This window comes from Hyperolius riggenbachi, chromosome 5, assembly GCF_040937935.1.
Source record: "Hyperolius riggenbachi isolate aHypRig1 chromosome 5, aHypRig1.pri, whole genome shotgun sequence".
Lineage (NCBI taxonomy): Eukaryota > Metazoa > Chordata > Amphibia > Anura > Hyperoliidae > Hyperolius > Hyperolius riggenbachi.
In genome coordinates this window covers 222,813,300-223,940,107 of record NC_090650.1, presented here as the reverse complement: position 1 = coordinate 223,940,107, position 1,126,808 = coordinate 222,813,300, and the positions used below count along the sequence as shown (strand labels likewise).

Here is a 1,126,808-nt window from a genome sequence, read left to right as displayed (position 1 = left end):
ACTGTATATGTGACATTTCTCTATTTCTACTACCTATTTCATTTGTAAGAACATACTGCAAAACTCGAACATTTATAGTTTATTAAGTTACATAACCATTTTATTTGCAGCATACATTCATGGAAAGATTCCATCTGCATTAGTTGCTTATTTTCTTGATGGAAACAGATATTGCTGAAAAAACATGTCTAGCAGTACTAAACACAGTTGAAGATAAAGAGTATCCAGTTTATTAAAGAGAAAAAACAACAATTTCACACTGTTAACGTCAAACATCCAATCAGCTGCAGGGAATTTCCTGTGTTTATTTTTTAATCAGAATGTATTTCTATACACAATATGAAGAATTAAAAAATACATAATTTTGCACCCTCACAATAAATGTGGTGTACCTGTAACACCATTTCCTGTGTCCGAAGCCCGGCACCATGGTAAATACATTATTTTCTTTATATTCATCCTGGGTGAGTGTCTATCTTGAACTCCAAAAGGGCTCCAAAATTGCAATCACACCAAAATCGCACCAAAATTGCAAACACAGGAAAAACACCGAAAAATCCCAATCACAGAAAAAATCTACTTCCTTTTGCTTATATAGGTCACTGAGGAACTACAGCTTCATACTCCTGAATGTGCAATTATTATTTATTGCCGAGGACATTTTTTATATATATTTTAACCACTTCAGCCTATCTGGATGACTTTAGTCGTCCAGATAGGCACCGCTTAAGTCTAACTGCACACATATACTTGTCCAGTGTTTAAGCGGTGGGTGCGCAGGCATGCGCACAACGCCGCCAATCATACCCAGCGGTATTTCCATGTCGGTGGTTTGGGAAGGGATGCAAGGCTTCCACGAACCAATCACAGTGTCTGTAATGAATTGACATGACCTTGATCCATGAAACCTCCTCCCCCTCAGTTACCAAGCAAACACATGAAATATAAATAAAAAATAAAATAAAAAAAACAGTAAAAAAATAAAAATAAAAAAATAAATAGTTGCCTTAGGGAGCTTTTTTTTTTTTAATATGTATGTCATGAGGGTATATTACTGTTATTTTAGTATATAAGGGCTTGCAATTGACGGGACACACAAAAAAAAACCCAAAACAGAAAAACGACACCTATATTTCCAAATAATATATCGGCTCCATACATTGTACTAGGGATATAATTGAAATGTTGTGATAGCCAGGACTAATGGGCAAATAAAATAAGTAGGTTTTATTTATAGTAGCATTGCTTATTTTAAAACTATAGGGAATGGAATTGGAGAAAGAGTGTATTTTTTCATATTTTTTCTTGCATTTGCCTAAAAAATGCATAGAAACTGAATACAAGTATCGCCTACAAAAAGCTTAATTTGTGGTGAAAAAAACAAGATATAGATCATTCAAGTGTAAGAAGCAGTGATAAAGTTATGGCCAACTGAATGGGAGGAGCTCTGTGAAATGGCTTTTAGTCTATAAGTAAAATGGCCTGTGACAAGTGGTTAATCAATGCTGATTTTTGTTTTTTTATGATTTCAGAATCAGTGTTTCATCCTGCCTTAAGACCAACATTTGTTACTGGATGTTTGATTTGAATGTGTAACTTCTCTCCACCCCCCGCCTCTTTCTCCCTACCGCCCCCCCCCCCCACACACACGCACGCACACACACACACACACACACACGCATGCACGCACGCACGCATGCACACACACACTGTGTTTTCAACCTCTTTAGCAGGAATAAACAAGTCCTCAATCCCAACCTCTTCAAACTCAAGTGCCTCCTATCTCTCTCTCTCTCTCTCTCTCTCTCTCTCTCTCTCTCTCTCTCTCTCTCTCTCTCTATCTATCTATCTCTCACATGTCACTATTAGCCACTGTATTATTTTCCAACTTATGGCATCATTTGATCTTCCATCTCTTGAGATAAACTATTTAATTTTTTTTTTCTTTCATTAAAGATTTATTTTAGAAAATGATCAAATAAGACTTTTTTTCCACCATGACCAATTAGGCACTTTATGGATATATTAATTGCTGTTATTTATACAGGTTTGTCATCTGCACACCTTATTATTGTAAAGTGCTGTGCAATCTTTTGGCTTTTTATAAATAAAAGATGATAATGTTTTCCCAGGTTTTTTTTTATAATACAAATCTATTAACGTATCACTCCTACTGAAACATGAGATATGAATTTAATTAATCTAGACCCACTCCGCTCTCCCAATGTACTGCCTACAAATGATAAAGGGGTCACAAGTAAACCATTATTTGCAAAAACAAATTCTTGCTAGGGATTCGCATTGTGCGCCTTCTATGTGATCAGTGCTGCTGGATCTGTAGTCTGGGTAAATGGCTTTCCCTCTTTAATATTTTTTGCACTTATATCTTGACATCAAATTAAATTGGTGTAGTAAAGTAGTAACAATGAACTTACGATTCCTAAACTGACACCTGGACTATGGTGACTTGCCTTGACCTATCCCTAATACCAACGATTGAAGAGTGCATTTGAAGCATACTATTCTTATTGGTAATTGTTAAACTATGAAAATCAATAAGAATCTGAAAATACAATATAAACATGAATGTTTGCTTATTATACCAGGCTCTACCTACAATCTTATCCTATTTTATTAATATATTTTAAGAACTGTGCATATGAGTATGATCACTTTAAAGGACAAGTTATTAAGGCTACCATATTTATTTCCTTTTAAAGTGAGTCTAAAGCCTAGAAAAACAAAAAAAAACAAAAAAAAAACAAATACTCACCTAAGGAGAAGGAAGGCTCTGGCTCCTATAGAGCCTTCCCCAGGGCCGGATTTGTACTCTTTACTGCTCAAGGCCACTGTCAACAGCCTCCCCCCCTTCGGTATAGTAAGCGAGATGACCCCTCCCCCTCCCTCCAGTATAGGTAGCCAGATGACCCCTCCCCCTTCCCTCTAGTATAGGTAGCCTGATAACCCCCCAGTAAAGGTAGCCAGGTGACCCTCCCTCCTTTCCCTCCAGTATGGGTCGCAAGGTGACCCCTCCCTCCTTTCCCTTCAGTATAGGTAGCCAAATTACTCACTTAATCCCTCTTTTTCCCACCCCGCTTCAGTATAGTTAGCCAGCTCACCTTCACACCGCAGCAGCCATCTGTGTCACTCATCCCTCTGCTCGTCTCCAGTGCAGAAGGTTCCTCTTCCTTTCCCTCTCCAATGCTGCCCAATTCCATAGCCACTGGCCACAATGCAAACGTGCACAGAGAGCAAGGTGGCTGCTGCACAGGTCAGGTGCTCGCCTGATCTCCCTGCATTGCAGCATTTGCAAGCTTGCAAATGCTGCACCAGTTTAGCCTGCTGCTTTGGTTCCCTTGATCCTGTGGTGCCCTAGGCCACGACCTAGAGGGCCTTGGCCTAAATCCGGCCCTGGCCTTCCCGTACCTCCTACGGTCTCCACGTCCTAGTGCTGGATCCCCCATTAGCATGGGTCGGAGACTGCTCACTTCTGCTGCTGGGGGAGGCTTTGGCAGACTTTGGGAGCCAGAGTTGTCCCCGAAGATGCACTACTTCATACTGTGCATGTGCAAGTGCGCAAGAATGTGTGCATGTGTGCTCATGCACTGTATAACGGGGGATCCAGTGCTGGAACACAAGGACCATAGGAGGAACGGAAAGGCTCTTTAGGAACCTTCCCTCTCCTTAGGTGAGTATCTGTTTTTTTCTGCTTCAGATCTTTAAGCAATACCATTTGCCTGGTTGTCCTCCTGATCCTCTTCCTCTAATACATTTACACTATAGACCCTGAACAAGCAGGGTCTTTTTTTTGTCAGATCTGAGAAGATTAGCTGCATGCTTGTTTCTGATGTTTGTCCGACACTTCTTCAGCCAAATAGATCAGTAGGACTTCCAGGCAACTGGTATTGTTTAACCTCCCTGAAGGTTAATTTCTTTATGGATTTATGGGTCTAAAAATGGTACATTTTTTTCAAGAATTTTAGGCCTCCAATTCATAAGTCATAACTCACCAAAATATGTCAGAATAAAGGTCTTGTAGACATCCCGCGTATAATACAAGACTAGAACACAAAATTGTTACATAGTTATTTTGGTTGAAAAAAGACATACGTCCATCGAGTTCAACCAGTACAAAGTACAACTCCAGCCTGCTCCCTCACATATCCCTGTTGATCCAGAGGAAGGCGAAAAAACCCTTACAAGGCATGGTCCAATTAGCCCCAAAAGGGAAAAATTCCTTCCCGACTCCAGATGGCAATCAGATAAAATCCCTGGATCAACATCATTAGGCATTACCTAGTAATTGTAGCCATGGATGTCTTTCAACGCAAGGAAAGCATCTAAGCCCCCTTTAAATGCAGGTATAGAGTTTGCCATAACGACTTCCTGTGGCAATGCATTCCACATCTTAATCACTCTTACTGTAAAGAACCCTTTCCTAAATAAATGGCTAAAACGTTTTTCCTCCATGCGCAAATCATGTCCTCTAGTCCTTTGAGAAGGCCTAGGGACAAAAAGCTCATCTGCCAAGCTATTATATTGCCCTCTGATGTATTTATACATGTTAATTAGATCTCCTCTAAGGCGTCTTTTCTCTAGACTAAATAAACCCAGTTTATCTAACCTTTCTTGGTAAGCGAGACCTTCCATCCCACGTATCAATTTTGTTGCTCGTCTCTGCACCTGCTCTAAAACTGCGATATCTTTTTTGTAATGTGGTGCCCAGAACTGAATTCCATATTCCAGATGTGGCCTTACTAGAGAGTTAAACAGGGGTAATATTATGCTAGCATCTCGAGTTTTTATTTCCCTTTTAATGCATCTCAAAATTTTGTTAGCTTCGGCTGCAGCGGCTTGGCATTGAGTACGATTATTTAACTTGTTGTCGATGAGTACTCCTAAGTCTCCAAGTTTGATGTCCCCAACTGTATCCCATTTATTTTGTATGGTGCTACACCATTGGTACGACCAAAATACATGACTTTACATTTTTCAACATTGAATTTCATCTGCCATTTATGTGCCCATATAGCCATCCTATCCAAATCCTGTTGCAATATGACACTATCTTCTTGAGAGTTGATGATTCTGCACAATTTTGTATCATCTGCAAAAATAGCAACATTGCTCACTACTGCATCTACTAGGTCATTAATAAATAAATTGAAGAGCACTGGACCCAGTACAGACCCCTGTGGGACCCCACTGCTAACAGTCTCCCATTTTGAGTACGTTCCATTGACCACAACTCTTTGTTTTCTGTCCATTAGCCAGTTTCCTATCCATGCACACAGACTCTTCCCCAGTCCTTGCATCCTCAACTTTTGCACCAGACTTTGTGGGGAACAGTGGCGAAGGCCTTTGCAAAGTCCAAGTATATCACATCTACAGCATTCCCAATATCCACATTAGCATTCACTACCTCATAAAAGCTGAGCATGTTAGTCAAACAGGACCTGTCTTTAGTAAACCCATGTTGATGCTGAGAAATCAGATTCATTTCTACTATGAAGTCATGTATAGTAATTAAATTTATGAATACACTTAAAAAATAGTGAAACTGTACAAATAAGGCACAAGACTATACAGTATGTACATATATACCTAATACACCTCCTGAGTGTGGTATATTTTGAAACGGAATGGCACAGAAGGCGAAATCACAATTGGGGCAGTAGAAGCGTGATTCCTTTCAGACTTTTTTCTCCTTGCTATCAGGCAGATAGGCAGGCAGAGAGTAGTCAAAATCCTGGCAGAGGTTGGTGCAGGCAGCAGGCAGAGAGTAGTCAAAATTCAGGCAAAAATCTGTAACAGTAAGGCAGATCAGCAGAAGCACTTAACTCCGAAGCAGTTGGGAACTAAATGGCTATATTGTTAACATCCTGTGCTTTCAAATAGGCTTATCTGCCATCTCTGCCATGGCAGTCATGTGACACAAGAGAGATCAAATAACAACTTGTGATTAGAGACAAATGAGGAAGATTTAGGGCTGGTTCAGACGGACGCTTGTGCAGCGTTTACCGCCAGCGTTCAGGGCTTGGCGTTGTACCAAGCTTTTACATGCGTTTACACGAACGCGGGGTTCGTGTCCCGATTTTCACTGGCGTTCAAGGAGCCCCTGGAAGCTACATGCTGCTTCCAGGGGCGGTTAACCGCGACTGGTAATGTCCCCTTAGGGGAAGAAAAAACACGACCGCATCCGAACGCAACGCGAACGCTGCTGAAAGCCCGAACTCATTGCCACCGCGACGCCAATGAACGCGACGCCTCCAAACGTCCGTCTGAACCAGCCCTTAGACAGGCTAAACTGTCCATACATACAGGGTGCATTTCTCTATGTTTACCGTCTGCCCTGTGCCCACAGATAGCATCCAGATGGGGGATTAGGCAGGCTAAACTCTCTCCATGTACAGGCTGCATTTCTCTGTTTCCTTCTGTCTTGTGTTCGGGTCCACTTTAAGTGCGGCTCCGCCCCGATGATGTCACACCGCACCACCGCTCATTGGCCACTGGGATCCACAGGAAGCAGAGAGGAGAAGGTGATCCCGTTGGCCTGAAGGTGAGCCCCGGAGTCCCGCTGGGCAGCACATATCGCACGCGGGACCCAGGTAAGCAGCAGGAGCTGCTATTGCTCATGCTTACCACTCCCAGCTGCTAATTCTTACTCTCAGAAATACCACCAGGGGGCTTAAAAGGAAATAAATATGGCAGCCTCCATATTCTTCTCACTTCAGTTGTCCTTTAAGGTTAACAGTCTGATCAATGCAGTCTGTGATTCTTTTTGCAGTTTTAATAATGTATGGACATCAAGGAAAGAAATATTTGCTAATTACACAATGTAGATTGTACTTGCTGCCAAGTAATGCTTTACAGTCTTTGTACATTATTCTTCTCGTCTTTCAGCTAATACATCAGATCAGACTGATTGAAGCAGTGCAGATGGATTGATTACATAAATGATCCACTCTGGTAACTACACAGTATTGTGCACATCCAAACCACTCACTTATTTCCTCGTTACAGCCACCTGGTCTTTTATTAAACCCTTCAAAAAGCTCATTGCAGCCAGGAAAGAGGGAGAATGTTCTGTCATAGAGTATTAGAGTAGGACAAGTTATACAAAGTGTCCAATTCTTCTGTACATTTTTTCTGTTACAAAACAAAAAAAGGGAAAACAAGTTTAATTATTCCTAAGTGAAAATTATGTCATAGGAGAATAATCTAAGAAAGATTTTAAATCTAGAGTGCTGGTTCTTCATACCTGATTATACTTCATGCTGTTGACAGCTAATTATATGAGGATCATCCAGAAAGTAACAGCAGTTTGCTTTGATCTGCCACGCAAGGTATTATTTCTGTGTAGTTTAACTTGCATCTATTAGGGTAACCTCTCCTCTCCCTGCACTGCGTGTCACATGACTGCAGAACACCAGTAACCAGGGGCGTACCTAGAAATCCCCGGGCCCCACTGCAAAAAAAATATCCCAGCCCCTCCAGGGCCCGCTCAGGGACTTTTGGGGGGCAGGATGGGTCGCTGCATAAGAGGAGAGTATGGCGGATCGGTGGGGAGGGGGGAATTTCCCCCCCCCTTACCTCGGGCTCTCCTTTCAGCGCTCCCCCTCCTGCAATCATTGGTGGCAGCGGGCAGGCAGCAGCAGCGGCTGCGGCGGCAGGCTGAGTACATTACCTCCTTCTCGCCGGAGCTCTTCCGTTCTCTAAGAGCAACTTCCTGTTTACACAGGAAGTTGCATGAAGTTCTTAGAGAATGGAAGAGCTCCGGCGAGAAAGAGGTAATGTACTCAGCCTGCCGCCGCCGCTGCTGCCTGCCCACTGCCACTAATGATTGCAGGAGGGGGAGCGCTGAGAGGAGAGCCCGAGGTGAGGGAGGGGGGGGGGGAATTTCCCGCCTCCCCACCGACCTGCCACACTCTCCTCTTATGCTGCGACCCCTCCTGCCCCCCAAAAGTCCCTGAGCGGGCCCTAGCCCCCCCCCCCCCCCGTGATGGCAGGGGTCGCATCCCCTATTGTTACGCCAGTGCCAGTAACTGTTCAGCAGAATTAACATGAAGCCCCTCCAACCAATTGGTGGGGACTGTGCTGTTACTATAACAAAGGGATTGAAAACCTTGTAAAACATATGATAAATGGTTAAATAAAGGAGGCGATTGTGTAGAGAAATAATCAGAAGTTACAGTGTGGCTAAAATATAATAAGTAAACGGTTTCCTTAATTGCTTATTTTAAAACTGCTGATACTTTCTGGACAACCCTTGTACATTTACCAACTGGCAACGAAGTTCACAAAGAACATGAAGTAATTTGTGAAGAATTTTACATTCTATGGGCCATATCCTATTAACTTGATTTTTCTCCACAGAGATATTTTCAAACTTTATTAATAAAATATATTTTGAACTCCCACCAAGCAAGAAATTACTCAATCTAACTTTGAGATGACCGTATTACCTACTTTGTAGTACTTCTTCAATTGTTAAGTGCATTAAAATGTATTTAATGGAAGAAAACTCAGGAGAAAAGTTAATTGAATAAGGGGAACCTATCTCCTCAAAATTGCTATAAATTTAAATAAAACATCTAACACACATCCATATCGGCGCCATGGAATATGCTGGCGCTTTAAAAATCAATAATAATAATAATATTCCTAATTACTGCCCCAATACTTCACCAACAGCTGCTAGTTAATTTATTTCCACTAGTCATCTAATGGTGGAACAACTGCCATTTTAAACTGCAACTGTAGAATCTAGCAGAATTCTGACATAATGCATAAAGGAAAAAAAAAGCAGATACAATTTCATATAAGTCATATTCTTGTTGAATTGAGCCATGGTTGTTATCATGACTCTGCATCCAAACTCAATAATGCCATTTGTATTAAATCTCTTTGTTTTGATAAAATAAACTCTTTAAACAATCTCTAAATTTCTTCATTATTACTAAACTGCTTGTTTCTACCACAATCACAGTCAACATCTCTGAACAGTGTCATCTGGTGGCAAAGAAGTCATTAGAACAGATAATCTGTTGTCTTGTACTGACAAGAACAAAATGTACACTTGCTTAAAATCTGTGCATCTGCTGCTCTTGAACTCTGCTGCCAAACCTGCAAGACAGCAGACAGTTTCTTCATGCTGGCAGCCGACTCGGTGACAAGACAACAGATTACTGCCGTAAAGTATTCAGTATTCAATATGCTGCACGGGGCCATGCAATTCATCATCAATTCATAGAGCAGGAGAACATTGGAGATAAATGGGCACCAGACTGATCTCAATCAAAGCTCTCCTGATTGCTCTGTAGATCGATTCTGAACTGTATGTGAAACAACCTCAGTCCTAAAAAAAGAATGCAGAAGGGTGAATCTATTTCTTGTGGTGTTCCTGTTCATTTCAAATTACCTTTGTTGCTGCATAAACCAACAGCCTAAAGCACAAACTAACATAGGTGAAGAGTCAAAAAGATTATTCAAGTCTTTAAAAGTTTCAGTGGCTTCCCAGACTAGATATTATTTGACATATAAATGTGAGTATATAGAGATATTTTCCTTCATGCTCCGTGAGCTTATTGAAACAAGATGCAATCAGTTCCTCTGCAGTCTGATAATGGTGAAGCCTACATTTTTATTTTAAGCAAATATGAGATTGATGAATGATTAATGGAATGATTTACCAAAGTAGAAGTGGAATGAAGTGACCTGTGTTTTCCTCAAATGACCAACTTTTTACCTGGAAGTTCCTTGAAGCAAGCACATGTTTACGTCCCTGCTTTTTATATTGTATGTATTTTATGTAATCATTGTTCTTATTGTAATATTATCAGCATGGGCGCCCGCAGAAAATTTTCCAGGGGGGGCAAAAAGGGGGGGGGGGGAGGAAGGAGCGGGACGGCGCGTGCCGAAAATTTGGTGTGGTGTACGCGCGCAAAAAAATAAGGGCTACGTAATGCAGCATGCACAGCGCGCAGCACCGAAAAATGGGTGTGGTCATGGACCAGAATGTGGGTGTGGTCGCTGGTGGAGACAAGTTTACATGAACTTAGCAATGGTGGGACATTAGATTAGGACAGTGGTGGCGAACCTTTTGGAGGCCGAGTGCCCAAACTGCAACCCAAAAGTCACACATGAACATTATGGAAAATCCAAGTTGAAAATAAACTGTGAAGATAAACAATTTCATCCATCCTACTCCTGAAAAATGTATTCATTTTTTTTTAGAACCTTCCAGTTTCATTTTCTGTTTTAAAAAGCTGAAAAAGTAGGTTTAATGCTATTGTCTCATATGATGATGATTCAGCTTTTTCCATAGTCTCGCAGTTAGCAATCATGTGACCACCCACAAGACAAATTCAGCAATCATGAGCACCCCCCTCCCCCTGCATCAAGACACATTCAGCAATCATGAGGCCCTCAACATGACCAACTCAGCAATCATGAGGCCCCCAACAAGACAAATTCAGCAATCATGAGGCCCCCAACAAGACAAATTCAGCAATCATGAGGCACCCAACAAGACAAATTCAGCGATCTTGAGGCCCCCAACAAATCATGAGGCCCCCAACAAGGCAAATTCAGTAACCATGAGGCCCCCAACAAGACAAATTCAGCAGTCATGAGGCACATAAATAGACATAATTTCACATAAATAGGCAGAATGGCCCCTTAATATGGTAGACACCTCTCACCTGGCAGCAGTTCCCCTAAATACACTTAATCTGACAGCAGTGGTTCCCCAAAAATAGGTAGTCCCCAGAATAGGTGGCCAGCGGTATAGATGTCCCCATAATAGGTGTCCAGCGGTATAGATGTCCCCAGAACAGGTAGCCAAGGGTAGAGATGTCCCCACAACAGGTAGCCAGGGGTATATGTGCCCAGTATATGTAGGCAGGGGTATATGTCCCCAGTATATGTAGCCAGAGGTATATGTGCCCAGTATATGTAGCCAGGGGTATATGTGCCCAGTATATGTAGTCAGGGGTATATGTGCCCAGTATATATAGTCAGGGTTATATGTGCCCAGTATATGTTGGCAAGTGTATATGTGCCCAGTATATGTTGGCAAGTGTATATGTGCCCAGTATATGTAGGCAGGTGTATATGTGCCCGGTATATGTAGTGGGGGGTATATGTGCCCAGTATATGTAGGCAGGGGTATATGTGCCCAGTATATGTAGCCAGGGGTATATGTGCCCACTATATGTAGGCCGGGGTATATGTGCCCAGTATATGTAGCCAGGGGTATATGTGCCCAGTATATGTAGCCAGGGGTATATGTGCCCAGTATATGTAGCCAGGGGTATATATGCCCAGTATATGTAGCTAGGGGTATATGTGCCCAGTATATGTAGCCAGGGGTATATGTGCCCAGTATATGTAGGCAGGTGTATATGTGCCCAGTATATGTAGTGGGGGTATATGTCCCCAGTATATGTAGCCAGGGGTATATGTGCCCAGTATATGAAGCCAGGGGTATATGTGCCCAGTATATGTTGGCAGGGGTATATGTCCCCAGTATATGTAGCCAGGGGTATACATGCCCAATATATGTAGCCAGGGGTATATGTGCCCAGTACATGTAACCAGGGGTATATGTGCCCAGTATATGTAGCCAGGGGTATATGTGCCCAGTATATGTAGTCAGGGGTATATGTGCTCAGTATATGTAGGCAGGGGTGTATGTGCCCAGTATATGTAGCCAGGGGTATATGTGCCCAGTATATGTAGCCAGGGGTATATGTGCCCAGTATATGTAGTCAGGGGTATATGTGCCCAGTATATGTAGTCAGGGTTATATGTGCCCAATATATGTAGGCAGGTGTATAAGTGCCCAGTATATGTAGGCAGGTGTATATGTGCCCGGTATATGTAGTGGGGGGTATATGTCCCCAGTATATGTAGCCAGGGGTATATGTGCCCAGTATATGTAGGCAGGGGTATATGTCCCCAGTATATGTAGCCAGGGGTATATGTGCCCAGTATATGTAGCCAGGGGTATATGTGCCCAGTATATGTAGGCAGGGGTATATGTCCCCAGTATATGTAGACAGGGGTATATGTGCCCAGTATATGTAGGCAGGGGTATATGTGCCCAATATATGTAGCCAGGGCTATATGTGCCCAGTATATGTAGCCAGAGGTATATGTGCCCAGTATATGTAGGCAGGGGTATATGTGCCCAGTATATGTAGGCAGGTGTATATGTGCCCAGTATATGTAGCTAGGGGTATATGTGCCCAGTATATGTAGGCAGAGGTATATGTGCCCAGTATATGTAGGCAGGGGCATATGTGCCCAGTATATGTAGGCAGAGGTATATGTGCCCAGTATATGTAGGCAGGCATATATGTGCCCAGTATATGTAGGCAGGGATATATGTGCCCAGTATATGTAGGCAGAGGTATATGTGCCCAGTATATGTAGGCAGAGGTATATGTGCCCAGTATATGTAGGCAGAGGTATATGTGCCCAGTATATGTAGGCAGAGGTATATGTGCCCATTATATGTAGGCAGAGGTAAATGTGCCCAGTATATGTAAGCAGAGGTATATGTGCCCAGTATATGTAGGCAGGGATATATGTGCCCAGTATATGTAGGCAGGTGTATATGTGCCCAGTATATGTAGCTAGGGGTATATGTGCCCAGTATATGTAGCCAGGGATATATGTGCCCAGTATATGTAGGCAGGGCAGGGTATATGTGCCCAGTATATGTAGGCAGAGGTATATGTGCCCAGTATATGTAGGCAGAGGTATATGTGCCCAGTATATGTAGGCAGAGGTATATGTGCCCAGTATATGTAGGCAGAGGTATATGTGCCCAGTATATGTAGGCAGAGGTAAATGTGCCCAGTATATGTAAGCAGAGGTATATGTGCCCAGTATATGTAGGCAGGGATACATGTGCCCAGTATATGTAGGCAGGTGTATATGTGCCCAGTATATGTAGCTAGGGGTATATGTGCCCAGTATATGTAGCCAGGGATATATGTCCCCAGTATATGTAGGCAGGGCAGGGGTATATGTGCCCAGTATATGTAGGGAGAGGTATATGTCCCCAGTATATGTAGCCAGGGGTATATGTGCCCAGTATATGTAGCCAGGGGTATATGTGCCCAGTATATGTAGCCAGGGATATATGTGCCCAGTATATGTAGGCAGGGGTATATGTCCCCAGAATAGGTAGCCAGGTGGGCCCCCAGCAGAAGGGGGGGCAGAGCAGAGAAGAGGGAGAGCTGTGGGATCAGCAGGGAAGGGGGGCCATCTCCCCCCTCCTTCCCTCACCTTAGGGCTCTCCATCCCTCACTCGCTCTCCCCTCCAGAACTAATGTGCTGGTGGGTGGCTCACAGCGGGCGGGACTTACCTCTGTCTCGTTGCAGGCGCGGGATGGATTTGCCACTACTCTGGTCTGGTCCAGACCAGAGCAGCGGCACCAGAACTTCCGGTGCTGGAGCGAGATGGAGGTAAGTTCCGCCCGCTGCCAGCCACCCACCAGCACATTAGTTCTGGAGGGGAGAGCGAGGGAGGGAGGGAGAGCCCTAAGGTGAGAGAAGGAGGGGGAGATGGCCCTCCTTCCCCACTGATCCCACAGCTCTCCCTCTTCTCTGCGCTGCTCCCCTCCTGCTGGCCGCACAGGCACGCGGCCAGGGGGTTGCAGCGGGGGGCCAGGGGGGGGGGGGGGGGGCAGTGGACCCACCTGGCTCTATGTGCGGACGCCCATGATCATCAGCCAGTGCTAACATACGAATGAGTCATCATTCATCATGTTATGTCTAAAAAATGACTAATCACTCAGATGCTGCCCTCTGTGATGAAGCTGTCCTCCTTTCCGTTGGCTACTTAGATGGTTATGGGATGCGACTCTGAGCTACAGTAGACTTAAGGTTGTACTGTCAAGCTTAATTTAAACTGTACCCGAGATGAAGAGAACAAAAGGAATTTTTTCTCAATGGCCTTCCAGTCCACTCCATTGTACCGCTGTCAGCCCCAGTAAAGTCCACGACTTGACTCCGTTATGGACTGCTGTATACTATATGATTGGGAGACTGCTCTCTCTGTTGAAGCAGAAATTCACTTTATTATTTCTTTGTTACTGCTTTGTTTGCTTATTTATGGTCATTCACTCTGGAAGGATTAAATTGCACAGTTATACTTTATTTAACAGTCAAATTTAAGATGAGTGTTTCTTCTTTTCTTTAAATGAATCTAGAGAGGTGAAGCTTTTTATTTCACATAAATGCCACAGCGTATCTGTACTTTCCCACTGCACCGTATGGCATGCTCCCAGCTGACAACTTTTAATTGGATAAGACAAGGTGTAGGGAATTGGTTTGGTCTGGTTGCATACAACACCTCCATAATCCCTTGACTGATTCCTTCTATAGGTGTTGGTGAGTGGAGTTGCCAGCTGAAAGGGACTTGCCGCAAAAGTGTATGCATGGGGGTCATCCAGAAAGTAACATCCATCTTCTTTTTACCTGGCATTCAAGGTATTCTTTTAGTGTAATTTAACTTCCACCTGTCAGTTTAATCTCTTCAGTCTTTACCCTGGAGTAAAACACACAATAAATTAGATTTTGAATACTATTACCAATTGTAAGCTATCACCTACAGTAGATAATAAAAATCTGTTAACCACAGTGGAAAAAAAATTCTGGGTTGGGTCAAGGCCTGCAAAAAAAATCACCGTCATCAACTGCCATAAAAAAACAGGATTACCTTGTGCATAAACAAATGCACATTTAGCAACAGTGGCAAGTCAAGTCTCCTAGTTAGACCACAGTCCCTACTCTAGTCACCTAACTGTAAAATTTGCATTGCATAGCAAAAACAGGAGGCTTGACATGTCCACACTTATACCGTGCGTCGGCAAAGTGGCAGCTGCAGGACCAGCGACGCAGTACTGCGTCGCCAGCTGCAGGCTGATTAATCAGGAAGCAGCCGCTCGCGCGAGCGGCTGCTTCCTGTCAATTCACGGCGGGGGGCTCCGTGAACAGCCTGCGGGCCGCCGATGGCGGCTCGCAGGCTAAATGTAAACACAAGCGGAAATAATCCGCTTTGTTTACATTGTACGGCGCTGCTGCGCAGCAGCGCCGTAAGGCAGATCGGCGATCCCCGGCCAATCAGCGGCCGGGGATCGCCGCCATGTGACAGGGGACGTCCTGTCACTGGCTGCACAGGACGGATAGCGTCCTGTGCAGCCCAGATCACCGGGGGGAGAGGTAGGAGAGGGAGGGGGGTGAATGTCGCCGCGGAGGGGGGCTTTGAGGTGCCCCCCCCCCCCGCAACTAGCCTGCACGCAGGAGCGATCAGACCCCCCTTGCACATCATCCCCATAGGGGGGAAAAAAGGGGGGCGATCTGATCGCTCTGCGTGCACCCTGATCTGTGCTGGGGGCTGCAGAGCCTACCCAGCACAGATCACAACAAACAGCGCTGGTCCTTAAGGGGGGGGTAAAGGGTGGGTCCTCAAGTGGTTAAAGTGGATCCGAGACAAACTTTTGCTGATTTCAGTTTTGTGTCCCTTACATATAGTTTCTGGGGCATTCTTCCCCCCAAATGCTTATTTTTATTATATGAATTACTATTTAAACTAATAAACTACTAGAGCCCTGCCCCCAGTTCTCCCAGAGCCTCGGCGTTCCATGGGGCTGAGCTTTAACGAGAAGGCACGTCACATCCTTATTTGCATTGGCCTGCCCCACTGTGCACCGATTGGTGGAGACGCACCGGGCTGCAGTGGAGGCAGGAAGCTGCTGATTGGTACAGGCGCTCCCGGCTGGAGCGGAGACAAGAAGCCGCTGTCAGGGGGCCATGAGCAGCGCACACTAGGATCCAGGCGGGCGGCCGATTCCCCTGTAACTAGGTCAATCTCCCGCCGCCAGCCGCTACTCTCACTGCATATCAAAGCGACCCGCTGCACCGTTATGACAGGACAGCAGGTTGCCTATTAGCGCGCATACAGGAAGACTTCCTGTATGCGCGCTAATAGGCGACCCTCTGTCCTGTCATAGCGGCGCAGCGGGTCGCTTTGCTATGCGGTCAGAGTAGCGGCTGGTGGTGGGAGATTGAGCCAGTTACAGGGGAATCGGCCGCCCGCCTGGATCCTAGTGTGCGCTGCTCATGGCCCCCTGACAGCGGTAGATTGCGACAGTTGCGGGGAAGAGGCCACCGAAGCTAAGAGTATCGGCGGCCCCCGGGGAGGGACAACTATACTAACCCTATGCTGACTGGGGTAACAGTACTATCTTTACTGGGGCTACTCTGCTGTATGCTATTCTCCCCATGCACTGCATATTTTATATATATATATATATATATATATATATATATATATATATATATATATATATATACTCCTCCCCTATATACAGTGATTTCAGAGGGGGCGGAGAGGGGAGTGGCTGAGGGGTGGAGATTTGCCTGTGTTGATGATGACCAGCAAAACATGGCCGCTCTCATTGTATCACAGGAAGAAATCAATCCTATACCGTTGAAGCTGTTTGCAGCTAGATTTGCTGTATAAAACATCTAAACTTTAGATAGGATATATAGACAAGTTACTTGCTATAGTAATTTTTTCATCTCGGGTCCACTTTAAAGAGACTCTGAAGTCTCATAAAATTCACGTTTTTATTTTAAAAATCACTTTAACATCATAGCCCTACCTAAAACGCTGCATCTTCACGGCTGAACTCTAACTAAATCCCCCCTAACTCCCCCCCCCCCCACAAAATCCACAACTTTCTTTGTCGTGGATTTTGCTGCCCCGGGAGGCAGAGCTTTCAGCTGCAGCTCTGCCTCCATACGCGTCCATCCGTGCGTATCTCTGCCTCTCCCCCGCCCCTCTCAGGGAAAGAAGACAGAGGGGCGGGGAGAGGCGGCGATGCGCAACCCCCCCCCCCTTCCTAATTTTGCTAGTATGTAACTACCAAGTTAGCTGCTCCCAGGCTGTACTCCTGAATTTCCTGTTTTCATGGTAAGTAATAGCAGTCAGAGGCGGGAAAAGGTCCTCCAGCACCCAAGGCTGAGACACCAAAGTGCGCCCCTCCATCCCTGCCACCCCAGCCGTCACACACTGATTGCTATTAGACTAATAGGTGCCCCAGGGCCCACAACCTCCCCAACACCTTAATATCTAGTTATCTGGCTTGCAGTCACTGCTATGTATTCCCTTTTCTTATTTCTTTCTGCTTCAAACACAATTAAGAATGACAGCTGAATGAATTGTGCGCCCCCTCCTACACTGCGCCCTGAGGCTGGAGCCTCTCCAGCCTATGCCTCGGCCCGGCCCTGATAGTAGTTATGCATATGTTTTGCATCTGATTTGAATGCGAATTGTGCAGATAGTTTATTAGAGGTGCTGCACATGTGAGCAGCCTGTTGTGGTATGTGCTGGCCCTCTCCTCGCTGTCAATTAAAATGTAAGGTACACATTTTTGCTTAGTTACTCCCAGGGTTAAACATATGTTGTTTTTAACTTAGCTTAGGCCACTTGCCCAGAGGTTTACCTCACAGTGGTGCAAGTGTCCAGTATATTATACTTTGCATGCAAACTATAGAGGAAGCCAAAGTTCCTCAATAACATAATAAATATAGCATTTGTTTCAGACGCAGGTCATGCATTTTCAGCCTAATAGAGGTGGTGCATATGGTTACAATATCAGAAATTATGTAGCTATGTTAAATCACTTTCGCCTTCATCTCAGTTAATGAGGAATTGTACGGCCTTTGAGAGCCTATGTCTTAGTGAACATCAACCAGAACATGCTATATCAAAAATTTATAAAATGCTGCTGGATGTCTCTCCCAGTCAGTTTAATCATACCTGCTCACAATGGGAAGCAGACTTAGGTAAACAGTTTTCACCTAGTGACTGGAAAAAGGCACTGGCCCTGACGCATGGGTCATCGAGGTCGAGCAAAGTGCAGGAAAGGAACTATAGGCTCCTGATCCAATGGTTTCCTACTCCAGCACATATTTCAAAATGGCAGGTGGGTGGCTCGGACATATGCTAGAGATGTGGGAAAGGGATTATTTACATAAGTGGTGGGGTTGTGATAGCATTTCTCATTTATGGAGACTTGCTTTTGAGTGGTTGGAGGAAATGAACTTATGCCATATAGCCCACTCCCCAGAGATTGCATTACTCTCAATGTTTCCAGGTTCAATAAAAAACTCAAAGGGATCTATTCTTGGCTATTTGATGTCCTCAGTCAGGTATTTCATAGCCAAGAATTGGAAAGTTGATGCCCAATTGGGGGCAGTTGACCTGTCTGAAGCCCTCAATGATACAGTGAGGATGGAGCAATTAGTAATTTTGGCACAAAATAAGATGGGGAAGTTTTATAGCCAATGGGCAGCTTGGCTGGACTTCAGAGAGAGTCTTGCAGTAATGATTTTGATCGGAGATGGTGCTGGTGGAGAATAATATGTAGTAGGATCTGAAGGCTGTACATTTGGTTGAAGATTCCAATTGGACTAGCATACCTTCCCCCCCCCCCCTTTTCTTTTGTTTTTTTTGTTTTGTGATTGGGTGTATGTGCTTTGTTTGCTCTTATTTAAATTTGGACCTGGAGTATTTCACAGACCACCAAGACTTTAGCTATAGAGGATATACCCAGTATTGTGGTTTTGCCGTTGAGTTATGTTTGTACTGTCAAGCTTTGGTGGTTGTGTTTCTATCAGTGATTATATATTCCTCCAACTCAATTAAAATAAAGATTTGTAAAAAATAAATAAATAAATAAATAATAAAAGTAAAAAAAAAAAGTAGAGGTGGTGCATTCCTGAGTGATTAACCAGTCATTTGCACCATGTTTTTAGGGATGCGCAATCTCCCCCCCCCCCCCCCCCTTTTCCATATTTAGGTAATCAACTTAGCACGTCAAATAACTTCTATGTGGGACTCTGCTGGGACAGACCGAGAACTGGGGAGACTCTATGGTTATCCAGAGCCTTGCCTCTACATAGGTAAGGAGAGCCTTGCTTTCTCCTTACATTCACACTATTCTCACAGTTGGACCATGCCACTGCCATTAAGCAAATATGTTTGAAAATAATTCCTGAGAATATCCATCCATGAAGTGATGGACTGGCCAAAACCTGTCAGAGCTGTCAGATCTTTATTACCTATGATCAATTACAGCTACATAGGAAAAAAGTAATTTATAGTACATTTTACTCTGGGACAAATGTATATATATATATATATATATATATATATATATATATATATATATATATATATATATATCCTATATGTATACATACTCATGAATAATGGTTGTTCTTTAAAATCTTTGGCTATTGCCGGGCATACACGGCTCGTTTTTTTTTATCAATCGAGCCGCTGATGGCTTGATTGATAATTTTCGACAGGTCCGATCACCGCGCGGATCGATTCCCCGCTCGATACCCGCTGGCGGACAATTGCAAAAAACGAAAAGAAGATAAGGAGTGCCCACGGGGAGGAGCGGGAATCAATCCGGGCGGCCGCGGGGATGAGCAGGGACGATTCCGGTGCATAATCTAGCCGTGTATGCCCGGCATTAGTCATTCATAATGTTTATTTCATTAAAGGACACCTGAAATGAGAAGAATATGGAGACTGCCATATTTATTTCCTTTTTTTTTTTTTAAAAACTTTTTATTTCGAGAAGTCAATAACATACAAAAATGTTAAAAATAGATAAGGAAGCATGGAGAACATTTAAAACAGAACAAAAGAACAACATCTTAAAATTACTCCATTCAGTTTGCCCTTCTCGTATTAATATTCCCCCCCCCCCCCTACCCCAACTAAACCCTCAGCGGCCCCAGTGTCTATATGACCCTCCCCTAACCCTCCCAAACTTTTCCCTCCCCTTAACCTGGGACCACATATAACCCCTCAATTAACTTACTCCACTTGAGTTGACGGCACTCTCACTGCCATCAAAAATGAATATGTCTCAATTAGAGCTAGGAGTAGCTAATAAAAGAAACATATGCTGCTAGGTAGCTACACGTCACAATCCAGTAAAGATCCAGTATATAAATCCATGTGCAAAGGCTTTAGCCAGCAAATATCATAGGCTAACAGTGAAAGGATATAGAATATTTCTGACCTTACTATATATCTTCCTCAATTTCCAAAGGACCCAAAGTTCCTGCTATTTTCTTTCTGAGATACCAAGTGGTATAGGTAAAAGGGCGCATTATTTTTTGCAATTCTGTTTTAGGAGCAAATTTGATAATAAAATTGCGCCAAATTTTAAAAAACTTACGGGTAGATTTGGATTTAGTTTGTTCAGCATCAAACTTAGCAATGTACATTAAAGAGCTCATTTTTTCGAAGACTTGTCTACGTGAGGGATATTCTGAATGTATCCAAAGTGTTAGAATGCATTTTTTTGCTGCTAGAAAGAATAAATGCTCCAAAGGTTTTAGAGAATTAGTTGAATTGCCATTTGAGGTAGATTCACTATGAAAAAGCATCAACTTTGGGTCTAAGGATCTTGTTACTTTCGTCACCTGAAAACAAAGTTTTGCTACGGTTTTCCAGAAATTTTGTATTTTATTGCAGCTCCAAAGCAAATGAAATAAGTCCGGTGATGCAAGTCCACATTTCGGGCATGAAGTAAGATAATGTGAGGTTGCTGAAGTTATCTTAAAATCAAAAGCGTAATAACCAGTCAATATTATTCTCATCTGCATCTCCCGCCAAATTTCTCCCCGAACCACCTGTCTAATGCTATGCCAGCCATTTACCTTGCCTTGAGATAAATCTTCAGGTTGGCAATCTATGGCTTTCACCCAAAATTTAAGATGGTGAAGATGTCCTGTAGGGACTTTAAAGGACCTAATTTCGTTATATAGATCAGAGATAGACTTTTTCTCCTTTAGGCCTCCAAAAAGTTGTAAAAATTTGGTATGGTCCGCAAGAGAACCATTTCATCCCAGCACCGAGGTGTACAAATGTTTTATTTGTAGATATAAAAAGACATGGGAGGCTGGGAGATGATAACAAGCTTTAAGAGATGCAAAAGGAAGCAGTTTACCATCTCGGTCTAAAATCTGAGATGACTTTTCAAGACCTTTATTTATCCAAAGTCTTGCCATTTGTGAAAGACGTCCTCCCGGAAATGCAGGTGAGGACCATAGGGGCATTAAAGGAGACAGATGGCCTGGTATAGCTAGAAATTTCCTTGCTTCCCTCATTGCAATACATGTATCTCGCATAAGGATATTTTTTTTTATGCATGGTGGGAGCAGGGAAACTCTAGAATGTAAGATCCCTGCCAAAGACCATGGGAATACTAGACTTTGCTCAAACTTGGTGTTAGTAAAAAATTCTGTACCTCCTAACCAATCCCTACAATGCCTTAACAAAGAAGCTAAGTTGTATGCTCTTAGATTTGGAAAGTTGGCCCCAATGTCTGGTTTTGGTCTCTGTAGTATTTGTAGGGGAATCCTTGCTCTTTTATTCTGCCATAAAAAAGCATGAAAGTCTCTATTAAGGGCCTGTACATCCTTATGTTGGAGTAGGAGTGGGAGAGTTTGTAGTGGATACAGGAGTCTGCCAAAACTAATCATCTTAATCAAGTGACACCGTCCTAATAGAGAAAGCGGCAGATTCTTCCAACTAGAAAGTTCGAAAATAACTCTGTGTATAATGGGGGAGTAGTTTAAGCGATATAACTGAGTGGCGTCTCTTGGTATGTGGATGCCTAAGTAGCGAATAGATGTCGTAGAGATCTGTACCCCTAGATCCCGAGCTTTAAATCCCGCTAAATTTGTGTCTGCAGAGCTATGGGATAAAAATAAAATTTCTGATTTTGATTTATTAACTTTAACCATTTCACAACTGAGGGGTTTTACCCCTGAAACACCAGCGCTATTTTTACCTTTCAGCGCTGCCTCCATTGTAGTATTTATGTACTATGATTGGTTATTGGGGACTGGAGAGTCTCCATAACCAATCATTGTACTGCAGAGCCGGGGTGTGTGTGCGCGCGCGGGTCGCGGGGGCGCGCGATCGCGCGCTGCACATTTGTTTACATTACATTGTTTTGAATGAAGACGGCTTTTGTTTAAAGCCGTCTTCATTCTACTCGCAATCGGCGAGGCTAATTGGATTTAGGAACGCTCGTTCCTAACATCCAATTAGTCACCTGCTGTGCGGGCTGGCTGGAGTGTGCGCGAGAGTTCCCCGCCCACTCCCAGCAAGTAAATAAACAAGTGCGCCTTTCTCCGTCCCTGGGGGTGAAGCGGTGCGCAGAGGGACGGAGAAATTTAGCACTGGGGGGGTGAAGTGGTTAAAACCAGAGAATTGACCAAATTCATCTAGACATGTGAAGATGCGGCTCAGGTCTTTTTTTTGGGTCCTTTATATACAGTAGGATATCATCCGCAAAGAGCGAACAATATATTGTTTTGGCTCTGATCGTTATACCCTTGAATATTAATCCTGATCTAAGATGTTCTGCCAGCGGTTCTATCACCAAATTAAATAATAGAGGTGATAGGGGACAACCCTGGCGGGTGCCTTTATGTAGCTATAAAGTAGGTGAAGCTACACCTTCAACTATCAGCTTAGCTACAGGGTTGGTATACATGGAGTGAACATACTTTAGAAATGTCCCTTGGAAGCCCATATTTATCATTACTTGATCAAGCCACTGCCAGCTGACATTATCAAATGCCTTCTCGGCATCCAGGGACAAAATAGCCCCCGGTTGCCGAGAAGAACACGAAAGTCTATTGTGTTCCAGCACAGCCATAACCTTCCTAATATTAGACACTGCAGCACGTCCCTGAACGAATCCCACCTGAGATGATTCAATTAAGCGTGGCAAGATTAATGCAAGGCGTTCGGCCATAATTTTAGAAAGTATTTTGATGTCACAGTTTAACAAGGATATGGGGCGATAGGACCCTGGGTCCAGAACATCTTTGCCTTTTTTCGGTATTACCTTAATATGCGCTTCAGAACCTGTTTGTGGGAAAATGTGTTTATCTAAAATGTAATTAAACAACTTAGATAAGTAGGGAGGAATATGTTTCTTCAGGCCTTTATAGAATTCCATGGAATAGCCATCCGGAACAGGTGCCTTGCCATTGGGACCAACTTTCAAAATAGCAGTGATTTCAGAGTCCAGAACTGGGGCATTTAAATGCTGGAGATCTTCCTCTGAGAGGGATGGCAAACGAAGTTTATTCAGAAATTCTTGTGCTTTAACTTGATCTTGTACAGGATCTTCATATAATTTTTGGTAGTATTTCTGAAAAATACTTGCTATAGTTTTGGGATCTGTTTGTATAGTCCCATGCTTGTCTTTAAGATGAGTAATATGATGTATAGACCTTTTTCCTTTGGCCATGTTTGCCAATAATCTACCAGATTTATTACCGAAAGAAAAAAAAGTCCAGTCAGAGCGAGATCTCCAGTATGTTGCATATCTATCATAGCACAGATCTAACGCTGATTTGGCATCCAGCCAAGTCTGTCTAGTTTGCTCTGACATACTTTCAATGTACTGTATATAAACCTCTCTAGCTTTCGCAGAAGCTGAAATGTAATCTGTTTGCGCCTTCTTTTTTCTGCTACTCACATAAGATATAACCTCCCCTCGTAACACTGCCTTAGCAGTCTCCCAAAATAAAATCGGGTTCTTCATATGTCTACGATTATTTCTAACATACTCCAACCACCATAACTCAAGCTGGTTTAAAAAATCCTCATCTTTCGCCATTTGACTAGGAAACCTCCAGGATGAGAATGATCGTTCCCCGGAGTTCGGCAGGGACAAATCTAAGGAGACTGGTGCTTGGTCAGATATTACCATAGTAGAAATCTCTGCATCTTTGATAATACGCATAGTAGAGTTGTTAGTCAGGAATAAATCAATACGGGATAGAGAATTATGTACATGGGAGAAAAAAGAAAAATCTCGGGATAATGGATGGAGATATCGCCATATATCAGTAAGATCGGTGATTTCCAAAAAGTCAGCTAAGGAACGATCATTCTCATTCTGTTTACCTCTAGGGGGGCATTGTTCGCTGTATCTTCTATCTTCCTTGGGGTTACTAACCCCATTAAAGTCCCCACCCACGACCAAATAATTAGAGGAATCGAACTGAGATATCATAGATGCTATTGAAGGTTGAACTCAGGAAAGCTTTACTTGATGTGTTAGGGGCGTAAACAGTCATAAAAATCACCTGGTGACCTCGAATATCTAGTTTAATGTAGACCCATCTACCCTCATCCATATCAAATTGCTGGTCAATAACCTGACACTGTAAGTTTTTATGTAGTAAGATAATGGTACCTGCCTTATGGCCAACCGAAGGGGCTCCTATGACCGTACCAACCCATTGTTTTTGTAAATATTTAAATTCGTTAGTTGTCAGATGCGTTTCCTGAAGCATTGCTACGTCAGCCTTCAATTTATGTAGGTGACGTAGGATTTTAACCCTTTTTTCACCTGATCTTAACCCTTTCACATTCCAGGTATATACCTTCAAATCAAGGTGGATTATGTAGCCTGATGATTATGTTAAAAATTATACTCTTATCGGTGGGGAAGAGACGCGTCCCAGCAGCGCGTCGTCCCCCCCCCCCCCCCAAAATTGAACTGGATCTATACATTGATAAACATACGGGTTTGACGTGTAGAAAAAAACATAGTACCCCAAACAGCAGTGGATTTAGAATTTTAAAAGTAACACTTAAAACACTCTCTCTCATTGAACTTCCTTTTTTCCTCATGATAAAAGGGCAAACCCCACAAAGCATAAGCAGTATGTAGTGCTGTAGCCATTGACCAACCCGAGTCCATGTAACCTGAAAAATACATATCAGTATTGCAATGATGTACAGGGGTCGGAAGGGGCTCACACAAATTAATTCAAGCATTACTCAAGTTCCCTGTTGCTAACCCCTAATTGGTTATGGGGTCAGGTCAAACCATGACCTGAATGATGTTAATGAATTATATTGATAGCAATCTATAAACTTTAGACATAAGTTTTAAAGAGTCCACCTATATACATATAAAAAAGAGAAATTAGGCAATAGGATCATGGACTTGTAAACGTAACATATATTAAAGACTATAACCTTTGAAAATTACCAGCTCATAAAGCTGGTGTAAAACAGCAACTGTTACGATCCGTAGCCTTTACAAAGCTCCCCACACATACCGATCCCAAGTCACATGAGGCTAGGCCCAATCATTATTAGCAGCTGTTTGGGGGCCGAGGTCGTCTGCTACATCGCCCAGAGCAGATGGGGAAGCTGGCATCAAAGCAGGCATAGCAGCCTAGCCAGAGAGCGAGGAGTTGAGTGGCTGCGAATCTGAAGTGTCTGTCAAAGACTTAAGAGCTTTTGCATAGTCAATGGCTTCCGCAGATGTAGAAAATGAAAGCGCTGGGGCATCAGATGGAAAGACTTTTAAAGAGAAACTCCAACCAAGAATTGAACTTTATCCCAATCAGTAGCTGATACCCCCTTTTACATGAGAAATAGAATGATTTTCACAAACAGACCATCAGGGGGCGCTGTGTGACTAATTTTGTGCTGAAACCCCTCCCACAAGAGGCTCTGAATACCGCGGTACTCTGGGCAAACTGCCACAATGTAACAATGTTCACAGACAGGAAATGGCTGTTTAAAGCTGTCTGTAACAGCCAGAGCAGCTAGAAACAGCTACATAACTTGCCCACAGTAACAATGTCACCATGTAATAAATGTCAGAATGTGAATCTGGGAGAGGAAAGATTTTACAATGAGCAAACACTGACTAAATCATTTATACATAATTATTGTAAAAATGAAGCACTTTTTTTATTAAATTATTTTCACTGGAGTTCCTCTTTAAAACTGCCGGATAAACCAGTGCAAACTTCTGCTTCTTTGCAAATAGCATCTGACATGCTGGGCCAAATTCCTTTCTGGCCTTAGAGACCTCTACCGAGTAGTCCGCGAAAACCAAGATATTGTGGTCCTGGACTTTAAGTGTTTTTTTAAGACGGTAAGCTTTCAAAATGTGTGATTTTTCATTAAAATCAAGATATCTGCCAATTACCACTCTAGGCCTATTATTATTGGGTTTAATTGGTCCCAGACGATGTGCTCTCTCGACTTTGAAGGGGCCAGGGAGGCCTAATGCATCAGGAATTAATTCTGAGCAAATTTCCATCAATGTCTCTGGTTTGTAAGATTCCGGAAGGCCCACGAACTTTAAATTGTTGCGGCGGAATCGATTTTCAAGATCCTCTATACGATCTGCCAGAATTAGCTGTTTCTTGTCACTTAGATCTGACTTAGTTTGCAAAGACTTTACTGAGTCCTCCAGGTCACTAGTACGTTGTTCCACAGCTGTCACTCTGTTTGCAAATTGTGCGATCTGCGCAGTAATGGGCGCCATGTGCTCGTCTAAGGCGTTAGCTAAAATGGCTGCCACGTCTTTTTGCAGACATGCTGCTACATCTGCTGCCAGTCTCTTATAGTCTATAGAAAGAGACCTACCTCCATGGCCGGAGAGGGATTCGTCATCGCTGCCGGATTCCGGCTCAGTAAGCGAGGCGGCCTAGTTGCGGGTCGCCGCTCGTGCAGCCGTTTTTACCGTGCGCGTTTGCCGCTGGGTTTTGGCGATAAACTTATCCATGGCCCCTTGTCACCGTGCTCTGAGCCGTGCTGGATCGGTTTAAGGTGCAGGGGTGTCCGTAGGTGGAAGGATTAGTTCAGATTGCCGGAGATGGGGTCGGAGCTTCGGGAGATGCGTCCACTACATGAGGCGCCGGAACCGGAAGTCTATTTATTTCCTTTTGAACAATGCAGATTGCTTGGCTGTTCTGTTGATAATCTGCCTCTAATACTTTTAGTCACAGACCCCGAACAAGCATTCAGACCAGATGTCTCTGACTGAAGTCTGACTGGATTAGCTGCATGCTTGTGACAGGTGAGTGATTCAAACACTACTGATGCAGGAAAGATCATCAAGATGCCAGGCTACAGGTATTGTTTTACAATTTCCACTCGCACAAAACATGTTTTTTTTTTCATGAACAACTTGTCTTTTTATTCTCCATTTCCATAAGTCTTCAGGATTGCAGACAAACATGTAAACACAGTATACATTGTATAAGAATCCAGGGGTGGAACAGTACTACTCATTTTATTGTGACTTTGATTTCTACTGGTATTGTTTACAAGAAAATAAATATGGCAGCCTCCATATCTCTCTCACTTCAGGTGTCCTTTAAATATATGTAGAATGCATGATCTATCTATCTATCTATCTATCTATCTATCTATCTATCTATCTATCTATCTGTAGTGAAAAGTTCTGTTTTCCACCACTTTTTGTTCAAGTTGTTAACTTTATTGTGAGACTTTGTTGTTTTTATATTCATCTATTATTTGCAGGCATTTCTTGTATGTACAATTTTTGGAATAATTTAAGTGTGGTATAGAGCACCACCCTTGCTCCCGCAGAAAGATATCTTTGTGATTGATATCCTGATCACTCAGCAAGATATGTGTTCCCATATGGAGGGCACAAGATCTTTCATCTGCTGCTTTCACATTCCGACCTTCACTTGTCTCTGATATTTACAGCCCTGCTCTTTTTTCCAACCTATAGATCATGACAGACTTTAAATTCAAACTATCATGGCTTCTGCATACTTTGTGCTGATTTAATTAGATTGAGTTCATAGTTTTCACATGCAAAATGCAATGGATGGTCAACATGACAGCCAAATCACTTCTGCTGTTGTTGACTGTACTGAATAGTAGTGAAATTAAGTGTCATCAATACCAAACTGACAAAAATGTTATTACAGTATACTCTTGTTATAGTAAACTTCAGGGGGCCACGACAAGTGGTTTACTATATCAGAAGTTTACTATATCAGAAATTGTCTTAAAGCGGTATCGTCACCATAAAAATCAAATTTCAACAGCAACTGGTCTGAGTGTATTAATTGATAAAGATGCTAATCCTGCATTCAAAACGTTCAAAACTTTTTCTGCTGTTATGATTTGGAGTTATCACTTGCCCTTTAGTAGTCGGTGCAAGAATTGCATGCTGGGGGTTCTTTTTATCTATAATCTATTCCTCCTCTTCCCTTTATTTCCCTGCCAGCTCCTTATCTGAAACCTAATCCCCTACTCACTTGTGTTTACAAGCAAGGCTGAGGCGACTCAGCGATTGGAGGAGACAAGAAAAAAAGTAAAGGGCAGAAATGACATCACGAGTTAGCCTTAACTGTGTGCAAAAGACATGGCCCCCACCAGGAACAGAATTCTCCTCATTTACTATAAAACATTCACTGAAATCAAAACGTGGACAGTATAATACATGTGTTATGTAAGTAGATCAAGTATTTATCTACTTACATATGTGTTTTTTTCCCTGGCATAGTATGGCTGATCCTACTGCTTTAAAAATGGCCCAGCATGCCCTGGTACATTCTTTGCTGCAAAGGATCAACTCTGTCCTCCTATTGGTGGTACAGTACAAGCACTTGCACATTTGGTGGACTACAAGTTTAAGTAAACTCTAGGGCTGCATAGCCAAGCTGGACAAATTGCTAGTACAGTATCCATGGCTCCTTAAAGTGAACCAGAGACGAAGCACCCTCATGTATTTTACCATATATATCAGTGGGAACATTAGAGAAAACACCTACCCTGCTCTCTGTTTCATCCTCACTGCTAAAAGTGTCTGTTATCAGCTGTGATAAGAAACCTGGACTGAGCATTCAGTCTAGCTTTGCCGGAATGATTATTGCTGAGTCATTATAGCAGAGCCACAAGGGGGCAGACTTGGGCTTGAAAAGACACCAGAGAAGACAGACTCAGCTATAATCATTCCGTAGCAAAGCCAGACTGAATGCTCAGTCGGGGTTTCCTATCAGTGGTGATAACAGTCAGATTAAACAGAGAACAATGAAACAAAGAGCATATTAGGTGTTTACTGTCATGTTCCCACTGGTGCTTCGTCTCTGGCTCTCTTTAAAAATTGCAGTAGTCACTGAATAGAGGCAGCCACTCACCTCCCGGGTTTCATACTGACATATGACACATGCACCACGTACTTTTTACTATATCCAGAGTTAGCATCACGTAGGGTGCAAAAAACATGTTTACTATAACAGAAGTTTATTATATCTGGGCTTACTATACCAGGCGTGGCTCCCATATACTAATAATGGAGATTGGCCAGGACCTGGAGAGGTCATTTTCTATACCCGAATGTTTACTATACGCGAGGTTTGTTATAACGAGATTATACTGTACTATGGTTGATGAACAGAAGCTCCATAGATCACATACATAAAGTAGATCCATAGTAAGAATGTGCCAGCTGCACACCTTTCACAAGGTGTTTGACTACAGAATAAGGGATCCTGAAACCCGTTTGATCCGTGAGTACCAGGCACTCAGCTACTGTAAGTGGAATCTACCAGACACTCAGCTAAGTGGAATCTACCAGACACTGACTCAGATGAAATGATCAATGATTTATTTGTGACCTAACAGTGGTCACTGTAGAAAGGAATCAATCAGTTATCAAGATACACTTTCCTTGCACATCAAAGGTCAAATAATACAATCTTCTGGTCTTCACTGCAGGTGCACCGGTAAGGGCCCTTTTACACTTAATCAGTTGCTCTCAGTTAAAACGGAAAGAAAACTGATTTTCAAAGTAATGCCCATGTTTTCCTATGTCACCTTTCACACTTAACGCGTTTTAACTGAAATCTTTGTCACAATGCACTGCTATGGAAAAAACGTGTACCAACGCGCACTAACACGTACTAACACACACTAACGCATACCAACTGATTAAGTGTAAACGGGGCCTAAAAGCTGCGGAAGGAAACGGTTAGTTACACAGAAATTATAGTGAGCTACAATAGGTCTTCTCATACAACAATCAACCACTTTACAGCACATACAATTCACAGTACCGATGTTGGGCGTGGGCTGGGGATAGGACTGGTCTACTGAACAATTCAGTCCGATATCGAATCAGTTCTCAGTCTCTCGCAACTAAGTTGGTGTTCTGTTGCTCAGCGAAACCTTGGGGGAAACTCGTGACTGTTCGCAATAGAGTACTGAGTAGTTCACAGCTCGTTGGTTGGTCCAATCAGGACATTCACCTTGCTCCAAGATCTTATGTACTCTTTAGGTTGTATTTGTAGCACTCAATACACTCTCCTCAGAATCCCTCCCCTCTTGATTGGGCTTCCCAAAACAACAAACAAAATAAAAGATAAAGCAAATAATCAAAAAGGATTAAAGTAAAATAAAGATAAATAAAATAAACTATAAAGTGACCTACGCACCCCTCTATACCATCAACACCTTCCCACTACAACAGATCTTTGTTTAAGTGCACTTTGTTGTTAAAGCTGAATGAACTCTGAATTAGAGTTGATGCAAATCTTGTAATCCAAATCTGTTACTCTGTATCTTGCTCAGGTATCACCTGGTTGCTCCTGCAGCACACTTTAATATCATAAAATGCAATGTGACTCCTCCTCCACTCTTCCACTGTAATGCTGACAGGTTTACTTTAACCGTTTCAGCACCGCAGTGCCAAAAATCTCATGCATCCGAGCAACTTCACCTCCCATTCATTCACCTATAACTTTATTGCTACTTTTCACAATGAATTGATCTATATCTTGTTTTTTCCGCCACTAATTAGACTTTCTTTGGGTAGTACATTTTGCTAAGAATTATTTTTTTCTAAATCCATTTTGACAGGAAGATTAAGAAAGAAATGAAAAAAATTCATTATTTCTCAGGTTTTGGCCATTATAGTTTGAAATTAATATACGCTACCGTAATTAAAACTCATGTATTTTATTTGCCCATCTGTCCCGATTATTACACCATTTAAACGATGTCCCTATCACAATTTATGGTGCCGATATTTCATTTAGAAATAAAGGTGCATTTTTTCAATTTGCATCCATCACTATTTATAAGCTTATAATTTTAAATAATATAATAACATACTCTCTTGACATGCATATTTAAAAAGTTTAGACCCTTGGGTAACTATTTATGTTGTTTTTGTTTTGTTTTTATTGTTTTTTTTTTGTTTTTTTTTAATAAAAAATGTATGTGGGTAATTTTTGGTGTGGGAGGGAAACTGCTAATTTTAAATGTTAAATAATATAATTGTTTAAATAAAAATGTATGTGGGTGCAGTTTACTATTTGGCCACAAGATGGCCACAGTGAAAAAAGTCCTGGATGCGAACGATCTCGCATCCAGGAACCAAAAAGCATAGAAGAAGTTTCCTGGGGTAAAGCGTCGGTATTTCTGCGGGGAAGTTAGATCGGTGAATGGGAATTATATTCCCATTCACTGATCGGGGGCTAGCGGGGGGCGGCGGGTGTGCACGCGGGAGCGCGCCCGATCGCGCGCACCATGCGGCGGGAGCAGCAGTGCCTATCTGGACGAGGAAGCTCGTCCAGATAGGCCGAACTGGTTAAATATCACACTCCTGTTCACTCTGCAGAACACATCAACTGAAGAACTTGTAACTTGTTACTCAACTCCTGACTCGAAACGGACTTGACAGGGACAATGTCTCTTTATCAACCAGATCTTAATGCTGGTGGGGGCTGCATCAGCTATGCGGGTACTTTGGGGAGGCTTATGACAGTCTATCAGCAGCAGCTAGGCCTGAACATGCAATGTACTCCTTATCATCAACAGTATCTTCTCTAAGTTCAATGTCGCTGTGTGTGGAAAGCTTTCTCACACTAACAGTCTCTAGTAACACCACTTTGAAACACACTAGGTGGCTTGGGGTTGGCCCGCAGGACTGTACTCATCTGTCTGTGGCCTCTGGTATGGCTCAGGTCTAGGCAAGGTCCGCCTCATACGGCCTCCGGTCTGTCCTTACTGGTATGCGCTGGTCTCTCTATGGCCGCTGGGTCCTCTCCTACTGTATGGGCGACTGCTACGGCCTATCTGTGTCACCTCCTGCCCGCTCCGCACCACCAGCTCCTGGCGTAAGTCCTTCTCTCTCTCTTCTCTGGAGCGCTCTCCCTGGTCTCAGCCTGTTCCTTCTGGCTACACCCTGGTCTTTCTGCCCCTTGAGCCTGCGCAGTAGCTCCCTTACTGGATACGCAGGGTTTCTGGAAAGTTCCAGCAAATTCCCCTAACTTGCATATTGGATCACTTAGCAACAGTCTATGCCACCTGTCTGACGCTTACTCTACCTCCCATGTGCCTATTGGGTTCCATAGGCCTAGATACTCAGTGCTGCCATCTTGTGGCAATTTTTCAGAAGGCAAATCTGCAAGAATATTTTGTAACCTTCTTTTTGGGGTTACAATCCCATCTGTAATGTACAGCAATAGTGATTTGCAGTCCGCACACTGGTATCTTAAAGCCCATGTACTTTTATTCCACCAATGCATATCCAGAGGAACCAACAATTGTTTCAGAGCCCCGGCGTGAAACAGTTAAAATGGGCGGGCCGCGGGCCTCTTAATTTAGGCACTGCCATGAGCCATAATTTAACTACTGATTATGATGGCATCAGGAGGGAAATATAGGCATGGGACGTCCAATATTCGCAAAATATAGCCACAGTGCCAGAAGGGAGGGGCAGGGCAGCTTGTGGGTGGACAACTGTGGGCTGACAGAGGCATGCACTCCAAGAAAGCAAAATACTAGCTACAGCTGGGGCGCTGGAGGCTTGTAGCACAAGACTCCAAGCTTCATCCAGCTGACTTGGTTGGTGACAGCTTCTGCGTTTTCCAGTTTCCCAACACCCTTCCTAATTTGGGCGCTGGCTGCCCAATTTCAGCATACTTCAGCACGGACACAAGAACAATTCTGCTGCTTATGCCCCACTCCTACCATCTTAAGTGAGGGAGGTTCGTTTTAGGCATAGATAGGGTAGGGTAGGGTTAGTGTGAGCAAATGGTGGTACAGTGAGGAATATTAGAATATCAGTATACTCTACTACTCTACTAATAGAGTACTAATACTGTACTGGATTTCCTCAAACCCCTTTTACTCGGTGCTCCTTTTAAATGTACGCCCTTTATCAATGAACAGGGGCTTTTGTCTTTAGTTGTTCTTGAGTCACAAACCTGCAACAAGCATGCAGCTACTGGAATCAGACCAGGGTTAAAGCATCTGATGCTCATTCTAGGCCGGTAAAGTTAAGTTAAAGCATTAGAGGCACAGCATCAGGCAACTGGCATTGCTTATTAGAGAATGAAGATGGCAGCATCCATGGTCCTCTCACTTAAGGTTCCCTTTAAGACACTGGTGTGCAGACTGAAATTTACTATTGCAATAAAACCGTGACCTCCATACCTTACAGTGATCATAGAAAACAGCTTGAGATGGCTCAATGAAAGTTGTCATCCATTAGTCTATTCGTTTTAGTTTGTATCTATGCTATACACAGTTGTCAAGAAAGGAGTATATAGATTTAGGGTATATGGAAATAGCCCGTGTGGCTCCACCCAGTTTTCTTAAAGCAAACTCAGGGAGATCAGGTGATATTCCTGCTCACTATATAGATAGAAAAAATACATTTCACAGTGATTCACCTTTCCAGTAGTAAAATATGTCTTTATCAAACATGGAGATACTGGGAAAAAGGTATTGTCTATGGATGGTTAATGAGATGCAAATATTTCAGTTTAATAAAGGATTATGTGTGTACATTTATGCAGCTTAAAAATTAATCATTCAAATCCAGCCAAAGCGCAATTGGGTTGGTCCATTTTCACACTGCCTAAATTTGCAAAGAAAATGTGCATAACCTTGCATCAACATGGAATTATTTACATCTCATTGACCATCCCTAGTACTGTCCTCCAGATGTTATTGTTTATTCAATATAATCCAACTAGTGTGGCATGGAAAGTAATACATCCAGCAATTGTTCATCCCAGGGACCAAATAAGTGGGGACCAGTCAATTTTGGGCTTTCTTAAAGAGTACCTGTCAGAAATAAAATAAATTATTTATTTGTATCTGGTAAACAAGTAATAAGGATGCTAACCAGGCAATCCAAAAGTTAAAAATCACTCTTATTTTTCTTCTCCATAAAACATCATTTATACATACCTGGGGCTTATTCCAGCCCCTACGGCCTGATCGCTCCCACGACATCCTTTTCTCCCTCTCTGTTTAGCCGCAATTAGCCCCAGAAAGTCCTCCGCTCCAGGGCCAACTGCACATGTGCCACGTTCACATAGCCTAGAGCACTCCGCACCTGCGCAGTACTATTGCGCAGGTGCAGAATGCTCCTGGCGACGGGAGTGAGATAGGGGAGCGCACCTGGCCTGACTGCGCATGCATCAACTGGCCCTGACTGACGCATTTTCCAGGGCCAGTGGCGGGGGAACGGGCAAGCAGTAGATGATGGCATGGGAGCGATCAGGCCAGAGGGGGATTGAGGAAGATTGAGGGCCCTCATCTCAGATACACTTTACGCCTTATTATCGTGGCACGTTATCCTGTGTGGTTACTGCCATCCTTTGCTTCAAGATTGTCTCGACTGTTATTTGATGGCTGATTTTGTATACACTATACACTATACACTGATGTACTGTAAATTTGTGCTTAAAGGACACCCGAGGCGAAAATAAACTAATCAAATAAATGATTGTATCTATCTTCCTTTTCCTAAAAATGACTTTTTAAGATATTCTACAGCTTTATTTTATGTTTAAATCTACTTTTTTTTTTTTGCAATTAAAAGTTTATTGAAAACTTAATAGTACAAATCTGTAGTACATGCATGACATAGATTCACATACAGTAAGTACAACCGTAGCTTAGTATAGCTTTTAACAAACAGAACAGTACTTATTATAGCAGAATTAAAGTTTACACCATATGGTATAATCATAGTATTCAGAAACCAGTACTGTGTAATCCTTCAAAACATAAATCTACTTTTTAAGTTTTAACTGTTTCATTGGTTTTGCTCAATGACACATTCATTGAAGTATGCCAGAGCTAAAATCTATGAACTATTGACCCTTTTTATCTCTGTCCTGCTCTCAGAAGCCATTTTCTGCTAGGAAAGTGTTTTATAGTTGGAATTTCTTATCAGTGAGGGTCACACTGTAGTCACTTCCTGTTAGGAGTCAGGGCTGAGTCAGCTACTTACATACCTGATATTTAACTCTTTCAGGCAGAGAAAGAAAAAAAGGAACACAGCATAGTTATTTGTGTGCTTGGCACCGTACATACAGATGCCTATCATCATATCACATGTCACCTTGGGTATCCACCTTAGCCTTCAGTCGTTTTTCATCTTATGCATCCGAACAATTTTCACCTCCCATTCATTCACCAACAACTTTAACACTAATTATCACAATGAATTGATCTATATCTTGTTTTTTTCCGCCACCAACTAGGCTTTCTTTGGGTGGTACATTTTGCTAAAAATTTTTTTTTTCTAAATGCATTTTAAATGGGAATATTAAGAAAAAATGGAAAAAAAATCATTATTTCTCAGTTTTCTGCCATTATAACTTTAAAATAATACATGCTACCATAATTAAAAACTATGTATTTTACTATGTTCCCATTCATTGATCTCTGGGATAACGGGGGCAACGCAGGAGCGCACGTGCGCGTATGCGATCGTGCGCGGTAGCACGCAGTGTCAGAAAATCTAATGCAGATAAATTATGATCTCCATCTTGCTTTAGGTAGATTATATATATTTTAAAATGTTTTGCAGATTATTTGAGTGAATTTCATGATTTTATGATTATAAGCAGAGTTATTCTTTAATCAGAGTTAGATTGTTGGTTAGAGCAACCCTTAATGTAATTTTCTGCAGTAAGCTATCTGTTCCCTGTACAAGGTTGTGTTTATATTAAGATAGCGCTTGAGAAATGTTCTGATGTTACTCAGTTCTTGCTGCAATGCAATGCGCTTATGCAAGGTCAACCACATGCACCGCAGAAGCTAAGCCTGCTATACGCTGATCTATTAATCATGTATAGTGATCATAGAACTATCAATTAATGAGTTGATCAATAATAGACCTATATATTAAGATAAATAAGTTTAGGGGGGCGTGGCCAGTTGGCGAGCGAGATGGCAGCTTAAGACCGAGCTCCGACACTGGCTCACCGCGTTTCACTGAATTTCACCACTCACCGACATGGCTGGAAAGAGCAACAAACCCGCAGCTCCTGCAAAGAACCAGAGCGACCCAGAAATGCAGACGGCCAAAACTATCCCTGCCATCTTCCGCTCGTAGAAGCCTGGAGACTCGGACCGCAAGGCCTGCAATATGGCGACTACACCCCTGGCTATGCAGACTACTGAAGACACTGCTTCTACCTCTACAGACTCCCCGGTGAGCACTGCTTCTTTGCTTAACTATATGTGCCAGCTACCAACCATGGCAGACATGAGCACGTTAGCAGCAGATATCAAAAATAGCATGATGGGCGCAATCTATGAACTCAAAGAAAGGCTTCAGTGCCTAGTCAAGCGCATTGTAGTGGTAGAGAAAGCGGGGGAACAGTAGAGACGCATATATAGAAGAACTACAACAGTGGTCACACATAACCTGCAACTCATAGAAATGAATCGCCACATGGAGGACCTTGATAATAGAGGCAGACGCCATAATATGCGCATGAAAGGGGTTCCTGAATCTGTGACGACATAAGATATTATTCTGCTTTAATGGTTATTTTTAACACCCTACTAGGGAGACCGAAGGAGAGCACGATTTACATGGCTCACACACATAGAGCTCTAAAACCTAGAACGGGGGATGGAGAGGCCCCGCGAGATATCATATGCTGTATATCGGACTTTAACCTAAAACAGAATATCATGCGCCAAGCAAGAGAACAAGATAAGATTTCTTTCAATGATGCAGAGATCACGATTTTTCAGGATCTATCACCAATCACTCTACGAAACAGGTGCGCACTGCATCCCTTGCTATCAGAGCTCAGGTGCAATGACATTCCATACAAATGGCGATTTCCCTTTGACTTGTTTGCTTCTAGAAATGGACGTAATGCTTTGCTTAAAACACCAGATGATTTGGATAAATTCTGTGACATACTTCAGACTGCTTCAATTGATCTTCCAGAATGGTACAGTGAATTCCGCCTGCCATCGATCCTAGGTCAGATGTACTCTGCTGGCGCCATAGCAGGGGTTGAGGAACCTAAATGGAAACGTCCCCCTAAACCGCGTGGCAGAAACCTAGCACGAAGAAGAGACTCTTCGTCTCAATCTTGATCTCACACTTCTAGAGATAGATCACTGCACAAAGAGGACAGGGACTCTTCTCAGGCACCTGGGGAGTGAATACTGCCTACTTGGAATATAATAATAAGGTTTTATTTCCTCCTTTCTCTTTTTTAAATTTAATCTGCAACACTCTACTTTTGCCTCTCATCACCTGAGTCTCCAGATCATACTTCTGACATAATCTGTAAAACTCAGACAGAACGTGATAGTTTTCACTGTTATTCTATGCGTTGTACGTTTTCCTCTGCTACCCTCTGCTCTAAAATGGTTCTTGTTCGATAAGGTTTAAAAGTTCATGTTTTCTTTTATAATACTGGAAATTGCTACATATATTTTGTATGATCTGTTTAGATTTATCACTCGTTATGAAGATGGCTGATTATGCACTGTTATGTCCTCTCCTATGCTCTTCTCTTCATATAACATTATATGACACAATAGTCTATGCCCAGCCTAAATTAAGCTTATTATATAGGTGACTCTCTGAAACACCGGGAGCCTATAGGACATTCCATCATATTATACAACTTTAATCCTACTTGAATTTTATTCTATATATCTATTTTTATATAGTTATAGCTCCCTATAAACTCGCTTGCTGACCACTATTCCTCCAAAGGGGGTGTTTCAAGATAAGTTAACTTTTTTTTCCTCTTAGTACTTGTTCCCCCAACAAAGAATCCCCTATAAATACGGGTGTTCCACAATCAATATATAGTGGGCTCACCCAGGGATTACTTTTTACAGTAGTGTGTTCATATCCACTTTTAGTAAAATTGTTCTTTAAGGTCTCCAACACTCTCCTCAAATTGCTAATATGGCTCCTTTAAGTTTTACCTCTTACAATGTTAATGGCCTAAACAATCCGGCCAAAAGACATTCACTTTTCAAAGAATTGTTGAAAAAGAATATTGACATAGGTCTCATCCAGGAGACCCACTTTAAAAAAGATAAAATCCCTTTGCTTCGGGACAAATACTACACACAAATCTTCCACGCTACTTCTACTTCCTTTAAGTCTAAGGGAGTCATGATTCTTATACATAAGAGGGTTAAGTTTGAATTATTGGATTCTTTTGAGGATGAGAAGGGTAGATTTCTTTTTCTTAAGGGGTAAGTAAACGCTGAACTCATGACATTGGTCAGTGTCTACTCCCCAAACATTAAACAAGCCAGATTTATCAAGTCAGTACTATCTAAACTGGGAGGTTTCTGTAAAGGTCTGCTGCTAGTAGGAGGGGACCTAAATTTATCCATGGAACCATCTATAGACACATGAGATGGTAAAACGTCTCTGCCCTTTTCCTCATTAAAACAAATCAAACACACTTTATCCTCCCTTCAACTAATTGACTCCTGGCACCTAGCTAATCCCTCCACCAGAGATTACTCTTTTTTCTCATCCTTACATCAGAAATACACTAGGATTGGTTATATCTTCACTATGCAAAGAGACCATCACAGATTAATCGACTCAGAAATAGGAATTAGTTCCTTCTCTGACCACGCCCCTGTTACTACCAGACTGTCCCAGGGGAGTCGTCAACCTAAACATTGGATTTGGAAGCTCAATCCAAACCTACTACCAGATGAGGCAGCTACTAAGAAAGTGGAGGATTGTTTGTCAGACTATTTCAAACACAATGCCATTGAAGAGACCAATCCTATGGCAGTTTGGGAAGCACACAAACCCACAATACGCGGGCTCTTTATTAGTTTGGGTGCCCAATACAAAAAGGAGATGGAGGGCTTCATCAGTCATCAGATCCAGACAGTTCATCATTCCTTAGAAGAGGAACACAAAAAATCCCCTCAAAAAGTAGACATGCAGAAATTGTTAGAGGCTAAGAAAGCCCTTCTTCAAACCCTCAATAGGAAAGCTCAAAAATCCTTCCTGTATAAGAAAAAGATATTTTATGAAAAGGGTAACAAGCCCGGTAAAATGTTAGCTAAAGTATTGAAACAAAGAAGACTTGAATTGCAAGTTCAGGCGATCCGTAAAAATGCTTCTACCACCACTCGTAAACTAGATGAGATTGCTAACCAATTCATGGGTTTTTATAAAGATTTTTATAATCTCCAAACTCCAAATTCAAAGCAAGATAGAAGTCATTTGATTAAAACTTTTCTATCCGAAAACTCCCTCCCACATATCCCTGATACCCAATTAACACAATTAGAGGCAGATATCACTAGCAAAGAATTTTTTACAGCCTTAAAAAACACTCCCATTGGGAAAAGCCCGGGTCCTGATGGCCTAACAACAATCTACTACCGTAAATTTCAAAATATCATTTTTTGGAAACGGAGGAGTTGGAGGCTGGGGATGGGGTGGCCCCGAGGCCCTCTGTGTCTTCTGCCTCGGGCACTGGGCGGATCCCTCCATTCCAGGAGGCCTCCTCCATCCTCATGTTGGAACAACTGTCCAGCATGAGTGATGGCCCAGCCCCCGGGGCAGCCCCGGGCCCCGTGGCCACCTCTAATCCCCACTTCTATCCTTTTCAGGCCCGTACCCCAGTGGTAGATACCTTCCAAGATCTGGTGGAAAGAGATCTCATGCGGATAAAAAGGGTCGGTAGAGCAGCCTCAGATTTGACACAGCAGGAACGGGAAGCACTACAGTCCCTCCAAAATAACAAAGCGATAGTGAATCGCAATGCAGATAAAGGCGGGGCTGTGGTGGTCCTAGATGCAATAGCCTACAAAGAGGAGGCATTGCGTCAGCTGCAAGACACCACTACTTATGAGGTCCTACCTGGAGATCCCACTGGCCACTTCAAAATTGAACTTAAACAATTATTTGATCTGGGAGTTTCCTTGGGGGTTTTCAGTGTGAAAGAGAGGGATTATCTTTTGGTGGAGGCGCCCGTCGTGCCCATCTTCCATCACTTGCCCAAGGTCCACAAACCTGACATTCCACCTAAGGGCCGCCCAATTGTGACTGGCATAGGTTCCTTGGGCGAGCGTCTTAGACGGTGGATGGGCGGGTGCCTACAACCATTGGTGTGCCGTCTTCCAGGGTTCCTATGGGACACTACACATTTGTTGTCAAGTCTGGAATCCTTACAATGGGAGTCGTCCTTTATTTGGGTCACAATGGATGTGGCCTCTTTGTATTCCTCCACTCCCCATAGGTTAGCTCTAGAAGCTGTAGATTTTCACATTAGAAAATACGGGTCATTCTCGTCGACTGTCTGTGACTTCCTCCTTCTAGCAGTAGATCATCTACTTAGCCGAAATTATTTTATGTTTGATGGGGTGTTCTATCCCCAAAGGTGTGGAGCTTCGATGGGAGCCAAGTTTTCCCCATCCATAGCGAATTTGTACATGGGATGGTGGGAGGACCTCCACATCTTTGGAGAGCATAACCCCTTCTCCAATTTTATGTTTTGGTATGCTAGATATATAGATGATCTGCTGCTGGTTTGGAGAGGCCCAGAGACAGATCTCCCCAGATTTTTGACATACTGCAATGACAATAATCTGAATCTGTCCATCACGATGTTGCACAGTACCACAGAAATTAATTATTTGGATCTTTCTTTGTATGGCCATGTAGCATCGGGAGGATACAGACCAGAACTTATAGAAAAGAATGTGCAGGCAACTCGTTGCTTTTAGCCACGAGCTGCCACCCCAAACATACTCTGAAGTCCATTCCATATGGAGAAATGATCAGAGCGGCCAGAAACTGCTCAGATCCACCCAAATTACAGACAGAACTCAATTTGATACAATCTAGACTTCTTTGTCGTGGGTATCGGAAAGATCTCATAACAGAAGCAAAAAAACGAATATTACAAAAAACCAGAACAACTTTACTCGCTCCAAGGGCAGAAAGCGGGGATCGTCAATCTGAAAGAGGCATCAATTTTATCACCTCCTACAGCCTAGAGTACAATCAAATTGTCGGTATCGTTAAAAAATACCTGCCAGTTCTTCACTCTGATCCTAAACTGTACAGGGTTCTAGCTGGGGGCTGTGGTTTCTCTTCACGCCGGGCCCCCACTTTGGGTACTAGCTTGTCCCCCAGTTTGTTCCAGAGTGAGGACAAGCTCAAACCAACTTGGTTAACACACAAAGGATCATATAGGTGCGGCTATGGCACCTGCCGTTATTGTCGAGTTCACAACCAGACACAGGAAATTGCCTCCCTCTCCAGACACAGCAACTATGATATCAAACAGTATATTAACTGCCAGACCCAGAATGTTGTTTATTTGGTTGCTTGTGTGGAATGTGGGATTCAATACGTGGGGTGTACTACCCATCCTCTCCGTCAGAGGATTGCAGAGCACTATAACGGTGCTGGAAGGTGTCTTAGGAAAGCTGCCTATATCAGCCACGCCTCCAGTGTCTCCAAACATTTCTTCTATGCTCATTCAGGCAATATGTCTGGGTTTAAATTTCAGGGCGTAGAAAGATTAACATATCCACCTAGGGGAGGGGATTTATATAATAGACTATTAAAACGAGAAGCTTTTTGGATATGGAAATTAGGGACTCGTGCCCCCCTGGGGCTTAATTCAAGATTAGACCTCAATACCTTCTATGATAAGTAGTCTGTATCTCAGCAGGTTTTTGTTTTTTTTTTCCCTCCCTTTTCCTCCTTGTGTTTCTTTCCCCTCTCCTCCTCCTTTCCATCTTTTGCTACACAGGTATATGCTGGTTATCTGACCTAAAAGGTTTCTCCAACATTTATGTACGCTGTCTGTTCCTTACTAATAATGATCTATGGGTAGTCTGTTAACTGATGCTACGTTCTTCCTGTGTTTTTAACTAATTGATTATTTAGTGATTTTATGGATTTGTATTGGTCTATACCATTTTTAAAATACTATGTATGTATCTTTAAGGCCAATGTGCACACCCCCTTCGGGTGTGGCCTCACACTATTTAATCTGTGTAACACATGTTTTTGTAAGCTATGATTAAGGAGCCATTCTATGCTCCGATACAAGTGAGCTTTTTTATACTTCACTGATGTTGGATCAAGAATAAAGAGTTTTTCTATTTTTCACCCTACTTCTGATGTAGCGGGATTCCTTTTTGAAATACATCATTTTTGAATGCCTTTAACAAAGTTCCAGTAGATCCCTCTCACTCACAAGAACTCTTAAAAGCCCGTATCACTGTAATACACAAAGAAGGTAAAGCCCCCCTCTCGTGTGCGGGATACAGACCAATCTCCCTCCTTAACAACGATTTAAAACTTTTTGCAAAAATCAGCATCTAGATTATCAGCTTTGATACCTCAGTGGATTAATAAAGATCAGGTTGGCTTTGTCTCAGGACGTGAGGCCAGAGACAACACCATCAAGACTATTAACATTCAACAATAGCTTTCTCGGCATTCAGTGGAAGGGATGTTTCTCTCCACCGATGCTGAGAAGGCCTTTGATCGAGTTGCATGGGACTATATCACCGCAGTCCTTGAGTAGATTGGTCTGGGGAGCCACATGAGAGGTTGGATCTCCCTATTATACTCTGACCCCTCAGCAAGAGTTAGGCCCGGTTCACATTAGCGGTTGCTATCCGGAATCGCCGTGCCGGAGCCGGACCGCATGCGGACCGGACGAAACGGACGCACGGCATAGCAATGAAAGTCTATGCGACCGTTCACATGCGTCCGTTTCGTCCGGACCGGAGCCAACATGCGCTATTTTTTGGTCCGGCTGGTCCGGCTGACGTATCCGGACTGGAGCCGGAATGTTGCATCCGGCCAATGGAAACCAATGAGAACCGGAGAGCGCACAACACACTGGCTATAAAAACCGGATGTTATACCACACTTCCTATGCTGACTCTATGGTATGGTGGCCATTTTGGATGGGGACCACATGTCACCAGCGTTCACAGAGTGGAGCAGCAGTGACTTCATGCTGGAGCTCTTTGGCAGCAACATGTCTGACGATATGTCTGATAACGAGGGGGTGAGGCCCTACACATCAGAAGACCTCATCCTACAGGTGCAGCAGGTACCAGCCCTGTGGGACAAGGGGGATGCGGACCACAGCAACATCAAAAAATGCAGAGGCCTGTGGAAAAAAAATTGCCAAGCTGTATGTGGAGGACTTTGAGCACTTGAGCAAGAGACAGCAAGGCACAGAGGGTATGTTGACTAGAAGTTTTTTGGGGGGCTTGTGGTTAGCTTGTGATGTATTCCACTTTTGCTATGGATTTGTGTCACCCACGTGTTGCCCACCCACCCGTGGCCCACCCACCTGTACCCCACCTGTGATGTATCCCACCCACCTGTGATGTATCCCACCCACCTGTACCCCACCTGTGATGTATCCCACCCACCTGTGATGTATCCCACCCACCTGTACCCCACCTGTGATGTATCCCACCCACCTGTGATGTATCCCACCCACCTGTGATGTATCCCACCCACCTGTACCCCATCTGTGATGTATCCCACCCACCTGTGATGTATCCCACCCACCTGTGATGTATCCCACCCACCTGTGATGTATCCCACCCACCTGTGATGTATCCCACCCACCTGTACCCCACCTGTGATGTATCCCACCCACCTGTGATGTATCCCACCCACCTGTACCCCACCTGTGATGTATCCCACCCACCTGTGATGTATCCCACCCACCTGTACCCCACCTGTGATGTATCCCACCCACCTGTGATGTATCCCACCCACCTGTACCCCACCTGTGATGTATCCCACCCACCTGTGATGTATCCCACCCACCTGTGATGTATCCCACCCACCTGTACCCCACCTGTGATGTATCCCACCCACCTGTGATGTATCCCACCCACCTGTGATGTATCCCACCCACCTGTACCCCACCTGTGATGTATCCCACCCACCTGTGATGTATCCCACCCACCTGTACCCCACCTGTGATGTATCCCACCCACCTGTGATGTATCCCACCCACCTGTGATGTATCCCACCCACCTGTACCCCACCTGTGATGTATCCCACCCACCTGTGATGTATCCCACCCACCTGTGATGTATCCCACCCACCTGTGATGTATCCCACCCACCTGTGATGTCTCCCACCCACCTGCGATGTACCCCACCTGTGCACATAAAACATACACAATGACCAATTATTAAACATCAATTTATTGTAAAAAATTAAGACATTTAAAATCACTTAAAAACTTGAAACTCCAAAATAAACACATTTCAACAAAACATATTAAAAACCAAACATTCACCCTCGTCCTGGTGGTGTGGTAAAATAAAGTCTCAGTTGGTCCCTGTTCCGCAGTGACACTACCCTTGGCCTGGTTGCATACCTCCGCAGGGGCATTAGTGGAAGCACATTCGGGGGTTCCGGAGTCTCTCTTTCCTCCTGCCGCACAAAGTTGTGGAGGATGCATGCTGCCTTCACCACGACAACTGCGTTGCCCGGTTTCAGCAGCATGGGCGTGTGGAACACCCTCCACTTTGACACCAGGATCCCAAATGTGCACTCCACCATTCTCCTTGCACGGCTCAACCGAGCATTGAAGTGTAGCTGGCTGGCATCAAGTCCCCTGTCTGGGTACGGACGCATTACATGGTCGGACAGGGCGAAGGCCTCGTCCCCCACAAACACATAGGGGTAGGCCGGTGCCCTTGTCCCAGGCCAGGGTCTGTCACGGGGGAGATCAGCCGGCAAAGGGTCGTATGCTGGAAAATTCCAGAGTCATTGGAACTACCGTACGACCCCACGTCCACGTACACAAACTTGTAGTCCGCATCTGCCACTGCCATTAGAACAATGCTGAAGTATTTTTTATAGTTGAAATAATGGCTGCCACTACCCACGGGTTTCTGAATCCGGATGTGTTTCCCATCCAGTGCGCCAACACAATTAGGAAACTTGCACTCGGTCCAGAAGCCCTGGGCGATCTCCTCCCATTTCGTGGTGTCCGGCACAGGCATGTATCTGGCCCTCAGTCGCGTCCAAAGGATCCTCGAAGTCCTCACGACGATGCCTGCCACCGTGCTCTTCCCAATACGAAATGTGACATGTAGCGATGTATATGTTTGTCCAGTTGCGATGTACCTACAAGAGAAATAATCGAAATCAATTTTTCATGTCGTTACAGGAGAAAGGTTCAAGACAAGGTGGCGCAATATACGTGATGCATACGTGAAATGGCTACGGAAGAAAAAACTTGCCGAACGAAGTGGCAGTGGCGGGGGAAAGCGACAAAAAGACTATCAATTTGCCAAGCAATTGTCTTTCATCAATGCAAGCCTGGAACCTAGACTGTAAGTACCACTACTGTGGGCAGGAACTGAGAGCTCATTTTAGCAGACAACTACCATGACTTCGGCCATGTATTGCTATAAACTGGCCTCAATTCCCATGGCTAGTGAACTTTTCTCACAAGCTTTATCAAATGTTTGGTAGAAACGGTTGATAAAGTGTTTGCTAGTGTTTGCTAGCTCTGTGAATTGACGCCACATGCTGTTTGGCACACCAATAAATATTGTTTTTATCTACAGGACTGAAGACAATTTGGAGCAAGAGGAACCGACCCAGGAGGCACGGTTCAGCAGTGAGGAGAGCTTGGTGGATATGACGTCGCCGATGTAACCTATTGCCCCGAGGAGAGGAGTAGGAGGAGGGAGTCCTTAGCTATCCCAGCTCTCTCCTTTGATGATGACTTGGGAGAAGAGAGCTTGGATGTTGAGGTTGCAGGACCGAGTGTGGAAGAAGCTGCACCTCCACAATCGACCGCTATGGAAGCTCCAGGGGAACAAGAACAAAGTGAGGAGCACCGAGAGACTGCAGCACAACCAGCGCGCAGGGCAACCCCGACACAGGCCAGAGGACGGGAAGATGCTGCCACACCACCAGTGAGGACCACCCCACCAGTGAGGCGTCGAGGTACCCTCCCCCCAACAAGGAGAGAGACAGAGTCCGAGATGTCCGGGGCTGTCTCCGGACTTCTCGGGATTCTTCAGAGCCACCAAACTCTCATAACCCGGCAGTTGCAAGATGAGGACAGGGGCCATATCATGGAGCAGTACAAGTCCCACATCACTTCACTGCAATGTAAACTCGACGCTGTACATGGGCACTACAGGGACGAGCTTAAAATGATGCATGAGATGCACAGAGGAGAAATCGACCAACTGCGTGCGCAGCATCATCAGTCGGTGGGCCAGCTGCAGAACATGATGCAGCAAATGCATCAACAAAGCAAGGAACTACTGAAATTGCAGGCACACCCGTGTTTTCACACTGTGATGTCTCTAATACCATATTTGGAAAAGGTGCCTTCCCAAAACATGATGGCGTGCCATTCCACTTTGCTGGAGGTGATCAAACAACACATGGACACGCCATTATTGCAACCACCAATTTTTAGACCCCCACAACCAACAGCGGTGCCCACCTGGCAATCATCACAGATGTACACCGGCTACAGAGGCAGTCAATATGGGCCACCGCTGTCAGGGTCCAGCTCATCCACGACCAGCACCCAAGAGAGTCCAGATTTCCAGGCAGCAACTCCCACCTTTTCTAGTAGTGGTGCCGATACAATTTGAAAAAAAAAGTCAAATTGTTCCTGGACATGCTCCTCTGAATACCTCCGATCCTCGGAGGAAGGATACCATCCCAGGGCTTTTTAGCCCAACCTTTTCCCTGCCCCATCTCCTTCAACCAAGGTTCAGAGGTGTTCAGATGACCATGTCAGGGAACTTTTGTTTTTGCTGGACTTGAACTTTAGGGCCTGGTGTCCCCGAAAGACACTACCTGGGTCACAACCTTGTGCCTGTTGCACTGCACCTGTAGTCCTGCACCTGTGCCTTTGATTCCTCTTGTTCCTTACTTTGTTGTTCCTAATCACTTGCACAAGACCCTTGGAGCCATGGGTGAAGGACACCTTCACTGGTCGGTGAGAGGCCTAGCCTTTTCACTGACCTGTGTCCTTCATCCATGGTTTAGAGGGTCATGTGCCAGTGGTTAGGTTTTTAAAGCACTTCAATTTTAGGGCCTGGTGTCCCCGAAAGACACTACCTGGGTCACAACCTTGTGCCTGTTGCACTGCACCTGTAGTCCTGCACCTGTGCCTTTGATTCCTCTTGTTCCTTACTTTGTTGTTCCTAATCACTTGCACAAGACCCTTGGAGCCATGGGTGAAGGACACCTACACTGGTCGGTGAGAGGCCTAGCCTTTTCACTGACCTGTGTCCTTCATCCATGGCTCAGAGGGTCATGTGCCAGTGGTTAGGTTTTTAAAGCACTTCAATTTTAGGGCCTGGTGTCCCCGAAAGACACTACCTGGGTCACAACCTTGTGCCTGTTGCACTGCACCTGTAGTCATGCACCTCTGCCATCGGTTCCTCTTGCTCCTCACTTTGTTCTTGTTCCTAACCACTTGCACAAGACCCTTTGAACCATGGATGAAGGACACCTTGACTGGTCGGTGAGAGGCCTAGCCTTTTCACTGACCTGTGTCCTTCATCCATGGCTCAGAGGGTCCTGTGCCAGTGGTTAGGTTTTAGAAGCACTAAAAATTTAGGGCCTGGTGTCCCCGAAAGACACTACCTGTAGTCCTGCTCCTCTGCCATCGGTTCCTCTTGCTCCTCACTTTGTTCTTGTTCCTAACCACTTGCACAAGACCCTTTGAACCATGGATGAAGGACACCTTGACTGGTCGGTGAGAGGCCTAGCCTTTTCACTGACCTGTGTCCTTCATCCATGGCTCAGAGGGTCCTGTGCCAGTGGTTAGGTTTTAGAAGCACTAAAAATTTAGGGCCTGGTGTCCCCGAAAGACACTACCTGTAGTCCTGCTCCTCTGCCATCGGTTCCTCTTGCTCCTCACTTTGTTCTTGTTCCTAATCACTTGCACAAGACCCTTGAAACCATGGATGAAGGACACCTACACTGGTCAGTGAGAGGCCTAGCCTTTTCACTGACCTGTGTCCTTCATCCATGGCTCAGAGGGTCATGTGCCAGTGGTTAGGTTTTTAAAGCACTTCAATTTTAGGGCCTGGTGTCCCCGAAAGACACTACCTGGGTCACAACCTTGTGCCTGTTGCACTGCACCTGTAGTCATGCACCTCTGCCATCGGTTCCTCTTGCTCCTCACTTTGTTCTTGTTCCTAACCACTTGCACAAGACCCTTTGAACCATGGATGAAGGACACCTACACTGGTCGGTGAGAGGCCTAGCCTTTTCACTGACCTGTGTCCTTCATCCATGGCTCAGAGGGTCATGTGCCAGTGGTTAGGTTTTTAAAGCACTTCAATTTTAGGGCCTGGTGTCCCCGAAAGACACTACCTGGGTCACAACCTTGTGCCTGTTGCACTGCACCTGTAGTCATGCACCTCTGCCATCGGTTCCTCTTGCTCCTCACTTTGTTCTTGTTCCTAACCACTTGCACAAGACCCTTGGAGCCATGGGTGAAGGACACCTTGACTGGTCGGTGAGAGGCCTAGCCTTTTCACTGACCTGTGTCCTTCATCCATGGCTCAGAGGGTCCTGTGCCAGTGGTTAGGTTTTTGAAGCACTTTAATATTAGGGACTGGTGTCCCCGAAAGACACTTGGGCAGCTATGCCCTGCAACTCTTCCAGCACAAAGTTGGTGGTTGGTGTTCCTTAAAACTGACCGGGCTATACCATAGATATGTTATTTTTTGTCTTCCATGTTGGAAGAATGTTTCCATGTTGGAAAGTGGTTGTTTTTGCAATAAAAAAATTTGTTTTTACATACCTCAGTGTGATGAGTAGTTGTTCTTGTGGTGTGACTGCTCTCCTGAACGTGGTATCCTTCTTCCTAAGGTCATCCTTCACCATCTCCAAAAGGGTATCAAACCTGTCAGGAGATGGAAAGGAAGAAGCTGTAAATTATGTTGTGGGACAAGGTGTTGGGTGGAGGATGGGGGAGGTGTGTTTACAGAGGTTTGGGAGTGTTGTGGAGGGTGGGGGTGTAGTGTATAGCTAGGTATACAGGGGTGTGGGGGTCAGGGTGGTGTGTTTAGCTAGGTATACAGGGATGAGGTGTTGTGGGGGTGAGGGTGGGGTGTTTAGGGATGGTGGGGGTTGGTGTATTTAGGCCTAGATACTTACAGGGGAATAGACATCCGAGTGTAGCTGTAGAACTTCTGTGGGTGTCGTCTGAGGTCCCGGTAGAGGGCCTGGAACTCTCCCTTCCTCTGCCTCCTGGCTAGTAGAGGGTGCACCCACCATCTCCTGCGAGGAGCACGCCTTCTCCCCACATAGTAGTAGGTAAACAACAAGAAGGAGAGAATTCCCAGGTAATAAGCGTAAAAAATGACTGGATCCATGGTCCCAACTGCTGTCTCTGTATCCAAGGATGGTCTCCACACGTCCAGCTGTCTCCAACAATGACCCCAGAGCTTCTGCTGACCTCCCAGAACCCCAGGTATTTATACAGGTTGTTATCTCTTTAAGAATCCGGATCCGGACCGCAACCGTGTTCATACCGCACGGAAACCGTATGCAACCGGACCGGATCCGGACCGGATCCGGACTGGAACCGTACGGGTCAGGTCCGATCCGGCTCCGGTGCGGTCCGGACATCCGGTGCGGTTTTAGCAAAACTGCAAGTGTGAACGGGGCCTAAAGGTCAATTGCACTCTCCCTGAGAGGTTCTTCTTAGGAAATGGAACAAGACAGGGCTGCCCTCTCTCCCCAATTATCTTTTCCCTCACATTAGAACCTTTTCTGATTGCAGTCAGGCGGAATGTGGATGTCCATGGGGTGCAGATTCACTCAAAGGAATATAAAGTTGCAGCGTATACTGATGATCTGATTTTTTATCTCACTGATCCTTTGATTTCTATCCCTATCCTGCTTAAGGAATTCGAAATGTTTGGGGAAATTGCGAATTTGAAAATAAACTATGGTAAATCTGCGGCCATGGACATATCACTTCCCTCCTCTATTTTAAGCCTATGCCAACAAAATTTTCAATTTAAATGGGTGACCCACAAATTTACATACTTGGGTATTCAGATTACCAAAAACATAAATCGTCTTTTCAAAGAAAATTACATCCCACTTCTGGAATCTATTAAAAATAGTGTGAAAGGATGGGGAGAGAGGGCACTCTCCTGGTTTGGTAAGATAGCTAGCATTAAAATGACAATCCTTCCCTGAGTTCTTTATTTTTTTCAAACAATCCCTATCTTCTTGACCAAATCCTGGATTAGAGACCTACAGAGAAGCTTTGACTGCTTTCATTTGGGGTACAAAATCACCTTGAATGAAACGCTCAAAATTATACTATCCTCAAGATAGAGGAGGAGTGGGGCTCCCAGACCTCTGGTTGTATTACCAATCTGCCATTCTTTGTAGAATCGCAGATTGGCACTGCAATAGAGAATCCAAAGACTGGATTACATTAGAGGATGAAATCCTCGGTTGCCCAATTAAGTGGCAGCACTGGAGTGTCTCTTCCATGACTAAAATGAAGGATCATTCTGCATTCTACTTACACCCTTTGATTGGCGCTACTTTGCGAGTTTTTAAAGGAATTTGGAAAGAGTCCCACATCTCCTATTTTCCTAGCCCACTTACCTCATTAAAATTTAATGCTGATTTCCTACCTGGACAACATCCAGCATTTTTACAGGCTTGCTTGAATTCTGATCATCTTCTAGTCAAGGATCTGATGACTGGTGAGGGCCTTCTCACTTTTGCTGATTTTAATTTGACCATGGCTAATCCCATACCACTATGGTCTTATCTACAGCTCAGAAGCTGTATACAGTCCCTGGCACGTAAAGGTAATTTGATGAGACAATGTACGCATTTCGAGAATTTATGCTTTACCGCCGAACCACAACGCCATCTTCTTTCTCGATGCTATATAGAACTTCTGGAAGCCACGCAAAAACCTAAGTATCTCTTTAAAGAGAATCTGTATTGTTAAAATCGCACAAAAGTAAACATACCAGTGTGTTAGGGGACATCTCCTATTACCCTCTGTCACAATTTCGCCGCTCCCCGCCGCATTAAAAGTAGTCAAAAACAGTTTTAAAAAGTTTGTTTATAAACAAACAAAATGGCCACCAAAACAGGAAGTAGATTGATGTACAATATGTCCACACATAGAAAATACATCCATACACAAGCAGGCTGTATACAGCTTTCCTTTTGAATCTCAAAAGATCATTTGTGTGTTTACCTTCTGTCCCCTTCTTCTCTCATGCACTGAACATTACAGGCTTCCTGCAGAAAGCTCTGCCTGTGCCTGTGTTTGTAATCCCTCAGTATGTGTCAGCCAGCTACTTTCACAGAGGAGGATTTTTATCCAGCTCTCTTCTATTACTGATAAGATAGCAGAGAAGCTGCTGGCTTATGTAAATAAAACACACACTAGAGTGTGCATAGAGGAACAGACCAGCACTGAAGAACTTGGCAGCCTTCCAGACACAGGCCGACAAGTCTGACAGGGGAAAGATACATTGATTTATTACAGAGACTGTAATAGTACAAAGTGCTGCAGTGAGCCAGAACACATTAGAATACGTTTAGGAACTTGTAGGATGGTAGAAAAAACGTTGTAATTTTTGTTACAGAGTCACTTTAAAGAGAACCCGAGGTGGGTTTGAAGAATGTTATCTGCATACAGAGGCTGGATCTGCCTACACAGCCCAGCCTCTGTTGCTATCCCAAACCCCCCTAAGGTCTCCCTGCACTCTGCAATCCCTCATAAATCATAGCCTCCCTGTCGACACACAGCGTGTCGCAGCTCGCTGTGTTTATCTCTATAGTGTCAGTCTGCTGCTCTCCCCTCCTCCTGCAGAACTCCGTCCCCACCTGCATCCCTTCCCTCCCCGCTGATTGGAGGGAAGGGACAGGGGCAGGGACCGGAGCTCTGCAGGAGGCGGGGGAGCAGCCGAGACTGACACTACAGATGTAAACACAGCCCACACAGCACGGCTGTGATTTATGTCTGATTGCAGAGTGCAGGGGGACCTTAGGGGGGTTTGGGATAGCAACAGAGGCTGGGCTGTAAAGGCAGATCCAGCCTCTGTATGCAGATTACATTCTTCAAACACACCTCGGGTTCTCTTTAAAGAAAACCTGTAGTGAAAATTAAAAGTCAAAATAACCATACACAAGTTATACTTACCTGCTGTGTAGTCTGCTTCTCAATCTCTTTCTCCTCTTCTGTGTCCTGTTTGTCCACTGTGATCAATGGAATTTTCCGTCCTCCATTTTGAAAATGGCTATTACCCCATAACAGCTTCCTGGTCAGCACACAGTTAAACTGTAATATCGCCCACTTGAGCCATAGGGAAATATGGACACATCAGTTTTCCTCTCAGCTATAACTGACCGCAACTGATATTTTACTGACAGCAACTGATATATTTCAGATCTGACAAAATATTGTCAGAACTGGAAGGGATTATTGTCAGAAGAAAATGGTGAGCTTCTGAGAGGAACTGATGGCAAGGTAACTATGTAATGTTCATTTGAAGTTACCTTATGTGTTTATTTTAAATAATTTTACTCAGTACAGGTTCTCTTTAAAGATAGGTGGGAACAGGCCCTCAATAAGCACTTTTCAGATGATGACTGCATCCTTACGCATAAGAGCTCTATGAATGTCCTTACCCAGGAATGTAATTATAAATTGCTCTCCTGGTGGTACAAGACACCAGCAGTGCTTCATAGAATGATCTTTGCTGGAGATGTAATACAGAAAGAGGAGATATTCTCCATATCTGGTGGTCCTGTACTAAAATTAAGGGCTTCTGGTTACAAGTTCAATCTTATTTAAAATAAATTGCGGCCTATGATCTATGCTTACTAACGGAACTGTTCTTACTCCATCTTGGCCCTACTTCTATTAAATCATACAGATCTTCATTGCCTTGTCATATGCTAAACGCTGCCAGGGCCTGTGTACCCCTGCTATGGATGAATACACAACCCCCCACGCTTAAATTGTGGTTTGAAAAAATCACTGGTGAGGGAAATTACTGTCTGTATCATCTACTCCTAGGCTGCAGTACTGTCTGTATCATCTACTCCTAGGCTGCAGTACTGTCTGTATCATCCACACCTAGACTACAGTACCGTCTGTATTACCAACTCCTAGGCTGCAGTACTGTCTGTATCATCTACTCCTAGGCTGCAGTACTGTCTGTATTGCCTACACTTTGGCTGCAGTACCTTCTGTATCAACTACGCCTAGGCTGCAATACAGTTCGTATCACCTGTTCCACAGGGGATCGTTAGTGCAGTACTTATTGTATTACTCCTCCTTGTGCTGTGCACCAAACACTACTAGGCTGCAGTACTACCTGAATCACCTGCTCCACAGGTGATCAGTTGTTCAGCTCTGGTTGTATTATCTTCTACTTGCGTTTGTGCTTCCAACACTCTCGGCTGCAGCACGGTCTGACTCACCTGCCCAACAGTGAGCACCGGCTGCAGTACTGTCTGGGTCACCCGCTCCTCGGGTGAACCCGCTCATCCTAATTACTGTTACACCAAACACTATCTCACATTGGTAGTCTTGTATCTTGCTATACTAGCATTATTGGTGATTCTGCAGATCACCACATAATCAGGTATAGCATCTGTATTATTGGTGATACTGCAGATCACCAATAATCAGAAAATCTGTTAGCTGACACCAATCGTTATAGAACAGCAGAACAAAACAATATGGATGCACTACGCAGCCAAGTTGAGGTCCTGATTACCGCGGTGAATAATCTCACCGGGGTGATTAATACCCAGCAGACTCAGATCACCCAACTGTCTGGGACAGTCAGGGTACTTCAAACGGCTGTCGATACAGTGCGATCTCCTCCAGTTACAGATCTACGCATGGCTGTACCCGAGAAGTTTTCAGGGCATAGATCTGACTTTCAGAATTTCAGGAATCGTGTGCTATCCTATTTTGAGTTAAGGCCTAACTTGTCTGGTTCAGAGAGCCAGAGGTTAACGTTTATTAAGACTCTATTGTCAGGAGACTCGCAGACATGGGCGTATAGTCTTCATTCTGAGCATGAGGCATTATCGTCGGTTCAGGAGTTTTTTAAGGCCATGGACGTTATATATGACGGTCCGGATTTTGCGATTTCTGCTGAGAGGAAACTAAAAACTCTCAGGCAGGGTCGTAATCCGGTGGAGGTTTATGCTGCGGAGTTTAGAAAGTGGGCTGTGTCAGCTAGATGGGGGACGTATGCATTACTAGATTGTTTTCTGTCAGGGTTGTCTGATGCAGTCTCTGATTTGGTGTTGGGACATCCCGAACCCAAATCCATAGACGAAGCAATCTCTTTGGCAGTGCGGGTAGATCGCCGCCTGCGTTATCAGAAACAGACTTGTGGTAAAACCACGGTAAGATCTGTCTCCTACGCCTCTACTCCACCCTCGTCATCTCCAGACAAGCCGATGCAAATCGGACATTCTAGATTGACACAAGTGGAAAAGAATCTCAGAAGGACTATGTCTATACTGTGCGGAGCAGGGTCACGTTGTCCAAAACTGTCCTAAGAAGTCGGGAAACGCTGCCGCCTAGGTGTAGTCAGAGGTAATACCCTAGGCGAGCAGTCAATACCTCTAAACAATAACTGTTTGCTACTCCCCTGCTCCATCACTTGGGAGGGTCAGACCACGCCCACAGAAGCCTTTGTAGACTCCGGCTCTGCAGCCAATTTCATAGATTTTGATTTTGTGAAAAAATTGGGGATTCCTTTGCTCCCGTTAGACTGGCAAATTGTGGTTACAGCAGTTGATGACTCTCCGCTACAGTGTAGACAGCCTCTGTCTCAGACCCCATTGCTGATATGCAATATAGGGGTGCTAAATAAAGAAAAATTACAGTTCTTTGTCTTGCATATGGCAACCTCTACTATCATTCTTGGTATGCCCTGGTTGCAACTCCACTCCCCTCAGATTGACTGGGCGTCAGGTCAGCTACAGAGCTGGTCTACCCATTGTCATCATCAATGTTTGGAGAGAGTTGCTGTTTGCGCCACCAAGATTCAGGTTAAAGGGGTGCCAATGCAGTACGCAGAATTTGCAGATGTATTCTGTCCTAAATCTGCGGATAAACTTCCGCCTCACCGGCGCTATGACTGTCCTATAGAATTAAGATCCGGTTGTATGCCCCCTAGAGGCCATCTGTATAATTTATCTGGGCCTGAGAAACTGGCAATGCAAGAGTACATTAAGGAAAATTTGGCCAAGGGCTTCATCCGTCCTTCCCGGTTGCCAGCTGGGGCTGGGTTCTTTTTTGTGAAGAAGAAGGACGGAGGGCTTAGACCCTGTATTGACTACAGAGTTCTAAATAAGATCACAGTGAAAAATCGTCACCCGTTGCCTTTGATAGACGATTTGTTCACGCAGGTGACCAATGCCAGTATTTTCTCCAAATTAGACCTGCGATGGGCATACAAGCTGGTACGCATCAGAGACGGTGACGAATGGAAGACGGCGTTTAACACGCCCGACGGGCATTACGAGTATTTGGTTATGCCCTTCGGGTTGTGTAACGCCCCGGTCGTTTTCCAGGAATTAATCAATGAGGTTTTCAGGGAGGTTTTGGGAAAATTCGTGCTTTTATATCTTGATGACATACTAATTTTCTCATCTAATGTGACAGAGCATCGAAAGCATGTTAAATTTGTTCTACGGAAATTAAGACAGAATTCACTGTATGCAAAGTTGGAAAAGTGCCTCTTTGAGGTCACGGAGGTGCCATTCTTGGGGTATATTATTTCCACTTCTGGTCTCTCGATGGATCCCGCAAAGGTCTCTGCTGTTTTGGAGTGGCCTCAACCTGTGGGATTGAAGGCACTCCAAAAATTTCTTGGCTTTGCCAACTACTACAGGAAGTTCATCAAGGGCTTCTCGTCTGTAGTGTCACCCCTCACCAGTCTTACTAAAAAGGGGGCTGACACGTGTCACTGGTCGGCAGAGGCCCAGTCAGCTTTTGCCACTTTGAAAAAGTTGTTCTGTTCCGCTCCCACCCGGAGACACGTGGATGTCACCTTCCCCTTCATTGTGGAAGTCGATGCATCTGAAATAGGGGTTGGGGCTGTGCTGTCTCAGCGCTCTGGTCTTCAAGGCAAATTATACCCATGTGCCTTCTTTTCACGTAGATTCTCTCCAGCTGAGAGGAACTACGATATTGGTAATCGGGAGCTCTTGGCCATTAAGTTAGCCTTTGAAGAATGGCGCCATTGGCTGGAAGGGGCAGAACATACAATTACAGTTTATACAGATCATAAGAAATTGGAGTACATTGAAGGGGCCAAGAGGCTTAGTCCTCGACAGGCCCGTTGGTCTTTATTCTTTTCAAGGTTCAGATTCATTATAACGTATACACCAGGTAGCAAGAACGCCAAGACAGACGCTCTATCCAGGTGTTTCGAGCCTGAGACAGGTCAGCCCTCAACCCCAGAGACCATTCTACCTCAGAAGGTGGTGTTGGCAGCTACTGAGACCTGGGAGGACTGGATGGCTACACTTGGCCCTTATCAACAGGATCTTTTGGCCAGATGTGTATGGTGGCCTTCACTCGCATCTGATTGTAAGGAGTTCGTGAGGGAGGCTCTCCAGAATTTCGATACAAACTGGACTCCCCTATCTGACACCACATTCTCTGGAATGCCATGCAGCCGGAAGATGTGCTGAATGAAGAGATCAGCTAATTCCTGGGCCGAGGGGAGTCCCTTCAAGGGGACAAAATAAGCCATCTTACTGAATCGGTCCACTACCACCCAAATGACATTGACAACTGGGTCCAGGGCTCGCTTAGCACTGGTAAAGGTTGTAACGTGCCCACTGGAGCCTGGTGAGAGGGTTTACTTCTGGCACACACTGAACAGAAGTAAACCCTCTCACCAGGCTCCAGTGGGCACGTTACAACCTTTACCAGTGCTAAGCAAGCCCTGGACCCAGTTGTCAATGTCATTTGGGTGGTAGTGGACCGATTCAGTAAGATGGCTTATTTTGTCCCCTTGAAGGGACTCCCCTCGGCCCAGGAATTAGCTGATCTCTTCATTGAGCACATCTTCCGGCTGCATGGCATTCCAGAGAATGTGGTGTCAGATAGGGGAGTCCAGTTTGTATCGAAATTCTGGAGAGCCTTTTGCCATCAGTTAGGTATGAATCTTTCCTTCTCATCAGGCTACCACCCACAAACCAATGGTCAGACCGAAAGAGTCAACCAGTCTCTTGAACAATTTCTCAGGTGTTATGTGGCAGATGCACAGGCAGATTGGGTAAAGTTTCTGCCGTTCGCGGAGTTCGCGCATAATAACCTGAAGAGTTCCTCTTCAGGATTTTCCCCCTTTCAGGTGGTATCGGGAAAATCTCCCAAGTTTTCTCCTTTACTGGTGGCTTCTTCTCCTTTCCTGGCTCTAGAAGATTGGCAATGGGCTCTAAAGTAGATTTGGGGTTCAGTTAAGAGGAATTTGGGAAACGCCTTCCAGACTCAGAAGAAACAGGCAGATAAGAGGTGGTCTGTAGAGTGGAAGTTTTCCCCAGGGGACATGGTGTGGATATCTACGTGGCATTTGGCGTTGAAACAACCATCACCCAAGTTAGGACCCAGATTTATAGGCCCATACCCTGTCACCAAGAAGATTAATGATGTCACATATGTGGTTGATCTCCCAGCCAGCATGAGAGGCGTGAGATCGTTCCATGTGTCTCTGTTGAAACCTGCTGTGCACGTGGATTCCTCTCCCCTCCCCCCCCCCCCCTGTGATGGTCGACGACCAACCTGAGTATGAGATCGACAAGATCCTGGATTCTCGATTAGTGCAGAATTCTATACAGTATCTGGTCCATTGGAAGGGGTATGGGCTGGAGGAAAGAACTTGGGTGCCGAGTTGTCGCATGCATGCTGAAGATTTAAGGAAAGAATTTCGTGAGTTGCACCCGGATAAGCCAGGTAGGAAGTGTCTGGGGTCCACTCCTCAGGGGGGGGGGGGGGGGTACTGTAATAGATAGCGGAGATACCGCCGCAGAGACAAGCGGCGTGGCGGCTATCTCCGCGTATCAGCCAGCGGCCTCTGCCGCGCGGTTACATGCTGAGACTTTGCCTGGTCCTTCTATTGCTCACAGGTTAAGGGCTACGCGTGCGCGAGCCGAGCGACAGAACCTTTATGCATCTGTGAATGGGGCGGCGCTGTGGAGCATGGTTGGGTATATATAGGACAGGCCTGTCAGTAGCTCCTTGTCTGCTGTTGCAAATGCTATCGTGTTAGCGCTCAGACCCTAGTCAGATCCCACAGTGTGCTAGAACCGGCCGGAGCCTAGGATCCACACTTAGCCAGATTCTGTTGATAGCTTAAAGGACTAATTGCATTGTTTATTTGTTATGACTTTCTGCTTACTCTGACTATCCTCCTGTTTGTCGATTCTGTACCTCAGCCATCTGATTCACGTTGCCGACCCTGCTTGTTATTGACGCTGAATCAGTCTTCTGTTTCTGTACTGTACCTGTCCGCTCGTTGCCTAATCTGCCTGTCTGACCTCGCTACCCGCACCAGTGGGCCTAGCCACTGGTGAGGGAAATTACTGTCTGTATCATCTGCTCCTAGGCTGCAGTACTGTCTGTATCATCTACTCCTAGGCTGCAGTACTGTCTGTATCATCCACACCTAGACTACAGTACCGTCTGTATTACCAACTCCTAGGCTGCAGTACTGTCTGTATCATCTACTCCTAGGCTGCAGTACTGTCTGTATTGCCTACACTTAGGCTGCAGTACCTTCTGTATCAACTACGCCTAGGCTGCAATACAGTTCGTATCACCTGTTCCACAGGGGATCGTTAGTGCAGTACTTATTGTATTACTCCTCCTTGTGCTGTGCACCAAACACTACTAGGCTGCAGTACTACCTGAATCACCTGCTCCACAGGTGATCAGTTGTTCAGCTCTGGTTGTATTATATTCTACTTGCGTTTGTGCTTCCAACACTCTCGGCTGCAGCGCGGTCTGACTCACCTGCCCAATAATGAGCACCGGCTGCAGTACTGTCTGGGTCACCCGCTACTCGGGTGAACCCGCTCATCCTAATTACTGTTACACCAAACACTATCTCACATTGGTAGTCTTGTATCTGGCTATACTAGCATTATTGGTGATTCTGCAGATCACCACATAATCAGGTATAGCATCTGTATTATTGGTGATACTGCAGATCACCAATAATCAGAAAATCTGTTAGCTGACACCAATCATTACAGCTGTTTGTTATGAATACAAAACCAAAACAATAAGCCATGTGATCAAAACAGTACAACCTGTGACAATAGGGGCATTAGGAAATCCCCGTTAATTATTGATGTACCAAAGAACATACCATATTTTTCGAACATAAGATAAGCTTGAACATACGCATATATAATTATTATTATTATTTAGTATTTATATAGCGCCGACATATTACGCAGCGCTGTACAGTGTATATATATATATATATATATATATATATATATATATCTTGTCACTAACTGTCCCTCAAAGGAGCTCACAATCTAATCCCTACCATTGCCATATGTCTATATTATGTAGTATAAGTACTGTAGTCTAGGGCCAATTTTAGAGGGAGCCAATTAACTTATCTGTATGTTTTTGGAATGTGAGCGGAAACCCGGAGTGCCCGGAGGAAACCCACGTAGACACGGAGAGAACATACAAACTCTTTGCAGATAGTGCCCTGGCTGGGATTTGAACCAGGGACCCAGCGCTGCAAGGCGAGAGAGCTAACCACTATGCCACCGTGCTGCCCATATATCTTGGCATACATCAGATCTAGAAAGATGTCATAAGAACACCACTTGGGTCATAAGATCTAATGAAAATGTTATTGATGTAATTTTGATTAGAAAAGACGTAGATTGCTTATGTTAATAAGTCAAGTAGCGTCATATATGTACGCACCTGCTCACATAACCCGATAGTTTAAAATGTCACAATGTCAGAATGTACCAGTTAAAAATAAGTTTGAATTTTGTGCGTCACCATAAAATCCCCTGACAGACGCCATCTTAGAAACTTTACAGTAAAAAGCCCTGGCAGGCTAGTATATTTTATCATTGAGCCTGAAACTCTACTGAGATCGACTGAGGCCTAGAGACCCTACCTTCCACTGTGATTCTAGAACACAAGAGAGGTAATATGCATTATTCTTGGTGAATTAATTGACAATAGCTTGTATAGACGCTATAGAATTGTCATTTCAAACTTCAGCAGTTTTAAGTTTTTTAGATAACTTTTTATGCTATACTTCATATACAGTCAGTAAGCATTACTACAGTGGGATGCAAAAGTTTGGACAGCCTTGTTAATCATCATGATTTTCCTGTATAAATTGTTGGTTGTTATGATAAAAAAAATGTCAGTTAAATATATCATATAGGAGACACACACAGTGATATTTGAGAAGTGAAATTAAGTTTATTGGATTTACAGAAAGTGCACAATAATTGTTTAAACAAAATTAGGCAGGTGCATAAATTTGGGCACCACAAAAAAGAAATGAAATCAATATTTAGTAGATCCTCCTTTTGCAGAAATTACAGCCCCTAAACCCTTCCTGTAGGTTCCAATGAGAGTCTGGATTCTGGTTAAAGATATTTTGGACCATTCCTCTTTACAAAACATCTCTAGTACATTCAGGTTTGATGGCTTCCGAGCATGGACATCTCTCTTGTGTAAAGTGCGCCGCATGGTTGAATGATGCACAGTGACTCCATCTGCAGCAAGATGATGTTGTAGGTCTTTGGTGCTGGTCTGTGGGTTGACTCTGACTGTTCTCACCATTCGTCACTTCTGTCTATCCGAGATTTTTCTTGGTCTGCCACTTCAAGCCTTACCTTGAACTGCACCTGTGGTCTTCCATTTCCTCAATATGTTCCTAACTGTGTAAACAGACAGCTGAAATCTCAGAGACAGCTTTCTGTATCCTTCCCCTAAACCATGATGGTGAACAATCTTTGTCTTCAGGTCATTTGAGAGTTGCTTTGAGACCCCCATGTTGCAACTCTTCAGAGAAAATTAAAAGAAGAGGACAACTTACAATTGCCCCCCTTAAATACTCTTTCCTGTAATTGGATTCACCTGTGTATGTAGGTCAGGGGTCACTGAGCTTACCAAGCCAATTTGAATTCCAATAATTAGTTCTAAAGTTTTTGGAATCAATAAAATGACAACAGTGCCCAAATTTATGCAGCCGCCTTATTTTATTTAAACAATTATTGCACACATTCTGTAACTCCAATAAACTTCATTTCACTTCTCAAATATCACTGTGTGTGTCTCCTATATGATATATTTAACTGACATTTTTTATTGTAACAACCAACGATTTATACAGGAAAATCATCATGATTAACAAGGTTGCCCAAACTTTCGCATCCCACTGTATTTAACCACTTCTGTGCCAGGGGGTGGTTTGCCTGATCGGTGCTGCGTGGGCTCTCCAGCCCGCAGCACCGATCAGATAGCAGCCAGGGCGATCAGACTTTCCCCCTTTTTTCCCCCCTAGGCGGATGTCCTGCTGGGGGGGTCTGATCGCCGCCGGCTGTTTGGGCTTGCGGGGGGGGCTCTTCAAAGCCCCTCTCCGCAGCGCTTCCTGGCCGCCTTCCCCTTCTCTCCCTCTCCCTCCCCCTGTGAGCGGCGCAGGACGGAGCTCCGCCGGATAGGATAGGCTTCAGCCTATCAGGTGCCGGCAATCCCCGGCCAATCAGAGGCCGGGGATCGCCGATCTCCTCTACGGCGCTGCTGCGCCGTATGTATGCAAACACCGGGGAAGATCTTCCCCGTGTGTTTACATTTACCCTGCGAGCCGCAATCGGCGGCTCGCAGGGTGTTCACGGAGACACCCTCCGTGAACTGACATGGAACTCATACGAGCGGCCATTTCCATGGAATCCACTTCAGGATTCAGGGGCGTACTTAAGCGTACGCAGAATCCTGATTGGCCAGGCAGCGCACGGGGTCTGGGAGGGGGGGCAGCTGCGGCGACGCGTATAGCGGCGGATCGGCGGGTAGCGGCGGCGATCGGACACTGCACGCAGCTAGCAAAGTGCTAGCTGCGTGCAGCAAAAAAAAAATTATGCAAATCGGCCCAGCGGGGCCTGAGCGGTGCCTCCCGGCGGCATAGCCCGTGCTCAGCAGGGAGGTTAATATATGCATAGTAGGGGTGGGGTGACAACCCTCTAGGAAACACAATTAAATACAACACAGGTAAATATCAGGTATGTAAGTGGCGGACTCAGTCCTGACTCAGACAGGAAGTGACTACAGTGTGACCTTCACTGATAAGAAATTCCAACTATAAAACACTTTCCTAGAAGAAAATGGCTTCTGAGAGCAAGAAAGAGATAAAAAAGGGGGAAATTCTTATCAGTGAGAGTCACACTGTAGTGACTTCCTGTCTGAGTCAGGACTGAGTCAGCCACTCACATACCTGATATTTACCTCTTTCAGGCAGAGAAAGAAAAAAAGGAACACAGCATAGTTATTTGTGTGCTAGGCACTGTACATACCCATGTCTATCTCATTATGCCACATGTCAGTTGTGGTATCCTTTAAAGCCCCATTAGCCCATCAATGCATCTTGCATACCTCCCTGATTGGGGGGATTGCACCCACCACCCTATGCCCCTGACGGCCACAGTATTTTCTGCAGAGTATGGGCGCAGCGGTAGCCGTGCTTATCTCACTTCCTCTGGGCTCCAGTAATGTCCGTCCTTCTTCTACAGCTCAACGCTCACTCTAGTGCAGGGGTAGGGAACCTATGGCTCGAGAGCCAGATGTGGCTCTTTTGTTGGCTACATATGGCTCACAGACAAATCAGTAGGGGTTGATTCACTAAGCTACACTTCTCAAGCAGCGCAAATAACATTTTCACTGCTGTAGCATGCACTACTAACTTACTTGCGCTACCCCAAAATAAACAGCTGCCACAATTGTCCCACCCTGGATCCGGTCAGGTTCAGTGACTTTGTAGAACGAGATTCTCGCACTTTAACTGGCCCAATAGGCTGCTTGTCTCTTGACAGCCAGCCTATTGGGCCGAAGTGCATGGATCTTGTCCTACAAAGTGAATCAACCCCCAAGTCAGCTAGCTAATTGTACAAGCAGTTAGTCGGTATTTCTCCTGTCTGGCTCTCGGGGAAATTGCTGATGTTGCTAAATCCCCAGAGAAGCAGAAGACGTGTCTGACACTTCCGCTGTACACACATCACCATGGCGACAGGGACATGAGCCCTACTGTCCCAGTTTAAAACATATGTATGCCTCTTACAGAATTACATTTTAAAATATGTGGCATTTATGGCTCTCTCAGCCAAAAAGGTTCCTGACCCCTGCTCTAGTGTCTGATTCTCCTGCGTAGCGAGTAGTGATTTGTAGTAGATGGATGGACATCGGTTGAGCACCTGGAGGAGGTGAGATAAGCATAGCTACTGCTGCGCCGATACTCTGCTGCAAATACTGGGGCTAATAGAGCACATGACAGGGAAACATTAGGCACCAGGGAGGCTATATGAGGGAGTGGGGAGCCACTAGACACCAGGGAAGCTAGATGATTGAGGGAGGACCACCAGACACCAGGGAACTTTATAGGGGACGAGTGTGGTATATGTAAATTTGGAGTGTAGCTAGGACAGGTTCATAGTGTCCCTTTTTTCCTGGTTTCAAAAGTTGGGAGGTAGGTATGGCCAATACGGGGGGGGGGGGGGGGCGCATTTTGGAATCTCAGCCTCTAGTGCTGGAGAACCTTGTCCCGGCCCTGCTTTAAACAATGCACCTTACATGGCTTTGCTGGCTTAAGTAAGTGTGGTCAACACTGTAAGTGTGGTCAACACTTATCTGGCATCAGCCAATCCCCGTCAGTGGCAGATAACCAAGACTCTACCGTATGATATAGGAAGTGTTTCTTATGCTGAGACCAGGAAAATTAACATAAAAGTGGGTATTCCGAATAATTTACTGCATTCTACTATATGTCACTACAGTGCCTCAGATTTCAGGCTCACGTTGAAGCCATGTGACTCTAGTTCCATTTATCTTGTTGACCTTTTCATGTAAACTAATTTACTTTTATGGACAGAAATACAAATACGGTGAAGAGGAAAACATTATTATTCTACGTTGGAAACTAAGACCTATCTAACTTATTTATTTTACACACAGTTGTTTTTTTTGTCATTTATCGTATTCCTTGCAGTTGTAAGATCAGCAGATAATTCACATTTTTTTGTGTGTTGTCAGGATGACCTCCATTTTATCTTCATGGGATAAATAATGATTATATTTTGAACTTCTTTAATACACTTAACAGCCATGAATTGGCTCTTGGTATAAGCCTGCCATCTCCCAAATGATGAACTGTTCCTGCAAAGTACACTGTAAAGGTCTTCAGCTTTTCTGTAAAGGTCAGGCTATATCTTCCTTTCATTTACCATTTGCTTCACATTAATGAAGTTTATTGTATACTTCTTGTGGGTCAGTGTGATCTTAACTGGTGAATACATTTCGATTTTGTAGGTCCATGTCAGTAAGAGTTCATTATCCTTATAAACATAACATAATATTGTATCTGGAATTTGTAGTGAACAAAAGACAGACATTTAGATATTGGATAGTGGGATGCAGCTAAGGTTTTTGTGGCCCCAAGTGGACTGCAGTAAGTGGCCCGACAAAAATTGGGCGTGGCTATTCCACAGAAAGTTGGCATGGCAATGGCATGTGGGTGGAGCCGGGGTGTGGCCATGGCATGGGGTGGAGTCAACTGCATGATGCTTACATGTCAATATGGACAAAAATAATAATTTGTGATTAGTCACAGATGAGGGTGAACTAGAAAGGCTAAACTCTCTAAATACACACAGGGTGAATTTCTAAATGTTTTAAACACTTTTATTGAACGTTTATCACACTTGGAAAATCATGTTTAATGCATACTCAAAATTATCACTGGAGGTAATTTTGAGGCCGAAACAACAATTACCGCACATTATTGTGAATAGAGACCATTAAGTAGGACTTTAGACTATGGTAGGATTAGATGGTGAGCTCTTCTGAGGGCAGTCAGTGACATGACTATGTACTTTGTAAAGTGCTGCACAAGAGGCCACGGCAGTAGTAATGCTCTAGCACAGAATGCTCCGATATACAGGAGCAAACATGGTCAAGCATGCGCAACAGAGCACACAGCCAGCCTGGTACACCAGCCCCAAGCCTGATCACAGCCAGCTCAGCCTCAGAGCTTAACACAGCCACCAGTCCAGTACACACAGGCCTCAGGCCTGATCACAGCCAGCCCAGCCCACACACACACACAAAACCACAGCCAGCCCAGTACACACACACACACACACACACACACACACACACACACACACACACACACACACACACACACACACACACACACACACACACACACACACACACACACACACACACACACACACACCAGGCCTCACTCAGGCCTGATGATGATCACAGGCTGAGGCAGCCAGCCCAGCCCAATACACACAAGCCTGAACTAAGTGAGCAGCTGCAGCAGCACATCAAATAGTTTGAGAACTTGAGAAGACAACTACTTAGAGTATCCAGGCCCAGCAATTTATTAGGTGGGGGGTGTTCACGGCACGCGTAGCACGCCGCGCCTAAAAAAATTGGTGTGGGGGGTGTTCATGACGAAACATGGGCGTGGCCATGGCATTGTATGGGCGGAGCATAACTGTAACCCCAAAGCAGCAAATATAGCCAACTATGACCATTAAACAATAAATGCAGCAACAGTTACCCCAGACACCAGAAAATAAACGCAATGTGGGCAGCATTTCAGCAGAAAACAAACGCAATTTGGACAACATTTCAGCAGAAAACTAACGTAATTTGGGCAACATTTCAGCAGAAAACAAACTCAATTTGGGCAACATTTCAGCAGAAAATAAACACAATTTTGGGCAACATTTCAGCAGAAAACAAACACAATTTGGGCAACATTTCAGCAGAAAACAAACTCAATTTGGGCAACATTTCAGCAGAAAACAAACGCAATTTGGGCAACATTTCAGCAGAAAAGAAACGCAATGTGGGCAACATTTCAGCAGAAAACAAACGCAATGTGGGCAACATTTCAGCAGAAAATACACACAATTTGGGCAACATTTCAGCAGAAAATAAACGCAATTTGGGCAACATTTCAGCAGAAAAAAAAGCAATTTGGGCAACATTTCAGCAGAAAACAAACGCAATTTGGGCAACATTTCAGCAGAAAACAAACGCAATTTGGGCAACATTTCAGCAAAAAACAAACGCAATTTGGGCAACATTTCAGCAGAAAATAAACGCAATTTGGGCAACATTTCAGCAAAAAATAAACGCAATTTGGGCAACATTTCAGCAGAAAACAAACGCAATTTGGGCAACATTTTAGCAGAAAACAATGGGCAACATTTCAGCAGAAAACTAATGCAATTTGGGCAACATTTCAGCAGAAAACAAACGCAATTTGGGCAACATTTCAGCAGAAAATAAACGCAATTTGGGCAACATTTCAGCAGAAAGCGAACGCAATTTGGGCAATATTTCAGCAGAAAACAAAACGCAATTTGGGCAACATTTCAGCAGAAAACAAATGCAATTTGGGCAACATTTCAGCAGGAAACAAACGTAATTTGGGCAACATTTCAGCAGGAAATAAACGCAATTTGGGTAACATTACAGCAGAAAAGACACACAATTTGGGCAATATTTCACCTGCAAAAAAAAGAATTTACTCACCTGACAGAAGTCTCCTCTCCCGCCGGCCTCTGGTGCATGGCACCTCCTCCTACATATCTCCCGCGCTGAATGGAATAGCAGGGCTACAGGAAGATGGCGCCCGAAGCCCTGTACTGGAGACACAAATAGTCTCCAGTACAGGGCTTCGGACGCCATCTTCCCGTAGTCCTGCTCTGCCTGCCGGAAGAAGACTATGCAGGCTGGAGCAGGGCTGCAGGCTATGAATAGACGCTGCGGCCAGCCTAGTGTGGACAACAGTGTGATGTCACGACGACGTCATGGAGCCTTCGAAGCCCCTAAAAACATGAGGCCTCAAGTGGCTGCTTGGTGCCTGGTGGCGCCCCTGGTAGACTTCTGACTAGTTTTATTTATTTATTAACGTTCAGAATGGAATCATCTGGCACTGGCATAATTTCAGTGCTAAGAAGAGTTCACAGGACACAGAATAATTCATATCTGTCCCTGTCTGAGGAAGATCTCACAATTTCTTCCTGGTATTCACATTAGGGTACATTTTGCCAAATAATCTACCAACTACCCTTTAGAATGCTTGAGGAATAAATTGGGGGAGGAAAAGGAGAGAGTGAAGAGGAGAATTAGGCTATTTTAGGACTTGGTTTCTTAACTAGCGGCACTACAGGATACTTGCATGGGATTAATGAGGAAGAAGGTAGGGAGGAAGTTCAGGTGGTGTCCAGTTTCACATACAGATCACAGAAGATGAGTCATAAAAGATTGTCTATACAGCAAAGGTCCTGTTATTTTTTATGCAACCAGCTCCATTTCCTACAACGTACTCCAACTCTCCCATGTCCTTTTCTCTTACCATGTTTTTTAGGATATGCATCTCATGATCATGCAATCAAATGTAGAAGGAGGGCTGGCACTCCAGGATATGGAAATGTATGACCAGTGGTTATAGGTGCACCGAGTCTCAGAAGAAGCTGGGATAACACTTCCGCTTTTCCAACTTCAACACAGTAGTTAGCACTTCTTTTTCTGCCTGGCTGCCTGGCTTCCCATCAGGAATAAAGGAGGTTTATTTTCAAGGAACATGTATGTTTTGTGAGTGGTATACTTAACTCAACTTATTGTCAGTAATCCTGCGTTTACCAGGTCAGTTGCTGCTGCCATCTGGGACTTTCAGTGCGGCTGGCAGCGGTGGCAGGGATGGAGTCAGCGATGTTCCTGCGGGGATCCGGCCGAATGATACTCAGACTCTAAATGAGGGCGGACGCATGCGCTGTCAGCGTCGCTCCTCTTATGCTCTAAGGTAGCGTGTCAGCTGACCAGCTGTCAGCTGACACGCATGGCTCCACCTCCAGTTCCGGATTGGCCAAACAGCTTGGGGGTGTGTTCTCCTGCTCACTGTCTGCTCTAGCTAGCACTCACAACGAAACCTGAGTCTAATTTAAATATAAAGCACCATGATAAGTGCCCCATCAGATGTGAACAAACTGCATAAACCCAAAAAGAAAAGATCATCTGCATGGGTAAAAAATCAAATAACACAGAACCAAAATAAAGCTTCATAACCAAAATCTTTATTATGAACACTGCGACAAAAAATGAATTTAAAAACATCTAAAAATAGGGATGACAGATACTAGGGGACTTCTGATGCATTGATCAAAATGAAATGTATATACATATGGTCCAAAAACCAATTAACATTACTGGCACTAGACACAAAATAACAAATGTGTGACTTCAGTGAAAAAAATCACTGAAACAAATGCTGGCACTGATACTCCAGTAAAGCATATGACAACTGGAGTCAAACAATATACAATACAAATAGGCTAACATAGGTCAGGGATGGCTAGGTATAAACATATAACCAGGACCTCTCACAATAAATGATGCAGTATCACTAATATACAAATAGAGGCCAGGGTTCACGATATATTGAGTCAGATAGTAGAAAATTTATTGTCAAAAACACAAATGACACAGACTAGCTTGACTGCATGCAAAAATCAGCTTCACTAAAACACCAGTAAAAACTCGCTGAAAATCCAAGAGTCATGAATTCAAGCTCATTGCCTAAGTCCTATAACTATCTGACCTAAGCCGGCATCATTCGTCCACCCACGCATACACACAATGGCGCCCATGCACTCAAAAGCGCTGCCTTGTTCTTCTGTGTGGCGTGATAACTGAGTGTACACTCCCCATAGGGGATAATGAGTCCACCTGCACAGCAGCGATGTAAGTGCTGGATTATCACCTCAGGAATAGATATATATTTTCAGCACAGGAGAGTCACTCTTACCACCTCCGCTGTGACATCTTGAGTGGGTACCCACTATGGAGCCTTGGCCCGATGGAATCCCGATATGGGGAGGGACAGTCCAGCTTCCGGAAGTAAACTTGGGTTGCGCTCACCAGATCTTATCCAACTCACTATGGCGACAGGGTAGACTGCACCATGCCGGATCAGCGTCTCAGCACTGCGCATAACACCCGCTTCCTGCTGGCCTCATAAACAGACCACACAGCCAGTAATGGCGACACAACGCCGGAACAGCAGCGCTTGTACTGCAGGGCTAATTCATCGGTTGGCGCGGGTGTGACGTAACCATGACACTTGGACTCCGCCCATCGACGCGTTTCCCGCCCCCCACAGGCGATTCGTCAGGATGTGAAACTGGGCGTAATCATTCTTCCTTATATACACACTGCTCCTATTTCCACTACGCCTCCCACTTAACGACTGTTGCCACTGTACACAAAGTTCCAGGAAGTAGCAGCGAGAGGAACACAGTTACATATTGTTAGAGTCATTATTCGCTCACACATAGAAGTGGTCATAGACAGAAGATCTCTTATACATCCCTCTCATATACAACATAGTTGATTGTTTTTCATTTTTCAAAGAAGTATATATATAACAACCTGCTCTACACAGGAAGTAAGCAGGCGTCCATTAGAGGCATCGCAAAGATCATAGTGAGTGCATTGGAGTCCTCCTGGTTTGTACAAAATAGCGCATGCTTATTCTCCACCATGCATACATTTGCGTCCATTCAGAGGTTAACACATTCCTTCAACTATCACTAGCTAGTGGTTCATGGGGCTTTCAGTACACCTTTTTCCTTTTTCCTTCTAGTGTAAATCTGTTTCTGTAGATATGGCTTTAGACTGAAATCATTGTTAAGGCCATAGGGGCTTAGGGTCTGCAATCGGAAGATCCACATTCCCTCTTTACATAGCAGTTCATTGGTCATATCCCCCCTCCGCCTTGACATATTCAATTTGTAGATACCCTTGAATAGTGTGCCCTGTAATTTACAACCATGATATTGGGCATAGTGCTTACCCAATGACGTGTCCATGTTACCATTCACAATATTGCACATATGCTCAAGAATGCGAACTTTTAAGGCTCTCTCTGTCATCCCTATGTACATAAGGCCACAGGGACAAGACACCATATAAACAACACCTTCAGTATCACAATTGATAAAGGATCTTATTTGGAACTCATTAGAGCCTCCACTATCCCAAAATGTCTTGGCCTTATGTACATAGGGGCATGCCTTGCATTTCCCACACCTATACATCCCCTGAACTGGGGTTTTATTTAGCCATGTTTTTGGGGGTGGGCTTTTCCTATATTCACTGCTGACCAGCATGTCTTTTAAATTGCTGGCCCTCCGTGCTACAACCTTTGGATATGGATCTATCATCTCCGCAATCTCTGCTGAGCCTGTGAGTATATGCCAATGACGACCTAATAATTGGTGTAGCTTGTCCCAGTGAACTCCATAGGTGGTGATCAGCCTAATCCTACTTTCAGATAGTTCGTCAGATCCTCCCCCTGGTGCGGTGTCCCCCTGTTGGGTCCCCTATCTTTGGACAACAAATCCCCTCTATTTTTATCCCAAGCCTTTCTTAATGCTCTTCTTAAAATTTTATGTGAGTATCCTCGCTTGCGGAACCTCATGTACATCTCTCTAGACTCACTTCGGAAACTGGCATCAGTGGAGCAGTTCCTTCGTAGGCGAAGGAACTGCCCATATGGAATCCCCTTTATGAGGTGTTCAGGGTGATGGCTGGTGGCATGGAGGAGACTATTGCCTACAGTAGGTTTACGGTATGACGACGTACAAATTTGGTCGCCCTCCATAGTCAATAACAAGTCCAAAAAAGGAAGATTTTCCCGACTAAAATTGTAAGTAAGTTTTATATTACGCTCATCATTATTAATACGTCTCACAAATTGATCAAGTTCATCTGCGCCTTTCCTCCATACCACCAGCACATCGTCTATGTACCTTATCCACAATGCCACTCCATCAAGGAACTCCGGGTCAGGGTATACTACTTGTCGTTCCCATAGTCCAAGATGGAGGCAGGCGTACATTGGAGCGCACGACGCCCCCATCGAGGTCCCACGTATCTGTCTATAATATTGCCCCGAAAAGGAGAAACAGTTGTTACCCAAAATGAGGTGCATTGCCTCCACCACAAACGCATTATGAGCATATGCTTGGGGATAGTGCTGATATGTATAAAACTCAAGCGCCTTCAGTCCCTCCCGGTGAGGAATCGACGTGTACAACGATTCAACATCGATACTCACCAGGAGGGACCCAGCTGGCACCCTAAAGCTAGATAGTGTCCGGAGAACATCTCCAGTGTCCAACACAAAGGAGGGGAGCGACATAACGATTGGTTTTAATCGAATATCGATATATTGTCCCAATCGCTCAGTCGGACCACCATTCCCAGAGACAATTGGGCGACCTGGGGGATCTTTTAGTTGCTTATGGACTTTTGGTATGAAATAGATAGTTGGTTCATTATATTCCTCCACTCTCAAATACTCCCATTCTTTATGATCAATTACTCCTGTATAGAGAGCTTCATCAAGTAAATCATTCACTTTATGTTTGATCTGTGGGAAAGGGTCTGTATCTATTTTCTGATATGTCTCCCGATTGTCCAACTGTCTGTAAGCTTCTTTGACATAATCTTCTTCATTTAGTAGGACTATGTTCCCACCCTTATCACTGGGTTTTATAATAATACCAGGGGTATTCTTTAATTCTTCCAGGGCCTTAAATTCATTAGGTTCTAAATTGCCATTTACTTTAGAATTAGACCAATTCGCCTCACGCAGCTCTTTCTCCACTGATTCCAGAAAAACTGACAGATATTTATTGTTATTAATTGGGGGGATGTAGGTGGATTTAACCTTTAAATTTGTGTTAGGGGGTGGTTTTTCTTCAACATTATCGGGGGCTTGAGGCAGTAAATCTTCTGGATTGTTGCCAGCTCCATCCCAAAGTGACTCCAGTGCCGCTAGGGCCTCCCTCTCACTTAGCGTGAGTCCAGTATAAACCGGTGCGGCTCGCGTTACCTCCTTCCCATCTCCATATGTAAGTTTCAACATGATTTTCCTAACAAACATATAGATATCCTTGTAAACATCGAACGCATCACCCCTAGACACGGGTGCGAAGGAGAGGCCTCTCTCCAACAATTGCACATGAGAGTCACTTAGGCTGAGGCTTGACAGATTGATCACCACCCCTGATCCATTAGCCTGAAGGGTTACTTCCGCCTCTGCACTTGTCCCCTGCGGGTCACTACTCCTACCCCTTTGTCCTCTTCCTCGTCCTCCTCCCCCTCTGAACTGTCCATTCTTTCCTCGTTTTTTGAAGATTTACCCGATTTTTTCTGTTGATGTTTTTTGGTGATCTTTTTACTCTTATTTTGATTCTTCCCTCGGGGTGTATCTTCAATAATGGTATCACGTCCCGAGAAAGTAACTGACCTTTTACTGGACCCCGACTCAATGGATGTATCTGTGTCCCCCTCTGAAAAATCATTTCCACCACTCTCCCCTGTGTTTCTCCGTCTCCTCTTACGCTTTTGTTTATTTTTCATCCGTTCTCTTGGGTCTAATGCTTCATCTGAATCCCAAGCCTGAAGATCTTTTTGAAATTTGTTACTTTTTTGTCGTTTTATAGCTACCTGTTTTCTCTCAATCGATGTTCTAAGGGAGTCGTTAAGACCACTAAATGCCTCATGATTACTAAACTCATCAAGTGCAGCTGCACTCTCACTTATTTCCTCTGAAACTTCTTCTAATTGTATTTTCTCCTCCTCCGCTATCATTTTAAGTACCTCCAGGCCTCTGGCAAGCGACCGTTCCTTCCACTTGGTTACAAACCGCTCTGTTAATAGATTTTCTGCTGGCATAATCCTGTCTAATAGACCATCTGGGATTACGCCAGCTTTATAGTATGATTCCAACAATGACACATTCCATTTTCGTTTCAGCTGTTTGTGAAGTAGAGCACCATGTTTTTTAAAAAGATTTTTCAAATCGAATATATCATTACTTTCCGAGATTTGTGAGTTACGGGAGAAGGTTGCCTCAATCTCCTCATCCACTTCTCTAGAAATCATATAGGCCATGGTGCTGCAATTCACACACAGTAATTATGCAATATGTCCTGGAAGGGGGTCACAGCCAGTATGCCTAGGACAAAATGGGAGGATACTGAGGGCACAGTGGAAGTTAACAGGGGCAGTATATCCTATAAAATAAGAAAAAACTTAAAACCAGATATAGGTGATTTCTGCTACACGTATATTCTATGCATATCTGTAGAGGGGTAACAATGAAGCCAGTGGACAATATATCCTAGTTAATATTCAAAATAAGATCAAATGTTACCCTCACAGATGGTGGTCAGAATGTATATTATTTAACCTACCACTCTACTCCTGACAATCACATAATAATGCAACATATCACCCTAAAGAATATCACTAATATACAAATAGAGGCCAGGGTTCACGATATATTGAGTCAGATAGTAGAAAATTTATTGTCAAAAACACAAATGACACAGACTAGCTTGACTGCATGCAAAAATCAGCTTCACTAAAACACCAGTAAAAACTCGCTGAAAATCCAAGAGTCATGAATTCAAGCTCATTGCCTAAGTCCTATAACTATCTGACCTAAGCCGGCATCATTCGTCCACCCACGCATACACACAATGGCGCCAATGCACTCAAAAGCGCTGCCTTGTTCTTCTGTGTGGGGTGATAACTGAGTGTACACTCCCCATAGGGGATAATGAGTCCACCTGCACAGCAGCGATGTAAGTGCTGGATTATCACCTCAGGAATAGATATATATTTTCAGCACAGGAGAGTCACTCTTACCACCTCCGCTGTGACATCTTGAGTGGGTACCCACTATGGAGCCTTGGCCCGATGGAATCCCGATATGGGGAGGGACAGTCCAGCTTCCGGAAGTAAACTTGGGTTGCGCTCACCAGATCTTATCCAACTCACTATGGCGACAGGGTAGACTGCACCACGCCGGATCAGCGTCTCAGCACTGCGCATAACACCCGCTTCCTGCTGGCCTCATAAACAGACCACACAGCCAGTAATGGCGACACAACGCCGGAACAGCAGCGCTTGTACTGCAGGGCTAATTCATCGGTTGGCGCGGGTGTGACGTAACCATGACACTTGGACTCCGCCCATCGACGCGTTTCCCGCCCCTCACAGGCGATTCGTCAGGATGTGAAACTGGGCGTAATCATTCTTCCTTATATACACACTGCTCCTATTTCCACTACGCCTCCCACTTAACGACTGTTGCCACTGTACACAAAGTTCCAGGAAGTAGCAGCGAGAGGAACACAGTTACATATTGTTAGAGTCATTATTCGCTCACACATAGAAGTGGTCATAGACAGAAGATCTCTTATACATCCCTCTCATATACAACATAGTTGATTGTTTTTCATTTTTCAAAGAAGTATATATATAACAACCTGCTCTACACAGGAAGTAAGCAGGCGTCCATTAGAGGCATCGCAAAGATCATAGTGAGTGCATTGGAGTCCTCCTGGTTTGTACAAAATAGCGCATGCTTATTCTCCACCATGCATACATTTGCGTCCATTCAGAGGTTAACACATTCCTTCAACTATCACTAGCTAGTGGTTCATGGGGCTTTCAGTACACCTTTTTCCTTCTAGTGTAAATCTGTTTCTGTAGATATGGCTTTAGACTGAAATCATTGTTAAGGCCATAGGGGCTTAGGGTCTGCAATCGGAAGATCCACATTCCCTCTTTACATAGCAGTTCATTGGTCATATCCCCCCTCCGCCTTGACATATTCAATTTGTAGATACCCTTGAATAGTGTGCCCTGTAATTTACAACCATGATATTGGGCATAGTGCTTACCCAATGACGTGTCCATGTTACCATTCACAATATTGCACATATGCTCAAGAATGCGAACTTTTAAGGCTCTCTCTGTCATCCCTATGTACATAAGGCCACATAAGGCCACAGGGGCAAGACATAAATGATGCAGTATACCTGAAAAATAAGGCAAGCGCCTGCCAAACCCACACTATGAGTCAAAAAAGTGCGCAGAAAACATACCTGTCAGTGCATATGTCAGTCATCAGAACGTCCCCGAGTGTGCCCCTCCACGCGTATCGCGGCAACGCCGCTTTCTCAAGAGGTACCGGTAAGTAAGCAGTGCGCATTTAAATAGTGCACGGATAATCTACCTAGGGACAGTCACTTCCGGATACGGCATGCGTGGCCACGCATGTACGCACTGACGCCGCTCATCTCACTAGGAGCGAGCGGCGCGCATGCGCATGACTGTGAAACTGCAAAACTAGATATTGTGCATAGAAGCGCTGGTTTGCGCAAGTCAATAAGACATAAATATAAATAAAAAGAAATTTTACAAGAATGTATATGTTGGAGGCAAGCAACTTGATAATAAAAATTTTTATCGCATCCTGCCCCAGGATCCCACTAGACATTTTCAATTACAACTTAATGCGATATTGGAACACGCCAAAATGAATGCCATAATTACAGAGAAGGAAGAGAAATTTCTGTGGGTGGAGAAACCGACAGTCGCCACTTTTTATTTACTCCCCAAAGTCCATAAACATTCAGAAAAAAACCCCGGTAGGCCCATCATTTCGGGGATAGGGAGTCTCACTGAGAAATGTGGCAAATATGTTGATTATTTTTTACAGCCGTATGTGGAAACACTTGAGTCCTATATCAAGGACACAGGTGACATACTCAACCAAATTGATGGACTGACACTTACTGAAGATATGCTCCTTGTTACATGTGACGTGGAAAGTCTTTACACAAACATCAATCATGAGGAGGGCATACATGCCGTTGGATATTTTCTGGAGATGGGGAATATCAGCACTGACAAACGTGAGTTTTTGTTACTTCTCTTGAGATTCTTGTTGACTCATAACTTTTTCATCTTTGACTCTCGCTTCTACCTACAGGTGAGGGGGGTGGCAATGGGGGCGCGTTGTGCCCCCTCGGTCGCCAACCTCTTCCTGGGATGGTGGGAGCGGGAGTTTGTCTGGGCCTCTGAAATGGAATGTTACCATCCGCATATCATAGGTTGGTTCCGTTTTATCGACGATCTTCTGATCATTTGGCAGGGAACACAGAATTTGTGTGTTGAGTTCTTGGAGAAACTCAACCAAAATAGATCCAACATATTTCTGACTTAAAAATCTCTGATTCAACAGTTGAGTTTTTGGACTTGAAAATTTCCAAGGACAATGATGGCAGAATCATGACCTCTACCTATAGGAAGCCTACAGCAGCTAATAGCATCTTGCAATATAATTCACATCATACCAATAAGACCAAAAACAACATACCTTTTGGACAGTTCATTAGACTTAAGCGTAACTGTTCCACAGATATTGCATTTGAACAAGAGGCAGCGCAGCTAAAGATCAGATTGCAAAAGAGGGGTTATCCCCGTAGAATTGTGGAGAAAGCTGTAAGGAGAGCAAGAGCTACCCCCAGAACACAATTATTGGTACCAAAGAAAAGACCCAAGCAGGATATTATTCGCCTAGTCACGCCATATAATAACAATTGGAGTGACTTATTCAATATTGTTCAGAGGCATTGGGGAATTATTAAGAGTGATCAGGATCTGAGTCCTTTTTTGACAGATCGGCCAAGCATCACTGCTAAAAGAGCGCCCACATTAACCAGTTTACCCTCAAGGGTTTTTATCCTAACGGACCAGAGCAATTTTCAGTTGTCAGCGCTCCTCCCTTTTATTCCCTAATAACTTTATTACTACTTATCACAAGAAAATGATCTATACCTCGTTTTTTTCGCCACCAATTAGGCTTTCTGTGGATAGTACATTTTGCTAAGAATATTTTTATTCTAAATGCATTTTAATGAGAAAAACAGAAAAAAAAGAAAAAAAAATCATTATTTCTCAGTGTTCAGCCTTTATAGTTTTAAAATTAAACATTCTCCTGTGGATAAAACAAACACGTTTTATTTGCCCAGTGGTCCCGATAATTAAACCGTTTAGATTATGTCCCTACCACAATGTATGGCGACAGTATATTATTTTGAAATATAAGTGGTTATTTTTCTGTTTGTTCTGGCCATAATTACAAGCCCCTATGTAATAAATTAAAATTAATTTTCCCCCATAAAATATAGAATAAAAAAAGCTGAGTCCCTAAGGCAACTATTTATTTTTTTTTTTTAAGCAGTTTTTTTTTTTTACAAGTGTTTTTTTTGGGGGGGAGGGTTGGAAGTGTAATTTTATTAATGATGTGTATATACTTGAAAATGTATGTATTTTGTAGGTGTAATATACTTTTTGGCCACAAGATGGCGCTAGTGAACACTCATAGGACGGGTTCACTTTTTTTTTTTTTTTTTTTTTTTTACACTTTATTAAACTGTTACATTTCCTGTTTATGTGAATGGACGTAGCCGCTGTTCGCGGTCACGTCCATTCACTCCAGGCACTGCGATTGGGTAGAGGACTGTTCGGTCCTCTTCCCCAATCACCCAGCACGGGATCCCGACGGTAATGGCGGCGGTAGCGGCGGACACACGGCGGTAGCAGCGGCGGGAATGCGCGACGTATTAAAACGTCATGTTGCTGTTAATAGCGGTAAGCATGACGTTTTAATACGTTAGGATGGCGGTAAATGGTTAAGAACATTGCTCTCAAAGAGCCATTTCCAGAGACCTGGGAGACTTCTGAGTGTCAAGGGGAGCTTCCCTTGCAGGAATTGCTCGATTTGCAGTTTCATGACTCCTACGAAGGAGGTGGTAAGTTCTACCAATCAGAGAAGGTACACAATCTATGATTTCATCAATTGCAAAACTGCATCGGTCATTTATATGTTGCAGTGCCCTTGTTCTAAACAATACATTGGGCAGACCAAAAATCCTTTAAAATTACGACTACAAAAGCATGTGTCTACGGTCAAACTTGCCAAAAGAGACTATGATGACGGGAAACATCTAACACCAGTGGCACTACATGCCCTCCTCGGTCACAATGCTTCCCTAAAAGGCTGGAAATTTATTGGCCTACAACAGGTCAAACAGGGGATGAGAGGGGGAGACCTTGTCACCAGGTTACTCAGATGTGAACTGAGGTGGATCCATGATATGGGCACTCTCAGCCTTCATGGATTGAACGAGGAGTTCTCTTTCGGTTGTTTTTTTACCACAGTGAGAGCTTGTTTGATGTATTGGAGTTGTTTATGTCTGCCATTTGTAAATTGAAGCTTATTTATTTATTTGAGTTGGTACTCTGACTGTATGGCGTAATACCTTTGTTGTTCCCACCAATGTTTAGTAAATACAATAACAGTCTTTTGGTTTCTGGATATTTCTGAGTTCCTCTGTGGTCATTCCTATTTATACTATATGTATATATATATATATATGTGTATATGTTTATTCATATTTTATTTCTATTTTTAGATTATTGAGAATTATTTTATATTCATTTGGATTTTTTTAAATTTTTGATGAACCCTAGTGTAGTCAGGGTAAGTATCAGTAATTTGCACAGTAAATTGTCTTTTGCACTTATCTTGCACTTTTGCACTTTATTACGTCACCATGGTTGGCACTTTTTTTAGGTCCTTGGTGAGTGGACCATCTCTGCACTTCAAGCACCTTTTTTTGTCCTAGGTGTGAGCTGAGTAAGTATAGTTCCACCATCAGGACATGTCAGTGTTGGTCACATCACAATTGATTGACACACTTTCTGGTGTCATTGATCACTATTGTTTACATTCATCACTGGTATGTGGAGATATATATTTTACTAATTTTCATATGTTTTTTCACATCCAATATTTTTAAGGTATCAGCAACAAGCACCTTATCATCAGCACTACACGACTCTTTCTGCCACGGACTTACGTGAATTAAAATAGAAGATCTTTGTAGCACTTTATTTTTGACACTTGTTTTTTATCCATTAAAATGTCTTAATCATCAAATTCTCTGTAATATTTTTAATTTTATGTTTATATATATCCACTTGTAGTCATATGTAACTTATATTTTTCACATTGTTGGTGTTTTAATATGTATTACTTGTTATTTCCACTAGATGGAACCCATGTGCATTTCCATATATATGGTTATTGTATGCTCTCTTTAGTTATAAATGTACCATGCTGCTAGCCGCTCTGGCTTGCCTCCAACATATACATTCTTGTAAAATTTCTTTTTATTTATATTTATGTCTTATTGACTTGCGCAAACCAGCGCTTCTATGCACAATATCTAGTTTTGCAGTTTCACAGTCATGCGCATGCGCGCCGCTCGCTTCTAGTGAGATGAGCGGCGTCAGTGCGTACATGCGTGGCCACGCATGCCGTATCCGGAAGTGACTGTCCCTAGGTAGATTATCCGTGCACTATTTAAATGCGCACTGCTTACTTACCGGTACCTCTTGAGAAAGCGGCGTTGCCGCGATACGCGTGGAGGGGCACACTCGGGGACGTTCCGATGACTGACATATGCACTGACAGGTATGTTTTCTGCGCACTTTTTTGACTCATAGTGTGGGTTTGGCAGGCGCTTGCCTTATTTTTCAGGTATACTGCATCATTTATTGTGAGAGGTCCTGGTTATATGTTTATACCCAGCCATCCCTGACCTATGTTAGCCTATTTGTATTGTATATTGTTTGACTCCAGTTGTCATATGCTTTACTGGAGTATCAGTGCCAGCATTTGTTTCAGTGATTTTTTTCACTGAAGTCACACATTTGTTATTTCTGTCTAGTGCCAGTAATGTTTATTGGTTTTTGGACCATATGTACATACATTTTATTTTGATCAATGCATCAGAAGTCCCCTAGTATCTGTCATCCCTATTTTTAGATGTTTTTAAATTCATTTTTTGTCGCAGTGTTCATAATAAAGATTTTGGTTATGAAGCTTTATTTTGGTTCTGTGTTATTTGATTTTTTACCCATGCAGATGATCTTTTCTTTTTGGGTTTATGCTCTAGCTAGCACTTCGCAGTGAAGGCTTCAGACCCTAGTCAGTTCCGTGTGTGGCTTGAACCGGCAGGACCCTGGAGATTCCATACTAGCTCAGCATATATTTATATTGATTACTTGTGTTTGACTATTGCCTGTTTCTCTGACTTCTCTTTGCCTGCCGATTCTGTACCTTTGCCAATCTGATCTGTTGCTGACCTCTGCCTGATTACTTACTTAGAATTTGCCTGCTGAGTCTGTACCTTTGCCAATCTGATCTGTTACCGACCTCTGCCTGATTACACACTTAGATTTTGCCTGCCAATTTTGTACCTCACTCATCTGATCTGTTGCCAACCCGTTTTCGTAGGGAGGCGGTGTTTTACCGTGACAGCAATATCAGGTCCTTAAGGGTGTAGAGACTGCTGGTACGGAAGTGGTTAACCACCCTGAGTTTTCCTTATTATTATTGTCCTTGGTCTAAAGACATCAAGCCCAATATGGATAATGGGTGGCTCTGTGCTCAGTTGGTCTGCAATTAAATCTACCACACTCTGATGTTTCCCACAATCCTGACACCCGTATGATGCCTTCAGTGTAGTGCCTTTTCTAATGATTGACTTAATCATGGTAATTTTGGATGAGCAGGTTAGCTAGATGGTGTTTACCTAGCATAATTAGTGTGTTTTGCTCTATTTCGTGTAAACCTGCTCTTTTCAAATGACCCCCCAGCCCCCACTCGTATCATACCATGGCCATCTATGAGTGGATTCAATCTGTAAAGAAGGCTGTTCCTATTTGACTGTATTCTCTTTCTCAAACAAATGAACTCTTCTGAACACAACATATGATAAACATCTTAGCCTTTATAGCTTCAGACACACACTGCACTATTTCTTGCATGTATGCTATCCATGACAACTCAATATCCGATTTGAGTTAGAAAAACTCTGTAACAATCTTACCTTCCTGCGGCGAATCCCATGACGTCTTCCACGGCGTCTCCGGCGGTACTCGCTCGCGTAGTGGGACTCCCGCTCTGTCGTCCTCCAGTGGCTCCCCAGCACCCCTGTGGCGGTGGATCAATGCGCGCGCATGCGCAGTACATCCAGACAGATGCGCACGGGGCAGAGCAGCCTTTATAGGCTAAGGAGGCGTGTCTGATGGGGTGTCAGCTGTGATGTCATCAGTTGACACCATTTTGCAGGAGGTGCTGTCAATTCTGGGGGTGGGCTTTTGTGCTGCCTCTTGAGTACTTAAGGACTGAGCATTCACTTGCTCATCAGCCTTGATACTAATCAGTTCGCTGGTTCTTGGTCCTTATCCTAGTGAGATAGTTGTGGAGAGCTACATTTCATATATTGCAACACCGCAATATATATGTACTCTAGTCAGTCTAGTACTGTGTAATATATTTATTGTAATTATTCTGTTTGTTTCTGTGTATGACCCGGCGTTCCCCTCACTTTGATTAAAGTCTCATCCCTTTGTACTACAGTCATCTGATACCTGTTATAGACCTTGGCTAGCCTCTGTCTCTGTCTCATCCTTGAATTGTACCTCAGCCATCTGATCCTATGTGTATGACTTCGGCCTGTTTATCGACTTAGCACCTGCCTCTACCCTTTGTACTGTAGCCATCTGTATACCTGTGTACGACCTAGCCTGTTATTTGACCTAGCTCTGTATTAGTCCTTCTGTACTGCACATTTCTGACTTCCCATGTATGACCTCAGCTAACTATCTGACCTCAATTATTTGTATGTTCTGTGTGCACTTCAAACCCAGCGTCACAAACTCTAAGCAATGTGAGTTAGCCGTGCTATGATGTGAACAAGTCTTGTCCAGGAAGAAAAGCATTCAAAGATAGGGCTTGTTAAATCACAGGATCTCTGTTTTGGTCACTGACCTCAAATACAGAGTTTCTATTGAATACATGACAATAATGAGCCAATAAAAACTCTGACCTGGAAAACCAGCGAGTATCTTCAAGTTTGACAGCTGGTACTAACCTGGTTGCAAGATCTGCAGGATGCAACTCGGTAGTAAGATAATGCCCTTGTTCATAAGATTTTATAATACACTCCAGTCTGTTGACTACATTCATGTAGAATCTTCTAACTGCCTAATGTATCTTATGTATGTATCTCAGAATGTCCTTACTGTCTGTTTAGAAAAGGCTTCAATGCCAACATCTCTTGTTCGTAAAGAAGTCTGCAATTTCAATAGCTAAAGTTGCCCACATAGCTTAAGCCTGTGTGCTAGCTTGGCTCTCGCTAACATAAAGCAATATTGTGTTTGTCCAGAAGAATTGATTATCTTGAGGTAAGCAACAGCTGCTTTAGCTTTATTGGATGCATCAGATAATACTGTATGTGAATATCCTTTCTTCTGCTGTTGGGAGGGGAACTAGATGAATAACAGTGTGGAACATGAAGCTGCTGCTAGGCCTTTAGGAACTCTTTCCATTCTTCCACCTTGGCTGTAACTCTGCTGGCAATCCCAGTCTAGTACACTTTTAGTAGGTTGTCTAAGTATGCATCCAGTGGCGTAGCTAAGGAGCTGTGGCCCCGATGCAAGTTTTACATTGCCCCCCCCCCCCCAAGCACTCTATACATAACAATTAAATCAGCGCACCAAACACCTGACATTGGCAACTACAGTGTTAGAGGTAGAAGAAGGGGATGGGGAACAGCTTGTTAACGATTACCACTATTCAAAGTATCTATATAAGTGATTATTATGAGCACAGAACCAATACAGAGCTAATACTACAGTTGAGGGAGGGCCCCTTGGGGCCCCTCTGGCCCAAGGGCCCCGATGCAGTCGCTACCTCTGCACCTCCTATTGCTACGCCCCTGTGCATGTCACTTGTATAGTGATTGGTGTCACAAAACCTAATGGGTCATACAAGTTATTTATGACCGACAAAACTCCATACCTGATGAATGTTTTTTTCTTCTGCTGCTGACACCTGGAAGGTAAATGTGCCTGACTTCACATTCCAGTGTAGGCCAAGACTTCTTTGTATGGGTAGCATATACTTTTTGTGGTGTCTGTGAACAATAAAGCAATGATACTTTCTACTAAATAACTGCGTTCGTTTTGACCCTCACCTGGACTCCTATGAAGTTGTTAGCCAATTGTGGACTTGTAAAAAGAACATTGTTTATAGATATACCTTTGAACCATGTGCTTAAGTCCAAGACAATTCTGATCTGCTCTGGCTTGCTTGGGCGGTAGTCAAACTCCTGTATTACCTACTACAGAATTTGTTTGATAATTTTAGGTTAACATGCATCTTTCTCTCCTGTAAAGCATTGTATTCGGTGAGATTTATCTCATTGCCCTTACTTAGCTCTACATTTGGTATTTACCTCCTTCTCTTGGAATGAACATGATGTACATGTTTCCTCACTAGTGCATTTGCTTTGCCATTTCACTGCTTCTGGTGATTCTAAAAGTTGCCTGGTGAACAAGCTTCTGCATATGTGTGTCCACACTAGTAGCACAGTAGCCTGCAACTGGATGTAATTCGTCTAGTCTTGTTGTCTCTGCAGCAACACGTGAGCAGAGCCACAGTATTAAATCATTTCTTTTTTCTGCTTATTCTCAGGATTCATATTCAAATTGCTTCAATTAAAGAAATAAATGCTCATGGTTCAATAAGCAGAGGATAACAAAGAAGGAATAATAATGGTTAAGAACTGCTTTTAAAAGTACTGAATTAGCAAAAGATAATTATGGCTCATCTTCTTCACAACTGACTAGGATAGTGATTAAAGTCTGCTTTCGCTATGTAAAGGAAGGAATTCCATATAAAGTGCATGGTTATAAAGCAGTTTCACCTGCTCTTTAACTGTTTGTGGTAATCATGGCAGCTGTGAGCTGGGTTATATTGAGATGTAGCAGTGTCTATGAAATAGTTATTCAGTTCACAATGTGATACTGTACAGTCACACCCATGCACTTTTTTTTTTTCATAAATGGAGCTATGGGGATTTTTTTGTAGATCCCAGCAGATCACCTAGAATCTCTGCTTATTGTTAATAAGACTCACCATATGATTTGAGAAAGGGCCGGAGTGGGCCGCCTAGTCCGCTTCTGCCCTCAGCCTAATACACAGACCTGTCACTGTCCAGAGGAATCTTCTCCCAGTCTTCTCCTTAACCACTTGAGGACCACAGTGGTAAACCCCCCTAAAGACCAGGCTGTTTTTTTCATAATTGGCCACTGCAGCTTTAAGGCCAAGCTACAGGGTCGCACGACTCAGCACATGAGTGATTCCCCCCCCCCCTTTTCTCCCCACCAACAGAGCTCTCTGTTGCTGGGGTCTGATCGCCCCCCTTGTGTTTATTTTTTTTAAATAAATATTTATGTTCATATATTTTTAATATTTTTACTATGTCTTTTTTTTTCTCCAATCCCCTCCCACCCTCCAGCCGGCCAATCACGCGATCGGCTGTTATCGGCTGTCACACGGCTGTCCCCAGTACAGCGCTGCTGCTGATCGCAGCGCTGTTCTGTGTAAATAGACGGCGATTACACCGTCTAACAGTCTCCCGAGCGGCAATAGCCGCTTGGAGACTGAAGACGGGGTGGAGCTCCGCCCCCCGAGAAGGAGATGCGCGCGCACCCTGTGCGCGATCTCCTTCAGTAGCCGTCTCCAGGACCTGACGCCAATTGGCGTTAGGCGGTCCTGGGGCTGCCCATTGGCGTGGAGCGGTCTTAGAGTAGTTAATAGGATCCTTTACATTGCGGAAGACAGATTGTTGCCTACGAGCATACATGGTTCCATAACGTTGGCTAATGGGTAAATCCCTGGTATGCCATCTTGTACTGGAGCCTCCCCTGCAGTGGCGTATCCAGAGGGCTGCCCCCCTCCCCCTGCCACCACTGTGCCTCCTGGTCCCTGCTGCCTCTCTTTCAATCATACCTCAGATCAGCGGTGACTGGAGAGAGGCAGAGCAGGGCCAGGACACACACTACCCGTGGACGCAGACACTTCAAATGCAGATGTGACATTATTGGGAATTTAAAGAGGAACTCCAGTGAAAATAATGTAATAAAAAAAGTGCTTCAATTTTACAATAATGATGTATATATAATTTAGTCAGTGTTTGCCCATGGTAAAAATCTTTCCTCTCCCTGATTTACATTGTGACATTTATCACATGGTGACATTTTTACTGCTGGTAGGTGATGTCAGTGGAAGGAGATGCTGCTTGCTTTTTTGGCAGTTGGAAACATCTGTAAACAGCTGTTATTTCCCACAATGCAACAAGGCTCCCACTGTGTAATGTCAGAACCATGGTCCACCAACCATACAGAGACCCCTGATGATCCATTTGTGAAAAGGAAAATATTTCTCATGGGAAAGGGAGTATCAGCTAGTGATTGGGATAAAGTTCAATTCTTGGTTACGGTTTCTCTTTAAACCTCTGTGAAAGCTGCAACAGTAAACATGTTCAGCTAGCCAATAAAGGGTATCGGCTGCTTCAGTTACCCTTCTACTTACTGCAGAAGTTAGGAAAGGCAGACTAAATATATCACATCAGCGCATATTTTTCCCAGGTGATATTTTTTCCCGTTAGAAAAACTACTGCCCAGGACTTGTTATTCTGGAGACGGCACAAGCTCATCAAGATTTTCTGTTCCTCCTGCTGCTTTGAAATCTCTACTGTGGAGATTTTCTAAAAACGAAATTGCCCCATTGCTTTCAAAATAATTAGCTGCATGTGATAGTCTATCAGCCTGACCTTTCTTTTTACTTTCCCATCTGTCTCTGCCTCCCTCTGTTCACAGAAAAGAATGAGGCAATAGCAAACTTCTATACAGAAAAAACAATTCAATTGAAAATATAAATAACATCAAAATCCCATGGAGAAACTTTATGAAAGGAGTAATATGAACCCATTATTTATTTTCACTACTTTCTAAGAATATGTAATAATAAAATATTTATGCACAAAAGCATGCATAGAGTTATTCAGGTGGAACTTGATCTGAAACATATTTAAAGTGATTCTTCAACTTTCCAACAAACAATGTAGTATATTCTGAATAACTATCATACACCATCAAAGATAATCCGATTTTTTGACACCCAAAATGTGGGTGTGAAGTGGGGGGTACAGCTTATCTACAGGTGAAATACCAAGAGACCCAAAATGTGGGTGTGAAGTGGGGGGTACAGCTTATCTACAGGTGAAATACCAAGAGCAGGGCCCCCCCTATGCAGAGCGCTTATTGGAGCATGCTGCAGAATGCATATCTACTTTCCTCGCTCCAGCGAGCATCCATGCATCTAGCCAACAATTTCTAAACTGCCCACTAGAGCTCCAGCATCACTGCGGTCACATGACAGTGAGCTTGGAGCTCTAGTGGCCAGTAGAAGCTTCCAGGGAGAAGCTGGGGCTGGGGCTGGAGTAAGAAGTGGTAGATTTGCTTCTATCAGCATGCTTCATTGCGCATTGTGCATGGGGGGCTTGCTTGGGTGGCACACAATCCATTATATTCTTTCCTAAAAGGGATACAATTTGTGTAGAAAAGACCTTTTCAGATCGTTAAATATGTAAACAAAGACATTTTTTGCTTTTCTTTATTTGGGTACATAATCACTAGTTAGACCTGCATAGGCTAACATTTTAGGATTTAGAGCCAGAGGTAGCGGATGGATCTTTTATAACCCGGGGATACTGGAAACTTACAGCCACCAGCTCCGTTCTATTCAAGCTACTACCCACTGCACATAGCTATGTCACTGCCAAACAGAAAAATAACTCAACAGAGAGATTTACTTTTGAACTAAACTTATGATGTTAAACAGCACTCATATATAAAGGATATGATAGTAAGAGCCTAGATAAAGACATTTCTAACCCCTTAAAGGAGTACTGTAAGGGGGAAAAAAAGAGTTGAACTTACCTGGGGATTCTCATGGCCCCCTGCAGACATCCTGTGCCCGCGCAGGGACAAAAAAAAAAACCTCCGGCCCCCCGCCACGGCTCACTTTCGGTTTTTGTGACTTTAATTTCGCAGGCCACTGCGCCTGCGCGGCCTTGGCCGTACACGTCCTCACTCCTTCTCACTTCGCCGGGAGCATCTTGTGCATGCACAGACACTCCCAGCGACGTGATCGGGAGCCAGAAAGCACACGGCTGGGGCTGTGCAGGTGCAGTGACCCGCGACATTAAAGTCACAAAAAATGGAAGTGAGCCATGGCGGAGACCAGAGGATCGTTTTGTCCCGGTGTGGGAAGAGGACGTCTGCAGGGGGCCGTTAGAAGTTAAACACTTTTTCCCCCTCTCATAGTACTCCTTTAAACAAGAAAAACAGAAATTTGTACAGGATGGAGGGAAAAAGTATCAAAGAAAGAGAAACCTTTTGGTATAGCCAGTGCCAGGAAAACAGAATAATGGAGCACATTATTTGGGCATACAGGTTCACAATTTGGTTACTGGCTGGACCCTGCTCCATGTTCTTCAGAATGCCTAGCATAGTAGTGTAATACTTTTGTATGGTCCGCAGGCATCCTGTATCCTCTTACAGCCCACCGTTCCAGTGCTGGGTCTCCCTTTATCTTCTGGCCACAATCCCGGGCCACAAATGAGTGCAACTGCGCTGGGCATGAGCACGTACCCAATAGAATGAAGGGCAGGTTTTTTCCTCTGTGCACAAGCGCTTCCCTCTACTGGGCATGCACTGACCTTGCTCCCTGATTCTCTCAGGTTTTTTCTATCCTATCAGATATGTGTTAAATCATGGATACGCTCATTATAGGCTTAGGATGAGATTGCATCCACTGTTAGCGTACACTCCCCTCAAGTAGATTGACCTTGACACCAGCTAACCCATATGTCTGTGTGTATGTGGAGCCAACAATCTATTTTTTGTCAGGTGTTGCATGCATCCACTGGCTAGCTATGGGTTTGAGACTAGGTCCCTTTAAATTTGGCTTTTTCTCTGCCCAACCTCTTGAGCTTCTCATGTTAGTCATCAGCCTGATTGCATGGTCTACCACTTTTTGCCATGTTGAGTACAGTGACACAGGGGATGTTGCTGGTGGTAACTCCCTGATGTCTCACTGCACTCCACAGGGCTAGGCCCCCATGGACCTGCAGGCAACCTCCAATCAGATATTATTTATTATGATTTATAAAGCACCAACATATTTTGTGGTGCTTTATAAAGTAAGAAACCAACACGGGGTACATAATATTGCATACAATGGTGTATTCCAGATATAGACACTGGTATAAAATACAGAATTGCTAATTACAGCGACAAATGTAACATGGTGACTAAAGTGAATAACAAATTGCAAGACCCAAAATTATTAAACTGCATCCACCATTAGTGTAGGGACCCCTCAATGAGATTGGCCTTGCTGCTGTCTTATAGTGATGATTAGGACCGTATTTAGCAAAATTGTATTTGCGAAAAATGACACGAAATTTTGCATAACTATGAGCAGATGAATCATTTTTGTACTTGAGATTATTTTCATAGTCATGATTATTTTGTAATAACTAATTCGTAATTACACACAATTTTGCACAATTATGACCAATTTTCACTTAATTATGATTGATTGTGATTCATTTTTGCATAATTACGATAAATTACATGAGATCACGTGTTAACACAAAATTACACATTAATGCAAAATTATGATGCACTATTACAAATTATGACAAAATGAATTGCAAATTACGATGCAAAATTACGCATATGCAACATTTCAGCTCATATTCTCTAGCTGAGGTCCTTACCCACATGTGGATATGTGGAACCAACAATCTTGTATTTTTTAGGTGTTTTGTGTATCCGCTAACAATATTCTATGGAATTGAGCCAAAGTCCCTTTTAATTTTGCTCAGGGATATCAAATTTAGCTGTCAGCTGTTTGAAGGTAAATATTTATCATTGTCTGTTATCTGTCTCAGAAAATAGTGCTTTGTTCCTCCCAGATTTTACTCGCTGTGTACATATCGTATGGATGTAAGATTTTGACATAAAGCGGTATAGTATTCCCAACCATCTGCTTGGAGAACCTTTAGCAACAGTTCAAAATGTCCCACTCCCACTTTCCTGGAATCCCACAGTCTTATTTTGTGTTAAAACCGTTAGTTTAACATTTTTATTGTTTTAGCTGAATCATGAAGGTTTTTAATGTTATATTCTCATCTTGAACTATTGACCCTTTTTAGGTATCTATTTCCTGCACTCAGAATGCAGGAGTTTTATGGCCTGCAGGCAATTATCAGTGAGAGATATGCTACAGTCTGGGTCAGCCAATATCCTGTTGGCCCTGGTCCTCAGTCTGGTGAGGCAGAGCTTCTCAGTGCACGCGACGCGCCACATAGCACCTACATTTTGTGCGGCTATAGCAGCAATGCTATTGTCCGCGACCTAAGCATGGGTAATTCCGGGATCCGGCAATTGCCGGACTCAAATTACTCCCCCCTCCGAGTTGCTACAACTTGGAAGGAGAATAGTAATTAAAGCCTGCCAGAATTTCAGCGGCAGCAGAGTGAGTCATCATTTAGCTCACCCTGCACTAAAGTGATCGGGTGGCGAAACCAAATGTACGTCAGTCTGGAGGTGGGTAGGAGGTCCAGTGGCAGTAGCGTTGACCCAATGATCCTCTCTGTAGTGATGATTCAATTAATAGTGATAGCAACAGTGATAAAAATATTCCAAGTTTCCTTGCATACAGAATCTGCAGTTCCTGTATTTGTTTGTTACATTTAAAGAGACACTGAAGCGAAAAAAAAAAATATGATATAATGAATTGGTTGTGTAGTATGGATAATTACTAGATTATGAGCAAAGAAAATATTCTCATATTTTTATTTTCAGTTATATTTATAGTGTTTTTTTATAACATAGACAAAGTAGAGGGTGAACAGTCACCGTGGAACGAAAAAACACAGAGACACCGGGAGCCCAAATGGTGCAGTTCGTCACAAATGATAGAAGAAACAAAAAAATATGAACAGAGGGTACTCACAAAGGGAGGTTGCAAAGGGGCAAACAATCACTGCAGGCAAGTGGAGATCAACAAACCCGACTCCACTCGGGGGTCCAGGCTAGCCAGAGATGGTCACACTTTTTGAGAAAAAGGCCCTAGGAGCCCGTAAAGGGGATTCAAGGGTATCCCCTACCCGGAGCCGGGGCGGGGTATACAATACACAGCAGGATAAAAAGGCGCCCAGAGAATGATAAAATGAATTAAAAACAATAAAATAAGTAAAGTTTGAGATGGCTTACCTCAATGGCGACAAATTCATATAAAATGAACTTTAATAGCACTGGCAATGCATTTCGTGGGTCCCCTGCCCACTTCCTCAGGCCAAATCAAGTGCCTAAAATGATTACCACAAAGTGCTAAAAAACTCTGAACACTGATAATGGATATATCCATACACGTAAAACAAAGAAATTACAAATACAAGCATATTGCTTAAAATTTCATGAAAATGCATAAAATTGCATGAAATTTAATAACAATGCATACAATTGCATGAAATTGCATAAAAATGTATGCAATGACACAAAAATAAGTAAATGGACATATAGCACAATTCTAGCACACACTCTGGATCCATACTATCTATAGCGTATGTACAGGGGAAAAAAACACGCATATGACAATACCTTTTAAAATAAAATAATATAAAATAAAAATAATAAAGAGACATACGCATATGATGCATGGAGGTCCATCAAATATGTCCATATATTGCAAGCAAAAAACATATAAATCCATAACTAGGCATAGCATACATACACAGTTACAGAGGACTGGACAAATTCAATAATAACCTCTGCTATTAAAAATGATATGTCACCATATCATATGTCATATGTCACTATATTTTTTTTCTAACATTGCATCATTCTCTAATATTTGCAGTTTACACACTACTCAGCATCCTAAATGATTTTGCAGAGCAGCCCAGTGAACTATTGACCTGTCCTGTGCAGAAGAAAAAACAATACAATGACTGACAGTTGAGATAACAAGCTTCAGAAGACAGAAATCTCTGCAATTTTGAAAGTGGTGGAGCTCAATGGCTTTTTTGCATAGATAACAACTGGAGTTTCTTAACTCTTCCTGTACTGTAAACAATATTAGACTTATGTCTCTGCTCCTAATGTTTTATTTCTTAGCTGTACTACACATACAAATCATGATATCATTTTTTTTTCTTCACTTCAGTGTCTCTGTAGGCTGCATGCAATATATATGCAAACCCAGAATATTTGTATTACAATGACCATTGCTATTTATTAGTCCTTTTTAACCACTATTACTTATTTGCTTTGGAACGTTTCTATTAGGGGTCTCAGAAAGCTGTGAGGAATGCAGTGGTTCTCCTGAAAACAGTTCAAAATGATTGAGCCACCATGCATCAAGCCTGCACTCTACAGAAGCACAGATGTAGCTTCTGTAGCATGATCTAACATGATATATAAGCCAACGCACATGAAGAATATTGCACAGAAGTGACAAGGGGTACAGTTGTTCAGCTGGATTTTGCTATATACTTTCTCATTTGAAGGATCAGAACAGCCTGTTTTTTACTTTTACATATAACTTATAGGTTCTAGAAGAGATAACATTTTTGTCTTCTCATGGTTAATTCGTCCTTTGTCACAGTTGACAAGTCAGATGAACATGTCTTCTCTCTGTATTTCCTATGAAACGTTACTGTTCTGGGAACAGCTAGATATCCCAAAATACCCAGTTATAATACAATTTTCACTTCTCTGCAGCCACAAGAAACTCATTTCATAGCCTACACAACAGATGATGAATGGTTTTCAATCATGTATCATAGTTACTTTTCTGTGTAGGAAGACAGGGAATTGACAGCATTTATATAAATGCTAAATCTCTGGAGACTGGATTAGAGCCGTACATTGCAGTTAATAATCCAGACATGCCTATTTTCTTTACAATAGCAGGTCATGCAAAGTCGGTCAATTAAAAATGCTAAAGTAGGATTTCTTGGCAAATGGATTGTCTCACAGTAAAAAGACGACTTGTGCACAATGCACTGTATAGGGATAAAAACAGCTGTTACAGAAAATGGCTTATTAGCCATGTTCTTTTTCAAGCAATATATAGAAGGCAGGCGAGGAGGAGACGAGGAGAAAACATGTAACTGTATGACTGAAATGGTACTTAAAGGGAACCTGAAGTGAGGGGTCCACCACTAGGCGCAGTCTGCACTATGGTATGTCCCCTCTGTACTTTCATATACAGGAATTGAGCCGACAGCATCCTGCATATCCTTTGGAACGTAGAGCGCAGAGTGTGCGACATCACTTCCGGTGGAGAGACTCTGCGTCCTCAGTCAGATCCAGTACATCCGCGCGAGCGGTGTTTGTGCACATAGCACGGAACTTATGCCCACGGAGGACTTCATGTAACAGCAGGAGGTATTTCCTTTATACCTATGCTGCTTGCAGGTACTGTTTTCACATATTGAATACAGCGGCTGGTTTTCAGGGACATTGCATCCTCCAGCCATCGAATGCCAGGTCCTCCAAGTGTTTATATTGACTTTGAACTGTTTGGGGTTTGAGGACTGACCCTAAGATTTCTGACCTAGTGTAACGATTGGTGTCAGCACGCAGAGAGAATCTGATTATTGGTGATCTGCAGCATCACCAAGAATGCAGATATATACCTGATTATTGATGATCTGCAGAATCACCGATAATACAGATATATTGCTAACCTCTGGACTCCTAAGGTATGTGAGTGTTTGGTGTAACAGTAGTACTTTGAGTAATGCACCTGCTGAGCAGATGAACATAGGCAGTAAGGGAATACTGCACTGAAGAACACAGAAACCTTCCAGCAGCCTGAAACTCTCCAAGGGGTGGAGTCAGGCTGGAGGTAGGAAGGACCAAAAGGTGAGTGACACCTGAGAGGAGGATGTCACTCTCTGATCTGGAGACTATCTCTTAATGAGGGAGATAGCTCTCGAGGTCGGGCAAGCCAGGTCGGCAACACACGGTCAGATAAAGTACATAGACAGAAGGCTGATTCGGTATCCAAGGCTAGCAGGGTTTGGCAACAGAGTATCAGATATGCGAGGTACCGAATCAGAGGACAGAAGAGTAGTCAGGAAAGCAATAAGTCGTAACAGATATCAAACAATGCCTAGTCTGGGTGTGAGGTCCTTGGTCTCTACACCCTGGAACTAGTCTGAAGTATAACAGAATGATTGCACAAGTTCCCTAGTCTTGGGTGCGAGGTCCGTGCTCTCAGCACCCTGGAACTAGTCTGGAGTATAACACAGATGACAATACAGTTCCCTAATCTTGGGTGCGAGGTCCGTGGTCTCAGCACCCTGGAACTATTCTGGAGTATAATACAGATGACAATACAGTTCCCTAATCTTGGGTGCGAGGTCCGTGGTCTCAGCACCCTGGAACTAGTCTAAGCATAAACAGAACAATAATACAAGTATTTCTGGCTCCGTGTGAATTCCCAGGTCCTCCCGGTTCAAACACACTGTGGGATCTGACTAAGGTCTGAGTGCTTCCACGTAGTGATCGCAACTTGAGACTGGCCAGCAGCAAGTATATACAGTATGGAGCAGTGCTCTCCAGCACCACCCCTAAATGATCAACCAATAGAATCTTGCTCTGGCGTCAGCTGATCGGTGTGATCAGCTGACTTCTCCTGTTCAGTATAAGAGTTCTGCCTCTCAGCGCGCGCGCGCGTGTATTCCTAAGCCTGTGTGCACTAACAGACCCAGCCACACCAGACCCACGCCGCTGCGTGCAAACCGCCACGCTGGACGTGGAACCAGCCGCCTTACTGTTATCACATGCGGCGGCTTTTCCGCGTTCTGCCCTGCCACCAGACGCACGCTTCCGCGTGCAAATCGCCGCATTGGACGCGGAAGCAGCCGCCTCCTCAATAGCAGACGCGGCGGCTTTTCCGCGTTCTCTCACACCTAGGCTGCTTTTTTAACCAGTGAACCCACTGCTCTCTTTCTATTTGAATACACGTGAAAAGGCGCCCGCTTAATAGGGCACTGGATATAGCCAATCACGAGCCGCTGTACAGCAGAAGCACCTCTGTCCCGTAGATCTGAGAGTCACTGCAAAGCAGCAGCAACTCTCTTAGTGAGGAGGCTGAGAGAATCGGCAAGCAGAGACTCTCTCAGTGAGAAATGGATGCTGGGAGAGTTGGCAAGCAGAGGCTCTTTCCTTGAGGCGTACATCAAAAAAGAGCGTGGAAAAAAAGGGCGCGGGGTGTAAACGATAAGCAGTAATACCGTTTATAAAAATATTGTGTTGTATTTCGTTTGCAAATAAGGTTTTACAAATTTATAAATCATTAAATAATGTATATGAAATTGGCAATTGTGAAATAATGTTTTACAAATTTATAAATCATTAAATAATGTATATGAAATTGGCAATTGTGAAAACGTTAATCTTCCCTGTTTCAAAAGTGAAACTTATAATTACGTTTGTTAAAAAAACGATAATATATGTTTAATCGTTATAATTGTATATTATTGTGAATAACCTTCATTTATCGTTTCTTTTTATAATAAAATCTGAAAATATTGTTTATAACGATGATATAAATATAACTACATTCGTAATAAGTGTTGTAAAACATTAGTAAGTATTACTAAAATTTTACTACAACTATACCTAACCCTATTCTCACACAGAACCCTCCCTGTACCTATCCCTAACCCCTAGACCCCCCTGGTGGTGCCTAACTCTAAGACCTTCCTGGTGGTGTCTAACCCTAAGACCCCCCTGGTGATGCCTAACCCTAATCACCCCCCTGCTGGTGCCTAACCCTAACCACCCCCCTGGTGGTGCCTAACCCTAATCACCCCCTAGTGGTGCCTAACCACCCCCCTGGTGGTACCTAACCCTAACCACTTCCCTGGTGGTGTATATTGTACTGTAACTATACCTAACCCTACTCTCACACAGAACCCTATACCTATCTACCTACCTATCCCTAACCCCTAGACCCCCCTGGTGGTGCCTAACCCTAAGACCCCCCTGGTGGTGCCTAACCCTAAGACCACCCTGGTGGTGCCTAACCCTAACCAACCCCCTGGTGGTGCCTAACCCTAACCACCCCCCGGGTGGTGCCTAACCCTAAGACCCCCTGGTGGTGCCTAACCCTAAGACCCCCCCCCCCCGGTGGTGCCTAACCCTAACCACCCCCCTGGTGGTGCCTAACCTTAACCATCCCCCTTACTGATCGCTTTATTATATGGATAATAATGTTTTACAAATAGTGACTGTAAAAAATATATTGCAATTTATGTTACATACTGATCGCTTTATTTTGTGAATGATAATGTTTTACAAACAGTAAGGTCCGGTTCACATTAGCGTTCGCTGTCCGGATTCGTCGGGCCGGATCCGGACCGTATACTGTACAAACGGAACGGACGTTCGGCATAGCAATGCAAAGTCTATGCGACCGTACACACGTGTCCGTTCCGTACGGACTAGAGCCGGACCGGATCCGGACTCCGGACACTTTTCCAACATGCGCTATTTTTAAGGTCCGGATCATCCGGCCGACGCACCCGGATCGTAGCCTGACTGCACCATCCGGCAATAGAAACCAGTGGGAAACGGAAAGCCCAGAACACACTGGCTATAAAAACTGGACGTTCTACCCCACTTCCTATGCGTTTTCTAGCGGCCATTTTGGATGGGGACACATAGGCACAGCATTTCTGTAGTGGAGCAGCAGTGAGCTGCTGGCAGTAGTGTGCTGGAGCTGTTTGGCAGTATGTTGGACATGGAGGTAAGGCCCTACACAGCGTAGGACCTGATTCTACAGGAATTTATATAGTGTGTTATCTCTTTAAAAAAAACGGATCCGGATCGCAGCCATATTCATACCTGATTGAAAACGTATGCAAACGGACCGGATCCGGATAGGAACCGTACGGGACTGGGTGCGGTACGGTCCGGATCCGGTCCGGACATCCGGACCGTTTTTCCCAAAAACGCAAGTGTGAATGGGGCCTAAGGGATAAAATTTTAAATAATGTTTTAGTTAAATACGATAAATATGTTTATTATTTTTATAAACGTTATTCGTCACGGGCGCATTTCTAAACTTAAATCATCACAAGCACAGTTATAAAACATTAAAAAATCTCCGGGCGCCATTCCTAAAACGTTAATAATCTCCGGTGCCCTTTTTTCCTGTTCGGCGCCCATTAAACGATATTTATTATGGGAGTGAATGATGGCGCCCTTTTTGTCCACTAGCTGCCGGCGCCCTTTTTTCCTATTACCTTCCTTGAGGAGGGTCGGTGCCGATATCAGGTGCCCAATGGCAATTTACTGCCCTGGCACCACAATAGCAGGTAATTATATTGTGGGCTATGGCAGCACCCAGATTAGCAGGTGCGCTGTGCACCCTTTTGACCTTTTTAGCTGCTTCGGTGTGGGGATCTGCCCTTTCAGCAACACTAGGCCACATGATCTGTAACATTGGGGACATAGTGTACATGCTACTAATTAGCATCAATATAACAACTAAGCGCACTCCCAAAAATTGTCACCACTGTACCAGAAATCTGATTCTCAACTTTTATTTTCAGTTTAAATTTTTTTTTTGAAAGATTGCAGAGATAAAACATTATTGCGTAACAAAGAGTGTTTGTATAGTATTGACAATCTAACAATCAATATAACCTGCAATAGAAAGTAGCAGCTTGTACGACAATAAAGACAAGCAGAAAACAACAAAAAAGCAGAACAATGGTCAGGTAAACAGTGTGTAACAGGTCAACATCCATCATAATAAGGACATGAGAAGTACTCTCAGCTTTTATTTTCACACATTTCCTGGACACCGCACTTTACATGGACAACATAAACACTTCTATACCAACAGCTAACTAGCAGCTCTGCTTACCTCAAAACAGCTCAGCTAAGCGCTAATGTATACCAACACATTCAAACACAAAGGACAGAAAGTAACTAGAGAGTCAATTATAGTTTGCAATCTTGCACAACATAATTAACAGGGGGCACTGTATTGCAACTAGAAATCATCCACAACATATGTACTGTAAAATAGGCAATACAGATACAATAGTTATTGCATATATACACAATTTTTCCACTGCTCTTATTCAAACTATGTAATACAAGGCTTCAATCTCTCAAAACACTGGGGCCTTTATTCAGTTAACTTTTTTCCCCATGTTTTCTCCTAGGCAATATTTTTATACCTTATCAATAAAATGCCTTTTAAGCCACAAACAAGCAAGAAAATACTGAGAATAATTATGATTGTACTTTTCACCTACTTTTTGGTAAAATAAAGTTATTTTTAAAAGAAAATGAAAAATGATCTCCTAGGAGAAAATATAAATTGAATAAGGGCCTCTGTGGCTTGTGATTTACATTCTTAAAGTGGTCTGAAAGCCAGCATTTCTATTTTTCTCTAAAAGATTGCTCACAGCTTAAAATATACTATCCCAGAAAAAATTCTAGCAGAACATCACTGAAATGGTTAAACAAAGCACTTTTTCCTGCTATTCAGCTTCAAATCCACATCCAAACTGGAGATAACAGTATCTTTTTTACTTGTTGAACACAAATGTATGAACACTGGAACGTAAACAAACACTCTGAGAAACTGTCTCTGCTTCAGACACACACAGTGTTCAAAATAGCTCATTAGACAATTTTAATATATAATAAAAAGCAGTTATAATAGAAAAAGAATGAAATGTAATGCCAGCTTTAAGGGTAAGAAAAACAACACGTTGGAAACTTGTAATTTGTAAACAGACAATATAATGTGTGCACAAAAGCAAATATGATAACCGAGTAAAAAAAAGTAGGAAAACACAATTTTATTGAATGTTACGTCAGAGAGTCAGACCACTCTAATAGTCTCCTGATTTGTAAAAAAGTGAAGTTCTTCATAATGGCCTGAAACCTACCTGGAAACTGTTTTATTTCCATCGCAATACTTTTGCCAAACCCTTTCCAACAATGAAACATTAGGGTCTGGCAGTAGGGTGTAAGGATACGGTGTGGAGAGAGGTCTGCCAAAGTCATTAGGGAAGAAGGAGCACTGAGGGGTGTGTGTGTGTGTGTGTGGGGGGGGGGGGGGGGGGGGCAGTATATGTACGTCATGTGTGGGCTCATCCAAGTCACGACCACGTAGATATAAGTTTTGCACTGGTGGCTTCCCTGTGCACGATCTGGCATGCCCCTGGCACTTTAGACTGCATCACTAATTGGTCTAAGGGAAACTAATGGTGTGTTATGTTTGTAAATAAATGTACTGTTTCTATTGTTTCATTTGAATTTACACTTTGACTTTACAGGCTGCAAATTGAAGTGGAATTGTATTTTTTTTAAATATAAGACTGGTTTAGTACTGACTCGTATTTAATCATCATTATAACACATACAGAGTTGCACTTTAAATTCTCTTGTTTTTGTAATTGTCTAATTATTGTAATGTGGACAGAATCTATGAAGATATAGGATAGATATAGTAACTAATAGTATCTACAGGATCTTCTCAAAAAATTAGCATATTGTGATAAAGTTCATTATTTTCTGTAATGTACTGATAAACATTAGACTTTCATATATTTTAGATTCAAATACACACAACTGAAGTAGTTCAAGCCTTTTATTGTTTTAATGTTGATAATTTTGGCATACAGCTCATGAAAACCCAAAATTCCTATCTCAAAAAAAATAGCATATTTCATCCGACCAATAAAATAAAGCGTTTTTTTCAAAACAAAAAAAAGTCAACCTTCAAATAATTATATTCAGTTATGCATTCAATACTTGGTCGGGAATCTTTTTGCAGAAATGACTGCTTCATTGCGGCGTGGCATGGAGGCAATCAGCCTGTGGCACTGCTCAGGTGTTATGGAGGCCCAGGATGCTTTGATAGCGGCCTTAAGCTCATCCAGAGTGTTGGGTCTTGCGTCTCTCAACTTTCTCTTCACAATATCCTACATATTCTCTATGGGGTTCAGGTCAGGAGAGTTGGCAGGCCAATTGAGCACAGTAATACCATGGTCAGTAAACCATTCACCAGTGGTTTTGGCACTGTGAGCAGGTGCCAAGTCGTGCTGAAAAATGTAATCTTCATCTCCATAAAGCTTTTCAGTAGATGGAAGCATGAAGTGCTCCAAAATCTCCTGATAGCTAGCTGCATTGACTCTGCCCTTGATAAAACACAGTGGACCAACACCAGCAGCTGACATGGCACCCCAGACCATCACTGACTGTGGGTACTTGCCACTGGACTTCAGGCATTTTGGCATTTTCCTCTCCCCAGTCTTCCTCCAGACTCTGGCACCTTGATTTCCGAATGACATGTAAAAGTTGCTTTCATCCGAAAAAAGTACTTTGGACCACTGAGCAACAGTCCAGTGCTGCTTCTCTGTAGCCCAGGTCAGGCACTTCTGCCGCTGTTTCTGGTTCAAAAGTGGGTTCATGCTTCCATCTGCTGAAAATCTTTATGGAGATGATGTAATTTTTCATCACGACCTGGCACCTGCTCACAGTGCCAAAACCACTGGTAAATGGTTTACTGACCATGGTATTACTGTGCTCAATTGGCCTGCCAACTCTCCTGACCTGAACCCCATAGAGAATCTGTGGGATATTGTGAAGAGAAAGTTGAGAGACGCAAGACCCAACACTCTGGATGAGCTTAAGGCCGCTATCGAAGCATCCTTGGCCTCCATAACACCTGATCAGTACCACAGGCTGATTGCCTCCATGCCACGCCGCATTGAAGCAGTCATTTCTGCAAAAGGATTCCCGACAAAGTATTGAGTGCAGAACTGAACATAATTATTTGAAGGTTGACTTTTTTTGTTTTAAAAACACTTTTCTTTTATTGGTCGGATGAAATATGCTAATTTTTTTAGATAGAAAATTTGGGTTTTCATGAGCTGTATGCCAAAATCATCAATATTAAAACAATAAAAGGCTTGAACTACTTCAGTTGTGTGTATTTGAATCTAAAATATACGAAAGTCTAATGTTTATCAGTACATTACAGAAAATAATGAACTTTATCACAATATGCTAATTTTTTGAGAAGATCCTGTATTTTTACTTTTTCAGTTGTGTTGTGGGCAAATTTGTTACAGTGGGATGTGAAAGTTTGGGCAACCTTGTTAATTGTCATGATTTTCCTGTATAAATTGTTGGTTGTTACCATAAAAAATGTCAGTTAAATATATCATATAGGAGACACACACAGTGATATTCGAGAAGTGAAATGAAGTTTATTGGATTTAAAGAAAGTGTGCAATAATTGTTTGAACAAAATTAGGCAGGTGCATAAATTTGGGCACTGTTGCCATTTTATTGATTCCAAAACCTGTAGAACTAATTATTGACTCCTGGCCTACATACACAGGTGAATCCTATTATGAGAAAGAGTATTTAAGGGGGTCAATTGTAAGTTTCCCTCCCCTTTTAATTTTGTTTGAAAAGTAACAACATGGGGATCTCAAAACAACCCTCAAATGACCTGAAGACAAAGATTGTTCACCATCATGGTTTAGGGGAAGGATACCGAAAGCTGTCTCAGAGATTTCAGCTGTCTGTTTCCACAATTAAGAACATATTGAGGAAATGGAAGACCACAGGCTGAATTTTAGTTAAGGCTCAAAGTGTCAGACTAAGAAAAATCTCGGATAGACAGAAGCGACGAACGGTGAGAACAGTCAGAGTCAACCCACAGACCAGCACCAAAGACCTACAACATCATCTTGCTGCAGACGGAGTGAATGTGCATCGTTCAACCATTCCGCACACTTTACACAAGGAGATGCTATATGCGAGAATGATGCAGAGGAAGCCTTTTCTCCGCCCAAAGCACAAACAGAGTCGCTTGAGGTATGCTAAAGTACATTTGGACAAGCCAGCTTCATTTTGGAATAAGATGCTGTGGACTGATGAAACTAGAACTGAGTTATTTGGGCATAACAAGGGGCATTATGCATGGAGGAAAAGGAACACAGCATTCCAAGAAAAACACCTGCTACCTGCAATACAATATGGTGGTGGTTCCATCATGCTGTGGGGCTATGTGGCCAGTGCAGGGACTAGGAATCTTGTCAAATTTGAGGGACGTATGGATTTCACTCAATATCAGCAGATTCTGGAGACCAATGTCCAGGAATTAGTGACAAAGCTGAAGCTGCACCGGGGATGGATTTTTCAACAAGACAACAACCCTAAACACTGCTAAAAATCCCCCAAGGCATTAATGCAGAGGAACAAGTACAATGTTCTGAAATGGCCATCTCAGTCCCCAGACCTGAATATAATTGAAAATATGTGGTGTGAGTTAAAGAGATCTGTCCATGCTCGGAAGCCATCAAACCTGAATGAACTAGAGATGTTTTATAAAGAAGAATGGTCCAAAATACCTTCAACCAGAATCCAGACTCTCATTGGAACCTACAGGAAACGTTTAGAGGCTGAAATTTCAGCAAAAGGAGGATCTACCAAATATTGATTTCATTTCTTTTTGTGGGACCCAAATTTATGCACCTGCCTAATTTTGTTTAAACAATTATTGCACACTTTCTGTAAATCCAATAAACGTCATTTCACTTCTCAAATATCACTGTGTGTGTCTCCTATACGATATATTTAACTGACATTTTTTATCGTAACAACTTATATACAGGAAAATCATGACGATTAACAAGGTTGCCCAAACTTTCGCATCCCACTGTAACTAACAGAAATGTGTAAACGTGTGGAGAATCCCTTAATTTTCCATCAGCATGTATAATTTTTTATTATTTTTTTTACAATGATGTAATGTTCTTTGTAAATAGAGTTGAAATAACGCATCAATGTTAATTTGCTTGTTGCTCTACACGTCTGTCTAAATTTCTGCAAGCTCTTCATTCTAATTATATTCACAGAGGACTAAAATATTAATTAGATGGATTCATCCCCAACTTCCTACCATGCAATACCTTAATCCTTCTAAGAACTAATCCCCAGGGAGACAGTGGTTATTAATTGTAATCATTTGTTTGTGTACATATTACATTATAGTCATACTGACCAATACAAAATTTAAGAACTGCCTGTTATAATTTATAGCAATGCTCTGAGATAGCACTATTGTTTTAAAGGGAATATATAAGGATATTCAGTGTTATTTAGTTATTAGTGATGCTAAAAAGACTTTTAACCAGCAAAATTTGAAATATTACAAATTACTGATGTATTTGCTTGTCTGATTGGTAAGCTTTGGTTTTAGAACACATGACAGTTTTACTATGTAGTATAGACAAGGTAAGTCCATAGTGAGCAATGATACTTAAACATAAGTAGCCAATGCCAGGAGACTAAACATCTGCAATGTTAGAGGCTAGTTTACTATAGCAGTAAATCAACTGGTAATTCTAGTCAAAGCATGGCTGCCAAATCATTGTTTTAGACCTTTATGGCTTCGGTTCCCAGCATGATTGCAAATAGGTGAGAATCAGTCCCACCATGGAGGGCACTTTGTTTTGCACCGAGGTTACCATACTCTTCCGTCTCCAGTGTGAAATGCACTACTCCTGATTCCAGTCATGTGTGATAAAATAAAGTTCTCACTTCTGTATTAGGTGGCAACAAAGTATTGTCTTGCTCTTTTGGGCCCTTCAGTCTCCCCATCTCTTACTGCTGCTCTGTTTTCTATTTGTGTAAGTTGTACGTAATACAATGGAATGATGGGATGAGATGCCACAAATATATACGGTTAAAAAAAACCTTCTAAAATGAAAAAAATTAAAATGCTTACCTTAGATGAGGATTAGGCTTAGAAATAATATTTGGATACTTAAAAAGACAACACATATTACAGGTCTTATCCAGGGCCGGCCTTAGGTTTCAAAGCGCCCTGAGCAGAACCAGATTTTGGTGCCCCCCCCCCAAATTCATCCTCTTCGCGTGTGAGCGCACCACACACATACACTAATGGGGGGGGGGGGGGATCTGCTGCCTAAATACACTAAAAGGGGATCTGCGACTGTAAGACTAGTAGCCTAAGCCTATATACACTAAAGGGGGTATCTGCCTACAGTAAAGGTTAGATAGGTAGCTGCCACCAGTATAGATTAGATAGGTAGCTGCCCCCAGTATAGATTAGATAGGTAGCTGCTGCCCCCAGTATAGATTAGATAGGTAGCTGCCCCCCCAGTATAGGTTAGATAGGTAGCTGCACCCAGTATAGATTAGATAGGTAGCTGCCCCCAGTATAGATTAGATAGGTAGCTGCTGCCCCCAGTATAGATTAGATAGGTAGCTGCTGCCCCCAGTATAGATTAGATAGGTAGCTGCTGCCCCCAGTATAGATTAGATAGGTAGCTGCCCCCCCAGTATAGGTTAGATAGGTAGCTGCCCCCCCAGTATACGTTAGATAGGTAGGTTCCCCCAGTATAGTATAGATAGGCAGCTGCCCCCAGTATAGGTTAGATAGGTAGCTGCCCCCAGTATAGGTTAGATAGGTAGCTGCCCCCCCAGTATAGGTTAGATAGGTAGGTGCCCCCAGTATAGATTAGATAGGTAGCTGCCCCCCCCCCCCAGTATAGGTTAGGTAGGTAGGTGCCCCCAGTATAGATTAGATAGGTAGCTGCCCCCAGTATAGATTAGGTAGGTAGGTGCCCCCAGTATAGATTAGATTAGGTAACTGCCCCCCAGTATAGATTAGATAGGTAGCTGCCCCCCCAGTATAGGCTAGATAGGTAGGTGCCCCCAGTATAGATTAGGTAGGTAGGTGCCCCCCCTCCCCTCATAGTGGAGGGGGAGCCGCGGGGAGGGCAGCCCGACCTCTCCCTCCCTTCCTCTCCGGGCCACCCTCCGTGCTCCCTCCTCCGATGCAGACTGCAGCATAGCCAGAGAGAACAACTCACCTCCCTGGTTCTGATCGCCGGCGCCTCTCACGGTGTATCACTTGCCGCTGGTCTCCTCTTGTACATTGTCACTGATACACAGTAAACTTCCTGCTAAGCAGGAAGTTTAGTGTGCATCAGTGACAATGTACAAGAGGAGACCAGCGGCAAGTGAGAGGCGCTGGCGATCGGAACCAGGGAGGTGAGTTGTTCTCACTGCTGCAGTCTGCACTCTGCAGGGGGGAGCACGGAGAGCGCCCGGAGAGGAGGGAGGGAGAGGACGGGCTGCTCTCCTCGCGGCTCCCCCCTCCATCACGGTGGGCATCATTCATGTTTGCCCCTTATCACCTCCAGCAGCGGCAGGGGGGGGGGGGGGCGGAGCGGAGCGAGACGGACACAGCCGGGGCGCAGCTTGCCAGCTTGAAGCTTCCAAATTAAAACACGTGCGGCCAGGCGGCAGGAGCGCCCCCTGGAAGCCGGCGCCCTGAGCGATCGCACAGGTCGCTCAGGTCAAAGGCCGGCCCTGGTCTTATCCCCTTCCTCAGGTCACTTAGTGTCTAAATGTTGAACAGCATGGACACAAAAGTTCCTATTAGTCCTTTTCTCTCAGTCCCTAGAGTTCCCAAGTTGAAGTTCACAGACCAGACACACCCACACTAAGTAATACAATAACATATCTTATTTCTTTTTGGTTACAGACCTATCCATATGGACTGAGGTGAGGGAGACCTGTGGCATCTTTTTCCTTCTGTATCATCTACTAGGACAAGATTTGCGGAAAGGCCACAAAGGCCAAGGCCTCGGGTGGCTGCTGCCCAAAGAGGCTGCTAGACATGAAAGAGAGGTTGATGCATGTAGAACAGGAGGCTGTATATGAATGAGAGGCTGCTGTACACAGATGTCACACAGAGGGGGCTGCACATTGCACATAGAACGGGAGGGAGGCTGATGCACATGAAAAGGGAGCCACAAAGATAAGAGAAAAGCATGGCTCTGGCTTTGTCTTCTACTGTTGGGTCAAGTCCCTTCATGCTACTCTTGGAATATATGCAACAGGGTTAATGCTTATTGGACAGCTCCCAAATATGTCAAATAAAAGTATCCATAAAATTACTTTAATTATTGCAATAAATATTTCAATACTGTTCTCTGTGAATTTAATTGGACTTACAGAAGACTTTGTTCCAGTTTGTACTTTGTTAAAGTAGTTTCCCTTTCACTTTATTGTCTTTAAAGATAACCCTCTAGTTCTCTGAGCATTTAAATAATCAGTTTATCTACTTATCGCCTAATTCATTCAAATTTATAAGTGTGCCAGCTATCTAGAATGGATTGAAAACCTCAACACAATGTTTTCAAAAAGAATAGCATATTCTGTGACCAATCCCTTGTGAAACTAGTGTTCTTCTTTAAACTGAAATGTAATATGCCCAAACTGCCACAAGATGGCACTGTCAGTTGTGTGTGTTCATTCATGTCTAATACTCTTCTGTTAGTCATAGTTTCTCCTTACTTGCTGTCATCATGCTATGCTTCTCACCTGGAAAGCTATTGTGAAGCAAGTATTTGTACATTTATATATAAAACAGGTTGTTTTTTTAATGCATTATGCAGTTTTAAAAAAGACAGACCGGTAGACACACAATGTAAAGTATTAAGTACCCCTTCTAGTATATTATGCATCTCTGTTTCCCATTGCAGTTCCATGTGTGCATGTGTTTATTGTTGGGGAGATGTCTGGTAAAAGAGTGACTAAGCTGGGAGCCTACTAGACTCTGTGAACTGCAGGGATGGTAAAGTTCTCTGTAAAAGCCCCATTTTTCTCTGTAAAACACATGTATTTTCATGTAAGCCAAACTCAAATGAGTTGGGGCTTATTCTCATCTATATTGAGCTATTTTAGCAGACATATTACACTTTCCAGAGCTCTCCCTTGACCACAGACTGTCAGGGCAGTGATAATGAGAAGCGCACTTGAGAGTGTTTATCAGATGAGCCATTGATTGACTGGCATTGACTGGAATCCATCAAGCCAATTATCCAAAGACCATTTCTTAATAACATAATTTTCTTGTCTACTGTTTCATTTAGGTCAACAGCTGTGTTTTCAGTAACCATTTTGTTCCTCTGTAATTGTAATTTATATATTTCATATTATATTTTTTACCTATATATAAAAACCCTAAAATCTTTATGTTATTTATTTATTTATTTATATATATAGCACCGACATATTACGCAGCTCTGTACAGAGTATAAATTGTCTTGTCACTAACTGTCCCTCAGAGGGGCTCACAATCTAATCCCTACCATAGTCATATGTCTATGTATGTATCATGTAGTGCATGTATCAGGGCCAATTTAGGGGAAGCCAATTAACTTATCTGTATGTTTTTGGGATGTGGGGGAAAACCGGAGTTCCCGGAGGAAACCCACACAGACATAGGGAGAACGTACAAACTCTTTGCAGATGTTGACCTGGCTGGGATTCGAACTGGGGACCCAGCGTTGCAAGGCTAGAGTGCTAACCACTATGACACCGTATTTTAAAAGAATATTTGAAGTGTGAAAAATAAAATCCAGCTTGCCAGTATGGGTATTAGAAGGTTTAATGGAGTAACACAAATAAACTTTAAAACTGATCTTCTGTACAGTGAAATCCAGATTCAGTTGTGTAGCCTTGTCCCCTCCTGGAAAACTGCCATGGCAATTCTTTACCCTTGTTAGGGCTGCTGGGAGATAGTGTAATACATGAGGATAGGTCACTCTTATGGTGGCCATACATGGTACAATTATTTTATACAATCTTACCATTTCTATGTAGTATAAGAGTAAATTAATTGAATATACTGAAAGGATAATTTAGGCAGTTCCCTTATATTACATAGAAATGGTAAGATTGTATGAAAAAAATTGTACCATGTATGGCCACCATTACAGCCACCCAGTGGATGAGGTCTGAGTAGTACTGTTCTTGCTTGTACCTGTGCTACTGAGCCAACCCCTCCTGAGAGGAAGAATGGAGTGCCAACCACAGTATTCACAGTGCCAGTCATAGTATGAGGCCCAATATTCCTTGTGACATTTTTAAATGTATACCTGTACAGGCCCACTTTAAAGGACACCTGAAGTGAGAGTAATATGGAGGTTGCCATATTAGCTTCCTTTTAACCACTTCAGCCTACGGGTGCTTTCACCTCAAGGACAGAAGCAATTTTCCCCTGTCAGGGCTCCTCCCATTCACTTGACATTAACTTTATTACTACTTATCACACCTAAATGATCTATAGCTTGTTTTTTTCGCCACAAATTAGACTTTTTGTGGGCGATACTTATTTTCAGTCATTATTTTCTATGCATTTTATAGGGAAAAACAGGGGAAAAAAATAAAAAAAATACACTATTTCTCCTATTCCACCTCCTATAGGGCTTGATTCACAAAAGAGTGTTAACTGATAGCACGGCCGTGCTTTACAGTTAACATGCGAGGTGACGCACACGCAACTTTGCGCATGCAAAGGCTAGCACCCGCGTGCTAACTAACGTTCGCGCGTGAAAACGTGCGCATCTGTGCGCGAATGCTTGTGTGATCGCGCCCAAACCTTTGTTTAGCACGAGGGCGTAAGCCTTTGCGCGCGCACAGCTGCACGCACGTCACTTCGCGTGTTAACTGCATAGCACGGCCATGCTATCAGCTAACACTCTTTTGTGAATCAAGCCCATAGTATTAAAATAAGCAATAGTACTATAAATAAAACCCACTCATTTTATTGTCCAGTAGTCTCGGCTATCACAGCATTTAAAGAGCCTCTGAAGTGAGTCTAAATCCACGTTTTTAACTTCTTTTTATGTTAAGAACTATAGCTAGTGCTAAAATGCCACATCCCCGCGGCAAAACGAGGGGTTTATACCCCCCAAATCCCCTGTGCTAAGTGCGGGGAGCACTTCCTGCTTGAGGCAGAGCTTAGGGCTGTAGCTCTGCCTCTTTGCGCGTCAATCCCCGCTGATCGCTGCCTCTCCCCGCCACTCTCAATCTTCCTTCACTGAGAGGGGCAGGGAGAGGCGGAGAGCCGCGGGCAGATTGACGCACATGGAGGCAGAGCTGCAGCTCAAAGCTCTGCCTCCAGGTGCAGCAAAATCCACGACCAAAAAAGTCTGGGATTTTGCACAAGGGATTTGCGGGGTATAAACGTGGATTTAGACTCGCTTCAGAGTCTCTTTAAATTATCTTCCTAGTATAGAAACAATATGTTATTTGGAAATGAAGGTGTATTTTTTCTGTGTTTTTTTTGTGTCGGGACGATAATTACAAGACTTTATATAGTAATATAACAGTAATATACCTTCAGGACACACATATTAAAAAAGCCCCTAAGGAAAGTATTTGTGTATTTATTTTTCTAAACTGTTATTTTTTTTTTATTATTTTTTTTACAAGTGTTTGTTTGTTAACTGGGGAGTTGGGGCACTTGTTGTGGATTAAGTTTTTGAACAAGTTGCCGGCAGTCATGCTAATCTTTCATGCAACAGTAGTGTCTGAATCACACACCTGAAACAAGCATGTGGCAAATTCAGTCAAACATCTGATCTGCGTGCTACTTTAGGAAAAAGTATTAGAGGCAGAGGATCAACAGGACAGCCATGCAATGTGCATTGTTAAGAGGGAAATAGATATAACAGCCTCTGCGATCCTCTCTTCGGGTGTCCTTTACCAGGTTAATAGAACTCCTTATCTGCTTCTATCCTTTTGTGTTTTAATTTGGTTGAAGTTAGCAAATAATAATAATTTTTAATTTTAGTATTTATATAGCGCCAACATCTTCCGCAGCGCTGTACATAGTATATTGTCTTGTCACTAACTGTCCCTCAGAGGAGCTCACAATCTAGTCCCTACCATAGTCATATGTCCTATGTATCATGTAGTGTATGTATTGTAGTCTAGGGCCAATTTAGGGGGAAGCCAATTAACTTATTTGAATGTTTTTGGGATGTGGGAGGAAACCAGAGTGCCCGGAGGAAACCCATGCAGACACGGGGGAGAACATAAAAACTCCTTGCAGATGTTGACTTGGCTGGGATACGAACCGAGGACCCAGCGCTGCAAGGCGGAAGCACTAACCACTACGCCACCGTGCTGCCTGATGATGTAAGGGTTGGGCCAGCAAGAGCAATATTGGGTCAGGCAGTGAAAAGCATTAAAAATCTAGCATGCCATATTAGACAATATTTATAATGAAATCTTGTCTAATATCTACAGTAGAGGTATATGGTGGTAGACCAGGTAAATTATAGATATTATGAAGTTTTTGTTTACTTGCAGCCAATCGATATGTATGCTTAGCTTAAGAATTCACCCTACAAATCTGTAAAATTGTTAAACTGAGAAATTTCTATCAGCAGAGCCCAGATTCACCAGAATAGCCTTGGTGGTGATCTTTGCATTCTTTTTCTCCTGTCTCACTATCCTCCTGGCCAGCATTTTCCACAGCATGGAACATCTTATATTGTTGAATAATACTTTGCACTGTAGCCACTGGAACTTGAAAACATTTAGAAATGGCCTTGTAGCCCTTTCCTGACTTGTGAACAGCCACAATGCACAGCTGCAGGCCCTCATTGAGCTTCTCTGTCTTAGCCATGACTGTCCACAAACCAATTGCAGAGAGCTGCTTTTTTTCACCTGTTGAGTTGATTAAAACAGCTGTTTCCAATTAATCAGGGTAATTAGGATGCTTTAGAACAGCTTGGACTATTTGGAATGGTATAGAGCTTTGGATTTTCCTACAGACAGTGACAGTTTGGCTACGTTTCCACTGTAGCATGAAATTTTCACCTACAAAAAATCGTGTAAGATTTTTCTGCTTAGTGAAAATTCGCATGTACATTTTTACGTGTTTTTATGCGAATTTTCACACACAGAAATTAGTCTAGTAACAGCTTAGTCAGGACTGCTGACAACTTCCTGTAACCATGGATCTATTGGGAATTTTCACGCAAATAACACGAAAATTCGGTTTGCTATGCATTACCTATACAAAGCATTGAATGTGAATCGTACGCGATGTCCAAAAAATTAACGAGGACCTCAGATCTTTTCTCACGTACGAACGTGTACGAAAATTCACATTGAATGGAAACAGCCCCATTCACTACCATTAGCTGCCAAATCAATTCCAATTTTCTGAGAGAAAAATCTGACACAAATCGCACAAGTGGAAACCTAGCCTTTGTGAAGGTTATGAATAATTTTGGACTGGACACATTTTGCTCAAATGTAAATAAAAGCTGAGAAATGTTTTTTTCCCCCAATAATGCCTCTTTTACATTGTCTTATTATCTTTTAGGAGACACCTATGTCATTTCCTGTCAAAAAATTACTTGCTGGTTGAATAAAAGTAACTTTAATTCAACATTTGCCAGGGGTATGAATAATTATGGGCAGCACTGTATATATAAATGTATGCAATTTTGTGTAGGGTTTCCTCGGGATCCAAATATTTTCCAAAGGCTTCACCAGCTGAAAAAGGTTAAGAAAGGCTGGTCTAGGGCATATATATGGGGGAGCCAATCAACCTACTAATAGCCAGAATACATGAAAAATTCCCACACAAATGTGCAGTTGTAATTTAATTGGCATTTGGAAATGTGTTAAACAACTTGATCAGCACCAGTATATACTAATGATCTCCACATAAGATTCAATTCTCACAAAAAACCCTAAAAATAAAGTGGAGCAGCATGGATCTCTTGTGCTTCCTGAGTCTCTTATTAATAACTGCATTATATACTCTATCCTTTAGCTTTTATGGCCCAATTGGCTGGTAATATTATTTCTGATGTATAGTTTCACCATTTGAAATTGTTAAATGTGAAAGAATAAACTCTCAAAGGAACACAGATCTGATGGGAAGAAAAGGTTGATTAGAGTAGATTTTTACATATTGTATGCCGCTACAAGCGCTTTGATTTACTGTAACTTTCAGAGTGAATTGCAATGCAGAATTTTGCATATCTAACATCACTCCTGCCATTGGCCAACAGTTACTGTTAAGCTACCTGTTGATTACAATTAAGATGAAAGCAATCCATTTGCTGTGTAAAACTGATTTTATCTTGTTCTGATGGAAAACAAGTATGCCTTAGCAATACTAATTTATTCACCATTCATATGCCGCTTAGTGCTTGGATATTTTTGCTGATTTCACCTCTTTCTGCACTGTCTGTATAAACCGTTCCTGTTTTTAAATGTGAACTTACATTAAACAGATTTTACATTTAGTATTTCTAATTTGGGTTTGGTGGTTAACTTGACTCCCATAATGTATGTATGCTCTTGTATCAGACAGTATCTTCCAGGACTGGTCTCCACATAACACAAATGTAAAGCATGTATTTTTCTTGTTCCCCCAAAATCCAAAATTAATTAAAACAATCTCTGATAACAAATATACAGAAGTAGTTTGAACAATAGCCCTGGTAAACGGAAGTTTCACTGTAAAAGCCCCATGTTTTGTTCCCTTTGCATCCCCACTATGCATCTTCCACTTACATGTCTCTATTTCCCATGTCTCCCTTTTAGCTGTCCCTATTAAAGTGACACCCCCCATTTCAGTACTATATATAGTGTCCCCCATAAAGTGCTTTCAAATATTCTGCCCTTTACGCTGTGTCCTGTTATAGCAGTTTCTGTGCTGTGTCCCCCTTACAGTGGCAAATTTGCTGTGCTCTGCAAAAAGAGGTCCCTGTTCTATGCATGCCCCCATATAGTGGTCCCTGTGGGGTGCCCCCATACAATGACCCCTGTTTTCCCACATAGTGCCCTGTTCATCCCTGCAACACTTTGAGATGTCCAATATTCTTTTCCCTGGTGCTCTAGTAGTTTTCTTATACTGTAGGTTTCCTTGGTGGTCTAATGAAGACCCAGTACCTGCAGTTGGAGGAGACCAGCTGCAAGCCTGCAATACAATACATGGAAGAGCCATGATCACAGCTGTAATTGAGAAGAGGTGAGATACTACTTACCTCAGCATCACTGCTGATCTCTGCTTACATCTGCTGAGGGGGACTAAACAACAGGGAGCTTACCTGGCAAGTCCTTTAAAGCAGTAGGATCAGCCATGCTATGTGTAACGATCGGTGTAACACAGAGAGGATCTGATTACCGGTGATCTGCAGTATCACCGAGAATACAGATATATACCCGATTATTGATGATCTGCAGTATCACCAATAATCAGATATATCTCTAACCTCTGGACACCTGAGTAATATGAGTGTTTGGTGCAACAGTAATACTTTGAGGAGAGCCCTCGTATAGAGGGTGCAAGGCAGTAAGAGATACTGCTCAAAGAGCAGGCTGCTTCCAATGGCCTGAGGCTCCCCAAGGGGAGGAGTCAGGCTGAGAGTGGGAAGGACCAGAGTGAGAGTGAAACCAATGGTGGTGTTTCACTGACAGATCTGTGAACTATCTCTAAACAGAGGAGATAGTTCTCAAGGTCGGACAAGCCAGGTCGGCAACAGACAGACAGATCAGATACAGAGGAAAGAGACTGATATGGAATCCTAAGGCAAGCAAGGTTTGGCAACGGAGTATCAGATATAGCGAAGTACCAAATCAGAGATCAGAAGAGAGGTCAGGAAAGCAGAAGGTCATAACAAATAATCAACAATAGTCTAGTCTAAAGGTGTGAGCTCCGTGATCATCAACACCCTGGAACTAGTCTGAAGTAATAACAGGATGGTAAAGCTAATTCCTAGTCTTGGGTGTGAGCTCCTTGATCATCCACACCCTGGAACTAGTCTGAAGAATAACACAGGTAATATACAGTATTCCTAATCTGGGGTGTGAGGTCCATGATCATCAACACCCTGGAACTGGTCTAGAGAATAACACAATTCTGACAAAAAGGTCTGAGTGCTTCCACGTAGTGATCGCAACGGCAGACAACCAGAGAATGACCAGCACCCAGTATATATAGCAAGGCGCTCTCCAGCGCCTCCCCTAAGTGCTGGACCAATGGGAAGTGGTGGAATTGTCAGCTGACCGGCTTGGTCAGCTGACTCCCTTCTGGCTGTCATAAAAGCTCTGCCTCTCAGCGCGCGCAAGTGTCCTTCTGAACCTGTGTGGACTATCAGTCCCAGCCACACCAGACTTGCCAGACCTGTGCTGTAAACCATCCACTGTGCTGGGCGCGGAACCAGCCGCACCGCTATCAGAGCATGCGGCGGTTCCTCCGCGTTCAGCCATACTGTCAGATGTAGGCCTATGCGTGCAAACTGACGTGTCGGACGCAGAATCCGCCGCCTTGTTCTCAGGACATGCGGCGGTTTCTCCGCGTTCAGTCATGCCAGCAGATGCAGGCCCATACGCGCAACCTGCCGCGTTGGACGCGGAATCAGCCGCCTTGCTCTGAGCACCCGCGGCGGCTTTTCCACGTTTTCTCACACCATTCCAGGGAAAAAAAACACATATATAAGTAGATAAATACTTGATCTACTTACATAAAACATGTATTGTACTGTCCACATTTTGATTTCAGTGAATGTTATATAGTAAATGACGAGAATTCTGTTCCTGGTGGGGAGCCATGTCTTTTGCCCACAGTTAAGGCTAACTCGTGATGTAATTTCTGCCTTTTACTTTTTTTCTTGTCTCCTCCAATCACTGAGTCACCTCAGCCTTGCTTGTAAACACAAGTGAGTAGGGGATTTCAGGTTTCAGATAAGCAGCAGGCAGGGAAATAAAGGGAAGAGGAGGAATATAGTATAGATAAAAAGAACCCCCAGCATGCAATTCTTTGGCACCGACTACTAAAGAGCCAGTGCTCCTAAGGTATATGATAACTCCAAATCATAACAGCAGAAACAGTTTTGAATGCAGGATTAGCATCTTTATCACTTAATACACTCAGACCAGTTGCTGTTGAAATTTGATTTTTATGGTGACAATACCGCTTTAATGAGCACATGATCATGCTAGCATGTATATTTGAGACCCTGAAGCTAAGATGAAATTTCAGAGGCTATAAATATACTGTCCTCAGAATGGGAAGTAGCTGAACAGAAGCTTTAATTTTATAAAATTCAGTTCTACAAATCATTAGGAAAGTTATAAACAACTGCAACAAGAAAATGGCAAAATATGTTAATCCCACGCAAAGTCATTTGCGAAACTAAACAAAGCACATTAGCCACAGGTTGCTTAGCTGCTAGTTGTTCAGCCATATGGTCTGTTGCAGAGGTCTCTGTTGAGGTGAGCTTCATCTTCAGTCAGCAAACAAAACAGCAAAAGTAAAGGCAAGCAAGCAAGGTGGCTCATCGTCTCTGATTTTATTTATATATATAAAGGCAACCATCCATTCATAGTTATCTTCAATCCTATACCTCTAGAGAACTTTTTTTTTTAGAGTTTCAAACCTATACAGCATCTTTCCCATTGTCTTCTTATGCATGGTCATTGTTTCCTGGTAAGTTATGCTGGGAATACACCATGAGTTTTTTTCAGCAGATAGATGGCTCGATAAATAAATTCCAACAGGTCAGATCTGATTTAGATTGTTTTCTGAATGCTTTTTTCTTAGAAGTAAATGGATATTGTTAAGAAAAACGATAATCGATCGGAAAATCGAACAGAAAAACGATCGTCCAGTAAATCTGCAGAAAAAACGAATCTTGTATTCCCAGCATTAGGTCTTGCTAGAACCACACATCTGTCCATTGCAACCAGGGGCGTAATTGGAAATCACTGGGCCTCCCTGCGATACTTTGGATGGGGCCCCCTCAACTGTCGTTGCTGGAGGAGGGAGCGCTGATGGTACCCTGAGGTGAGAGAGGGGGTGTCAGGTCCTCCTCCCCGCTGCTGTTTATTCCTGCCCCTCCCCCTTCCTGTGCTGCTCCCCCTCCTGCTCCGAAGAATGGCCCAGGGCCCCCCTTAGGCTTCTCCCCCCAAGAGCCTCCCTGTATATGCATTCCTTGCAGGGGCTATTGTTATGCCCCTGATTGCAACTATTTCAGACACTGGCAGTGTAAAGCGGCACTATGGCGAACATTTTTTAAATTTAAAATATGTGCAAACATAGGCCTAATAAAAAGTATGCTTTTTTTCCTGAGTAAAATGAGCCATAAATTACTTTTCTCCTATGTTGCTGTCACTTACAGTAGGTAGTAGAAATCTGACAGAAGTGACAGGTTTTGGACTAGCCCATCTCTTCACGGGGGATTCTCTTCTTTATTTATTTTCAAAAGCACCTCGGGCGATGTCCCGCGAGGTGCACTAAGGTCTGGGTCTGGGGTCTCGGTCCCCTCTCCTGCTATCTGTTCAGTAAGACCAGCGTTGTACTATTGGTACTTTATCTTTTTTCATCCTTGTGCTCTTCCTTGCACAGATTTTCATATTGGGTTGTGACAATATTTATTTATGCATTGCACTTATTGCACTTTACTTTTGTACTGTTTGGACGCACTTTAGACATGTGGTTGTATATGTATATATATATTCGTACTTCTTTCATGATTATTGTTTTTTACTACCCATTCACTTTTTACATTTTTAGTATCATTATGAATTTCCTATAGGGTTATCCATTTATCAAATATATTATCCGTTTGCACATTACTGTGCCCTTTTACCTAGGCACAACTTTTGATACGCTGTTACTTATATTTTGTCTACATTCTTATATCCCTTTGGTATAGAGAGGTCACCCCACTAGGGCCAGATTTGTACTTTTTACCGCCCTAGGCCAACAGTCAACATCCGCCCCAGTCAGTGTCATAACTACATACTCTATAAAGTGCTTCAGAAGATATCAGTGCTATATACTGTATATACATAATAATAATATGGTAAGGACATTAGACTGACAGGATTAGATTGTGAGCTCCTCTGTGGACAGTCAGTGACATGACTATATGCTCTGTAAAGTGCTGCAGATGGCGGTGCTATGTAAATACATATTTATTATATCGTAGGACATTAGACTATGACTATGGTAGGGATTAGATTGGGAGCTCCTCTGAGGACAGCCAGCGACATGACTATGTACTCTGTAAAGTGCTGCAGAAAATGTTAGGCTATATGGTAGGACATTAGCGTATGACTGTGGTAGGATAAAATTGTGAGCTTCTCTGAGGACAATCAGTGACATAACTATGTGATCTGTAAAGGGCTGCAGAAGATGTCAGTGCTATAGAAATACATCATAATAATATTAATAATAACTATATAGTAAGGAATTAGACTATGACTATGATAGGACTAGACTGTGAGCGCCTCTGAGGACAGTCAGTGACATGTCTATGTACTCTGTAAAGTGCTGTGGAAGATGTCACTGCTATATAAACAAATAATAATATGGTAGGACATTAGACTATAACTATGGTAGGGATTAGATTGTGAGCTCCTCTGAGGACAGTCAGTGACATGACTATGTACTCTATACAGTGCTGCAGAAGATGTCAGTGCTATATAAATACATAATAATAATATGGTAGGACATTAGACTATGACTATGGTAGGGATTAGATTGTGAGCTCCTCTGAGGACAGTCAGTGACATGACTATGTACTCTGTAAAGTGCTGCAGAAGATGTCAGAGCTATATAAATACATAATAAAAATATGGTAGGACATTAGACTATGGTAGGGATTAGATTGTGAGCTCCTGTAAGGACAGTTGAAAGTAAAATAGAGAGAGAGGAAAGGATGGAGAGAGGAAGGAAGATGAGCAAAAGAAATGTAAGGGATAGAGATGGGGAGGAGGGAAAAGGGAGGGAGAAACACCACAAGATGGAAGAGGAAAATAGAGAGGGAACAAGATGGGGAAGAAGGTAAGGGAAAAAGACAGAAATATAGCATATGATCATGGGATAGGACAAGAGAGAAAGTGTGATCCTGAAGGAAAGTGAAAGAGTGGAGAAGGAAATAAGAGCTTTTATCTGTCCCAGTGCAGGGACAGATAATGGGCAGTAAATCAGTCAAGCCTGTTTACTTACACCGGACTCTTTGCTTTCATTTGTTTTTCAATGACCCCCTGTGTGTGTTGAGCTTCTCTTCACATAGCGTTGTCTGGGCCATCACCCCATCTGCACAATGTCAGTGACAGCCCTGCTCATCTCTGTAACAAAGTTCCCCTCGCTTGTTTGACTGCCAACACAGAGCTACAGATCCTTAGCGTGGTGGCTCACAGTGATGATCAGAGAGCCAGCGTGTGATGACATCCTCTATACGGCTGCCGCTCATTACAGGGCACCGCTCATTACAGGGCACCTCTCACTGATTACTCATTACTGTGACCCACGCTGCTGATGATCTGCTGCTCTGTATGCAGTGCAGTTAGAGAGGGGGCGCTGTGAAGAAGCAGGGCTATCAATGTCAGACGAGCCAGCTGCGGTAAAAAAAAAAAAAACTTGGAAAGTGCACATGCCACACAGAAGTAATTATAAAGAAGCTGATCTGCTATTAGTTGCAATGCGCCCTGGCTCAAGCCCCGCCCTAGTCCTGGGCCTCTTCGGCCTGCCCACAAATCCGGCCATGCACCCCACTTGTCCAATCATTATTATTGTCCCTCACTTTTGATTGTTATTGTACATGAATATAGTTATTTTTGTGGACCCCAGATCCTTGTTGCTTTCATATGTTTTTATTTTTTGATGGTTAAAAATAAAGATGGCTGAATACTTTTTCTTACATTTTGTCTAGTGTGGTGCATATTATTATTTAGTATTTATTTAGCGCCAACATCTTCCGCAGCGCTGTACATAGTATATTGTCTTGTCACTAAATGTCCCTCAAAGGAGCTCACAATCTAGTCCCTACCATAGTCATATGTCCTATGTGTATGTATTAGAATATGTATTGTAGTCTAGGGCCAATTTAGGGGAAGTCAATTAACTTATCTGTATGTTTTTGGGATGTGAGAGGAAACCGGAGTGCCCGGAGGAAACCCACACAGACACGGAAGAACATACAAACTCCTTGCAGATGTTGACTTGGCTGGGATACGAACCGAGGACCCATCGCTGCAAGGCGAGAGCGCAAACCACTACGCCTTTTCTCTTTTTTATTGTACTTTTACTATGCTCTTGCCCCCTGCACACCTAGCAGTGTATGATCATTCTAATTATTTTGTGGTGCTGGTTCCAAATTTCTTGCTTTATCAAATTATCTTTAAAAATTGTTAAAATCAAAAATATGTTGGGAACTTAACAGTCCGTTAAGCAGAGAGCAGGATGTTAAGCACAGAGCAAGATGTTTCAGTAACCAAGGCATGCCATTACAGGGGTGTGCACTTGCTTTTTATAGTAGTGCCATGTGTGAGGAAGGCATAGACGCTGGATATTGCTTTGCATGAAGATAACAGGAAGTGGTTAGTGAGTGTATATATGGTATAGATGACAGAACAGAATACAATACTACTCCTAAGCAGTTTGGTGAGCTGAAGTTATAGGGATATTATCAGCATGTATTGGTATTACAAACAGTCAAGTGGACTGAGATGGTGGAAAATATTTTTTTCCCTCATGTTAGGTTTTAGGAAGAAAAAAGTTAAAGTCCTACCTAATAAAAGCTAACTGTCACTGCGTCCAGCCCTGTGTCCCAGGATTTTTGTTACTGCGCATGTGCGCAGTAACTGACAGCTGGGACCAGGGAGCTGGACGGGCGAGCGAGGTGGGCGGGTGCGGGTGGAGCGAGGTGGGCGGGTGCGGGCGAGCAAGGTGGGCGTGTGCGGGCGTGCGCCTGCGTCGGGCGGCGGGCGCGCGGCGGTTGCGTGCATGCGCACTGGCGGCGGGGGCAGCCGTAGACCTAGAGCTCGTTTTTAAATGGGCTGGGTCTACTAGTAGAGGATAAAGCAGAAAGAAAGTCCGGAGCATGACACTGAAGGGAAGTAATGTCTAGAGTTGAATGTTTTGTGTTTCATCTGCATATATGTTGAGATGAACATGCGTTTATTATTAATTGCTTAAGTATGGAAGGAGAATAGTTATAAACCACATAAATAAACATAACATAAACCACATTTGTATAGCGCTTTTCTCTTGTCGGACTCAAAGAGCATGTGAGGTAGCCACTAGCAGGCAGTAGCAGTGTTAGGGAGTCTTGCCCAAGGACTCCTTACTGAATAGGAAGAGCCAAGATTCAAACTCCGGCCTCATAAGTCAGAGGGTGTGGAGAGGAGTTGTAGTTCAAATAAGAAATGATGAAAAACCTTCCAGGGAGATAAGAAGAAATCTATGAAAGATCTTGGACCTGATACAGTTCAGTTTTTCTTCTCAGTGTTCTCCTGATATATTTACATTATAGATAAAATGCCTTTGAAGCAACCAGCACACAACACACACACACACTTTTTTCAATTGCAGAGAGCAAAAGTTATTTTACACAGAAGTTGAAAAAGTATCTCCTAGGAGAATACTTAGGTGAAGACCATCTTTATACGTAAAGATCTTTATACCTAAAGATGAGAGTGCTTGGAGGGGGCAGGTGTTGGCTACAGTGTCAGATGTAGAGGGAAGATCTAGTAGGATGTTTGTTTCAGTGGAGTGGTTGCATCAAAAGGCAGACTAAAGCTCCGTCTACACGGAGCGATGTTCCTTATCAATCCAGCCGATGATGCGGCTCGATTGATAAGATCCGTCAGGTCCGATTTTGCCGCCGCCGATTCCCTGCTCGTTCCCCACGAGGGGACAATGGCAGGGAATCAAGTGGAAGATAAGCGGCACGGCGTGGCGCGAGGACGAGGGCGGATCGAATCCGACGCACGCGCGGACGAGCGGGTACGCGGCGGGTACGCACGGGGATGCGGAAGAGGCGATCGAGCCTCTTGACCCCTTACCTCACAGTCAGCAGACACATGGCAGCCAATCACCTAGCACCCCCTCCTGGACACCCCCACCCTCTATCAAAAAGCAGTTGTAGTGGCCATATTGGATTAATTGTCTGCTGGTTGCTGACTGTTAGTGAGAGCAGACTTGCTGCAGATAAATAGGGAAAGCATTAGCTAGGCTAGTGTTATTGTTCCTCACTTGCTGTGAAAGCACTTCAAGCACATCTAGTCTTTTGTGATTTTTGTGCGCGCGACACTCCACAGCCCACACTGACACCCAGAGCTGTGTGCACACTACTGCTGTTGCCTTATTAAGTTACAGGCACAGAACCACTCCTGTGTAGGGCTGAGCTCTCGGATTCCAAATTTCGAGTTTGCCATCGGAATTTGGCAGTTCCGAGTAAGCACTCGAAACTCGAAAATTCGGCAATTCCGAGTACCGAATTCGCGTGTACATTGAAGTCAATAGTGCTAAAATCCGTGGTTATTTGTGAAGCCCCCTTACATACTATCATCACCAAATTTGGCATGTATATTAAGCAGATGAGTAGGAACATGGTAAAAAAAACATTTTGTGAAAAGACCTTATAGTTTTTGAAATAAACGACTTTTAAAGTTTCATAGGAAAAATGGTTTTTAAACTGTGTAAAATGACACTGCTGTAGTACAGGTTACTGCATTCCAAGTTCTGTATACATATTGTATACATTTCATGAAAACAGACAGCGTGGGGTCCCCCCTCCCATGCCTCCTTAACCCCTTGTCCCCCATGCAGGCTGAGATAGCCAGAATGCGGAGTCCCGGCCACGTGGGGCTTCGCAGCCCGCATGGTCCATGGTATGGGGGGCTCTGGAGGAGAGGAGCGGCCAACCTCCCCCTCTCCCCCAGAGCCCTTGTCCAATCCATGGATAAGGGGCTCTTCCCCACCTCCGGTGCCCCAGGAGGAGGTGGGGGCCGCCGACGTCCTGGGGGGTTCATGGTGCCATCCGAGGTCCCCTTCAACAGCAGCCATGTTGTTTATGATACTGTTTGCCGAAAATTCTTGTTTTAGCAAACAATTTTCGTGTTTCTAGCTTATGCAATACAGATTGCAGAGGCTGTCTATAGCCATTCAGCCCTGGGAGTTGGGCGGGTGCGTGGGACCACTCCTGAGGATACTGGCGTGGGACCACTTCTGAGGATACTGGCGTGGGATTTTCGCAAGGTAAGTATCCCTGGTTAATTTAGAACACTAAAGGACTTTTTTAGTTGTCGCGTTTTTATTTCTTTTTTTAACTCTGCTGAAATGGGTAAGGGGTACTCATATACTCATATACTATACTCATTTCTCCTGGGGAGGGGGCGGCTTCCGGGGTCCGCTTGTTAAAGGGGAACCCTGGATGGCACCATGAACCCCCAGGACGTCGGCGGCCCCCACCTCCTCCTGTGGCAACGGAGGTGGGGAAGAGCCCCTTGTCCATGGATTGGACAAGGGCTCTGGGGGAGAGGGGGAGGTTGGCTGCCCCTCTCCTCCAGACCCCCCCCCCATACCATGGACCATGCGGGCTGGTATAGCTCAGGATGCAAAGCCCTACGTAGCCGGGACTCCGCATTCTGGCTATCCCAGCCTGCATGAGAGACAAGGAGTTAAGGAGGCTTGGAAGGGGGGACCCCACGCTGTCTGTTTTCATGAAATGTATACAATATGTATACAGAACTCGGAATGCAGTAACCTGTACTGCAGCAGTGTCATTTTACACAGTTTAAAAACCATTTTTCCTATGAAACTTTGAAATCTATTTACTCAAAAACTATAAGGTCTTTTCACAATTTTTTTTTTTACCATGTTCCTACTCATCTGCTTAATATACATGCCAAATTTGGTGATGATAGCATGTACAGGGGCTTTACAATTAACCGCAGAATTTGGCACTATTGACTTCAATAGAAATGCACTCGAAACACGAAAATTCGTAACACGAAATTCGGTTTTCGCATGCGGTACACGAAATTTTGACGAAATCGGAATTCAACTGTTCCGATCAGCCCTACTCCTGTGCATTCTTTTTTCACTGTATTCTGATAGTACTATTGCATTTCTCTGTTTGTGACACTCCACAGCCCACTGACACCCAGAGAGGTGCATAATTTGATTCCTGTTTTTAGGGATTAAAAACCGACTTTGTGTCAACTCCGTAATTTTTGGTGAGACTTTTGGCATGGATTCCCCTCTGGCATGCCCCTGTCCAGGTGTTAGACCCCTTAAAACAACTTTTTCATCACTTTTGTGGCCAGAAACAGTCTTTGTAGGTTTTAAAATTTGCCTGCCCATTGAAGTCTATGGCGGTTCGCCAGATTCGCATTTGCAGAAGTTCGCAAACAGAAAATTCTATGTTCGCGACATCTCTATTTAGAAGATGGGTGAGAGAAAAAGGATATAAAAGTGAGTAGCTCGAAGACTATGTTAAGAATATTTTTTTTAATACTTAGTACTTTAGTACGTTTTAGCGCTTTCTTAGAAGCCTGGTCTGAAAAATGTATTTTTAGATAATAAGGAAAATTATCTACTTGGAAAAAAGTTAATTGAATAGGGGCCAAGGGTCCTTATTCAATTAGCTTTTCTCTTCATTTTTCTTGCAGAAGTTTTCTCTTCTTATTAAGAAAATACCTTCTAAATCCTTAGAAAGCAGAACAATTCTCAAAATATGTTGGGTGGTACTTTTTTCATCTACCTTTTGGTACCTTTTCAATTGCTAAGTGCTGAAAAATAATTTTTTTAAGAAAGATGAAACATTATCTACAAGGAGAAAACCCAGGAGAAAAGTTCATTGCAACAGGGCAAAGGTGTGATAATTAGTGAGAAATGTTTTGAGAATCTACCCTTAAAAGTGGTCCTGCATCCACTACTAAGGATATATTTTGTGCTATAGTTTACTACATGATATCTGATTTAATTTCTTTTAACACGTATTGCACAATTTGCACATTTCTCTTCTAATGAGGTCTTCGGGTTACTTTCACCCAGGACATTTTTACCACATTGTCAAGAAAAAGATGTCGCTTTAACAAGATCACTGCATGTACTTCAGTCCTGACACATAGCACTGTGTAGACTCATCCAGTATCTGCTCAGAAATAATAACAGCCTTCTTTTATTTACCATCCCAAAGCTGGTTGCTCTGGTCAACTGCTCCACTATGCATTGGTTTTCATTGCTGCTGTCTTGACAAATCAACCACCGTAATATTTATTGATGCAATATCGGACTTTTGTAAACCCCTCTTCTAAATCATCAGTAAGCTATTAATGCAGAATAACTTAATAAAGGTATTCGACCAATCTCAGGCTAGAGTGACATATATAATAACGGGTTACAGAGTTTGCCATTCCATCCTTTCATTTAGGAAAATATGTGTTTGTTGTTTGGAGAACATTTTGTATGCATTTAAACTATAAGCACATCACTCCAGACTCGTGCCTTGCAACATGTTCCTCCTCTGAGCAATGTATTGTTTGCTAATGCTGAGTGTGTGGGTTGTTAAGTTGAATATAGACATTAATAGAACCATTAACAAACAATGTAAGTGCACACAGTGGAGCGCAAAAGAGAGCAAAGGTATAATAAAAATAATAGCTGGGCATATTACCTGAAATACCGAATAATAAACAAACTGTGCATTATGCCAATGTCAGAAAAGAAGAAAGCTATCATTTAAAGGACAACTTTTATGAAAAACTGTTCAATGTAAAATACTTACAGTATGTACGCATGCATAAAATATGTACATTAGTCCCAAAGTAACTAAAATGTACTTCAAATATTGTTTTTACTATGCAGCTGTCACTTACAGTAGGTACTAATAATCTCTAGGCTTTTAACCTGTTACAGACAGGTTTTGAACTCCAACTCCTCATAGGGGATTTTTAATGTTCCCTTTATGTTCTAATGGGCTTTCTGAACAACAGCCTGCCTCCCAGGATAAGTGTATATGTGAGTAGGTAGGTTGGCTGGCATCTTTCTATAGGTCTTTTCCAGGGACTGCTTTTGAAAATAATAAAGTAAACTTTCTAGTATGCAGATCAAGGTCTAGTATGGACCTATATTCTATTGGATCCAGTTTCAAGTCTTTTGTCCATCTCTTTTTCCCCATTCTAGGTTTATTAATTTCCTTGAAGGCAGGGGACAGACCCTCATTAGACAGTCTCTTTCTAAGGCCACTAGGAACCTTTGTGGTCTAGAGGATTGTTTGGCACCTCCTTGTTTTAAGTTTCTTGTTCCAATTGAGCTTAAAGAGAATCTGTATTGTTAAAATCGCACAAAAGTAAACATACCAGTGCGTTAGCGGACATCTCCTATTACCCTCTGTCACAATTTCGCCGCTCCTCGCCGCATTAAAAGTGGTTAAAAACAGTTTTAAAAGGTTTGTTTATAAACAAACAAAATGGCCACCAAAACAGGAAGTAGGTTGATGTACAGCATGTCCACACACAGAAAATACATCTATACACAAGCAGGCTGTATACACCCTTCCTTTTGAATCTCAAGAGATCATTTGTGTGTTTCTTTCCCCCTGCAGTTCTCATGCACTGAAGTTGCAGGCTGCTCTTTTCTTCCTGCAAACAGCTTTGCCCTTGTCTGAATTTCCTCAGTATGTGAAAGCCCAGCCAGCTCAGAGGACGATTTATCCAGCTTGTAAAATATAAGAGAGAAGAGAGAAGCTGCTCTAATCTAAATAATACACAGGCAGTGTGCATAGAGGGGCCTGGAAGGGGGAGTTCATAGCAGAACCACAACACTGAAGAACTTGGCAGCCTTCCAGACACAGGCCGACAAGTCTGACAGGGGAAAGATACATTGATTTATTACAGAGACTGTCATAGTAGAAAGTGCTGTAGTAAGCCAGAACACATTAGAATAGCTTTTGGAACTTGTAGGATGATAAAAAACAGGATGCAATTTTTGTTACGGAGTCTCTTTAAATATACTCACTTATAGCTTTGAGTATCAACCTGATTCAAAACTTCTTTCTTATAGCTTTGGAACATAATGCCAACTTAGCGGAAGCTCGGCCAGGTCTTTCAAATTATTATTTTTTCTAAAAGTTAAAAAAGTTTTACATTCTTGTTAAAAAATATATACAGTATTTTTTTAATCTCAATAATAAAAAATCTCTGCATACAGTAAGGATCAAAAGTCTGAGACCACATTCAAAATCTGGGAGTTTTTCAATTTAAAAGGAGAATGTCACTCTTTTTAGGCTCAAAGAAAAAACATATATTCATCTTCCTCAGCCCCTCCCTGTGAAAAGGCAGCTTTACCTGTGTCTTTCCTAGCCTCCCACAGGCAATCTAAATAATTTTATTTGGTTCAGTGCCCTTCTCTGTCTCTATTTATATAAGAGCAAATGATGCCCTGTTATGATCTCAATTCTGTCTTCCCTACTTTGCCTGCCTCTCTTTTTGTCACTGAAAGTTGCCCATACACTGGCAGGTGGCTAGCAGATAATACCATCAGATAGATTCCAAATCTGATCAGAAAGAGATCTACTGGGAGTGCTGCCAGTGTAGTGCAGATTTTTGCCTGAAATCTATTGGAAATCTTTGCAGCCACCTCTGTCTGCTGGGCCCCCATGGTCTCCCCGATGTAATGGGTATGTCACAAGTGTTGAAGTGGTGCTTAGCTCACCTGTCTACTGGTGAGCTCTTCCTTTGTCTTCTCTCCATTGCTGCTGGGATGCCAGTACCCTGTGATCCGGTCAGAGCCGGCGCTACAAGCAAGGCAAATGGGGCAATTGCCCCAGAGTCCCTGGGGGGCCCCCTTTGCCAGACTAAAATGTCTGTCTGCTGCAGCCGCCATATGCTCTGTCTGGCTGCCGCCACTTGTCTGTGTGGTCTGGCGGTTGTGCAGGCTTTTAGGGCAGGGGAGAGTGGATGGGACGCAATACATTACCAAATTCCACAGTCCTCGTCTCCATAGTTCCCCGCGTTTAATGCTGTTAATCACACCCTGCCGGCTGGCACTCCCCCGACGTCACATAACGCAGGCTTGGACGTCACATCAGTACTTCCATGCCTGCAAGGATGGAAGAGGCTCCCTGTTGCCGCTCGGGGTGGTCTTTGAAGTGGCTGCAGCTGGATATGCCTGACACATCTGACATCTGCGGGGGGTGGGGTGGGGGGGAAGAGATGCTGGGGACACAATGGCAAATATATACTTGACGCTTGCTAACTAAACATAAACTAAAATTACCCTAAAGGGGGGGGGGGGGGATTTACATGCAAGATGAATCCTAGCTGAACAGTTTAGATAAGTTGCATGTATATCCTAACTCCTTTACCCCAGCTACAGGGTCACTTTCATTTAAGGTTTAGACAACAGGCTTCAAGTTTGTCTTGCGTGCATACACCCAGTCTCCAGGGATGGCGCTTCCATTAAGAAAAGGTAGGCAATTGCCTACAACTAGTGCTGCCAGGCCCCCGACCTCCCCTTAATTTTTACGTGCTCCCGGGGCCCCTGCACAATAGCAGCACTAGTACCTCACCTATCTCAGTGGCTGGCATGGTGTTTGTTCTTGCTCCTGGTCTTCTTCCCACTCCCTGCCCCTGGTGACCGGCTCATGTCATTATACTTACACGTAACTTGAGCCGTTCACGTGAGGCAGACAGCGGGAAGAGGACTGGAGCAGCGTGCCGGGACAGTTAAGTTACAATGCGAATTGTGTAGGGACCCTGGGGAGCACGTAGGTGTTAATGAGGAAAAATGGGGGGCGGAAGGGGGTTGCTGGGGGGCCTACAGGTTACCTTTGCCCCAGGGCCCCATTGGCCTTGAACCGGCCCTGGATCCGGTGGCATGTACGTGATATTAATTTGGTTTCAAACCACTGGGAATATACTTTAAAAAATTACTATTTTGGAAACATAAAACACAAAAAATTACGAGTGCAGAGTAACGAAATATTTCAAAGATGGCACTCTTGCTATGATCCCATCAAATTTAAATGCATTTGGGATACTACCTATGCTAACACCTTTGTAAAAAATGCCTGTTCCTTCAGTTGTATGCTTTACATTGACGCACAATGCTCAGACAACACTCACAAGGAGTTGAACCACTTGTCAGAGGTTATTTAAATTAATCAGCGTTTAGCTATTATAAAATGGATGTGTTTTGTGTTTCCAGCAGGGCATTTCATATTCATGGGCCTGTTTACCAAGTAATGACAGATCACTGCTGTACAGCTCACCTCACATCACTTCTCATTGCAGCACATCGCAAGAAGAAATTGTGACAGAAAGCCAGAATGTGTTTGTGAAGTTTAACACTCCAGAAATGTTTCCATTTTCAGGGCTACTTTAGGGACCTAAAAAGCACAAAAAAATCAGAGAAGCGTTTGTGTGTTTTAATGCTTTTTTTTTCTATGCACTGGACAAAGATTAACCAAACGGAGCATTCTGGATAGTTAGCGTATCAAATTAAAGATTCCCAACTCCAACTACATACTCTTTTATCAAAGCAGACAGAAAAGATGCTGAGGTAGACTAGGGCCAAGTACAGTATCATAATATGCTAACAAATCTGATTCCTGGCTTGCTGCCAAACTTAGAAATCAGCAAACAAACATTATCCATAAAATTCGATCCACCTCGGGGAGAATATCCAGTGATCAAAATCTAATTCATGATACATTCCATAAATACATCAACCAACTATATTCCAGCTGTCAGGAACCGGCCCCGCGGCACGCCTGCAGATACTGTTCCCGACTGCGGGTTTGACCAGATCGAGAGGAGGAGCAGCCTTATTCGAGTTAACACAAGGCTGTAACCCCTCAAACACTTCTCACTGCCACCACTAGCTGCCGCTAGACACTTCAACAATTCTCACTCTGCTGTCGAGTGACCTGCATGCAGTCCGCGTTTTCGTATTTGGGTCAGCTTTGCACTTTAGGCCAAATACGGGAATGCCACGCTCACACACACACAGCAGCAAAGCACAATCAGGCACTGAACTTGTAACACAAGTTACACTGCAGTCTCTTTCTCTAGGCTATGAGCGTTGGCTTAGTACAGCAGAAGTCAAACTTATTAAATAAATATTTAATATTCCAAAAAGTGGAAGAGTGCAGACAAGAATATATACAAAAGGATTTACAAAAAACAAAGTAAAAAGTACAAAGTACAAGAAACAAAGATACACACAAGACCGTTTGCATACAAATAAAATGGGAATAACGTTATCAGCATGATGGTTGAACGCTGTTTGCGGGAGAACGCATTCTGACCAGTAGTCAGGATAGTCCTAGTGTCTTTGCTATCTCCAAAGAACTACAACTCTAAATCTTCCTAGCTGAGGTTTTATAGCCATATTTGTGGCCTTGGGCATTTAATGTTCAGTCCCAAAACTAATGTAACTTCCCATATTGTTCGCACAGAACGCTTGTCATATCCTTTCTGGCTATGATATGCAACTTCAAAGCTTTCCTGTCCCAACTTGAACTTTGCAGACTCAATTAGTCCTGATTGTACTTGGATAACAACAAGTATCCTGTTTATACACATAGACTTCAAAACACTTCACACACTTCCAGCCCAATATTCCGACCACAGGTAAAACTGTATTTTAACACCCACATCAAAAGACTTCTGATTAAGGGTTTCCTGGCTGGCCTAGAGTTCCTTAACATTCCAGCCGGCTGTCATATGTAAATTCCGGGCTCCTTGTGCTGGTGTGATTTGCATCAAAGCACCCTGCAGCCAGTCCAGGTGACAATAGTACACATCTGACATAATACACAGCAGACAGAAAATGTGAAAATTTGGCTTCTGTATTATCCCAACATCATAACTAGCTGCTATATCATGACACCAGCCCCATTCCAGCCTCTGAAAGAGCTTTAAAGGGATTCTTAAGCTACCTTGCGATGCCAGGAGATGGATCCAGCGACGTCTCCTGGACGACGATGGCTCCACCAGTCCATCTTCCTCCATCTTCCCGCCAGCAAGTATACACGATGTTAAACGACGGGCACGACGAGACTTCAAGAGATTGCGGGAGTCGTCGGGGATCTACCCAATCTGAACCTCTATGTCCATCACTTAATAATGCGCGATCAGTGGCGGTGAAAGATTGTTTAACATGCTTATGTTAAATGATATTTCCCGACATCAGGTAACATCATTGCAAGTGTTGCCTGGTGAGTACTTGCGTTTAGATGAGTTACACTTCCCATGTTTCACAGACAATGCATCAAGTCAACTTAATGAACCAGTAACTGAGGAGAAGGTAGTCACCACTACAAAAAGGTCTTAAGCTCAAGAAAGTGCCTGCACCTGACAGACTTTCATCCATATAATGAAAGAAATGTGTCTCCCCCTTACAGATTTTCTTAATTGTTTGCAGGAGAATCCTCTGTCTTTTCCTGAATTTTTGGAAGCTTCTACCCTCTCTTGTACATAATGACCAAGTGGGCTTTGAGCCTTTTTGGCAAGCAACCCATGACATAAGAAGAATTGTAAATATAACTTCACATGCTAAAAATACAAATGGAAACATATGATCCTAGCACTTGACTTTGAAAAAGCTTTCAATACAATTTCATGAACTTATATGTTCAAGGTGCTTTCTCACTTGGAAATAGGAGTAAATTGTGTGAGTTGGTGAAGTAAAATTTATTCAAAGCCTTGGGCAACCCTTAAACTTTCCCCATAGGTAGGGAAACCAAGCAGATTTCCTATTATCCCCAGCAATAATTGCCTTGTTTATCGGGCCATTAGCAATCGGTTTTCACCGTAAAGTGTACCTGAGATCAATTCATAACCTGTATTTATTCTTACCAGAGGCTTCCTCCAGCCCCATGAGGTCCATGGGATCCCTCGTTGTCCTCCTCGGCTGCTCCTTTCTGCCGCTATCTGGCCCGATATTCTGAACATTCGCTGCCAGTTGTCCCCTTGAGCCCGTGAGCTTTCTGCTAATGCGCACATGCACTGCAGAGCATGGCTGACTCGATTACCGGGCAATATAGCAGCAGAACGAAGTGGCCAAGGAGGACGGTGAGGGACTCCACGGACCTCATGGGGCTGGAGGAAACCCCAGGTAAGTATAAATGCAAGCTATGAATTGATCTCAGGTTCTCTTTAAGCCTAATATACTAGCCTACCAGAGCCTTGATAATGAATTTTAACCATGCCTGTTCATGGATGACAACCTCCTCACCTTTACAAATTCAGCAACTAGCATCCCCAATCTGTTGTCAACTTAAAAAGGTTTGAAGTATTGTCCAACTTAAAGCTTAATTATGAGAAATCAGAGGCACAATTTAGTAATTTCAGCAATGATGATGGCCCGTGAATTGCTAACACTTTTAATTTCCAGCATAGGGAATACTATTTGAGCTATTTAGAAATAAAATTGACCATAGGTCCAACTGATTTATGAACTATGATCCAATTTTCCTGAACTGCAGCAACTCTGGAGTGAGTATACTATATTCTGGACTGGTAGGATCATGGCAATTAAGAATTTTTAGAGTTTTGCCAATCCCTGTGAGATCTTCATATATGGCCTACCTTTATAAACCATTATTTACCCTTTTATTTGGAATAATAAAAAAGTCACAAATTCAGTAGAAAATCATGCTATGTCATAAACATCTCTTTGTTCCTTGTCTTAGGGCCTGTTTCCACTACACGCAGAATGGATGCAGAATGGATGCAGAAAAACTGACTCCAATGAATTCCTATGGGAAAATCTGCATCAGAAAAATCGTGTTTAGTGGAAACAGGCCCATAGGCATTAATTGGAGTCAGTTTTTCTGCATCCATTCTGCATCCATTCTGCGTGTAGTGGAAACAGGCCCTTAGTAAATATTATATTGTTTTTCAGCTGACGCCTATACCCTTAGTCTATGCAGGGCCTCATTGCTCTAGAAGGGTCAGATTGGAAAACCTTTTGGTGAAGCCTTTGTCTTGGAAAGGCATACTTTGGGCTCAGAATTGCACTTCTACCCTAAAGCCCTGTCCCCTGTGAATTGCTACCATGACAATTTGGAACAAGGCACAACTTAAATATGGACTTCAGTCGGACCCATCATCTTGTTCAGAATTGTATGCCAATCCTTACTTCCTGAAAGGTATAGACACGCTCACTGTTTTCTATTATGGATTGAGAGAGGCCTACTTATTTTACAGGAGTTTTTGTAGATGATAAACTGCCTACCTTCTCTCACATTGTGGAATCTTATTATGTACCACTGGGAGAATAGTTTAGGGCATGGCAACTATATATAGATGGGTGTATGGTATATATTTCACCCATACCTTACACCCATCTAATAAAGAATCCACTGCATGTTTACCTGAGGAAGTTGCAGTTCCGATCCTTCTAGGAAGGGGATATTGTCTGATATGTATTCAATATTTAATCAACCTGTAGGGAATGCAAATATTAGAATTTATGGTAGAAAGACATGGGTCAATGCCTCACAAAATAATAATGGGACCAATACTTGCAAACATTATCTAAAGGTAGTGTGCAGTCTGCCTGCCTTGAGGTTTCAATTGGAGTCGTTACTGGTTTCAAAATCCATGGTGATTCAAAAAGCTTTCTAGTAGGAATTAAAGTGAAACCGAGGTGAAAATGAACTGATGAAATATCTCCCTACTGCAAAAATGACTTTTTTTATATTTTCTTTAGATATGCCATGCTTTTATTTTATATTCAAATATTTACATAATAGAATGAATGTTTTGTGGTCTCTGCTCAGTGGCAACCTTTTGAGTATCCCTAAATGAAAATACATGAACTATTGGCCTTTTTCTTCCTCTGCTCTCAGAAGTTATATTCTGCCAGAAAAACGTTTATGGCTGTAATTTGCTTATCAGTGATGTTTACTATATTCCCCAGTGCTGGACATGGATGACAGCACTGGAATGAGGGGTCCGTGAGTGGAACGTGAAGGCTCTATAGGACCCAGAGCCTTCTCTCTCCATAGGTAAGTATTTTTTTTTTTTATATTCACATCAGATTTGCTTTAAGGTAGTTTTTTTAAATTTGTGACCCATGGATTCAAAACAGCCTTAATTTGGGTTTCAATCTGCATTGGTCCATTCCTTCTAAAGTGCATCCCTTGCCAAACTTATATTAATTTAAGTTATTCTTTGTCTAACCCACAAACGTGTTGTCAAGTGTTATGATATTGATGACTTCAGTCTTTGCATTATGTTATGTACTGTATATGTATCTAGGAATATTTGTTATTATTGCTGTATACCATGCACCTGTCAAATTTATGAGATTTGTAAATATTTTGTCATGAGATTCAAAATAGTTTTTGAAACTAAAACACATGCAATAGTGCATTTTGTAAAAAAACACACATACAAATTAATTACTGGGAACCTAAACATGTCCCCTATGGAAATCCTTTTTTGTGGTCCACAAATTGTTTGTTTTTCCAGAAACATATGTAAACATGTTTGGTGTGTATACATTTTCCCAAAAAGTCCCTAATGAGCATTATAATAATGGGAAACATCATCAGAACTAATTGAAAGAGTAAGACATCAAATAGTTATTTCAAACAAAAGTTTTTTTATTTTTTCAAATCATGGCTAGACTGAAAGCTTATAAGAAGGTAGTGAATGGCACTCTGTAATACTTTGCAGATACTGGCTTGGTTGTATTCAACCTTGATCAGGCAAACCAAAAGACACTAACAGAAGATAAATATATATACTGTATATCCTTTTAATTTCACTGCGTGAATAACATAGTCACAAATATAGTAAAATACAGAATAAGGAATGAGAGACTTCCATGGGCAAAAGTGCTGTCAAAAGCAGTACCAGTAGACAAAGCAATCAGATGAATGTCCACCACAACTGATTTCTTGTAGCCTGTGCCTTGACAGGCACAGAGGGCAAGGGATGCCTGTACAGATAAACAGACAGACGACTGACATTATCACAAATGATCCATTCGTCTGACAAAAGCCTGATGTCTGTATGTACGTTACTGCCTGGTCTCTAAGGACACTTAGGCCCATATGCAATTCCCTTTTTCACCTGAGTTTTCTCCTAGGTGATCATTTTAAACTTGTCAATAAAATCCATTTTAAGCCCTCAGAAGGCAAGAATATTGTCAAAATAATTTTAATAGTACTTTTTCACCAACTTGTTGGTACATTTTTAGTTGAAAAGTACTGGAAAGTTATTTAAAATCAAAGATGAAAAATTATCTCCTGGGAGAAAACTCAGGTGAAAAAGAGAATTGCATATGGCCCTTAGTCTCTAAACCACGTCTAGTAAGGAAAACAAAACATCAAAAGCATAGCATGGGCTAAGAAATATCAGTATTTTACAGAGGATCACTGAAAAGTCCAAGTCTGGGATTGAAGAAAGTAACAGAAGAGAAAAGAAGACATACAGAACAAAGATTATACCACAAGGTATCAAACCAACAGTGAAATGTAGTGGTAGGAATAATCAAGTATGCAGATGGCTAACTTACTCTTGATTTGGACACTTGCACTAAATCGACTACACCCTGACAAAGGACAAGCCCCACCCAATTCTTCAGAGACTTGCTATACCCTCTGGTTTGAATATTTGTGGAGAAGTCATTCCCCACCAGGATAAATGCTGGCAAACATGCATCAATGCTTTTCAGGAACTACACTGACACCAAGAAAAAACATACTGGCATACTGATTGTCATGGTTGTTCATTTATAAGGACACTTGAAGAAGGAGAAAACCAAGCATTTGTTAACATTGCAAAATACTCTTTGGAATGTTCTATAATCACACAAGTATAACATGATGGACCTTCAGGTCTGTTCAAACCAGCTTGATGGCGAACTATAATTTCGTTAATCAGGATAGTTTATTTCCTGTCCTTCTACGCCAGAAGAAAGGGAGGAGGGTTGTGTCAATCTTGTGCCATTCTTGTGCTTACAACAGTCTGTTTAAATTAATTTCAGAGAAGTAAGCAGTAAACTAAGGTTGGTATTATAAGACTTTCAGCACTAAGTACACTTACTATACCGATAGCTATGAATAAAAAGTATATAACTATTTAGTGAAATATCTACAGTATATTTAAAAAAAGGTGCATTTCCTTAACATCTCTTGGAAAACGAAAGCTTTCTTAAAACAGAAAGTATGCAATAATTCAGGTTGGAGTGAGATATCTTGGATATTTTTACTGTATATCATTCACTAGTGACAACACAGGCTAGCTTGAAAATTCTATTTTAATGAGATATCTACACCTCATCACATGAAAAATCTTATGCCAAACTCGAATTCACAGCCAGAAAAAAACATAATGACAAAACTAATACTGTATCATCCAACATACCAAGTGTAATGGATTGCGGAGATGCCGCCTCACGGTCTGGCAGCGGGGCGGCTGTCTCCGCGTTCAGACCAACGGTTTCCACACTGCAGCATGCGTCTGGTTTGCCTGGGCCTTCTAGTGCACACAGATGGAGAGCTACGCGCGCGCTGGAAGGCAGGACCTTTATGCCAGTAGGAGAGGGATCAGCTGATCAGGTCGATCAGCTGATCCCAGCGCAGTTACTGATTGGCTGAGTGGGGCTGGGCGGCGCTGAGGAGCGCTGCATTATATATAGATCTTGCTGGTCAGTCTCAGGTTGTCTGCCGTTGCGAATACTTACGTGTGAGCACTCAGACCTCAGTCAGATCCCACAGTGTGTTAGAACCAGGTGGACCTGGGAATTCACACTTAGCCAGATTATGCTTGTGTTATACTTTAGACCAGTTCCGGGGTGTTGAGACCAAGGACCTCATACCGAAGCTTAGGATTACTGTGTCATTGCTGTGTTATACTTTAGACCAGTTCCGGGGTGTTGAGACCAAGGACCTCACACCCAAGTTTAGGATTACTGTGTCATTGCTGAGTTATTCTCTAGACTAGTTCCTGGGTGTCGAGACCAAGGACCTCACACCCCAGACTAGGACTCTGCTTTATATCTGTTATGACTATTTGCTCTGTCGTCCTCTCTCTTGCTTTCTGATTCGGTACCTCTGCATATCTGCCTACCTGTTGCCAAACCCTGCCTGTACCTGGTTACTGAATCAGCCTTCTGTCTCTGTACCTTATCTGCTCGTGTGTTGCTGACCTGGCCTGCCTGACCTTCCAGGCTGTCACTCATCCCTTGAATGCTCAGTCTATCTGTACTAGCTGTGATACTATTCCACCAAGTGTCAGTTAGCAACTAGGACTCCCGCTCCTCAGAGAGTCCGGCCTGCTAAGCAGCCAGTGGCCTCTTCTCCTTGGAGTCCCCTGGCTGCAGTACAGTCTATTATCTGATCACCAAGTATCACTGGTTGCCAGGTTCTCGCTATTCCCTCTCTCAAGGAGATAGTCCCTGCACAGCCCAGGGCCACCTGCCCCTCAGGTGGTTCCTGGCTGAGCTACCTGTATCTCCCGCCTCACGGGAGATAGCCTACAGTTACACCAAACACTTACACTTCATTAGGTGTCCAGAGGTTAGTCATACTTGTATTATTGGTGATTCTGCAGATCATCCATAATCAAGTATACATCTGTATTCTTGATGATTCTGCAGATCATCAATAATCAGATTCTCTCTGTGTGCTGACACCAATCGTTACAGAACGGCAGACCTGAAAAACAAAATGGACGCACTCATTAGCCGTCTTGATGCACTCACCACCTCGGTGGAGAATTTCATCAGGGTGTTGGACGGTCATCAGACCCAGATTACTGCTTTGTCTGGGTCCATACAGGTCCTTCAGACGGCTGTGAATGCAGTGCGATCTCCTCCAGTTACAGACTTGCGTATGTCTGTACCTGAAAGGTTTTCTGGTCATAGATCTGACTTTCAGAACTTTAAACATCGAGTAATGTCGTATTTTGAGTTAAGACCCAATTTATCAGGAACTGAGGCACAGAGAATTACGTTTATTAAGACCCTTTTGTCAGGGGATTCTCAAACATGGGCATATAGCCTTCAGGCAGAGCATGAGGCTTTGACATCAGTTGAGGAATTTTTTAAGGCCATGGCCATAATTTATGATGATCCGGACAGTTCCTCTACTGCTGAGCGGAAGCTTAAGACTTTGCGTCAAGGCAAGGATCCGGTAGAAGTCTACGCAGCTGAGTTCAGGAAGTGGTCTGTGTCAGCTAGGTGGGGGACATTTGCGTTGTTAGACTGTTTTTTATCAGGGCTATCAGACGCAGTCTCTGATTTGATGTTGGGACACCCTGAACCAAAATCTATTGATGAGGCAATCGCTTTAGCAGTACGGGTTGATCGCCGTTTACGCTATCAGAAACAAACCCGGGGTAAGAACATTGTAAGATATGTCTCCTACGCCTCTCCTCCACCCGTCTCACCTCCGCCAGAGCCAATGCAAATTGGACAGTCAAAATTGACACGGGTGGAAAAGAATCGCAGGAAAACAGAACAGCTCTGTTTATACTGTGCAGAGGAGGGTCATAAGGTACAGAATTGTCCTAAAAAGTCGGGAAACGCTGCCGCCTAGGTGTAGTCAGAGGTAATACCCTAGGCGCGCAGTCATTACCTCTAAACAATAATCGTCTGCTCCTTCCCTGTACTGTCACATGGGAGGGCCAGACTAGTACCACTGAAGTTTTCATAGACTCTGGTTCAGCAGCTAACTTTATAGATTACGAGTTTGCAAAGAATTTGGGGGTTCCCATACTTCCGTTAGACCAACAGGTTTTGGTCACTGCAGTAGATGACTCTCCTCTGCAAAGTAGACATCCCCTGTCTCGGACCCCGGAGTTGAGGTTCAGTGTTGGGGTGATACATAAAGAGAGTCTACAGTTTCTGGTCCTGCGTATGGCAACCTCCACCGTTATTCTTGGCATGCCATGGTTACAACTTCACTCCCCTCAGATAGATTGGGTTTCAGGTCAGCTAACGAGCTGGTCTACCCATTGTCATCATCACTGTTTAGCGAAAGTAACCGTGGGTAACACCAAGATTCAGGTTAAAGGTGTGCCAACCCAATATGCAGAATTTGCTGACATATTCTGTCCCAAATCAGCAGATAAACTTCCCCCTCGCCGTACCTTCAACTGTCCCATCGATTTAAGATCTGGTTGTATGCCTCCTAGGTGCCACCTCTATAATTTATCTGGGCCTGAGAAACTGGCAATGCAGGAATACATCAAAGAAAACTTGGCCAAGGGTTTCATCCGTCCCTCTCGTTCACCAGCAGGGGCAGGATTCTTTTTTGTAAAAAAAAAGGATGGAGGCCTTCGTCCCTGCATTGATTATCGAGGCTTAAACAAGATTACAGTAAAAAATCGTTTTCCTTTGCCCTTGATTGATGATCTGTTCACTCAGGTTACCAACGCCAAGATTTTCTCGAAAATAGATTTGAGAGGCGCATACAACCTAGTTCGAATTAGGGATGGTGACGAATGGAAGACGGCCTTCAACACACCCGACGGGCACTACGAGTACCTGGTGATGCCCTTCGGGTTGTGTAACTCCCCGGCCGTCTTCCAGGAGTTGATTAATAAGGTATTCAGGGAGGTGTTGGGGAAGTTCGTCTTAGTATATCTGGAAGATATACTGATCTTCTCGTCCAATCACTTGGAACATCGAAAAAATGTTAAGTTTGTCCTAGGGAAGTTAAGACAGAATCTGCTTTACGCTAAATTAGAGAAATGTCTTTTCGAAGTAACCTCTGTTGCTTAGGTTAGTCATACTTGTATTATTGGTGATTCTGCAGATCATCCATAATCAAGTATACATCTGTATTGTTGATGATTCTGCAAATCATCAATAATCAGATTCTCTCTGTGTGCTGACACCAATCGTTACACCAAGCAATAGGTTCTGGATCAATAGTTAGCCATCATGTCCTGTACACAATACTAGTATATACACACAAAAATCAGGAAAATTACAGCTTGGTAATTCCCCATTTAATAATAAAAGATATATGGATAAATAAATTAGACATCTTAGCAACTGGTCTGGTTTAAACCAAAAATATGTTTCTATACCAAGGTCCTGGATTCCTTTATATATCCTCTTATGTAATAGATGTCACACATTGCATCAAATGAGACCAAGACATCCTGGTTTATATTGTTTCTTGTCTTAATAGAATGTTATATACTCGAGTACCATAGCGACAATACTGGGATTGCTTTCTGCTTTGTTTTGTTTGGTTATTTTTCTATCTTGGTTTATCTATACTGTACTGTATACATTTGAAGCCTACATTTGTAAATTACTATCTACACTCACTGGATGCCCCTTATTTGTGTTGTATTCCAATATACCGGTATGTGCTGTGGTCATGATATTGTTATGCAATGCATGTACACAACCTTTGCAGGTTTACTGTAACCATTTAATGAAAAGGAAAAAAAAAGGCATGTCACAACTTATTTCAGCAGTGGGTTATTTCCATTGAAATTTGTCATTTCGCGTTGCATTGACATGGCTGTGCAGAGTGTAGCTTTGTAGGTACATATGAACCTATATTATACCCTTTTTGTGCTGAATATTTATTGACCGTAAATAAAAGGCTTGTTGAGAAGAAGTGCATTCAATATGTCAATGATTAAGAAAACTAAAAGCAAAAATGAATAAAAATGATTCTTCTATGCAGTATTTTAATGCATTTATATCAATCCATCATCAACAAATGATTGTTCCTGTTTTGCTTAATGTGGAAGTAATTTGAACATTTACATTGTTCGCCTATTTGTATGTATAATAATGGGTGTATGTAAGCCTGGGACTGCCCTATCTTCAATGTATTAGGAGAAATCGCAATCATTAAGATGCTGATTCTGCCTAAGGTGCTATTTTGTTTGCAGTGTATGCTAATAGCCCATCCTAGGAAATGGTTTAACGACTGGAACATGATGCTCCAAAAATGTATATGGTCGGGAGTCCGTCGCAAATTGGCTTTTTCCATCATCTCTAGAGGGAAGAAATATAGAGGAATGGCAGCCCTAGATTTTTACAGGTATTATTTGGCTATTCATTTATTAAGGATACTTAAATTAAGAATTAATGATAATAGTAGAGTCTGGGTGAGACTGGAGAATGACGGGGCCGGGATTCTTTCCTTTCTTGGGTTCCATTGAGGGTTAGGGAAGCTTCTACATCATCTTCTCATCCCCTGTTATTGCCAACATCTTCTCAAAGTTAATTGAAAAATGGAACCATATTGGTGGGATCTCTCGGGTGGTGACTTTAGCAGCTGTCCCCGACTTAGGTCCAGCCAGGGATCAATCTTGGTATATTACTAATAAGTTGGATGGAGATCTGAGGTTCATCCATATTTTTGGTAATAAGAAGTTTAATATACAGCCTGTGTTGGACACAGTTCGTTTATCCATTTTTGGCAGGATACATTTGACATCTTTTTGGAGGAAGTTTATAAAAAGGCCTGACATATACAGACAAGATATAGACTTATATGAACTATGGTTCCTGATGAAGAATAGGCTAACTTGTGCATTGTCGAAGCTTTATAATCTATTGGATGAGATCGCGCATGGAGCTCTCCCAAGGTATGTTACTAAATAGGAAAATGAAGATGGTTTAAGGCTGGACAGAGAGCTGTAGGAGAAGATTTTTTAAAACATATGGGCCTAGAGATGAGCGTAATTACTTAATTACGATTTCGCGAAATTTCGCGTAATTAGTGTAATTACGATTATGGCCGTAAGTACATAATCGTAATGAAGAAGGATTTCGCGAAATTCCGCGTAAGCGTAATTTTCGCATTACAGTGGGTATCGCGAAATTACGTTTGCCTTGCATGCAACCGTTTGTAAGAGTAGTTACATAACGTAATTTCACGATAGTTGATATTACTGTAAGTGTTAATTTTCGCATCGTTTTCGCATTACGCATATAAAATTCGCCATGTAGTGATACTTCGCATCAAAATTCACCATGCAGATGAAAACGCGAAAAAAAATAAGCTAAATTTCGTGAAAATTAAGCGAACCCGAAATTACGTTATGGTTTAACGCGAAATTACGTTATGAACGAAACGCGAAATTACGCGTTGAAAATTACGCTTATGGTATTTTCAATTACGATTTTAATGGCAATCATGCTACCATAATTTCGCATCGTAATAGCAAATTTCGCATGCGTAATTATAGTAATGCGAAATTTCGAAAATTTCGGCTCAACACTATATGGGCCTCATCAGAGACTCATAACCAACTATCTCAGTACAAGTTGGTAAGTAGGTGGTATCTAACCCAGGCCTGGATTTACCTCACAGGAGTATATAGGCACAGATGTCCTGGCACTCTAGACTTCGACCTCTATAAACCTACAAACCCCCAAATTACCACACTGCAAGTGAGCTGGCTGTCCCAGCTGTTACTTCTCTTCTCTTACAGGTGTCCCTTAGTATTCGGTAGCCAGAGGTACCCTCAGTATTAAGTAGCTAGAGGTGCCCCTGACTGAAGGGAATATCTTGTCAGTGGAATGCCAAGAGCTGGGTGAGTAACCTCTGATTTATGCTCTGCTCAGGACTCCTTATAGAGAAGGAGAGAGGGAGGCACTAAGGGCAGGGGATTGAGCTGCCTTTTCATCATCAGGCGCCTCTAGGCACATGCTTACAGTGCCTTATGGTAAGTCCGGCCCTGATCTAACCCCTATTCGTATGATGAGAAGTAGACTGACAGCTAATGATCTTTGCTGGAATTGTAAAAGATTCCCTTGAACTTTGGTACATATGATGTGGGAGTGCCCTGTGGTGAGACAGTTTTGGGGGGAGGTGTGACCTTCTCTAGAGATAAATTGTGTCCTGAATGTAGGCTACGATATGATAGAGGCATTGTTTGGAGTTGGTAATTGAAAACCGATAGTAGATCAGGTGCAAGATTTTATCTTTCTCTTTTTTATTTCTTATCCTATATAATAAAACCCCTGTCCCTGTGTCCTCCTCTCTCCCGGTGTCCATGCGTCCATTGTGCCTGGCATGCATGCGCAGCATGCAGGCAGACTCCAGACAGCAGTGGGGGATGGGGGTCGCACCCTTGCACGCATGTGGGTTATGTCCATGCACTCATGCGGGTCGCGGGCAAGTGCACGTTGTGAAGGGGTTCGCGCCAGTGGCCTAGCACCTGCTTTTTAACGGGCGGGCCTTTTTACTACTAATAGATAAGAATGCTCAGGATCACACAGTGTCACAGGGTGATAAACACTTATACACCCTCGCAGATAATAAGCATATTCTGGAGGGAGGGGCTGAAGGAAGGAGCAGACTAGCAATTGATACATGCAACCAGCATATGGAGGTACACGTCACCAGACAGCAGTCATAAAAATGACCACATCTGAAATGTAAAATTATGCATTTATTCCTTTATTTTAATTACAATGCAATTGGTATCATTTTTTTTGTTATTTCAGGTCCACTTTGAATGAGGCAATCACCACCACCTCACATCACACGTGGGAATCTTGTATCTCCACTGTGCAGAAGCTCTGCAGAGATACCCTTGCTGCCATCATTGCCTTGTTTTTATTCCTTGTTTAAACATTCTGTATATACAGTAAGTCACCCACTCCAATTTGTGACTGACCACTGACTGAGGCACCTGCAATAGGAACACATTTTATAATTTTAACATTCCATTCCATTTTGGTCTTATAAACTTTTCATCATGTTATTTCTTCTTCATACAACATTCTTTTTATGATTCTTTTCCTTCTTAAAGAAAATCTGTAATGAAAAAAACTCCCCTGGGGAGTACTCACTTCGGGTGGGGGAAGCCTCTGGATCCTTTTGAGGCTTCCCCCGTCCTCCCATGACTGTGGCGAAAATCCTCCTGGAGCGGCGGCGATGTAAATATTTACCTCTTGGCTCCAGCGCAGGCGCAGTATCCGCTCTTCCCATGGAGATAGGCGAAAATAGCCGATCTCCGTCAAGCCGCTCTACTGCGCAGGCGCAAGTCACCGGTGCAGTAGAGCGGACCTGACGGAGATCGGCTATTTCCGCCTATCTCCGTCAGAAGAGCCGCAACAGTGCCCCCGCTGGAGTTAGAAAAGGTAACTATTGCACAGCGCGACAAATTGTTGCCTGTGCGTTCCGGGGGCTGCAGCGAGACCGCTGTGGGACACAGGAGGACGGGGGAAGCCTCGATACGGTCCAGAGGCTTCCCCATACTGAGGTGAGTACACCCAGGGGAACTTTTTTTAGTACAGGTTTTCTTTAAGGCCTCTTTTCCACAAACAGTTGAACTGTGTGCTCAACAAGCAGTTACCAGACAGCACTGAGCACTTACCAGGCAGCAGTAAGCACTTACCAGGCAGCAGAGGAGAAAGTTCAAAACGCTCAACCCCCTAGAATCATACCAATGGGTGCAGGATCTGGTAAGCCACGCCAATCCACGAATGTACACAGAAGGATCCGCAAACCAAGCAGTGATTGAAAACACTGGTATTCTTTATTCAGGAGTTCCACATGACAAGTGCAATTAAAACCACAGGATACAACTAACGCGTGTCAGGCCTACAATCTGCCCTTAGTCATAGCTTAACTAAAGAATACCAGCATTTTCCATCACTGCTTGGTTTGCAGATCCTTCTGTATACATACCAGGCAGCAGTAAGCAGTTGTGAGAGTTTGAGAGGAATTTCATTGCCTATCAACTGCCCATGGAAAAGAGGCCTTACTTGTCATATCAATAAACTCAACCTTCAAGAAACTGATGCAAATTAGGTGTAGGGTGCCACATGATTCAATCCAGCTTCCTGATATCTCTTCAGTGGTGTAGCTACTAAGCTATGGGCCTCAGTGCAAATTGTACTGTGGCCCCCATACAGGACTTGTGTTGCAAACATCATCTAAAATAGACTTTACGAGGGCAGTTACAGTTTACGAGGGCGGCGATCCGTGCGGCGATTGACGTCAGGAGGGACAGAGCTACAGCTGGAAGCTCTGCCCCTCAGCGCAGTTGTGGATGTTTGCGCGGGGGATTTGGGGGCTCTGCAGTCCTAGTTTAGCAGCGGATTACTTGGGAGCACTGAAGCGAACTATAAGGTAAAATAGTTCGCTTCCGTGTCTCTTTTGCCGGCGCGAGCCACAAAATATTGTACCGAGGGCCACAAATGGCCCACGGGCCGCGAGTTTGAGAACCCTGCCATAGAGTTACATGACTTCCAGTCTGCCACACGTCATCGCACAAGTTAATCGGTAAAGTATGGGCTCACGTTGGGTATGCGGCCAAAACATCACTTCTGTCGCATTGTGTCGGTATGAAAGGCCCCATAGACTTTTATTGGCACAGTGTTGGCCTGTAGTAAAAACAGGCCAACGCAATACCACAGTGTGAAAGGAGCCTTAGGGTTTTTAGGATTTCCATAAATTGTAATGAAGTTTTTTTTTCCCATAAAGGTTATCATTCCGTGGCTTATCTTTTAGAGCAGAGAGGAAGTTCTGAGTTTAGTTCCACTTGTATGATTTCCATTACTCAAAGCATATATAGAGGTGATCATTACCACTACAGCATCAAATATAAGCTAATGCAGTTTTGGAAGTAGGGCCCCCTGTGGACCTCTCAGGTCTAGAGGCCATGGTACATTGACAACCCCTGCATCCCCTATTGCTACACCACAGTATCTACTGTATCTCTCCATTGCTCTCACTCTCTCTGTCTATGTCCATGTTTCTTGGAGACAACAAAGATTCCATCATTTGAAAGTAAACAACAATTGTAACAAGCAAATTGCCACTTTCTGCACTTTCACACTTTGGCGCACCTGTCTGGGAATGGTACGGAGATTATTTTTGGCACCTGTGGGAATTGAAACGATCCTCCCTAAATAATGTTAGCAGTAAAGGCACCAGCACACTATGGTTTTCCTAGGAAATTGCCTTTTACAACAGAATAAAACATAATGATACTTTATAAGATCACAGAGAGCAAATTAATGGCTAAAGCAACTGCTTAAAGTGTATTCAAACACCCCCATGAGATTAGCATTAGCAAGTCTGATTTCAGTCAGATTGGCTGTTATTGTGCAGACTGTCTCTGTGTCTGCTCCAGATGCTTTCTACTCAGCAAAATAATAGTTGGAAGGAAATAGATGGAGAGCAAAACCATATTTACAGTCAATACAACTTTTCCTTTTTTATTTTATGTTAAGGAAATGTAAAGTGATGCATTTAATGGTAATTTAGCGTCATTAAAATAATCAGTGTACATTTATATTTAACATTGCAGATCATTACTAGTGTGTCCAAGGACTACCGTGTGTCCAAGGGCTACCGTGTCCAAGGGCTACCGTGGCAGCCCCTTCGTATGGGAAGGATTATTGGTAGAGATATTGAATGCTTTGACTTATTGGTAGAGATATTGAATGCTTTGACTGGAGCTTTTGCTCCTTTAGATGTGAGAGTGCCATTTAAAGAATATAAGAACACAGATGTAAAATTGAAGATAAATTGTTTCAAGACTTGCCAAAACCACCCACTGTCTTCTCTGTACATAGCTGATTTAAATCTATGTTGGAAATCTGCCAATGGCTAAACATATTATTTTTACTCCTTTTCCGTGATCACATATGCTATTTTTAAGTTTCAATTTGTTATTATAAGCAGACATCAAAAAAATCAGCTGAACTACATTAACTGAAGTCACCTTCATATTTCTGAATAAAATAAGGATAGATTACATTTTTTGAAGACTTTTGGTTTCAGTGATCATTAATATGAAAACTTTTAGTGCTTATTTCTTCTAAGCCTGAATCCAGGCCAAATCTGCAGCGTTTCCCCGCACGCGAGCTACAGGTGGAAACGCTGCCTATCTATTTCATTGCCTGCCTTCCAGTTCATACTTCAGTGCAAATCTAGACAGCATGCTGCAGAATCAAATTTCTGTAGCCTGCAGCAGAATCCCTATAGAAGTATCCGCCAGAAGCATCTGGCAGAAGTGCTGAGGGGGCCGTCATCATTCCTCCCTCCGCTCCATGGGCCCCCCTCCTATGTCCCCTTGCATAGCTGGCGCAGCAATGCGTTTTTGTAAATGTCTCACCTGTCCATGGGATGCGTCCATGCTTCTTGGCAGCCAGCTCCTCTCTACTTCCTGTTTCCCTACATGTCATACAAGGAAACAAGCAGTAGAGAAGAGCCGGCTGCCGAGAGAATCATGGACAGGTGATGGATTTACAAAAATGCCCTGTGCAGCAATAAAAAAATTGGCTTCAGAAGGCAAATAGTGTACAACCGCCTCTTTTTATTTTAAGAAAAATGCAAGTGCCTACTGATATATTGGTGTACAGACATGATGCATGATTCACTATAACAATGTGAGTTTTACCAGACATGTGAGCCTGTGTGATAGCACTCTCTGCACCTCTTGTTATCTGATGCAGCTACTCACAGCTCAGATATTATACAGCAGAAGCTTTCCAAGGTACTCTTCGCATTCAAAAATGGTGTAGAAGTTCCCTGTGACAGTCGCACTAATTTCTTAGCCCAAACTTAGGGTCTGGTAACAAGACAGAGACCCAACAGGCATGCTGGTCCTACTATGATTTTCAGCAAAGAGCAGGAACCTTGTGAGGGGGGTTGTGCCTTCACCTCACTAAGCACTATGCCCACTGCTGGAAGCTACAGGAGCTCTTTGGACACCCCTCATTGGCCTAGAGGAGATGTTCAGTAATGAAGATTGAGGGTAGTTAATACTATCTGATCACTCTGATAACATATTGATCAGATGAGCACCACAAATCAATACAACTCTCTTGCACCACTTTTCCGTTCATGTACAAAGAAATAAAACATCAGCACCAAATGTAATATTTTATTTTGTGTTCAAACTGAAAAAAGGTTTTGTGGTTCTTCTTCTGAAACACCATTTAATTGAAGCCTTGTTGTATATTGGTTGCAGACTTGCTAGAGTCTTCTTTCAGCTTCCTTGAAGAATCTTGTTATCGTCATGAATCCTGCATTTTCTACTGTCTCCTTTCTTGTACCTGTGGCAAACCTATAATATTCCTATGCTATGTATTGTAGTTTATTTTTTTTTTGTAATGTATCATTTTTATTTTATATTCTTTTTTGAAGCCAGCTATTGTAATTGAGGTCCTCTATTGTTTCTGCTTCAGATTTTGTACATATATGGAGGCTTGATTATATATATATATATATATATATATATATATATATATATATATATATATATATATATATATATATATATATATACTGTATAACAAATGGGGTATGTAAGATCAACATACTATAACTCGTATCCAATAACTGGCTATGTTTTGTTGAGGAGGTCTCCTTTAAAGAAGCCCTACAGGATCAAGATGGAAATATAGCAGATTCCTTTCCTGACTGCTTTCATAGGTACAAGCATTGTACCTGTCTCCCTGATCCTTCCTTCACCTGTAGTGATTCCCTGCCATTCATGTCAATGTGGGGCATGTTCAATGGCGGTGTTAAACGACGAGGACATCCATCCATCTGAACCAGCCCTTAGGTGGTGGTGCTGAGGGGGTGTCAGGGAAACACTATGACCCTCAGCATCATTGTAATGTTTTTATGTACATACTACTGTATGTATCATCTCACCTCCAAAAACTCATGTGAAAGCCACCTGGTTCGCCGTCACTTGTGGGATTTTTTTATTGTCTTTCCAGGGAGGCCTTGTTCTGTGCCCTGGGGTTTTTGACCCAACAGTGCAACACCTCCTTTTCACTGTATGCTAGCTGGCCAGGCATCTCAGCGAGATGCCCCACACCTCCATGGCACTCATATGTTGCAGCTGGACAGAAACATGCAGTAGATGACAGTGGGCTTGGCTGCTAGGATGCAGCAGCTGCCAGCTGTACACAAGAAGTCGCTGAAGCCACTCGTGGAGATCAGGGTGAGCCCATGACATCTGTAGCTGCCCGCATCACACAGACACAGGTTGGAAAGCAAAGCAAGGCAGCTGCAGATTAGGTGCATGATGCGGAGAGCGGGGGAATGGTGAGGCCACATACAGAGGTGGTTTTGGCAGTTTACCTGCCTCTTTGCCCTCCTGCCACTCTGCTTTTTGGAGCCTAAAGCCCAGTCCTATGGGCCTTCCCCTAAATCCAGCCATGCTTAGACAGCAAAATAGGACAGAACCAAACACAAATGTAAGCACAAATTGCACTTCTTTTCAGGGCAATGTTTGCAGTAGAGTCTCACAGTGCCCATAATTGAATGGCAATGGCTGAAGACAGAGAGCACATGCTAGCCCTAGCCACTCACTCTGATTAATGTACTGATGGCAGGAAATGTGAGCATGGTTAGACTGTACCGGGTGGGGTATGTCTCTGATGCTCAATTACTCCTGGCTGAAGACACACTGATTCAAATGTGCCCCACATAACCTGATTTCCCTGCTGCATGGAAAGCTGTCTCCTTCCTCTTCTGTGCTGGCTCTGGTGGTTGCATTTGTTGTAGGAGCGAGAAGTGTGTCATGCTGCACACTTACTATGGGTGATGGAAGGTTTCAGGGTACCTGCACATTTACATAGCGGGTGCAATGATGGCTGCATTTGGTAAGTGAGGTGGGGAAGGGAAGATGATGTGATGTCAAACTCTGCTGCCCTGCATCACTGCGCTGCTTGTCATTACACGGATGCGCAGTGTATTTTCAATTACAAGCCCCCCATAAATTCTTTAAAGGACAACTGAAGTGAGAAGGATATGGAGGCTGCCATAGTTATTTCTTCTTAAAGTGTAACTGGTAGGCATAACATCAAAAATCAATTATTTATTTGTATCTGGTAAACAAGCAATATGGATGCTAACCAGGCAATCCAAAAGCTAAAATCTCTATTACTTTTCTTGTTTATAAATGATCATTCCCCAGTTTACCTGACTCTTATTTGGTACGTTGCCACACAAAGGAAGTTGCAGGGCATGCTGGGTTGTCTTTTTTTGCTTATTTCCCCTCAGACTTAACTAATGTACAGAAGAAAAAAGGACAACTCAGCATGCCCTGCAACTTCCTTTTTGCGGCAATGTACCAAATAAGAGTCAGGTAAACTGGGGAATGATCATTTATAAACAAGAAAAGTAATAGAGATTTTAACTTTTGGATTGCCTGATTAGCATCATTATCACTCGTTTACCAGATAAAAATAAAGAATAGATTTTTTATTTTATGCCCGACAGTTACACTTTAAACAATACCCGTTGCCTGGCAGCTCTGCTGGTCTATTTGGCTGTAGTAGAAACAAACATCCAGGTAATCTTGTCAGATCTGACAATAATCTCAGAAACACCTGATCTGCTGCATGCTTGTTCAGGGGCTATGGCTAAAAGTATTAGAGGCAGAGGATTAACAGGATAGCCAGGAAACTGTTATTGCTTAAAGGGAAATAGACATGGCAGCTTCCATATCCCTCTCACTTCAATTGTCCTTGAAATTGTAGTCCCCACAGGAGGCAAAAGCAGCTGAGGAAGCACACAAGGAATACTTAGTGAGAGCCCATGTTACTAATTTCTATAGGTAGGTCCACTTGTTGCTGCCAGAGCAATGAGTAAGACAGGTCGATAGGGGGATTTGCGAGAATGAATACAGGCTGAGTTTTCTGCATCAGTGGCCTGATTTAAATTCAGCATGAGAAAAAATGGGACAAGATGACCATGGGTGACATCGCTGTAATTTATGACATGTGACTAAGAGGGCTGGGCTTGGGGAAGGGATAACACTAAGAAGCCATATGTGGGAGGGAGAGGAAAACTAGATATTAAGTTTGACGATGTGACTTGGACCCAGTGTTCAATGTCGGCCACCTTTGTATTTGAGTTTGACACCCCTGGTCTACAGCAAGGAGATAATTTTCCTCTGTTTTCCTCACTGGGTACTAGGTTTCCCCTCCACACCCACTGTGCACTAGAATCACGCCTGGCAAAGCTATCAGACCGAGACCTTCTTCTCAGAAGGCCTCAGGTTCATCAGATGGCTGAGTGTTCATAAAGGAATCAGAATCAGAATCGTTTATTTCGCCAAGCATGATTGGTCATGCCCGGAATTATTTTTGGCACATACATATAGCTCGGGAGAAAGACATATAAAGGGGACATATAATAGAGAAATAATAGAGAAATGGATCGTTGTCAGCAACAGCAGAAGCAATCAATTGCATTACATTACATTATATAACATTCTAGTCCGTTAATTGATCCCGAGATGACCAGCGGTTAATCTTGTGGGCTGGGTGGTTCGGTCGACTGTTCGGCCGTGGCACGGTTTGTTCCACCGTTCGTTAGGGCTTGTACCGATGGAAGTATGTGGAGGGAGTTAAGTAGCTGACCGCCGATGGGAAAAAAGAGTTCCTGTGTCTAACAGTCTTTGCGGGGATAGCTCGAAGTCTCTGGCCTAGCGGAAGCAAGTTGAAGTATCGGTGGCCTGGGTGTGAGGGGTCGTTAGCGATCCTCAGTGCCCTGGATTTCAGTCTTTTGTTGTACAGTAGTGCAAGTGAGGGGAGGGGGCCCCCAATGATCCTCTCCGCCGACCTAATGACCCTCTGTAGTTTGAGCTTGTCACTGGCGGTGGCTCCGGCGTGCCAGACCAGGATGGAAGAGCAGAGGATTGACTCAGTGGTGGCGGAGTAGAAGCTGGTCAGAATTTCTCGGGTCATGCCGACCTTCCTTAGCTGTCGGAGGAAGTAGAGTCTTTGCTGGGCTTTCCGTTGGATGGCAGTGATATTGGGCTTCCAACTGAGATCACTGGAGATAGTAGTGCCCAGAAGGCGGGCACAGGGCACTCTAGCTACCTCAGTGCCATCAATATAGATTGGGGGAGGGGTGGGGGCCGACCTCCTGAAGTCAATGATTAGCTCGACAGTTTTAGCAGTGTTAAGCACCAGCCTGTTCTCCTTGCACCAGTTGCAGATTCTCTCCACCTGCTGACGGTACTCCTGGACGTTATCCTTAGTGACAAGGCCGACAACGGTGGTGTCATCGGCGAACTTGATGACCTTGACAGAGTCCGTCTTCGATCTGCAGTTGTTCGTGTAGAGGGAGAACAGTAGTGGAGACAGCACACAGCCCTGAGGGGCACCTGTGTTTGTTGTCACTGCTTTGGAGGAGATGTCGCTCAGCCTGACGACTTGGGACCTGTTGGTGAGAAAGTCTGTGATCCAAAGGCGTAAGCTTGAGTGAACACCAAGTGCGGCAAGGTCCTCCTGTAGTATGCGTGGGCAGATGGTGTTAAAAGCCGAGCTGAAGTCAAGGAGTAGTATCCTGGCATACGCGTTTGGCCTATCAAGATGGTCATTGATGAGCTCCATGCAGATATTAATTGCATCATCGGTGGACCTGTTTGCCCTGTAGGCGAACTGGTAGGGGTCTAGGAGGGGCGAAGTGTAGAGCTTGAGGTTGGCTAGGACCGCCCGCTCCAGGGTTTTCATAATGACGGACGTCAGGGCCACGGGCCTGAAGTTGTTAAGGTCTGAGACCCCCTGCTTTTTAGGGACAGGTATGATGGTAGACCTCTTGAAGCAAGTGGGAACCTTGCCTTCCTTCAGTGACTTGGAGAAGATTTCAGAGAGGATGGGGGCCACTTGCCGACAGCCGGTTTTCAAGCAGGCTTGAGATACGCCGTCAGGGCCGGAGGCAGTGAGAAACGGTAGTAGGAGGGTTAGTGTTAGGTGAAGCGGCAGTGACTTTAGTGCTAGACATAGCGGTAGTAGGAGGGATAGTGTTAGGTGAAGTGGCAGTGACATTAGTGCTAGACATAGCGGTAGTAGGAGGGATAGTGTTGGGCATAGCGGTAGTGAGGTTACTATTAGCGGTAGTAAGAGAGTTAGTGTTAGGTGTAGTGGCAGTGACATTAGTGTTAGGCGGGATAGTGTTAGGTGTAGTGGGGGTGGGAGGGATGGAGGGGGGCACGTTGGTGTCTCAGCCTTGGGTGCTGGAGGACCTTGTCCCGGCTCTACTCTTACTACTACTAATCTAACTGCCACTTCGTCTAAAGGTGCCCATAGATTACTAGTGAAAGATAATGTTTGCCGCTGTGTCTGCCATACTTTCGGATTCTGACCCTGATTGCTAATTGCTATTAGACTAAGAGGCGCCCCAGGGCCCCCAACACCTTAATCTCTAGTTATTTGACTTGCAGTCCCTGCCATGTATCCCCTTTTCTTATTGCTCTCTGCTTCAAACACAATAGGGGATTGATAGCTGAGTGAGTTGTGCACCCCCTCCTACACTGCGCCCTGAGGCTGGAGCCACTCATGCCTCTGCCCGGCCCTGAGTAAGAGAGTAGGTTGGTAGTAGTAAGAGAGTAGTAGGTTAGTAGTAGTAAGTAGTAGTGCTGGGTGGAGCCAGGTTAGTGTTGGAGGTAGTAAGGGCACTTTCTCATTAGATAACATGCATGCATCATGACCTATGGCGTGACGTCAGGAAGTTGCTAGGCGTGTATCAAAAAAGGGCACCTGGAAAAAAGGGCGCGGGGTATAGTCGAAATTGTAAGTTTTAATGAAAAACCATATTTTTCATTTAAGAGGTTGTAAACGAAAATTTAGTGCTAAATAGGTTAAATAAACGGAAATGAAATGGCAAAATACTGTCTATAACAACAAACAAATTCTGAAAAAAAACGTCAAATTGTGTCTATAACAAAAACGATAGTTACACTTGCATTAAGCATAGCAATGCAATGGTAGGTTTTACAGATATTTTACTGTAATTATAACTAACTGTAGGCTCACACAGATCTCTCCCTATCCCTATCCCTAACCCCTAGACCCCCTCTTTGTTTAAATATACATAATTTAATAAATTGTATATATTACATATATTGTGCTGTAACTATACTTAACCTTACTCTCACACAGAGCCCTCCCTGTACCTATCCCTAACCCCTAGACCCCCCTGGTGGTGCCTAACCCTAAGACCCCCCTGGTGGTGCCTAACCCTAAGACCCCCCTGGTGGTGCCTAACCCTAAGACCCCCCCTGGTGGTGCCTAACCCTAAGACCCCCCCTGGTGGTGCCTAACCCTAAGACCCCCCTGGTGGTGCCTAACCCTAAGACCCCCCCTGGTGGTGCCTAACCCTAAGACCCCCCTGGTGGTGCCTAACCCTAAGACCCCCCCTGGTGGTGCCTAACCCTAAGACCCCCCTAGTGGTGCCTAACCCTAAGACCCCTCTGGTGGTGCCTAACCCTAACCCCCCCTGGTGGTGCCTAACCCTAAGACCCCTCTGGGGGTGCCTAACCCTAAGACCCCCCTGGTGGTGCCTAAACCTAAGCACCCCCCTAGTGGTGCCTAACCCTAACCACCCCCTGGTTGCGTGTGTATATATATATATATATATATATATATATATATATATATATATATATATATATACTGTAACTATACCTAACCCTCCCTGTACCTATCCCTAACCCCTAGACCCCCCTGGTAATGCCTAAACCTAACCATCCCCACCGCACAAACACCCTATACACATATAAACAATAATATATTTAATCCTTAAAATACATCTCTACAAATAACATGAATAAAATAATTTATCTTCTCTACAAATAACTTGAATAAAATAATTTATATATTTGTAATAGAATAAATAGCCCTAAAATAGCCTTAAAATCACGTATACATTAATATTATAAATAGAGAAAAGTATATATAAATATATACAATACAATAGATAGCCTTACAATCACGTACGCATTAGAAATCTTAAAATAACAGTAATATTAAAAGCGATATTTTAGTAACTATAATCAACGCATTATAAGTGTAAAAACAAAGTTAATACCAAAAGCGATGTATTTCTAATACAATAAGGTTGAAAATGGTATTTAAGCATTATACATATGAAAACCAATTTTTAAATGATCAAAGAAGTGTAAACAAAAATTTAGTTGTTATACTTTTGTAAGCGAAATTTTAAAACGAAAAAATAAGTATAACACAAACTCAAAACGAACTTGTAAACAATATTTGTTATAAACCTTATTTTGTAAATGAAAACTTTTGTTAACACGAACCCTGTAACCGCTATTTCTCGGGCGCCCTTTTTTCCTGTCTGGCGCCGAATAGCCGATATTTTGCATTGCAGTCTATGGCAGCGCCCTTTTTGTCCACTATCCCTGTGCGCTCTTTTTTACTAGCCTGGTTGCTAGTTCTAATTAACCCAATGGAAAAGCCCCGGCGCTAGACGAAGCTCCTAGATGCGTTACAACTTAACACTGGAACGTTTTGTCTAATGGGAGAGGTAACATGAAAGTCAAAAAGACTCTCATGTTACCTTTCTAACCAGGGCCGGATTTGTGGGCAGGCCACCCAGGCCTGGGACTAGGGCGGAGCTAAGGAAGGGGCGGGTTAAACAGGCAAGCAGTCTTACCAATGGCCGTGTATGCCATTCCTCACAATGATGCAGTGGCCAGTGTCACTTGTCTGTCTGCAACCGCCCGCCACTACTCTGAACACAGTAGTATGTTTGTGTGTGCAATGTTTGTGTGTGCAGGGGCAGCTACAGACAAAGCGGGCGCTTTGTTATTATGACAGCCTGAAACAGTGGCCGCATCATCTCAGCCCTGCTGTCAATCATGCTTCCCTCCGCCCCCCTTTTAGTATCAGTCTATGGAGGAGGAGGAGACAGTGCAGCCCGTTGTATCCCCGCCCTCCTCTTTGCTCCTGCCTATCAGAAATTCAGAGGAGTGGGGATGCAGGAGATGATGGAGGAAGTGAAATCAGTATGTCGGTAAGTTTTTACTACTTCTAAAAAGCTCTGATGCAGGCTGCACGTGGAGAGCTGCACTTCCCTGCTTCTCCCCTGCTCTGTGTCTCCCTGACATTCTCCTTCACTGGGCATCTGCTGTTTTCGTCTCTTCTGCTCTTCCCCAGCACTCCTTCTCAGTAATAGTGGTGGGGAGGTTATTCTGTGCCGCTGGGTGTGATGAATGGAATCCCAGGGCAGAGAGTTGCAAACCTCTGTGAAAGAAATAGTAAATAAAGCTGTCTGGGCAGGAGAGGAGGCTGACAGGGCAGCACATTGCTCAGTGATAGTTATGAGTGTGCCATTCACATAACATAACATGCACCTTGTGCAAATGCACAGTGCTGCAGAAAAATAAAGTGTGTGACACCCCCTACCACTGACACCCTCTCCATCTCTCCCTCCATTCAGAGTAGCACAGCAAAGCATGCTATTCTACCTTCTCCAGTGGCAGGTCTGATCTAAACTCTCCTCTGCTCTTCATTGCAGCTAGGTATTTTAAAATGTACCAGTGTACAAAGTAAAAAAAAATTATACATACCTCCTGCAGCCCCATCCACCTGGATCGCTCCTATGCCAATGTCCTCAGCTCCGATACCGGGTCCCTGCACTTCCGTCAGTTGGAGCCAGTCTAGCATAATAGAAGTGCATAGCTGGCTGCGATGACGTCAGTGACAGGACTCGATTCCCAAAGCTGCAGGCAGCAGAGGACAGCAGTGTGGGAGCGATCCAGGCGGATGGGGCTGGAGGAAGCCCCAGGTATGTATAAAATCTTTTTACTTTAGTCAGCTCTAAGTCTCACTTTATACTAAGGCTCAGTTTACTCTCGAGATAAAAAAAACTGTTCCGCGTAAAAATGTATTCATCTAAAAGGGAAACGTTTTTAAAGATATCAGGTTTTTATCCATGCCATTAGCGTGCAGTCAATGAGACATGTCCATCGATCCGGTAAAATCGTTGCAGACCCAAGTTTTTGGTTTTGTCGGAACAAATCCATTTTAACGGAGCAATGGTACAGATCCATAGGTTAACATTGGATCCGCTACCATCTGTTAGGATCCGTTCCGTCACAGTCTGCTAACAGTCCTTTTTTTTAGTGCCAATGTAAATCAGGCCTTAGCTGCATACTTCTGTACAGCTCCCAACAGGGCCAGCCCGCCCATGAGGCGGGGTGAGGCGGGTTCCTCAGGCGGCAGGAAGTGGAGGGGCGGCACCAGACATAAAGAGGAAGTGTGATTGCGGAGAGGAGAGAGAGTGCAGGCTGCAGTGAAGTCCGGCTGCTCTTGTGGTGCCCGACCCCGCCTCCGACCCCCTGCCTACACTGCACACACGATGAATTGCCCTCCGCTGAGACCGAGTCTGCCCGGACTGTGTTCTGGGACCCGCGGCCGCCCCCCATTAGGCTGTGTGCACCGCCCTCCAGTTCTGCTGTCACGTGCCACCCATGATGCCGCCGGGCCCGGCCTCCGAGTCCGACGACTCCGAGCTCTGCGGCTTCTCCTGTCTCCTCCAAAGCTGTGACGCAGCGCTGCCTAAGCCTGCTGATGGCGGCGGCTGCCGCCCGCTCTGCTGCCCTGGCCCTGCCTGATTGTCACGGACACGGTCCTAGCAGGAGGGGAACAGTGCGGAGATGAGGGAGAGCTGTGCGGACGGCGGGAAAGGGGGGCAATCTCCAACCTCCTTCCCTCACCTTAGGTGCTCTTCCTCCCTCGCTGTCCCTTCCATTACTGTCCGGGTGGCTGGCAGTGGCGGGCGGGACTTACCTCTGTCTCGCTCCAGCGCCGGAAGTTCGGGTGCGCAGCCGCTGCTCTGGTCTGGAGTAGCGGCAAATCCATCTGGCGCTGCGACAAGACGGAGGTAAGTTCCGCCCGCCGCTGCCAGCCACCCTGACAGTAATGGAGGGGACAGCGAGGGAGGGAGAGCATCTAAGGTGTGGGAAGGAGGGGGAAGATTGCCCCCCTTCCCCGCCGTCCGCACAGCTCTCCCTCATCTCTGCGCTGTTCCCCTGGCTACCTACTCTGGGGACATATACCCCTGCCTACATATACTGGGGACACATATACACCTGGCTACATATACTGGGGACATATACTCCTGACTATATATACTGGGCATATATACCACTGACTATATATACTGGGCACATATACCCCTGACTATATATACTGGGCACATATTATACCCCTGACTACATATACTGGGCACATATAACCCTGACTACATATACTAGGCACATATACCCCTGACTATATATACTGGGCACATATACCCCTGCCCACATATACTGGGCACATATACCCCTGCCTACATATACTGAGCATATATACCCCTGACTACATATACTGGGCATAGATACCCCTGACTACATATACTGGGCACATATACCCCTGACTACATATACTGGGCACATATACCTTTGGCTACATATACTGGGGACATATACCCCTGCCTACATATACTGGGCACATATACCCCTGGCTACCTGTTCTGTGGACATCTCTACCCCTGGCTACCTGTTCTGGGGACATCTATACTGCTGGCCACCTATTCTGGGGACACCTATAGACCTGGGGCTACCTATTTTTGGGGAACCACTGCTGTCAGATTGAGTGTATTTTGGGGAACTGCTGCCAGGTGAGAGGTGTCTACCATATTAAGGGAGCATTCTGCCTATTTATGTGAAATGCTGTCTATTTATGTGCTTAATGACTGTTGAATTTGTCTTGTTGGGGGCCTCATTGTCAGGAACCGGCCCGCGGCACGCCTGCGTATACGGTTCCCGACTGCGGGTTTGACCAGATTAAGCGGGGAACAGCCTTATTTAAGCTACAAACAAGGCTGGAACCCCTCAAACACTTCTCACTGCCACCACTAGCTGTTCGCTAGACACTTCCACTCTGCTGTCGAGTCCTCAGCGCGCACTCCGCGTTTTCGTATTTGGGTCAGCTTTGCGCTTAGGCCAAATACGGGAACGCCACGCACCCACACACACACACAGTTGCAATCTTACACTGTCGTGAAGCAAAGACCCACTAACAGTCGTTCCGAACGATACTGTTAGCCACTCTGCTGTCGCTACTCGCACTGGCGTTGTTCGTACGTTGGGTCAGCTGCGCGCTTAGGCCAACGTATGACAAACGCCCCCACACACAATGCAATTACAATTTCATACGGTAGTGTTGCTCAAGCGTACAATTAGGCATGAAACTTATACACGGTTACACTTCAGTCTCTTCTAGGCTATGAGTGTTAGTTTAGTACGGCAGAAGTCAAGCTTATTAAATAATAATTTAATATTCCAGAAAAACATAGAACAGTGCAAAACTGAATATATACAAAAAGATTACAAAAAAACAAAGTAAAAATAGTTACAAGATAAAATGTACAAAGATAACACACAAAGCGATTTTGCTTACCAAAATAAAGGGATCCCGATAGAAGAATCGTGGACTTTGGTGTGGACGGACACAGTCTGGCTAGACCAGGAGTTCACTAGCTTGGGCCAGGAGACCGGCTGCCACTACCGTCAGAAGAGAACTGCTTTGAGGTAGCTGTCCCCTGGTTTTTATAATGAAATATTCGCCTCGAGGCTGTAAGCCTGTGTGGACGGGGGGGAAGCTGGATTTAATTACATCCTCAGTCATAATTGGATTTACAGAGATCCAACATCCACTATAGTCCACACACCCAACAAAAGACTTCCTTAGCCCAATTTCCCCAGGTTACAATGTCTTTACATCAAGAGATTGTTAAATGAGGCTTTTCAACTCCACCAATAATTCAATTTCCACAGGTAGAAAATGGTATCAAAAGGACTTCACCTCTTCAATAATTTCCAGTAGGCTGTCAAATACATTTCAAACATTCAGGTGTCAGCTTCCCCCTGCCCCCAAGACTCTAGCAGGCTTGCCTTGTCCCAATGGCTGACACCAGACTCAAAAGCCATGCCGACCAGCCTATTCTTCCTCAATTGGCAGGTAATTAGCAGTAGACACAGTTTCCCCTGCTGGACAATGGGGCAGAGGTAATGGACATCTACATACAGAATTACATTAGACAGACTTCAGTTTACTCTGGCCAGGTGACCAATTACTCCCAAGCCCAATACACATCTGAGGCATTATTCAGACAACATGGTCTGACCACCTGTATAGGCTTCACAGCAACTGTCTAATTAAGGGTTTCCTCATTAGAAGCAGACAATGATAGGTAATTTACACTTTATACGGAATTCCAGGAAGACTGGCTAACAGACAATCCCATATGTTACAGTCAAAAAATGAAGGAAATATGTTCCTGTTATCCTTAATATCATCAGCACCTCAATATATCTCCACACCTCCGCCGTTAACTTGGTGCAAGGCAGATGATCTTCCCAGATCATCCTGCCAGCACCTACACTGTTGGTTCTGCTTGACGGGACAGCCCATCAGCATTCCCATGATTGCTCCCCTTCCCGATAGCGCTGGCAGGTGATTCTAACGAATCATCCTGCCAAAGCCTACATTGACGGCCTGGCCGGGTGGGGAAACCCTTTAGCATCCTCAGGAGGGTTCCCCACCTGTCAGTTAGCTCCAAGCTACACGACTGGAAAGCTAGGTCAGGTTGCTGCAATGTGTCGTTGCCCTTGGCAACCTGACGTAACCAACCAGGGGAATGCGTGTCAGTGACGACCGTGAATTCGTGACCATAAAGACAGTGCTGCATCTGGGGAAGGGTCCCCACAGTCGCTACACGCACTCTCTCTATAGTGGCAGGACCTATCTCTCGGTCCCTTTGGGGAACGATTATCTGCCGGTCTGTCTCCTCCACTTCAGACAGCTCAGAGGGAATAACTTCCCAGGACCCTCTCAGCCCGCCCCTCCCAGCTGGTGACCTGCTGGCTAGCCCCCTGAGCTCTTCCAGGCTGCTGTCAAATCGAACCGCCCCAGAGAGCTCAGTGCTGCCTGTCACACATTCCAGGAAGGCTGCAAACGGAGAGGCTCCTGGGCCCTCCGGGCCAGGTTCCGAATTGGATGTGGCTGACCCAGCAACATTTGCCACTTCGGTGGACAGTCCCTCTGCTGTAGACCCGCTAGCACTGCGGGTTACCACTGCAGCTGAGGGAGTGCCCACATTATACACATCATGAATCACATCACATTTGGTCTTAAAAACATCTGAAGGGGAAAGATCTGGCCTGGTGCCGTCTGCCCCTTCAGTGGGCAATCCATCTGCTGCAGCCCAGCGAGCCCGGCTGGTTACTCCTGCAGCCGACGGAGTGTCCACCTGACACACAGCATTATGTAGCACAACACATATGACATCAGCATTATCCATCTTACACATATTGACATTTAGAACATTACATTCCACATCAACATTATCTGCTGCATTATACCCAGTGCTACCCAGCACTTCACAAGTAGCATCACTAGTTCTTGCATCGATCGCCTCGATAGTCCATGCGTCATAAAGGACATCATCAGTTTCTGCATTCTCCGGATCAACATGTCCCACTCCAGGCCTAGGCACTGGAGAATCACTAGGGCTGGCTCCTAGCAAACAGTCCATAGCCCCTGGGGCCTCACTAGCACTCCCTACTTGCACAGCATTATCAAACAGTACCTTGCACGAGTCCTGAACTTCTGCTGGGGATGCAGGCCCCACAGGGTTTGGATTAGGCTCATACCGGGCCACTAACCGTCCCAGGTCAGTACCCAGCAAAACGTTGGTAGGGATTTTGTCTGTTACCCCAACTTCTCTCAATCCGCTGCCGGCCCCCCAATTCAGGTGGACCAAGGCGGTGGGTATGGCTGGGGTGACACCCCCAATTCCTCGGACAGCAATCATTTTCCCAGGTATGTACTGCTCCGGGTTCACAAGCTGGGGATGTATGAGAGTCACTTCTGCTCCAGTGTCTCTCAGCCCAGTGGCAACTGTACCCCCAACCGTGACAAGCTGCAGATTCTCTGCATAGCCAGTGGCATTCCTGGTAGCACACAAAGCCGTTGGGACTTCACTGGCGTTTGAGGCCTCACTGGATTTTGGGGCCTCCCTCTTCCTCTCTGGGCAAGTCGTGCTGATATGACCCACCCTGTCACATACAAAGCATTTCCGAGTGTCAGGTTGCTTGAATCCAGGAGACAGCGGTGCTTGCCTCCTCTGGGTGCTGGGTGAAACAGGTTTAGCAATCTGTTCTCCTCTCCAGCTGGGCGTAGTAGTCCTCCGGGACTCAGGTGCTCTATGGGCGGTGTAGGCATCGGCCATTTCCGCAGCCTCATCCACTGTCTTTGGTTCTCGATCCAGCACAAACAGCCGGACCTCAACAGGACAGGTGTGTAGGAACTGGTCTTTTATCATCAGCTCCTGCAGGGCATCCAAGGTTTTAACTGACAGTCCTTTTAGCCACTGCTGGAAGGCAGTGCGCAGGTTGCAAGCATGATCCAGGTAGCTGTCATTAGGACCTCGCTGCACTGTCCTGAAACGTTTGCGATACACCTCTGGCGTGAGGTGGTATCGCGCAATGATGGCTTTCTTAATTGCCTCAAAGTCTGTTTCTTCCTCCTGGGGGAGACTCACAAATGCCTCCAGGGCCTTGCCTCTCAGCCCTGGTGTGAGGTATCTTGCCCACTGCTCACGGGGCACCCCATACTGCCGACAAGTCCTTTCAAACCCCTGTAGGAAAGTGTCTATGTCAGAGTCCTTGTCCATAGCGGGGAACTTATCCAGGGGGATTCTGTGGACTCGCTCACCTTCGCGTTCTGCGGGTCCAGCAGACCGGTTCTGCTGCTGAAGTTTAGCCAGCTCCAGCTGGTGTTGCCGTTCAGCTCTTCCCTCCTCCGCCCGGCGTCTTTCACTCTCGGCCTGGCGTCGCCGTTCAGCTCTCCCCTCCTCTGCCTGTCGGTGCAGTAGGATTAGCTTTAGGCGCAGTTCAGGATCAGCCGAGTTCAGTAGCTGTAGATCAGCTTCCAGAGATGGCATCTCCGTGTTCGGTGGATCATCCAGGACATCGTCTCCACTCGCATTCTGTGGCGGGAGCGATTCCTCCTCTGGCGTGTCGTGAGCTGCATCCGCTGACGTTGAAGCACGGGCTCGCTCTGCCTCATCATACTCCTCGAGCGCACGAACTAACTGCTCCTTAGTCTGGCCGCTCACCGTCTCGATGCCTTTGTGCTCACACAGGTTGAGTAGTATCTCTTTGTTTTGCCTTGCATAGCTGGATGCTTTCTGAGCCATCGTGTTGCAAAAAATAAAAAGAAAAAAGGGGGGAAGGGAAAGCAAAACACCAAGTGTGTATCTTTGAACAAAAAAAAAACGTATATAGTTTCTGCACTGAGTAGACTTCTGTAGGCTAGTTGCTTCTAGCAAGCTTCCAGCCTTTAGTACTCAGAATAGCGAGCTAAACTGCGTACTAATGTACTAAACGATGCCACCACTGCCAGCCAATTATGTCAGGAACCGGCCCGCGGCACGCCTGCGTATACGGTTCCCGACTGCGGGTTTGACCAGATTAAGCGGGGAACAGCCTTATTTAAGCTACAAACAAGGCTGGAACCCCTCAAACACTTCTCACTGCCACCACTAGCTGTTCGCTAGACACTTCCACTCTGCTGTCGAGTCCTCAGCGCGCACTCCGCGTTTTCGTATTTGGGTCAGCTTTGCGCTTAGGCCAAATACGGGAACGCCACGCACCCACACACACACACAGTTGCAATCTTACACTGTCGTGAAGCAAAGACCCACTAACAGTCGTTCCGAACGATACTGTTAGCCACTCTGCTGTCGCTACTCGCACTGGCGTTGTTCGTACGTTGGGTCAGCTGCGCGCTTAGGCCAACGTATGACAAACGCCCCCACACACAATGCAATTACAATTTCATACGGTAGTGTTGCTCAAGCGTACAATTAGGCATGAAACTTATACACGGTTAAACTTCAGTCTCTTCTAGGCTATGAGTGTTAGTTTAGTACGGCAGAAGTCAAGCTTATTAAATAATAATTTAATATTCCAGAAAAACATAGAACAGTGCAAAACTGAATATATACAAAAAGATTACAAAAAAACAAAGTAAAAATAGTTACAAGATAAAATGTACAAAGATAACACACAAAGCGATTTTGCTTACCAAAATAAAGGGATCCCGATAGAAGAATCGTGGACTTTGGTGTGGACGGACACAGTCTGGCTAGACCAGGAGTTCACTAGCTTGGGCCAGGAGACCGGCTGCCACTACCGTCAGAAGAGAACTGCTTTGAGGTAGCTGTCCCCTGGTTTTTATAATGAAATATTCGCCTCGAGGCTGTAAGCCTGTGTGGACGGGGGGGAAGCTGGATTTAATTACATCCTCAGTCATAATTGGATTTACAGAGATCCAACATCCACTATAGTCCACACACCCAACAAAAGACTTCCTTAGCCCAATTTCCCCAGGTTACAATGTCTTTACATCAAGAGATTGTTAAATGAGGCTTTTCAACTCCACCAATAATTCAATTTCCACAGGTAGAAAATGGTATCAAAAGGACTTCACCTCTTCAATAATTTCCAGTAGGCTGTCAAATACATTTCAAACATTCAGGTGTCAGCTTCCCCCTGCCCCCAAGACTCTAGCAGGCTTGCCTTGTCCCAATGGCTGACACCAGACTCAAAAGCCATGCCGACCAGCCTATTCTTCCTCAATTGGCAGGTAATTAGCAGTAGACACAGTTTCCCCTGCTGGACAATGGGGCAGAGGTAATGGACATCTACATACAGAATTACATTAGACAGACTTCAGTTTACTCTGGCCAGGTGACCAATTACTCCCAAGCCCAATACACATCTGAGGCATTATTCAGACAACATGGTCTGACCACCTGTATAGGCTTCACAGCAACTGTCTAATTAAGGGTTTCCTCATTAGAAGCAGACAATGATAGGTAATTTACACTTTATACGGAATTCCAGGAAGACTGGCTAACAGACAATCCCATATGTTACAGTCAAAAAATGAAGGAAATATGTTCCTGTTATCCTTAATATCATCAGCACCTCAATATATCTCCACACTCATGGTTACTGAATTTGTCTTGTTGGGGGCCTCATGATTTGTTGGGGGCCTCAAGATCGCTGAATTTGTCTTGTTAGGGGCCTCATGATTGCTGAATTCGTCTTGTTGGGGGCCTCATGACTGCTGAATTTGTCTTGTTGGGGGCCTCATGATTGCTAAATTTGTCTTGTTGGGGGCCTCATGATTGCTGAGTTGGTCATGTTGGGGGCCTCATGTTTGCTCATGATTGCGGAATTTGTCTTGATGGGGGGGGCTCATGATTGCTGAATTTGTCTTGGAACATGCTGGAAGGTACATACTGAGGGAGGGTGGGTGAGCGTGAGCCTACTAACCTCCATGTACATTTGGCTCCACCCACAACCACGCCCACATTTGGCCACGCCCCTTCACCTTAGGGGGCGCATTAATAGTCTTTGTCCCCGGGCGCTGAAAACCCTAGCTATGCCTCTGCGGGAGGGGGGGGGGGGGCTAGTTGTCGACCGGGGGGGGGGGGGCGCCTTCACGATCTTTGCCTCAGGCAGCAGAAAGTCCAGGACCGGCCCTGGCTCCCAGGTGTTCTTCTTGCATGTCAGGTGTTGTATAGAAGTATGCTGCTGCATAGCTCCCGCTGCAGTGAAGAGCAGAGGAGAGGTGTAGTGAAAAAATGCCCCGGGGGATACTTACCTCAGGCGGGGGAAGCCTCTGGATCCTAATGAGGCTTCCCTTGTCCTCCTTAGCACCCCCGATCTAGCACTGGCCCCCTGGAAAGTCTGCACGGGCGCACTATGGCTTCCACCGCTTGGTCACCCTGAACAATGCTCTACGTGCAGGTGCAGTAGCTGCTTTCTGGTTGGGCTTTAGCGGAAATAGCTGAGCCTGATCCAGTCCGCTCTACTGCAAAGGCGGCTTGCACCTGTGCAGTAGAGCGGACAACATCAGGCTTGGCTATTTCTGCCAAGCAAGAAGCTGATACTGTGCCTGGACAAGGCTCGCAGTGTAAATATTATGGTGTCCATTTTGCCTGAGGAGCCAGTGCTGGATCCATGCTGCAGAGTAGGGCAGCGGAAGCCTTATTAGGACCTAGAGGCTTCCCCCTCCTGAGGAAAGTGCACCCCCCGGGCAGATTTTTTTCCCTACAGGATCCGTTTAAAATAACTTGCTCTGCTGTGCTACTCTGAGCTGCAGCAGTTTTATCTGAGCTGCAGCAATTTTATCTGAGCTGCAGCAGTTTTATCTGAGCTGCAGCTACAGAGCAACATTGGAGGGGCCCTGGGGATGGAGGAGAGAAGTGCCGCCCCTTCAAACGAAGCAGGTTACTTTGAGCGCCGAAGCTGGGCACGGTCATAGCACTAGTGCTATGGTGCGCCCACTGCACAAGAGTAATTTGGGGCTCCGGCGATTGCAGACCCCAAATTACATCTCCCTCTGAGGGAGAATATTATTTAACGCCCGGGGAGTTTCGTGGCAGCAGGGAGAACCATTATGTGGCTTGCCCTGCGCCCAACTCACCGGCAGCCGTACAATACGTACACCCCTCAGAGAGCCTATGTCTCATGCCCCAAATGTTTTAAAAGTATGGAGGAGCAGAAGTAAAGAGGACAATGGTGATGGTGGTGGTGGCGGGGGGGGGGGGGGGGCACTTGATGACAATGGGCCTTGGGTGGTAAAAAGTACAAATCTGGCCCTGTTTCTAACTGCATCCTAGGAGCGAGCCGTCAAAACGGACGGATCAGCTCCTAGTGTGAAAGAGCCCTAAGAGAGTTAGTGCTAGATGATCTACCTTCTCCTCCAATTTTCTTTTACTTTTTCAGAACTGTGCAGGTGCAGCCAGGGTTCCCTGCAATGTGCTAGCACTGCCCTGTCCACAGCACCCCAGCCTCCAATCAGAAAGCTCCTGGTAAGGGGGTGGAGTTTGGACACCACAGCAGGCAGCCAGGACCTACAAGCAGGAGGATTGTGGAGTATCAGGAGCTCTCCCCAATGCCCTGGACTCTGGCTGAAACTACAGCTAAGCAACAGTCACATTGCCAATCAGGACAGGTATGTACTGCTGTAGGCAGGGCTTGGCCAGCTGTTCGAGGGGGCAAGGCTTAGTCAGCTGTTCGGAGGGCGGAGCTTAGCCAGCTGCTCGAGCAGGTTTTACCAGGGGATCGGGGCAGCATGAGACAAGTGTCGGCTGGGAGATTTAAATACTTCGCCCAGCACCTGTATTGAGCACCCCCGTGGAGCAGACAGGGTTTTAATGTCAGCAATCATAACTCGTCCCGGAATGTCTCACCTGTATCTCCCCTACAGACACTCACACCAAGAAATCATGTCTAGGCTCAAATGTTTTCACAGTGTCATCAATTCATATTTATTTCATTATGCTAATTGAAAAGGGGGTATAGTCACATGTAATCGCATGAGCTCTCCTCAGCGGCTCAGCTGTGCACCTGCAGCACAATAGCTAATTTGCATAACCCCTCCCCGCCCCGCTCGTCACAATAGCCACTTTGCAGAACCCCTCCACGCGCATCACAATAGTCACTTTGCATAACCCCTCCCCACCTCACGGGTCACAATAGCCACTTTGCATAACCTCCTGTCCTCATACCTACTCCACGCAGACGGATCGACAGGACAGGAGGAGTCGGGCGGCAGCTTTCCCAGCTCCCTACTTCCAAACTAGAAGTGAGGCTGTCTTATCAGTAATTACACCCGGAGCTCCCCCTTGTGGCCGGCAGTAGGAGGACCGTGTTCAGGCAGGACAGATGCGATGGAAGAAAATTCCTGTGAGTCCAAAATACTGTACATAGTTGTAACACTCGTCCGGGGCTGGGTGATGGTTGATCTTCAATTAACTCAACATTCATGTGAATTCCATAGGGCAGCAAGAAAGGCCTATTGTTGTACATTGACTATCAGGCGTTTCAGACTGGTTTCCTTAGCAGAACCCTTCTAGACCCCTGAAATGTCCCTTGATTAGTACCCTAAAGAGCCTTCATTATTTACATATTATTGGGCTCTTGTAAGAAGTGTTCCCATTAGCGATTCACACCCCTACCAGGTGCATCTAAGGAGGCTCCTTGCTATGGTGACCAGTATAGTGATGATCCTTGCAGTGCAGCTGTCATCCACCACACATACAGCATAGTGAACTTGTTTCTTGTCACTCCGCAGTCCGCACCCCCAGTGCTATGTGTGTGTGTATATATATATATATATATACATATAAATATTGTGTGTGTAACTGTAGCTAATTTGCATAGCCCCTCCCCGCCTCGTAATTCACAGTAGCTAATTTGCATAACCCCCTCCCTGCTTCGTGTGAGCCTGTGTGATCAATAATTACACCCGGAGCTCCCTCTCCCTCGCAGTGGCTGAAGATGATTTCTGTGACTACAAATTACTAATTGCATAACCCCTCCCCGCCTCACGCGTCACTGTAGCTAATTTGCATAACCCCTCCCCACCTCATGCATCACAGTACGTAATTTGCATACCCCCTCCCACCTTGTGCATCACAATAACTTCCTCACCTCCTACGGCCCCGTTTACACTTAATCAGTTGGTATGCGTTAATGTGTGTTAGTATGCGTTAGTGCGTGTTGGTACGCGTTTTTTCCATAGCAGTGCATTGGGAAGATTTTAGTTGAAACGCGTTAAGTGTGAAAGGTGTCATAGAAAAACATGAGCATTACTTTAAAAATTAGTTTACTTTCAGTTATAACTGAGAGCAACTGAATACGGTAAGTGTAAAAGGGGCCGCTCCCCCTCGCAAACGGATCCGCAGGAGAGGAGAAGATGGACAGCAGCTTCCTCAGCTCTGTACAGCTGACACAGAAGTGAGGCTGTTTCTTAACCACTTAAGGACCACAGTGCTAAACCCCCCTAAAGACCAGGCTATTTTTAATTAAAAGGGCCACTGCAGCTTTAAGGCTAAGCTGCAGGGCCGCACAACACAGCACACTAGTGATTCCCCCCCCCCTTTCTCCCCACCAACAGAGCCCTCTGTTGGTGGGGTCTGATCGCCCCCAATTGCCGCTCGGAGACTGAAGACGGAGCGGAGCTCCGCCCCCCGAGAAGGAGATGCGCGCCCACCCTGCGCGTATCATGCCGTTCAGCCAATTGCAACAGCCAATTGTCACTCCTCCTACTGCTCCTGTATTTATCCTCCTGCTGTCAGTGGTCCCACCGCCAGGGTCCACACCATGCATTGCCTGCGATTGGAGGATCCTGTAGCAGTGCCTGGCGATGGAGCGGCTGGCAGAAGATTGGAGGATCCTGTAGCGGTGCCTGGCGATGGAGCTGCTGGCAGAAGGAAGCAGGAGCCACATGCTTGGCGTAAGGACACAGGTAGACATGTAAGCTGTATATGTATTCTATGGCTCAGTCCAGGGCCAGACAGTTTCAAGGTTCTGTGCAGCATTTAATTGCAGAGCTATTTTTTTTTTGGAAGGGGGGGGGGGGGAGAGCATCCTCACATGTTTGCCTCAGAACGCAAAAAGTCCAGAACCGGCCCTGTGCTCTAGAGTCTTACTCTGCAGGTTGCCACAATAGGTGAGGATTGGCATGGCTATAGGGGAGGAGGAGCCCATACTTAGATGACAAATTTGAATCATTTCAAATATACCCCAGAGTTCTACTATGCAGGTTGCCACAATTTGTGATCTATGCCACCCCTCCCAGGGCTGCAGGCTTGCTGACCAGAGAGTTCCGTGCACTGAGGGGCACACAGTATGATGTCACCTTCCCAGGGCTGCAGGCTTGTTGACAGCAGGGCTGCGTGCACTGAGGGGAACAGGGGACACGTAACATGCCGTTCTGCCAATCTCAACAGCACCACGATACACATGTAGATCGCGGTGCTGGTGTATTACTAGTGCAATTCATATTTTTCCAAATCACAATTGTCGGCCTGCAGCATTTTTGTTTGGTTTGTGATTTGTACGCTTTGTACCTGTTTGACGAGGATTGGTGTGGCTGTAGGGGAGGAGGAGGCCATACTTAGGGGTATATTTAAATCATTTTAACCACTTGAGGACCCACCCTTTACCCCCCTTAAGGACCAGCGCTGTTTTAGCTGATCTGTGCTGGGTGGGCTGTGCAGCCCCCAGCACAGATCAGGGTGCAGGCAGAGCGACCAGATCGCCCCCCTTTTTTCCCCACTAGGGGGATGATGTGCTGGGGGGGGTCTGATCGGTCCTGCCTGCCTGGGTGTTGCGAGGGGGGCACCTCAAAGCCCCCCTCCGCGGCGAAATTCCCCCCCTCCCTCTCCTCCCTCCCTTCCCCGGAGATCCGAGGCTGCAAAGGAACGGATCTGTCCTGTGCAGCCTCTAACAGGCTCCTGCCTGTCATGTGACAGTGATCCCCGGCTGCTGATTGGCCGGGGATCGCTGATCTGGTACAACGCTGCTACTGTTAGCAGCGTTGTACGGATGTAAACAAAGCGGATTATTTCAGCTTGTGTTTACATTTAGCCTGCGAGCCGCGATCGGCGGCCCGCAGGCTATTCACGGAGCCCCCCGCGGCTGCTTCCTGATTAATTAGCTTGCAGCCGGCGATGCAGAACTGCGTCGCTGGTCCTGCAGCTGCCACTTTGCCGACGCGCGGTATGAGTGCGCGGTCGGCAAGTGGTTAAATATACCCAAGAGTTCAACACTGCAGGTTGCCACAATTTGTGATCTACTGCACCCCTCCCAGGGCTGCAGGCTTGTTGACCGCAGGGCTGATTTCACTGAAGGGCACATGGTATGATGTCACCCTCCCAGGGCTGCAGGCTTGTTGACCGCAGGGCTGCGTTCACTGAGGGGCACACTTAATGATGTCACCCTCCCAGGACTGCCGGCTTGTTGACCACAGAGCTGCATGAACTGAGGAGCACACGGTAGGATTTCACCCTCCCAGGGCTACAGGATGGTTGACCGCAGTGCTGCATGCACTAAGGGGCACACGGTATGATGTTGACCGCGGGGCTCCATGCACTGAGGTTCACACGGTATGCTTCTCATCCTCCCAGGTCTGCAGGCTTGTTGACCGAAGGGCTGCGTGCACTGAGGGGCACATGGTATGATGTTAACCACAGGTCTGCATGCACTGAGAGGCACAAAAAATGATGTTACCCCTCCCAGGGCTGTCGGCTTGTTGATCACAGAGCTGCTTGAACTGAGGAGCATATGGTAGGATTTCACCCTCCCAGGACTGCAGGCTTGTTGACCGCAGTGCTGCATGCACTACAGGGCACACAGGACGTGTATCATGCCGTTCATTGCAACAGCACCATGATGAACATGTAGATCGCCTTGCTGGTTTATTACTAGTGTAATTCATGTTTTCCTGAATCACAATTGTCAGCCTGCAGCATTTTTGTTTGGTTTGCGATTTTTATACTTTGTACTTTTTTAGCGAGGATTGGTATGGCTGTAGGGGAGGAGGAGGCCATACTTAGGGGTATATTTAAATCATTTTAAATATACCCCTTAGTTCAGCTCTGCAGCTTGCCACAATTTGTGATCTACGTTACCCCTCCCAGAGCTGCAGACATGTTGGCCTCGATTCACAAAGCGGTGATAACCCAGTTATCACGCCTAAAAGACTTTAGGCGTGATGACCTTTTCACCACTGAGTTATCACCGATTTTTCCTGCTCTTCGCGCGAAGTTACCGCGCGTTCGCGCGTACGCGCGTAAGAGCGCGCGCAAAGTCCCATAGGGCTTAATGGGAGCTTCGCGCGGCAACTTCGCGCGAGTTTCTTCTTATCATGCCTAAAGTGACTTTAGGCGTGATAAGGGCCTTTTCACCATGGTGCTAACACTTTGCACCGCTTTGTGAATCGAGCCCCTTGACTGCAGGGCTGCTTTCACTGAGGGGCACATGGTATGATGTCACCCTCCCAGGGCTGCAGGCTTGTTGACTGTAGGCTTGCGTTCACTGAAGAGCACATGGTATGATGTCATCCTCCCAGGTCTGCAAGCTTGTTGACCGCAGGCCTGCATGAACTGATGGGCACACGGTATGATTTCACCCTCCCAGGGCTGCAGGGTTGTTGACTGCAGGGCTGCATGCACTAAGGAGCACATGGGATGACGTTACACCTCCCATGGCTGTAGGCTTGTGGACCGCAGGGCTGCGTTCACTGAGGAGCACATGGGACAGCGTCACCCCTCCAATGGCTGTAGGCTTGTTGACAGCAGGGCTGCATGCACTGAGGTGCTTACGGGACACGTATCATGCCGTTCTGCCAATTGCTACAGCACCGTGATGAACATGTAGATCGCGGTGCTGGTTTATTAATACTGTAATTCATGTTTTCCCGAATCACAATTGTCAGCCTGAAGCATCTTTATTTGGTTTGTGATTTGTATGCTTTGTACTTTTTGGCGAGTATTGGTATGGCTGTAGGGGAGGAGGAGGCCATACTTAGGGGTATATTAAAATCATTTTAAAAATACCCGAGTTCAGCTCTGCAGGTTGCCACAATTTGTGCTCTACATCACCCCTCCCAGAGCTGCAGGCTTGTGGACTGCAGAGCTGCGTGCACTGAGGGGCACACTGTATGATGTCACCCTCCCAAGGCTGTAGGCTTGTTGACCGTAGGGCTGCATTCACTGAGGGGCACACTTTATGATGCCACCCTCCAAAAACTGCCGGCTTGTTGACCGCAGGGCTGTATGAACTGAGGAGCACACGGTATGATTTCACCCTCACAGGGCTGCAAGCTTGTTGACCGCAGTGCTGCATGACCTAAGGGGCACACAGTATAATGTTTACTGCAGGGCTGCATGCATTGAGGAAAACAAGGGATGTCGATACCTCTCCTATGGCTGCAGGCTTGCTTACTGCAGAGCTACGTGCACTGAGGAGAACACGGTATGATGTCATCCTCCCAAGGCTGCAGGCTTGTTGAACGCAGGCCTGCATGCACTTAGGGGCGCACGGTATGATATCACCCTGCCGGAGCTGCAGGCTTGTTGACTGCAGGGCTGCATGCACTAAGGAGCACACGGGATGACGTTACCACTCCCATGGCTGCAGGCTTGTTGACAGCAGGGCTGCATGCACTGAGGTGCTTATGGGGTGCATATCATGCCGTTCAGCCAATTGCAACAGCACCATGATGAACATGTAGATCGTGGTGCTGGTTTATCACTAGTGTAATTCATGTTTTCCCAAATCATAATTGTCAGCGTGCAGCACTTTTGTTTGGTTTTTGCGATTTTTATGCTTTTTACCTTTTTGGCGAGGATTGGTATGGCTCTAGGGGAGGAGGAGGCCATACTTTGGGGTATATTTAAATCATTTTAAATATACCCCTGAGTTCAGCTGTGCAGGCTGCCACAATTTGTGATCTATGTCACCCCTCCCAGGGCTGCAGACTTGTTGACCGCAGGACTGCTTTCACTGAGGGGCACACGGTATGATGTTGCCCTCCCAGGGCTGCAAGCTTGTTGACCGCTGGGCTGCTTGCACTGAGGGGCACACGGTTTGATTTCACCCTCCGAGGGCTGCATGCTTGTTGAGCGCAGAGCTTCGTGCACTGAGGGGCACACGGTATGATGTCACCCTCCCAGGGCTGCAGGCTTGTTGACCGCAGGGCTGCATGAACTGAGGGGCACACGGTATGATGTCACCCCTCCCGTGGCTGCTGGCTTGTTGACCGCAGGGATGCTTGAACTGAGGGGCATACGGAATGATCTCACCCTCCCAGGGCTGCAGGTTTGTTGACCGCAAGGCTGCATGCACTAAAGGGCACACGGTATGATGTGAGAGGCAAAATAAATTATGTTTCCCCTCCAGGGATGCAGGCTTGTTGACCGCAGGGCTGCATGCACTGAGGGGCACATGATTTGATGTCCCCCTCCCAGGGCTGCACACTTGTTGACCGCAGCGCTGCATGAACTGAGGGGCACACGGTATGATGTCACCCTCCCAGGGCTGCCTAGTTGTTGACCGCAGGGCTGCATGCACTAAATGCCTGTTTCCACTACACGTAGATTGGATGCAGAAAAACTGACTCCAATGAATGTCTATGGGCCTGTTTCCACTAAACGTGATTTTTCTGATGCAGATTTTCCCATAGGCCTTCATTGGGGTCAGTTTTTCTGCATCCATTCTGCATCCAATCTACGTGTAGTGGAAACATGCGCTTAGGGGCACACGGTACAATGTTGACTCCAGGGCTACATGCAGTGAGGATCACAAGGGATGACGTTACCCCTCCCAGGGCTGCAGGCTGGTTGACCGCAGGCCTGCATGAACTGAGGGGCACATGGTATGATGTCACCCTCCCAGGGCTACAGGCTTGTTTACCGCAGGGCTGCATGAACTGAGGGGCATACGGAATGATCTCATACTCCCAAAGCTGCAGGCTTGTTGACCGCAAGGCTGCATGCACTAAGGGGCTGCAGACTTGTTGAACGCAGGGATGCATGCACTGAGGGGCACACGGTATCATGTTAACTGCAGGTCTGAATGCACTGAGAGGCACAAAAACGATGTTACCTCTCCCAGGGCTGCAGGCTTGTTGACCACAGGGCTGTCTGCACTGAGGAGCACACGGTATGATGTCAAACTCCCAGGGCTGCAGGCTTGTTGACCGCAGGCCTGCATGAACTGAGGAGCACACAGTATGATGTCACCCTCCCAGGGCTGCAGGCTTGTTGAACGCAGCGATGCGTTTACTTAGGTGCACACGGTATGATGTTAACCGCAGGACTGCATGCACTGAGAGGCACAAAAAATGATGTTACCCCTCCCAGGGCTGCAGGCTTGTTGACCGCTGGGCTGCCTGCACTGAGGGGCTCCTGGTATGATGTCACCCTCCAAGGGCTGCAGGCTTGTTGAACGCAGGGATGCCTGCACTGAGGGGCTCCTGGTATGATGTCAGCCAAGTGGTATAATGTTACCCTACCAGGGCTGCAAGCTTGTTGACCTCAGGGCTGCATGAACTGAGGGGCACACAGTATGATGTCACCCTCCCACTGCTGCAGGCTTGTTGACCGCAGGGCTGCATGAACTGAGGCTCATACGGAATGATCTCATCCTCCCAGGGCTGCAGGCTTTTTGACCGCAAGGCTGCATGCACTAAGGGGCACACGGTATAATGTTGACTGCAGGGCTGAATGCACTGAGGGTCACAAAGGATGCTGTTAGCCCTCCCAGGGCTGCAGGCTTGTTGACCGCAGGGCTGCGTGCACTGAGGGGCACATGGAACGCAGGGCTGGATGCACTGAGGGTCACAAGGGGTGAATATACCCCTCCCAAGGCTACAGGATTGTCATCCGCAGGGCTGCGTGCACTGATGAGCACACAGTATAATGACACCCTCTAAGGGCTGCAGGCTTGTTGAACGCAGGGATGCATGCACTGAGGGGCACATGGTATGATGTTAACCACAGGTCTGAATGCACTGAGAGGCACAAAAATTGATGTTACACCTCCCAGCGCTGCAGGCTTGTTGACCGCAGGGCTGCCTGCACTGAGGGGCTCACGGTATGATTTCTCCCTCCAAGGGCTGAAGGCTTGTTGAACGCAGGGATGTGTGCACTTAGGGGCACATGGTATGATGTCACCCTCCCGAAGCTACAGGCTTGCTGACCGCAGGGCTACATGCACTAGGGAGCACACGGAATGACGTTACCCCTCCCATGGCTGCTGGCTTGTTGACCGCAGGGCTGCTTTCACTGAGGGGCACACAGTTAGATGTTACCCCTCCCAGGGCTGCAGACTTGTTGACCGCAGGGCTGCAAGCACTGAGGAGCACACGGTATGATGACATCCTACCAGGGCTGCAGGCTTGTTTCACCGTAAGCATGCAAGAACTTATGGGCACACAATAGGATTTCACTCTTCCAGGGCTGCAGGCTGGTTGACCACAGGGCTGCATGAACTGAGGGGCACACGGTATGATGTCACCCTCCCACGGCTGCAGGCTTGTTGACTGCAGTGCTGCAAGCACTGAGGGGCCCACGGTATGCTGTCACCCTCCAAGGGCTGTAGGCTTGTTGACCGCAGGGCTGCATGAACTGAGGGGCATACGGTATGATCTCATCCTCCCAGGGCTGCAGGCTTGTTGACCGCAAGGCTGTAGGCACTAAGGGGCACACGGTATAATGTTGACTGCAGGGCTGAATGCACTGAGGGTCAAAAAGGATGCTGTTACCCCTCCCAGGGCTGCAGGATTGTCGATCGCAGAGCTGCGTGCACTGAGGAGCACACGGTATGATGTCACCCTCCCAGGGCTGCAGGCTTGTTGACCGCAGGCCTGCATGAACTGGGGAGCACACGGTATGATGTCACCCTCCCAGGGCTGCAGGCTTGATGACCGCAGCGCTGTATGCACTGAAGGACACACAGTATGATGTCACCCTTTGAAGGGCTGCAGGCTTGTTGAACGCAGGGATGCGGTATGTTGTTGACCGCAGGTCTGCATGCACTGAGAGGCACAAAAAATGATGTTACCCCTCCCGGGGCTGCAGGCTTGTTGACTGCAGTGCTGCCTGCACTGAGGGGCTCCTGGTATGATGTCACTCTCCCAGGGCTGCAGGCTTGTTGACCGCAAGGCTGCAGGCACTAAGGGGAACATGGTATAATGTTGACTGCAGGGCTGAATGCACTGAGGGTCAAAAAGGATGCTGTTACCCCTCCCAGGACTGCAGGATTGTCAACCGCAGAGCTGCGTGCACTGAGGAGCACACGGTATGATGTCACCCTCCCAGGGCTGCAGGCTTGTTGACCGCACGCCTGCATGAACTGAGGAGCACACGGTATGATGTCACCCCCCCCAGGGCTGCAGGCTTGTTGACCGCAGCGCTGTATGCACTGAAGGGCACACGGTATGATGTCACCCTCGAAGGGCTTCAGGCTTGTTGAACGCAGGGATGCGGTATGATGTTAACCGCAGGTCTGCATGCACTGAGAGGCACAAAAAATGATGTTAACCCTCCCGGAGCTGCAGGCTTGTTGACTGCAGGGCTGCCTGCACTGAGGGGCTCCTGGTATGATGTCACCCTCCAAGGGCTGCAGGCTTGTTGAACGCAGGGATGCGTGCACTTAGCGGCACACGGTAGGATGTCACCCTGCCAGAGCTGCAGGCTTGTTGAACGCAGGGCTGCGTTCACTGAGGTGCACACGGGACAAGGTCGCCCCTCCGATGGTTGCAGGCTTTTTGACAGCAAGGCTTCGTTCACTGAGGTGCTTATGGGACGCGTATCATGCCATTCAGCCAATTGCAACAGCACCATGATGAACATTTAGATCGCCTTGGTGGTTTATTACTAGTGTAATTCATGTTTTCCCGAATCACAATTGTCAGCCTGCAGCATTTTAGGTTTGGTTTGCAATTTTTATGCTTTGCACTTTTTTGGCGAGGATTGGTATGGCTGTAGGGGAGGAGGAGGCCATACTTAGGGGTATATTTAAGTCATTTTAAATATACCCCTGAGTTCAGCTCAGCAGGTTGTCACAATTGCAGACATGTTAACCGCAGGGCTGCATTCACTAAGGGGCAAGTGGTATAATGTTACCCTACCAGGGCTGCAAGCTTGTTGACCTCAGGGCTGCATGAACTGAGGGGCACATGGTATGATGTGATGCTCCCAGGGCTGCAGGCTTGTTGACTGCAGGCCTGCATGAACTGAGAGGGCACACAGTATGATGTCACCCTCCCACTGCTGCAGGCTTGTTGACCGCAGGGCTGCATGAACTGAGGCTCATACGGAATGATCTCATCCTCCCAGGGCTGCAGGCTTTTTGACCGCAAGGCTGCATGCACTAAGGGGCACACGATATAATGTTGACTGCAGTGCTGAATGCACTGAGGGTCACTAAGGATGCCGTTAGCCCTCCCAGGGCTGCAGGCTTGTTGACCGCAGGGCTGCGTGCACTGAGGGGCACATGGACCGCAGGGCTGGATGCACTGAGGGTCACAAGGGGTGAATATACCCCTCCCAAGGCTACAGGGTTGTCGACTGCAGGGCTGCGTGCACTGATGAGCACACAGTATGATGACACCCTCTAAGGGCTGCAGGCTTGTTGAATGCAGGGATGCATGCACTGAGGGGCACATGGTATGATGTTAACCACAGGTCTGAATGCACTGAGAGGCACAAAAATTGATGTTACCCCTCCCAGGTCAGCAGGCTTGTTGACCGCAGGGCTGCCTGCACTGAGGGGCTCCCGGTATGATTTCTCCCTCCAAGGGCTAAAGGCTTGTTGAACGCAGGGATGTGGGCACTTAGGGGCACATGGTATGATGTCACCATCCCGAAGCTACAGGCTTGTTGACCGCAGGGCTACATGCACTAAGGAGCACACGGAATGACGTTACCCCTCCCATGGCTGCTGGCTTGTTGACCGCAGGGCTGCTTTCACTGAGGGGCACACAGTTAGATGTCGCCCTCCCAGGGCTGCAGACTTGTTGACCGCAGGGCTGCAAGCACTGAGGAGCACACGGTATGATGACATCCTCCCAGGGCTGCAGGCTTGTTTCACCGTAAGCATGCAAGAACTTATGGGCACACAATAGGATTTCACTCTTCCAGGGCTGCAGGCTTGTTGACCACAGGGCTGCGGGCACTGAAGGGCACACGGTTTGATTTCACCCTCCCAGTGCTGCAGTCTTGTTGACCGCAGGGCTGCATGAACTGAGGGGCGCACGGTATGATGTCACCCTCCCACGGCTGCAGGCTTGTTGACTGCAGTGCTGCAAGCACTGAGGGGCCCACGGTATGCTGTCACCCTCCAAGGGCTGCAGGCTTGTTGACTGCAGTGCTGCAAGCACTGAGGGGCTCCTGGTATGATGTCACCCTCCCAGGGCTGCAGGCTTGTTGACCGCAAGGCTGCAGGCACTAAGGGGCACACGGGATAATGTTGACTGCAGGGCTGAATGCACTGAGGGTCAAAAAAGAAGGCTGTTACCCCCCCCCCAGGGCTGCAGGATTGTCGATCGCAGAGCTGCGTGCACTGAGGAGCACACGGTATGATGTCACCCTCCCAGGGCTGCAGGCTTGTTGACCGCAGGCCTGCATGAACTGAGGAGCACACGGTATGATGTCACCCTCCCAGGGCTGCAGGCTTGTTGACCGCAGCGCTGTATGCACTGAAGGGCACACAGTATGATGTCACCCTTTGAAGGGCTGCAGGCTTGTTGAACGCAGGGATGCGGTATGATGTTGACCGCAGGTCTGCATGCACTGAGAGGCACAAAAAATGATGTTACCCCTCCCGGGGCTGCAGGCTTGTTGACTGCAGTGCTGCCTGCACTGAGGGGCTCCTGGTATGATGTCACCCTCCCAGGGCTGCAGGCTTGTTGACCGCAAGGCTGCAGGCACTAAGGGGCACACGGTATAATGTTGACTGCAGGGCTGAATGCACTGAGGGTCAAAAAGGATGCTGTTACCCATCCCAGGACTGCAGGATTGTCGACCGCAGAGCTGCGTGCACTGAGGAGCACACGGTATGATGTCACCCTCCCAGGGCTGCAGGCTTGTTGACCGCAGGCCTGCATGAACTGAGGAGCACACGGTATGATGTCACCCCCCCAGGGCTGCAGGCTTGTTGACCGCAGCGCTGTATGCACTGAAGGGCACACGGTATGATGTCACCCTCGAAGAGCTGCAGGCTTGTTGAACGCAGGGATGCGGTATGATGTTAACCGCAGGTCTGCATGCACTGAGAGGCACAAAAAATGATGTTAACTCTCCCGGAGCTGCAGGCTTGTTGACTGCAGGGCTGCCTGCACTGAGGGGCTCCTGGTATGATGTCACCCTCCAAGGGCTGCAGGCTTGTTGAACGCAGGGATGCGTGCACTTAGCGGCACACGGTAGGATGTCACCCTGCCAGGGCTGCAGGCTTGTTGAACGCAGGGCTGCGTTCACTGAGGTGCATACGGGACAAGGTTGCCCCTCCGATGGTTGCAGGCTTTTTGACAGCAAGGCTTCGTTCACTGAGGTGCTTATGGGGCGCCGTTCAGCCAATTGCAACAGCACCATGATGAACATTTAGATCGCCTTGGTGGTTTATTACTAGTGTAATTCATGTTTTCCCAAATCACAATTGTCAGCCTGCAGCATTTTAGGTTTGGTTTGCGATTTTTATGCTTTGTACTTTTTTGGGGAGGATTGGTATGGCTGTAGGGGAGGAGGAGGTCATACTTAGGGGTATATTTAAGTCATTTTAAATATACCCCTGAGTTCAGCTCAGCAGGTTGTCACAATTTGTGATCTACGTCACCCCTCCCAGAGCTGCAGACATGTTGACACGGTATGATGTCACCCTCCCACAGCTGCAGGCTTGTTGACTGCAATGCTGCATGCACTGAGGGGCACACGATATGATGTCACCCTCCCACAGCTGCAGGCTTGTTGACTGCAATGCTGCATGCACTGAGGGGCACACGGTATGATGTCACCCTCCCACGGCTGCAGGCTTGTTGACTGCAGTGCTGCATGCACTGAGGGGCCCACGGTATGATGTCACCCTCCCAGGGCTGTATGCTTGTTGACCGAAGGGCTGCATGAACTGAGGGGCATACGGAATGATCTCATTCTCCCAGGGCTGAAGGTTTGTAGACCGCAATGCTGCAGGCACTAAGGGGAACACGGTATAATGTTGACTGCAGGGCTGAATGCACTGAAGGTCACAAAGGATGATGTTACCCCTCCCAGGGCTGCAGGATTGTGGACCGCAGAGCTGCGTGCACTGAGGAGCACTCGGTATGATGTCACCCTCCCAGGGCTGCAGGCTGGTTGACCGCAGGCCTGCATGAACTGAGGAGCACACGGTATGATGTCACCCTCCCAGGGCTGCAGGCTTGTTGACTGCAGTGCTGCATGCACTGAGGGGCCCACGGTATGATGTCACCCTCCCAGGGCTGCAGGCTTGTTGACTGCAGTGCTGCATGCACTGAGGGGCACACGGTATGATGTCACCCTTCCACGGCTGCAGGCTTGTTGACCACAGGGCTGCATGAACTGAGGGGCATACGGTATGAACTCATTCTCCCAGGGCTGCAGGCTTGTTGACTGCAAGGCTGCATGCACTAAGGGGCACTCGGTATAATGTTGACTGCAGTGCCGAATGCACTGAGGGTCACAAAGGATGCCGTTACCCCTCCCAGGGCTGCAGGCTTGTTGACCGCAGGGCTGGATGCACTGAGGGTCACAAGGGGTGATTTTACCCCTCCCAAGGCTACAGGATTGTCGACCGCAGGGCTACGTGCACTGATGAGCACACGGTATGATGTCACCCTCTAAGGGCTGCAGGCTTGTTGAACGCAGGGATGGATGCACTTAGGGGCACATGGTATGATGTCACCCTCCTGAAGCTACAGGCTTGTTGACAGCAAGGCTTCGTTCACTGAGGTGCTTATGGGACGCGTATCATGACGTTCAGCCAATTGCAACAGCACCTTAATGAATATGTAGATCGCCTTGGTGGTTTATTACTAGTTTAATTCATGTTTTCCCGAATCACAATTTTCAGCCTGCAGCATTTTAGGTTTGGTTTGCGATTTTTATGCTTTGTACTTTTTTGGCGAGGATTGGTATGGCTGTAGGGGAGGAGGAGGCCATGCTTAGGGGTATATTTAAGTCATTTTACATATACCCCTGAGTTCAGCTCAGCAGGTTGTCACAATTTGTGATCTACGTCACCCCTCCCAGAGCTGCAGACATGTTGACCGCAGGGCTGCATTCACTGAGGGGCACGTGGTATGATGTCACCCTCCCAGGGCTGCAGGCTTGTTGACCGCAGGCCTGCATGAACTGAGGGGCACACGGTATGATGTCACCCTCCCAGGGCTGCAGGCTTGTTCACTGCAGTGCTGCATGCACTGAGGGGCACACGGTATGATGTCACCCTCCCGCGGCTGCAGGCTTGTTGACCGCAGGGCTGCATGAACTGAGGGGCATACGGAATGATCTCATTCTCCCAGGGCTGCAGGCTTGTTGACCGCAAGGCTGCAGGCACTAAGGGGCACACGGTATAATGTTGACTGCAGGGCTGAATGCACTGAGGGTCACAAAGGATGATGTTACCCCTCCCAGGGCTGCAGGATTGTCGACCGCAGAGCTGCGTGCACTGTGGAGCACACGGTATGATGTCACCCTCTCAGGGCTGCAGGCTTGTTGACCGCAGGCCTCCATGAACTGAGGCGCACACGGTATGATGTCACCCTCCCAGGGATGCAGGCTTGTTGACCGCAGTGCTGTATGCACTGAAGGGCACATGGTATAATGTCACCCTCCAAGGGCTGCAGGCTTGTTGAACGCAGGGATGCGTTTACTTAGGGGCACACGGTATGATGTTAACCGCAGGTCTGCATGCACTGAGAGGCACCAAAAATGATGTTACCCCTCCCAGGGTTGCAGGCTTGTTGACTGCAGGGCTGCCTGCACTGAGGAGCTCCTGGTATGATTTCACCCTCCCACGGCTGCAGGCTTGTTGACCGCAGGGCTGCCTGCACTGAGGAGCACACGGTATGATGTCACCCTCCCAGGGCTGCAGGCTTGTTGACCGCAGTGCTGTATGCACTGAAGGGAACATGGTATGATGTCACCCTCCAAGGGCTGCAGGCTTGTTGAACGCAGGGATGCGTTTACTTAGGGGCACACGGTATGATGTTAACCGCAGGTCTGCATGCACTGAGAGGCACAAAAAATTATGTTACCCCTCCCAGGGCTGCAGGCTTGTTGACTGTAGGGTTGCCTGCACTGAGAGGCTCCTGGAATGATGTCGCCCTCCCAGGGCTGCAGGCTTGTTGACCGCAGGGCTGCCTGCACTGAGGGGCACACGGTATGATGTTACCCTGCAAGGGCAGCAGGCTTGTTGACCGCAGGGCTGTGTTCACTGAGGGACACACGGGACAACGTCGCCCCTCCAATGGTTACAGGCTTGTTGACAGCAAGGCTTCGTTCACTGAGGTGCTTATGGGACGCGTATCATGCCGTGTAGCCAATTGCAACAGCAACATGATGAACATGTAGATCGCCTTGCTGGTTTATTACTAGTGTAATTCATGTTTTCCCGAATCACAATTGTCTGTCTGCAGTATTTTAGGTTTGGTTTGCGATTTTTATGCTTTGTACTTTTTTGGCGAGGATTGGTATGGCTGTAGGGGAGGAGGAGGCCATACTTAGGGGTATATTTAAGTCATTTTAAATATACCCCTGAGTTCAGCTCAGCAAGTTGTCACAATTTGTGATCTACGTCACCCCTCCCAGAGCTGCAGACATGTTGACCGCAGGGCTGCATTCACTGAGGGGCACGTGGTATGTTGTCACCCTCCCAAGGCTGCAAGCTTGTTGACCTCAGGGCTGCATGAACTGAGGGGCATACGGTATGATGTCACCCTCCTAAGGCTGCAGGCTTGTTGACCGCAGGCCTGCATGAACTGAGGGGCACACGGTATGATGTCACCCTCCCAGGGCTGCAGGCTTGTTCACTGCAGTGCTGCATGCACTGAGGGGCACACGGTATGGCGTCACCCTCCCACGGCTGCAAGCTTGTTGACCGCAGGGCTGCATGAACTGAGGGGCATACGGAATTATCTCATTCTCCCAGGGCTGCAAGCTTGTTGACTGGAAGGCTGCATGCACTAAGGGGCACACGGTATAATGTTGACAGCAGTGCTGAATGCACTGAGGGTCACAAAGGATACTGTTAACCATCCCAGGGCTGCAGGCTTGTTGACCGCAGGGCTGCGTGCACTGAGGGGCACATGGACCGCAGGGCTGGATGCACTGAGGGTCACAAGGGGTGACTTTACCCCTCCCAAGGCTACAGGATTGTCGACCGCAGGGCTGCGTGCACTGATGAGCACACGGTATGATGTCACCCTCTAAGGGTTTCAGGCTTGTTGAACGCAGGGATGCATGCACTGAGGGGCACACGGTATGATGTTAACCGCAGGTCTGAATGCACTGAGAGGCACAAAAAATGATGTTACCCCTCCCAGCGCTGCAGGCTTGTTGATCGCTGGGCTGCCTGCACTGAGGGGCTCCCGGTATGATTTCACCCTCCAAGGGCTGCAGGCTTGTTGAAGGCAGGGATGGATGCACTTAGGGGCACATGGTATGATGTCACCTTCCCGAAGCTACAGGCTTGTTAACAGCAAGGCTTCGTTCACTGAGGTGCTTATGGGACGCGTATCATGCCGTTCAGCCAATTGCAACAGCACCATAATGAACATGTCGATCGCCTTGGTGGTTTATTTCTAGTGTAATTCATGTTTTCCCGAATTACAATTGTCAGCCTGCAGCATTTTAGGTTTGGTTTGCGATTTTTATGCTTTGTACTTTTTTGGCGAGGATTGGTATGGCTGTAAGGGAGGAGGAGGCCATACTTAGGGGTATAGTTAAGTCAGTTTAAATATACCCCTGAGTTCAGCTCAGCAGGTTGTCACAATTTGTGATCTACGTCACCCCTCCCAGAGCTGCAGACATGTTGACCGCAGGGCTGCATTCACTGAGGGGCATGTGGTATGATGTCACCCTCCCAGGGCTGCAGGCTTGTTGACCGCAGGCCTGTATGAACTGAGGGGCACACGGTATGATGTCACCCTCCCAGGGCTGCAGGCTTGTTGACTGCAATGCTGCATGCACTAAGGGGCACACGGTATGATGTCATCCTCCCACGGCTGCAGGCTTGTTGACTGCAGTGCTGCATGCACTGAGAGGCCCACGGTATGATGTCACCCTCCCTGGGCTGTATGCTTTTTGACCGCAGGGCTACATGAACTAAGGGCCATACGGAATGATCTCATTCTCCCAGGGCTGCAGGCTTGTTGACCGTAAGGCTGCAGGCACTAAGGGGCACACGGTATAATGTTGACTGCAGGGCTGAATGCACTGAGGGTCGCAAGGGGTGATGTTACCTCTCCCAGGGCTGGAGGATTGTCGACCGCAGAGCTGCGTGCACTGTGGAGCACACAGTTTGATGTCACCCTCCCAGGGCTGCAGGCTTGTTGACCGCAGGCCTGCATGAACTGAGGAGCACACGGTATGATGTCACCCTCCCAGGGCTGCAGGCTTGTTGAACGCAGGGATGCGTTTACTTAGGGGCACACGGTATGATGTTAACCGCAGGTCTACATGCACTGAGAGGCACGAAAAATGATGTTACCCCTCCCAGGGTTGCAGGCTTGTTGACTGCAGGGCTGCCTGCACTGAGGAGCTCCTGGTATGATGTCACCTTCCCACGGCTGCAGGCTTGATGACCACAGGGATGCCTGCACTGAGGAGCACACGGTATGATTTCAACCTCCCAGAGCTGCAGGCTTGTTGACCGCAGGCCTGCATGAACTGAGGAGCACACGATATGATTTCACCCTCCCAGGGCTGCAGGCTTGTTTACTGCAGTGCTGTATGCACTGAAGGGCACATGGTATGATGTCACCCTCCAAGGGCTGCAGGCTTGTTGAACGCAGGCATGCATTTACTTAGGGGCACACGGTATGATGTTAATCGCACGTCTGCATGCACTGAGAGGCACCAAAAAATGATGTTACCCCTCCCAAGGCTGCAGGCTTGTTGACTGCAGGGCTGCCTGCACTGAGGGGCTACTGGTATGATGTCACCCTCCCATGGCTGCAGGCTTGTTGACCGCACGGCTGCCTGCACTAAGGGGCTCCTGGTATGATGTCACCCTTCAAGGGCTGCAGGCTTGTTGAACGCAGGGATGCGTGCACTTAGGGGCACACGGTATGATGTCACCCTGCAAGGGCTGCAGGCTTGTTGATCGCAGGGCTGTGTTCACTGAGGGGCACACGGGACAACGTCGCCCCTCCAATGGTTGCAGGCTTGTTGACAGCAAGGCTTCGTTCACTGAGGTGCTTATGGGATGCGTATCATGCCGTGTAGCCAATTGCAACAGCACCATGATGAACATGTAGATCGCCTTGCTGGTTTATTACTAGTGTAATTCATGTTTTCCCGAATCACAATTGTCAGCCTGCAGCATTTTAGGTTTGGTTTGCGATTTTTATACTTTGTACTTTTTTGACGAGGATTGGTATGGCTGTAGGGGAGGAGGAGGCCATACTTAGGGGTATATTTAAGTCATTTTAAATATACCCCTGAGTTCAGCTCAGCAGGTTGTCACAATTTGTGATCTACGTCACCCCTCCCACAGCTGCAGACATGTTGACCGCAGGGCTGCATTCACTGAGGGGCACGTGGTATGTTGTCACCCTCCCAGGGCTGCAAGCTTGTTGACCTCAGGGCTGCATGAACTGAGGGGCATACGGTATGATGTCACCCTCCCAGAGCTGCATTCTTGTTGACTGCAGTCCTGCATGAACTGAGGGGCACACGGTATGATGTCACCCTCCCAGGGCTGCAGGCTTGTTCACTGTAGTGCTGCATGCACTGAGGGGCACATAGTATGATGTCACCCTCCCGCGGCTGCAGGCTTGTTGACCGCATGGCTGCATGAACTGAGGGACATACGGAATTATCTCATTCTCACAGGGCTGCAAGCTTGTTGACCGCACGGCTGCATGCACTAAGGGGCACACGGTATAATGTTGACAGAAATACTATATGCACTGAGGGTCACAAAAAATGCCGTTACCTCTCCCAGGGCTGCAGGCTTGTTGACCGCAGGGCTGCGTGCACTGAGGGGCACATGGACCGCAGGGCTGGATGCACTGAGGGTTACAAGGGGTGACTTTACCCCTCCCAAGGCTACAGGATTGTCGACCATAGGGCTGCGTGCACTGATGAGCACAAGGTATGATGTCACCCTCTGAGGGCTGCAGGCTTGTTGAACGCAGGGATGCATGCACTGAGGGTCACACGGTATGATGTTAACCCCAGGTCTGAATGCACTGAGAGGCAAAAAAAACGATGTTACTCCTCCCAGGGCTGCAGTCTTGTTGACCACAGGGCTGCCTGCACTGAGGGGCTCCCGGTATGATTTCACCCTCCAAGGGCCGCAGGCTTGTTTAAGGCAGGGATGCGTGCACTTAGGGGCACATGGTATGATGTCACCCTCCCGAAGCTACAGGCTTGCTGACCGCAGGGCTACATGCACTAAGGAGCACACGGATTTACGTTACCCCTCCCATGAATGCTGGCTTGTTGACCGCAGGGCTGCTTTCACTGAGGGGCACACAGTTAGATGTCGCCCTCCCAGGGCTGCAGACTTGTTGACCGCAGGGCTGCAAGTACTGATGAGCACACAATAGGATTTCACTCTCCTAGGGCTGCAGGCTTGTTGACCACAGGGCTGCGGGCACTGAAGGGCACACGGTTTGACTTCACCCTCCCAGTGCTGCAGGCTTGTTGAGCGCAGAGCTGCATGCACTGAGGGGCACATGGTATGATGTCACTCTCCCAGGACTGCAGGGTTGTTGACTGCAGGGCTGCATGAACTGAGGGGCACATGGTATGATGTCACCCTCCCACGGCTCCAGGCTTGTTGACTGCAGTGCTGCATGCACTGAGTGGCCCACGGTATGATGTCACCCTCCCAGAGCTGCATTCTTGTTGACTGCAGTCCTGCATGAACTGAGGGGCACACGGTATGATGTCACCCTCCCAGGGCTGCAGGCTTGTTCACTGTAGTGCTGCATGCACTGAGGGGGACACAGTATGATGTCACCCTCCCGCGGCTGCAGGCTTGTTGGCCGCATGGCTGCATGAACTGAGGAGCACACGGTATGATGTCAACCATAATTATCTCATTCTCACAGGGCTGCAAGCTTGTTGACCGCACGGCTGCATGCACCAAGGGGCACACGGTATAATGTTGACAGAAATGCTGAATGCACTGAGGGTCACAAAAAATGCCGTTACCTCTCCCAGGGCTGCAGGCTTGTTGACCGCAGGGCTGCGTGCACTGAGGGGCACATGGACCGCAGGGCTGGATGCACTGAGGGTTACAAGGGGTGACTTTACCCCTCCCAAGGCTACAGGATTGTCGACCACAGGGATGCATGCACTGAGGGTCACACGGTATGATGTTAACCGCAGGTCTGAATGCACTGAGAGGCAAAAAAAATGATGTTACTCCTCCCAGGGCTGCAGGCTTGTTGACCACAGGGCTGCCTGCACTGAGGGGCTCCCGGTATGATTTAACCCTCCAAGGGCCGCAGGCTTGTTTAAGGCAGGGATGCGTGCACTTAGGGGCACATGGTATGATGTCACCCTCCCGAAGCTACAGGCTTGCTGACCGCAGGGCTACATGCACTAAGGAGCACACGGATTGACGTTACCCCTCCCATGAATGGTGGCTTGTTGACCGCAGGGCTGCTTTCACTGAGGGGCACACAGTTAGATGTTGCCCTCCCAGGGCTGCAGACTTGTTGACCGCAGGGCTGCAAGCACTGAGGAGCACACGGTATGATGACATCCTCCCAGGGCTGCAGGCTTGTTTACCACAAGCCTGCAAGTACTGATGGGCACACGATAGGATTTCACTCTCCTAGGGCTGCAGGCTTGTTGACCACAGGGCTGCGGGCACTGAAGGGCACACGTTTTGACTTCACCCTCCCAGTGCTGCAGGCTTGTTGACCGCAGGGCTGCATGAACTGAGGGGCACATGGTATGATGTCACCCTCCCACGGCTCCAGGCTTGTTGACTGCAGTGCTGCATGCACTGAGTGGCCCACGGTATGATGTCACCCTCCCAGGGCTGTAGGCTTGTTGACCGCAGGGCTGTATGAACTGAGGGGCATACGAAATGATCTCATTCTCCCAGGGCTGCAGGCTTGTTGACCGCAAGGCTGCAAGCACTAAGGGGCACACGGTATAATGTTGACTGCAGGGCTGAATGCACTGAGGTTCACAAAGGATGATGTTACCCCTCCCAGGGCTGCAGGTTTGTCGACCGCAGAGCTGCGTGCACTGAGGAGCACTCGGTATGATGTCACCCTCCCGGGCTGCAGGCTTGTTGAGCGCAGGTCTGCATGAACTGAAGAGCACACGGTATGATGTCACCCTCCCAGGTCTGCAGGCTTGTTGAACGCAGTGCTGCATGCACTGAAGGGCACACGGTATAATGTCAACCTCCAAGGGCTGCAGGCTTGTTGAACGCAGGGATGTGTGCACTTAGGGGCACACGGTATGATGTCATCCTGCCAGGGCTGCAGGCTTGTCGACCGCAGGGCTGTGTTCACTGAGGGGCACAAGGGACAACGCCACCCCTCCAATGGTTGCAGTCTTATTGACAGCAAGGCTTCGTTCACTGAGGTGCTTATGGGACGCGTATCATGCCGTTCAGCCAATTGCAACAGCACCATGATGAACATGTAGATCGCCTTGCTGGCTTATTACTAGTGTAATTCATGTTTTCCCAAATCACAATTGTCAACCTGCAGCATTTTAGGTTTGTTTTGCGATTTTTATGCTTTGTACTTTTTTGGCGAGGATTGGTATGGCTTTAGGGGAGGAGGAGGCCATACTTAGGGGTATATTTAAGTCATTTTAAATATACCCCTGAGTTCAGCTCAGCAGGTTGTCACAATTTGTGATCTACGTCACCCCTCCCAGAGCTGCAGACATGTTGACCGGCTGCATTCACTGAAGGGCACGTGGTATGATGTCACCCTCCCTGGGCTGCAGGATTGTTGACCTCAGAGCTGCATGAACTGAGGGGCACACGGTATGATATCACCCTCCCAGGGCTGCAGGCTTGTTGACCGCAGGCCTGCGTGAACTGAGGGGCACACGCTATGATGTCACCCTCCCAGGGCTGCAGGCTTGTTGAGTAGTGCTGCATGCAATGAGGGGCACATTGTATGATGTCACCCTCCCACGGCTGCAGGCTTGGTGACCGCAGGGCTGCCAGCACTGAGGGGCTCCCGGTATGATTTCACCCTCCAAGGACTGCAGGCTTGTTGAACGCAAGGATGCGTGCACTTAGGGGCACATGGTATGATGCCACCCTCCCGAAGCTACAGGCTTGTTGACCGCAGGGCTACATGCACTAAGGAGCACGCAGAATGACGTTACCCCTCCCATGGCTGCTGGCTTGTTGACCGCAGGGCTGCTTTCACTGAGGGGCACACAGTTAGATGTCGCCCTCCCAGGGCTGCAGACTTGTTGACCGCAGGGCTGCAAGCACTGATGGGCACACGATAGGATTTCACTCTCCCAGGGCTGCAGGCTTGTTGACCACAGGGCTACATGAATGGAGGGGCACACGGTATGATGTCACCCTCCTACGGCTGCAGGCTTGTTGACTGCAGTGCTGCATGCCCTGAGTGGCCCACAGTATGATGTCACCCTCCCAGGGCTGTAGGCTTGTTGACCGCAGGGCTGCATGAACTAAGGGGCATACGGAATGATCTCATTCTACCAGGGCTGCAGGTTTGTTGACCGCAAGGCTGCAGGCACTAAGGGGCACACGGTATAATGTTGACTGCAGGGCTGAATGCACTGAGGGTCACAAAGGATGCTGTTACCCCTCCCAGGGTTGCAGGATTGTCGACCGCAGAGCTGCGTGCACTGAGGAGCACTCGGTATGATGTCACCCTCCCGGGGCTGCAGGCTTGTTGACCGCAGGGCTGCATGAACTGAGGAGCGCATGGTATGATGTCACCCTCTGAGGGCTGCAGGCTTGTTGAACGCAGGGATGCATGCACTGAGGGTCACACGGTATGATGTTAACCGCAGGTCTGAATGCACTGAGAGGCAAAAAAAATGATGTTACTCGGTATGATTTAACCCTCCAAGGGCTTGTTGACCACAGGGCTGCGGGCACTGAAGGGCACACGGTTTGACTTCACCCTCCCAGTGCTGCAGGCTTGTTGACCGCAGGGCTGCATGAACTGAGGGGCACATGGTATGATGTCACCCTCCCACGGCTCCAGGCTTGTTGACTGCAGTGCTGCATGCACTGAGTGGCCCACGGTATGATGTCACCCTCCCAGGGCTGTAGGCTTGTTGACCGCAGGGCTGTATGAACTGAGGGGCATACGAAATGATCTCATTCTCCCAGGGCTGCAGGCTTGTTGACCGCAAGCACTAATGGGCACACGGTATAATGTTGACTGCAGGGCTGAATGCACTGAGGTTCACAAAGGATGATGTTACCCCTCCCAGGGCTGCAGGTTTGTCGACCGCAGAGCTGCGTGCACTGAGGAGCACTCGGTATGATGTCACCCTCCCGGGCTGCAGGCTTGTTGAGCGCAGGTCTGCATGAACTGAAGAGCACACGGTATGATGTCACCCTCCCAGGTCTGCAGGCTTGTTGAACGCAGTGCTGCATGCACTGAAGGGCACACGGTATAATGTCAACCTCCAAGGGCTGCAGGCTTGTTGAACGCAGGGATGTGTGCACTTAGGGGCACACGGTATGATGTCATCCTGCCAGGGCTGCAGGCTTGTCGACCGCAGGGCTGTGTTCACTGAGGGGCACAAGGGACAACGTCACCCCTCCAATGGTTGCAGTCTTATTGACAGCAAGGCTTCGTTCACTGAGGTGCTTATGGGACGCGTATCATGCCGTTCAGCCAATTGCAACAGCACCATGATGAACATGTAGATCGCCTTGCTGGCTTATTACTAGTGTAATTCATGTTTTCCCAAATCACAATTGTCAACCTGCAGCATTTTAAGTTTGTTTTGCGATTTTTATGCTTTGTACTTTTTTGGCGAGGATTGGTATGGCTTTAGGGGAGGAGGAAGCCATACTTAGGGGTATATTTAAGTCATTTTAAATATACCCCTGAGTTCAGCTCAGCAGGTTGTCACAATTTGTGATCTACGTCACCCCTCCCAGAGCTGCAGACATGTTGACCGGCTGCATTCATTGAGGGGCACGTGGTATGATGTCACCCTCCCTGGGCTGCAGGCTTGTTGACCGCAGGGCTGCATGAACGGAGGGGTACACGGTATGATGTCACCCTCCCACAGCTGCAGGCTTGTTGACCGCAGGGCTGCATGAACTGAGGTGCATACGGAATGATCTCATTCTCCCAGGGCTGCAGGCTTGTTGACCGCAAGGCTGCAGGCACTAAGGGGCACACGGTATAATGTTGACTGCAGGGCTGAATGCACTGAGGGTCACAAAGGATGCTGTTATCCCTCCCAGGGCTGCAGGATTGTCGACCGCAGAGCTGCGTGCACTGAGGAGCACTCGGTACGATGTCTCCCTCCTGGGGCTGCAGGCTTGTTGACCGCAGGCCTGCATGAACTGAGGAGCACACGGTATGATGTCAACCTCCCAGGGCTGCAAGCTTGTTGACCACAGTGCTGTATGCACTGAAAGGCACACGGTATGATGTCATCCTCCAAGGGCTACAGGCTTGTTGAACGCAGGGATGCGTTTACTTAGGGGCACACGGTATGATGTTAACTGCAGGTCTGCATGCACTGAGAGGCACAAAAAATGATGTTACCCCTCCCAGGGCTGCAGCCTTGTTGACTGCAGGGCTGCCTGCACTGAGGGGCTCTTGGTATAATGTCACCCTCCCATGGCTGCAGGCTTGTTGACCGCAGAGCTGCCTGCACGGAGGTGCTCCTGGTATGATGTCACCCTCCAAGGGCTGCAGGCTTGTTGAATGCAGGGCTGTGTTCACTGAGGGGCACACGGGACAACGTCACCCCTCCAATAGTTGCAGTCTTGTTGACAGCAAGGCTTTGTTCACTGAGGTGCTTATGGGACGCGTATCATGCCGTTCAGCCAATTGCAACAGCACCATGATGAACATGTAGATCGCCTTTTTGGTTTATTACTAGTGTAATTCATGTTTTCCTGAATCACAATTGTCAGCCTGCAGCATTTTAGGTTTGGTTTGCGATTTTTATGCTTTGTACTTTTTTGGCGAGGATTGGTATGGCTGCAGGGGAGGAGGAGGCCATACTTAGGGGTATATTTAAGTCATTTTAAATATACCCCTGAGTTCAGCTCAGCAGGTTGTCACAATTTGTGATCTACGTCACCCCTCCCAGAGCTGCAGACATGTTGACCGCAGGGCTGCATTCACTGAGGGGCACGTGGTATGATGTCACCCTCCCAGGGCTGCAGGCTTGTTGACCTCAGAGCTGCATGAACTGAGGGGCACACGGTATGATGTCACCCTCCTAGGGCTGCAGGCTTTTTGACCGCAGGCCTGCATGAACTGAGGGGCACACTGTATGATGTCACCCTCCCAGGGCTGCAGGCTTGTTGAGTAGTGGTGCATGCACTGAGGGGCCCACGGTATGATGTCACCCTCCCAGGGCTGTATGCTTGTTGACTGCAGTGCTGCATGAACTGAGGGGCATATGGAATGATCTCATCCTCCCAGGGCTGCAGGCTTGTTGACCGCAAGGCTGCATGCACTAAGGGGCACACGGTATAATGTTGACTGCAGTGCTGAATACACTGAGGGTCACAAAGGATGCCGTTACCCCTCCCAAGGCTGCAGGATTGTCGACTGCAGGGCTGCGTGCACTGATGAGCACACGTTATGATGTCACCCTCTAAGGGCTTCAGGCTTGTTGTACGCAGAAATGCATGTACTGAGGGTCTGAATTCACTGAGAGGCACACAAAATGATGTTACCACTCCCAGGGCTGCAGGCTTGTTGACCGCAGGGCTGCCTGCACTGAGGGACTCCCAGTATGATTTCACCCTCCAAGGGCTGCAGGCTTGTTGAACGCAGGGATGCGTGCACTTAAGGGCACATGGTATGATGTCACCCTCCTGAAGCTACAGGCTTGTTGACCGCAGGGCTACATGCACTAAGGAGCACACAGAATGACATTACCCCTCCCATGGCTGCTGGCTTGTTGACCGCAGGGCTGCATTCACTGAGGGGCACACAGTTAGATGTCGCCCTCCCAGGGCTGCAGACTTGTTGATCGCAGGTCTGCAAGCACTGATGAGCACATGGTATGATGACATCCTCCCAGGGCTGCAGGCTTGTTTACCGCAAGCCTGCAAGAACTGATGGGCACACGATAGGATTTCACTCTCCCAGGGCTTCAGGTTTGTTGACCACAGGGCTGCGGGCACTGAGCGGCACACGGTTTGATTTCACCCTCCCAGTGCTGCAGGCTTGTTGAGCGCAGTGTTGCATGCACTGAGGGGCACACGGTATGATGTCACCCTCCCACGGCTGCAGGCTTGTTGACTGCAGGGCTGCATGCACTGAGGGGCCCACGGTATGATGTCACCCTCCCAGGACTGTAGGCTTGTTGACCGCAGGGCTGCATGAACTGAGGGGCATACGGAATGATCTCATTCTCCCAGGGCTGCAGGCTTGTGGACCGCAAGGCTGCAAGCACTAAGGGGCACACGGTATAATGTTGACAGCAGGGCTAAATGCACTGAGGGTTACAAAGGATGCTGTTACCCCTCCCAGGGCTGCAGGTTTGTCGACCGCAGAGCTGCGTGCACTGAGGGGCACACGGTATGATGTCACCCTCCCCTGGCTGCAGGCTTGTTGACCGCAGGGCTGCATGAACTGAGGGGCATACGGAATGATCTCATCCTCTCAGGGCTGCAGGGTTTTTGACCGCAAGGCTGCATGCACTAAGGGGCACACAGCAGAATGTTGACTGCAGTGCTGAATGCACTGAGGGTCACAAAGGATGCCGTTACCCCTCCCAGGGCTGCAAGCTTGTTGACCGCAGGGCTGCGTGCACTGAGGGGCACATGGACCGCAGGGCTGGATGCACTGAGGGTCACAAGGGGTGACTTTACCTCTCCTAAGGCTGCAGGATTGTCAACCGCAGGGCTGCGTGCACTGATGAGCACACGGTATGACGTTAACCGCAGCTCTGAATGCACTGAGAGGCACACAAAATGATGTTACCCCTCCCAGGGCTGCAGGCTTGTTGACCGCAGGGCTGCCAGCACTGAGGGGCTCCCAGTATGATTTCACCCTCCAAGGACTGCAGGCTTGTTGAACGCAGGGATGCGTGCACTTAGGGGCACATGGTATGATGCCACCCTCCCGAAACTACAGGCTTGTTGACCGCAGGGCTACATGCACTAAGGAGCACACAGAATGACGTTACCCCTCCCATGGCTGCTGGCTTGTTGACCGCAGGGCTGCTTTCACTGAGGGGCACACAGTTAGGTGTCGCCCTCCCAGGGCTGCAGACTTGTTGACCGCAGGGCTGCAAGCACTGATGGGCACACGATAGGATTTCACTCTCCCAGGGCTGCAGGCTTGTTGACCACAGGGCTACATGAATGGAGGGGCACACGGTATGATGTCACCCTCCTACGGCTGCAGGCTTGTTGACTGCAGTGCTGCATGCCCTGAGTGGCCAACAGTATGATGTCACCCTCCCAGGGCTGTAGGCTTGTTGACCGCAGGGCTGCATGAACTAAGGGGCATACGGAATGATCTCATTCTCCCAGGGCTGCAGGTTTGTTGACCGCAAGGCTGCAGGCACTAAGGGGCACACGGTATAATGTTGACTGCAGGGCTGAATGCACTGAGGGTCACAAAGCATGCTGTTACCCCTCCCAGGGTTGCAGGATTGTCGACCGCAGAGCTGCGTGCACTGAGGAGCACTCGGTATGATGTCACCCTCCCGGGGCTGCAGGCTTGTTGACCGCAGGGCTGCATGAACTGAGGAGCGCATGGTATGATGTCACCCTCCCTGGGCTGCAGGTTTTTGACCGCAGTGCTGCATGCACTGAAGGGCACACGGTATGATGTCACCCTCCAAGGGCTACAGGCTTGTTGAACGCAGGGATGCGTTTACTTAAGGGCACACGGTATGATGTTAACCGCAGGTCTGCATGCACTGAGAGGCACCAAAAATTATGTTACCCCTCCCAGGGCTGCAGGCTTGTTGACTGCAGGGCTGCCTGCACTGAGGGGCTCCTGGTATGATGTCACCCTCCCACGGCTGCAAGCTTGTTTACAGCAGGGCTGCCTGCACGGAGGGGCTCCTGGTATGATGTCACCCTCCAAGGGCTGCAGGCTTGTTGAACGCAGGGATGCTTGCACTTAGGGGCACACGGTATGATGTCACCCTGCCAGGGCTGCAGGCTTGTTGACCGCAGGGCTGTGTTCACTGAGGGGCACACGGGACAATGTCACCCCTCCAATGGTTGCAGTCTTCTTGACAGCAAGGCTTCATTCACTGAGGTGCTTATGGGACGCGTATCATGCCATTAAGCCAATTGCAACAGCACCATGATGAACATGTAGATCGCCTTTTTGGTTTATTACTAGTGTAATTCATGTTTTCCCGAATCACAATTGTCAGCCTGCAGCATTTTAGGTTTGGTTTGCGAATTTTATGCTTTGTACTTTTTTGGCGAGGATTGGTATGGCTGCAGGGGAGGAGGAGGCCATACTTAGGGGTATATTTAAGTCATTTTAAATATACCCCTGAGTTCAGCTCAGCAGGTTGTCACAATTTGTGATCTACGTCACCTCTCCCAGAGCTGCAGACATGTTGACCGCAGGGCTGCATTCACTGAGGGGCACGTGGTATGATGTTACCCTCCCAGGGCTGCAGGCTTGTTGACCTCAGAGCTGCATGAACTGAGGGGCACATGGTATGATGTCACCCTCCCAGGGCTGCAGGCTTGTTGACCACAGGCCTGCATGAACTGAGGGGCATACGGTATAATGTCACTCTCCCAGGGCTGCAGGCTTGTTGAGTAGTGCTGCATGCACTGAGAGGCACACGGTATGATGTCACCCTCCCACGGCTGCAGGCTTGTTGACCGCAGGGCTGCATGAACTGAGGGGCATACAGAATGATCTCATGCTCCCAGGACTGCAGGCTTGTTGACCGCAAGGCTGCATGCACGAAGGGGCACACGGTATAATGTTGAGTGCAGTGCTGAATGCACTGAGGGTCACAAAGGATACCGTTACCCCTCCCAGGGCTGCAGGCTTGTTGACCGCAGGGCTGCGTGCACTGAGGGGCACATGGACCGCAGGGCTGGATGAACTGAGGGTCACAAGGGGTGACTTTACCTCTCCCAAGGCTGCAGGATTGTCGAACGCAGGGCTGCGTGCACTGATGAGCACACGGTACGATTTCATCCTCTAAGGGCTGCAGGCTTGTTGAACGCAGGGATGCATGCACTGAGGGGCACACGGTATGATGTTAACTGCAGGTCTGAATGCACTGAGAGGCACAAAAAATGATGTTACCCCTCCCAGGGCTGCAGGCTTGTTGACCGCAGGGCTGCCTGCACTTAGGGGCACATGGTATGATGTCACCCTCCCAAAGCTACAGGATTGTTGACCACAGGGCTGCCTGCACTAAGGAGGACACAGAATGACGTTCACCCCCCCCCCCCCATGGCTGCTGGCTTGTTGACCGCTGGGCTGCTTTCACTGAGGGGCACACAGTTAGATGTCGCCCTCCCAGGGCTGCAGACTTGTTGACCGCAGGACTGGAAGCACTGAGGAGCACACGGTATGATGACATCCTCCCAGGGCTGCAGGCTTGTTTACCGCAAGCCTGCATGAACTGATGGGCACACGATTGGATTTTACTCTCCCAGGGCTGCAGGCTTGTTGACCACAGGGCTGCGGGCACTGAAGGGCACACGGTTTGATTTCACCCTCCCAGTACTGCAGGCTTGTTGAGCGCAGAGCTGCATGCACTGAGGGGCACACGATATTATGTCACCCTCCCAGGGCAGCAGGCTTGTTGACCGCAGGGCTGCATGAATTGAGTGGCCCACGGTATGATGTCACCCTCCCAGGGCTGTAGGCTTGTGGACCGCAGGGCTGCATGAACTGAGGGGCATACGGAATGATTTCATTCTCCCAGGGCTGCAGGCTTGTTGGCTGCAAGGCTGCAGGCACTAAGGGGCACACGGTATAATGTTGACTGCAGGGCTGAATGCACTGAGGGTCACAAAGGATGCTGTTACCCCTCCCAGGGCTGCAGGATTGTCGACCGCAGAGCTGCGTGCACTGAGGAGCACTCGGTATGATGTGACCCTCCCGGGGCTGCAGGCTTGTTGACCGCAGGCCTGCATGAACTGAGGAGGACACGGTATGATGTCACCCTCCCAGGGCTGCAGGCTTGTTGACCACAGTGCTGCATACACTGAAAGGCACACGGTATATTGTCACCCTCCAAATGCTGCAGGCTTGTTGAACGCAGGGATGCGTTTTCTTAGGGGCACACGGTATGATGTTAACCTCAGGTCTGCCTGCACTGAGAGGCACAAAAAATGATGTTACCCCTCCCAGGGCTGCAGGCTTGTTGACTGCAGGACTGCCAACACTGAGGGGCTCCTGGTATGATTTCACCCTCCCAGGGCTGCAGGCTTGTTGGCCGCAGGGCTGCATGAACTGAGAGGCATACGGAATTATCTCATCCTCCCAGGGCTGCAGGCTTCTTGACCGCAAGGCTGCATGCACTAAGGGGCACACGGTATAATGTTGACTGCAGTGCTAAATGCACTGAGGGTCACAAAGGATGCTGTTATCCCTTCCAGGGCTGCAGGCTTGTTGACCGCAGGGCTGCCTGCACTGAGGGGCACATGGACCGCAGGGCTGGATGCACTGAGGGTCATAAGGGGAGACTTTGCCCCTCCCAAGGCTGCAGGATTGTTGACCACAGGGCTACATGAATGGAGGGGCACACGGTATGATGTCACCCTCCTACGGCTGCAGGCTTGTTGACTGCAGTGCTGCATGCACTGAGTGGCCCACAGTATGATGTCACCCTCCCAGGGCTGTAGGCTTGTTGACCGCAGGGCTGCATGAACTAAGGGGCATACGGAATGATCTCTTTCTCCCAGGGCTGCAGGTTTGTTGACCGCAAGGCTGCAGGCACTAAGGGGCACACGGTATAATGTTGACTGCAGGGCTGAATGCACTGAGGGTCACAAAGGATGCTGTTACCCCTCCCAGGGTTGCAGGATTGTCGACCGCAGAGCTGCGTGCACTGAGGAGCACTCGGTATGATGTCACCCTCCCGGGGCTGCAGGCTTGTTGACCGCAGGCCTGCATAAACTGAGGAGGAAACGGTATGATGTCACCCTCCCAGGGCTGCAGGCTTGTTGACCACAGTGCTGCATACACTGAAAGGCACACGGTATAATGTCACCCTCCAAATGCTGCAGGCTTGTTGAACGCAGGGATGCGTTTTCTTAGGGGCACACGGTATGATGTTAACCTCAGGTCTGCCTGCACTGAGAGGCACAAAAAATGATGTTACCCCTCCCAGGGCTGCAGGCTTGTTGACTGCAGGACTGCCAGCACTGAGGGGCTCCTGGTATGATTTCACCCTCCCAGGGCTGCAGGCTTGTTGGCCACAGGGCTGCATGAACTGAGAGGCATACGGAATGATCTCATCCTCCCAGGGCTGCAGGCTTCTTGACCGCAAGGCTGCATGCACTAAGGGGCACACAGTATAATGTTGACTGCAGTGCTGAATGCACTGAGGGTCACAAAGGATGCCGTTATCCCTCCCAGAGCTGCAGGCTTGTTGACCACAGGGCTGCCTGCACTGAGGGGCTCCCGGTATGATTTCACCCTCCAAGGGCTGCAGGCTTCTTGAAGGCAGGGATGCGTGCACTTAGGGGCACATGGTATGATGTCACCCTCCCGAAGCTACAGGCTTGTTGACCGCAGGACTACATTCACTAAAGAGCACACGGAATGACGTTACCCCTCCCATGGCTACTGGCTTGTTGACTGCAGGGCTGCTTTCACTGAGGGGCACACAGTTAGATGTCACCCTCCTAGGGCTACAGACTTGTTGACCGCAGGGCTACAAGCATTGAGGCGCACACGGTATGATGACATCCTCCCAGGGCTGCAGGCTTGTTTACCGCAAGCCTGCAAGAACTGGTGGGCACACGATAGGATGTCACCCTCCCAGGGCTGCAGGCTTGTTGATCACAGGGCTGCATGCACTGAAGGGCACACGGTATGATGTCACCCTCCAAGGGCTGCAGGCTTGTTGAACGCAGGGATGCGTGCACTTAGGGGCACATGGTATGATGTCACCCTGCCAGGGCTGCAGGCTTGTTGACCGCAGGGCTGTGTTCACTGAGGTGCACACAGGACAACGTCGCCTCTCCAATGGTTGCAGGCTTGTTGACAGCAAGGCTTCATTCACTGAGGTGTTTATGGGATGCGTATCATGCCGTTCAGCCAATTGCAACAGCACCATGATGAACATGTAGATCGCCTTTTGATGGTTTATTACTAGTGTAATTCATGTTTTCCCAAATCACAACTGTCAGCCTGCAGCATTTTAGGTTTGGTTTGCGATTTTTATGCTTTGTACTTTTTTTGGCGAGGATTGGTATGGCTGTAGGGGAGGAGGAGGCAAATACTTAGGGGTATTTTTAAGTCATTTTAAATATACCCATGAGTTCAGCTCAGCAGGTTGTCACAATTTCCCAGAGCTGCAGACATGTTGACCACAGGGCTGCATTCACTGAGGGGCACATGGTATGATATCACCCTCCGAGGGCTGCAGGCTTGTTGACCTCAGGGCTGCATGAACTGAGGGGCACACGGTATGATGTCACCCTCCCAGGCCTGCATAAACTGAGAGGCACACGGTATGATGTCACACTCCCTGGGCTGCAGGCTTGTTGACCGCAGGCCTGCATGAACTGAGGGGCACACGGTATGATGTCACCCTCCCTGGGCTGCAGGCTTGTTGACTGCAGTACTGCATGCACTGAGGGGCACACGGTATGATGTCACCCTTCCACGGCTGCAGGTTTTTTGACCGCAGGGCTGCATGAACTGAGGGGCATATGGAATGATCTCATTCTCCCAGGGCTGCAGGCTTGTTGACCGCAAGGCTGCAGGCACTAAGGGGCACACGGTATAATGTTGACTGCAGGGCTGAATGCACTGAGGGTCACAAAGGATGATGTTACCCCTCCCAGGGCTGCAGGATTGTCGACCGCAGAGCTGCGTGCACTGAGGAGCACACGGCATGATGTCACCCTCCCAGGGCTGCAGGCTTGTTGACGGCAGGCCTACATGTACTGAGGAGCACACGGTATGATTTCGCCCTTCCAGGGCTGCATGCTTGTTGACCGCAGTGCTGCATGCACTGAAGGGCACACGGTATGATGTCACCCTCCAAGGGCTGCAGGCTTGTTGAACGCAGGAATGCGTTTACTTAGGGGCACACGGTATGATGTTAACCGCAGGTCTGCATGCGCTGAGAGGCACAAAAAATGATGTTACCCCTCCCAGGGCTGCAGGCTTGTTGACTGCAGGGCTGCATGCACTGAGGGGCTCCCGGTATGATGTCACCCTCCCAGGGCTGCAGGCTTGTTGAACGCAGGAATGCGTGCACTTAGGGGCACATGGTATGATGTCACCCTGTCAGGGCTCTAGGCTTGTTGACCACAGGGCTGTGTTCACTAAGGGGCACACGGGACAACGTCACCGCTCCAATGGTTGCAGGCTTGTTGACAGCAAGGCTTCGTTCACTCAGGTGCTTATGGGATGCGTATCATGCCGTTCAGCCAATTGCAACAGCACCATGATGAACATGTAGATCGCCTTATGCGTTTATTACTAGTGTAATTCATGTATTCCCAAATCACAATTGTCAGCCTGCAGCAGTTTAGGTTTGCGATTTTTATGCTTTGTACTTTTTTGGCGAGGATTGGTATGGCTGTAGGGGAGGAGGAGGCCATACTTAGGGGTATATTTAAGTCATTTTAAATATACCCCTGAGTTCAGCTCAGCAGGTTGTCACAATTTGTGATCTACGTCACCCCTCCCAGAGCTGCAGACATGTTGACCGCAGGGCTGCATTCACTGAGGGGCACGTGGTATGATGTCACCCTCCCAGGGCTGCAGGCTTATTGACCACAGGCCTGCATGAACTGAGGGGCACACGGTATGATGTCAGCCTTTCAGGGCTGCAGGCTTGTTGACCGCAGGGCTGCCTGCACTGAGGGCCACACGGTATGATTTCACCCTCCAAGGGCTGCAGGCTTGTTGAACGCAGGGATGCGTGCACTTAGGGGCACATGGTATGATGTCACCCTCCCCAAGGTACAGGCTTGTTGCAGTAAGGAGCACACAGAATGACGGTACCCCTCCCATGGCTGCTGGCTTGTTGACCGCAGGGCTGCTTTCACTGAGGGGCACACAGTTAGATGTCGCCCTTACAGGGCTGCAAACTTGTTGACCGCAGGGCTGCAAGCACTGAGGCGCACACGGTATGATGACATCCTCCCAGGGCTGCAAGCTTGTTTACTGCAAGATAATAATCAGAATGTATAATGATGGTATAGTGTGTGTGATGTGCAGGTACCAGCATTGGTAAAAAAACAATCCAACCGAAAAAGTACAGACACAAACCAGTATATGCTGCTCAAAAACTGCACTTTATTTAACCTTTTCGGGACCATGTGAATGAGATCCAACGCCGCACTTGTGGCTGTTCTAGCCTGATGCGGCGTAGGATCTACGCCGGCCCGCAATTTCCGCTCCCGACGCGATCGCGCGCACCCGGAGGGGGAGATTAAGCTGTCATATGACAGCCGACATCTCCCCCGAGTGATCAGCAGCCATCGCGTATGGCTGCTGATCACACGATCACTACGATCGCCGTCGGATCGTAGTGATCTGTTTGACAGCTGCGGCGGCAGGGGGGGAAAGAAGAGGATCCACTCACCTCCCTGCCGTTCCAGCGACGATCGGTGCCCCCCTCCGCTCTGGCCGGCATCTCCGCTTCATCTGACGTCAGCGCCGGGTCCCGGCTTGATGACGTCATCAAGCCGCGACCCGGAACTGCTCGTCAGACAGAACGGAGATGCCGGCCGGAGAAGAGGGTCCCGTGCGGCTCATCGCTGGAGCCTGGAAGGTAAGTGAAGGCTGCGGGCAGAAGGGGGAGGCACAGGCCACCATGGGGGACACCACTCTAGCCAGCCACACACGGGATCCGGCCGCCTGACCCCCCCAAACGCGCGCACCCCCTTCCCGCGCAAAATGCCTGGTCCTTAAGGGGGGGTAGGTGGCCGGTCCCGAAAAGGTTAAAGAATAATGTATATTTAGAAAAATACACACACACTGTATATATGAATTATGTCAGAATGTAAACTGACATAAGGAATTGTTGCTAATACAATTCAAAATTGCTGCTGCTGCGTTAGGCACTTCAGAAGAACCACCCTTAACATGGCCGGATTTCTGGCAAGGCCACATAGGCCATGGCCTAGGGCACCAAATAAACAAGGGGCGGCCTGCAGACAGTGGGCATTATTTGCAGGGCATTATTTGCAAGTGTCCAAACAAATGAAAGGGGTCAGGATAACTGCACTATTAGTACCAGCTGGCATCTGCCTGTGCTGTGCTACAGGCAGCTGCAGTCCGTTAACCAAACGTTTGTGAACAGTGTGTGACTAGCAAAAAGCCAGGCCTTGTCCAATGACATAGCAGCAGCTGCAGGCAGTTACAGAAGGCCGGGTCTCACGCACTTGGCGTGGGGGATGAAAGGACCAGGGGCAGCACCAGCAAATAGTACAGCATACAGAAGGAAGCCTCTCACAGTACCCATTTCTTAATTATTGATTGGCCAGCGCTGTTACCCTGAAAACAGCAGTGGGTACAGGACTCACTTTTACGTGTTGCTGACCCCACCCAATGTCCAATTGTGAGCCACTTTTGACTATGTGTGTGTGGTGGACGGCTCCCACCACGCTCATCACCTGTAGATCGCTTGATTGACCAGTTCCCCGTGTGACATGATTGATTCACTTCATATTGCCATGGAGACCTCGGCACTAGCCGCAATAGAGGACACCAGCGGCCCAAAAATGTTTGGGTGGGTGTGTGTGTGGAGAGAGGTGGTAGGATACGGTTTCGGTTGGGGCGGCTGGTAATAGTCGGCCTTGGGCGGTAAGAAGTACAAATCCGGCCCTGACCATTAATATACCCTGTCCTTACTGCTGATGACTGCCAATTGAGGAGAGTAGTCCTTGGTAACGCCTAATTATGTGAACCCACAAGGAGACCAGAGTATGGTAAGAAATTATATGATCATAACCACTTATGGGAGACAGACAAAAGGCGTGACCAATAGCCTAAGACTAGCTAGAGATTTGCCTTGGCAATAGCCATACATACCCCTGTGAGGAGACCGAAGTTAGGGATTATACAAAACGGTCATAACCACTCACAGAGTGCATGGATAGATATGACCAATATGATTCAACATTACATAGACTATAATCCAAATAGGGGTCATGGAGATCACCCTGATACCAACTGTATCTGCCCCTGTAAGGTGACCAATTATATGAAATTAAGATGAATGAACAATCATATCCACTCTCAGAGGATTACAGAAAGGCAGAACCAGTGATGACCACCACGGCTAACTAGTGTAGGTATAAGGCAGTAATATATTGAATAGCAGTAGGTATTATTAGAGACACCATATCCTTGAGTAAAAGTGAGGGACCAATAAATATAGGTACAGTGGAGGAAATAATTATTTGACCCCTCACTGATTTTGTAAGTTTGTCCAATGACAAAGAAATGAAAAGTCTCAGAACAGTATCATTTCAATGGTAGGTTTATTTTAACAGTGGCAGATAGCACATCAAAAGGAAAATCGAAAAAATAACCTTAAATAAAAGATAGCAACTCATTTGCATTTCATTGAGTGAAATACGTTTTTGAACCCTCTAACAATAAAAGACTTAATACTTAGTGGAAAAACCCTTGTTTGCAAGCACAGAGGTCAAACGTTTCTTGTAATTGATGACCAGGTTTGCACACATTTTAGGAGGAATGTTGGTCCACTCCTCTTTGCAGATCATCCCTAAATCCCTAAGGTTTCGAGGCTGTCTCTGTGCAACTCTGAGCTTGAGCTCCCTCCATAGGTTTTCTATTGGATTAAGGTCCGGAGACTGACTAGGCCACTCCATGACCTTAATGTGCTTCTTCTTGAGCCACTCCTTTGTTGCCTTTGCTGTATGTTTTGGGTCATTGTCGTGCTGGAACACCCATCCACGACCCATTTTCAGTTTCCTGGCAGAGGGAAGGAGGTTTTCACGATATATGGCTCCGTCCATTTTCCCGTTAATCCGATTAAGTTGTCCTGTGCCCTTAGCAGAAAAACACCCCCAAAGCAAAATGTTTCCACCCCCATGCTTGACGGTGGGGACGGTGTTTTGGGGGTCATACGCAGCATTTTTCTTCCTCCAAACACAGCGAGTTGAGTTAATGCCAAAGAGCTCTATTTTGGTCTCATCAGACCACAGCACCTTCTCCCAGTCACTCACAGAATCATTCAGGTGTTCATTGGCAAACTTCAGACGGGCCTGCACATGAGCCTTCTTGAGCAGGGGGACCTTGCGAGCCCTGCAGGATTTTAATCCATTGCGGTGTAATGTGTTTCCAATGGTTTTCTTGGTGACTGTGGTCCCTGCTAATTTGAGGTCATTCACTAACTCCTCCCATGTAGTTCTAGGATGCTTTTTCACCTTTCTCAGAACCATTGACACCCCACGAGGTGAGATCTTGCGTGGAGCCCCAGAGCGAGGTCGATTGATGGTCATTTTGTGCTCCTTTCATTTTCGAACAATCGCACCAACAGTTGTCACCTTCTCTCCCAGCTTCTTGCTAATGGTTTTGTAGCCCATTCCAGCCTTGTGCAGGTCTACAATTTTGTCTCTGACATCCTTGGACAGCTCTTTAGTCTTTCCCATGTTGGAGAGTTTGGAGTCTGCTTGATTGATTGATTCTGTGGACAGGTGTCTTTTATACAGGTGACTAATTAAGACAGGTGTCCTTAATGAGGGTGACTAATTGAGTAGAAGTGTCTAACCACTCTGTGGGAGCCAGAACTCTTAATGGTTGGTAGGGGTTTAAAAACGTATTTCACTCAATGAAATGCAAATCAGTTGCTATCTTTTATTTAAGGTTATTTTTTCGATTTTCCTTTTGATGTGCTATCTGCCACTGTTAAAATAAACCTACCATTGAAATGATACTGTTCTGAGACTTTTCATTTCTTTGTCATTGGACAAACTTACAAAATCAGTGAGGGGTCAAATAATTATTTCCTCCACTGTATATATATAACCTCCAGTTTGAGGACCACTCACAGAAGATAATTAGGTGTAACCAATATGGTCAATATAGGGTCTATTCATAGAATACATGCATGCCAGCAATATAAAAAAACGCAAGCCCGCAAGAACTGATGGGCACACGATAGGATTTCACTCTCCCAGGGCTGCAGGCTTGTTGACCACAGGGCTGCGGGCACTGAAGGGCACACGGTTTGATTTCACCCTCCTAGTGCTGCAGGCTTGTTGAGCGCAGAGCTGCGTGCACTGAGGGGCACACGATATGATGTCACCCTCCCAGTGCTGCAGGCTTGTTGACCGCAGGGCTGCATGAATTGAGTGGCACATGGTATGATGTCACCCTCCCACAGCTGCAGGCTTGTTGACTGCAGTGCTGCATGCACTGAGTGGCCCAGGGTATAATGTCACCCTCCAAGGGCTGTAGGCTTGTTAACCGATGGGCTGCATGAACTGAGGGGCATACGGAAGGTTCTCATTCTCCCAGGGCTGCAGGCTTGTTGACCGCAAGGCTGCAGGCACTAAGGGGCACACGGTATAATGTTGACTGCAGGGCTGAATGCACTGAGGGTCACAAAGGATGCTGTTACCCCTCCCAGGGCTGCAGGATTGTCGACCGCAGAGCTGCGTGCACTGAGGAGCACTCGGTATGATGTGACCCTCCCAGGGCTGCAGGCTTGTTGACCGCAGGCCTGCATGAGCTGAGGAGCACACAGTATGATGTCACCCTCCCAGGGCTGCAGGCTTGTTGACCGCAGTGCTGCATACACTGAAAGGCACACGGTATGATGTCACCCTCCAAATGCTGCAGGCTTGTTGAACGCAGGGATGCATTTTCTTAGGTGAACACGGTATGATGTTAACCTCAGGTCTGCATGCACTGAGAGGCACAACAAATGATGTTACCTCTCCCAGGGCTGCAGGCTTGTTGACTGCAGGGCTGCCTGCACTGAGGGGCTCCTGGTATGATGTCACCCTCCCAGGGCTGCAGGCTTGTTGACCGCAGGGCTGCATGAACTGAGGGGCATACGGAATGATCTCATCCTCCCAGGGCTGCAGGCTGCATGCACTAAGAGGCACACGGTATAATGTTGACTGCAGTGCTGAATGCACTGAGGGTCACAAAGGATGCCGTTACCCCTCCCAGGCCTGCAGCCTTGTTGACCGTAGGGCTGCGTGCACTGAGGGGCACATGGACCGCAGGGCTGGATGCACTGAGGGTCACAAGGGGAGACTTTACCCCTCCCAAGGCTGCAGGATTGTACGACCACAGGGCTGCGTGCACTGATGAGCACACGGTATGATGTCACCCTCTAAGGGCTGCAGGCTTGTTGAACGCAGGGATGCATGCACTGAGGGGCACATGGTATGATGTTAACCACAGGTCTGAATGCACTGAGAGGCACAAAAAATTATGTTACCCCTCCCAGGGCTGCAAGCTTGTTGACCGCAGGCCTCCCTGCACTGAGGGGCTCCCGGTATGATTTCACCCTCCAAGGGCTGCAAGCTTGTTGAAGGCAGGAATGCGTGCACTTAGGGGCACATGGTATGATGTCACCCTCCCGAAGCTACAGGCTTGTTGACCGCAGGGCTACATGCACTAAGGAGCACACGGAATGACGTTACCCCTCCCATGGCTGCTGGCTTGTTGACCGCAGGGCTGCTTTCACTGAGGGGCACACAGTTAGATGTCACCCTCCCAGGGCGGCAGACTTGTTGACCGCAAGGCTGCAAGCATTGAGGAGCACACGGTATGATGACATCCTCCCAGGGCTGCAGGCTTGTTGAACGCAGGGATGCGTTTACTTAGGGGCACATGGTATGATGTTAACCGCAGGTCTGCATGCACTAAGAGGCACTAAAAATGATGTTACCCCTCCCAGGGCTGCAGGCTTGTTGACTGTAGGGCTGCCTGCACTGAGGGGCTCCTGGTATGATGTCACCCTCCCACGGCTGCAGGCTTGTTGACCGCAGGCCTGCATGAACTGAGGGGCACAGGGTATGATGTCACCCTCCAAGGGCTGCAGGCTTGTTGAACGCAGGGATGCGTGCACTTAGGGGGACACGGTATGATGTCACCCTGCCAGGGCTGCAGGCTTGTTGACCGCAGGGCTGTGTTCACTGAGGTGCACACGGGACAATGTCACCCCTCCAATGGTTGCAGGCTTGTTGACAGCAAGGCTTCGTTCACTGAGGTGCTTATGGGACGCGTATCATGCCGTTCAGCCAGTTGCAACAGCACCATGATGAACATGTAGATCGCCTTCCTGGTTTATTACTAGTGTAATTCATGTTTTCCCGAATCACAACTGTCAGCCTGCATCATTTTAGGTTTGGTTTGCGATTTTTATGCTTTGTACTTTTTTGGCGAGGATTGGTATGGCTGTTGGGGAGGAGGAGGCCATACTTAGGGGTATATTTAAGTCATTTTAAATATACCCCTGAGTTCAGCTCAGCAGGTTGTCACAATTTGTGATCTACGTCATCCCTCCCAGAGCTGCAGACATGTTGACCACAGGGCTGCATTCACTGAGGGGCACGTGGTATGATGTCACCCTCCCAGGGCTGCAAGCTTGTTGACCGCAAGGCTGTGTTCACTGAGGTGCACACGGAACAAGTTCGCCCCTCCAATGGTTGCAGGCTGGTTGACAGCAAGGCTTTGTTCACTGAGGTGCTTATGGGACGCGTATCATGCCGTTCAGCCAATTGCAACAGCACCGTGATGAACATGTAAATCGCCTTTTTGGTTTATTACTAGTGTAATTCATTTTTTCCCGAATCACAATTGTCAGCCTGCATCATTTTAGGTTTGGTTTGCGATTTTTATGCTTTGTGCTTTTTGGCGAGGATTGGTATGGCTGTAAAGGAGGAGGAGGCCATACTTAGGGGTATATTTAAGTCATGTTAAATATACCCCTGAGTTCAGCTCCGCAGGTTGTCACAATTTGGGATCTACGTCATCCCTCCCAGAGCTGCAGACATGTTGACTGCAGGGCTGCATTCACAGAGGGACACGTGGTATGATGTCACCCTCCCAGAGCTGCAGGCTTGTTGACCACAGTCCTGCATAAACTGAGGGCAACACGGTATGATGTCACCCTCCCAGGGCGGCAGGCTTGTTGACTGCACTGCTGCATGCACTGAGGGGCATACGGTATGATGTCACCCTCCCACGGCTGCAGGCTTGTTGACCGCAGGGCTGCATGAACTGAGGGCATACGGAATGATCTCATTCTCCCAGGGCTGCAGGCTTGTTGACCGCAGGGCTGTATGCACTAAGGAGCACACGGTATAATGTTGACTGCAGTGCTGAATGCACTGAGGGTCACAAAGGATGCCGTTACCCCTCCCAGGGCTGCAGGCTTGTTGATCGCAGGGCTGCGTGCGCTGAGGGGCACATGGACCGCAGGGCTGGATGCACTGAAGGGCACACGGTATGATGTCCCCCTCCAAGGGCTGCAGGCTTGTTGAACGCAGGCATGCATTTACCTAGGGGCACACAGTATGATGTTAACCGCAGGTCTGAATGCCCTGAGAGGCACAAAAAATTATGTTACCCCTCCCAGGTCTGCAGGCTTGTTGACCGCAGGGCTGCCTCCACTGAGTGGCTCCCGGTATGATTTCACCCTCCAAGGGCTGCAGGCTTGTTGAACGCAGGATTGCGTGCACTTAGGGGCACATGGTATGATGTCACCGTCCTGAAATTACAGGCTTGTTGACTGCAGGGCTACATGCACTAAGGAGCACACGGAATGACGTTACCCCTCCCATGGCTGCTGGCTTGTTGACCGCAGGGCTGCTTTCACTAAGGGACACACAGTTAGATGTCGCTCTTCCAGGGCTGCAGACTTGTTGACCGCAGGGCTGCAAGCACTGAGGAGCACACGGTATGATGACATCCTCTCAGGGCTGCAGGCTTGTTTACCACAATCCTGCAAGAACTGATAGGAACACGATAGGATTTTACTCTCCCAGGGCTGCAGGCTCTTTAACCACAGGTCTGCAGGCACTAAAGGCCACACGGTTTGATTTCACCGTCCCAGTGCTGCAGGCTTGTTGAGCGCAGAGCTGCATGCACTGAGGGGCACACGGTATGATGTCACCCTCCCAGGGCTGCAGGCTTGTTGACCGCAGGGCTGCATGAACGGAGAGGCACACGGTATGATGTCACCCTCCCACAGCTGCAGGCTTGTTGACTGCAGTGCAGCATGCACTGAGGGGCCCACGGTATGATGTCACCCTCCCAGGGCTGTAGGCTTGTTGACCGCAGGGGTGCTTATGGGACATGTATCATGCCGTTCAGCCAATTGCAACAGCACCATGATGAACATGTACAGTAGATCGCCTTGCTGGTTTATTACTAGTGTAATTCATGTTTTCCCGAATCACAATTGTCAGCCTGCAGCATTTTAGGTTTGGTTTGCGATTTTTATGCTTTGTACTTTTTTGGCGAGGATTGGTATGGCTGTAGGGGAGGAGGAGGCCATACTTAGGGGTATTTTTTTTTTTTTAACGAGATTTTTTATTGAAAATTTTGTCATAAACAACACATATGACCATAACAAACAATAACAGTGCAATTCGGTTAGACATTATTGCATAGATATCATTTTTGTTGACATAGTCCCAAAGAGATAGGAGAGAGCGGCCAATATCAATGTTGCCTAACTGACCAACATATTTAAGCTAGGCATTAACTATAGATAGGAGCATGAGAATATCAGTGCAATTTAGAACTCTCATTTACTATATATGCTGAAGATCCTGTATAGTCACGGTTGTATCAAGATGAGGAATTGTGGTCTCCGAGGTGTCCACCCATTTATGCCACACCTTATCAAATTTCTTTGGCTGATTGCGCGCCTGATAGGTCAACTTATATAGTGGTAATGCTGTATTAACTAGTTTGATCCAATCTAGAAGAGAGGGAAGGGCAGATAGTTTCCATCTCAACAGCAATGCTTTTTTGGCATAGTGTAATAAAATTTGCAGTAATATTAGTTGATACTTAGAGATCGGAGTGTCCCTCACAATTCCCAACATACATATCCTGAATTCCAGAGCCACTGGAAGCTGTATAGTGTCCCTGAGAAAGTGGAATACAGATTTCCAGTATTTGTTCACTAAGGGGCATTCCCACACACAGTGGATGAAGTTGGCATTAGGGGATTTACATTTAAAGCAGCAGCCATCCTGCAGGGGGGTCATTTTAGCCAATTTAAGGGGAGAAATATATGCTTGATGGAACCATTTAACATGCATGAGTTTATCATTGGAGGCGATTACTGCTTTAGGAAAAAATTCTTCTGTTTCAACCCAGTCCTCTTGTGATATGTCAGGGTCAGTTACTAACCATTTATCTCTGGTTTGCTGAATTTTGGGGACACTAGTTTGTTTCATTAAAAAATTATATAAATTGGATACCTGCTTGGTTTTTCCTTTATCTAACAACCTTAATTCAAGGCTTGAGGGAGCTAGGGAAACGCCAGAGAGGCCTATCTGCGCCTTAATAGCATGCCGGAGCTGAAAATATCTAAAAAGTGCATGCCGCGGGAGGCTATATTCATTCCTCAATGTATTAAAGTCTTTAAAGGAGCCATCTACAAAGACTTGTGAGATGTAAGTGATATTATATTTGTACCAGAAGGCCAAATCCGGGATCGAGTATAATTCAGGAAGGTTAGAGTTACCCCAAAGTGGAGAACTTTGGGATATATATTGAGAGGGTTCCCCCAATAATTTACGAGATTTTTTATATATTTTTATGGTATTCTGGATAATGGCCGTCCCTTCCTTTCCTCCCGGTACCCCGAATCTATAGATTGCCCCACATAGTGCCTCGTAGGACCCAGCTATGTCTGCCTCTGTCGCTAAACTGGAATCTGACCTATCCCCGCTTAACCAACTCTGGATAGGGATCATCTGCGCCGCTAAATAATACTTGAAAAGATTAGGGACTGCTAAGCCTCCATGGGAGGTTGGTAATTGTAATGTTGCAAGAGCGATTTGAGGGGAAGACCCTGACCATATAAAAGATGTTATTACAGCGTCAATACGTTTAAAGATTGCTTGCGGTATCCATGTTGGGGCCATCTGCATAACATATAGTAATTTTGGTGCAATTATCATTTTTATAATACAGATCCGACCACATACATTTAATGGGAGAGAGGCCCATTTTTTGAGCTTGATTTCTGCTTGATCCAACACTGGAATGAGGTTAGTGTTGACAAAGGGCACCGTGGGGCGAGTAATCTGGATTCCCAGATATTTAAAATTGTCTGTCACTTGCAACTGTGATTTAGTGGTAATTACCTGTGAGTCAAACACGTCCAATGGGAAAAGAACTGATTTAGACCAGTTAATAGAAAGGCCTGAGATTTTGCCAAACTGGTCGTATATCATGAGTACCGCTTCTAAGGAGGGGCCTGGGTCCGCCAGGTATATCAGCATATCGTCCGCATAGAGGGATATGCGTTCTTCTATGTTGTTAATTTTTAACCCCTGTATGTCTGGGTTGATACGTATTGCTTGGGCCAGAGGTTCAACTGCCAGCGCAAAAAGAAGTGGTGACAGGGGGCAACCCTGCCGAGTTCACTTAGGGGTATATTTAAGTCATTTTAAATATACCCCTGAGTTCAGCTCAGCAGGTTGTCACAATTTGTGATCTACGTCATCCCTCCCAGAGCTGCAGACATGTTGACCGCAGGGCTGCATTCACTGAGAGGCACGTGGTATGATGTCACCCTCCCAGGGCTGCAGGCTTGTTGACTGCAGTGCTGCATGCACTGAGGGGCACAGGGTATGATGTCACCCTCCCACGGCTGCAGGCTTGTTGACTGCAGTGCTGCATGCACTGAGGGGCCCACGGTATGATGTCACCCTCCCAGGGCTGTAGGCTTGTTGACCGCAGGGCTGCATAAACTGAGGGGCATACATAATGATCTCATTCTCCCAGGGCTGTAGGCTTGTTGACCACAAGGCTGCAGGCACTAAGGGGCACACGGTATAATGTTGACTGCAGGGCTGAATGCAATGAGGGTCACATAGAATGCTGTTACCCCTCCCAGGGCTGCAGGATTGTCGACCGCAGAGCTGCGTGCACTGAGGAGCACACGGTATTATGTCACTCTCCCAGGGCTGCAGGCTTGTTGACCGCAGGCCTGCATGAACTGAGGAGCACACAGTATGATGTCACCCTCCCAGGGCTGCAGGCTTGTTGACCGCAGGCCTGCATGAACTGAGGAGCACACGGTATGATGTCACACTCCCAGGGCTGCAGGCTTGTTGACCGCAGTGCTATATGCACTGAAGGGCACACGGTATGATGTTACCCTCCAAGGGCTACAGGCTTGGTGAACGCAGGGATGCGTTTACCTAGGGGTACACGGTATGATGTTAACCGCAGGTCTGCATGCACTGAGAGGCACAAAAAATAATGTTACCCCTCCCAGGGCTGCAGGCTTGTTGACCGCAGGGCTGCCTGCACTGAGGGGCTCCTGGTATAATGTTAACCGCAGGTCTGCATGCACTGAGAGGCACAAAAAATAATGTTACCCCTCCCATGGCTGCTGGCTTGTTGACCGCAGGGCTGCTTTCACTAAGGGACACACAGTTAGATGTCGCTCTTCCAGGGCTGCAGACTTGTTGACCGCAGGGCTGCAAGCACTGAGGAGCACACGGTATGATGACATCCTCTCAGGGCTGCAGGCTTGTTTACCACAAGCCTGCAAGAACTGATAGGAACACGATAGGATTTTACTCTCCCAGGGCTGCAGGCTCTTTAACCACAGGTCTGCAGGCACTAAAGGCCACACGGTTTGATTTCACCGTCCCAGTGCTGCAGGCTTGTTGAGCGCAGAGCTGCATGCACTGAGGGGCACACGGTATGATGTCACCCTCCCAGGGCTGCAGGCTTGTTGACCGCAGGGCTGCATGAACGGAGGGGCACACGGTATGATGTCACCCTCCCAGGGCTGTAGGCTTGTTGACCGCAGGGGTGCTTATGGGACATGTATCATGCCGTTCAGCCAATTGCAACAGCACCATGATGAACATGTACAGTAGATCGCCTTGCTGGTTTATTACTAGTGTAATTCATGTTTTCCCGAATCACAATTGTCAGCCTGCAGCATTTTAGGTTTGGTTTGCGATTTTTATGCTTTGTACTTTTTTGGCGAGGATTGGTATGGCTGTAGGGGAGGAGGAGGCCATACTTAGGGGTATTTTTTTTTTTTTAACGAGATTTTTTATTGAAAATTTTGTCATAAACAACACATATGACCGCAGGCTTGTTGACCTCAGGGCTGCATGAACTGAGGGGCACACGGTATGATGTCACCCTCCCAGGGCTGCAGGCTTGTTGACCGCAGGCCTGCATGAACTGAGGGGCACGCGGTATGATGTCACCTTCCCAGCGCTGCAGGCTTGTTGACCGCAGGCCTGCATGAACTGAGGAGCACACGGTATGATGTCACCCTCCCAGGTCTGCAGGCTTGTTGACAGCAGTGCTGCATGCACTGAGGGGCACACGGTATGATGTCACCCTTCCACGGCTGCAGGCTTGTTGACTGCAGTGCTGCATGCACTGTGGGGCCCACGGTATGATGTCAACCTCCCAGGGCTGTAGGCTTGTTGACCGCAGGCCTACATAAATTGAGGAGCACACGGTATGATTTCACCCTCCCAGGGCTGCAGGCTTGTTGACCGCAGTGCTGCATGCACTAAAGGGCACACGGTATGATGTCACCCTCCAAGGGCTGCAGGCTTGTTGAACGCAGGAATGTGTTTACTTAGGGGCACACGGTATGATGTTAACCGCAGTGCTGCATGCACTGAGAGGCACAAAAAATGATGTTACCCCTCCCAGGGCTGCAGGCTTGTTGACCGCAGGGCTGCATTCACTGAGGGGCTCCTGGTTTGATGTCACCCTCCCAGGGCTGCAGGCTTGTTGACCACAGGGCTGCCTGCACTGAGGGGCTCCTGGTATGATGTCACCCTCCAAGGGCTGCAGGCTTGTTGAACACAGGGATGCGTGCACTTCGGGGCACATGGTATGATGTCACCCTGCCAGGGCTGCAGGCTTGTTGAGTGCAGGCTGTTTTTACTGAGGGGCACACAGGACAACGTCACCCCTCCAATGGTTGCAGGCTTGTTGACAGCAAGGCTTCGTTCACTGAGGTGCTTATGGGATGCATATCATGCCGTTCAACCAATTGCAACAGCACCATGATGAACATGTAGATCACCTTAGTGGTTTATTACTAGTGTAATTCTTGTATTCCCGAATCACAATTGTCAGCCTGCAGCATTTTAGGTTTGGTATGCGATTTTTATGCTTTGTCACCCTCCCAGGGCTGCAGGCTTGTTGACCTCAGGGCTGCTTGAACTGAGGAGCACACGGTATGATGTCACCCTCCCAGGGCTGGAGGCTTTTTGACCGCAGGTCTGTATGAACTGAGGAGCACACGGTATGATGTCACCCTCCCAGGGCTGCAGGCTTTTTTACTGCAGTGCTGTATGCACTGAAGGGCACATGGTATGATGTCACCCTCCAAGGGCTGCAGGCTTGTTGAATGCAGGGATGTGTTTACTTAGGGGCACGCGGTATGATATTAACCGCAGGTCTGCATGCACTGAGAGGCACAAAAAATGATGTTACCCCTCCCACGGCTGCAGGCTTGTTGACTGCAGGGCTGCCTGCACTGAGGGGCTTCTGGTATGATGTCACCCTCCCAGAGCTGCAGGCTTGTTGACCGCAGGGCTGCCTGCACTGAGGGGCTCCTGGTATGATGTCACCCTCCAAGGGCTGCAGGCTTGTTGAACGCAGGGATGCGTGCTCTTAGGGGCACACAGTATTGTGATATAGGATATGTGATATGACTGTATTTTTACTAATTGTATGTTATTCCTGCATTGTTTGTTTGCTGTGATTAGGCTATGTCTCTGCATTGATTGTAAGTTACTGGCGTCAGCCGGGGCATTTGCCATTGTCCTATTGTCTGTTAGCAGACTGGCCTTGCTCTTATCATGTGCTAACATTTGATGTCTGTTTGCTAAGCTTGATATACTGTCTGGTAGAGAGAGAGAGAGAGGGGGTCATTCTGGTGTGGGACAGCTAGGTGAAAGCTGTATGCTCCTGTATTGATGGAAGTTCTCTGGTGTATGGATCAGAATAAAGTGTTTGTCATTGGATTCCATGTCTGCTCACTGTTTATGGACAATCCTCATGTCATATCATGACATATTGGTGAGCAGTGCTGGGACAGAGCAGACTTTGGAAGGCCAGAAGCATGGAGGAGATGCTGCAGGAGCTGGAAATCACTACCCTTCGGAAATTATGTCGTAAGAGGGGCTTACATCCTGATGGGCTGAAGAAACCTCAGCTTGTGGAACTTTTGATGGAGAGGATACAAGCTAGCAATAATGCTGAGGCACCAAGTGAAGGTGGAGATGTGCAGACCGATGAAGGCTTGGAGGAACAGTCTCAGGAACAGACCCAGGAAGGTATTGCCAGAGGTGAGGACATGCTTCACACATTGCTCAGAGTGCTGACTGAGATGAAGGCACAGAATGTGAACAGATCTCAGGGGAGAATGTCACAGCCACATATGGATACTGTCACACTGTATTCCTTATTCCCCATGTTTGATGAAAGTAAAGAGAAAATTGATGCCTACTTGGAAACTTTTGAACTCATTTTTGAGACACACTGTATTCCAACCAGTGAGTGGCATCGCATTCTGTTAGGAAAGCTGACTGGGCGTGCCAGTGACACTTTTAAATTGCTGCCTCTGGAGCAAAGAATTAACTTTGTGGAAGTGAAACGGGCATTGCTGGCTCGGTATGCCAAAACTCCAGAGGCATACAGACGGTCTTTCCGATCCTTGTTTAAGACCTCAAAAGACTCTTTTGCTGAATTTGGAGTGAAGCTGACACACATGTTTAATCAGTGGATTCAGGGCAGTAGTGTCAGGACTTTGGAGGACTTAAAAGAACTGTGTTTGAGGGAACAATTCCTGAGCTGCTGTCCTCCAGAGGTGACAATGTGGGTGCTGGATCGGAACCCTCCAACAATGAGGGAGGCTGCAAAGCTGGCCGATCAGTTTGTGGAGAACCGGTCCCAGGTGTGTCATCTACCAGAGGATTTGTGTGTCTGTGAAGCATCCAGGACAGCATCGTGTGTAGAGCCCAGGCCCACCAATCCAGAGAGGAGTTCTGCCACATCAGCTGATGGAAGTAACCAGGTGAGGAAATTGTGTTTTGGCTGTGGGTCGACTGAGCACCTGGTAGCAGCATGCCCGCATGTCATCAGAGACAATAGAACTGCTCGAGTCCTCAGCCTGCTGTTGGCAGGAATGTGACAACCAATTCCACAGATGTTTCCCCACTCTTAAGAACAATAGCGGAAAGAGAAGATACCAGAGGGGTTAATTATGTTCGTGTGTCGAATAATATCTTGACCAGTGACTCATCTGACTGTGCCCAGTCCCATGGAGCTTGCAGGACAAATTCCAAGGTGTACATTGGACACTTGGGAAGCCAAAGCAACAAGTGGGAGTTGAGGCAAGCGTTTGGCCGCTATGGACCTGTGCGCCATATCTGGGTCTCCAGGAGTCCACCTGGATTTGGCTTTGTTGAGTTTGAGAGTCCGGACGATGCAGCGAGGGCTGTGTTTGAATTGAATGGACAAATCATATGTGGACAGCGAGTAAAAGTGCAACCAGCACATACGAAGACAAGGACAATTAATTATGAACTCCCACCTAGACTGAGAAGGAGCAGGTGGACAGAATTGCCACGTAACTGTACCTCAGTCTCACCCAACTAATGGGTTCACTTGGGGGTCCAGGAATGTATGGGGGAGGAATGTGATATAGGATATGTGATATGACTGTATTTTTACTAATTGTATGTTATTCCTGCATTGTTTGTTTGCTGTGATTAGGCTATGTCTCTGCATTGATTGTAAGTTACTGGAGTCAGCCGGGGCATTTGCCATTGTCCTATTGTCTGTTAGCAGACTGGCCTTGCTCTTATCATCTGCTAACATTTGATGTCTGTTTGCTAAGCTTGATATACTGTCTGGTAGAGAGAGAGGGGGGGTCATTCTGGTGTGGGACAGCTAGGTGAAAGCTGTATGCTCCTGTATTGATGGAAGTTCTCTTGTGTATGGATCAGAATAAAGTGTTTGTCATTGGATTCCATGTCTGCTCACTGTTTTTGGACAATCCTCATGTCATATCATGACAGGTATGATGTCACCCTGCCAGGGCTGCAGGCTTGTTGACCGCAGGGCTGTGTTCACTGAGGTGCACACGGTACAACGTCACCCCTCCAATGGTTGCAGTCTTGTTGACAGCAAGGCTTCATTCACTGAGGTGCTTATGACACGCGTATCATGCCGTTTCAGCCAGTTGCAACAGCACCATGATGAACATGTAGATCGCCTTGCTGGTTTATTACTAGTGTAATTCATGTTTTCCCGAATCACAATTGTCAGCCTGCATCATTTTAGGTTTGGTTTGCAATTTTTATGCTTTGTACTTTTTTGGTGAGGATTGGTATGGCTGTAGGGGAGGAGGAGGCCATACTTAGGGGTATATTTAAGTCATTTTAAATATACCCCTGAATTCAGCTCAGCAGGTTGTCACAATTTGTGATCTACGTCACCCCTCACAGAGCTGCAGACATATTGACCGCAGGGCTGCATTCACTGAGAGGCACGTGGTATGATGTCACCCTCCCAGGGCTGCAGGCTTGTTGACCACAGGGCTGCATGAACTGAGCGGCACATGGTATGATGTCACCCTCCCAGGGCTGCAGACTTGTTGACCGCAGGCCTGCATGAACTGAGGGGCACGCAGTATGATGACACCCTCCAAGGGCTGCAGGCTTGTTGAACGCAGGGATGCATGCTCTTAGGGCAAACAGTATGATGTCACCCTGCCAGAGCTGCAGGCTTGTTGACCGCAGGCCTGTGTTCACTGTGGGTCACACGGGACAACGTTGCCCCTCCAATGGTTGCAGGCTTGTTGACAGCAAGGCTTCGTCCACTGAGATGCTTATGGGACGCGCATCATGCCGTTAAGCCAATTGCAACAGCACCATGATGAACATGTAGATCGCCTTGCTGGTTTATTACTAGTGTAATTCATGTTTTCCCGAATCACAATTGTCAGCCTGCAGCATTTTAGGTTTGGTTTGCGATTTTTATACTTTGTACTTTTTTGGCGAGGATTGGCATGGCTGTAGGGGAGGAGGAGGCCATACTTAGGGGTATATTTAAGTCATTTTAAATATATCCCTGAGTTCAGCTCAGCAGGTTGTCACAATTTGTGATCTACGTCACCCCTCACAGAGCTGCAGACATATTGACCGCAGGGCTGCATTCACTGAGAGGCACGTGGTATGATATCACCCTCCGAGGGCTGCAGGCTTGTTGACCTAGGGGCTGCATGAACTGATGGGCACACGGTATGATATCACCCTCCCAGGGCTGCAGGCTTGTTGACCGCAGGCCTGCATGAACTGAGGGGCACTCGGTATGATGTCACCCTCCCAGGTCTGCAGGCTTGTTGACCCGCAGGCCTGCATGAACTGATGGGCACACGGTATGATGTCACCCTCCCAGGTCTGCAGGCTTGTTGACTGCAGTGCTGCATGCACTGAGGGGCACATGGTATGATGTCAACCTCCCAGGGCTGTAGGCTTGTTGACCGCAGGGCTGCATGAACTGAGGGGCATACGGAATGATCTCATTCTCCCAGGGCTGCAGGCTTATTGACCGCAAGGCTGCAGGCACCAAGGGGCACACGGTATAATGTTGACTGCAGGGCTGAATGCACTGAGGGTCACAAAGGATGATGTTACCCCTCCCAGGGCTGCAGGATTGTCGACCGCAGAGCTGCGTGCACTTAGCAGCACACAGTATGATGTCACCCTCCCAGGGCTGCAGGCTTGTTGACCGCAGGCCTACATGAATTGAGGAGCACACGGTATGATTTCACCCTCCCAGGGCTGCAGGCTTGTTGACTGCAGTGCTGCATGCACTAAAGGGCACACGGTATGATGTCACCCCCCAAGGGCTGCAGGCTTGTTGAACGCAGGAATGCGTTTACTTAGGGACACACGGTATGATGTTAACCACAGGTCTGCATGCACTGAGAGGCACAAAAAATGATGTTACCCCTCCCAGGGCTGCAGGCTTGTTGACTGCAGGGCTGCATACACTGAGGGGCTCCTGGTTTGATGTCACCCTCCCAGGGCTGCAGGCTTGTTGACCACAGGGCTGCCTGCACTGAGGGGCTCCTGGTATGACGTCACCCTCCAAGGGCTGCAGGCTTGTTGAACGCAGGGATGCGTTTACTTAGGGGCACACGGTATGATGTTAACCACAGGTCTGCATGCACTGAGAGGCACAGAAAATAATGTTACCCCTCCCAGGGCTGCAGGCTTGTTGACCGCAGGGCTGCCTGCACTGAGGGGCTCCTGGTATGATGTCACCCTCCCACGGCTGCAGGCTTGTTGAACGCAGGGCTGCCTGCACTGAGGGGCTCCTGGTATGATGTCACCCTCCCAGGGCTGTAGGCTTGTTGACCGCAGGGCTGCATGAACTGAGGGGCTCCTGGTATGATGTCACCCTCCCAGGGCTGCAGGATTGTCGACCGCAGAGCTGCGTGCACTTAGCAGCACACAGTATGATGTCACCCTCCCAGGGCTGCAGGCTTGTTGACCGCAGGCCTACATGAATTGAGGAGCACACGGTATGATTTCACCCTCCCAGGGCTGCAGGCTTGTTGACTGCAGTGCTGCATGCACTAAAGGGCACACGGTATGATGTCACCCCCCAAGGGCTGCAGGCTTGTTGAACGCAGGAATGCGTTTACTTAGGGACACACGGTATGATGTTAACCAAGGGTCTGCATGCACTGAGAGGCACAAAAAATGATGTTACCCCTCCCAGGGCTGCAGGCTTGTTGACTGCAGGGCTGCATACACTGAGGGGCTCCTGGTTTGATGTCACCCTCCCAGGGCTGCAGGCTTGTTGACCACAGGGCTGCCTGCACTGAGGGGCTCCTGGTATGACGTCACCCTCCAAGGGCTGCAGGCTTGTTGAACGCAGGGATGCGTTTACTTAGGGGCACACGGTATGATGTTAACCACAGGTCTGCATGCACTGAGAGGCACAGAAAATAATGTTACCCCTCCCAGGGCTGCAGGCTTGTTGACCGCAGGGCTGCCTGCACTGAGGGGCTCCTGGTATGATGTCACCCTCCCACGGCTGCAGGCTTGTTGAACGCAGGGCTGCCTGCACTGAGGGGCTCCTGGTATGATGTCACCCTCCCAGGGCTGCAGGCTTGTTGACCGCAGTTGTGCCTGCACTGAGGGGCTCCTGGTATGATGTCACCCTCCAAGGGCTGCAGGCTTGTTGAACACAGGGATGCGTGCACTTAGGGGCAAACGGTATGATGTCACCCTGCCAGAGCTGCAGGCTTGTTGACCGCAGGGCTGTGTTCACCGTGGGTCACACGGGACAACGTTGCCCCTCCAATGGTTGCAGCCTTGTTGACAGCAAGGCTTCGTTCACTCAGGTGCTTATGGGACGCGCATCATGCCGTTAAGCCAATTGCAACAGCGCCATGATGAACATGTAGATCGCCTTGCTGGTTTATTACTAGTGTAATTCATGTTTTCCCGAATCACACTTGTCAGCCTGCAGCATTTTAGGTTTGGTTTACGATTTTTATGCTTTGTACTTTTTTGGCGAGGATTGGTATGGCTGTAGGAGAGGAGGAGGCCATACTTAGGGGTATATTTAAGTCTTTTTAAATATACCCCTGAGTTCAGCTCAGCAGGTTGACACAATTTGTGATCTACGTCACCCCTCCCAGAGCTGCAGACATGTTGACCACATGGCTGCATTCACTGAGGGGCACGTGGTATGATATCACACTCCCAGGGCTGCAGGCTTGTTGACCTCAGGGCTGCATGAACTGAGGGGCACACGGTATGATGTCACCCTCCCAGGGCTGCAGGCTTGTTGACCGCAGGCCTGCATGAACTGAGGGGCACACGGTATGATGTCACCCTCCCAGGGCTGCAGGCTTGTTGACCGCAGGCCTGCATGAACTGAGGGGCACACGGTATGATGTCACCCTCCCAAGTCTGCAGGCTTGTTGACTGCAGTGCTGCATGCACTGAGAGGCACACAGTATGATGTCACCCTTCCACGGCTGCAGGCTTGTTGACTGCAGTGCTGCATGCACTGAGGGGCCCACGGTATGATGTCAACCTCCCAGGGCTGTAGGCTTTTTGACCGCAGGGCTGCATGAACTGAGGGGCATACGGAATGATCTCATTCTCCCAGGGCTGCAGGCTTGTTGACTGCAAGGCTGCAGGCACACGGTATAATGTTGACTGCAGGGCTGAATGCACTGAGGGTCACAAAGGATGATGTTACCCCTCCCAGGGCTGCAGGATTGTCGACCGCAGAGCTGCGTGCACATAGCAGCACACAGTATGATGTCACCCTCCCAGGGCTGCAGGCTTGTTAACCACAGGCCTACATGAATTGAGAAGCACACGGTATGATTTCACCCTCCCAGGGCTGCAGGCTTGTTGACCGCAGTGTTGCATGCACTAAAGGGCACACGGTATGATGTCACCCTCCAAGGGCTGCAGGCTTGTTGAACGCAGGATATGTGTTTACTTAGGGGCACACGGTAGGATGTTAACCGCAGGTCTGCATGCACTGAGAGGCACAAAAAATAATGTTACCCCTCCCAGGGCTGCAGGCTTGTTGACTGCAGGGCTGCATACACTGAGGGGCTCCTGGTTTGATGTCACCCTCCCAGGGCTGCAGGCTTGTTGACCGCAGGGCTGCCTGCACTGAGGGGCTCCTGGTATGATGTCACGCTCCAAGGGCTGCAGGCTTGTTGAACGCAGGGATGCGTGCACTTAGGGGCACATGGTATGATGTCACCCTGCCAGGGCTGCAGGCTTGTTGACCGCAGGGCTGTGTTCACTGAGGTGCACACGGTACAACGTCGCCCCTCCAATGGTTGCAGTCTTGTTGACAGCAAGGCTTCGTTCAATAAGGTGCTTATGACACTCGTATCATGCCGTTCAGCCAATTGCAACAGCACCATGATGAACATGTAGATCGCCTTGCTGGTTAATTACTAGTGTAAGTCATGTTTTCCCAAATCACAATTGTCAGCCTGCATCATTTTAGGGTTTTTTTGTGATTTTTATGCTTTGTACTTTTTTGCGAGGATTGGTATGGCTGTAGGGGAGGAGGAGGCCATACTTAGGGGTATATTTAAGTCATTTTAAATATACCCCTGAGTTCAGCTTATCAGGTTGTCACAATTTGTGATCTACGTCACCCCTCCCAGAGCTGCAGACATGTTGACCGCAGGGCTGCATTCACTGAGGGGCACGTGGTATGATGTCACCCTCCCAGGGCTGCAGGCTTGTTGACCTCAGGGCTGCATGAACTGAGGGGCACATGGTATAATGTCACCCTCCCAGGGCTGCAGGCTTGTTGACCGCAGGCCTGCATGAACTGAGGGGCACGCGGTATGATGTCACCCTCCCAGGGCTGCAGGCTTGTTGACTGCAGTGCTGCATGCACTGAGGGGCACACGGTATGATGTCACTCTCCCACGGCTGCAGGCTTATTGACTGCAGTGCTGCATGCACTGAGGGGCACACGGTATGATGTCACCCTCCCACGGCTGCAGGCTTGTTGACTGCAGTGCTGCATGCACTGAGGGGCCCACGGTATGATGTCAACCTCCCAGGGCTGTAGGCTTTTTGACCGCAGGGCTGCATGAACTGAGGGGCATACGGAATGATCTCATTCTCCCAGGGCTGCAGGCTTGTTGACTGCAAGGCTGCAGGCACACGGTATAATGTTGACTGCAGGGCTGAATGCACTGAGGGTCACAAAGGATGATGTTACCCCTCCCAGGGCTGCAGGATTGTCGACCGCAGAGCTGCGTGCACATAGCAGCACACAGTATGATGTCACCCTCCCAGGGCTGCAGGCTTGTTGACCACAGGCCTACATGAATTGAGAAGCACACGGTATGATTTCACCCTCCCAGGGCTGCAGGCTTGTTGACCGCAGTGTTGCATGCACTAAAGGGCACACGGTATGATGTCACCCTCCAAGGGCTGCAGGCTTGTTGAACGCAGGATATGTGTTTACTTAGGGGCACACGGTATGATGTTAACCGCAGGTCTGCATGCACTGAGAGGCACAAAAAATAATGTTACCCCTCCCAGGGCTGCAGGCTTGTTGACTGCAGGGCTGCATACACTGAGGGGCTCCTGGTTTGATGTCACCCTCCCAGGGCTGCAGGCTTGTTGACCGCAGGGCTGCCTGCACTGAGGGGCTCCTGGTATGATGTCATGCTCCAAGGGCTGCAGGCTTGTTGAACGCAGGGATGCGTGCACTTAGGGGCACATGGTATGATGTCACCCTGCCAGGGCTGCAGGCTTGTTGACCGCAGGGCTGTGTTCACTGAGGTGCACACGGTACAACGTCGCCCCTCCAATGGTTGCAGTCTTGTTGACAGCAAGGCTTCGTTCAATAAGGTGCTTATGACACGCGTATCATGCCGTTCAGCCAATTGCAACAGCACCATGATGAACATGTAGATCGCCTTGCTGGTTAATTACTAGTGTAAGTCATGTTTTCCCAAATCACAATTGTCAGCCTGCATCATTTTAGGGTTTTTTTGTGATTTTTATGCTTTGTACTTTTTTGCGAGGATTGGTATGGCTGTAGGGGAGGAGGAGGCCATACTTAGGGGTATATTTAAGTCATTTTAAATATACCCCTGAGTTCAGCTTATCAGGTTGTCACAATTTGTGATCTACGTCACCCCTCCCAGAGCTGCAGACATGTTGACCGCAGGGCTGCATTCACTGAGGGGCACGTGGTATGATGTCACCCTCCCAGGGCTGCAGGCTTGTTGACCTCAGGGCTGCATGAACTGAGGGGCACATGGTATAATGTCACCCTCCCAGGGCTGCAGGCTTGTTGACCGCAGGCCTGCATGAACTGAGGGGCACGCGGTATGATGTCACCCTCCCAGGGCTGCAGGCTTGTTGACTGCAGTGCTGCATGCACTGAGGGGCACACGGTATGATGTCACTCTCCCACGGCTGCAGGCTTATTGACTGCAGTGCTGCATGCACTGAGGGGCACACGGTATGATGTCACCCTCCCACGGCTGCAGGCTTGTTGACTGCAGTGCTGCATGCACTGAGGGGCCCACGGTATGATGTCAACCTCCCAGGGCTGTAGGCTTGTTGACTGCAGGGCTGCATGAACTGAGGGGCATACATAATGATCTCATTCTCCCAGGGCTGTAGGCTTGTTGACCACAAGGCTGCAGGCACTAAGGGGCACACGGTATAATGTTGACTGCAGGGCAGAATGCACTGAGGGTCACATAGGATGCTGTTACCCCTCCCAGGGCTGCAGGATTGTCGACCGCAGAGCTGCGTGCACTGAGGAGCACACGGTATGATGTCACTCTCCCAGGGCTGCAGGCTTGTTGACCGCAGGCCTGCATAAACTGAGGAGCACACAGTATGATCTCACCCTCCCAGGGCTGCAGGCTTGTTGACCGCAGGCCTGCATGAACTGAGGAGCACACGGTATGATGTCACACTCCCAGGGCTGCAGGCTTGTTGACCGCAGTGCTATATGCACTAAAGGGCACACGGTATGATGTTACCCTCCAAGGGCTGCAGGCTTGGTGAACGCAGGGATGCGTTTACTTAGGGGCACACGGTATGATGTTAACTGCAGGTCTGCATGCACTGAGAGGCACAAAAAATAATGTTACCCCTCCCAGGGCTGCAGGCTTGTTGACTGCAGGGCTGCCTGCACTGAGGGGCTCCTGGTATGATGTCACCCTCCCACGGCTGCAGGCTTGTTGACCGCAGGGCTGCCTGCACTGAGGGGCTCCTGGTATGATGTCACCCTCCAAGGGCTGCAGGCTTGTTGAACGCAGGAATACGTGCACTTAGGTGAAAACGGTATGATGTCACCCTGCCAGAGCTGCAGGCTTGTTGACCGCAGGGCTGTGTTCACTGAGGTGCACACGGTACAACATCGCCCCTCCAATGGTTGCAGTCTTGTTGACAGCAAGGCTTCACTGAGGTGCTTATGACACGCGTATCATGCCGTTCAGCCAATTGCAACAGCACCATGATGAACATGTAGATCGCCTTGCTGGTTTATTACTAGTGTAATTCATGTTTTCCCAAATCACAATTGTCAGCCTGCATCATTTTAGGTTTGGTTTGCGATTTTTATGCTTTGTACTTTTTTGGCGAGGATTGGTATGGCTGTTGGGGAGGAGGAGGCCATACTTAGGGGTATATTTAAGTCATTTTAAATATACCCCTGAGTTCAGCTCAGCAGGTTGTCACAATTTGTGATCTACGTCATCCCTCCCAGAGCTGCAGACATGTTGACCGCAGGGCTGCATTCACTGAGGGGCACGTGGTATGATGTCACCCTCCCAGGGCTGCAGGATTGTTGACCACAGTCCTGCATGAACTGAGGGGCACACGGTATGATGTCACCCTCCCAAGGCTGCAGGCTTGTTGACTGCAGTGCTGCATGCACTGAGGGTCCCACGGTATGATGTCACCCTCCCACGGCTGTAGGCTTGTTGACCGCAGGGCTGCATGAACTGAGGGGCATACGGAATGATCTCATTCTCCCAGGGCTGCAGGCTTGTTGACCGCAAGGCTGCATGCACTAAGGGGCACACGGTATAATGTTGACTGCAGTGCTGAATGCACTGAGGGTCACAAAGGATGCCGTTACCCCTCCCAGGGCTGCAGGCTTGTTGACCGCAGGGATGCGTGCACTAAAGGGCACATGGTATGATGTCACCCTCCAAGGGCTGCAGGCTTGTTGAACGCAGGAATGCGTTTACTTAGGGGCACACGGTATGATGTTAACCACAGGTCTGCACGCACTGGGAGGCACAAAAAATGATGTTACCCCTCCCAGGGCTGCAGGCTTGTTGACTGCAGGGCTGCATACACTGAGGAGCTCCTGGTTTGATGTCACCCTCCCAGGGCTGCAGGCTTGTTGACCACAGGGCTGCCTGCACTGAGGGGCTCCTGGTATGATGTCACCCTCCAAGGGCTGCAGGCTTGTTGAACGCAGGGATACGTGCACTTAGGTGAAAACGGTATGATGTCACCCTGCCAGAGCTGCAGGCTTGTTGATCGCAGGGCTGTGTTCACTGAGGTGCACACGGTACAACATCGCCCCTCCAATGGTTGCAGTCTTGTTGACAGCAAGGCTTCACTGAGGTGCTTATGACACGCGTATCATGCCGTTCAGCCAATTGCAACAGCACCATGATGAACATGTAGATCGCCTTGCTGGTTTATTACTAGTGTAATTCATGTTTTCCCAAATCACAATTGTCAGCCTGCATCATTTTAGGTTTGGTTTGCGATTTTTATGCTTTGTACTTTTTTGGCGAGGATTGGTATGGCTGTTGGGGAGGAGGAGGCCATACTTAGGGGTATATTTAAGTCATTTTAAATATACCCCTGAGTTCAGCTCAGCAGGTTGTCACAATTTGTGATCTACGTCATCCCTCCCAGAGCTGCAGACATGTTGACCGCAGGGCTGCATTCACTGAGGGGCACGTGGTATGATGTCACCCTCCCAGGGCTGCAGGATTGTTGACCGCAGTCCTGCATGAACTGAGGGGCACACGGTATGATGTCACCCTCCCAAGGCTGCAGGCTTGTTGACTGCAGTGCTGCATGCACTGAGGGGCCCACGGTATGATGTCACCCTTAGAGTTGGGCCGAACCTCCGATTTTCGGTTCGCGAACCGAGTTCGCGAACTTTCGCGAAAGGTTCGGTTCGCGTTAAAGTTCGCGAACCGCAATAGACTTCAATGGGGATGCGAACTTTGAAAAAAAAAATAATTATGCTGGCCACAAAAGTGATGGAAAAGATGTTTCAAGGGGTCTAACACCTGGAGGGGGGGATGGCGGAGTGGGATACATGCCAAAAGTCCCCGGGAAAAATCTGGATTTGACGCAAAGCAGCGTTTTAAGGGCAGAAATCACATTGAATGCTAAATGACAGGCCTAAAGTGCTTTAAAACATCTTGCATGTGTATACATCAATCAGGTAGTGTAATTAAGGTACTGCTTCACACTGACACACCAAACTCATCGTGTAACGCACCGCAAACAGCTGTTTGTGTAGTGACGGCCGTGCTTTACTGGTGCGCACCATGGCGAGAGTGCAGGTTTTGGTGGCTTTACAACCCATATGGTCACCTGGCTGATGTAGCTGAATGACAGAACAGTGACTGTCCAGCTGATCAAATTTGGTCTGACCACAATGAGGCAACGACCTTATTATCGTGGGTGTGCCCCCCGAGACACTCATCTAGGCGCCGGTCATTGCTCCATTGTGATACGCAAGCCCCTTCACCACGGCAAGGTAATGATCACGAAGGGGAATGGGCGCATGTACATGCCTTTTCTTTTGTTGTTGCAGCTGCCCGCAGTGCAGCCAGAAAAATTAGGCAGTCATGTACACGCACCCGAAAAATTATTACAGCGGCCGCTGCTAGCAGCGGCCTAAAAAATTCAGCAATCCGCCTGGAGTCCCGGACCCTGTTGGTGGTGGCGGAGAAGGTAGTCAAGCGGCCTGCAGGCAGACATGCTGTGTGGAGGGACTGGGAGCGACTTAGTCTTCTTGGGGCAGGCCAGGCAGCCAGTCACACGGCGTGCAGGCAGAGATGCTGTATGTGCGGGGACTGACTTAGTCTTGGGGCGGGCAGCAGCCCTCCGGGATCCATGCCTCATTCATTTTGATAAAGGTGAGGTACTTAACACTTTTGTGACTTAGGCGACTTCTCTTCTCTGTGACAATGCCTCCAGCTGCGCTGAAGGTCCTTTCTGAGAGGACGCTTGCGGCAGGGCAGGAGAGAAGTTGGATGGCAAATTGGGACAGCTCTGGCCACAGGTCAAGCCTGCGCACCCAGTAGTTCAAGGGTTCCTCATCGCTGTTCACAGCAGTGTCTACATCCACACTTAAGGCCAGGTAGTCGGCTACCTGCCGTTCCAGGCGTTGGTGGAGGGTGGATCCGGAAGGGCTACGGCGAGGCGTTGGACTAAAGAACGTCCGCATGTCCGACATCACCATGAGATCGCTGGAGCGTCCTGTCTTTGACTGCGTGGACACGGGAGGAGGATTAGTGGCAGTGGTACCTTGCTGGCGTTGTGCCGTCACATCACCCTTAAAGGCATTGTAAAGCATAGTTGACAGCTGGTTCTGCATGTGCTGCATCCTTTCCACCTTCCGGTGAGTTGGTAACAGGTCCGCCACTTTGTGCCTGTACCGAGGGTCTAGTAGTGTGGCCACCCAGTACAGCTCATTCCCCTTGAGGTTTTTTATACGGGGGTCCCTCAACAGGCAGGACAGCATAAAAGACGACATCTGCACAAAGTCGGATCCAGTACCCTCCATCTCCTCTTGCTCTTCCTCAGTGACGTCAGGTAAGTCAACCTCCTCCCCCCAGCCGCGAACAATACCACGGGAAGGTTGAGCAGCACAAGCCCCTTGCGATGCCTGCTGAGGTTGTTCTCCTGCCGCTGTCCCCTCCTCCTCCTCCTCCTCCTCCCCCAAAGAAACACCTTGCTCATCATCCTCTGAGTCTGATTCGTCTTCTGCACACGACTTCTCTTCTTCCTCCTCCTCCCCCCTCTGTGCTGCCGCAGGTGTTGAGGAAACAGCTGGGTCTGATGAAAATTGGTCCCATGCCTGTTCCTGCCGTAACGGTTCCTGGTCACGCTCATTCACAGCTTCATCCGCCACTCTACGCACAGCACGCTCCAAGAAGTAAGCGTAGGGAATTAAGTCGCTGATGGTGCCCTCACTGCGGCTCACCAGGTTGGTCACCTCCTCAAACGGCCGCATGAGCCTGCATGCATTCTCCATCAGTGTCCAGTTGTCGGGCCAGAACATCCCCATCTTCCCAGACTGTTTCATTCTACTGTAGTTGTAGAGGTAGTGGGTCACGGCTTTCTTCTGTTCTAGCAGGCGGGAGAACATGAGCAGGGTCGAGTTCCAGCGAGTCGGGCTATCGCAAATGAGGCGTCTCACCGGCATGTTGTTTTTGCGCTGAATTTCCGCAAAGCGTGCCATGGCTGTGTAAGACCGCCTCAAATGCCCACAGAACTTCCTGGCCTGCTTCAGGACATTCGCTAAGCCAGGGTACTTTGCCACAAATCTTTGAACCACTAGATTCATGACATGTGCCATGCAGGGTATGTGTGTCAGCTTCCCCATATGCAAAGCGGCAAGCAGATTGCTGCCGTTGTCGCACACCACGTTGCCTATCTCCAGGTGGTGCGGGGTCAGCCACTCATCCACCTGTTTCTTAAGAGCAGCCAGGAGAGCTGCTCCAGTGTGACTCTCCGCTTTGAGACAAGCCATGTCTAAGATGGCGTGACACCGTCGTACCTGGCATGCAGCATAGGCCCTGCGGAGCTGGGGCTGTGTAGCTGGAGAGGAGAACTGCCACTCAGCCAAGGAGGAGGAGGACAGCGAAGAGCATGTAGCAGGAGGAGAGGAGGTGGCAGGAGGCCTGCCTGCAAGCCGTGGAGGTGTCACAATTTGGTCCGCTGCGCCCTGCTTGCCATCGTTCACCACCAGGTTCACCCAATGGGCTGTGTAGGTAATGTAGCGGCCCTGCCCGTGCTTGGCAGACCAGGCATCCGTGGTCAGGTGTACCCTTGACCCAACGCTCTTCGCAAGAGATGACACCACTTGCCTCTCAACTTCACGGTGCAGTTGGGGTATGGCCTTTCTCGAAAAATAAGTGCGGCCTGGCATCTTCCACTGCGGTGTTCCGATGGCCACAAATTTACGGAAGGCCTCAGAGTCCACCAGCCGGTATGGTAACAGCTGCCGAGCTAACAGTTCCGCCACGCCAGCTGTCAGACGCCGGGCAAGGGGGTGACTGGCCGAAATTGGCTTCTTCCGCTCAAACATTTCCTTCACGGACACCTGACTGCTGCTGTGGGCAGAGGAGCAGGAACCGCTCAAGGGCAGAGGCGGAGTGGAGGAGGGTGCCTGTGAAGGTGGAAGGGAGAAAGCGGCAGAAGCAGATAATGCACCTGATGGAGGAGGAAGAGGAGAAGGAGGGTGGCTTTGCTTTTGTGTGCTGCTGCTGCTTTTGCTCAGGTGGCCATCCCATTGCTGTTTGTGCCTTTTCTCTAGGTGCCTTCGTAAGGCACTTGTCCCTACGTGAGTGTTGGCCTTTCCACGGCTCAATTTTTGTTGGCAGAGCGAACAGATGGCTTTGCTCCGATCTGAGGCACACACATGAAAAAATTTCCACACCGCTGAGCCACCCTGGGATGTGGGCACTATGGGGACCTCAGCAGCTGATGCTGAAGGGCAAGTTGGCTGGCTGTACATAGGTGGCAATACATGGTGCCGGACACTGCCACCAGCTGTTTCTGACGAAGAGCTGCCCCAGCTTCTTTCAGCAACTTCTCTCCTCCTCCTACTCTCTGACTCCCCCTCTGAACTGTCCCCCTCTTCATCTCCTCTATTGGGTACATACAGAGGATCCCTATCATCGTCATCATCGTAATCATCCTGCCCAGCTTCGCTTGCCTCAGACAAATCCAAACATGCACCAACATCAGTAGGTCCTTCATCCTCCTTACACGTTACATCCATAATGTTGCCGCGTAACTCAGACATATGAGCTGGTGAAAATTCATCTGGCTGTAACAACAATGGCTGTGCATCAGTGATTTCACCACTAAATAATTCTTGCGAAGTGTCAAATGCAGCGGAAGTGGTGCTAGTAGTAGCGCTGGTGGCTGAGCAAGATGAGGTGTTCTGTGTCGCTAAATACTCAACCACGTCCTGACAATCTTGGGAGGTGATGGGACGTGCCTTCTTCCGAGCACTGTACTGTGGGCCAGGTCCACACGAAATTACATTTACACGACCTCGCGCAGACCTGCCGGGTGGCCTTCCTCTGGCTCTGGCACTACCTCTTCCTCTACCTGTTTTGTCCATATCGGGTATGCACGGAGTGGTATATCACACTGCGTGCACTCACGTAGGTAGGTGGGTTCACTTAACTGCACAGGTATGCACACTGATGCGGTGGGTTCACTGAACAGAACAGGTATACAGTGGCGGGTTCACAGAACAGGTATGCAGTGGCGGGTCCACTGAACAGAACAGGTATGCAGTGGCGGGTTCACTAAACAGAACAGGTATACAGTGGCGGTTCACTAAACAGAACAGGTATGCAGTGGCGGGTCCACTGAACAGAACAGGTATGCAGTGGCGGGTTCACTTAACTGCACAGGTATGCGCACTGATGCGGTGGGTTCACTGAACAGAACAGGTATGCAGTGGCGGGTTCACTAAACAGAACAGGTATGCAGTGGCGGGTCCACTGAACAGAACACGTATGCAGTGGTGGGTTCACTAAACAGAACAGGTATGCAGTGGTGGGTCCACTGAACAGAACAGGTATGCAGTGGCGGGTTCACTAAACAGAACAGGTATGCAGTGGCGGGTCCACTGAACAGAACACGTATGCAGTGGTGGGTTCACTAAACAGAACAGGTATGCAGTGGCGGGTCCACTGAACAGAACAGGTATGCAGTGGCGGGTTCACTAAACAGAACAGGTATGCAGTGGCGGGTCCACTGAACAGAACAGGTATGCAGTGGCGGGTTCACTAAACAGAACAGGTATACAGTGGCGGTTCACTAAACAGAACAGGTATGCAGTGGCGGGTCCACTGAACAGAACAGGTATGCAGTGGCGGGTTCACTTAACTGCACAGGTATGCGCACTGATGCGGTGGGTTCACTGAACAGAACAGGTATGCAGTGGCGGGTTCACTAAACAGAACAGGTATACAGTGGCGGTTCACTAAACAGAACAGGTATGCAGTGGCGGGTTCACTTAACTGCACAGGTATGCGCACTGATGCGGTGGGTTCACTGAACAGAACAGGTATGCAGTGGCGGGTTCACTAAACAGAACAGGTATACAGTGGCGGTTCACTAAACAGAACAGGTATGCAGTGGCGGGTCCACTGAACAGAACCGGTATGCAGTGGCGGTTCACTAAACAGAACAGGTATGCAGTGGCGGGTCCACTGAACAGAACAGGTATGCAGTGGCGGGTTCACTTAACTGCACAGGTATGCGCACTGATGCGGTGGGTCCACTGAACAGAACAGGTATGCAGTGGCGGGTTCACTAAACAGAACAGGTATACAGTGGCGGTTCACTAAACAGAACAGGTATGCAGTGGCGGGTCCACTGAACAGAACAGGTATGCAGTGGCGGGTTCACTTAACTGCACAGGTATGCGCACTGATGCGGTGGGTTCACTGAACAGAACAGGTATGCAGTGGCGGGTTCACTAAACAGAACAGGTATACAGTGGCGGTTCACTAAACAGAACAGGTATGCAGTGGCGGGTCCACTGAACAGAACAGGTATGCAGTGGCGGTTCACTAAACAGAACAGGTATGCAGTGGCGGGTCCACTGAACAGAACAGGTATGCAGTGGTGGGTTCACAGCACAGGTATGCAGTGGTGGATTCACAGCACAGGTATGCAGTGGTGGGTTCACAGCACAGGTATGCAGTGGTGGGTTCAATGAACAGGTATACAGTGGCGGGTCCACTGAACAGAACAGGTATGCAGTGGTGGGTTCACAGCACAGGTATGCAGTGGTGGATTCACAGCACAGGTATGCAGTGGTGGGTTCACAGAACAGGTATGCAGCCAGACAGGAACAAGCTAAGCCTAACTAATCTTTCCCTGAGAGACAGTCTGCAGCAGCTCGCCCTACTCTGACTAATGCAGGCACACGAGTGGCCGTAATGGCCGCCGCTGCCTGCCTTATATAAGGGGGGGTGGGGCTCCAGGGGCTAGTGTAGCCTAATTGGCTACACTGGGCCTGCTGACTGTGATGTAGAGGGTCAAAGTTGACCCTCCATGTGCATTATGGGGCGAACCGAACTTCCGCAAAGGTTCGCCTGCGGGACGCGAACGCGAACCACTGAAGTTCGCATGGAACCGTTCGCAGGCGAACCGTTCGGCCCAACTCTAGTCACCCTCCCACGGCTGTAGGCTTGTTGACCGCAGGGCTGCATGAACTGAGGGGCATACGGAATGATCTCATTCTCCCAGGGCTGCAGGCTTGTTGACCGCAAGGCTGCATGCACTAAGGGGCACGCGGTATAATGTTGACTGCAGTGCTGAATGCACTGAGGGTCACAAAGGATGCCGTTACCCCTCCCAGGGCTGCAGGCTTGTTGACCGCAGGGATGCGTGCACTAAAGGGCACATGGTATGATGTCACCCTCCAAGGGCTGCAGGCTTGTTGAACGCAGGAATGCGTTTACTTAGGGGCACACGGTATGATGTTAACCACAGGTCTGCACGCACTGAGAGGCACAAAAATGATGTTACCCCTCCCAGGGCTGCAGGCTTGTTGACTGCAGGGCTGCATACACTGAGGAGCTCCTGGTTTGATGTCACCCTCCCAGGGCTGCAGGCTTGTTGACCACAGGGCTGCCTGCACTGAGGGGCTCCTGGTATGATGTCACCCTCCAAGGGCTGCAGGCTTGTTGAATGCAGGGATGCATTTACTTAGGGGCACACGGTATGATGTTAACCGCAGGTCTGCATGCACTGAGAGGCACAAAAAATAATGTTACCCCTCCCAGGGCTGCAGGCTTGTTGACCGCAGGGCTGCCTGCACTGAGGGGCTCCTGGTATGATGTCACCCTCCCATGGCTGCAGGCTTGTTGACCGCAGGGCTGCCTGCACTGAGGGGCTCCTGGTATGATGTCACCCTCCAAGGGCTGCAGGCTTGTTGAATGCAGGGATGCGTGCACTTAGGGTCAAACGGTATGATGTCACCCTGCCAGAGCTGCAGGCTTGTTGACCGCAGGGCTGTGTTCACTGTGGGTCTCACGGGACAATGTTGCCCCTCCAATGGTTGCAGGCTTGTTGACAGCAAGGCTTCTTTCACTGTGGTGCTTATGGGACGCGCATCATGCCGTTAAGCCAATTGCAACAGCACCATGATGAACATGTAGATCGCCTTGCTGGTTTATTACTAGTGTAATTCATGTTTTCCCGAATCACAATTGTCAGCCTGCAGCATTTTAGGTTTGGTTTGCGATTTTTATGCTTTGTACTTTTTTGGCGAGGATTGGTATGGCTGTAGGGGAGGAGGAGGCCATACTTAGGGATATATTTAGGTCTTTTTAAATATACCCCTGAGTTCAGCTCAGCAGGTTAACACAATTTGTGATCTACGTCACCCCTCCCAGAGCTGAAGACATGTTGACCGCAGGGCTGCATTCACTGAGGGGCACGTGGTATGATATCACCCTCCGAGGGCTGCAGGCTTGTTGACCTCAGGGCTGCATGAACTGAGGAGCACACGGTATGTTGTCACCCTCCCAGGGCTTCAGGCTTGTTGACCGCAGGCCTGCATGAACTGAGGGGCACACGGTATGATGTCACCCTCCCAAGGCTGCAGGCTTGTTGACTGCAGTGCTGCATGCACTGAGGGGCCCATGGTATGATGTCACCCTCCCACAGCTGTAGGCTTGTTGACCGCAGGGCTGCATGAACTGAGGGGCATACGGAATGATCTCATTCTCCCAGGGCTGCAGGCTTGTTGACCGCAAGGCTGCATGCACTAAGGGGCACACGGTATAATGTTGACTGCAGTGCTGAATGCACTGAGGGTCACAAAGGATGCCGTTACCCCTCCCAGGGCTGCAGGCTTGTTGAACGCAGGAATGCGTTTACTTAGGGGCACACGGTATGATGTTAACCGCAGGTCTGCATGCACTGAGAGGCACAAAAAATGATGTTACCCCTCCCAGGGCTGCAGGCTTGTTGACTGCAGGGCTGCATACACTGAGGAGCTCCTGGTTTGATGTCACCCTCCCAGGGCTGCAGGCTTGTTGACCACAGGGCTGCCTGCACTGAGGGGCTCCTGGTATGATCTCACCCTCCAAGGGCTGCAGGCTTGTTGAATGCAGGGATGCGTTTACTTAGGGAAACACGGTATGATGTTAACCGCAGGTCTGCATGCACTGAGAGGCACAAAAAATAATGTTACCCCTCCCAGGGCTGCAGGCTTGTTGACCGCAGGGCTGCCTGCACTGAGGGGCTCCTGGTATGATGTCACCCTCCCACGGCTGCAGGCTTGTTGACCGCAGGGCTGCCTGCACTAAGGGGCTCCTGGTATGATGTCACCCTCCCAGGGCTGCAGGCTTGTTGACCGCAGGGCTGCCTGCACTGAGGGGCTCCTGGTATGATGTTACCCTCCTAGGGCTGCAGGCTTGTTGAATGCAGGGATGCGTTTACTTAGGGGCACACGGTATGATGTTAACCGCAGGTCTGCATGCACTGAGAGGCACAAAAAATAATGTTACCCCTCCCAGGGCTGCAGGCTTGTTGACCGCAGGGCTGCCTGCACTGAGGGGCTCCTGGTATGATGTCACCCTCCCACGGCTGCAGGCTTGTTGACCGCAGGGCTGCCTGCACTGAGGGGCTCCTGGTATGATGTCACCCTCCCAGGGCTGCAGGCTTGTTGACCGCAGGGCTGCCTGCACTGAGGGGCTCCTGGTATGATGTCACCCTCCAAGGGCTTCAGGCTTGTTGAATGCAGGGATGCGTGCACTTAGGGTCAAACGGTATGATGTTACCCTGCCAGAGCTGCAGGCTTGTTGACCGCAGGGCTGTGTTCACTGTGGGTCTCACGGGACAATGTTGCCCCTCCAATGGTTGCAGGCTTGTTGACAGCAAGGCTTCTTTCACTGTGGTGCTTATGGGACGCGCATCATGCCGTTAAGCCAATTGCAACAGCACTATGATGAACATGTAGATCGCCTTGCTGGTTTATTACTAGTGTAATTCATGTTTTCCCGAATCACAATTGTCAGCCTGCATCATTTTAGGTTTGGTTTGCGATTTTTATGCTTTGTACTTTTTTGGCGAGGATTGGTATGGCTGTAGGGGAGGAGGAGGCCATACTTAGGGGTATATTTAAGTCTTTTTAAATATACCCCTGAGTTCAGCTCAGCAGGTTGACACAATTTGTGATCTACGTCACCCCTCCAAGAGCTGCAGACATGCTGACCACAGGGCTGCATTCACTGAGGGGCACGTGGTATGATATCACCCTCCGAGGGCTGCAGGCTTGTTAACCGCAGGGCTGCATTCACTGAGGGGCACGTGGTATGATGTCACCCTCCCAGGGCTGCAGGATTGTTGACCGCAGTCCTGCATGAACTGAGGGGCACACGGTATGATGTCACCCTCCCAAGGCTGCAGGCTTGTTGACTGCAGTGCTGCATGCACTCAGGGGCCCATGGTATGATGTCACCCTCCCACAGCTGTAGGCTTGTTGACCGCAGGGCTGCATGAACTGAGGGGCATACGGAATGATCTCATTCTCCCAGGGCTGCAGGCTTGTTGACCGCAAGGCTGCATGCACTATGGGGCACACGGTATAATGTTGACTGCAGTGCTGAATGCACTGAGGGTCACAAAGGATGCCGTTACCCCTCCCAGGGCTGCAGGCTTGTTGACCGCAGGGATGCGTGCACTAAAGGGCACATGGTATGATGTCACCCTCCAAGGGCTGCAGGCTTGTTGAATGCAGGAATGCGTTTACTTAGGGGCACACAGTATGATGTTAACCGCAGGTCTGCATGCACTGAGAGGCACAAAAAATGATGTTACCCCTCCCAGGGCTGCAGGCTTGTTGACTGCAGGGCTGCATAAACTGAGGAGCTCCTGGTTTGATGTCACCCTCCCAGGGCTGCAGGCTTGTTGACCACAGGGCTGCCTGCACTGAGGGGCTCCTGGTATGATCTCACCCTCCAAGGGCTGCAGGCTTGTTGAATGCAGGGATGCGTTTACTTAGGGGCACACGGTATGATTTTAACCGCAAGTCTGCATGCACTGAGAAGCACAAAAAATAATGTTACCCCTCCCAGGGCTGCAGGCTTGTTGACCGCAAGGCTGCCTGCACTGAGGGGCTCCTGGTATGATGTCACCCTCCCACGGCTGCAGGCTTGTTGGCTGTAGGGGAGGAGGAGGCCATACTTAGGGGTATATTTAAGTCTTTTTAAATATACCCCTGAGTTCAGCTCAGCAGGTTGACACAATTTGTGATCTACGTCACCCCTCCAAGAGCTGCAGACATGTTGACCACAGGGCTGCATTCACTGAGGGGCACGTGGTATGGTATCACCCTCCGAGGGCTGCAGGCTTGTTAACCTCAGGGCTGCATGAACTGAGGGGCACACGGTATGATGTCACCCTCCCAGGGCTGCAGGCTTGTTGACCGCAGGCCTGCATGCACTGAGGGGCACACGGTATGATGTCACCCTCCCAGGTCTGCAGGCTTGTTGACTGCAGTGCTGCATGCACTGAGGGGCACACAGTATGATGTCACCCTTCTACGGCTGCAGACTTGTTGACTGCAGTGCTGCATGCACTGAGGGGCCCACGGTATGATGTCAACCTCCCAGGGCTGTAGGCTTGTTGACCGCAGGGCTGCATGAACTGAGGGGCATACGGAATGATCTCATTCTCCCAGGGCTGCAGGCTTGTTGACCGCAAGGCTGCAGGCACCAAGGGGCACACGGTATAATGTTGACTGCAGGGCTGAATGCACTGAGGGTCACAAAGGATGATGTTACCCCTCCCAGGGCTGCAGGATTGTCGACCGCAGAGCTGCGTGCACTTAGCAGCACACATTATGATGTCACCCTCCCAGGGCTGCAGGCTTGTTGACCGCAGGCCTACATGAATTGAGGAGCACACGGTATGATTTCACCCTCCCAGGGCTGCACGCTTGTTGACCGCAGTGCTGCATGCACTAAAGGGCACATGGTATGATGTCACCCTCCAAGGGCTGCAGGCTTGTTGAACACAGGAATGCGTTTACTTAGGGGCACACGATATGATGTTAACCGCAGGTCTGCATGCACTGAGAGGCACAAAAAATGATGTTACCCCTCCCAGGGCTGCAGGCTTGTTGACTGCAGGGCTGCATACACTGAGGGGCTCCTGGTTTGATGTCACCCTCCAAGGGCTGCAGGCTTGTTGAACGCAGGCATGCGTGCACTTAGGGGCACATTGTATGATGTCACCCTGCCAGGGCTGCAGGCTTGTTGACCGCATGGCTGATTTCACTAAGGGGCACACGGGACAACGTCACCCCTCCAATGGTTTCAGGCTTGTTGACAGCAAGGCTTCGTTCACTGAGGTGCTTATGGGATGCATATCATGCTGTTCAGCCAGTTGCAACAGCACCATGATGAACATGTAGATCGCCTTAGTGGTTTATTACTAGTGTAATTATTGTATTCCCGAATCACAGTTGTCAGCCTGCAGCATTTTAGGTTTGGTATGCGATTTTTATGCTTTGTCACCCTCCCAGGACTGCAGGCTTGTTGACCTCAGGGCTGCATGAACTGTGGGGCACATGGTATGATGTCACCCTCCCAGGGCTGCAGGCTTTTTGACCGCAGGTCTGCATGAACTGAGGAGCACACGGTATGATGTCACCCTCCCAGGGCTGCAGGCTTGTTGACTGCAGTGCTGTATGCACTGAAGGGCACACGGTATGATGTCACCCTCCAAGGGCTGCAGCTTGTTGAATGCAGGGATGCATTTACTTAGGGGCACACGGTATGATGTTAACCGCAGGTCTGCATGCACTGAGAGGCACAAAAAATGATGTTACCCCTCCAACGGCTGCAGGCTTGTTGACTGCAGGGCTGCCTGCACTGAGGGGCTCCTGGTATGATGTCACCCTCCCAGAGCTGCAGGCTTGTTGACCGCAGGGCTGCCTGCACTGAGGGGCTCCTGGTATGATGTCACCCTGCCAGGGCTGCAGGCTTGTTGACCGCAGGGCTGTGTTCACTGAGGGGCTCCCGGTACAACATCGCCCCTCCAATGGTTGCAGACTTGTTGACAGCAAGGCTTCACTGAGGTGCCTATGACACGCGTATCATGCCGTTCAGCCAATTGCAACAGCACCATGATGAACATGTAGATCGCCTTGCTGGTTTATTACTAGTGTAATTCATGTTTTCCCAAATCACAATTGTCAGCCTGCAGCATTTTAGGTTTGGTTTGCGATTTTTATGCTTTGTACTTTTTTGGCGAGGATTGGTATGGCTGTTGGGGAGGAGGAGGCCATACTTAGGGGTATATTTAAGTCATTTTAAATATACCCCTGAGTTCAGCTCAGCAGGTTGTCACAATTTGTGATCTACGTCATCCCTCCCAGAGCTGCAGACATGTTGACTGCAGGGCTGCATTCACTGAGGGGCACGTGGTATGATGTCACCCTCCCAGGGCTGCAGGCTTGTTGACCGCAGTCCTGCATGAACTGAGGGGCACACGGTATGGTGTCACCCTCCCGAAGCTACAGGCTTGCTGACCGCAGGGCTACATGCACTAAGGAGCACACGGAATGACATTACCCCTCCCATGGCTGCTGGCTTGTTGACCGCAGGGCTGCTTTCACTGAGGGGCACACAGTTAGATGTCGCCCTCCCAGGACTGCAGACTTGTTGACCGCAGGGCTGCAAGCACTGAGGAGCACACGGTATGATGACATCCTCCCAGGGCTGCAGGATTGTTTACCGCAAGCCTGCAAGAACTGATGGGCACACGATAGGATTTCACTCTTCCAGGGCTGCAGGCTTGTTGACCACAGGTCTGCGGGCACTGAAGGGCACACGGTTTGATTTCACCCTTCCAGTGCTGCAGGCTTTTTGAGCGCAGAGCTGCATGCACTGAGGGGCACACGGTATGATTTCACCCTCCCACAGCTGCAGGCTTGTTGACTGCAGTGCTGCATGCACTGAGGGGCCCACGGTATGATGTCACCCTCCCATGGCGGTAGGCTTGTTGACCGCAGGGGTGCTTATGGGACGCGTATCATGCCGTTCAGCCAATTGCAACAGCACCATGATGAACATGTAGATCGCCTTTTTGTTTTATTACTAGTGTAATTCATGTTTTCCCGAATCACAATTGTCAGCCTGCAGCATTTTAGGTTTGGTTTGCGATTTTTATGCTTTGTCACCCTCCCAGGACTGCAGGCTTGTTGACCTCATGGCTGCATGAACTGTGGGGCACATGGTATGATGTCACCCTCCCAGGGCTGCAGGCTTTTTGACCGCAGGTCTGCATGAACTGAGGAGCACACGGTATGATGTCACCCTCCCAGGGCTGCAGGCTTGTTGACTGCAGTGCTGTATGCACTGAAGGGCACACGGTATGATGTCACCCTCCAAGGGCTGCAGCTTGTTGAATGCAGGGATGCATTTACTTAGGGGCACACGGTATGATGTTAACCGCAGGTCTGCATGCACTGAGAGGCACAAAAAATGATGTTACCCCTCCAACGGCTGCAGGCTTGTTGACTGCAGGGCTGCCTGCACTGAGGGGCTCCTGGTATGATGTCACCCTCCCAGAGCTGCAGGCTTGTTGACCGCAGGGCTGCCTGCACTGAGGGGCTCCTGGTATGATGTCACCCTGCCAGGGCTGCAGGCTTGTTGACCGCAGGGCTGTGTTCACTGAGGGGCTCCCGGTACAACATCGCCCCTCCAATGGTTGCAGACTTGTTGACAGCAAGGCTTCACTGAGGTGCCTATGACACGCGTATCATGCCGTTCAGCCAATTGCAACAGCACCATGATGAACATGTAGATCGCCTTGCTGGTTTATTACTAGTGTAATTCATGTTTTCCCAAATCACAATTGTCAGCCTGCAGCATTTTAGGTTTGGTTTGCGATTTTTATGCTTTGTACTTTTTTGGCGAGGATTGGTATGGCTGTTGGGGAGGAGGAGGCCATACTTAGGGGTATATTTAAGTCATTTTAAATATACCCCTGAGTTCAGCTCAGCAGGTTGTCACAATTTGTGATCTACGTCATCCCTCCCAGAGCTGCAGACATGTTGACTGCAGGGCTGCATTCACTGAGGGGCACGTGGTATGATGTCACCCTCCCAGGGCTGCAGGCTTGTTGACCGCAGTCCTGCATGAACTGAGGGGCACACGGTATGGTGTCACCCTCCCGAAGCTACAGGCTTGCTGACCGCAGGGCTACATGCACTAAGGAGCACACGGAATGACATTACCCCTCCCATGGCTGCTGGCTTGTTGACCGCAGGGCTGCTTTCACTGAGGGGCACACAGTTAGATGTCGCCCTCCCAGGACTGCAGACTTGTTGACCGCAGGGCTGCAAGCACTGAGGAGCACACGGTATGATGACATCCTCCCAGGGCTGCAGGATTGTTTACCGCAAGCCTGCAAGAACTGATGGGCACACGATAGGATTTCACTCTTCCAGGGCTGCAGGCTTGTTGACCACAGGTCTGCGGGCACTGAAGGGCACACGGTTTGATTTCACCCTTCCAGTGCTGCAGGCTTTTTGAGCGCAGAGCTGCATGCACTGAGGGGCACACGGTATGATTTCACCCTCCCACAGCTGCAGGCTTGTTGACTGCAGTGCTGCATGCACTGAGGGGCCCACGGTATGATGTCACCCTCCCATGGCGGTAGGCTTGTTGACCGCAGGGGTGCTTATGGGACGCGTATCATGCCGTTCAGCCAATTGCAACAGCACCATGATGAACATGTAGATCGCCTTTTTGTTTTATTACTAGTGTAATTCATGTTTTCCCGAATCACAATTGTCAGCCTGCAGCATTTTAGGTTTGGTTTGCGATTTTTATGCTTTGTACTTTTTTGGCGAGGATTGGTATGGCTGTAGGGGAGGAGGAGGCCATATTTAGGGGTATATTTAAGTCATTTTAAATATACCCCTGAGTTCAGCTCAGCAGGTTGTCACAATTTGTGATCTACGTCATCCCTCCCAGAGCTGCAGACATGTTGACCGCAGGGCTGCATTCACTGAGGGGCACGTGGTATGATGTCACCCTCCCAGGGCTGCAGGCTTGTTGACCGCAGTCCTGCATGAACTGAGGGGCACACGGTATGGTGTCACCCTCCCGAAGCTACAGGCTTGCTGACCGCAGGGCTACATGCACTAAGGAGCACACGGAATGACATTACCCCTCCCATGGCTGCTGGCTTGTTGACCGCAGGGCTGCTTTCACTGAGGGGCACACAGTTAGATGTCGCCCTCCCAGGACTGCAGACTTGTTGACCGCAGGGCTGCAAGCACTGAGGAGCACACGGTATGATGACATCCTCCCAGGGCTGCAGGATTGTTTACCGCAAGCCTGCAAGAACTGATGGGCACACGATAGGATTTCACTCTTCCAGGGCTGCAGGCTTGTTGACCACAGGTCTGCGGGCATTGAAGGGCACACGGTTTAATTTCACCATTCCAGTGCTGCAGGCTTTTTGAGCGCAGAGCTGCATGCACTGAGGGGCACACGGTATGATTTCACCCTCCCACAGCTGCAGGCTTGTTGACTGCAGTGCTGCATGCACTGAGGGGCCCACGGTATGATGTCACCCTCCCATGGCGGTAGGCTTGTTGACCGCAGGGGTGCTTATGGGACGCGTATCATGCCGTTCAGCCAATTGCAACAGCACCATGATGAACATGTAGATCGCCTTTTTGGTTTATTACTAGTGTAATTCATGTTTTCCCGAATCACAATTGTCAGCCTGCAGCATTTTAGGTTTGGTTTGCGATTTTTATGCTTTGTACTTTTTTGGCGAGGATTGGTATGGCTGTAGGGGAGGAGGAGGCCATATTTAGGGGTATATTGAAGTAATTTTTAATATACCCCTGAGTTCAGCTCAGCAGGTTGTCACAATTTGTGATCTACGTCACCCCTCCCAGAGCTGAAGACATGTTGACCGCAGGGCTGCATTCACAGAGGGGCACGTGGTATGATGTCACCCTCCCAGGGCTGCAGGCTTGTTGACCGCAGGCCTGCAAGAACTGAGGTGCACATGGTATGATGTCACCCTCCCAGGGCTGCAGGCTTGTTGACCGCAGGGCTGTGTTCACTGAGGTGCACATGGGACAACGTCGCCCCTCCAATGGTTGCAGGCTTGTTGACAGCAAGGCTTCGTTCCCTGAGGTGCTTATGGGACGTCTATCATGCCGTTCAGCCAATTGCAACAGCACTATGATGAACATGTAGATCGCCTTGCTGGTTTATTACTAGTGTAATTCATGTTTTCCCCAATCACAGTTGTCAGCCTGCAGCGTTTTAGGTTTGGTTTGCTATTTTTATGCTTTGTACTTTTTTGGCGAGGATTGGTATGGCTGTAGGGGAGTAGGAGGCCATACTTAGGGGTATATTTAAGTCATTTTAAATATACCCCTGAGTTCAGCTCAGCAGGTTGTCACAATTTGTGATCTACGTCACCCCTCCCAGAGCTGAAGACATGTTGACTGCAGGGCTGCATTCACAGAGGGACACGTGGTATGTCACCCTCCCAGGGCTGCAGGCTTGTTGACCGCAGGCCTGCATGAACTGAGGGGCACACAGTATGATGTCACCCTCCCAGGGCTGCAGGCTTGTTGACTGTAGTGCTGCATGCACTGAAGGGCACACGGTATGATGTCACCCTCCCAGGGCTGCAGGCTTGTTGACTGCATTGCTGCATGCACTGAGGGGCCCATGGTATGATGTCACCCTCCCAGGGCTGTAGGCTTGTTGACCGCAGGGCTGCATGAACTGAGGGCCATACGGAATGATCTCATTCTCCCAGGGCTGTAAGCTTGTTGACCGCAAGGCTGTAGGCACTAAGGGGCACACGGTATAATGTTGACTGCAGGGCTGAATGCACTGAGGGTCACAAGGGATGGTGTTACCCCGCCCAGGGCTGCAGGATTGTCGACCGCAGAGCTCCGTGCACTGAGGAGCACACGGTATGATGTCACTCTCCCGGGGCTGCAGGCTTGTTGACCGCAGCCCTGCATGAACTGAGGAGCAAACGGTATGATGTCACCCTCCCAGGGCTGCAGGCTCGTTGACCGCAGTGCTGTATGCACTGAAGGGCACATGATATGATGTCACCCTCCAAGGGCTGCAGGCTTGTTGAACCCAGGGATGCGTTTACTTAGGGGCACACGGTACCATGTTAAACGCAGGTCTCCATGCACTGAGAGGCACAAAAAAATGATGTTACCCCTCCCAGGTCTGCAGGCTTGTTGACTGCAGGGCTGTCTGCACTGAGGGGCTCCTGGTATGATGTCACCCTCCCGGGGCTGCAGGCTTGTTGACTGCAGTGCTGCATGCATTGAGGGGCACACGGTATGATGTCACCCTCCCACGGCTGCAGGCTTGTTGACCACAGGGCTGCATGAACTGAGGGGCATACGGAATGATCTCGTCCTCCCAGGGCTGCAGGCTTGTTGACCGCAAGGCTGCATGCACTAAGGGGCACACGGTATAATGTTGACTGCAGTGCTGAATGCACTGAGGGTCACAAAGGATGCCGTTATCCCTCCCAGGGCTGCAGGCTTGTTGACCGCAGGGCTGCGTGCACTGAGGGGCACATGGACCGCAGGGCTGGATGCACTGAGGGTCACAAGGGGTGACTTTACCCCTCCCAAGGCTACAGGATTGTCGACCGCAGGGCTGCATGCACTGATGAGCACACGGTATGATGACATCCTCCCAGTGCTGCAGGCCTGTTAAGCGCAGAGCTGCGTGCACTGAGGGGCACACGGTATGATGTCACCCTCCCAGGGCTGCAGGCTTGTTGACTGCAGTGCTGCATGCACTGAGGGGCACACGGTATGATGTCACCCTCCCAGGGCTTCAGGCTTGTTGACCGCAGGGCTGCATGAACTGAGGGGCACACGGTTGATGATGTCACCCTCCCAGGGCTGCAGGCTTGTTGACCGCAGGGCTGCATGAACTGAGCGGCATACGGAATGATCTCGTCCTCCCAGGGCTGCAGGCTTGTTGACCGCAAGGCTGCATGCACTAAGGGGCACACGGTATAATGTTGACTGCAGTGCTGAATGCACTGAGGGTCACAAAGGATGCCTTTATCCCTCCCAGGGCTGCAGGCTTGTTGACTGCAAGGCTGCGTGCACTGAGGGGCACATGGACCGCAGGGCTGGATGCACTGAGGGTCACAAGGGGTGACTTTACCTCTCCCAAGGATTGTCGACCGCAGGGCTGCGTGCACTGATGAGCACACGGTATGATGACATCCTCCCAGTGCTGCAGGCTTGTTAAGCGCAGAGCTGCATGCACTGAGGGGCACACGGTATGATGTCACCCTCCCAGGGCTGCAGGCTTGTTGACCGCAGGGCTGCATGAACTGAGGGGCACACGGTATGATGTCACCCTCCCAGGGCTGCAGGCTTGTTGACCGCAGGCCTGAATGAACTGAGGGGCACATGGTATTATGTCACCCTCCCAGGGCTGCACGCTTGTTGACCGCAGGGCTGCGATCACTGAGGGGCACGTGGTATGATGTCACCCTGCCAGGGCTGCAGGCTTGTTGACGACAGGGCTGCGTGCACTGAGGAGCATACGGTATGATGATATCCTCCCAGCTCTGCAGGCTTGTTGACCGCAGGCCTGCATGACCTTATGGGCACACGGTAGGATTTCACTCTTCCAGGGCTGTAGGCTTGTTGACCGCAACGCTGCGTTCACTGAGTGGCACACTTTATGATGTCACCCTCCCAGGACTGCTGGCTTGTTGACCGCATGGCGGCGTTCACTGAGGGGCGCACGGGACAACGTCACCCCTCCAATGGCTGCAGGCTTTTTGACAGAAATACTGCGTGCACTGAGGTGCTTGTGGGACGGGTATCATGCAGTTCATCCTATTGCAACAGCACCATGATGAACATATAGCTCGCCTTGCTGGTTTATTACTAGTGTAATTCATGTTATCCTGAATAACAATTGTTAGACTGCAGCATTTTTGTTTGGTTCTCAATTTTTATGCTTTGTACTTCTTTGGCGAGGATTGGTATGGCTGTAGGGGAGAAGAAGGCCATACACAGGGGTATATTTAAATCATTTTAAATATACCCCTGAGTTCAGCTCTGCCACAATTTGTGATGTATGTCACCCCTCCCAGGTTGCCACAATTTGTGATGTATGTCACCCCTCCCAGGGCTGCATGCACTAAGGGGCACACGGTATGATGTTGACCGTAGGGCTGCATGCACTAAGGGGCACACGGTACGATGTTGACCGCAGGGCTGCATGCACTGAGGGTCACAAAGGATGCCGTTACCCCTCCCAGGGCTGGAGGCTTGTTGACCGCAGGGCTGCGTTCACTGAGGGGCACACGGTATGATGTCACCCTCCCAAGGCTGTAGGCTAGTTGACCGCAGGGCTGCATTTACCCCTCCAATGGCTGCAGGCTTGTTGACAGCAGGGCTGCGTGCACTGAGGTGCTTACGGGACGCGTATCATGCCATTCAGCCAATTGCAACAGCACCATGATGAACATGTAGATCACCTTGCTGGTTTATTACTAGTGTAATTCATGTTTTCCCGAATCACAATTGTCAGACTGCAGAATTTTTGTTTGGTTTGCGATTTTTATGCTTTGTACTTTTTTGGCGAGGATTGGTATGGCTGTAGGGGAGGAGGAGGCCATAATTAGGGGTATATTTAAATCATTTTAAATATACCCCTAATTTCAGCTCTTCAGGTTGCCACAATTTGTGATCTATGTCACTCCTCCCAGGGCTGCAGACTTGTTGACCGCAGGGCTGCTTTCATCGAGGGGCACACGGTAAGATGTCGCACTCCCATGGCTGCAGATTTGTTGACTGCAGGGCTGCGTTCACTAAGGAGCACACAATATGATGACATCCTCCCAGCTCTGCCAGCTTGTTGACCGCAAGCCTGCATGAACTGATGGGCATATGGTAGGATGTTGCCTACCTACCTCGGCACACGGTATGCTGTCACCCTCCTAGGGCTGCAGGCTTGTTGACCGCAGGCCTGCATGAACTGAGGGGCACACGGTATAATGTCACCCTCCCAGGGCTGCAGGCTTGTTGACCACGGGGCTGCATGAACTGAGAGGCATACGGAATGATCTCATCCTCCCAGGGCTGCAGGATTGCTGACCGCAAGGCTGCATGCACTAAGGGGCACACGGTATAATGTTGACTGCAGTGCTGAATGCACTGAGGGTCACAAAGGATGCGGTTACCCCTCCCAGGGCTGCAGGCTTGTTGACCGCAGGGCTGCGTGCACTGAGGGGTACATGGAACGCAGGGCTGGATGCACTGAGGGTCACAAGGGGTGACTTTACCCCTCCCAAGGCTACAGGATTGTCGACCGCAGGGCTGCGTGCACTGATGAGCACACGGTATGATGTCACCCTCTAGGGGCTGCAGGCTTGTTGAACGCAGGGATGCATGCACTGAGGGGCACACAGTATGATGTGAACCGCAGGTCTGAATGCACTGAGAGGCACAAAAAATGATGTTACCCCTCCCAGGGCTGCAGGCTTGTTGACCACAGGGCTGCCTGCACTGAGGGGCTCACGGTATAATTTTACCCACCAAGAGCTGCAGGCTTGTTGAAGGCAGGGATGCGTGCACTTAGGGGCACATGGTATGATGTCTCCCTCCTGAAGCTACAGGCTTGTTGACCGCAGGGCTACATGCACTAAGGAGCACACGGAATGACGTTACCCCTCCCATGGCTGCTGGCTTGTTGACCGCAGGGCTGCTTTCACTGATGGGCACACAGTTAGATGTCGCCCTCCCAGTGCTGCAGGCTTGTTTACCGCATGCCTGCAAGAACTGATGGGCACACAATAGGATTTCACTCTCTCAGGGTTGCAGGCTTGTTGACCACCGGTCTGCGGGCACTGAAGGGCACACGGTTTGATTTCACCCCCCCAGTGCTGCGGGCTTGTTGAGCGCAGAGCTGCGTGTACTGAGGGGCACACGGTATGATGTCACCCTCCCAGGTCTGCAGGCTTGTTGACCGCAGGGCTGCATGAACTGAGGGGCACACGGTATGATGTCACCCTCCCAGGGCTGTAGGCTTGTTGACCGCAGGGCTGCATGAACTAAGGGGCATACAGAATGATCTCATTCTCCCAGGGCTGCAGGCTTGTTGACCGCAAGGCTGCAGGCACTAAGGGGCACACGGTATAATGTTGACTGCAGAGGTGAATGCACTGAGGGTCACAAAGGATGCTGTTACCCCTCCTAGGGCTGCAGGATTGTCGACCGCAGAGCTGCGTGCACTGAGGAGCACACGGTATGATGTCACCCCCCCAGGGCTGCAGGCTTGTTGACCGCAGTGCTGCATGCACTGAAGGGCACACGGTATGATGTCACTCTTCCAGGGCTGCAGGCATGTTGACCGCAGTGCTGCATGCACTGAAGGGCACACGGTATGATGTCACCCTCCAAGGGCTGCAGGCTTGTTGACCGCAGGGCTGCATGAAATGAGGGGCACACGGTATGATGTCACCCTCCCAGGGCTGCAGGCTTGTTGACCGCAGGGCTGCATGAACTGAGGGGCACACGGTATGATGTCACCCACCCAGGGCTGCAGGCTTGTCTACCGCAGGGCTGCTTTCACTGAGGGGCACGTGGTATGATGTCACCCTCCCGGGGCTGCAGGCTTGTTGACCACAGGGCTGCGTGCACTGAGGAGCACACTGTATGATGACATCCTCCAAGCTCGGCAGGCTTGTTGACCGCAGGGCTGCATGAACTGATGGGCACACGGTAGGATTTCACCCTCCCAGGGCTGCAGGCTTGTTGACCGCAACGCTGTGTTCACTGAGGTGCACACTTTATGATGTCACCCTCCCAGGACTGCTGGCTTGTTGACCGCAGGGCTGCGTTCACTGAGGGGCACACGGGACAACGTCACCCCTCCAATGGCTGCAGGCTTGTTGACAGAAATACTGCGTGCACAGAGGTGCTTACGGGACGCGTATCATGCAATTCAGCCAATTGCAACAGCACCATGATGAACAAATAGATCGCCTTGCTGGTTTATTACTAGTGTAATTAATGTTTTCCTGAATCACAATTGTTAGAATGCAGCATTTTTGTTAGGTTTGCAATTTTTATGCTTTGTACTTCTTTGGCAAGGATTGGTATGACTGTAGGGGAGGAGGCGGCCATACATAGGAGTATATTTAAATCATTTTAAATATACCCTTGAGTTCAGCTCTGCAGGTTGCCACAATTTGTGATGTATGTCACCCCTCCCAGGGCTGCAGACTTGTTGAAGCAGGGCTACATTCACTAAGGGGTATGATGTTGACCGCAGGGCTGCATGCACTAAGGTGCACACAATACGATGTTGACCGCAGGGCTGCATGCACTGAGGGTCACAAAGGATGCCGCTACCCCTCCCAGGGCTGGAGGCTTGTTGACCGCAGGGCTGCGTTCACTGAGGGGCACACGGTATGATGTCACCCTCCCAAGGCTGTAGGCTTGTTGACCGCAGGGCTGCATTCACCCCTCCAATGGCTGCAGGCTTGTTGACAGCAGGGCTGCGTGCACTGAGTTGCTTACGGGACGCGTATCATGCCATTCAGCCAATTGCAACAGCACCATGATGAACATGTAGATTGCGGTGCTGGTTTATTACTAGTGTAATTCATGTTTTCCCGAATCACAATTGCCAGCCTGCAGCATTTTTGTTTGGTTTGCGATTTTTATGCTTTGTACTTTTTGGGCGAGGATTGGTATGGCTGTTGGGGAGGAGGAGGCCATACATAGGGGTATATTTAAATCATTTTAAATATACCCCTGAGTTCAGCTCTGCAGGTTGCCACAATTTGTGATCTATGTCACCCCTCCCAGGGCTGCAGACTTGATGACCGCACGGCTGCTTTCACTGAGAGGCACACGGTAAGATGTTGCCCTCCCAGGGCTGCAGACTTGTTGACTGCAGGGCTGCGTTCACCGAGGAGCAGACGATATGATGACATCCTCCCAGCTCTCCTGGCTTGTTGACTGCAAGCCTGCTTGAACTGATGGGCACATGGTAGGATGTCGCCCTCCCAGGGCTGCAGACTTGTTGACCACAGGGCTGCAAACACTAAGGAGCACATGGTATGATGACATCCTCCCAGATCTGCAGGCTTGTTTACCGCAAGCCTGCATGAACTGATGGGCACACGGTAGTATTTCACTCTCCCAGGGCTGCAGGCTTGTTGACCACAGGGTTGCATGCACTGAAGGGCACACGGTTTGATTTCACCCTCCCAGGGCTGCAGGCTTGTTGACCGCAGTGCTGCATGCACTGAGGGGCACACGGTATGATGTCACCCTCCCAGGGCTGCAGGCTTGTTGACCACTGGGCTGCATGAACTGAGGGGCACACAGTATGATCTCACCCTCCAAGGGCTGCAGGCTTGTTGACCGCAACGCTGCATGCACTAAGGGGCACACGATATGATGTTGACCACAGGGCTGCATGCACTGAGGGGCACACGGTATGATCTTACCCTCCCAGGGCTGCAGGCCTGTGGAACGCAGGGCTGCATGCACTAAGGGGCACACGGTATGATGTTAACCGCAGGTCTGCATGCACTGAGAGTCAAAATAAATGATGTTACCCCCTCCCAGGGATGTAGGCTTGTGGACTGCAGGGCTGCATGCACTGAGGGGCACACGGTATGATGTCACCCTCTAAGGGCTGCAGGCTTGTTGAATGCAGGGATGCGTGCTTTTTGGGGCACGTGGTATGATGTCAGCCTCCTGGAGCTGCAGGCTTGTTGACCGCAGTGCTGCATGCCCTAAGAAGTACACGGGAGAACATCACCCCTCCAATGGCTGCAGGCTTGTTGACAGCAGGGCTGCATGTACTAAGGAGTACACGGGATGACGTTACCCCTCCCATGGCTATTGGCTTGTGGACCGCAGGGCTGTATTTATTGAGGAGATTAGAGATAAAATGAAGGGGAAAAAGAATGCCTATAAGGTCCTAAAACAGGAAGGGACCGAGGCTGCATTAAGCAATCATAAGGAGTACAATAAAAGTTGTAAAAAAGAAGTTAGGCTGGCAAGGATTGAAGCTGAAAATCAAATCGCTAGGGATATCAAAGCTAACCCAAAGAAGTTTTAGAATTAAATCAACTCTAAAAAAAGAAAGGTTGACTGTATTGAACTCCTAAAGGATGAGGGTGGGAACTCAATCGTGGATGACCAAGGTAAGGCAGAGTTATTAAATGCTTTCTTTGCATCTGTCTTTACAAGGGAAACATCACTGTTGCAAATTACAGATGCAGAAGAGTCTCAATCTTCCAACTGTAATATTAAATACTTAACACAGTAATAAGTGAAGGCAAGACTAAATAAATTAAAAATAGACAAGGCACCTGGCCCGGATGGCATGCATCCTCGAGTCCTAAGGGAATTAAGTTCAGTTATAGATAAACCCCTTTATCTTATCTTTTGTGACTCTCTTTCAAATGCCAGAGTCCCAGTGGATTGGTGTACGGCCCACGTTTTCCCATTCTTTAATCAGATCCAGGAAATTATAAGATTATATAACACCTGTAAGCTTAACATCAGTTGTATGCAAACTATTTGAGGGGGTTACTAAGAGATACTATACATGACTTCATAGTAGAAAATAATCTTATTTCTCAGCATCAACATGGGTTTACTAAAGACAGGTCCTGTTTGACTAATATGCTCAGCTTTTATGAGGTAGTGAACGCTAATGTGGATATTGGGAATGCTGTAGATGTGATATACTTGGACTTTGCAAAGGCCTTCGACACTGTTCCACACAAAAGTCTTGTACAAAAGTTGAGGATGCAAGGACTGGGGAAGAGTCTATGTGCATGGATAGGGAACTGGCTAATGGACAGAAAACAAAGAGTTGTGGTCAATGGATCATACTCAAAATGGGTGACTGTTAGCAGTGGGGTCCCACAGGGGTCTGTACTGGGTCCAGTGCTCTGCGCATGAAGGAAAAATGTTTTAGCCATTTATTTAGGAAAGGGTTCTTTAGAGTAAGAGTGATTAAGATGTGGAATGCATTGCCACAGGAAGTAGTTATGGAAAATTCTATACCTGCATTTAAAGGGGGCTTAGATGCTTTCCTTGCATTGAAAGACATCCATGGCTACAATTACTAGGTAATGCCCAATGATGTTGATCCAGGGATTTTATCTGATTGCCATCTGGAGTCAGGAAGGAATTCAATCCCTTTTGGGGCTAATTGGGCCATGCCTTGTAAGGGTTTTTCGCCTTCCTCTGAATCAACAGGGATATGTGAGGGAGCAGGCTGGTGTTGTACTTTGTTCTCTGGTTGAACTCGATGGATGTATGTCTTTTTTCAACCAAAATAACTATGTAACTATGAGGAGCACATGGGAACACATCACCCCTCCAATGGTTGCAGGCTTGTTGACAGCAGGGCTGCGTGCACTGAGGTGCTTACGTATCATGCCATTCAGCCAATTGCAACAGCACCATGATGAACATGTAGATCGCAGTGCTGATTTTTTAATAGTGTAATTCATGTTTTCCCGAATCACAATTGTATGCCTGCAACATTTTTGTTTGGTTTGAGATTTTTATAGTTTGTACTTTTTTGGCGAGGATTGGTATGGCTGTAGGGGAGGAGGAGGCCATACTTAGGGGTATGTTTAAATCATTTTAAATATACCCCTGAGTTCAGCTCTTCAGGTTGTCACAATTTGTGATCTATGTTACCCCTCCCAGAGCTTCAGACATGCCCGCTTGCACTGAGGAGCATACGGTATGATGTCACCCTTCCAGGGCAGCAGGCTTGTTGACCGCAGGCCTGCGTGCACTGAGGAGTACATGGTATGATGTCATCCTCCCAGGTCTGCAGGCTTGTTGACCGCAGGCCTGCATGAACTGATGAGCACACGGTAGGATTTCACCCTCCCAGGGCTGCAGGCTTGTTGACCGCAGACCTGCATGAACTGATGGGCACACGGTAGGATTTTACCCTCCCAGGGCTGCAGGCTTGTTGACCGCAGGGCTGCATGCAATGATGGGCACAAGCTATGATGTCACCCTCCAAGGGCTGCAGGCTTGTTGAACGCAGGGCTGCATGCACTTAGGGGCAAACGGTATGATATCACCCTCCCGGAGCTGCAGGCTTGTTTACTGCAGGGCTGCATTAACTGAGGGGCATGCGGTATGATGTCACCCTCCCAGGGCTGCAGGCTTCTTGACTTCAGGGCTGCATGCACTGAGGGGCACATGGTATGATGTCACCCTCCAAGGGCTGCAGGCGTGGTATACGCAGGGATGAGTGTACTTAATGGCACACTGAGGGGCACGCGGTATGATGTCACCCTCCCGGAGCTGCAGGCTTGTTGACCGCAGGGCTGCATGCACGAAGGAGCACATGGGATGACGTTACCCCTCCCATGGCTGTAGGCTTGTTGACCGCAGGGCTGCGTTTACTGAGGAGCACATGGGACAACGTCACCCCTCCAATGGCTGCAGGCTTGTTAACAGCAGGGCTGCATGCTCTGAGGTGCTTACGGGATGCGTATCATTCTGCCAATTGCAACAGCACCATGATGAACATGTAGATTGCGGTGCTGGTTTATTAATAGTGTAATTCATGTTTTCCTGAATCACAATTTTCAGCCTGCAGCATTTTTGTTTGGTTTGCGATTTTTATGCTTTGTACTTTTTTGGCGAGGATTCGTATGGCTGTAGGGGAGGAGGAGGCCATACATAGGGGTATATTTAAATCATTTTGAATATACCCCTAAGTTCAGCTCTACAGGTTGCCACAATTTGTGATCTATGTCACTCCTCCCAGGGCTGCAGACTTGTTGACTGCAGGGCTGCTTTCACTGAGCGGCACATGGTATGATGTCACCCTCCCAGCTCTGCTGGCTTGTTGACCGCAAGCCTGCATGAACTGATGGGCACACGGTAGGATTTCACCCTCCCAGGGCTGAAGGCTTGTTGACCACAGGGCTGCGTTCACTGAGGGGCACACTTTATGATGTCACCCTCCCAGGACTGCCGGCTTGTTGACCACAGAGTTGCATGAACTGAGGAGCACACGGTAGGATTTTACCCTCCCAGGGCTGCAGGGTTGTTGACCGCAGTGCTGCATGCACTAAGGGGCACAAAGGATGCCGTTACCCCTCCCAGGGCTGCAGGCTTGTTGACCGCAGGGCTGTGTGCACTGAGGAGCACACGGTAGGATGTCATCCTCCCAGGTCTGCAGGCTTGTGGACCGTAGGCCTGCATGAACTGAGGGGCACACGGTATGATGTCACCCTCCCAGGGCTGCAGGCTTGTTGACTGCAGGGCTGCGTGCACTGAGGGGCACAAGGTATGATGTTAACCGCAGGTCTGCATGCACTGAGAGGCACAAAAAATGTTGTTACCCCTCTCAGGGCTGCAGGTTTGTTGACCGCAGGGCTGCCTGCACTGAGGGGCACATGGTATGATGTCAGCCTCCAACGGCTGCCGGCGGCTTGTTGAATGCAGGGATGCGTGCACTTAGGGGCACATGGTATGATGTCACCCTCCCAGGGTTGCAGGCTTGTTGACCACAGGGCTGCATGCACTGAGTAGCACATGTGATGACTTTACCCCTTCCAGGGCTGCCAGCTTGTTGACCACAGGGTTTGCTTGCAATGAGGGGCACACAGGACAACGTCACCCCTCCAATGGGTGCAGGCTTGTTAACAGCAGGGCTGCGTGCATTGAGGGGAAAACACAGAACACATATCATGCCATTCAGCCAGTCGCAACAGCACCACAACGTATCGCAACAGCACAGCAACATTGCAAAAGCACAATCGCAACAGCACCACAACATGTGGATCACAGTGCTGCTTTATTACTGGTGCAATCCATATTTTCTCAAATCACAATTGTCACAGTGCAGCACTTTTGTTTCGTTTATGATTTTTATGCTTTGTGCTTGTGTGGAGAGGATTGGTATGGCTGTAGGGGAGGAGAGGGGGCAAACTTAGGGGTACATTTAAATTATTTTACATAGACCCCTGAGTTCTGCAGGCTGCCACAATTTGTGATCTACGTCACCCCTCCCAGGGCTGCAGGTTGTTGACCGCCTGGCTGCGTGCACTGAGGAGCACACATTATGATGTCATCCTCCCAGGTCTCCAGGCTTGTTGACACCAGGCCTGCATGAACTGATGGGCACATGGTATGATGTCACCCTCTTAGGGCTGCAGGCCTGTTAACTGCAGGCCTGCATGCACTGAAGAGCAAATGGTATGATGTCATCCTCCCAGGGCTGCAGGCTTGTTGACCGCAGGGCTGCATGCAATGAGGGGCACATGGTATGATATCACCCTCCCGGAGCTGCAGGCTTGTTGACCGCAGGGCTGCATGCACTAAGGAGCACACGGAATGACGTTACCCCTCAGATGGCTGTAGGCTTGTGGACCGCAGGGCTGCGTTCACTGAGGAGCACATTGGAAAACGTCACCCCTCCAATGGCTTCAGGCTTGTTGACAGCAGGGCTACGTGCACTGAGGTGCTTACGGGATGCGTATCACGCCGTTCTGCTAATTGCAACAATGAACATGTAGATCGCGGTGTGCTGAGGAGCACACGGTAGGATTTTACCCTCCCAGGGCAGCAGGCTTGTTGACCGCAGTGCTGCATGCACTAAGGGGCACACGGTATGATGTTAACCGGAGGACTGCATGCACTGAGGGTCGCAAAGGATGCCGGTTCCCCTCCCAGGGCTGCAGGCTTGTTGACCGCAGGGCTGCATGCACTGAGGAGCACACGGTATGATGTCATCCTCCCAGGTCTACAGGCTTGTGGACCGCAGGTCTGCATGAACTAAGGGGCACATGGTATGATGTCACCCTCCCAGGGCTGCAGGCTTATTGACTGCAGGGCTGCATGCACTGAGGGGCACATGGTATGATGTTGACCGCGGGTCTGCATGCACTGAGAGGCACAAAAAATGATGTTACCCCTCCAAGGGCTGCAGGTTTGTTGACCGCAGGGCTGCCTGCACTGAGGGGCACATGGTATAATGTTACCCTCCAACGGCTGCCGGCGGCTTGTTGAACGCAGGGATGCATGCACTTAGGGGCACATGGTATGATGTCACCCTTCCGGAGCTGCAGGCTTGTTGAGCGCAGGGCTGCATGCACTAAGGAGAACACGGGATGACATTACCCCTCCCAGGGCTGTAGGCTTGTTGACTACAGAGCAGCGTTGACTGAGGGGCACATGGGACAACGTCACCCCTCCAATGGCTGCAGGCTTGTTGACAGCAAGGCTGCATGCACTGAGGTGCTTATGGGACGTGTATCATGCCGTTCAGCCAATTGCAACAGCACCATGATGAACATGTAGATCACGGTGCTGGTTTATTACTAGTGTAATTCATGTTTTCCCAAATCGCAATTGTCAGCCTGCAGCATTTTTTTTTGGTTTGCGATTTTTATGCTTTGTACTTCTTTGGCGAGGATTGGTATGGCTGTAGGAGAGAAGGAGGCCATACTTAGAGGTATATTTAAATATACCCCTGAATTCAGCTCTGCAGGTTGCTGAAAGTTGTGATCTACGTTACCCCTCCCAGGGCTGCAGACATGTTGACCGCAGGACTGCATGTACTGAGGGTCACAAAGGATGCCGTTACCCCTCGCAGGGCTGCAGGCTTGTTGACCGCAGCGCTGCGTGCACTGAGGAGCACACAGTATGATGTCATCCTCCCGGGTCTGCAGGCTTGTTGATCGCAGGTCTGCATGAACTGAGGGGCACACGGTATGATGTCACCCTCCCAGAGCTGCAGGCTTGTTGACCGCAGGGCTGCATGCACTTAGGGGCACACGGTATGATATCACCCTCCCGGAGCTGCAGGCTTGTTGACCGCAGGGCTGCATTGCACTAAGGAGCACGGAGCACACGGGATGACGTTACCCCTCCCATGGCTATAGGCTTGTGGACCGCAGGGCTGCATTCACTGAGGAGCACATGGAACAACATTACCCCTTCAATGGCTGCAGGCTTGTTGACAGCAGGGCTGCATGCACTGAGGTGCTTACGGGATGCATATCATGCTGTTCTGCCAATTGCAACAGCACCATGATGAACATGTAGATCACGGTGCTGGTTTACTAATAGTGTAATTCATGTTTTCCTGAAACACATTTTTCAGCCTGCAGCATTTTTGTTTGTTTTTTTGTTTGTTTTTTTACTTAGGGGTATATTTAAATCATTTTAAATATACCCCTGAGTTCAGCTCTGCAGGTTGCCACAATTAGTGATCTATTTCACCCCTCCCAGCGCTGCGTGCACTGAGGAGCACACATTATGATGTCATCCTCCCAGGTCTGCAGGCTTGTTGACACCAGGGCTCCATGCACTATGGGGAACACGGTATGATGTCGACCGCAGGGCTGCATGCACTGAGGGTCACAAGGGATCACACCTCTCCCAGGGTTGCAGGCTTGTTGATCGCAGGGCTCCCTGCACTGAGGGGCACATGGTATTATGTCATCCTCCCAGGTCTGCAGACTTTTTGACTGCAGGCCTGCATGAACCGAGGGGCACACGGTATGATGTCACCCTCCCAGGGCTGCAGGCTTGTGGAACGCAGGGCACACGGTATGATGTTGACCGCATGTCTGCATGCACTGAGAGGCAAAATAAATTATGTTACCCCTCCCAGGGATGTAGGCTTTTTGACCGCAGGGATGCATGCACTTAGGGGCACATTGTATGATGTCACCCTCCCGGAGCTGCAGGCTTGTGGACCGCAGTGCTGCATGCACAAAGAAGCACATGGGATGACGTTACCCCTCCCATGGCTGTAGGCTTGTTGACCACAGAGCTGCGTTCACTGATGGGCACATGGGACAACATCACCCCTCCAATGGCTGCAGGCTTGTTGCCAGCATAGCTGCGTGCATTGAAGTGCTTACGGGACGCGTATCATGCCATTCTGCCAATTGCAACAGCACCATGATGAATATGTAGATTGTGGTGCTGGTTTATTACTAGTGTACTAGCTGCATGCACTGAGGGTCACAAGGGATGACGTTACCCCTCCCAGGGCTGCAGGCTTGTTTACCGCAGGCCAGCTTGCACTGAGGAGCACATGGTATGATGTCATCCTCCCAGGTCTGCAGGCTTGTTGACCGCAGGCCTGCATGAGCTGAGCGGCACATGGCATAATTACTAGTGTACTAGCTGCATGCACTGAGGGTCACAAGGGATGACGTTACCCCTCTCAGGGCTGCAGGCTTGTTTACCGCAGGGCTGCATGCACTGAGGGGCACACGGTATGATGTCTAGAGTTGGGCCGAACGGTTCGCCTGCGAACGGTTCCATGCGAACTTCCGTGGTTCGCGTTCGCGTCCCGCAGGCGAACCTTTGCAGAAGTTCGGTTCGCCCCATAATGCACATGGAGGGTCAACTTTGACCCTCTACATCACAGTCAGCAGGCCCAGTGTAGCCAATTAGGCTACACTAGCCCCTGGAGCCCCACCCCCCCCCCTTATATAAGGCAGGCAGCGGCGGCCATTACGGTCACTCGTGTGCTGCCTGCGTTAGTGAGAGTAGGGCGAGCTGCTGCAGACTGTCTCTCAGGGAAAGATTAGTTAGGCTTAACTTGTTCCTGTCTGGCTGCATACCTGTTCTGTGAACCCACCACTGCATACCTGTGCTGTGAACCCACTACTGCATACCTGTGCTGTGAACCCACCACTGCATACCTGTGCTGTGAACCCACCACTGCATACCTGTGCTGTGAACCCACCACTGCATACCTGTTCAGTGAACCTGCCACTGCATACCTGTTCTGTTCAGTGGACCTGCCACTGTATACCTGTTCATTGAACCCACCACTGCATACCTGTGCTGTGAACCCACCACTGCATACCTGTTCTGTGAACCCACCACTGCATACCTGTTCAGTGAACCCGCCACTGCATACCTGTTCTGTTCAGTGGACCCGCCACTGTATACCTGTTCAGTGAACCCGCCACTGCATACCTGTTGTGTTCAGTGGACCCGCCACTGTATACCTGTTCAGTGAACCCGCCACTGCATACCTGTTGTGTTCAGTGAACCTGCCACTGCATACCTGTTCTGTGAACCCGCCACTGTATACCTGTTCTGTTTAGTGAACCCGCCACTGCATACCTGTTCTGTTCAGTGGACCCGCCACTGTATACCTGTTCAGTGAACCCGCCACTGCACACCTGTTGTGTTCAGTGAACCTGCCACTGCATACCTGTTCTGTGAACCCACCACTGTATACCTGTTCTGTTTAGTGAACCCGCCACTGTATACCTGTTCTGTTTAGTGAACCCGCCACTGCATACCTGTTCTGTTCAGTGGACCCGCCACTGTATACCTGTTCAGTGAACCCGCCACTGCATACCTGTTGTGTTCAGTGAACCTGCCACTGCATACCTGTTCTGTGAACCCGCCACTGTATACCTGTTCTGTTTAATGAACCCGCCACTGTATACCTGTTCTGTTTAGTGAACCCGCCACTGCATACCTGTTCTGTTCAGTGGACCCGCCACTGTATACCTGTTCAGTGAACCCGCCACTGCATACCTGTTGTGTTCAGTGAACCTGCCACTGCATACCTGTTCTGTGAACCCGCCACTGTATACCTGTTCTGTTTAGTGAACCCGCCACTGTATACCTGTTCTGTTTAGTGAACCCGCCACTGTATACCTGTTCTGTTTAGTGAACCTGCCACTGCATACCTGTTCTGTTCAGTGGACCCGCCACTGCATACCTGTTCTGTTCAGTGGACCCGCCACTGTATACCTGTTCAGTGAACCCGCCACTGCATACCTGTTGTGTTCAGTGAACCTGCCACTGCATACCTGTTCTGTGAACTTGCCACTGTATACCTGTTCTGTTTAGTGAACCCGCCACTGTATACCTGTTCTGTTTAGTGAACCCGCCACTGCATACCTGTTCTGTTCAGTGGACCCGCCACTGCATACCTGTTCTGTGAACCCGCCACTGTATACCTGTTCTGTTCAGTGAACCCACCGCATCAGTGCACATACCTGTGCAGTTAAGTGAACCCACCTACCTACGTGAGTGCACGCAGTGTGATATACCACTCCGTGCATACCCGATATGGACAAAACAGGTAGAGGAAGAGGTAGTGCCAGAGCCAGAGGAAGGCCACCCGGCAGGTCTGCGCGAGGTCGTGTAAATGTAATTTCGTGTGGACCTGGCCCACAGTACAGTGCTCGGAAGAAGGCACGTCCCATCACCTCCCAAGATTGTCAGGACGTGGTTGAGTATTTAGCGACACAGAACACCTCATCTTGCTCAGCCACCAGCGCTACTACTAGCACCACTTCCGCTGCATTTGACACTTCGCAAGAATTATTTAGTGGTGAAATCACTGATGCACAGCCATTGTTGTTACAGCCAGATGAATTTTCACCAGCTCATATGTCTGAGTTACGCGGCAACACTATGGATGTAACGTGTCAGGAGGATGAAGGACCTACTGATGGTGCAAGTTTGGATTTGTCTGAGGCAAGCGAAGCTGGGCAGGATGACTACGATGATGACGGTAATAGGGATCCTCTGTATGTTCCCAATAGAGGAGATGAAGAGGGGGACAGTTCAGAGGGGGAGTCAGAGAGTAGTAGGAGGAGAGAAGTTGCTGAAGGAAGCTGGGGCAGCTCTTCGTCAGAAACAGCTGGTGGCAGAGTCCGGCACCATGTATCGCCACCTATGTACAGCCAGCCAACTTGCCCTTCAGCATCAGCTGCTGAGGTCCCCATAGTGCCCACATCCCAGGGTGGCTCAGCGGTGTGGAAATTTTTTAATGTGTGTGCCTCAGATCGGACCAAAGCCATCTGTTCGCTCTGCCAACAAAAATTGAGCCGTGGAAAGGCCAAAACTCACGTAGGGACAAGTGCCTTACGAAGGCACCTGGAGAAAAGGCACAAACAGCAATGGGATGGCCACCTGAGCAAAAGCAGCAGCAGCACACAAAGGCAAAGCCACCCTCCTTCTCCTCTTCCTCCTTCATCAGGTGCATTATCTGCTTCTGCCGCTTTCTCCCTTCCACCTTCACAGGCACCCTCCTCCACTCCGCCTCTGCCCTTGAGCGCTTCCTGCTCCTCTGCCCACAGCAGCAGTCAGGTGTCCGTGAAGGAAATGTTTGAGCGGAAGAAGCCAATTTCGGCCAGTCACCCCCTTGCCCGGCGTCTGACAGCTGGCGTGGCGGAACTGTTAGCTCGGCAGCTGTTACCATACCGGCTGGTGGACTCTGAGGCCTTCCGTAAATTTGTGGCCATCGGAACACCGCAGTGGAAGATGCCAGGCCGCACTTATTTTTCGAGAAAGGCCATACCCCAACTGCACCGTGAAGTTGAGAGGCAAGTGGTGTCATCTCTTGCAAAGAGCGTTGGGTCAAGGGTACACCTGACCACGGATGCCTGGTCTGCCAAGCACGGGCAGAGCCGCTACATTACCTACACAGCCCATTGGGTGAACCTGGTGGTGAACGATGGCAAGCAGGGCACAGCGGACCAAATTGTGACACCTCCACGGCTTGCAAGCAGGCCTCCTGCCACCTCCTCTCCTCCTGCTACATGCTCTTCGCTGTCTTCCTCCTCCTTGGCTGAGTGGCAGTTCTCCTCTCCAGCTACACAGCCCCAGCTCCGCAGGGCCTATGCTGCATGCCAGGTACGACGCTGTCACGCCATCTTAGACATGTCTTGTCTCAAAGCGGAGAGTCACACTGGAGCAGCTCTCCTGGCTGCTCTTAAGAAACAGGTGGATGAGTGGCTGACCCCGCACCACCTGGAGATAGGCAACGTGGTGTGCGACAACGGCAGCAATCTGCTTGCCGCTTTGCATATGGGGAAGCTGACACACATACCCTGCATGGCACATGTCATGAATCTAGTGGTTCAAAGATTTGTGGCAAAGTACCCTGGCTTAGCGAATGTCCTGAAGCAGGCCAGGAAGTTCTGTGGGCATTTGAGGCGGTCTTACACAGCCATGGCACGCTTTGCGGAAATTCAGCGCAAAAACAACATGCCGGTGAGACGCCTCATTTGCGATAGCCCGACTGGCTGGAACTCGACCCTGCTCATGTTCTCCCACCTGCTAGAACAGAAGAAAGCCGTGACCCACTACCTCTACAACTACAGTAGAATGAAACAGTCTGGGAAGATGGGGATGTTCTGGCCCGACAACTGGACACTGATGGAAAATGCGTGCAGGCTCATGCGGCCGTTTGAGGAGGTGACCAACCTGGTGAGCCGCAGTGAGGGCACCATCAGCGACTTAATTCCCTACGCTTACTTCTTGGAGCGTGCTGTGCGTAGAGTGGCGGATGAAGCTGTGAATGAGCATGACCAGGAACCGTTACGGCAGGAACAGGCATGGTACCAATTTTCATCAGACCCAGCTGTTTCCTCAACACCTGCGGCAGCACAGAGGGGGGAGGAGGAGGAAGAAGAGAAGTCGTGTGCAGAAGACGAGTCAGACTCAGAGGATGATGAGCAAGGTGTTTCTTTGGGAGAGGAGGAGGAGGAGGAGGAGGGGACAGCGGCAGGAGAACAACCTCAGCAGGCATCGCAAGGGGCTTGTGCTGCTCAACCTTCCCGTGGTATTGTTCGCGGCTGGGGGGAGGAGGTTGACTTACCTGACGTCACTGAGGAAGAGCAAGAGGAGATGGAGGGTACTGGATCCGACTTTGTGCAGATGTCGTCTTTTATGCTGTCCTGCCTGTTGAGGGACCCCCGTATAAAAAACCTCAAGGGGAATGAGCTGTACTGGGTGGCCACACTACTAGACCCTCGGTACAGGCACAAAGTGGCGGACCTGTTACCAACTCACCGGAAGGTGGAAAGGATGCAGCACATGCAGAACCAGCTGTCAACTATGCTTTACAATGCCTTTAAGGGTGGTGTGACGGCACAACGCCAGCAAGGTACCACTGCCACTAATCCTCCTCCCGTGTCCACGCAGTCAAAGACAGGACGCTCCAGCGATCTCATGGTGATGTCGGACATGCGGACGTTCTTTAGTCCAACGCCTCGCCGTAGCCCTTCCGGATCCACCCTCCACCAACGCCTGGAACGGCAGGTAGCCGACTACCTGGCCTTAAGTGTGGATGTAGACACTGCTGTGAACAGCGATGAGGAACCCTTGAACTACTGGGTGCGCAGGCTTGACCTGTGGCCAGAGCTGTCCCAATTTGCCATCCAACTTCTCTCCTGCCCTGCCGCAAGCGTCCTGTCAGAAAGGACCTTCAGCGCAGCTGGAGGCATTGTCACAGAGAAGAGAAGTCGCCTAAGTCACAAAAGTGTTAAGTACCTCACCTTTATCAAAATGAATGAGGCATGGATCCCAGAGGGCTGCTGCCCGCCCCAAGACTAAGTCAGTCCCCGCACACACAGCATCTCTGCCTGCACGCCGTGTGACTGGCTGCCTGGCCTGCCCCAAGAAGACTAAGTCGCTCCCAGTCCCTCCACACAGCATGTCTGCCTGCAGGCCGCTTGACTACCTTCTCCGCCACCACCAACAGGGTCCGGGACTCCAGGCGGATTGCTGAATTTTTTAGGCCGCTGCTAGCAGCGGCCGCTGTAATAATTTTTCGGGTGCGTGTACATGACTGCCTAATTTTTCTGGCTGCACTGCGGGCAGCTGCAACAACAAAAGAAAAGGCATGTACATGCGCCCATTCCCCTTCGTGATCATTACCTTGCCGTGGTGAAGGGGCTTGCGTATCACAATGAAGCAATGACCGGCGCCTAGATGAGTGTCTCGGGGGGCACACCCACGATAATAAGGTCGTTGCCTCATTGTGGTCAGACCAAATTTGATCAGCTGGACAGTCACTGTTCTGTCATTCAGCTACATCAGCCAGGCGACCATATGGGCTGTAAAGCCACCAAAACCTGCACTCTCGCCATGGTGCGCACCAGTCCAGCACGGCCGTCACTACACAAACAGCTGTTTGCGGTGCGTTACACGGTGAGTTTGGTGTGTCAGTGTGAAGCAGTACCTTAATTACACTACCTGATTGATGTATACACATACAAGATGTTTGAAAGCACTTTAGGCCTGTCATTTAGCATTCAATGTGATTTCTGCCCTTAAAACGCTGCTTTGCGTCAAATCCAGATTTTTCCCGGGGACTTTTGGCATGTATCCCACTCCGCCATGCCCCCCTCCAGGTGTTAGACCCCTTGAAACATCTTTTCCATCACTTTTGTGGCCAGCATAATTTTTTTTTTTTTCAAAGTTCGCATCCCCATTGAAGTCTATTGCGGTTCGCGAACTTTAACGCGAACCGAACCTTCCGCGGAAGTTCGCGAACCTAAAATCGGAGGTTCGGCCCAACTCTAATGATGTCACCCTCCAAGGGCTGCAGGCTTGTTGAAGCAGGGATGCGTGCACTAAGGTGCACATGGTATGATGTCACCCTCTTAGGGCTGCAGGCCTGGTAACTGCAGGCCTGCGTGCACTGAGGAACAAACAGTATGATGTCATCCTCCCAGGGCTGCAGGTTTGTTAACCGCGGGGCTGCATTAATTGAGGGGCACATTTTATGATGTCACCCTCCCAGTACTGTAGGCTTGTTGACCACAGGGCTGGATGAACTGAGGCGGACACGGTATGATTTCACCATCCCAGGGCTGCAGGCTTGTTGGGTGCTGGGCTGCATGCACTGAGGGGCACACGGTATGATGTTGACCGCAGGGCTGCATGCACTGAAGGTCATAAGGGATGCACACACAACTCCAGCACAATTCTGACACTAAACACAGCTCGCCTGGCTTTTATACTAGCCACTTGAGGACCGTAGGCTTTACCCCCCTTAAGGACCGGCCACTTTTTTTCCATTCAGACCACTGCAGCTTTCACGGTTCATTGCTCGCTCATACAACCTACCACCTAAATGAATTTTGGCTCCTTTTCTTGTCACTAATAAAGCTTTCTTTTGGTGCTATTTGATTGCTCCTGCGATTTTTACTTTTTATTATATTCATCAAAAAAGACATGAATTTTGGCAAAAAAATTATTTTTTTTACTTTCTGTGCTGACATTTTTCAAATAAAGTAAAATTTCTGTATACATGCAGCGCGAAAAATGTGGACAAACATGTTTTTGATTGAAAAAAACCCATTCAGTGTATATTTATTGGTTTGGGTAAAAGTTATATCGTTTACAAACTATGGTGCAAAAAGTGAATTTTCCCATTTTCAAGCATCTATGACTTTTCTGACCACCTGACATGTTTCATGAGGGGCTACAATTCTAGGATAGTATAAATACCCCCCAAATGACCCCATTTTGGAAAGAAGACATCCCAAAGTATTCACTGAGAGGCATAGTGAGTTCATAGAAGATATTAATTTTTGTCAAAAGTAAGCGGAAAATGACACTTTGTGACAAAAAAAAAAAAGTTTCCATTTCTTCTAACTTGCGACAAAAAAAATGAAATCTGCCACGGACTCACCATGCCCCTCTCTGAATACCTTGAAGTGTCTACTTTCCAAAATGGGGTCATTTGTGGGGTGTGTTTACTGTCCTCGCATTTTGGGGGGTGCTAATTTGTAAGCACCCCTGTAAAGCCTAAAGGTGCTCATTGGACTTTGGGCCCCTTAGCGCAGTTAGGCTGCAAAAAAGTGCCACACATGTGGTATTGCCGTACTCAGTAGAAGTAGTATAATGTGTTTTGGGGTGTATTTTTACACATACCGATGCTGGGTGGGAGAAATATCTTTGTAAATGACAATTTTTTTTACACACAATTGTCCATTTACAGAGATCTTTCTCCCACTCAGCATAGGTATGTGTAAAAATACACCCCAAAACACATTATACTACTTCTCCTGAGTACGGCGATACCACATGTGTGGCACTTTTTTGCACCCTAACTGCGCTAAGGGGCCCAAAGTCCAATGAGTACCTTTAGGATTTCATAGGTCATTTTGAGAAATTTCGTTTCAAGACTACTCCTCACGGTTTAGGGCCTCTAAAATGCCAGGACAGTATAAGAACCCCACAAATGACCCCATTTTAGAAATAAGACACCCCAAGGTATTCCGTTAGTAGTACGGTGAGTTCATAGAAGATTTTATTTTTTTGTCACAAGTTAGCGGAAAATGACACTTTGTGAAAAAAAACAATAAAAATCAATTTCCGCTAACTTGTGACAAAAAATAAAATCTTCTATGAACTCACCGTACTACTGACAGAATACCTTGAGGTGTCTTCTTTCTAAAATGGAGCCATTTGTGGGGTTCCTATACTGTCCTGGCATTTTAGGGGCCCTAAACCGTGAGGAGTAGTCTTGAAACAAAATTTCTCAAAATGACCTGTGAAATCCTAAAGGTACTCATTGGACTTTGGGCCCCTTAGCGCAGTTAGGGTGCAAAAAAGTGCCACACATGTGGTATTGCCGTACTCTGGAGAAGTAGTACAATGTGTTTTGGGGTGTATTTTTACACATACCCATGCTGGGTGGGAGAAATAACTCTGTAAATGGACAATTGTGTGTAAAAAAAATCAAAAGATTGTCATTTACAGAGGTATTTCTCCCACCCAGCATGGGTATGTGTAAAAATACACCCCAAAACACATTATACTACTTCTCCCGAGTACGGCGATACCACATGATTGGCACTTTTTTGCAGCCTAACTGCGCTAAGGGGCCCAAAGTCCAATGAGTACCTTTAGGAATTTACAGGTCATTTTTGTTTCAAGACTACTCCTCACGGTTTAGGGCCCCTAAAATGCCAGGGCAGTATAGGAACCCCACTAATGATCCCATTTTAGAAAGAAGACACCCCAAGGTATTCCGTTAGGAGTATGGTGAGTTCATAGAAGTTTTTATTTTTTTGTCACAAGTTAGCGGAAATTGATTTTAATTGTTTTTTTTTTCACAAAGTGTCATTTTCCGCTAACTTGTGACAAAAAATAAAATCTTCTATGAACTCACCATACTCCTAACGGAATACCTTTGGGTGTCTTCTTTCTAGAATGGGGTCATTTGTGGGGTTCCTATACTGCCCTGGCATTTTAGGGGCCCTAAACCGTGAGGAGTAGTCTTGAAACCAAATGTCGCAAAATGACCTGTGAAATCCTAAAGGTACTCATTGGACTTTGGGCCCTTTAGCGTACTTAGGGTGTAAAAAAGTGCCACATATGTGGTACCGCCGTACTCAGGAGAAGTAGTATAATGTGTTTTGGGGTGTATTTTTACACATACCCATGCTGGGTGGGAGAAATATCTCTGTAAATGACAATTGTTTGATTTTTTTTACACACAATTGTCCATTTACAGAGAGATTTCTCCCACCCAGCATGGGTATGTGTAAAAATACACCCCAAATCACATTATACTACTTCTCCTGAGTACGGCGATACCACGTGTGACACTTTTTTGCAGCCTAGGTGCGCTAAGGGGCCCAACGTCCTAATCACAGGTCATTTTGAGGCATTTGTTTTCTATACTACTCCTCACGGTTTAGGGCCCCTAAAATGCCAGGGCAGTATAGGAACCCCACAAGTGACCCCATTTTAGAAAGAAGACACCCCAAGGTATTCCGTTAGGTGTATGGCGAGTTCATAGAAGATTTTATTTTTTGTCACAACTTAGTGAAAAATGACACTTTGTGAAAAAAAAACAAAAATCAATTTCCGCTAACTTTTGACAAAAAATAAAATCTTCTATGAACTCGTCATACACCTAACAGAATACATTGGGGTGTCTTTTATCTAAAATGGGGTCAGTTTGTGGGGTTCCTATACCGCCCTGGCATTTTACGGGCCCAAAACCGTGAGTAGTCTGGAAACCAAATGTCTCAAAATGACTGTTCAGGGGTATAAGCATCTGCAAATTTTGATGACAGGTGGTCTATGAGGGGGCGAATTTTGTGGAACCGGTCATATGCAGGGTGGCCTTTTAGATGACAGGTTGTATTGGGCCTGATCTGATGGATAGGAGTGCTAGGGGGGTGACAGGAGGTGATTGATGGGTGTCTCAGGGGGTGGTTAGAGGGGAAAATAGATGCAATCAATGCACTGGGGAGGTGATCGGAAGGGGGTCTGAGGGGGATCTGAGGGTTTGGCCGAGTGATCAGGAGTCCACACGGGGAAAATTAGGGCCTGATCTGATGGGTAGGTGTGCTAGGGGGTGACAGGAGGTGATTGATGGGTGTCTCAAGGTGTGATTAGAGGGGGGAATAGATGCAAGCAATGCACTGGCGAGGTGATCAGGGCTGGGGCCTGAGGGCATTCTGAGGGGGTGGGCGGGTGATTGAGTGCCCTAGGGGCAGATAGGGGTCTAATCTGATAGGTAGCAGTGACAGGGGGTGATTGATGGGTAATTAGTGGGTGTTTAGGGTAGAGAACAGATATAAACACTGCACTTGGGAGGTGATCTGACGTCGGATCTGCGGGCGAACTATTGGTGTGGGTGGGTGATCAGATTGCCCGAAAGGGGCAGGTTAGGGGCTGATTGATGAGTGGCAGTGACAGGGGGTGATTGATGGGTGGCAGTGCCAGGGGGTGATTGATGGGTGGCAGTGACAGGGGGTGATTGATGGGTGATTGACAGGTGATTGACAGGTGATCAGTGGGTTATTACAGGGAAGAACAGATGTAACTAATGCACTGGCGAATTGATAAGGGGGGGTCTGAGGGCAATCTGAGCGTGTAGGCGGGTGATTGGGTGCCCGCAAGGGGCAGATTAGGGTCTGATCTGATGGGTAACAGTGACAGGTGGTGACAGGGGGTGATTGATGGGTAATTAGTGGGTGTTTATGGTAGATAACAGATGTAAACACTGCACTTGGGAGGTGATCTGACGTCGGATCTGCGGGCGATCTATTGGTATGGGTGGGTGATCAGATTGCCCGCAAGGGGCAGGTTAGGGGCAGATTGATGGGTGGCAGTGCCAGGGGGTGATTGATGGGTGGCAGTGACAGGGGGTGATTGATGGGTGATTGACAGGTGATCAGTGGGTTATTACAGGGAAGCACAGATGTAAATATTGCACTGGCGAATTGATAAAGGGGGTCTGAGGGTAATCTGAGCGTGTAGACGGGTGATTGGGTGCCCGCAAGGGGCAGATTAGGGTCTGATCTGATGGGTAACAGTGACAGGTGGTGATAGGGGGTGATTGATGGGTAATTAGTGGGTGTTTAGGGTAGATAACAGATGGAAACACTGCACTTGGGAGGTGATCTGACGTCGGATCTGCGGGCGATCTATTGGTGTGGGTGGGTGATCAGATTGCCCGCAAGGGGCAGGTTAGGGACTGATCGATGGGTGGCAGTGACAGGGGGTGATTGATGGGTGGCAGTGACAGGGGGTGATTGATGGGTGATTGACAGGTGATCAGTGGGTTATTACAGGGAAGCACAGATGTAAATATTGCACTGGCGAATTGATAAGGGGGGGTCTGAGGGCAATCTGAGCGTGTAGGCGGGTGATTGGGTGCCCGCAAGGGGCAGATTAGGGTCTGATCTGATGGGTAACAGTGACAGGTGGTGATAGGGGGTGATTGATGGGTGATTGATGGGTAATTAGTGGGTGTTTAGGGTAGATAACAGATGTAAACACTGCACTTGGGAGGTGATCTGACGTCGGATCTGCGGGTGATCTATTGGTGTGGGTGGGTGATCAGATTGCCTGCAAGGGGCAGGTTAGGGGCTGATTGATGGGTGGCAGTGACAGGGGGTGATTGATGGGTGATTGATGGGTGATTGACAGGTGATTGACAGGTGATCAGGGGGATAGATGCATACAGTACACAGGGGGGGGGGGGGGGTCTGGGGAGAATCTGAGGGGTGGGGGGTGATCAGGAGTGGACAGGGGGCAGGGGGGGGATAAAAAAAAATAGCGTTTACAGATAGTGACAGGGAGTGATTGATGGGTGATTAGGGGGTGATTGGGTGCAAATAGGGGTCTGGGGGGTGGGCAGGGGGGGTCTGAGGGGTGCTGTGGGCGATCTGGGGCAGGGGGGGAGAAATCAGTGTGCTTAGGTGCGACATAGGGTGGCTGCAGCCTGCCCTGGTGGTCCCTCGGACATTGGGACCACCAGGGCAGGAGGCAGCCTGTGTAATACACTTTGTAGACATTACAAAGTGTATTATACACTTTGTATGCGGCGATCGCGGGGTTAACATCCCGCCGGTGCTTCCGTATGGCCGGCGGGATGTTGCGGCGGGTGAGCGGAGACAGGCGCCGGCGGAGGATCGCATCACGGATGACGAGATCGCTCCGCCTATGCCCCTAAAAGGACCGCCGCCTCTGTGGGTGAGCTGGTCCTTTCGGGCTCCACTTCCCGGCTGCCCCTGTTCAGTTGGCGGTCGGGAAGTGGTTAGTGTCAGAATTGTGCTGGAGTTGTGTGTATTTAGCGATGGAGTTTTGGATTTGTACTATTGCGTGAGATTAAGTTCTTTCTACTGTTTGGGATGGAATAAAGGAGATTCCTTCGAACTATTGGTCTGCTCGTGGTGCATGGGTACTCTTCACGTCACAGTACCTGTAATACTCTTTTAGCTTCATTGCTTCATTACAGTATCTGCAGTCTTCTGTCTTATGCTGGGAATGCATGGCTCAATTTTGAGCCATTAAGATGGAATGATAGATAATTTCCGACATGTCCGATTACAGTTCGATCGTGTTGCTGCTCAATTTCTCATTGAAGTGAGTTGAAAAAAGATAAGAAAAACAAGCAGAAGACAAAAGAATCGAGTGAGCAAAACGATCGGGCGCAGAATCAAGCGCCAGAATCGACGCAGGTATTCCCAGCATTAGAGCACTCATGCTCAGCTGATGTTATTTTGCTGCCTGCACATATACAGTAATAAGGCATTTACCTCAGCAGCATGGTGCTTTGTGAAGGGTTGAGGATTTGTCAATCTTGTGCATTGTTCCCTCCAACAGCTGAAAGATATAGGACATGTGGTAACTAGAGCAGGTGGGATGTTTAAAGGCAACCATAGATGAACAGGAAAAAGATGTTATACATACCTGGGGCTTCCTCCAGCCCCATACGCTCTGATCGATCCCAAGCCGCCGTCCTCTGCTGCCCGCAGCTATGAGAACCGGGACCCCGCTCTGCTGTCAGTCGGAGCCAGTCTGAGTGTAAGGGAAGTGCGCTGTTTGCGTATCTCTGCAGCAGCTGCTGGAGAGATACGTAGAGGGCGCACTTCTGCATAGCTGGCTCCGATGACGTCAGTGACGAGACCCGGTTCTCGTAGATGCAGGCAGCGGAGGACGGCGGCTTGGGATCGATCAGAGCGTATGGGGCTGGAGGAAGCCCCAGGTATGTATAACATCTTTTTCATGTCCCCATCTCTGGTTCCCTTTACATTGGTGTTCAAGTATTGCCAATAGATGAACCATTACAACACAATGAGGCTGCAGGTTGTTGACCGCCTGGCTGCGTGCACTGAGGAGCACACATTATGATGTCATCCTCCCAGGTCTCCAGGCTTGTTGACACCAGGCCTGCATGAACTGATGGGCACATGGTATGATGTCACCCTCTTAGGGCTGCAGGCCTGTTAACTGCAGGCCTGCATGCACTGAAGAGCAAATGGTATGATGTCATCCTCCCAGGGCTGCAGGCTTGTTGACCGCAGGGCTGCATGCAATGAGGGGCACATGGTATGATATCACCCTCCCGGAGCTGCAGGCTTGTTGACCGCAGGGCTGCATGCACTAAGGAGCACACGGAATGACGTTACCCCTCAGATGGCTGTAGGCTTGTGGACCGCAGGGCTGCGTTCACTGAGGAGCACATTGGAAAACGTCACCCCTCCAATGGCTTCAGGCTTGTTGACATCAGGGCTACGTGCACTGAGGTGCTTACGGGATGCGTATCACGCCGTTCTGCCAATTGCAACAATGAACATGTAGATCGCGGTGTGCTGAGGAGCACACGGTAGGATTTTACCCTCCCAGGGCAGCAGGCTTGTTGACCGCAGTGCTGCATGCAATAAGGGGCACACGGTATGATGTTAACCGGAGGACTGCATGCACTGAGGGTCACAAAGGATGCCGGTTCCCCTCCCAGGGCTGCAGGCTTGTTGACCGCAGGGCTGCATGCACTGAGGAGCACACGGTATGATGTCATCTTCCCAGGTCTGCAGGCTTGTGGACCGCAGGTCTGCATGAACAGAGGGGCACATGGTATGATGTCACCCTCCCAGGGCTGCAGGCTTGTTGACTGCAGGGCTGCATGCACTGAGGGGCTCATTGTATGATGTTGACCGCGGGTCTGCATGCACTGAGAGGCACAAAAAATGATGTTACCCCTCCAAGGGCTGCAGGTTTGTTGACCGCAGGGCTGCCTGCACTGAGGGGCACATGGTATAATGTTACCCTCCAACGGCTGCCGGCGGCTTGTTGAACGCAGGGATGCATGCACTTAGGGGCACATGGTATTATGTCACCCTCCCAGAGCTGCAGGCTTGTTGAGCGCAGGCCTGCATGCACTAAGGAGAACACGGGATGACGTTACCCCTCCCAGGGCTGTAGGCTTGTTGACTGCAGAGCAGCGTTCACTGAGGGGCACATGGGACAACGTCACCCCTCCAATGGCTGCAGGCTTGTTGACAGCAAGGCTGCATGCACTGAGGTGCTTATGGGACGTGTATCATGCCGTTCAGCCAATTGCAACAGCACCATGATGAACATGTAGATCACGGTGCTGGTTTATTACTAGTGTAATTCATGTTTTCCCAAATCGCAATTGTCAGCCTGCAGCATTTTTTTTTGGTTTGCGATTTTTATGCTTTGTACTTCTTTGGCGAGGATTGATATGGCTGTAGGGGAGAAGGAGGCCATACTTAGAGGTATATTTAAATATACCCCTGAATTCAGCTCTGCAGGTTGCTGAAATTTGTGATCTACGTTACCCCTCCCAGGGCTGCAGACATGTTGACCGCAGGACTGCATGTACTGAGGGTCACAAAGGATGCCGTTACCCCTCGCAGGGCTGCAGGCTTGTTGACCGCAGCGCTGCGTGCACTGAGGAGCACACAGTATGATGTCATCCTCCCGGGTCTGCAGGCTTGTTGACCGCAGGTCTGCATGAACTGAGGGGCACACGGTATGATGTCACCCTCCTAGAGCTGCAGGCTTGTTGACCGCAGGGCTGCATGCACTTAGGGGCACACGGTATGATATCACCCTCCCGGAGCTGCAGGCTTGTTGACCGCAGGGCTGCATTGCACTAAGGAGCACGGAGCACACGGGATGACGTTACCCCTCCCATGGCTATAGGCTTGTGGACCGCAGGGCTGCATTCACTGAGGAGCACATGGAACAACATTACCCCTTCAATGGCTGCAGGCTTGTTGACAGCAGGGCTGCATGCACTGAGGTGCTTACGGGATGCATATCATGCTGTTCTGCCAATTGCAACAGCACCATGATGAACATGTAGATCGCGGTGCTGGTTTATTAATAGTGTAATTCATGTTTTCCTGAACCACAATTTTCAGCCTGCAGCATTTTTGTTTGTTTTTTGTTTGGTTTTTTACTTAGGGGTATATTTAAATCATTTTAAATATACCCCTGAGTTCAGCTCTGCAGGTTGCCACAATTAGTGATCTACGCCACCCCTCCCAGGGCTGCGTGCACTGAGGAGCACACATTATGATGTCATCCTCCCAGGTCTGCAGGCTTGTTGACACCAGGGCTCCATGCACTATGGGGAACACGGTATGATGTCGACCGCAGGGCTGCATGCACTGAGGGTCACAAGGGATCACACCTCTCCCATGGTTGCAGGCTTGTTGATCGCAGGGCTGCCTGCACTGAGGGGCACATGGTATTATGTCATCCTCCCAGGTCTGCAGACTTTTCGACTGCAGGCCTGCATGAACCGAGGGGCACACGGTATGATGTCACCCTCCCAGGGCTGCAGGCTTGTGGAACGCAGGGCTGCGTGCACTTAGGGGCACGCGGTATGATGTTGACCACATGTCTGCATGCACTGAGAGGCAAAATAAATTATGTTACCCCTCCCAGGGATGTAGGCTTTTTGACCGCAGGGATGCATGCACTTAGGGGCACATTGTATGATGTCACCCTCCCGGAGCTGCAGGCTTGTTGACCGCAGTGCTGCATGCACAAAGAAGCACATGGGATGACGTTACCCCTCCCATGGCTGTAGGCTTGTTGACCACAGAGCTGCGTTCACTGAGGGGCACATGGGACAACGTCACCCCTCCAATGGCTGCAGGCTTGTTGCCAGCATGGCTGCGTGCATTGAAGTGCTTACGGGACGCGTATCATGCCATTCTGCCAATTGCAACAGCACCATGATGAATATGTAGATCGTGGTGCTGGTTTATTACTAGTGTACTAGCTGCATGCACTGAGGGTCACAAGGGATGACGTTACCCCTCCCAGGGCTGCAGGCTTGTTTACCGCAGGCCCGCTTGCACTGAGGAGCACATGGTATGATGTCATCCTCCCAGGTCTGCAGGCTTGTTGACCGCAGGCCTGCATGAGCTGAGCGGCACATGGTATAATTACTAGTGTACTAGCTGCATGCACTGAGGGTCACAAGGGATGACGTTACCCCTCCCAGGGCTGCAGGCTTGTTTACCGCAGGGCTGCATGCATTGAGGGGCACAAGGTATGATGTCACCCTCCAAGGGCTGCAGGCTTGTTGAAGCAGGGATGCGTGCACTAAGGTGCACATGGTATGATGTCACCCTCTTAGGGCTGCAGGTCTGGTAACTGCAGGCCTGCGTGCACTGAGGAACAAACAGTATGATGTCATCCTCCCAGGGCTGCAGGTTTGTTAACCGCGGGGCTGCATTAATTGAGGGGCACATTTTATGATGTCACCCTCCCAGTACTGTAGGCTTGTTGACCACAGGGCTGGATGAACTGAGGCGGACACGGTATGATTTCACCATCCCAGGGCTGCAGGCTTGTTGGGTGCTGGGCTGCATGCACTGAGGGGCACACGGTATGATGTTGACCGCAGGGCTGCATGCACTGAGGATCAGAAGGGATTACGTTATTCCTCCCAGGGCTGCAGGCTTGCTGACCGCAGGGCTGCATGAACTGAGGGGCACACGGTATGATGTCACCCTCCCAGGGCTGCAGGCTTGTTGACTGCAGAGCTACATGCACTGAGGGGCACACGGTATGATGTTGACCGCAGAGCTGCATGTACTGAAGGTCATAAGGGATGACGTTACCCCTCCCAGGGCTGCAGGCTTGTTGACCGCATGCTGGCGTGCACTGAGGAGCACATGGTATGATGTCACCCTCCCAGGTCTGCAGGCTTGTTGACCGCAGGCCTGCATGAACTGAGAGGCACACGGTATGATGTCACCCTCCCAGGGCTGCAGGCTTTTTGACTGCAGGGGTGCATGCAATGAGGGGCACACGGTATGATGTCACCATCCAAGGGCTTCAGGCACGTTGAAGCAGGGATGCGTGCACTTAGGGGCACACCGTATGATGTCACCCTCCCGGAGGTGCAGGCTTGTTGACCGCAGGGCTGCATGCACTAAGGAGCACACGGGATGATGTAACCTCTCCCATGGCTACTGGCTTGTTGACCGCACGACTGCGTTCACTGAGGAGCACATGGTACAACGTCACCCCTCCAATGGCTGCAGGCTTGTTAACAACAGTGAGGTGCCAAGGTGCCACATGCTGAGTTGTCTATAGACTTATTTACTTATTGAAACAATGGATTTGCTGGAAACTTCTGTTGGCTCAGATAAGACCTCTTGTGATCTAGGCTTTTCTGGAAGCTTTTCGGTAATGCTTATAATGCTAGGACCACACCATACAATTTTATGTTAGATAGATAAATTACGTTATGTCCGATATTATTTTCGATCGTTTTTCTGGTCGATTTATCATGTGAATGGAAATTGATAAGGAAAGATAAGTGAATTGAGCGAGAAATCGAGCGGAAAAATAAATCGATAATCGATCGAACGTAAAATCGACCGAGAAACGCATTGTGTGGAACAATTGACTGCTTGTTGACTGCAGAGCTGCATGCACTGAGGGGCACACGGTATGATGATGACCGCAGGGCTGCATGCACTGAAGGTCATAAGGGATGCACACACAACTCCAGCACAATTCTGACACTAGGAACTAGCATAAAAGCCAGGCGAGCTGTGTTTAGTGTCAGAATTGTGCTGGAGTTGTGTGTATTTAGCGATGGAGTTTTGGATTTGTACTATTGCGTGAGATTAAGTTCTTTCTACTGTTTGGAATGGAATAAAGGAGATTCCTTCGAACTATTGGTCTGCTCGTGGTGCATGGGTACTCTTCACGTCACAGTACCTGTAATACTCTTTTAGCTTCATTGCTTCATTACAGTATCTGCAGTCTTCTGTCTTATGCTGGGAATGCATGGCTCAATTTTGAGCCATTAAGATGGAATGATAGATAATTTCCGACATGTCCGATTACAGTTCGATCGTGTTGCTGCTCAATTTCTCATTGAAGTGAATTGAAAAAAGATAAGAAAAACAAGCAGAAGACAAAAGAATCGAGTGAGCAAAACGATCGGGCGCAGAATCAAGCGCCAGAATCGACGCAGGTATTCCCAGCATTAGAGCACTCATGCTCAGCTGATGTTATTTTGCTGCCTGCACATATACAGTAATAAGGCATTTACCTCAGCAGCATGGTGCTTTGTGAAGGGTTGAGGATTTGCCAATCTTGTGCATTGTTCCCTCCAACAGCTGAAAGATATAGGACATGTGGTAACTAGAGCAGGTGGGATGTTTAAAGGCAACCATAGATGAACAGGAAAAAGATGTTATACATACCTGGGGCTTCCTCCAGCCCCATACGCTCTGATCGATCCCAAGCCGTCGTCCTCTGCTGCCCGCAGCTATGAGAACCGGGACCCCGCTCTGCCGTCAGTCGGAGCCAGTCTGAGTGTAAGGGAAGTGCGCTGTTTGCTTATCTCTGCAGCAGCTTCTGGAGAGATACGTAGAGGGCGCACTTCTGCATAGCTGGCTCCGATGACGTCAGTGACGAGATCCGGTTCTCGTAGATGCAGGCAGCGGAGGACGGCGGCTTGGGATCGATCAGAGCGTATGGGGCTGGAGGAAGCCCCAGGTATGTATAACATCTTTTTCATGTCCCCATCTCTGGTTCCCTTTAAATTGGTGTTCAAGTATTGCCAATAGATGAACCATTACAACACAATGAGGCTGCAGGTTGTTGACCGCCTGGCTGCGTGCACTGAGGAGCACACATTATGATGTCATCCTCCCAGGTCTCCAGGCTTGTTGACACCAGGCCTGCATGAACTGATGGGCACATGGTATGATGTCACCCTCTTAGGGCTGCAGGCCTGTTAACTGCAGGCCTGCATGCACTGAAGAGCAAATGGTATGATGTCATCCTCCCAGGGCTGCAGGCTTGTTGACCGCAGGGCTGCATGCAATGAGGGGCACATGGTATGATATCACCCTCCCGGAGCTGCAGGCTTGTTGACCGCAGGGCTGCATGCACTAAGGAGCACACGGAATGACGTTACCCCTCAGATGGCTGTAGGCTTGTGGACCGCAGGGCTGCGTTCACTGAGGAGCACATTGGAAAACGTCACCCCTCCAATGGCTTCAGGCTTGTTGACATCAGGGCTACGTGCACTGAGGTGCTTACGGGATGCGTATCACGCCGTTCTGCCAATTGCAACAATGAACATGTAGATCGCGGTGTGCTGAGGAGCACACGGTAGGATTTTACCCTCCCAGGGCAGCAGGCTTGTTGACCGCAGTGCTGCATGCAATAAGGGGCACACGGTATGATGTTAACCGGAGGACTGCATGCACTGAGGGTCACAAAGGATGCCGGTTCCCCTCCCAGGGCTGCAGGCTTGTTGACCGCAGGGCTGCATGCACTGAGGAGCACACGGTATGATGTCATCTTCCCAGGTCTGCAGGCTTGTGGACCGCAGGTCTGCATGAACAGAGGGGCACATGGTATGATGTCACCCTCCCAGGGCTGCAGGCTTGTTGACTGCAGGGCTGCATGCACTGAGGGGCTCATTGTATGATGTTGACCGCGGGTCTGCATGCACTGAGAGGCACAAAAAATGATGTTACCCCTCCAAGGGCTGCAGGTTTGTTGACCGCAGGGCTGCCTGCACTGAGGGGCACATGGTATAATGTTACCCTCCAACGGCTGCCGGCGGCTTGTTGAACGCAGGGATGCATGCACTTAGGGGCACATGGTATTATGTCACCCTCCCAGAGCTGCAGGCTTGTTGAGCGCAGGGCTGCATGCACTAAGGAGAACACGGGATGACGTTACCCCTCCCAGGGCTGTAGGCTTGTTGACTGCAGAGCAGCGTTCACTGAGGGGCACATGGGACAACGTCACCCCTCCAATGGCTGCAGGCTTGTTGACAGCAAGGCTGCATGCACTGAGGTGCTTATGGGACGTGTATCATGCCGTTCAGCCAATTGCAACAGCACCATGATGAACATGTAGATCACGGTGCTGGTTTATTACTAGTGTAATTCATGTTTTCCCAAATCGCAATTGTCAGCCTGCAGCATTTTTTTTTGGTTTGCGATTTTTATGCTTTGTACTTCTTTGGCGAGGATTGATATGGCTGTAGGGGAGAAGGAGGCCATACTTAGAGGTATATTTAAATATACCCCTGAATTCAGCTCTGCAGGTTGCTGAAATTTGTGATCTACGTTACCCCTCCCAGGGCTGCAGACATGTTGACCGCAGGACTGCATGTACTGAGGGTCACAAAGGATGCCGTTACCCCTCGCAGGGCTGCAGGCTTGTTGACCGCAGCGCTGCGTGCACTGAGGAGCACACAGTATGATGTCATCCTCCCGGGTCTGCAGGCTTGTTGACCGCAGGTCTGCATGAACTGAGGGGCACACGGTATGATGTCACCCTCCTAGAGCTGCAGGCTTGTTGACCGCAGGGCTGCATGCACTTAGGGGCACACGGTATGATATCACCCTCCCGGAGCTGCAGGCTTGTTGACCGCAGGGCTGCATTGCACTAAGGAGCACGGAGCACACGGGATGACGTTACCCCTCCCATGGCTATAGGCTTGTGGACCGCAGGGCTGCATTCACTGAGGAGCACATGGAACAACATTACCCCTTCAATGGCTGCAGGCTTGTTGACAGCAGGGCTGCATGCACTGAGGTGCTTACGGGATGCATATCATGCTGTTCTGCCAATTGCAACAGCACCATGATGAACATGTAGATCGCGGTGCTGGTTTATTAATAGTGTAATTCATGTTTTCCTGAACCACAATTTTCAGCCTGCAGCATTTTTGTTTGTTTTTTGTTTGGTTTTTTACTTAGGGGTATATTTAAATCATTTTAAATATACCCCTGAGTTCAGCTCTGCAGGTTGCCACAATTAGTGATCTACGCCACCCCTCCCAGGGCTGCGTGCACTGAGGAGCACACATTATGATGTCATCCTCCCAGGTCTGCAGGCTTGTTGACACCAGGGCTCCATGCACTATGGGGAACACGGTATGATGTCGACCGCAGGGCTGCATGCACTGAGGGTCACAAGGGATCACACCTCTCCCATGGTTGCAGGCTTGTTGATCGCAGGGCTGCCTGCACTGAGGGGCACATGGTATTATGTCATCCTCCCAGGTCTGCAGACTTTTCGACTGCAGGCCTGCATGAACCGAGGGGCACACGGTATGATGTCACCCTCCCAGGGCTGCAGGCTTGTGGAACGCAGGGCTGCGTGCACTTAGGGGCACGCGGTATGATGTTGACCACATGTCTGCATGCACTGAGAGGCAAAATAAATTATGTTACCCCTCCCAGGGATGTAGGCTTTTTGACCGCAGGGATGCATGCACTTAGGGGCACATTGTATGATGTCACCCTCCCGGAGCTGCAGGCTTGTTGACCGCAGTGCTGCATGCACAAAGAAGCACATGGGATGACGTTACCCCTTCCATGGCTGTAGGCTTGTTGACCACAGAGCTGCGTTCACTGAGGGGCACATGGGACAACGTCACCCCTCCAATGGCTGCAGGCTTGTTGCCAGCATGGCTGCGTGCATTGAAGTGCTTACGGGACGCGTATCATGCCATTCTGCCAATTGCAACAGCACCATGATGAATATGTAGATCGTGGTGCTGGTTTATTACTAGTGTACTAGCTGCATGCACTGAGGGTCACAAGGGATGACGTTACCCCTCCCAGGGCTGCAGGCTTGTTTACCGCAGGCCCGCTTGCACTGAGGAGCACATGGTATGATGTCATCCTCCCAGGTCTGCAGGCTTGTTGACCGCAGGCCTGCATGAGCTGAGCGGTACATGGTATAATTACTAGTGTACTAGCTGCATGCACTGAGGGTCACAAGGGATGACGTTACCCCTCCCAGGGCTGCAGGCTTGTTTACCGCAGGGCTGCATGCATTGAGGGGCACAAGGTATGATGTCACCCTCCAAGGGCTGCAGGCTTGTTGAAGCAGGGATGCGTGCACTAAGGTGCACATGGTATGATGTCACCCTCTTAGGGCTGCAGGTCTGGTAACTGCAGGCCTGCGTGCACTGAGGAACAAACAGTATGATGTCATCCTCCCAGGGCTGCAGGTTTGTTAACCGCGGGGCTGCATTAATTGAGGGGCACATTTTATGATGTCACCCTCCCAGTACTGTAGGCTTGTTGACCACAGGGCTGGATGAACTGAGGCGGACACGGTATGATTTCACCATCCCAGGGCTGCAGGCTTGTTGGGTGCTGGGCTGCATGCACTGAGGGGCACACGGTATGATGTTGACCGCAGGGCTGCATGCACTGAGGATCAGAAGGGATTACGTTATTCCTCCCAGGGCTGCAGGCTTGCTGACCGCAGGGCTGCATGAACTGAGGGGCACACGGTATGATGTCACCCTCCCAGGGCTGCAGGCTTGTTGACTGCAGAGCTACATGCACTGAGGGGCACACGGTATGATGTTGACCGCAGAGCTGCATGTACTGAAGGTCATAAGGGATGACGTTACCCCTCCCAGGGCTGCAGGCTTGTTGACCGCATGCTGGCGTGCACTGAGGAGCACATGGTATGATGTCACCCTCCCAGGTCTGCAGGCTTGTTGACCGCAGGCCTGCATGAACTGAGAGGCACACGGTATGATGTCACCCTCCCAGGGCTGCAGGCTTTTTGACTGCAGGGGTGCATGCAATGAGGGGCACACGGTATGATGTCACCATCCAAGGGCTTCAGGCACGTTGAAGCAGGGATGCTTGCACTTAGGGGCACACCGTATGATGTCACCCTCCCGGAGGTGCAGGCTTGTTGACCGCAGGGCTGCATGCACTAAGGAGCACACGGGATGATGTAACCTCTCCCATGGCTACTGGCTTGTTGACCGCACGACTGCGTTCACTGAGGAGCACATGGTACAACGTCACCCCTCCAATGGCTGCAGGCTTGTTAACAACAGTGAGGTGCCAAGGTGCCACATGCTGAGTTGTCTATAGACTTATTTACTTATTGAAACAATGGATTTGCTGGAAACTTCTGTTGGCTCAGATAAGACCTCTTGTGATCTAGGCTTTTCTGGAAGCTTTTCGGTAATGCTTATAATGCTAGGACCACACCATACAATTTTATGTTAGATAGATAAATTACGTTATGTCCGATATTATTTTCGATCGTTTTTCTGGTCGATTTATCATGTGAATGGAAATTGATAAGGAAAGATAAGTGAATTGAGCGAGAAATCGAGCGGAAAAATAAATCGATAATCGATCGAACGTAAAATCGACCGAGAAACGCATTGTGTGGAACAATTGACTGCTTGTTGACTGCAGAGCTGCATGCACTGAGGGGCACACGGTATGATGATGACCGCAGGGCTGCATGCACTGAAGGTCATAAGGGATGCACACACAACTCCAGCACAATTCTGACACTAGGAACTAGCATAAAAGCCAGGCGAGCTGTGTTTAGTGTCAGAATTGTGCTGGAGTTGTGTGTATTTAGCGATGGAGTTTTGGATTTGTACTATTGCGTGAGATTAAGTTCTTTCTACTGTTTGGAATGGAATAAAGGAGATTCCTTCGAACTATTGGTCTGCTCGTGGTGCATGGGTACTCTTCACGTCACAGTACCTGTAATACTCTTTTAGCTTCATTGCTTCATTACAGTATCTGCAGTCTTCTGTCTTATGCTGGGAATGCATGGCTCAATTTTGAGCCATTAAGATGGAATGATAGATAATTTCCGACATGTCCGATTACAGTTCGATCGTGTTGCTGCTCAATTTCTCATTGAAGTGAATTGAAAAAAGATAAGAAAAACAAGCAGAAGACAAAAGAATCGAGTGAGCAAAACGATCGGGCGCAGAATCAAGCGCCAGAATCGACGCAGGTATTCCCAGCATTAGAGCACTCATGCTCAGCTGATGTTATTTTGCTGCCTGCACATATACAGTAATAAGGCATTTACCTCAGCAGCATGGTGCTTTGTGAAGGGTTGAGGATTTGCCAATCTTGTGCATTGTTCCCTCCAACAGCTGAAAGATATAGGACATGTGGTAACTAGAGCAGGTGGGATGTTTAAAGGCAACCATAGATGAACAGGAAAAAGATGTTATACATACCTGGGGCTTCCTCCAGCCCCATACGCTCTGATCGATCCCAAGCCGCCGTCCTCTGCTGCCCGCAGCTATGAGAACCGGGACCCCGCTCTGCCGTCAGTCGGAGCCAGTCTGAGTGTAAGGGAAGTGCGCTGTTTGCGTATCTCTGCAGCAGCTGCTGGAGAGATACGTAGAGGGCGCACTTCTGCATAGCTGGCTCCGATGACGTCAGTGACGAGACCCGGTTCTCGTAGATGCAGGCAGCGGAGGACGGCGGCTTGGGATCGATCAGAGCGTATGGGGCTGGAGGAAGCCCCAGGTATGCATAACATCTTTTTCATGTCCCCATCTCTGGTTCCCTTTAAATTGGTGTTCAAGTATTGCCAATAGATGAACCATTACAACACAATGAGCCCCCCCCCCGACAAACCACCTTGCTTGCTGTAGTTTGCATAATGCTGAGAGGCAAAATGCCTGCACTTTATTACCAATGCGAAGAATCCACAGCACCACATTAGTAATGTATAGCTCTTTTATTGTTTAAAATAATAAAGAGACACTGTGGGGATCCGTTCCGGTACTACTTTTCAAACTGATTTATTCGTTAAACCCACTGACCGGAATTCTTTGTTGGAGTTCACCAGCTTTCATCCTATTTCCACCAGCGAACATATTTCGGGTAGTCAGTTGGGTAGAGTGAGATGTATTGTCTCAGACCCTGTCGTCAGAGAGATCCGACTTGTAGAAAGGAGGGAAAAGTTCAGGCGGAGAGGTTATCCAGAGTATACCTTGGAACAATTGCCTTCACGTAGAAAATGTGTTTCCAGGCCAAGACTCCACCTTTGTTTCCCGTTACAATACGTGCAGCAATCAGCTGGGGTCTATTGTGAGGAAGCATTGAGGCCTCTTGAAACAATCTTTCCCTCATATTGAGGAATTCTTCCCCCCCCCCCCCCCCCGTGTTTTCATTTAAACGGGCCCCTGCAGTAAGGGCCCGTTTTCACTTGTACGGTGGGAATTGCCGCGGGAAAAATTTGCATGCGGATGCAAATTTCTCATGCGGTTGTATGCGAACTTTCATGCGAATTCGCATACGATTTCGCATGGATGACTATGTGTGCGAATTTAACCATGGCAGTGCCTGTGTGCTTTTCCATTGTTTCTATGCGAAATCGTATGCAAATTTGCATGAAAATTTGCATAGCAAAACCGCATGCGAATTTCCTATTAAATACATTGTATGCGAATCGCATAGCGGTATGCGGTATGCGAATTCTGATGGCTCTGCCATGCAGATTTTTTCTGCACAGAAAAACGCTCAGAAATCCTGACAAGTGGAAACAGCCCCATCCACTTGTATTGTCTATGGGAATCTGCATGCAGGAAACGCATGCAGATTCGCTCTAGTGGAAACGGGCCCTAAGGGATAAAGTTAAATTTAGACCTGTTGCCCCTACTGCGACTTCTAGAAAGGGTGCTTTTCCATGGTTAGGCTGCCATTTATGCAGCCATATTGTGAGGGGAGATAAGTTTGCACATCCTTCCAGATGTGAGAGGTTCTCTATACGGGGCCTCTACACCTGTGATTCTTCATACGTTGTATATTTACTTAAATGCCCCTATGGGTTGGTTTATGTGGGAGAGACCACACAGCGGTTGCGCGAGCGTATCTCTTCTCACAAATCGGCTATTAGGACCCGTAATATTGAACAAGCTGTTCCTCAACACTTTACTCAGTGCCGCCGTTTTGCAGTTGCGGGTACAGGTCATTGACGGGTGCCAATTGAGTTTAAGGGTAATAGGTCTAAGGAACTCCTGAGAAGAGAAGCCTTCTGGATAAAATGTCTTGGGTCTTCAGGCAATAATGGTCTCAATAGAGAATACAATCTCTCTTTTTGCTTATGACTCTGCTAATGTTTTGACACTCGGGATTGCATGATTGTTGTTGTGGTCCTACGGATGGCATGCTTTTGATATGGTTTTGATTTACATATTTTGTCCCCTCTCTGGGGGAGGCTATGGTTAGTTCATATCTAGATAAGCTTCTAATAATGTTGTAATGTGTGCCTCTTTTGTACATTTGGGATGCAGAGGGAGTATGGGGACAGAATTTTTTCCATTCTGCTTTATTCTTCGTTTTTGTTTTAACCCCTTTAGGGATGCCATTCCAATCCATTTACTCACCCATATGTGTCCCTTATCGGTTGCTATGTACCGCATGCAATTTATAAGGGAAGTGATAGATATTTTTGCATGCTTATTTTTTTGTATGTGTTTGTAAGTTTTTTATACCTATATGGACGGCCCTAGTTGGCGTCTTATGCGAATGGTGACGCGGATTATACGCGATTGGTGGTGCCTTATTGCACTGGTTATTGATAACTTTTTTTCGGCATACGTATACGGTTTTAGGCGTACGTCTATACGTACATCCAGTGACATTAGTTAATGCGTACTTTTTCCTCATGCGCAGCCGCTTTTATGTGCACGTCTATATGCACATCACGTGATTGGTGATACCTTTTGACACTGGTGGTGGTCAGGTTGATGCGGGTGGCTTCGAGTTGATGTGGGTTTGTGCGGGTTTGGGTGGCTTGGGAGTTAGCAGATCGAGACCTGCTGAGGTGGGGTATGGTTTGTTTTTTTTCGGGCTGCATGGATTTGCATGGGGGTTTGCATGTATTTGTATCGACTTGGGGTTGTTTGCATCTACTTGACCATCACTATTTGACACTTCTAGGAAGTACTCTGGTGTCCAGCGTGACACATATGGTTGGGTTGTTTTTGGAAGTTCTGTCTCCCATCAGGTGCACCTTTTTGGACAGTTGCGCCATCCCTCCCACCCCTCCGATCGCCGCTGGCGATCATAACCACCAGGAAATCCCGCTCTGAACAGGATTTCCTGTTAGTGCTTCCCTCGTCACCATGGCGATGATCGGATGATCAAAAACTTTCACAGGCTATCATGACATGATTTTAACAACAGGGCTCCAGCATCAAGGACACCTATCTTCATGTCCACCTCTGGTATCATATGGTGACGGGTGAAGTTCTCCTTTAAACCCCTGATTAGTAATGACTGCCCCTTTGTTGCTTTATTCTAATCCTGGCACCAAATTATATACCTTTCACCTATCCCTGTCCATGTCAGTGATCTCGAATACCAACCTATTAGTCTGTTCTACCTAAATGATAACATTAATGCTAACCCTAATCTGACCCTAAAGCTCCGTCTACACGGAGCGATGTTCCTTATCAATCAAGCCGCTGATGCGGCTCGATTGATAAGATTCGTCAGGTCCGATTTTGCTGCCGTCAATTCCCTGCTCGTTCCCCACGAGGGGACAATGGCAGGGAATCGAGCGGAAGATAAGCGGCGTGGCGCAGGGATGAGGGCGGATCGAATCTGTCGCATCCGTGGGCGAGCAATGACGCGGTGGGTACGCGCGGGTATGCTGAAGAGGCGATCCGGCGGCTAATCGAGCCACCGGATCGCCTCGTGTAGATCCGGCTTAACATTTCAAACTACCAATACAAGTGATAGGATGGGTAATTTCAATAACTGGGTCTCCAGTGCTTCTCCAAAATGATTTAAAATGGTACTGAACTTTTGCTTTACCGACAGACTATAGCATAAAAGTCAAAAGTGTTTTCCAAAAAACATATACCGATATTACATTCTTGCTTGTTTTGTCTCTTAGTGGTCTCAGAAAAGGTGTATCTGCTGCTCCCCAGATTAGCCAATTATACCACTCCTTCTATGTTTCCGGGACAGCTTAGTTTCTTAGTGTTGCTCATTTACTACCTGTCAACTCAACTCATGGCACTACTACTGCCACTTTCTAACACTAGCCTCCCCCATACCCTATCCTTTGACTTTAAACCTCCCTACCAATGCCTAACACTAACCTCCCTCTATGTACACCTAACACTAACCTCTCCCCTACCTTTACCTACCACTAACTCACTCACCTACATTTAACACCATACCTGACTGCTGCATCCATACCATTCTATCTCAGCAAATACCATGACTTGGCTATGCATACGATGAAACAAACTGGAGTATACAATAGCCCAAACTTTAGTGCCGATTATCAGCCTTCTGCATGATAGCCAAACTCCAGTGCCCTTTTGCAGCCAATTTGCGCGATAGGCACAAGCTGTGAGTTACAAGGTAGCTGAACTCTGGTGCCGTCACCATCAAAATTATTCACCTGGTGCGGCATAGCTCCAATTATTCAATGCAGTCCTTGATGGTGTCCAAATTACCCTTAGGTGACAGCACCCATTTTACAGGTTCCTTTGCTATGTAAGGATGAGGCCTAACATGATACAGCCTTTCACTCTTATCCTGGAATTGCTGATACACACCACCGAACATAAATGAGATCTTTAACTCAAGCTAACAAAAGTAGGTGTTTATGACTGTAATTAAAGTGTATAATTTGCATATTGCTGTAGTTATGTAGACATCCACAGGAACCAACATCAAGCCTTTCTCTAAAATTTAAAGTAAAATAAAATGTAATCCAAAAGTGGATAAACAAAAGATCAAATATATATATGGAGGCTGCCCTATACCTCCATGTAAGTGCAAAGAGTAAATAGACTCCAGACATACCAAAATGGCCATGGCAGATTCCATCTCATGCTATTTATACTACTGAACCCATCACTAGCAGGTGCCTGCAGTGGTGCAAGCAGTGGTTTTCCACTCAGACATTGGACATGTGCTATAGGGTTCCTGGGGCAAGCAGTGGTCTTCCACTCAGACACTGGACATGTACTGTAGTGGCAACGTGACTAGAATGTGTGGCCAGGCATTCTATAAGAGCCAACTTAAGTCCTTTATTTAGCAAGTACCTTCTACCTTCCGTGCTGTATTGTTGACTGAAGGAAAGCGTTGCGTAGCTCCTGGGGTCACAGGTAAAAGAAAAATTGTTTTCTTGTCTTTTTTTTGCTACACTAGTTTACTTTAAAGTACTGACACATAGCCTTTAATAACTGAGTGTGCTGTATGGTGAACAAGAAATATCTAAACATTATATACAAACATAAAAGGCTGAGTCATCATTTAACGTTCCTTCCACATGCCAGAAATGCACATAGAAAGTATATGAATCTGTTAATTGGAAAGACAGCGGTGAAAAGGGCGCAGGTGTGCAATTGTACAAATTCACATACAGTTACAGTTATGCTTCAAATCCTTTTCTAGCATTCATTTTTTAATTAAACATTTGGTCCAATACAAAGAAGAGAAGAATGCTGATATCTGCATGTAGGGTAGGACAGGCTTTTACTCTATAGGTTTTACTGGAAAAATAATATAGTTGCCTGAACCTGGGCAAAATAATCAATTTCACAGAAGGCATTTTTTAATCTCCCAGATATATGGCCTGATCTTTTCAAAGAGGGTATCCTATATTAATTTTTGTGAACATATAACTTAGCTCACATAGCAAAACCTTCCAATAATAATGAGGGGTATGTATCCACTATATTAAAAACATAAAAATATGCTGTTCATGTACAACCTGGGTCTTGACCAGTCAAAATATTGTCCGACAAATCCATAAGCATTGCAATCAATACCGACTAAATTTAAAACATTTACAGCTTAATTAGCACATTATTAGCCAGTGGCGGATCTATAGGGGTGCAGGCATGGCTAGTGCCATGGGCGACAGTACACCATGGGCGCCATGCATGCCCCAATGCTGCCAGCCACCTTTGCATCTTGTGTCGCTTGTTCCTCTATGCCTCGGTCCCCCGCGCCCCCCTTCCTTTCCATGGGGGCCATGCTGTTCTCCACCTCCGCATCTTGTGCCTCCCTTCCTCCTATGCCCAATGCTTTTGGTCTCCCGCGCCCCCGCCCGCCGCTCTCTGCCTGGCCCTAATGTCAAACTTTAGATTAGCGGCAAGAGGAGAGACGAGTATGCAAATAATCCACCCGTCGCATCACATGCAGAAGTGACGTCATTAGTCACTTCCTGCGTTTGAAGCGCACCGGCGGGAAGTATTTGCCCTGTCTGTCTCTCCTCTTGCCGCTAATCTAAAGTCTGACAGCAGGGACAGAGAGCCGGCGGGCGGGGGTGCGGGAGACCGGAAGCATCGAGTACCAGGAGGCACAAGATGCGGAGATGCTGACATCACGCCAGGAACAGAGAGCCGGGGGATGCGCGGTAGTGGTGAGCACTTCGTCCCCCTTCCTTTTGCAAGTCTCAGTGATCCCTGGCAGCCCCAACTTTTTCTCATTCTGCCTGCCGGAAGCCCTCAATAATGTAAGTAGATGGGTGCAGGCATAGCTTGTGTTGGGAGAGGGGTGGGCTGGCTGTGCAAGAGGTACTTGCAATCTAACCCCTGCCGCATTCTGCTATATGTTCCCACAGGGCCTCTTTATTGCATTCTGCTTTATGCCACTACAGGGCCTCTTTACTGCACTCTACTATATGTCACCACAGGGCCTCTTTACTGCATTCTGCTTTATGTCACTACAGGGCCTCTTTACTGCACTCTGCTATATGTCACTACAGGGCCTCTTTACTGCATTCTGATTTATGTCACTACAGGGCCCCTTTACTGCATTCTACTATATGTCACTTCAGTGCATCTTTACTGCATTCTGCTTTATGTCACTACAGGGCCTCTTTACGGAATTCTGCTTTATGTCACTACAGGGCCTCTTTACTGCATCCTGCTATATGTCACTACAGGGCTTCTTTACTGTATTCTACTATATGTCACTACAGGGCCTCTTTACTGCATCCTGCTATATGTCACTACTTGGCCTCTTCACTGCATTCTGCTATATGTCACTACTCGGCCTCTTTACTGCATTCTGCTATATGTCACTACTGGGCCTCTTCACTCATTCTGCTATATGTCACTACTCGGCCTCTTTACTGCATTCTGCTATATGTCACTACTGGGCCTCTTCGCTCATTCTGCTATATGTCACTACTCTGCCTCATCACTGCATTCTGCTATATGTCACTACTGGGCCTCTTCACTGCATTCTGCTATATGTCACTACAGGGCCTCTTTACTGCATTCTGCTATATGTCACTACAGGACCTCATTACTGCATTCTGCTATATGTCACTACAGGACCTCATTACTGCATTCTGCTATATGTCACTACAGGACCTCATTACTGCATTCAGCTATATGTCACTACAGGACCTCATTACTGCATTCGGCTATATGTCACTACTGGGCCTCATTACTGCATTCTGCTATATGTCACTACTGGGCCTCTTCACTGCATTCTGCTATATGTCACTACAGGACCTCATTACTGCATTCTGCTATATGTCACTACAGGACCTCATTACTGCATTCTGCTATATGTCACTACAGGACCTCATTACTGCATTCTGCTATATGTCACTACAGGACCTCATTACTGCATTCAGCTATATGTCACTACAGGACCTCATTACTGCATTCTGCTATATGTCACTACTGGGCCTCTTCACTGCTTTCTGCTATATGTCACTACAGGACCTCATTACTGCATTCTGCTATATGTCACTACAGGACCTCATTACTGCATTCTGCTATATGTCACTACAGGACCTCATTACTGCATTCTGCTATATGTCACTACTGGGCCTCTTTACTGCATTCTGCTATATGTCACTACTGGGCCTCTTCACTGCATTCTGCTATATGTCACTACATGGCCTCTTTACTGCATTCTTCTATATGTCACTACAAGACCTCATTACTGCATCCTGCTATATGTCACTACAGGGCCTCTTTACTTCATTCTGCTATATGTCACTACTCGGCCTCTTTACTGCATTCTGCTATATGTCACTACTGGGCCTCTTTACTGCATTCTGCTATATGTCACTACAGGACCTCATTACTGCATTCTGCTATACTGTATGTCACTACAGGGCCTCTTCACTGCATTCTGCTATATGTCACTACTGGACCTCTTCACTGCATTCTGCTATATATCACGACTGGGCCTCTTCACTGCATTCTTCTATATGTCACTGTAAGGCCTCTTTACTGCATTCTGCTATATGTCACTACAGAGTCTATTTACTGCATTCTGCTATATGTCACTGCATGGCCTCTTTACTGCATTCTGCTTTATGTCACTACAGGGCCTCTTTACTGAATTCTGCTATATGTCACTACAGGGCCTCTTTACTGCATTATGCTATATGTCACTACAGGACCTCTTTACTGCATTCTGCTATATTTCACTACAGGGCCTCTTTACTGCATTGTGCTATATGTCACTACAGGGCCTCTTTACTACATTCTGCTATATGTCACTACAGGGCCTTTTCACTGCATTCTGCTGTATGTCACTATAGGGCCTCTTTACTACATTCTGCTATACATCACTACAGGGCCTCTTGCTATCCTTGTAATTTGGGGGGGATCGGGCTGGCTGTGCAAGAGGAGCTTACAATCTAACCCCTGCCGTACTTTGCTAGGCTACCTAATTATTTGATTTTGATGCCCCTGAATGTAATGCTTATTGTGAGGCACCTGGCTACTTAATTACATATTGGCTACATATTGTATCTGGAGGTGTGTAACTACTTAAGAAAAACTACTAATTACATTTTTAGTTAAGGCAGTGACTACTTGATATATTATTTGGAGGCATGTGACTACTTGGTGGGGGACGCAATCTCAGTGTTTGCCATGGGCGCTATATTGCCTAGATACGCCTATGTTATTAGCACCTGCCATATCATTGTCATGCCATTCTGGCCTTCTTGCTGAGCTACTTAGCCATACCAATTAAGCTGTTAAAATTAACATCTGTCTATCTATCGTAACCACTTGAGGACAAGTAATTTTACAAATGAGGCCACTGCAGCTTTAAAGAGAACCAGAGACGAAGTACCCTCATGTATTTTACCATATATATAAATGGGAACATAACAGTAAACACCTATCCTGCTCTCTGTTCCATTCTTCTCTGCTAAATCTGCCTGCTATCAGCCCTGATAAGAATACCCGACTGAGCATTCAGTCTAACTTTTCCCAGAATGATTATAGCTGAGTCAGCCTTCCGTGATGTCTTTTCAAGCCCAAATCTTCCCCCTTGTGGCTCTGCTTTGCTGCTATTTATCCTCGAAGCAGCAAAGCAGAGCCACAAGGGGGCAGACTTGGGCTTGAAAAGACATCACAGAAGACTGACTCCGCTATAATCATTCCGGGAAAAGCTAGACTGAATGCTCAGTCGGGGATTCTTATCAGGGCTGATAACAGGCAGATTTAGCAGAAAAGAATGAAACAGAGAGCAGGGTAGGTGTTTACTGTCATGTTCCCATTGATATATATGGTAAAATACATGAGGGTACTTCGTCTCTGGTTCACTTTAAGGGCTCACTGCAGGGCCATACAACTCAGCACACAAGTGATTCCCCCCCCCCCCCCCCCCCACACGTTTCTGCCCACCAAAAGAGCTTTCTGTTGGTGGGCTCTGCTCACTTCTGGGTTGTTTGTTTGTTTGTTTGTTTTTTATTTGTTTGTTTTTTAATAATAAATTTCACTATTTTTTTTTTTTATCCCCAGCCCTCCCTCCCCCTGCCAGCCAATCACCGCGATCAGCTGTCATAGGCATTAGCCTATGACAGCCGATCGCTCCTGTGCCTCCCAGGGGGACAGCCTTGTAACATGGCTGTCCCCAGTACAGCGCTGCCATAGATCGCAGCACTGTACAGTGTAAATAGATGGCGTTGTTTTGCCGTCTTACAGTCTCCTAGCAGCAATCGCCGCACATAGCCGCACGCACTCTCCTGCAAAACCCCGCCCCAGGACTTCATGCCAATTGGCATTGAGTGGTCCTGAGGCTGCCGCCGCATTCACGCCAATTGGTGTGGAGCGGTCGGCAAGCAGTTAAAGGGAAGGTGCGAGCAGACAAAAGATAAGGTCTACTTACCTGAGGCTTCCTCCAGCCCCTGGCAGCCTATCTGTCGCTACTGAATGCGTGGCCGCTCTGCTAGTGATCACGCTCACAGGGTCTGGAGCACTCTGTGCAGGCAGAACCATGGAGCTGCAGCAAGGGACAGATAGGCTTCCAGGGGCTGGAGGAAGCCCCCAGGTAAATAGATCTTATTTTTTTCTGGTCGCACCTTCCCTTTAATGAAACTAGCAATTTTGTATAAAAATCCAATAAAGCACAGCCTGGGAAGAATAGCTCTGTGTTGCTCTCTCCTGCATGTATCCCGCCAGGCATCTACTTCGTCTGCCTATGCCTAAAAATCCCCCCCCCCCCCCCCCGGTAAAAGCTATCATAATGCGGCATGCTTTTATCTGTACATCTGTTTACAGAGTATATATAAATTGAAGTTACATGAGCTATAATGTTCCAACCCCTATCTATTTGTAAGTGACGGCAATGTAATAACTGACATCTCATTGCATCTCTGATCTTGCCATCAAGGTCAGGAAAGGTCAGTCTTTTTTATTACAAATATTGTATAACTGGACCAGTGTAGTGTTTCTATTGATTCCACTATTTTATGGCAGCTTTGTATTTTATCAGTTGAACAACCAATTATCCAAGCGCTAGAGTATGACCTTGATTGCATCCTCTCACTTTTCTTTCAGTTTACAGCTTTACTAAGAGCCCATAAGCATCATCAACTATTTTACTTGCGAGTCACTCATTTCTAGCCTTCATATTGTATATATACATATGGTAAAAATTTCACAGCAAAAACCTCTTGATCTTTTTTGTCCATGACTGCGCCTTTTGAAAGAGATATTTAAGATCAAATAAACGTCATATGTATACTGGTGGGCGTACATCAGAATGGTTGTCTAAAATTAGCCGCAACACTCAATCTTATTAAGACATATTTTATAGGAGAAAATTATCTCAGTGACATTGCCTAATTTTTCATGTTGCCGATGTGAATTTAAGTTATGAAAATGTGAATTCATCTTTTTGTAATATTTTAGTTTTTAGGTTTGAAAGATTTGGATGAACAGTAGAAGGAATCTAATATGGAACATTCTTGGATCATATGTGTTGACCAACAGAGCACATACCACATCCATTAATACTACCTCTCTGCTACACATCACAAAAGACCACCAAGGAGTGCTGCTTCCAAAGTTCAACAGGCAATGTCATCATTCAAAAGAGGCAGCTGAAATGCACATCCCATAAAAGACACAATTATTTCTTCAATTAAAACACTTTAGCAAATCACGGCTTTGTCAGGTGCTGACGAAGTGACGGGTGGCTCGGTGTGAAACGGCTGTCGACCCTGTACCTACCCTGTAACTCTCTCCTCCGTTAAGTATATGGAATGCATGCCTGCTTTGATACATGATTTTCTAAAGTGTTTTACTTGAAGAAATAAATGTATCTTTTATGGGATGTGTGCTCCAGCTTTCTCTTTTGAATGCTGACATACCTATGTAGAGGGAATGCTCTGGATACTATAGTCTCCCTGGTCCTCAGACCATCCCCTCATTCCTGCGCTGTCCCTATGGAAGCTACTTGTTTTTCTAGGTTTTTTGGCACTTCTCGTGCAGTCTTCAGAACCTGTGTCCATGCAGGTGGGCAGTACAGATGCGCTCGTCTTCAGAACTACTTGGGGTTGCGAGTAGTTCTGAAGGCTGCCCAAGGAATGCCAAAGAACAATTTGACCTAGCAGGTCAAATAGCTTCCACCTGCAACATTGCAGGAATGATAAGACAGAGTGAGGACTGGGATGGCCCTAAGTTCATCATGCATACCCTGACAAAGCTCGCAAGGGGTGGGCACAACATGTAGGTTGGAAGGGTTACGTCTCTGAACTGGCTGGTGGAGTGAGGAGTTTGCCAGAACTATGCCGTCTAGTGAGACAGCGTGCATGCTGCTGCAGCATCTGAGGTCTGCTTACCAGCAAGCAGTGACCAGACAGCAAAGTGGGCCCCCTGGAATTAGCAGGAACGGTCATCTGTGTGGACTGCCGCCAGTGTGTGGGGATGAGTGATGCGATGTGAATGAGTATATGGGAGTGCTTCACTACAGCCCTTTTTCCTAACTGGTTTTAATGTCTTTTGCACAGATTAATAGAATAAAGTTGGTGTTTTGTACATTTGGAAACCTTGAGTGACATAGCGATGAACTTGTTGTATTCTGATTCCTAAGTTCATTGAAGGGACCTAAGTTCATTGAAAAGACAATGGCTTTCTATCACACGTCCACAGCTAGGGTAAAAGTAAACGGAGACTTTCACAAACACACAAAGTTATCCTGCGCTCCAAATCAAGGTTACACGATCAAGGATGATTCCCCTTTGAAGGTTCCAGCACTGCAGCGCTCCGGTAATGGGTAGTTAGCAGAACAACTGAAAAAGGAAGGAGCGCGCCATAGTGCATTAAACGTATTGGGGGGTATTTATTGACACATACAGGTTGTACTCACAAACATAGAAGTTAAAATCGCATGTCAGCGGACAGCCAGCCGCTTCCCTCAGTGGTGGAGAGTAGCATGCTGTGGCCAGCAGCGCGAATTTCCGATGTCCTGGGCTCCGTCTCGCTGGGGGGTGGGCGTGGCTGGATTCAGTAAGCGTGTGACGTCATGACGCGTTTCGGCGCGCTGCGCCTTCGTCAGATCCGACGAAGGCGCAGCATGCTACTCTCCACCACTGAGGGAAGCGGCTGGCTGTCCGCTGACATGCGATTTTAACTTCTATGTTTGTGAGTACAACCTGTATGTGTCAATAAATACCCCCCAATACGTTTAATGCACTATGGCGCGCTCCTTCCTTTTTCAGTTGTTCTGCTAAAAGTAAACGGAGCCCTGTTGGATGTCTTCCCCATCCACAACAGGATTGGACAGGGTTGTCCCCTATCCTCTTTTCTATATGTAATCTGTATGGAGCAACTTGCAGTGGCTTTGCAGAACAATTCCTCTATAATGTGTATACAGAAGGATAATGTCCTCACCAAAATCTCCTTATTTGCAGATGATCTGTTAATCTCAACCAGAAATGTCGCAACCCGAAAATAACCTTTGCCAACATTGTACAGGAAATGTCTGAATTTGGAGCTATTAGCAACTTTAAGTCTAACTTATCTAAAAGTACTGAATATTAAACTCTTGTCTACGCTAGTACACTCCTTTGTGGTCTCTTTTTCATTTATATGGCAAACCACGAATTTTTTTTTTTTTTTTTTTTTTTTACAAATCACTTTTATTGAATTTGGTAATAATAAACATGCAAACATTTAGGGTCCACACAATATGTCTTCCCTTAGACAGTGTACAAGAAATACAGGAGAAGCAGATAAGGCATCAGTCCAGTGGTTGCCATAGCAAGTGAGTAGCATAACAAACTACCATTTTAAAAATTAATCTTCCATATTAAATACAGCATTTTCTGTGCCTGAGAATTCACGGATGAGAATATGACATTTATACGTCAGAGTGTTATCTAAAAGTTTAAAACACCCGGTATAAATCAGCTTATTTCCAGATACCATCCTACACGCAATCTCCGCTCTACTAACAATATCCTCCTGTCTTCTTCCCTGGTCACCTCTTCTCACTCCCGCTTACAAGACTTCTCTCAATCCTCTCCCCTCCTCTGGAACACTCTCCCTCAACACATCCGCCCCTCACCCACACTTACTCTTTTTAAACGCAATCTGAAAACTTCTTCAGGCAAGCATACTTTCCTACCTAGGACACTGCCCAGTGCCCACTGACCACCATTTCTACCACTTTATACACAGCTTCCCTTTACCTACTGTCCTATACATTAAACCTATAGACTATAAGGCCTTTTGGCTAGGGCTTTCTTCCCCTTTTGTCTCACATTGCTGTGTAGTAGGTGTACGTACACCCCTGTGTAAAATATGTAGTTAATTTGTTCACTACATTAGCTGTTATCCACTTTTGTCTTGTATTAACTGTTGTATTGTTTATTTTGTATTGTTAAACCCTGTATGCTGTTGTACAATCTTCGTCCAAGAGCGTAGGAATGTCTGTCTGCCATTTATTCTTGCATCTATCAATTTTATAGGTATTAGCCATAATGAGTTCAAAATAAATGGCAGAAAGATGTTTGTCTAATGAGTTTTGGAGTAGAGTATCTTCTAATCTATGTCTTTGTAAGCACAGAGAGCCCCAATTCTGATTTGTGCGTTGGGGTTATGATATAGCAGCTTTATTCTTCGAATTAATTTTGGCCCAAAACCACATATCAACAGGGCTGCTCATCAGGATTCCGGATATCTGGGTAACCCGGATATCCGAACTTTTTTACGCTATCCGATTCGGATTTCGGATTTTAAAAAAATCCGGCTAGCTATCTGCGGATATTTGGACGCATAATGCGGATATCCGCGGATATTGTGGATATCCGGATCTGAAATACTGTAACTAAGGAGATGATGTCCTGGAGCCAATCAGAGGGCTCCCAGCAGAAGCCCTAGCAACCAATCACAGAGGGGAACCCTGGCCAGCCCCACTTGACCTCATTGAGCCAATCAGAGGGCTCCCAGCCTAAACCCTGGCACTCAATTACAGAAAGTAACACTGGCCAGCCCCCTGTATAATAAGGAGGGCTTCCATGATGAGACATATCGTCTTAGCTTGCTGAATGCTCACTGAGAGACATGCTCCAGTGCTGGTGGCCTAGCAAGGGCTGTACACAGTTATAAACCTAAAGCTGTTCAGTGATTAACCCCTTCACTACTATCACTACACTATTGTAAATCGTTAATTAGCTTGATTGATGTCATAGTGTGACAGTCAGTGTGTGCTCCAGTGCTGCTGGGCCTAGAAGCAAGGGCTGTACACAGTGATAAGCTGTTCAGTGAGTAACCCCTTCACTATCACTACACTATTGTTAAATCATTAATTAGCTTGATGTAATTTGTGTGTCAGTCAAAGTGTGTGCTGCAGGCAGCTGCTATGTGTCTGTGTGTGTGCTGTGCACAGACCTGGCCAGCTGCTGCCTGCTTACCAGCTATTAGCCTTAGGTATAGGTTAGGTTAGGGATTAGGGGATAGGAGTACTGTGTTATTGTGTAGTTAGTACTGTAGTACTGCAGTCAGTGCTAGTAATTGTTAGAGTAGTAGTACTACTGTGTTAGCTTTCTACAGAACTGCTGTGCAGTGAGCAGTGCCAGTGTGACAGTTAGTGTGCACTAGTGTCTTGCCACGTGTCACATGGCACTTGGCACGTGTCACTTGCCAAGTGTCACGTGGCAAGTGCCACGTGACACGTGGCAAGTGCAACATGACACGTGCCACGTGATGTGACACGTGCTAAGTGCCAATTGCCCCGTGCCATGTCTGGCATGCTCCTGGCACACATTACACCTGCTGTTGCTGCATTGCCCTGCTCCTGCTGCCTGTGCAGCTCCCACCGCCAGCCTCTCTTAGGCCTGGGGGCAACAGACTCCCACTAGGACCCAGAACTGTGTTGAAGGGGTGATACTTGGCTAGGCAAAAATATAAAATCTCCTCTGCCTATTGTCCCTTATCCCAGCTACTGGACATCCCTATGTTTGCTGTGGGGCTAGTAGCCCAGTCCATTTTTGGGTGTGTGAAACCGTTCTGGCCGCAGACTCAACATTTTATTGGGGCAAACTCCTTGCAGGATTGAGAAAGCTTAAAGAGAACCAGAGACGAAGCACCCTCATGTATTTTATTACATTTATCAGTGGGAACATGACAGTAAACACCTACCCTGCTTTTAGTTTCATTCTTATCTGTTTAATTAGTCTATTAGCAGCTGTGATAAGAATCCCCGACTGGCTCAGTCTAGGTTTGACCTGGAATCATTATAGCTGAGTCACTCTTCTGTGGAGTCTTTTCAAGCCCAAGCCTGCCACCTCCTGGCTTAGATTTCCTGCTTTGCATACTAAGAGCTGTGATGACATGGGATGGACTGCTCCTTCTTAGAGAGACGCTCTGAAACAGACAAGTTTTCAGAGCAATATGCAATATGATCTGTGTGCTCTGTGTGCACTCTGTCTGCATACTGTAGATACTGATGATGACTGCAGTTTCATTCCTATGAGAGACACTTCCTACAGGCAGCTGCACATCATACCAAAATGAAAGCATACAGCAGCCTTTCTCATATAGCCTAGATAGCAGCATAGTCTCATATAGCCTAGACAGCACATCCAGAACAACTCATAACCCGGAAGCAGTAGGGATATGAGCCGGCGGCCATATTTGATTTTCCTGGAGCAATAATGGATAAAAAACACTAAAAAAGTCACACCAGAGCGGCAAAATTATCAGGTAGAGCATTTATTCTTTACAAGCTATCGACTGATATGTTTATTTTGTGTGAAACGTTCATCTCTGGTTCCCTTTAAGCAACCCAGAGAATAAGCCAAAGGTGAACTGGCTCTGCTAGAAGCAGCTTAGGCAGTTTTACGCCTATATGCAGCCTCATTCCAATCTCCCTTTGCGCAACTATGAGTCACACTGGAACCTACACAATATAAGATATCCGTGCTTTATGCCATGTTAATAAGCATGATTAGCAACAAAGATTTCACGAAGACGACTTCTACATGGAAAAATGATTTAGGTTACCAGCTGGAGGGCAATAAATAGGAAAAAATATTCATACTTATTCACTAGTCCACTATAGTGGCCCATTTCCAGCAATGAAGTTATAAAGTACTGTCCAGGTGGTACCGTATTTCAGATCTCTGTTGGAGATGCGGGACAGAGGTTGGCACCTATATGCATAAATGGTGGAGCTGCTCAGCAATTCAGCCCTTTTGGATGGCTATCAACTCTCTCAACGAGTCATTACTGTATATTCACAGAAAGTCCCATTTAAGCCAGATGTAGGCATGTATGGGGTCACCATAACTGAAGGGGTGGACACACACCTTCAGGGCTCCTACAGGTTCTGGGGCAATTGCCCCCTTTACGTCTATGGAAACGTTGCCCCTGACTGAGTGGCGTTTCGGGGACCAGGATCAGGGCCTTCTGGACACGCTATTAAGGGGGGGGGGGGGGGGTGAGACTTCTTTCTTACTTTTTTCTTCTTTTTCATCCTTTCTCTTTCTTCTATCTTTTCTGCATTAGGTACTCAACCATAATCATTTTGTTGTTCATACCTTTGAATAATCAAATGCATTTAATTTCATTGTTGCGAATGGGTCAAAGGGTCCCCATATTTGGGAGATCTTCCTACCAACTTTAATCAGTACTGGCTAAGACTTTATGTATGCTTGTTAGTATTAGCTAATGGTAACAGCACCCCCTGTGATGTAGGGGGAGCAGTTACCATTAGACGGGACCCAAGACCAGGAAGTTAATATGCGGCCGGTGTAGCTGCAAGTAGGTGAGTTATTACAATGTTGCACTCTGCATGTGCCCCTCCTCCTCTGGCTAACGAAACAGGAGCGGCTCTCTGGCTGTCTAAAGGGGGGTGTACACCCCCCCCCCCCCCCCCAGAGAGCCAGTGAAATCCCCTTTGGGTAGCCAGAGAGCTCCCCCCCCCCCTTTAAAGAGCCAGAGAGCCCCCCAACCCTGTTAGGAGCCAGTGGGACCTCATTTAGATAGCCAGGGAGCCACCACCCCAGTCAGACCAGTCAGACCCCTCACCCCTGGAGGTAGCCAGAGAGAGCGACCCCTGTAGGTACGGTAGCCAGAGAGACCCCCTTTAGGTAACCAGAGAGCAGCAGCTACTTGCACCCATTTTAACTTCCTGGTCTTGGGTCCTGTCTACTTGTAACAGCACCCTCTACATCACGGGGGGCACTGTTAACACTAGAGGGGACCCAGGAACAAGAAGTAAATATGCAGGAATAAGTGGGATAGGAAAACAAAATCCTAACATTGAAGATGTATATGTAAGTAACCAGGTGTTGGCTTATGAATCATTTTGAGTCTTTTAAAGAGAATCTGTATTGTTAAAATCGCTCAAAAGTAAACATACCAGTGCGTTAGGGGACATCTCCTATTACCCTCTGTCACAATTTCGCCGCTCCTCGCCGCATTAAAAGTGGTTAAAAACAGTCTTAAAAAGTTTGTTTGTAAACAAACAAAATGGCCACCAAACCAGGAAGTAGGTTGATGTACAGTATGTCCACACATAGAAAATACATCCATACATAAGCAGGCTGTATACAGCATTCCTTTTGAATCTCAAGAGATCATTTGTGTGTTTCTTTCCCCCATGCACTGAAGTTTCAGGCTGCTCTTTTCTTCTTGCAAACAGCTTTGCCCTTGTTTGTAATTCCTCAGTATGTGAAAGCCCAGCCAGCTCAGAGGACGATTTATCCAGCTGATTAGAGCAGCTTCTCTCTTCTCTCTTATCTAAATAACACACAGGCAGTGTGCATAGAGGGGCCAGAAAGGATGAGTTCATAGCAGAACCACAACACTGAAGAACTTGGCAGCCTTCCAGACACAGGCCGACAAGTCTGACAGGGGAAAGATACATTGATTTATTACAGAGACTGTCATAGTAGAAAGTGCTGCAGTTAGCCAGAACACATTAGAATAGCTTTTGGAACATGTAGGATGATAAAAAACAGGATGCAATTTTTGTTACGGAGTCTCTTTAAAGCATCTTTTTTCTCAGATTTTAAGATGGATGCTTATCTTTAGATTCATCAGTATTAACACATAAGTAAAGCTTTGCACAAGATACGGTAACTGTAAATGCTTAACCTAGCAATGTTGTTGCCATGTACCATAAGTGCTTCTCTACTTAAAATTTATGTTAAAAGGAACCATTGTATGCACTTTTATCAGTGTGCAAACCATGCCTTATCCTCCTTTTATTGCATCGCTATAGGTTAACATGCCTCACTCCTACTTTTATGGCCTTGTGAAGAGAAGGAGGAGAGCCAGTGAGCATGCAGCTCCCCTAAATCATTCAAACAACAACTAGAGCACTAAGGATTAAGTGGGTGCCTTTGCAAGAGGATGAGGGAAAACTCCTCTGGTCCAGATAATGGGTACAGAGTTCTTCACAAATCTCCCTGTCTTCAGGCATGAGTAAAGGTATAAAGAAAATTGTGTTTAACACTCAAAACTGAAGACTTACACTTTTCAATAAATAAAACACTGATGTTGGCTTTTAACAAAAGAGAAAAAAAGTTATTTCCTTTTACTGCTACATGATGTCTTGCTTCTAGTTTTGATTTGGAATTTCACATTTCCAAGTTCAAATACAACACCTTTTTTTCCATGGATATTTTTGTACTGCAGAATAAAAGCACAATAAATAGTTTCAAAGTTTATTGAAAAAGTAAAGCTGAAATGTTATAAGTAGATAAAGGAGGATAACATTTAAAAATGTTGGTTACTAAAATTTAAAAATAAAAACTGAGCTTTCTTAGTTGGGGAAAAAGACAAAGTGAAAGTAATCTGTATAAATATACCCAAGGGCAATGTGTAAGCTTGAAAATTGTCCTTTTTTGTTCTTACATCTGTACAAAGGACAAGAGGACATGAACTGCATATGGAGGAAAGGAGATTTTACCACCAATCTAGAAAGGATTATTCCGAATACGAGTGATTAAGATCTAAGCTATTTTACTACAGTAAATAGCTATGGCAAGTTTATCTTTGCATTTGAAATCATCCTGAATGTGTTCCTTACTTTGAATGGTGTCCGTAGTTGTGATTTCTAAGCGTAGGAAGATGATACATTGATCTCTGGGAAGATTGAGGTTGATGGGTATGTCTTTTTTACCTAGATAACTAAGTATCTTTTTGTTAGTTTGATAGCTATGCTTTTTGACTTGAATAGCGCATAATGATGATCCATTGTTTTTCTGGGTGACAGTTTAAGATTTTCATGAAAGAGTTGAATTAATACCATTAGTACCTGTGCGCAGGCTCTCTACTTGTGGCATAAAAACATTCTTTGACATATAAAATTGAATTCCTCCTTTACCTCAAAAATTAGTGCTGAGCAAAATATTCTCTCAAGCTCATTAGCTTCTCTGGAAGACGGGAAGCTAAGGATAGCAAAATAATAAATAATTTTGTTCTTTTTAAATAACCAAGATAGTTGCACTAGTGAAGCTTGCCAAACAAAACACACTTTATATATATTATTATATATGATTCATTTAGTAGTATGGTATCAGTTGCACGAGCTTTGAAGCCTTTCTTTATATTTCAGTAGGAATAATGCAAATCATTTGTAACCTTTTGTTTGCGCTGTTACTGTAGTCCATTCCTGAGAGGAGGAGGTGGGTGAAGCCCTACCATAGTGCTGCCATGTGGGGATGTAATGGAAGGACATAATATGAGTACTAAGCTGATCTAGACAAAGAAAGCTGGCAATATTTTTTTTTCTTCAAATAAAAGGATCCGTGCAAATTCATAAAGAATTGAGAATATTTGATTAACTGGGAAAAACACCTAGATTCTCGACTGCACATCTTTCCTGTTCAAAGTTATTAGGCTGCCAAGGGACCTCTGTCAATAACTAGGCTCTAATGAGCACCACAATGTTTAAGGGATGGTATTATCCCACCTTATTAAGAAGCAGATGACTATAAACACAGTCATCTGGGAATCTCCTAACAGATATTGTATAAATTATCAGATAAACCTAATTAGTGGACTACAGCTGCGGAAAATGTTATACATTCTCTAATGTGAGGTACATTATTTGTAATTGTGCAAATGTATTTAGTTACCTACGAACACTATGGGGTTTCTTTGCAAAATTGTTTGCAAAACAAATGAGTGCTCTCATAGCAGCCAATCAGATTTCAGTTGCTTTTTAATTAGAGTTTTAGGATAAGTAAAAAAAATACACTGATTGTTATGGCATCCACAAACACATTTCACACCATTTCATATAGAAGACACTGTGTGATGTATTGTCAACTAGCTGTAGACCCAGCATTGCTCAGATATGTATTTGGTTGTTATTGGGTCTGGCCACATAGTCACAGTGACCAAGGTTGTGAACTTTGCAGTCCTTGGCATCAATAATGTGGGAATAGAAGAAGTTTAAATTTTCCCATTGAAATAAATCAAACAAATCTGATTGGCTGTTTGTGGCTCCACCCGATTTTCTGAATTTGAACCCCAGTCACCCAATGACTGATTGTACCAGGTTTGAGGCCTCTGCTATTAACAGTGTAAGAATGGCACTAATTTAAATATTCCACTTGAAAATCAATAGGTGATTTTGGTCAGCTGTTGTAGGCCACACCCACTTTCCTGAATATAAATCCCAGTCAATCAGTAACCAACAGTGCCAGGTTTGAGAATCCTGCAATTAACAGTCTAATAATGACTGCAGTTTACATTTTCCCCTTTAAAGGGACCCTGAGCAGTGCCAGAAATGAAAAGATTACACTTACTTGGGGCTTTTTCCAGCCCACCGTAGGCGTCGAGGTCCCCTGGAGTCCTCCTGGCTCCTTTCCGTATGCCTCCGCTGGCCCCCGTTACCGGAGACACCCGGGCCGGGTGTCACACCGGCTCTTCCTGGTCCCTGACGCTCATCCTCATCACGCCGGCCGCTTCGCGTCATCACTGCGGCCGGCGTGATAATGCGAAGCCGCTAACGGGGGCCGGCGGAGGCATACGGAGAGGGGCCAGGAGGACGCCGGGGGACCTCGCCACCTACGGTGGGCTGGAAAAAGCCCCAGGTAAGTGTGTAACGATAGTAAAACGTATTGGTGTAGCGACACAGACGTCTGATTATTGTGTGATCTGCAGAATCACCAATAATACAGACTCTATACCTGATTATGTGGTGATCTGCAGTATCACCAATAATGCAAGTATAGAAGGCAGAGCTGTAGTGACAATGGTGTTTGGTGTAACAGTAGAGGGTAGATCTCACCAGAGGGGCTGGAGAGAACTACCAGAGGAATTGTCAGATAGTTTGACTAAACCTCACCAGAGGAGTATTATATATGATGATCCCGATTGGTGTAATCTTTTAATTTCTGGCACTGCTCAGGCTCCCTTTAAAATTTATGGCTGAAATTTGATTGGCTGTTTTATGCTCTGCCTACTTTCACTAAATTTGTAAGTTCAGTGACTAAGTGACCAACTGCGCCAAGTTTGGGTAGTCTGGATTTATTACTGTGAGAACGGTAGCATTTTACATTTTTCCATTGATGTGAATGGGTGAAGTCTGATTGGCTGTTTGTGGTTGTGTGTGTATGGCGTGGGGGAAGCATCTTTCCAGGAAGCAAGGGATCTGTATACCAACACACCTATATGTGTGTGTGTATACAGTATATATATATATATATATATATATATATATATATATATATATATATATATATATATATATATATATATAGTTAGGCATGGTCTTTGTGGGGGGATACTATATGCATGTTTTATGAAAATGTTAGACCTGGCATCATCATTGTCTTTTTGAAAAATCATTTTTCAATTGGTGCTTTTACCTCCCCGGCGTTCAATATTCCTGCAATTTTTGTACCAAAAGCAGTACAATTTTTTCAGCGCTTCTTTATATTGTAAGCATATTTGTGGACCGCTTGCAAGTTGCAAGCATGCATATGCATACAATATTAAAAAAGCACTTATTTTATTTATTATTATTATTATTTTTTCACTTACATTTTTGTATATTAACCACTTCCGGATACCGGGTGGTTTTGCTGATCGGTGCTGCGTGGGCTCTCCAGCCCGCAGCACCGATCAGCTAGCAGCCAGGCCGATCAGACTTACCCCCTTTTTTCCCCACTAGGGGGATGTCCTGCTGGGGGGTCTGATCGCCGCCGGCTGCTTGCGCTTGCGGGGGGGCTCACTTCAAAGCCCCCCTCCGCAGCGCTTCCTGGCCGCCTTCCCCTTCCCTCCCTCTACCTCCCCCTGTGAGCGGCGCAGGACGGAATTCCGTCCTGCGCCTGATGGGATAGGCTTCAGCCTATCAGGTGCCGGCGGTCCCCGGCCAATCAGAGGCCGGGGATCGCCGATCTCCGCCACGGCGCTGCTGCGCAGCAGCGCCGTATACATGTAAACACCGGGGAAGATCTTCCCCGTGTGTTTACATTTACCCTGCGAGCCACGATCGGCGGCTCGCAGGGTGTTCACGGAGACACCCTCCGTGAACTGACATGGAAAGGCCGCTCATACGAGCGGCCGTTTCCATGCAATCCACTTCAGGATTCAGGGGCGTAGTTAAGCGTACGCCGAATCCTGAAGTGGTTAAATCCAATACAGATGTTTGTATTGGATTCAATACAAAAAATGTGAATCTGCCGTCTGAATTGATGACACTGCGTGTGTCCGACACAAGGGGGCGCATGCAGCGTTATCAGAGGGACACGCCAGGGGACGCGATCACCAAGGGACAGGAAGCGGATGAAAAAGGGAGAAGAGGAGATCGTCACTGGGAAGCCCGCTTAGAAGAGGGGAATCCACACACAGGGAAGCCACGAGGTGCTGGCGAGGGATGGCGCACGCCAGCTATGCCGCAGATGAGTAATTGCAATTACTGGATGAGCCTGACTCGTCCTTAACGCTATTAGCTTTTTTTTTTTAGGATGAGTCAGACTTGTCCTTAAAGCTATGGAGGTTAAAAGGATGATGACAAGGGAATGGCTGCTGTGCTTTTTTTTCCCCACACTGGAAAATGCAGTTGCCAATCGATTGTGATTTTCCAATACGATTTTTTTTTGGCATCATACATCATGATCACTCAAAAAATGCTGCATGCGGTGCATTTACAATTTTACACATATCACAACGAATGAGAATGATCACATACAGTACAGTTACATTGACACAGCAGCAAAGTGCTGGAAAAACAAACAGCGCCTCAGTGTGAGGCTTCTGCTTTAAAGTTTTGTATTCCTTTTTGAACAAACATTCGTGTGATTTTTATATGCGTTTGTATGCAAAAGTTCACATTCGTTTTTCCATTAATATCAATTAAGCTAATTTACATGAAATACATCTCAACTGTAAAACTGTGTGCAAATTTTCATGCAAAACACAATTTCTGCATTCCAATTGCATTAAAACATAAATTGCATACAAATAAAGCAGACCTGACGTTTGATTTTTAAACACAGAAAATTCACGCTGTTTTACGCAATTCCACAATTGCACACAAATTTTAATATGCGTAACCCTAGCCTAAGAGGTATGCACAAGGCATGCGCAGAAGGTCCACCACTGACGTCACTGAGCTGCTTACTGGGGCTCACCGCGGCTGAACAGGACATCGTAGGAGGATGGCAAGGGACACAGCCATGCTTATGGGGCTGGAGGAAGGCCCAGGTAAGTAAAAAACGGCATCTTTCTTCATCTCTCGGTCACTTTAAAGAAAACCTGAACTGAAAATTAAAAGTCAAAATAAATACTACATACTTACCTCCTGTGCAGTCTACTCCTCAATCTCTTTCTTCTCTCCCGCTGTTTGTCCATTGTGATCAAGGGAATTCTCTGTCCTCCACTTTGAAAATGGTCATTACCCCATAACAGCTTCCTGGTCAGCACACTGTTTAACTGTTATATGGCCCACTTGAGCCATAGGGAAACATGGACATTACCTGGCACATCAGTTGTCCTCTCAGCTATAACTGACAGCAACTGATATATTTCAGTTCTGACAAACTGGAAGGGATCATTGAACTGGAAGAAGGGATCATTGGATTGTCAGAAGAAAATGATCAGCTTCTGAGAGGAACTGATCACAAGGTAACTATGTAATGTTCATTTGATGTTACCGCTTGTGTTTAGTTTACATAATTTTACTCAGTTCAGGTTCCCTTTAAGGAATACCACTATTCAATGCACATATAGAGGTGTTCATTACCAGCATAGCACCAATGAAAAGTTAATAAGATGGATGAAGGAGGGCCCCTATTTGATCCCTCTGACGGAAGGGCCCGGTGCAGTCGCAACCTATGCACCCCCTATTGCTACGCCACTGAATTCAGTGAAATATTTGTGTCAAAACCATTCCTGCCAAAAACAATCACAAAACAAGCTCTTTATTTTTCTGTGACACTGATTTCATACAAAGCTGATATTCTTTTGTACAGACCCACAGTACACACTTATGAACTTAAGTAATAATACTCTGAGGAAAAAAGAATGCGTTTTTTTTCTTTCCTCACACGGCAGTGAGTCCCTGCTGCTTCTTTGCCAGAGGTGGCTAGAAACTACAATGTTTTGTTTAACCTGCAGATCAAATATTCCATGCATATTTTATCAGGAAGTGTATTTCTTGTTTGCTTCACAGAACCACTAGCTCAAATGACCATTTCTTTTTATAATAGTGTGGAATGCCCAGAAAGACTAACAGGTAGATTAGAGACATTTCAGTGAGGGTCTAATTGAAGATTATTTCACGTGGATGCTGGTCTCTCCGGCAGGTTACTGCAGTCATCCATCATACCATAAAAATTGTTGGTGTGCTGTGCTGTGGAATACTCACAGGACTGGTGACAGCGTAATGAAGGCAAATGTTGCCTTTGGCTACAATTGATTGAGTGGGAGGAAACATGGAAACACAAACAAGTCTGTCTATTACTGCACACAGATTACAGTCCATAGCCAGAATGAACACACACAAATTACAGAATGTTAGATTGTATACAGCTTGATAGTGATATCCCGACAAGCTTTTTAAAAGTACCGGTAATACTATAAGATTTAGAAATGACCCATTGCTTGTCGTTTCATTTGGTGTTAATACTTATTGCTTTGTTTCTCACTCTCTCCCTTGTATTTTATATTTTCAAAAGAATTGGTGAACCAGTTCAAATGAATAGGGTTGGAATCAATATCTTAAGATTTTTGTTGATATTTGACCATCCTGCATGAATGTTTACTGACTTTTTGCTATGCAGTGCAGTGCAGGTCGTCTTTGCAATGATAATTCTTGTCTGTCATTGCAACTGTGTGTCCTTACAAATCTGAAGAAATTGGGTTCCCTGGGAATTCCCTTCAGATGTGATGCCATGTAAAGAGACAGAGCAAGATACATCAGAAGAAGAAGACCAAAGGACATCTGGACTGTTTCTTGTTCTAAGCTAATGTAAATCACGCCCATATGTATTTAAGATAGTGGACAGGTGGTATCCAGTTGCTCTCTTGGCCTTCCTTCAATTGCCCTATTATAAAAAAAAACTATTCAACTTGTACCAAATTCAAACAAATCTACAACCAAGATGGTGGGGTCAATGTATATATATATATATATATATATATATATATATATATATATATATATATATATATATATATATATACATATATATATATATGTATATATATATATACACACAGTAGAATATCTTTATAGTAAGCACTAAGTACAATATATATATATATATATATATATATATATATATATATATATATATATATATCGAATGGAACCATTATTTTTGCAGCACAAATTGTCACAAACACATCACTACGCAACCATAATGGTTTCATGTCTGTGTGCCGTTGTAGTGGGGCTGGGTGACGTCATCATCTGAAAAAAATAATTGCCATCATCTTCAAAACAAAAGCAAAAAAAAAATATATATTTATTTGTGCGGTACAAATGGGCACAAACATAGCACTAACCAAACATGATTTATTTGTGCTTTATTGTAGGGGGAACCAACTTCACATAGTTGTAAAATAGACCCCCCTCCGCTTTCAAACCACCACTACCACTGCTTTTGGCACAAAGCTCTTTGGGAAACCTCATGCCCAGTGGGGCACCCTGTAATAGGAGGTGGGGGTTTGTGGTGCTCTATGATCAGTGATCACTCCAATATGGGAGAGATTAGATAAGCACCCCTGCCCAGCTAACATATTCAGACTGTTTACACATTTTCCCAAGGTTAAATGCTAGTCACTAAAAACAAAGGCCTTTATTCAATTCACTTTTTCTCCTGAGCCTTCTCTTTAAAACAACATTTTAGCACTTTGCTATTGAAAAAGTAGCAAAAAATGGGTGAAAAGGAATACAAATATTTTGAGTATTGTCTGGCTTGCTGGTGGCTTAAAAGGTATTTTATTGACAAGGTGTGAACATATCACCAAGGAGAAAACTTGGGTGAAAAAAAGAACTAGAAATCTTCCAGGGTTCTTTTCCAGACCCCCACCTCTGCATATCAGAACTGCAGACAGAGGCAAACCTTGGAATCCTTACAGTCAGATGATGACTGGTGCAGTGGTGCTCAATGTTATTGCAGAAGTGTGCACATGAGATAAATAAATATTATGCTAGCATTCATGAAGTATTAAAGGGACTCTGAGCAGAGGTTGTGGGTATGCATTTAAGCATACCCGCGAATACTTAGAGATGTCCTTACACTTACAGGCCAGTTTTCTAAACGTACCCCCCCCCCCCACCCAGTCTGGCCGGTGTAAATATCATTAGGTCAGCTCTGGCTTCCTCCTCTTCTCACGTCATCCTATTATGACTCTGCTGCGTGTCTTGTTGCCGTGCACACGTGAGCCCGTTGTTCTGCATAGTAGTAGTTCTCGAGACAGCAACAACCACTTAACCGAATGAAGATTGGGAGGTTTAGGGTGATGGTTTTTAGCAGCATTTAATGGAGGAAAACACAAGCTACACATATGTATGTGTATTAGCTTAGTATGCAGTTGCCACCCTCTGCTCCTTTTGCTAACTGGTGTCGTTGGTCTTGCAGGCAGAACTACGGCACCCTCATCGGGCAAATCACTGCGTTCGATCAATAGCAGTGACAACTGATGTTGGCGCATCCTCCAAAGTTTACTTCAGGCAGCAGAGAGTCTAGCACCGGCCCTGAGAATAAGCAATAGTGCATATTGGAACATTCCTATAGGCAGAGCTGTACTTCCTGGCAAATAACAGTTTTCTGGAATGACATACAAGGAAAACTAGTTACTCGAAAATCCATGTGAATCAGCTCTTATTTTATAGAAATGTCAATGTTTTGTTATAGTTTACCTTTTTTCTTTATAGATGCTGCCATAGTATCATCAGGGAACTAAAATTAATACGCAATTTGAAGTGTTCTCACAAAAAATAACATGTTTTTTCTTCTACAACACATTATACTTCAAATTCTTCACCTTGAACCAATGAAGTTGCGGAATTTATGAGGCCTCATGGAGCTGACCTATACACAAGTATATTTCCACATACATGGGCTTGAGCTATGGATATTTAGGTACAAACTGTAACACTAATGCCTAATTGACCTTTCCAATGGATAAACATAATTTATTCTTGTAGTAATTGTGTCATCACAATTTATTCCCATTATAAATGCTTCATCAGCTGCAGGAATTAGATTCCTAAATCATTGCACCTCTGGGAAACATTGTTAAATAGTCTCACTGTTATGCCATCTTTTATAGGAGACACTTAGGGAAAACAAAAAACAATAAAGCAGAAATGATCACCCCATCCAGGCAATCTATCACAGGAATGCCACTAAGCTCTACAGGAAACTGTAAATATACTCTGAGCTGGAATCAGACCAATTTATACTAACTGCAGGTTGCTCACTGGTGTCATGTTTCCTTCAGCTCCAGAAATCATTTATACTTAAATTACATTAACTACAAATGGAACTCTTAACAAAGAATTACAAAACATTTTTTTTTCTGAAGCGTTAAAATGTTTGCAGTGAGTTTAGTTAAATGTTGAAGTAATAGAACTGCTCCTTCTAGAAAAATGTTATTTAAAGTAAATGTGAACCAAGTTAAAACTGCAAATTCAGATACTTAAGTAAAAAAGGGGGGGGATGTGCAAAGCGAGATGAAACCAAAACTCGAGAGTTATGTAAATGGTACAAAATCTTCACTTTATTTGGTTATCAAAATGGTAAAATGTGAGAACTGGATGTCAGACATGTCACAGAAAACCCACCCACCCACCAATAAAACCCAAAAGTCCAAGGAGCGAGGGCCTTTTCCTAATGTGCACCTTACACATAAGTATGGAGATCCTATTATGGCCGTGGAGGACAGTTCACTAACTCAAAATCAAACAGACAGCTAATTCAGGACAGGTCAGCTTAGGATATGACAGGAGATTCCTGTCTCGTGCTGTGACCAGTCTCCGGACAGCAGGGCAAGTCCCACTCGCAGACTCGCCAGTTCACCAGGCATAAGCACAGCAAAGGTAGCAGGGACAGAGATTAGCAGTTAGGAAAGCAAGCAGCGGCGGAAAAACAGCTGTTACTGCAAATGTCCATAGGATGCTTAATGTGAGCAGACAGTAACGGCCTTCATAGCCATGCAGTACAGTTAGTCCGTGTTTCGTTTACTCACAGTTCCATATACTACCCGTATAGTCCTCTCCTTGTGTCAACAGCAATGCGATGTCCAGTCTAGATATCACTAAACGGCCTGTTAGATGAATGTTTGCGGGATGCCAACCCGCTCGCTGTGCATGTGTCCTCCGTATGCCGGGATCATTTCCATGCGGGCACTTCCGCGTTATGGTTTCCCAGCGCACATTGTATTGCTCGGGTTGCTGGTCCTCAAGCTCCGCCCACCGACCGGTTTCGCGCATGCGCGCTTCCTCAGGGTGTGTTCTAATCATGACTGAAAGGTAAGTTAAATACTCAAAAGCCAATCTAGCTCCGCCTCCAGGGCGGGCCGGGATTGGCTCGCTGTGAAGCAGTGACGCGCAGGGCGCCGACCCGACTTCCAGGGAAGGAGTGTCGCTCAGAAAATGACGTAAAACTACGCAACAGGGTCCGCAGGTAAACACTTAGCAGGTGCAGTTCAGAATCTATTATAAAACCATAATCTGCAGTGAGTTCCATCATAGGGTGGATAGGATCCCCAAGCAGCCTCCAGATTGGGAAGTATATGAGGTGCTAAATGTAAGGGCCTCTATCAGCATGTTAGTTTATTTATTAAAGGTCCAGAACAGACCCCAAGCAGAACAGCGCAGCTGGACACATGTCATTATAGAAAGCACTGTAATCCAAAATCTACATTGTGTCCCAAAGGGACCAAGGTGCGAAGCTTAAAGATCCAGCTGCACTCCTTCTGCTTGAGGATTCTGTCAAAGTCACCTCTACGGGAGGAGATATTGAGTTTGTAGATTCCCTTAGCTTTTGAACCAAGTAGGCTGCCTCCATGAAAATCTTTATAGTGTTGCGCAAGGGGGGTTGTGTACTCCTCGTCTTTCGCATTGCGCATATGCTCACCTATCCTCGCCCTCAAAGGACGTGTTGTCTTGCCAATATCGTGCAAACCGCAAGGACAGGTGAGCATATATACAACTCCCTCCGTTGCGCAATTAATGAAGGATTGTATCCTGTAGGTTCTCTGGCCAAGGGAATCACTAAAGGATGCAGTTCGATCTACCAAGGGGCACACCTGACAACCCCCACACCTGTACATGCCACTGGGAATGGATTTTCCAAGCCATGTAGTAGTAGTGCTTCTTTTGTATTCACTTAGGACCAATTGATTCCTCAGGGATACAGCTCTTTTTGCGGCCAAGTGTGGGTATTCACCAACTATGGCTTTTATATCCTCTGAGGTTGTCAAAACTGGCCAATGTTTTGTCAAGATTTCTTTTAGAGATTCCCAGTGGCTGCCATAGGGGGTGGGAATCCTAAGGATGGCCCCCTTCTCCCGGTCATTGATCTCTAAATCCCTCCTCCGTCTAGTGCAAAGTAGTTGGCTCCTATCAAGGGACCAGGCTCTTTTGAGAGCCTTTTTCAAAACTTTATGGGGGTAGCCTCTCTCCCTGAACCGGAGATACATCTCCTTTGATTCCCTGCGGAAGGTCTCATCAGACCCACAGTTCCTTCTCAAGCGCTGGAACTCACCAATGGGAATAGATCTGATTTGATGTTGAGGATGACAGCTTGTGGCGTGTAAGACAGTATTACCAGCCGTTGGTTTTCGGTAGCTTAAGGGGACTAACCCATCCCCCTGGATATCAATTCTAAGATCCAAAAAATGTATTCCAACATCACTCACCTCATAGGTGAGCTTGATGTTGAATGAGTTATCATTAAGGTCCCTCAGGAATGATTGAAGTTCCCCCAAGCCACCTGTCCACACCATCATAATGTCATCTATATATCTTGACCACAGGGGGGCGTGCTCCTGCCATAGCGGATGTTGGTATACCACCTTACGTTCCCAATAACCTAGATGTAAGTTAGCATAGGCAGGAGCACACGCCGCCCCCATGGATGTACCTCGAATTTGATGGTAATAAGAACCATCGAACAAAAAACAGTTAAACCCAAGGATGAATTCCAGCAACTCAGCCACAAAATCATTGTGGCAACGATATCCAGGATATGCATCTCGAAGGAAGAAGCGTGTGGCCCCGACCCCCTTCTCATGCGGGATCGAGGTGTACAAAGACTCCACATCGATCCCCATGAGGAGGGAGCAGGGGGGCACCACAACCCCCTCGATAGTTCCAAGGACCTCAGTAGTATCACGTACATAGGAGGGCAGATGGACAACAATGTCCTTCAGCTTTAGATCAACGAACTTCCCGACTCTCTCCAGGGGGCCATTAATTGCAGAAATTATGGGGCGACCAGGGGAGTTGACAGAGTTTTTGTGTACTTTTGGTAGAATGTAAATAGTTGGAATGGTGTATTCAGAGATCACCAGATATTCCCACTCATCTTTTGTCAATACCCCCTGATCGCGTCCAGAATCCAGCAACAAATTAAGATTTCTCTTAATGGTTTCGAAGGGATTATATTTCAACTTCCTATACGTCTCGGGGTCTGCCAGCTGCCGTCTAATTTCCCCCAGGTAGTAGTCCTCTCTTAGAAGGACAACATTGCCCCCCTTGTCGCTTGGTTTAATTACCAACTTCGGAGCATCCTGTAGCTCCTGAAGTGCCTTTCTCTCCATCATAGAGATATTCTGGACAGGGGGGGCAATGCTCCAATTCACTCCCCTGAGGTCATTTTCAACCAGCTCAAGAAACACCGAGACGTATTTGTTAGTAGTAGTCAAGGGCATGAATTTTGATCTCGGCTTAAGATTAGTAAAAGAGGGCGCATTTGTTTCGCAGGGCTCGTCGTCCTCCGCCAGACAGTCACCGAGTTCGTCTTTCAAAGACTCTAGCTCAACTATAGCCCTCCTGTCAATGTCAGATGGAGTTAAGGAGCTTTGTACCATCCGAGATTGTTCACCAGAGTTCCCAAACATAAGTTTTAAAAGAAGTCTCCTCAGAAATAATACAATGTCCTTGTAGACGACAAATTCGTCCCCCAAGGCAGTAGGGACAAAACTTAAGCCCCTTTCCAGGAGACTTATATGTCTGGGTTCTAGAGAAAAATCGGATAAGTTGATAATATTATTTGTCATTTGTTTCGGGAATTGCTCGCTGACTGCTGGCGGCTGGACCGACTGCGCGTCTGCCTGATGTCCTCCTCCCCACTCGAATCCGAGATTTCTGTCTGATCCCCGTTTTTTGCTTCCCTGGAGGTGGGTGTATGGGTCTTATTACTGTTATTCTCATTGGGCCTATTATCATTCTTAGAATGTTCCTTCTTTTTATGTACATCCCTTTTTGTCTTTTCAAAAGATACTGATTTAAAGCCGTTAGGGGAGCCTGAAGGGCTGTGGGGCCTGCTCTGAGGTCTTTTGGGGCCCTTCCTACCACGGCTCCTGGATCTACCTCTTTTTTTATATGGGGTCATGGGATCAAAATTCAGATACTTACCTATGGACAGGGGAGGCTCTGGATATTATATAGCCCTCCCATTCCTCACTTGTTCCAGCGCCGTCACACCCGTTTAAGTTTTCTGCCTGAGAAGGCTTCAGAAGCACTCATGTCCCTGTGTGCTTATGAAAATAAGCGGCTCCATGCTACGCCTGTGCGGGTGTGCATGAATGCATGCTCAAGCATGTGTAGTATGCAGCCACTCAGGGAAATGAGTGCTTCCGAGCAGGGCCGGGCTGAGGCATAGGCTGGAGAGGCTCCAGCCTCAGGGCGCAGTGTAAGAGGGGGCGCAGAATTCATTCAGCTGTCATTCCTAATTGTGTTTGAGGCAGAAAGAAATAAGAAAAGGGAATACATACCAGTGACTGCAAGCCAGATAACTACATATTAAGGTGTTGGGGAGGTTGTGGGCCCTGTGGTGCCTCTTAGTCTAATAGCAATCCGTGTGTGATGGCTGGGGTGGCAGAATTAGAGGGGCGCACTTTGGGGTCTCAGCCTTGGGTGCTGGAGGACCTTGTCCCAGCTCTGCTTCCGAGGGCTAACAGATGTGTATTTGACCAGTTCGAACAAAAGAGGTGACAATGCTGGAATGAAAGGAGCAAAAGAGGACAGGTAAGGCTCTATAGTATCCAGAGCCTTTCCTGTCCATATGTAAGCAGGGCTGGATTTGTCCTCCTTACTGCCCAAGGCCACTGTCATTATAGTCAGATTCCCCCCCCCCCCCCCCCCCCCCGCCTCCAGGTATAGGTAGCTAGAAGATCCTTCCCCTTCCTCCTCCAGTCTAGGTGATGACCGCGCTCCCTTCCCTCTGGTGTAGGTATCCTGGTAACCTCCCTTTTCCCTAGTGTAAGAAAACAGATGACCCCCCCCCCCTTCCATATAGATAGCCTGATGACCCCCCTCCCTCCAGTATAGATAGCCAGGTGACCGTTCCCTCTAGTATAGCCTGCTGTCCACCCACCCTTGATCCTATGGTGCCCTTGGCCATAGCCTATGTGGCCTTGGCTTAAATTCGGCCCTGTATGTAAGTATCTAACTTTTTTTGTAACTAACTTCACATTTACTTTAAAAGGGAACTCCAACTATAAGACAAAAACATGCAAGGGGCGGGACTAAGAATCTGGCATTTTACAAGATGTTGGATTATAAAGCATACCTGAAGCAAAATAAAAAAAAAAATTAGATACTTAGATCAGTAAATCTTTCTATGCCCCACTGACAAGTTACAACGTGTCAGGTTTTATCTGTATGTTATAAATGGTAATATTTCCACAATCTGCTTTCTGTGATAACTGCAACTAAGTCCATCCATCTCCCCCATAACATGAACAGCCACCTTTACAGACATTAATTACCATCCCAATCCCCATAACAGAGACTGGCCAAGTGTCACGTTTTTCGCCGTGGCACTAACGATTTGCAGCCTCTATCACAGCATTACAGGGCACTGGTCTTGGTCAAATGTCCCAACCTCTTCACAGAGCAGGAGAGTTTGCAGTTAACTGTTTCAATGCCCACAGTCTTTGCAGAGAATGCTAAAATACATGCAGCACATCACACTCTACAGCTTTGCCTCACGCTGAACTTCATCAGCAGCACAACAACATAAAACTACAGGCTCAGCAAGGAATGTCTGAAATTGAGAGAGAGTGAGACAGGGATCCATACCCTGGCTACCTGGTTACAGAGCATCTGAATAGTGAGGTAGATATCTTATCTTTCAATATGCTTGTGAAGTGCTAGAAATCCTGTATGTATCAATCATATTGGTTGCATTCCTCTGTGCTAGTGCTCTTATTAATAACCCATATTGTGATACAAGAGCCTTAAAGAGACTCCGTAACAAAAATTGCATCCTGTTTTTTATCATCCTACAAGTTCCAAAAGCTATTCTAATGTGTTCTGGCTTACTGCAGCACTTTGTACTATCACAGTCTCTGTAATAAATCAACTTATCTCTCTCTTGTCAGACTTGTCAGCCTGTGTCTGGAAGGCTGCCAAGTTCTTCAGTGTTGTGGTTCTGCTATGAACTCCCCCTTTCAGACCCCTCTATGCACACTGCCTGTGTGTTATTTAGATTAGAGCAGCTTCTCTCTTCTCTCTTATCTTTTACAAGCTGGATAAATCGTCCTCTGAGCTGGCTGGGCTTTCACATAGTGAGGAATTACAGACAAGGGCAAAGCAGTTTGCAAGAAGAAAAGAGCAGCCTGAAACTTCAGTGCATGAGAGATGCAGGGGGAAAGAAACACACAAATGATCTCTTGAGATTCAAAAGGAAGGCTGTATACAGCCTGATTGTGTATGGATGTATTTTCTATGTGTGGACATACTGTACATCAACCTACTTCCTGTTTTGGTGGCCATTTTGTTTGTTTATAAACAAACTTATTAAAACTGTTTTTAACCACTTTTAATGCGGCGGGGAGCGGCAAAATTGTGACAGAGGGTAATAGGAGATGTCCCCTAACGCACTGGTATGTTTACTTTTGTGCGATTTTAACAATACAGATTCTCTTTAATTATGGTTAGTTGTGTGATTTTAGGCATTTACAGTCCTGGGACTAGAGTTATGCACTTGTAGGCACCGTGTTAACATTTCTGATATGTGAAGTTTTTTGCCAGAAATAAAGAATTTAATAATTTGCACATTTCAGTCTTTATTTTCTTATTTAATATATTCATAACTCTTGATGTAGAGCTGTTTATTCTAATGTATATCCTTCAATACATATGTGTGCTGCGATTATTCTTTAAATAGCTTGCCTACCATTGCTCCATGCACCAATCTCTGCATAGGATGGAGGAGGAAACTGTATAGGGGAGGGGCATGGTTTTGAAAAATTGCAGCGTGGTGTGGCAGGGGTATGTCTTAGTGTCCCTTTTTCCTGGCTCTACAAGTTGGGAGGTATGATAACATACACCACCCATCATGACATGGGCGGGTGCAATAGGCTTGGGTGGGTGGAGAGGACAGCGGGAGTGGTGGGGCAGTGTCTGCACGACACGGAGCTCTCAGCTATACTAAGTAAAAGGGACTCCCAGATGCCACCATAACCCCCCCCAAGGGTGTCATTGGCCCCCGCCTCCTCCTAGTCACTGGAGGTGGGGGACTGTCCCTTGTCCATGGATTGGCCTAGGGCTCAGGGGAGAGGGGGAGGCTTGGCAACCCCTCTATTGCAATGTTGCCCCATACCATGGGCCATGCGGGCTGGTATAGCTCAGGGGTTGGAACCCCACGTGGCCGTTCTCTATATTCTGGCTATCCCAGCCTGCACGGGGGACAAAGGGGTTAAAGAGGCTAAGTTGGAAAATGACAGTTGAAAAATGGCAGTTGAAAAATGACAGTTAACATTTGGCAGTTAGAAAATGACAGTTGAAAATGGCAGTTAAAAAATGACAGTTAAAAATTGGCAGTTGAAAAATGACAGTTAAAAAATGGCAGTTGAAAAATGGCAGTTAAAATTTGGCAGTTGGAAAACGACAGTTGAAAATGGCATCTGAAAAATGGCAGTTGGAAAATGACAGTTGGAAATTGACAGTTGAAAAATGGCAGTTGAAAAATGACAGTTAAAATTTGGCAGTTAGAAAATGACAGTTGAAAATGGTAGTTGAAAAATGACAGTTTGCCCCCCTGCTTGGGGGGTCGACACAACTAGGGGCTAAATAATTTTTAAGGTTGGGGGCCCCTAGTTGTGTCGACCCCCCAAGCAGACCCCTTAATCCTTGGCAGGAGGATGGATTCTACCCCTGTAGAAGTTGTAGGGCCTGTGAGGAAGGATTGACATATAGATGTAAGGAGGTACAATTCTTTAGCACTGGAAGGACCTATAAAATTAAGGGGTTTATTACATGTCGCACCAAGTTTGCTGTTTATTTAATCACCTGTGGCTGTGGCCAGCAGTATATAGGGCGCACCACTAGGGCTTTATATAAAAGGTGGGGCGAGCACATACGTAATTCTGCAAAAGGATTTCAGAAACATAACTTGTCTAAACACGTGGGTGAGAAACACAATTGTGACATCAAAACTTTAAAGATCTGTGGAATTGAGAAATAAATTCCCAATTGGAGGGGGTGCAATCGTGAGAGGAAAGTCTCTCAGCTAGAAACTGAATGGATATACAAAATGAACACTTTGGTTCCTGTGGGTCACAATGTAGATATAGATCTTAACTGTTTCATATATAATGGATAGCGAGGTATTGTCTGAGGTGTACTCCTTTTTGGGTGAGGGGGTGGGGGGGGGAATGAGGGAAAAGGGATCTGTCCTAAATGGCTGTTTAATTAGAGCAGTACATTATGTGCAAGGAGCACAATGGCTTGTGGTTAATATGACACTGTATGTATAACAATGATAACTGGAGCAGTATGAATTTATGTATGTAGCACATTAACCTCCTTGCCGGTCTAAAAAATCCAGCAAGGAGGCAGCGCCGCACTTTTTTTTTAAATCATGTAGCGAGCCCAGGGCGCTACATGATAGCCGCTGAGCGGCGGCATCCCCCCACCCACTCCGATCGCCTTTGGCGATCAGAGTATGCAGGAAATCCCGTTGAGAACGGGATTTCCTGCAGGGCTTCCCCGGTCGCCACGGCGACGGGGCGGGATGACGTTACCGACGTCATGGACGTCGGGTCGTCACAGGGAATCCAGAACCGCCCCTCAGCGCTGCCTGGCACTCATTGGCCAGGCTGCGCAGGGGTCTGGGGGGGGGGGCAGCTCGGCGCGGCGGGTAGCGGCGAGCGGCGGCGATCGCGTACTACACGCAGCTAGCAAAGTGCTAGCTGCGTGTAGGAAAAAAAATTATGCAAATCGGCCCAGCGGGGCCTGAGAAATCCTCCTGCGCAGGTTACCCCGAGCTGAGCTCGGGATAACCGGCAAGGAGGTTAACTGTGGCTCTTATGACACTCTGTAAAGGGTATGCAGGGGTTGCTGCATGAGGCGTTTATCTAGCATAAAAGTAGTAAGATGGGTGGAGATGATTCCCAGCTGTCCAAACGATATGCCAATACAACATAGCAGAGTGGGAGGGGTGGGGCACTGGCACAGGCCACCATCTCTAAGTGAGAAAAATATGGGCGTGAAGGTAGCGAGGAGAGTGCGCAGGCGCACAGCGCACATGTTAAGTGATAAAGGACGTCACCCTCTGTGGCTCCGTAGCCCCTGAGAAGTTGCCAAGGCAAAGAAACGTTGGGCGGAGCCACGGAGTGACGTCATAGCGCACAGTGCCCTCTGGACGCGGCGGGAGTGTTTGTGTGCAGCAGGCTCGAATTTTTTCTGATACACTAGCCAGTAAGCTACTGCCGGAGAGGGACGCTAGATGACAGAGGCGTGCGACTTGTCACATGCTAAGTGCACCTCATCCCTGCATTCCCCTGGACCTGGCAACAGGTTGCATGTTACATCAAGGAGCTGGCTTTTTTGTACTTATGTGAACTGCCTCAGTGGTCAGACATTGTCACTTTGCTTTTAATCATTTTTAATAAACTAGTACGCTTTTACGCAATGTGGAATCCCTTTTTTGCCTATACAGACTGGGGACAATCGAGAGAGGAGTGCCAGTGAGGCTGCGGGGTGGCCAATAACCCGGATGCGAGAATAGGCCTTGGAGGCCGAGAAGTCTGGTGAGTCTTTCCCCGAAGGTGGGGGGGGGGGGGGGGGGGGGGGCTTTTCTAAGCCAGATTTCTTATGCATTTGGAAGCACAGGCAGTGTAAAGCGCTTAACCACCTACTAAAGAACTGTTTCATCTGATGGTGCACGCAGCTAGGAAGATCGCTCCCATAGGAATATTATTGTTTTATCGTTTGGATTAGGACAATATATGCGTGGTTACTGCTTGTGACTGTATTTTATATAAGAGTTGTATCGTATCCCCTAGGAATATATATATATTTTTTTTTTTTTACTATTTGTTTTATGAGCGCAGTATCAGGGTGCTGAATTTCTTTTAAACAGTTGAAATTTGGCATTTGGAAAATGAACGGTATGGGGGCATTTGCGATTTTGATCAATCAATGGAAATCACAAGCGCAAATCATGCTGAATTGAGAGATTTTAGCCGCAAATCGCGGCGTCAAACACGATTGTGGGCTAGCGGCGCTTCAAGCGCCAAGTGTGAACTAGCCTAGTGACCAGGCCATTTTTTACAATTCAGGCCACTGCAGCTTCAACAGCTCGCTGCAAGGCCATACAACTTAGCACACAAATGGCTCTACCCCTATTTTCTTGCCACCAACAGAGCTTTCTGTTGGTGGCATTTGATTGCTGCTGCAACATTTATTTATTTTTTATTAATTTATATACTTTTTTTTCTTAATAAAATGTGTTTTTTTTTTTTTTTGTACGATTTTTATATTCCTCTCTCCCTCCTTCCTTCCCTCCCCCCGAGTTCCAATCAGCGTGATCCCTCTCATAGGCATCGCCTTGTGAGAGGAATCACTTTGTGTGCCTGCCCTGGGGACAGCTCAGTGACAGAGCTGTCCCCCGTACATCGATGCAGTAGATCGCAGTGCTGTACAAGGGATTATGGGTTGTTTTTTTTCTGTTTTCAACCTGCTAGCCGCGATAAGCAGGTTGTTTATAGTGCGCAGCGCACGGTCCTGGGGCTGCCTCCTTCCCGACTCCTATTGGCGTTTTGCGGTCGGGAAGGGGTTAATAATATTTCCATGATAATATCCTCGGAAAGGTCCCACGCTTATATTCTCTGGTTACCTTGATTGAAAATCTCTGCGCACACGCACACGAAGGTTCCCCACGCAGCTCTAAGCTATACTAACCAGGGCCATGCAGAGGGTCCTTAAGTGGGGGGTGCTAAAATTTAAGAAAGGTGCCTGGCCTCCCTCCCCCCAAAATGCACAGTAGTACACACAAGTGGTGGGGGACCTTTCCTTCCAACCACTTTGACTTGCAGTGACATGGGACCTTCACCCCCTCTCCCCCACTCTACAACTGTCCCAAACCATCCCCCTGAGCCTCCCCGCTTAACACATATATTCAGTCACAGAAGCTCTGGCTGCATTCAATGGTGTGGAGTCAGTCGGATCTGTCACCGGTGGCTGCGTTCCTCCCTCCTCGTTTCTGGCTAGGGGGGTATTGGGTGTCATGTGGGTGCTGTATGCAGATGCATGGGGGTTCTGGCTATGGGTGGGTATAGAGTGTCATGCGGGTGTTAATTGCAGGTACTTAGTGTCATGTGAGATCTGGGTGCATGTACTGGATGTCATGTGGGTGCTGGGTGCAGTTCCTGGGTGTCACATTGTGCGAATTCTTGGTGCCCTGCCTGTACTGGGTGCTGGCTATGGGTGGGCATTGAGTGTCACATGGATTTTAAATGCAGGTTTTTTGGTGCGGGTACTGGTTAAGTGGGTGCTTGGTGCAGATAATGGGTGCCATGTGGAGGCTGTGTGCAGGTGTGAGTACTGGGTGCAATGTCAGGCCTGTCAGCTATGTGGGTAAATGATGTGGGTGGATGTTGGGAGAAGTAGAGGTCAGTGTGGGTGCTGCAGAAAGCGGAAGTCATTGGGGAGCTGGGAAAGAGAGAGGTCACTCTGGGTGCTGGGCGAGGGAAGGGTTACTATGGGTGCTGCTGGGGACAGGAAGGGTGCCGCTGGGGTAGGGAAAGGTCAATGTAGGTGCTGGGGCAGAGAGAGGTCAGTATGGGTGCTGGGGGCTGCAGGATACCTGCAATGTTAATGCTTCGGAAGGAGAGGTCAGTATGGGTCCTAGGTGGAAAAGAGATACCTGTGGGTGCAAGGTTGAGGGAGAGGTCACTGTGAATGCTGGGGAGGGTGAGGTCACCATTGTCAGGGAGACAGCATCTTACCTGCTCCCACACAGCTGCGGGAATGGTTACACTAGGATTCCCGTGTGGGACCTCTATACTCCAAAGTGTCTCAGATGGGGAGGAGCTTCCCATGGGTGGGCAGGGCTTCCCACACACAGTGGGCGGGTTTTATCACAGCAAGGGCCTTTTCGCAGCCAAAGGGGCCTTTTATGGATTTATAAAAAGGGGGGTGCTTGGGCACCTAGAGCCCTAGAACCTTTGTGCCTGCTTGGAAAATAGTAACTGCAAAAAAACTATTCTGATAACTGCTGATCAGCCCTCTGTATCAACTTAGAGGAATTTCAGCCTATTCCTTCTTCAGAGATGTTGTGCGACCTCGTTACCAATAAATATAAAGTGAAACCTTTATTTTTATACTGTTCTGTCAAAGGAAATTCCTGTCTGTCCCTCCGACAAGAGCAAAATGGTGTGAAAAGTGTTACCACATGAGACCGTTAAATGGTTATTATATGTTGAATCCCATTTGCACTGGTAACAAAAATTTTAACCTGTGAACCTTTTTGAATTTTCAGTATTCCTGAATGAATATGATCTGACATGATCTGTTTTATATGCAAGTCCTTAAACCAGATAATGAGAACCGAGATAAACAAATAAGTCCAGAACATTCTGTTTGTTTATTTCTTCACTGAGGAAGTCAGCCAGGGTTCCATATAATTGTGTGCATAGAAAGTGTGGGAAACTTTGCTTCCAGTACTGTGTGTGTCTCCCAAGGGCTGCATAGACTGCATGGAAAGATTTCTGAGAAGTGTTGATCCGCCTGCGCCTCAGCTTGGAGGAATTTACGCCAGTTTCTGCTTACAGAAGATGAGCTCAGGCATGTTGGTGGGCGTCTTTGCCCATAAACCTAAAGTAAAATGTTTAATTTTATAATGTGCTGTCAAAATAAATTCCTAACTACCCTTCAAAAAAAAAATAGTGTAAATTTTGTTTCACCACATAAAGCAATTAAAACATTATCGATGCTGAATCCAAAGACATTTCTTCTGACAACAAAATTAGCAAATACCGTATATACTCGAATACAAGTCAAAGTCGTGTATAAGTCAACTGCAATAATCAACCTTTTTAACTGGAATTTTTTATTGACTCAAGTATAAGTCTACCCAGCAAAGTTAATGGCTGCGCTTGGGGTTCAGGAGGGGTTAATAACTGCACTGCATACAGTATTGCAGCCATTAACCCCTCCTGTATCGTAAGTGCAGCCAATACTCCATCCAGGCTCCCAAGTACTGCAATTATTCACTTCCTTTCATGCAGCTCAGTATTTTCCCTCTGCCCCTTTCCTTGTTAATTGTTGTGGCCAGGACTTATAGACCTGTGTTTCCTGACATTTCCTTTCCTCAAAGTTGCACTTACCACTGGGTAAATTGCTGCAAATGGGAATGTCACTATTAGTACACACATTACTCATTGGGCTCAGTGTTTCATGTGACTCGTGTATAAGTCGACCCCTATACTTTTTGCGTTTGTAGAAGCTCCATGGTTAACTGCTGTTAAATACATCACTTTCAAAGTATCCTGGACAGCAAATACAGTCTGGGGGGAGTGGCCAGCAGGCAATGTGAGAGGACGTGTCTCGCAAAGCTCCCGGCTTGATCCTGGCTATTTGATCCTGGTAGGAGGCTTTAATCACCCGCTCACAATCACAAATACTCCCGGGGATAAGGCGAAGTGACAGAGACAACACGGACCCCGCTCTGAAGCACTACGAGGCAGACATGATGAAGGGAAAAGGCAAGGAAGAGAAAGGCCCTGCTGAGACGCCGCGCAAGCAAGATGGCGCTGTCTCGAAACAAACACGCTCGCAGACGGCAAGCTCCTCAACTGAGGAAGTAGCGGCCAGACTGGAAAAGTATGCCAACAAGGATGCGAGGTCAGTAAAGAGCAGTACGCAGGGGGAACGAATACAGCAAGCCAAGGCATGTGCGGAAGCTCGGGGGATACAAGAGGAGGAGGTAGCAGATAATCAAAATGGCGCTGAGGCTGCAGAGCAGGAGTGGGAAACTAACAGTCAGTTAGAAGTACCTGCTGCAGCTAACAGAATTGCAAGCGCTTAGAACTCCGATAGCCCCCCTCCCCCCAAAGAACCATCACTGAGTGTTATACTGGCGGCAATTCATACAAGCAATGACGCTATACTATCCCTCACACAGCAGACTGGGGGATTGAAGGAAGAGCTGATTATTATACGACAAGATATGTCCAACATCAGAAAAATAACTTCTGAGTTGGAATCAAGAGTAAGTGAAGTAGAAGACTCTCTGGCCCCTGCATTAAGGGACCTGGTAAGAGTGATCAAGCACTCCATAGCCAACACAGATAAATCAGACGACATAGAAGATAGGCTGCGCAGAAATAATGTGAGGATCGTGGGCCTACCAGAAAAGGTGGAGAAGTCAGAGCCTACTGCATTTATAGAACAATGGCTCATAGAAACATTCGGAAGGGAATCCTTCTCTAACCTCTATGCTATAGAAAGAGCGCATAGAGTCCCAGCACGTCCTCCTAAACCAGGGGCTGCACCAAGACCGATATTAGCAAAATTACTGCACTATCAGGACAGAGAAGCAATTCTGAAGTATGCTCGTCTAAAGGGCAACATCAAATATGGCGATCACAAAATATCCTTTTACCCAGACTTCTCGGCTGAAGTCCAGAAGCAGAGAGCGAAGTTTTATGATGTAAAACAACGTCTACAAAAGCTGCAGCTGCAGTATGCAATGCTGTACCCAGCTAAATTGAAAGTGTTGGCAATGAATGAAGCTCATTTTTTTCTTTCCCCAAAAGAGGCCATAAACTGGCTAGATCAAAATGAACAGCATCTGGCTAAAAACTCTGCACTTGCAACAGAGGAAGCTTGACGGTCGTAGCGGAATATAAGGTACTGTTTTTGATTTCTCCTGTTCCCATAATAGAAGAAGATAGAGAACTTTGTTATTATAAGCCTACTACCTGTCAGGAACTATGATATCAAGGGATCAAGCGTATTACTCACCCAATGGCAACTTGAATAATAAAGGGGGAAGCCACCTAAACAGGATCGCTATCCTGTCTTAACTTTTGTGATAAGCCAATGGGTTGGGAGTAGAAGATCACACCTTTTCTTCTGTGAGGAACGTTCCAAACCCCATTGGCAAACAAAGAGAGTACACTTCGGAGAACGTAATTTAGTAGCACCACCATACTAGCAATCTGATCCAGTGGTATATTTAAATAACCGTTGATTCTATATATATATATATATATATATATATATATATATATATATATATTCTGAGTGAGGATCACTATGTCAGTTAAGGTGTGCCTGCTACAATATATGGTGGTAGGAGGAGATAGTTATGTTTATGTTGATACTATTTTATTTCTTTTTCCAATGCAGCAGCAACTGTTATTATTCGAATTGGGATAACCATGTACATTGGCTGATGATGATAACATCTAGAAAATATGGCTGAGGTTGTGGTGCTAAGCTGGAACGTGAGAGGTCTGGCGGATCCCATTAAGAGGCAATCCATCTTATCATTTATACAAAAACAAGGTCCCCTAGTAATCTGTCTTCAGGAGACCCACCTAACTCTACAAACGTTAAAATGGCTCTCTAAAAGATGGATATCTTAATCTTTCCACTCTACCCATACCTCATATTCGAGAGGAGTATCTATTCTTATTCACGCCAAACTAGGGTTTCAATTGATAAAATCGCATATAGATAATGAAGGACGATATGTGATACTTCATGGCAGATTTAACTCTGTGGAATGCATAATAGTAGCTATATATATTCCACCCCCCTTCTCACTTTCCAGCTTGAATAACATAATAGAACTGCTAAAAGACAAAATGTCTATACCCATACTTTGGATTGGGGACTATAACATGATTTTGAATCAAACATTGGACAGGTTTAAATCGAGACTGCAGGAAAGTCAATCTTCAACTCTGGCGAAACTATTGGGGGAACTTAATCTAGTAGACCTGTGGCGTAAAAGCCATCCCAATGATATGGTATATTCTTGTTTTAGCAGGACACATATGTCTCTCTCAAGAATTGATCTAGCTATCGGTAACTCTGAGATTCTACCTTATGTGGATAAAACAGAATATTTAGTACGAGCAATTTCTGATCACTCTCCTATAAGGGTCTGCCTAAAAACCCGCAATATGGCACTAAACTGAAGTTACCTTGGAAACTGAACCCGTACTGGCTATCATTAATTAATACCCACTCAGAAATTATTCAAAAAATGAATATTTTTCTCCAATTTAATAATGACTCCTCCAACCAAACATTAATGTGGGAAACGATGAAAGCTTTTTTGAGAGGTGTGTTTATTGCGGAAATTAATAAGATTAGATCAACTTCTAGAAAGAGACATGAATCCTGCATGAAAAAGGTAATGGAATCAGAGGCAGCCTTTGTGGCGAATCCAATGGAAAATCAAAAGGCAAGTTGGCTTCAGGCGCAGGAGGATCTAAATGAGCACCTTGCGACTAGGGCCAATCATAAACGCTTTTTCTTGAAGCAAGCTTTTTTTGAGCAAGGGGACCAGACTGGCTATTTACTATCGGTCGTCACTAGGTCTCAGGAACCCTCAAATCATATTGGGGCTCTTATGACTAACACAGGGGAGGCGGTATCAGATACAACTAGCATTTTAGGGGAACTGCAGAAGTTCTATATAGAGATATATAGTTCTAAGGTAAACTATGAAAAGGAAGAATTAGCATGTTACTTGAATGCAATCCCCCTTCTGAAACTTAGCGATGAAGACAGGGTCATGCTAGACGCTCCTATTGTATTGGAAGAATTAGAAATTGCAGTTGCAGCATTCCCAGCCAATAAAGCGCCAGGTTGTGATGGCCTCCCAGTCGAGGTATACAAGAGATATTCAGAAATATTGCTCCCAAAACTTTTGGGGGTCTTTGAGGAAATTTTTGAGAAGGGGAAACTGACTCAATCAATGTCGGAAGCAGCAATTATATTACTTCTGAAACCGGGGAAAGATGCTTTAAAAGCAGACTCATATAGACCCATTTCTTTATTGTCCACAGACGTTAAGATACTGGCAAAGGTCTTGGCGAACAGGCTAGCTAAAATAATCACAAATGTAATCAAATCAGATCAATCGGGATTTATCCCTTCAAAATCTACAGCCATCAATATCAGACGTACCTTTTTAAATATACAAACCCCAGCTGATAATAAGGGTGAAAGAGCGGTTTTGTCACTTGATATCGCCAAGGCCTTTGACAGTGTCGAATGGGTCTACTTATTGGGGGTTCTGCGGGAGATGCAATTTGGTCCAGTATTTTGTAATTGGGTGAAAATTCTATATGCTGCGCCTACTGCACGCCTCCGAGCGAATGGGTCTATTACACCAAAATTCACTCTGGGTAGGGGGACTAGACAGGGGTGCCCTCTGTCACCTCTGTTATTTGCAATTGCAATAGAGCCCCTAGCAGAATTGATAAGGACAACTAATACAATACAAGGCTTTAAATTTGGGACAATCAAAGAAAAAGTGGCATTATATGCAGACGACACACTTCTCTACTTACAAGACACTGGTAAATCACTTTCTGAAGTGATGTCAACTCTACGCATATTTGGGGAATTTTCGGGCCTAAGGGTTAACTGGGAAAAATCATCAATTATGCTTATAGATAAACCATATAGCTCTCTCCCGGAGAACTGTGCTCAAATCCCTATAGTCTCATCCTTCAAATACCTAGGCATTGTAGTAACCCCAGACCCCACTCTACGAACAATACAATATTAATCCTCTGTTATTAAAAATTAGACAAAAACTAAAAACATGGTCTAAGTTGCCTCTCTCTCCTGTAGCAAGAACCAATTTGTTAAAAATGGTCTCCATGCCACAGTTATTGTATGTGTTACGTTTCTCAACATTTTATTGGTATGTACCCCTTTTAAAACCCTGTACTCACCAAGTACCCCTTAGCATAGTAAACATTATCACAAGTACCCCTTGACAAATATATTTTTAATCGTAGTACATGATAATTGGTTCTAAACAATTTCCAAGCATGTACTATTGCTTTTTATTAGCTAAAACACCAAATTGGCATTTAAATAAGATTTATAATTTTCTGAAACTCTAAAATTTGTTATTCTTGGTTAAGTATATTAAGCCCGAGTACCCCCAGGAACCATCAGGAGTACCCCCTGGGGTACGCGTACCACACGTTGAGAACCTAGGACATAATGCCCCAATCTGGCTTAACTTGAAACTATTTAAGACCATAGATAAAATTTTCAGAGACTTTATCTGGGGTCAGGGTAGGATTAAAATCAAATTGCAATATTTGCAGTACTCCAAAGAAGAAGGGGGGCTGGCAGTTCCAAATGCGTGGGTCTATTTCTTAGCATCTCAAGTCCAACATTTGATCGGATGGGAAAGGGAGGATCTGGTCGACTCCAGTAGACTATTATTAAACCACTTGACGGGGTTTGACTCAATATACGCGGCATTAGAAGCAGAAATATGTGGATTTTTAGGCACTAAAATCCCCACTTTACTATTGATGCTAAAAATCTGGAATCGCCTACGTACTATGCAAGACATTCAGGGTCTAACAACATATACCCCTCTGAGCAATAATAAACGGCTGTCTGAATTAGCAAACCTATCTTTTTTAAAAATTTGGGCAAAGGAGGGAATTTCTTCAATAGAAAAGGTCTTAACGCAGGGAAAGCTAAGAACTTTATCTGACATATTACAATTAATGGGGGAAAGCAAAATACTCCCCTGCTAGAATATCAATATCTTCAACTTTTTCATGCATTGCATAAACAAAGCTCTACCCATTCCTTGATACTTTATCCATCTCCCACATTTAATTTAATTGCACAATACACTGCAAGGAGTGGCTTCATTTCATCAAGTTATAGTATTATACTCGGTCAATTCTTGAAGAAATTCCCTCTTAAATGCTATTCAGGCTGGGTTCAGGAGTTGGGGGGTCTGACCGAGGAAGATTGGAAAGAGATTTTGCAGGTAGTCCCAATGGTCTCGTCTAATGCTTCCCAAAAACTGTCTCAGTTAAATATAATTCATAGAAACCTACTAACCCCCAAAAGAATGTATGTAATGGGCTGCCGGGAGGATCCAATTTGTCCGAAATGCAAAAGAGACCATGTGACTTAATACACATGCTTTGGATCTGCCCTAAACTACAAAGGTATTGGGCAGAGGTTCTAAATATAATTGATAAGGCTTCAAAGCAAAGAGTTACTAGAACATTTCAATCCTGTATACTGGGGCTGCTGACAGGGGTGGGGGCACAAGACCAAACTCAATTAATGCTACAACGGTTAGTGTTTCAAGCAAGAAAGCTTATTCTGGTTATGTGGAAGGACTCTAATCCGCCAACAGTTAATATGTGGGTAAAACAAGTAAACATATACTTAAAGCTGGAGAAATTAATATACACACATAGAGGGGCCCGTAGAAAATTCAAAAAATCTGGGCTGGCTGGTTGGATACACCTGGTCTTGCGGAATTTTCCATGATAGAAGACAGATTGTTTGGGAGAGCGGGATAAGTTCTCAAGAATGGGCACGGGTATCTGATATAGATGGGGGGGACCAGAAATGAGCATCTTGTATAACGGAAACCACTCAGCTGGAGTCTTTATGTATTCATGCTCTGTGATGGAAATGTATGGTTGTACTCCTGATAAGTATGTTGATTTTCCCCATTGAGTGGGGCACAGTTTTGCTGCTGTATTTTGGATTATGTTGCACTTTGTTCAAAATGTGTTAAATTGTTCCTTTCAATGCTTTAAATAAAGGCTGATTTAAAAAAAAATACAGTCTGTTCCTTCCCCTTGCAGACAGAACAGCAGGATGATGCAATTTAGGCCTCTTGCACACTGCAAGTGATTCCGATTCAGATTCCGCTTTTTAATAAGTTTTTACATCAGATTCCGATTCCGATTTGCAGTTTGCTCCCTGCACACTGCAAATCGGAATCTGAATCGGATGTAAAAACTGATTAAAAAGCGGAATCTGAATCGGAATCACTTGCAGTGTGCAAGAGGCCTTAAACAGCAGCTGCCCCAGCTAAACAGCCTGCATCTGACTTTCTCAAGTAAACTGATTCTAGTCATGGGAGTCAATTTTTAAGACAAGATTTTATCTGTACAAGCCTCATTTAAAAAAATAATTAACATTTGAGGGCTTAATACAAACTATTTGATAGTAAATTTAGATCTTTGCTTGAAGATGGTCTTTAAAGGACCTCTGTCGCGAGAATATTAAAATTTAAAATATATGTAAACATATACTGTACAATTAAGAACTACGTTTCTTCCAGAGTAATATGATCACTAGTGACCTTAGCCCGTTTAAAAACGGGCTAGGTCTGTATACGCGCACCCGCCCGCATCTGCCACACACCCGCATGCGCGCACCCGAAGCATGCGCACGAGCCGCGCGCGCACCTGCCGCACACCTGGCCGCCCGCTCACACGCCCGGCTGGCTCCGTCCCTGTCGTCCTGCCTGTGTAAGACAACTGTCCCTGCTTACGCAGGGACAGCTGCCTATTATTATATAGGATAAATTACTTTTCTCCATTGTTGCTGTCACTTATAGTAGGTAGTACTAAAATTTGACAGAACCGACAGTTTTTGGACTAGCCAATGTCCTCATGGGGGGTTCACAGAGACTTCTTTAATTTCGGAACGCGCTTAGTGAATGGCAGTTGCTCCGTCCAACTGCCAAAAAAGTGTGCGGTGAGCAGGGGAGGCTGGCCAGCATCTTTGTATAAATCTTTTTCAGGGAGTGTCTTTATAAAGAATAAAGGCCATGCTGAGAATCCCCTGCAGAGAGATGGACCAGCCCAAAACCTGTTGGTAATGTCAGATTTCTACTACCTACTGTAAGTGACAGCAACATAGGAGAAAAGTAATGTATGGCTCATTTTACTCGGGAAGAAACGTACTTCTTATTTGTATGTGTTTTAAATTTAAAGATTTTCGCGACAGTACCTCTTTAACCAATTAGGGACCGATGCAGTACAAATCTACATCGGGCGGGTGGCGCTGCGATTCTGACCGGATGTAAGCTCTACGTCCCATTCACCGCGCGCCCCCGCCCGTCCCTGCCGCAATGTGCTGCCCTGCCGCCTCTATGACGGCAGAGCACTGTGAGCCGGGCAGGAGCCGTTTTCATTGGCTCCTGGCCCTGTCATTACTGTAAGCCGTTCCCATTGGCTTACATTGAGTGACAGGGTCAAGAGCCAATGAAAGCAGCTCCTGACCGGCGCACAGCGCTCTGCCGTCATAGAGATGGCAGAGAGAGTAGCCTGCGGCGGGGACAGAGTGACGTGACCGGTGGGAGCAACGGATTATTGTGGCAATTCACCTCTATGCAGCGTTTTAGCGTACCAGCAGCCTCTGGTCCTTAAAGAGACACTGAAGCGAAAAAAAAATGATGATATGATGATTTGTATGTGTAGTACAGCTAAGAAAAAAAAACATTAAGATCAGATACATCAGTCTAATTGTTTCTAGTGCAGGAAGAGTTGAGAAACTCCAGTTGTTATCTCTATGCAAAAAAGCTATTAAGCTCTCCAACCAGGGGAGGGCTGGGACCTTTTGGCCTGGGGGGACAACACAAACTAGAGGCCCGTTTCACGCCATCCCCAGCCCAAAGCCATATCTTTCTTGTGTGCGCACACACACACACACACACACACACACACACACACACTCTGATGCCTAACTCCATTTCTCCGCACAATCTACCTGTCTGTGTCTGATGCCTAACCTTAAAGGAGTTATCAGGCTTTTTTTTTTATGAAAATAAGTGCTACTTATCCAGGGCTCGTCCAGCCCCAAGCTCCCAGCATGTCCCTCGCCGCAGCTCTGCAGTCAGCTGTTCGCTGCCGCTGCCTCCCAGCCCCCGGCGATGACGTCAGGCCGACTGCGCCTGTGCGAGCGGCGCTGTCAATCACCGCCACATGGACTAGAGTGTACTGTGCAGACGCAAAACTACTGCGCCTGCGCAGTACACTCCGGTCCACGTGGCGGTGATTGACAGTGCTGCTCGCACAGGCGCAGTACAGGCTGACATCCAGGTCGGACTGGTGCCATCGCCGGGGACTGGGAGGCAACGGCAGCGAATGGCTGACTGCAGAGCTGCGGCGAGGGACATGCTGGGAGCGTGGGGCTGGAGGAAGCCCCGAGTAAGTAGCACTTATTTCATTAAAAATGCCTGATAACTCCTTTAAACAACCCCCTCCCCCCCACACACACACCTACCTACCTGGTGATGCCTAACCCCACTCCTGCCCACCCACCATACAAACTACTTGTCTGACACCTACCCCCCCCCCCCCTCCAACTACCTGTTTGACAGTGCCTAACTGCCTGCCTCCCCCCTCCCCTGCCGCCAATCACACCACAAGAAGAAAAAACGTTCCCCCTCAGGCCAGGGTCAGAATGGGGATGATTATCACACAAAAAAAAACTCAGAGGGCACTGGCCTGGGCAGAGAATTGAATTTGACAGCAGTAGCAGGCAGGCAGCAAAGTGTGAGTAACTCAGTGACAAGAAGGGAGAATAAGTACAGAAACAAAATTTATAAAAAACCACCTTCTCCTCTAGCGACCTGGACCCGACCTCCTCTATCCTCCTGTCTCCTCAGTCCTACACCTCCTCCTCCTCCACAGCAGCAAGCAGCTATAGGTGGCATCTCCGACTCCCAGCCCCCCGAGTGTCCGACTCCTCCAGCCAGGACAGCCAGCCACTCGTAGCCGCAGCTCCAGGCCCCCAGCCCCCCCAGCACAGAAAGCTGAAGAGTGAGACAGCTCACTCCGACGACACCTCAGGCACAGCAGCACAGGGTAGGACTGTGTCCAACTCCTCCAGCCATTTAAGCCAGCCACTCGTAGCCACAGCTCCAGGCCCCCAGCCCCCCCAGCACAGAAAGCTGAAGAGTGAGACAGCTCACTCCGATGACACCGCAGGCACAGCAGCACGTTGCGGGCGGCAATGGCTCCAGGCGGGGGGCGGAGTCAAGCAGGGTCAACCCACCGGGCCGGAGAGGACCTAAGCTATTTGTGTCCTTGTGCCGCTCACATCCACCGCAGGCGCAGCCACGCACAAGGGCACACCACGGCCGGCCGCCTCAGCCCCTTCTCTGATTGGATACTTCAACTTGCCTGGAAATATCGCGCGAGGTTGCGATCCCTACTTCGAACCTGTCACCTGTGGTATGTCTGCGGCCACTGCGTATAGCAGCGGCTGGCCCTAATTACTTAAGATTCGGGCGGCCCGGGGGGCAATTGCCCCCCGTCCCCCTGGGCCAGTCCTCCCCTGTCTCCAACCAACTTGGTCGTGGAGAGGGCTGTTATCTGACTTTTATTATCTCAACTGCAATTGAACTGTTTACTTTTCCTCTAGCAGAGGAGAGTTTATTACTTTACAGACTGCTCTGAAAGACTCATTTTGAATGCTGAGTGTTGTGTAATCTGGACATATTATAGAGTGATGCAATGTTAGAAAAAACACTATATACCTGAAAATAAAAATATGAGAATATTTTCTTTGCTGCTAATCTTCTAGTAATTATTCATAGTACACAACCAATTCATTATATCATATATTTTTTTTCGCTTCAGTGTCTCTTTAAGGGGAACCTGTAGCGAGTAAAATTTAAAATAAACACATGACATAGCTGCAAATGAATATTACATACTAACCTCACCATCAGTTCCTCTCAGAAGCTCACCATATTCTTTTTACGGTGATCCCTTCCAGTTCTGACAATATTTTGTCAGAACTGAAATATACCAGTTGCTGTCAGTTATATATCTGCAGCGGTCAGTTACAACAATGTTCAAGGTAATGTCCATGTTTCCCTATGGCTCAAGTCGATGATATTACAGTTTAACAGTGTGCTGACCAGGAAGCTGTTATGGGGTAATGGCCATTTTTAAAATGGAGGACGGAGAATTCCAATGATCACAGTGGACAAATGGGACGCAGGAGAGGAGAAAGACATTGCGGAGTAGACTGCATGGGAGGCAAGTATGACCTGTGTATGGTCATTTTGACTTTTTATTTTCAGTTTAGGTTCTCTTTAACCTCCTTGCCGGTCTAAAAAATCCGGCAAGGAGACAGCGCCGCACATTTTTTTAATTTTTTTTTTTTTAAAAATCATGTAGCGAGCCAAGGGCTCGCTACATGATAGCCGCTAAGCGGCGGCATCCCCCCACCCACTCCGATCGCCTTCGGCGATCAGAGTATGCAGGGAATCCCGTTGAGAACGGGATTTCCTGCAGGGCTTCCCCGGTCGCCATGGCGACGGGGCGGGATGACGTCACCGACGTCATGGACGTCGGGACGTCATAGGGAATCCCAATCCGCCCCTCAACGCTGCCTGGCACTGATTGGCCAGGCAGCGCAGGGCTCTGGGGCGGGGGGGAGCGACTCGGCGCGGCGGATTGCGGCGGATCGGCGGCGAGCGGCGGCGATCTGAAGTTACAAGCAGCTAGCAAAGTGCTAGCTGCTTGTAACAAAAAAAAATTATGCAAATCGGCCCAGCGGGGCCTGAGATATCCTCCTGCGCAGGTTACCCCGAGCTGAGCTCGGGATAACCGGCAAGGAGGTTAAGGGGGCAGAGGCTGCTGGTACCGAAGTGGTTAAGTAACCTCATTTTGTTTATTAAATATTCTTATGTAGTTTACTACAAACTCACATATAATTGTTATTATTATTGTTTTATTTTTATTCATTCAAACTAGATGATTTGACTTTTGGCTAAAGTAAAATTTTCAGACAGGAAGAGTCTGGCTTGCCGTGATGTTCCCTCCTACCACCCTTGAGTTCCTCCTCCTTGCTGATTCATTCACTGAGGGTAGGTGCACAGATAACATAACATGAAAGGCTACATTTGATATCATGTTTTTTTATGTTGTGTGCATTTTTTGTAGGTTTGCGTTAGCGTTTTTTTTAACGCAGGTGCATTTTTCAAGCGTTTTGCATGTGTTTTAATGCAATTGTGATTCGCATATACAAAATGCATATGCGTTTTGTATGCGTTTTTCATGAGTTTTTTGTTGCGTTTTATGCAAATCACTAGGAAGACAACAGGAAGCGAAAATACATCAGAAAATAATTTTTTTAATCAAAAATGCATAGAAAAGTGCATGTAAAATGCTTACCATTGCATTTCCATTGACTTTCATTATGTGCATTTTTTTTGCGTTTTTGAAAATCATGCAACAAAACCAGCGTTTTTGAAAATGTAGGCAGTGAAAACGCATATGCGTTTTTGATATGCGTTTTTCCTGCAGCCCATAGACTTCCATTAGCAGCATTTTACGCAACGCTTGTGTTTCTGCTAAGTGTGCACCTAGCCTCAGTCATAGGAAGGAACATCACAGCAAGCCTTCCTCTTACTATCTGAAAAGTTGACTTTAGCCAAAAGTCAACTTTTTTAGGATAGATTACATGGACTGGTGGATTGAGGAGGCGGCAGACAATGCACAGAGGTATGCCGATCCAGCATGAACATGCAATTATGTATAGGTGGAGCAAAGAGAATAGTGCTCACAAAGTAGGGTTGCTAGAGGAACAACTAACAAATCAGGCAGACTGAGATGATGAACCTGTCTCCACTCGGGTACTCCCAGATATGCACGGAGTAGTCAGTCACTCTCTAATAAAAACTATGAGTACTGGCTGAGTAGCTGGGAGGCAATACCCCTCCAGAGGGATAACAAACACAAAAAGGGGAAATAGGTCCCGAAGGTGAATATAACCTCATGCCAAATGCGATAGCTAAGCCGATGTACGCAGGACATCAACATTCCTCTGTGCCTCTTCTGCGCCGCTATCAGACCCCGCAGGTGGCCGTAATCCTTCTTTATAATATTCAACAAACAGCTTTTGGGATTCTTCACAACCAGAAAGGGTGTCATTTTCATACCCAACACACACCCATTGCAGTGTCTGACAAGTCTGCCTGCAGCAGCCACTCACCCAATGCTATATTGTGCCATGCACACATCAAAGCATACTATCACACTAATACTGAATAGTGATTGAGAGGAAAAGGGAGCATGCCCAGAGCTCACAACCTCGTTGCACAGTGCCTGGGGACTGTGCATGTGTATGATGGCCTATACTCACAGGCTACAATTGTCGCTGCAACCACGTGGCACGTGCGTGTTGCGGCGACAGGTCGCCCTGAACCGTCGCTCGTCATTGTTGTCGCCGAGCGATTGGCGCGGTCAATCGCCTGGCCGCCGCAACTTCGCCGCAACTGTCGATAGCCCGCGTGTGTATGCGGACTAGCGACAGCAACCAATATGCAGTGCACGGAGTTTCCGGCGGGGGGGGGGGGAGTAACATCAGCGACAGCTTCCGTCGCACCACTAATCCCTGTTCCGCAGTGTGTATGCGGAGGGACCCAGCGACGAGCTGTCGTCAATCTGTCGCGCACACGCTCCCGTGTGCTTGCGACCAACTACATTTGTAGCTCGTGAGTATGGGCCTTGAGACATGACCTGCAAACACTTTCGGGGTCCCGACCATCTTGGAAGACAGAGAAGAATTTTCAAAGGAATAAAAACCAATCAAAAGAGAGGTGGAGAGTGGTGAAAATGGGCTCAATGAAATCTGGAGGGGGGCCTGGTTCAGATGATATGTTTCTTTTTTTTATATTTTCAAAAGTTTTGGGTTTGCTTTAAAGGGGACCTAAACTGAGAAGGATATGGAATTTTCCTTTTAAAAGAATACCAGTTGCCTGACTCTCCTGCTGATCCTGTGTGTCTAATACTTTTAGCCACAGCCCCTTAACAAGCATGCAGATCATGTGCTCTGCCTGAAGTCAGACTGGATTAGCTGCATGCTTGATTCAGGTGTGTGATTCAGCCACTACTGCAGCCAAGGGGATCAGCAGGACTGCCAGGCAACTGGTATTGTTTAAAATGAAACATCCTTATCCCTCTCAGTTAAGGTTCCCTTTAAAGAGTAGCCAAGGTGGGTTATTAAATCTAAAAAAGGGACACAGAGGCATGTTCCCATCTGCAGGACATGCCTCTGTGTGCCCTGATCACCACTCTCTGTCCCCGCTGTGCCTCGCTAGCCCCCCCCCCCCGGAATCTGGTGACATTCATAATGTCGATAAACTACGGGGAAGGGGCTTGCCACTACAGGCTAAGGAATGCCTGCAAGACGCTCCTTCCCCAACTATCAGTGCCTTCTAACAGGATCTCTGCTGCCTGCTCCCCTCCTCTTCTGCTCCACATCAACCCGCGCTGTGCTCTTAGAGGAGAGCACAGGCGCTTCCTCTTCAGCATTGTTACCCGGAAGGTCACCAAAGTGAAAGCGATGGATGGCTGCAGATAGGAGCGGCGGGGAGAAGAGATAATGGTGTTGATTCTTAAAAGCATAATAACTGCTATCACAGCAGTTATCAAGCGAAGTGCTGCTCGCAAAGGTTTACATACGAACAGCGTTAGTTCACGTGATAAATGAAGGCTTGCGAGCGATCACGTGCGCGTTTCACGTGATCCTTACGCTAAGTCCCACCCCCAGTGGCTGTCTCAATAAGCCCCGCCCACAGTTATATTCCCACTAAGCCCAATAGCTTTAAGCTGTATATCTACCCTGGCTGGCAGTGAACTTTTCTATAGTGTCAGGCAGGCCAGAGTCCAGGAGAGAGCTCCACATCCTACCCCTCTCCTGATCCTTCAGCATGTCAGCTGCCTAGTGCCTACTCTACAAATCATCCTAATTGGCTGCTGTGGCATCCAAATCTTGCCCGACCTGGAGTTTTCTTATTGGAGGCCATGGGGCAGTCCTGATATGCTTGAATGGCCATACATGTTTGGTGTTATCCGAAATGCTGGCATCACAGGCCCCTACCTTAATATTATTAAAAACTTATACTCCCAACCACTAGCCTCATTGAAAATAGCTGAAGCCCAGCCATCACATTTCCCTATCAGGTGAGGAACGAGGCAAGGGTGTCCTCTTTCCCCTGCCCTCTTCATCTTAGCAATCGAACCACTGGCCGAATGTATCCGTCAACACCCCATGATCCACGGTTTTCCCCTAGGACAAACAAACCCCAAATTAACCTTATTTGCTGATGACGTCTTGCTTACAATTACTGATCCATCACTATCTATCCCATCGTTACTTCAAGTCCTTGCAAATTTTGGAGATGTGTCTGGTTTGAGAGTCCTGAGTCAATACTCATAAAACTGAAATTATGTTCTGTAATATTCCTAATTCCCAGGGCCAATCCATAGCTCGCACTTATAATTTTTTATATAGGGAGCACTTTATCCCATATTTGGGAATTAAATTGACTAACACTTACCATACATTATACAAATGGAATTATCCTGCCTTGATCTCTAAATTTAAACAGGACCTTCTTGATTGGGATATCCCACAAATATCCTGGTCTGGACGAATTACTTCAGTCAAAATGAAGCTACTTCCTCGAATTACCTACTATTTCAGGGTTTTACCTGTTGCAATTAAAACAACAGACATCACATCATTTCAGCAAGCAGTTTTTTGCTTTATTTGGAATGATAAACATCCACGTATAAATAAAAAAAATAATGATGTGGCATAAATCAAATGGTGGATTGTCAGTCCCTAACCTTATTAAATATTACAAAGCATCTCAGATGTCACAAATCCCTTTAATTAATGTAGGTTTTCACACCCCCTCCTGGGTTACCATTGAAAACAAAATTTCAGCTCCATTCTCGCTTGGTGCTCTGATCTGGTCACGCAAACCTCTCCCCCATCCGTTACAAATGGATCCCCACTATCTACTCACACAGTTAAGATTTGGAGCAAATCCCATTTTAAATCCGGTTTACAGTCTTATGCCTCTCCTCTTACAAAGTTCATGGGTAGCCCCGATTTCCCAGCAGGTACTGAACAGGGAGCATTCTCATGGTGGCAAACTCATAATATAACACAGCTATATCATGTTTTAGAGATAATAGAGAACAATAAATTATCGACACGTAATGACTTAATACTTAAACATCAGATACCTCAGTGTAACGATTGTGGAATTATCTCCGTGGTCAGCGCACAAGATGTGCACTGACACTGCGGAAGTCCGCCACAAGCGTATAAAACGACAGAACCCAGCTGCGGTGCAATGCACCTGTAGAGGGGAATTCCCACCGGCAGATGGAGCTGTGGAGAGCAGGGGAACAACCCCTCTGTACTGCCACAGATGCCAGTTAGGAATTGTACGAGGGGAAGCAATACAGGGCAAGATAGCCCCTAGTGAAAGAGAGTGAGCACAGAAACAGAATGTATGTATGTCCACCAATCTAGTCGCCACCTGGTGACGGTGAACACACAACAGCGGAAACCAAGTGGGAACGCAATCGCAAGAGTGGCGATTGCCAACAGTGACACAAGACCGAGTAAGACAGAGCACAAGTGTAGCAAGAAATGACACAGCAAATATAATGATCAGAACGTCAAGGAAAATAACAAACGCTAAGCGCGTTCGCCGTGCAAAAAGCGCAACAGCGACAAAGCACGCTAACGCCACGGTCTCCGCACGAAAAGCACAACAGAGACAAAGCACGCCAACCCCAACCAACCACTGCAACACAAAAACAAAAAGAGAACGCGAACGCTTGCTAAACGGTTGCCTCACCGAGCCCACAGCAAGCGCTTGCTCCAGACAAGACAGACAGAAGGAGTAGCCAGTAGCAACCGCAGCTCTGGCCTACACTCCCAGACAGCAGGGACCACCGCCACTACCGCTAGGGCGAATGCGATCCCAACAGACAGCACGATTTCCTGTCGACCACCGCTGGCGACAAGACAATCGCAACAGATAGACAGTACAAGGCAAAACAGATAAGTACAACTTGACTACACTAGAAGGACTGCCTAGTGCACTCCCAAGGAATTACTCTAAGATAATCTTAGCAAACAGTTAGCAAAGGCTGATACTCCAGGTAAGTTAGCAGGAACAAACCATTATGACCAGCAAGGAATTCTGGGAGGGAATGGTATCCATACTGCAAGCCATCAAAGAAAGCAACTAAGCAATTTGCATGACAAGTAGATGCAAATTCCCCACCAGCAGAGCAACTCTGAAACTTGCAAAGTGAAGACAGGTCTCTTTTCCAGTGACCCGCAGCACTCGGACCTAAAGAATGGTCAAACAGCTGTCTGCCTGTGCAGACAGCTGAGCAGATCATTACACTCAGACTGAGCTATTTCGATGTAATCGACTATACCACTATTTAGTCTATTACTAACCCCGATAACGAAGTCAAAAGCTCCTCTTTTGAATCTCTTTGCCGTACCAACCCACTAGCTAAAGGTATGGTTTCATTTATATATTCTATCTTAAATGCTCCACCGGAGAATGCTCCTCTACCCTTTCGTTCTGAATGGGAATTGGGCATTGGAATTACATTTGAAGAAGAGGAATGGCGTCAGTCACTGGACACCCTATCTAAGGGTAGTATGCAATCCTCCAATTTAGAAGTTTCCCTAAGACTATTGCATCGAACGTACTTGCTCCAACAAAAGTTAGCCATTATATATCCTACCAGCCCTAATACCTGTTTCAGAGGTTGTTCCCTTTTAGGTACCATGTATCACATATGGAGGGGAAGGTAACAGGCGGCACCATTGTCTATTGATCTACGATTGACCATTACATGCGCGCTAATCTTCCGGGGTTCCTTGTTTATGGGCCCCGTATGTGAGTTATTGTTTTTATATCTACTGCCTTTTAAAGACATTTTATCTAAATAAACGGGTTACGCTTAGATATTGCCATTTTTGTGTTCCTATATAAATTCCTGAAACTTTACCTCCATACGGATGTCCACTGGATCTTCTCGACGTCTGATGTTCCCTGGACGTTATCTGTGACCTGAGCCATTTTACAACCTTATAATGTGGGTTGTTGGGAGCTGGAAGCCTTTTCTAGTTTTGATGTTTGGCGGATACCTACTTCTGAGCATTTGATATATTGTGGTGAAGAATTTATCATTCCCCACATATAATGACTTTCTAAACCTGCGCTGAACTGTGATGTATGCCTGACTTCTGAACTTTTGGACATTGTTCTTCTCAGTGGCGGTTCCATTGTCCCCTGGCGCCGATATATTTGCTATTATATATGACATATGGTGGGATTGCCCAAAAGTCTCCATGATCTGGTCCAAAATTGCTACAACTCTATCTCAAATTTCTTCCACTACAATTAATAAAGATCCTCAAGTGTTCCTATTAGGTCACAAACCACCTGATACCCTACATGCAAGTTATAAACTGGCTCAGCATATAGTGGCCTCTACCAAGCTTTACATTGCCACACAATGGAAGCAGCCACCATCTCCACTTCTCAACAATTTTAACACAAATTAACAAAAAAATGCTACTCTTATTGCTGAAGTCATATGATAATTATAGTTTACATATGATGTATGTTCTGCCTACTGGAACCTATGCTGGTGTGTTGTTCTTACTTTGTTTTTGTTATGCTTTACCCACTGCCTCCTGTTGAGGCGTGTACCAATACGATTTGCCTATGTTTTATCATTTCTATGATGCCTTTAGCTGTAACCTTTTGATCAGCTTATCAATAAAGCACTTTTTAAACACTAAAATATATTTTATGACTGCCGCATGCAAATCTCATCAGCCTGTTTTATTACACAAACCACTTCTCTAGCTTAAATGAATCAATAATTGAAGTTAATCTACTGATAATGACATATAGAGTACATATGAATGAATGTTCATAATTAACTCTTTGCTGTGGGCCATTAGTCATTGCTTATTTGTCTGTCTGTATATCTATCTAGTTATATGTCTTTATTGGTTTATATCATGCCAGCTTCTATTTCGAGTCTATACACATAAATAATATGCAATACAAATTGCATGAACAAACAACAGCATGACAGACAATATATAGTGGTATGGCATACCTTGTACAATGTATCCATGTACATATAGATGGGATGCCAATACTCGTTTACAGTCTAAGGGCTAATCAGTAAACACAAGCAGTAAAATAAGGCATATGTGCATCCACTGATCAATCTATCTGTATCTATGCTCTTACTGGACAAAAATACATATATTTTATCAGGTACAATAGTACTAGTACTAGTTATTATTGTGTATTGCAGTTAGTGATAAAGTAATGCAAATTATGAAGCAAATTGTTGTATTGACAAATCTGAATTGGCTTCATCTGGCTGAATACATACATGTAGATTTCCCAGTCTGCGGAGGCGAGATAACGTGCATTCCTAAACAGATTGATTCTCTGCATGTGAGACAGACCTGAATGCAGATATTGAAAGGAATCAGAATTGCGTGATTCACTCATTTTCCTGATTTCACTGACTCTAACCACAGTACAAGAAATCAGAACACATTAGTCTTTTGTTCTCGGTAAAAGAAATGGAACATACTGTAGATACTGCACATTTTCTTGTGTAAACATGGGTAGCAAACAAGAATAAGAACCACTGCATCCATTTCATATTAACAGCAGACCTCACTATCACGTAGGCCCAGATTACACAGACAGTCCCCCAGCATTTCTACAAAATATTTTAAAGTCCCCAAAATGTGCTTGTGTTCATGGCAATTTTCCATTACACATCAACAGGCATTTTAGGAATCATGTTTGAGGACGTTAAGGTAAATGCAGCATGTGGTGTTCAGACAAGGTAAAATAATGTTAAAAATGTGCAAACATGGGCAATCAACAACCCAATTGTATTTTATAGCATTTTCAGGTGTAAAAATGACTTGCATGCAAGTGATTTATAGCATCACTTATTTGCCTTGGTATGTATTCATCCAGGTGGATTTTAAATGTTTACTAGCGTTATAAACCAGACATTTTCACAGATGAAGAACTTGTAATTCTCTCCTGGTGCTCACTGGGCTGTAGTGGAGTGCTGCTGTCAGGAACCTTGTATTGTCACTTTCTGCCTGCTGGTGGCAACATGGAACAGGACTGTCCTGGACTTCTTTTATTCCACCAGCAGAGGGCTCTGAGGACTTTGCCTTATCCTGAACCTCCACCATCCACCAGCAGGTGGCCTGTTACTGCCTTCACAAAGACTTGCAGTTCCCTGTTTGGCCTCTGGATGGCTTCATGGGAGCTCTCATTAAAACTGTTCACCACCAGCTGCATCCTGTGGTTGCTGATCACTTGGACTATTTAAGGACTGCCTTTTCCCCTTGCTAATTGCCAGAACTTTATGTTCCCAGGTCTGAGTTCTGGACACCCTGGTTCCTGTTCCTTGCCCTGATTCCTATGTATGCCTTCCTGTTGCCAAACCTGTTTATGCTGTCTGAGACCTTGCTTTTGTCTAATCCCTGGTACTGTGCTTTCTGATAACCTGTTGCTGACTTTGCTCTCCTGTTTGACTCTGATATTCTGCCTGATCCCTGTCTGTACTGCGATTGATGTGAATATATTTCCTGTATATATTATTGTGCACTTTAGATAGATAGATAGTTAGGTGTTACACATATTTGTCACTGCTTCCCGGGTTATTTGTATATATTGTGTGCTGTACATATGTTTGTGTGATACTGCATTACGCTTGCATGTATGCGTGCTCCATTGCATTTGCAATAAATCATTATTTTTTGCACCTTAATTCCTGGTTCCAGTGTCTGTGTACTGCAAACTGTGGTCAAACCCTGTTTCTCCATTCAGGCTCCTGACAGAAAGTTCTGGCCATACATTTACTGACCACTGCAGTTATACAGGATACTGAGAATCTGTTGTCTGTCAGAATGAGTCCGCAAGATCTGGATTATTATGCATTATTGGCTGAGGATGCAGAGGATGAATGTCGTGATTTCTTTGCAAACTACCCCAGAGAAGAGTTGCTAAAGTTTATTAGCCAAGTGTATGGTTATATTAAAGATGGAGCTTTTTATGCACCTGATTTTGAATGCATAATCAAACTGTGGTATGATCTTGCATTTCCCACTCCAGGAGACCACTACCTGCCTCCATTTACCAATAAAAAGATAACAGTTCTGATTAATTTGTTTGAGAGTGACCGAGCAGGATTTCTTGATTATTATTCAAACAAAAACAAGCAGACTGTTCAAGCTTGCATAGATTCCCTCCAGACTCTGATCAATCAGGGAATATGCAAGTATGGGAAAGCCTCCTTCTTGCTGACTGCATGGCAGAGAATTGTCTCTGCATCATGTTCTGTAGCTTCTGCTTTACCTGCTCAAAACCCAGTTAATGTTGATTTCACATCTGAACAGGTAGATATGTACTATAGATATCTGAAGAGGGATAGAAGTGCTTTCTTTGAATTCTATTCCAGACAATCTACTGATTTTGTCTCAGGTTGTAAGAATAGCGTGGAAAAGTTAATGCATAAGAAAGGTTGTAAGCATGAACCAGCTGCTGCCTTAATTGCTGCCTATTCAGAGATCCTGCCCTTAGATATTCCTTCTGTTAATCCTCTGAATACCACTCACTCCCAGTCCACTGCAGTTAAACAGCTCCAATGTCAGTCTTCCAGCAAGGAAGAATTTAATTTTATTTTTGACTCTGAACTGATTGATGATTTGTTTGATTTTCTGAGAAAAGATAGAGAAGGATTTATTAATTATTACTGTGAGAAAAGTGAAGGTTTTGTGTCTGCCTGTATACATGCAACTGAGTCATTGATGCTGCATAAGCTCTGTAAGCGTGAATTTGCTTCTATGTTGGTTACTGTCTGGCGTGAGATCCTTTCTTCCTGTTTCCACTCTCCTCCTTCTGCTCACCCTCCATATATCTCCAACCATGTACAGAGCTCAGAACCTGTAAAAAGTAAAAAGCCTGTAAAATTACAAACTGCCATCAAATCCACACCTTGGTCATGGCAATTTCCGGTTACTTCACAAGAACCTGTTCCTGTTTCCAGATTGGTTCATAAAACAAAACGCAAATACTTTCCAACAGCATCCATTACTCCAGTCAGTTCCTGTCCAGTGCAGCCTCCAGCCGACTCCTGTCCGGTGCAGCCTCCAGCCGACTCCTGTCCGGTGCAGCCTCCAGCCGACTCCTGTCCGGTGCAGCCTCCAGCCGACTCCTGTCTGGTGCAGCCTCCAGCCGACTCCTGTCTGGTGCAGCCTCCAGCCGACTCCTGTCTGGTGCAGCCTCCAGCCGACTCCTGTCTGGTGCAGCCTCCAGCCGACTCCTGTCTGGTGCAGCCTCCAGCCGACTCCTGTCTGGTGCAGCCTCCAGCCGACTCCTGTCTGGTGCAGCCTCCAGCCGACTCCTGTCTGGTGCAGCCTCCAGCCAATATTCCTGTGACACAAGTTATACAGACTCTAGCCTTTATCTCACAACTCTTGCAGATTTTACATACACCAGAAACCAATCCAACCGTTTGTTCTGCAGAATCTTGCATCCAGTCTACAGAATTTTTGCTCCAGCCCGCACAGGCTCCGCTCCAGCCTGCACAGACTGTATCGGGGTCTCAGCCAACGGCCCAGCCAGGTGCTCAGCCAACGGCCCAGCCAGGTGCTCAGCCAACGGCCCAGACCCCGGAGGTTTTCCAGCCTGTTGCCACCCTGTCTGAAGCTCTCCAGCCTGTTGCCACCCTGTCTGAAGTTACCCAGCCTGTTGCTACACGGCCTGCTACCCAGCCGTCACAGACTTTTGCTGCTGCCCAGCCGTCACAGACTTTTGCTGCTGCCCAGCCGTCACAGACTTTTGCTGCTGCCCAGCCGTCACAGACTTTTGCTGCTGCCCAGCCGTCACAGACTTTTGCTGCTGCCCAGCCTCCACAGACTTTTGCTGCTGCCCAGCCTCCACAGACTTTTGCTGCTGCCCAGCCTCCACAGACTTTTGCTGCTGCCCAGCCTCCACAGACTTCTGCTGCTGCCCAGCCTCCACAGACTTCTGCTGCTGCCCAGCCTCCACAGACTTCTGCTGCTGCCCAGCCTCCACAGACTTCTGCTGCTGCCCAGCCTCCACAGACTTCTGCTGCTGCCCAGCCTCCACAGACTTCTGCTGCTGCCCAGCCTCCACAGACTTCTGCTGCTGCCCAGCCTCCACAGACTTCTGCTGCTGCCCAGCCTCCACAGACTTCTGCTGCTGCCCAGCCTCCACAGACTTCTGCTGCTGCCCAGCCTCCACAGACTTCTGCTGCTGCCCAGCCTCCACAGACTTCTGCTCCTGCCCAGCCTCCACAGACTTCTGCTCCTGCTCAGCCTGATGATCCTCTTCAGTCGCCTGCTCAGCCTGATGATGCATGCCAGTTTCCTGCCAAGCATGTTGGTGCCTGCCAGTTTTCCGTTCAGCCTGAGCCTGTCCAGTTTTCTGCTCAGTCTGGTGATCCTGTCCAGCCTCCTGCTCAACCTGATGCTCCTGTCCAGTTTCCTGCTCAGCCTGATGATCCTCTCCAGTCTCCTGCTCAGCCTGATGATCCTCTCCAGTCTCCTGCTCAGCCTGTTGATCCTCTCCAGTCTCCTGCTCAGCCTGTTGATCCTCTCCAATCTCCTGCTCAGTCGGATGATCCTCTCCAGTCTCCTGCTCAGTCTGATGATCCTCTCCAGTCTCCTGCTCAGCCTGATGATCCTCTCCAGTCTCCTGCTCAGTCGGATGATCCTCTCCAGTCTCCTGCTCAGTCGGATGATCCTCTCCAGTCTCCTGCTCAGTCTGATGATCCTCTCCAGTCTCCTGCTCAGTCTGATGATCCTCTCCAGTCTCCTGCTCAGTCTGATGATCCTCTCCAGTCTCCTGCTCAGTCTGATGATCCTCTCCAGTCTCCTGCTCAGTCTGATGATCCTCTCCAGTCTCCTGCTCAGCCTGATGATCCTCTCCAGTCTCCTGCTCAGCCTGATGATCCTCTCCAGTCTCCTGCTCAGCCTGAGGATCCTCTCCAGTCTCCTGCTCAGCCTGATGATCCTCTCCAGTCTCCTGCTCAGCCTGAGGATCCTCTCCAGTCTCCTGCTCAGTCGGATGATCCTCTCCAGTCTCCTGCTCAGTCGGATGATCCTCTCCAGTCTCCTGCTCAGTCTGATGATCCTCTCCAGTCTCCTGCTCAGTCTGATGATCCTCTCCAGTCTCCTGCTCAGTCTGATGATCCTCTCCAGTCTCCTGCTCAGTCTGATGATCCTCTCCAGTCTCCTGCTCAGTCTGATGATCCTCTCCAGTCTCCTGCTCAGCCTGATGATCCTCTCCAGTCTCCTGCTCAGCCTGATGATCCTCTCCAGTCTCCTGCTCAGCCTGAGGATCCTCTCCAGTCTCCTGCTCAGCCTGATGATCCTCTCCAGTCTCCTGCTCAGCCTGAGGATCCTCTCCAGTCTCCTGCTCAGCCTGTTGACCCTCTCCAATCTCCTGCTCAGTCTGATGATCCTCTCCAGTCTCCTGCCAAGCCTGATGCATGCCAGTTTCCTGCTCTGCCTGAACCCTGCCAACCCGTTTTCAAGCCTGATGCCTGCCAGTCCGCTATGTTGCCTGAGACCTGCCAACCTGATACCTTGCCTGATGTCCTCCAGTCTCCTGTTTTATCTGCTTCCTTGTCTGATGATTTCCAATCCATGTTCCAGCTTCCTGAGGTCCAAGTTTTTAAACTTTTCATTGCACAGCTGGTCCAGTTCATGTTTTATTTTTTCAGATTGTTTCCCTCCCTGCCCGCCCAGTTTTGGTATCCACTATCCAGTGTTCTGTTTGCTTTTTTTTGGATCCTGCCTGATACCTACCAGCCTGCTGTTATGTTTGATATTTTCGTTTTCCAGTTTCTGTTCCAGTTTCTTGCAGACCAAGTTGCAAAGTTTTATTTTTTGTTTCCCTCCCTGCCCACCCAGCATCGGCACCTGTTATCCATTCTGCCAAGGTGTTTGCTGCCTGCCACCTCTTGGGACCCTGGTGGTAGGGTTAATAGATCATGGTGGAGCGTCCTGAGGCCGCTCCTTAAGGGGGGGGATATGTCAGGAACCTTGTATTGTCACTTTCTGCCTGCTGGTGGCAACATGGAACAGGACTGTCCTGGACTTCTTTTATTCCACCAGCAGAGGGCTCTGAGGACTTTGCCTTATCCTGAACCTCCACCATCCACCAGCAGGTGGCCTGTTACTGCCTTCACAAAGACTTGCAGTTCCCTGTTTGGCCTCTGGATGGCTTCATGGGAGCTCTCATTAAAACTGTTCACCACCAGCTGCATCCTGTGGTTGCTGATCACTTGGACTATTTAAGGACTGCCTTTTCCCCTTGCTAATTGCCAGAACTTTATGTTCCCAGGTCTGAGTTCTGGACACCCTGGTTCCTGTTCCTTGCCCTGATTCCTATGTATGCCTTCCTGTTGCCAAACCTGTTTATGCTGTCTGAGACCTTGCTTTTGTCTAATCCCTGGTACTGTGCTTTCTGATAACCTGTTGCTGACTTTGCTCTCCTGTTTGACTCTGATATTCTGCCTGATCCCTGTCTGTACTGCGATTGATGTGAATATATTTCCTGTATATATTATTGTGCACTTTAGATAGATAGATAGTTAGGTGTTACACATATTTGTCACTGCTTCCCGGGTTATTTGTATATATTGTGTGCTGTACATATGTTTGTGTGATACTGCATTACGCTTGCATGTATGCGTGCTCCATTGCATTTGCAATAAATCATTATTTTTTGCACCTTAATTCCTGGTTCCAGTGTCTGTGTACTGCAAACTGTGGTCAAACCCTGTTTCTCCATTCAGGCTCCTGACAGCTGCTTTGTGTCATTATAAATGGAGCCAGCTATTGGTATGTACTTTGTGTTCACTTGAAAGTTCAGCCACTATAGAATCCCTATCTCTCTTAGGCCAACCTACTAGGAGCGATTTTCTGAGCGCTTTGTGATTTAACCATTTAAGCCGTGGGTATTTTTCACCTTATGCATCAGAGCAATTTTCAGCTCCCATTAATTCGCCAATAACGTTATCACTAATTATCACAATGAATTGATCTATATTTTGTTTTTTCTGCCACCAATTAGGCTTTCTTTGGGTGGTACATTTTGCTAAGAATTATTTTTTTTCTTAATGCATTTTCACAGGAATATTAAGAAAAAAATGGAAAAAAATCATTATTTCTCAGTTTTCAGCCATTATAGCTTTAAAATAATACATGCTTCCATAATTAAAACCTATGTATTTTATTTACCCATTTGTCCCGGTTATTACACCATTTAAATTATGTCCCTATCACAATGTATTGTGTCAGGAACCGGCCCGCGGCACGCCTGCGTATACGGTTCCCGACTGCGGGTTTGATCAGATCGAGAGGGGAAGCAGCCTTAGTCAAGCTAAAACAAGGCTGGGACCCCTCAGAACACCTCTCACTGCCACCACTAGCGGTTCGCTACAAACACTTCCACTCTGCTGTCGAGTCCTCAGCGCGCACTCCGCGTTTTCGTATTCGGGTCAGCTTTGCGCTTAGGCCGAATACGGGAACGCCACGCACCCACACACACACACAGTTGCAATCTTACACTGTAGTGAAGCAAATAAACCACTAACAGTCGTTCCGAACGATACTGTTAGCCACTCTGCTGTCGCTACTCGCACTGGCGTTTTTCGTACGTTGGGTCAGCTGCGCGCTTTAGGCCAACGTATGACAAAGGCCCCCACACACAATGCAATTACAATTTCATATGGTAGTTTTGCTCAAGCATACAAATAGGCATGGACTTATACACACTTCAATCTCTTCTAGGCTATGAGTGTTAGTTTAGTACGGCAGAAGTCAAGCTTATTAAATAATAATTTAATATTCCAGGGAAAAAGGTGGAACAATGCAGAACAGAATATATACAAAAGATTACAAAAACAAAGTAAAAAGTTACAAGGATAAAAGTTACAAAAATAAGAGGTTACAAAGATACACACCAAGCAATTTGCTTACCAAAAGACAGGAATCCAGATAGAAGAACCTTGGACTTTTGTGGACGGACACAATTCTGGTTAGACCAGGAGTCCACTAGCTTGGGCCAGGAGACCAGCTGCCGCTACCGTCAGGAGGGGACTGATTTGAGGTAGCTGTCCCCTGGTTTTTATAATGAAATATTCGCCTTGAGGCTGTAAGCCTGTGTGGATGGGGGGACCTAGATTTAATTACATCCTCAGTCATAATTTGATTTCCAGAGATCTAACATCCACATACATGAAAAGATTTCCCTAGTCCAAGTTACAGGTGACAACCCCATTGTTGACAGGATTTCCTAGCTGATCAAAGATAAGGATATAGTTTGCACCTCCACCAATAATTTAATTTCCACAGGTAGAAAATGGTATCAAAAGGACTTCACCCCTTCAATCATTTCCAGTAGGCTGTCAAATACATTTCAAACATTCAGGTGTCAGCTTCCCCCTGTCCCCAAGACTCTGGCAGGCTTGCCTTGTATAATGGGACAATGGCTGACAGCAGACTCAAAAGCCATGCCGACCAGCCTATTCTTCCTCAATTGGCAGCTAATTAGCAGTAGACACAGTTTCCCCTGCTGGACAATGGGGCAGAGGTAATGGACATCTACATACAGAATTACATTAGACTTCAGTTTACTCTGGCCAGGTGACTAATTACTCCCAAGCACAATACACACCTGAGGTTTTACCCAGTAGACAGAAACAGGACAGAAATATGTTCTGTTATTATCCTTAACATTATCAGCCTCATAACTAGCGGCTATATTCCTGACACGCCCCCTCTTCCAGATGGCGCCGGCAGATGATTCTAACGAATCGTCCTGCCAAAGCCAACACTGACGGGCGGGCCTGGGGGGGGTAACTCCTTAGCTCCAAGCTACAGGACTGGAAAGCTAGGTCAGGTTGCTGCAATGTGTCGTTGCCCCTGGCAACCGGACGTAACCAACCAGGGGAATGAGGGTCAGTGACGACCGTGAATTCGCAACCATAGAGACGGTGCTGCAGCTGGGGAAGGGTTCCAACAGTCGCTACACTCACTTTCTCTATAGTGGCAGGAGCTATCTTTCGGTCCCTTTGGGGAACGATTATCTGCCGGTCTGCCATCTCCACTTTGGACAGCTCCGAGGGAATAACTTCCCAGAACCCTCTCAGCCCGCCCCCCCAGCTGGTGACCTGCTGGCTAGCCCCCTGAGCTCTTCCAGGCTGCTGTCAAATCGCACAGCCCCAGAGAGCTCGGTGCTGCCTGTCACACATTCCAGGAAGGCTGAAGACGGAGAGGCTCCTGGGCCCTCTGGGCCAGGTTCCGAAGTGGAGGTTGCTGACCCAGCAACATTTGTCACTTCAGTGGACAGTCCCTCTGCTGTAGACTCGCTAGCGCTGCGGGTTACCACGGCAGCTGAGGGAGCGCCCACCTTACACATATCGTAGACCACATCACCTTTGGTCTTGAAACCATCTGAAGGGGAAAGATCTGGCCTGGTGCCATCTGCCCCTTCAGTGGACAGTCCACCTGCTGCAGCCCAGCGACCATTGCTGGTTACTCCTGCAGCCGATGGAGTGTCCACAGGACAAGCATCATTATGTAGCACAACACATATGATATCAACATTATCCGTCTTATACATATTGACATTTAGAACATCACAGAAAACATCCACATTATCGGTATCATTACACACATTGCTACTCAGCACTTCACAAGTATCATCAACAGTTCCTGCATCGATAGCCTCGATAGTCCGTGCGTCATAAATGACATCATCAGTTTCTGCATTCTCCGTATCAACATGTCCTACTCCAGGCCTAGGCACTGGAGAATCACTAGGGCTGGCTCCTAGTACCCAGTCCATAGCCCCTGGGGCCTCGCCAGCACTCCCCACTTGCACAGCATTATCAAACAGCACCTGGCAAGAGTCCTGAACTTCTGCTGGGGATGCAGGCTCCACAGGGTTTGGAGTAGGCTCATACCGGGCCACTAACCGTCCCAGGTCAGTACCCAGCAAAACGTTGGTGGGGATTTTGTCAGTTACCCCAACTTCTTTCAGTCCGCTGCCGGCCCCCCCAATCCAGGTGGACCAAGGCGGTGGGTATTGCTGGGGTCACACCCCCAATTCCTCTGACAGCAATAATTTTCCCAGGTATGTACTGCTCTGGGTTCACAAGCTGGGGATGTATGAGAGTCACTTCTGCTCCAGTGTCTCTCAGCCCAGTGGCAACTGTACCCCCAAACGTGACAAGCTGCAGATTCTCTGCATAGCCAGTGGCATTCCTGGTAGCACACAGAGCAGTTGGGACTTCACGGGGGTTGGAGGCCTCACTGGATTATGGGGCCTCCCTCTTCCTCTCTGGGCAAGTCGTGCTGATATGACCCACCCTTTCACATACAAAGCATTTCCGAGTGTCAGTGGTTGGTTGCCTGAATCCAGGAGACAGCGGTGCTTGCCTCCTCTGGGTGCTGGGTGAAACAGGTTTAGCAATCTGTTCTCCTCTCCAGCTGGGCGTAGTAGTCCTCCGGGACTCGGGTGCTCTATGGGCCGTGTAGGAATCGGCCATTTCCGCAGCCTCATCCACTGTCTTTGGTTCTCGATCCAGCACAAACAGCCGGACATCAACAGGACACGTGTGGAGGAACTGGTCTTTTATCATCAGTTCCTGCAGGGCATCCAAGGTTTCCACTGACAGTCCTTTTAGCCACTGCTGGAAGGCAGTGCGCAGGTTGCACGCATGAGCCAGGTAACTGTCATTAGGACCTCGCTGCACTGTCCTGAAACGTTTTCGATACACCTCTGGCGTGAGGTGGTATCGCGCAATAATGGCTTTCTTAATTGCCTCAAAGTCTGTTTCTTCCTCCTGGGGGAGACTCACAAACGCTTCCAGGGCCTTGCCTCTCAGCCCTGGTGTGAAGTATCTTGCCCACTGCTCACGGGGCACCCCATACTGCCGACAAGTCCTTTCAAACCCCTGTAGGAAAGTGTCTATGTCAGAGTCCTAGTCCATAGCGGGGAACTTATCCAGGGGGATTCTGTGGACTCGCTCACCTTCGCGTTCTGCGGGTCCAGCAGACTGGTTCTGCTGCTGAAGTTTAGCCAGCTCCAGCTGGTGTTGCCGTTCAGCACTTTCCCTCTCGGCCTGGTGTCGCTGTGCAGCTTGTTCCCTCTCGGCCTGGAGTCTGTCCCTCTCGGCCTGGAGTCGCTATGCAGCTTGTTCCCTCTCGGCCTGGAGTCGCTGTGCCACTTGTTCCTTCTCTGCCTGTCGGTGCAGTAGGATCAGCTTTAGGTGCAGTTCAGGATCAACCGAGTTTAGTAGCTGTAGATCAGCTTCCAGAGATGTCATCTCTGTGTTCGGTGGATCATCCAGGACATCGTCTCCACTCGCATCCTGTGGCGGGAGTGATTCCTCCTCTGGCGTGTCGTGAGCTGCATCCGCTGATGTTGAAGCACGGGCTTGCTCTGCCTCATCATACTCCTCGAGGGCACGAACTACCTGGTCCTTAGTCTGGCCGCTCACCGTCTCGATGCCTTTGTGCTCACACAGGTTGAGTAGTATCTCTTTGTTTTGCCTTGCATAGCTGGATGCTTTCTGAGCCATCGTGTTGCAAAAGAAAAAGAAAAAAAAGGGGGGAGGGAAAGCAAATACCAAGTGTGTATCTTTGAACAAAAAAAAACGTATATAGATTCTGCACTGAGTAGACTTTTGTAGGCTAGTTGCTTCTAGCAAGCTTCCAGCCTTTAGTACTCAGAATAGCGAGCTAAACTGCGTACTAATGTACCAAACGATCCCACCGCTGCCACCAATTATGTCAGGAACCGGCCCGCGGCACGCCTGCATATACGGTTCCCGACTGCGGGTTTGACCAGATCAAGAGGGGAAGCAGCCTTAGTCAAGCTAAAACAAGGCTGGGACCCCTCAGAACACCTCTCACTGCCACCACTAGTGGTTCGCTAGACACTTCCACTCTGCTGTCGAGTCCTCAGCGCACACTCCGCGTTTTCGTATTCGGGTCAGCTTTGCGCTTAGGCCGAATACGGGAACGCCACGCACCCACACACACACACAGTTGCAATCTTACACTGTAGTGAAGCAAAAAAAACACTAACAGTCGTTCCGAACGATACTGTTAGCCACTCTGCTGTCGCTACGCGCACTGGCGTTTTTTGTACGTTGGGTCAGCTGCACGCTTTAGGCCAACGTATGACAAACGCCCCCACACACAATGCAATTACAATTTCATATGGTAGTGTTGCTCAAGCATACAAATAGGCATGGACTTATACACACTTCAATCTCTTCTAGGCTATGAGTGTTAGTTTAGTACGGCAGAAGTCAAGCTTATTAAATAATAATTTAATATTCCAGGGAAAAAGGTGGAACAATGCAGAACAGAATATATACAAAAGATTACAAAAACAAAGTAAAAAGTTACAAGGATAAAAGTCACAAAAATAAGAGGTTACAAAGATACACACCAAGCAATTTGCTTACCAAAATACAGGAATCCAGATAGAAGAACCTTGGACTTTCGTGGACGGACACAATTCTGGTTAGACCAGGAGTCCACTAGCTTAGGCCAGGAGACCAGCTGCCGCTACCGTCAGGAGGGGACTGATTTGAGGTAGCTGTCCCCTGGTTTTTATAATGAAATATTTGCCTCGAAGCTGTAAGCCTGTGTGGATGGGGGGGACCTAGATTTAATTACATCCTCAGTCATAATTTGATTTCCAGAGATCTAACATCCACATACATGAAAAGATTTCCCTAGTCCAAGTTACAGGTGACAACCCCATTGTTGACAGGATTTCCTAGCTGATCAAAGATAAGGATATAGTTTGCACCTCCACCAATAATTTAATTTCCACAGGTAGAAAATGGTATCAAAAGGACTTCACCCCTTCAATCATTTCCAGTGGGCTGTTAAATACATTTCAAACATTCAGGTGTCAGCTTCCCCCTGTCCCCAAGACTCTGGCAGGCTTGCCTTGTATAATGGGACAATGGCTGACACCAGACTCAAAAGCCATGCCGACCAGCCTATTCTTCCTCAATTGGCAGCTAATTAGCAGTAGACACAGTTTCCCCTGCTGGACAATGGGGCAGAGGTAATGGACATCTACATACAGAATTACATTAGACTTCAGTTTACTCTAGCCAGGTGACCAATTACTCCCAAGCACAATACACATCTGAGGTTTTACCCAGTAGACAGAAACAGGACAGAAATATGTTCTGTTATTATCCTTAACATTATCAGCCTCATAACTAGCGGCTATATTCCTGACATATGGCACCAATATTTTATTTGGAAATAAAGGTGCATTTTTTCAGTTTTGCCTCCATCACTATTTACAAGCTTATAATTTTAAAAAATGTTCATAATATACCATCTTCACATGCATATTTAAAAAGTTTAGACCCGTAGGTAACTATTATGTTTTGTTTTTTTAATTGTAATTTTTTTTTCATTAAAAATTTTATTTGGGTAATTTTGGGTGTGGGAGGTAAACAGTTAATTTTAAATGTAGTAATGTGTGTTTATTTCATAAAAAAATATATGTAGATGTAGTTTTACTATTTGGCCACAAGATAGCCACAGTCAAAACATTTTTTTTAGCGCTGGAAGCGAACGCTCTCGCTTCCAGGAAGTATAAGAAGGACGGGAAACTTTTTTTTATCAGAAAGATGGTGGCTTCTGATAAGAAGCCGTCGGTCTTTCTACCGGGGACTAAGATCAATGAAATGGGAACTATGTTCCCATTCATTGATCTCCAATGCTAATGGGGTGCAACACGGTTAAAAAGCTCTTGCTAACGTAATGCTATGGGTGTGATCCCACCTGAGTGATGTGATTTTATAAAAATACCCCATAGCATTGCATTAGCAAGAGCTTTTTCAAATCACTAGCGATTAGAAATCGCTCCTAGTGGGTTTCTGGCCTTACACAAATTTATAGCAGCAACCATTTTTCTAAAGACTCACACTCCATTGCTCCCCTTGCCACAATGAGGACATGGTAAAATGATAAAGGCATTTTGTTGGGCTGCTGACTCACTCACTATTCTGTGCTATACAATTTTATGAAGCAAACGTTAGGATACCTTCAGTTTGAACACAATTGTGCATTTGCAAAGGAACAGTACCTCTTTGGGATTCAAATCCCTCTGTCCCCCTTTCTTCTTCATTTATCCCTCTGTCATAATTGATGTGCAAATCTATAAAAATTTACGTAATTTTCTACTGGAAAACATGTTTAAAGTACGCAACCATTTTTACATTTATATAGTTCTTAATTTCAAATGTTAATATGAAGGAAAACTAACAATGACAGAAAGAGCGAGTATGGTATGAACTATAAAACAGTTTTTTGCTCATGAATTCTTTGTGGTATGCATAACTATAGGTGTGGTTGGGATGTGATTAGAGGTATCCCTCTTTTTCAAGACATTGGGAAGTATACTACTTAGAACTTGTCGTGTGCCCTTCTATCATTTTTTTTTTCATCGCAGGGGTTATTAAACTAGTACTTTATCAATACAGATTAGACAGTCAGACTTGAAGTTGAATGAAGTAACTGCTCACCTGAAAAGAATTAGAAGCCAATACATGGTGTAAGGGTGCTATTGAACTGGTGCTATTTACTGCAATGGAGACTAAACATAGATTTTAATTCAAAGCCTGCATGTAGCGAGTTAGAATAACGTGATCCGTTACAATGCAGTACTGTGAACAGCCCCATGGGATTGTATGGGCAGTAAGCTGACATGCAGAGTTATTCTGCAATGCAACTGAGCACTGTGAACTAGACCCTAGAGAAAGTCAGCGAACAGAATTCTGTACATTTAACTACTTCAGACATTCATTGTATAAGTAGTTAGGCAATCTCTTGCAGCAACCAGTAAACCATTATTCAAGATTACCAGTTTCTGCACTGTCAGCTCAAAAACATAAAAATGAAATATTCATATGTAAAATGTCATTTTTTATAAAATAGAATCTATTTCAGCACTACATATTATAAATAACACATGTTACCAAAAAGGCACTGTAGAATTCATCATTAAACAAGCTACAGAAATAGTATTTTTTCAGCATTTCCAAAGGTTATTGTCGCATAGGGATGGTCGGAAATGCAGATTTCCTATTCTGTGGAAATTCCAATTACCGAAAATGCAGATTACCAATTCCGCCGATTTCCGTGGAAATCTGAATTTCCGACAGCAATTACCGATTTCTGTGGAAAGTTTTTTTTTAGATTTTTGTTACTTGTTAATGAAGTTATGTAATTTAAAAATAAAGTTGTTTTGCGGAATCCGTTACATTCGGCGGATATCCGCTATTATGCCAACATCCTTGATACATTACCCAATTCTCTGATTAAATACTCGGAAGCATTGGGCCAATCACAGGCTGCCGAATTTTTCTGTGAGAATTTGAATACCGCAGAAATTTTAGACCAATCACAAGACTAGGTAAAACTCTTTTGATTGGTCTAAAATTCTCTGATTTGTCTAATACTGCTGAGAGTATTTCTGAGTCCTGTGATTGGCCTAAATTTTCTGATTTTAGGCCAATCACAACACTCAAAATTTGTAAATACTCAGTAGTGTTGGATCAATCAGAAAATGCAATTACCACAGAAATCGGAATACCACGGAAATTTTAGCCCACCCACAAGACTACTGAGTTTTGCTCAGTCTTGTGATTGGTTTCAAATCTGTGGTTTTCTGATTTCCACAGAAAAATTCTGCAGCCTGTAATTGGTCTAATGCTTCCGAACTCTGTGATTGGGCTAACATTTCCGAGTTGCAGCAATGCGATATTACCGTGAAATGCCGATTTCTGAGGCTGATTTCTGATTACTGCTGCAATAAGCCCATTTCCATTTGGAAACTTGAAATCCGTATTCCTTGGAAATCTTCTGACCATCCCTATTGTTGCACGCATACATTTTTTATTTTGTCCTAGTTTTCTGGGCAAACTGTTTACAAAGGCAATAAAGTATATATTTTACATAACGGTCGAAAATAATCTATATTTGTAATCTGTAAAGTATTGTCTGCACAGACATGCATATCTGACTGTAGGATAGAAAGGGGAGGGAAGGGGTAAAAGGAGCAAATTTGTCTCTAAAAAGTGTTGGGTTGCAATGTGAATAAAACAGAATAAATTATTTTTATATTATTTAGGCCTTATAATACATTTTAAATAGTTAAAAATGTGAAAAACTGAAACTTTGAAATTTTACATTTTTATATTATAGAAAGTTTTTTATTTTGAATATGAAGCCAGGAACACATTTCAAGCAGTGTTATTAAAAGAAGAGGTAATACAGCACAGCAGTAAACATAAACATGCCCCTTTCCAAACTAAAAAAAAATGTTTTTGGCATCATATTCAACATAAGTATATATTTTTAAAAGAACACTATCTTGTCTTTCTGGTATTTTCAGTTACTGTAAGGTTTACATGATTTGAAAATTATTCCATTCTGCTTTTATGATGGCCATACATGGTACAATAAAAATGATTACCCCCTTTATTCGATCTAAATCGAATCGAATGAAAGTTGAAATGTTTTTTTTTCGATCAAGAAATTCGAACGATTATCCCGTTTTTTCGAGAAAAATCAGATCGGACATGCTGGGAAAATCTTTATATTCGATCTAACAGAATAATTGAACTAAATTATCTAATCGAAAAAAAAAATGAAAAATTGTACCATGTATGGGCACACTTACTCATATCTTACAGTGTCCCAAGCAGCTTGGGGTGACCCAAACCACTAAGAATGTATAGGGGGATAAAAGAGACCGAAAAGCTTTCCTACTAATAAACTATGCTTGGTGAAATTTGCCTTCTTAACCACTTGCCGACCGCACACTCATACCGTGCGGCGGCAAAGTGGTAGCTGGAGGACCAGCGACGCAGATGTGCGTCGCCAGGTGCCTCCCTAATTAATCAGGAAAGGCCGCTCGCGCGAGCGGCCGTTTCCTGTTAGATCACGGAGCGGGTCTCCGTGAATAGCCTGCGAGCCGCTGATTGCGGCTCGTAGACTAAATGTAAACGTAGAAGACATTTGTCTCCTTTGTTTACATTGTACGGCGCTGCTGCGCAGCAGCGCCTTAAGGCAGATCGGTGATCCCCGGCCAATAAGCGGCCGGGGATCGCCGCCATGTGACAGGGGACAGCCTGTCACTGGCTGCACAGGACGGATAGCGTCCTGTGCAGCCCGGATCACCAGGGGTGAGAGGGAGGAGAGGGAGGGGGGAATTTCGCCGCGGAGGGGGGCTTTGAGGTGCCCCCCCGCAACATGCAAGCCAGGAGGAACGATCAGACCCCCCCTGCACATCATCCCCATAGGGGGGGAAAAAGGGGGGCGATTTGATCACTCTGCGTGCCCTCTGATCTGTGCTGGGGGCTGCAGAGCCCACCCAGCACAGATCACAAAAAATAGCGCTGGTCCTTAAGGGGGGGGGGGGGGTAAAGGCTGGGTCATCAAGTGGTTAAAACAGAAGGAAATTTGCAATAATTCAGCTATAAGTGAACATTTGTGGTTACCCACAATGCACCACTACTGAATACGCAAATTATCTCTTTTCGCCCCTGTAAGCCAGATAAGCATCCAGAACCGCTGGTGTATAGAAAGCCTATAGCTTTAAATATTACACAGCCACACCAACCCCACATGTAGAAAGCCTGTTTCGGACTTTTGGCCCTCATCAGTACATGGCAGGGATTGATATGGCTGCATGGGACTTGGACCAGTACAACAGAGTAAACAAGCAGCTCGGGTTTTTGGAAACTGAGCTGGACCTGATGCAGAGGATGCAGTGATAGAATGAATGAATGTCTTTACAGACATGATATACTGCCCAAAAAAACCAAGGGAACAAAGGAATTTAGAAAAACAATATTAGGGAGCATGACAAAAGGGGTGAATTTGAGTTCTTTGATTGCCTTTCAAGTAACATAAAATTATTCCACTACACACATTCATTTTTCCCTTTTTGCTAATATTACAATGTTCCTCAGACATTTGGTGGCCTTCCAATGCAATTTTGATGTAAGTTGCTGCTGTAGTAGCTTCCAAGAATCCAGTACAAGATGCCAGATGTTCAAGCTTGACAAAACCTTCTGAAGCTGAAATATTTGGAATTGCTCTTTGATCAAACAGAGGCATGCTCAAACATTAAACATTGGTAAAGAGGAGAACACAAAATACATGAGTTTGTCATCCACCAAATAGTTGAACCTTTGTTGAAACCTCCCACCACCTCGTTAATGTTAACAATTTCCATCTTGAGGGGTATGACAACTGACTAATGCCATGTAATATTGTAGATCTAACAGACTTTTTGTCAGGTCCACTTTTTCTCAACCAGCGGACTAAATAGAGACTCCAAAGAACTGTATGTAGACATATAATTAATTCTCTAATTTAATGTTAGATGGGTTTTAAAGAGAACCTGTACTGTGAAAATCTTACATAAATAAACATACCAGCCTGTTTGTTGTCTTCTCCTAGCCCCCTATGTGACATTTTCGCCACTCCCCGCTGCTTTCTTGGTGATAAAATCACTGTTTTATTCATTGTTTTTGTAAACAATGAAGATGGCCGCCAAACAGGAAACACATCATCAGAGCAGGTGCATGTTTGCAGAGGCTCCTCTCAAATATCATTTGATTGCTGGAATGTTACTCCTACGTGTTGCCTTAGCTGCAGAGACACTGGCTGTGAGCAGAGACATTGTCTGTGACTCATACACACACAGGAGAGCCTGCAGGGGGCGTGGAGAGGGTGTGTATAACTTCTCCCTATTACAGCAGAGAGTCCCCCTGTGCCTCCTTCTGTCCTTTTTTGTGCCTCCTCCTGGCCCTCATGCCTTCTTCTACCCCCCTGTACCTACCACTGCCCCTCTGTGTACCTCTTCCTGTCCTCCTGTGTCTCCTGTCCTCCTTTGTGTCTCATTCTGCTCCCCATTCTGACTCCTTTTGTCCCCATTGTGTCCCCCTGTAGTTTTAAGCTTCTGTTTATCTTCTGATTAGAATTTTGTTGTGGTTAAAAACATTGCACAACATGTTTATACTGCTTTTTCTATCGTTTCATCCAACACATAAGGACAGTTTTTCAAAGGGTAAGGACTCTCTTGCAGTTATTGCTGGCATGGCTCCTCCACCCACTTCCTGGTTCATATATTTTGTCTGTGGAAGGAACTGTTAAGGCTGCCATACACTGGTCCATTGCCACCAGATCGACCAACAGATAGAAGATCCCTCTCTGATCGAATCTGATCAAAGTGTGATCTATTCACTGCCCATACACCGCACACAGATCTTGAATTGATTTCAGCATGAAATCGATTCACAACCTGTGGAGCTGCCGCTGCCTCTGCCTGCTTCTCCTCCCCTGCTCCCCGGCAAGCAGCAATACATCACATGTCTATCAGCGTGAGTCCCCGGGTCCTTGCAGTCCCTTTCTCCGGCTGGCCTTCTTCTCCATCTTTTCTTTACTTCCTGTCCGAGCGAATTTCAAACAGTAGAGGGCGCTCTACTGTTTGAACTTCCCTTTCTCGCAGGATGGGACAGGAAGTGAAGAGGAGATAGAGAAGAAGGCCAGCCAGAGAAAGGGACAGCATGGACCTGGGGACTGGCACTGGCGGACATGTGATGTATTGGTGCGTCAGTCATCACTGAATTGAACACCGCTAATGACGCTGTCCTGACCTGCCGGTGATTGAGCAAAATGTTTCACCTGGACAAATCGACTGAATCGATCGATTTTGGATGAATATCAGTCGATCGGTCAACATTTGTGTTAACGATTTCACAGCAGATTCAAGCACAGCGATCAGCGCTGCGTAATATGTTGACGCTTTATAAATACAATAAATAAATAAATCAAATCTGCTGTATATCAGCGGGAAATTGGGGTAGTGTATGGGTACCTTAAATGGATGTGTTGTTATAAATTCATCAACACCTCTCCTAAATGTATCCCCATAACCAAAAAGTGGGCAGAGACCAATACAAATTTCACTGGGAAAATGTAAACTGCAGCCATTCTTGCACTGTTTATGGCAGGGTTCTCAAACTTTGCACAGTTGGTCACTGGGTGACTGGGATTAATATTCAGAAAAGTGGCTGGAGCCTACAAAAGCCAATCAAAATTCACCCGTTGATTTTCAAGGGCAATATTTAATTGCTGCCATTCTTGCACTGTTAATGGCACAAGCCTCAAACCTGGTACAGTTGGTCATTGGGTAACTGGGGTTCAAATTCAGAAAAGGGAGTGGAGCCACAAACAGGCAATAAGATTTGATTCATTTCAATGCAAATTATTGATGCCAAAGACCGCAAAGCTCACAAACGTGGTCATTGAGTAATGGAATAATTGTGTGTTAGAGTTACAAAAAGTGGTCAGAGCCAACACCAGCCAAATACATACCGGGGCAACGCCGGGCCATCAGCTAGTAACTCTATAAAGTTGTTAATCAAGGAGTTTTTTCTGTGTCTCTCATTGCTCATTCAAACAGTTTGATTCAGACACTTTCTTAGAAAGAGAGATTGAGAAATATTAACATTTTGGTAGCTGATATTATTTCCCTGCGGCCAGCATCTGCCCTGAGCACAATCACTTCAACGCAGCCACCCCTCTATGACTCACTTGGCCAATCCTGCTCTACCACCGCACCATTGTAAACCCGCCACAGCCACAGGCAACCTGCCTCCACACAGGCTTACTGCGCCACAGTTACACTGCCTCCTCCCTCCTCTCCTGCACAAGTTCTGCCGCCCCGCATCTCCCGGCACCCCAGAGGGCTCAGCCTCCATAAGCCTCCATAAGTTGCCTTGTGGATGATCCAACTCGGGTGTGAAACAGCTACATGGTTTAAACAACAGGTACAGTGGCTTGCAAAAGTATTCGGCCCCCTTAAAGTTTTCCACATTTTGTCACATTACTGCCACAAACATGAATCAATTTTATTGGAATTCCACGTGAAAGACCAATACAAAGTGGTATACACGTGAGAAGTGGAACGAAAATCATACATTATTCTAAACATTTGGGGTGTGCGTAATTATTCAGCCCTCTGGGTCAATACTTTGTAGAACCACATTTTGCTGCAATTACAGCTGCCAGTCTTATAGGGTATGTCTCTACCAGCTTTGCACATCTAGAGACTGAAATCCTTGTCCATTCTTCTTTGCAAAACAGCTCCAGCTCAGTCAGATTAGATGGACAGCGTTTGTGAACAGCAGTTTTCAGATCTTGACACAGATTCTAAATTGGACTTAGATCTGGACTTTGACTGGGCCATTCTAACACATGGATATGTTTTGTTTTAAACCATTCCATTGTTGCCCTGGCTTTATGTTTAGGGCCGTTGTCCTGCTGGAAGGTGAACCTCTGCCCCAGTCTCAAGTCTTTTGCATACTCCAAGAGGTTTTCTTCCAAGATTGCCCTGTATTTGGCTCCATCCATCTTCCTATCAACTTTGACCAGCTTCCCTGTCCTTGCTGAAGAGAAGCAACCCCAGAGCATGATGCTGCCACCACCATATTTGAAAGTCGGGATGGTGTGTTCTGAGTGATGTGCATTGTTAGTTTTCTGCCACACATAGCGTTTTGCATTTTGGCCAAAAAGTTCTATTTTGGTCTCATCCGACCAGAGTACCTTCTTACACATGTTTGCTGTGTCCCCCACATGACTTGTGGCAAACTCCAAATGGGACTTCTTATGCTTTTCTGTTAACAATGGCTTTCTTCTTGTCACTCTTCCATAAGAGCCAACTTTGTGCAGTGCACTACTAACAGTTGTCCTATGGACAGATTCCCCCACCTGAGCTGCAGCTCGTCCAGAGTCAATATGGGCCTCTTAAGTGCATTTCTGATTAGCACTCTCCTTGTTCGGCCTGTGAGTTTAGGTGGACGGCCTTGTCTTGGTAGGTTTACAGTTGTGCCATACTCTTTCCATTTCTGAATGATCGCTTAGTGCTCAGTGGGATGTTCAAGGCTTTGGAAATCTTTTTGTAGCCTAAGCCTGCTTTAAATTTCTCAATAACTTTATCCCTGACCTGTCTGGTGTGTTCTTTGGACTTCATGCTGTTGTTGCTCCCAAGATTCTCTTAGACAACCTCTGAGGCCGTCACAGAGCAGCTGTATTTGTACTGACATTAGTTTACACACATGTGCACTCTATTTAGTCATTAGCACTCATCAGGCAATGTCTATGGGCAATTTACTGCACTCAAACCAAAGGGGGCTGAATAATTACTCACACCCCACTTTGCAGTTATTGATTTGTAAAAAATGTTTGGATTCATGTATGATTTTCTTTCCACTTCTCACGTGTACACCACTTTGTATTGGTCTATCACGTGGAATTCCAATAAAATTGATTCAGGATTGTGGCAGTAATATGACAAAATGTGGAAAACTTCAAGGGGGCCGAATACTTTTGCAAGCCACTGTATGTTATTTGGTAGCTGCTAATCTTTCACAAGAGATTTGAACTCACCACACAGAAATATTATTTAGTGACATGTAATATTATGAGATAAACATGGTTATGTTATGTACCGTACACCACTTACAACAAGTCTGGATTCAATTTTCTTATTATAAGGGTTATTAATCCAGGGCTGTAAATTACAATTTCTTTGTATGTCAGTGGAAGAGACCAAAACTCATATGTGGTTGAGAGAAACGCTTCTGGCAGTTGAATAGACATAAGAGAAAACTGCCATCATACACTTCAGATATGACAGATAAAGCTTCAAACCTAGATCTTCAAAATTAAGGGCTGATTCACAAAGGCTTCTGCCAGCATCTCATTTAGTGGGTGCTAAACGCTTTTCTGCAACCAAGCAGAAAAACGTTTGGTGCCAATCAGTGGCGTACCTAGGGCGTTTGACACCCGGTGCTGGTTATTATAAGACACCCCACCCACCACCACCACCCCCTCCCAACTCCCTTCCCCCCCCCCCAAAAAAAAAGGAGTGAGTGTGGCATACTAAGTGAGCCACGGTGGGTAATGCCAGGTATTGGTGCTCCCTGTATAGTAAAGCATTTCACCAGAAATCGTAAAGTGGGCAGCATTTCACCAGAAATCGTAAAGTGGGCAGCATTTCACCAGAAATTAATTGTAAAGTGGGCAGCATTTCACCAGAAATTAATCGTAAAGAGAGCAGAATTTCACCAGAAAATAATCGTAAAGAGAGCAGCATTTCGCCATAAAATAATCGTAAAGAGAGCAGCATTTCACCAGAAATCGTAAAGTAGGCAGCATTTCACATTAAAATAATCGTAAAGTGGGCAGAATTTCACCCTAAAATAATCATAAAGAGAGCAGCATTTCACCATAAAATAATCCTAAAGTGGGCAGCATTTCACCATAAAATAATCGTAAAGAGAGCAGAATTTCACCATTAAATAATCGTAAAGAGCAGCATTTCACCATAAAATAATCGTAAAGAGAGCAGCATTTCACCAGAAATCGTAAAGTGGGCAGCCTTTCACCAGCAAATAATCGTTATGTGGGCAGCATTCACCAGAAAATAATCGCTATGTGGTAAGCATTCACCAGAAAATAATCATTATGTGCGCAGCATTCACCAGAAAATAATCGCTATGTGCGCAGCATTCACCAGAAAATAATCGTTATGTGCGCAGCATTCACCAGAAAATAATCGATATGTGCGCAGCATTCACCAGAAAATAATCGTTATGTGCGCAGCATTCACCAGAAAATAATCGTTATGTGTGCAGCATTCACCAGAAAATAATCGCTATGTGCGCAGCATTCACCAGAAAATAATCGTTATGTGCGCAGCATTCACCAGAAAATAATCGCTACGTGCACAGCATTCACCAGAAAATAATCGTTATGTGCACAGCATTCACCAGAAAATAATCACTATGTGCGCAGCATTCACCAGAAAATAATTGTTATGTGCGCAGCATTAACCAGAAAATAATCGTTATGTGCGCAGCATCCACCAGAAAAGAATCGTTATGTGCGCAGCATTCACCAGAAAATAAACCTGTAAAAGAAAAAAAAATTCACTCACCTGGCCGCCCTCTGACGCGCAGCTCCCCGATGATCCTCCAGCGACGATCCTCCTGCAGCCAGTGTAAATCTCCCACGCTGACAAGCAGAGTGCAGGGCTACGGGAAGATGGCGCCCGAAGCCCTGTACTGGAGACACAAATAGTCTCCAGTACAGGGCTTCCGCAGCCATCTTCCCGTAGTCCTGCTCTGCCTCCGGGAGGCAGTCCCCGCAGTGGGCTGCGGGGATTTCAACACCTGGGGGGTTCCGGGCGGGCAGCGGGGAAGAGAGGCAAAAGGAGGGGACTAAGGTGAGGGAGGGGGGGGTCTGTCCCCTATCCCCGCCACTGTCCCCCACCCCTCCTTCTAGCGCTGCTCTTCCCCTTCCATGGGGGGTCGTGGCGACACCCCCTTGAGTGTCAGTCACCTGGGGCGCCACGCCCCCCTGCGCCCAATGGTAGGGACGCCGCTGGTGCCAATTCCATCGTTCTGTCGCATTTTAAGCCCCTTAGGGGGACATGGAAACATCAAACTTAGCAGATCCTGGATGCCACATGTAGCGGCACTTACATGACAAATGTGACAAGCCTTAGCCGTCGTTTAAAAAGCACTTCTATTTATTTGAATGGACAGCACTTGAGCAATGAAAGCCACAACAACCAATGCATTCAATGCCCGTGCCAAAATAAGAATATAGAATTCCTGGAAAGCACAATTTCAGATTAGCTTTATAGATACAATTGTTTATCTCATGGGTTTATTTTCACCTCAGGACGGCTTGTCTCCAGTGAGGAATGAAATCCATTATTTCCCTGCAGAGGTGTGCAGGAAGGTGTGGGCATTTGAGCTGGTCTGTCTGGTGTTTGGAATGCAGCCAGCATGGAGGATGGATGGATGCACAGTGATGTAGGAAAGCCATTTGATTTGAACTAAGCAGGCATTGCAAATAGAAGTATAAATCTACTGTACTTTGTAAACAGTTTTTCCTTGCAGTGTTTTCTTATCTAATAAAACTTGTACTTTGCCTGAAAACTCTACATATGGCTCATTTACTGCTACTGCATATAAAGGAAAATGGGATAAAAGCATCCTTGAACCCAAGTCACACAAAAATATGTATTCCCTGGAGGTAATTTGAAATAGAAAAACTGTCATAAACTGCTGCTTGCTTAAACAGTCTCCGTAGTGAGGAAAAAAAGTTAAGTAAACATATCCCCATGTTAGCACTGATCCATCAGTTATCTGATCTGCATTACTATAGTGTAGCACTAGTAACCCTGTGTGTAGCTCTATGTAACTGACCAGCAGCATAGCTCCCAACTGTCCCTCTTTCGGAGGGACAGTCCCTTTTTGGGAGCCCTATCCCTCTGTCCCTCTTTCCTCCTCATTTGTCCCTCTTTCTATGTAAATATATACATTTCTATACTAAAAATGTGTTTGATTGACTCTAAGCTTTATTCCCATCCTTTAAATTGATATATTACTAATTTTAAAATGTTAATATGAAGGAAAATAAACCAGGATAGAAAGGACCAGTGTGGTTTGAATTATAATACAACATATTTTTCTTATGAAATCTTTATTGCATTCGTGACTAGGGGTGTGGTGGGGCGTGGTCTGGGGTGTGACATGGGCGTGGCTTAAGTGCCCCTTTTTCTCATCTCAAAAAGTTGGGAGGTACGCAGCAGCACACAGAGCTTTACCTGGATGCAATGGTCAGTTCCACCTCTCCCCACATCAGGTCCACCAACCTTCTTCCTCATCAGCCAAAACTGATGGGCTGTATGGAAGTTAGGCAGGGCATGCCATCACAATGTGAGCAAAGAGGTGGTGACTGTCCTATGCATATAGGTAAAGCTCTGTGTGGCCAAGTTCAGATTTGCATAAAACTTGCTTGGGTTTAAAGATTACTATCATTGACAATTGTAAAATTAAGGAAAAAAAATGTAAATCTATATTACATATACTGTATATATGTCTGAGGTACGTTTGTCCATGAGTAAAATACACACACACACACACACACACATACACACACACACACACACACACACACACACACCTGGAACCGAGGGGCCCGGGAAGGACTCCCCTCTGGGAAGGGTGATATTAACAACACGCGGTGGAGAGGTGCCCAAAAGTATTAAGAAGCTGAATATAAAAACAACTTGAGATGGCTTACCTCAGACAAGAATTCACTTACGGTACAGTAAGAAAAATAATTTATTGAGCACAAGGCAACGCGTTTCGTGAGATCTAACTAACTTCATCAGGCCAATCACTGTGCCGGGTGAAAATACACATCTAGCATTGGGCGCCTCAAGGTGCCTAGAAGGTTTACATACCTGTCTGCAGGGTCAGTGTCCTCTTGCTGCCTCTGCTGGTCCCCGTATAGGGCTGGTAACATCTCCGACAAGATTATATATGACAAGAGGAAGAGGCAGAGCCCTTCCCTCCTTGTCTGCCCTGTTGCCTCCCATCTCCGCCCTCTCCTTCATAATCCCACTCCTCCTTTCACTGTGTGGCTGTCATTATAGTTCAGAAAATGAGCCGGGACGCACTGAACTGTACCGGAATACATATGTATGAACATATGTATATGTACAGTGTGACCTCTGACCTTTTGGCATGAGTTTTCCTGTCACCATTTTCATGTTTTTTTTTGTTTGTTTATACTGGTAAATCAACTCTGTTTTGTTAATACGGCTGTTACCCTGGAAATAAAAACGACGACAGGGAGCGGGAAAAGTAACACCAATAACATTGGGGGTGACGCTGAGCACATGCATATTTTTCTCATATGTACATATTATTTTACAGTTGTCTTATAAAAGGCATGTATTTTAGATTTTTGATGTAATTATTTTTACTTACCCGAGGCTTTCTCCAGCCCCCTGTAGTCCGTCTACTACCCGTCCTTCCGATCACCACTGTCAGGGACTACTGTGCACGCATGGTCCCGGCTACGTGCTGTACCCAATGGCACTCCCATACACGGGAGCGATCTGCACATATGCAGTTAATCAAGGCTGCAGCTGCACTAATGCAGAAAGCTCCTGGTCACGGGAGCACTATTGAGTGGTGCCGCGGCCGGGACCATGAATGTGCACAAATCTGCTGCCCAGTTGAGACTTCACAGGAGCACCTCAGAGGAGACAGGAGGACGGCAAAGGGGCTGATGGACTACAGGAGGCTGAAAGATGCCCCATGTAATTAAAAATCCTTTCCACACATTTGTCTCAGGTTTAATTTAAGGGTCACTTCACTCTAAAATGAATCCTCTTTCAGTGTACTAGCTCTGTCCACACTACCTGCAGTGCACTGCAGCGGCATGTAGAAATGCATCCTAGTGCATTCTTAAGTGATGGAGACAGGCAGTCACACTTCCTGGCATTGCATGGGGCTGCCTACACCACTCCACTACGGTCAGCAGTGATACAGAGTTGTTACACCACTTGGCACTGCTGTCTGTATGAACAGGGCCTAATAGTACCACACAACATTAGCACATATATTCATCACCAATCAGGTGCAGTACTGAAGACTCATTAAGTCAGGCCTATTTATATATGGAAGCGAGGATGGAGAATTACTGACTAATTATTCTTCCTCACACAGGTCTATCTTTGCTGGAATTTATACTAACCAGTTATAGCAGGGATAACCCGCTCACCTTCTATTTTCTTCTGGGCCTTTAAAGCGGACCTGAACTAAGAACTTCCTCTCTGCTGTAAAAGATAAGCAACAGCATAATAACCTTTAAACAAAAAAAACATTTATTTGCTACAGCTGATACAAATCCTAAAATAAATCTGCACTGTTTCTACTTCCTGATTCAGGAAGCAGACATATTGTTAACATTCTGTACTTTCAAATGAGCTTATCTGCCTTATCTGCCTTGGCAGTCAGGTGACACAGAAGAGAGATCAAATTACAACTTGATGGGTAATTAAACAGGCTAAACTCTCTGAATACATACAGGGTGCACTTCTCTATGTTTTCCTACTGTCCTGTGCAAGTGCCAGTTCAGGTCCACTTAAAGATGCAATTCTGTGTTTCCTTCAGGTTGTAGATTACATATTGTGTAGACCACAGACACTCTTAAACTGTAAGTATGCTTTAAAAAATAAAAATACAAAAAAGCTGTGCTCAGTATTGCAATATACATGTATAATGGTACCCACACACTAATAGATTTCCCAATTGGATTCTCTGCAAATTCGATTTAACTGCTGAAAATTGATTTGCCAAAAATGTCAGATCAATTGACTTTCAATAGATTGTTGGTCAAAATAATATGGATCAGACATTTCCTGCTGGAATCTTTTAAAAGTTGTGCTGTGTGTGGCAGGTATCTATTCCTCTCTGAGTTTAATACAATCAGAGATGAATCAAATGTTTTGCCATTTCAGGTAGCAATCCATAATTATATGGCCAGCTTTACTAATTTTGTGTTTGCCCTAAAATACACATTTATATTTGCCAGTGTTTACATTATAAAAATCGGCCAGGGCAGCACACCAGTTTGCATATGGTATTAGCTTCAATTTGAAGAGTCAATTTAACCTGGCAGAAGCAATGGGGACAGCTTCAAAGCACATTATTCAAGCAGCACACACTGTAGCATATTTTTTATCTGTATAAACACAGTGTAACCTCTTACAAAATTAGTTTTCCATAATATACCAGCTCATCCTGATTATGTACATTTATAGAAGATGCTCACTTAATTTGTCACCTATAGCATAAACACTAATCTAGATGCAGTATACATATTATAAAAAAGGATTTGAAACCAAAACAAAAGTAGTGGCATATTCACCAATAACAAAATAATCTCTACTTTATCATAAGCGTATACTGTATCCTCTGTCTGCACCAAGAATTGCCCTGAACAGGAAGAAGTCAGAAAGATGAATGCATGTGTTCCAATGCATTGTTCTTTGCAGGCTATATTATTAACAAGAAGAGAATTAAACAGATGTGTTTTCTAAGCAATCTATCTTTCTTGCACTTACTGCTGTGTTAAAAATTATGGCTTTCCAAGCATCAATGTGCACAAGTACTTAGCAGAGAACATAATAGAACTGTCAAATGAAAACAGGAAGACACACGAATAGGACAGCCGGCATCTGAAAATGCACAATGTGATTTGGAGGACATGCAAATAAGACTATGAAAAGATTGCTGTCTTAACAAAGGAGAGCTAATGAAAGAAAGAAGTATAGCCTTATAAACCACTGATATAATAAGAGCTTAGGATACATATTAAGGAAGTGTTCAGAGATGGAGCTTTGCCTGGAAAGCAGAGCATTGTCATCAAATGTTCACAGAATAATCATATGCCTGCCATTCATTGTAGTGAGAAATTTCAATTTATTTCCATGGACAGACTGTTGCCTCTAAAAAGAATGTGAGCAGGTAATGGTGACTTTTAAAGGTGCAATTATGGAGGTCACAATCATGATCCTAACTTTGTTAAATGGTGAGTCACTGATCCTGAACAAGCATACATCATTTAAGTGCCAGTACTCTAGGAGGCATACACGTTTGTTCTGATCATCGGCTCATTTTTTTTCCCCAATCTGCTAAATCCGGAATTACTGGTGGCTGACTTTGAACATTGCATGAGGTTAATTGTATTTGGCAGCAAATGATTACTTAACTCACAACTTTATGACTTTATGAAGGTATTTTGGTGAATTAATTAATAATTCCATAATCTGACTGCAGTTTAATTAATATTACCCTTTGTTCCCTAAAAAGACAAAGGTAAGGTTACTCTCATCAATAATGACTTTTGCGGCAAGAAAGAATGGAAGGTGGATGTAAAAAAAAAAAAATCTATATTCACTTTTATCTGCTTCATTTATTTTATTATTTGGGGGCTGCACAGTGCCTGATTATGTTATTTGAGAGGTACACACTGCCTAATTATGTTATTTGGGGGTTACACACTAATTATTTGGGATCACATACTGCCTAGTTATATTTGTGGAATTATTTATTTGGGGGTGAGGGGGGATACCTGGCAAGTATGTTCTTTGCAAATCCATATTGTCTAATAATGATCTTAAGGGCCCTTTTCCACCAGCGCGTTTGCGCTGGCTGAATCGCAAAAACGCAAACCGCTAGCGATTTTACAATCGCTACGGTTTGCTTTTTAACATAGGAATCGCGGTAGGTCATTTCCACTACCGCGATTCGCTTTTGACGGGAACGCGAACGCGCGGCGGAGCGATATTTGCTGCGATTTTGCTATGCAGTGCATAGCATAGCAAAATCGCGGCCGCGAACGTCGGGGAATCGCCGGTTTTGCGATTCAGCAATTGCTAGCGTTCAGCGTGAACGCTAGCGACTGCAGGTGGAAAAGGGCCCTTAAGGAGATAACTGCTTCATTATTTTGTTTACATGCATAATGGTACCCACACACTAATAGATTTCCCAATTGGATTCTCTGCAAATTCGATTTAACTGCTGAAAATTGATTTGCCAAAAATGTCAGATCAATTGACTTTCAATAGATTGTTGGTCGAAATAATATGGATCAGACATTTCCTGCTGGAATCTATTAAAAGTTAGCATGCCACCTAATAATGTTGTTATGTAAATAATTTTGCCAATGGTGTCCAATTAAGTTATTCAAGGTAACGTGGGGATTTATTTTAATAACCACTGGTAAAATTACCATACGCAAACACATGATGACAAAGTATGCACACATAGCAAAACTCATGCATTGTTTGCTTGACAAGTGTTATGCTAACCATGTTGCTCAGGGGCATATGCTGGCAAAATATGTTGTCTGAGAGGATGTGTAGTAGTAGGACTAGTAGTAGTAGTAAAGGCCTGTTATTGCACTTGACAAAGAACGCATAGTGCTTTAGCCCAGCAGCGATGAGGGCACAGCTTACTCCTAATTGTGTCTGACCTAACTGCTGTGGCGCTATGACCTATAATTACTTTGAGTTATATTACATCTTGTCTGTGGAGAGCTGGATGTTTGCTTGATGTTCACCTTCTGATGTGATTAAATCCACTTGAATGAAAATTTTCAGTGCTGGTCATGACGCAGTCTTGGAATAAAGTTTTACTTTATTTGGCTGCTAAAGGGTTAAAGGAAACCTGAGATTGTCGGATTTTTCAATATTGAGTGATTAATTAATTAATTTATAGGTTTAATAAAGATATAATTTTTTTTACTTTTTAAGAGTATAACCCTTTTTTGATTTTTTTTAAGAGTATAACCCTTTAGAATGTTAAGCATTTATTATAGATGTTAGTAAATGTGTTCTAATATTATGAATACATTGTTGCTTTTATAGAATTTAATGTTAAATCAGTGGAACTTAGGAAAGACAGTTTAGTTTATGTGAGGTGTAGCAACAGCCTTAAAGGGAACCAGAGATGAACGATTCACACAAAATAAACATATCAGTTAATAACTTGTAAAGAATAAATGCTCTACCTGATAATTTCGCCACTCTGGTGTGCCTTTTTGAGTGTTTTTTTATCCATTATTGCTCCAGGAAAAATCCAATATGGCCGCCAGCTCATATCCCTTCTGCTTCCAGGTTATAAGCTGTTCTGGATGTGCTGTCTAGCCTCTATGAGACTATAGACAAGCAGGGCTGCTGCAGCCTTTTATCTGTGTGCTTTCAACTTTATTATTCTGGCATGCTGTGTGGATGCCTGTAGGAAGTGTCTCTCATAGAAATTAAACTGCATACAGTAGATAATAACTGGCTGCATAGTGCACACAGATACACTTGTCTGTTTCAGAGCTTCTTTCTCGGCAGCAGCAGCCCCTCCCATGTCATCAGAGCTCTAAGTATGCAAAGCAGGAAAGCTGAGCCATAAGGGGGAAGGCTTGGGCTTGAAAAGACTCCACAGAAGAGTGACTCAGCTATAATGATTCCAGGTCAAACCTAGACTGAATGCTCAGTCGGGGATTCTTATCACAGCTGATAACAGACAGATTAGGCAGAGAAAAATAAAACTAAAAGCATGATAGGTGTTTACTGTCATGTTTCCACTGATAAATGTAATAAAATACATGAGGGTGCTTCGTCTCTGGTTCTTGTGTTAAACAAATCTTGGATGTTTGTACAGCCTTGGACATTCTTATAGCCCAAGTGTTTACTGAATTTAGAAACAGCTTGGAATGTGTAGGCTAAAAACAGCCCGGAGTTTAGAATAGAAATACAATTTTTATATCAATCTTATTATTATTAGGGATCCTATTAGGGAAAATATATAGGAATGCTGTATATATAGAGATAGAATAAATATTATCTCAGATTCTTTTACACAATTAAGTAGATCATATATAAAATATATCATTACTACTACATATAGGAGATTTTATGTCTTTTCTGCTGAGTCTGACCAAAAAACCCAGCTTGTTTATTAAACTGCATGATTAACATGGCTGTTTGTTGACTAGACCCAAGAACAATACCAGCTGAATTTACTAGAAGAACTCAGTTTCAGAGACTTTGAATAGTAGTGATCACTAACAAACTGTTCCCCACGCCCTTCTTGCACCTCAGACACTGTAATTGCCATTGGCAGGTTTTGGTGCGCCTTATCAATTGTGATGTATAGAGTGCTTGGGGGCCCCATAGTAAAACTTGCATCGGGGCCCACAGCTCCTTAGCTACGCCATTGTCAAAGAGGAATTGGGAGAACTGCAGCAACGGTTCTCCAGACAGATAGACCTGACAGGTAGAGATCTCCTGATTCTTCAATATAATAATAATTATAAAAAATTGCTCCTAAAGCCAAACCGATTGGTGATGATGATCCGAAAACACAAGGTGTTTTGGGCTGTTTAAGTGAAGCTTGCCAAGCTGTGGCCACCTTATTAGGTAATCACAGGACAAGGGTTCCTAAACCACATCCACATCCCCAGAGAGGAATTTGCGAAATCAATCACCTGTGTCCAGTGTCTCCCACAAAAGTTATGCTTCCAATTCTGATATTAACACAAGTGAGTCTGAGAGTGATGAGAGGAAGCAGGGATCCGGTCCTTTCCCAAACAGGGGGAAGAGTACCCATAAGAGGGGTTCAAATAAAAAGATCCCCAATATCCAAGTGAAAAAATACTGCTGAATACTGCTGTGCCAATATTTTCTAAGAAAGGTTCTTCTCAAATAGCAAACCACTTAGAATTGTATGAATATACTATGAATTCATTAAAATTGTATGAGGCAGACAGAATCAGGTTTCTTCCATGGGCCTTTGATGACAAATACCGTCATTATTTTTCCTCTTTTAAGGAGAGGGGAATTACCCAATGGCAGTCAGTCTTACATGAAATTAAATTAAAATTTGGTCTTTATCAAACTACCACTGCCCCAAAGAGAGAGATTTATAAACTTACATTTAGGTCTAATCAAAGCCCTCGAGAATTTCTCTCTGTACTTAAAAATGCCTATGGTTTGGCCTACAGAAACCCTGACTGGGAATCTGTGGAATTTAAACAAATATTTTATGAGGCCTTACCAACATACATCAAATTGAGTCTTGTTTATGATCTGGATTTTAAAGACCCCCCTAGAAAAACGGGTGACATCGGCAACTTTACTATTTAACATCAGTGAGGGCCAAAATGTAAATGAAAGGAGAATTAAACTCCCAGAACACAATGTCGATGAATCCAGAGTAAAACCTGATTTACATTTTGAGTCACAGCCAAATGAATTACCTTCAGCCACTGGCCTAATCAGCAGAGCTGAAAACAGCCAAATCCCAAACAAAATGAACCTCAAAATACTAAACGGCCAGAAGAGAACAGTTCAGGTTCTGGAAGCCTGGACTACAGTCCTCGCTTCAACCGGGGTTACCAAGAATACCAGGGTAGCCAGAGTTAGAGGGGTTACCAATGGTACCGGTGTCCCCAGGGGTACAGACGTTGGGACAATAGGCTCAGACGACAATGGAAAAAAAGGCAGGAACCACCAAATTCACCCAAGGGTAAATCACCCACTAGGAACCAAAATGGTCCCCAACACCAAAATGCATGTAGGCCTAGTAGATTTGATCAGCTTGCAGACCAGGTAGCCAAGTTGAGTGACATTGTATGTAAATTGTCTCAAGTCTCTGCACTAAAACCACCAGAAGTTTTTTTAGAGGAAAGGGCAGGGCCAAGCTCTGCCAAATTAAGGAAGCAGAGCCAGATCCTTACATGGAAATGGAAATGACAGAATTAAATATTGTCTATGATCATGCTTTGCATTGCACCGACCCTGCATTAAGGGCGGGGAGGGAAAGTCTAATATTTCATTTGTCTTGCAGCCAATAAGGACAATCTTTGTAATCCGGTGTCACTTGAGTCTGTGTGTGAAGTACCCTCTGTTCAGTCTGTTTCAATGTTGGAAACCCAGATACCCTGAAGGCGGAACAAGGAGGAGCAATCTCCAAATATCCTGACAATGCAGAGGGATCAATCCTTAAAACACATAGTAGAACACTCCAATTTTCTCTAAAATCTTTTACAGTTTGCCGGTATTTATAGATACCTATCTCCAAGATGGATGTGTCGGACCAATCCAAGGGTTATTGGATCCCGGGTCCCATGTCACCATTTTGTCTTTCAACTATTTCCAACAGGTTTTGGAGTTATCGAAAAATAAACTGAGATTGATTGCATTTGATGGCTCTCTGATAAGTGTAGGTGGTGAGTGGTGACAGTTAACAAGTGAAAGGCACATCCTGGCTGACATATTAGATTGGTAAAAAGATCATTAGACATCCGACATTGATTGTGGATCTTCCATATGATCGGCTGATCATTGGATTTGACCTGCTGAAAAGGTTAAGTCCCATAATTGACTTTATTAATGAAGCAATATGGACTCAGGCCAAAACTCCAGTTTCTTTTGAATGCTCACGCAATGCACAACCGCAATGTAGTTGCCACATGATTGAAGAAAGGCCAAATTCTGTTGAAATCCATTTCTGGAACAATCGGGATCCTGAAAAATGCTAAACCTGAGGAAAATGTTAACACTGCTTTTTACATCAATAATATCCAGAAGGATAATATTGAAAAGATAATTCTGCAGGATGATATATTAACGACTTCCTTTGAAGGGGAAATCAGGAAGTTGCAGGCCTGACCAGACATACTCAATCATTGGTTACAATTGAGAAAACCAACGATACTGTGCTGGTACAATATGTTGACCAATATCTGGCACAAATCCAAATGTCTAAAATTTTCGCCGCCCTTGACTGTGCACAAGGATATTGGACAAGCAAGGTAGATAAAGGATATCAACACAAATTGGACTTTCACATGTGGGAAGCAACAATATGCCTGGACCTGAATACCATTCGGGTACATCAATGCAGGTCATGAGTTTGTCATATCCATGCACAAAGCAATGCTGGATGTGGCTGAACACGGTACCCTATCTTATGTGGATGACATTTTAATCAAAAGTAAAACTTTTGAGGAACACATTAAAAAACTGAGGTATGTGTTAAATCAGCCAAAGAAAGCGGGTGTTAAACTTTCTTTACAGAAGGCCAAATGGTGCCAAACTAAGGTGAATTTCCTGAAGTTACTGCTAAAGGAATTAACCCACAGAAAAATGGTGGGGGCCATAAAGAACACAAAATCTCCTACAAATCTCAAGGAACATCAATCATCAATCGTTTCTGGGGATCTTGAACTATTCATATACGTTCATAGACAATAATGCGGAAATGACAAAACCTCATTTGCAGTTACTAAAGAAAGGAGCAAAATGGGAATTGAAGGAGTGTCATGAACAAGCAGTATTTGAACTTAAAACTAAGCTTATCGAAGCCCTATGCCTTGCTTATCCAGAAGGTGGCAAATGCTTCTATGTGGCAAAAGTAAAATGCATGTTATCTGATGCTTGCACAGCATACCTGTCATTTATTGGTCTTAGCCACTGATATCTGTGGTCAGTTTTATCTGAAATTGTGTTATCAGCTCATATCAAGAAATATCTTGTGAGTTTTATGTGAACCAGAAATTAAATTTGCAATTGTTTTGAGACTACTCATGCATTTATAATATGGTAAATTAATGATTGTGTTATATTGCTGTCCTGATTGTTCACTTCTTGTACCAATGTATTGAGAAATCTCAATGTTGAAATCAAAGTTGGGCATATGATATAGTAAGATTCCTCTTGTTATTTTTAGGAAGTCTTACATTTTGATTTTTACATTTTTTGGTTACTATTTATGTAATCATATCATAAAATAAGCCCAACAAGATGATTGAAGCACAAACATTTTGACCTGGTGCTACCTCAAGCTCAATGTAGGCCATGTGCTCCCTTACTATTCTCCTAGGCTGCTCCATTCTTCCGTAGTCAGCTCCAGTAGCAGCTAACTACTGCACATGTGCGGCCCAGGCCACTCGCATCCTTGTTTGTGCTCCCCTGGCAGAGAGTGTTCTGTGCCTGTGCAGTTAAAGTCTTGAGGTTATCAGGGGTAGCATGCGGTTGGGACCATTCATGCACAGTGGAGCGTGACTAAGTATGACTGGGGAATTTACCGGAGAAGACTGCAGGAGAACAGAGTGGCCTACAGGGGGCTGGCACCAGCCTCAGGTAAGTATAAATGCTTATAATTCTGTCGTCTCAGGTACACTTTAAGTGCAGCTTAGCACTTACAAATCCTTATTACTCATGTTTACTGAATGTAGTAGCTAATCAGTGTGGTCTAAAACCATATTTTGCTCGAATCACAATCCAGAATGCAGTCTGCACCTGTGATGTGTCTATACACCTTCCAAAGGACAATGTTCAATCAATGATATGGTGTGCATGTATTCCCCCCCCCCACACACACACACACACACTTCTGACACGTCACCTGCTCCATGTGGCTTCTATGACAACATGCTAGCAGAAGATCGTGTAGATTAGATGGCACTGAAAAGCATCCATTTATCATTCGCTCAGCATGAGTAATCAGTATTTCTGAATTCATAGTATTTTTTAGCCTGCTGTGCGCAATCACCTCAGCCTGGATTCAGAAAGAGTTTAGTTACTCATATACACAGAAGCAGTTTCCTATTAATTTTTGTTTGTACAAGGGAGACATCAGCTCATCTCAGTATAAGGAAATCAGGGACATAAATAAATAATTCTAAATTCCATTTTTGTATCTCAAAAATCAAAATAACACCTTAATGACCTTAGCAGTTTTCATAAAAACAAATATATACTGCACAACAGGGTGTGCTGCCCTCTTCACTATCCTTAAAAAACAGTTTATAGTTATCTCACAAATTTATAATGTACACAGTTCTCCTCTACCAACCATTTGGTCGAATATAATATGTATCAGGCTTAATACAAGATCTATAATATTCTGGAGAATATATCTTATAGGAATACAACGTTTATAGTGCTGTAGCTTCTACTACAGACAGGAGAAGAGTTAGAAACCACCACCACAGATATTGGGTGCCATCAATCCTTACCGCCACTGTTCCATACAAGTGCAGAACTTGAGCTTCCCAAAAATGGCTCCGCTCCCTCAGTTCCTCAAATAATTTCTCTAACACACCTTCTTAGCCCATATGCAATTAACTTTTTCTCCTGAGTTTTTTCCTAGGAGATAATTTTTCATCTTCTATTTAAAATAGCTTTCCAGCACTTTGCAATTGACAAGGTACAAAAAGTAGGTGAAAAAGTACTATCAACATTATTTTGAGTATTTTCTTGCTTGCTAGTGGTTTAAAAAGGATTTTATTCACAAGTTTAAAAATATCACCTAGGTCCTAGGAGAAACCCAGGGATAAAAAGTTTATTGCATATGGGCCCATGGCCCCTATTACAGTGAGTTCACTTTTTCTCCTACTTTTTTTCCTAGATTCTTTTTCATCTTCTGTTTCAAATAACTTTTTTCCAGCACTTTACAATTGAAAAAAGTACCAAAAAGAAGGTAAAAGTACATGTCACGGCTATATCGATTTGACTCCGGCTTTGCAACAGAATGGGTAACGCTTCCAATTTATATATATTTACATATTTCAAGTAAAGTAAAACCATGGGCTCTGACCCAAATCTTTGCACCAAATACCTCCGTGGCACAGGAATATGGAGAAACAAAAAGGCATATAGACATCCACTGCAGGCAAACATAGTTTGGCGAAAAAAACGCCTAAAGATGTCCGTGGCATATGGAAGTGAGCATTTGCAAATGCCTATAGAGCAGTTTAAGGGTTAAATGAATGCAAGTGTTATATGTCTGTGGCTTATGGGTCCTTATTCAATTACTTTTTCTCTTAAGTTTTCTCCGAGGCGACATTTTCACACCTTATCAATGAAATGCCTTTTAAAGCGAGGGTTCACGGTGTAAGTAAAAAAAATAAAAATACTAATCCACTTACCTGGGGCTTCCTCCAGCCCGTGGCAGGCAGGACGTGCCCTTGACGCCGCTCCAGAGGCTCCAGGTCTTCTCCGGTGGCTCACCCAACCTGGCCAGGCCGGCTTCCAGGTCAAGCTTCTTGTGCGCTCCAACGTGCGTCTCACGCCATCGCGCTGACATCATCGCGCTGACGTCATCGGACATCCTCCAGGCTGTACTGCGCAGGCGTAGTAGTTCTGCGCCTGCGCAGTGCAGCCTGGAGGACGTCCGAAGACATCAGCACGACGGCGTAGGACGCACATTGGAGCGCACAAGAAGCCCAACCTGGAAGCCGGCCTGGCCAGGTCAGGTGAGCCACCGGAGAAGACCGGGAGCCTCCGGAACGGTGTCGAGGGTACGTTCTGCCTGCCACGGGCTGGAGGAAGTGGATTAGTATTTTTATTTTTTTTACTTACACCGTGAACCCTCCCTTTAAGCCACCAGCAAACAAGAAAATACTCCGAATCATTTTAACAGTACTTTTTCACCTACTTTTTGGTACTTTTTCAATTGCAGAGTGCTAAAAAAATTGTTTATGGGCCGGTGTCCAATGGGTGCCACATTGGACATGGCACCCACGCTGTTGCGCAGCCGAATGGCTATAGCCGTGCAATGTACAACTATGAGGAGTCGAATGCAGTCTGCGGAAAGATGCAACCAACATTATTTGGCTGCACATGATTCGGATGCATCCTAATGATTTCTTAACCTCTTGAGGACTGCTGGGCTAAACCCCCCTAGTGACCAGGCTATTTTGAGTAAAATTGGCCACTGCAGCTTTAAGGCCAAGCTGCAGGGCCGCACAACACTGCACACAAGTGATTCCCCCCCCCCCCCCCCCTGTTCTCCCCACCAACAGAGCTCTCTGTTGGTGGGGTCTGATCGCTCCCCCCATGTTTATTTTCATCAATATTTTCGTTTGTGGTTTTTTTTTTTTTTTTAAAAGGCTGTTTCTTTAAACCCCATCCCTCCCTCCCTCCCTCCTTCCCTCCCTCCCCACAGCCAGCCAATTACGGCGATCGGCTGTCATAGGCTTCTGCCTATGAGAGCCGATCGCTCTCTTGTCCCCCAGGGGGACAGCCGTGTCACACGGCTGTCCCCAGTGCAGCGCTGCTGCTGATCGCAGCGCTGCACAGGCTAAATAGATGGCGATCACGCCGTCTAACAGTCTCCCGAGCGGCGATAGCTGCTCGGAGACTGAAGGCGGGGCGGAACTCCGCCCCCCAAGCAGGAGATGCGCGCGCAGCCTGCGCGCGATCTCCTGCAAAACAGAGCCCGAGGACTTTACGCCAATCGGCGTTAGGCGGTCCTGGGGCTGCCGCCGCGGCCACGCTCATTGGCGTGACACGGGCGGCAAGAGGTTAAATGGACAATCACCATTTCGGCAAACTCATGAATCCATGTCATGCCCAATGCATTCTACCATTAAAGTACAAACAGGAGACAGCACATGCTTGGAAATTCTGAAATCTCAATATATTTTTTAAAGACTGAGCTTTTCGCTCAAATTATGATTTGTAATGATTGTGAAAAAGAAAATTAGAAATGAATGACAAATAGGAGCTTTTCACTAGGGTTTCAATGTTTATTCTGAAAGACAATCTAATTGTTCCCTCTTGTATCCACAATTAAGAAAAAGTTTTTGGCTGGAGTTCAACTTTAAATCTGGTGAAACATGCAAGCGTGTACTGTAATTAAACTGCAAGTTTATTGGTAAATGTATTTAAATATCCTTTATCTGTAAACACAAAATGTCGCTATCTCCGTATATACACTAACTGAGTAAGCCAGTAGCATCCAGGGAGGCAGAATATCTTCAGTCAGGATGAGAGCATCATAACAGAGTCAATGTGAATACATAAGCACTTTTAAAATGGGATTGTTTTGAAAAACAAAATGATAGCTGCACAGTGTAATTTTAGGCTATTTTCAAATGGCTTTATTTGAGAAGAATATCATATACTCTAGACTAGAGTGACTCACCAACTAAATTACCATTCTCTGTGTTTAACTTGTTAAAACATGATGGGAACACTGCCATTAGGAGATTTCCTTTCAAAAATATCTGATATAAGATCAAAGCTATCTGTGCATGCTGCCTAGGCAATAAGGATTAATCAGAGCCCCATCCTGCTATTTGTAATAAAAATAATATACTCTTGTTCATGCCCATGACTCTAAATCTGCAACATGAAAAATAAGTTTATAAGGATATTTGTTTAATAGTAAATTATAGTTTATACCAGGTAATATTTTACAGTTAAAAAGAGACACTGAAGCGAAAAAAAAATTATGATATTATGATTTGTATGTGTAGTACAGCTAAGAAATAAAACATTAAGATCAGATACATCAGTCTAATTGTTTCCAGTACAGGAAGAGTTAAGAAACTCTAGTTGTTATCTCTATGCAAAAAAGCAATTAAGCTCTACGACTTTCAAAGTCGTGGAGAGGGCTATCTGACTTTTATTATCTCAAGTGTTATTGAACTATTTACTGTTTCTCTGCCAGAGGAGAGGTCATTAGTTCACAGACTGCTCTGAAAGAATCATTTTGAATGTTGAGTGTTGTGTAATCTGCACATATTATAGAATGATGCAATGTTAGAAAAAACACTATATACCTGAAAATAAAAATATGAGAATATTTTCTTTGCTGCTAAACTTCTAGTAATTGTTCATAGTACACAACCAATTCATTAAATCATATTTTTTTTTTCGCTTCAGTGTCTCTTTAAGCAAGAAAGATGTTGTGTATATGTAGTCTGAATGCTCTATAGATTCATAGTTAATCATAAATTACACCCAGTTAATACTTTACAGTTAAAGTGTACCCAAGATAACATGTGACGTGATGAGATAGACATGTGTATATACACAGTGGCAAGAACACAAACACCTATGCTGTGTTCCTTTTCTTTTTTTACCTGCCTGAAAGAGTTAATATCCAGCTAAGCATCTTTTCTCCAGTCTTGGACCCTCACTAATAACAAATGACAGTTATAAAACACTTTGTTAAGCAGATAACTGGGCTTCTGACTGCAAAGGATGGATAAAAAGGTCAAAAGTTAATATATTTTCCCTCTGGGACGCTTTAGACAATATAATTGAGCAGAGTCAATAAAACATTACACCTACTTTGTAAATGTTTATACATAAAATAATACCATGAAATGTCAAAAAAAAAAAAGGTCATTTTTAGGAGTAGGACGACAGATTTGTCTCATCAGTTTATTTTCATGTCGGATTCTTTTTAAGCGAGAAGGATGTTGTCTATATCTAGTCTGAATGCTCTATAGATTCATAGTTGTAGTAATCATAAATTATACCAATTAATACTTTAAAGTTCAGCAAGAAGGATTTATATAAATATATATATATATATATATATATATATATATATATATATATATATGTATTGTAAATGCTCTATAATAATTAGAGATGACCACACAGAACCAACTGAGCCTAGATCTTAAAATGTACCAGAGACGAGCGCTGTAGCTGATTTTTACTTACCCGGGGCTTCCTCCAGCCCCATAAGCATGGATGTATCCCTCATCGTCCTCCCGCAGTCCTCTATTAGCTGGCAATCAGCTCCAGTATTCAGCTCAGTGACATCAACAGGGGGCCTTCTGCGCATGTGCGTACCTTCTGTGCAAGCGCAGAAGACCCCCGATTGACTTCGCTGAGTCAGACTGGACCCGACTGAGCCAAATACCGGGAGCTGATCGCAGCTTAACGGAGGACTGCGGGAGGACTGCAGGAGGACTGTGAGGGATGCATTCATGCTTATGGGGCTGGAGGATGCCCCAGGTATGTAAAAATCTGTTAGGGCCCTTTTCCACTAGCAATCGCTAGCGTTCGCGCTGAACGCTAGCGTTTGCGATTCAGCAAAAGAAAAAAAATTCCTGGCGATTTCCCGACGTTTGCGATTGTGATTTTGCTATGCTATGCACTACGTAGCAAAATCGCGGCAAAAATTGCTCCGCGGCGCATTCGCGATTAAGTAAAAAACGAATCTCGGTAGTGAAAATTACCTACCGCGATTCCTATGTTAAAAAGCAAACCGTAGCGATTTTAAAATCACTAGCATTTTGCGGTTTTGCGATTAAGCAGTCGCAAACACTGTAGTGGAAAAGGGCCCTTACAGTGCTTGTCTCTAGGTCACTTTAAAGAACCACTTTTGTGAAAATTTGTAAAATTCAAAATACACACATTTAAAATGTACATTTCTTTCTAAATAAAATGCGCTATAAATGACTTCTTTTTTCCTATGTGGCTGTCGCAGTAGGTAGTAAGAAGCTGACAGATTTTAAACTAGTGTATCTTCTCATGGGAGATTCTCAGTGTTATCTTTTTTTTGTACAAAAGCACTGCCTGGAAAGGATTTATACAAAGATGCCAAACAGCCTCCCTACTTGTCTTAATGCTATTTTGGCAGATGAGCTGAGCAACTGTTGTTCAGTTTCAGTAAGTACTTTTGTAGTTGTAAATAAAGAAATAACTGAGAATCACCCATAAGGAGATGGACTAGTCCAATACCTCTCAGATCTATCAGTGTTTCACTGCCTGCTGTGTGTGACAGTGACATAGGACAAAAAGTATTTTTAGCACATTTTACTGAGATACATGTACATTTTATATGTATGTATTTTATAATTTTTCGCAATAGCTTTCCTTTAATTAGATAACATGGTCTCCTAAATCCAGATTATCCTAAACCTTTGGGAGTTCCCTTCAAAACCATTCATGCCATTTAGTTTTCTTGGTGACATCACAAGCTACCCTTATACCTGTCCATCCCATCAATTCTATTTGTGTCATTAGGTCCAACTTATATATAGCAGCATGGAAGAATTACAGCAGATGTAATTTTGGCAGTGTATTAGTTGTGCTTGCTTGCTCTCAGGGGTGCCCGGGGTCTTAAGACCTACTCCTCATGTTCTTAGTGAGGGTTTTTCATGCTTACTACTAGATTGTCAGTATTCTGTCTAATATTGTATGTTTTTGAAAGAGTGGGAGCAAGCACAAGAGAACTCAAAAGTGACACCAGTGATAGATTGCATTAGAGATTTCACCAACAGATCCAAAACTGGCAAAAAGTAAAATGACTGAACTTCAGCCACTATATACAGTATACATATGGGTGAATGTAAAATTCAGAGTAAAGTACCATGTTTGAGGAATAGTTCTGGCAACAGTAATACTAAATGTTTTCAGACTCAGTGGAATTTCTAACTGCATAGTACAGGGGTGTCAAACCCAATCACTTAAAGGGCCAAAATCTACAACATGGTCTAAGTCAGGGGTCCCCAACCCCCGGTCCGCGGCCCACTGCCGGGCCGCAGGATGTGCTGCACTGGGCCGTGCACATGATCTGATTTTGCAGTGCACGGAAGCTACATGGAAGTAGCGAGCAAGTCACTGAACTCAGCAGTCTACTAGGAAAGCAGAGCCGTTTGCAGCCATTGTTACTGCTGCCACCTGGTGTCTAGACAAGACAAGACAAGACAAATAACATTTATATTGCGCTTTTCTCCTTGCAGACTCAAAGCGCCAGAGCAGAGCAGCAGCCACTAGGGCGCGCTCTATTGGTAGTAGCAGTGTAAGGGAGACTTGCCAAAGGTCTCCTACTGAATAAGTGCTGGCTTACTGAACAGGCCAGGCAGAGCCGAGATTCGAACCCTGGTCTCCTGTGTCAGAGGCAGAGCCCTTAACCATTACACCATCACTGATACTGATGTGTCTAATTTGTATTGCAGTATGCTATCTCTCTGTGCGGACACTTGGTGGCAGCAGTGAGGATGACTGGGACACTCTGGTCTCCTACCAGCCACAGAGTCTACACGGAGGAAAGCAGCTGGTGCAGGAAGCTTTTGCAGGAAGAATGGAAGGCTTAGGGAAGGAAGTGAGTGTGGGGAGGAGGAAAGGGTGGTGGGGAGGGGAAAAGGCTGGAGGTTACTGTGCCAGTAGATAGGGAAACCCAGACAGTACCCCCTCTCTTTCACCACCTGTCACACCAAATGTACCTTGTACTGGTGGGTTATGCAGCAGACGCATCTTTTCCAAATTGGTGAGGGTGGTAGTTAGGTAGGGATGGTGCTGCCAGGACTCTTTTTATATAAGGACACTGACACCCTCCCCTATATCAGCAACATCTCCCCCCCCCCCCTTCCCAGTCAGTCGCATGCACCCCCGGTCCCTGGAAGAATTTCCTGACGCTGAAGCGGTCCTTAGGGTTTCAGTCAAAAACTCTGTCACCAGTGTGCTCCTTTGGACAGGAAGGCAGTGGGCTGTCTTTCATTTGCTGCTTAAAATAATGGACATTAGAAGATAAAATGGCTAGGAGAGCCGCATTCGGCCTGTGGGCCTTGTGTTTGACACCTGTGGCATAGTAGAACACTCATTGGGGTTGAGTCACAAAACTTAAAAATAGAAAAGGATTGCACATCCTCAACCTCGTTATGCTTGCCTATCAACTGCATGGTGCAGGAGTGACATCACAGAAGGCTAGTCTCTGCATCAAAAGTAAACAATAGTGTCATCACTCTGTAGGTAATGATAACAAATGCAAACTTTATTCAATACAAAAAGTGGATCAATAGGACAATAAAACCAATTAAAACTAATTGAGGCTCCTCACATGTAGGCACGGGACCACTCATTCACAGTCCACTCACCCACACACTGGTACCGGTACCACACAAATGTGGCATCCTACAAGTGGAGAAAGGGAGAAGAAGAGAGAGGCATGTAGCGTGTATGTGGCTCACGTATTGTCACGCCGTTATTGCTCACGGAACCAGGGTCATAAAGACAGGCAGCTTATATTGTAAGATATATCAATTTTCACCTGCAGATACGCAGGACTTGCCAATGCATTGTACCTTACTGCCCAATATCTCGCGTCTTCTGTGCAGAGCTCTTCACCGGGACTAAACCCATGTATTGGGGAGATACGGCTCCTGAAGGCTGTCAGCATGCACACTGGGAAACCAAAGACCTCCACGGGCTTGGGTGAGTATGGAGCACTCTACTCCTCAACGAGATGTAGCCCGCCCAGCTACGCGTTGTGCCCACCTCCTACAAGCTTCAACTGGGTGTGAGTCACAAAATGTACCTAGGTAATTATTCCTCCTTATTTATTTAACTCAAGATAGATCTCTTCTAATCTGAATGTCTTGACTCATGATTTACCTCTCCTTACCACAGGAGTTACCTCTCCTTATCTGTCTTAGCTTGTCATTTATCTCTCCTTATATGTATTAACTTATGATTTACTGTATAAACTCGTGGATTAGCTTTAGATAAGCCCATCTCTGCACTTTTGGCCTAAAAAATGCAGCAAATGCACTTATCTAACAATAGGCCACCTCTAATGTGTAAACCTATCCCCCCATGCAGAGCGTGCACTGGAAGCATGCTGGTAACCATAGCAACCTGTCTTCACTTTAGCTTTAATCCTCACTTCTCCTCAACGCGTACATCAAAAAAGGGCGTCGGGAAAAAAGGGCGCGGGGAGTAAACAATAAGCAGTAATACCGTTTATAAAACTATTGTGTTGTATTTCGTTTAATATCCCTCCTTCCTTTCCCTGCTCCTTTTCATTAAACCCCCCTCCTCCCTTCCTTATACAGATGTCCTCCACTGTTTTTTTAGTTTTTTTTAGTATTCTAAGTGTCGCCTAATTATTTATATTGATCTTGATTGATCTATAAGTATACTCTGTATTCAGATCTTCCCTAGAGCATCTGGGGCCTAAGTGAACATGCTCTCTGTCTTTAGCCTGCATGTTATGAATGTTTAGATGTATATCTAACTGTCATGTCCCTGCTCAGCTCGCACTATCACCATTGTATATATGTCATATATGCTAGGTGTTACCTCCTCCTTCCTTCGTTTATGATGACTGGTGTTTACATCCCCATCGAGATATGTTCATGCATTGCCATGGCGATGGGGGTGTATACTATTCGATTAGGATATGCCTTGGTCTCCACCTCCTTTGTGGGAGATCGATGTATTGTGGAGAATGTGTGGGCGGCACTGTCCAGTGACATGTCCGCCCACAGCGTTTTATGCGGAAGTCGAGCCGCGTTAGTGACGCGGAGAGTGAGGGACACCTTGCGGAGAACGTATGGGCGGTGTCAAAGCCCATCCGCATTGTATGCATAGACTTGGCCGCGGAAGTGACGCCAGCGGCCCCGTGGAACGCAACTCCACCCCTTTCCTGACGCGTGGAACGCAGATAGCGTCCACCGAACATCCAGGAGTGTGAGGGACTTATCGGGAGCCCCGAGACCAGGATTTTAGCGGTGATGAGGTGAGGGAGGAGGGGGACAATGTCCCCAATGTTTACACTACATGTATCCTGACAAGGAGTAGATCGTAGCCCTGCTGATGGTGATGGGCTTGGCTGAGAGGGGTGATCCCCTCCCTTTCCTGCCTCCTTAGTATAAGTATGGCTGCTGAACACGGCGCATTTAGCTCTGACTGGGGCATAGATATGGGGGGCATTTTTTGATTTTAATTCTGTGGTGATGTGTATGATGTATAGCACGAATGTAACATATGTATAGCACCTTCTGAAGAAGCCTTTGTGGTGAAATGTGATCTCATTAGGGTTTTTATGTACAGCACAATGCACATTTTCTAGCACTTATTGTAAATAGCCTCCCTTAGAGGGTGTGTATAGGATCTTTACAAACGAGGGGTTAGCAAAGGTGATTCAATATATCACAATATGCAACCACACTCAGGTCCTTACCATCCTTAACAGTGATTATTTGAGTCGACATGTGGGATAGCTACACCCCACTCATACACTATAACTGAGTGGAGGGGGATCAGCCAGGACCCCCACAGTGTACGACCCTATATACCAAATTCTGGTTGATCACTGCCTGATTAACATTTATACTGTGTTACAGTTTTTAGTACTACTATTTAAGATAATCGACAGGTATATAACACCTGATGCAATACCAATAGGGCATGTCATATTGACATATGTGTTTGTATTTCGTTTACAAATAATGTTTTACAAATTTAGAAATCATTAAAGGAATACTATCGATGTATGCATTTATTTTTAAATGCTTTATGTTGTAGCACACATTAGGACAAGTACTAGGAGCAATTTGATTCCTCACACAGCTGTTCCTCTCAGCTGTAAAATCCTCCGTCAGTTTTGGCGTCAGTGTTGGATACAAAACGTATCTAATACTGACGGCTCCCAGAGGGATAGACCATGTCTCTGCACAGGGGAGTTGCTATCAACTCCTCTGTTATAGTTTAATTATCACCTTGCTGAAAGAATCTTGTTGATATGGTGGTAAGGGGTTAAAGAATCTAGCAATGTGTGTTTATTATCTTTGCTTCTCTTGACTGATAAAGATACTAATAATGCTAATTGTAAACAGTGGTCTGCCCCTCTCAGCAGCTTGTAAAGTGGATGCAGCCTGGAGTGAATCACCACAAGCAGGCAGCCAGGCATCCAGTCTGAGTGGAAACACAGACTAGTGTTATAGCTAGTTATATTCCAGCAATATTACAGCTCATTTAGTTACCTGTTACCACCTCAGAGGCGCTCACTTCTGCATCTAGACCCATTGAGTTATACTCCTGTTTGCCTGATGAAGCAGGACCACACCTGCGAAACGCGTTGCACTAAGTGGAGTTAAATAAAACGTTTTTTGTATTGATATATTGTGACTCAATTCAGTTCTATATTTTTGAGGGAGGTAAGTCCACCTGAACATCCCCCTCTTTTAGACGGTTTTTAAACATTTTTATTCTACTCTGGCGCCTCTGTACACCAAGCCTTGCTGTTACCACCTCAGATCAGCCTATTTCTCCTCATGACTCCTGCATGCTGTGAGAGTGACACAGTGAAATATATTTGTGAGCTGTGTGACAGAGTAACCAAGCAGCTCAGGGTGACCCAAACTACTATGAGCTGTGTGAGAAATGAATTTTTAAGCAGGGATAGCGAAAGAGAGACCTGGGTGAATAAATAAAGTGCCCCTAGCACTAGTGGTAATGTGTACACTAATATAGAGTACTAGCCGACCCGCGGCGTAGCATACGCCGCATAAGAGGGTAGAGGGTGGGATGGGGGTATTGGGCACAGCGGCAGGGAGGGGGGTTGGACCCCCTCACCTGGGTCCCCATGTGCGCTCCCCCTCCTGCTTAAGCACAGTAGCAGCCGCCACTATTAGTAAGAGGCAGCGGGCGGGGATGACTCACCTATTCCGTGTTCCATCGTGCGTTCCACTGTCGTCACTTCCTGCAATGACGCACACTGTATTAGTGTAATTTGCCTTTTTAAAACAGAAGGAAATCTGCAATAATTCAGGTATAAGTGAACATTTGTGGTTACCCACAATGCACTGCTACTAAATATGCAAATTACCCCTTTTCTCCCTTGGTAAGCCAAGCAAGCATCCAGAGCCGCTGGTGTATAGCATACTTCTTTACATTTTACACAGTCATATCAAAACCACATGTAGACAGCCTGTTTCAGACTTTTGGGCCTCATCAGTACATGGCAGGGATTGATACGGCTGTATGAGATAGGGCTTGGACCAGTACAACAGAGTAACCAAGCAGCTCAGGGTGACCCAAACCACTCGGAATGTATAAAGGGATAAAAGGGACCAAAAATACCTCCTACTAAAAAAAGCAAAGCTTGGTGTAATTTGCCTTCCTACAACAGAAGGAAATATGCAATAATTCAGCTATAAGTGAACATTTGTGGTTACCCACAATGCATTGCTACTAAATATGCAAATAATTCCTTTTCACCCTTAGCAAGCCAAGCAAACACCCAGAACCACTGGTGTATAGCAAGCCTATAGCTTTACACTTTTCACATCCATATAAAACCCACATATGACAGCCTGTTTCAGACTTTTGGTCCTCATCTGTACATAACAAGGATTGATATGGTTGTTTGAGATAGGGCTTGGACCAGTACAACAGAGTAACCAAGCAGCTCAGGGTGACCCAAACCACTCGGAATGTATAGGTGGATAAAAGGTACCAAAAAGACCTTCTACTAAAAAAATCAAAGCTTGGTGTAATTTGCCTTCTTAAAACAGAAGAAAATCTGCAATAATTCAGCTATAAGTGAACATTTGTGATTACCCACAATGCACTGCTATTAAATATGCACATTATTCCTTTTCACCCTTGGTAAGTCAAGCAAGCCTATAGCTTTTTACACAGTCATATCAAACCCACATGTAGACAGCCTGTTTCAGACTTTTGGGCCTCATCAGTACATGGCAGGAATTGATATGGCTGTATGAGATAGGGCATGGACCAGTACAACAGAGTAACCAAGCAGCTCAGGGTGACCCAAACCACTCGGAATGTATAAAGGGATAAAAGTGACCAAAAATACCTCCTACTAAAAAAAGCAAAGCTTGGTGTAATTTGCCTTCCTAAAACAGAAGGAAATATGCAAGAATTCAGCTATAAGTGAACATTTGTGATTACCCACAATGCACTACTATTAAATATGCACATTATTCTTTTCACCCTTGGTAAGTCAAGCAAACCTATAGCTTTAAGTTTTACACAGTCATATCAAACCCACATGTAACAGCCGATTTCAGACATTTGGTCCTCATCAATACATAGCAGGGATTGATAAGGCTGTATGATATAGGGCTTGGACCAGTACAACAGAGTATCCAAGCAGCTCAGGGTGACCCAAACCACTCGGAATGTATAGGGGGATAAAAGGGACCAAAAAGACCTCCTACTAAAAAAAGCAAAAGCTTGGTGTAATTTGCCTTCCTAAAATATAAGGAAATATGCAATAATTCAGCTATAAGTGAACATTTGTGGTTACCCACAATGCACTGCTACTAAATATGCAAATATTTATTTTCACCCTTAGTAAGCCAAGCAAGCATCCAGAACCACTGATGTATAGCAAGCCTATAGCTTTAAATTTTACACAGCCATATCAAACCCACATGTGACAGCCTGCTTCAGACTTTTGGTCATCATCTGTACATGGCAAGGATTGATATGGCTGTATGAGATAGGGCTTGGACCACTACAACAGACTAACCAAGCAGCTCAGGGTGACCCAAACCACTCGGAATGCATAGGTGGATAAAAGGTACCAAAAAGACCTTCTACTAAAAAAATCAAAGCTTGGTGTAATTTGCCATTTTAAAACAGAAGAAAATCTGTAATAATTCAGCTATAAGTGAACATTTGTGATTACCCACAATGTACTTCTATTAAATATGCAAATTATTCCTTTTCACCCTTGGTAAGTCAAGCAAGCCTATAGCTTTAAGTTTTACACAGTCATATCAAACCCACATGTAACAGCCTATTTCAGACATTTGGTCCTCATCAGTACATAGCAGGGATTGATAAGGCTGTATGAGATAGGACTTGGACCAGTACAACAGAGTAACCAAGCAGCTCAGGGTGACCCAAACTACTAAGAATGTATAGGAGGATAAAAGATACCAAAAAGCCCTCCTACTAAAAAAAGCAAAGCTTGGTGTAATTTTCCTTCTTAAAACAGAAGCAAATCTGCAATAATTCAGCTATAAGTGAACATTTGTGGTTACCCACAATGCACTGCTACTGAATATGCAAATTATCCCTCTTTGCACTTGGTTTAATATGACACTACTTCTTCTTCTTGCTTGGACCAACCCCTTCTTCTTGCTTGGACTGGCCCTGGGGGCAGGGCGCTACTTCTTCTTCTTGCTTGAAGGTTGAGGCACTTACTCTATTATATATATAGATTAAAAAAAAGTCATTTCAATCGATAGTATTCCTTTAAATAATGTGTATGAAATCGCCAATTGTGAAAACGTTAATCTTCCCTGTTTCAAAAGTGAAACTTATAATTACGTTTGTTAAAAAAAACGATAATATATGTTTAATCGTTATAATTGTATATTATTGTGAATAACCTTCATTTATCATTTCTTCTTATAATAAAATCTGAAAATATTGTTTATAACGATGATATAAATATAACTACGTTCGTAATAAGTGTTGTAAAACATTAGTAAGTATTACTAAAATTTTACTAAAACTATACCTAACCCTATTCTCACACAGAACCCTCTCTGTACCTATCCCTAACCCTAAAACCCCCCTGGTGGTGCCTAACCCTAACCACCCCCCTGGTGGTGCCTAACCCTAACCATCCCCCTTATTGATCGCTTTATTATGTGGATAATAATGTTTTACAAATAGTGACTGTAAAAATGTATTGCAATTTACGTTACGTACTAATCGCTTTATTTTGTGAATAATAATGTTTTACAAACATTAAGGGATAACATTTTAAATAATTTTATTGTGTGGATAATAATGTTTTATAAATAGTGACTGATCGCTTTATTTTGTGAATAATAATGTTTTACAAACAGTATTGGAAACAATTTTAAATAATGTTTTAGTTAACCTCCTTGGCGGTAACCCCGTGTGTGACACGGGGTAAGCCGCCGGAGGGTGCCGCTCAGGCCCTGCTGGGCCGATTTACATAATTTTTTTTTTCAAACACGCAGCTAGCACTTTGCGGCCGATGCGCCGCTACCCGCCGCGATACAGGCCCCCCCCCGCATACCCCTTGCGCAGCCTGGCCAATCGCGGCCAGGCTGCGCTATGGGGTGGATCGGGATTTCCTGTGACGTCACAACGTCAGCAACGCCGATGACATCACTCCGTTCGTCGCCATGGCGATGGGGGAAGCCCTCAAGGAAATCCCGTTCAAAACGGGATTTCCTTATGGGCAAGCGGCGCCGGCGGCGATCGGTGGGTATGGGGGGACGCTGCAGGGAGGGGGGAAGCATGTAGCTAGCGCTAGGCTAGCTACATGCTAAAAAAAAAATAATTTGAAAAAAACCCTCCCGCGGCCGCGCAGCCGCATTTATCATACCGCCAGGGAGGTTAAATACAATAAATATGTTTAGTATTTTTATAAACGTTATTCGTCATGGGCGCATTTTCTAAACTTAAATCATCACAAGCACAGTTATAAAACATTAAAAATCTCTGGGCGCCATTTGTAAAACGTTAATAATCTCCGGCGCCCTTTTATTATGGGAGTGAATTGTGGCACCCTTTTTTTCCACTAGCTGCCGGCGCCCTTTTTTCCTGTTACCCTACTCAACAGCTTTCTAACTAGACCTCCAGATTCACTATCATGTGAATGCAGAGAGCCTGTAGCTCCAGTAGTGAGTTACAGAGCTGCCAGGGAGACACAAGGACTAGTGATAGAATGAGGAAAAGTAGCTATATTTTCCAGTGTGTTTCCAAAGTGCCCTCTGCATACAGATGCCATGCACACAGGCCTGTCAACTGCAGATAGAAGGTGTTTTACACAAATTGCTTAAGTTGTGTCAGCAAACATCCAATTTAATAATATTCTGAGATGGGGAATTTAGGAGAAGTAGATGATTCTTTAAACATGTCTTGGATTTGTTGAAAGTTGTCTGTTGATATTTGGCAGAAGTCAGAATCAGAAGTGGGCTGCAAACTTTAACAGGCAATATTTAGAAATTCATGCCAGGGCTGAATGATCAGTTATGCTTTACAGTGTTCTGTAATGTTCTATGGCTACAATGAATCTTAGCAAACCAGGACCATAGGGAAAGGGGATGTAAGAGGAAATTGAGGAGTTATAGCTGTAACATTACCCCTACATGAGCTTCTAGTGTGGTGGTTTCGCCTACTGTTCCCAGTGGTTAATGAACCCATGAAAACACCAATGACAGGAATATAACAGGCCCAGGTAAACCATTTAATGGAGGCAACAACAACAAAAGTGGACAGCAGATTAAAAACAGCAAAATTACATAATGTGGAGGACAGATTGGACTACTGACAACATTTTCCCTGAAAAGATGAAGAAGGCCCATATACATACTTAATGGGGACCGGGACCTGGTCCCTCAGGCGACGTTGCATGTCTGAGACCATGCACACTTGTTATTGGCGTGCAAGTGAGCAACATGTTCTGTTGCATGTGAAGGGGAGTGGAGTGACATGGGGGTGATGTCACGTGGCGGATGGGGTTAGTGTGGAGAACAATGCACTTAGCCATTGCTCGGCAGAAGTGACCCACCAGGATGGATAGCTGGTTGAGAGGGGTCAGTGGCTGGTGTACACTTGCTGGATGCACTGCAGAGGTGGTTGTTATCAGATGTGGTTGTTACAAAGCTTTAGGCTCGACCCTATTGACTGATATTAATGCATTTAAAGATTAACTCATACTAACTGCAAAAAGGTGCTAATAAAATGCTAGAATCTTTGAGGTAAAGAGAAGGATGAGAGGTTTACAAAAAAAATCTACAGAATATTATACAATAAGTTAGTACAGTATCTTATATTGGCAATTTAGAATATCACAACAGAAGATGTAATATTGAAATTAAAAGTCTGCCAGATAAAAAACTAAACTATTTTTAAGAACCCACTGGAAAAACCAGATAGCTGCTGTGTGGAAACAGAAAGAGCTTACAGAGTATGAAGCCCCCACATACAACAATCAGATAAGCCAAGAGATGTGGTAGGCAGGCTCCATTATGTCACTGTGAAAGAGGAAACAATGCAACAGGCCAGAAAGAAAGAAAGATCAGATCAATTTTCAAGGACGTGAAATGTATTTATTACCTGATTTATCTAGAAGAACACTATGACAGAGCAGGGTCCTTGACCCAGTCTTAGATAAATGAATACACAAGGACCTCATGTGCAGATGGAGATTCTCCTTTCAGTTAATTGTGAGAAGTGAGGGTAGGACAATATATGTGAGGAGACTTGAAAGTTTGCAAAAATCTGTAGCGATGTCACAGTAGATTTGATAACAAAGAACTCACTAAACATAATTCTGAACAACAGAATGTCATTAGTTGATTTGATATAAATAATTAGGACAAGGCAGAGCCATTTAAGATGTAGATTTGAAAGAAAAATGAAAAATATTGCACTTTGGGTAAATTAAATTTGTTTCCATTTGTTGCTATACATCATGCTGTTCCATTTTAACTTTTGATATGGAATAAAGAGCTTTTATTGAGACGGTGCCGACTCCTTTGGAAACCAGCTACAGTGCTGCTGCTGGGCCAAGGGCTGTACACAGTGATAACCTCAGTGATTAACCCCTTCCTTATCACTCCACTATTGTTAATTCATTAATGTGTTAGTGTGCACCAGTTAGTATCTTCTCCTCTGCTGTCTGTCACTCTGCACTTGTCACGTGACACTTGGCAAGTGCCACGTACCACGTCCGTCATGCTCCTGGCTGGCACACGTTACACCTGCTGCTGCTGTTGCATTGCCTTGCTCCTGCTGCCTGTGCAGCTCCCACCGCCAGGACAGGGTGCCACAGGCCACTGATACCACCTATATTTAACCCAAAACAAAATTGCAGCATCAATTTTTGGAGGTGTCTTGACTGAAAACTGTCATGTCCCAGTTGTGTGGTTGGACTTTGGACACAATGTGGGCTGCACGACCGCTGTCTGGAATCTAGGCCTAATGTTAATTGACAGTCATTTTTTTTTGGGGGGGGGGGATTCGAAGTCCCCACATCATCAATTGTGTTTCCCTTTGCAAAATAATGATGATACATGCCTCATTTACCCTCAAAACCCCTTTTAAAGCTATTTAAGGGGCACTTCCGGTTTTTCTATCCAGATATCCGAATAGGCCAGATATCCGCGGATAATGCGACCGGATATCCGCATTCACGCGGATATCTAAAAGGCCGGATTCGGATATCCGAGCCCAATCCGGATATCTAGGTATCCGGATTGGGGTCAATTCGGATTTAAAAAAGTACTATCCGAGCATCACTAATGAATGCACATTTAAAGAAGATATAAAATAGATTGATTAAAAGGGCATGTGGGAGTGTTGTATTTAGTAGGGGGTAGTATAAGGGATTTCAGGGGCAAATGCAGGATTTTTAAGGGGGGGGAGATTCCTAAAAGGTCCAGAAGCACTTATGTCCCCGAATGCTTCCGAAGACAGGTGGCTCGAAACTGCCCATGCACAAAAGTGCGCTGGCGTATTACGGAGCTGCCTATCTTTGGAAGTACTCAAGGACACAAGGGTTTCTGAGGGCTTCTGGAAGCAGCAAATTTGAATGGGGGACAGCACTGGAACAACCCCCCAAGAGAGGAACAGGAGATAGACTTAGTTTGGACAATTCAGTGGAATATGCCACATAGTGCCACATAGGGCAAGCGATAGCCATATGATGCAGGGATATATGCATCTGCAGAAGATGTCGGCGCTGTATAAATTCAAAATAATAATAATAACATTAGCATCTGTAAATAAGCTACATATCAACTCAGAGGATGGAAACACATTTCAAGTCTTACAAACCAATTCCAGTAGAAGGTACATATATCATCAGTATATAGATCAGTACATCAGTTCCAAGGGTTGAAAAGGGACAAAAGAATATGTCACCAAAAGACCTGTTCCTCTGTAAAAGGAACAACTAGTACCCAGTTTTTACAAAACTTTCAAAGTGATAAAAAGGGCTCATTCACACTAGGCAACGCATGCATGAACGCAATTTCATACATGCATTGCAATGTGCTTATTTGCATAGGTCGGCAGCTTCCACTCTATTAAAAAAAATGCATGACAATGTATATGTCGTGTGCGATGATGTTCCCGGCTAAGTTACAACGCAGAACACATGAACGCAAACTGCAGTGTGAAGGGTAACATGAAAGTCTATAGACTTTCATGCTACCTGCATTGCAGGCGTTATGTGTGGTGCTGTCTGTCATGACTCACCGCACATAGGGCCTGATTCACAAAGCAGTGCAAACTGTTTGCACACCAGTGAAAAGCTCTTTATCACGCCTAAACTCTGTTTAGGCGTGATAAGAAGAAACTCGCTCGAAATTCCCGCACGCAAAGTTTTGCACGCGCAGTCGTGCAGCGCACAGCGCGGTGCACACGATGCGCCCATTAAACCCTGTGGGCGCTGCGCGTGGAATTGCGTGATTGTGCGCGCAAAATTTTGCGCGCGGGACTTTGCGCGCAATAAACAGCACAAAGCGGTGCTAACTCAGCAGTGCAAAGGTAATCACGCCTAAAGTCTTTTAGGCGTGATAACTGAGTTATCACCGCTTAGTGAATCAGGCCCATAGTGTGAATGAGCCCTAAAGCAATACCAATACCAACTGCCATCTAAATAGTATCTTCAACAATGAATAGACAAACAAACCCTTGCGGTTGTGCTGGGCCTTTTAACACCTAACTTTACAACACAGCATAGAAAGAAAACATATCTCCACATTTAATGTTCATATCAGAAGACACACTTTTTGTCACAAAGGTGCAATTCATGGCAGCACGGATACATCCAGCAAGCACTAGGGGAAGGGGGAAAACAAGGGTGAATGAGGGATAGAGGAGGAGTGGAGAGACTAAGATAGAGCAGAGAGTTATCTGTATTGCAGTCCCACATCACACAGAGGCTACTTGCCTGTAATTTGTCTCCTGTCCCTGCCAGCCTCTCACACAAGCTGCAGGCAGCCCACCTGAAGTTTAGGGACTGTCAAAAACTTTTTAACCTGTGAAATACCTTATATAGCTGTCCACATGCAGTCTTTACAATGGTGAGAGCGCTTGCCTGCTTCAGCGATTTCAAGGAATTTTTTTTAAAGGTACAGGAGTCTCAAGGGGGTATTCCAGACATCAGTAATCCCCGGCTGAATGCGCCAGTAGGTTTCTAGGGTATGCATTATAGTCACAGTTTGATTAATAATCTAAGAAAGTCTTTCTTAATACTAGGTATTGGCTAATAGTTAAATATCAGGGAAGCTTTATGGTAGAGGTGTTTTAGGGGATTTTATGTGATTTCAAATTACAGTTCTTAACATATTTAACATATAAATGTTTTTAAATTAAGTGCAAAAATGTAGTATTACACTGATATTCAGACCACATATTTAAGTGACTTTCAAGTAAGTGTATGCTGAAAAGTAATGTATATTCAAGATGTAGGTGGATTGAATGGTCTGATGTTGAAATTATCAAGGGTTCATCACAAGGGGGTTAGAACTTTAATTCTGACACTGTTGCTTTGACCTGTGGAAGTGGGTTACCCCCATGAAACACATTGTCATTTATTTTATTTAAACATATTGTCGTGGTCTGCATCTGCAGGTATCATCATGAACTCTTTGGATGAACTTCCTATGTTTCACCAGCAGATGTCACCAGTCTCTTCAGGGATTATACAGCCTGAACTGCTCTCTGCCCACCAGCAGAGGTCTCTACTTCAAGAACATTTTTTGTTGCAGAATGCTAATGAGGGCAGGTCTGAGATCATATGGACTTTGTCATCTGACCTCCCAGCACACCATACAATCAGCTTCAGCAGACTAGTTCACTGCTAGTTCATCAAGCCTGTTTCCTGGTCCAGATCCCTTTGTTGTAGCCTTCCCTGCCTTGCTCTTGTTACCTGTTGTGTATGACCTTTTGCTGTTCCCTGACTAATCTTTTGCCTAGCGATTTTATCACTGTATGATTCTCTGGTTTGACCTTGCTTGTATGACTACCCGTTACCTGTCGATATATGGTTTAGTTGCCTTGTGTATGTATATATTGTATATTGTTTGTGTGTGCATATATATTAACCAGGTTCCAGGGTTTAGTGTGCACACTAGTGATATATACTTAAGGCTGCCTTGCATTTTCACTATATGCAATGAGCAGTGTATATATATCTCTGACTACTACTACTAGTCCTGTGTATGGTTTCCTTTGCAGTTGCATATTCTCTTATTTAATTGCCTGGTTTTGTGCATGACGTCAATGTACATTTGATGCTATTTGCTGTTGCAATAAACCTTTGTTATTCTTACCTTAATCCTGGTCTGAGTCTGTGTATTTCCACATTAGTAACAAACTGCATTTCTTGGAATTCCTATGCACTGCACGTTACGTTTTATGTTACCGGTGCAGAGGTATCGTAACACATATTATTATTATTATTATTATTGATTTATAAAGCGCCAACATATTCCGTATTCTGCATATACGCTTGTCATCTTTTTTAAAGATAAGTCACCCCTCACGTTCAAGCACAGGTCATCAACAGTGTCTGAAGAATCAGAAAGGTCAGGTAACAGGAACAGGGGTTGCTCAGAAAGCACAGCACCAGACAACCTACCAGTAAATAAATACTAGGAATGTGAGTCATTCACACCTGCACCCCATGTACTGACTCACTCACATGCACATACAAGTTGACTGCCAAGTGGGAGTAAAGGAAACCACACTAAATGGTAGTAAAAGGTCTAAATGTAGACAGGTGAACCCAATGGAGTGGAGAGCAGGCAGCACTGGACTAGTGCATCTTTGTTTGGGTGCTCTTAATTGTTAGGGTTCTGACATTGAGGACCATCATGTGAGTTTTATCTATTTGATTGTATCTAACTTTTATCTCCTCTATTATGGTTCCATGCAAGATACTGTAGCTGTGCTTAAATAAAAATGTTAATAGCATGCACTTAATTTGCCTTCATTTTCTCCTGCTATTATTCCCATACTTTGATAATGGCATTTTTGAGTTACTGTATATGGAAGAGAGATATTGAAGAGCAGAGGTGGGCTTAGACTAAACAATACCTACAGACTTATACTTTGGATTGTAGGGGAGCTGGTAAGTCTGCTTATGGTGTAGGCCTGCACAAGAATACATTGAATGCACAGTGGTGTTTTATCATTCATCATGGACTGGACCAAAGGTTTATTTTCATTGACTTGTGCTATATTAGAGGGTACAGTCCCCTTTGACTGCTGTCAACCCTGTCATTCTTCAGAGGTTAATGCTGCAAACTGCATAGGATCAGCAGGGTCAACAGTGGTAGAAAAAGGAGTAGTTCCAAGGAAATAAATGGTGGCTGGCCCTGACACAGTAGGTGACCAAGGAACTTAAAGTGGACCTTAACTCTTGCACAGGGCAAGAGGAAAACAGAGAAATGCACCTCTCTCCTCTCCTCGAGTCACATGACTGCCACAGCAGAGATTGCACATAAGCTCATCTGAAAACACAGGAGGTTAACAATATGTCTGCTTCCATGAATCAGGAAGTAAAAACCGTGCAGATTTATTTTAGTGCAATGGTAGATTTTGGAGATGATCCACCTTACCATAGGTTTTTTTCTAGTGCATAACCAGGGTGCAAAGCAACACCCAATCCAATGTATCAGTCCAAGACAGGTTAGCACACCAGTAAAGTTTCAATGCGTTTTTATTCTTAGTGCATTTGTCAGCACGGAAAATTGACAATTGTTTCAGGGCCACGGAGAGTCCCCTTCTTCAGAAGTGCAGACATACAAATTTATTTTAGGACTTGTGTCAGCTGTAACAAAGACATTTTTGGTTTAAAGGTTATTATGGTGGTGCGTATCTTTTAGAGCAGATAGTACGTTCTGAGTTCAGGTCCGCTTGATATAGAGCCTGATCTTTACATTTTCTTATCACAAAATGGCAATGTTTTTGCCTTACAAGATACCTAAGATCCTTTATCTAATCTGCTGTTCCAGCTCAGGCCAGTTCATTTTTAACAGCTCTGAGAAGGTGGAAGGTGATGCAAAACTTCTTTTTGAATGCAGTGGCTGTCCACACTTCAATGGTGGAAATCAGATGTCCTCCTAAAGATCCTTCCCCCCCCCTCCTGAGCATATGTAGCCAGTCAGGAACACTAGTATCAGTAGCCAGAGGAACCCCCAGTATTAGATAGCCAGATGTGACCCATTCAGTATTGGCAGTCAGAGGAGTACCCAGCAATATGCAGCCTCCCCCCTGAGGTTATGTAGCCAGATGTAGCCCACCAGCATAGGTAGCCAGCTGTAGCCCCCCAGAATAGGTAGCCAGATGACCTCTGCAGTATTGGTAGGCAGATGTCCCCCACAACAGGCAGCCAGGTGACCCCTGCAGTATAGGTAGCCAAATGTAGCACCCACAGAATTGGTAGCTTGATGTCCCTCCACAACAGGCTGCCAGATGACTCCTGCAGAATAGGTAGCCAAATGTAGCCCCCCAGTATAGGAAGTCAGATGTCCCCCGACAATAGGCAGCCAGGTGACCCCTTCAGTATAGGTAGCCACATAAAGTGTGTAGTGCAGGACTCAGGAGGAGAACCATGCACTAGAGTGAGAGGGGAGCAGTGAGAGGAAGGATGCATATTGCTGGAGATGGAGGAGGTGATAGAATCACTGCTACCGCTGCACATATATATTCTACACCTGGGTACAGGCGCCCCCCTTGATTACTCTTCCCTCTGCACCTGTGGCCTTGCCCACCCCTAGAAACAGGCCTGATCCTCAACAGACAAATAAGGAGTAGTGGCTGGTGGAACTATACTTGCATGGCAGCCCACCAGAACCTCATGAAAGCTGGGCTGAAGTAAAAGCATCTACACTGACCATTCTGTGGAGGGTGAGATATACAGTTTATTTGCAGCCAATCCTGGAGAAGGATAAATACCGAGATACATGAAAAGAGACTATATCAATTTAAATTAAGCGATAACAATTCCCAAATGACACATATGAGTTTAATCCCTGCTTCATGTTACTGTCTCTTGCATGTATAAACTGAATTGCTATGCTACTAACAGTCTCTGGTCTAATTATACAGTGTGTTGCCTTACCAATAAACTGGCTTAGCGTTGGACAGATGGTTGGGTCTCATAATGCCTACTGAACCCTAGGAACTAGCAACCTTGTACATCTAGTGACATTTACACGTATCTATTCATGAGCTACCAAACCAGCTTATGCTCTTAACAAACATTGATGTCAGTAAAAATGGATGGCTGACTAAACAATGCTGTGCACATTAAAGTGGATTTAGATGTAGGAAAAGTACTTGCTGTAGTTGAGCCTTAATAAATATGGACTAAGGAAGGCTTGTGTAGCACTACATCATTAAAACTTTTCCGATTTAATTTGGTTAATACAGTATCACATCCTGAGTTTCAGTGCAACAGAGTGATTAAAAAACCTGTATTACTAATTTAACTTGTGTTCTAGATTAAAACCCTTTGAGAGAATGTCTATATTCCTGGGGATTTATGGACTGCCCATAGCAGAGAGTGTTTAATATTTTCATTTCATGTAAATGTGGATGTATTTTTTCATAGCTAGTTTTGTGATTGAAGAAGGATAAGGAACCTGATTCAATTAACTTTTCTCCTGAATTCTCTCCCCAGAGATGCTTTTTTCATCTTATCCACAATATATTTTTTGAGCAACTAGCAAGTGAAAGGGACTACAAAGAAAGTAATAAGAGCAATATCAGGCTTAAGTTAATTTCTGGCAACTTATTTTAAGTACCTATTTTTGCATTGTGTGGAGCTTAAACTGCAATTTATTGATATGGTGTGGAGACATTTCCTGGGAGGAAAAAAAAAAAGGAATTTAGAGTTAAGATTTCCAATGTATAAATGTATTCTCCTTGTTTGAGCCAGCCATTTGTCCCCTTCTCCAGAGCATACAGTCCATAATAGTGAGTTGACAGAAGTGTGGAAAGGCAAATTCTCTTGTCTTACGAGTGGAAACTCCCCTGGTTTGACCAGGAATTTTTTTCAAGTCTAATCAGATTTAGAAGGCCCCTGCAAATAAATACATGTCTATTTGGATGGTTTTATTTATCAATTTAAAGGATATTTGAGGCAAATTAAACTACTGTAGATTCACTTACCTGGGGCTTCCTCCAACCCCCAGGAGTCTCTATATCCCTTGCCGCAGTTCTGCTGTTACTAGTTCTTCTGTAGTCCTATCCATAGCGGTCGCTGATCCGGCCATGTCGGTGGCCGCTGCGGACAGATTTACAGAAGAACTAGAGACAGCGAAACTGCGGCGAAGGACACAGAGACTCTTTGGGGCTGGAGGAAGCCACAGGTAAGTGAAGCTAAAGTCGTTTCATTTGCCGCATGCATCCTTTACAGTATACCTGAGGCAGAGTAAAATAAATAATGCTACTTACCTAAGAAGAGTTACCTTAGAAGAGGGAAGCTGATGGATCCTGCAGAAGCTTCCCTTGTCCTCCTGGCCCCCACCCTTGCCGTGCTTATATGTATGCATGTGTAACTATATGTATGTGTAAATCTGTATTGTAAAATGTAACATTTACAATTTATTGTGATAGTGGTCCTTTAACATTTAATATGAGGCCTAATTTTCATACAGTGGTGTGTGAATTGTTATAATCCTGCTTTGAACAATATATATGTGCACCACACACGCCCATACATGCACACACACACGCCCATACATGCACACACTAGCTGTACCATTTCCATAGTGTTTTCATAGAATGGGCACAAAAGCACAATGCACATGTTTATTTGTCTTGTAACAAAGTCTCATTTGCCAGCTTTGATCCAGTGCTCTGCGTGAGGCTGTAGCTTCAGGCAAAAAGCAATGACTACTGTCCTTCTTTTCTCTCAGTTCTGGCTGTGTATGTGCAGCTAAGTTATTGACTGAGGATATTACTCTGTAAAAGCAGACTGTTATGTTGGCATTGTGCCAGCTCTCACTTTGTAATCAACACAAGCCGCGCTTGTGTGGCTCTGTACACTTCACTTGTCTATCTACACTGCTGCAAGGAACAGATTGTCCTTGAATAACCAAAACCCTAAAGTAATTTAATTTCGATAGCGTCCAGCGTCTCCACATAACGCGGCATTCAAAACACACCCCTCATTAAAATGGTAGCATTACCAGCTCCCATTATTGTTTTCTGTAAAGAAAGGCACCTTTTCCTGCCATGTGGTCTACAGTTTAACCAAAAGATCACATAGTTTATGGTGTGTTTTTTTTTTACTCACATCATTAATGTATCAAGACAGAATGCTATTATTTTCATTGAAAGACTATGTCTGGTAATCTTGCAGGGAGACAACATAGGCAGTAAGGGCTAATTCACCTTTGGGTTGTGCAGTGTGCTATTTGTGGTATACTTCATGATGTAACAGCCACTGTCCACTGCAGCCCTGACACCATTCAATAACACTGAGTGAGGTAGTGGTCTTTTGTGCATGAAAAGTGGGTGCAAGGAAATATGGTTCCCCCAATTTCGGCTAGTAGAATATCAGTAAAATTCATTAATGTTCTACGTTTTAAAAGTGTAAATTATCGTAGTAAAATATTTGGCAATAATACCAATATTTTACTACAACTTAACCTACCACTACTATCACATAAAACCCTCCCTTACTGATACTTTATATTGCTTGTAAAAAAAATGTTTAAGGTAAATGAGGCATGTAGTATCATGGTTTTTTTTTTAAAGGGAAATACTTATTGATGATGTGGGCACTTAAATCTCTCTCTCTCTCTCTCTCTCTCTCTCTCTCTCTCTCTCTCTCTCTCTCTCTCTCTCTCTCTCGCTCCTTCTCTCTCTCTCTCTCTCTCTCTCTCTCTCTCTCTCTCTCGCTCTCTCTCTCTGGAATTTTTGCCATTGAAGGTGATTTTAGCTTCTGCTCAAATATCTGAGCTAACTATCCGCCCGGATTTCAGATGGGAAATCCGAGTTTGCTCGCATAGTCTATTCGGATTTTAAAAAATATCTGAATTGCTATTCAATGTTCGGATAGTGGAAAAAGTTTGGATTATCTGGGTAACTCAGATATCCGAAATCTTGCTGAGCAGCACTGGTTCTAATAACTAGAATTGTTGCATAGGACATGTCTTCTATGTAAATGTTTTCATATTCACATTATCAATAAGCTGGAAGGTATGCATATGTAGCATGAAAAAGAAAAATGCCACTTTTCATAGAAAACTGACATAACCCTCAAATTATTATCACTCACCTCTACAGACTACTTCTAAAACATGCTTTCATTTTGATTGAGGCTGTACACACATAGCGAGCTGGTGCAAGGCAAGCAAGTTTCTGCACACACATGATAGTGCATTATGATGTTGCTGTATAAAGAAGGAACTTCTATACCAGGGGTAGGGAACCTAAGGCTCGGGAGCCAGATGTGGCTCTTTTGATGGCTACATCTGGCTCACAGACAAATTGGTAGGGGTTGATTCACTAAGCTCAGTGGCGTAGCTACAAACCTCTGGGCCCCGATGCGGAATCTGGATGTGGGCCCCCCCGGCAACAACCCCCTCCCCCCCCCACCACCACCACAACACCCGACGCACACACATATCCGAATCTCTATAGCTGTGCATGGCATGGCTATATCAATTCAGCTTTGCAGCAGCATGGGTGCCACGTTCAATTTGCAGACATACGCAGCACCCAGAGGAAATAGGGCAATTAGTAGCAAGATGCCTTTAATTAGATAGATTACTATCAGTATAGGCATGGAATAAAGATGCATACACACATTCAATTTTGATTGGTCAATGACTGACCAATTTTACCACTGCATGTAGTATGAGGGCCAAGAGACTTTGAATACTGTGAACAGAGCTGGGCTCTCATAATACCTAGAAGTAGTAAAATTGGCTATTCAAAATTGTATGTGTGTACCAGGCTTTACAGCTAATACTGTACATACAATACAGCTGGTTTACAATCAGTAAAGGGACAGAGCAACACCTTATACTGTACTTACTGGAGGTAGCAGGGATCAGCACACACTGCAGCTAGTTTACTGTCAGTACAGGCACAGAGCAACACCTTATAATGTACATACAGGAGGTAACAGATCAGCAAACACTGCAGCTAGTTTACTATCAGTACAGGCACAGAGTAACAGCTTATACTGTACATGCTGGAGGCAGCAGAGATCACCACACGCTGCAGTTAGTTTACCATCAGTACAGGCACAGAGTAACAGCTTATACTGTACATACTGGAGGTAGCAAGGATCAGCACACGCTGCAGCTAGTTTACTATCAGTACAGGCACACAGTAACAGCTTATACTGTAAATACTGGAGGTAGAAGAGATCAGTACACAGTGCAGCTAGTTTACTATCAGTACAGGCACAGAGTAACAGCTTATACTGTACACATTGAAAGTAGCAGAGATCAGCCCGAACCTAGTGCTGGGAATACACGGCTCGATTCTGAGCTGATAAGATGGCTCAATAGATAATTTCCGACACGTCCGATCGTTTTGCCGCTCGATTCTGCATTGGGGACAAAGGATAAAGATAAGAAAAATAAGCGGAAAATAAGAGAATCGCCCACAGATTTGAGTGGCAAAAACAATTGGGCGCAGAATCGAGCCCCAGAATCAACCCGTGTATTCCCAGCATAAGGCCCGGCTCACACTTACGTTTAAAAGCTTTGCTGCCAACACGCACATATATATATATATATACACACACACTGCTGCTGACTGACACGCACGCACACACCTTAGCACTGGGTCACAAAGCTGACTGGTAATACCAATTTGTATTATACAAACATGCCTAATTAAACTTCACACTTAAATAGGATAATAATACAAGTGCTTAACCACTCCAGAATACTAAAAACACTGCAATAAAATGCTACATTATAAAGCATAAATTCCCTGGACAGATTATAGGACCAACACAACAAACATGCCCAGGCAATCAGGGGTGAGCCTGGGGTGCCTGGCACCTGGGTGCAAGATTTTCTCTGGCGCCTATGGGAGTGTTTAAATTAACCGCGCCCAACCACATAACCACACCTATGTCCTACCTAATCACACCCACACCTTCCACCTCTTTACGCATGCATGTGATACCCCATTCCTACCCCTCTTCCATTGGCTTGCTCCTGGCTGGCTTTGGCTGCCTGCGAGTCTGCTAGTCTCTGGACTGACGCAGGCTGAGAGGTTCTGCGAGTGCGACGCAGTCACACACTGCGTATTTATGGCTGCCTGCAGCCACCCTACTCTCGCTCGCTGTCGTCGGCTCCTCCCCCCGCTAAGCCCAAGCGTGAGGTGGGCTGCCTGTATCTTTCCCGTTGCGCTGCGCAGCCTGCCAGTGTTGTCAACCTTTCATGTTAATTTTTACTGACAAATACCTAAAAATTTACTGACAAAGATTATTTTTATTGACAAAATTTCCCCACTAAATGCACATAAGAGACACCGTTTTACCAGTAAATGCACGTAATGACAGACAGACTTTCATCAGTAAATGCACATAATGAGAGACAGCTTTTCCCCAGTAAATGCACATAATAAGAGACAGCTTTTCCCCAGTAAATGCACATAATGAGAGACAGCTTTTCACCAGTAAATGCACATAATAAGAGACAGCTTTTCACCAGTAAATGCACATAATAAGCCCTTTAGGCAGTGAGTGACAGGGAGCCCCTTTAGGCAGTGAGTGACAGGGAGCCCCTTTAGGCAGTGAGTGACAGGGAGCCCCTTTAGGCAGTGAGTGAGTGACAGGAAGCCCCTTTAGGTAGTGAGTGAGTGACAGGGAGCCCCTTTGAGCAGTGAGTGAGTGACAGGGAGCCCCTTTAGGCAGTGAGTGAGTGACAGGGAGCCCCTTTAGGCAGTGAGTGAGTAACAGGGAGCCCCTTTAGGTAGTGAGTGAGTGACAGGGAGCCCCTTTAGGTAGTGAGTGAGTGACAGGGAGCCCCTTTAGGCAGTGAGTGACAGGGAGCCCCTTTAGCCAGTGAGTGACAGGAAGCCCCTTTAGCCAGTGAGTGACAGGGAGCCCCTTTAGGCAGTGAGTGACAGGGAGCCCCTTTAGGCAGTGAGTGTCAGGGAGCCCCTTTAGGCAGTGAGTGACAGGGAGCCCCATTAGGCAGTGAGTGAGTGACAGGGAGCACCTTTAGGCAGTGAGTGACAGGGAGCCCCTTTAGCTAGTGAGTGACAGGGAGCCCCTTTAGCCAGTGAGTGACAGGGAGCCCCTTTAGACAGTGAGTAACAGGGAGCCCCTTTAGGCAGTGAGTGAGTGACACGGAGCCCCTTTAGCTAGTTAGTGACAGGGAGCCCCTTTAGGCAGTGAGTGACAGGGAGCCCCTTCAGATAGTGAGTGAGTGACAGGGAGCCCCTTTAGCTAGTGAGTGACAGGGAGCTCCTTTAGCCAGTGAGTGACAGGGAGCCCCTTTAGCCAGTGAGTGACAGGGAGCCCCTTTAGGTAGTGAGTAAGTGACAGGGAGCCCCTTTAGCTAGCGAGTGACAGGGAGCCCCTTTAGGCAGTGAGTGAGTGACAGGGAGCCCCCCCCAGCCGCCGCCGCCGCTTCCCCCTTACCTTGCAGGCTGCGGAGTGTCAGACCTCAGGATCAGCGGCGACCCGACCAGTAAGAGCGGACGCCGGACGCACCCGCTCTATATGTGGAAGTGATGTCACTTCCGCATATCAGTGCGGGCGCTGGGTCCTAGCGCCCACACTATTGGGCCCCGTGGCGCCGCCTGATCGAGGTCTGACGGCTAGAGGGAGGGAGGGAGCGAGCGAGCGAGCAACGACTAGAGCGGGGGGCCTGGGTCCTCCAACACACAGCCCCAGGGGCCCGGGCCCCTCCCCTCCCTCTTAAGGAGGCGGGCCCGGTCGCCACGGCGACCCCTGCGACCGCGGGCCCTACGCCAGTGACTAAGCTACACTGCTCAAACAGTGCAGCTTAGTGTGGCAGCGCAAATAACATTTTCAAAGTAGGCATGCTACTGCTGTAGCATGCAATACTAACTTACTTGCACTACCCCAAAACGAACGGCTGCTCCATTTGTCCCACTCTGGACCCTGTCAGGTCCACTAACTTTTCAGGATGAGATCCCCGCACTTTGATTGGCTTGAAAGGCAGCCTATTTGGCCAAAGTGCGGGGATCTCGTCCTACAAAGTGAATCAACCCCCAAGTCAGCTAGCTAATTGTACAAGCTGTTAGTCATTATTCTCCTCTCTGGCTCTCGTGGAAATTGCTGATGTTGCTGAAACCCAAGAGAAGCTGAAGGCGTGTCTGACACTTCCGCTGCCTGGAGGATCAACTGTATACACATCACCATGGCAACAGGGACGTGAGCCCTCTGCTGCGCATGCGCACTGTCCCAGTTTGAAACATATTGTATAGCTCTCACAGAATTACATTTTATAATATGTGGCGTTTATGGCTCTCTCAGCCAAAAAGGTTCCTGACCCCTGTTCTATACAAAAGTACACAAGTCAGCTGACTTGCCAGGCCTATCTGACTTAAGGTGGCCACACACGATACAATAAAATGATCCAATTTTAAGGCAATTCGATAAAAATGATTGGATCTCCCGAAAAAAATCAAAAGCTTTTTTTTTCATTCGACTGAAAAAGCCGATCGGATTTTCCGTTTTTTTCGATTTTTATCTATCTGGAATGCCAGATATTTTTCTTCAATTTCTCTAAAGATTGTATGGTGTGTGTTAGATTGTCAATTTATTAATATACACACCCAAGCAATTTTCTCAGAGTTTCCAATCATTTTTATCATAATTGGGGAAAAATTGAACATAGGTGTGTGGTACATTGGTCATATCTTTGAAATGTTACAATCAGTCAGAAAAGTTGATTGCAATTCTTAAATTGAACAGATATTTAAAAAATTGTATGGTGTGTGGCAGCCTTTAATATGACCTAGGCAATGGGTTCAAGCCTCCAAATAGTTAATGTACCTGTAGTGACAGATAGTGGAATGCAGCCAGTTATTTAGGATACCCACTTTTATGGTAATTGTCCTGGTTTCAGCATCAGAAACACTTCCTATGTCTACATATATAGCTGTATATTGAATGTAGCCTGCCCAGTGATGCTTATGTTAGACTGTTTAGCATTTTGGGAGACCGGGAATTAATTTAATTTGTCTTCGAAATTCCCCAAAACAAACATTGTGCAGAGATGCACCTGACGGGACTAAAGATGCTTCCACCAGTGGTAAATGTCAGAATGTAAATGAGGGCGAGGAAATATTTTATCACGGGCAAATACTGACTACATCATTTATAAATATAAAAAATAAGCATTTTTTCTCATTGTGCTATTTTCACTACAGTTGCTCTTAAATAAAAGCGCAATGTGAAATTGCACAGCCACATTCTCACAAGCCCTTTTTGTAAGTAGGACATTCAGAATGTTTTCTGCATTGCTGCAGATTACATAGCAATACATACCCTCACAGCTTTAGACACTTACACCCAATATATGTATAACAAGATTCCACAATTAGACTAAAGGACAGCTTTATATTGTGTGTAGATATGAAACATATTAAAAATGATTGTACTTATTATCATGGTTTTAGCCCAAAGTTGTCTGGTTACCTTGTCATTGCTCATTTTAGATATCATTTGTCAAATGGCAATTCTTATTTTTTCCTGCCACCCTTCACATCTTGCAAGTAACTAATTCTGTTGAGATGACTTAAACAGGAAAATGATAAAAGGGACCCAGATGCATGTGATGATTTATGATGACCTCAGACAATCATCTGCTCAACAGTGTTTTCCCCATTTGTCAAGCACCCATCACATGCTAAGCTCCTATCCTGAACATCTAAACACAATTAGCACACAAATTAGTTACAATGTGCCAAAATTAGTAAGAAACAAAATGCATTAACATGAGGACTGGATTTATTTGTTAATTGAAGGCTGCCACACTACATTTAAAGGTGTTATAAAGATTCTCAACTTAATCTTCATTAAAAAAGAGGTAAGTAAGGACATTACATGTAAGACTGATGTTCATCCTTAAATCTTATTTCAATCTCTTGGCTTTTAATCAGTTGATTTCAATTAGTTACTGCTCTGCTAAGGAACTTCTCTGTGTGATAAGATGCATGTGATACAACAAGCTAAAAGGAAAGAGTCACACTTCTAACTTACTTGTAGAGATGGCCCGAACGGTTCGCCGGCGAACTTCCTGTGGTTCACGGCAAACCGGGAACTTTTCCGGAACTTCAGTTCGCCCCAATAGTGCACCATTAGTGTCAACTTTGACCCTCTATATCACAGTCAGCAGGCACATTGTAGCCAATCAGGCTACACTCCCTCCTGGAGCCACTCCCCCCTTATAAAAGGCAGGCCCCGCTGGCCATTATACTCACTTGTGTGCCTGCAGTAAATAGAGAAGGGACAGCTGCTGTAGTGCAGACTCTCTCATAGATTAGTTAGGCTCTTGCTGATTCTTATTGCTAAAATAGCACCCCACAACAGCTCTTTTGAGAGCTAATCTTGTTCTTTTGATCTATTTTTTTTTTCTGTGTGTCCCACTGATACTTGTGTTGCATAGACAGCCTTGGTAATCCATACTGTGGGCTCGTTTCCACTAGTGCGGCATGCGTCTCGCAGACGCACGCCGGCACTGAGCGGGCAGGCGGGATCGCAGGCGAATCCCATGAGCCGTTCCATGCACGGCTATGGGATTCGCAGCCTCCGCCGCGAATTCTGCAGGGGGGATCTGCCGAATCTCCCCCGCAAGCGATTCGGCCGTGGCGCCGTTATCCCCTATGGCAGAGTTTCCCCGTGTGATTCATGTGTGGAGAAACTCTGTGGAATCGCGGCGGAAACCGCAATAGTGGAAACGGGGCCTGAGTGTGTGCCACTGCCATGCCCAGCACATTCAGTGACTTCCTGTGTGTGTGACAGGTGCACATTGTAATGCCCAGTACTGCATATACCTACTACCTGTTGTTCACAGTGCACCCACCTACCTACGTGAGCGCACGCAGTGTGATATATCACTCCGTGTATACCTGTTAACTGCACCTGTGTGACTGACTGCACATTGTATTAGTCAAGTCAGTGCATACCTTTCACTTTATCCCCCCCAATATGGACAAAACAAAAGGCAGAGGCAGGCCACCTGGTAGGTCTGTTCGAGGTAGGGATGGTCGTAGTCAGCCAACTTCGCTACGCTGGAACTACGCGTATTTTTACGCAAATACGCTTCGCAATCTACGGCTATGTAATCAGAGACTTCACTACGTTTGCATTTCGTAGACTACGTGTTAAATTACGCAAGCTTCGCGTAGTGCGAAGCGTAGTTGATGCGACCGCTTATGCCCTTATGCGGAAAAATTTCTGCAATAATCTTCAACCTATTTGCAAATATAAAGTAATATAAGCGTGCATTCCACCTTCCAATGCGGAATTGTATGCGTATATAAGGGCAATAATATTTCTGTGAATGCGCAATGATCCATATAGATGCAGTTACTGCACGCGTAGTTGACTTCGCAATACATACGTCAACTACGCGTAGCGGGCGAAGCTTTGCATAGCAGGACTACGACTACGTGGAATTGCGTACGTGTAGTCCTTAAACTTCGTCTACGAACTACGATGCGTAGTTGCGTACTACGACGCGTAGATTCGCGCTGGCGTAGTTTACGAGCAACCCTGGTTCGAGGTCGCGCTGTCGTGATTTCGTGCAGCCCGCGACCAAAGTACTGTGTTCAGAAGAAGGCACGTGCCATCAAACCCCAGTATTGTCAGGACGTAGTTGACTATTTAACACAGAACACCTCATCTTTCTCAGCTTCTGCATGGAAGAGTGACATATCTTCCTCCTCCTGCTCTGATTCTGGCACCCCACTTAACACTCAGTCGGCCGCCACCACCAAAGTGCCATCACCCCAGGGCTCAGCGGTGTGGACATTTTTTTGTGTGTCTGCCTCAGATGAGAGCAATGCCATCTGTACTCTCTGCCACCAAAAATTGAGCCGTGGAAAGACCAAGACCCGCGTAGGGACAAACCTTACGAAGGCACATGATTACAAAGCACAAACTGTATAGGTAGAAAAAAACAACGTTTTGTAAAAAAAAATACCTTTTAATGGCAACTAATAGAGTTAAATGATGCAAGCTTTCTGGGATCTAGTCCCCTTCTTCAGGCATATTTCCAGATATAAGCTGAAGTAAAACACTGATGCAGATAAATGGTAAACACGAAGATGACAGTCGTGCTGGTTACTGTTTATCCGTTAGGTAAACAGTAACCAGCACAACTGTCATCTTCGTGTTTACCATTTATCTGCATCAGTGTTTTACTTCAGCTTACATCTGGAAATATGCCTGAAGATGGGGACTAGATCCCAGAAAGCTTGCATCATTTAACTCTATTAGTTGGCCATTAAAAGGTATTATTTTTTACAAAACGTTGTTTTTTTCTACCTATATAATTTGCTTGGCTAACACGGTACAGAAACTTTTTTGCTACTAAAGCACAAACTGCAATGGGATAAAGACCTGAGGGAAAGCAGCACACAAAAGCAAATCCACGCACCGCAGTGGAAGATATGTAATTATTTCTCAAAAAAGGCGATACCCAAACTGTACCGTTATATTGAAAGGCAAGTGGTGTCATCTCTGGCACACAGCGTTGGGTCAAGGGACCATCTGACCACGTGGTCTGCAAAGCACGGTCAGGCCTGCCCGAAGACTTAAGTCAGTCCCCACACACAGCATCTCTGCCTGCACGCCGTGTGACTGCCTGCCCCAAGACTAAGTTGCTCCACACACAGCATCTCTGCCTGCAGGCCGCTTGACTGCCTTCTCCGCCTCCACCAACAGGGTCCAGTACTCCAGGCGGATTGCTGAATTTGCTATACTAATTTTTCTGGTGTGTGTACATGCCTGTCTAATTTTTCTGGCTGCACTGCGGCTGCAACAACAACAAAACAAAAGGCATATACATGTGCCAATTCCCCTTCATGATCATTACCTTGCCGCGATGAAGGGGCTTGCGTATCACAGTGAAGCAATGACCACCGGCTATATGAGTGTCTCGGGGGGGCACACCCAACATAATAAGGTCGTTGCTTCATTGTGGACAGACCAAATTCGATCAGCTGGACAATTACCTTAGCCTGGCGACGATATGGGCTTGCAAACCGCTATCGCCTACACTCTCGCCATGGTGCGCACCAGTCCAGCACCGTCGTCACAACACAAACAGCTGTTTGCGGTGAGTTACACAGTGAGTTTGGTGTGTCAGTGTGAAGCAGTACTCTAATTACACTCCCTGATTGATGTATACACATGCAAGATGTTTGAAAGCACTTTAGGCCTGCAATTTAGCATTCAATGTAAATTCTGCCCTTAAAACGCTGCTTTGCGTCAAAACCAGATTTTTCCCCGGGACTTTTGGCATCTATCCCACTCAACCATGCAAAAACTCAGATGTTAGACCCCTTGAAACATCTTTTCCATCACTTTTGTGGCCAGCATACATTTTTGTAGTTTTCCAAGTTCGCCTCCCCATTGAAGTCTATTGCGGCTCGCGGAAGTTCGCGCGAACCAAACCTTTTGAGGAAGTTTGCAAACCCGGTTTGCGAACCAAAAATCGGAGGTTTGGGCCCTCTCTACTTACTTGACAAGATTAAAACTTTACATAGACAATACTGACTGAACAAAATAAAAGTGCTAAACTAACTTAGTAACACAGCTGAGAATAAAGTAATAGAATTGCAAATAAAGAGAAGTACTACTGCTAAGAGTAAAGCTTTTATATCACTGGCGTAGGGATAACCATAGCGACCATATCCTTGCTATGGGGCCCGCCATTGTCGACAGCCAAAAGGGGGGCTCGTCTGTCCTGCTCCCTGTTTGTGCATTTTTTTTTAATTCATGGGCCATGTCCTCCACCAGTGACACTGCTCCCCGCCCCCCCCTCCCTCCGCTCACTGCAGAGAGGCTGGCAGGGACTATTTTTAACCTGCCGCCTCTCTCTCATTGCCGATACTTACACTATAGTTCCGGACAGGTCCGGAATACAGAACAGCAGCGCTGGTTGTGGCTCCGCCCCCAGCACTGCCCATGGCTCCACCCCCTCCCATCCGTAGCTCTGCCCCTCCTGCCCATAGCTCCTCCCCTCCCGCATGGCAATGGGTGTGGCTCCGCCCCTTTATGGCTGTATATCCGTCAGAAGAGGGAGCACACAGGTAGAGAGAGTGGAGGGACTGTCACACTGGAGCTGCAAAGTGAGTGGCAGCCAGCAGCAGCTGCAGCCAGCAAGACATTAACATGAGGCAAGGATAAGAGATTAAAGTTTTACTCATTTGGGCCTTCTTATGGCCCCCATAAGTCTATTAGGTCCCATGCCGAAGTTCTGCTCTGTTCCAGGCCATTGCTGTCCCCTCCGTAAGATCGCAACCCGTGGATGGGTTGTGGTCTTCTACGCATGCGCGCTGTGTACCTCTAATGATTGTGCTGCTGCAGCCAGGAGTGCTCTGCATAGTTCACAAAGACTTGGACATGCAGAGTGCTCTCTGTCACAGGAGCGCGATCTCAAGAAGAACGCAGCGCACATGCGTAGAAGACCACAACCCATACATGGTTTGCGATCTTACGGAGGGGACAGCGGTGGCCTGGAGCAGAGCTATCCTTCAGCATGGGACCTAATAGACTTGTAGGGACTGAAAGGAGTTTTAGGTAAAGAAAACGTTTCATTCATATTCTTGCCTCATGTACCAGAAACCAGAGCTGGAGGAGAAGAAAAAGAATCGATACTTAGCCTGGGGCTTCTTCCAGCCCCATAAGCACATCTGAGTCCCTCGCCGTCCTTCCACAATCTGCTGTTTAGCCACGATCAGCCCCTGTATCTGTCTCAGTCGTGCCAGTCAGGGTCTTCTGCGCATGCACGGAGGTCCCAAGCATCTGCAGAAGACCATGACTGGTGTGACTGAGCCTGTTACTGGGGCTGATCACGGCTGAATGGTAGACTGCGTAAGGACGGCAAGAGGCGCAGATGTGCTTATGGGGCTGGAGAAAGTATCGGGTAAGTATAAAATCTTTATTATTTTACATCTCTGGTACACTTTAATGTTGCTCTGTTGCGTCCAGCCTGTGAGCCTAACCTCACCTCAGTCACTGAGTCGCCTGCCTACCACTGTCCAACCTCACCTGCTGGCAAGCTTGACTCTGGAGAATGGTGAGTTGACACCACAGACATCGGACCAGGAACGATAGCAGCACACTGTGCCAACACTCACCCCACCAGTGCCAGAAAGCTGGAGCCCAGAAGGGATTTCAGCACATCACCCATCCCACCCAATGCCAGCAGATAAGCATATAAGAGGAAAGTTGCCAACGAGGGATCATTACTTGATCCCTTGGGCATCATTGCAGGGCCGATACTGTACAGACACATCAGTAGCCAACAGGCTAGCGATGCTATGTAATGGGGAGGGGGAAGCAGTAACTGGGAAAGTGGAGAGAACCATGCTTTTTGCCAGCGATCAACTAGTAATCAATCTACCCGGCAGATCGTCAAAAGGAGAGAAGGTCCGTACTTATCCACAGTGACTGCTTCATTGCTGGACATATCTAAAAGTCTACAAAGATCAACAGGAATCACTCAGCTTTTGGAGACGTCCAGAAATATAGAAGTTGCTGTGGACGGCAAGAGGCGCAGATGTGCTTATGGGGCTGGAGAAAGTATCGGGTAAGTATTAAATCTTTATTATTTTACATCTCTGGTACACTTTAATGTTGCTTTGTTGCGTCCAGCCTGTGAGCCTAACCTCACCTCAGTCACTGAGTCGCCTGCCTACCACTGTCCAACCTCACCTGCTGGCAAGCTTGACTCTGGAGAATGGTGAGTTGACACCACAGACATCGGACCAGGAACGATAGCAGCACACTGTGCCAACACTCACCCCACCAGTGCCAGAAAGCTGGAGCCCAGAAGGGATTTCAGCACATCACCCATCCCACCCAATGCCAGCAGATAAGCATATAAGAGGAAAGTTGCCAACGAGGGATCATTACTTGATCCCTTGGGCATCATTGCAGGGCCGATACTGTACAGACACATCAGTAGCCAACAGGCTAGCGATGCTATGTAATGGGGAGGGGGAAGCAGTAACTGGGAAAGTGGAGAGAACCATGCTTTTTGCCAGCGATCAACTAGTAATCAATCTACCCGGCAGATCGTCAAAAGGAGAGAAGGTCCGTACTTATCCACAGTGACTGCTTCATTGCTGGACATATCTAAAAGTCTACAAAGATCAACAGGAATCACTCAGCTTTTGGAGACGTCCAGAAATATAGAAGTTGCTGTGGATAAGTGTGGACCTTCTCTCCTTTCTTTTGCTGTTCATTGGGGTTCTGCTGACCCGGTCGAGCACTGCACGGAGGCTTTAGGAGGTAGAGCGGTATTCACACAAAAAAAGTTTATACCTGACGGATCACTTGCTGAGGGGATCAGGGGCTGATGTACACACACTGAATTCTCAGCCGAGGCAGTTGTGTATGGGGGTGGGAGGTCCGGGAGGAAGGGGGGCCCCATAAAACCTTTTGCTGTGGGGCCCAGTCATATCTAGCTATGCCCCTGTTTTATATGTATATATGTGATTTATAGACCACCATACATATCAACAAAGAGGCTCAAGTCTCTCCTAAACATTCCCATGAAGTACAAAACATTCTTTATGAAAAGGCACTCCCCTTCAGAGCACAAGCTTTGAAAGTTTGGTTGACATTTTTTTCACTCTCTAGAAGGGGCATTGCTAGGGTCCCTGAAGATAGGGCACTTCTGTGCAAAAAGGATTGGATATCTGAGCATGGTTATGCCATGCCATTAGTGGGTGTGACCTAACAATGTATATGAACCTAGCAGGGGTGTAACTGGAAAAACCCACTCTCCCAGGAAAAGCCTGAAATACCATACAAACCACCATCTGAGACATAACATAATAAATACTGTTTGTACTATTTTCCATAATATTTAAACGTAATAAGATACCATAATCCCCCAAAATATATAAAAGTAGTACTGGCAGTAGTGTCCCCGTTAACATGCTAAGGTGGATGGAGTGGTGAAGATGTGACATAACACTGCGAGCGGGGGGCGAGCGGGCAAGCGATCAACAGAGGCAGTCATTGTCGGCTGCCTCAGCCAACTTTAATCTAGTGTGTGTATGGGCATCTTGTTAGCCTCACTCCTAAGGCCTCTTTCACAGTGGGACATTGCGTTTGATGCGACGTTAAAGTCGCACAACATGCCCCTAACGCTGCGCATGTAGGTTATGAAATTGGACGTTATTTTGCACTGCGTTATGTGTCTCTTGGTGCGCAGTTTTCGACGCATACTGATGGAACGAAAACGGCGCCTGCGTTACATTTTAAAAAAAAGAAACTTTACTTAGCATGTGCAACACACATAACGCAGCAAATTTATTGCTAAACGCAGAGCATGCAGCACTTTCTAAATATTGCTACACGTTACACACAACGCAACGTGTACACTGTGAGTGTTTCACAGACTTAGTATTGCTGTGCGTTAGTCCACGTTAAAACATTTTCTAACGTGCGACTGTTGCGTCGCACTGTGAAAGAGGCCTAAGCCCTGTACCCACTTGCAGTTTTAGTAACCCAAAATAATCGTTCAAGATTGTTTTCATATGCCTTTTGCAAGTGTAAAAGAAAGAGGTGGCACACCACTGGTTGCAAATAATGCTTATTTTGTCTTTCTGTTGCACAATATAAGCATTATTTGCAGCCAGGGGTATGCCACCTTTTTTTTTTTTTTTTACATTGCTTTGTCCAGGACCATTTGAGGCTTCGCACCAGCCCTCTTCCCAGGTTCTGTACCTGAGGTGCTGACTACGCGGAAATCCATTTAGACATTGCCTTTTGCAAGCGTGTACAGGTATCCCTAATGGCCATCGACAGCTTTTGAGCAATCAGACATGCTGGAAAATCATGCTTGAATCACAGTTGTTATTCACCGCCACAGGTGCCGGAAGCTCACATGATGGTAGGAATAAGATATGCTGTACAGATAATGTCAACATGTTTCACAAATGAAAGTAATGTAATATTTCTGTTAAAGCCAAATGACAATGGTCAGACATTCTTTTAAAATTAAAACTGACTTGGTATGTAAATTTTATCTATAAAGCAGTTCATTTCTGGCAGAAATACAACTAATTCTTTTTGATATCACTACATAAAAGTAGAAGAAATATGTCCAGTTATGTAACAAGAGACTAAAGGGATCATGTACCGACTCAAAAAAAAGATGTTCCTATTAATTATTTTTTAGCAAATAATGAAAGAAGCTCTTTATTTCTACACAATCAGAAATAGTACTGTGCTGGAGAAAGATACACTATTATCTTTAGATTGCATGATGCAATAATTTACAATTATTTATCATAGGAATTTTGTATTACTTTTCCACCCATATTGAAGGGCAGCAATGAAAATAAATAAATAATGGAAATAGAGGGTTAATTGGTATTATTGGAAACACACACATAATAAATATCGTTATCACATTTCAGGGACCACAAGGTAAAATGATAGAAATCAATCAGAATAATTCCAAGAACATGGGGCAAGATGCAGAACCAAATAGGACACACAAGATGAATGTGAACTAACAGCCTCAAAATAATTGTAAGCCATGACAAATCCCAGTTGTCTAGTAACCGTGGCAACATAGAATTGTGCACTGTCAGCCAGAAAACATTTAAGTTCAATGCTTCCTGTTTACTCTAAAAGATGACCACTTTGCCAGTGTATTTCTCTGGAGGTATTAGGGCAGTCTTGCTGGAAATACATTAGTTGTGAAGAAGAAACTGCAATAAATCCAGTTTTCCCCCCAAAAAATCTGATTGCCATTTTTATAACACCAGATTTATAAAAGGTTTTTTTTCACTACTACAATCACCAGAATGTAAATATCCTAAAGAGGTAACCCACAGGTCCATTCATGTGAACGATGTAACAAATTGCCAGCCACATTAATATTGTTTGCCAAAACAATACACTCAGACCAGGTAGGGAATGACTACCACTGCTTTGCATAGAGTTATTCCCTAGAAATTAATGCTGGGCATACATGGCTCGATTTTACCGCTCGATTCCGCGCCCAATCATTTTCCGCACTTGATTCTGCAAGCGATTCTCTTATCTTCCGCTCAGTCTTCTTATCTTTTCCCATTGTCCTCCATGCAGAATCGAGCGCGGAAACGATGGGTGAGAGATCGGACATGTCGGAAATCATCTCTCGAGCCATCTAAATGGCTCAGAATCGATCTGTGTATTCCCAGCATTAGAAGAGTTGGTGAATAAATTAATCACACAACATCTACACAAATGAAATATCAGCTTTGACAAAAAAATGTATTCAAAGCCTAAGATATGGTCATCATATGCTGAAGCTGATATTTTATTTAAAATAGTCTGCATGTTAACATGGTAGGTTTGTGACATGTCCCGTACTATTTCTCCTGAAACTGTTCTTTTTAACTACATACTAGGATGCCTTCTAATGTTACACCAAGACTGACAATTTGTCGGTGTGAAAAGATGGCTAATATATGATTCAGAGGGCCAACCACCAGCTATGAGCTTCTGGCTTTGAAACCATAGTTCAGGCTGCAGAGTTTTGCACTCATATTCAGGGGCCAGATACTTGGATGAGTAATAATCGGACTCAGCCCCAGACAACTGATGTCCATTTTAGTGGACTGAGACTTTCCATCATTGGCATGAAAGAAAACGGTGACAGCTCAAAACTAAGTTAGAGAACGAAGATACAAACATTATTTTGCAAAGAAAGTGAGCCTGTCTCCACATGCATTAACACATGACTCTAAAGAGTCTAATTCTCTTTGCTTGTCTCGCTTGTGGAAACATTCGGTAGTGCACGGCTCTAAATGTCAGAATCCAATTAAATTCCCCTTGGATAGAATTGAAATGTAGTAAAATTAAAGAAAAAATATTCTTAAGTAAAAATGAAAAGAATTAATGTACAGTTTAAGCACAATTTATATTAAACTTGTCAAAACACAAATAAATAAAAAAATAAAAAAAGCTCAGCACATAGCAAAATAACAATAGATACGGGCCCATATGCAATTCCCCTTTTCTCCTGAGTTTTCTCCCAGGTGATATTTGTAAATTTGGCAATAAAATGCTTTGCAAGACACCAGAAAGCAAGAAAATACTCAATATAATATTGATAGTACCTTTTCACCTACCATTCAGTACTTTTTCAATTAAAAAGTGCTGGAAAGTTATTTTATATAGAAGATGAAAAATTATCTCCTAGGAGAAAACTCAGGAGAACAGCGGAATTGCATATGGGCCACAGTGTCCAAAGTCTTACCTTTCAAATGAGTGTTTTGAACATACAGTATATCTAGAAGTATTTGAAAACTTGCCTACTGCAGTAGGAATCCAATGCTGAAAGATCTGTATTTCAAGTAATATATGTTAAGTTGCTAACATACACTGGGCATACTTTAATAAGATTCTCCTGAGAAACAGAACTTTAATTAATTCTGGTGGGTTATGCAACTCACCTGTGTTATTTTAGTCCATAGGGATATTTGACAGTCTATTCAGTTCGTAGTTGTGTACCCTTTTGGTAGTGAGTGTCCTGTGGACAGTAATGGATGGGTTCATTCACTTCAGGGGTGTCCTTTCCACAGGCTTGGCTGCCTTGGGTGCTATGAAGCAGTTGCACAATAATGGCAAGTGGGGGGTTGGGTCTGCCCTACCCTGCCTACAGCATGCTGTCCTGGTGCTGCTTTGGGAACAGCCTGCCCAGTCATAGTGCATCACCAAGTTGCTGGGCAACCAAGCCCTATATCATTGAATGTTGCATTAACCTTAGTGGGTGTGGATTCTGAGAGTGGGCATCACTAGGTACCTCAGCGACAAACTCTTTCACTAACTGGATGCTGTATTACATTAGTTGGGCCTGCCCTCTGTGTGCAGCAAGGCTGAGGTGTGTCCAGAGGCCATATATGGGGATCACATGGATACTGACGTTTAGCCATAGACCCTGATGATGCTGAGTACATTACGGTAAAACTTGTATGTACCTATTGAAAGAACTTGTTGCTGTCCTAGAGAGAACTATTAGTTCAATGTTTGTTTGTTTTTTTGTACTGCATATTGTGATCTGGGGAATATGTCTTATCATCATAACGGCCAATCCAGCTAAACAGTGTGCTTCATTCTACAAATGTAACATAGACTTGACTGCACATTGATGCTCTGTATATACTGTATTTTCTTCATTTAATCATTTTGACATTTATTTTTTGCAGCACACTGAATCCTTTTATCAATCTTGGATAACAACATATACGATGCTTTGAGTGTCACTTAAAAATTATTACTGACTTCACCATGCATTGCTGATGTGCGTTACTACTTACAGACTGCTGTGCCATTGTCACTGCAGTTCTAAGGCTTTGAAAACCACTGCTTACAGTAATTAGATTATCATCTTATTTGAGTCACTATAATTTGATCAGAGCTTATTGAATCCTTCATATTGGTCTAAATGCAGTAAAAAATGGTATTTTTTTACTGTTATACTGAATACTCTGTGTTCAGTAACCTATATGTGTGTGAAGATCTTGCACTACTGGATCATGCACTGACATTCGTCTGGTTATCACTTTAAGTACCACCCCTCTGGTTGAATTGTTCTTTTTGGAATCATGTTCAATTTTTAACCATGGTGGTTAGGTCCAGCACCATTGAGGTGTATAATTTTACATTTCCTAGTGGATGAACTTGATATTGCTTATCTTGGTGCGTCATTCTTCATATATCAGTGGACACATTCATATGGTTCATCTTGGTTTCTCCCCTTTACCCTCATATACTTCATATATACTTTTTTTCAGACATTCCATTCAGGTCACAGCATGGCCACAGTTTTGTGAGGCAATTTTTTTTTCAGATTATCCCACTTGAGAAGGTAGATTGGTCTATGTAGATATTAGTTCAGATGTGCCACCATCACTTGTAAACCTCTTGACCAATTTCAATTAAACTTGGTATTCAGATACCTTAATACCTGGAAAGATAATTTCTGGGGGTCTCAGCCCCCCCCCCCCCCCCTGCACACCTGATCAGAACCACAAACAAACAGCCAATCAGATTTCAATACTTCATTTTAAATGGGAAAATGTAAACTGCAGCCATTCTTAAAACCAACAGGGGAAAAATGGCAGTGCATCCTAAGACCAGGCTGCATCTGAATGACTACCAACAGGGGCGTGCAAAGACTCCTAGAGGCAACATACACACCTTGTACTCAAAACAGATTCTACAATTAGAGTTGGGCCGAACGGTTCGCCGGCGAACGTGGTTCGCGCGAACTTAGGTGGTTCGCGTGCGGGTGTCGCACGCGAACGTTTTGCGGCAAAAGTTCGCAAAAAATCGGTTCGCCCCATAATGCACCTGAGGGTCAACTTTGACCCTTTACATCACAGTCAGCAGGCCCAGTGTAGCCAATTAGGCTACACTAGCCCCTGGAGCCCCACCCCCCCTTATATAAGGCAGGCAGCGGCGGCCGTTATGGCCACTCGTGTGCCTGCATTAGTGAGAGTAGGGCGAGCTGCTGCAGTCTCTCATAGGGAAAGATTAGTTAGGCTTAACTTCTTCCTGGCTGCATACCTGTTCTGTTCAGTGAGCCCTCAGCCCACTGCATACCTGTACTGTGATCCTGCCACTGCATACCTGTTCATTGATCCTGCCACTGCATACCTGTTCAGTGATCCTGCCAGTGCATACCTGTTCATTGATCCTGCCACTGCATACCTGTTCAGTGATCCTGCCAGTGCATACCTGTTCATTGATCCTGCCACTGCATACCTGTTCAGTGATCCTGCCAGTGCATACCTGTTCATTGATCCTGCCACTGCATACCTGTTCATTGATCCTGCCACTGCATACCTGTTCAGTGATCCTGCCAGTGCATACCTGTTCATTGATCCTGCCACTGCATACCTGTTCAGTGATCCTGCCAGTGCATACCTGTTCATTGATCCTGCCACTGCATACCTGTTCAGTGATCCTGCCACTGCGTACCTGTTCAGTGATCCTGCCACTGCATACCTGTTCATTGATCCTGCCACTGCATACCTGTTCAGTGAACCCGCCACTGCATACCTGTTCTGTTCAGTGAACAGTTTGGTGTGTCAGTGTGAAGCAGTACCTTAATTACACTACCTGATTGATGTATACACATGCAAGATGTTTTAAAGCACTTTAGGCCTGTCATTTAGCATTCAATGTGATTTCTGCCCTTAAAACGCTGCTTTGCATCAAATCCAGATTTTTCCCGGGGACTTTTGGCATCTATCCCACTCCGCTATGCCCCCCTCCAGGTGTTAGACCCCTTGAAACATCTTTTCCATCACTTTTGTGGCCAGCATAATTTTTTTTTTTCAAAGTTCGCATCCCCATTGAAGTCTATTGCGGTTCGCGAACTTTAACGCGAACCGAACCTTCCGCGAAAGTTCGCGAACCCGGTTCGCGAACCTAAAATCGGAGGTTCGGCCCAACTCTATCTACAATAAGAACTAGAGCTGCAACTATTCTTAGACTGTTAAAGGGACACTTAAGCCAGAAAAAAATGAGTTTTACACACCTGGGGCTTCTACTAGCCCCCTGCAGCAGTCCTGTGCCCTCACAGCCACTCACTAATCCTCTGGTTACCCCCCTCCCCTCTCCCCCCCCAGCTAGTTCCATTTTGCCGACAGGCCCGGCCACGCATAGCTTTCTCCACATTCCCGACTGTAATTAGCACTATTGTGGGCCGCAACGCGTACAAGAATACACGTTGATGCATATCTATGCGTTGGTAACACGGCAACGCGTATCTTTGTATGCGTTGCGGCTCGCAATAGCGCTAATTGCAGTTGGGAATGCGGAGAAAGCTACGAGTCGGGCCTGTCGGCATAAACAAAACTAGCTGGCAGCGAGGGACCAGAGGATTAGTGGGTAGCCACTCACTAATCCTCTGGTCCCCTGCTGCCAGCTAGTCTGCAAGGGCACAGGACTGCTGCAGGGGGCTGGTAGAAGCCCCAGGTGAGTAAAACTCATTTTTTTTTCTGGCTTAAGTGTCCCTTTAATGGCAGGGTTCTCAAACTTGGCACAGTTGGTCTATGGGTTACTGGGATTAATATTCAGGAAAGTGGGTGGAGCCTAAAAGTCCAATCAGAATTCACCTATTAATTTTCAAAGAGAATTTTTTTTAACAATAAAAGTTTATCAAAGCACATCAGAATTGTGCATAGCGAAAGGTTAACAATACACCAGAAAACAGTAGTACATGAAGTAATTAATACGTTACATAAAGTAATTAAACGTTAACACAGGCATCACTCGGATAGTAGGGCAAAAGAGAATATTTAAATTGCTGCCATTATTACACTATTAATGGCAGAGGCTTCATACCTGCTACAGTCAGTCATTGGTGACTGGTGGTCAAATTCAGAAAAGGTGCCGGAGCCCCAAGCAGCCAATCAGATTTGTTTGATTGATAAACTGCTTCCATTCTCACATTATTGATTCCAAAGACCCCAAAGCTCACAAACTTGGCCATTGAGTGACTGTGTTTCAAAGTGGGTGGGACCAACAACAATGGGAAAATTTGAAGGGAAACTAAAGCAAGAAGTATTTGCAGGCTGTCATATCTATTTCCTTTTAAATACTTGCCTGGCAGCCCTGCCGATCTATTTGGCTGTAGTAGTGGAATCACACCAGAAACAATCATGCCGCTAATCTTATCAGATTTGACAAAAATGTCATGCTAGGAATACACAATGATTTTCCGATCGATTTCCATTCACTTCTATAAGAAATCAATCAGAAAAATGATCGAAAATAAGTTTGGACCTGTCGGAAATTATCTATCGATCCATCTATCTGCCCAAAGAAATCTCATGGTGTATTCCCAGCATTAGAAACATCTACTCTGCTGCATGTTTGTTCAGGGTCTATGGCTAAAAGTATTAGAGGCAGAGGATCAGCAGGATAGCCAGGCAACTGGTATTGCTTAAGGCTACTTGCACACTAAGACGTTGCGTTAGGTGCCACATTAAGGTCGCATAACGTGCACCTAACGCGACGCCTGGTGCTCTTCTATGTGGACGTCAGAGTGAGCCGCGTTGTGCAGCTCACTCTGGCGTCCGTGATGCCGTGATGCGTATTCTTGTGCGCATGCGGCATCACGTGGTCCCGCCGGCCAATCACCACACAGAGCGGCCGCTGGCAGGAAGTAAACACTGCACGTCACAACATGCAGTGAATATTAATTAGCCATGTGCCTGGCCGCTCTCCGCTTCTCCCCAACATGACTGCGCATGTGCAGACAGTCTAACGCGGCTTAAGCCGCTCTAACGCCGTAGCATGTTGCACTTTCGGGAGAACGTGCAGCGTTACATGTAACGCAACGTGGGCTGTGTGAACAGCCCACTTGTGTTACATTGCTGTGCGTTGGGGGAGCGTTACAGGCGCACTAACGTGCGCCTGTAACGTCCCTGTGTGTAAGCAGCCTAAAAGGAAATAAATATGGCACCCTCCATATCCCTCCCATTTCAGGTGTCCTTTAAAGAGACTCCGTAACAAAAATTGCATCCTGTTTTTTATCACCCTACAAGTTCTAAAAGCTATTCTAATGTGTTCTGGCTTACTGCAGCACGTTCTACTATCACCATCTCTGTTATAAATCAACTTATCTCTCTCTTGTCAGACTTGTCAGGCCTGTGTCTGGAAGGCTGCCAAGTTCTTCAGTGTTGTGGTTCTGTGATGCATCTCCCCCTCCAGGCCCCTCTCTGCACACTGCCTGTGTATTATTTAGATTAGGGCAGCTTCTCTCTTCTCTCTTATCTTTTACAAGCTGGATAAATCCACATCTGAGCTGGCTGGGCTTTCACATACTGAGGAATTACATACAGGCAGAGCTGTCTGCACTCTGCAGGAAGAAACAGCCTGACACTTCAGTGGAAGATAGCTGCAGGGGAAAAGAAACACACAAATGATCTCTTGAGATTCAAAAGGAAGGCTGTATACAGCCTGCTTGTGTATGGATGTATTTTCTATGTGTGGACATACTGTACATCAATCTACTTCCTGTTTTGGTGGCCATTTTGTTTGTTTATAAACAAACTTTTTAAAACTGTTTTTAACCACTTTTAATGCGGCGGGGAGCGGCGAAATTGTGACAGAGGGTAATAGGAGATGTCCCCTAACGCACTGGTATGTTTACTTTTGTGCGATTTTAACAATACAGATTCTCTTTAAAGTAGACCGGATCTCTTGCACAGGGCAGAAAGAAAACACCCTGTATGTATTTAAAGAGTTTAGCCTGTCTAATTCCCCCTCATCAATAGTAATTTGATCACTCAGCTGTGTCAGCTGTCTGGTTTGGCAGAGCAGCTAATTTGTAAAGACAGGATGTTAACCATATGTCTGCTTCCATGAAAGCAGGAAGTAGACACACTGCAGATACAGGATTAGTATAAGCTGTAACAAATACATTTTTTAAACATTATTATGCTGTTGCTTATCTTTTAGAGCAGAGAGGAAGTTCTGAGTTCAGGTCCACTTTAAAGAGAATCTGTTTTGTTAAAATCGCACAAAAGTAAACATACCAGTGCATTAGGGGACATCTCCTATTCCCCTCTGTCACAATTTCGCAGCTCCCCGCCGCATTAAAAGTAGTCAAAAACAGTTTTAAAAAGTTTGTTTATAAACAAACAAAATGGCCACCAAAACAGGAAGTAGGTTGATGTACAGTATGTCCACACATAGAAAATACATCCATACTCAAGCAGTCTTTATACAGCCTTCCTTTTGAATCTCAAGAGATCATTTGTGTGTTTCTTTCCCCCTGCAGCTCTCACCCACTGAAGAGTTACAGGCTGATTGTTCCTTCCTGCAGACAGCTCTGCCCGTGTCTGTAATTCCTCAGTATGTGACTCCTTTCACAACAGAGGATTTATCCAGCTTGTAAAAGATAAGAGAGCAGAGAAAAGCTGGCTAATGTAAATAACACACACACACACAGGAGTGTGCATAGAGGGGGCCTGGAGGGGGGCGTGCATAACAGATCGACACTGAAGAGTTGGCATCCTTCCAGACACAGGGCGACAAGTCTGACAGGGGAAAGATAAGCTGATTTATTACAGAGACAGTGATAGTAGAAAGTGCTGCAGTAAGCCAGAGCACATTAGAATAGGTTTAGGTACTTGTAGGATGGTAGAAAACAGGATGACATTTTTGTTACAGTCTCTTTAAGCTGTAGCCATTCTTACACTGTTAATGGTAGAGTTCTTAAATGTGGCACAGTTGGTCACTGGGTGACTGGGATTAAAACCCAGGAAAGTGGGTGGGGCTTACAACAGCCAATCAAAATTCACCTATTGATTCTCAAGAGGAATATTTAAATTGCTGCCATTCTTACACTGTTATTGGTAGAGACCTCTAATCTGGTACAGGCAGTCATTGGGTGACTGGGGGTCAAATTCAGAAAAGGGGGCAGAGCCGCAAACAGCCGGTCAGATTTATTTGCTTGATTTCAATGGGAAAATTTAAACTGCTTCTGTTCTCACATTATTGATGCCAAGGACCCCAAAGTTCACAAACTTGGCCATCGAGTGTCGAGGATAGAAAAAGTGTCTGGACCCAACAACAGCCAAAAACACACCCTAGCAACACCGGGTCTTCAGATAGTTCATAATAAAAGTAATTCATATTTTTCCTCTAATGATGAGTATTTTTTTTCTTTTTTCTTCCTCTCATACTGTCTAACTCTATATTTATTCCGAGACAGTTTCATAACTTGATGCAGTTTCTGTGCTATAATTCATTATACTCATTGTAAGTTAATTGTAATAATTTAGTTGTAATAATCTTACCTCATGATATATGATTATTTCACTTTTTGGGTGTACTTTTTGTTCCTTGCTGCTAATTTACATATAAATGATGTCCCTTGTTTCCTAAAATAGGAGGAAATTAGGTAATTAGTTTATGCACTGGAATTTTCTGAATGTATTAGTGCCCTGTTAGATTCCACTCTAGGAAGGAATTCCCTGTGAAAGAGTATACTCCAGTTTGGAGTCCCAGTTATCCTCCATTGTAACCAGGAGCCATGAAAAATCCTAATTCCTAGAGACTGGTATTACTGGCAGGACTATTACTTCTCTCTGTGGATTCCATCTTTCAGTTTGAGAACTGGTGCCTGCCTGAGGACCGTCCCATACATCTTTACTGGACATCACTTACCTTTACCACTAGCCTTTCCTACAGACTACATACAACCTAAATACAAATTTTAAAAATATGCAACAAGCAGCGTGATTGCATTAAGGAAAAAAATTGCACCGCAGCTGATTGCCACAGTGGGAACAGGGCACCACAATGCGTACATACAAAAAATAGCACCAGGGAAATTAGCTGCTAGTAGAATATCGGTAATTACCAATATTCTACTATTGGGCAGTGGAAATTTCAATATTAAAATGTCTGTAAAATTTACCAATATTTTACTAATGCTAAACTATTCTCACTCGAGCCCTCCCTCTACCAATGCCTAACCCTAACCAATCCCCCCGCCAATGCTCAACCCTAACATCCTCTCCCCCGATACCTAACTCTAACCGACCACGCATGCCTAGCCCTAACTGACCACTCATCCATGCCTATCTGTAATGGTCCCCCCCGCCGCAAACGCGACAATATCTGTGTTTTGTCTTCCCACAATAATGCCGCGATACACATAAAATATCGGAAGCCACAGAAGTCTGGGTGCCCCATACGCGCCCATGTTATTTGCAGCAATGAGAGGAAATGTGGGCGCTAGAACTGCCTCCTATACGAATAGCCAGCGCTTTGTGAAGCGCCCATGATTTGTAGCCACAGTTTGTATAGCAGGGAGCCCCAGCGCCCGCTTATTTATCAGTCCAAATTTCCCTTCACAGCTGCAATTAACATGGGTGCCTGTGCGGCACCCAAACTTCCACTAAACCTCCGGCGCCCACATTTCCGTTTGTCACTGTAAAAGGGCTCTTGCGTAAAATAATGTCTGTAAATCTATGCATTACAACATAACACTGCTTGGTGAATCAACTTCTATGTATGGTGTTAGGAACAGCAGTTACTGTTGTGACAACCTTCAAGGTAACAAAAAGCTCATACTGTGACCCTAGATGTCTGCACACCAACTATTCAGGACTGATTTATTATGTAGTTACAGTACATACATCCTGTGCAGAAGGGTTACAGATATCTGTGCAAGACAGTTCAAGATGTGAGAGAATCTCTTAGTTCTAAGAATTCTCTTGGTACACGCTCACAGCTATGTATAGGGGATGGAGCCATGGCTTTGTTCATTGTAAAATTCACAGAGCATGTGGCTGAAGCCATGCACCAAAACCCTGAAGCTATTGTTTGCCTCAGGCACTATGAATAAAGCAACAGTAAGAAGGGTCTAGAAGGTTCAGGCAGCTAGCTATACTGACCTGTGTGTAAAACAGTGCTGATATACAGTTATTTAATATGTGTTTACATAAGAAAGCACTATGTCCTTCCCATGAAGGAGGAGGTAAGGCTTCTGTTCAGCACAGTAATATCTTTGGTGTAAAGAACATATTGTCTGGATCCTCGTCCTTTGATCTATGGAGTACATCTGCTACTCTGGCATGACATTAGAACGTCCACCTGTTTTTATGAACTTGCTGAAGCACAAATGCGTACATATTGCTTACCACAAATATCCTCTCATTTGCACGCAAATTGAACTTATTCCCACAGGAGTCCACAGTAAAACTGAACTTACCATTATAGTTATTGAAACACGTCCTTTACTCTGAAAAGTCAGTCACTGTCTGCTACTGATATTTATCCTGAAATGCAATGCATTCAGCTACAGAGTTTTTGTACTTGTTTTGCGAAGTCATTCAAATTTTTCAATAGTGAAATAAATTGAGGTCAGCGGGGTTGGGTTTCTTATAGTTTGAGGCATTGAATGTGAATGTTTTTAGGCTTGTAGCTGAAAGAAAACTCTGCAAAATATATTTCTAGCATCTCCGACAAACTTCAGCAGACAATAATAAGGGGGAAAATTCATTTGAACACTAATAACAAACGTGCACAAAAGGCAATGTGCCTGCAGTTACTAAACTGGTTATAAATATTTGTTCAATCAAGGGTGTTGCTATAGGCAACACAAAAAAGGCTTTGAGGTCGTGATGAGTAGGGAGAAGGGATGTCATGGCAATGCTTGGAATTTGTTGCACACATGGCAGAGGTGTCCTGGCACTGGCTAAGCAGTTATTGGTACTTTACTGGTACACTAATTTGGTGCCGTTTCATATATGCTCACCAATGCCCAATTAAAATCCTCCTCCCAAGAAAAACATTCCCAGGAAAACGGATGGAACCTAACACACATGGAACCTAACACTTATCAAAAATACTGTTCTCAAATCCTTCACCTGGAGAGGGTTGATACTAAAGGGTAACTGAAATGAGAGAAATACAGAGGCTGCTATATTCATTCATATATAAACAGTGAAAGTTACCTGCCTATCATGCTGGGCTTGTGGCTTTAGTTATTTTTGAGTCACACTCTTGCGACAAACATGCAGCCATTGGAGTCAGAGCAGAGTGAAATAATTTAATCTGCATCCGTTATGGGACAGGGACTTATAGTATTAAAGTGGACCTGAACTCTTCCACAGGACTGAAGAAATACATAGAGAAATGTACCCTGTATGCATTTGGAGAGTTTAGCCTGTTAATTCCCCCTCATTTGTGTCTAATCACAAGCTGTAATTTGATCTTTCCCGTGTCACATGACTGTCTATGGCCCAGTTCACACTTGCGTTTTTTTCCGTACCGGAACGTATACTGTACAAACAAAACGGATGAGATTGGATCCAATGATAACATATGGGTCCGTACCCATCCGTCCGTCCCACCGGATCCGTTTCCTTCCAGATTTTACGTTCCGGCGGCCGGTCCGAAAAAATGCTGCAGACCCTATTTTTCTGGAACGTTGTGCCCTACGGAACTGATCCGGAAGGTTTTGCAGCTCAATAGGAACTAATGGAAAGAGGAAGTTGACGGCACACTGCCTATAAAAACGGACCTTTCTAGCCCTCTTCCTGTATGCTTTCAATGGTACAGCGGCCATCTTTGTTTGCAGACACATGTGCCCAGCAGGATTTGACTGGGATTCCTCCCAGTTCGTGCTCTATTATTTGGAGAAGATGGCAGAGATCAGACCATACAGCATAGAGGAACTGATGGTCCAAGTGCAGGCTCAACCTGCCCTTTGGGATAAGGGGCACCCAGACCACAGTAACCTCCGGAAGTGCAGGAAGTTGTGGGAGGAAATCGCCAAAATGTATGTGGAGGGATTCGATGAACTGAATCGGAAGCACCACACTGTGCAAGGTATGTTTACAACAATTGATTTGGGGGTCTTGTGGTGTTGCATCTGTTTTGTTGTTTGTGGTGGGGTTCATATTGAATATGTAGCACGCAGACACGCACGCTCTGTGTGTACCCATGTCCCACCCACGTACAGTGCCACCTGTGTCCCACCCACGTGTGTCTGTACCGCAAGGCCTCAAGGCCTGCGGCCCAGACACGCACGCTCTGTGTGTGCCCGTGTCCCACCCACCCATGTTCAGTGCCTTTTATGTCCCACCCACGTGTGTCTGTGCCACCTTTGTCCCACCCATTTGTGTCTGGGCTGCAGGCCCAAGGCCTACAGGCCTGCGGCCCAGACACGCATGCTCTGTGTGTACCCGTGTCCCACCCACCCACGTTCAGTGCCACCTGTGTCCCACCCAAGTGTGTCTGTGCCACCTGTGTCCCACCCATGTGTGTCTGGGCCGCAGGCCCAATGCCTACAGGCCTGCGGCCCAGACATGCATACTCTGTTCACACACAACTGACAGGATGTCCATTCAAAATGTAGAACCAATAATTTATTAAATACCAATAGAAAAATATTAAAAATACAAAAAACAACATAACAGGTCAACTAAACAAATGTATATGGACAAAATAAAAAGTTCTTTATTGTTGGCCAGCAGAGGACATGAAATAGTCTGCCAATTTGTCCCTGTTTCGGAGGCAGACTATTCTGGGCCTTGTAGCAAACCTCCGCATCGGCGGAAGTGGAAGTACATTTGGAGGTTCAGGAACGTCCACTTCCTCCTGGCACACAAAATTGTGGAAAATGCATGCTGCCTTAAAAACGTAGACATCGTTGTCCGGTTTCAGCAGCAAAGGTGTGTGGAACATCCCCTATTTTGACGCCAGGATTCCAAATGTACACTCCACCATTCGCCGAGCACGGCTGAGCCGAGCATTGAAACGGGTCTGCTTCTCACTGAGGCCCCTGTCCGGATATGGCCACATCACGTGGGTAGACAAGGCAAAAGCCTTGTCTCCCACAAACACAAAGGGGTAGGCGGGTGTCCTCGTCCCAGGCCACGGTTTGTCATGGGGTAGCTGTAGTTGGTCTTGCTCCAGCCGCTGGTACAGGGTCGTACGCTGGAAAATGCCAGCGTCATTGGCACTCCTGTATGACCCCACATCCACGTAAACAAACTTGTAGTCCGCATCTGCCACAGCCATTAGCACAATGCTAAAGTACTTTTTATAATTGAAGTAATGTCTGCCACTCCTCAATGGTTTCTGAATCCTAATGTGCTTTCCATCGATCGCACCAACACAATTAGGAAACTTGCACTGGGTCCAGAATAGGTCTGCGATCTCCTCCCATTTTGGGGTGTCTGGAACAGGCATATGTGTGGCCTCAGTCTTCTCCAGAGGATTCTGGAGGTCCTTACAATGATGCCTGCCACCGTGCTCTTCCCTATCCTGAATGTCACGTGTAGTGATGCATACGTTTGTCCAGTTGCGATGAACCTAGGAGAGAAATAATCAAATAAATTTTTTTTGTCTTTGCAGTTGAAAAATTTAAAACCAGATGGTGAAGTGTTCGTGACGCCTAAGTAAAGAATCTGAAGATCTCGGCTAAAGAACAGCAGAGTGGAAGTGGCTCCTCAAAAAGGACATCCTACTGCTACACGAGACAGCTGGCTTTCCTAAAATCTTCTGTGGACCCTAGAGAGTAAGTTCAACTACTTTGACCATTCACTGACAACACATGGTATATGATGTTAACATTCTCCTTTGCATTATCTACAGGACTGAAGATAGTTTTATGGAGGATGTGGACATGGACAGAAATTAGGTCTATCTACAGGACAGTGAGGAAGATTTTGAGGATGACATCCTTGATGACCCTATCTTGGACAAAGACTACACTCCACCAGCAAGACGAGACTCGTCTGACTCCAGGAGGTCTAGTGAGGACTTGGTACTCCCTGATACTCCAGCCCCTGTACTCCCTGATACTCCAGCCCCTGTACTCCCTGGTACTCCTGACCCTGAACCACCCACACAGGACATTCCACTGGCACCCGCACCCCCTCGCACTACTCCCACCCAGGGCCGGATTTAGGTAAAGGCCCCCAAGGCACGTTCCTAGGGCGCCAGAATTCAGCATAGTTAGAGGGGCGGGTGGTGACAGGTTGAATGCACCTGTCACCAGGAATCGCTTTGCAAGTCCGCAGTTGCGATCGCCCCTTCACTGGCCTGAGGCGAGCCTGCAGCTGCCAGTAGTCTGCAATCCAGAGACCTGGTTGGCAGGCAGGCAGCTCATTCTTGAGGCTGTTAGCGGCGGGTAGCGACCTCATCACTTAGTTCAGCCGCCGCGCCCTTTCCCTAACGAGCGGCAACAGTCACTCACCTCTTTCCAGATTTTCAGCGCCGAAGCTTCCTCTGTCAGCCGCCACTGTGAATCTCTATCTCCTGCTGTCGTCTTTCACATGTGACTCGCTGGCACATTACCGGCGAGTCACATGGTGGGGATGGACAGCAGAGATGCACAGCGGCGGCTGACAGAGGAAGCTTCGGTGCTGGAAGTCTGGAGAGAGGTGAGTGACTCTGTCCCAGCAGCTGCTCGTAGAGGTGGAGGGGCAACGGGGAAGAGGACGAGGAGGACACCCATACCGGATTGGGGGTGGGGGTTGGGGCAGAACAGCATCTGGTTGCGTAAGAGGAGGCAGGAGGTCGCTCAGCATTAAGCTACCTATACTGATGCGGGGGGGGGGGGGGGATATGGCGTCTAACTACCTATACTAAAGTGTGTGTGGAGGGGCATAGCATCTGGCTGCCGAGAGGGGGGAGGGACACAGCGTTAACCTACCTATACTAAAAGGGAGGTCTGGCTACCTATACTAAGGGGGTGCACAGCATTCAGCTACCTATACTGGGGGGGGGGGGGTAGCATTTGACGACCTATACTAAAAGGGGGGGCAGCATCTGGCTACCTATAGGGGGGGGGGCACTGGGATTAGCATCTTACAATCTATACTAAAGGAGGGGGGTGACAGGGAACATCATCTGGTTACCTATGCTACAGGGGGGGACAATGGGGGGACAGCATCTGGATACTTATACTAAGGGGGCTGGGTAACCAGGGACCACTTTAAGCTACCTATAGGTGGGGGGGGGGGAAGCATAGCATTTGGCTACCTATTCTAAAGAGGGGGGTAAAGGGGGATAGCATTTGGTAACCTATACTGGGTGGGAGCACCTCTCTTACCTATACTAAAGGGGTGGACATAATCTGGCTACCTACAGTATACTGGGGGGCCATGAACATATTCAGCTCCCTGATGCTGCCAGGGACTAGTTTGCCTCATGGCTGCACTTCCATGTACAAGTATAGTCCTCACATTCCCATTAGTCCAAAGTTACTTGTGCACAGAGGAAACAGTCATGGACAAAAGTATTTGAGCTACTGGGTATGTGTGGAACATACTCGCACAGACCTAGTACAGTTGCACATGGATGGGAGTGCAGCCACAAGGACGAAGAGGGTCCCAGGCTACAGTGATGGGTCTGAATATGTGCAGAGGGACCCAGTGCAGGAACTGTGCACACCGGGAGGATCTATTAAGTGTTTTTTTTTTTACTTTGCGTAGAGTTTATTTTAAGACTTTTTCATTGGGAAAAAAATGTGTGTAAGTTTGGGGGTGTGCGCGATGTTGGTTGAGGGGAGGTTGGGCGTTTGGTCATAGTGGGCCTTGGGCGGTAAAACGTACAAATCCAGCCCTGCTCCCACCCAAGTCTCCCAAAGCAGAGTCCGACCAAGTGAGGACACCCCTCCAGCAAGTAGGCGTAGAGCTGCTCCTGGTCCTGTACCCACAAGAAGGGAGACTGAGGCGATGTCAGGTGCAATATCAGGCCTGCTAGGCATACTTAGAAGCCAGGAAACTATCCTAACTAGGCAGCTGCAGGATGGGGACAGATGTCATTTGATGAAGGGTTATCGTGCCCATATCGAGTAATTACAAAAAGAGCTAGAGGTTGTGCATGCGCACTACCAGGGTGAATTGAAACTGATGCACGAACAATATCGAGCACACTTTGACCAACTGGAAATGCAACACCACCAACAAGTTTCACAGTTGCAGCAGCAGATACAAAATCAAAGTGCTGACCTTATGCAACACCAATCGCACCCAGCCTACCACACCCTCATGTCCCTTCTTCCTTTTGTGGACAAAGTCCCAAGTGTCAGCATGCTCGCCTGCCAGTACAGTTTATTAGAGGCTGTCAAATCTCACATGGACCCACAATTTCAGACCCAACAGCCCATGTACACAGCACTTCCACCTCCACCTGTCACCTGGCAATCAAATTCCCAAAGCTACCAAGGGTATAGAGGGAGTGCTTTTGAGGAAAGTAGGTACTTAGGAACAAGTTCAAGCACTTCCACGGTTAGTACCCCTGACACTCCTGACCTCGCAAGTTCACCAAACCTTTTCCATGGAACTGGTGCAGAACCCAAATTGTAAAAGAAGTTTTTAGTCTTGGCCTCCCCTTGGACATGGCCTTCAGAACCTGTGACGCAGGAAACATAACATGACATGGCTTGGCCACTTGGCCTTGTCATGTCATGTTGACATTCCTGTATCCCAGGTTTAGAAGGCCATGTCCAAGGGGCTCTGTACCCACCTTGTACACTTTATAATCCAGGGACTAGTGTCCCTTCTTTGCACTAGTCTGTGGCCCATTTTGCAACCACTGTCTGCTGCATCTGCTGCTCTGCACAAATTTAGCACTTGGTCCTCTACCTTGGACATGGCCTTCAGAACCTGTGATACTGGAAACACACAACATTACATGACATGGCTTAACCACCGGTACCTTGGCCTTGTCATGTCATGTTGACTTTCCTTTGGCCCAGGTTTAAAAGGCCATGTCCAAGGGGCTCTGTACCCACCTTGTACACTTTATGATCCAGGGACTAGTGTCCCTTCTTTGCACTAGTAGTGTTGGGCTCTGTGGCCCATTTTGCAACCACTGTCTGTTGCATCTGCTACTCTGCACAAATTTAGCACTTGGTCCTCTCCCTTGGACATGGCCTTCAGAACCTGTGACGCAGGAAACACACAACATGACATGGCTTGGCCACCGGTACCTTGGCCTTGTGGATGTGGATAAAGGGGTTGTGGTGGTGGGGTGTTTAGGTATGGATACTTCCAGGGATATGGACATCCATGTGTGCTACTGTATATCCAAGAGAACAAGCCTACTTTTTAACAATTTTTTGGGGGGTATTAACAGGTGACATATAGTATTTGCAGGGCTGCCCTATGCAGTACGCACATTGGGAGTGTACTAGGACATCACTTGCCAGTGAGCCTGGAGCTCTGGTGGTAATTACGAGGCTGCCTGTGCCTGGGAGATGTGTTGGGCAGAGCAGGAGTGATAATAGGTAGCTAGGATCTCCCAGTACTCTACCAATGCATGCGCTGAATCAGTGAGGAGGGGTGTCGGCCTATCAGCCAGTCACTGGATTTGGCCGTGTTTTTAGGCCAAAAGTGTGTTTGGGGGGTGGGCTTATGTGTACATCAGCCTATCCATTTGTATACATGGTATTAAAAGTAAGTCTTACACAGTCACTCGCGGTATTTGAAGAAAAAAAAAAAAGAGACACTTGCTGCACAAAGCAGGAGTAACATTTTCACTACTTTTTAAACCTCCCAGTGACTGTGATTATGATGTAATCTAATCCTGGTGAGTGTGGCAAAACCACATAATAACATATCACTGGAAATGCTTGGAAATCTCTGGAGAGGTCTTCATAAATCAGACTCCTGCATGAGGCTAAAATCACAAACCTGTTCATTTCTAAACTTTTGGCAACTCCCACTGTTTTAATGCAACAGGGCCCCTATAAGCAATTACCTTTTCTCTTGAGATATCTCCCAGAAAATACTTTTTAATCTTACCTACAAAATAATTTTTCAGCAACTAGCAATTGAAAACATAATACAAAGCCAATAAAACAGTAATATAAAACTTATTGGCATAGCTCCCAACTGTCCCTCTTTTGGAGGGACAGTCCCTCTTTGGAAGCCCTGTCTCTCTGTCCCCCTTTTCTCCTCATTTGTCCCTCTTTCAGGACTTTGTCCCTCTTTCTAGGTAAATATATATATTTTTCTACTAAAAAGTGTTTGACTAAACTTTATTCCCATCCTTTAAATTGATATATTACTAATTTTAAAAGGGGTTTTATATAAATGCACAGAAGGGGGTACTGCTTGCTCGGCATTTGGCAACATCCGTTATATGCAATGAGGTTCGCAGACTGGAAATTGTCATGGCCATGGCAATGACATCCCACCGTGGAAGGGGTTTCCCCTCGATATAAGCCATGCAGGCATCCATGATGAGCCATTCTAAATAAAAAAAATGTAAACATTTCTGTTGGGAAAGGTGGTATCAGCTACTGATTGTGATGAAGTTCAAACCTGGGTTAAAGGATACCTGAGGTGAACATAAATTAATGAAATAAACAATTGTATATATCCTCCTTCTCATAAAAATGACTTTTTAAAGCGGAATATAACCCTGCATTTCAACTTTGCTCTAAAACATTATTTACAGTATATTATATGCAACCAGCATTTTTTTTTTTTTACTAGACCAGCATTGGAAGGGTTACACAGAGCTTTAAAGTTCCTGGAGATTTCTGCAGACGCATCCGAAGCTGACATAGATACATTTTGTTTACATAAATGTATCTAAGTGTTGAATGTGACTCACTCTCTCTGACTGAGAAGGAGCTGGAGGACAGCCAAAGAGGACAGCCATTTCTCAATAGATACATTTAACGAAATAGAATGTAACAATCTAAACTTCTGCATATCTCTCCACGGAACTTTAAACCTCTGTGTTTAACCCTTTTAATGCTGGTCTAGTAAAAAAAATGCTTTTTGCATATAATATGCTGTAAATAATGTTTTAGAGCAAAGTTGAAATGCAGGGTTATATTCCGCTTTAAGATATTCCACAGCTTTATTTTATATTTAAATCTACTTCTTAAGTTTTTACTGTTTTATAGTTTTTGCTCAATGACACATTCATTGAATTATGCCAAAGCTAAAATCTAAGAACTATTGACCCTTTTTATCTCTTTTCTGCTCTCCGAAGCCATTTTCTGCTATGAAAGTGTTTTATAGTTGTAATTTCTTATCAGTGAGGGTCACACTGTAGTCTGACCCAGTCCTGACAGGAAACTGCCACTTACATCCCTGATGTTTAACTCTTTCAGGCAGAGAAAGAAAAAAAGGAACACAGCATAGGTATTTGTGTGCTACGCACTGTACATACACATGTCTATCTCATCATGTCACATGTTACTTCGGGTATCCTTTAACTGGTTGCCGACCGCTCCACCCCAATTGATGTGAACGCAGCGGCAGCTCCAGGACCTCTTCACGCCGATTGGCGTGAATGGCCTGGAATGGGGAGTGCAGGAGAGCACGCACGCCGATGCGCGCACATCCCCGCTCCGCCTTCAGCCTCCCAGCGGCAATCATAGTATTGATATGAGTTGTGGTCTAGTCAGAACTAGATCACCTCTAATCACCATACATTTCTAGTTCAACTTCTGTCACTTTCACTTGAAGATAAACAGACTCAACATCCCAGCTATGGCATCTGTCACCCCAAACACTTAGACATGAATATTACCCCTGCTTCTTAATAAATAATTATTTAAAGAGGAACGTTTACTGAATATAACTTATTAAATTAAAATGCTTTTTTACAGTATTACTTTATAAATTATTTTGTGAATTGTTGACCATTGTAAATCCTTTTCTTATCCTGATTCACATTCACTTTCTAAATAGATGGCAATATTTTTTTTTTTGCTACATACGCAAATCATGTCCCCTTGTCCGTTGTACAACCCTAGGAACAAAAAGCTCATCTGCCAAGCTTTTGTATTGCCCTCTGATGTATTTATACATGTTAATCAGGTAATCTCTTAGTCGCTTTTCTTCCAAGCTAAATAAGCCCAGTTTGTCCAAACTTTCTTGGTACAGTAAGTGAGCTCTTCCATCCCTCTGATTAAGGCAGGCAACTAAATTAATCAGAGGGATGGAATAGCTAACTTACCAAGAAAAGTTGGACAAACTGGGCTTATTTAGCTTGGAAAAAATGTGACTGAGAGATGACCTGATTAACATCTATAAATACATCAGAGGGCAAGACAAAAGCTAGGCAGATAATCTTCTTGTTCCTAGGGTTGCACAACGGACAAGGGGACATGATTTGCATCAAAGCTTAGGCTCAGCTTCACTGGGAGGGTGGGCATACATACCAAGAAATATATATATATACAGTATATATATATATATATATATATATATAATTTATTTATTTATTTTTCTGGAAAGATTGGGTATATTATATAACGTATTACACTCCACTGTGTGTCATTACTATGCCTCTTTAAAATCCTGTCATTTATTTTTTCAGGTCAAAACACTTGCCTGTGTATTACAAAAGCCCCTTTAGTTCTGGTTCCCGGGTATCACCAATTTTTAAAATACTATCATCCTTGAAACATCATTTGAACAGTGCCTTTTCTACTGAAGCAAATATACTTTGTTGAAAGCGTAAAGGCACTTTGTCCAATTGACTGTGATCACATCTAACTAAACTGTTCAAATGGTGCCTTGAGCTACTATAAGTAGAGTAAGTGTCTCTTTTCATCAAGTGCATGTGTAGAGTTTATTTAGCATTGTTTTGCAGGGCATACAGATATGAGCAAAGAAGAGTTTAGAAAATAATTCCACTTAAACTGTATTACAATATTCAAATAAATATGCAATAATGGTCGAAATTGTTGGCACCCCAGACATGTTTCTAGAAAATCAAGTAATTCTCACAGAAAAGTATTGCAGTAACACGTTTTGCTATACACATGTTTATTCCTTTTGTGTGTATTCGAACACAGAAAAAAAGGGAGGAAAAAAAGCAAATTGGACATAATATCACACAAAACTCCAAAAATGGGCTGGACAAAATTATTGGCACCCTTTCAAAATCGTGGATAAATACGAATTGTTTCAAGCATGTGATGCTCCTTTAAACTCACCTGGGGCAAGTAACAGGTGTGTTCAATTTAACCACTTGATGACCACAGAGTTAACCCCCCCTAACGACTACCCTGTTTTTAGCTCAGCTGGGCTGTTCAGTTACTTCAGCCTCCTGCACAGCCCAGCTATGGAACCGAGCGATCGGACTCACCTCTTTTTTTTGTCCCTAAGGGGACATGCCGCCAGAGGGGTCCGATCGCTGTGGCCGTTGTTTGTTTTTTTCCCCCTTCAGCCTATATCAGGCTGTTTCTCCCTCCCTACCACCTCCCTCCCCTTCCCTCCTCCCCTCTGTGCACAGAGTTGAACAGGACAGCGATCTGTCCTGCTCCACCTCTCATAGGCATCAGCCTATGAGAGGACGGCGATCCCTGGCCAATCAGAGGCCGGAGATCGTCGATCTTGTACAGCACTTCCGGAAACCGCAGCGCTGTACAGTTGTAAACAAAGGGGATTTCTTTCCCCTTTCGTTTACAAACAGCCTGCTAGCCGCGATCGACGGCTAGCCGGCTAATCACGGGATCCGCTCCGTGAACTGGCAGGGAACAATCGCGCATGCGTGCGGCCGTTCCTTGCCAAACTGCAGCTCCAGGACTTGACGCCAATTGGCGTTAGGTGGTCCTGAGGCGGTCTTGAAGTAGTTAAAAATCACACCTGAAAGTAGATAAAAAGGAGAAAAGTTCACTAAAAGCTGCCATACACTGGTTGATTGCCACCAGATCGACCCCTCTCTGATCGAATTTGATCAGAGAGGGATCTATTGGCTGCCCAAACACCACACAGATTTGAAATCGATTTCAGCATAAAATCTTTTCACAACCTGTGGAGCTGGTGCTGCCTCTTTCTGCCTTGCCTCCCCCGGCCAGCAGCAATGATATTACTTGTCTGCCGGCGCGAGTCCCCAACCTCGGGTCCGTGCTGTCCCTTTCTGAAGCTGGCCGCCTTCTTCATCTTCTCTTCACTTCCTGTACCAAGTGGAACTTCAAACAGTAGAGGGAGCTCTACTGTTTGAACTTCCCCTTCTCGCAAGGCGGGACAGGAAGTGAAGAAAATATGGAGAAGAAGGCCAGTTGGAGAAAGGGACAGCACAGACCCGGGGACTCGTGCCGGCGGACAAGTGATAGTATTGCTGCTTCGGTCGCCGCTGAGTCAAACGCCGCTAACCACACCATCCCGACACGCTTCTGACCCACTGGCGATCAAGCAAAATTTTCCACCAGCTCAGATCGACTGAATCAATCGATTTCGGATGGAAATCAGTCGCTTGGTCAACATTTGCGTTAACAATTTCACAGCAGATTCGATCACAGTGATCGAATCTGCTGTATATCAGCGGGAAATTGATGTAGTGTATGGGTACCTTTAGTTTTTGCATTGTGTGTCTGTGTGTGCCACACTAAGCATGGGCAACAGAAAGAGGAGAAGAGAACTGTCTGAGGTCTTGAGAACCGAAATTGTGGAAAAATATCATGTAGGTAAAAAAAACAAAGTTTTGTAAAAATAATACCTTTTAATGGCTAACTGAAAAATACTGGATACTGGAAAAATATCAACAATCTCAAGGTTACAAATCAATTGTAATGATTGGTGTCAGCACGCAGAGAGAATCTGATTATTGGTGATCTGCAGTATGACCAAGAATGCAGATATATACCTGATTATTGATGATCTGCAGAATCACCGATAATACAGATATATTGCTAACTCTGGACACCTATAGGCATGTGAGTGTTTGGTGTAACAGTAGTACTTTGAGTAATGCACCTGCTGAGCAGGTGATCATAGGCAGTAAAGGAATACTGCTCTTGAGGACACAGGAACCTTCCAGCAGCCTGAGACTCTCCAAGGGGTGGAGTCAGGCTGGAGATAGGAAGGACCAGAAAGTGAGTGACACCTGAAGGTGGAGGTCACTATCTGATCTGAAGACTATCTCTTAAGAGGAGAGATAGCTCTCAAGGTCGGGCACGCCTGGTCGGTAACACACGGACAGATAAAGTACAAAGACAGAAGACTGATTCGGTATCCAGGGCAAGCAGGGTTTGGCAACGGAGTATCAGATATGCGAGGTACCGAATCAGAGGACAGAGGAGTAGTCAGGAAAGCAATAGGTCATAACAGATATCAAACAATGCCTAGTCTGGGTGTGAGGTCCGTGGTCTCTACACCCTGGAACTAGTCTGAAGTATAACAGAATGATCGTACAAGTTCCCTAGTCTTGGGAGCGAGGTCCGTGGTCTCAGCACCCTGGAACTAGTCTGGAGTATAACACAAATGATAATACAGTTGCCTAGTCTTGGGTGTGAGGTCCGTGGTCTCAGCACCCTGGAACTAGTCTGGAGTAGAACACAAATGATAATACAGTTCCCTAGTCTGGGTGTGAGGTCCGTGGTCTCTACACCCTGGAACTAGCCTAAGCATAAACCGAATAACAGTACAAGTAATCTAGCTCAGTGTGAATTCCCAGGTCCACCTGGTTCAAACACACTGTTGGATCTGACTAAGGTCTGAGTGCTTCCACGTAGTGTTCGCAACGGCAGACAACTTGCAACTGGCCAGCAGTAACTATATATGGAGTAGTGCTCTCCAGCACCACCCTTAATTGATCAACCAATAGTATCCTGCTCTGGAGTCAGCCGATCGGCGTGATCAGCTGATCTCTCCATGGTCAGTATAAGAGTTCTGCCTCTCAGTACGCGCGCGTGTATTCCTAAGCCTGTGTGCATTAACAGACTCAGCCACACCAGACACATGCTGCCGCGTGCAAACTGCCGCGCTGGTCGCGGAACCAGCCGCCCTACTGTTGTTGCATGCGGCGGCTTTTCCGCGTTTGCCCTGTTACCAGACGCACGTGCAAACCGCCACATTGGACACGGAATCAGCCGCCTCCTCAGCAGCACACGCGGCGGCTTTTCCGCGTTCTCTCACATCCATCTCCAGAGATCTAGATTTGCCTTTGTCCACATTGTGCAACATAATCAAGAAGTTTGCAACCCATGGCACTGTAGCTAATCTTCCTGGGCATGGACTGAAGAGAAAAATTAATGAAAGGTTGCAATGCAGTATAGTCCTGATGGTGGATAAGCAGCCCCAAACAAGTTCCTAAGAAATGCAAGCTGTCCTACAGGCTCAGGGAGCATCAGTGTCAGCACAAACTATCCATCGGCATTTAAATAAAAATGAAACGCTATGGCAGGAGATCCAGGCGGACCCCACTGCTGACTCAGAGAGATAAAAAAGGAATACTACAGTTTGCCTAAATGTACTTGAGGAAGCCAAAATCCTTCTGGGAAACCATCTTGTGGACAGATGAGACCAAGACAGAGCTTTTTGGTAACGCTATTCTATTCTACTGTTTATCGAAAACGGAATGAGGCCTACAAAGAAAAGAAAACAGTACCTACAGTGAAATATGGTGGAGGTTCAATGATGTTTTGGGTTGTTTTGCTGCCTCTGGCACTGGGTGCCTTGAATGTGTGGAAGGCATATTGAAGTATAAGGATTACCAAAAGATTTTGGGTCGCACTGTAGAGCCCAGTGTCAAAAAGCTGGGTTTGGGTCCAAGATCTTCCAGCAAGACAATGACCCCAAACATTCTTCAAAAAGTATAGAACACTGGGAAAAAACACAAAGACAATGGGAGCCCAAATGGTGCAGTATGTCACAGATCGATGAGGGTATAAAAAATTGCTATGAAGGAATACTCACAAAGGTGGGTTGCACAAAGGTGGGTTGCACTAGCATTTTTCAGAGCAGTTTTCCACTTTCCTATTGAGGCACAAACGCCTCAGAAATCTAAGGCCCGGTTCACACTTGCGTGAACGCTGTACCGGGACCTGAGACGACACCCAGAAAAGTTCTACAGCTACCGCCAGATGTCCATATCCCTGTAAGTATCCATACCTAAACAACCCACCCCCACAACCCCTTTATCCCTACCTAAACACCCCACCCCAACCCCTTTATCCATACCTAAACTACACCCCCCCCACACAAAACCCACACCCCTTTATACATAGCTAAACACCCCACCCCCACCCTCCCCAGAACACCTTGTCCCACAGCATACTCTATTCTTCCATTCCATCTCCTGTCATAGGTTTAATTCCCTCCTGGACATGGTGAAGGATGACCTCAGGAAGAAGGATACCAGGATGCGGAGAGCTGTCACACCACAAGAACAACTATTGATTACGCTGAGGTTAGTAAAAACATTTTTTTTTATTACAAAACAAACATTTCAACACTTCCAACATGGAAGTAAACAACATTCTTCCAACATGGAAGAGATCAAACAAAATTTAACAAATTGTAGATAAATGGTACAACAAATGCACACAATTGTCCCGGGTGTGGGTACAATGGGCCACAGAGCCCAACTAGTGCAAAGCAGGGACACTAGTCCCTGGATCATAAAGTGTACAAGGTGGGTACAGAGCCCCTTGGACATGGCCTTCTAAACCTGGGGCAAAGGAAAGTCAACATGACATGACAAGGCCAAGGTACCGGTGGCCAAGCCATGTCATGTTGTGTGTTTCCTGCGTCACAGGTTCTGAAGGCCATGTCCAAGGGAGAGGACCAAGTGCTAAATTTGTGTAGAGCAGCAGAAGCAGACAGTGGTTGCAAAATGGGCTACAGAGCCCAACACTACTAGTGCAAAGAAGGGACACTGGTCCCTGGATCATAAAGTGTACAATGTGGGAATGTAAAGTCCGGAAGGAAACGGATCCGGTGGGACGGACAGATGTGTACGGACCCATAGGTTATCATTGGATCCAATCTCGTCCGTTCCGTTTGTACAGTATACGTTCCGGATCCAGTCCGGAAAAAAAACGCAAGTGTGAACCGGGCCTAAAAAATGCTGCAGCCCCCCAGTTTGCGTTTGTGTAAAAAAACGACCTGCTCTGGTGTGCACCAGCCCATTGAAATACATTACTCAAGCAGTTTTCAAACAGCTAGCGTTTTTAAAAATGCTCCAGAACCGCTCTGGTGTGCACCAGCCCTCTCTGTCTATAATTTTGGGAAGGGTAATAAAGGTGTTTCCAAACAATATGAAATGTATCAATCATCAGTGAGAAAGATTATTTTCAAGTGGAAAACATTTAAGATAGCTACCGATCTTTCCAGAAGTGGACATTCCAGCAAATTCACCCCAAGGTCAGACAATCGAATGAACAGAGAAATTGAAAAAAAAAGACAAGAACTACATCTCTACAAAGCTAAGTTAGCATGCTAAATGTTAAAATTCATAACACTGCAATAAGGAAAAAGACTGAATTTGTTTGGGAGGGTTACCATAAAAAAGCTCCTTATTTCTAGTTCTAGAAAAATTTCCTTTGAAAACAAACGGACCAAAGATGAGATGTCTGGCTGTAATGCACAGCACCATATTAAGCAAAAAACAAACACAGCATATCAGCACACATTCGTCATACCAACTGTTAAGTATGGTGGTGGAGGGATGATGATATGAGATTGTTCTGCAGCCACCTAGCAGTCACTGACTCTACCCTGTACTCCTCTATATAACAAAATGTTGCAGAGTCAAATATGAGACCATCTAAAGCTTGGCGAAAATTGAGTCATGCCATCAGACAATGATCCAAACTACACCAGCAACTGTACAACAGAATGGCTGAAAAAGAAAAGAATCAAGATGTTGCAATGGCTCAGTCCAAGTCCAGACCTCCACCCGATCAAAATACTTCACTTCAGGTTAGATACATACTGTACTTATGTAGAAGTAAGTCTCTGGATCAGGGCCGGCTCTAGTGTGGGGCAAGAGGGGGCATCGCCCCCTTAAATAATTACTCTGCCCCCTCAAACAGGGGTGGCAGGGGAGAGAGAAGCGGAGAGAGAAGAGGAAGCTGTGGGCACAGCAGGGAAGGGGGGCCGTTTCCCTCCACTTCCCTCACCTTGGGGCTCCCCCTCTCTCTCGCTCCCCCCTCTAGATATCAACAGGTGGCAGCGGCGGTAGAACACTTACTTGCTTTCAAGGGCATGGGAGAGCGAGAGATCTGTGCGCCGCTACTCTGGTCTAGACTAGACCAGAGTAGTGGCAGCGGCGCATAGATCTCTGTCCCGCGCTGGGAAGAGAGGAAGTGTTCTACCACCGCTGCCACCTGCTGATATCTGGAGGGGGGGTGCGAGAGAGAGGGGGAGCCCCAAGGTGAGGGAAGGGGGGGAGATGCCCCCCTTCCCCGCTGTGCCCACAGCTTCCTCTTCTCTCTCAGACTCGTCTGCCACCCCACCTGGGGACATCTATACACCTGGCTATACTGGGGAGTCGGGACACGGTAAGTCCTGACCACATCTACTGGGGACACCTATAGACCTGGCGACATATACACCCCTGGCTACATATACTGGGGATATATACACCTGGCTACATATACTGGGGATATATACACCTGGCTACATATACTGGGCACAACTATACACCTGGCTACATATACTGTGGATATATACACTTGGCTACATATACTGGGGACAGCTATACACCTGGCTACATATACTGGGGATATATACACCTGGCTACATATACTGGGGATATATACACCTGGCTAATAAACTGGGGACAGCTATATACCTGACTACCTATACTGGGGACACTGGCTGTCTGTCCTTATGTGCATTTACTGGTGAAAGGCTGTCGGTCATTACATGCATTTAGTGGTGAAACGCTGTCTCTTATGTGCATTTAGTGGTGACACGCTGTCTCTCATTACATGCATTTACTGGTAAAATGGCTGTCTGTCATTTCGTGCATTTAGTGGTGAAACGCTGTCTCTCATTACGTGCATTTACTAGGGAACCGTTGTCTGTCATTAAATGCATTTACTGGTGAAAGGCTGTCTCTCATTATGTGCATTTACTGGGGAAACGCTGTCTGTCATTACGTGCATTTACTGGTGAAAGGCTGTCTCTCATTACATGCATTTACTGGGGAAACACTGCCTGTCATTATTTGCATTTACTGGTGAAACACTGTCTCTCATTACATGCATTGACTGGTGAAAGGCTGTCTTTCATTTTTATGCGTTTACTGGTGAAACACTGTCTCTCATAACATGCATTTCCTGGGAGAACACTGTCTGTCATTATGTGCATTTACTGGGGAAACGCTGTCTGTCATTATGTGCATTTACTTCATATTTTTTTAATGTAACTACATTAGCTGGTATAACTACATTACAGTTAGCCCTGCCCACATGATGTCATGACCACGCCCATTTTTCACAGCGGCGCGCGAATTTCCCATTCCCTGATGCCCCCTACCCATTTTTGACTGCCCCCTCATATGTGCCTGTCTGGAACCGGCTCTGCTCTGGATACCACAGAGCCTTTCCAGTCTTCTCTCCGTCCTGTCGTTCCTAGGCCATCTCCCATTGAAGTTATGCAACTGGCTGGATCTTGGCATTCTTCAGGCAGCCTTCGCAAGTGCTCATGGTTCCAAGCACTTCCGAAGATGAACACATCTGTACTGCGCATGCACAAGCTCGTATATATATTTGCAGTATACACATACACACACAAATACATATATATATATATATATATATATATATATATATATATATATATGTACTGTATATATACACTGTATATGATCTTACATACATCTTCAAGTCAAGATAAAGTGATAGTGAACAAATTTTTGTCCATAGCAGCTTGACAAGTCTTTCTGGAAATCTCATACTATCCCTGCAAGGCCATAAACATTGCACTGAGAGAACATACATAAGTCAGCAAACCTGGCTTGGACTTTCTGAAAACTGCTATAGAAAGCTGGAGTACTCTACCTATTCCACCCTTTCCTAGGTCACACCAGATCATAGTGAGGCTGTACCAGTATTTGCAGTTATGGAATTGCAGTCATACCGTTGTGGTTTTACGCCCATATTTCATGTGTAGACATATTTAATTCCTGTAACCTTTTAGTAACAGTATCATGAAAATATTAAACAATTCAAGGTTAGAAGGACAGCTTTCAGCATGTTTCAGTAAAACCAAGTTTCTAATTTATTTTTAGGACTCGCATATATACATTTTTATATGTTAGTTAAGGTGGATACTGTGTGCCTTGTGAAATGGGGAAATCGTAACTTTCCCTACCATAGATAATTCATTTGACCTGTTTTTGACACAGTTACATATCTGTCTAAGTGACACCTCACCCCACTCTGCAGGCATCGGTTAACACATAAGACTGCACTCATATTGTGTGAAATGTGACTGAGGACCCCATGCTGTTACTGGGAATGGGAAGGTCGGAGAGCAGGTGAGGATAGATGAAAGCACAACCATAAAGTTGAAACAGAGCAAAGTAAATTGGGAGACTGAAAAGGAAATAAATTATGATGGACAGATAGATTGACAGGAAAGAAAACTGAGGGAAACAAGCAGAAAATGAAATGGGCTAATGTAAAGCAATCATTTAGCAGATGCAGTATTACAGGAGGCCTACAGATTTGGTGAGAATAACCATACCATCGTCAAGATGATTCCATTAGTGTCTCTAAATCCTTATGGAATGATGTTTTTTTTATTAACTCATATAATGTATTATTTGAAAACAGCCCCACATTCTCTTTTTTTCTGAGGGTGAGACAGAAGGGGCCTAAGACATACACGAAGAGAAATAGAGACAAATTGTAGAACTTTCTCAGTGCAACCATTCAGAATTCTTGTTTCATTCATTAGCTGAAACCTGATTGGTTGCTCTTGCCAGCTGCACCAATTTCATTCCAGTTTCCTGGCCACCCCATTTATTAAATCAGCCCCATATTGTTATATTTTTAACACATAACGCAGCTGGGGATGGGCACTGAACTTTAAAGACTTTCCCTTTTCTACACTTTAGATGACCATACGCCAGTTCACTGAAACAACTGATTTTGAGCAGATTTGATCATCAACATCAAATCTGCAGGAAATATTCTGCTACATTGGAATTTAATTAATAACTAGCCAATTGATTTCAAGGATCTACAGTACATAACTGAAAACGTAACTGAAAAAGATGGAAAACTTAGACTTTTGCACTGCACTGAGCAGTACATAAGGATGTAAAGTAGGAAATATCATAAGGATGTAAAGTAGGAAATATGACAAGTTTTAATAGCACACACATGTGATTGATATTGCTCAGCACTTTGTGGAGGGCTATAGCTTCAACATTGATTGTTTAAACTATTGTCTTTAACCACTTCCGCCCACATGTGTTTTCACCTCTAGGACAGAAGCCATTTTCCCTTTTCAGCGCTCCTTCCACTCAATCGCCATAACTTTATTACTACTTATCACAACAAAATGATCTATCACCACCAATTAGACTTTCTTTAGATGGTACATTGTTATTTTATTGTAAATGCATTTTTAATGGGAATAATAAGAAAAAAAAGGAAATGTTCATTATTTCTCAGTTTTAGACCATTATAGTTTTAAAATAAAATGTTCTACTGTGCATAAAACCCACACAATTTTATTTGTCCATTTGTCCTGGTTATTGCAATGTTTAACATATTTCCCAATATATTCGTCCAGTTAGGCACAAGTGGTTAATTGATCTTTTGAATGGTTATTAAAAGATTTGCACGTGTATGGCCACCTTAATCAGAGACTTTTACCATGGTTGCATCATCTTTTTGTCACACTCCTGTTACATTAATAGTGTCCCAGGTAAATTTGGGGATTCCAGGTTTTAGCAGAATCCTTAAGCTATTATCAGTGCCGTTACCCCAGACACAACAGCTTGTGACACCCTCTTCCTCACATAAAGTCCAAACTCTATGGAGAGGGGAGGGCAGAGGATAAGTGGGATAGCATCAACCACAAAAGCTAGGCAACCTAGTGCCACACTTATAGGAACTTCTGCAACAGAGCTGGGATTCACTTTCTGAAGAATATTTGATTTCCATTATAGAAAGAATGCCATAAGTGTTTTCAGCAGTTATATCTACTAAAGGTATAGCTTGATTGTGTCCAAGATGGACGGGACAGTGATGACAAGGACACACCTCTGCAAAATGACAACACGTTTATTGATCAGTCAAAGGCTGTTAACAGGAGCAGTTGATCAAACAAATGCTAATGATGGATTGACAGGCAGTTCTTTTTATAGCATCATAATCATGCAAAAATATTAACATCCTAGGGTTGTCCAGGATACTGTTCATTACAGCAGAAACCAATCACATATTGATAACCAACACAGACACCAAGCATGGGGGTAATCTCAGGGTTTTCTTTGTTTTCAAAAGTATTTCCTGAATGGAAGTTTAGCTGCCAAAATAGTAATATACCAGACAGCCTCCCTACCAGGGGCGTAACAATAAAAGGATGTAGCCACAGGTGGTCCTTAGGGGGAGTAGGCTGAGCGGGGCCCACAGCTTTGGGGCCTTCCAGGGCCATTTTTAGGGGCAGATGGGGGTGCAGAACAGGATAAGGGAGCATAGGGCACACACAGCAGCAGGGAGGGGGGCCCGACTCCCCCCACCCTCACCTCGGGCTCCCCTTTCAGTGCTCTTCCCTCCAGAAATTACAGCACCGGGCAGGGAACATGGACTCACCTGTTCTACGCTTCCTGGGATGGAGGTCTGGGGGGGGGGAGGGAGCCCCCATCCAAAGTTTTGCAGGGGGGGGCAGTAATTTCTAGTTATTCCCCTGCTCCCTACTCACTTGCACACTATTTTGTCAGTTAGACTTAGTAACTGCTGTTCAGTAAATGCTTTTGAAAACAGAGAATCCCTTATGAGGAGATGGACCTGTCAGTTGTGTCAGATTTTAACTGCTTACTTTTTTGCCATAGTGGTCCTGTTCAGTCGGCTGCCTGGGGTCTTTTGCTCAAGCTTTGTGGCCTCTTTGTAGAGAACATGTTCCTTTGTGAAAAGAAAACTTTACCATATCAAGCGAAGGGCAGTCATCAGTTCAAGTTAAGAGCTTCTGTCTGTATTTTGTGCTAGCAATATACTATACTGAAATGGCGACCGTGTGCAAGAGTCTTGACATCACTAATACAAAATGTCTGCCTTAGACACAAAATGTCCGCCATAGAAATAGAAATACTTCACATCTATAACAATATGTAGTCCCAGAGATTCCAGGAAACAGGAAAAAACAAAGGAGAAAACCAGGAGCCTGTAGTGAAAAACTGCAAATAGCACCATATAAGTCAAAGGCCAGGGATTTTACTCACACTTTTCTGGTTGCTATTCCATGCAACCACTTATTAAGAGGTATGGGAGAAACCATTTGTGTAGGTGTCAACCCCTGGTGGTCGCTCTCCATAAAAAAAGACTCCTGAATGAAGGGAGTGTGCACAAGCCAACTCCCAACAAGGGGAATAAGTTAAAATTACAACCTTCTAACAAAGGTATAAACAGTAGATAACTGATGGGTGGAGGTGTCGTCCCCCCCCCCCCCAAAAAAAAAAAAATACATTAAACTGTTGAGAAGGAAAGGAAATAGTTGGCTTACCTCTCCTAATGAAAGAGCCAGATGTGTCCCTACTTATAGAAAACATTTTTTGCACAACAAACAGACCACAACGCGTTTCACGGGTTTTTTCCTGCTTCCTAAGGTCAATACACAAAATTGTGCATGCAAATTCCCCAATCTCCCCATAAAAATATATATAAATGCAAATAATATATAAATAATACAAATAATATACAAATACATTATTACACGGATAATGTAGGACTCACCGTATTGGGGACACTTTGGCACAGTCAGTGAGCGTATGTGCTTGTACTAATGCTGTAAAGCGTGACCAAGAGCCCCTGTTGCTCTTTTTCCTGTTTGTGCTGCAGCCCATTAGATAGATAGATAGATAGATAGATAGATAGATAGATAGATAGACATGCAAGTTTTCTTAATATGTGACTATCGTATTTTGTTCCTTGAAATGAAGCAGGAAAAAACCTGTCAAATGCGTTTTTCTTTTTGTTGTGCAATAAAGTTTTTTATAAGGCGTAACACGACTTGCTCTTTCATCAGGAGAGGGAAGCCAACTATTAAAGCTGGGTGTAGCCATAGCTCTAGTGCAATGCTGCGCACCCCGCACAAGAGTAATTCGGGGATCCGGCAATTGCCAGTCCCTGAATTACATCTCCCTCCGAGTTGCTACAACTCAGTGGGGGAATAGTATTAAACGCTGCCAGGGATTTGAGCTGCAGCAGGGGCTCACCGTTGGCTGAAACATACATATGCCTAACTATTTCCACTCCTTTTTTTACAGTTTTAATGTTTTTTTTTGGGGGGGGGGGGGGCACCTTCACCCACCCATTATCTACCAAAGTTGGCTACTTTGATTAGTCACAGGTTCAGTACAGCACATTTTGGTCAATACATGTGATTTTTTATTTTTTTTTTCAACTTCAGTTGTTTATCTGTTCTAATTTCAGTTTACAATGAGAGATTGAACTACTTTTGCCTGATTCTGTGCATGTGTGTGTGCGTGTGTCAGTGTACTGTATTTATAGAGTGCTTGGCAGAAGGATGTTTCATGTGACACTTTCTCTCACTGACTTTCTTTGTTTTCAAGGTTGTGTAGATCATGGCCAGCAATTAAAGCAACAAAAACCGTTTGTGTAATTTATAGGCAGCAAGAGATGTCGTCAAACTGCCTGTCAACAATAATCCAGTAAAAGTAGTATAGTGACTATAAGACCACAATCACTACCATTAAAACAAAAAGTAATCAGCATTTAATAGTAAAAAAAAAATGTGATGCCGTTTTATAAACAAGCCACCAAGTATTCTTCTTTTCCTGTTAAATGAAAGGATGTTCTCTTAAATACGGTTACATTTGTGGCAGGATCAGAGCAATGCACAATCTTCCATAATGATTCTCATGCAGCAATCAACTCCGCTCAGCTCAGTATGAGCTCAGTAAGGCTGATTTATCAGGATAAGTGCACAGAAAACTGAAGCAAAAGTGGATCAGTTGCATAGATGAGTATGCCTTCATAATAAATGTTCTCTAGGACAGCTGGAAGCTGATTTGTTGCTCTAAGCAAATGGCTCCACCTTTTCTCCGGATTTCTTTGCACTGTTTTTTGTAAATCAGCCCTAGTGTGCATTTTTAAGAACTGGTTTTCAAAATGAAAAATCAGTATAATATGTAGTTTAATTAAAGGAAAACATCTCCCACTTTTCCAGCAATTACATGTGCGTTTCAATCATTTAAAGTGAACCTGAGGTGAAAGTGATATGGAGACTGCCATATTTATTTCCTTTAAAACAATATTAGTTGCCTGCTGAAAAATGAAATCTTCACCTCCATAAAGCTTTTCAGCAGATGGAAGCATGAACCCACTTTTGAACCAGAAACAGCGGCAGAAGCGCCTGACCTGGGCTACAGAGAAGCAGCACTGGACTGTTGCTCAGTGGTCCAAAGTACTTTTTTTGGATGAAAGCAACTTTTGCATGTCATTCGGAAATCAATGCCAGAGTCTGGAGGAAGACTGGGGAGAGGGAAATACCAAAATGCCTGAAGTCCAGTGTCAAGTACCCACAGTCAGTGATGGTCTGGGGTGCCATGTCAGCTGCTGGTGTTGGTCCACTGTGTTTTATCAAGGGCAGGGTCAATGCAGCTAGCTATCAGGAGATTTTGGAGCACTTCATGCTTCCATCTGCTGAAAAGCTTTATGGAGATGAAGATTTCATTTTTCAGCATGACCTGGCACCTGCTCACAGTGCCAAAACCACTGGTAAATGGTTTACTGACCATGGTATTACTGTGCTCAATTGGCCTGCCAACTCTCCTGACCTGAACCCCATAGGGAATCTGTGGGATATTGTGAAGAGAAAGTTGAGAGACGCAAGACCCAACACTCTGGATGAGCTTAAGGTCGCCATCGAAGCATCCTGGGCCTCCATAACACCTGAGCAGTGCCACAGGCTGATTGCCTCCATGCCACGCCGCATTGAAGCAGTAATTTCTGCAAAAGGATTCCCGACCAAGTATTGAGTGCATAACTGAACATAATTATTTGAAGGTTGACTTTTTTTGTTTTAAAAACACTTTTCTTTTATTGGTCGGATTAAATATGCTAATTTTTTGAGATAGAAAATTTGGGTTTTCATGAGCTGGATGCCAAAATCATCAATATTAAAACAATAAAAGGCTTGAACTACTTCAGTTGTGTGAACTTGAATCTAAACTATATGAAAGTCTAATGTTTATCAGTACATTACAGAAAATAATGAACTTTATCACAATATGCTAATTTTTTTAGAAGATCCTGTATATGTACTCTAGTCAGTCAGACTTATTATTTTCTAGTTATATACTGTATATTTGTAATATTATCATATCGTAATATTATATTGAAGTAACATCATATTGTATATTATTCTGTGTGAACTTTCAAGTATAAATCCACAGCGCTAGGTGATCACACTGTTGCCTGTTATCTGTAGACACCACAGTGTATGTTCTCAGACAGTGACCATCACCAAAAACAAAATCATCAGCAGGTCACTCACTGTCATTAAAAGCAATAAACTTGAGTGTTCCCTGACGACGGCGGAAGGCCGAAACCGGTCGGAACGATTACTGGAGACTGGGCAAATTGTTTTGAGAGACAGTGAGACTATCTTTGTGTGCTTATACACATTTTATGCTTATTACTACTAAGGGTCCCTGTCGAAAGGACCCCTAAAGTAAGATATTGTACATGTGGTATTATTGAAAGTTTTATTAAAGTTTATTGCTTTTAATGACAGTGAGTGACCTGCTGATGATTTTGTTTTTGGTGATGGTCACTGTCTGAGAACATACACTGTGGTGTCTACAGATAACAGGCAACAGTGTGATCACCTAGCGCTGTGGATTTATACTTGAAAGTTCTCTTTGGTGCCTATTGTGGATGTGGTTATCCTGAGCAGCTGGTGAAAAAGATACATAGAGGATTCTTTACAGTTGGAGCAGCGCCTGTATTTGTACCTTTTAAAACGTGACTATATTATTCTGTGTACCGACCTCTTGCCTGCCTCTTGACCTCGCTCTTGTCTTGTCCTTCTGCATCCCTGCCATCTGATTTTCGTGTTCGACTCGGCCTGTCCCTGGCTCCTCTACTGATTATCCTTCCAATACGACTGACATCTGACTTATGTGTATGACCCAGCCTGTTTATTGACTACGATTCTGCCTAGCTACTCTGTACTTCTATACCTCAGATTTTGTGTATGACTACGGTCTGATCCTGACTACGCTTTACTCATTACCGTTTGTGAATTGCACTAGTTACGCTAACCTCTTCACGTATCAGAATGATATTATCAAGGCCCATTATAATGGAGGCATTGCGAGACCAGATTCTGACACTCGCAGGTGCTGTCAATCACCTCACTGAGCAAGTTGCCACTCAGCAAACACAGTTAACCCAGCTGTCTAACACACTTGCTCAGATGAATATATCTGCTAATGTCAATAATCAGCAGACTCCTCCACTGGCTCCTATCCCACCGATCATAGAGCCTAAAATGCCGTTACCAGAGAAATTTACGGGTTCATGATCTGATTTCAGTAATTTTCGCAATCACTGTATGTCATACTTTGAAGTCAGGTCTAGGTCTTCTGGAACAGAGTCCCAGAATATTACTCTGATTAAGACCTTACTGCAGGGTGACTCTCAAACCTGGGCCTATGGGTTAAATCCAGATCATGTAGCTCTCACCTCTGTTGAAAGTTTTTTTGATGCTATGGCAACCATATACGCTGATCCCGATATTTCAGCCACAGCTGCTCGTAAATTACGAGACTTGCGTCAGGGGAGGCATACTGTTGAGGAGTATGCGGCTGAGTTCAGGAGATGGTCTGTATCCGTCAAATGGGGTGGGGCAGCACTCTTAGACCGATTTCTTTTTGGCTTAGCCAGTTCTGTGAATGATGTGCTAGTAAGCCATCCTGAGCCTAGGAATCTGGAAGATGCTATCTCCCTGGCCATAAAGGTTGACAGACGGATTAGACACAGACGTCAGGGTAAAGTTTATTCCGCCTCAGGGAACCTCAGGTCAGGTAGCTCTTCTACTAGTGAAGAACCCATGTAACTGGGCTTCTCCAGACTCCAGCTCAGGAGAATGCAAGCGGGGCTTTGTATGTATTGTGGTGAGAAGGGTAATTTCGCTCAAACATGTTCTGCAAAGAAGGTTCCGGAAAACTCCAGTGCCTAAGTGAAGTTGGGGAACTTTACTTGGGCGAGGCAATTTTTCCCCTCAAGATATTTTTTTTTTTATTGCCAGTCACTATACATTGGGGCGATAAGTCGTTCCAATCTGAAGGCTTTATTGATTCTGGTGCGGCAGGTAACTTTATTGATACCACTTTTACCGCCAATCTGGGTATTTCTGCCGTTCCTTTGCAGAACAAGCTTTACGTTACAGCCATTGATGACACTCCTTTACAGACCAAGCAACCCATTTCCATTACACCTGAAGTTTCATTACAGGTTGGAGCTCTGCATTTAGAAAAAAATCCAGTTGTATATGCTCAGGATGTCATCCAGTCCTCTAGTATTAGGTCTACCTTGGCTGCAGAGTCACAATCCTCCCATAGATTGGTGTATGGGTCAACTTACCAGTTGATCACATCATTGTCAAGACATATGTTTAAGGGGTGTTCCTCTTCTAAGTTTAGGGGTCAAACAGATTGCCTTACCACAACCATACCTAGATTTTTCCAATGTTTTCTCTCCTCATTCAGCTGACAAATTACCACCACATATACCCTATGACTGTCCCATTGACCTGTTACCTGGCACCATGCCCCTGCAAGGCCATCTTTAAAACCTCATAGGTCCTGAAAAATTGGCAATGAAAGAGTATATCAAGGAGAACCTTGAGAAAGGGTTTGTTAGACCGTCAACCTCGCCAGCCGGCACCGGCTTTTTCTTTGTAGAAAAGAAAGGCGGGGGACTGCGCCCCTGTATTGATTACAGGGGGCTAAACAAGATCACTGTAAAAAATAGATACCCTTTACCTCTGATTGATGATCTTTTCGCGCAGGTTTCAGGAGCAAGAATTTTCTCTACATTAGATTTACGGAGTGCTTACAATTTGATTAGAATTTGTCTGGGGGATGAGTGGAAGACAGCCTTCAACACCCAGAATGGTCACTACGAATATATGGTGATGCCCTTTGGCCTGTGTAATGCACTAGCTGTCTTTCAGGATTTTGTGAATGATGTGTTTAGAGACGTATTGGGGAGATTTGTAGTAGTCTACTTATATGACATTCTAATATACTCTAATTCCTTGACTGAGCATCGGGGACGTGTAAGATTGGTGTTACAAAAGTTGAGGGAGAATTCCTTCTTTGCCAAATTTTGAGAAATTCCTGTTTGAAGTCACACAAGTTCCTTTCCTGGGTTATGTCATTGCAGACACCAGGTTGTCTATGGATGAAAAAAAACTGTCAGCAGTACTGGACTGGCCACCACCCAAAGGTCTCAAGGCCATCCAACGGTTCATAGGTTTTGCCAACTATTATCGTAGATTTATCAAGAACTTTTCCTTTCTGGTTGCCCCTCTAACTGACTTAACAAAAAAAGATGCAGACCCTGTCAATTGGTCCTCACAGGCTTATAAGGCTTTTTCTGATCTTAAAACAGCCTTCTGTTTTGCTCCTATCCTCACCCGCCCTGATGTAAACGTACCTTTTATTGTCGAGGTTGATGCTTCTGATTTGGGGGTGGGAGCCGTTCTTTCTCAGTTTTCCGGCCGTCCTGAACGGTTGCATCCATGTGCCTTCTTCTCCAAATTCTCTCCAGCAGAACACCATTATGACATTGGTAACCGAGAACTTTTGGCGGTTAAGATGGCTTTTGAGGAGTGGAGGCACTGGCTGGAGGGAGCTATTCATCCGATTACAGTTTATACAGATTATACAGATGACAAAAATCTGGAATATATTGAGGGGGCTAAAAGGCTTAATCCCAGGCAGACATGATGGGCACTATTTTTTCCCCGTTTCAATTTTGTGATCACGTACAAACCCAGGTCTAAGAAGAATGTAAAGGCTGATGCCTTATCCAGAACCTTTGAACCTGAAACATCCCAGGTTGTATCTCCTTAAAAGATTGTGCCTACACATTGTGTTCTGGCTGCCACCCACACTCAAGAGTTTCCTGTGCCACTTGTGCCAGGAAAAAGGTGTCTCGGGTTGCCCCCCGAGGTCACCTTATGCCATTACCCATTCCATCAAGACCTTGGTCTCATCTATTGATGGATTTTGTGGTGGACTTGCCTTTCTCCAGGGGTAAACAAGTAATTTGGGTCATTATTGACCGTTTCAGCAAGATGGCACACTTTGTACCTCTCCCTGGTCTGCCCTCAGCTCAGGAAATGGCTAAGTTGTTCATAATACACGTATTCCGCTTGCATGAGATTCCTGAAAATATAGTGTCAGACAGGGGGGTCCAGCTTGTTTCACGCACCAAACAAAGATATGTGAGATCCGGCACTGCATTCATTTTAGTTTAAAAGAGCTTTATTGCTAATGGCTCTCCAAGTTGCATAAAAATAATTCACATGCAAATATAGACATGTATGATGCACATACCCGTTGTGGTTTAGGTGAGGTTGTGGCATCGTCTTCAGAGGCAGTGTGGCCCACCACCTAGTTTGTTTAAATCCTCCTCCCAACCTTCAACGTGGCTTGCCACAAAAGGGTCTTATATTTGTGGGGTTGTCTCCTGTCACTATTGTTCAGTACATTTTAAGACAGCAGAAGAGAAAGCGAAGCCGGCACCATCAATGTATTTATGCTCTTTTAATCAGGTAAAAACATGCAAACAGCCAATATGCGACGTTTCGAGGAGACACCCTCTTTTTCAAGCTGAACTGTGCATGACCAAACATATAATGGCAAATCAATCCTATTTATACACGACATAGACACATGGCAGCCTATCAGCACTATGCTTACTCATTAGCCAATAAGATCAGGTCCTACCAAGTGGACCTGATGGGGAACTCAAGGGCTGCCTACCTGATAGGATCATTTGAAAATGGAGTCAAACCGCCTCCCCATCCAAGCCAGTTCCAGGTGGAGGCAAACGGCTACTCTTTGCTGGGCAGAGCTATGCGGAAACGCACCCCCGCCAGGCCACGCCCACTGGCGGACCTGGGAGGAAACAACCCGCACTGCGTGTGGGAGAGGGCGGCTACCAGCCGTCCGCTCCCCTTCTGCCCAGCAACGCGTGATGTATGCGGAAGAAATTCCGCTATACGCCATGCAGATGTAAACAGAGAGCCTGAGTGTCCGCCCCCTCCGGAGACTAGAGCGTGTGTCAGTTGCCTAGCAACGTCACCGCTCGTGTTCAGTGTGTCGTATATGACACTATGTACAATAGATAGTAGCTGTTTATATGCAACTGATAGTCATATGGAAATGACAGCAATTAGTAATCATGACATAGGGATATTATATAAGGATAAATATAAGGAAAGGGGGGGGGGGGGGAGGGGGGGAAGGAGGGATAAGGACAAAACAAAAGAGAAACACTAGAAAGCATCTGAAATAAAGATAAAAATAAAAATAAAAATAGGGAGGAGGGAAGGAGAGATGGAAAAAAGGCGGCGTCTCGGGGTTCCACTGGAAAAGACTAATAAATGTTAAATACACATATTACGAATCTGTACATATGTCTCACTACTTTGTGCGGGGATAGGGAGAGGAGGCTGTTGTGGAGGGAGGCCCACTGGATAAAGAGACTGGACACCATGGAGCCGAGAGGCCTTAACAGAGAACTCGACCTCACGCCTTTTATTTGATGGGCACTTGCTCCATGGTGCACAGCCTCAGTGAGACATATGTACAGATTCGTAATATGTGTATTTAACATTTATTAGTCTTTTCCAGTGGAACCCCGAGACGCCGCCTTTTTTCCATCTCTCCTTCCCTCCTCCCTATTTTTATCTTTATTTCAGATGCTTTCTAGTGTTTCTCTTTTGTTTTGTCCTTATCCCTCCTTCCCCCCCCCCCCCCCCCCCCCCCCCTTTCCTTATATTTATCCTTATATAATATCCCTATGTCATGATTACTAATTGCTGTCATTTCCATATGACTATCAGTTGCATATAAACAGCTACTATCTATTGTACATAGTGTCATATACGACACACTGAACACGAGCGGTGACGTTGCTAGGCAACTGGCACACGCTCTAGTCTCCGGAGGGGGCGGACACTCAGGCTCTCTGTTTACATCTGCATGGCGTATAGCGGAATTTCTTCCGCATACGTCACGCGTTGCTGGGCAGAAGGGGAGCGGACGGCTGGTAGCCGCCCTCTCCCACACGCAGTGCGGGTTGTTTCCTCCCAGGTCCGCCAGTGGGCGTGGCCTGGCGGGGGTGCGTTTCCGCATAGCTCTGCCCAGCAAAGAGTAGCCGTTTGCCTCCACCTGGAACTGGCTTGGATGGGGAGGCGGTTTGACTCCATTTTCAAATGATCCTATCAGGTAGGCAGCCCTTGAGTTCCCCATCAGGTCCACTTGGTAGGACCTGATCTTATTGGCTAATGAGTAAGCATAGTGCTGATAGGCTGCCATGTGTCTATGTCGTGTATAAATAGGATTGATTTGCCATTATATGTTTGGTCATGCACAGTTCAGCTTGAAAAAGAGGGTGTCTCCTCGAAACGTCGCATATTGGCTGTTTGCATGTTTTTACCTGATTAAAAGAGCATAAATACATTGATGGTGCCGGCTTCGCTTTCTCTTCTGCTGTCAAGATTCTGGAGTGTTGCCAGGATAGCCGAGGCACATCGCTGTTTGTACCTAGGGGAGTGCTCCACCATTTCTTCGAGAGTACATTTCAAGACACACACAGTTGTATCTCTCACTTATTGACATGTCTTCCCCATAAAACATTTTATTAATTGAAACATCAAAAATGTTATTTATCTGGTCACTTGCAATCAGTGCTTAGTGCAATATGTGGGATGCACCACAAGACCTTTAAAAGCCAGAATTTCCAAACACTATTTGGGAGCTGATTAGCTCACTAATAGTATTTCCAACGTTGCAAAACATTTCTGCACAGAACATGGGGGAAACCTGTCCAGTTTTTCATTCATAGAGAGGGTTTTCCTACCCAGAAGGGGGGGGGGGGATCTTTTGGCCATGATTCAGAAAAGAGAGGCCTTGTGGAGAGGCCTCTTCCGTCTGGGGACCCGGGACCCTTCGGGCATGAATGCAAGGTGGGACTTCGATTTAATAACTATTTTTTTCTATCCCTTTTTAACATCAATAGTAGGTTAGTGCATATATCAGGTCCTGTTGCTTCATGATTTATACTCACATATATACATATGCATTGCTCCATACTTTTTATATCTATGTTTGCCCCTTGTTTTTATTGCAATAGGTTTTACCTGTATTAATTTACAATTTTGTAAAGGAGGGAGTGAATACCAGACTAGAAGGTGCAGACCTCTGTGTCTCCGCCCAAAGTGGGTGGGTTGTTCCTGTACCCTCCCTGGCCTCGCCTTCCCATCTCTATTTAAACCTTTGGTGAGAGCTGTAAAATGGCTATGATTAGGAACCATGCTGGTTCGAAACATGTCAGCTTGATGCTCATTTTTATCTGTTGGGATATGTCCTAAATAAATTTGTATCGAAGAGACATTGTGCGGATGTTCTTATCTACTTTGGTCGCATCTGGGCTGGGCAGCCCTTATTCCAGCACTGTCTTCCCTGTAGCATGAAGCGGTATCCCTCTTGCTTATTTCTGACCTCATTCTTACATTTTAGAACACGCTACAAAACATTACATACCAAACGGACCATATGTAATACATTGTCGTCTGGGAATATGTATCCTTTTATCATTCAGCTGATGTCCACAATTTACAGTACTGTCCAATACCTTCCACAATATTCCCCCTTTCTAATCCCATTGAGGATTTTTTCTCAGCATGTTGGTGGAAGGTGTATGATTGCAGTATGTCTAAATGCCCTTCATTCAAGCTATGGCGGAGGTCTGTGACCAGATTCATACAGATTCAACACAAGGATGGATTTGTCACTTCAATACTTCCCACAGTGCCTTGCAAATAAAACCATAGCCCGTGATGTTGCTCTATGGCCAGATCCAGTTAGGCAGTAAAATTATGTATTGTCTGACTTAAAAGATGAAAAGAAATACATAATGTCATTGGTCTTTATAACTGGTGTCATGTAGTGTTGCAGAATTTCTTTTTAAACTTTCTATATGGAAATGCTAAGAGTGTTGTAGGTTAAACACTAAAGTGTTATGTATATTTATATATAAACTTATGTACTGTATATGACAAGAAAATGTTTTGTTTTTTTTTGTAAGAAATTGTATAGTTTTGACTGTGTTCCATTTAGCAATGTATCTGAGGCATTGTGCTACTTGTGTGTAGTGTGAGGCTAATTGTGTGAAGTGTTTTGAAAAATCGAGCATTGTTTATAAAATTGTGCTTAAGCAAGTGAGAAAAACTGTAAATCCCATCGAGGAGTTTTTCTCAGCATGGTGGTGAAAGGGCTAAACGTTATGGATGTAAAGATTACGATGCTCACACTTGTTTTATGACCTTGCAAGATGAGGCCCCAGGCTGTGAGTGTCACCAGGGTTTAGGGTACAGAAAAGGGTGTGAACATAGGGGGACCCCACCAAAGTTTTGCTGAGGGGCCCAATAATTTATAGTTATGCCGCTGCCAGATACCCCTCATTCAAGCTGTGGCGGAAGTCTGTGACCAGATTGATAGGGCATCAATACAAGGGTGGCTTTGTCACTCCAGGAAATTCCTCCCACAGTGCCTTGCAAATGAAACCATAGCCTGTGATGTTGCCCTATGGCCAGATCCCCCTAGGTAAAGAGATGATGTAGTGACTGCCTTGAATAGATGAAACGAAATACATATTTTCATTGGTCTGGATAACTGGTGCCATGAAGTGTTGTAGAATTCATTTTTACACTTTTTCTGTGGAAATGCTAAGAGTGTTTTAGGTTAAACACTGGAGTACTTATGGGGGCATTTATCTATATAACAAGAAAATGGGTTTTATTGTAAGAAATTGTATAGTTTTGAATAATATGTTTCATTTTGCAACTAAACTGAAGTGCTGTGCTACTTGTGTGCAGTATTTTGAAAAACTGAGCATTGTTTTTAAAATTGCACTTAAAGGACTTACGAGGCGAACCAGTCAAAAAAAGTTAAATACCTGCATGAAATATCAAAGTCTGCGCCCTCCGTGCCATTCCGCCGGGTCCCCGCAGCTCAATGTGCCCCCCGGGCCGGTCCCGACCACACAGCCCGGGTCGGGCTCTTTCCTCCACTAAGATGGCCGCCAGTGCTGGCCGCGGCTGCGCAGTCCGCATATGCGCGAGTGCGGCTGCGCAGCTCTAGGGCCATCCCCCCGATCCACGCAACAGGAGACGGCCTATAGCGTGGATCGGGGGGAGGCCCTAGAGCTGCGCAGCCGCACTCGCGCATATGCGGACTGTGCAGCCGCGGCCAGCTCCGGCGGCCATCTTAGTGGAGGAAAGAGAGCCCAACCCGGGCTGTGGGGTCGGGACCGGCCCGGGGGGCACATTGAGCTGCGGGGACCTGGCGGAACGGCACGGAGGGAACGGACGGCGCCCTCCGTGCTTTGTTATTTTATGCAGGTATTTAACTTTTTTTTGACTGGTTTGCCTCGTAAGTCCTATAAGCAATGGAAAAAAACTGTAAAGAAAACCTGTGAGGTTTGTAATACACAAATATGGATGCTTACCTCAGGAGGGGAAGCCTCTGGATCCTGGAGAGGCTTACTCTGTCCTCCTCCATTGGCACAATCCAGCGATGAGACCCCCAAAGTGCGACCGCACTGCGTCTGCACAGTAGTATGGACCCACTCAGCCAAGCTCAATCAGGTCTGCAGACAGCTCGCCCATGCGCAGTAGCACAGAGCTGTCGATTAGTGATTTTCGGTTATCCCATGCTGAAATGGGCCAGTGGAGGATGACTGGGGAAGCCTCTCCAGGCTCCAGAGGCTTTCCCCTCCTGAGGTGAGTACCCCTTAGGGGCACTTTTTTCCCTACAAGTACATTATAAATACTTGTCAGCAGCTCCTGTATATTTGTAAGGTGCTTCTGGTGGTCTGTTGCTGAGCGGCGGCATGCCATAGCTAGATGTGACGTGCATTTTTTTTTACCAGGTAGTAACCGCACTGCGTGTTAGCTGCTGCCACTCATGTGGTTACAAACACTCCCATTTGGTTGCAATACTTTGCAATAGGAAGGTGCTATCTCCCGGCAACTGGGTGACTGAACAGTTGTGAAAGAGCCCTCATGGAAAAATGAGGTATATATACAAACTAATATTCACTATGCTCTGACAGCACATGGAAACATTAATGGACATTAAGCTAATTTGCTGAAATCATATCTAATACTGAACATTGCAAAGTGGTGAAAAGTGGCAGCTCTGGTTAATGATCAACATCTGATAGATATAGATGTAGATATATATATTATACCTGATCTACCACTATTTGCCGTAGCCAAATCACAACCGCTCTGGGAATCTCCGTGAAATCGTGGCACTTCTGCTGGCCATTAAACAAATCGTTGTTGGTGCTTGAAGCAGAGCACCCATAGTGGCGTCCAGCCCCTAAAGGACAACTGAACCGAGAGCTATATGGAGGCTGCTACATCTATTTCCTTTTAAGCAATACCAGTTGCCTGGCAGCCCTGATGATCTGTTCGGCTGCTGTAGTGTCTGAATCAAACCAGAAACAAGCATACAGCTAAACTTGTCAGATCTGACAATACAGTCATAAAAACCTGATCTTCATATGCGTTTTCAGGTGTTATGTCTAAAAGTATTAGAGGCACAGGATGAGTAGGACAGCCAGGCAACTGGTATTACTGAAAAGGAAATAAATATGGCAGCCTCCATATCCCTCTCACTTCAGTTGTCTTTTCAACTACTTATAACGGTTTATATAACACTGTAACATTTAAAACAAATACATATTAAAAAAATATATAAAAGTATGGTATATTTTGCACATGAAGACAACTTTATTTGTATCTCTGAAACATTATAACTCGAGTATTATAAGTAGGCGACTATCTGTTATTTATTAATGTTTTCGTCCTCACCTTTGTGCTGAAAGCTGCATGTGGACATACTGTTTATTTGCTTATTTTACTAAATAAACAGAGAGAATAAGATATGTAAATGGAATCAATTGCTTTAGCTGCGCCAGTGTAACAAGAGTAATATAAAAACAATTCATGTTTATGCTGCCTCTTTAGAGCAAATGACAGATATATGAGGTTTATACTATATATTGTTATAGATCAGTCATTTTCTAAAGCCAGCAAAATAAATAGAATTGCTTCTTTTTTTTTTTCTTTGCTAAATTAAACGTTTTCAAATGAGGCATCTATTAGCCATTTCTAAGCTGCCAAAGAAAACGAATGTAGCAGAAATAAAGTATTGATTAGAGATGGTTGTGATCTGTAAAGCCTGTATCCCCCCATTCTAAAAAAGGTTGTATGAATTACTAGCCATGAGGCATCTGGAGCAATAGCAATTGCCAGTAACTTCAATTCTGGTGTTTATTGATACATAGAGAGGCTACAGAACTATACTATCGTTTAGCTCTGCAACACCACTATGTTCTATTCCTCCAAGGAGAGAAAAGAGAAACTTTAGATTGTTGATTTGATGACAAGGATGTCATGGGTGTAATTGTTATATAGGAGAGGTTGAAGAAAGGCAAGGGGGTTGGAGTCACATGGTCGCTTCTCTCATTCTTCTCCTCCTCCTCCCCCCAGTCATCCTCTCCCTCCCTCCTGCTCTACTCACTCCCTTTGTTGTTGCCAGAAGCCACACGTATTGCACCCATTTCATGGCTGGTGACAGGCTCTCTGCTACTTGGAACAATACCCCGACTAGGCAGCAAAGGGGCAATCATTGCTGAACAGGAGGAAGGGAGGGAAGGGAGGAGCAACAATACAGAGGACTGGGAGGGTGCAGACATCCACAGTCCCTTTATTTCTGCTATGGTAGTGAGGATGGGTGACATCCTCTTGTTCATCACCGGCAGCAAGTGAGGTTCTGGGGAGGCGTGTGCGTGCGGATATATGAATGCTGCTGAGAATTATTCTTCATGCTGGTCGCTGGACATCTCAGCAAGGAGTGAGACATTATTACACCAGTGAGTAGGGCTGCTGGCTTCAGGGGATGCATAGAAACTGCTCTGTGCTGGAGTATCAAGAGGGGAGCCTGGCGTGTGCTGTGTGCAGTTCTTATTGATGCTCCTGGCCTGCTGTAGATAGCAATCACCCTCTCACCCCTGCCTCTTGTACCATCACAACCAGCAGCAGCATCCTCCTGCTACACATCATGGAAGGATTGCATCCTGCCTCCAAGCTGCTGGGACCACTGGCTTTTTGGTCCACTTCTTCAGTGCTTGTCATCTTCTTAGCCCTCTCTGGAGTCCAAGCGTCCAACCAGCTACCCAGCGAGTGCCAGAATGGCAAAGGCAAGGGCATCAACTGCTCAGGTAACACACACACCAGTGCTGGAAGTCAGCTATCACTTTTGTGCTTGCTGGATGCTTTCTAGATGTGTAGCCTATTAGCATTCATTTCTGCATGATCACCTACTAAGAACAAATATCAATAGGCAAAACTGCCATGTTGTAGATTATGTCCTATGAAATGGAAATGTTAATATGCGTCTGCATGACTGTGAATGTGTGTACATATATAATATATATACAACTGAGGTATGTGAGGGTGCAGTCTAGTGTTGGAACACATTTTCTGTTTTTTTCAGGTTAAACTTAATGGACATTTGTCTTTTTCCAACCCAACTATTATATACATATTTGGAAATATATAGTCCACACACACTATATATATCTATATATATATATATATATATATATATATTCCATATATATATATATATATATATATATATATATATATATATATATGTATATTCCCCCCTGCCTTGTAGGAGGTCACATATGTGGCTGTTGATAAGTGGAGCCTGATACAGTGATATAAATGTGCATGCTATTTTCAGTGTGAGGAGATTGCAGCCTGAATGTGTGATTATCACTTTTGTTTTATTAAACAAAGACCACTGGGCCACCTGATAACACCACGCTATTGTTTTAGAATATTCCTGTCTCGGTGGTGCTCTGTGAACAAAAGGATGTGCGAGTCCTTATGTGCGGTTACAGTGTGTGGGCAGATGATCCATCAGTGCCTGGACGCTGGCAGGTGGATGGCAGTAGTCATTAATAAGTAAACCGCACCCCTCAGTGTATTTTCCTGGGGTGTTCCTGTGTTTTGTGTCACTTTCTGCATAACTCAGCCACTAGGAAGTAGCCAAAGCAGCGCAGATCGTGCCACGTGACTTGACCCTTAGGACTGGAATTGACACAGAAAGATGATTGTTCTGGGCACATCAAATAAATAAATAAAGCCTTAACAGCTGCTCCTCTCATGCACAAAGTCCAGTTCCTGTCTGCCTGTAATCACATCTGTGGGCCCCTTTGCCTGTCATAACGCTTCTGCTGTAATGCCAATTCATGAAATGGTAACATTGCATCTGAGAATTATTCATGCCTTTCCTTCTCTATTAAGCTGCCTTTGGTTTCAGTGATTTGAGTTTCTGCTGATGTGTACTTGACCTAATATGAAGTTTTCGTCAAGCTCATTTATTCATGTTGGGTTAATTTATTTTTGTCCCCTAAGAGACACTTAACAATGGCATAATAAACTGCAACATATGCTAATCACTCATAATGGTGTATTTCTTTATCAAAGTCTTAGGCTAAAAGGCTTAAACTAATAAATATATATTAATGCGGGGACAAAGAATCCCTCCGACTGATTCCTAATAAATATATATTAATGCAGGGACAAAGAACTGATTAAAATGCAATAAAATAAATAAAGCATTTGTTTGCAGGAGTCTTTGCTGTCATCTTATTCAGAGCCATGCCAGCTGGTGTGTATTGGTTACTCTTGTCTGTTGCTGGTTTAATAAGAAGCAACCAGTTGGTGGTTTGTCCTGTACTATGTTAGCATGAATTGTCAAGTAAATTTGCAAGGACTTTTTACATAGCATATCCCCTAGATTGCGAGATTAAATTGAATGAGCTGTGCTTGCACGTTGAAATGTTGTCTCCTCCTTTACATTAGGTACAGTGAGTTTAAGAACATAACATTTTATTAGTTGAAGTAGTTTATCCAAAGTGTCTGCTATGTGTCCCATTTTCTTTTATTATGCAATTAGTTTTGTAACGCAAAAGGTTAACAGGTTAGTGTGTTCCTGTTATTAGCAGCTGGGTTTTAACAAGGTATATAGGTCGCTCGAACACACTGTTGAAATTATGTATTGCCAGGAACAATTTATCCCATGTCCTGCTGTGAAGACTTGCTAGATGAATCTGCTTGTAACAGTGAGATACCCTCTTTCAGGGAGGGGGTAATCTCAGCGTGAATTAACCTTCTGGTCAAAGGCTATAAAATCACTCCCCAAAGGATGGCTTACATTTAATATAGCTGTATCAGTGGTTGAGCAATCTTCATTTAAATAATAAAGAACAAAAAGCAAGAATAATCAATGTTGGTTCTTACCTGTGTCTAACCGGAATCAGTAATGAGCTTGTCATGGTTTGTTGTGGACTGTAAAATCAAATCATTGACTTCCTTCGCACTGTTTCAAAGATTTGCAATCCAATCATTTTCCTTATAAGCGAACCAACCCCTTTTTAGATGAATGAAATATAACAATAGTACTATTATTAAACTATTTATTGTAGTGGCTTTAGTTGTAATACCTGAAGCTAAAGAACATTTTGAGCTTTGTATTGTTTGTCAAAACCAAATATTGTTTTGAATAAAGTTAGGTACTCCTTCAAGTTCTCATTGTCGGATATTGTACCTCTCGGTTCCTGTGACATTTGGCACCCAATGATAGCAAGGTGTCATCGAAGCAGAAGATGGGGATACATCTTCCTGTGGGAACCTTTTCCTCCCCTTTGGGAAGATTTGCTGTCACTTCCTGTTGTTTCTGTGTAACAGGAATTGAAGGAAAATCTCCCCATTAGGTACACAGCTAATGGTAATAGCTGGCCATTGTTATCAGTGACTGAATTTAAAATAACTTAAAGTGATAAGAATATGGAATGTGCCATTATTGTCTTCCTTTCTTTATAATAAAAATGCTGCTGGGCCAGTGGTTAACTTTGGTGGATCCCAGGGACCAGGCCTCCCAGCAAAACCTTGCAGATCCCCCTCCAATAACTCAGGTAGCATGTGTGTGCTGCCTCCACCCCCTGATTCAGCAGAGAATCAGCACCAGAGCATGATACTTTACCTGCTTCCGGTAGCAGGACAGGTTCTCCTCACTCCTCTCTTCTTGTGCGTAGTAGAAGTAGTAGCAGTCACTACAGTTAACATATTATACATGGCTAGGCTAAAGGGATGAAAGAATGATAGCAGAAACACACTGGGTGTCGATAACTGACGTGCCCTGGATACAAAGTTAGTAAGGGCCTGTACACACTGCTGCGCTTTTCAAATCGCATGCGCTTTTTAATCGCAAGGTCTTTTGAAAATAATGAAAATCGTGAAGACCTGTACACACTGGTGCGATGCGCTTTTCCTATTCTCATGAAGGCTTGCGATTTAAAAATCGCATGCGATTTTAAAAGCGCAGCAGTGTGTACAGGCCCTAAGATGTGCATAACAGTCCCAAATAGATATCTGTCTGGCACTGCCTGATTTGAATAATAAAGCTTTATTCAAATGGCTCTTCATACAGCAACAGCACATATGGATTAAAACCAATGTGACATATCCTTATGTTGGTGATGAGGCTGCGGGCTATAGTAGGAACAATAGCTCCGCCTGACAACCGTATTGCGCTATGCACGTCTTATGAGGCTCTGTGGCCCACACCAGTATGCACATTGAATTTGCCCTCAAAAAGTAGGGGGTGTAGTAGATATGTAGCAAGTTCCCACTGGCATGTGGGAGGAGCGATCTGTCTCAACAATCAATGTGTGTAGGGTTTTGGATAAGTGAATAGCAGCTCTGTTGTTCACCAGTGGTGACAGAAATACTCTGTATGGACAAGTAGCTTGTGGCCGCTGGAAAGGTCTCCCCTGATATGGTGGCTGGTAGTCCTATACAGGTGAAACCAGCATACAAGCTTGTGTATGGAGTGGGGAACCATGATGCAACAGAGCTCCAGAATAATAAAGAAAAATCATGATGCACATTGCTGAATTTTCAGATTGCATCAATGAACTGAAACATATACAAAAATCTGAAGTAGTCTCTTTTTACAATAAATTAATCTAGACTCATGAAGAACCTCGGAAAAACAACCTCACCCTGTACTGTAGAGTGTTCCATGAAGGGGGTAAAGAGATCAGGCAAAGTTCCAACTAGCAGAGTTCCCCAACCCTGTCCTCAATGCCCACCAACAGTGCATGTTTTGCAGGAAACCACAAACATTTACAGGCTAGGTAATTAGTGTCTCAGCAGAGCTAATTAACTACCTGTGTGGATATCCACAAAACATGCACTGTTGGTGGGCCTTGAGGACAAGGTTGGGGAACACTGAACTAGAGCATTGAGATGGCAGCAGAGTTCTCACTCAATGGTGCAGTGCATGATGGATTTCCATCACAATGAGCACTCTCCTTATACTACAGAGTAGTTTTAGTCCACCCTTAGTACTAGGGTGCTTTTTCCTCCTAAGGGCCAGAGCATGTTTTTTACAACTGTCACCGTGGAATCACTGTTAAAGCGGACTTGAACTCAGAACTTTCTCTCTGCTCTAAAAGATACGCAATAGCATAATAGCCTTTAAAGAAAAACATGTCTTTGTTACAACTGATACAAATCCTGAAATAAATCTGCAGTGTTTCTACTTCCTGCTTTAATGGAAGCAGACATATTGTTAACATCCTGTGCTTTCAAATGAGCTTCTCTGCTGCGGCAGTCAGGTGACACAGCGAGAGATCACATTACAACTTGTGATTAGACACAAATGAGGGCTAATCAGACAGGCTAAACTTTCTAAATACATACAGGGTGCATTTCTCTATGTTTTCCTTCTGTCCTGTGCAAGAGTTCAGGTACACTTTAAGGGCTATTTTACAGCTGTGCTGGGGAACAAGCGCAATCTGGTTGCTATGTGATGCAACCAGATGGCAGTGTTGATACGCAGGGCAGTTACTGCTCAGTAGAAAACTGTCTCATGTAATGTTAAGTGGGGAACTGCTGCCCACTCAGATATCCATGTGGGGACGCACCCCTTTGCCCATACCAAATATGTGAAAGATAAGCCATATTATTATTATAAGCCATAATGCTGATCTTTGTGGCTTTAAATTGAAAGTAAAATGACTGCTAGCATGAAAAATTGTAAAATTGACAATACATATTTATAAGAGATACTTTTCTCCCAGAGTAAAATACACTATAAATTACTTTTCTGCTATGTTGCTTATAGTAAGCAGTACAAATCTGACAGATCTGACAGGCTTTGAACTAGCCCCTCTCCTCAAGGGTGATTTTCAGTATTTCCTTTAATCTTTACTAAAGCATCCCCTGAAAAGAATCTCTGTAAGGATGTCGGCTAGCTTCCCTATTTGCTTGCATTTTGGCAGTTGAACCAAGCAACGGCCATTTAGTAAGTGCTTTTTAAAATAACGAAAACCCTGAGAATCCCCATGAGTAGATAGACTAGTCCAAAACCTGATGTCAGATGTTTACTGCCTACTGTAAGTAACGAGATCATACATATGCATTTTAAATTTTTCATTTTTTTGGCGATAGGGGTTTAAGGTATATAAAGTGGCTGCATATGTCTAAGATATGCTGTTCTTTATTTCTAACCCGGTAACTCACAATATTTCTTAATTAAAGAGTTCTTGATGTATGGTAGCCTACCTAGTCTCAAAATGAACTTTACAAAATCCTCCATCCTAAATCTTGTTATGCTACTTGGAAAGAATTTCATCACACAGCTATCCCATTCTCTGCTGGACAAATGCTTTAACATGTTTAGGAATGAATCTACCCATGCAAAATCTACCCATGCAACCAGACGAAATGTATTCACTTTTTTTTTTTTTTTTTTTTTGCCCTATTCCTATGTTTTATAATTCTTGATCTAGATAATCTCTTATGGAACAAGCTTATAAATGTGATCATCGTTCATAGAGTTGTGGCAGTGAGAGACATTCACTCATCCAGCTGAAAGGGCTCATTGACTGCCACATGTTTGTGCGTAGCGTCAACAGGATGCAGCTAGTGGTGTGGGGAGGAGCCAGATGGTTTGCTAATAGTGGGTCACATGATACTCAAAACATGCAGGTGCATATGAGGGTGTTTTAAAGAGTGAAGGCCTGTTAAGGTGGCCATACATCAGGTGACTTGGCGGCCGATCGACCATCCGATTCGATTATTATTATCGAATTGGATGTAAATCGGTGCCCCCAAGTGTTTGCCTGACCGACAATGTGACCAATTTCAGGATGGAAATTGGTCTCATTGTTGATTGTGCATGCTGCAAGATGTAGGGCTGACTTGCTCGATCGGGTGCACAGTGGGAACGGCGTGCAATTTTGCAACGATCAACGAACGCGACAAAACCCCCGGGACACTGTCCCCCCTAATGAAAAATGTCCCCCCGGTGCCCAGTGTAAAGTATACATTACCTGTCTGGCCTGTGCTTGTCCCTCCGCTGCTCCAGGAGTATTCTCCTGTCCATACACACTTGCCACGTGGTGTCCTAGTAAGGGTGCGTGTGTGATGTCATACACGCGTGCCCTTACTAGGAAACCACGTATGGCGCGTGTATGCAGGAGGAAGCCAGTGGGGGACAAGCGCAGGCCGCGGACAGGTTATGTATACTCAGCACTGGGCACTGGGATGGATGCAGCGCACAAGGCCGTTTCCGGATCGATTTCAGCACAAAATTGATCTGGAATTGGCCTGTGGTATATGGGCAGCTGACAGATCTTTCTCTTATCAGATTTTATTAGAGAGAGATTTGTCTCTTGGTCGAATCTATCCATACATCGCTAGATCTGTGGCTGGCTACTTTTAGTCTGTTACGGAAAGGGGGCAATTAAATAAAAGAAAAACAAAATCCTGGAATTGGGCTTTGACTATATAAACAAAATATTTTTACGCTCACCTTGTGAATTACGGTAGATAGTAAAACGAGTTAACACTTCACAGTATTTCAATTATTGAAAGGTTTAAAAGTGTCCTTGTGGTTGAAGGCTAGGTCACGGACTATACACATGTTCTGTGCTGGAAGTCCATGGTCTTTATGTTGTTTGTACAGTGTTTCCTCAGATTTCTGCAAGTTGTTATGAAATGTACAGTATTTTCTTTTTTTGTCTTTTTTATTACAGTGAGCTCTTAGTATATTTGATGTAGCTGACAGAGAGAAAATGATGCGTTATCCCTTCACTGATGTAGGAGCTGAAGTAAATAGCTTTTTAATCACTTGTTAAGTGTACTGAAAGGGAAATTTACTCAGATGCTAAGATATTCTCTATTTTTCCAGAGAAAATAGTTTTGAGGGACAACTGGCTTGGAGCAGTGAGCAATTATTGATTCTCTGCTCCAGTGAAGCTTGTGTCAAATCTTTTTTTTATCAGCTGGCTAAGAAAGCAACAACAGTCCGGGGTCCTTTGTTAGGCTGGAGACTAGGCTTGCTGTTACTTTAGGTCATTAGGTGAGATCACTTGCTGATTGATGTTGCTGCCAGCTCCTGCTTTCTTATGATACATCTTATTTTATGTGTAGGGTCTGTCTCATGGGTGTGCATTCATTGGAGCTTTTTAATTTATGATGGACAGATGCTGCTGAAGGTACGTGCCTGAAAATAAAACTTTAAGAAAGAATAAAAATGATGAGAAACAGAAGATACAGGGAATCTGTTTTTATAGCTATGTTACACAGGTAACAGCTTGCTATTATTGTATATCAACAGCACATCTGTAAATGATCATGATCATGAAATGTGGTTAGTGGCCTTTACACTGATCAGTGTAAAACAACAAAGTTTTGTCTTGAGAAGTTGAAAGTATAGTCTGGCGTCAAAACCTGGCCCTTGACCAATTTTCATGTGGCCTCCCTGAGCCGCTTCACTTACGTCTTCTGTGACAAAGAAGTCCAGGGGCAAAGATGTCTTCTGCTCTATATGGCCATTCTGTGGCATGGTATAGCCACAGGCACACTTATAAAGCTGTGATAGATATCTTCCTTAACACTTCACCATGTATTGGAGCACTTCACATGACAAACATTGATCCACACTAAATGTTCTTTGCACAATATAACCATTTGTGATCAGTGAAAACCTATTGTTGGTATGGATGAACTCTGATGTTGCTGACATCTGCCAATGTTGTTGTTAATCTCTTGAAGTTTCCATGGTGGAACGCCTCCTGCAGAATGTATATTCCCCCCACATTTTTGTTGGTTCCCTCTGCCAATTTTATCCCAAAAACATACTGGAAGGTTAATTGGCTTCTCCCCAAATAAGGTAGGGACATGACTATGCCACTGCTCCCTTTGATCACGTTGTGACTTTAGAGAGTTTCCCCATTCACTTTAGTGGAGAGATCATATACAGTCTGCAGTTTGTGTAGCTGAGAGCAGTACAGCATCAGTAAACAATACTGGCTACTATGAGCACAAGGCACTTACTACTGTCAGATGCTGTCAGGTGGGATGAAATAACAGTATGGGGGAAGAGGTGCAATTCAGGATAAGTACAATTTAAAGTACACTTTTCCTTTATGATTGCCATTACTTTTGGACACTTAAGAAAGTGAAAGGTTTGCTTTATCCTCCATAAAAATAAGAGTTGTGATAAAACAAATCTGCTGTTTTCAGCGTAAGGCTTGCCCTTCTTAAATGTGTAACTAGCATCTTCTTTGCTTCGGCTGCAACTGCTTGTTTTGAGTGCACTGTACATTGCCTCTCTGTACATGGAGTCGCAGCTGTACTTCACTATGATATAAAGCAGATATCTGGAAGGACACTTCACTGTCATAATACAGTGGATAATGAGACTCTACTCCTCTCCCGCAGTTGGTTTCTGCAATACCTTAACTTTAGCCAGTTTGAATCAATGACAAATGTAAGAATTGTAGGCTGCTCTGTGCACAGACATACAGTGCCAGGTAGTTACTGATGGACTGAACAATCTGTAGAGGCTTAAATATCTTTTCATCTTTTTAACATAACCATTTACTAATGCAGGGCTTAGAAACTTATAATAACTACTAAACAGTCATGCTATACTCTCATTGCGCCTGATCCAATTCACTTTTTCTCCTAGGAGATATTTTTTTATCTTCTGTTCAAAATAACTTTTCAGCACTCTGCAATTAAAAAAGTACCAAAAAGTAGGAGAAAAAGTACTTTCAAAATTATCATTTCGAGAGAATGTTTTCTTGTGCTTTTTGGTACTTTTTTCTTGCTTGCTGGTAGTTTCAAAGACATTTTATTGATAAGATGTAAAAATATCACCTACGAGAAAACTTGGAGAAAAAGTGAATTGGATCGAGTCCATCGTTTGAAAGTGGAGTGCTAATGTTAATGTGTTCTGAGTTACTTCCTTTTTCCATAACCACATTTAATTAATTAAAGGCCCACATCAGGAACAACATTTTAATATGCATTTATAGTATGTTATAACAAAAATAAGTTCATAGATCCTTATAGAAAGTCAGCTATCTGCACTTACCTGGAAACAATCTCCCTTTAGTGACATGGGCATGAAGGAGGGATACTGATTCTTTGAGCTGAACCAATGCCTTCCTATTGAAAAATCATGGCTTCAGAATGACTCAGAAGGAGGTGGGGCAAAGTAAGCAGGCAACTTGAGATTTATGCTTTCTTATTTTATTTTGAATTTTTTTTTTGTTTACAGTTCTTTTATCCCTGATTCATATAAAACATTATCGTAAGAGAACAGAGGCGCCAGCAGGATAAAAGGTAATAAAAATGTTAAAATTTGCTGGCTGGCAGTGGTGGACTTACCTCCGGAAAGCAGACTCAAAATACTGTCTGAATTAAACAAATACATTTATTATTGGTACCCCAAAAGATGCAACGCGTTTCTCAGGCACAGCCCGCTTCATCAGGCAATAAGATAGGGGACAAACAGTAGCTCGTCAGTAGCACGAATAGCGCTACTCGTGCTACTGACGAGCTACTGTTTTTATTACCTTTTATCCTGCTGGCGCCTCTGTTCTCTTACGATAATACTGTGTCCACCCCTGGTGGAGGGGTGACCTACCCCTACTTTTCTGATCTACAGAGAGCGACATCTTAATCCTGAGTGAGGACAGGTCTAATCTCCTCACCTGCATCTCCAGTGGTTGCCTAAGAGGTAACCCATGTTTGTGAGTATATTCATCTCACACTTACATTTATCCACGGTTTCCAATACATACTACACTATATTGTAGGGCTGCACGATTTTAGGGAAAAATCTAAATTGCGATTTTTCTCTCCGAAATTGCAATTTCGATTTCCCCCCGATTTTTTTTCAAATGCTGGGGGGGGGGGGGGGGGCTGGTTCGCTGTCTGTAATACCTTGCTTCTGGCCCCGCTGTGCGCGGATTGGCCAGAAGCAGTGAATATGTATGAGTGTTAATGAGCAGGGGGCGGATCCACTCGAGCAAGCGGCCGGGCACATACAGCATTACCAATCACTGGATAGCGATGGAATGACAGCAGCGGTAGGCGGAGCTGTATGCTCTGTACAGCTCCGCCTACCACTGCCGTCATTCCATCGCTAGCCAGTGATTGGTAATGCTGCTGTATGTGCCCGGCTGCTCGCTCGAGTGGATCCGCCCCCCCGCTCATTAACACTCATACATATTCACTGCTTCTGGCCAATCTGGTCCGCACTGCCCGGTTCGCTGTCTGTAATACCTTGCTTCTGGCCCCGCTGTGCGCGGATTGGCCAGAAGCAGTGTATATGTATGCGTGTTAATGAGCGGGGGGCGGATCCACTCGAGCGAGCGGCCGGGCACATACAGCATTACCAATCCCTGGCTAGCGATGGAATGACGGCAGTGGTAGGCGGAGCTGTACAGAGCATACAGCTCCTCCTACCGCTGCCGTCATTCCATCGCTAGCCAGTGATTGGTAATGCTGCTGTATGTGCCCAGCCACTCGCTCGAGTGGATCCGCCCCCCGCTCATTAACACTCATACATATTCACTGCTTCTGGCCAATGCGCGCACAGCGGGGCCAGAAGCAAGGTATTACCGACAGCGGACCGAAAAACCGAAGGCACTGACGATCAGCAGATCGTCTTGCCATGAACCGCGGTTTCGGTTTTAAACCGAAAAACCGTGCAGCCCTACTATATTGGGCTCTCTGTGTTTCTTATTTATCATATAAAACATTGTTCTACTACATGCATATAAAAATTCTTGTGGGCTTTAACATTTCAAGCTAATAATTTAAATATGTTTTATGGTAGGATGTAAACACAAGGGGACATATTCACAAAACTACATTGAAATTGCCGTGCAAAGGCAGCGCAACTATCGAAACCTTTCTTACCTAGCTAGCTAATTGCCCAAGTAAAGCGCATTGCTCTATCTGCGCATTGCGTGCTACACAACTGGCGTACAGAATGGTAAAATTGTGTTACGTTGCCTGCTCCCAGCAATCTTTTTTTTCCTCCCAAAAAAACAAGCTTTATTAACCACCTTAGCGGTATGGACGAGCTCAGCTCTTCCATGACCGCCGCGGTGGATTGCTCAGGCCCTGGTGGGTCGATTTTAATAATTTTTCTTTTTAAAACACGCAGCTAGCACTTTGCTAGCTGCGTGTTGTAATCGATCGCTGCTGCTTGCCGCCGATCCGCCGCTACCCACCACAAAAGAGGGCCCCCCCGCAGACCCCTTGTGCAGCCTGGCCAATCACCGCCCGGCTGCGCTATGGGGTGGATCGGGACTCCCCCTGACATCATGACGTCGATGACGTCATTCCAATCGTCGCCATGGCGATGAGGGAATCCCATACAGGAAATCCCATTCAGAGCGGGATTTCCTGTTGGGTATGATCGCCGTCGGCGATCAAAGGAGTGGGAGGGATTTGGCAGGGAGGGGGGAATCATGTAGCTAGTGCTAGGCTAGCTACATGTTATAAAAAAATTTTTTTTTGAAAAAAACCCACCCGCGGCCCTGCGCCGCAAATAAACATAACGCCAGACAGTCATACAGTATAACTGGTGTAACTGGTATAAATGCATGGTTTACAATAACAATATAGTATAAAAACTTGATTTACAACTCACAGCAATATTAATGTAGTTTTGAGAATATGCCCCAATATACATTAATAAACTTTCTTCAGTGTTATAGTCAGTCAGGGGTTCCTTCTTAAGATATGTGCACACTTACAAATTCAGTCAACCAAAACACTTGTTAGAAATCATTTCCAGCAGCTTAGGAAGGAGGGCTATAGATATACTACGCAGCTTTTACTTGTTCTCTATGGTGACCAGGGGTGTTCCTAGGGTCCTTGGAGATCGGGGGCACCTGTGGGCAATAGGTGGGGGGTATATGCAGCACGCGCAGTGCGCCACGGCAAAACATGGGCGTGGCCATGCAGTGAGTGGGAGTGGCCATGGGTGGGGCCAAATGTTCATGAACTCAACAGCGGTGTAAGCTACAGATAACGTGCCTGCCCATTGAAATATTGGATGGAGCCCCCTGTTGTTTATTTAGATAATTTACAATCAGTATAGGCATAGATCAAAGATGTATACGCACATACAATTTGATTGGTTAATTACTGACCAATTTTACTACCCCCATGCAGTAAGCGGGCCAACAGACAATGAATTTGCTGAACAGAGCTAAAATTTGCTAATCAAAATTGTATGTGTGTACCAGGCTTTACAGATAATACGCGGCACGCCTGCGTATACGGTTCCCGACTGCGGGTTTGACCAGATTAAGCGGGGAACAGCCTTATTTAAGCTACAAACAAGGCTGGGACCCCTCAAACACTTCCCACTGCCACCACTAGCGTTGCTAGACACGTCCCCTCAGCTGTCGAGGGCTCAACGCGCAAACTGCGTTTTCGTATTTGGGTCAGCTTTGCGCTTAGGCCAAATACGAGAACGCCACGCACGCACCCACACACACAGTACAGTTGTACAGTAACACAGCACAATCAAACACTGACTTGTAATGCAAGTTACACTGTCGTGCAGCAAAACCACTAACAGTCGTTCCGAACGATACTGTTAGCTACTCGCACTGGCGTTGCGTACGTTGGGTCAGCTGCGCGCTTTAGGCCAACGTATGACAAACGCCCCCACACACAATGCAATTACAATTTCATATGGTAGTGTTGCTCAAGCATACAATTAGGCATGGATTTATTCACAGTTGCACTTCAATCTCCTCTAGGCTATGAGTGTTAGTTTAGTACTGCAGAAGTCAAGCTTATTAAATAATGATTTAATATTCCATAGAAAAAATAGAACAATGCAGAAAATAATATATACAAAGATTACAAAAACAAAGTAAAAAAGTTACAAGATAAAAGTTACAAAAATAAGAGGTTACAAAGATACACACCAAGCAATTTGCTTACCAAAATACAGGAATCCAGATAGAAGAACCTTGGACTTTTGTGGACGGGCACAATTCTGGTTAGAAGAGGAGTCCACTAGCTTGGGCCAGGAGACCAGCTGCCGCTACCGTCAGGAGGGGACTGATTTGAGGTAGCTGTCCCCTGGTTTTTATAATGAAATATTCGCCTCGAGGCTGTAAGCCTGTGTGGACGGGGGGAACTAGATTTAATTACATCCTCAGTCATAATTGGATTTCCAGAGATCTAACATCCATATGGGAAAAATGTACTATAGCCCACATGCATGAAAAGATTTCCCTAACCTCCAATCTCCCCAGATTACAGGTGACAATTGATTAAGGCTTTCACATTGCAGCAGGATGTCCTGTGTGAAGTCCTGGCTCAGGCTGGTGTGAGCTGCTTCAAGGCATACTGCAGCCAGTCCAGGTGACAATTGCTTCCAAGCACCATACACCTCTGCTACAGTATTCAGACAACAGGGTCGGACCACCTGTATAGGCTTCAAAGCAACTGTCTGATTAAGTGTTTCCTAATTACCTGTTTTCTGGCTGTCCAGAGGAACTGTATGCTAATGTCCCAACCCCCTGCTTCCAGAGAAATTCAATGCAAATGTAGTACAGCCAGATGACCATCCCTTCAAAGCAGAATACACATGTGAGATACAGCAGACAGAAAAATGACAGAGATATGTTCCTGTATTTCCTAATATCATCAGCACCTCAATATATCACCACACCTCCCCTCTTTAGAATGGGGCAAGGCAGATGATCTTCCCAGATTATTCTGCCAGCCCATACATTGTTGGTTCTGCTTGACGGGACAGCCCATCAGCATTCCCATGATTGCTCCCCTTCCAGATGGCGCTGGCAGGTGATTCTAACGAATCATCCTGCCAAAGCCTACATTGACGGCCTGGCCGGGTGGGGAAACCCTTTAGTATCCTCAGGAGGGTTCCCCACCTGTCAGTTAGCTCCAAGCTACATGACTGGAAAGCTAGGTCAGGTTGCTGCAAGGTGTCGTTGCCCTTGGCAACCAGACGTAACCAACCAGGGGAATGTGGGTCAGTGACGACCGTGAATTCGACCATAGAAACAGTACTGCAGCTGGGGAAGGGTTCCCACCGTCGCTACACGCACTTTCTCTATAGTGGCCGGAGCTATCTCTCGGTCCCTTTGGGGAACGATTATCTGCTGGTCTGCCTCTTCCCCTTCGGACAGCTCCGAGGGAATAACTTCCCAGAACCCTCTCAGCCCGCCCCTCCCAGCTGGTGACCTGCTGGCTAGCCCCCTGAGCTCTTCCAGGCTGCTGTCAAATCGAACAGCCCCAGAGAGCTCAGTGCTGCCTGTCACACATTCCAGGAAGGCTGCAGACGGAGAGGCTCCTGGGCCCTCAGGGCCAGGTTCCGAAGTGGATGTTGCTGACCCAGCAACATTTGTCACTTCAGTGGACAGTCCCTCTGCTGTAGACTCGCTAGCGCTGCAGGTTACCACTGCAGCTGAGGGAGCGCCCACCTTACACATATCATAGACCACATCACCTTTGGTCTTGAAACCATCTGAAGGGGAAAGATCTGGCCTGGTGCCATCTGCCCCTTCAGTGGACAGTCCACCTGCTGCAACCCAGCGAGCGCCGCTGGTTACTCCTGCAGTTGACGGAGTGTCCACATGACACACAGCATTATGTAGCACAACACATATGACATCAGCATAATCAGCCCTACGTATATGGTCATTTGGGCCCTCACATAAAACATCAACATTATCTGCAGCATTATACAGAGTGCTACTCAGCACTTCACCAGTAGCATCAACAGTTCCTGCATCAATCGCATCGATAGTCCGTGCGTCATAAATGACATTATCAATTTCTGCATTCTTTATATCAACATGTCCCACTCCAGGCCTAGGCACTGGAGAATCACTAGGGCTGGCTCCTAGTACACAGTCCATAGCCCCTGGGGCCTCGCCAGCACTCCTCACTTGCCCAGCATTATCACACAGTCCCTTGCAAGAGTCCTGAACTTCTGCTGGGGAGGCGGGCTCCACAGGGTATGGAGTAGGCTCATACCGGGCCACTAACCGTCCCAGGTCAGTACCCAGCAAAACGTTGGTGAGGATTTTGTCAGTTACCCCAACTTCTTTCAGTCCGCTGCCGGCCCCCCAATCCAGGTGGGCCAAGGCGGTGGGTATTGCTGGGGTGACACCCCCAATTCCTCTGACAGCAATCATTTTCCCAGGTATGTACTGCTCTGGGTTCACAAGCTGGGGATGTATGAGAGTCACTTCTGCTCCAGTGTCTCTCAGCCCAGTGGCAACTGTACCCCCAACCGTGACACGCTGCAGATTCTCTGCATAGCCAGTGGCATTTCTGGTAGCACACAAAGCAGTTGGGACTTCACTGGGATTTGAGGCCTGGATTTTGGGGCCTCCTTCTTCCTCTCTGGGCAAGTCATGCTGATATGACCCACCCTGTCACATACAAAGCATTTCCGAGTGACAGTGGTTGGTTGCTTGAATCCAGGAGACAGCGGTGCTTGCCTCCTCTGGGTGCTGGGTGACACAGGTTTAGCAATCTGTTCTCCCCTCCAGCTGGGCGTAGTAGTCCTCCGGGACTCGGGTGCTCTATGGGCGGTGTAGGAATCGGCCATTTCCGCAGCCTCATCCACTGTCTTTGGTTCTCGATCCAGCACAAACAGCCGGACCTCACCAGGACAGGTGTGTAGGAACTGGTCTTTTATCATCAGATCCTGCAGGGCATCCAAGGTTTTGACTGACAGTCCTTTTAACCACTGCTGGAAGGCAGTGCGCAGGTTGCACGCATGATCCAGGTAACTGTCATTTGGACCTCGCTGCACTGTCCTGAAACGTTTTCGATACACCTCTGGCTTGAGGTGGTATCGCGCAATGATGGCTTTCTTAATTGCCTCAAAGTCTGTTTCTTCCTCCTGGGGGAGACTCACAAACGCCTCCAGGGCCTTGCCTCTCAGCCCTGGTGTGAGGTATCTTGCCCACTGCTCACAGGGCACCCCATACTGCCGACAAGTCCTTTCAAACCCCTGTAGGAAAGTGTCTATGTCAGAGTCCTTGTCCATAGCGGGGAACTTATCCAGGGGGATTCTGTGGACTCGCTCACCTTCGCGTTCTGCGGGTCCAGCAGACAGGTTCTGCTGCTGAAGTTTAGCCAGCTCCAGCTGGTGTTGCAGTTCAGCTCTTCCCTCCTCTGCCTTTCGGTGCAGTAGGATCAGCTTTAGGCGCAGTTCAGGATCAGCCGAGTTCAGTAGCTGTAGATCAGCTTCCAGAGATGGCATCTCCCTGCTTGGTGGATCGTCCAGGACATCGTCTCCACTCGCATTCTGTGGTGGGAGCGATTCCTCCTCTGGCGTGTCGTGAGCTGCATCCGTTGACGTTGAAGCACGGGCTCGCTCTGCCTCATCATACTCCTCGAGCGCACGAACTAACTGCTCTGGCCGCTCACCGTCTCGATGCCTTTGTGCTCACACAGGTTGAGTAGTATCTCTTTGTTTTGCCTTGCATAGCTGGTAGCTTTCTAAGCCATCGTGTTGCAAAAAATAAAAAGAAAAAAAGGGGGGGAGGGAAAGCAGACTACCAAGTGTGTATCTTTGAACAAAAAAAAAACGTATATAGATTCTGCACTGAGTGGACTTCTGTAGGCTAGTTGCTTTTAGGAAGCTTCCAACCTTTAGTACTCAGAATAGCGAGCGAAACTGCGTACTAATGTACTAAACGATCCCACCACTGCCAGCCATTATGTCAGGAACCGGCCCGCGGCACGCCTGCGTATACGGTTCCCGACTGCGGGTTTGACCAGATTAAGCGGGGAACAGCCTTATTTAAGCTACAAACAAGGCTGGGACCCCTCAAACACTTCCCACTGCCACCACTAGCGTTGCTAGACACGTCCCCTCAGCTGTCGAGGGCTCAACGCGCAAACTGCGCTTTCATATTTGGGTCAGCTTTGCGCTTAGGCCGAATACGAGAACGCCACGCACCCACACACACAGTACAGTTGTACAGTAACACAGCACAATCAGACACTGACTTGTAATGCAAGTTACACTGTCGTGCAGCAAAACCACTAACAGTCGTTCCGAACGATACTGTTAGCTACTCGCACTGGCGTTTCGTACGTTGGGTCAGCTGCGCGCTTTAGGCCAACGTATGACAAACGCCCCCACACACAATGCAATTACAATTTCATATGGTAGTGTTGCTCAAGTATACAATTAGGCATGGATTTATACACAGTTGCACTTCAATCTCCTCTAGGCTATGAGTGTTAGCTTAGTACCGCAGAAGTCAAGCTTATTAAATAACGATTTAATATTCCATAGAAAAAATAGAACAATACAGAAAATAATATATACAAAGATTACAAAAACAAAGTAAAAAAGTTACAACTCTGACCAGCTTTCTTGTCCCGCCTGAAGAGAAGCACCCCCAGAGCATAATGCTGCCTCCATCATATTTGACAGTGGGGATGGTGTGTTCAGAGTGATGTGCAGTGTTAGTTTTCCGCCACACATAGTGTTTTGCTTTTTGGCCAAAAAGTTCCATTTTGGTCTCATCTGACCAGAGCACCTTCTTCCACATGTTTGCTGTGTCCCCCACATGGCTTGTGGCAAACTGCAAACGGGACTTCTTATGCTTTTCTATTAAGAATGGCTTTCTTCTTGCCATTCTTCCATAAAGGCCGACTTTGTGCAGTGCATGACTAATAGTTGTAATAATGGATAGATTTCCCCCACCTGAGCTGTAGATCTCTGCAGCTCGTCCAGAGTCACCATGGGCCTCTTTACTGCATTTCTAATCAGTGCTCTCCTTGTTCGGCCTGTGAGTTTAGGTGGACGGCCTTGTCTTGGTAGGTTTACAGTTGTGCCATACTCCTTCCATTTCTGAATGATCGCTTGAACAGTGCTCCGTGGGATGTTCAAGGCTTTGGAAATCTTTTTGTAGCCTAAGCCTGCTTTAAATTTCTCAATATACTTTATAAAAAACTTTATCCCTGACCTGTCTGGTGTATTCTGTGGACTTCATGGTGTTGTTGCTCCCAATATTCTCTTAGACAACCTCTGAGGCCGTCACAGAGCAGTTGTATTTGTACTGACATTAGATTACACACAGGTGTACTCCTTTTAGTCATTAGAACTCATCAGGCAATGTCTATGGGCAACTGACTGCACTCAGACCAAAGGGGCTGAATAATTACGCACACCCCACTTTGCAGTTATTTATTTTTAAAAAATGTTTGGAATCGTATGATTTTCGTTCCACTTCTCACGTGTACACCACTTTGTATTTGTCTTTCACGTGGAATTCCAATAAAATTGATTCATGTTTGTGGCAGTAATGTGACAAAATGTGGAAAACTTCAAGTGGGCTGAATACTTTTGCAAGCCACTGTACAATATTTGTTTGGCTTATCAATATAGGGTCCACAGTGAGGTTATGGAGGACATCTTATGCTAGGTACACACAGGTACAATTTTCTGTTAGATTCTTCTGTTAGATGTACCTACAACATGGAAAAAAGCTATCTGGCAGGTAAATCTAAGAGAAAATCTAACAGAAAATTGTATGGTGTGTACCTAGCATTAGTCTGACCAACTGGATCAAAATAGCTTTCTACTAGAAAACCAATGCCTCCCACCCAATCAGGAATATAGTCATACATTGTTTGAATGTTGTTGTATACATTAAATATATTGCAGTTTTTCCTTCATTCCTTTCCTGTGCTATTAGTAGATAGACCTGCGAGTATCATAAGTGGATAAAAGTATCATGAGTGGATATATTATACATTTATCTGTAATATTATCAATGATTAGTTATTAATGGAACTCCAGTTCATAGTAAATATCTTTTAGTGAACGTAGTTAGAGCAGTCAAGTCTATTAGATAGAGCAGCAATATAAATGTAAATTGATGCAAACTGTCATCCTATAATGGATGATTACCCAAGATAAATACATGTGGAAACAATGGTGTTCTAAACCTCTTTGACAGTAAGTGGTTACAAGAATACAGGAAGCATTCACTGAACAGCTGAAATACCTTACCTCTTTTCAATCATTTTCCTCACATCACAGAGGAGCTTAACAGGCATCTTGAAAGAGAGTAGCATCATCCTCTGAACATTTATAGGCATACAGTGATTGAGGCCAAATCCTAGATTCCCATAACAAGTGGCTTGGTAGGACAAAAGTAGAGTTTTAATGGCATGTAGGTCAATGATCCCAGATTGATGTAGAAGAAAAATGTCACCTTGGACCAACTTTCAAGCTTCTTGCTACTGATGCTAGGCTTCGAGCCTTACAATTTGTGTAGTTATTGGGATTTTGCCTGTCATTTTAGCTCCCTCTTAGCCTATTCCTTTGTGACATTTTCGTTGATCTAGTACTTGATTTTGTCTCCTCTGCAGAAACTGTACCATTGCCAGTATGCAAGCCTCCAAGGTCTCACCCTATGTCTTGAATTATTTACTGTGACTTTTATCTCTGACAAAAAGCCCCACAGTAATGACAACGCTCACACAGCACACTGCTCTGATTTACTAGTATATTTTTTTTCCCTGTGAATAAAATACCATGAATTTACATATGTATTATGGTAAAATTATCACTGATGTCAGCTGTAAGGAGAGCACATTGAGCTTACAGGAAGGCTAAATGTATTCGAAGCATACACATACATACTGTAAGTGATCAAGCATGGATCCTCAAGTAGTTATGAGCTATTTTCCTCAGTGTAATTTATATGCAGTGGGCAAGAGATATCCAAGCTGAATCACATCTACAGTATGTACCCATTTGTGTGACTTAGATCAAGATCAGTTTACAGGCGGAATGAAGGAAATTAGTGAAGTAGACCTAATCTCTAAGTTTCCTAGCATTTTAATAAATAGTAAATGGCAACAGGTGGGAGGGAATAAAGCAGGCTTCCTGGTTAAAAAAATGCCTTTAGCGGAAAATCCCATGACATTGTGGTGGTGGGTGGCTATACATCAACTAAGCATCAACAAAGTCACCCCTCTCATTTTTACCACTGTTTAAAATTGGAGTGTTATAGGTCTAGTCTGCCTCAAAGCGACCCTGAAAAGTAGTATCTGTTCCTTTTTGTATAGGAGTAATATTCATTGATCTTTTTACTGATTCCATGCATGCTTTGCTGTGATTAATAAGGGAGGTGCTCTTTAATTCTCCCATAAAGTTTTAATTTAAAGCAATACCATGTCAGAAATGAGCTCAGTAAGGTTAAAGAATACACAAACAATATAGGTGTACACAGTGTTAGACCAAGCACTGCAATAGAGATAGGAGTGTGCTAAAGCTGATATCACCCTGATGCCCAAGGGTCGCCGATTCAAGAAACCAAGATCAGCAGCACCACTCTTGAAGAAATAGCTCTTCATTCAGACACGTAATTAAAATCACATGCCAAAAAAATGGGCTTAGACGCAGCACGATTACGTGTCTGAATAAAGAGCTATTTCTTCAAGAGTGGTGCTGCTGATTTTGGTTTCTTCAAACAATATGGGTGATAATATGGACTTGCCTGCTATCTGTTTTCACTTTTGATTTGATTTTTAGATTTTCTGATTCATGTTTTCAGCCTGTCATTGGGGAATAGATAGTCTGTGGCTCTGTACCCTGCATTTGTCTTCCTCAGTGTTTGTGAGAACGACTGTTAGCCTCTGGCTGTGGTTTCTCATAGAAAGCTTATATCAGGGATGTAACTACAGTGGAGCAGCCCCTGTGACCACAAAGGGAAAGCCGTAAAGGGAGCCATCCGTCAGATCAGGCGTTTTTGTGGCTACACTTGTTGAAGATTACAATGTCCACACTTGTTTTATGACCCTTGTGAGATGGGCCCACAGTGGCTGTGAGGGTCACCGGGGCAGTTGCCAAATCATCCCTTTAAATACTGACACATCCACAGTATGTTATACAGGTTCTGGGGCTACTTAGACATAATTAGTGCTTTCACTTTAAATAACTAGTCACAAGACCTGTATATTTCATATGTGTTGTTATGTAAAAGGATGAGTTGGCAACACTGCACCAGGTTTAGGCAAGGGAAAGAGAATGAACATTGGGGGGCTCCATCTAAATTTTACTGGGAGCTCTATGATTTCTAGTTATACCCTTGGCCTATATATTGTCATTCCCACTTATGTAATGTGATGCACTGTAGTCAGCAAAAGCAGTTCATGCTGCATTTATGGTGTGTTTGTGTATACCTGAATGGGGGTCTGCAAAGCACACAAAAGACGCATACCAATTGCATATAAAATGCAGGCTTTTCTTGTGTGCTCTGCATTCTCTAGTGACAACAGGACCATACTACAAAAAGGATGAAGGGGAAGAGGCGCCCAATGAAGATAAAATACATTAAAATTCAAATAAAAATAAAAAGTATGAGGTGGCTTACCTCAATGAAAACCAATTCATGTAAGAATTGAATTTTTATTTACAAAGCACAGGCAATGCATCTCGTGGGAACCTGCCCACCTCCTCAGGCCAAATAAAGTGGCAATAGATGCTGCTAGCCGCATGTAAGGCGGTAAAGTTAAGTTCCTTAACCCCACTGGAAGCACCTAATCCTTAACTCTCCGGTCGCCTAACGCTTAACCACCCCCCTCTGTATCGCCTAAGCATTAACCTCCCCCCGGTCGCAATTTGCAATTTGCATCAATGGGGAGAAATTTAGGTGCCCGGAGGTGACCAATATAATGTAGAGCGCCCGCTATGTAAAGGCGCAATTTGCATAGCAAGAAGCCTTGGCGTCCGCTATATATGGCCTTTATATAGTAGTTGCCTATGGCGGCGCCCTTCTTGGCTTCAGCTTCCGGGAGTCCTCAGAAGAACTTGTACATGTGCAGTATGGAGTCGGTGACACATGTGCTTCCGAGGGTCCTCGAAGGCATATGCGACCAATTGGTCGAATACCTAAAACAGTGGTAACAGTGCTGGAACTAGGGAACTGCGAAAGTACAGGGAAGACTCTACATGACCCAGAGTCTTCCCTCTTCACAGGTATCTTATTTTTTTTTAAGTTTCACTTCAGTTTTACTTGAAGTAATTAGTGAGCAAACAAAGAAGAGAAAGTTCTCATTGTATATACAGTGTAGTACACTTCAAACCCAATCAGTAAATGCTGACTGGAAATGGCAAGCTTATCAATTAGCAGCTAAATGAAGAGAACAATTTGAGTGGTAACCCTTCCAGTACCTTGGAAACCACACAAATAGTTTTAGCTGCTAATTTTTTGCTATGTTTAATGCTTCAGACCATAGATGAAATTCGAGTGTAATCCCACTTTAAAGGGAATCTGTACTGTCCGATTTGTACAATAAAAAACACACCAATTGAGTCACTGTGATCTCCTGGATCCCTCTTTGCCGTTTTTGCCGCCTCCCGCCGCAATCCTGGCTTTTAATTGCCAGTTTTAGGCAGTGTTTACAAGCAAAAAACATGGCTGCTTACCAGGGATTCTCACAGTTTCTCAGCATGTGACAGGCAGCTCCCTCCCTACTCAGCCTCACAAACGGCATCACAGACAAGCTTAAAATGAGAGGCGTAAACAAAGTACACAGAGCCTGCAGGGGGGCGTGCATAACTTGTGCCTATCACAGCAGAGGCAGCTAGAAAAGGCTGCAGTAAGCCAGAGCACATTAGAACAGGTATAGGAACTTATAGGATAGAAGAAATAAGGCTGAAAATTGTGTTACAGAGTCTCTTTAAAGAAGAATTGGATGAATGGGCATTTAATAGAAATAATGTAACTGGTTCATGTACTGAATGATATGGAAGGGAGAACGATTATTATTGATTTGTAATAATCGCATCAGTTGAAGTCAGGGTTAAGTTTTCTCTCCTCTGGATATGAATTGAACAATAGCTGTATGAAATCAATCATTCATAAAGTGATACAATCATTATTGTCAAATCATCCATAATACAGGAAATTTCTGTCAGGTAAGGATCTAATAAAAGATAATATCCTAGAGGACTCTTTTACATTACTTTACTAACAACTGCAATGCAGACTGGTTGCAGTTAGTATTATCAGCTGTAAAAGTTTTGTATTTTGGTCGTAGTCTATTTTTAGTTTGCTGTTTGACAAACATCTGGGAATAGTCAGATAGATAACTAGAAAGACAGACTGCTTGACTGATTGGCCCAAAGATAATAGAGTACCCTGGCGGAAGGCTGGAACAGCTGGGCTCTGTTTTAGAGAACTTGATTATCTTTGTTACACTACAGGAGCTGTAGAAATGTCTTTTCGAAATGCATTTAAACTCAGGCCTTGACATACATGCTTTTCTCTTAGGACTCAAACCAGCACGTTCTTCCCAGTGATAATGTGCCTTAAATGCTGCGGCGCTCTCTCACTCCACATACATTTCTTGCTTATTACTTCCCCGTAGGAAGCTCTAGGAATATTTTTGCGTTATGAGTAGCTAACACACCTCCTTGTGAAGAAATTAACCATACCCCCTCCCTGTCCTGCTGGCTGCACCTCCTTCTCTACTGGCCCCTATGGGAGAATGGAAGGGTGGCAGCATGGCCATGCCTCCCTCCTCATTGGGATGGGTAGTAATCTGCTGGCTGCCCACACCTCTTTTCTTTCCTGGCTCTCACTGAGAAACTGGAAACTAGCCACTGCTCATATTACAGGAATTAAAGTGAGCCTGAGCTAAAATTTACTTCACTTGCTCTCATTCCTGCCATGTTCTGTATATCCAAATAATATATTTCACCAATGCACATTGCGTTATAGCCTAGCTGGTCACAACTGAATAATATATTGTCTCTGTATCATGGGGGCTACCAACCTGCTCGCATTTCTGAATCTATACAGCTGATTTCTGCCTCTAGGTTTCGCTGATATAATACTGTTTGGGGGGGGGGGGGGTGCAGGCTATCAGAGTGACAAAAAGTATATGAGGAAGATATCACAAAAATCAAGGAAGCGAAGTAAAGATGGGCATGTGACCATGGCTGAGAGAATCTAGAAGTTTAGGTTCGCTTTAAGATTTTTACGATTTTATGAACACAACACTAGTGGGGGAGGCGGCTGTTTGCTAAGAAAAATGTAGCCTTTATAAAGATACATGTAACACTAATATTCTTCTGCATGTCTAACAAGGCTGGGCTCACACTATGCCACATTGTCCACGTGGACAGACAAAGTAAGTGTTTCCAATGTACAATCCATTTTCTCCGTCCACTCCCGTTCAGATCTTCATTGGTGTCGGACAGCCAAAAGAGACCATAGAGGATATGCCTGTTTTCCATGCAGCATTCAGAAAAGTCATGCACGATGGGACTTTATGTTTCGCTGCCGCAATGGACACAACAGACACTTTCAAAACGGACGTGTCTGAAAAGATTATATAGATTACATAGGATGCATTGCGATGTCTGTTTATTTGTTGGTCTCTGTTGTGGAGAATTGTCTGATTTTGGCCCTAGTGTAAATTCAGCCTAACCACTTTTTCTCAGTACCCAAAACTTCTTTACCTGGTTAAATCCCATCTCTGGTCAACAGAAGTAACTATATAATCCAATGGGTTAGTAATCAAAATGCAAAAATATTACCTTTTTAGTGTGAAATGTGGCTCCTAAGTTAAAAATCCTGTATTAATTATTATTTTTGACCTGAAGGGTGCACACCACAGAGACTGAACATTCTGAAAAAAATTGTAGCTGATAGCAATGAAAATCTGCACAGGACACAGGGGAAACAAATAGAAATACACCCTGTATGTATTTAGAGAATAGCCTGTCTAATTCCCCCTTATCTTTGCCTATTCACCACTGATTTGTGTCAGCTCAGAAATCTCCCCTGTCACGGCAGAGCAGCTAATTTCTAAACAATATGTCTGCTTTCATGAAAGCAGGACACACTGCAGATTTATTTAAAGGTTATTATGCTGTTGTATATATTTTAAAGCACAGAGGAAATTCTGAGTTCAGGTCCGCTTTAAAAATGACTTTTTACAAAAATTGTAGAGTTGCTTTAATTGAGTGTCAGGTAATGTATTATCTTCAGATGATCTGTTGGACTGGCATATCAGCTGATTTACCTTTAAAGAGAATCTGTATTGTTAAAATCGCACAAAAGTAAACATACCAGTGCGTTAGGGGACATCTCCTATTACCCTCTGTCACAATTTCGCCGCTCCTCGCCGCATTAAAAGTGGTTAAAAACAGTTTTAAAAAGTTTGTTTAAAAACAAACAAAATGGCCACCAAAACAGGAAGTAGGTTGATGTACAGTATGTCCACACATAGAAACTACATTCATACACAAGCAGGCTGTATACAGCCTTCCTTTTTAATCTCAAGAGATCATTTGTGTGTTTCTTTCCCCCTGCAGCTATCTTCCACTGAAGTGTTAGGGCTCTTTTCCACTATGAAATGCGATCGCGATTGCGATCGCGATTGCGATCGCGATCGCAATCGCGTTTCAATTTCCACCATGCGACTGCGATTGCGATTGAGCTACTATATTCATTATAGTCCAGCTCAATCGCATACAAAACGCGGCAGGACGACGATTGCGCTTTGACCAAAATCGCATCGCAATCGGATCGCACTAATGGAAAATGCTGCTGCAGTTTCCATTAGTTTAATGTACCTTGCGATTTGCGATCAGAAGCAAATCGCAAATCGCAGGCTAGTGGAAAAAGGCCCTCAGGCTGTTTCTTCCTGCAGAGTGCAGACAGCTGTGCCTGTATGTAATTCCTCAGTATGTGAAAGCCCAGCCAGCTCAGAGGAGAATTTATCCAGCTTGTAAAAGATAATAGAGCAGAGAGAAGCTGTACTAATCTAAATAACACACAGGCAGTGTGCATAGAGGGGCCAGAAGGGGGGAGATTCATCACAGAACCACAACACTGAAGTTCTTGGCAGCCTTCCAGACATAGGCTGACAAGTCTGACAAGAGAGAGATAAGTTGATTTATTACAGAGATGGTAATAGTAGAACGTGCTGCAGTAAGCCAGAACACATTAGAATAGCTTTTGGAAGTTGTAAGATGATAAAAAACAGGATGCAATTTTTGTTACGGAGTCTCTTTAAGGTCCATTGGTAGATGCCACCCTGCCTTACCCTACACTGTATTGCAGTTTTTTTTTTTGTTTTACTTTTACTTTTGTCTTTATCTGAACTGGGGACAGTCAATACATTTTGATTGACATACATTTTTGGCCACTTAGTACAAACTTAGTAATCTGCTCACAGTCACAGACAGTAAATCAGATATTTCTGTTCCACAGCATTTAGCAGTAGAGGTTCAGAGAGGACAAAAGCTAAGATTCCTGCCTTGTTATCGAACAGGCATTTACTTAACAGCTTTCCAGGATTGTGCTGTTATTTTTGCTGTCAGCTGCAGCTGAAGAGTGTATGATGGGAGATAGTTTGGTATACAGGGCTTCTCTAGGGACATATGCCCAGCCATTGCTCGAATGCTAATGGCCACAGCCAGTGGATTTGCCTTACAAAAGACTGGAATTTCATGCTGTCAGCTGCTGTGGGTTGTACGTTATTAATCATTGCTTCCCTAAATGACTTTTTTATTGTTGCTTTAGAAATTTAGATCTATTTTATATTCATTGTAAGCAAAATTATATGTTAGGGGCCTTTTCCATTCTGGATATCTGGATTGACTAAACGGTGGCAAACAATGGTAAATGTGACGAACGCTCCCATTTATCTCGATACGCGACATGGTAGATCCCAGTGGTAAATGCTGTGAACAGATGCCAGCAGCCATCCGTCTGAACCAGCCCTTAAAAGACCACTATCGCGAAAATTGTAAAAATTTAAAATAACGTAACACATACAGATAAGAAGTACTTTTCTTACTGAGAAAAATAAGCTATAAATTACTTTTCTCCTATGTTGCTGTCACTTACAGTAGGTAGTAGAAATCTGACAGAACTGACAGGTTTTGGTCTAGCCCAGCTCCTTGTGGGGGATTCTCAGGGTTTTATTTATTTTCAAATTCACTTAGTAAATGGCAGTTGCTCTGCCCAACTGCCAAAAAAGTGTGCAAACAAGTGATGGTGGTAGTGGGGGGGATAGCGTTCTGCATCTTTATATAAATCCTTTTCAGTGATTGTCTCTTTAGAAATAAAGACCATGTGGAGAATCCCCCATGAAGAGATGGACTAGTCCAAAACCTGTCAGTTCTGTCAGGTTTCTACTGCTTACTGTAAGTGATAGCAAAAAAGTAGGAAACAAGTAATTTATATCTCATTTTACATGTATTTTAGATTTTACAATTTTTGCAATAGTGGTCCATTAATGGCATCTGCACATGCACTACAATTTTTTCTGTTTAAGGTGTTTTCTGCACAACTTTTGTGCAAACAGTTGCTTTTTATTATGATTGTGTTAGCATTTTTGCATCGGTTTATAGAGAAAAATGCAATTACAGAAAAAATGCTGCATGCACTGTGTTTACGTTAAAATTGAATCGCATATGTTGAAAAGGGTCACCATTATAATCACAGTGGCCTTGCAATCAGTGAATCGCTATTGAACACATGCATTCCAAACATTTGGATAAGAAAGCAAGCATGCAGTGGACAGGAGCCCTAATAATAATAATCCATTTTTTTTTCTAAAGCATTGCTAATATGTTTCAGCAGTGTAAACACACCTTGTTTGCAACATGGTGTGGAGCCAGTTACGGCTGTTTGTAAAAAAAAAAAAAATAGGTTGGTAAAATACCGCAGTCAGTATTTTAAACTTTCTTTCCCAATTCACTAAGATCTCCACACATGCAGTAATATTACAGTAGTTTCCTGAAAATTGTAGCTTCAATTGACTAAGCCCAGCTTGGTAGAATGTAAAAGTCTAACCAGCTGTGGAGTAGGTTTCTGCAGCAAGCTGTGTTCTGCTACATTGATAGTGCTCTGCATTAGCATTCCTGCATCTGTCCTGTGACATCTTCAAGTCATCCCCGGAATCCTTCTAGATATGCATGCATGCCACAAGAGGGCCTTTTTCAATGTATCAGTCTATAGATCTGCACGTCTAAAGGGATACAAAAGAGCCTCTATGAAAGTCTCCCGCTCTCATTTCTTTTTTTACTTTCTGATGTTCCGCCTGGCATTACATCAGATCAAATGGAGTGAGTAGTATGACAAGGTGTCACTTTCTATTGGCTCTCTCCTTTATGTCTCCATTTTACCAAATGCTGATTGCTTGTCACTGACAGCTCCAGGCTGGTCTGAAAATACTGAACATCTCTTATTTTACCGAATACGCTAATCTTTGTAAATTGACATTTATTGAGGTTACCATACAAGTTGGTAATTTACCTCACTAATCAGTCATTTTACTTTTCAATGCGGTAACAGCCTTATGGTGGCCATACATGGTACAATTTTTTCATCCAGTCTTCCCAATTCTATGTAGTATAAGGGAACTGCCTAAATTATCCTTTCAGTATATTCACTTAATTTACCCTTATACTACATAGAATTATTAAGATTGTATAAAAAAAATTGTACCATGTATGGCCACCATTAGTAAACTGACATTAGCTGTTTTCTGCATTACCGAATGTGGTAATGCTTAGTAAATTGAAGCCAAGATGTGTTTACACTGGCAACTGATAACAACTGATCCGTTTTAACTGACTCAATTGTTCATCAGTTGCTGTGCGTTTTCATCAGCTTTTTTATGTATTGAGTCCACAACTTGCTCAAAAATGCTGCAGACAGCGTATTGTTATAATGCCTAGAAGTAAACTGATCCAGAGGGAAACATGGGAAATTCCTTCACATCAGCTGTGTAATGCATTATAGCTGACAGCAACTGATTCAGTGTAACCCCTTACTACTTGTGTATAGTTATTTATGTGAACTGATTCAGTGTAACCCTTTATTACTTGTGTGTAGTTATTTATGTGAACTGATTCAGAGTAACCCTTTACTACTTGTGTGTATTTATTTATGTGAGCACACAGTCATCTGCATACAGATATACAGACAGACACACACAAAACATTGTGCATGTTTATGCACCTTAAAGTAAACCAGAGAAATCGCTACCTAAAGATTTAATACTTACCCGGGGCTTCCTCCAGCTCCGTAAGCACATCTGAGTCCCCCGCCGTCCTCCCGTGGTCTGCCGTTCAGCTGCGACCAGCCCCAGTAACTGGCTCAGTTGTGTCAGTCTGGGTCTACTGTGCAGGCACGGGAGGTCCGCGCATGCACAGAAGACCCAGACTGGACCTGACTGAGCCAGTTACCGAGGCTGATCGCGGCTGAACGGCAGACCGTGGGAGGACGGCGAGGGACATACACGGGCTTATGGGGCTGGAGGAAGTATTAAATCTTCTTTGATATGCACTCACATTCCTAAATGGGTTGTTGCAAAGTATGCTTGCTTGCACTGTTATATATATTGTTATAAGGTTGATGATAGGGTGGTATTAGGATTCATTCTGAATTTCTGAAAGTCTTGAAAACCTTTTACTGTATCTACAAATTGATAGCCTTATTTGTAAATATAGACAAGACAAAGAACATTTATATCACACTCTAAGCGCCATTGTAGCAACCACTAGGGGGCTCTCAGTAGGCAGTAGCAGCATTAGGTAGGCTTGCCCAAGGTCTCCTTACTGAATAGGTGCAAGCTTACTGAACAGGAAAATTCCGAGATTGAAACCCAGGTCTCCTGTGTCAGAGGCAGAGCTCTAGTACACTATCCAGCCATATAACCGAAATCTGACAGGATTAGCTGCATGCTTGTTTCAGGTGTGTGATTTAGACCCTACTTACCAGAAAGATCAGTAGCACTGCCAGGCAACTGGTATTGCTTAACAGGAAATACATATGGCAGCTTCCACAGGTTTCACACCTCCAGTTCCTTTTAAATGTTTCTCGTTACTGACATCAGTCTAACAAAAACCAGCTGTGTTCACTACTCACCTTTGGCAATCCTAGCCTTGCTATGTTGCAAACACTTGACACACCCTCAGCCTTCCCATTTCTGTTTCACACCTCCTTCATGTCACTGCTACTGAAATCCTGTCATCAGTACATGTGACGAGTGATTGACATGCTGTGGCCTGTCACTTTTTGCAAGCTACTTCCCAGTATTGCAGATGCCAAAAAATGCGACATAACTTTATATGATCAGAAACTGGAGCTAAGAAAGGTTGTCACACAAATGACTGCGATAAAGCAGCTGCTCATCAATACTTTGGACATTGTTTGTAATTTGAGCATGTGACAAGATTAGACACTGCGTGTAATAAGACTACAGTACTGCTTTAACGTGCAGTGCTCTGCAATATTTGGGCACTGTACTCATGAAGTGTAGCGATGATGGGATTAATAATAATAACAATGATAATAATACGACAGTTTATGTATTATATGATGTTCGTACAGAAAAAGAAATGAGAATAGATGTCACTTTATGATGTCAAGATTTCCCTTCCTCTACTAGCACGTTTATGGGGATAAACACTTTTGTTCTGGTTGATTGCTTCACAGCCACATTATGGTTGACAAGTATGAAGATAACTTGTTCTAAAAACCATGGAAAAGGCTGAATGCATATCACTCTGGTTCACCAGTGCTTTAGCATCAACCTATATGTATATGAATTGTCTGTAATGCCAACAGCTTCCGTTGTGTATAAAGCAACCCTCTGCTAAATGAGCTGTAACTCTTCTTGATAAGTTACTGTATATCCTTCTATGCTTTTCAACACATTTGTAGGTTTTCGAGCTGAGCCTGGGTACAGCTGGTAAACTTTAATATTCCCTCTATGGAATCAGCCATCTTTGAAAGGTGAAATGGCACATTACAAACCCATATCCTTAGGCTGTGTTTACAATAATTGCGTTATGTATCTGAGATAGCACAGGATTACCTACTGCACCTGGCAGGGATGATAAATGACATGTGAGACCTGGAAAGCGCTTCCCAAATCAAAGTATTCATCTGAGGAATGAGTTGGATTTCATTGTTGCTATTCTGGTAGAATTGTGTAACCATCACAGGAGTGATCAGTTAAACAAAGGCACTTTAAGTGGATAGCCAAGATTTGCTTTCCTGGCCACCAGCTCAGGGACTCCCTCAGCTTCTAAACAGTCTTACCCTAAAATACTCCCTAGCAAACATTCCACATTGATCTTTCTGTCCAAGGTCCTGACGTCTCCAGAAACCAGGCCACAATGTCATCACAGTAGACCACACATTTGCAAGGCCTTCCTAAAGTGGGCGTGGTGCATGTTCTGAAATACCCACATTTAAAGAGAATCTGTATTGTTAAAATCACACAAAAGTAAACATACCAGTGCGTTAGGGGACATCTCCTATTACCCTCTGTCACAATTTCGCCGCTCCCCGCCGCATTAAAAGTAGTCAAAAACAGTTTTAAAAAGTTTGTTTATAAACAAACAAAATGGCCACCAAAACAGGAAGTAGGTTGATGTACAGTATGTCCACACATAGAAAATACATCCATACACAATCAGGCTGTATACAGCCTTCCTTTTGAATCTCAAGAAGAGATCATTTGTGTGTTTCTTTCCCCCTGCATCTCTCATGCACTGAAGTTTCAGGCTGCTCTTTTCTTCCTGCAAACAGCTTTGCCCTTGTCTGAATTTCCTCACTATGTGAAAGCCCAGTCAGCTCAGAGGACGATTTATCCAGCTTGTAAAAGATAAGAGAGAAGAGAGAAGCTGCTCTAATCTAAATAACACACAGGCAGTGTGCATAGAGGGGCCTGGAAGGGGGAGTTCATAGCAGTACCACAACACTGAAGAACTTGGCAGCCTTCCAGACACAGGCTGACAAGTCTGACAAGAGAGAGATAAGTTGATTTATTACAGAGACTGTGATAGTACAAAGTGCTGCAGTAAGCCAGAACACATTAGAATAGCTTTTGGAACTTGTAGGATGATAAAAAACAGGATGCAATTTTTGTTACGGAGTCTCTTTAAGTCCTGATCTCAGTCTAACTGAAATGTTATGGAAAGAAATTCACCGATATCCAAGAGCTAAAGCTGTTCTGTATGGAGGAATGCACTAGAATCCCACCAAGTCAATCAGAACTGATCAACAGTTGCCTCTAACATTTTGTTGCAGTTATTTCTTCACAAGGGGATCATACCAGATGCTGGGAGCATGATTCATTTAGTTTTGCCGCACAGATATATTCATGTTAACTGAGTTTTCTTTATCTACTGTAAGGACTTGTTTTAAAATCAGATGATGTTGGAGGTTACACCCATATAAATATACAGAGCATTTTCTGTTTCAATAATTTTTTTATTAAGAATTTATAACAATAACAGTAACAGATAATGCGACAGGCACTAATGAGTGCATAATGATAAGTTGCACGTAAAACACAAAATACAGAAAAGAGCCTAGAGTACAATGAATAGATAATACTGATCCGACTTAATTAAACTAGTATACACACAAATTAAACGTAGTGGTACTTCAGGTGAAATGTACAATATAGTGGAAATTCCTATATTGACAGACTATAATATAGGAAAACAACAGACTAAAGGTCTCTATAGCTAGGTAGAAGTTTGGAACTCGAAAGAAATAATATAGAGCTAGGATTTTTTGTTAAAAGGACATGACAGTGAACCACAGTTGAATTGTATAAGGTTTCCGACAATAATAGATGTGGTGGAAAATTTGTCGAGGTTAAAGTTCAGCCTAAACTTAAACGGGAACTGAAGAGAGAGGTATATGGAGGCTATCATGTTTATTTCCTTTTAGACAATACCAGTTGCCTGGCAGCCCTGCTGATCCTCTGCCTCTAATACTATTAGCCATAGCCCCCGAATAAGCATGCAGCAGATCAGGTGTTTCAGTGGTTCAGACTTATAAGTCTGATCTGACAAGACTAGCTGCATGCTTGTTTCTGGTTTTAATCAGATACTACTGCAGAGAAATAGATCAGCAGGGCTGCCAGGCAACTGGTATTGATTAAAAGGAAATAAACATGACAGCCTCCATATACCTCTCTCTTCAGTTCCCCTTTAATACTAAACTTAGACTTAGAGGCCCAGGGCTAAGTAGTTTGAATAGAAATAATGTCATAGGTTACGCTTTTTAGTCTAGCAGATAATGAATTTTCTATAGAGATGTTAGCACTAGTATAAGCTATTTATACAGAGCATTTTACACCACAATGGTTCCACTCAGGCCTCCTAAATACCTATGAACAGAACCTTGGCTCTTAAATGCACTTACTTTTTTTTATTTATTAGTTCAGCACATTTTCCGTAAGTCAAGTAAAAATATTGCTGTTGGTAATAAATAAGAGATGAGTTAAGGTGCCCATACACTCGTCAGATTGGCAGCAGATAGATAAGAAATGCATCTGATGATCTATCTGATGCGTTTTTAGAACATTTTTTACCAGGATAGAATTCCAATAGATTTCAGTTTGAAATCTATTGAAATTCGATCTGATGGCATTTTTTTGCCATCAGATTTCCATTAAGGCCAATGCAAACTGATAAGCAATCTCATCAGATCGACCTAAATTTTCCACCCTGCCAGTTCGATGGAAATCCATCGAAATCCATCGAAATCGGCCGTCGATCGGTCGATTGGCCAACCGATTTGCAATCGATTGATCGATCGATCGAACGGGATCGATCGGTCGGCCAGAAAATCGGCTGAGTGTATGGGCTGCTTAAGATTCCACCCAGAGGCAAAATTGGGCCCATTGCTGATGATATTGCACACCAATAACAGGTATTATACGATTCTTATCAAAATACAGCTTTGGCAAGTGCTTGAAGGAATTTTATGAGACAAAGCAAGTGATGGAAGATAGATGTATATTTAGTAGGATAGGATCTCTGCTATCAGAGGATACATGCTGTGGAAGAGTTCAGTGAAATATGAACTGTGTTTTATTGGCACACGTGAAGCACATGAAAATGAGCTCGGCCACCTGGGTAATGTGGTCAGGTGATCAGGATTATAGCTGGGAAAAGGCTGAAGCTTCTTTTCTGGCTTTTCCGTTTTATTGTGCAGTGAAAGCTAAGCAAAGCTTGGAATTAAAATTCAGCCATGTATCAGTTTAATGCGCGTGTGTTTTATGATTCATCAAAATCTAGCAAATACACTTTCTTGCTAAACCTGTTCAATGAATGTGTAGACAGATGAGACTAAGCTGCTCCATGTCAAGCACTAGATCAATATTCAGCAGCTAAGCTGGACTGATCCAGCCATTTGGCTCCAGGTTTGTGTGCCTCAATCCCTCTGTAGATGAAAGCAGAACTCCCGGCAAACAGACAACTACAAAACCGAGTACATATATGTAAGCTGATAATCTGCCTTAGGAGTTGTTATTTAATTCACACTTTACATGAATCTGGATCTAATGAACTAAAGGTAACATATAGTAAATCAGTGATCAGTAAAAAATGGTGATTGAAGATTTACTAAACAAAAGCAATGTGCGTGAGCAGCCTGCCGTGACAAGTCAGAAAGTCACTCTGTTCAGTTATTATAGGAATTACCTGAATCAACGTTTGTTGTTTGATGTCGGCAAAGTCACAGAACGATTCCTGGCCATTGTAGTGCAGCTGTGGAGGGCCGCAAGGCTCGCCAGCTAAATAAAACATGGAGGCTTGTTTATTCTAAACATGGAGGCATGTTTATAGACATTTCTTATTTATTATTTATATATTGCATTTATAGACTTTTCCCCTGCTATTTTTTTTGTGAGGAAAATGTTTAATAAAATATCAATGCACATAGTTATTATTTATTTTTCTTTAATGTAAAAAAAAAAAAAATGAACTGACCGCTACTAATCAGTGTTAACCGCTGTGCAACAAAAGAGAGACTCATTTCACAAATAGAATTCTTTTTAGTGGAGAGCAGTAATATATGCTACACAATTACTATGAATTGAGTTAAAGGACTACTATAGCAAAAAAAAAAAAAAAAAGCAGAAGTTAAAATCTGACAGAACCGACAGGTTTTGGACTAGTCCGTGTCCTCATGGTGGAGTCTTTGTGTTTTCTTTGCTTTCAAAAGCATTTCCTGAATAGCAGTTGCTAAGTCTAACTGAGAATATAGTAAGATACCAGCCAGTCTCCCTACTTGCCTGCACACTATTTTGTCTGTTGCACTGAGCAAATGCCGTTCAGGGAATTCTGTTGAAAACAAAGAAAACTCTGAGGCCTCATTCACAGTAGGACGTTGCGTTTTAATGCGGCGCTAAAGTCACAATGCAGCATTACAACGCAACACAAAAAAAAGTGTTACCGCACATTAAAGAGAACCCGAGGCGGATATTTGAAATCTAAAGAGACCACAGAGGCATGTCCTGTGCATAATTGCATAATCACATGCCTCTGGATCTCGCTATTGCCGCCTCTAGTCCCCCCCCCGGGTCTCCTGTGCCCCCCTGTAAAAAGCGCCCAGCTAGCGACAGTCTCCTTGTCGCTAGCCCTCTATTTACCCTCTGTATGTCATTCAATGCGCGCTCCCCCACCTCTGTCCCCGCCGCTGCCCACCTCCTGTGAGCTTCCTTCAATCGGAAGCTAAGCCGCGACCTGGGAGTTACTTCCTGGATCGCGGCTTAGCTTCCGATTGGAGGAAGCTCACAGGAGGCGGGCAGTGGCGGAGACAGAGGCGGGAGAGCGCGCATTGAATGACATACAGAAGGTCGCTACATTACTGTCGCATACAGTAGGTACAGTAAAGCATACAGGCAGTAAAAAGTATGCTTTCCTGTACCTGGTAACATGTGCGTTTAGAGGTAACGCACTGCAAGCAGTGCTTTACCATAACGCTACACGTTACAATGCGACGCTAACATCGCACTGTGAACGTCTCATAGGATTAGCATTGCAGTGTGTTAAGCTGCGTTACAAGAGTTCTTAACGCAGCTCCGCAACGTCCCACTGTGAATAAAGCCTGAGAATCCCCCATGAGGAGATGGACTAGTCCAAAACCTGTTGTTTCTGTCAGATTTTAACTGCTTACTTTTTTCATTGTAGTGGTCCTTTAAGAACCATTCCCAAACTACATTTTAAATGTGCTTGTTTCAGTTTGGATTGGCAATGGAGTATGGGTTGTGACATGCAAGCCCTCACCTTAGTAAATCAGCCTTATTGAGTCCAGCTCTTTCTAGCTACTGGTAGGATTCCATAGTGCCACCTCAGATGCTGATACTATAAGACTGTACAGTCCAGGTTGTATCATTAAAAGGTACCTTAAAAGGGAATTGAAGAGAGGTATATGGAGGCTGCTATGTTTATTTCCTTTTAAGCAATACCAGTTGCCTGGCAGCCCTGCTGACCCTCTGCCTCTAATACTATTAGCCATAGCCCCTGAACAAGCATGCAGCAATCGTGGTTGGGGTGTCTTGGCACCCTATGGAAAAAAATACAGGAGACAAAAAAGGGAGCCCGATAGTGCAGTATGTCAATAATAGGTGTGTGGAGAAATCAATTAATTGAAAGGGCTACTCACAAAGGAGGGTTGCAAGGGGCAACCGACCACAGGAAACAGGTGGAGACCATAAACCCGACTCCACTCGGGGTGGTCCTGGACGGACCTGGTTGCGGTCGCTCTCTTAGACGAAAAAGGATGGACAAAACATTAACCGTGGTAAAACAACGGGTGTTCTGTCACCACCCCTCGGACAAACATGTACGGGGGTATAACTATGCACAATAAGGGAAAGAGGCGCCCTGATTTGAATAAAAGCTTTTAAAACCAGTTTAAAAACGAAAAAGAAAAATGAGGTATCTTACCTCAATGACGAAATCTCTGTAAACTTACAAAAGATTTTTATTTGAGCACAGGCAACGCTTTTCACGGGTCTGAGCCCGCTTCCTCAGGCCAATACAGTGCCAAATGACAGAAATCATGTAGCATAGGGAGCCTCTGCAGCATGCAGCAGATCAGGTGTTTCAGACTTTAAAGTCAGATCTGACAAGACTAGCTGCATGCTTGTTTCTGGTGTTATTCAGATACTACGGCAGAGAAATAGACCAGCAGGGCTGCTGTGTGTGTGCGTGTGTGTGCGCGCGCGTGTGTGTGTGTGTGTGTGTGTGTTTTGCAGACTGGCTAGTTTCCTTCATGCCCCAGTATTGGCTCAGAGTGTTTAATTATGTATATGCACGTTGTCTTAACCCCTTGAGAATGCAGAATGGAATTATCTTTCATGGTTGCCAGGGGAAGCCCCAGGTAAGTATCAATTCTTTACTTACTTGTCTCAGGTACACTTTAAGGGCTCTGCCTCTAACACAGGAGATCAGGGTTCAAATCTTGTCTCTTTCTGTTCTGTAAGCCAGCACTTATTCAGTAAGGAGACCATGGGCAAGAGTCCCTAACACTGCTACTGCCTACTGAGAGCGCCCTAGTGGCTACTCTGGCACTTTGAGTCTGCCAGAAGAAAAGTGCAATATAAATGTTCCTTGTCTTGTATGAAGGCCATGCCTTTCTATGAAATCCATTTGTAAACATTGAAGTAACATACGTGTTTTATTCATCGGGTCTTGTACTCTTTACATAGCTCACATATTATTGGCTAATTCATTTTTCACAATTTCAATAAGCAACATTGTATTAGTTCATCTGTAGACCAAGTCCTATACTGTACTTGATTATAAAAGAATGAAAAACTGATTAGCCACCACCAGGATATTATTCTTCATATGTGTGTAATTTAGCTTTAATATTGAATTTATTAATGCGTATTTATTATTCATGTACCAATGAATAATTGAGCAAGCTTTGAATGCTTTTTGGGCAGGCTGCATTAGCAGCAGTTAGTTAAGCAATGCAACATTGTATGACATCATCCAGAAATGAAATCCTTCCTCATGCTATTTCGGTATAATTGTCGTGGCAACACAGTGTTCATAGTGTAATTTGCAGACCACTGGAATGTCAACATATTTAATAGAGAGCTACTCTCTTACTTTGATCTCACCTTAAATCTACAACATCAGGATTCTTGTAGTTTGTATCATTTGATATGAATGGCAGTTGGCATTTCTATTTGACCCTTCCTTTACGCATTAATAAAAGCAGATTAAAACAAAGTACCATACTTTAGCAAAGGTAAACTTAAATGACAGAAATGTCAATTTTTACTACAATCAAAAGCCTCTTTGACTTTGATCTTGCCATAGCATGAGCTCCACCTTTACTTATTATATTGTAAAAGGTGTTTTCTAGAGCAATGTTTTTAAACATCATTATTACCTGTACCTCTTATTAACCATTATCTTGACCGACTACCCTCGATTGTGGGTAATCTCAGCTCAAATACTCCTTGATGCATATATGTTTAATAGGAGTACTCCCTAATTGTGTATATCTATTTTTTTACACATTACTTTATGATTTTAAATAAATGTAAATACTTGTTCAGGTTTATTTAAAGATGATTAATCACGTTTTAACCTTAAAACTTACTATAACAGATTGACTGTGATATGTTAACGACCAGCTAACGCCGATAGGCGGCGGCTGGTCGTTAGTGGTATAGCATGGAAACAGCCGCTCGTTCGAGCGGCCTTTCCATGTCAGTTCACGGAGGGTGTCTCCGTGAACAGTGTGCGAGCCGCCGATCGCGGCTCGCACGCGTAATGTAAACTCGCGTGGAAGAAATCCCTGCTGTATACATCATACGGCGCTGCTGCGCAACAGCGCCGTACAGGAGATCGGCGATCCCTGGCCTCTGATTGGCCAGGGATCGCCGCATTCTGATAGGCTGAAGCCTATCCTACACGCCGCAGGACGGTCCTGCGCAGCCCACAGACAGAGGGAGAGGGAGGGAAGTAGAGTGAGGGCGGAATTCGCTGTGGAGTAGGGCTTTGAGGAGCCCCCCCCCCCCGCTGAACCATAATAGCCGGTGGCGATCAGACCCCCCCTGCAGGACATCCCCCTAGTGGGGAAAAAAAGGGGGAAGTCTGGTCGCCCTGGGTCAATCGCGATCTGTGCTGTGGGCTGGAGTGCCACTCAGCACAGATATCTGAAAGTGAGCCTGGTCCTTAAGTGGGTAACCGCTGAGCCCAATTTAAAGAGGTAAAGTAATGACAAATAGAAGAATTTCATACACTGGTTTCTCTATCAGAAGCACTCCTTGTATCTATAAATTGCTTTATATTGTTTTGTAACCCAGCGTTCCCTGTGATGCTTAGCCTAGGCTATGATGTCGCAAAGCCTTCTACTCCCAGTGCACTCTGGGATAGCAGGTGCTGTTTCTGCTCATATCAGAACACACAAATAAACAAACATTCCACAGTGATACTTCTTGCAAGCAGTAAAGATGTTGCCACCTGTGATAAAGTTTTACAGTGGACAACCACTGACTAAATAATTTATAAATGAATATTGTAAAAAAAATAAGTGTAACGATTGGATGCTGCAACTCAGACATCTGATTATTTGTGATCTGCAGAATCACCAATAATTCAGACGCTATACCTGATTATGTGGTGATCTGCAGTATCACCAATAATACCAGTATAGCTAACAGAGAGTAAGGTGTGGTGTTTGGTGCAACATTATAGACTTCTCCAGAGGAGCTGGAGGGTCTACCAACACAAGTAACAATAGGCCTTTACCAGAGGAGCTGGCAAGGTACTAACAGCACAAATGACTGAATAGTTTAACTAGATCTTGCCAGAGGGGCTGGCAAGATACTATCAGTCACTGGAGCTATATAAATAGGTCGGAACCTCACCAAAGGGCTGGTAGGTTCTAATAGCTAAGAGCACCTCACCAGTGGCTAGGGCCCACTGGTGAGTAGAGTAGTCAGACAGGCTAGGTTCGATAACAGGCAGGCAGAGATAGTACAAAATCGGCAGGCAAGAGAGTAGTTAATATCAGGCAGAGGTTCAGCAACTAAGTCAAAAAGGCAGAGATACAGAATCATATAGAAATAGCAAGGTCAGAGAGTAGCCAGAATCATACACAGGTTATCAGAATACAATGTAATAATAACTAACTATAGATAGATGTATATTGCGAACACTGCATATACATCTATCATCAACAGGAACCTCACTAGGTCTGAGCGCTAACACGAGTGTATTCGCAACAGCAACTGAGTTGCCAATGATCTGTGAAGGCTTAAGAAGCCGAAGAGAGCCCAGCGCCATGCCCCTTAGCAATCAGCCAATCCGAGCGGCGCGAGTTACTCCCGATGTCAGCTGACGCACCTTCTTCCAGCATAAAGGTCCTGTCTCCGCGCGCAGCCGCGCGATACAGAGACCCTATGAGCAAGAGACGCGCTGGACGCCGCCGGGACGGATAAGGCCTGTGGACAGGGAACAAAGGCGGCTGCGGGTATAGCCTGGGTATAGTTTCAGGTGTTACAATAAGCAATTTTATTCATGAAGTTATATTCAGTAAAGTGCCTCTATACCCATTTCCTTGGGTACATATGCCAAGTGTTGGTAAAGCCAGGTGGGTGGAGAGAATCCGCAGGCGTAACAACAAAAGTTGTTTAGGTGATACCTTTAATGACTGACTGTTCAAGATTTCTCTGCAAGCTTTCGAAACTTTATGTTTCTTCTCCAGGCATGTTTCAGAACTGGATCAGAACCATACAGTGTGGCAAATGTATTCACAACTAGTAGTTATCGAGTTGTTTAACCTCTTGAGGACCAGAAGTTTATACCCCCTAGTCACTAGGCCAGTTTTTACAATTTGGCACTTTTAGCAAATTTAACAAATTTAGCGGTTTATTGCTCGCTCGTACAACTTAGCATTCCAATTAATTTTACCTCCTTTTCTTCTCAGAAATAGAGCTTTCTTTTGGTACTATGTGATTGCTGCTGCTAGTTTTATTTTTTATTATTTTAATAAAAAAAGACATTAAAAAAAAAAAAAACCCACATATTTATTTCGTTATTTTAAGTATTTATATAGCATGACATATTACACAGCACTGTACAGAGTATATTGTATTGCCACTAACTATCAGAGGGGCTCACAATCTAATCCCTACCATAGTCATATGTCTATATCGTGTAGTGCATGTATCATAGTCTAGGGCCAATTTTAGGGGGAAGCCAATTGACTTATCTGTATGTTTTTGAAATGTGGGAGGAAACCAGAGTGCCCGGAGGAAACCCACACAGACACGGGGAGAACATACAAACTCCTTGCAGATGTTGACCTGGCTGAGATTCAAACCAGGGACCCAGCATTGCAAGGCAAGAGCGTTAACCACTACGCCACCATGCTGCCCACATCCAGATAACTTATTTGGCTTCCCCTTTAACTGGCCCCAGATTAAGATACAAGCACTACATGACATATACATAGACATACGTCTATAGTAGAGATTAGATTGTGAGCCCCTTCGAGGGACAGTTAAGTGACAAGACTATTCTCTATGCAGCTGCTGCGTAAGATGTCAGAGCTATATAAATGTATTTACATTAAATACTAAAAAAAAAACAGATTGCCAGCCCTGATCGCTGGCTGGCAGGCTGATCGCTGGAGTCCCCCCTGTGCTGAATGACGGGAGAGCGCGTGTACGAGCTCCCGTCAAATCTCGCTGCTCATGAGATGACGCCATATGGCGTTGCTGAGAACTGAGAGAGCCGTGCTCCCACTGCCATCCTGCATTAGGCTGATGGGAGACGGTTAAAAAAATGTATACTAATTTTATTTATTTTTGTTTTGCTAGGTTCTAGTTTTCTTTGTTTAACATGAAGAGAATATAAAATATTAGTAATGAATGCTTCACTTTGTTTTTAGTAGCCACCTGCTAGTTGAACCTGCAAGTTTTAGTATCTTAGAAAGTTTCTTGTTTTACTTTTTTGTGGTGAAGATGTCTCCACAATGAACATTAGAACTTCATTTTCAGCCACGGAGTCATTAGAGTTGGTCGCTGAAATGTTAGCGGTTTGTTTATTACAGGAATGAAGCAAAACAATTTTGTATCACATGTGTGCACTGAAAATGTCATGAGTGTTTTCAAGCTTTGCTTTGTGTAATTACTAGTAATCTGCAGCTAGGTGTCCTTTTCTAGTAATCTCATAAAGGTCAGCAGAAGACTTTGATCTTTACACAGAAAACTAGGATACTAATTAAAGCAATGACTGGTTGTATAAAAAAAGAGGAGAAAGAGAAAAGATTTTGCACGTTTGCAGTGGCCCTTATAGCTCCGATTATGTATATATTGGGAAGATACAATACTGTGTTCTGTTGTAGTGGTCAGGGAGAACTGGGTTGATTTGCCATATTTATAATATCACTTAGTCCTCTTTAATAGGAGCAGCTGAACTCAGCGTAAGAATTACCTCTCAGATGCTTCCATGCACTGGCCTGAGGCTTGTTAGCACTTCTCATGGCTGGTGGAGAGGTGTCCATCTTATGGAGGCACATTTGATCTCAGACATGATAAGATGCTGCAAGGTACCAACACCGCAGCTCAAACGCTGGCTACTTTTTTCCCTCTTTTTGTCACAAACACTTTTTGGCCATTGTTAATCAATCGTGCCAGATGAAAGATATTATTCTATCGGCGGCAGGTTGGGTCACGTGACGCTAGCGGCATTCGATTTAGTGATGAGCGATGTGCGGTGTACGCAGCAAAGCTTACACTCACCTGTCCGCCGGTCCATGTCTTCTCTCCAGGTGCTCCTTCCAGTTTTTTCTCTCCTGTGCCATGTCACAAGTGCTAGAGGTCAAACACCAGAGGCCTCAAGTGGTCATGTAAGTACCATGCCACTGTGGCCCTAGTGTTTATATAGGTGCCACGGCAGAGAAGAGACAGGCCAGTGGATAGGGGAATGTAAGCTCCTACCTATAGAATCGCCAAGAATCGGATACGACTGAATGGATAACATCATCATCAAGCTCCTACACTCTGCATGTCCTGTGGGGGGGAAGGGGGGAGGGGGAGCATAGTTGGGGAGACCTAGGCAGTGTGCACAGATTTTCAATAGATGTTATACTGAAATCTATTAAACATCTGTGTACAGTATGTGGAGGGATTTGATCAGATAAATCTATCTCTGATCAGATAATGATCTCTCTTGGCCACATTGACCACTGTATGGCTAGCTTACTTGTGAAAGCAATGTAATTTTTGATCTTTTGGCAGGTGGGCCATTCTGGAGGTGCTCAATAATCTTCTTTTATAAAGAATCATATCTTTAACCACATTGTGTTAGATATCCTCAAATCTTTGTCGTGTATCGCATATTACTATTGGTAGAATACAGGTTATCTATGCTTTTTCTAAAAATGAAAAAGACTAAAGTCATTATTTTGTATCTTTTCTAATAAATTCTACTTTAATTATGAATTCCCTGAATATGAGCAAGTGCAAATGTGAACATGTTTTGATAGCATTCTGTGATCCCCATTAATACTTTAATATACGCGCTGGTATTAATGATATGCTAATGATGGTTATTTTTAGTATACCCTATCAACTTCTCTCTTTTAGTTATGTTAAATAAATCAGCATTAAGCTTGGCAAGATCAGTTGTGCATTAATAGAATCAGTATATTAAGTAGTATATACAAATTAAGTGGTTAATTTTGTACTACAATTTTGGAACTTACAGCATTCAGCAAATATATATTTTTAATCATATCATACTTAGCTATAGTTCATTTTATATATGTGATGCATTGACTTAGTGACTGTATGCTGCTTCATTTTGTTTAGTACAGCAATATTTTATATTTACTGGTATGGGCTGGCAATGATGTATTTTCAGGGCCAGAGTTGTAGGCAATACATTGTATGGGGCCTACGGGCAGCACCTAAAGGTTCCCATTAACAGTTCAATATTTTTCTCAGAGGCAATCATTCGACCAGATTTTTATGATCAATTTTTACAGAAAACACCACAATATTTGGAGAAAATCGATAGGAAACGATTCTATGGTCAATTGTAATACAGCATTTTGTTGATTGGAATGTTGGATTTTATGGTTGTTTCTGAAGAGAGAAAGTGCCCTTATCATCCATTTTATGTGAACAATCAATAATTACCTTCCCATTATTTACGATCCCTCAAATCTGATGAAATGATCAAATCTGTGGAAAATATTGTACCATTAATGGACATGTTTATGGCCATTATACATGTTACATTTTTTAATAGATTAGCTGTTAGATTCAATAAAAATATCAAGTGTAATAAAAAAAATCTACTGAAAATCAAGGTTGTTTCCCTGTGTAATTGCAGGGGGGGGTGGGGATGTGAAAGGCACAAGATTGATGGCAGTGGGGGATAGAGTTCTGCTCATTTAATTATGGCTTTTCATGGAGCTAAACATATTTGGTTGAGCAGATATGTTCAGCCAACTGAAGCACATAGCAAGCAAACCTAGTTATAGTGCACCAGCAGTATGGTAAATATCACATCGTATAGTACTGCAGCTTACTGTAAAAATGCAGAATCAATCCATGTGTGGCACAGTGCACTGAAGTATTGTAACAAATGATGCACTAACAAGTGGACACAACGCATGGCAACATTACCGGTACTACCGCAACAGTGTATAATAAGTTATTGTGCGACCCGTGGCACTCGTAACAGGAGTGGTACTATGGTAAAATGTGACGAAAAATAGCACAGAGGTCGCCAAAAGTATAAAAGCAGTTGTTAAAAAGTTTAATAATGCTTAGGAGGCAGTGGTGGACTTACCTCCTGCAAGCAGACTCAAGAGACTGTCTTATTCAAAAATATAAAGTGTTTATTTGGTATACTCCAGGGGGTTCACAACGCGTTTCACCGGCTTATACCTGCTTCCTCAGGCAATAGACAATAGGAGCACACAACAGCAAATGGTCCGGGACACTCCTGGCGGCCCAGTATGGTAAAATGTGTTAGTAATGCACGTTACCGTAGCAGTGCTCGCAGTCTCCACGTGGCAATATTATCGCTAGTTAGCGCATCAGGCCAATACTGCCTTAGTTAATGTAATTGGTTGGGACACTGAATAAAACTTCATATGGTGATTCTTTATATATGTTAGTAGCATGAAGGGAGTGTTACCCTCTCTGAACAGCACTAGCAATTCTCTTGCAGTTTCCACAATATGGAAGCGAAAGTAAAACAGTGCTTTCAATCCATTAGATACACTTCTTTGCTCACAGGAAGTGTCAGGAGGATGTTTTGCCCTGTTTTCTAGACATGGTGCAAACATTCTTCATGTTCAGTTTTTCAGTGTAGTTCTGTGTAGTAGTATCTTTCCAACTGGCTTCTCAGTTGATATCTGTTCTTCACGTCACAGGACATTGCATTAGCATCGTCCATTATCAATGTGTCAGTTTAATCCACATCCAAGTCAAGCATCTGCCACACAGACTGCTCTTAACTTCATGAACTTTTGGTTTCTGATTTTTTCGCTCCCTTTTCTCTTTTAAATTGTCTCTTTACATAACTCCGGTGAGAATCTTATGCACGCTTTGAAGAGTAGGGCAAGTAATAAGTCATTGCTTAGTGAAAACAATGGCCAAGGCGTGCTGCTATCCTAAAACAGAGCTAAAATCAACAATTCAAGTATATAACATAATAGATCAGAGCTTCATTTTGAGAGCTTTAACCACTCTTAAGCATACTGTGTTAAGTTCAGCTATTTAAACGATCACTTAATTTGCTTTTGGCTTGTGCATATCTCAGTAGCAATCAGTAATTTAGTATAAAAGCTGTTAGCTTATTCCATATCTACCATGCTGTTTTGTGAACTGTATAAAATCAAAGATGGCCCCCAACTCTTCTCTGCTCTTTGTCATTTATATAACAGCTCTTGAATCCCACTACCGAATACAATTAGAACAACGAGGCAAACAAATGGCTGTCATGACAACAGATACTCTAACACCTTGTGTTTTGTTATGTATTCTTCTCCCAAATGCATCCTGGTAGGAGCTTGTCAAAAATGGCATTATCATTATCCTGCAATTTACACTGCAAAACTAATATGCTGTACTTTCATAGCATGGATAATACTACAATTGTGTGGGGGTTAGAAGCTCAGTGGTTGCAGAATACAAGTAACTGGTTTGAATCATGTGGTATTAAATGGTTTGCTTTTCAGTATTTAACATTTCTCATTTAAATAAAAAAAAATCAATATATGCAAAATGCAACATGTTTTTAGAGGTAGCAAGTTAAGCAAATACTGAATATTTTATTTCATTAGAATCATGTTAAACCTTTGAAGCATTCACCGACATTGCTGTTGCATATAGCTGAATGGCTCACATTCATGAAGACATCAGAGAGAACTACCCCAAGGCCCTGACTTAATACAGGACTTACATAAAATAAAGAAAGCAGTCAAGCATATACAGCATATATTGTCAATAAAATCAACAGTAATGTTACAGTGTCAAGCAAAAAGTTGTCAGGGTGAATGCGGCCCTTGCCAATTATGTGGCCCTCCAGAGCTTCAAATGTGCACCATTATAAGCATTACAAGAACAACAGCACACTGACTCCCCGTCCAGAGGAGCACACTGGTGACCATGTTTCTGGTTAAGCTGGTTAGTTTGAGCAGCACTCATGGGTCCCCTTAGCAAAATTACCATGGGGTCCCCCTCTGGGAATCCAAACCCCCTTGTGTGGCTGGTAAAACACGACCCCCTCTCTACTTACCAAACAGACTATGGGGTAATGAAGGCTAGCATCATGCCTTGAGCCACATTTCATCATGATCCATTTCTGATGATGCAGCACCGGGGCAAGTAAATATTAAACTGTGCCACTGCCCTACTCTACAGATTGCATGTTAACTATAGTTACGCCACTTAGTTTGAGACTGTTCAAAAAATGTTCAGTCTTAATAAACAATTTGGGGTGCGACTTAGACCAGGCTTTAGATTTTGGCCCGTTACGTGATTGCGTTTGACACCCCTGATCTAGAGAATAGAGGAGTAGAAACACTTGGTAAAGTGATAACATTGAAATATGGTTTAGGGCAGGGCCGTGCAGAGGGTTCTTAAGTGGGAGTGCTCAAATGTAAAAAAAAATCCCCCACCGTAATAAACAGTAGTACCCACAAGAGGAGACCTTCCTCCCAACCCCATTGGCCTGCAGCGACATGTGACCTTCACCCCCCGCCACCCCTCGCTCCTCCTGTCCCAAACCATCCCCCTGAGCCCCTCTGCTTGACACATATATTCAGTCACAGAAGCTCTGGCTGCATTCAATGGTGTGGAGTCAGTCCAACCTGTGACAGATGGCTGCACGTTCCCCCCTCCTCGTTTATGGCTAGGTGTATATTGGTTGTCATGTGGGTGCTGAATGCAGATGCTGGGGGCAATGTGGGTTCTGGGTGTGGGTACAGGGTGTCATGTGGGTTCTGGCTATGGGTGGGTATCGAGTGTCACTGTGGGTGTAAGGTTAAGGGAGAGGTCACTGGGGAGGGTGAGGTCACCGCTGTCAGGCAGACACCATCTTACCTGCTCCTACACAGCTGCGGGGATGGTAACAGATTCCTGTATGGGACCTCTTTACTCCAAGGTGGGCACAAGCTTTTAAGTAGCATCTTCGGTGAGTGAGGGATATACTCATGAATTATTTTTGAGATACAGGTAACAGAAGGAAGTTAATGATTTATTGTAAGACTTGAATGAGAGTTCAGCATCAAATAGCACTGGATTTTATGGGTGAGTTTACAGAGTAGGTAGATCAGGAGTGCCCACACTTTTTGGCTCGCAAGCTACTTTAAATTTGCCGAGGCCAGGAGATCTACCGACGTTTTAAATGCACGCGGACCCTCCCCCCCCAGAGAGGTAGTTAGGTATATGTGCGTTCAGTATAGGTTAGCTGGGCATATGTGCCTTCAGTATAGGTTAGCTGGGTATATGTGCCTTCAGTATAGGTTAGGTGGGTATATGTGCCTTCAGTATAGGATAGCTGGGTATATGTGCCTTCAGTATAGGATAGCTGGGTATATGTGCCGTCAGTATAGGTTAGCTGGGTATATGTGCCTTCAGTATAGGATAGCTGGGTATATGTGCCTTCAGTATAGGATAGCTGGGTATATGTGCCTTCAGTATAGGATAGCTGGGTATATGTGCCTTCAGTATAGGTTAGCTGGGTATATGTGCCTTCAGTATAGGTAGCTAGGTATATGTGCCTTCAGTATAGGATAGCTGGGTATATGTGCCTTCAGTATAGGATAGCTGGGTATATGTGCCTCAGTAGAGGTAAGCTGGGCCTTTAGTATAGGGCGGGCAAGCTTACCTCTCTCCAGCGGTGGCGTCCTGACTTCACTCCCTCAGCGGCGGCTGCTTGGAGGGCAGATATGCAATTTGGCGGCTGAGGGAGGCTCCGGCGGTCAGCATGAGTGGAGGCGGAAGTTTTGCTTCAGGCGCCGCCCCCAGCCATGACACTTCTCAGCCGTGCCTCTCTCCTCCCGATTGGGGCCAATCGGCGACGCTCTACACCTGCTGGCTGCAAAATTCAATGGGAAGCAGCCACGAGGCTGTGATCTACCAATCAGGCGGTCGCAATCTACCGGTAGATCGCGATCGACCTATTGGGCAGTCCTGAGTTAGATAGTCCAGGGCATGGGTGGTAAAGTAGAGAGGTCAGGGGATGAAAGGTAATTTTGGGTGCCATTTGCAGGTATTCTAAAATCCAAAAAGTGTTTTAGTTTTCTTAGGCTGTGGAGCAGATGCAGAAGAGAAGGGGTTCAAGAACAAAACCTTGAGGTACTCCAGTGCACTTACCAGGGTATGGCTTATGTAGCCTTGTAGTAGTAATTTAACTTGCTAGTAAACTATGCACATTTATGATGTACAGGGCACTATCTGCACAGAATTTGTATGTTCTCCCCCTTGTCTGTGTGGGTTTCCTCCCAAATCCTCAAAACATACAGATAAAATAATTGGCTTCCCCTAAAATTGTCTCTAGACTATGATACATACACTACACAATATAGACATATGACTATGGTAGAGATTCGATTGTGAGCCCCTCTGATGGAGAGTTAAGAGACAAGACAATATACTCTGTACAGCACTGCAGAAGATGTTGGCGCTATATAAATACTAAATAATAATAATAGTCTACATTTGGAACATTTTCTGGTAGCATATTGCAGGGCTTCCCAGTGCATTTAATGTATGCATAGTTGAAATAACGTTATAATCCACGTAGGCTGCACCATTTCAATTATATTTAATTTCTGAAAATGATACTCATTCCCAGAATATAAACTATCCAGTCTAAATTAACATTGTTTAACTTGTGCAAATTTTAAGTAGCATTAATTGTTTCTGAAACATATCCCTGGTGTAACCTGAGATCCCTTTATATAACTTTCCCTTTTCCTTAGTCATTAGATCTTTGGTGCGTTTCAAGAATCGGAGCTGTCTGCCACATGAAGTATCTATGTTTATCAGTTAAAGGTTAATTAATGTGTATGCCATTACAAGCTCACCCATGCTAAGAAGCTACTAAACCCAAAATTACTGATCGATTTAAGGAAGTGTTTGGCTTTCAAGGAGAATCAGAAGGCATTAGTGGAAGCCTTTTGTCTTCTATAGAAGATCGCCATTTAGAAGGCACCATGTCTACTAGTCTGTTTAAAGTATCTGTCTCCTCTGTGTTAAAAGGGCTTTGTGACTTCAGAGTTATATCTTTTTTATATATATATTACTTATTAATGAGGCACACAGCCATTATTCAGTTCTAAAAAATGTGATTAAATAAACAAAAAATCTATACAACTGAAACAAGCAAAGAGTTACTCATGGGAGGTTGAAACACATTTTTCCAGCGAAAGGGTTTCAAGAAACTCCCTTCAGCTTGTCTTGCGGTGCATTTTTATTTGGCAAGATTGATGTGCGTTTCATCCATTGTAAGAGAAGCAGTAATGCATAGAATAAATACATGCTACTTAAACGGATTCTGAAGCGGATTTCATAAAAAAAAAAAAAAAGAAGAAGAGGGTCTAGGCGACCAGTGGTGGGCTCAAGAAGGATCGTCAAAGCCTCTGGAGGATCCAAATGCTTCTTTTTATTGAGGTACATAACTCATTTTATTGTTTTGTGAACTCACAGGTTCGATTTAAAGTTAGTCTGTAGCAGATTTAAAAAAATACACAAATACTTACCTAAGGAGAGGGAAGGCTCTGGGTCCTGTAGTGCCTTCCGGTTCTTTTCTCAATGTCCTCGTTCCCCCCAGGCTCCCCATTAGCTCACTTCCATTTTGAATGGCCTTTGGCAGTCGTCGGGAGCACTCAGCCTCTCACGCACTTGCGTGCGCGTGTAGTACGGAGCAGCCAGTCTTTGGAAGCCTGAGTGCTTCCGAAGATTGCTGAAGTCTCCCGTGGCTGGAGATGCAAACGGAGGAGCCTGTGGGGTAATGAGAACACCGGGAGGAGAACGGGAAGGCTGTATAGGACCCAGAGCCTTCCCTCTCCTTAGGTGAGTTTATGTTTGTTTTTTAAATCCGCTTCAGACTCACTTTAAATCGAACCTGTGAGTTCACAAAACAATAAAATTAGTTATGTACCTCAATAAAAAGAAGCCTTTGGAGCCTCCAGAGGCTTTGACAATTCTTCTTGAGCCCACCACTGGTCGCCTAGACCCTCTTCTTCTTTGTAGTCATGCTCCCATCTGTGAACAAAAACAGCTGCATTGCAAAGGTTCACTGATGGCCCGTGCAGTAGCACAGAGCTGCACTGCAAAGGTTCACTGCGAGTTGGAACCTCTTAATTATAGTGGCATAACTACTGTGGTGCAGCCAATGGGGGGGATCTGCATTTTCCATGCTTACTGGTCAGATAGTACGGTTGTTTATATAGATCTATACATGAGACCTGAAAAAGCAATTAAGGCACAAAGGAGAAATGGGGTTGTAGGTCCAAATTTGTACTGTGGGAGATGTGAGAGCTTTGCATCGGTGCAACAGTGTTGCTGACACCAAAATTAGGCCTTTCTTTCCACAAAATGTTTTTTTACAGGGATTTTCAAAACTTAATTTTAATATGGTTTCAGAAAGGCAGTTTACAACACATTGAAGCAATATCATGTTTTACTCCTCCTTATAAAAATATGACTTACATCCAATATATATGAATCTGCGTATCTTGCTCATTTGTTAGCCCTGTCGCTGATTGCAAGGCGAGTGAAAAACGTTCACATGCTACCATGGAGCCCAGTGACAGCTCATAGCAATCACTTTGTGTGTGTGTCAGCATAACGTGTAATTGCCATGCACCCATCTATGTAATAAGTCAGATGCTGCTTAAAGTTATGTATGTCAGCATGATGTTTTCTCAAAAGATGAATAATATCTGATTCAAATGTTGGAAAGCTGTTCCATATACCTGTGTAACAAATGTTAAACAATACACAATTTCAAAACACACTTTTTGTAACAATGTAACTATAAAGAACAACATCAAAGCAGTATAGATTTTTTCCTCCCCCACCATTCAAAGAATATGGCTGTGGATCTATTTATTTTGTGCTATTTTTAGAATATCGATATATTTTCCAAAGTGGAACAAACCACTTAATACAGGAGACCAGATTAAGCAGGTTACTTCCTGACAGTATTGTCGGTTGAGTTAAATGAAATCAACTGGTTGACACATTTTCCTTTATTACATAAAGATAACAGTCCTAAATGTACAGATTATGCTTTTAAGTATATAATTATTGGCACTTTTGTCTGGCATTATTTAATTGGACTTAGACTTTCGTGGTATAATTATTGTTGGAAATCTCCCCTTGTAAAATTAAGAAATATTGATCTGGCTGCTGAATTAGCTGAATTCTCTTGAGTATACAGAAAACATCAAGTCATCACTAGGGGAGCAAGAGCTGTATCCTAGCAACTAAAATGGCCATTTCGAAAAATGCAAACTCTGCAAATGTTTCTGGGTAATGCTGTTATCATGGGGGGGGGGATTACAGGGCAGCCTTGAGCAGAGCAGTCTCCTGCTATCCCCATTAACATCATCAGTATAACAATTTCTGAGATTCACATAATGCTCAGATACAGAGATAAAAATGTGGATGTAAAATCGGTGCACCCCCTGACTGGATGTGTGACTGAAATGAAAATACCTGGGAGACTCACTAGACTGTAATGGAAATGTTACATTTATCTTAAGGAAAACTTTGAATACAATTACTGGTTTCATTCTCAGATTCTCAGGCTTTTTTGTGACAGAATCCTACTTCTATTCATAACACTCGTTGTAATACTAATCTGAACCCATAAACTAATGCTAACCCTAATCTCCATCCTTACCACAGCTGTGACAAGAGCTATGAGCAAGCACAGTATCATAATTATTCTAAATGCTCTATCCACTTGTATGATTAGTGTTTTGATAACGAAAAACAGTTTTTCCTTGGAAATCTGCTGTTTTATAAGTGATTACTTGGGCTTAGACTTGCTTGTTCTCCTTCCCTGGTGTCTTGTGTCTCGCATAAGGGATCAGGAGGGTTACAATTAATTTCTTCTAACTCCAAACCATATTTCTCCTGAGCAATCACTGTGACAAGCCCAGATTACCTGATGTAGCTTGAGGTAACAGCAGTCTAACCGCAGCCTAAAGGCACAGTAACACATGGGATATGCACAGGCATGTCTGCACACATATTGCTGGAAAACTGTCACCCAAAACAATCACAGAAGATTATTTCAAGTCTAAAGAGTTCGCCCAAAGAGTTTGTGTAGATTGTGACACCATGCTGATGCTTTGAGGTAACTATTGGAACACAGTTAACAATAATAAAGTAATGAACTAATTCTGACTCAGATAGGTAGGTAGATAGATGATAGATAGATACAGTAGATAGATAGATAGATGGATAGATGGATAGATAGATAGATAGATAGATAGATAGATAGATAGATAGATAGATAGATAGATAGATAGATAGATGCCAGTGTACTTAAAGGGAATCTGGAATGAAAATAAACTTATGATATAATGATTTGTATGTATAGTACAGATAAGAAATAAAACATTAGTAGCAAAGATATAAGTCTCATATTGTTTCAAGTACAGGAAGAGTTAAGAAACGTCTGTTGTTATCTATGCAAAAGAGCTTCTCTGAACTCTCTGACCAAACTTAGGTCCAGTACAGTGCTGTTTTCTGAAGCACTTATCTCAACCTGTCTCTTACTGTTTCTTGTTTTTTTTAAGGTTTTACTGCAGGGAAGTTCAAAGGGTCATTAGCTCTGCTCTGTTTCATAGTTTAAAATACAGAGTGTAGTTTGTAAACTGCAAATATTAGAGAATAATGCAATGTTATAAAAATAAAGCTATATAACTGAAAATAAAAATATGAGACTCTTTTCTTTGCTACTAATTCTCCATTAATAATCTGTACTACACATACAATTCATTATATCTTTTTTTTCGCTTTAGTTTCACTTTAAAGCTAGATATACATGTTGGCCATAACGGCTGTTCAGAACTGTCCGGGCCAAAAATCTAACGTGTACAGGTGTCCCCTGATGTCACCTATACAACAGTAAGGTTAGAAGCGGCACACCTTTCCGTACAAAATCGGGTGCTGAGCCTTGGATGCAAAGCAAACATCCCATCAATGTAGTAAAGTCCAAGAGTAGACTCGCACACCAGCTTCTCAATGGAGCAAAAAGTGTCGTTTAATCATCCATTATATGTCAAACACATAGCATGACAATTGTTTTGGGGCTACTAAGGGTCCCCTTCATCAGATAAGTGCACTTATGTGATGAAGGGGGCCCTTAGTGGCCCCGCAACAATTGTCATGCTCTGTGTTTGACATATAATGGAAGATTAAACGACACTTTTTGCTCCATTGAGAAGCTGGTGTGCGAGTCTACTCTTGGACTTTACTGATGTCACCTATAGATCTGGTGTATCAGGACTTTAGTGACAGCGACATCTGACTGGTGCTGAAGTCTTTTATTCCCCTCCCTTGCTATTGGAAGCGGCTCCATCATCCACCATGCCATTGTCCCTCCTCCATGGCAACATAATGCATCTATATATAGCCTACAGACAGTGCATCTGTCCAGCACTCAGCCCGGAACTGTCTCTTGGAGGATCACATCCCAAATCGCTGTGGGGACAGTAATTGTCCAGTGTTATGCTGGAATCTGTGATGTGAGGGAATTATAGTAGCATGCTCATTTTTAAAGTGCACCTGAGGCGACATGTGACATGCTGAGATAAACATGTGTATTTACAGTACAAAACATGTTAATAACCAGGCTGTTTTAGTTGTTTTATTTTGCTGCCTGAAAGAGTTAAACTGGATGTGAACTCTTGCACAGGACAGAAGGAAAACATAGAAAAATGCACCCTGTATGTATTTAGAGAGTTTAGGCTGTCTAATTCCCCCTCATTTGTGTCTAATCAGTTGTAATCTGATCTCTCCCCGTGTCACATGACTGCCAAGGCAGATTAAGCAGATAAGCTCATTAGAAAGCATAGGATGTTAACAAGATGTCTGCTTCCATGAGTCAGGAAGTAGACACACTGCAGATTTATTGCAGGATTTGTATAAGCTGTAACAAATATATATATATTTTTATAGGTTATTATGCTGTTGCATATATATATATATATATATATATATCAGAGCCGGACAAATTCTAGGAACCAGTAAACCTTAAAGTGAATCCGAAAAATAGGACTCTTTAAAGTGTCCCATGGTTTTCTTTGCTATTTAAACATTTATAAACCAGGTTCAAGTTAGCTGTATTTGTACTGACATTAGATTAGTCACAGGTGCACTCTATTTAGTCATTAGCACTCATCAGGCAATGTCTATGAGCAAATGACTGCACTCAGACCAAAGGGGGCTGAATAATTACGCACACCCCACTTTGCAGTTATTGATTTGTAAAAAATGTTTGGAATCATGTATGATTTTCGTTCCACTTCTCCTGTGTACACCACTTTGTATTGGTCTTTCACAAGGAGTTCCAATAAAATTGTTTCATGTTTGTGGCAGTAATGTGACAAAATGTGGAAAACTTCAAGGGGGCCGAATACTTTTGCAAGCCACTGTATATATATATATAGTATATCTGTACAGTTAGACACAGAAATATTTGAACAGGAACACAATTAAGAAAACTTTTGCAATGGATTTAAAATGAAATGATGATGTGTAAACTTTCAGCTACAATTGAAGGGGCTTAATATAAATATCATAAGCTATTTAGGAATTCCAGCCATTGCTATAAATGCATTTTAATCAGGGAAACATTGTACATTTCTTGCATGAGAAGGCATCTAATATTGCCTTCCAGGGCTGCGTTTTTCTGCCAGTTCTGTCAACGGAGAGCTTAATATTTTCGCCTTGCTCCCATGTTGGTCCCACTGGAATTGGAGCCAATTCTCTATTAATTTGTCCAGCCCTGGTATATGCCTTACGTAGTCAGGGGCACAGCAATAGGGGGGCCAAGAGGCTGGGGAGCCCAATCCTCAACGTAATGTAGACCAGCATAGGAGCTTTATACACTACCCCCTCCTGCGGCGGGACTGGTCCTCTTCGCTGTACAAGTGCTGCAAAGCCAATCGCCATGGAGCATCCGTCCCTGTCAGATGACAGGCATAGTCTGGAACCGGATGTTCTGAAGGAATGAAGAGGACCTGTCCTGCAACTGGAAGGCAGTAATATATGACCCTTTGCTGCTTCTCAGCATTAGGTACATGAGCGGGCTTCCTGTGATGGAGCCTACAGGTTACCCAAATATTGTGACAGGGGAGGGGGCCTGGTTCACAGATCTCTGTGGGTTGGGAACTGACACAACGTAGTTATGCCCCTGTATTTAGTGGATGGTGGAAGCAGTCTAATGTTGAGCGTTTTACTTTACTTTTTATTTCTTGGTAGTCTTTGGAGACTTCTCATAATTCAGCATATCAGCTGCTCCTCTCTACACCATGGAATGTTGATTTTGTAGTTTTCAGATAATATAAAATTGTAGTTGGACTGCATCCTCTTTTGAATGTATTTATGTTGTGTTTGGATTACAGAAGTTGTAGTTTTTTTCCCAGTATTTGCAAATAACAAATTCAAGCTTTTGTTTTTTAATGCATAATATGAGCACTAAATCATACTTGGCAGTGCACAAAAACTCCCACTCTTTTGGCAGCTTTGTACTTGTACTCTGTGTACAAACTATGGGTCATGACTGACTGACATTTCCAAGGAGAATTTCTCTGGCACAGCTGCATCAAATATGAGTATTGTTTATGAACTGACATAGGCCCCTGTTCATCTATGCTAACAATGAACAATCTTGGAGGGACAACAAGGCTTTTAAAGTTCATTTGGACTCTGTTATTGTGATCCTTCTTTTTATGGTAATTGTTGGATGATTTCACATGCTACGTTTATTAGTCTGTTTGTGGTTGAACTTCAGAGCAGCCACGCAAAGATTGAAATGTCAAGTTTTGGTCAAACTGAATTTTAACTTATCTCGGAAACAGGTCACATATCTGGAGCACAAATTTAAAGGACAAATCCAAGCTAACTGATCTAGTGGGTATTATTGGATCAGAAAGGGAGTTAGTGGATCTTCTAAATTGCATTTTCAGCAACCTCTGGGTCCTTTCCCTGGAAATTACCCAAACTGGGGCTTTGAAGCAAATATTAATGTGAGTGAAATGTACACACTCCATTCGCCACATCCCCATTCCCACCTGGATCAATTAAGGTTGAGTTGATCTTTAAGCGATAACACTTAAATTGCCACGGATTCTTCAAACAGACAACTCTAGAATTTTGAGCAGTAGTCATGCCATCCATTTCACATTTCAGTGTTCCTATGATCATGTGCCGTTCAGTTTAACATACGTGTCTACTGGTTAGCCAGGTAATTAGGAATGTTCTACATACATTTCTATGAACAGTAGACTTACTGTAGCTGATGTACTGTAACAAAGACTGTTTATGTAGGGAATATTCTGCAAACCTATTCATAAAGTATGTCAGAGTCTGTATAACCACTTCATCCTACAGTGTTGTTTCACCTTATGCATCCGAGAAACTTTCACCTCCCATTCATTCGCCAATAACTTTATCACTACTTATCACACTGAAATGATCTATATCTTATTTTTTCCACCACCATTTAGGCTTTCGTTGGGTGGTACATTTTGCTGAGAATTATTTTATTCCCAATCCATTTTAACAGGAAGATTATGAAAGAAATGGAAAAAAAATCATTATTTTTTTTAGTTTTTGGCCATTATATTTTGAAATGAATACATGCTACCGTAATTAAAACCCGAGTATTTTATTTGCCCATTTGTCCCGGTTATTACACCGTTTAAAAGATGTCCCTATCACAATGTATGGCGCCAATATTTTATTTGGAAATAAAGGTGCATTTTTTCAGTTTTGCGTCCATCACTTATTACAAGCCCATAATTTAAAAAATAATAGTAATACACCTTACTACATACATATTAGAAAAGCTTAGTCCCTAAGGTAGCTATTTATGTCTTTTTTTATTATATATATATATATATATATATATATATATATATATATATATATATTTTACAAAAAAATTTGGTGTAGCTATTGGGGAGTGTGGGAGGCAAGGGACTATTTTTAAGAGTAAAAAAATGTTATTATCTGGAAATTTTTATTTTCAGATGTAATTTTACTATTTGGCCACAAGATGCCCAAGCAGAAGTAAAGCGTGGCTGAGACAAAATTTATGAAAGACGGAGCCGTCTCACTGACGGTGTCAGTCTTTCATACGGAGACTTATGCTGGGAATACACTGGCCGACCCGGCGGCTTGATTAGCCACCGGATCGACCCCCGCCATGTCCCCGCTCGTCTCTGCTGCCGTCCGGATCAATTCCCACTCGTCCCCACGGGCGCTCCTTATCTTCCGCTCGATTCCCCTCTATTGTCTGCCCACGGGGATCGAGTGGGATCATCAGACCTGTCGGAAAAGGAGCAAACGACCTGTGTATCCCAAGCATTAGATCAATGAATGGTAATTGTACCCATTCATTGATCTCCGGGCTAACGGAAGGTGGCAGGAGCGCGTGCGATCACGCGACCTGCGAAGTGGCAGCAGGGCAGGCTATCTGGACGAATATATCCGTCCAGATAGACCTAAGTGGTTAAAAACATCTAAATTTCTGATACATTTACATTTTTTGCCAATGTTTAATTCTATTTATTTATTTTACCCTTTTATTTTTGCTTGTTTTTGTTGTTGGAATTTTTACCAACTAAAAAAATAGGAAGAGTTATTTAAAGAGAGCTGCTGAAAATAATGTTAAACACATTTCAGGTTTTGCAATAAACAAATGCATTTCAGTGAGGTATTTTTTTTTTTTAGTTTTTTTTACTTATATTATCAATTTCAGTATTGATTGTACTTCTTTTCACCATGTTTTCAGTATTCTTCACCTAACTATGTGCCTACAATGTACAATATACCCAGTGTCTCATTTATGAATAAAGTTACAAACAAGATGTAAAAAAAGTTTGAAGAATGGGGGGAAAACTTACACATTACATTTTCCCTGTTTTATAAACAGGCTCATGTGTTACACAAATAATTGAACAACTATTAATAGCTGAGAAATATTATTTGTATATATTTATATAGCGCTGACATACGCTGCAGTGGTTTTACACGGTGGATAAAGTTATGTCACAAACTGTCCCTCAGAGGGGCTGACAATCGAATCCCTACCATAGTAAGGCCTCTTTCAGATGGACGGCTGATCTGCGTGCTTACCAATCTCCCGTCTGCTGCCCGCCAGTGCAATCCGGATGCAATTTAAATGCAGCCGAATTGGAATGGTTGTAACACCTTGCATGTCAAGCGTTGACACATGGTGGCATTAGTGGTGGAACGCTACATGTCGATTCACTCAGATTTTACTCTGTGCGGGGGCCACCTGTACAGCACTGATAACTGAGTGCTAACAAGCGCCCAGCCAGTGCATGAGAGCAGCTGGCAGGTAGAGAATTCACTGCTTGTCAACTGCCTGTGTGAAAAGGGCCTAAGTCATTGTCTTATGTTCGTATTGCAGTCTAAGGCCATTTTTTGGGGAACCCAATTAACCTATCTGTATTTTGGGGGGACTTCAATACTATCCATTGTGATAGTGCTAACTGATTTAGCAGGACTTTACTAAATACATTGAACAATTCATGTCACTAAGTGTCTCTCAGAGCACCTCATAATCTAATCGCTAAGTTTATTGCCAATTATTTCACAAATTAATTAACGTACCAGTAGAGTTGGCCCGAACCTCCGATTTTCGGTTCGTGAACCGGGTTCGCGAACTTCCGCGGAAGGTTCGGTTCGCGTAATAGTTCGCGAACCGCAATAGACTTCAATGGGGATGCGAACTTTGAAAAAAAAAAATTATGCTGGCCACAAAAGTGATGGAAAAGATGTTTCAAGGGGTCTAACACCTTGACCCCCAGGTGGAGGAGTGGGATACATGCCAAAAGTCCCCGAGAAAAATCTGGATTTGACGCAAAGCAGCGTTTTAAGGGCAGAATTTATCACATTGAATGCTAAATGACAGGCCTAAAGTGCTTTAAAACATCTTGCATGTGTATACATCAATCAGGTAGTGTAATTAAGGTACTGCTTCACACTGACACACCAAACTCACCGTGTAACGCACCACAAACAGCTGTTTGTGTAGTGACGGCCGTGCTGGACTGGTGCGCACCATGGCGACAGTGCAGGTTTTGGTGGCTTTACAGCCCATATGGTCGCCTGGCTGATGTAGGTGAATGACAGAACAGTGACTGTCCAGCTGATCAAATTTGGTCTGACCACAATGAGGCAATGACCTTATTATCGTGGGTGTGCCCCCCGAGACACTCATCTAGGCGCCGGTCATAGCTTCATTGTGATACGCAAGCCCCTTCACCACGGCAAAGTAATGATCACGAAGGGGAATGGGCGCATGTACATGCCTTTTATTTTGTTGTTGCAGCTGCCCGCAGTGCAGCCAGAAAAATTAGGCAGTCATGTACACGCACCAGAAAAATTATTACAGCGGCCGCTGCTAGCAGGGACGTGCCTTCTTCCGAGCACTGTACTGTGGGCCAGGTCCACACGAAATTACATTTACACGACCTCGCACAGACCTGCTGGGTGGCCTTCCTCTGGCTCTGGCATTACCTCTTCCTCTACCTGTTTTGTCCATATCGGGTAGGCACGGAGTGGTATATCACACTGCGTGCACTCACGTAGGTAGGTGGGTTCACTTAACTGCACAGGTATGCGCACTGATGCGGTGGGTTCACTGAACAGAACAGGTATGCAGTGGCGGGTTCACTGAACAGAACAGGTATGCAGTGGCGGGTTCACTGAACACAACAAGTATGCAGTGGCGGGTTAACTGAACAGGTATACAGTGGCGGGTTCACTGAACAGAACAGGTATACAGTGGCAGGTTCACTGAACAGAACAGGTATGCAGTGGCGGGTTCACTGAACAGAACAGGTATACAGTGGCAGGTTCACTGAACAGGTATACAGTGGCGGGTTCACTGAACAGAACAGGTATGCAGTGGCAGGTTCACTGAACAGGTATACATTGGCGGGTTCACTGAACAGAACAGGTATACAGTGGCAGGTTCACTGAACAGAACAGGTATACAGTGGCGGGTTCACTGAACAGTACAGGTATGCAGTGGCAAGTTCACTGAACAGGTATGCAGTGGTGGGTTCACTGAACAGGTATGCAGTGGTGGGTTTACAGAACAGGTATGTAGTGGCAGGTTCACTGAACAGGTATGCAGTGGCGGGTTCACTGAACAGGTATGCAGTGGTGGGTTCACTGAACAGGTATGCAGTGGTGGGTTCACAGTACAGGTATGCAGTGGTGGGTTCACAGAACAGGTATGCAGCCAGGAACAAGCTAAGCCTAACTAATCTTTCCCTATGAGAGACAGTCTGCAGCAGCTCGCCCTACTCTCACTAACTCAGGCACACGAGTGAGCTTAATGGCCGCCGCTGCCTGCCTTTTATTAGGGGGGGAGTGGCTCCAGGGGCTAGTGTAGCCTAATTGGCTACACTGGGCCTGCTGACTGTGATGTAGAGGGTCAAAGTTGACCCTCATGGTGCATTATGGGGTGAACCGAACTTCCGCAAAACTTCGCCTGCGGGACGCGAACGCGAACCACTGAAGTTCGTATGGAACCGTTCGCAGGCGAACCGTTCGTCCCAACTCTACGTACCAGTATGTTTTTAGAATTTAAAGTGACACTGAAGCGAAAAACAATGATGATATCATGAATTGTATGTGTAGTACGGATAATTAATAGAACATTAGTAGCAAAGAAAATAGTGTCATATTTTTTTTTAGTTACTTCGTTTTTTGTTTTTTTTTATAACATTGCAGCATTCTCTAATATTTGCAATTTACACACTACACTCAGCAGTCTAAATGATTTCAAAGAGCAGGCTACTGAACTTTTGAACTTTACTCTGCAGAAAAAAACAAAGTACAGTGACAGACACTTGAGATAATAAGCTTCAGAAGACAGAGCTCTCTGACTTTAAACGTTGTGGAGCTCAGGAAGCTCTTTTGCATAGATAACAACTAGAGTTTAACTCTTCCTGTACTGGAAATAATATTAGATTTATGTCTCTTCTCCTAATGTTTTATTTCTTAGCTGTACTACACATACAAATCATTATATCATAAGTTTCTTTTCACTTCAGATTCCCTTTAAGAGAAAACCAGAGTGTCTGGAGGGATCCAGTAATCACCTGGAGAACGTGCAAATTCCATGCAGTCAGGGCCCTGGCTGAAATACTGAAGAATTCTTCACTTTGTAGTGCATTTACATAGTTAATAACTTAACCACTTAACACCCCCAGTGCTAAATTTCTCTGTCCCTCTGCGCACCACTTCACCCCCAGGGACGGAGAAAGGCGCACTTGTTTGTTTACTGGCTGGGAGTGGGCGGGAACTCGCGCGCACGCTCCAGCCAGCCCGCACAGCAGGTGACTAATTGGACTTTAGGAACGTTCCTAAATCCAATTAGCCTCGCCGATTGCGAATAGAATGAAGAAGGGCTTCAAACAGAAGCCGTCTTCATTCATAACAATGAAAAATAAACAAACGTGCAGCGCGTGATCGCGCGCCCCCGCGACCCGCACGTGCACACACACCCCAGCTCTGCAGTCCAATGATTGGTTATGGGGACCCCAGTCCCCAATAACCAATCATATTACAGAAAACAAAAGAATGGCAGCAGCGCTGAAAGGTAAAAATCGCGCTGGTGTTTCAGGGGTAAAACCCCTCAGTTGTGAAGTGGTTAAAGTGAGCCTCCGGACTAAAAATCTACTCAGCAGAACTGAAAAGGCTTGGTGTTTCTTTAACAGTTTCACAGCATCAGAACTTTGTTTTTCTTATCAAAGCATCATTTTTAGCTGCATTTTTAGCTAAGCTCCACCCATCAAAGAAAGCTGCCTGGGCTTTTTTTCCCTGATGCTGTGCAAAGCATGATGGGATTTCCTATGTTGTTATTCACGTTGCCTAGCAACTGGGAGGGGTGATCAGCACACAGGACAGTTGGAACTATGTCTCACTCTCCCTGTCACCTCCTTTCAACCAAAAAAATGCCTGCCCTCATGAAACCAAACATTTGCCTGTTGTTTTAAAACAGGGTGGGTAAGAGATTATATTATCTATCTATTTTAATTAACATAACTAATGTAACCTAATGACAGTATGTTTAGGCTGAAGTTCCTCTTTAACCAGGAAATGAGGGGAACTATATAGTAGGGACACATGAATCTGTAACAAACAGACAGGAAAGTTGTCTCCCTAAACTGTACTTTTATTGCCAATAGTAAATCACAGTTGAAAATATTTTCTTCCACTTCATGTCACTGGAAAAGACTGTGATGGAAAATTGCACCATTTATGCCATACACACAACTAGATAGGTAAATATAACTGTGAATAATAAATACACAAAACGAATGCCTCTAGCCCTTTTACCCAAAACTAACAAAAAGTTTAGACTAATAAGTTCCAAGTCAATAGCCGGTTTCTTTGATGTCATTCCCTTTTCATGTGAAGTGATTTGTTTGTTTTTCATTCTGTATTCTCGTGCAGACGACATTTTGTCTGTGCTCACAGACTGGGCTGCGTTGGGTTGGCCATTACCTCCTGCCCCACACATGCAGGCATTAGAGATAAAACAATGCCACACATGCACTCAGTTTGCATTCATTATGCATGAGTCACATTAAATGCTATAGCTTTGATAGCTGTGTTCACATATTTAATTACATGTACCCTTAAGACTTACAAACCTAGAACCTTAATGGAAACTTAAATGCATACACTATCAAACTACAGTGAAAACACCCTCCAGGTCCCTTGTTTTATCCATACGTAGTTCGTTTTCTTAAGGATCTTAGAGAACAGACTCAGCAGAAATCCCTCTTAAATCCCAGAAGGATTTTAAATTTCCGTCTATTACCAATCTGTGGTTTCACCTATTGATCTTGGGAAGGAGCACAATGTTACTTTTGCATGCCTGTGCTTGCTAATGTTTTGGAATGGAACTGAGCTGAACAGTAATTGCAAAAAAGTAGGTCCCGGATCAAAGAGCTTATTTTTTCCAATATTCCTTTACAGGCATGAAACCTTTCAAAGTAGCAAATATATTGAATAAAGAAAGCTTAACATTTGTTTTTAAAATGTAACTCCACCGAAACCTACCTTGCATTTAGAGGAATAAAGAATGAAGTAAAACTGTACTTAATTAATGCCTTGAGTTAGCGTAGCAGAATTTCTGCATCTTGAAGAAACAAACATGCTTCTGTAACTATTTTATAATGCACTTGTTATTTATTTCCTACAACCAATTTCAACTGTCTTGATTATTCACGCATGGGAGCTGCCATATTGCTTATTAAGGCAACTCTGTGCAATGTCTGTGAATTTCATCTGTCTTCAGAGTTACACACACTAGATTAAAGTCTGTCTAAGCGGACGATAACCAAAACTGTAACATGTGTGTATATTGGCCCCCTAATGCCCCTTGATGCATCAGCGAACAATCTGCCAGGTGGCTTGACTCAGCTGAGTGCTGGCCGAGGGATTGTTCTCCTCATTTTACCCACCCTCTTCGTGATGCTGCTGTCATGCCACTCTGTTAGCCCTTCCCCCACCACACAGCAACATTGTGCTAGAGGCCCAGAGCCAGCAACATTACTGTACAGCCTCGACCCCACACTGTCGCCTGAGGGATTGAGTTCCATTCCATGCCAGGCGACTTGCCTCATACATGTTTGCGAAGCTTAACCACTTGAGGACCACCAACAGAGCTATCTGTTGGTGGGCTGTGATTGCTCCCCCATTGTTTATTTATTTATTTATTTTTACAAATATTTATGTCTTTATTTATAAATACATTTTACTTTTTTTTTTACACTTCCTGCCCCCGCCAGCCAGTGCAATCGGCTGTCTTGCCACCCAGGGGGAAAGCCATGTCACACGGCTGTCCCCAGTACAGCGCTGCCATAGATTGCAGCGCTGTACTGTAAATAAACGCCGTCTAACAGTCTCCTAGCGGCGATCGCCGCTGGGAGACTGATGGTGGAAAACGCCGCCCCAGGACTTTACACCGATCGGCGTTAGGCGGTTTTGGGGCTGCCACCGCGGCAACGCCCATCGGCGTGACGCGGTCGGCAACAAGTTAAAGCAGATCGTGGTGAACCTCTGCCCAAAAAACTGATACCTACCTAGGTAGAGGGAACCCTCTGAATTCTCAAAAGGCTTCCTGTGTCCTCCCTGCCCCTACCACTGCTGCCTTGTATTCCCTTAAGACTGCTACTATGCTCCTCTTTATGCATGAGCGTGGACGCACTGCACCCGAACCAGTACAGCCACCCCTGTGCTGTAGCACAGAGCTGCTTATGCGAGAGGTCGTCATCCGAAATCTGACAAGTTCTTGTTGGATTTTTTCATAACTCCACATGCGGCAACAGTGGAGGCCAGGAGGATAAGAGAAGCCTCTGCAGGATCCAGAGGCTTCCCTTTGCTTAGGCAAGTATAGTAGAGTCCCGGTTATCCAGCACTCTATTAACCATTATTCTCAACCAATCAGAACAAATCGCTTTCAGTACTCAGTGGTGAAAGCCAGCCTTTTGGGCTGTTTGTGGGTTCTGCTGTGCTAAACGACAGGGTTCCACAGCTCCCCCAAGGTTAATATACTTTCAAATACTGTTTTTTAAAATTTAATATAGAGTTCATAATATGTACCGTATATAGAGTCAGGTATAGCACTGTATTAGCTAGGCCTATTTTTAACATTGAGTCTCAAGCAACCAGAAGTCAGACTTATCTGGCATTAGCATATCCCCATCCCTGCCAGATAATTCAGACTCTACTGTATCCTTTTTTTTTTCTACACCTCGAGTACACTTTGACTCACCCTGTTTATGTGTCAGTTACAAAGAAAGAACTTCTTATCACGCCTATTTGTGTGTAGATGGTGAATTTCTGCTATTTCAAAACTAGTGTAAATAGGAAGATGCTTTGTACCCTAATTAACAATTCACTCTTGCTCAGAACCTTAAAAAATGTTAACATGGACTTCTATATACAGGATCTTCTCAAAAAATTAGCATATTATGATAAAGTTCATTATTTTCTGTAATGTACTGATAAACATTAGACTTTCATATATTTTAGATCCAAATACACACAACTGAAGTAGTTCAAGCCTTTTATTGTTTTAATATTGATGATTTTGACATACAGCTCATAAAACCCCAAAATGCCTATCTCAAAAAATTAGCATATTTCATCCGACCAATAAAAGAAAGCGTTTTTAAAACAAAAAAAAGTAAACCTTCAAATAATTATGTTCAGTTATGCACTCAACACTTAGTCGGGAATCCTTTTGCAGAAATGACTGCTTCAATGCGGCATGGCATGGAGGCAATCAGCCTGTGGCACTGCTCAGGTGTTATGGAGGCCCAGGATGCTTCAATAGCGGCTTTAAGCTCATCCAGTCTCTCAACTTTCTCTTCACAATATCCCACAGATTCTCTATGGGGTTCAGGTCAGGAGAGTTGGCAGGCCAATTGAGCACAGTAATACCATGGTCAGTAAACCATTTACCAGTGGTTTTGGCACTGTGAGCAGGTGCCAGGTCGTGCTGAAAAATGAAATCTTCATCTCCATAAAGCTTTTCAACAGATGGAAGCATGAAGTGCTCCAAAATCTCCTGATGGCTAGCTGCATTGACCCTGCACTTGATAAAACACAGTGGACCAACAACAGCAGCTAACATGGCACCCCAGACCATCACTGACTGTGTGTACTTGACACTGGACTTCAGGCATTTTGGCATTTCCCTCTCCCCAGTCTTCCTCCAGACTCTGGCACCTTGATTTCCGAATGACATGTAAAAGTTGCTTTCATCCGAAAAAAGTACTTTGGACCACTGAGCAACAGTCCAGTGCTGCTTCTCGATAGCCCAGGTCAGGCGCTTCTGCCGCTGTTTCTGGTTCAAAAGTGGGTTCATGCTTCCATCTGCTGAAAAGCTTTATGGAGATGAAGATTTCATTTTTCAGCACGACCTGGCACCTGCTCACAGTGCCAAAACCACTGGTAAATGGTTTACTGACCATGGTATTACTGTGCTCAATTGGCCTGCCAACTCTCCTGACCTGAACCCCATAGAGAATCTGTGGGATATTGTGAAGAGAAAGTTGAGAGACGCAAGACCCAACACTCTGGATGAGCTCAAGGCCGCTATCAAAGCATCCTGGGCCTCCATAACACCTGAGCAGTGCCACAGGCTGCTTGCCTCCATGCCACGCCGCATTGAAGCAGTCATTTCTGCAAAAGGATTCCCAACCAAGTATTGAGTGCATAACTGAGCATAATTGTTTGAAGGTTAACTTTTTTTTGTTTTAAAAACACTTTCTTTTATTGGTCGGATGAAATATGCTAATTTTTTGAGATAGGAAATTTGGGTTTTCATGAGCTGTATGCCAAAATCATCAATATTAAAACAATAAAAGGCTTGAACTAATTCAGCTGTGTGTATTTGAATCTAAAATATATGAAAGTCTAATGTTTATAAGTACATTACAGAAAATAATGAACTTTATCACAATATGCTAATTTTTTTAGAAGATCCTGTATTCAGTGACTCTGCTTGTGCATTTTTTGCATGTTATGAGTAAGAGTAGGTTCACACTTGTTCTAAAAATGTATCCGTGGCTCCCGTTCTTAGCCCGGATCAAAACTGGAGCCACGGATACCAATGTTAAAAATAGCAGTCGTTTTCACTTAAAAAAAGAAACGGATGCATTTGCGTTCAGGGGAATCAGGTTTGAAAACCTGAACGGATAGTCATGATTTGCAGGATTTTTACGGACGCACATGGAGCCGGATACACAGAGGGGTAGTGAAAATGAATGCCAAAACGGACCCCCCTCTACACAGGCATCTTTTGACACAGAAACATCCGTTTTCTGTGTCCCAGGGGAGGGAGGCCGCCATGCTGGAAGGGGTACCAGACCGGAAGGGGGGCAGTGGTGGGGAGAGGGGTCGCCCCCCTCACGTGGGTACCCCCTTCTACGCTCCCCCTCCAGCTAGTTTCATTAATTAAAATCATTAAAATCAATGTAGCAATGCATAAAAGGCAAGCGGCGAGCGGGGAACTTACAGTATATTCTTGCATATAAGACTACTTTTTAACCCTTGAAAATCATCTGAAAAGTCAGGGGTCGTCTTATACGCCGGGTGTCATTGATTACTCTCAGATCTTGCTGCTGAGGACTGTAGTGAAGTGGAGCAGGCGCACATGTGCAAGATCTGAGAGGCAGAGGAGGTAAATAGGATACAAGGGTGGGCCAGAAGGGTGAAAGAGGTGTGTTTTATGGACACAGCACAATCTATTCTTCCATACCGCAGGTAGACAAGGAGAGCTGACCAATCCACTTAGGGAGAGGGAGAGCTGACCAATCCAACCAGTCATTCACCTCTATACTGTTATATATTGGGTACCACATACAGTACAGCACCAGTATCTGTTCATACATAGCACCAGTATATAATTTTATTTTTATTTTTTTATTTAGTGTGCGTTGGAAGAGGGGTAGTCTTATATGGTGAGTAAATCACAAACTCTATATTTTAATTGGAAAAGTTGGGGGGTCGTCTTATACGCCCAGTCTTCTTATACGCCAGAATATACGTTCTACCGCTCACCGCATTTTTCCCTGCATTGCCACCCAATGAAATACAGAGGGCGGCATTGCAGCAAGTGATGGCGAGTGGTGGAACGCAAGGAAGTAAGTTCCTCGCTCGCTGCTTGCCTTTTATACATTGCTACATTGATTTTAATGATTTTAATTAATCAAAGTAGCTGGAGGGGGAGCCGGGAAGGGGGGACCCAGGTGAGGAGGGGCGACCCCCCCCTCCCCACCAATGCCCCCCTTCCTGCCTGCTACCCCCTCCAGCATGGCGCCCCCCCTCCCACCCACGGCCAGGGTTGGGGATACGTTTCCACGGACTGGAAACGAAGCTGCAAAAAGGCCATTTTCTCTCAAAATGGAGAGAAAACAAAAATGTTCTTTACAAAAACAGATCTGTTTGAAACGGATTTGATCTGCAATGGACAAGTGTGGCCCTAACCTTACCCACAGTTTGCAGGTTTTTATTATTTATTACTCTTGGCTGTTCATATAATGCCAGCATAGTATGCTGATGTTTGTAAAGTACATTGAACAATGTACGAAACATGGTGAAAGTCATACTTCCATTGAGCTTTGTTAGAATTACAGCTTACAGTGTGCTGCATAATCACAGTAACCGGCACCGTCACATTAATGATTGCTATGTATTATGTGGTTAGAGAATTGAAATACAAACATCACTGCTCAGTGGCACACTGTGGGAATCCGCTCAGCTGCCTGCGCAGGCAGGCAGCCTTTTGCCCATTGTTTAGGTTTGCATGCTGCAGGACTCTGGAACAGAGACCTGTCTTTCCATTGCAAGTTCTGGTCTGTTCTCTTGCTTGGGAATTTGCATACATTCGTTATGCAAATCCCCTACCTGCCTTCTTTGATGACTGGCACTATAAGAGCTTTATGTTTCCCAGAAGGCTTTGCTGGTCATTTCCCTTCTATGGTCTGTTCCTGATGGACACTGCTGGAGTGTCAGCCATTGCTATCTAGTATAGTTAATTCCTGGGGGTTGCTTTAGGCTCCCCTTCTAGCCCAGTCAGGTTGTATTATCTGTATTGCCTGTTCTGTCTTGTCTTGCCTGTTGCCATTGTCCTGTCCCAAAAGTGGTCGACAGGAAATGGTTCTGATCTCTGTTCTTGGAGTATAGCTGGTGCAGCGGTTGCTACCAGCTATCTCTTCTGTTCTGTCTCCTGGGATCGCGCTAGCTACTTTTCGCTAGCGCTGGGGATCCTTCTGTTCTGTCTTCTGGGATCGCGCTAGCTACTTTTCGCTAGCGCTGGGGATCCTTCTGTTCTGTCTTCTGGGATCGCGCTAGCTACTTTTCGCTAGCGCTGGGGATCCTTCTGTTCTGTCTTCTGGGATCGCGCTAGCTACTTTTCGCTAGCACTGGGGATCCTTCTGTTCTGTCTTCTGGGATCGCGCTAGCCACTTTTCGTTAGCGCTGGGGATCCTTCTGTTCTGCTACTCTGTACCTGGATCGCGCTAGCCACTTTTCGCTAGTGCTGTGGATCCTATCTCTCGCTTGTCCCTGTTTTCATGTGTCTGTCTTGTCTGCTACGCTTGCTGGAGGCTCGGTGAGGTAACCGTTAAGCAAGCGCTCGCGTCCTCTGTTTCATGTTTGTCTGTTAATGGTTAGTTAGGCGTGCTTGTCTCTATTGTGCTTAACACGTGGAGACCGCGCATAACCGCGTGCACTGTTGCGAATGAGTGCGGTGTTCACGGTTAGCTAGCGTTTGTTATTTTCCGTATCTCCTCATTGTATTATTTGCTGTGCCTTTGCTACTCTCGTATTCTATTCTGATCTGCCTTGTGTCACGTCTGGCGATCGCACCTCTCGCGATCGCGTTCCTATTTCATATCTGCTGTTGTGTGTGCGCGGTCGCGGGGTGGCAACTGGATTGGCACACACACATACAACCTGTACCTTTGCTCAATCTCATTCGCAATCGCCTCTCTTGCGATTGCGTTCTGCGCTTCGTACAATTCCTGTCTGGCATTTGTGGAGGTACAGAGGATTGGTTCCTCTGCACTCCTCAGCGCCATCTGCCGACAGGAATTTCCCTCTACAGGTGCGTAGCACCTTTTGCTGGGTGCCTGCAAATATACGCTTGTGGAGGATTTCCGCCGTGTCAGCGCACGCGTTGTACGCTGATCACGGAGAAAGTTCCACAATCGTTACACACACACTGCACCGGATGCCTAGGTTCTCATTTTAATTAATATTATTGACCTGGCAAGTATTCCATCAAATATTTCATAACATCTAATTAGTGATGTTTAAATAACATCACATTACTTTACTAACAACAAGGTGATGCATACTCACTGCAAAAGCACCACTGAATGTTACTTAATTGCTCGCTGGCCCTTTTCAAGAAAACACTCCAAGCCAGCAATATTCATTACTCTTTTATGATAGAGACAAGACATTGGTTATAGTCTGAATATCATTATAATGGATCTTAGTGCATAGTATGTATTGGGGATGTTTTAATTTGCTTTTTTCTAGTACCAAGTAATTAAAATCTTGATTGATATAATTTATTTCTAATTTGTCTGAGGCCTTATTATGTGCAGTACTTAGGTCTCTGCTTTATTGTATCACTTTATTTAAATGCAACCATGATTCATATAGCACTGACTAATTTAATGAACTCGGCCATACACATACTGATTTTTCCAGCTGATTTGGTCACTTAGATTGGTGGTGTGGTTAGCACTCTTGCTCTGCAGCACTCTTGCCTTGCAGCACTGGGTCTCTGGTTAGAATCCCATCCAGGACACTATCTGCACAAAGTTTATATCTTCTCCCCATGTCTGTGTGGGTTTCCTCCAGGCACTTAATTTTCCTCCTACATCCCAAAAGCATACAGATAAATGAATTGACTTCCCTATAAATTGGCCCTAGACTATACAATCCATACATAGATATATAACTATGATAGGAATTACCGTATTTTTTGGACTTCAGAGGACAAAAACCAGGGGAAAAAAATATACTGAACCTGGTCCATCTATGCTGCAGGGGGTCTTATGGAACTTTTCCCTCCAACATAATAACGTTCCCCTTCTACCTCTTGTGTCGCACTGTGTCCTCCTCTGCCCCACTGTGTCCTTTTCTTCCCCCCTGTATCCTTCTTTGGCCCCTGTGTCCTCCTCTGGTCCGCCTGTATCTGTCCTCTGGTCCCCCTGTGTCTGTCCTCTGATCCCTCTGTTTCAGTCATTTGCCCCACTGTGCCCTTTTCTTGCCCCATATCCTTCTTTGCCACCTGGGTTCTACGATCCACCGTGTCCATCCTCTGGCCCTGTGTCCCGCTGTGTCTGTCCTCTGGCCACCCCGCCCCCCCCCCCCGGTGTCTTCCTCTGGCCACCCTGTGTCCTCCTCTGGCCCGCCTGTGTCCGTCCTCTGGCCTCGTGTCCCCTTGTGTCTGTCCTCTGGATCCCCCTGTGTTTGCCCTCTGCCCCAAAGCATAATACAGTGTTATTGGTGCCCCACTACTGTCATGTAGTGGGGAAGTATCCGCACATAGAGTGGCTACACAAGGCTTTAGGAAGCGATCCACCAGGTGGGGGCACTGCCCCAGGCCCACTGATCATGGCTGCACACTGCTCGTGTCCATTTTGTAAGTGACCCTATTAGTCTTTTTTGGCAGGACCACGACTCCGCTCTTTGAGCCAATCACTTGCTCCAATGATGAAAGCACAATCTGAGACTAGTGGCGCCAAGGGAAAAGAGCAGTCCCTCACCAGTGTGCAGCTGCCTCCCCTTGTTATAGTTACCTGTAAGATTTCTCTCCTCTTCCTCTGCTCTACACACATTTTCAGTTTCAGCATGTTTATCATCTCGTCATATTGGTTATTTGATGGCATGACTGTTGCGCCAGTAGGGAAAGACTAGGGAGGCTGGAATTGGGGGATAGGCAGACAATGACAATTGGACATAGAGAAACCAAGAATGTACGGTAGTTTTTAAACTCCCTCACTTTGACAGATGAGGGCGGCTGCTCTCACTGAAGTCCAAATGGAATCCTGGTGTTCCATAGAACCCTGACTGAGAAAGCTTGCTCTCAATAGTACAATAATGTTGAATATCATATACTGTATTTTAATTGTCACATAGTTACAAAATGGGATATATTTACTAGTATTATTACTATTAAAGATTTATATAGCACTTGCACATTTTCAACACCACTTTACAGAGTGTTATGAATATTTTTTGTCCCTAGCTATTCCTATTAATTTATTTATATAGCACCGACATATTACGCAGCGCTGTACAGAGTATATTGTCCTGTCACTAACTGTCCCTCAGAGGGGCTCACAATCTAGTCCCTACCATAGTCATATGTCTATGTATGTGTCATGTAGTGCATGTATCATAGTCTAGGGCCAATTTACTTATCTATATGTTTTTTGGGTTGTTGGAGGAAATTGGAGTGCCCGGAGGAAAGCCACACAGACACGGGGAGAACATACAAATTCATTGCAGATGTTGACCTGGCTGGGATTCAAACCAAGGATCCAACACTGCAAGGTGAGAGTGCTAACCACTACGCAGCAAAAAAGACAACCCAGCATGCCCTTCAACTTCCTTTGTGCTGCAGATGTACCAAATAGAGCCACAGAAACTAGGGAATGTTGTTTTATGGATAAGAAAACTAAGAGTGATTTTTAACTTTTGGATTGCCTGGTTAGCATCCTTGTTAGTTGTTTACCAGATAAAAATGAAGAATTGATTTTTTTATTTTATGACCGACAGTTTAAGAAAAGTTACCTACAGATGTACTTGGTTAGTTTGCTAGCATGCTTCAATCCTTACTTGTTAACAAGCTGCTTCTGTGTGCACAGATCACAGACAAATAATTACAGTCCCCAGTCTGTGTCTTATGACTCTACAAGCAAGAAGAGGGAGAAGAGGCAGGAGGAAAGAAGCACTATGGACTTGATTCATTAAGCTGCACTACTAAAGTAGCGCAGCTTATTTTGAGCTGCGTGAGTTAAGAAAATCCCCAGTGCACCAGCACACACTACGAGCAGGAGTGCTGAGTAGCATGTACTGCTAACTTATGTGGGCTCCCTGTAAAGTACCAGCTGCTCCTATAAGCCCACCCTCAACCCCATCAGGTCCTGTGGATTTGAAGGATGTAATTCCCCGCACTTTGATTGGCCCAATATTCCAAGCAAGAAAATACTCAAAATAATTTTGATAATACTTTTCACCAACTTTTGTTTTTTTTTTCATTAGTAAAATGCTAAAAAGGTTATTTTAAAGAGACAATGAAAATTATCTGCTAGGAGATAACTCAGAAGAAAAAGATAATTGCATATGGACCTCTGTCTGCTCTAGTTTATTGGCTAATTTAAAGGGGACCTGAGATGGGGCCACAGCAATAAAATACACATACCTGGGGCTTACTCCCGCCCCCTCCAGCCTGTTTGTTCCCAGGCCATCCTCTTCTGACTGCCCGTTCACCTGCAATTGGCCCCTGAAAGTCCTCCAGTCCGGGGCCAAATGCGCATGTGCAACCCGGCCGCATGCGCGCTCCTGCCATGTTCACCTGGAGCATTCGGCAACGGGAGTGAGACAGGAGCGCGCCTGGCCGGACTGTGCATGCGCCGACTGGAGGATTTTCCAGTTGTGGGCAAACGTGCAGTCAGAAGAGGACTGCGTGGCAGCGATCAGGCTAGAGGGGGCTGGAGAAAGCCCCAGGTATGTATGTTTTTTTGTTATGGCACCATCTCAGGTACACTTTAAAAGAAAAAAGTAAGCTTTCAGCTTATAAGCATTTCAGCAATGTAAGTGTCATCCAGATATGTTAATTACAAGGGATCTTGCAAGGACTGTGATATATTTATGGCAAATAGATAAAACCCTTGGTTTACTTAAAGTGGACCTGCACTCTTGCACAGAACAGAAGGAAGAGAGAAAGGAAGAGAGAAATTCACCCTGTATGCATTTAGAGAGTTTAGCCTGTCTCATTCTCCCTGATCTGTGTCTAAATTGCAATTTGATCTCTCCCCTGTGTCACATGACTGCCATGGCAGATGACAGATAAGCTAATTTGAAAACACAGAATGTTAACAATATGTCTGCTTCCATAAATCAGGAAGTAAAAACTGCAGATTTATTTTAGGATTTGTATCAGCTGTAACAAAGAAATGTTTTTTGTTTAAAGGTTATTATGCTGTTGTGTATCTTTTAGAGCAGAGAGGACATTCTGAGTTCAGGTCCGATTTAACGCCTACATAGACTCAGGGTGACCTGGAGAGTTTTTTACAGACCCTATCCTGTTCACTGTATGGTGCAGGAACCTGGAAACAGTTAACCTTATGTTTCTTTGTTTTCAAAAGCATTTCCTAGTCCAAAACTTGACTTTAGCTGCTTACTTTTTTTGCTGTAGTGGTTCTTTAATGAGAAGGTTTTTGATTTGCTGCCGTAGTTAACCACTTTACCCCCGCCCGTACGAATTTCTCCGTCCCTTTTTCCATCCTTTAACCCCCAGGGACGGAGAAATCCGTACTTTCCGCGCTCCCGCCGCTGCCCGCGCTCCCGCTCGTAAACACGCCGCCCGCTGCTAGTAAACACGCCGCCGCCCGCTCGCCCGGAGATCAATGAACGGGAAAATCCATTCCCGTTCGTTGATCTAAGCCCCGCAAGGATCCGTTGCTCTCCGATGAGCAGCGCGATCATTGTGAAAAGTACACACTCAGCCTCCAAGTACTTCCTCCAAGCTTCCGGAAGGACGCTTGGAGGTCGCATTAAAACAAAAAGTTACTGTGGCCATCTTGTGGCCATATAGTAAAACTACACCCTACACATTTTTCACATACAAATAAATTACTTTTACACAAAAAATTAACTTATTACCTCCCACACTCCCAATTTTTTTTTTTTTTTTGTAATTAAAATTTTTTTTAAAAATGTACAATAAAAAAAAATACATAAATAGTAACCTATGGACTGAACTTTTTAAATATTTATGTCAGGAGGGTACAACACTGTTACTTTATAAACTATGGGCTTGTAATTAGGGATGGACGCAAAACTGAAAAAAATGCACCTTTATTTCCAAATAAAATGTTGGCGCCAAACATTGTGATAGGGACATAATTTAAACGGTTTTATAACCGGGACAAAAGGGCAAATACATTTCATAGGTTTTAATTACAGTAGCATGCATTATTTAAAAACTATAATGGCCGAAAACTGAAAAATTATTTTTTTGCCCACATTTTTCCTATTTTTCCATTAAAACACATTTAGAATAAAATAATTCTTGGCATAATGTCCCACCTAAAGAAAGCCTAATTGGTGGTGGAAAAAATAAGATATAGATCGTTTAATTGTGATAAGTAATGATAAAGTTATAGACGAATGAATGGAAGGAGCGCTGAAAGGTGAAAATTGCTCTGGTGGTCAGGGGGTAAACCCCCTCAGTGGTGAAGTGGTTAAACATCGTCACATTTTCTTGTGCTGCTCACACGGTAGAGCCTTTCTGAGGGAATTACTGTGTTTCTGGAGCATTGGAGGCAACTTCAGTGCCCTGAGGACACTCACACATTGAAAGACTCAACATACAAGCTCCATGCAAATAAAGTCATGGCTGGGACCTGCATCAGAGGCTGCAGCGCTGCAAGGGTAGACTGCTAGTCACTTACAGTCTGTGCTGTCTATGTATATTCGATATTATTACACATGGATAAAGACTTTACTTTTGTTCAAACAATACTTCATTTCATACGCTTGTTATAAACAATAAAACTGCTGTCGCACATTATCCCTGAACTACAGCATTCCATTGGTTTGTATATTTGTATATGTCAGCCTGTGCTTCAGAATGTCTGTGGCTGAATAAAGAATCAACCTTGCAAGAATTCTCTGCATTCAGAGTGTTGATTGCACTATTAAATACAAGGCTCCCAAACAATAGGATGTGCTTCAGTTTGGCCTCCACCCAGGAAGAAAACTTCTCAGTGAAACACAACTCAGAACATCACATTGACAATGTCCTCTAGTGTTACTATACTGATTTATTAAAGAAACTAAAAAAAGTCAGATGCCCCACTCCTATCCACCTTAAAGAGAAACTCCGACCAAGAATTGAACTTTATCCCAATCAGTTGCTGATACCCCCTTTTACATGAGAAATCTATTCCTTTTCACAAACAGACCATCAGGGGGCACTGTATGGCTGATATTGTGGTGAAACCCCTCCCACAAAGAAATTCTGAGTACATACTCTTGGCAGTTTCCTGTCTGGGAACCCTGTTGCATTGTGGGAAATAGCTGTTTACAGCTGTTTCCAACTGCCAAAACAGCAAGCAGCAGCTACAGTACATCACTTGCCAGCAGTAAAAATGTCACCATGTGATAAATGTCAGAATATAAATCAGGGATTTAAAATATTTTACAATCTGCATATTCTAAATTCTTACTAAATCATTTATACATAATTATTGTAAAAATGAAGCACTTTTTTATTACATTTTTTTCACTGGAGTTCCTCTTTAAGGTGCCAATACACTGGCCGATGGCCACCAGATTCAACCACCAGTATACCTCTCAATCATCTTGTTTTGATTGGGACTTCACTGGGTTGGGAGGTATGGGCCCTTCTTCCGCGGCACTCCCCATTGTGTCCTGAATGAGCAGGAGAAGAATCACAGCCCATTCAGCACCAATCTGCATCCAGCAGTAGAGCTCTGCAATGTCCCGGGACAGCACATCCACAAGGAGTTAGACTGGGTCCACACTAGACACAGTTGCAGGACGGATGCTGCAGTCCGGGCTGAGGGGAACTCCCGCGGACCGTAAACGGATCCGTTTTACAAAAAAGTGCATCCGTTTTGCATCCGTTTCCGGTCCGTTTTTAACCCCAAAAAAACGGACAGAAAACGTTTCTATGTTTTTCAATGGAATTTGGCCAAAAGGGAGGAGTTTTTGGGACAATAATCAATCAATTTGAATGGTAATTCAGTGGGCAGGACATGGGTGTGGTCAACTCAGTGGGCAGGACATGGGTGTGGTTAACGTTTACAAAAAAAGGTTAATTAACCTTTTTTGAGCATGGGGAATGTAGTGGAGGTGGCTGTGGGAGTGGATTTGGAACAATAGCCGGGAAGTGGGAGTGGTTTTTCTGTAAAGAAAGTAGATTAGCACCATGTAAGGATATTTGTAATGTACAGGGGAGTGTTTTGGGAGTGGCTTTGATGTCTATTGTGTGAAACACCTGTTTTTTTCAGCACATTCCATCAGGAGAGCACTCCAGCACTGCTGCCCAGCCAAGGCCATGGACCCCATTGTTTTTATGTACTGGCTTAACCTAGCCTGGCTGGGTGTCCTGCTGTATTATGCCGGAAACCTCCTGGAGTGAAGTCGGAGACGGTGGTGGGTGCATCCCCTGTTACAAAAGAGGGAAAGGAAAGGGCAGTTCTCTCAGCTCTACAGAGACCTCAGACGACACCCACCAAAGTTCTTCAACTACTGCCGGATGTCTGTGAGTGTGTAAGTACCCTTGATTACCTATTTTACCTATACTTTACCTTGTCCTGTTCCCATATTTGTCACATTGCTAATGGTGATATCCCTTCCTTTTTGAAGCTTTGATAAACTTCTGGAGATGTTGAGGCCCCATCTTCAGAAGAAAGACACTAGGTTGCGGAAGTCCATCACCCCTGAGGAACAACTTCTGATCACCTTGCGGTATGTAATGTCTGCTTTACCTATACCACTTTTCATTTTGTATTGATGAGGAGACTATTTTGTAACCAAACAAAAACTTTTTTTTTTTTTGAGTTTTTATTGCAAAAAACTACCAACATGGTAGGTTATAAAGTTCTCCTTCCAACCTGGAAGAGACAGGGTCTACTTGCTGTTCAGGCATTCAAGTCTTTACATTTTGTGTCTTTGTTTTCCCCTTCCCCCCAGAACACATGTCTTGCACATTACCAGGGTCAGCCCAGCTTGGATAATAGACAATTGTCTTTGCTATCTGCTGTTCAGGGAGAAAGATTAGCTCTATTGACCCAGGGGGTGTGGGACATTGGCCATGAGCAGCAAACCTCTATAGTGCAAAGTAATTTAAGTGCAGTACCTAGAACAAATCTTAAAATTTCTATAAAATGTAAACACTGTCGCTCACAAGGTGGATCACACATACTGTCTGCCTCAGTAGATTGAGCTACCTGCCATTGAAGGCCTAGGATCATCATCATCATCCCATTGTCGTGTTGATGGAAAGCTACGTTGGGCATGTGTTGATCACAAGGCCTTCAAAGGCAGGTAGCAAATCTATTGACCCAGGGGGTGTGGGACATTGGCCATGAGCAGCAAACCTCTATAGTGCAAAGTAATTTAAGTGCAGTACCTAGAACAAATCTTAAAATTTCTATAAAATGTAAACACTGTTTCTCACAAGGTGGATCCCACACACTGCCTGCCTCAATAGATTGAGCTACCTGCCATTGAAGGCCTAGGATCATCATCATCCCATTGTCGTGTTGATGGAAAGCTACGTTGGGCATGTGTTGATCACAAGGCCTTCAAAGGCAGGTAGCAAATCTATTGACCCAGGGGGTGTGGGACATTGGCCATGAGCAACAAATCCTACTTTTTAGGATCTTGTTCAGGGAAAAAAGACTAGTTTCTACTTATTTGCTAGGAAGACGTATTAGGGGGGCTGGGTTGCATGCCGCCACCTAGCTGAGTATAAACGGGACGTTCATCTGCTTGAGGGAGGGAAGGTAGGGCCTTGCTGATAACTCTGGTATGACTGAGTGTGAGAAGGTTGCCATGCGCTAGGTGGCCTACTTGGTGCAGTTGAGAATTCAAAATGACTTTTGATACACTCAAGCAAACTACACTGGCACTGTATTAAACGATGCCGTGGCACTTGTTCCATTAAAGGCAAAAGTGACATCACCGAGTAGTACACTTGGCTGTTCTGGTGTTGCATTATCCGGTCAATCTCGTGGCAATGCTGCATGTGTAGAGATTGAATCTGCTCCTGAAACATCTGCCTTTCCTTTTGGAGTACTTGGTTGGATTCATCTAATTGGTTTTTTAGCATTTCTATGTGTTGCAAATATTGTTGTGATAGACCAGAACTTGTATCCTGTAGTCTTCGTGAAACCATACTTTCTTGATTGCGCATCATTCCCACCAAGCTTGAAACAGCTCCAGCCATCTGAACATTAACTGTTCTGCTCTGTCCACGAGCACTTGCAGGGCGAGTAGCTGGTCGTCTGGCTTCTGAACGAGTGGTTTCATCATTTGCTTTGTCGGTGGCAGGTTGTGCGTCTGGTCGTGGAGTGGATGTAGAAGGGGTTGGTGACTCAGATGTCATAGAATCATCCTCTGCTATGTCATCCACGTTGATGGTTGTCGAGTCTTCAAAGGAATGTTCAGGGGATGAATCCCTATTTGTCGTGGCAGGTGCTTCATTAGAATCATCCATGAGTGCGTCAAAGTTATCTTCAGTACTGTGGGTAGAAAAGAAACAGCAATGGTTAGATGTGTGAAAAGTAGAGGTGCATCGATGTTTACTAAAAAAAAAAGGAACTAGAAAGATTAAACTGTTGTTGAAGAGCATACACATAACAGCAATTTCAAGTTTAAAACGTCACTCACTCACCCTCACGCTTGTACGAGTGGTCGTAAGAAGGAAAGAAGACGAGTGTGGCAATATGGAGTCCTTTTTGATGCACCACTTCCACTCCTCTGTTCATCTTTCTCCACCTTAAGTTCCTTGACAAAACTGTCCCGTATACTTCGCCATTTTGTCTTCATTTTTTCAACTGAAACAACAAACAAACAATATGTTGTCATTTCATTTCAGGTTCCTTGCGACGGGACAAAGCTATGCAAGTCTACATCTAACATTCAGAGCGGGCAAAAGCACAGTCGCCAACATCGTGAACAGGACAAGCCGGGTGATCTGGAGCAAGCTCGTCGAGAAGTACATGCTGGTTCCCGACTCTCAAAAGTGGATGGAGGTTGCTGAACTGTTCTGGGATAGGTGCAACTTCCCGAACTGCCTAGGAGCCATTGACGGCAAACATGTGCGGCTACAGAAGCCAGCGACGGAGCGGGAGTCTGTATTTTAATTATAAAAAGTACTTTAGTTTGGTACTCCTTGCTGTAGCCGACGCAGACTACAAGTTTGTCTACGTCGACGTTGGCTCCTACGGCGGTTCAAGTGACTCGGGGATATTCCAGCGCTCCAGGTTACATAGACTACTGATTGAGGACCGGCTGGACATCCCCAGGGACGAGCCATGGCCTGGAAGAACATCGCCCAGCTACCCCTACCTGTTTGTTGGCGACGAGGCCTTTGCCTTGTCACACCATGTCATGCGGCTGTATGGGATGAGAGGCCTCGGCCGCCAGCAACGCGTGTTCAAATACCGGTTGACAAGGGCTCGTAGGATGGTGGAGTGTACATTTGGCATCATGTCGAACAAGTGGAGGATCTTCCACTCGCCACTACAGCTGAGCCCTGCCAACGCCACAGCTGTAGTTAAAGCAGCTTGCATCCTCCACAACTTTGTTTGACAGGAGCAAGGGTACAATCTCCAGCATACCGACATGGACTACTTGCCCCAAATTCGCCGGTATGCGACTAGAGGTAGGGTTCAGGCCCAGAGGAATCTGGATCGGTTGGCACAGTACTTCTTGTCGCCGGAGGGGTACTTCCCATACCAAGACATTATTCTGCCTCTTTGAGTGGACATTTTTGTTGCTGTACTTGTTTTGTTTTTTTTAGGGGGGGGGGATGATTACGCTGTTTTTAGTTATACATTTTATATGTACATTTTTAATTCTAGCTTTTTTTGTTTAATAAACTTTTTCAAAACTTCTTACAGTTGAGTATTCTTATAAATGCAACATGTGTGGCACTGGGGATGGCAGTTAGGAGACACTTCAGGGGGGCAGAGCATTTTTGAGACACTGGGGGGGCTAGATTGAGGTGGGGGGGGGGAGACGGTGGGGGGGGGGGGCAGAGAGTGGCAGTTTAGGAGACACTGGAGGGGGGGGCAGAGAGTGGCATTTAGATTACTTAATAACATCTATTTCAAAACACAAAGATATGAGGGGGCACACTTATGTTCCTTGGCCTGCTTCCTGGCTGGAAACTTGTCATAATCAGGAACAAATTGTTTTGTGATCTCCTCCCATACCCTCCTGGCATGCTGTAGGTCACTATAGAGCAGGGGTCAGGAACCTTTTTGGCTGAGAGAGCCATAAATGCCACATATTTTAAAATGTAATTCAATGAGAGCCATACAATATGTTTCAAACTGGGACAGTAGGGCTCACGTCCCTGTTGCCATGGTGATGTGTATACAGTTGATCCGCTGGGCAGCGGAAGTGTCAGACATGTCTTCAGCTTCTCTTGGGTTTCAGCAACATCAGCAATTTCCCTGAGGGCCAGACAGGAGAAATGCTAACTAACAGCTTGTACAATTAGCTAACTGACTTGGGGGTTGATTCACTTTGTAAGACGACATCCCCGCACTTTGGCCCAATAGGCTGCATGTCAAGTGACAGGCAGCCTACTGGGCCAATCAAATTGTGGAGATCTCGTTCTACAAAGTCACTGGACCTGACAGGGTCCAGAGTGGGACAATTGAAGCAGCTGTTCGTTTTGGGGTAGCGTGAGTAAGTTAGTAGTGCATGCTACAGCAGTAGCGTGCCTACTGTGAAAATGTTACTTGCACTGCCACACTAAGCTGCGCTGCTTGAGCAGTGTAGCTTAGTGAATCAACCCTACTGATTTGTATGTGAGCCAGATGTAGCCATCCATCAAAAGAGCCACATATGGCTCCCAAGCCATAGGTTCCCTACCCCTGCTATAGAGGTCATTCTTTTTGTCATACAGCTCTGGCCGCTCTTGGACGGCCATAATGAAGTCCTCCACATTGATAAAGCTCCTGGGCATGATGTCTGCACCAGTGTTGCCAACGCATCCCTTTAATTACTGACACATATGAATTATACAGGTTTTGGGGCTAGGTAGATGCAGTTAAAGCACTGATTATGTGCAAATAGCCCCAGAACCTGTATAACTTAGATGTGTCAGTAATTAAAGGGATGAGTTGGCAACACTGGTCTGCACTCGTGTCTCTCCCAGCTCGTAAACAGGAAGCTGTCAGAGATGACGTTGAGGGGAGGAGAAGGAAGTTCAGGCTATCTGTTTTGTCATCCGTTTTTGGTGCTATTTTGCCTGTGGAGATGGAGTTGCGTTTTCCCATTGCTTTTCGCTACCCATCCTGTCACTGCTCACCTCTCGCTCTAGTGCCCAGCATCTCCACCCCCCCTTACGTCCTGCGATGCAGGAGGAGCTGACACTGGAGGGAGAGGAGAGGTGACAGGAGGATGCACTAGACTCCGACGAGGCAGGTGAAAGACGCACTGCTTCCCCTCTCACATACTCTGTATTATTTTCTGGGGGAACACAGGATGGAGCCCTGGATGGGAGTCACTACCAAACATCACCAGGGAAACTTTATTAGGGAAGGAGAGGGGAAACCACTGTGCACCAAGGAAGCTTTATGAGTCCTGGAACCCACTATACAGCGCAAAATGCTAGCAATTTGTGATAGCGTTTAGCAAGCGATTTTGGGAGTGATTTCCCTGCTCCTATACAATTCATTAGAATGGAAACGCTCCCAAAATGCTGCATGACCTGCAATTGCGATATCCTTAATCACAATCGCTCTAGTGGAATCAGTCCCATCCATTTACATTGGCAGAGCATTTAGGGAAATCATTAGCGATTGAAAGCGCTCCCTAAACACAAAAAAATGCTTTAGTGGGTGCCAGGCCTTAGGGAGGAAAAGAGGGGAAAGAACACTAGAAACCAGGGAAGCTTTATTAGGAAGGGGGGAACCACTAGACACGAGGGCGCAAATATGGGAGGAGGTCGCATGTAATATTGTGGCGGGGCTAAAAAGTTGGGAGGTATCCATCAAATAGATCCCTCACTGATCGGATCTTATTCCAGAGGGATCTATTGATGCCAGTATACTGTACACAAATTTCTAATAGATTTCAGCATGATTTTAGTGAGCTCTTTCCAGCATTTCAAGTTGAGAGTTTTGATTGATTTTGGCCAAAATCGATGAAATTACAATCGGGTGGCCATGTTGCAATATAGATCTTCTGCCAGAGATCAATGCAGCAAATTGAGTAATGTATTGACGACATTACAGCTATTTGAATAACATCTAAATAGCATATAAAGTCATTACAGTGCATATAAAAAAACAAAGCTTCTTATCTGTACCTGAATTCTGTGCATCTGCAGTTCCTGTGTGTAAAATGAGTACAAATTAGCAATGAAAAAGCAAAGGCTTCACTCTGCAGGTTTTGCATTGCTGTTTCCCCTCTTCTTTTCTCCTAGCCTGATCAGTGACTGAAAATCCTGCTGTGCCAGCTGACAGTGTACCTATTTATAAAGATAATATGCAATATCACTAGGTGAAGGTAATATGCTATATCACCAGATAATTAGTGCTATTTGCATTATTTTTTTGCCATTGCTGGTATAACCTTATCTAAAATCGTGAAGCTAAACTAAAAATGTTGCCAGTTTTCAGCAGTCTTATGATATGCTTTTTATTGTAATTAAAATCATATTAGCATTGTGATATGCCCATTATCAAAATTAAAATACTAAACTGGTATTTAAACACTGAAATGGCATTGTCTATTGCCAATTTAGTTTTTTCACCATATTTATAGAGCTGAGAACAGAAAAAAATACCAGAAAAATGGAAATTATTATCATTATTATTATTCCAGGTAATTCATCAGTTTCAAGGTGGGGAGAGAAATCTCTCCATAATACCTAGCTTCATTCCTGAGGAGATGTGGCAGTAGTGAGCATAGTGTACTACTTTAATATAGAAAATAAAATTGTTTGCTTTTTGTCACACCAGTGGCGTACGGTTAATATGGCGCAAGGGGCATGGGTTCAAGGTGATGGGCAAGAGGGGTGTTTCAAAAAAGGCGAGCCGAGCCACACCCTAAAGTCTCGATGATGCATGCTGGGGTATCCCGCCTACCACCTTCCCTCCCCGGCCGCCGCTCAATTAACTCCTGGAGTCGGCGGCCATCCTCCTCTATCACATTGTCCCTGGCTTGCTTGATCCCCATTTTCACTGCATCACCGGTGCGGCATGCAACAGAGCAGAGTCCTCAGTGTGGTGACCCACCTGCCCTAGTAGCGCGTATACAGGAAGTAAGTACTTCCTGTATATGCGCTGCTACTAGGAGGAGCCTCTCTGTCTGTGTGTGGGCACATCACCCTACTGAGGACTCTGCTGCATGCCGTGCCAGGTATGCAGCGAAAACGGGGATCAGACAGGCCATGGACAATGTGATAAAGGAGCATGGCCGCCGACTCCAGGAGCTAATGGAGTGGCGGCTGGGAAGGGAGGGGGGTGGGCGGGATGCCTATACTGGGGACACCTAGGGTACCTATACTGAGGCAACTATTCCAGGCTGCCTATACTGGGGGCAACTACTCCAGGCTACCTATACTGAGGCAACTATTCCAGGCTACCTAACTGGGGGCAACTATTCCAGGCTACTTATACTAGGGGCAACTATTCCAGGCTACCTATACTGTAGGCAACTATTCTAGGCTACTTATACTGGGTGCAACTATTCCAGGCTACCTATACTGGGGGCAACTATTCCAGGCTACCTATACTGGTGGCAACTATTCCAGGCTACCTATACTGTAGGCAACTATACCAGGCTACCTATTCTGCATGCTTAGCATGCCGCACTCATTCCATTGCTTTTTTTTAAGTGGGGATGGTGTCATTTAATACCCAGCACTGGGTGTCAAATGCCCTAGGTACGTCACTGTGTCAGACTTTGTTTTCTTTCTTTTGTTGCCCTGTAGCTTCTAGGTTGACACTGGCTTTTAAAACAACTCCTGCAATCCAGATCTGTACATTACATGGATTATTGGCAAACATTATTTAATATTTTTATCATTTTGGGGGGAGGTCATACAGAACATCCATAGTGTGGCTAAAAGAGTCAAAGAGTACAGATGCCATGCTTGCAAAGAAGTGCAATTTGAGCTGAAGAGGTTTTTCAAATTGACAGCTTACTGCAAAATAAAATGGAGCGATACTTTTTAACAGTAAATTGCAAAGAAACTGAAACACTGATGAATATTTATAGCACTTTGTATGACAGTGTACTGTCACTTGGAATGAGTAGACCAAGATGCTGAAAGTGTGAGTGATCAGATCGATATTAAGATCTAACATTGGATATAGAAGAAAGCAGGCATACACTTGTATAGATATTTTTTTTATAATTCTGATCATATTTCTGATCATATGTACGAATAGATATTGATCCAAAATGATTTGCTGGCCGTCAGTAGGTAGGAATTTTTTTGGGCCTAACCAATCATTTTCTCGATCTGAAATGGGATCTGAAGAGAAAATTGTCTAGTGTGTACTGAGCATTTGTCTTTGTTCTTGTGGGGAAAACCACTGTATGAAGGGTAGTGTGTGCATAATGGACAATGTTACAGCAAAGATCTATGTTTGCCATCTTAATGTCAATTTTCCTGGAACTTTTTTGATTTTGCAGTATCTGAAAGTTTTATTAGCAAACAAAATGTAATGTTTTTACTTGAGTGAATATGCAGATACAATATTTGTGTAATTGTGTATATAATGCCATATAGGCACCCATGCAGAACTGGAGCTACACACCATATTGTCCTACCACATTTTTTTTACCTTCTTTCTCCCTCTAGTGGTCAGAATTAGCATCATGCTTGTTTTTTTATTTTGAAAATTAAATTTGCAAATAGTCATTCCGATACTTTCCCTCGCAGATGGTTTATGCTTGTTTAAAAGATCATTTTCACTTAAAATATTCATAGAAACCATGCCAGAGTGTCAAAGCTACAGCTTTAAAGCCTAGATCCAGGCAAAAAAATGGTTTACCAGTTCTTGTGTTTGAAGGCATTCAGTTGTATAGCTCACTTTTATCTGTGTATAAATGATTTGCTCATTAATATGAAATAAATGCATACTTTTAGTATAACTTGCAGATGAAGGAAATATGACATGTTTGTGTGCACAGTTTTTTTTTCGCGTTATATGTTTTATTTTAGCATGCTTCCATTGTAATTCTCTCTTTAATGCATTACCGTAAATTGAACTTGTCAGCAGAAAAAATGCAAGAAATAATCATGTGAACGCATAATGGGGGGGAGGGGGGGGATGCACTCAGTTTCCACTTGCACAGAAAATGTACAGGACACGTAAACAATTCTAATATTAAAAATAGTGTCCTCTTCCTGATGAACTCGCTGAATACAATGCAGTACACATAACGCATGTCCCAAGCTACAGAGTTTTCCAGATACCGGATGCGTTTGCCATAGAAGCTGCGTTCTGAATGCAAATTGGATGAGTAAGACAATCGGAGTGGACACTGAACTGTCTGCTCCGCTTTGACCTGAATAGGGCATTTCCATCCAAACACAAATAGGAACCAAGCCGTAGACTGGCTTTACTACAGTGCCTCCATCCCATGTACATCATGCCACATACTGATTTCTGCAGGAAGGGGTGGCTGAAAAATGTAGGGAAATTGGATTTTTCCACATACAGTGATAAAAGGGTCCATATTTACAGTCTATCCATAGTACTGACTGTTGGCAACTCTGTGCCTGCCCCTCCAGCTAGCACAGCATTATGATATCCAGTGAAATAGTGGCACAAGCCCTGCCCAGAAAACATTCAACTAGACTAATTAAAGTCACATGGCCACATCTAAAACAGATGTTCAACTGCAAAAACCTTCTTTGACTTAAAACAGAAGATTTGAGCATCCTGCTTACTGAACCATCAGATGGTGTGTTGAGAACAGTACTCAGAGGTTAGTTGTACACCTGTGTGATGCAAACTCTATACAAAAATGTTGCTGATGCATTCCCAGACAGATGCAGCAGCTGCATAATCAAAGCAAACTATTGCAAATCTTTGAATAAATGACTTGCAGTCAGTTGTTTTTGTACCCACCACTTTCACTGTATTCTAATTTTGGTTTTCCGCTGTTCATTTTATGCATAAACAAATTAGAGCACCAGGCACTAAAAAGCCAGTTCCCTTCTATGCCTTAATTTATTGAAGAAGAAAGTGTCATTCATCATATTCACTTCCAGTTTTCATCTGCATCTTATTGCCAGCACAGGAGACACCATATGTTGACAAACTCCAGATTTTCCAAGCCTACTTATAAGCACTATTTAAGCTCATCAACATGTCTCAAATGAGTATCTAACAGGAGAACAAAGGATTGGAACACGGAGACGCCATGTAAAAGCCAGATGACTATGCTAAATAAATGCGGAAGGCACATCAAAAAGCACTTCAAAAAAAGGTAATAACTTCTGATACACCTTTCAGCGAGGACGAAGTGATGAACGCAGTGTCACCAGGAACCCTGCTGCAGGAGACATTTCAGTTCCCTTAATTGTTGCAAAAAGTCATCGTGTCTTCTGGGAAAGGCAGAATATTTTTCTCTGGGTGACTTTAGTAGTTCCAGACATGGCAGTGTACCCAGCGTAGCATAGTAATTAATGTAGACTTACTGGAAGGAAATGAGAGACCTGGAACTTTAGATCATTTTTCTTGAAGGACAGTGATAGAATGACAGATGCAATGGGAAAGCCTGCCAGGAATAGCATTACTGTCTGTCATCATTTCACAACCATGTTGTTACTACGACTGTATCCATACATATTGATACGGGCTGAAAATCAATCACATATTTACAATAACGACATCAGATATTTCAGTTGCTTGTCTAACAACCCAACATGTGCTTTTGCTAAATGTTTTGTATTCTACTGAACAGTAGGGTATTTGCAGACATGTTGTGAGTTACTGCTGAGAATTAGCAAAAGCGATCAGCAGTATAAGTGACACAGGGGTGCAACACATTTTCAAGCAATACTCCCCATGTCTAACTGATCTTATTAGTGAAAATCTTCTTCCTGACATTCAATCCTAACCTCCACCCAGGTGTAATCCTCTTCCAGATGCGTAGATGTAAAAAGGGTGCTGGAGATAGCTGCTAATACTGATATTCTACTAGTTTATTTCAATAATAAAATATTGGTAATCTTTATCAATATTTTACTATAACCTAACCTTACCCTCACACAAGCTCTTCCTCTCGATGCCTAAATCTACCCCACCCCCTGGTGATGCCCAACCTTAAGAACCCCACCCCTAGAATATCTAACCTTAAGATACCCCCCCCCCCCCCCCCCCCGTCGATGCCTAACTTTAAGACACTCCTTGGCAATGCCTAACCTTAAACCACTCCCGGCGATTCCTTACTCTATCACCTTATGACCATCGCTATCCCTGACCCCCCCCCCCCCCCCCCCAATGCCTAACATTAAGGATACAGGCATGTCCGTTTATAAAAAGAGTGATGAGATGGGTAGATTTTTCTTTTTGAAAGGTCAATTAATGGGACAAGTATATACTTTTGTTAATATCTATGCGCCAAATGAATCACAGGCTACTATCTTCAGATTAGTGCTTGAACTACTTGAGGGGTTCAGAGAGGGATGTTTGGTTTTTGGAGGGGATTGTAATTGGGTCTCTGAGCCTAAAATGGATTTGTCATCTGGTTCCAGGAGTATTACGGCAGCAGCTAATAAATCTATCAAAAAGATTTTTCAGAGTGTCCATCTTATAGATGTATGGAGAACACTTTTTTTCTTCGGTGAAGGAGTATTTCTTTTTTTTTTGCATGTGAACAAAATATATACAAGGATAGACATGTTATTTTTGGATCAATATTTTTTGGATAGCGTAAAAGGGGCGGGTATTGGGAATATAACTATTTCAGATCATGCGCCTGTGTGGTTTGATTTGGATTTGATGGTAAGAAATAGGCGTGATTGGCATTGGAGACTTTTGGATGATATAGAAGTTTAAGATAAGATAAAAAGAGTATTTCGAGGACAATGAATTGGATGGTATGGACAAGGGCATAGTATGGTCGGCCCATAAGGCGGTGGTAAGGAGGGTCTTTACTTCCTTGGGAGCCAAAAAAAAGCAAGAGTATAATGGTAAAATTACAGAATTATTATTGGAAATAGGAAAGTTGGAATTAGAACATAAGGGTTCATTAGATCAGAAGACACTAGATAGTTTGGATAGGGCAAGGATCAAATTGTCAGAACTATTAGAGAGTAGACTCATTGTTGTATAAAGAGTTGAATCAATTGAGGGAGGGAGAATTTCCTAAGTATTTGAATAGATGGGAGGAGAACACTGGCATCTCTTTAGATGATGGGTTGAAAAGGAAAATATGTATTTTGGCTCATGCTACATCAGTTAGCTCTAGAATTAAGGACATTAATTTTAAATTATTGACTAGATGGTATAGAACACCGGATAGGCTGGCTACAATGTTCCAGGGGGTGAGTGACAGATGCTGCAGGGGGTGTGGAGCGACAGATGCTGGAGGGGGTGTAGAGCAAAGGGGTCTTTAACCTCCTTGGCATAACCACCGTTCAGGCCCGGCCGATTTTCGTACTTAGTAGCACTTCCCAAACAATTCCTATCTCAATTGAAAAAAAAATGTAGATCGATAGTGTTCCTTTAAACAACTTTTTGTTGTAAAAAGCTGTATAAAAAAAAGGAAAGGAAAAATACACAATTTCTCAGTTTTTGCCCATTATAGTTTTAATAAACAGTGCTACTATAGAGGAAAAAAACCCAAATTGTACCTATCTATCTATCTATCTATCTATCTAACTATCTAACTATCTATCTGTCTATCCCATTTATTATAACAGTTACATTTTGTTGCTGGTACAGTATATGGGGATGTTATTTGATGTTGGAATAATGGTTTATTTGCTCTAAATTGTGCACATTTTCTCAGTTTAGTAAAATGGGGAAGAATAGGTTATTAGGGAGGATAATTGGGTTATTTTATCCTTAAGAATGGCCCTGTTGGTAACCATCAACTAAAATGACACAATTGCCTTTTATCCCAGGTTTATCATTTTGATGAAAAAAGTTAATTGAAACAATAATGCATGTGAAATGTATACATTATTAATAACCATGAACAGTTTAGTAGGTTATTAATATGAGCTCATATATTAAAGTGAAAAATAAAGTCCTTTTGAATATTAGGGAATCACATGCTGGTGGAATAAATAATCTTGCTGACAATGAAAACTATAAATTAAATTATTAAAATTGCTTTAAGTAGATTTCCCTAAAGCAGCACTAAATTGAGACAAGAATGTTATCCTCCAGATGGTTGGCTGTGACACCCCCTATTTTCCACTGCTGTTATTTTCAACTGGTTTTTTTTTTATATGCTACCGGAATAGCGCTTGGTTGTGTACAGGCATGCTCCCTCCCATCCCCTGCACCATCAGTGGTGCCAAATGATCTGCACTGCATTATAACACAGAGCTATGCAGCCCCATTCACTATAGACAGACAGAGAACATTTATATTGCGCTTTTCTCCTGGCGGACTCAAAGCGCCAGAGCTGCAGCCACTAGGGGCGCGCTCCATAGGCAGTAGCAGTGTTAGGGAGACGTGCCTAAGGTCTCCTACTGAATAAGTGCTGGCTTACTGAGCATGCAGAGCCAAGATTCGAACCCTGGTCTCCTGTGTCAGAGGCAGAGCCCTTAACCATTACACTTTTCAGTCACTACTGCCACAAAATGCACTAGAAAGCATTTTAAATGATGCAGTGTGAATGCAGAATATTGTAAATGAATGAATGAATATTGTAAATTACCTTTCAAATACATTTCTGATGAGCTTAGTGACTACTCATCCTCCCTACCATTTTAAGTGAAGAGGAAGTCTAGGCAATAGTGGGGAAGAGGTAGAGTAGAGCAGTGAGTCTGGGTTCAGCGTGAATAGGTCCTTAGTTTGCACCAGAGCTGCGATGAGTGAGGATGGCAGTTGATGATATGGAATATTTGCACTAGATTTATTTTTTCATTTAGGTATGTGTGTGTTACGGTATTTTTTTAATAACCTTTTTTCATGGTTACAAATGTTTATAGGCTTTTTGAATAACACAAAAGAAGGGAGTAGTTTTATTGGTCAAACATTATTAAGGTAGATAAGATAAGTTTAGGATTAGTTCTGTTACCCAAACTCCCTTTCAGGGGACACAAAGGATCTGTTAAAATCCTGTCTACTTTTACAAGCAGCAAGTCCAGCTGCAAATTTCTCAAGCCGTCAAGGCAGAGCAGGGTTACAGTAAAATGGCGGCCAGAGCCCAGCACTGAATACCGAAATGGCATCCGAAGCCCAACTCCAGTGCTGGGCTTCAGATGCCATTTTCCCGTAGCCCTTCTGCCAGACCACAGACCCCCACAGCTTGGATGCCGCAAGCCAGTTTCACCTACCTGGGGGACACACATGAAGTTTGTCTACCCTTGATCTAATATGTACCTATAATGATAGGAAACTGTTTGCAGTATGTGTTCGAATAATCTGTTTCTATCACTTTGTTTTCCTTTTTTTTCTTGTTGTAAATTGAGTATTCATACTGATTGTCACCTCTGTGCAGCTGTTATCAGCACTTCAGGTACACACTGAGAATCGATCTACTGATCAAAAAGTTTGTCATATAAACAATGTGAAAGCATGTATCCAGGAGCACCTACTCAATGCTCAACAGTAAAGGGGTGTGTGCCCAGATCCTCACCCTTGTACCACAGGGTCAAAGCAATCTGTTGTCCACAAAGGATCGGCACCACACAATATATGTATTTCAAATAGCTCTTAAACTTTTATTGCATAGTAAAAGATTGACAGGTAGCGACAGCCCGCGATTTCGGCCTAAAAGGCCTTTATCAAGTTGCCAAAAAGTGTCAAATACAGTATTTTAGACCGAAACAGTGGGCTGTCGCTACCTGTCAATCTTTTACTATGCAATAAAAGTTTAAGAGCTATTTGAAATACATATATTGTGTGGTGCCGATCCTTTGTGGACTACAGGTTGTCATATAAACAATAGCAATTCCAGTATCTTCAAAAATAGATAAAATCAGTAATTATATATGCTTATTTAGCATTTTCTCTAACAAACTTCTTGCAGTGGCTGTTGATTGTGCGTGCTCATAAAACAGTGTAATAAGATAAGTCCCGATTTACATGGGTGTCAGGATGCAGCAGCAATGCATCCTGACACCCAGGGCTTGTTTAAATGCCAGAGGTGCCAATCTTTGGCAGTACTTCCCGTTGTTCTGTTGTCCCATCCCTAATGTAGCTAATCCTGGACGGGATCTACAGCGTTGTTCACACGCCGTACCGTCATTTGAAAAAAGTGGTCAACACCTTCAAGCGTTGTGTTTGTTGCCCACCTGAAACTACACGATTACCCCCCCCCCCCTCCCCCCCCCCAAGCATCTGAACTGACCCTAAAATAACTTTTGCAAAAAACTCTACAATTTGTGGGGCTGATCTGTAGGGAGCTGTTTATTGGTCAACAAAAATAGTTTTTAAAATGGCAGTAATTCTTAATAAAATCATATGCATGTATATTATTTGGGAAGTAATATTATTGGGCAGTTAAATCAGTGAGTATTGACTGAGTTCAGTTAAAACAGGGATAAAGCTCTTGCCTCACTCCACTGCTTGTTTTGGGTGATAGTGTGCACAGGCATTGTCCTGTGCTAAAAGTGCTTATTTGAGGCATTAGCATTTTCTGTGTTTCCCTGCTGCATCTCTACCATAGGATCTCTTTTCTTGTGTTAGAAAATGCTTTGTGTAAATAGTGCTGCAGCATCTTGTGCCTGCAGCGTTTGATTTAGGAAGCTCTACAATACAGAGAACCTCTCCCACCCTCTACAAATCATAACGTTATATTCTGAAGCAAATTTATCAACACGTCTTAGAAGTATCTGCCTGATAGAATAATGGATGGAGGAAGCGTTGCTAAGTACATGGTAAATCTAGACCTATGTGTATTTCGAAAGTGATTTTATGGCCTATGCCATGTCTTTTCTTAAAAGTAAGGTTCATAATCCATTAATCTCTTGAGTGCCATGAAAAGCACAACATATCCTTTTGGAAAGGATTTAACTTTAAAATGATACTAGCATCCAAATCCCAGTATCAGCAAAGCTGTATAACACTCATATTACTCCAAAGGGAACTTCCGAAAGGTTGCAAGGTTTTCAGGGGATTGTACTTATTTTGTCATGCTTTGTAAAATAAAGTTCTTTTTTTTTATATAATAAGAATTGTGACTGCCCTCCTTATTCAAAAGAAAACAGAACTATGAGCTTCCATATTTTTTTTCCTTTTAAACAATACCGGTTGCCTGGCAGTCCTGCTGATCTTTCTGGTCAGCAGGGTGGAAACCACACACCTGCAACAAGCATCCAGCTTATCTTGTCATATTTGTCATAGACATCTGATCTGCATGCTTGTTCAGGGTCTATGGCTTAAAGTATTAAGGTCCGTACACACGCCGGACTGGAGGCAACGACGGGTCCGTCGTCACCTCCCGCTGGGTGGGCGTTCCGGATCGCTCAGGAACAGCCGTATCAGTCTGCAGACAGACTGTACACACGCCGGACTGTCGCTGGAACGCCCACCCAGCAGGAGGTGACGACGGACCCGTCGTTGCCTACAGTCCGGCGTGTGTACGGACCTTTAGAGGCAGAGGATCAGCAGGAGATCCAGGCAATGTGCATTATTTAAAAGGAAATAAACATGTCAGCCTCCATATCTCTATCCCCTCGGGATCCCTTTAAGTAGAGTGACCAGACGTCCCGGATTCGGGGTCCGCTGTCCCAGGCTGCATGAGGTCCCGGGAAACGTCCCGCTTTCAGCAGTGGGACGTCCCGGCCTCGGGACTCTGGCCACTCTCTCCTTATGAACTGGCAGCAGCGTCTATAGACGCCGTGCCAGTTCATTGCCCGCAGCCCCACTCCAGCCTCCTCTTCCGGTGTCTGTTCCGACACCGGCAGGTGAGCAGGGCTACGGCAAGATGGTTGCCGAAGCCCTGTACTGGAGACTATTTGTCTCCAGTACAGGGCTTCGGGCGCCATCTTGCCGTAGCCCTGCTCTGCCAGGCTGTCAGCGCGGGAGACTTCAGGAGGAAGGTGGTCCCCGGAGCAGCGCGCCAGAGGCCGGAGACTTCTGCCAGGTGAGTAAATGCTTTCTTTTCCAGGGGAAATGTTTGCCCGCATTGCGTTTCTTTTCCAGGGGAAATGTTTGCCCGCATTGTGTTTCTTTTTCAGGTGAAATGTTTGCCCGCATTGCGTTTCTTTTCTGGTGAAATGTTTGCCCGCATTGCGTTTTTTTCCAGGTGAAATGTTTGCCCGCATTGCGTTTCTTTTCCAGGTGAAATGTTTGCCCGCATTGTGTTTCTTTTCTGGTGAAATGTTTGCCCGCATTGCATTTTTTTTTCCAGGTGAAATGTTTGCCCGCATTGCGTTTCTTTTCTGGTGAAATGGTTGCCCGCATTGTGTTTCTTTTCTGGTGAAATGTTTGCCCGCATTGCGTTTCTGTTCTGGTGAAATGTTTGCCCGCATTGCGTTTTTTTTTCCAGGTGAAATGTTTGCCCGCATTGCGTTTCTTTTCTGGTGAAATGTTTGCCCGCATTGCGTTTCTTTTCTGGTGAAATGTTTGCCTGCATTGCGTTTCTTTTCTGGTGAAATGTTTGCCCGCATTGCGTTTCTTTTCTGGTGAAATGTTTGCCTGCATTGCGTTTCTTTTCTGGTGAAATGTTTGCCCGCATTGCGTTTCTTTTCTGGTGAAATGTTTGCCCGCAATGCGTTTCTTTTCTGGTGAAATGTTTGCCCGCATTGCGTTTCTTTTCTGGTGAAATGTTTGCCCGCATTGCGTTAATTTTCTGGTGAAATGTTTGCCCGCATTGCATTTATTTTGTACTGACATGTTTGCCCGCATTGCGTTTATTTTGTACTGACATGTTGCCCATTGCGTTTATTTTCTGGTGTCCAGGGTAACTGTTACTGCATTTATTATTTAATGGTCATAGGTGGCTATGTTTGCTGCTTTGTGGTTACGGTATACTATTAGCATCACACAGTTTCTGCACACCCATGATGCAAAGTCTCGTTTGTCCACATCATGGCGTAAACACTGCTTTCTTATGCCTCGCTGTTACATCGTTACGTTAGCTCCGCCCATACAATGCCATGGCCACGCCCATTTTTCGCCGCGGCGCAGCCCCCTCCCCGGTCTTCGTCGCTGCGCGCTCCTCAGTCCTCCCCACTTCTCACCGCAGCGCGCTACGTCTGTACAACATGTATGAGGAATGTTGCCAGCGAGGCATGATTACTCGATCTCTGGCGGGCTAGTGCAGGGCCAACACTGTACAGACGCATTGCTAGCCTCTAAGCTAGCGATGTGTTCTATTGCTGTGTGGTGGTGTGGAAAGCTGCCAGAGTGGCACACGAGTAACGTTACGTGGTGGGTGGGTTGAGTAAAGAGAACAATTATCTCGACCAGTGATCGGTTGATTTCAAAGTGTTTGGAGACGCTGTACACATGCTAGATTATTGGCAGAGGCAGTTGTTCCCGGCCTCATCAAGCTCTGCAGTCTCATCTAGGCTTTGCAGTCTTTCACAGACAAAATTGTCGAGGAAAACAGAATTCTCCTGATATTCTTTTTATTTGCTTTTTCAAAAGTAGCGTAAAGGATTGCTGTGGACCTCACCTTCCTTAGGCCTGGTTTAGCCTAGGCAGCCGGGGCTCAATACTCCTATGGGTCACCAATCCACACAGACTTAACTCAATAAATAGGAAGGAGGCACTAAATTGGCTCAATAAACTGTATCACATTTTCAGCAGAAACATGACATGTTTCGGGGTGACCCCTTCATCAGGTGTACTTTCAGTGGTGTCGCTAAGGAGCTGTGGGCCCCTATGCAAGTTTTTCACTGGGGCCACCTAAGCACTCTATACATAACAATTGATATGGCGCATCAAAACCTGCCAAGAACAACCACAGTGTCAGAAGTGCAAGAAGGGGATGGGGAACAGTTTGTTACTGATTACCACTATTCAAAGTATCTATAGAAGTAATTATTATGAGCACAGGACTAATAGAGAGCTAACACTGCAGTTGAGGGAGGGCCCTTCTAGCCCGAGGGCCCCGCTGCGGTCGCAACCTCTGCACCCCCTATTGCTATGCCCCTGTGTACTTTCTCAAAAGCACAAAGAAACAGGCAATGCTAGTTGATCAAGGAAACTTATTGCAGGAGAAAAGAGGCATGCAATGCTAATGGACAAATGTGATTAGTAGGGACTGGTCCATATTAGTAAAGGCTGTGCCAATTTTTTTTTCTGAGGATAGGTTTAGAGACACCTGAAGATGATTCCTGTTTTTATAGGTGGTGGTGTATGGAGGGGGGGGGGGGGGGGGGGGGGCATGTGGGAGCACTAGGCACAATTCCGTATCTTGGTTCCTGTTTGAATGTTGTTGTTTTGGGGTTTTTTTTGCAGAAATAAAATGATAACATTTTACGCATTCATGAGCACCATGATTTAGTCCAGTTGGTTCATAGTTGTAGTGTTGTTGCTCCTACAGTGTGATACTGCAGTTAGTTTGATAGACATTTTGTGTATAGCATAAACTGAAGAACCCTTTCTAATCCCCTCATAGCTACCAATCTTTTAGTGTTCCATTGCTGTGTTGTGACTGGTTTAGGGGTGTTAGGGGGTGATGATGTTTAATAAGGAGGAAAGGGGGGTGTTGGGAGTGAGGGCGAGGAAGGACGTGAAAAGGGAAGAAGGAGGAAGAGGAGCATCACTACTTAAAGCCATTTTTAGTGAAAGGTTCATTTTACAGTCACATTTGCATCAGTAGATCAAGTATAAAAATTCTCCCAGATGAACTCAGCATATTTATGCTTTACTGATTTCATAGTGCCTTGATGTAAACTTGACATTCCATCAGTGGCATGACCGCCCATTGAAACGCTTATCTGAATGGCAAATGTTGGCTGTGTTCTATTATGCATGCAGGTATACGCTATATGTTGTGATGTGGAGCATCATCAGCATGCTCAATAGAAGGAGAGCAAAGCTTAGTTTTCTCTTTGCTTTTGGCAAGATGTGTTCGGGATGGGATTGCGTTGTTTCATTCCGAGATAATTAATACAAGTCTCGGTTTGTTCTTGTATCTAGGCTTTTATTGAGGAAAGGCACTGCTTGGAGAATGAATGTGACAAACAAATGAATTCATTGACTCTCCATGAAGATGTCAGCAAGCTGCTTTTGTTGTGCGCGGTGCTGAATAACTATGGGTAAGGCAGCAAGGTAAACCAGTGTTCTTGTTTCTGCAAACACTGCACTTGTTAGGATAATGTCATAATAAAACAGTGACACGTGTAAAACATAACATTTGCATTATCAGAAAGGAACTAACAGCTGTACTTCTTTTCATCCTGGAGTTTGCAAACAAAAGGTATCTATAAACAGTAGATGTTATCCTGTCACTTCTTTGGCAGGATTGGATGGCAATTTGATTGTGGGGTTCAGCAGACATTTGCTGACATGCTGACACCATGATTAACACGGCAGAAAGGTTTAAAGCGGACCTGAACTCAGAACTTCCTCTCTGATCTAAAAGATAAGCAACAGCATAATAGCCTTTAGGCAAACAAAAACATTTCTTTGTTACAGCTGATACAAATCCTGCAAACATATGCAGTGTCTACTTCCTGTTTTCATGGAAGCAGACATTGGGCTTCATTCACTAAAGGGTGTTAAGTGTTAGCACACCAGTGAAAAGACCCTTAGCACGTGCAAAGGCACTTTACACGCGCTAATACATGCGCAAAAAGTTTGCGTGCATAAAGTTTAGCGGTGCGCGTGAAACGTCGCACCGTTTGCGGCTAAGCATACTTAGCATGTGAACGTTGCGACGTTTCACGTGCACCGCTAAACTTTCCACGCGATCTGTAACAGCTTTAGACATGCAAACTACTTTGCACCCTAGTTTGCACATCCAAAGCTGTTGCTTTGTAAATCGAGCCCATAGCGTTAACATCCAGTATTTACAAATGAGCTAGCTGCCGTGGCAGTCAGCTGACACAGCTAAGGGATCAAATTGTGCTAAGTCACAGATGAGGGGGATTTAGGCTAACCTCTATAAATACATACAGAGTGCATTTCTCCATGCTTTCCCTCTGTCCTGTGCAAGAGTTCAGGTCCACATTTATGCTGGGAATACAATGTGAGTTTTTTTGGCAGATAGACGGCTCGATAGATAATAGATAATTTCCGACAGGTCCAATCTGATTTCGATAGAAAAAAATGGATCAGAAAATAAATCGTTTAGTAAATCTGCCGAAAAAAACTCATTGTGTGTTCCCAGCATAAGAGGTGTTAATGTTTGTTAGCAAAGAATAGAATAGGCTGCAGCCAAGAGCTTTAGGATCGGTCCACATTAGGCACGCTTGCAGAACGGAGTCCGGAGTCAGTGCTCCGGGTTTTAAAACCTGGAACTTAAACAGATCCGTTTTTCAAAATGCTGCCAAGTTGAAGCATATGTTTCCAGTCTGAATCCAGGGTGGTGAGGGGGCAGACATGTTGGAGGGGGGTGGCAGGCTGGAAGGGGATCAGCGGGCACAGCGGCGGAGAGGGGAGTCGGATTCCCCCCCCCCCAACCTGGGACCCCCCCCTTCCCTGCTCCCCCTCCAGCTAGCTTCTTTTAAAATCAATGTAGAGGTGAGCGGGGAACTCACTCACTTCCTTGTTCCACCGCTTACCCCGTTACTTCCTGCAATGCCGCCCAATGAAGTACAGAGGGCGGCATTACAGGAAGTGACGTGGAGAGCGGTGGAACACAAGGAAGTGAGTAAGTTCCCCGCTCGCCGCTCAATGCTAAATTGATTTCAAAAGAAACTAGTTGGAGGGGGATCCGTTTTTGCATTAGGTTTCACTACCCCTGCATGTATTCGGGGTCCGGGAAAACCCTGCAAATCCGGACCCTCTGTTCAGTGATCAAAAGCGGATCGCCCCTGGGATTTGTTTTTGAAGTGGGTGAAGACGGCCCCTATTTTTAACATTTGTATACGTGGCATCGGTTTTGGTCCGGGCCCCAAAACGGAGTCACGGATACGTTTTTTTAAAAAATGTGAACTGAGCCTTAATCAGTCAGATTACTTTGTAATGAGGGACTGACAATGATCAGCAAACCCAAAGTTTTATACTATTCTGTCATCTATCTTGTAAAATAAACCAAAACAAGTGGTAAACCTTTATGACGAAGAGTTTTCTCCTCGGTGATCATTTTTCATCTTCTTTTTAAAATAACTTTTCAGCATTATACAATTGAAAAGCTACTCAAATTAGCAGTAAAAGTACTATCAAAATGATTTTAAGTATTTTCTTGCTTGCTGGGGGTTTAAAAGGCATTGTACTGACAAGGTGTGAAAATATCAACTTGGAGAAAACTAAGAAGGAAAAGTGAATTGCATATGGGCCCAGGTGTTTTCTTGATGTAGACGTTATTGTGTAAAGGTCGCCACCAATGATACAATTTGCTGAACGATAGTTTACGAACCATTCTTTGTATGAACAATCAGAAATGGGACCCGCTAATTTGGGACTGCTTATGCACAAAAATCTCTTTACCAATCTGATCATATTGACGGTATCGATCCAAAAATCAGATCAACTTAATTAATCTGAGCGGATTTGTTAAGTGATTTTTTTTCATTAGTGTTCACAAAGAATCATTTCTAATCGTTCATACGAAGAATCATTTGTAAACAATTGTTCAGCAAATTGTATCATTGCAATGCAATGGATCAGGAAAGCGGCGCTTCATGCTATTTTGCGGGTTGCACTACATACAGTGAAGCATGCGGTTAATGAAGAGTATGCTTCACTGTTACTGTTAACGCATGCATTTTGCGGTAACATATGGCATGCAGTGCATTATGATCCCGCAACCCACCAACTGTGCATGTTGCTATAGGTGGTGCATTGCAGTGCGCCAAACCGTGTTACAAATCAGCTGTTATGCCTCACTGTAAGGCTGGGAACACACTAGTCAGTGCTGGAAACGTAGCAGTTTGCTACATATGTGTTTTTGCGTTTTTAATGCGTTTTACGTGCATTTTCTGTGCATTCGTGTTTTGCATTTTTTCCCCGCACATGTGGTTTTCTTGCGTTTTGCATGCATTTTATTGCATTTGCGGTTTGCATATATAAATTGCATATGCGTTTTGCATGCTTTTTTTGCAAATCACTGGGAAGTCAACAGGAAGTGGAAATACATCATCAAACTTGTTTTTTTTTTTAATGCATATAAATACGCATACAAAACTCACTATAAATACAATACCTCTGCATCACCATTGACTTTCATTATGTGCGTTTTTGATGCGTTTTTGACAAACATGCAACAAAACCAACGTTTTTAAAAACGCACATTGCAGAACGCATGTATATGTGTTTTTTCATGTGGCCCATTGACTTGCATTATGTGAGTTTTCTCTGCGTTTTCCGCAACACTAACGTTTCTGCCTAGTGTGTTCCCTGCCTCAAGCCCCACTGTGAACGTAGCTTTTGTATGAAACTGTTGTAAGCTTGCTTGATAATTTTTTCACCGTGTACCCATAAACTACTGTCTTTGGCATATCCATTCATATGTAGTTGGCTATTCTAAAAAAATGCTTCAGGTTTAAAGATTGTTAAATGTAAAACTGTAAAATTCACTAAACATGGTGTTCAATGCCGCCGCAAGTAATCACTCCAATCTGTCTAGGTTGTGAGTATTCATTGTTCCTCTCTGTTGCCGTGTCAGTCCTAATCTGCCAAGAAATCTTATATATTAGATGTAATTGTGAGCTCACCAAGGTCCTCTTCTAATCCAACAAAGCCCTTTAACAGATATACGCCTACCTTTACCAGTGGGTAATCAGTCAGGCAGTCAGTTTCATTGCCATTCAGTCCTCCCACTCTCAAGTCACATGATCATTCCCTCAGCAGGTCACATAAGTACGCAGTCCAAAACACAAAGAAAAGTTCCCCTCTGCTGTGCAGCATAAGTTAAAGTTTAGAAGATAATGACCTGTTGCATTAGAAACCAATTATGAAGCAATTTCAAATGAAGGATGCTTTTTTTTATTAAATTGGAATTTCTTTAAATTTTTTCATGGGATTCATTGTTCACATGCAATTTTTTATATTGCAAGCCACTGGTACCGAAATGAAAAGACATAGCACAAAATTGTTACACAAATTCTAAGGTGAGACAGCTTTAAAGGACATCCGAATTAACAGTAACATGATGAGATAAATGTTTTTATGTGCAGTTCCAGTCTTACCACTAAATTTTTTTTTCTTTTTTGTCACTGTAGAGGTTAAGAATCCAGGGGTTTAAATAACAGTTTCAGTGCAGTCAGAATGTAGTATAACTCTCACTGATAACTAATTAGAGGTTATAAACTCCTGTGTTGATGAGAAAAGCACATGTGAGAGCTGGGAATGGATAGCAAATTAATTAGATCATGATTTGTCTCTGAGATGTACTGAGAGTAGTAGAATCTTCTTTGGTCCTTTTGAGGTGCTTATGTCCTGACACATACAAGAAAACTCAGGAGTACGTTGAATGGGGGCCATTGGCCCTTATTCAATTATCCTTTTATCCTGAATTTTCTCATAGGTTTTATTTTCATACCTTGTCAATAAAATGCATTTTAAAGAGACTCTGAAGTCTAATTTTTTCCTTATTTTTTAAATTTAATCTTGTTAAGCATTATATCCTAAGGGAGTCGCCCAATCCGACACAAAACTAGTGTTTTTTAATAGAGAAAAAGACCTGGAAAGTTTCACGACTTTGATGGTCGCAGATTGTGCTGCCCTGGAGAGGCAGAGCTTTGCGCTGTAGCTCTGCCTCTCCACAATCAGTCTCCACCGATCTCCGCCTCCTCCCCGCCCCTCTCAGTGAAAGAAGACTGAGAGAGGCGGGAGGAGGCAGCGATCGGCAGAGATTGACTGCGGAGGAGGCAGAGCTACAGCTCAAAGCTCTGCCTCTTTACGGATGTAAAGCCCTGCGAGCCCAGGAACTTTGCTGGGCTTTTTCTCTATTAAAAAACACTCGTTCTGCTGCCTAAAGTGAAAAAATGAGTTTTACTTACCTGGGGCTTCCAATAGCCCCCTGCAGCTGTCCGGTGCCCTCGCCGTGTCCCTCCGATCCTCCTGTCCCCGCCGGCGGACACCTCCGGTTTCGCCGCCTGCCGCCGACATAGAGAGCTGCCATAGCAGCATAGAGGGAGCTATTGTGGCTGGGAATGCGAAGAATCACTCGCGTTCCCAGCCTGTTGGCCTGTCGGCGGCTGACGGTGAAAGGGAAGGGGACAGGAAGATCGGAGGGACACGACGAGGGCACCGGACAGCTGCAGGGGGCTATTGGAAGCCCCAGGTGAGTAAAACTCATTTTTTGGGGGGGGGGCTTAAGGATCACTTTAACCACTTGAGGACCCAGCCTTTACCCCCACTTAAGGACCAGCGTGTTTTTTTATGATCTGTGCTGGGTGGGCTCTGCAGGCCCCAGCACAGATCAGGTTGCAGGCAGAGCGATCAGATCGCCCTCCTTTTTTCCCCCCTATGGGGATGACTTGCAGGGGGGGTCTGATCGCTCCTGCCTGCCTCGGTGTTGCGGAGGGGGGGCACCTCAAAACCCCCCTCCGCGGCAAAATTCCCCCCCTCCCTCTCCTCCCTCTCACCCCTGGTGATCGGAGCTGCACAGGACGCTATCCGTCCTGTGCAGCCTGTGACAGGCTGTCCTCTGTCACATGGCGGCGATCCCCGGCCGCTGATTGGCCGGGGATCGCCGATCTGCCTTACGGCGCTGCTGTAGCAGCAGCGCCGTTCAATGTAAACAAAGGAGACAAACGTCTCCTGCGTTTACATTTAGTCTGCGAGCCGCGATTAGCGGCTCGCAGGCTATTCACGGAGACCCGCTCCGTGACCTAACAGGAAACGGCCGCTCGCGCGAGCGACCTTTCCTTATTAATTAGGGAGGCACCTGGTGACGCAGATGTGCGTTGCTGGTCCTCCAGCTACCACTTTGCCGCCGCACGGTATGAGTGTGCGGTCGGCAAGTGGTTAACAAGATTTAATGCTTAACAAGATTTAATTTAAAAAAAAACATGTAAACAATGAGACTTCAGAGTGTCTTTAAGGCACCAGAAAGCAAGAATATACTCAAAATAATTATGATAATACTTCACCTACTTTTTGGTACTTTTCTTTTACAATATTTACTTTTTTCAATTGCAAGGTGCTGAAAAGCTATTTTAAAGAGAAGATGAAAAATTATCTCTTAGTAGAAAATGCAGGAGAAAAAGTGAATTTAATGGGGGACATTGCCCCTCTTTCTATTTCCAGAACAGCTGAGCTGGCCTGCATGAGGTTTCCTTGCTTGAGCAATACCAGGCAGCATTGTCCATGCCACTGGGGAAAGCTTTGCAAGAGAGGGGAATACATATTTCCTCTATTGCCAAACCTTTTTTTTGTGCAAAGGGCTCATCCCACTTTGTATACTGGAAGGTGTAACTACTCCCAAATCTATGGCGCTAGACGTATGGTGGTATCTAGAAGCCACTTTTTTACTTAAGACCCTCCTCCATGACCTTCTATTCCACCAAACTCCTACTGCAATACTAAAGAAAGGTCCCAGCAAAAAGTAATTTAAAGTCTCATTGCTTGGCCCCAATTGATCTATTGATCTGGACCAATGAGAATGCTTCCTGAGGAGGTGGAAAATTCAGTGATGCTTTTTGACCAGGTTCTCTTCTGCTGCTTCACCAGACACACATTCAGTGAACCACAACACAAAACATCTTTGAATTTCCTGCCAGGATTTTTTTATTGGTCTATTGAGCTGAATATTAAAGGTAAGTCTACTAAACTCTGCAGAGATGGACAGTGGGGCCAAGTTTGATTAAAATCTGAAATGTTAAGCCAGCCTGATATGTTGTCGAAAGATATGGATTGCCGAAAGCCTCAGCCAAGCACATTGCTCCCCTTCTTGGGCCATCATCCCTTCTCCACAGAAACAAAAACACTTGGCCCCAAACTGCCCTTATTGTTCCTTATGGATACCTGACTTAAAGGGAAGGTTCAGGGACGCTACAAAAAAAAAAAAATCCACATCCACAGGTAAGTGGATGTGGATTTTTATTTTTTTTGTAGCGTCCCTGAACCTTCCTTTTAAAGAGACACTGAAGTGAAAAAAAATATGATATAATGAATTGGTTGTGTACTATGAATAATTACTAGAAGATTAGCAGCAAAGGAAATATTCTCATTTTTATTTTCAGGTATACAGTGGGTTGCAAAAGTATTCGGCCCCCTTGAAGTTTTCCACATTTTTTCATATTACTGCCACGAACATGAATCAATTTTATTGGAATTCCACATGAAAGACCAACACAAAGTGGTGTACACATGAGAAGTGGAATGAAAATCATACATGATTCCAAACATTTTTTACAAATAAATAACTGCAAAGTGGTGTGTGCATATTTATTTGGCCCTCTTTGATCTGAGTGCAGTCAGTTGCCTATAGACATTGCCTGATGAGTGCTAATGACTAAATCGAGTGCACCTGTGTGTAATCTAATGTCAGTACAAATACAGCTGCTCTGTGAGGACTTTAGAGGTTGCCTAAGAAAATATTGGGAGCAACAACACCGTGAAGTCAAAAGAACACACAAGACAGGTCAGGGATCAAGTTATTGAGAAATTTAAAGCAGGCTTAGGCTACAAAAAGATTTTCAAAGCCTTGAACATCCCACGGAGCACTGTTCAAGTGATTATTCAAAAATGGAAGGAGTATGGCACAACTGTAAACCTACCAAGACAAGGCCATCCACCTAAACTCACAGGCCGAACAAGGAGAGCGCTGATCAGAAATGCAGTCAAGAGGCCCATGGTGACTTTGGACGAGCTGCAGAGATCTACAGCTCAGGTGGGAGACTCTGTCCATAGGACAACTATTAGTCAAGAAGAAAGGCATTGTCAACAGAAAGCATAAGAAGTCCCATTTGCAGTTTGCCACAAGCCATGTGGGGGACACAGCAACCATGTGGAGTTAGGTGCTCTGGTCAGATGAGTCCAAAATGGAACTTTTTGGCCAAAGTGCAAAATGCTATGTGTGGCGGAAAACTAACACTGCACATCACTCTGAACACACCATCCCCACTGTCAAATATGGTGGTGGCAGCATCATGCTCGGGGGTGCATCTCTTCAGCAGGGACAGGGAAGCTGGTCAGAGTTGATGGGAAGATGGATGGAGCGAAATGCAGGGCAAACTTGGAAGAAAACCCCTTGGAGACTGCAAAAGACTTGAGACTGGGGCGGAGGTTCACCTTCCAGCAGGACAATGACAAAACATAAAGCCAGGGCAACAATGGAATGGTTTTAAACAAAACATATCTATGTGTTAGAATGGCCCAGTCAAAGTCCAGATCTAAATCCAATCAAGAATCTGTGGCAAGATCTGAAAACTGCTGCTCACAAACGCTGTCCATCTAATCTGACTGAGCTGGAGCTGTTTTGCAAAGAAGAATGGGCAAGGATTTCAGTCTCTAGATGTGCAAAGCTGGTAGAGACATACCCTAAAAGACTAGCAGCTGTAATTGCAGCAAAAGGTGGTTCTACAAGGTATTGACTCAGGGGGCTGAATAATTACGCACACCCCACTTTGCAGTTATTTATTTGTAAAAAATGTTTGGAATGATGTATGATTTTCGTTCCATTTCTCACATGTACACCACTTTGTATTGGTCCTTCACGTGGAATTCCAATAAAATTGATGCATGTTTGTGGCAATATTGTGACAAAATGTGGAAAACTTCAAGGGGGCCGAATACTTTTGCAACCCACTGTATAGTGTTTTTTCTAACATTGCATCATTCTATAATATGTGCAGATTACACAACACTAAGCATTCAAAATGATTCTTTCAGAGCAGTCTGTGAATTAATGACCTCTCCTCTGGCAAAGAAAAAGAAATTTGTTCACTAACAGTTGAGATAATAAAAGTCAGAAGACAGCCCCCTCCAGGACTTTGAAAGTCGTAGAGCTTAATGGCTTTTTTGCATAGAGATAACAACTGGGGTTTCTTAACTCTTCCTGTACTGGAAACAATTAGACTGATGTATCTGATCTTAATGGTTTATTTCTTAGCTGTACTACACATACAAATCATAATACTGTATCATAATTTTTTTTTCGCTTCAGTGTCTCTTTAATTTTGTTTTCTTATTTGCATCCTCAGCACCAAGCCATTGTCCCTCCTCAGATAAACCCTATGGCAGGGAAAACAGGAGACAGTGCATTTTCCTCCTTGATTCCTAGGTTTCCATTTGAATTTCTGCATCTGCATGTTCCCACATGTGATTTTCTGTGTTCGTTTGCGAATACAATATAATTTCGAAATGCAGGATAAAAGCAGAATGCTGTCAAGACAAACACGAATGCAGAATGCAAACATACGAGAACGGACATGCGATTCACAAGCGGGCCACTGACTTAAATGACCAATGAGGCAGTGCACATTTTGCGTGTGTGGCAAAATGCACATGAATCTACAAGTGAGTTCCCTGCCTAACATTCCAAACCACTTATACAAAAGTTACAGAGCTTACTAATCAAACCAACTGGTGGAACGATAAAGAAACATAAATTGTTTGCTAACTAATAAATAAAGCAACAATTAATGAAACACTGCACACTCCCTTTAATTCTGCTTATAGTCCACCTCCTATTTTCATGTATTGTTTTTCTTTCAGTAAAATTCCTACTTCTAAAGCCACAGAAGCTATAAAAGTTTAATGGCAATGGCTTTCTTTCATTTAGCTCTGCATTGTCTCATGCTGCATGCGTAAATTGTAAACCTACCACATCCACTCTCAATGATTTCATCTGTTCTGGGTCAAGGAATACATGCTGTTTAAGAGCAACTGTATAAAATTAACTGGGGGCTTGACTTCTTTTTTGCCTCAAATGGTATTTCTAGCATTAATGATGAAAAGTGTGCTTTAAGAAAGGTCATGAAAATCTAGCAGTAACTACAAGACAGTGCTTCTCTGAACATGAGTAAGCAAAGATAATACATGAGCGGAAAATTGGAAATTTGTGAGCGGGGCATTCAGAGTGCCTCTGTGTAACCCAGTTATCCTAAACAGCTGCTATCAACACCATTTAGCCTCAGCAGATGTCTGAATGACCACAGAGCTGCTCTTCTGAAGTATACCTTGTGGTGTAATGTTTTATAATCAGTCTTAGTGATTGCACTGTATACAGAGGCATGATGGATTTCTTTCTGGGCAAGTGTGATTATGATAATAAAATAGCATCAGCACCCTTGTTATAATATCTGATCACTGCATTGCTTGCATGTAATTCCTTTAATTCCCCGGCGACCAGGAATAGTAAAATCTATGCTAAAAGAGAAACTTTAGAAAAGAAGTCAAGAAATGATTGATATTCGCAATGGAATTTGTTCATATTGTTTGCACATAATCATCTTTACTACTGGCAGACATGGAAAAAAACAGATGACATGGTCAGAACTGGGGCACTGCGTTTACTGTAGCTATAGGATTGCTATAGGTCAGTTTTGGGGAACTTAACTGTATGCGTTTGGGATGTGAGAGAAAACAGGTGTGCCCAGGGGAAAGCCAAACAAATACCGGGAAAGCTCCCTAACTCCATTCAGATAGTGTCCTGGAACAAACTACAAAACAAGAACCCAGTGTTGTAAGGCAAAAGTGCTAGCCACTACACCAGCATCTCATCCATATCTCAACAGTTACACAAAGTTAATTTGCATTAAGCATAAAGGAAAAAAATGCACATTTTGTCTCAAGTGTAAAGCACCATTTCAATAATATCTAAGAAAAAAGAAGGATCAGATGCTTTCTTTTTTTGTAAATGAGGTTTCTGCAGCTAAAATTGTATCTTGAAGTTTTGATCACATGGTTTAGGGAGCTTAAGACTTTGTGGGTGTGGCTAGAATTGCATCATTCTGCTCTTCATGGGACAGGCACAGACTAAATCAATAGATTTCAGTCTACAGCAGTGGTGTAGGAAGTAGTCAGTGTCTGATACTTTTTGAAGTGATTTATTTGACAGCTAATCACTGAGCTTATAATAAATGCACAAAAAGTTCATCCTTTGTGGTTTTGCTTTCATGTTGAAATAATTATAAAACATATCAAAGCAATCAATTTCCATATTTGTTTAATCATTTCAGCAAACCTCTGTATCTTAGAGAAATGTGAACTCAAAAACAGGATAGCAAATTCATACACTCTTCAGAAAGATTGTGAGGCAAATGGTCTGACACTTGAAGATCTCTTTCATGTAGTCACATTTCTATCAAATCTATTTTGAAATGTGTGCAGATGCTTTGTTCTTGTAGAATGTTGGTCCTGTTACAGAATTGGAACGAGCAGGAAGGTGAGTTGCGCATACCAGGCTTACCTGCTGCGCTAACTCTGCATAGAGGAGGTAGCACGGAGAGAGCCCCAGGGAGAGAGGGAGAAGTCGGGCTCTCCTCTACGAGTCTCAGTGTGGCCACGGCTCCCCCCCTCCATTACTTATGGGGGGGGGAGGGGGGTTCATATAACTAGCTAACCTATACTGGCTGCTCCTATACCTAGCTACCTACAGTATACCGAAGGCACCTATACTGAAAGCACCTATACCTAGTTGACCTATACTGAAGGCACCGAAACCTAGCTGCCTATACTTAAGGTACTTATACCTAGCTACTTATACTAAAGGCATCTATACCTAGCTAACCTATACTGGCTGCACCTATACCTAGCTACCTATACTGAAGGCACCTATACATAGCTAACCTGTAATGGCTGCACCTATACCTAGATACCTATACAAAATGTTTTACACCCTCGCCCTGGGTGCAATTTAGCTTAGAAACTGCCCTGATTACCATCCTCAACTGAGTTCCCTTTCTTGTGAGGTTTATGTAGACCAAAGATACCTTTACTTTATTCCTATGCTTGAAAATGTTTTTTTTTTGTAGACATTTGTAAAATTTTCTAGCCCGTTATGTGGTCACCATTAAGGTGTTTCCAAAACCTGTTCCACCAACAGCGCAAGCTTTGTGGATATTACAAGTAGTTCCGAATCTTACATAATTATGACACTAATTACTGATTATTTGAAGTGCACCTGCAAAGCATGTGTTGTTTTTTAAAGGGAGGTGCATTGGGAATAATGATCAGACATGCCAAAACATTGCTTTTTCAGCAGAGTATCCATAACTACGGTAGAATCTCAAAAAAGGCAGACTTCCCACACATTCAGAGGCAAAAGTAATGTATAATAACCTGTATAGAATTGCAACTCCCTACTGCTTTCATGCTGTACAGGAGTTCCATCTGCTACATTACTTTCATGTCATGTGATCTTCAGTCCTCCATTCACTGTTGCTCTTTCTTGGATGATAGTGTTACTCTTTGCATTCTGTTTACTTAATTTGTGTTGATTCACAGCTGTGTTTCCATCACAAATGATTTGAGACTTAATGTGACGACCGATTTGTGTTGGCTTTCTTCTGACTTTGCAACCTGTGCAGGCATTAGGCACTGTGAAGAGTATGATAATCAGCAGTGCATTTGTGATGCAAATAAGAAACAGGTGCACAGATAAAAAGTGATCTGAGGCTTCTGATTTTTTCTGTAGTGTGATTGCTGAGTGGCAGGGAGTGTGTGCAGGTATGAAGCTGGCTGCACTATGATGTAAAACACTTTGCAATGCCACCTGATCGGAGCTATTTCCTGAATTCTCTTGTGCTGTAAAACAATGCTGTGGTTCCTGCCTTGTGTAGCTTCCAATGGGACCTAGGTGCTAGAGAGGTCATTTTTTAACTGCAAATAAAGGGGTTGAGTAACGCTGTATCGCACACCACTGATTCTGTATAGAGCTTCATTTTAGTGTTCAGATTTCAGGGGATAAATTATAGTTGCTGTAGGGACATGTGAGGAAATTAGCTGCCTTGATTCATGTTACAGGTGGTCCTCATTACAGCTAATCAAGGTTAATGTTTTAATGCACACACAGGTGCACATGTTGATTTCAATATGTGTGAGGCTCAAGAATGCATGAAATTAGTAAAAATCACCTCACAGCCAATGTGAAAACAGAAAATAATGTTATCTTAAATTTCATAATTAATTTCTCCCTTCTTAATAATGTACTTGTTAAAGGGACTCCGAGCACCTCTCATGGGCATGTCTTTAAGACAGACGACTTCTAACAAAGTCGTGCTATGACCTCTCTGGAGGAGCCTCTTGCAATGGCCATGCGTGTCACTTCCTCTTCCTGCTTCATTCAGTGATGCACTTCTCTAACAGAGAAGACAGGGGTGATCTAGAAGTTATAACATAGCCAAGATGGCAGCTACAATTTTTAAATTGAAATCGAATGAAAACTATTTGGTGTAGAATGGCGATTCAGGCATCAAATGAAAGAGGAGAGCTACAGAAAGGTATGCATATTTAAGTACTTTGCAGTACTGGTTGGAGTCTTACAGGCATGCCCACTAGAGGTGCTCAAAGTCCCTTTAACTTCTTAGACCACAGAGTGGATTGTTACACTGACCATTCATTAGTGTGCTGTAAGATCAGACTGTAGAAGTTACATTGCGTGAAGCAGCCAAGACCCCCATACACTGTCGACAAGGTAGCCTACACAGATTTCAAGTCATCAGTTTCTCTGATGAAGATTTTTGCACTTTACATTCTGAACTGCACTTCTGTAAATCAAAGGAAACAACCTATAATCAACTAGAGGTCCTGTGAAAAACCATTTTGTTCACAGTCCTAACCTTCAGAAATATCAACTCCCCTCATTGAAGCAAAACACGTGGCTTTGGCTGAATACAAGTACTTACAAAAATACAAAAAGCCTGCAAATTTCAGGGCTGTGAGAAGCAGAGGTCAGCAGACAACCAGATACTTTGCTAGTAAATTTTGCCTGCCACTCAGAGCAGCCTTCCAAACTGCAGCATAAATATACTATGTTAGGGAGATGCATGATAGTATCATTGGCTTCACTTAGAGGAAATTCACAGCTCAGTCTAAAGTCCAACAGTGGAGAGGTAATTACAGACTGCATTAAACAAAATGAGAGATGGGTGGAATGCTACTATGGCCTTTACTCCAGCCAACTGTGGATGAGCTCAGATGGGCCATCAAACGTTTGGCTGAATGTATGGCACCAGGCGATAACACTATTCCTACAGAACCTGAGAGCAGAACCTACCCTTATAAGGTCACACAGAGGAACAGCTTCAGAATCGTTCTCAACTGTCCCATGCACGCAGAGAATTCAGGTTGACCATCAGTCTGAAGGACACTAATATCATGGGGCAAAATGTTGAAGCACCTCCTGGCATTTCTATTGACGACTGGTTGGATGTTGACCATTTAGTTCAACTATTTGGGTTCCACCATTGCTTAGAACCTCTACCTAGATGAGAAAAAAAAATCAAAAATCACCCCAGAAAGGCTTCTTTCATAGTTACATAGTTATTTGGGTTGAAAAAAGACATACGTCCATGAGGTTCAACTAGAAAATAAGGTACAACACTAGCTTGAACCCTCACATATCCTTGTTAATCCAGAGGAAGGCAAAATCCCTTACATGACATGGTCTAATTAGCCCCAAAAGGGAAAAAAAATCTTTCCTGACTTCAGATGGCAATTAGATAAAATCCCTGGATCAGCACCACAGGAATTACCTAGTAATTATAGCCATGGATGTCTGTCAATGCAAGGAAAGCATCTAAGCCCGGCTTAAACACAGATATAGAATTTTCTCTAACTACTTCAAGTGGTAATATATTGCACATTTTAATCACTCTTACTGTAAAGAACCCTTTCCTAAATAAATGGCTAAAACTTTTTTCCTCCATGTGCAGTTTTATACCCTGGTACTATCTGTTTTGAGCCAGAAAGGTGGGGGACAGCCCAAAGTGTACCAACATGCGAATAGACTTGAGGTTTTTTGTTCCGGTGAGTCAATTCTCATAGGGTGTGGTGGTGGTCACCCTCTTCTAGGCTGTCACAGTGAAGATACAGTGTTCATGACAAGACATTAATAGGAGCCTATGTTTTATTGAACACTTTTTAACTGGGACTCTTTTTTTTCTCCTGTTCCCAATTGGACTTTGTCCTATGTGTTGTGTAGATATCGCCTTCTAATGTTTTGGTATCTGTGAATATACTATATGAAGGAGCAACTCCAACTGATTTACTGGTTATGTGTATAGGTGTGGCGCTTATCCCTCTAATTGTTGAGGCCTACAATAGTTCATCAATCTTTCACATTCAGATAAATGACCTCTGATGGAAACAGTTTTCTCTGTTCTTCTTTAACAAACTATAAGACTGTATTTTTCCACAGCTACATGCATGACGTTGACATCTTCTTACAGGCAATTTAATAAATAATTTCCACCAAGTTCAGCCAAGACACCTGCTGTGTGAAGTTGCAATATGCTCATGAATTGTAGTTCTGCTTTGCTTGGCTTCATCTATGATAATGAATAACAGAAGAGTATCCTGATGGTATAACAGCAGCTACCACTGTTCCCTATTTCCTCCCAGTTCTTCCCACTCTTCCTGCTAATACAGTATATGAAAAAATAATCATTCTTAAAGGACATTAGCGCAAATTCTATTCAAACTTTGAAAAATCCTCTCTGTACTAGTTTTGCATGAACTTACAGAAATGTGGCACTGGTAGGAAATTGCAAAGCTGTCATAGAAAAAATAATGGGATGATACCAGTTCTAAATCTCATGCAAAGCTGCCACACTGGGGGAATGAACTTTCAGCTTGTACTGTATGTGTTGTCTTATTCACTACATGATTGAATTAAAAATCTTTTTTTTCACTAATGTCAGTCCTATCTCTTCTTTGTAAAACCCGGTCAACAACTGCTGTGAGATAGGAGAGGAGAATCTGAAATTATTGACATCATTCAATCCACCTTACCCTAAGAAGTGCTCTAACTGCTGCTATTTTAGTATTAAAATACGATTGTAACTCCCCCCCTTTTCTCTGTTAAGACTGCCATGATACATCTTACCTCACTTCCCACAGACTGCTTTTTAGAACAGTTTTAGAAGGACAATATACTCTGTACAGCATTGCAGAAGATGTTGTGTGTATATGTGTGTATATATATATATATATATATATATATATATATATATATATATATATATATATATATATATACTAATAATAAATTGCACCCTCTTTACAAGTCTGAGACAGTTCTACACTTCCTCCTGAGATTTTTTCCTTAGGCAGCATAAATCTACTTCACTCTGTGCTGCACAGTGATGTTACTGGGTGCATTGCTATATGATTGGTTAAATACGTATATGTGTACCCCCCATGTTACCAATAATTTAGTAGACCCAGCATAGTGTTGAAGTGAAACAGATTGCATTCAGTGGGGCCACTTGTAGATTACCACTTCTGTGGTTGCTGCAGGATACTTTTTTTTTTTTTTTTTTTAAAGTTCATCTACAATGTGGTGCAATAGTGTCACTGAAGCGGTAGAATTGTAATGGACTGTACATACCTGTGTTTTTCTCAGAAATGTGTAGTCTTTACTAATGACTAGTGGTGATGTACAGTTATGCAGACAAAGCCTAAAAAGAGGTAGCTAAAATCTGCTGGCTGCTGTCTACATTCTTTGCATCCGAGGCATCCTTGCTTCTCATGGAGGGCAACTGTCATAGGAGTCCTAGTTAATGCCCTGCTTGCACGACTCCTTACAGCCCTCAGACAGTAAATCCAGTGCTGACAGCAAACACATACTTTAGCCACCAGCAACATACATTTTTATGTTCCTGTGTATTCTAATTATATTTCAGCTTAATTAACACCAACATCCTTTTTTTTACATGCCTATTGATTCCACTTTGGATATTAATTGGCTATGTCTGTTCTTTATGCCTAACTAAAATATCAGTAGAAAGTGTGCTCAGGTTTTATTTGTGAGTGTCTGTGCTGCTGTCACAAGAGCTCAGATAAACCCATCTTCATGTGAAATTGTTACGCTCTATAATCAAATAAGCGAACCAATCAGCTTATATTTAATGCATTCTTTGTTATAGTATATCATATTAGACATGGATATGTTTCTCTTTGTATATTTTTTATTGAAGTATTTTAATATTTTCTGCAGATATTTTTCGTTGTGATCCTTTCACCTCTATAATACTTTTGATGATATATTAATGTTCAGATTAGATTAATTATGACATTATACCTGTCTGCACAACTGTGTACATGAGGGCATCAGGCAGGTTCAGCTGCAGGAAGGGGATAGATCATTACCCCTACACAAAGAATTAGTAAGCTCACACGTTGAATAGACAATTAGGGACTCTGCGTACAAAAATAATGCTCCTGAACTGGAAGGATGCATTCACAGTGCATCAGTTCCATTGCAGAATAATGCTGCATGTCAGCTCAATGCCCATACAATTCTATGGGCCTGTTTCCAGTACTGCATTGTAACGGATCATATTATTGTAACTCGCTGCATGTAGGCTTTGTATTAAAGACTATGTCCAGTCTCCATTGCAGTTCACACTAGAACCGGATCATCCCCAAGGCAAACCTAGGCTGTTGCCTAGGACCTGGAGAGAGTCAAGGGGCCTGGTGGGTGCTAGTCCCCAACAAATCTTACTAAAAAAGCCAAGGGATATTCATCTGTGGGCAAAAAGTGCTATCTTGCCTAGGGTCCCATTTCATCTTAATGCTTTTCTGGTTTACACTCATTATAATGCGTGCCTTATGCAGCACCTACAGTGTGAATACAACCGAAAGGGTGAAGAGAAGAACTCTAACGACGGATTCAAAGTTATCAGTTACATAATGCACACGTTAAAAAGTGTGTGAACTGCAATGGAGAAAGGAACATAGACTTTAAAGCAAAGCTGGCATGCAGCGAGTTACAATAACGCAATCAGTACTGAGAACAGCCCCATAGAACTGTATGGGCAATGAGCTCACATTCAAAATTATTTTGCAAAGCTTCTGAGCACTGTAATTTAGGTTTTAATTAACAAGGGGGAAGATGTTGTGTGGAAAAGCTAGTGGAATAACCTCTATATACCCATGTAGGGAATGCGATCACCATCATTTATGGAGAAAACATCCATATAGAGAAAATTCATGGAAAAGTTGTTTGCTTTAGGGTTAAATACATGAGGACACCCCTTGAGTTTAGGAGGAAAAGTATTGATCTGCTGCCATGGGAACTATTCTCTCTCGTAAAGCTATAAAAAACTCATTCACCTCCAGTGGATATAGTAGATATTTTCAAAGAAGGAAAGCATGTTTACAATATATATATATATATATATATTTAGTGCAGGATTTTGTGATTTTTTTTTCTAGCTAGACTGTGACACTATGCATTGTCTGAGCTGATATTATCTCCCTACTACAAAGACTTTTATTTGGCACAGTACCTTTGACATGTGAGAGTTGTTGTCCCTCTGCTATCAAATCATTTTACAGCACGTAAGGCACTTCTGACCCTAACACAGTGTGCCAACCACTTGCACTGCCAAAGAGGCAATGGGGTAAATAAATAGGCAAAGATTATCAGCAATGCTCATGTCAGAGTCATGGCATTCACAAGCAATGCCAGGCTGAGAATCACAGCATAACCACAACATCAGCTGATCATAGATTGTTTTCTGGCGACATTTACAGTGTTATGGTAATATCATGTATATAACTGATATGCTAAGATTTATATAGCATTTTTTTCCCTGTCAGAATCAAAGCCCTTGAGAGAGTAGCCACTCAGGACTTCTTACTGATTACAGTATGCACAGGGACAGTTAATGAGATGCCAATAACTCCAAGTTGATGTAGGATTATGCAAAGGCTGTTTGCAAATGTATGTTGCTTGAAAATGGTCCAATTGCCTCCAACTAGGATTTGAACCCTGGTCACCCAGTTTAAGGGTGAGCCCCCTAACCAGTGTACTACTCGCTTAATTGGACTAGGGTTTTTCTTTAGAGAATTTCTCCAAACCTGGCCTAAATTTATTTAAGAAAATGACCTGCTATTGAATGGTAAAAGATTTCAAGCCTTGCCCGGGTAACAGCAAGGGCATAGTGACACTTGCTACAAGAGAAGTGGATTATTGGTTGTACAAGAACAGCCAGGGGCATGTACATGCCACAAGAACATTTTTTGTAAGGGAGGGATCATACCCACAAGCGTTTCTCTGCGTTTTAGTGCACACGTTTTTTTACAGTAGGCAGGGACTTCAATGAGCAATCGCATGCTGTCTGTGGAAAAGTAGTGCAGTTGTATCTTTTTTTTAAAGCTATGCAGAATCGCAGCTGCCCCATGGAAAATCATTACATTTTGCATTGTGGCAAAACCCTGCCGAATTGTACAAGTGTGATCCCTGCTTTAATGAATGCAAGTTGTACAAATCCTGGATTTCATATAATATTCCTCAATTCAGATGTGTGTGCATGAACCTACAATCATACAACCAGTACGGCCTTTCTGTAATCTTATTTACCAAGGTGCATCCTGTGAAATCCTTTTTTTTTCTTTAACAGATAATTTTGTATTAGTTTGTGGCTCAGATGAACTACTAGACTAAAAAAAAAACTTATAAAAACATTAACAGGTAAACTCAACTGCACATATAGTAATTACCATATTATCAGCTATACAAGGCAAATACATATAGTCTGAACAGTGAATATACACATCATCATTATAACACTCCAGTTTCAACAGTCATAGCTAACGATCATTCTTATATCTGCCATGAGGAAGAATTCTGCTATCTCACAAATGAGTATCTACAACAGTCACATTGATATCCAAGTTAGGGGTAACAGTCAAAGAAGCATCAACCCATACGCCCCATGTTTTATCAAAAAGCTTTTGGGTGAACCCTCACTTGATAAGTTAATTTATACATGGGAAGATAGGATTAATCAGAGTTTTCTATTCACTTAGAGTGGGAATGAATTGTAACTTCCACTTTAACAATAATACCTTGCAGGTGTTGAAAAATAGAAGTCTGACTAGTTTTGTTTTATACTTATTACAAGACGTAGGCTTCAATTCATCAAAGGCTGTTCTAAAAAAAAAAATTGGAAAGTACCGCATTCAGTATTTTAGACTTTTTTTTTGCTAATTCAATATTTTCACAGGTGCGGTAGAAGTTTGGTAATTTACAGAAGCCTATTCACAAAAACTTGTGTGGCAACAGCAGAAGAGTCTCTTTTGTTACATGCTGTTCTCCAATCTCCATACAGAAACAGCATTACAATAGTAAGAGGCATCCTGACATCCCTTTAAATGTACATGTTTGTTATAATGTTTGTTATACTGCTTTTCTAGCTCTGAATCAGTCTAATAGGCTTTCTTAATATTTTATTTAATTGCTACAGCTTAGATGAACTTCTAGGAGACATTACACATGCCATGTTTAGGTGATTTCCCCGCTAGCTCCTACGCATCTTTAAACAGGAACCCAAGAGGTTAAACCGCGTAAGGGCTCCAGAGGAAGCCTCTCCTGTTCCTTTATCTCTGCTGGCTGCCTGGGTGGTAGAAAAGTTTGTCCCTCCTGAGAAGCCTGCGGGTCCTATCAATCCTATCAACAGGACTTGCAGGAGACAGGGGCTGTTTCTATTGGCTCCCTGCTCCTGTCAATCATGGGGATATCCACACGGGAGGCATTTGAAGCTGGTTTCTGACAGAAGAGAGCTGCCGGTAATGATCTAACATGTTACAATGTTTTACCGAATGCTTTAACCTCTATGAATTGACATTTACTGACATGTGTTGATGTATTTACTGCACAAGTCGGTAATTTACCTCACTGCTCTGTAATTTCAGCTTTCCATGCGGTAACAGCCTTGATGAATTGACATTTTCCTAAGTGCTCGGTAAAGTCAGCTGTTTTTAGCATTACTGAATGCGGTAATGCTTGATGAAGCCAATGTAGATTAAATCCCCAGCATACATTGATATATTGATAACGAGACAGGGAGGTGGAGGTTGGACTGCAGAAAATGAACCACAGATTTCCAATATGCTTGTACGAGAGGACAAAACCATACACTATGCATAAAATCAGAACCAACAACCCCACAATTAAAACACTTATGGTCATGTAGTTTGTAGAAGACTAATCTTAGCTAATTTTATCGGGGACAAATATATAACCACTCAATCTGTGTAATGTTGTCTCTAGACGCAACAACCATTTTGTAATACATTTTTGTGAGATCCTCCCAGTCATCATGTGTCAGGTATGGCCCCTCAGTCCTCCACTTAGTACATATGGATTCAGTCTTATCTTTCAGTGTACGGTATGTTGTAGCAAGAAGTTATACCTCATAATCTGCTTTTCCGCTTCTTTATTTAGTAGCATGAGCTCCAAGTTTGATGAAGCTATATTAACTCCAGATAACCTTATCTGCTTGTGTATGGCATGCCTTAGTTGGAAGTCCTGTGAAATCCTAAGTAAATCAGACACGTGTCTGAGCTGAGCTGTAGTGTACATTGCACTTTCAATGAATTGACCACATTTGTGGAGACAGAAAAAATGAAGACCTGAATGGTACCTTTTATTGGCTGCTGAGTAGATTACAGTAGCAGCCTTAAAGGGATACTGTAGGGGGGTCGGGGGAAAATGAGTTGAACTTACCCGGGGCTTCTAATGGTCCCCCGCAGACATCCTGTGTTGGCGCAGCCACTCACTGATGCTCCGGCCCCGCCTCCAGTTCACTTCTGGAATTTCTGACTTTAAAGTCAGAAAACCACTGCGCCTGCGTTGCCGTGTCCTCGATCCCGCTGATGTCATCAGGAGCATACTGCGCAGGCCCAGTATGGTCTGTGTCTGCGCAGTACACTCCTGGTGACATCGGCGGGAGCAAGGACACGGCAACGCAGGCGCAGTGGTTTTCTGACTTTAAAGTCAGAAATTCCAGAAGTGAACTGGAGGCGGGGCCGGAGCATCGGTGAGTGGCTGCGCCAACACAGGATGTCTGCGGGGGACCATTAGAAGCCTCGGGTAAGTTCAACTCATTTTCCCCCGACCCCCCTACAGTATCCCTTTAAGACAACTCAAGTATTTTACAGTGTTAAAGAAGAGACCTAAACTATCTGGAAAGCGTTCTATTGTAATCTACACAGCCAATAAAAAATATTAATGAATCTCTACATCTTCATACTTCCAACATCTCTGTAGCATGCCTGTTGGAGCACATAGTAATCAGTGAATAACTGCATTGATAATAGTAGCGTGAACAATGCCTCAGCTTTTTATGTGCTGTCATTTTGGTACACTTTCCTAAATGTTTCAGTGCAGTGAATCATATTTGATGTGCACAATCCTTTGTGTTGAAAAGGGATGTGTCCTGACAGGAGACACAAACCTTTGACATGAGCCTTGCATGACTTTTGAATGTAACATGCCTGAGTTTTTATAAATAGTCAGCTATGAGGCTAGCGTGTGTATAGGTCTGTGACCCCTAGGAAAGGTCATCGTATTACTTTTCTGGTGAGTGCTTTATGCTCGGAAAACAGTATGAGTCTGCAGTTTAAACTGAGTTACCAGTGTTTTAATAATGATGTGACTATTATGCTGGAATGCCATATGCCATATTTGTCAGGAATGGCAGGATACTACTTTCAACTGAGTGATGGTGGTCTTGTCCCGGCTCTCAGGTTTTCATTTGAATAACTTGCTTAGTTCTGTTTTTGTTTTGGTAATTATTCCAGTTGCTAGCCACCCACTGAGCAGTTGTGACTTTGTACGTAGCTGAGGGAAGAGGGTTTTTTACTGAGGGTATATAGACAGGTTGTGATTTTATTATGATGTGAGGTTTGCTTTCAATTGTTGGGTGCTCATGATGGACCGGTCTTTTTCTTTTACAGAGTTAAACATGAGAGAGTCCGAGGTGCGACGAGTGTGCGATGAATCAACGTGTAAATATGGAGGTTTGTGCAGAGAAGATGGAGGCACAGTGAAGTGTGTTTGCCAGTTTGAGGTAATTACCAAATTTATTTCTATTCTGAAATTGTGAAACTGAGGTAACTGGGCAACAATCCAAACATAGCAGACCATGTAATGCCTTGCAGAAAGAATTAAAAAAACACACACACATATTATGTTTCAGAAATACAAATCATAAGGCCCCCCCCCTAGAAAAACTTTGAAGGGCTACCACTCAACAACCACACACCTTTCCCTGTCAACCCTTGGTGACCCTACATCCTGGAGACCCATTTACCAGGTATGGCCATCATGAACCCCCACCTTTAACAAGTGTGACTACAAGTCAACTGATTTAGAAGATGGACACCTGAATTGGGGGAGGGTACGTAGTTTGGGACCCCCTATAGTTGGGCCAATTTTTAGAATGAAGCCTATTAACTTATCTGTATGAATTTTGATGTGGGAGGAAACTTGAGTGCCAGGAGGAAACCCACACAGACATGGGGAAAACATACAAACAGCATGATAGTTCCCTGGGTGGAATTCTAACCAGGACCCACCTCTGCAAGGTGAGAGTGCTATCCACTACTCCACCATATCACCCATACTATGAACCGTCCTGTCTGAAATGTTTCCCTAATGAGAGGAAATAGTCAGAGGGTTTTTTGCTACACGGCCCCATCACCAATATTTACACATTTATCATTAAAATGATGTAAATATAAATCCCGTATATAAATGTTACAATAGCCCAAAAACAATGGCAAACATTCTGTTCTATATGGAACAATGATAACCATAGCTGCTGGTTAAATGATGCTACGGATGGTGTAATTATAGAGCAAATGTTCAATATGCTATAATAACAGTCTAGTAATTTCCTAATAACCAAATGGGCACTTCAAATTAGCATTATAGTGGTGAACTGATTAGCACAGCATGTCCAGTGCTATTAATATGCTGATTAAAGTTCATCTTCAGGCACTCATCTAGAATGGTCATCTTATAACAAGGTAATCAGAATTCTTATATGTTACCTTTTTGTGAGAAATGAGGTGAATGCAGCTAAAAACCCTGTTTTAAAAATTTTGACCATGGAGGGAGTTAGTAGGTGGGGCTGCTGCTTTTTTGGTTTGCATCATCCTACTGAAGACAAAGATCAAATTTCTCTGAGAAGATTGCAAACTTGTAGCAGTGACTGTCTGACTTTAATACAGAAGGTGGACAGTCTCTGTTTTTTTTTACCATGTAAAAATGATTTATTTTACTTCTGTGACTGTAGCCATGCTCCCTGCATGCCCACCTTACCATATATCAGGTTCTATAAGCAAGTTCTGTAGTATTTCCGTTCTGACAGAGCTCTGTAATACATTTCAGTGTATTTACAGTGCTCTGTCAGAAGGAGAACGGAACACTTCCGCCCTCCTTTGCCTCAATTGCAAACATCCACTGATGGGGCGGTACATTGTGCACAATGCGCATATGGAATTGCGACCTCTTACATACTATTGGCCGGGGCCGGGCATAATAGGAGCAGAACGGATGGCTCATTACTGCGGGGCCACGTGAGTTACAACTCGCTCGGGTGGGGGAGCCTGAGAATAGACTGCACTGGTGTTTTACTCCTGGCATCACCTACAAACATGGACTGCTCTGTCGCCAGCAGTGTCCTCAGGGCACATTGTCTTTCATGTATATTAAGAAAGAAAAATCACCAGACACAGAAATATATGCTGAGTCCTTTATTTACATTGTTTTTACATACAAATGCATTGTTTGATAGTGTTCCTTTAAAGGACATCCGAGGTGAAAATAAACTGATGAGAAAAACAGGTGTATCTAGCCTGCTTCTCCTAAAAATGACTTTTTTTTAGATATTCCACTGTTTCATTTTATATTTAACTCTAGTTTTTAAGTTTTTACTATTTCATTGTCTTTGCACAATGACACCTTCATTTAAAGGGGAACTGAAGTAAGAGGTATAGGGAGGCTGCTATATTTATTTCCTTTTAATCAATACCAGTTGCCTGGCAGCCCTGTTGGTCGATTTCTCTGCAGTAGTATCTGAATAACACCAGAAACAAGCATGCAGCTAGTCTTGTCAGATCTGTCTTTAAAGTTTGAAACACCTGAACTGCTGCATGCTTGTTCAGGGGCTATGGCTAATAGTATTAGAGGCAGAGGATCAGCAGGACTGCCAGGCAACTGGTATTGATTAAAAGGAAATAAATATGGCAGCCTCCGTATACCTCTTACTTCAGTTCCCCTTGAAGTATGCCAGAGCTCAGAGCTCTGAACTATTGACCCTTTTTATCTTTTCCCTGCTCCAGGAAGCCATTTATGGACAGAAATGTATTTTATGGCTGTAATTACTTATCAGTGAGGATTATGCTATGGTCTGACCCAGTCAGACCCGGTCCCGACACAGGCAGAAACTGTCACTTGCATACCTGATTTTGATCTCTTTCAGGCAGAGAAAGAAAGAAGGAGCACAGCCCAGTTATTTGTGTGCTTGGCACTATACATACACATGTATATCTCATCATGTCACCTTGGTTGTCTTTTAAAGAGACTCTGTAACAAAATTTTCATCCTTATTTCTGCTATCCTATAAGTTCCTATACCTGTTCTAATATGCTCTGTCTAACTGCAGCCTTTCCTATTTGCACAGTGGCTGTGTTATCTCTGTTATATAATCTAATCTTCTCTCCTCTGTCGGCTCTGTCGGCTGAGGCTGGAATGTGTGGAATGTGCTGCACTGCTTGTCATTGGCAGAAGCTATACACACCCTCTCCAGGCCCCCTGCACACTCTGTATAACTCACACACTGAGCTTACTCTCAGCGTATCACTTGCTCTGTCTTTTGTTTGTAAACACTGGTTAAAAACGGCAATTACAAGCCAGGATTGCAGCAGGAAGTGGCAGAAACAGCACAGAGGGGCCCAGAACATAATGAATAGAATAGTATGTTTTTTTTTGTAAGAATTTTAAAGTACAGATTCTCTTTAAAGAGAAACCGTGACCAAGAATTGAACTTCATCCCAATCAGTAGCTGATACCCCCTTTCCCATGAGAAATCTTTTCTTATTCACAAACAGATCTTTACAGGGCTCTGTATGGCTGATATTGTGGTGAAACCCCTCCCACAGTGTGATGTCAGGAACATGATCCTGACAGTTTCCTGTCTGTGAACCTCATTGCATTGTGGGAAATAACAGCTATTTACAGCTGGGTCCAACTGCCAACAAAGCGAGCAGCATCTCCTTCCACTGACATTACCTGCCAGCAGTAAAAATGTCACCTTACGGTAAATGTTGGAATGTAAATCAGGGAGAGGTTAGCTTTTACAATGGGAAAACACTGACTAAATATACATAATTATTGTATATTATACATATAAAATGAAGAACCTTTTTATTACATAATTTTTACTGGAATTCCTCTTTAAAGTCTTAAAAAAAAATCTTAAAATTTAAAATACATGTTAACATATACAAATAAGAAGTACGTTTCTTCTGGAGTTAAATACGTTGTTACTACTTCATAACTGGAAAGATTCAATTGTATAAAATGGGCATGATAGACAAACCAGAGCTAATTTAATACACAAGTAACAGCCCAGCTCATTGCTGAAACTGCTCAGTTCAGAAAGAAGCTTTCCCACATAGCAAATACAGGCGCAAGGAACAAATTACCAGGTACTTTTTTCAATCATTCTGTGAACACCCTGGCGGCCTTTCAAAAACCACATATTTATGAAATGCTGTTACACCTCCTGCACAAAGCTTATCTGAACCCAGTGCCTGTGGTTACGCTTTAAACTTGCATTGATTAGCTTCACACACTGATCCATAAAAAAAGGAAAAGAATGCAGACAATATATATTTGCCTTTCTACCAGTGAAGAAATGGAGCAGCGTATAGCTAACATAAGCCGTTTTGTCTATGTCTGTTTATGTGTTTTCTTCACTTATTGATGTAGCTCCAACAACTTTCCACAGTACTTTACACAGGGCAATAAAACACTCACACTATCTGCACCAAAAGAAGTGTTTACTCATACTGTGTATAGGGATGAGCTTGACTTTTTGACAAATTCATTCTCGCATTGAAATTTGCATTTTCAGTAAATATATTATTGCAAGATACACATTTTTTACGAATATGAAAGCTTTCTTAATAATATTTCTTATCATGCCATTGTATTTGCAAATGGTGCATGGCGCAATGAAAATGGACATATTCACTTGTCAGTTGTCACAGTGCTTGTTCCCGCTGCAAACACACACACAGTAGAAGCAGAAAGTTGAATGGAAAAATACTTTTGGATTGTGGAAAGAAATTCAAGGTCTGTGAGGGAGCTCATAAAAACAATGAGAGCATACCTGTAAATTGTGTCCATGGTAGGAATTAAACCCCCAACTGTGCTGTTCATGCCTCCGGCTTGCAGGTGTTACTACTGCATTATCTATACCTTATTTCAGAATTCCCTCTAGATTCTGTAGGTTTATCTTCTAAGTATGTACAGTACTGTGGTAGTAGCTTGAACCTGCTAAAGTGATTTGAAACTCAGACATAACATGCAATAAAAATGTGTTTTCCTACTTGTTATTACTCATACAGTTATCATATTTGCTTTTGTGCATAAGTAATATTGTCTGTTTACAAATTACAAGTTTCCAAAGTGTAGTTTTTCGTACCCTGAACGCTGGCATTGCATTTTATTCAAACTGCTTTTTATTATATATTAACATCTAATGAGCTTTTCTGACCTGTGTGTGTGTGTCTGAAGCACAGAAAGTCCTTTTCACTTGTTAGATTGTGTTTACACACATTGTAACAACATTGGAATGTAAACAAAGGTACTGTTATCTACAATTTGGATGTGGAATGAAGCCGAATACCAGGACAAAGTGCTTTTGTTTAACCATTTCAGTGATGTTCTGCTAAAAAAAAAATCTGGGATAGTATCTTTCAAGCTGTGAGGAATCTTTTAGACCAAAGTAGAAATGCTGGCTTTCAGACCACTTTGATAAACCATTTATCTCTGCAGCCTCCACCTTTTCTTCCATATCTTGGTGAGCCTAAACTTACTTTCACTGCTTGGATTTAATTATTTAATAATGACATACTTGGTGCTAATCAGGAGGTGCTAACTACTAGTAGAAAATTACCTTTACTATGACAATCACAGGCCTCCAATGGAATCTGTATGAAAGCAAAATACTCATTTAGGGGACTGCAGACAGCATAGAGGCTATGGACTCTTTATCAGGGTGAATAGAGAGCTATAACAAATTATTGTTTATAGCCTGAGGAACAAAGTTATGTTTACACTGTGGTTTGACACAGCATATTGCAACCTATGCTGCCCATCTTGCAAAAGATACGCTGTAAAAAAAACAGAACATTTTGCGTAAATCTGTTGTGTTTGGTCTGTTTGAGATCCGTGAAGTTACTGGTCTTGAGGTGGCCTAAAGAGCAACCAAAAATTGTACTTTAATTCCAGACAAATCTTTGTTCACTGTAACGTTGATAATACTTCTGTTTATAAGGTATACTATGTTACCCCAATGCAGGGCCTCTACCAGCAAATTTGCAGCTTATTTGCAAATAAGCCATCCAACCAACTCTGAAACTAGTTAGCTATTTAAAAGACTCAATTCCTGTCCCTAGTTGCCTACTTGAGACAGTAAATCGTCAACTAAGCCGTGTGCCAGCTGAAGTTTCCATTGTGAACAAGGGTGGAGCTATACGTGGCAGGGCTGTGGAGTCGGTCCAAAAATCCTCTGACTCCTCAGTTTAGGATTCCACCGACTCCTCGACTCCGACTCCTCTAATTTGCATATTACAATTTTGTTGATTAACAGTATGTAACGTGAAATTCATCTCTTAACTGCCAACGCTTAGGAATTTTACAAGACAACTGAAGTGAGAAGGATATGGAGACTGCCATATTTATTCCCTTTAGACTAAAACTAGTCTTTGGTAAGAGTACTTGTAAAAGGTACAAACCGGAACAAAGAACATCTATCAGGCCCTAGGCAATGTAACTGTGGGTACATAGTTACATAGTTATTTTTGGTTGAAAAAAGACATACGTCCATCGAGTTCAACCAGTACAAAGTACAACTCCAGCCTGCTCCCTCACATATCCCTGTTTATCCAGAGGAAGGCGAAAAACCCTTACAAGGCATGGTCCAATTAGCCCCAAAAGGGAAAAATTCCTTCCCGACTCCAGATGGCAATCAGATAAAATCCCTGGATCAACATCATTCTGCCTTACCTAGTAAATGTAGCCATGGATGTCATTCAACTCAAGGAAAGCATCTAAGCCCCCTTTAAATGCAGGTATAGAGTTTGCCATAACGACTTCCTGTGGCAATGCATTCCACATCTTAATCACTCTTACTGTAAAGAACCCTTTCCTAAATAAATGGCTAAAACGTTTTTCCTCCATGCGCAGATCATGTCCTCTAGTCCTTTGAGAAGGCGTAGGGACAAAAAGCTCATCCGCCAAGCTCTTATATTGCCCTCTGATGTATTTATACAAGTTAATTAGATCTCCTCTAAGGCGTCTTTTCTCTAGACTAAATAAACCCAGTTTATCTAACCTTTCTTGGTAAGTGAGACCTTCCATCCCACATATCAATTTTGTTGCTCGTCTCTGCACCTGCTCTAAAACTGCAATATCTTTTTTGTAATGTGGTGCCCAGAACTGAATTCCATATTCCAGATGTGGCCTTACTAGAGAGTTAAACAGGGGCAATATTATGGTCGCATCTCGAGTTTTTATTTCCCTTTTAATGCATCCCAAAATTTTGTTAGCTTTAGCTGCAGCGGCTTGGCATGGAGTACGATTATTTAACTTGTTGTCGATGAGTACTCCTAAGTCCTTCTCCAAGTTTGATGTCCCCAACTGTCTCCCATTTATTTTGTATGGTGCTAGACCATTGGTACGACCAAAATGCATGACTTTACATTTTTCAACATTGAATTTCATCTGCCATTTATGTGCCCATATAGCCATCCTATCCAGATCCTGTTGCAATATGACACTATCTTCCTGAGAGTTGATGATTCTGCACAATTTTGTATCATCTGCAAAAATGGCAACATTGCTCACTACTGCATCCACTAGGTAATTAATAAATAAATTGAAGAGCACTGGACCCAGTACAGACCCCTGTGGTACCCCACTGCTAACAGTCTCCCATTTTGAGTATCATCCATTGACCACAACTCTTTGTTTTCTGTCCATTAGCCAGTTCCCTATCCAAGCACACAGACTCTTCCCCAGTCCTTGCATCCCCAACTTTTGCACCAGACTTTTGTGGGGAACAGTGTCGAAGGCCTTAACAAAGTCCAAGTATATCACATCTACAGCATTCCCAATATCCATATTAGCATTCACTACCTCATAAAAGCTCAGCATGTTAGTCAAACAGGACCTGTCTTTAGTAAACCCATGTTGATGCTGAGAAATAAGATTATTTTCTACTATGAAGTCATGTATAGTATCTCTTAGTAACCCCTCAAATAGTTTCCATACAACTGATGTTAAGCTTACAGGTCTATAATTTCCTGGATCTGATTTTTTGCCCTTCTTAAATAATGGGAAAACGTAGGCTGTACGCCAATCCACTGGGACTCTGCCAGTTGAAAGGGAGTCACAAATGTAAGAATGATGTGCAGGTACTCTGCAGGGGAATGAGATTCCTACTCTATTACACATTCTTCATGCACAATCTGAACAAGGTTTATAGGTGACAGACAACACCTCTCTGTTCAATGTGCACAACATTCTCAGTGGATTCCCTGCAGCTCTGTGGGGAGTGCATATGTAGAGTATAGTACTGTGTAACAAAGTAAACCTGAGACAGATGAAATTAAAGTTTTATACATACCTGGGGCTTCCTCCAGCCCCCTTCAGACTAATCAGTCCCTCGCTGTCCTCCGCCACCTGGATCTTCTGCTATGAGTCCAGGTACTTGAGCCAGTCTGGCGTAGTGCGCATGCACACACTCCGCCGCCGGGAGCGTACTACACCTGCGCAGCACTATTGCGCAGGTGCAGAATGCTCCTGGCTGTGGAAGCGGCACGTAGCCGGACTGCACTGACTGGCTGAATTACCGGGACTCATAGCAGAAGTTCCAGGTAGTGAAGGAGGACAGCGAGGGACTGATTAGCCTGCAGGGGGTTGGAAGAAGCCCCAGGTATGTATAACACTTTTCTTTTCATCCGTCTCAGGTACCCTTTAATTTGTAGTCACTAAACCAAATTTTAACAACATATCAAATTATTTGATTTCATGAGCAAAGAGAGTGCATACATTTGCATATACCAGCATCAATGTAGAATTATTTCCATCTCATTGACCATCTCTATTAGTGACACGACTACACATCAGGCTTTATTCTTACAGTATAGACGTTATTTAGTATATATAAGAGATTCCTGTGTACACATCATATATACTGTACAGTCACACTCAGATATGTATATCTGACTTTAAAAATACGGGGACTGCTTTATTGAAGCAGCACAAGTAACTAATTTTGATTGGTTTATTTTATTTTTGTGGACTGAGCACAGCTATTACTGTATATATACTGTATACTGTATATACATTATTTTTAATGATAATTATCTGAGAAATAGAACATTTTATCATATTTTCTATTTTAATTACAGTTACAAATTCATTAGGAGTCGGAGTCGGTGCATTTTTTCCCGACTCCGACTCCAGGCACCCAAAATTGCTCCGACTCCACGACTCCGACTCCACAGCCCTGATACGTGGCTGGGATCTCTTAGCTGCATTAAATCTGCAGTTATTGCACTTATCACAACAGCTTCAGTTCCACCAGTGCAACCAGCGTTAAAAAATGGCTTCATCAAGCAGCGTTTCCTCACGGCATCATACAAAGAACATTGTACACAAACCTAAAATATAATCAGGTGGGAAGCCGGCATGCTAGAAATTGAGATGCTTGTCGTAATTTGTAAGAAAAACTGTGCCTGAGGAACTTAAAAAACAAGTTGACCAAAATGGTATTGACAAGAAAAAATGACTTCTAAATCAGTTCCCCTTATTCTGATGTCTATTATGGAAGTGGGAGGCATTAGCCTGTGTGTTGAACTCCATGAATCAAATAAGGCTGTTGTTATTGATTGCTACCCTTTGCTACATAGTGAGGAAGTGTGTGCAGAACGTGAGGAACACAATGATTTTCTACTCCGTATCTTCACAATGTCTATCATTAACTTTGATATATAAGGTAAGCACAGATCTCACTACATTTATTACACATGAGAGTCAATACTGCTTCAAGCGTGTACCTTATAGATCAGATTCAGCTCACTGTTGCTTTGATGGCTTTCTTCCTTAGTAACATATCTGGCATACAGTGCTATTTGGATGGCATGGTCTAAATCTGACCAAAAAGTGAGGGCTCGTTCACACTTGAGGCGCTTTGTGATGTTTTTAAGCTCTGGCGATTTTTCAAAATCGCCCTGAAAGCGCTTATGCAATGATTCTCTATGAGAGAGTTCACATCTGAGCGGTTAGTTTCCGATCCTCTCAGAGAAGCGTTGCATGTACCATTTTTGAGGCGATTCCGCCTCAATGGGAGGTATAGGAAATACGCAAAATGCTTACAAATTCGCTTTGTGCAGTGATTGCGTTTGCGTTTTTAAGAATAAATACATTGCCAAAAAGTTCACTTCCTGACTTGCGTCAGGGAGAGAATTAAAAAAGCGCTTGGGAAAAGTGCTGAGGAAAACACTTTTCCCAAGAATGGAACGCCCACCCAAGCGCCGGGAATCGAAAAAAATATGCGACAAAAAAAGCCCAATGCGAACAGGGTCTGAAGGTGGATCTGCACAATATCAGTGAAAAATATCATTTTTAATTTTATTAATCCAGTGAAATTTCAGGCATAAAAACGTCTTGCCCCATCATGCTAAATCTGACCCTAATGACAAGCACATAGCACAAAACACAGAACCACCATGCTCTCATTGTACTTTCGCCTAAAGTCTGATATACTTTTGTGTTTTCCACCGGCTTCCTGAAGTACAGATAATTGTTTTTCCTCATTGTAATACCTGTTACTTTGCACTGCGTACGTCATTGATTATAATAGACTTCTCTACATGTACCAGTGTCATGCTTTCATACTTCATGCTTTTTTTAATTTGTGATTACCAGGGCCGGTTCTAGACTTTTTGCTGCCTGAGGCGAACTTGTGAGGATGCACCCCCCCCCCCCCCCCCAATTTGGAATGATCGAATGGCACCCTACAATTTACTTTGCTTCAGTTAATGTTCTCCATTGACATTCTGCAGCTCAACACAATAGCACGCTAGCTGGCTGTGAGACTGTGACAAACAAACTGCTCACCCTTAGCCTCTCCATTCCTCCTCAGTCAGGACAGCAGTGCCACCTCCTTCCTTCTGTTGTGCAAGTCAAATGAAACACTGCTGCTCTCCTGCCTCCCCCCTCCTCACTCAGACTCCTCACACAGCATAACAAGCTGCTTTTCCCCAATAATGACCTCTTCACATCGCTCTCCTCTCACTTCTCCTCCCACTCTGACTGCATGCTGTTAGTGTAAACACGGTACAAACATGCTGCCCCTGTAATCTCTGAACCTAATGCAAATGTTTCACTTTGCTTCATGAGAGAACCGGTCCTGGTGATTACACTAGACACTTTATATTTTTAACTCTGCAAGGATTACATGTTATCTAGTCAGTTTGCCAGACATGTACTTTATCTTGCTTTAGTAGGATGCCACTGTCTATTATTAATGATGTAAACGATTGTGATGGTTTACTTGATGGAAGCCACGACTGGGAGCCATCTGGATTCTTATAAGTGATGTTATATTCTTCACTAGTCATAAATGAATATTAATAAAGAAATATATTGATTCATCTACATTTGTAGTTCATATGGTGACCTGGGTGGATTTATTACCATACAGACTGCTGTGGATTTCTGTATTTTTCTCCTTTATTCTTGCTCTAGTATAATTTTGTTACATACTATAACTGAATATAACTGAATCTGAAGACATTCTTTGTACATGTCACATTAGACTCTGATGCTATTCCGTGGCCATACTATACCACTAGGTGGACTGAACTAAGATCATATCCTGAACCTGGGAATGTCACTTCTAGATTCTACATGCCTTTTTTATATTTTAAATAACGGAATATAGAATTTATTCCAATTATACCTCAGCTGTGGTGCCATCATTGAGAGCTAGAGCTCTACTTTGTAAACCTTCAAGCTGGCGAGTGCTATAATTACAGCGCAGGAGATTTGGGCACAGCTGGCGCCACCATATTCCGTAATAGGTATTACGGCTAAAGCGGCGACAGTCAGTAACGTCGGCGCCGTCAGAGGATGAAGCTGAAACTGCTTCTAAAACACTGTAATTCGGCTTCCAGCAACAGCTGGCAGCCGAATTACATTATTCCCCACTATCCACGTGGGCCTAGAGGTGGAGTAGTATTTAACGCCGCCGAAAACTTGTGCAGCAGCAGGATAAGCCATATACTGGCTGTATCCTGCGCCCAAGTCTCCCAGCAGCCAATTCATATGTATTTCAAGCTGGACCTAGTCAGACACTGGTCAGCACAACTTAGGAACAATTATAGAGATAATCGCTGAAACACTGCAGCAAAGTAAAGACTCCAAAACTATTTGATTTCCAAGTGCTAAGAAGGATTCCACTTCTTCAGTCGGCTCCCCTTAGGTCAGCGATTCCAGGCCATCTACACCAGGACCACAAGACACAGGAACAGCTTTTTCCCCTCTGCTGTCAAATCTTTGAACTCTATGAACTCTCTTCATCCGCCCCCATACAAGTAGCATTCGGTAGCACATGACTGCACTCGGCACACTTTACATACGTGAGCTCGACCTCTGTGTTAATGTTTATGATTAAACTGCTGCATTTTTGTACTCTTATTGTATTGTATGTCCTATTTCACACTAGCCCTGTACATGCCAAACCCAATTCTGGGCACAACCCAGTCGTGCTTGGCCAAATAAAGTTTCTTGATTGATTCTTGATAATTCAGTTCTGTGTTACTGACAAATCTGTGATTGATTCTCTACCACATTACCTACTTGGTTCCTGATAGTTTTGCAGCAAAAATCTATGAGATGTTATCAAATGACTACATTTGTACTACTTGATGCTATACAGTGCATCTCTTAATCTTCACCTTCTTAACTGAGATTTTCCAATACATGCAAACAGCTTCCATGTTTCTGTGTATGACGAAATATAGTTTCTGCAGTAGTACCAGTGGACAGGATAATGCTTTTGTCAACGAAGCCCACATAAAAATGTGTTAAGGTCGATTTTGCAGATGAAACTACTTTTTTACTTTCCATGGCTTATATAAGGAGAAGACACCTAATTACCTGTCCTGAATAATTAAAACCAGACACAATGTGGCCAATTAAAATTACCATTATTTAGGGTTTCAAATGTGATAGTTTTATACTTGTCTAATGTTCTTATTGCAATGCTTCATTTTCTGCACCCTGTCGTGTTACGGTCTTGTTACCAGATATGTAAGGTCATATGGGTTAAATGGGAAATGTTATAGCTTGGTCAAGTATGTAGAATAAGCGACAGCTTTGTAAGACTATCCTTCTGTGTCACAGAGATGACCTAATCAGCTGTGTGATGAGGAAAGGGAGTTTATGAGATGTTTAAGTTTTTTTTTGAAATCTCCTTTTCTCCTTGCAATTAACCTTTTCTACATTCTGTATACCAGAGTGATCTTAGCATAATTTAAGTCCATTCTGTCTTCGCTTTGTGGTGTCTTGAAAGCTGGCTGTAGAAGACATGGCACATCCCATAATAAAACAGGTCACTGAAAATTGAGATGTGCATCCTTTGTTTTCCAAGCACGAACCCGCTATGTCTTGACTTTATTAAAGTGTGTATACATTACTATTGCCAGTGATGACTAAATACCATTTACTGCCTTGCTTTATCTGAAATGCCCCTTTATGTATGTATATATATATATATATCTTTTTTTTTTTTTTTGCTTGCCATCCATGTAGACTGAGAAATATTATCAAAACAATCTTTATGTATTTTACAATGCCTAAAATATATATGAAAATGTTAAATAGATATTTTCAAACTAGTATTCATGGGGCACTGAAATGGAGTAGTCCAGGTAATTAAATTGGGGGCAGGACACAATGGCCTCAATTCACTAAGCTTTATCAAACACTTTATCGAACGTTTGATTATTTACCTCATGAGTAAAATCTAATTTTTAATTCACTAAGGTGTTATAGATTTATCGAATGTTTTACCGGTAAACCTTCAATAAATCTATAACGCCTTAGTAAATTCAAAATTAGATTTCACTCATGAGGTGAATTATCAAACGTTCGATAATAAGAGGTGGACAACATAAAAGGGGTTGTATAAGATAAGAGAGGCATTTTGGGAAGATGAATAATGGGTTAGTTTCAGGATATAAGGGTTTGACTATTTAAAAAAGGGAATGCAAGATTAGCCATAGACACCAGGCTGCGTGCAGGTTAAAGTTATGTACCAGACAGGGCATACTGCCATTATGCACCAGAATATGGCTAAAGTCAAAAGAGTGGGATTAATGTTTAGTACCAGACAGAAAAGGGTTTAAAGGTAGTCAAGAAGAAAGAGTGCTAAGATTATTCAACAGGCACGGAGGGGTTAATGCTAGAAACAGGAAGTAAATGGATAAGGTCAGGCATCAAGAAAGGAAATAAACGGTCATGCACCGAGAAAAGAGGCTGTTAAGGTTTAAGCACGAACTTAAGCAAGGCCAGGCAGCTGGTAGTGAGGGGTTAAGGTTAGGCACCACGTAGGGAAATGGAAAAGTTAGGCAACAGGCAGTAAACGTGAATCACAAAAGAGGCAAGAGAGCTAAGACTAGGCACCTGCCAAGGGATGGTTAGAATTAAGCAGTGGCTCCCTCCACAGATGTAAGCTCCAGGCGTTGGAGTGTCCCATTTCCATAAACTATTTTCCTTTTCTGTCCCGGTACCCACTTCAGAGACATACCAGCTAATATCACAGTGCACCAATGACCACAATATATAAGTATAAATGGGGGCAGCATCACATAAACCGTACTCATATAAGCTCATATAAGCTTGGAATTCAAAACGGAAAATATCTAAATACATACAGCCAATCACCATCATTAGTATTTTAGCTAGCAATTTTCTTATTTTGCTGTATAAGCAATGTTCTTTTGTAGCATAGTTATGTCATGCACAGAAATAAAATAGATGATTAGACTGCTAACATCAAGCTTAAATTACTGACTTTCTTACTAATGGTTGGGATAGTGATGGTGGTGGTTAAGGGAAGGAAGGTGTAAATTGTTACCTTCTGTGTTTTGTTGAGAACATTTTGATTACTTACTGACTTAATAGATACACAAAAAACATGAAGTGAGGGTAAATTTCACTGATAGGAGACATAGATAGCGGAAAAAAACCCTGTCTCATGTCTTAACCTTTCCCGAGTTCAGATACCTCTCAGGTTATAGTCCTTGCACGTGTGTGTGTGGCTTTAGCCTGGTCATACCCAACTAAAGGATATCATCACAATTCTACCCATCCACATGCATAAATCAACAGTGCAGTACGATAGGACTCACAAACTGCCAACAGCCTACATGCTGCCAAGATACTAACGCCAGTAAACTCAGGCAGACCTAACAACAGTTATGAGTTATCTACCAGATTATCAAGTATAGTAAGTAGAAGATGTCAAAGTCAATGCCAGATCCCTGCAGGGTACCACAGTTTTCATCAGTTACTATTAAATAAACTGCTTGTTACCATGGCTGTAGAATCTACGTATGACAATACCTCTCTCAAAGATCAGACTGAGGCATGCCACAGATTTCTATCATCTTCACTGGAACAAAACATCACTTTTCATAATGACATTTACAATGTGGAGAGAGCAATGGAGAGCAAAATGGCACAGCAGTACAATAACATTTTCATGGCTGACTTCAAGGAGAGATTTGTCAACACCTTATACCAGAAACCACTTATTTATCACTGCCAAATCGATGATATTTTTATTATATAAATAGAAGGAGAAGATAATCTAAAAAAAAATCAATGTCAATTTAATTCCACCCATCAATCAAATTAAAAATGGAATACTCCATAAACTCTACAGTGTACTACACTGTCCATCAAACAAGGCAGACTGCATACATCTGTGTACAGAAACCCCACTTGAGAGATGCAACAAAGTCCAACTCTCGCCCCCCCCTCCCCAACTCTCCAGACCAGCAATCATATACAGCCAGGCTACCAAATACCACTGATATGTTCTGACCCTCAGGACAGCAATAAACACTGTAGACGGCTGCCAGTATTATTCCAACAAAAATACACAACTTAGTGATACAGAATCAGAACCATCAGCACCACACAAATGTAACAATAATGTGGCAGGAAACACACGATTACATTTCTATTCGAAAACAGAAAAAAAACAAATAGAAAACAGTAAAATACTGGCATAATGTCACTGGAAGGAATTGTTACACTTCACTAAAGCTAGCTGATAACAATGCTGGTTGGTAATCAAATTGTCTTGTAACTGTAGCCTGCTTCCTCCCTGGATATGATGATTTTGGAAAGGCAATAGCAATTTTACCTATTAGCTTAAGAGTTAAGTGGACATTTGAATTATTAACCCTTCCAGTAGCTTGAAACCCAGTCACATTTTCTTCATATTAGTTTCATTTCCCAACCCTGTCCTAAAGTACCACCAACAATGCATGTTTTGCAGAAATCCACAACCATTCACAGGTGGGGTAATTAGCGTCTCAGCACAGCTGATTGACTACCTCTGTGGATTTCCACAAAAATATGCTCTGTTGGTGGTACTCAAGGACAGGGTTAGAAAACCCTGTTTAGGCCATAGATGGAATTTGAGTTTCATACCACTTTACGAATTCAGAGGGAAAACGTCTTGAAATGCAAAGAGAATAAAATATGTACACATATACAGTACCTACTACTGGTAGCTACCTTCATTCCCCAACTACAAGGTGTACACAAAACAGTCAGAAGTTACAACCCATTATAATGCAAACTAAGTATTTCAATGAAAACTTTCCAGCCTCCCTATTTCGGCCTTCAACCAACTACCCAATAGGAAACGTAATTCTGTTTAGGAGTACATTATGATGGGGGACCAAACCTTGCAACAGATAATGCTGCAAATTGTGCAGTAATGTTAAGCCATCATCATTGTCACTGTACAATATTTAACATTGCAAGGTCATGCTGCCACTCTTCCATCAATGTGGTGTACCTAATACAGTGTGTGAGAAGGGCTATTATGTTGAATAAAGATACAGAAAAACGAGTGTGACAAGGGCTATTACACTGAAGAAACATCACAGAGATAACAAACAAATAAGACTCTACAAAGACAAGCAATGATAGGACACGGAAGATAACTACTATACTCCAATTGGTCATCATAATTTGGAACCAAGGCGTAATGCTGAGGATCGAAAATGCTATGCTTCTGAAAGGAGTTTTCAGATCTATGTAGGACAGAGAAACATTTTGAACAGATGATGATAATCTTGTTCAGTACAAGACGAACAGGATTCAATCCAACCTATCTGACACGTGTATGATTCCTTCTTTCACTTCTCTCTGTCCTATACCTAATTCTGCAAAGACCCTACTTTCCTCAGCCTATTTACAATTCCTTACATAGCCATTAACCAGCTCTTATCTTTGGATTTTTTTTCTTACATGCTTGTAGCAAGAGGCACAATGTGTTCTTATAATATAATTTAGAATGTAATTCTGTATACTTGTGCATCTATTGAATGTAGGCACACTTGAAAGCTAATCATAAAGCTAAGGGAGCCATTGTTGCTTATCAAGATAAACAATTATTGATCACAATGAATTGATGTGATGGGAGATACTACAGTTGCAGATACAAGGTCTATCACATAGAGTACTCCAGTATTCAACCTTTCTTTTACTTATGTATTTATTTTCTTTCTGCAAGTGAACTAAGACAGCAATAATCATCTTATATCTTTTGCAGAAATGACTGATGTAGGAATAGCGCGTGTGTCTGTTCCTTCTAAATGACTTCTGTAGTGCCTTTTTCTCCAATAAACTTTATGTATTGCTCTTTTCTTAGGGTTTTTAGGGTTTTATGCTTTACATTTGGGGATCATCTGAATTTTCTGCTCTGTCTTTTTTGAGGTAAATGTTCTTGAAAAGAACACATGATTGGCTAAGCAGCCTCTGGAAACGTAGAGGGTGAAAGGGGCAGTCTCCCTTAGGATGCAGAAGCTGATTGCTTAATCATTTTTAGAAATTACGTTATGATGGATTACTCATAGGCTAATAATAGGGCATGGCAAAATATGATATGATGAAAAATCTGATTATAAATGCTGTAAATGTTATATGTGAATAATCCATTTGTGTTTTATGTTTAACAGTTTTTAACAGATGGCTGTTTGACATTATTTTGCAGTGTGGCACTAACTATGTACCAGTTTGTGGATCAAATGGAGATACTTACCAGAATGAGTGCTTCCTGAGGAGATCCGCCTGCAGGCAGCAGAAACATTTAACTGTAGAATTACAGGGACCCTGCAATACTGGTAAGAGTCTGTGGTGATAAACATGTCTTTAAAAGTGAACTGAGCACCATTTTTAGCACCCAGGGCATCTCAATAGCACATTTAATATGCAAGGCAACATAGTAGTTCATTAATAAAAAAAAGCTGCAATTTTACCTGTTCTTTTTACATTTAGCAGAGGCTTTTATTATCCTACTTCCTCCTACTTCTGTGGCCTGCCTGACCCACAGAAGTTTCAGGCAGATAAGGACTGATGTAATTATTTGATTGCACACATTAGCCGGACGGCAAACAAAAGCTTTTTATCAGTGTGTGTGTGTGTGTGTGTGTGTGGGGGGGGGGGGGGGGGGTAGATAAAACAATGTGCTTTAAAGTGACTAGAGAAGTCACAGATGCTATCTTCACACCTTCTCCTGGATGAATAATGGGCAGCTAGAAGGGGAGGAGGGAACATGGCAGCTCCTGTAGCTTTTAGAAACCAGTGAAAAGAGTGGTGCTTGGTTCTCTTTAAAGCATTAGTGAGCCATAAATAAGTCCTAAAGAAACTGTGACTGTTATTTAAGCAAGGTGCTAGTGGCATGTCTTCTGGCTGCATATGTGTGATTTATACTATGCTGGGAGAATAAAAAATGGCCACAGTCAGCAGTTCCTTGGTCAATGCTGGAATGTAATAGATGTATTGACAGTCATTCACTGGTGGAAACCGTCTGTATTTAGTAAAAGCTGGATCAAACAGCATTCAGTTAAGCTTCTACACCACTTTCCTATGTGAAGCCTATCGTTAGGCACAAGGCCAAACTTACTATTTAATAGGTCAGTTAGCAGAGTGCTCAAATGTTACCTTTTTGCATGAAATGTGGTTTCTGCGGCTAGGAGACCCCTTTATAAAATAGGTAACTTGAAGCAGCACAGTTGTAATAACTAATGGCAAATTATGAATATGCACAGTTGTTCTGATAAGGCCTGGTACACACATGCAATGTTGATTGGTTAATAATTGGTCAACTGCTTCATGTATTATACGCAAACTCTTCATAGTATTAAAAATCTGTTGGCCCTTAAAGTACATGGTGGTGGAAAAATTGATCAGTCATTGGCCAATCGAAACTGTGTACCAGGCTTTAGAGAGCGCACAGAGTTGTGCACAGGCAGAGCTTTCTGAGAACACTGCAGCCTCCAGCTTTGGAAGTTTGCATTAAAGGAAGTCACAGTTTATATGACATCAACTTATCAAGGTAGTAATATTTTATCTCTAATTTTTAATCTTTGCAATCTGCTATCACAGTTTTGCAAACCTTGTGTGAAAATGGTAAAATTAAATATACATGTTTGATTATCATAGCCAGAAAGATCATTATTTTGGAGTCTAGTGTTAGATCAGGTTAATTAGCAACATGATTACTAATCTGTCATGTTAGATCACTACCAACCGCTATTGTTTTTTTGATTGTGGCCCTCAATGCACCTCTTCCTTGTTCTCCCCCTCCCCGCGTTATGGAGCAGAAAAGGCTGCCAATCCCTGTGTCTGTACATTGATCATTCCGAGAATATTGCAAATGTGTATGTAGTTTAGTATTAAAAAAATATAGAATATTCTATTATTTAGAATTCGAATAAGATAAGTTGCTTCAGACAACTGAAGTTACAGGCAAAAAACACAACACTATTTCCATGTCAGCACTACTGTACACCCCCACTGTGACAGCCGCTGCTCCTGAAGTGGCAGTAAATAGCCGCGTCATACAATCCGTCACTGGTTTGTAATGTTTGTGTCTTACATAACCAGCCTCGGACAGGCCCACCGAACCACCGATGGTCCCATCGGTGGGCCCCGGCCGTCCCGCCTCCTGGGGGCCCCAGTGCTAAAAAGGAGTGGGGCTAAGCGCAGGAAGGGGGGACATTGTGCACCGATCGGCGGGGAGGGGCGGAAGCCTCCCCCCTTCCCTCACCTAGGGGCCCCCCTTCCGCGCTCCCCCCCCCTCCAGAATTGCAGCCAGCGGCAGCACCGGGGAAGAATCACTTAGCGGCATGACGGAGAGATCCGTAGCTCTGCGTGCCGCTGGCTGCCTGGCTGGTCTCTGTCTCCTGAACTGACTGTCCAATCACGCTCTCGCAGGAAGTACTGCGAGAGCGTGATTGGACAGTCAGTTCAGGAGACAGAGACCAGCCAGCGGCACGCAGAGCTACGGATCTCCGTCATGCTGGTAAGTGATTCATCCCCGCTGCTGCCGCTGGCTGCAATTCTGGAGGGGGGGGGCCCTAGGTGAGGGAGGGGGGTGGCTTCCGCCCCACCCCGCCGATCTTTGCCCGCTGCCAACCTGATTGCGTTTGGGAGGGGGGGGGGGGTATGATATCTGCCACCATCCTGATTGCATTTTGAGGGGGGGTATCTGCCACCAACCTGCCCACATTATGATTTTCTGGTGTCTGCTGCCCACATTACGATTTTCTGGTCACTGCTGCCCACATTACGATTTTCAGGTGTCTGCTGCCCACATTGCGATTTTCAGGTGTCTGCTGCCCACATTACGATTTTCAGGTGTCTGCTGCCCACATTACGATTTTCAGGTGTCTGCTGCCCACATTACGATTTTCAGGTGTCTGCTGCCCACATTACGATTTTCTGGTCACTGCTGCCCACATTGCGATTTTCTGGTGCCTGCTGCCCACATTGCGATTTTCTGGTGCCTGCTGCCCACATTGCGATTTTCTGGTGCCTGCTGCCCACATTGCGATTTTCAGGTGTCTGCTGCCCACATTGGGATTTTCTGGTGCCTGCTGCCCACATTGCGATTTTCTGGTGTCTGCTGCACACATTGTGATTTTCAGGTGTCTGCTGCACACATTGTGATTTTCAGGTGTCTGCTGCACACATTACGATTTTCAGGTGTCTGCTGCCCACATTACGATTTTCAGGTGTCTGCTGCCCACATTACGATTTTCAGGTGTCTGCTGCCCACATTACGATTTTCTGGTGACTGCTGCCCACATTGTGATTTTCAGGTGTCTGCTGCCCACATTACGATTTTCTGGTGTCTGCTGCCCACATTACGATTTTCAGGTGTCTGCTGCCCACATTACGATTTTCTGGTCACTGCTGCCCACATTGCGATTTTCAGGTGTCTGCTGCCCACATTACGATTTTCTGGTCACTGCTGCCCACTTTTGGGGGGGGGGGGGTATCTGCCACCAACCTGATTGCATTTTGGGGGGTATCTGCCGCCAATCTGATTGCATTTTGTGGGGGTATCTGCCGCCAACCTGATTGCATGTTGTGGGGGTATCTGCCGCCAACCTGATTGCATTTTGTTGGAAAATCTGCTGCGATTTGACTACTTGATGAATTATCATTAGGGATGTAACTACTTAAATATTTTATCTAAAATGTATCTGGTTGGACCTAATCTCTGTGAATAACACCGCTACTTATGTTGTGTTTTGTTTTTTTTAAAGTCTGCTCATGACTCATCGTGACCACGCCGATGTTCCAGTGCGTGGTGACACCCATTTACTTTTGCTGCGGCGCGCTGCGCGCACCGCATGTGGAAATAAGCCTATTGGAGACTGTCCTCAGAAGTGCTCACGATCTTTTCCCTACCATAAACTCATGCAAAATTTCTAGAGTGCATGTGTATGTGAGCCCAAAATGGGGGGGAGGGGGAGGAGGAGGAGGAGGGGATCGGGGGGGGGGGGGGGCAGGCTGAAACTTCCTTGGTGGGCCCTAGGCTGAAACTTCCTTGGTGGGCCCTTAGTGTCCCAGTCCGACCCTGTACATAACAATTATTGGGAGAATACTTATTTTTTATATATATGCTGGCAAGATAAGTAATAAGGCAAAATATGTTAAAGCAAGACTGTGAGGAAAAAAATGATAAAAGTCAGATACTAACCTAAGTAGCGGAAAGCCTTTGGGTGGTCCAGAGGGATACATTAAAAAGGCACACCCGTTAAAATAGGTACGAGGAAATGCAGACAGTAGAATATCAGTAATTATACTATCGCCCCCTGGCACCCAAAGAAAAACCTGATTGGTGAGAGCCGCTGCAGAGTGCAGTGGCTCTGCAGAAGCTGTGTGAGCCACTGCAATTTGCGTAAGCCTATGTCTGGTACACATGATGAGATTTCCTGGCAAATTTACTGCCAGATCCATTATTTCCAATATGTCTGATCTGATTTCCAATTGATTTTCCATTCGATTTTCTATTCACCTCTATGGAAAATCAATCAGAAATCAGATCAGACATGTTGAAAATAATCGATCTGGCAGTAAATTTGCCAGAAAATCTCATAATGTGTACCAAGCATTAGAGAAAGGAAAATTGCAGCAGAAGTTTGGAGGGGGAGCCGCTGCAGAGCTGATGTCAGCCCCCCGGAGCCCAAATTAACCGCGTAGTGCCGCTATAGCCAGTAATAACATTATAGGCTATGGTGGCGCCTAAATTAACTGGCATGCTGTGCAACCTCTTTTAACAGTTTCGGGTCCAAATCCCTCTTCAGCCCACCACTGCTGCCTGGGACCCTCTTGTTCTTTATGGCCCCGTTACCCTCCGTGTACGAGCACATCCATACTGCATATGCGTGAGTATTGCCTAAACATGCCCAGAATGAAGACACTCATTTACAGCGTTTGCAGCTTTGTGCTACTGGACATGCGCAGACATGCGGCCCTGCAGCTAGCCCTTAAAGCTGCAGTGGCCTTAATTGTACAAAAATAGCCTGGTCACTGGGCGGTTTAAGACTGTGGTCTTTAAAGAGACTCTGAAGCGAGTGAGATAGCATTTAATTAGTGTAAAGCACCTTACATAGTGCTAAACCGCCGCTATCCCGTGGCAAAACGAGGGGTTTATACCCCCCAAATACCCTCTTCTAGGTCCGGGGAGCGCTTCCTGCTTGAGGCAGAGCTAATCACTGTAGCTCTGCCTCTCAGCACGTCAATCCCGGGTGATCGTCGCCTCTCCCCGCCCCTTTCAAGCTTCCTTCACAGTGAGGGGCGGGGAGAGGCGGAGATCCGCCGGCAGATTGACGCGCTGAGAGGCAGAGCTGCAGCTCATAGCTCTGCCTCCACGAGCAGCAAAATCCACTATCAAGAAAGTTGTTGATTTTGTACGGGGGATTTGGGGGGTATAAACCCCTCGTTTTGCCGCGGCATAGCGGCGGTTTAGCACTATGTAAGGTGCTTTACACTAATCAAATGCTATCTCACTCGCTTCAGAGTCTCTTTAAAGACCACAGTCTTAAACACCCCAGTGACCAGGCTATTTTTTACAATTAAGGCCACTGCAGCTTTAAGGGTTAGCGGCGATTTAGCACTATGTAAGGTGCTTTACAATAATCAAATGCTATCTAACTCGCTTCAGTCTCTCTTTAAGTGGTTAAAGACCATGCCTCCTGCAAAATAAATGCAGGGGTACCTTGCGATACAAAAAAATTGTTTGCAGGGGTTCCTTGAGATCCAAAAGTTATTTGCAGGGTTCCTCCAGGGTAATAAAGTTGAGAAAGGCTGATCTAGAGGCTTCCTACTACAGAGGTAAGTATCCAATCTTTATTTAATTGACTTCAGGTACACTTTAATATTTCTGTGTCATTAGAAATTTCTTTGGGATAAGTAAGTAAGTAGATACAGAGACTGGGAGACACCGCAGAAAATAAATACATAACTTAATCTTCAAATTGTATTAAGTGTGAAGGAGAGTTCGTTGTTATGAGTCACTAAACAATAACTGAGATAGAGGAGTGAAAGATCAGAGGGTTCACACGTATCACACTAAAATGTTCATAGCAATCTCCTTCCCAATCCACCACACTGCACAATCTCTGCTCACTCTTTGATTTGTGGACATTGTTATTCTCCACATGATTCACTTATTTACAGATTATAGCTTCAGCAGCAGGAAGGCAGACAAAAGAAAAATCGCACAAGGACAGAGGAAGAGTATTGGAAAGAAACTGAATTTAAAGATGTGATACTTGTGGAAAGTCCAGGGATATATAATCACTATCTACCATTTTGTATCATATATATATATATATATATATATAGAGAGAGAGAGAGAGAGAGAGAGAGAGAGAGAGAGAGAGAGAGAGAGAGACAAAAGAAAGAGAGAGGTTGTCCATCAGATTTGTGGATACAATGATGGCATTTATGTGGCACCTAGAATAAGGTACTTTTTAGATTTAGGCTCCAGGAAAAAAAAAACGGTTTAGTTCTTATTTGCATGTTGAGTTTTGGCAAAGCTGGTCTGGGTTGTAGAGCCAGTCAAGGAAGAGAGGGTGGATTCCCTGCCAATGGGATCTGCTATTCGGATGTTCCAATGGTGCAGGGAGAGCATGGGTGCTGCTATGATCAGGAAGCAGCATGTCAGAATGAGGTCAGCTGGTTCCTAGAGCAGGAGAGGAACAGCACTCTTATGAACACCCTTGCAAACTTTGCATTGCCAGTTTGTACTTTGAATGTCTAGTGATATGTTTGGCTTAATATGTGTTGCTGTATGTAAATGTACTGCCATTACAATTGTATGGGCATGTCCACATCTATGCATTGAAATGGACCTCATTATCCAAACACATTTTCTACAGTGCGTTTCTGAGTAACATCTGCGATAAAGTGCGTAGCAGAGCAATTCTTCATACTATGAAAAATAACGTGCACATTATAACTTGCAGAGTGCGTGTTGTGTTTTGCCAGCGCTATAGTGTGGGCATTACCCAATGTACATAGGAAGTCGAAGTGAGAGGGATATGGAGGCTGCCATATTTATTTCCTTTTAAGCAATACATGTTGCCTGGCTGGCCTGCTGATCCTCTGCCTCTAATACTTACTACAGACCCTGAACAAGTTGGCTGAGGCAAGCAATAATGACTGCCTCTGCTGATAATCCGGCGCGTGTACAGCAGCCCTGACCACCATTTGGCCAGTAATTCACCAGGCATATCAATTTCCCAGAGCGACGGCTGATATCTTTGTTCTACCCGCTCGACCCACCTGCCACAAGACGTAACATCTGCGCTGCTCCATTGATACTCTACCCCCCCCCCCCTCCCGCATTGCAGCAGAACACACCGTCAACTTGTAATATAACTACATATCTGTACAGCCTAGACCCTGCAATGTCGTCTGAGTGATTGGCTCCCGATCCCCGTTGGGCAACATCCAACTGGAGTGTGTGTACAATGCTTTAGCCTCAGTCAGAAAGGGACTACAGTGAGGTAGCCAGATGCTGAGCCAAGCTGCTGATTATTTTTTTGGCTGTGTGTTTTGTCTGATAATTGTTTAATAAATGTTGCCTAAGGATTGCCCCAGGGACCCTGAGCCATGCTTCCCCCCTCAACTAACCCCCCACCCTCAAGTCTGTCATCAGCTTTATTTTTGTACTGCAGGCCTCTGCAGAGTTTTTAGCAGCGTTACAACTCATGTGTCCCAGCTGACACGCTTCTCCATTAGTCTGTGCTCTCCCATCCTCATCTTCGCATACGTAACAACGTGTTATGTAAGAACATGCGCCGGAGGAGAGGCACACCTGCGAGGATGAAGAAGACAGGAATGCACAGACTAATGGAGGACAGACTAATCAAAATGCTGCTAAAAACCCTGCAAGGGGCCCCGGGAACAAAGCTAAAGTTAGCGGAAAACCTGGGGGAGAAGGTGGCAGCTGTCTTAGGGCCCTAGGAAATTTGTAATAGGACCCTAATGCTGCTTACATGGGAGGGAGAGATGGGGTGTCGGGGCAACATTGTCACAAGAACTGGCCCTGACTGACTCCTTACCTTCCTGGCTACTGTGTGCAAAGAGTTAACAGTCTAAGGCCCATGCAGAGTCATCCCCACCAGAAACACACTGGAAAGGCAACCCACCAGTGTGTAAGAGTTTTCTTGGTTCATTAGCTGAGTTTCCCAGAATGTGGTCTGCAATGTCCGGGCTCCTGGTACCTGATCTGTGGCCCAGGGGCTGCATCTAATGCTTCAGTGCTTATGCCACATTCACACTAACATTATTTTTTCTCAAAACAAACAATTATTGATTAAGATTGATTCATGGGATGTGATTAACACTTACTCAGCACTTAGTGATGCAGGAGAACAGAGGCGCCAAAAGGATAAAAGGAAGCTAAATGAGCTTAAAAACCAAATTAATAGTAAATAGAGGAGGTAGTGGTGGACATACCTCCTCCAAGTAGACACACAACGACTGTAGCAAAGACAGTCAATATTTTTTATTTATGAACTCTAAATATGCAACGCGTTTCGCAGGTTTTATCCCGCTTCATCAGGCAATAACAATGGAGCAATAGCATATGTGGTCAGTAAAAGAGCCAGGCACCTCTGCTTCTTATCCTGTGATCAAAATTTGAAGACAGAATTCCTACCCGCAGAAGCCTCATTTCACACGAAAACATAACATGTGAACTACGTAATTCCAAAGCTATTAGATTCCGTTTTAAGTCTTTTTCTGGAGTTAGGTTTTTACAGCAAGGCATTATGTTTTACACCTAGTGCTCACATTACAGTATAAAGAAAATCAAAGGTTTCAGACATGGCATATGAACAGATATTTTGGCGCTATATAAAAAAATGCATATTGTGTGCATTTCTACTATTGCCAAGAACAAAAGATTTTAAGTAGGGGAATGTGTGAATTGTGTGTCTATTGTCAAACATCTAGGTGCAAGAAACAGAAACATCAAGGTCTAAGTGCTTCAAGTCTTTTATTTCTTTCAATTTCCTCTAGCAGCAGAACAGGTGACAGCTATGTGTGTCAGAACGCACAATATTCCACTTTGTTCTAGCCGACTTGTTTCAGCTATATTGTTCTTTTTGGAAATTGATGTGTAAGAAAGAATTCAGTAGCATGCTGTTATTTTAGCAGAGTATGCCAGCTCCTGCAAGGTGCTGATGAAGAAAAAGGAGTAAACTCCACTGAACAGTCATCACAGCCAGCATGACATGCAGCTCTTCGGTAGGAAGCCCTTTATGGGGACACTTGAGAAAGGGCGCTTTCCCCAAATGTTACGCCTCATGACTCCCACTGGCAGTGGCATAACTAAGGAGCTTGAGGTCCCAGTGCAAGTTTTACATTGGGCCCCAAGAACTCTATTGATATGGAGCCTCAAAACCCACCAAGTACTGCTGCAGTGCCAGAGAGATGTAATCAGAGTGAGGAACCAGTTAGTTAAGGTTAGCAACTATTCCATGTGCATATAGAGGTGTTCAATCCCAGCATAGCACCAATGAAAAGATAATAAGATTGATAAAGGAGGGCCCCTAGTTGGCCCCTCTGGCCCAGGGGCCCCCGGTGCAGTCGCAACCTCTGCATCCTCTATTGCTATGCCACTGCCCACTGGCTATGATGATCTGTTCTAAATAAATGGGATCATGCTGAATGTGGAAAAGCAGCCATAAATTAGCGATCTGAGTAATCTGCGTGATCTGCGCGGCTGGATAGTGCACTGGTTTAGGGCTCTGCCTCTGACACGGGCAACCTGGGTTTAAATCTTGGCTCTTCCCATTCAGTAAGCAAGCACCTACTCAGTAGAGAGTCCTTGAGCTAGACTCCTTAACACTTCTACTGCCTACTGAGCGCACCTTGTGGCTGCAGCCCTGGGGCTTTGAGTCTGCCAGGAAAAAAAGCGCTAACTAAATGTTATTTGCAAATCTTAAAACCAGAACCATGCGCTGCCTTACAGTTGACTAAACAGAAGTCCTTTGATTGCAACCATCCACAGTCTTCCAATCAGGTCTTCCACTTCAATATACAGTACAGACCAAAAGTTTGGACACACCTTCTCATTCAAAGAGTTTTCTTTATTTTTATGACTATGAACATTGTAGATTCACACTGAAGGCATCCAAACTATGAATTAACACATGTGGAAGTATAGTACATAACCAAAAAGTGTGAAACAACTGAAAATATGTCATATTCTAGGTTCTTCAAAGTAGCCACCTTTTGCTTTGATTACTGCTTTGCACACTCTTGGCATTCTCTAGTGGGAGACCGGCAGGGACTGAAAGGACGAGGAGGCACCTCGTGGGCTATGGGGGGCTGGAGGAAGTCTCAGGTAAGTTCAGATTCCGGGTTTTTTTTGTCTGTTCAGGGTCCTTTTAACAGTAACCTTGACCCACGGTTGGACTAAGTTTTGAGTTTTTCTCTTTAAAAAATCCTGCTGGCTCTTGGAAGGGACATACTGGCTTCTGAATTCAGTATGAATTTTTCCACCCTTGTCTTAGGCCCTAGTTCACTGCCAAATGTCCCCACTTATCTTAACTTTGTCCCTAGCTGTAACCCTTTGACTGCCACAAACACTAAGCCTAGCATGTGAAATAATCCCTTATCTACCTAACGGTGCAACATTATTCATCCTAACTTTAATTTACAACCCTAGCCTGACCTTAACACTGTACCTCAGCTCAAAGCTTCATACACACGCAAAATGAAACTCATCCGTGGGTGGCTGAGATCCCCTTTACATGAACAGTGATGCCATCATTAGCAAGATGGCAGCTTCCATGCAGGCAGTCAAAACACACAGCAGAAATATGCTATAGGGAGGTGTAACAGTGATAACACACTACGATCATCATACCTTCTGCTGCATTTCCCTTACAAAGATAAGACTCTGAAGATTAATAATGATTTAGCTCTTTAATGATTGAGTTAAATGCTCAGGAGGGAGATCCATTAGCTATAGGTGTCTTATTACAAAGATTTTCATTAAAAGTAAATCACTTGATGTAATCTATGCAGCTGGACAAGTATGGTAATAAAAAAAGCATTTATGCTAAGGCACTTTTTTATGAAAACTGTTGTCAGAGATGAAAGGGGATAGGCTTGCAGTTCAGGCATTTGCACCTAGACAAGTCATTGTCTACCGCAGAGCCTGAGTCACTTCTGTAAATGGTCCTCTCTGCCAGCTTGTGACAAATGAAGATTCACAGTTGTTTTCTGCTGCCCCTCCCAGCATTGTGTAAAGAAATAAGGTGAGAAAACAAGAGATTCGGATTATTTAAATTACATATTGATGCTCCTGACATAAACACGTTTAACATTAGAATGAATGCAATGGAAATCTCTGCTCCTCAGTAATTTATTAACCTGCTGGGCGGTCTGGACGAGCTCAGCTCGTCCAGTACCGCCGGAGCCTGCCGCTCAGGCCCTGCTGGGCCGATTTGGCTCAAATAAAAAGCAGCACACGCAGCCGGCACTTTGCCAGCCGCGTGTGCTGCCTGATCGCCGCCGCTCTGCGGCGATCCGCCGCGAGCAGCGGCGAAAGAGGGCCCCCCTAGCCGCCTGAGCCCAGCGTAGCCGGAACAAAAAGTTCCGGCCAGCGCTAAGGGCTGGATCGGAGGCGGCTGACGTCAGGACGTCGGCTGACGTCGATGACGTCACTCCGCTCGTCGCTATGGCGACGATGTAAGCAAAACAAGGAAGGCCGCTCATTGCGGCCTTCCTTGTTTATTCTGGGCGCCGGAGGCGATCGGAAGATCGCCTCCGGAGCGCCCTCTAGTGGGCTTTCATGCAGCCAACTTTCAGTTGGCTGCATGAAATAGTTTTTTTTTTATTAAAAAAAAAACCCTCCCGCAGCCTGCCTGGCGATCTTAATAGAACGCCAGGCAGGTTAACATACACAAGGGTTTTCAATGAAAGTTACAAACTCTGATGCGTTACACAACATGCTACACTAGAAAACCTTACTAACATCTAAACTGTAACATCTGAAACTGTGGCGGCTGCGGATACGCAGGCTATACCCGCAGCTGCCTTTTTTTCCCTGTTCACAGGCCTTATCCGTCCCGGCGGCGTCCAGCACTCCGGGAACGGCATTGTCTCTTGCTCATAGGGTCTCTGTATCGCACGGGCGCGCGCGGAGACAGGACCTTTATGCTGGAAGAAGGCGCGTCAGCTGACCTGCCGGTTGGCTGACTTCAGGAGTGACTCACGCCGCTCGGATTGGCTGATTGCTAGGGGGCGTGGCGCTGGGCTTTCCTCGGCTTCTTAAGCCTTCACAGATCATTGGCAACTCGTCTGCTGTTGCGAATACACTCGTGTTAGCGCTCAGACCTAGTGAGGTTCCTGTTGATGATAGATGTATATGCAGTGTTTGCAATATACATCTATCTATAGTTAGTTATTATTACATTGTATTCTGATAACCTGTGTATGATTCTGGCTACTCTCTGACCTTGCTATTGCTAAACGATTCTGTATCTCTGCCTTTCTGACTTTAGTTGCTGAACCTCTGCCTGATATTAACTACTCTCTCGCCTGCCGATTTTGTACTATCTCTACCTGCCTGTTATCGAATCTTGCCTGTCTGACTACTGTACTCACCAGTGGGCCCTAGCCACTGGTGAGGTGCTCTAGCTATTAGAACCTACCAGCCCCTCTGGTGAGGTTCAGACTTACTTGCATAGCTCCAGTGACTGATAGTACCTTGCCAGTTCCACTGGCAAGGTCTAGATAAACTATTCAGTCATTTGTGTTGATAGTACTTTACCAGCTCCTCTGGGAAGGTATAGTTAAACTATTCAGTCATTTGTGTTGATAGTACCTTACCAGCTCCTCTGGGAAGATCTAGTTAAACTATTCAGTCATTTGTGTTGATAGTACCTTACCAGCTCCTCTAGGAAGGTCTAGTTAACCTATTCAGTCATTTGTGCTGTTAGTACCTTGTCAGCTCCTCTAGCAAGGTCTAGTTAAACTATTCAGTCATTTGTGCTGTTAGTACCTTACCAGCTCCTCTGGTAAGGTTTAGCCAAACGTCCTTAATTCTTTCATTATTAGTACTTTGCCAGCTCCTCTGGTAAAGGTATTGTTATTTGTGTTGGTAGACCCTCCAGCTCCTCTGGAGAAGTCTATACTGTTGCACCAAACACCACACCTTACTCTCAGCTAGCTATACTAGTATTATTGGTGATACTGCAGATCACCACATAATCAGGTATAGCGTCTGTATTATTGGTGATTCTGCAGATCACAAATAATCAGACGTCTGAGTTGCTGCACCCAATCGTTACATAAACATTGTGCAAAGGGAAGAGAGCTACATACAGAGTTTAATACTGTATACCAGTGGTTCTCAAACTTTTTAGAGCATGTTCCTCTTTGCGGGCCATCCCTGAGCCTATGTACCAATATGCTTTTCATAAGCCAAAACATAATTAGACAGAGCTTGACCCGGAAGTATACATAATTGGCAGCATTTCCCCCAAAAAATTCACTTAATTTGGCAGAGGTTCCTCCAAAATACACAAAATGAGGCAGTGTTTCCCCACAAAATATACGTAATGTGGCAGCATTTTCCTTCCAAAAATACATAATTATGCAGTTTCCCCAAAAATAAACAAAACGAGGCAGTGTTTCCCCCAAAATACACATGATTAGACAGTGCTTTCCCACAAAATACACATAATTAGACACCAGTTTCCCCAATATACACAAAATGCAGCAGTTTTTTCCCCAAATAGACATAATTATGCGGCGTTTCACCCAAATTACCCCAAATGAGGCAGAATTTCCCCAAAATACACATGATTAGGCAGCGTAGACAAATAGACTCCCCGAGTTTCACAGTTCCTATATATACAGTCAAGGGCAGAAAAGTAGCATCCTTTTTAATCTTCTAATCTACAGTATAGTGTTATGAAACTTTCACTGCATATTTTATAAGAGAAAAATCCCCTTTAGGCAGGTGGTACATGTTGAAAAATGATTTTCTGCATATGTGCTATGTGTACTGAGAGAGATTGGCACAGTGAGTGCTAACAATGTCTGCCTGATACAATCACATGCACTATCCCAGAGGAGCACCTCATTACTGCTGTCCCTGAAGACATATACAATAGTCCTAACACTTTAAATAATGCTTCATGGTATATGATAAAAATCGGTTAGCCAATGAAATAGATGAGTATTTCAGGTAGTAAGGTAAACAAACTGGCACCAATGGAATGTTTGCAAGGAAGCATTAATTTAACATTTTTGGTTGTTGTGCAGTTTTCCTTCAGCAAACATCACATATAGAGCTGCTGGGACATGGTTTGACTATTATACAAAATGTATTTTAACAGTGAATGGACATTGCTAACATGTTTGGCTAGCTTATTATCTACTTTGAAAGAGTGTTAAAATGACTTTTGCTGCTCAGGTACAGGTTGTGTGCCCTGAATGGAATTTAAAGGACAACTGTAGTGAGAGGTATATGGAGGCTGCCATATTTATTTCCTTTTAAGCAATACCAGTTACCTGGCAGCCCTGCTTGTCTATTTGCCAGCAGTCGTGTCTGAATCACACCAGAAACAAGCATGCAGCTAATACTGTCAGATCTGACAATAATGTCAGAAACTTCTGATCTGCTGCATGCTTGTTCAGGGGCTATGACTAAAGGTATTTATTTATTTTATTTATTTATTTATTTATTATTTATTGTATTTATAAAGCGCCAACATATTACGCAGCGCTGAGTATTAGAGGCAAAGTATCAGCAGGATAGCCAGGCAACTAGTATTGCTAAAAAGTAAGTAAATATGGCTGCCTCCAAATACCTCTCACTACAGTTGTCCTTTAAATTAACATTGAGATGGGGTCCCTACAACTCCTGTTGTGTTACCAATGAAAAGCAATATCTTCCAAGTAGGAACTGGCCATTCTCTTGTCTTTAAAGGACATTTGTAACGAGAGAGATTTGGAGGCTGCCATATTTATTTGATGATTCTGATGATCCTCTGCCTCTAATAATTTTAGCCATAGACCCTGAACAAGCATGCAGCACATCAGGTGTTTCTAATATTATTGTCAGATCTGACAAGATTAGCTGCATGCTTGTTTCTGGTGTTATTCAGACAACACTGCAGCCAAATACAGTAGTTCAGCAGGGCTACCAGGCAACTAGTACTGTTTAAGAGGAAATAAATATGGCAGCCTCCTTATTTTTCTCACTGCAGTTGTTCTTAAAAGGGAAGCCAAATTCAAGTGAAAAAAAAGAGTTTCACTTACCTGGTGCTTCTACCAGCCCCCTGCACCATCCTGGAAGGAACCTCCAGTGCTCCGCAGTGGCTTTGTTTCGATTTCGGTGACAGAGCCAGTTTCCGGTCACTGCGCGTGTCTTCGTTCATGCTCCAGTCACCGGGAGCGTCCTGCGCAGGCTGAGTAGAGATTTTCTTGTACTGTGCAGGTACAGTGGCCGGCGGCAGGCTCAGTCACCAAAATTGAAACTAAACCACTGCGGGGAACTGGAGGATTGTTCCAGGACGGGGTGGGCACAGTACTGGTAGAAGTTTCAGGTAAGTGAAACACTTCTTTTTTCCACTTCACTTTAGGTTCCCTTTAGGCTGCTTACACACCAAGACGTTCCAGGCGCACGTTAGTGCGCCTGTAACGCTCCCCCAACGCACAGCAATGTAACACAAGTGGGCTGTTCACACAGCCCACGTTGCGTTACATGTAATGCTGCACGTTCGGTGCAAAGTGCAGCATGCTACGGCGTTGGAGCGGCTATAGCCGCGTTAGACTGTTTGCACATGCGCAGTGGGGGGCGGAGAGGAGGCGAGGAGAGCCAGCTACAGTAGCCGCGCACATGGCTACTTAATATTCACTGCACTGGCGGCAGCTGATTGGCCGGCGGGACCACGTGATGCGGAGTGTCTCGCTCCGCATCACGTGGTCCCGCTGGCCAATCAGCGCCACTCTGGGAGACATTATAGGACTCGAGCCGCCTAACGCGGCTCACTCTACCGTCGGCTCTTGCAGCACCATACGTTGTGTTAGGTGCATGTTATGCGACCTTAACGTGCCACCTAATGCAACGTCTTGGTGTGCAAGAAGCCTTAAAGAATACTTTATTATGCTTGGACCCATTGATCAAACAATCTGAGACATTTTCTACTCATTCTAATATATACCGTAAGCCAAACGTTTGCCTTGTGAGAAATTTTGAGGAATAATAAGTCTTTCGTAGCTGATAAGTTTTAAAGGACAAGAAAATGTTTTAAATTGCAGACTTTATTTCCATTGAAAGCTCAAAGCAAAGAAGCTTCTTGGTGTTCTCCTTCCAATTATATTGAGAATATTAGTGATTGTTACAGTGCTATTTACTGTTCCTTTACTATAGTCCAAAATCATACTGCAGAGCAGGTAAATCTCAAATCTGAATTGATTGGAAAATGGGACTCATTATTTACTGTAAATGCCATGCTGTAGATATTGTCCTTCCAATATGTCAACATCCCTATCAGTAGTGTCCCTACTAGTGGACATTTTCCTGCCAGTTTTCAGTGTTGGTAAACTGTGGCACTAACATCAAGTTAATAAATAAGATTACCACATGTGTAGGCATTATACTTGTAATAAATGATTGTAACTGTTTTTTAAATCTTTACCTATAGCCAGCATATTACTCACAGCAATTACAAAATGTACCTGTTTTTAAAGGAGTTCACAATCTTAGCTCTGTGAAGTTGTCCTCCTGCAATCAGCATTCCATTATGTTCGGTTAGTGCTACATTTGTGTCAATTTGTGCTGTTGATTACTTTTGACGATAGTAGCAATTATTTTTTATTTAGAAAATAACATCATTTAGCCCCCCTACAACAGCGCACAGACATGTAACTGGTACAGTTGGTTAGTGCTGTATTTGTGCTGCAAAAGTCATTTTTTTATAGTTTTTGAGATATTAAAGAGAATCTGTACTCTACAATTCTTACTATAAAAAGCATACCATTCTATTCATTATGTTCTCCTGGGCCCCTCTTTGCTGTTTCTGCCACTCCCTACTGAGATCCTGGCTTGTAATTGCCAGTTTTAGGCTGTGTTTACAAACAAAAAACATGGCTGCTAAATAGCATAGGCTCAGAGAAGCTCAGTCTGACTCATACAGAGCCTGTAGTGGGCGTAGAGAGGGTGTGCATAATCTCTATCCTATCACAGCAGAGCAGCACATTCCTGCCTGAGCTGACAAAGCCGGAAAAGGAAAGAAGATTAGATTAGATAACAGAGATAATACAGCCACTGTGCAACTAGTAAAGGCTGCAGTAAGACAGACCACATTAGAACAGGTATAGGAACTTATAGGATAGAAGAAATAAGGCTGAAAATTTTGTTACAGAGTCTCTTTAAAGTTTTTATAAAGATCAAATATTCACCCAGGGAAACACTGTTACACGGGTGCTGAGTGAACTTTTGACCTTTACAAAAAACTTAAATATCTCATAAACTATAAAAGATGGAACAATGTTTTTTGCAACACAAATGGACACAAACACAGCACTACCCAACCATACTGGTTTCATGTCTGTGCGCTGTAGTAGGTGGGTACTGGGAATCTTTCAAGCGAAAGTAGCATACATCTTTGTTTTTGCGGCACAAATGACACAACGACACAATGAAAATTTTATTTTTGCAGATTGTAGGAAAAGCAGTTTCACAGATCCCACAATCTACTGTAATGTTCCCCATGTATGTACTGTGATCAGATGTCGGTTAACTTACTACAGGTGTCTTGATTGTTGAGAGAAACTTGCACAAGCATGGAGAGAAAGCACAAATCTAAACAGATCTCATTTTATCAACGTCCATGTCGAAATTGTAAACATATCTAAAAGTTCACAATTTTATTTTGATTTTTTTTTGTCTCAACTGTATACCTGCTTTATGACTTTATGCTGTTGCTTTTCACTTTGCAATAATGTTGTTAGATGTCAGACAGCTGAATCTTTTCTAAGTATGAAAAGACAGACTGTCAAACATTAGTACATCACTTCAATAAAAGGTCATTCTGCATATCAATTTGGATATAATAAATAAGTAGTGCAAAGAAAGACTGTATGACTAATGTCTGTTTGCTTTCTTTTTTATACAGATTTTGCATCTGGATCAGGAGAAGGAGGTAATTTCAATTTCTTTAAAATGAAATATTTTTGTTTAATTTTACCCCAGATAATGAACCTGAGCCCTGATTCAATAGGCTTTTCTCTTGGGTTACAGGAGATAAACACTGAACCTCGTGAATACAATTTCCTTTTTGCTTCTATAAAGCAAAAAAGTACTCAACCGTTTAAGTTGTCCCAAAGTAACTTTACTACCTTTTTACCTATATTTCACTTGCTAGATGCTGATGCTGGTGTGTGCATAGTGGACATTAATATATTTTGTTAGCTCCCTTATCAGTTTAGTTTGATGCACTATATGTCCTAGGAGAGGACACCAGGATGTGCTTCTAATCTTTTAGGTAGGTTCGATGCAATGGACGATTGCATGTCTGCACTATGCATGTTACAGGGCCCCAGTTAGGACAGCTGCGAATATCTAGGCAGTGTAGGTGACTATGCAAGGGAATGCATTCTTTTGTAACCCGGGCTTTTAACTTAGCTGTAGGGATAGTAGTGGTGCCTGGATGATTGATCCATGTGAATGCATTTGTTTGAACATTTGCATGTGAGTGTGCAAAGAGTTAACTGTTCTTTGGTACAGACTGCTGCCAAATTACTGAAGACAGATAGAGATCTGCCTGTACATTGCAAGAGACTTTTAGGCTGGATTCAGAGTGGTCAGGTGCATAATGCATGCATTATAATGAGTATGAACTGCAATGGAGACTGCACATAGACTTTAATACAAAGCCTACATACAGCAAGCTAGAATAATGCAATCTGTTACATCGCAGTACTGTGAACAACCTCATAGAACTGTATGGGCAGTGAGTTGACATGCAGCTGAGCACATTGATCTAGCCTTAAAGGGAACCTTAACTGTGGGGGGGGGGGGGGGGAATACACTTACCTGGGGCTTTCCCAAGCCTCCTGCAGCCGTCTTGCGTCATGCGGACGCGCTTTACGGCTCTTTACGACGGGGAATGCGGAAGAAGAAGACGCTTTGCCGGAGGACGACTGGCAGTCGGCCAAAAACGAAACTTAGCCGCGGAGGGAGACCGGAGGGCACCGAAGGACCGACGCGGGCACAGGACGGCTGCAGGAGGCTTGGGAAAGCCTCAGGTAAGTGAATTTTTTTTTGCCCCCACAGTTAAGGTTCCCTTTAAAGTATCTTAACAGACATTTGCAGACTGCTAAGGTAATTGCTGATGTATTTTGTATAGATTTCACACATTTAAAATCCATAATCAGAAATGTAAAATGTTGTTACCATATTACTACATGATTTTATAGATATGTTGTAAAATAGTTTTAGAAAATGATGACAATTTAAGAGAGAATGACAGAGTTTAGGAACATGTTAAATGAATCTGATAGAAATGGGTGAAATGTTGTTAGAGGCTTGTTGTTATATGTTGGTAGAGACTGGCGAAATGTTGCTGAAGACTGTTAAGCCTCGTACCCACGAGGCACAAATGTTGCCAGTTGCCGGGAAAAAAAAAAAAAAGCAGCGATAGCTCGTCGCCAGATCCCTCTGTGCAACAGCCGTACACATGGCACACAGAGGGACAGAGATGCGGCGGAAGCTGTCGCCAAAGGTTCCTCCCCCCCGCCGTCCCCCAGCCGGAAGCTCCATACATTGTGTATGGAGTTGCTGTCGCTAGTCTGCATACACACGGCGGACTAGCGACAGTTGCGTCGAAGTTGCGGCGACAGCTATTGCAGGCGATTGACCAAGTCAATCGCCCAGCAACAGCTCTGAGTAGCGACGGTTCGGGGCGCGCGCGTCATACACACGGGCGACCTGTCGACGCAACACGCGCGTGCCACGTGGTTGCAGCGACAGTTGTAGCCCGTGTGTATGGGCCATTAGAGGCAAGTTGCATGTTGCTAGAGACAAACAATCTGGGCTATACTGCATACAGCAACGGCAAAGCTACACTCACTTTTCTCTATTACAGCTAAGCAATAAGTTTGGCCTCTTACACACCTCTAGCTTGGCAGATGGATAGTGAATTCACCTTAGGGTGATGATCCCACTTTCCTGTGATAAAATTATGCACTAAAACCTGTTTTGACCTCAACCTGCTGATTGGACAAGAAGGTACATTAAACACGGATAAGGTCATTCCTTTGCTTCTCCTCTGCTGACAACTCTGCTGTGGCACTTAAAATATACTAATGGGATCATGGACCAATATATTTCATGTAAAAATGTTCATATTTGTCCTTTATATAATCATAATCTATATCTTCAAGGGAACTCACAATGTTGTGCTGCCTGTGCATATATGCGTGTAAAATACTCTGGCAGCCAGCTAACTTTAATTCTTTTTAAGTGCTCCATCAGTATATTTATATTCATCAAGCTTTGATTTGCCATTGTCTAATAAACGCATGCAAAGACTTGGGCTTGGCCATGATCTTGCCTTTCAGACATGATCGTTTACATTAGTAAAGCTACTCACAAACTGGGGATCCAGCCCTGACCTCAGCACTGACTTCCTATAGAATAATGCCTAGCTCCTAATATTTTCCCATTTATTATTATTATTTAGTATCTGTATAGCTCTGACATTATCTGCAGCACTTCACACAGTACATGATCCTGTCACTAACTGTCCCTTAGGGGGGCTCACAATCCGATCCCTACCATAATCATATGCCCATCATGGTCTGCCATAGTCATATATCCATCATTGACTGGGTCCTGTTTAGAGGGAAGCCAATTAACTTATCTGTATGTTTTTAGATGTGGGAGGAAACTGTGCCTGGAGGAAACCCCACAGAGGCATGTGGAGAACATACAAACTCCATTTTCATTTTAAAAATTATTGTATTTTTGGATATTACACAAAAGCGTTAGAGCTTTCTGCATCCACATTTGGGACAATTTCTCTTGTGTCCATTCCTAACAAGAAATGGGTAAATCTGTCCAAACATAGAAGATATAGCAGTTATTTGAGACGCAATGTCATGAGTACAAACTCCAGTTTTAACTCTTTATTTTGCGAACCTAACCAAACAAAGAATTTTAAAACAGAGTGTTGAGTCATCACAATGTTTTTCATATGGCTTACCTGTGGTGGGTGGTCATTCACTTGAAAGGACTTGAGAACATTGGTTCTTTGGCTTTACCACTAAGAAATGCAGGGAATCTTGTTATATAGAGTGGGGAAAAGCTAAGAGCCTAGTTGCTGCCCCACATTTCTTATCCCTGCTACCACCAGAATTCACAATGATAACGGAAATCTCTCCAATGACAGTACAGACAGCAATAAAGAAAAAAACAATCAAGCAGGAGGCTCTAGTCCATTTCCAAACTAACACTAAAATAAAATACTTCTGTGGAGATGTCTTTGAAAAAAATGGAAAATCTGCCACATTAATTATTTTTACTTCAGTTTCCATAGCTGATTGCCTACACAGCTAACAGTTACAAACTGGGCCAGTATGCTTGGAGGTAATGTTCTGTGCAAATCTGCATGCGTGCGCACACTTGTCACCTGCAAACAAGCATCATGTTGCTGGCGGTGCTAAGTGAGTCCTTGCCAGTATTCTCTGCCAGCAAGTTTCCAGCCCTAGTATTCAGGCATTTTCAAGCTGCATATTCATAATGTAATTTTGCATTGAATGCCATCACTGTTTTCATATGGTTTCTGCAGTGTTGTGAATACCTTGAATTACTGGGTATTTTTAAATTTTACAAGCTAAAATAAACTGGTAGCAATCATACCTATTTATGATCCAAATATATGTAGCGCTATAAAATAATATGCAAAGTGTAATTACAGATATTGTGCTTCATAAAATGGAAGAGGTTAGCTTAGAAATTCGGTATTACTTACAAAAACACTTTGCGGCAATCATTTTGACATTTGTAGCTACCACCATTTCCTGTAATCTAGTAAAAGCAGATAATGAGGTTAATAAAAAGCAAGTGTAGATCCATGATGTTAACCTCTGTGAGGAGTTCCTGTTATAATAATAAATTCCTATTCTACTTACCTGTTAATGCTCTCGCGTACACACCTTATACAGCATTTATATAGCACTGGAATCTTCCATAATGCTTCAAAGAACTGTCCCTCTAAGGAGCCCACAGTCTAATCCCAATCGTAAGCCAATTTGGGGAGGACCAATTAACATCCAGTATTTTTTGGGGATGTGAAAGCAGACACGTGTGTGTGTGGGGGGGGGAGGGGATGGGTGGGGTGGCTCTGTGTGTCCAACCCCCCGTTTTTTTATTTGAATAAAAAAAAGCCCCTTCAGCTACGCAAAATAAACTCTACCCTGGCCGAAATATGCCCTGCCCACTACCCGCAGGAAGCCCCGCCTTTCCCATGTCACTTTGGAGTTGAGAGGCAGTTCCCCGACAGGAGACCTGTAGGCAAGCATTCGAGCACCAGCACCCACAGGGACCCCTCCCTTCCCCAACATGCACTGCAACCTTTTCCTCCTCCACCAGCACCCGCACTGCCCTCTCCCACCCCCAGCATTTACAATGACTTCTCCCAGCATGCACACTGACCTCTCCATCCCCCAGCACCCACATTGACCTCACCCTCCCCCTGCACCCACAGTGACAATTCCATGCCCAGCTCCCACATTACATTCATCCAGGAGCCACCTCCTCTTCCCTATAGCAAGCACTCACATGCTACTCAGAACCCACACCGTTTCCTCCCACAGCTGGCACCCACTACTTTCACCCACATGATATCCAGTACCTGCACCCATCCTCAACATGGCACCCAGTACTTACATCTGCACCCACATTATATCAAGTACCTGCACCCAGCATCGACATGGCACCCAGTGCTTACACCTGCACTCAGCCTCCACACGGCACCCACATGATAACCAGTGCCCTCACATGGAATCATCATGGATTTGAATATCTGCACTCGGCACCCACATAACACTCAATGCCCACCCATAGCCAGCACCAAGTGCAGGCATGTCACTAAGTATTCGCACCCATGTGGTACCCAGTACATGCACCCAGTACTCACTTGCATCCACCATATGGCAGTACCAGCACCCATTACCTACATGACACCTAGTAGTTTCATCTGCACTCAACCCAATACCTACCCAGTACCTGCACCTAGCACCCACATGACATCTAGTACCTGTACCCAGAACTCACTTGGCACTGAGTTCCTGCACTGCATGCAAATACGGACCACACCCCCCCCACCCCTCCCCAATACCCAGCACCCACACCTACATCGCACCCAGTAATCACATGGCAACAAGTTTTCCCCATAGCCAGCACTCAGCTCCCACATGGGATTTAGTACCTCCCATACCTAGCAACTAGCTCCCATATAGCACCCAGTAGCCAGTACCCACCTATGTGCTACCCACATGGCACCAAATAACCTTCATGGCCCACAATCAGAACTCAACCATGGTGTGTACCCACATAGCACCCAGTACCTAGCCATTATGCACCTAGTACCCTTCCATGGCCTGCACCCACATAGCACTCAGTACCTGTGGGGTACATCCAACCCACATGACACTCACTACCCACTCATGTTTTATCAACAGCACCTACATGCGCCCAGTACCCACCCTTGGCCTGTACCCAGCACTCATATGGCACCCACTACTGTTTAGCACCATCTGCTGCTCAGTCAGCACCCAATACTGCTTAGCTACCACTGCAAATTAACACCCAATACTACATAGCATCCATTACAACTTGTAACAAACCAGACCTTGGTACCCACTGCAACTTTACACAGGCTGTACTTTGGCACCTCAGCACCCACTGCAACGTAGCACAAACTAGATCTTAGAATCTTCATATATGCGTCCAGATTGATTTAGTGCAGCTCAAATGCATCCAGTTTGAGTTAATTAGTTAATAAATGCAAGCATAATTGCTAATCCATTGCCCATTTAGTGTCCTCACTATGGTCCAATGTGATGCAGTCAAGGACTTAAAGCGGTTTAACACCCAGCATTACAACTTTGCTTTAAAAGATTGCTTACAGCTTACAAACTATTATGCCAGATTTTTTTTTTAAGCAGAAATTCACTGAATGGGTTAAACATGACATTTTAGTGTTGGATTTAACTAGGAATCCGCATCCGTTCTTATCTGTAGTTACAAATGTATCTTTATTTGGAATACAAATAGACCTTCGAAAAGCCTGCCAGGGAAGCCCTCTTTGTTCTGTCAGAGCAGTGTTTGTTTGTTACATTGTAGATAGATACATTTGTAACTAAACAAGCAAGCACGGAGGAGGATTTCTAGCTAAATGCAGCACTAAAATGTCATGTTTAATCCATTCAGTGAATTTCTGCTAAAAAAAAAAAAATCTGGCATAAAAGTTTATAAGCTGTAAGCAATCTTTTAAAGCAAAGTTGAAATGCTGGGTGTTAGACCACTTTAATAGACCTATTAGATATGTTTTTTTTTATATATATGTCATAGTCTTGGGATAAAGAAAATGATTAATCAGGTATAAATAAGCGTAAGTAAATATATATGCTAAACATACAATCATAATGGAAAGTTATAAAAGCATATATATATATGTTTAGGCGTACTTGAGATTATGTTATTTACTATAGGGGGGTACTTGGCAAATACCATCTTTCACAAAGAGGCAAATGCTGTAATGGTGTTGAGAAACACTGGTGTAGTTACTTTTTTGCAATTAAGAAATAACAGTAATAACAGTAACAAATGCGGTAAGTGACACATACTTGATCTGGCAAGAGCAGCAGCTAGTGCAGTGGTACAATGGTTTGTGGACGATGGCTGCTGTAACTCACATAGCAGCTACTATTTGATATCTTCCTTATATCTCCTACAAGATTATGTCTACCTGGATACCAGCATCATGTTCATGTGCATGGAATTTTGCTTTTATTCAAGGTATCTGCACTGTGAGCTGGTAAAACAAGGATTCCATTATATTCTTGTAGGATTTTTTTTTCTTGCACAGTCCTCTCAAGCCTTTGTTTGGTAGTTAGTGGAATATGAGATCTGGATAGCTGTGAGGTGGACTTTTGGATGAAGTGCCCATGAGAGGATAGGAGGTCAACTGATTTATGGTGTATGATTTATTGTGGACTTGAAAGCATGAGGATCAAACACTCACGGTGTATATTAACTTTGACACAGTGCTAAATCTGCTTGTCGTGAGATACCAGAGGAAGCATTTTTCACATTTAAAGGCATCTGTTTTTTTTATAACTCTTCGCTATGTGCCGGATTCGCACGGTATGATTAGAGAAGCTAAATGCCATGTATGTCACTAGCAGCATACGTATGACAAAGAAAAACATTATGATTATTTGTTGATATATTGTAGCTGAAACCTTTTTATATAGCTTGGATAAATTCCGCAGCAACGCGCAGAGAATATCAGCTATTCACATCAGTCAGAGGCCAAGTGGAGCTTAGTAATCTAATGTCCTTACCACAGTCACGCTAATACAATTAGTTAGAACTATTGGCCGCATGTTTGACGGCTAAAAAGGAAACTGAAGCACCCAGATGAAAGCCACATGCAGTACGAACATGCCAAACAAACAAGTATCCAAATCCAGAAATGTACTGTAAGAACCCAAGCATTACAAATGAGTGTAAATGTATTTTATATTAGTTACTGATACATATGAGATCACCCAGGTAATGTTACTACTTGTATGGAACTGGGTGTATAAAAATAAAGTCCAAGCAGAGGAACAACAGATGAAACCCAGTGCAATTTACAAATAGATTTGTGTGTTGGCTCAGTCTTCTGAAAAGCTCTTCTTTTCCCAGTTTTTCTCTTGACTTTAATCACAGGAGGTGTTTTGGACACTATCAATAAACTCTTTTCAGTGTCCCGTAAGCAGAGGACTACACAGAATGAGTTGTCCTAAATGCTTTTCTCAACTTCTATATGGTACCTCACCACTAGCGAGTTGTGAAATTCTATCCTGGAGATAAGATGATTAAACATCTCCTGTGAGCAAACTCAGATGTTCTTATTGAATCAGGACTCCTACATCCTTCAGGAGTAATGTGTACTTACATTTTTACAACACAGCCATTTCTACTGACTTCAACAGCCCAGGCCTCTCTGTCTAATTTGACTGTCTTTCTCAGTGGTCATGGCTCACTGTGCTCAGCTGTCAACCACATTATTATTGTTGATACTATTTTAATGGTTAAAAATCTAATTTACTCACCCGCTCTCCCAAAAATGTGACAGACAGTTAAAAATGTGCCTTTCATTGGCAAAAACTGCCATGGCTGTTTTCTCTAAAGTGTTAATGGACCATCCCCCAGCTCTATTGCCACAGCATGCATCCAGTTCTGCAGCCGCAGCCTGATTGCGCGAGATTCCTCTTTGAGGAGAGGAATGACGAGGGATCAGGCCTCTGCCTCAGTGCTGGGGACAGGATGCAGCAACAGAACTAGTGACTGGCTACAGATCTGGGCTCTATTGTATTTACACTTGGGAGGAAAATTCCTGAGCGGTTTTGTAGATAGGGGGGGGGGGTTCAGGACAGGGTTTCATTTTTAGCTGTCTATTACATTTTTGGGTGAGTAAATTAGATTTTTATCCATCAAATCAGTATCAATACTAAATGTGGGAGACTTATGTTTTGTTGTTGAGCACACTTTCCGGTGCTTTTTAACCTTCCCAATCCAACAGTCAACCTTTATCTTAGCCAGTAACTCTCTTTTATCTTAAGTACTGTAGATAGTTATGAGTTGGCAGTTGTGCAGAAGGGGGAAGGAACAGGAGAGATTTTCAAAAAGTGTTTTTTTGTTGACAACATGAAACTGATTCATTCCACAAAGTGTTAGTTCTAAGGATGATTTCCATAAGTTGCAACTAACTGTTCGATCATTAAGAAAGGCTATCTGAGTAGCTAGGCTAATTAGGCATCCATTGGAAAAGAGCACAATGGATAATGAGAAATTAACTATTGAGCTTTAGACCTTATTGTCCACATATGTTAAACTGTTTTATTCTCATTTGGTTAAAAAGTGACACATATCCACAGTACAGGGTAACTGTCCTTAGGTGCATTCTTTTTTCTCGCATATTACATGGTCAATTGATTGAAGTCATGAGCTTGCTTGATCCCCAGGGATGAAGCAGAGTATATTAAAATTGAGTGTGAGGCGTAAGTTCAATGATAGTTGAGGCTATGCAGGAGAATAACTTTTCTAGATCTGGATGTGGAAACTTATCTACTGTCTCAGGCATGCAGAGGCTGCCCATCTGGAGGTGAAATCCTGTCTTCTCTCTCAAGCATCCAGAGGTTGCCCATTTCGTAGTGGGAACCAGCTGTCACAAGCATCCAGAGGCTGCCCTTCTGGAGGCGGGAACTAGTCTCCTGTAACAAGCATCCAGAGGCTGCCCTTCTGGAGGCAGGAACCTGTCTCCTGTAACAAGCATCCAGAGGCTACCAAACTGGAGGATGAAATCTTTCTTTTGTCACATGCATCTAAAGGCTGACCTTCTGGAGGCGGGAACCAGTCTCCTGTAACAAGCATCCAGAGGTTGGCCTTCTGGAGGTGGGAACCAGTCTCCTATAACAAGCATCCAGAGGCTGCCCTTCTGGAGGTGGGAATTGGTCTCCTGTCTCAAGCATCCAAAGGCTGCCCTTCTGGAGGTTGGAACCGGTCTCCAGTAACAAACATCCAAAGGCTGCCCATCTGGAGGCAGAAACCAGTTTTCTGTAACAAGCATTCAGAGGCTGCCCTTCTGGAGGTATGAACCGGTCTCCTGTCTCAAACATCCAGAGGCTGCCCTTCTGGAGTTGGGAACCAGTCTCCAGTAGCAAACATCCAGAGGCTGCCCATCTGGAGGCAGAAACCAGTCTCCTGTAACAAGCATCCAGAGGCTGCCCTTCTGTTAGGATTCCTCCTGTGACGTGTTCTGTCCATTGCAGGTGCAGCCGCAAGTGGACACTTCTGGTTTGTCAGTCTGCATTCGGTTGTGCATTCGCAGTGAGTCACTTTGTCATTTGCAATTGCTCTGCAGTTCTGGACAGCTCAGAATGCTGTCATTATTCCACTAATGGTTTGCTGCAGCTGAGCTGCAGCCAGATAGCCCTGGATTTCCTGCATGCATGTTCTTGCATAGTACTGCATGCATTTGTTATGATGGTCTTTCAGCTAGCAAATGGTATTCAAGCCAGCTCAGGATTGCGTGATTACCATTCAGCTGTGGAGATTTGCATGCATGCATCCATTGGCTGATGCCAGCATAAAAGCCTGCTTCTCCTGTTAGACTGCGGCCCGTCATAGTCTCAGCTCTGTTTAAGCTGTTACTGGGTCCCTTGTTATTGTAAAATATATTCCCTGTCTTAGTTCAGTTATTCCTGTGGAGCTACGTTATATACATGATCTTCTCAAAAAATTAGCATATTGTGATAAAGTTCATTATTTTCTGTAATGTACTGATAAACATTAGACTTTCATATATTTTAGATTCAAATATACACAACTGAAGTAGTTCAAGCCTTTTATTGTTTTAATATTGATGATTTTGGCATACAACTCATGAAAACCCAAATTTCCTATCTCAAAAAATTAGCATATTTAATCCGATCAATAAAAGAAAAGTGTTTTTAAAACAAAAAAAGTCAACCTTCAAATAATTATGCTCAGTTATGCACTCAATACTTGGTCGGGAATCCTTTTGCAGAAATGACTGCTTCATGCGGCGTGGCAAGGAAGCAATCAGCCTGTGGCACTGCTCAGGTGTTATGGAGGCCCAGGATGCTTCGATAGCGGCCTTAAGCTCATCCAGAGTGTTGGGTCTTGCGTCTCTCAGCTTTCTCTTCACAATATCCCACAGATTCTCTATGGGGTTCAGGTCAGTAGAGTTGGCAGGCCAATTGAGCACAGTAATACCATGGTCAGTAAACCATTTACCAGTGGTTTTGGCACTGTGAGCAGGTGCCAGGTCGTGCTGAAAAATGAAATCTTCATCTCCATAAAGCTTTTCAGCAGATGGAAGCATGAAGTGCTCCAAAATCTCCTGATAGCTAGCTGCATTGACTCCAACTGCTCTAAAACTTACCAAACACACAAGAGGAGAAACTCACTCCCAAACAGTTCTCTGCTGCTTTATAAAGCCTGCAGGCTGCTTATAAGCCAATGCGAAGTGCACACATATGTTACACATAGCTTGCAGTGATTAATCAAACAGAAGCTGAGCAAGTCAGCCAGTCGTTGGAGAGGGCTTCAGTTGCATATAGACAATGGCTATGTGACCAGCAGGGGGCACCAGCGTGCAGGATATTCCCTCTCATCTGCCCCCCTCCTAACTAAACTGCATGGGATACTACAATAAAATTAAAAACAATGGTGCATGAGCCAGCCTGGGGCCCCGGGAACTCTCATTGCACGGGGCCCCAGAACCAGCATCTAACACCATATGTGAGCGCAGCCAAACCCTTGGAGCTGCCACCCCCAAGGCCTGTCTCCAACTGCTCTAAAACTTACCAAACACACAAGAGGAGAAACTCACTCCCAAACAGTTCTCTGCTGCTTTATAAAGCCTGCAGGCTCCTTATAAGCCAATGAGAAGTGCACACATATGTTACACCTAGCTTGCAGTGATTAATCAAACAGAAGCTGAGCAAGTCAGCCAGTCGTTGGAGAGGGCTTCAGTTGCATATAGACAATGGCTATATGACCAGCAGGGGGCACCAGCGTGCAGGATATTCCCTCTCATCTGCCCCCCTCCTAACTAAACTGCATGGGATACTACAATAAAATTAAAAACAATGGTGCATGAGCCAGCCTGGGGCCCCGGGAACTCTGACAAGCATCCTGGGCCTCCATAACACCTGAGCAGTGCCACAGGCTGATTGCCTCCATGCCACGCCGCATTGAAGCAGTCATTTCTGCAAAAGGATTCCTGACCAAGTATTGAGTGCATAACTGAACATAATTATTTGAAGGTTGACTTTTTTTGTTTTAAAAACCCTTTTCTTTTATTGGTCGGATGAAATATGCTAATTTTTTGAGATAGGAAATGTGGGTTTTCATGAGCTGTATGCCAAAATCATCAATATTCAAACAATAAAAAGCTTGAACTACTTCAGTTGTGTGTATTTGAATCTAAAATATATGAAAGTCTAATGTTTATCAGTACATTACAGAAAATAATGAACTTTATCACAATATGCTAATTTTTTGAGAAGATCCTGTATTTTCCACGGGAACATATATACGTACTCCTTCTAGTATAGAGATTCTGTATTGCCTAGTCTTGTTCGCTGTATTGCTCCTGATCCTAGCCAGTGTTCCTTGCTTATGTGATATATCGGTTCATCGCCGATATATACATATGTTAGTCAGTCGTGCTGTAAATTGTAATACGCTAGGAAATCAGATCTATTGTATATTTGTCTATGCATTACATTTGCCTGCCTTTTGATTCTGCTATTTCCTGACCTTGCGAGGTAGCCATTGCTGTGGTTGCTATTGGCTACCTCACTCTTGTCTTTGTGAATGCTTGCTGTCACTGAGATAGTGACTAGATTGGCAAGCATTCATTCTGTCAGCCTCTGTCCTCCTAGTCCTGTCCTTGCAGGTAGCCATTGCTGTGGTTGCTATTGGCTACCTCACTCTTGTCTTTGTGAATGCTTGCTGTCACTGAGATAGTGACTAGATTGGCAAGCATTCATTCTGTCAGCCTCTGTCCTCCTAGTCCTGTCCTTGCAGGTAGCCATTGCTGTGGTTGCTATTGGCTACCTCACTCTTGTCTTTGTGAATGCTTGCTGTCACTGAGATAGTGACTAGATTGGCAAGCATTCATTCTGTCAGCCTCTGTCCTCCTAGTCCTGTCTTTGCAGGTAGCCATTGCTGTGGTTGCTATTGGCTACCTCATTCCAGTCTGTCTTGTATCTCTCTGAATATTTGCTATCGCAAGAGCAGCGCAACATCGCACTGCGCTGCCATTGCGTCTTATCAGAAGCCCAGAGCTGTAGTTGCTCTGGGCAGCCAGTGAAGCCTCTTCCATAATTCAGCTCTCAGCCTTGTTGTGCTGGCTGGTCAGAAAGTATGACCCCTCAGCGTTACACCTTCTGGGGGTGGAAACCGGTCTCCTGTCTCAAACATCCAGAGGCTGCCCTTTTAGAGGCCGGAACCTGTCTCCTGTCACAAGCATCCAGAGGCTGCCCTTCTGGAGGTGGGAACCTGTCTGCTGTCACAAGCATCCAGAGGCTGCCCTTCTGGATGTGGAAACCGGTCTCCTGTCTCAAACATCCAGAGGCTGCCCTTCTGGAGGCGGGAACCTGTCTCCTGTCACAAGCAATTCAGAGGCTGCCCTTCTGGGGGTGGGAACCTGTCTCCTGTCACAAGCAATTCAGAGGCTGCCCTTCTGGAGGCGGGAACCTGTCTCCTGTCACAAGCAATTCAGAGGCTGCCCTTCTGGGGGTGGGAACCTGTCTCCTGTCACAAGCAATCCAGAGCTGCCCTTCTGGAGGTGGGAACCTGTCTCCTGTCTCAAACATCCAGAGGCTGCCCTCCTGGAGGCGAGATCCAGTCTCCTGTCACAAGCATCCAGAGGCTGCTCTTCTGGAGGTGGAAACCGATCTTCTGTCTCAACCATCCAGAGGCTGCCCTTCTGGAGGCGGGAACCTGTCTCCTGTCACAGGCATCCAGAGGCTGCCCTTATGGAGCTGGGAACCTGTCTCAAGCATCCAGAGGCTGCCCTTCTGGAGGTGGGAATCTGTCTCCTGTCACAAGCATCCAGAGGCTGCCCTTATGGAGCTGGGAACAGTTCTCCTGTCTCAAGCATCCAGAGGCTGCCCTTCTGGAGGCGGGAACCTGACTCCTGTCTCAAGCATCCAGAGGCTGCCCTTCTGGAGGCGGGAACCTGTCTCCTGTCTCAAGCATCCAGAGGCTGCCCTTCTGGAGGTGGGAACCTGTCTCCTGTCTCAAGCATCCAGAGGCTGCCCTTCTGGAGGTGGGAACTTGTCTCCTGTCACAAGCATCCAGAGGCTGCCCTTATGGAGGTGGGAACCGGTCTCCTGTCTCAAGCATCCAGAGGCTGCCCTTCTGGAGGCGGGAACCTGTCTCCTGTCACAAGCATCCAGAGGCTGCCCTTCTGGAGGTGGGAACCTGTCTCCTGTCTCAAGCATCCAGAGGCTGCCCTTCTGGAGGTGGGAACTTGTCTCCTGTCACAAGCATCCAGAGGCTGCCCTTATGGAGGTGGGAACCGGTCTCCTGTCTCAAGCATCCAGAGGCTGCCCTTCTGGAGGCGGGAACCTGTCTCCTGTCACAAGCATCCAGAGGCTGCCCTTCTGGAGGTGGGAACCTGTCTCCTGTCTCAAGCATCCAGAGGCTGCCCTTCTGGAGGCAGGAACCTGTCTCCTGTCACAAGCATCCAGAAGCTGCCCATCTGGAGGTAGGAAAATGCATTTATTTGTAAAGAGCTTTACATCGGGCCAAAAAGGAGGACATATAAAAAGGAAGAATAACTTAAGACCTGCATAAAGCAAGCATTAAATGATGAGGCACAGGTATTAACACTGTGCTTTATAAATACATTTTAATACTAAGAAATCTAAGATGACTTTGTTAGCTTTGCTTTATTACAAAAATGAAATGGGAGAAAACAAGAAAGACATGAGATTCCCTGGTAGAGTAATAATAGTTGTGACTCAGTGGGGGTGTGCAGTAATATGGGATGGCGATTTGTGACACTATCCCGTCACTCTGGCAACAGAGTGATCAGATATGCATCCCTGCTCTAGCAATTAGTACAGAGGAATATTAATGCACACAGTGGGGTTATGTCTGTGACACCACTGATGTAACCCTGGGGCTATTATTAACCCCAGCTCCGTATTTACACAGTTGCCAGGGGTCCTTTGCTGGAATTGTCAGTATGGAAAAAATAAAACTCTCAAGGCCAGGAAGAAGTGGTTGAAGCAAAAAACCTGGGAAAGGAGTTTCAAAATCAGAACTATACAAGTTATATTATGCAAAAATGTGGAAAGAATAAAAGGCAATAATCTTAACTCAAGTTTACAAAAACATCCCAATTCTGCAGCAATCATACTAGTCTATTTTGGATGTAAGACGTCCTTTCTCAAGCACAAGTAAAGTACTAATAAGCAGCAGGGCTGTGGAGTCGGAGTCGTGGAGTCGGAGCAATTTTGGGTGCCTGGAGTCGGGAAAAAATGCTCCGACTTCTAATGAATTTTAACTGTAATTAAAATAGAAAATACGATAAAATGTTCTATTTCTCAGATAGAAGTCATCATAAATAATTTATATACCGGTATACAGTAATAGCTGTGCTTAGTCCTCAAAAATGAAATAAACCAATCAAAATTAGTTACTTGTGCTGCTTCAATAAAGCATTCCCCAATTTTTAAAGTCAGATATACATATCTGATTATGACTGTACAGTATATATGATGTGTACACAGGAATCTCTTATATACTAAATAACATCTATGCTGTAAGAATAAAGCCTGATGTGTAGCTGTGTCACTAATAGAGATGGTCAATGAGTTAGAAATAATTCTGCGTTGATGCTGATTTATGCAAATGTATGCACTCTCTTTGCTCATGAAATCAAATAATTTGATATGTTGATAAAATTTGGTTTGGTGACTACAAATTAAAGGGTACCTGAGATGGATGAAAAGGAAAGTTGTATACACACATGGGGCTTCCTCCAGCCCCCCTCAGGCCAATCAGTCCCTCGCTGTCCTCCTCCACTACTTGGATCTTCTGCTATGACTCTCGGTAATTCAGCCAGTCAGCGCAGTCCGGCCACGTGCCGCTCCTACAGCCAGGAGCGATCTGCACCTGCGCATATAGTGCTGTGTGTGTGTGTGCATGCGCACTACGCCAGACTGGCTCAAGTACCTGGACTCATAGCAGAAGATCCAGGTGGCGTAGGAGGACAGCGAGGGTCTGATTAGCCTGAAGGGGGCTGGAGAAAGCCCCAGGTATGTATAAAACTTTAATTTCATCTGTCTCATGTTCACTTTGTTACACATTCCTAATGCTTGAGGTGACTAAACCTCCTGGATCTGCACTGTAGTGCACGCTATGGCGTCTGTTTGCTGTGGGCAAGGTCCACTAGTTTTATACGCAATTGAATAGCGCTGCACCTCAATACACAACCAGTCTATATTAGTTTAAATAAAGATAATTGGTCTCATGTGTATATGCAAAATGTATCAAATTTTATTAATAGGTAAGCTAATAAAAACCTGGGATAAGGAATGGGAGGGGGTTGGGTAAAAACACATATAAACAGTAAACACACTGCGGGGCTACGTTTATCGCTTTGCTGGCCAGCTATATAAATATATATTGGTTACTCATACATACATACACTCAGCACATTCAACCTATATTGTTCCTGGATTTGAACAGTGGTACCACTTAATTAGTCCTTTAGGCTGCGCAGCAGAGGAATAGATGCTGTTAGTAAGCAGTTATTAGCAAGAATATGCCTTAAGCAAATGCATGCAATTCAGTCTATGTAGATGGCCAGAATCAGTCATTTAGTTGTGCTTAGACGGCTAACAGTGCATGCTTTAGCGTTAGGAGAGGTAGACAAACAAGCAGTCCTTAAGTTCTATGCAGATATGTGTAAACAGTAATGTTTATCTTGTTTGATGATCAATCTGCTGAGGGCATAGATATCTCACCACTATCTTCCGCTGCTGTGCTCTTCCAGTGCGCCTTTTTAGATGAGAGTGGATTTGCCGTTGATAGAGCGGTCTGTGCTGAATGGTGGTGTGCGGACCCTAGGGCGTCCGGCGTCCCAGCCTGCTTAGTCACCGGGTCTCCGCTATCACCTTCCTCCTCACTCAGCGTGTTCCGTCTCTCCAGTACTTTAGGCGGCGGTGCGTGAGGGTAACCAGCTCGGCCAGACGCGACGTAGCTCCGCCCACCGACGCGTTTCACGCCTCTAGGGGCGTTTCCTCAGGGTGTGTCGTCACTCCTCCTTTCACTTCTATTTAGCCATGCGTTCTCTCCGCCTATCTCCATTCTGATAGGGCCAATACTTAGTTCTTTTGAGAGAGCTGTAGCAGGCAATTTCCAGAGGTACCTCAAGATGGCATTAGAGCAGTGAGATTTTGCCAGTAAACGTATCAGGGAACGTTCGTTTTTAGAGGAGTATAGGCAATTTTTTCCTCTTTTCCTCTTTTTCCATTATAGATAGTATGGCTATCATAACCATCACAGGGTGTATCTCCAATAAAAGGACATGGTTTAATAGTCTTCCTAATTCTTTTCATAGTGACCTATACAATACATTCATGCCTTTTCTCCACACATACCCTAAAGGGAAATAAAGTGGATTACGTGATCTCTATTTATATGCTTCTAGGCGCAAATACGCCTTCAAATCTCATTCCCTGTTGAGGCCATGTGGATACAGCGTATCAGGCTTATATATCCACATGGCCTCTTTACAGTATAGTACATCATCATAATCTCCTCTCCTAGTAGACACTTCCAGCTTGTATAGTCCCTTAACTGTAGTGCCCTCTAGATTGCTTCCATGAACTTCAGCATAATGAGTTGCCAAATAGCTTTTCTCCTCATCACCTTCCTCTATGTGACGCAAATGATCTAGGACTCTCTCCTTTAGCATTCTTTTGGTTTTTCCCACATATTTGAGCTTACATGGACATTCTATCATATAAATTACTCTTTTGGTTTGGCAATTTATGTGAGATCTTGTGTCATATGTTCTAGTTCCAGAGCTGTTAGTGAATGTCTTATTGTTCTGTCTGTCAATGAACGGACATAGTTTGCACCTACCGCATTTATAGGTCCCATTGGGAATCATTTTATTCAGCCATGTAGTACTGTCTCTAGTATATTCACTATGAACTAGTTTATCTTTAAGGTTTTGTGCATGTCGTGCCGTTAATAAAGGTCTAGGACCTATAATTTGCGCTATTTCTGGGGATGAGGTAAGGATTCCCCAGTTCTTAGTTAGTATTCCTCTTAGGTCTTCCCAATGCGATCCATATCTAGATACCATCCTGATAAATTGTTCTCCTTCCTCTTTATCATTTTCCCTCAACAAGGGCTGGATAAGGGAGTTTCTATTCAAATTCCAGGCCCTTTTAAGGGCCCTTCTAAGTATACGGTGTGAGTAGCCTCTTTCACGAAATCTTTGGTACATTTCACGGGCTTCGCTTCTAAATAGTTCATCTGTAGAGCAGTTACGACGAAGGCGCACAAATTGCCCATAGGGTATCCCTCTTATTAGGGGTGGAGGATTGTAGCTAGATGCATGCAGTAGGCTATTTCCTGCAGTTAACTTTCTGTAGGTAGAAGTCATTAGCCTATCGTTCTGTACTGTCACTTTCAAGTCCAAGAATGTAAGAGACTGGTCTCATCTAAAAAGGCGCACTGGAAGAGCACAGCAGCGGAAGATAGTGGTGAGATATCTATGCCCTCAGCAGATTGATCATCAAACAAGATAAACATTACTGTTTACACATATCTGCATAGAACTTAAGGACTGCTTGTTTGTCTACCTCTCCTAACGCTAAAACATGCACTGTTAGCCGTCTAAGCACAACTAAATGACTGATTCTGGCCATCTACATAGACTGAATTGCATGCATTTGCTTAAAGCGGTATTGTCACCATAAAAATCAAATTTCAACAGCAACTGGTCTGAGTGTATTAAGTGATAAAGATGCTAATCCTGCATTCAAAACTTTTTTCTGCTGTTATGGTTTGGAGTTATTACATACTATAGGAGCACTGGCCCTAGTGCCAAAAAGTTGAATGCTGGGAGTTCTTTTGAATGCTGGGAGTTCTTTTTATCTAGAATGTATTCCTCCTCTTCCATTTATTTCCCTGCCTAGCTGATCACTTGTGTTTACAAGCAAGGCTGAGGTGACTCAGTGATTGGATGTGTAAATAAAAAAAAGACTCTGGGAGGAGGGCAGCTAACAAATACACAATGAGCAAGAGAAGGGAGGGGAGAAAACAAGAGTCAGGGAGGATATGATGTCAGCATTAGCTTGGCAAGATGGCCACTGCCTAGAATAGGATTCTCTGCTTTTCCTTTGTAAAACTCACAGGGATCATTACGTGGATAGCACAATACATCTGTTATGTAAGTAGAAGTAGTATTTATCTACTCTAAGGGCTGGTGCACACCGAGCGGCTTTTTGGGCGTTTTCAGATCCGCTTGCGGCTGCGGATCTGCTTGGTCAATGTATCTCAATGGGGTGGTGCACACCAGAGCGGCAGGCGTTTTGCAGAAACGAAAAATGCCTGGGTGAGGCATTTTTTGGATTGCGGATGCGTTTCTGCCTCAATGTTAAGTATAGGAAAAACGCAAACCGCTCTGAAAAACGGCACTTCAGAGCGGTTTTGCAGGCGTTTTTGTTACAGAAGCTGTTCAGTAACAGCTTTACTGTAACAATATATGAAATCTACTATACTGAAAACCGCAGCAGCAATCCGCAAAACGCTAGCAAAACGCCTCATAAAAATAAAAAAAAGCGTTTAAAAATCTGCTAGCGTTTTGCGGATCTGCTAGCGGGTTTTGGTGTGCACCAGCCCATATATATGGTTTTTATTTCTAGATTAGCATGGGTGTCGCTTGTTCTTTAAGGCATATTCTTGCTAATAACTGCTTACTAACAGCATCTATTACTCTGCTGCGCAGCCTAAAGGACTAATTAAGTGGTACCACTGTTCAAATCCAGGAACAATATAAGTTGAATGTGCTGAGTGTATGTATGTATGAGTAACCAATATATATTTATATAGCTGGCCAGTAAAGCGATAAACGTAGCTCCGCAGTGTGTTTACTGTTTATATGTGTTTTTACCCAACCCCTTCCCATTCCTTATCCCAGGTTTTTATTAGCTTACCTATTAATAAAATTTGATACATTTTGCATATACACATGAGACCAATTATCTTTATTTAAACTTACTTTGTTACACAGTAGTTTTATACTCTACATATGCACTCCCCACAGAGCTGCAGGGAATCCACTGAGAATGTTGTGCACATTGAGCACAGAGGTGTTGTCTATCACCCATAAACCTGGTTCAAATTGTGCATGAATGTGTAATAGAGGAAGAATCACCTCATTCTCTTGCACATCACAGTTACATTGCCTAGGGCCTGATCCATGTTCAGATTTTAAATGAAGAATGTGTAATAGAGGAAGAATCTCCTCATTCCCCTGCAGAGTACCTGCACATCATTCTTACATGCACCCACAGTTACATTGCCTAGGGCCTGATAGATGTTCTTTGCTCCGGTCTGTACCTTTTACAAGTACTCTTACCAAGGACTAGTTTTAGTCTATGACTAAAGGGAATAACCTGCCTGGCGTTCTATTAAGATCGCCAGGCAGGCTGCGGGAGGGTTTTTTTTTAATAAAAAAAAAACTATTTCATGCAGCCAACTGAAAGTTGGCTGCATGAAAGCCCACTAGAGGGCGCTCCGGAGGCGATCTTCCGATCGCCTCCGGCGCCCAGAATAAACAAGGAAGGCCGCAATGAGCGGCCTTCCTTGTTTTGCTTATATCGTCGCCATAGCGACGAGCGGAGTGACGTCATCGACGTCAGCCGACGTCCTGACGTCAGCCGCCTCCGATCCAGCCCTTAGCGCTGGCCGGAACTTTTTGTTCCGGCTGCGCAGGGCTCAGGCGGCTAGGGGGGCCCTCTTTCGCCGCTGCTCGCGGCGAATCGCCGCAGAGCGGCGGCGATCAGGCAGCACACGCGGCTGGCAAAGTGCCGGCTGCGTGTGCTGCTTTTTATTTCAGCCAAATCGGCCCAGCAGGGCCTGAGCGGCAGGCTCCGGCGGTACTGGACGAGCTGAGCTCGTCCAGACCGCCCAGCAGGTTAAATATGACAGTCTACATATCCTTCTCACTGCAGTTGTCTTTTAAAATTCCTAAGCGTTGGTTAAGAGTTAAGAGACGAATTTCATGTTACATACTTTCAATCAACAAGATTGTAATATGCAAATTAGAGGAGTCGGAGTCGAGGAGTCGGAGTCGGTGGAATAATAAACTGAGGAGTCGGAGTCGGATTTTTGTACCGACTCCACAGCCCTGATAAGCAGGAGTATAATTCATCTTTACTTTAAAAGATTAACAACCTATCACACCCAGTGTAGTAGTAAGGCTTTGATTTGCTGGTTTTGATCGTACACTAAGATATAGAAAAATGGTGGGAGGTTGGTGCAGTAAGAATATCCTTAGTAGTGTTCAACTGCACCAAATAGTAATGTAGACTTTTTACGAGGATGTAAGATAAAAAAAAGTGGAGCTCAGAAAACCATGAACAGTGTTTTTTATCTTTAATATTCTAAATTGCAGAAAATTTGACAAGAAAAATCTTCAATAGTGAAAAATCCATCCATTCAATGACAGTAGTAGGCAAATGAGGCCCACCAAAATTTTGAACAATATAAGGCTTATATAGTTGAAAATTCCGTTGGGCATCATTTGCCTTCTTTACTTTTCTTGTCAAATTTCTGCAATTTTTAATATTAAAGATAAAAAAAAATTATTCTTGGTTCCCGGAGTTCCACTTTTTTGATCTTATATCCTTGTAAAATGTGATCCTATACTAAAGCAGGACGTGATTAACTACCTTAAGACCACTCCACCACCCACGGACATCGCCACGGCGGCAGCCCCAGGGCCGCCTAACGCCAATTGGCGTCAAGTCCTGGAGCTGCAGTTTGCAGGAGAACGCGCGCAGGCTGGATGCGCATCTCCTGCTTGGGGGGTGGAGCTCTGCCCCACCTTCAGTCTCCAATTGGCGATTGACGCTCGGTAGACTGTTAGACGGCGAACCCGCCGTCTAATTAACATGTACAGTGCTGCAATCGGCAGCAGCGCTGTACTGGGGACAGCCGTGTGACACGGCTGTCCCCTCCATATGCTGGGCAGTGATCCGCTGTCATAGGCTGAAGCCTATGACAGATAATCACGCTGATTGGCTGGCGGGGGGAGGGAGGGAGCAGGGGTGAATAAAAAAATAGTAATTTTTATTAAAAAAAACAGACATAAATATTGATTAAAAAAAATAAACACAGGGAGGGCGATCAGACCCCACCAACAGACAGCTCTGTTGGTGGGGAGAAAAGGGGGGGGGATCACTAGTGTGCTGTGTTGTGCGGCCCTGCAGCTTGGCCCTAAAGCTGCAGTGGCCTATTTTCATAGATATAGCCTGGTCTTTAGGGGGGTTTAGCACTGTGTTCCTAAAGTGGTTAAAGCAAATCTATCACTTTGCAAACCTGATCACATTTCTTGAGTTCTCATACACATGAGCATCCCTAGTACCAGTTATCAATGGTTTGATTTATAAGCTACATTACCCAATTTGTCTGTAGTTGATCTTGGCTATAAAGGCTATTTCCACAGCATATTACCACCGTGATAACCCCCCAAAAGTATATCTTCATTTCTCCAGATGCTCTGTACAGCTAGACTAGTACCCTTTCCTTTAGCACATCCTCTCATCTCTGCATGATCTTTCATTTGACCTGTCAGTGTAAGGAGAGGTTCTTAAGCTTAGGAAATCCCTCCCACCAGCCGCTACTTACATTGGACTTTATATTACACATTATAAATAAATTATGTAAATAAACATAGAAATGTGTGAGAAAAGAAACAGGAAAAAGTGTGCATTTCTCACCTCAGACCACCCATTGAAGTCTTATACAAAGCTATACACATTAGAAGTGCAAGAGTAACAGCATACTTGCTAGACGTAGATGGAGTTCGTGTTACCATAGTACATTGTTAAATTGACTTTTTGGTCCATTAAGCCCTATATTCCAATTATATAAATCTTCTAGTAATTACATGGTTGTGGAAACAAGTTTAAAGTAGGGAAGATAGAGAGTTTAGGAGGTATTTTAACAGAATAGCATTCATTTTATTTCCGTAGCATTCAACCTGCATTTTAGAGCATATCTATCAATCTGATCTTTACTAAATATTCACATTTAAGACAGTGCACTTTACATTGGATTTAACCTTTCCTTATCAGAGGCTATAGTTGTGGATTCCATTCTCAGTGCAGTTTTTTATTACCGTAGCTCAGCAGATAAAATGATTATTTAGGAAGCGTTTGATTTCCTCTGAACGTTGCTTAAGAGGATTTTGTCAGAACTCAATTTGCTGCTTCATCGTCCTCTTGGCCAGTAACAACTGCTGAGGCAGAAAGCAAACATTACATGTAAACGTGTGGGATTAGATAAATATTGGCTGGCAAAGACTATCATAAATCCTAATAGAAATCAGAAAGTATTGATCATTGGCACAAATCCACAGCAATCTGGAATTGACCAATCACATCCACTGGCTTATGCTCATAAATTACTGATTGCGCTTGTTGTGTCCTTGTCAACAAAGCTTTTTGAATGTCTTAGTCCTACATGAATTATATTGGCTTAATGCGTACTGTGATATACTGACTCTTACCAGGCATCTCTCATTTTTGTAATAGCTCTTGTGCAGGAATGAAGACAGCATTAATTAAAATCATGAACTGATGTTTAAAAGCTTGTGCAAAGAAAATGCCGAGTTGCTAGTGTACATAGCATCCAAATTGTTGCTAGCGTCTGCTTTCTAACCCACATTAATCCTCAACATTTAGATGCAAAGCAACTAAGCAGAGCAATGTGTTCCCTTCTCTATATGCTTTTAATACGTGAGGCCTGATTTATTAATTGCAAGGAATACTAGAGGGTTGTTTTATGTAAATGAAGGAAAATAAATGGAGAGACAGAGCCCAATCCATTTCACCTAGTTGATATGTTCACATTATAAATAAATGCCTATTTTTTTTTTTTACTATAGTCTTTATTCAAAAAAAAATTTGCGATACATACAATCAAATGCAGTAAAACATAGAGATTAAAATGCTAACAAAGTATCACAATTAAGAGATAAACATATCGCTTCAGAAGTTGGCGTCTGCAGGGTAAAAGAAAGCCAGAAACAGAAGGCGCAAGAAAAAAAAAAAGGGGGTCATGGCGTGGTATTTTGCATGGCTACATTCAAATAGAGAGAGGAGAAGAAGGCATGTGGTGTGACCTGGAAAGGAAGAATGCAAGTCAGTTCGGTGGTGTTTGACCTAATGGGAATCTTAACGTCTAGGGATCCCAAATTTTATCAAAAATGTGTACAGTAGACTTGAGCGTATGGGTGATCTGCTCCATACGGTATATCCACCAAATTTTATGGAGCAACCAAGATGAGGGAGGGTGTTGGCTACACAGATTGGGGATACAAGTTTATTCTGATGTGAGTTGAGATCTGGGCAATCTTTGCTAAATAATGTGGTGCCAATATTTTTATGTACAGGAAAGCCCAGTGTCAAAGTAATTTGGTTAAAACATTCATCCCATGTTTTGGAGACATAAATAAATGCCTTTTAAGCCTCCAGCAATCAAGAAAATGCTGAGAATAGTTTTGACAGTACCTTTTCACCTGCTTTTTGTTACTTTGCAGAGTGCAAAAGTTACTTTAAACAAAAGAAAAAATATATTTCTTAGGAGAAAAATTAGGAGAACAAGTGAATTGGACCAGGCCCACAGTATTGAATCGGTCATATTTTTTTATTTTTATCAAGTGCCTTTCAAGGAGAATTTTTCTTTTCTTTTTTTTTTAAGCAGTGATGTACTGGGTTGGTTTATAGTATCTCCTTGTAGCAATTCACTACAACAATCATATAGACCATGAGGAGGGAGGATGTTAGCTCCTCTTTCACCAAAAGCACCCAGAAACTGATGGCAAACTTCACCAATCTCACAGTTGGGGGCATAGCAATTGACAGATGAGTTGGGGGGGGAGGAGGGGGGGGGGGCATTTCAATGCACAGTAGATGGAACCCAAGTAAATTTTACCAGTCTGCCACCCATTGTATGGTGAGTCTTTATCTAGAATGAGGCAATAATGATTGGAAAGATAAGAGATGAGACAATATCAAAGGTTACAAGTAGATCAAATTAATTGAGCCCATTGCATTTCACCATACTTTAGCTAACAGCTGCCTCTGCATGAAAAAGTGGCTAAATGCAGGTATAGTGTTAGCACGTTTGCTTAAAGACTGACATTATAGGAATTAGCTAAAGACATATTTGACGGGCAGGAGTGTGGCCATGTAATGCAGCAAGCATATCAAATTAAATTAACCCTCTGCACTCCATCATGTTTATCCAACAGCTGCCTCTACATATAAAAATAAAAATATCAATGGTTATATGTTCTTGATGATCAGTGGAGCAAGAGAAAACTAGAGTAGCTGCTTCGTGGGTTACAAGACCACAGATGATCTGGTCGTCAACCAGATGAATGTTTAATGGATTTCATTTTTTTCATGAAAGTAATGTCCCAATATATGCTCCAGGGTCCAGAATGGCTTTGATTTCAAGACATGTTTCGAAGAGCTGCAGATGTTGAGAACGGATACCTACCTAGGTTCTTGCAGAAGGTAGGGTCGATGAGGGGGGTCTTATTGGAAGGCCTCGCAAGGCAGCTTTGAGAGAAGTGACCAGGCCCTTCACAGTAGAGGCACAAGTGTTTCTGCCACATATGATGACAGGAAAGAATGCCCAACTGCATAGGCTCAAATGTATCTGAGGTGGACACTTTAGATATAGAAGGTGATAGTGTTGTGGAATCAGATTTTTTTGCTGAGGGCAAGGCTAAGAATAAGGTCCCTGCTCTCTCTTTGCGTCCTTCCCAAAGTCTGCAATCAGCCTGAGTTTAGAGTTTAATAAGTAGTTAGCTTTCGCTGTTTAGAGTGAGTGAGCCACCTGTATAGAAGGTGGGTACTATGGTGGGGAGTTTGTGGATGGGCATGGGTTTGAGTAGAGGGAAGATGTATGAATAACAGGAGTGGGATCTGAGCAGAGCATGAGTAGAATAGTGTGAGTGGGTCCTACACCAAGTAGAGAGTTCAGTTTGATTTTACTGAAAGGGCCAATGTTAGCATCAGTGTTATGTGTGGGAACTGTATTTTTCTAAGTGGCTAATTTAATAACTTTCAGTGGACACAATCAGTTTTTGCTTTTTTTCTCGGGAAGATGTACGTTAATCACTTTACTACCGTTTTAAAATGGAGCAATAAATGCACTGTATTTGCATATGAATAGAAATTATATACAATTATTCTAGATGACAGCCCGAGTTCTCATAACCATATTGACAGCTGGCATGTGTTCAGAATTGCTATTATTGCTTAGTTTAATCATTTCAAAGTTTCGAGGAAATAATATATATAATGTCATTATAATAAAGCCGACTTTATTATCTCTTGCCTCCTTTCAGCCTGTAAGAAGCTTAAATAATATAGATTTGACTTATTCTTACAAATGCATGAGTCTGCTTGTAAACAAGTGGAAATATGGCCTATTTAGTTGATAAGAAGAAGGACAACATCTAGAAGTAGGTTTTGAGTGGTAAGCTTATGTAACTTGTTTTTTGTGCATACTTAAATGTAATATAACAATTTAATTTAAATAGATATGTACAGTAATTACACCCTCAAAACTCACTTTTTCTGACAAGCATACACTCTAATGCTAGGTACACACCATACAATTTTCTGGCAGATTTACATGCCAGATCGATTATTTCCAACATGTCCGATCTGAATTTCAATCGATTTTCCGAACTTTTTTTTTTCCGAAAACCAATAGAAAAAAAGATTAAAACCGTTCGGAAAATGTATCAAAATTCAGATCAGACATGTTGGCAATAATCGAGCAGAGTGGTCTGTACACGCAGATAGGCACCCAGTATAACAAGTTAGAACTCTTTCTTGAAGAATGCAAACCACACTAAGCGTTGCTTTTTTAGTTGGAGGGATTTTTGGTCTTTTTTTGGTCCCCTATACTTTCCAAGTGATTTTGGATCACCCCGAGCTGCTGTTGTTCTGGTCCAAGCTCTATCCCATAGAGCCATATCAATCACTGCCATGCACTGAGGAGGATCAGCAGTCCAAAACAGGCTGTCTGCATGTTGGGTTGACATGGCTCTATAACATATATGTACCTGTAATGAGGGAAGCGTAGTAGATAAACTATATGATGTTGTGGGCAGATGAAACTTAGAGCAGTGCAGAATGAAGAAATAAGAACATGGCCATATTTACATGGTACAATGTTTTAGGTTTGTCCATTTTCATTACGTGATCAGAATTTTCACCAAGGAGTGGAGCGATAAACCTCTGCAATGCAGGAGTCATGTTATGGCAATGCAGGAGCTGTTCCTTGGCTGGAAATATTGAGGAATTAGAAAGGTGGGGCATTAACAGATGATATAAAAGGGGGGCATTGAGAAAAAGCAACACTGCACCACTGGCACCAAGTCAACAAAACCAGAACATAGTGCCATAGTGGTATTATCGGCATATCTCAGATTGTTAATATTCCTGCTAGCTATTTTAATTCCAGAATGACTCATCCAAACCAGCTTTCCGCACTACATATTTGGCACACACACGTACACACAAAACAAACAAAGAAAAGACAGGCTTGAAGGTATATCTAGTCAGTCTGTGTTAAGGGAACTCCATTAGACATGGGGTAAAGAGTGTGTAGAAGAGAAAGAGGAAGAAATGAGAAAAAGAAGGAAGAAAAAATAAATGCAGAAGGAAACAAACAAAAAAGAAAGAAATAGGTATTTTAGCTGGTTTTGGTACATGCTATGCTACTTTTGCAGATTACCTACTGGTACTCCCCTTTCCCAAAAACCCTTTCCCAATGTCATGGACAATGTGGCTTGGTAATGCTCAGGTGGTAGAACCCACTGCAGTGTATTCCACAATGCCATTATTTTCCAGCTTGCATAGAGAACAAACGGAGAAGGGGGGATGAGGGGCAAGCTTTTTTTCTTTAGATTTTATTAAAACAAATAAAGTATTTTCTTTATATTGTAAAAATTGCAGTCATGTTGTCCAAATACTTTTCCAATACTGTAAATGTATCGTCACAGTAACATTGATTTCCATTGAGCGGACAAGAGCTGCACCTCTCCAGATGGCCAGCGTTCACGTCAGTGATTTTATATACAGCCATCACCTGCTGCCAGTTTTTGCTTAGTAAATGTGCATGTGCTACTTTGACCATTTTCTAGAATTATTTAGACAATGGTTAGCATTGGCAGCCTACATATGCCTGTCCTGGAGGTTGAATTTTATAGAAAAGGTTCTGAATTGTGTTTTAAAGCTGTAAAGCTTAATGATCACATGCCATCAGTGGCAGCCTGCATAGGGAATCTAGTTCATCCTTTACTAATGTTCTGTGCTGCTCTGTTTATTGCAAGTTCAGAAGCTTATCCTGCTAAATTAGTGTGGGAGACACAAAAGTAATTATCTGCCCACTAAATATATGGTGTTATATTAGAACAAAATGCCCAATAGATAATTTGATTAATCACGGTGCAGACCAGTAACAGAGCATCTGCCCGTCTACCAATAAAATTGATTTGCAAGTGACATCTTTTAGTGCACATATTCTTACTGTCATTATCTTTAAATGAATACATGGTATAAAGTGGTACTCAAGGTTTACCGATAAAAGCATTATTGTAGACATTAACCGTTTTCTTAATCGTTGTCTTTACACAGTCATTAACACTTGAACCTTGTTGCTTTTTTACACATGGGGCTTGATTCACTAAGACAAATAGCATGCCTTATCAAAATTAACACGCCTTATCAAAGTTAACGCGCCTTATCAGAGTAGCATAACAAGCTCTATGAACCCGCTGGGGCTCAGGGCAGGACGAGTGGAGCTCTCAACATTGCTAATTAGCAGGCATAAGTTCGTAGCGTTAGCTATGCTACTCTGATAAGGCGTGTTATCTCTGATAAGGCATGCTATTTGTCTTAGTGAATCAAGCCCATGGTGAGGAAAAAATTGGTTTTATGATACAGGAAATGTCACTATGAAAGTTTTCCTATATGAAAATACTATCCACACAGTTTGTGTGTATTCACTGTGTGTTTGCACGGGTGGCTTCCACATGCCCAAAACATACTGAAAAATGAGTTGGTTCTCCCCAAATATTGGCCTTAGACATTAGATTTTGGCTATGGTAGGGATTAGAACAGGCATGGGCAAACTCGGCCCTCCAGCTGTTACGGAACTTCAAGTCCCACAATGCATTTGCCTTTATGAGTCATGACTGTGGCTGTCAGACTCCTGCAATGCATTGTGGGACTTATAGTTCCTGGATTAGAATGTGAGCTCCTCTGAAAGACAGCTAAGGGTACTTGAAGTGTGTTTGTGGGGGAGGGGGTTTATACTTACCTCAGAAGAGGTAAGCATCTGGAAGGTACAGAGGCTTCCCTGGTTTTCTTACACCCCTCCATGCACTGTGACCCTATGAAGATATAACGGCCACACTCCCCTCAATGTACAGTAGAAGTACATCCGCACTGCTCAGGCACAAAGTACTGCCCTGGCCTGTGCAGTAGCATGGAGCCCCGTGCCACGGAGCTCCATGCTACTGCTACTGCACAGGCGCAAACCCTAAGTATATGAGCACGGCTATGAAGGAGAAGAGTGTCCCGGAAGGCAGAGGAGGGGTCTTGGAGGATCGAGGAAACCTTTGGAGTGTCCATCCCTCTATATATGCATGTCATTTTTTTTAACACACAGATTTGATTTTATGACACGACTATGATTCTGCAAAGCACTGTGAAAGATGTTGGTGCTATATAAATGAACATCTGCACAATAATATTAATAGTACAGTGATATTAATAGATCTGAGAGAAATAATGTTCTTAATTCATTGCTCTCTTGCTAAGTAAACAAATATATCTTTACACAAACTATCTTCCAATCCAAAAGATGTAAACTGTTTCTGCTGAAGGCAAAAAGCATACACTTCTCCCTGCATGTATAATCTGGCACTGCAGTGAGTTTTTCATCTCCAGCTCAGACATGAGTAGACTAGGGGGTGGAGCCAGGCGATTTTCAAGCTTGGACTGTTACATGAACTTTCTTCTGACAATTGTAATGTGCTTGGATTTTTTTTTCTTCTTTCAGCCTTTGGCCCCAGATAAATGATGTAGAATGCTGAATGCTGCCATGCACTTCATACACATCTTATTGTCAACAGCAGCCTGTGCTAGTCAATATGAATCCTTGAAATTTAGATTTTGAAGTGGACCTGAACTCTTGCACAGGACACAAGGAAAACGTAACAGAAATGCACCCTGTGTGTTTAATCACTCGTTGTAATTTGATCTCTCCCCTGTGTCACATGACTGCCTATGGCAGATAAGCCCATTTGAAAGCACAGGCTGTAAACAAGAAGGCCTTGATTCACAAAAGCGTGCTAACTTAGTTAGCACGCCTAAAAGCTTTGGGTGTGCTAACTACAGTGCTAAGTAGTTAGCACGCCCACAGCTTTTAGTTATCGCGCGCAAAGTCTAGCGAAAATGGCACACTAGATGCGCCTATAATGTCGCACCGGTACGCCCAAACCGTCGCATGGTGCTAAACTTTGCGCGCGATAACTTAGCTCACTTAGCTTAGCACGACCTAAAGTCCTTTAGGCGTGCTAAGGGCCTTTGCACAGGCGTGCTAACACTTAGCACGCTTTTGTGAATCGAGCCCCAAGTCTTCTTCCATGAATCAGGAAGTAGAAACTGTGCAGATTTATTTTAGGATTTGTATCAGATGTAACAAAGACATGCTTTTTGTTTAAAGGTTACTATGCTGTTGTGTTTCTTTTAGAGCAGAGAGGAGTTCTGAGTTCAGGTCTCCTTTAATATATGATGCTGGCAAACATGCTGGCTGAGTGACTAAACTGATAGATCCAGCTTGCAAAGAGACCAATAAGGTCTAATTCCCACTAGAACGGCATGGAAAAGCATAGAAAATGCATGCATTTTTGTATGCATTTTCCCTACAAATTCTATGCATTTTTAATTCATTTGTATTTGAGCCGAAATTACTGCACAAGTCACTTGCATTAAAATACGTGGGAATGAGCCCTACGGCCTGGAACACACCAGCAGTGCTAAGCCATTTCTAGTACTGGGGGTGGAGGCGCCCAAAAATAGGTAATGTAATGAAACAAAAAAAAAATACGGTGGAGGGAGGTGTCTTTACCACTCCAGATGGAAGAACCCAAACCAGAGGGTTAATGTAAAAAGATTAAATTATTTATTCAGCACGATTAAAAGGACAACGTGTTTCAAGTGCCTTTAAAATATGGTCACAAGCATGGACGCATATTTTAAAGGCACTTGTACTGACCTGAAATAGCGGGCTGAGACCTGTGAAACGCGTTGTCCTTTTACTCATTCTGAAAAATCAACCTCTTGAGGACCACAATGTTAAACCCCCTAAAGACCAGGCCATTTTATGTAAAATAGGCCAACTGAGCTTCCTCTCTGTTGGTGGGATCTGATCGCTCCCCCAGTGTTTATTTTTTTAAAATAAATATTTATATTATTTTTTTATAATACATTTTACTATTTATTTTTTTCTTTCAAATCCCTCCCTTCCCCCAGACAGCCAATCACGGCGATCGGCTGTCATAGGCTTCAGCCTCTCCTGTGTCCCAGGGGGACAGCCGTGTTACACTAGACACTTGCTCTAGATCGCAGCGCTATACATGCTAATTAGATGGCGAGCGGCGACCACCTCTGGGAGACTGAAGGCGGAATGGAGCTTCGCCCCCCACCAAGCAGAATTGCAGAAGTGTGCCCCAGGACTTTACGCCATTCGGCGTTAGGCAGTCCTGGGGCTGCCGCCGTGGCCATGCTTATCGGCGTGACGCGGTCGGCAATAGGTTAATATTTTTACATTAACCCCGTGACACCTCCCTCCACCGTATTTTTTTTTGTTCACCTTCCGGGTGTGGTGTTTTCTACAACTAAAAAGAACCAACCAGAAGTGTGACCATCCAGTTCCAGAGTTGAATACCGAGCGGGGACGGTTATTTCCCCATTGGCGATATACGGTGGTTGCAGGGAGTGCAACCCACCTTTGTGAGTATAAATACTCTTGTACTACAATCTAACATCTAATACCCCACAATACTGCACCATTTGGCTCCTGGTCTCTCCTTATCATACAGGTGACCGTGGTATCCCCACAGTGACCACTTTTTCTACTAAGCCATTTCTAGGTGCTTGCGATTTGAAATCGCAGAGCTGTACTCTTGCTCATGTAATGCTATGGGTCTGATCCTACTTGAGCGATGGGATTTTATAAAAGTCACCCATAGGGCTCGATTCACAAAGCGGTGCTAACCCAGTTAGAGACTTTAGGCGTGATAACCATTGCACCACGCTGGTGAAAAGCCAGTTTAGGCGTGATAAGTGTAGGCGTGATAAGTTGAGGCATGATAAGTTTAGGCATGCTACGTTTAGATAAGTTTAGATCGCACGCAAAGTCCCGCACGCAAAGCAGTGCCATTAAACTCTATGCGAAGTGCACCAGACTTTGCTAGAGCAAAACTTTTGATCAGCTGTGCACTGCGGGACTAACCCAGTTGGTGCTTAAACTTATCATGCCTAAACTTATCACACCTAAACTTAACATGCCTAAACTTATCACACCTAAACTTATCACACCAAGGCCCATATGCAATTCCAGTTTTCTCCTACGTTTTCTCCTAGGAGATAATTTTTCATCTTCTATTTTAAATAATTTCCCAGCATTTTTCAACTGAAAAAGTACTGAGAAGTAAGTGCAAAAGTATTATCGAAATTATTTGGAGTATTTTCTTGCTTGCTGGTGGCTTAAAAGACATTTTATTGACAAATTTAAAAATATCACCTAGGAGAAAACTCAGGTGAAAAAGTGAATTGCATATAGGCCCTAAACTTATCATGCCTAAACTGAGTTTAGGCATGATAAAGGGCTTTTCACCAGCGTGCTAACTGTTAGCACCGCTTTGTGAATCAGGCCCATAGTGTTGCATTAGCACTAGCTTTTCAAATCACTAGCGCCTACAAATGCAGTTTTGGTTTTTGCTGTCTCCTGTACCCATGTGACTATCCTAGTGCCTAGCACTATCATTTCAAATTGAAACCCCACTCCTTTCTTTCTGCCTAGTTTACATATACAGTATACTGTTCATATTTAAATACATGCTTACCTATAATTATACTCAGTACTTTACAGCACATGCCAGTAAATTAAAAAGCATATGTTTTTCAACGTTGTGCAGTATGAAAAGACATCACGATTGGCGTCTTTTAGTTAACATTTCTTTTCTGTACGGCAATTTCAGCTTCATTCAAAATTCATCTGGTGTAAAGAGCAGAGGAATTATGTTATACTATGGCTTTGATTTTAAAAAGAGAGAGAGAGCGCAGTAGTCCATAACAAACATTACCATAGGGCAATGGATATATAATTTTGCCATCAATGTGAACATAACAATTTATATGAGGCTAACATCATCTGCAGACCTTATACAAAAAGATGTGCTTAAACAAATGCAGAAAGCATCATACTGCATACACAGTCACTAAATTATCACATTGTCGGAAGAAGTGGACTGAAGTGTCAACACAAAAATTACAGCCTTTACTGCGAGACATATGGGAATCCTGACAGTAATTGGCTGGTGTGGGGCGTAATCATTTATGGAACTGTGCTGGTCAAAACACTGACATTGCTTTGAAAAGCAAAGGGCCCAGCAGTGACAGTCTTTTTATTCTAACCCCCAATGACAATACCAACAGAATTAACATTACTATGTCAGACCTTTTATATTCCTCATTGTGCAGTTCATAATTCAGTTTAATAGAGAAAACGATATGAATAGAGGAAAATTATGATCTGTATTGCTATTATCAACATAATGGTTAAGGTGGAATTTGCCAATCAGCCACAGCAATAAAACCACTGACAGAGGTTAAATGACATTGGTTATCTTATTACAAGGCATCTGACAAGAGATATATAAGATAGTAGGAAAACGGACAGTTATTGAACGCAATGTGTTGGATGCTGGAAAAAAGGGCAAGCACGAAGGTCTGAATAGTGTTGGTGTTCAAATTTGGAATCCTATATTCTCCCACACTCAACAATTCAGCACCTGAAAAAGTGAACAGGGTCACAAAAGTTCACTTGCAGTTCATGCTGTGCTTCACACGGCTTGGAAGGAGGAAGCATCAGAGTCACATGACAAATTGTGATGCCTTTTTTGAAAATACTCAGGGGCAGAAATAGCAAAATAGCAAGTTTTGTGCAGTGTTCCAAGAATACAGTAGTTAGTATCTACCAGAAGTGGTCCAAAAAAGGAACGCCAAGTGAACCATCACCAGGACCCCTAGGCTCATTGATGTGCATAGCAAGAAAAGGCTATCTTGTCTGGTCCAACACCCCCCAAAGGTAAAAAAACAAAGTACAAAAACTTGCTAAAAAAAAAAGTTTCATGCTCCCCATGAAAGGAAGGTGCAGCAATATATAGTGCATCCCAGCTTGCTGTATATTATAGTGGGTAGCAGCAGACCAATTAGAGTGGAGGTTGTTGTTTTTTTATTTCCTTTAAGAAAAATGCTACTCATCTAGCAGGCAAATTCTTTTTGTCTATAGTTCTTTCTGAGTCAGTGATGCAGAAGGAATATGCTGATCAAGCAATCTATATCAAGTATGTGGTCACTATGTGCATGTGAAAATGTGTGGCTCAGAAAGTACAGACATCAAAGACCAGAATGAAAAACGGGCAGTTTTTTTAAAGGAAAATTATAATAATTCCTTTTTTTGTATAGCGCCTTTCTCCTGTCGGACTCAAAGCGCTTGCGAGGCAGCCACAAGAGCGCACTCAGTAGGCAGTAGCAGTGTTAGGGAGTCTTGCCCAATGAACTCCTTACTGAATAGGTGCTGGCTTACTGAGTAGGAAGAGCCAGGATTTGAACCCAGGTTCCTACATCAGAGGCAGAGCCCTTAACCATTACACTATCCATATTGCAACCTCAATACTGTATACCACTGACTCCAGGTTTCCCTGCAAATCAAGTTTCAGCTGGAAGCTGCTGTCACCTTGTATACACATAGATATGTGTATGTAGCATAGTCTTCTCTTGTGAACATTAAGTAATGGCATCTGGAAATGTTGGCGTCTGATTAAACTGCTAGTAAATTATCAGTTATGTTACCAAGATTTTAATATCTACCACTGTAACCTAATTCACATGCTAAGGGCCCTTTTACACTTAATCAGTTGCTTTCAGTTAAAACAGAAAGAAAACTGTAATGCCCATGTTTTCCTACGGCACCTTTCACACTTAAAGAGAAACTCCGACCAAGAATTGAACTTTATCCCAATCAGTAGCTGATACCCACTTTTACATGAAAAATATAATGATTTTCACAAACAGACCATCAGGGGGCGCTGTATGACTGATTTTGTGCTGAAACCCCTCCCACAAGAGGCTCTGGTACCGTACGGTACTCTGGGCAAACTGCCACAATGTAACAATGACACACACAGGAAATGGCTGTTTATAGCTGTCTGTTAAAGCCAGAACAGCTACATAATCTGCCCACAGTAACAATGTCACCATGTAATACATGTCAGAATGTGAATCTGGGAGAGGAAAGATTTTACAATGAGCAAACTCTGACTAAATCATGTATACATAATTATTGTAAAAATTAAGCACCTTTTTATATTAAATTATTTTCACTGGAGTTCCTCTTTAAAGCGTTTTAACTGAAATCTTTGTCACAATGCACTGCTATGTAAAAAACGCCTACTAACGTGTACCAACCCGTACTAACGCACAGCAACTGATTAAGTGTAAACGGGGCCTAACCCTTTCCTATATATGCCTATACACTAACCTTCCCTCACCTACTCCTAACACTAACTCACGCCTACCTACACCTAACACTAACCTTCCCACCTCCATTTACGGCTAACTCTTTTAGTGGCTATGTGGGGTTTGGCTACATGATATCTGAACCCCGTGTGTCTGTTCATTTACCCCACCAAAAACTCATGCAAGTAAAACTATAAGCATGCATCATACTTTACTAGATGATTCAACTACTGTAGAAATGTGACGCTTGTAGTGCCAGCGCAAGTACTAATTTGGCTGGTACATTAAAACTATGTGCTGAACCTTAAACATTTCCTGCCCTGGAATGCAATTTTTAAGTGTATTAATGGGTAATTTCTGTTAAGTTTGCAGAGTTTTCTTTCTTACACATTATGCACATCATATTGCCTACTGCTTTCTTATCTCTTTACCTGTTTTTGTTATTAAAAAATCAGTTTGACCCCCTTTCCAACCCATTGTCTCCCATGCAGACTAGTACTAGCAAAATCATTTTTGCCTAACTAGTACCAATGTCCATGTCATTATTAAAGGGGCATACCAGATTTCATCTGTAGTTACCCCCACTTCCTCCTGGGCAACATTATGGGGAGGAAGCCTTGTCCTTGACAATTTTTTTTTCCCTTGGTAACTTTTAGCACTCTTTCTTGTAAATATATTATCCACCTGCGTTAGCCTATCAATACTTTTAACTGAATGAGTCTCCAGCAAATCTCCATGTGGTGCTTGAATCTTTATAATAGTGCTGATGACACTCTAGATCCTACTTGTAATATTTTTCCTCTGATGCACTGAAAGTAGGGAGTAGGGAGTTGAAGTTAGCCCCATCTTCACATATCCCCCTGTCATATATAATCCACCGTTGTTGGCCATACCCAACATTGTAATGTACAGGAAGAGATGAGAACAGACCTTACATTAGCTTCCAGTTCTCTGAGAGCCCTTGTACACTTGCAGGTAATTCCTGCATTGCGCTACCATATTTTACCGCAAGGGGCTGTAAAAGCAATAAAAGTCTATGAAGACGTTCACACTTATTGCAAGCAATTGCAGTGCACCAGAGGTATCCGAGCTGACGCAAGGGCAGCAGCATTTTATCACAAGCACCAAACTTAATGCACGGGTCTTTAATTAATGGAAGTCTATGGGCAGCAGAGAGTGTAAACTACAGCGCAGTGTGTTGCAGTACCCATGTGCAGACCGAAGGAAATCCCAGTGATGTACTTCCTGCCTAGCAGAGAGCACTTCACTTAGCAGGGGGCAGCGCTATGCATATGACCCTATTGGCTCACTCTGCCCCAGGGTCATGTGAGTGAGGTATTTTGCGTTGCTCAGCGATGTGGCAGGAGCATCGCAATGCAAAAAACAAGTGTAAAACTGGCCAAATAGTGCAGAGGGCACATTGCAAATAGATGCTGCAGAGCTTATGGCATAGTTTGAAAAGTAGCACATAAAGGTACCCTGTAGTACGTGCATCCCAGAAAAACAGCTGTGTTTGATGTACACAACCATCATTCTTTTATTGTTTTTATCAAAAAAAGAAGTTGAGTTCTGTATGTTATGTTTTGTATGTCAATTATGTAGAAATTCAGGAGTTGAAACTGTGTGCTCAGTATCTGATGGTTTTCACTCCAGAAAGCTTATCCTTCAAGAAAATACTGTTAGTGCTGATGAAAAAAGTATTAAATCTGGCGCTCAAACTATGTTTTGATGCTACAAGTGCGCTAACATGGCTACAACTATGTAACTTGGTTTCTCCCAGATAGTCCTTTTTATGGGTTTACATTCCAGTGCATTTCCAGATGGTATTTATTATTAGCAAGCAAATTACTGCTAAAATATGTATTACGGTCTATAGCTTCACTTGCTTCTTGTGTACTCCTGCCACCTGTGTTGGAAAATAAAGCTTCATTCATTCTGAGATAAATTTCCATCCAGAGATTCATTTACTTTGCTAATAATTCTAGTTTGTGGTTCCGCAGAGCTTAGAATATTGATTTCTTGTATGCACCACAAATACACAAGGGTATTCTTTATTATTCATTAGACATCCTGCATCAACTAGCATTAAGCATTACCATAACTATAAGTTTACAGGGGAGGCGCCCCCTAACAGGGTTATCAGACCATCAGTGTGGAGCCTCACAGCCTGTTCAAAGCAGAAGCAGATGTACATTAATTACTGGCAGCCATGCATAATATTTTAAGGTAAGCTCCATTTCTGTTAAGAAAAATATTCTCTCTTTTTCACTCATATGAAAACACTGTGGCAGAAAACTTAATTGAACTGCTGAGAGGAAGTGCTGAGTGGAATGGGCTCCCTTATATGGCCACATGGTCAGCCCCATTTACTAATAGACATTTGTGATCCATAGCATTCTATAGATGTACAGCCACATACCTTGTCATGAAATCCAGTCTCACTACAGTAAAACAAGGACAGTATTCATAGTTGCTGAAATTGTACCTTCTGTGCATGTTGTTTTTGACTCAAGGGGAAAAGAGGAAGGCAGTCACGCAAGAAGTATTCCATAGTACAGTAAAACCATAGAATACAAGTAAGGTAATTTAGTTACCTGAGGCCACATGTGACATGATGAGATAAACATGTGTATGTACAGTTCAAAACATTGTTTTGCTTGTTTTATTTTGCTGCCTGAAAGAGTTAATTTCTAGGCATGAAAGTGACAGCTTCTGTCTTGTTGGTACCTTGTTGGCAATATAGTAAACATCACTGATAAGCAAATTACAGCCATAAAAAAATTCCTGGCAGAATATAACTTCTGAGAGCAGGGAGCGATAGAAAAAGGTCAATAGTTAATGTATTTTCATTTAGGGACACTGAATAAGGCTGCCACTGATTAGAGACAACAAAACATTCAATCTTCTTTGTAAATGTATAAATCTAAAATAAAACCATGAGATATCTAAAAAGGTAATTTTTAGCAGTAGGAGGGTAAGTACAAATGTTTATCTCATCCGTTTATTTTCACATCGGGTTCACTTTAAGAGCACTTTGCAAGACAAGCAAAAAATGTTATGAAAGTTTGACTTAATAAGCAAGCAGCTTCTTGATATAAAAGCACAGAACGTATACGTGATCACAACTGAGCCAATGGTTCTTTTCTTTGACGCTGCAGGATTGTCCTTCATTTAAGTTTAGGGACTGTAGAATGTCACATGTCTGTGAAATCCTCAAAGTTTCCGCAACAAATTATGCTCGCAAACCAAGATTCCACTGTAATGTTGTTACAATGGAATTGAAATCTGATGGATGTAGGGTAAAATCTAAAGCTGGTTGTAGACTGCAAACCAAAGTAATATTTTGATACTGATGAAGTATAAGTAAACAGGCACTAGATTAAAAGTAATTTAAAGCAGTCAAAGAAAAAACACTAAAACTGCTAGTATCAAGTTACAATTTTCCTACTCAGTAGCATTGCTGGGACCCATAACCTGAATCCTTAGCAGTGGTGCCCTAAATTCACTTTGTGTGGCCAGGCAGAAGACAACATCCTCTGCAGACCATGCCAGTCTTAGGGGATGTGGTGTGATATGGCGCATCACTGGGCATTTCATTGTAGACTGACCTGGCACTTGGGGGATAGTTGTTGCTGTTAAAGACAGGGAGACTGCAGGAAGTAAGTGAGCTAAAAGGTAAGTATGGTATGTTTGAGTTTGTGTATTTTTCGATTTTAAAACGAATGGGGGCAAACTACCTACTACTTACCTTGGGGAAATCTGTTGCCTAGACATGTTACCTGTGGGAACATACTGCTTAAATATGATGTCTGGGTGTACATGCTGCCTAGTTATGTTGTTTTAGGTAAAATGCTGCAAAACTATGTTGTTGTTGTTTTTTTTTTGGGGGGGGGAGGGGCATGTGGCCTCTGCTTAAGTATGGGAGGAAAGTGCATTGACGTTTCCAATACATTATTTGATCTGCACGACCATGCCCATTTTTGCCCCAGCATGCTTAGCACACCACACAGGTGCTCCTCCAATAACAATGCATCACCCAGTTACCCCTCAATTGGTGTCTTTATCTTCTGGGGTCATTACAACCTAACTTCAGGTAGATTAGAAATTATGGCACATATTTCCTACTCTCACTTGTCTTAATTATTACTGGAAAATGTTCAATTTTATCAGAAACTATTTAAAAAAAATCACTGCTACTCAGCTTCATTCCCAACATCTATATCCATATGAGGTGCCAGACTTGTGCCCATAATGTGGGGACAGTAGATGTTCCCGTACTACTATACAGAATTTATCTTTGGGGAGTGGAGCAAATCATCAGTACAAACTTTGAAATGATTTAATAATATGATGAGAAACACTGAATATTACATTGTGAGTGATCCTGAGTGAGCCCACAAAGTCATCAAGAGAACCGAACACAGTGAATCCAGCGTAGGAGACTTGGGCGCAGCTGGCGCCACCATAGGCCGTAATAGGAATTACGGCGCCCACAGGGAGTAACTTTGGCGCCGTCAGAAGACGGAGCTGAAGTTACTTTTAAAACACAATAATTCGGTTTCCAGCAATTGCTGGAAGCCGAATTATTTCATTCCCCACCATCCATGGCGGCCTGGAGGGGGAATAGTATTTAACACGCCTGGGACTTGTGCGCTAGCAGGATCAGCCATATACCGGCTGTATCCTGCGCCCAAGTCTCCTGCGCCGATTCCTCTCGTACGCCAAGAGAACAATTTCCAGCTGTGTTCATTGATTTTCTAGAGGAAACTGATTGATCATGTTTGTGCGCTTCGTATAGTGTGAATGGGCCTCTGTAAAACACAATACCCTTGTGTGATTACAGGAATTGTTACTTTTTATTTAAAACAAAAGTTTGCCTTTTTAAAACAAGGTATTTGTGAATATTCATTTGTAGCCCCTTACACACGCCAGTGACTGCTGGTTCTCCATGAGCTTGCTGGGTAGTCTGTACTTTTTCATTAGTAAGAGTGCAATTTCCTTTAAGTTTCTTTTTGATATACTTAGATTGTGTTTGTATTTTTGGTTATGTATTGTTATCACAAAAAATTATTTTTTCATTGCAGAATATGAAGGATCTGGAACTGAGGTTCACAGGAAACATCCCAGATGTGGAGCTTGCAAGTTTGGGGCTGAGTGTGTTGAAGATGATGAAGATGTAGGGTGAGCAACATACTTTACCCAGAGTACAATCTGCTTATGATTAGTCTTCACGTGGTGGTGGGAGTTTTTTGTGAAATTAATTCAATATAATTACCTTACCATTGTAGCTATTATTAAAGTGTACCTGAGATAGGCAAATCAAAAGATTTGATACTCACCCGGGGTTTCATCCAGCCCCACGAGCAGCAATGTGTCCCTTGCCGTCTTCCTGAGTGCCTCTGTTCTCCTTGTATCGGTCCTGGTAATCTGGCTCCATCACGCCAGTGGGCTCTTCTGCGCATGCATGGCCCCTCTAAGTTTTAAATTATCTCAAGTAAACAACTTAGAGTTCACCTACAGCACAAGTACCAAAGGAAATCCCCTGCCTTCCCCTTCTTCACTGAGCTAAATGTGGTGAGGCTGCTCCTCAGAAGAGCTTCTTCACAACTTTATAAATAACACTTCCACTGTCTGTTAGCTCCACAACAGGGAAAGCGATACAAATAAAAGGTGCTTTATTTCTTTAATGACGTGCATAGCTGGAATTAGCACTGAGTGCATGCATGACCTAACTTGCTTCATGTTTAAGATACAACAGCACACACATAAATACAGCCTATTGCCTCTATGCCTGCTGAGCACCAATTATAAATATATGAAAGTCATTCTTCAACAAAACTAGCTGTTAGAAATACATTTCTGAAATACAGTGAAGACATGCTGCCTTTTTACTATTCCCCAGTGTGTTTGTGGCTATCTAATAGTGAAGAAAACACTTTGAAAAATCTATAATTATGGTCAGTGTGACACAGTAAACCAGCATTCTCCATTACACAGAGACATCCCTTTTGTGTCAGAGGCATGATAGATGTAATGGTCCAGTCACTATTAAGTGAGGCTCTCAATAAAAGCTTTTATTCTCGATAAAGACTGCAGATTAAATGCTGAGGGAAAGTTAGAAACTGACTCAAATGGTAGTTTTCATATCCTTTTTTCTCTGCTCCCCATAAACCAGCATCAGTGGACCAGTTTGCCGTCTGATACCGAAAAGAATAGTGGGGAAAAAATGGCTCTGTAATAACTGATGTATGCATTTTGAAATTGTTAATTAATCTGCATCGGATTATATTAGAAACATTACAACAAAAATTATATTTGTGTGACAAATTGTTTTAGGAGCTGCATCATAATGGGTTAACACTTCATAAATAATTCATAAATGTTTAAACTAATGCCTGAGTGGTCATTATTTGAATTCCATGAAATGGTGCATATATTGCTGGAATTATACTAATAAAGTTACAGATGGAATGATAAATGGTACGCTGCACCTATTTCTGGGCATATTTTTTGACAGTTTGTATCTTTTTGTGTTGTCTGTGTTACTTTTCTGAAGTGTGTGTTATTCATGGTAGGCTCCAACCATGTTGCCAAGGCTGGTGCTTCTATAGGATCAAAATGGGCAATTTCCCAAGGTCCCGAGCTCCTTAGGGTGCCCCACAAGTCTGGGACTGTGAAGGTCACAAGTTTATTGTCAGTACAGTATAAATATGTAAGGAGCCTCCCCATTCAGTTTTGCTCAGGGCCCTGTTTACCTAAAACCATGCCTGCATGTTGTGTTTTCAATCAATAGCAAACTACCATCATTTTTTTATAAGCTGAGAAATGTTAGCTCCTGTGGGCTTTATAAATAAATGCTGTTTATTCTGAAGGAATGCTGAATAGACTTGACAGTGGTGCAATATAGGTTATGATATACATCTGAAAGAATAGATTTGCCCCACTCCTGCTATTATCACCACACAGACAAATGATCTTAGGCAGGGCTCACGCTTATTAAAATTTGTGTGCGTTCTGCAAATGTGTCAAGACACGTTTACTGCACATGTAAGGAAAGTTAATGGAGAATTGCACTTCTTCTAAAATTGGTGTTTGCGCATACATGAAAAGATGTATCTAAAAAGAGAAACTGAGAGCCCAATATAGTGTAGTAAGTTTGAACAAGATGAGGTTATGAAAGAGAGTACAAAATATACTTACAAACCAGGGTTACCTCCAGGCAACCACTGTAAAGGCAGGTGAGTAGATTAAACCTGTCCTCACTCAGGAATAAAAAGTGGCTTTCTGTAGATAGGAAAAAGGGGTATCCCCCTCCACCAAGGGTGGATATTAATTGCTGTGTAGAACGGACCAGAGGCACCAACAGAATAAAAACAAGCAGTAAAACGTTTAAAAATGCTTAGGAGGTAGTGGTGGACTCCTTCAAGCAGACACATGAAACTATCCAAACAAAAATTAATTTATTGGCATACACCAGGGGGTTTGCAACGCGTTTCACAGGATTAGACCTGCTTCCTCAGGCAATAAAATAGGATCACACAACAGTATTCGGTCCAGGTAACACTGAGGTGCCAGGTGTTACCCGGACCGAATACTGTTGTGTGCTCCTATTTTTATTGCCTGAGGAAGCAGGTCTAATCCTGTGAAATGCGTTGCAAACCCCCTGGAGTATGCCAATAAATTAATTTTTGTTTGAATAGACAGTTGCATGTGCCTGCTTGAAGGAGGTAAGTCTACCACTACCTCCTAAGCATTTTTAAATGTTTTACTGCTTGTTTTTATTCTGTTGGTGCCTCTGGTCTGTTCTACACAGCAATGAAAAGATGTACTTCTTGCAGATTTGCACGTAACATACGATTTTCCATTGACTCATTAGGGCCTATTTCCACTGGGGTGCTGCATCAGTTTCCGAATTGGTTGAGGCACTCGTGCTTGTGTGAAGTTCCACCTGAATCACTGCCATGCATGCCTATAGGAATTCGCATCTGTGCTGCGGTAAACTGCAGCATGCTGTCTGAAATGCAATTTAGATGACAAGCCTATTGAAGAAATAGGCAGAGTTACCCTGCTGGAATTTCATGTGAAAAACCGCTGTGAATTCCGCAGTAGCGGAAACGGGCCCTTAACCTTTTCTGAAAAAAAAAAAACATTTAAATATTCACATACAAATGTGAAAAAAATGCACCTGAAAAATGTTCAGTTTTCTGCAATAAGTGTGAATCCTGCCTTTATCTAAGTCTCATACTCCATTTTCATTTAGCGCTTCTGTTTACTTTAGGCAATGACTACAGTGAGTTATGGTATCAGCCCAGGGACAGATTTTACTATTTACATGGTAGGAAAGCAACCTTTACCACAGTTCTTTGCTAACATGATAGACAGCAGTAACGTTAGTAATAATAAGCGATTGGTGGCTTCAGACTGGCTGAAGACAAATGAGACTGTCAGAGCAACATCCCAGAGCACTAAAGCTAATTGAATCGTGGTCACATCATAGCTAAATCAGATCTTAAAATTAGATAATCATTCCATTCTCAGATCAGTCATTGTTAGATATAGAAATAATCATGGATGCAAATGTAACTGTAAACTCTGACAAGAGTCCTCACACACACCCGCCTGATTGACATGAAATGTTACAAACAGTTGCGCTTACTTTCATTTATCTTGATTCAGGTCTGTATGTAGTAAAACATCTGACTGAACCTTCCTGCCGCATTTCTTGCCTTTTGTGTTTTCTGATTCAGTAATTGGTTCTTATGATTCCAGGCAATGTGTAATCTATACGTCACTAACGTAAGCCTCGAAATGAGAGTCTTTAGCATTAGAGCAAAGTTAACACCATGGTTTTAGGATGTAACCTTATTATCCGATATGCATAATTTCACCACCTACATTACCTAGGGCCTGATTTACAAAATAAGGTAGTAAACAGCAGTTATACACAGAAATATTTAAAGAATAAGAGCTTAATGCACCCAAACTCCTGCACAGCGCACAATAAAAAGTTTTCATCCCACATATAAAAGCTATAAAAATCCACTGCCTTAATAATAAAAGTTATTTAATCATAAAAGTTATAAACTCGCACTCACATTGTAGTAAAACTTATGTGCATATAAAATCAGTATTCCCAGGTAGCTACCAGCCTCCTGCAAACTCCGTCCTCTAAGCTCTGCCCTATGCGTTTCATCCCACGGGACTCATAAGGGGCTTCCCTAATGAGTACTGTGGGACAAAATGCATAGAGAGGAGCTTCCCTGATGAGTACCATGGTACCGTGGCACCAACAAGTTAGTGGAATCTTTGTGTCGATTTGTAAATTTTCTGTTGAAGGTTGGTTTTGTTCCATTGCTTCAGGAAATTTAGTTGGAAAGTTCGTACATGAAAACAAGCCCATTTCACCATGGGAATAGTTGCGGTGAGTGTCCCCATGAGACATATACAAGATCTTGTTGTTATTTGGTGAGATTATTTAGCCAAGGATATGAATTGTATAATCTTGAGAATCATTTCTTCTGGCAGTGTTACTCTGTTTGGCACAGTGTTGAATCTTGTTCTTAGGTAAATTGTAGATCTTGAGGGGACTAGTTGACTTTTTCCGAAGTGCTGTAAAATCGACAAAACAAGTTCTTTATGCTCTATTAATAAATTGTTGGAGCTGGAGAGGATTAGAATGTTGTCTAAAAGTGGTAAATTCATGTGCCCCTTAAAGTGAACCTGAACTCTTCCACATGAAAGAAGGAAAACATACAGGGTGTATGTATTTAGATAGTTTAGCCTGTTTAATTCCCCCTCATTTGTGTCCAATCACAAGTTGTAATTTGATCTCTCACCTTCATGAACCAGGAAGTAGAAACAGTGCAGATTTATTTTAGGATTTGTATCAGGTGTAACAAAGAAATGTTTAGTTTAAAGGTTATTATTCTGTTGTGTATATTTTAGAGCAGAGAGGACCTTCTGAGTTCAGGTCCACTTTAACTATCATAAAAGTATTCTCGTCCAGATAGACGCCGCTCAAGTCTAACTGGACGTGTATCTGCATCCAGTGTTTAAGTGGCGGTGCACGCATGTGGTATTTCTGTGTCGGCGGTTTGGGAAGGGTAGCATGGCTTTCCCAAACCAATTGCAGTGCCTGTAGTGAATGGACAAACCAGGAAGTGTTTCTAACGCTATCTAGTGGTGATAAATTAAATTACCCACCACAGATTTTTTTATAAGAAAAAATAGTATCATTAAATCACTTCTAAAGTATCACTCAAGTATCGCTCGCTAAAAGCTAATTTGTGACAAAAAAACAAAACAAGCTATAGATCATTTATGTGTGATGAATAGTTACTGGCGCATGAATGGGAGTAGTGCTGACAGGGGAAAATTGTTTCCGTCCTGAAGGTGAAAACACCTGTAGGCTGAAGTGGTTAAAGGACACCCGAAGCAAAAATAAGCTAATGAAATAAACGATTGTATCTATCTTCCTTCTCCTAAAAATGACTTTATAAGATATTCCACAATTTTATTTTATGTTTACTGTAAATCTACTTTTTTACGTTTTAACAGTTTTATTGTTTTTGCTTTCATTGAAGTATGCCAGAGCTAAAATCTATGAACTATTGACCCTTTTTGTATCTTTCCTGCTCTCAGAAGCCATTTTCTGCTAGGAAAGAGTTTTATAGTTGGAATTTCTTATCAGTGAGAGTCACACTGTAGTCATTTCCTGTCTGAGTCAGGACTGAGTCAGCCACCTACATACCTGATATTTAACTCTTTCAGACAGAGAAAGAAAAAAGTGAACACAGCATAGTTATTAGTGTGCTTGGCACTGTACATACCCATGTTTATCTCATAATGTCACACATAACTTCGGGTATCCTTTAAGGTTGCCACAAAATACAAAAAGAAAGTTCAATTTTATGACTATTCTATAAACAATAATCGGTTGAACAGCGAGAAAGCGGACTGAATTTTCCATTTTTTATTATCAAAATTTTTTGTTACAAATGTTACAGTCAAATCGAAAAAAAATAATTGTAATTCTCAAATTAAAAAGAAATGTCAAACTGTCATGATCTCTGCCCTGTTAGTTGCAGCTGAACTGCAACCAGGCAATTCTGATTTCTCTGTATGCATACTGATGCATGGTTTTGCTTGCATTCACAATGAGTGTCATTGTCACCTGCAATCACTCTGCAGTTCAGAGCAGCTCAGGATGCTGTCATGAATCCACCTATGGCTTGTTGCAACTGAGCTGCAGCCAGACAGTGCTAGATTTCCTGCACGCATGTTGCTGCAAAATATTGCATGCATTTATAATGAGTGTCCTAGCCATCTGCAATCAGCCTGCAGTCTTCAATCAGAGTAACACAGGATTGAGTGATTACCATTCAGCTGTGTTGGAGTTTGCATTTCTGCTCTCATTGGTTGATGTCCATATAAAAGCCTCTTCCTTCCTTGACACTTTGCCTGTCATAGCTTTCATCTTTGCCATAGCTGGTGGCTGGGTCCCATGTCTCTATTGTATTTACCTTGTCTTGCTTCCTTGTGGACAGTTGCTGTTCCAGGCTTCCTGCGTGGGCAAACAGCAAAGTCCTTCCAGTCCTGCTAGCCTTGACGCAGCGGTCACTGCAGTAGTGATTGGCTAGCGCTCCTGCTAGTTCTGATCCTGTGCATGTCTAAGTCCTTCCATTCCTGCTGGCCTGGACCCAGCCATCCCTGCGGTAGTGATTGGCTACCACTCCTGCTAGTCCTGATCCTGTGGACATGACTATAGCAGCGGTTGCTATTAGTTACGCTCCTTCTTGTTCTGTCTCGTTTGGCCTGTGTGGATGTTTGCCATCGCTGAGGTAACGATTAGATTGACAAACATTCCTTTCTGTCTGTCTTTATCTTATACAGTGTGGCGGACAACAAAAGCTCAGAGCTAAGGTCGCTCTAAGCAACCTTCCTGGTCTTGTTTATTGTGGCGGTTAACGGAAGCTCAGAGCTGCGGTCACTGTGAGCAACCTTCCTCCCTGTCTCTAGTCTAGTACTCCGGCTGTGATCTGAGTTGTCTCCTCCACATGTACATCCTGCGCTATTTCCTGATATTATCAAGTAACATTTATCTTCATTAGCGGACTCTGGTAGTACTCTGGTCTCCCCGGCCTCAGTCTCTATACCTTGCACGCTGAAGTCCTGTGGGGTAAGCATAGTCGGGTAGGCGTTCTGGTCTCCCGTTCACGGGGGGGGGGGGGGGGGCCTTGGCGTATAGATGAAGAGCGTTGTATTAGATTGGGGTATAGAGGCTGAAGGAAGACGAGAGATCTGCCAGGCTTTACACAAACATTGTATGGTGTGTGGCCACCATTAGTCGTAGGAGTGAGATGACTGCTTGCAGAATTTTGGTAAGGGTGCAAGGAGATGTAGAAAAACCAGAAGGTAATGCTCTGAATTTGAAACAGCAAGGTTTCGAAAGTCCATTGAATTGGTGCATACAAATATGCATATTTCAGATCTATGGATATTAGAAAGTTGTTTGGATGACTCAACAGACAATCATCTGGAGTGACTCCATTATGAATCTATTGACACTAAAAAGATTGGAGAGTAAACTCCTTTCCCTCTTTTACATACTGGTTCAGTGTTAATTCATTTGAGATAAGCATTTTGATGGATTGATACATGGTTGTTGGGTGGTTTGAACTTCAAAATATGTTCCTTGGAGATTATGTTTAGTATCCAGAGATCTGAGACATTGGCCTCGATTCATCATTGTCTTTGAGATAACTTTTTCCAGTTTGTTAAATTACCGAATTCGAAGTTTAGCGATTTCTAGTTGTATTCATCAAGGTTTTTCGGCATTCGGTGTGAATTCGATAACAATTCGGTAACCATTCGGTAACGTGTCGATATTTCCATTTTACAGCGGTAATTTAACACAAGGCCATAAGATTCCCATGCAATTGTGGGTAAAAGGCAGTCCTTTGAGCACTACGTAGCAACATTCTGAATAGGGCTTAACACCTGGACCAGGATTCTGAAAGTGGTTGGGACAATCCCACAATTTGATAGGAGCCTTTTCTAAAAAATTATAGTGCAGCTAGCAAATTAGTTAACCTTGACACTGCCTGTGTTCTCTTACAAGATGATTCAAGAGAAATGCAGATGTCCTGTTATAGCAAATAAATCTATTCTCTTACAAATGTATATGGTTGCAGACCTTATTCCTGCCCTTCTGCGCCTTTGAATCACTCTCAGCTGATACATAACCACTTCAAATGGCTCCATCTTCTCTGTCAGCAATGATCTGACAGGAATAACGACAGAGCAGGGATGGAGATAACTAATCCTAAATGTAACGCTAAACCACGCCCACTTTCTTTTTCATGAATTGCACTTTCTTCCGTTTTAGCGAATCGTTACCGAATCGTTAACGAATGTTCGCTAACAGCTGTAGATAACTTTGATGAATCCTGAAATGAAGTTAACAAATTCGGTATTTTACCAAACTGTTGTTAACAAATTTGCTAAGTGTTGATGAATCGAGGCCATTGTCTTCTCATACCTTTGCTAAAGCCAGGAGTCTGCCTCCTACTGATGAAACATTGGCGGGTAATATGTTAAAAGGACTTTCCCTGAGATCATCTGGCATTAGTGGCTGTTTTAATGTCTTTTGCCAGAGCTGCCTAAGAATTCTGCCAGTTGCACCTGCTTTCCTTCCCTGGCTTATATGCTTAGGCTTGTTGAGGTGAATTTCTTTGATTGAAGCTTTGCTTTCAAATACGTTCTTAAAGCAGAAGGCCAAATTTGCTTCCTGTTGACAAATGATAAATGACCATTAGAGTACAATTGAATTAAGGGTGATATGAAAGCTACCATATTTATTTTTATTTCCTTTTTTTTTTTTTTTTAAATGGAGATTGCTTGGCTGTCCTTCTAAACCTCTGCTTCCAATAGATTTAGCTATAGCCCCCAAACAAGAGTGCAGATCAGATGTTTCTGACTGCAGTCTAACCGGATAAGCTGCATGTGTGTTTCATCTGCAATATTCAGACACTACTGGTGCATGAAAGATCAGCAGCATAGCCATGCAACTGGTATTATTTATAAGAAAATAAATATGGCAGCCTCCATATCCCTCTTAGTTCAGGTGTACTTTAAAATTCAACTTTAACCTAATCCGATGAGATTATATGAGTGGACCAAAGTTTTAACCCCAAAACCCTTGCTGAGTATCTCATCCTATCAACTGATGACGTATGAAGTCTTCTAATGCAGATATTACCTGTTCTTGTTCCCAGTTTGCTCAAAAATCATCTGCTATAATATTAACCCATGTCTGCAAGGCCTTATGAATTTAAGAGTTGGGCATTTCTGTGTGCAACAGGGATTTTGATCTGGGAGTTAATTTATTTTATACGTGTTTTTTGGCATACCAAGAATGTTGGCAGATTACATACTGTCAGTACTGCGATTCTGCTAATGTCCTTGTATATACATGACAATTACTTCTTAAGCTAATTAAGATTAGATTGGTATTGAATGGACAGAATAAAATATCAATGACCATATTAGTCAGAATGTGCAGTAATATAACTGCTTCTGTTTAGTGCCAAGCTAGGCAGACAGATAAGCAAATCTTTTATACTTACCCATTAGTGATAAACGCAAATCAAAGCAAAGCAAGTCAGCCTGACCAAAGCCATATTTCTTGTGAGTTTTTTGTTTTGTTTTTTTAAATATAGGGCCTAAAAAAATAGAAGACCAATTTAAAACAATCTAAATAAATAAACAAATAATAATTCTTTTTTTTTTAACAAATCAATTTTTATTTTAACATGAAAAAGGAACAGATACAGTAAGGGAAATACTGTGCTCCCACATCCGGGAGTTATAACAAAGTCATATTATCATCACGTTTGACATTCCAAACACATACAGGAAGGGAGATGTAACATACATAAGTCATGGCAACAAGTGTTCCTACATTTCTTTTGTATAGTGTTGATTACTGGAGGTAATACATATTATAATCCGTCATTAAGTATCAAAGTAGTTGCATCTCAAAGTGTGATGATAAACCACAGGTTACGTGTAGAATACCAGTATCTCCACAAGAAGAAGGGAAGACGACAGAGAAAGCATGAAAAAGGAGAAATAGAGTAAGAAGGAAAAAGAAAGGGAAGAGGGGCTGGCTCCAAACTCACCCTCCGGCCACTGCACAGACAGTATCAGCGCTTATGATCCCGGTTAATGTCTTAGGAGGAGGAGTATGAGACTAATCAGGTTCTATACTCGATCCAGTTGTATTACTGTTATCACACCATGGTGCCCATATTTTATAAAATCTTAATGGACAGTTACGATTCTTATATGTCATTTGATATAATGGAAGGGTTCTGTTAATGGTACGCTTCCACATATTTATGGACGGTAAAGCATCTCCTTTCCATACTCGCAGTATCTCCTTCCGTGCATAGAAACACAGTATACGGATTAGGTATTGTGTAAATTTATTGTAGGATGATTCTTCAAACAGCCCCAATAGTGCGAGTTTTGGTGTACAATCAACGTATGAATCAAGAATTTCATTTATAATATTAAATATATTCGTCCAGAATGTCTTAATTTTATCACAGCTCCAAAACATGTGGTAGTACGTGCCGTCTCCAGCAGAGCACCTCTGGCAAAGCGGACTATTTGCATTGCAGATGTTGTGCATTCTTATTGGGGTAAGATATACTCTGTGCAAGAATTTGACTTGAATTAACCTATCCCGGGCTGAGATGGGAATTTTCACAAAATCTTCTAGGATATCTTCCCAATCAGTGTTATCTAAGCCCGGAATGTCTATGTTCCATTTTTCCTGACACCGAAGGATTTTTTCATTGTTTTTAGACATAAGAACCGAATAGATCACTGATAAAGATTTTTCTAAGTGTTTGGTCAGGAGGGTATTTTCAAGATCGTGCACAACCAGTTCAGGAGCGCCGCCAGGGAACTGTGCCGTGAAGGCATGCCGAAGCTGTAAATAACGGAAGAACATCTTGTTTGAAAGTGAGTATGTTTGTTTCAGTATGTTAAATGAGGATAGTGCATCATCCTTAATAATATGTTGTAGGCTTTTGATTCCGGCCTTAGCCCATATTTTGGGGTCTGGAATCTGGGTAAAGTGTGGTAGGTTAGGGTTATCCCATATAGGGGTATGTGGAGAGAGTTGATTATCTATACCCAAGTATTTAACGGCTGCAGACCAGACCTTACAGACTGTTTGCATTGGGATAGTACACCGCTCATCGTTAGCAGTCCCTCTAAACAACAGGAGAGTCAGTCTTTCGTAAGAACCCAAACGTGCCGCTTCCGACACCACTGCAGGATTATAGTTATCCTGGGACATCCACCATCTAGCTGTGACTAGTATTGCTGCATAGTAGTATAGTTGCATATTGGGAAGTGCCAAACCTCCTTGATTTATATCTAGTTGTAGTGTGGTCAGGGCAATTTTAGGGGTTTGGCCTGACCAGATAAATGTTGAGATTAGGGAATGTAGATTTTTGAAGAATTTTTTGGGAACCATAACTGGGGAGTTACGGAATACATATAAAAATTTAGGCAAGAAGACCATTTTAAATATATTTATTTTCCCAATAAGTGAGAGCGGTAGATGTTTCCAAGTTTGGGATTTCCTCCGAAAGGCCTCCATAACTGGCATAATATTAAGTTTAGTATAGTCGCATATCGAGTTTGTTATTAGAATACCCAAATATCGAAATTCGGACACCCATCGTAGCAAGGTAGAAGGTGTATGGGGTTGAGAACCGTCCAGTGGCATGATGACAGACTTATCTCGGTTAACCCTGAGGCCTGAAAATGAGCCAAAAGTCGTGATGATATCTAGGGCCGAGGTCAGGGAGCTTTCTGAGTCGTTTAGATATAGTAAGGTATCGTCTGCATATAGCGATATTTTTTCCTCAATACACCCCACTGGTATCCCACGGATCTGTTCGGTATCGCGGATTAGAGTAGCCATGGGCTCAATTGCAAGGGCAAAGAGGTATGGGGACAATGGGCACCCCTGACGGGTACCCCGTTGCAGCTGGAACGGTTCAGAGATGTTATTTCCAGTGCGGATTTTTGCTTTAGGAGTTTGATATAGGGCTTTGATCCACTTGATAAAATTATCGCCGAACCCATATCGGGTCAGGATTTCCCAAAGATAAGGCCATTCTATTGAATCAAATGCCTTCTCGGTGTCCAGCGAGGCAACTATCCGATGGCCGGGCACCGAGGAGGATAAAGAGATGTTAGTGAAAAGCCTGCGCAGGTTAATGTCAGTGCCTTTATTCGGCATAAAACCAGATTGGTCGCCATGGATTAGAGAAGTTATCACTGGTTTAACCCTGTTTGCTAACACCTTGGCTAGGATCTTGGCATCTGTATTAAGTAGTGAGATAGGTCTGTAGGATCCGCATTGTGTTGGGTCTTTCCCGGGTTTAAGAATGAGAATGATAATTGCTTCGGAGAAAGACTCAGGTAGGGGTTGTCCCTCTATAGCTTCGTTAAACAGAAGGCGCAGCTTAGGCGCTAGGATGTCAGTATAGCATTTATAAAATTCAGATGGAAAACCATCTGATCCAGGAGTTTTGTTAGGTTTTAGCTCAGCTATAGCTTCCTGAATTTCTTCAGTGGATATTGGTCTGTCAAGGATTATTTTATTTTGCTCAGAGAGAGTTGGCATATCTATGTTATTCAGGTAGATATTTAGTTCTTCTGGGGAGTAGTGGGCTCTTGAGGAGTAAAGGGTTTTATAAAAGGTAGAAAAAGCTTTATTTATGTGTTCTGGGTTCGTTTGAATAATATTGTTCTGGTCTGTTATAGCAGGGATAGCTGTAGGTATACTGGAGTCCTTGGACAGCCAGGCCAGCAGCTTGCTATTTTTGTCTCCGAACTCAAAAATACGCTGTGTTTGGTGCAGCATGGTATTCTTAGTTAGGGATATTTGAGCAAGCCTCCATTTTCTGATAAGTTGCTGCCAGGATCTCCAGGACTCCGGGGAGTTAGATTGTATGAAGACCTTTTCAGCCTCTTTGGCCTTATTTTCAAGGTTTAGTATATGTGCTCTAGAGTTTGTTTTATATGTCTTAAGTTCTGTCATGTATTGCCCTCGAATAACCGCTTTCCCCGCGTCCCACACGATTGGATCAGAAGTGGACCCAGAGTTTGTATCCCAGTAGTCCCGTATAGCTTGAGATATTTGGGGTTGTATTAGAGGTTCATTTATATAGAAGCGTGATATTCTCCATAGTCGGTCCTTAGGTTTAGTAGAAATAGTCACTGTAAGCAGGACAGGAGCATGATCAGATATGCCTGACGGTAGAATATCAATAGATTGTACTTGAGGTAATACAGGAGGGGTAGCAAAGGCTAAATCTATGCGGGACATGGAGTGATGTGCCGCGGAAAAACATGTAAAGGCTTGTTCTGTAGGATGCTTCCACCTCCACAGGTCATGCATGTGATTACTGTCTGCCCAAGTTTTTAAATCAGTGCCATCTCTGGAGGAATTACTAGTTCTATCTACTGCGGGGTTCATAGTTAGGTTGAAGTCGCCCATTATAATAAGTCTGTCACCATGCCACCTGGAGGATCTTGTAATTATATCATATAGGGTTTGCTTGTTCACTGGCGGTGGTATATACACTCCTGCAATAATATACTCAAGGCCGTAGAGTTCAATATTAAGTAAGACAAAGCGTCCCAGGCTATCACAGCATGAGTCTATTATCCGCAACGGGATAGATTTATGAATAAGTATTGAGACTCCCCTGGAGTAGGAGGAGTATGTTGAGTGGTAGTGCTGTGACACCCAAGGGCGCCTAAGCGATAGAATTTTATTTCCGACTAAATGTGTTTCAAGTAAAATACATATGTGTGGGGTATATTGCTTTAGGTAGTTAAATACCAAGGATCTTTTAACTTTAGAGCCCAACCCTCTAGTGTTCCAGCATAAACATTTAAGTGTATCCATTTCGTATGATTAACGATAATAATAAAGTACATAATAGATTTAAAATCCGGGATCTGTATTTCAACCAGGAAACTTGGGACCGAGTAAGCAGTAACCAATCAGGATATAGCCAGAAGGCAAGTCCGGAGCCAGGGGAAGGAGAAGAGAGAAGAAAGATAACAAAAGAAGACATAACCCAAGAACCCCCCCGCCCTACATCTCTTACCTTAACCACGAGGAAGAGCATGTCTGCACCCTAACTAATATAACTGTTGCAGAGGTAGTCAAACTCACTAGACTAACTTAGTCAATACTATTTCACTAAGACCACCTCTGTGGGGAAGCGGACAGTGCGAGTGGGAACCGCCACCCAGTGCACCCAACCCAATGTGGGTTGGGGGTGCATATCTTACACGTTACAAACAATATAATATATGACTTTAAACTAAACATATCATAGTATAAAGCAAAGCTTTAGAAAGCCTACAGAGCTGAACTCTTTTGTAGTAAATAGATCAATATACACAGAGTATATGCTGCTCGCCGTTAATAGTGTTGCTATGGGGGTAGAATTGTCACTTGCTGGTCTGCATCATGCAGTCAGTGCCTAGTTATATTCAATGCCACTGTGCGGTACCTCATATTTATTGTGTGGGGAATGTGTGGTGGTCAGCATTGGGAGGGTTAGCCACCAAAAGTGTAAATGCATCATACGTTCATTTATTCATTTAAAGGCTATATCTTAGTTAGAGTAGAGTCACCGTTCCAGGGAAAGGTATTCATATCAAGGCTACCCCCAAGAAGAGGTAAGGATAAGCAGAACAGTGACTTCTATTATATGTGCTATATTATAGTAGTTTTCCATGCCAGGTCTGTGAGGCAGGGTTATAGTGACACCTACTGGTTACTATCGGCCATGAGAGGGGATAGAGGCATGCTTCCTATTTAAAAGTATTTTTGCCCTTTATGTAGGCTAGCAGGTTGTAATATATGTTTAGCCTTATCATTGTATATCAGGGAAGGATGATATTTGTTCTGCGGTATCTCCCTATTATAAAAGGAGAGTTAGATCCCCGGTCATGTGTATAGCCATGCTCACCTATGCATTATTAGAGTGGGAAGAGTAAGGCATCCCGCACAGCCTTTTGTACTTAACACAGCTTCAAGGTGATCTAACCTATACTGTAAGTAGGGTTATTGGTATGATGTATTTATCGAGAGCACCGAAGAGTGGCATATAGTAGTGTGGCGGGCATATCCCGGGACACATTCCCCACTAAGCCATAAGATCCAGGAAACACTGTGTACCAAGAGTATGTTGACCTAGGATGGCACATCTATAGAAGCATGCCTGCCCTATCCAGTTGCGCTTGTTTGATTTAATAGATTAACATAAAAATAAAATGAAATGACAGGAATGAAATAAAATAAAACCTGCCCCCAACGAACGACGCCCCGGGAGACCGATACCTGGCAACGTGTCCGTCAATGTTTATGTCCAGAGAGCATGTGGATGTATCGTAGGGGATTGACACGCTATAGGGATCGTGCTCTCACCTCCCACGAGCGAGAATGCCCTAATGATAGTGACTTTACAGAGGTCGTCATCACTCCCCCGCCGTGACATGGTGGTGCTAGTTAAAAGAAGGGGGGTAGCAACATTTCAGGAGAGAGGGATTTGCTTGATCGGTCCCCCGCGGCGTCACCCGAACAAGGCACACAGAAAAAGAGTAAAGGAATTGCTGTATGCAGAATATCGCTCATTGCTTATTAGCTCGTATTTCCGATAGCATGACCGTAATGGCCATGCCGGTATAGCGAGGCTTGTTTCCATTTCAACCTTGACGGTTGAGCCATCACCTTGGTTGAATGAGTAGTCATAGTCCTGCACGATCAGATCATGTACACATGGCACAGTAAGGATTTAGTATTCCTGGACAACCCAGGAGACCGTACACTAGGGTCAAGCACGTTTAGAGTACGGGGTTTATGAATACAGCATTTATTGTAGCTGGCCGTTACAAACATCGCGCGCGCGCCAAATAAGTTAGGGGGCAGGTAAAATAGAAAGGCCAACACCACTAATGGCGCGCCAACTAGAATTCAATGGTGAATCAGGGTTTGAAAGATTTATCCCTTGACCCGGTATCACAGGACTCCTGGGCCATCACGTGAAGCAGTGCATATGTACATTCATACAGGACAGATATAAAAGATACACACCGACCACGATTCCTAATAGTACTAATCCCAGTCTAGGATGAATAAAAAAAAAAAAAAAAAAAAAAGGGAAAACCTTACTGCGAGAGCAATACTATAATATAAAATTATAGACGACAGATCCAGTCCGTAGGCTTAGGAGCTATGTAGTATAGAACAGTCACTTAGCTAATTAACAACAACAATTCCAGAGCGATAAATCTTTCACCTGCTGAAGGGTAATGCAGATTACGGGTTGACCTCAGTAGTGAAGGGTATACGTTATATAGTCATTAAAGGCAGATTGACACAAGCGGTGCCCGATAGTCAGTATCTAAGCATGAATGATGCTGTACTTACAGTTTAAAAGACAAGGAACAGTGTGTTATTTCTCGGGTGGTAGTGGTTGAGCATCCACCCAGGTCATAGCCTCTGCCGGTGTCTCAAAGAACTTGGCTTCTTCCCCCGCCTGAACCCTGAGCTTTGCTGGAAAGAGCATGGCATAGGGGATGTTGCGGTCACGGAGCTTCTGCTTAACTTGCGAGAATGACCGGCGCTGCTTCTGTGTCTCATTTGTGAAGTCTGGAAAGATCATCAGACGGTGGTTTTCAAAAAACAGGTCTCCAACCTTCCTCGCAGCCGTTAAGATGTTATCACGATCTTTGAAGTTTAGGATCTTGAAGATCAGAGCTCGAGGAGGTGCTCCCGGAGGATTTTTTTTGTTAGTAACCCTGTGGGCCCTTTCAATTACGAAGAAAGGAGAAAAAGTGTCTTCAGGGAGAAGCCGTCGTAGCATTTGTTCCACATATGCAGGCACATCATTCCCTTCGCAGCCCTCTGGAAGGCCGACCATACGGAGGTTATTACGTCGGTTCCTATTTTCGGCATCTACCGATTTTTCTTCCAGATTCTTCAGCCGTCTTTGCATAGCAGGGATATCATTGCTATGTGTCCTGATCGTGTCTTCGGTATCCGAGGTACGTCTCTCCACTGCTGTTACTCGTTCTCGGATGTTGCACATGTCCTGTCTGAGTAATCCCAAGCCAGCATCCACATGGTCGATTTTTGCTGTGAGAGCAGCTTGGCATGATTGTATTGCCTCCATGATTGTACCCACGTATGGCGGGAGTGGCTCGGGCTCTTCAACCGCGGCCATGATGTCTGGTTCTTTGTCGCCTTTGTCTTTCAGTTTCTGTGCAGACGGAGTAGCCGTGAGCTGGTCTGGCTGCTTAGATCTGTCGCCTTTCTCCTTGCTCTGCTTGTTGCGTTGCGACATTGCTGGATCTTCGTAGGGGTGATAGCGGGAGGATGATACTTTTTCGCGGGCAGGGCCTGCAGTATCTCCCCAGTCGGATGCCGCGGTGCTGATTTCTGCGGAACCCTCAGTCGGGGGATCGAACCAGTTCTCCAGTTTGCACCTGGGTGAATCTCAATCTTATAGAATGCGTTCTGGGTATATTTCAGCTATGTTTGAGCAGTGATACTCGGAGAAAAGAAAGCTGGGCAGCGGAGCCTCTTTACCACACGTCCGCTCAGGTCGCCATGTTGACCACGCCCCCAAATAATAATTCTTTAGTGGTGAAGATAATTAGACCCTATACAAAGGAATGTATAATGGCTTTCTGATTTTACTAGAATCCCAGACTTGGCCTGATTAACTAAGGCGCCTCCAGGTCAGGGACCATACTTTACCAAATATCTGTTGTAGATATTTATTAAAGATAATCTGTCATTATGTGAAAAGGGTTGGCAGCTCTCAGCCAAGTGAAATCAAAACATAAATCAAATAATACAGAAGTGGTCTTACACAGTCACTGCAAGTTACCTCAATTTACAGGCCACACCCTTGATGATTTCTTGAGCCACAAGACAAAACATGAAAAAGCTGGTTGCTGGATGTGTACCTCTTCACATGCTCCCCACTTGGTGTCCAAGCCAACTTTTTTTGGTTTGGAAGCAGGGCTGTGGAGTCGGAGTTGGAGCAACTTTGGGTACCTGGAGTCGGAGTCAGTGGTTTCAATAAACTGGGGAGTCGAAGTCGGATAATTTTTGAACCAAATCCATAGCCTTTGTAAAAATTAAACTAGTAAGGAGTCAGAGTCAGAGCAATTTTGGGTACCTGGAGTCGGAGTCGGTGGTTTCATAAACTGAGGAGTCGGATGATTTTTGTACCGACTACGCAGCCCTGATTGGAACAGACAAGCAAGTATCATTCAGAGGCTGCTGGTTATATCTACACATTATCCATTATTGTCCGCTGTGCCTAGTTTGAGAGCAACCACAACTGTGCAGACATTCCTACTGCTACCACTGTTATTGGGTAGACATGGTCATTCACATGAAATCAAACAGGTCTGTTGTGGATTTTGTTATACTGCAATCACGATAATGGTACTATTGGCAATATTACCACTGCAACTGGGTAGATTGATATTGATGTTACAGAGACTGCTGTGTTTGAATATACAAACATCCTCCTGGTGATTGCCAGACCCAACTGTCACTAAGAACAAGGGGCTAACGGAGGTGGCAAAAAGAGTAGTCATGCTCAGCAGGCTTTTCACAGTGCAGCCCAAAGCCTATCAGCATCACTGAATAGCCCAAGTTTCTGCCAGTATCATAATACAACCAACCATCTCATTTGTCAAAACCTGGCAGCAAGTTTAGTCTCACAGCATATCCCTTGTTTGCTGTCCAGCCCCCTACACTGAGCTTGTTCTTTAACTTCTGTCTGTAATAATCAGTACCAATTGTTTTGGGTGACACACTCCCTTATACAACCTCACCCTATCACCTCCAGACTGCTTAGTTAGAGGTAGCAATTCTGTCATGTGCAGAGATTGGCAGTGTGAGGTGCCATGCTGCAAGTGCTCAAAGGAAAAGATATTATGAGACAGTAGCAGTGCCGTGGAAAAGAGTGGCACTAGCTGTTTGCTGAAATAAAGGAGGTGATGTGATGGATTAAGACCAAGCAGGGCCCTAGGCAGGGTGTCATGTCTGCACCCCCTAACCATACATGCAATAAATTTACTCCCCCCAGTGCATGCTTCCAACATGGGGGGAGGGGAATAGATCAGCTATTATACAGCCAAACTGAGGCATTAAATTGTTGAGATAGTTGCCTAAGGCCAGGTTTACACTGAATTACACTGAACGAGCTGCATCCGCACCTCCATTGCTGCACAGATTCTGTGCCTTTACTGTGCAGTGGGAAAAAATAAATGCAGTGATGTGTCATGTGCAGCAATGGATGTGTTGCCATTACACTGAATGTCACAACATCTGATTGGCAACGGGGGAATCTGGTGCAATGCTTTCAGTGTTAACCTGTCCTAACTTTTCAGCCAAAATAGCTGGCCCTGTATAAACAAGTGGCAAGTATTGATTACAGGAAGATTACATTTGGTTGTTAGGGTTAGGCTTTAGCAAGGGGATAGTAGAGAACGGGTCAGGGTTAGATGTCAGTTTTGGGCAGTACTTGGAGGGGGGAATAAGGGTAGGTGTTAGTAAGGAATGGACACTGGGGTGGGGAAATTAGGGTGAGGTGTCAGAAAGTAGTTATAGGACTGCTGAGGCAAACATCCTAATCTATCTTTACTTACCTGGTGCTTCCTCCAGCCCCTAGAAGTAATTATGGTTCTTTGCCGCAGCTCCGGTCCTCCCTGGTGTCCCACTAGCCATCCGCAAAGATCACAACCCACCGGTGGGTCTGTGCTTCTGCACATGTGCGATCTTTATGTGTGGCCAGCGGGACACTGAGGAGGACTCGAGCTGCGACAAGGGACCAAAATAACTTCTGGGGGCTGGAAGAAGCACCAGATTAATAAAGATAAACTAAGTTGTTGGCCTCAGGAGTCCTTTAATGAGTAGGGCTCCGTACACACATCCAATTCTAATATGCAGATGACTGGCCAATTTTACCTCTGCCATGTAGTATGAGGGCCAACAGATTTTGAATACTATGAACAGACTGTGTAGGTATGCTCCTATGGAAGTGGTAAAATTGTCTGGTCATCTGCAGATTAAAATGGGATATGTGTACAGACCTTATGAGTGTGAGAGTAGGGAGTTACTGTTAAAAAGGGGTGAAAACAGGGCCGCACTTTTATCTGCACTGCTGTAAGCATTCCATCGACACTGATGTAAGCATTAAAACGTCTCTAGTTTATTGAAGGTGGAATACATCAATACTTACTGTACATATGCAGATTAATAATATGATTACCTGCATGGGTGGCGGGGGCTGTGGGTGACAACAGGCCTGAGCTTAGGGTGACAACTTATGTCCATTCCACGCTCCGACACTTCTGAGGCAACATCGGAAGAAGTGCAGGAGTGCAAAACATTGGTAAGGCCTACCATTGTTTCGCACTCCTGCACTTCCTCTGAAGCTGCCTCAGAAGTGTGGGAGCATGAAACAGACATAGGGATGTTGTCACCCACAGCTCAGGCCCAGCCATCCATGAAAGTAAACCCACCCTACTTACTTTGCATCTGCATGTGTGCACAAGTATTGCCTTAAAGAGAACCCGAGGTGTGTTTAAAGAATGTTATCTGCATACAGAGGCTGGATCTGCCTATACAGCCCACCCTCTGTTGCTATCCCAAACCACCCTAAGGTCCCCCTGCACTCTGCAACCCCTCATAAATCACAGACGTGCTGTGAGGCTGTGTTTACATCTGTAGTGTCAGTCTCAGCTGCTCCCCCGCCTCCTGCATAGCTTCGGTCCCTGCCCCCGTCCCTTCCCTCCAATCAGCAGGGAGGGAAGGGATGCAGGCGGGGACTGAAGTTCTGCAGGAGGCGGGGAGAGCAGCAGACTAACACTATAGAGATAAACACAGCCAGCTCTGACAAGCTGTTTGTCAGCAGCGTGGCTGTGATTTATGAGGGATTGCAGAGTGCAGGGGGACCTTAGGGGGGTTTGGGATAGCAACAGAGGCTGGGCTGTATAGGCAGATCCAGTCTCTGTATGCAGATAATATTCTTCAAACCCACCTCGGGTTCTCTTTAAGGCAGTGGCAGGATCTTTCCATCTTAAGGTGGCCATCAAATATACAATCAGAACTCAAGATCAGCATGGCCACACGGCATCACCAGGGAGTACTGGAGATGCACGTGTGTGTGTAGTTTCCACCCTGGCATGAAGGGACACCGTATTTCTACTTTAGCTATTTCTCAAGTTTCTTGAGTTATTTCCTTGTTCTGGAGCCAGTGACCACAGGTATCAGGAAAGCTCTAGAGTCATGGAAAACAGTGTGAAGTGAAGGGAACTAAACACATATGCATCTTCTGTATGCCAGTTGGTGGCACTGATTTTGAGGTCTGTCAGGAAAGCCTGTGAAAGCGAATGAAGCAATTAAATCCCACCAGTTAGGGGACTCAATACAGGCCCCCTTATTCTAACCAGGCAAGTGAATTTGTTACCGGCCCTGGATGTGGACAGTGCTGAGAGAAGATAGTGTGAAGAATTATTGGATGAAGTGGAGATGTGTTGAAGAGTGTGGGGGGGGGGGGGGTGATTGATGGTGTGGGCTGCTGCTGGTGTGGATAGTGTGCTGCAGTGCTAGGGAAATAATGCAAGGAAGTGTTTGGGGAGATGGTACACAGCAGAGATTATTCCACATCTTTTCAGGTGGGTACCCTTCTGTAGTCTTTATGGGTATACCAACAAATGTGTGCCGCAGATCTGATAAAAGCTGTGAAAATTACATTGTTTCATTGGCCTTAGATCCCTCTTTTGATATTAAAGAGAACTATTGGTGAACAATATATAGCTTGCAATGTAAGGCTCTCTATTACTGCTGCACGGAACAGAGAGTGTTAGGGTTAATAACTCTCCTGCTCGCCTGTAATTCAGTAATGTCAGAAACCCATTCCCCCTTCTTTAGCAAAGCCAACATGGCATATTGTTCATAAAGTCTTCTGAAACTGTGGCCACCTACCCCCCCCCCCCCCCCCCTGGTTCCCCCACACCCCTAGCTGCGACCTAAATGGTTGCTGCCGAGTTGGGCGGGATGCTGAATCACAGGTGGGGGTGGCCATAGAGCTTGCAGATGGAGGGGGTGAAAATGCTGACATTAGGGCCTGTTTCCACTAAACACAATTTTTCTAATGCAGATTTCCCATTGGCATTCATTGGAGTTTCTGCATCCACAATCCGAGTGTAGTGTAAATAGGCCCTTAATGAATGATGGGAGAGCTGGTGAGTGAATAATACTACCACTTACTGGCCCATACAGTAGTAATAGAGAGCCTTACATTGCAAGTGCTTGCACAGACTCTCTGCAATTATTTACTTGCAGTAAAAGAGTTCTTTTCTAAAGTTGGATTTGTAGAGATGCTCTCTTTTTCCACTTGAAATGATATAACTGCTTCTGCAGGACCTGATTTGATGTGATGACAACCTGGAAGCTTTCAGTGCCACATGGTTTTGTTGGCTCTACGATCAGGAGACTGAGAACTTTAGAGCCTTATTATAACTGGACTTCAGTGAGTATTTGTAAAATGGCAGAACTATGGTCACTAAGAAATGTATATAATTCTTCTCTCAAGTAAAGTACACAGCCTCACAATGGCAAATGACTACGGGTTAATTCTACAGTAGGCAAAATTACTAATAGATTAGCCAACAGACAATACATTAAATATGGATCTACAGTATCATCAGATGTTGTTCCAGTTGTGGTCGATCTTTGATATTCGTTTTTCTGTTTTATTGTTCATTTTCATGTTTATTTTTATGCGTGTGGACAGTTTATGTGTTTTTGAGAAGGCTTCTGATCCTGTGAAATATGCAGGGTTTTACCAAGTGAAATATACCTGATTTTACAAAAACAAGGCCTTTTGTACATGAAACATCTGTATCATCTATGGGCGTTAAGGTTTTATGTATGTAGGTGTCTTTTGTTCAATAGAACACTGGCATAACGCAAATATCCATATACTTCTCTAATGTACAGCAAACTGCTTTTCAGTGATTTAAAATGTGTCAAATCCTTTGTAACCCTGGAAACAGAGCGCCGCAGCCTGTAGTGCTTTGTACCCAGCTGCCACCATGTTTCTAACGCATTCAAATACTGTATTTCAAAACATGTAAAATAAAGAAGCACATATGTGAATTGATTTTTTTTCCCCCTCTTTTTTTCTCATTTTGAATTTCCAATCTATTTTAGTAATTATGGGTCCCTTCAGAAACATTTCTTGTTGGTTTTTAATTTTTTTCTGGATGGCATTAGGGAGAGAAGAGTAAAACTTGAACAGATGGTTGTCATAAAGAGGATACCAGCAGGGAAAATTAATGTACCAGCGTATGCTAACTGGTATGTGGAATTAAATGTTTGGACCAGAAAATTAGAATGCAGGATTTCTTGGCACTTATAAACACATATTCTGTGTAGTTTATTTGTCAGATCAAGCTTTTGAAGTGTAATTCTGTTGTGTAAGTAATACTTTATCCACATGTTGAGAGGAAATATGGCATTTACAGATTGTTGTATTTTTAGTCACATATCTAGCTATGAAGCATTGCTGGTTTTTCTTTTGTTTTGTTATTTTCACTGAGGGATCTTCTTTATGGTGACTTGATAGGTACATGTAGAGGAACACTTTGTGACAGAACTAATTAATATTTCATTTCATTTATGCAATATAAATGATTGTTTGAATTAACCTCAATATAAATTGCTATACTCTTTGTATTTGACATATACCATGATTTACAGTTGTAGTGATTCATTTTTCTGCCGATGTTATTATCTTTTAATTTCCTAGAGCAGAATCTTAAGGTGGCCACTAATGATAAAATCTTTTCCATCCAATCTTACCATTTCTATGTAATATAAGGTAACTGCCTAAATTATCCATTCAATATATCTACTCATTTTACCCTTATACTATGACTATGATAGGGATTAGATTGTGAGCTCCTTCGAGGGACAGTTAATAACAAGACTATATATACTATGTACAGCGCTGCGGAAGATGTCGGCGCTATATAAATACTTAATAATAATAATAATAATAATAATAATACTACATAGATTTGGTAAAATTGGATGAAAAAGATTGTATCATTAGTGGCCACCTTTACTTTAGAACGTCATTACAACTAATAGGCGACCGGTGCCAAATTAAAGGACCACTGTTGTGAAAAAGTGTAAAATTTAAAGTACATGTAAACACATACAAATAAAAAGTACATTTTTTTCCCTTAGTAAAATGAGCCATACATTACTTCTCTCCTATGTTGCTGTCACTTACAGTAGGTAGTAGAAATCTGACAGAACCGACAGGTTTTGGACCAGCTCATTTCCTCATGGGGAATTCTCAGCTTAAAGACACTCCCTGAAAAAGATTTATACAACTATGCTGCCAGACTTCCTGCTCACTGCACAGTTTTTTGCCAGTTGGACGGAGCAACTGCCATTCACTTAGTGCTTTTGAAAATAAAGAAAATCTTGAGAACCCCCCATGAGGAGGTGAGCTGGTCTAAAACCTGTCGGTTTGGTCAGATTTCTACTACCTACTGTAAGTGAGAGAAGGAGAGAAGTAATCTATGTCTCATTTTACTCTGGTAAAAATGTACTTCTTATTTGTATATGTTTACATGTACTTCAGATTTTACAATTTTCGCGATAGTGGTCCTTTACTGCTGGCCATGAGCATCATTAAGGTGCAGGTTAAATGTAGCCGAATGGCAGCATTTGTAACACCATGCATTAGTGGGATGCTGAAGCACTGGCGTTTTGGAAGATACAAATCTGCCAGTGTCAGTTACTTTATTCTGTAGGAGCTCTATTATCACTCTAAGACCATCTTCTGCACTAGTGGCACTTGGCCCAAGGTAAATAAATGAAGCCAGGTCATTATAGCTGTGGCCACTTCTCAGTCTACAGATAAGTGAAGGGTGGTTTAATTAAAGTGAATTTGGTAGAATCCACAGGTTGTATTGCAATTTAAGCCTTTGCAAAGCGATACAAGTATTTAAAGATATTTTCTGCAACACCAAAGATCCATCAGGTTTGGAGGTAGAAACTGTTGAAACATGTGACTGCAGTACATGGCAAAGGGTTGTAACTCTTTGTATTAAGCTGTCATCTTCAACAGATATGTAAGATGGGGAGAGGAACAATATGCTCAATGATCATAACAAATTAAGGGCATTTTGCAGTTGTTATGTTAAACCAGACTGTCTCCATTGCATGTATAATCTATTACTGATATTGCTGTCTTGAAGTAATATCAGAACCTCTAAGCCAGGGGTCCCCAAACATTTTGGGTCGAGGGCCGGGTCAACGTACTTCAGACTGCTGGGGGGCAGGAGTATACATAAAATGATGTACAAGTCTTTGCGGGTCAGACAGTGAAGCATACCCAGGTGACAACCTGCAGTGGACAGCAGTGTCACCTGATGTGGAATTTGATTGGAAACCAGCGAATAACTGCTTTCTGGCTTCCGTGTGGATGGGTGGTGCCAGCACTGCTATTCCTTATAAGGACCACAAATATTTAAAGATGTAGCTGACCGCATCTATAAGTGATACAATTTGTGTGTGGGGGGTCAGTAAAAAAGCCACAGGGGGCCACATTTGGCCCGCGGGCCTTAGTTTGAGGACCACTGCTCTAAGCTGTGTGTTTATTTAGCAAATAATTTGCTATTACAAATACTTTGCTAATTAGCAAATACTTTGCCATGCACCATATCAGGACAGACGCTCAACACACACCATACAATCTTGGTTGTTCAATCTTAGCACTTTCATGTAGTATAAGAGCTTATCCAATCAATCATTCAAGGTATTTTCAATCTGTTGGCCCTTATACTACATAGATTTGGTAAATCTGTACAACCAAGATTGTATGGTGTGTGTTGAGTCTTAGAGTTGGTCATACCATATTAGAGATGGTCAGTGAGACACTAATGTCTCCAGCATGCATGCAAATTACATGAAAAATTGTGTACAGCTAAGAATTGGGCCTATTAAATGTACTTCCTGGCAGATTTGATTAGTCTCATTCCATGCTGAATACAATTTCCATGAAATCTGCATGCAAGTCACACATATTGGCATCTCATTGGCCATCTCTATACAGGAGTTCTGTGGCCTCCCTTCTTCTTCCTCTCTCCTTTTGTCCTCTGCATTCATCAGTTCTGGATTGCCAGCCACTTGTGATCAACTATCTGCACCTCATGTGTGAATATATCCAAATGGGAATCTCATGTTATAATAAGTACCATACTATAAATGTATCTAGCTGTATGCTTCGTCATATCTGCATTTACTTTTTAGTAGCAATTGTATTACTTGCATATTTCTAAGACAAAAGCTACACGTATAGAATTAGTTTGGTTGAAAAATGACATCCATCCATCAAGTCTAACCAGAATAATACAAATAAATAAATAAGTAAACATTAGGTACCTTTCTCTCCTGCTCCCTCACATGTCCCAGTTCATAAATAATTATTTACAGACTCATGCATTTCCCTCAGGAAAACTCTTTTCTAAAGAATTCAGTTAATATATCATACCTGACATGAGACTGGAAAATAAAGATGGCAGATTCCATTACAAGCAGTAGCAAGACTGTTGGTGGCAGCAATTGGTAGCTTCCCACCACTGCCACAATAACTTTGCACGTTCTGTCATTGATCTGTAGTCTCCTGGACTGGTATCCGTTTTACCTCAGATTCTACATGCCCTTTTTATTGAAATTATGCTGTGGAAAAAGAAACATTGTAACTGTATAAATTAAAGTGTCAGAACTAATACTACTTACAAAGTTTTATTGCAAAAATAGAACTCGCAGATTCCAGTAGGATCCAGCTTTTGAAGCACAAACTGGTTAAGACACAAGTAACCAGACAGTGCGCTAAGAGCGGGGCTGGCCTCTTCTTGTGTCTTAGCACTGTTCAGTAGAGACAGCTGAACATGAGCTCATTTTATGACTGTGTGTATCTGGCCCATGCTGGGCAATTCAAACTGTTTGACAGGAACCTCGTGAATATTATATTGTGTAGCTATAAAACTGGATGCATTTTGAATGCTAATATGTTTGCATTAACCGCTATCTGTGCCTGGGACGATGCAGCATCACTTCTTTCCCAGTTGTTGATGGGACTAGCCGCTCATTTCTCATATCAACCTTTTCCAGAGAGGGCTGTAATTTCTCAGAAATGTGTAATTATCTGATCTGAGGTTACATGATTTATCTGGCTGTAAACCGTTCTCCACGATCTTATAGATTGTTGATGTAAGGAATATAGATATTATTAAAATACTTAATAGCCCAGTATTTTTTTTCCTTTGAAACTTGCAATGTAATGAATTCTGTTTCTTACTTCCCCTTGATCACTGTTACATCTGTCCAATTGTTTAAAGCAATTGATCTACACAGGCCTTCATCCCTCTGTTGTCTGCTGTGTCTCGCCTCTTTTGTGTTCTTGTGAATATTTAACACACTCCTCCTTTGTGCCGTGTGCCTAATTACTCATTTCATATGGCACTGACAGGATTTTTCTGTTTTTTATGTGAATCTGACAGCATACGCCCTTCACACAGGCTTCACATCTAATGGAGGCTCCACCAGGCCTTTGTGGAATAGGGATGCCTATTCAAAAGCTGCTGGTAATAGTGCCAAGGCATTGCACATTAATGCAGACAGGGACAATTATGGAACTTGTGAGCAGCTTTTATTTGCCGAAGACATACACAAATGAACGATATGCCGTGCTAACCTTGCTGTATAATATGAATGGAGATCTGTTGCTGGATGCCTAGTATTTCTTTTGATCAAGACATGCATAAAAACATAGTGAAGGCAGACAAAAAAAATGTGCCTGCTATTATAAAAGAAGACGGTTATAAACACCACAGAGCACCAAACAGATTATTGAAGTACTATAAGCGTTATCCTGTAAGATAATTAAGCTAAGTAACCTGTAATCTGGGCCACCTTTTGGCTGGCCCATGCGTTACTTTTCTTCAGCACATCTGGCCTCCATCCTGCCCCCATCAGAAACACCTTTATTCAGCTGTGCAGTGACAGTGTGTTAGGGGAAAACACACACAGGTTTATGCTAATAATTATGCTAATAATGCCTCTGAGGTCTGTGTCATTCTGTAAGCAGTGTTCTGGCAGAGACAGATCTTAAGCCACAGAAGGAAGAAAATTGGAACACAAAGAAAATGTAGCTTTATATATTCCACAATGCATCCCAATAGGCTCACAAACTAAGGGGGCAGGATAGCTAATGAGACAATGTTCAACCTGCCATGGTGACTGATTTGCATCCGATGACTTTCATGTCAAAGGCTTCTGATTAAACTAGTTCCAGTAGGTTGTATACCCCAATGTGGGTCTTGGAGGAACAAAGTTGGTGTATCTTAGGAGGTATACAGCCAACTGCATGTGTTCTGTGAACAGACAAAGGAAGCCCTAATTAATCCATCCAGGTTTACCACTGTTAGTGGAGGTGGATAGTAAGCTATGCCATTACTCACACAATTCTCAGATTTGATCGACTCATTCTAGTGAAATTCCCTTTGGAGATGTCACATGATCTAGAGATATGTGCATGAAGCATAGAGCTGCCAGTGGAATGGGAGTTTCTTCTTTTGCACACAGCTGATTGAAAACTCACAGCTGGATCAAAGACTTCACAGCTCCCCCCTCTACCTCTTGTGGATAATGAAGCGATAGGGGGAGGGGATTGGACAGCTCAGTGAGAAAAAAAAAGGAATTATGATAAAATTGTGCAATGCATATTATAATATACTAGTAGACCCAAGCCCAGTTAAAAACGGACTGCCGCGTACTGGATGTTTTCCCTTTTCACACCATTCTTTGTAAACCCTAGAAATGGTTGTGCATGAAAATCCCAGTAACTGAGCAGATTGTGAAATACTCAGACCGGCCCATCTGGCACCAACAACCATGCCACGCTCAAAATTGCTTAAATCACCTTTCTTTCTCATTCTGACATTCAGTTTGGAGTTTAGGAGATTGTCTTGACCAGGACCACACCCCTAAATGCATTGAAGCAACTGCCATGTGATTGGTTGATTAGATAACTGCATTAATTAGAAATTGAATTAGAAATTGAACAGGTGTTCCTAATAATCATTTAGGTGAGTGTGTGTATATATATATATATATATATATATATATATATATATATATATATACAGTGGGTTGCAAAAGTATTCGGCGTCAGATCAGAAGTTGAAATTTTAGTGGAAAGATTAGATTGGATTTTAAGGTGCGTACACACGCACTACCGCCGGCAACGATGGGCGGACGAAACCTTGGAAACATGTAACATGCTTAAAATATGACCCTAAAAACACAGCAGAAACAATATGAATATTACAGTGGCCAAAAAGTTTTGAAAATGTACCTAGCAGAATGACTGCCAATGTATATATAAAAACAAAAGTTTGCTTTCCTAAAACAGAAAGAATTTGCGATAATTCAGGTTGGAGTGAGCTTGAGATGTCTCCCAGAGCAACACTGCTGAATATATGCACATTAACCATTGTACCCTTGGAAGCTAAACACACCTCCAGAACCGCTGGAATGCAATGATGTGTCAGCTTGTTAATTTGTACAGAGCCATAATAATCCAACAGGCATACAGACTGTTTCAGATTGTTTGATCCTCATCAGTGCATGGCATGGAATGTTTGGAATCATGTATGATTTCCATTCCACTTCTCACGTGTACACCACTTTGTGTTGGTCTTTCATGTGGAATTCCAATAAAATTGATTAATGTTTGTGGCAGTAATATGACAAAATGTGGAAAACTTCACGGGGGCCGAATACTTTTGCAACTCACTGTATATATACAGTGGCAGTCATTCTGCTTAGGTACATTTTCAAAACTTTTTGGCCACTGTAATATTCATATTGTTTCTGCTGTGTTTTTAGGGTCATATTTTAAGCATGTTACATTTTTCCAAGGTTTGTCCGCCCAGCGGGAGGGTCTGAAAGACCCATCGTTGCCGGCGGTAGTGCGTGTGTACGCACCTTAAAGTGAACCTCCAGACTAAAAATTGACTCAGCAGCACTGAAAAGGCCTGGTGTTTCTTTAACAGTTTCACGGCATCAGAACTTTGTTTCTCTTATACAAGCCTTATTTTTAGCTGCACAGAAGAAAACTGCCCGGGCAGTTTTCCCCTTATGCTGTGCAAAGCGTGATGGGATTTCTGATGTTGTTGTTCTTGTTCTGCTATTTTGCGGCAATTTTTTTTTTTTTTTACAGTTTGAATTTGACATTTGAAGCCTAGTGTGTGCAGCTGGGAGGGGTTATCAGGACACAGGACAGTTGGAACTTTGTCTCATGCTCCCTGTCACCTCCTTTCAACCAAAAGGATGTCTGCCCCCATGATAAAGATGACAGCCCCCATGAATCACAAACATTTGCCTGTTCTTTTAAAACAGGGTGGATAAAAGATTATATTACCTATCTATTCTAATTAACATAAGTAATTTAACTTAATAACAGTATGTTTGTTTAGGCTGAAGTTCCCCTTTAAAATCCAATCTAATCTTTCCACTAAAATTTCAACTTCTGATCTGACGCCACTTTGGCATAAACATAAATGCCACTATAGTGTAAACACATTTATCTGAAACATACGGATAAGTTAATTGGCTCCCCCTAAAAATTGGCCCTAGACTACAGTACTTACACTACATAATATAGACATATGGCAAAGGTAGGGATTAGATTGTGAGCTCCTTTGAGGGACAGTTAGTGACAAGATATATATATATATATATATATATATATATATATATATATATATACACTGTACAGCGCTGCGTAATATGTCGGCGCGATATAAATACTAAATAATAATAATAATAATGTAAACAGTAGCTGAGCACCAGTTATCTGGAACATAGAATCAGACACAGTTGATCATCTGTACTCAATAGCCGACAAAAGCCTATTATAATCCAATAAAGAGTAGAGAAACCGAGAGCCCAATATAGTGTAGTATGTTAAGCATAAATGAAGTAAAGGTTATCGTGAGAAAATTATACTCACAAACATGGGTTACCACACAGGCAACCACTGTATAGGCAGGTGAGGAGATTAGACCTGTCCTCACTCAGGGATAAGAAGTCGCTCTCTGTAGATGCGAAAGGGGGTAGATCACCCCTCCACCAGGGGTGGACACGGTATAGCAGTAGGAGAACAGAGGCGCCAGCAGGATAAAAGTGGATACAAACTTTAAAATTTGCTGGGAGGAAGTGGTGGACTTACCTCCATAAAGCAGACACGAAAGACTGTCTGAATAGTAGTCACATTTATTAATTAGTACCCCAAAACAGTGCAACGCGTTTCGCAGGCCCAGCCCGCTTCATCAGGCAATAAAAATGGGGACAAGACAGAATTTCAGCAATAGCAGGTGTAGCGCCTCAGTGGAGTGGTGACTACTATTCAGACAGTCTTTCGTGTCTGCTTTATGGAGGTAAGTCCACCACTTCCTCCCAGCAAATTTTAAAGTTTTTATCCACTTTTATCCTGCTGGCGCCTCTGTTCTCCTACTGCTATTATAATCCAATGTATTCATCACTGTACTCTTTGCATGAACTCAGAACATCCTCTCTGCTGTATAAGATAAGCAACAGCATAATAACCTTTTAACAAAAACATTTCTTTGTTACAGCTGATACAAACCCTGCAATAAATCTGCGGTGTATCTACTTCCTGCCTTCATGGAAGCAGACTTATTGTTAACGTCCTGTGCTTCCAAATGAGCCTCTCTGCCGTGGCAGCCAACTGACACAGCGGAGGGATCAAATTACAATTTGTGATTAGACACAGATGAGGTGGAATTAGGCTAAACTCTCTAAATACATACAGGATGCATTTCTCCATGTTTCCCTTCTGTCCTGTGCAAGAGTTTATGTCACTTTAAAGGAACTCGTGCTGGTCATGTGTTGTCTTTTAGTTCATACTTGGGTTAAAACAGAGTGTACAGTGACACTTCAGCCCCCACTCTTTCTCCCCCCCCCCCCTGGTCCTGCAGCCACTTAAAGTAGTACACATGCAGAGTGCCCATTGACACACATTGCCTACCAGAGCACCAGTATTAACCCTGCTCCTTAATTCAGCATATGTGGAAAAGGGGCATGCTGACGGGAGGTGAAAATAGCTGCCACTCATACTTTTACTAGTGGGTCTTCATTCTTTGGCCAGTGTCCACCCACAAGTACTTAATCTTTTCCAGGTCATATTCCTGTGTATTCTTGGCTTTTAACTTACAAAGTCCTTCAATGCTTTCTTGAATCTCACTTTCCTTTGCAAATATGAACCTTCAGGATCAAGAGCAAGGCTGGAGTACAGTGACAGAGCACCTGGAAGACACATTTCCTGGACCCAGATGAGATATGGATTGGCAGTGGTGGAAGAAAGGAGACCCAGTAATGGAGCCAGGAATGGAATCTCTTCTAATCCGGCACACTGTGCTCTGCTGCAGGTTGCATTAGAAACTGGATAACTCTAGCAGCCTGCCAGGACCAGTGGAGGAGAGGAAGGCACTCTGCTGCCACATTACTCTTTTAGTACTACAAGAGAGACACCAGTAGAGGCAGGTAGACTTACCCTAGGGATAGGAGTCACGGTGGGGCCTACAATGGAATCAATTTTCCACCAGGATCAATGTTTGGAGAATAGAGGTTATCTTAGCTTATAATTGTGTTATGAAGCAGCAAGACATGCAACCAGCAGCCTGTTAGCGATCTGCTGTAAATTATTTGGTACAATAATGTAGTAGAGACTCTTTTCTGAGGGCACATGCTTAAGTACAATTAAAAACAAGTAACAACATCTACGATAACCTTGACCAATTCATTTTGTTCTAACAGAGATTTTTCAAGTGTGACTGTGAATACTGATAGCTCAACTAATGGTATTTTGCGTTAGCTTGATGTATCCTCTGCAGTAATGGTTTTGCAGTATTGTGTTTCTTCGGAGGGTTAGGACCTTGAAGTGTCTCATTGTAACATCAAGGCGCTAAAAGGAATCTCTGAAATATCCCTACTAAGCAAATAAAAATGAATATCAGCACACAACATATGATGCTGAATGCTAAAGCATTACTCTTCACAGGATAAAAATACATAGAAATATTTACCTAGTTAACATTCTACACAAAGTACAAATCAGGAAGTTCAGAAAGCATAATAAACTATGTTACACTCCATTACTGAGACTCCAGTGAGTCTTTTTCCTAAAATCCTAAAATGCATTTACTATGGCTCCCACTGCTGCATGGTCCAACAACTTTATAGTCCTTCCTGTACTATTAAAGTCTGTGAGAGCATGAAGACTCCAGTAAACTAATCTCTGCTCAAAGACAAATGTCACATATCACAGGTGTGCTTTGCATTCAGAGCAACAGTCAGCAATTATGTGCTGTGTGAAAGGATACCAAAACTAAGAACTGTCAATCTTAGAGTTCATACTATGGAATCCGTAATGGATCAAGTAAATATGTGCATCACTGAACCACTGATGCTGCACCAAACCACACTGAATGGCACTGAAAAATAAGATAGAAATGCCTTTGATGTTGCAGACCTTTAATGAATCACAAAACAATTGTATTATACAATATACAGTGATGGGAAAAACTATTTGCCCCCTTCCTGATTTCTTATTCTTTTGCATGTTTGTCACACTTAAATGTTTCTGCTCATCAAAAACCGTTAACTATTAGTCAAAGATAACATAATTGAACACAAAATTCAGTTTTAAATTATGGTTTTTATTATTTAGTGAGAAAAAAACCTCAAAACCTACATGGCCCTGTGTGAAAAAGAAATTGCCCCCTGAACCTAATAACTGGTTGGGCCACCTTTAGCAGCAATAACTGCAATCAAACGTTTGCGATAACTTGCAACGAGTCTTTTACAGCGCTCTGGAGGAATTTTGGCCCACTCATCTTTGCAGAATTGATGTAATTCAGCTTTATTTGAGGGTTTTCTAGCATGAACCGCCTTTTTAAGGTCATGCCACAACATCTCAATAGGATTCAGGTCAGGACTTTGACTAGGCCACTCCAAAGTCTTCATTTTGTTTTTCTTCAGCCATTCAGAGGTGGATTTGCTGGTGTGTTTTGGGTCATTGACTTGCCGCAGCACCCAAGATCGCTTCAGCTTGAGTTGACGAACAGATGGCCGGACATTCTCCTTCAGGATTTTTTGGTAGACAGTAGAATTAATGGTTTCATCTATAACAGCAAACCTTTCAGGTCCTGAAGCAGCAAAACAACCCCAGACCATCACACTACCACCACCATATTTTACTGTTGGTATGATGATCTTTTGCTGAAATGCTGTGTTACTTCTATGCCAGATGTAACAGGACACGCACCTCTCAAAAAGTTCAACTTTTGTCTCGTCGGTCCACAAGGTATTTTCCCAAAAGTCTTGGCAATCATTGAGATGTTTTTTAGCAAAATTGAGATGAGCCTTAATGTTCTTTTTGCTTAAAGGGAACCAGAGAGGAACGGGGGGTTGAAAAAAGAAAATGATTTTATACATACCTGGGGCTTCTTCCAGCTCCATAAGCCTGAATCGCTCCCACGCCGCCGTCCTCAGCTTCCTGGATCCGCCGGTACCGGGCCCGTCACTTCCGGCGGACGCGGCCAATTGTCCGCATCACAGGGGCTCCCTCCATACATGTACGCATGCGGCAGCGCAGTAAGCAGCCACATGCGTATCTGTATGGAGAGAGAGCACCCTGTAATGCGGAGAATTGGCCGCGTCCGCCGGCCGACTTGCCGACTCGCGGCAATGACGGGACCCGGTGGCGGCGGATCCAGGCAGCGGAGGACGGCGGCGTGGGAGCGATCCGTGCGTATGGGTCTGGAGGAAGCCCCAGGTATGTATATTGAATCCTCTCTGGTTCCCTTTAAAAGTGGTTTGCGCCTTGGATATCTGCCATGCAGGCCGTTTTTGCCCAGTCTCTTTCTTATGGTGGAGTCGTGAACACTGACCTTAATTGAGGCAAGTGAGGCCTGCAGTTCTTTAGATGTTGTCCTGGGGTTTTTTGTGGCCTCCCGGATGAGTTTTCTCTGCGCTCTTGGGGTAATTTTGGTCGGCTGGCCACTCCTGGGAAGGTTCATCACTGTTCCATGTTTTTGCCATTTGTGGATAATGGCTCTCACTGTGGTTTGCTGGAGTCCCAAAGCTTTAGAAATGGCTTTATAACCTTTACCAGACTGATAGATCTCAATTACTTTTGTTCTCATTTGTTCCTGAATTTCTTTGGATCTTGGCATGATGTCTAGCTTTTGAGGTGCTTTTGGTCTACTTCTCTGTGTCAGATAGCTCCTATTTAAGTGATTTCTTGATTGAAACAGGTGTGGCAGTAATCAGACTTGGGGGTGACTACAGAAATTGAACTCAGGTGTGATAAACCACAGTTAAAGTGAACCTAAAGTCACTTAAAAAAAACGAGATTAACTCACCTGGGGCTTCCCTCAGCCCCCTGCAGACGATCGGTGCCCTCGCAGCTCCGCTCCGATGTCCCAGGACCCGCCGGCGAGCACTTCCGGTTTGGCCGTCACCGGCCGACAGGGATGGGAACGCGAGTGATTGTTTGCGTTCCCAGCCTGTATATCGCCCCCTATGCTGCTATTGCGGCCAGGAGGTAAGTTAATCTCGTTTTTTTTAAGTGACTTTAGATTCACTTTAAGTTATTATTTAACAAGGGGGGCAATCACTTTTTCACACAGGGCCATGTAGATTTGGAGTTTTTTTTCTCACTAAATAATAAAAACCATCATTTAAAACTGCATTTTGTGTTCAATTATGTTATCTTTGACTAATAGTTAACGGTTTTTGATGAGCAGAAACATTTAAGTGTGACAAACATGCAAAAGAATAAGAAATCAGGAAGGGGGCAAATAGTTTTTCACATCACTGTATACATGAATCTGCAGCTCAAAAACGGGTTCAAAGATGAGCAACTAAATTAATCAGAGGGATGGAAGATCTCACTTACCAAGACAGGTTGGACAAACTGGGCTTATTTAGCTTATAAAAAAGGCGACTGAGGGGTGACCTGATTAACATGTATAAATACAAGAAGTTTTAAATCAGGATGATACCATTTATTGGCTAACTACAAATGAATAAGAATAAACAAGCTTTCGGCATCCTGATTTAAAACTTCTTGCTTTTACTGATGGCTAACACGGTACAATACCCTACTGCTACTACTATGTATAAATACATCAGAGGATAATACAAAAGCTTGGCAGATGACTTTTTTGCCCCTAGGGTTAGGGGACATGATCTGCATATGGAGGAAAAAAAGAGAGTTGATCCAGAGATTTATCTGCCATCTGGAGTCGGGAAGGAATTTTTCCCTTTTAAGGCCAATACGCCCAGGACTTTTAACCACTTGCCGACCGCCCACAGCCCATGGGCGGCGGCAAAGTGGATCCCCTAAGGACCGCAATACGCCTTAAGGCGGTGCGTCCTTTTGCTACGCCGGGGGAGCGATCGCGTCATTGATGACGCGCGCTTCCCCCGGCAACTGGCTCCGCCCACCCGCCGTAACATCCCGCCGGCCATGCGGAAGCGCCGGCGGGATGTTAACCCCGCGATCGCCGCTACAAAGTGTATAATACACTTTGTAATGTATACAAAGTGTATTATACAGGCTGCCTCCTGCCCTGGTGGTCCCAGTGTCCGAGGGACCACCAGGGCAGGCTGCAGCCACCCTAGTCTGCACCCAAACACACTGATCTGCCCCCCCCGCCCACTGATCGCCCACAGCACCCCTCAGACCCCCCCCTGCCCACCCCCCAGACCCCTGTTTGCACCCAATCACCCCCCTAATAACCCATCAATCACTCCCTGTCACTATCTGTCAATGCTAATTTTTTTTTACCCCCCCCCCCTGCCCCCTCCTGATCACCCCCCCACCCCTCAGATTCTCCCCAGGACCCCCCCCCAGACCCCCCCCCCCCTGTGTACTGTATGCATCTATCCCCCCTGATAACCTGTCAATCACCTGTCAATCACCCATCAATCATCCATCAATCACCCATCAATCACCCCCTGTCACTGCCACCCAACAATCAGCCCCTAACCTGCCCCTTGCGGGCAATCTGATCACCCACCCACACCAATAGATCGCCCGCAGATCCGACATCAGATCACCTCCCAAATCCATTGTTTACATCTATTCTCTCCTCTAAACACCCACTAATTACCCATCAATCACCCCCTATCACCACCTGTCACTGTTACCTATCAGATCAGACCCTAATCTGCCCCTTGCGGGCACCCAATCACCCGCCCACACGCTCAGATTGCCCTCAGACCCCCCCCCCCCCTTATCAATTCGCCAGTGCATTAATTACATCTGTTCTTTCCTGTAATAACCCACTGATCACCTGTCAATCACCTGCCAATCACCTATCACCCATCAATCACCCCCTGTCACTGCCACCCATCAATCAGCCCCTAACCTGCCCCTTGCGGGCAATCTGATCACCCACCCACACCAATAGATCACCCGCAGATCCGACATCGGATCACCTCCCAAATCCATTGTTTACATCTATTCTCTCCTCTAAACACCCACTAATTACCCATCGATCACCCCCTATCACCACCTGTCACTGTTACCTATCAGATCAGACCCTAATCTGCCCCTTGCGGGCACCCAATCACCCGCCCACACGCTCAGATTGCCCTCTGACCCCCCCTTATCAATTCGCCAGTGCATTAATTACATCTGTTCTTCCCTGTAATAACCCACTGATCACCTGTCAATCACCTGTCAATCACCTATCACCCATCAATCACCCCCTGTCACCCCCTGTCACTGCCACCCATCAATCAGCCCCTGTCACTGCCACCCATCAATCACCCCCTGTCACTGCCACCCATCAATCAGTCCCTAACCTGCCCCTTGCGGGCAATCTGATCACCCACCCACACCATCCGATCGCCTGCAGACCCGCAGTCAGATCACCTCCCAAGTGCATTGCATCTGTTCTCTCCTCTAAACACCCACTAATTACCCATCAATCACCCCCTGTCACTGCTACCCATCAGATTAGACCCCCATCTGCCCCTAGGGCACCCAATCACCCGCCCACACCCTCAGACCCCAGCCCTGATCACCTCGCCATTGCATTACTTGCATCTATTCCCCCCACTAATCACACCTTGAGACACCCATCAATCACCTCCTGTCACCCCCTAGCACACCTACCCATCAGAACAGGCCCTAATTTGCCCCGTGTGGGCTCCTGATCACTCGGCCAAACCCTCAGATCCCCCTCAGACCCCCTTCCGATCACCTCCCCAGTGCATTGAGTGCATCTATTTTCCCCTCTAATCACCCCCTGAGACACCCATCAATCACCTCCTGTCACCCCCCTAGCACTCCTATCCATCAGATCAGGCCCAATACAACCGGTCATCTAAAAGGCCACCCTGCTTATGACCGGTTCCACAAAATTCGGCCCCTCATAGACCACCTGTCATCAAAATTTGCAGATGCTTATACCCCTGAACAGCCATTTTGAGACATTTGGTTTCCAGACTACTCACGGTTTTGGGCCCGTAAAATGCCAGGGCGGTATAGGAACCCTACAAGTGACCCCATTTTAGAAAAAAGACACCCCAAGGTATTCTGTTAGGTGTATGACGAGTTCATAGAAGATTTTATTTTTTGTCAAAAGTTAGCGGAAATTGATTTTTATTGGTTTTTTTTCACAAAGTGTCATTTTTCACTAACTTGTGACTAAAAATAAAATCTTCTATGACCTCGCCATACACCTAACGGAATACCTTGGGGTGTCTTCTTTCTAAAATGGGGTCACTTGTGGGGTTCCTATACTGCCCTGGCATTTTAGGGGCCCTAAACCGTGAGGAGTAGTCTAGAAAACAAATGCCTCAAAATGACCTGTGAATAGGACGTTGGGCCCCTTAGCGCACCTAGGCTGCAAAAAAAGTGTCACACATGTGGTATCGCCGTACTCAGGAGAAGTAGTATAATGTGTTTTGGGGTGTATTTTTACACATACCCATGCTGGGTGGGAGAAATCTCTCTGTAAATGGACAATTGTGTGTAAAAAAAATCAAACAATTGTCATGTACAGAGATATTTCTACCACCCAGCATGGGTATGTGTAAAAATACACCACAAAACACATTATACTACTTCTCCTGAGTACGGCGGTACCACATGTGTGGCACTTTTTTACACCCTAAGTGCGCTAAGGGGCCCAAAGTCCAATGAGTACCTTTAGGATTTCACAGGTCATTTTGCGACATTTGGTTTCAAGACTACTCCTCACGGTTTAGGGCCCCTAAAATGCCAGGGCAGTATAGGAACCCCACAAATGACCCCATTCTAGAAAGAAGACACCCAAAGGTATTCCGTTAGGAGTATGGTGAGTTCATAGAAGATTTTTTTTTTTGTCACAAGTTAGCGGAATATGACACTTTGTGAAGAAAAACAATTCAAATCAATTTCCGCTAACTTGTGGCAAAAAATAAAATCTTCTATGAACTCACCATACTCCTAACGGAATACCTTGGGGTGTCTACTTTGTAAAATGGGGTCATTAGCGGGGTTCCTATACTGCCCTGGCATTTTAGGGGCCCTAAACCGTAAGGAGTAGTCTTGAAACAAAAATGACCTGTAAAATCCTAAAGGTACTCATTGGACTTTGGGCCCTTTAGCGCAGTTAGGGTGCAAAAAAGTGCCACACATGTGGTATTGCCGTACTCAGGAGAAGTAGTATAATGTGTTTTGGGGTGTATTTTTACACATACCCATGCTGGGTGGGAGAAATACCTCTGTAAATGACAATCTTTTGATTTCTTTTACACACAATTGTCCATTTACAGAGTTATTTCTCCCGCCCAGCATGGGTATGTGTAAAAATACACCCCAAAACACATTGTACTACTTCTCCCGAGTACGGCGATACCACATGTGTGGCACTTTTTTGCACCCTAACTGCGCTAAAGGGCCCAAAGTCCAATGAGTACCTTTAGGATTTCACAGGTCATTTTGCGGAATTTGATTTCCAGACTACTCCTCATGGTTTAGGGCCCCTAAAATGCCAGGGCAGTATAGGAACCCCACAAATGACCCCATTTTAGAAAGAAGACACCCAAAGGTATTCCGTTAGGAGTATGGTGAGTTCATAGAAGATTTTATTTTTTGCCACAAGTTAGCGGAAATTGATTTGAATTGTTTTTCTTCACAAAGTGTCATATTCCGCTAACTTGTGACAAAAAAAAACCCATGAGGAGTGGTCTTGAAACCAAATGTCGCAAAATGACCTGTGAAATCCTAAAGGTACTCATTGGACTTTGGGCCCTTTAGCGCAGTTAGGGTGCAAAAAAGTGCCACACATGTGGTATCGCCGTACTCGGGAGAAGTAGTATAATGTGTTTTGTGGTGTATTTTTACACATACCCATGCTGGGTGGGAGGAATAACTCTGTAAATGGACAATTGTGTGTAAAAAAAATGAAAACATTGTCATTTACAGAGATATTTCTCCCACCCAGCATGGGTATGTGTAAAAATACACCCCAAAACACATTATAGTACTTCTACTGAGTATGGCAATACCACATGTGTGGCACTTTTTTGCAGCCTAACTGCGCTAAGGGGTCCAAAGTCCAATGAGCACCTTTAGGCTTTACAGGGGTGCTTACAATTTAGCACCCCCCAAAATGTCAGGACATTAAACACACCCCACAAATGACCCCATTTTGGAAAGTAGACACTTCAAGGTATTCAGAGAGGGGCATGGTGAGTCCGTGGCAGATTTCATTTTTTTTGTCGCAAGTTAGCAGAAATGGAAACTTTTTTTTTTTGTCACAAAGTGTCATTTTCCGCTTACTTGTGACAAAAAATAATATCTTCTATGAACTCACTATGCCTCTCAGTGAATACTTTGGGATGTCTTCTTTCCAAAATGGGGTCATTTGGGGGGTATTTATACTATCCTGGAATTCTAGCCCCTTATGAAACATGACAGGGGGTCAGAAAAGTCATAGATGCTTGAAAATGGGAAAATTCACTTTTTGCACCATAGTTTGTAAACGCTATAACGTTTACCCAAACCAATAAATATACACTGAATGGTTTTTTTTTTATCAAAAACATGTTTGTCCACATTTTTCGCGCTGCATGTATACAGAAATTTTACTTTATTTGAAAAATGTCAGCACAGAAAGTTAAAAAAATCATTTTTTTGCCAAAATTCATGTCTTTTTTGATGAATATAATAAAAAGTAAAAATCGCAGGAGCAATCAAATAGCACCAAAAGAAAGCTTTATTAGTGACAAGAAAAGGAGCCAAAATTCATTTAGGTGGTAGGTTGTATGAGCGAGCACTAAACCGTGAAAGCTGCAGTGGTCTGAATGGAAAAAAAGTGCCTGGTCCTTAAGGGGTAGAAAGACTGTGGTCCTCAAGTGGTTAAGGTTGTTTGATCAGCTAAGATATGTGCTGATTCAGGATGGTGTTTTGTTTTTTGTTTTTTTCTGGTTGAACTTGATGGACAGATGTCTTTTTCCAACCAAACTAACTATATAACTATGTAACCGTCGGGGGAGACAAGTTGCAGGAAGAGTCAGGCACCCCATGGCCACCCATCTTCACTAAACTGGATACGGTCGCTCTCTTGACAAAAAAGACACTTGCTCGCCTCCACAGTGGTAGCACCCTGTGGGGCTTGGAAGTACCCCTCTAAACTGGAAAGTCGGGGGGTGTAAACAGCACAATAGGAGAAAGAGGCACCCAAGAGTATATAAAACTAACTAATATAAAACTAAAAAACACTAAAATCGAGAAAAGGGGGAGGTGGCTTACCTCAATAACGACAGTCACATTTGTCAATAAAATGTATTAGCACAGGCAACTTGTTTCGTGAGTCTAAGCCCACTTCCTCAGACATTATCAAAACCAGTGCAAAGAAATTTGCTTCTATCAGTCAATCCCAATCCATGATCTGGGCTTTTTCTCTACTTCCGCACAGTATTTGCTCCAACTTTGGTTGCACTGGTTTTGATAAATATGTCCCACTCTGCACATTATTATTATTATTATTATTATTGTGACATTTCATGTTTAACTGGTGAGAAATAAAGTGTTAATAATACAAGGCTGAAAGTAATGTGGCTGTTATACACAATTTTTTGGGTATTGCAGTCAAATATTTTTTTAACTACTTAAATTAAGACATTTTTCATAGTGATTAGATTGTGAGCTCCTCAGAGACACTGTTAGTGACTACAGTATATACACTGTGAAGCGCTGCTGAAGATGTCATGTATATACAAAATAAAGAATGATAGAAAGGAATATTGTAAGAAAGAAAGAAATGTGGAATACGTTGGAGCCCACATACTGAATAAGAGTACATATGGGATAACTGCATATCCATTTGGTGTGACTACAGCTTATAATAAGAGTACAAGCAAAATATACAACAGATGTTTTAAATTATTCCAATGTTGCCTTATGTAATGCCTTTGCTAACATCTAAACCTAACCTTGCCTCACTTTTTCACGTCTAGGCCTATCCCCTCACCCAACTCAATCTCCTTCAGGGTCCCTAATCCTTCCCCAACATAATTCCCTTTCTGATGCCTAACCCTAATTTACACCTGAAAGGGGAGGGAGAGACTTGGGTGCTCTGGAGAGCCCCCATGTCATTGCTTCCCAGGACCCCATTGAGCCTAGAACTGCCCTGTCTCCAACATGATCCCCTTTCTGATGCCAAATCATCCTTCCACTGCCAATACCCTGACACAGCAGTTTAGCTAATCAGCAGCTATATTGCCATGCTTGAAATTCCCACTGACAATAATCTGGTTAGTTATAAAAATTGTATTCACAATAATGCAGTATTTTGGAAATAGAATAGCTGTAACACCACACCAGTGTAAAGTGTTGTAAAAATTGGCTAAACTGAACATACAAATGCTTACATCCCATGATCATGGGAAAAGGATGAAGCATGCTAATTAAAGTAAGAAAACTGCAAATACTTGAAAAAAAAAATATGCAATTGAAAATAAATACAGGTACTCCCTGGGTAATGAACTAGATAGGGACTGTAGGTTTGTTCTTAGTCTGAATCTGTCGATAAGTCGAAACACTGTGCCATCTCTGTTCCCTGTACCTTCTCTATGCCTCCTTGTCCCTCCAGCGTAATTTTACCAGTTTAAAAAAAAAACATTTTTTCTTTAATTTTTTTAAATCTATTTTTTCAAAAACTATAAGATCTTTTTGAAAAAATGTTTTTGACTTGTTCCCACAGAATCAAATTTTACATTTTGGGCCCATTGGTATTGGTGGGTCCTTCCTAAGTCGGATGTTCATAAGGTGGAGACTACCTGTACTAACTTCTCATTGCTATGTCATAATATAAATGTTTGCAGCATTATAAAATATTTGTTTTTGTTTTACTTTTATCTTCAGGTGTGTGTGCAATATTGACTGCAGTGGACATAACTTCAACCCAGTCTGTGCCTCGGATGGAAATTCCTACTCTAATCCATGTATGGTCCGAGAGGCATCCTGCCTTAAGCAAGAACAAATTGATGTCAAACACTTGGGAAGCTGTACAGGTAGGAGCGTGACACAGACATCAATAAATATACTTTTTCTGTACCAGTGTATGTATGAAATGGTTAAGCTAATTACCCACGGGCAGATGGATCGGTGATCTCAGCCAACGAATGATTGTTTCCCGATCCATCTGGCTGAATCTGCAAGCGTTGTTAGTGCAGTCGTAAACAAACAATTGTGTAAACAATTGTTTTCTTGATCATCGGAAAACCCATGAAAGTCAATAAGGATCAGAATGATCCTCCGTGATTTAAACTAACATAGCAGTCGTTCAAAAACAAACAATTCATGTGTTACCTTTTTTTCTGTGAAATAACACTTCTGCAGCTAAAAGTCCTGTATTCAGTTTTGAAAAGATGACAAGAAGGCGGTTTTTTTTCAGACTCTATGGGTGTGGCTGCTGCAAATGCCTGTATTGCATTATCCCAACTGTTCCAACTGCAAGGGGGAAGGCAGAAGCTGAATCTGTCTGGGAAGAGTTGTTGTTTCTGTAGTGATTCATTTGACTTTGGTTAAGAAAACAACTTATAGACAGATAAAATACTTTACAATTGTCTATACAGATTTTTTTTTAAAAGTTTGCATGAGCTGGGTTTTTAAAGAGAAATTCCAATTATTTTAATAATTCAACTTAAAATATAAAATAAAATCATTACATGAGTAAAAGCAAGATATTTCAAGCCTTTATTTGTTGTAATTTTGATGGTTATGGCTTACAGCTTATGAAAACCCCAAATCAAAATCTCAGACATTTAAATATTGTGAAAATGTTCAATATTCTAGGCTAGGGTCAGATTCTAATCAGCTAATTGGTCCAAAACACCTGTAAAGGGTTCATATTATGGATATATTAGTTTTAACTTTTAAGTTAAATTACTGAAGTAAATGGACTTTTGCACGATATTCTAATTTTTCGTGTTTCACCTTTAAATATCTATGGGGGCTGAATGAATGCTTTTGCAATTTAATCCTGATAAAAATGGCTTTTCCATTTCATTCTCCAGCTGGTTATGAATGTCCAAAACTGATTTCTCTCACAATTCAACCTTGACAGTGAGTGAGGATTAGCTGAGCATCTAAATTCATATACTCAATATTGTGCACTATCATTCCTAACAATACATAAAGCTGAACTGATGTGATTGTTTATTTCTTAGGAACGGTGGAATTTCACTTTAGTCCTTTGTACTTTATCTGGTTTTTTTTGTTTGTTTGTTTGTTTTACATCACTAGACTATTTAAAGTGGTAGTATATTAGTTCTTGAATAGGCTTCTTGGTGTGGCCTGCTATTTAACTTCTTTCCACTTTGTTCAGCAACAGATGACACAAGCCCGACTGGAAAAAAAGATGATGGCTTACGGTACCGACCAGAAGGGAAAGGTATTGTCCAGACTTTTAGTCAAATTTTATCACCATTGATTTTGTTGTATCTGACAAATGCTTATTGCACGTTAGTCTCAGATAATTGCAGTTGAGTGGACAATGTATAATACATCTGGAACACATTATTTGAGCAGATGAAAGGTACATGCTGTTCTCTGGAGCTCAAAATCTTGGTGTCACATATTCAGGTTACTCACATCCTTTGGAAATTTTACTGCAGTAATCTGTATTTTTTACTTCAAAAAAATGATGTTCTTCTTAGTAGGTAGCAGTCACCTCTGAACATACCCATATATCCTCGTGTATAAGTTGACTCCAATATTTGACTCTCTTAAGCTGGACATTTTTTTTGACTCAAGTAAAAGTCTACCCAGCAAAGGGGTAGATGACTGCGCTGTATAAGGTATTTCAGCCATTAACCCCTCCTGGCCCTTAAAAAGGAATTGTAGTGAAAATAACATAATGGAATAAAATTGCTTAATTTTTACAATATCCATACAATATACATAGATTATTTAGTCAATGTTTGCCTATTGTAAAACCTTTCCTATCCGTGATTTACATTCTGAAATGTATTACTGATGGTGACAACTGGGGCTTGATTCACAAAAGAATGCTAACTGATAGCACAGCCATTTTTGCGCGAATTTTCGCATTGCGTGTGACCGCGAATTTTCGCACGAAACAATTATGTTTTTGCGCGCAAACGCGTTTTTTTGCGCAAAATCGATATCGCGTTTGCATGCAAAAATTCGTGTTTGCACGCGAAAACGTTATCGATTGTGCAAAAATTCGCAGTCACACGCAACACGAAAATTCGTGCGAAAATGCCCATGCTATCAGTTACCACTCTTTTGTGAATCAAGCCCTTATAGTTCTGCCAGAGGATCTGTACGAAATGTTCGATACTATGAGTTCTATGCACAGAGGGAGATATTGCTTGCTTGGCAGTTGAAAACAGTAGTTATTTCCCACAGTGCAACGAGGTTCACAGAGAGCAAACTGTCAGGGCCATAGTCATAACATCACACTGTGGGAGAGGTTTCACCACAAAATTAGCCATACAGACCCCCCTGGTGATCTATTTGGGAAAAGGTAAAGATTTCTACTGGGAAAGGGGGTATCAGCTACTGATTGGAATAAAGTTCAATTCTTGGTTAAAGTTCCTCTTTAAGTGCAGCCAATATCTCCTCCAGGTCCTTTGGGATCTGGCCAGTCAATATGTGAGGAGCATCTGTCTGCAGAGAGGAAGCGGCTTTCATTGCAGTACTAACCTGGCAACCCAAGTTTCTAGCCTGAAGGCCAGCAAGCGACATAAGCGGGCGAGGGTCCTGGTGTGCAGTGTCCATTATCCAAGTTGACATAGAGGTAGAGTAAAAAGTTGCCCGAGTAAAGCAAGGACCAAGCCCGCTATCCAGCGAGCAAAGTGAGTAGGCAAGGGGACAATGATTCCAGCAAAGTGGGGTGGCAGCAGAGTAGTGTGTTTGGCTAATAGGAGAATAGTCACACTGCAATGCACCACGTGCACAAATGCATTGATATGACCAAAATATTGCCACTTAAGGGCAGATCATTTGAAAAAAAAGAGGTTTTGCAGAATTACTTAAAGGGGCACTATAGTGAAATAAGCATTTTTCCTTTCATAGAAATAAACAGTTAGTGATGGAATTATAGAAAATAAATTATACAATATGCAGAGCCTTCACATACCTCACCTAATCATTGGGCATCCTGTCACTTGCTTAGTTAGGGACTGATGTCGATCAGCTCTTTTCTTGAGGGGAAGATCAATCATAACCTATATGGATGAGGTAGGAACGGGGTTGTTCTTTCCCAGCTCTCTCATCTCTACCAAGCTGCCAAACCATCTAAATAACAACACTGCTCTTAGATTAGGTGAGGTATGTGAAAGCTCTGTATATATTGTTTTTCTATACTTCCACCTCAAGCTTGTCTGTTTATTTCTATAAAATAAAAGATACTTATTTCATTATAGTGCCTCTTCGTCATTCTCAGAGAACCCTAGTAAGTCTAGAACCACTGTGACATAGGAATCACATAGCAAAGCCGTGAGTATCGCAAGTGTACCCATCTTTACATCTAGTACAGTAAAAAAAAAATTGTTATATTAGTGCTGCATATACGGTACATTTTAAATTCTCTTTATTATTTAATATCACTGCCATACTTCTGACGTGCAGGAAATACAGAATCTGTGAGTTCCTTCAGCCACCTCCAGGCTGATCGATCCCTCACTGTCCTCCTCCACTGCCTGGATCATTGGGAATTTGGCCCCGAAAGTCCTCCGGTCTGGAGCGTTCTGCTCATGCACGGGCAGTACTACTGTGCAGGCGCATAATGCTCCTGATGACATGAATGTGTGCACGGACTCTGCCTGCACTGACTGGAGGACTTTCAGGACCAGATTCCAGACAATCGAGGCAGCAGAGGAGGACAGTGAGGGAGCAATCAGCCTGGAGGCGGCTGGAGGAATGTATAATTTTTCTCTCCTTCGCTGTCTCAGGTACACTTCAAGTATAAATTACGTATTACTGTATCTTTATACAGCTTTAACTATTAATATAGCATATTGTGTTTATGTCTCTGTATTACAGATTCCAGTGATCAAAGGGAGGAGGACTATTTGAGCAACATGCCATGTTCAGAAAACTACGTGGGATACTGTGTGCATGGCACGTGTGAATTCAGCTATTCAACCCAGAAGGTATCATGCCGGTAAGTTAAAAACATAAATGATGTACCTTAATCAAAGGAGATGCAAAGCATGCTAATTAATTTTGGAGTTGCTGTTCACCTAATGCAATGTAATAGCTATATACTGGTATTTGATTTGAGTGTCAGAGCTTGGGTACTCATTTCGCTATAACATGGTTGACTACTCATTCCCAACTGATGTAATGTAGCCGATCAAAAGAACTTAGTATTAGGGGTAGAGGTTTACATTGGGGGAGGTTAGGGTTATACACTAGGAAGGAGAAAGCAGGGCATCGTTTAAGGATAGCAAATCAATGGGGGGGAAAATGCTGACAAAAGTTCCAGTGCAAAGCCAGTAATACTGTACAATACAATACAATGCACATAATACTTTACCAGTGTTCTATTAGCCTCAACCAGCATCAAATTTACAAGCGTACAAATCAAACATGCGTGCAGGGAAGTGGGGTGCTAAGGTTTGCTGGTTCACACAGGTTTTCCACTGCTCTCCAAACTTAGTAAATCAGGGCCTATGTGTTTGGGTAATAGTGTGATGTGGTAGACATAGCCACAAAAAACATGGATTCTTTAACCTCCCTGGCATACAATTTTCCCAGGATTTCTGTGCAAAAAGTGATAAAATGTATTTTTAAAACTTTTTTTCCCTGTAACTTGCCAAAATGTGCCAAGCAAGGGTCTAGTATACAGTGCAGGAGAGTATTGATGTGTATGCACGTTTATACTGTTCACAGCATGTTTTTATAGACGGACATATCTGTCCATACCGCTAGGGAGGGTTAATAAGTTTATTTTCTCATTACCACATGGGGGATAGTGGGCAACACATTGCAGATGTCAAAGCTAATTTAAGTGTACATGTGATGAATATTAAAAAAAAAATCATACATACCTGGATCAACGAATTTCCTCACACCCGATAAGTTTGCTTATTGCTTACTAACATCAAAATAATAAAAAAAAACCACCAATCCATTGGATTGGTGGAGCAATAAGCAAACTTATCAAGTGTGAGGAAATTCTTTGATCAGCTATATCTGTGTCTAAAACAGATTCTTGTGATCTATTAGATTTTGAAATCCCACCTTGAACTGTGTTATAACAAACAACTCTCATAGTGTTTTTATGATATTAAATTAAAAGCTACATTTTGTTATAGACTTCCAGAAAAGAGGATCATTTGTGTGTTTTCTATAAAGAATCAGGTCTGTGAATATATATTATGCTGGGAATACACGGCTCGATTTTGAGACATTTAGATGGCTTGATAGATAATTTCCTACATGTCCGATCTCCCGCCCGATCGTTTCCGTGCTCAATTCTGCATGGTGGACAATGGGAAAAGATAAGAAAAACGAGCGGAAGATAAGAGAATTGCCTGCAGAATCGAGTGCGGAAAACGATCAGGCGCGGAATCTAGTGGCAAAATCGAGCCGTGTATGCCCAGCATTAGCCTCTTGTTCGGCAGCCACAAGAAATATGTTGCCAGGAGGCATCCAGCAACATTTTTACCTTAGGCTGCCGTTTAGAGGGTGTGGTCTCTACATCTGCAGCTTTGAGTTTTTGTGCTTGAAGCACACTTTGCCTGTGACTATAGATATGCACTTTGCCTGTGACTATTGACATGTACTGTATGTAAGATGAAAGGAAAAGCAGGAAAGGGAGGACTTGGCTGCATTGTACACCAGCCAGCTAATCAGCACCATTAAGAACCAAACAGTAGCTTTCAGGTCATTCCATTGCAGTGGGAATTTGTTAATAACAATTTTAATTTAATCTTTTTTTAATTATTTTCGTCCTTCAAATGTTATAAACAAAATTTTTAATATTACAATGTACGTATTTGTTTCATGAATATTTTGCTGCCTGTGTTACAAGGAGTTTAATAAGGAGGAGAAGTTATTTCTATGCACTGTGCAAAGTGCTGTGCACATCGATTGTGATTTCAGCAAATCGCTCCCGTGTACTCACTGCCATATCATTAGCCTTAGTGATTTTGGAATTGCTGGCAATTCCTACAAAGCACAAATTACTGCTGAAACAGCTCTAATGGCTCCCAGGCCTAACCCTGACTGTACCTTTGGTAGAGTCCTTCATTGTTAGCTTATAGCAAGGTTTCTAATATAGATGTGAGTTTACATGTTGTCATGCTCAGTAATGAGAGGAAGAACACCCTTGCCCTTGCTGCCTGCTATGAAAAATGTGCTATTTATTGGGCACCCATTTTTCACACACTTCGCAATGTTTTAAATTGGCACTTATGGGGCGCCTGATAGTTAGCATTTGTTTTTTTGTGGCGTTTTTGCCACTTGTAATATTGTAGCAATTTCTCGGATGGGTTTTCGTCTGTTTTGGCTTCTTGGAGACCTGCACAGAGAGCTCCTTTAACTGCATATTGTCTTTTCACAGCCGAATCTTCCACATGCAAGCGCCACACCTCAAATCAACTCCAGGCCTTTTATCTGCTTAAATGATAATGACAATGATGGACTGGCTCACACCTGCCCATAAAATAGCCTTTGAGTCAATTGTTCAATTATTTTTGAGTCCCTGAAATGAAAGAATTTTGTTAAAAAAATGCTTTAGTTGCTTTACATTTTTATACAATAGTTTTGTTCACCCCACTGAATTAAAGCTTACAGTCTGCACTTTAAAATTTCAAATTCATTGTGGTAATGTACAGGACCAAAATTTAAAAAAGTTGTCTCTGTCCAAATTATTATGGGCCTAACTGTATTTCACATTTTTTTTTATCACTTGTGTTCCTTATTATGGCTGAGGCCAAATGCAAAGAAAATGCAGAACTCAATTTCTTTACGGAACAAATAAATGTGTGATTGAAGTTCCTCATTTAGACTCTACGTAAGTGTAATATATATGGTTAGAGCAGCAGCATCGTCATGCACCAGTGCCTCTTCCAGCACGATCCTTACTTGGATATCTCGATATCTCATCCAGGTTTCATGGTTGTCAGATTCTGATCTCTGTACCTGCAGCTATGCTTTTTACAGAGTATAATCCACCATGGCAGCTACTTTGAAGTAATCACTTCTCACATCTCACTGCTGCTCTGAACAGTCCATCATTGTAAGGTAAAGATGCATCCGATATGTGCCATCCATTATTTCCTGGAATAAAACTTGTGGTCAGATCATTCATATTTTTGCTTTATTCAAAGCCATTCTTAGCAAGGTTTGTTTCCAAAGTATAAAATCTACAAAAAGATTAAAAGTGTACCTGTCACTACATTGCCCCCTCCCTTTAGGCTGCTTTCACAGTGGGACGTTACAGGTGCACGTTAGAGCAGCCTGTAACGCAGCCCAACTCACAGTAATGAAAAATCAATGGGCTGTTCATAGTGCCCATGTTGCGTTACAGTGTATCGCTGCGCGTTCAATGGAAGTGCAGCATGCTATGCGTTATACGAAGTGTTCCGATCACGTAGTCTCCATAGTCTTTTGACGCATGCGCTGTTTTCGTTCTATCACTATCGAACGAAAACAGCGCACCAAGAGACGCATAACGCGTCACTTGGTAACGTCCAAATTTAACCCCATCATGCGTTGCATTAGGCGGACATTATGGGATCATAACGTCGCCTCTAACGCAACATCCCTGTGTGAAAGAGCCCTCAAGGTTTCTTTTTTTCCATATACATTGCATCATGGGAAGCTGTATTTTTACAGATTTTTCAGATTCTGAATGTGAGATTTGTTTTTGTTCGTTTTGAATACCAGTTTTTTTTTTTAAACTGTGGTTGAAGCATGTTATGCTTCACTGGTGTGTACCTTATGAAAATATATTTTAAGTTTGTTTTGCACAGTAAACAGGATTAAAGGGTTGATATGAGGGTACTACTGGCACTAATCTAAATATTGCTAAATATTGAGTAAAGGCTGATGAAATATAGGGCTTCTAGTACTGCCAGAGGTCAAACACCCTTAGCCATAAAGCTTCTGATACCTCTCTGCCTTTTTTCTTCCTTTTTTTATTGGTGCAAGGACCAGGTAGTGTAAGGAAGTGACCAGAATCATTGCGCTCTCCGCTTCACTCTGTGACTCACATGCTGGTTGTTTGACACCACTTCAGAAAAGTCACAGACCCATGAAATTCCATTCATGGGCATGTGCCTCTTTGGGAACCCTCTTGATTATATAATTGAGAACACTGCTGGTGGCAAAAGCACACACCTACCCCACGCTTCATCACATAGGTACCATTTGAGATGGCACATAGTTTTCAAATTGTTAAAAGCCCTACAAAAGCTCAGGAGGACAGGTTCAACCCCACACATAATACCTCAGGATGTATCCTTTCTCACGAGAATACAGACTCTTGGTGAACCAAGACTACCAAACCAGCGGGCAAGGTCTTATTGACTGATGGTACAACTTCTTCACTTTGTTCAAACCTGACAATTACAGATCAATTCCTGAGGAGAAGAAGTGGCCTTAAAAAAATATAAGGTGGAATTTGTATCCTCCCCACCAAAAAGGTTATGCTACTTCAATGGCACCATCATCTTAGAAAACCGTATCAGAACTAAGCAAAGCAGGAGAGCTACTACTCAACCATTGTGACATCTCTACAGATCTGCTCAAGCAGGTTTCTAATTGAGCCTCTCCATAGTCTTAACAGGGCAACCTGCCCAATTCTGAATCTGAAGAGACTGAACATGTACATCACGGCCATGTGCTTTGGATGGAATCCTTATGCTCAATTATAGCCTCCATGGAATAAGTTCCTAGCATTTCTAGAGATAAAGGATGTCCACCTTCTCATTCCAAGCTTTCCTTACCAGATGTTTCTACATTTTACAGTAGAAGGCAAACATCTGCAGTTTGGTGTCCTCCTGTTTGCCCTCTCAGCAGCCCCACAAGTTTTCACTTGGGTGGTGTCCACAATCATGAAACTACTCCCCTCCCACAGGATCACTGTGGACCCATACTAAATGGCCTTCTCCACAAATTTTCTACAAGGGCTGATATTTCAGCTGCGGATTTTTTGGGGTGGATTGTAATCTTATTTATTGTAGTTTGAGGATGGGAATAAAATACTTATTTTTTATATTTGGAAGGCAGTGCAATATTTTTACCCTTCTATTACATGTAAGTGATAAAAACTGCTTTTTAGTGGGTTTATTGGGAAGTGGGTTGTAAGTTGGGTTTTGGTGGCAGATTGTTGTTAAGAGATTATGGGCTTGATTCACAAAGCGGTGCTAACCTACTTAGCACGTCTAAAGTTTTTAGGCACGCTAACCAGGGTGCTAAGTAGGTTAGCACCGGTTTTCTCAATCAGATCGCGTGCTAAGTACCGCGCGCAAAGTTTTGCTCGCGCAAAGTCCTATGCGCACGCTAATTTTCATAGGCTTTAATGGGCACTTCGCGCGGAGTGCCCTGCGCTCTGTGCAGTGCCCGCGTAAAGTTTTAAAGTTTTGCGCGCGAAAAGCTCGTTTAGACGTGCTAAGGGGGTTTTCACAGGCGTGCTAACAGTTAGCACCGCTTTGTGAATCAAGCCCCATGTGTTGGACCAGTGAAATAGATCCACTCAGATCTGACAGAACTTTCAGCTAAGCCATTTAGAAGTAGCAGTATTGTACCACAGCAGGTTCTTGTAAGAGAAAAAAAGGAACACAGGGACACCGGGAGCCCAATCGTGTATTATCCAATGAACACTGGGAGTATATAAAGTACAAAGTATTATACTCACAAAATTAGGTTGCAAAATAAAGCAACCACTTTTATCGCATATGGGAAAGTACCGTCCCCACTCGGCCTTGCTTCTTATATTATGGAAGGTCGCTACTCCAAGAAGGTAATCACTGGAAAACTTCCGAGTGAACACTCCCCCAAACTGGGGTTTGATAGACTGGAACAATGGTAGGAGGCACCCGTGGACATATATTGTCGATTTTATTCACATATATAACAAATAAATAAAAATGTTCCAATTCCTACCTTATAGTAGTAAAAACTCACTTGGAAGGCAGAAATAGGTATTTTCTCAAAATGTATTGGGGCACGAATGACAATGCGTTTCTCGGTAAAAAACGCTTCCTCAGGTCTATAAATGTGCCCTGGGCGGTATATGTCATAATCCTGGGCGCCAGAGACTATTTATTTGTTATATATGTGAATAAAATCGACAATATATGTCCACGGGCGCCTCCTACCATTGTTCCAGTATTGTACCACGTTACCATATTGTACCATAAATGGTATCATCCTGATTCAAAATGTCTTCCATTTAGAAGGTGAAACAATGAGAAAATGGCTTGTTTTTAAACTGTGGAGCAGTTTTGAAAAGTAGTCAACACAACTATCCTCTTACAATCAGTGTTATGTAGCAAAATGAACACAACATCACAGTTTAGGTGTGCTTTAAGAACAAAATGATGACACTTTTTTCATTTTCAGATCTCCCAGACTTATCAGAAAAGTACCACTGTATGATACTTTCATTTTAATATAAGTTGCTGAAATAAATGTATTAGAATTGCTTCAGCAGCAAGAAAAGCCTGAAGGGCAGAGAATCCCAGGCTTGTTAAGCCTCAGCTTTCACTTCTAAAGAAACTGTTTTGAATAAACTGCACTGTAAAATACATTTAATACACAGCCAAAATATCTAAATAAATATACCAGCGACGAAGTGACGATAAATAATTCACACAGCGTTATTAGCAATAAAAAGGAAACTTGAAATAAATATGAGTTTACTTTTAGTCTATTTTAACATTTTCATTTGACTTTGCTGGTTTATATAAAATAACGGCACATAGGCTATCATTCATTGTTTCAAAAACATAAAAGTCCCCTGTGGGTAGCATACAATATGCAGTCAGCAAAAGTGAAATTCTTAAAGTAGACCTCTCATGATTCTTGGCAATACAAAGTAATCGTAACTCCGGAGTCACAGAAATTCTGAGGTGTGAGGAATGACATCATCTCTCTGTCCCTGTGCTGAGGTGATGTTCCCGGCATACAGTGCATGCTTGGAATTACTAAGGGGCTATGTCATTTCCTGTACATTTTATGCACAACACTTCCATCTTGTTAGCATCGCTTCTGGGGTTGATATAAACCTGTGTGTTTTTTATTGGAAACCTGCAAAGTATAACTTATAGGTAACCTGAAGTGAGAGGGATATGGAGACTGCTATATTTATTTCCTTTATTGCCTTTAAGTCCAGCTGATTGCCTTGGTTGCAGTAGTGTCTAAATCACACACCTGAAACAAGCATGTAGATAATTAACAGGCCAGCCAGACAATGTGCATTGTTTAAAATGAAATATGTCAGCCTCCATATCCTTTCCAGTTAGTGTACTTTAAATTACATTTTTTTATTTTAGATTTGGAGAGCACGGAAAGCGTTTAGAACCACTTACTCTAACAGCAATTCAGAGAACAGATGACACCACAACATTGGGGTAGCATAATCCAGGAGAAGGGGCAGGCGGCCATCAATCATAGTTGGAAACAAGGCTGGGGGCAGGAATTAGAAGCAATCACAATCGGTTGGTAATGACCTACGTAGCGTCTAGCACAACCTCTAGCTGACTGAGATATCAGTACAGAGCATCGAGCAGAACATGCCCTTTGGTTTCAAAATGAAATGTTTATTGAACATTTTATAAACAGTATAAAAATGAACAATTAGTACAAGTGCATTCATTGAAAATACAATATAATGCATCCCTTGCAAGGGGGTACTATTGCTATCAAATAAAGGGAGCAACTCCAGTAGTGTAATAGCTTCTTGTACTGGAGGAGCTAAACTCTTACACTTGGATTCAAGGGCGTAGCAATAGCCATAGCAACTGCTATGGGGCCCTGGAGAAGAGGGGCCCAGGAGGTATGTGATGTGTTCTCTTATAACTTTCCTTTGTTTCTCCACCCTCTTTGTCTCAGTGCCCATAGACTCTACACAGTGACAGTGCACATTGCATGGAAATGTAAATTGCCCAGTCAACTTATATATAGAACAGGAGCAGGTGGCATTGGTCAAGAGTGCCCAGTTCTGAGGGCCCCACGAAAATTTTGCTATGGGACCTCATAGTCTCTGGCTACGCCACTGCTTGGATTTATATAACACTAGCTGGTCGCCCGGCGTTGCCCGGGTATGTAATTGGCTAGTGTTAGCTCTGCCCACTTTTTCTAATCCTAACACACAATTACTCAAGGATGACCTAGTTTGTAAGCTTTGCGGTCTTTGGCATCAATAATTGACATTGAAAAGAAATAAATCTAATTGACTGTGGCTCCACTCCTTTGAAAATCAATAGGTGAATTTTGATTAGCTTTTGTAGGCTCCACCCACTTTTCTGAATATTAATCCCAGTCACCCAGTGACCAACTGTGCAAAGTTTAAGAACCCTGCCATTGACAGTGTAAGAAATACAAAAGTTTGCTTTCTTAAAACAGACAGAATTTGCGATAATTCAGGTTGGAGTGAGCTTGAGATGTCTCCCAGCACATCACTGCTGAATATATGCAAATTAACCATTGTACCCTTAGAAGCTAAACACACCTCCAGAACCGCTGGAATGCAATGATGTGTCAGCTTGTTAATTTGTACAGTGCCATAATAATCCAACATGCATACAGACTGTTTTGGATTGTTTGATCCTCATCAGTGCATGGCATGGATTAATTTGGCTCTATGCAGTAGGGCTTCTAACACCGAGAGGTACAGACTAACCAGCAAGCTCATGGTGACCCAGAACTCATTAGAGTGTGTAAGGGGCTACAATGGTCCTAAAAGCCCCCTTACTAAGATGTTAAGAAAAACAAAAGTTTGCTTTCTTAAAACAGAAAGAATTTGAGATAATTCAGGTTGGAGTGAGCTTGAGATGTCTCCCAGTGCAGCACTGCTGAATATATGCAAATTAACCATTCTACCCTTAGAAGCTAAACACACCTCCAGTGTAACAGTGTAAGAATGTCTGCAGTTTACATTTTCCAGTGAAATTTGTATTTGTCTCTTTTTGGTTATGGGAATATTATTCCAGGTAATGTACTATGTGTGTGCCAAATTTCATTCAAATCCGTTTAGCCGTTTTTGCGTGATCGAGTAACAAACATCCAAACATCCGAACTTTCCCATTTATTATATTAGTAGGATATACTGTAAATGTAACAGAGCTCAATGGGCTCAAGGAGAAGATGCCTTTTATAGGCAAGGGAGAACAGCTTTGGTGTTATTTTTTTGTAAGCCGTGTAAGCGTAAATGTGTTTGCCATACTCCATGGATGCGACACTGAGCCTGATGCTGCAATGCACTTACCTGCAGATACAGCCATGGAATGCACAGGTGGGGGGGAATTGGCACAGTGAGGCACAGGAGGGGGGGAGGTGACAAAGAGGGACACAATGGAGGTTGCCTGCAACTTACAATATCCGGACCTTGTGATGTCTGCTCTCCAGGGATCGGTGATGCTCGCTTCAGTACATCACACTTCCTGCTGCTGCACATGCGCAGCAGAAGCGAGTGATTGAACACCCATAGGGGGTAGGAAGGTAATCAAGCTTTGTTTGGGGTGGGGCTTTGTTTGAGGGTGGTGCTTAATTCTGGTGTATGGCGCCGCCCAGGACCAACGGGAACTCCAGGCAATGGCCTGAAGTGCTTTAGGTTAAAAGCAGTCCTAATCAGAACTAAAGTTTTGAGTTACATCTGTCATCAAATACCATCCAGGGGTCCCAGAGAAGGTACACTTCTGGGCTATTGCTTTCTTTAATACTTCCTATAGCAGCATGTATACGATCTCCAGACTGTCTGTAGAAGAGCTGTGAGAGGATCAGGAAACTTATGTTTACATGTCATTGTATTTCAAGGTTACATAAGGTCCTTTGCCTAAGGAGTATGTACAATCAGCAGATAACAGCAGCTGAGAAAATGTTTATTAGAATATTGATGTTTACTTGTCCTCACCAGCAGAGACATGAAAATGTTTACTCACTTGCACACTCTGCACTGTTCTATATATATATATTAGAGATGGGACGACGAATCCGGCGAATCCACGAATCCCTCGAATATTGGGAAATATTCGAGATTCGTGGATTCGAATCCCGACGCCATTTTCCACTTTACGAATCCGCCGAATCCCGACGCTGCATCGCCGCGCATCCGCCGCTCGCACTCGTCCTCCTCCGACCCGTGCCTCCTCCGCCCGGCCGCCCGCATACTTTGTATCAACTCACCCGTCCAGTGGAGCGCAGACAGAGCGGCAGACCTCTCGCTGACTTCCTGGTTCCCTCTAGTGACGGCTTTTACAATGACGTCATCAGTAAAAGCCGGTCCGGCCACTAGAGGGAACCGAGAAGTAAGGACGAGGTCTGCCGCTCTGCGCTCCACTGGACATGTGAGTTGATACTTATGCAGGGGTGAGCGAGGAGGCACGGGGGACGGAGGAGGCCATGGGGGTGAGCGGAGGAGGCACGGGGGGGAGGAGCGACACCTACCTACCTACCTACCACTTTACCTACCTACCTGCCACTATACCTACCTAAAGGCCCCCTATACGTACCTACCGGGCACTATACCTACCTACCTACAGGCCCCTATACCTACCTAAAGGCCCCCTATACTACCTACCTACCACTATACCTACCTACCTACAGGCCCCTATACCTACCTAAAGGCCCCCTATATGTACCTACCTACCTAAAGGCCCCTATACCTACCTAAAGGCCTCTATACCTACCTACCTAAAGGCCCCCTATACGTGCCTACCTACCTAAAGGCCCCTATACCTACCTACCTAAAGGCCCCTATACCTACCTACCTACATACCTACCTATACTTAAGGCCTTATACCCTGCTACCTATACTGAAGGTCCCTTTAACTACCTACCTACCTACAGGACACTATACCTACCTACCTACCGGCCACTATACCTACCTACCTACCTACAGGCCACTATACCTACCTAAAGGCCCCCTATACTTACCTACCTACCTACCTAAAGGCCCCTATACCTACCTACCTACCTAAAGGCCCCTATACTTACTTACCTACCTACCTACCTACCTAAAGGCCCCTATACCTACCTACAGGCCTCTATACCTACCTACCTACTTAAAGACCCCCTATACGTGCCTACCTACCTAAAGGCCCCTATACCTACCTACCTAAAGGCCCCTATACCTACCTACCTACATACCTACCTATACTTAAGGCCCTATACCCTGCTACATATACTGAAGGTCCCTTTAACTACCTACCTACCTACAGGACACTATACCTACCTACCTACCGGCCACTATACTTACCTACCTACCTACAGGCCACTATACCTACCTAAAGGCCCCCTATACGTACCTACCTACCTACCTAAAGGCCCCTATACCTACCTACCTAAAGGCCCCTATACCTACCTACCTACATACCTACCTATACTTAAGGCCCTATACCCTGCTACCTATACTGAAGGTCCCTTTACCTACCTAAAGGCCCCTATACCTACCTACATACCTACCTATACTTAAGGCCTCTATATACCCTGTTACCTATACTGAAGGCCCTATACCCTGCTACCTATACTGAAGGTCCCTTTACCTACCTAAAGGCCCCTATACCTACCTACATACCTACCTATACTTAAGGCCTCTATATACCCTGCTACCTATACTGAAGGCCCATATACCCTGCTACCTATACTGAAGGCCCATATACCCTGCTACCTATACTGAAGGCACATATACCTTGCTACCTATACTGAAGGCCTATATACCCTGCTACCTATACTGAAGGCACATATACCCTGCTATCTATACTGAAGGCCCCTATACCCTGCTACCTATACTGAAGGCCCATATACCCTGCTACCTATACTGAAGGCCCATATACCCTGCTACCTATACTGAAGGCACATATACCCTGCTACCTATACTGAAGGCACATATACCCTGCTACCTATACTGAAGGCCTATATAACCTGCTACCTATACTGAAGGCCCATATACCTTTCTACCTATACTGAAGGCCCATATACCTTGCTACCTATACTGAAAGCTACCAATATTGAAGGCACCCATACCTAGCTACCTATACTGCGGGCACCTATGCCTGGGTACCTATACTGCGGTCAACTATACCACGGATCGCACAATTCGTATGTGCAGGATTCGTTAGATTCGGGATTCGAAAGGTTCGAGATATTCGAGAACCTTTTTAGATTCGGATCCGGATTCGGATTCGAAGAAATTGTGGATTCGTCCCATCCCTAATATATATATATATATATATATATATATATATATATATACATATATATGTATATATATATATATATACAGTATTATATGTAATCATATACAGTACGTGTTGCCTAACTAAATTTCTGCTGGAAGTCACACTGAGTATTTTAAGGACAAAAAGAAGCATAAGTGGATTCACCTGTTCTGTCACTGATCATCAGAGATCGGGAAACAATTTGTCAAATATGAATATTCTGGTTGCACAGATACTGAAATTTGCAGGGGTTGGACTGGAACTTTTGCAGGAGCTAATCAGATCTGAGAGGTGCCATTTAATGTATTGGCTGCAGTTTCAGGTCTGTAGATTGCAGAATTAAATTACCTCCATGCAAATTTCTGGTTCAACTGCTGCATATTCCAATTCTTTCACTTATTTCCATCCCCAGTTCAGGCAACCATGTATGACCTCAGCGTTAGTGAGCCCCTCCCCAGTTTAGGTAGCCAGGTGTGCCCTCAATATTAGGCAGCCCCCTCCCCAGTTCAGGCAGCCAGGTATGACCTCAGCGTTAGTGAGCCACTCCCCAGTTTAGGCAGCCAGGTGTGCCCTCAGTACTAGGCAGCCCCATCCCCAGTTTAGGCAGCCAGGTATGACCTCAGCGTTAGTCAGCCCCCTCCCCAGTTTAGGTAGCCAGGTGTGCCCTCAGTACTAGGCAGCCCCATCCCCAGTTTAGGCAGCCAGGTGTACCCTCAGTACTAGGCAGCCCCATCCCCAGTTTAGGTAGCCTTTGGATTTTCCATAATGATCATTTATGAGTTAAAACGTTTGTACAGTATTTTGTTTAAATTGCTTTTGCCACAAGGGGGCCCAGTGATTTCTAGTTATGCCCCTGACTACTACCTAAACTGGGGACACCTATAGACCTGGCTACTTATACTGTACTTAGAGGGGTGTGGGAATGTTGGGGTGGAGGGTCCTGGAGGAATGTTTGGGTGGGAGGTCCGTGGTCCGTGGGGTTGGAAGGTCGTGGGGGGCATAAAAATGTTTTGCTATGGGGCCCAGTCATTTCTAGCTACACCCTTGCAGCCTAGACCAATGACTACACACATGACCTCATCTTCACCTATTTCTGCTCTGTAATAAATTTACTAACGCTCTTTTCGTACTGTCTTACCAAAAACACCCATTCTCTTCTCCTGGCACTCCCGCGGGTGCACAAACACTTCAGTAGAACCTTTCACGACTTGGATCTGCACTCATTCTCTCTAATGCTGCTTCAACCTCTGCTTTCCTTGTCCTTCTCCACTGAGCCCGAGACATTAGCTACACACTTCATTATTTTTTCCCTTTTACTAATGAGTGCTCTGCTGTGTCATCAGTTACCAATCCTGCCAGACTAAACACACTAAACTCCGAAAAGAAAGTCCTAGAGGGGGCAAAAAAATCAATATGGGGAGAAATTCCTATCTAAAAAAAACTCTAAATGACTTCAGGATTACACTATCACATAGCAGCCATGTTCCTCTTCCCTATATCATCACAATAGAAAACAACTGTTGCTATCTTTAGCTTTTTGCTCAATTCCCTAGCTCCTTTTCCTGTGCCCTGCTAATCAGCTGAAGCATTTAACAATTACTTCACTGAAAAAATGAAATCTCTAAATGGCAAGCAAGATACTGCTTGCTTAGCACTTGGAATTTCCCACAATGCAACAAGGTTCACAGACAGGAAACTGTCAGGGCTCTGGCCCTGACATCACACTGTAGGAGGGGTTTCACCACAATATCATCCATACAGACGTCCCTGATGCACTATTAGAGAATAGATAAATCAAGATGCTTGATTGTTCTCTTGCTTGCCTGCATTCCTCTTACAATGCAAAAACAGGAAACTTGGGTGCCCAGTGTCAGACTGGGAGGTGGAAATACTGAGGAAATCCACCTGCTGGCCAAGCAGCAGAAACCCTGTGTTATCACTCCCAATAGAAACCTGCAGCAAGTCTTCACTGTGAGCAGCAACACATGATTAATGCTGCTTGGCCAGCAAGTTAATTTCCTCAGCTTTTCCAGCTCCCAGTCCAACACTGTGGGTGACTGCAAGCCGCAGAAGTTTGGGTGCCCCCATAGGAACCCATAGAAATAGTAGCTGTGAGGGAAAATTTTATCAGGTTCAGGGGCCACTTGCAATGCAAGGCTCAGATAAAATAGCAGGCAACCCCCTCTCCCCCCCCCCTCCTCTCCCCTATGGCAGTTTCTGATAATTTGCAGTTTTTTTTTGTAGGCTGGATTGGCAGGGGGGGGGGGGTTAAGGTTAGGCGTACGGGGGGGGGCAGTTAAGGCTAGGTGTGGGGGTGGTCAATGTTATGAAAATAGGGTTAGGTTTAGCTGACATAAAATATCAGTATCTATTACTGATATTTTACTATCATCACCAGCAACGCAAGAGTAGAATATCTGTAAATTTACAGATATTCTGTCAGCTCTTTCTGGGCACCCAAGTTTTAGGCGGCCTTTTTTTATATATGTGCAAAAACATACCAAAACCTTAATTGAGTTCCCCCAGAATATTCCTAGACTGTGGTAGGGACATTAGATTGTTAGGCCCACAGATGTGTAGTTACTATGCCATAGTCAGTGACATTAATAATGAAATGTATTCCATGAAACACTGCAGAAAAGTGCATATTAACAACCAGCATTTTAAGGTATCACTAAGGTTTGCACGTACAAAATACTCAAAATATGTAACGAACATTAGAGCATATTAATGCTATTTTATGGAAAGAAGAAAACAAAGGGAAAAAAACAAAAACTAAGTATTAGGCCCTAAGTGACTGCCAGAGGTTTTGAGATAAATAGCACTTTCATTTAGCACTTAAAGGTAGATGTAAACCTATGAATAATTTTGCAATGAGGACAGTAGCAGGTTGGTGACATCACGTTGCCTTTGAACAGTTGGCAATATAATAAATGTGGAGCCCCTGATGACTAGGAACATAGGATAATATTCTGTAGCAGCAGGCACATTTTTGATGACTTAAACTTTTATTGTACCTTTAGCAGTTATTACCTTTCCAGCAGAGCAAATTAAAACTGAATTATATATCATTTTAGACATTTAAGTATGTTTTGAATGATGAAAGGAACGCTGTTTCACACCCCGAAGGCAGTATTAAACCTTTGTTTACTCCTAATTTTCATGATCATATTTGCTCCTCTCCACAGGTGTGACTCAGGCTACACAGGTCAATACTGTGACAAGACAGATTTCAACATCCTCTATGTGGTCCCCAGCAGACAGAAGCTCACGCACGTCCTTATAGCAGCCATCATCGGAGCTGTGCAGATTGCCATTATAGTCGCTATTGTCATGTGTATTACAAGGTATGTCATTAAAGGGATTGCTTTTCTTTCTATTTACTTTGTAATGTAATATACATATACTTCATTTCTACCAATAGGCACAATGTCAGCGATTCAATTCATACACAGAGAGGCAGAGACACATTGAAAGTAGAAAGCATACAGTAGAGAATTGAGATCCCGGTAAACAGCCTTCCAGGTAGCGAAGAAGAGCTGTAATATATGTTTGTAGCCTAAAATAATAATAGAGGTTTCAGTTGTGTCCACCTGGAGATATACATTATGTAACATTAGGCTGCACATGGTCACAGGCTGCCTCTGCATCATATTCTTCAAAGGCTGCATGTGTATGTGTACAGCACAGCAAGGAGACAAAACAGCAGCTACTCTGGCAATTTATATGTACTGAGGAAGCTGCACACTGAAAGGTGAATACTCCCAAATGACTGGATGCAATATATATAGATTCTCCAGCACACTATCTTCCACTGAGGGACCTATTACACCCTTTTCCATTCTAAAATTAAAGCAAAGATCTTTGCTTTATACTTTTGCACATATGTGTGAAGCTGGATGCTGCAACAATGCAGCTCTGTATGATGCAATAACTAGTATGATCTACATTAGCATGGTGGTGTAGTTAGCATGCTCGCCTTGCAGCGCTGGGTCCCCAGTTAGAATCCCAGCCAGGGCACTATCTGCATGGAGATTGTATATTCTCCCCGTGTCTGTGTGGGTTTCCTGCTTCCACATCCCTAAGTTTAGTGGCTTTCCCCTAAATTGGCCCTAGGCCTAGACTATGATACATGCACTACATACATAGACATATGACTAGGGTAGGGATTAGATTGTGAGCCCTCTGAGGGAGAGTTAGTGACAAGACAATATACTCTGTACAGCGCTGAGGAAGATGTTGATGCTATATAAATATTAAATAATGATAAAATAACAATACATTAGTGCTGTTTAGCTTCATGACCATGAAGGACTTATTGTTTTGGCTGACTTGGTGATTGACTAGATATGAAGTGTTATTATCCATCAACAGCTAAAAAAAGAGAAAAAACACATCAGGTAGATTGCTGCCATTACAGGGCCACAAAATAAGCACACTGTTACAGAGAAAATGGGGGTTGGCAATGTTACTGGTGATTACACCATCATTGTGGCAAATAGCATAATAAGATCAACATGAGTATTGTATGCTATACATAACACAGGATGCACAATGTGCGTAATTGCGTTCTGTGCACGGCATAAACACCAGCAAAATGACTGTGCGCTTTGTTCACATGGCAGTTTTACCAGCGTTTGTGGATCAACCCCTATGTGACCACTGCTGGTATTACACTACAAGAGTCTGTTCACATTATGTATTGTAGGTGGCTTTTTATTGTACCCCAGTGCAATGCTCTCCATGCAACGCTGGCCCCATACATTACTCTGAATGGGACAGTGCATTAGAATGCATACAACACAGTACATTGCAATACAGCACACTAGTGGAAACAGCAGACATTTATTTATCTATGTGTTCTTATAATCAACTTTGTGAGTTTATGCAGGATGTGTGCAGCATGTGTGCTGTTTACATGGCAATTTGTTGTTTTCTGTTCACACTTTTCCAGCTAGCAAAGCACACAATGCATCATAGAATGCGAACAAACGAGCAGAGAGCACTTTCAGGCAGCTGTTGTTGGAGATTAGCTACTCAGCAGCATGTGTGATCTCGTAGAAGAACATTAGGCACTACAGCAGCTAAAATGAAACGCTGGTGAAAAGCTGTCGTAGAGCTGACAAGCAGCCTTCAAATATAACTCATGAATGCTTTACTCACCAGTCACCACCCAGTTTAAACTAATCATAGAATTCAAGTGGAAGAAAAGTTATTCCTAATTTGGGTTGACTGAATGCAGCTGTTAAGGGCCACCCAAAGCCAGAACTTTTAAAAAATAATGTGCACATTGTATTGCTATTGTTCATGCTAGGAAAATAATGTATGTGTTATAATGTGCACAGCGTGTGCTGCATTATACCTGTGCTTTAGTGCAGGCATTGCGCAACGCACATAGGTTGATCAACTAAAAGTTAGTAAAATTAACACTACATAAGTCAGTAGAGTAGTGTCCATTGCACAATTAGTGTAGCTCACTTGTGTAACACACTCATTATTAATACTTATGCCAGTAGATTAACACACATTGCACAATTAGCGCTGTCTGCTCATGGCAATTTGAAAGACTTCATAGTGCCAACTTAGCCTTGTGGATATACACACAGTAATGGGAAAAATAAGGTTTGCCCTCTTTCAGTTCTAAGCTTTTACATATCATGACATAGTAAATCATCTGGCTTAAAATAATAAACAAATAACAGGGGGAGTACTGGATGATCAGCATTGGCCTGCATATCATATCCCTCACCTTCATGTCTCTCCACTGGCTGAAAGCAAGGGAAGTGCTACAGGAAGAGCTCTTAGATGTCATACATGTGTGAGGGAGAGAGATACACAACAGTACAAAACATGACAGTGGAGGGGTGGTAAGACACACTAATGCTTTGCTAGTCCGCACTAGCCAAACCGTTTTTTTATTTTTTTTTATTTCAACCTTTAGATTGTCTTAAAGCTGTCATGATCACTTAAAGACGACCTAAACTCTTCCACAGGAGAGAAGGAAAACACAGAGAAACCCACCCTGTGTGTATTTCGAGACAACAGCCTGTCTATTTCTCCCATGTCTGGAAGTAATGGTCCACTGTAATTTGAGCTGTCATCTCTTTCTGATCTGTGCAGTGGGTATGCCATTCAGACAGGCTATATGTAAACTCAGGAGGTTAACTGTTTCTGTGCTCCCATGACATCAGGAAGTAACGACTTTGCAACATCTCAGTAGGATTTCTGTGGGCTGCAACAAAGAAATGTGTTTCTGTATAGGTTATTATGCCATTGCTTATCTTTTAGAACAGAGAGGAAGTCCTGGGTTTAGGTCTGCTTTAACTTGACATGAGTTCTAAGCAATTGAAGATAATGTGTATTGTACTTTTAGTATGTGTGTTGTATTGACTTATTGCTCTTTATAGTGATTTGAAATAAAAATACAAATTCCATTTTATTTTCTGAAACAGGAATTTTTAAGATATTACAAATAAATATTCCAGTTGTTTTAGTACTGTTAATGTACTACAAGAGACAGCTGCCTTACTATTGCAGTAAACTAGTCTCCAACATTGCAAGACTTGGTGACTAGGCTATATTGTTCTGTATGGAAGCTAACGTACCTAGGATTTTCTTGTGCCTACTACGATTGCCAGTTAGACTAGCAGGTGAAGTGCTAAGTGAATATCACATTTTGTTCTGTGATATTTTATAAATTAAGGGAAAAATATATTTAATATTAATTAAAAAATAAATAAAGCAAACAATAAAAATACACTGCATCTCCCTTCTATATGGAGTCCACCTGTTTATGGAATAAAACCTCAGGTCTGAGTAGTAAATTGTGTCTGCCCATTGCTTCCTCACTAAGCTGCTTCCATAGACTCACTGTCTTCACTGTCTTTACATAGTAATACCCAGAGTCCACCTGAAAACGTTTGGTCCCAGAGCCTTCTGTTATGCCACTCCTACATTATGGAACTCCTTACCTCAGCAGATCATGACAGCTCCATCTCTGGACGTGTGTAAATCCAGACTGAAAACCCACCTGTTCAATTTGGCAGAATTATAATGTTTGTTGTGTTAATACTTCATCCTACTACCATTTGCTGAATCTGAGAGAGACAGTGCTTTGAGTCCTATGGAAGTAAAGCACTATAAAAATGTTATTGTTATTGTTAGATCAATGCCTGTTAATCCTACCACTAATATCACATGACTGGAGATGGTGACAGTTGGCCAATGGTAACAGCATAGTGAGGCAGAAAGTGGTAGGCACAATTCACAGCTTATTTGCATACAAGTTTGTTATAAACTACACCTGAAGTGAGAGGGATATGGAGGTTGACGTATTTATTTCCTTTCAAACAATGCAAATTGCCTGGCTGTCCTGCTGATCCTCGGCCTCTAATACTTTTAGCCAAAGACCCTGAACAAGCATGTAGAACAGATGTTTCCGACTTCATGCTTATTTCAGGTGTGTGGTTCAGAAACTACTGAAGCTAGAAAGATCAACAGGACTGTCAGGCAACTGGTATTGTTCAAAAAAGAAATAAATATGGCAGCCCCCATAAGCCTTTCACTTCAGGTGCACTTTAAGCTGGGAGAAGAGAAAGCTAAAGTCATTACACAGGGAGAATGATCAAGCCAAGGCTGTTAGCTGCACGAGTGTTTCTAGTGTGCCATTGTAATTTTGAATACTTAAGGGCTGCTTATGGAAGACTCCAGTTTTAGAACGTTTGTATTTGATTTCTGTAAACTAGTGTCTTTGAACAGAACAGGAATTTCACAAAATGAATGTGACTATATTTAGCTGTCTTAATTATGTTTAATCTATATTGTTTACTTGTAGGAAGTGTCCAAAAAACAACAGAGGGCGCCGACAGAAGCAAAACCTTGGTCACTTCACTTCAGACGCTTCATCCCGGATGGTGTAGCCTCAGTGTTTTTTTTTCCTTCATTTATTTTTTATACTTGCATTCACCATGTGATGTACATTTTTATTATATCTTTTTTTAAAGAATGGAAATATTTATTTCAGAGGCCTTATTTTTGGACATTTTATAGTTTAGCCTTGTTGTTCGTCTGTTGTACTTGCAAAGCATCAGCACTGGCAGCAATGGACTGATACAGGTTTTTTGTTTTGTTTTTATTTTGTTTTTTTAATTGTGCTTTTTATGTATCTTTTTTATTTTTGGAAACACAGTCCACCAGTTCTCAGTATCTGCTTTTACATGGTTGTAAATATGTCATATTTTACTCCTACCATGTCCCAAATGTGAGAGTGTTGGGGTTCAGCCACACAATTTGGAAAGGTTAGTGCACTGAGGGCAGTTCAATGTTTATAAATTTTTGATGTTTATAGAATATGTAAAAATAATTTTAGCTGCCAAACTGTTTTTCAGCCAGGTACAGAACAATCTACATTTTGTAGTCTAGTTTTGAAAAGTCTGCTTAGCAGTATGATATAGATTGTAGCTTGTTCTGAATCTGCATAAGTCAAACTGTACAAAATGGTGGATGTTATGTTCACTGCATTCCCACAGGTGGTTGCTCCTATGGAACACAAGCTCAGACCTTTATATGGTTGTAGATATTAAAACAACATCAAAAATGTAATAAACACCTAAGGCTTGAGCTAGTCTTAGTCTTTTTTCTAACCAAACTTCGTAGAAGACACTGTGTTTAAATAGTTATTTTAATGTTTTATAGATCTTAGTTAAGTTTTTGCCCTTTATTTTTTTTCAAGGCACTGGCTATCGCATGATATGTGAATTGTATTCTGTGAGTAGTTGTAACATGTTCGATATGTTCTATGGTTTCTAATCCTGATATTTATAAGCTGTTGGGCCTGTTCATGCAGGACTGAGGATTGCAGTTGGTACATTGTTCTGTGGTGTCCATACCTGTAACTGTTTTGTATATCTTTTATTTATTTTTTAGTTGATTGTGTCTGTGACTATCTGTATTTTATACACAGTCGCTGAATGCGGAAAAGAAAAATATGAATCAGGCACCAAATACACCACACCAACAATACCAATTGCTCCTGTGCCACACTGAACCCTTATGAAAAGAATAAAAAAAAAATATTCCCTTCTTTTTTAATACAAGTGTTATATTTAATAATATGGGTAAAAAAAGGTTTCCTTAGCTCTGGCATCCAATGGTTCTCACAAAACTTTTGTTACATTTAGATAAATGTTAAAATTAATGTATAATAAAATTTGGAACTGTTGATCAGCATACCTATGTTTATTTGATCACCATTGCAAAAATTAAAGGCTGCTTTAATAAATATTTTACCTTTTTCCTTAACAAGGCAAAAACTATTGTTTCATTATGAATCTCTGATTTTCTGATTTGAATTTATTACATTCATTTTGTTTTATCAATAAACAACTTACTAGGCTCTTTCAAACTATTACTGTTAATGTATTACCATTAATGTATGGTTTAGCTGTGTAGACTTATGCTGGGCATACACGGGTCAATCCGGCGGCCGATTAGCCGCCGGATCAACCCCCGCCGCATACCCGCTCATCCCCGCTGGTGCTTCTTATCACCCGCTCGATTTGCCGCTATTGTCCGCCCGCGGAGATCGAGTGCGGAATCGATCCCCGTGGTAATTGGACACGTCGGATATTATCAATCGAGCCATAAGGCTCGATTGATAATCCTCCCCTCGATGCCGTGTATGCCCAGCATTAAGCCCCATACACACACTCAACAGCGGTCTTTTAGGCTCTCACAACTTTTCTTGTCAAACACCTAAAAAAAATCTATTGCTATTGTTCAAGTAGCTGATAAGACTGATAAGAAGTCAATTCAACATTTGGATTGACTTCTTATCAGTCTTATCAGCTGCTTGAACTAGCAAGAGATTTTTTTTTAGGTGTTTCATAAGAAAAGTTGTGAGAGCCTAAAAGACCGCTGTTGAGTGTGTGTATGCGGCTTTACATTGAACCTTGACCAAATTCCTATTGAGCTAAACTTTAGCCTGAGTTGTATATTGTGTGCAGAATATTGTGTATTGTGTGTATATTGTTGTATTTTGTATATTCCGCTCTCACTAATCTGGTCCATTGATAATGGTAACAAGATTAGTGGGCACTCAAGAGTCAAGAAGTGCATTTAATTGGCCCAGGTCCAAACTGTATACAATTTATCTTGAGTCTGCATGCAATCCGGTATTAGTATCTCACTGACAATCTCACTGACAGTTTATCTAATGTAGCACTTGTAGCCAGAGACTAGCAATGAAATATTGTACCGTTGTAGCCACCATAGTAGTCTGTAGTCAAAGGCATAAATCTTTTTCCTGGGGCCTGTTTTGTGAGAGCATTTATGCTTGTTGCACACACAACCAATTTCCTTTGCAAGCCAGCACTGCAAGGCCTATTTCACACAGAAAGCTGAAGTGCGCACATGTTGGGCAGTTCAGCCTATCATCTGCCACCCAAAGCACAGTTTACTGAATGGTAGCTAGTTTACACTACAAAAAACACAATTTTAATAAGCCATTTTGTAGGCACTTGCGATTTTGCAGAATTCTAAGCAAAATCACACAAAAAAATGCCACAGGCAAGACGTTTGGGATTTTTAAAAAAAAAATCACATTGCTTAAGTGAGAACACATTTATTGCACTACATTAGCAAACTGCTTGTCAAATCACTGGCACCTCAAAAAGGCACAAAAGCTTTGAGCATGATAGGACTTGCCACCGGGCCTAGCTAGCTCTCTGCTGGTCCACGAAATAGGCCTAAATATACACTCTCATCTACTCTTCATGTACTCTTGAAAGATTTAAAAGAAGACTAATAAAATCTACAGACTACAGAAAGAAGAGCCGATCGCGTGATTGGCTGGCTGGGGGGAGGGAGGGGGATACGGAAAAACAAAAAAAAAGTTAAATTTATTTTTAAAATCTTTAATATAAATATTGATTCAAAAATAAATAAACAATGTGGGGGCGATCAGACCCCACCAACAGAAAGCTCTGTTGGTGGGGGAAAAAGGAATGGGGAATCACTTATGTGATGAGTTGTGTGGCCCTGCAGCTTTGCCTTAAAGCTGCAGTGGGCCAATTAAGTGAAAATGGTCTGGTCACTGGGGGGGATAACGCCGCAGTCCTCAAGTGGTTAAGTTGGTTTCAACGAGTACCTGAATATGAGCATAATGAGTCACTTCATTAAAGGGAACATGAACTGAGTAAAATTATTTAAAATAAACACATGATGTACCTGAAAATGAATATTACACACAGGAGCTTAGTAATTTCTTTTAATAAATGATTTGTTACAGAACTGAAATATATCAGCTGCTGTCAGTTATAAGTGAAAGGACCACTGCTATGCAAGGTAATATCCATGTTTCCCTATGGCTCAAGTGGGCAATATTACAGTTTAACAGTGTGCTGACCTGGAAGCTTTCATCGATCACAGTGGACAAACAGGACACAGGAAAGAAAAAAAGAGATTGATGAGTAGATTACACAGGAGGTAAGTATGACGTGTATTTATTTTTGACTTTTAATTTTCATTTCAGGTTTGCTTAAAGACATAACAGTAATATGGTATTTAAACCTGATGACAAAGGTGATGTGATAGTGGTACTTAAATAGAATAATTATAAGAATAGAATGTTGGAGTGACTAGCAGAGACTCAGAGACTGCTGGACATGCTAGAATCAGTGGCGTACCTAGGGTATTTGTCCGGTGCTGATTATCCCCCCCCCCCCCCCCCCCCCGAAAAATGGGGCTACGTTGTGCGTGTGTGGCCATGGACCAAAATGTGGGTGTGGTCACAGGTGGAGACAAATTTACATGAATTTAGCAATGGTGGGACATTAGATTAGGACAGTGGTGGCGAACCTTTTGGAGGCAGAGTGCACAAACTGCATCCCAAAAGTCACTTATCGCAGAGTGCCAACAGCACTTTAAACTAAATATAAACATTTTAACTCATACGTGAACATTATGGAAAATCCAAGTTGAAAATAAGCTGTGAAGATAAACAACTCATCCATCCTTCTCCGGAAAAATGTATTTATTTTCAGACCCCCCCCCCCCCCCCCCAGTTTTAATTTTCTGTTTTAAAAAGCTAAAAAAAAAAGTAGATTTAATGCTATTGTCTCATAGGATGATGATTCAGCTTTTCCCATAGACTCGCAGTTACCAATCATGAGGCCCCCAACAAGACAAATTCAGCAATCTTGAGGCACCCAACAAATCATGAGGCCCCCAACAAGACAAATTCAGCAATCATAAGGCCTCCAACAAGACAAATTCAGCAATCTTGAGGCCCCCAACAAATCATGAGGCCCCCAACAAGACAAATTCAGCAATCATGAGGCCTCCAACAAGACAAATTCAGCAATCTTGAGGCCCCCAACAAATCATGAGGCCCCCAACAAGACAAATTCAGCAATCATGAGGCCCCCAACAAGACAAATTCAGCAATCATGAGGCCCCCAACAAGACAAATTCAGCAATCTTGAGGTCCCCAGCAAGACAAACTCAGCAATCATGAGGCCACCAACAAGACAAATTCAGCAATCATGAGGCCACCAACAAGACAAATTCAGCAATCATAAGGCCCCCCAAAAAGACAAATTCAGCAATCATGAGGCCACCAACAAGACAAATTCAGCAATCATGAGGCCACCAACAAGACAAATTCAGCAATCATGAGGCCACCAACAAGACAAATTCAGCAATCATGAGGCACATAAATAGACAGCATTTCACATAAATGGGCAGAATGCCCCCTTAATATAATATAATATGGTCACCTCTCACCTGGCTTCTGAATTCTCCTCTACTGGCTGCTGTGCCTGGCTGGCAATACTGTTTTTGGCTGGATTGGGGATGATGTGTGGGCTAAAAAAGGCCTGGCAGTGATGCTGTGGCCTGGCTGGCGGGGATGCTGTGGCCTGACTGGCGGTGATGCTGTGGCGTGGCTGGGCTGGCGGTGATGCTGCGGCTGGGCTGGCTGGCGGGGATGCTGGGTTGTGCTTTTCTGTTTGAAGTAAATGCTGGCCTGACTGATGGTGATGCTGTGGCCTTTTGCCAGTAATTCTGGGCTGGTTGGCTGGTGGTGATGTTGGGCTGGCTGGCCTGGATAGTTTAGGTAGTGAGAGGTGCCCCCTAGTTTAGGTAGCCCCAGGATTTCCCCAGTTTAGGTAGTTACAGGAGCCCCCAGTTCATTTAGTGACAGGTGACCCCCAGTGTATGTATTGACAGGAACCCCCCTATATATGTAGTGACAGGGACCCCCCCTGTGTATGTAGTGACAGGAGCCCCCCAGGTTAGGTAGTGACAGGAGCCCCCAGGTTAGGTAGTGACAGGGACCTCCAGTTTAGATAGAGACAAGAGCCCCCCCAGGTTAGGTAGTGTCAGTATAGTTGCCTCCAGTGTAGGTAGTATAGTGGTCCCCAATATAGCTAGTAAAGTGGCTCCCAGTATTTCTGCCCCCAGTGTAGGTAGTATAGTGGTCCCCAGAAATGTGGCCCAGGAGGGGTGGGCAGCGCAATAAGGAGGGGCAGCGTCGGGGAGGGGTGAAATATCCCCCCCTCCCTCACCTGGGTCCCCTCCTGCAGCGCTCGTTGCCTCCACAATGCGTCAAACAGGCAGGGCGGGCGGGCTGGAGGAGAACAACTCACCTCACTTCTGCGTTCCAGTCGCTGGAACGCTGTGTCGCCGTCATGTGCCACTTCTCCGTCTTCAATGCCGCCCACTGTGCTTCCTTATGAGCGGAAGCACAATGATGTCATTGAAGGCGGAGATATGGTACGTGACGGCGACGTAGCGTTCCAGCTCCACGGCCTGGTTCTCTAGCCCTTCTGAGAACTAGAAGGGTAATTGTAGAAAGACAAAATGAGAGAAAGGAGAGCCCATGATAGTGTAGTAAGTTATGGTTATGTAAACAAGTATTTTGTGCATGGTAATACAAGCAAGGGTTACCGCTAAGGCAATCACTAATTAGGCAGGTGGAGAGTTTAAGACTGACAGCACGCAGGTTATGAAGTTGCTCTCTGTAGATCACAAAATGGCAGCTGCACCTCTCCACCAGTTGCAGACTTGCAGAAAATATTTAGAACAGAGGTGCCAATAACAGGATAAAATACATTAAAATCAGTTTAAATTGTTAGGTAGCTTTGGACTTACCTCCCCAAAGATGACTGGATTTTGTCAAATTCAAGCAAAAAAACTTTATTGAATACTCCACAGTGCAACGCGTTTTGCAGGTGTGACATCATCAGGCAGATTAGGGAGTAACTGGAAAGAGCACAATGTAGACCAAGCGCCTCTGTGGGGAGTTAAGTCCACCGCTATCTCCCTTTTAAACTGATTTTAGTGTATTTTATCCTGTTATTGATGCCTTTGTTCTAAATAATAAATTACTTCAGTTCTAAAAGAATGGTGCAATGACTGACTCTAGACATTCCTTCTGAGAACTAGGGATGAAACTTGAGAAAGGGATTAAAGCCTGGAACAGCAGGGCTGTCGCAGACACAGCCCAGTACTGTACATTTTTTAAATATACTATAATTACAATGATGTATGTACTAAGCAGGGAACATCAGTTCATCTTTCATAGTGCTCTGGGGCCAAAGTGTGTGCCATCACAGCCTAGCCTAGACATTACTGGCAGATTGGGGTTACATAACAATATACAGCAATATATAGATATCAGAAGAATACCGATGCTGAACCCTGGATAATTATGATAAAAATGGGTATTCTGATTAATGTATAATGTTCTGCTATGAGTTGTTATGGGTCAAGATGAAGGGCTGGTCAAGATTCAAATATATCTTTCTTGTGTGGATGAGTTCTCAAGGAATCCTAAACTTAATGAGTGTATGCACTTGATTGGAATAGCACAAACTCTAATTCACTAATCTTTTTGAAATCCTTGCTGTTGTGACCAAAAAGACATTTTTTAACAAATGACAGAAAAGGTTTTCTGGATTAGGTTTCCAGAGCTCCATTATCCAGCCTCATTCTCACTCATGATTTATATTAATTCTGTCAATGGGTACACCTTACTGCATTTACACATCCTAAATACCTTTGTGTGTAGACACCCACTAAGATTGTCAGCCACAGGAATCTCAACTTGATCCCTAGAGTGACAGTTACAGCGTTGAGTGTGGTGCAGACGTGTCATGAGGCTATTGCTATAGAAGGGGAAGTGGGATGGCAGTGTGGTGCATGATAGAGCTGCTTCCAGCGCGAGAAATGAGGAGGGGAACAATGGGCACGGGCATCTGTTGGGCATTTTTGTTGCTAAGAACCAGCATGCTTGATAATTATGCTACATCAAGAGACACTCCTGTATCGTGTTCAGCATTTATCAGTTCTTGGGGATCATTCAGATTGCAATAACATTCAGGGCCATTTATAACAGTTCTTTTAAATGTATACTAACTTTGACATTAGGGATTAGCCCACAGGAGTGATGAAGAAACAGAAAATATGATACCATTTCCTATTTGTAAAAAATATTGACCATTTTTTTTTAAATGTACTATCTAATGGAGAAAAATACTGATGTCTTGCAGGCAGATGGTTAACTACAAAAGATGGTTAAAAACAGACCAAAGAATCTTCTCGATACAAGGGCTATTTAATAAGGGATTGACCTCACCTTCCTTCTATACATAAGATTTTCTATGAAGTATGATCCTGCTTTATGTGAGCAAGAAGTAGGTCCTATGTTGTATCACTTCTGCTCATTGATTTATGTCAAACACACATCCAGAGCCACTGGTGTTCAGTGTGCCTATCGATTTTACAGAGCCATACTTGGCAAATAAGAGTTTTACAGAGTACCTAGTTACATTGTTGTGAACTTGTACCAACAAAATTTTATGATAGTCTAAAAGACACCTGAAAGCTCCTAACTTAAAAGGTTTTTTTAGTAAGTTTGGATCCAAATCCTGTGAGCAAAATTATTGTACATTTTTTTGAAACTAATGAATGTTATAAATCCCATATCAGTAACGCATGTAATGCTTTGTGCTTTAGAGCAATGTTTCTCAACATTATTACAGCATGAATTTCTTTATTAGAGACATGGGGCCATATGCAATTCGAGGAGATAAGAAGCTTAAAACATGCAAGCTTCTTATCTCCTCACATCGTTCAGGATTTACCGCCAAATTCAATTGCCAGTTTCACATGAGCAATGTTCTTGCGTAAAGGAGCATAACTCAGGAGAATACTAGGTATTCACTGAGCGATACTCCTGTGTAGTGAGCGATGTGGATCGAGGCATTTATGCTGTGGAGCTGTCCTTCAGCACCACACCACTGCAGCCTCGCTCCCCTGGGAGATGCACGCGCACCCACCGCAATAGCCATCCTTTATTCTTACCCGCCATCCATTGCCTCCCGCCGCTTATCGCTACCCGCGGGACACCCCAGTGTTGCCACTGCCATCCTCTTTTTAAGGGGAGTCCCAGCAGAAGAATCTTTGAATCTCCCGCTGGGGCTCCTCATTCGTTCACTAGGTGGCCCAATGAGAATCATCCTGATTCTTATTGGACCAATGAGAATCATTCTGATTCTCATTGGTCCAATTAGATTCATGCGGCGAGACGGGAACGATGGAGGTATATTTTTTTGTTAAATTTTAAATTGGTAAGGAGTCAAAACTGACTCCTTTACCTATTTAAATCCCTGGCATCTGGGGTGTCCTTACTAAAGGAGGCTCCCAGATGCCAAAATCAGCCTGCAGACACCGGCGATAGGACCTTTCACCTGCTTAGAGCAGGTGAAAAGTTTACACCTATGTTTGGCTTTTCTCCTGAGTTCCCTCCTAGGTGATAATTTCACACTTTGGTCCATATGCAATTAACTTTTTCATCTGAGTTATCTCCTAGGAGATAATTTCCATCTTCTCTTTAAACAAACTTTTCAGCATTTTACAATTGGAAAAGTACCCAAAAGTTAGTGAAAAAGTACTATCAAATTTATTTTGAGTGTTTTCTTTCTTGCTGGTGGCTTAAAAGGTGTTTTTTTGTTGTGAAAATATCACCTTGGAGAAAACTCAGGAGAAAAAGTTAAGTGCATATTGGCCTTTGTCAATAAAAGTTATTTTAAACAGAAAATTATCTTTTAGGAGAAAAGTTAAAAGTTAAAGTTTAAAGTGAATTGAACAAGGGTTGTTTTTTTTTTTGTTTTTTTGTATTGTAGTCTGTGTCTCCACTGGGGTGATTTTTTTTCAACTCTTGTTACTGTGGCCTCGGTAGATTTGTGTCTTTAATATGAAATCTGATAGACCTGTAGCAGAAAATGAGGCAGAGCAATAAAAACTAGTCAGGGGTTCTTATTCTTCATATGCTATAAAGACGATGTTGCTGTTTGTGTCACTCTAAAGAGATTTCTCTACTTCCTGTATTCATGCTAATTGATTTCAACAGATAGGGGCACAAGGCAGCTATAAAATGAAAAGGGTGGTTTACCCCTTATTATACTATCGAAAACTAAAATGATCATTATACCAGGAATAAAGCTTCAAGAGGTACGACAATTTACCACTTCCTCAAAAATTGCCAAAGGCGGCAGTAGAAAGCATTGCTTCAGAATGAAAGGTCTGGACATCTTCCCTAAGGACCCGTTTCCACTTGAGCCGCACGTGTCTGCAAGAAGAGCGGCGGCACTTCCGGGTCTGTGGGTACGCAGACGAATCCCTTCAGCCATGCCATGCACGGCTATGGGATTTTCTCAGCCTCCCGCACCATTGCGGATAGAAATGCCAGCCGAATCGCTAGCGCAAGCGATTCGGCCGGCGGCGCTATTGTTTCCTATGGCAGAGTTTCCCCACATAATTTGCCTACGGGGAAACTGCGGATTCTGTGCGGAAACAGCACAAGTGGAAACGGGCCCTCAATCCCAAGGGCCTTAATGCAGTATTCTTGTGAAGCTCATTTTTGGATGAAAGCTAGAGAACACACAACTGATATAGTAGCTTTACACATTGCCATGAAGCCTTCCTTTCATCTCTTGCCCCTTTTGCTTCCTCCTATCCCAATCACCTTGCTGCAGATTTTTTTGTTTGTTTGTATTTATAAAGCCCCAACATATTAGGCAGCGCAGGGAAATCAATACATTTAAGACTAGGTTGTTTATATAAAATAAATATTCAAAATCTGCAGCATCAAATATTGAAATATACAGTATATCAGGGCTACATGAGGCAATGCATAACATAGCATAGTTAATGTCTGTTCAGTTTATTACAGCTTTGCAGTAGAAGTGACCTTAGCATGGTGAGATGCGTTCCAGCCTTCATCTACGTTGATTTGGATGCTGCTACATTTTTACACATATTATTTTGGTTCTTTACTAACACTAACTAACTATTGTGTTGGTGTTCAGCGAGCTGGTTTTCTGAATGGCATCTGACACCCACATTTCCATTTTCACGTATTTTGTCCTGATATCCTTTGAAGGACAAAAATGTTGACATTGTTGTGCTGCTATAGTCATTAATGTAAAAGCACACTAAACTCATTGATATGCTTTGTGTAAACAAAAAAGATTTGATTCTCCTGCTGTGACGTGAATGAATTATTTCAAAGTTTTGACAGCGGTTCTTTAGCCATTTTGATCATAGTTAAAACTTCACCTTGAATAGCTTCCCTGAGCATTAGAGACTTCTTAGCATGCTTGAAAGTCTGTGCAGCATGTGCCAGAGAGTTTGGTTACACATCAGTACAAGTTACTGCTTGTTTTTTAACACACACGCTAATCAGTCACTGCTAACAGAATTGCACACCAATTGATTTTACACTGGAACTGCGCATATAAATGGACACTTGGCTATAAGATCCACATAGAATAGGTTGCTTGACAAGCAGAAACAAAAACTTAATTTTGACTTGTCTTGCATTCATTTGTTTGTAGACAGCTGCCAGTTATGAGTGAACAATATCTTAAATATTTTCAGTCAAAGCTGTTTGTTGTGCTACCTTGCCTGTGAAACAGGCATACTCTGTAACTTAGTATGCAGGGCACATTTAGTAATAGTGTGGTGTTTTGTATACTACACTAACTAATGCTAGTAACCTGTTCATTGAGGATGATTCAACAGATGGCTTGGAACTGAATATTTCAGTTGACTACCCCACAGTATTTTCTTTCATGGATTTATTACACAGAGCATGGTTCCTAATTTTAGTGGTTTGGTATTTCATAAGGCATGTTGACCACAGCTCTCGGTGCTTGAATGATGAGTAGTTATAAATGTCCTCCCAACCTCCTGGGGTGGAGCCTTCTATTTTATGTGGAAGGTATTCAGAGGCAGCTGTCTCTGTTTGCTCTGATGCCAGAATTGTTCCTCCAGTTCTAAACACTAACAGGGGACTCCAGCTCCTGCACATCCAGCCGACAAAATGGATCACAATGAAGCGTCTTCAGATAAAGTCAATCTGAACCGTTTATCAATTGTCTCAGAAGATGATGAAGATCATGACTCTGCCCTGACTATTGTTGCTGTTCTTGAAAAAGTGGCCACCATTGTGGATACTGTGCAGGCCAGCCAGAAACGAATCGAGGAACGTCACAGAGAAATGGAGAATGCAATCAAGACTATTCAAATTGACCTTCTAAAACTTGCCCAGGCTCACAGCAATACTACCTACACAGTGAACAAACTACTGGAAAAGACTAAAAAAGTTAGCACCAATGTGAAAGATGTAAGGTCTCGAGTAGACAGACAGAATGATCAAGTGCACAAGGTAGAGATAAAGCAAGAAGAGATGCTGCGAAAGAACAAATTCAGAGTTGTCATTTTCCAGGTAAGAATCATCAAGCCTCATTTTGTGTGTGTGTGTATGTGTGTGTGTGTGTGTGCGCGTGCGTGCGTGTGGATAGATAGATAGATAGATAGATAGATAGATAGATAGATAGATAGATAGATAGATAGATAGATAGATGTCCTTGGTATCTGGCACCGGAGGGGGTCACCTGATGCCGGATACATGTGCTAGCCAGTTGCTTGAGCAACCAGCCAAAAAAGCACAAACCTCCCATCCCATGCATGATAAAATACTTACTGATCATCGGGCAGCATCTTCTACCCATCCTGTAGCTCTTAGCTCCCGACAGGTCACGTGACGTGCACTGATGCCGCTAGGGGCTACAGGTAGGTTAGAAGATGCCACCCAGAGGCTCGGTATGTATTTTGTGCCCTGCCACCCTCCCAAAACCTCCCATGCACAGTCTTCATTATCCCCTCAGGCATGCCAGTTAGTTGAGACATCCAGTTGCCTGAGTTTTGAATAATGGGGACTTAATATATTATTTAAGTTTAAAGGGACTCCGAGCAGTGCAGAAACTATGGAAAGATGCACATCATTTTAAAGCTCTCTTTCTCCTCTTTCCAATGATATATAAACTGCCACCCTACGCCTTTTAGTTTTCGCTATTTTCGCGATTGAAATTGCCGCGGCCGCGATTTCAATCGCGAAAATAGAGAAAACTAAAAGGCGTAGGGCGATGATTTAGGTGTCGCCAGAAAGAAGAGAAAGAGAGCTTTAAAATGATATCCATCTTTCCATAGTTACTTATATTACACAGGGCGACTTTTTCCTAAAGTCAGCAGCTTCATTCTGCTGAATGGAGCTGCTGACACTGGGGAAAGTGTTGTCCTGTGTAATACAAGTAACTATGGAAAGATGGATATCCTTTTAAAGCTCTCTTTCTCCTCTTTCTGGTGACACCTAAATCGTCGCCCTGCGCCTTTTAGTTTTCTCTATTTTCGTGAATGAAATCGCGGCCACTGCAATTTCAATCGCGAAAATAGCGAAAACTAAAAGGCGTGGGGCGGCGGTTTATATATCATTGGAAAGAGGAGAAAGAGAGCTTTAAAATGATATGCATCTTTCTATAGTTTCTGCACTGCTCGGGTCCCTTTAACTATACTTCATGTGACACAAAACACTCAAGATCAACAGTTTTCCCCTCAGTGTTCGGAAATGAATGTATCATCTGGCCACCATATAAATGTTCAGCAGAGTGCTAGTTATTAGGTGGATATAACAGGCTTCACATAAACATGTAAAATATGCTGATTAAACATATTATTAGGAGCCTGGCATTAAACAGTAAAGTGAGTGAAAGTTATAGGCATCATAGAGTTCTCTTTTTCTACAATTTTATAAATTTGCTCCTCGGTGATCTATAAAAAATGAGTAGCGGCCTCTTGCATACTTCTGTTATACCTTGCAATCTTTATCATTTTTAACAGCTTTTCCGAATTCAACGTTTATTTTTCTTTTTATTATTTTTAACCAAATCTGTGAATCATTTCTTATCTGTTTTGAGGTTTGATGCACAGCCATATTTTCACAAAATATTAGATTACGTTGTCCCTATCTATCCAGAAATGAAATCGTTTTTTGCATAATCATCAACGTATCAGTAATTCTGGTAACAGAAAGGTAATTATGGGTGTCATTTCTAATAACAGTAGTTTATCACATGAGTAACATTTTGATATTCTACGGCGTAACTCTTGATTCTGCTCTTTACCTATCACATTCAATGACTTCAGTGCACTTGCATGTGAAAGTTCTGCCTGTGATTACATGGGCTGGTGCTTTTGAACTTGCAGTCTATATTTAGATATGGTAGTTTTCGTCGCCAGGCAGAGTAGTGTAATATGCTGACCAGCTCATACTATTTGTTGCTGCTGTCAGTGGCAACGAAAGGTAAAAGGAATGGTGAACAAGGCAGGGCAAAAAGTATCACTCTTTATTTCACTATATTTATTAAAGTGTAACTCCACTATTGCTGAGAAATGGGCAGTTTCTTCAGTTCAGCTTTTTACAATGCAGGGTTAAAGGCAAACCTTAGCTTAGCTTACTACTGCGTAAGCATGTAAAATATGTACATGTAAAATCCAATTATAGTATACGACAAGATTCTCTGCAGGCTTTCCAGTCAATGGAAAATGAGTAACAAGACCCTACTTTGAGCAGATTATTACTCATGAAGCAACTCGGGAGTCTTCTAGAATAGTGATATGCACTACAAGTAGCTACAAGTACGTAGCTACTTGTAATCAAAATTTAAATTAGACAGTGCTACCCGAAGCAGAGAGGTGGGGGGTTATCATACCCATACCACCGCCTTAGCCTATGTGTGCCACTTGCATTCCACGGCACTCCTGTGCTTTCTCCTTCAACCCGGAAGAAGAACGCATAGGAGTGACATGGAACGCCACGTGGAAAGCGAGTGCAGAACATCAGATAAGGCGGCAGCATGGGTAAGTAGTCCCCCCTCTGCCGCAGGCAACGCTGTCTAATGTAAATTTTAGCTATCATTCATAAAAGTGTGTTTGGTAAAAAAATCTGGGCGGGAAAATACAGCATTCGGTATTTTAGACCTTTGTGTGCTAATTCATGAAGATTTTCACAGCTGCCTTTGAAGTTCAGTAAATTACCGCAGCCCATTGAGCGGTACAGCAGATGTGTGGCGATATCTCTCTTTTGTTATAAGGTGTAATTACGGTTCCCTGCACAGACTTGCAGAGACTTCAGCTCCCTGCACAGATGACTCACACAGACTCTGGCTCCCTGCACAGATGACTCACACAGACTTTGGCTCCCTGCACAGATGACTCACACAGACTTCGGCTCCTTGCACAGATGACTCACACAGACTTCGGCTCCCTGCATAGACTCGCACAGACTGACTCACACAGACTTCGGCTCCCTGCACAGATTCGCACAGACTGACTCACACAGACTTCGGCTCCCTGCACAGACTCGCACAAACTGACTCACACAGACTTCGGCTCCCTGCACAGACTCGCAGAGCCTTCGGCTCCCTGCACAGCCTACTTTGCTCTTATCCGCATGCTTATCGCCTCCTCCAAGCAAGCGGTATTTTTTGTCCCAATACCGCCTGCTCTAATCTTTATATATTGACGTTTAGTGACATGTGTTGAGATAATCACCGCACAAGGCGGTAATTTACCTCACTGCTCGATAATTTGAGCTTTTCATGCGGTACCAGCTTTTATGAATTTACATTTTGCTAAGTGCTCGGTAAAGTCAGCTGTTTTCAGCATTACGGCATGCGGTAATGCTTTATGAATGATAGCCTTTGTGTGATACAGGGAACTAAAAGAATCAGCACTGATGAACGTTGCTTTTTAATCCAGGGTGAAACATACATAAAGTCAATTACATGCAGTAATGAACTGTGACATACCAGTGTATAAGGAGCAGTGCAGTAGCGGTGGGTGCTGGGTACAAGTAGACTTACGGCCGTTTCATGTAAGGCTACTTGTACCCAGCACCCATCGCTACTGCACCGCTCCTTATACACTGGTATGTCACAGTTCATTACTGCATGTAATTGACTTTATGTATGTTTCACCCTGGATTAAAAAGCAACGTTCAGCAGTGCCAATTCTTCTCCTTCTCTGACTGCTACTATCAGAGTACACTACTGCTCCAGAGCGATTTGAGCAAGTGAATCCTGATGGTTTATTTGACCTCCATCTGTTACAAGCTGATGGTCTCTGTAGTGCCGACACTTTTTTTTTTTAACTCCACTAATTTAAATTTTGATTACGAGTAGCTACACACTCGTAGCTACACGTAGTGCACATCACTATTCTAGATAGTCCATACCCCATAAAGAGAGTACAGATTCAAAGCTTGCAAGAAGGGCTATTTCAGCTTCACTCACTTTTGAAAATTCTTAGCTGGTTGCAAGCTGAAGTGGAAAGATATTTTTTACTCATTACATTTTCTAAAAGTTTTGTGGAGGACTAATAAACATCTGTAGCAAGTTTTAATGAAAGTGAAGTTTTGCTTCAAGTTCTTGATTGTTGTGATTTAGCTTATATAAAAAGGCCTAACAGATTTAACATGGTGTTAGTAGGATTATATGGCGTAAGTAACAAATTAGAAAGGTCTTGGCATGGGAGACATTTATAGTACCCGTGAATTGGTAAAGTTCCAGTGCTGGTGGCATCAAGTGTCCAACAGAGACAGACAACAGCAGGCGCAATGAAAACTTGCTAGGTTCTAATCCTTTTCCATTCTACTGCAACAAAAATATTGCCCTTTATGTTTGATGAACAGGCAATGAGGAGAAATATCCTCAACATGGACTTAGATGGAAATAAAGATCTTACAGAGGTTATAGTTCTCAGTATATCCAAAGCTAATGTGTTATTGGTTTGAGTGCTGCTTTATTGCATTGTCAGGGCTATGTAATATGGGTGACTGCTGTAACATGTTGCTAAGACTTGATTGTAGAGACATGCAGCTAAGATGCTTGCAAAATGTCTGCAGACGATGAGCTACTGAAGGCTGATCATGTTTTTTGGGGAGCAACAGTTTTGTTGACATCAGTCACTCCCAATTTAAGTGAATGGTTAGCTAGCTACATTGAGTAGTCAGTAAAGGCATGTCATTGGAAAATATTGCAGCTGTTGAGTCAGCCATGTATTTTTATGGAACTTATTTTTTACACGTGTTTCTCCATTTTTAGAAAAATATCCGATCACAATAAGCTTTAGCCTTTTGTGGCAGAAAAGAAAGAAAGGAAAAAAACTTGACTACTGCTTGGTTTTTGGAACCACCTACACACACATTTTTGTTTTCCTTCAATAAAATATAGAGTACGCATACGCCTATAACCCATCTTATAGCACCCTAAAGCAGTGAAAAAAACAAACAAATTAAGTCCATACAAGGCTAGACTACCTCATCATCCTGAGAAGTCTGATGCTGCTCGTTGTCTTTGGGGTCCCTCCCATTCCCTGTTCCCGCTCGTTGTCTTTGGGGTCCCTCCCATTCCCTGTTCCCGATTCTGTTCTATCCTCAGCCTCCTGGAAGTTCCCTCAAGCAGCGAAGAGCAATTGTCACCTGCTCATAGCCAAGTTCTGATACTGCACAAGCACAGTGAAAGGAAGCACTTGTGGCCAAGCTCTTCCTTTTGCTGTGCATACGCATTTAGAAACCATGAATCGCTCAGCACCACTGGGGGAAGCTTCTGAGAGGCTCTACAACAGAGGTAGCCAGTTGAAGAAGATTACTGGGTATGTGGCATGGTGCCACATACCCAGTAATCTGGCACGGAAGGAACCTTTGAGTATAAAACCATTTTAATCAATAGGGCCTGATTTACTAAGGCTTATATAGGTTGAATATATTTAAAGATATAAATGGTCCTGCTAAAATTGGTTGGATTATATCACTCAAACGTAAAAAATTAACTTAAGCTACGTACACACTTTCAATAACTGTTCACCTGAAACATGGCTGTTTCTGGCCCCAGACATGGCAACCTCTGTCACCCTCAACACATGCATGCACGCACGCACGCACGCACGCACACACACACACACACACACACACACACACACACATTACATAAGCTTCTAATGCAATGCAATCACACATTTAACTATAAATACTGAATTTGTATTTCCTAGTTTAAATGCTACCAATCTTAAAGGTTTATAGGGTCACAAAATATAGTAAAGCTGAAGGAGCACCCTCTGGATAAGTCGGCGTGCCTGAACTCCTACTCCTGTGTCTCCAAATGCAAAATGAGAGATGAATGGCTGGGACATTTGCACTCAGGGGCTGTGAAGAGGGCGCCAGATATCACAGCAGCAGCACTTTCCCCCTGCATCTCCAGCCTGGCAATAGTAGAAAGCTCTGGACACCGCCAAACTGGAAGCCGTTCCCCAGACAGAATTACATAACCACCCCCACCACTGAACAACCGATTTCCTCCCAAACTAGACAGCCACCATGCAGCCTCCATCCCAGTGAATACGATAGTCCAGCAGAGAAGGCAGCCGCAGCGGGGGAGAATGACAGCACCAGATGACTCACATTCACCTATTGCGTAGCTCCCAACTGTCCCTCTTTTGGAGGGACTGTCCCTCTTTGGGAGCCCTGTCCCTCTGTCCCTCTTTCCTCCTCATTTGTCCCTCTTTCAGGACTTTGTCCCTCTTTCTATGTAATTATCTGTATTGCTCTACTAAAAAATGTATTTGATTGACTCTAAACTTTATTCCCATCCTTTAATTGATTTATTACTCATTTTAAAATGTTAATATGAAGGAAAATGAACCAGGATAGAAAGGACCAGTGTGGTTTGAAATATAAAACATCATATTTTTCTTATGAAATGTTTATGGTATGCGTGACTAGGGGTGTGATAAGGGCGTGATCAGGGGTGTGGCAGGGGCAAGGCTTAAGTGTCCCTCTTTATCATCTCAAAACGTTGGGAAGTATGCCTATTGCGATCCAAGCAATAGAGGTCCCGTCATCCGGAGCCCCGCTTTCTCCTCTAGTGTGCTGCCGCTCTGTTACTACTATTACTACTTCCTACGTCCTGTCTTAGCTGAGAATCAGGAAGTTCAGAGCGAGCGGCTGCACTGTAGAAGAGACAGATGGGTTTCAGATGACGGGATTTCTATCGCTTGGATCATGGATAGGTGAGTGAGTGTTTTCCATCTGCTGCTATCATTCTTGCTGCAGCTGTGGTTCTCTGTGGGAAGGAAGGGAGGAGTGGGCAGTGGCAGAGCGCACAGTAGCAGGAGGGAGACCTAGGAGAAGAGCCTGGCTCTGAAGACAATCAGCAGCGCACAGCATAATTTGACAAGACAAGAAAAATAACATTTATATCGCGCTTTTCTCCTGGCGGACTCAAAGCTTCACAGCTGCAGCCACTAGGACACAACCTGTAGGCAGTAGCAGTGTTAGAGAGACTTGCCTAAGGTCTCCTACTGAATAGGTGCTGGCTTACTGAACAGGCAGAGCCGAGATTCGAACCCTGGTCTCCTGTGTCAGAGGCAGAGCCCTTAAAGGGACTCCGAGCAGTGCCTGTGGCTATGCCTTTAAGCATACCCACAACTAATTAATTACATCCTCACACCTACCAGCATGATGTTTGTAATTATATCCCCCTGGGTTCCTTATATTTCATTGCATTGTGCTGAATCGAGCTGCCGACTTTGGAGAAAAGTCGTCTTGTGTAATACAATGTAACTATGGAAAGATGCATATCATTTTAAAGCTCTCTTTCTCTTCTTTCCAATGATATATAAAACGCCGCCCTATGCCTTTTAGTTTTTGCTATTTTCTCGATCAAAATTTCTGTGGCCGCGATTTCGATCGCGAAAATAGCGAAAACTAAAAGGCAATGGTTTATATATTATTGGAAAGAGGAGAAAGAGAGCTTTAAAATGATATGCATCTTTCCATAGTTACTGCACTGCTCAGAGTCCCTTTAACCATTATACCATCCAGCCACCGCTGACAGGATGGCGAGGGCTGGTTTATGTGCTGATGGGGCCCCTTTGACTCTGAATGGGGCCCCAAGCGACTGCTTTTGTTGCCTGGTCGGTAATCCAGACCAGGAACGGCCAGCAGGAGCAGACAGTGTAATATCCACTGCGATGGTCCGCTGTGGTCTGGCTGGAGCTTGGGGAGGATGTGTTTCAACCTTTGGCTATAAAATAAGATCTGCTTAATGTCATTTTTCCAATGTGTTAAATCAGAAAAAAAATGTCCGTTTTCTGTTGTAGTGGGTACAGAAAGAGAATGATAGCAAGTGACAGCAGATGAAGGATCTTGACAGATAGAGGGTAAGGAGAAGTAACAGCTAGGATATGATAGACAGGCTCTTATACAATCCCTGGTGGTAGTAAGTTGGTCGGCAAGAGCTTCTTTGTGGTTATTGGAGTGGTTTCCTAAACAGCAGCACATCAGCATCATCCTCCTGGCTCTTCTGGTCCCTGGCTCTCCATCATGCTTATGTGGGGGCAGCTGAGCAACACATGGTTCCTGGCTCCCCTTCTGGCTCCTATACACTCTGCCCTCCTCTATTCTCTTTGATTTGCTGGCTTAGCTTCTGCAGCTCAGGGGGCTGGGAGCTTTAACTGTGCACTCTGTGCAATGCTTTCAGAGTGTACTCTTTTTATTGGAAGTACTCCCAGACTGTGCATTGAAATGGCCCTAGTTGGAGGTTGCATGAGTGTAGTCAATTTCTTCCTATTCTAAAGTGAAGGTAACCAAAAATAATGAGACTATGTGACTCCTTTACTGCCTGGATCCAGCTTGAATGCTTACACATGCATTGCTTAGCTGTATATTTATAATGATGTTCGCTCCATGCTGTCTGGTCAAAGGGCAGTAAGGAGTGAAGGAGACTTATTTATGGAGGTGGTGCAATCTGCTGGGCATGCTGTGGAGGGGCAGCGCCCAGGTATTTTTATGTCTCTTAATTGTTGGATGAGCCAGATTAGGTATCACTTTGACAACTATTTTTGTGTGCTAATTAGCTTAACCTAGGAGAGGAAGCTGGAGTAAGAAAATAACCAAATAATTAAGACAGCTGCTGCATAAATCCACCAGCCGCTAGAAGATTTCATTTGCTTACCTCAGCTTCTGCTGTCTGGGTGAGGCTCTCTGGCCTATTAGGAGAAGGTTTTCTTCACCACTAAATAGTAGGCATTGTGTAATTAATCCAGGCAGGTTTAGCAGGATTACCTATAATCCTCAATGATCTTCAGTTTGGAAGAACATTAGTTAATTAAGTCCATCATCTCTAGACGTGTCTACAAAAAGGTCTAGTGCTGTAAAAGCCAAATACTGAATGAGTTCAGTTCCTAAATTGTTACTGCTTTCAGTCAGCATATGTCAACAGATATGGAAAATGTATCAGGGTCAGGTGATGAGGTAAAGAGAATTGTTTAGAAAGGAGATAAGCATTCCCCAAAACACTATCCTAAACTGAAGCCTCATACACACGTACATGGCATTGTCACCTGGCCGGGATCGGAACTCAATCCCTGAGACAACATTGCAAGGCCGAGGCTGTACAGAGGCATCGCTGGCCTGCCACTGGAGGTATCGCTAGGAGTGGCACTGGAGTGATTTCACACGGTGAGCGGGGTAAGTGGAGAAAACAATGACCTCACCCAAGGATGGTTGGGATCTGCTGTACACATGCGGGATTCTCAGTGCAGGTAGTTGTTATTAGCCCCCTCGCAGAGTTTCATCTAGCGTGTGTACAGGGCTTAAAGGTGCATAAACATGCACTAATGCTGTAAGCAGCAGGGATCAGAACTTGATCCCTGCGGCAAAAGTTTGGGACCAAGTGCTGTATGCAATTCACTTTTTCTCCTTGGAGATATTTTAAAATTTGTCAATAAAATGCCTGCTAAGCCACCAGCAAGAAAGAAAATACTCAAAATAATTTTGATAGTACATTTGTACATACTTCTCAGTACTTTTTCAGATGAAAAGTGCTGGAAAGTTATTTTAAATAAAAGATGAAAAGTTTTCTCCTAGGAGAAAACGCAGGAGAAATGTGGAATTGCATATGGCCCAGATCTCTAAGCATGGAGGAGGGTCTGGGGCTGCCAAACACATGCTAGATTATCTGACTCTGCAATGGTGGCCCCGACCTGCCACGTTATCTAAGTACCATCTAGCATGTGTATGTTCCGTTTAGTTACACACGCAAGCAAGAAACTGCATGCATCTTATTAAATTCGTCTGTCACTATTGTCATCAGCAAAAGTGTCAACTGGGAATTATGTAGCGGTTGTAAGGAACAATGTTGTACATTTGCAGGAATGGAATGCAGTGCATAACAGACACTGGCCCATATGCAATTCACTTTTTCTTCTGAGTTTTCTCCTTGGTTTTATTTTCACATCTTGTCAATAAAATAACTTTTAAACCACCAGTTAACAAAAAAATACTCAAAATACTTTTGACAGTGCTTTTCCACCAACTTTGTATTACTTTTTTTTATTGCAATGTCATTACAAGTTATTTAACCTCCCTGGCGGTTTATTTATTTTGCCAGGGAGGCTGCAATGGGGTTTTTTTTTAATTAAAAAAAAAATATTTCATGCAGCCAACTGAAAGTTGGCTGCATGAAAGCCCACTAGAGGGCGCTCCTGAAGCGTACTTTCGATCGCCTCCGGCAATCGAAAGTAACAAGATAGGCCGCAATGAGCGGCCTATCTTGTTTCGCTTTCCTCGTCGCCATGGCGACGAGCGGAGTGACGTCATGGACGTCAGTCGACGTCCTGACGTCAGAGCTGCCCGATCCAGCCCCTAGCGCCGGCCGGAACTGTTTGTTCCGGCTGCGCTGGGCTCGGGCGGCTGGGGGGACCCTCTTTCGCCGCTGCACGCGGCGGATCGCCGCGGAGCGGCGGCGATCGGGCAGCACACGCGGCTGGCAAAGTGCCAGCTGCGTGTGCTGCTTTTTTCAGAATCAAAATCGGCCCAGCAGGGCCTGAGCGGCGACCTCCGGCGGCATACCCCGAGCTCAGCTCGGGATTACCGCAAAGGAGGTTAAAAGAGAAGATGAAAAATTATCTCCCAAGAGAAAACTCAGGAATAAAAAGTTACTTGTATATGGGCCACTGGCCCTTATTCAATTCATTTTATCTTCTACTTTTTTCTCCTAGGTGAAATGTTCACACCTTTTGGCCTATATGCAATTAACTTTTTCTCTTGAGTTATCTCAGGAGATAATTATCATTCAGGTGAAAAAGTGAATTGCATTTGGGCCCTTATAAATAAAATGCCTTTTAAGCCACCAGCAAGCTAGAAAATACCTTTGCAAGTATTTTTTTTACCTACTATTTGGTACATTTTCAATTGCAGAGTGATGAAAATTATCTCCTAGGTGAAAACTTAAGAGAAAAATTGAATTGAATAAGGGTTCCTAGTACAGTGAGTGCAGAATTATTAGGCAAGTTGTATTTTTGAGGAATAATTTTATTATTGAACAACAACCATGTTCTCAATGAACCCAAAAAACTCTTTAATATCAAAGCTGAATATTTTTGAAAGTAGTTCTTAGTTTGTTTTTAGTGTTAGCTATTTTAGGGGGATATCTGTGTGTGCAGGTGACTATTACTGTGCATAATTATTAGGCAACTTAACAAAAAACAAATATATACCCATTTCAATTATTTGTTTTTACCAGTGAAACCAATCTCAACATTCACAAATATACATTTCTGACATTCAAAAACAAAACAAAAACAAATCAGTGACCAATATAGCCACCTTTCTTTGCAAGGACACTCAAAAGCCTGCCATCCATGGATCCTGTCAGTGTTTTGATCTGTTTACCATCAACATTGCCTGCAGCAGCAACCACAGCCTCCCAGACACTGTTCAGAGAGGTGTACTGTTTTCCCTCCTTGTAAATCTCACATTTGATGATGGACCACAGGTTCTCAATGGGGTTCAGATCAGGTGAACAAGGAGGCCATGTCATTAGTTTTTCTTCTTTTATACCGTTTCTTGCCAGCCACGCTGTGGAGTACTTGGACGCGTGTGATGGAGCATTGTCCTGCATGGAAATCATGTTTTTCTTGAAGGATGCAGACTACTTCCTGTACCACTGCTTGAAGAAGGTGTCTTCCAGAAACTGGCAGTAGGACTGGGAGTTGAACTTGACTCCATCCTCAACCCGAAAAGGCCCCACAAGCTCATCTTTGATGATACCAGCCCAAACCAGTACTCCACCTCCACCTTGGTGGCGTCTGAGTCGGACTGGAGCTCTCTGCCCTTTACCAATCCAGCCACAGGCCCATTCATCTGGGCCATCAAGACTCACTCTCATTTCATCAGTCCATAAAACCTTAGAAAAATCAGTCTTGAGATATTTATTGGCCCATTCTTGATGTTTCAGCTTGTGTGTCTTGTTCAGTGGTGGTCGTCTTTCAGCCTTTCTTACCTTGGCCATGTCTCTGAGTATTGCACACCTTGTGCTTTTGGGCACTCCAGTGATGTTGTAGCTCTGAAATATGGCCAAACTGGTGGCAAGTGGCACAGAGAAGCTTGGCTATTCTACTGACCACATATGCTATTGCTCCGTTGTTATTGCCTGATGAAGCGGGATCAAACCTGCGAAACGCGTTGCATATTTGGAGTTCATAAATAAAATATATTGACTGTTGTTACTACAGTCGTTGTGTGTCTACTTGGAGGAGGTAAGTCCACCACTACCTCCTCTATTTTCCAAGAATTTGGTTTTTAAGCTCATTTAGCTTCCTTTTATCCTTTTGGCGCCTCTGTTCTCCTGCAGAATATTGAGTCCACCCTGGGTGGAGGGTTGAACCCCCTTTTTTCTCATCTACAGAGAGCGACTTCTTATTCCTGAGTGGGGTCAGGAAAATCTCCCCACCTGCCTTTACAGTGGTTGCCTAATGGTAACCCTGGTTTGTGAGTATTAATATTTACTCTATTTAATAACCAGTTACCAGTACATATTACACTATTGGGGCTCTTGGTGTTCCTTGTTTTTTAAAGAGGATGATGTGGTCAAAATACTCATTTGCCTAATAATTCTGCACTCCCTGTACTGTGTGCAGGATAATTTTATTGACAAATGTAACATACAATGAACAGGATAGAGCAAGGCATGGTAAATGTACAGCACCAACATCAAATCTTTTTTAGAAACACAATTTATAAGAAATAGACTGAGATGAGCACACAAAAGTTTTCTGGTAAAAAATGCATTGTGCAAAGCCGCAGGGTTTGTTTTTTTAGCTGGCACTTTTATAGGTCCTAATGTATCTTCACCTATTCAAGTACAAAATAAATAAAATGAAACAGGAGACAGATTTAATTAAGTCATTACAATACTGACTCAATAATTTTGAGGGAAAACAGTAAACTGATGATCAAGCACTTATTTCCATTATTTGCTGGTTAATTAAGACTGAAATATTGATCAAAGCTGTTCTCATTTTCTATCCATCATAATAAGACATAACTGTACTTGTGTTGCTCCAGATAATTATGCTGTAAATTGTGAATTGTTGCTGTAACAGTGTAAAAATTACTAATTACCGGTAATGTACTGCATACATTTCTATGTAGTTTGTGATTAGCATCCATTATCCAGGAGGAAATGTTGTTTGTTTGCTGGATAATGTAGGAAGGAGTTAGACCCTCTGTTTAGTACACTGTTTGTACACATTTTAGAAAATTTCCCTAATTTTCTATCCAGAGAGTAAGTGGGAAATTTTCTCCAACATGGACAAAGACAGCAGAAATCAAACCCTTCTTCACACCATAGGTTTCCCTCCATGAATGCTGCTTGTATAAATAACCTTTGCTATGTATGAACATATTATCAATTCATATAACTATAATTAAGCAAAAAAAAAGATGGCAAAACAACTGCACCTTCTGTTGGAAAATATAAACATATACACATTATTTCATAGTCTACAAGACATTAATACCATCAACAAACCAATAAATCAAGACCTCTTCCATCATGATCACACCCATAAGTTAATCACATTGGTAGGCTCATTAAAGTGTAACTGTCGGGCATAAAATCAAGAATCAATTCTTTATTTTTATCTGGTGAACAAGTAATATGGATGCTGACCAGGCAATCCAAAAGTTAAAATCTCTTTTACTTTTCTTCTTTATAAATGATCATTCCCCAGTTTACCTGACTCTTATTTGGTACGTTGCCGCACAAAGAAGTTGCAGGGCATGCTGGGTTGTCTTTTTTTGCTTCTTTATTTCCCCTCAGATTTAACTAATGCACAGAAGAAAAAAAAAGGACAACCCAGCATGCCCTGCAACTTCCTTTGTGCGGCAACGTACCAAATAAGAATCAGGTAAACTGGGGAATGATCATTTATAAACAAGAAAAGTAAAAGAGATTTTAACTTTTGGATCGCCTGATTAGCATCCTCATTACTTGTTTACCAGATAAAAATATAGAATTGATTTTTGATTTTATGCCCGACAGTTACTCTTTAAACACCCTCTCCCAGCTGAATATACACAAAACAAATGTACAGTGAACGCTAAATATAAAGTGCAAACGTGAAACCCAATAAGAGTGTGAAATTACTATTCAATGGAACAGCATACAGGCTCACTGGAAGGTGCATTGAGATAGATTAGTGATTTAGGCCATGTTCACAGTGGTGTGTTGCAGTGCAGCCTGATGGCTGCATTGTACCATGGCTTTTCACACTGCAATGCACCACCATTAGGAATGTTTACAGTGCAGTGGGTGTGGTCCATCATGTGCAGCTTTCAAAAGCAGCTCATGCGGTAACAGCTCCAGTGAAGCATACTTTTAATTGACTGTATGTTTCACTGTATGCGTTCCTGCTTTTACAACGCAATGCCCATTGTGAGCCTAGCCTGATGAAAAGATGACATATACTACACTGGGGCCCATGGAGCCATATGCAATTAATTTTTTTCACCTGAGTTTTCTCCTAGGTGATATTGTCACACCTGCCATAAAATGCCTTTTGAAGCCAACAGCAAGCAAGAAAACACTTAAAATAAATTTGATAGTACTTTTTCACCAACTTTTGGGTACCTTTTTATCTGTAAAATGCTGAAAAGTTATTTTTTAGAGAAGATGAAAATGAATTCCTAGGAGATAACTCAGGTGAAAAAGTTAATTGCATATGGGCCACGATCAGAGGAAAGAGGAAGAGGTCCATGGAGATTCTCATAGCTTGTCCCACATGTGTCATGGGTAACACCACCTACTTCTTCAGGAGCTGGCCGTGTGTGCAGTGAATACTAAATGCTGAAAGAAGGAATTGTCAACTCTCACACTCCTGGAAGTGACATCATATGTCACCCTTCACCCGGAAGTACTGCGTAGCTGGGCTTGATTTCACATCAAAGGAAATGCCCTATAGATAAAGCCGTTGCAGTCCACATGTACAGAAGTTATGCATTTTAAGTAATCGGCACAAAACCAATAGTTATAAGTAGGTGGCAACTTCCCAATAATCATTAAATATTTCTAAAGGAATGTAACAGATAGTATATATAAATAGGTATAAGTCTAAACTAAGATTATGCAATGAATCTATACACTGAGTTTTTTAATTCTTGTTAGTGTTTCCCATGGTAGACCCTACATACACAGTTACGCACGTTTTCCTTCTTTATTATTCCTCTTAAAGTTCTAAACTCAAAACTTCCTTTTTGCTCCAACAGATCAGCCACAGCATAACAACCTTTTGGGGGGAAAAAAAATCTTCATTCTATTTTCTGGAAATCCTAACAAAAAACCTAAAGTTTAAAGTGGTTTTACATTCCTGGTAGCACAGAAAGGGTTAATCTTTACTGTTATTTTCCATGAGAGAGCCAATGCTCTCACAGAGGAGGCAGCTCACAGCTCTGATTCACATCTGCTGATACGACTAATAGGGACACTCTGCTGAGAATTTATTAAGCAACTGTGTTGAACAAAAACTTTTCTCTGTGTGCTTTGCTAGAATGTGGGTCCACTTTAAAGAGGAACTGCAGTGAAACTAACGTAGTGAAAAAAGTGCTTAATTTTTACAATAATTATGTATAAATGATTTAGTCAGTGTTTGCACATTGTAAAATCTGTCCTCTCCCTAATTTACATTCTGAAATGTATCACATGGCGACGTCATTAAGGCTGACAGGTAATGTCTGTGGAAGGAGATGCTGCGTTTTTTGCCATTTGGAAACAGCTGTTTCCACAATGCAACAAGGCTCCCACAGTGCGATGTCAGTACCTAGTTGCTGGCAACACACTGTGGGAGGGGTTTTAATATCAGCCCCACAGACCCCCCTGATGATCTATTCGAGAAAAGGCAAAGGTTTCTCATGGGAAAGGGGAGTATCAGCTACTGATTGGGATGAAGTTCAACCCTTGGTTACAGTTCCTCTTTAAGGCGTTCCTGATTCTCAGTGTACCATAAGTCTGAGACATGCTTTCTTAGGCCGCATGCACATTACATACTTTTCCGATTTTTTTATAAGATCCGATTTATGATTCCGATTAAAAAACGTAGCAGCATGCAGTACTTTTCTTAATCGGAATCAAAAATCGGACCGTATAAAACAATCGGAATCGCATGTAGTGTGCAAGAGGTCTTAGGGCCCTTTTCCACTATGAAATGCGATCGCGATTGCGATCGCGATTCCGATCGCGTTTCAATTTCCACCATGCGATTGATCTACTATACTCATTATAGTACAGCTCAATCGCATACAAAACGCGGCAGGAAGACGATTGCGCTTTGACCAAAATTGCATCGCAATCGGATTGCACTAATGGAAATTGCTGCTGCAGTTTCCATTAGTTTAATGTACCTTGCGATTTGCGATCAGAATCAAATCGCAAATCGCAGGCTAGTGGAAAAAGGCCCTGATTGACCCTTCTCAAAATCCCATTCCTTTTCTTGCATTCAAATTCAGATTTGTACTTAAAACCTATGTAAGTCACACATAAATGTGAATTGCGCATGCGAGGAAAAACTTTCCAGCAGTGCAGCATAATTCTGCACATCGTGTACATTTTCTCATTGACAATCATTAGCTACTGTGGCAGAATACATGTATCTTAAGCTGGCCACTAATGGTCCAATTTCTAGCGAAAAATCGTTCGAGCGATCAGAAATTCTGATCGGACGAAAAATCGTTCACTACACCATCAACTAACCAATCATTTCTTCCTATCTATCACGACCACCAAGAAAATCCAAATTTTCGTTCGACGAAAATTCATTCGGGCGACATTTTTTTCACTCGTTCATAATCGATTGTGTCCACCAATGGAGATTATTTACAACCAATCCGATCAGAATTTCTGATCGCTCGAACGATTTTTCGCTAGAAATTGGACCGTTAGTGGCCAGCTTTACACAAACACACATACAGCCTGAAAATTCATGTGCAGAAAAATGTTTGCATCTTCTACCCAGTCAAGTATATACACTCCCTAAACATATATTTTCAGATGAATGTTAAATTGATAGCAACACTTAAAGTGAAACGGAAGTGAAAAAAAGTATGATACAATAGGTTTATGTGTAGTACAGATAATTAATAGAATTAGTAGCAAAGAAAAGAGTCTGTATATGCAATCCTCAGTACTGATGTGTCACCCACTCTTGCTGCTACAGCCTGCAGTCACCCAGTGCTCAATAGGTATACAGTATAGTGGGTATATACCCATTGAGCAATGGGTGACTGCAGGCTGTAGCAGCAAGAGTGGGCGACACATCAGATTGTGTCATAGGCATATTATTGATTAGGTATTGAATAACATTCTTTACCTCATAGGTTATTGATTTAAATCCAGGATTGATTATGTAACCTGAAATGAAAGGGATATGGAGGCTGACATCTTTATTTCTTTTTAAAGTAAACCTGTAAGGAGAAAAAGAGCCCCTGGGGGGTACTTACCCTGGGAGGGGGAAGCCTCTGGATCCTAATGAGGGTTCTCCCTTCCTCTTCAGCCCCAGGGATCCAGCACTGGCAGCCCATGGAACGGCACACACACACACCAATATTTACAATCTCCGCTCCTGTGCAGGCAAGTACAAGATTCCCCTCCAGCAGAAATAGTAGAGCTTGTACTGCACCTGCACAGAAGCTCAGATTGTAAATATTGTCGCGAGCTGCATCCCCTACCTGCACACAGCCAACAAGCTTGTTCGAGCGTTTTTTGGGGTTGCCAGTACTGGCATCATCAGGATCCAGAGGCTTCCCCATGCCTAGGTAAGTACCCCTCAGGGGCTCTTTTTCTCCTTACGAGTATACTTTAAAAAATACAAATTGCCTGGCTGTCCTTCTGATCCTCTGCCTGTAATAATTTTAGCCATAGAGACACTTAACAAGCATACAGATCAGGTGTTTCTGACTGAAGTCTGACTAAATAAGCCACGTTTGCCACAGGTGAGTGATTCAGACACTACTGATATCAGAAATATCAACGGGACAGCCAGGCAACTGGTATTGTCTAAAAGTAAATAAATATGGCAGCCTCCATATCCCTCTCACTTCAGCTTCCCTTTAATAGTTCTTTTAACATATAATAATTTATAGGCACAATATAGTGACATCCCAGGTCCCAGGCTACGTCAGTCCCAGCACAACTTGCAGTCTTCCTGAGAATATTTAGCTTTTAAAGGACTCACAAGTTTAAAAGCTAACTCTATATCCACTTACCTGGGTCTTCTTCCAGAGAAGCAGGGCTTTTCTGTGCCTGCCGTGCGCTGTGTAGCACCAAAGTTTGGTGCGGCTATAGCAGTTTATGCTATAGTCCACGCACGGGGTAATTTGGGGATCCGGCGATTGCCGGACCCTGAATTACTTCTCCCTCTGAGTTGCAATGACTCGGAGGGGGAATAGTATTTAACACCCACCAAATTTGTGCAACAGCAGGGTGAGCCATCATTTGGCTCACCCTGTGCCAAAAAAGACCCATGTCAAACTGCCATGTACACTCTTTCAGCCCCTAGAAGTCATTTGAGTCCCTCGCCGAAGCTTCGGTTCTCCCGGGTGTCCCGCTGGCGGCCTGTAAGGATCGCCGACCCATTGGGGAGGTTGGCGCTTCTGTTTGAAGGCGCCCACGTCATCAGGCACATATTGCGCCTGTACAGTACTACTGCAGTCTGCAGTATATGCCCGGTGAAGTGGGCTCGCATGCACCCATGCATGCGCAGAAGTGCCAATCCCCCCGATGGGTCGGAAATCTTTACAGGCAGCCAGCGGGACACCGGGGAGGACCGGAGCTGCGGCAAGGAACCCAAATGACTTCTAGGGGCTGAAAGAAGCCCCAGGTAAGTAAAGATAGATTTAGCTTTTTGCCTCAGGAGTCCTTTAACCATAGGCAGAGTAGCCTGATGTTTAGATCCTGTTTAACAAAACTACTATGCAATACTGGAGTGCCAGTACCTTGATTTTTTTTTTCTTAAACAGGGTCTAACCACAAGTTTAATTTACCACTTGTTGATACAAATGCTTTAAAATAAGAAAAAAAAAGCTGCTTTTCATTAGCCCAAAAATGTACACAAAAATAGCCCAAGTAAACAAGATCCATTCATTCAGTAGGCCTCTGTGACCCAAAGACCTCAAGAGCAAGAAATGTGAGCTTTATAGAATGACATCATGTTACTAACAGAAGATATCACTAGCAGCCTGTAGAAGGAAAACATAACTCTACTCCATATGCTGCAGACTGTCTTGTACAACATATACGTTAGGGACTACATCACTTGTGAGAAGTTCATCAGTTGGATAATAACTCACTATAAATCTCTTCTAATCATTATTTTCCAAAAGTAGCACAAAAGCTGATTATGTGAATAGAGGCATTTGACAAAGCAGGAGATGATCTGTAATGTTGGTCTCATCCAGAACTGTGGCGTATGATGGTCACTGTGGCGTATGATGATCTGTAATGATGGTCTCATCCAGAACTGTGGCGTATGATGGTCACTGTGGCGTATGATGATCTGTAATGATGGTCTCATCCAGAACTGTGGCGTATGATGGTCACTGTGGCGTATGATGATCTGTAATGATGGTCTCATCCAGAACTGTGGCGTATGATGGTCACTGTGGCGTATGATGATCTGTAATGATGGTCTCATCCAGAACTGTGGCATATGATGGTCACTGTGGCGTATGATGATCTGTAATGATGGTCTCATCCAGAACTGTGGCGTATGATGGTCACTGTGGCGTATGATGATCTGTAATGATGGTCTCATCCAGAACTGTGGCGTATGATGGTCACTGTGGCGTATGATGATCTGTAATGATGGTCTCATCCAGAACTGTAGCGTATGATGGTCACTGTGGCGTATGATGATCTGTAATGATGGTCTCATCCAGAACTGTGGCGTATGATGGTCACTGTGGCGTATGATGATCTGTAATGATGGTCTCATCCAGAACTGTGGCGTATGATGGTCACTGTGGCGTATGATGATCTGTAATGATGGTCTCATCCAGAACTGTGGCATATGATGGTCACTGTGGCGTATGATGATCTGTAATGATGGTCTCATCCAGAACTGTGGCGTATGAGGGTCACTGTGGCGTATGATGATCTGTAATGATGGTCTCATCCAGAACTGTGGCGTATGATGGTCACTGTGGCGTATGATGATCTGTAATGATGGTCTCATCCAGAACTGTGGCATATGATGGTCACTGTGGCGTATGATGATCTGTAATGATGGTCTCATCCAGAACTGTGGCGTATGATGGTCACTGTGGCGTATGATGATCTGTAATGATGGTCTCATCCAGAACTGTGGCGTATGATGGTCACTGTGGCGTATGATGATCTGTAATGATGGTCTCATCCAGAACTGTGGCGTATGATGGTCACTGTGGCGTATGATGATCTGTAATGATGGTCTCATCCAGAACTGTGGCGTATGATGGTCACTGTGGCGTATGATGATCTGTAATGATGGTCTCATCCAGAACTGTGGCGTATGATGGTCACTGTGGCGTATGATGATCTGTAATGGTGGTCTCATCCAGAACTGTAGCGTATGATGGTCACTGTGGCGTATGATGATCTGTAATGATGGTCTCATCCAGAACTGTGGCGTATGATGGTCACTGAGGCTCTCAGCAGAACTTTAGATAGACTGTCCTCACACAGTTATCAGCATAACTCATACATTTATAGAAAATAGGTCACAAGATGAGACTGAAAAAAGACTGAGCACTCTTATAATTAATTGTTGAGCACTAATCATAACCACTTAAAGGATCAGTCTGCAAAATCATGACCTTTATACATTGGATCAAAAAATATACTGAATAGCCCCAAAACCGGTAATGAAATACAACACATTTTAACATCTATTGTGAGAATGTTAGTATAAATTAGCAGCCATAAATAAGAGCTTGTTAGCCAAAGTATTTGGGTAATTGGGTTGAAAGCATAAGAGAGGTGAAAGCAAAATTATAACTGTCTGAGAACAAGTTAAAGAACAAACAAAAAAGCCTCTGATAATAAGTCCAAATTGTCTTGTGCGGTTTTCTGACTAGTAAGAATTAAAGACTAATGCTAGGTACACACCATACAATTTTCTGGCATATTTGCCTGCCAGATCGATTATTTCCAACATGTCTGATCTGAATTTCGATCGATTTCCTGGTCGATTTTTTGGTTGTTTTTCCAATCGATTTTCATAGAAGTGATTGAAAATCAATTGGAAAATCGATTGAAAACGAAAATCAATCAAATTTAAGATCGAACATGTTGGAAATAATCGATCTGGTATGTAAATCTGTCAGAAAATTGTATGGTGTGTACCTAACATTATTGTTATGCTGGGAAGATGTATTAAAGTACAGCAGCTGTAGGCATGTGAAACACTAGTCCCTTTTCACCTGCCTGCCACCAGCACCTGGAGGGGAGAGGAAGCAATGGTAAAATAGATAACATTACATTAAAAAAAGGCCACCAGACCAGGACCAGGACCCCCTTGGCTATGGGCTCCATTAGCAACTACTAAGGCTATTATAGTGACCTTCTCCACCACTGTCCAGGCAAAACTAGGTCCAGGGAATTTACCATAGTTACTGAAAATAGCAACAACGTAGAAATATGCAGATTTTCTAGAAAGCACTAACATTCTGGCACAAGTTGCCTGAACAATAACATATTTTACCACAGTTCTGAAGGACAGAAACCTGAGATCTAAAAAAAAGAAAAAATGGAATGATTGGAACCTACTTTTTGATAGGTATATATTCCACCTTAAATGAAGTATACATTAAGCAAAAAGAAAGAGAAGTAAAAAAGGCGCTATTCTGTCTCCCTATCTCCCCAATCAGTCAGCTGCTTGATTTTCAAGGTGTGGGTATCCCTTTAATCCCCACCAAACATAAAATTGACAAAAAACAGAGAATAGCGCTCGTATCCAAATTTATAATTGATAGTTTATTTATCTATACATAAAAATATATATATATCTAGCCTTTGGAATTAAAACCATATAAGCATAAAGGGTTTCATATGCAAGGTCACTTCAAAAGTACTCCACAATATCCCCCTCTGCATATACTTTCTAAAAAAAAAATTATTTTAATAAGTGGAACAATGTAACTTCATTCATGCCATACACACTGTCATGCATACCATGGAGCCACCTGAATCTCTAATAAAAATTCCCCATAAAAAGTTCTCCAATAAAATCCGTATAGATAAGTGTATTGGGTCAATCCTCCCATGTGTTTATAACAGTCCCCTCCGTTATCTCAGAGTGTCTATCCACCTGCCGCAAAAGACGCTTTCAATCACTTGTGCGTCCAGTCACTTACGCGTCCTGCAGCTTTTCTAATTTTCACATGCGGGCTCCGGCCGGTAGCCTCGCAAGCAGGACTCCTCTCTCTTTCCGTATCGCTGCTTCCCCGGTATGGCGTCCGTTTGCAAGCTCCTTACAGCTCCGTGCGCTCCGGCTGTACAGCTTTCCGGGTGATTGGCCAGTTGGGAGTGACGTCACTTCCCTTACCGGGCTCCTGCGTTCCAACCAGCGTTCCAATGAGATTTCCTGCTTTCAAAGCTCCCATATGCAACCATGCACCTTATACTGTACGTGCTTTTGTTGCAGAATGTGGAAACACTGCGTGGATGCTCCTAGAGCCCTTCACATCGACATGTTTCGATAGTATACGACTATCTTCATCAGGATGAGGGATACCCACTGGCCACCACTTCCTGCTTTTTATAGACATCCAGTCTATCAAATCTCCACCTTCCCTAAAGGGGAACTTCATTCATTACTCATAGTTACCCTCAATTATCTAAGTCTCAATTTTTCACCCTCCATAGATTATTTTTGCATTTTCTAAGCGTTTTTAGGCATTTATTGGGCATTTTTTGGGCGTTTTTAGGCATTTATTGGGCATTTTTCAGGCATTTTCTGATCATTTTTCAGTCATTTTTTGAAAACATCCTCCTAAAAGCTCCCCCTCTCCCTCCCTAGAGACCCAGGTGATCCATGCACTCAGGTGGCTCCCATTCATCTCATTGCAGGAAACCAAACATTTCCCATTCCTCATTATTGCAGGCCAACCTACTCGCCCAGGGAGTTCTCCTCCTACGTCCTCGTGGGTGTGTATATCCCTCCTGATGCAGAGGTAAATGCTGCCCTGCGTGATCTCAGTGATACCATCATGCAGTGGGAGACGGCCCTCCCGGACTCGCTGTTCATTATCTTGGGGGATTTTAACAAGGCAAACCTCCGCAAAGAGCTGCCCCGCTTCCATCAGCACATCACCTGCCCCACCAGGAGTGCCAACACCCTCGACCATTGCTACACGGCCCTGAAGGATGCATACAAAGCGACACCGTGGGCAGCCCTAGGCTCATCTGACCACTGCATCATCCACCTAGTACCTACTTATAAAAGGCGCCTGGAAACCTCAAAACCTGTCACTAAGTCCTCCAAAGTGTGGTCAAGTGAGGCTAAACTTCAACTTCAGGCCTGCCTTGACTGCACAGACTGGAAGGCTCTGGAATCGCCTAACCTGGACGAGTGGGCAGACAATGTATCCTCGTACATTAGCTTCTGTGAGGACTCCTGTATCCCAACAAAAACCTTCAAACTGTATCCAAATGATAAACCGTGGTTCTCAAAAAGACTACGACAACTACGTCGTAGCAAAGAAGCCGCACATAAGTCCGGCAACCAGGTGGAATACAAGAAGGCAAGAAACGACCTAAACAGAGAACTGAGGTCCGCTAAGAGGGGCTACGCGGAAAAGCTGGAACAGAACCTCTCCTCAAACGACTCACGAGCCGTGTGGAAGGGACTGAAGGCTGCCACCAACTACAAGCCCCCCCCTCAGCACGCCACACCGAGCTCTGAGCTTGCCGAGAGTCTCAGTGACTTCTACTGCAGATTCGAGAGTCAGCCAGCACCTGCAGGACTCCCACAGCCACCTGCACAATCTGCCACGGTAGCCCTAGGCCCTTACTCACCCCCACCATCAGTGAGGGAGGAGGATGTACTGAAACACTTGCTAAGGCTAAATGCTAGGAAAGCCTCAGGTCCGGACGGTGTGTCGCCAGCCTGCCTGAAAACCTGTGCTCGCCAGCTCGCTCCCACCCTCTCTTCCATCTTCACGAGGTCCCTCCAGGAAGGCAAAGTTCCTGCGTGCTTTAAGAGGTCTGCCATTATCCCGGTCCCCAAAAAGCAGGGCATCCTCGACCTCAACAACTTCAGGCCCGTGGCACTTACATCCGTGATCATGAAAGCTTTTGAAAGCATGGTGCTACCTCTCCTTAAGCACTCTACTGAGGGACTGCTGGACCCGCACCAGTTCGCGTACAGAGCGAACAGGTCCACAAATGACGCCATCAACATCTGCTTGGAGCACGTCTATGATCACCTGGATAGACCGGACTCCTACGCCAGGATCCTCCTACTGGACTTCAGCTCAGCATTCAATACTATCAGCCCTAAAATACTTCAGGACAATCTCGCTGCGCTAGGAGTCCACCCCACCCTACGCCTGTGGATCACGGACTTCCTCACCAACAGGTCCCAGGTCGTTAGGTTAGGCACCATCTCCTCACAACCTAGGATCACCAACACAGGGGCCCCACAAGGCTGTGTCCTGTCGCCGTTCCTGTTCTCTCTGTATACGAACAATTGCAAATCCACTTCGGACTCGGTAAAAGTAATCAAATTTGCCGATGACACGACCATTGTGGGTCTCATCACCAAAAACGATGAGAAGGCGTACCGCCACTAGGTCGAAAGCATATGCAGCTGGTGCAGAGAGAACGGTTTGGTCCTAAACACAGCAAAAACGGTGGAGATGATTGTTGATTTCAGGAGGAGCGCTTCTACCCCGCCTCCAATCCACATGGATGGCATGGAAGTGGAAAGAGTCCCCAGTGTCCGCCTACTGGGCACAACTATCTCCAATGACCTGAGGTGGAACACCAACACAACCTCAACACAGAGGAAAGCCCAACAGAGACTTTTCTTTCTCCGCCAACTGAAAAAGTTCGGTATGGCCCAAAAACTGCTGACAAATTTCTACTCAGCCACGATCGAATCCGTCCTATGCTCTTCCATCCTGGTCTGGTACACCAGCTCCTCCGCCAGCGACAAGCTCAAACTGCAGAGGGTCATCAAATCTGCAGAGAGGATCATCGGAAGATCCCTTCCCACTCTGGACCTCCTCTACCACTCCAGGCTGAACACCAGAGCATTAAAGATCGCCAACGACCCCTCACACCCAGGCTACCGCTTCTTTAATCAGCTCCCCTCGAGCCGGAAGCTCCGGTTCCGATCCATCTACACCAGGACCTCAAGACATAAGAACAGTTTCTTTCCCTCTGCTGTCAACCTCCTGAACTCTCGCCATGGAAATGCCTATCCCCACCCCAAAATACCAAGACGCACTGAGGCACTTTGCACATAGCTCAAGCGTACTTTTTTTGGTTGTTTTTTTATTGTATTGTAACTTATGCCATTGTCTCCCTCTGCATACATGTTCTTTAATGCTCTGTTTTTCTGTATAATGTTTTTCTGTATAATGTTCTGTTACTACTGCATGTCCTCTATCTGTAACTACTGTGTACCGTGTATCAGTACCCTGTAAGTGCCAAGCCCAATTCCGGGCACGACCCAGTCGTGCTTGGCGAAATAAAAGTTTCTGATTCTGATTCTGATTCTGATTCTGATTCTTAAACCATTAGGTACCATAGTGTTTAGATTAAAAATCCATTGGCTTTCTTTTCTTGACATCTTTGCTATATAGTTTCCCCCTCTGGGGTCTCTCCGGATTATTTCCAATCCAAAGAATACCACATTATTCAATTTGCTTCCATGATGATGTCTAAAATGTTTCGAGAGGGGATGCCCCTCCCAACCCTTCAAAATATTATTAAAATGTTCCCCTATACGTTTATGCATTTCCCTCTTTGTACGTCCTATATACCTTTTGCCACACGGGCATATGAGGCAATATACAACCCCCCTGGTGTCACATGTTATTAATTCATCAATACTGTATATTTCCTTCCCCTCCTTTACTTGTAAAATTTTAGCATATCCCTTAGTTCTATGACAATTCTGACACCTCCCACATCTTACAAACCCCTCCCCCTGAATCCTTTGTAGGTCCCCTCCATTATGATTGGCCGTAGCTATTTTCAGGCCTATATTGCTTACTTTTCTAAACACAAAAGAAGGGTACTCTGGCAATATTTCCCTCAGAATTTTATCACCTTTCAGAATCCCCCAGTGCTTTCTAATGATCCCCTTTACACATCCTATTTGTGAGTTATATTTCAAATTCAATCTCATTGAAAAATCTGCAGTATCCTGCTTTTGTTTTTTTTCTAACAATGTTTTCCTCTCCATCATCCCCACCTCCCCTTTCACTTGTTCCAGAGCATCCTTCTCATATCCCTTCTCCAAAAATTGTCCCGACATTATATCGGCTTCTTTTTTATATTGCTCCTCCTCTGTACAATTCCGTTTAAGTCTCTTGAATTGACCTTTGGGAATGTTCTCCAACCATGCCAGTAAATGGCAGCTGTTAGCCAAGATGTATCCATTCACATCTGTGGCTTTCCTATAGGTTCTAGTTTTCAATTCCGCTCCCTCTATATAAATAGATACATCTAGGAAATTAACCTCCCTCTCACTTATCTCTGCTGTAAACTTCAGTCCCCAATCATTGTTATTTATTTTATCCACAAACTTCCCCAAAGCATCTGTCGAGCCCCTCCAGACGAGCAGGACGTCATCTAAAAATCTCTATCAGAGGACCAGGTCCGCGCCCGGTACCACACCCCATGTCCTCCAGGAAGGCGGGGGTATCCCGGACATACCCTTGACACCTTCTTGCAAGGGTATGTCCGGGATACCCCCGCCTTCCTGGAGGACAGCAGACACATCTTGAACATATTGGAAACATATTGGAAAATTTGAATTGGGAGCAAGGGTGGATAATGGCCACCCTGGATGTTACTTCCCTTTATACCATCATTGAACACAAAAAGGGCATAGAGGCCATTGAACATTTTTTAAATTTGGATGACTCGTTACAAAGTGAGCAGAAACAATTTATTAAGGATGCAGTTTTGTTTGTATTAACACATAATTATTTTGAATATGGAGGGGACAGTTACCTCCAGACGAGCGGGACGGCAATGGGGACCAGGTTCGCGCCCAGATATGCAAATTTATTTATGGCCCATTGGGAACACACCCATGTATATGGGTGTGAGGGACCGGGCGCGGACCTGGTCCTCTGGAAGAGATTTATAGATGACGTCCTGCTCGTCTGGAGGGGCTCGACAGATGCTTTGGGGAAGTTTGTGGATAAAATAAATAACAATGATTGGGGACTGAAGTTTACAGCAGAGATAAGTGAGAGGGAGGTTAATTTCCTAGATGTATCTATTTATATAGAGGGAGCGGAATTGAAAACTAGAACCTATAGGAAAGCCACAGATGTGAATGGATACATCTTGGCTAACAGCTGCCATTTACTGGCATGGTTGGAGAACATTCCCAAAGGTCAATTCATGAGACTTAAACGGAATTGTACAGAGGAGGAGCAATATAAAAAAGAAGCCGATATAATGTCGGGACAATTTTTGGAGAAGGGATATGAGAAGGATGCTCTGGAACAAGTGAAAGGGGAGGTGGGGATGATGGAGAGGAAAACATTGTTAGAAAAAAAACAAAAGCAGGATACTGCAGATTTTTCAATGAGATTGAATTTGAAATACAACTCACAAATAGGATGTGTAAAGGGGATCATTAGAAAGCACTGGGGGATTCTGAAAGGTGATAAAATTCTGAGGGAAATATTGCCAGAGTACCCTTCTTTTGTGTTTAGAAAAGTAAGCAATATAGGCCTGAAAATAGCTACGGCCAATCATAATGGAGGGGACCTACAAAGGATTCAGGGGGAGGGGTTTGTAAGATGTGGGAGGTGTCAGAATTGTCATAGAACTAAGGGATATGCTAAAATTTTACAAGTAAAGGAGGGGAAGGAAATATACAGTATTGATGAATTAATAACATGTGACACCAGGGGGGTTGTATATTGCCTCATATGCCCGTGTGGCAAAAGGTATATAGGACGTACAAAGAGGGAAATGCATAAACGTATAGGGGAACATTTTAATAATATTTTGAAGGGTTGGGAGGGGCATCCCCTCTCGAAACATTTTAGACAGCATCATGGAAGCAAATTGAATAATGTGGTATTCTTTGGATTGGAAATAATCCGGAGAGACCCCAGAGGGGGAAACTATATAGCAAAGATGTCAAGAAAAGAAAGCCAATGGATTTTTAATCTAAACACTATGGTACCTAATGGTTTAAATGAGGAATGGGAAATGTTTGGTTTCCTGCAATGAGATGAATGGGAGCCACCTGAGTGCATGGATCACCTGGGTCTCTAGAGAGGGAGAGGGGGAGCTTTTAGGAGGATGTTTTCAAAAAATGACTGAAAAATGATCAGAAAATGCCTGAAAAATGCCCAATAAATGCCTAAAAACGCCCCAAAAATGCCCAATAAATGCCTAAAAACGCTTAGAAAATGCAAAAATAATTTATGGAGGGTGAAAAATTGAGACTTAGAGAATTGAGGGTAACTATGAGTAATGAATGAAGTTCCCCTTTAAGGGAAGGTGGAGATTTGATAGACTGGATGTCTATAAAAAGCAGGAAGTGGTGGCCAGTGGGTATCCCTCATCCTGATGAAGATAGTCGTATACTATCGAAACATGTCGATGTGAAGGGCTCTAGGAGCATCCACGCAGTGTTTCCACATTCTGCAACAAAAGCACGTACAGTATAAGGTGCATGGTTGCATATGGGAGCTTTGAAAGCAGGAAATCGCATTGGAACGCTGGTTGGAACGCAGGAGCCCGGAAAGGGAAGTGACGTCACTCCCAACTGGCCAATCACCCGGAAAGCTGTACAGCCGGAGCGCACAGAGCTGTAAGGAGCTTGCAAACGGACGCCATACCGGGGGAGCAGCGATACGGAAAGAGAGAGGAGTCCTGCTTGCGAGGCTACCGGCCGGAGCCCGCATGTGAAAATTAGAAAAGCTGCAGGACGCGTAAGTGACTGGACGCACAAGTGATTGAAAGCGTCTTTTGCGGCAGGTGGATAGACACTCTGAGATAACGGAGGGGACTGTTATAAACACATGGGAGGATTGACCCAATACACTTATCTATACGGATTTTATTGGAGAACTTTTTATGGGGAATTTTTATTAGAGATTCAGGTGGCTCCATGGTATGCATGACAGTGTGTATGGCATGAATGAAGTTATATTGTTCCACCTATTAAAATAAAAAAATTTTGTTAGAAAGTATATGCAGAGGGGGATATTGTGGAGTACTTTTGAAGTGACCTTGCATATGAAACCCTTTATGCTTATATGGTTTTAATTCCAAAGGCTAGATATATATATATTTTTATGTATAGATAAATAAACTATCAATTATAAATTTGGATACGAGCGCTATTCTCTGTTTTTTGTCAAGTATACATGAAGGTATATAACCAATGAGTAACTACTGCATATATATATACAGTATGTAGTATACAATATATATATATGTACTGTATATGTATGTATTTCACTTCCTACCATTTCCTTTATGTTGGGAAATGGAAATATTTAGTTTAAGACTTAGATAGATTCCTGTCAGATTCAACTTCACAGGCATCTGACAGAAATCTAGCTGATGGTCGAATCTGCTGCAAATCTATAAGTGTATGGCCACCTTTATTCAGTTTTTTCAATTCAATTTTTTAATCACACCGTAAAGGAGAGAACTGTTTAATGCAATAATAAATATGTTTACAGAGTTGATTTGATGGTACTGCGGTTATTGGGTGAATATAGAACATATTTTCTTTATTATTATTTATACCTGTGTAAATCTCTGATCTCATACACAGATACTACTCAACCCAAATCTCCGTCTGTACTCTTCAAGTGACCAACTATTGTCCTCCACACTCATAGCATCTTCCCAGGCATAGCTACAAGACTTTTTTCAGGCAGCCTCATTCAGTGAAATGCTCTTCCTCAATGTAATAGATTTAGCTCCATCTTTAAAGAGAACCCGAGGCGGGGTTTTAAGTATGAAATCTGCGCTCAGAGGTTGGGTCTGCTTATACAGCCCAGCCTCTGTTGCTATTTCAAACCCCCCAAGGTTCCCCCTGCGACACGCTCTCCCCCATAAATTACAGCCGCGCTGTGCGGTCTGTTTACCTCGCTCCTGTCACTCTCAGCGCTCCCCCCGTCTCCTGCAGAGCTCCGTCCCCGCCCGCGTCCCTTCCCTCCTCGCTGATTGGAGGGAAGGGACGTGGGCGGGGACTGGCACTATGGAGGAGGTGGGGGAGCGGCGAGAGTGACAGGAGCCTATTTATGGGGGAGAGTGGGTCGCAGGGGCAACTTTAGGGGGATTGAAATAGCAACAGAGGCTGGGCTGTATAAGCAGACCCAGCCTCTGAGCGCAGGTTTCATACTTAGAACCCCGCCTCGGGTTCTCTTTAATGAATTGCCCATTAAAGGGTCTGTTTTCACTGCTGAGTTTAACATCCAATTCCCCACACGTAATGCAATTTTTAAGCCTAGGGAAGTCGATAGGATGCATAAAAATACATGTGCGGGGAAAAAACAGATGGCATGCAGCAAAGAATCTGTCACGCATCTGAATCCCACAACCATGCATGGCACAGCTAGAGAGATTCGGGTGCAATCCCGCATCACAGCAAGTGTCACAGACGCTTTCTGGCATAGTGGAAATGTAGCCTAACTCTTAAAAAGGAGCCGTAGTCAATATAATGTAATGAATAACATATCTTTTTATTTTTTTAAATACTCAATTATAAAGTATTTAATTTAGTCATTGTTTGCCCATTGAAAAAACAATGTCATGCACCTGTGTTGTGTGTGGTGACAGGCAGATAATTCTGCACTCCATCCAACAGGCAAATACAGGTTTCCTGTATGTCACATGACATACAGGAAGTGGTGCGATGCTGCATCTAGCGGTGGCTGTACGGGACTATATGGAGCAGGAGAGCGGAGGACAGATAGTGTTGGACTCAGGCTGGAAGGTGAGTCCATAGGCAGAGTGCGAGTGGACAAAGCGGGGCACGGGGGGCAAACAGTACAAAGGCACAAGGGGTAAAATCGGAGGCAGGGGGTGGCAAAGGCACAGGGGGTTAAACAATCCAAAAGGGGGGTACAAATGAAGGCACAAAGAGTAGAAATGGAGGCACAGAGTACAAACGGAGGCACAGGGGTACAAACAGAGGCACATGGGGTACAAAGGCACAGAAGGGGTACAAAAGGCATAGGGGTACAAACAGAGGTGGGGACATAGGCACCGAGGGGGACAAATGTGCACAGAGAGTACAGAGGCACTGAAGGGGACAAACAGGCATAGAGGGAGACAGAGAGGCACAGAGGGGGGCGCTGGAGGCAAAGGGGGGCACATAGGAGGCAAAGCGGACAGAGATAGCACAGCGTTTCAACTTAAGAATGGATTCAGGTTAAGAACGAACCTACAGTCCCTATCTCATTCGTTAACAGAGGACTACCTGTATATATATTTAGTATATATATATATATATATATATACATATATATATATATATATATATATATATATATATATATATATAACATTAAACTCTAAAGAATAAATAAAACACAGACACCAAACTGGCTTGTAAACAGGCCGCGGCCTCATTTTATTCAGGGGGGTTGGGTAAACATTTCAACTTTAAACTCTTTATTTTATTCCAACCAAATTTCAAACCTTTTCTTTAAAAACACCATAAAACACTTCGGAGAAAATCGACTGATGGTCTGTGGACCCATACCAGTCTACCAAAAGTCCAGTCCAGTCCATTTATATTAGCACCTTACCCCCCTAAAATGATACCGCAAATAAATAATTTATTTTTTTTAAAGGAGTGGGAGGGTGGGCAGCTCTGACAGTCTGCCTTGAATGACACTTGTCACTCTGTGAGAGGAATTATTCATACTCCACCTCCTCTTTGATTGGATAAGCCCTGCTGGAGGGAAAAGCTCCTATCTGCATCCCAACAATGTCTGAATTTAGACCAGGCTCCTCTCCTCACAGCACCTGAAAGACAGAGAAAACAAGCAGTACCCAGCATACACTGACATACAGAACATATACACTCAATATATGCAGTCTGCAGCAATCCCATGTTCACTGCAGTTTTATTCAAACTGCAGTTCTGTCATATTCCTGGTTTCATTCCACAGTTTATGCCAAGCTAATACTTCCCTTAGTGCCATACATCTCCCCCCAAATCCCCTTGATATCAGTTACCCCCTCCTACATGTCCCTCTTTGGGTTACAAAGTTTCCCCAATTCACTTTAATGTTGGGTTACAAAGTTTCCCCAATTCACTTTAATGTTAAATAATCTCACACAGTATCCTCCTTAGTGTTCTTAGCGTCAGGCTTGGCCATAAATAGGATCATCTCCGACCCATCAAGGAACCTGCATAACGCACTCAAAACATGTATAAACACCTGTGCCCTGCCCTTCCATACCTCCCCAGTACTAGCTACATCTTGCACGGATCCTTCCTGCCACCCTATAGTACACCACTGTTTGAGCTATATATCTCAAGTATATGGAAGGGAGAGAAATATTTATCATAGGTATTGCTTCCTAACAAGTCACTCCTTCACAGCCACCCGCTATCATCTTCTTTAATGTAGTTATCTGAAGTCTATACTAAACATGTATTTATTTATTGTACTTTTTTTTATTTCTTTTTTCCATTTTTATATGAATGCTTAAATGAGTGTCATATAGTGCAATCACTCTGGCGTAGCAGCAAAAGAAATATTCAGAAGACATAACAGTCTCACTTAACTAACAAGCACTAACAAAGTGACACTTCTGCAATGTGTATTACAAATGATTTACAAAAGCAGCAGCACGTTTTTTGTGCTCTATTATATTGCTTATGCATCTTGATTTACTACTGCACATCCAGTTAGACTTAACTGTATTACTTGCCTTCCTGGGCCACATGAAATAATAAGTCTCAGGTCACTTTGCTCTAGCGGCTCTTATATTAGTTTTGTACCATTAATCACAGCTTACCACACAGTCTGCATCTTTCTCCTTACTTGGCAAATTCAACACATCTCCATTACTCTAATGTCTATAAATCTACTGCCCCCCTCCCCTTCCCCAACTTACACCTTATTATACTTATGAGTTGTCAGCATATTATGTTTTCTGTGTGGCTCTTTGTTTTACTAAATGTAATAGTCTGTGTGAAAATCATGTAGCCTTCTACAGTGTAGATAAATGCTTGGTGGATGCAACGCTGCAAATGATACATTTATGTTAAGAGCACAGTGATGCCTTCACTGACGTTTGTGGACAGCAGTGTGTCATGTGGAACTGCTATGAATTATGTCATCAATGATAGTGTATATACATGGAATTGGAAGCCTGTACAGCAGGTCTGAGAAAAAACCCTGAGAAGATATTATTAATTGTGTTCAGATTGTAAATTTCCCGTTATCAGTGTCCACCTTGGCTGCCAGTGAATGCACACTTACAATGAGAAAATGCTCATTACGAATGCCATTGAGCAGAGACAAAGAAACCTTAAAGGACCACTGTTGCAAATATCTTAAAATTTAAGATATATGTAAACACATATAAATAAGAAGTACGTTTCTTCCAGAAAAAAATGAGCCATAAATTAATTTGGTCCTATGTCGCTGTCACTTACAGTAGGTAGTAGACATCTGACATTACCGACAGGTTTTGGACTAGTCCATCTTTTCATAGGGGATTCTAAGCATGGCCTTTATTCTTTATAAAGACACTCCCTGAAAAAAAAATATTTAAAGAGGCTGGTCAGCCTTCCTGCTCACCGTACACTTTTTTGGGCAGTTGGACAGAGCAAGTGCTATTCACTAAGTGCTTTTGAAAATAAAGAAAACCCTGATAACCCCCCAGGAGGAGATGGATAAGTCCAAAACCTGTCAGTTCTGTCTGATTTCTAAAACCTACTGTAAGTGACAGCAACATAGGAGAAAATAAATGTATGGCTCATTTTACTTTGGAAGAAACGTACTCCTTACCTATATATGTTTACATGTATTTTAAATTTTAGGATTTTCGAATAAGTTATAATAACAATTCCCATGACGCTGTATGTATGTGTATGTATGTGTGTCCATCATGCCCCCTACTGCTTCGCTGTGATTGGCTGTTGCAAATGGTCACAGGGCTGATTGGATGGCACAAATGTGGCAGGATGGCGAGTGTAATGTCCATGGAAATGGCGTGGACCCTCCTGCACTGCACAGCTAGCATAATCCACCAGCTAGTTTAGGGAACTAATACTGTAGTCATACAGGCTTGAACCACTATGCTTGTATAGGTTTTTTTTTTTTATGCAGACAATTCAAACCTCTTGACAACCAAGAATCTCATGCAGCTCCAGGAATGGAAGGTCGGATGGGGTCAGGGAACATACAGACAGACATGCAACTGTCACTCAGGAAATGTTACTGAATGTTTGTATCCAATTTTGATAAAATGTCAGAAGCGACATTTCTATCCATTACAAGTGGGAAGTACTTACCCAAACCCCCCCCCCCCCCCCCCACCTTAAGGACCAGCGCTTATTACAGAGATCTGTGCTGGGTGGACTCTACAGCCCCCAGCACAGATCAAACATTAGGCAGAGCAACCAGATCACCTCCCTTTTTTCCCCACTAGGGGGATGATGTGCTGGGGGGTCTGATCGCTCCTGCCTGCGTGTGGCTGGCGGGGGGGGGGCACCTCAAAGACTCCTTCACCGCAAGATTCCCCCTCTCCTCCCTCCCTTGCCGGAGATCGGAGGCTGCACAGGAATGGATCTGTCCTGTGCAGCCTCTAACAGGCTCCTGCCTGTCATGTGACAGCGATCCCCGGCCGCTGATTGGCCTGGGATCGCTGATCTGGTACAACGCTGCTACTGTTAGCAGCATTGTACGAATGTAAACAAAGCGGATTATTTCCGCTTGTGTTTACATTTAGCCTGCGAGCCGCGATTGGCGGCCCGCAGGCTATTCACGGAGCCCCCCGCCGTGAATTGACAGGAAGCAGCCGCTTGCGCGAGCGGCTGTTTCCTGATTAAGTAGCCTGCAGCCGGTGGTCCTGCAGCTACCAGTTTGCCGACGCGCGTTATGAGTGCGCGGTCGGCAAGTGGTTAAGGGCCCGTTTCCACTACTGCGGCGCGATTTCGACGAGAAAATCGTGGCAACGAATCCGCATGCGGTTGCGTTGGCGTTTCTATGCGGATTTTCACGCGGAATTGCTTGCGGTTTACGCAACACGATTTTAACCATGTCAATGCCGGCATGCATTGACATGAGTTTTTAAGCGAAAACGCACGTGGAGAGGCCGGGAAGACCGCAAGACTAAAATGCTTGCGGTTTTCCTATTTAGTTATATTACCGACGAATCGCATGCGGGTGTGCGCCGTGCAAATTCTGATGGGTCTGTCGTGCAGATTTTTTCTGCATGACAAACCGCACAGAATCCCGCACAAGTGGAAACAGACCCATCCACTTCTATTGCTTGTGCGAATCTGCATGCAGAAAACGCATGGAGATTCGCTTTAGTGGAAACGGGTCCTAATAGATTGTGATTATAAATAGGAAGGCCTTTGTCATGTTTATATGGCTGACACCTAGTTTCTTCCCTTGTCATACTATTTGTTGTCACATAAATACATACTGTAATAGGAACATTTAAAAATGAAAGGATGAGAACAAGTCTTTGGGAAAGAAGAACATATAAATGACACTCTTTATTAACAATCCAGTGCAAAATTCCCCTACATAACCAAAGTCCTCAAATTATACCTGTGCAAGTAGATGTGGGATCGCACACCACCAGTGAGGTGCTGGAACCAGTAGAAGTACAATCTGAAAATCCAAGAAGGTCCGCACACTCCTGGAATCAAATTCCAGACTTTTATTCAGCCCATGTGACACAATTCCATTCCATTACACCAACGAATCGTTTCGGGGCCCCGTGGGGTCCCCTTTGTCTGTATTGCCTTGACAAAGGGGACCCCACGGGGCCCCGAAACGATTCGTTGGTGTAATGGAATGGAATTGTGTCACATTGGCTGAATAAAAGTCTGGAATTTGATTCCTGGAGTGTGCGGACCTTCTTGGATTCTCAAATTATACCTGACTAAAAACATAGAAAGAATCGCCGTGCCCTCCACCACTCAATACCGACACTCACTGATGTCAAAAGGGCCCATAAACTAGATCTCAGTGGCTGGATAGTGCACTGGTTATGGGCAGACCAGGGTTCGAATCTTGGCCAGGGTCAGTACCAATTCAGTAAGGAGTCCTTAGGCAAGACTCCCTAACACTGCAGGGTGGCCTCTTGAGCGCGTCCCAGTGGCTGCAGCTCTTGAGCGCTTTGAGTCCAACAGGATAAAAGCACATGTTCGTATTATTATTATCACATATTATCTCAATAAACTGAGATAATGCCCCGCCTGTTGGCCACTGCATAAGGTGATATTGATGATCCTGTAGTGGTACTAAACCTCACTGGGCCCTGATAGGGTGATGGTCCCCCCACAAAAAGGAATACAGCAGACTGCACTATGATGTTTCTCTTTGTGTCTTTTTTCTGGTTTTCTCCAACCGATCTTTCCTGAGTACCTGGACAATCAGTGACTTGGAGTGGTGGAAAAAAGTTGTTTGGCACTTACCTGATGTGATTGAAGATCAAGAAAGTAGTGACTAGAGAGACTTTCAGGATTTGTATGAGAACTATATGGGTAGCGCACTCTAAAAAACGTTTACTTTATTTGGAATGTACATGTAGCGTTATAAAAGAGTCGCAGCAGGCCCAACTGTGAGGGGGAGGGGTATATAAGGGGAGCGCAATTGATAATATATATTGTCTAATCTATATACCACCAAGGGGCCAAAGGCCAGCTGCGACTGACTGACAGGGCTGTATATAATGCAAGTTGGGCACACACAAAAAAAATAGATCACAAGAATAAGATTAGCTCTCAAAATAGCTGTTGAGGGGTGCTTTTTTTAGCAATAAGAATCAGCAAGGAGCAAGCTAACAAGCCTACAAGAGCCTAACTAAGCTTTCCCTATAGGTCTCTGCACAGCAGCTCTCCCTTCTCTAATTACTGCAGGCACACGAGTGAGTGAAAAGCCTAAAGCAGCCTGCCTTTTATAAGGGGGGGAGTGGCTCCAGGAGGGAGTGTAGCCTGATTGGCTACAATGTGCCTGCTGACTGTGATGTAGAGGGTCAAAGTTGACCCTAATGATGCAGTATAGGAGGCGAATTGAATTGCCGGGCGAACGCGAACCACCGAAGTTCGCCAGAAACTGTTTGGGCCATCTCTAATTACCAGTAGAGCTATGGAATATCAATACAATCCTGGTAAGGTAGCTGTGATACATCCATGGGGGCGTACCACCCCTGAAGGTTGAAAATGATTGTGTCATCTACAGTTAGAAATAAAATATATAAATATCTTTTAAAATGAAGCTGTTCTCTTTATGTCTTATGTCCAGTATACAAGTGTCAGCTGGATCTGTTTTTGTCTATCCATTCACCTCACCAGATTAACCTAAATTACAAGCATGTATTAACCCCCTTGCCGGTCCAATTCCTGCGGCAAGGGGACTAGCTACTTGATAGCCGCTGAGCAGCGGCATCCCCCCACCCACTCCGATCGCCTCCGGCGATCAGAGTAGGCAGGAAATCCCGTTCAGAACGGGATCTCCTGCTGGGCTTCCTGATCGCCATGGCGACGGGGCGGGATGACATCAGAGGGAATCCCGATCCATCCCTCAGCGCTACCTGGCACTGATTGGCCAGGCTGCGCAGGGGTCTGGGGGGGGGGGGCGGCTCGGCGCGGCGGGTAGCGGCGAATTGGCGGGTAGCGGTGGTGATCGCGTACCACACGCAGCTAACAAAGTGCTAGCTGCGTGTAGGAAAAAAATTGCAAACATCGGCCCAGCACGGCCAGAGCAATCCTCCTGTACAAGTTACCCCGAGCTCAGCTGGGGATAACCGGCAAGGAGGTTAAAAAAAGAACGATCCCTTTAGACACAGATCACACCTAAATAAAAAAAAAAAATAACTATCCCTTTAGACATATCACACCTGATGGACTCAAAGAACCAGAGTTGCAGCCACTAGGATACACTCTATAGGCAGTAGCAGTGTTAGGGAGTCTTGCCCAAGGTCTCCTTACTGGATAGGTGCTAGCTTAATGAACAGGAAGAACCAAGATTTAAGCATTGGTCGCCTATGGCAGAGTGCACTATCCAGTGCACTATCCAGCCACTTTATCACCCTTTAAGCAAACATTGTATGTGTAGTACAGATAATGAATAGAACATTAGTAAATAAACATAGTACAGCACTGCAATCTAAGGCAGTGATTAGCTGGCTAGGGGTAGAGAGTTTAAAAAAAAAGTCAAATTTAGTATTAAAATAATAACATAAATATTTATAAAAAAAATAAACACGGGGGGGGGGGGGATCAGACCCCACCAACAGAAAGCTCTGTTGGTGAGGAGAAAAGGGGGGGGATCACTTGTGTGCTGAGTTGTGCAGCCCGGCACTGAGGCCTTAAAGCTGCAGTGGCCAATTTAACAAAAGATGGCCTAGTCTTTAGGGGGGTTTAACACTGCGGTCCTCAAGTGGTTAAAGAAAAAAACATTTCTTTGTTACAGCTGATGAAAATCCTAAAATACATCTCCAGTTTTTCTACTTCCTGCTTTCATGGAAGCAGACATATTGTTAACATCCTGTGCTTTCAAATGAGCTTATCTGCCATGGAAGTCAGCTGACACAGGGGAGAGATCAAAATACAATTTGTGATTAGACACAGATGAGGGGGAATTAGACAAGCTAAACTCTATAAATAGAGTTTTCTCTCTGTTTTCTTTCTGTCCTGTGCAGGAGTTCAGGTTCACTTCAGAAAACAGCACTGTCTTCCACCCAAGTTGGGTCGAATAGCTCAGAGAAGCGCTTTTGCATAGATAACCACGGCAGTTTCTTAACTCTTCCTGTACTGGAAAACAATATGAGGCTTTTCTTTGCCAATAATGTTCTATTTCTTAGATGAACTACACATACAGTTCATTATCGCATACTTTTATTTTCACTTCAGGTGCGCTTTAATTATTGTAGTTATACTATTATATTAGTTTACTTTTCATGTCTTACAGGAGGATATTGAATGCCCAACTAAGCTCACCGTGGCTAAGGAATCAGCGTTGGATGGATATTTAAAAGATAAATCATACCAACCGAATGACCTGTCTTCTGATGAAGAGTATGAAGTCCCGGAGACCAGAACTTCACGGTTGAAGAAATCTGGCATGCAGCGCATTGACAATATCAAGAAAGCTTTTTCTAAAGAAAGCATGCAGAAGACAAAGCAAAACTTTGGAAAGAAAGTTAATAGGATTCGTACCAGAATAGTGACGCCAGAAAGAAGAGAGAGAATCAGGCAGTCTGGAGAAAGACTGAAACAGTCTGGAGAAAGATTTAAACAATCCATAGCAAAGGCAGCGCCAAAAAAAGACACATTTAAAGTCAATTTAAAGAAGAAGAACAAAGAGCGAACAACAGCAGAAGGTGAAGAAGGTGGCAAAGAAGACGAAAAGGAAGAAGAGTCCGGTTCCGAGGGAGGTACAGTAGAACCTATCTCAGAGGTGACTTACACTGAAGTGGTGACCATAAAGAAAAAAAAGAAAAAGGATGGTGAAAAAGCTGAGCTTTTGCCATCTCAGGACGAGGAGAAGGCTTCTCCAGTCTCAGAAAAACCTCTGCTGAAACTGGAGACAAAATTAGATACCGATGAAACTCCACTTGTGGATATCAAGCTGTCATAATCCTAGCAAGGAGAAAATCCAGGACTAATTTACAAGTACCTCCACTAGCCTTATGCCCACAAGGACCTAGAGGACAGTGGTCACCATAAATATTAGTTCTGCCGAGCATACTTCAACCTATACTCCCTTTGCATGTAATGCTACCTACTCTATACCTACTCTTTAATGACAGGACGTGATAAACCTATCTGCCAGCACCACACTTGTAAAACTGGGCACAAAATATATTCAAGCATATGCTTAAAATATGCAGACTCCAAACTCAGCAACCTATAAGAAATATGAGGCTCACATATCAATACTGGTGAAGAGCAACAGCTGTAATCCCTCACTCAAAGTCTTCAGAACAGACCAGCAGCCTCCGATGAAGTAGATGTACTGGCTGAGACTACCGCCTGGTGGTGACTGTGGATGGCAGATGGCCGATATGAAGGAACCAAGCTCTTTTTTTTCTTATGCTCATTTATTATTTCAGACTATAAATGTTTGTGTTTTCACTAAAGAGTGAAGTATATATAGCTACGTATGAAGAGAAGTGGATATATTTTAGGGTGATAAAAGGTACATTGAAGTTGGTTTTTGAATGGGAATCTATGGCAAGATGCATTAGAAAAGCAATGAGATGTTAATGTATTTACAGTTGTGTTTGCAATTAAAGATCATATACGAATGTTCGTTTGAGGGCACAGTGCAAAGACAAAAGAACTGCCAGTTGTATATTCACTATATAATGTAGTAGATTGTTTTGTAACGGTACAATGCAATAAATTACAAGTAAAATGAAAATATAATCTCTAGACTAGATATGAAAGGTTGTGTGTTCTAGTAGAGTTCTACATACCAAAAAGTTGGGCTTGTCAGGCAACAACATTCCTGTCTTTATCATAGTACTAACCTATAAATAATATTGCTTTAACATATTGGAGTAGACTTATAAAAACAAAAAAACAGTGCAAGGAAAATGTAAGCACAACTGGCATAAAACAAGTGTAACAGTGGAGCAGGAGCTTATAGTGACACATCAGAATCCTTGATCTAGGTATGCTTCACATTTGTACCAGTATTGCAGCCATTGTCTTTGTAGAATTTTTCATAAAACTGCCCCATTGGTTTTTGGCATCATACTTAAAAGGAAATACGATATAGGTACTTTAGATTATTTATACACCATGAGTCCCATGCGCTGCAGCATAGAGTATGCCCTTCACTATCCACTACCCAAGGGCTGCACATAGAAGTATCAGTGACTCAGTCATAATAAAAATGAAATGCAATCTGTACACCTTTCTTTGAAAAATGACCTCTCTCATATTTACAAATGCCTGTATTTTCACTGATCTCCAGTCTGCACTAGAAAAAAATGTTTTCATGCTCTGTGACATACATGCACAAATATTTGTAATGCATAAAAAGTAATATTTCACACATATACACTTACTGGTGCTATACATTTTTTCAATTGTATCATGTATACCCTCACAGATGAATTCTACGAAAGTATAAAAAAAGTCATCTAAACAAGTTATGTGCATATTATTATTATTATTATTCTGCATGTAATAAGCACTGGCATGTGGTAGTAGAAAGGTTTAAAATCACAAGGCCTTAATCATAGAGTTTTATTTAAACAGCGCAACTTATATGCATAATATGCACGATGCATGTATTATGCATGTTATGTTTTTTGCATAACACCCATTACACAAGCAATGTTTATATTATGTATGTGACGGAACTGCTTGCTAGACCCCGACCTGGGCCACTCCGTCAAGTCAACGCTTCCGGAACCTCAGGAACCAACTCAGCTGCAGGACGGTAATGGAATAAACCTATGCATTGGGCATAACCAATGTCATTAAGCAAGCCCGGACAGAAGCAAGAGACAGCACTCTGAACTTCTGTGATTCCAAACAGTAACCTGCTTTATTCAGTCAAACAAAACAAATTTATACACAATTTATATACAATTTATGCGGATCCGAGATGAAAAACTAACTATAACAAGTAACTTGTCTATATATCTTATCTAAAGTTTAGATAGTTTACACAGAAAATCTAGCTGCAAACAGCTTTAATAGAAAATGATTATTTCTTCCTGTGATACAATGATATGTTGTTTGTGATCATTACACAGAGGCAGGCTTATCTGTGTCTTGAGCACTCAGCCTGTGAAAAAAACCTAATCCCCCCTCCTCCTCCCTCCTTCCCTCTGCCTCTGAAATCAATGGCTAGTAACACCTCTTCCTCCTCCTGTCCAGACTGAGTTACCATGAGCCCTTGCTACTGCCAAGGCTCTCTGAAAACCTGTTGGCGTGGTTTATTTCGTTTATAGGGAATTAAAGTATTAAAACAAAAACAAAAAAGTATTTGGCTTGAGGAATGCCCTATAAACAATAGGAAAGGAACACAATTATGCAATGAGTAAAAGTTCACCTCGGATCCACTTTAACAGCAGAGCCCCCACCTTTGGGAAGGATTGCCCAGCCCAACCATGTGGTACTCACTATACAAGGTTAAACAGTTTATCTTATCTACATAACACAATTCGGTCCAGCACCTGGAATACACTGCTGTACACATTACAATGGCTCCCCACAGAGATAATTAAATCAGGTGATGATATTCCTGGACCAATAGTCTTGTGTCTTGAAGACACACTGTCTTTCAAGGTGTTAAATGTCTTCAGTAATGTGGGCACCTTCCAGGGCCTGTAACCTCATAGGGCTAGACACAGAATGGAGTCTAGAATTATTCAAACCCCCAGTCTGTAAACATCCCGTGTTTACCATACATTGGAGTGTTGGTGGTTCTGTAGGCTGAGCTGGGTTAAGCGCCACATGATAATGTATTTACCATGAGTTATGCTACTTGTGCTATAGACGTTACGCAGTTTGGGTAAATGCTGGTAAACTTTACATGTGTTGTGTGCACCTGTACACATTATTGCTGTTTGGTGAATCTGCCCCATAGTCTGAAACACTGACTCAGAGAAAGTATTCTAAAGGCCTTTACACACACCAGATGAAACTCGGACGAGGTGATTGACAATGACAGGAATATACAAGCCTAAAGTGTTGAAGTTAAAGACATCACCACAGGGATGGTTTACTGATATCATGCACATGATCACAAAGCGTAATAACCTAAAAGTGAGATAGCAAGCATTCAAACCAAACAGCACTTTGTCATTGCAAAGCTGTAGGGCGGCCATGACACTCAGGATCAGCAATTGTACCACAGCACAAACATGGCAGGAACAAAAAACCAATTTGCCTATGTTGCAAAAAAAGAGACATTGTCCTCAATTCACTAAGATCATGCTGGAAATAATAGGGCAAGAGAAAACTTACCACCACACATCGATGGTATTTTCAGTGTTAATTCACTAAAGAAGCTTGCCTTATTATAATAATAATAATAATAATTAATAATAAATCATTTTTTGTATAGCGCTTTTCTCAGTAGAGTGGCTGCCTTGCAAGCACTTTGAATCCGACAGGAGAAATGCGCTATACAAAAAAAAAAGGATTTATTATTATTATAATAATAAGGCAAGCTTCTTTAGTGAATTAACACTGAAAATACCATTGATGTGTGGTGGTAAGTTTTCTCTTGCCCTATCAGTAGCAGTAGCAGTGTTAAGGAGTCTTGCCCTAAGAACTCCTTACTGAATAGGTGCTGGTTTACTGAATTGGAAGCGCCGAGGTTTAAACCCAGGTCTCCTACGTCAGAGGCAGAGCCCTTAACCATTACACTATCCAACCACCATATTACATTTTCAGTGAGAGAGTTATGTTATCATTTCTAACTTTTGAATTCTGTAGTTATTTTCAGGATTGAAATGTTATCTCCTTAAACCCCTATACACACGCTCAACCAAGGACGCTCAGTACAAAAGAGAAGACAAATTTAAGTGATAAAAATATACGCTTTGACGTGCACATGATAATAATACATACTGCACGATAAAACGAGCGACTTCCTTAAAGACGTGTGTTTACCACATTGTTAAAGCCCCACAGGGACATCCCTTCATCATAGTACATATAGCATAATCGTACTAGATATGTTTACACATTCAGTTAAGTTTACTACATTCCTTATCACCATGGTGATAACACTAGAAAGCTCAGAAACATTATTAAGGACAAGAGATAAGCGTAGTGAATTGAGGCCATTGGTTCTACACATTTGTACATACATATATAAGTATGAGCAGGTGAACAGATGCGCCAAAAGTGTAAAACATTATTATAAAAGTTTTAAAATATGGACATGTTATTATTATGTATTTATATAGCGCTGACATCTTCTGAAGCACTATAGAATATATAGTCATGTCACTGACTGGGGCGGTTGTTGTCTGTTGGCCTAGGGAGGTAAAAAGTACAAATCCGGCCCTGGTTGTGCAGCAAAGGGGGATAATATATAAAGTGACATTTAAGGCCATTTTGCCACTTTAAATTGTGTAAGGTGCTATAAATAGTGTAAGGTGTTTTGTTTTAAAGAGTAACTGTCAGGCTGCAGAAGCTAATTTAAACCTCTATTCTCCTGTGTTAAACAGTTTAGACAGAAGCCAAAAAGGCATTACTAAAGATAAAAATCTCTCTTACATTTGATGTGTGCTTATCAGCAAAGCTAAGCTCCTAAGGAGGACGCAAGCCGCATTCCATACTGCAAAGCATTCTGGGGCCCTCCCCTCGGCTGCTAAGGAGAAGACGGGATCAAGTTTCAGCAGCTTCTAACTCAGTCCAGCCACAGCACAGATAAATCTCCGGGCAGAGTACACTGCAGGAGTCCGCTATTGTTCCTAGCCACATGGCTCATTAATATTCACTGCACACTGTGTTATTCTGTACGAGCTCCTCTGTGATCAGGAAGCAGGCAGGACATGACGACACATTTGGCTTCACAAACATGGAACCTGCCATGGGCTGTCAGGAGCATCATTCTCTGCATATACTATATAAAAATTCTGTGAAATCCAAACGTGGACAGTGAAATGCATATGTAATGTAAGTACAGCCAATCTTTAGCTACTGATATATGTGTTTATTTTCTCTGAGACCTTATACCTAACAGCTCCTCTTTAAGCTTAATCCTATTCTGTGTCATAGGGCACTGCATAAAGACTTTGACTGCTGGCTGGAAATTCTGCTCATTATTCTTACACTCACTCTTATTTACAGGACGGCATGACGCACAGTGCCAAGTAAGTGGTCAATAGGCCTACTTATCTTTACAGTATTTACCAGTGCAATGAGCAGGAAGGCTCTTCTTCCTGTTGTTGGCATGAATAGGTCACATGCCATTTTCAGAATTTGTAGAAAGCAAGATGGCAGCATCTATAAAACAAAACAAGACACAGAACATTTATATCGCGCTTTTCTCCTGGCAGACTCAAAGCGCCAGAGCTGCAGCCACTATGGCACACTCTATAGGCAGTAGCGGTGTTAGGGAGTCTTGCCCAAGGTCTCCTCACTGAGTAGTCACTGGCTTACTGAACAGGAAGAGCCAAAATGCAAACCTGGTCTCCTGTGTCAGAGGCAGAGCCCTTAACCAGTACACTATCCAGCCAAAACAGTAGTAAATGATCCATGGTTCTGTCTAGCAAGGAGAGATGGCAATGTGCATTCCTAAAACAATGTTATTTAGGTATGTAAAACATCAGGTTTGCTAAACCACCTTGCAATTCTTTACTCACCAATATAATGGATATAATGTTTTACCTTTGAACATTTTTAACCCTTTAGCAGTCATTTTATTTAAAAGTCTACAAGTGTTCCAGGCCAGTTTATTTTAGCACTTTCTTTTTACTTCTTATTTGTTACTTTTGCTTTCTACTGAATATTACTGCTGTAATGTGTATTTATGACCAACTGTCACTAGGGGGCACTGTGACAATAATAGAGGAATGCTACTTTCAGTTTCAGTATTTGCTGTTAGCAGGCAGAGAGCAAAGCATTCCAAGATATTTACAGCACAACTAGTTCTGCTGACTGAGTTCAAAAGCAGTGCACTGATCTCAAACAAGATAACTCTATTGAAGCTGCTAATAGGTTAAACTTGTTTCATGGTTCGTGGTCTGTTTGGTGTCATTCTTTATGTGATGGCAACCAAAGTGAGGGGACAAGTCTGTATCTACTATAACAGCATCTATGGCAGCTCCTTTTGAGGGACCTTTTTGCCTTTATCATGCTGCCGCTACTCTCTCTACCTTTCTCTCCCTCTTCTACTGCAGAGAAACGCTCCAGAGATGGTTACATAGTTCTCCCATTAAGCTGGGCCTCCAGCAGTATCCATTTCAATTTAAGGTACCATCCATGGCCAGGACAAGGTTCCCCAGCACTAAAGGTAAAGCTTCCAAAGTGCACCCCCCAGCAAGTCATTTGGGTGCCACTATAGGTTCCCACATCAAAATTCTAAAATTATTGGCCATAGCCGGTAATTTGGGCGCTGGGGCAGCACAATAGCTCTGTGGCAGGTACCTGTAGCAGTAGGAGTAGTTATGATGTTAGAGCAGGGGTCTCAAACTCAATTTACCTGGGTAGCCGCAGGAGGCAAAGTCAGGATGAGGCTGGGCCGCATAAGGAATTTCACAATCGCAGTGCATCGCCGCCTCTGCCCGCCCCTCTCACTCTTCCTTCACAGAGGGGCGGGGAGAGGTGGCGATCCGTGCAGCGATTGACATCAGGAGGGGCAGAGCTGAAGCTGAAAGCTCTGCCCCTTCCAGGAAATGCCTGCGGATTGCCCCCCGGGCGATTTGAGGGATCTGCAGCCCTCGTTTAGCGATATAAGGAAGCTTTTGCCGGCGAGGGCCACAAAATATTGTATCGAGGGCCGCAAATGGCCCGCGGGCCGCGAGTTTGAGACCCCTGTGTTAGAGGCTGGCTAGCGGTATTTTCTAACGGCTGTGTTAGGTGTAGGTGGGGGTAGGTTAGGCTAGGTTAGTGTTAGGGACCTGGAGATTTTTCCAGCCCCCGTAGGCCGATCTGCTGTGCTCCTGTGAAGTCCGTGATACAGCTGGGTTGTCAGCTACTGCTCATGCGCTGTTCTTGGTTCCTCCATCACGGTCCCGTAGCTGGGAGCAGTCTGTGCAAGTGCAGTTACAGTCGTAACGAATTGCGCATGTGCAGAAAGCTCCCAGCCATCGAAGCATAATCGAGGGCTGCGAGAGGCTGGGACTGCGCATGTGCAGTTGTCAGCAACTCAGGTGAGTCACAGACTTTACAGGGCTGACAGCGGCACATCTGGGGGGTCCGGGAGGATAGGGAAGGAGCTAATGGACTGAAGTTGGCTGGAAGAAGCTCCAGGTAAATATAAATCATTATGCCCTTTTTGTTATCTCAGGTATGCTTTAAATGTATGACCCCCACCTCCCTCAAAACACACAAATCACATCAAGATGACTAGATGTTTTCTCAGTATTGCAGTGTCCTTAATCTATTTTAAAACAGAGCAAGATGCCTTAATACTTCAACCCAGATAAGTGTTCCTTACCAGGGAGTCGACCAGTCACACCCGTATCCACCAAAGGTGTAGCAAAGTCCAAGTAAGAATAACGACCGGGTCTCGACCTGGATTTATTGCATGTACCACAGTGCAAAGTAGCACAACGTTTTGACCACATAGGTCTTTATCAAGTGCTTACAGACTTCATGTGCAGCAACCATATACAGTATATAGACAGACTCAAATTAAAAATGTCTATATATATGGTTGCTGCACATGAAGTCTGTAAGCACTTGATAAAGACCTATGTGGTCGAAACGTTGTGCTACTTTGCACTGTGGTACATGCAATAAAAATTGGCCAATCAGGCCTTAAATCCAGGTCGAGACCCGGTCGTTATTCTTACTTAATCTATTTTAACCCTCACTTCGCATAGGATGAGTTAGATTTAGAGCACTGCAGTACTGAGAACACATCTGGTCACACTGGTAGCTATTTGATGTGATGTGTGTGACTGTTTACTCCTTTCAAATCCCCTTCCCCCTTCCATACCTGTTTAATTTCAGGCTGTAGGCATGAATGGTTCCAGGCATCCATATAAAAACAACTAGGCCCCTGTCCCATCCAGTCATCCATGTGCAAGATGACACAGAGAACGGTTCACTGCTGCCTGAGTGCTGAGTGAGATCAAGGGGGTTCCCTCCCTACCCCATGCAGTCCAGTCACAGCACACACACAGTATTTGTTCACAGGCAACGCTGCAGGAAGCCACCTCCATTAGAGCAGAAGCTGGCTTCCTGCTGTTGCCTAGAAATACAATGCCTTAGCCATGCCCATCATCTCTTTGATGGCAGTGCAGCCGTTTAAGGCAGAGGACAGGTGGGCGATCTGAATAGGGCTCAGGGAGATTGCGGAATGCAGTCGAACAGAACGCTGAGGGATGCTGCAGATGAGTGGGGAAATCACACAGCAATGTGGCAGGCGGTGATAGCGCAGAAGAATGCGCCCTCAGGTGGTTGCGCTCAGAGGCTGTAGCCTGTCCTGCCTCTGCCTCGGTACCATCCCAAATTCTCTATTGGTTTGACATCTGGACATTGACTCACATTGTTGTTTTTAAGCTATCCTTGTATAGTTTAGTCTTGCCAGTAGATGGATCTCTTCATAAGGCTAGGGTTTCTTGCAGACTGTATCAGGTTTTCATCTAGAATTTTTACATGTATGCATTCAATTTTTCCTCTGTGCACACAACCATTTCCAGAGCATGCTAGTGACACCACCATGTTTGATAGTGGGAATGGTACATTTATGACAATATGTGGTATATAACAAACAACAAAAAATATGTCAAAGAACTCAATGTAAGTCTTACAAGTTTTTTTCTGGCTGACTTTCTCTCACATACCTTCAGAGGAATTGCAGGTGAGTGGTTATGGGCATTTTACACTGGCTAACAAAGTTAGAGAAGTTATTATGTATGGTCCAATCTCAAGCAATCCAGTATTTGGCAAGCACCAATGGAGGGAAACTTCAAAAAATTCAAAAATTGACATGCTATGACTCAAGTCACCTGTGCACTCCCAGGTGACTACCTATAAGCGATTCCAAAGAGTCAGCACCGTCTCAGTAAAAAAGCTCTTTTATTTTACATCAAAAAAGATAAAAACAGCATGATGTTTAAGCAGGACAGTCATTCATTTTTGGTGAACTGCCTTTTCTTGGCAGATTTACAACTGCACCATACATTTTATATTTCTAATTTTCTTTTGTGATCACATTTTGATTTGTGCTTTTCAGTCACCATTTCACTGGATGAGTATGAAGAAGGGCACATTTTGCATAGTGAAGAAAACTGGTTTGTAAGATGGGAGGAAGAAACCATCTGTTTCAAAATGGAACAATCGTCTGTAAACAGGGTCCAGGGCCTTTGACACCAGTGATTATCAAATGACACAACTGTTAAATCGTACTTACATTTTACAGACAATACATACTTTCAGCCAGACATTTAAAATATTTTTGCACAATAACTGTTACCCATAGGGATTGGAACTTGATCTTTCAGGCAATAGTTTGGGTCCAAGTGTTGTACAGACGCATTGCTAGGCTATAGCCAAGCAATACATTTTGGTGCTATGTAGGAGGAAAGAAGGATGATATACTTTTGACTTGCAGGGTAAGGATGAGAACAACCCACTCACCTGGGATGATTCAGCACTCTAAGTATGTGTACAAGACTTTTAACAATTAACACCTGAATAAGTACATTTTGCAGGACACCTACTACATATTCCACTCCACCCTGCAGGAACTCCCCAGGCACTTATGATCCATGTCAGCAATTTCACAAGCAAAAAAATACTCTGGTAGCTCAATTTGCAACCCTTTGAAATTATTTTCATTATAATGGATATTGTATTGTACGTTAAGTAACACAAACATTTGAGCAATCAGTCCTCCCTCAAGTGCCCATCAAACTCAAGAAGAGACTAAGTATTCATCAACTAAAGTATACAGAGGGGCAAGGGGAACCATAAAAGTCAGGGGCGTTCCTAGGGTCCTTGGAGATCGGGGGCACCTGTGGGCACTAGGTGGGGGGTATATGCGGCGCGCACAGCAAAAATGGGCGTGGTCAAGTGGTGAGTGGGCATGGTCATGGGTGGGGCCAAATGTACATGAACTTAGCAGTGGTGCAAGCTACAGATAACGGGCCTGCCCATCGAAATATTGGATGGAGCCCCCTGTCCTTTATTTAGATAATTTACAATCAGTATAGGCATAGTTTAAAGATGTATACACACATACAATTTTGATTGGTCAATCACTGACCAATTTTACTACCCCCATGCAGTAAGTGGGCCAACAGACAATGAATTTGATGAACAGAGATAAATTTGGCTAATCAAAATTGTATGTCTGTACTAGGCTTTACAGCTAATACTGTACATACTGAAAGTAGCAGGGATCAGCATACAATACAGCTGGTTAACAATCAGTAACACCTTATACTGTACACACTGGAGGTAGATCAGCACACAGTGCAGGCACTAGAGAACAGCTTATACTGTACATACTGTAGGCAGCAGAATTCAGCACACTGCACCTAGCGTGCCAAAAATAAGAGGGTTACGTTGTGCGGCGCACTTGGCGCGGCACCGAAAAATGGGTGGGCCATGGACCAGAATGTGGGTGTGGTAACGGGTGGAGACAAATTTACATGAACTTAGCAATGGTGGGGCATTAGATTAGGACAGTGGTGGCGAACCTTTTGGAAGCCGAGTGCCAAAACTGCAACCCAAAAGTCACTTATCTATCACAAAGTGGCAACAGCAATTTAAACTAAATACTGTACAAACGTTTTAACTCATACATGAACATTATGGAAAATCCAAGTTGAAAATAAACTGTGAAGATAAACAATTTCATCCATCCTACTCCTGAAAAATGTATTACATTTTTTAGAACCTCCCAGTTTTATTTTCTGTTTTAAAAAGCTAAAAAAAGTAGGTTTAATGCTATTATCTCATATGATGATGATTCAGCTTTTCCCATAGTCTCGCAGTTAGCAATCATGTGACCCCCCAACAAGACAAATTCAGCAATCATGAGGCCCCCCATCAAGACAAATTCAGCAATCGTGAGGCCCCTATCAAGACAAATTCAGCAATCATGAGGCCCACAAGAAGACAAATTCAGCAATCATGAGGCCCCCAACATGACAAATTCAGCAGTTGTGAGGCCCCCAACAAATCACGAGCCCCCCAACAAGACAAATTCAGCAATCTTGAGGCCCCCAACAAATCATGAGGCCCCCAACAAGACAAATTCAGCAATCTTGAGACTCCCAACAAATCATGAGGCCCCCAACAAGACAGATTCAGCAGTCATGAGGCACATAAATAGACAGCATTTCACATAAATAGGCAGAATGCCCCCTTAATATGGTAGACACCTCTTACTGGCAATTACTAGGTAATGCCTAATGATGTTGATCCAGGGATTTCATCTGATTGCCATCTGGAGACGGGAAGGATTTTTTTCCTTTTTGGGGCTAATTGGACCATGCCTTGTAAGGGTTTTTTCGCCTTCCTCTGCATCAACAGGGATATATGAGGGAGCAGGCTGGTGTTGTACTTTGTTCTCTGGTTGAACTCGATGGACGTCTGTCTTTTTTCAACCAAAATAACTAACTATGTAATACTGTTTTTGGCTGGATTGGGGATGATGTGTGGGCTGAAAGGCCTGGCAGTGATGCTGTGGCCGATGCTGTGGCTGGGTTGGCTGGCGGTGATGCTGTGACCTGGCTGGCAGTATTGCTGGGCTGTTGAAGTAAATGCTGGCCTGACTGGTGGTGATGCTGTGGCCTTTTTGACAGTGATTCTGGGCTGGTGGTCATGCTGGGCTGGCTGGCCTGGATAGTTTAGGTAGTGACAGCTGCCCCCTAGTTAAGGTTGTGCCAGGAGTCCCCCAGTTTAAGTAGCGACAGAAACCCCCCAGTTTAGGTAGTGACAGGCGCCCCCCAGGTTAGGTAGTGAGTGACAGGGAGCCCCAGGTTGGGTAGTGAGTGACAGGCACCCCCCAGGTTAGGTAGTGAGTGACAGGCGCCCCCCAGGTTAGGTAGTGAGTGACAGGTGCCCCCCAGGTTAGGTAGTGAGTGACAGGGACCACCAGGTTAGATAGTGAGTAACAGGGACCCCCATGTTAGATAGTGAGTGACAAGGACCCCCAGGTTAGATCGTGAGTGACAGGGACCCCCAGGTTAGATAGTGAGTGACAGGGACCCCCAGGTTAGATAGTGAGTGACAGGGACCCCCAGGTTAGACAGTGAGTGACAGGGACCACTAGGTTAGGTAGTGAGTGACAGGGACCACCAGGTTAGTTAGTGAGTGACAGGGACCCCCAGTTAGGTAGTGAGTGACAGGGACCACCAGGTTAGGTAGTGAGTGACAGGTGCCCCCAGGTTAGGTAGTGAGTGACAGGGACCACCAGATTAGATAGTGAGTGACAGGCGCCCCCAGTTAGGTAGTGGGTGACAGGCGCCCCCCAGGTTAGATAGTGAGTGACAGGGACCACCACGTTAAATAGTGAGTGACAGGCACCCCCAGTTAGGTAGTGAGTGACAGGTGCCCCCAGGTTAGATAGGGAGTGACAGGGACCACCAGGTTAGGTAGTGAGTGACAGGCGCCCCCCAGGTTAGATAGGGAGTGACAGAGACCACCAGGTTAGATAGTGAGTGACAGGGACCACCAGATTAGATAGTGAGTGACAGGGACCCCCAGGTTAGATAGTGAGTGACAGGCGCCCCCCAGGTTAGATAGTGAGTGACAGGGACCACCAGGTTAGGTAGTGAGTGACAGGCGCCCCCCAGGTTAGGTAGTGAGTGACAGGGACCCCCAGCTAGGTAGTGAGTGACAGGGACCACCAGGTTAAGTAGTGAGTGACAGGGACCCCCAGTTAGGTAGTGAGTTACAGGGACCACCAGGTTAAGTAGTGAGTGACAGGTGCCCCCAGATTAGGTAGTGAGTGACAGGGACCACCAGGTTAGATAGTGAAAGACAGGGACCACCAGGTTAGTTAGTGAGTGACAGGGACCCCCAGTTAGGTAGTGAGTGACAGGGACAACCAGGTTAGGTAGTGAGTGACAGGTGCCCCCAGGTTAGGTAGTGAGTGACAGGGACCACCAGATTAGATAGAGAGTGGCAGGCGCCCGCAGTTAGGTAGTGAGTGACAGGCTCCCCCCAGGTTAGATAGTGAGTGACAGGGACCACCACGTTAGATATTGAGTGACAGGCGCCCCCCAGTTAGGTAGTGAGTGACAGGTGCCCCCCAGGTCAGATAGTGAGTGACAGTGACCACCAGGTTAGGTAGTGAGTGACAGCCCCCCCCCCCAGGTTAGATAGGTAGTGAGTGACAGGGACCACCAGGTTAGATAGTGAGTGACAGGCGCCCCCCAGGTTAGATAGTGAGTGACAGGTGCCCCCCAGGTTAGGTAGTGAGTGACAGGTGCCCCCCAGGTTAGGTATTGAGTGACAGGGACCCCCAGGTTAGATAGTGAGTAACAGGGACCCCCAGGTTAGCTAGTGAGTGACAAGGACCCCCAGGTTAGATAGTGAGTGACAGGGACCCCCAGGTTAGATAGTGAGTGACAGGGACCCCCAGGTTAGATAGTGAGTGACAGGGACCACCAGGTTAGGTAGTGAGTGATAGGGACCACCAGGTTAGTTAGTGAGTGACAGGGACCCCCAGTTAGGTAGTGAGTGACAGGGACCACCAGGTTAGGTAGTGAGTGAAAGGTGCCCCCAGGTTAGGTAGTGAGTGACAGGGACCACCAGATTAGATAGTGAGTGACAGGCGTCCCCAGTTAGATAGTGGGTGACAGGCGCCCCCCAGGTTAGATAGTGAGTGACAGGGACCACCACGTTAGATAGTGAGTGACAGGCACCCCCCAGTTAGGTAGTGAGTGACAGGTGCCCCCAGGTTAGATAGGGAGTGACAGGGACCACCAGGTTAGGTAGTGAGTGACAGGGACCACCAGGTTAGATAGTGAGTGACAGGGACCCCCAGGTTAGATAGTGAGTGACAGGCGCCCCCCAGGTTAGATAGTGAGTGACAGGGACCACCAGGTTAGGTAGTGAGTGACAGGCGCCCCCCAGGTTAGGTAGTGAGTGACAGGGACCCCCAGTTAGGTAGTGAGTCACAGGGGCCACCAGGTTAAGTAGTGAGTGACAGGTGCCCCCTGATTAGGTAGTGAGTGACAGGGACCACCAGGTTAGATAGTGAGTGACAGGCGCCCCCCAGGTTAGATAGTGAGTGACAGGGAGCCCCAGGTTGGGTAGTGAGTGACAGGCACCCCCCAGGTTAGGTAGTGAGTGACAGGTGCCCCCCAGGTTAGGTAGTGAGTGACAGGTGCCCCCCAGGTTAGGTATTGAGTGACAGGGACCCCCAGGTTAGATAGTGAGTAACAGGGACCCTCAGGTTAGATAGTGAGTGACAAGGACCCCCAGGTTAGATAGTGAGTGACAGGGACCCCCAGATTAGATAGTGAGTGACAGGGACCCCCAGGTTAGATAGTGAGTGACAGGGACCACCAGGTTAGGTAGTGAGTGACAGGGACCACCAGGTTAGTTAGTGAGTGACAGGGACCCCCAGTTAGGTAGTGAGTGACAGGGACCACCAGGTTAGGTAGTGAGTGAAAGGTGCCCCCAGGTTAGGTAGTGAGTGACAGGGACCACCAGATTAGATAGTGAGTGACAGGTGCCCCCAGTTAGGTAGTGGGTGACAGGCGCCCCCCAGGTTAGATAGTGAGTGACAGGGACCACCACGTTAGATAGTGAGTGACAACTGACAGGCACCCCCCAGTTAGGTAGTGAGTGACAGGTGCCCCCAGGTTAGATAGGGAGTGACAGGGACCACCAGGTTAGGTAGTGAGTGACAGGGACCACCAGGTTAGATAGTGAGTGACAGGGACCCCCAGGTTAGATAGTGAGTGACAGGCGCCCCCCAGGTTAGATAGTGAGTGACAGGGACCACCAGGTTAGGTAGTGAGTGACAGGGACCCCCAGTTAGGTAGTGAGTGACAGGGACCACCAGGTTAAGTAGTGAGTGACAGGTGCCCCCAGATTAGGTAGTGAGTGACAGGGACCACCAGGTTTGATAGTGAGTGACAGGCGCCCCCCAGGTTAGGTAGTGAGTGACAGGGACGCCCAGTTAGGTAGTTAGTGACAGGGACCACCAGGTTAAGTAGTGAGTGACAGGTGCCCCCAGATTAGGTAGTGAGTGACAGGGACCACCAGGTTAGATAGTGAGAGACAGGGACCACCAGGTTAGGTAGTGAGTGACAGGGACCCCCAGTTAGGTAGTGAGTGACAGGGACCACCAGGTTAAGTAGTGAGTGACAGGTGCCCCCAGATTAGGTAGTGAGTGACAGGGACCACCAGGTTAGATAGTGAGTGACAGGCACCCCCAGGTTAGATAGTGAGTGACAGGGACCACCAGGTTAGGTAGTGAGTGACAGGCGCCCCCCAGGTTAGATAGGGAGTGACAGGGACCACCAGGTTAGTGAGTGACAGGGACTCCCAGGTTAGATAGTGAGTGACAGGGACCCCTAGGTTAGGTAGTAAGTTACAGGGACCCCCAGGTTAGATAGTGAGTGACAGGGACCCCCAGGTTAGATAGTGAGTGACAGGGACCCCCAGGTTAGATAGTGAGTGACAGGGACGCCCAGGTTAGTAAGTGACAGGGACCACCAGTTAGATGGGAAGTGACAGGGACCATCAGGTTAGATAGTGAGTGACAGGGACCCCCAGGTTAGATAGTGAGTGACAGGGACCACCAGGTTAGGTAGTGAGTGACAGGGACTCCCAGTTAGGTAGTGAGTGACAGGGACCCCCAGGTTAGATTGTGAGTGACAGGGACCCCCAGGTTAGATAGTGAGTGACAGGGACCACCAGGTTAGGTAGTGAGTGACAGGGACCACCAGGTTAGGTAGTGAGTGACAGGGACCCCAGTTAGGTAGTGAGTGACAGGGACCCCCAGGTTAGATAGTGAGTGACAGGGACCACCAGGTTAGATAGTGAGTGACAGGGACCACCAGGTTAGGTAGTGAGTGACAGGGACCACCAGGTTAGTTAGTGAGTGACAGGGACCCCCAGTTAGGTAGTGAGTGACAGGGACCACCAGGTTAGGTAGTGAGTGACAGGTGCCCCCAGGTTAGGTAGTGAGTGACAGGGACCACCAGATTAGATAGTGAGTGGCAGGCGCCCGCAGTTAGGTAGTGAGTGACAGGCTCCCCCCAGGTTAGATAGTGAGTGACAGGGACCACCACGTTAGATATTGAGTGACAGGCACCCCCCAGTTAGGTAGTTAGTGACAGGTGCCCCCCAGGTCAGATAGTGAGTGACAGTGACCACCAGGTTAGGTAGTGAGTGACAGGCCCCCCCCCCCAGGTTAGATAGGGAGTGACAGGGACCACCAGGTTAGATAGTGAGTGACAGGGACCCCCAGGTTAGATAGTGAGTGACAGGGACCCCCAGGTTAGATAGTAAGTGACAGGCGTCCCCCAGTTAGGTAGTGAGTGACAGGCGCCCCCCAGGTTAGATAGTGAGTGACAGGGACCACCAGGTTAGGTAGTGAGAGACAGAGACCACCAGGTTAGATAGTGAGTGAAAGGCGCCCCCCAGTTAGGTAGTGAGTGACAGGGACCCCTCACCTCCCAGCAGCAGCAGCAGCTTCAGACCTCAATCAGCGGGTGACCCGACCATTTAGAACAGGCGAATGGACGCACCAGGCTCTATATGCGGAAGTGATGTCACTTCCGCATATCAGTGCGGTGTGCTAGGTCCTAGCGCCCGCACAGTGGTCGCTGGCTGATCGAGGTCTGATGCTGGCAGCGGCGGCCAGCGGGGGGGGGAACAGCGGCGGCCGGGGGAGACAGTGGGGCACCCCTGGACACGTTGGGGGCATAGGCCCCCCTAAAATAGGGCTAGCGACGCCCCTGATAAAAGTTACAATTACATATAGAAAAGCAAAATGCCTTCACAATTCAAAAAAAATATATATAGTAAAAATGTCATGCTGCAAAGGCAAAAAATTATCAAAATGATTTCATGCAAAATTCATAATTTTAACCTTTGGCTTAAGGCTGTTAAGTTGACTTATCCAAACCAGTTTGTATTGTGTCCATCAAGCACACAAACCACTACCAGTAAACTACTGTAGCTAACTGAGTCTCAACCCAAACAGCATTTCACCAAGGGAAAAGGCCTATAGGTTTGAATGCTATTACAGAGCTCATTGAGATTTACTACACATTTATCTAAAGGCCTGGCCTTCATAGATAAAAACAAAAGAACAGCTTAATAAAACACTAATTTGTTAATGCCTATAGACCTAGGTGTGCATCTGATCCATGGGGGCATACATGTAAAAATGGTGTTGTGTAATTTGGGTGCAGGGTGAAGCTGAAAGATGCTCACCCTGCTCTAGCTATTCTTCAATGTTTTTCTAAACTATTCCCCTAATGATTACCTAACTCCTTTGATCCCCATGTGATTTGGGCTCCAGCTATTGCTGGTGGCCAAATTACACCATTCTTATTGTAATTTGGGCTCCACCTGGTGAGCGCCGCTATAGTCGTAATTCACGTTATGGCCTTTGGCAGCACCCAAATTGCCTGTCTCGCCATTGGGTGCTATTTTTGAAATCTCTTAATAAGACTCTTATTATTAAAACAATTTTTAATTGTGGCCATCAACATTTGTGGCCAGTCAGCTTCAGCTGAATGTGCTGGTGCCAGCCGCCGCCTATCGGCGTTAGGCGGTCGTTAAGTGGATAAACACCTGCGATCCTAATGTGTTTGTACACCAAATACATTGTTTATTTTACTCTTCTACATGTCATGGCATTTTTCCTTTTTCATATGTGACTGTAACTATGATTTGAACAGTGATACTGACCTACAGAAATTGGGTCTTTCAGACACAAATGCATTACACAGAAATGGTGGTCCACTCACTATAGCTGATAACTAAAATGTGACGTGCACTAAGCAACACTTAAAAGGGACTTTTTACTCATATGTGGAACCAACAATCTTGGAGGTGGTTTTGGAGGTGTTGTGTATATCTACTTCCTTCTTGTGAGTTTGAGCCAAGTTATCTTTACATTTTCTCTATTACATTATCCTTACTCCAAACCATATTGAGCTTTCCTTCATATTTTGCTTCTTATGAAGATTTAAAATAAACCATATTAGCCCTGTACTTCATAAATGTTTTCAATTCATTATGGTCCACTGGGTGGGGCTTCAGACATTTTACACAACCTGAATTTCCAGGTTGAAGGTAAACTTTAGGCTAAGTGAATGTGTATTCCAAAATCAATGCCTGTTGGTATAAAGGATTTAAAAACAAAAGTACATTTATACAGTGGGCTAGGCCAAATGTGTAGGAGTTACAGCCACCTGCAGTTTAGTCAGACTTCAGGCAGAACATCTGATCTGCTTGCTTGTTCATAGTCTGTAGTTCAAACTAAAAGAGGCAAAGGATCTGCACGACAGCCAGGCAATCTGCATTATTTTAAGTGAAATCAAATCAAACCTCCCCCTCAGGTTTTATTTATTGAGATGCTACATTATAAGACAGAGATGTTTTACTGCCTCAAAGGATAAAAGTCGTTTAAAGTGAACCCGAGGTGAAAATAAACTGATGAGATAAACTGTATCCTCCTACTCCTAAAAATGACTTATTTAAATATCCCATGGTTTTATCTTATATTTAAACATTTACAAAGTAGATTGAATGTTTTGTTGTCTCAGCTCAGTGGCAGTCTATTCAGTGTCCTTAAATGAAAATACATGAACTATTGATGGTTTATATCTCCCTTTGCTCTCAGAAGTTGTATTCTGCCAGGAAAAGTTTTATGGCTGTAATTTTCTTATAAGTGAGGTTTACTAGATTCACGACAAGGTACAGACAAGACAGAAACTGTCACTTCCATGACTAAAAATTAACTCTTTCAGGCAGCAAAATAAAACAAGTAAAACAGCCCGGTTATTAATATGTTTTGTACTGTACATACACATGTTTATCTCATCATGTCATGTCGCCTCAGGTACACTTTAGGGAGGATGGAGGCACTATTTTGACAAGAAATATTTAGAGATGATGGCAAGATATAAATACTAAAATAACAATACTAAAATAAATAAATAAAATAAGATGCCTACCTTCACTAGAGAAGGAAACATGGTGATACATTCCTTCCCTGAATGCCATATGACTGAAGAGAAGTGAAGAGGACCTGCCTCACCTGCAGGTAATGTATAATGCTCTGCTGCCGCTCTGTATTACATACAGGAATGTGGGACCTGGCTGACAGTTCTTTATGGGGGGGTACATTCTAGTTACATCCCTGCTGTTTCACGATGAACATTTTTTTATACTAAAGAGTGTCTGTAAGGAAAGTGGTTTGCACTACATACAGCAAGTAATGGGTCTCCAGTAATTTCATGTTGTATTAAATAAGATAAAACTTTTAACATGTGATGCCCACCATGCACCACTGGGGGTGCTGTAACTAGCATGCTACTAAACTGCTGGCACTAGTCTTGTTTACATTTCCCAGCATCTAAGGTACTGAGATTGATTCTTTATACACTCACATTTCATTTTACCCTCCTAAATACATTTGGTTTAATAAGAAGCAGGCCACGTATAAACTCATGCACTTTATTTTGCACTGTAATTATTTTGTGTGTTCAGATTAATGGGATTTGTTATTTATTTTCTGCTACTAAAATGGCTCATTTAAATTGCCGAGCAAAAATATAGTGACAGAATAATATTTGGAGAATAAGCATTTGTAACCCAAACTATTAATACATTCAACTCTTTGGAGTTTAATCATTTTATAGCAGCTATTTCTGTTAGTTCTCTGTCATAAACCATACACTTCAATGAGATATCAATTTTGTTCTAGATGAATTTGGTTACAATCTAACATTCTAAATAGAGTTTCCATCTCAAATGTTATACCAGCATTATTATGAAGGAGTGCATGTTTATTAATGCAATAAATATGAATCACTGGAGTAAGATGCAAGGGGCCGGCAGGGATTTCATCTATATATCTTCCTGCCAACTCAGACTCAAACATGTCTGCCCATGCACATTTCATGCACCCAGCGAGCAAAACCAAAACAATGCTGAATTTTCCTGAACATTCAGATATGTAAGAGCTTCTTTCTTGACTACTTATCCTGCTTGTGCAATGGATTTCTCATGACACATAAAAAAAAGTTACTTTGAGCATCATATATAAAAATACAGCATGAAAGTAGCAACGTGAAGCTCAATGTAAACAAACCTATAATTGCTGTATTTATGTACAAGAGGGAAGTACCACCATTCCCAGGTGATCGCACCTCACGACTGGCTGCCTTTATCCTACAACTCTTTTTGGACTATACTTGATAAAAGATCTGGCCACCAAGCCAGGCATTGTACAAAAAGGATAAGCAGAGATGGAGTAAATAAATAGCAAACAAAAGAAGCTTTCTAATGTAGGAACAGGGTTTTCTTTTGCGTTGTATTGATGTAAAAGCTATACTAATAGAAAACTGAGCATTTAAAGCCATGTGCAGAGCTTGCCAGTTCCTTCCTATAGCAACATGTGATAGTGTAACTCATTAGTCTATAGTGTAGCACAAATTAATGTAAAGTACATGAATCAGCATGCTGGGACGCTACTATAAATAATGTCGTTACTAAGCACACCATTGATGGGATCCCCAATGTCCAACACACCCATGCCCACCACCGCCATTGTTATGCACACAGTGTCGGATTTACACCCCAGGAGCTTGAAAGCAGAAAAGTTCTTGAGCCTTAAACTCCGCCCCTCAACACATGCCACACCCCCAATTACCATCCATTTTTTCTCTTTTATCACGTAAAACATAGCAGCCCATAACTCCTGACAAGCAACTGACAGATTGTTTTAGCTAAAAGCTTTGCTCTCCCCACTCGCCCGGCTCCCACATGACATGGCTGCTCTGACCCACCTCTCCCCCCCAACATAGGAAAAAAACATGTCGCTGCATCTGTATGGTGTTGAGACTTCAATAACCAAATGAATGCGGGGGCTTGTTGTTCAAGCAATGCAGCCCACGCAAATGTTGTGTTTTTATCCATACTTTTCCCATTGTCTGCCTGGCTCTTAGGCAATCCTGAAAGCAACATGTAGTTTCCAGGATCGCTTTTCCATCTTACCCATATGGGTGAAAAACACAGCCGAAAGCTGCTAAATGCAGTCTATGATGCCACCTGCCCTGCCTCACCAGCTTTAGCATGAGAGGCTACAACAGGTCATGCTGGGCCCTGAAATACCCCACCCATGCTGCCCCGGATCAGCAATAGGTGTCAAGGAGATCGCCACAGCTTGTGGTCTCCTCCTGGCAGCACTAAGGGATCAGCAACGGGCAGCACGAAGGTCGGCACAGCTGGTGGTCTCCTCCTGGCAGCACTCAGAAGGCAACCCGAGATCCGCACACTGGGACAGTCAAGTGAGATGATGGCAGAAGCTGAGCTGCACATTTACTTTAAAGAGCAGCGTTTCTTACATACCGTGCCTGTAGGCTCGAGACTACTGAGCCTTGTGGGTAATCCGGCCATGGATGCACATGGGCAAGTCTCACCTTCCAGAGGTGATCTAACAAGAAACTAGCATGATCCCTCTCCACCTTCAGTACATGTGCAGCCCCTATAAAAAAAGAATGGAAAGTGCAGGTTGCTTCCCACTATCCTCCATATCTGTTTCTACATTGCTATTTCCACTAAGCCATCTGACCTGACTTGCTTGTGCTGAATTTCACAATATTTGGTTTTGAATTGAACAGACAAGAATAAAGCCATCTGCAACATCTATCACAACCTCAATGGCTCCTTAGAGGCTTAAACATTTGTGTGTGTGTGTGTGTGGGGGGGGGGGGGGGGGGCAAGCTTGCACCTAAACCTTCACTGGTCTTTTTATTTCTACTTGAAGTGAGCGGTGGAGTTTAGGACTAGTGGTACAAGATGCACATGGTCTGGGGATTGGGGGTGCGTACATAGAGACACAGCCTATAAGAGATGGGGGAGGGGCTACATTTGCAATGGAGTAACTATACATTAATCATCCTAAGTTGGATACACAATAAATTGTATGTGTAATTGCATGTTGCTATTATATCCATGAAGGAAGAAAAGGAAGGCTCTAACATGTGTGATGAAAACCCCATCAACATTTTTTTGCTACAGGGCTTTGTGATTTGTAGCCCTCTGCCTGTGTCCTCACAGTTTTGCTAATGCAGAAAAAGTAAGTGGAGATTCGCTATTCATTATGGCAAAGACTGAGCAGATTTCATACTGTGTGCCTTCCCAGGAGTCCCTTGTACTTGGTATATGATAAGGAAGGTGTTAGTAAACTTCACACTCCTAAATTGACAAAGGGTCCGCACGAATGCTAAAAACCTTGCTGCTAATGTATTCTGGATTTTTCTTTTTTTGCTAGCTATTAATAATTTGCTCTTGTGGACGATGACTTAGGAAAGCTGGAGTTAGTTCTGATCTGTCAAGTCTGTTTCTGGGAACCTTCCAGGACAGCATGGATTCCCTTCCTTTTCTCATATTCCTTGTGTCTCCTTTCATTTCTTTAGTACATGCTGAAAAGGGACTCCTGGAGAGAGTTCTTTTTATATATATGGCTGCGGCTTGCGTTTGATGTTTCAGGTAAGATGACTTATCTCTGAATGTTCTATTCTGCGGGATAACTTGAAACGCAATAACCAGGTAAGAACTTACACTGATATTTCACATGCTGTGTGATACATGAAACTGACTGGACTGTGGCTTCCCATTAGGCCTGATTTACTAAGGCATTTCCAGCTACAGTGCAGTGGGATATTAAAAGTGACCTGCCAAAACTGATTGATTAAAAATTATCTGTTATAAAAGGATATCTGAACCTTTAAAGTAAGTAACTTATTCACTTATTCACTACTACTAGCAAAGAATGCTCCGCTCTCAACTAACTGGTTATCTGGGTGCAGCAAAACCTAAAAGAGAAGTTTCATAATTAAGATCTATAAATCATGCTATAAAGCACTGAAAACCGGAGAGTTAATCAATATAAATATTATAAAATATAAATACCGTAATCTTTATTGAATGTTTTGTATAGTTTGCAAACTGGCCCTCATTTGCCCTATTGCAAAGCCCCCTTGTCCAAGTGAAGGACAAAGACCCTTGCCCATGTAATGGAGAAAGGGAGCTGGGGGTAACAACCCAAACAAATGCAAAAGTAGACTAATGTGGCGAAGTTATGATGGAATACTGGAATTCCCTTAAATAACAAGGGGATCTTCAGATGTTCACCATTTCCCAGGCAAATAATGAAAGGGGAAAATATGATCCTTTACCTTTTTATATTAATTAGTAAAACAAAAGCTGCCAATAAAATGTTTTTTAGTTTTTTTTAAATACCTTGCCTATGCGTTTTTCCACCACTCCTCGTTCCTCATGCAGGCTGGTATACATCAGTGTGACTGACACTAGAAAAGACATATTAAAGGACAACTGAAGTGAGAAGAATATGGAGGCTGTCAGACATATTTATTTCCTTTTAAACAATACTACTTGCCTGGCAGCTCTGTTGATCTATTTGGCTGCAGCAGTGTTTGAATCCCACCAGAAACAAGAATGCAGCCAATCTTATCAGATCTGACAATAATGTCAAACACCTGATATGCTGCATGCTTGCTCAGGGTCTATGGCAAAAAAAAGTATTAGAGGCACAGAATAAGTAGGGTAGCCATACAACTGGTATTGTTTAACAGGAAATAAATATGCCAGCCTCCATATCCCTCTCACTTCAGTTGTCCTTTAAGAAGAAACAGGCTTTCAAAATATGTAATCTACCATCTTAGTGATGGTAACATGGCATCAAACAATGCATCCGGCAATAAGTGATTCATCCTCCAGCCCCAGTTTTTTCAGACACTGATCTGGGTATCACAAGATACCTGCAAGAGCAAGCATAGTACTGCACTGGAACAAAAAGGGCAATAAATCCAAAAGGATACAAAACACATTTTTACAAGAGTACATCAATGTTTTATTTGTAAGTGACTTAGAAATCAATGCACTTGACTTTCCATATTAACCAGCTTTAGAGAATGCTATTTTATATTGCATACACAATACTTTATGACCTCTTTAGTCATCTACATACATTAGTTATAAAGGGACACTATAGCGGCATTCATTATTACAATATGTAAAGTAATACTCTTGCTAAATCATTTCTTTTCAACTTGGGATAAGCTAAGCAAGAGGAAGAATATCTGTCAGGTTTTGACTGTTCTTCAAGGCTTTGTTAGGGAGATTCTTTCTTACTCCCTGTTCCAGTGACCCTATCACCGAAGTGCTAAAGCGGAGAAAGCCACCTGCATCGAAAACGGGTCGCAATAGATTCTTTGAAGATGATTCAACACTATAGCTGGTCATACACTTATAGATTGCACCCAATGTGGTAAAAAATCGATTATTCTCTGAGAGGAATCGATTCAGAAAGGAATCAATTCCTACTACACACCGCACATCAATTTTCATTAGATCCTAGCAAGGAATCTATTAAAAATCAATTGAACTTTAGCATTGCACTGTTCAATGCAGTACAACGATATGACTTATCAACAATTGACTACTGCTCCTGCCCCACCTCTGTCTGGCCTAGATTATTGTCTTGTTCGATCAACACTTTCCACTTATTTTCAGTCACAATTAATCGAAATGTAATTGATCGGACATTTTGGAGATATAAATTCCCAGTAAATGAATATAATCTTCTGATAATCAAATCACTATTCACTAAACACTATCTAAACGTATTTTTACTGTCAACTGTGTCTCCTATAGAGAGATTTCTCATCACTTCCTGCTTTCTGTGACCCAATCTCTACAACTGAAAAAAGAGCATTTTTTTCTGACAGGAACCAGGACAGTTGTAGTAACCTAATAGATATTTCCCCCTTTTCTCTGCTGTATCCCAAATTAAAGTATAGTTGTTGTTTTTTTATTGTGAAGCTTCATTCTAATATATTTCTAACAGTGGAAAATTAGAATCAACACACACAAAAATAAGGTTGTCCTTTAACAAGCAAATTGTACCATTTTCCAAACGCCTTAATTTATTACTAGAGTATAATTTGTAGAAATTGTATTTTAAATGGAAAGAAAAGCATAAGGACGTTTCAGCTGAAAACCTTTTTAGACCAAGATAGAGAAAACAACAGGCACTGCAGTCACATGCGTACAGTATGAATGTTACAAGTGGATAGCTGCAGCACTGATCGGGTAATGGGATGGCAGGAATAGCGTGCTCTAATCCCCAGAAAATACAGGATATATATGGCACAGTAGCAGAATGACAGGATTGGCACATGCAGTTCCTTAACTACCTGCGGACCGAGCGAGTGCGAATCTACGTCGGGCAGGGGGCGCTGCGGTCCTGACCGGACGTAAACTCTACGTCCCATTGACCGCGCGCCCCTGCCCGTCTCCGCCGCTCGGTCCGCTCTACCCCCGCCACTCGTTGCTGCCCTGCCGCCTCTGTGACGGCAGAGCACTGTGAGCCGGGCAGGAGCCGTTTTCATTGGCTCCTGGCCCTGTCATTCATGTAAGCCGCTCTGATTGGCTTACATGGAGTGACAGGGTCAGGAGCCAATGAAAGCGGCTCCTGACCGGCGCACAGCGCTCTGCCGTCATAGCGACGGCAGAGAGAGCAGCCTGCGGCGGGGACAGAGCGGCGTGTTCGTCGGGAGCGGCGGATCATTGCGGCAATTCGTCGGGAAGCGGCGATTTACGGGACCAGCACCCTCTGGTCCTTAAGGGGGCAGAGGGTGCTGGTCCAGAAAGGGTTAATAAAAACAGCTTTATTCCATCCGGCTGTACATCATAGCAAAAACAAGATTCCAATCATAGTAAAGATTCCTACACGATCTCGTGCTTGGTGGGGTGAAGTGGGAGCGGTGGCTAGCCTGACGCACATTTCGCTCGTAAGAGCTTCTTCTGAGGCTTCTTACGAGCGAAACGTGCGTCAGGCTAGCCACCGCTCCCACTTCACCCCACCAAGCACGGGATCGGGTAGGAATCTTTACTATGATTGGAATCTTGTTTTTTCTATGATGTATAGCCGGATGGAATAAAGCTGTTTTTATTAAGGAACTGCATGTGCCAATCCTGTCATTCTCCTACTGTGCCATGAAAACCTTTTTATTAACCCTTACTGATCAATTTCTTCAGTTCTAATTAGGTGAAAGAAGGAGCCAGATCGGTGATGTAGAAGTCATCCACTTACGCCATCCATCAAACTAGATAATGTAGATTCATTATGCAGAGGTTAAATGCTCAACCGCCTAGACTGAAGGTGTGTATTTTCTTTAAATATCTAGCTATGGGTGATAAAACAGTACTGCCTATTGATGATAAATGGTGTCGATGCCTTCTTGCCTCTGTTTTGCGGCAGATCCAGATCTACTAAACAAGACCGTCTATATATATAGGGGCCATGAGCTAACTCAAGGGTTGTTTGGCCTTCTCAGTGTACAAAACTTTGAACTATTCGGTGTATTAGAGAAACTGGATTACCTGTGTGTACATGTCTGGATAATGACTTCATCTTATTAAAACTCTTACACAATGGAGTAATACAAGGTAATCTAGAACATAAAAAGGTGCTCAGCTGAAGATAATTTATTTTTCCTTTAGATATACCATTGCCTAGATAAACAAGATCCTTTTTAAATGCAAGAAATATTTTAAAACCATCCTAGATCGTATTATTGTACAGTCAGAGATTTTATTATATTTGCATCACAGTAGCCTAGATCAGATATTATTATGAAGAACAGCGCCATTACACTATAAACACGTAAAACATGTTGTTAGGTTTTTTGCTGGTGATGATTATTGCATTGAGGAAATCACTTGTTTGTTACTTATTATCACAGAGCAGAGCAACACCTCTCATTGTCCAGTGGTCAGAAACAAACACAGTTTTCAGAAACAATGAGAAAATATAAGTGAGATCGGTCCTACGTGGCTTCTTATACACGGGGCAGGGGTAGAGGTAGTTCAGCTGGCTGTTTTGCTGCTTCTTTGGATCAGCTGGTCCTGTTGTGCTTATAGCATACACATGTACTACAGGTAGGTTGGTGAACAGCACCTAAAAATTCACAGAAAGACTTAATATTAGTAAGTGCTCCAACCAGACAATTGTGCACACACGACTAATTAATATATGTACCCACATCACACCTATCAATATTTATATACTATATATATAAAGATAGATAGACAGATAGATAGATAGATAGATAGGCAGGCAGGCAGACAGACAGACAGACAGATAGAAAATGGGGTTGTCCTTAATGGCCTGTACTTAAATGTTTTTATCATGGCTCACAGACAGGCAATCTATGCAATACTGCAACTATTAAAGGGAACCCGATGTGAGAGGGGTGTAAAGGCGGCCATATTTATTTCCTTAAAGGCACCTCTCATGGGCATGCCTTTAAGACAGACGACTTCCAACAAAGTCGTGCTATGACCCCTCTGGAGAAGGCTCTTGCAATGGCCATGCGTGTCACTTCCTCTTCCTGCTTCATTCAGTGATGCACTTCTCTAACAGAGAAGACAGGGGTGACCTGGAAGTTATAACATAGCCAAGATGACAGCTGCGATTTTTAAATTGAAATCGAAAGAAAACTATCTGGTGTAGAATGGTGATTCAGGCATCAAATGAAAGAGGAGAGCACAAGCTACAGACAGGTATGCATCTTTAAGTACTTTGCAGTACTGGTCGAAGTCTTATGCCCATGAGAGGTGCTCGGAGTCCCTTTAAACAATACCAGTTGCTTGGCTGTCCTCCTGATCCTATGTCTCTAATACTTTTAACTATAGACTCTAAACAAGCATGCAGCAGATCAGGTACTCTGGCTCAGCTGACTCAAGTTTTACTGGATTAGCTAAATGCATGTTCCAGGGTTTTGACTCAACAGAGCTCCCAGGCAACTGGCATTGTTTACAAGGAAATAAATACGGCAGCCTCCATATCCCTCTCACCTCGGGTTCCCTAAAACTTTGTGCCTTTTCATTATCACCTACATCAGCACACCTACAATGGTATGTCTATGTAGGATTTCTGTCTCTCAATTAATGTGCAATCTGGCAGCAGTAATGTTTCATTTAAGATATTGGCTTTGTCTAAATGCAGCTGAGAGTGGCAGATATTATGACTGTAAAAGTTTGTGGGGAACTGAATTATCATAATGTCATGTACATGATGCATGTGGTACCTGTATTTACATACTTGGAGACATTAATTACTCTGAAATTACAGGAGGAAAGGTAAAAAAACAGGACCATAATTTTCAAAATGAATGTGCATATTCAGCTTGGCCAGGCATGCAGCATCTTTCCTGCTGAATGATTGGGATAAAATGTGTTACGCTGAGGAAATATAATGTAATGGAAATTTTACAGGAAAAATGATTATGATATTTTCTTTTTGGTATCACCACCAACACAATCCCTCCAGGAATGGACACATTACTCTGCAAATCTACTATACGTCTTGGGATATTTGACATGAGATACTGTAACATGTCTTACGCTGAGAACACACAATGCAATTTCCCTTCCGATCGATGAGTAATCTGACTGGAAGTTGTATTGTGTGTTCATGTCCCAACTGCTCCCAATCGATAAAGGGATTGATTTTCCAATTACAACTTCGAAAAATAATCCCTTTATCCATCAGAAACAGATTAGACAGGTGGGAAATAATAGTGAGATTCTCATTTATTGGACCGGAAGTTGCATCATATTTTACCAGCATTATTAAAAATGACCGGTCTAAAAACAAAAATCAATCATCATAATTGTTTTCTTATTTTTCCTGTCTTTCGTTCTTCATGTATATTTATTTTTGCCTTTCTTGCAGCATGTCAACTGTTGTATTTACTTGTTGCTTGCCTGGCATTTCTTGTCAAAGCTCCCCTTCCGTCCATTCATCTAGACCAATGGGAAGGCTTGATGCCAAATTCAAATAGGCCCCAGGAGAAAATTCTCACTCAAACCTGACAGCTTTCCCTGCTGCCCCTAACCTATACCACCGGGGAAGGAGTCAATTACAATCTCTAAGAGGGCTATCCTATTTTTTTTACTCATTTTAATACCCAGGTGCAATACTCTCGTGTGCAATTAGTGCATACATATTATTTTATGCACATAATTATAGAGGAACGTTAGTAAAACTAATGTAGCTGGAAAGTGTAATGGTTAAGGGCTCTGCCTCTGACACAGGACGGAGACCAGGGTTCGAATCTTGGCTCTGCCTGTTCAGTAAGCCAGCACTTACTCAGTAGGAGACCTTAGGCAAGTCTCTCTAACACTGCTACTGCCTATAGAGCGTGCCCTAGTGGCTGCAGCTCTGGTGCTTTGAGTCTGCCAGGAGAAATGCGCTATATAAATGTTATTTGTCTTTTGTCTTGTATTAAATAAAATTGCTTATGTTTTTAAAATATTCATTGATAAATTATTTAGCCAGTAAAATATTTGCTATATTTCCTCACGGATTTACTTTCTGAAACTTATCACAGGTGGCAACATCTTTAGTCCTGTCAGGTGATCTCAGCAGGAATGTTTGTTCTGAGTACCAAAGCCAGTACAACTAATACCTGTTCTCCCAGAATGTGAGTGTGCGGGTGTGCGGCGTGTGAGCGGGTGGCCGGATGTGCGGCGGGTGAGTGGGTGGCGATCGCGCGTGGCGGCAGGTGAGCGTGCGGGCGCACGTGCGGCGGCGGGAGCGCGTGAGGCGGACACGCTTGCGTTGAGTGGCGGGCGCGCGGCCAGAAACACAGACTTAGAGTTCGTTTTTAAACGGGTTTAGGTCTACTAGTCCTATCCTATGAAACCTCTGTGCCTCACGTCCCCTCCTGTGTGTGTGTCCTTGCTTCCAGACAGTTAGCTGTCTGTGTACCTCATTGCATTGTGGGAAATAACGGCTTTTTCCAACTGCCAAGCAAGCAACATCTCCCTGTGTGCATATACTTCAGACAGCGATGGGGGTCTCTGCGTGCATTGCGGGGGGGAGGGGAGTTAGCGGGCGTGGCCTAGGGCCCATTTTTTAATGGGGGGGCCTTTTTGCTAGTTTTCACTAAAACTAATTTGGTCTGCACTGACCATGTCAATTGCAGTATCACTCTATTCGCACAAAATACACTGCCGCTTTCAGCGCACTTACATGTCAGGAGTTAAATATTTAATATTCTTAATTAATTTATGATTGTTTGACTCACTTCATTATAGCACCTTGTATAAGTCCTATTGTACTGTGTGCCACAAGCCTTGGACTGCCTTCTACAATGGGGCTAACTTGCAACCTCACTACTGCAGTGTATTTACAAGGCCCAACAGGCCCTGTCAGGCATGCAGTGACTTGTAGCTCTTCTGGGCCTATAGATACGGGTCTAATAATTGAATCATTTATGAAGTTAAAATGTACTTTATTTATATTTTATTTATAAATTAAGGTCAATCCATTTGGTTGGTACTTTACAGAGCACATACAGCAAACAGCAACAGTTAAGTGCATTACTAATGTGACCATTCTATAAAAATGAAATCATTTTTAGTCAGGAAAAAAATCATCAGAAGGGTCCCAATTTTTTCCACGCTCCAAATGTTATTACTCCTGATTTACAAAATTGGAAGTTATTAAACCGCTGGTAAGCTAACACGACATATATAAAGAAAATAAACCCTGCATGAACAGAACCTGGAGCATTATGTCATTAATCAGAACAGTCTGTGCTGGACATTGAAAACACGCAGCTGAATGTCAACTGTGTTATTCTGAGAGCCTATAGGTGTCACAGCTCCAAGTCTCAGAAACAGAAGACAGAGATTGCTGTTAAATGAAGCCTCAATCCAACTCTTGTCTGCACTTGTCATATATCAAACCAGCTGTGACTGTCACAAATGAAACAAAAAAAAAGAAGCTAAAAATGACAGAGTTTAATCAGTGAGAATGATAGTCCATAATCCTTTCCAGAAGAAAAAACTTTTCTTTTCCAGGTTTAATGATAACAGCTACATTTTCCAAATTGTAGTGAATATATTGTGCACGGAACACAGCATGCTATTTCTGACAGCACCGTCAACTGAATCACAGTCATCACATGAATTTTATTTTATGGTTTAAGCCAAAGAAATATGACATGAAACACTCAGTATGTGCTGAAATAAGCTTTGACTTTGGATTGTATGCTTTAAAACATTATATTACTAGAAACAATATACTATAATAGACTGCATACATTTTAACCACTTCACTACTCAGCTACAGTACCATATTTTTCAGAATATAAGATGCCCCAGGCTATAAGATGGTTTAGAGGGGGAAAAAAATCAGGAAAAAAAATACGTAACCTGGTGCGAAAAGGATGAAAATGACGAATCAGGACATCTGGGCGCACGGCGGTAGCCGCCGCATAGCACCTGATGACGGTGCGGCTACACTATTAATGCTATAGTCCGCACCTTGCACATTACTTTGCCCTCCTAATTTTAACGACTCAGAGGGGGTATATTATTTAATGCCGACCGGTGATTCATCAGCAGCAAGTCATTCGGCTCGCCCTGCGCCCAGCTGACTGGCGGCCAAACAATAAGTACACGGAAATAAGGTCTAGATGTAAAGTTGTTTAACTGCACAGAATCTGAAGACATAACAACAAAAGTTGTTTAGGTGACACCTTTAACCACTTCGGAAGCAGCAGCCTCTGCCCCCTTAATCACCAGAGGCTGCTGGTACGCTAAAACGCCGCATCCCGACGATTCGGCGCAAAAATCCATCGCTCCCACCGGTCATGCCGCTCTGTCCCCGCCGCAGGCTGCTCTCTCTGCCCCGTCTCTATGACGGCAGAGCGCTGTGCGCGCGGTCAGGAGCCGCTTTCATTGGCTCCTGACCCTGTCACTCAATGTAAGCCAATGGGATTATTTTACAGTAATGACAGGGCAAGGAGCCAATGAAAACGGCTCCTGCCCGGCTCACAGTGCTCTGCCGTCATAGAGGCGGCAGGGTAGCACATTGCGGCGGGTAGAAAGCGTCGAGAGTGGCGGGAAGGGGCGGGTGCGCGCAATGAATAGGACGTAGAGCTTACGTCCAGTCAGAACCGCAGCGCCACCCGCCTGACGTAGATTTAAACTGCGTCGGTCCACATTCGGTTAAAGAGGAGCTGTTAGGTATAGGGTCTCAGAGAAAAAAAACACATATATCAGTAGCTAAATATTGGCTGTATTTACATTACATATGCATTTCACTGTCCACGTTTGGATTTCACAGAATTTTTATATAGTATTTGCAGAGATTGATGCTCCTGACAGCTCATGGCAGGCTCCATGTTTGTCTGTCTTGTATGAAGCCAATTGTGGTGTAATATCCTCCCTTACCCTGCTTCCTGATGATTCGACTCCCAAAAAAAGATCCGGATCAAAGATCCTAATTGTTCATTATCCAGACAACACTACTGTGCGAAAAAGAGAGAACACCAAGAGCCCAATATAGTGTAGTATGTACTGGTAAGGTATAATTGATAGAGTAATAATATTAATTTAATACTCACAAACCAGGGTTACCAAGTAGGCAACCACTGTCAAAGCAGGTGGGGAGATTGTCCTGACCCCACTCAGGATTAAAAAGTCGCTCTCTGTACTTGGAGAAGGAAGGGTACAACCCTCCACCAAGGGTGGACTTGATGTAGATAATAGGATAACAGTGGCGCCAATAGGATAAAAAACACTAAAAGAACTTAAAAACCCATCTTGGTAATAGAGGAGGCAGTGGTGGACTCAACCCCAAGCAGAACACACGACTGTGGATTTTCAGTCAAAACAATTTTATTGGATACTCCAAATAAAGTGCAACGCGTTTCACGGAATACAAACTCGCTTCATCAGGCAATAATAGATAGGAGTAAACAGCATCTGCCAGTATCATCAACACTTGACAGAGGCCCTCAGTGTTGATGATACTGGCAGATGCTGTTTACTCCTATCTGTTATTGCCTGATGAAGCGGGTTTGTATCCCGTGAAACGCGTTGCACTTTATTTGGAGTATCCAATAAAATTGTTTTGACTGAAAATCCACAGTCGTGTGTTCTGCTTGGAGGGGGTGAGTCCACCACTGCCTCCTCTATTACCAAGATGGGTTTTTAAGTTCTTTTAGTGTTTTTTATCCTATTGGCGCCTCTGTTATCCTATTATCAACACTACTGTGCAGTGAATATTAATTAGCCATGTGGCTAGGAACTAGCGGACTCCTGCAGTATACTTTAACGGAACATGTGCACTGTGAACAGCACATTGATTTTTCAGTGCTGTGAGTTAGGCTGCAAGTTACAAGCTGCTGTAACATTAGCCTGTAACTTCCCGCCGTGAAAGCAGCCTTGGTGCGGGATAGGGAAATGAAGGGGAGGACCAAGGGAGTTCAGTAGGGAGAAGAAGCAGCCCCAGCATGCTTTGCAGTATCTGTTATGCAGCCTGCCAGCCTCCTTAGGAGCTTGGGAATAAAGAGGATTACTATTCAGCAAACATCAAAGTAAGAGAGATTTTTTAACTTCAGTATTGCCTTTTTGGCTTCCTTCTAAACTGTTTAACACAGTAGAATAGAGGTTTAAATTAGCTTTTGCAGCCTGACAGTTACTCTTTAATGACTAACTGTACAAGATTTCTTTGCAAGCTTTCCAAACTTGAAGTTTCTTCATCAGGCATGTTTCAGAACTGGATTAGAACCATATGGTTCTGATCCAGTCCTGAAACATGCCTGAAGAAGAAATCTAAAGTTTCGAAAGCTTGCAAAAAAATCTTGTTAAAGAGGAACTCCAGCCTAAACAAACATACTGTCATTAAGTTACATTAGTTATGTTAATTAAAATAGATAGGTTATATATTATCTCTTACCCACACTGTTTTAAAAGAACAGGCAAATGTTTGATTTCATGATGGCAGCCATCTTTTTGGTTGAAAGGAGGTGACAGGGAGCATGAGACACAGTTCCAACTGTCCTGTGTGCTGATCACCCCTCCCAGTTGCTAGGCAATGTGAATAACAACATAGGAAATCCCATCATGCTCTGCACAGCATCAGGGGAAAAAAACCTTTTTTTCTTTGATGGGTGGAGCTTAGCTAAAAATGCAGCTAAAAATTATGCTTTGGTAAGAAAAAAAAAGTTCTGATGCTGTGAAACTGTTAAAGACACCAAACCTTTTCAGTTCTGCGGAGTAGATTTTTAGTCCGGAGGTTCACTTTAAGTTAGTCATTAATGGTATCACCTAAACAACTTTTGTTGTTATGTCTTCGCCGTTTCTCTCCATGACTAGTACCGGAACATAAGCAACTAACTGCACAGGAAATAAAATAACTGCTGAGGAAAAAAAAAACACCCAAAGCAAGTCTAGTTTGCCCCCCCCCCCCCCCCCCAAAAAAAAGATGTCTATATCACTAAGGTGTCATAAGTAGTGAAACATGTATTGCTGATCATATATGAGCATAACGAAAATATAAAAACTGGTGTAGTAGTTTAGGGGAAAATGGACCTGGATGTAAAGTGGATAACCACTTCACCTGCAAGGGTTTTTCCCCTTAAAAATAAGAGCAATTTTAACCTTTCAGCGCTGCATCCATTCATGTGCCAATAACTTTATTAGTACTTATCACACTGAACTATACATTGTTTTATTTGCCACCAATTAAGCTTTCTTTGGGTGGTACTTTTCGCTAAGAATGATTTTATTCTAAGTGTATTTTAATGGGAATAATAGGAAAAAAAATTCAGCCGCTGTTCCTGTTCTGCTGTGTAGCCCCAGCGTGAATGGCTAAGTTGTGCCATGCAGGACTATAGTGACTCAGCTGCGTACTGCAGAAATCTGCAGCAAGCCATCCAGATTTGCACCGAAGCATGATTGGGCTGCAGCGAGTGATTCTTGAGACTTGACTGTGTGAAGATATTGGACAGATGCAGAGGAAAAAATCACTTAGGCATATGTTTTTACACCCTGATTCCTGAAAATGTAGTGGGAAGATCTTTAAATAAATACTTTCTCTGGCTTTCCACAAGGTTGCTGAGCTGGAATACAGGTGTACAGAAGCAAGCAAATTGTGTTTATTACCACAGCATTGTGGGGTTGATAGATGAAGCAGTGGTAATGTTGCAGACAGCGCACGACAATATTACCATTACTACTTTGGTGAGTGTACCGTGAGTTATGCTATTAGCGTGACCCGTGGTACTTGAGTAACGTTTTATTGTAACAATGCTCGCGGTAATTGAGTACCATGCAAGTTGCACTTAACTCGCAGAACACTAGTGGCGGTAGTAAAAGTAATATTGTCTGCGCACAGCAATATTACCGCTGCTTTATCCATCAACCACTATGTCACTCCCTCTTTTTCACAGATTGAACAGAGGAAGACAGATGCATAGTGATGAGATAAAGCAGCGTCTTTCTGTCTGTCGAGAGATGATCTGATTGGATCACAGGAAAATATATGGCATTCAGTACTATCGTAGATTTAGAGGGCTACACAACACTGCTCATTTACAGGAACATAAATCCAAATAGGGTGTTGACCTACAACACTGTTAAATGAGCGGTTAAAGCAGGACATCTGTGATTCCTGTACAACATGAATGCAGCTGTACTGATTACAGTGAAGCTGAAAGATTCCGACAATGGTTTATAAATGTTAGGAATGGAATAACAGCAGTGATATATTTAAGTAACAGCAAATATACAGTATGTATTTTTATATTTTATATAACTTTTCTTTAAATTAACTAATACTACTTGAAACAACATAATCTGCCAGATCAGCTATTTGCATTGGATTGCATGAATGACTGGCTTCTGTAGGTGGCCACATACGATACATTCTAAAATGTATTTTCAATTTAAGTATAATAATCAAATTTGCTGATTGATTAAAACGTTAGAAAATTTGACCAATGTATCACACACCTGTGTTCAATTTTTGCCCAAATTATGAAAAATTGCTTGGCGCTATTAACCAAGAAATTAACAATCTATTCTACACCATTCAATTTTTTAAAACATAAATCAGAAAAATCAGCCACTTTTGATCAACTTATATAAATGAAAATAGGTTTCTCAATTGAAATGAACAAAAACTTTCAAATTGTCATTTAAAATCGTTTTCAATGAAATGGCAATGGTAGGGATTAGATTGTGAGCTCCTTTGAGGGACAGTTAGTGACAAGATATATATATATATATATATATACTCTGTACAGCGCTGCGTAATATGTCGGCGCTATATAAATACTAAATAATAATAATAATAATTATGTGTAGCCACCTTTAGTAATATGAGTGACTACCTAAAGTTTCTATTCAAGGTATATTCACCCAATAAAAGCCTGCTATACACTGGCAGACTCTCACCCAATGTGCTCAAAAGATAGATCCCTCTCTGATCAACATCTGATCAGAAAGGGGTCTGTTACTAACACACATACTGCATATTGATTATTAATAGATTTCAGGATGAAAAAAAATCAATAGTACAGCCACTCGCACTGCTCCCCCAGAGGCGCTGACAGCCGCCCAGGTCTCCCCCAAGCTATATTATACCCCCAGGATCCCTGCAGAGTATTAGCACAGTGTGCTACCTCCTGTGTGCTTCTACCATCTCCTGGGAAACACACTCAGTGACCCAGCAGTGTTAGGTGACTATGTACCTGCTGCCAGGTCACAGAGCACAAACAACAGGAGATCACAGAAGCACACAGGGAGGGACACAGGAGGGATTGTGCTTGCCATATCTAAGTCACTGTTATTGTGGTGGGGGATCTTTTCCTACGTATATCTATAGATCACTTGTACATCCATGGCGATCCTCTGACAAAGCACTTTTCACAAGGGTGAAACATGTTAGGCGTTTGCAGTGTATGTTTTTGCACTTGTTTTGATCACTCAGTAACACTGACCATTGGACTAGTGCATACATGTCATACTCTGGCCCACAGGCCAAATCTGGCCCTCAGAGCCATTAAATTTCGCCCTCAAGTGGTTTCCCACTTTGCATTATATTTGACCTACTCTAGAGCACCAGGGAAGCTATATTGAAGGTACAGCCCTAGAACACCAGGGAAGCCATATGGGGGAGGTAAGGGGAAAGCACTAAACACTAGGGAACTATATAGGGGAGCATAGGGGCCTCTAGACACCAGGGAACAGTATAGAGGAGGGTGGAGGCCTTTAGACACCAGGGAACTGTATAGAGGAGGGTGGGGGCCTTTAGACACCAGGGAACTGTATAGCAGTTGGAAGGGGGCCATTAGACACCAGGGAACCTTATAAGGGAGAAAAGTGGCCAGCAGACCTTAAAGAGAACCCGAGGCGGGGTTCTTACATCGCAATCCTTATGCAGAGGCTGGGTCTGCCTATAGAGCCCAGCCTCTGTTGTTAGTTAGTTTCCTCCAAAGACCGCCCTGTGCTCTGTCAGACCCCATAAAACACAGCCGCGCTGGCGACACGCAGCGTGTCGCAGCCGGCTGTGTTTATCTCACTAATGCCAGTCTCCGTTCTCCCCCGCCTCCTGAATCGCTCCGGTCCCCGCCCACGTCCCTTCCCTCCCCGCTGATTGGAATAAACATACATATATCCAGGCACATCGCCTCTAGTTAGGACATTAAATAAATTATTAGGGAAAGGGAGGTGCTGAAGGGGGTGTGGCTAGAAAACAGCAAAAATCTATTAACCCTTCGCACACTCACATGCAAATGTTCAAACAATTGCATTTGCGAAGGGTTAATTGATTTTTGCTGTTTCTAGCCACACCCCCTTCAGCACCTCCCTTTCCCTAATAATTTATTTAATGTCCTAACTAGAGGCGATGTGCCTGGATATATGTATGTTTATTCTTATCATTGACCCCTGTGGCTAGGGTCCAATTCGGTGCACTCCCCCCTTCCCCTGTATGTTTGTCAGCATGCAGACAGCTTATGCTGGTGTATGCGCATGGTGCACATGGACACATAACATTAGCTCCCCTGTGCGATTGGTAAGATGCACTTTCTTTCCCAGGAGAGGAAGTTAGGATGTGTGCTCCTAATCCATTGATAGGTTTGATGCAATGAATGTGTTTGCATGTCTGCACTATGCATGTTACAGGGCCAGAGTTAGGACACCTATGTTTACCTGGGTACTTCTGCGCAGTATAGGTGATTAAGCATAAGAATGCATTCTTCTGTGAACTAAAACCATGGCTTTTAATTTAGCTGTAGGGATAACAGTTGTGCCTGGATGAGTGAATCTGTGAATGCAATTGTTTGAACATTTGCATGTGAGTGTGCGAAGGGTTAATAGATTTTTCCCCGCTGATTGGAGGGAAGGGAAGCGGGCGGGGACCGGAGCGATTCAGCAGGCGGGGGAGCAGCCAAGACTGACATTCGTGAGGTAAACACAGCCGCATAGCGTGGCTGTGTTTTATGGGGTCTGACGGCGCGCAGGGGGGTCTTTGGAGGAAACTAACTAGCAACAGAGGCTGGGCTCTATAGGCAGACCCAGCCTCTGTATAAGGATTGCGATGTAAGAACCCCGCCTCGGGTTTTCTTTAAGGTTGGCCCGCAACTCGGTCCCAGTGTACAATTTCGGCCCACTTTGTATTTGAGTTTGACACCCCTGTACTAGTGTGACTACTAGGGATGAGCTGACAAATTTTTGAAGTTCGATCTTACGGCAAAGTGGCCTATTTTTGGCTACCAAAGTTTTTATGTTAAAATTACGCATTTTTGCTTTAAAATTTGCCTTTGTACATTTACGCAAATTCACCAACAGATTTAAGAAAAATTGTATTGAAGAATATTGCAGACCAATGGAATACCGTTGACCAATGAGACTCCTCCCTCCTCAAGGACCAATGGGGAGTCCTGGCCGGCAGTTTTAAAGATGCTGTGCGGGTGCTTGCTATACTTAAGTGCTGTTCATTGCTCGTCGGGGCTTTTCAATCTACATAACAAGAGGATATTGGCCTAGGACTTTTCCAAAGATATTGGCATAGGATTAACAAAAGGTAAGTTTTCAACATTAAGACTAATAAAATACTTGTCATTTGTATTTCTTTTTAAATTATTTGTGGAAAAGGGTGAGTACTTCAGTACCCCTATAACCATTTCTCCTGGGATGGTGGGCATCTGGGGGTCCCCCTCAAGGCATACACCTACAGGCATCAGGGTAGTTGCCCACACTCTGCCTGGTATGGACAAGGGCCCTGGGGAGAGGGGGAGGCTTTACCGCCACTCTCTTCCAGAGACCGCCCCCCCCCCCATATAATGCGGGCAGCACAGTGGCACAGTAGTTAGCTATCTTGCCTTGCAGCACTGGGTCCCTGTTTCAAATCACAGCCAGGTCAACATCTGCAAGGAGTTTGTATGTTCTTCCCGTGTCTGTGTGGGTTTCCTCCCGGGTACTCCGGTTTCCTCCCACATCCCAAAAACATACAGATACGTTTATTGGCTTCCCCCTAAATTGGCCCTAGACTACCATACACAGACATATGACTATGGTAGAGATTAGATTGTGAGCCCATCTGAGGGACAGTTGAGTGACAAGACAATTTATACTCTGTACAGCACTGCATAAGATGTTGGCGCTATATAAATACTAAATAAAAATATTAATAATATAATGGACCATGTGGGCTGGTATAGCGCAGGGTGCTTTAGCTTTAGTGAAGTGTAAATACGCCTTTTAGTGTCAGAATAGCAGTCTTTTAGTTTTTTTTCTTTACAATGTTTAATGTTTTAGAGAAAAAAAAAATATATTTCCTGGCAAGGCACTATACAAACGTGCCAGCATTCCTATCCATACACAGCTATTCTGGCAATAGGACTGTGGCACTACTGTTCAAGGTGTGCTTTTAGACCTTAAAGGGATACTGTAGGGGGGTCAGGGGAAAATGAGTTGAAGTTACCCGGGGCTTCTAATGGTCCCCCACAGACATCCTGTGCCTGCGCAGCCACTCACCGATGCTCCGGCCCCATCTCCGGTTCACTTCTGGAATTTCAGACTTTAAAGTCTGAAAACCACTGCGCCTGCATTGCCGTGTCCTCACTCCTGCTGATGTCACCAGGAGCATACTGCGCAGGCACAGACCATACTGGGCCTGCACAGTACGCTCCTGGTGACATCAGCAAGAGTGAGGACACGGCAACGCGGGCGCAGTGGTTTTCAGACTTTAAAGTCTGAAATTCCAGAAGTGAAACGGAGGCGGGGCCGGAGCATCGGTGAGTGGCTGCGCGGGCACAGGATGTCTGCGGGGGACCATTAGAAGCCCCGGGTAACTTCAACTCATTTTCCCCCGACCCCTACAGTATCCCTTTAAGACCTCCCACAAGGAGATTAAGAAGTCCAAAACCTGCAAGTAAGTGGTGCCATCAGATTAAAAATACCTACTGAGACTGCCAGTGGCGTAGCTAAGGAGCTGTGGGCCCTGATGCAAGTTTTACAATGGGGCCCCCCAAACACTCTATACATAACAATTGATACAGTGCACCAAAACCTGCCAATGGCAACTACAGTGTCAGAGGTGCAAGAAGGGGAACAGTTTGTTAATGATTACCACTATTCAAAGTATCTATAGAAGTGATTATTATGAGTACAGGACCAATAGAGAGGTAATACTGTAGTTGAGGAAGGGCCCTTCGGGGCCCCTCTGGCCCAAGGGCCCTGATGCGGTCGCTACCTCTGCACTCCCTATTGCTATGCCTCTGGAGACAGCTGCATAGAAATAGAAATCATTTACAGATAATATACTCTTACAGGTTACTAACTTACAGCTATGTGTACATACTTATTAAACCACAACACATTTTCATACAAGTCCTTTAAATGCATTTTTTTAAGTTCTCCATTAAAGGGATGATCATTCTTATTCAACCTGCATACACTATAAAGAACAAGCCTCTTCTTTAACATTTGCTGTGTTTGACATAAAGAGCTGCACATTGTGCAGAGAAACTTGTACTGGCGTGGGTGTAGAATTGCTGTGGTATGATGTATAAATGGGTGACTGAACTCTGCTTCTTTTTAGATACAAGGTTCTTAGGTGCTTAGGCATATTACCAAAACATAGTTCCATGCCACTGTCATATGAGGAACAGCTGCTATATCCTCTTCTAACTTTAACACATGCCCACTGTATGCAGTGAGTCATATCTAGTAGTAAGATCACAAAATGCATTAAGTGAATCATATTCATATCTGTCGATTGTAACATTTAGCTTATTCTCTCTATTGAGCGGATTGCTGTATGAAAGCTAAACTGATAATGCATAAAACTATTGTAAGCAGCAGCAGGAGAGAGAGAGAGAGAGAGAGAGAAAGAAAAAAACAAGAGAGAACAAGAGATAACAATTTTTTTTTTTGCTTTTCACGTTTTTTTAAAAACATGATCAATATAACACCATGTTTATAATAGGGCAATAATGCTTTACGGACGGACTACTTTGCTGCCTAGTGCCCAATGGGTTGCACACAGAAAGAACTTTCACAGCGGTTGGGAGAATAGGGTATACCACAGTGTGGATGAATATAGAGAGGCATCCAGTCCAAGGCAGATGGCAATATTCATAGTCTAAGGCGGGCTGAGGTCAGAGGCAGGTGGCAAAGATCGTGGTTTAAGGCAGCCTGAGGTTAGAGACAGCCATGGATACTAAACAATGGGCAGGCATGCGTGCGCATGACCTTACACACACACAGATGCAGGACTAAGGACAGGGGTTCCAGATGGCTGGGACTACGGTCTGGCTGATGCCAGGTGAGCTGGGCAGCCCTCATACTGGTAAGCCTGACTCTGGGACCATGGCAGGACTGAAGCCAGGTGAGCACGATCCTGACAACTACCTAGCTTCACAATCCTTGATGTTGTTTGCAGTCCAGCCTACACATGTAAATTAGACAGCTAGACAGCTTTGTTGACGTTCTGTTGAGGTGTCATTACTAGTCAATAGAAAATGTAGTAGGCTTGCTTATTAAAGCTGAATGCAAAAAAAAGCAATACATACAATACAGCTGTCATTAGTTAAAAGCCAAACGGTAGGAAAAAATAAAAATGCTGCTATGGAAAGTATTATTAAATCTAAAACCAAGTATACATGAGCTAGTGCTAGTTCATCATTCTGAATATGCCTCTTCCACAACAGCTGTTCCATCCATATTCTCTCTCTTTATATTACTTTACCTTTGGCTGAGCTTCCATAAGCTTTGTGTTTCTACGATCCCAGCCAGCACCATCCAGAAACAACCCATAGATATAGACACCACCAATGTCAGCTGGAGGAGGAGAGTTCACATCTTCTTTCATCATTCTGGTGACATCATTATGTAAGATGACGCTGTCTAGTGCCCACCCTTTTGTTAGATTCATGCGAGTGGTTTCCTGTCTCATGGCAGTCAGAAAACCCTGTTTAAAAATTAAAACACAAAATGTAATTCATTTTTTAAGGATTACACATTGCACAGGAAATAGTACAATACACCTAATCTCTGAAGAAATAAAGGGGAGATGGAAAGTTTAGCACTGTATTTGCTTTGACTCGCCATTAAAGCCTGTCTACACATTTGTAACCCCTCTTAATCCCATCCCTATAACTAACAATTATAGGTTTCACTCATCCCAAAATCCCTCCCTTATATGCATGCAGGGCTCTGACATTTCAGCAATGACACATTCAGCAATGACATCACATTGGACTTTTGAATGGTTCTCAGTTTCTGGAGGCAAGCCACTGGATCCTGCTGTCAATGATGTGGCACTGATTCCAATTACGAACTTCCTTTACTGCCAATTGGAGGGTAGGTGTGGCTGTTATACTGATTTCCTGTAATACGGGTGTGCAAAAGAACCTTAAAAATTGTCTATACTATAGGAAACACTTTAAAGTTTGTGCATCCCTTCAATTCATTAGATGAGTCTTGTTATCCCACGTGGAGGGTCCTAAGATGTTAGAGGGAACACAGTGGATCTAGCTTTTCAAATGGCCGATTATGTTTTGAAAATGTAACATACATACTATTATAATATTAAATCAGTACATACACTAATATAAGAGGACAAATAATGGCAAGACATAATACCAATAACAAAGATGTATAAAGAGTCTGTTACCTGTGGATTAAAAAATCCAGTCATCCAGAACTGATTGGGACGGCCATCAAATAACCAGCTGCGGAACTGCTGATTTCTTTCCAACAGTTCAGTGAACCAGAAGCCTAAGGTGGCAGAATCCCATGAAATCTTATACCACAGTTTTGGGATCCTTGCATCATACATGTTATCCAAGGCATCTCTCAAGTCTTCAGACATAATGATGGTGCCTAAAGGGTAGAATGATAGATGTTTGTTGTCAATTTGGTATAAACAACTCCAATTCATGTGCATGAAATAGAAGTAATCATTGGCACATTAATGGACACTGTTCATTAACAGCAGAGCTCAATACAAACAGAACAAACAACCAAGTCAAACAAACAGAACAAATAACAAGGTCAAACTTACAAACTACTTAAAATAATAACAATAAGGGCCCTTTTCCACCAGCGCATTTGCGCTGGCTGAATCGCAAAGTCGCAAACCGCTAGCGATTTTACAATCGCTACGGTTTGCTTTTTAACATAGGAATCGCGGTAGGTCATTTCCACTACCGCGATTCGTTTTTTACCCGAACGCGAACGCGCAGCGGAGCGATATTTGCCACGATTTTGCTATGCAGTGCATAGCATAGCAAAATCGCGGCCGCAAAACGTCGGGGAATCGCCGGTTTTGCGATTCAGCAATCGCTAGCGTTCAGCGTGAACGCTAGCGACTGCAGGTGGAAAAGGGCCCTAATAATATATGAAACCGTGATTTTATCTTATCAAGATGAAAGAATGCAAAGGTCGGCTGACAGAAAACGGTCAAAATGTATTTGTACGATCAATTAAAGTGAAGTTGATTAACCCAGTATGAAGGGCTCTAAAGGCTTCTTTGAAAAATATATATAGAATATATGCCTTCTGTCACTGGATACAAATAAATGCAGATACCATTTGTATGTGTATGCAAGTTTACTAGGTTTAATGAATCTCAATCAATGTGTAATGAACATAGCACTAATACACCAATTTCCCCCAGATTTGAGAGTATGTATTATTCTGTCACACACTCAGGTGGGCACAGGGGGAGTCGGGTGGCGTTTAATTTTATTTGGTGCACATTGGATACTATTCCCCTTCCAAGTTGTAGAAACTCAGGGGGAGATGTGATTCAGCAGAAGGGGAAAGTATATAAAAATTGCACATTGTTTTTTTATAAGATAATTTGAACTGTAAGTACAAGTTATGTGGTAAAGACATTTGCATCAGGATGTCCATAACAGACATTCAACTTGCGAAAGATCACATATCATACGTAGGTGTTGATATGCAAGCTACGAGCAGAAATACTTCTATAAAAATAAATAGGAGATTTATGACTGTATGGGCTGTTATCCAGCACACAAATCCTTGCATGACTCCTGTGAGATCCCACTAGGCATTGCAGCAAAAAAATAGACTGGCAGCCTCTTCTGAAAATAACAATCTTCCAGCACAGAGGACATGTCCAAGATTCCAAGGCTTCTTCCCCATGGCAGTCCTACTGTCACAAGCATCTGCTCTATATGGCAACCTGCACACTCACAACTTCTAATTGTAAGGATTGTTAAGATTCCAACACTGTTTCCAAATATCAACAGAAGACTACTAAATTACTAAACACACCAGTATCCTTTACAAAGAAAATACACGGCGATAATATAAAACATAAATGTTTATGAAAGCATAAAAACAGATCAGTTTTGCAAAACTACTGAAGGGTAACCCAGTTCTCTAGCTTCAAAATGAACCAGTAAATTTGTATATTTAATCTTAGGCTTCGTTCACATGCTCACATTAGGCAATGCAAATGGTCGTGTGATCAGAATGCAACGCATCAGTGTTGCTGTGCGATGCGCTGATGATCCCATTCATACAGTGTATGGGATCAGGGCTGCACTTTGCAAAAAATGTGTGCAGCAGTGTGATAGCCCATCACACTGCTGCAGAGTGAATACAGTCTGAATGTCAGAAGTGCTGTCTATGCACTTCTGATATTCTTGCATGTCGCACACCATATGCGTTGCCGTAATGCGCACAGCAGCGCATATAGTCTGAACGAGGCATTAATATGTTAACTGTTTGCTGTCTGTCACAGAACGTAACCAGAAATGGATGCAAGGCTATCCACCCATGCCTGGGCAATCACTTTATTTGAAATGTTATACGCAAAGTGCATATAATAATGTTCTTCAGATTGACCACTGTGGTCCTTTTCAGATAAATGGTAGGCGTGGTCAAGCTACCCAGAGGCTTTTTACATACAACAAGCACCGCTAAAAGAAACCAAGCTTGTGGCTGCTAATGTAGCCTGTTAGCTTGTATATGACCCTTTAACTTCCACATTGTATAAAGGTGCCCATACATCAGAAGATTATGGGCAGATTCAACAAAGAGACACATTTATCTCTAATCGAATCTGACATCAACACCCTATATCAGGTGTGCATAATTATTAGGAAACTTCCTTTCCTTTGGCAAAATGGGTCAAAAGAAGTCAAAAATAGTTAGACATCTTGCAGAGGGATGCAGCACTCTTAAAATTGCAAAGCTTCTGAAGCGTGATCATCGAACAATGAAGCGTTTCATTCAAAATAGTCAAGAAGCGTGTGGAAAAAACAAGGCGCAAAATACCTGCCCATGAACTGAAAAAAGTCAAGCGTGCAGCTGCCAAGTTGCCACTTGCCACCAGTTTGGCCATATTTCAGAGCTGCAACATCACTGGAGTGCCCAAAAGCACAAGGGGTGCAATACTCAGAGACATGGCCAAGGTAAGAAAGGCTGAAAGATGACCACCACTGAACAAGACACACAAGCTGAAATGTCAAGACTGGGCCAAGAAATATCTCAAGACTGATTTTTCTAAGGTTTTATAGACTGATGAAATGAGAGTGAGTCTTGATAGGCCAGATGGGTGGACCCGTGGCTGGATTGGTAAAGGGCAGAGAGCTCCAGTCCGACTCTGACGCCAGCAAGGTGGAGGTGGAGTACTGGTTTGGGCTGGTATCATCAAAGATGAGCTTGTGGGGCCTTTTTGGGTTGAGGATGGAGTCAAGCTCAACTCCCAGTCTTACTGCCAGTTTCTGGAAGACACCTTCTTCAAGCAGTGGTACAGGAAGAAGTCTGCATCCTTCAAGAAAAACATGATTTTCATGCAGGACAATGCTCCATCACACGCGTCCAAGTACTCCACAGCGTGGCTGGCAAGAAAGGGTATAAAAGAAGAAAAACTAATGACATGGCCTCCTTGTTCACCAGATCTGAACCCCATTGAGAACCTGTGGTCCATCATAAAATGTGAGATTTACAAGGAGGGAAAACAGTACACCTCTCTGAACAGTGTCTGGGAGGCGGTGGTTGCTGCTGCACGCAATGTTGATGGTGAACAAATCAAAACACTGACAGAATCCATGGATGGCAGGCTTTTGAGTGTCCTTGCAAAGAAAGGTGGCTATATTGGTCACTGATTTGTTTTTGTTTTGTTTTTGAATGTCAGAAATGTATATTTGTGAATGTTGAGATGTTATATTGGTTTCACTGGTAAAAATAAATAATTGAAATGGGTATATATTTGTTTTTTGTTAAGTTGCCTAATAATTATGCACAGTAATAGTCACCTGCACACACAGATATCCCCCTAAAATAGCTAAAACTAAAAACAAACTAAAAAATACTTTCAAAAATATTCAGCTTTTATATTAATGAGTGTTTTGGGTTCATTGAGAACATGGTTGTTGTTCAATAATAAAATTACTTCTCAAAAATACAACTTGCCTAATAATTCTGCACTCCCTGTATACTGCAGGCCGATTCCCTGAAGAATTCATGCTGAAATCGGATGGGAAGCGGCCTGCAGTATATTGGCCGCTTTGACAAAGAGACAAATTTATCTCTAATCAGATTTGATTGTAATCAGATTTGCAGGGGTTTCGCTGTTCGTTCCGATATAGGCCCAACATCTTGCACCAGTCAAGATCAACTAACATGACCAATTTCGGCCCGAATTGTGCCTGCACTTGGTGGCACCGATTTTCAACCAATTCGATAATAATTAAATTGGTTGGTCAGTTGGTCGACCGCCTGATGTATGGGCACCTTAATACAGTAGAATCCATTTATAGTATACTTCAATAGACCTGACGAAGTAATTTACTATATCAGAAGTTTACTTTATCACAATTGGTCATTCATTGTATATTAATACAAGCTCATTTGCCTGGACCTGGGTACAAAGTTTACTTTTGCCAGAGGTTTATTATATTGCCATTCTATTGTACATGTCAATGGTAGATAAGGGGTTAAACCGTTGCATTTGTTATTTACTATGTTGACCTTTCAATACCTTTTTAAAATTTCAAACTGCAGTGAGCTGGGAAGGTTATATGCTAATTTTTATTTTACATATAAAATATATTTTACTGGAAATACATACCACCTAAGTAACTGTTCTACTGTTGAGTGGATGTAATAACAAAGACTAGTAGTAGATATGCACATATATGTTGCATGATACTCAAACCATACAATAACAAGAGTAACACATCTACGGTAGCTTAAATGCATTAATGCAGATGTATTTTAAAACTACATTTGTAGTTTGACCTTTCAAAGCATCCGCAGAATTGCAGCTTTATACATAAAGGTACATCTGTTAGCTGCTGAGCCACATTTGGAGCAACTGAGAATTCTGTCACTAGTCTACAGCTATCTGTCAATGCCTGCAGCCTGAGTCAGTGCTATGGAATGGAACAGCTTCATGCAATATAACATGACTAAAGGAGCCTTCAGCCCTGCCCATGTTACAAGGGAAAAAAAATATTGATTATTGTACTCATGAGTCACTATGAACTATTTATTTGGGGCATTACTTTTCACACTACTAAATGTTTGTACAGGCTCCGTACAATATACTGTGCTGGTTTACAGACTTATCATTAGTATACTGTATTTTGCTGGCTAAAAAATACAAAGAAATACATGGCACGTCTTTCCTGAATGCAAACTATAAATGAACAGCACAGTTCATATTTTACACAACAACATTCTGACAGATTTAGAATCCAATAAAAGTAAATTAAATGGGAATGATGAATAACCTTTATGTTCCAAATTCCCGCAGCATAAATCTCTACTCTTGAGAATAAAGCAGCAAGGTACTATACATTTTCTTTTTATAGCACATATATGAAGTAGTAACTTGTGTTACTAAACAATTACCATACTGACAATATTGCAGATGACAGTAAAAACAAACCATTGTGTTATTAGTCATGTGATAAAGGTAACAATATATAATATGAATTCATGGATGACATGTACACAAAGGTATATATTGTTATTGATTTATATAGCACCAACATCTTCAGTGGCTCTGTACAACCAAATACAAAGTATAACAATACAATGGGGTTGATTCACAAAAGAGTGCTAACTGATAGCACGGGCGTGCTATGCAGTTAACACGCGAGGTGACGCAAAGTCTTACCCCCTGCGCGATAACTAAAGCTTGCGCGCGTTAACGTGGACATTTGCGCGCCCATTAGCGCGCAAATGTCCGCGTTATCGCGCACAAACAATAGTTATTGCACTGGGGTAAGACTTTGCGCGTGCAAAGGTGTGCGCGCGTCACCCCGTGTGTTAACTGCATAGCGCGGCCGTGCTATTAGTTAGCACTCTTTTGTGAATCAACCTCAATATGAACAATACAATAGTCAATACAAAACAATGGTGGATTACAGCTGATGCAGTTAACAAATCAACGCAGATTTTTACATAGGGGTGGTAGATATGTATGCAGATTACACAGAGGGGTGGTAGATATGTATGCAGATTACACAGAGGGGTGGGAGATATGTATGCAGATTACACAGAGGGGTGGGAGATATGTATGCAGAAAACATACCATTAAGAAACAAAGGTGAAAGAGAGCGCTTGTCAATCACCCTTACATTAAAAGGGTTAAAGGATAAGACAATACATGAAGAAAAGCTGTGAATGAGATGCTTAAGTGGTTGTCAGTGGCCAAAATGTCTTAAGTGTAATAGTATGTTTGCCTGAAAATAAGTGTCTTTAGGTTTTTTCTGAAAAGGGATAAGTGTAGTTGAGTGGTGGATGTGATGAGAGAGGGAGATCCAGAGCAGGGGAGAAGATCGAGAGAAGTCCTGTTAGCGGAAGTGAGAAGAGTCGAGGGAAAGACAGGAGAATATTGTTAGTAGAATGGAGATTTCATGTAGGATGGTATCTGTAAATATGTTCTTTCTTAAGTAAGAAGGAGCTAGGTTGTAAAAGGGTTTATAGGCAAGAGTCAGGACTTTAATTTATATCCTTTGTGTGACTGGAAGCAAGTGAAGGGACTGAAAGAGGGTGTACATGGCAGTTTAGCTCTTGGGTTTTTGGTGCAGGATGAGCCAAATGGCAGCTCACCCTGCTGCCACACAAATTCAGGGTGTGTGTGTTAAATACTATTCCCCCTCCGAGTCATCGCAACTAGGAGGGAGAAGTAATTTGGGGCCTGGCAATAGCTGGATCCCCGAATTACCCATGCAAGGGGCGCGGACTATAGCATCACTGCTATAGCCATAAAAGCTTCATTGCTATGCGACGCCTGGCAGGCACCAAAATGCCCTGTTTCGGAAAGAGGGGGCTAGGGCTGGAGAAGAGGGAGGACAGGTGGATGAATTGTGCTGCAGAGTTCATGATGGACTGTATAGTGGGGCGTTTCACCCCTTTTGGGGTCATTATAAAAAATTCACAAACCTTAGTTCTGAACTAAGATTCTGCAAAATAAATGTTAGTTGTATGCAAAGAAATGCATACATGCATTTAAAATCCAGGCGCCAGGCACAGATTTAAATATACTATGTGGTAATTTAGCAAGCAGGGTGCCAACATTATCTTTTTGTGACAAATGAAGCTTCTGCAACTTTCAATGTTCCTTGAACGAGCCCAAATTAAGTTCTATTGGGCAAGACTGCTGATTTTAGGCATCATTCAGGGGCGTAACTACAGGGTGTTTTGGTGGCTAACGTTATTATGGGTGTGAAGATTAGGATGTTCACACTTGCTTCATGACTCTTGCAAGATGGGCCCCCAGACGGTGATAAGAGTTTTGCTGGGGGGGCCCCATGACATCATCCATACATTTAAGGCAGCAAGATGGTGCAGCAAAGGATAAAATAACTCTATACTCTAGTCTAGACTGTATAAATAAACTGCAACCTGCAGCTCTAACAACCTGTGCAGCAAAAAAGTGTTGGCGAATATTCTCTTCATCCTGCATTTTAAAAGTGCAGGATCAAGGCTCACCTAGGCCACACAGAGAAAAAGAGGGTAATCTCACAATGTTCTTTATTTCACAGTTGACAAGAGTCACAATGCAAAGCTGCCACAGTACAGAAATATACTATACTTAAAAAAATTGTTTTTGCTTTCTCCATTAAAATTGTTTGCATCTACGTTAAATGCTGCAAAAGACCAGCATTTACTTATTTGTGCTTGCCATGGAGAAATGACACAGCAGCACCAAGGCCAGGGAAAATATACAAACTACAGAACTACATTTATACTACACTGTCCCCATCATGTGTAAGAATTGGCACCAAGCCTTTTAGTGGAAGTTATGATGTACTTAGATCAAAGTTTAGTGAAAAGAAGTGCAGCTATGCCAAAGCAACTGAAAATCTGGGGCTCCCAGAAGATTATTAGAACCAAATTAGTTGCAAATAATTCTGAGTTGATGAAAAATTATGCAAATGTATTAAGTTTGAGCGTTGATTGAATGAAAACGAAGTCAGAATCGTTAGGCGCATTTTCAAGTTGCATAGATTTACATAAAAAATTTGCATCTCATCGACCACCCCTATTCAGTACCACATAAATGGATGAGGTGTTGTAAAGTACTGTACTTTATACATATTGGCCTTTTGCAGCCTGTTACGTGGACAGCCCAGGTCATGTCAGGTGAGTTATTCCTTTATGCCAATTATGCCATAACTTTACTTCAATTAACACAATTATCAGTAGAAACCAGTTACATTTCCTAATTTTTGAACTGCTTAACGCATTTTTATGGCCAATTCTCATTCATATAAGGTTATATGGTAATACACAAGTCTATTTAGCATCAACTGCTATGTCACTGTATGAAATGTTTTTGGTGTTGATCTCACAAACGTTACATTAAATAGTAAAGTATCCATTTTAACAAACCACTGCGTCGTGCCATAGACTGAAAGTGTGTCATCGCACTTTTGTAGTTTGTAAATTAATATGTTGTAGTTTACTCTCAAATTTATAAGAACTAGAAGAAAAATGATGCCATCTGCCTCCTAGCAGGCCAGTTGTCTGGTGCCTTGGCAGCTTTTAGATTACTAAGAAAATCAACAGATTACCATATGCTCCAGCTGTCCTGTATTCAACATTTCCTTGCCCAGCTTCATCTAATCCTTCTAAGCTTTCAGCGTAGGAGGTAGAGGAATAAACTGATCCTCCCCACTTGAGCTCTTTACTCTCTACGTTTTCAATGTCAGGTCCACAGACTTCCTGCCTCCATTCAGTTTCAGGACATACTTTTATTTCAGTTAAGAAATGCATTTCTGCCAACAATGTAAACTTTTTTGACAATGACGATATTATAAGATACAATATCAACAAAAACAAAAAACCTCATAAAGACATATGCTGGCCATGACTTTTTTCAAAAATAAAAGCATTTTTACTTACAATTGCAACACAAACTTATAGGATTTACCTAATAACAACTTTTCTTTACCATATACAATGTATATTATACATAATTAAACTTGGGAAAGTTTGTTTGTTGATACTATCAAACTATTTATGCTAAACCCTTCTGCATTGAAATTATATCAGTGACAATCAGTCATTTGCAGGAATTATGAAAGACAATCTTATCTTGCAAAACTAAGATTCAGGATTTCTTTTAAAAGGTGATGTCATGGCAACAACTAGAAGCTATAACCTTTGGAGTATCATCTACGTATATCTGTACAATGTTCCTTCAGCCTAGTTAAGTTACACACCTGAAACACACAGTGAAGTGACAGTGCACATTTATTTGAGGTTAGTGAAACAAGGATATTGACAAGGGCCTGAAACTTCTACCTCATATATCAGCCAGCAGCATGTGTCTATAGTTATGTCTTGAATGGTTCCCTTAACAGTAGAACTCCAGTCGATGTATTTTTGTAGTTTTAGAAAAGAGAAGGAAAAATTGAAAGCCATGTCATCTTTTTCCCTCAATGTGTCTCTGCAATGTTCAAATGCATAAGGTACTTTGGGGGCATTTTACAATAAACAGGACTGTGAAAAAGGCCACACTAACGTCGCTCCATTCAAATCACAAATGATGCGGGTAGCTCGGTGGACGGCTCTTTCGCCTTGCAACGCTGGGTCCCCAGTTGGAATCTGCGCAAAACATTATATGTGTGGAGTCCGCATGTTCTCCCTGTGTTTGTGTGCGTTTCCTCTAAACCAGCCTCCTCCATTTTCCTCCCCATCCAAAAAACATAAAGATAACTTAATTGGCTTCCCCAAAAAACTGTCATTAGTTTATAATGTGACTGTAGCGGAGAATGCAGCATCACCACTGTACTTGTCTGCAGTGTGGGCAGGCTATGAGGGGAGAACAGAGGGGGGTGAGAGAAGTTGTGCCCCCTGCATCCCTCCTGCGCAGTCCTGAGAGGCTAGAGCCTCATTCCCCTGTGCTTCTACCTGGGCATGTGTCAGATCTACATAAATGCAAAAAAACCCCCACCAAAATGTTAATGGTGTCACTGTAATTCACTGCACATGATTTCATAAAAAAACACTGCATCCTTGCTTGCAAAAACAAATGAAAAAACGTTACAAAACCACGTGTAGCAGTACTAGCGGGCAAGAGTGGAAAAAAGCCAATTACGTTGATGAAGATATAGTATGGCAATACTGCAAATAGCAAATCTTTACTGAAGGAAAAAAATCGTCAGTATGTACAGTCATTCAGGTAATATTCATAGCGTTAACAATAGCAATAATCAATGAAAGCATTGCAGCCAAATATCACAACAGATAAAATAAATCAAAGCACGTCTACATATTAGTACTCTGAAATGATAATCAATGTTAGAGCTAGAAGAAGAATGACACAATACTGAGAGATAAAGCTCTCTCTGTACACTGGTGCACCCTTCCTGTCAGCAGTGACAAGTGCCTTCAATCAAGTGTATTGTGACACTAGAGTCTTGGCAGGAAGCAGTGGTGTGCACTGACACAGGGACACCTATAATCCCTGTGCCTGCCAAGAGACTACAAATCAGCTGGAGGAAGATCATCAAAATGCAACTGAATATATTTTATTGTCAAACATCAAGCTGGCTTTAATTTTAAATACTTTATACACTTAAAATTGTATTAAAATAAAAATAAGTGCATGTGCATGGACTGCCTTTTTAAATGTAATCCAAGTAAGTAGTAACCAGCATGGACTCAGTGGTGTTGCAGATATCCGCATCTTCTGTATAGTGAGGAGCTGAGCAAGTCAGGCATTCAACTCAATGACCAGGATTCCCTGTGCATTTCCTCATGCTGCCCACCTTTATGGGAGAAGCCCCCCCCCCCCCCCCCAAAAAAGGGATACTTACAAAATCCCCAGCAAATGTCTAGTAATGACACCCCTTGCTGTCTTCTGACCTGTTACCTGGCATCTTCTAGTGGCTGGCAGCCATATCACTGAAACAGGCTTGCCTCCCACAGTGTCTTCTGGGATGGAGGAACGCCACACTTTGCCAGTCATCAACCCTCCTATTTTTTTTCCTATGGGAGTAGAGTGTTCCTATATGGCCCAATCACCTCCTCGGTTATTCTGTCCTGTTTGGGGGTGTGGCTTTGGTTGGCATATGGAATATGCCATAATGCACTGTAGGATGCTATGTAAGGGGCTGTAGAAGGGGCAGACTGCCAATGAACCTCGTTCCTGTTGTTCCTTATAGGAGGGAGGCTGAGCCCAAGGGAAGGCGTGTGTACACAGATAGTCAGGTCTGGAACAGCCTGGAGCAGCACTACACTCATGCAGAAGGGAGCGGTGAAGTCGCCCCTGAAGTTTAACAGCTTTGTAGCTAAATAGGTGAGGGTTTATGGGCGTATATTTCCATTGGGGAGGGGGAAATAAATTGGATTAAAAATAAATACAAAGGCTCACAGGTAAAAACAAAGCTTTGCTGTGAAGAAACGTACTCCAGTATGAGTTAAAGAATAAAAGAAGTACCTTTTGTTCACCATAATCCCCAAGCACAGCCTGGCATTTTGTCATCTCTTCGACCATGTCTGTTTGCTTTTACATCGACCAATATGTTTTTTGAGTTAAATGGAAACCAAAGGAATCCACGCAAACACGCGGGGAAGGGGAACATCCAAACTCCATACAGATAAATAATGCCTGCTCAGGAACTGAACCTCCTATGTAGCAAAATGCTATCCACATAGTCACTGTGGCCACTTTTGTGATGTGGACAGAGAGGAACATAGAAGCACATATTGCTAACCTCCTGATGGAAAATGTGGCTTGTCTATTTGTTTCTCAACATTTTATTGGTGTGTTCCCCTTTCGGAAGCCTGAGCTCACCAAGTACCCCCGGTATAGTAAACATTATTTTAGATACCCTGATATGTTTAGACTAAAATGCCAATTTGGTGCTGTGGTTTACATAAGACTTATTTTTTTAAACTCTAAGGCCCATATGCAATTCACTTTTTCACCTGAGTTATCTCCAAGTTCACATTTTCACACCTTGTCATAAAATCCCTTTTAAGCCACCCAGAGCAGGGACAAGGTCCTCCAGCACCCAAGGCTGAGACACCAAAGTGCGCCCCTCCACCCCTCCCACCCCAGCTGCCACTCACTGATTGCTGTTAGACTAAGAGGGCCACAGGGCCCACAACCTCCCCAACACCTTAATATCTAGTTATCTGGCTTGCAGTCACTGCCATGTATCCCCTTTTCTTATTTCTTTCTGCTTCATACACGATTAGGAACAGCTGAATGAATTGTGCGCCCCCTCCTACACTGCGCCCTGAGGCTGGAGCCTCTCCAGCCTATGCCTCGGCCCGGCCCTGAAGCCACCAGCAAACAAGAAAATACTCAAAATAATTTTGATAACAGTTTTTCTTTACTTTTTGGTACTTTTTAGATTACAAAGTGCTGGAAAGTTATTTTAAAAAGAAGTTGAAAAATTATCTCCTAGGAGAAAACTCAGGTGAAAAAGTTAATTGCATATGGGCCAAAGTGTGTTATATTTAATACATTTTATCAAGTCCAAGTACCCCCTAGACCCATCAGAAGTACCCCCAGGGGTACATGTAACACACATTGAGAGCCTACTAAACCTTTGACTTTACCATTCTGCAAATAACAAGTATGTAGACCAGGGCCCATGTGCAATTACAGTAATTACGGTAACTTTTTCTCCTAGGAGATAATTTTCACACAATCTTTTAAAATAATTTAAGCATGCTACAACTAAAAAAGTGAAAAAGTGCTATCAAAATTATTTGGAGTATTTTCTTGCTTGTTGTTGGTTTAAAAGGCATTTTATAACAAGGTGTGAAAATATCACCTAGAAGAAAACACAGAAGTGAATTGCATATGGGCCCAGGGGCCATATGCAATTCACTTTTTCTCCTGACTTTTCTCCTAGGTTATAATTTTTCATCTTCTATTTAAAATACATTTTCACTCTGTACCTTAAACCAATTCACTGCTGAAAAAAATGTGCCATCTTTAGAATATTTCAGGGCCTCCCAAATCTTCCACTACTACAAACGTTTAACATCATCAGCTCAAGATATACAGCAATCTTCTTTTGAAAACATCTGCCTGCATGACCCGTTGCGTAAAGGAATCTTGTCTTTTCTATATTGTACCTTTAACCAGCCACCCCCTGATCATACATTTTCATACATGCTTGACTGGGAAAAAGACATAGGTACATCTTTAACTAAAGAACAATGGTCACAATGTCTAGACACCTTATCTAGAGGTAGTCTGCAGACATCTAATTTAGAATCTTCACTTAGGCTCCTACATAGATCATATCTAGACCCAGTACGCTTACACAAAATTGACCCAACTCACCCCCCGCAATGCTTCCGAGGCTGCACCGCTAATGGGACTACTTTCCACACATGGTGGACATGTCCAAAAGTCGTATTATTTTGGTCAAAACTAACCAGGAAAATATCAAGCCTATTCTCTCCCCGTGTAGCTAAAAACCCCAAGGTCTACCTGTTGGGACTAAAGCCCCCAAAATTCACAAACCCACAGCACAGACTTTTACAATATATTCTCGTAGCAGCTAAAACCTATATAGCTTCCCAATGGCTGTAGCCCTCTCTGTCTTTGGCAGTAATGGAACGAAGAATCGACCACATAATGGTGTGTGAGCGGCTTAATGCCTTAATTAGAGATACAATGGATCAATTCATAAATATCTGGGAACCATGGATAGAGCTTAGAGGGAACCTCAGTCTATCAACGGTCTTGGAGGCGTAGTTTATTCCTAAATATACACACGCAGGAGGCTCAAATTAAAAATTATAGACATGACAATAATGACAATTGTTTGACCCCAGGTAGTGTACCTCTGTTTCTCCTATTATGTACTATGACTCTATAACTGAATTTTTATGTTTACTCCATGATATCCTCCACCATTATCAAGCCTGTTACCCCCAAATGTTACCGAATGCACCGTGTTTCTTTACATTCTTATTCTTCCCAGAAATGTTGCTGTTAAACAATTTTGCTATATGTACCTTATACAGTTTAATTATGTAATGGCTGTAATTTTGTACACTTTTTCTTATGCAGTCGCCCCGCCCATGTTGGATGGTGTCGACTTCTTTTGGCTAACTATGTACCGTTTTTATTGATTTCACAATAAAAGACTTTGAAACTAAAATACATTTTCAGCACTCTGCAACTGAAAAAGTACCAAAAAGTAGGTGAACAAGTACTATCAAAATTATGTGGAGTGTTTTCTTGCTTGCTGGTGGTTTAACCACTTGAGGACCGTGGGCTTTACCCCCCTTAAGGACCGGCCACTTTTTTTCCATTCAGACCACTGCAACTTTCACGGTTTATTGCTCGCTCATACAACCTACCACCTAAATGAATTTTGGCTCTTTTTCTTGTCACTAATAAATCTTTCTTTTGGTGCTATTTGATTGCTCCTGAATTTTGGCAAAAAAATGATTTTTTTTCATATAAAGTAAAATTTCTGTATACATGCAGCGCAAAAAATGTGGACAAACATGTTTTTGATAAAAAAAAACATTCAGTGTATATTTATTGGTTTGGGTAAAAGTTATAGCGTTTACAAACTATGGTGCAAAAAGTGAATTTTCCCATTTTCAAGCATCTATGACTTTTCTGACCACCTGACATGTTTCATGAGGGGCTAGAATTCCAGGATAGTATAAATACCCCCCAAATGACCCCATTTTGGAAAGAAGACATCCCAAAGTATTCACTGAGAGGCATAGTGAGTTCATAGAAGATATTAAATTTTGTCACAAGTAAGCGGAAAATGACACTTTGTGACAAAAAAAAAAAAGTTTCCATTTCTTCTAACTTGCGACAAAAAAAAAATGAAATCTGCCACGGACTCACCATGCCCCTCTCTGAATACCTTGAAGGGTCTACTTTCCAAAATGGGGTCATTTGTAGGGTGTGTTTACTGTCCTCGCATTTTGGGGGGTGCTAATTTGTAAGCACCCCTGTAAAGCCTAAAGGTGCTCATTGGACTTTGGGCCCCTTAGCACAGTTAGGCTGCAAAAAAGTGCCACACATGTGGTATTGCCGTACTCAGGAGAAGTAGTATAATGTGTTTTGGGGTGTATTTTTACACATACCGATGCTGGGTGGGAGAAATATCTCTGTAAATGACAATTTTTTAATTTTTTTTACACACAATTGTCCATTTACAGAGATCTTTCTCCCACTCAGCATGGGTATGTGTAAAAATACACCCCAAAACACACTATACTACTTCTCCTGAGTACGGCGATACCACATGTGTGGCACTTTTTGGCACCCTAACTGCGCTAAGGGGCCCAAAGTCCAATGAGTACCTTTAGGATTTCACAGGTCATTTTGAGAAATTTCGTTTCAAGACTACTCCTCACGGTTTAGGGCCCCTAAAATGCCAGGACAGTATAGGAACCCCACAAATGACCCCATTTTAGAAAGAAGACACCCCAAGGTATTCCGTTAGTAGTACGGTGAGTTCATAGAAGATTTTATTTTTTGTCACAAGTTAGCGGAAAATGACACTTTGTGAAAAAAACCAATAAAAATCAATTTCCGCTAACTTGTGACAAAAAATAAAATCTTCTATGAACTCACCGTACTACTAACAGAATACCTTGGGGTGTCTTCTTTCTAAAATGGAGTCATTTGTGGGGTTCCTATACTGTCCTGGCATTTTAGGGGCCCTAAACCGTGAGGAGTAGTCTTGAAACAAAAATGACCTGTGAAATCCTAAAGGTACTCATTGGACTTTGGGCCCTTTTGCGCAGTTAGGGTGCAAAAAAGTGCCACACATGTGGTATCGCCGTACTCGGGAGAAGTAGTACAATGTGTTTTGGGGTGTATTTTTACACATACCCATGCTGGGTGGGAGAAAAAACTCTGTAAATGGACAATTGTGTGTAAAAAAATCAAAAGATTGTCATTTACAGAGGTATTTCTCCCACCCAGCATGGGTATGTGTAAAAATACACCCCAAAACACATTATACTACTTCTCCCGAGTACGGCGATACCACATGTGTGGCACTTTTTTGCAGCCTAACTGCGCTAAGGGGCCCAAAGTCCAATGAGTACCTTTAGGATTTCACAGGTCATTTTGAGAAATTTCATTTCAAGACTACTCCTTACGGTTTAGGGCCCCTAAAATGCCAGGACAGTATAGGAACCCCACAAATGACCCCATTTTAGAAAGAAGACACCCCAAGGTATTCCGTTAGTAGTACGGTGAGTTCATAGAAGATTTTATTTTTTGTCACAAGTTAGCGGAAAATGACACTTTGTGAAAAAAAACAATAAAAATCAGTACGGCGATACCACATGTGTGGCACTTTTTTGCAGCCTAACTGCGCTAAGGGGCCCAAAGTCCAATGAGTACCTTTAGGATTTCACAGGTCATTTTTGTTTCAAGACTACTCCTCACGGTTTAGGGCCCCTAAAATGCCAGGACAGTATAGGAACCCCACTAATGACCCCATTTTAGAAAGAAGACACCCCAAGGTATTCCGTTAGGAGTATGGTGAGTTCATAGAAGTTTTTATTTTTTGTCACAAGTTAGCGGAAATTGATTTTAATTGTTTTTTTTTCACTAAGTGTCATTTTCCGCTAACTTGTGACAAAAAATAAAATCTTCTATGAACTCACTATACTCCTAACGGAATACGTTTGGGTGTCTTCTTTCAGGAATGGGGTCATTTGTGGGGTTCCTATACTGCCCTGGCATTTTAGGGGCCCTAAACCGTGAGGAGTAGTCTTGAAACCAAATGTCGCAAAATGACCTGTGAAATCCTAAAGGTACTCATTGGACTTTGGGCCCCTTAGCGTACTTAGGGTGTAAAAATGTGCCACATATGTGGTACCGCCGTACTCAGGAGAAGTAGTATAATGTGTTTTGGGGTGTATTTTTACACATACCCATGCTGGGTGGGAGAAATATCTCTGTAAATGACAATTGTTTGATTTTTTTTACACACAATTGTCCATTTACAGAGTTATTTCTCCCACCCAGCATGGGTATGTGTAAAAATACACCCCAAAACACATTATACTACTTCTCCCGAGTATGGCGATACCACATGTGTGGCACTTTTTTGCAGCCTAACTGCGCTAAGGGGCCCAAAGTCCAATGAGTACCTTTAGGATTTCACAGGTCATTTTGAGAAATTTCATTTCAAGACTACTCCTTACGGTTTAGGGCCCCTAAAATGCCAGGACAGTATAGGAACCCCACAAATGACCCCATTTTAGAAAGAAGACACCCCAAGGTATTCCGTTAGTAGTACGGTGAGTTCATAGAAGATTTTATTTTTTGTCACAAGTTAGCGGAAAATGACACTTTGTGAAAAAAAACAATAAAAATCAGTACGGCGATACCACATGTGTGGCACTTTTTTGCAGCCTAACTGCGCTAAGGGGCCCAAAGTCCAATGAGTACCTTTAGGATTTCACAGGTCATTTTTGTTTCAAGACTACTCCTCACGGTTTAGGGCCCCTAAAATGCCAGGACAGTATAGGAACCCCACTAATGACCCCATTTTAGAAAGAAGACACCCCAAGGTATTCCGTTAGGAGTATGGTGAGTTCATAGAAGTTTTTATTTTTTGTCACAAGTTAGCGGAAATTGATTTTAATTGTTTTTTTTTCACTAAGTGTCATTTTCCGCTAACTTGTGACAAAAAATAAAATCTTCTATGAACTCACTATACTCCTAACGGAATACGTTTGGGTGTCTTCTTTCTAGAATGGGGTCATTTGTGGGGTTCCTATACTGCCCTGGCATTTTAGGGGCCCTAAACCGTGAGGAGTAGTCTTGAAACCAAATGTCGCAAAATGACCTGTGAAATCCTAAAGGTACTCATTGGACTTTGGGCCCCTTAGCGTACTTAGGGTGTAAAAATGTGCCACATATGTGGTACCGCCGTACTCAGGAGAAGTAGTATAATGTGTTTTGGGGTGTATTTTTACACATACCCATGCTGGGTGGGAGAAATATCTCTGTAAATGACAATTGTTTGATTTTTTTTACACACAATTGTCCATTTACAGAGTTATTTCTCCCACCCAGCATGGGTATGTGTAAAAATACACCCCAAAACACATTATACTACTTTTCCTGAGTACGGCGATACCACATGTGTGACACTTTTTTGCAGCCTAGGTGCGCTAAGTGGCCCAACGTCCTAATCACAGGTCATTTTGAGGCATTTGTTTTCTAGACTACTCCTCACGGTTTAGGGACCCTAAAATGCCAGGGCAGTATAGGAACCCCACAAGTGACCCCATTTTAGAAAGAAGACACCCCAAGGTATTCTGTTAGGTGTATGGCGAGTTCATAGAAGATTTTATTTTTTGTCACAAGTTAGTGAAAAATGACACTTTGTGAAAAAAAAAAAATCAATTTCTGCTAACTTTTGACAAAAAATAAAATCTTCTATGAACTCGCCATACACCTAACAGAATACATTGGGGTGTCTTTTTTCTAAAATGGGGTCAGTTTGTGGGGTTCCTATACCGCCCTGGCATTTTACGGGCCCAAAACCGTGAGCAGTCTGGAAACCAAATGTCTCAAAATGTCTGTTCAGGGGTATAAGCATCTGCAAATTTTGATGACAGGTGGTCTATGAGGGGGCGAATTTTGTGGAACCGGTCATATGCAGGGTGGCCTTTTAGATGACAAGTTGTATTGGGCCTGATCTGATGGATAGGAGTGCTAGGGGGGTGACAGGAGGTGATTGATGGGTGTCTCAGGGGGTGGTTAGAGGGGAAAATAGATTCAATCAATGCACTGGGGAGGTGATCGGAAGGGGGTCTGAGGGGGATCTGAGGGTTTGGCCGAGTGATCAGGAGCCCACACGGGGCAAATTAGGGCCTGATCTGATGGGTAGGTGTGCTAGGGGGTGACAGGAGGTGATTGATGGGTGTCTCAAGGTGTGATTAGAGGGGGGAATAGATGCAAGCAATGCACTGGCGAGGTGATCAGGGCTGGGGCCTGAGGGCATTCTGAGGGTGTGGGCGGGTGATTAAGTGCCCTAGGGGCAGATAGGGGTCTAATCTGATAGGTAGCAGTGACAGGGGGTAATTGATGGGTAATTAGTGGGTGTTTAGGGTAGAGAACAGATATAAACACTGCACTTGGGAGGTGATCTGACGTCGGATCTGCGGGCGATCTATTGGTGTGGGTGGGTGATCAGATTGCCCGCAAGGGGCAGGTTAGGGGCTGATTGATGGGTGGCAGTGACAGGGGGTGATTGATGGGTGGCAGTGCCAGGGGGTGATTGATGGGTGATTGACAGGTGATTGACAGGTGATCAGTGGGTTATTACAGGGAAGCACAGATGTAAATATTGCACTGGCGAATTGATAAGGGGGGGTCTGAGGGCAATCTGAGCGTGTAGGCGGGTGATTGGGTGCCCGCAAGGGGCAGATTAGGGTCTGATCTGGTGGGTAACAGTGACAGGTGGTGATAGGGGGTGATTGATGGGTAATTAGTGGGTGTTTAGGGTAGATAACAGATGTAAACACTGCACTTGGGAGGTAATCTGACGTCGGATCTGCGGGCGATCTATTGGTGTGGGTGGGTGATCAGATTGCCCGCAAGGGGCAGGTTAGGGGCTGATTGATTAGTGGCAGTGACAAGGGGTAATGGATGGGTGATTGATGGGTGATTGACAGGTGATTGACAGGTGATTGACAGGTGATCAGGGGGATAGATGCATACAGTACACAGGGGGGGGGGGGTTTGGGGGGGGGGGGTCTGGGGAGAATCTGAGGGGTGGGGGGGTGATCAGGAGGGGGCAGGGGGCAGGGGGGGGATAAAAAAAAATAGCGTTGACAGATAGCGACAGGGAGTGATTGATGGGTGATTAGGGGGGTGATTCTGTGCAAACAGGGGTCTGGGGGGTGGGCAGGGGGGGGGGGTCTGAGGGGTGCTGTGGGCGATCTGGGGCAGGGGGGGAGAAATCAGTGTGCTTGGGTGCGACATAGGGTGGCTGCAGCCTGCCCTGGTGGTCCCTCGGACATTGGGACCGCCAGGGCAGGAGGCAGCCTGTATAATACACTTTGTAAACATTACAAAGTGTATTATACACTTTGTATGCGGCGATCGCAGGGTTAACATCCCGCCGGCGCTTCCGTATGGCCGGCGGGATGTTGCGGCGGGTGAGCGGAGACAGGCGCCGGCGGAGGATCGCGTCACGGATGATGCGATCGCTCCGCCCATGCCCCTACAAGGACCGTCGCCATTTGTCAATACGGCGGTCCTTGCGGGGTCCACTTCCCGGCCGCCAATTGTCAATACGGCAGTCGGGAAGTGGTTAAATGGCATTTTATTGACAATTTTAAAATGATCTCCTAGGAGAAAACTCAGGAGAAAAAGTTAATTTCATATAGGCCCAGGTGTTCTGATAAGACACTGACTTCTCTTTTGCCATGCATGTTGGAAGTCTGCAACATAGAAACTTCTCAAAGCAAACAGTCATCATTATAGGTGGGCAGCCAGGAATGAAATAAAGAATAACTGAGAATAACAATTGTTAACCTCCACATTCCTTTCAGATACTTTAAATGAAAGCATGGTAGACAAAAGTTTCCCAAGGAAGCACATAGCAATGTTTTTTTTTTTACTTTAATTTACTTTAGTCAAAAATCTTTTGACTGTTCATGTTAAAATTTCATGTCATGCCTGCCTGAGGTGCTTATGTATTGTAAAAGCTATAATGCACTTTGGTGATTCAGCTTTCTGCATAAGCAAGTGAGATTATACTGATCAACAAATACATCATCCAGACATGTATCCAAGACTCCGACACCCTTGCAGCAGCCAAGCTAAACAATGGATACAGTGGCTTCTGGCTCACTGGTTGCCACTGTATGGGCACTTGTGAGTGTAACAACTGGCACTAAGCTCCTCTGTGACTGTCATAAAGGTCTTTGCAGTTGGCAGCAGTAACCAATCTGAAGCTTCTCACCAGTACTTGAGGTGTGCTTTGTAGAGGAAGCCTCCTGAACTTGAGAAATGTGTTGACACTAACCGGTGGACCAATGATTAGCATTTTTTTTTTTTAATTATTTTAAATGTATTAATAACTAGGGATAGATCACCAAAACTGATATTAATCAATATCTAAAATCTCCCTAAAGATACTTGTTACTGATAATGGGTTACTTTTGGTTCATTCTGTTACCATGTATGGCTATAGTTTTATTGTATTTAACCATGATTTATAAGTTAAAATGCTTTTTTTATGGGAACTGTATTCTAGACTATAGTTTTGTCCATTTTTATTATCTTTCTTTAGGTATGTATGTGTGTGTTTTTGTATTATGATTCATCTTAGGATAGGTTTTATCAGTGATAATACATTTTTCTCTGTAGAAGCAAGCGACAATATATTGATAAATAAAGTGTAAAATAGTTTTTTACAATATATCAGTGTACTATCATTTTAATATTTTTTTTTTTTTTTTTTTTTTTTTAGAAACAAGTGAGTTTTGGAAGACCACTTATTCTGGTGTCATGTGATCAGGAGCTGGAAGTACGGAAGTATAGAGCATGCAGCTGCTGAGAAGGGACACAACACAGCGCTGGAGCAGGTAAGTATTACACTGGTCCACTAATCTGAAATGTGGGGAGGGGGGTGAGTAGGTGTGTGTGTGTGTGTGTGTGTGTGTGTGTGTGTGTGTGTGTTTGTTTGTTTGTTTTATCAGCCACACAGGGGTATTTGGATCTAAGAAGGGGTCCCCATGTTAATTTCTCAGGGGGGCTCCCATTGTTGCACCCAGGCTCAACCTGACAATGTTTTAAACAGAAACACTGTTTGTTGTACACTCTTAAGGGCCACATAAAATGACAAGGAGGGCCACATTCGGCCCGCGGGCCTTGTGTTTGACATCTGTGCTTTAGAGGTAAGCCTATTTATTTAATTATGCCTTATCCAGCTGATATATATTCTCACTTCCACACATCACATCTCGGGGGTGCCTCCTCCCTCCCAGTAATATATACAGAACACTCTAAATACAGAAATAAAGACTGGAGCGCTGTTACTAACATCACTTTTCTATGTAATGGGATGTTTATTGCTTTTGGTTTTATTTATTGTTAGTTCCATATGGGTGATTTACTAAAGGCGATATTTTATAAAGGGCAGGATGGTGAACCTGTGCTCTCTGTAAACACCCAGCTAGAAGCAGAGAAGTTTCTTACATTCCCTCTTGCACATGACTGGATACTTTGAGTGAAAACAGCTCTACTTCATTGCCCTCTGCGGCACACCTCCTTTAGTAAATCATCCCCAGTGTGTTGTAGTGCGCCCACTCTAATGAAATTCTGGGTTGCAAGGCATGAAGGTCAAGGGGACTTGGAACGTGAGTGACTGGATGAAAGATGGGATGTGTTAGCTCTCCTGTGGACAGCAGTGAAATGCTTATGACTGCATGTATCCATAGAGCACACATAACGATTAGTTTACCTCCATGGGAACAAAGGAATATTGACATTACTGATCCTGGCAGATTCATCTGCAATACAACAATCAAGCAAGCACACGCATTTGTCAAATTGTTATTGCTATCATTTGCTCCTATTATAATTGCCACAATTAGATTTCATATTGCAAAGAACATCTATCAAGATATCCTTTCTACATTTCATTACCAGGCAGTTATGTTTCTGTCTAAGTTACATGGCAAATTCATTCTGAAAACATAAGCTTAATGTGACACATTCCAGTTTACATTTGCGCACAGTACATTGAACACTCCCTGCTCTAACAAGACATTCAGGTGCATCGCTGAAATTGTTTCTGTAAAACAAAATATAATGCGAACATGGCAAAAGGATGTGCTAACTTCATTAGTTACTAATTTATTTATTTTATTTATTTATTTATTGTATTTATAAAGCGCCAACATATTACGCAGAAATTTATCTAAGCAATATCGTCCTTGCAATGCTGATTTTTCCATTTGCATATTAGTTGAATGCAGTATACTTTCTGTTTATTATGATTATATTTGAAACCGTTTTTTTCAATATAACATAAAGGCATGATTTAGAATATATACATAAATACATACATGCATGCAATGAAAAATGGAGAGCTGAGGAATAAAGACCTCACAATGAAAACATTATTCCACTCAGCAATGATGCTAAGGCTATGTTTCCAATGTAGCATTGCGTTTTCACATCAAAGAAATAATTAGCGGTTATTCTAAAAAACAAAAAATATGGTATTTTACATGTGCTTTCATGCAAATTTTTGCATGTGAATTTGGCATGCAAATGGCCCTAGTTTACTTGTTTTGCCTATTAACAGCATGACACGTTGCTTTTTTGCGATTTATTTTTTTTGCATTATATATGAGAAATCGTATATGGCATGCAAAAAATATAGAGCAGGCTGTCAGTTTTGTTCACACATACAATTTTATGCAAAAATGTGCACGAAATGGAAACTAGCCCATACACGGTAATTGGTTTTCATATGAATGCAAATTTTATTTGCGTCGCTAGTAGAATATCATTAAAATGAGCTATATTCTACTACAGAATTCCAATAGTAAAATATCGGTAATCTTTACCAGTATTTTACTATGACTATAAACCTAACCCTATTCTCATACAGAACTTTCACGCTACCTATGCGGATTTTCGGGAAGACTCAGTGCCTGCTATTTTATCGGGTGCCTCCCTGCAGCCAAATTTCCTCTCCTTGCTGTGCAGAGCCGGCCTTTGGGGGGGGGGGGGGCAAGTGGGGCAATCGCCCCAGGCCCCGCACCTAAAGAGGCCCCGCACCCTCAGCAGGAGCCTCGGATTTCTCCATGACAGTTTCTTGTCATGGAGCAGCAGGGCGGCAGTTGCGCTGCCAGCGGCGTCGCTAGCCCTATTTAGCGAGGCCCATGCCACCGATATCTCTGTGGAGTGCCCAGGATTTATACTTTGGGGTGCCCACGCGAAGTGCCCCGAACAAACATGGCTGCCGGGTGCTCTACACGCTGGCCGCCAGCTTCTGGGAGGCGCTCGCTGCGTGAATTCAGGCTGAGCTGTCAGCTCAGCAACACCGCCCTGCCCAATCACGAGTGCCTGGAACTGGCAGGGGGCGTGTAATTGTATTCAAAAAGGCAGGGGGCTGGAGCGAGCTGAAGAAGCTCCGCCCCCTACAAACGTGAATGCATACAGAGCCATTTACCCGCCCACCATCCACAGCATGGCTACCTCACACAAACGTCTTGCATCCAGCCACACTGAAGTGAGTGTGTGTGTGTGTACAGTACCTGTCTGTGTGTGTGTGTGTATATCTGTGTCTATGTGTGTGTCTAGGTGTGTATCTTTGTCTATCTGTGTATATGTGAAACTTATCGGAATTGTTGCATGTTTAAATTGTTGCTTTTTGTGGCTTGATGCTGCAGGTATAAGCATTGTTCCTGTGTGGCTCATTGAAAGCCCAGCTACATTTCCCAGCATTGGGCTTGAATCACTACCCGGCGCTAAGTATTAGCGCCGGAGTGAAAAAACACTTAGTGCCCGAAATGTAGCTTTGAACCGTTTCAGGGACACTCGATGCGCCGTTTTCGTCGCACCCGGTGTGACGTTTACAGGGCAGCGGGTGCAACGTTATCGTCGCACCGCGCACTATTACCGGCTGCGCGCGCACTGAGCGGGGCTGTGGGCGATGTATGGGCGCAAACCACGGAGTTAAGTGTGTGTGAGAGAAATGTATGTGTAAGGGTATTCACGTGCGCGTGAGGTTTCTGCGGTGATTGAAATGTCTGTGGTCTGTGTGTGTGTGTGTGTATATGTATGTGCATCCGTGTGATGTTTCTGCGGTGTGTGTGTGATGTCGGTGGTCTGTGTGATGTCGGTTGTCTGTGTAGGTACCATATTATTATTATGTATTTATATAGCACTGACATCTTCTGCAGCACTTTACAGAGTACATAGTCATGTCACTGACTGTACTCGGAGAAGCTCACAATCTAATCCTACCATTGTCATAGTCTAATGTCCTACCATATTATTGTTATGTATTTATATAGCACTGACATCTCCTGCAGCACTTTACAGAGTACATAATCATATCACTGACTGTCCTCAGAGGGGCTCACCATCTAATCCTAACATTCACAACCAGAGTACCTAGCAGAAACCTATGCAGGTGGGGGGGGGAACATACAAACTCCTTGCTGATGTTGACCTGGATGGGCAGCATATCTGTGTCTATAGACTCCGCATATGACACTCGCCCCAGGCCCCGCATACTCTAAGGCCGCCTCTGTTGCTGTGAATCGTGGCTTTTATAATGGGAGAATGGCAGTGCCCTTTTTTCCAAGGCAACTGTGGCTCCCTTTTTTCCTGTTTCAAAGAGGCGGAGCTTAATCAGTTTATTTACAATGATGCGAATGGTTCCCTGTAGTGAAAAGAAAAAAAAAAGGTTGCAAGCATATTTGTAATAAAGAGCAAATGTACCCTATAAAAACAGATTTTTAATAGCTTAGCACTTCCCCTTGGTGCAGTAATGCTGTTGTGACAGAAGTCAACAATGATGTGAAAGTGATGCAAGTATTCCCACAAGAGTTACTATGAAACATATAGTAGATGGTAGTGATGTCAATCGGCAAGTGGGCATGCTGCAGATTCTACCTGTTGTGTTCCTACAAGGTAAAAAAGGACAGCAATGACTGGGTAAATAGCACATGCATGTGCTTGTGTACTATGGTGACAAAAATTGAATAAAATCTTGCACCAGAGTGAGTACATACTAAGACAATACGCTTTTGCTGCAGTAAAAGGATATAAATCATGGACAGTCATTATTATTAGTTTATATTATTTATGTGAATTAATACCAGTGGCCTGATATATACACAACAACACATTAATGGCATAACATGCTAACACATGTGTTAGTAGCAAAGGCAGTCCTATTAAACATAATGCGGGCTGCATTATTTACAAAATGCATGCTACGTAACTTGCATAAGTACAAGACTTTACTGCAGTTTCGTTATTATGCCCCTGGCCCTGGGTATGATATTTCAATATACACAAAAAATAGAGAAATTAGGCTAGGGCTGAACCAGACTAGTTCAGGACTGACATGGCTTTCAGCATCTATAGAAGCCTTTGTGAATAGATCAAGAAGCTGAGGTGTTCCCTACACTGATGGTATTTTGTCCCTCTGTCATAACCACAGCCGGAGCAGTTAATTTAAGCGCAAGTTGAAATGGGCGCAGCTATTCCGCCAATGTATTTATCGGCTACATCTCTCTTTCATGACGCAGACTGCATGGGCATTTAGCGGCTATAACGTCGGCTCGAGTCAGAAGACGGAGCCGAGGTTGCTTAAAAACACAATAATTCGGCCTCCAGCAATCGCTGGAAGCCAAATTATTTCATTCCCCCACTATCCATGGCGGCCTGGAGGGGGAATAGTAATTAAAACGGCCCGGACTTGTGCAGAAGCAGGATCAGCCATATACCGGCTGAATCCTGCGCCAAAGTCTACCGGCGCCGATTTCAAATGTACTCAACCACAGCACCTTGTCTGGTGGTCCCAGGAACTGCCTCTTCCAGTGAAGGGTTTAAAACATGAAGTGTACCCATGCGTCATGTGACTTGTGTCTCTCATCACGAAATTAGGAATTTGCAAAGTGAGTGTATACAAGTTATTATTCTGAACTTTTATTTCACAATTTAAATTTATATTGCATTTTAGCTGACACCAAGTGTACCATGTGTGACTGCATGTATCACTCCAATAGTTTACAGTAGCCAATACCTCATACTTTGAAGTTGAAAATGTTTTCTCCAAAGTACTGAAAAGTACAAATCTTCTTTCTTCATGCAAATGCCTTAATGGATAACTATAATTAAATTTACTATGTAGATGTACATAATATCAATGGACATTTGGTTCCCTTGGAATCAATTCGAGTCATCTGCTGTACATAAAAAAAAAATCTGTCCTGTTTACCAAATGAGAAGAAATGGTTGTCGATGAGAAATTTCCCTCTTAAAATACACAACACTATAACTCTTCCTGTCCTGGCACACCTTTATTTTTGTCCATCAATTATTTCCCATGTTTATACAATTATTCCCCATGTTTATACTGTTCAAACCTCCTGGCTTGTTCTGCTGCAAACCAGTTCAAGCCCCAGTTGAGCCTTTTTTAATGCACATGATAGTACATTTGTATTTAAGCGGACCTGAAGATTGTTTGAAAAGAGATTCAGTTACCCGGGGCTTCTGCCAGCCCCCTGCAGCCGTCCTGCGCCCAGGCATACCTGGATCGATCCTCTGGACCCCCGCCGAGACTCACTGTCTCCGTCACCGGTCACCGTGGCTGCGTGTGTCCTCATTCATGTTCCCATTGCTGGGAGCGTCCTGCGCAGGTGCAGTAGAGATTTTCTGCGCAGGACACTCCAGGCCACGGGAGTGTGTACGAGGATGCGTGCGGCCAGGGCCTTGCAGGTACAGTGGTCGTCAATGGTGAAGTTGGCGGTGAAGAAACGGAGGTGCCGGGGGGGAGGGGGGTTGGGGTAGGCTGTGGGGACCGGGAGATTCTTAAGTACTGGACAAGACAGCTGCAGGGGGCTGGAAGAAGCCCCAGGTAAGTGAAACTCTTTTTTTTTTTTTAACTATCTTCAGGTCTGCTTTAATTAGCTATGCACAAGGTTTTGCACATTGCACATCTGTACTATTTGCAATAAATATTTTGAAAGTACCTGACAGGCTTCATCCAGTAGTTCTTTATTGCCTTCAGGGTGAAACAGACTTCCCCAACACAGAGCAGATTAGTTGACCCATTGCACTTTACCCCGCTGTGGAGGAAGATGAACATTTTGTGGCCAGCACTACAGTCCAGTAGCTATGACTATTTAGTATTTATGTAGTGCTGCCATCTTCTGCAGAAGAAGTATATAGTCTTGTGCATCAGAAGGACTCAAAATGGAATCCCTACCATAATCACATGCCCATCTTAGTCTAGGGTCAATTTAGAGGGTATTCTTTTTGAGTTTAATAGACGGGCAGTATGTATAAATAAGGTTAGTTTAATCTTACAAATGAATTTTGATTTATGTTGAACTAATGGGGAATATATAGAAAAAAACAGGTGTAAACTAAAGAACACTGAACCAGTTGCTCTGAACAACCAATCTAATGTTACCTGTTAAATGGCTCTAGATGGTGGCTCAGCTAAATAAAGTCGAACCCCAGTTCAGGCCTTGCTGGCACCTGATACAAGGTCATGCAACTAGTGGTTGAATGTGACAGACATTCCTGACAGCAGGGAGAGGGAAAGAAGTTCATTAGGTCAAAATGTCTTTGTACGCGGAAACAGAGAGCAGCAACAGATGCCAGTAAAACAGTTTAAGCTTCACACTTCTATATTTAACAAATCAAAAAGTTCTATTTTTAATCCTTACAAATAAAATTAGAATCTGGGACTCCAGGAAGGAAAACGATATAGCATTATTTCTATAGAAACAATAGTTTATGTAATCGGGCTACATTCTCTTCAGGCTTACGTTCACTTAGCTTTGAGGCTTATACACACCTAATACACACCTACAGGAGTTCTCTGAGCTCACTTAAAAATCTGTGATATTGGATCTTTAAACAATGAAACCCAAAAGCATTGTTCCATTCCTCACCCCTCCACCGGAAACAGTGGCATAGCTTAGAAGCTCTGGGCCCTAGTGCGAGTTTTACATTGGGCCCCCGCAGGCGCTCTATACCTAACAAGTGATATGGAGCATCAAACCTGCCAAGGACAGCTACAATGGCTGAGAGGTGTAAGCTAGGGAGGAGGAGAACAGTCTATTAATAGTTACAACTAATAAAGCACTCATAAAGTTGGTAATTATCAGTATAGAACCAAAAAAGAGCTAATAAAGCTCTCAGAGGAGGACCTCTAGTAAGCCACTCTGGTCTAGGGGCCCTGGTGTGGTTACTACCTCTGCATCCCCTATTGCTACGCCACTGACCGGAAGCCACTTTCTCTGTGTGCAATGCTGCTGTCCAATCCCCCTTTTCTAAAGCAACAGATGCATTGCTCTAATATAGCAGAGCAACGCGTGTGTACGCCACTCACTCCTGCCAGTGCCTCCCACAAGATCTAATTCAATCCTGACAGGCCATAACAATAATACATGTGCATGTACCATTAGAGTACACAAATGATCTGCTTACTTCAAACTTAGAGCCCTTTTATGCTTTATTTTGGCATAAACAAGAGTTTTCTAATCTTTTTTATACATGCTTATTGTATCCCTTTAAATGTGCATTTTATGCACATTTAAATCTATGTTTACTATTCCAATAGATAACAGAAACAGTCTAATTGCAAGTTAACGGGCTTGTAGAACTTGTGTAATATGAATTAAATGAATCCCAGTGGCTCTGTACACAAGCATAAAAGAACAAAATTCTCTACATATTGTAGTATTTTCTTAGATGTAGTTAAACTCTTTTGTGTGTTTATGGTTGAGTGGATTTGTGCGCAGTACTAATCCTTATCAAAGTAGCTATTTTAGGACTTGCTCCCTCTTGCCAAGTATCAAATGATCTGGTACTCACAGGCAAAAGATTAAATATAGTGGCTCATGAAATCAGAGTATCAAACATTCTATGTGTATCCCTTTGATGTAAATCATGCCAGCTTAGGCAATGTATAACATAAGCAGACTTATTTAAATATACTGTTAATTTTACTAAGGGCTCATTCACACTATGTTAGTTGTAGTGAGTTTTGACTCACTACACGTAGTGTGCATTGTACATGGGAACATGAAAGTCTATATACTCAAATTGTATCATTCACACTACAACAGTGAGTTGCTGTGCAGTGCAAATCAACTCTTTAGGAGTTACAACTCATGGAAATGCATGGAAACGCACAACTCACAAACTCATTCATGAGTTTTTATTCATGTATTTTCATGCATTTCAATTCACTGACTATTGTGAATGAGCAAGCAGTTGCCAACAGACTTGATGCATGAAAGGCAGGTAATCATGAAGTGCACTGCAATTCTACTGGTCCTAACTGCCCGTTACTCTTTTAGGGCAGGTTTCCACTAGTAAGTGATGCAAATGCGGCAACGTAGCCGCATCGCATCACTTCCGCCGCCGGCCGCATTACTTCCGCATCTACCGATGCGGAAGTGAATTGAGGAGATAGGACGCGGCTGCGGGCGTGCGAAAATCTGCAGCATGCTGCAGATTTTCTGATCGCTCCGCACCGCACAACATGCACGGAGTGAAAATTCCTTCCAGTGGCGTGCATGTGTTTCAGCATACCCGCGGTGCGATGCGGATATGTAGCCGCATCGCACCGCTCCGAGTGGAAATGGACCCTTAGCGCCACATGCAGTACAGTAAGAGCTCATTGCTATGGTAACAAAATGCGTTTTTCCATAGCAATGCTTGCAGATGGTGGTCTTCTGGAGTTAGGACAGGTAAACCTCTCTTCTCTTAAAGCGCCTTGTTAATAATCCACCATTCTGCTTTTATTTACAATCATTTGGTTGCCTATAGTTAAAGTGGACCTGAAGAAATAAAAAAAAAGTTTCACTTACCTGGAGCTTCTGCCTGCCCCCTGCAGCCGACCTACTCCCCGCAGCAGCTCACTTTTGCATCTGGCAGTTGCTGTCCACTGCACCTGCGTGGCTCTGGGCACGTGCGTCCCTGTTTAAGCTCCCAGGAGCATACTGTGCAGGCGCAGTGGGGATTTTCTCATACTGCGCCTGTGCAGGACATTCCTGGCCAAGGGAGCATGTACGAGGATGCGCGCAGCCAGGGCCATGCAGTCGCATTGGGGTGGACTTGCAAGTCGACGTGAACAAAAGTGAGCCGCAACAGGGGAACAGAGATCTTCCAGGATAGCGTGGGGACAGGGTGACTGCAGGGGCTGGCAGAAGCCCCAGGTAAGTGAAGCTTTATTTTTTTTAATCTCTTCAGGTCCGCTTTAAGCTAGCCATAGAGAGTAGATGAAGATCTAGCACTGAGTCATTAGCTTCAGGGAAGCTCATCCGGATTCCGGATATCCGGGTAACCCTGATATCCAAACTTTTTTACACTATCCGATTCGGATTCGGATTCCAGATTTTTTTTAAAATCCGGGTAGCTATCTGCGGATAGTTTCACCCATAACCCGAATATCTGCAGATTTCTACCAGATATCCAAATCTGATTACTAGTTCAGTGGCAAAAAGGACCACCACCACCCACCCACCCACCCACCCACCCACCCACCCTCTCTCTCTCTCTCTCTCTCTCTCTCTCTCTCTCTCTCTCTCTCATCTCTCTCTCTCTCTCTCTCTCTCTCTCTCTCTCTCTCTCTCTCTCTCTCTCTCTCTCTCTCTCTCTCTCTCTCTCTCTCTCTCTCTCTCTCTCTCTCTCTCTCTCTCTCTCTCTCTCTCTCTCTCTCTCTCTCTCTGATTTTGTTTTCCAGGGATTTGTAGGCTGTCAAAAGCAAGCTCACATACATTGGCCAGGAATCGAACCTAGGTCAACTGCTTGGAAGGCAGCTATGCTCACCACTATACTACCGACAGCACTACATGCTGAAGCCAGCCTAGCATGTACCATTGTGATATACCCAAGAGAAAAATGAGCTTGCCTATTTGCCTAATTTGCTAGATGAAAGCAATGGGACACATGGTGAAACTGCTTACAGGCTTCAATTCAAGACTTCAGAATCAGAAATATCATGTGCCCCCCTAGATGATGCTGGTGTAACACACACAGCAGAGGACAGCAATTTGAAGTCTGGAAGATTCCAGGGCAAGGGTGGGAAGGATGAAAAGCTAGGTGGCCATGCAACCCTTCCTGCTAACCTAAAGCTTACTTGTGGCTTACAACACATTGGCTTAAGACTTTACCAAATCCAATGCTCCAATATGGGGGAGCTTTGCTGTTTGCTGTTTTTTTTTTTTTTTAAGTGTGGTGTCACAGTTCACTCATCTCTTCAACTACAAGAAAGGCCCAGGAGTAGTCTTAGCTACCATAATATCTATGTTACGGCAGGGCTCTTATTCCACTTTCTCTTACAGAGCTATGGAAACCGGTTTGCCCATGCGATAAAGCGAGGTGCAAAAATTAAATCATGCCTAGCAGATGATGGTTTCAATCTATCACCTCTGGGTTATGGGCCCAGCACACTTCCGCTGCACCACTCTGCTGCCACACAGTGAATGCTTCATTGTAGGAAAAAAGTGGTGTTAAACTTCTTGGACCAGACTTACTTCCTCCCTCCAAAAGACACACATACATCACCATAAAATCATTTAGCAGCAACTGCATACACAGTCTCTGTGGCGCAATCAGTAAGCACATTCGGCTGTTAACCGAAAGGTTGGTGGTTCAAACCCACTCAGGGACGGCTTGCCTTTTGTGTTCAACAGTTGTCCGAAGAGAACCCCAGATAGCCATTTAGCAGCAACTACATGCACAGTCTCTGTGGCACAATCAGTTAGCGCATTTGGCTGTTACCGAAAGGTTGGTGGTTCAAGCCCACCCAGCTACGGCCTTGCCTTTTGAGTTCAACAATTGTACGAAGAGAACCCCAGATAGCCATTTAGCAGCAACTACATACACAGTCTCTGTGGCACAATTGTTTAGTGCATTTGGCTGTTAACCAAAAGGTTGGTGGTTCAAGCCCACCCAGGGACGGCCTTGCCTTTTGTGTTTTGTGAAGGGAACTAATGTACCCTTCTTAAACTTGAAGATTGTATACAAATGTAAGCAGACTGCAGAGTGGCGCAGCGGAAGTGTGCTGGGTCCATAACTCAGAGGTTGATGGATTGAAACCATCCTCTGCTAGGCATGATTTCGTTTTTGCACCTTGCTTTATCGCATGGGCAAAATGGTTTCCATAGCCCTCCCTGTAAGAGAAAGTGTAATAAGGGCCCTGCCGTAACATAGATATTATGGTAGCTAAGACTACTCCTGGGCCTTTCTTGTAGTTGAAGAGATGAGTGAAATGGCTGGCTTCAGCCTGTAATGTTAGTTGACTTGGGTTCAATTCCCGGCCAATGGTGGTATAGTGGTGAGCATAGCTGCCTTCCAAGCAGTTGACCTGGGTTTGATTCCCGGCCAATGTATATGAGGTTGCTTTTGACAGCCTACAAATCCCTGGAAGACAAAATCAGAGAGAGAGTGAGAGAGTGAGAGTGAGAGAGAGATAGAGAGAGAGAGAGAGGTCCATTTTCCACTGCTTACTGTGTGAACGCCCGCGATTGCTCTACGGTGCGTACCTGCAAGCAGCATTTTCCACCAGCTGCATTTGAAAAATTTACCCATCAGGAGCAAGCGCGATTGTGGCGAGAATTGCGCACACCCGACATTTGCGTGCAGGGAAATAGTGATGCACAGTAGTGGGAATGAGCACAGCGATTAACATGTAAACCATGGTGCTCTAGCAATCGCCAAAAAGGCTGCAATCTGCTTTTTAAAGCGGATTGCAGCCAGTGGAAAAGGGCCCTATGTCTACAACATTGGTTTTGTACAGCAGCCAATGTCTCATTGGCAGCGCTTCCAAACAGAGGCTGCAACTGAATTGATTACCTGCAATAGATGTGCAGAGCTCCACAAAGTGGACTAAAATACACAACTTGCATTCAAAACAGGTACAGCAAAGGTGGACGTTAGCTTCAGTATAAATAATATGTGCACAAATTATTCCCTACTAGACTTCCCCACGGGGATGACGGGTCCTCTCGGGGAAGACCTACCGCTAATCTAACGATAAAAACATGATTTTTTCCTAGTGCTGCTAGTTATAAAATGATATACACGTTTCTTCAAACAGACATCAAACAAATGACAGCGCTCATAGGCTGCAGCTGAATTGTAGACCAACAGAGGCATGCAGAGCTCCACAGGGGCTAAATACATGCCTTGAATGCAAATCAGATGCAAATCATGATTTTTTCCTAGTGCTGCTAGTCATAAAATGGTATACACATTGCATCCATGTGGTTCATGACTAGCAGCACTAGGAAAAAAATCATGTTCTTATCGTTAGATTAGCGTTAGGTCTTCCCCGAGAGGACCCGTCATCGCCGTGGGGAAGTCTAGTAGGGAATAATTTGTGCACATATTATTTATACTGAAGCTAACGTCCTCCTTTGCTGTACCTGTTTTGAATGCAAGTAGTGTATTTTAGTCCACTTTGTGGAGCTCTGCACATCTATTGCAGGTAGTCAATTCGGGTGCAGCCTCTGTTTGGAAGCGCTGCCAATGTCTCCTGCTGTACAAAATTCATGTAAGTATACCTATGGCTAGCTGCTTCTATGTGCTTCAAGTTGTATTCAAATTATAGATTAGGACTAGTACATGATTTGCATCTGATTTGCATTCAAGGCATGTATTTAGCCCCTGTGGAGCTCTGCATGCCTCTACAATTCAGCTGCAGCCTGTGAGCGCTGTCATTTGTGTGCAGTCTACAACATTGTCAGAGAAAAACCCACAGATGACCACTGCTCAATAATAAATACTAAATAAACAAACATTAACATCACTAAAATTTCTGACCAATGATGACCGTTCTGTAGAGCTGCTGGTAAGGGGTTGTTACACAACACACACATTTTAACAGTCGATTGATCTTTAATTTACGGTACTTCGTATGCTATAGTCTGTGACTTGACAAATGTATGAAGAATAATTCCATCTAACACATGGGCTCAGATGTCACATGACATAGCAACAAGTGAAGTTTGCATCTGCAACCATTTTTATCATTAGTCACGTAAATGAGATCTGCATGAAAAGATTGTTCATTGTGATGTTATTCATGAAACTATTGCACATCACTAAAATCACACAGTATTACAAACAGTATAGAAGAGAACATTGTAAATTACAGCATGTTACAGCCTATGGTGGGACATGGGTGAAAAACAATTCTTTTTATCTTTTGTACCCATGTGTAATCATGTCAATAATCACTATATGTATATACTGTGCAGGCGATCATGTCTAATCTTTCTGTAGTAATCATAATATATTGCAAGACTGATACGGTTTACACTGCATTTTGTTCACAGCGGTGATGAAGAAAACTAAAATTATAATTATTTATAATAAGAAGCACATTACCTAATGAACAGCAAGATATTTTAATTTGGAGCCTAAATAAAACAAGCAACGCAGCTGATCAACACAAATTACCTGCTGTCATTTGGCGTTTTTCAGCTTTGTTTTAATTGGGATTCTATCATTCAATTGTCATAAAAGAAATAAAGTACAAGCAGACAAAATGTTACCTGCTTTCTAAATAACAGTGTGATCACCACTCAAGTCTCCTGCCCCCTGCTACATCCCTCTTTGGAGAATGGCTCCTGCAGGTCCTACAGGTTTAATAGGTTTTGTTTTATAACATCCCACCTTCAGGCTGGATTCACAGTGGTCAGTTGCATAATGCACATCTTATAATGAGTGTGAAAATGAAATGGAGACTGGACATCGCCTTTAATACTAAGCCTGCATGCAGCAAATTAGAATAGCGTGATCAGTTACAACGCAGTACTGTGAACAGGTCCATAGAATTGTATGGGCAGTGGGTTGATATGCAGAATTGTTCTGCAACGCATCGGAGCATTGTGAACCTGGCCTAGACAACCATAATGTTGCCAGTACATTGTTTTGCTTCTTCTTTGTCAAAAAATGCTACAATTAGTCAGACTTTATATAAAGACAGAAACATGCACACATGCAATAGTATTATATATATTATTCCTTTAAGTACAACTTATTTGCAGAGTTTAATTTTGAAACAGTGACATTTTTTTCTTAAAACCATTATCGGCTCAGGATTTGTTGCTTACATTGCACATTGCTGAAAAGGTTGCCTGGTGGAATGGTATTTCACCGCCTGCTGACATTGTAAAGCTAGCAATTGAAGAGACATGGAATACTGACCTCCCCATAACTTTTGCTTTTTAAGTCACTGCAATATTTATCGCTGAGTTTCACAGAATTTTACACATTTCCTCCTCTTATCAGAGTAGTAAAAGAATGTGAAAAATTGCTGCTGGAAGACCATGACATGTCAAATATCCCCAAGCACACATATTCTCATAGCCAGCACTAGAGAGAAGTAAGAAATTATTTTAACAAGTTAATCAGTCTCACCCAGGAAACAGACACAGGGACTATCATGGAGTACAGTATATTCTAGAGTATATAGACTTTCAGCAACCAAAACGTGTTGAAAAAAAAATATCAGCCTCAACTTATACTGGAATCACGGTCACCTGTCTGCTGCCGTGCTTCCCCCCCCCCTCCCTCCCCCCCCCCCCCCCCCTCCGTCCTCTCAGGACCGGCTAAGGTTTGGGAGGCAGTAGCCTTTGCACCCTGGCCATATGCAAAGCGGAAAGCTGTGCTAACACCCTCCTCCGGGCAGGTCTCGGGAGGCACCAGCCTGCCCCCTCCCCTTCCCGAGTGCCTCTGGCCATATGCAGAGCAGAGCAGAACCTTGCTGGCAGCTGTGAATCTCATCTGTCCGGTCTAATGGGATCTTCAGCCTGTCTGTAACACCAGTAGCAAATAATCACCTGATCTCTATGCGGTGTTTCTCATTATGTGCGCCACTGGAGAGATCATAGAGCTGAGACACTGCGCATGTGACAGAAAGGCTGAAGATCCCGGCAGTGTGGACAGGTGATAGTCATTGCTGCTAGCACGCACCACTCTGCATCTTGCTGGGGGGCACAGGCTGGTGCCTCTTGAGCCTCAGACTGGCCATCAGAGGAGTGGTTGTATGGCGCTATCTCTGGCTATCTATACTGTGGAGAAGGGGCTACCTAATACGGGTGCACAACACACTATTTATATTGGAGAGGGGGATCTGCCTAATACTGGGACATATCAGGTTATTTATACTGAGGAGGAGGGCTACCGAATACATCTAGCTCTTTATATTGGGGCAGGAGCTACCTAAAACTGGGTGCACATCTGGCAAGCTATACTGGGTATGGGGTCTACCCTAAGAAGGGGGCTTATACTCAAGTCAATCACTTTTATCTGGTTTCTGAGGTAAAACTACAGTAGGTACATCGGCTTATATTTGGGTTGGATTATACTTGAATATATATGGTAATTAATGAAACTGCTGGTTAAACAGAACAACTGATACCTGTTTTAATTTGTTAACAACATCTGCCTCCTGGGTGGAGTCAATTAAACAAGAATAATAATTTGCTTGCTCATCACTAGCCACCACTGCAGAAGAGTTGACCCCATGTTTGGGTATCTGATGTCTGTGAAGAAACATAGCCACTTGCAATATGAATAGCTGTCATTTTTATAAGTATGTGAATGTAACAGATATGTAGCCAACACACAAGACAAGACAAATAACATTTATATCGCTCTTTTCTCCTGGCGGACTCAAAGCGCCAGAGCTGCAGCTGCTAGGATGCGCTCATTCAATAGGCAGTAGCAGTGTTAGGGAGTCTTGCCCAAGGTCTCCTACTGAATAATTGCTGGCTTTCTGAACAGGAACAGTTGAGATTTGAATTTTTTCGAATTATTTCTTACCATCTATCGCCAGCTTGAGATCAGTGAGCGTACTTCTGACACGAGAAATCACCCTCTGCATGCGATCAATTTCCTGGCGCAAAAATATATTCATTGGCTGAATTGCACCCATCTTCTGTAGCCGAGCTTTAACCTGTGAAACAAAGTTTTGTGATTAATCACTGGAATAAAAAGCCAATTCAAAAAAATGTGTTAGCTGTAAGGAGTCAGTTCATCACCGGTCCTCTTGTAAGTAGCACAATGTAATAATTCTCACATAATAATCAGGCTGACACTAATCAGCCACATCATTAAAACCACGGAAAGTGAAACAAATAACACTGGTTATCTTGGTACAATGGCAATTGTCAAGTGGTAGGATTTATCGGTCAGCAAGTGACCTGCCCACTCTTCAATTTGGAAGCAGGAAAATAAGAATGTAAGATACTTTGACGATGCTAAACTGAGAGGTCTGCTGGCCTGAAAGCTGCTATTTTATGTTGTGATACTCCTTTACCAGTAAATCAAAGATTTCAATCAAAATTTTGGTTGTGTCCCAGACTGTTTGCTACTTCTGGCTTGTAGATTACAACTGACTTGGGAAAGGGGATTTGCTCTTGTCCACCACCAGTTTTAATGCTTATTACATAGACTTGCACACATCACATCTCAAAGTTTATGTGTTCTTTAATGCCTCTTACATTTGAAAAAGTCATCAGGTGCCTTGCCACTTTTAACCTTAACAAGACCCTAAAACAATGATATTTTTTATTGTTTTTTTTTTATTATTAATTATTTTAATTATTATTTGATTCTTTTTTATATTTTTTTTCCTTATTTTCTGGTGCCTTTACACACACTGTTAAGTGTGTACAGCTGTCTGCTGAACCTCACTAACTGCTTATTTGCAATTAGGCGCACAAGAAAAACATGTCTAATCCATACAGTTATATACCGCTGCAGGCACTGGCTAGTTCTCATTCATCTTCATCCCTCTTCTCTTCAAATAGCAAAACATGCTAATCAACAACTGGACAGTGTGTTTGTTGAAGGAGAGGGCATTTGAAATGATTGTGAGCAATCATATCAGACAATTATTACTGCATATGCATATGCATTTTATGACTTAGCCAGCTTGCAATTCCTGACCATAAATCCTGGTAAACACTTTCAGTTAAAATTGGCCAATCACTAACCAATATCATCACTTCCATGTAGTATGAGGGTTGACCTACACAATCTGCTCATAGTATTTCATATCTGTTGACTGTCATACTACATGTAAGTGGTAAAATTGGTCAGTGATTGGCTAATCATAATTGAAAGTGTATACCAGGCTCAAGGCCTGGTATACACGTCCAATTTTGATTGGTCAGTGATTATAAGCTGACCAGACAGTTGCATTCAATGTTGTCACGAGACAGAAATAGAATTGTATTAGAGTCCACTCTAACCACATGTGATTTTTTTTTCTACAAAAAAAAGCAGATGTCTTGCTGTTATGGAAAACAACCTAACAGCCTGGTCCTACAAGCTATTCAGATTGACGTATGGGGCGTACATGGAAAATGGGCACTGGGGAAATTTGGGCGCTGGAAATAACCCCTAGAAGCATATTGGTGAAATTACTAATATTCTGCTATTGGTAAGTGGTAATTCCAATATTTTACCATCTCTAAACCTAACCCTATTCTCACATGAGCCCTCCCTCTACCAATTCCTATCCCTTACTGACCCCACCTCAGATCTCCAAACCCTAACGGAACCCCCTTCCCTGCCTAGCTAAACCCAACACCGATGCCCCGCACAGGTACCAAATTCTAACAGAGTCCCCCCACGGATGCCTGACCCTAATCTACCCCTCCACCTTACCCTAACCGACCACTATATACAATAAAAACCAGGCACCACAGAAGTGTAGAAGCCAATGTTAACTGGCCACGGCCTAAATTTCCTGTCACCCCTATGGGGGGCTTGAGTGGGGCAAAATTTCTGTTACCTGATTTTTACTGTCTTGACTGCATCTGTACAACCTTGAATGACCGTGTAGAGAGGATCTACCACCTTCCATCCTAGAGGAATCCAGGAGCTCTGATCTGCTAATATACTTATCACAGTATCTGTTGTACAAACCTATCCAGCTTTCCACTGCAGCATTTATTTACATGCATGTTTACAAATTCCATCCATAAAGCATGCTATAAATGTAAAAATCTGTGCATACATTGTGTTTATTGCTATAAAAATTCCCATCATAAGACTACTTTTAAGTGGAGACGATTTTTATTTTTTTGCCATTGGCCAAGTTTTGATTCTGTAGTCATAATGAAACAAATTTAATATATTCTTTTCATCCAGCTTTCATACAATTTTCTCATCTAAAATTTCAGCACTTAATTGTTCTCTTTATTCAAATACGACAGACCACAAAGTTTTTTCTTCTAGCTAATGTATTCACACTGCTGAAATGAGCTCAAAGGCCACCCATAAGAGATAAGGACAGACTATTTTGCTGTCCTTTGAACATGCATAATCTATCCGCTATATAAAATTACAAGACTAAAGTTTAAAGAATATGTGTACTTTTAAGGGATTATTCACAGGTGTGCATAAAAATGTTCCGGTTATTAAGAATGTGAATATTTAGCACTATTGATTTTGCTCCTACGCCATATTTTATAGGGCAGAGCTATTGATTACAAACAGCCAGCCAGAATGCTAGCCGTGCGCAGGCATTAATATCTGCGCCTAGAGCTGCCTTATGAACAGAAACCCACACTGACATATAATGATTCCATTAGGGCAGTGCAAACACTTAATGCATGGAGGAGGATTGCAGAGCAGTATATTGCTCTGTGGAGCACGTCAAGTATGGTGGAGACTGAACTGGTGGCAAGTATGAAACAGCTTCTTTATAGGTCATTTTACAGAACGGTGGCCAGAATGGATGGGGAGAGTGTCAAAATGCAAGCCCGGTGTTGATACGTTACTTTGCTGGAGATACAATTGTGTACCATATTAAATGGAAGAAATAGAAAAAGGAACTGTAAAATTACTTTTCATGGTTAGCCATTGAAAGGTATTTTACAACTTATTTTTCTATCTATTTAAAACTGCCTTGTAAAAATTAGACAAGGGTGAAAATCACCAGTAATGCTATCTATTTATATTATTCAGGGATGCTTGAAAAGTAAACTTACCTTTAAAACACTACTGACAATGATGCAAGGTCTGCAACTAACTGGGGTTCTCCAACATGGATAAACCATACTGTTTTAGACATGATCAAGTGTAAAAGGAATGCCTTTAGTTCCCAAAGAATGAGGGGCATGCATGAAAAAAGGGCGCCAGGAAAACGAAATTGGTTAACAATAAATACCAGTTTAAAACAGGCAGGGGTTGATAATAAAAATATATTAACGTTAAATATTGTTAAGTAATTCAACAATATAGCTCAACCCGACCCTACTCTCACACAGAACCCTTACCTGGTGGTCCCTAAAACTAACAACTCCCCTGGTGGTGCCTAATCGTAACCACCTCCCTGGTGGAGCCTAACCCTAACCACCCCCTCCCGGTTTTACCTATTCCTAACAGCCCCTTCCCCCGGGTGGTGCCACTGCCTAACTTTAACCACCCCGCATGTGGTGCATAACCCTAACCGCCCCTCTTGCAGAAACACCCTTTTACACATAGAAACAATAATATCTTTAACAACATAAAATCTGTACATACAAACAAAATAATATGACAAAAACTGTAACGTTGCAAGCTTCTGAAAATCAAAAAAAAAAAAAATCCAAACCAGGAAAGGATAGACCTGTAAGTTTAACATCAGTTGTGTGTATGCTATACAAAATTATGCAGCACAGAATAATCTTATTTCAGTTCAACAGCAAGGTTTTACTAAAGACAGGTCCTGTCTCACAAACATGATCAGCTTAAGTATCAGCGGTCTCTGCCCCCTTAAGGACCGCTGGTACAGAAACAGCGGAATCCCGACGATCGCCGCACATACCCGTCACAACCGCCATTACCGCTGCACGTCAGGAACTTGGGCCACCCACTCTGCCGTCTCTATGACGACAGAGTTCCTGTGAGCCGGTCAGGAGCCGCTTTCATTGGCTCCTGACCCTGTCTTTCAACGTAAGCCAATGGGAGTTGCTTACTTGGAAAGACAGGGCCAGAAGCCAATGAAATCGGCTCCTGACCTGCTCACAGGGCTCCGCTGTCATAGAGATAGGCAGTGCGAGTGAGCTGTGGTGAGAGACAGCAAGGATTCAGCAGCTAGATCGACGGGAGCGACAACAACGGCTGGTGAGTTAAATCTAAGCCCTGTCAGCCAGATAGCCATCAAAACAGGGTGCAGATTTCAACTAGCGTGGTCCTAAAGTAGTTAAGGCTAATTGGCCCAGGCCTTGTAAGGTTTTTCACCATCCCCTGGATTAATTGGGATATACTGTATGTGGGTTCAGGACAGTGTTTTTTTTTTTGTTTTGTTTTTTATTCCTTCTGGTTGAACTTGATGGATGGATGTCTTTCTTCAACCTAACTAACTATGTTACTATGTAACCATGCATTTACCTTGCATACCAAAACTGTAACATCTGGCGTACAGTTGCTGCTTGCCTAGATATGCTGAACTGATATGTTACTGTGTTAAGTGTGGTATCACTGTTGCCTCCAGCAAACCTTGTACAAGTCCACAAATATAGGTGGACCCATGAGAAGGTGTAAAAAACCCAAAACTTGTGCCACTCCCATGATGCATCACTGCTAAATAAGCCATTCACAGTTGAGTGATTTCAGTCTCTTGCAGACACCCACAGTGAGTAATGTTTCTAATAAACTCAGACCAGATCTTATTTTTTGAAAAAGAGACTCTAGGGTCCTGATCTACTAAGTCTAAGACCAAAAGCACACATCTATGAAATGACAAACCTTTCAGCAATCCCTATTGTGTCCATTCAACAGAAGTGAGGAAAATTTGCAAAACAAAAGTATTATCAAACTACACAGGGGTCTAGTCCTGAGAAAAGAGGTGAGTGGACGCAGCAGAATGTGGGCGTGGTCATGGGTGGAGCCAAATATACATGACCTTAGCAGTGGTGTAAAAGGTCTGTCGGGGGAAGTTTGAGCTCTGCCGTAGTGTATCCCCCAAAAATAGATGTTTAGATTACCCCAACATACACATAATCTGGAAGCAGTTCCCCAAAATACACGTAATCTGGCAGCGGATCACCTAAAATACACGTATCACCCAAAATACATGTAATCTGGCAGCAGTGGTCCCCCCAACATACACGTAATCTGGCAGCAGTGGTTTCCCAAAAATACAGATCTGATAGCAGTTCCCCCAAAATAGGTACCTCCAGTATAGCTAGACAGGTCTATATGTGTCCGCAGTAGAAGTAGCCATGTGTATAGTTGTCCCCAGAATAGGTAGCCAGGTGTATAGATGTCCCCAGAATAGGTAGCCAGGTGTATAGATATTCCCAGAATAGGTGGCCAGGTGTATAATGTCCCCAGAATAGGTGGCCAGGTCTATAGGTGTCCCCAGTATAGCCAGGTCTATACGTGTCCCCAGTACATGTAGCCAGGTCTATAGGTGTCCCCAGAATAGTTATCCAGGTCTATAGGTGTCCCCAGAATAGTTATCCAGGTCTGTGGGGTACCCAGAATAGTTATCCAGGTCTATAGGTGTCCCCAGAATAATTAGACAGGTCTATGGTGTCCCCAGTATATGTAGCCAGGTGTATAGGTGTCCCCAGTATAGCCAGGTGTATAGGTGTCCCCAGTATAGCCAGTTGTATCATGTCCCCAGTATAGCCAGGTGTATAGGTGTCCACAGTATATGTAGCCAGGTGTCCCCAGAAGGAGGTGTGGCAGCGCAGTGAAGGGGGAGTGGTGGGCAAAGCGGTGGGGAAAGGGGAGACGTCTCCCCCCTTCCCTCACCTTGGGGCTCACCCTCCCTTGCTCCCCCCTCCAGAACTAAACATTTGCGGTGGCTGGCAGCGGACAGGGACTTACCTCGTCCTGGTTCTGGCACGAGTTGAAGCTCTGCATTGCTGCTAGTCTGGTCTGGTGCAGACCAGAGCAGAGCAGCGGTGCGCAAAACTTCTTCTGGTGCTTGGAACGAGGAGGAGGTAAGTCCCCGCCCGCTGCCAGCCGCTGCAAATGTTTAGTTCTGGAGGGGGGAGCGAGGGAGGGGGAGCCGTCTCCCCTTCCCCACCGCTGTGGCCACCACTCCACCTTCACTGCACTGCCACACCTCCACATGCTAGGGTGGACAACGTCCGAAAAAAGTAGGTGGACGTTATCCACCCGCATTCATACAGGACTCGACCCCTGAAACTACAGTATGTTCCTAAGAAAGTAGCCCAAGACTGTGTAGAAAAGCACACGGATTTTACAGTAATTTTGTAAAGTCTTAGCGACTGCAGACTGAAATGGAAAGATAATTTTAATAAAACAAAATACTGCAGTAGCTAAATCTGTTATTATTATTTTTTTAATCCAGTTCAGGTTTGCCGAATCCCCACCAGAGATGCTTGAAAATGCCTTAGTAAATCAGGAGATGCATGGAGAAGCTATAAATCAGAGCCTAAAGCATTTAAAGGCATATTGTAGCTAACGACGGGTCAGCCAGACCCTCCCACTGGGTATGCGTTCTGTCGACAGTAGGACGTGTGTACACGCTGTTGGCAGACTGATGAAGACTGTTTCTGACAGATCCACTGAGCAGATCTGTCAGAAACAGTCTTATCAGTCTGCCGACAGCGTGTACGCACGTCCTACTGTCGGCAGAACGCCCGCCCAGCGGGAGGGTCTGCCGGACTCCTCGTTAGCTGTAGTATGGCGTGTGTATGCGCCTTAAAGGACAACTGTAGAGAGAGAGATATGGAGGCTGCCATATTTATTTCCTTTTAAGCAATATTATTTGCCTGGCAGCCCCGCTGATCCTTTGCCTAAATACATTTATCCATAGACCCTGAGAAAGCACATGTTAATCAGGTGTTTGTGACATTATTGTCAGATCCAACAAGATTAGCTGCATGTTTGTTTCTGGTGTTGTAAAGACACTACTGCAGTCAAATAGATCAACAGTGCTGCCAGGAAACTGGTATTAGCTAAAAGGAAATAAAAATGGCAACCTCCATGTCCCTCTCAGTTCAGTTGTCCTTTAAGTCAAGAAAAGGTAAACATTGTGAGCACAGAAATTTATTGTTGTATTGTTTTAGAATTTAAATTAATATTACATGACCTCACTACCTGTATCATTTATCATCATGTGTGTTGCTGTTAGTTTAGATGCATGTTTTAAACATCTCATCATTTTTCAGTTGCCTCCTCTCTGTGCTATATTCTCTTATTACATCAGCTAAAAATGTACATTAATGTGAATAATGCTGTTTTGCTTAACTTCAGGGACCAGAGACGTGATCAATATGAAAAACATGTATGAACAATTATTTCTGAAAACCTCTAAAGCTGTGCTAAATCAATGGACAGCTATGATTGGACTGCTCAAGGTTGTGCATTGAATTCCAGTCTCAGAGAAGATGTATTCATCCCAAGTGTTCCATGTCTGGGGCGCCATGGCAATATACAGTTATGTTGCCAAAATAAAAGATCAATAGGCAAACTGATATCAGCAGCAGCTGTGTGAGGACATTTACTGGAGGTAATGAAATCATCTTGTTTGATGAACACATGGCCAGGACTGCACAGCTGATATTTTACGGTTTAGTGCTCGCAGCTACTATACATAAACAGGGAGTTAAATATAGCAGGATAACACAGACATATATATTATGTTATTCACACATCGTCCTAGAAACAATGAGCCGCTGGAGCTGCTACCTCATGAGGGATGTAGTCCTCTGGTAATTTATCCAGCATTTCATCTGCCAGACGCTGCACAATAGTTTCTCTGGTCTCTCCACCACCTCCTCCGCTGTCCTTGGGCTGAATGTTGACTATCGTGCTCAGGGTTTCATTTGCCATGTTTGTTTGGTAAGTTATGTCTGCATTAGGATGTAAGCCAAATACCTGGAAAAAAATCAAAGCATAATCCTTATGTGTTGATAGCCATTTAATTCCAAATTAAATGCTATAGAAAGTAACCTACACAAGGAATATTTTTTGTAAAAAAAAAACAAAAAAACATTTTTTTTGTCAAAAAAATAATGAAAAGCCTTTGTGTAGATGAGCCTTCTTCTACTTCCCTTATGATATAAAGTAGAAAAGAAACACTACTGTTAGGTGGTGAATACCTCTTCCCTGGCACCAGTGGTAGGAGTGGACCATCCCAGACAGGGGCAGAATGACAAATGAAAACTTTAATGGGCCCACACCCTGTACTTTCACACACCACCAACCCCAGAATAGCTATGTGACCCCAGAAGTACTAACTTACACCCTAGTGCTGCCATTTTCCCCTTCAGTTCTATCTCCCCCTTTCTCTGACAGTATACGCCTCCTTCCATATACTCCTCCCTCCCCATTCAGAAAGCTTTGCTGCTTATTTTATATTTAACCCTCACAGCAGTCCTTCCTTTCACCCTGTCTGCATTGCTTTTTTTATCTTCATGTCCATACAGCGCTGCCCTGATGCCGGTATGGTGCCTCTTCCCTCGCCTTCCCTGTGCGGGCTTCACGGTCTTGGGCTCCATCTCACAAGGGTCATAAAAGAATTGTGAAGAATTGTAGCCATCATGATCTTCACACTCATAACAAGTGTAGCCACAAAAACACCAGTATAATCCCCTAAATCGGAGGAAGGGAAGGTTAGTAGTTGAGGCACCCACAGCTCTGGATCTCCCTGTGAATTTCAGTGGCCGCTCCCCTCTAGTTACACCCATTTCAAACCCTGCACCACCCTTCACTCTTCCTAGCTCCACCTAACCTATTTCACAGGAACAGTCCCACCTCAAAGTTTCTGGCTGTCTACTTGTGATGTATATAAATATACTGTAGACATTAGGTTTTTTTCACTAAATACAATGTGATGGCTATTCATTTCAAAAGCAATTTCAAAAACATTCCCAACATACACATGTTGTGTGTTAGGCAAAATACTGAAATGTTTGCAACAGGACTATATGAGCACTTACTAAAGTGAATGACTTTTCTTCAGCAAAGTTTCTACAGCAGGCATTCCCATTGTTTGATACAGTTTTGATAGTATCCATATTATTAAACAAATATCTGCACTTCATGCAAGACATGGCATGCCAACATCTACTTCATATTGGTAATAAATAGGTCAAATGCTCTGGAGTTCAGAGCAGGAATAACATTCAAATAGTTTTACTTTATATTAGTAATGCCAGTAATCTTAACCTAAACATAAATGTTTTTCAGATGGCCTCTCCAATGCAAACGTTGACATTTTGCTCATCATATACCGGCTCATGTAATGGGAGCAGAGTAAAATGCTCAGTATATATCCTCAGAAATAGCACTTTTCAAAATCTGACAGCTCTTTGGCAACCAGAAGAGTTGCTGATGGGAATAGTGGTCTTCATTTGGTCTTCCACATGACAAATTCCAGCAGATGTTATTCCACTGCAATAACTGACAGACCAACACTAGATCAGTAATGACAATTAAAGAAGCCTTTTCATGGGACATAAATAGGCGTATCTCTGTTTGTGTAAGGAGTTCTGCTGGCAGATAAGGAGCAGTTAAGGCTATGTTCACAGTGGGAACTGCGTTGCATTCCCTGTAAAAACAGGAATGCAACACAACAAAGGGGGAAAGGCGCATTGCACGTCATACAGTCAATGAAAAGTACAATATGCTTCACCGCCACTGGTAACCCACAGATTATGTGGTTACACACTGCATGCAATGCATTGAAGTTCTGCAGTCCATTGGATTGTATCACACCGGATGCACTCTGAATGTCGTATAGACTTACAATTGCGGTGCAAATGTGTGCGTTAAAATGTCTCCATTATATTGCACCCCAACATCCCACTGTGCACCTAGCCTAAGATATTAAAAGGTGATATTTCTGATAAGTGTAGGGGGCAGCTCCCTGGTGAGCCTCTTTAGTATAAATAGAGTTCAAAATACATGTTTACCTCAGGTGTGTCCACAAGTGGCAATTGCTCTATGTGTTGGAGGTACTCATCTACAGTTTTGCCTTTTGGGATTCCATAACCTTTATAAAAGCAGAATTTGTCTGTAAACATGTGATCTCCGAACCAGACCCTGGCGAATGTGTTCAGCAGCATCTTGTCTAAGTCATCAGTCACACGGCCACCATACTGTACTTCTCCCAGCATGTATCGCAAACAGTTCCAGTTCACAGGGCGCTTCGTGCCCACGTCATCTAAATGGTTTTGGACAAACTGAATACTGGCAGCAAAATCGGCTTGATTAAATTCATATGGGATGTTCCAACCTAAGGGACCAAACTTTCTCCTTTCCTATAGAAGAACAGGGAAGCAGTGTAAATGGACAAAGCTTGGATGAGCAGTTGAGTTATAACAATGTATTTTAGTTTACCACTTCTTTACACACACAAGAATTACGATACATACCATTATAGTAAAAGATTGCACAGGTTTATACATTTTATCCAGTATTAAAACCACATAAAAACAGAACCAATAACATTTTGAAATGAATATACAATTCATGTTACTTTAAGTATACATGTATTTAATAAACTTGAACAGCAGAATAAAAATGCAACAATCTATGCCAGATTGTGTACTGTACTCGTTAGCCACTAGGGATGGTCAGTGAGACACAAATACCGTATATTCTGGCGTATAAGACGACCCTCAACTTTTCCAGTTAAAATATACATTTTGGGATATACTCACTGTATAAGACTACCCCTCTTGACTCTTGGACATTTGTATATTGTACTTTATGTACTGGTACTATACTGTATAAACAGGTACAGATACTGGTGCTGTACTGTATGTGGTACCCAGTATACAACAACCAACCAATCACGGCAAGCGATGTACCTTACCGTTAATTGGCTGGTTGTTGTATACAAAACCTTCCCAGTGAGGTGCCCCCTCACCTCGTCATAGGAACCTTGTTAAGTCCCTCCTTTCCAGGAATCCTGGTGAGTGGCTTTTCTTCTACTATACTTGTACAGCACGGCCCTTGCTACTTTCATACGGTGGCCACATACGGCAGGGAAGCGGCCGCAGACTTTTTTGACCTCCCCTACCATATGCAGATACCGCAGATTCTCCAGTCCAGCTTGGAAGTTTCAGCACCAGCCCTATAAAACGACACCCGGCATATAAGGCGACTCCTGACTTTGGAGAAGATTTTCCTGGGATAAAAAGTAGTCTTATACGGCAGAATATACAGTAATTCAGAGTTCATACAGGATTATGCATACCGTATGTCACAAGCAAATGTATGCAGTTTGAAATGGACCAATCCAATGCTGCAATGTGGAGTTTAATTGGTCCATTTTCCAGCTGTATACAGAATTTTCATATTCCTTCATCATTGCATCAGAATTATAAGCATCTTCATTGACAATGCCTACTAGCTTCCATGAACCAGCATTATGCTGTAATGTCTGGTTTTACACACAGATGCCTGCATCAACTTTATCACCTAACCCCTATGACATATTTTTTTGCATTATAGTTGAGTAATTATTAATACACATAAAAATAAAGCCGTTAATTTACCATGCACATTTGAAAAGAATACAAATCTAACATGTAAAATGTCCACACTTTTATATAACTAATGCAAAATAATGCTTGGACATGACTGAGATAACAAAACAATTTACACATGCAACTAGTTAACAATGAAATAATGTGTTAATTGTCATATAATAAAATACAGGATCATGCGTTTGTCCATCATGCGTAAAACTCCATGTGATGCCTTACATAAACTTTTAAACAGCAGTTGTACGTATGGTTTTGTTAGGGAATCCAGTAATAGCTGCTTTTTGTACTGGCAAGCAGTAGTCTAGATAGTAAAAAATTATAGTAAAATACACTTTCCACTGGGAACTACGTAATTTGCTGCAATTTCTGGATAGTTTGCAATCTGCAAAACTCGTTTCCACTGATGCAATTTAATCATTCTCCACATACAAACAGTGCATGCTGTATTTTTCCTGTGTGTGCATTTGGGTTAAAGCAATTTTCTTGCGATTCATCTGGTATATATATATATATATATATATATATATATATATATATATATATATATATATATTTTTTTATGCTGAATTGTTAGTTAAATGTAATCATTGATGAAAATCACGTTGAAACACATGAAAAAATGCATTAGAATAAATAAAAATTGCCATTTCACTGTGTTTTCAATTAACAGTGGAAAATGAGTTCAAATCCCCCGGGCTAACATCCACGACTGCGCTGAGGGGCAGAGCTTCCAGCTGTAGCTCTGCCCTTCCTGACATCAATCGCCGCACGGATCGCCGCCTCTCCCCGCCCCTCTCTGTGAAGGAAGAGTGAGAGGGGCGGGCAGAGGCGGGGATCCGCCGCGATTGACGTCAGGAGGGGCAAAGCTGAAGCTGAAAGCTCTGCCCTTCCAGGAAATGCCGGCGGATTGCCCCCCGGGCGATTTGCAGCCCTCGTTTTGACGCGGGGACACGGCGGATTAAGTGTAATGGGAGCACTGAAGCGAACTAAAGGGTAGGACACTTCATGTTCAGAAGAAATAATTAAAACTGTTAATAATGACAATTGAGGACTTTTTTTTGTGACATCCCTTATGCGGCCCAGCCTCATCCTGACTTTGCCTCCTGCGGCCCGCAGGTAAATTGAGTTTGAGACCTCTGCTATAGAGGGTGAGGAGCTGTGATTCTCGTTTGTGTGGTGGGATCACACAAGATATGAAGATACACGCGGTGTGGTGTCAAATAATTTAATGGAGCCATGCTATGTTTGTTTTTTTCTTTATTCTTTTACCTTTATGTTTGATGGAGTGAACAAAGACACAGAAGTTTGGAAAGTTTGAAGTACAATTGAATGAGAGCACAGTATCCATGGGACTGGTATTTTGATACACTATATGTTAGGTGGACTTTTTATATGGAATTAATATTATATGTATACACAAAGTTTATGTAAGTTTGATATACACTATAGAGCGCACTATTCATTGTCAATTTATTAACTCCCATAGACTCATCACAGGCCATCCACTTGAATGGCATGTGTTAGTTTTCTGCTTTAAAATCAGGCGATACACATTTATTTAGTAAATTTCTCACTTTGTGTCCTTTTTCAAATCCATTTTAATTTTATTTATTGCTGCCCAAATTCATAATTAGCATGACAAATGCAATGTTTAATGCAAGAAGGGAAACAAATTTGATTAATTCAGCATTGCAATCACTCTAGGCTCCTGTGCCTGCTCCATTAACGTCTGCTTTTACAAATAAAACATAAAATGCAATAGATAAAAGACTTACCTGCACGGTAGTGTGGAGAAATGCAACAGCATACAACAGAGGCTTCCACTGAGGGACATTAGTTACATCCAGTAACTCCTGAGACACTCCGGAATATGTTCTCTTCAATCCTGCCTTCACACCTGCAGACACAGCACTTACATAGTTCAATTGCCTGTATCTTCTGTTATTTTTTTGAGAGAAGCAAATGTTTCATAAAAATCTATTCTGCAAGAAAGTACTTTAAATATCAAGATTAACCTTTTGTTCCTTTTTAAGTTCATTCAACACATAGAACCATAGCCATATAAGTATACATAAGGCATTATCCATTGAAAAGTTTATAAGAACGTTTTATCTTGCCTGCAATATTGAACATTTGTTACTGTAAATTCTAAACACCTGACCAATAAAACAAGCCAACTGTCATAGAACAGAACACTTCAAAAAGTGCTGAAGTGCTAAAGTTCAACCTCAGGAACAAATGATCCACACAGATCTGTGGATGTAGAAGACAGTACAATAAAACTGATTCAAGTACTAAAAGACAGAAACAGATCACAGTCTATCAATTGAGAAAACTTAATACAATCAACCCCCCACCCTTTCCACTACAACCAAGCCTAGTGTATCTTTAAAACCGCAAGAGCTCATTTACATTTACTAATGGGGATTCTCATTGGTCCAGACAAATGGACGCAACAGCAGGAGATTCATACATGCTTATGCCATAGTTCCCTATTAGTTGTTACAGGAATTGTTGTTATGGTTGGTTTGTTGATTTTCCTTTTAGAGAGAGGGGCAGAAATGACTCAGTTGCCTGATAGGGGAAGGAGGGCATGGCTATTGGTCACCCTTGTACTTAGGGATTGACTAAACAGCACCATACACAAGCCTACTGCATTAACCCCACTCCTCCTGGGCATGAGGGGAAAGCGGGGCACTTTGTTCTTAAAAATGTGTAAAGGAAACTTTACTGAGGGGAGTAATCTTGCCTCACTACAACATGACAATGGACTTACATGGACGGAAGTGTGGCCACGCTAACCTATTCAACTAGTCCTTGTCAAATAGGCTGAGAGGGTCCCAATGCTGAGGAAAGAATCAAACTTTTGTGCTATATTTGCCTTCATAATCACTATAAAAGCAAAGCTTGGTGTAATTGCCTTCTTAAAACAGAAGGAAATTTGCAATAATTCAGTTATAAATGAACATTTGTGGTTACCCACAATGCACACCTACTAAATATGCAAATTATATAATTTGCATATTTAGTAGGTGTGCATTGTGGGTAACCACAAATGTTCATTTATAACTGAATTATTGCAAATTTCCTTCTGTTTTAAGAAGGCAATTACACCAAGCTTTGCTTTTTTAGTAGGAGGGCTTTTTGGTTCCTTTTATCCCCCTATACATTCTTAGTAGTTTGGGTCACCCTGAGCTGCTTGGTTACTCTGTTATAATCACTATAAAAGACACCTGAAGTGACAGTATGGGGGCTGCCATATTTATTTCCTTTTAAACAATACCAGTTGCCTGGCATCCTGCTGATCTTTTATGCATCAGCGGTGTCTAAATCACCCACCTGAAACAAGCATGTGGAAAATCCAGTCAAATTAAAATCAAAAATATATGATCTGCATGCTTGTTCAGGGTCTATTGCGTAAAGGGAGCCAAAACTGAGAAGGATATGGATTTTTCTTTTAAAATAATACCAGTTGCCTGACGCTCCTGCTGATCCTGTGTCTCTAATACTTTTAGCCACAGCCCCACAACAAGCATGATTAGGTGCTCTGACTGAAGTCAGACTGGATTATCTGCATGCTTGTTTCAGGTCTGCGATTTAGCCACTACTGCAGCAAGAGATCAGGAGTGCCAGGCAACTGGTATTATTTAATAGGAAACATCACTATTCCTCTTAGTTAAGGTTTCCTTTAAAGTATTGAAGAAGATGCACAGCAGGACAGCCAAGTAATTTACATTGTTGTAAAGGAAATAAATATGACAGACTCCATATCCCTCCCAGTGCAGGTGTATCTCACTAACATAAAGGCGAAAGTTTGGATGTTTGTTACTTAGTCACTCACGCAACAATGGCTGAATGGATTTAAATGAAATTTGGCACACACATAGTACATTACCTGGAATAACATATAGGATACTTTTTATCCCCAATTGGGTGACTGGGGTTCAAATTCAGAAAGGGGGTGGAGCCACAAACAGCCAATCAGATTTGTGTCATTTTAATGCAAATTATTGATGCCAAAGACTGTAAAGCTCACAAACTTGGTCATTGAGTAATTATGTGTTAGGGTTAGAAAAAGTGGGTGCAGCCAACACCAGCCAAAAACATACCTGGGCAACGTCGGGTCATCACTGAGCAGAGACAAATAAAAATTTCACTGGGAAAATATAAACTGCAGCCATTCTTACACGGTTTATAGTAGGGTTCTCAAACTTTGCACAGTTGGTCACTGGGTGACTGGGATTAATATTCAGAAAAGTGGGTGAAGCCTACAAAAGCCAATCAAAATTCACCTTTTGATTTTCAAGGGGAATATTTAATTGCTGCCATCCTTGCACTATTAATGGCACAAGCCTCAAACCTCACCTCAAAAGGGGTGGAGCCACAAACAGCCAATCAAATTTTCATTTCAATGCAAATTATTGATGCCAAAGATTACAAAACTCACAAACTAATTAATTGAGTAATTGTGTGTTAGGGTTAGAAAAAGTAGGTGGAGCCAAGCAAGGACCTCCAAGGTGGTGTTCTCTGAAATACTGCCAGTGCCACGTGCTACATCTGAGAGACAGAGGAAGCTTAGGAAGTTAAATAAGTGGCTGAGAAATTGGTGTAGGAAGGAAGGGTTTGGGTTCCTGGAGAACTGGGCAGACTTTGCAGTCGGCTACAGGTTCTACAGCAGGGATGGGCTGCATCTTAATGGGGAGGGTGCAGCTGCATTGGGGGAGAAGATGGCTAAACGGTTGGAGGAGATTTTAAACTAGGATCTGGGGGGAGGCGGGAAGATACAGTCTCAATATGTAGACAAGATAAGGTAAAAAGACAGTGGGAGCCTAACATTATGGGGGGTGGAGAGGGGGGTGGGGACAGTATAAAGATTAAGGAGGTTGGTAAAACTTCAAGTAGCCCATTTCATGTAAACAAAATTGGTAAATGTGGTGGTAAAAATATAAAGTGCATGGTAACCAATGCTCGGAGCCTTGCAAATAAAATAAACGAACTAGAGTTCATTCTGAATGACAAAGGCTATGACATTGTGGGAATAACCGAGACATGGATGGATGAAAACCATGACTGGATAGCTAATTCAAAAGGATACAATGTGTTTAGGAGGGATAGAACAGGGAAAAAAGGTGAAGGGGTTTGTCTCTTTGTTAATAATTCTTTTACAGCTGTCCTCAACGATGAGATGGAAGAAGATTGCGAAAATGTGGAGTCCGTTTGGGTAAATATTCATGGTGGAAATAAAAGTTGCCAATTGCTTATTGGGGTATGCTACAGACCACCTCATATTAATGAAGCTGCAGAACTGCAATTACTACAGCAGATTGAAAAAGCTGCAAGTAAAAATGAGGTCATAGTTATGGGCGACTTCAACTTTCCAGACATTGACTGGGGTATTGAGGCTACCCATTCTGGTAAAAGCAGCAGATTTCTGGCAGCACTACAGGACAATTACTTGACTCAAATGGTAACGGAACCAACTAGGGGGAATGCGTTACTGGATCTGATCATTTCTAATAGACCAGATAATGTATCAAATGTGCAGGTTCAAGAACATTTGGGAAATAGTGATCACAACATGATAACGTTTGATCTGGTGACTTATAGGCCACGGGGCAGCGGGACCACTAAAACTATGAATTTTAGAAAAGCAAAGTTCAATCAAATTAGGCAGGCACTAAGTTTGGTGAACTGGGATAATGTACTACAAGGGGAGGACACTGAAGGGAAATGGCAAGCTTTTAAACTTATTCTCAATCAATATTGTAGTATGTATATCCCATATGGAAACAAAATGTCTAGGAATAAAAAAAAGGCCTCTATGGATGAATAGAAAGGTTAGGGATAAAATGAAGAGGAAAAGGAATGCCTATAAGGTCCTAAAACAGGAGGGGACCGAGGCTGCACTAAGCAATTATAAGGAGTGCAATAAAAATTGTAAAAAAGGAAATTAGGCTGGCAAAGATCGAAGCTGAAAATCAAATCGCTAGGGATATAAAATCTAACCCAAAAAAGTTTTACAAGTACATCAACTCTAAAAAAAGAAAGGTTGACTGTATAGGACTCCTAAAGGATGAGGGTGGGAACTCAATGGTGGATGACCAAGGTAAGGCAGAGTTATTAAATGCTTTCTTTGCTTCTGTCTTCACAAAGGAAACAACACTGTTGCAAATTACAGAGGCAGAAGAGTCTCAATCTTCTAACTGTAATATTAAATACTTAACGCAGGAAGAAGTGAAGGCAAGACTAAATAAATTAAAAATAGACAAGGCACCTGGCCCGGATGGCATGCATCCTCGGGTCCTAAGGGAATTAAGTTCAGTTATAGCTAAACCCCTTTATCTTATCTTTTGTGACTCTCTTGCAACTGGCAGAGTCCCAGTGGATTGGCGTACAGCCTACGTTTTCCCATTATTTAAGAAGGGAAAAAAATCAGATCCAGGAAATTATAGACCTGTAATCTTAACATCAGTTGTATGCAAACTATTTGAGGGGTTACTAAGAGATACTATACATGACTTCATAGTAGAAAATAATCTTATTTCTCAGCATCAACATGGGTTTACTAAAGACAGGTCCTGTTTGACTAATATGCTCAGCTTTTATGAGGTAGTGAACGCTAATGTGGATATTGGGAATGCTGTAGATGTGATATACTTGGACTTTGCAAAGGCCTTCGACACTGTTCCCCACAAAAGTCTGGTGCAAAAGTTGAGGATGCAAGGACTGGGGAAGAGTCTGTGTGCATGGATAGGAAACTGGCTAATGGACAGAAAACAAAGAGTTGTGGTCAATGGATCGCACTCAAAATGGGAGACTGTTAGCAGTGGGGTCCCACAGGGGTCTGTACTGGGTCCAGTGCTCTTCAATTTATTTATTAATGACCTAGTAGATGCAGTAGTGAGCAATGTTGCTATTTTTGCAGATGATACAAAATTGTGCAGAATCATCAACTCTCAGGAAGATGGTGTCATATTGCAACAGGATCTGGATAGGATGGCTATATGGGCACATACATGGCAGATGAAATTCAATGTTGAAAAATGTAAAGTCATGCATTTTGGTTGTACCAATGGTCTAGCACCATACAAAATAAATGGGATACAGTTGGGGACATCAAACTTGGAGAAGGACTTAGGCGTACTCATCGACAACAAGTTAAATAATCGTACTCAATGCCAAGCCGCTGCAGCTAAAGCTAACAAAATGTTGGGATGCATTAAAAGAGAAATAAAAACTCGAGATGCTAGCATAATATTGCCCCTGTTTAACTCTCTAGTAAGGCCACATCTGGAATATGGAATTCAGTTCTGGGCACATTACAAAAAAGATATTGCAGGTGCAGAGACGAGCAACAAAATTGATACGTGGGATGGAAGGTCTCGCTTACCAAGAAAGGTTAGATAAACTGGGTTTATTTAGTCTAGAGAAAAGACGCCTTAGAGGAGATCTAATTAACATGTATAAATACATCAGAGGGCAATATAATAGCTTGGCGGATGAGCTTTTTGTCCCTAGGCCTTCTCAAAGGACTAGAGGACATGATCTGCGTATGGAGGAAAAACGTTTTAGCCATTTATTTAGGAAAGGGTTCTTTACAGTAAGGGTGATTAAGATGTGCAATGCATTGCCATAGGAAGTCGTTATGGCAAACTCTATACCTGCATTTAAAGCGGGCTTAGATGCTTTGCTTGCGTTGAAAGACATCCATGGCTACAATTACTAGGTTATGCCTAATGATGTTGATCCAGGGATTTTATCTGATTGCCATCTGGAGTCGGGAAGGAATTTTTCCCTTTTGGGGCTAATTGGACCATGCCTTGTAAGGGTTTTTTTTCGCCTTCCTCTGGATTAACAGGGTTATGTGAGGGAGCAGGCTGGTGTTGTACTTTGTACTGGTTGAACTCGATGGACGTATGTCTTTTTTCAACCAAAATAACTATGTAACTATGTAACACCAGCCAAATACATACCCAGGCAACACCAGGCCATCAGCTAGTATTAAATAATTAGCACCTGCATAAGAACAGCCAGTTAGCAAGGCTGTTTGTTAGCTAAAGTAAGTTAATTACCTAATTACCTATAACAGTCTGGGTATTTCCTTCACTTCACTAGAAGGTGGAGCAAAACTTAATTCAAACAGCAAATGAGAAGTGAATGTATCATAAAGCGCAGAATATAAGAAAGCGCTGCTCTTGCAAAAAATAATATACAGCTATCACTGTTGACATAATTAGCACAACATGAGAAAGGTAATTTCCACAAGAATAATTAGCATACCTTGGGGTGGCTCATTGGTAAATTTTACTGAGGACTGCAGCAGATTAATAGGAAACTTGGGATGGACTTCCGTGGTAATCCAAGTCCTGAAGCCCTCATGGACCGTTTCCGTGACAGTAATTGTATCCAGCAACTCATCCATAAAGTCAAGGCCCAAGTGACAGTTCTGAAGAAGTAGCCATCCCCCGTCTTGCATAGACTGACTTAGCAGGCGTCTGGCATGAACCTCTTGGCCCTGGCCCATGGAAATAGCACGGCAAGGTGCATTCTGTGGAAAGGTAAAATACTTGGAGCTGTTTTCAAAGTTGTGATTTCAATCAAAGTAGTGCTTTTAGGGACATTTCTAGGTGCTGCTAACTCAATTGACTATGACTGAACACCATCATATTGGTCAGGTCCCTCTTGAGCTCTATTCCTCTAGGCTACCTACACACCTCCCCCATTATACCCAAAGTAACTTATTACAGTTTAGACTGATGTCAACAAAAAAATGCAAAAATACTGTCAATAACTCACAGGGCTGGATTTAATAGGACATCTCCACAGATTGTTATTATTTATTTATACAGCAAATTCATGCTCTGCAACACTTTTGGAGAGTACCTCATTTTTCACTAACTAACAACCTAATCTATACCATAATCATAGTCTAATGTCCCAAACCATTCCCTTAAGCCAAATTTACACAATGCTGACAAATTAGCTTATAATTTAAAGATGTGAGGAAAAAAAACAGTGCTCTGAAGAAACCCACACTACCAATGGAAGAATATACAAACTCCATTTAAATAGTGTCTTGGACATAATTTGGAGTTGCATTCTAGTGCTGCAAGGTGCCATTCTGATAAAGATAATACATGATCCAGCAAGCCTAGCCTGCATGTCATCCCTGTCATGGCTCCCTAGTGAGTGCCAGCCTACAGCAATATGGATACACTATCACACTATCAGTAAGTAGAGAGGAATAGCTGTATTGGGAGTGCATAGTCATAACAGCCCTTCCCTCTAAATGAGTCACTGCAGATGCATGTGACTGGAGGGGGGGGGGGCTGAGTTGAAATGCCAAGGAGGGGATAGGGAATGAAATGGCAACAGACTAGTGGCATTTAGGATCTAAGGACCTGAGATCTCCTGAAAAGGTGCTTCTAATTTTTATTTAGCAAAACCTAAACATTGATGTAAAATTATGCAAATGCTAATTTTTATTAGTATAGTAACTACCAAATACATATTTGACCATTCGATTAATCATTGGATCATCTCAAAGACATCTTCAGCTTCCCCAGGAGCAATAGCATCAGAGGCGGATCTGGAGGCGTGCACATGGGGCACCTGCTATAGGCGCCCTTGTTATTCACCTCCAAAGGGGCGCATAATTAAAAACATCCCTGAGTAGCTGCACTGCAGCCAAGTGACACACAGACAGGCAGGCAGGAGCCAGCATTGCTAGAGGCTGAGAACCGGGGCTAATATGTAATACAACCGGCAGCGCCCCGACTGTTTCCCTGGCTGCGGTCTGTGACTGCAGAGATACACACGCTTGTAGCCTGCATGCATGGGGATCACATGGGGCTGGGCAGCCAGTGAGAGAGAGGATTGTAACTCACTCCTCTCTCACTGGCTGCCCGGCCCCATGTGATCCCGGCCAGGCAGGAGTGCGACTGTGTATCTCTAACACGTGTAGTGCCAGTGCGATGTGTCAGAAGGAGCAGGGGATAGAACGTTGCTGCTCCTAAAGGTACTGGGCAGGGTGAGACTACTAGAGCAAAGATGGGTGCTGAGGAGACATGTGCAAAGTAAGAAAGAGGCAAGTTACTACCTGTCTCCAGTGCCAGCAGCCCAGCTTTGCTTCTTGCACACACAGGACTCAGCCTACGTCAGACTGTGCCTGTGTACTGATGCAGCTTACAGCTATGGATGGACGGAATGTTCAGCATAGAGTACGAGTCACCTGACCTCTCCTAGTGACCTGATGCACTAGCATCCACATTACTGTGATAATTGGTGGGCAGGCTGTGCTTCTTTCTCTTTATTCCCTAGCTCTTATCTGCAGCTTTTCTAACACTGGTTCAGGTAGGAGGGACAGTCTACAGACAACAACCAGACACACTGTGTAAGCTGCTCATCCCCCCTTCCTTCCACTATTCACTCTCTCACTGACCTCTGTACTGGTCTGCTCTTCACTCTAGCCTGCATTTTTCTTTCAATAACCCTTTCACTGCTGGTCCTAACTTCTTGAGCTCTCTGCATCCTAATTTTATAAAGTATAGTTGCTGTTTATCATTTTCTGTTAAGAAGGTCTTAAGGTTGCCATACATCAGGTGACTTGGCGGCCAATGACCATCTGATTTGATTATTATAATCGAATCGGATGAAAATTGGTGACACCAAGTGCACGTCCGATCGATCATGCAACCAATTTCAGGCTAAAATTGGCTGCATGTATAAGATGGATATACTGTAAGATGTAGGAGTCAGTAGGACCGACTTTCACGATCAGGTGCATGATGGAAACGGCGAGCAATATTGGGACAAATGTGTTGAAACTCCCTGCGCTGTTCCCCCCCAGTATATAAATGTACATGATGTGTGCATTTATACATTAGCTGTCCTGTGTCGCTGTGCCTGTCCATCTCCTGAATCTGCCACTCTTCCATTAGTTCTATAGCACGCTGGCGTGAGTGTGACGTCATGTGCTGGCGGCGTGTATACTGCTAATGGAGGAACGTCCGATTCAGGAGACGGACAGGCACACACTGCTTCTGCAGCACTTTATAGAGCACCTAGGCATGCCACTGAATGTCCTCCAAGGAGCTCACAATCTAATCCCGCCATAGTCATAGTCTAATGTCCTACCATATTATTATTATGTATTTATATAGCACTGAAATCTTCTGCAGCACATTACAGAGTACATAGTCATGTCACTGACTGTCCCCAGAGGAGCTCACAATCTAATCCCGCCATAGTCATAGTCTAATGTCCTACCATATTATTATTATGTATTTATATAGCATTGACATCTTCTGCAGCACATTACAGAGTACATAGTCAAGTCACTCACTGTCCTCAGAGAAGCTCACAATCTAATCCTACCATAGTCATAGTCTAATGTCCTACCATATTATTATTATGTATTTATATAGCATTGACATCTCCTGCAGCACATTACAGAGTACATAGTCATGTCACTGACTGTCCTCAGAGGAGCTCACAATCTAATCCTACCGTAGTCATAGTCTAATGTCCTACCATAATATTATTATGTATTTATATAGCACTGACATCGTCTGCAGCACTGTTCAGAGTACATAGTCATGTCACTGACTGTCCTCAGAGGAGCTCACACTCTAATCCTACCATAGTCATAGCCTAATGATCTCCCATATTATTATTATGTATTTATATAGCACTGACATCTCCTGCAGCACATTACAGAGTACATAGTCATGTCACTGACTGTCTTCAGAGGAGCTCACAATCTAATCCTACCATAGTCATAGTCTAATGTCCAATGATATTATTATTAGTATGAATTCATATAGCTCTGACATCTTCTGCAGCACTTTACAGAGTACATGGTCATGTCAATAACTGTCTTTAGAGCTCACAATCTAATCCTACCATACTCATAGTCTAATGTCCAATCATATTATTATTAGTATGTATTTATATAGCTCTGACATCTTCTGCAGCACTGTACAGAATACATAGTCATGCCAATAACTGTCCTTAGATGAGCACTTTTCAAATGTGGGGTGCACATATAACTGCCTTATACTGATATCTAGAAGCACGAGTCTTCTTAATTCTATTGTCTGTGGAACATATCTACTCTATGTATATAGGGGACACTGCTACTGAAATATCTTGACGCACCTGGCTATTTAATTTCTTATCTTGAGGCACCTGGCTGCTTTTATTATGGGGGAATGAATGAGACTCTTTTTGGGGGCGGGGCTGGGGATGTGAGGGGGGCGCAATTTAAGTGTTTGCCATAGGCGCTATTTTACCCAGATACGCCACTGAATAGCATAATTCTCATCTCAGTTAGAAAGCTATGCTGCAACTATGGCAGTGTAGCAGCTGAAGGACCCCAGCCTGCTACATACCGGCAGTCAGGACAACCACAGACAGACTCTGTAGCACAGAAGCCCAGTAAGTGTACTGTACATGTGACACAATTTCCACCAAGATGCTACATTACAATTTCACCATTTATTTTATTTAAGTATTTATATAGCACTGACATATTACGCAGCACTGTACAGAGTATATTGTCTTGTCACTAACTGTCCCTTAGAGGAGCTCATAATCTAGTCCCTACCATAGCCATACAGTATGTCTATGTATATATTGTGTAGTGTATGTATCAAAGTCTAGGGCCAATTTAGGGGGACGCCAATTAACTTATCTGTATGTTTTGGGGATGTGGGAGGAAACCGGAGTGCCCGGAGGAAACCAACACAGGGAGAATATACAAACTCCTTGCAGATGTTGACCTGGCTGGGATTCGAATCAGGGGCCCAGCGCTGCAAGGTGAGAGTGCTAACCACTACACCACCATGATGCCCTTTCTCTTATTGCTCTGTTTCTCTGTCCACTCTGCATTTCTATCAAGAGATGTAGTAGGAGGGGATGTTGGAGTGGTCCTCCACTCATATATGTATGGAGGAGAGACAATCTTATCAGATCATCTTCCATTACTGGTAACTGCCATGGCAACACATGTCCCTTAAAGGACATCCGAGGCGAAACAAAAAAACTGAGATAAACAATTGTATCTGTCCTCCTCCTTCTAAAAATGACTTTTAAAGTTAACCCACAGTTTTATTTTATATTTAAATCAACTTTTTAAGCTTTTACTGTTTCAAGACCTTTTCTGAATTACACATTAATTAAGGTATGCCAGGGCTAAAATACATGAACTATTGACCCTTTTTATCTCTTTCCTGCTCTTAGAAGCCATTTACTGCCACAAAAGTGTTTTATGGCTGCAATTTCTTATCACTGAGGGTTATGCTAGAGCCCGACCCGGTCCCGACACGGACAGGAACTGCCACTTGCATACTTGATTTTTAACTCTGTCAGGCAGAGAAAGAAAAAAAGGAACATAGCCTAGTTATTTGTGTACTAGGCACTGCACAAACACACGTATATCTCATCATGTCACATGTCACCTTGTGAGTCCTTTAAGATGTGAATTAATATATTCCCATTTTATAGCAATGCATTAGAAAATAATAATGTATTTTGTATTTTACCTTAGACTTTGCTAGACGTTCAATGTTCTCTGTAGGATCTGAACCCATTGACAGGAAACAAACCATGGGCGTTCTGCAGTCACTTTCCACCCACATGGCCTCCATGTCAAGGATGAAGCCTTCAGCATATTTACCTCCAAGAGATTCAGCAATGTAATGACGAGCCTGTAAAAGAAAGATGAAAAGCATTTATAAGATGAGTCAAGGTACTGAAGTACTGTGTAAGAACAGCACATTAAATATATTGCTGTCCACAACGCTCTTAGACATTAAACAGTTGCATATTTTAAAACAATGATGAACACTAATTTGAAACACAAATACAGTACATGAATAATTAAAATCATTCTGCGTGCATAACACATATGGCAAACCACTATGGGCTACACAGCAGGCATCACCATATCATTGTTTTGGAGAGGTACCCATGTGACAATGTATGGGGCTTTTTATAAGGCTGCAGTGCTGTGTATTTGAAGGCACAGTGTGCAGTATAACTTCCAAAAGAAAACTCACATCGCTATAGCAGCTGCCATTTAACTAACTACAGGTTAAGATTAACTAACTACAGGCTAAGATTCTCAACAATAAATCAGCATGGTGCAGTTCATAATCTGACCATCATGTCCCTTATTCAATTCACTTTTTCTCCTAAGTTTTCTCCTAGGAAGTCATCTTTTGATTAACCACTTGAGGACCTAGGGCTTTCTACCCCTTAAGGACCGGCCACTTTTTTTCCATTCAGACCACTGCAGCTTTCACGGTTTATTGCTCGCTCATACAACCTACCACCTAAATGAATTTTGGCTCCTTTTCTTGTCACTAATAAAGCTTTCTTTTGGTGCCATTTGATTGCTCCTGCGATTTTTACTTTTTATTATATTCAGCAAAAAAGACATGAATTTTGGCAAAAAAATGATTTTTTTAACTTTCTGTGCTGACAGTTTTCAAATAAAGTAAAATTTCTGTATACATGCAGCGCGAAAAATGTGGACAAACATGTTTTGGATGAAAAAAAAACCCATTCAGCGTATATTTATTGGTTTGGGTAAAAGTTATAGCGTTTACAAACTATGGTGCAAAAAGTGAATTTTCCCATTTTCAAGCATCTATGACTTTTCTGACCCCCTGTCATGTTTCATGAGGAGCTAGAATTCCAGGATAGTATAAATACCCCCCAAATGACCCCATTTTGGAAAGAAGACATCCCAAAGTATTCACTGAGAGGCATAGTAAGTTCATAGAAGATATTATTTTTTGTCACAAGTAAGCGGAAAATGACACTTTGTGAGAGAAAAAAAAAAAAAAAAAAGTTTCCATTTCTTCTAACTTGCGACAAAAAAAAATGAAATCTGCCACGGACTCACCATGCCCCTCTCTGAATACCTTGAAGGGTCTACTTTCCAAAATGGGGTCATTTGTGGGGTGTGTTTACTGTCCTGACATTTTGGGGGGTGCTAAATTGTAAGCACCCCTGTAAAGCCTAAAGGTGCTCATTGGACTTTGGACCCCTTAGCGCAGTTAGGCTGCAAAAAAGTGCCACACATGTGGTATTGCCGTACTCAGGAGAAGTAGTATAATGTGTTTTGGGGTGTATTTTTACACATACCCATGCTGGGTGGGAGAAATAGCTCTGTAAATGACAATTTTTTAATTTTTTTTACACACAATTGTCCATTTACAGAGTTATTTCTCCCCCCCAGCATGGGTATGTGTAAAAATACACCCCAAAACACATTGTACTACTTCTCCCGAGTACGGCAATACCACATGTGTGGCACTTTTTTGCACCCTAACTGCGCTAAAGGGCCCAAAGTCCAATGAGCACCTTTAGGCTTTCACAGGTCATTTTGCGGAATTTGATTTCCAGACTACTCCTCACGGTTTAGGGCCCCTAAAATGCCAGGGCAGTATAGGAACCCCACAAATGACCCCATTTTAGAAAAAAGACACCCCAAGGTATTCCGTTAGTAGCATAGCGAGTTCATAGAAGATTTTATTTTTTGTCAAAAGTTAGCGGAAAATTGATTGTAATTGTTTTTTTTCACAAAGTGTCATTTTCCACTAACTTTTGACAAAAAATAAAATCTTCTATGAACTCGCTATGCTACTAACGGAATACCTTGGGGTGTCTTCTTTCTAAAATGGGGTCATTTGTGGGGTTCCTATACTGCCCTGGCATTTTAGGGGCCCTAAACCGTGAGGAGTAGTCTGGAAATCAAATTCCGCAAAATGACCTGTGAAAGCCTAAAGGTGCTCATTGGACTTTGGGCCCTTTAGCGCAGTTAGGGTGCAAAAAAGTGCCACACATGTGGTATCACCGTACTCGGGAGAAGTAGTACAATGTGTTTTGGGGTGAATTTTTACACATACCCATGCTGGGTGGGAGAAATATCTCTGTAAATGGACAATTGTGTGTAAAAAAATCAAAAGATTGTCATTTACAGAGGTATTTCTCCCACCCAGCATAGGTATGTGTAAAAGTACACCCCAAAACACATTGTACTACTTCTCCCGAGTACGGCGATACCACATGTGTGGCACTTTTTTGCACCCTAACTGCGCTAAAGGGCCCAAAGTCCAATGAGCACCTTTAGGCTTTCACAGGTCATTTTGCGGAATTTGATTTCCAGACTACTCCTCACGGTTTAGGGCCCCTAAAATGCCAGGGCAGTATAGGAACCCCACAAATGACCCCATTTTAGAAAGAAGACACCCCAAGGTATTCCGTTAGTAGCATAGCGAGTTCATAGAAGATTTTATTTTTTGTCAAAAGTTAGTGGAAAATGACACTTTGTGAAAAAAAACAATAACAATCAATTTTCCGCTAACTTTTGACAAAAAATAAAATCTTCTATGAACTCGCTATGCTACTAACGGAATACCTTGGGGTGTCTTCTTTCTAAAATGGGGTCATTTGTGGGGTTCCTATACTGCCCTGGCATTTTAGGGGCCCTAAACCGTGAGGAGTAGTCTGGAAATCAAATTCCGCAAAATGACCTGTGAAAGCCTAAAGGTGCTCATTGGACTTTGGGCCCTTTAGCGCAGTTAGGGTGCAAAAAAGTGCCACACATGTGGTATCACCGTACTCGGGAGAAGTAGTACAATGTGTTTTGGGGTGAATTTTTACACATACCCATGCTGGGTGGGAGAAATATCTCTGTAAATGGACAATTGTGTGTAAAAAAATCAAAAGATTGTCATTTACAGAGGTATTTCTCCCACCCAGCATGGGTATGTGTAAAAATACACCCCAAAACACATTATAGTACTTCTCCCGAGTACGGCGATACCACATGTGTGGCACTTTTTTGCACCCTAACTGCTCTAAGGGGCCCAGAGTCCAATGAGTACCTTTAGGCTTTACAGGGGTGCTCACAATTTAGCACCCCGCCCACTTGCCAGGACAGTTAACAAACCCCACAAATGACCCCATTTTGGAAAGAATACACAACAAGGTATTCCATGAGGGTAATGGTGAGGTCATTGAAAATTTTATTTTTTGTCACAAGTAAACGGAAAATGACACTTTGTTAAAAAAAAAAAATTAAAAAAAAATTCTGCTAACTTGTGACAAAAACTAAAATCTTTTATGAACTCACCGTGCACCTCACATAATACTTTAGGGTGTCCTCTTTCCAAAATGGGGTCATTTGTGGAGTCTGTCCTGGCATTTTAGGGTCTCTGCAATCATTACATGTATGGCCAGTATTAGGAGTTTCTGCTATACTCCTTATATTGGGTATACAAGTAATGCACTCTGGGCTGAAAGGAAAAATGAACGGCAAACATACCTTGCTCCACATCAATGGCAGTGATAACCTCAGGAGAGAGACACCCCGTGCCACCTTGCACTCAGGGTGAGCCACCAACTTATGTGACTGGGCCTCAGAACTTTAGTGTACAGCATTATGCCTGTAGGATACAGCAATATGCCTGCCAATAGAGATGACTCTGTGTGGCATTAAAGCATCATCATAGGCCCAAATCACATATAAACCGGGGGTGTCCACACTCAAGGGAAATTCAAACATGCCGTCTTATATCGCCAACCCAGGACAGATCAGCAATATCAAGCATGGAAACCGATCCTTCTTCCGACTTTTATGCTTACCCGTTTGGTTTTCAAGCTTACCTCTCCTCTCCCTGCGACAATGTGCGAAAGACCACTGAGTGTGTGCCTACTCCTGTGTCTGGAGTTCCCTAGGTTCTAATAGTGTACCTGCTCGTGGTACCTCTCAAAACACGGCCCTACGCATAGGCCAGGCTGGTCAGGACAGCGGGGACAATAAAAACTGGTGTCATTCCTTCTTCCAGTCCTGCTGCAGACACGACAACGTTTTCTTCGGATGCGTTGACCTGGGGCACACGGAATCTGATAGGCGTAATGCCTACCATGCAGTCGGCTAGTTGCATCTGGGGGGGGGGGCCTGGCACCTCCTGGATACAGGATGTCCAGAATGATCTGTTCCTGAAATTGGAGGAAAGATCCAGTTCTCCCAGCCTTACTGTAGAGAACAAAGCTGTTGTAAACTGCCAATTGAATCAGATAAAAAGACACTTTCTTATACCAGCGTCTTGTTTTCCGGGTAACTAAATAGGGCGCTAACCTCTGGTCATTGAAGTCCACCCCTCCCATGTTGACATTATATTCGTGGACGACAAGGGGCTTTTCAATGACCTTAGTTGCCCGTTGAATTTGGACAGTCGTGTCTGTGTGAATGGTGGACAGAAAGTAAACGTCCCTCTTGTCCTTCCATTTCACCGCGAGCAGGTCTTCAGTACGCAAGGCGGCCCTCTGCCCCCGTTGAAGTCTGGTGGTAACGAGCCGTTGGGGGAAGCCCTGGCGACTAGGCCGCGCAGTGCCACAGCATCGGATTCCTTCTAACTTTAAGTGCTGAAAGAGGGCCACACTTGTGTAATAATTGTCCACAAAAAGATGGTACCCCTTCCGGAACAAGGGTGACACCAAGTCCCACACAACCTTTCCACTGCTCCCCAGGTAGTCAGGGCATCCGACCGGCTCCAATTTTGAGTCTTTTCCCTCATAGACCCTAAAACGACATGTATAGCCTGTGGCCCTTTCACAGAGCTTATACAGTTTCACCCCATACCGGGCGCGCTTGCTTGGGATGTACTGTTTGATGCCAAGGCGCCCGGTAAAGCGTAAGAGGGACTCGTCTACGCAGATGTTCTGTTCAGGGATATAAGCATCTGCAAATGTTGATGACAGGTGGTCTATGAGGGGCCGAATTTTGTGGAGCCGGTCATAAGCAGGGTGGCCCTTTTCATGACAGGTTTCGTCGTCGTTGAAGTGCAGGAAGCGCAGGATGGACTCAAATCGTGTCCTGGACATGGCAGCAGGGTACAAGGGAACATGATGTACTGGGTTCGTAGACCAATACGACCGCAATACATTTTGTTTCATTAGTCCCAAGTGAAGGATAAGGGCCAAAAAGATTTTAATGTCGGAAACTTGGACTGGTTTCCACCCGAAAGGCTGGGCATACATGCTCTCCGGGTGCTCGGTGATGAATTGTGTGGCTTTACGATTGGTCTCAACCACAATTAAGTCCAGGAGAACCTGGGTGATGAACAGCTGCAAAAAGTCTAGGGCCGTTCCTAGATGAGCTGTCGCCACCTGGACTCCAGACTGGGCGGTGAAAGGGGGCACTACGGGTGCGGCGGAATCAGGGGATTGCCAATCTGGTTGTGCCAGCACCTCTGGGAGTCTATGGGTACTACGGGCCCGTCTTCTTCTTGGTGGCTGCGACGGGGGTACTACTGCACTTGCCACCGTACCAGTTTCCACTTCCATGCTGACGCTCACCACTTCGCCAGGGTCTACGGAAGCACTGGCACTAAGTCCAGGAGATGCTGCGCTGCTGGTGCCTGCCTCACCAAGAAAACTATCAACAGCGCTAGCACCACCCTGCTGCCCTTGAGGCGGATCCTGCGCCACCTGCGGTCTAACGACTTGGGGTCTGGTACGCCTGGCTCTAGCCGGGACCATAGCCTCGTCATCACTATCGGTCAGGGAACCACTGCTTTCTACAGGTTCAAATTCGGACCCGGAAGATTCGACGGATGATTCTTCCCAAAAGAACTCATCCGACTGGTCCATGTACCTGTATACCTCGTCATCGGAAAGCCCCCTTCTTGCCATTTTGGATTGCTAAATTTATGGGGTTTTCCTCCGAGACTACCCAGAAAAAAAGAGCACCTACCTAGCAAAAAGGGAGTATTTGAGAGGTATTGGGGTTGGTGGGAAGTGGGGTCTCAGAGGACAATCAAATACAATTACAGCACAATCGACTCCAATCACAGCACAATCAAATCTGATGCACTCGGAAGGTGATGGGGGGAGGGTGGGATTGGGTGTGGCAGGAAGTGGGGTCTCAGGCAATCAAACAATCACGGGGCAATCGAAGCCGATCACGGGACAATCAAATACAATTACAGCACAATCGACTCCAATCACAGCCCAATCAAATCTGATGCACTCGGAAGGTGATGGGGGGAGGGTGGGATTGGGTGTGGCGGGAAGTGGGGTCTCAGGCAATCAAACAATCACGGGGCAATCGAAGCCGATCACGGGACAATCAAATACAATTACAGCACAATCGACTCCAATCACAGCACAAGCAAATCTGATGCACTCGGAAGGTGGTGGTTGGAGGTGGTGGGGGGAGGGTGGGGTTGGGTGTGGTGGGGGGGGGGAGGGTGGGGTTGGGTGTGGTGGGAAGTGGGATCTCAGGCAATCAAACAATCACGGGACAATCGAAGCAGATCACGGGACAATCAAATACAATCGCAGCCCAATCAAATACAAGCGCAGCACAATCGAATACAAGCGCAGCACAGTCAAAAACAATGCACTTGGACGGTGATTAGGGGGGGGGTCTGAGGGCGATTTGAGGGGGTGGGGGGTTGATCAGGAGCCTGCACGGGGCAGACTGAGTCCTGATCTGATGAGAGGCAGACACAGGGGGTTACTGATCGCAGATCAGTTAGTGATCGCTGGGGAGGACAGATGTAAACAAAGAGCAGGGGATGTAATCAGAAGGGGGGTATGAGGGCAATCGAGGGCCTGGGCAGGTGATCGGTTACCCCCGCGGGGCAGTTAGGGTCTGCTCTGATGGGTGGGGGTGCCAAGGGGTGATGGACAGGTGATAGACAGGTGATCAGAGGGGGATCAGAGGGGGATCAGAGGGTAAGGTAGCTGTATACAGATGTATACAGTATACAGGGGGGTAGTCTGGGATGGGGTCTGGGGGTGATCTAAAGGTAGGGGGGGGGATCAGGGGTGACTAGGAGGCAGTTAGGGACCTAACGCAGGGGATAGCGTTTAAAGTTAGTGATAGGTGGGGGGGTTGGGGTTTTTAAAGGGGTGCAAGGGTGCTGGCAGGGGTCTGCTGGGGTGATCAGGGGGGGTATGAGGCCTGGGGTGGGAGATCAGGGGGGCTGTAGGCAAAAAAAACGTGTGTGCTTTGATACTCACAAAGTGCTTCCTCCTCGCTAGTGGTCTCTGCAACAATGAGACCACGAGGCGAGGAGGAAGCACGTATAAGGCACTTTGTTTACTTAACAAAGTGCCTTATACCTTCTGATTGGCGGATCCCCGAGATCCCTCCGCTCGCCGGCGCTGCTAAGTGGCCGGCGAGCAGAGGCAAAATGCCAGGCTTCCGACTCCCGGCGGAGGATCGCGTCACGGATGACGCGATCGCTCCGCCCACGCCCATACAAGGACCGCCGCATTTTGTCTATACGGCGGTCCTTGCGGCGTCAGCTTCCCGGCCGCCATTTGTCTATACGGCGGTCGGGAAGTAGTTAAAATAATGTTTCAACACTCTGGACTCTGCCACCAGAAGACAGGCTTGGTAGTCAGTAGCATAAAATATTTGATATATTCTCCTACTTTGCCACGCGGGCAGAGCCATCTCTTCACTTCTCCCCACGCCCAGCTAAACACCACTGAGTTAACAAGTACCCTAAAAAAGTACTGTCATAATTATTATGAGTATTTTCTTGATTGATGGTGGCATAAAAGGAATTTTATTGATAAGGTGTGAAAATATCACCTAGGAGAAAACTTAGGAGAAAAAGTCAATTGAATAAGGTCCATGTTTTTTAGTAATACATAGTATAGATGTAACGTTACCTGAGCTATGGTTCTATCAGGGCACCAGCTACGAATGAGGAGCAGTTTCCTGAAAGTATCCAGCAAACTATCATAACCATCTGGCAGTGGAGTTTCTTCAGGTGCTTCTTCATCAAACCAGATTTTCCATGTTTTCTCATTTCTTGCCACTTGTCCCAGTAGATTATTAAAAGGAGGCAAGTTGGACAGTTGCACCAGATTGAGCCATGTCATATCAAGAATCCATTTTTTTGGCTTTGGTTCAACAGAATTTAGATCTAAGGTGGCTCCACCTAAGTAAAAAAAAATTACAAATATTCTTGAGTTTAAAAAGGAAATTTACTAAATATAACAATGAATTAAACTGCTTTTTTTTTTTTACAGTATTACTTAACCACTTGAGGACCGCCCCCAGCCGATGGGCGGCGGCAAAGTCCGGGCCCAAACGACCGCAATACGCCCATCGGCGGGGGCGGCTGCGTGGGTGGCTATGCGGCGATCGCGTCATTCGTGACGCGATCAGCCGCCGGGGACTGGCTCCGCCCACCGCTCGTAGTAACCCGCCAGCCGTTCGGAAGCGCCGGCGGGTTACTAGCACCCGGATCGCCGCATGGAAATAGTATAATAGGCTTTGTAATGTATACAAAGCCTATTATACTGGCTGCCTCCTGCCCTGGTGGTCCCAGTGTCCGAGGGACCACCAGGGCAGGCTGCAGCCACCCTAGTCTGCACCCAAGCACACTGATTTCCCCCCCCTGCCCCCTGATCGCCCACAGCACCCCTCAGACCCCCCCCTGCCCACCCCCCAGACCACTGTTTGCACCCAGTCACCCCCCTAATCACCCATCAATCACTCCCTGAAACTATCTGTCAACGCTATTTTTTTTTTTATCCCCCCCCCTGCCCACTGCCCCCTCCTGATCACCCCCCCACCCCTCAGATTCTCCCCAGACCCCCCCCCCCAGACCCCTCCCCCCGTGTACTGTATGCATCTATCCCCCCTGATCACCTGTCAATCACCTGTCAATCACCCGTCAATCACCCGTCAATCACCAGTCAATCACCCCCTGTCTCTGCTACCCATCAATCAGCCCCTAACCTGCCCCTTGCGGGCAATCTGATCACCCACCCACACCAATAGATCGCCCGCAGATCCGACATCAGATCACCTCCCAAATCCATTGTTTACATCTATTCTCTCCTCTAAACACCCACTAATTACCCATCAATCACCTATCAATCACCCCCTATCACCACCTGTCACTGTTACCCATCAGATTAGACCCTAATCTACCCCTTGCGGGCACCCAATCACCCGCCCACACGCTCAGATTGCCCTCAGACCCCCCTTTATCAATTCGCCAGTGCAATATTTACATCTGTTATTCCCTGTAATAACCCACTGATCACCTGTCAATCACCTATCAATCACCCCCTGTCACTGCCACCCATCAATCACCCCCTGTCACTGCCACCCATCAATCAGCCCCTAACCTGCCCCTTGCGGGCAATCTGATCACCCACCCACACCAATAGATCGCCCGCAGATCCGACATCAGATCACCTCCCAAATCCATTGTTTACATCTATTCTCTCCTCTAAACACCCACTAATTACCCATCAATCACCTATCAATCACCCCCTATCACCACCTGTCACTGTTACCCATCAGATTAGACCCTAATCTACCCCTTGCGGGCACCCAATCACCCGCCCACACGCTCAGATTGCCCTCAGACCCCCCTTTATCAATTCGCCAGTGCAATATTTACATCTGTTATTCCCTGTAATAACCCACTGATCACCTGTCAATCACCTATCAATCACCCCCTGTCACTGCCACCCATCAATCACCCCCTGTCACTGCCACCCATCAATCAGCCCCTAACCTGCCCCTTGCGGGCAATCTGATCACCCACCCACACCAATAGATCGCCCGCAGATCCGACATCAGATCACCTCCCAAATCCATTGTTTACATCTATTCTCTCCTCTAAACACCCACTAATTACCCATCAATCACCTATCAATCACCCCCTATCACCACCTGTCACTGTTACCCATCAGATTAGACCCTAATCTACCCCTTGCGGGCACCCAATCACCCGCCCACACGCTCAGATTGCCCTCAGACCCCCCTTTATCAATTCGCCAGTGCAATATTTACATCTGTTATTCCCTGTAATAACCCACTGATCACCTGTCAATCACCTATCAATCACCCCCTGTCACTGCCACCCATCAATCACCCCCTGTCACTGCCACCCATCAATCAGCCCCTAACCTGCCCCTTGCGGGCAATCTGATCACCCACCCACACCAATAGATCGCCCGCAGATCCGACATCAGATCACCTCCCAAGTGCAGTGTTTACATCTCTTCTCTCCTCTAAACACCCACTAATTACCCATCAATCACCCCCTATCACCACCTGTCACGGTTACCCATCAGATTAGACCCTAATCTGCCCCTTGCGGGCACCCAATCACCCGCCCACACCTCAGAACGTCCTCAGACCCCAGCCCTGATCACCTCGCTAGTGCATTGCTTGCATCTATTTCCCCCCTCTAATCACACCTTTGAGACACCCATCAATCACCTCCTGTCACCCCCTAGCACACCTACCCATCAGATCAGGCCCTAATTTGCCCCGTGTGGGCTCCTGATCACTCGGCCAAACCCTCAGGTCCCCCTCAGACCCCCTTCCGATCACCTCCCCAGTGCATTGATTGCATCTATTTTCCCCTCTAACCGCCCCCTGAGACACCCATCAATCACCTCCTGTCACCCCCTAGCACTCCTATCCATCAGATCAGGCCCAAAACATCCTGTCATCTAAGAGGCCACCCTGCTTATGACCGGTTCCACAAAATTTGCCCCCTCATAGACCACCTGTCATCAAAATTTGCAGATGCTTATACCCCTGATCAGTCATTTTTAAAAATTTGGTTTCCAGACTACTCACAGTTTTGGGCCCGTAAAATGCCAGGGCAGTATAGGAACCCCACAAGTGACCCCATTTTAGAAAGAAGACACCCCAAGGTATTCTGTTAGGTGTATGATGAGTTCATAGAAGATTTTATTTTTTGTCACAAGTTAGCGGAAACTTGTGACAAAAAAAAAATCTTCTATGAACTCACCATACTCCTAACAGAATACCTTGGGGTGTCTTCTTTCTAAAATGGGGTCACTTGTGGGGTTCCTATACTGCCCTGGCATTTAAGGGGCCCTAAACCGTGAGCAGTAGTCTAGAATCCAAAGGCCTCAAAATGACCTGTGAATAGGACGTTAGGCCCCTTAGCGCACCTAGGTTGCAAAAAAGTGTCACACATGTGGTATCGCCGTACTCAGAAGAAGTAGTATATTGTGTTTTGGGGTGTATTTTTACACATACCCATGCTGGGTGGGAGAAATCTCTCTGTAAAAGGACAATTGTGTGTAAAAAAAAATCAAACAATTGTCATTTACAGAGATATTTCTCCCACCCAGCATGGGTATGTGTAAAAATACACCCCAAAACACATTATACTACTTCTCCTAAATACGGCGGTACCACATGTGTGGCACTTTTTTGCACCCTAAGTGCGCTAAGAGGCCCAAAGTCCAATGAGTACCTTTAGGATTTCACAGGTCATTTTGCGACATTTGGTTTCAAGACTACTCCTCACGGTTTAGGGCCCCTAAAATGCCAGGGCAGTATAGGAACCCCACAAATGACCCCATTTTAGAAAGAAGACACCCCAAGGTATTCCGTTAGGAGTATGGTGAGTTCATAGAAGATTTTATTTTTTGTCATAAGTTAGCGGAAAATGACACTTTGTGAAAAAAAACAATTAAAATCAATTTCCGCTAACTTGTGACAAAAAAAAAAAAATCTTCTATGAACTCACCATCCTCCTAACGGAATACCTTGGGGTGTCTTCTTTCTAAAATGGGGTAATTTGTGGGGTTCCTATACTGTCCTGGCATTTTAGGGGCCCTAAACCGCGAGGAGTAGTCTTGAAACGAAATTTCTCAAAATGACCTGTGAAATCCTAAAGGTACTCATTGAACTTTGGGCCCCTTAGCGCAGTTAGGGTGCAAAAAAGTGCCACACATGTGGTATCGCCGTACTCAGGAGAAGTAGTATAATGTGTTTTGGGGTGTATTTTTCCACATACCCATGCTGAGTGGCAGAAATATCTCTATAAATAGACAATTGTGTGTAAAAAAAATAAAACAATTGTCATTTATGGAGATATTTCTCCCACCCAGCATGAGTATGTGTAAAAATACACCCCAAAACACATTATACTACTTCTCCTGAGTACGGCAATACCACATGTGTGGCACTTTTTTGCAGCCTAACTGCGCTAAGGGGCCAAAAGTCCAATGAGCATCTTTAGGCTTTACAGGGGTGCTTACAATTAGGCACCCCCCAAAATGCCAGGACAGTGAACACACCCCACAAATGACCCCATTTTGGAAAGTAGACACTTCAAGGTATTCAGAGAGGAGCATAGTGAGTCCGTGGCAGATTTCATTTTTTTTTGTTGCAAGTTAGAAGAAATGGAAACTTTTTTTTTTTCTTTTTTTTGTCAGAAAGTGTCATTTTCCGCTAACTTGTGACAAAAAATAAAATCTTCTATGAACTCACCATGCCTCTCACTGAATACTTTGGGATGTCTTCTTTCCAAAATGGGGTCATTTGGGGGGTATTTGTACTATCCTGGAATTTTAGCCCCTCATGAAACCTGACAGGTGCGCAGAAAAGTCAGAGATGCTTGAAAATGGGAAAATTCACTTTTGGCACCATAGTTTGTAAACGCTATAACTTTTACCCAAACCAATAAATATACACTGAATGGGTTTTTTTTTATCAAAAACATGTTTGTCCACATTTTTCGCGCTGCATGTATACAGAAATTTTACTTTATTTGAAAAATGTCAGCACAGAAAGTTAAAAAAATCATTTTTTTGCCAAAATTCATGTCTTTTTTGATGAATATAATAAAAAGTAAAACTCGCAGGAGCAATCAAATAGCATCAAAAGAAAGCTGTATTAGTGACAAGAAAAGGAGGTAAAATTCATTTAGGTGGTAGGTTGTATGACCGAGCATTAAACCGTGAAAGCTGCAGTGGTCTGAATGGAGAAAAAGGCTCTGGTCCTTAAGGGGCGAAAAGACTGTGGTCCTGAAGTGGTTAAAGAGACACTAAAGTGAAAAAAAATATATGATATAGTGAATTGGTTGTGTACTATGAATAATTACTAGAAGATTAGCAACAAAGAAAATATTCTCATACTGTTATTTTTCAGGTATATAGTGTTTTTTTCTAACATTGCATCATTCTATAATATGTGCAGATTACACAACACTCAGCATTCAAAATGAGTCTTTCAGAGCAGTCTGTGAAGTAATGACCTCTCCTCTAGCAGAGAAAAAGTAAACAGTTTACTTACAGTTGAGATAATAAAAGTCAGATAACAGACCTCTCCACGACAAACTTAGTCGGAGAGCTTAATGGCTTGTTTGCATAGAGATAAGAACTGGAGTTTCTCACCTCTTCCTGTACTGGAAACAATTACACTGATGTATCTGATCTTAATGTTTTATTTCTTAGCTGTGCTACACATACAAATCATAATATCATCATTTTTTTTCGCTTCAGTGTCTCTTTAATGTAATGTACTGTAAATTACTGTAATGACATTCTGCTATCTGTACACATCAATGTTAACATTAAAAAAAATGTAGTTTAATGACAATAATCTTGTCAGTACACTACATTATAACTGTAAAACATTTCCTATATGTTCCGAGTGTATTTTGCCCTATCCATATCAGTATACAGCCTTCTAAATTACAGCATGTTCCTGTACCTTTGATGAAAGTCTGAAATTCATTGTGGGAAATTTTCTTAGCTTGCAGGTCTATCTTAAGTGCCATTAGTAGCGTAAAGAGAAATTTGTGGTCTTCATACAGGCCTCGAGCTGTATACTTAAACACCTCAAAGGTAAGATACTCTATGATGTTTGCAATTCTCTTGGCTGTCAGCTGGGATTTCACAGATCTCTCCATGGACAAGTCGAAGATGCCCAGGAACTGACGGAGGGATGTCTGATACATGACATTCACCAGACTCATTTCCACGATAAGGAAGTAGAGGATACTGCCACGTGTGGCCACAGGGCGATATTCCTCCCGAGCTGTATTAATCTTCACTTCTGTCTCTGCTGCAATTGTCAGCTTCTCACTGACCTTGAATGTAACAAGACATAGAACACAAATATTATATCAATGGAGCACATGATGGTTTTATACATGGTTTGAAACCCAAGATGCTTAAACGCCATATCTATTTTCACACCTGCTCAATGATTAATCTTACAGTATCCCAAAGTTATTAGAATGATGTAACATACAACACCTTTACTTTTACATTTGCATGAAGGTTAAGGCATAATATATAATATCTGTGACTCTGCTGTACATCCAACTACATACAGCAGGGACCTTCACAGTCATACCATGATGGTTGGACATTCTTGGGTTTTCAGAGAATCAAAGGTTTTACACACCAGTTTAAAATAAACCAGGCAGCAATTATACAAATCATGGTAGACAACAATTGATTTTTATGCACGTTTATTTTCTATTACAATCAACAGCAAACAGAAAGACAGAAACAGCAAACAGAAAGAAATCCAAAGCTTTTTCCTCTCTAGCCAAACTAAATAGAATAAAACAATGATTCACATAAAGAGTGAAGATGCACTTCAAGCAGTGGAATAGCAATATGGGTTTTCCCAGGGCCACTACTAGGCCAAATGGGCCCATTAGGGCCTTCCCTTCAACTACATCATTAGCTCTTCATTAATAAAGTGCTGGTAATGATCACCTCAGCTGGTGCTTTGAATAGTGGTAATTATTAATAAACCTTTTGCCTCCCCTGCTTATACCTCTCTGACACTGTGGCTGTTCTTGGCAAGTTTTGGTGCTCCATTCTAGTAGTTATGTATAGGGTGCTTGAGGGGCCCAATGTAAAACTTGCACTGAAGCCCACCGCTCTTTAGCTATGGCACTTACTTTAAGTGTTGGCTAAAATGAAAGCCTACGTAGAAATTCAGGTGAATTCTGTGGTTTTACAGTGCCAGTCATAACCAGCAAGAAATGTGCATGTCCATATATAAATCCCAATTCACCACAACTGATGTGAGAGAGCCGCAGTCTTTGGTTCTCCACAAAACACAATGCAATTATGGGTCAGGAAAGATGAACTTGCACTCTCCCCTGCCAAGATGGGACTGTACTAAGCCAAGGGGTTGCTTTTGGTGGTCCTTCAGCTTACTAAGGCTCAGTTCACACTAGATCAGCGGCCTCAAGTAGTGCACAAACAGACATGCAGAAAGGGCCCATGCTTTCCTGTGGATCCAATCACACATGTCTTCCATGTCTGTTGTGGTCCACACCAAGAAAGTCCAACCAGTTCAGCTTTTTCAGACAGCAGGCTGGTCTCCATTCATCAAAGAAATGGGAAGGAAAAGTGGATTTTAAAATTTGTGCAACTCTGCTTTAGCACCTTAACTGTGCACAAGAGGTTCTCCCTGAAACAGTGCTGTCGGTAACCTTGGTTGACTCTTTGGTCTAATTATATGTGCTGACCGTTTTTTGACTCTGTTTTTTTCCACAGGCTGAATTGTTGAAACGTATTGCAAACTGTGTCTCCGTGCCTTTGTGCACTTGTATGGTCTTGCTTTGTTTTCTTGCAACAATGTTACTGTATTACTGTGTATACATTAAGCATTGTACTGTATCTAATTGTTGCATATATGGATACATATAATGTATGTCACAAGAGTGGTCATTTCCTTATGTGCTTTAATACAAAACCACTTTCTTACAAATTATTTATGTGTGCTGGTATATTTTTCATGTACAGTAATATTATTTGTCTTAGTTGATGGCTCACATCCACCCAATATACTACAGCACCAAGGCTATATACTCTGAGGCTTGTTGTAATTAATCTTGGCGAGCAAACGATTTATGTAAGTAATTTCTGCAACATGCCCTACATAATGTAATGATAGTATAAATGCTACTGAAATAGCATTGCCTCTGCATGTGCTTCTGAAGACAGCTTCCATCTGAAGGTAGTCTCAGAGCCAATGCAAAATAGAAAAGTTGAGTTATACAGAGCAATGCTATTTTTGATGTTTTAAAGAGAACAGTTTACATATGAATAGTTCTTCTGACATTCTCTGTCAGTTCAGCAGGTGAGAGGGGTTTACCCTGAAACAAACAGTGTGTTTATTGGGATGTAGTAATGCATAAATGTATTTATAGTTGCTGTATATGTTTACCTGCATCAGATAACATAAAGCCAGGGCCGTGTCTAGATCCAATGGGCACCTGGGTAAAGGTAACTTGGGGCCTCCCTGACCACACCTCCCGAACTGCTTCCACCAATGCACTGCCATCACATGTCTATATCACGTCAGGGAAAGCTGCTGCAGCCATGGCCCATGTGATTCACAACAAGGAATGAATGAAACCGTGGGAATTGGTGGAATCAGGTAAGGTATATTCCTGCCTCAGGGCTGGGACAAGGTTATCCAGTACTAGAGAAAGATGGAGATTCCAAAGTGCAACCTTCCCGAGAATTGTGCCAGCCCAAACATCGGTAGTAAATGTGCCCAGAGTTTTAGGTTCCCCCTCTAGTATATTGTGGGTTGCAAAAGTATTCAGCCCCCTTGAAGTTTTCCACATTTTGTCACATTACTGCCACAAACATGAATAAATTTTATTGGAATTCAACGTGAAAGACCAATACAAAGTGGTGTACACGTGAGAAGTGGAATGAAAATCATACATGATTCCAAACATTTTTTACAAATAAATAACTGCAAAGTGGGGTGTGCGTAATTATTCAGCCCCTGAGTCAATACTTTGTAGAACCACCTTTTGCTGCAATTACAGCTCCCAGTCTTTTAGGGTATGTCTCTACCAGCTTTGCACATCTAGAGACTGAAATCCTTGCCCATTCTTCTTTGCAAAACGGCTCCAGCTCAGTCAGATTAGATGGACAGTGTTTGTGAACAGCAGTTTTCAGATCTTGCCACAGATTCTCGATTGGATTTAGATCTGGACTTTGACTGGGCCATTCTAACACATGGATATGTTTTGTTTTAAACCATTCCATTGGTGCCCTGGCTTTATGTTTAGGGTAGTTGTCCTGCTGGATGGTGAACCTCCGCCCCAGTCTCAAGTCTTTTGCAGACTCCAAGAGGTTTTTTTCCAAGACTGCCCTGTATTTGGCTCCATCCATCTTCCCATCAATTCTGACCAGCTTCCCTGTCCCTGCTGAAGAGAAGCACCCCCAGAGCATGATGCTGCCACCACCATATTTGACAGTGGGGATGGTGTGTTCAGAGTGATGTGCAGTGTTAGTTTTCCGCCACAAAGAGCGTTTTGCATTTTGGCCAAAAAGTTCCATTTTGGTCTTATCTGACCAGAGCATCTTCTTCCACATGTTTGCTGTGTCCCCCACATGGCTTGTGGCAAACTGCAAACGGGACTTTTTATGCTTTTCTGTTAATAATGGCTTTCTTCTTGTCACTCTTTTCTATAAGAGCCAACTTTGTGAAGTGCGCAACTAATAGTTGTGCTATGGTGAGATTCCTCCACCTAAGCTGTAGATCTCTGCAGCTCGTCCAGAGTCACCATGGGCCTCTTGACCGCATTTCTGATCAGCGCTCTTCTTGTTCGGCCTGTGAGCTTAGGTGGACGGTCTTGTCTTGGTAGGTTCACAGTTGTGCCATACTCCTTCCATTTCTGAATGATCACTTGAACAGTGCTCCGTAAGATGTTCAAGGCTTTGGCAATCTTTTTGTAGCCTAAGCCTGCTTTAAATTTCTCAACAACTTTATCCCTGACCTGTCTGGTGTGTTCTTTGGCCTTCATGGTGTTGTTGCTCCCAATATTCTCTTAGACAACCTCTGAGGCCGTCACAGAGCAGCTGTATTTGTACTGACATTAGATTACACACAGGTGCACTCTATTTAGTCATTAGTACTCATCAGGCAATGTGTATGGGCAACTGACTGCACTCAGACCAAAGGGGGCTGAATAATTACTCACACCCCACTTTGCAGTTATTTATTTGTAAACAATGTTTGGAATCATGTATGATTTTCGTTCCACTTCTCACGTGTACACCACTTTGTATTTGTCTTTCACGTGGAATTCCAATAAAATTGATTAATGTTTGTGGCAGTAATATGAAAAAATGTGGAAAACTTCAAGGGGGCCGAATACTTTTGCAAGCCACTGCAGATAGCTAGATGTGTTCCCCAGGATTAGGTATCCCCAATATAGATAGCAATATGTATTCCCAAGGATTAGGAATCCCCTAGTATAGATATCCAGAAGTGCCCCCAGTGTTAGGTAGCCACCACTTCTTCCCCCCTTCCAGTATAGATAGCTAGTTGTGCTCCCCAGTGTTAGGTAGCCTCCCCAAGTATAAATTGCCAGCTGTGTCCCCCAGTATTAGGTAGTCTCCCCTAGTATAAATAGTAATACGTTTACCCTTGTATTATGTAGTCTCCCCCCTAGTAAAGATAGCCAAAAGTGTCCCCCAGGATTAGGTAGCACCCTTCCCCCCAGTATAGTCAGATGTGCCCATAGGATTAAGTAGCCTCTCCCTGCCAGTGAAGATAGCCAGATGTCCCCCAATTTAGGTAGCCTCCACCCCTCACCCATATGCAGAGCGATGCAAGTGGAAGTGACAGTACAACTCACCTGTCAGTGCTGCCGGTAACTTCAGAAGGTCTTCTCCCCATCGCATAGTTCTGTGTCTTCTCTCTGACTCCTCCAGAGGCGCCGTAATGAGAGGCACCACTAGAGAGTAGCAGAGAGGAGACATGGAACTGTGCGATTGGGAGAAGACTTTCTGGAGTTCCCAAAGTCACTGACAGATGAGTTGCACTGTCACTTCCGCTTTCATCATTCTCGATATAGACGGGCAAGGGGGCACTCGGACAGGCCCTGCCTCAATCCCCTGCCTGCAGCTGCTTCATCCACCAAGTACCCAGCAGTGCAGCGGAACAAATTAAATTTTTAAATGGGCCATGATGTGAGATGCTTGGGGGAGCCCCTATTGACTCTGGAGTCCGGGGACAATTGCCCCCCTCGCCTTAATTGTAGTCCTGGCCCTGCATTAAGCTTAGGCATGTATGAAGTAACATTTCTATACTAACAGTTATTATATTTCTGGTACATTGTAATGATCTGCGCTGCTGTCTGCACTGGCAGACAGCTGTTTGACCATTTTTTAGGTCTGAGTGCTGCAGGTCTCTGGAAAAGAGACTTGTCTTCACTCTGCAAGTTTCAGAGCTGCTGTTCTGGGGAGGAATTTGCATACATTTGTTATGCAAATTGCTTAGCTGCTTCCTTTGATGGCTTGCAGTATAAATACCATTTCTTCCCAGAATTCCCTGCTGGTCATACTGGTTTGTTCCTGCTTACTTACCTGGAGTGTCAGCCTTTTCGTTTGCTAAGATTATCTTAGAGTAATTCCTTGGGAGTGCACTAGGCATTCCTTCTAGCGTAGTCAGGTTGTATTATCTGTATTGCCTTGTATTGTCTCTCTGTTGCTAATGTCTTGTCGCCAGCGGCGGTCGACAGGAAATCGCTCTGTCTCTTGGGGTTGCATTCACCCTAGCGATAGTGGCGGTGGTTCCTTCTGTCTGGGAGTGTAGGCCAGAGCTGCAGTTGCTACTGGCTACTCCTTCTGTCTGTCTTGTCTGAAGCGAACGCTTGCTGTAGGCTCAGTGAGGAAACCGTTTAGCAAGCGTTCAGGTTCTCTTTTCGATTTTGTGTTACATCGGTTAGTTAGGGTTGGCGTGCTTTGTCGCTGTTGCGGTTTTCGCGCAGCGACCGCGCTTAGTAAGTGCGTTTGTTATTTTCCTTGGCGTTCTGATCATTGTTATTTGCTGGGTCTTTCTTGCTACATTTGTGCTCTGTCTTACTCGGTCTTGTGTCACTATTGGCAATCGCCACTCTTGCGATTGCATTCCCACTGCGTTTCCGCTGTTGTGTGTTCGCCGTCGCCGGGTGGTGACTAGATTGGTGGACACACATACATTCTGTCTCTGTGCTCACTTTCTTTCTACAGGTGCATAGCATCAAAGCTGGGTTCTGTAGTTTTATACGCTTGTGGAGGACTTCCGCAGTGTCAGCGCACATCTTGTGCGCTGACCACGGAGATAATTCCGCAATCGTTACATACATACTTGTGAAAGTGTTACATTGTGCTATTGTAGTAGAAAACATGTCCATTAGTCTAAATAATGAATGCAAAATAGATAATATGGATTATACCTCCTCTGCTGTTGTTTTTGTTATTCTGAGTACTTCAATCAGAGATTCATCTTCTACAAGTGAGCCCTCGGTGCTGGTAAGACGAAACAAGAGATTGTCTTCAAGTTCCTGCATTTTCCTTTTGTTTGATGTTACTTCTTCCATTAATTTGACCCGCTCTGCTTCCAGTTCCTGCACAATAATTAAAAAAGGAATAATTAATTAGTTATTCATTAATAATAATTTAATTAACAATAATTAAAAGGAAATGTTGGTTTATCTAAACCTCAATCTCATCTAATGCTTAATTTGAACATTTTCGTCTGGCTCTAGCCTACAAACAGCAAATGTCTCTTTATAATTATGTTAAGACAACTAATTAAAACTGAGAACATCCCAGACCTAAATGAACAATTATTTTATTAATGTCTGTGTTTTTCTGGAGTTCTCTAATAAGTAAGTCTGTTTAAAGTTAAATGTCACTTTTATTGAGAAAACAATCCATCCTTTTCACATTACTTGTACATATTGAAAGGATTTTAGCACACATTGCCATAGGTCATTCCTTTTTCTGATGTGCATGTACTAATAGAAACTATTACAGAGACTACAAGAAATAGTAAATGGGAGTGTCAGCTTGCTAGAGTAGCTCCATATGTTTACACAAAGAGAAAAAGTCATGACTACGTCATGCACATGCACAGAACGCTCCCAGCTGGGGGTGAGCAGTGTAGGACATTTGCAGCCAGCCCGGCGCGGTCCACCCAGAAGAGGCTCCCAAGGGGCATTTAGGTAGTAAAGGAGGGGGGCAGAGGAGAACGGGGGTGGCAATGGGCATCAGGACAGCTTGCAGTACTTGACTGCTCCCCCGTTTCTGCTAGTTAGTTCGGCTCTGGTATCCTTTAAGTTGAATTGCTGAAATAAATGAACTTTTGCACAATTCTAATTTGTTGAGTTTTACCTGTATTTTGATGCCCCTGTGTAGATACACTTTTAACAGTAGCATAGCAATAGGTTAGAATATTTTTTTTCTCATCATTCATTACTGATAACTACAGGTGCGCATATATGCACGATTACAGTTGCCCACAGAAATCTGGGCTCAATCCATTGGGCAACAGTTCAGGGCCTAGTGCAGTACAGATGTATTGCTAGCCCGAAGGCAAGCAATGCACTCTGTTGTTATGGAGGAGGGAGGATACACAGCGCATGACAGAGTGGCACAAAGCAGACGAGTTGAGTAGCAGAACAATGGGCTCAGCTGAGATGATCCAGCAGTCCGGATCACTCTGCAATGTATTGGGGCCACTGTACACAGTGATTGATTCTTGGCAGAGGTAGCGCCAAACTGGCCACATCGACTATGAACCATCTAATGTGTGTACAAGGTTTTAGTCCATTTGTACTTTATGGAGCTATCTTATCTGTATTATTCAGCAGAAAACTTTTTTTTTAACATAGCGCTTGTCTTTAAACTTTGAATATGACAGTTGTTAAACATTATTACAATAATCAAGTGTTTTATTTTGCCAATACAAAGCCGCATCTATCTTGGTTATTTTAAACTAAATGTAATTCTGCTTTGTAGCTGTAGAATACACTAGTGTGCATTTAGCAGATGCCCAGATCTGCAGCATTTACTGTATTTATTGCAATAGCACAGGGGATAGAGATTGTATTGCCAGAAGCACTGCACATTGATATGAAGAAAGAAGTGGGCAGATGGAGCACCATGGTACACTTTTATCCTTTCCAATTGTTCTGTTACAGAGGCAGACCTTTATTGCACTGCAGAGGCTTCATGAAACGACTCAAACGAGAAAGGGAATAAATACTCAAAGAAAATACTGCACAAAGCTTTGCTAAAAATGTCATCAAGTATTTGACAATAAGATTTCTTAGATCTTCAATTACAGTTTACTCTACAAGAGGAAACATCAATCAGCAACATGCATCTTTTTTGGCACTCTTTTCATGGATATTCAAAAGCTGGTGAGCACTCAAAAGTCAGTCTAGTTATATCTCCCTGTGAGAGCAGATCTGTAATAATTCCAAATCTGAAAACCTTTTAAACACAGCATCTAATCTTATATTGTTATTAAAGCTCATCACAATTGTACTCCTACAGAAAGCAAAACTACAGAAGACAGATGTCATAGGGCTATTAAGCTTTTGTCATGTCATTCTTCATTATGCATTCATTTACTAAACAAATAAACAACAAAAATCTCAGCTATGCTGAAATATATAATATGCTCTTTATTAATTGCATAATGCTTTATCCATCACATGACTCAAGTGGTGGCAGTTACCGTAAGAGATAACCACTGGTATCCCTGCATCAGTTTTTCAGGATGTGCCAAGTCAGATTTCCAATGAACTAGTGAATATTAGTCACTTGAACTAAGATCAACCATGCAACTGATATATACGGTAACTGACAGCAACTGATATATTTCAGTTCTAAAAAAATCTTGTCAGAACTGGAAGGGATAATTGTTAAAAGACAATGGTGATGTAATATTCATTTGTAGGTACATCATGTGTTTATTTTAAATAATTTTACTCGGTTCAGCTTCCTTATAAAGCAGTGTTTCTCAAACCTGTCCTCGTGACTCCCCAACAGCGCATGTTTTGCAGGCAACCTCACCTATGCACAGCTGGGGTAATTAGTGTCTCAGCTAGGTGAATTCCATGTAGCTGAGACACTAATTACCCCACCTGTGCATAGGTGAGGGTACCTGCAAATCATGCGCTGTTGGGGAGTCACAAGGACAGGTTTGAGAAACACTGCTATAAAGAATCGGGCCTTTGTTTATGGTCACATAGCACAGAGGATGTCTCTACTGTAAATATTGGTATGGTCAGATAATCTACTTCATTAGATCCATCACTAAATTTAAAGATGCCATGAGACCTAACCCCCTTGAATAGATCAAAAAAACTAACCTACATAACTTTTAGCACATAAATAATGCGATAAAGAACTAGGTAAAAGCCTTAGGGCTAGTTTCCACTGTGCTCGGCATGTGTCTTGCGAGATGCGATACCGGCACAGCTGTGAGACGTCTCGCAGGCGAATCCCTCTAGACACGCTATGCACGGCTATGGGATTGGGATTATGCTGCAGGCCATCAGATTTTTCAGATGCTCTGCATACACTTCTATAGACTGCCAAATTCCATCCGAATTAGTGGCCAGGAAATCGGACCGTTTTCGCACAAATGGAAACCTAGCCTTATGCATGATAACTATTTGACGTAATTTTAAAATGTACATTATTCTTCTATTGCATCTAAGGCTCAGAAATTGATTTACAAAATGTACATAATGACAAGGTATTGGGATCTGAACAGGATTTGTCAATTGTTCTCAGTTCTGAGGCGCAGTGCTTGTGATGTTGGGAGGTATGTAGAAAGAGATGCTTCCCAGATGCCTCCTTTCTCCACAACATCTTAAACTGTATCTCAGCACAATCTGTTTGTAAAAAAAACATTTTCCACATGTAATAATGAGCTGGCTATAGAGGTGAAATTAGATCCATATGCATTCCTGTTGCAATGTAATAGGTTGGCTAGGAAGGGGGTAGGGTCTCTTTGTTAATATATTTTGTTAATATATTTGTTAATATATTTACTTAATGATGAAGTTAAGGAACAAATTATTTTTATTGAAAGGGCAAGAGAGTCATGTCTGTAAGAGAATGAATTGCTTCTGTGAGACACATTGAAGAAATGGAAGATGAGGTTTCGAGGCCAAAGGAAGGTCTTCTACAATCCTTTTTATTTCTCTATAATTTTTTTCAGTTTTTTCTTAAACATATGTTGTTGATGGTATGCATATTAATAGTTAAGGGTGGTGGACAATTTAGGCTGTAAGCTTGTGACTATAAGGCTGGTAGGAGAGATAGTGGACTGGTCTTATGAATCACTTGTGTTGATTTTTATGGCCAGATTTGGTGTTTCATATTATATAATGATGTGCATGTATGCTGCTTCTATAAGCTTTGTTAATTTTTGATATTCTTCTTTTCTTTATTTTTACTTATCTGTGTAACTACAATAAAACTATTTAAGGGTATGAAGTAAAAACATATCCCCCTTTTCATCAGGAGTAGGACACATTTAACTTTGTGAACTAAAGTTTTACATTTTGCACAGTAAAGGTTAAGAGAAACATGCGCAAACGTTGCCTTTTCGGCCTGAGGTACTGACAATGCAAAATCATTTGCCGTTATAACATCTACATTATAGTTTTCAGTAGGTTATAACATCTGGATAATAGTCCTTTATGATATGGAATATATAATGTAAATTGACTCCTCCTGACGTACCTGCTTCTCTGTGAGAATGACACGCCCAAGGAGCTGATCTTCCAACCCTTTCATTGTCACAGTAAAGTCAATGACAGCAGTTTTTGCACTTATTTCAGGTGTGTATGCAGGGTTTGCCAGCTTCGTTGTAATATACAGTGTGAATCCTTTCATAACATCTACTTCTTTATCACCAACTTTCACCTGGAATTAATTAAAATATAAACATGAAAGATGAAAATGGTTCCGTCTGAATAATAATTAATTTCAATGCATAGATATGAAGTCCAGTTTAATGTATTTATCAAATGATCTCTGAATCGATTGTTTAGGTTCTTGCTACTCAGTGGTGAAAAAACTGTGTACAATAATAGTATAATGTTTGCAGTTGACTTGCTTAAAAAAAAAAAAGACTATTAAATATAAAACCTCTTCACCTTTCCTGTGCCTGTTAAAGTCTTGGGAATGACAATGTCACTAAACTGCTTATCACCTCTCAAAACAAATCAGGAGACCTTGGTAAAAGCTGGCAAACTGACTGCCACAGCAGAAAACATTTTAGAATCACAATAAAATGTTCTGTAGCATTAGACAAACCAAATATATATTAGATCTAATGAATATTCATATCTGACTCTATCATAACGTATGTTTTTTTGTATAATGTTACTGCTGTGCTATTGTGTAAAAATATTACTGCAGATTAGCAGCTGAAAGAATTAAGGTCTCTGCTTGAAAATGGTAAATGTCGGCACTGAGATGAAGTTTGGGCAAAGGTTAAATCACTGTGAGGACTGGTGAATCTCTCAACTAAGTTCCACAGATACAGAGTCGTTAGTTAAGAGAATGCAAGATAAATAAAACAGAAAAATAAAGTAAAATAGTTCTCAGTGCTATTTGTGTATCCCATAGATGACAGTAATTATTCAGTAAGGTTTATTGAATACTTTTATTATGGTGTCTTCAGTCCGCGCGGCGGGTAGCGGCGAATCGGCGGCGATCGCGTACTACACGCAGCTAGCAAAGTGCTAGCTGCGTGTAGGAAAAAAATTATGCAAATAGGCCCAGCGGGGCCTGAGAAATCCTCCTGCGCAGGTTACCCCGAGCTGAGCTCGGGATAACCGGCAAGGAGGTTAAGAAGAACAGTCGGAATAAGGGGACATTTTTTTTCAAAAAGACCTTACAGTCCAATCCATGGACAAGAGGCTCTTACCCACCTCCGATGCCCCAGGAGGAGGTGGGGGTGATGACTCCCAGGGGGGGTCATGGTGGCATCTGGGAGACCCCTTTAGGAAGGGGACCCAAGATGCTCACCCCCCTGCCAGGATAAATGTGTATAGGGGTACTAGGTACCCCTTACCCATTTCTACAAAGGGTTAAAAGAAATAAAAACACAACTACAAGAAAAAAGTCCTTTATTGTTCTAAATTAACTTAAATACGTACCTGTACCTTTTAGAAAATGTTCCCACGCCAATATCCTCTATCTTGTGACATTGATTGAAGATCTCAGATTCCAACGACCCGCACAACCACCACCACACACCGCCAATCATGAAAGATCACGAACTCATGACGATCATGAACTCATGACGGTCACGAACACGTGATCACAAAAAACAGGTCGTGATTGCGAGTTATTCATGATCACGAGCTCGTGATGAGCACCTCTAATTACCAGATAGATTAGTTAACCCAGGTTTCATTCTACGAAGTAAAATTACAAAAATACGTTACTTTGAATGTTGACCCAGACTTGATAAAGTTTTTCTCCAGAACATTGTCCAGTGCTGGATCAAGCTCTTCTCCAACATCTTCAATCATTAGTGGTCTTCCCAATGACAGACTGTCTTCCAGGTGTGTTCTGAAATATTTGTGATTAAGGGATGTGACCTAAGTAGACACAATGAATAAAGACCTTAATGTAGAAAATAAGTTTCAGAGAAAAACAATTGCAAAACACATTCAAATAAAAAGAGGTACATTAAGCTGTCACAAAATGTTGAGTATTTCTTGTCAGAACAAAGCAATCCTGACTGTGTCTTAAACTTGTCAATCCCATATTGGCCTCGATTCATAAAGCATTACCGCATGCGTTATCGCCCAAGCGGTAAATTACCGCATGGTATGTTGTTGTTAGTGGATTCATAAAATTTAACGCATGTTTTACCGCATGTGGTAATAGTGCGGTAACAGTGCGGTAATGAAAACGTTGTTTGTGTCGGTAAACTGAATGAAGTGTAAACTGAATGAAAAAAAAGGGGGGAGGAAGGAAGCGATAAATAACTTGTTGTTATCGCCAGCAAAGACCTGCCGAGTTTGCTCTATTTATAAATAAATATAATAATAATTTATAAAAAATAAGTCACATGTGTCTAAAACTGCCCACTTCTACCCAGCATGCACCTTGTCATTAGGAAGTCAGCGGCAAACTACCGCACTCAGCAAATTATACCGACAGCTTTCCGCACCACACCGCACACTTCCCGCACACTTACCGACTGCTATCGCAATCACCTCGCACTCAGAATTTTTTTTAATGAATTCATTGCAAAACCCCTTATTTACCGCTAGAGGTAATTTCCTCCCCATCTCTGAACTACCGCACTCACTTTTATGAATCGAGGCCATTGTCTGCAATCAATCAATTAAACGATTATTCCAAATTATGTCTTAAAGCAACACAGTTTACATATGAAAGCCATACAAATTGCTTCAGGAGTAAAGCAATCACATTTGCTACTCTACATCGCTTACAAAACTCCTTCTCGGAAACAAACTGGATTTAAATTTTCCAAACTGTCTGATTGCATTTTTCATCAACCAAACCTCAAAATCAAACCAAAAGTAACCAATCAGTTTGCCATTCAGCAGAAGGTTTTAAGAGGTTCAGTCAATCCAAAAGCATTAGCTCCAAATCTGCCAAAACTGGTTGTTTTATTTAAATGGTGTATGTCCACTTTACACAATCCAGATTGTATCTGGAATTAAACACAGTTCAGAGTCGGTCTCTATATTTAGCGGTCTATTTATAAAAAATATGCAGATTCAAGCAATGTCTTGCAAAGGAAACGATTATTATTATTACTGAGTGCCAACATATTCCATGGTGCTGTACAGAGTAAGGACAAACATGGGGTACATAATAATACAGACATTGTTTTACCCAAAATATACACATTGGTACATAATACAGAATTGGTAGACATATTAATTAGTGACAAGTGTAACATGATGAACAAAATCTATAGCAAATTGCAAGACACAAATGGGCGAGAGAGTCCAGATCTTGTGAGCTTAAAGTCGAAAAAATAGGGTAGAAACAAGAGGTGAGATAATATACAATACGTAAATCAGACAGTGTGTTTTGGGTTATATTTAAATAGGGGAACAACTTGGCCAGAGGTTGAAGGGGAATGGCCTACGTTTGAGCGTATGCTCGACTGAAAATGTGAGTTTTGAGGGAGCACTTAAAGATTTCAGAGGTTGGAATTGATGTATGTGTTCTGAAAGGACATTCCAGAGGAGGGGTGAAGCGCATGAGAAGTCTCGTATACATGATTGCAAAGAGGTGATTTTAGAGAAGGACAGAAGAAAGTAATATGCAGAGCTCAGATTGTGGATGGGGTGGTATCTGGAAACTAGTGAGGAGGTTTGCAAGGGAGAGAGATTGTGGAGAGCTTTGTAGGTTGGAGTTAAGAGTTTTAGGTAGGTCCTCTGATTAATTTGCAGCCAATGAACAGCTTGGCAGAAAGGAGCAGCAGCTGAGAAGAGAGAATAAAGATGAATGAATCAAGCAGGAGAGTTCATTACAGACTGGAGCGGTGCCAGTCTGTTAGTTCATAGTCTACAAAGTAGTATATTACAGTAGTCCAAACAAAATATTATAAGAGCATGCACTAACACTACCCAGGGTGAGAAAGGGCTGGATGCAAGATATGGCTGAAAACAGTGGTAATTAGTAATTAACATTTAGGGCCTATTTCCACCAGTTCTGCATCAGTTTTCCAGCATCCAGATTTCTGGATTTCATTTAGTGCCTGTTTCCACTACACTCAAATTCTGGATGCAGAAAAACTGACACCAATGTATGTCTATAGGCCTGTTTCCACTAAACGCAATTTGCAGATTTCTGAACCATGCATCGTTTCCCACACAATGAACATGTTAGTGGAAACAGGCCCATAGACATTTATTGGAGTCAGTTTTCTGCATTGAGAATCCGTGTGTAGTGGAAACAGGCCCTTATCGTTATATCAGGCAGAGAAGTGGACATAGATAGTGGAAAATTATTAGTTCTGTTTTTCTCATATTGAATTTTAGGAAGTAAGAAGTCATGAAAGAGGATAGAGCAGACAAGCAATCAGGAACGCGTGTGAGGAGGCAGTTAAGGTCTGGGGATGAGAGGTACAGTTGTGCATCATCTGCATGTAAGTGGTATTGAAAACCAAACGAGCTTCCTTGCAAAAATCCTTTTTAGCCTGAGAAATAAAGGCCTGCAGTTTAATCAGCTGTTTAACATTTTATTAAACATTCTGTGGAAAATTGCGTAATGCACACTAAATGGATTTATAGGACCCCATACGGGTTCAATTTTCAGCTAAATATTTAGTAACATCGGTGGGGATCCCTTTGCGAATCCACACAGCTGGTGAAATGGTTTACATAGTTTACAAAAAAAGACAAAATACAAATATAACCAACTATGAACAGTTAATTTGAAGGAAATTGAATTGGGGTGATCCTTATTCATTGTCATAAAAATCCATGTAGTTGTCAAAGAAACTGGAAATGGGTCCTGTGGATCATGTTAGCAGTTCAGCCCAGTGGTCCTTAATTATTATTTAGAGATTCATTTTAGTTAAAGGGTGGTAATTAAATGAGGCATGTTAACCACTTTAGTCCTAAATAAAGTTATATTAAGGGCTTAATTTGGTCAAAACCTTTTTTTTAGTGTAGGTGGAGTCCAGTGGCGTAGCTAAGGAGCTGTGGGCACCGATGCAAGCTTTACATGGGGCCCTCCAAGCACTCTATACATAACAATTGATACGGCGCACCAAAATCTGCCAATGCAACTACAGTGTCAGAGGTGCAAGAAGGGGATGGGAAATAGCTTGTTAATGATTACCAATATTCAAAGTATCTATAGAAGTGATTATTATGAGCACAGGACCAATAGAGAGCTAATACTGCAGTTAGCAACCTCTGCAACCCCTATTGCTACGCCCGTGGTGGAGTCCCATATGCAATTAACTTTTTCTCCTGAATTTTCTCCTAGGTGATATTTTCACACCGTGTCATAAAATGCTTTTTAAACCACCAGCAAGCGAGAACATATTCATAATAACTCTGATAGTACTTTTTCACAAACTTTTAGGTGCTTTTTCAATTGTAAAATACTTAATAGTTATTTTAAAGAGAATATGAAAATTATCTCCTAGGAGAAAACTTGGGAGAAAAGTGAATTGCATATGGCCCGGAATAAGAAAAGATTAGAGTCTAGAGAATAGGCCATAAGCAATTCACTTTTTCACCCGAGTTTTCTCCTAGGTGATATTTTCACAACTTATAATGAAAATGCCTTTTACACCACCAGCAAGAAAAACAAATAATAAATAATAAAATAATTTTGCCACTACTTTTTCACCTACATGTTGGTAGTTTTCCTATTGCACAGTGCAAAAAGGTAATTTAACCACTTTCCCTCTGTGGGGACGAGTAACTACGCCCCTGCAAAATGCCACAACTCTGTGCAGGGGCGTAGGTACTACGTCCCTCCCGCTGCCCCCCCCCCACTCACCCACCCGCACTTGGTACCGCCGCTCATTAACTCTGTGCAGGAGCATAGGTACTACATCACTCCCAAAGCCCCCACCCCCCCCCGCTCGCCTCCCCGCGCTCGGTACCGCCGCTCATTACCGCCAATCGTCAGCCGCTAGATCAATGAATGGGAAAACAAATCCCATTCCTTGATCTAAGTTCCCCTGTGAATGGCCGCAGCCATCTATTCAGACGGCTCTGCCATTCATAAATGCCAGCCACGTAGTGCTACCGTTTGCGTACTAATAGTATGGTATGCTGAAGTCACCACTGAGGACATCTTGTTGCCAAATTATAATATTACATCCCCTTTTTTTTCAGTTTATCATCCCTGTTTCCCTTTTTTTTTTTAATAACCGCTGACCTCCCACACTCCCCTAAAGTTACCATTTTTTTATTTATTATTTTTTTAATATGTATACAAAAACTGTATACTACAATTACTTTTTAAATTAGGGATAGACGCAAAACTGAAAAACTGCACCTTTATTTCAAAATAAAATATTGGCGCCATACATTGTACTAGGGAAAAATTTTAAACGTTGCAATAATTGATACAAATGGGCAAATAAAATGTGTGGGTTTTAATTACAGTAGCATGTTTTATTTTAAAACTATAATGGCCAAAAAACTGAGAAATAATGAATTTTTTCAATTTTTTACTTATTATTCCCATTAAAACGGATTCAGAATAAAATAATTCTTAGCAAAAAGTACCCCCCAAAGAAAGCCTAATCAGTGGCGAAAAAACAAGATATAGATTGTTTTGTTGTGATAAGTAGTAATAAAGTTATAGGTGAATGAATGGAACGAGCGCTGCCGCTGACGGGTGAAAATTACTCTGTTTTTTTAAGAGGAAAAACCCTTTGAGGGGAAGTGGTTAAACTGATGAAAAATTATCTCCTAGGAGAAAACTCAGGAGAATAAGTGACTTGCATATGGCCCTGAGTCAGTTTGTACTTGCCATCTGTGCTCCTTCAGATAGAGTTCTTATTACTTCCTATCCTGATGATCCCATGAGCTCTGATAATTATTAAGTGTCTACTCTTAAAGAAAAACTAAACCAAACTAAAAAAAAAAAAAAAAGGAGTTTCACTTACCTGCTGTAATGATCCGCCCAGCTGGATGCACTGGCAGACAGCTGTTTGACCATTCCCCTAGTCTGTGGGCCGCAGGTCTCTGCAAGAGAGACCTGTTTTTCCATTACAAGTTTCTGGTCTGTTCTGCTGCTGGGGAATTTGCATACACTCGTTATGCAAATCTCCTACCTGCCTCCTTTGATGACGGGCAGTATAAAGAGCTATGTTTCCCAGAGTCCTGGGCTGGTCATAAGAGTTAGTTCCTGTGTAACACTCGCCTGGAGTGCCAGCCTTGCTCTTTGTTTGAAGATTAGCCTAGAGTAATTCCTGGAACTGCACTAGGCAGTTTCCCTAGTGCAGTTAGGATTGCATATCTGTTTTGTTTGTCTGTTGCGATTGTCCTGTCCCAGCGGTGGTCGACAGGAAGTCGTTCTGATCTTTGTTCTTGGAGTATAGCTGGAGCAGCGGTTGCTATCAGCTATCTCATCTGTTCTGTCTTGCCAGGATCGCACTCGCCTTGCGCTAGTGCTGTGGATCCGTCTGATCTCCATCTCTCTTGCTGTACTTGGATCGCACTACCCTCTTGCGCTAGTGCTGTGGATCCTTCTGCTCTGTCTTCCTGGATCGCACTAGCCTCTTGCGCTAGTGCTGTGGATCCTATCTCTCGCTTATTCCCGTTTTGGTGTATCTGTCTTGTCTGCTATGAACACTTGCTGGAGGCTCGGTGAGGTAACCGTTAAGCAAGCGCTCGCGTCCTCTGTTTCATGTTTGTCTGTCGGTGGTTAGTTAGGCGTGCTTGTCTCTGTTGTGCTTAACACGCGGAGACCGTGCATAAATGCGTGCACTGTTGCGAATGAGTGCGGTGTTCGCGTTTAGCTAGCGTTTGTTATTTTCCTTATCTCCTCATTGTATGATTTGCTGTGCCTTTGCTACTCTTGTGTTCTGCCTTGCTTTAGCCTTGTGTCACCTCTGGCAATCGCCTCTCTCGCGATTGCGTTCCTACTTCATATCTGCTGTTGTGTATGCACCGTCGCGGGTTGGCGACTAGTTTGGTGCACACACATACAATCTGTCCCTGTGCTCATTCTCTTCCGCAATCACTTCTCTTGCGATTGCGTTCTCACTTGGTTTCTTCTGTTGTGTGTCCACCGTCGCAGGTTGGCGGCTAGATTGGTGGACATACATACGTTCCTCATCTGTGCTTATTCGGTCTTGTGTCGCTGTTAGCAATCGCCATCTCTGGCGATTGCCTTCTCACTTTGTCTTCATGGTGTGTGTTCATCGTCGCAGGGTGGCGACTAGTTTGGTGGACACACATACCCTCTGTCGCTTTGATCTCTCTCTTTCAGGGCTATCTTGCCCTGCATTTCTTCCCTTCGTGCAATTCCTGTCTGGCGTGTGGCAGGGCAGAGGAGCTGTTCCTCTGCACTCCACAGCTCCATCTGTCGACAGGAATTTCCCTCTACAGGTGCATTGCACCTTTTGCTGGGTTCCCGCAAATTACACGCTTGTGGAGGATTTCCGCAGTGTCAGCGCACGTCTTGTGCGCTGATCACGGAGAGAATTCCACAATCGTTACAGTATGACCAGCCCAACCGAAATTCCCAGTGTAGAGGGAATTTCCGATTTGTACGATTTGGTCAAATATGGGTCCTGTATCTTTAAGAGGTTTAAGATACTGGACTCTGAAACCAGAGATGAGTTTATATCAGAATGTTCCAGATTCTTGGCAAATCCTGAATTTCAGGCCACCAATATTTCCACTTGGAGTGGTCAGATTGCTTACAATCTTTTCCAAGGGGATCTGTTTGGGTGGGCTGATGAGTGTGCCAGACACTTTAATCTGAGACATAACCCTCGCAGATTTCTGAGTCATGTATTTTCTCGTAAGCTTAGAATTCCCCTGCCAGGTCATTTCTATGAGTTTTTTCCTGCAGAGCATGATGCTGATCAGATTAGGTTATGCAACATTTCAGTGTCATTACCATATGTTAATGAATTGGTGCTTGCAGGCCAATCTGCTGATTTGGCTTGTCAGCCAAAAGATTCGTTGCCCATAGAAACCACAAATAAAGAGGTTATTTCTGTCAAGTCTGAAATGTGCAAAACCATTCAGTATGATAATGATGTTTACAATGATGTTTCTCAGTCTCCGGGTTTTTTGCCCCGATCCAAAGCTTATGTGGATCCTATTATAGGTAGGATCGCACACTATATTAAAGCAGTTAAAAAATCTGTTCTTGTTCCTGAACTCCACCCATATGGAGATTATCTGGATACTGGCTTGTTTGAACCTCCATTTGCCTCATGGGACATAGGGGCGTTGATGGAGGAATTTGATTTTGATTGGAAAGCCTTTTGCTATTTTTACATTGCAAAAAGCAAAGATGTCTTGAATGATTGTCTCGATTCTATGTACCTTTTGATTGATTCCGATGAATGTGACGAGGGTGATGTGGATCTGATGATTTATGTATGGCAGACGATTTTGGGTGAGTTGCACACACACCAATCAATTGATTCCAATAAAGAGACATCGTTGTCGGATGATTGTTCCTGCCTTTCTGGGGTAAAGCATGTGAGTCTTGACATTGTGCGATCTGAAATGAGTGGATGTGCCACTGTGGTTGATTCCTGTGCGAATCCTGGTGGATTCTCTCCTGACTGCGTGCAGTTTGAATCTGTGCGATCTGATGCCTGTTTCTCTGATGTTCCTGCAGATTGTGATCGGCATGAATGTGCCAGTTTTCTCAAGGATGTGTGGGACCCCTTGTCATTTAGAGACAGATCTTTAAGATCTTCCATCTGTGATCCTGCTATGGGGAAAATTCCTAAATTATGCAGCATCAAAAGTAAAATTAATATGTCTAATAAAATTTTTCCTGATGTTGTCGCTATTTCTACTGCAAATGCGTCTTTGTCTCACCCTGTTCACACCTGTAAGAGCCCGTTGCCTAGTGACAGTTGCTCCAGTGTTTCTGTCCTGAACGCCTTACAGTCTGCCCCGCAGATCGCGGAGGTTTGCGCTATGGAAGCGTCAGTTTCACAACCTAAAGCGATTTTTGATTCGCAAGTTTTGCGTTCTGACTCCTCGGATTTGACATGGTTAGCCGAATCTAAGAGTGAGACAGCGCTTCGGTTTTGCGAATCTGATGCTGAAGCCTCTTTGCTTCGCCCAGAGAAGCTTTCTCTGAATCTGCCCTGTACCATGAATGAAAACATGATCTCCACTCGCGCTGACATTTGTGAGTCCCTTTCTTGTTCTGAGGAAAATGCTGATTCTGCACCCTGTACTCTGGATGAGTTAATATGGCCTTGTTTAGAGTCTCCTGCAGTGTCCCTAGAGGCTCGTCTAGGTATTGCCACTATACTCACCTGTTTTTCTGCAGTTCTGGAGTTGCAAGCTAGTTTGACTGCTACGCAGAATTCTGGGTGCAGTGAGATTAAAGTTAGGGAGTCAGTGTGTGCTCCAGTAAATATTCCTGTCCATTCCGCTCATGATGATGAAATTCAGTCTCAGTTTTTGGTGGAACCTTCCCTGGGACATATGCCCTGTACACAAAATAAAGTTCCAGTTTTGCCCTGTAACATGGATAGTTCAGAATCCTTCTTAGAAAACTTGAAAAATAATGTTCCTGAGGTCTTGCCTGATGTCCTGGAGACCTCCGAGTTCCTCCCATGGGTGCAGAACTTATAGGAGATGTCTCCTGCCCCCCAAGTCCTTCTGAGGTGTTGCCCACTTCAGTAGGCATTGCTGTTGTGCTGACTACCTTTGCAGCTCTGGTGGAGCTTCACTCATATGTATTCAATGATGATATTACAGTCACAGAAAATTCTGAATTTAAGTCCGAGTCTTCTTTTGAAAGACCAGTACCTGTGACCTCCACTCATGATGATTTTCTGCCCGGTACTGGTTTTGGTCTTGTCGTGTCGGACTCTGAGGTTGACAGTTCCCCAACATGTTCTGAGGTTTCTCCTGTGCTGGTGTACCCCAATGTGCTAGGTGTCCCAGAAAGCCCAAGTGTGCCTCGGTTACCAGCATGCTCAGATGCTTCCTCGGTGGAGACATGCTCTGATATGGCCTGCCTGCTTGCATGCCCAGAAGTGGTCCCCGAAAGTCCTGATCTTGATGGGTGTCCTCGTGATTCTGAATCCAGAATAGTCATTGGTTCCATAGGAGGGCTTGATGGTTCACCATGTGAGCCTAGTGATTGTTCTACCCTCTTGGGATCTCTGTGGAGCTTCGGAAGGTTCTGGGAGATTCCGGGAGAAATTTTGCTTGGTACCCTGGATGAGATCAACAGTGGCTTTTGTGTTGTAAGGGACACTTCGAACAGATATTGTGGCAGGTTTGGTATTTTTGGACGCTCCTTGGAAGGTGGTGGGCATTGTCTGGAGGGTGTCGATGGCTTCTGCTCTGGCGTTCACAGTCCTGATGGGTGTTATACTGAGACTGGTAGTACTGATGGACATGTTTCGGTGGCGTTTGCTACCAATGAGGTCGGTTTCGGCTGGACTGACTCTGGAATTGGTCCTTGTCGGGCTGTCCAGACCTTCATGAGTCCTCAGTTAGAGTCTTTTGTTAATATCAGTTTAGAGGCTCGTCTGGAATCCGACCCTAGAGGGGGGGGGAGGTACTGTAATGATCCGCCCAGCTAGATGCACTGGCAGACAGCTGTTTGACCATTCCCCTAGTCTGTGGGCTGCAGGTCTCTGCAAGAGAGACCTGTTTTTCCATTACAAGTTTCTGGTCTGTTCTGCTGCTGGGGAATTTGCATACACTCGTTATGCAAATCTCCTACCTGCCTCCTTTGATGACTGGCAGTATAAAGAGCTATGTTTCCCAGAGTCCTGGGCTGGTCATAAGAGTTAGTTCCTGTGTAACACTCGCCTGGAGTGTCAGCCTTGCTCTTTGTTTGAAGATTAGCCTAGAGTAATTCCTGGAACTGCACTAGGCAGTTTCCCTAGTGCAGTTAGGATTGCATATCTGTTTTGTTTGTCTGTTGCGATTGTCCTGTCCCAGCGGTGGTCGACAGGAAGTCGTTCTGATCTTTGTTCTTGGAGTATAGCTGGAGCAGCGATTGCTACCAGCTATCTCATCTGTTCTGTCTTGCCAGGACTCTGGAAAGAAGACCTTCTGTCAGTTTTGCAGCTTGTGCTTGCTGAGGAATTTGCATACGTTGTCATGCAAATTGCCTGGCCACATTCATTAGAGCTGTGTACTATAAGTACTATGTGTGTCCCACAATGCTTCAATGCTCATAGAGGTTTGTTCCTGCTGGACTCACCTGGAGTGTCAGCCACTGCTATCTTAGTATAGTTAATTCTTGGGGAGTGCTCCTTGCATTCCTAGTTAGTGCAGTCAGTTTGTGTATAATTTGTACTGCCTATTCTGTCCTGTCTTGTCTGTCGCGATTGCGCTGTCACCAGCGGCGGTTGATAGCGAATCGCTCTGTCTTGTTTAGATCGCACTAGCCGCTAGCGTTAGCGGTTGTGGATCTTTCTGATCTGTGTTCTTGCTTGGATCACACTTGCTCTGGCGGAAGAGCGGTGGATCCTTTCTGCCTAGTTCCTGTTTCTCGTTTGTCTGTCTTGTCTGATACGGGCGCTTGCTGTAGGCTCGGTGAGGTAGCCGTTAAGCAAGAGTTCACGTTCTTTGTTTCGTGTTTGTCTGTTGATGGTTAGTTAGGCGTGCTTGTCTCTATTGTGCTTATCACGTGGAGACCGCGCATAACCGCGTGCACTGTTGCGAATGAGTGCGGTGTTCGCGGTTAGCTAGCGTTTATTATTTTCCGTATCTTCTCATTGTATGATTTGCTGTGCCTTTGCTATCCTCGTATTCTGTTCTGATCTGCCTTGTGTCACTTCTGGCAATCGCCGTTCTTGCGGTTGCTTTTCTGTTTCGCATCTGCTGTTGTGTGTGCGCGGTCGCGGGGTGGCGACTAGATTGGCGCACACACATACAACCTGTCCCTTTGCTCGTTCTCATTCGCAATCGCTTCTCTTGCGATTGCGTTCAGCGCTTCGTACAATTCCTGTCTGGCATTTGTGGAGGTACAGAGGATTGGTTCCTCTGCACTCCCCAGCGCCATCTGCCGACAGGAATTTCCCTCTACTGGTGCTTGCACCAAAAGCTGGGTTCTAGTATCTTGACACGCTTGTGGAGGACCTCCGCAGTGTCAGCGCACATCTTTGTGCGCTGAACACGGAGATATCCCACAATCGTTACAGTTTGTCTGTCGGTGGTTAGTTAGGCGTGCTTGTCTCTGTTGTGCTTAACACGCGGAGACTGCGCATAAACGCGTGCACTGTTGCGAATGAGTGCGGTGTTCGCGTTTAGCTAGCGTTTGTTATTTTCCTTATCTCCTCATTGTATGATTTGCTGTGCCTTTGCTACTCTCGTGTTCTGCCTTGCTGTAGCCTTGTGTCACCTCTGGCAATCGCCTCTCTCGCGATTGCATTCCTACTTCATATCTGCTGTTGTGTATGCACCGTCGTGGGTTGGCGACTAGTTTGGTGCACACACATACAATCTGTCCCTGTGCTCATTCTCTTCCGCAATCGCTTCTCTTGCGATTGCGTTCTGACTTGGTTTCTTCTGTTGTGTGTCCACCGTCGCAGGTTGGCGGCTAGATTGGTGGACATACATACGTTCCTCATCTGTGCTTATTCGGTCTTATGTCGCTGTTAGCAATCGCCATCTCTGGCGATTGCCTTCTCACTTTGTCTTCATGGTTGTGTGTTCATCGTCGCAGGGTGGCGACTAGTTTGGTGGACACACATACCCTCTGTCGCTTTGATCTCTCTCTTTCAGGGCTATCTTGCCCTGCGTTTCTTCCCTTCGTGCAATTCCTGTCTGGCGTGTGTGGCAGGGCAGAGGAGCTGTTCCTCTGCACTCCACAGCTCCCTCTGTCGACAGGAATTTCCCTCTACAGGTGCATTGCACCTTTTGCTGGGTTCCTGCAAATTACACGCTTGTGGAGGATTTCCACAGTGTCAGCGCACGTCTTTTGCGCTGATCACGGAGAGAATTCCACAATCGTTACACCTGCGGCTTCTACCAGCCCCCTGAAGACATCCTGTGCCAGCGCTGTCACTCACCGATCCTCGGGTCCCCTGCAGCAGCTAAGTTTCATTTTTCACTGACTGGCCAGTCAATGGCCACTCTGCCTGTGCAGCCCTAGCCGCACGCGTCCTCAATCATGCTCCTACCACCAGGAGCATCCTGCACAGGCACAGTACGAGATTTCCGAGTACTGAGCCTGCGCAGGATATTCCAGGCGACGGGAGTGTGAACGAGGATGCGCACGGCCAGGGCCATGTAGGTGCAGTGCCCATTGACTGGCCAGTCGGTGGAAAACGAAACTTAGTAGGGGACCGGAGGATCAAAGAACACCAGCGTCAGCACAGGACGCCTGCTGGGGGCTGGTAGAAGCCCCAGGTAAGTGAAACTATCTTTTTTGTTTGCTTTAGGTTCACTTTAAAATAGATATGGATAAGAAATAAAAGACAATAAACTCTCACAGAGGTTCACCCCACTCTAAGAAATACTATCATTTCAGTGTTCCTACTTGAGTCAAAGAGATTTACTCTACAGAAGAGAATCCTCCCAGTGGGCAATGAAGCTGAAGTTAGAATTTAATAAAGAAAACCTTTTCCAAGATTGGAGTTGCTAAAATGTTTTTTTTTCTCCCCCTTAAGCAACAGCTTGTGCTTATTGCTTAACATTTCAGTGGCTGCCATGGGTTACTGCCCTTTAGATCACCACTCTTATTTATAGTATCTTATTAAAAAGTTTCCTCGTGTTTATCTCACATAGGTCTTGTGCATATTTGCTACAGCAAAAAATACAGGAGAAAATGCAATCCTAGGACAATGTGATAAAACAAATGATAAATGAGATAATGTTTTCCTCGGTGTATCCTATTCGACAGGCCTAATCATTTAAAGTTACAAATGGTTTTTATTTTTGTTGTCTCGGAGTTAAGAAAAAAAAAAACAAGCATAAAAACAACCATTATGCTATTTCTTATACTTATATTCTTTGCGTTTCTTGAAATCATAAGAAATATAAATGTGAGTCATAAATAAGTTCATAAAACCACAGAAGTAAGAAGGTATGTCTGCAATATCTGTAAAACCATTTTAGCAAAAACAACAGAAAAAAAATGAAATATACATGAACAGTTGCTGATCCAGATACAATATTCAGAGCTATGCCTAATATTTTTCTGCATGTGGCTTATTTTTCATGTTCTGTAATAAAATATAACATAGATACAAACTGGGATTTGTGTTTATAGTATTCCAAAAAATGTATCAAGAATATATGGGCCATCACCACTCAGTGTTAATTAGGGACATGTCATCACAACATTATCTTAAACACACATACATTTTTAAATTAAGTTGCCTGAAACAATAATTTGAGATTGCTTCTGCGCCTATTTGTCTGTTCCAGGTGTGTACAGAAAACCGTGCCCAAACACAATTGTTATGTAGGTTCCATAGGCACTAGTAGTTCTCTTCTCCTTGAACCTCCACCCGCTTCCCTCCATTGAACAACAGAGAACTAAATAGCCTGTATGGGGACAGGCTGCCTGAACCAAGTAAGTTAGTTCAATAACCAATTGTGGCAGGCCTTAAGGGTGAAAGAAACAGTGTTGGTTCCTAGACATGCAAGAAAAGAGGCATATTAGCAAATGTAGGAATTAAACTTTTGTTCTGTGTATGTTCCTAAGCTAAAAGCTATTCTAGTGTTTATGTCAGAGATTTTGGACATTTAGGTTATGATGTTTAAAAATGTCTTCATCAAGTGAAGCCAAAGCTGCTAAGAATCTGACCTGCCAGCCTGCCCTTTAGTTTCATTACATTTTGCACTCTGTTAACCCAAATCCTGGAGGACCTGTTGAGCAGGCTCAGAAACTCCAGCACTGTTTTCTCCGACACAAAGTTTATACTCTGTGCTCATTAGCAGAGCTTTTTAATTCTATGTATGCAATGAGGAATAGAGGAAGTGAAACTAAGAACATGGCCATATTGTAATTAGCCAGTAAGCCACTTGTACTGAGCTGTCCTTTTAGCCATAGGTCTTTGCTACTGCTGCTGCACTCCTCCATCTGGGACATCGTTAAAAATTAATGAAACATTTAAAAAAAGAGGGGAAAGCTGCGAGGCAGACAATACCTGCAGTAATAAATCCTATAAAATGAAAATATTACAAAATTAAATTCAGGCAGATTTTTGGAAATACCAAGCTTTCCATTGTTTGAATGGCACATATATCTATGTACCTCTGTAAATTGTCAATTCATCTCCTCATTCCCCCCAGTCCCCCAATTAAAAAAACACAGTATTTTCATATGGGAAGAGGCAATCTTGCTGCAATGTTTCTTCCTATCACCCTCCAATTCCCTCCTCCACTCCCTTAAAGGAGTAAATGAGGAGGGAATAGGAGGGTCTTAGGAGGGAAAATCACAGCAAGCTTGCCTCTTCCTGTCAGAAAATTAGACTTTAGCCAAAAGTCAGGGATTGGTACATGATGCCAAGTACTGTGGAGGGTGGAGGAGGGAAGATGGCATGGGAGATGATGGGGCAGCTTCACGCAAAATGAGTAAAGAAGGAAACCAATGCTCAGTTGAGACAATCTGGCATTTTGGATGTTTTGGTAATTCATCAAGGCCACCATACACATGCTAGATTCCTGGCAGAAGCAGCACCAATTGAATCAGATGACAATTCTCTAATGTGTTTTTGAGACTTTAGCAGGATCTTTAACAAACATTACACCCTTGCTTTCTTCAAGCCCAGCAAATCCATGAGGAAAAAACATGAGCATCCTATGGACCCTCTACCTTAACACAAGGAAAGGAACTTGGTGTAAGCAGTTAATTGAACTGCAAAGATTTGCTGGAGAGACCAAGCAATGATTAAGTGCATTATTATTACTATACATTTTATATGGCACAATCTCTTCTGCAGTGCTTTACAGAGTACATAGCCATGTCACTAATTGTGCCTCAGAGGAGCTTACAATCTAATCAATAGAACGGTGAGTTTAATCCCCCTACCATAATCTGGGGCAAATTTGGGGGCTACTTATTAATTTAATCAGTACATTTATTAGTATGCTTTTTAGTATGTGGGAAGAAACTGGAGTCCCTGGAAGAAACCCATGCAAACATAAGAAAAGTATTCAAGTTCCGTGCAGTCAGTGTCTTGGCATGAGTTTAGCACTTAATGTAGGTCATTAGGTCACTTACAGAGACTGGGTGCAGTGTGAACTAGTTAAATAATGTATAGCAGTGCTCCCATTCTGCACATGAGGTACCGGGAGGAAAAACGGGGGCTTTGGGGCTATTGTCACAGCACTGGCCAATTATTCCCTTGGTGAGCAGTGGAAGCTGTTCTCTGTTCAGTGCCATTCCCTCCTGAATTTTTATTTTTAGCCTTATACACACATGAAATAAATGTCACCCTTATCAGTTGTTGTTCAATCATCCTGATGTAGTTTCCTCTAGTGTGTGTATGTGGGTGTCTATATGCAGCGAATGTCATTTTTAGAATGGGGAGAAAGAAAGATGGCAGCCCTCTAAACCAATGTTTACTTTTAATGCGTTAGATACATTTAGTGCAGAGCAATTTTTGTGAAAGTAAGGAAGGTACACAAAAAATATCAAAAGCATTGTTCAAAGATGTTTTACCTGCAATTCATTATTCTTTTCTTTATTCTTAATCCATATTTTCCCTTGACCTTGTGGGTCAATAAGGAGTGGAAAACGAGATGCCTTGGTGACAATGATTCCATTCTGGATAGACAGGTCATCACTAGGGAGCCCTTGAAGGTTCCACTCACCAATTGTAGCATTGTCCACAAGCATGGAAATAAGGTTCAGATCCTAAACATTAAATCAACACAGTGTTAGCCAGAGATTTTACATAGCAAAATGAACACAACAATCTGCACAATCACTAAATCACCTTATTTTACAACAAAATATTTTCCAGGGCATGTGTATACAAATATACCATTCTGTAGTAGGTGTATGTCACAAAAAGCTCTCTGTCTGTTTATTTCCAATAGAAATAATGTTCTATACATTTTCATGCCTCTAGCATGTAATGACTACTCTCTGGTACATGGATATGGTGCTATTTCATGTGGGTGATAACCTACGTCCATTATATACACTGTTATTAAAATGATCAGATGACTGAATATGTATTTATTGGATATTCTGAATTGCAGAGGCAACTAGTACTAATGTCAATACTGTTCTTTGTTGCTGTTCTTGACATAAAAATCTGAAGTGAGACAAACAGACATATTTGTTTCCTGCTGATCTATTTAGCAGCAGTAGTGTCTGAATAACACCAGAAACAAGCATGCAGTTAATCGTGTCAGATCTGACAATAATGGCAGAAACACCTGATCTGCTGCATGCTTGTTCAGGGGCTATGGCTAAATGTATTAGAGGCAGATGATCAACAGAATAGCCAGGTAACTGGTATTGCTTTAAAGGAAATAAATATGGCAGCCTCCATATCCCTCTCACTTCAGTTGTTCTTTAAAAATGACACCTCTAGATTTCATTGGGAGATGGTGCTCACTTCGTAACAGTTAACATGGGCAAATGCTGCGCCTGGAAATTTGGGTGGCATCATAGGCTGCAATGTTATTGCTGGCTATGGCAGCACCAGGTGAGTAATTAGCCATGTAATTAGTGGTTTTAAAGCTGTCTGGGTAAATTGCGACTTTGCAGCCACTTAATTTGGAGGCACCACAGCTGCTCAGATGAATTGCAGAATTAGAGCCACTGTGGTAAATTGTCAGGCTGCAATTTTCAGTGGCTACATTACTTGGATAGTTCAGACTGCTTAGTAATTCAAGTAAAGTCTGCTTGGCTGCAGATGCTGGTCGCATAGCGTGCCGGAGCCTTTCAGGAAGAGTGGTAGGTTTGGGGGCTAGGCACTTGGCCATAGTATAGCTGGGGGGAGGACACTTTAGAGAAGTTAGTATAAGGCATAAATAGGGGGAAGGTTAGTGTTAAGTGTAAGTAGGGGGAGGTTAGTGTTAGGCAGGCATAGATAGGGGAGGGCTAGTGATAGAGTTATCAAAGTTGTGGATAGTAGAATATCTAAAATTACCAATATTCTATCATCTGCATTTCCTCATGCCCATTTTACCAGGTGTCCCTTTTAGATGTATGCATGACTTATCCTCAAATTGCACATAAACCTGGGTAAATGGAATTATCATTGGCCCAAAGCCATAATTGTTAATACATTGTTAATACATCTGCAGTCCATGGGTAGAATACCATAGTGTGTAGTCCCATACAACCATTAATACAGGAGATAAAACTTAATATGAAATATCAGTAGTAAATACTTCCATAATTCCCCTTTAACTTTTACAGCTTGTATTTAAAAGAAAGAATAAAGATACATAAAAGCCTTGACTTACAAAACTAAGGCTGTCAGAAGTGGGAGCAAGGGAAACCCAGTTTCTAAAAATATATGCTACATACAAAAAACTGATTTTCACTAGCAATTTAAATATATGTAAATTAATCATCCATGCACTTGAGGTGTGCACTTATCTAACACTATTTCTCTCTGACCTCTACATTTTGGTCACATAAGAGGACATGGCGTGTAGCCCCTTACACACTCCTAGGAGTTGTGGTTCACCATGAGCTTGCTGGGCAATCTGTAACTCTAGATTAGCTATATGTTTGTTTCAGGTGTGTGATTCAGACACTAATGGTGCCCAAATAGAGCAATAGGACTAGTATTGTTTAACCAGTTCACCACTAAGGGGTTTTTCCCCTTATAGATCAGAGCAATTTTCAACTTTTAGCGCTCCTTCCATTCATTTGCCTATTTTCGCCACCAATAAGGCTCTCTTTGGGTGGTACATTTTGCTAAGAATTGTTTTATTCTAAATGCATTTTAACAGGAATAATAAGAAAAAATGGAAACAAAATCATTATTTCCCAGTTTTATTGTTTTAAAACATTAATGTGCTACTGTGGATAAAGTCCACTCATTTTATTTGCCCATTTGTCCTGGTTTTTACAATGTTTACATGATGCCCCTAGTACAATGTATGGCGATATTTGGAAATAATGGTGTATTTTTTTTTAGTTTTGCATCCATCACTAATTACAATTTCTTATTTGCAAATATAACAGCAATATACCCTCTCATGACATACATATTAAAAAATCTGAGTCCCTAAGGTGACTATGTATTTTTTTAAATGTTACTATATATATATATATATATATATATATATATATATATATATATATATGTAAATATATATATACATATATAAATATATATATATATGTATATATATATATATATATATATATATATATATATATATATATATATATATATATGTATATATATATATATATATATATATATATATACATACACACACACACACACAGTGGGATGCGAAAGTTTGGACAACCTTGTTAATCGTCAAGATTGCCCTGTATAATTAGTTGGTTGTTGCGATAAAAAAATGTCAGTTAAATATATCATATAGGAGACACACACAGTGATATTTGAGAAGTGAAATTAAGTTTATTGCATTTACAGAAAGTGTGCAATAATTGTTTAAATAAAATTAGGCAGGTGTATACATTTGGGCACTGCTGTCATTTTATTGATTCCAAAACCTTTAGAACTAATTATTGGAACTCAAATTGGCTTGGTAAGCTTAGTGACCCCTGACCTACATACACAGGTGATTCCGATTATGAGAAAGAGTATTTAAGGGTGTCAATTGTAAGTTTCCCTCCTCTTTTAATTTTCTCTGAAGAGTAGCAATATGGGGGTCTCAAAACAACTCTCAAATGACCTGGGGGTCTCAAAACAACTCTCAAAGATTGTTCAACATCATGGTTTAGGGGAAGGATACAGAAAGCTGTCTCAGAGATTTCAGTCATCTGTTTCCACGGTTAGGAACATATTGAGGGGATGGAAGACCACAGGCTCAGTTCAAGTTAAGGCTCGAAGTGGCAGACCAAGAAAAATATTGGATAAACAGAAGCGACGAATGGTAAGAACAGTCAGAGTCAACCTACAGACCAGCACCAAAGATCTACAACATAATTTGCTGCAGATGGAGTCACTGTGCATCATTCAACCATTCGGCGCACTTTACACAAGGAGATGCTGTATGCGAGAGTGATGCAGAGGAAGCCTTTTCTCTGCCCATGGCACAAACCGAGCCACTTGAGGTTTGCTAAAGCACATTTGGACAAGTCAGCTTCATTTTGGAATAAGGTGCTGTGGACTGATGAAACTAAAATTGAGTTATTTGGGCGTAACAAGGGGTGTTATACATGGAGGAAAAACAACACAGCATTCCAAGAAAAACACCTGCTATCTACAGTAAAATATGGTGGTGGTTCCATCATTCTGTGGGGCTGGGTGGCCAGTGCAGGGACTGGGAATCTTGTCAAAGTTGAGGGACGCATGGATTCCACTCAGTATTAGCAGATTCTGGAGACCAATGTCCAGGAATCAGTGACAGAGCTGAAGCTGCGCCGATGCTTGATCTTTCAACAAGACAACAACCCTAAACACTGCTCAAAATCCACTAAGGCTTTCATGCAGAGGAACAAGTACAACATTCTGGAATGGCCATCTCAGTTCCCAGACCTGAATATAATTGAAAATCTGTGGTGTGAGTTATAGAGAGTTGCCCATGCTCGGAAGCCATCAAACCTGAATTAACTAGAGATGTTTTGTAAAGAGGAATGGACAGAATCCAGACTCTCATTGGAACCTACAGGAAGCGGTAAGAGGCTGTAATCTCTGCAAAAGGAGGATCTTAGGCCCGGTTCACATTAGCGGTCGCCGTCCGGAATCGCCGTGCTGGAGCCGGACCGCATGCAGAACGGACGGAACGGACGCACGGCATAGCAATGAAAGCCTATGCGTCCGTTCACATGCGTCCGTTTCGTCCGGACCGGATCCGGACCGGATCCGGACTCCGGCATAAGACCCAACATGCGCTATTTTTTGGTCCGGCTCCTCCGGCAGCCGTATCCGGAGCGGAGCCGGACTGCACCACCCGGCCAATACAAACCAATGAGAACCGGAGAGCGCACAACACACTGGCTAAAAATCCGGATGTTCTACCCCACTTCCTATGCGTATTGTAGCGGCGATTTTGGATGGGGACACATGGGCAAGCATTTTGGAGTGGAGCAGCAGTGACTTTAAACGTGCTGGAGATGTTGGCAGTATGTCGGAGGTGGAGGTGAGTGCTAAACAGCGGAGGGCCTGATTCCACAGGTCCACCTTCTGCTGACCTCCCAGACCCCAACATTTTTATTCGGTTTCTACTATCTTTTGCCAAACGGATCCGGATAGCATCCTGATGAACACCTGATGCAACCTGACCGGATCCGGATCGGATCCGGATCAGAACCGTACGGTTCCGATCCGGATCCGGTCCGGATCCGGTCAGGTCATCCGGTCCGTTTGGCAGAGAACCGCAAGTTTGAACCGGGCCTAATACATATTTATTTCATTTCTTTTTTGTGGTGCCCAAATTTATGCACCTGCCTAATTTTGTTTAAACAATCATTGCACACTTTCAGTAAATCCAATAAACTTCATTTCACTTCTCAAATATCACTGTGTGTGTCTCCTATATGATATATTTAACTGACATTTTGCATCGTAACAAACATCGATTTATACAGGAAAATCATGATGTTTAACAAGGTTGTCCAAACTTTTGCACCCCACTGTATGTATGTGTATGTATGTATGTGTGTGTATATATATATATATATATATATATATATATATATATATATATATATATATATATATATATATATATACTGTGTATATATATATATATATATACACTCTGTGTATATATATAAATATATATATATATATATATATATACACATTTATTTATTTGTTATTGATTTTATTTTGGTAACTATGGTAGAGTGGGGGAGGTAAGGGGTTAATTTTAATGGGGGATTTATGTATTTGTATATTGTAAGAGAACCTGAGGCAATGATTTAAAAAGAAAAATGAAAACATACTACCTGATGCAGCTCATCTTCCGGATCCTGACGCACCACTTCATACTGTTCCCCGCCGCTCCATTCTACCGCTGGGTGAAGAAGATTTCCAAGATTGCCACAATCCCAAAAGTACTTCCGGGGGTCACGGCACATGCACGACTATAGTGCTCGAGAGGGCTTTGGGCTTGTCCAGTAGCTCCTCTCATGCACTTTTTATTTTTTACAATGCACGAACGGAGGGCGGTGAAGAGGCAGTGAAGGGACGTTCCTGATGCCTGAGAGGGCATTCTGCAGGAGTCGTTCTCAGGTAAAGGAAGCCCCTTCTGCTATAGAAATGCCAACAATTCCTTCTCTGCATTTTCTTATGGGGGGGGGGGATGCAGCGGCAAGGGGGGCCCAGCAACAGTAAGGAAAGGACACAGAGGCATGTGATGATATTACTAACATGCCTCTGTGGCCAAACCATGCCATACATTCCACCTCGGGTACACTTTAATGTAATGTATTAGGGTGTATTTTTACTATTTGGCCACTAGATGCCTCCCCCCAGTTTAATCCTGTGTACTGAGAACAGTACAGTACACAGGAAATAGTGTGTGTGTGGTTTCACTTTCATTTTAGCAATGACCACGGCATCTCATTGATGTCGGTGGTCATTGATCACAGGCACTTAGATCCGTGAATGGGAAATGTGTTCTCATTCAATGATCTGTGTATTAATGCAGACAGCAATGAGAATGAGCACAGGCGTGCACTGTGGCAGACACATATCTACACCCTTGTGCAGGAACCGAAGATATAGGGATGCAAATGGCATAAGTGGTTAGTAGGAAATAAATATGGCTGCCTCCATATTCCTCTCAGTTCAGGTGTACTTTATAATATAAAGGTTATCATTAATAATGATACCTTACCTTATACCAAAATTTAAACTAAACCATAAGCTTTACTCCCTAACATTATTACCGAAACATAAAAAAAATGTAAGCTGCTAACCTGATAATATTGCCAACCAGCATAGAAAACTTCTTTGCTAAAATATAATGCAGTTAGGTATGTATTTAAAACGTTCCATGCTGAAAGTACTAATCCCCCAAAAGACATTTTCAGAGACGTATCCAGAAAACAACTTTATCACAAAATATCCTAAAGTTAGCCACAATGCTAAACTGTTTGACACATCTTCCCATTCACCATCAAGAAATATATATCTTTAGTTTTGTTTTATTTTTAAATTGTCACCAAAAACCTGACAGTTTTATGGCACTTTGAAAAGTAGTGGACTGCAATACTTCAACAAAAACTCAATCTCACAATTCAGAACTTTTCCATTACAATGTCATTTTTTTGGTCCATAAAGCACAAATGTCATTTACTGAACCATGACAAGCACTCCATGCTTTTGCAACCAAGAAATACAGAACTGACAAAGAAAATGAATTAAAACATCTAGCTCCTATAGACATAACCAAAAATGACAACAAAAGCAGGGCACTCTCAATCACATTTTTCCAATATAAAATGACATGGATTGAAGGCTGGGGAGTGTTTACACTGCTTGTAGAATTCAAAATAATCCAGCTCCTACAACACAGACTTGATGATTTATGTATTATGCTGTCTGACCACAAAGGGCAGCTTTTGAAAAGACAGCTTTATCAAGCCACAGACCCAAATGCTATATGCCTACATTAAAGAATATCAAGCAGTCATCAGCTATCTAAATCATATGCAGTGGCTGCTAACACCTGAATACAATTGACAGCTATAAAATGCTATGAATTTTAAAATCTTACTAGGATATAGAACTCTACACATCACATAAATAAGCCAGGTCAGATAAAATCTGACCATAAATACACAGCAAAGTTTTGTACAGAAAATGATGCAAAGAAAGAAAAAGTGTAGAAGAATATTTTAAATTGTGTATGCACACACAATGCCAATAGGTATTGCTTTCTACCAGGAACTTTAAAAACTGGATAAAGTTTTAATGTTTAAAGTAATTTGCTGTAGTTATCTATGCATTATTCATAAGCCTTTTCACTTGCTGGAATGTACTTATAATTTAAATAAGAACATTGGACAAAGGCACTGTGCAAACGGGAGGGGGAGGATTTGTCATCTCCTTTTTGGAAGGTGACCCCAATGTCATTGACCATGTGGGCTGATATTGCTCAAGAGGGATTCCCTGGGATATAACAGTCTGCCTGAAAAAAAAAAATCTAGTATAACCCACTTTTTACACACTGCACCTGTGCAAGGGGTCTGTGCATAGTGCTACCAAAAGTGAAATCATTGGCAACTGCACTGCTTGGGTGAAGCATATTTATGTGATAGAAGGTACAGATGGGCTGCTATCTGACCAGAGGAATGTTCATGTTGCAGCAGGATGAGCATAGTTCACATTCTCAGTGTATATGTTTAACAGCCATGGTGGTTTGGTTTGTTGTAGCTCTCTTGCCCCTATGCTAGCACAGCCCATTTATTTAATGGTGTGAGTGGTACAATTTGTATTTCCCTGAAGAAGGTGAGTGATTAATGCATGGTTGTGTTCCCTCTGTTTAAAGGTTAAAAACCAGAATTGCCTTCAACTTGAGAATCAGATTGTAGAGCAGGAAGTTTTCACTTGCATGCTGACTGGTGTAGGTACAGTAGATTAAAGAACAATTCTAAAAGAAGGTAACCATGAAGGAATGAACTGGTCAAGTAAAAAGATACTGCAGTCTTTTTTGGAAACTAAGATCCTCTATTTTGACAACTTTCATGTCCCAGCCTGTTGTACGGGTAGTTTTGACTGCAGGGGGTTAGTGCTTGTCTGATTTTAAATGATTTGTATTGTGAGGCCATAAGTAGTATCTAAATAATCACCAGAATGCAAATCACAACCAAATAGCTGTCTTGTGGGATTTTATGGCAATAGATGTTGAATTTGTGCTGCTAATATACATAGGAGGGCATTGGAGATTGTTGTACTACCTTTCTGCCTTCAAAGGCCACTAAGTTTAAATTTGGGCAGTTTGCCTTTTCATATACGGTACTGTAAGTGCTCTAAACATTGAGTGTATTTTGGCAAAGTGTTTTTGGGAAGGCAAGAAAAATTGTTCAATATTTACAAAAGTATAAACTCATATTAGATTTTAAGCAAATTGGCTCTGACCACAATTGATTTTCTGGTGAATTTATTTAATAATTTGCATCCAATTTAGGTTTAGGTAGTTCTTTACAGATGAAAAGATTATTATCCTAGGATACTTAAAGGAATTCACCCCTGGGATGCCAGCTGATGAAAGATGCAAAGGTTCATCCAGAAGTTCAGTGGGTATAAGACAAGATTCACACAAAGTTATGGGAAATCCAGAAAAATTCAACCTTAACCCATTCAGGTTCCGTGGTTTTCACGAGAGAAATGTTCACCTCCCATTCATTAGCCTATAACTTTATCACTACTTATCACAATGAACTGATCTATATCTTGTTTTTTCCGCCACCAATTAGGCTTTCTTTGGGGGGTACATTTTGCTAAGAGCCACTTTACTGTAAACGCATTTTAACAGGAAGAATAAGAAAAAAATGGAAAAATTCATTATTTCTCAGTTTTCAGCCATTATAGTTTTAAAATAATACATGCCTCCATAATTAAAACTCACGTATTGTATATGCCCATATGTCCCGGTTATTACACCGTTAAAATTATGTCCCTATCACAATGTATGGCGACAATATTTTATTTGGAAATAAAGGTGCATTTTTTCCATTTTGCATCTATCACTATTAACAAGTTTAAAATAAAAAAAAATATAGAAATATTTCATCTTTACATTGATATTTAAAAAGTTTAGACCCTTAGGTAAATATTTACATGTTTTTTTTTTTTTTATTGTAATGGTTTTTTTTATTTATAGGAAACATTTTATTTGGGTAGTTTTGGGAGGGTGGGGGGTAAACAATAGATTTATAATGTAAATGTGTGTTGATTTTAATTTATTTTCATTTTCAGGTGTAGTATTACTTTTTGGCCACAAGATGGCGGCCATGAGTTTGTTTACATGACGTCACTCTAAGCGTAACACACGTTTAGAGTGGCGCATGAGGAAGGGAACGGCCAGAAAAGGCGCAGCTTCCGAGAGAAGCTGTCGCTTTTTCAGCGGGGGAGAGGAATCAGTGATCGGGCTTCATAGCCCGATATATTGATTCCCTGACTACCGAATCCGCGGCCGGGAGTGCGCGTGCACGCGCGCGATCGGCCGCGGGGGCGCGCGGTAGCACACATGGTTTCTGGACGTAGTTTCTACGTCCAGAAACCAAAATAGGTTAAACATTGCAAAGATTTAGTATCAACTAATATAATAATGCATCACTGGCATGCCCTGATATCTATTTTTCAGGTACACCATATTTTAAGCCAGTTATTTCCATTCCCTTTTTAATCAATTTTGCTAGGGGCTCAGTTGTACAAAGCAGGATATAGTAGACACCTCTGGCTTAAACCTTGCTTAGCACAATAGGAATTCATGAGATAAAATTCCATTAGCTCTTATTCTAGCTCTAGGGATATAGTTTTGTATAATGGCTTAATCCAGCTATCAAATTTACATCCTATAACATATTTCAGTGTTTCCAGAGAAGACCCCAGAGGTATTGCCATTCATCTAAGTCAAATATTTTGAATAAAAGAACTGATTTTGAGCCTACATAATCATGCCCGAGTTGTAGGCTCAAAAAAAATCATCCAATACTAAAGGAAGTTGTTCTGTTTAGTATAACCTCCACAACTGTTCCTGATGGAGAAAACAGAGGATTACCCTGTTAAAACTGCACGAACGGCAAGCTAAGGTTTCAACATGCTATAATTTTACATCCTCTGGATTGTTTGCTGTAAGACAGTGGTGCCCAACCTTTTTTTGGCCGAGGGCCGCACAACATATCGTGATAAATCTTGTGGACAGCGACAGTGAGTCCTGAGTTGCTGCTCCTGCATCCCACCACGCTCCCTCGCACCCCTGGAGAATGACCAACCGCCATTCTCCAGGGGTGACCTGGAGAGGTAGGCATGAGGGAACATAGTGGGATGCAGGAGCAGCCTCTCTCATCTCTCTGGTAATATTATTGCTTCCATATCTGACTTACTCTTATACATATTTTCTTCTACTACACTAAACTTTTAGACCATATGTTTATATTGTATTTCAGAGAGGTATTTCTAGCGATGTTAGTTAGGATTATTACACATTGAGCAGTACAAGTTTACAACATTCAGTTTATTTCAACTTGTGCAATGGATTTATTATTTATTGTGATACCAGATTGAGATGAATACATTATGCATATGTATTTGCACATTATATTGAGCATTTCATCTATACTGAATCCCCCACAGCTTGGGTGTTTTTATTTGTTTTTATTTGATTGTCTCCAATACAGTATTATATTTTTGGCTAGCCATGGCATCATCTGAATTTTTTATCTCAACATGAATGTCTTTTCTTGGTTGGTTTGATACACATTGTATCATTCATGTTGACACTTATGGTGTTTTTATTTATAGTGATTAGTTGGCTCACCATTTTTTGTGGTATTTCTAATCATTTCTAATGTCATCACATTTGCATTTCAAGTCTAAAGGTGGCCATACACTTATAGATTTACAGCAGATTCAACCATCAAATAGATTTCTGTTAGATGCCTGTCAAGTCTAATCTGACAGGAATTTATCTGATGTGTGCCACACACTAGGATCAGATTTGCAATAGATTTCAGAATGAAATCTATTGGAAATCTATTGAAAATCGATGTAAATGCATTATTGGACCATTAGATCCAATGCAACTCTATGGGCCATCCAAATCGGCCACAAATCGATCGATCGGCTAATCGATTTCCAATCCATCGATTCAATCAAATCGATCAAAAACTGAAATCGACCAGTGTATGGGCCCCTTAACAAAAATATCCTCTTGCTTAAATCATAATGTAAATTGCATTTATTTATTTTAACAAAACTAATAATGTCAGTCACTGAAGCAAAATGATTATATCTGCAGCTTAGTATAGACCATGGTAGTTACACTCGTATGTAAATAAACTATTTTTATTCTGCACTTACTTTAGGTTAACTGTCTCACAGAACTACTCTGATTCTTAATGCTGCAGATTAATGTGACCTCAAACTCTTAGATGAGCTGAATAATTGTGAAAAGTGACAAAAGAAATAAATGTAATTAGACAATGCCAAAACTGAGTTTCCAAGCATCACGCAGGACTAAGCATCAAGCCTAAAGACACACATTCTAATTCATTCAATTGTTTAATTTTACCCAATACAACTTTATCTATGATATGATTTATACTGAGGTTTTATGACAAGTTCTATTTCACTCTGACAAGTGTCACTAGTTATTGTATGCTGTTACTAAAATTACTAGGAGTCCAACTGGCTGACGCACTGACTTCCAGTCACTGACACAGTTATTTGTCTGACACACCCACACTGAAGCAGGATTACAAACCAAATGTTGGAGACAAGAAAACAAGATGAAATGATATACTGGTGTCCCTACTCCATAATAAGAAATGGTTTATACACACATCTGCTGTTTTTGCATCTGCGTCCAGCTATGTCTGTGTCAAACAAAACATTTGTTTTATAAATACCAGCAAACTTCTGTTACTTTAACGTGATAAATACAGAAATATTCAAATCAAAACTGGTTTATATACAGTATATTCAATTGAAGAGGGGAGCACAGAGTGCAATGCATATGTTATTGCCATTGTATCATGGCAATGGTTGCTTCGAACCAAAAAAGTTGAAAATCTAATAACTTAACAGCAAGCTAAAGTTTGCCTTCTAAATTTGGACTTATAAATAGAATCTTTTTTCAGCTCTCACTAGGAAACCCCTGATTCTCAAAAGAATCATAAAGCCCAGATGCTCCCAGTGATAAACCCCCAATGCCCCCCCCTCTCGGTGTGATAAACCCCCAGTTGTCCCCCGATATGTTAGTGCAATTGCACCTAGAGGTGCAGCTGTTGGTGGCAGCTTAATGTAGTGCCATCAAGCAGTAGATTACTGTCATTTACTATGGGCGGCTTAGTGTGTGCGGTGCTGACTTTAGTGTGGACAGCGGTGGCCGGCAACTTAGTGCTGGGTCACTGCGCAGTGATTTTTGCATTGCAGGTGGCAGCTTAGTGCTGGAGTTGTGTGCAAATGCACAGATCATTTGATCAGATCAGTTGTGCACAAGCAGATACAGCGGCATCCATGCCGTGCATAATTACAACCATTTATTAGTATATAGGATGTGTGTCTTTTTGTGGCCATTTTCCCTCATTTCCTGTCCAGTTACCAATACCAGGATGTGAGTGGCTTCAACATTAAAACAATCAGTAGAAAATCTGATATAACGCCTCTGTCCAGGGGCGTAACAATAGCCCCTGCAAGGCATGTAGCCGCAGGGGGCCTTAGGGGGAGATGCCTGAGGGGGGCCCTGGCTCTGGGGCTCTCCAGGGCCATTTTTAGGGGCAGAAGGGGGTGCAGCGCAGGAAGGGGGAGCAGCAGGCACAAACAGCAGTGAGGTCACCAAACTCATGAAAAAAAATCATGACAGATCAGCAGGATGCCAGGAAACTGGTATTGTTTAAAATGATATAAAAATGGCAGCCTCCATATTCCTCTCACTTCAGTTGTCCTTTAATCCCCATAGCTGTAAAGGGATCAGAGTGGTAGTTCTGCAAAAGCTGTGCTGTGGCCTTTAAGATGGGCGATGTTGCACACGTCACATCCAGGCTTTAAACATAACTGATATGATGCGGATGTGTGGCTTCACATAGCACCTCCACATGGGGAGGCTGCTGCATACAGAAGGTGAGCTACTATAAAAGGGAAGGAGGTATACTAAAGGTAGATGGGAGAGCACAGGAAACTTTACCAAAGGGAGATACAGTGATGTGAAAACTATTTGCCCCCTTCCTGATTTCTTATTCTTTTGCATGTTTGTCACACTTAAATGTTTCTGCTCATCAAAAACTGTTAACTATTAGTCAAAGATAACATAATTGAACACAAAATGCAGTTTTAAATGATGGTTTTTATTATTTAGTGAGAAAAAAAATTCAAAATCTACAGGGCTCTGTGTGAAAAAGTGATTGCCCCCTTGTTAAAAAATATAAAAAATAACTTAACTGTGGTTTATCACACCTGAGTTCAATTTCTGTAGTCACCCCCAGGCCTGATTACTGCCACACCTGTTTCAATCAAGAAATCACTTAAATAGGAGCTATCTGACACAGAGAAGTAGACCACAAGCACCTCAAAAGCTAGACATCATGCCAAGATCCAAAGAAATTCAGGAACAAATGAGAACAAAAGTAATTGAGATCTATCAGTCTGGTAAAGGTTATAAAGCCATTTCTAAAGCTTTGGGACTCCAGCGAACCACAGTGAGAGCCATTATCCACAAATGGCAAAAACATGGAACAGTGATGAACCTTCCCAGGAGTAACCGGCCGACCAAAATTACCCCAAGAGCGCAGAGAAAACTCATCCGAGAGGCCACAAAAGACCCCAGGACAACATCTAAAGAACTGCAGGCCTCACTTGCCTCAATTAAGGTCAGTGTTCACGACTCCACCATAAGAAAGAGACTGGGCAAAAACAACCTGCAAGACAGGTATCCAAGGCGCAAACCACTTTTAAGGAAAAAGAACATTAAGGCTCGTCTCAATTTTACTAAAAAAGATCTCAACGATTGCCAAGACTTTTGAGAAAATACCTTGTGGACCGACGAGACAAAAGTTAAACTTTTTGGGAGGTGCGTGTCCCGTTACATCTGGCGTAGAAGTAACACAGCATTTCTGCATTGCTGCTTCAGGACCTGGAAGGCTTGCTGTGATAGATGGAACCATGAATTCTACTGTCTACCGAAAAATCCTGAAGTAGAATGTCCGCCCATCTGTTCGTCAACTCAAGCTGAAGCGATCTTGGGTGCTGCAGCAGGACAATGACCCAAAACACACCAGTAAATCCACCTCTGAATGGCTGAAGAGAAACAAAATGAAGACTTTGGAGTGGCCTAGTCAAAGTCCTGACCTGAATCCTATTGAGATGTTGTGGCATGACCTTAAAAAAGCGGTTCATGCTAGAAAACCCTCAAATAAAGCTGAATTACAACAATTCTGCAAAGATGAGTGGGCCAAAATTCCTCCAGAGCATTGTAAAAGACTCGTTGCAAGTTATCGCAAACGCTTGATTGCAGTTATTGCTGCTAAGAGTGGCCCAACGAGTTATTAGGTTCAGGGGGCAATTTATTTTTCACACAGGGCCATGTAGGTTTTGAGGTTTTTTTCTCACTAAATAATAAACAGCATCATATAAAACTGCATTTTGTGTTCAATTATGTTATCTTTGACTAATAGTCAATGGTTTTTGATAAGCAGAAACATTTAAGTGTGACAAACATGCAAAAGAATAAGAAATCAGGAAGGGGGCAAATAGTTTTTCACATCACTGTACATTTGTAAACCTGTCATGGTAGAGACAGTACAATTGCCCCATGCACATTTTTTAGCTACGTGGTAAAGAAAGGACAGGACTTTTTCATTCTAGTATTTTCCTGAGTAAATGTGATGCAACAGGGTTGCCGTATAAGAAACCCTTCATACGCTCAAACAATCCAGCCTGCCTTCTGTGCTAGACATGATCCTATGCAGCTAAATTACGTGTAAATGTTTTGAATGAAGGAACAGAGTTAGGGTACATTCTATACTAAACTTATTGGGTTTTATTGTATACAAATGTTGACTTTACATGTTCAGAGAACTGTTGGGCTGGATGTTCAGACAGGTGGGTGCGGCAGAGCTGGCGACAGGCGGTTTGCAGCTGTTTTGTATCTTTATGGATGCATGCCCATAACACACGCTGGAAACACCTGTTTCTTTTCTTTTGGTCATTAACTACCTACGTACATCTGACACCTAACCTGCACAGTAATATGCATTCAGTCTCAGCCAAGTATCCTGTTAATGTATATGGTGATGAGAATAAGCAGTGATCTGGCAGCAAACACCGACAGCACCATTTATCTTGGAGAATCTAGAGTGATTTTAATGAACGGCCAACTGTCTCTTTTCCTCAACAGTGGACATTTCAATGTTGTCCACTGTTTACAAAGTTGATAACTACTGTGGCAAAGACAAGAGATAGTGTCAAATATACAAATGAATGAGGAGATCAGTTGCAAATAAAATACTATAACATTGTATGGTAGAAGGCATAAATATGTAATTGCAAATGTATTTGGAAATATCTGAGGGAATTAAATAAAAAAAGAGGAATACTAGGAGGAAGAATAAGAGGAGGAAGAGGACAGAGAAAAAGGAGGAGGCAAATGGAGAGGAAGATGATGATGAATAAGAGGAAGGAGGAGGAGGAAGAGGGTAATAAAAATGAAACAAAAAAGCAGAGGAAGAAAAAAAGAGAAGACTGAGTAAAATGCAGACAAGAGGAAAAAAAAGAAGAAGATATCAGTGTTCGCCTACATATTCAGAGTGAAACCAGTGAGTTGCTGCCCTACAGGTTGATGTTTTGGCTAGTGTTACTTTTGTTTGGCATTAAAGCAGCCCAATACTATGACTTACACCATATAAACATACATAAACCTGGTTTCAATGAGTCATTTTAATAGAGTAAAACCCACCCCTTACTTATTAAATAATGTCCTCTTTTAATCTGCCCATTGAATATGTCAAGCCCCGAGCTCCAGCCCCATCACTGTGGTCCATCGGGGTGGACATTATATTATCCGCTACTGCTGGCTGCACATGATGCGGAAGTTAAATGGGAACACAGCATAAACATCAGGCATTTACTTCTCTGTATTTCTCCCAGCTGTCATCTATGCTAAGATCTATTGCTTAGCTATCAGAAGGCAGTAAAACAATTAGCTGATAAAAAAAACAAAGCTAGTGTAACTTCTTTACTATATGAGTTTGAATAAAAAAAACAGCAAAATAACAACCTACCTGTTCTGGCGCCATCATAAAGTAGTTAGTGGTGAACTGATAAACTACAGGAATTCATCTCTCTTACTGTAGGGCTGCTCTCTGAGTGAAAAAAAAGATGCAACCATACATACTAAAATTGCTGTTTTTGCAGGGGCATGCTCTCCACCCTCTACTCTTCCCTCAATTCAAAACCTTCACAGGATAAGCTCCCATTTCAGTTGGCTTGGGAAAAAAGATTGTGACAAAACAATAGAAGGGGAGGACTGGACACAATGCTTGGATACTTTATCTAAGGGCAGTCTCCAGGTAACTAACATGGAGGTATCGCTCAGAGTACTACATCGCAGCTACCTTGTTCCAACTAAACTACACCGCATAGCACCAGATATCCCCCCAACATGCTTTAGGGGTTGCCAAGACCAGGGTACAATGTATCATACATGGTGGACGTGTCCTAAAGTTGCGCACTTATGGTCTAAGGTAGTAAACACTTTAAATAAAACTCTCTCGATCCAATTACAACTAGACCCACAAATCTTCCTATTGGGATATAAATCAGATGATATTCCTTTTGCACATCATAAGCTCATTCAATTTGCAGCCAATGCTACTAAGACCTACATTGCATCCCAATGGCGTCAGCAACAACTAACATATACATGCGTATTAGACAAAATGCACAAAACCATGCTCAATGAAAAAATTAAGGCAAATTTGGCAGACAAGGTCCACCATTTTGATAAGGTTTGGCAACCCTGGCTAAGTAACGTCACATCTCCTGATATCCGACAAGCTCTTGCTGAATTTTAAGTAAGAACATAGCCAACGCTTCTTCCCCATCTCTGATACAGTCCACACAGTGTACCCTTTGTATATATTTTTGTAATGTTATACCTTTTTTCTTTTTATCTGTATTTTGTTCTACGTAAATTGTTCCATATTTTATGTTATCTTTCTATACTTTTACTGGCACAGCCTATACAGTTCATCAAACTAAATCCACCCTACTGTTCATACAATGACTGCATTCCATTGTAAATTGCCAATTTGATATTTTACTGTACCCACTGTAACTTGTACTACTTCTCTTTTATATATTTGAAAGATAACGAATAAAAGTAATTTTGAAACTAAAATTGCTGTTTTTCTTATAATGCCAATAGTGGCTGGGTAGGGTAATGGCTAAGGACAAATCTCAGCTCTTCCTATTCAGTAAGCCAGCACCTATTCAGTTAGGAGTTATTGGGCAAGACTCCATAACACTGCTACGGCCTGTGTTTTAGTGGCTGCCTTGTAAGCACTGTAAGTCTGGCAGGAGAAAAGCGCTATACAAATATTGGAATTATTATTATTATAAAACGAACCTTAAATTTGCAACACACATCACTACATCTAAAACAGCTAGATTCCTATAATAAATGTGGAAAATCTTGTCTTCTACTAAGCTGAAAAGGTATGCTCTATACTCTGCACTGTTGCCTTGACTGACTTCTGTCCTCCAGATATAAAACATTCCAGAGTCATAGTCTCTTTATTGTGCAAGACTTTATGTCGGATATCCACTGGGGGCTGAATGGTAACACTGCCAGCGGTATGTAGCGGCTTATCTTGTGCAGTGATATATTGCAGAGCATTGCAGATGAAATCAACAGGGGGAAAAAGTGGAATACCATGGCTATTTACAATGATGGGAGAGATGTGAGTATTATTACAGAACTTTTATATAATGTATTCGCGAGAACAGGTCTGCTTTTATTGTCAAGGTGGTTAACTGTGCAGTAGAGGATTTGCTAGGTTTGTGATGCTCAGACTGTCACACAAGCACTTTTTTGCTCAGTATGACAGGGGTGAAAATAGCAACCACTGTAGAGAGTTCATTATTCTTCAGAAACTGCACTCAGAGCATTTTGGCAGCTGTCAAAGCTACTGTGTGTGCCTGGTGTGCTTTCTACAGTGAATATTCAATACTACTGAATATAACGTTAATAAAAATGATATACAATAATATTTTACAGTGTTCATTTATAACTTATTTAGTTTGCATTTACCCATTGTAAAATCTTTCTTCACCCTTTCCTCTCCCCGATTTACATTTTGAAATTCATCACAGGTGGCAACATCTGCTGTAACATGCAGCTCTGAGGAATGTTTGCATTCTCAGTGTTTTGAAGGAAGTAGGAAAAAATGCCTGGTTTCCCAGAATGCTCTGGGAGAAAAATTCCACATAGCTAAAAAGCCTAGACTGTGAAATCACTGGATGGGCGTGGCTATGTATCATTATACAACTATACATACCAGTAGGAAGTGTTTCTGATGCTGATACCAGGATAAGTAACATAAAAGTGGGTATCCTGAATAATTTACTACATTCTACTCTATGTCACTACTGTGCTTCTTTAACCCCTTGAGTACTAGCAGTCTCTGGCCCCTTAAGGACCACAAAAAGGCGCTTACCGAGAAATTGCCACTCTTACCCGCCACTCTGAAATCAGCTCCTAACAGGCTCACATAGTCATATAATATAGAAAGCAGAACGAGTGAACTGCAGCAGGGAGAGAGCACTGCAATCGGCGGTAGCATGTGGCGGATAAGTTGAACTCTACGTCCTGTCAGAGCCGCGCAGCCACCTGCAGGATGTAGATTTCAAGCAACACGGTCCGGAAGCAGTTAGTAAGTAAATGTCACAAGAGCCCTAGTGGTCAGACCGTGAAATGCCTTCCAAACGGTGCCAGCGCACGGATCGTGCGAACTCTGGTCGCAGTCAATGCGTAGGAACCGTTGGGAATTGGCCGCAGACAAACCAGAAGGGAGCCTGTGAGGTACGGTAATTACGACTTTACACACTATTTCAGGGTATCTGCCACCACCTCTGTTTTCTGAGACAGGGGAACTCACTAACTGGCTATTTCTCGACCTGCAAATAAAACAGTTAAAAAACGCTGTATTCTGTCTAGCCAACAACAAACAATAGTAGCGTCTCTTCAGAGACCTGGGATCGGTTTCTGTGTATGCTGAATAATAGGGTAGCTAGAACAACAACTGACGATAGCGTCGGTTTATTGAAAGCAATATAAATAATTAATATATACAGACAATTATTAAAATCAACAATTATTGAAACATTATTAGCCAGTATGAAAAAAATAAAAGAAAGGGAGAAAAATACTTAGTTTCATGGAAAATGTCCTTTTGTGGGAAAATCATCAAGTCCTTAATTTCAAGTTCCGCAGAGTTCTTTGTTTCAGCTAAGTTCAATCAAAATGGCCACCACTTGTTCCTCACGGTGGCCGTGTGTTCATGAAGATGGAAGAATGGAGGAATAAAGGCCCGTCTGCCAGCCATGTGCTTTTGATGAAGCTGGTTTGGGGGTGTGGCAATGTCGGCCCCCTCTGAGTCACCCACCAATGACAGTTCATTCCCTCTGAGAGATTTTAGGTTTTAAACTTACAAACTGCCGTACCTCACAAACGATACCCATTATATTTAGGGGGATAACAGATTAATACTTGTCGGAAAATACAGATTAATATGACATCAGACATGGCTAGGGCAGCGGGTCCAGTTCTTGAGAAGGGTCATACCTCAATAACCGGACGGACCTCACAATGAATTTCATATCAGCACGATGGCCAGGTTTTACCGAATAAGACTATATGAATTTCATAGCTGTGCGATATTCGGTTTTCGTATACCTACAGGAAATCATACCACCCAGGCTTTCAGATTGGCCATTCATCGGTGCCAAGAAGTCTGGGGGAGAAAGTAGGTTTGGAGTAGCCCCCTGCTGGGGAGGGAAGCCTTCTCTGAATAGAGTCCCCAGCTGGTGACTAGAGAGGTAATGAAAGATAAACATTCTAAGCTAATTAACACATCAAAAGACATCCTGCATCTAAGTCAGGGGCAGAGGAGAAAAACTTGTACTTTAAAAAAAAACAGGAATGTCCGTTCTGATTCCTGTAATGGCTGCACAAATTTAGCCAGACAGCGATCAGAAATTGGACTGTGTGGCTCCTTCCAATTCGCCCGCGTTTCTCACAGCTGTTCCGTGACAGCACCCCCTGGGGAGAAGGCAGATAGACATGCATCAGCAAGATGTGTGTCGTTGCCGCTAACCTGCGATATCTGGTCTAGTTCCCCGTTGGCGTTCTGGTGTCGGCTGCCTACCTTGTGTCGGCCAACCTGGCTGACGGGTCTCGAGCTGCTGGCACGGCGGGAAAACCCAATGGAGCCTGTGGCTCGGTTCACCTGGACAGGTCGCGGTCCGCTACCCTCAGGCTTGACCCGACATGGACCGTCCTGGACAGGGCGTTTGCGCCACTGCGTTCGGATGGGGCGTCTGCCAGGACTGCTGTCAACGAGCAGTGGGTTGGTTAAGTCAACAGCCAGCCCACACAGAGTTCCCCTGCTAAGTGGCTGTGGACCAAAGGGAACCCCGCGGGAATCCCTGGACCTTCCCAGCTCCTGACAGACGGCACATGCTTTGCAGTAGTTCGCTACATCCCTGTACATCCTGGGCCAATAAAACTGTTTCCGAATACAGGCAAGTGTCTTGCAGACACCTGAGTGCCCTGTCAGAGGATTACCATGTGCGGATTTCAGCACATGTCCCCTGAACGCGCTCGGGACCACAAGCCATTTGGTATTCGCATGTAATCTACCTGTAGGGGGCTGCACAGACTTGCTGTACATTCTCCCACCTTCCCAGTACACCTTGAAAGCGGCCCCGTCTGCGAGGGGCTCAGAGGCTTGCTGCCTGAGCACCTCCAGGCTTGGGTCACTTTGTAGTGCTGCTGTGAATACGCTGTCAGTTTCAGCCACCTGGCTCATGTCACACGAGGCCAGCGGCTGAAAGGTCTCATCCCTGCGGTCAGAGGAGGGGGAGGAGGCCGGAACCCCCTCCACCTGTTCTGAGCTCGGGTTCTGAGCAGTATAGCTGTGCGGTACTGCTAGCACAGGTACACCTTCAGAATGGCACAGACGGGCATTACTCAAATCATCGTTGCATGCATTAATGACATTGACAGGTATAGATATTTTTTCATTACAGACAGGTTGTACAGTAAACTCAGGTACAGTTACATCATCATCACAACAGACTGTACATCAAACTCAGGTGCCTTTGAAGCAGGCACTATTGAACCGGGTACCCTTGAACTGGGCACATTCAACCCACCTCCCCTTGGTGCTCCCCCAAGTGTATAAAGTACCTGGTGGTGGGTGGAGAGTCCGTCTCCTTCCGTGAGCGACAAGGCGGTCGTGGTAGGTTTGTAGTAGGACACAAGCTTGCCCAAATCAGTCCCCAGCAACACAGGGACTGGGAGATCCTTCACAACCCCAACAACCCTTTCTTGAACTCCCACCCCCCTGTCGGTGGACACCCGAGCTTGGGGAAAGTGAGAAAGAGTGCCGTCTATTCCAGTAAGGGCAAGGGATCGGCTGGAGCTGATGCTCTCCTTTGGCACAAGGTGTGAATGAACTAACGTGATGTCAGCTCCAGTGTCTCGGAATCCAGTGACAACTTTGTCGTTCACTCTAACAGGCTGCTGCTGGTCGGTTCGGTCGTGGATTTCCTTTCCGCGGGCAAACAGAACAAAATCTGATGATCCAGGCTGTGGTTCGCTGGCGGGTTGCCTCTGCTGTGGGTGAGGTACAGGTGATACAGGTGCTGCAGGTGCTGGTGGTGTCTGTCTCCGCTCCGGACAGTCAAATTTCATGTGTCCGGGCTGGCGGCAGTAGTGACAGGTGACCTCTCCAGGGGCGGCAGGCCGGGGTGCAGCAGCTGCGCTGGGTAGCCTCTGTGGCTGACGGCTCACAGGGGCAGGAGAGTCTGCCGGGGTATTGGGCTGACCTCCTCTCCAGCTGGATGGGACAGTTCTGTGTCTATCAGACACCCGGGTAGTGGTAAAGGTCTCAGCGAGGTCTGCAGCGACAGTTGCTGACGCAGGCTTGCGCTCAAGCACAAACTGTCGTACATCAGCAGGGCAAATGTTCAGAAATGGTTCCAGGACTATCAAATCCTCCAGGACATCATAAGACCCTTTGGTGAGGCCTAGAGTGCACTGTCGGAGTGTGGTGAGCAAGCTGCTGACCACATCTCGGTACGAATCAGAAGACTTTTTCTGCCAGGCCCTGAACTTTTTGCGATAGGCTTCTGGCGTCAGCTGGTATTTGGTAATGATAGCGTCTCTTATAGCACCATAATCATTATCCTTTTCCGCAGGTAACTCTGCGAAAGCATCAAGCGCTTTGTAGCGCAGCAAAGGTGTCAGATGTCTGGCCCACTGGTCTTGGGACAGACGATACTGACGGCATGCTTTTTCAAAAGGCCGTAGAAACAAGTCAATGTCAGTGTCTTTTTCAATATTAGCAAATTTAAATTTTGCACTTACGGGTGGTGCAGCTCCGTCAGCAGGGAGGCTGGGCGAAGAACTCCGGCTGGCCTGTTGCACTTTTGTCATGTTTAGCTCATGCTGTCGTTGGCGCTCCCGTTCTCGCTCAGCGGCATCCCTCTCCGTGTGGCGTTCTGCTGCAGCAGCAGCAGCCTTGCGTTCTGCAGATTGGAGTTCCTCTCGCTTTTGCTCTGCCATATACTGCAGGTACTTGTCCAGGTCAGTCTCCATCAGCTGTCGTAATGCCTGCTGCATTAGCGGATAAGTACAAATGGACAGTCCAGTACTGGCCAGTTCCGGGCGAGTACTTTCATAAACTCTGGGGTTGGGGTTCACACTGACAGTCTCCTGCGTAACTGTTGTCGCATTGCCCGCAGGTTGCTCAACCTCTGTACGTCTAGGATCTTCAGCCTCTGGTTCCCCTTGACTTGAGTCAGATGGGTCGGCGTCTACCTCAGCAGACACATCCGGCTCCCGCAGTTGCTGGGTATCCCATTGAAACAAGTAATTTACCATATCCTGTTTGTTCTTGCGGAGGGTGTCAATGCCCCGCAGCTGACAAAGATTTTCCAGGTCTGATACAGCCATGAGCTTGTAGTTCCCGGACATTTCCACGCCAAATAAATTAAAACTTTTGGGGAGGGGTACTGGCTACACAGTCTCTCTGTATATATAAAAAATAAATTGCCTTCCAGCTACACCAACGAATTAGTTCGTTTCTGGATAGCGCTAGCGCTATCTTAGATACTTTCAGCACAACACAGGTCCCAACCGCTGCCAAACACTGTCACAAGAGCCCTAGTGGTCAGACCGCGAAATGCCTTCCAAACGGTGCCAGCGCACGGATCGTGTGAACTCTGGTCGCAGTCAATGCGTAGAAACCGTTGGGAATTGGCCGCAGACAAACCAAAAGGGAGCCTGAGAGGTACGGTAATTACAACTTTACACACTATTTCAGGGTATCTGCCACCACCTCTGTTTTCTGAGACAGGGGAACCCACTAACTGGCTATTTCTCGACCTGCAAATAAAACGGTTAAAACACGCTGTATTCTGTCTAGCCAACAACAAACAATAGTAGCGTCTCTTCAGAGACCTGGGATCGGTTTCTGTGTATGCTGAATAATAAGGTAGCTAGAACAACAACTGACGATAGCGTCGGTTTATTAAAAGCAATATAAATAATTAATATATACAGACAATTATTAAAATCAACAATTATTGAAACATTATTATCCAGTATGAAAAAAATAAAAGAAAGGGAGAAAAATACTTAGTTTCATGGAAAATGTCCTTTTGTGGGAAAATCAAGTCCTTGATTTCAAGTTCCGCAGAGTTCTTTGTTTCAGCTAAGTTCAATCAAAATGGCCACCACTTGTTCCTCACGGTGGCCGTGTGTTCATGAAGGTGGAAAAAAGGCCCGTCTGCCAGCCATGTGCTTTTGATGAAGCTTGTTTGGGGGTGTGGCAATGCCGGCCCCCTCTGAGTCACCCACCAATGACAGTTCATTCCCTCTGAGAGATTTTAGGTGTTAAACTTACAAACTGCCGTACCTCACAAACGATACCCGTTATATTTTATTGGGATAACAGATTAATACTTGTCGGAAAATACAGATTAATATGACATCAGACATGGCTAGGGCAGCGGGTCCAGTTCTTGAGAAGGGTCATACCTCAATAACCGGACGGACTATCACAATGAATTTCATATCAGCACGATGGCCAGATTTTACCGAATAAGACGATATGAATTTCATAGCTGTGCGATATTCGGTTTTCGTATACCGACAGGAAATCATACCACCCAGGCTTTCAGATTGGCCATTCATTGGTGCCAAGAAGTCTGGGGGGAAAGTAGGTTTGGAGTAGCCCCCTGCTGGGGAGGGAAGCCTTCTCTGAATAGAGTCCCCAGCTGGTGACTAGAGAGGTAATGAAAGATAAACATTCTAAGCGAATTAACACATCAAAAGACATCCTGCATCTAAGTCAGGGGCAGAGGAGAAGACTTGTACTTTAAAAAAACCAGGAATGTCCGTTCTGATTCCTGTAATGGCTGCACAAATTTAGCCAGACACCGATCACAAATTGGACTGCGTGGCTCCTTCCAATTTGCCCGCGTTTCTCACGGCTGTTCCGTGTCAGTAAACTTAATGTAAATGGTTTCTATAATGCCAGCAGTGCAGATTTCAGTCTGGTCAATCAGATGGCAACCTGAATAAGGTATCTTTTACGTTTTGAAGGCTCTTTTACCCTACATATGATTCTGGTGTGATTTTAAAAAGTCTAGCATGCTGCATTATTTTTTCTCCTTGTATCCCTAGCATCCATTGGAAATCACATTGAAATCGCATCGGAATCAGATTGTATCTACATTGCAATTTGCAGTGTAAAAGAATCCTTATATTAGCATTTGAGTTGCATTTTTATAGCACTTTGAATGCATCTTCAATGCAGGGTTTGAATTTTAAATGAGATCAATAGAGCAGTCTTAAAGTGGCCATACATCAGGCGACTTGGGGGCTAATCGACCATCCGTTTGATTATTATAATCGAATAAAAATCGGTACCGTCAAGTGCATGGCCGACCGACATTGCAACCAATTTCGGTCCCGAAATTGGTCGCATAGACGATCGTGCATGCTGCAAGATGTTGGGCCGACTTACTCGATTGGGTGTGCGGTGGTAAGGGTGTGCAATTTTGCGATGATCTACGAATGCGACGAAACCCCCGGCGCTGTCCCCCCTAATGAAAAGTGTCCGCTACGGTGCCCCGTGCATGTAACACATTACAATTCTGTCGCCTTCGCTAGTCTCCGCAGGCTCTGGGCACATTCCACTTGCCATACACAACTGCCCCATGTGGTTTCCTAGTAAGGGGCGCGTGTATGACATCAGACATCATACACGAGGCCATGTTACTAGGCAACTATGTGGCGCACGTGTATGATGAGCAGAGTGCACCTGGAGCCTGCGGAGACTAGCAGAGGCAGCGGAAAGGTAATGTATACCTTGCTCTGGGCACTGGGGGGGGATTTTTCATTGGGGGCACAGCGTCGGAGCGGCGAGGCAGACGGATTCGGCACACAAGGCCGATTCCCAAGACATTTTTTGATGAAATTGATGGGGAATTGGCCTACGGTGTATGGCCAGTTAACAGATCTCTCATCAGATTCGATTAGAGAGAGATTTGTCTCTTGGTCGAATCTGCCCATACATCACTAGATGTATGGCTACCTTAAATCTGCATTTAAAATCCATTCAGAATTGTATGTGGCATGCATTTTGATTTTAAAAACCCGGTCTGCGCTACTCTCCTGTATTCAGAGTTTGCTACTGATTGCTTTGCACCTAATAAATGTCTGACTCTTTGGCTGGCTGAGACCAAACATTGTTAAAAGTGTCTGAAATCATTATACAATTGGCTCTGTGATCGAGAGAGGTAAGTCAACTATTTCATCTTGTTTTAAAGTGTATCCTTTATTTTGAGGGCCTCCAACCCACCAGTTATCTACTATGTACACCTCTGTTGGGAGGTTGCAATTTTAGAACTCTCCCTCTGTTGGGAGTTTGCATTACAATCTCCCTCCATCTAGGATTCTTCAACTTTCCGGAGAGCGACTACTGAGAGGCAAACACCCCGACTCGTGTGGGAGTGGGATTATCCCATAGACTATTTATTTATTTTAGTATTTATATAGCGCCAACATATTATGCAGTGCTATATAGACTATACAAGTGGTTGCTGAGGTTAGCAACTAAAGAAGTGTGAGTACCCTCGGTAGGCTGAATACTCAAGGTGTTAATAATAGTACACACCATTGGCTCCTTTTTTCCACTTTGTATTTTTTTCCGGTTCCTTGGGCTGCCCGGGTGACCCATCAAGTTGCCATGCATCCGTCATTTTGGAATTCCATGTGATTAAAAAATATGTTTCTGTTTCAATTTGCAATCTACTGTGCAGCAACAGGCCTAGATGTTTAAAAGCTAAATGCTCAAACAAACAAAAAATTTTACTTTTTGGAACTGTGTGTAAAACACAAACTTCCCAGTAAATGCCTGAGAAACTCACCTCTTCTTGCATGTGTAATAAATTGGACACAGCAGAAGGTATTGCATTTGCAACCTTAGAGAAGTATCACCTGTTCTAATCAGAAAAGAACACAACCAATATCCTCTATCCCAATAGAAAGGCTGAGCTATGCCTGAAAAAACACCCAACATAACAGATTTGAAATAATGAATTAAAAACATTATTTTGTGATCAAGATCTGCAGCGAGGGGATTGCATTATTATCCACAAGAGTGGAATGTCACTTTATGATGGTACATTTTCAGATTGAAAGATGCATAGATCTGTCTACAGATAATAGATTTTTGATGGTGTCATTATACAAAATTCTCTAACTAGGTGATATATAATAAACAACAATACTTTGAAGGGGCAATTAGTAATGCCCAAATGCCCAAACGTGTTCAAAGAAAACAAACAAAAAAAATCTAGATAGTATACTGGAAGTATATAACTTACATCACTGTGTGGAATTCTGTTGTGGTTCATCTCCTTCTTCCACAATTGAAGTAGAAGACTTCTATACTCCTGATTAAATGGACCACTATAAGAGAGAAAGCCAGTGGCTAAAAGGACATCCCCAACCAGCCGAATAATTTGATTCTGAAAATTTTTGCTACTTTCGGTCCATCGTACCTAAAGGAAAAAATAGCTCAACTTAATTTGTGGACCATAAGGAATGCACCAAAGAAATAAAATCCTTTGTGTAGGAAATTAACAGTTACAATTATGTCCAAACTGCTAGGGATCGGCGCCAATATTCTTAGTTTAAGAAAAGCTGCTTAACCACTTGCCGACCGCACGCTTATACCGTGCGTCGGCAAAGTGGCAGCTGCAGGACCAGCGACGCAGTACTGCGTCGCCAGCTGCAGGCTGATTAATCAGGAAGCAGCCGCTCGCGCGAGCGGCTGCTTCCTGTCAAATCACGGCGGGGGGCTCCGTGAATAGCCTGCGGGCCGCCGTTGGCGGCTCGCAGGCTAAATGTAAACACAAGCGGAAATAATCCGCTTTGATTACATTTGTACGACGCTGCTGATCGTAAGGCAGATCGGCGATCCCTGGCCAATCAGCGGCCGGGGATCGCCGCCATGTGACAGGGGACGTCCTGTCACTGGCTGCACAGGACGGATAGCGTCCTGTGCAGCCCCGATCTCCGGGGGGGGGGGGAGCAGGTAGGAGAGGGAGGGGGGAATTTCGCCGCGGAGGGGGGCTTTGAGGTGCCCCCCCCCCGCCAGCCACACGCAGGCAGAAGAGATCAGACCCCCCCCTGCACATCATCCCCATAGGGGGGAAAAAAGGGGGGCAATCTGATCTCTCTGCCTGCACCCTGATCTGTGCTGGGGGCTGTAGAGCCCACCCAGCACAGATCACTAAAAACAGCGCTGGTCCTTAAGGGGGGGTAAAGGGTGGGTCATCAAGTGGTTAATGAGAAAAAAGTAACAATATTCAGATAGCCATTGAAGTCTGAAACAGGCACTTTATAACAAGAAAATGAGATTTGTAAAAGCATTGAACATGCTCTTACCTTTTCTCCTCCAAGGCCTTCAATCAGTGCTGTGGCATTGTTCATCTTCCTCCGGCATGCTTCTGCATCATCCAGCAGCATTTGTTTCTCTCTCATAGCGGCATCATACATGGCCTGCACGTCGTCCAGTTCCCTCTGCTTGGCATCAAGTTGGGCCTGTGCGTTGTTCAGTTCTGACTGGGCAACTGCGAGTTTAGCTCCTTGAAGAGCCAGGTTAGCCTGGGAAGAAATTAGAAGAAATGATTTGAATTGTTTTCCTACATTTCAATATTTCAAGCTCCCTGACCTCCAATCCGGCAGAACCACTTAACATAAAGCAATTCACTTTCACTCTGTAAATACATAAAGTACATCTAAGCCTCTTGAAGTGTGTTAGGATCATGTTATGCTGTTGTTTCACATCAGTCTTGCATTACAAATCCTTCAAAGCCATTTCAATACATTAGTATGTAAAAGGCTTTGCAAAATAAGAAAAACACTTTTGAGTGTAATCATTCTTTACTATAAGGGTCTTAGCAATAACTTCTTATTTATTATTGACCAAGAAGGCAACAAATAAATATTTTGTACAGTTGGGAAGAGTTTGATGCTGCCACATATTTCAATGTGTCCATCATTTCATGGTCAAAGGACCACAAGCTTTCAAATTAGAGCCACAAGCCTCCATGGAGGTCGCAGGGACAGGAGGTCAGGGAAGACTCCTCCCCAGTTGGAACATTGACACAACAAGACCCCCTCTCTTTTGCCCCTACAAAAAATATAAATAATACATATTTTATAATAAATATTTCCATACTATCCAACTGTAAAATGAAGTGGACTTTAGATTAATTGGGTCCAATTCACTTTTTCTCCTAAGTATTTTTCCTCATTATAAATAAAATGCCTTTTAAGCTACCAGCAAGAAAGAAAAAGCACAGAATAATTTTGACAGGATTTGTCCCAACTACTCTTTGGTACTTTTACAATTGTGGAGTACAAAAGTTATTTATGCAGAAGATGAAAAATTATCTCATAGGAGAAAAACATTTTTTGACTGGGCCCATTGTGTGTTATTTTTCCACCAAACAGCACACTTTCTATTATTTGTAGTTATAATTAGAGATGTGGCGAACTGTTCCCGAACCGTTCGCCGGCGAACATCTCTAAATCCATGGGCCTCTTACTACTTCCGGGTCGCAATGACCCGGAGTAGTACGCCTGCGCTGCCTGGCGGAGCGCGTCCTAAATCGCGCTCCTGTTGCCGGGCACTCTCTGCGCATGTGCCTGATGTCATGAGTGACGTCACGCTCATGCGCAGAGAGTGCCCGGCAACAGGAGCGCGATCTAGGACGCGCTCTGCCGGGCAGCGCAGGCGTACTACTCCGGGTCATTGCGACCTGGAAGTAGTAAGAGGCCCAGAGAGGTTCGCCAGGCGAACTGTTCGGCCCAACACTAGTTATAATTTCAAAATTTGTAGTACAAAAAAAACTGAAGCTCATAACCATATAGAAAAACCAAAACAATTTTGCAGACCCTGTATATTTCATGCTTGCATAATGCATACGTGTCTTTATATTTCATGTCAGTGACACTTATGCATTTGTCTACCTTGTCTTTATAGTCCATACTAAGTATATGTATCTTAAGGAGAACAGAGGCGCCAAAAGAATAAAATGTATTAAAAGCTTTAAAATTCCTCGGGAGGCGGTGATGGACTCATCCCCTCGAAGTAGACATAATACCGTCAATTTTAATAGAAACAAGTTTATTTATATACTCCAATAGACAGTGCAATGCGTTTCGCAGGTATATTCCTGTTTCTTCAGGCAATAACAAACAGGAGTACACACTGAAAATACAGAGACAAATAAAGTGTCCTCAGAATACTGTACATATCGTTTATTGGTAGTTTTACAGTAATTAATATCGTCTATTGAAATGTATGGGCGGGGGTGGCGAGGTGTGGGTGGGGAGGATGTGTGAGGAGAGAAATAAATATCCTAGTGGGCAAAGGGGGTGGGAGGGTATACAGGAAAAAATTGTTAAGCTGAAGGAAGATTGGGCCAATGATGGCCCAGGATAGTGTAGCAGGGGATGGGCCTATAGACAGAAAGGAAAGATAGTTGTATAAAAATTCAGAATTTTATACTCACCAGTACAGTCTCAAGGTCACGATAAGCACCTCTGTACTGGTCTGAAGCAAAGCAGATCCTTATATACCTATATGGGTGGTGGATTGGCCAATTCTGTGGTGTTACCTTTAAGGGGCGTGTCAGTTGTCCAATGGGGATAAGGGAAAGTGTTGTGGGCGGTGTGCTGGTCAGCTTATAGCTGAGTCAGTCTTCTGTGATGTGTTTTCAAGCCCAAGCTCGCCCCCTGCTGGCTCTGCTTTCCTGCTACAAGGATACTTAGCAGGAAAGCTGAGCCACAAGGGGCAGGCTTGGGCTTGAAAAGACATCACAGAAGACTGACTCAGCTATAATCATTCCGGGGCAAAGCTAGACTGAATGCTCAGTCGGAGATTTCATCAGAGCTGATAACAAGAAAACTGAGCAGTGAAAGATGAAACCAAGAGCAGAGTAGGTGTTTACTGTCATGTTCCCATTGATATATATGGTAAAATGCATGAGAGTGCTTCATCTCTGGTTCTCTTTAAGTTCAATTACTGTTTTTATACATCTATAAAAACAGTTGCATCAGGACAGAGGATGGTTAGAAGCTGGAAGACAGGCCTTGCATTGGACTAAAAACACAGCCAATGTCTGGGGTTTCTGCTGCACTAATAGTGGCTAAGCCAAGCTGCCATACAAGAAAAGCATGCTGTAAACTGGAAATGGGAAAATTCAGGCCTTGGGATGTGAATCTTCTCATGTCTTTACAGGTGAGATTATTAACTTTTTTTACACAGGTGCAGAGCAAACACATGACAATGCAGTTACACGTTAACATTTCATACTATGTTACAGAAAATAGTTTGAATCGAATAATTTGCCACAAAGTCCCATTTTAATCATGTTTATGAATAAGGCCACGCAGAATGAAGCCTAGCTCAATTAATGTAATTGTATAAATAATATTTTATTTTTTATTTTTGCAGAGATCCTGAAACGTCTCAATCTACTTATGAAAGTGGCATAACCTAAACTGAGATTGATATTTCCTAACATGACATTCTGGAAATGTAACCAACAGCTTGAGCCAGCATGGAAACCGTTTCAGTATGCCGAAGAGAAGAAATATTCAAGAGAATGAATTGGTGTAATCTACCAGGCATCTTGGGCTTTATTCTATTAACAATATGTTTACATCTAATCTTATTATTATGTAATTTTCTATTACAGAGCATACAAAATACTTTAATTTCCATAGATTAGAACATCTTATGACAGTTGAAAGTACTGCTACTACCAGAGCAGCTAAATATCATGAAAAGTAAACTGAACATTAGCTTCTTGGAACTTTACAGAAAGTACTCTACAGCTTCAAGTCTAAACACCATCAAGAGGTAATTATTCTAAGTGTGCACAGCATAACTCCAGCTAATCAGGGAAATATAGCTGAAAACTAGCAGGGGGGAGAAAGAACGACATTAATATATAATGGAATTGAACATAACACAGTACTGCAAATCGGATAAGATAAAATATAAACCACTAATAAAATGTTACATATTAATTAACTAGACAACAAGATATTTATACCGCAGACAAAGCACTTGGCTTTAGATGTTTATATCCTTTGCTATAAAAATGTAACATAAAATCGTTTAGTTGAGGATCATTGTGAAAAGTAAATGTTGGAGTAGGTGGACAATGGAGTTGATTCAGCAAACTTCTTTGGTGCTATCAACACCTGTTTCAGTACGTTATTATGGACTTTGCTGGCTTAACAATTGCATTCAAAAATATTTAACAACTAACAGCCATAAGAAAGGCTTTATTTAATAAAGTACCTAGCTGCTACAGGTTTCTTAATCCACTCCAAAGCCCATATAATGTGTGGTGTATGTCTTACTTCTAGCAGCTTCTATTTATGCTTCTGATCATGAGATCTGTCCATTTAAACAAGTACAAACACTGGATCTTTTGTTATACAGGGAAGTGGTCAAATATGAAAAATGCAATCATTTATTTTGTTTTTAGACGCCACCAAATATTATGCAATGATTTAGAGAGTAGAGAGTACACCAAACCATAAACATTATTCTGGGCCCGCCTAAGCTTGGCATGTACTCTCAGCTCAACAGGTATAGAGACAATAGGTGTAATGATGGGGGGGGCATACTTTGACCACCCAGCGCAACAAGGCTAAGTAGCTGGATAATGGAAGAGGCTCCACAGATGGATACAGGAGTAATGAACAAGGGAGCAAGATTGCCCAGAGCAACTGTAGCTCTGGGCCGCCTATCAAGCTAGATGCTATGTGACACAATACACAACAGACGTAGTCGGTAACAGGCTTGGGTCATACACGTTAATTCAGATGTCAGTCGTATTGGAAGGATTAGGCAGATTCGTAGTCGAGAGGCAGGCAAAGGTCGGTACACAATACAATATACAGTATTACAAAACTGACTGACTAGAATACATATATATCATGCTGATGCGCAATATATGAAATGTAGCTCTCAAATAACTTACTAGCTAAAGCACAAGTAATTACAATTCACAAGACAGACAGACAGACGGAATGCTCAGCCAATCTAGTCGCAGTTTCAGCGACGGCAACATTCACACTGAGATAGACAAGACTAAGAGGTAGGAGCGAACTAATGGCAACCGATGCTATAGTTCGTCCTCAAGAACAAGGCTAGAGGGAATACTACCAGTCACACCAACATGGTGCTGGCGGAATCTAACTGTCAGGATCAGAAGGACTTCACTTACCCTCACAGGTCAGCAAATGTCCAGCAGAGATGACAATGCAGAGCAAGGCATTATACATTTACAATAACAACTTTCACAGCATAGACCCAACGACAACTCAGAGAGCTGAACGCTATGTTGGGCGGGGTCTAAAATGGGAGGCAGACTTTTATGCTGGCATCAGCCAATGGATGCAGGTATGCAAATTCCCACACAGCTGAATAGTAATTATTCAATCCTGAACTGGCTTGATTACCATTTGCTAGCTAAAAGACTATCATAACAAATGCATGCAGTACTATGCAATAACATGCATGTAGGAAATCCAGGGCTATCTGGCTGCAGTTCAACTGCAGCAAACCATAGGAGGAATCCTGACAGCATCCTGAACTGCTCTGAACTGCAGAGTGATTGCAAATGACAATAAGACTTACTGCAAATGTGCAACCGAATGCAAGCAGACAAGTCAGAGCTGCCCAGTTGCAGCTTCACTGCAAGCGACAGAACATGTTACAGGAGAGATCCTGACAATAGGTTTTTATGTTGTAAGAAGTAAGAAGCAAGGGAAGGGAAGGGAAGCAAAGCAAAGCAACGGGAAGAAATCCAGACAAACATGTCAGAGCACAGTTAGTGCATACAGAGGCTCTTCTGGGAAAGAGCCACAGGTTCCCAGGTGGTCAACACCACAATACTAGGAATAGTAGTTCTTTATATAGTATCTCAACATGGATGACTAGAGTGACCTTAAACCACCAAATTTCTTCTCCCAGCTACTTAATAGCTACTTAATATTTGTTCTTCAATTCACATTCATTAGATCCAGAAATTGTTTTCAGTCAAGAGAAGAATGGTTGCTATATATAATACTAGCATAAATCAACAGCAATAAATAGTAATATTTTTCCCAGTAATGTGTATGTAGGCAGTGGCTGCACTTTGAAAGCAAAGATAAAAAGATGAATTCAAGTGAAGGAAAGTTAAATACAGGCTTGCTTCTGCCAAGAAAATACAGGTGTGACAGTATCAGTCAAGAAAGAAAATGGAAAGATAAATTAGCAAAGTCTATGCTGTGCTGTTTTAAACAAGAGGAGACTGTAAATACTACATTGGCACCTTATGTTCCAGTGACAGATAATGAGCAGCCAACTGTAGCACCTAAACTAACTATTGCCTTGCAAGGGGGGGCGTGGCCGGACGCGGATGGAGTAAGACGCACAAGACGAGAGCTCCCGCCTGATCCTCCGACAATCGCTATCCGCTCGGTATTTCCCGCTTACACCTGCCTATAAACCGACCCCTGTGAACCGCCGTGTGCTGGTGTACACCTACATACTTCCAGACATGACAAGGAAGGGCTCTGAAGCAGCCGCCAAGCTGGCGAAGTTCCGCCATGAAAATCAAGATGGCGACGAGGCCTCTGACACAGAAGCGTCTGCTCCGTCACTTCAGCAAATCATGCAAGGCATATCCTCCTGCCAAGCTGCCCTAACAACTATTACCACCAAGCTGGAGGAGGTGAGGTCAGATGTCTCCCTCCTTAGAGCAGATATGCAAACGCTTCGTACCCGTGTGTCGGAGACAGAAGAAAGAGTTGGCCGCCTCGAGGACCGTATGCGGCCTATCCAGCGTGACGTTGCACAGACCCAATCCGAGGTTAAGACCATGCGTGAGCGCCAGGATGACCTAGAGAATCGCAACAGGCGATCTAACATCCGCATAGTGGGGCTACCAGAAAAGCTTGAAGGAACCTCCCCGGAGGCATTCGCGGAGAAGTTACTGATAGCGGTCTTCGGCAGAGAGGCCTTCTCCACCGTCTTCATTATTGAGCGCGCGCATCGCATCTCTCCTAAGATTCCACCACCGGGCTCACCGCCGCGAACATTTATTATGAAGCTCCTAAACTTCCGTGACCGTGATGTGATCCTTAAAGAGGCCCGAGCTAAAGGTGATATTATCTACGAAAATGCACGCATTTCATTTTACCCGGATTACTCCATTGAACTACAGAAGCACAGAGCAACCTTCATCAACGTTAAAAAGAAGCTCCGCGATCGAGGCCTAATGTATGCTATGCTCTACCCTTCAAAGCTGCGGATGGTGGAAAACGATCGCGTGCACTTCTTCAATACCCCGGAGGCTGCCGCAGACTGGCTGGACACCCGCCCAGCCACCATTCGTTCTCCAGCACGCAGCCAAGGCTCTCCGGATGAGTGAGTACAACATAGCCCTACTTAAATTTTCCTCCACACCGGTCCTCTTTTACCGGTGCAGTCCGTGACTGTCCTCCTGGCGCCAGAACTGCTGCTCTCCCTGCGCCTCTGCTTTCCCCCCTTTCTTCAGATCCCCTCCTTGTTGCTTAAATCTGTACAAAAGAACGCTTAAGTTTGACTTTAATATCACTACACTTTCATGTACGGCCATTTTATGTCACAGCACCTTTGGATGAATATACGTTTGCAGCTATGACGCAAGCCAAATGTGAGGACTTGGTGCCTTCCCTCTAAACACAGCTACTGTAAGGCCATGATATAGCCACCTGAGACATATGGAGCACCTAATCCTAAGCGGAGTTTCTTTCTTTTTATTATGCTCTACAATAGAACGGTACCCACAAGACTATGCGTTTTAGCATACAGCCAAGTACTCTCTCTATGCATCGCCACGTGCAACACCACCTACTCCGCTTGTACAATACCACTCCTTGCTGACTCCAGCTATGATGCACTTTTGTCATTTCTTCATGACTGGTGTTTTCCGTGGTTGAGGGATACAAGCTGCTCCACGGTTGCCTTAATTAACCTTTCTCTCCACAGGCTATAAAGACCTGCAGGCTTGGGCCAGGCCTCACACAGGTTGACGGTATTTACACTGTTCTCAGGGTTTCAAAATTGTATTTTTGGGAATTAACCGCATTATACTGTTCTGGGCGGGAGGGCCGGGAAATAGGAGCGAGCCCTTTCCTTTGTAAGGGGCTATCTCCCTTTTCCCCGCCACCCCCCTACAGCATAGGTAACTATTCAACTGTTTGTTGTGTGTTCGGTACCACTACTTTTTATTACTTTTGGGTAATATAAGGGTTCCTATAGCTTCCCCCCAACAGCAAGGGTCAGTACTCTGACTAGCTGTTGTTAGTTGTGTTGTCAGTTTTGGGTACAAGGGTCTGCCTAGTTTGGGCCGACCAGGGCGGGTTAAGCGTAGTATTAGTAAGGGTATTAGGGTTAAGTTAGTTTTATGCTTATAAAAGTTTCAAAGCACAAAAGCGCTACAATGTACGGGCCGCACTGCAAATGTAATTTATTGCATAACAAGATACCAGATACAGAGGACGTTGGCAAAGGTATTGCCATAAACGCACCACTTATCCCACCAAGCATCTTTTTTACTCTTAATGCAACCAATTAAAATTAAATTCATCAGCTGGAATGTAAGGGGAATGAATGACCCGATGAAAAGGCACATGATATTCAATTACTTAAGCAGACATAGACCGGACGTGGTGGCGCTCCAGGAGACGCACATCTCTGGAAGCAAAATAATGGCATTAAAACGAGGCTGGGTAGGTTGGTCGTACCATTCTACTTTTTCTCAATACTCACGTGGTGTTTCCATCTTGGTTAAAAAGTCGCTCCAATTCCAGCCAACGCACGTCAAATGTGATCAGTTAGGCAGATTTGTGTTTATACACTGCAAAATTAATGGCATTCCACTGCTCCTCCTGAACATTTATATCCCTCCTCCATATAGTGCCTCAGTTCTTCAGGAAGGAGCAAAATTTACTGCTCTGTACCCTAGTGCCCAGGCACTTTGGATGGGGGACTTTAACACCGTTTGCAATGCCTCTCTTGATAGAATCCCACCTCGTATAGACAAACCCACTTCGTTTGCCCATCTCACAGCAGAAATGGACTTAATAGATGTCTGGCGCCACTTTAATCCGCAGGGTAAACTCTACACATGCTACTCCTCCACCTTTAAATCTTCCTCCAGACTTGATTATTTTCTAGTAACTCCCTTGGTCCTGAAGGATGTGGTTGAGGTTGGAGCGCTGCCGCGTCTAGTATCTGACCACATGCCAATAACCCTTACAGTGAACTGGGGCCAGAAGTTACCCTTTCAATTCTGGAAATTAAACCCCTTTTGGCTAGATCTAATACAAACACATGACCAAATTACTACCCACCTTGAAAACTTCATGTTTAACCACAGAGAGGAGGAAGACTTGCTCCTGATATGGGAGACGTTTAAAGCATTTGTCAGGGGTGAAATGATCCAGGCTGTTTCGGCCTGTAAGAGTGACTCGAAGCAAAGAGAGCATGACCTCATTAAAAAAATTGATGTGGCTAAAGCCCAATACATAAATAAACCGTCTCCTACCACCCTATCATCATGGCAGGTACTAGAACGCCAGCACAAAACTATGCTGGAAGAAATTACCAAAAGCAAACTTTTCTTCAGCAAACAGGCGCATTTTGAGCAGGGCGAGAGAGCGGGCACACTACTAGCTAAGATCTCCAAAATTTACACCTCTCCCCCGGTTATTACACACATCAAAGACCTCTCCGGCACCCCAGTTTCCGGATGTGCAGAAATAAATAACACCTTTTTTGAATATTACAAGGCTCTCTATACTAGTAAAACCCCTGCCACGCAAACAGACTCTGAAATCTTTCTCTCAGAGATCACTCTACCTAGATTAAACCCAGATCAGGTCCTACTACTTGATGCCCCTATCACCCAAGATGAACTGACTACAGCAATTGCTAGTTTTCCCAATAAAAAGGCCCCTGGTCTTGATGGTCTTCCCATAGAAATTTATAAAAGATACGCGGATTCCATAACACCAATACTTCTCCAGACCTTTGAAGCGGCTTTCCTGGCAGGTCGTCTTCCCTCCTCTATGACGGAGGCTCTCATTATAGTGCTACCCAAGCCTGGCAAGGACCCCCTTTTATGTGACTCTTACCGCCCGATTTCGCTTCTCACAACTGACATCAAAATCCTGGCGAAGGTATTGGCCACTAGATTAAACTCAGTAATTCTATCTTTAATCCACCCTGATCAAACCGGCTTTATGCCTGGCAAAAACACTGCAATAAACATTCGCAGGTTGATGACAAACCTACAAGCCAATCACTTAAACTCGGGCCGCAGAGTCATCGCCTCCCTAGACATGGCCAAAGCCTTCGATACTGTTGAGTGGCCGTACCTACAGGGGGTCCTTGCCAGGTTTGGTTTTGGAGAGGCTTTCTGTAATTGGGTAAAGCTACTCTACCAGGCCCCTAAGGCAAGAGTGGGTACAAACGGGTGGATCTCGGCCCCCTTTTCATTGGGTCGAGGGACCAGGCAGGGGTGCCCGCTCTCTCCCGTGCTCTATGCTCTGGCTGTGGAACCCCTAGCTTGTCGTATAAGAACTAATCCCCTGATACGCGGGCTATGCACTGAGCACACAGAAGAAAAGATCAGCCTTTATGCCGACGACACGATCCTCTATCTGGAGGACCCGGACTCCTCTTTGAAGGCAGCTCTGGACACGATAGAAGAGTCCGGATACTACTCCGGCCTTAAACTGAATGCAACCAAATCAGTCCAGATGCATTTAGATGTTTCCTCTTCAGCACAATCCCAGTCATCTAATCTGCTGCAGTCGGTGCAATCCTTTAAGTACCTGGGGGTATTGATCCACCCAAATCCTGTTCAATACATGGAAGCAGAAATTACACCTCTTATTTCCCTTGTACAAGCGAAGTGTAAGGCTTGGTCTAAACTATATTTAACTGTAGTGGGTAGAATAAATCTAATTAAAATGGTCCTGTTACCTAAATTGCTGTACGTCCTACACCACTCCCCGATTTACATACCCCAATCAGTCTTCAAAAAATTTAGGGGTATTTTCCTCTCCTTCATTTGGAACCACAAGAGGCCTCGAGTTAAGCACTCTCTCCTAATAAACCCAAATGGCCTTGGAGGCCTAGCTCTCCCCTCAGTACAACACTACTACCTAGCGGCACAACTCCAACACATGGCCACTTGGTTCCTCACGGAGGGCCTCTACAACCCTGAAGCCCTAGGCTATAACAACGACTTATCAAAAGAAAGCATAGCACTTGATCTTCTACGTGAATATATTCCCCCCAGTAAATCAAGCAACACAATTCTGGTCCAGGCCCTTAAAGTATGGAAACGGGTAGGTGGTTTGTACACATCCTCCACCTATGACTTTCACACCCCTCTCTGGCACAATCCGCATTTTCCCGAATTCAACTCCATCCCAGACCCAATCTTTTGGGAAAGAATTGGTGTTGCATTTTTAGGTAATGTAATAACTGGGCAAGCCCTCACCCCCTTTACCTCCCTTCAAAACCACCACCCTGAAATTGCATCCCAATTTTTTAGATACCTACAATTGAAACACACTTATACTGCACAATTTAAAAATGCACCAGTCTACATTGAGCCCCATAACATATTGCATCTGATCGAAAAGGGCCCGACCAAACATCAAATAGGCGATATCTATAAGGAATTAGTAACAAAAGAAGCATGTGATCGTACCCTCGGGTCCAAGGGAAAATGGATTGCGGAGGGGCTGCGGCTAGAGGAAGATGACTGGGATGACGCCCTAGAAGCTGTAAAAAGGGTCTCCCTATGCATCAAAGACCGGGCTACCCAGCTCTATATCCTGCATCAAGCCTATCTGACCCCTTCACGTGTGGTCAAATATAACCCCAATGCTAGTAAACTATGCCCAAAATGCGGCCTTGACTCCCCCTCCTTTTACCACCTAATCTGGAGCTGCCCCCACATCTCTTCCTTTTGGAAGCAAGTAATAAAGTTTTTGCATGACAAGATGGGTTCCCCAGTAACACTGGTCCCAATATTATGCATTCTAGGAGTTATCCAAGACGAAGACATGCGGCCGTGTACTAAATCCTTTATCCGTGAGACTCTATTTGCGGCAAGACAGGAGATAGCCTTGAGATGGCTGTCCCCTGCCTCCCCACTTCTCTCTAACTGGATAAAGAGATTGGATGATGGTCTGGCATACAAAAAACTAGTCTATACACACAGGGGCCGTGCCACCCAATTTCATCTCATATGGGACCAATGGGAAAACAGGAAATAATTCCAACTGCTGCTAACACATGTCTGCCTCAACAATGCAGAACACTGCATGACATTCAATATTCTGAATTGCAGTAAATAACAGTACCCGCTGTAGTAAGTCATGTAGTGTGGTTCTTTTATTGCGCATAATCCCCTTACCTGCAGTAACTTGCACCTTGCCAAATAGCTAATTTGCGTAATGTTAATACCCCATTGTAATGTATCATTGTTTACAATAACTCTGTATGGTTGTATCCCTGCACGTTCTTCAATTTCCATCCTGTTATCAATGCATTGTTGCCTGTACTTACTCTATATGCTTCAATAAACTTTGTTGGTTAAAAAAAAAACTATTGCCTTGCAAAAATAAATTCTGTCAACCTCTGGAATTTATGATTACTGATCTACATAATGGATTAAAGATGACAAAATCTTATACCTGTTAAATAATTTGTTGTACACTTAATCACACAAAATACATAGTGACATTACGTTAATGTAAAAAAACAAAAAAAAAACAAAAAAAAAACATAAGTTTGAAGACGAACCCTTGTATATTTGGAATATATCAGTCACTTTATTTGCCTACTCAGAACAGAAATTACATACCTTTAAGGGAAGAACTTCCTTGTTAATCCCAAAGAAATATGCCATAGCCTGAGTCCAGGAGCAGAGACCTGCCACATTGCCACACACTCTTTTGGCTGACTCAAGGTTATAGTCTTCCATGTCCAGATAGGGCTGCAGCAGTTCAACAACCTCTTCGGTGATAGAATCCTAATTATTGGAAGAAACGGGAGAAAATTTCATTTTAGACATGGGACAAGAATAAGACCTGTGGAAGGTAGATGGCCACTAGTAAACCATAGAGAGTGGTGGAATCCTGAAGATAACAGATGTCAGAGACTGGTGAAAGGTTAGTATTGTGTAGTAATCACTGACTTAACCAAAGGTAAGGGTTTGGTGCAAACAGACAGAACATACTACTGTTTATTCATTGAAATCCTGTGTAAAATAGTGTGATTTGGAAATTGTTAAACACCTTATTCTTTGATAGTAAACCTAGGAGAAAGCTTTAGCTGTGTTTGTTCTTTACCTTGAACCATGCTATCACTGAACTAAATCTCAAAACCCGTATAAAAAAATGCAATACATCATGCTTAAAATATTCTAAAGCTGTTGAAAACAGCTGATGGAATCACAAATGTTAAGCCATGTAGTAAAGATATATGGTTTGCATAAAATTATATATAGCAATTGTTACTGACAATATATATTTTTTTGTCCAAATATATATATCACATACTATAAACATGCATAGTAAGTAATGACCCATTTGTCATGTTGGAGGACAAGGTACAGAAGTGTTGACCTTCAGTAACTGATAATTTATTTCCCCTCTGCCAGACTACAAACACACTTTCTTCTTAATTACATGTTGTTATGAAATTCAATATTTCCAATGACCTGATTATCTAATCAATCTTGTTGGAACAGCCGCCTCAGGCACAGTCTGAACTACGCACTACTGATTCTAAAAACACAACAGTTTACATATTTTTCTAGGTAGCTGCAAACTCTAGACTTCCCGGTGTATACAAATACATTATGAATATCATAATCATCTTTTTATAGTTCATTTGTCTAGATACATTTGATTTGAGCTTACTGGATTACGAAGCACATCTACCAACGTTTTTTGCTTTTCACTTCATTGAAGGGTTCATAAGTAACTGATTGTGTGGATTTGCTAGTTCCTGGAATTACCATAATAGAAGGTGAAATTAATGTAAGTTTATTTTGTACTTAGGGGGTGATATTCATATGTTTCCTGCTGGCTCTGATGATTTGGATGGCTAATTTCTTCATATGATCACATTATTCATAGTCAGTATTTGTTGCTTTACATCACTTTCTCAAAATATTATATAAAGTTTTACTTAATTTTCTTCATTTTTCATAAATGTGAGAGACATTATCACACACTTATGCCACATATACACCTATTTGATGAAATGGGATGACCACCACGGCAGATCCCCTCCTAGAATCCCTCCACTGGCTTCCTATCCAGTCCAGAATCAGATTCAAGATACTGTGTCTGACCTACAAATCTGTCCACAAAACCTGCCCAACCTACATTTTCGATCTTACTCAGAGGTACACACCTAGCCGCTCACTCCGCTCTTCCAATGAACTTCGCCTAACCACCCCCCGCATCACCCAGTCCCATGCACGCCTCCAGGACTTCTCAAGAGCTGCTCCAACACTATGGAACTCCCTACCTCCACCCATTAGGGCAGCCCCCTCCTTCAACATCTTCAAGAAAGCCCTCAAAACTCACCTTTTCACTCTGGCCTACTACCCCTCACAAGTGCTCTAAACCTACAGCTGAACTCGGGTCCCCTACCATTCGTGTCCTTACCTCTCCCTCTAGATTGTAAGCCTTTGGGCAGGGTCCTCCTCCTTTTGACTCCTACCTGATCATGCACCTCTATTACTGTGAACCCATGCTATGCATCTGAGTGAACCTAACTTGCCTAATCTCCATGCTCCATCCAGTGACTGACTAAGCATTACCTGGTACTCATACTATGGTGTGTGATCTGGTTTTCTTGTATTCCTGTATTGTCATATTGCTGTATGTCACCCCTAAATATTGTCTGTAACCTAAATTAATGTTCAGCGCTGCGTAATATGTTGGCGCTTTATAAATACAATAAATAAATAAATAAAGGAATCTTTAAATATCATTTTCTACCATTGTTTGAGCACTATGCTAGCCAACATCCAAAACCCAGATTATGTTTTTTAAAATTTAAACAAATTTACAATGGCCTCAATTCACTAAGCTTATCTCCTGTCATGGTGATAAAGCATGTAGTATTCAGGAAACATTTTACCTCAGGCAAACCTAAAGTTAACTCTTCTGTCTATAAAGGACTTACGAGGCGAACACACAAAAAAAAGTTAAATACCTCATGGCCATTGCAGTGCTCCTAGCAGACTATCAGCGCCTGGCATGTCACTGTCTGGCCCTCTGTTAGCACAATCCAAGCTGTAGTGCAGGCCCCGACCCTGCCCAGGGTCGCCCTATCAATTTGCGATTAAAAACGCAGCTTTAGAAATCCTGCGGCTGCGCACTTCTTAGCCGCTAGTGCAGCTGCGCAGGTTCTCTGTCCTGTCCCTGGCTCTCTTTGCTCAGCTTTATGTGATGTGGGCGTGCCCGCACGACCACCCACATGACTGATTGAGGGAGTCACGTCTCCCCACGCTCAGCGCTGCTTGTCTCGGCTGAGGAGCGCAGCTGACTTGTCCCTCAATCAGTCATGTGGGCAGTCGTGCGGGCACGCCCACATGACGTAAAGCTGAGTGAAGGGGGCGAGGATGGGCTGGGGACAGGACAGAGAACCTGCGCAGCCGCACTATCGGCTAAGAAGTGCGCTGACGCAGGATTTTTAAAGCAGTGTTTTTAATCGCAAATTGATATGGTGACCTTGGGCAGGGTCGGGGCCTGCACTACAGCTTAGATTATACTAACAGAGGGCCAGACAGTGACAAGCCAGGCGCTGATAGTCTGCTAGGAGCACTGCAATGGCCATGAGGTAATTAACGTTTTTTTGTGTGTTCGCCTCGTAAGTCCTTTAACCCTCCTGGCGGTTTGCTAAAAAATCGCCAGGGGGCAGCAAATCTTTTTTTTTATTTTTTTTTTTTTTCATGTAGCGAGACAAAGTCTCACTACATGATAGCCGCTGCTCAGCGGCACCCCCCCAGCCCCTCCGATCACCTCCGGCGATCGGCGATCTGGAGATCCCGTTCAAAGAACGGGATCTCCTGGAGGGCTTCCCCCGTCGCCATGGCGACGGGGCGGGATGACGTCACCGACGTCATCGACGTCGTGACGTCAAAGGGGATTCCTATCCACCCCATAGAGCTGCCTGGCACTGATTGGCCAGGCAGCGCACGGGGTCTGGGGGGGGGGGGGGCTGCGGTGCGACGGATAGCGGCGGATCGGCGGGTGGCAGCGGCGATCGGGCACTGCACGCAGCTAGCAAAGTGCTAGCTGCGTGCAGCAAAAAAAAAATTATGCAAATCGGCCCAGCGGGGCCTGAGCGGTGCCTTCCGGCGGCATAGCCCGAGCTCAGCTCGGGCTTACCGCCAGGAAGGTTAAGTTAAGGTGAGATCTCTAAAGTTAACTCTTCAATCCTTAAAATAACTCCAGAATTCTTAAGTTGAAGACAGGCTGTTAATTAACTGCATGTGAAAATAACTACAGAGGAAGTAACTTAAAGAGGCACTTAAGTCAGAAAAAAAAGAGTTTTACTCACCTGGGGCTTCCCTCAGCCCCCTGCAGCTGATCGGTGCCCTTGCCGTGTCGGCCTCCTTGCCGCAATAGCAGTATAGGGGGCGATATTGTGGCTGGGAACGCGAAGAATCACTCGCGTTCCCAGCCTGACGGACGGTGACGGCGAAACCGGAAGTAGCCGTCGGCGGGGACAGGAGGATCGGAGGGACACAGCGAGGGCACCGATCAGCTGCAAATATTCCCCAATTTATCTCCTAATCTAGTAGTAACCATTCCCTAATGCAATACTTTCACCTAACCCTAGCGAGACCCTAAGCAGACAGCAGTGACGGACTCACTGACAGGGCTTCCTATGCAGCAAGGGAGGCCCCTGCTGTGGGTGGGACTCGAAGGGGCTGCTTGGTTGACCTATGCTTAGCGGCAGCCCTGCCTAATATGGACCTAAAGAATAACACTAACATCTCCTAAACCTAACTTTCCCTAACCTTCTTAACCTCCATTCCCACTGGTATCACTTATCAAATAGAAGAATCACTGCTCCAGGCATACCTTGCATGCAGATGAACAGTGGCACACTTAGCTTCTTTATATTTGCAATGTGCAATAAATATACTCTGTTCTACAGGAAACTAGCTTCTTCCACATTTCGTAAAGTGACCTTTCTTATCAACAGTCTTGAAAAATTACTATTTTCTGACATAATCTCCTGCAATTTAATATTTAATAATAATAATAATGAGAAAATTGAAGTTAGGCTTTTGGATCCATGCTTCCGTTAAATGTGGGATTAGTATTTATGAATAAATCGCCTTATGATTGCTGGCAACAGTATTTCCTTAAATACAAATTAAAGTTTTAAAATACCTTTATGTATAGGCTTGGCAAAAATGTAGGATGCAACTTCTCATTTTTAGTTTTAAAATTATTAAATGGGAGAAAATAAAGTTATGTTATTATTAAATTAGAAAATGAGAGATGTTTTGTGGGTGATTTGTCCAGTTTATGTACATTTTATCCCTCTAATGGCGCAGCTTGAAGCCACTGATTGCGTCTGCAGCTCTACAAATCTGGATTAAAATTCCATGGTGAACGATGACTGTCCTAGTATTTGTATGGACATTCACCAGATGGTATGCTTTCTTACCATATTCCAAAGACACACTGTTAGGGCTTGTCCACACTACAAGAGCTTTTCTGAGCGCTTTGTGATTTTAAAAGCTCTTGTTAATGTTATCCTATGTGTGTGTTCACACTGGAGCGATGTGATTTTGTAAAAAATCCCCCATAACATTGCATTAGCAAGAGTTTCACAAAATCACTAGCGCTTAAAAAGCTCTTGTAGTGTGCACCAGCCCTTAGATGATTTTGTCTGACTATACCTGAATGTAAATTGGCACTGGCTGTGTGGTTTAGAGGTACTGCTGAAGGAGGATAACTTGAAAATGTTGTGTGTGAACCGTTTTACAGTATATGACACCTTCCACAGCACTTTTCATAGTCATGTCAGTAACTGTCCCTCAGAGAATCTCCCCATCTAATCCCCACCACAGTTATAATCTAATGTCCCTATCAGAGTCTAAAAACAGTTTTGTGATTAACCAATTCATTAACTTATCAGTATATGTTTGGGATGTGAGAGAAAACCATAGTACTTCAAAGAAAACCAAGCAAACCAAGTGAGACTGTATAAAATACATGTGAATAGTGTCCTGGCTTAGATTTGACCCTTAGGCTTGATGGCTATCCACTACATCCTAGATTCTGAACATGTGGTACGCATACTGCATACCCCTAGGGGTGCTTCTGATTTAAGAAATTTAGAAAATTATAAATTATGGTAAAACAAATTGGAATATACAGTTTGGATGATTAAAAACAGCAGACAGCACTTGGAAATCATTGACAGTATTGTTAAGAAATATATATGTGTCAAGGAGTAGCTAGGGGGCAAGTGAGATAATCTTTACCATACCAGGGGGTACTTGGTAAGCACAGGTTTAAATAAGGGGTACATACTAAAATAATGTTGAGAACCACTTCACTACATCACACTGCTGCTCAGCCTATAAAACTATATATTTTTCATGAGGATGAAAAATGCATGAAGACCTGTGGCTTCTGATGTTACTTTCTATAGGACTGGTTTTTTAAGATTTCACTGAAAGTGGCTGGGCTAATCTACAGCATGCTTCTGGCTGTGCTATCTCTGTCCTATCTGCATGATGTAGTTCAGTCCCACATCAGTGTATAACCCACATGCCCTCCTGCCCCATTTCTGTCAATGCCAAACACAGATGGGAGCGTGGATAGCTAGATTAGAAAAAAAAAAGACAATGTGGGTTAAGTGCTGATGCATCTCCCGATATACTGCCCATGACACTGGCTGTTGGCCGATTGTGCATATTGGTGAATACATGCATAAATTAAGCTGTAAGCTCCATTAGAGACAGGGAAAGATGAAAATGTTTTTATAGAATTATAAAAGAGAGTTTACCATGTTCACTATATGAAAACCAACAAAACTCATGGTGAGAAGTAAAAGCAATACAATAACTGCATATACTTAAGTAGCCTACGTTCCACATAACCAACTAATCCTCTGAGGGTGCTACAGTCTCACGTGTGAGGTATGAGTATGAATCCTAAGGTCACGAGGCTGTGTTCTGCAGCTGAATGTAAACAATCTCCCGTTAAAGAACAGTAATGGAGTCGATCTGCTCTATTAGGAAAGTCTTTCACAGTTTTATTTAAACACAGAAATAGGAGGGTAAAGATCTCTTAAAGGATACCTGTGATGGGCAAATTAAAAGATTGTATACTTACCCGGGGCTTCCTCCAGCCCCAGGAACACAGTATTCTCAGTATTTCCAGATTAAGCATGTTGCATGTTTCTTATTGCATTACAATGCATTTACCATCCATACAGGTTATGTTATTTCCTACAGAATTTTAGTAATATTACTCCAAAAGTAAGGAATCTGTAAAGATATTTATCCAGTACCTGCACTACTGTACTGTGGAATTTATAAAACAGTAGCACATACATAAAACATATCACTGTAGCTATAACCTTGACAAAATATCTGATGCTCATGTTCAAAATCTCCTGAGCACCGAAGGGTCCTGTCATTCACAGCACTTCTGTACCAGTGCATGGGTAACATTATCATGATTGTTATATGGATAAAGAATGGGGGGTATTGAAACATAGGACACACCTGCTCATTGCAATGCCAATGACTGTGGTGGATTTGCTGGTGTTTAAGCGAAGAAGAGCTTAATAAAACAAGCATCTTCAAGTGATATGTATGGCTGCATGTAACACAGCCTTAGTGATCGTTTTATTTTACCACCCTCAGGTTTACTTAAAAACATACAGTAAAATAATGCAACCTTTAACTAATAATACTAATTTGTGTATCCATGTGCTCCGAGTTTCAGTGTCTGCATACACTCTTTTGCTTACATGTGCTCAGACACAGGCCGGTTAAATCTGATCTACTTTACTGAAACAAGCTATGAGGAGTCAAATGTATATTTACCTTGCGGAACTCCAGCAACGAGTTAAGGAATCCTGCATTATTCATTAGTTTCAAAGCCTCTCCCCAGGAAGGTTTCACACAATTACGCTCTGGATCGGGTGTCACCGGATCAATCTTTCTTTGGAACAGCAGCAACACACAGTCCATGATTCTCATAATTAAATGAGGAGGTCTACCCAGTTTACGGACAGTAGATACATCAGCAGGCTTAATAGTCTGAAAGAAGTAAAATGTTATGCCTTAAAGAATGTACATCTGCAACATATATCCAAAAAAAGCCTTCAAGGGATTTCAACAGAAGTTTGTCACTTATAATGGATTATGTAGGTTTCACTACAGACTCATTTTCATTCATAAATATCTGTGCAGCACAACTGTATGCTATCTTTGCTGTGCAGTACTACTGTATGCACTGTGCCATCTTTTTAATGATAGCATGTACATTATATTCAACAATATCTGAATATTGTACTGATGCAATTCATGCTTAAAGGAAAACTTAAGTCAAAGGTAAAAAATGAGATTTACTCACCTGGGGCTTCCCTCAGCCCCCAGCAGCCGATCGGTGCCCTCGCAGCCCCGCTCTGACGCTCCAGGACCCGCCGGCGAGCACTTCCGGTTCGGTCGTCACCGGCCGACAGGCATGGGAACGCGAGTGATTGTTCGCGTTCCCAGCCTGTATATCGCCCCCTATGCTGCTATTGCGGCCAGGAGGTCGCAATAGCAGCATAGGGGGCGATATACAGGCTGGGAACGCGAACAATCACTCGCGTTCCCATGCCTGTCGGCCGGTGACGGCCAAACCGGAAGTGCTCGCCGGCGGGTCCTGGAGCGTCAGAGCGGGGCTGCGAGGGCACCGATCAGCTGCTGGGGGCTGAGGGAAGCCCCAGGTGAGTAAATCTCATTTTTTACCTTTGACTTAAGTTTTCCTTTAAGGCTGTATCTATGCTACACTCCAGCAGTTCCAAATGCATGGCTGGCCACATAGGGCTAAAGAAATCTTTGTGGCTTTGCCCACTGAACTCAAAGTAATACGTTTTTTTTTCTTTAAATTGTAGTGGAAATGATAGTCTGTAAATATTATCTGTTTCAGGAAGGCAGTTTTGTACTGTGAAGGATTTCAGTTAAGTTCATGTGGATTCCTTTTAGCCAGCTAACACATTGTGGTGCTTATTCAGACCTTGCCAACATGCCCTTCTTGAATCTTGAAAAAGTATCCACAAGAAATGCTAGGGGACTAAAATGCTTTCCATGAACTGAAGACAAAAGCAAATAGACATACTGGAATATCTACTATATCTAGCAAATATAAACTCTCAATATGCTCATTTAATGTTAAAGTAAACCTGTCTTAAAGGGATACTGTAGGGGGGTCGGGGGAAAATGAGCTGAACTTACCCGGGGGTTCTAATGGTCCCTCGCAAACATCCTGTGTTGCTGCAGCCGCTCACCGATGCTCCGGCCCCGTCTCCGGTTCACTTCTGGAATTTCTGACTTTAAAGTCAGAAAACCACTGCTCCTGCGTTGCCGTGTCCTTGCTCCCACCAGGAGTGTACTGTGCAGACACAGACCATACTGGGCCTGCGCTGTGCGCTCTTGATGACATCAGCGGGATCGAGGACACTGCAACGCAGGCGCAGTGGTTTTCTGACTTTAAAGTCAGAAATTCCAGAAGTGAACCGGAGGCGGGGCCGGAGCATCGGTGAGCAGCTGCGCGGGCACAGGATGTCTGCGGGGGACCATTAGAAGCCCCTGGTAAGTTCAGCTCATTTTCCCCCGACCCCCCTACAGTATCCCTTTAAATGCATACTTTACAAAATCTGACATCTTAAGTTTTAAATAGACTCTGCTGTGAGTCCATGCATATGGATCCACTGTTATAGCCTACAAAAGACGTGTTTACTGAAAGCAAGGCTGCTGTTTCTTACCCTAAGGATCGCTCCTTCCTTCTGTACAGCCACTTGAATAGGGCTGTGAAATTTGACTATAGTCCAAATTACACTTTTAGACCAACAGTCTAATGTAGCTCAACCTAGCCTGCTGATGTCCCCCATGTAATAATTCCTTATCCATCCATTGTTGTGACTCATGCTGTCAGCTCTCTGAGCCAATACTGGAGCAGACAGTATGAGTCATTAGAAGGAAGGAGGTGAGCAGTGATCACATGAGAGTGACTTGAGTTGAGCTGCAGTTTCACAGCAATTTAGATGTGGTTTTATAAAAATAAAATAAACTATACTCAAGGTATATAACTGCATTATGTCTGGTCCATGATATAACTGTGGATTACATTTCATGGACTCTCTACAGGATCACAGAACCTTGATAACTGCAGTATATTTGCACTATAAAAGCTCTTCCATAGACAGTGTTGCTACCTCAAACCTTTGCCTATATGGGTGCATTAAAATCCTGTGTGTTTTCTCTGGATTTCTGTACAGTGATGTGATATTATGATCTAAAGCAATTCTAAAGCAAAGAAATGTTTTCATAATAGTTTTCTGTTTGCTTGAGAGAAATAAAGTTCTGTTCCTTGGCAATTGCATGGAACTATTCTAATCAGGCAGTGGCTGTGTCTCTACTCATTTCTGCACAGGGGTTTCAACAGTGGTACCTGGGACTTTGATGACTTATCTTAAAATGTTTTTTCTAATGAAAGTTGTATTTTAATGCTTAAATGGAAACAAACTACCCACATCTTCTGTTTTGTTTTGTTTTGTTTTCCATTGTTGCAATTGGCCCCCTCCTTTCTTTTTGTGTGTCCACTGTGTATGTTTACAATGACAGGTGAAGGAACATCTTGATCTGCCAGGCTGCTCTAGCAATTCCAACTAACTCTCCGTGCCAATACAGCAGCAGACAGTGATTGTACTGGGGAGGGTGGTAAGCCCTTGTATTACTGCTGTGTAAGGTAAAAACTGTTATAGTGAACAGCAGGAATTAATTCCAGTCCCCAACACTGGCAATTGCTTTCTGTAATGTATTGACCATGTAGTGAGCCATTTTCTACTTGCTATACAAACCAGCTGGTGGCATGTCAAAGAATAAAAAAAGGTTAATTTGTTATTGCTCTTTTATTTTTAACTTAAATAAAAAGTAAAATATATTTGAAAAACCAATCTTACAGTATTCATCACCATGGGAATATTAGAATACGATATACATTGGCTTTATTAATATTCCATGAGAAGATTAACATCTAGTTCTGCTTAGTGGGAGAGATGGGTAAAGGATGCTGTAAAATAGAGGATATCTAGCTGAGAGTGTAGTTTTAGATTTTCAAGTTAATGCAGTTGGAAGGCTGTGCTTAGCCATTATGACAGGAAACATGATAAAATGGCTATAAATGCTATAAAATGTGTTACTAAGTGAAATAATGTTTGGCTAATTTACACCCATTGCACTTTTCTCTTTTCCATCAGCTGCAAGTCCATCATCAGAGATTCATAAGTGTCTATATCATACAGTATCTTGCACCCATACTAGAGTGCAGCAATTTAGAATCAAGGTTAAAGAGAACCTGTACTGAGTAAAATTATTTAAAATAAACACATGAGGTAACTTCAAATGAACATTACATAGTTACCTTGCCATCAGTTCCTCTCAGAAACTCACCATTTTCTTCTGACAATGATCCCTTCCAGTTCTGACAACATTTTGTCAGAACTGAAATATATCAGTGGCTGTCAGTTATATATCAGTTGCTGTCAGTTACAGCTGAGAGGAGAACGGATGTGTCCATGTTTCCCTATGGCTCAAGTGGGCGATGTTACAGTTTAACTGTGTGCTGACCAGAAAGCTGTTATGGTGTAATGGCCATTTTCAAAATGGAGGACGGAGAATTCCATTGATCACAGTGGACAAACAGGACGCAGGAGAGGAAAAAGAGATTGAGGAGTAGACTACACAGGAGGTAAGTATGACTTGTGTATGCTTATTTTGACTTTTAATTTTCAGTTCAGGTTTTCTTTAAATTACAACACAGAACACGCAGAATACCAATGACATGGTGAGTTACAGGCTTTCCTTTAATTTGCTAACCCTAAGAAGTATTAGTCATGTCTCTAGGTATTAGAGAGTCATAATTTATTCTTACCTGCAACGCCGCCTCAGCCTCCTCAAGGGCTGGTCTTGCCACTTCCAGCTTCTCTTCAGCGGAAGCTTTGGCTATGGCGATTTCATCCACAATGGCTTGTGCTTTGTCTTTCACCTTCTGTACCTGCATCTTCACCTTTTCAGCAGCTTGAGCCTTGAGGGTCACTTCTTGCAATACCTCATCTGCCTTTTTGGAGGCAACAGCCAAATCTTTCTCCTTAACAGCTAGTTCTTTTGATAACTGATTGACAGACACCTCAGCTTCCATTAACTTTGCCAAACCTAAAAAAAATAGAATAACATAAAAATATAATAACTGTAATCCATACCTGCCTAGGCCTGTCATGCCAGGGCAGTTGCTAAGGTCCTAATTGACCTTAGGCAGTATTGAACCTGTGCAGGGTGTAAGGATATTGAGCCATCTACACCAGAACAACCAGACACAGAAACTCCTTTTTCCCCTCGGCTATCAGCATCCTGAACTCCCTCCACATTCCCCCCCCCCCCCCCCCATCAGTGCCAAACGCCCCCCTAATAGTGACCAGGGTTTTGTTTCTTTCGGCCAACCAGCTACATTGACTGACTAACTGTGGAATCTCTTCGACATTTGTAGAAATGTTTGTATGTTGTACACCGTATCTTTTAAATTGTCTTCTTGTTTCTGGCAAACTGCACGTTGTATGCCTATCTGTCTATCTATCTATACATTGAGTTATGTATCATGCCAAACCCAATTCTGGGCAGGACTCAGTCATGCTTGGCGAAATAAATGATTCTGATTATGGTCATGCTATGACAAATATTCAACATGACCACATTATGGGTAAAACTTTTAAGAGAACAAAATTCAAAAAGTATTTTGGACCTCGAGCCTCTGTGCCACATTTATTTTGCTTGTATGATATTACTGCTGTCAGGCTTCTTTTCTATAATGATATAAAGCACAATTTCTCCAGAACTTTGCAAACAAGATTCAAGCATTAGCTTAGGTAAGTACTGCTTTGGATGATTAAATCAAATTACTTTACATCATGGCATATTGTTCAGCTTCCCTCCATGTGTGTTGTTTTTTAACATATACGTAAAACTAATCATGTTAACTTTTTTTCTCAATTCAGCCTAGAGTTAATTTTGTTAGCTGTATAGTTGTGCAAATACCAGCTAGTTGAGACTATATAAGTGGAAAATTTAAAATGAAAAATTATCCTGCAAAGTTAATTAATGGGACTTCACCATTTTCTGAGTCCAAAGACCAAGAAAAGCTAAGCCTATAGGTCAGGCATGTTGTAGGATTGAAGATCATCTGTGATTGGAAACTGACTTCTATAAATAAGAGCCAACAGTTGATCTCTGCTCTTTCCCTTTGAATTTCCTACTAAAGGTTAGATGGTCACTGCCTGCTTACATATGTGTGCCCCCAGTGCACATTGCCGAAAGACTAGCAGCTAAATTGATGGTCTTATCTAGTGTATGTGTGTGGACCCACTGCTGTGCATGTGTGTAACTGTGTGTGTGTGTTTGATGTTGCTAAACGTTTGAGTATATTTGTTTAAACCTTTCCTGAGCAATCTGTGGAAAAGATTTCATAACATTAAAGCATATTTTGAAACATCTACTGTATAAGCAAACGACTTCCCAAGGGTTCTTTGTTTTAAACGTAATATTTCTAGACATGTGGGTGCAGATTCTTGGCAGTCACTATTACACATATTCCCTGCACTGGTAATTTTGAGGGCCATGAAGATTCAATATACTGTAATTCACATTAAAAACTCAAATAATATTAAAAAGACTGGATTAATTAAGTGAGGGATTCAGTGGAAATAAGATGGAAGTATTAAACAAAGAAATACCATAAAATGGGTCCATATATACCCTACCATGAACATCTTGGTGATGTTTCAAACTCCCCATGAACTATGTATGTATTTGTAGCTGTTTTGCTAGCTGTCCTGAGTGTGCAGTGTGTTGAACTACTCATGTATCTGTGCTACTATTTGGTGTGTACGATGTACAGTCCTACAGAAGATGGTGGCACTATATAAATAAATAATAATACACTACAACCCAAAAAGATCTATAGAGATTGTTTCAGGCCACCATCATTTTAAGTCTGTACTTAGCTTTACTGAAAATTAGATTTCAGAGGTAAACAATAAACCAACAACCCATTTTCCAAATTAAAAAAATACAAAAATATACATTTGTTGTACATACAGTACATATGAATCATATTAACTGTTCTCTATAGATTAGAGTGAAGAGAAATACAAAGGTTAGACAGATACAGTATCAATGACTGAATTTGTAAACACTTACTAATTTGCATTCATTTTATGCTTTATATAATAAATATACCTGTTTTCATGCGGTTGGCTAAGTTACCAACATTTTCATATTTCTCTCCATAAATTGCCTTGTAGCCACTGATGAAGGAGAGGTAGGACTTTGGGGTTACATACGTCTGCCGTCTGTACCTCTCAAAATATTCCACACATTTTTCTGCTACAATGTCTTGGAATGTACCCATGGTGTTGACCACGCTGTGTTTCACCTCTTCCGTACACTCGATTTTATAAGAAGACAAAAAGTGATGGGCCACCGCAACCAAGGCATCTTTTGGCCACCTTTGGAACCAGTCCATGGTGCATCCAGAAATAAGACCAGGAAATTTCAGGGCTCTGGTTCTGAATTTCTCTCCAACTGGGGAGAAGCAGAGTACTACATGTAAGTTACTGCGCACACGTGACAGGAAGTAGTCATACAGGTTTTCTGCAGTTGGCGCTCTCTTTGGGTACTCTTTCTTCATGACAGGAATTAAATCTTGAGTGATTTCATCAATCTCATCCCTTGCAAAGAGATTGGACACCTCTCCTGAAGCCAACACATTGTTCATATACTCTAAAAATGATTCATCCTTAATTTCGTTGTCGGTAAAGATGAATGTTATCCCTTTGCCTTTTTGGCCAGCTGTCCGATACAACAGCTTCAAATCATCCAGGAGATTATTTGTACCATATGTTCTGCAATAAAGAAGATATTTACACTGTGAAAATTGAATAGAAATAATGTAATCTGCTATAAATGTAAAACATTAAAAACCATGATTTCATCATTAGAAAAATGCCACATATGAGATATCACCTCTTCTTCCTCCTCTACATGATTGACTAGATGTTATTTGGTGTATACTGATTTCTCCTTAAAGTGAACCAGTAGTACAAGCAAAGTATGTAATAAATTACAAAATCAGAGGTCACCTTCAGTGAACACTGCATAACAAAAATGTGTTCTATTCCAGAGATAGACCCAAGAGAAATACTTCCATTGGAAATCCTTTTACTGTCTCCTTTTTGGTTTTAATGGAATGAATGGCTTCACTGACCAGCAGGGAGGTCCACTCACTTTTCCCTCAGTTTCCCTGACATCCGCTAAAGTCTCTGCAATACTGCTGAAATCTAAGACCGTGTTTATAACTTTTGATTTTGTAGTGTATCATCAAATGTTTTGATTACATTGTGCAGATTTAATTTATTGTCACTTCTATACAAAACTATGGATTATCAAGACATCTCATATGTAAAATGTTGAATAGTTTGATTATCCTAAAACTTTGAATCTGAATCATGTTTCTAGCTGCCCATTAGAACTTATACTATAATAATACACTCATGTGTTATTGGAAAATGGATGATCATTCATCTTTTACCATAAGGAAAAAACTAATTTGACATTTGTTGAAGATATGTAGGGACTCATTTTAAATGGCTTAATCTATATAGATTTACACCCGGGCTAAATGATCATTGATCTGTATATTTCCTCCTTACCATCTTCTGTATGGGGTTCAAAAATACTGCCAACTATATACATTTTTTATCTTTTTCCTTCTCTTAACCTTACTAACAATTCTTTCTATTTCACCTACATTATTTTAATTCCAGCTATTCTGAAGTTTAAATACATAGCACAAATCTGTTTTATTGTTTTATTTTAAAGTGGTGGTGTGTTTACACCACAAAAAATAATTGACAGGGTGCATTTATATATATATCGGTCTGCTTAAACATTTAGTGAAATAGGGTAGTATTTAAAGGACACCTTAAGTGAGAGGTATATGGAGGCTACCATATTTATTTATTTTAAACAATACCAGTTACCTGTAAGCCCTACCAATTTGCCTGGCTTCAGTCTGAATCACACACCTGAAACAAGCACAAGCATGCAGCTAATCCAGACTTCAATCAAACACCTGTCGGTAAGTGTCTTATTTGACCTGTTTTGCAGTGTATTGTTGGTTGGTGGCAGCATACCCGATTACCTGTGTCTTTTTTTTATTTATTGAGGATCCCTAGAACTGAGATCCCCCATCCTCCCATCTTGCTACAAATTTCTGATTGCTTTCCAAGATACCTGCAAGCAAACAGTGGCTAAATCATGTAAAGTGTGTGGGCCACCCAGCACAATCTAAATAAACTTAAATTGCATGTATTTTTGAAACGGCAAGGTGTAGGGTTAATTTATAACTTTTACTATGACTTTTTGATTGAAAAGCTGGGGCACAGATTGTAACTTCAGGGCGTACATTACACCATATTTAACCACTTCGCCGCCAGGGTACAGTATATCTACGCTCCTTTGGACTTCACTTCCCCGCCCGGAGCATAGATATACGCACCCCCTGCCGCTACCGCCGCTGCCGCCACTGTCCGCGCTCCCGCTCGCACTCCCGCGATCGTGCACGCCGCTGCCCGCTCGCCCGGAGATCAATGAATGGGAAAATCCATTCTCGTTCGTTGATCTCTGTCCCCGCAATGATCGGCATGCTTCTACCAGAAGCAGCGCGATCATTGTGAAAAAACTCAGTTTCCCAGCCTCCCTTCCTGCAAGCGTCCTTCCGACGCTTGCAGGACGCCTAAAAAAAAAATGTGGCCATCTTGTGGCCAAAAAGTAATACTACACCCAAACATTTTTTTCACATACAAATAAATTATTTTTACTATTAATTTTAACTAATTAACTCCCACACTCCCCAATTGTTACCAATATTTTTTTTTTTTGAAATATTAAAATAAATTTAAAAAAATTACAATAAAAAAAAAACTTAAATAGTTACCTTAGGGATTTAAATCTTTAAATATTTATATCAAGAGGGTATAACACTGTTACTTTATAAATTATGGGCTTGTAATTAGGGATAGATGCAAAACTGAAAAAAATGCACCTTTATTTGCAAATAAATTATTGGCGCCAAACCAAACCAGGGACATCATTTAAACGGTGTAATAACTGGGACAAATGGGCATATAAGTTACATGGATTTTAATTATAGTAGCATGCATTATTTAAAAACTATAATGGCGGAAAACTGAAAAATAATGTTTTTTCTTCCAAATGTTTTCCTATTTTCCCATTAAAACACATTTAGAATAAAATAATTCTTGGCATAATGTCCCACCTAAAGAAAGCCTAATTGGTGGTGAAAAAAACAAGATATAGTTCATTTCATTGTGATAAGTAATGATAAAGTTATAGGCGAATGAATGGATGGAGTGCTGAAAGGAGAAAATTGCTCGGATGCTGAAGGGGTAAAACCCCTCAGTTGTGAAGTGGTTAAAGCTGAACATTCAATGGGAAATTAAATTGTATAAGGTGATCTCAGCCATGTGTTATCTTTTTCAAAAACAATCACTGCCAGTAGACCAATGCATTGGTAACTACAACAATGGTTACGCATCTTCTGGTCATGGCTGCACACAGGATCTCTGCAGTATCCAAAAATGGAACTGCATTGCCTGACAGTGTTTCAGATCCCCAATGGAGAGAAAATCAACACAACTAAACCACGCATGCATGGCAACACCACAAATGGCCACAAAGACTGTTCGGTGGTGACACACACCTAGAGCGGATACCGTACATGTAGAAATAGAATGACTGGTACATCTTAGCCAACCTTGTTGTAACTAAAATTTGCATGAATAGTCTGTAGCTGAATAAATGCAACAAATGCAAGTATATCAGTTAAAAGAAAAATGTGGGTAAAACCTGAATTATTCCAACCTTTGTGACGTGGGCAGCAATTTGCCATTGTATCATGCATGCCCTTTACCACATAAGCTCTCCTGTTTCACAGAATATAAAACACGCCACCGTGAAAATCCTGTTTGGCAAAGTAAATCAATCATGCACCCCAAATTAGATGTCAATGTACAGTAAATATAGAGGGACAGTGATAGGTCCAAATGGGCAGGGAGTCAAAGGCCCTATAAATGTTGACTATGGATTCAGAATTTGCATATAATAGTGGATGTAGAGGTTGCATCCACACCAGGGCCCATAGACCAGATGGACCCACAAGAGACCCTCCTTAATCAGCTGTAATAGCTTCCCATTAATGCAATTTGTCACTTTTAGCCCCTTCGCTACACCAATTGTAAGAGGGCACCATATGTGCTGATGCTGAACCTTTCATACCCATTTGTGACATTATTAGAGCAAGGAGAAAGGGTGGAGCTTGGTGGGATTGTGACTGGTTTATTATAAATTATTCTGTTTATCTGTGACTTGGGTCACCCTTTATTCCAGCAGTTTGAGGCTGTAATACTTATTTTCTCTGTGTAAATATTTTCCCTGTATGAACTATATATTCAAACTGAGTCTTCCTGGTTTCTTTCCCTTTTCGTGCATACTCTGTTTTCCTTATATTCCTTTAATTTCTGCCCTGAGATGTCAGTTGTCCAATGACAGCTTTATCTCGAGTGCTCGGTATAAGTAATCACGAGCTTGTCTGCCAGAACAAAAGCAAGGCAATTAACATTAAGTCAGAAACAAAAAGCTATCCATAGTAAGGTTAATATTTATTAAGAAAACATTTTATATATTTCATTTTAGACCCACTGGGATATATATTTAGTGAACTGTGGTAATCAGACCAACGTGCGTAAAGTTTTATGTTCAATGAGTAGAGCATAATGTATTGCATTCTGCTCTACTCATCGTGTAGTAGGACTTTATGCACGTTATTCTGCTTACCACAGTTTAGTAAATATACCACATGGTTTCTTCTGAGTATTTCTGCACATAATCTCCTACTTCATTTAAGCATTTATTATAACTTTTTACAAATGTTTTCAGTCCATTTGTTTAGCTTCACTTATGGGTAAGAGGAATTGGCAGGGTAGGGCTTTGTGTTAATGCTGCTGAACAAACAGTTATGGGCATTCTGCAGAGGGAGAGAAGAGGTTGGCCTTAAAGATGCAAGCTAAATTCTACAGAAAGAATACCTTGTGAGGCAAAAAGAGCAAGCAGCTTATTTTCTGGTTGACCTCGTAGAGGTCAGTGATATATCAGTGCAAAATAATAACTTAACTTTAAGATAACATTGTCATCAAGTTTACAAATTCAGAACTCTTTTTATCATTTATGTCTTGCTTTTTTTTGCCTAGGACTTCCTTTCAAAACTAAGCCCTATTTGCCATGAAAAAAGCACCACAATAGTATATGTCTGCATAGACAAATGAGGCAGATGTTATATTTAAAGTGGAACGCATCACAGAAGTGTAAAACCTGCTTTGAAACATAAGCTAGTTTACCATGTGGGGTCTGAAGAGGTTAATAAGAATGTCCAGTAGGCTATTCTCTTTTAATATTGGTGTAATCAGCCCAGCTATTTTCAGCAAGGCTGAGAAGAAGCTCTCTCAACTAATGTGACTGGAATGTTTAGGAAGATGAACTGCACTAGGCTGTGTGGACAAGACATAAATCGATACAGCACTTTCTGTACATTGTACTGCACAAATACAAAAAGAAGGCATTCAATTTAGAAAAGGATTTCACATTGTTACAATGGTCTGATTTCATTCAGAGAATGCATCAATCAGCAAGACACAGCTCATTAAAACATACAAGATATTGTAGCCATGAATCCTTCATAGACCAATGCCTGATTTTTCTTTCACATCACCCGCTACAGAGAACTAAACATGCAACAACTTATATCTATATGCTGACTTTGCTTTTGTGGCATACTGATATTAAACCAGCATGCTCAAACACTAGATACTGGCAGCAGTGACAGGCTGTTTCCATCTGCAAAATATGCTTTATATACATTTAAAAAATGCCATTTTAGACTTTTAATTGTAACACACTACTACTAATACACACTACTTATATTAAAACATTACTACTTATATTAAAATGGATTTGCTATTTGAAATAGGCTAGATCACCAATTTATTTCCTTGGCATTTGCGTTTAAAGGACCACTATCGCAAAAAAAATCATAAAATGTAAAATGCATGTAAACACATACAAAGAAGAAGCAAGTTTTCTCCCAGAGTAAAATGAGCCATACATTACTTTTCTACTATGTTGCTGTCACTTACTGTAGTTAGTAGAAATCTGACTGAACTGACAGGTTTTGGACTAGCCCATCTCCACATAGGGGGTTCTCAGGGTTTTCTTTATTTTTAAAAGCACTTAGTGAATGGCAGTTGCTCTGCCCAACTGCCCAAAAAGTAGGCAGGGAGGCTGGCCAGCATCTTTGTATAAATCCTTTTTAGAGAGTGTCTTTATAAAGAATAAAGGCCATGCTAAGAATTCCCCATGAAGGGATGGACTAGCCCAAAACCTGTTGGTTCTGTCAGATCTACTGTAAGTGACAGCAACATAGGAGAAAAGTAATTTATGGCTCATTTTACTCGGGAAGAACGGTACTTCCTTCTTACTGTTGTGTTTACATGCATTTTAATTTTCATTGACTGTATGCTTCACTGTATGCAACGCAACATGCAGATAATGCACGGTGCTACCTTCCCATTCCATTGTGTTGCATTCCTGCTGTTACAGGTAACACAACGCAACTCCCACCGTAATCCTCAAAACTGATACGGTCACTCATTCTCTTCTACTCCAGAACTTGGTATTCAGGACATTGCTCTCTCTTGGTTCTGTTCTATTCTTGTAAGATCTGAACAAAATGCATGAATAGTCTGAAAAATTAACTAATCGGAGATGGCAGTCTCTGGCCCCTTTAAGGATCAGAGACCTCACTTCAATTACGCACTTCCAAGATCACTGCGATTGGATCACAGATCAGGCGCCAATGAAAAAGGCTCCTGAATGATGTACGTAACTCCGCCGTCTTCAGACAGCAGAGATCAGTGGTGGCAGAGATGCGTGATCGCATCCCTTGAAGAGGAGCCAGTGGCGTTACCCTGCATTAGGCTTAGGCAGCCACAACGAAGCAGGTGATTTCGGTGCATGGCGCTTGCCACTGGATGCCGAAATCAGGCACACCACAGCAGCAATGTAATGCTGAGTGGGGCGTGTAAGGGTAATTCGGGGTTCTGGTGGTTGCTGGACCCCGAATTACATCTCCCGCCGAGTTGTCACAATTTTAATTTTATTTAACGCCGCCAGGGATTTTTGCAGCAGCAGGGAGGGCCGAATGACGGCACCCAACTCTACGGTAACACGTACATATGTACGCACCCACAAGTGCCGTGTAGTTTTAACCATCGGTGATCCCTAACTGGTTCAAGTTAGATGCTGTGGGGGGTTAAGGTTAGGCATCACCAAGGGAGGGGGTTTAAGGTAAGGCACTGGGGGGGGGGTTAAGGTTAAGCACCAGGGGGGGCTTTAAGGTTAGGGACTACCATGGAGGGTTAAGGTTTGGGTTAGGGTTTTATTCTAATAGCGGCTCCATCCAGCACCTTTTGTAAACAGAATCACTCTTGTTAGTTACAAACATGTGCCTTTTTATAAATGAAATAACGTTTATAGGCTACATCCGGCCCAACCATTTTATAAATGAAGTCACCTTTATCGGCTACTTCTGGGGTCCTTTTATAAACGTAATCACGTTTATCGGCTACATCCGGCACCCTTTTTCCCAGGCGCCTTTTTTACATGTATTCCAAAATTTGCCCTAGTAGGAATTACTATGCGAGCTTCTCAGAGGAACCGTTAGTGACATTAATTGGTCAGTGTACTCTGAAGAGCACAGAGGAAAGTATCAGCACTGTGGAAATGCATAATAATAATAATAATAATAATAATAATAATAATAATACTAATAATGAATGCATAAGTCTGGAAAGAATGATATTCACTATAGGCATATATACAGACATTATATGTACACAGCTATAGCCCCACAGTTAAGGAAAACAACCCAGGTAAGGAATATACAGTAGATAATTACATAGGCAGATCAGGTAAAAGATGCTCAAAGCTAAAGAATAAAGTAATATGGAGTTAGTAGAGAATACTATAGAGCTCAGAAGTAATCTGCAATACAAAAGCACACCAAATTATAGTTTTGTATTGAAATTCATAGTCTGGTGTTTTTCTTCAGTTGAATTTTGAAGATGTGCTATTGTTATGGAAATTGATTTATGCTGAGTCCTGTTATCTGAAGAGATGAAAGCAGGAACTCAATACATTTAGATGCTGCTGTCAACACCAGTTACAAAGATACTTACAGACAGGAGATGACAGTAGTCAGATCCAACAGTTTTAGGCCAAGTCAAGTAATGGACTATGCCTGTAGCCTTCCTGCAAAAACTTCTGGCACTGTAGTAGTCAACAAAATCCGGAGGTCTTTGACAAGACCAAAAAAACAAAACAAAAACCACATATAGAGTCTAACAATATACTGCACTGCAGAGCTAGAACTGCTGTAATCTGAGAGGAGTCACATCATTTGTTCAGAATCCACGAGTAGCACTGACCATTGAAGGGTTGGACCTTTACATCAGAAAGCAGAAGCTGATTGACTAAGTAGTTAGAGTTTCATGACATGTTGGATGGTGTACTCATTTACAAACGTTTTAGTAAAAGGGGGAAATAAAAATAATAAGCATGATGCAGCCAACATACCCTGTGTAGTGCATACCTTTTTTTGGGCCAACAATTTTTCCTCACTTTGAAAAATTATTTCTTTAAAGGGGCACTATTGCTAATTTCATCTATTTTGGCCCCCTTAACATACATATGCCTTATTGGAGTTATGCCATTTCTTAGTATATAGTCCTATCAAAATGTAATTTAACACTTGTAATAAACATTTACAACCAGGCAGTCACGTCAGTAGTAAAACCTTCCCGACGCCAGTTCAGCATAAACCATTCTGTAGCAGGGAGGCATCTGCTACTGGTCCTTGAGCTGCCGTTATTTTCAACCCCTCTGGCCAGCTAGTTTATTCTCTTCCATGTCGTAACTGCACATTAGCCCACAGCAGCCTCCGTAACGTGCAGCACGCAGCCAATCCATACAGCCTCCTCCGTACAGCGCAGTGTGATGATACGCTGCCCGGCTGCTAAGGACCCCTTTTGTGAAACTCCGGCCGGCAAAATAATTATGTTAACATACAGAGCAGGACACAGCTGTAGCACTTGTGTCTGTTCTTTGATGCCGCCGCTGCCTAGCACACTTCAGAGGCCGGCCGGGTTACCATGGAAACTGACAGCAATAGCTGTCCGTTTTATTGCCAGTTGCACAAAAGGGGTCCTTAGCAGCCGGGCAGCGTATCATCACACTGCACTGTACGGAGGAGGCTGTATGGATTGGCTGCGTGCTGCACGTTACGGAGGCTGTTGTGGGCTAATGTGCAGTTACGACATGGAATAGAATAAACGAGCTGGCCAGAGGGGTTGAAAATAACGGCAGCTCAAGGACCAGTAGCAGATGCCTCCCTGCTACAGAATGGTTTATGCTGAACTGGCGTTGGGAAGGTTTTACTACTGACGTGACTGCCTGGTTGTAAATGTTTATTACAAGTGTTAAATTACATTTTGATAGGACTATATACTACGAAATAGCATAACTCCAATAAGGCATATGTAAGTTAAGGGGGCCAAAATAGATGAAATTAGCAATAGTGCCCCTTTAATCAACTGTAGAATAGGTATATTCACTTACCTCCACGTTCCTGTGCAGGCAGCGTACTGCTCCCACAGTTTATTCAAAGGACAACTGAACTGAGAAGAATATGGAGGCTACCATATTTATTTCATTTTAAACAACACATTTTGCCTGGCGGCCCTGATGATCTATTTGGCTGCAGTGGTGTCTGAATTAAATCAGAAACAAGCATGTAGCTAATCTTATCAGATCTGACAATAATTTCAGAAACACCTGATCTGTTGCATGCTTGTTTTAGGGTCTAAGGCGAAAAGTATTAGAAGCAGAAGATCAGCAAGACAGCCAGGCAACTGGCATTGGTTAAAGGGAAATAAATATGGCAGCCTCTATATCCTTCTCACTTCAGTTGTCCTTTAACTGGCTCTAATTTGCCTGTCATATCAGTTTATCTTGTCAGATCAGCTCATGCTACATGCAATCTAATCACTTCAACCTTGTAAGGGCAATTTTAATGCAATACTTTTTAATAAAGTGGGTACCTTACCAAAGCACAGATTACATCTAGCACCTTAAAAAGCACCTGAGACAGGTACGTTTTTTATATACAAATGGGACACAGAGGCATGTTTTTTGCTTAATGACATGTGCTCCGTGCCAATCTCCACTCCCCAATCAATGTACACTTCTTCCCAAAATTAATCAGGTTGTGACCCTCCCCCACCGATATTCCTGACTACAGATTGTCTGTAGACTACTCGGGGAAGGGGTTTCCCATACAGGAGAGGCACTAATGCAAAACACCCCTTCCCCTCCTCTCCGAGCCTGAAGGAGAACCAAAACTAAAGGAGAACTCTATACTGGAGCAGTGGGGAGTTACAGTAAAGGACTGTATCTGATCTTCTGGCTAGCCCCCAGGATCAGGTAGGTCTATTTCTATTTGTATTTTATTTTTTTTTACATTTTTTACTTGTAAAATCTTTCCTTCATTCTATACAGTTACAATATTAATTTATCATAAGTGGTGACATCTTTAGAGATGGCAAGGTGCATCACTGTGGAATGTTTGTTGTGAGTACCTAAGTGAGCAGAAACGGCACCAGGGGCCCTATGTAATTCAGTTTTTCACCTGAGTTTTCTCCTAGGAGATAATTTGTCATCTTTTATTTAAAATAACTTTCCAGTACTTTTAATCTAAAAAAAAGTACCAAAAAGTAAATGATAAAGTAATATCAAAATTATTTTGAGTATTTTCTCTCTTTCTAGTGGCTTAAAATGCATTTTATTGACAAGTTTAAAAATACCAACTAGGAGAAAACTCAGGAGGAAAAGTGAATTGCATATGGTCCCTGGACCCATATGCAATTCACTTTTTCTCCTGAGTTTTCTCCTAGGTGATATTTTCACACCTTGACATAAAATGACTTTTAAACCCCCAGCAAGAAATAAAATGCTCAAAATAAATTTGATAGTACCTTTTCACCAACTTTTAGGTACTTTTTCAATTGTAAAATGCTTAAAAGTTTTTTAAAAGAGAATGTGAAAATGATCTCCTAGGAGAAACCTCAGGAGAAGAAGTGAATTGCCATATGCAATTCACTTTTGCACCTGACTTTTCTCCCAGGAGATAATCTTTCACCTTCGATTTAAAATAACTTCTCAGCACTTTTCAATTAAAAAAGTACCAACAAGTAGGCAAGAAAGTACTATCAAATTTATTTTAAGTATTTCCTTGCTTTCTGGTGGCATAAATGCATTTTATTGGCAAGTTTAAAAATATCACCTAGGAGAAAACTCAGGTGAAAAAGTGAATTGCTTATGACCCTTGGGGCCATATGCAATTCACCTTTTCACCTGAGTTTTCTCCTGGGAGATAATTTTTTATCTTCATTTTAAAATAACTTTTCAGCACTTTTTAACTAAAAAAGTACCAAAAAGTAGGTGAAAAAGTAATAATAAAATTATTTTGAGTATCTTCTTGCGTTCTGGTGGCTTAAAGGACATTTTATTGTCAAGTTTAAAAATATCACCTAGGTGAAAACTCTGGAGAAACAGTGAATTGCATATGGTCCCTGGTCTCCTAGAATGCACTGAGGCAGAAGTCAAAGTGACTGCACAGCCAAGGCTATACATCAGAGGGAGGGCAGAGTTACATAAGAATATATAGCAATATATAGAAATGGGAACTGTTTCTAATTAATAAAAATTAAGTAACCTGAATAAGGTATTACATTTTAGCATATGCCGTTAAGATCTCCCTTTAAATTCAGAAAGGGTCAATTCTGGGAATGTTCTAGTAAAAATACATACGCACACACTACAATGTTGTAAAAAGCAAAATAAGGAAAAGACAAAACAAAAACCTGCATGCACTTTATTAACTCCTCCTTAGTCACAGCAAAGCTGAAAAGTGAATCTCTTCAAACTTAGTTGGCAGCCACTGATTGAGGGTGCAAAATAAATGTCTTATAATGTAACAAAGAGGAGACCCAAAGTCAAAGTAAGTTTGAATATAGCATATCAATACAATGTTTCATATATGAACAGTTCACTTGGGTTTGGATGTCCTTTAAAAGACCCCTTTAAAGGGTAAAAGAGAAGCATAAATTTAACTTTCGGAGACATTTTTTATTAATAAATCTGTTGAGATTATTTGTCCAAGAGCAAAACTTGTCTGACACTTTCATAAATTCTTTCCAGTGTCTTACCGACATATTTATACATGATGAAGGTATTCTGAAAATAATGAACATGAAGTTCTATCAAGGTTACAGTCCCCTGCATCAGCATTATTTAAATTCCCCTTTTTCTCACAGATATTCCTCTGCATTCCCCATATCCCTCTCAAGTCTACTAAATATCAAGACATGAAAGCAACCTTTGAATTGCAAGTCTTATGCACAGAATGTACACTTCTTCCCAAAATTAATCAGGTTTTATCTCTGGGGAAGGAGCAAATGTTCACATTTAATATTTACTTGAAATGCAAATAGAGAATTTAATAGTCTGCTCAGAAGCCCAAAAGGTGTTTGTTGGATGATAAAAATATCCCAAATAAATCTGTCAACATGGCGGTAGCAGTGATCACTTTATCTGTATAATATGTTTTAAAATATGGGAAGATGAAACACTCTCATTCATTTTAAATAACCTGTCTGCATTGGTACAACCATTCTCGTTGCATTTAAAGTGAATGCATCAAGGTGTGCCCTATTAGCAATGTAGCATTGCTGCCTAAATATAGGTAGCACAAGGTGCCTGTAAGCACCTGTATCACTGTCCAAAGTCTTTACTAGTAAAAGCGAAATAGAGCAGCACCCAATGGGGAGAAGACATGTGCTAAGCAGAGTAGATCCTGTGATCCTCTGAGGTCAGCAGTAGTCAAAGGAGTAGTCCGCAGCACCACGTCTTATATTAAAGATCTTTTATTGGTATCAAAGTTAAAAAGTAGCCATGTGCACCATTAATACAAGAGGTGGTGCCGCGGGCTAGTCCTTTCAAAGCCTGTACTATGCATCTATTGAATGCATTAAACTAGTGATGGGAACAGCATTTTCTCAATAAAATAGTTATCTCCACATAGGAAGGTGAAATTGGGATTTTTAATTTAACATTTCTTTTAACTGATCCATTTTATTGGCAGCTGTGTTAATTTGGCAATTCATTAGCCCCATTTTCTCCCACTTGGGGTGAAGCTTATTGGCTGTTTTTTGGAATCCCACTGAACACAGATTCTCTGATTCAGATTTTTTTCTGTTATCAATGGATGTCATTTTCCTATAAGATACACAATTCATTGTGCATGATCTTGTATGCTACTTATTAAAAAAAAGGATTAAACATTTTAATGGGACTAAGAGTTCAGCTTGAGGTGTCTCATCTAGAGATGGCCCGAACAGTTCGCCGGTGAACAGTTCCTGGCAAACATAGGCTCTTCGCCGTTTATGGTTAACTCAAATTTAAAAAAATTGCGTTCGCATTTTTTACATTGGAGTCACTGGCTGCCGATTTTTGCAGTTAATACCAAAGCCCCCTTACGCACTAGAAAAAACAAATTTGCAGGGTATGCGGAAGAGGACAGTGGGTACAAGAAGAACTTTTTTTTTTTTTTTTAAAGACCTTATAGTTTTTGAGAAAATTGATTTTAAAGTTCTCATACAGAGTGTGGGAAATGTTTCACTGGCCGCCTACTTTGGCGGTTTATGGCAAAGCCCCCTTACATGCTACAAACACCAAATTTGCAGGGTATGTTAAGGAGGGCACCTCACGGTCAGGGCTCCACATTCTGCCTATCCCAACCTGATGGGGGACAAAGGGTGAAAGAAGCTTGGGAGCCAACGTCATTTTTTTTCAATATTTCCCACACTCTGAACATATATAAAAAAAATACATTTATATACATTTTAATACATTATCTGTCATTTTAGTGCAGTAACTTAGCTACTTTTTTCTTCTAACTTTAATATCAATTTTCTCAAAATCTATAAGGTCTTTTGGAAAAAAATGTTTTTCTTTTTTTCCCTTTTCCCATTGCCCTCCTTAACATACCCTGAAAATTTGGTGTTTCTAGAACGTAGGGGGGCTTTGCTATTAACCACTAAAGCCAGTGGCAGTTAAACATTTCCCACACTCTGCATGAGAACTTTAAAATCGATTTTATCAAAAACTATAAGGTCTTTTTGAAAAAGAAAATGAAAGGGGGCTTTGCTATTAACCACTAAAGTCGGCGGCCATCTGCCTGCCTTTTACGTCTATGAAGCCCGCTGCGAACAGCCGGTTCGCGAACATTTGCAGTAAATTTTCATTCGCGAACTGAAAATTTGATGTTCACTACATCACTAGTCTCATCTAGATCAAAATTCAAAAAGCAGAAAAGGTAACATTGTTTCCATGGAAATTACATTTATTAATGCATATTGCTCAATAGTCCATCCTCTATAATCCTGACATTTGTATAGCGCTTTTCTTCTGTTGGAGAAAAGTTTGAATGTGCTCCCCTACTTTGTGGTGCTCTGACCCCCATTAGTTATCTTATGGCTCTTGTTTTCACAAACTTGCCTTTGTTATTTTTTATATATTACAACAGCAAATAAATTTTAAGTTATGACCAACCCACTGACACATGCCAGTCTTTCCCTGTGAGCCCAGATGACCTGGCGTCTTCCTTCCAGATATGCTCTCACTGTTAAGTAGCCTCTCCCCCATTATAATAATTAATTGCAGTATTTGTATAGAGCCTTTCTCCTGTCGGACTCAAAGCGCTTGTGAGGCAGCCACTAGAGCGCACTCAGTAGGCAGTAGCAGTGGCAAGGAGACTTGCCCAAGAAACTCCTTACTGAAATAGGTAATGAAGGGTAGTATATGTGCCCACAGTATTAGGCATCCCTTCCCCTATGAAGAGTCATGAGCAGGGCACAGTCAAGAGGTTTCCCACCTCTCATTCCACCAACTGTATCTATAGGGGCAAGATTTGTACAGGCCCAATGCCCCCACCAAACAGCATTCTGTTCAACACCCTGACTAGGGATTACTAGTTTGAAGGAGCTCCCCTACTTTGTGCTGCTCTGCCCCCCATTAAATAAAGAAGCAGTGCATGCTCTGTCTACTCGCACTTCAGTCTGGATAGGTACAGCAACCATTCTGGGCGTGCATACTTGAAAATGACGCTTGTGTATGAGCAGCATTTGTCAAGTATGTATACCAATAATAGCTGGACATGAGGAGACAGCATATACCAGTGAGCTGTTATTCCCTGTCTGTAAATGTGTGCAGGAAAACACACAGAGCAGGAGTTCTGCTCTCTACTGTACAACCCCTGCCACTTCTCACAGCAGCTTGTATATCTCATTCATCATACAGAGAATGGGATTATCAGGTGACAGCAGACGTAACTCTGTAACTCTGGACTTTGTAACTGTCATCTCATCTCGCTCCCAGGAAGTGAGGGAGATGCAGGGAACTCTGGAATTCAGAGTGCAGACAGTGTGTGAAGAGCAAAGCAGGGTGGTTGTGGACTAGGAGAAATGATTTACTACTATATGACATGTGAACTCTTATCTCTCTTGAGTCCTGCTGTTTTTCTACTTTTTCCACCCAAGGCCATGGTCCTTGTGGTCTTCGTAGAGATTTGGCCCTGGGCATCTCTCTTCAGCCTTGCATCCAACATCCCCACTCTATCACTCTAGCAGCATCTCTCATCATGTGATCTGTCAGTATGTGCCAGTAGATCACATTAAGATTGATACCGCTACCCTCCTGGTTCGGATCCCCTCAGCTCAGCTGTCTAGGCTACAGTGTGAATTTTTGAAATTTGTTTTGAACCACACGCGATCTAGAGTATCTCAATCAATTCTCCTTTCTCCAAGAGCACAGGATCTATTATCCACACCCATACTTATATGTCTAAATGGGAAACCACTCTATCTATTTCTATATCAATGGAGGAGTGGGAAGATATTTGGCGCAATGCTAAACTGTCCTCTATGTGCATACAAACAAGAGAAAACATATATAAGATCCTATTTCTATGGTACCTGACTCCAGATGTCCTCTCGAAGATTTATCCCAATACTCCAGATTTATGTTGGAGGGGATGCGATGAGAAGGGTACCACTGAACATATTTTTTGGTCTTGTCCTATAATAATCCCTTTACGGCGAGAGGTTCAATCTTTCATCTCAGATGTCTCCGGCCTCTCTATTCCTTTTAGACCCCCTTCAAATGTTACTAAGCAAACCTATTCCTGATATCAATAAACACACTATGCAGTTGATCACCCATATTTTGACAGCTACCAGATTATGTATAGTTACAGCTTGGAAGAATATAGCCCCTCCAACACTATCTGATGTTAAAATCAGGATAAATTGGACCAGAACAATGGAGCAGATGACCACATCCATTAGAGATACCGGAGACAAATTCCATAAGGTCTGGGACCAATGGCCATATATATCCCCAGATTACAATCCTCCTTAAAGGGACACTTAAGTCAAACAAAAAAAAAATGAGTTTTACTCACCTAGGGCTTCCAATAGCCCCCTGCAGCTCTCCGGTGCCCTCGTCATCTCCCTCCGATCCTCCTGGCCCCGCCGGCAGCCACTTCCTGTTTCGGTGACAGCAGCTGACAGGCTGGGGACGCGAGTGATTCTTCGCGTTCCCAGACACATTAGCACCCTCTATGCTGCTATATGGTATATGATATATGCTATAGCAGCATAGATGGCACTATTGTGGCCAGGAACGCGAAGAATCACTCGCATCCCCAGCCTGTCAGCTCCTGTCACCGAAACAGGAAGTGGCTGCCGGTGGGGCCAGGAGGATCGGAGGGAGACGGCGAGGGAACCGGACAGCTGCAGGGGGCTATTGGAAGCCCCAGGTGAGTAAAACTCATTTTTTTTTTTTACTTAAGTGTCCCTTTAACTCCCTTCCTGATATGAAACTTCAGTACGAGTTCCCTTCCCCACACACTCTATTCTACATGGTCTACGGCACTTCAAATTCTTCCAGAGGCCCACCCATTCATATACCCTTATTTCTCTGCTGGACTTAATTACACGGCTCTTGACCAATGTGACCTCTTTAATAACTTTTAGATATTTAGTACATAAAGTTTTACTCTTAAAGAGAATCTGTATTGTTAAGATCGCACAAAAGTAAACATACCAGTGTGTTAGGGGACATCTCCTATTACCCTCTGTCACAATTTTGCCGCTCCTCACCGCATTAAAAGTGGTTAAAAACAGTTTAAAAAAGTTTGTTTATAAACAAACAAAATGGCCACCAAAACAGGAAGTAGATTGATGTACAGTATGTCCACACATAGAAAATACATCCATACACAAGCAGGCTGTATACAGCCATCCTTTTGAATCTCAAGAGATCATTTGTGTGTTTCTTTCCCCCTGCAGCTATCTTCCACTGAAGTGTCAGGCTATTTCTTCCTGCAGAGTGCAGACAGCTGTGCCTGTATGTAATTCCTCAGTATGTGAAAGCCCAGCCAGCTCAGAGGAGGATTTATCCAGCTTGTAAAAGATAATAGAACAGAGAGAAGCTGCACTAATCTAAATATCACACAGGCAGTGTGCAGAGAGGGGCCTGGATGGGGGAGTTCATAGCAGAACCACAACACTGAAGAACTTGGCAGCCTTCCAGACACAGGCCTGACAAGTCTGACAAGAGAGAGATAAGTTGATTTATTACAGAGATGGTGATAGTAGAAAGTGCTGCAGTAAGCCAGAACACATTAGAATAGCTTTTGGAACTTGTAGGATGATAAAAAACAGGATGCAATTTTTGTTACGGAGTCTCTTTAATTATATTGTTGTTATTTCTATATGTTTCTCTCACTGTTTTGTTCATCATCACTTTTCCTAACATTTCTGTATTCCCAGTATGATTATTTGAGCTGGTCCATGATTTACATTTTATCACTGTGAGAAAAGATTATACAGTGGTCTCTTATCTCTCTTGCCTGTATTAGTATGAGAAATTCTGTATAGCAATTGTAATATGATGTTTTCTTTCTGTGATGACTTTATTTATCTTCCATAACAAAGTGTTACAAAAAAAAAGAAAAAAAAGATTGATAACACTGCAGCAATGGAGACAAGCCACTGGCTACATGTCTAAAGAGAGATCACACCACTCCATTGCTAAGAGGTGGATAACATCTTCACTATGATCCACTTGCAAGTCTGCAGTACCATCAGGAGGTAGGGCAAGGCCTGCTAACGCCACAATACTGTATTGTGACATCCTGAGCGACCACTTAGGTCACTTAGGGTAAAGGCCAGCTGTGCTCCAGCCTTACTAATATATTGTATATTGCTACCTAAAATGCACACTACACATATACTGTAAACATCAATTCACTATTCCCAATACACAATCACTACCAGCCTATCAGAGATATACTGTACAAGTCAATCACAAGATCAGACCAATCACATTCTTCTCCATAACATTATTGAGCCTGGATTAGTGATCACCAGGATTGTAGCTGCTTCTAACTCCCAGCTATTACATCACAGAAAGTTCAACCAGGAAAAAGAAATCACTGAACCCGCACATATTTCAGTTGATCCAGAGGAAGGCAAAAACCCTTGCATTGCTTGGGCCAATTAGCCTGAAGGGCTAGTTCACAGTGCTCAGTTCCATTGCAGAATAATTATGCATGTCAACTCACTGCCTATACATGTCTATGGGCCTGTTTACAGTACTGCGTTATTCTAAATCGCTGCATGCAGGCTTTGTATTAAAGTTTATGTACAGTCTTCCCTAAATCCCTGGATCAACTCTCCAGGAATTACCTAGTAATTATGGTGGTGGATCTCCTTCAATGCAAGGAAAGCATCCAAGCCCTCTTTATATGCAGATATACAATTAACCATAACTTGTTATGGTATACTCAAAAGGGCAGGATTTACTGTATAGTGTTTTTATTATAATTGCATGCCAATGAATATGTACCTGTATGATTGCTGGGTGTTTTGATACCACGCATTAACTATGTATGTAGTTTCTTACTTGTGTTGCTGAAGTCCAGTTATACAGTGCATGCACTGTGTATGTACTTATTGAACCCTCTACTATCTCTATTTTACTCTGTACAGTGCCACATACAGTAAGATGATGGCACAATATAGATAATAATTAATAATATTAGATGCCTATTAGCCTGGGAAGGAATTTAAAAGATTGCCAAAAAACTACACACCAATCATTAAGCTATCCAGTTGATTATCTAAAAATAGAGAAGATTTCAATTATCTGCCAACTTGCCTAAGCCAGGTCACTCAAGTGAGTTCAGCTTGGAAGCAGAACAAAGAGGAAACTATTTCTCTCAGATTTTCAAAATTTCATCAGTATTCATGTCAAAGCATGAACCTTGATCATTCGAAAGAACCTGCCCAAATTAGATCTACATGGAAGGTGATAACTTTTCTGTCCAGAAAAAATATCAGAGCATGACTAAAATCTGCTCTAGAAAACAAAGAAAAAGACCCTCCTGACAGTTATTCTAAACATTCAAACAAATTTGCCGAAGAAATTGAGGGTTCTGTAATGGCCAAGTCAAAGTCTTGATTTAAACCCAAACAAGGTTCAGGAAGGACAGAAAATGGGCTTTGAATACAATAAAACATCAACCCCCTCAAACATCAACCAAATGAAACATTTTTACATGGGTGACTACAGTGGCTGGATAGTGTACTACAGTGGCTGGATAGGTTACTGGTTAAGGGTCCTGCCTCTGACACAGGAGTCCAGGGTTCGGCTCTTCCTGTTCAGTAAGCCAGCACCTATTCAGTGAGGAGACCTTGAGCAAGTGTCAGAAACCTTGTATTGCCACTTTCTGCCTGCTGGTGGCAACATGGAACAGGACTGTCCTGGACTTCTTTTATTCCACCAGCAGAGGGCTCTGGGGACTTTGAATTGTCCTGAACCTCCACCATCCACCAGCAGGGGGCCTGTGAATACTATTTTAAGGACTTGCAGTTCCTTGTTTGGCCTCCGGGTGGTTTCAAGTGAACTCTCACCACCAGCTGCATCCTGTTTGCTATCACATGGACTATTTAAGGACTGCCTCTTCCCCCTGCTAATCGCCAGAACTTTATGTTCCCAGGTCTGAGTTCTGGACACCCTGGTTCCTGTTCCTTGCCCTGATTCCTATGTATGCCTTCCTGATGCCAAACCTGTTTATGCTGTCTGAGACCTTGCTTTTGTCTAATCCCTGGTACTGTGCTTTCTGATAACCTGTTGCTGACTTTGCTCTCCTGTTTGACTCTGATATTCTGCCTGATCCCTGTCTGTACTGCGATTGTGAATATATTTCCTGTATACATTATTGTGCACTTTAGATAGATAGATAGTCAGGTGTTACATATATTTGTCACTGCTTCCCGGGTTATTCGTATATATTGTGTGCTGTACATATGTTTGTGTGATATTTGCATTACGCTTGCATGTATGTTTGCTCTATTGCATTTGCAATAAATCATTATTTTTGCACCTTAATTCCTGGTTCCAGTGTCTGTGTACTGCAAACTGTGGTCAAACCCTGTTTCTCCGCTCAGGCCCCTGACAGAAAGTTCTGGCCATACATTTACTGACCACTGCAGTTATACAGGATACTGAGAATCTGTTGTCTGTCAGAATGAGTACGCAAGATCTGGATTATTATGCATTATTGGCTGAGGATGCAGAGGATGAATGTTGTGATTTCTTTGCAAACTACCCCAGAGAAGAGTTGCTAAAGTTTATTAGCCAAGTGTATGGTTATATTAAAGATGGAGCTTTTTATGCACCTGATTTTGAATGCATAATCAAACTATGGTATGAGCTTGCATTCCCCACTCCAGGAGACCACTACCTGCCTCCATTTACCAATAAAAAGATAACAGTTCTGATTAATTTGTTTGAGAGTGACCGAGCAGGATTTCTTGATTATTATTCAAACAAAAACAAGCAGACTGTTCAAGCTTGCATAGATTCCCTCCAGACTCTGATCAATCAGGGAATATGCAAGTATGGGAAAGCCTCCTTCTTGCTGACTGCATGGCAGAGAATTGTCTCTGCATCATGTTCTGTAGCTTCTTCTTTACCTTCTAAAAACCCAGTTAATGTTGATTTCACATCTGAACAGGTAGATATGTACTATAGATATCTGAAGAGGGATAGAAGTGCTTTCTTTGAATTCTATTCCAGACAATCTACTGATTTTGTCTCAGGTTGTAAGAATAGCGTGGAAAAGTTAATGCATAAGAAATGTTGTAAGCATGAACCAGCTGCTGCCTTAATTGCTGCCTATTCAGAGATCCTGCCCTTAGATAAACCTTCTGTTAACCCTCTGAATACCACTCACTCCCAGTCCACTGCAGTTAAACAGCTCCAATGTCAGTCTCCCAGCAAGGAAGAATTTAATTTTATTTTTGACTCTGAACTGATTGATGATTTGTTTGATTTTCTGAGAAAGGATAGAGAAGGATTTATTAATTATTACTGTGAGAAAAGTGAAGGTTTTGTGTCTGCCTGTATACATGCAACTGAGTCACTGATGCTGCATAAGCTCTGTAAGCGTGAATTTGCTTCTATGTTGGTTACTGTCTGGCGTGAGATCCTTTCTTCCTGTTTCCACTCTCCTCCTTCTGCTCACCCTCCATATATCTCCAACCATGTACAGAGCTCAGAACCTGTAAATAGTAAAAAGCCTGTAAAATTACAAACCGCCATCAAATCCACACCTTGGTCATGGCAATTTCCGGTTACTTCACAAGAACCTGTTCCTGTTTCCAGATTGGTTCATAAAACAAAACGCAAATACTTTCCAACAGCATCCATTACTCCAGTCAGTTCCTGTCCGGTGCAGCCTCCAGCCGACTCCTGTCTGGTGCAGCCTCCAGCCGACTCCTGTCTGGTGCAGCCTCCAGCCGACTCCTGTCTGGTGCAGCCTCCAGCCAATGTTCCTGTGACACAAGTTATACAGACTCTAGCCTTCATTTCACAACTCTTGCAGATTTTACATACACCAGAAACCAATCCAACCGTTTGTTCCACAGAATCTTGCATCCAGTCTACAGAATTTTTGCTCCAGCCAGCACAGGCTCCGCTCCAGCCCGCACAGACTGTATCGGGGTGTCAGCCAACGGCCCAGCCAGGTGCTCAGCCAACGGCCCAGCCAGGTGCTCAGCCATTGGCCCAGCCAGGTGCTCAGCCATTGGCCCAGCCAGGTGCTCAGCCAACGGCCCAGACCCCGGAGGTTCTCCAGCCTGTTGCCACCCTGTCTGAAGCTCTCCAGCCTGTTGCCACCCTGTCTGAAGTTATCCAGCCTGTTGCTACACGGCCTGCTACCCAGCCGTCACAGACTTTTGCTGTTGCCCAGCCGTCACAGACTTTTGCTGCTGCCCAGCCGTCACAGACTTTTGCTGCTGCCCAGCCGTCAGACTTTTGCTGCTGCCCAGCCGTCACAGACTTTTGCTGCTGCCCAGCCTCCACAGACTTTTGCTGCTGCCCAGCCTCCACAGACTTTTGCTGCTGCCCAGCCTCCACAGACTTTTGCTGCTGCCTAGCCTCCACAGACTTTTGCTGCTGCCCAGCCTCCACAGACTTTTGCTGCTGCCCAGCCTCCACAGACTTTTGCTGCTGCCCAGCCTCCACAGACTTTTGCTGCTGCCCAGCCTCCACAGACTTTTGCTGCTGCCCAGCCTCCACAGACTCTTGTTACCAACGCTCCTGCCAAGCCTGTTGGTGCCTGCCAGTCTCCTGCTCATCTTGATGATGCATGCCAGTCTCCTGTTCAGCCTGATCTTGCTCAGTTTCCTGCCAAGCCTGATGATCTTATCCAGTCTCCTGTCCTGCCTGATGTCTGCCAGTCTCCTGCTCAGCCTGATGATCCTCTTTAGTCGCCTGCTCAGCCTGATGATGCATGCCAGTTTCCTGCCAAGCATGTTGGTGGCTGCCAGTTTTCCGTTCAGCCTGAGCCTGTCCAGTTTTCTGCTCAGTCTGGTGATCCTGTCCAGCCTCCTGCTCAGCCTGATGATCCTCTCCAGTCTCCTGCTCAGCCTGATGATCCTCTCCAGTCTCCTGCTCAGCCTGTTGATCCTCTCTAGTCTCCTGCTCAGCCTGTTGATCCTCTCCAGTCTCCTGCTCAGCCTGTTGATCCTCTCCAGTCTCCTGCTCAGCCTGTTGATCCTCTCCAGTCTCCTGCTCAGCCTGTTGATCCTCTCCAGTCTCCTGCTCAGCCTGTTGATCCTCTCCAGTCTCCTGCTCAGCCTGTTGATCCTCTCCAGTCTCCTGCTCAGCCTGTTGATCCTCTCCAGTCTCCTGCTCAGTCTGATGATCCTCTCCAGTCTCCTGCTCAGTCTGATAATGCCTGTCAGTCTCCTGCTCAGTCTAATGATCTTGCCCAGTCTCCTGCCAAGCCTGATGCATGCCAGTTTCCTGCTCTGCCTGAAACCTGCCAACCCGTTTTCAAGCCTGATGCCTGCCAGTCCGCTATGTTGCCTGAGACCTGCCAACCTGATACCTTGCCTGATGTCCTCCAGTCTCCTGTTTTATCTGCTTCCTTGTCTGATGATTTCCAATCCATGTTCCAGCTTCCTGAGGTCCAAGTTTTGAAACTTTTCATTGCACAGCTGGTCCAGTTCATGTTTTATTCTTTCAGATTGTTTCCCTCCCTGCCCGCCCAGTTTTGGTATCCACTATCCAGTGTTCTGTTTGTTTGTTTTTTGGATCCTGCCTGATAGCCTGTTATGTTTGATATTTTTGTTTTCCAGTTTCTGTTCCAGTTTCTTGCAGACCAAGTTGCAAAGTTTTATTTTTTGTTTCCCTCCCTGCCCACCCAGCATTGGCACCTGTTATTCATTCTGCCAAGGTGTTTGCTGCCTGCCACCTCTTGGGACCCTGGTGGTAAGGTTAATAGATCATGGTGGAGCGTCCTGAGGCTGCTCCTTAAGAGGGGGGATATGTCAGGAACCTTGTATTGCCACTTTCTGCCTGCTGGTGGCAACATGGAACAGGACTGTCCTGGACTTCTTTTATTCCACCAGCAGAGGGCTCTGGGGACTTTGAATTGTACTGAACCTCCACCATCCACCAGCAGGGGGCCTGTGAATACTATTTTAAGGACTTGCAGTTCCTTGTTTGGCCTCCGGGTGGTTTCAAGTGAACTCTCACCACCAGCTGCATCCTGTTTGCTATCACATGGACTATTTAAGGACTGCCTCTTCCCCCTGCTAATCGCCAGAACTTTATGTTCCCAGGTCTGAGTTCTGGACACCCTGGTTCCTGTTCCTTGCCCTGATTCCTATGTATGCCTTCCTGTTGCCAAACCTGTTTATGCTGTCTGAGACCTTGCTTTTATCTAATCCCTGGTACTGTGCTTTCTGATAACCTGTAGCTGACTTTGCTCTCCTGTTTGACTCTGATATTCTGCCTGATCCCTGTCTGTACTGCGATTGTGAATATATTTCCTGTATATATTATTGTGCACTTTAGATAGATAGATAGTCAGGTGTTACATATATTTGTCACTGCTTCCCGGGTTATTCGTATATATTGTGTGCTGTACATATGTTTGTGTGATATTTGCATTACGCTTGCATGTATGTTTGCTCTATTGCATTTGCAATAAATCCTTATTTTTGCACCTTAATTCCTGGTTCCAGTGTCTGTGTACTGCAAACTGTGGTCAAACCCTGTTTCTCCGCTCAGGCCCCTGACAGCAAGATTCCCTAGCACTGCTACAGCCTATAGAACGCATCCTAGTGGCTGTAGCTCCGGCGCTTTGAGTCCCTCAGGAGAAAAGCGCGATATAAATGTTCTGTGTGTCTGTCTGACTTGAGGTCATTCCTGCCAAAGGGGACAATACCAACTCCTACTACCAAGGATGTACTTAATGTTTCCACAGAAGGGGATGACACATTTATTATTACTTTCTTAAATACATGATGATAAAGTCGTGGTTATTTTTTTCGCATTTATGAGCATCACTTTTATCTTTCTGTATTGTTACAGTGAAGAAAAAGTATTAATATGTCTGCATGTGTCAAAAGAAAGAAAAAACGTTGTAGTTATTAATGTGACTGTACCTAACAATACTATTGTCTGATTTGCTACAAATATGCCTCCCTAATTATATCTACCATTTATTTATTTACTTTCAGTTTGTTTATAACTAAATCATGTAATCTATCAGTTATATAGTTCCTTTGAAAAAACAAAAACCCCCAACGTTGTAGGTGTTGAATGCCCCAGAATGCGTGGTATAGGAAAGTCTTGTTTCATCTTTTCTTTTTGACAGAAATAATAGGACTGTGTTTACTTGAGTGGCAGCATGGCAGAAAATCCTGCAAAGTTGCCAGTATTTGTAATGGGACATGTAAAATTGGAATATTTCCTAACAACATCTGCTAATCTGACTAAGATGTATAATCATGTACTCCTCCAGTAGACTATTACATTGATTACTTTCAATGTGTATGTGCTTTAGGCAAGATTATAATTAGAAATTTGCTGTTACATTTTTCAATAGGCAAATTTACATGGCATTTGTGGTTTGAAACACCTGTTTATAGTTTGAAGTGCTCAGCATTAGAAGATTAATAATTAAACAAAAATCTTGAAAATGATGTATATGATAGGAAAGCATCATTAGCATGAACAACCATTAGGACTGTTAAACAATTGGTCACAGTCTTTCATGAATGTAATTCGATCAAATATTTATGTAATTAGATACAGATTTCTGCATTCAAAAGTATCTTTCTTTTTTTCAGAGATAACTTCAACATCTGAAGATAAAAAAAATTAACGCAACTTTGTCACACAGACCAATTATTACTCAGCAAAAGTAACAAACATAGCACACAAAAAAGAACCTAACATGGATTGATTTATTCATTTTATTTATAAAGCGCCAGCATATTACGAAACACTGATTAATGGATTAATGAATTGTGCTAGCAAATACAGAGGAGCATGAAGTTCGCATGATTGTAATGCAAAATTTTGTGGAAAATCGTACTTAATTTTGTTTGTAACCATTATCAGGAAGCGTAATTTCAGATTTGTGTGTAATTTTTGCCTAATTTTGTGCCAAATTTAGCAGTTAATAGCAAAGCCCCCATATATGCCATTGTCACCAATTGCCACTTATGTTAAGTGGAATGGTGGGAACAAGTAAAGCAAATATATATTTTCCTAAAAAGACCTAGTATTTGAGAAAATTAATTTTAAAAAAGGAAAGGAAAAATTGTATTTTTGCTTTGCATTTTTAAAATCAATTTTCTCAAAAACTACAAGGCATTGTTTATCAGTCGTCGGGGCAAGGATCAACACGTGGGCTTGATTCACGAAGTGGTGCTAACAGTTAGCATGCTTGAGAAAAGCTCCTTCTCCCAGGGTCGTCTCCAGGACAGCACCCATATGAGATAAATTCCCTCCAGATACTATTGGACAGGAGAAGGTTAAAAATTAGCATACCCTGCAGCAGCATACATATATATATCCCTAACCTGAACTAACCTTCAGTTTAATTCCTGTCCACGGAAGGAGGAGGATCGAACAGGAGAGTCTATGTCAGTTGGCAGGCTCTGAGCGGCTGTTCCCCCCGTGTACACACCAGCCAGGCGGGATTGATGTGGGGAGAGGACGCCGGCTCCGTGTTACAGACCTCAGGAAGACGCTAAGGCTTATGGGGCGAGAATCTGTGCGTGCAGTGCGCGCGCATTGGTCGGCGTTTTGCGGAGGTCGGATTGGCTCACCGGGTCAGGTGACCGGGTGGAAGCCTGAGCACGCCCCTCTAGGAAGCAGAGCGGAAGCTGGACTGGCGTGGGGGCGGCATGCAGCAGAAGCGCCAGAATGCTGAATGCTGTCCAGGAGTTAACCCTTTCACTGCTGGCAGGCAAAGTAAGTCCAGTCTAAGGGTTAGGAGGGAACTGATGTGCATGGTTGTGGCTGCGGGGGGTGAAGCCTTTAGAGGTGGAACCAGGCAGACATTTAAAGCAACTCAGTCTGTTTTCCATTATACTCATTTACTATGGAAGGATCAGACGTATCTCCGCAGGGATCTGCTGAACAGAGCTCCAGTGCTGGTTTGGTATGTAAACCCACAGTGTGGGCTTTATTGCTTCTGGTCTCTGTTATTATAGATAGTAATTTAGTCATTTTCTTTTTCTTGCTTGTAGCCCAGACTGGAAAAAGCTGACAAGCCGGTTAAAGTAAAGGAAACAAGAGATGAATCAGGCCATGCTTCAGTGCAATTGCCAAAAGCTGAGCAAAAGTGTAAAGAAAATAAATGTGCTTTATGTGCAGCAAAAATTTCATCTGCATCAGGAAAGAGTTTATGTAGTTCCTGTACTCAGAAAGTGGTTAAAGGGGAAACCCCGAATATGTTTAAAGATCTTATGGGATGGATGAAGTCAGAAATAAAAGCTACTTTTCAATCCTATAAGGAGTCTGCCCCATCTACCTCTTCAGCAGTACTTGAATCATTACCACCTAATGTAATTCCTTCCTCTCCCAAAGCGTTAACATCTGTGGGCGAATCTCAGCAGGGGCAAAAGAGAAAGTGGAATTCAGACTCAGAGCATTCAGAGGGTGAGATTTCATCACTGGAGGAAATGAGTACTGAAGAGGATACTGTTAAGTCACAAGAATCAAGAAAGGGACAGAGATTTGCTTTTCTATGGATAATATGGATCAATTGTTAAGTGCGATGTTTGCTACTATGGATATTAAGGAAGAGGAAAAGGATCTTTCCACTTTAGACAAAATGTATAGAAGTCTGACAAAAAAAAAAAAAAAAAAAAAAGTTTTATCCCGGTTCACTCTACATTAAAGGAATTAATTGATAAGGAATGGCAAAACCCAGAAAAGAGGGCCTTTTGGCCTAGGTCTATGAATAGGAAATACCCCTTTAAACCCGAGGACCAAAAGATTTGGGGACCAGTTCCCAGATTGGATCCTGCTTTATCTAAAGTGTCTCGCAAATCGCACTTACAATTTGAGGACTTTGGGGTTCTGAAGGATCCCCTAGATAAGAAGGTAGATAATCTATTAAGAAGAAATTGGGAAACAACTACTTTAATTTTCAAACCCGCAGTAGCTAGTACGGCCTTCTCAAGATCATTTAAAATATGGTTGCAACAACTAGAAATGCATATCGCTGAAGGTTCACCTAGAGATGTTATACTCAAATCTTTTCCTAATCTGTTTCAGGTAGTAGATTATCTTACAGATGCAGCAGATGAGACAGTGAGACTTACTGCAAGAGCTTCTGCTTTATCCAATTCAGCAAGAAGGGGAATATGGGTGAGACCCTGGGAAGGTGATGTTTCTTCCAAAATAAAACTGTGTGGCTTTCCATGTGAAGGTAATTTTTTGTTTGGCACAAAATTAGATGAAACATTAGAGAGATCAGCAGACTTTAAGGAAAACTTTCCAAATAAAAAGAAAACTTTTAGGTTTAAACATTCCTTTCGGGGTTCAAGAAAACAGGCGGAGCTTACATGGCGTCTCTGGATCTACAGGACGCGTATCTGCATATTCCAAAACATCTGGAGTCTCAAGCGTTCATGAGGTTTGCAATACATCAAACAGGCGAGGTAAGACACTATCAGTTTACAGCTATTCCATTTGGCCTCTCCTCAGCCCCTTGGTTGTTTACAAAAGTAATGACTGAAATCCTTGCTTTCTTGAGACTTAGAGAGATTCAAATTATAGCATATCTAGACGATTTGTTTTTATGGGGAGACTCAGCTATGTCAGTATCCACCCAGATTCAGACCTCAGTGTTGGTGCTTGAATCGGTAGGGTGGTTAATCAATTGGAAAAAGTCATCCCTTACTCCATCTTAGATTATGATTTTCCTGGGTTTTCAGATAAATACTGTTAATCAAAGAGTTTATCTTCCTGCACAAAGGAGAGAACTTTTTGAATGTTGTTTCTTTTCAGGATTCAACTTCCATCATTTTAAGAAAAGCCATGTCTCTGCTCGGTCTTATGACATCCTCATTCCCGGCGGTCCTATGGGGCCAGATGCATTCAAGACAACTTCAACTATGGATTTTGCAATCTTGGAACAGGAAACAGAATGCATTAGACAAGAGGGTGCTAATACCGCACTATGTCAAGATGTCACTTCATTGGTGGTTGGAGCCAGCTCATCTAAGGGAGGGCCGTCTATGGAACTTGCCATACCAAAGGATAATAACCACAGACGCCAGCTCTTGGGGCTGGGGAGCACATATGGACAACATTCCAATTCAGGGAGCTTGGGAGAAGGATCTTGCCCGGGCTCATTCCAACATCAGAGAGATGGAAGCAGTTAGAATGGCACTTTTACAATTCCAAGTACACATCCAGGGACTACATATAGTAATCAGATCAGACAACAGTACAGTGGTAGCCCACATAAATCATCAGGGAGGAACCAGGAGCAGAACATTATGCAACAGAGTAAGCATGATCCTTCAATGGGCAGAGATGAATCTAGCATCACTGACGGCGGTACACCTAAAGGGAACCTTAAATGTTGTGGCGGATTACCTCAGCCGTTCACAACTGAGCCAAGAAGAATGGATACTAAACGAAGAGGTCTTCCAGAGTCTGACACGCAGGTGGGGGACTCCGACAATAGACTTGTTTGCGACCAGGAAGAATACAAAATGTCGCAGATTTTGTTCCCTCTGTCCCACCGACAATCCGGTCACAGTGGATGCATTTGCACTGAGCTGGAGGGATCATCTGATTTATGCTTTTCCACCGTTCAGGTTGATTCCAAAAACCCTCAACAAGATTTACAGGGAGAAAGCGTCAGGCATACTAATAATACCTTTCTGGCCAAAAAGAGCTTGGTTTTCTCTGTTAGGGAAGTTATCAGTGCAGGAACCAGTAATGTTACCCCTACGTCAGGATTTGTTACATCAGGGTCCAATAATGCAGCCGCAACTGGAAATGTTGCATCTGTCGGCCTGGAGGATGAATTAAAACTTTTAAAGAAGAAGGGGTTTTTTCCGGGAATTTATCCAATACTCTACTACAAAGTAGGAAGATGGTCACTAGAAGGATCTACTTGTAAGCTTGGAGAACCTATCTTCATTGGTGCGATGAGAACAAGCTGGATTCAAAACAGGAATATACTCCGTTAGAGTTTCTACAGGCAGGACTGGAAAAAGGACTCAGTATCAGTACTTTAAAAGTGCAGACCGCGGCCTTGAGTGTCTTTCTACAAAGGAGATTGGCAGAAAATGAATTTTTTATTGGGTTTTTTAGAGCTATGTCTAGAATTAAACCAGTGTTTAAATCTCATGTGCCTCCTTGGGACCTGAACTTAGTACTTCAGGCTCTCATGAGTCCACCCTTTGAGCCAATACAGGAGATCGCTGAGAAGTTGTTAACCCTAAAAAGCTGTTTTTTTTTTACTTGCAATTGCAACAGCTAGGAGAGTGGGAGAGATCCAAGCTTTTTTCCATAGCAGAGCCATACTGTATTATATCAAGATGATAAGATCACACTTAAATTAGATTCTGCTTTCTTACCAAAGGTTTGTACGAGTTTTCATAGGTCGCAGGAAATTTTCCTCCCTTCTTTCTGTCAGGACCCATCTAATGAAAAGGAGGAACACTTTCATTGTCTTGATGTCAGGAGATGTGTAATTCAGTATCTGGAAGCAACGAAATCATGGAGAAAGACGCAGGCAATGCTGGTGTTATTGCTGGTATTAATAGAGGAAAGCAGGCATCCAGGGCATCCATCGCCAGATGGATAAAACAGACAATTACTATGGCCTATCAGCTTCAGGGAAAGGAGGTACCTCAGTTGATCAAAGCACATTCAACACGGGCTGTGTCTACCTCTTGGGCAGAAAGAGCAGGAGTTTTCTGTAGAGCAGATCTGTAGGGCTGCAACATGGTCGAATAAGAATACATTCGTAAAATATTATAGGCTGAACTTTGATTCCAGTAGAGATTTAATCTTCAGTAGAAGAGTGTTGCAAGCAGCTGTCCCGCCCTAGGGTATATGGGTTACACATGTGTAATCTTGGTAGTCTCATATGGGTGCTGTCCTGGAGACGACCCTGGGAAAGACACATGTTACTTACCGGTAACGTCTTTTCCGGGAGTCGGAAGGACAGCACCCGGGCTACCCACCCTGATTGGTATATGCGTATATGTGTGTATATATATATATATATATATATATAAATAAAATTGAGTTTTGAGCATTAAATTGTGTTCATCTTTATTGTTACTGAAGGTTAGTTCAGGTTAGGGATATATATATGTATGCTGCTGCAGGGTATGCTAATTTTTAACCTTCTCCTGTCCAATAGTATCTGGAGGGAATTTATCTCATATGGGTGCTGTCCTTCCGACTCCCGGAAAAGACGTTACCGGTAAGTAACATGTGTCTATCACACCTAAAGAAACTTAGTGTGTGCTAATTAGCGTTTGCGCACAAAGTACCGCGCGCGCATGCAAAATGGTGCACCGGGTGCAACAAAAACGGCGCACCCTATGGGCCTATAAGGTTGCATTGGATGCGCCCTAAACATTGCATGGGTGCAACATTTAGGGCGCATCCAATGCAACCTTATAGGTGCATAGAGTGCGCTATTTTCATTGCACCCGGTGCGTCGTTTCGCACGCGCCAGACTTTGCACGCGCAAAGTTTTGCACGAGGTACTTTGCGCGCGATCTTATTCAGCTTGGTGCGTGCTAACTACTTAGCACCCTAGTTAGCATGCCCAAAGCCTTAAGGCGTGCTAACTAGGTTAGCACCAAATAGTGAATCAGGCCCATGGTGTTCTCCGTCATTCGGCGGGTATTGAGACGATATGCTGTGGGATCAGTTCCAAGGATAGTGTTGTGGGAGTAACTGAAGGTAAGTATTTATGGTTTATTGAGAATATTAAAATACTTTATTTGTGGTTACGTTTTTCTTTCATTTTAACTCTTTGTGGAAATGGGGCGAGGGGCACGTCAGTACCCCTATACCCTATACTAATTTCACCTGGGGAGGCAGCTGGAATCTTGGGATCCCCCTCCTAAAGGGTACTCACAGATGCTACCATGAACTCCCCCAGGGCATCAATGTCCCAACTCCTCCTGGGCACCGGAGGTGGGGAAGAGTCCCCTGTCCATAGATTGGACAAGATCTCTGGGGGAGAGGGGGAGACTTGGCTGCCCCTCTCTTTCAGAGCCCCCCCCCCCTATACCATGGACCATATAATGCTGGTATATCTCACGTTGCAGTGCCCCACAAGGTCTGGACCCCACAATATGGCTATCCCAGTTTGCATGGGTGACAAGGGTTTAAACAGGATTGGGATGGGGCATCACACTGTCCATTTTGGAACTAATATGCATACAGTGTATGCAGCAAAATGTAATTTTACCCAGTTAAAAAAACAAACATTTTTTCTTTGAACTATTCAAAATTGATTTTTCGAAAAAATACAAGGTCTTTTTGGGAAAAAATTTAGCAAAGATTGCATTTAAGGGGGCTTTTCAATTAACAGTGGAAATTGTTGGTATTTACTCTAATGTAGATTGCGGAATTCCACTTCTTTCCCTCACTGTATACAGCGTGTTCACAGACTTAATTCCCAGACAAAATTATAATATTGAGCACCAACATGTAATAGCCCCCAAAATGTGGCACCTATATCTATTGTATTTAGTTTAAAACTTTGTGCAAAAGAGTTTTTATGTAATTTGCCTTATATTGAAATGGAAATCACAAATTATTTGAGTGAATAAGTATTTTCTGCACTAAGAGCAGTGCGAAAAATGCCTTGCTGAGTTCAATCTGTGCAGTAAGTGAGTTCAATCTGTGCAGTAAATGGCTGACTTATCAGTTCTAGATCCTTTATCATTTGATAAAAACACTCTAGAGCCCTTATGACACAAAATTGCTTAATTTCCAGGCTGCATTAATATTTGTTTTGAAGAAGTCAAGCTCATTACCTGCCAAATCATTATTCTGCACATTTAGTTTTGGGTCAAGAATGTTTCCTTCTCCCTTTACATAAAACCTGTCATCACAATAAGGCATCATCCGGTATAGTGCCAAAGGGCCACTGTTCTAATTAAACCGCTGAAAACTCACCACACAATGGTGTATATTTTCTGCTGCCTTTGTATTAAATATTATTAACATCATAATCAAAAAGGAAGATACCATACTTTACATCAATATAAAAAGACATCATTTAAGAATAAACAATGGTTTAGGAATCAAAAATTGGTGAATTGAGAAACTAAATTGTAAAATATAGTTAATATAGCCAATTTACATTTCTTTCAATCTGCTAAAACCACAAGAATTTTCACTAGGTTTTTATTGCAAGAAAAATAGTAAAAATACAAAGAGTATTTGCATATCAAAATTGCAATAATATCAACAGACTAATATGTCATATTATCTTGCATAGAATAACGAGTATAAAGAGAACTCAATGGGAGCTAGAGCTATACAACAATCTATAACAAAGAATTTGTGATATAAAAAGTGGAACACATTAATAAAACGAACCGAAAGCTCTGGTATAACCAGCTAGAAATATCCACCCCTCCATGTTCAAGGATTAGTAAAAGGTACAGAGAAAATAGTTGAAAGGCACCACTTCTGCCAAGCCAACTGATATTTCGGAATAGAGCCCTGAGACAAATGGAGAATATAATCCATAGTCCAAATACTTTTCACCCTTTTTAATATTTGATCAGTAGGAATTCCTTGTTGTTTCCAATACCTTGCAATGGCCCAAAAAATAGAGCATATAACAACATGATATTCTCCTTGTCTGCTTTAACGTAGCCTTTAATGTCAGGATTTGTTTGAATGGCCAGTGATAAAGGCCCCATAGCTATCGAGAATAGAAGTGGAGAGAGGGGACAGCCTTGTCTGGTCCCTCTGCTAATATACATTGGATTAGAAAGAAGGCCTGGTAGTCTTAATCTGGCCTGGGGCAAGTCATACAGAGCCAAAATCACCTCCATAAAAGCCCCATTGATTCCCATTTTGTTAGTCACTTTGTGTAAATAAGGCCATAGAACTGAGTCGAATGCCTTATTAACCACTTCCCGACCGCCTAACGCACAGAGGCGGCCGGGAAGTGGAGCCCTGAAGGACCGGCTCACCCACAGAGGCGGCGGTCCTTCTAAGGGCATGGGCGGAGCGATCGCGTCATCCGTGACGCGATCCTCCGCCGGCGCCTGTCACCGTTCGCCCGCCGCAACATCCCGCCGGCTATACGGAAGCGCCGGCGGGATGTTAACCCCGCGATCGCCGCATACAAAGTGTATAATACACTTTGTAATGTTTACAAAGTGTATTATACAGGCTGCCTCCTGCCCTGGTGGTCCCAGTGTCCGAGGGACCACCAGGGCAGGCTGCAGCCACCCTAGTCTGCACCCAAGTACACTGATTTCTCCCCCCCCTGCCCCAGATCGCCCACAGCACCCCTCAGACCCCCCCCTTCCCACCCCCCAGACCCCTGTTTGCACCCAATCACCCCCCTAATCACCCATCAATCACTCCCTGTCACTATCTGTCAACGCTATTTTTTTTTTATCTCCCCCCCTGCCCACTGCCCCCTCCTGATCACCCCCCACCCCTCAGATTCTCCCCAGACCCCCCCCTGTGTACTGTATGCATCTATCCCCCCTGATCACCTGTCAATCACCTGTCAATCACCTGTCAATCACCTGTCAATCACCCGTCAATCACCCCCTGTCACTGCCACCCATCAATCAGCCCCTAACCTGCCCCTTGCGGGCAATCTGATCACCCACCCACACCAATAGATCGCCCGCAGATCCGACATCAGATCACCACCCAAACGCAGTGTTTACATCTATTCTCTCCTCTAAACACCCACTAATTACCCATCAATCACCCATCAATCACCCCCTATCACCACCTGTCACTGTTACCCATCAGATCAGACCCTAATCTGCCCCTTGCGGGCACCCAATCACCCGCCTACACGCTCAGATTGCCCTCAGACCCCCCCCTTATCAATTTGCCAGTGCAATATTTACATCTGTTCTTCCCTGTAATAACCCACTGATCACCTGTCAATCACCCATCAATCACCCCCTGTCACTGCCACCCATCAATCACCCCCTGTCACTGCCACCCATCAATCAGCCCCTAACCTGCCCCTTGCGGGCAATCTGATCACCCACCCACACCAATAGATCGCCCGCACATCCGACATCAGATCACCACCCAAACGCAGTGTTTACATCTATTCTCTCCTCTAAACACCCACTAATTACCCATCAATCACCCCCTATCACCACCTGTCACTGTTACCCATCAGATCAGACCCTAATCTGCCCCTTGCGGGCACCCAATCACCCGCCTACACGCTCAGATTGCCCTCAGACCCCCCCCTTATCAATTCGCCAGTGCATTAGTTACATCTGTTCTTCCCTGTAATAACCCACTGATCACCTGTCAATCACCTGTCAATCACCCATCAATCACCCCCTGTCACTGCCACCCATCAATCACAGCCTGGCACTGCCACCCATCAATCACCCCCTGTCACTGCCACTCATCAATCAGCCCCTAACCTGCCCCTTGCGGGCAATCTAATCACCCACCCACACCAATAGTTCGCCCGCAGATCCGACGTCAGATCACCTCCCAAGGGCAGTGTTTATATCTGTTCTCTACCCTAAACACCCACTAATTACCCATCAATCACCCCCTGTCACTGCTACCTATCAGATTAGACCCCTATCTGCCCCTAGGGCACTCAATCACCCGCCCACACCCTCAGAATGCCCTCAGGCCCCAGCCCTGATCACCTCGCCAGTGCATTGCTTGCATCTATTCCCCCCTCTAATCACACCTTGAGACTTCCATCAATCACCTCCTGTCACCATCTAGCACACCTACCCATCAGATCAGGCCCTAATTTGCCCCGTGTGGGCTCCTGATCACTCGGCCAAACCCTCGGATCCCCCTCAGACCCCCTTCTGATCACCTCCCCAGTGCATTGATTGCATCTATTTTCCCCTCTAACCACCCCCTGAGACACCCATCAATCACCTCCTGTCACCCCCCTAGCACTCCTATCCATCAGATCAGGCCCAATACAACCTGTCATCTAAAAGGCCACCCTGCATATGACCGGTTCCACAAAATTCGCCCCCTCATAGACCACCTGTCATCAAAATTTGCAGATGCTTATACCCCTGAACAGTCATTTTGAGACATTTGGTTTCCAGACTACTCACGGTTTTGGGCCCGTAAAATGCCAGGGCAGTATAGGAACCCCAGAAACGGACCCCATTTTAGAAAAAAGACACCCCAATGTATTCTGTTAGGTGTATGACGAGTTCATAGAAGATTTTATTTTTTGTCAAAAGTTAGCGGAAATTGATTTTTGTTTTTTTTTCACAAAGTGTCATTTTTCACTAACTTGTGACAAAAAAATAAAATCTTCTATGAACTCGCCATACACCTAACGGAATACCTTGGGGTGTCTTCTTTCTAAAATGGGGTCACTTGTGGGGTTCCTATACTGCCCTGGCAATTTAGGGGCCCTAAACCGTGAGGAGTAGTCTAGAAAACAAATGCCTCAAAATGACCTGTGATTAGGACGTTGGGCCCCTTAGCGCACCTAGGCTGCAAAAAAGTGTCACACATGTGGTATCGCCGTACTCAGGAGAAGTAGTATAATGTGTTTTGGGGTGTATTTTTACACATACCCATGCTGGGTGGGAGAAATCTCTCTGTAAATGGACAATTGTGTGTAAAAAAAATCAAACAATTGTCATTTACAGAGGTATTTCTCCCACCCAGCATGGGTATGTGTAAAAATACACCCCAAAACACATTATACTACATCTCCCGAGTACGGCGATACCACATGATTGGCACTTTTTTGCAGCCTAACTGCGCTAAGGGGCCCAAAGTCCAATGAGTACCTTTAGGATTTCACAGGTCATTTTTGTTTCAAGACTACTCCTCACGGTTTAGGGCCCCTAAAATGCCAGGGCAGTATAGGAACCCCACAAATGACCCCATTCTAGAAAGAAGACACTCAAACGTATTCCGTTAGGAGTATGGTGAGTTCATAGAAGATTTTATTTTTTGTCACAAGTTAGCGGAAAATGACACTTTGTGAAAAAAAACAATTAAAATCAATTTCCGCTAACTTGTGACAAAAAAATAAAAACTTCTATGAACTCACCATACTCCTAACGGAATACCTTGGGGTGTCTTCTTTCTAAAATGGGGTCATTAGTGGGGTTCCTATACTGCCCTGGCATTTTAGGGGCCCTAAACCGTGAGGAGTAGTCTTGAAACAAAAATGACCTGTGAAATCCTAAAGGTACTCATTGGACTTTGGGCCCTTTAGCGCAGTTAGGGTGCAAAAAAGTGCCACACATGTGGTATCGCCGTACTCGGGAGAAGTAGTACAATGTGTTTTGGGGTGTATTTTTACACATACCCATGCTGGGTGGGAGAAATACTGCTGTAAATGGACAATTGTGTGTAAAAAAATCAAAAGATTGTCATTTACAGAGGTGTTTCTCCCACCCAGCATGGGTATGTGTAAAAATACACCCCAAAACACATTATACTACTTCTCCTGAGTACGGCAATACCACGTGTGGCACTTTTTTGCAGCCTAACTGCGCTAAGGGGTCCAAAGTCCAATGAGCACCTTTAGGCTTTACAGGGGTGTTTACAATTTAGCACCCCCCAAAATGTCAGGACAGTAAACACACCCCACAAATGACCCCATTTTGGAAAGTAGACCCTTCAAGGTATTCAGAGAGGGGCATGGTGAGTCCGTGGCAGATTTCATTTTTTTTTGTCGCAAGTTAGAAGAAATGGAAACTTTTTACTTTTTTTTTTTCACAAAGTGTCATTTTCCGCTTACTTGTGACAAAAAATAATATCTTCTATGAACTCACTATGCCTCTCAGTGAATACTTTGGGATGTCTTCTTTCCAAAATGGGGTCATTTGGGGGGTATTTATACTATCCTGGAATTCTAGCCCCTCATGAAACATGACAGGGGGTCAGAAAAGTCATAGATGCTTGAAAATGGGAAAATTCACTTTTTGCACCATAGTTTGTAAACGCTATAACTTTTACCCAAACCAATAAATATACACTGAATGGGTTTTTTTTAATCAAAAACATGTTTGTCCACATTTTTCGCGCTGCATGTATACAGAAATTTTACTTTATTTGAAAAATGTCAGCACAGAAAGTTAAAAAAATCATTTTTTTGCCAAAATTCATGTCTTTTTTGATGAATATAATAAAAAGTAAAAATCGCAGAAGCAATCAAATAGCACCAAAAGAAAGCTTTATTAGTGACAAGAAAAGGAGCCAAAATTCATTTAGGTGGTAGGTTGTATGAGCGAGCAATAAACCGTGAAAGCTGCAGTGGTCTGAATGGAAAAAAAGTGGCCGGTCCTTAAGGGGTAGAAAGCCCTAGGTCCTCAAGTGGTTAAGGTCAAGGCCCAACAATAGTAGTCTTTGATCAGTTAGTTAGGCATCTTGGAGAATATTACACACAAGTCTGGTGTTATCAGTAGTTTGTCATTGGGGAATAAACCCAGATTGAGAAGGGGAGATTAGATCTGTAATTACCTAAGATAGACGATTGGCCAGAATCTTAGAGAACAACTTCACGTCATTATTGATTGATTGAGTGAAATAGGCCTATAATTATGTGGCAATGTATGATCTAGATTAGGCTTAGGTAAAAGGGAAACAAAAGCATTTGTTAGCTCGTTAGGAAATTTAGTGCCTGACAAAGCCTCATTAAATAGCTGTTTTAATTGTGGCAATAATATATGTTCAAATTTTTTGTAATAAAGGCCTGAAAATCCATCTGGACCTGGGGCTTTAACATTTTTGAGGGATGAAATAGCATTGCAAATATCTTGAGAGGTGATGGGTGAATTTAAAATTTCCAATTTTTCTACGGTCAGAGAGGGGATAGGTAAAGAGTCCAGCCACTCGTCAATCTCCGTTGGGGAGGGTTTAAAAGGGGCAGCGAAAAGACGAGTATAGTATTCTTCAAATGTTTGCATTACCTTTTGGGGGATAGACTCTAAAGTACCATGTTTATTTTGAAGCTTATACAGGTGGGGAGATTTATGAAACTGGGAAAGTTTTCTTGCAAACATAGTGATCGGGGCATTCCCATGAAATAAAAATTTTGCTTTTGCAAATTTTAAAGATTTTTCGAACGCTTCTGACAAGAGCTGATCCAAGCATGTATTTTTTCTCTGTCACTAGTAAGCGTGAGTTGATCAAGGGAAGAGCTATGTTGTTTGTATAGAGCTTCCAGCTCTGAAGTGAGTTTGAGCGTCAAAAAAAGTTTCTCCCTCTTTCTTTTAGCCCCCACCTGTATAAGCTTTCCCCGTATAACAGTTTTATGTGCTGCCCACAAAGTGCCGTTAGAGACTTCACCGTTATTGTTAAGGATAAAATATTCTTCTAAGGATTGCTGTACATCATTAAAGATAGTTGGATCCTGAAGTAGCAAATCATTCAATCTCCAATTGTCAAATGAGAAGGGGATACCCATTGTTCCTAGAACCCCCTTGATTATCTGATGGTCAGACAAGACACAGGTGAGAATAGCTGAAGCTTGTACATTAGACATCAAAATGGGAGAGAGAAGTAAATAATCAAGCCTAGCGTAAGAATTTTGCAGGTTTGAGTAATAAGAATAACTCCTATCTCCCATGTTGAAGGCCCGCCATAAATCGGTCAGTTGAACATTTTTTATTGATTTTTAAAGGGTTTTGGGAAAGGTTTTGCTGCTGTCAGTAGCACCACTTCTATCAACCAAAGGGTTGCTGATACAATTTAAATCACCCCCTAGAATTAAGTGATTAGATAAATATTTCTCAAGACGTGAATAATTCTTTAAATAATTGAGCTTGTTGGGAGTGTGGGGCATAGACATTACAGAAGGTACCTTCCTTTCCCGCTAGAGTACCCTGTAAGATCAAATATCTAGTCTCGGGATCCTTATATGAGTTTTTGAGGTCAAAGGTTATTCCATTTCGAAATAAGATAGCTACACCTCTGGTTTTGTTGGAATATACCGTGTAATAATTCTTACCAAAGGACTTATCCAAAATTTTGGGAGTGTTGGAGGAGAAATGCGTTTCTTGATGCAGGAGTATGTCCGCTTTCAAAAGCTTATATTGCCTTAAGGCTTTGCGTCTTTTATTGGGGGAGTTAAATCCCTGCACATTATGGCTTATAACATTCAGAGCCATTACTGAAAACCCAATTTAGCAGGAGTGGAGCTATCGAGGATGTAGAGTTATAAAAAGAGCATTGTTCAAAAAGCAATAAACTCACATATTGAAAATCAAGAAGTTGAATGTAAGTCAAAGAGCATGGAAGGTGGACATAAGCAGTAAGATGGAAAACAGAGCATAGTTTAGGTTCGATCACACAGTAACATAACATTAATAGAAACTTATAAACAGAAAAAGAACTAATGCGTAAGGTAACCATTAGAATGGGTAATAAACAGTTCAATGGACTCTTAGACAGGTATCCAACTGATGCCGGAGAGACGAGTGTCTGAAATATCTTATCCCAGGAAAGCACCTGAAAGCTGGGGGGGGGGGAATCAGTGCACTTAGCCCAGTCCGAAAACAGCCGCAACATATAACGCTCAGAGTACTTGGCATGTAGGAGAAGCGTAGCGTATAAGATAGGGTATAAAAACCCCACAAGTAAATCAACATTTCAAAGCGGCTAAGAAGTATAGATCAAAGGTTGAGGATTGAAACCTCCTGTTGAGGATTAAAACCTCCATGGGTGGTCTGGTGATTGGGAGGATGAACCAGCTCGAGGAGATCCTTTTTGTGACCAGATAGGCGAAGGGGAACATCATTGGGGTATTTGTTTTTGTGGTGTAGGGGCTGAATTGCACAGGCCTAGTTTGTTCAGTAACTTTTCCCCTTCCCGGGGAGTTGCAGCCAGATGAGTGACCCCGTTATGCTGCACTATCAGCTTAAAGGGAAAACCCCAGCGGTACCGGATTTGGGCTTTAACTAGTGAGGCAGTGATGTGCTTCATCTTCTGATGCTTTTCCAGCGTCACAGGAGAAATGTCCTGAAATATCTGGATTGCGTGATCCTCATATTTAAGATTGCGAGTAGTGTGAGAGGGCTTCAGGATCTGTTCTTTGATAAGAAAGTCTTTGAGGCACAAAATAATATCACGAGGAGGTTGGTCTGGTGCAGTTGAGCTCTGAGGGCTCTATGAACACGGTCACATATAAAGGCCTCTGTTGCGACATCTGGCAGGATTTGATAAAATATGTTAGTGACATGTTGAGGCAGATCAAGATAAGATTCCGGCAAACCTCTTTTCCTCAAATTATTCCTGCGATTTCAGTTGTCTAAATCTTCAGCCTGTGACTGCAATGTCTGAACAACGTCACACAAGGAATCATGCTCAGAGCGCAGTTCTTTGTGAGCTTTCAATAAATCATCGTATTTTGTTTCTAGCCTGTCTGTTCTGCTGCCCAGGGAAGCAATTTCCTGAGTCAGTGAGGCCTCCATTCTCCTGAGCTCTGACTGAAATTTTCCCGCAAGCTTGTTATACATTGCCTCCAAGCTTTCCTCTAGGTCTCGTTTAGTGAGGTTCTTACCTTGTTCAGGCTTTGCTTGTGTCCAGTCCGAGCCAGCATCTGAGTCCTGCGATGGGTCAGGGGAGCCACGGCCATCTTGTGACATGGTGGAGGAAGCGCGCGGTCTCAGAAGATAATCAGAAACGGAGGTTTGCTGCTTCGCTGGGCCTGGATTCCGCTTCCCAGGCATGCACCAGTGCTTCAGTTAGGGGATGCTGAAGATCAGTGCCAGAACAGCCTCATAAAAACCCCTGGTAAGTTGCGGTGAAAAAGCGGTGTGCACGGAGCTACATCGGCCTGCTTCCGACTCCTGGTGCGCCGTGCATGCTCCCCCAAGAATTTTTATTTCATGCAACTATTAACTACTAATTTAAATTAGTGGTCAAAAGTTCCCTTATTATTCCTTTTTTTCAGAATGCAAAGCACAAAAAAATCAAAAACAAATACATGGCAGGTATACATGACACCAGCAAATGTGAGTTCTAAAGACCATTATATGTGTGTCAGGCAATTTGTGTTTTTGTAGGAGCCAGCCTTCTTGATCTGTGTTGTAAAGTGATAAGCATCAGCAGAGCGTCACCCCATCCCAGGACACACAGCTTATCCTGTATAGTAGCTCTGGGGAGTCTGACTGAGATTTCTCTACCTGGGAAAAATAGACTCAGCACATAAACAGCCCCCTGTGTGTATTATCCTGATCCCCCTTTTCCAGCATCACTCTCCAAGCTGCGGTATGCATGACCTGTTGGGAGGACTTCCCCACATGAGCAGCAGAATCAGTTTCTTGGAAGTGAGAGCCAATATCTTCAAACTGCAAGCTCTGTGTATGCTGCTTGTGCTTCTGCACTGGCTTTGCTTAGCATGGCATGCAGTATATACATTTTGTATAGGAAAACTACCAATGTTTCCCCCAAAATAAGACATCCCCTGAAAATAAGTCCTAGCACATCTTTTGGAGCAAAAATTTGTATAAGACAGTGTCTTAGTAGTTATGTACAAAATCAAACAAATATGCACAGAATTGTGCATATATTACCTCATTGTTATGGATGGTCAATGAGATGCAAAATAATTCAGAGTTAAAGTAGGATCATGCAAAATTATCTAGCTTGAAAAAGGACCAATCGAACTCCTTGTAATAAATCTTTGTTGGTTGCTATGGGCAACAACACTACACCTTCGTTCGGCACCATATCACAGGAAGTGTGATAACTCGACTCTCATCACGGCAAACAGCATAGAAGATAGGACTTCGTAGACATCATCAAAGTTTCAGGAGTTTATTCAGTAAAAAGATATACAGATTCTTATCTCTACATGTTCGTTACACCTCAGCGAAGCAATTGATCTGTAGTAAGTCCTCTTTGCGTTACAGGCTCTTGGTCCATTCCTTTTGAATGGCAACCAGGCTTTCTCTTATGTTACATCTATACTACGTTGCACTTAGGCCTATATACAGCATAAAGTTAGATAAGATGACAAGACATTACAAAAAGAGTAGAAAGTGGAAGTCATCAGCCAGAAGTCAGAAGTAGCCCCCTCCCACGGGAGCTCCTAAGCTCTTCTTTTACTAAACTCTAAAGAGTTAAATGTGTCATCATCTGAGCAGGGACGGATCACTACTCATCGCCTGCTATTGGTTGATAAGAACCCGTGATATCATGACAAGCACAGTCTTTACTGCGCATGCACTGGAAAATTCCATTTTCCAAGGACCTGTCACCTTGTTCTGAGGAGGCCATTGTTTAATGTACTTGTGAGAACATTTTCATAACAATGACTCATATTTATGTTGTTCGTCGCCTGGCCTCTGCACTGGATATCTCTGCTACAGCCTTGGGAGTTCCAGTACAATGTTCTACTGAAAATCAGAACTGTCTTTATTTATCTCTAAGAAAAATTCTCCTTAAAGGGAGATTCTGCACATCAAGTCTTTTAACTAAAATCAGTTAAAGTAACTGAGGCCTACCAATTCAAGCATATAATACTTAAATTCTAACACTCCTCATTGGAGGGATCTGATTGGCCCATTTTTAGCTGCATACATTTGCAAACAAAATTTGCACAATCCATCATCTCAGAATTATTAGTATTTCTTTGGTCATCCTTATTTATAATTTCTATATGATTTATGACAACTTTTTAGCTGCTAGAATGCTTTTCATGCTTAACGAAGGATGGCCGAACAAACCAAATGAACATTTGCAGTGAGCCCCATTGACTTTAATGACAGGCGGACTTCTAAAACCTTCAAGGCATCTCTGCAGCCACAATTTCTTAAAAAAAAGGTTTACAAAGTGATCAAAACCCGGACAGTGGCATAGCGGAGGGGAATCAATGGAAAAATATATGCCAAAAAAGAGGTGTCGATGGCTGGCAACTTTAGAAGTTAATAGCAAACCCCAGTACATGCTAGAATCACCGAATTTGCAGAGTATGATAAGCAGAACAGTGGGAACAAAAGAATTGCAAATATCGATTTTGAATGCTTCAAAGAAAAAATGTTTTTTTAAAGGACAACTGAAGGGAGAGGGATATGAAGGTTGCCATATTTATTTCCGCTTAAGCAATACCAGTTGCCTGGCTATCTTGCTGCTCCTCTGCCTCTAATACTTTTAGCCATAGACCCTGAACAAGCATATGCAGATCAGTCAGGTGTTTCTGACATTATTGTCAGATCTGACAAATTTAGCTGCATGCTTGTTTCTGCTATTATTCAGACACTATCGCTGGGTAGCAGCCCCACACAGTATGCCATTTTTTTAACTGACTTTTAATGAAGATTTAATAAAGAGCTATGTTTTACACGTAAAGAGCTATACATTTTTTGGAGGTGCTGACCCATCTTGAGGACTGTGGATTACCGTCTGAGGGGTACTGAAGGACAGACAGGTCATAGCACTCCAACACTCAGACACTTCTACAGCCAAATAGTTCAGCAGGACTGCCAGGCAACAGGTATTGTTTAAAACGAAATAAATATGGCAGCCTGCATATTCTTCTCACTTCAGTTGTCCTGTAAAGTCAGCAAAATGACATGCTGCAGCATTACTCAGATGTCATTGTTCTGGGGCTTGTTTTACTTAGTACAGCAAGTTCAGGTCTGGGAAAGGGATTGCATATGCAGCATTCTCTGTCCTTCGTCAGGTATCGAGAGGATATGGCACCAGATAATTTCTGTCATGATACTGTCATGGTAGTACCAACAGGTAAGTATTTTGGGTTAATTAACATCATTAAAATACTTTTTTTGTGGTTGCATTTTTATTTCATTTTAAAGCGTACCCAAACCAAACATTTTTATTCAAAATATTTAGTTGCACCACTCTGACTCATACAAAGATAAATAAACACTCCTTCAGGCCTATGAGCATTTCAGTGCAAGCTTTTCACCCTTCTCTTTTCACAACTAGGGTTATACAGGTGGCAGCCATTAGCAAGTCCTCCTTTGCTGGACACCATCTACTCCACCAGTTTGCAGGATTCTGTCCCGGCAATATGAAAGGAAGGGGAGGGGTTCCTCCAATAAGTGTAAAATATTTTAGATTTGTCATCATGTAGCTGAAAAAAGCCTGCTATTTATTATTATAAATTAGAAAATAGATTTTATTTCTGAAATCTTGTACTTTTAATTTGGGTCCACCGTAAGTCTTTGTGGAAATGGGTAAGGGGTAGTACCTTCCGTCAGTACTCTTATACTCACTTCCCCTGGGGAGGGGTGGGTATCTGGGGTTGTCCCCTTCTTAAAAATGTCACCGCGAGCCTCCACCAGGGCGTCAACACTCCCCACCTCCACCTGGGCATCAGAGATGGGGAAGAGCCTCTTGTCCATGGTTTGGACAAGGGCTCTGGGGGAGGCTTGGCCACCCCTCTCTTGCAGAGCTCCCCACGCACACAATGGACCGTGTGGGCGGGTATAGCTCAGGATGTGGAGGCCCACGCGGCATGGACTTCACAATCTAGCTATCCCAGCCTGCATTGGTGACAAGGGGTTAAAGAAGCTTGGTAAGGAGGACCTTACATCATTTAAATTACCATTATTAATTTCAGGTTTCTTTCCCTGTTTACAGACTGAGAATACCAGATTCAGGCTCAATCATTTCCCTTATATTTGCATTATTAAAGGTCTTATTTTGTTTAAATACAGTCTTGTCACTGCTATTGTTTGTGTAACAAAAGGAGTCACCATCAGCCTATACACCCATACCAATACCATGATCACTTCAGTAAAGGGATCTTAAGGAGTGCAGAAGGACATTTTGGAAGGAATAGAAATGGCTTCAAAGGACATTAGCAACTTAAGGCTCAAGTCCAACTCTCTGGCCAAAAGTACATACAGTTTTTGTGGTTATTATTGACCTGTTGAAGTGGAAAATGCTTGCGAAATGCACTGTCTGACCCTACTTTGTGCAATAAATTCTTAAATCTTAATCAAGTTATATTGGCTGCTTTGGCTACTTTGAAACCCACAGGAAAGATACCGTAAGTCAACAATACCTCTGTTTTTTTAAACAGTTGTTAATTATTTCATATTTTTGGGGAGCCTACATCTACCAATGTATACGGTATATACAGGAGCTGACATGTCTGTATCTTGAAATGGAAGGAAATAATGTAAGCACACTAATATTTTAAGGTTTTATCAGATTTTTAAATTTATGTCTGTAACTTATTACCTGGACAAAGTAATCTGAAAGCTCTGATATCCAGCTATGAAGGAAGCTAGTCTTGTTAAGCTCTGCTTTCCTGATCCTCCAACACCAACCAGCAAAGCGTTTCCTTGTGGGGTTCGAATAATGCGGGAGATTTTCACCAGGTGGATCATTGCATCCTGCAAAGCAGAAGAAATATAAAATATAATAACTGATACCAAGGGAATTCAATATAATACGCTGCAAAACACAACAGAAGAGAAGGAGTAGAACTAGATTACTTTCCTTTGAAAAACAATTTTCAAAATCAGATTTTTCTTAGAATTTATTAAAACAAATAATTATGAAGATAAACTAAAGAAAATTGATTTAGCAGTGGACTATAAAGTTTTCATCCGCGGGGCACTACAGCGATGTGAGATTTCCATGCTCTTCATGTTATATTTATTAAGACAAGCTTTTAGCAGGGATGTGTTTTAAGATTATGCTGCTGTAGGCACATTTGGAGGGTGAGGCAATTTAACACATCATACAAGCCATAGCATTGACAGCTAGTAATAAAATGTGCAAAAAAAAAAAAATACTACTTGTGTCCCTAACCTGAATCACCCAAATGGAAGTGGCAGTTTCTGTGGTTGTGAGAGTGGCCTGATCACCATACTGAATCACTTCTAATTACGGCTAGATATAAACTCATTTTGCACATTACTATAATATAATGTTAACATTGGATACTAGCCCATGTTAACGTGATTGCAGTTGGCAATTTCTGCAGATTTGTCAATTGTACATTCATGCTATGAATCTGTAACAAACACGGAAGAAACGGCTGCGGTGAACAGCGATACCACCGCAGCCGTCTCCAATTCTCTGCCTAACGATCTATCCGGTCCTTGGGCGTCTAGCACACCGAGGACGGGTTTGTCAGCAGCACATAGGGTTGCATTGTCGCGTGCGCGCGCGCAGAGACGAGACCTTTATGCGGGGAGGAGGCGTGTCAGCTGACCGGCCGGTCGGCTGACATCAGAGGAAACGCTCCTCATTGGTTGATGAGAGGGGGCATGCCGGAGGGGTCTTCTCTGCTTCAAAAGCTTCCCTGAATCACTCGCAACTTGTCTGCTGTTGCGAATACTTCGTGTTAGCGCTCAGACCTTAGATAGATCCGGTGTGCTTTGATCCGGGAGGAAACTGGGGATTTGACACAGTGATAGGATTGTTTGATAGCCATAATTATAATTGAATATTGTATTATCTGTGTATGACTCTTGCTCATTCTGACTCTTCTTACTTTCAGTGATTCTGTACTTCTGCCCATCTGATCTTGTTGCCGACTCTGCCTGTTAAAACCTTCCTGCCTTTGCCTTCTGACTTTGTACCGTATCTGCCAGCCTGTTGCCAACTCGTTTAGTCTGACCACTCTACTCTCACCAGAGGGCTCTAGTCTCTGGTGAGGGGTTTTGTACTGTTAGTGCCCTCCAGCTCCTCTGGTGTGGCATAGCTAAACCTGTCAGTACTACTGTTGCACCAAGCACTATACTTTGCTATCACATTAGATGTTGGTATACCTGTATTATTGGTGATTCTGCAGATCATCATATAATCAGGTATATATCTGCATTATAGGTGATACTGCAGATCACCTAATAATCAGAATTCAGTTACTTGCTGACACCAATCCTTACAGAATCCCCCATTTTACCACATTCTAAGCACTGTCAACGTAGACTTGATGCAAGGCACATTGGAACCATGGATTCCTGCTGGAAACACCACATTCTGAACCCATCACATTTTGTGCCTCAGCAGAATTTTAAATTGAACAGGCCAGACAGTTTTTCAGTCTTCATTTGTCCTGTTTTGGTAAGCATGAGACAACTGCAGCTTTCTGTTCTTGGTTGACAGGAAATAAACCTAGGTGAGACTTGCTATTTTGTGCAATCTGAGATGCTTTTCTGTTCACAGTTGTGAACTGTGACCATCTGAGTTCTGTAGCCTTTTTTGGTGGCTTAAAGTGAATCTGAAGTGTCGTTTAAAATAAAAAACAGATATTCACCTAAGGCAGGCATGGGCAAACTCGGCCCTCCAGCTGTTACGGAACTACAAGTCCCACAATACATTTGCCTTTATGAGTCATGACTGTGACTGTCAGACTCCTGCAAAGCATTATGGGACTTGTAGTTCCGTAACAGCTGGAGGGCCGAGTTTGCCCATGCCTGACCTAAGGAGAGGGAAGGCTCTGGGTCCTATGGAGCCTTCCCATTCTCCTGCTGTTCTCCTCGCTCCCCTGCAGGCTCCTCCGTTTGTATCTCCTGCCAAGGGAGGCTTGTCAGTCTTTGGAAGCACTCGGGTTCCAAAGACCAGTGGCTCTGTGCTGCGCACGAGCAAGTGCGCAAGAGAGGGTGCTCGCGCATGTGCAGTACGGAGTGGCTGATCCTCGGAAGCCTGAATGCTTCCAAAGACTGCCAAAATGCTCCCCAACTCAGAAGAGAGCTCCATGACCAATTTGGTCATGGACTGCGAAGGGCAGGGGGAGCCTGCAGGGGAACGTGGACCCCAAGAGGAGAACAGGGAGGCTCTATAGCAGAGTTCCCCAACCCTGTCCTCAAGGCTCACCAACAGAACATGTTTTGCAGAAAACCACAAAAAGGCACAGGTGTGGTAATTAGTGTCTCAGCAGAGCTGATTAACTTCCTCTGTGGCTTTATACAAAACACGCACTGTTGGTGGGCCTTGAGTACAGGGTTGGGGAACACTGCTCTATAGGACCCAGAGCTTTCCCTCTCCTTAGGTAAGTATCTGTTTTAAAAAAGGCCTCAGACTCCCTTTAAACCAATGTAGTCCTTCTCCACTGACACCTTTTATCAACAAGGCATTTGCTTGAAGTATTGTCAGGCAATGGATGTTTTTCATGTTTATTGACTTTTTATTGTGAGTAACTTCTAGATCTAGAGATGCTTGATTGAGAACCACTAGAAACCGGCAGTTACAGAAATATTCAAAATAAGAGTGTCTTGATGAACAGTTATAGTCAAAATCACTGAGACACCTTTTCATAATTTTGGTGTTTGATGAGAAGACATCTGTATCTGCAGGATTTCACACGCTGCACTTTATTTTTCTTGTAATACAATACATGAGGCTAGGGTGAAACTCAGGGCAGTCTCTTTCTACCCTATAACAATTGTCAGCATTTACACAGCTCACGCTGTATGGTGCGTATGGATATATAATATACTGTATATTGTAGCTTGTTTTGAGGCCCTCATAATCTCATACAAAGTACTTTTCTAACAGTACATTACCCCTACCTATATTTGTAAAGCTTTACTAAGTAACTTAGATAATATTGCATATAAGGATGTGACTAAGGGCTGGTTCAGACGGACGTCTGCATGGTGTCGTGTTTGGGTGGTTTGCGGCGGCTGCGCGGTCAGGCTTTCAGTAGCCTTCGAGACGCGTTCCGATGCGGTCGCGTTTTTTCTTCCTCTAGGGGGACATTAGCCGTCACGGTTGGCCGCCCCCTGGAAGCTACATGTCACTTCCAGGGACAGCTCGAATGCTAGCGAAAATCGTAACCCGAATGCCGCGATCATGTAAACGCGCGCAAAAGCTCGGTGTAAACGCTCTCATTCACTTGAATGGGAGCGTTTACCGCGACGTTCCGAACGCTTGCGGTAAACGCTCCGCAAGCGTCTGTCTGAACCAGCCCTAACTAGGCCCTTCCTGATTTGGGGTGGGGGATTCAGATTCAAGAAACAATACACAGCCTTTCTGATGGGTTAACCGTTGGCTCACAACAATGTGGCTGTATGCCATTCTAGAGTCCCAGTCCTTGCAGGAGTTACATTTATTGTCTTTCAGCTGATTGCTATCAATAGGTAATAGATAGTGATACATTTGTAAGCCGGAATGGCACTACATTTATGTGATCAGTATTCTGTAGTATATTGAATTAAAACTTATAAGCCATTTTAAACCTACAACTATTTAACATGAGCAAGTAGCATGACACTTTCTACTAAACTATAACTAGAACAAACTAAAACCATTCTGACTTATATACAGTATTGCTCTCTGCCTTTACCAGAACAAAAGTAAGGAAGACAGTTTTGAGAAGCAGGTTACATACATTTGACTTACCAGTGTCTGTTGTACTCAGTGTCATGCATTATTTAAGAGCTGCTGCAAGCACTGTTTTGTAAGGCCTAAGAAACTCTATCTCAGCTATTTAAAGGACACAGATTTACTCAGATTTAGCTGCCTCTGGGCCATGAAGGGAAATCTTTCTTTTTATAAGTGTACCCTTCTATATAAAAATGTTTTTTTTTTGCTTTTATACTGTCACATATTCTTGTGTTTTAGAAACAAAGCAACAAAAATGTAAATTTATGTACAGTGGAATGCAAAAGCTTGGGCAACCTTGTAAATTGTCATTATTTTCCTGTATAAATCGTTGGTTGATACGATAAAAAAACGACAGTTACAGTTAATATATCATATAGGAGACATACACAGTGATATTTGAGAAGTGAAATTAAGTTTATTGGATTTACAGAAAATGTGCAATCATTGTTTAAACAAAATTAGGCAGGTGAATAAATTTAGGCACCACAAAAAATAAATGAAATCAATATTTTGTAGATCCTCCTTTTGCAGAAATTACAGCCTCTAAAAGCTTCCTGTAGGTTCCAATGAGAGTCTGGATTCTGGTTGAAGGTATTTTGGACCATTTCTCTTTACAAAACATCTCTAGTTCATTCAGGTTTGATGGCTTCCGAGCATGGACAGATCTCTTTAAGTCACACCACAGATTTACAATTATATTCAGGTCTGGGGACTGAGTTGGCCATTCCAGAACGTTGTACTTGTTTCTCTGCATGAATGCCTTAGTGGATTTTGAGCAGTGTTTAGGGTCGTTGTCTTGTTGAAAGATCCAGCCCCGGCGTAGCTTCAGCTTCGTCACTGATTCCTAGACATTGGTCTCCAGAATCTGCTGATACTGAGTAGAATCCATTTGTCCCTCAACTTTGACAAGATTCCCAGTCCCTGCACTGGCCACACAGCATGATGGAACCACCACCATATTTTACTGTAGGTAGCAGGTGTTTTTCTTGAAATGCTGTGTTGTTTTTTCTCCATGCATAACACCACTTGTTATGTCTAAATAACAAAATTTTAGTTTCAGCAGTCCACAGCACCTTATTCCAAAATGAAGCTGGCTTGTCCAAATGTGCTTTAACATACCTCAAGCGGCTCTATTTGTGCTGTGGGTGGAGAAAAGGCTTCCTCTGCATATAGCATCTCCTTGTGTAAAGTACACCGAATGTTTGAAGGATGCACAGTGACTCCATCTGCAGCAAGATGATGTTGTAGGTCTTTGGTGCTGGTCTGCGTGTTGACTCTGTCTGTTCTCACCATTCGTCGCTTCTGTCTAGCCGAGATTTTTCTTGGTCTGCCACTTCAAGCCTTAACTTGAACTGAACCTGTGGTCTTCCATTTCCTCAATATGTTTCTAACTGTGGAAACAGACAGTTGAAATCTCTGAGACAGCTTTCTGTATCCTTCCCCTAAACCTGATGGTGAAACAATCTTTGTCTTCAGGTCATTTGAGATCCCCATGTTGCTACTCTTCAGAGAAAGTTAAAAGAGGAGGGAAACTTACAATTGACTCCCTTAAATACTCTTTCTTATAATTGTATTCACCTGGGATTCACCTGTGTATGTAGGTCAGGGGTCACTGGCTTACCAAGCCAATTTGAGTTCCAATAATTAGTTCTAAAGGTTTTGGAATCAATAAAATGACAACAGTGCCCACATTTATGCACCTGCTTAATTTTATTTAAGCAATTATTGCTCACTTTCTGTAAAGGCAATAAACTTCATTTCACTTCTCAAATATCACTGTGTGTGTCTCCTATATGATATATTTAACTGACATTTTTATCGTAACAACCAACGATTTATACAGGAAAATCATGACGATTAACAACGTTGCCCAAACTTTCGCATCCCACTGTATATATAGGAACACAATCTTTGATTTACTTTACCAACAGAAATGAAATATGTTTTAACCAGGGTTTACATTATATTCAAAATAAATTGCAGAGCTGGTCATAAGAAAGCCTCTCCAAAGTAGCTTACCATGCAGCTTAGAGTACTAGGAAGCATAAAATAATGCTTCCTAAAAAGTCAGGTAAGCACATTCCACTGAGAATAGCACCCTAATCAGACTTTAAACACTGGGGCCTATATGCAATCCTTTTCTCCTGTGTTTTTCTTATGTAATATTTTCCCACCTAAATAATAAAATGCCTTTTAAGCCACCAGAAGGCAAAAAAATAATGAGGATAATGGTGGGCACTATGGATTTATTTTGCAGGCTACCTGAACTGAAATATGACATTATGAGATAAACATGGGTATATGTAGTACTAATCCTACAAAAAAAATGCATGAGGTCACTTTATTTTGTTTTATTGCAAAAGTTAAAAAACAAGTGTTGCTATCTTCTGGGCAGCATGGTGGCATAGTGATGTGCACAGAGTTTGTATGATCTGCCCGTGTCTGCATGGGTTTCCTTTGGGCACTCCAGTTTCCTCCCACATCCCAAAAACCTACAGATAAATTAATTGGCTTCCCCATAAATTGGCCCTAGATTAGGATACATACACTACATACATACATTGACATATGACTATGATAGGGATTATGAGCCCCTCTGAGGGACAGTTTAGTGACAAGACAATATACTCTGTACAGTGCTGCGGAAGATGTCAGCGCTATATAAATAGTAAATAATAATAATACAGAGAAGGGACACCAAGAGCCAAATATAGTGTAGTATGTACTGGTAGCTGAAATAAAGTATGATAGCGTAATAGGATAAACTGAAAGCAGGATTACCTCAAAGGCAACTATCTCCTGAACCCACTCAGGATTAAGAAGTTGCTCTCCGTTGATGAGGAAAAAAAGGGAGTAACACTCCTCCACTAGGGGTGGACTTGATATAGCGTAGTATGGATACAGAGGCGCCAAAAGGATAACAGTATCTAAAAAGATGATAACATGAGGACACATTGGTGGACTTACCTCCTCCAAACAGACACAAAAATTGCCTATGTGTTTGTCAAATAGAACAAGTTTATTTACATACTCCAGGGGACAATGCAACGCGTTTTGCAGGTTTGATCCCACTACCTCAGGCAAGAAATACGGAGTAATAGCATATGTGGACAGTAGAAGAGCCAGGCACCTCTGCGTGTAAATAAACTTGTTCTATTTGACAAACACATTGGCATTTTTTTGTGTCTGCTTGGAGGTGATATGTCCACCACTGCCTCCGCATGTTTTAATCTTTTTAGATACTTTTATCCTTTTGGCGCCTCTGTATCCATACTATGCTACATAATAATAATAATAATAATAATAATAATAATAATAATATCTTTGAAAATGAGCCAGTCAAAAAAACAAATCAAATTAGCCTGCTTTCTTGAAAAGTAAGCCAGAAGGCAATGCACTTCTATTTGGCTGAGAAAACCCTGCCGAGAACATTGTAGTTTAGTTTATAGAGGCATTACTTCTGTTTGTTTTGCAATTGAATAGAGCAGATTCATTATCACGCAGCGGTTTTAAATTCAGTAATAAAAGGCAGCCCTTAAACTGAAAATAAAAACACATACAATTAATTATCTTATTTAATGTGCAAAAAAACAAACTAAATCTGAAAGAAAAACTGTATAAAAAGGAACCTTCTTACCCTGAAAAACACTAAATCCATTCTAGAGCCCCTGACCGCTTCATTGTATTGCTGCATAAACATGTCAAGTCTGTTTGAAAGCTGTTGAAATGAAGGGATGGGCTCGTAGATTTTAGGTGCTTCCAAATCAGCATCATCTGGTTCATCACCGGTAGCTTCTGGGGCATCTCTTAAAAAGTCCACAAAGTATGACTCTTTTGCTACACTTTGCAATAACTCTTGTCCATGATCTTCTGCTGCAACCTGAAGATAAAAACAAGCTCAATCAGACAAAGACATTATACACAGTGAGGGCTGGAACCCACAGGAGCGCTTTTGGCAGCGTTTTGGCAGCGCTGTGATACGCTAGCACTTTGCCAAAACGCTGGGCTAATGTTAATGGATGGGGCAACTTCCACAGGAGTGTTTGCGTTTCCCAGAAACGCAAATGCAGGATGTGCAGCATTTTGGGAGCGTTAGCGCTTCAATGTAAAGTATTGAAACGCTAGCGGAAACGCTCAGCAAAACCTAAACTGAGGGGTTTTGCAGTTCAGCTCACTGTAACAAAATAAAAAATAAATCACAGGACCAATCAGGATAAAAACGCAAAACGCAAAACGCTACGCAACCGCTGAGCAAAAAAATACAATGTTGCAAAACGCGACCGAAAACGTGCATGAATCCGCTTGCAAACCGCTCAGACAAAACGCTGCGTTTCACGTTTGCTGATTTCAGTGGGTTCCAGGCCTTAGAGAATAGAGCATTTACTATCCTTATTATATAATATGAAACGTTCTGATTTGTTTGCATACTAAGCAATGGCATACATGGTAGAGACAAACCAGTGTTCATTTACAATCTACAATTGATCTAATCAAAATCAGAAAAAAATTCTGCAGACGGATCTAAAATTACTGATAAATTATTGTTTTATCAGTCATTGAATAATTGAATGTGCTCATAAATATCGTTCAGTTGTGCAAGTTATTCTGTGTCCACATGCTAAAACTCAATCGATCTAACGCATACAAAAAAGTGCTGGAAACTGCTTGGGACAGAAGATCGGTTTTACACGCTATACATTTGTTGATTTGCCATTCCTGGCCAAGTTTGGCTAAGGACCACATTGATTGTATTAGGTCACTAAATATGAAGTCAGCTTTGACTGAAAAAATAGCATGATGCAATTGTCAGACTTGCCAGCATTAAACGCTGGTGAGTCCGATAATCAGGCGATGATAACGTTGCCTGATTCAATTGCACTTAGCCCTAGGAAGGGTGTTAAAAAAAAACTTGCTTGAGCGATTTTATCACCCAGCAAGCTCTTTGCACCTTATCCTATTGCACTTTTCATTAGAGATGCGAAGTTCGGATCTTTGCAATGATCCGGATGATTCGAATCGGATCATTGAAAAGATCCGGATCTTTGACCTGAATCTCGGATCATTTTACAAGGGAAGCATTCGGGGGTGAAATGACTAGCAGGACAGGAGAAGGGGAGGGGGGTGGACACACAGAGAAGGGGAGAAGATGGACAGAGGGCAGGGAGTGGACAGAGAAGGGAGGAGGGACGAGCAGAGAGCAGAAATGTTCGTTTGCACGCAATACCCACATGCTGCAATCATATGCTTTACATATATTTCACCTGTTTGTTCATCTGTATACTCCCAACTCCCATTCCCCAAAGCATTCCTAGAAGTAAAGTGCAGCTGTTTAGAGCAGTGCTTGAGGATCATATTGCACAGCAATTACAGTGCCTGCCCTGTCCTAGCCCAGCACGCTGCCTGTAACGTTACTGAGCTGTGCCAAAAGTTTCCAATGTGTTCAATGTGCACAACTACGGAACAGACAGCCTATAATGAGCAGCACATTTCAGCCAGTATGTGTGCTCTACACATATCTGGCAGTGCCACCGATGTCCCCTCTCTCTCATCTACCTGTGGCTGTGCAAGGCTGCCTCCCCTTCAACAGAGCGATCCATCTCTGCTCTGCTTCCAGGACCCCGCTGCCCGCTGAGAGGGGGCGTGTCACTCCTGGCCCCGCCCCCTTTGCAATCCGAATCACTCATTTTGATGATTCGGATGATTCGACTCACAAAATAGATTCTGATCAAAGATCTGAATCGTTCATGATCCGGACAACACTACTTTTCATGCTGCCAGACATGAGCATTAGCTTAGACCTGCACAAAGCAGATCTAAACATGCTAACACAAGTCTTCTGCTGCTCCATCCAGGAGTCTCCATTACTAAGGAGACCCCCAGAGCTCCCCATCAGTCCATTTGTGTATCGCCGAACCCTACTACAGCTGAGCCCGGTACCCCCGGCCCCAGGCAATTCACCCCACAGCACTGCCGAACATTCGCTGCAACTCCTGTCACTGTAATTGATTTTAGAGTGTACCTGAGATGAACCCTATGCATTTATTTATACTTACCTGGGGCTTCTCCCAACCCTATGTGGTCCGTGGCCTCCCTCGCCATCCTCTCCGGTCCCTTCATTCACTAGATATTCTTTCTGGCAATCCGTTCAGTTGCCGTCAGTCGTAGGCCACTGCACACGTGCGGCTCGGCCGCGCACTTGCCCTTGCAGCACTCCTGTGCCTGAGAGCGTTCTGTGAAGGCACAGAATGCTCTCAGACACGGGAGCATGACGGGTGTGTGTGTGTGTGCAAAGCCGGCCTGCACGTGCGCAGAAGAGCACAGCCAGACAGATTATCAGCAGTGATCTCTAATGAACAGAGGAGCCGGAAAGGACTGGACCAAAGAGGATTTTAATTGGTCCAGACAGTGGACCAATGGGGCGCCCTAGCGGGAGCTTCAAAGATGTTTTGCCGGGGCTCAAAGTTGATTACAGGGACAGGGAGTCACGGCAAGGGGTGACCGATGTTTGGCGGTAAGTGCATGCTCTCGCGACGGATGTACGTGCATCTCCTGGGGGAGCAAGGTATCAGTGCTGTGGTGCTTTTGTCTGAGTAATGCTCCCTAACGATCACCCATCGCACAAGAGGAACCTGCAATAGGATTTGTCAGTAATCCTTGTGTGATGGCCAGGTGATAAGTAGGTTGCATATGCAAGCAACTTATCACCTTCAATTGCTGCAGGCCTATTGTATTTAAATCTACAAAGTATAATGTTACCTCAGCTTAGAAATGTTGTTTTCAAAGCATATTTTGGTGCAGCAATGTTATGGTGTCATAACATTGCCACATTTATTTTACAGTATATTTGTAATCATGATAGTTTTATTGGCCATGTTTATTTTAATGGATTTGGTTAAGGATTAGGCAAATACTAAGGGATAACATACAGGTTATATGTAACTGATAAGGTTCAAGGATTAGGGTAAAAGTTAAGTTTCAAAAATACAGGGGCTGCAATGCATTTTTTCTTATTTACTATAATCATCAAATACTATAAAACATGTTTTCAGTCAAAATTATATATAAAATTTTACATTTAAAAAATGATTTTATCCTCAACCAAAAGACGAACTGCAAAGAAAAAAGTCCTGAGCTAGCTTTTTTGGTACTGTAGAAACAGATGAGCAGAATGGAGCAGGGTTATGTACATTATATCCAGTGAAGCCAATGTGTCAGGCCAAGGACATGTCATTTGTTATTAGAGAATCCAAGACTCTTTGCAGAATGAGTAACAATTATTTGTAGAACGCAAATTATTAAAAATAGTATAAAATCACTTGAAACACTTTAAAAATAACAATAAAATAAGACTGAAATTGGAGATTTAACTACAGGTTGAGAATAAGGGTTAACAGCTATTTTCACCTCTTCATTTAATGGACAACTGTGGCAAGAGGTATGTGAAGACTGCCATATTTATTTCCTTTAAAGTGAACTTGAACCAAGTAAAATTATTTAAATTAAACACTGCAATTCAATATTACATACTTACCATGCCTTCAGTTTCTCTCAGAAGCTCACTATTTTCTTCTAAGAACGATTCCAGTTTAGATTTTGTCAGAACTGAAATATATCACTTGCTGTCATTTATATATCAGTTGCTGTCAGTTATAGCTGAAAAGACAACTGATGAGCAAAGTAATGTCTATGCTTCCCTATGGCTCGTGAGGGTGATATTACAGTTCAACAGTGAGTTGACCTGGAAGCTGTTGTGGGGTAATGGCCATTTTCAAAATGGAGGACAGAGAATTCCATCAATCACACTGGACAAACAGGATGCAGGAGAGGGGGAAAAGATTGAATACGCGGGAGGTATGATGTGTGTATGTTTATATTGGCTCTTAATTTTCAGTTCAGGTTTGCTTTAAGCAATACCAGTTGCATGGCTGTCCTGCTGATCCTCTGCCACTACTGCCACTTTTAGCCATATACGCTGAACAAGCATGCAGAAGGTCAAATGTTTCTGACATTATTGTCGGATCTGACAAGATTAGCTGCATGCTTGCTTTTGGTGTTATTCAGACACTACTGCAGACAAATAGACAAGCAGGGCTGCCAGGCAACTGGTATTGTTTAAAAGGAAATAAATATGACAGCCTCCATATTCTTCTTACTTCAGTTGTCTTTTAAAAGCTAGCTTTTAGTACATACCATGGTGTTTTACCTTGGAAAAATACATGCCACTAAAGGAGATATCCAAAGAAGTAAAACACTAATAAATATAATAATAATGTACTATGAGGGTTTAATTCTTGCTCTAAAAGAATGTTATCAAACCTATTCTCACAGTAAACTACTGTGTCCATGTGCTTTAGGGAAACAGTTTTTCATATAACGTAAAGGTTTAATAAAAAAAAAATGAACCTTATCACTACCTTTTTCAAAGTGTCCTCAAACCAGTCCTTATCTTTCTGGTCGACAAACCTGTCTGCAATCACACGTGTGCATTCATGTTGGAAAAGTGCTACTAGAACATCAGTACTACGACAGATGTCAGATGTAACTGTTAAGATCCCCTGCCAAATACGACTCAAGTCCCGCAAGTTAAAGATGTAATGGAATTTTGCTGGGGTTGGCAACATCTGCAAAATAAATACATAAATAAATAACAAAAAATTATTGATGCTTAGCCTTAGCTGTTGTAAAAAGACATCATCTGGCAAAAGGAGGAGATCAAGGCTCTTCAAATGCAAACAGAATATGGATCACTACATAATGTTGTATATTCTATTTATTGCTTATGAAAACCTTACTTAAACCCTTTGCATACCAACAGTCTCTGGCCCCCTCAAGGACCAGAGACTGATGGTACCAGAAAATGGTGCCGCCCGACGAATCGCCGAACATACACACAGCTCTCGCCGGTCACAACGCTCTCCAATCTCCGCAGGCTCCTCTCTCTGCCATCTATATGACGGCAAACCACTGTCAGCCAGTCAGGAGCTGCGTTCATTGGCTCCTGAAGCTGTCTATCAATGTAAGCCAATGTGATTGGCTCACAGTGCTCACGCTGTCAGGAGCCAATGAAAGCGACTCTTGACCTGCTCACAGAGCTCTGCTGTCTTATAGACAGCATAGTGAGCGAACTGCGGTGGATGCAGAGCGGCAAGATCGGTGGTAGCGATGGGAGCACACGGTGGTGAAGGTGAAATCTACATCCTGTCAGAGCCGTACAGCCATCTACAGGACGTAAATTTCTACCAACGCAGCCTGGGAGCGATCAAAAAAGATTAGCATTAGTAGAAAAACTAACATAAATAGGGGGAGGGAGAAAAGGGTATATGCATGAAAAGATATAAACAAGGATTCTGATTAGTTGCTATGGGAAACCATTTTCTTTCAGTAATTATGATACATAAACCTGTTCCATTACCAAGTAGCTTGATTCAACAAACTTGGCTCCACAACATCAGCCGAAGTCTTTAGAAGTTTTATTTTAACTATACACAAATTTACATAAATCCTTTGCTCACATGGTTTCTGATTTTGATTTGCATCACACAGTTTTCTACAGGTACTTGCAACCTAAACATGCACTTTATTGCCAATTCAATACTATCACCAACATGCTAGTTGATTCTACTCTGTATGATATACTTCGTGGCCCATCAGAAACTGGTCTCTGTACTAGATAGTGTGCTTATTTTCCCCTCAGCCAGTAAATGGGCCCAGGCAAAGTGTTTGGCTTGGGAGGGTGATTTGGGAGCACTGCTCAAAGAGGGTTGGGATGACACTCTTGAGAAAGTTAATATATTATATATATAATATTTCCCTTCATAAACATGACTGCTTACTATATTTATTTTCTTAAAATTACCAAGCAGATTGTGAACATGATACAAAACATTAATTACCTTGATTTTCCACAAAAAGTTTTTATTAAGGAAAATATTGTAGAAAGTACAAACAGTTCAATTTTCATAAAGAGAGCATACATAATACTTTAAGAATATGAAAACCACATAGCCCTGATAGTGCAAAATGCCTCACTATGGAGGCCAATGTTAAAGGCTCATCAAAAGAGCGCCGGCAGCCAGGGGCAACATATACCGGCGCTCCCGGGGTATTGAAGTATACCGATATGTAAGGGGAGGGTGCGCATAATACATTGGGTCCAAAGTACAGGGGGGGAATGGACCTCATTGGGGGTGACCTCAAATACCATTGGTATCAGGACTAAGCAAGGACAGGGGGAGTGTGCCGTGGGCACTCACCTGTGCATTAATGTAAGTAGATTGAAATGTAAAGATGTGGGGGTAGTCCCCGGAGGGGGGGGGGGGGGAGGAAGAGAGGGGGAAAAGAAAGAAAAAGAGAGGGCGGAGCAGGGGAAAAGGAGGGGGGGGGGGAGACAGGGGAGGGGGGGGGGAGAGCTCTCCGGCCGCATGTCCCGGGTGACAAAGAGCCGTCCAATATTGTGGAGCTCGAGGGTTGCACAGTCATATCGGGGGAGCCTGTCCCGGGCGTGCCCGACTCCGGATCTACTACACCTCTGTGATTAGATTGGTGGGGCATCTTAGGTATTGCGAGGTGTATGGTTTCCAAACCTTTTCAAAGCTACGAAGGGAGTCGTCAGAGATGGCTTTCATCTAATTACCTTGATTTTAGTTGCTTGCCACACCTTCCGAGTGGTAGGGACCAGAGCTGATGCCAGCCTGCACACTTCAAGAGGAAATCCCCTTTGTTCACAAAAATAGCCTTCAGCCACTGTCTTGAATATTTTGTCAATTGAAGAATTTGAAGGGAGAGTGCAGTTAAATACTGTAAACTGACGCTTCAAGCGTTGGGGGATATCATTTCGACCGCCACCAGGATGAATCATGGCCGCCACAAACTGGATGTCGACAACACTGGTGAACTCACCAGGCTTTTCTAGGTTGTAAAAGCCCTTTTGCTCCATAAGTTGCCTTACAATTTCATTAGTTATCTGTTAATCAAATATTGCATAGTTAACACATGGTAACACTTTCTGCAATTGATTTAAATATTTTGTTTGCGGTAAATTATGTCATGACCTTTGTGACTACTTAGTATGTAATGCATGCCAACAGGAGGCTGATTATGAAAGACAAAGCACAGAAAACTTAGTGATTACACAGAACTTTTCTTTATACATTTTTGCAAATACAGAATAGATAGAATAGAACAGTGGGATGCAAAACCTTGTTAATCGTCATGATTTTTACTGTAAAAATTGTTGGTTGTTATGATAAAAAATGTCAGTTAAATATATCATATAGGAGACACATACAGTGATATTTGAGAAGTGAAATTAAGTTTATTGGATTCACAAAAAGTGTGCAATAATTGTTTAAACTAAATTAGACAGGTTCATAAATGTGGGCACCACAAAAAAGAAATGAAATCAATATTTAGTAGATCATCCTTTTGCAGAAATTACAGCCTCTAAATGCTTCCTGTAGGTTCCAATGAGAGTCTGGATTCTGGTTGAAGGTACAGTATTTTGGACCATTCCTCTTTACAAAACATCTCTAGTTCATTCAGGTTTGATGGCTTCCGAGCATGGACAGCTTTCTTTAACTCACACCACAGATTTACAATTATATTCAGGTTTGGGGACTGAGATGGCCATTCCAGAGCGCTGTACTTGTTCCTCTGCATGAATGCCTTAGTGGATTTTGAGCAGTGTTTAGGGTCGTTGTCTTGTTGAAAGATCCAGCGCCGGCGCAGCTTTAGCGTTGTCACTGATTCCTGGACATTGGTCTCCAGAATCTGCTGATACTGAGTGGAATCCATGCGTCCCTCAACTTTCACAAGATTCCCAGTCCCTGCACTGGCCACACAGCCCCACAGCATGATGGAACCACCACCATATTTTACTGTAGATAGCAGGTGTTTTTATTGAAATGCCGTATTCTTTTTCCTCCATGCATAACGCTCCTTGTTATGCCCAAATAACTCAATTTTTGTTTCATTAGTCCACAGCACCTTATTCCAAAATGAAGCTGGCTCGTCCAAATGTGCTTTAGCATACCTCAAGCATCTCTGTTTGTGTTGTGGGCAGAGAAAAGGCTTCCTCTACATCACTCTCACATACAGCATCTCCTTGTGTAAAGTGCGCCGAATGGTTAAATGATGCACAGTGACTCCATCTGCCGCAAGATGATGTTGTAGGTCTTTCGTGCTGGTCTGTGGGTTGACTGACTGTTCTCACCATTCGTCGTTTTGTTTATCCAAGATTTTTCTTTGTCTGCCACTTCGAGCCTTAACTTGAACTGATCCTGCAGTCTTTCTCAATATGTTTCTAACTGTGGAAACAGACAGCTGAAGTCTCTCAGACAGCTTTCTGTATCCTTCCCCTAAACCATGATGGTGAACAATTTTTGTCTTCAGGTCATTTGAGAGTTGTTGTTACTCTTCAGAGAAAATTAAAAAGTTGAGGGAAACTTACAAATGACCCCCTTAAATACTCTTTCTCATAATTGGATTCACCTGTGTATGTCGGTCAAGGGTCACTGAGCTTACCAAGCCAATTTGAGTTCCAATAATTAGTTCTAAAGGTTTTGGAATCAATAAACTGCCTAATTTTATTTAAACTATTATTGCGCTCTTTATGTAAATCCAATAAACTTAATTTCACTTCTCAAATATCACTGTGTGTGTCTCCTATATGATATATTTAACTGACATTTTTTATTGTAACAACCAACGATTGAAACAGGAAAATCATGACGATTAACAAGGTTACCCAAACTTTTGCATCCCACTGTATGTTATTAATAAACATCACAGATCTCATATAAATTAATGAACTGGGCTATGTTCTTCATTATCATTATTGTAAAGGTCATGGGTATGCCAACCAAGGGAAAAAAAAACATTATGCATATTTTTGCTAATTCAACATTGCAGATTTTTTTTCAAGTATAGATTTGTATTAACATGACATCTGTGGGAAAGAAATGAGAGATTACAGTAAAAAGTAAACATTAGCAAGAATGTGCTGGTCTGAGCACATAAGGAACGGGGATGATTAATGAAATCCATTGTCTAGTGACCTGGAGACTGACAAAAATGTGGCCTTTTCCAATTAACAACTAAACAATTTCCCATAAACTAAATTGGTATGCTAATGCATTGTTCCACAAACTTTGCCGTGTGACAGCATTAAAATGAATGCAGTATTCAGTTAACACCTGTACATTCAGATTGAGTGGTATAACTGCACATTGCAAAAAAGTAAAAATATAGATAGTGACATCTAGATCACTCTACAAAAATTGATTCCCATTGGTTAAACCTTGAACACAAGCACAAGGTACGTCACCAAGTGGTAATTAGAATGACATTGCAGTTCCAATGCTGTACAGAGGCATTGCTACCATGTTCTGTTGCTATGTGGGTGGACCCATAGGGTCTTTTTATACTTAATGAGTTGCTGTCAGTTGTAACTGAAAGGACAACTGATGTGCAATCCAGTGTCCATGTTTCCCTATGGCCTCTTTCACACTATATGCTGAAAAACTGTAGCTATTTCACAAATCACAATGCACTGCTATGGAGAAAAAAAAAACCACAATGCATACCAACACATACTACTCATCAACACATTAAGTGTAAAAAGGCCATAAGCAGGCCCGGATTCACAGGAGCCTATAGGCACATATGTCCTGGCACCTTATACTTCACCATCTATGAACCTAAAAACACCAGCTGAACTGCACCACAAGTGTGCTGGCTGGCTCAACTGTCACTTCTCCCTTACTTTTCTTGCTCGTCATAGGTAACTACAGGTGCCTCTTAGCATTAGGTAGCCAGAAGTACCCTCAAAATTAAGTAGTTAGAGGTGCCCTCAAGTATTAGGTAGCTAGAGGAACTATTAAGTATCTAGTGGTGCCCCCATTTGTAGGGAGATCTCTTCAGTGGAATGCCGAGAACTTGGTAAGACACCGCTCATTTACACTTTCATAAGAACTCTGCACAGGGAAGGAGGGAGGAAATTGGGTAGGGGAGTGAGCCACCTTTCCATCATCAGGTGCCTGTAGGCACATGCCTACAGTGCCTTATAGTAAATCCAGCCCTGGCCCTAAGTCTATGGTAAAGATTAAATTGTGAGCTCCTCTGAAAAACAGTAAAATAAATGGTTCAAAACACTCTGAAGCACTGCTAAATATGTCAGTGCTATACAAATGGATAGTAATAATAATAATAATAATTACAATAATAATGAGAAGGTGTCAGAAAACAAGTTAATGTTGAGAGGCGGAATTAAGGTTAGGCATCATGGATGGATTAACATTAAGAAGAAATGTTAGACTTTGACATCGAGAAACATTTTTTAGTGATAAGAAAACTGGTTAGGGCTAGGCAATCGATGGAGATTAAATATTTTGATGTGATTTAACTAATATTAATTTGAAAAATAAATCCCTTTATTATTTTCTTCCCATTTTTAATTTAATACAATGTTCTTTGTAAAAAGCAGTATGAGGTAGAAAAGGGAAATGCTAAATCCCCAGGGCAGTTTTATATTGATGTGTAAATTGTTTGCATCACTGGATTAGGAAACTTTTATTTTAGGATCTAAACCTTGTAAGCCAATACAAGTTCTGTCTGGATGACTCACACAAAAGCATTCCATAAATGTGTTTGTTTTCTTCACCATCTTTTTTTCTATTCTTGTTTTATTTGCTCTTCTTCTCCAATGTTGATCAGCCTACCATTCACAATCTGTTCTCAATGCTCATCAGGAACCCAACCCCCAATATATTTGATTTTCCTGCCAGGACTTCCTATTGGTCCATTAGGTACACTATACACTATAGAGATAAACACAGCCAGCAGGGCCGTTTTATCCAGGGCCGGGCGACCGCACTGAGCGCAGATTGGCAGGACAGGAAGGGGGGCGCTGGCAGCCAGGACGACACTGCGGGAGCCGCTGAGAGCAATACAGGTGATGCGCGGTGCAGGCGAATAAAAGTACGCCAGCGCGATCACCATCCTTCCCACACTCCTCCTGGGCGTCCTACGGCATTCTCCTTCCGCTCTGACGTCACTTGACGTCTGTAGCGCGGTATTGCAGCCAGGCAGAGCGCCGATGGAGGAGTCCTGTCCTGGCTGTCTTCACAGCGATGCGTCTGTGTGTTCCCCTGCCTGCCGCCCTGCGTGCTTTCCCCCCTGGATCGGCGCCTCTTCAGCAGGTGGTCACAGACAGTAAGTGTCCTGCTGCTGCTGTCACCTGACTTTCCTTCTGCCTCAGTCCACCAATGTGTCCGCTATCAGGGAGGGGGGCTGGCGGATCGATACTTCCTCCCTGGCCAGCCGCCAGACCCGACAATTACTTTTTAGTTCCAGCCAGGGAGGAAGAAGGAGTGGAGTCCTTACAGGTGGCTGACGAAGGGGGAGAGGAAGAGGACCGGAGCAGCTGTAACCCAGCAGAGGCTGCCTGAAGTTTTGGAGGAGCCCCTGGCTGGACCTGGTCCTAACATGCGGCTTAGGTGAGACTTGGGCTATCAGCCTATTATCACTGCTGCTAGTGAGCTGCAGCTGTCAGCCTGAGGATGGAGTTTACATTGACAGGCTGACAGCTGCAGCTCTCCCACTAGCAGCAGTGGTAATAGGCCCCAGCAGGCAGGCACTCACTCACCTCCACCTTGCTCCAGGCGATGCAGGTCCTCAGTCTCCTGTGTAGTGCAACTACTCTGCACTTCCTGCTCCTTCATTTGCGCTCTAGTGCCCGATGTCACAAGCAGAAAGTGCAGAGTAGTTACACTACAGAGAAGAGAGAGGGACCTGCAGCCCCTGGAGCAACAAGGAGGAGGAGGTGAGTGCTGTCTGCCTGTCCTCCCTACTTTGCAGCTCATCAATTCTGGGAGGGGCGGAGGAGCTATCATACTGGAGGAAGGGGGGGTTGGGACACTTCTAGGTAGGTAGGTGTGTGTTATTATTATACTGGGGGGTGGGGGAAGGTACAAATCTCCTGTGTGTATGGAGGGGTGAGAGGTGGAATAGGGGACACAGCTAGCTATTATACTGCATAGGAAAAGGGGGGGGGGAGTCAGGAGGGGGCACAGATCTAGCTATTTCTGCTACCTCCAGTATGCACAGTATAAGGTAAGGTGATACTGTATGCCTGTACTTAAAGAATACTTGCTGCAGTGTGTGCTGATCTCAGCTACCTCCGGTATGTACAGTATAAGCTGTTACTATGTGCCTGTACTGATAGTATACTAGCTGCAGTGTGCGCTGACCTTTGCTAATTCCTGTATGTACAGTATGAGCTGTTACTCTGTGCCTGCACTGATAGTAATGTAGCTGCAGTATGCGCTGAACTCTGCTACTTCCAGTCAGGGGCGTCTCTAGCCATTTTGTCACTCCAGGCGAGAAATCCTGTGGCACCCCCCCCCCCCCCGTGATTGCCCCCAGCCCCATACCCCGCACCCCTCATGGTGAACACCACTCCTGTGGTGAACCCCACCCCCAAGACCCCCGAAAATCATAATGCAGCAGCGTTTCACCAGAAAATGTACTTATTGCGGCATGGGTTCACCAGAAAATAGTTGTTATGCAGCAGAGCGTTTCACCATAAAATATACTCATTGCGGCATGCACTCACACACACCACACACAGTACACACACACACACTATACACACACACACACAGTGTACACACACACACACACACACACACACAGTACACACACTGCACACAACATACACACTATACACAGTACACACACACACACACACACACACTAGACATGCACAGCACAGTACACACACTATACACACACACACACACACACACACACACACACACACACACACACACACACAGTACACACACTGCACACAACATACACACACACACAGTACACACACTGCACACAACATACACACTATACACAGTACACACACACACACACACACTAGACATGCACAGCACAGTACACACACTATACACACACACACAGTACACACACTGCACACAACATACACACATACACACAGTACACACACTGCACACAACATACACACTATACACAGTACACACACACACACACACACACTTTAGACACGCACAGCACAGTACACACACACACACACACAGTACACACACTGCACACAACATACACACACACACACAGTACACACACTGCACACAACATACACACACACACACAGTACACACACTGCACACAACACACACACACACACAGTACACACACAAAACACACACACACACACACACACACACACACACACACACACACACACACACACAGAGCACACTGTACACAGCACACAGTAGACATACACTATACACATACAGAGATAGGAGGAGTGGAGTGAGACTGAGAATAGCCTGAGATGGAGCAGTTTATCTGTATTGCAGTCCCACATTACACAGAGACTAGTTGCTGGTAATAGGACTGCTGTCCCTGCCAATCTCTTACACAAGTCAGCAAGCAGCCCTCCTGGAGTCTAGGGACTGTCAAAACTTTTCCACCTGTTTAAGACCTTATCTGCACATGCAGTCATTATAACAATGGAGAGAGACCAGACAGATTTTTTCCCACTGACCCTCCAGACGAGTTCTACATCATGCTGTGTATATTTACCAGCTAGCCTGCCCTCTAATTGCACTTTTATCAGCTAGCCTAGTATTTTACATTGCCTTACATCAACAAACCTGAATACAGCAGACACAGGACCAACCCTAAATCATTGAATGAAAGGCGGCCTGGGGGGAAGTCAATGCCTGGCTGCTACACAGTCTCTACATCCATGCAGTTAGCAGTAGCAGAGAGAGAGGGACTGAATTCTCAGGAGTTGGACTCAGGAGCTGATGATGCTGTACTCCTCGGATCCCTGACTAGGATGAGTGCCTTCTCTCACTGACTCATTCATTACTGTGGTTCTTTGAATCATTGAGCTGAAGTCCAGTCAGCCCCGCTGCTGCTGTGTAAACTGACACCTGAGTCAGCTGAGAGGCATTTCTTCTCTCACTACTCAGTGCAGAAGCGCCCTTGCCTCTTCCTGTCGCCTTAGGCGAAAATTTATAGCTGCCTAATGGCTCGGACGCCTGTGCTTCCAGTATGTAACTAGCTGCAGTGTGCGCTGATCTCGGCTACCTCCAATATGTACAGTGTAAGCTGTTACTCTGTGCCTGTACTGATAGTATATTAGCTGCAGTGTGTGCTGATCTCTGCTACCCCCAGTATGTACAGTATAAACTGTTACTCTGTGCCTGTACTGACAGTAAACTAGCTGCAGCGTGTGCTGATCTCTGCTACCTCCAGTATGTACAATAAAAGCGGCTTCTCTGTGCCTGTACTGATAGTATACTAGCTGCAGTGTGTGCTGATCTTATCTGCTTCCAGTATGTACAGTATAAGCTGTTACTCTGTGCCTGTACTGATAGTAAACTAGCTGCAGTGTGTGCTGATCTCTGCTACCGCCAGTATGTATAGTATAAGCTGTTACTCTGTGCCTGTACTGATAGTAAACTAGCTGCAGTGTGTGCTGATCTCTGCTACCTCCAATATGTGCAATATGGGCCCTTTTCTACTAGCTAGCTCTTGCGCTAAACGCTAATGATTGTGATTCAGCAAGTCCCTAATTTTTTTAATGCGATTTTGCTGTGCATAACAAAATCGCGGTAAAAATTGCTCTGCATCGCATTTGTACTTTTGTAAGAATCGAATCGCGGTAGTGGAAAATATCTACCGCAATTCCTATGTTGTTTAGCAAACCATAGCGATTTAAAAATCGCTAGCAATTTGCAATTTAGCATCGCAAACGCTCCTAGTGGAAAAGTGCCCTATAAGCTGATACTTTATGCCTGTACTGATAGTAAACTAGCTGCAGTGTGTGCTGATCTCTGCTACAGCCAGTATGTGCAGTACTGAGGAAGAAGGGGGTGAGGTTGGTTATGGGGGGTGAAGAAATGGAGGGGGGCCCAACCACAAAATTTGCTATGGAGCCCAGTGAATTGTAGCTACGCCCCTGCTTTAAATTACACAGTATTATTTATTATTCTTTAGTATTCATATAGCGGCGACATCTTCTGCTGTACAGAGTATGTCTTGTCATTTAACTGTCCCTCAGAGGGGCTTACAAACGAATCCCACCATAGTCATAGTCTAATGTCCTACCATATTATTATGTATTTATATAGTAGTGACATCTTCTGCAGCACATTACAGAGTACATAGTCATGCCACTGACTGTCCTCAGAGAAGCTCACAATCTAATCCTACCATAGTTATGTCTATGTATGTATAATGAAGTGTTTGTATTGTAGTCTAGGGCCAATTTTAGGAGGAATCCAATTAACTTATCTGTATGTTTTTGAGATATGGGTGGAAACTGGAGTGCCTAGAGGAAACCCAAACAGACCCAGAGAGATACAAATCGTGCCCTGTGTGGGATTCGAACCAGGGACCCAGTGCTGCAAGGCGAGAGAGCTAACCCCTGTGCCACCGTGACGACCCCAGTACATATGCACACCCCGCAGAGGGGATGGCTTTCACCTGTAAACCTGGTTCAGATTGTGCATGAAGAATCCCCTCATTCGCCTGCGGGGGGGGGCGCATTTTTTGACACTCGCCCTGGGAGAAATTTTACCTAGAAACTGCACTGACAGCCAGCTCTGACAATCTGTTTGTCAGCAGCGTGGCTGTGATTTATGAGGGATTGCAGAGTGCAGGGGGACCTTAGGGGCGTTTGGGATAGCAACAGAGGCTGGGCTGTATAGGCAGATCCAGCCTCTATATGCAGATAATATTCTTCAAACCCACCTCGGGTTCTCTTTAATGATTTACTGAGAAATGGCAGACATCTTTAGGTCACAGCATTCTATACAGGTTTAACCTCCTTGGCGGTATGGACGGCCTCAGCTCTGGTGGGCCGATTTTCGTAATTTAAAAAAAAAAAACAGGCCCCCCCCCGAGACCCCGTGCGCAGCCTGGCCAATCAGTGCTAGGCAGCGCTGAGGGGTGGATCGGGACTCCCTGTGACATCACGACGTCGATGACGTCATTCCGTTCATCGCCATGGCGACGGGGGAAGCCCTAAAGGAAATCCCGTTCAGAACGGGATTTCCGGATGGGTTTGATCGCCGGCAGCGATCGGAGGGGTGAGAGGGATGCCGCAGGGAGGGGGGAATCATGTAGCTAGCGCTAGGCTAGCTACATGATTTTTTTTAAAAATGCAAAAAATACTGCTGCGCCGCCACCCTGGCACAATCAACAGAACACCAGGGTGGTTAATAATCTTATACACAGACATGACAAAATTTCAGATAACTTTTTTTCAGGGGCATCTCTAGCCACTTTGTGTGTGAGCAGGCGAAAAAACCTGTGGCATCGACACACCCCCTCCCCCCCCAACCGCACCCATAATCGTAACGCAGCAATCTTTCACCAGAAAATAACCATAACACAGCAATGATTCACCTTAAAATAATCATAACGCAGCAATGATTCACCATAAAATAATTATAACGCAGCAATGATTCACCATAAAATAATCGTAATGTGGGCAGCGTTCACCAGAAAATAATCGTTATGTGGCAAGTTTTCACCAGAAAATAATCGTAATGTGTCCAGCTTTCACCAGAAAATAATCATAATGTGGCCAGGGTTCACCAGAAAATAATCGTAATGTGGCCAGCGTTCACCAGAAAATAATCGTAATGTGGCCAGCATTCACCAGAAAATAATCGTAATGTGGCCAGCGTTCACCAGAAAATAATTATAATGTGGCCAGCGTTAACTAGAATATAATCGTAATGTGGCCAGCGTTCATCAGAAAATAATCGTAATGTGGCCAGCGTTCACCAGAAAATTATCCTAATGCGGGCAGTGTTTTGTATAATTACCTGTAGAAAGAAAAGCATTTACTCACCTGCAGAAGACTCCTCTCCCTGGGCGCAGTTCCCCCCGACAATCTTCCTGCAGCAGCACAGCCAGCCTCCGAAAGTCCCGCGCTGCCAGGCAGAGTAGGGCTACAGGAAGATGGCGCCCGAAGCCCTGTACTGGAGATACAAATAGTCTCCAGTACAGGGCTTCGGACGCAATCTTCCCATAGCCCTGCTCTGCATGCCGGAAGTCTATGCAGGCTGGAGCAGTGAGCTGCGGGGATGAACTGGCATCTACTCTAATAGATGCCGCGGCCAGTTCACCACAGGTGGGCACTTCCCCCCTGTGGGGGCGCCCCAGGCCACCATTTGTCCTTTCCTGGTGGCTGGGACGCCTCTGCTTTTTCTCATTATGCTTAGCAATACTGTGCAGGAAATGGCTTTGGCAAAGCCCTGCACAAATGCTGTTTTAAAATAGTAATTCGTTTATTTTCAAAAGTAAAAGCTCTGTTTCCATAGCCCAACACCAGGTATAATGTTTGCTCTTTGTCTTGTAGGGTCTATCACAGGTCCTGTTAACAAACAAGCAAGGTGGGCAGTTGTCAATGGTAGAGGTTGAAGCGAAGGGGGGAGAAGAAAGCCTCCCCACAAATGGTGACTGTGCAAAAGGTGTAATCCTCTTCCGTCCAGCTTTTCTGTTGTTGTTATCCGCATCATCAGAGATCATATGACCCACCAGCATATAACATAGGTGTTACATGATGGTGGAAACAGTGAGTTGGTGCCATGGGAGCCAGGGGGAGACATGCTGTCAGTGGAGGGAGCGATTTTAGAAAACATGAGAGATACTTCTGCTTGCTGCTGCTCTGCATTTCTGAGTCAGAAATGGGAAATTAAAAAAAAGTCAACAAACCACCTAATTTTAATGGGGTAGAGGAGTCAGCAGATCACCTAATTTTGGAGGGGGGTAGTCAGCACAGACCTAACTCTGATTTGTGTAGATGGAGGGGGAGCAGTCAGGAGGACAGCAGGCCATCTAAATTCAATGTGTGTGTGTGTGAGCAGGCAATCCAATTCTAATGTTGGGGGTAAGCAGCAGGCTACCTAATTCTGATAGAATGAGTTAAAGGTCATCAGGCAACTTAAGTCTGATGTGAAGGGTTAAAAGGTAGCTAAATTCTGATGTGGTGTGTGGGGGGGGGGAGGGGCAGCAGGCTACTTCATTCTGAGGAGCAGGGGATTGCAAGCAACTTAATTCTGGGTTTGAAACTTGTTATATGGCACCAGCAACAAACTATTGTGACCAGGACCACCTTTTGCAGTGGTGCATTGTGCATAGGGTTATGCATCCAGTATGTGCCCTGAGGAGACCTCTATCTTGTGGGAACCTACCAACGCCCTGACAAGATTACTGTGGTGAGGGTGTTTTTTTTCATGGAGGCATGTTTCACAATTGCCTTGAGAGTCATTTATCCTAGAAAATGCCCTAGTCTACAAACTACTAGCCATGGACAATATGAAGCATCGCTTCAATTTAAAATAACTTTTCAGCATTTTGCAATTGAAAAAGTACCAACAAGTAGTTGAAAAAAATACTATAAAAAATTATTTTGAGCATTTCCTTTCTTGCTGATGACTTTGAAGGCATGTTATTGACACGTTTGATAATATCACCTAGGAGAAAACTAAGGAGAAAAAGCTAATTGCATATGGCTCCATGGGCCAAATGCAATTCTCTTTTTCACCTGAGTTCTCTCCTAGGTGATAATTTTTCATCTTCAATTTTAAACAACTTTCCAGCACTTTTCAACTTAAAAAAGTACCAAAACTGAGGTGAAAATGTTCTATCAAAATTATTTTGAGCATTTTCTTGCTTTCTGGTGGCTTAACAGGCATTTTATTGACAAGTTTAAAAATATCACCTAGGAGAAAACTCAGGTGAAAAAGTGAATTGCATATGGTCCACATGTGTCTTGACTCACGCAGACCCAAATAGATACAAGCTTGTTGCAGTTATATAAGCCAAAAATGACTGAAACAAAAAAGTCAACAATAGAATGAAGAGAATTACATTAACCACTTCATACCATATGCTGAAGGGTTCAAATGGGCATGTGAGATTTAGTGGAATAGTTAAACTTCTATTAATGCCATATTTGCAGTAAGGGTGCACTATTTAAACTAAACATCTATTTTGCAGGAAGTGGTTGAAATGCAGTCACAGAAGTTCAATATTTATTATACTGCAGGTTTCAGAGGAACGATAATTACAAATTAATCTTAGTTAAAGCTCACCAAAATGGAAATAGATAAACAGATACCTAGATAGATAGATAGAGAGATAGATAGATAGATCGATAGATAGATAGATAGATAGATCCCTTGCTGCTGCTGCTTGTGCACGACTAAAGGTCTTAATATTTATCAAGAAGGCTTTGGTAAATATTACAAAAATAAAAACAGCCCAATTGTTATACCGAATTAGCATTTTTATTGAATCGAACATCGCTTAAAAGAGTCTTATGATGTATGGTTAGTTTGCTTAGTTGAAGTTGGACAGCTTTCACATGTAAGTCAGCTGTTAGTAACTCCTAATTGATGCATTCTTACCTGATCACCCCATTCATTAATTATAGGCATGTTAATATCATCAACAAAAACTGTCATTTTCTTTCCAGCTGGAGGGCCATATGTTGTTCCCATTCTTTTATCAATGTAACTTTCAACACTTCTCTGGAACATGTTTGGAAGGGTTGCAGATGAGAAATTCAGTGACTTGGTAATGTGAAACTCTGGGTCATATTTACTCATGTAACCCTGTAAAAACACAAAGTAGGCATTATGAGCTATAATCACACAGAAGTGTGCTCTGTACATAAGTATAATGAACACAGATCTACATTTACAGAGGCACCGACACACACTGCACAAATCAGCTCACATAATTTTAAAATATTCATATGAAATAGTTCATGACCCTAAAAGAACAAATGAGACATCGAGCCCTGCTAAAGGTTTGGCATGTCCTCCGGCAAAGAGAAAGGCAGCAATTGGCTAAGGCAAGTACTGGGACAGTTAACTGATGTCTCTCTCCCCTAAGATACAGATTTTTGCCAGATGCCTTTAAGATATTTTTGGATTATCAAAATGCCAATGACTGCTTCCAAAGGTACTCTTCATGCCAGACTCAGACAACAGTAGTTTGTTTCAAGACAAACTTTTCATTTATGCTGCAAGATAAATGTCTAGATGGGAGTTGTGCCAGTAATTCATAACTGATTACTACTAAATCTAACAGGAACTGAGTTTAATGTTGCTTTTTAAAGATAATAACTAAAAAATGAACCGCAATGTCATGTCCTGTAAGAACTATGAGACATATGTTGCTTATTAAATATGTTTACTTCTGGATCCATATAAAAATGTTAAGTGCTCATTTATGGCCATTTAAAGTGCACATAGTCCTTCCCCTATGTGACCTGATATTGCCTTCTGCAATGAGCGAAGCACTTAACAGTCTGGAAGCCCTGGCCCTTTAAGAGAAGAAGGCTGTGAGTGGGCAGAGTCATTTACATAACAAAACATGACTGGTATCCAAGAAAGTGACGTTCCGCTCAATGATCCAGCAGTTAACCACTTCGCGTCCCTGGGGTTTTCCCCCTAAAAAAAACAGAACAATTTTCTACATTTCACACTCCTCCCATTCGTTTGCCAATAACTTTATCACTACTTATCATACGTAAATTATTTATACCTTGTTTTTTCCGCCACCAATTAGGCTTTCTTTGGGTGGTAATTTTTGCTAAGAATTATATTATTTTCTATTATTATTATTTTAAAGGGAACAAGGGGTAAAAAAATGAAAAAAGTCATTATTTCCCAGTTTTCAGCCATTATAGTTTGAAAATAAAAGTTGCTGCTGTAAGTTAAACCCACACATTTTATTTTTCCATTTGTCCTGGTTATTTTACCATTTAAATTTCAATCCTAGTACAATGTATGATGACAATAAATTATTTGGAAATAAAATGCATTTTCTTCATTTTGTGTCCGACTTTTATTTAGTTATTTTTTTCCTCCTTTATAATCTGATCCTCCCCCCAGTTAGCCAGAGGTGCACCTACATATTCCTCCCTCCCCCATAGTTGGTCAGATGTGCCTCTGGATATCCCCCTCCCCCCCAGCTAGCCAGATGTATATCTTTGGCTATTCACACCCCTCTCCCCCCAAAGCTGGCTGGATGTGTCTTTTCCCTCCCCCCCCCCCTCCATAGCCAGTTGTGTGTGCCACTTTACCCCCCCCCCCCCCACACACACACTTGTTAATTCAGTGTGTGTGTGTTGCTCCCCCCTCCGCCCTCCCAACAGAGCGGCGGTGTCTCTTTAATGATTTCCCCACCCCCCTCCCTCCATGCTGCGATCAGGCAGCATGGGGAATTTCAGAGAAGATTTCTCACCTAATCTTGTTCCTGCGGCGGCGATCAGCTCCCCTCCATTCAGTACCGCTGACAGCCTCTATGTGCAGAATGGATCGGGTCCCGGCTTGATGACGTCATGAAGCTGGTACCCGGTCCATTCTGCACATAGAGGCTATCAGCGGTGCTGAATGGAGGGGAGCCAATCGCCACTGCAGGAACAATATTAGGTGAGAAATTCCCCATGCTGCCCGATCGCAGCATGGAGGAGGAAGAGGGTGTAATTACAGGGGATCGGGCATGGGGTGGGGGGATCGGACGCCCGGGAAGGCATCCAGGTTTAGTGCAGTTAGAGGGAGGGGGGGGTGATGATCCCAGGTGCGTGCTAGTGTGCTAGGGGACAACTTATATTCACGTCATGTGGCTTTCAGAAGCCACTTGCAATGACGTGAATATACTGTAGTTAGGACATGAACTGGTTAATCATCGTTATTGAAGCAGTAGGATGTGGCATGACATGTATGCCAAGTCCTACTGCTTCAATAAAGATTATTAACTGCTGGATCATTGAGTGGAACATCACTTTCTTGGATACTGACTGTTTGAGGTTGAGTTGCCTTGTTCCTGCTCTGACCCTGCTGGGTGGTCGGTTGAGCGGATTTTCACTTCACATATCATAAACATGACTGGCTAGTAAATAGACACCCAATTAGGGTGTGAAACACTTTGGTGGAGCTTTAGCTAACAGAGAGTCCAGTGACAATAATACTGTATCAGAAAAATGTGAAAGACAGAGTAGCATTCTGGGGCATGTCCTTGCTGCAGTGTGAGACATTTAGATGGCACATGGATTACTGGAAACACTTGTATGAGAATGGTGAGCTCACTCCCTATGGTAGTTTCACTTATTATATGCTTTGTCTCTACATACTTTTTTCATTGTTGTCTGTGTGTTTTAGGTCACTATCCTGCTGGAGGATCTATGACCTTAACTGAGAATTACTTGATAGAGTTGAGGTTTAATTGTTCCCTGTACAGTGTACAGACTGTTTCATAGCAGGTATGGTGATTTTTGTTTTGTTTTTTGACAGCTTTGTTTTTTTCTGATACGACTTGCCCCATAGATATTTTCCATGAAGCATTGTGGCTTGTCAATATTCTTTTTTTTTTAGCAAATATCATACTGTCTTTTTTTACGTTTTTCCTTCAGCAGTGATGTCATCAGCAGAGACTGATGTATCTTGTTCTTTGGGTTCAGCTTTTATCTCATATGAAGCGGTCCCTAGTTTGACTATTTCCACTACCTTTTATGACCAAACTGGGGCTGATTTTCTACTTCTAGCCATGTCTAAACAGGTTAAAAGAGGAAAGAGAAAACTTGTCTCATACCAATGGCACCATTCAAATGTTTAGTTAAAAGATATAACAAAAACTTGTTACAAAAAATGGTCTTCACATTAAAACATAACTAAAATAACCTGTGAAAGACTGTCATATATATATATATATATATATATATATATATATATATATATATATATATATATAATTTTTTTTTTCTATGGCTTACAAATGTTGTAATAAAGTTTTTGTGCTTCTACATACATGGTCTCAGGACACTCCTGTCCTAAATTACATACTGTAGATGCAGTATCCCTCTTTCCTCCTTAGCCTATGTCCAAAGAGGAAGGCTACAGTCCCATGTCTCATAACCTTTATAACACTATGTGCAGTTATTTTCACAGAGTATCAAGCTGCTTGGAGACTTATTTTCTCCATTTAAGTAGGCCTTATGACTCATTATCAATGGGAGACGTGATGCTAATTAGATAAAAAAGCTACTCTGAAAATTCAATGTAACCCACTTATTTGTGATCATTTCTACAGCTACCAACAAATATGCCCTGGCCTTTTTTTGATTGAATATTATTGTAAATTAAGCAATACCTTATCTCTTTTAAAATTGCTTAACTTTATTCAATCACATCTCATCTCAGCATGCAGTATACATGGAACAATAGCTTTTGACTTTTGAGAAGGCATAGAGCATTTTTCAATAGGCTGTAAGGATGCGGACATCAATTTACAGCATAAGGCACAATTCATAAAGAATGTGCGGTATTTGGAATTATAGCTGCTTTTCTCTTTCTACTTAAAGGCCTGTTCATATAATGACAAACAGACTGTTTGTCAGAAAAAAACCCTTTTCTTTCTCAGAAATAATAGTACATTTCTGTTTCCCTTATTTATATAAGTGGTGGTCATCAGAAAAGATTATCATATCCTCTTTTAAACTGTCACAGCGTTCTAGTTAAATAAAGTTGTGTCATTTGCCACATTTATGAGGTGGCATTAAAACCTGACTGGTAGATTATTAGGGACATGGAGATAATCAGTGGCTGGATTGTGTAATGGTTAAAGGCTCTGCCTCTGACACAGGAGATCAGGGTTCCAATCTCAGCTCTTCCTGTTCAGTAAGCCAGCACCTATTCAGCAAGAAGACCTTGGGCAAGACTCACTAACACTGGTACTGCTCATAGAGCGCATCCTAGTGGCTGCAGCTCTGGCACTTTGAGTCCGCTAAGAGAAAAGTGTGATATAAATGTTTCATGTTTTGTCTTGTCTTGTCTAATAACTTTCATTGTTTTGCATTGTTTTGCATTTTTGCTGCAGATTAACACGTTAGAAATTAAAAGTACATGGGTGCTATGAAAGTCAATAAGCCATATACCACTACTTTGATAAATAACAGCCAAAGTTAGATCTAACAGTCCTGTGTGGTGATTGGTGATGCCATTATCCACTGAAGGGAATGGGGCTTCTAATTGGCAGGTTAGGATTATTACAATACAGGACTTTTTGGTCCTTTTTAGTCCCTTACACACTCCTAGGAGTTCTGGTTCACCATGAGCTTGCTGGGCAATCTGCAACTTTACATCAATGATACAAAAAAAAAATGAATATCACTGTAATCGATGTCACAAAAGTCTCCATGATTGTAACCAGTACAGACAATTCACTTCAGCTGGAACTTACCTTGATCATGACTGTCTTTGCTGTGCCCTGCTCACCAATCAGTAAAACTGCTTTCCCTTGTTTCATAATGGTGTGCATTAAAAAATCTGTACGGACATTGTCGACATTTGGGACTAGAATTGAGGCATATTCTGGTATCGAGTCTTTTGGATAAATATATTCGGGAACCTGTGTGGAAAACATCAAAATAGCATAATATTACACAGATACTTATGGTACACATATTTATGAAACATTAACATTTTCATCTATGTGCAGTCATGTGGATGTGAAACAAATTAAACACAATGTGAAAAACTAAGAACATGGCCCAGAAATAACTACGGTACTAATGATATGAAGCTTTATATCAGGGCCGGATTTACCATAAGGCACTTTGGGCGCATGCCTACAGGCGCCTTATGTGGTAGAGGTGGCTCCCCTCCCTTCCCGAATGTCCCCTCTCTCAGCAGAGACATAGGGCAATGTCACTCACCACCTGGCTCCAGTCCAGCAGCCACAGGCACGTAGTTAGGGGCAGAGATCCGGGGCTTAATCAGTGCCTCCTGTTAAAGCGAGAGTAGGCAGTGTGGGTATTGCATCCTCCTTCCTCTGCCCCTGCACCAGTGGCAGTGCAGATCAGCTGTGCAATCTGGCCACACACACTGCCATGCACCGCCTGCTCTTCTCATGTTGGTGAGAGGTGGGCTTAAAGCAATGTAAGGGGGTGCGTAGCCCCGTCTCCAATTGTGTCTAGCCTGTTTTGTAAGGTAACTAGGGCCATATATATAATTATTATAATTTTTTGTATTTATTAAAGTAGCGTGGGCCTAATGCAAGAATTCACTGGACAGGCCCACTTTGAATTGCATCACTGCTAGGTTCATGTACATTTAGCTCTTTATGTGCTATAAGAAAATCAGGACTGGGGTTGGGGGTGTGGCCTGTCTTAAGGGGCAGGGTTTAGAGCGCTAGAGTCTCTGTGCCTACAAGCTCCTAAAGAGTAAAATCCAGCCCTGCTTTATATAGTATAACTAATAATTCTGCTCACCAACAAGGAAACATTTGTTTTGAATAAGGTGACAGTTTAAGTTATGGTAATTTCAATTTTAATTTACTTTTATTTTGACTGATTATGATTTGCCAAAATCATAACAGACATCAAGGGTCGTTCAGGCCCTTGAAGATATCATGAGTGCAATCCTCCCTTAGGGCCCTTTCCCACTAGCTGCAATCTGATTGAAAAAGTGGATTGCAACCGTTTTTCCGATCGCTAGAGCACCGCGATAACATGTAAATCACAGTGCTCATTTTCCACTATGACACTTTGTTTGCGATTTGTTTTTTGCTGAATCGCGATCACCAGCTTGTCGTGATCACCCTACATTACTGACAGCGGTACAGCGCAACGTGGACAGTGGAAAAAGAAGCCTGTGCAATCGCAAGCGCAGGTGATTTGCGCTTGCGATTGCGCTTGCTAGTGGAAAAGGGCCCTTATTGGATTGTACACTCTCTTTTTGACCCTAATATATAAATAAAAAATGTTTAATAAAAAAAAAAAATAGTATTCATGTTTTCAATCAAAATTTGAAATGTAAATAAAATTTTTTAAACACGTCAGAACTGTGCATCTCAGGGAAGATGCGTTGTGAAATTTGGCAAAGCTGTCACAGACCCCAGTAGAGGTCCACTTTTTTCAGCATTTTTGTGAGAATGATTATAAAACATCGTTTTCTCAGATTTTTCTTAAAACATGAGTGGATTGATTTTCCTCTGTCATCTCTATCCTTCAGTATGTGTTTATATGTCATAGGTAAGATAAACTTGGAAATATTAAAAAAAAAGGAGTTTTATGGTTGACATTTACTTTGATGCCATTTCTCTGTTTATTCTGTTCAACCTAGTTAAGAGCTTATTTATAAAGGGACAGATTTCTAGTCCCATCATTAGAGACTTTGGCCCATATGCAATTCACTTTTTCTCTCAAGTTTTTTCCTAGGTGATATTTTCACAACTTGTCATAAAATTCCTTTTAAGCCAGCAGTATGCAAGAAAATACTCAAAATCAATTTGAAAGTACTTTTTCACAACTTCTGGGTACTTTTTCAATTCTAAAATGCTAAAAATGTAGTTTAAAGAGAAAATGAAAAGTTTCTCCTAGGAGATAACTCAGGTGAAAAAATTAATTGCATATGGGCCCTTGTATTGGAAACATTGCAAAAATGTTTTTTTTTTAATTAAGCAACAAGTGTTACAAAATATGAAAAGTGTCAATGCATGCAAAATGAAACCTATTGTGGTTGTATTTTTAAATACTAGGTTGATGGTTCCCCTGATCTGTCATTAGCTCCCACAAATAATGAGTGGTTTCTTCCCATCACATGATGTAAACAAACACCTTATGCTTGAAAGCAGCGACTGAAAAAGCATGGCATTTTCTGATCTGTCATTATGAAATGCAGCTGTGACAGAAACATTACTATGTTGTTGCTGATGTGAGAAAAGCCTGTGATCAATTCAAGCATAGTGATATTGTTTTAGGAACTCGATTAATAATAATTGTCAAAAATGAAAAGTTTTGAAGGTGTAGAAAATATTCTTGTGAAATGCCGACTGTCAAGCACCATTCTGCATCTTTTCAAGAGCAACGTGAATTCCAATTGAATAGATTCTGCGCATTTATTGTGGCCCTGAAGTCAGCTTGACCAATGTAAACTAAGAATTGATAAGACTAATAATCAGCAGTTATTTTAGGTAAAAACTACCAAATACAAATTTTGTTACATTACTGCTGTTGCTAAGATTGTAATGAGGAAGTCACCAAGTGACAGGAGGAAATCTGTCCTCTTTGACCATTAAAGCGTCCCTACTGGTTCTTCAAAGAGGAACTTCAGCCTAAGCAAACATACTGTCATTAAGTTACATTAGTTATGTTAATTAAAATAGATAAGTAATATAGGGCTTGATTCACAAAAGAGTGCTAACTGTTAGCACGGCCATTTTCGCAATTAAACATTTTTGCACGCAAACGCGAATTTTTGAGTGAAATCGTTATCGTTTTTGTGTTTGCGCACAAAACCGTTTAATTGCACGTGAAAATTCGCAATCGCGCGCAAACGTGAAAATTTGCGTGAAAACGGCCGTGCTTACAGTTAGCACTCTTTTGTGACTCAAGCCCATAATCTCTTACCCACCCTGTTTTAAAAGAACAGGCAAATGTTTGTGATTTCATGAGGGCAGCCATCTTTTTGGTTGAAAGGAGGTGACAAGGAGCACGAGACACAGTTCCAACTGTCCTGTGTCCTGAAAACCCCTCCCAGCTGATAGGCAACGAGAACAACAACATCAGAAATCCCATCATGCTTTGCAAAGCATCAGGGGAAAAATGCCCAGGCAGTTTTCTTTGATGGGGCAGAATCTAGCTTCTGTGCAGCTAAAAATTAGGCTTGGGTACGAAAAACAAAGTTCTGATGCTGTGAAACTGTTAAAGAAACACAAAGCCTTTGCTGCTGAGTAGATTTTTAGTCTGGAGGTTCACTTTAATGTAAAGGATGGCTTCCTTGGCCAGTAAGGATGCTCTGGAAGCCTGCTTTCTCGGATCATCTTCCACTTTGCCTTCTCACACCTCCTCCACATCTGCTCCAAACTACATAACTATTGAAAATTTAGACTGGGTTTCAATTTAGGTAACCTCTGATAATGTAGATACTAACTGTCTCTATCAATGGAATTTGGTTTAAAGATGTCTAAATGGATATGTTTACTGGGCCTACATTTATATCAGAGTATTACATTAGATCAAGCAGTATTTACAACAAGTAAAACTAGTAGGACACTGCATGGCTTGGTTTGTCTAAGCTGAAGTGCTATGTGAGAGAATATGCAGTTATTTGTAGAAAACACCAAAGGAAGTACCATGGAAAGGTTTGTTTGAGCTTGTATAGGTTTCAGTGAATATTTTGAAAAAAAAATGCCCTGACTGTATGTTTGCCATGTATGAAAGACATAAACATAAATTATTTTGATTAAGAACAGAGAATATTCTGAATTCACAGCTGAGGAACATTTAGGACGCATTGGATAATATTTCCATTGTAGGTCAATTGACACGCATAGTAGTGTCCATTTAATAAAGGTGTCTGCTAAACAGGGAGTGAAATAATGCAGGTAGCAGAATATCGGCAATTTTACCAATATTCTACTGTCCCTGATACCCGATAGCACAATATCAGTAACAATAAGTGAAGATGGTAATCTGCTTATTACGAGAAACTTCTCATAAATTTTCACAATTCTGGCCATTTGTCATTTTGATTTGGAAATTCAACTGATTTTACGTAATCCATTTGTAACTTTGTGTAATTTTGTGATGATTCAGCAGTTAATAGCAAAGCTTTCATACATGCTACCTATGTTAAAGGGAACCTAAACTGAGAAGGATATGGATTTTCCCTTTTAAAATAATACCAGTTGCCTGACTCTCCTGCTAATCCTGTGTCTCTAATACTTTTAGCCACAGCCTTCAACAAGCATGCAGATCAGGTGCTCTGACTGAAGTCAGACTGGATAAGCTGCATGCTTGTTTCAGGTGTGTGATTCAGCCACCACTGCAGCCATAGAGATCAGCAGGACTGCCAAGAAAATTGTATTGTTTTTAAAAGGAAACATCCATATCCCTCTCAGTTTAGGTTCCCTTTAAGAGGAATAGTGTGAAAAGTCAAAAATCGATTTTAAAAATACGAAGGAAAAATGTTTTTTAAACTCAGAAAATTACAGTTTAAAAACACTTTTCCTTTGCATTCTTAAAATTGATTATCTCAAAATCTACAAATGGCTAATTCTGGCCATTTGTAATTTCGATTTGGAAATTCAATTGATTTTGTGTAATCCATTTGTAACTTTGCATAATTTTTTTGCACAATTTTCCTTTTCATTTTTAAAACCGATTATCTCAAAATCTACAATGTTTTCTTTTCTTTCGTTTTACTTATTCCCACTATTGGCCTTAACATAGGACGCAATTTGGTGACAATAGCATGTATGGGGCTTTGCTATTAACCGCCTAAGTCAGCGTAATATTGCGGAAAAATTATGTGAAATTGCGAATTTATGGTTTCTGATTACAGGGACAAACAAAATTAACTACAATTTTCCCAATATCTTGCATTACGATTTTGCATTGTAATTGCAAATTACGATGCAAAATTACAATTAGGCGAAAATTATGTTCATCACTAGTAACTATGTCATAACTATCGCTTTCTGCAACCTAATTCTCACATGAACCCTTTCCAATCTGTGCCTAACACTAACCTTCCCTCACCTACTCCTAACACTAACCTCCCCACTGTACATGCCTAACAATAACCCCCCTTACCTACTATCCCCCACCCATATGTGTAACATTAACCCAATAACTTGCCGTTGTTAAATTATGATAATTCGGCGCCTACACAAAAACCTCCAGTGCTTAAATGACTTCCTTGGCTATGTATTAGCCAAGCACCTATTACTGATCTGTCAATACCTGCAGTTTTCCTATACTACAGACAAACTCCACCACCCAAATTACACACTGGGCGCTGCTATAGCCACTAATTACATAGCAGTCTATAGTGGTGAGCACAATACCATCCCTTTTACCTGCTTCGTACTCAGCACTGGGAAAGACTCTTTTATCAAGGTAAATATGAGACCTTTGAATTCAAGATGTATAGTGCCTGTAACCAAGACTGTACTAAGAAAACAAAGACTTATTTTGTCTACACATACACTGCTATAATATGCAGTATTTGGGTCATATATATTTCTTAAGAATTAATATGAACCTTTTTAGACCAGTGCTCCCACTGTCCACTTTCATTAATGACAAATTCAAAAATGGTTTCTTCTCCTTTAACAACAGGAAGCTCAAGAGGAGCAGAGTGACCACGCAAGAACATTTCCATCTTCATACGGTCCTCAAGCTCCAGCAATGCGCCTATAGACCACATCACTGCAAAGACAAAGAGCCTGGCCAAATGTTCTTGGCTGGGCTGCTTCTCCTCTTTATCAGAAAGAAGACCCTAAAAGGAGAAAGGAAAGAATTGAAATTAAACACAAAAATGAAGGAAACTGCTAAACACAATATTTAGCAAATTATGCTATTTTCAAAGACTGTGGAACATTGCTGAGTGCGCAGAAAATCTGTGCATTTCATGATAGAATGCACTGAATTTAGATTCATATTTAGAATATGCAGACATAGTATGTGTGATTTTTCAAAGTGATGAAACATATTTGAGCATTGCCTTTCAAGCATGCTGTTCAAGCATTCAGTTTAGTCAAAAAATTGGCTTTGTAGATGTGAGATACGGTATTCTACTTTGGTGACTGTCACAAGCCCCTGAAAACATGCAAATTAAAGATGAGTCTAGGGTGAAACAAAGTCCTATTGATGAACAAGCCAATTGTGTTTATAGTTACCCAGCAGAAAGAGCTATTCGTTTGTTAGCTGCCTGATTCTCCCCTCTCCATTGATGACAGTACATGCTGATTGTCTATAACAATGCAGCATGTCTGTATACAGAACTTGTTCCCTGTATCATCACCCTAACAGTGGAGTAACAAAACTTGAAGTGTACCTGTGACTTTTAAAAAGTAATAAATGAGAAACTTACCTCAGTAAAAGGAAGCCTCTGAATAATCCAGAAGCTTCCCCCATCCACCTCGAGCTCTGCTTTTCAGTGCTGGGACCCTCTGAACTGAGCCTATTCAGCAAAAACTTGTAAGTGTATGAGCATGGCCACATTGCACTGGTGCAAGACTGTCTGGGCCTGCACAGTAGCACGGAGCTGCTCCTGCATTGTTTTCTTCCTCCTCACACAAGCAGCTCTGTGCTACTGTGCAGGGACAGTTTGGCAGTGCACCTGTCCAGTGTGGCTGTGCTCATTCTGGACAGTGCCAGTGCAATACAATTCTATTAATACGTGAATTTGTCTTCTTTGAGGTAAGCCACCTCACTTTTTTTCATTGTATTTGTTTTTAACGCATGTTATCTTCTCTGGGCGCCTCTTCCCCCTTTATCCACTATTTTGGAGTTCAACCAGGTGAACTACAGTATGTGCACTAGAATAGACATAAAAGTTGGCAGAATTATTTTCCTTTAAACAATGCAAATTGCCTGGCGTTCTTGCTGAGCCTCTGCTTCTAATACTTCTAGCCGCGGCCCATAAACAAGCATGCAGAACTGATGTTTTTGACTGAAGTCTGACTCGATTAGCTGCATGCTTGTTTCAGGTGTGAGATTCAGACACCACTTCCATATGGGCAAAGCAGGCATTTTCCCCATGGCCCCAGCGCCAAGAGGGGCCCCAACATGTCCCTATCATCCCCCCTAAATGATATTGCCTCTAAGGCAGAGGCCACTCCAGACCCCCTCCGTGTGCGCTCCATCCCCTCTCTCACCTGCAGCGTTATGGAGTGGATGGGAGATATGCAGCAGCAGCACACTCTAACCTGCTCTAAATGAAAGACGATACAGGTCAGTTGGTCTCCTCTGTAGTGCTGCTACTGTGCACTTCCTGCTTCTGCGTTTGGGCTCTAGTGCCCAATGTAAGAAGCAGGAAGTGCACAGCAGCTGCTGCATGTCTCCCATCTGCTCCATAATGCTGCAGGTGAGAGGGGGGACATTAGGGGGCACATATACTTATATTGGGAGGATGGGGAGACAGGGCACATGTGACTGACTGACTGGCTGGCTATCATGGTGGGGGGAGGGGGCATTAGGGGGCACATATGGCTATCCTAGTGGGGGGGGGGGGGCATTAGGAGGCACATATGGCTATCAAAGTGGGGGGGAGGGGGGAATTGGGGGCACATATGGCAATCATAGTGAGGGGGAGGGGTGTATTAGGGGGCACATATGGCTATCATAGTGGGGGTTATTAGGGGGCACATATGGCTATCAGTGGGGGGAGGGGGGCATTATAAACACGTATGGCTATCATACTGGGGGAGGGGGGACATTGGGAGCACATACGACTATCATATTGGGGGGAGGGGAGGGGGCCATTAGGAGCACATATGGCTATCATATTGGGGGGAGGGGGCATTAAGAGCACATACTGCTATCATATTGGGGGAGAGGGGGCAATAGGGGCACATTAAACTATCATAGTTTGTTAGGGACACGTATGACTATAATATTGAGAGGGGGTAATTAGGGGTGCATTTGGCTATAATACTTAGGGGAGAGGGGCAGTGCTTGGGCAATTGCACCAGAACCTGTAAGTGCTAGGTCTCCTCCTGACTTGTCTCAGGACCTGGGTGGAATTTGTTGCCGGGGTAGGTGTCGGGGGGCCCCCAGGTTACTTTTGCCCAGGGTCCCCATTGAAGCTAGAGCCAGCCTTGACCACTGAGGCCAGAAAGATGAGCAGAATGCCAGGCAACTGGTTATGTTTAAAAGGAAAGAAATATGGCAGCTTCCATATGTTTCTCACCCTGCATTCCTTTTAATGCCAACATGAGAAACAGGTAAAGATTATTCATGAGAATGAGATGCATTTTTAAGTCTATTATCACCACAAAGTGTTAAGAGAGACACTGTCTTGGTAGTCAAAATAAAATACACTGAGGATTTTAATGGCAGATGTCTTTTGAGGATTGTGCTGCGTGAGAACTTCTCACGTCATTGCCTTTTGGTCTCCAGGTGTACTTGTGTCAAAACAATGTTCACAGCTGTTGATATGCAAAAATAATAAATGCACTACAAAAAGTATTTGAAGTAACCTGTGTACCTGAGGTATTTGTAATATGTATTATGGACTTACCTGAAGAAGATCAATTGCCTGCCTGATGTACATACATTCCAGTATCTGCATCTTTGGTGACACAACTGTGTAGACAAAATTAATCAAATCCTGCAAAAAAAATGTAAGATAAATAACACAAGAACATTGGAAAACTAAGGATTTTAACTACCTGCACTCAGTTACACCAATACCTGAAGTATGCATTGAATGTAAGTGCAATACAATAGCTTTAATAAATCAAACTGGGATCAAACAATGTAAATATAATGAACAGCAGAAAGCTTAAATAGGAGACCCTCTGCTATTCCAACATTTCATATTCTAATGTGTCACTGAAGCAGATCATAACCTTTGCAGTGTAGGCACAATTATTATACTCTCTTCCCTATAGATGCATTTTTTTTTCATTAGTGGACCATAATTGCTATTCCTGCCTTGGGCAACTCTGGGCACTCAAATCAAACACCACAGTGTCAGGTGTATAGCCATGGATCAATGTGTTGTTAATTTTTGGCTGCAGACACTGACAGGTGAGCATACGCTGGATTTTAGGCATAGAGATCATGTGTATGATGAAATAGTTTGGGGACTACATCAGAGTTAAGAGAGACTGGACAAATCATGGTATAATATATAAAAAAGCCAGAGTGCTTTTGTTTATTTCACATAATTATTCTTTGCCTATCTCAGTTATTTTCAATATTAAAAACGTTGTCATTTACTTTTGTATCAATGAAAACAAGATCAGAATCTTTTTTTACATTTCTTGATAAAAATGATAATGTAGACAAGATATTTATCTGCTTATGATAATATAACTTAATTCATAGTTTATATGTTGTTCTGGTAAGCTAAATAATATAGAAGTAACAGAATATTCATTGTGCATTACAATTATTATTATTGACATCATTATTAGTGGTAACTCGCATGTGTTAATGCAATTGCAGGAGGTCACTTTCCTTCAGTATAGTAACTACATTACAGTAGATATTGCCTAATAACACTCTGAAAAACAAGAATGGAAGCTGTTCATAGTTAATGTCACTAGGGCACAGAGGCTCAATACATCACCACAAGGTCTTGGCAAGGAAAAATTAGGTTGTGAAAATTTATGAATGTATACTTCATTATGGAAAGCTCACAATGGCTATAATGTGAGCTGCATGGTATTTGCTAAGTTTAAATGTACTGCAAAGTGTGTTGCTCCCTTAATACACTGTCACTCCTTCCAATGCACCTCATTACCTAAATTAAACCATCCACGCATAACATTTTACACTGAGGAACCAGATTAATTACACAGCATTTTATTATATGATCATTGTATTGGTGTTGCAATTTGTACTGCACAGAGTCAATTTATGTCACCGCACAAAACTATACCTATCCTGAAACTGTAAGCGAGGAGGATTATGTTAGAATAATTATTGAATAACATGTAAGGAATTGTAATGGCAAAATCTTGTGTTAGTTATTTTCAGGAATAACTTGACACAGATTACTCACCTACATATATATCTGGGCAGCACATGCTCATATTAAAATAAGAAGCACGTCTACAGTGTAGAGAAAGTAATTAAATCTACTCCATAGGGCCTGTTTATAAAACTTGCAATCAGCCTGATCAAAGGACTAGTGCCATAATTTCTGCAGAACTAACAGAATTCATCAGCTTGCCAGATTTATAAAAGTAGCGATCAGTTTAGAGAATTAAAATTTTCAGGAACAAGGAATCATCAGTTTTCTGCTATTACGAATTCATTGTTATTTACATGTACTTTATAGATCACCAGACAGCAGTCACGACTTTCATTTGGTAGAACGCCACAGGCAACAATTAAAAAAGTGGTGTGAAATATACTGTTTTTCACTTTATTGCAGATCGCCACTTTTAATGTTCTTGGTAGGAGATTTGTGATTACCAATGAACAAAACATGAACATCCCTTTTATTAATACAGCATAGAGTAATAAGTGTGGAGATCAAGTTTTATAAGTAGATAACCAAAAAAATAATGTTTGCTGTCCAAGTATATATGTAGTGCACAGCGTTCTGTTTTTAGGCAAATAAAATAGCAGGTTTGCTTTAAAGGGAGGAAAAAAACAATTCATTGTCTTCAGCAGCAATGCAAGTTCACTTTAAAGGGACATTACACTTTTGTTGAGGAAAAAAACAATGAATTGATGCTTCAGCCTATGACAGCCGTTTACCTTTGATCCCCTGGAGGGGACAGCCGTGTCACACGGCTGTCCCGGTACAGCGCTGCTGTAGATCGCAGCAATGTAGAAGGTAATTAGACGGTGGTTTCGCCGTATAACAGTCTCCGAGTGGCGATCGCTGCTGGGAGGCTACCTAGCGGAGATGCGCGATCTCCTGCAAAGCGAGCCCCAAGGACTTTACGCCGATCGGCGTTAGGCGGTCCTGGGGCTGCCGCCTTGGCCACGCCCATCGGCATGACACGGTCGGCAAGCAGTTAAATAGAAAGTGATCCAAGAAGAGACTGAAAAACTAGAGATATACTGTTTATACTGTGTGCTGAAATAGTACATTATGATGTACCTGAAAAACACTGTCGAAGCAGTTCCACAGGACCTCATTCTGAACAGCTGGTAAAGTTTGCAACCAGGCCTTCAGGACAGGTCTCCAGTCCAGCACAGAAGAACTCATGAAGACCATGCCATTGCGAGATACAGTGGCTGGAGAGGCATTGTCAATATTGTGTGGTTCAAATACGATTTTGCAGTTAGGTGCCATTGGAATACGATCCCCATTAGCTAATGTCAGAGTTTTGTTGTCATCCAGAACAGAATTTAAATTTTCAATCCATATAGCATCCACAGGACCATCCAAGACTATCCATATATGTTCGCCCTAAAACGAAAAACAATAATAATGCTACATTATCAACAAGGTACTGTTATTCTGCCTTCCTATCAAAATTCCTGCCTGGGAGATATCTTTTATTCAGACAGCTCCTTCACTTTTCATATTAAGATAATCTCCAAATCAACATTTCTAAAATACCATCACTAATACATGTCTAACTCCTAGACCATTGAAGTCCTATTACAGATATCAGCATCCTCTTATCTTAAATACTGCATCATCTTTGTTTTAGGTCTTCCTCTAATGCTGGGCATACACGGGTCGATCCGGCGGCCGATTAGCCACTGGATCGACTCCCGCCGCGTCCCGGCTCATCCGCACATGCGCGTGGATCGATTCCCGCTCGTCCCCGCCGGCGGGGAATGAGCGGGGAATCTATCCTGCAGGTCATCGGACCTGTCGGATATTATCAATCGAGCCATCAGCGGCTCGATTGATAACAGCGCACCTCGCCGTGTATGCCCAGCATTACAAGGCTTTCATTTTGCAATCAATACTACGGCAAGACTTGAATGTGCTTCATACCTCTTCTGATTTGCTGCCTCTCTCTGTCAATACCTTCATTGGTTTCCTAACAACCAGAATACCATGCCTTACCTTCAAATCCCTTTCCAGCTCCTTTTCCAGATATATTTCTGACATCTCACATAAACACACCCCAAATAATCCCCTGATCCCCTCCTCTGGTCTACTAGTATCATCCTCACTCAGCTTAATTTCCTGGCTGGCTGCAATATTTCTACTAAGTGGGGTCTATTCACTAGAATTCTCATCCTCAGCCTATAAAGCTTGTGCACACTTTTAAAGCAAACCTGAATTGATAAAAAAATAAATAAAAAAGTTATGATATAATGAATTGTATGTGTAGTATGGGTTCATGAATACAAGATAAGCAGCAAAGAAACGAGTCTAAGAGTCTCATATTTTTAATTTCAGTTATATAGCTTTTTTTTTTTAATAACATTGCATCATATTGTCACAGTTTCAGTTTTAAAATCACACTTTTAAGCTCTAAAACAAAACAAAACAAAACAATTACACTTAGAACTTTCCTGCAGTAAAACCTTATCTCAAGTTGTCTCTCACTGTTTCTTGGCTATTTACGTGCTTCAGAAAACAGGACTGTATACAACTCAAGTTGGGTTGCACATAGATAACTTAAGTTTTTTTAACTCTTCCTGTACTGGAAAACAATAAGACTCTTTTCTTTGCTAATGATTTTCTATTTCTTAGCTGTACTACACATACAATTCATCATTAACTCATAATTCACTTTAGGTTTGCTTTAATATGTTCAGACAAGCCCTCAAAATCCCTGTTCATAACAATTCACCAACCTTTCCCTCTACCATGATTATTCATTACATAGCAAGTGACTTATATAACCGCTATCTAAGTCCATCTACCTTGCGTATTGTATCTGCCCCTTCTCTTAAATTATAACCTTTTTGTTGCAAGGTTGCTCATACTCTCCTGTTTTATGTTTTTGTGATAATTCTTAGGTTTGTAAGCCACATCTCTTATTTTGTGTAGCACTCTATGAAACATATTGGTGATTGATAAGTAAAGAATTATAGCAATCCATGTGTAGTTACTTTGTAACAGAATTTTTATGGGTGGTAAAATTCAGAAAAGATATATAAGTACTAAATAGTCTGGCAATATTGTATATGCAATGCTTTAAAAAGGAACATTTGCTGGAGAATTTAAAAATATTTTCTAAAACTTGCCTTTTTGGCTTTCAAGGTTTTTCTCCACAGAGTTGAAAAGATTCCATCAGTCCAGTCATTTGTGGCAACATCCAGGGTGCCAAACATCTGGGAGGCTGTGATAGCTTTGGGGTTCATTCTCATTTCCTTGTGAGGTGCTCCACAGTCCGTCATTGCCTTCATGAGGACGTTAATACATTTGGTTTTGCCTGCTCCACTGGGCCCAAGTGTCATCATTCCTTAACACCATAAATAAAAAAATGTAAAGTCATTTTTTTAATTGTCGTTTTATTTTTGTATTTGATCCAATACTATTTTTAGTTAGGAGCATAATTAATATCACAACATAAACTGCAGTATTTGCTTGGTTGCGTATCAGCTGGTTTAACAGTCAAGCTTTATAAGTACTAGAAAGGTCTAGATAAAATAGCTCTATAGGGAACAATGGGGCAGTCTCTGTCATGTCTGTATCTTGTTCCATTTTACGTTTTCTGCAACTATAGTGTGTATACATTGTGTCGACAAGTGCAGGTGTTTAGAATATTGCAATCTTTTTCTTGATACATATTCATCTCAAAATGGGATACATCAATTAATAATGAGCACCAACAATAAAAAGTGATGGAATATATTAAGAGTGGCAGCAGTCCTTATAGAATACATGTATCTTGTTACACCTCAACCCTCTCTGTGCCCCAAACCCCAGTCCTCTAATAAACTCCCACCTCACTTTACCTCTGTTCTCTTAGGAACTTTAGACCTCATTATACGGTTTCTTGGGCCTCTCTGTACCCCATTCTTCATGCCTCAACCCTCATAACATCTCATCTCTTTCTGCACCTTATACCTCATTATACCACAATCCTGTCTTTATGATAAGCATCCCCTATTATTATTACTATTATTAAGTATGCATACACCATTTAATATCATTCTACAAATTATAGAATATCTAAAGCAGCAACCTGTGCTATTGCACAGAAAACATATGATGAAACGAAAACCCCCAAACAACTGTTAAAAGCAAAATGATTCAATATTTATTAACCACTTAAGCCCACAGGGTTGAATTTTTTTTTACATCCGAGCAACTTTCACCTCCCATTCATTTGCCAATAACTTTATCGCTACTCATCACAATGAATTGATCTATATCTTGTTTTTTCCGCCACCAATTAGGCTTTCTGTGGGTGGTACATTTTGCTAAGAGCCACTTTACTGTAAATGCATTTTAACAGGAAGAATAAGAAAAAAAACGGAAAAAAATTAATTATTTCTCAGTTTTCAGCCATTATAGTTTTAAAATAATACATGCCTCCATAATGAAAACTCACATATTGTATTTACCCATATGCCCCGGGTATTACACCATTAAAATTGTGTCCCTATCACAATGTATGGCGACAATATTTTATTTGGAAATAAAGGTGCTTTTTTTCAATTTGCGTCCATCACTATTTAGAAGCCCATAATTTATTAAATCATATTGATATACTCCTTTGACATGCATATTTAAAAAGTTCCGACCATTAGGTAACTATTTATGTTTTTTTTATTATTATTGTAATTTTTTTTTTTTTAATTTAAACTTGTATGTGGGTATTTTTTGGTGTGGGAGGTAAACAGGTTTTTTTTTAATGTATTGAAATGTGTTTATTTAATACTGTGTGTTTTTGGTGTAATTTGCTACTTGGCCACAAGATGGCCACAATCAAAAAGTCCTGGGAGCGATCAATCTCGCTCCCAGGCAGAAGAAAGGAGACCAGAGCTCAGAAAAGCCGCAGCGTCTGAAGAGACACTGTCGGCTTTTCTCCGGGGGGGTCCGATCAGCGAAAGGGATTTATAATACCTTTCACTGATCGGTGGGCTAGCGGCCAGCAGCGGGGGCGCGCACGGGGGGGCGCGCGGGAGCACGCGCAACCCGCGGGAGTGCGCGCAGCCTAAATGGACGAAAATTTTCGGCCAGTTAGGCTTAAGTGGTTAAAGCCACAAATTACCTTTAAAAATATTAATCATTATTAGTGCTCTTATCCTAAACATGTATATAAATAGAGTAATAATAACCCTAAAGTACAGGAATAGGAAAGACATACAGTATATACTGTACACACCTCAATATGAGAATGGTAAACTGGCACAAATGTGGTATAATGCTGCTAGAGAGGAGAGTTTATCCTGCACTGTTATTTTGAGTGCATTTAATCTTTGATGAATTCCATCAGGCCACTTCCCATCTGATATCAATGATTGAAGATTGCTTCAAAGAAAGTTCATCATTGTCCGATATGCATAGCTGTTACTAGATTAGATGTATGCAAACACTATGCTTGGAAACTCACTGCACCGCATATATTAGTGGTATGGCATTATTCCCCAGTTTCAAACATAATACAAACTGTTCAGTAAAGTCTGTGAGATGTGACATATTGCTGCTGGAAAGGACATGTTAAACTCCACTATTAGGCAGAGTGCACGGAAACATTTAAGAATCCCATCCCATAGAGATGCATGCAAACACTGTGCTAGTAAACTCGCTGCATATTGGTGATAGTAAATGGGAATATGCCTTTATGTGCTCTGGTGGCTAGGATGAAAATTAAGAAATTATTATTCTCCACCAAGAGGTGGAATAATAGTGAATCCTTATTTGAATTATGTGCGCTATAGTTGCAAATACTAATTTGGCTGGGTCCGTCCCTTTGTACCCATTGAGTGATAAGTTCTTAAATAAGGAAATGCATAATGGAGGGGAGAAAATAAAGGGTTGACATTATTTCCTAAACTAAAGTTGTAGATATGTGTCTTTCCTATTCCTGCACTTTAGGGTTATTACTCTATTTATATACATGTTTATGATGAAAGCACTAATAATGATTAATTTTTTGTTAGGCAAGTTTTTGCCTTTAGAAAATATTGAATCATTTTGCATTTCTTTGTTTTTTTTTTGTTTTTTTCACTATACATCATCCATGTATGAAGGAGGAGATATGTATATATAGATGTATTATTTAGTCCAGAAAGGAATTGTGTAGGCGGGAAATGTTGACCTTTTTTATTAAGGGTTCGCAAAGACATGATTTCAGAGGAATACAGTTAATATTTATGTTAATGTTTCTTCCTTTAAAAATTAAAAAGAAAAAAGGGAATTGTAAAACTCTTTAAACATTTATATGCTATAAATATTTAGACTCCCTGTAATCAGGCCAACATAACCTTGATTTAGACAAAACACATAGGTGTTTTCAGCTGCATCCTGTCTGCAGATAGATTAGCATGCTCACCATGTCTCACTAGCTGTGTCTCATACAGCTGAATAAGTTTCAGAATCCAAGGTGGATGATGGATAAGACCAGCTTCTACTGTCTGCTTCTGAATGGCTGCTTCCAGCTCTGGATAGCCAGCTTTATCCAGCGTAATTCCAGGGAACAAATCATTTATAAGACTCATAAAGAGTGGCTCGTCTTCATCCACCTAGAAGTATGGTACAACAAACTTTTATTTGTATTTAATGCCTGAGGTGCCCAGTACTTTGTACTCGGTTCATGATGATTTACCATTATTTCATTAAATCATTCTCTTCCTATAAAACCAGAATATTGGAAAAATGATAACTGTAGTAAAGAAAATAAGTATCTGTGGTTTCAAATGACTTCCTGTGGTTATTCAGGGATACTAACTCATTCTATATGGCTACAATGGTGACACAGTCATCTAAAGAAAAGTGTACTTCTTAATAGCTTTGAAAATTATAAACTTGGTTAAAGCAGACCCAAACCAAACATTTTATTAATTAAAAATATTTAGTTGCACCACTCTGACACATACAAAGATAAATAAACACTCCTTTAAGCCTATGAACATTTCAGTGCATGCTTTTCACCCTTCTCTTTTCATAACTAGGGTTATACAGGTGGCAGCCATTACTTCTGAGCTTAGTAGGGGGTTTTGGATCATGGGTATGTTTGTCATCAGCTACCCTCCCAGGGTAGCTCACAGGGGCGTTGTCTATATTTCATTTTTGTCATCATGCAGCTGAAAAAAAGGCTGCAATTTATTATTATAATTTAGAAAATAGATTTTATTTCTGAAATCTTGTATTTTTATTTGGGTCCACTTTAACAGTGCAAGATGTAACCTTACATAGTCCACATTGCACTGAAGCTAAAGTAGATAGTAATTGATTATTTGCTTTGTGTTATATATTTTTAACTTGTTTTTTGTTTAGTTTTATGATTTAAGCATAGGGTGAGCCAATATGACATAGCTGTTGATGATTTTTTTTTTATTTAACATTGGGAGTGCAGGGCCCAGTGATGTGGAGCTCCTCCCCCTAAGCAATAGCAACCCATTTTGTCCATAACATTGAGTCAGAATAAACAAAGGGGGGTGGGGTTGACAAAGCATCCCCTCTTTTTCAAATGATCCTTTTCTAAGGGCAAGGGGCTCATCCCCACCTCATGCTACTTGTTATATCCTAGAAGGGGCTTGTGAAATCTTGAGGCCCTCTTTAATAATAAGGGCAATGCCCTCCAGACCTCAATCCTCCCAGGTAAATAAGTAAAGGGGTAGTTTTTGACCCTCTCTAACTTATAATTATAGAAATGTTTAACACAACGAATATTCTTGTACTTTTCTATTTTCTTTCTTGTTCTGTCATTTTTTTATCAGCATACATGTTCTATAATAATCTATTTTTCTATTTTTTAAGTGTTTCCTTTTTTCAGTATTCTGTTCATTCAGTTTTCTTTTTTTTCTATTATCTGATAGTATGTATTCTTTTTTTTATAAAATTGTAATTGTATTTATTTCAAATAAGTTTTAGTGTATTATTATAAATAGGTAGAAGGTTAACAATTCCCTTCATGATCTATTTACTTGGAAGATGGAGGACATCTGGGGGTCACTAAATTATTAAAGTGGGCTCCCAGATTTCACAGTAAGCCCTCCCCAGTGTCTACCCTCACATCTCATAACATGAAGTGGTGATGAGTCCCTTGTCCATAATACTGGACAAAGGCAATTTCAGAACTGGGGGAAAAGTTTGTCCTCTCCACTGTTATGCATCATATGGGTTAGTACTGCTCAGGAGCTGGGTCCCATTTCCATGGGCTCCACAGCCCCTGTTTTTTCTATTTAAAAGAAATAAACCTTGTAAAGGTGGTATAAAAAAATGTCCTGACAAAAATATCAGGTAAAAAGTTTAAAATACATCTCAAAGCACTATAGGTGTACCAGTGCAGCAGCTTCACTTGCTATTAATTAGATGAGAGCTACGGATCGTTAGGATTTACTTTTGCTTAGTAGATTCTGTATGCCAGTTTCTGACATACACACATTTATGGAACTTTATTGGATCACCCTGCTTGTAACCAATAAGCTTCCTGTTTAAGTAACATCTGGTGTCTTAGGACCCGTTCACACTAGACCGTTTTCAGCGCGATTTCCGCACCGCCGGAAAAACGCTAGCGGTTACCAAAAATGCTAGTACAATGGAAGTGTATGGAATGGTTCTCATCTAAGCATTTTGCGATTTGCTGAATCGCAAACGCGTTGCTGGTAGCGTTTTTTGAGCGTTTCAGAGCGATTAGCGTTTTAATGTTAAGAATAGGGACGCTGGAAAATCGATCTGAAATCGCTGGCCTGTTCAAAATCAAGAGCGTTTTTCCACCAACTTATTGGTTGGTTTCAGCAATTGCTCCTATTTTTGCTCCAGTTAAATCCCCACCTGACTTGATAAATAAACGATGTTGGTTTTAGTAATTGTATAAAATATTATATAAACCTTTACTGTGTTTCTGGACTGCACAGAGAAATATGATAAAACTTTAACTTCTGGGTTGGACTTTTTTTTCCTTTAAAACGGTAAAGTACAAAAAAAAAAATCCCAGTGAGAAATTCTTTATAACAACCAAACACATAAATAAGCAATATGAAAGTTCCGTGAAGGCTGTATAGTAAGAAATACAGTGTTAAATATTTCAGCACAGGCTACACATGCTAGAATAAGACTAAGGCCATGTTAGAGGTCGAGGTTCTAATATTGATCAGTGTGGCTGCAAAACCTTACACTCTGCCTATCGGCAAGGATGACAGCAGAGACTGGTTAATTATAGTTTTGCACAGTACATTTCATATTCATATGTAAAGTTTTGCACAGTAGCTCTACAATAAAATAATGATTTATGATGAGCCACAAGGATCAATATATTGTCCTAATATTATAATAGATTTCAAGTCATTAGCTTTTTGATTATTTTATCTGTTTGCAGCACTGCTTGTCTTGCAAAAAAAAAAAATTGCCTAAAGTAGGCATTCTGTGCAATTTAAATTATCTTTCCATGTACCTAACAAGCTGACATTATGTCAGATAGAGAAAATATGAAATATTACCATATTGAATCACATCCAATGTAGCTGTGTCACCTGTTATGTCAGCATCATGTCAACTGGCTTATTCACCAAACCTATAAGTATCTACAAGAGGACTCGGTGTAACGTACCAGCTTTGACAGGTTCATATCGCGCAGAACTCTCATTACTACAGTCTTCTCCGGCTCCTCGGGATTGGATCTTTTCACAGCTCCCAGAGTTCGGAGGACAGACAGAATATTTCTCAATCCAAAGTCATAATGAACCTAAAAAATATGAAATCATTGAACAGTGTGCACTGTTAGCTTAGCTTCTGCCCAATTTTCATTATATGGATGCATTTTCATAGCACTGCATAATTTAGACGTATATGACAAAACACGTGGGTCTAGCAGCGTACAAAGATCTATACTTATTATGGCATATCACTTGCAGCATTCATGTCAGCAAAATATAATGAGCCAAGTTAGAATTTCACAGAAGAAGCAGAATAAAATAACAGGATGAAGCTTACATTAGTAAATATTTCAACTCATAGGTAAGCCATCATGACTGAATTATAATTATAATGTTAATCTTAAAGGGACACTTAAATAAAAAAAAATGAGTTTTACTCACCTGGGGCTTCCAATAGCCTGCTGTAGCTGTCTGGTGCCCTCACCATCTCCCTCCGATCCTCCTGGCCCCGCCGGCAGCCACTTCCTGTTTCGGTGACAGGAGCTGACAGGCTGGGGACGCGAGGGATTCTTCGCGTTCCTGGCCACAATAGCGCCATCTATGCTGCTATAGCATATATCATATACCATATAGCAGCATAGAGGGTGCTAATGTGTCTGGGAATGCGAAGAATCACTCGCGTCCCCAGCCTGTCAGCTCCTGTCACTGAAACAGGAAGTGGCTGCTGGCGGGGCCAGGAGGATCGGAGGGAGACAGCGAGGGCACTGGACAGCTGCAGGGGGCTATTGGAAGCCCTAGGTGAGTAAAACTCATTTTTTTTACTTAAGTGTCCCTTTAAGTACCTAAACTTTTTTAATTCTTAAGGCCTGTACCCACCTCGCGATTTTCCCTATGATTTTTCTGAGGACCAGTGATTTTTTGAACGACAAGCGATTGTTTCCATGACCTCGCGGTGTGGGTATAGGCACACGATCACGTTAACAACGTTTAGCAATGCATGCCGATAATGACCATCATGGCTGATCGGATCTTTAAGATCCCCGAAGACTCTGCGCAAAGTATCGCGATTGCTTGAAGTCTTGTTTGCACCAATCATGTAAGTTGCGTGATGTCACGCATACCCACTGGTCAGAAGATGGATCAGGCATCGCTCATCGTGGAGGGAAGTCTCTGGATCCATCTTCCTACATCATAGTGGTGTGTATGTAGCTGCTTTATGCATGGCTTTTTAGAGCCTCTACATCCACCAACTGTTTGTCACTAGGTAAAAACTCATTACTACATCAAGGTGAGCTTACTTCATAGTAACAACACCCACCTGTTTTGATAACTGCTCCTCGCACAGCTTGTACAGAGTATAAAATTTTCGGCTTAAAATTAGGTTGTCTCGGAAACCAGCACTGGCTAGCTTTACCCTCATAATGATAGCACGGTCTGGAACCATCATAGCCACTGTACGGAACTGAACTTTCAAATTCTCAGGGAGTTCTTGACGTCCTGCATAGCCTGGATTCTAAAGGAAAAAGAAAGTTCTAATGAATAAGTGTATAGTCACAAATGTTTGCCGTACTTATTTTAGTAAAACAGTGTGAAATCCGCTCAACCTCGGTCACTAAGGCAGTGCTGGAACCAGCGACTTGACCCAGAAAACAGAAAAAAGGAAAAATGTTGTCCATTTCCTGAGGTTCAATTATATTTTTTTCTTTCATATGTATGACCATTTACAGTTTATTGTAAGGACCGGTTGTGTGCTTATGACTTGGATATACCTCATTACAAGTGTATTTTTGATTTTCTCCTTTTTTCATATGCTATGTATGTTTTATTGTCACTTTGTGGGAGTCAATCTCCTCTTTTAATTTGTCTCTCTTTCCCTCCCTTTCTTCTCCTGTTTTGGGAGGGTGTGTCACTTAACTCACCTAAGAGGGGCGGGTCTTAGAGCATATATTAGCCTTGCTTTTTACCATGAACTTGTGCTATGACTAAGGACCTGCGTGTTCGAAACATGTCAGCTATCTGGCTGTTTGGCTTTTACTTGATTCAACAAAGATTGGGACTAATTGTGGCTACAGGTATCATGCAGAACTTTCTTCCTTTTTTATATATTAATTTTAGTATAGTACAGGTCCTTCTCAAAAAATTAGCATATTGTGATAAAGTTCATTATTTTCTGTAATGTACTGATAAACATTAGACTTTCATATATTTTAGATTCATTATACACAACTGAAGTAGTTCAATCCTCCTATTGTTTTAATATTGATGATTTTGGCATACAGCTCATGAAAACCCAAAATTCATATCTCAAAAAATTAGCATATTTCATCCGACCAATAAAAGAAAAGTGTTTTTAAAACAAAAAAAGTCAACCTTCTAATAATTATGTTCAGTTATGCACTCGATACTTGGTCGGGAATCCTTTTGCAGAAATGACTGCTTCAATGCGGCATGGCATGGAGGCAATAAGCCTGTGGCACTGCTCAGGTGTTATGGAGGCCCAGGATGCTTCGATATCAGCCTTAAGCTCATCCAGAGTGTTCGGTCTTGCATCTCTCAACTTTCTCTTCACAATATCCTACAGATTCTCTATGGGGTTCAGGTCAGGAGAGTTGGCAGGCCAATTGAGCACATTAATACCATGGTCAGTAAACCAATGGTTTTGGCACTGTGAGCAGGTGCCAGGTCGTGCTGAAAAATGAAATCTTCATCTCCATAAAGCTTTTCAGCAGATGGAAGCATGAAGTGCTCCAAAATCTCCTGATAGCTAGCTGCATTTACCCTGCCCTTGATAAAACACAGTGGACCAACACCAGCAGCTGACATGGCACCCCAGACCATCACTGACTGTGGGTACTTGACACTGGACTTCAGGCATTTTGGCATTTCCCTCTCCCCAGTCTTCCTCCAGACTCTGGCACCTTGATTTCCGAATGACATGCAAAAGTTGCTTTCATCCGAAAAAAAGGACTTTGGACCACTGAGCAACAGTCCAGTGCTGCTTTTCTGTAGCCCAGGTCAGGCGCTTCTGCCGCTGTTTCTGGTTCAAAAGTGGCTTGATCTGGGGAATGCGACACCTGTAGGCCATTTCCTGCACACGCCTGTACACGGTGGCTCTGGATGTTTCTACTCCAGACTCAGTCCACTGCTTCCGCAGCTACCCCAAGGTCTGGAATCGGTCCTTTTCCACAATCTTCCTCAGGGTCCGGTCACCTCTTCTCGTTGTGCAGCGTTTTCTGCCACACTTTTTTCCTTCCCACAGACTTCCCACTGAGGTGCCTTGATACAGCACTCTGGGAACAGCCTATTCGTTCAGAAATTTCTTTCTGTGTCTTACCCTCTTGCTTGAGGGTGTCAATGATGGCCTTCTGGACAACAGTCAGGTTGGCAGTCTTACCCATGATTGCGGTTTTGAGTAATGAACCATGCTGGGAGTTTTTAAAAGCCTCAGGAATCTTTTGCAGGTGTTTAGAGTTAATTAGTTGATTCAGATGATTAGGTTAATAGCTCGTTTAGAGAACCTTTTCATGATATACTAATTTTTTGAGATAGGAATTTTGGGTTTTCATGAGCTGTATGCCAAAATCATCAATATTAAAACAATAAAATGCTTGAACTACTTCAGTTGTGTGTAATGAATCTAAAATATATGAAAGTCTAATGTTTATCAGTACATTACAGAAAAGAATGAACTTTATCACAATATGCTAATTTTTTGAGAAGGACCTGTACATTATAGCTCATGATATAAAGGTACAGTCCAATCAAACCTGAAAATGTATCCTAGCCACTTCCCTATAATTCACAGTATGATTACATGAGTACAGCAGATCCCCTACTGTATAAAATGTTCTTGGCATCATTAACCTGGTGCTCTACTCCAGAAACTCTTAGATCCAAGCCAGCAGTCCTCAAGGTCAAAGGTCCTCATCAATGTCTACAAAATTATATATGCAATATACTAATACAAGCTTATTATGATAATGTACTCTCACCCATATTCAACCTCTGTAGTCTACAAGACCTGCATGTTAAATACAGAATTCTATGTGGAGGAAGGTTTAGCAACCCAGCACCACTACTAGGAAACTGCAAACAAGCAGAGACACAGCAAAAGGCCTTCTTTATTTGGCTTGAAAATGTCACTGAAAATGCACCATATATTATATTCTAATTAAGTACTCTGAAAGTACTTTAGTGCAAATATAATATTTCCAGGGCGGAGTTGGCAGTAAATATTCTTAAATTTTACCCAGTCTATGTCTACAGCTGACCACACATAATTAGATTTTTAAATTACCAAAACAGAAGAGAAACGTTGTAGTGTGGTATTTAAAATAATCATTAATCAATTAAGATATTTACGACATAGCGATTAACTTTTCAATACAGTTTCCAACAACTGGAGGAATTCCAAACTTTACAATCAATTGTTTCCTAAATGTCGACTACAAAAACAATTGAAATGCATCACAGATTGTGGTTCTTGCTGCTGATGTCCAACAGTGATCAGATAGTGATCATCTTATTTAATTATCCCAACATACAGTATGACCAGTTCACTCTCTAATGTCTGCTTTGCAGCATCTTCAAAATTAATTACACAGTAGATATTGACAACCAAAATCAGACCTTCCTTTTCTCAGAAAAGAAAGTCAAACTCATAAAAAAAACACAACAGCAAAAGATGCTTTTTAAATCATCATATGAGATCTGTTCATAATGAATGATAATGCATAGGGCAACAGATGATACAGCAAGCTGCCAAGCCGGTACATTTTTATAACCTTCATTATTAGCTATAGTTGTAGTAAAGTACTGGAAAAATGCTGAAGTAGCAAAACAAATGCAGCATATGCAAATGCTCTTTCTCTTAGCATGCATCACTGAAACATACACTATCTTCTTGTCTAACCTTCAGAACAAAGAGTAAACACAACAGGATTATTTCTCTATTATTCAAAAATACAAAATAGTTTCACTATTGTGTGCCTGGTATCATTCCCAAAGACTTGGTACTCCCTGTACCATGCAGGCCACAGGGTTCAATGAGGCGTTAGTAAAAATCTACAACGTTGTATACATGGAATGAATGCCAAGAAGCATTTCATTTATATTAGTTTAACTTAAACAATACGGAATATGTTCCCAGCTACTCTGATGATAAAGCTTCCATTCATTGTTAGCATAACACAATACAAAATAATTAGTATATTCATTCATCAAGGGATGTAATAGCATTTTGCAAACCTCAGGTTTAAGTTCAAGGCTTCCAAGAATCAGCATTTAGAAATTACTCTAACTAATCCGCATTTAATAATAGCTCTTGAAGTCTGGCCTGGCGAATATGCAAAGCATGAAAACCACTAACATAACTATTTCAGAGAGAAAGGGCCCATTCACACCTGAGCGGGAATCGCACGATTCCCGCTCGCGGCAAACCGCTAGCGGTTCTGCAAGAACCGCTACACATTGTAGCCAGTGGCCGTGTTCTCACTGCCGCGGTTGCGGTTAGCGATAACCGCAACCGCGTTGCATGCAGCGGTTTGCCGGCGACGAGCGTTCCGCGATTTGCGATCGTGATTAGCGTGCATAGCACGCTAATCGCGATCGCTCCAAAACCGCCGCAGTGTCCAGTGATTTTTCCGCGCTAATCGCGGGAAAATCACTCCCGCAGAACGCCGGCGGTAATCGCCGGCGTTCTGCGATTGTAAGTGTGAATGGGCCCAAAGTGTTGTTTTTTTAAATACAGAGCAGTGTGCTGTTTATTGTTTTTTATTTGTATTTTAAACAAATGAAAACAGAACTTTGGGCAACTCTTTTTTTTTCCTGGAGTCTGTAGCTCACTCCCGCATACTCCAAATCCTACAATGATAGAAAAATGAGTGCTGCAACAGCCTGCCTCAATGAGTACAAAACAGTGGCACATATCTGGAATGCCCTGAAGGTCCATAAACTTCTTGGATCCACACAATTCACTGGGACTGGTTTATTAAGGTATCTCCAAAGTTATCCGAGCATTCCATATGAGATAGCTTAGTGATTCATCAAAAATGGCCTGGATTAAAAAAAATGTGTGCCTCTAATAAGCAGAAATTGCAGCCACCACCCATATCAGCCTGAAACATGGTGGTGGGAAAAAAGCGCATTAGCAATTGTAAGGACACAGTCTTCTTTAGGCACCTGCAAAGAGAACTGTTTATTTAAATAAATTTAGGCTGTCCTAGATTTATTAAAAATATCAAATAAAATCCTTGATGTGGAAGTAGCATGCAACTTCAATCACACCCCTACTCCATTAACGTCTAAGCAATTTTGACTCTGATGTAATGTGATCTAGATGATGGCAGAAAATGCTAACCAATACTAACCAATTCATAATAGACCATTTTTATTTAATGTAGTGTAGGTTTGATATATATATATATATATATATTTATTAGAGGTGAGCCTGTTAGTACAAAAAACCACTGCATGTTGATGGGCGTGGGCCACGGCAGAGTGTGCTAACTCAACTATGTCACCGCCTTTTTTTATGAAGTTTCTTTAGGCTCTTTACATTTTTTAAACATAAACTTTTATCAAGGAAGGGATAGATAAGACTAAACACCACTTTGGGTATACAGCTTAGTATAATGTATAAAAGGGAATTTAGGTGAAACCAAAGTTCAGAGAATGATTTTACGAATTATGGGAAAATATGCAGAACTGTGCTGACCTTTCCTGCCAGCAAGGCCTGTTACACAGGCTGCTCTATTTATTATTCTGGAAAAGGTCACTTTAAGTAGCAACCCCCAATTGGCGCACACTTCAACACTGGACTATGAAAAGTGCTCTTTCAAATTTACAGTATACTATGGGTTAACACCAAAATACACTTCTTAACCTGACCATACATTATGGCCCAATGTCTAGTTTTCCCAATACACATATTAATAACGTTATAATATTATATTGGTAGTTTAAAAAACTGTGCCTTTCTTACGATGTTATTATTGATAATATTTTTTTTCCCTTTTGCTTCTTTTTCATACTTATTGTGCACACTGTTCTACTGTTTCCTGAAAAATAAGCCTTAAAAGTGAAACATTTGCAAACTGGTGTTCGATCTGTAGCATGGAAAAAATGAATTCAGAGAAAAGTCAATAGCAGTACAGCATCTTCATATACTTACCATGGTTAAAAATATACCAAATTCTCTGTCCATATCTACTACATCCCCATCTGTGAATATGAACTGAGTTTTCTTATTCTTCTTGCACTGCAGCACTATGTAAATTTGCTGTGCGGCTACAGAAAGGACAGGCAGCTCTATACGATTGAACTCATCAAAGCAGCCCCATGCACCAGATTGTGCCAAACCTACAAAGAAACATATGAAGTTACTTGGTTTAAAAATAATGTGTCCATCAAGTTTACACAATTCTAATGCTGGCAGCAATAGGAGCTTGTGAACAGAGTTAAAAAACAATCAGTGCTCACAGGTTCTCTATTTGATTATTAGCAGCTACTACAGTGGGATGCGAAAGCTTGGGCAACCTTGTTAATCGTCATGCTTTTCCTCTATAAATCGTTGGTTGTTATGATAATAAATGTCAGTTAAATATATCATATAGGAGACACAAACAGTAATATTTGAGAAGTCAAATGAAGTTTATTGGATTTACAGAAAGTGCACAATAATTGTTTAAATTAAATTAGGCAGGTGTATAAATTTGGGTACTGTTGTCATTTTATTGATTTCAAAAACTTTAGAACTAATTATTGAAACTCAAATTGGCTTGGTAAGCTCAGTGACCCCTGGCCTACATACACAAGTAAATCCAATTATGAGAAAGAGTATTTAAGGGGGGTCAATTGTAAGTTTCCCTCCTCTTTTAATTGTCTCTGAAGAGTAGCAACATGGGGGTCTCAAAACAACTCTCAAATGAACTGAAGACAAAGATTGTTTACCATCATGGTTTAGGGGAAGGATACAGAAAGCTGTCTCAGAGATTTCAGTTGTCTGTTTCCACAGTTAGGAACATATTGAGGAAATGAAAAACCAGAGGCTCAGTTCAAGTTAAGGCTCGAAGTGGCAGACAAAGTAAAATATTGGATAGACAGAAGCGACGAATGGTAAGAACAGTCAGAGTCAACCCACAGACCAGCACCAAAGACCTACAACATCATCTTGCTGCAGATAGAGTCACTGTACATCATTTAACTATTTGGCACACTTTACACAAGGAGATGCTGTATGCAAGAGTGGTGCCGAGGAAGCATTTTCTCCGCCCACAACACTAACAGAGCCACTTGAGGTATGGTAAAGCACATTTGGACAAGACAACTTCATTTTGGAATAAGGTGCTGTGGACTGATGAAACAAAAATTGAGTTATTTGGGCATAACAAGGGGTGTTATGCATGGAGGAAAAAGAACACAGCATTCCAAGAAAAACACCTGCTACCTACAGTAAAATATGGTGGTGGTTCCATCATGCTTTGGGGCTGTGTGGCCAGTGCAAGGACTGGGAATCTCGTCAAAGTTGAGGGACGCATGGACTCCACTCAATATCCACAGATTCTGGAGACCAATGTCGAGGAATCAGTGACAAAGCTGAAGCTGCGCCGGGGCTAGCTCTTTCAACAAGACAACAACCCTAAACACTGCTCAAAATCCACTAAGGCCTTCATGCAGAGGAACAAGTACAACATTCTGGAATGGCCATTTCAGTCCCCAGACCTGAATATAATTGAAAATCTGTGGTGTCAGTTAAAGAGATCTGTCCATGCTCGGAAGCCATCTAACCTGAATGAACTAGAGATGTTTTGTAAAGAGGAATGGTCTAAAATACCTTCAACCAGAATCCCGACTCTCATTGGAACCTACAGAAAGCGTTTAGAGGCTGTAATTTCTGCAAAAGGAGGCTCACTAAATATTGATTTCATTTATTTTTTGTTGTGCCCAAATTTATGCACCTGCCTAATTTTGTTTAAACAATTATTGCACACTTTCTGTAAATCCAATAAACTTCATTTCGCTTCTCAAATATCATTGTGTATGTCTCCTATATGATATGTTTAACTGACATTTTTTATCATAACAACCAACGATTTATAGAGGAAAATCATGACGATTAACAAGGTTGCCCAAATTTTCGCATCCCACTGTATATTTGGGGGTGGGGTTTGTATAGCTCAGTGAGATATCAAACCACTTTTTTGTTTATTAAGTTACTGGTAATTAAAATTAAAAAAAAAAACAGACTTCAGGTAAAAAAAAATGTGGTTTATTATATTTAACAAAAGCACTGCTCTGCTATGTGTTGTCACTGAACACCTGTTCTGTGCAAATCAAAAGCAAGTCCAGGAACAGGAGTTAGCTGAAAAGCTCTCATGATTTTTTGGGTAATACCAGATTAGACAATTCAGATATATTTTATGTATACATGCTCATTTATGTACATAATTATATGTTAATCTAATGCAAAACAATCTGTATGGCTGTTACCTGTTTGTACATTATGAGGTAAAGTGATGTCAGAAGAATTCTAAAAAACAGGTGTTAAAGCACTAAGGAAGCTTAATGCATCAACCCCATAATGACCTTAGCTTATTCTTCTCTTTGGTTTAGACGCTCCTCCTATTCTTTAGTCATATTATTGTTTAGATTCAAACATTGGCAGATAAAGAGTGTGTGTGTGGGGAGAGGGGGAGTTGTCTCCCAGTTATCCACCCAAACTTGCATTGTTCCAGGCTTCCATAACTTCAGTAAATATCCAGTTCCACTATCGGACTGGAGACACTGACCAGAGAGAAATATAAAATTAAATTAAAGAACACATACAATTAGTGTGTGTTCTTTAATTTTGTGAAAGTATGTGTAGCGCCAGTAATTGTTTAAAGTAAAATTCCTGTATTTACTTAGTGGACATAGTACTGTAGTACAGGATGTATTTGCAAAGTATATGAACATACTGTTTAAAACATCTACATTTCCTTTACTATTAATGTATTGATGTATGTTCTTTTAATTGTATCTTCTATCTACCTTCTTATTTTTCTTGCTTGGAGAATCATTTTCCGATGCTCCATGGCTGACTACCCCCGCTGATAGTCACTACCCACCATTCCTTCGGTCCCCACCCTACAGCTCCGCTACTCCTGCCTGCGTCCTCTGCCCTGCCTTTAGTCGCCCTGCAGCACTAGCAACCATTGAAAACATCAGCCACTCCTTAATACAGGCAGCTCCAGCAAAGCATATTTGAACCTTCCACCAGGGCTTCCCATTGGTCCAGGAATTTCATTGGTCAGTTTAATAGATGAATTATGCTCCTCAGGGAAAAAACTCATTGATCCAGACTGTGGTCAAATGGGGAGCCCTTACAGGAGGTTCAAAGATGCTTTGCCAGGGCTGCCTGTAACTCCCAGTGAGGAGCAGTGGATGCTTGCAAGAGTGCCAAAGCTGTGACCATGGGTAGTGACAGGACCAGCGGTGTATGCATGAGCTGCTGGGAGGAATGTCACAGTGAGGATGGGGACAGACAGGGCAGGTGGTACCAGCAAAGGAGCTGCAGGTAGTGATATGCAGTGGTGGGGAGCTCCTGCACATTCCTTAGTAAAAGAGGCTCCCAGATGCTGGGTTAATGTGGCAGAAGACTTGCGTTAGGGAGTTCTTGCTTGCTCCTAGGTCAAAGCTAACACTCATATTTGATGGGAAGAATCACTTCCTGACAGCATGAAAAGTGGAAAGGATAGGTTGTAAAGAACTTGCTGGTAGATAAAATCACCCATGCAAGTTTTTTAACATCTGCCAGGTGCTAACTGTAATTGGCTTTTAGAACTCACCAGCGTTAGGGCCCAATAAGCAAACTGTGGCTGTAAAGAACAAACACTGAAGCAGAGTATCAAAACCAGAGCAATGAAAACTGGAGCAGAAATGGTGCGAAAATATTTGGCTAGTTGAAGTTGATGATGGAGATCAAACACTTACAAAAACCTTATATAAACCTAAAACAGAACCAGAACAATCTGTGTAAAACACTGGAAAAGTCAACCTCCACCTAAGATAGCCATATATCCTTTAATACAGAGGACGGATTAGGCAGACACCATTGCATTCACTGTAAAAGGCTCTCTTTTAAACTGCATGTAGTCTCCCTGGCTACAGAAATGACCTACCTCGTGAACTCATAGTCACAGATCGAATAGACACTTCAAAGTAATTTTTTCATTCATACTGTACAGTACTTCCAAATTATGTATTTAAAATAAATTATATGCGCTGTTCTTATTTTATATAATTGCTTTTCTATATTTTAGAAACAATTGTATTCAATTTTCTAACAGAATATAAAATGTTAATGTTCTTTTATATGTGCTGATTTTTGACTCAAACTTTAATTAAAAACACTAAAAAAACAATTAATCATAGCCTGTAATTTTCTGTAAGTTTGTTATGTCAAGCCTCTACACTGTTTCTGTTTTCACTCATACACATTCCAAAATGCATAAACAGCACTAAAGCAAACTTCAAAACTACATAAAAAAACATAATAAAAATAACAAACACTAACATTACATAAATTTGTTGACCATTAGGTCAAATAATTTTAGATAGTCTGGAAATGTTCAAAAATTCTCTGAACAGAGCTTTCTAAAGATGTGTAGGACAGGTGTTCATTATGGAGGTGCTCAAACTAGAATGAGAAAAAATAGCCTGAATGGTATATTTATAATAAAGAAGTAATAATTTAAAAATAAAACTAATAATAGATATATGTTCATGCACTAAGCATAGAAAATAAAGTATAAAGCCTGAGTTATGCTTTGTACCAATTCTTTTGGGGATGCAGTTTTTCATATCGTGCCCTTGGACACTTTCTGTTTCCTCTTACAAGAAGAAAATGCTTTTTTCATTCAGCCCCTAAGTAAAGCTTTTGAATACTTTGAAGTATACACGCATTATATTCATTTCCTTTACATTAGAATTCAGAGTTTTCAGTGTGACAAATTTGTTAACTTTTAGTGCATACAAAGGTGTTGATCTGGAAGTCTACACACCATAAAGAGTGTAGATACTGTGGTCAGTAAGCATAAATAGTAGCACAATGAAATAGAACCAGAACTGATTAAATTAGTATGAAACTGCACTCATTATTAACTGTTTTAAATATATATTGTCAGGAGATAAGAATAATTTGCTTAGTATTTAAATAGAGCACTGAATATTAAATTATTAAGCGCTTTTATAGTCACTGCGAGCTTGTCTCTGAGCTCTACATTCAAAATTCGGGTTATGTGTATAATGAAAACCACTGCCTGGGCAGAGGTTATTAGCATGGTTGAAAGATAGCAGGTTACAAAGATAACCAAAAAACAAATAATTCACCATCAGGGAAAGGAAACCAACTGTTGCTAGTTCTATATATTTAAAAATCCATGATAATACCGTGATTTTAACAGAAAATATTTTAATCTAGTACCCAAAGTTTTGTAGTTGTTATGAAAACCTTATATCCCGATGTGACATGCTGGTGGCAGTGTATGTTAGTGCTATATTGCATGGAGTTCTACTGACCACCAAAAGATGGTTCACTGCAGTTCCTAGCTTCTGATTATGTTTATGTGCAGCTGGGTAACACCTGTTTCTCCTTTAGAAGCATACTGTATACACCTCCAGTTACACTCTCCCCACGTGGCCTTCACACTAAATAGCTATTGGCAGTTTGCCTGTTGCTGTACTAGACATGAACTAAGCCTTTTTTCCCCATGAAACTCTATTTTGCACTGTTCTGCCTCTGCTTGATATTTGCCTTAGAACAGTTTATTGCATGACTATGCAATGTATAGTGTATACTGAGGAAGTGAAGTGTTTTCCTTCACAAAATGCATTAAGCTAAGTGCCCGGCCTTGAGAATTTGCTTGTTCAATAGATAGGATCTGATGATTGTATAGAGATTTCACTCATCCCCAATCATTCGTATGTTTATTGCATCCAACCCAATTCGTAGTAATGTAACGAACATGACATTTTTGGTTTGCAAACAGATGTTCACGAACCTACTGTTTGCAGCGAGCTTCACAGACTTAAATGGCACTGTCATACTCACCATTATGGCGACCTCCGGCATTCCTGCAGGCGTGTCTTTACGCGCGCGCGGGCAAGCTGGGTTTTATTACTGCCCCTGGTTGTTTGGCGCGCGTGGCGTTACACTGTGTGTGCATACGCGTAAAAAGGTTATGCACATGCACATGTGTAATTGTTGGCGCCCAGTACTGTATTTAAACAGCTCTGCCCTCAACTGCAGTGCTGTTAGTTCTTACAGCTTGCATTTGCTTAGCTATTCCAGCAACTATCCGGATTCTGACTCCTGGTATTGACCTCTGGCTTGTGACCCCGACTATTCCTGATTGCTGCCAGTCCCGACCTTGGCTTGTTCACCGGTTATGACTGTCTGCTGCCTGCCCTTTGGCCTGTCTTCTGACCTTCCTGCTGTTCCGCCTGCCCTCACCTCTGGCTCTGTTCCTGACCTCGAGTTCTTCAGTGTTCCTGGCTCTCCACATCGCAGCGTTCCTGTTCTCCTTGGTTACCGGTGGGGCAAACCCAGGGGTCGTGACCTGGTGGCCACAGGCAGCAAAGCAGTCTCCTGGCCATTAGGGGTAGGGGCCCATCATCCCTTGCGGGTTGCGCTGGTGAAGACCCTGTGGTTTCTTTAGACTCCACGCCCTGGGGGAGCCCACGCCTACCGCCTGTAACTGGGTCAACAGGATTCTGACCATGCAAACATAACAGGCAGGCGAACAGCCGCAGGATTTAGCGGTTAATAGCAAAGCCCCCTTATGTGCTAGAAACACCAAATTTGTAGGGTATGTGGAGGAGGACAGTGGGTACAAGAGGAAAACATTTTTTTAAAAAGACCTTATAGTTTTTGAGAGAATTGATTTTAAAGTTCTCCTTCTGAATGTGGCAAAAGTTTTAACAGCTGCCAACTTTAGCGGTTAATAACAAAGCCCCCTTATGTGCTAGAAACATCAAATTTGCTAGGTATGTGGAAGCGAACAGTGGGTACAAGAGAAAAAAAATCAAAAAGATCTTAAATATTTTGAGAAAATTGATTTTAACCTCTTGAGGACCGTGGTGTTAAACCCCCCAAGTGACCAGCCATTTTTTTCTAATTGGGCCACTGCAGCTTTACTGCAGGGCTGTCCAATTCAGCACACAAGTGATTCCCCCCCCTTTTCTCCCCACCAACAGAGCTCTCTGTTGGTGGGGTCAGATCGCCCCCAGGATTGTTTGTTTCGTTTTTTTTTTAAACAATCAAATTTTATTGAGGTGTTTGAAAAAAGAACATACAGACCATCAAATTGTGACAGTGTACATAAGGAGATACATACAACGATAGTCCTATATAAAGACAGCCTGAGAAAGCAAGCGTGTCCTCATTTTTAGGTAGGGATAGGGAGGGAGGAACAAGTAGGACAGGGGGGGGGAAGGTAAAGGGGAGTGGGAAAGACGAGGGGGGGGGTTAGGGGGGGAGGAGGGGGAAGGGACCAACGGTATCACTTACAAAGTAAGATTAATTTCCACATTATAACACCTTATAACAGAGATGATATTAGTGTAGCAACCAGTTACCTAACCCATATTGGCGTAGTGTAGGTATGGGAGGGCGGCTACTGCTAAAAAGTAATCACTACTACTCTCAAAGCTATATGGGGGAAGAGTAACTATAGAACCATTACTTACTGATGATATCAATGATTTAAAGGATACCACAACTGAAATGTGACATAATGAGACAGACATGTGTATGTACAGTGCCTAGCACACAGATAACTAGGCTGTGTTCCTTTTTTTCTTTCTCTGCCTGAAAGAGTTAAATATCAGGTATGTAAGTGGCTGACTCAGTCCTGACTCAGACAGGAAGTGACTACAGTGTGACCCTCACTGATAAGAAATTCCAACTATAAAACACTTTCCTAGCAGAAAATGGCTTCTGAGAGCAAGAAAGAGGTAAAAAAGGGGAATTTCTTATCAGTGAGGGTCACACTGTAGTCACTTCCTGTCTGAGTCAGGACTGAGTCAGCCACTTACATACCTGATATTTAACTCTTTCAGGCAGAGAAAGAAAAAAAGGAACACAGCATAGTTATCTGTGTGCTAGGCACTGTACATACACATGTCTATCTCATTATGTCACATTTCAGTTGTGGTATCCTTTAAAGAAAACCCACACACCGGCCATACGTATTGCCATGAAAAGTATTTTGCCCATTATTACCTAAAAAGAGTTGTTGGGAGAGATGTTGGAGAGAGATGTTGGGAGAGGGAGGGAGAGAACCACAGTTAAGGGGTAGCTAAGGGTCCTATGATTGGATATGGCGAAGAGCCTGGCCGAAGACTCCGGTGGCTACTATTGGGGGGTTCTAATTTTTAAGGAACCTGTTGAAGGCAGCAGAGTCCCTGAACTCCGTCCACACCGCCCACCTGGAGGTGAAATTATGGGGGTTGGACTGGGCTGTCTGAGTGAGTTCGTCCATTCTCATGATATGATGTTTGTTTAGTTTTAATAAATATTTATTTTATTATTTTTTTAAAAAATGTCAGTTTTTATTTTTTTTTCTAACCCTTCCTCCCCCATCACCTATCACAGCGGATCGCTCCTGAGTCCCCCAGGTCCCCAGTACAACGCTGCCTTAGATTGCAGTGCTGTACTAAGTAAATAGACAGCTGTTCTGCCATCTAAAAGTCTCCTAGCGGCGATCCCCGCTAGGAGACTGATGGTGGAGCGGAGCTCTGTCATCCATGCGGAGATGCGCGTGCACCAGCGCGCGATATCCTGCAAACTACTTGATGCCAATTGGCGTTAGGCGGTCCTGGGGCTGCCGCCTTGATTGCACCCATAGGCATTACATAGGCCTTAGGTAGTTAAATTTAGAGGGAAAAAATAGCAAAGTATAGCAAAGTCACTGCGCTAAAATGACAGACAATATATTAACATGTATATACTGTATATTCTGGCATATAAGACTAATTTTTAACCCAGGAAAATCTTTTCAAATGTCAGGGGTCGTCTTATGCACCGGGTGTCATCTTATAGGATGGGTGCTGAAACTTGAGCTGGACTGGAGAATCTGTGATTGCCGTATACGGTGGGGGGAACTCAAAAACATCCGCTTCCTCATCCCCACCATATGTGGTGACCATATGAAAGCAGCAAGGTCGGTGCTGTAGTATGGTAGAAGAAAATCCACTCACCAGGATTCCTGGAAAGAGGTGACTAAAAGCGATCCCAATGCCGAGGTGAGGGGGCACCTCACTGGGAAGGTGTAAGTGAAGGGTGGAGCAAGCTGCAGGCGTCCGGGATACCCGGGGAATGGAAAAAATAGAGAGTGCGGCAGAGTGCCCAGAAAAAGAGGCCTCTTTCACCCGTCTGGCCTGCCCTTGTATCCTATTACTGTACCTCCTTCTCTGGCTCTCAGATCTCACTCCTGAGGACTGCAGTGAAGCAGCACAGGTGCACATATGCGAGATCTGACAGGCAGGGAAGGAGGTAAGGGCGGGCCAGATGGGTGAAAGAGGCATGTTTGAGCTATGGCTCTGATAGCCTTGGAGACAGGGATAGCTGACCAATCCAAGCAGGCTTTCTATACAACAACCAGCCAATCGCCGGGAAAGTACATCACTTGCCGTGATTGGTTGGTTGTTGTATACTGGGTACCACATACAGTACAGCACCAGTATCTGTACCTGTTTATACAGTATAGCACCAGTACATACAGCACAGTATACAAATGTCCAAGAGTCAAGATGGGTAGTCTTATAGGGCGAGTATATAAAAAAATGTATATTTTAATTGGAAAAGTTGAGGGTCGTCTTATACGCCGGAATAAACAGTAGATGTCATTTTTGTATGTTCAGAGTGTGAGAAATTAAAAAAAAAATGATGTGGGGTCCCCCCTCCTGAGCCTCTTTTACCCCTTGTCTTAATGCAGGCTGGGATAGCCAGGATGAGGAGCGTGGGGATTCGCACCCTCAGCTATACACGCCCACATGGGGGAGAGGGGTGGCCAAGCTTTCCCCTCTCCCCCAGAGCCCTTGTCCAATCCACGTACAAGGGGCTCTTCCCCACCTCTGATGCCGCAGGAAAAGGTGGTGGCGATGACACCCGGGGTCATGAAGGCATCTGGGAATCCCCTTTAAGAGTGTACTGTAAGTCCCCTTAAAGAGTACCCCTTACCCATATCCACAAAGGGTTAAATGAAATAAAAAAACAACAATAAAAAAAGTATTTTATTTTTCTTAATTAACCAGAAATACTTGCCTGTACCTTTAAGGAAATGTTCCCACTCCAATATCCTCGGAAATGTCCCACACCAATATTCTCTAACATTGCGAGTTTAATTAAGTTGATTGAAGATCTCCGCACACCTGACACCACACACGGCCGCTCCGCACTGCTAGCTCTAGCTATACTTAGTATAGCTAGAGCATTTCTGTCTCTCTCCTGTGTGGCTCTGCTCTCCTCCCCGCATACCGCACTCATAGCGCCCACCCACGCTGTCATCCTGGAGCACCCATAGCACCCTGATATCAGGGTGCTCCAGGGTGACAGCGTGGGTGGGCGCTATAAGTGCAGTATGCGGGGAGGAGAGCGGAGCCATGCAGGAGGGAGTGGGAGCTGCTCTAGCTATATTAACCCATTCGCATTCCGTCGTTTTCACGTGAAAAATGTTCACCTCCCATTCATTAGCCTAAAACTTTATCACTACATATCACAATGAACTGATCTATATCTTGTTTTTTTTCCGCCACCAATTAGGCTTTCTTTGGGGGGTACATTTTGCTAAGAGCCACTTTACTGTAAATGCATTTTAACAGGAAGAATAAGAAAAAAATGGAAAAATTCATTATTTCTCAGTTTTCAGCCATTATAGTTTTAAAATAATACATGCCTCCATAATTAAAACTCACGTATTGTATTTGCCCATATGTCCCGGTTATTACACCGTTAAAATTATGTCCCTATCACAATGTATGGCGACAATATTTTATTTGGAAATAAAGGTGCATTTTTTCCATTTTGCATCTATCACTATTTACAAGTTTAAAATAAAAAAAAATATAGAAATATTTCATCTTTACATTGATATTTAAAAAGTTTAGACCCTTAGGTAAATATTTACATTTTTTTTTTTATTGTAATGGGTTTTTTTTTATAGTAAACATTTTATTTGGGTAGTTTTGGGAGGGTGGGAGGTAAACAATAGATTTATAATGTAAATGTGTGTTAATTTTTATTTTTTTTTTACTTTCAGTTGTAGTATTACTTTTTGGCCACAAGATGGCGGCCATGAGTTTGTTTACATGACGTCACTCTAAGCGTAACACACGCTTAGAGTGACGCATCGGGGAGGGAACAGCCAGAAAAAGCACAGCTTCCGAGAGAAGCTGTCGCTTTTTCAGCGGGGGCGAGCAATCAGTGATCTGGCACTATAGCCCGATTCACTGATTGCCTGGCTAACGAACCGCGGGCCGGGAGCGCGCGTGCACACGCGCGATCGGCCGCGGGAGCGCGCGGTAGCGCGCATGGTTCCTGGACGTAGTTTCTACGTCCAGGAACCAAAATAGGTTAAGTATAGCTAGAGTTAAAGAATCTTTATATTTTGGCTCCAAGGCTCCCCACTGGACTAATAACAGACTAATGGGGGTCCTCCTGATCCCCATTGGTCTGTTAACAGCTTGAAGCCAAAATTTAAAGATGTTTTAGCTCTAGTTATACTTAGTATAGCTAGAGCTGGCGGTGGGAAGTGGTGGTGTGGGGTGTCGGGTGCGAGGAGATCTTCAATCAACTTAATGAGGTATGTGTAAATGCAGTACAGACTGCACCTAACCTGCCAGGATGTCTGTTTCTTCCAACACATTTGCATTGCATTGCCCTGAGATTCAGGGTCATAAGAAGCTTCTGCTATCTCTTGAAGTAAATTGAGAAACATCACCCTGAGTTTCAGCTCCTGTATCATTGATGTAGATAATGAGGGAGAAGCAGACCATTGTTCCCTCTTCTGTGACTGCAGGGCTCCTGGACAGGCACTTCACAATGAAAGGGTGCAATGTACACCTTGCCCACTAGGTGGCAAGCAAGGTTCAAACCTAGTTGGCCTATGTCTATAAACGTCCCTGGATGGCAAGGCTACTCCGCTCCTGTCTTTTTTCAGTGTGAACATGTATGCAGATCAGCTATTTTGAGCCTACTCTACCTAAACTAGATGTTTATTTGCTGCAGGTGTGTGATTCTGTCTGATGCATGATGTCTGGGTAGTTTGTTTTTGTTTTGTTTTTATTACTTTCTAAATGGCAGCTTTTATGATTACTCAACATAGTTACTCAAACTATGTGTGTATAACGATACTTGCAAAACGCTAGGTCTAGATTGGTGCAACTTGAGAATAGGTTTGGGAGACAATGCTGAAAACGAATATAGTTATATTGTAGAAAATGCAGCATGTTTGATTTTTTAAAATGATTTTGAATTGGGTTTATATCTTAAAGCTTGCCTTGCTATTTGTAGTTATTTCTCTTTTAGTAATCCAAATCAGCAGCAGTGAAAAGGACATTGAGTTTATAATCATTTTCCATTCAGCAACATAAGTATATTCAAATTAAATGCACCATTAATTTATATATGTGCCAAACATTTCAAATTCTTTTTTTTTCATGTGTTCTAATTTGTCTAATTAAATCTATATAATCTCCATAACTAGAGGCTAAATGAGCCCATCCAAAATAAATTGATGTAGATTGCCATCTACTGGTAAGAAAATAGTATTCAAAGACAGAAAATGACGTGCTTATGAGGAGACTAAAATGTGTAGTGGTGAAGCTGACTGCATAGCAGTAGATCATGTCAGGATGGCATTGTGCATATCAAGCTTGGCAGAAACCTTGGGTGATATATGTTTATCAGACAGCTTATTTATTAAGAATGTATTATTTACCTGATTTATTAAATAAATTACAATGGAAATATTATACCTTTGTATATTCGACCCAATCCTCTGTAGTCCATCTGGTCAGAGCAATTGAAGACCACTACATATTTTCCAAGGCACTTGCCCATATCCTTGGTTGTTTCGGTCTTTCCAGTGCCAGCAGGTCCTGCTGGTGCACCACCCATGCTCATTCCCAGAGCCTGAGACAAGGTGATATAGCACCTGTAACAGTTCAAAATAAAATATGAACTGCAATAATGTCAACCACACCAAACCATAACACACTGAAAGGAGACACTGCAGCTATGGCTAACTGTACTTTACAGGACTAGTTTCAGATTTCAATCAAAGACAGGGCCTTATCTGCGTGTGTGTGTGTGTGTGTGTGTGTGTGTGTGTGTGTGTGTGTGTGCGTGCGTGCGTGCGTGCGTGCGTGCGTGCGTGCGTGTGTGTGTGTGTGTGTGTGTGTGTGTAGGGCCAAAATTGTACTTTCTACCGCCCATGGCCGCCTGTCACCAGCACCCCCCAATATATATCTATACACAACAAATTCCACCACCGCCCCCCCTCCTAAGCATACAAAAGAACAGTCCCTAAAACTACTAAAGGAAACGTCTTACACCCCACTGTTCCAGCACTGGGTCACTCTCTGTTTGAGTAGGTTTCTTTATTGTGCAGGCATGGGCGAGCGTGTCCATACAGATCATGCACAAGTAAGGTCTGCGCATGCCCAGTAGAACTAAGGCACTTGTGCAAGGCTTTTTTACTTTACTTTTTGTGCACATTACTGGGCATGTGCGGACCTTACTTGTGCATGCCCAGCACAGATACACTAGCCCACAGTCGCACTTGCATACTGAAGAAACCTATTTAACCAGAGGAACCCACCACTGGAGAGGTGGGGTATAGGAAGATACAGGAAGCCCCTGGACTACCCCTTCCCCCTCCATAGAGGCACCACAGCTGCCAGCAAGCCCTACACCCCCTTTATAGAAGTACCACACCTCCAAGCATGCTCCGTCCCTCCATAGAGGCACCACAGCTCCCATATAGTGCTCCCATATAGTATTGGGTTGTCCCCTAGGGCCTCGAAGATGGCTGCTGGGCCCCCAGAGCCCCTGCAGAACATTTTCAGTGGATCACACTCACCTGTCCGACAAGCTTGCTCTTCTGTGTGCTCCATCCTTGTGGGCACCTCACCTCTGTGACCTAATGGCACGTACATACTCCAGTGCTGGCCGGGTGTTTGTGTGCTCTGATGAAAATACTCAGAAGCTCTGGGGGACCACTATTCACTTTGGGGGAGACAGGGGGGAGGGTCGCAAGATAGCACTGGGGCCCTGAGGGAAAACACAATACTATATGAAGGAGGAGGGGTATGCTAGGATCTGTGGTGCTTTTATGGAAGGGGGAGCATGCTGGGACCTCTGGTGCCTCCATGAAGGAGAGGAGCATGCTGGCAGCTGTAGTGCCTTTATAGAGGAGGGGGGAGGGTTGGAGTGCTTGCTGGAAGCTCTGAGGAGGAGGGACAGCTGACAGCTGTAGTACCTGTATAAATGGGGTGGACTTGCTGGGAAAAGTGGTACCTCGATGGAGAGGAAGGGGTCCAATAGGCCACCTAACGCTGTGGGGTGGGGTGGGGAAGAAGGTGTCAGGACTCAGGAGTAGGACAGGCACTCACATGCATGCAGGCAAGAAACCGCATCAGAGATACAAGACATATTGGATCTTTCAGCTTCCTGCAGCCAGTGAAGGCTGCACAAGAATCCTGCCTCTCCCATGTGAGCTGAATTCTGTTCAGCTGAGCACTCTCACCTTCCCCCGTGCTTTGCTGTGTCTGACTCGTATGGGAGGGGAGAGGAACAAACAGCTGCCCGCATCTCTTAATTTCTGCAGGAAGTCAAGTTCTTCTCCCAGACCAGGCTGAACTGCACGCCCCCGTAAGTTGCCTGCAGCTGTATGTTTGCTGCTTCTGCCCGCCGTTTGCTGCTTCCTTCACGTGTGTCTGCAGCCCCGACCATCCAGGCTTCTTGCACTGTGCAAACATACTTTAGAAAGCGCCCGCAGTTCGCCCGCGTTATCATTCATTCTGGCCGCCGGCTACTCTCACCTCCACCATTACACAAGAAGCCAGCATGACATGAGGCAGCCAGACCCGGTCCGTCCGCAGCCAGCCACCCTGAATCAGGGTTTGCAGAGGGCGGCTGCAGACGGACCGGGTCTGGCCAGAATGAATGATAGCGCGGGCGGGTGGTGGGCGCTTTGAAAGTATGTTTGCTTTGAAACAAGGTAATAAAATGCCACCCTAAACAAGGGTCAATTATCTGGCGCCCTAGGCCACGGCCTAGGTGGGCTTGCCAGACATCCGGCCGTGTGTGTGTGTGTGTGTGTGTGTGTGTGTGTGTGTGTGTGTGCATGCCAGTATGATAACTACATACCCCAGAACTGGACCTAGACTACAGATAGAATGTAAGATTTCTGATGTCTTCTGCAAAGAATCACAGAAAACGTGTCAGTGTCAGCACTATATAAATCTGTGATGAAAGTAATAAATAAAAAAAAAATCCTAAAACACAACAAACAATCACTATACATACTAACATATATATATAGCAGAGTAATCTCAGAACTTCTCAAGAGAAGTCCAAACTGCCCTAACACTATATACTTTATAATATAAGCAAGGTTTATATCCATCATACTGTACCTATCAGTCAGAGGGGTTATAACGAGACGGTCAGTGCACCCCAGGTACTCATTACAATAGCTGAACTCAACATCTGTAATCTGAATGATACATTTATCTATATCTTCTACAAAGTAAAACCTTGACTGTTTTTGCCATTCAAAATCTGAAGCGGATCTAATGTTCATGCGGACCTGAAAAATAAAAGAGACAAATGTCTTGGTTTAACTGCAAGTAATGAAACTTTCCTTAGTTTTTATCACAACAGCCTGCAATGATCTTTTCATTATAAGCAGTATGTCTAAATACAACAGGTAACAATACATAAATAGAGCATTCCTTGATAACACTGCATTTATCTCACTTTAATTATTTAAATGAATGCAAATGATAACATTTTAATTACCAGATCATCAAAGATATCTTTCTGGTGAACATGAATGGTGATTAGAGTTTCATATTTGGTCCTCTCCATTTTGGTCAGATCCCGTGTTGTCATGTCGATTAAATCATTCAAAAGATCAAGGAACTTCTGACTAGTTGTTTGCATAACCTTTAACAGAAAAGATGTGCAAGATTAGGAATGACTAATCACAATACTCTCTACTATAACAGAATTTCATTACACATTTTTCTTGCATTAAAACCCAAATGTCAGGAATACATGGCAAACTTTCCCCTCACTAATCCTATACTGTACCCTCTACCCCCAAAATGACCCATATACTCAACTCCGTTTCATCTTTGGGCGACATAACTCTAAAATATCCCTGGACTGTGCATGGAACCAAAGTACTTCTGAGTGCTCCAATTGGTACTCTGTTCTGACTTTTCTTTACCATCCCAAGGACCACCGCATCACATGCAATTTGTAGTACCCTCTCGCCACTGCATCACGCATGCCCCCCTCCATTTAATATAGTGGTGGGAGTAACATGGCTGTAATATCCACATCCACTCCCAGATATTACCATGTGCTAGCCAATAGGATGGTCTACTGAGTACCCCCTGGTGGCTGCAGCTCTTCAGTGCCTTCAGTCCTAAAGGACATTATATAAATATTAAGTACATATTGGCCACGGCTGCCAAACTGAGGGCCATGGCAACACAGGTGAAGATGGTCACAGACCACCAGTCTTCTTCAGAGAAGCTTCAGGAAACCTCCATGGCAGTTTTACCAGTTTAAAAATTGTTTATAATCACAGGAGACAAGATGAGTCAATATTTAATAGATGATTGTATGTTAGATTTATATAAGGTATAGAGTAAATGTATTGTTTTGCGCGCTGGAGGTGCTCTTTAATGTGTACCCCTAAAACAAGATTTATTTATAACAAACACAAAAAGATCTAAACATGCTGCTTAATTTCACTCGCATATTTATAATGCCTTTTTAAAACTTATTCCAAGGCTGTAAAGTTGGAGGATGACTACTTAAAATGTCTTACTCTCTCTTTCTTTATGGGTGTTCACCCACTCACAGAATATCACCAACCCCATTTACAATGGTACTGAAAGAAAAAAGTTCTCAGACACATGATTGAGGTGAAAACTCCTTCAAAACATGCCCTTAATTCCCACCCAGATTCAAATGTATGCATAATCCCATTATAATACAATTAACATGCTTTTTTTTGTTTTTTAGATAAGCCACACACACTCACTCAATCATTCACTTAATATTGTTTCCAAGCCTGTCTTCTTACTGCAGCCAATCACAACACACAAATAATAATGACATTTTGGTTTCAAAGTCTCACACATATGATGTCATAACTTACACAAGTCTATACTAACTCAACAACCTTACTACTCCTACAGTTGTTGGCACCTTGAGTCCGCCAGGAGAAAAGCGCGATATAAATGTTATTTGTCTTGTCTTGAATGAGGTTTGCACTAGGAGCAAGGGCTGGATAGTGTATAGGTTAACCCTTAAGGTTCCAGGACATAGATTCTACGTCCTAATTAGTCCCCCTGTGTGTTCTAGGACGTAGAATCTACATCCTGCATTAAATCCCTCTGCCTGCCGCCACCGCGAGCGTGGTCTCCCGCCCGTGCACAGTCACGTTAATGGTCCTGTGAATGATAGTTGCTGTTAGCTAGCAACAATCATGCAATAAAGTTAGAAAAAGAAAAAAGTTGTAAAAGTAAATAAAAAAAAATAATCAAAGTGACATGGGCCCAATTAAATAAAAAGTATTTTTTTTAATTCCCCATTAATTTTTAACCCAAACTTAGTCTATTAACCCATTATTAACCCTTGCAATACCTATGCCTGTTTATAAACTTTTAATGACTGTCCCTAGTAGCGATCGGATGCAATCGCTAGGGCAAACGTTTCAGGCCCCAATGCTCTACAGATGTAACGCTCTGCCTTTGCCAAGTGATGCATCTGTGCAGCTCTATGCCCCCTGAACTGTCGTCCTAACAAACACATTCGATCGACACAGACGCGCAGACTGGGGATAATGGTCCAACACATGCTCAGCTAGAAGTAAAATGTGGCATATGGGGTATCATTTTAATTGGGAAGGGCCAAATTATTTATTTGTAAATGTTTTATAACTGTGGAACGTGTGATGTGAAAATTAGGGAGGGTGAAAAAAGAAAAAATGTTTGTTTTCTACATTTACGCCTAATTTTTCCCCATAAATGGACTATAAAACAAAATAGTTTTGGGAGAAAAATATTACCCAAAGAAAGCATACTTTACTGTACTGAAAAAAACAAGATATTTATCACGAAGATGGCATAGATAATTAAAGGATACCACAACTGAAAAAAAGAAAGGTGCGGTGGCTAGGGAGGGAAAATTAGATACTCTCTGCCTCTCTTGTTCCCCGCCGTCAGCCGCCGTTCCTCTCCAATAGATGCCGGTGTCCGGGCGACTCTCCTGACCTCTAACCCGGATATACTGCACCGCACATGCGCAGTATGTCCGTTCTTCACCGCTTCTGCCGGTGCGTAATTTCGGCAGAAGCAAGTTCACTCCCCTGGCTCCTCCTTCATAGCGTCTTGCACTCCACGGAAGGAGGAGCCAGGGGAGTGAACTTGCTTCTGCCGAAATTACACCCCGGCAGAAGCGGTGAAGAACGGACATACTGCACATGCGCGGCGCAGTATGTCCGGGTTAGAGGTGAGGAGAATCGCCCGGACACCGGCATCTGTTGGAGAAGACCGGCGGCTGATGGAGGGGAACAAGAGAGGCGGTAAGTATCTAATTTTCCCTCCCTAGCCAATGCACCTTTCTTTTTTTCAGTTGTGGTATCCTTTAAAAAGTTACTGCTGTATCAAAATGACGCAGCTAAAGTGTCAAAAATGTCAGGAACTTAAAGGTGTAAAAACCGTGTAACGCAAGAGGGTTAAAGACACCATCTTTGACATAGGCCACCAGGGTTTAAATCCAGGTACCTATTCAGTAAGCTGGTCTTGGGAAAGACTTCTAATGCTCCATGATGGCTTACTGTGTGTGCTTTTAGTGGCTGCAGCTCTCTCCATGCACTGTAGGACCTTCTTGCATATAATGTCCTGATACTGTATATTTTGCAGAAATCCACCCAACAATGCAAAAGGGTGCTCAGTCCCATAAATGTTTTGTTGATTACATTCACTCTCATGCTGTAATGGTATGTTAACAATACACTGCTAATGTACCATTGTGATCGTACCATTACAATATAATTATGTTATGTTACCTTACTGCTGTATACAATACCATGCAGAGACCAGTGGAATATGATGAGCTCCTTCGGCAATGCTTTTAATTGATTGATCTTATATTGAAGTGAAAACCCAGTTGGAACCGATTTCTATTTTGCAGTACAATTAAATTATATTTATGCACAGGAAGCAGCCTGGTGTTATTATTGTTTAGTGTGGTACATACAGATTACATGGTGGCAGCTACACCTTGATAGGGAAGTTGCAGGTTGTATTCAGGTGGCTGCTCACATATAAATGATTGTTCTTTACAATATTTATACTCTTTCCTGCTATTACTGTTCTCATACTTTTTTTTTATTCGCTAGTCCTTATTTCATTACTTATCTATATCTAAGAAAGGAAAATAACTTTTGGTAGAGATAGAATCCAGTTACAGAGGAATCAGAGACCTGAATGGAGACAGGATAATGTCTCCTTATGCTGGTCATAAGGTTGGGAACCACCTCTAAGTATTCTTAGCCAGATATGCTTTCCTAGAACTTGTCAGTACTGCACTGAGTAGCTCCACAATTTTCCCTTATTTTTGAGGTATTTTAGAGCATTGTACTTACTGCTACTCAGAGGAACAATTTACTTCAAACTGACAGACTCGTCTCTACTTGCTCAGTAAAGTAACCAATATCGGGGCCGGATTTGTACTTGTTACCGCCCAAGGCCCACTACCTTCAGCCGCCCCATGACAATCAGCAGAATTAGGATCTGATAGATCAGGATATTAGGCTTAGATATTTACCCCCCCCCCCCCCCCACACAAAAAAGTGGTTAGTGGAGATTAAAGGCTAGGGCTTTTGGCAGTTTAGGGTGAGGCTAGGAATTTAACAATAGGATTATGGGAAAAAGGGTTAAAATTAATGTGACCCTGAGATGGTACACTGGGCTATATGTATACTTACCTGGGGTTTCCTCCAGCCCCATGAGCACTGTGGCCTCTTGTGCTATGCCTCCCGGTAATCCGGCTGGAAGTGCTCTTCTGCGCATACGCAGCTCGTCCAGACGTGCACCCCTCATTGCGCTACTGCTTCCAGGAGCGTTTTGTGCCTGCGCAGCAGTACTGCACAGGACGCTCTCGGGGACAAAGGCGTAACACAGAGGGCCCACATCGCAGGGGATTACCGGGAGTCATAGCGCCAGAATAGAGGGGGCAAAGAGGCCAGGGAGGAAGGCCACAGGGCTCATGGGGCTGGAGGAAGCCCCAGGTAAGTATATATAATGTCCAGTGTACCATCTCAGGTTAGAGAGTCTGATCACAAGATTAAGGTGATTAAATTGACTGAGGATAGCGACTATGCATTCTGTACAGTGCTGCAGAAGGTATAAGTGCTAGATAAATACATAATAGTATGGTAGGACATTAGACTATGACTATGGTAGGATTAGATTGTGAGCTCCTCTGAGGACAGTCAGTGACATGACTATGCACTCTGTAAAGTGCTGCAGCAGATGTCTGTGCTATATAAATACAGAATAATAATATGGTAGGACATTACACTATGACTATGGTAGGATTAGATTGTGAGCTCCTCTGAGGACAGCCAGTGACATGACTATGTACTCTGTAAAGTGCTGCAAAAGATGCCAGTGCTATATAAATATATAATAAGCATATGGTAGGACATTACACTATGACTATGGTAGGATTAGAGTGTGAGCTCCTCTGAGAACAGTCAGTGACATGACCATGTTCTCTGTACAGCGCTGACAAAGGTATCAGCGCTAGATAAATACATAATGATAGGACATTAGACTATGGCTATGGTAGAATTAGAGTGTGAGCTCCTCTGACAGTCAGTGGCATGACTCTGTAAAGTGCTGCAGAAGATGTCAGTGCCATATAAATACATCATAATGATATGGTAGGGTATTAGATTGTGACTGTAGTAGGAATAACAAAAGGAACCCCCCATATATGAATAGCCTTGTATGTGTTACATGGAAATGACTGTGGGAGGAGGAGAAGAGCTGCCTAACAACATGAAAAGAGAGAGGGGGCTGTATGGTGATAAGAGTGATAGAAGCCAGCTAACACAGGACAGTAGGGGAGCATCCGGCAGCCCTGTTAAAAGCAGCTTCAGAAGTCACAGAGTCACAGGGTCCGGGAGAGAGGAAAAAGGAGGGAGAGGGAGACAGCTGGTCACTCACGACTCCACAGCAGCTTAGGAGAAAGTGTGCAAAATGCCTGCAGTTTTGCACACACACTTCTCCCTCCTTGACCCTCACAAAGCTGACTCCATACTAAGTTGCCTAATGCCTACCCCGTCTGCTCTCTGTGGACTTCCTCCTCCTGGGCTCAAATCTCCCGGCTTCACGGCTTGTCTCTTCTCAGCCCCGCCCCTCAGTGTCAGAGAGGAGAGAAGGGAAGGCCAAGGGCGCTCTCCTCTGTGTTGTGGATGCAGGAGAGACTGGGGACAACAGTACAGCAAAAGACAGCAAATTACGGAAGAACAGCTGATCTGCTGCCGGTCTGTGACACCCGCCCCAGCTCTCCTGTCGGCAGGTTTCTGCCCTAGGAACCGGCCTAGGAGGCCTGTGCGGAAATCCGGCCATGACCAATATATTACTGTAATCAATTTTCTAGTGTTCCACAGGGTGTCTCTAAGACTAAAGGCAGTTAAAAGACTAAAGACAGTTAAAGACCTTCAAAAAAATCAGCATGCTTTGCAAAGTAATCACGATGGAAGCATGATGGAAGCACTGTATTACTGTAAAATGAAAATTCTTGACAGGTGCCCGGTTTCTCTCCTCTTTATGTATCATTGGATTGCCTGTTTTCCACAGACGTCCATGAGCATGTCAAGTTTGGTTCTACAATTAAAGGTGCAAGCAGGTGAGATTTTTACATGATTTTGTCTTGTGTTATTCGTCCACCCAATCCACTGTTGCTGGGTGCTGTTTCTTAACCACTTGAGGACCCACCCTTTACCCCCCCTTAAGGACCAGCGCTGTTTTAGCTGATCTGTGCTGGGTGGGCTGTGCAGCCCCCAGCACAGATCAGGGTGCAGGCAGAGCGACCGGATCGCCCCCCTTTTTTCCCCACTAGGGGGATGATGTGCTGGGGGGGTCTGATCGCTCCTGCCTGCCTGGGTGTTGCGGGGGGGGGCACCTCAAAGCCCCCCTCCGCGGCGAAATTCCCCCCCTCCCTCTCATCCCTGTCCCCCCTGGCTAATCTGGGCTGCACAGGACGCTATCCGTCCTGTGCAGCCAGTGGCAGGCTGTCCCCTGTCACATGGCGGCGATCCCCGGCCGCTGATTGGCTGGGGATCGCCGATCTGCCTTACGGCGCTGCTGCGCAGCAGCGCCGTACAATGTAAACAAAGCGGATTATTTCCGCTTGTGTTTACATTTAGCCTGCGAGCCGCGATCGGCGGCCCGCAGGCTATTCACGGAGCCCCCCGCCGTGAATTGACAGGAAGCAGCTGCTCGCGCGAGCGGCTGCTTCCTGATTAATTAGCCTGCAGCCGGCGACGCAGAACTGCGTCACTGGTCCTGCAGCTGCCACTTTGCCGACGCGCGGTATGAGTGCGCGGTCGGCAAGTGGTTAAAGTAAACCTTCAAAAATATGAATGGGGCTGACCAAAAAAAACATACTTTCATGTGTGGTAAAACAAATGATCTGATTTTGGTTTGACAAAATTTACGTAAAGCAGTAACCTTTTTATTTTTCTTTCCAGTTTTATTCCTCAACACAGTACTGAAAAAAATGAATTACCTTTCTATCAGTTTTGGAAATATTTAAAGCTTCTTCTGCATCTCTTGTCCAGATCATCTGAATTCCCAGCAGGCCAACTTGCGCAGGATACATAGCCTGGAAGTCATACAGCTTAAAACCTGAATCACTTATAGCAATAGATGCTTGTCTGATTATAGTGTGCAACGTTTTCTTAACACCGTTAAGAAGAAGACCAAGCCATGATTCCACATTTCCCTAAAAAAACAAAAAAACAAAAATGATAACTCTAAGCCATGAAATTCCACGCTGATGAAGTTCAATGTAATAATCATCAATTGCAAACACTCATCTCTCATTTTAAATTCATGTTGATTTACACTCACTATAAAAAGATCTGAAAATACACACCTTATATGTTGTTTTTGTGTTTTTATGTTATTCAAGTTGCTTCATATTGCACAAGACTCACTTGCAATGTTATGCAAAGTAAAAGGTTAGTATAGCTACCAACTAAAAGAAGAATACCTTATTGAGGTTACCTGTGCAAAATATTGAATTTTTTTTTGTAAAGTAAGATTACTTATGTTAAACAAGGTTAGTCGTGTATTTGTGATGTTGTCTATTTAAAGAGACACTGAAGCGAAAAAAAAAACTATGATATTATGATTTGTAGGTGTAGTACAGCTAAGAAATAAAACATTAAGATCAGATACATCAGTCTAATTGTTTCTAGTACAGGAAGAGTTAAGAAACTCCAGTTGTTATCTCTATACAAAAAAAGCCATTATCTCTCCGACTTTCAAAGTCGTGGAGAGGGCTGTTTTCTGACTTTTATTATCACAACTGTTAGTAAACTATTTACTTTTCCTCTGGCAGAGGAGAGGTAATTAGTTCGCAGACTGCTCTGAAATAATAATTTTGAATGCTGAATGTTGTGTAATCTGCACATATTATAGAATGATGCAATGTTAGAAAAAACACTATATACTTGAAAATAAAAATATGAGAATATTTTCTTTGCTGCTAATCTTCTAGTAATTATTCATAGTACACAACCAATTCATTATATCATATATTTTTTTTCGCTTCAGTGTCTCTTTAACAGCTATTGTGATCATGAACTTCAGTTTACCCCAAAAAAATTTACTGCATCATAAGCATAATACAACATAGTTGAAAACATTATCCATAGTATCGTACCACAAAAGTATAAACAAATGACAAGAAAAACATCATTATACAATAGAATGTAAGAATGTAAAATGTTTTTCAAGCTGAATAATGGAAAGCACGAACTTTAGTGCAAACGTTTAATATAAGTATATGTTGTATGAATGCCTATATGACCGTAAGTTACTAAGCTAAGGGATAGCATATGGTGATCTCTCACCATAGTGCTGGTGCAATCACATAGGCAGAGGGTGAGCTGCATCTAAAACCCAAAAGTGAGAGCTATTGCACGTCTACTTCTGTACCTAACTACTCCTTGAGATTACAGTGAAATTAACATGAAATCAGTACATGCCCACACTGCTGGCTGCAGATTCTGGCCTACCTATACATTTACCACATAACAATAACTAGTAATAAGCAATTACCAACACTTTGATCACACTGTGCAAACTTGTTCTCCAATATTTATTTCAAGAGGAGCTGTCAGCCATGCTATCTCAGAAAAAACCCACATATATAAGTAGATAAATACTTACTCTAGTCTAATTACATAACATATGTATTGCACTGTCCACATTTTGATTTTGGTGATTTTTCTACAGTAAAAAAAAAAGAAGAAAATCCTTTGTAGGATTTTCAATTTTGATTATGTCTATCTTGAAGCCAATCCTGGCATAATTTCCTCCCTTAGGCCCGGTTCACATTAGCATTTCAGCCAAAAAGGATCCGGTTTTCACTATGTGGACAGAGCCATCCGGATCCGGTTCACATAGTGAAAATGGATCTGATCAATGATTGATCGGATCCGTTTTCACTCAGCAATACATACCTAATTTTCCGTAGCAGCCGGCGGTAGAGGCTTCCTCTTCGTCCCTGTGTCTACACAGTGCGTCATGTGACTAGTCACATGACGCATCATGTAGTCACATGACGCGGAAGAAGACGGAAGCCTCTACCGCCGGCTGCTGCGGAAAATTAGGTATGTATAAACCCTCCCTCATCCACCCGCCCGGCTGCTGCACCCTCCTTCACCCTCCCATCGCTCAGGTTCACATCGGCCCATACCCTAATCTCCCGTGGAATGGTCCGTTACTTCACTAGTGTGAAGAAACGTTTCATTTTACATTGTCCCAGTGCTGCTGCATTTTTTGTCCGGATCCATTCCGCTAATCAGAACGGTCTGGAAAATTAGGGCCTGCAGCAATTTTTAGGTCTAGGGATCGGAACATATCAGCGGACCAACGGACGCATGTGAATGGATCCATAGGTTAACATTGGATCCTTTCACATCCGTTCCGTTTGTACAGTATACGTTCCGCTTCTGATCCGTAAAAAATGCTAATGTGAACCGGGCCTTACTCTGTCTGTGTATCATTGCCCACCCCTTTCCCAGTCTTCAGACACTCCCACCCAGCTCTGCATTAGAAAGTGCATTGTCTCAGCATCAGAAATATTGGCCAATAAGAGAGGAACAGAGGTGTGGGAGGGGGAAACGGGAAAGAAAGAGGCTTCAGCTAATCAAACTGCATTAGTTATGTCTGATAGGAAAGTAAAGAAGAAAGAAAGAAAACCCAGCATGCCCTGCAACTTGCTTTGTGAAGCAGATGTACCAAATAAGAGCCAGGGAAACTGGGGAATGATGTTTTATGGAGACGAAAAGTAAGAGTTATTTTAAACTTTTGGATTGCCTGGTTAGCATCATTATTACTTGTTTACCAGATAAAAATAAAGAATTGATTTTATGCCTAACAGTTACACTTTAAACAGAAATGGCAGATTGTCTTGAATTCAGAGTTTTCCTCTGAACAATGGCACAGGATCTGTGAGATGGCCCACAAGTTCTCACTAAATGTAACGAGGCAGGAACAAAACTTTAAGCTACTGTCAGGGTCGGACCCCTGCTAAGTTACATAAGATGTCTGTGGATCACTCTGAGCAATGCTTGTAAGAGAGTATACTCAGTAAACATCTGGCAGTCCTGTACCAAAATTGTGAACTATTGGACTCAAGTTAAGCATTAAAACCAGGAGATTACTGGGGTGCTGTTGGACTGGCTGAACAAACTTTTCACATTGAAGAAATTGAAGTGTTAATTGCTAGTAAACATGATCTGATTGATAAATATATCATTACATGGGCAGTGACTTAAGGCTGCTCTAATTTTTGAGTTATCTGTAATTTGAGCTGTCTGTGAACATCAATAAAAAACTAGATTTGAAAAATGGCTTCTTAGATATTTCTCCTTCCAGATACTCAGGTAAAAAGGGCTATTTTGACATCCTCCCTATTTACCATAAAGGGTTAAGTAAAAACCACACTAATATTTTGTTCTAAAAAAAGATATTTTAATAAAAAATAGTACCTCCCTTTATTTATTTTTTTTACCTGTACACTTCGTTTTTTTATACTTATTTCTTATTATCTGTTTCTTTTTTATTAAATATACTTTAATCTGCTTCCAACATGTTCCTCTCTATTTGTCTGTTTTCTCCTTTAAATCTTTTGTAATTCTTCTGTCTTCTTTCTTATTTATTCTTCTTCACATTTTCTTCTTTAATCTTGCTAGGAGACTACTGCAACCTGTCCATTCTTGCCACAATCCATTGCAATACTGATTGCCTTCCACTGAATTTCCTGCAGGTTTTCCTGTTGATCTTTTAATTAAAACAGACACACCCAACACTATGGGCCATATGTACTGGTGTTGCTCAAGGATAGGAACCCAGCATTGCTTGGCTCCGAATTCCCTGGAGAATATCAGCAGTTTGCAAATAGAAATATATATATATATATATATATATATATATATATATATATATATATATATATATATATATTGAGCGCGCTCAAGATGGCAGCCTCTCCTTTTACCTGCTCCACACCTTGTCTCGGCTCTGGGAAGCATTAATCACATATATGCACAGAAGGAACAAAAATACTTACAGATTCTGCACCATGAACTCTCTGGCTACAACTGGAACCTTCTGGGAAACGTGGAAGTTTATGGATGGCTAAGTTACAAGCTGGATTGTACTCACCATGAAAGTCATGTGTAGCTGACCTTGGTTTTGGAGTCCTGCATGGGATTGGGAAGCTGATAATCCACACAAACAAACAAACAAAAGCCTTCTCTACTCCTACAAGGACACACAATGGAATAGGATTTCTCCACCTGGATACTCATGAGGTCCACAACTTCAAACAAGCAAACACAATAAAAAGCATGTCCAGGAAACACAGCAAGCAGATCTCCTACCTTCCCAAGTCTTCTTCCCAAGGTAAGGGAATTCATCCTCCTTCCTCAAACAGCAGTAATATCCTTCAGCTGGCAATCCGTTTTTGCAGACTGTACAAATACTTGAAATGCATTCAGAGGCTGAAATTATATTGACTCCATTGCCTTTCTAAGTAAACCTTAGTAGGCCCCATGCTTCTGCATATCAATGGACGAAACTCTTGTAGCAGATTCTGAAGGCCAGCATTTGCTTTTGTCTACCCCCCACTGATAAACAACAACAATCAAAGGAAGAGCTTACTTAACCCATTCCTTCACAAAGAGCAATGTTAATCTATACAGCCAGCTTCTTACTATCTCTCAGGCCATTGAGAGCTGCATCTCACATTGGAAAAAAACAAGCTAATTTGCTGCAATCTCTAGGGATTTTAAATAAAACGCACAGAGGTAAAAAAGGCGGCCAGGCCCATAAAAAGTGCCACACTCAGTCTCAGTCCAACTTCAGGGACCCAGGCCCATTTAAGGGAAAGAACTTTCCAGCGATCTCCAGTGATGTTTACTGGAAATCAGAGGCTGAAAGTAGCAGAAGTTACCATGTCCCTAGTCAGAGATGCAGTAACACCCCGGCAGTGAACCCAGTCGCCATTGCTAAGCCCCATGCAGTCACTGCATTGCTCTGCAATGCCCGCTCTATAAACAATAAGACAGCCATTATTGCAGACCTTATTCAGACATGCGATTTTTCATGCATCACTGAAACCTGGATTGATGCCAATGCGGGCCCCACACTGGAAGCAACCATCCCATACAATTACTCAGTCCTAAGTGAGGGAAGACGAGACCGCAGAGGAGGGGGTGTAGCAATTTGTGGCAAAACAACTCTGCAGCTCAGGGCCCTGAATGTTGGCTCAACAAAGTCTTTTGAATGTATAGGTGCCCAGATCTCAGCTGGTAAAGGCTTCAAAATTTTAGTGGTTTATCGTCCCCCCGGAGATGCTGACCCATTCCTACAGGAATTCTCAGAACTTCTGGCAATGCTAACTCTGTCTTATCCGAGATGGATCATCCTTGGTGACTTCAACGTCCGGGCTGATAACACTCAATCACAAGATGCAAATGAACTAATAAATCTCATGGGTGGACTAGGCTTCACACAAGTTGTAAAATCAGCTACCCACAGAGGAGGGCATACGCTAGACTTACTGTTCCACCTTGGAATGGACATTAGTAACATAACAGTAACCCCAGTGGTGTGGTCAGACCATCACATAATACAGTTTACTATTGAACATCACCCTATCAAGCAGCTCCCTAAAGAAACAATCAAAACCCGTCCCCTGAGTAAATTAACACCGGAGAGGATAACTGCCAACCTGGATTTTACAAATCTGCTCCACAGCCAAATGGACCCAAACACTCTAGTAACCGAGTACAACACCATGATATATGAAACACTTGACAGTATTGCCCCATGGCGCACCAAATCAGCAACCAAAAAGCAGAAAGCTAATTGGTTTGACAAAACCATCATGGATCTAAAAAAGAAAGGGCGCAGACTAGAAAGACAGTGGCGTAAATCAGGGACTGAGGAGCACAAATCTAGCCTAGTTCAACACCTCAGACAATACCAACAAGCAATAACCAAGAAAAAATCAGACTTTATCTCGCACAAAATATCTACAGCCAACAACAGAGCTGCTCAACTCTTCCACACAGTGGAATCACTCTGCAATCCTTCCTGCCTAAAAGCCCCAACCACATACTCCAGGGAAAGGTGTGAAGAATTCTCTGCCTTCTTCACAAACAAGGTGTCTACCATCCGTGCCAGCATTACACCAACTACATCAATTGACCACTGGACGTTGCATATGCCTACTACCGTACCACCATGGCAACTCTTTGACACTCTGAGTGTAGAAGATTTTGGAATTCTCATTCAAAGTCTCCGCCCCACTACCTGCGACCTGGATCCTGGCCCAACTGGATCCTTAATGCAGTGCCCAGAGCTGATCAGGCCAGCACTTCACAAAATCACTCAGTGCTCTTTGCAAAGTGGACTTTTCCCAGAAGAACTAAAGAAAGCAATCATAAAACCCCTCCTGAAGAAACCATCACTAGATCCTGATTCTGTAACCAACTACAGACCTGTGGCGAACTTACCATTCCTATCAAAAGTTATCGAGAAAGCAGTCGCCAACCAGCTAGAAGCCAGGCTTACAGATAACAACATCTTTGATACTTTTCAGTCAGGATTCAGGAAAAGGCACAGCACTGAAACAGCATTAGTCCGAGTAATGAATGATCTACTTACTGCAAGGGACAAGGGTGATTGCTCAATTCTGATTCTTCTTGACTTGTCAGCAGCATTTGATACTGTGGATCATGAAATTCTTATCCAGCGACTGAAGAATTACTGTGGCCTAAGGGGTACTGTTCTTAGATGGTTTCAGACCTTCCTATCTGGCAGGACACAGCAAGTATGTCTGGGCACACACTACTCTAATCCAGTGCCACTTGCCTATGGAGTTCCACAGGGTTCTGTACTATCACCATTACTCTTTGCAGCCTATATGCTCCCACTGGGCAAAATAATCCAGAACTATGGCCTAGGATACCATTGTTATGCAGATGACACACAACTGTATCTGTCCTTCAAGCCTGGCACCCAAGACCCATCAGCATCCATAAATGCGTGTCTAGTGGATTTACAAAATTGGATGAACACCAGCTGGCTGAGGCTGAACTCTGACAAAACAGAGGTGTTGGTGGTAGGTGGTCCACACATGATGGATAAAGTTCAAAACGCTCACCACCTCAAACTAGCAATTGGGGGAGATACTGTACAGTATAAAGACTCTGTGCGAAACCTTGGGGTGATCCTGGATGGAAATCTAAAACTCAGACAGCAGGCATCAGCTGTCGTCAAGTGTTCCTTCTTCCATCTAAGAAATATAGCGAAAATCAAACACCTTATCCCAGCTGAAGACCTACCTGCCCTGGTTCACGCATTTGTATCCTCCCGCCTAGACTACTGCAACGCCCTGTTCATCGGATCTACAGATAAGGCTCTGCGCCCCTTACAGCTAGTACAGAATGCTGCAGCCAGACTCCTAGCCAATGCCCCCCGCAGCTCACACATCACCCCAGTACTGCAAACTCTTCACTGGTTGCCAGTAAAATGGAGAATCAATTTTAAGATCTGCCTGCTGACATTCAAGGCTCTACACCACATGGGACCCAAATACATAGCGGATCTATTGGAACTTTATGCCCCTTCACGCACCCTCCGCTCTGCCAACAAGATGAAGCTGGTTATTCCCAGGATACACTTAACATTTGGTGCTCGGGCCTTTTCCTACGCAGCCCCTACTCTATGGAACTCACTTCCACAATCAGTACGAGAGGCTCCTTCTCTGGACAGCTTTAAAAAAAAGGCTTAAAACTCACCTCTTTTCCCGAGCCTTTGAGACTGCATAATGCAGGGTCACAGCGCTTTGAGTCCCCAGGGAGAAAAGCGCTATATAAATATTATTGTTATTGTTGTTATTGTTATATATATATATATATACATGTATATATATATATACACACATATATATATATATATATATATATATATATATATATATATATATATATATATGGATGTGTGTATGTTCATATATTTAACTATTTATGCCACGTGGACGTGAGCCTCACATCCATAGTGGCAGCTGCTACAGCCGCAGGGATGCACTAGTCACATCCCTGCAGTTTGGGGTGCATTGCGGGTGATTGTGCGGGCAAATGCTCGCAATCGCAATGTTGTTGGTAGCAGGAGGGATTGGCTGCAGGGGACAAAAGTCCCCTGTGCCAATCCGTACATGTCCGCCAAGAATAAACACTGTTTTTGTTAAAAAAAACAGTGTTTATTCTTAAATAGAGCCGACGTGCTTCCTTCCGCTGCCGATTTTCGCCGCTTTCCACCTCCGATCGTTAGATTTATGAATGGGAACAAAGTTCCCATTGATTAATCTCCCCGGAGGCCACTGTGATCGCTGCCTGAATCACTTCCATAGTTACAATGTAGCAACACATTGGGCTTGATTCACAAAAGAGTGCTAACTGTTAGTTTTCTCACGAATTTTCATGTTTTCAAACGATCGCGAATTTTCTCATGCAATTAAAAGTTTTCGCGCGCAAACATGAATTTTCACGCAAAATCGTTATAGGTTTCACGCGCCAATGCGAATTTTCACGTTTAATTGTGTGAGAAAATTTGCGATTGCATGCAAACGCGAAAAATTCGCGCGAAAATGGCCGTGCTAACAGTTAGCACTCTTTTGTGAATCAAGCCTATTGTTTCCTATGTAGCGTACTTTTTGTACACTAATAGGATTTGCTCAGCGGGGACATCTTGTGGCCAAATAGTAAAATTACATCTACTGACCTTAGGGAATAAAAAATAAAAATAATATGTATGTCAAGAGATGTATGTCAAGATGGACGTAAAACTGAAAAAAATGTACCTTTATTTTCAAATAAAATATTGTCACCATACATTATACTAGGGATATAATTTTAACGTTGCAATAACCGGGACAAATGAGTAAATAAAATGTGTGGATTTTAATTATGGTATGTGGTATTTTAAAACTATAATGGGCAAAAACTGAGAAATAATGATTTTTTCATTTTTTTTCTTATTATTCTCATTAAAATGCATTTAGAATAAAATAATTCTTAACATAATGTACCACCCAAAGAAAGTCTAATTGATGGCGGAAAAAACAAGATATAGATAATCTCTTTGTGATAAGTAGTGATAAAGTTATTGGGGAATGAAAGGGAGGAGTGCTGAAATGGGAAAATTCCGCTCTTCCATAAGGTGAAAAACACCCTCGGACTGAAATGGTTAAAATACCTTCCTTTTTTAGTTTTTTTTAGTTTTCTTGTGTCTGTAAAATACCTTTCTGCATACTGTTAATAAATCTATAATGTGACCTCAACAGCTATTTAGTGAGCGAGTGCTTATGGCCAGGAAATACGTATTAAAAAAGTAAATTTTACCTCCAATCCTCTGCAAAAGTGTCAGAGGGTTGTGAAACAGCTGTTAGGCACAAGGTTCCCCTGCACCCCCCTGCGCACCA

At 43.6% G+C, this 1,126,808-nt stretch overlaps 3 protein-coding genes and 3 long non-coding RNA genes across 12 annotated transcripts in view; 4 read left to right on the top strand and 2 right to left on the bottom strand.

Moving 5' to 3' along the window:
• Positions 1–165,502: 165,502 nt before the first annotated feature.
• On the top strand, positions 165,503–387,363 carry LOC137518614 (uncharacterized). Its single transcript, XR_011020861.1, has 3 exons — positions 165,503–165,645; positions 319,562–319,652; positions 387,193–387,363. It is a non-coding gene; the product is annotated as an uncharacterized lncRNA (long non-coding RNA).
• On the bottom strand, positions 308,792–422,790 carry LOC137518612 (uncharacterized). 2 transcript variants are annotated; one of them, XR_011020860.1, is made up of 3 exons: positions 422,486–422,790; positions 369,541–369,595; positions 308,792–309,211 (listed from the first exon to the last, which is right to left on the bottom strand). It is a non-coding gene; the product is annotated as an uncharacterized lncRNA (long non-coding RNA). The 2 variants fall into 2 exon arrangements; XR_011020859.1 differs by lacking the exon at positions 308,792–309,211 and adding an exon at positions 322,493–322,719.
• A 56-nt stretch (positions 422,791–422,846) lies between these two features.
• Positions 422,847–735,195, top strand: TMEFF1 (transmembrane protein with EGF like and two follistatin like domains 1). Of its 4 annotated transcripts, none has more exons than XM_068236701.1 (10): positions 422,847–422,993; positions 589,396–589,508; positions 607,044–607,173; positions 625,003–625,029; positions 665,881–665,977; positions 709,477–709,625; positions 710,942–711,007; positions 713,626–713,746; positions 729,164–729,322; positions 733,810–735,195. In XM_068236701.1, the coding sequence occupies exons 2-10, from the start codon at positions 589,404–589,406 to the stop codon at positions 733,892–733,894; spliced, it is 939 nt and encodes a 312-aa protein (XP_068092802.1). In that variant the 5' UTR covers positions 422,847–422,993; positions 589,396–589,403; the 3' UTR covers positions 733,895–735,195. The 4 variants fall into 4 exon arrangements, with proteins under 4 accessions (XP_068092802.1, XP_068092800.1, XP_068092799.1 ...); XM_068236699.1 differs by lacking the exon at positions 422,847–422,993 and adding an exon at positions 468,324–469,014 and having other exon boundaries at positions 710,948–711,007; XM_068236698.1 differs by lacking the exon at positions 422,847–422,993 and adding an exon at positions 468,324–469,014.
• Positions 735,196–745,268: 10,073 nt separating this feature from the next.
• CAVIN4 (caveolae associated protein 4) lies at positions 745,269–787,026 on the top strand. Its single transcript, XM_068236691.1, has 2 exons — positions 745,269–745,767; positions 785,086–787,026. Exons 1-2 carry the CDS (start codon positions 745,363–745,365, stop codon positions 785,752–785,754), a joined length of 1,074 nt encoding a protein of 357 aa, XP_068092792.1. The 5' UTR covers positions 745,269–745,362; the 3' UTR covers positions 785,755–787,026.
• Positions 787,027–811,971: 24,945 nt separating this feature from the next.
• LOC137518608 (dynein axonemal heavy chain 5-like) overlaps positions 811,972–1,126,808 on the bottom strand; it is a 553,928-nt gene continuing 239,091 nt past the window's right edge. For 2 of the 3 annotated variants that reach the window (XM_068236692.1, XM_068236693.1), the window contains exons 39-77: positions 1,117,311–1,117,526; positions 1,110,288–1,110,434; positions 1,109,903–1,110,075; positions 1,107,239–1,107,417; positions 1,094,394–1,094,581; positions 1,088,541–1,088,735; positions 1,087,177–1,087,311; positions 1,083,958–1,084,147; positions 1,080,698–1,080,915; positions 1,078,641–1,078,952; positions 1,076,097–1,076,186; positions 1,073,115–1,073,351; positions 1,067,308–1,067,475; positions 1,062,468–1,062,674; positions 1,049,630–1,049,959; positions 1,047,411–1,047,617; positions 1,042,634–1,042,876; positions 1,034,896–1,035,050; positions 988,561–989,225; positions 986,204–986,484; positions 982,108–982,323; positions 974,869–975,036; positions 962,309–962,527; positions 961,243–961,419; positions 933,942–934,136; positions 918,077–918,232; positions 916,362–916,544; positions 912,050–912,220; positions 905,548–905,926; positions 899,709–899,980; positions 891,548–891,712; positions 886,284–886,551; positions 879,779–879,900; positions 876,423–876,770; positions 874,195–874,383; positions 866,353–866,485; positions 828,994–829,202; positions 828,067–828,288; positions 811,972–812,964 (exon numbers count right to left, since the gene is read on the bottom strand). In XM_068236692.1, the coding sequence (XP_068092793.1) occupies positions 812,734–812,964; positions 828,067–828,288; positions 828,994–829,202; positions 866,353–866,485; positions 874,195–874,383; positions 876,423–876,770; positions 879,779–879,900; positions 886,284–886,551; positions 891,548–891,712; positions 899,709–899,980; positions 905,548–905,926; positions 912,050–912,220; positions 916,362–916,544; positions 918,077–918,232; positions 933,942–934,136; positions 961,243–961,419; positions 962,309–962,527; positions 974,869–975,036; positions 982,108–982,323; positions 986,204–986,484; positions 988,561–989,225; positions 1,034,896–1,035,050; positions 1,042,634–1,042,876; positions 1,047,411–1,047,617; positions 1,049,630–1,049,959; positions 1,062,468–1,062,674; positions 1,067,308–1,067,475; positions 1,073,115–1,073,351; positions 1,076,097–1,076,186; positions 1,078,641–1,078,952; positions 1,080,698–1,080,915; positions 1,083,958–1,084,147; positions 1,087,177–1,087,311; positions 1,088,541–1,088,735; positions 1,094,394–1,094,581; positions 1,107,239–1,107,417; positions 1,109,903–1,110,075; positions 1,110,288–1,110,434; positions 1,117,311–1,117,526 (8,559 nt within the window). In that variant the 3' untranslated portion in view covers positions 811,972–812,733. The remainder of the gene's footprint in view (positions 812,965–828,066; positions 828,289–828,993; positions 829,203–866,352; positions 866,486–874,194; positions 874,384–876,422; positions 876,771–879,778; positions 879,901–886,283; positions 886,552–891,547; positions 891,713–899,708; positions 899,981–905,547; positions 905,927–912,049; positions 912,221–916,361; positions 916,545–918,076; positions 918,233–933,941; positions 934,137–961,242; positions 961,420–962,308; positions 962,528–974,868; positions 975,037–982,107; positions 982,324–986,203; positions 986,485–988,560; positions 989,226–1,034,895; positions 1,035,051–1,042,633; positions 1,042,877–1,047,410; positions 1,047,618–1,049,629; positions 1,049,960–1,062,467; positions 1,062,675–1,067,307; positions 1,067,476–1,073,114; positions 1,073,352–1,076,096; positions 1,076,187–1,078,640; positions 1,078,953–1,080,697; positions 1,080,916–1,083,957; positions 1,084,148–1,087,176; positions 1,087,312–1,088,540; positions 1,088,736–1,094,393; positions 1,094,582–1,107,238; positions 1,107,418–1,109,902; positions 1,110,076–1,110,287; positions 1,110,435–1,117,310; positions 1,117,527–1,126,808) is intronic. The other variant, XM_068236695.1, reaches the window with a different exon arrangement.
• Positions 870,518–873,980, top strand: LOC137518611 (uncharacterized). The gene is made up of 2 exons (XR_011020858.1): positions 870,518–870,648; positions 873,760–873,980. It is a non-coding gene; the product is annotated as an uncharacterized lncRNA (long non-coding RNA).

Excerpts from the sequence above, each read along its gene's own strand:
- TMEFF1 (XM_068236698.1), top strand. The coding sequence starts at position 468,855 with ATGGAAGGATTGCATCCTGCCTCCAAGCTGCTGGGACCACTGGCTTTT. Across the intron at positions 665,978-709,476 it reads GAAGATGATGAAGATGTAGG|GTGTGTGTGCAATATTGACT; the intron begins GTGAGCAACATA and ends TTTTATCTTCAG. Across the intron at positions 709,626-710,941 it reads ACACTTGGGAAGCTGTACAG|CAACAGATGACACAAGCCCG; the intron begins GTAGGAGCGTGA and ends CACTTTGTTCAG.
- CAVIN4 (XM_068236691.1), top strand. The coding sequence starts at position 745,363 with ATGGATCACAATGAAGCGTCTTCAGATAAAGTCAATCTGAACCGTTTA. Across the intron at positions 745,768-785,085 it reads TCAGAGTTGTCATTTTCCAG|GAGGATATTGAATGCCCAAC; the intron begins GTAAGAATCATC and ends CATGTCTTACAG.